This window comes from Miniopterus natalensis, chromosome 2, assembly GCF_054644295.1.
Source record: "Miniopterus natalensis isolate mMinNat1 chromosome 2, mMinNat1.hap1, whole genome shotgun sequence".
Lineage (NCBI taxonomy): Eukaryota > Metazoa > Chordata > Mammalia > Chiroptera > Miniopteridae > Miniopterus > Miniopterus natalensis.
The window spans coordinates 15,835,053-16,988,485 of record NC_142082.1 but is presented as its reverse complement, the minus strand read 5'-3'; the positions used below and the strand labels follow the sequence as shown (position 1 = coordinate 16,988,485).

Here is a 1,153,433-nt window from a genome sequence, read left to right as displayed (position 1 = left end):
TGGTTCAGGATGTGCCATCCTCTCAGCCACACTCCTCTCTGGGATGCCAGGGAATGGCTCTCTTTGCTTTTTTTCTCATTGCAGGAAACTATTTTTTAAGGTAAAAGTGTGGAAGCCTCCCTGTTTGGCATGCACACTCAGAAAGCCAAGCGTGATGGTGAACATCGATTTCCCATTTACTGAGCTGAGTTCAAGCCCTACCATCAGTCAGTTCACCCATCTGCAATCATCAAGAAAGTACCCCAAGTCACACTAGGAAGACTCATCCACTTTCCAGAAAAAAAGAGAGTATTTGCCTTCATTCTAGCCTGGCAGCTAAGTGTGCTTACCTAACAGACTATTGCTAAAAGGAATGATCGCTAACTATTCATTCCTGGAAATCTGGTTGCATATGTAGATGTATGCCTCTCTTTATCCCTCTGACATTCATTTACCCACTTCATGGAAGCAGTTCTCCCCCCCCCCCTCTCTCTGTGTCACACACACACACACACACACACACACACACACACACACACACACACACACCAAGTACAGATCTCTTTCTCAATTGTACTTGTGAACTTTCTTGGCTGACGAGGCACATCTTTCCTTTAGTAAAATCTCTCTGAACCTCATGTGAAGTGATCTATTTGCTCAGTCATTTATTCAATATAGTTAAGTATCTATTTGATACATCTAAGGGCAAGTTACTTCTCTGATGATACATTTCCTTACTTACAAAGTGGACAAAAATTACACGAGCTTACCGTGTTATTACATGAAAGGATTAAGAAAATGCATGGAAGTGCCTCCCTTCTGTGTGTAAGGTACTTGTTAGTCACTGTGCAGGATTAAAAAATATGATTTTGTATGAAAATGGATCGAGTCCTCAAGAAGTTGCAGTCTGGTAGGAGAAATGAGGTCTGTTTATAAATCACCCAAAGCATGTATGTAAGAGAAATACAAGTGAAGCGCCATGGGGTCTGGAGGGGAAAGAATGCTTCCAGGCTTAGAAGACAGTATTTTGCGTGAGGCATTCGAACTCTGCTTTTAGGATGGATAGGACTTGGGTATATAAAAACGGGCGGGAGAGGACATGATTGCTTCCTGAAGGTGCTGCAAGGTGTTAAAGAATAACCGACGGTATGGTTTGGCTGGGGCGCTTGGCACCTGAAGAGAGGAATGGGAAAGACGGTTGGGAGTGTGGGTGTGACCAGATGGACGATGGGCTCGGATGCCAGTCTAAAGAGCACTTTTATTCTGCAAACCGAGATGTAGGGTTGTATGAATAAGAACAGAGAGGTCGAGAGGTGGGACAGATGTGTAAGGGAGGGGGCGGAAGGTTAGCCAGGGCCACATTGGACTTGAGATGTCTCAAGGGCCTTCTTACTGTTTCTAGGGAGTGAGGACTTTGGGCGGTGAGCTGGAAGAGAGTTAACATGACATGGTGTAGTCCCCTTGGCTATGCCTTATATCAGCCAACTTCCAATATAATTCACTAGAGCAGAACAGCGTCGAAAGGCTTTTGTAAACACACGGCCTTAGCAATTTCATTGCTTATCTCAATCCTTAGTCACTTAAGGGTGCACAGGTTCTTAAGAAGTGAGAGTGGATGAGAAATTTAAGATAAAATAGAAAATAAATTTATCAAAGCTATTGATAAAAAGGAACATAAAGTGATACACTGCATATATTTTGAATTCAATGTCTAATGTGTTCAGAATAATGTAAGGTCAAGGAAAACTTAATGAGCCCTCAAAATAACTAAAAGTAACAAATTATTGATAGGGACAAATAACAGAACAAATAATACACCTTAACTACATAAATGCAAAGAGTTACTTCAAATATAAAAAAAATTACTGATATGTGAGAGACAGTAAAACCCAAAGGAAAAATGAGGTGCTAACAAGTTGCTAGTTTTTATACTTTAATGTGATAAGTTGCCATTCACATCAAAAGATTTTCTGACTTGAAGATCAAAAGGAAATTTTGGCAGCAAGAGTTATTGAAATAGAAAATTCAAGGGAAGCAGTGAAAACCCCATTACCACGTCAGTGAGCCTTATCTCTAGTTTATTTTCTGCAGCTTGATTTTATTGATGGAGAGTGGTTATAAAGATTAGGAACCTTAAAGATAAGAGAAGTTGATAGAAAGGAAGGGTAACCTGAAAACAGTACTACGTGACACGGCCAACATGGCAGAACAGTATCATAACAGTGTAATGCTGAAAATAGCAAATAAAGGACCCTGTACGATAGTACAGGAGAATATTATTGGAAGTACCAAACTTCATCGACTTTGGGCACATTTACTAATATAACACAAAGAAGAAATGTCTACCATTATTTCTTATAATTTTTTGCCTAAAAAGAGAAAAACCTCCTATAAAATATAAAGGTTTTGCCAATCAGTAACAGTGAACTCTCTAGAAGGTTGGAAAACGAATTCAACCTAACTCATTTTCTTGCTGCTTGGGGCCTAAAGTCAGGAGAACTGGCTCCACTGGCCTTTGTGTTGACCCTGGGAGTAAATAATGGGTTACAAGGCTAGAGGGATCTGCAGAGACTTTTTATTTTTTAATTTATCTTTATTGTTGAAAGCATTACAGATGTCCCCCCTTTTTCCCCCCATTGATCCCCTTCACCCTGTATCCACCCCACCCCCAGGCCCTCCCCGTACCAATGTCTCTGCAGAGACTTTTTAAAGGTTTAAAACTTTGTATTATATCCTTCTGAAAGAAATGGGTAACTATGTGAGGTTTCTGGAAAGAGGATGGTGGGCAGTAATATGACCAAATCTGTATTTTATAAAGAATTATCTGAAAGGAACAGGATAAAGTGGAATATGGAGAGATGTGAACCAGGAAAAAAAATTTAAGGAGTTCTTATAAAGCCTGATCTAGTGTCAGAGAGGCTGGTCCGAGAAGTATTTCTGAAGTAGGATGGTAGGGTTAGAGGGAGAAAGAAGAAAGGATCTGGAATGGATGATGTCGCTGAGAGAAATAAAATAGGATAGAAGAAGCGGATTTGCAAAGAAATAATGCTCATCTATCATTAAAGATAGCTTTTGACCAAATTGAAGGTGAAAGATAAGGGGAAGTTAATTCGTGGTGCCATTCAAAGAATCTTCGTGTTGGTTAACCGAGGGTCCATCCCGGCTCATACGGCCCTAGGACTAGGAAGGATATTTGAACTGCAGGTCACAGAGCAGGCCCCGTGGAGGTGGATGTGTGGGTAGGTGAAAGCACATCGAGACATGGGCAAAAGTGGGAATTCCAGAAGAATTTAAACAGTGACATGCTTAGCTTCCTGACACAAGACCCTGCAGGATTTGGTAACATTCACACAGAGCTTCACTCATACCCAGTCTCTGAGACCAATCCCGATCTTAAGCAGGGAAGAAATATTAAAACACAATCTGGACAGCATCCAGTCGGCCTCCCTGCTTATTCTTTTCTGGCCAAGCAACCAGTCCACTTCTTGCTGTCTTTGCTTAGGGCACTGACTTGGTTGCCTGCCTTGTGCTTAGCATCACTAAGGACTTGAGTCCTTGCTGTCCCTTAACGCTGTGCAGGGCTTTGAATCCTGCTCCCGAACTCCAGTAGCCACAAGCGGCCTTGCTAGTTATGCTAGACATCCCTGTCACCATTGTCCTGATAATTTGCTTAAACACCCTACAGCCTGTTGATTACCACTCCAGTTAGCTTTGGGGTAAAGCTAACCCCAAGTAAAGAGACCCCAAAATAAAGAGACCCCAAGATATAGAGGCTGAAACAAGATAGAACTTTATTACTCTCTAAAATAACAGTCTAGAGGACAATGGTCAAGGTTGGCAGGACAACTCTGCTCTGTGCACTCATTCAGGGACTTAAGCCTGTTCCATTTATATTATTAATTAATTAACACCTCCCCAGGTGTTGCTCTTGATTGTAGAGCTGAAGCAAAGTCACTGCCCTGTTGTTATTCTAACCCACATGAAAGGGAAAGTCGGGGACAAGCAGTTATGAGTGGAATTTGCACTCATAATTTTCATTCACATTCCACTGGAAAGAAATGGAATTGGTCCCGTTACCACAACTAGCCACAAGGGAGGCTATGGAAAGTATAGTTGATCTGGGCCATGCCCTGCTGAAAGTCTATTCCTATAGAAAGGGAAACAGACTTTGAAGCATTATTAATACTTGGCCACGCCCACTCTGACATTGTTAGTTTGGCGTCGTACAGCTCATTCTGTAATTAATCAAGCATTAATTAAGAACAATGATATTTATTTTTAAAACACCACCATTACAGGAATGTCACCCTTCAAGCACCTATATATTAAAATTAGCAAATTTCCTGTTTTCTTTTGATTGGTATATATTTCTTTGAAGTTACTAAAGTTTGTAGTTGCTGCTCTAAAGTTTCCAGTGTAGTAAGTTTTGTTAGTGATTATTGCTAAAACTGAAGCCTCCGCATGGGAGCAAACTTCATGACGTATAAGGCACCACTCCTGTCTCTTTGCTCAGGCAGACATTACTTATGAAGAACCACACTCTTCCACGGAGAAGCGTACAGCTTCAGGACCATTTTTAAACATAGCACTCCAGGGAGTCACTGGGAGTTAATTGGGGTTGGCACGGGAGATTAAAACAAGTTGCCATCTCCTAGTGCTTGGAGACCATTTAGGTTTCAGAAATCATTATTGATTCATTGTTGCTTACTCAAGGCCTTCCATCAGTAGTTACAGACACCTTTTTGTCTTTTTCTGCTTTGAATTTCAGACATTCCTTTGGCAAACAATGGGAGAAACCTATTTTTTAAGTAAGAGATGCTCCAAATTCTCCAGGATCTCCTTGGCCAACACAATCTCTGGATGTGACTAGGGAAGATTGGGACACACTGTTGGCAGACAGCATCCACAGTGGGCTTGTTCTCGAGTTTTATCAGAAAGAATGCAGCAATGTTAAGAATTCCCTATTCAGAAGGCTGTACAGACACATACAGCCAACAGAAACAGTTGTGTTTGTGACAAAAAGAAGGGCTCTCACAGACATTAGGTTTGCAAGGCCTCTGAGTTCCCACAAGAATCCTCCCTAAAATTGGGAGTCCTCAGCTAACATAAGCAACGTGCATCTCGTATTAAATTGGCCCTTGAAATTCTGGACAGGTGGGAAAAGAAGGAGCTAAGGCCTCAAAAACCAAAATCAAAACCGAAACCCTGAGATACTGAACATACTAGCTTGCTGTGACTATATTGCCAGCAGCAAGTTTCCTGCTTTGGGGAATTTTTCAGAAAAGGGAATGAGATCCATTTCTGAAGCAAAGATGTGTTCACTTTTACAGTGGAAAATAACATTGTTTTCAAGCTCTCATTCCAAAAATATTAAAGCTTTCCTCCCTGATAATTTTTCAGGCCTTTTTAAATTTTATTTTATTTATTTTTAAACTAATTAAGACCCTGGATATGGCCAATCACTAGAGGTTATTTATTCCCTCTTGTTGGCAATCATGTCAAAAGATGACAGAAATTGGTTGAATTATGATTATCAATGATTATAACATCACCTAAGGACTATCCTGATTGTCACTGCGTAACTCTGGAGTAGCTTACTTGAATATAAGGAACTCCATGTGAGAGAACAGTTAGTTGGGAGGTATGCAGGAGTAAAAGTAATTTTTAAGATCATCTAGGTTAGGAACTGTCAAAATTTTTAGTCACTACTATATGTAGGAATAGCCTAAAAAAAAATTTAGTGTAACAACTCCTCCCATCTTTCTCATTGGATTTCAGTGAGAAAACAAACTATAGGGCAAGAGTGCCTGCTTGGTGGCAACCTTAAAAGGCTCTCACTTATGATAGTTTTGAGAAGTATGTAAAATTAATCTTTTCAGCATCTGTATAGCATTTGTCGCATAGCATGTATTAAATATTTGTTGAACTAATTTCTTAATAACCATGCTAAAGAAAATTGCAGAACCACTCAAAATCATTCCTACGAAAGGAAACTGAAGCCCTATAGCAACTTAGGGCCTTGCAGAAGCATTAAAAGGTTACATGTTTTGGAAGAAAAGAAATGAAAGAGGTTTCCTAAAACTATTAAGTTGGGCCTGAAACTGTCATATCCTATCTAAGGAAAGTAATGGAGTGGAGCAAATGTAGCCAGGATGCGTTCATTATCACCAAGTCTGGGAATGTGAGCCCTTAGCGAAGGCTGACAGCAGGAGTAGACACGAGCAGAAAGGCAGGACGAGGAAGGGCGGTTCCAAAGGGCTGGACATGAAAAGGGGTTTACAGAAGACAGGTTGTGTTCATTGGAGATAGAGAAGCTCCAGTGAAAAAAACGAGACTGAGTATCGACACAGAATATCTGCACAGGAAGTGGGCCAGGGGTCTGGAGAGATGTAGGGAGGGAGAAAGCACAGTCATAAGAATTACATTTATAGAGCAAATTATATTTATAGGCATTATATTTGTAGAGCAAATTTTTAATGAAGCACTTCTACACACTTTATCTTATTTAAACTTTACAACCATCCTGTGAAGTAGAATAATAATTATTTAGGTTCATGGATAGTAACATATTTTGAGCAGTTTCTTTTTAAAAAATATATATATACATCTTTATTGATTTCAGAGAGAGGAAGGGAGGGGAGAGAGAGAGAAACATCCATGATGAGAGAGTCGTTGATCGGCTGCCTCCTGCACGCCCCTGACTGGGGATTGAGCCCGCAACCTGGGCATGTGCCCTGACCTGGAATCGAACCATGGGCCTTTTAAATGTTAAATATAATAATAGTTATGATGATAATCATTATTTTCTTTTCTGATATAGACACGAAGGTTTTGAGGTTATGTGCTTGATCAAGCTCATGTAATTACTCATGTTAAAAACTCAAAGCTTGATTCTCACTCTAAGTCCCATGCTTTTCTAGAACACATTACATGTTTCTTTGGTCAGTCACTGTTTGGGAGCTGTTGACATGCTAGAATAGTAGATGGAAAGGATGGAAGAATATTAGATGTGTGAAACCAAGCTTGACACATCCATTGGAAGGAGACCCCTCTGGTAAGCTGTGATGTTTATTCTCAGCATTAATCAAAGAAATACAAGGTTAAACAAAGTATTTTTTTCACTATTAAGGAAATAAAATATACGTATACTATTGTCAAGGGTGAACACATATATGCACAAATAAAGTTCAGATTTTTGGAAAATCTTTTCTTAAGCATCTTGCTAACCAGTGACAAGAATACACATGTTTTCGTGTCTGAACGTTGCTGACCAGTCACGAGATAACTCATGTCTGCACTTACATTAACTTAAGCAATTTTAAGCTCCTTGCTGACTGGTCACGACAGAAAAGTAACTTGCTGAATGGGAGAGTTCTAGCTCGAAAAAGCCTGTCAGCATATGAGTCATGTCTAAAAACTTTTAATAATTTGTTCTAGAATGGTGCTCTAAGAATTTGTCATGAGGAAATGATAAAAAGACAGACAAAGAATTATAGGTATGAATGTTCACTTAGGTATTAGAATAAAAAATTTTAAAAGAAACTAAATTCCAATGAGGCAGTGATAAATAACAGTACATTCACAAATTGGACTATTATGTAGGCATTGAAAATTACATTTTGAGGACTTACGTGGTAACATGCTTAGATTACAAATATGAAATAAAGTCAGGATACATATTTGTATGAATCTTTTATAATATAATAAAATGTATTATTTTACTCTCTATATTATTTAACCTAATGTATATTTCAGGTTACTTTTTATAATTTTCTGTATTTTTAACATTTTCTACAATAAAGATATTTTATTTTGGTAATTGATAAATCAGTCATAATTTTAATATAATTATATAGCAGTTCAGTTAGGAATTACATATCAAAATTAATTTTTCTAAGAATGCTTTAGTAACTGAATGTGTGTTTCTTCACAGAAAATTATTAATTCATAAATATTATGTATTTGTTTGTTTATTACCTATCTTTTCTAGTAGAATGTCAGCACCCACCTTTGTATTTGTAGTGCAGCCCTATACAACAGGCCTTTCTGCCTTGAAGGAGATTTTCTGTATCTGTACCGTTCAATATTGTAGCCACTGGCCACATGTAGTGACTGAGTACTTACAATGTGGCCAGTGCAACTGATGAACTAAATTTTTATTTTTATTTTATCCTAACTAATTTAAATGTAAATTTATATATTCACACAATCGATTTGACAGTGTAATTCTAGAGCTCACAATAGTGCCAGGCAAACAGTAGGTGCTATATAAACACTTGTATAGTGTTTGGATTGGTAAGTGAAATTATTTGATGATGATGACATTGGGATAAGAACAGAGATAAAATTTGCTGTTATTTGACATAATTATTAACATTTAAAATGGATCAGTTTGGCCCTTGCTGGGTGGCTCAGTTGGTTGGAGAGCCCTATTGTACACCAAAAGGTTGCAGGTTCAATTCCCGGTTAGGGTGCATACTGGAAGCAACGAATTTATGTTTCTATCTCACATCATTGTTTTTTTCTCTCTCTTTCTCTCTCTCTCTCCCACTTCCTCTCTCCCTAAAAATCAATAAAAACATATCCTTGGGTGAAGGTTAAAAGAAAAAATGGAAACAGTTTGGAAGTTGTTGGCCCTAGTACCAAAATGAAGTGGGAAATGGTGGCTCTAATGATACTAATAAATACTTATTAGTGTACTTAATTGCTCTATAAATACAAAACCATTTAACCCTACAATCCCAATAGATAGGTCATATCTTTCCATCTCATTTTATACATAAGGAAACTGAAGCAGAGAGAGGAAAGGTAACTTACGTAAGGATACACAACTAGTGGAGTGAGGGGTCAAATCCAGGTAGCCTGGGCCACCTGTGTTCTTAGCCTCTCTACTATAATGTCTAGATGAGCAGATGTCCTTTCTGAGACTGGGGTGGTGCTTGATGTTAAAGCTACTGGTGTGACTGTGCCATAGGCTGAGATGGGTGTAGATGGATATTCTAAGTTGGGCCTCCTGTATCAAATCACAGTGAACATAAAACAGTGTCTTTGTTTTGCTTTGTTTTCAAGGCATACACATGAACTCTTGAAATTCATCCAGCGGACACGTACTGTGTGAAGCTAAGTGCCAGACAGGGTGTTAGATGCAGGAGCTACAAATATAAAGCAGCTTTATCCCCTCCCTCCAGAAGCTGAGAAACCAGTAGAAGTAAGATGCGTAAAAGGGGAATAAAATGTGGTAAGTACAAAAGTGAAAATGTGAAAACAGCACTCTGGGAGCTGAGAGAGGGGTGGGGGAGGGCAGGGAGAGAGGGATGTGTCTGTATACATTTGGAAACAGTGGACACTGACGGGTGGGGGTTCCTAATTACACTTCACCTTCTGCCAGGGATTATGGTCAGAGCCTGAAGATTTGACCCATTTCTGCCATTTATTAGCTGGTGGCTTTGAGACAAGTTGTTTCTAGGTTTACATAATGTGCTCATGCTTCCCTACCCTGTAGATTTCAGGGATTTTTAAAATAAAAATCAAAACAAGATCTTGGCTGTTACTACAGTCCAGTACAAAATGTAAAGCCCTATGACAGTGTCAGGACATTCTCTGATTTGTTAATCTATACCATCTAAACGGGTGGAAAGCAAGCTCTTATTCTAGAAACCGTGGCTGACTAAATGGCAGACCCATGCATAAATAATGAGTGGAGTAGGCTCCCTGGAATGTGTCTAGACTTCAGGGAAATATCTGATCTAGCATCCCAAAGGATCTCATTTGCAAAATGTACTGTCAGTGACTGTATTGGCACAAGTGGTGCTGTGTTACAGAAGCCTGGTTGGAAGATGAAAGATAAAAGACGGCAAATTGAGTGTGCAAGGCTGGTGTCAGGAAGGGCCCCGCAGGCATGAGTGTTAGGTCTGCATTTAATATGAACAGATTGCAAGAAGGAGAAAAGCAGAGGGTCCAGGACTCTTTGAAAAAGAATAGAAGTTTCTGAGCCATGACTTGAAGTTCATTGATTTGGCATAAAACAGAATCACAGTTGTGAAACACCTAAGCTTTAAAATGTGCTTTCAAAAAGATTTTTACTTTATCCTAAAAAAAGAATAAATAAAGCTCTAACACCACACAGCTTGTGCCCGACACTTATCACCCCATTTTATAGGTAAAGGAACAAAAGACCTAGAGAGGTTAAGTGATTTGCTCAAGGCCTCACAACAAAACTAATTAATAAGAGGATTTCTGACCTGAAGTCCAGTTGTTTTCATCATGCCATAGAATATAGGTGTATTTTTTAAAAAGTTATCTTTCTTGCCCTAGCCGGTGTTGCTCAGTGGTTGAGTGTTGGCCCGTGGACTGAAGGATCCCGGGTTCAGCTCTGTTCAGAGGCATGCACCTCGGCTGCAGGCTCAGTCCCCGGCCCGGTCAGGGCAAGTGCAGGAGGCAACCAGCTGATGTGTCTCACTTGCATAGATGTTTCTCTTTCTTTCTCTCCCCTCCTTCCTCCCCTCCTCCCTCCCACTCTCTGAAAAGCAACGGAAAAAATATCTTCGGGTGAGAATTTTAAAAACACACACATTATCTTTATTGTTGAAAGTATTACATGTGTCCCTTTTTTTCCCCCAGTGTCCCCCTTCCAACCTCCCCCCCCCCCCACCTCAGGCCTCACCAAACGATTGTCTGTTCGGCTGTGTCTATGGGCTATGCATATATGCCTATAAATTCTTTGGTTAATCTGGTTTGCCAACTTGGTTAATGACTGATTTCACTGGAGAATAAAGTCAAATTGCAATTTAACAGGAGGCAGGTCAAGCTTGGACAAGCCGTGTTGCCAACACTGTAGCCTAGTTTACACCTCTTTATGACCCTTTTAGTTGGGATTAATGTTCAGAATTAACTCAAGATTTTCAGTGAATTAAATAGGAAACTAAAAGTAGAGTGGAGCTTTACCTAGTGGACCTTCAACCAGACTCAAGGCTTTCAGGCAAGGAGGGCTTGCTTGGTCTTTCCACAGGCAAACCCACTTTCCTGAGCAGCTGTCTGCAATGGCTGGAGGCTTTGTCAGTCCTGCTCTGAGAATTTGCCTTAAAACAGAAGTTCCTCAGGCAGCCCTAGGGAACCTGGCACCTCTTGAAATACTCTATTAAAGATACCTTTTGCCTGAAGCTCTAACTATCTTGTAAAAGGCAAGGGAAAATGGTGGCAATTATCCAAGTGATTCAAGTAAGAGAAATGCATGTGTCTTGCATTACCTAACCTTTCAAGCAAAATCTCTTAGAGCAATGCTTCTCAATTTTTATTGTGCAGAGAATCACATAGGGATCTTGTTAAAATGCAGATTCTAATTCAATAGGTTTGGGGTGGGGGTGGAAATTCTGCATTTTTAACAAGTTCCCAGGAGATGCTATACCTGGTCTGTGGACCATACATGGAGTAGCGAGGTTTTAGAGCATCCAATTACCAATAGAAATTTCCCCAATTCTCCACTTAGCAATTTTTGGAGCAAAGGGTCTCAACATTTAGGGTGCATTAGAATCACTCAAGGAACCCAGAAAAAATACAGTTTGGTAGACCTGGGAAGGGTACAGGTATTTGCTTTTCTAACAAGCACTTCAGCTGTTCCCACGGGTCATTCTCTAGAAGAAAGGATGCACAGTAGTGATCTAAGGTACCTGGAAATACCCAACTGGGTCACTACATAGCCTTTGGAACTAGTAAGTCTTAGCTACTGAGATGTTTCTTTAACTGGGAAGCTATATAAAATTCAATGAAAGAGTTTCAACTTATAAATTCAGCAAAACAAGATAAAATTTCTGCATTACTGAGCAGAGAAAAGGAGTCTCAAATCTCTAATTGCACACTTGTAATTTTATTCTGAAGTATCTGTAACAGAAGTAGGAACAAACCAAGGGTGGTAATAACTGGCACCCAAGACCCCAGATAAAGGGCATTTTACAAACAGCCCCTGGAGGGCCAAACACCCCATTGAGAGGAGGACACATGTAGCCCCACAGCCAAAACTGAGTCGTATTTTTTGTTTTCAGAAACTGTTTCTGTGGAAACTTACTAGACAGGTCTCTGATCCTCTACAGGCATAGGTCACTTTGAGAGATGTGTGTTTTGGAGTGAAGAATTGACTAGAAAGTAGCACTATAACAGTGGACAAGGTTGACCCATGGCGCAAACATTTATGCTCCTTTATGATCTCCTACTTTGCTTAGATGGCCCATTGGGGAAGATAGAAATGACATGATCTCAGCTGCCTCTTCTGAACAACCAAATGTTGTTGGACTAAATAAATTTCATAGGAAAATGAATGTCTTAGAAAAATCTGAAATCCCTGGGGAAGGACATAAGGTGATGGAGAAAAACAAGGTGGGGCTGGAAGGGTAGTGAGTTAGGACCCAAAAGATTAGCTGTAGTCCTGACTCCACCACTGAGTGCCTGTGGCATCTTGTACCATCACTTCACTGGGTCTTTGTTTCCTTTGTCACATACAAGAAGGGCATGAAACTAGATTAAAAATAAGGTCCCATTTAGCTTGGGGATTCTGTGTTTTCATAATTGTAGCAATTATTTTTTTCTCACTAGTGCTGTGATGAACTGAGAACAGCTGGGGGAGAACTCATAAACATTCATAAAGAATTCATCACATAGTGCCTCTATGACAACTCTGTGTATAGACTCAATTATATACTTTTCAATTTCATTGTGGGAAAGTTTATGTTCTGAAATGCCTTATACTTGAGAACTTCTATTTTCTTTCTTTCTGATGCGGTCATTGGCACAGGCCACATCTCTGATTCTCTAAACCATTGAAGTCTCACATCTAAAATAATGATGAGACTTGGCTCCTTTTTACAATGAACTTTTAATTAATCTGTTACAGAATTTCTGGAGTTTGTTTATTTGGAATATTTACATAATTTTTGGGTTTTAAAAAAAACTTATTACCAGAATGATAATTACTAATCTTCCAATTCTGGAGCTTGGCAGTTAGACTTACAGAATGGATTTGGACTCCTGAGGAGATATACGTATAATCTCCAAAGCTTAAACTTCCCCTCCTTTGTGAAGACTGCCTTGATTCCCTTAAATTATAAGTAATTATTCCTTTCTCTTTGATCCTATATATCATTGATATTTCCTACAGTATCCTTTAGTTTATTTCCAGGAGTAAGAGAAACATCTTAGGTAATATACCATATAAATTTATACTGAAATAATTGGGTAGATTGAAATATGTACTGAAACCAGAGAACCTTGGTAGGGATCTCTCTGTTGGACTAAACAAATTTCATAGGAAAATGAATGTCATAGGAAAAATCTGAAATCTCTGGGGAAGGAGCTAGGCAAGTAAAAAGGAGGAATATTTTCCACACTGCAGCCCTGGGTGGCCGGCATGGATGCAGAAGTCCAGTTTCAGCTTTGACCTTACCAACTCTGTGAACTTAAGGGAGCTTATTAACCTCCCTGATTTCCAGTTTTCTCAGCTGTCAAAGGGGAATAATACTACCCAGCTCCTAGGGTGGATATGATATGCATATAAAATTCAGCAGAGCCTGATTTGAGGTACTCAGTCACTGTATGCTAGCAATAACAAAAAGGATATTGGGGGCAAGCACCAGCTGAGAGCTGAATGGGGTTCGATATACTGGCAGATGGGTCAAATGTGGAGATAAATTCTAAGGCCAAATTTGAGTGAGAGTGAAACCTGACTTGGGAATTAAGGGTCATGGGGCCTTTTTTAAAGTTAACTGTTTTTAAATATTTTCAATCTATTACTCTTTTGGTACTTCATTTGTCTTAAATACATGAAGTTTAGGAATTGCTGCCTGATTATTATGCTTTATAACACTCATTCAATAGGGGAGAAGAAACACAATAAAAGGGAATAAAATAATTTGTAGCATTTCTTTCTCCAAGGTATAAACTACTTATTTTGAGACATATAATTATTAAAATCATAATTGGCTATTGGCAGGTAGAAAATTGGAAGCAAAGAAATGAATTATAAAAGAATCGTAACTGTGGATAATTTTTATTCTTTTGAGCAGTTTGTACTACTTAGTGGCTTTCAGAGAAACAAATCAATAACTATTATTTAGAGCTTCCCTGCAGCTCCCAGTGCTTTAGGAGCCCTTTCTCTATCAGTAATCCTGTAATTTCATCAATATGCTATCATTAGCACTCCACAGTTAGCAATTAACCTTTATCCAACAAGCTCAGTTATAGCCTCAAGAAAAGAACTGTCAGTCACACAGAATATGCTCAGATTTCAGTGGCATAGCTAGTTCTATTTAAGACAGATGAAACAGCTGTTAAAGTTATAGTTAGAGCTAGAGTAAGTATTGATTTGCAAGAACCAATTTCCTGTTTTTAAGGCAATCTGAGGAACCAAGGGGATATCTGTATCAGTCATTTTAAATCTTGGTAAGAGGTAAAGTGCTCCCTGATAGGGGCACCATAACATTCTGGTTTCTTGCAGAGCTCATTAACAATAGATCCATTTTAGATTCCAAAATACACATTAGTATTTCACTAGTAACACTGCTATGTTTGTAGGATGCTTTCACACAATTACTTCAAATGATCCTCACAACAGTATCACTGGGAGGTGGTGATAATTATGTCCTTTATTCTGGTTGGAAAGTAAAGATCACAGAGATTAAGCAACCTGTTTTTTCTCCCACAGCTATTAAGTAACACAAAGCCCTAGTGATTTTAACTCATTTTCATGAGTACTTTTGAGCAAAAACATATTCCTGGATCTTTGCCCCAGATCTACTGTAAATTTCTGGATGACCTTGAAAGTTGCCTATCTGATCCTCAGTGACCTCAACTGTAAAATCAGCTGTAATAATGGGGTTAGATTAACGGACTTTCAGTTTATTTCTAGATTTGAGATATATGATTCTAGGCATCTCCAAATTAACTCTATATCCCAGCAAGAATACTTAGTTTTAATTATTAAATTACATCATAATGTCCTAGTCATTTTCCTATGGTATGTTTTGTGAGAGTGATGATGTTTTTAGTAATATGAACACCCTAAAATAAAGCATTTGTCTTTTAAATCTTTGCAAAGAGTATTTTGATGACTCCTTTTCTTTAAAATAGTAAGCATGATTTACAGATGTATTATAAGTCACTGGAATGATTTAAATAGTCAAAACAGAATAATTAAGAGATGGATGGAATAGGGACTCATCCAAATTGTTTATATTAATGAGAATTGTCTGGGTATAAAATATCATTAGTGAAGGAGAAGAAGATTCCAGAGACAGGTCTAGAAATAATCTATGTATTAGATGAAAATAGTTCAAGTAGAGGAAGAAATGCCTATTTTAATTTGTCATGGACTAAATTAAATATAGAAAGAAGACTAAGCTTTTGTTAAGAAGATTAACTTTTTGTTTAATATATAGGGACAGTTGTTGGTCTCAAAGATTAAAATTAAATATAATCCAGTAGAGAAACAGTTGATTTATTTTAATCCAGATAAACATTTGAAAAGAGAAAAAAGAGAAAACAACCTATGAAATAAATTAAAAACCCTGGACAGTTTTCCTTGAATTGCTTAGCTCTTGAAGAAGACCCCTACTGACCTTGCTCCTTTACCTCACTAGAGATGAACTCAAAAGGGAGTTAAATTCTTTTCAGTTGCATCTTCTACTTATAGCTGTAATGTCTGATGAGGGTTTAAAGGAAACAGAAGAGTTCTGATAAATGGTTCAGTATATATACACATATATACCTACATCGCACCACACATAGTACACACATATACACACACACACACTTGGCATGTGTATGTGTATGCAATTCTTTATTTAATAAAAATCTCTTCATTAATTCAATATACACCACAGTGAAAAGTAGAACCCCTGTGGTTGAATTGGGAGTAAGGAGCCTAGAACTCCTTGTTCCCTCATTCCCATTGGAGGTCACTGAGACACCACCGCCGTTTGAAAACCAATGATGTAGTCCATGTTGTTTCCTCTTTTTACATGAAGAAACTGAGGCACAGACATATTAAAATAGTTGTCCCAATCCCAGTCCCCCACTCACCCACCTGGAACTGAGATGCCACGCAAGCCCAGTGATAAGATGATGGCAACCTTCTTCTCTTTGAATATCTAGAGTCTTACCTTTTAGTCACAACTGTGCTACTGATTTGGGTCTGTGACCTTGAACAAGTCAGTTAACTTCTCTGAATTGCTGCTTTCTTGTCCTAAAACAGAAAGGTGCTAAGAACTATTAAAATAGGCCAAGGAAGAGCAGATCTTCTACAGGACACTTTTATTTCTACAAAAATGACTCCAGCTGAAATCTTACAGAAATTACCAAAGCTTTCAATTACAGAAAATCAAATGGAACAAAAGCACTAAAAGGAGCTTCAAAAAAAGCAAACACTAAGAGAGACCCACTGTTCTCTGGGCATCTCCAAGGGAATATTTCCTAAATACAGAATGGAACATTTGTAGTAGAATAATGTGTGTTTTACAAGTACAGTCCTTTTAAAATTTCCCATGGAAGTGTCTCTAACAGCAGAGAAATGAGAAAGCATTAGCCTTCCTCCCTCTACCACCAATCTAGTATATAACTTGATACAACTAGTGGCAAACACAATAATTAATTGGAGTTTTATATTTTTGATAAAAATATATAACCTTTAGCATTTCACTTTTCTATTTTGCCTTTCTTTTTTGTACTTAAAGTTGTGAATTAGTTTTAATAGAAAATTATGTGAATCCATGTAGCTATACTGCAGAAACATGGGGAGGGAAAGAAGAAGGAATAAAGACAGATCATTCTAAAATATCTTTTAAAATATATTTAAAAATATCTTTTAATATCTAACACATCTTTTAATGATTAAATGTATACATGGAAACCAGAGGATGGCACCTATAGGCCAATAACCCTGATGAATATTTATATAAAAATTCTCAACAAAATAGGAACAAACCAAATCCCACAACACAAATCCAATTGGATTTACCCCTGGAATGCAAAAATGGTTCAACCTATGAAAGTCAATTAATATGATATGCCATATTAATAAAGGATTAAAATTATATGATTTCTCGATAGATGTAGAAAAGTGTTTGGCAGAATTCTATATCCTTTCATTATTAAATTGCTCAACAAACTAGAAATAGAAAGCAATTACCGCAGTATAATAAACACCATATATAAAAAGCCCACAGCAAATATTACACTTTACAGTGTAAAATAGAAAGCTTTTCCTTTAAGATCAGGAAGAAGGCAAGGATTTCCATTATCATCACTTCCATTCAACATAGTACTGGAAGTGTTAGCTAGAGCAAATAATCAAGAAAAAATAAAAAATAAAAGGCATCCAAATTGGAAAGGAAGAAACAATATTGCCATAATCTTACATAGAAAACACTAAAGATGTCATTTAAAAAACTGTAAGAATAAATAAATTCAGTAAAGTTAAGGAAACAAAACCAACACATTCATTATACACTAACAATTCATTGTTAATGTATCTATATACTAACAATGAATTATCTGTAAAGAAAATTAGGAAAAATCTCATTTACAATAGCACCAAAAAAGAATAAAATATGAAGGAACAAACTACTTAAGGCAGTGAAAGACTTGTGTGCTGAAAACTATAAAACATTGAATAAAGAAATTAAGACACAAACAAATGGAAAGACACCTCATGTTCATGAATGGGCCTTAGAATTGTTAAGGTGTCCATACTTCCCAAACTGATCTAAAAATTCAATACAATTTCTGTCAAAATCACAATGGTATTTTTTTACAGAAACTGAAAAAATAAGTTTAAAATTTACATGGAACACAAAAGACCAAAAAGTAGCCAAATCAATCTGGAAAAATAACACAGCTGGGTCATACACTTCCTGATTTTAAAATATATCACAAAGCTGTAATAATAAAAAAGTATGGCACTGGAATAAACACACACACATAGACGTGGAACAGAATGAAGAACCCAGAAATCAATCCATGCATATATAGTTGATGGGTCTTCAACAAGACCCAACACAATGGGGAAAATATAGTCTCTTCAACAAATGGTGTTAGGAAACTGAATAGTCACATACAGAAGAATGAAATTGGACCCTTATCTTACCCCCTACATAAAAGCGAACTATAAAGATTTAAACATAAAACCTGAAAGTAAAACTACTAGAGTAAAACAGGGGGAAAGCTTTATGACATTGTTTTAGAAATAATTTCATGGATATCATAGATATGACACCAAAAGCACAGGCAACAAAAACAAAATAAACAAGTGGGACTACATCAAGCTAAAAAGCTTCTGCAGTGCAAAGAAAACAATCTATGGAATGGGAGAAAATATTAACAAAACATATATCTGATAAGGGGTTAATCTTTGAAATATATAAAAGAACTTCTACAAGTTAATATTTAAAAAACTAATAACTTAATTGTATAGGAAAGTTATTGTTTTCTATATATTTATTTTGTATTTTGGCACTGTTTCATATCCATTTTATAAACTCTGATTTTATTTGTTAATTTTTTTGGAATTTCTTGGTAAACAGTCAATCAGTCTATTAGATCTTTATCTTGTCATATTGCATTGCCTCTGGCTTCAAGTACATTGATCAAATAGTGATGACAGTAAAAGTAATAGCCTTATTGCTAAATGTAATCAGAAAGAATTATAATGTTTCACCATTATATGTGAGGATTATAATAAGATTGTTGTATATAATCTTTATCAAGCTATTGAAACATCCTTCTACTACCAAGACTTCTATTATTATTATTATCAAGAATGTGAGTTGCTTTTTTTAAAGTAATTTTTAATTTTCAGTTAGAGTTGACATACAATATTATATTAGTTTCAAGTATACACCTCAGTGATTAGGCATCATATAACTAAGTGATCATCCTAAAAAATCTCATACCCACCTGACACCATACATAGTTCTTAGAATATTATTGATTATATCCCCTATGCTGTACTTTGCATACCCATGACTATTGTGTAACAACCAATTTGTATTCTTAATCCCTTCACCTTTCTCACCCATCCTTCCAACATCCCTCCCATCTGACAACTGTCACAATGTTCTCTAAATCTATGAGTCTGTTTCTGTTCTGCTTGTTGGTTTATTTTGTTTTTTAGATTCAATTGCTGATAAATATGTATTTATTGCCATTTTATTGTTTATATTTGTTATCCTTTTTCTTCTTCTTCTTCTTAAAGAAGACCCTTTAACATTTTATGTAATACTGGTTTGGTGGTTAATAAACTCCTTTAGCTTTTTCTTGTCTGGGGAGCTCATTGTCTGTCTTTTGATTCTAAATGATAGCTTTGCTGAGTAGAGTAATCTTGGTTGTAGGTCCTTGCTTTTCATCACTTTGAATATTTCTTGTCACTTCCTTCTGGCCTGCAAAGTTTCTGTTTAGAAATCAACTGACAGTCTTATGGGAGCTCCCTTGTAGGTAACTAACTGCTTTTCTCTTGCTGCTTTTAAGATTCTCTCTTTGTCTTTAACCTTTTGCATTTTAATTATGATGCATCTTGGTGTGGGCCTCTTTGGGTTCATCTTATTTGGGACTTTCTGTGCTTCTTAGACTTGTATTTCTATTTTCTTCACCAGGTAGGGGAAGTTTTCTGTCATTATTTTTTCAAACAGGTTTTCAGTTTCTTGTTCTTTCTCTTTTCCTTCTGCCTCTCCATTGGTGTAAATGGTAAAATTAAAGTTGTCCCGGAGGCTCCTTACACTATCTTTATATTTTTGGATTCTTTTTTTCTTTCTGCTGATCTGATTGGGCATTTTTTTTATTCCTTGTATTACAAATCACTGGTTTGATTCTTTGCCTCATCTACTCTACTGTTGATTCTTTGTAAATTATTCTTCAGTTAGTGTATCCTTCATTTCTGACTGGTTCTTTTTTATGGTTTCTATGCCTTTTTTCATGCTGTTGAAGTTCTCATTAAGTTTCCTGAGCATCCATATAACCATTGCTTTGAACTAGGTATCTGGTAGTTTACTTGCCTCCATTTTATTTAGTTCTTCTGGAGATTTCTTCTATTCTTTCATTTGGGACCCATTTCTTTGCCTCTGCATTTTGGCTGCTTTCCTATGTATGTACTAGGTAGAGCTGCTATGTATCCCAGACTTGGTAGAGTGGCCTTGTGTAGTAGGTGTCCTATAGCGTCCAGTGCATAGCCTCCTCAGTCACCCAAGCTAGGCACTCCAGGTGTACCCCTGTGTGGGCTGTGTGACTGTCCTGTTGTAGTGGAGCCTTTAATAGTGTTGCTGTCACTGAGAGGGATTTACTCCCAGGCTGCTTGGCTGCACGGATCAGCTGCTACTACAGTGTAGGGAAGTTTTATCAATTGCTTTTTTAGAATCTGTTGTGATAAGTCTTATGTTTTCCTTTTGATATCTGCTTAAGTAGACAAGCATTAATAGACAAGCATATATTTAATCTACATTTCTGAGAAAAGGTGTCTTTTGTCATGAAGTATCCTTCTTAATACATTGCTAGCTTATTGAAAGAATTATTGAGATTTTGAAAACCTATGATTGAGTTTGAGCTTTTTCTAGGTATTTTGACTCTGATCATGTCAATTAGTTTTCATTAATTTTAATTCCCTCAAGTGTAATATGACTACATTCCACATGATTCACAAAGTAGCTGTTAGGATTAGATGAAACTGTAAAAGTCTTACACAGTAAAATAAAGTTATGTACATATCATTTATTACTTATGGTATTCAAGAGAACTGAAAAGATAGTCTTGTATCCTCCAGATAGTAAACATGAGCTACTTAGTATACCATAAATAAGGATAAACTGAGTGCATTCAATTACTACTTTGTGGAATTCTCCTTTTTTCCAGTGGCATTGGCTGCATCCATTGAACAGATGAGGAGCTGAAAGCACACAAGATGGTAAGTTAATTTTTCCTAAGACTTCCCAATATTAGAAATGCTCTCATAGCTGTGTCTGAGAGTTCAGTGATATTAACAAATAATTTTTGCTTAGTAGCTGGGGCTACTTCTTCAAGAATAATAACTATTTTCATGGGTAGAAAGAAAATGGCCCACGGGACAATATTTTGAAGATTGTCCACTAGATGGCATTATGAGCCTATCAGAATTGTTTGAACTAGATATTTATTTACCAGCTAAATACTAATTAGTTAAAGAAAGATATTAGTAAGTGGAAATTACTGATAGCAGTACTTTCTTTGAGAAAGCTGTTTATCCCTTTTGCTTGAATATAAACTAAAGGCAACAATAACATAAAACTATCCAGCTCACTTGAGAGCAATCACTCCAGTAAGAAAAATAGTTAAGCTATAGCATGGACAGGATATACTCCCAGAACAACAAAAATTCAGTGAGAAATTTTATCAAAAAACTGCACATATTTTTGTTCTCAATTGAATTGCTTTACCTCTTTGTGAGATAAGTGGATTCCAAAAAAGCTTAGATAAGTATATCAGTGACAGGATTGAACATGGCTTGGAAAGGAAGCTGGGTAGGATGACAATGAGGAAACAATTTTAGGTTTAACTCAGAGAGGGCTACTTATTCTGTCATCTCTTTGGGGTTGCTTTTGGGAACAGAACACTTAGATGAATGGAATTTAGATAGTAATAATAACAAATCTTATCATGATGATTAATTCTTAGGTTAATTCTTATTATTTCTTGTGAGAGAAAAATAACTGAACTTAGAGCCAGGACTTTTTTGATGGGGACATCCTGAACAAACACTGTTTTGTCATTTTTATTCTACTCTTTTTCCTTTAATCATATTTATTCCCTCCACACACCCCTACCTCCTCCAGGGAACCTTTACTCACTCTTAGAGTAAATTTAAGAATGAAATACTTTTACTTCTCTTTAAACTCTTGAGAAAGAAAGAATAGTCCCAAATCAGTAGCTCAATTGTTCAGAGTAAAATTGAGTGGTTTATGGGTACAATTTTGAATCATATGTAGAAATATTGTCTCCAATAGACACACTTATGCCATCAGCTATAAGCACAGCTCATGTCTGGTCCTCAGTCATCATTTTGAAAGTTTTTATTATCATACACTTGAAGCCATTCCCTAATAAGCACCAAAGGAATCTCTGTACAACTACTAAATAGTAATCCTTCCATCAGCAGTTATTTTTATCATTTTTATAGATGGATATGCCTGATAAGGAAGAGACCAATTTCCCATGGCCAGGGAGTCTTGGGAAAAGAAGAAATACCCTAAGGTGTAGTGTGTAGTAATCCCATTATCCAGAGTTAAAAAAAAAAGAGAAAAGTTTATAGATGTCAGGTATCCTAAAAAAATAAGTTTCTCCGTACAGTTTTTCTGTGTCAAAATTTTAGCTCTAAATTTTATTTCACTGTTTGAGGGAATTCTTCTTAGTTAATCAGTAAATGGTCAATATTTAAGACATGCCACTCTTCTGCAATCAATCAAAGTTCAAGTAGAACATTCTTAGTCAGGTTGCCTAGTTTCCAAGTGTTGAATTGTGCTGACTAAGGGGCCATAATGGTGCAGGGAAGTAGGTGAGAGGATTCATGCCCTTTTACAAGTCATGTGAATAACAATAGCTTCATTCTAGAACTGGAGAGCTCTCTAGGTCCCTGTGTCAGAATCTTCTAACCAATGGCAGAAAAAGAAGATTGAACTGCCCCCTTTTAATTCAGTGGGAAAAAAATGTTTGGAATGTCATTTGCGTAACTGTGACCTCAATTCAGCAACGTGCCCGGGCAGGTGAGATGAATCCACCATCCTGTAGATAGAAGTCTCAGGGTGTACTTTTAACATTTCAATTACAGAAATGCTTAACATGGGACAATATTTTCATCTACACAGGTGAGACTATAAGGTAATGCAATTCATTTAAAAAATCAATAATCATAACAGAATGTATTCAATCAAATAAATATTGACTCTTCTCAGAAGTAATAAACCTTGTCTTTTGAGAATAGATTTGAATTTTGGAAATAGCCAAGATGTGGGTAGCTTGGAGCCAGTGCAGAGGAGAATCACTTAAAAAGCTGAATAGTTAGAAATGTTGAAGCTGCAGTGCTCAATCTTGTTTTTCAAATAGGAGTTTCTTTTGGGTTTCACAAAAGAAACCTATGGCAAGGATAACTTGAGATAGAGAGTTGTTATTTGAGATGTAATATGTGCTTCTCTTCCAAATTGGACATTTCATGAGAAAGAATGCCGTAACTTTGATACTTGATAAACCTCTAAGACTCAGTACATCATCATTGGATATACTGACTGAGGATGCCTAGATCTGAAGAACTGAGATTTGTAGTCATATTTCATTATAATGAATTCAAAAGATCATTTGACTTTATGCTATTTATTCTGGATTTCATGAGGTTTGTGTTAGCTTGTTGCTGTTATTTTTTAAATAAAATCTAATACTCTAAGAATATGTTTTGGAATTTTTTTATTAAAGTGAAATTTGCCTTATTACTTTCATTTAGGATAATAAGATTTGTCTTATAGGAAACATGAAAAAAGGCCTTAAATGCAACCTATTCTAGATTAAGGTGTACAGAGACTTGACTTAATTCAGTCTCTATCTTCTCTAGTGACAGAAGCACATGATTTTGACTAACACTGCAAAATGAAAGACTTGGATTAGGTGAAAAAGTTTCTTAGACGAAGCTCTGAGCCTCTGTCCTGGTGCTCTATGGGTTGGAAATGTGATCGATAGCAGCCTGTGCAGAGAGCTTTACATTCAGTGCTGCCCATGTTCAGAAGGAACAATGACTTCTCCACTGGCAAGTCACCATGGCCACTGCTTATAAATTTCTAACAAAGGTTTTTATTTACAGAGGCTTGGAACTTGGCTGATCAAAATATTAGTAAAGGATACCTGAGGAGAAATAAAGGAAAGTCTTCTTCATTGATACATTCAAGTTACAGCAAGTCATGGTGTAGCTTTGAGCTATATATCACCTATACATGTTATAGGTAATAAGTTATATACATATATGTCAGACATATACATGTACACATGACATATATATGCACATATGACATGTATATGTAAATATATATCACTTATATAAAAGAATATTTGGAAAATTTTCTTTTCAAGAAAGTATTTCTGTAGATTTGGACAAGATATTCTTGTGCCACAATTAAGCCTTTCTCTTCTTAATCAAAATACTTTCCTAGGTAAGAAAGTGACTAAAATGTGATTGTCTTTCTCATCAAAGGAAATTAGATCATTTATATTACAAGCCTCCTTATCTCACTAAGTCAAACAAAATTAGTTTCCATTTTATCCCAAAACAAAGAGCCTTCAGGAGCAGGAGTGAAGAGGCAATTGCAAAGAGGTATTCTAGGAAGAATCCTGAGACGTGGGGTCCAGTTCCACCTTTGCTTTAGGGTAGCTGTGTGCCTTTGGGCAAACCACAGGACCTCTTCAGGCTCAGTTTCCTGGTCTGTGGAATACGGAGTTGAACCAGAAAGTTTCTAAGGTAGTGGGTTTCCACCCAGTCTGCACATTAAAATCATGTAGAAGCTTTGAAGGAGATGAGTTCCTTGAATTAGGGAATGGGATTTTATCCCCAGAGCCTACCACAGGACATAATGCATAGTAAGGCTGCCAGATTTAGCACATAAAAACAGGACATTCAGTTAAATTTGGGTTTCAGATCAATGATGAATACATTTTTAGTATGAATATGTCCCAAATATTTATCTGACAACGGTACACATGATAGCAAGTCAAAGTTTGTTTGTGGGACGAATGTGTATCATCAAGCCTCTACTGCTGGGAATTTTAGATAGAGAATGTGAAGAGGTAAGGGGCATGCATTTCAAGAGTTTTCCAGTCATACCACATGGGGAGCTTGTTACTCTTTTTTCAAGGGTTATTAGCCTTGATTGGAGTACTTTTTCAGCCTCTGACAAGAACTGTTATATCAAATGGAATGCTTTTGGCTGTAAGTAAAGTATACCTCAATTAAAATAGCTCAAATGATGGTCTGGAGTTAAGATGAAGTCCTCATGGACCCAGCTGTTTCAATTATCTTTTTTCAGGGACATCATCAGTGTGCTGGCTTTCACCTTTAGCGTTGTCCCTGTGATTGTAAAATAGCTGGGACATCTCCATGTCTTCATATAAATACATCCAATTTTGTAGTGTGCATGTCTCTTTAACTGGAGGGAATATTTTTCTTTGGGATTTCTACCCCCAGAATACTTTCTCATCAAAATCATTGGCCAGGCCCGGCCGGGCATGGCTCAGTGGTTGAGCATTGACCTAGGATCCAGGCGATCGGGGTTCGATTCCCGGTCAGGGTACATGCCCGGGTTGCGGGCTCGATCAATGACTCTCTCATTATTGATGTTTCTCTCTCTCTCTTCCCTCGCCTTTCCTCTCTCTGAAATCAATAAAGATATATTTAAAAAAAAAAATTATTGGCCAGAATTGGGTGACACTCCCATGTATAACCTCCAAGGGGGCTGGAATGCAAATTTCACGTGTTTTCACTCTTTCTGGTGGGAGGCAAGCTCTGTAAGCAATACAGGAAGTGGTTGAAAGTCAGTATTGTGGAAGTAACGGGGTGTCATCCCTAATCATCACATTTAGGATAATCCATTCCTTTTAAATGGCATCAACACATGGGTGGTGGATCACTTTGAAGGAATGGGGAAACTTCACAGTTTTAGGAGGTAGTTTCTTCGAAGGCCTTTATGTATTAAGCCCTGACTGAAACCAAAGAGTCATCTATGTTGGTCTCAATATAGCCTTTTAAACATAGTCCTTTAGACAGAATGATTAGAACTTTAAAAGTACACAATCACATCCCTTTCTGTCCAGAAAAAATAAAAAATTAATTCCATTTTTTAAAAAAATAAATCATTTCTTTTAGAAAATCATTTTTCTTTTTTCCATTATTCATCTTAGCTTTTCATGCCAACTATTTGGAACAAAATCCCATTGAATACATGCACAAAACCTCAGAAGAGTTGGCAGAATCCTTATTTCATAGGGGGATTTTTTTTTCCTGTTGGAATCCATCCAGATGTACTTTCATTCTTAAGCACTCTATTAGGAGGAAGGTAATACAGATAATAATTTTCTTTTGATGCCCATGACTGCTCAAGATTCTTAAAGTGCTCTACACACTTGTTTTAACCTCTGGTCATCATTTTCATTATGTTTCAGTGTGGAGAATACTTAACCAGCCTCAACACCTACAAAAGAGCTTTGGCCCTGGTTTTCATGCAATGCTGCATGCTTTTGCTTACCATGTAAATGGGGTATGTAACCAGGGTAAATTCTTTCACAGTGCTCCTAAACACAAATATTAAAGTGTATTTCCCAAAGCTCATATAAAATTTCCAGTGGTGTACAAAATATGTTTAAAATGCTACATGTGGAGAGGGAGAAAAGAAAGAAAACTAGCATTTAACGAGTAACTTTGCCATGTCAGACATGATGCTAAATGTCTGACATCTTTGATTTATGCAATCTTGAAAACAACTTTTTGAGTTATTTTATAGGCTATTGATTTATTCAAGGTCATATAATCTAATGAACATCAGAGAGAGAATGATAATTATTGCCAAAGACTACTCCTGCAAAGGAAGATATGTGGAATTTTTAAGAATGCATGCTTGATAAAGTAGTTTTGTTTTAGTTTGTATCTTTGCCTGTCTATTAAAATAGAATTCCTGTTTAGGGTTGAATTTCAGAGCAGGCTTTAAATCCCAAACTGCATTCATGATCATTAGCAGGATATCCAATCAGAGATATTTTCTTGAGAAAGATTTCCACATTTTCTCCTGCCCACTGACAAGGATAGGCACATTCTCTGGAATCCACCCCATTACACATTCCAAGCATAGCAAATCAATCATTAATTATCCTCCGGAAGAGTGTTCAAAGTTCTCTTCCTTCTTGGGGTGATATGATTGAACAGTGAAAAACAAAGAAATCTTGGATACTTAGTGGTTATGGCAGTATTTGATCCAACATCCCAAATTTTTCAAGTTTTCTAATTTTACACTGCGTTATCACTTCCCAAGAGTAAACAAGGGGAAGATTATGGATTTTTGTTCTGAAGAAACAAGTAGCTATTGAAGTTTCTGACCTAACTAAGTAAATTTGACTTGTAACACAAAATAGCATAGTCTTAGAATCTTGAGCTGTGTGCTAATTCCTCAAAAAGGCTCTGAGGAATGCATAAGAGTTTGTAGTGGTGATTATTTGAGAAAAGGGTTGGAGCTTGGAGGAGGCCTGCTTGAGAAGACTCTAAACACAATTAAGCAATGAACTCCAGTATCTCTAGAAAAAGAAGAAAGAGAGAATTTAAAAGTGAAAATTTAGTCCACTACAAAAGACACTGCCCAAAGATTCTCTTACTAGGTGTGTGGGTTTTCCTCCTTCTGTTTCCTCCTTCTGTGACTTGGATATAGTGAGTGTTTAATTTGTTCCTTTATGGTAGAATTTTTTTATTTATTTAACAATCAATTGTTCAACAATAATTGATTCAACAACCCTTTGCTGAATATCGTCGATGTGTCTATGTGTCAGGCAGAAAGAGAACTGTAAATTGGGATGGATATAAGATAGACGGTGTCACTATGCCACCGTCTATCTTACAGATAGAAGAGCCAAGTGCCGAAACCCAAGAAAAAAGATGGGAACAAATTCTAAGGCATTCATTCCTTACCCGAAGGACACATGAATGCCAGGCCATCCTTATACTTTCCCACCCGCTGTTATATAAACCGAACAGTGAGGCTCAAGGCCCTTGAAAATTCTGCTCACTTAAACGAAGAAGTATCTACATTTTTAAAGGATGTGTGAGAAATTTGTTTTTGAATAATAATAACAGGGAGCATTAAAAAAAGTGACATTGCTGCTTTAAAATGGTTTAAGTCAAACATCTCAGGCTAGGGTATAGATTTCAACTTTGCTACCCTAAAGAGATGGCTTCAGATAGCAGCATTTTAAAATTTTAGGTCACTCTCAGAACTTTAATTTAATATTAACTTTCACTTAGAGAAATGCCTTTTGGAATCCTAACCTGAGCCAAAGGAAAACTTCTGGTGACAATTCCATAGCTGGGGGAGGCATTGTTTGCCACTCCCAGTGCATCCGTCTTGACCCTTCTCATGTCTATTACTGATTTGTTTCTAAACTCAAAGGAGTCAGAGCATGATGATTTCTTACACTGAAACCCCAGCATCACCTGGAATTGCAGACCAGGCGGGCCTGCCAATACTTGCCATCAGTGCCGGGCTAACTCGAACAAGAGAAATCCTTCTCTGATCTGGGATGGAGATCATTGAAAGTGTGTAAAAGCTAGGCTCATACCCTGGTTCACTAAGGTGTACCTTGGCTTGTGCAGCTGAAAGGAGAGGTTTCCTAACGGCTCATGAAACCAGGAAGAAAGCTGATCCTAAAAATGCTAAAGATATGCGTAAAAACTGAACACCGTATTGCCCAAATATTCAGAAAACTGATGAAGATTTTCAGTCTTAATCCCAGTGTTGGTCTCTTGAAGACATACAGAGTCTCAAATAAGATGAGACACACAGGCCTCATCTCTGAATCTTTTAAAATGAACTTTTAGCCAAACAGCTGGTAAACAGGTTTCCTTGACATCCTTTAGAGAACCCCTTATACCTGCTCAACAAAAACATACTGAAGGACCCCTTGTGAAGGGGCTTTGAAAGGTCATTTAGCCCATTGTGTCAACTGCTGTGTCACAGCCCGTGAATGTATTCAAATATCTGTCTTTTCTTTTTAAATTTAATTTTTTCACCATCATTTATCCCCTCTATGCCCTCTTCTACCCCCCACCACCAACAATCACCACTGCTCTTGTGGGGGGGGGCAGGGGGAGGTTGGTGGGGTGGAGAAAAAAAGAGAGAGAGAGATCTCATTGTCTTTTCAAAGATTTCCTTTGATCTACCACTTCTCCACTAGTCTAACCTCATCATTAAGCTCTTTAAAAGGTGTAATGATCATTCTTCTTGCTTTTACAATATTATGCAAATATGTAACACTCAGAAAAGTGAAAAGCACACTGCCGGACTGGCTATTACTTTTCAAATGTCATAAAAAGACTAATTTAGTCTCTAATTTAAAAGAACACACTGAAATACCTTTGAAGGGTCCTAGGGAAGAAACATTGCCATTTTCACTAATTCTCCCTGAACAGCCTTCAAGTTTTAAGTCATGAATCTCTTTTCTGTACATTTCCTTAATCAAAGTATATCCTACTCAGTCTGGGAACCAACTATCTTAGGTTAAGATTTTAATTTGTGTTTCTCTCTCCCCCCACCCCAATGTATTTCTCTGATTCTCCCTATTCATTTGCCGTAGCATCTAATACCCATATAATGCAAAGAGCTCACCATGTGCCCTAATGGATTCGTATGCGTGCATATGGTATATATCTTGAAACAGTTTTCAATTTCATATAGCTGTGCAGTCAGCTGCTGGTTTCCACTGCGTCTGGAAGCCTTGCCAGGCCATCTGCAGACCCTCTAATTATACTTTCTGACCAGAGGGCAACTGGCAGGGATTGAATATGATTGTGTTCAACAGAATTTCAGGATTCCAATGCCCTAGCTCAGAAGCTACACCAGGTGGCCTTCTGTAGGAGACAGAGGTTAACAAGGCTTCCACTTCAACTGCAGTGATGCTTCTCTGAGTCAGCAAATGCTGTTCATACTTAAGAGTTGCAGAATTCAGGCCCTACACAAGTATCAGTCATCAGCTTGTTAGAATAACAGAAGTGGGTATATAAACAATAGCAAGAAAGCTTTTCTAGACACTGGACATACCTTCTTGGGATCAGGGGGAATTTTTGTGAGGGCTTTGGGATAATAGCAACTTATTGGATCATACTAACTGCAGCTTTAAGGACTTCCTATCAGAAGAAAATAATCACGGGATTGAAGGAAACAAGCTAGCTTAGTTGAAACTCAAGAGTCCATACCAAAGAGATATGATTTACATATAGCCCCAGATTAAGAGTTAAACTCCTACAGTCCTTCATTGCTGCCCTTCCAGCCGTTTAGTTATAACACAAAACTACATCACCCAGCCGGGCGGGGCTCAGAGGTTGAGTGTAGACCTGGGAGCCAGGTGATCGGGGTTAGATTCCCAGTCAGGGCACATTCCCAGGTTGTGGGCTCGATCAATGACTCTCTCATCATTGATGTTTCTATCTCTCTCTCTCCCTCTCCTTTCCTCTCTCTGAAATCAATAAAGATATATTTAAAAAAACAACAAAACAAAACAAAAACAAAACTGCATCACTTGCCTTCCTATGTAGTCTCCCCACTGTGCATATAAAGGATGTTTGGGGGGAAAGGATGCACATAATCATACACATGTGTTGCCTTTATTTTTGTTGTTGCAGGAGAGCCTTTGCATTAGGAGAGATTCTGCATTAGTTGAAAGGAACCTTCATGCCTTTATTTTGTGAGTAGAGTGGCAGATGGAGTGGAATGTGGAGTGGAATGAGAGCAAGGAAAGGAAAATTGACATGGAATGGTCCCTTATTATATGAGATTGGTGAGGGAAATGATGTTATTTAAAAAATTTTGAGTTCAAATTCCTGAGATTAGTAGTTATATGTAGAGATGTAGTATTGGGCTAGCTTTCTTTTGTTTATTTTAAAGTCAACTTTATTGAGATATTACATACGTATAACATGCTGTATTCATTTACAATGAACAACTCAGTGTATACCTGTGAAATTACTGTCACAGTCATGCGAGAAAATATTTCTAATCACCCTTCAAAATTTCTTCTGCCCTCTTTTCTGTCCCTCTCTTTTCCCACCCCTGGACCTATTCAACAATGAGCTGCTTTTTTTAAAAAAATGCAGCTTTTTATTGCATTTTCTAGACTTTTATATAAACAGAATCATACTCATGTCTGGCGTCTTACACTCAACATAATGATTTTGACATTCATTGATTTTATTGTGTATATTAGTAATTTGTTTCTTTTTATTGTTAAATAATATTCTATTGTATGAATGCATCACTTTTTGTTTATCCATCACCTGTTGGTGAACATCTGGATTGCTTCAATTTTTGGTTATTGTGCATAAAGCTGCTATGGATTATTTCCAATTTTGGGTTATTGTACGTAAGGCTGCTATAAATATTTGTGTACAAGTCTTTGTGTGGACATATGTTTTCACTTCTTTAGTGTAAATACTTGGGAGTAGAATGTCTGGGTCATATGTTTAACTTTTTAAGAAATTACCAAATAGTTTTTCAAAGTTATTGAACCATATTACATTTCCACCAGGGATATATGAAAGTTCAAGTTACTCAACATCCTCACCAACATTTAGTATTGCCAGTTGTTTTAATTATAGTCATTGTAATAGATGCATGGTGGTATCTCACTGTACTATTAATTTCCATTCCCCTGATGATTAATGGGGTTTACATCTTTAAATGCTATTTGTATATTGTTATTAGTTAAGTGTCCAAATCTTTTGTTCATTGTTTTTAGTTTATTATTTGCCTTCTCGTTATTGAGTTGTCTTTATATAGTTTGGACCCAAGTCCTTTGTTGAATATATGCTTTGTAAATATTTGCCTCATTCTTTTGGTTGTCTTTTAATTTTCTTAACTATGTCTCTCCCAAAAAGTAAAACAATTTTATTTTGATAAGTTCTGATTTATTGAGTTTTCTTTTATAAATTTGGTGGCCCATTTAAGAAATCTTTAAAACCCAAGATTGATAGAATTTCTCTGTTGTTTTCTTCTAGAAATTTTATGGTGTTAGGCTTTACACTTAGGTCTATAATCATTTTGAGTTACTTTTTATATATAGTTTGAGTAAACATTAAAATTTTTATTTTGCATGTGAATATCTAACTGTTTTAGTACCATTGAATTTCTTTATCATCTTTATTGAACATTAAGTAACCATCTATGTGTGGCTCTGTTTCTGAACTTTATTGTTTCTCATTGTTTGTTGCTTATGTCTGTCGTTACGCCAGTACGACACTACTTGATTTTTATAGGTAGTGCAAGTTCTTACACTATTCCAGCTTGTCTTCATCAAAATTGCTTTGGCTATTCTAAAGCCATCAAGTTTCCAAATAAAATGTAGTCAGCTTATCAATTTCAGTGAAAATACCTGATGAAATTTTGACTAGGATTGCGTTAAATCCATAGATGAATTTAGGTAGAATTACTATCTTAACAATTGAAACTTTCATTGAACCTATGATTTCCAATGACCTCTAAATCAGAATCGCCCAATAAATTTATGAACATGGTTTATTTCTCCACTTACCTGATTCTTTCTTAATTTCTTACAGCAATGTCCTGTACTTTTCAATGAAGAGTGCTCACATGCCTTTCGTTAAATGTATTCCTAAGTATTCTTTGTTTTCAGACACTCTTGCAAGTAGAATTTGCAAATTAAAAATTTAATTTCCAATTGTTTATTGCTAGTATATAAAAATAAAATTGTATTAACTTTGTGTACGTCAACCTTACTAAATTTACATATTAATTCTGGCACTTGTGTAGATTTGGGGGGATTTTCAACATAAATACTTGTGCTGTCTGCAAACAGAGTCCAATTTTCTTCTTCCTTTCCATCTTCATTGCTTTTGATAAGACTTAGTTTCACCTGTACCCCACCTCTCATTCTCATTTTATTGTTTTGTAGTCAGTTTTTGCTGTTTTTGCTCACAGGAGATAACCCAACACTACATTTAAATCCTGTCCTGGTGAAATTTCGTAGATATCTCAAACTGTTTATCATTGAAGGGCAGGAAATTAGCTGATGGGTTAAAGAAGAAAAAGATACTCTGAAGGTATACACTTAGAGGCAAGGCTGCAATTTCAGCTTTGTTGCCTGCGTGCTGTTGCTGATGGGGTTGGTCACATTGCTGATGAGGTCCTTTTGAACTGGTTCGGAGGAAGGAGAAAATGTATTACTGCTGCAGATGGAACTGCGTTACTTGTAGCTGGATACGCTGTAGACTTTTGAACTACTAGTGATTTTTAAGTGGGTGAGCCAATATCAGCCATAGGCAAACGTGCCAACCGGATCTCACTTCCTCCTCTGCGTGTCTATCGCAAGCTAGAGAAGCAGTCTTGTCTCCCTGTCTTTTTTCTCCAACAGTGTCATTTTCCCTTCCCAGAGACTCTTTTCTTTTTGCCTTATCAAAAGCTTTCAGTAAAGATCTGGACCCCTTTCTGTGATTAAATTCTGCCCTGTCCCCATGCCTCGCCCAGTGTTATGTTTTAACAAGATGTGTCTGAAGATGTCTTAAGTCTCAAACATATGAAACAATAACAATAGCAATCCATATAAAGAGAAGAAAATAGCATTTACTGAACATCTATATGATGCCCTAGAGTGGTTATTTAATCATTATAAGATCTCAAATAAGATTTATATCCTCATTATAGATTAAAGGACTGGGGTTTGAAAAGTTAAGCTTTTTGTTCAAGGCCACATAAAAACTGGAGAATAAACTGAACCTCCGTCTGCGTTTAAAGTAGAGGCTTTCCCCCTGTACTTTCTTCTGACCCTCTAATATTATTGAACACTTCCATTGTGTAATATATTTGCTGATTTGTCCCTGTGCCTTCACCATTATATTTCCACCCTCCAGTACAGGGCATGGCAAATAGCAGGTACTCAGTGCCAGCTTGTTGAATTGATTTAAATACCAAAAAAGCCATGTTCCTATTTATTTATTCATTCATGAAACAATACTTTTTTGAAGTTAGGCACATAGATCTGGAATGGGAGCCAGATGAGTAAATAAGCAATTAACTCTATACAGTGATACAAGCTGTGGTAGGAGGATGAGTGAAATATTGAGGGAACACAGAAAAGATTGACCTGGACTGGACTTATGATATCTGCAAACGCTCCCTGAAGCAGGGATATTTGGGCATTTCATGTGAAGAATGATGCACGGTAAGAAGGAAGATATTCCAGATGGAAGGGGCAGTCATGAGCAACGGCAGAAGTGAGAGAGAGCATGACACATCCAAGGAAATGTTAGATAGCTCCATATGGTTAGGACACAGAACGTGAGCCATAGAATGGTGAGAGATGAGGCAGATTATGAAACAGTTGCCAGCGATGAGAACTTATTGCCACCAAAGGCCTATTATCGGCAGAGGGCAGGATCAGATGTTTTCATTTAGGAAGAACATTCTGGCTTCGTTGCAGAAAGTGATTGAAGGGGGCAGGACACCATTTGAGAAACAGTTACTGCATTCTAGGTGAAAGGTGATTGTGGCCTAAACTATGGGATTTGGAAAGAGTGTAGATTTGAAAGATAATAAAAGGAAATTGAATAGAATTTGGAGACTGATTAATTTTGGGAGTGATGGAGAAAGAACTGATGAGGATGGTTCTTGGGTTTTGGGTTTGGGAAATGGTCATTTAATGAGCTGTTCAACCTGGGGCAAGTATTTGTCTGCAGAAGAATATCTTCAATGAATGTCATCCCAAACAATGTACTAAAGCCACATCATAAGTATTTCACTAAATTATTAGCCTACCCCTACCCCCAACTAATTTGCCACATCTCTTTAGAGCACCATCATTTTCTGAGTCACTAAGGCTGTGAACCTCATGTTCATCACTGGTTCCTCTTCTCCTCAGCCCTCCCTCCACTTTCAAGTAGTCATCAAGGCCCATTAATCATTCCTTACCAATCTCTCTTGAGTCCACCCTTGCCTTTCATTCCCACTGCTGTAACTCTAGTCTGAGCCCTTATCACTTCATGCTTGAACTATTTCCTAGCTAGAATAGTTTCCTAACGTGTCTCCATACCTCCAGTTGCTCCCCAATGCAATTCATCTGGCACCCCATGGCCAGAATGATTTTCTTTAAACACTGCTTTCATCACCTCTCCCAGCTAAAACGTGTTCAGTGCACTCTCCCCCAGACAAATGAGTTACTCACCATCTTCCCAGCATGTCTTATGTGTTTCCACCTAGGGAAACTTTGCTTGGAATGTGGCTTTCTCCTAAAATTTTTATCTGCCTCCCTAAATAGTCTTCATCCTGTTGGGCTTAGTTCCAGTCTTAGGCTCCATGAGTCCTCTGTGACCATCCACAACAATCTCTCTTGCCCCTGAATTCCTCTGGCACATGGTACCAATTTTGTTCGCTTTCTTGTATTCTCTGGGTAAGTCTTGTTTCCCTGTCTGAGTAGTAGGCTTCTTAAAGCTGAGTCAATAGCCTCCTCTCCAGCCTGTGGTGCGCATGCAGTGGAGAGAGAACCAGATTCTGATCAGCTCACATTTGCTGTTGTTTCTTGCTGCCACTTGCACTAGCAGTTGAAGACAGGTTCTGCCAGTCTGGTAACTGTCCACTGCTGCTGGGGTATCCTTGTTGATCTAGGTCCCAGTAGTGACTTATATTGGGTGCCAAGATCACAGCTCTTTCTGATTCACATTCCCACAGTTTCAGCCATTGTTCCTCAAGAATATTGCTGGCTCTGAGTTGCTAGATCTGAAGAGTCTTCTACATTAGCCTCTCATGGTGCAGAAATCAGCTCTCCTGCAGGAACCTCCAGGAAGCTCTGTTTTCAGCCTTTGGTACCAGCTCAGGTACCTCCTGTCTTCTTGGTTAACTCCCCTTTGAGAGCCATTTAGCCTTTTTTGTAAATTAGTCCATTTCCTCCTCAGAAACCACATTTCTATACCAAGGTTTATTCTAAGTACTATATATTTTTGGCCAAGATAAGCCTCCTCACCCTTTCTTCTCCCCAGCAAGGAATACCTATTTTCCCTACATTTACACAGCTAATAGAGTGAGCATATATGTTTGGGGAGGGGCGGTAAATCATACAAGTAACCTTACGCAGGACAAAAATGATTCACCCCAAGGTGTAACCTATGGTGACAGCCTTATACAAAGGAGTGGCTTATTTTATTTTTAGGTGCTTGTGCCAAAATTACTTTTTGTTTTTCTTCCTCTCATCCCCAAATCTATTCTCTACTCTCCTCTGTCCTGCTCTGTGAATAGGGAGGCTTCTTTCTACAGACAGCATCACCAGGGCACCCTTGCTCAGTGCTTCCCATGCATTAGGGCTAAAGAATGAAATTTATGCAAGACTGAATGTTGGGAAGAGAGAAGGGCCAAGTGTTCATTCCCTCATTTCCTTCCTGTCTCACAGCAGTTCTGGCAGTGGCTCAACTGTCTATGGAAAAAGGGCTTGTGCCCTCTTCCATTTCTCTTACTCTAGTTCTAGTAATGCCACTCCCTCCTTTTGTCCTTTCAGGCTCAGGGGTGGTGACAGTTTTTTCTGTTGCTTGTCCTGTAACACTTCAACATCTCTTGATGGTTCCCTTAACCCTGATTCTTCATTAAGCTCTCTTTGTTTAAACTCTATTTAATGCATCATCTCTCTACCTCATAAACCCTAATTGATACAATGCCCTCTCAAAGAGCACCCAGATTAACCTTTACCTTTATAGGGATGGATCTGGGTATATTTGTCTCTTCTATGGCACCAAGCATGGTGAATGCCCACTACAAAATCCCTTGTTACCTAGATTAAGAAAGATATTAATAAGTTAGGCTCAGTTCTTCTGTGTGAATCTAGGATTCCTGTTGACAAATCATTCTGCCAAATGTGACCTCTGTTAGCACTGGTATTCTGTTCATTGCACAAGGACTTGGCCTGTCTCCCTGACAGGTTTTCAACTAACAGTGGAAGATTGAGACTACATTATGTTATTTACTGACAGGAGTGACATATTGAATAGACTCGGCAGCCTCTCTAAAACCCAGTGAAATGTCTCTGCTATCTTCCAACCCTAAAGTCTAAGACATTGTTACTAATATTATTCTTTATGAATTTAGCTAATTTGTCACTGTCTTAGAATCTGGGTCTGATGGGAGTCATTCCAAGGAAGCTTGCTACCATCAGTATAAGTTGGAGGTGATATGTTTGTCGTTTTTCTGTTTAACAAGGGCAATGCTCATTCTCAGAAATGGAAGAACCACTATTCACCTACTATCACCAAAGAGAAGCTCTAACCAGATGCCTTAGCAGAGTTTACTGCTTATGGGAGGCCTCAATGGTTCTTGTTTTAATTATCTTTTCTCCATACATCGTGTTCCTGAAAGAAATTTCCAACACATTTTGAAGTTATTTTAGCTGGGTATTTTCCTTGCCAATCTTAAAATTAGTGTTCTTCCCTCTTTGCTTCTTAACGATTCTTCCCAATGGAGAAAAGGAGAGAAAGGTTCTCAGACTGTTTTCCCTCAGGGTGTATGTAGTGTAACTGTCTCTTGAGGAAGGATTTTTTCATTCAAATGTAAGTTGCAGGGTCTAGAAGGGCCGACAATTGCAAATTGGAAACAAACGTTTCCAAAGTAGAAGTCCAGCACTGGTCCTGTCACACATGCATAAAACAAATTATCCAGTGGGAGCAGTACATAAATCACTCAACAGAGAGTGCCAAAAAATTCTACTGCATTCCTTCCAGAATCTAAAACCCAAACATGTTAGAGCTCCAAGCTTGTACCTAACAGTTCTGAAGGGAAAATGAACTGTGACTAACTATGAAGAAAGTGTAAGCAATTCATCCACCTGATGGGACCACCTGCTAATCAACGTTTGCACAGTATTTTGTATCGAGCGATGAATCAAAATTCTTGAGCTAAGTTTATAGCTTAAAAAGCCAAAGACTCCTGTCATCATTGTCAGTGTTATTTACCAGTGACAGGGCCAGAACCTGTATGAGTTCCTATGTTTCTTAAATAATGTTCATCTACATGGGTTGTGTCTGATTTGGGGGAGGAGCACGGGCCGGTTCCAGATGCTAAAGTTAATGGGTAGTACAGTAAATCATAGTCATAAAAAGGAAGGGTCTGGGGGTGGGGTGGATAGGGTGAGTGTTTGTTCCTTAATTCGCTGTACACTCATGCAAGAGAGAACTATGCTTATGTTAGAAATGTCTAAGATACTTCTATATATTATTTTTTAAGTAAATGTTCTTTTGCAAAACCCACAGTGTTTTGTGCAAAACTTTTCTAAAAAGCATTTATCGAGGTAGACAGGAAATAAACAATTCTGATAGCTGATGTCTGCCCTCCCAAGTGTAGAAAGCAAGTGGGGCCAGACACAAGGAGCTCCAAAAAAACTGGAAAAAGAGAAATGGGTTCAGCTCTAAAACCAATGTCCTGGAATAGATTAGAGGTGCACAAAGTCTTGCACTGAACTGCAATGCACGACTTGACTCAATACATTTCTGCATTACAGTAGTTTGCTAGGGCTGCTGTAACAAAGAACCACAAACTGGATGGCTTAAAACAATAGAAATTTACTGTCTCATAGTTTGGAGGCCAGAAGTATGAAATCAAGAGGACAGTATGGCCGTGCTGTCTCTGAAATGTGCTGGGGAATCGCTCCTTGGCTCTTCCTAGCTTCTGGTGTTTGCCAGCAACCTCTGGCAGTTGTTGGCTTATAGCTGCATCACTGCAACCTCTGCCTTCATTGTCACCTGGCCTTCTCCCTGTCTGTCTCTTTCTGCATATGGCTTTCTTCTTATATAAACACTGGTCATATTGGGGTAGGGGCCCACCCTACCCCATTATGACCTTACCTTAACTAATTACATCTGCAACAACTCTATTTTGAAATAAGGTCACATTCTGAGGTCCTGGGGCTTAGGACTTCAACATATTATTTTTTAGGGATGGACACAATTCAACAAATATCATTCTGCATATTGAAATATGGCAGAGATAAGATTTTAAAATTATGAGCTTTCTTCTGTTTCTTTTCTTCTTTCCCCCTCCCTTCCTCCTTCCTTTCCTTTTTTCTTGTTTGCCTAGCCATGAATCTTTGTGAGGAGTAAGACCGTAACTAGGAGGAGCTAAGCTGATGCACTCAAGAAAAGACAAGGCAACACACAGAAATAAAATTCAAAAAGCGAAAGGCATGTGCCTGTGCCAGGGAAGCCTCTGAAGATGGAAGCTAGCATAGGTGGAATTATGAAGAGGGAAAAAGAAGAGTTTGGAGTATAACACTGGTGAAATAGCTAAAGACAGTTTTCAGATATTTGCTGGGTTGCCAAGGGTAGCCGCCCTCTGGTGTGAGAGCACTTTGAGTCCATATCTATGTCGCACTTGGTGGTTTTGCAGTCATGTCTGCATTTCATTCGGCTGTGTCACTGTGCTGAGGTGGGATCTGTGGAGGGAAGGAACACGGCCAACTTTGTTCATGCTACATAAAGTATTGATCTGATGGGGATTCTTCAGCAACGGAGGCACAATAACCAAAGACAGACAGAAGCAAATATTGGCGGTGTCTATTTAAGCACAGCCCAAAGGGGAAAAAAAAGTTGTCCAGTGGATTTTAATATATGACTCCCCTGGCAAGACACTCCCTGCAATAGACAACCGTGCCTTATGCTTTCCTAGCTGATAATGACTCCTCAGTACCACCCAAGGAAGCCCACCTATTCTCCTGTGCTTACTAAGCAGCCTTCTCACTGTAGTTTAATTTACACCTTCAAGGAGAGAACGTATTACTTACATTGACAAAAAGATTCACATCCAGAGCTTGGAAAACATTTTCTGTAAAGAGCAAGATAACAGGTGTTTTGGGCTTTGGAGGCCGTCACGTCTCTCTTGCCACCATGCAGCTCTGCACTGTGGGGAGAAAGTAGCCTCACTTTCATGGAAGCCAATGAGATGGGTGAGCTCCAGTTCAACTTCATTTGCAAAACCAGGTGTCAGGCAGGGCTGGCCTACCAGCCATAGTTTGCTTTCCTTTGTCTAGACCATGGGACATTAAAAATGTTTTGTTTTGTTTTTTGTATTTTCAGTAAAAACGTGAATTTCTCTTTTATATGTAAACCCTGCTTAGTTTTGCTAATGTGCACCGTCTTGGAGAAGTAGTTTCACTTTCTTGTGCTGACAAAGTGAAGACTCTGCTTGTGTAAGACTGAGGGTCAGATCTTTGATCACAGTGAATTCACAAGCCTCTTAGAGCATCGTGGCAGCGGGGTGCGGGCTTCTCCTCAAATGAGGAGAGGCTCTCATGATAGAATTTTGGATCTGGGTTTTTCTGGTTTTGTTTCTTTCTGTGCTGAATGGGGCCTCAAAGGTCGTCAAAGACTAACTAGCTTTGCAAAGGAGGATGTGAGCCTTTTAGAAATGAGAACTGGCTTGTTAAAACTGGAAGCTGGGGTGAGCACCTAGGTTTCCCAGCTCTAGGTTTGGCTTCCTAACCTTTGAACTCTGCGGCTAAATATTATCCCGAAGGCTGAGACCTGGACGTTGGTTGCAAGGCAGCAGTTACACAGTGCTGGTGGTGGTGAGTAAGCAGAGGGCCTGCACCAAGGAGCCCAGGGCACTCACAGGCTCTTAGGACTCCTTGTAGTTTGTATAATGTCTTTGAAAAATATTTAATGGCATTAAGCATTTGTTAGCCTTGTATTTCTCTAAACCCATCTTGAACCTGTTTATCTTTTGGCTTTACAACTAGTTCAGGTTACAGATTCCATGTTTAATTCTCTTCTAGACAAGAAGCCCCTCCTGTCAATTTAGAGCCTATTTTTCTTACAACCGATGGCTACGTAACAGGGAGAAGCCCTAATGTGATGATTCCGGAAAGCTCTTAAGGGTCTTTTTTTGGAAAAAGGGTCTTTGGGTACCTTGCATAGCACATGACTCCAAAGTAACAATGTTCCACAGTGATTCGCCAGCATTTTTAGCCACCAAACCTTGTTAAAAAAATAGTTGCATGAGATCTTAGAAAAAACTGGTAACAGATACACTGGTCTACTAGTAGATCTTTTAGTTTGTCCCTGTAGAACTTAACACCATATCACACACCTTTTTTCTTCTTTAATTTGGCTCCCTCACCTAGAGTGTGAGTCCTGTGAAGGCAAAGAGTTTGTCTGTTTATCCCCAATCGCTAAAATAGTCCCTGAGGCATAGCAGGCATCCAATAAATGGTGCCGGGTAAGTGTAGTAACTGTGAGGACCTGAAGCCCAGCCCGAGCCTGAGGCTGCCTCCATGACTCCCTTTCTCTCAAACGGTGCCACATTTGAGGACCCTCTGTGGAGCCCTTTCTGGCCTGTGGGGTGGATTTTGACTGGTATAGAGCTTTGGTGTAAAGCTTGCACACACTTTCTCTGCTTAGGGCCTCTCAGCATCCTGTGAGGTCAGTAGGGCACGTATTAGTTTCCAGTTTGCAGAGGAGACAAGGCTCCAAGGAGATAATGGATTTGCCGTGATCCCGTTGGTGGAAGATGGTGATGCCATCGATCTGAAACTCAGCGCCAAACACACTGCGCCAGTGGTTTCGAACTGTCTTGGCTGCAGCTTATACGAAGAAGTGAATTTTAAATTAGGATTCAGAAAACACACATACACACACACACTGAAAGCAAAGATTTTACAAAATGCTCTTACTAATGTAATATACTCTGATATTTTTATTCTATTTAACTTTTAAAATTGTAATCGCAGCCACAGGCTGGAAAACAGTGTTGTGAAGCGCCCATCCACATTTCCGTGCATGACCTGTGCCCTCCTATCACCTTCTCTCCATCTGGAAGGTGAAATGGTGATTGTCCTGTCCTGCAGGGCTTCCTGGGCTCTTCTCGGCCAGCCAGCTGGGGAGCAGCTCAGTCCTCGGAGCTGGAGTCAGAGCGCACAGAGCATCGGGCCACCGTCTGATACCCGGCAAAGGGGAGGGAAAAGCAAACCTGAAAGCCAGGCCCTGTTGGGCAGGAAACAGTTAAGGGACCACTGGATGCCTCGCGCTGCCAAGACCACCTCAATGCTCACAGGGAGATTAGACAGAGCGCAGATGTGAAGTAACGAGAGTCCTTCAGAGTAAGATAGCGACGGCATAAATTAGCCTTGTCTGGGGCCTGACAAAAGGGACCACACACTTTTTGAAGTCTTAGGAGTGAAGCCATTTTTCTGCGGCCTCTCCAAGGTTATGTACCTTTATCCACCAGAACAAGTTCAATCAGAGGCAGTTGTTTCCAGGGAAGGGAAGCGAGCCCGGTGGGGGCTATCAGGGCCACTGCACAGAAAACAAACCGACGAGTCTGCAAAACAGCCCAGGCTTCCTTGAGTTCTCCTCAGCTGATAAGATTCCCTTCACCCCTCGAGATTACTTTTGTCTATTTTCCTGAAACTGGAGAAACAAGGAGGTGAAAACATTCCCGGCTCCTGATCTTCCCAGCTTGGCAGGGGTTTGGTCGCAGTGTCCTCTGAAGTGCCTGTTCTGGAGGGGAGGTTGCGCCAGGCCCGCCGCCGGGGAACGAGTGGTGGCTCCGAGGGAGCAAGCGCCTCGGCCGAGCGCTGGCCTCATCCGGGATGCGTCCCCCGGCTCTGCGGAGGGCCTGGCGCTGCAGCTCCCCGGCCATGAGCTCCCTACTCGGGGGAGGCCCAGCTGGGTGGGATTGAGCCAGAGGTGGCTTTGTTAGGACTGTGTCCTAAAAGATACGGGGTTTGGCACACCACTGATACGGGGCTGTGGACCTAAGGCCTGACTGAATGTCTGGAAGAACCAGGGAAGGGGCAGGAACCGCGCCTGGTGGGTAGCAGAGAGGATGCTGCATCTGGATCAGATGCTCCTAAGGATCTGTGGCATGCCTGTCACCTGAGAAAGGAACCAGGGGCTTGGGCAAGGTTGCGGGGTGAGGGATAGTGGGGGCAGGGTACAGGACGCTGCTCTCACTGAGGGGACTAGGCTTGCATCAGTCCCTGGCTGGCTGTGCTGGGTTCCAGTGCCCGGCACGGGTCAGGGCAGACATGGGTCCCGGAGCCATGCTGACCTTGCTCTCGGGGCAGCCCTCTCCCTTGGCCCCTCTCAAAGAGGCTCTCCAGCCCTTCACAGAGAGACACAGGTGAGCCCAGGGCAGCCCAGGGCTCACCATAAGCCAGTGGAGCAAATCAAGAGAGAGAACAGCCGAAGCTGTCTCCTCTCTCGGGTAGAACTGTTTCCTTTTTTTGTTCCCAAGGCCAAGTTTATACCTGGGACGGGGAGCCTGTTTTCTGGCTGTAGACTCTAAGGACCACTACAAGTCCCCACCATAAAACATCCCTTCTAAATTGCCTAACATGCCACCTATAATTTAAACAGTGCTATTTTTCTTTAAATTTAGTCCCCAGGGAGATTTGAGAGAATTTTAATTATTTATATTTTATTATATGCTTTGCTCTGTTTCCTCCAACATCAGGCTGAGCATAGTTGAAGAGATGGAAGATTTGGGGGGAAGGTTCACAGTTTTGGAGTAAGGGCCTCTTCTGGGGAAGGCAATCTAGGGTAAATTAGGTTGCGGGGTCTTTGGAGAGTATGTGCGTTTGCAGGGGTGAGGGTGACCCAGAAGGGGATTTTAGGAAAGAAGGGGTCTAGGGGAATCCAATGAAAGGAATGAGGAAGGACCAGCAGAGCCATACTTGCCTGACTTAGAAGATGACCCTAAGGCTTACCTTGCCCTCGGTTCCTCCAGCTCCAAATCCACACACGGTGGGACTTTAGTGTCTTTCCCTGTGAGATGCCCTTGCCCAGGACAGGGGTAGAACCCTCCTTTTCTGCTTCCTGACTTCCAGCCGGAGTCCAGGTGAGTGCTGAGCAGTCTTCACAGAGAGCCCTTCATGCAGGACCACTTCTGATTCCTGTTCGCATCACCTCCCACCCAGCTTGGGAACATAGAAGGCACATAAGAATGTTTGCCCAAAGACTGATTCATCCGATGGACGGTGTGTGCACATTTCACACCTGTGTGTGCCCAGGGACTTGTTTCCTGCTGTTCCTTCTCCCTGCAGTGCCCTCCCTTTCCATACCATCAATAGCTGCCTTCCAAGTAACCGCTCAAGACTCAATTCAAATGCCATGTCCTTTTTGTAGCCTTTTCTCTCTGTCTTCGTGTGATTTCACCTGTGTAAATGCCCAGTAATCCATATCACAATGTATTATCACTGCTGGTTTCTTAATCTTACCCACCTGACTTTGACCCTCTTGAGGCCATTTGTATCTTATTTCCAGCACATAGCACAGTACTTGGTACCTAGTAGGCCCTTAATAACCTTTTGGTGAATTGATTAGACCTTACAAGGGACCTCACCACCACTCCTGGCAGTTTTCCCGCCTGTGTATGGCCAGATAAGTGCTTAGCAGTAGAGAGGAAAAACAACACCTGGGTTGGAATAAGAGTAGGCATGTGTAAGTGGATATTCATTTCAGTTTGCCACAAAGAGCTAACTCCCACTACTTATCAAGTCAAGTTCCCTTAATTTTCCTTCTAAACACTTCTCTGAACTTGGCATCCGAAAAGGCAGGTTATTAATTTGGCATATGAAGAGCTGACATGCATTTCTGGGCCTGCTGAGTAGTGAAGGATTTTCAAGAAATAATAGAGACTATACAATGATTGCAAATAGAATCCATAAAACAAGACCCCATCTGCTTGTCCGTGATGAAGCTGTGCAGCTGGGAGGCAGATGTGCTGGGTCTGCCTTTCTAGTGGCACATGGTCAGAGGACTGAATGCTCGGGGCATTTTGACTTCACATCTGATTTTCTGACTTTGGATAGATCCAGAGCCTCATTGCTGAATGTCTTGAAAGGGGCTGTTTGTTCCGAAGTGCTAAGGCAGTTGGTGGGACAATTCCTGAGAAAGAAAAAGAGCCATGTAAAAAGGTTGGCTCAGAATGTGGGTCCTGGTAGACATGTAAGTGTGGACTCTGAGTGGGAAGTCCATGGCTGTGCCCATTTTTTATTCTTAATTTAGGGAGAAATTACCAGTGTTTCTTTTCCATAGAACTTGAGACCGGCCTTCCTTCTTTCCTTCCTTCCTTCCTTCCTTCCTTCCTTCCTTCCTTCCTTCCTTCCTTCCTTCCTTCCTTCCTTCCTTCCTTCCTTCCTTCCTTCCTCCCTTCTTCCCTTCTTCCCTCTGTTATACTCTCTACCCACCCCTCTCTTTTGTTTACCTTTTATCATAAACTTATATGTATGTGTGTGTAGATAGATATAGATATAGATATAGATATAGATATAGATATAAATATAGATGATATAGATATAGATGTAGATATATATAATTAATGACAATACTATAATAAAACCCCCACATTCCTATCACCGGATTCAATAATTATCAACATTTTGTTCAGCTTCTCTTATGACCTTCGGATCACAGACTTGATGATTTCTAAGGTTATTTCTAGCTCTAGTAAGAGTTTTCCTTCATCTCATTTGCTCATGAGCGAACTGTTGTTTCTCCATTATAAAAAGCATATAAGAAGGCCCCTGTATATACACTGTAGTGGCAGATCTGAGGGGGAGTTTGTAATGTGTGAGGGACGCCCTCTCCCTCCAATTATTACCCATGCCCCAAGGCCACCCAAGTAAAGATACAATCTAAGGTAAAAGAGTACACTTGCTATGCAAATGTGGCTTCAAGACAAGCTCCTACCTGCTTCTTCCAGCAGGGCAGCTGCTCCTAAGACACTTTTATATAAAAATTCTGGTGTGTCTCCCAATAGTGGGCAACACCAAGGTCCAGCTTTTAGAAGCCAGATGTATAATCATTTCAGCTTCAAGAGTTGATGCCTTTCCTTCATTTTTCATTCATCTGATACTTTCTCATGAGATGCCCCTTTCCTTGCCTTGGTGCACAAAGGGGACCACTTAATCTTTTTTACTTTTCCTGTCTTTCTGGTTTTTTTTTTTTTTTAAATATATCTTTATTGATTTCAAAGAGAGGGAGAGAGAGATGAGAGAGTCATTGATCGGCTGCCTCCTGCACACCCCCTGCTGGGGATCAAGGCCGCAACCCAGGCTTGTGCCCTGACCGGAAATCGAACCCAGATCTCCTGGATCTTAGGCTGATGCTCAACCGCTGAGCCACACTTGGCTGTGCTTCTTTTCCTTTCTTTTCCTCCCTCTCCTCTCCTTTTTTCTTTTGGTCAAAGTAGCTATTATGGAACATTTGCAACATTTAATATTACACAAAGTAATTGAAGTTCTCTGTTGTATTAGTAGTATTCAGAAAATTAATTTATATTTGGCCTTTGATTTTTTCAGTCATCTGCATAGTTAAAATGCCTGTGCCTAAGCAACTCAGCATTTTTCATATCATCTTGATAGTTTTCTAAATAATATCAGTGTTCCTTGGATTACTTGAAGAAAGGTGGGTGGGAGGTAACACTTGTTTATCTTTTCAGCTATGACTATTAGCTGAACCTCCAGGTATTAGGATATATGCATGTGTACATACTGGGATGTGTACACATACTGAGAATTTTCCCTGCTACACATAATAAAGCAGAAGTACTTGGTATTCAGCTCTAAAAAATGTTGGGAGATTTTTTCTATCTTCTCAAATTAGTGTTACTTGGGAGAGCTGTATGACATGCCAATTAATTTTTTTTAACAGTTCTGCCTTTTTCCCCCCTCAGAGCTTTGAGGCAAAATGTCAAGTCCTCTGAAGCCAGTCACTTCCCATAATTTTCCTGATTATTCCAACGAGTGCTATAAACCCTGTTCTCATGGCAGGTGCATACCAATGGACCATATGGCAGCCTCCTGTCTCAGCCCTGTCACCAAGCCCTCCAGGAAATGAGGCACTGCATTGTTCTCAGGACACAAACAGCCCACATTCAGACAGAAACCCTTGCTTGTTTTCCAATCCCTGACTGCCAGACATCAAAGAAGTTCACCCAAAAATTAATAGTGGGGGGAACTGGGTAATATTACTGAGCCTCATGATAAGAACGTGGACTGTCCTTCATTAATTTACTTCATGTGTATGAACTGAGACCTTACTTTGTGCCAGGAATGTTCTAGGTGGAGGGAATCTAATAGTCAGAAAGATAAAAAATATAAGAAAGAAAATAAGTAAAGAAATAGTGTAGATACTTTTGACAGAGCTGGGCAAAGGACTGAAATTAGGTGATGTGGGTGAGAGGCTGAATGGCCACTTTAGAGAATGGGTCAGGAATGACCAATCTGAGGAAGTTGTACTAAAATTGAATGTCAAGAAGTAACATGACATGCAAATATCACAAAGCAGAGAATTCAAATGTAGGGCACAGCACGTGCAAAGGCGCAAAGGCAGGAAGATACCTGATATGTTTGAGGAACAGAAGGGAGTGTGTTTGGAAGGGTGAGTGAGAGACAGCATGTAAGTCAGAGGGAGATTATAGAGCACTTCACAAAGCCAAGGTGAGACATTTAAATTTTGTTCCCAGGGAAATAAAAAATGATTGGAAAATTGGATGTGAATCATTGTTTATGCTTATGGTTAGCTATGAGGTAGGAAATAGGCCATTGAGAGAAAGCAAGAAGACACATTGGACTATAGTAAATTTAAATAAGAGTTGCTGATGAGTTTGATGTGGGAGTGCAGGGAACAAGAGGAACCAAGGATAACTTCTAGATTTGGGGCTTGGATGGTTGGTGAAGCAAGCAAAAGAGCAGACAAAAAGCTGATGTGTTGTGAGGGGGAAATTGTTGTGGGGTAGGCTGCTTTTTAGACACTCAAGTAGACATATGAAGGATGTATCTGGACTGCAGAGGAGAGTCCAAACGTGTAGATTCAGGGTGATTGCCATACAGATTTATTTCATGCCATGGGTCAAGATGATGTCAGTTAGTGAGTGCATAGAAAAAGAAGACCCAAGATTAAATTTTGGGATATTCTAACATTAGAGACCCATGAGGGGGAAGGAGAAACAGTATAAGTTCAGAAGCTTTGATAGGAGGAAAGTCAGGGGCCTGTGATCTCACCAAAGATGATAGAAAACACATCTTTTCAAGAAAAAGGTAATTGGAAACTCAGGACATCCGAATGCCCCTGGAGTTCTTACTACTTATTTCCCCACCAGCCAGATCTTAAGTTTGCATCTCACAAAAAAGAGGCAGGTTTCTTTCCTCTCTTGCTTATGACCCAGGCCCTCTTGGATTAGTTTTTATTTCTCCATTTTAGAAACAATCATTCATTTCCTTCAGCAAGACAGTTCTTGCCTTGTAGCTGGCTCCCAACCATCTCCCAGCTGCACCTTCTGTGCAGCAAGCACTCCCACCCAGCTCGTCCTTGTCTCACGGGAAGGACCTGATGGTTGAAAGGGAGAACTCAAGGGAACAGAAGAGTGAAGATGAACACAGGAAGAGTGAGCACGCTCAGGGCTAACGCATTGGGACATACCTCTTCCCAGAGAGCTGAGGGCTGGAACTCTCACATAAAATGATCTTCTTGCTATTTCTTAAAGACAGACATTGAAATAACTCTAGGAAGAATAAAGAGAAACTCACCATTTCCTTGGGAAAAATGAGTATTCAGAGCAAACTGATTCTGCAACCCATAAGTAAGCATGAGAGGAATCAAAGGTAATGGACTTTGATGTCTCATGAAAGCTACAGAAACACACCTCATAATCTACCTCTATTAGTTATTGTTTGCTGCATAATATATCACCTCCAAAACTTCATAGCTTAATGCAAAAAGTGTTTATTATCTCACAGTTTCCGGGTGTCAGAAATTCAGGAGCCGCTTAGCTAGGTAAACAGAGAAGACTAGTCCCCACACTTCACTCTGGCAGCAAGAGGAGCAGCAAACGTGCAAAGGGCCAGTGCCGAGATGAACAAGAACTGGGCCTTCCACTGGACACTAGCCTATAAGAAAGAGGTCTTTGGCTGAGACAACTTGCAGCATCAAACAACATGGGAAATTAGTGGACTGACAAGCCTAAAATACGGCCAATAGGAACAAAGGTTACCCAGAAGAAGCCCAGGATTTGAACTCTGTAGCAAATGCACAGTTCTAATCTTTCCCTCCCCGTCTCTTTACAATGTAATGCTTGGCAAGAGAGAGGTCACTTGACAATATTTATTAGCTCATTAACTGTAAGTGTCTTTGCTGCCATGGGAAATATTTTTTATAACAATTCAATTTTGCTCTACAAGCTACACTGCAGGTGTCTCTTCAGTGTGTAAATGAAATGGTGAGCACTAGCTCTCTCCTGGCATCCGAGATCCATAACTAAATATTATTCTTTTTCCAGCTGTGAAAAAGAACATGATCAGACTGAGTCGGGCTTGGCTGACTTACATGAGGTCAACTAGGCAAATGTCTGTGTTTCCTGAACTTGGGCAGTACTTTCAGGATGAGCAGCTTGGGCTATCTCATTTCCCCTGGTTAGCTCCACCCCCTACCCCATTCCCAAGGAAAGGGAAAAGGAACAGAATTAACAATGCACTCAGTGCCGGATACTGTATTAGGACCTTTATATACATTATTTAATTTAATTCTCCCAACAGCTCCAATAAGTAGGAAAGGAATTGTTGCCACTAATAAACCAGATGAGGAAACTGCATCTCAGAAAACTTAATTTGCTCAGTCACACAGCTGCTATATGGAGAATTCAAACCCAAGTTCATGCCTTTTCAAACACATATTATTCTGTTAAAAAACAGTATTCTCAAACATTGCACAATTTCCCATTTACTTTCCAGAAAAATCTGGGCTTGGTTGTAGATGATTCAGTAGCAGTAATAGAATAAAATGTCACTGGACTTCTGATGAGGAAAGATCTCTCTTTTTAGTATTAGGTGCACTGACTCTTTAAATGAACTGAAATGTATTTTTCTAATTGATTGTCTTAAAATATAAACCTGATCATAGCTTAGCTATTATTTATGTTTTTGAGGGGAAGAGGGATCTATAAGCTCTAATTGGTAGGGATATGTTACCCATTGACTAAAAGATACCAAAAAAACCATCCATCCATCCATCCATCCATCCATCCATCCATCCATCCATCCATCCATCCCCTTCATTTGCACAAGCTTTCTTTTGCCCTCCACCCTTGGCTTGACTACCTCTTAATTGTTCTTCAAAACTCATCTCAAGTCCAACTTGGCTGAGAAAGTTACCTTCCCTCTCATAGTACCATATACAGTTTTCATTGTTTTATATGACTTGCCCTCACCCTGCATTCTCCCACCCCCAGTTGCTAGAGTATTCATTCTTTGAGGGCAGGGGTTTTGACTCACTCATCTCTGTTCTTTGTCCCTAATAGCTGCCATTTAGGGATCCTCAAGTTAGTTGCTAAATGAATGAGTGAATAAATGAATCATTAGTTTCTTTGATGAGATAATTATTTATTAGGCACCTACAGCCTGTAACAATATTTGACATCACGTCTAATATGTGTCACTGCTTTGGTGACATTTGGGCACAATGACATGACAACTGTAGAACAGTCGGGGGTGTGTGAATGCCTCTTTATTCCCCCCGCCCCTCTGTCTCTCTCTCTCTCACACACACACATGCCTCTTTTCTCAGGTCAGGGGATCAGTAAAGCATCCCATAGCTTTGAGACAGAGGACTTTTGAGGTTCATTTCTATAGGTCTCATTTGAAGAGGACATTGTCTCTACCTGACATCAATCCATAACGGGGCCCTGGTAAACTTTTAAATAAAATACTGTCTATTGGAAAAGAGGTTTGCCAGCATTTGAGAACTGTCCCATGGGACATGGAACTGAAAGCTCAACATCTTGTCAGTGGAGCGGAGAGTGTTTGGTAAAAGTGATTGACCATGACAGGTCAATTGATTTAACTTTTCATCATTTTTGAGCTTCAAAGTTAATACTTATTTAAAATAAACTCAGTCATTCCAGAATGTGAGATTACAGTATACTTAAACAGAATCATTGCAGAATGTTAACACAGAAAGTCTTTCCAGAGTTTTGAAATAACTTGATTTTATATGATAATTAATTGAATTCCCCACTTACACTATTCCTTTTGATGAGAATGCTGTGAAATCACTTTTTTTTTTTTAAAAAAAGAAAACATTAAGGATTATTTATGTAACTCTCCTCTACTAATGGGGCCTCAGAAAAGGATGTTTCTGCTTTGCTTTATCCTGTCTTTATGACCAAAATGGAACTTAGGAGCCCAGCAGAACAGAAAGGAAAATGGCTTGTGATTGAGAGCCAGTCCTGAGGTTGGTGGGAATGGTGGTAAAGGGGAGAGAAAATGGGGTGCTAATGATATTACAGAGAGTAGCTCTTCAAGAGAAAGCTTTTATTTTACAGGTTTCAGGAGAATTTATGAGATAATTAATATTGGCAGCCATGTACACTTTGTGCAGGGAGTACTTTAAACAGCAACTGACTAGATGCCAACAGATGTGAAAGTAATCGTCCTTTGGATCTAAAATGCTGTCTCCATTTACACAGGGGAGAACCAGAAGAGTTCTTCTCACTCCATGGATGCTCAGTATCAGCAGCTATGCTTTTATAAATTTCCAGCCATTGTTTTTCCCTTCAGGGTGTTCCTTAGATTGCCTTTTAGAATTTGTCTTCCTTTCCAAAGCAACGTGCCCTATAGCTGGAACAACTGCAGGTCCTAAGATTTTGAGAACAGTTCTGATTTAAAATCATCTCTCATGTTGAACCCCCCCCCATGTTAGATTGTGTGACAATTTGGGGTTCAGAAAGCTTGGTCACAGTAGCATCAGCAATTCCAGATGAACACTCGCATTCCATCAGCTCTCAGACGATTTGATCATCTTGTGCTTGCTGCAGTACCCCCTCCGGCTTGGACCCCGTGCACTGCTGTTCCCAAGGAAAAGAAATAAGGAGAAAAGAAGCATTGCCCTTACACTATTACAGGAAGAATCTTCTACACAATTTTTAAAGTACAGGCAGAAGGTGTTTTTTTTTTAAATGCATATTGTAGAAAAGTTAAAAATATAACCAAAGTCAAGAAAAACACCCCTAATCCTACCAACTGCACAAAACACTGTCTAATATTTATTGTACATAAATAAAAACAGTTTTTAATATTCCTTTTTCCTTAACAAAAAACGTGGTTCTAATATCCACGTACAGGTTTGTCACCATATTTCTTTTTCAGCAGTGTATCACAAACATCTTTCTACATCACTAAATACATACTTACACCCTTCTCTTAATTACTGCCTAGTATTCTATAGTAAAAATGTGCAATAAATTACTTTAAGCCCACTGGCTATTGTTATTTTTGTTTGTTTGTTTTAATTTATCTTTATTGTTGAAAGTATTACAGGTGTCTCATTTCCCCCCCATTGACCTCCTCCACCCCCCTTCATCCCATCATTGTCTGTGTCCATGGGTTATGCATATATGCATATAACTTCTTTGGTTAATTTCTTCCCATCCCCACCCCCCAACCCCCACCCCCTTTCCCTCTTTCCTCTGAAATATGATCATCTGTTGCATGCTTCAGTGTCTCTGGGTCTATTTAGTTCATCAGATTCCTTTGTTCATTAGCTTCTTCTTAAAGAAGACCCTTCAACATTTTATGTAGTACTGGTTGGGTGGTGATGAACTCCTTTAGCTCTGTGAAGCTCTTTATCTGACCTTCAGGTCTAAATGATAGCTTTGCCGGGTAGAGCAATCTTTGTGGTAGTTCCGTGTTTTTTATCACTTTGAATATTTCTTGCCACTCTCTTCTGGCCTGCAAAGTTTCTGTTGAGAAATTAGCTGACTGTTGTATGGGTGCTCCCTTGTAGGTAACTAATTGCTTTTCTCTTGCTGCTTTTATTTTTTAATTTTTAAAAAATACATCTTTATTGATTTTAGAGAGAGGAAAGGAGGAGAGAGAGAGATAGGAACATCAATGATGACAGAGTCATTGATTGGCTGCCTAGCCTGCAACCCGGGCATGTGCCCTGACCGGGAATCAAACCCCGATCACCTGGATCCTAGGTCAATGCTCAACCGCTGAGCCACGCCCGGCCAGGCACTCTCTCCCTTGCTGCTTTTAAAATTCTCTCTCTGTCTTTAACCTTTGGCATTTAAATTATGATGTGTCTTGCTTTGGGCCCCTTTGGGTTCCTCTTGTTTGGGACTCTCTGTGCTTCCTGTACTTGTAAGTCTATTTCTTTCACCAGGTAGGAGAAGTTTTCTGTCATTATTTTTTCAAATAGGGTTTCAATTTCTTGCTCTCTTTCTCCTTCTGGCACCCTAATAATATGAACGTTGGGCCTCTTGAAGTTGTCCCAGAGACTCCTTATACTATCTTCATATTTCTGGATTCTTTTTTCTTTTTGCTCTTCTGGTTCAGTGTTTTTGTTTCCTCATGTTCCAAATTGCAGATCTGATTCTCAGTGTCCTCTACTCTACTGTTGATTCCCTGTAAGTTGTTCCTCATTTCAGTTCGTGTAGCTTTCATTTCTGATTGGCACTTTATTATGTCATCGATCATCACACTAGTTTCCTTAATACTCTTACTAATATCCTTGAGCATCCTTATAACCATTATTCTGAACTCTGTGTCTGTTAGCTTTCTTGGCTCTATTTCATTTAGTTCCTTTTCTGGAGATTTCTTCTGTTCTTTCCTTTATGACATGTTTCTTTGCCTCCACATTTTGGCTGCTTTCAGGTGTTTGTTTCTATGTGTTAGGTAGAGCTGCTATGTCTCCTGGAATTTGTAGGGTGGCTTTGTGCAGTAGATGTCCTATAGGGTCCAGTGGCTCAGCCTCCCCAGTCACCTGAGCTGGGCCTTCTAGGTGCTCCCCTGTGTGGGCTGTGTGCACTGTCCTGTTGTAGTTGAGCCTTGGTTGCTGTTGGCGTCACTGGGAGGAACTGACCCCCAGGCCAATTGGCTATAACGACCAGCTGCAGCTACAGCCAAAGAGCTGCTGTGCTGGAGACACCCCTATGGAGCAGGATTTACTTCAGTGGAACTTTGGTGTTCACCAAGTGCGCCCCTTGAGTGTGTCACTCGTGGATGTGGTAGGGCTGTAATCCAGCGTGGTCCAGCCTGACCACCAGGTGCACTGTCTCTGGGGCCTCCGGGAAGGTGCAGAGTCAGCCTGTGCCAGTGCCTTGCCCAGGGCCACCCAGCACGAGCTGCACAGCAAACTGCAGTTGGCTGCTACTTGTGCTGGGCTTGGAGGTGTCCAGGAGAGGCCAAGCTATGAGCCAATGCAGCTGCCGCTAGTGCCAGGCCTGGGGCCGCTTATCAAGCTGTATGGGGCACAGTGCTGCTTGTTTGAGAGATTTTAGGAAAGTCCTAAGCCTGAGGCTCCAGAGGCCACTTGCACAGAAAAGCCCCTGGAAACGGCCTGGATGAGCTGCAGGTGGAGGGGGCGGGGCCTCCGGGAATCACGGGGCGGGGCCAAAGGTGTGAGTCAGGTGCTCGGATTCAAATACGGCGCCTGCCTGCCGGCTGTGTGCGGGAGGACTCGCCACAGGAGCCATGGCCTCCGCCAGCCCTTCTGCCTGGAGGAAGCCGCCCTCCGCCTCTCGCCCGGATCTCAGGCAGGTTAGTTCCTCCCCGAGTGTCCCAGGCCCTTTCCCGCTGCTGCCCGGCGCTGGGCTCAGAGGGAGCGTCCGAGCGAGTCCGTGCCGGGCCCTTTAGGAGGAGCTGCTGGGGCTCCCGCAGCCTCCGCGACCCTCAGGGACAGTCCCCGCTGGTTTCACAGCTCGGAGCTGTGGGGACGTCTCTTCCCCGCCCTGGAGCCCTGGGCAGGGGGCCTGCTGTGGGGCTGGGACCCCTCACTCCTCCGGGACACCTCCACCACCGAGATTCCCTCTGGGGCTTACCCCATGGCACCGGGTGTGGGCCCGTGGCCTCGTCCCCGGGATTCAGCCCCGATCCGCCCGGGTCTCCACCCCTCCTCCCGGTCTCGGTGCTGCTTCAGTTCCCTGGTTGTGGGGCTTCTGTTCAGCTGGATCTCAGGAGGCTCTGAGGGATGGTGGTTCTGTATTTTAGTTGTGATTTTGATGTGGTTGCGGGAGGCGGCAGGGACCACGGTTACCTACGCAGCCATGCTATCCTGTTGTCTCCCCAGCTATTGTTATTTTGATGTTTTATTATTATGTGTGGTGCTGAGAAAAGACACGATTTTCTTCACAAAGTATTTGGGCAGTGACGTGGGTCTTTGTCATGTAGAAGTCTGCAAATCTCCCTGAAAGGTGCCAGGAACAATAGCTCTCTGTAGTGTGTGAGTCTAGTCCTTCTAGGCCCAACACATCAATGAAACACTAGTGAATCCCACTTTAATCTTTATTATCATTTGCCATTGGCTTCTCTTGTGTTTCTCAAGGATTCCCTGGTGTCCAGCCCTACTTTCTTGATCATCTCATTGCCATTATTTTTTGGCTGGCTGTGGCAAGCATTGTTCTGAGGTCAGTCTATGGCTTAGTCTGTCTGGATCACATTTTCGGGTGGTGCATCACACACCATGTCTGCTCCCTGGCTCCGACCGACAAGACTTTAAAGAGATTTAAAAAAGAAGTCTCAGAAAGTTTTTTGGATATCAAACAGCTCTTATAAAAATAACATTTTTATGACTTAAAATGTAAATGAATCAGAAACATATGGATTAAATTTCCTTTGAAATACCCAAGGGTTTAAAAACTGAAGGGAAGAGCACTTGCAAAATGAGTTAAATCAAGTTTTGCCAAAAATCAAACATTTGAAAAATTGTTGGGGATGTTTTGCTCATCCCTAGGTGCTCATGCCCATGGGTTCTTCATTCTCTATTTCAAAAGTACTGAGAATGTAAAATTTGGGTCACTCAATAAAATGTACTTAGGGCTAATTCTATGAACATTTGGCTCTGTAGTTGAAGAATTGATTTCAGAAAGTCAGTTTTAGATCAAACGTACTTGAGTTAAGCCTTACTTCTTCAGTATGGTGCAGTCTTCTCCTCTAGCTGTGATCATGCCTGAGCTGTGTGAAGGGTGCTCCAAGAGAGCTCACATTATGTTGGGAAAGTCTAATCTGTCTATCAAACAAGTCCAAATTAGCCCTCCTCTCTTACGCTCCCTTTCTCTCAGTTACTCCAGTATTCGCCTACTCTTCTATCTTAGGCCAATATCCATAGAAGCAGAGCCTAAGACAGGGATTCTTGTGTAAGTGATTTATTGAGGAAGGGCTCTCAGGAGATATCTGTAAGGAAGCAAGGGAAATTGGTAAGGCAGGGGCTGAAGCTAAGCAAAGATGTGGTTTCAGCTGAAAACTATCCTCAGCCTGATCCTAGCGGGAGCTCTAAAGCATAACAGCTCCTCTGAGTTGTCCCACCGTGAGACATACCCCATATCAATCAGTCTTTAGCTGTCAGCTGCCCCTGGGGGAGGGGGGGCGGAAGAACATAACCTCTCTGCCAGTTGGGGAGGGGCAGCTCCAGTCTCTCTGCTGAGGACAATCCTTAGGGCATTTCTCCAGACAAGAGTGTAAGTGTTGAGTCTTAATGGACAATACCCACAGCAGTTGGGGGTAGATGCAATGGGCACAAAAAGGAGATGTGGGCAGGTCATTAACAGTGTCTGCTATGACCCTCTTTCTCAAAGTCTTGAAGACATTTTCAATTCTTTTCTCTCTTATGCTTTCCCATAGTCAATCAAATTCTTTCCATTTTATTATTATTATTTTGCATCTTTTTCTTGCCTTTATCTTATTTAAGATTTCCTACTACAATCATATTAGACTAGGCTTATCATGTAGTATCCAATTACCCTACCCATTTCTCAGCTGAATCTCCACTTCAGAATATCCCCTAATCCAGGTTACCCCACACTTTGCTAGATTACTGTTCTCTTCCAAACGCCATTTTCAAATGCGTAAGAATCAATTGTAGTTCTTAAATATCTATGGGAACATTTTTTAAAAATTTTAAGATAAAGAATATGTTAAAATCATAGTGTTCTTTGGAGTTCCATTAAATGTTAACATTGTAACCTTAACATAATAAAAAAATTATTTTGCTATATCTGGTTTTATACTAAAGTAGATTATAATGTGGGAAAGTAAAGCTTAAGAAAATTAATTTGAAAAAACTGATAGGGTCTATCAAGTAGTTAAGCTAAATTTTTACTTAAATGAAATAATATATAAAACGCTTAGACCAGTGCCTGATAAGAGTAAGTGTTCAACAAATATTGGCTAATATCATCACTGTTATTGCAGTAGTTTCACAACTGGTTTCTCTGGTTACACTTTTGGCATTTTCCAATAGTTGTTTTACACAGAAGCAAGAATGATCATGTTTAAACGCAAGTCATATGATTATATTGCAGTCTCACTTATATCTCTTCCCATTATATTTGCCATGAAACCTAATGTTTACCTTGGTCTGTAAGACAGAGCACAACCCTGCCCTGCCCACGTCTCCAACTTCAGCTCTGGCCGCTGCCCAAGACATGCTTCCAGCACATGGGCTTCCTCAAGTTTCTTCTCTGTCCATCTCTCTTCCGCCTCAGAGTTTTTGCAACTTCTGTTTCCTCTACTAAGAAAGGTCTCTTCCCCTGGCCCCTCCCCCTTGCAGGACTAGATCCATCTTTAGGTCTCAGTTTAAATATCCTTCTCAGAAAGTCTTTTCCTCACTGCCTCATTCAGTCACTCAACAAGTATTTATTGAGCACCTACTCTGTGCCAGACACTATTGTAGTCCCAGAAGAAAAAGTAAAACAACCATCACAATAAAAAGGCAACAGTTCTTGTTCTCAGAGAACTTACATATAATAGAGAAACAGAACAACAAAATAAGGCCCTGGCCAGGTAGCTCAGTTAGTTAGAGTCGTCCTGAAACACCAGTCCTGAAACTGGTCAGGGTACCAGCTATTTTTTTCTCTCTCTCTCTTCCCCTTCTTCTCTTTTTAAAATCAGTCAATAAATAACAATTGAAAAAAAGAAAACAAAATCAGTAAGCAAATTAGATGTGTGTGCATGTGTGTATGAGAAAATAAAGGCGAGAAGGAGATAAAGAGTGCTGGAATAGAATGATTGCAATTTCTAATAGGTCAGAAAATACCTCTTTAAGAAAGAGATCTTTATTTGAGCAAAGATCTGAAATAGATCCAACAGTCCCATTCCACTATGTATTTCGCATTTCAGTCTTTTGTGGGTTTTTTCTTCTTAAAGGTACTTATTAAAATTGATAATTATATGTTTCCTTTGTGTCTGTTTTTGCCACTAGATTGTAAATTTATTAGGCACAGAATTGTCTTGTTTACTATTATATTCCCAGTATGTAATGCTGTTCTGATGCAAAAACATAATATGTATTTATTCAATGAATATGTGAAGTTGTTTATTATTACTGAACCAAAAATTAGAAATCAGAGTTACTCTCGAATGCAACCTATCATGTTGGAATGAAATAAAATACCTCGTGAGTACACTGCATAGAAGAGCAAGGTGAATTGTAATTGATTGAACTATAATGCTGTGTCATACTTTTAGGATAGAAATGGGGCATAAATAAAGGAGAAATACTTTGCCTCCCATCTTAGCACTCCATCATTTTGCAATAGAGAGCAAAATCAGAGCCATATTCTACCTCTGAACCTCTCATTTCTGTATCTCTCCTACTCTCTCCTTCCAAACATAAAAGAAAGAACAGGAGCACCCACCAAATTTTCCAAGTCTACCTCACTTTCTCCAGTGAATGCCTAAGGTACTGAGAGGACTAAGAGTGAACCATGAAGCACATTCAAAATTTGGAAACCTAAGAGGTAGCCTTATTTTTGTACATACAGGTCTGTAGCTGGAGATTACCAGCCATGACAAGGCTCCCGACAGTGTTATTCTAAGGAAGGCCAAGAAGACAAATTAGGAAGTTCTAGGCCAAGAAGTCAAGGGAAGTACAGTGTCTAGTAAATTGTTCTAACGGATGGATTCAGAAAGAATAGTTATGAATTCATGTAGATTACTGAGGAAAAATGATCTAGCAAATTGTATTCCAGGTGGAGTAGAAAGGTTCACAGTTTGGTCAGAGCTCTGCTAGAGACTTGAGATAATGTACAGTATTGTTTTAGTTCATGTTTCTTTGATAACTAAGGATATTAAATATCTCATAAGGCTTATTTACTGGCCATGTGTATTTTCCTTTGTGTAAACTCTCTGTCCAAATTTTTTGCCTATTGATCTACTGGGGCTTTAGAGTGTTTTTTATTTATTTGAATACATGTTTCGTAATTTTTATCTTTTAATTAATATATATATTTTAATAGGCAGAGGTTTTACATTTGATCAGTTTGTAATATAAACTTTAGGGGATTGTGATTTATCTTGTACAAAGTCTGCACATTAATTAGAACAAAAATAAACCTTAGCAAAATTTGTTCTGTACAACCATGTGCACGTAGTTACCTTTCTTTCTTTCTTTCTTTCTTTCTTTCTTTCTTTCTTTCTTTCTTTCTTTCTTTCTTTCTTTCTTTCTTTCTTTCTTTCCTTCCTTCCTTCTTTCTTTCTTTCTTTCTTTCTTTCTTTCTTTCTTTCTTTCTTTCTTTCTTTCTTTCTTTCTTTCTTTCTTTCTTTCTTTCTTTCTTTCTTTCTTTCTTTCTCTTTCTTTCTTTCTTTCTTTCTTTCTTTCTTTCTTTCTTTCTTTCTTTCTTTCTTTCTTTCTTTCTTTCTTTCTTTCTTTCTTTCTTCCTTCCTTCCTTCCTTCCTTCCTTCCTTCCTTCCTTCCTTCCTTCCTTCCTTCCTTCCTTCTTTTTTTTGAAATAAACCTATTTATTTTGAGATAGAGATGCACATTTAGTGTAACAAATAATACAGAGACATTGCATCATTTACCCAATTTTTCCAGTGGTTAACATCTTGTAAAACTATAGTACAATATCACACACAGGACATTGACTTTGATACAGTCAGGGTACAGAACATTTCCATCACCATGAAGACCCCCCAGGTTGCCCTTTTATATCCACAACCCCTGTCTCCCAGTCATAGCCCTTCCTTCATCCCTAACAGCCACTAACCTGTTGTTTATATCTACAGTTTTGTCATTTCAAGAATGTTATAAATGGAATGACATAGTGTGTAACCTTTTGGGATTGCTTTATTTCATACAGCATAATTTCCTGAAGATTTATTCAAGTCGTTCTGTGTATTAAGTTTACACTTAAAAAAAATTTTTTTTTCTAAGTAATCATGCAGTTTCCTTTCCTATCTTTCTTTTATTTCCCATTCTTGCCTTATTGCTCTGGGTAGACCCTCCAGCACTGTGTTGAATAAGAGTGATGAGAGTGGATTTCTTTGCCTTTTTTCTGAACTCAGGAAAGCATTCAGTCCTTCACCATTAAGGATAACGTTAGCTGTAAGTTTTTTATAAGTGCTCTTTATCAAGTTGAGGAAGTTTGCCTCTATTCCTATTTTTAAATTTTATTTATTTATTTTAAATTTAGTTTTCAATTATAGTTGATGTACAGTATATTAATTTCAGGTGTACAGCATAGTGATTAGACATTTATATACCTTACAAAGTAATAACCTCAATAAATCTAGTAGCCATCTGGCGCCATACATAGTTATTACAACATTATTGACTATATTCCCTATGCTGTACTTTATAGCTCCATAATTATTTTTATAACTGGCAATTTGTACTTCGTAACCCTTCATCTTTTCTCCCATCCCCTCAATGTCCTCCCATCTGATGACCATCAATTTGTTTTCTGTATCAATGAGTTTGTTTCTGTTTTGTTTGTTTTTTTAGATTCCACATGTAAGTGAAATCATATGGTATTTGTCTTTCTCTGTGTGACTTATTTCAATTAACATAATACCTTCTAGGACCATACCTCTATTCCTATTTTTCTGAGAGTTTTTATCATGAATGAGTTTTGAATTTTGTCAAAATATTTTTCTGTATTGATTAAAGTGATCTTGTGATGTTGTTGAATTATTCCATATTCTTACTGTTTTTTCTGTCCAGTTATTCTATCATTTGTTGAGTAAGGAGTGATGACGTTTCCCACTATAATGAGATTTCTGTTTGTCCTTTCATATCTATCAGTTTTGCTTCACGTGTTTTCCAACTCTGTTGTTTTCTGCACACTCATTTATGATTGCTGTGTCTTCTGAGCAGATTGACAGTTTTACTATTATATAATGTCCCTCTCTGTTTCTAGTAATTGTCTTTGTTCTGAAGTTTACTTTAATATTAATAGAACCTTTCCTGCTTTATTTTGATTAATGCTGTAATGATACTTTTTTTCTTTTACTTCCAACCTGACTATACTATTATCTTTGAAGTGAGTTTCTTTTAAACAGCATATAGTGTGTCATGGTTTTTAATTCATTCTGCCAATCTTTGTCTTTTAAGTGGTTGCTTCAGTTATTACATTTTATGTACATAATTTATCATAATCTACTGGTGTGTCATTTTACTGAATAGCTCATGTTCTTTTACTCTCCCTCATTTATAACATAATTGTCTTAAGTCTCACCTTTTCACACACTTAGAACCACACGAGACAGCACTATAATTTTTGTTTTGACATCAGCCATCATTTAGAAAATTCAAGAAAAATTAAACACTTTGTATTTACCCAAGTTTCACTTACCACCTTCTTTCTCCTTTACTGGAATTCCAAGATTCCTTCTATTGTCATTCCCTTTGCATTCGGAGAATTTCAATTAGCCATTCTCTTAGGGTAGGTATGCTGGTGACAAATTCTTAATTTTCTTTTACCTGTGAATGTTTTTTATTTTCCCTTTATTCTTAAAGAATACTTTCACTGGGTACAGGATTCTGTATTGACAGTTGATTTCTTTCAGCACTTGAAAAATATTGTGTCACTTCCTTGTCATCCCCCTGGTTTCTGATGAAAAATCTACTGTCATTCAGATTGTTTCCCACTACAGGTAGTACATATATTTCTCTGGCTGTGTTCTATATTTTTTCTTTTATTTAGTGTTCAGAAGTTTAATTATGATGTATCTTGGTGAGAATTTCTTTGACTTATCCTATATGAGATTTGGCCAGTTTCTTGAATCTGTAGGTTTAAGTCTCTCAAAATGTGAAGAATTTTCAGTCATTATTTATTTGAATATTTTTTCAACTTCTCCCCCTTTTCTCTTTCCATCAATCCAATAATATGAATATTAAATCTCTTATTATAATTCCACAAAAACAAAGCTTTGTTAATTTTCCCAGTGTATTTTCACTGTTTTCTCAGATTGAGTATTTTCTGTTATTCTACCTTCCCATACACTAATACTCTCCTCTGTCTCTTTTGTTCTGCTGTTGAGTCCGTCCATTGAACTTTGTATTTCAATTATTGTAATTTTCAGTTCTAAATTTTCTATTTGATTATTCTTTGTATCTTTTGTTTTTTTCCTAAGGCTTACTTTTCCTCTTGTTTCAAGCATGTTCATAATTGCTTGCTGTAGCATTTTTTTCATGACTACATTAAAATCTTTGCCAGATAATTCTAACATACTTGTCATCTCAGTATCGATTGTCTTTTTTCAGTTTGAGAACTTTCTCATTCACAACATGACTAGTAATATTTTGTTTAATCATGGACATTTTGTGTCGTGAGACTCTGATTTTTACTTAAATGTTTACTTCAGCTAGCTTTGTCTAATATTGCTCTGGTGCAGATGGTGAAGCAACCCTTGTTACTACGATGTGGAGATAGAAGCCCAGCTTCCCCATTCAGCCTTGTTTGCACCCAAAGTGGTAGGCTCCTTGTTATTGCTGGGTAGGTTTCAAATCCAGCTTTTCCCATGGTCTCCACTGACATCACAGTGGGGGTGGCCTCTTTACTAACGTGTGATGGTGAATGTCTTGACTTTCCATTAGGCTTATTCTGACACCACCCATAAGGAGCGGGAGAGGTGCTTCATTAATGCTGGGTAGATACTGAAGTCCAGACTTTGAAGGTGGTCTCCCCTAACACTGAAGGTAGGGCTTCTCTACATCTCTGTGGGAATAAAAGTGGAACTTACTTCTTTGACACTACTTCTACAGGGCTGTTGGGGCACTTGTTGCAACATCTTGGAGTGAAAGTCTGGACTTCCCAGTTAGTTTTTGCTGACATTGGTGGAGCCCTTATTTTGTTGTTGTGTTTGGCTAGAGTAGATTATTTAAAAGTCTGCACTTTTCAGGCTGCCCCTATTCTGAACGTGGCCAGAGATAGCAGAATTTTGTTGGAGATGTATTTTTCTCTATGCACTTGGCATTCCCAGATTGCCAGCTTCTTTAGCGCCAAGATTGGATATAAGAGGCAAAAACAGACAAAAACCAACCAAGAACCTCTGCTAATGTAACTCATATTCTTCCTCAGGTCTTGAGATCCTGAGTCTGTCTTCTTTCTATTTTTCAGAGTCTTCCTATTTTTTTTTTTGTATATCATACCTAGGATTTTTAGTTATAATTAGAGGAAGGAACAGGAAGGAGTGCATCTATTTCATACTCCTCAAAGTGGAAGTCCTTAAATCTTCTTTTATTTCTTTCAGTTGGTTTGTAGGTATTTTATTTTCATTTTATAGGTGCCACATTGTTCTTGCTATGCTCATTCTTAAGATTATACTTATGTATATATTTACTATTTCTAAGTTGAGTCTCTGTAGGATCTAGAACACTTGAATCCTCCACCAGTTCTTAATTTCTCTGAAATTTCAGGGAGAACCCCAAAAGCACATATATATACAAAAAACATTCCAGATAGAATCCCGTTTTATTACTAACTGGGGCTTTGATTCCATGACCCTATATAACTTGGTGATCTGGTGATTTGGCTTGAATACATGTGGATTTAAAAAATAGTGGTTGCCTGATTTGCCTAATCATGGCTTCATTAACCATGGGGTAAAAACACAGACTCTGGAATCAGACAAACTGGCTCCTTCATTTTTGGCTAAGTGACCATGATAGTTACTGAACATTTCAGTGCCTCCATTTATTCACCTACAAAATGGAGATATATGAGTACTACCTAAAAAGAAATCTTCTGCCATCCAAATTGTTTTTCTCAGTAGGTAAGGTGTCAATTTTTTCTGGTTGCTATCCAGATTTTTTTTTTTTTTTTTTTGGTCCTCAGTTTTCAGAAGTTTAATTATGATGTGTCTTGTTATGGATGTCTTTGGTTTATCCTGTTTGGAGTTCTCCCAGCTTCTTGACCCTATAGATTTAAGTCTATAGTAGGATTAAATGTGTTAATATGCAATAACATTTATAATATAAGCAACATTTATAAGACTCTGCCTCATAAGAGTCATATAAGTGTTAGCCATTAAAATTACTAGTACCTCCTTTCCTCAAGGTAAAAACTAAGGAAATATGAATAAAGAATGGGCTTTAGTTAATAATAATGTATCAGTATTAATGCATTAACTGCAACTAATGTACCGTACTAAAGTAAAACATCAATAGAGAAAACTCTCTGTGGTGTCTATATGGGAATGCTCTGTATTAGCTTTGCATTTTTTCTTAAACCTAAAACAAAAAGTTTACTTTAAAAATGCTTGTGGGCTAAATGAGTGAATAGAAGGAACAGTAAAAATAGAAAACAAGGATAGAGATTTTAAAAATTTGGGTAATGAAGAGAATTTTGTGAAAAATTACACATTTTGTTTATTTTAAAATATAGGCTAAAAAAAAGAGAAAAAAATATATAGGCTAGAATTACTTTCCTTTTTCATTGCAAAAATAGAATGCAAAGAAGAGTAAAAAAAATGTGGATACCGTGTAACTAAGCCAGCACATGGCCAAGAGCATTGATTTCAGTTAATAACTTATAATCATAATAATCAGTCTAGAGCCAATGAGCCAAGTTGTTGGAACTATTTTTCCAATAGGATAATTGTCTTAATTCAGACCAGGGAAATATTTGGGGGTGTGTGTGGATAGAGTAGTAAATAGACCTACTGAAATTATTAATTAGTTTATATATAGCTATGGCCAAAAACACAGAAATAACTGATTCACATGAGGGAATCAAACCAACAAAAAGAGAATCTAAACTTTTTTCACAATTGTGTTGATTCAATTGCTGAAAGGTATATTTTAAATTCATTTTGCTATAGAATCATCATAAAGCAATGCATGTCATATAATTGTTAATTGCTTTTTATAATGCGGTTAAATAATATCAACTTTTTACATCTGCAAATATTTCCCAGTAATCTGATGATGATATGCTATTTTGCATTGTTTCTTTTTTTTTCTCAAGGCATTTTTATGTACTCAATCGTTCATTTATTTGCTAATTGAAATAAATGTTTATTTTCTCTTCCTTAAAATTACATATATTTATTATAAAAATTAAAAAATGTAGAAATTTAAAATGCTACCCTTAATCCCATCACATTAATTTTTTAAATATATTTCCTATTAAGCTTTTTTATTTCTTATTTTTGAACTATAATTGTGAATATATGTATATTCTATTTGTGTCCTACTTAACTTACATAAACATTTTCTCATGCTATTAAATTTTAATAATCACTATTTTAAGCACTGTGAAATATTAAATCAATTGTTATGGATATTTTGGATTTTCCCCAGTGCTATTTTATTTACCCATAATGTTCCAATTCCAAAAGACAAGAATAAGCCTACTGATTTTTTTGTGTTTTTGCATGTGATGTGACTCTAGCAATCTTATATTTGAAACTTAGGAAAGAAACAACTGGGGCCAAACACTCAAATATGAAGTTCTAAAATAGAAACTTTTTTTTTTAACTGCCCATTTGTTTTGAATTCCATTTATCTCCCTTGGCATCCCAAAGATTAAGCACATGTCTGGTTAGGTATACAGTCAGTCCTCTGTATCTGCAGGTTCCAGATCCTTGGATTTAACCAACCATAGATGAAAAATATTTCGGGAAAAAAAGCTACGTCACTGCTGACATGTACTATGTACTTAGGTATCTGTACTGAACACGTGCAGACTTTATTTTGGTCATTATTATCTAAACAATACAGTATAACAACTATTTACAAAACATTTACATTATATTAGGTATCATAAGTAATCTAGAGATGATTTAAAGCATACGGGAGCATGGGCACAGGTTATATAAAGATACTAGATCATTTCACATAAGGGACTTGAGCACCCATGGATTTTGGTATCCACAGAGGTCCTGTAACCAATCCCCCACAGATACTGAGGGACAACTGTGTAACAAAGTAGCAAACACACTGTGTCCTGGACATCACAGACAGTTTCCTATAAGACAAGACCTCAGACCTCAGCCTCATTCTCTCACAGAGTATCGCGCTCATTGGGGACACAGTTGTCTGAGCAACCTCTGAGTCACGCTCATACTGAACACCTGAACCTGAGTCCATAACAACATTTGATGGGGCAAGAGCAGGCATAGTAACAAACTCCAAGTCTGGGTCACCAATTAGTTTCCCACCAAGCCAATGAACAGGTTTTCAAAAAGTTGTAGTTACTTCTGGCAGGAATCTCATATTACTAAAGACTCATCTTTTATTGGAAGACAATAGATTTTGCCTTAATTTTCCAGTTCTCAATCTTCAGTCTATTGCCATGCAATAAAAATGGGGGTGTTTTCACATACTCCTACCAGATCTTTATGCCACGTAGGTACACAGTTGTAACTGTTAATGCTACATCAAACATAATGGCATGATGGGCTTAGAAATAATTGCCATTTCTTGGGCCACCAAATTATGTTTAAAGCGTTGGATTTAAAAGGTATACTGTTGATTTGAAACTCAGGGTGATGGATTTCAACAAAAAGTGACTACATCTCAAATTCAAGAGTCAAATAACACTTTATGAAAATACAGTTTTACCAGTACTTTCATCATCAACCAATAGATGTCTAAATAGAACTTGGGGTTCTCCTTGGGCAGCCATCATGATGGTTCTTCCAGGTCTTTCCCTGGCAGAGTACAAATCTATTGTTTGTTCGTTTTTATATAATCTTAGTGACGAGAATGGCAATGCTTACAATGTCAAATACAATGGTACCTTGGTTTTTTAATGTAATCCATTGCAGAAGACCGTTCAAGTTCTGAAATGTTGGAGAACTGAGGGATCAACAGTGGACAGCTGGGCCTCAGGATCTTGCACTCGGCAGAAGCTGTGTGGCATGTTCGACTTCTGAGGTGTGTTAGAAAACTGAAGCATTTCCTTCCTGGTTTACGGCGTTTGTAAACAGAAATGTTCGTCAATGGATACGTTCGAAAACCGAGTTACCACTGTATTGCAGCATGATAAAGGCTTTGACTTAAAAATGCTAAACTTTGTTTTGAATTAAAAACAATTCTCCCGTTCACAAATGAATACTTAAGGATTATTTATATTCATTTATTCATAGCATATTTGTTGAGAGCCTACTGTGTGCCAGATGCTGTCCTAAGTGCTATGAACAAAGAATATAAAAATTCTTGCATTCATGGAACATACCTTTTTCATAGCCCAGAATTGACAATGCCTTCTCAGATGGAGTTGGTGTTGCCGGGAAGATCACTCACTAGTCCTGGAATAGGAACCTGGGCCAGACACTGGGAGCTCCTTGCATTTCCCCTCTGGGTTCACCAATGCTTAGGCAGAGTGCGAAGACACTGAGATACTAGAGGAGGCATTAAGAGCATCTAAAATGAGAGGGGAAACCTATGGAGCAGAGCCTATTGAGGCAGGGACTGGTGAACAAGTGCCAGATTTCATGCCTGCTGGGAGGAGGGAGCTTATGGGTGACAGAGAGCAAGGAAATTATTTTAAAAAGTCAAAACACAAAAGGCAAGACTGAGTTGGATATATTCTACAGAAATCCCCCACCCAAAACAAATAAAACACTACCATGTAAGAAAGAGAAAAATCAAGTCTTAATTTTCACTAAGAAACCAGAGTGTTAAACCAGAACAAATCCAAGTAATGCCAGAATAGAGAAAGAGGTCAGAATGCTGTTTCTTATGGCTGGTTTAGAACTATAAAGTCGCTCAGGTATTTTTTTTTATTGTTTTGTTTTAATTTTTTTTTTTTTTTTTGAGGAGGTATGTTTGAGGGGAGTAATAGTAACCAGTGCTTCAGAAACTAAAAAAGGGCTGCTGGGAGTGAGGAAGGTTTATGGAAAGCTAAGGGTCTGATACTGTTGAAGAATATCTTTCCATTCAATACTAGCAGTCGCTAAATTTCAGGGTCTGGTGCTGTGCTTCATACTGCACTTCAAGAATTAGAGACTAGCACCACAGTTTAGGAATAATCCCGACTCTTGACTGGATGGGAATAGGAAAGTCATTTGGAAACCCAGCAAACATTGTATGGGGAATTCAAAAGAAAGCCTAGAAGAGAAGAAAATAGATTAATTTTGTCCAAGAAGACAGAAACCAGGGGGAGAAAAAAAAGAACACGGGTGTAAGATAGAGACAGAACATACTCTGCTGCAATATTTGACATTTTAAGCACTTGCAGTCCTTGAAAAGTTAGCCTCTCATCACGACCTTGAAGATATTTCTTGGACAATTTACTACAATTGTGTTGAAAGAAGACAAGGAAAAGGACAGGCTGTGAAAGGGGCTTGGGAAAAATTAGGGAAATATGGAGCTTCATATGTTCATCTGTCATTAAATTCTAGAGTTTGGTTAGAATGAAGCAAGGTGAATTGTGAACTTGGTTAAATGAAAGAAAATGAGATAAAAAAAATGACTTGCTGTTTGGTTGCAAGTTTGCCTGTGGAGTTTTGCCAAACTACATACCCGTTACCAACGTAATGCTCCTCTGCCAGAATACTGCAGGACTGTGGATTTGTGCTCCCTGCACATGCTTTGGCTCTCTGTCTCTATTATTTATATTTTAAAACATCAAGAAATGTTTTTGTTACATGCTAAAGGTTGTTTTGTGTTTTTTTTCCCCCTTTTAAATGAGGACAACTCCAGTAAATTCCCCTTAAAATTTGAAATGAAAAAGTATGACATAAATAAATGATCTCTTCTGAGTTATGGCAAGTGTCCATCTTGCTGATCTAAATATGCATCCTAAAAGTGTTAAGGAGTACTCTGGAAAGGACTATGTTTATAAAACACTGAGTTGAACAAAGTTCTGATTTCCCACCTAAGGGGCCAAATTTTTAATGGTGATCTCAAACTGGCAAAGGTGGGAGCGATTGCCTGGCTCATCAGCATCACGTGGCTCCAGATACTAGCTGGGCATGAAGAGTCATGTAATCACTAGTATGACCTGAAACAAGAGTTTTTCTGGAGCCTTAAGACTGCACTGTGACCTGAATTACACACACACACACACACACACACACACACACACACACTTTCCAGTGACATCAGTTGAAACTTCCTGTGAGCAACTGGGAAAGAGACTTGGCCCAGAACTCCAAGAAACCCAACCTGAGGTTTTAAACCATATTCTTTCCCAGTGCTTTGCGATTGATTCAATTTCCAATGAAATTATCATTGTCCCTGGTTCCAAAAGCAAACTGAAGGGAGAATTCAATTAGGAAGGAAAAACAATTTGTTTGAAAAACATGACATGACTCTGTGAGAACATTTCAGAAGGGCCCCAAAGACATGGAATCCAAAGGTGCTATTCCCAAGATCTGTCAGGTTACCTGAAAACAGATGTTCCATGTACCTAAGGTAGTGACTGAAAGTGAGCAGGGGTTTGGGGATGGAAACAAAGAAACACCAACACCTTCTCTTCCTTCAGTTTCATTTCTTTCCCCCTGAAACCAAAGCTTGATTTGCTATTTGACTCAAGGAGCAGAAGAGGGCAGAGGAAGTCAAAGTGCATTTCCATTTCTTGTCGAGTTTCTAGTCCCATGTCAGAAGAGCTGAATCTTGGATGGCCTAGCAACATCTCTACAGAGGTCTGCTTGGCAGAGAGTGGGAAGGAACTCACGTTGGTGGACAGCCTTTTGCAGCTCTCAGCCCACAAGCCATCCATCCCCTATGACCCCTGCCAGTACTACAAAGGGGAAAACAAGATAAAGAATACTCCCCTTCTCATCAACAAGACAAGACTTTCATGTACACCAGGCACTAGACAGTGCCTCCTTGGCTAATGTTTAGGATGCTACAGGAATTTATTTGCAACAAAACAAATAAAAGCTGCCCTGTGACTTGAATAGTGGGTGGTCTAAGTCCACATACACAGCAGCATCTCCATGACTGACAAATGTCATAATTAGTGCATTATTGGGGCAGTAATTTGAAAATATCCTTTAAAGATAGCATGGTTTAGTGTCACCATCACTGACACATCAGAATGCTTGGATCTACTACATTGTAGATTGCATTGTAATGCAAAATCATTTGATTGCCAAAATTTATCTACTTTTTGAAAATAGATTTCTTAATCACAGAGTGCTAAGAGAATTTTTTATGGTATAGCCAGCTGTTTTTAAGACTAGCCAAGGAGAGTATTGAGATCTCCTGCCGGCTATTCCAGGCTTAATGATTGATCTTTGGTAGACACCGTGCTTGCATTGGATTCCACACAAATTGGCACACAGTCCAGAAAAGTTTTGAACAGATTGTCCCCAGGTTGTTTATGTTCTCAAGTAAGAATTCAACTGAATATTTTCTGCTAACAAGAAAGAGACACACGGAGGGGTGTTAAGTTCCTCAAGATAATAGAAAAACCTGTGGATATACCCAGGCCTGCCTCTACATTTCAAAAAGCCTTGTGTGAAGGCTCTATTTTTTACTGAGGTATCTTGGAAGTCTTATCTGGGAGAACACCTAAGAAAACCTTCTATCCTGGAGAATTCGGGACTTCAAAGAATATCTATAGTAGTGTGGAGAGTCTGCTTTCCAACTGAACTCTCACAGAATTTCCTGGAGTTCTGAGTCCTATTTTAAAATAGCACAAGGCAAAGAACTAAGTAATATAAGAAATAAAATGAAGGAGGAGAAGCTATAAAGCATTTTGAAAAGGAAGTATCTAAATTTTGGTATAATGGAAATATTTAGAGTAGAAGACACATAGAATGTAGTTCAGATGGGACCTGGAGCAGGGGTTGTGTAAGGCTAAATAAGTACATGTGAATGAGACAGCATCACATAGTGGTGACAGTGCAGATTTTGAAGTCAGTCAGACATGATTTGGAATCTCAGTTCTGTCATTCATTAGATGTGTGCTTTCAGGAATGTTACTTAAGACCCTTTTACCCAAGTTTTTCATTTATTGAACCAAGAGACTAACAAACCAATCTCATAGGTGCTCATAAAGTCCTTCAATGAAATGATGTGTGTACATAACTAGTTATGAAGCCTGGCACAGATTAAGTGCTCAATAAATGTTAGTAAAACTTATCTTGAAATAAACCAGAGTCTGTAGGAAGGTCTCTTCCTATTGATCCTGCTTTCCCTATCATAATTTTTTACCCAATCATTACCAAGACCATTCTCTGCAGGCTTCATTATCTACTTCCTTTGTAAGTTGGTGTTGGAGAGTTTTAAAAGTTCTATCCAGGGATACTTTAGTGAAAGAAGGAATTACATCCACCTAAAACATGAAAAGAAAGCCCTTCATTGGACTCCTTTCCTGACCACCTCATTCATTGCTTCAGTAGTTCTTCAGCTTCAAGACTCTATCACATGGATCATTCCCTGTTATTTCAATCTGTCTATGGCCTTTTGTTTTCATTTCTTTTGCAATCTAGGTAAGACCTATGGATCATTACTTCAAACTCTTCATGTATCCTTTAGCTTTTTTTCCTCTTATATTTCTTCCCAGTAAAACCCAGATGAACATCTCCAAGTCCTGGGGAAGAGAGAAAGAAAATGAGAAATATGGGAAAATAATTAGAGGCCAGACTAGAAGTAGAAAGTCCATGCTGATGCTTTGCCTATAATCTGGGGAAGAAATGAGGAGAGCCTAAGCTATGGCAGTGGGACATAAAGCACAGAATCAGAGTCCAGGGACATCAAGGAGGGGGAATTATAAGACTTTGTTTCTGGTTTTTGCAGGGGGACACTGACTAGCCATTCACTGAGATCAGTGACACAGAAAGAGTATACTTTGTTAAAAAGGGTAGAATTCAGTTGAAGAACTTACAGTCCTTATGAAGCCTCTAAATAGAGCTTTTCAGGAGTTCAGGAGAGAGCTGTGGGATACGTAGGTGACTTGGGAGTTATCAACATGTAAGCAGTAATTGGAGCCAGGGGGGTTAATTAACCTACAAGAGGAAAATGTGTTGAGAAGGAAAAGGAGAGACCCAAGGATTGGAACAGAAGAGTCCATTAAGGAAATGTGTTAAGAAGCCAAAGGAAAAGAGAAAACAAAAAAACTGAGTAATGAGCAGAACCAAATGCTACAGAGAGGTCAAGAAAGATAAGAATAGAAAATGTCTTTTGGTGTTTTTTAAAATTTTTTATTTTTATGAGAGTTTATTTGAGCCAGAATGAGGACATATGCCTTGGAGCAAGATCTCAAATGCTCCAGAGAATAACAGTTTTATAGCTTCTTTCATAATTGGAGATTAAGAAGGAAATTTAGGGAAGATTACACGGAGGTGGGAGAAAGCAAGGTGGCTATTGCATTACAGGAGGGAGACTTAACTAGGTTATGTGCTCTCTTGAAGGTGGTGGTTGTAGAAAATGTCTTTTGGATTAATTGCTGACTCAGGGAGAACATGCACTCTATTGAGGGATGAAACCCAGGTATGCAATAGTTCCAAAAGTGAATATAACATGATAAAATGGAGAAATATGAGAGATTGCTGTTCAGCGTGTTGGGCTATAAAGGAGAAGAGGCCAGTAAGGGGCCAGTGCATGGATGAGGCAATGTTTTAAAAGTGGTAATAATTTGAGTATGTTTAGATGTTCATGGGAAAGAACTTAAAGAGGAGAGTGGAAAATTTAGAACATGGGGAAATAGATGGCGGGCGGACTCTCAGAGGTGGGTGGTGATGAGAGCCAGGAAACAGGCAGTGAGCTTATTTAAGACTGAAAAATATTTCTCTGTTGCTTTGATTTGAAAGGTAAGGATTAAGGATAAAAAAAGTTGTAGGCAAGTGGACTGGGAGGGTCTGGATTGGGAGCAGGGAGCTGTTGGAGTTTCTTCCCATTGGCATCTATTTCTAGCATCAGTTATTTTAATAACATGAAAGGAGAAAGTCAAGGTCAACGGCTAAGAGACTAAGGCAGAGGAGAAGAAGGAAGATGAGCACCCAGCAAAGACTGGCATCTGTAGATGTGCAATTTCAGATTCTCGACCCTGCCTTCAAAACAGGATCACCTGGGGAACTTTAAAAAGTACATATTCCCAGTTCCCACCCCAAGAAATGCTGGTTTAATTTTTCTGGGCAGGAGCATTATTTTGAAAGCTCCCTTGGTGATTCTACATCCAGCCAGAGTTCAGAAACTACTGTTCTGATCTCTGATCCCTTTGGTTTTTTGAGTTTTGTACCGGCAGGGTTCAGTAGTCCAGGGATAATTCAGAGAAGGCAGATGGTTGCATTGACAGGAGTTGGAGTTTTGTTGGGCAAGTTCAGAGAAAGGACAAGGGAAAGATATCAAAGGGAATGTCTACTGAGTACAAGCTGAGATGAGAAACTGGAGACATGAGGTAATAAAAAGACTAAGAAAATCGAGTAGCCAAGGAGTGGTGAACACACGGTAAAGAGTAAGAGGGTGATTGAACTGGATACAGTGAAGAAAGTAGCATTCCTTTCAGGTTTTCTGATAATCTAAATATGCTCCTTAAGGAACATGGCCTCAAAAATAATTTTTCAGCGCAAAACTATAAAAGCAATAGAAAATAAGAGTTTAAAATGAAGAAATAGTGACTAGGGTAGTGCTTGAGGTATGGAGGAGCAGAAAGCATAGATGGTGGGGAAGAATGCTCCATTAAAAAAATGTATATGTATAGTCTTTTATTCCTCATGTATCAGTCTAAAGTTATTAGTTACTAAGAATATTTAGCAACTAAGAAAGTAATTGGAATCTTCAATTTTTGTGGGTGATTGGGAGTCATACAATTTTGAGATACTTCCTTCTCTGGCAATAGAGATCTGATAAATGCTTTTCTCTAGAGAAAGAGTGTGATTAATGGAATTTAGGGACCCTGGCTATATTATTATTAAGTTATTAGAATGATCTTAAGTCATCTGCATACGCGATAAGGTTTTAAATAATAGAGGCCCCAGAATGAGATAAATGATAAGTCACAAATAGACCTTAGGATAAACCCAGTTACTCTATATTTCTGTAAGATTCTAGGGGAGGGGAAAAGTGAACTATTCTTAATAGATGAAGTGACATTAAGATGGAGAGAATGCAGCAGAGGCCTTCAGATCTTGCAGCAACACAGAATGAAGTCTTGATAACAGCCCTAGAGAAAGAAATACTAGTTTAAATGACTGAGCATTATTCATTGGAAGTTTTTCCCATTGTTCTCACTCCTTAAAACTGGCCCTGTTTTGTCTTCCTCTGAGACTGTTTGAATTGTAGATTCTGATGTCCTTTGAACTTTATTCTCTGATAAAAGTTGGGCAAAAACACATGCCACATACTACTGTGGACCTGAGATTTGAGACTCGTGATAGTTCTCGGAGAACTTCCTGCCCCGTGCTGAAAAAGGAAGACAACTGTTCAAACTGACCAGGAGGCGAAATATTTCCACGGTTAGTCATTAATTTTTACTAGGAGACATCAATGAACTGCAAGCTTTTTTAGATTCGAGGAATTTTGTAACAAATCCTGTTTACCTTCCCCATCAGGCTGACAGGGCAGAAGGAAACGTCGTAGGCTTGGTTTCCATCAGCACACGTCCACCAGTATAGTTTCTGGAAAAGAGCAGTATTTCTGTATGATCTTCCTCAAAAGTCGGTGCCTTTTGAATAGACTAAAAAGTAAACGTATGACAAATTAAAGAACATGGTAGAGGTTTGCTTTTAGCAGTTTTCTTCACTCTACATTTCTCTCTGTGACTTTTTTCTTTTTGCAAATGAGGGGCTATAAATGTAGGCATTATGATTGAGAGTTCTCTTTAATTTGAACACTTTTATAATGGTGGTCGTTTAAAATGATTGAGGTCTGTATTCTTGTTTTTTTTCTTCCCAATAGTCACTTTTTCTGTGTTATGGTAAATTTATGGTGCTGCTCCATTCCAACTGGCTGGCTTGTGTTGCTTTCATGTTACCCAACTCGCTCTTCCTCATAATTGAAATACATAAAAACTAAAATATGGCTCAAGAATTCTCAGTTGGACCCCATATATTTAGAGGGAATTTTTGAGCACAAAATGTAAAGCCTTTCATGTTCTTAGAGGTCTGATGACACAGAAAAACAGATCTGAGAGCAAGAATGCATCATACATCTGATACTAGACAACCAAGGGAGCAGACCATGGGCTCCTTTTGGGAGGAAGACCAAGGTTGGGGTCCAGGCTCATAGGCCTCTCTGCACCCCAGTGCAGGAAGTGAAGTACTGATGGGGTAATACACATGAGCAGGAAGTCAGGGAGTGTAACCTGCATAACGGTCTCCACAGGGACGTGAACAGAACGCTCCCTTCTGTTCTTTAGATAGGTCAAACAGGCTGAGAACAGGTAGGTTGGATTGACCAGACGTTAATATACCCAACAAGCGAACTCAAAGGTAGGAGGATAGTGTTCTTCATTTCTAGATAGCTGCCAGAAACACCTTTCAGTAAAATCCCCTTTTAACTCAATTAATGTAGAAATTGGCAACTTTTTTGGCTTTGCCAGAGGAAAAAATGATTTTAATAAGGAACCCAACCAGCCCAGTTAAAATTTTCTATTTTGCAAATGTCTGTATCATCCTTGAGCTTTTATTCTCGTAAGATTTAGTTAAGTTGTTGAGTAGCATGGAAACAGGGACATAAACCACACAACCGTGTGTGTATTGTTCATAGATTTTCTTGGTGCAGCTGTTTTGATGGCAGGAACCCAATGATACATTATGTTATTTAAGAGTGGGAAACAACTGCACATCTATTAGAGCAGCTAAAACAAAAAACAGTGACAATACCAAATACTGGCAAGAATGCAGAGAAAGTATGTCTCTCATACATTCCTGGTGGGAGTGTAAAATTGTACAGCCACTCTGAAAAGTATTTAGGCAGTTTCTTAAAAAACTAAACATACAGGAACCATATGATTCAGCAATTACACTCCTGGGTATTTATTTCAGAGAAATGAAAACTTGTAACCATACAAGGACCTATGTACGAATGTTCATAGTAGTTTTATTGGTAACAGGCAAAGACTGGAAACAACCAGATGTCTTTCAATGTAAGAATAGCTGAACAAACTGTGACAGATCTATATCATGGAGTACTACTCAGCAATAAAAAGAAATGAATTATTACACACCACGGCTTGGAAGATCTCAAGGGAATTGTGCTAAGTGAAAAAAACAATCTCAAAATGTCACATACTATATGATTTCATTGACATAATATTCTCAAAATGACAAAATGATGGAGACTGAGAGCAGATTAGTGATTGCCAGGTTAGAGATGGGGTGGTGTGGGGGAGAGTGGATGTGATTATAAAAGGGTAATGAGAGATATTTTATTGTGATAGAATAGTTCTGTATTGTTTGTGGTGGTAGCTACATGAATCTACATATGTGATAAGATTGCATAGAACTGTATACAAGTACATACACATGAGTACAGATAAAACCAGTGAGCTCTAAATAAAGTATGTGAATTATAACAATGTCATTTTCCTAATTTCGATAATGTGCTATAGTAAATGTGAGATGTCACCATTTGGGAAAATAGGGTGAAAAGTACATGGAACCACTCTAATATTTTTGTGACTTTCTGTGAACCTATAGTCCTTTTAAAATAAAAAGGGTTTTGTTGTTTTGTTTTGTTCTGTTTTTAATGAAGCATATCATAAAAATGGGGCCACCCTTTGAAAAACTGTCTGGAAAATATAACCAACTTTATTTGTGGAGATAACAATGCCAAAGTGACCACTTGTGGATATATGACGGCTATAAAAGTGGAAATTCTTCCCAAACTAATTCTTTTGTATGCACAGTCTATTTCATGTTTCTGGAAGCTAAATAACCTGATTCAATGTGTTTACTGACATTTTCTTCAAATTGTGAAATATCTGTTTTTCTTAATGAGAAATGTTCCAGGAAACCAAGCAACAATATGTATTGCTGAACAACTTCAAGACACTATTGTTTGCTGGGTCCCCTTGCCACATCGACTTTCTAAAGACATGCAGCAGTTGATAACAGCCACTGGGGGGCAGACTTCCACACAGCACCTACCAACCATGTGATTTCATACCCAGTCAACTGCAGAAGCGCAGACCTGCAGGTGCATAGAACTCAAAGTTTCCTTCCCACATGTCAGAGCTCACCAAAGCAGACAGAAATATTTATGTTCATGGTAATTACCCACCTCAGAGCACAAACATGTCCCAGAGACACCAGGATAGTTTTAAATAAATCCTGGTCAAGCACATCATAGTTAATGAGGACTTCGGCCTAGGGCTAAAGTTTTCTCTAACCTCTGGATGAGATACAACCTTCCTTTTTACAACCTGGGCAAGAGGAGCCCCTGCCCTGGGCCCCTCACTTTAGAATCCCCACATTGGTCCCCATCCAGCCATGCCACTCACCACAGGACAAGAATCCCAATTCTTTTTCAAATGGTTAAAATACCCTAGATTTCTTCCCAATAGTTAAATATCACAGAGTGAAATGTTGAGCAATGATGAACAGAAGACAGTTCTAAAAAAGGCCTTAACAAAGAAGAGAGATTAGTGTCCTAAGGCTATGGCTGATGGAATGAATTTTAAAAGGGGGACTATTATGAATCACAGAAGATAAAAAAAAGAGAAATAAGCCAGGATTTGTATTGCCAGATCCTAGAAATTGATTTTGAATTCTTTGAGTTTGAACAATATATCTCTAACTCCGATTGCTAGGGCATGACACAAAATGCCAGTGGTTGACTTTCTACAACATGATGCATGGCATGGGAGATCCCAAATACCAACACCAAGCACACTGACCCGAGCAGATGCTAGTACTCCCCAGGGGTGCTGTCATTGCCTCCAGCTGCTCCTGTGAAGATCAGGGTGGGTGAGTCACAGGGGGACCTACTGTGTTGCTGCCTTTAGAGAACCAGTTTCTCAAAGACCCTCCCAAATGATCAGCTTCACAGATTAGGCATTACTTGGTCTAGGGGCTTCAACGAGTGCATCTCTTTTCTCTATGCGTTTCTAAATAGTGTTCAGACTCTGGGACATACATGTAACAGAAATGGTTCCAGAGACTGATACTTTAGTGTCCTTAGTGTCTCCTTTGCAACCTTCAATTCTTGCTTTGCAAGGTGAGCTGTGATGTCATCCCTTAGGATTGAAGAGCACTGAGCTAACAGTCCAGCACAGATGAAAAGAATTTTCCTGAGACCATTGCCTTGGAAACTTAAGGGGCAAGATACACAGATTGCATCAAATGGCAGTAAATATGGTTGTGCTCTAAGTGAAGCAATAGCAATTAAACCCATCCACTTTCACTGAGGTTGAGAAAACAAGAGAGGTTCCAGTTTACAGTGGCCGGGTGCCAGGAGACTGCCGAGACCAGAGGAAAATCAGGCTGCAGACTGAAGAATGCTATCTTTGCTGAAGAATGTGCTAATGAAAATTTTCAGGACCAGCAGCTTCCTCAAGGTTCCTTCCAGAATGTTAATCAGCCAGGACTTCACAGTGTGACTGGTCAGGTGCATATTCTCTGGCAGGTGCAAGGTAGAGGAAAACAAAATCTCCCCTGAGCAAATTCAGAGGGAAGAAGATCTGATGTTACATGCGGGCTGCTAACCTTTTCCGGGCAGCCATAAATTAGCTCATTATTGATGAAGGATTGAAATATCACCTAGACCTTTGAGGCTATAAGTGTAGATCTTATGGAGGGGCCAGAGGCAAAAAGCAAGAAAAATGCTATCCTGAAAATGAACTTAGGGTTTTCCGACCTGTTACAAGATTCAATAAATGTTCCTTGCCGTTGACAAAAGCGTTAATTTTAAGTCTTGGGTTCAGTGAGTTCACATCAATCTCCTCTAAAGTCACTTCTTTCGAGCAAAGTTCCAGCTCTAAATGTTTTTTGGAGAGTCCAGGTAAAAGATTATGATTCTCAGTAACATTGTTTCAGCTATGGCTCCAGGAGTTCTCAGCTGCATAAGCAGGTACAATGGAGTCAAACTCACATGTAACAGGAAGAGTAAATAGCCACTTTGTCAAAACCTCCTGTATTTGAAGTCAAACACTGAAGTTATCAGGTTCAGGATCTCATTTTTATATTCCCCTGCAATCACAGAGGCAAACACTTCAATTTCGGACACAAGCCTCCTATCTTGTGTTAACAGTTGTTCAGTATCTTTGAGGTCGCCAAGGAGTTGCTGGCTTGTGGCAGAACGGTGCAATGCAGTGCACTCACACGGGGGCCTTACCTGCAGAACTACCGAGTGTGACTCCTGCTGCTGCCACTTAACATCACGCGCAGGCTACCCAGGCTTTCTGACAACCAGTTCAGATCTGTAAGTTCGCACCTGTTCCCCAGGGTTTTTATGAGAATTAGGCAAAACATAAGGCTTGCACACAGTAGGTGTTCTATGCCCGGTAGCAGCTACCCCCCGAGCACATTGCGTATACACGTTTGAAAAGCGATCCAGCTTGAACATTTGTCCTGGGAAGTTATACTGGGGAACATCTCAGGTCACAGACCGACTTTGCTGGCTTTGCTCTGAGAAGCATTTCTAAAACCTCAGAAGTCCTTGCGGTCGCATTTTTTCTCTTGATAGTGTTTCCATGGGACCCTCTAAGCCGGGCATGCGAGTTTCCTTTTAAGAAGCGCTCTTTTCTCCTCCAGCCATGACTAGTTCAGAGGCATCAGAGAGCAGCAGCAGGTGGAAGCTGAAATGGAAGTCAGGAGATGTTTTTAATACCACGGGCTTACAATATCCATTTATTTTTGAATGGCGCATACATGCTTCTCACCGAGACTGTGGCTGGTTTTCTTATCTGCCTCTTTCTAACGTGACTCTTTTCTTCCCTCCTCCTTGCCATTGTGGAAACTAATGCGTCCTCAAGAGGGTTTTGTGCCATTTCTCTTCGGGTTCGATGCCTCTGTGCAGAATTAGAGGCACTCGGATCCATCTTTCATTCCTTGCGATCTGTCCTCCAAGCCTGATAAGTGCTTCCTTCCTGGGAAAGATAAAATTCCAGCGCTCCCCTCCCACTGAACTTCATTCTCCTTTCACTTCTGAGTAGCGAGCCACCTTGTAATTACTACTCTTCCCGCAGACTCTCGAGCAGACTTCCTGTTCTTTGCTTTGTTCTTGGGGATAAGCGGGCACAATGTGAGTTGGAAGATAATCTTATAAAGTCCATTTTCATCCGAATGAACAAGGCACCCAAAAAGTTCTCATTAAGGCGTCAGGATCAGGTTGGGGGGAAAGTGGAGATATATATACATATATCCATTTATATATCTATGTATTTCTAGAGAGAGAGAAAGAGAGGGATCTTTAGTAGGGGCCACATGACTCCAGCCGTAATCGCGTCTTGTGTAGGGTATTTAGATGGACACAGAGAAGATGTTAAATTTTCTGATGAGCCAAATGTGCAGGATAATTAAAATGAAAACTGAAAGAAGAAAAAGCCAAATTATTTCAGCATATTAGCGTTTTGGACTAATGCCAATAGAACAGAACTTAATAGGAACGAATGCAAAAATCCTGTATTTGATATTAAAAAGGCTATATTATGAGAAAATAATAAAGTGTTAAAAACAAACCCACAATGATGATGATATGTCAAAGGACATCAAAGCCAATTGAAAGTGCTCCCAATGGCCAAAGCTGGAAAAATTTGAGCAATGTGATAAATAAATAGTATGGGATTATCATCCAAGGTGTAAAATAAATATCCATGAGTTTGTACTAATATAAATAAATGATTGAATAAATTAATAATAATTTATTATTTTACATTAAATAATAGAGGAGAGAAATCTGTGTAGAAGATTCCACATAGTTTTTGTAGATGCTCTGCCCTCAAGGAGGTGGAGTATAACTCTCAGCTATTTAAGTGTGGTCTGTGCAGAGACTTCTTTCCGAAGAGTATAATGTGGAAAGGAGCAAACAAAGGGTAACTTCGTGGAGGAGAAACCTGACAATGCTGTGTCAGCCAGGTGATCAAGGCCAACATCAACAGTGATAAGTCACGTTGATAGTATATACCCTTGATATTTGTGGTGAGGGTGCCACTTGACCTCTATGATCTTCTTTCTCCATAGTCATGAGAAAACTCCCAATAGTGACATGTATCTGTCAATATAGCATCGCACAGAGTATTTCCACTGCCCCCAAATCCTCTCTGCTCCACCTAGTCATGTATACCCCATTTCCCAGCCCCTGGCAACCAGTGACCTTCTTACTGTCTCCATAGTTTTGTCTTTTGCAGAATGTGATATAGTTGAAATCATACAGTGTATAGGCTTTTCAGATTGATTTCCTTCACTTAGTAATGTGCATTTAAGTTTCCTCCATGTCTTTTCATGGCTTAGTAGCTCATTTGTTTTACTATTAAGCATTTTTTTTTTTTTTTTGGTTTTGTTATAGCAGCTAGTATTTGCTTAACTATTACAGCAAACCAAATTATAAATTCCATGTTGGAAATAATGATTTCTATTTCTTAACACGATGGAAGCTATGCATGGAAGAAACTGAAGATAAATTGAGGCTCTGTTCCTGTCACTGAGGAATACCAAGTGAGCCCTGGGTGGACTGCCTAGGATTTCTTCCCCAAGGGATAGCATATTTACTTTTATATAACTTAATTTATATCTAGCATTCACATTCTTCCCAGCAGAAGAAAATTTAATTAATTCAGAGAAAACTTGGTCAGAATAACACATATATTAGGCTGCTTGAAATTGTAACACAGCTCATTAAAAAGGTTTATTTCTTCAGTCTTTTTCCTATCATTTTAAGTAATTTTTATTGCCATGCCTTTTTGCCCATTAATCTTTTCTTCTGCAGGGTAGAATCTGCTATTAATCCTGTTGGAACATTGATTTTTTTTTTTTTTAATCCTAGATATTGTATATTTTATTTCTAGAAGCTGTATTTAGGTCTTTTCAAATATGTTCTATGTCTACTTAACATGCTCAAGCATTCCACTACTTGATTGAACATATATAGTTGTAAAAACTTTTAATGTTCTCATCTTCTAATTCTGTCATATACATAATTATGAACCTGTCTCTACTGATATTTCTGCTCATTATGGGTCATACTGTCCTGCTTTTTTGTATGATTGGCAATTTTTTATCAGATGTCAGGCATTGTGAATTTTGCTTTCCTAAGTATTGGATATTTTTGTATCCCTATACATATTGGTCAGTGTTTTCCCCTTGAATGTTGGTAAGGTACTTGGAAATAGTTTGATCCTTTTGGGGCTTGCTTTTAATATTTGTAAGGTGGGACCAGAGCAGCCTATTGTCTGGGGCTAACTCTGCCCACTTAGATAATGCTCTGCTGAGTACTTTACTCAATGCCCCATGAACTCACAGCTTTTCATTTTCTCTGAAGGGAACACAAACTATTCTGGGGCTGGTGCAATTTCCAGAGATTGTTCCCTCTTCTCCTTACAGGTGGTTTTTTTCTGTACCTTTGGATGGTTCCCTCACATACCTAGGATCTGCGGGGAACTCTGCCTCTGCGCACCTCTCTCCTCTCTCATGTTTGCCTCTGTGAATTCTCACTGGCTTAGCCTGTCCGGATCCCTAACTCTGGCAGGCTGCTGGGCCCCACCTGGCTTTCCCTGCTGCACTGTAGCCAGGAAACTCTACCCAGCAGTAGCTGAGACATCTTGTTTGTTCCCCCTCTCTCAGGGAAGACTGTCCCGTGTTGCCTGGTATCAATGTCTGAAAACCATTGTTTCAAATACTGTGTCTAATTTTTTAGTTGTTTCATATAGAAAGGTAAACCTGGTCCCTATTACATCATTTATCCAGAAGGAGAAGACCTTGTGTTCTTTTTAAGTGAGATGAATAAATTTATCTCTCTGTATAGCTGCTCTTGGCAAAATTCTGATAAACTTAACTAAATATGCCACTAGATTTTAGTTGGATGTCAGTGGTTCTAATTAATTTTTCAGAAATCAATACATCTGATGAATATATTTTTCCTGGGTGAAGGAAAGTAGCCCATTGTGTATTTCTTGCGATGATACAAGGTTATGAAATAGCCACAGAGGAAATAGACTTTATTTGAGGACTAATTAACAAAGGATCAGCTCCTCTCCCAGAGCTGTAATTGGCTCTTCAGTAGTTAGTAGGTTTAATTAGTGACCTGTTTCTTAGATATTGATGTTAATGCTTAAACTCTAGCTACACATACAAACACACAGAGTAAAAAGCAGAGTTGTTTCTCCAACTGGAGGGAGAGCTTTCTGAGCATGTAAACAGAAAGCATGCAATCGTCCGGGCTCTCTGGTCCTGTTATCTTGCTCTAAGCTCTATCCTTACCCTTCTGCAGGTAGGTATGCAGGAAGCTTGCTATGTCTGTTTTCACATCTTTTTTACTCACTATAGTCCAAGCCTCAAAGATGATGTAATAAAGGGAACATTGGAATCAGACGTATCTGAGTTTACCAATCACTTGGTCACTGCACACTACTTCATCACTTACTTTCATTTATTATTCATCACTCAGCCTTTGTTTCTTTCATCTATAAAATGGACTATTACCTGCATCACAGAATTGTTGAAAGAACTAAAAGAGATAATTTAGTGCATGCAGAAGCAGGCACTAAATTGCTTCACAATCCATAAATGTTGATGGACTTCCTTCTTTTCAATTCAACACTATTCTTTCTCTTTTACCCTCTGTTTTTTGAAAAGAACCATACTAATAAAATATTCAAAATGAAGAAAAATTAATAAGGGTCATCTTATTACTTGAAGTGAGGTGTTATTTATAAGGATGCTCTAAATGCATTTTTTTAATCACTATCCACCTTTGATCTCAAATGCAAATATCATTCCACTCAAGTTGCAAATATCAAATACAACTATCAGATAAAATAATACATAGAAAATGCTAACTCAGGAAGTAAGAACTGTGGCCTCTGAAATAAGCATGCCAATGTCTAAGAAGTCACTTTAGAAATGCTTTTGGCTTCTAGTAAATCTCTATTTAGTACTAACATTGGCTTGCATTTAATGTAGAAGGTAATGGGAGGTCATTGGGGTTATCTCAAAGCATCCAAGAACTTTTATTGCTGTTCTCAGAGTAGAGCCAAGGACTTAATCTTCATCTATAAAATGAAGACATTTGATTAGATAACTTCCAGCTGTAAAATTGTATGATTAGCTAATTATTTATTATAGAGGTCTAGCCCTTTAAATGTATCTCACATGAATCAATTTGTCAATTCAAGCCTGGTGGAACCAGGCCATAAAGAAAACGTTTGTTTTGCATTGTCTTGGCTTGCATATAGTGGACTGAAAAATAAAAAAATAATGATAATGATAATAATAATAATAATAATAATAATAATAGATAAGGATATTTTATCCTAAAATTTATAGAGCAGTCAAGTAGCTTTCCCTACTTGAACTGTGATTATGAGATGTGGAAAGGGAGAATAAATAAAAAATAGAAGAGAGAAGGCTCAGAATTTTCTTCTATTATTATCTAGCCCCACCTCCTTTTAGCTGGCAACAACAAATGCAATACATTTTTCCTCCTCTTGTGATAGCCATTTTTGCCAGACAACAGCTAACCCCTTATCTTTGGGCTGGATTTTCCCCCAGCACTGAGCATTTCCATCCCCTTATGCCCATTAAGGGGAGAAAGAAGGAAGAGCAGATAAAGACTCTCTCCCAACATTCTAACACAATTTTTTAGCATTTCTTCAGCAGCATACTGGACGTGGCTTTGTACTGAGTACCTCCTCAGTCTTCATCATCAATAAAAAACCACTTTCGGCCTTGGACATTTGAAAGAACTAGGAGGAAAGACATTAGGAAAAATGTTTCTTCAGCAGCCATTGCTTTTCTTTTTTCTCTCCCATTACCTTTCTAGAACAAAACTGCAGTGTTGCCATTTCTTCTGATTAGTAGAGCTATTTTTACTGCACTCTAGGCAAGTTTGGCACCTTAAGCTCCACTGAACAGCCATCAGCATTCAATCTACCATCTACAAACTCTTAAAGGCAAATGGAAAGATGACCCTAATTGAAAATCTGCATATTCTTTTCCTGTGGGGGAAAGGCTCTCACAGTTTTATCTAAGCATATAAAGACCACCTCATGACAATTAATCTAATTATGGGCACAGAAGTTAATACAAATTGTGCCTATCTCATCATGACTGTTTCCTCGTTAACCAACTCACTTTTCAATGCATGGGAAGGATCCTGTTAGAAAGAAATTAGATAAGAGAAGTTCAAATATTTCTCAAATATTTTGGGTATACAATTAAATATGACCATCTTACCATTAGAACCAATCAATCTTTATAAAATTTTATGACAACAAACTTGCTTATTGGGGTTCACAATCAATCAATCAAAAACTTTCATAGCTTCATTGCAAGAGTTTTCATTTTATCTTGAAGCAAGGTATAACTCTGAAAAAAACTGTACTATACTCTTGGGTAGGTCTGTCAGTTCAAATATGTTTCTGCTGGGATTAAAATATATGATGAAATCGAAGGATGCTTGAATGTACACTTCATTCTTTCATCCAAGAAATGTTTATCAAATAATGATTATGTTTCATAACTGTTCTTAGCATTGATTATACTGTGGTAAAGACAAACAAAAACAGACAAAAATCTGTATCTTTTTACAACCCCCTGTAAAGTCTAGTAGAAGCAATGGACATTAGATACTTAAAAACCCAAATAAATATATAATCACGAAAGATTAGGTTGCTGTGGAAGAGAACAAATGTAGTTCTCTAATTTGAGTTGCTTTGGGATGGGGAAGGAGGTAACTTAAGTTCTCTCTTAGAAACATTTAAGTTGAAACCTCAAGGATTCAACCAAGAGGAATGTTCAAAGGAAGGGTTTCAGGCAGCGGAAATATCAACACCATCCAGTAGTGCTCAGAGATTCAAGTTTCACCAACAGAATCAACCAGGAGGTGAAATAATTGATGTATTGTGTTTCTAAAAATTGGGAATTTCCTGGATGACATCATGGAGTTGGATTATCCTTGTGTATGGAATCTACAATGAAACACTCCAGTGATTTTCTTGACTGGATAAAATTTGACATTTATAATGACAAATAAAACCGCATTATAATGGCTAAAAATAAACTCTGTTGCTAGTAAGACTTGTCCACCTTATTTCACATAAATTAAAGCAGCAGCTTCTACTTAAGATTATATTGTCAGACACACAGATCTTGCCAATAGGGTCAGAAAAAACTTAGGATTTATGCAATTAAATACTTGTGATTTCAGATGCAAGGAAAGACATGCAGACTGATAGGCTTCTTTACAAGAGGAAAACTACATCATTCAGAATCTATTTAAAAATACTCAGAGAGTTTATGACATTAAATAAATGTGTTACTTCTTGTTCTGGTAAAGCCTGGTAGTTATGTCATGTTCATAAGTTTCACAGCATTCAGAAACATCACTGCACTATTTACAGAAGAATGCATATATAGTCCAAAGTCTATGAAATTATATCTTAAATCTCTGCAAAAGACATAGAAATTTCTAGCCTGTATTACTTATATGACAATCGAACTGCCTTTTCTTCAGTTAAGTTGGAAAATTTGTTGACATTATCTTTAACTTCCATACCCTCTTAGAAAAACATTTTCCAAAGTATATTCCATAGAAGACTAGATTCAAAGGACATGAATAGATGTTACTTTAAAAAAAGAGATTGCTTAACAGAGTGTGTGGAAATGCCAAATTAAACAGAGTAAAATGGTTATTGCATAACTCTTCAGATCCCTTAAGATACTAATAATGTTCATTGAAAACATCAAAAAAGAGGATTCATTGTGTAGTACTTTCTAGATGTATTTACCTAAGGAATCCTTTTCCATAGATCAATGATGAGAATCAGCATTCTGTGGAGCATTCTTTGAAAATGCTTCCCTAAATATATATATATATATAAATGAATTAAATGAGTGGGACAGATGTATAGGGATCTTACTGTGGAGTTTTAAAAAATGTTAGTAAACAAAGTCCTACAAGTTTTACTATTCCAAATGTAACATTTAGAAAAGAAAATTGATAACAATAAAAATTAAGAGTGAATATTGATGATATCTTAAGACTTGCTCCAGCAGAAATCATGCAGGACATATTACAGTATATGGAGATGTTCTATGCTGCACCTAATTTTCAGTTATAACAAAATCCAGCCTTTATTAGAAGCTATTAACTAAGCTAATTTGTTTTCTGCCACTGTAGTTACATGTCACAAGGTCTAAAGGGCACATTAGTAGATAATATAACCATGTTTATCACTCTTGAATGTATTTCTTCTAATGTTAGTAGACAAGAACATACTCAAAGCTTAATATTTACTCTAGAAAAGCCTGGCATTAATTTCTCAACTATGCTTTCTGAAAGCTCCCAAAATTATGAAAAAAGGAGTTCCATTTCCAGTTAGGATGTAGAAGTTTCTGACAAACCACCTCTCCCATGAAAACAGTTAGAAAAAATCTAGGTAATTTGGAGGGTTGTAGATGCAAACAAGTCAAAAGAACTAAATTCCAGAGGGGGAAAAGCCCTCCTTAGGTGTGAAGATTCCCCACTGTCTTCTCTCCCCCAGTGGGGAGTTAAAGATTCCATATCCGAGTATGAACAGAAAATTAATTCTATGATGGGAAAGAGACACCATCATAGTTTTTAACAGCTGTGCAGAATGGAAATGACAGATTGGAATCAGGAGATGCCTCAACTATACAGCTGTTTTTCACCACATGCTGATTTCCCCCTATAGGACTTTTGTTGAATACTGGGAATCAGAGGAGGCTGGAGGCTGAGCTAGAAAGACAGAGGGAAGTCTCCTATAGTCTGACAGTACTTAGAATTCAAAGTCCTGCTGGAGGGAAGGGGATGCAATAATCAAGACAGCTGTTATTTTCTTGAAACCAAAAGTAAACAAAAATTCATGAAAACTGCAGCCCAGTTCTTATTAGTACAAAGTGATCAACTCCTCAAAGGAAAGAACATGTACTTCTTTTGAAGAAAATAACATCACCTTCAGGACTTAGAGTTTTATTATACATATTTTTTGGCATACAGTAAAAAATGTGAAGCAGGAAAATATAACACATAGTGAAAAGAATAATTAGTCAATAGAAACAAAACCCCTAGATGACCCAGATATTAGAATTGGTAGATAAAGTCTTTGAAGTATTATTATAAATATGTCAAAGAAAATAGAAGAAGAATGGGAAAAAGACAAAAAACAGATGAAGAATTTCAACAGAGAAATTCAATCTTTAAAGAAGAACTAAATATACATTATAGAATTTAGAACATGATATCCAAAATTAAGAACACATTGGATGGGTATAACAATGTCCAGTGGAAACAAGGATCAGTAAACCAGAAGTTAGGACTATAGAAATAATGCAAATTGAAGCACAGAGTGAAAAAAGACTTTAACAATAAATCAGAACAAAGCATAAGAGGCATATAGGATACTATCAAAGTAGAAAGTCTAGAAGGAGAGGCAAGAGAAAGTAGTGCAGAAGCAATATTTGAAGAGATAATGGTCAAGGCTTTCCCAAAACTGATGGAAGACATCAAACCACAGATTTTGAAGCTCGTTGAATATCAGTTGAATAAATACAAATAAAACCACACATTGTAGTCAAATAATTGAGGACCAAAGATAAAAAGAAAAACATAAAAGCAACCAGAAAATAAAGGTACAATATCATGAGGGAAACAGCAATAAGAGTTACAGCTGAATTTGCAACAGAAACTATGGAAACCAGGAGATGATGGGGCAACAATGGAATGGAATAATTCTATACCCAACAAAAATATCCTTCCAAATGAAGGCAAAATACATATATTTTCACAACAAAAGCAAACACAATATTATATTTAGTTAATATTAGTTGGTAAATGTGGAAATTAAATTCATGTTTTATTTGTCAACACAAATTAGTACATTTAAACACAATGTACTTTATGATTGAGTATTGAAACTATGTTGCAAAATATTTATTACTTTTTTTAAAATTTGAGGATTATTTCACAGTTACAAATTTTACCAGACACAATACCTTTAAAAATGTACAATAGGAAAGAACTGGAAAAGACATAAAAGAATAATAATTAGCCAATGTTTGCAAAATTATGTGGAATTGACACTTTTGTATACTATAAGAGGAGGTATTAATTGGTACAACCTTTTGAAAGGTATTTAACTTGAACTTCAGTAAGATTCAAGAACCTTTAAAGTGTATATTCCTCTTCCATGGATATATCTTAAGAAAATAGTTAATCTTCACAAACATTGAGCTACAAGTAGGTTTGGCACAATATTGTTTATAACTGAACATTGGGGAAATGCAAACAAGTGTGAGTTTGTCTCCTTTTAAATGGTTTTACTGGATGGCTTACCCAGAAACTTGCACTTACATCTCATAGGCCTGAACTAAATCACAAAGGGTTGGAAAGATAAGTTTTAATATTTTTTAGGCTGAATGTAGTGCCACTATGAAAAATTAGGTTTCTGTTAAAAGGAAAAAGAGGAGAAATGATATTGTGTAGGTTCCTTCCAGTTTCTCTCCCATTGGTCAGAGAAAGTCTTATTTCTGAGGATTTGAGCTGAGCTCTGAAGATAACACTGGAATTAGACATACGGAGAGAAGGCAGGAATTTAAATTTCCCATTTCCAGAGATGAGAAGTCTCACTTTGTATTAAGTGAGAAATACAATATATATTGAGAAAAGAATGACTAACCAACTGTCTGAATGGAGGCGTCTTGTAAAGGAGCAAGGGAATCTTAGGAAAGGTGGGTGAGATTACTCAGTGAGAGACCTTATATACCAAGCTAAGGTTCTTGGATTTTATTCTCAAAGCCTAATTGAACTGTTGAAGGTTTTTTAAGCAAGGAACTAATATGATGAATCTGTTACTCAAGGGAAATTAATTTGGCAGTAAGAAGAATGAATTGAAAAAGGGAGAGAGTGGAGATGGGGAGGGGAGAAGAGCTCCAAATGTTGAAGTTTAACCTGTCTTGGCATTAAGATATAATTCCTGAATCCAAATTGTGGCAGTTAAAGTAAGTAAAGTGGACAAGGGCAGGGAGGACTGATCACTTGGACACAAAATTCACATTCCATTTTAAGCCACTTGAATTCATTCTTTTTATTGTAGAGTCTAAATCTCCAGATATAGCCCTGTACAAGTAAAACACGTCTAAAATCTCAAAAAAAGCTCTCATGTTTAGCAATAATAACACAATTATGTGTCCACAGAGTGACCAGAAGTTCACACCTTTAAAATATAATGGAAAATCAGGGGAAAAAAATGAGACATCTGTAATTCTTTCAACAATAAAGATAAATTTAAAAAAAGAAAAAGAAAAATGTAATGGAAAATCAAAACCTATAGAAATATTTAAAAATGAAAAATGCCTTGACACATCTAACTTTCTAATTTCTATAGTTTTAATTCTAATTTTATTCCAGATTATGTTTCACAAAGAACAAAGTTAATAACCAATAGACTTGCAATTGTGAGGCTGATCTTAATGTGAAGCTTGGAGAAGTTAATGAGTTGTTAAAAGTCAGTCATTCCACCGTGACTTTATTCAGTCGAGACAATCTGATTTTGATTTGATTTGATAACTTTAAAAAAATGGGTTGAAATCCATGACAGACATGTTATTTATGGATAATTTAATATCTTAAAGAAGCAAGATATTCTGGGTCTATGGAAATGGTTCAGTGAATACTTCATTTAACCTCTTCCATCCTTCTAACCACCTCAAAGCACTACTGCTCTAATTTTTTCCTCCTAAATTGTGATACCTGATACTGAAACAATATAGCCTGTGATTCAGACATAACCATAGAGCACCAAAGTCAGTGGGGTACTAAGGTTATTGTAATTTTTAACACATTTGCTAATACTTTCCTTCTGCTGCATGTTTATATTTTCTTTTTTCACAGTCCCTCACTTTAATTTTGAGAGAGCCTGCATTTTCTTGTCTCTCGTTCAAGCTTTACACCACCAGCAAGGGCAGGATCTGTTTTGAAGTTTCACGCAGCATATTAAATGGATGGGATAATGTATTTGATAAAAATATAAGATATGCTTAAAAATAATGAATACCTGCTTTTATCAGTCTCCTAGAACTTCTAAGTTCACACCTTTAATTCCAAGTAGTTAAGCAGTAATACTGATGTGAAAATGTGAGAAAATATTTAGATAATTTCCTTAGAATAATCCTTCTGCCAATAACAGTTCTCTCCAAGATGCATGCCTTTTTTAGCATTCCTAGAATTAATGGAGCTTGATGATGTTTTAACTATGTGATAATTTCCAAACTCTAAGAATCTCCTTAGACTTTCACTCAATCCTTATTCATTAACAAGATTTTACTGAGCACTTGCCGTGTGCCTCTTACTGTGCTGGCCACTGTTGCACACAAGATACATAAGACATCTCCCTTTCATTAAGTGGATTGGGGCCTAGTTAGGGAGACTGATAAGACTACTGCTAAAAATAGTTAAGAGAACCTTTCAGACAACTTGTAATGTGCTAAAGAAGAATACTGGTGATCACTGCCGCTTACTGAGTGCTTGCTATGTGGCAGTCCCCTACTTAAGCATTTTAATGTGGTTCCAGTCACAAGGGCTGTGGGCACTGAGACAGGGATAGATCAGTATGCAAGATAAAGAAAGCATCACAACCACAGGTATAGTTCCTGAAATTTGGATGGGACCTTCTGATAGAACCTGGAGCTTCAGAGTGGCACATACTGGTGTAGAGGGTGATTGCAAAAATATCCCCAAATTTAACCCTTCTCTATATCCATGCCCTTTGCAATGTGATTTGCAGTCCATCTCATTAAGAGGTTGGCTCTACTTTCCACACCTTGAATACAGGTTGACCTTGTGACTTGCTTTGGCCAATATAAAGTGGCAATGTGACAGTGTTCCAATTTCAAGCCTAGGCCTCAAAACACCTGTGCATTTCTTCCCCCCCCTCTCTTTTAGCCTCATACTCTCTTGGACACCTGCCTTTCACTATGAGAACAAGCCTGGTTGCTCCCTGGATCACGAGAGACCATGTGGAGCAGAGCCACATCAGCCAAGCCTAGGTTATTGCACACCAGCCATCCCCCAGCTGACCTGCTGGTTCATGAATGAGCTTAGCTGTAATGGCAGCAATAGCTATCAGATATAAATGAAAAGCAATTGAATGTGAAAGTAAGACCTGTTTACCAAGGGTTATTTTTAAAAGTCCTCTTTGATATATGTTCTTTACTGGCCTTGCAGAACATCGGACACCCATTTATTTTTCTTAGCCCAGTTCTTTGTTCCTTCTCAGTTTCCTTGGCTGGTTCCTCCTCTTGATGTTGGAGAGGCCAGAAATAGTCTGTAGGTCTTCTCTCTAGCTATGTTCAGTAGCTTATTAATCTCATCCATCCTTGTGGTTTTCAATTCCATCTATGTGCTGAGAATTCCAAATTTTATATCTTTAGCATAGACCTCTCTCCCAAAGTTTACCAATTGTCTACTTGACATTTTACTCATAAGTCCAAGAAACATCTTGAACTCAGTGTGTATTCAAATCTGAGTTCCTGATCTTCTCTCTCATTCCTGCTGCACCGTAGCCTTTACCATCACAGTTCATCAAGCACTTGCCACTTCTACCTTTGTCTCCTTACAGCCTATTCTCAGCTTAGCAGTCAAACAGATCCTTTTAAGAAATAAGTCACAATAGATCATTTTTTTCAAAACCTTGCAGTGGCTCTCCCTCTTCCTCAGAGGGAAACCGATGTGCTTGCCGTGGTCTCACTGGCCTCATCTGATCTAGACCCTGTGAGCCCTCTGAGCTTCTACTTCTCTGTCCAGCTGTTTTGTCCATGTTGTTCCTCCCTTGTTTAACTCAAACATGCCGTATGTGACCCTACGTTAGAGCCTTTGTTCAAGGGGTCTCTTGCACCTGGAATTTTCTTTCTGAAACACATGCTTCTACCTTAGGACTTTAAGGAACTGACGCTTTTCAACCTTGGGACTTTAAGGAACTGTCCCTTCACCTGACCACTCTTTCCCTGGATTTCTATATGACTAACTCCCCCACTGCATTCAAGTCTTTGCTTAAATGAGGCTTCATAAGAGCCAGCTAGAATGAAAACCCTGTAAGTGCAGAAAACAGTCTTGGACACTTAGGTTTTCTCGGCTCACAGACAGCTTTCCCAACTGTCTTTCAACAAATTTTGGATAAACAAATAAATGCAAGAAGATGTGATAATATCATCGTTTTGGAAAAGGGGAAGAAGCCACCAGAGGTATGGGCTCAAATCATGGCTCTTCTACTTGGTGGTGTGATACTTTGGACAAGTTATTTAATATCTCTATAAAATGGGGATAAACTACTACCTATATTATGGGGCCATTATGAGGATTGAAAGAGAGAATTTATATAAGGTAATTAGAGTAATTCCCAGCAGATTATAAATATTAAATAAATAGTGCATTTTATTATTAGTAGTACCTATCTCATAGATTTGATGCAAGGACTGGATAAAATAATCTATATAAAGTTCTTAACATAGTAAATGCTCAGTTGATGTTAGCTGATGATCCAGTTTCTGTATTCCCAGGACACTGACTTCTCCTCTCCAGAAAGCTGTTTAAAATAATATTCTACTCTTAGTGTACAATATGTTTTTAAAATAGCCTTTATGAAAATTTATACTTCCTACCTCTAAGCTATTTATCGATTTAGCTAAGGTCTTCTTCCTAGGAATCTTCCTGGTTAATGGTTGTGGGCAGTTTTTTTCTTTCCCTAACCTACCACTCCATGAATATCAATTTTCTCCTAATAAGTCACCATTTGTTTCTTTACTCTTAATTTAAAAATTTTAATGTTGACATTATTGCAAGGAAAGATTCTTTGTGTGCAACTGTAAAAGTTAACACTGACCAGCAGAGACCTTAATACATTCTTTAAAAAGAGATTATTAGTATTTTTTCATTATGGACCAGTCTTTTGGATCCTTGAAATTGGCTTACATTGATAAAGGCAGAATAACTGACATTTTGTTAGTGACTTTTACTTACACTGCTTAGTAAGCACAGTGCCTTAGAATATATATTTACTACTAGATTTTCTCTTGATAGAGAAGGAAGGACCTTATTATGCTGCTAACATTCATTATTTTCGACATTATGTTGAGAGAGAGCAGAGAAGGCATTTGGAGGAATTGCTTTTCTATAGGTCATTGGATCATCTGATTATTGTTCTGTGTTTCATTGATCACTATGGCCTCTATCTTTGCAGATATGAACAATTACTAAATTCAATGAAAATAAGATTAAAAGCCTCACCAAGGACTAGAAATATGATAATAGAAGATCTCATTTTTCTGGTCCTGGGAAGTTTCCCACTAACTGACTTGTTTCCTCTTCCATGCATTCCCCTCCCCAAGTCTCCTGGATGTTCTTTCTTCCCAGAAGAACTGAGCCTATAATGTTTCAATTCCTGGAAACAATTCATTGTGCCAGCATAACATTTACTACCAATGCATGATATTTAAGACGCTAATTTTCCCATTCCCTCATCAGATTCAATAGAGCTGATAACCTTTCTTGAAGACTTATATCACCATATACTGAAGTGAATTCACCAAAACTATCCTAATTTTTAAGTCAAAGCAAATGTTAGAAATCCATTATGTGGATATGAGTACTAGTCTGTTGAGTGAATCATTACATGAATAGGCTGGAATCAATAGAATTGTAGAGCTGAAGGGAGTTTGAGAGTTTTCTTTCTGTAAGTATCACCTTTGTTAATGTCTATATTGAAACCACCCTTTCAACCAGATGGTAGTGTGTGTGTGTGTGTGCGTGTGTGTTTTGCAAAATATCCCAAGAAAAAAGTCAAACCTCTTCATATACATGAAAATGCATTTGGAGATTCTTTTTCTAGGAGTGAAAACTCAATTCTATTGTAAAAAAGAGGCACATAATCCACTGTGCAGAGAAAAAGGCATTAAGCTAATCAGAAGACCTAGGTTTATGATCTAGTTTTTTCACTTACCAAGTGTGTGTCCCAAAGAAGTCACACTTTCTCCCTAGAATTTATGTCCGTAGCACTCAGACTTTTGATTCATGTATTTCTTTCAACGGCTGCCACAGGCAACCTCCTTACCTCTGCAGGAAAAGATTTTGGGAAAATTTTTGCTATATGGGTAATGAATACTGGAATGGAAGTTTTATATGTTATATTAGGATGTACTGGTATGTTGAAATTAGGATGTTAATGCTTAAGTCTAAATTACCTAGAATTATACTCATTTATGTAAAATATCCAGATTTTTCTACATTCAGCTTTTAGCAGAAAGATGAAATATGGCAAGACTATTCAGATCAATGCACTTTTCCTTAAATACCCATGGCATGGTCAGTGCACATTACACTGGATGTAACCTGCCTTCAACTGCTTCCTCTTGCACTGTTTCTGCACTATGATCACAAATGTCCAGAATGATGACCTCAAGTTACTGCAAGATCTCAAGCATCAAAAAATTAAATTAAATAAACTATGCTTAAAACATCCTACCAATTAAGGGAGGAAAGTCATTGAATATTTTAATAAACACATTCAAAGGCATGTTACCAAGAAAAAGAAAGATTATTTGGTGAAGCAATCAACCCACAAATATTGCACATGAATTTTTCTAGGCATTACAGGGCATTTAGAAGTTTGAAATATGGACTTATTCTCAAAAACAATTTTAAGGAAATGTGAGAGTAGGAAACAAAACTGTAATTAGTAGTGACACACATGTTTGAATTGACACTCATCTACCCTACATTGCTCATTGCTTCTAGTGTTTTCTGTGCTACAGAGTGTAGAAGGTTAAAAACTACATTTCCCAGACTCTTAAAACTAGAGTACTGGATGCTAATTAGATTCTTCCAATTAGAGGCATTACCCGAGGCTTGGAAGGCAGAGGGAAGCAGTAGCCTCTTGATTGCTGCTTCCCTTGTTCTTGCTAGACACCAGGCTGTGGAGATGGGTTTTTCTGCAGCCACATTGCAGCATGCAGTCGCTCATTTTCTGGATACGGGGAGGCAGTTGCAGCGCTGGTAGCAATGCCTTCCAAACATCCACGTTTCAGCTTCACACACAGGCATCAAGCCTAGCAGTTCCCCTGGTATCCTGTGTTGTGAATGTGGTGAGGGTGTTTTCCCTCTGATAGGCTCTTTAGGGGGTCTTGTTGGAGGACTGCTACATGCTCAGCATAAAGCCGATTCTGCTAACCCTGCAACAGTTCTGTGAGCACCCAGATCTCTGTATCAAATCCCTTCCCACTCAAAATAGCTGGGCTAATATTTGCTGCAAATATTTGCTGACTGACAAAAGCTTGTAGACCAGTGATGCTGCAGAAGTTCAGAGGGGAGAGTAAACAGTGAGGACAAGAATGATAATGTAGAGTTTTATGTACTGGGTGGCAAATTTATACCTTGAAGAAAAGATAAGTGGACATCTGACAATGAATGCTTTGAAGAGTTTGGGTAAGATTTACATACAGATTCATACTTGCACTTTATATATGTAATAACAATATGGATTTTACTCCAGCCTACAGATTATAAGATCACAGAAGATCCTGAGAGCCTTTGCTTTTAGATACTTTGCTTTACTAACTTCAGTTTAAAGAGATTCTTAATTTTCCAGGCTCCAATACATAAAATGATCCTCCAAAGAGCACTTTCTCTTGGTTTAGCCCCAGACCTTAGGAATAAATTATGAATGATTGAAAATGTGTTCCAGATATTTTATGGATAATGCTAAGCTAGCAAAAACCAGAAAACTATAGACATAAGGGTAAAAATTCTCCTGAGCCCACCCTTCTGTGCCAAAGTATTATAGGGATTTTAGTAGTGGTTTTGTGGCTTTTAGGCCTCAAATCATGACAGGTCACATTAGGAGTGGTGCTGGGGGATTCTAGGAATGCTGCTGAAGTGGACAGAAGCCTCCCTCATGTTAGGAAGCTCCAGTTGCTGCTGTCGTGTTCTTTTCTTGGAATGTTGGAGATGTCCCTTGGTTTCCGAGATCAACCACTCCAAGGCAGCCTGGTCCTCTGCTAAGCCTGGATCTCTTAGTTACAGAAAGCATGTGTCCTTCGCCTCTTCTCTGTGAGGGATAAAATTATAAGCATGCCTTCTTTACACTTCTCCCAGTGATGAATTGCCCCTGGCCTGGCCTCTTTAGCGCAGGTCTCCTCTTGACATAAAGCCACAAAGAAAAGCATGTTGGTTATCTGCTTCTGAGAGCACGCTTATGGGCAGCTCTACCTCTAAACTGGTCTGAGGAGACCAGGTACACATCAGGGACCACAGAGTATATGACATTAGCTAAGAGCAGGTCAAGGCTAAAATATCCGATCTTTCCATTTGCTTGGAACTTGACAGTGGGTTGAGGTACAAAAAATAATTTTCTTCAGAAAGCATCAAAGAATCAATGGACTTTCCTGCTTTGCCTTTTTAGAAAACAAGTGTCCATCTTTTGTCAGTGTTGGCCATGTGTATTATATCCCTTGATTACTGGAAACATTATGAGATTTAAATGCAGTGCTAAGGCAGAGAAGTCAGAAACTTATAGTTGTTAACCCTGTGAAATGGGTAATATGAGTCTTCACATTTCAGACTGGTCACTCCAGGGGCTTCCTGCTCTATGTGAAACAGAAATGGGAGGAACAGATGATAGGGAGGTCATCCTCTTTCTTCCAAAATTAACGTTAGAGTAGCTTTTACAGACCATGATAGGGTAACACTACATGGAGTCAGAAGATACTCTATAGGATAGTAGCTTGCAACCTCAACTAGGTATCTTTAATGCATTGGCTGGAAGGGTCTTTGAATCCTGCCATACCAAGGAGAGTTCTGCCTGCTCAGTCTCTGTCTCACTCCCTCCAACCTTGATGAAATCAATGCATTATATAGTAAATAAATACTCAGACCTTGTACCTTGTCTCTGTGATGGAAAGAAGTCCAGGTCTGGGCTGGCTTCATGCATAAGGAACTTTTATGGTTGGCAGAAGAGAGCAATAAGAAGGCTCAATTCTCTGACAAATCACCCCACGCATGGCTGTACTAGATATTTTCAGAAAAAGTAATTTCTTTAACACAAAGCTTTTCCCTGCCCCCATCAAATACAAATGGCCTAAATGTGTTGTTACCATTTACACCCCAGGATGAATTCAAAATATAATCTGAGGTTCTTATTGAAGCTTCAGAGAAAGCATAGGGCAGTAGGTACTTGCAACTGAGAGACCAAAGGGATACTTGAAGGGGGAGAGAGCAGATCGAAGAGGCAGTTTTTAAAAATAATCCCCCCCCCCAACCAAAATAGAAGGTTTGTGGACCTTCTATTGGCTCACTCAGTAGTGTTTTAGTGTTTGTTTTGTTTTCTGATGACCAATACAAGGAATCTCGCATTATTGAAGAATAATGCTGTTTAATCTCAGAGCGCGAGGGGCCTTCTCTCTGTATCCTCCTTGCTAGAAGTCAGTCTTCAGTGAATAAAGTTTCTCCTAGTTTCTAATGACAAGGAGAGTGAGAGTCTCAGTAGGAAAAGAAGATGCAAGTAAATACATTTTCACTGCTACCCAAAGTATTAGTTTAGAAAATGGAAGAAGGGAAAAAAACAAAGGGTATCTTAAAGTTGAATATACACAGTGAAGCTAAGTAACTAGATAAAGGAAAGTAAAAGGATTTTGACCTTATTGTCTTTTCTAAACTTAAAACGCTTCCCGTGGCAAACTTGTTTTTTAAGAGTTAAATGGATAAAAATTCTTAAAGAGCTTTCCTACAATATTTTCTCTATTAAATGCACTGCAAATAACAGTTTGTAATAGTATGTGTTTGTTGTTCAGTGACTTACAAGTTTCCCCTCTTTACTTCAAAGATTTTTATGTTGGAAGGAATTTAGATTTCTAAAGACTGTTAGATTGGCCAGAGATAAGGCTTATGACTTTGGAAATATTAAAGGTAATGCTGATTTTTGCACAGGGTATGGGAATTCTTTGAGGTGAAATATAAGTACCAGGAAATCCCAGAGATCACCACTGCAGGGGAGAAACATTTCATGTTTGTTAAGAAGTGGCATCTGACATTGAGTTTTTTCTCATCAACTCACAAGCTGCTGGGTTAACTCAAATCTGTACTGGTTGGGGGTTTTGTTTGGCTCAAAATTATAGGCTCTTTTAAAAAAAGGCACAAATGTCCATATATTACACACCATTCCTAATTATAAGATACAAATGACAGTGTGGAATTGGCTCGATTTCCCATTCCAGATATCACATATGGTATTAGGTTCAATAAAGACAAAATGTATTGAAAGTACTGAAAATGGAAAACTTTTCATTCATCACATATGCTGTATACATTTCATCTTTGAGTTTCTTATCATAGGTTTTTATGATGTGAAATAAAGCCAATTTCATCTTTGTTCTGTGTGACCAGAATGTGACCCCTTCTGAGCTTTGAGGACTACAGGGATTTTGTGACTTTGAAAATCATAGCATTAACAGAAACATTTTACTCTTTTAATACAGCCCCTTTATAGAGAGGTTATTTAACTTGGTGAGCATGCCCCTGCTAGAACGAAGAACTAGGAACTCAGAAGCAGTCTCTTGCTCTTTGGAGAAAAGCTTGAAAGGTGCTCTTATCTCCCCTTTGAAGGACAGTTTGATCACCTACATACATCACCAGGTATCCTGACCCTACTTGACTGGTGTCAGAACTCTGCTCTAGTGCTCTTATAATAAACTGGAGATACCAGGAGAGAATATCAGAATCAACAGTAGGGTGGTTTTTTCTCAGGATTCCATGTTCTGACCTGTTCTGTGTTGTATGCTTTAAAATAAAGGTGGGGAAAATTTTCACTAACTGACAGTTGTTCACTTAGGTGTCTCTACCTTGTCCCTCTTCAGAAAATATTAAGTTACTGTCAAGAATACAAAGAAAGAGAGAATACAGAAGAAAGAGCTGAAGGACATGTCACCATTTCTTTTCATTTGGAAAAGTATAAGTCAAAAATTCAAAGTTTTGGACTTGTCACATATTCCTCTCTTTATGAAAAGAAATTTGTCATTTTTAAAATATATATCTTTATTGATTTCAGAGAGAGGAAGGGAGAGGGAGAGAGAGAGAGATAGAAACATCAATGATGAGAGAGTCATTGATCGAGCCCACAACCTGGGCACATGCCCTGACCAGGAATTGAACCCCGATCTCCTGGATCCTAGGTGGACGCTCAACCACTGAGCCACACCCGGCTGGGCAAAATGCCATTTTGATTGTTATTTATCTCTACCTGAAACCTTCTTTAGTGGAGGCTTATCTTCAGAAATTAGTAATGTTGAATTTGTCTTCATACTATGGCCCCATAGCTCTCTCCCTTTAACCTTTTCAATGGTGTGAGTCCCAGATTTCAAGAGTAAGGGAGAGGTATTTAAAAACATCTAGTCCTGTCTCCTTTTTTTGCAACATGAGGAAACCTAGGCTTGAGTGTTCAAATAACTAGTCCAAAGTTACTCAGACATTTAGTAACCATAACAAAACCAGATTCCACCCAATCCCAGTACCATATCTCCTATTTTTCTACCCACCCTATGCTTATCTTTCAGTTCTTTACATTTTCCATATATTCAGCTTATTTCTTCTAGACATTGGTTATGAATGGATCCTACCATAGGTCATGAATCCTAGTAGAGTTAATTTAAGCTTTGTGGGAAATTTAGATATAATCTCAGTGTTGTCAGGGACTTCACTCAATTCATTTTTTTTCTGTATCATCTTTGATTATTAGGCATCTGTCCATTGCTTCAATTATTACAGTGTCAGGGAATGCTTGAATTTCTGAGCTACACCACTTTATGACTGATCAGGACTACTTATATGAAAAGTCTGCATTATTTTGAGCAAATATGTTAACCTATAAATTCCACCCATTGGCCAAGGTTTGTTTCCCAGTAAGGAAAAAATGGCTCACTTCCCTACCCCAGTACAATAGAAGACTCCCTTGAGTCTCAGTACTTGAAGCTTTGAAATTTAATAAGACATATCCATCCCAGAGGGCAATCCAAGAGAAATCTCAAATCTCAGACATCCCTTCTGTTCCTGTGAGAATGACAGTTGCCATGGGAATGGGGAGAGGGTCACTGTCCTCAGGCACTCCGTGATTTCATCCCAACCCAGCTCCTGCTGGGACATAAGTGCCTGCTGAGATTTTTATTGAGGTCGATCAGCTGGGCCTAGCAGAGGAAGTGCTGGGTCCCTCTGCACCAGAGCAAGGGAACATGATTTATTTAGTGCTTATTGAGTGGTTCTAATGTCCCTGCCTGGCCTCCCTCACAGAAAAACACAGGAATTCTGATTTCATTGTAACTTCAGGCTCTTGTTTTCAGTCATAATTCTTGGGTGGATTTTAATAGTTTATAATTAAAAGAAGAGAGCACTCCAGTAAACCCTAAGCTGATCAAGTACCCATAGGTCCTGTGAATGTATCTAGAGTGCAGGCCTGGCTCTAAATATTAAGCTTTTGATTTTTCTGTGGCTGTAAACATGAAGCAGCAGCTCAGACTGGCTTCAACAGGATCTTCAGTGTGACTCACCCAGTGTTGGGAATTTCAGCTGAAAATACAGTTAGTGTGTCAGGCTATTTTGCAAACTAGTGAGAAATATGACTCTGTCCTTGGAGGGAGACACCACCCAGAAGACAACACAGCCATGTTTACATACAGGGGAGGCTGGGAGCCTGAAACAGGCAGGCAGGAGCCACCTAATGTGAAATCCAAGGCTGGAGTTTTGTATTGATCTAGGAGTAGGACAGAGAAGAGCATTCCTTGATATGAAAAGCCCCATCTCTAGAGAGTCTGAAGCATTCTAGGGAAGCCTCTGACCCATTCATCATCATCATTTTGTCAGAAAGTAGGAAAATTGGACCTACGTTAAGTCCTTAAATAGGTTTAGCAATATTTGCTAGTTTATAGGCAGAACATCATGCATCATGAAAGTCAGTGTCTTGCTCAGGTACTCCTGAGCATATGGGTGAGGTCAAGAAGTAGATCATTTCTAAAACACTTCCCAAATACATTCTTACATAAAAAAAGCATCATTCTCTTTCAGTGGCAGTACTTGATGGCTCTAGTAATTCCCTGGAAATGTTAAGAGTGCCCAGTAAAAAGCCATTTTTCTTGACTAATAAGCAGGTTTATCACGCAGGGCAGAAATTCCCTGAAAACCAGTATGTTACAGCCAGTCCTTCTCTAGTATGCTGTTGCAAGAGGTCTGTGAGGTGCTTGTCATATTATAAATAGGGCTTTTAATATTTATAAGAAATTATTTAAGATACACAGAAAGATATAAAAATAATACAGTGAAACCATATGATTCATTATTCAGCATAAGAAATAAAAAATGGCACATCGATTTGAAGGCGTTCTCTGCTACCCTCAATCTCATCTCCCCAGGCCCCTGAGAGTAATCTCTGTCCTGAATCACATGATTTTTATTCTCAAGCATTTATTTGTAAAATTAGTGCATATAACTGAATGTTTATAAACTTTATATAAAAGGTAATTTGTACATCTTTTTCTGTAATTTGCTTTTTTCACAACATATGTATGAAGATCCATCCACATTAATAAATATAACTCCAGTCCATTCATTTTCATTTATGATTTGCATTTCATTTATATTTTTCATATTCCTATTGACAGATATGTGGATGGCTTTTATTTTGGTTAAAAAAATGTATACTTTCAACTTCACTTGAAAGTGGTTATACTAATATATACTCATATGAGCAATGTATTAGAGTTCCTACTGTTCCACAACCTCACGAACATCTGCTGTTGTAAACCTTTAAACATTTTGCCAATCTAACAGTATTTCACTATGGTTTGAATACCCATTTCTCTGATTTCTAGTGAGGTTAAGCAGATTATTGGTAAAATTTACATCTTTTGTACTAAATTTGCTTTCCCAGTTTCCTTCTCCATTTCTTACATTAAATATTGCCCTCTTTCTCTCTCTGTCTCTTTCTTGTTCACACAGACATACATAGACAAGCAGACACACACACAATATTTTTCACTGGCGTATATGTTCAGACCTCTCATTAAACAAAAAACTTGGAGAGAAAATTTCTATTTACTGTCTTATATGGTGAGAAAATAAGATTCTTAATTTTATTTCTATTTGGGGAGAAAATAAAATAAATAAGTTCTTTTTAAAAAAAATATATCTTTATTGATTTCAGAGAGAGGAAGAGAGAGGGAGAGAGACAGAAATATCGATGATGAGAGTCATTGATCAGCTGCCTCCTGCACGCCCCCCGTGAGGGATTGAGCCTGCAACCTGGGCATGTGCCCTGACTGGGAATCAAATTGAGATCTGGATCATAGATCGATGTTCAACCACTGAGCCATGCCGTCTGGGCAGTTCTTACTTTTTATTTCTATTTGGGGAGGCGGGAGGGATTTGGGGAGACTTCTAATAGCTGAGACTTTTTTTTACATAAAATAAAACAAAAAAATTGGCTCTGTTCATGGGCTTTCTTTGAAATTCTTTACAAGTATAGATGTACATATTGTACATATCTTGATATTTACTAGAATTAGATAGTTAAATTAGATATGTGTCCGTATCTAATTATATGTGTCCATCCATGAAGTATTACTTGCAGAAACCACAGAAGTATGTATTCCAGAAAATCTATGTCTGATCACGCCTGATTTTCTATACATTTCTTGACTAAGGCCTGGATTCTGTCCAAAGGTATAGAATATTGAAGGGATATGTTTAACTCTATTCCATGTAGTCACTTTAATATAGTCATGGGGAGGGGGAAGATGTTTTCCTGTAGGAATTTTAGCAAAAGTGTTGGAGTTTAAATTTCATGTGTGGCTTTTTCTTTATGAGGATTAGCTGCTGTGCAAGCCTGAAAAACAAAATGCTGGGGAGAGCTAAAGTTATTGATAGAGATAGTGTAAAACCTAGGGTGGTTTTTGAGTCACACTTAATAGGAGTATAGACCTCTTTACACTTTCCAAGTTTTCCCCATTCTATTGGGACTCTTAAACTGAAATAATAATCTCTTCTCCCCTTTAAATAATTCTTGTCCTACTTTTAATATTACTAAGGGAATAAAATAAAACACATGCAAAACTTAACATCAGCATTACTAAAACATATGTGACAGCCTGCGTAAACTCTACAGAGCTTGTAAAAATCCATCTAAGACCACAGATAAAATCACCTAAAATACAGACCAAAATGTATTTGAAAGAAGAACATGGGTTTGGAGGACAGGAAACTTGGGATTTACTTTTGGCTTTGTCATTGCCCAAATCTGTGCCTTCTGTCTAATCCTTCTTATCTTCCTGAATTTTAGTCTCACCCTTCATATACTTGAGTGATAGTTTTCTCTTGTCTTCCAGAGACATTGGGCATATTATGGTCGCTTTTCTAATATTACTAGGCTAAATGACAGGAGGTGGCTAAACAACTCAAGAGATATGACTGCTGTAACAAGCACTAGTGGAATATAAGGTGGTGTGACCCTTGCAGAGTCATGAAATTGGCATTAGCTGTAAGGTCATTTGCAAAACACACAAGTTCGTGATTAGCTACTATTCTTCCTGGATCCATGATTCTATGGCCAGATTCCTTTGAGCAGATCTGGATTGTTTAATCATTCCTTTACCCAAGCATTATCTTCTTCATATTTAACCAACAGTTTAGAAAATCAACTTCAATATGCAATAGATTTCCTTCCTTCCTAATATCTAATGGATTCCCTCTGTGAGAGCTCAAAGTGGTAGGAAATGAAATGCTACAAATCAATGAACTTTCAGTTTTCTTTCTGTAATGCTGAGGTCACTTTCTCAATTCTAATAGTTCCAAGCAGCCAGTCTCTGGTCCTTGATCTTGACCTTTGGACTTGGGTCCACAATCTTCAGAACTGGGAGGCAGCCCAATAGTAATTCTCGTCTGGCTGCAGCCCAAAAGTTTGGTAAAACTCCTAAGGAACAAAATACCTGTAAACAAAATTAACTAATACAATACTTTCATGTCATTTGAATTTAAATCAGAGCAATCACTTTTAAGCAGTCACATAAAAGTATCTAAATACCTTTCTATTTGCTAAAAGATGTTCTTTAGCAACAAGGTGGTTTTTAGGAATGCGGTGGGTTAGGTTTTATGAAAATTTTTGTATGACTTCTCATTACACTTGTTCCATAACCACCCTGACAACTACACTGTATAAGGTTGTGGCCAGGGACAACATCATGGGCATTAAACCTCTGCAGTCTCACAGGGCTCCATGTTCAAAAGGGCCCTATGCTTGGTTGAATGCTCTGTCGTAGCCTTCTTGAAATTTTTAATAATTTTATCTTTGAACTTGGGTTTTAATTGAAGTTTGATGGGCAATGAAGCATAAGCATGAGAAGAGATACACACCCCCAGTGTTTGTCTCCCTGTTTGTATACAGTGTTCACCATGAGCACATAATTCCGGGGAACCCACAATGCATGGGAATTCACCACTATTAAATTGAGTGTGTAGTAAGCTTCTTTTGCCCATGGCTGAATAAGCAAGTGTGATGACAGCCCCAAGAACCACATTCCATTAGAACTAAAACTTGCTTTAACTCAGAAAGAAGGCAATTCCATCTAAGAAACACTAATAACCAAGGAATCCTATTATATTCATTCTTATTTTTGTTACTTCCCTGTATCAGCCAATGATCTATGTTGAAAATGATGATATAGAAGGAATGGTAGGACGATCCCCAGAGTTCCTTTTTCTTTCAGTCTTTTCTTACTCATCGGTAAACCAAATGTAGAGACTGCGTGTATCAAGAGGTAAAATGGAAAAACTGAGTTCATTTTATGCATCATTTTCACTGCCCTGGTAATAACAAAGTATGTACATGTGTGCAAATCATGAAATATAAATTGTGTAAATTTGTTGACTCTACATAGAAGTAAAATGCTCTTATACTTGCAATTTAAATTTGTATTGTGCAATATAAAAATGAATAGTAACATTCATGTTAATAATTCAAATTTTTAAAAAAGCTTTTACTTAGAACAACATTAAAAGCAAATAAAAAATTTCATGGTACACCAAGAGAAAAACAACAACAACAAAAGAGATACAAATTTAGTGCCTTTAACAGCATTTTTTCCCCTGCTTTTTGGATAAGAAGACTTACATTTTCATTTTGTATTGGACCCTGAGAATTATGTAGTTAGCAGGTTGTGGTATGAACAGTGAAAAAGAAATAGAAATAGAAAATAATGATTAAGAGTATAATGCCACGGCTGAGTGTCTCCCTCCTCAGAAGAGAAAAGCATGGCAGAAGGGTATAAACCCATTTTAAGTGGACAAGACAAACACCCAAAGAGCTACTGGGCTCTGTGGCCTGGGTTGGTTCAACCGGCTCCAAAGCAGAGAGCAGGTCCTTCATCAGTCTCATGGTCGTGCTCCGGATAACTGTCCCGCCGGCTGGCTCATTTGCCATCTCTTGATCTCTAGTCTGTTGAGGTTAATATAACAGGTATAAATGAGACAAAAATGTGTCTGATAGCCAAATGCTTTAGATGCCATTTGTTTCTAAGGCAGGGCCCTCTCAGCCCAGGAAAATTGGGCAAATAGTGATGTTAGGGTTTTGCATAGAGAGAAATTGTCAGTATTTACCATGCCCTCTCCTCCAAATCTTAGAGGTTTTATAAAGTAAGGTTTGTAAGTTTTATTTGATCTAGTAACCTTTTATTGTCACCCTTAATGATTCATAATTTTATACCTATCAAGTCTCTGACTTTAGCATTACATGGTTTCATGCCTGGGGCTTTTCCTCTAAAACTTTGCTGCACTCTTATTTTTGCAGTTTTAGATGCCTACTTTCTTCCCCTGTGTCAGTTCAGGCCTCCTTTCCCTGCCATGCTCTCATCTAGTATCACTTCCTGTCTTTCTCCCATGCAGTTTTGACTGTCTGAGAGCTGTTTCTGGCCATCAGAACATGGTAAACCCATGGAGGACAGGCTGGGGGGACCAGGGGATAGAAGCTCTGTGAGCAGTTTCAACAAAGGACAAAAAGGAGTTAGTAGATACACATGTTAGTGTTTTTGCTTTGGGGGGGGCAGCTTTGAGACATGGGTGTCACCCAGAGGTCATCAGTGGGCCTGAGAACTCATGGCTCACAGTGATTGGCTGGTTATTAACTCCTAATATTGCCTCATTCTCTTCTGGAATTGCCTCCCCAGTAAGCTAGCGCTCAAATTCAGTTCATGGTCTGCTTCCAAGGTGACCTAATACAAGATGAGATTTTTAACCCAGGTCCACCTGAATCCAAAGCACGAACTCTTAAGCACTGTGCTCTCCTGCAGTGTCTCTTAGAATGTGGCCTGTGGAATAATCGCCTAAGATTACCTAGTGACCACTGTTAATAATGAAGACGCCTAGGCAGGTGGGTCTTAAACACAGTGGAGCTTGAGAATCAACTTTAGTATTTGGGCCCTAGTTAAGATTTCTAAGGCTAAGGAGGGTTCTCTTTTTATATGTAATTGTTACATATAATTTCAAGTTGCTTGGACTGGCCCTAAACGATTTTCTGCCTTCTTATTTTGTGCGTGTATGTCTGTATGTTGTTTATGCTACATGCTTATGTTTATGAATAGATTTCAGGGTGGGTCAAGAGTATTCAACCAGCTAAAATAAGCAAATGCTCTAATCACAGAAAAACAAAATCCAAGGAGCAGAGAAAATGGCTTGAAGCTCAGGATGTTTGATCCCGTCACCCTCTATCTACCAACCATTTCCCGTGAGGCCCTGAAAAGGCCAGGTAACCTCCTAGTGCCTGTGCTTCCTTATGTGTCAAATGGGACTCCTAACCCTTACGATGTGAGGGCACTAAGCAGATGAATTATTTAATGTTAGATGATCTATAATCTGCCACACAGTATTATTCTGAAGATGCCCATACATTATTCATTGCTGAATGCACTTATCTTACATTATTAGAGTATTCAGTCTCGCAAATTTCAGATATTACACACACGTTTTAATAGGCGCAACAAGATACATGCTGTGGGATATTTTTAGCTAAAGTGAGTTAATCCAGGTGACCCAGAGTGAAATGTTTCAGGGCTCTATAGGAACGATGAACCTAACCTGATGGTGGATGATAAATATTACTGTATGTATTTGCTGTTCAGCAGACCTCGGGCATTCTAGGATGTATTATCGCACTTTGTGTTCTCTGTAAGCTACTTCAGAAGTTTATGTCACACAGTGATCTGCAGGTTTGTGGTGGCATAATTCGAATTGTGCACACCAAGAACCTGATATGTGAGAGCTGGTCACAATAGCACTGAGGGAAGCAGCTGGCCTGCCGTGTGTGACTCACCTTAGCCCTGTTCTCCTCTCTGATGCAGTAGCTGTTCCTAAGTGATAAAACCTTAGTGTATTCATGAAAAATGGCTCTTCAGGGAGAAATAAACCATTGTTAGTGCTGGTGATGAAAATGAAGAAGTCTAAGAAGTACTTATTCTTAGCCAGAAAAGGTGGATTTTTAATAAATTAGACTAGAATGTTGACCTTGGAAGATTTAAATCCATGATACGATGGAATCTACCAAATGTGTCTATAAAAAAACACACAGAAGAATCACCTCATGAAATTATTTTTGCAAGTGTCCTCACCAAATCAAAATTTTATTCATTTATTTTCACATTTTTAGTCTTTTTAAGCAATGGCTAATCTGAGGGTCAGAAAAGGAATTTTCAATTTTCACTTTTGCTTTGTAGCATTTTATGAGAGGTTGCATGTGTTTTTGGTTTTTTAAAAAATATATCTTTATTGATTTCAGAGAGAGGAAGGGAGAGGAAGAGAAAGAAACATGAATGATGAGGGAGTCATTGATCGGCTGCCTCCTGCATTCCCCCCACCCCCCTCCCCGGGGATCAAGCCCACAATCCAGGCATGTGCCCTCACTGGGAATTGAACCTATCGCCTGGATCCCAGGTTGATGCTCAATCACTGAGCCACGCCTGGCCGGGCAGGTTGTATGTTATAGTAGTGTTTTTGCATTCCTTTTATCCACTTTGATAGTTTTAGTTAACTCTTTGTATTTTGTAGGAACAAATCATACAATCTTTGAATGAAAATGTTACCTCCTCCTTTTTGACATTTGAACCATTAAACTCTTTATTTTTTTGTATCATATCAGCACTTTGGAAATAATGTTAAAAATAGAGTACCCAATATGCTTCTATTGTTCTTAAATTTAACTGGAATATTTTGAGGGTTTCTCAAAGTATATTTTATAGGATGGTTGCCCTCCTTGAAGAAATAATTTTATGACAATTTAAGCTTAGAAATCTGCCAAGCTCTATTCCCAACTTAGAGACTCAGAGTGTATTTACCTACTTATTAAATATGCTGAGCAGCTCTATAGTTTAATCTTCTGTGATTTGATTTTTGTATAATCGTGGGATAGTCTTCCAGAGATTACAAAAAGAGAGAACAGTTTCTAACATCTTATAGAGCCAACATAACCTTGACATCACAATAAAGGAAAAATGGTATTTTTACCAGTTTTTAATTTCATCCTTAAGCAAATTAGCAGATATATCATCATTCATTCTCAGAGCAGCAGTATGAAGGAAAACCCTCCCACACTGTCTCCTATGGTCACTATAGAGTGCACACTCTATTATTGAAGTGAAGTCACAAATAAAAGCTTTCCAAGGTAAACAATTGTGCTAGGGATGTTTGACCACTACGTTTTGTTGAGTATTGAGACAAAATGTACCTACATTTTCTTTTGTAGACTTCCTAATTTGTTAACCTAAGAATTATAAGGCAAACTATGTAAAACTTTGATTCATTTGCAATAGTTTCCTGTTGAACTGTGGTGTTTTCAATTCTCTGCTACATGACTGCAGTTATGATCCATGATCCTCCACCTCAGATTGTCTTTTCATCAAAGCAGCCTTGTTGTCCATAAAGAATTGACTAATAATAAACTTTATAAAGTCAAACTTACAAAATATATATAGAAATATAAGTCCCTTTTCTGTTTCATAACTTGTGACAGTGTCTGCGTAAAAGTTAGTTTAAAAATGTTTGAAAATTCTAAATTACTGTCTGCTTTGATTAATTGCACCTATGTTCTTCGGTGAGATTTGTTTAAAGTTCTATTTTGCTTGGTCCTTGGTCAGGTTTTGACATCATACATCCATTTTCCCTATATTTTGAGACAGTCTATATATTTTAATTATCCTTGAAAGATTTAAAGGCTTCACCTGTAAGTCTGTACTATAGTAGTTTTGAAAGATCTTGTAATTTTTTCCATTTCAATCATGTTTATTAGTATATTTAGGTTTTCTGTATTCTCTGTAATCAATATTGCTAATGTTAATTTTTCTTAAAAGTATCATTTTTTTAAATTTAGAAAATTCAAGATATATCTTTTATTCATGGCTTTAATAAAATGTACCCTATACCACTTCTTCTCTAACATTTTCCTCACAGTGGGAAGTAAATAGAGAAAGTAGAGGAAGTTTGTGATAGTAGTAAAAGCATGTGTGGGTTGAAAGAGACCCACTATGGGGAATGGAATATAAAAGCTGCTTTATTAGTTCTTTCTACAGACCTCTTTTCTTTTTCTTTCTTTTTGTTGAGGGTAATACTCATTAAGAACATTATGCAGTTTTCAGGTGTACAACATTATAATTCCATATCTGTATACATTATAGTGTGCTCATCACCAAAAGTCACCATATAATTGACACCCTTTGCCACTTAGCCCTTCCCCCTACCCTTACCCTTTGGTAACCACCAATCTGCTCTCTGTATCTATGAGTTTGTTTTGTTTGTTTCTTTCTTGTTTGAAATCATATAGTTTTTGTCTTTTTTCATCTGACTTATTTCACTTAACATAATACCATAGGATCCAGCAATTCCTCTTCTGAGTTTACCCGCAGAATACTAAGACACTAATTTGAAAAACATATACACCGCTATGTTCACTGAGGCATTCTTTTAATAGCTAAGATATGGACACAGCCCAATATCCATTGACAGATGAATGGATTAAGAAGATGTGGGACATATATAAAATGGAATACTCCTCAGCCGTAAAAAGAAATAAAATGTTGCCACTTGCAACAACATGGATGGATCTTGAGGGTATTATGCTAAGTTAAATCATTCAGACCTCTTTTCTTAAAGCAGGAGTTATTACATAAGAACGGTAACAGTAGATACACAAGGTATAGAATGGGCTTTCAAAGGCTTAGTCAGGCCACTGTCAATCAAGTTTCTTAAGCTATAAGAAATAATTTATATCAACTATATACAACTTTTGGCATGAAGATTAGGTAAAATATTCTATAGTTCTTTGAAATATAATCCTACATAAATATAAACTAACAGTAATATTTTAAAAACTTTGTATGTTCCAATCCTGGCTCACTGTCCTATAGCAAATTCTTATTTTTAAATTCAGTCCTTTATTTTGTTTTGGGGAAGATGACCTAAACCTATACAAGTTATTGATGGCAGGTTCTGGCTGACCACAGGGCTGCGCCCCACCACAAAGGCCTTGTAAGGTCAGTTAATATATTCATTATTACTAATAAGGAGTTATAACCACCAATATGTTCTTCTAGACTAATTTTTAAAGAAAACTTCAACAAAAATGACAACTTTGTAACTACTACTGTTTTCTTTAAAAGAATTAGCACTAAGTGTGAGAAGAGGGGTAAATATTTAAAAGATGTGACACCTTGACAAGAAACTTGTTCAAGAAAGATAATGGCCTGTAACCCAACTACCTATCTTCTGTTCATTAAGCTCTCTCTATGTGCCCTTCTATCTAACTCCTCACCCATGACCTAGACAATTTGTGGTTGGATCTATGGTAATGTCTGCTAGAAAAAATAATTGATTTCTTTCTATCTTTAACATCGTTTCCCTACTGTTTTGCATTTCACCTATTGTTTTGTTCCAGTAGCAAAATTTGACTTCTTTGTCTATCTTTAACATCATTTCACCTATAGTTTTGTTACTATCCTGCTGGTACAGTGAGTTTATACTTCCTGAAATTCATCTTTCTAGCCATCCCACAAATGTCCTTAGCTTCCTCTTACACATACTATCACTTCTGTGGGTGGCAAATTGTGTTTTGGTCAGTAAGAACATGAACTGAGAGTCAAGAGGGGGGGAAATGTATTTAATTGAAGCCCATTATGTTGAGCCCATGGAAATATTTGGCAGCTCATTTAAACATCTATAGAAGTGTATTTCTCTGAAGAAAAATAACCAGATGAAATGCCCGCTCTGCACGTTATGCAGAGGCATCAACTTGCATAGCTGGAGAGAGTGTCGAGAAGGACATGCCAGTGGTGCTGCAGAGCTTTGCGGATTAATCTGCTTGTCACATGCCCCCAAACTGCAGGTATTACATTTACAATGACCTTCACGAACTATGAGTTTATTTTGGAAAAAGGAGGAAAGCGAGGTCCATCTCATGAATGCAAAATATTTAGGTAAGCAGAGGCGACAGAAGCACCGCACTGTCCGTGCTACAGAGGAGCAAATCTAATTTTCTCATATCTTCCTCTTCCCCCGGCTAACCCAATTTCTTAAGAAAAAAATGATTGAGATGGTTCAGCATCAAACAAGAAAATCAGGTGAACAACTGTAAAATGCTGACCTATACCATGAGCCACAGAGAGTTACATGTCGCTTGGGAAATTAACATTTGTAGAGTATTTCATTTACAAATCATCTTGAACACACTGGATTCTTATATTCTTCTTATACTGGAGGTATTATTTTTATCACTTTTATACTTTTCAAATAGAATAAACTAAGACTCAGAGATATTAACGACTGGTGGTTTTTTTTGCTATATTGCTGCTGAGCACAGACTTGGGACATAAACCCAGGTGGCCCAGCTCCAAATCCCATGTTTTCCCTGCCTTCGGGAGTTAACAATGTTAGAGGGAGGTATGACTCACCCATATGAAACAAGAGAGAATTACACAGGCCACAGAAAGGGAACACAGGGTGGGTGCCCTGACTCTGCTGACAAAGTGGAGATTGTGGGTCCAGACGGCATTTTGATTATTAGTAGTTGACTCTGAAGCAGCTCTGAGACTAGCTTGAAGGATTCTTTTAGACCTTATATAGTGTTATACCCGTATGAGTAACACTATTACATGTCTGTAAAACACGTGTTGATTCAATCTGCAAGCAGTGCTTGGATTCCCATCCCATTTGTTGTGGACACAAGCATCCCAGTGTGAATAAAGCTTCTTCAGGCTCTTTTGGTCCTGGCTGTTCTCTACTTCAAAAGGTGAATGAAACCTTACAACCCTCTCTTTCTCATGTAGTTACCTTATGTATTTTTAAAATCATTATTAAAATGCTTGAAAGTTAGAGCATCCAAAAGAATGCCCCTGTGTTTGTAGAACTTTACTAAGTGTTCTCTGAACTTGGGATGTAGACTTTCAGAGACCCTGACCATTTCTCATAACCATAATTTTTCTTTCCTGAATTTTCCTAAAAGGTGTAGAAAATCGTCCTAAAACACTCAGATTATCAAAAAGGATGAACAGGTTTTCGAGGTGACTCCTTTAGCCTGCTCCAAATTACTTTTTAGGAGAGAAGACATAAGATTCTTCTCTCTCTTATAATAAATGCCAGCTATTGAATCATTGTTTCTAAACCATGATTAGAGCTGTCTTGAGAGCCTCATGCCAGGTGCCCTTGGTTTTCTGCATTAGAATATAGTTACCTGGCTTCTTTGCTCCAAATAAAAGCCCTGAGAGAACTTTGCTGTCAAAAATGTTTTTTCTTAAATGGAAGGTCAATAGCATCACTATATCCTTGGCCAGGAAGAAGAAATGAGATGCCAAGTGTGACGCCCACTCATCATCTCCCTTTCAGGACTTGATTGGGCAATTTTCTCTGAGGATGAAGAAGCTGACAGAAATGCTTTCAAGATGGAAAGGGGGCTTGTAAACCTGCCTGACTTATTATTTTCTGCCTGAAAGCAATAAACATCTGTTTTCTTGATAAAGTAACCAGGTTCATATTTGAAGGAACAAGGCTATTTAGTTGGCTTCCAATTATTGATTCTTGAGAACATTACCCTGAGGGCTCTGTGCAGTGAAACACTGAACATTATCGCAAACCCTCTAGATTCCCTTACTCTGTCAATAGCCCAAATTCCATGCCGTGAGACATTTTTTCACACTATAAAGTGCTGGCAAATCTGTTAGCACAGAAAGTAGGCAATAGCTGTTCACTTTGATTGAGATATTAGAGTAGGCCAAAGCTTAGGGAAGAGACTCTCACATATCAGAAAGTTCTACTGCCAAATAGACAGATGTCCTTTCTTTGGATTTAGATAAGCAAATCAGTTTAGAAAGCGATGGAACTCTTGTCTTTTGTGTGTATATGTTATGTCTGAGTCTTATTACCATACTTACTAAGATTCTTGGTTCTTAACTGTCAAAAGTTTGTTCGATTATCTGTAATCTTAAAATCATGATAAAAACTATTTTTTATTCATTTATTTATTCAACAAAACTTTTTGAGTATCTCTATGTGCTAGACACTCTTTTAGGTACTTTAAGAACAATTAGGACACAAAAGATAATAATCCCTCTTCTCCTGGAAACCCATATTCCAGGAAATAAATAACAAGCATAGTAAATAAGGAGATTGCATATTGTGGGAAAATAAAAAATGAACAGAGTAATGGAAATCAGGAAAGCCAGAGAGAGGTAGTGGGTGGAAGATGACAATTGCAACTTTTAAATGCTTGATCAGGATGAAGACTCATTGAGAAGGTGACATTTGAGGGAAGGCTTGATGGCAATGACAGAGCTTTATGTACAGATACTCAGGGAAGAACATTTGAGGGTGAAGGGAAAGCCAGTGCAAGGACTAGAAGGCAAGAGCATACCTGGGAAGTTCAAACAGCATCAAGAAAGTTAATATAGCTGGAGAGAAGTGCTTGAGCAGAAAAGTAGCAGGATAGAGTGTCTAGAAGTAACCCTGGGAGGGCAGGGAGAGGGATGGATCACCTATACGCTATCAACTGCAGTGAAAACTTTGGCTTTTACTGAGTGAAATGAAGTCTATTATAATGTATTGAGCAATGAAGCCGTATGATCTGACTTGCGTTTTAAAAGGATCACTCTCTGCTTTGTTAAAAGAGAGATGTGGATGTCAGGTAGCAAGTGTTCAGGAGGCTATTGTAGTAGCCCAGCGAGAGGCTCAGAAAAGGGCGGTAGCAGTGGAGGTGGTAAGAAATGTGGGACTCTGAGTGTATTTTGAAGAATCAGCAGAATTTCATGTTATGTTGGACGTGAGGTGTGAAAGACAGAGGCAAGGATGATCTCAAGATTTCTGTCCCGAGCAACTAGAAGGTTGGAGTTGGGCCAACTGAGAAGGAGAAAACTGGGCAAAATAAGTTTGGGGAAGAATATAATAAATTCAGTCTTGCAGATGTTGCGTTTGAAATGTCTATTAGATATCCCAATGGAGATGTTACATAGGATTTATGAGTGTAGATTGCAAATGAAAGATTGAGTGAAGGTATAGATTTGGCATACATTTTTGTTATGTAAATTTGGTGTATGGCCCATTTTTTGGTATAAATTCTAAATATTTATGGCATTTAAAGTCATACTGCTGGGGGATATCACTAAAAGAGTACATATAGGAAGAAAACCAAAGACTGAGCCTCGAGCATGCCAAAGTTAAGAGGTCAGAGATAGGAAGAGACAGCTAAAAAGAAAAAACAACGAACAAGATGTGTTCTAACCTGTAACATAGAGGAGACAGTTAATAAATGAATGAAATGCCAATAAAAAGTAAGGGGGAGACTGATATTGACCACTGGATTTTGCAATGTAAATCTCATTGGTAACCTTCATAAAAGCTAAGAATGAAAAGAATAGAGTTGTCGACAAGAGATGTGGAACACTTGTGTAATTTCTTTGCAAATAAGTACAAAAATTGGAGTGAAAGCTGGTGGGGGAGGGATAGAATAAAAATGTTTTGTGTTTTAAGATAAGAGAAATAATGATATTTGCATGTCATGCTGATGGAAACAGTCCAGGACAGAGGAAAAATAAGAATGCTGCAGTAGAGAGGAGAATATTCCTGAAGCAATGTCCTTGCGTGAACAAGAGCAGGTGGCATATAGTGCTCTGGATGGATTGTTTTTAATGGGAGCATAGATATTCCACCTATGGTTACAGGTAGGAAGACACAGTAGGTAGGGACAGATGGGATTCGTGGCTGGATGCAATAATGTGAGTCTTTTAAGTGCTTTTGTTTTCTCAGTGTGGTAAGAAGCAAGGTCATCAGGTGAAAATGATGAGGATAGGAGGGGAATTTTTGAAGGTCTGAAGAGAGGAGAAGGTGGGAAATAGTTGTTTATGCCCTTGATACTCAAAGTGAGGTCCTTGGACCAGGGGCATTGACATTACCTGGAAGGTTGTTAGAAATGCAACATCTCAGGCCCCAGAACTACTGGATCAAAACTGTATTGTAACAAGGTCCCCAAATGTTTCATATGCACATTAAAGTTTGAGAAGCTCTGATCTTGGTAGTACATCATAGTGGAAAGAGCATTAAGGTCATAAGCTTTTGAGCCGAATAATTTGAATTCCAAAATCTCTGCCACTTAGAAATCATGTAATTTTCAGAACTTTATTTAACCTCTGTGTAAAAGGTTCCTTTGCAGTAAATTGGGGACAACTATTAAATTGGCGTAGCATAAATAAGGGTGGTAGTGGTGGCAGTTCTGAAAATAATAGGTAGCAGGGTCTTTGTAGGAAACAGAATTCACTCGGGTTTCTATGTGTCATTCTCAGTGCTGGCTTCATTATGTGCAGAGCTCTTAAAGAACATGAGTGTCCAGGCATCACCCCTGGCCTGGTACATCAATCTCTGGGGATAGGGACGCGGGCATCGGTAGTTTTCCAAAGCTCCCTTGGTGATGGTAATGTGCAAGAAGAGCTGAGAACCACTGATTTAAGTAAATAGATTTTAATGAAGGGACTACTTACAGAGATTTGGAAACTAATCTAATTACAGGGTTAAGGAAATAAATATGGGATGTTGAAGCACTCTGGGACTAGCAACAGGGGGAAGGCATTACCCTGCCTGGCCTGGAGGGACAGAGGAGGCAAACAAGGTCGTTGTAGAGATAGAGGACAGGCCACCCAGAGGAGTTTAGTAATGGAGGGACACAGAAAGAAAATTCCCCATCGTCTCCCTCTTCCTACCTTCTGGGTCCCTGATGCTTCTTCCTCCCTTTGGCTGGCTCCAAATTGAAGCTGGCTGGCAGGGGAACTTGGGTGATGTAGTCCTTATGGAGGGAGGTCCCATTTCCTGGGAGGGAAGCAGGAGAAAATATATAGAGGAGAATTAATAGTGAGAGGAGGGAGGTTGCTGAAGGGTCAGATAGAGAGTAATTAGCATGCACTTAAGATGGGCCAGGCTGTCTTCCAAGTGCTTTACATATATTAACATTTTAGCAAATGGCTTCATTCTTTTTCATTAAAATCCAGTACTTTTTTTTTATTGAACAAGGATATGTTCCAGGTCAATTAATTATTGGAGACAGTTAAATATTTCAAAATTTTCAGATACGCCATCACCAGAAGAGTGTTTCAAGTTGCTTTTCAGTAGTAAGGCTAAGAGCCCAGAGCTCAGCGTGCACGTCCTCCAGGCCAGCTGTGTACACCAAGTGGATTCGCCTGGTTGCAGGAATACAATCTGGGTGATGCAGCTACTTGACTTTGTCCTAATGAACTAGCTTGCTATTTTGTCTCAGGAAATCATGATATAGGAATGTACAGTGGGCCCCAAGTTGCAGATCCTGCCAGAGTACCAAGATCCATTACATGAACTACATGAAGAAGCCTACAAGACCAACTGTATTTGTAAATTCTTTTGTTCTCTGATGTAAGCTATATTTTGATATAAAAACAGGAAATATGAAAAAACAGGCAGAAGAGAACAACCAGCTGGAAAGGGGCAGGAAAGGGTCCCATCCAGTAAGGATAGAGCACAAAAGATAATCTGGGTCACATTTTAGAGTTATTGATTGAAAGTTAACCAATAACATTTAAAAAGATTTTCTACTCAGAGAGGTATTTTACTTATTTCAACCCTGAGAGAAGCTGAAAAAAAAGCTTTTTGGATTCTCAGTTGAATCTGCTGATGGGAAAATAAACAACACTAGAATAGGAAATATGTTAGGCAAGGCTCATTTGTGGCACCAGCCGCTTTCCTCTGCAGGGATTCTGTTCCACGTATGGATCCAAAAGATGTACGAGGAAAAGCAAAGAGTGGCATAGGGTGCTTGGCAAGGGGGCAGAGCTGAGTCATTGGTCAGAGGGCATTTTTCCAGGCTTTGCTCTCCAGCATTTTGCTTCTTCTGACTGCATTCATCATTGTCTCATCAGGGGTTATATCAAAGTATTGTCTTTAAATTTTGTTGTAAAGCATCGTTTTCAGAGAATGTGTTCTGAGGGAGAGACTACTTTTTTTTTAACCCTCTCCTGAAGGTATTTTCTCCATTTCTTTTGAGAGAGAGTGGAAGGGAGAGAGAGAAACATTGATGCGAGAGAGACACATCCATTGGCTGCCTCCCATACATGCCCCAACCAGGGCCTGGGCCAGGGATCGAGCCTGCAACCCGAGGTATGTGCCCTTGGCCAGAATAGAACCTGGGACTCTTCAGTTTACGGGCTGACGCTCTAACCACTGAGCAAAATTGGCCAGGACAAGACTATACTTCTTTACAACAACCTCCTTGTATGTCTGTCTGTCCAACATAGGTTTCCAGATGCCTAATGAGAATTTCATTCTAAGATTCATCTTTCAGATAACATTGAACAAATCCACTTAAAGGTGATGAATCCGCATATCATTTTGTTAGAGGTTTCCAGATAAAAGGAAAGTCTTATAGACTCAATGACATTCATTCCTAATACTGAGTATGAGCACTGTGACAAGTCTATAGGAAAGGGAAATTGTTCCCAGAGCCCGCTATACCCCAAAATGCCTACGCTGCTTTCCCACCCAGATGCAGTCCTGAAAAGTCAGTGAGGACTGTGTCTCAGACCTGGTGGTATTTATTTAACATTCACCACACTCCAACTGACACTTCCTAATGAGTTTATTGCTGCTGCAGAGTTAAAGCTCCCCTTCTCAATAAGCATAAACCTGAGTGTCAAAAATGAAACATAGTCAGTCCTGTTGCTTAAATGGCCTGTATCGATTCCTCGGCGGTTTAACTGCTGGAGTCTGGTGCCAGTCCTCTAATTTGTGCCCTGAAGTGTACAGTCACACTTGATTTAGATGTCAGACTAAGGCAGCCCATCAGTTTGAGAAAGCAGCTGAAACATTCTGGAGGATTGGGGTGGGTATTTTCACCTTGCTTTGAAAAACTCATTGCTTTCACATAAACAAGGGGCTAAATAATATTATTCCCATAGACTTTTTTTTTTGGTGTGTTTTATCAAAGGAAATGTCCTCAGTGTCAAAGCTTGCCCTGTTTTGTGCTTTATCTGTACAGCAAATTCCATTTAGAGAAGTTTAATGCCAAAGCTGTAAGATCTACATTCCTGGAGAATGACTATGTGGGGCGTTGTCCTTGAGTATGAGGCAAACATACCCTCAGAATGTCTGTGTGGAGCTCTTTCGAAGGCCAAGTTATGCTCACTGGTCTTAGGAGTCAAAAGGACTCAGACGCCTTAAAGATGCTGATAGTCACATCTCCAAAACACCACTGTGTTCATAGCTCTGTTCTCTGCCCTGGAGAAATCATTGACCATTTCCAGTGGAGTCAAAGATGGTGGTTGAAGAACTAGCAACATTGAGGTCAGCCAAATTTCCATTTAATGCAGGCAAAACACAAGAAAAGCTAATTATCTCCCTCAAACTTACAGCAAAAAATTCAAATACTAAGAATTATAATGTAAACTTTAAAAAAAAAAATCTTTATTGATTTCAGAGAGAGGAAAGGAGAGGGAGAGAGAGAGATAGAAACATCAATAATGAGAGAGTCATCATTGATCAGCTGTCTCCTGCACGCCCCCAACTGGGGATCGAGCCCGCAACCTGGGCATGTGCCCTGATCTGGAATCGAACTGCAATCTCCTGGATTGTAGGTCGATGCTCAACTGCTGAGTCATGCCTGGCTGGGCTATAATCTAGACTTTATACACTTTTAAGAACTAGAAGAGTCTTAAAGATCAACTACTCTACAACAAAAGAGACAAAAATTCAAAAACAGTGAGGCGACTTGGCTCAGCTCTACCCCCATGCCAATTTCAAGATCTTGCCAAGGAGTATGGAAAGGCCTAGAATTCAAGCCCTATTCTCCAAAACAATTTTTCTAGTATGTCAACATTTTGCTAGAATGGTGTGGATTTACTCTAATCTTGTAACTTCCAGGGGAAGAATTTTCACTTTCTTTATGTTGAAATTTGATGTTGTTACAGAGACAACCTTGATGTTCTAAAAAAAGTTGTTAGCAAATAGATTTTCAGATTCCCTGTCCTTAGAAAGCACTCTTTCCCAAGTTTCTGAGTCTATGGGTTTCCTTCCGTTTTCTTGAGGCATGAAGTATTTTGGTAACTGTTATTTACACTAAAATATTTGAACATATACAGTGTCATACAAATGCATAGTGTTAGTTTTATCCATGTTGTTGATGATCAGCAAACAGGTAACCAGAAACTCAGAGGCTGCTACAAATGCTCTAGTGATCAACTTTTGTGGCTTTTTCAAAACAGGACAATGAGTGTTAAAAATGGGATTTCTTTGGTTAAAGTAATGGCTGATCATCTGGCATAATAGGTGTCAGAAATGAGTTCTCCATGGTGAGACAAGTGGCTTTCAAGATTTATGGATAGACTATCATCTTTTAGAGAGACTACACTTTTATGAAAAGGGTATAGTGATCTAGAATATTCTTCAAATCCACTCTTAATAACAGCACCTGAGGCTGCATTCTTACATCATTCTGTGTCTGGCTGATATTCTAAAGAGTTGTGCCCACAATATGTCTGCTGTGAGCTTGACTGCACCTTGCTTCAGGATTCTTTCATCAGCCTCATGGAAATCTTTTATTCAGAGTGTGGTTAGGACAGCTATAAGAAGAGAGGCTATCTAGGATGACCAAAGGGCTTGATGTGCTTAGGACTGAGGGGTTTCCTGGACTCAGGACTTCAGTGCTAAACTTGGGACAATACCCAGCAAACTGGAACACTTGGTCACCATACTTACTGAGCAGGCTATGAATTGTTACGTACTTGCTTGCTAATAAATGATCTATGTGTCAGAATTTGGTCTGACACTTGTTTTAATTTTATAAATTATATGCTAAGAAGTTTGTTGTGGAAAATCATATAGTGCTCACCTATTCCTAGCTGTCTATTTTTATAAAACCTAATGATTTTGTGGCCAACTTGATTTAGGTGCTTATACAAATATGGAGACAGGTGGGAAACAAATTTTTCATGTCATACTGGTCTGGTTATTTGTGTGCCTATGTAGTTATACAAATATAAACCTAAAATTTCAAACAAAAATAAGTATAAAAATAATCACACTATAAACAAAGAGCATAAACAGATGATATGCAAACACCAACCATGAATTATCTTACGAGTTTGTGGTTACAGCCATCAAAGCCTTAACTCTTTAATTTCTTTCATAAAGATATGCAAAGGGAGAAAAACTTCAAGAATTCCTCCAAGCAAAGTTTTGAGTGTTGTTCAAAATCACTCGAAACAAAGAATAGCAATAATTACAGCCAATGTCTTATAACAAAGGATCTCCCTCTTATATTTAATGTAATGGAAAGATACAATTTGCCTTGCCTCTTTCCTTAAGCAGTGATTGCTTGCTCAATTTCTCTAACTTCCACAGGAATTATGGAGAAAGGCAAAAACAAGCACTAAAATAAGTGAGCCAATTTTGAAAAAAAACTGCTGCTTCTTAGGTTTCATTGGCTGAACCTTGGAGAACTTGTCACTTTACACCCTGGGCAATTTATGTCCCAATGCTACAACATCACTTACCAGCAACCTAACCGAGTGCCTGCATTCAAATCCAACATGGCCTGACACGATCATGTTGGAGGGATTGAAGGTATATCCAGTGTTCTAGAGATTCATGCGTGTGTTTTTGTCTGGATCTTTTACTATTTTACTAGTACAGTATCAAGCATGAACCACTTAGGCCCGCTGAAGTTGCAGAAACTTTGCTTCAACTCAATGCTATTAAAATTGTTACAGAGAAGATATGCTAGCGGTTTTATATACACCAAGAGGCGTAACAGCTGCAGCCACTCTACTTGCAAATTAAAATTCTAGCTGTGAATCTCAACAAATTAGATGAATTTAGATAATTGTCTCTCTAGTTTATTACTGATGAGTCACAAACTTAGCACATATCTGACATTTTCAGACTCAAGGTTACCTTTCCAATAGGTACCTGCTGGGGCCAGACTATATTTCCAGACTCTTTTGCTGAGCAGGTAATGACAAGTCCTAGATGGCCTTCTATTTAATCATGGGACTTTTTGTTCAGTTACACTCTGAAAAGCAAAGTTAACACCTGAGTCATTAATTTATTCTTTTTTAGGATTATGAGATATATGTCCCATATCAGCATTCCTAACCTCACCACAGGATCATAGTCTGAATTATGTGCATAATCATCCCATTTCCTTAATTCATTGATGCTGTTGAGAATAAAGGAAGAGAGAATTTTGTGAGTTTAAGACTCAGCCTCCTAGGGTTTATTAGGAAAAGCAAGTGGGATAAGAAGTGAAATCACAAATTATTAGTCAGTGATTAAGTTGGAAAGTTCATTTCAAGATAGAGGCATCTGGAGCTATTAAAAGTTTCTCACCCATAGAACAAGAGTTTGGCTACACTTTAGGGTGGGTTTTCAATGGCAAATCAGGGAAATGACCCTAGCTTCTGTGGGACTATCAGGTGGAGATTCGAAGAGATATACACACAATAGATGGGAGGAAAATGGCCCCAACAGATACTCTCTGTTTCTCTACGTCCCCAATTCCCAGCAACGAGCTGGAGCCAGGACTATCCATGCTGCAGCGTAATGCCTGCTTTTTCATATACAGTCTTCAAGAGATGCATTTGCTCCTTACTAGCTTCCTGGGATATTCAGTTTAACCAGATTTCACTGGGGTTTAAATATGGGGCAAGATGTATGACTTGATAGACTTGCTTGGAGCTCCTCAGTCCGGATAGGCCCCCATTTGACTTCGGATTTTGCGAGAATAAAATGAGCCACCCGGCACACATTTCAGAGAGATTACTTTGTTTTTTATGCTTGCAAGTCACTAACACATACCAGGCAGGAAAAGGAATCTTCCACCCACCAAAGAACTGCTTCTCATTAACTGGGTCGCTCAACTTTGGAGGGCTTAGCCAAATTGAGAACTGCATATAAATGCACCGTCAGGTGGAAGTTCTGAGATCTAATTTAATAATGCACTCATATCTTTTTGAATGAGTAGAACTGAAGAGTTCAGGGGTTCCTCTAACTTCAGGAATTAATTCCTTTTTTGAGCTTGGCAAGGAATGCTTTCTTGGGGATGACATGCAAAATATTAACAGCTCATCAATTATAACGGACTCAACCACACGTCAGAAAGGCTGCCAGCTTTAACACCCAGTGTGCTGCGCAGCGTGATGGCCTGCAAATCAGCCCTGTCACCTTTGTGGTGACCTCACCAGGCCTGGGATGCAGAAAACCTGACTCAATTTTCATTCTGCAGCCTGACTCATTCTAACATGTTTATTGCCCAGACAGGAAGTAGAAAACATAGTGTCCCGCCTCCATCCTAGAGACCAAGTGGGGCTAGCTGCTCCATTAGATGTCCCATGGTTGAGCTTTTATCTGTAAAATGCTACGGGTGGTCTAGCTTCTCTCGGAGAGCCTGCGATAGAGGGCGTTACCACATTTTTTCAGAGGTCACTCAGTCTATTTTAGTTTCCCAAAAGATGGATATTGTGATATACCAATTGTTTCTTCAGAGTTTGAAGAATCATGAAATACATGACATGAGCTCCAGTCACTCCTGAGCCCTGTCCCAGCTCCAAATATCAAAGCCTCTTTCTCAGTGACTGCCTTTCTGTGCTACTGGTGAGGCACCAAGGACAGGGTCCCTGCACTGACTGTGCTAGAACATAAACTGCATCTTCCAAGCTATTGGTACTTTTTTCTTCTCGGAAGAGGCATATCCCAGGGATGGTAGGTGACCAATTCATCTCAGGCTCCATCCTTTAATTTTAAAAAATCTCACTCATTGCCATTATTTGATTCTCTTACTCTGCTCTGTGTATGGACTTTTTTCTTTAAGCATATAAGAAGGGAAAGCTAGGTATCTCCAGACTCATTGTTAAAAAGGTGTTTTGTTTTGTTTTTAACTTTTTAAGACAGTCTCTACATAAGGTTATTTTAGGTATCCAACTCCTCTATTGTAATTTTTAAAAGTTCCACTTAAAAATTCAATTTTTATAAAGTGTTTAAGTAAAGGTCTATTATTTATGTTTTGATACAACTGAAATGATGTTTCTCTGAACTTAATGGCCCAACCAAATAATAGTGCAACCAGAATAAAGCAGAGGTAAAACAGTTTTTCATTTCTGAGTTCTATGCTCTTAGGTTAAATGTGCCTCTCCCAGTATCAGGCAAGAACATTGATAAACATTAAGGAATTAGTGGATTGGCAGGCAATGCCGCAGAGGCCCATGGAACGGTGTCTACGTGGAGAAAAAGAGAAAAAAATCTCATTTTAAGTGTCTTTGATAAGTTTTCTCTGGAATCCTAAATACAAGCCTGGGCACGTTGATGCCAGGACAATATAGATTAACTCAAGGAAGTTAAAAGAACAGGAGCAGATATGATTAGAAACTGGGAGAGTGATTTATGGGCAAAGACCCACAAAACAATACTGTCCATATCGGTTATTGGAGCAGGAGGCCAGGCTTGGAAATGACAGCTGAGTAATTGAAGAATGCAGGAGGGAGAAGAGTCTTTTCAGGAGGTAGAAAAAAAGGTTAAGTAGGGGCAATGAAATGGAATAAAATGCCCTTGTTTATGTATTTAAAAGACCCTCAGAGACAACCTTCTGAATTCCAAATTAGCTGAGTCATCACAGTGGTCCCTCAAACTTAAAAAGATCAAAATGCCTCGCCATAAGCCCTTGAAATGATTGTGTTTGCATCTCGGGAAGAAAAAAGTAGAGAAAAAAAATTCTAGTTAGATGTCGGGAAAAATCTTTCCATGTCCAGATGGTGAGAAATATTAGATCATGAAGGAGGTCCCTGAGGGAATCGACAATCACTGTGATGCTCTTAAAAATCAGACTCCCCAGAGCAACAGAAAATGCAGCAGAGAGAGAATGTATCTATTAACAAAGAGATGAAAACAGACACAAGAATATCCATCATCTCTCCTCTCCTCCAAACCACTCTCTGTTCCTGTTAGTGGCACCAACATTTCCCCAGACACCAGGATCTTTGATCCCCTCTCACAGGCCAGCAGTTGCCAGCTCGTTTCACGTAGCACATTTTTTGTCATTTCCCTCTTTCCTGTTATTACCTTTTTCAGATCACCCGTTACCTCCACAGAGACGACTCATGGGAGTTCTGAATTCTCTGTCTCCAGTATCTTACCTTCCTACCCATTTTTCGTATCAGTACCAGATTTATCCTCCTAAAGTACAGTTTTGATTATGTCACCTTCTTATTCAAAGAAAGGTTGTTAGTAGAAGCATTCCAGCTAATAAATCATGAAGGTATGATAGAGTATCACCACTTTGCAATCCTTAATGAAATTATGTATGTAGGCATTGATCACCAACCTAAAATCATTAGATTAAGAGCTGAAATGAAGCTTGATAATGAAAGTTTCAGGCTGACAACATCTGAACCCACTGATCAATTTTAGCATCAAATAGAGAGAGACAGCCCATCCTGATGGCAGTACACAATTTAACTTATGAAGAATTCTTGCCAATAAATCAAAACTGAATCTAATTAAATATCTAGCAATAACTACTAGTTTACAGGAAATATGGGGGGCAGAGAACTATGTTAAACAAAACCCTGGTGGTACAAATTGGATGGATGATACAGATCTTTTCACTGTTAGGTGAAAAACAACATAGAATCCAATCCATTCATCCATTTGTAGTTTGTTTGTCTATTTGTCTCAAATCAATTAAGAATTTTGTTTCCACTGAGTAAGAGAAAAGCTCTTTGAGCTCTGGACAGTGAATTTTTGCTCTTCTGTGTTTACTTTGACCTATGGCTGAAACATTAAGCCCTCTATGTGTATGTGTTTGTAATTCAGGAAGAGCTTTTATTCTGGTTGTTGAGTATCAAATGTTTTCCTACCTCCAAAGGGTTTACTAAATTAGATTATATTGAATCTTGAATTAAAGGAGTTTGGCTCATACAGATATAATATTTCCAAAATACGAAGAAAATGAGAAAATTTGAACTTGTAAAATTTAAAATGTGTTGGACTTTTAAGAAAAACAAATTTACAGATGTAATCAGCTCAAGAATATTTTGATAAAAGAATGCAGATTCATGCACTTAAGATAAATCCTTGGTCTAATAATTCAGGTTTAAGAAAGAAAAAAATCAGCTATATTTCTCCCCAAATATAATCAGCATGGAATATAAGAGTACATTTTGTTTTTATCAGATTAAAGTTTGTTTTCTCATAAAGAAAGCAGTTAATCTAAACTTTCTAAATGCTTTCTATTGGATTATTTATCAAGAAAAATCTAATGATATTCCTATATAGTACTCAAGACTAAGAAAATATTAATTTGTGTTCAATTAATTTGAGTTTTTATTCTGAAATAGTTTTTATATCATCAGTAATCATATTTTATAACGTATCAGCTTGAGCATAATCCAAGGCCCTTCCTTAATTTAAAACTTTGAACTAAGATTAAATTGCATTAATTAATGAATAATCACTGGACATCTAAACAATTAGATGATTAAGCATAATTTTAAGTGTACATACCTTTGCTTCTATGTTTACATAGTGTGAGATACCTATATATTTGGGTCACATTAGCAAACACGTTTATTGTTTTTTACTCTAAGAATGTGTAGAAGGGAAGTAAGTGATTGTAGAAAGTTGTGTTACGTGTACGCATGAGCTTAGCTACCCTGCTAACATGCTTTATACAACAGATAGTTCTTATTTACCTCCCGTTTTCTCTGTGAATAGAGGTCAGTTTCTTTGATACAGTTATAATTGCCATGAGTTTTGAGTCTATTCTGGGAACAGTGGTGGCAGAGAAATATGACTGTGGAGGCTAAGTAATGGACTTTGTTTTTGTTTATCAAGATAAAAAGAATTTTGTCTTAAGTGTCTGGTTGATCCAGAATTTAAAACCTGAAGAGAATAGTGGGAGACAAACTCTGCATGGATACAGAAAGGTGTAGAAGGTTTACAGAAAAGATACTTTTATTTCCCTTGGTTTATAATACCTGAGTCTAAAAAGAAGCAATGAAATGTGCTAAGATTTCTATGAAGTTGGCTCGGTTTTGATGGGTTTATCAATAAGAAAATATTCTGTTTCTTCTTTCTTGCCAAATATTCCATTTGTGAAAAACTAGAATTTGTTTTCTATTAAGATGATGAATTAGCTTTAGAGTTCTTAGCACGTAGTTATTCTTTGCTGTCTGCGTGATCTGCCCAAAAAGCATAGATTTCATACCTTATCATATAGGCTCCTTTGAACATATTTTGATAAAAATAGTTAGAAGATAAGCTTTATCTAAGTTTTTGACTCGTGTCTAGCTTTCATATTTGAATATCTTTGAGTATTAACTCAGTACCAATACTCATTAAATAGAATGGAAGAAATAAAAACAAGAGAAAATGATGAATTAAGAAATGTAAGGCCAAAAAAACAGAAGTAGGAGTCATTTTTTCTCTCATTTAGTTATGAAGCTACAATGATTAGCTTTGAAAAAGGCATATTGTAAAGAGAAATAATTATTGCATTTGAAGAGAATCTACTTATATTTTGAAAGAGAATTCAAAAACAATAATAGATATTATTTAGTCCTTTATTTCTTAATCTACATGTATGTCAATTACACATTATTTTTCAAATATTTATCCATGCCATAATACTTTATGGAGAGCAAAGAGAGGACCCTTCCCAGTGTTCTGAGAGACTGCATACATATTTCCCCCCAAAACTATCAAGAACATTATACATCCAAAGAGGACATACGGATGGCCAAGAGACACATGAGAAAGTGCTCAACATCGCTAATCATCAGAGAGATGCAAATTAAAACCACAATGAGGTATCACCTCACACCTGTCAGGATGGCTGCCATCAACAAATCAACAAATGACATGTGCTGGCGAGGCTGTGGAGAAAGGGAGACCCTGGTACACTGCTGGTGGGAATGCAGACTGTGCAGCCACTATGGGAAACAGTATGGAGTTTCCTCAAAAAATTAGAAATGGAGCTGCCTTTTGACCCAGTGATTCCACTTCTAGGAATGTACCCTAAGAATCCTGAAACATTCATCAGAAAGAATATATGTGCCCTGATGTTCATAGCAGCACAATTTACAATAGCTAAGATCTGGAAACAGCCCAAGTGCCCATCAGTAGCTGAGTGGATAAAAAAGCTGTGGGACATTTACACCATGGAATACTACGCAGCTGTAAAGAAGAAGAATCTCGTACCCTTCGGGACAGTTTGGATGGGCCTGCAGAATATTATGCTAAGTGAAATAAGCCAGGTAGTGAAAGACAAACATCACATGATCTCGCTTATATGTGGAATCTAAAGAACTTAATAAAGATGAACAGAATAGATTCAGTGACATGGAAGCATAGATGAGACTGATGAATGTCAGAGGGATGGAGGAGGGCGGGTGGGTGGAGGGGGAGAGAGTAACCAAAGAATTTATATGCATATATGCACAACCCAAGGACACAGACAAGGGTGGGGAGAGGGACTGGGGAGGGGGGTGGGACGGGGTGGAATGGGTCATTGGGGAGAAAAAGGGACATCTGTAATATTTTAAACAATAATAAAATTTAAAAAAATTGTACAGTGTAACACTGCAGATCATCTAATTTTGCATAATAATAGCCTATTGTTGTACCCAGTTCTCCTGCTACAAGTTGAGTCCAAATTTATTTATAAAGAAAAATAAATGAAAAAGAACCCCTATTTTTATCATGATTACATCAAAATTATAACAAATTTTCAAAACAAACCCATCAAACTAATGGAGTGTGGTATGTCAATGTCATGGCTGCTAGTAGGAACATTTGTTTTGATAAATACAAGCTTTTCCACAATAGTTTATTACACATTTGCCATACTAGGACCATGCAATGGCACATAAAGAACAAATCAGGTTTCTCTAAGAGCTGAGGAGATCTTGAAGATCCTCCGCAAACACTCACTTTGTAGAAAAGAAAATTGAGACACAGAAAAAATAGGTGACTTATCTAAGGCAACATAGCTAGTTTTCAATAAACTCCCAGGCACTACTCATTTTATCTAGTCAAATATGGAAGTTGGAGCTGTGCAAGTTTTTGCAGAATATTTAGTCCAAAAACTTATTTTTTTCTCTTTTGAGAAATTATAAAGATACAACATGATATAACAATCATCTCTGCTCTCATACTTCAGAATTAGCAACTGTCAACATTTTTCTCATATTTGCTTCTAGCTGATATTTCTTTAATACCTTTAAACCTTCCTGAAGCAAAGACCCTGTTAAATATCATCTCAGGTGTACTTTTCCCCCTTTCCTCTGTGAGTAAACAGTAGGCCGGGTTTGAGATGTAAACCTCCTCAGCACTGTCCACTAGAAATATAGCGCGAGCCGCATATATTATTTTAAATGTCTAATTGCCACATTTTAAAAAGTAAAAAGAAACAGGTGGAATTAATTTCAATAACATTTTAAATTACTGGATATATCAAATGTAACTTCAACGAGTAATCAATATCAAAACAGTGTTCACGAGCTATTTTTACTTCCTTTTTTAATACTAAGTTTTCAAAGATCAGAGTAGCTGTGTTCCAAATACTCAATAGCTACATGTGGCTAGAGGCTAGCATATGTATATACACATATATGTGCATTCGATATATATAGTATTGTTTCTATATCATGAGTTTCAATTTACATAAGTGATGCACTGCTGGTATCATTCTCTACTTTTCTCTCTTTAGCATTATAAATTTAAGATCCATTTGTGATGATGTATGTAAGTCAAATTAATGTATTTAAACTGCCCTATTATATCCCATTGTGTGAGTAGAAAGCCCTTTATTTATTCATTCCCCCACTCACATGCATTTCCAATCTTTTGCTTTTTATGGATAAATATGCAATGAACATCATTGCACCTATCTACAACCCCCTAATTTTGCTGAGTAGGAGAGAGTTGCTGAGAGAAATTAAATAACTTCCCCTAATGTCACAAAGGGATATACTATATAACTGCTGACCTTAAGGAAATTACAGTGTAAGAGATTTACATTTGGGGCGTAAAGTAACCAAGATCACCTGAATAACATTTCCAAATTATACAGCTCTGCCTTCTCATATCTACCCCAATTCCTAACCCCCCATGCCAGTTGAGACCTACAAGAAATTGAAAGGGTGACAATGCTGAACTTTATCTGAACCCTGGTCTTTGACAGTCAAGAAATCTCCCCCCTCTTTATATCCTGGGAAGTGGCTAACTACGTGGGACCCCACCGTCCTCGCCTATTGCAGGCTAAGGATGTCCTCTCTGTGAATCCCCTAAGACTTCCTGCCATCATAACTCTTTCATTTACTTGTCTCTGTAAACCCCAGGTTTTCTGGCTCACCTTTGAGATGCTCCTCGTTAATGAATGTTATCCTTGTGGCAACAGCCTAAGTAAAACCATTGCCTTGATTTTATAGCACGTTTGTCTTTCACAGTTTGGGCGCCATGTCTTGAATGGGCTCACGTCCTGCTTGCAGATCCCCATTTACTCCACCCAGGGCAAGAGGCCTCTTGAAGCTCATTAAGCCTCATTCCTGACTGTGGTCCGGGGCCCAGCGGTGCGTCTGGTACTCATGCCTGCCCTGAACCTTGCCTATGGGCAGCGTGGCACAGATTGGACTTTGCTTCCTCTTGAGGATTCACTTGGTTTCTGGTTCTGGCTTCTTTTGGTTTCGTGGTCTGAACATCTGGTGATCTCTGTCAAGGGATAAATGAGTTATAGAGATCTTTCTCTGAGGTGTGAGACAACAGATAATCTGGCTTGTCAGTCTTTTTTTTTTCTTTTTTCTTTTTTTCTGCCTGTGCTCAAATAATCTAAAGATTCATACCCACTGTGAAAAGAACAACTCTTTGAAGAGGACTGGAGAGTTTGGTAATTAGGTGTTTATGCTTGACACATGGCTGGAACTTTAGAACTGAAGTTGTAAGATCTCTCCATGCCCCCATGATGATGGATCTAATTTGGAAAGGCTTTGCCTCTCGTTGTATGTGTGTGTAATATTTCTTTACCTCAAGATGGTATTACTAAATTAGATTATAAAATTTCTTAAAGGAGTTCTATTCTGATGGCTTAATGATAAATTAGCACTTACATAAATGAATATTTCTGTAATTCCCAGAAATTAGGGAAATTGAATCTTAAATACTTTCAGTGTGCTAGACTTAAAAATTATGTTTACAGAAACCAACTTGGATATATTTTAGAAAGTCAAGTTCACATAATTTAGACAAAGCTTTGGCAGCAAGACTAGTTTAATAGTTTTGGTTTAATAAAAACAGCAACGTGTCTCTGATTTATTAGGGTTAAGAATAATATATACATCGATTTTTATTCTACTTAGGAATGTTCTGCATAAACTAATACAGGTTTACTGATTAAGCTAGTATTAATAATATTTAAGACTTAATGTTTAAAATTATAAAAATATATAAATTTGTGTTTAACCAAATGAAGTCATTATAATAACAAACTTGATTTCAACAGTAATTATGTTTTATAAAGTATGTCAGCAGGAAGACAATTTCTAAGATCTCTAGGAAACTTAAAACCTTAGATATATACTAAATTGAATTAACATTTTAATTGGTTATTTCAAAGTAAGAAGGAATACTGAAACATTAGTATATAAGCATAATTTTAAGTTTATGTACTTTTGTCTCTGACACTATATGTTACAGGGAGACTGTATGTTTGAGTCAATGTACATGTTCATTTTTACCACTTTGAGAAGGTGTACTATCAGGTTGTGTATGGCTATAGGAAGTGTATATTCATGGAGCTCAGCTTGTCTGTAGAAAAGTATTGGTGTGTGATAGATAGTCCACAATGACCTGCCCCCTTGTTTCCTATGTGAAATGGGAGTTACTGAGGTTAAATTATACGTGTGAGACTACCAGGAGCAGTGTAGCAGGGAGGTATGCAACATGTGCAGGACATGCTTCTGTAAATGGAAAAGATAGCAATTTTTAACTAAGGTAAAATGACTGGTAGGACAAATACTGTAGGACAAAATCTGAATGGATATAGAAAGCTTATGGAAAGGGAAATTATTTACCATGGTCAAAGCTAGCTAAGGTTTGATGGGTTTATTTATAAGATTTTCAAGAAGAGCTTGTGTTTACATTTATCTGCTTTACTAAAAGACTGTAAACCGTACTTTTTAAACCTTCTTAGTAATCTGATAGAATGAAGAATGTTATTCTTCTTGAACAAAAGGAGGGACTGACAATGTTGAACTTTAATGATCCACCCTTTATGTTCTAGAAAATGGCTAAGCACAAAGGACTACATGACCCCCCCCTTCTCCAATCCCATAAGACTCCTCTTGTTTACCTGTCTCTGTAAATCCTCAATTTCTTCCTCTTCTTGAGAGAGTCTTCATTAATGAGTGGTCTCCTAGTGCAATAGTCTGAATCAAATAATCTCCTTAATCATCCAGTACAGTTTGTCTCTCACAGGGCTACAATCCTTAAATTAGGTGACCTTGAAAAATTAATAAATGTAGCAAGCAATGCATGTAAAAAAGATGACAAAATGGGCTATTTTGTGATGATCTTTATGGAAATGAGCCTTGGAAAAAGACATGATGGTGAGGAGGGGAAGAGGAAGTTTCTCCTACTGGCAGCCCCCAAGAAAACCAAAACTCTCTCCAACCCAAGGGAGGTCAAAATGAGCCAGAAACAAACAAAGCACTAATGAATTTCCAACACCATATCAGACATTTTTTAAAATAGCTGAAATAGCTCCAATACAAGTCTTTCTATACTATGAGCTAGAATTTTTGATAGAAAAAAGTTTTATTAAGCTCCAAAGGGCTGACAACCAGGGAGGACTCTTAGCAGAGCATGTATGTCATGAACTATAGAGAAGGGAACTATGAGTAATGATCCATGAGGAACAGTCTCCTGCCACCAAGACACAAAGGTTCATCCAAAGTAGGCAGGAACAATCAGGGGGTCAGGAACTGCTGGTTGGTGCCTTAGGATGAATCCACAATTGAAGATGGATTATAAAAACATTGATGGAAACCCTAGGTCCTAGAAAAGAAAGCACATTGCCTGGCCTCTGAGGGCATAGCCTGGGGACCTGCTGGCCTTGGGGGAGACAACCAAGTCTACAGAAGCTGAGGAGGCTTTTGGGAGGCAAGGCATCAATGTGAGCACTCCAGTGTGATATGGAAAACTCAGCGATGAGGCTAAAAATTCCCCAGCCCCCCAGGAGGAGCACAGAAGTACCTTTCTGTTGGGCTCAGATGATGCAAAATGTCACCTGGGGTCCAGGCCTGCATGTGAGATAACCAACTGCAGCAGATGTAGCAGGGCCAGAAATAGAAACCCAAGACCAGGTGACATACACTATACCTCAGTAATGGTCAAAGAGGTCACAGTGTAGCAGGTGGGCCAGAAGGCCCTCAGCTAATCCCAGGACACAGAGTCAGAATAAGTCAGCCACCTTGAAATATACATAACATCCAGGGACAAAGGCAGAAAAGCAGAGAAACTTCGGGATTGATTCAGTGGGCACGGAAAGATACAGTTTTTAACTGGGAGTGAGTTAATGACTTTTTAAAAAAATTTATTGTTGACAATATTACAGATATCCCCCTTTTCCCCATTGACCCCTTCCACCTTGTATCCACTCCCCACCCCAGGCCTTCACCACACTATTTTTTGTGTCCATGGGTTATGCATGACTAAGTTTTTGCCTACCTGGTGGAAACGGGCACTTACAAGCTACATTAAGTTTGGTTTTAAAAAATCACATCTTTGCACACCTGCCTTTGTAAATCCAAAATGTTATACCTATTGCAAATTGTAGGTAGAGTGAAACTAGCAAAGTATCAGGGGGAGAGACTTGTTTTGATTGAAACAAGATTGATTACAGCATAGGAATGACTATCAGACCTGTAGGGAACGTGATTCTCAATCAAGGTAAAGGATAAAGGAACTTGATTTTAGGAAACAGCATGGTACAAGGTTCATAGAACTTGTCTCTAGGAGAGAAAGCAGAGAAGAAAAGATGGACCAATGAGACCATATCCTAGCAGAGAATATTCCTTTGACTCTGACTCCAGAATCACCAGGCAAACTTCCACATATGACCTTCCTTCCTGAGGAGGCCATCTAGCTACAGTAGTTATCCTAGGTGTAGGGTTCACATTTCCCTCAGAGTCTATACCAACAATCTGGACATGTAGTTCCATAGATAGGAGTGTATTTGTAGGGAAAATGTGACTGAATATTTGAAATTCAGTGTAATCATTGAAAATTCAGGCTGTCTGATTACCGAACACACGCAGATAACAGATCACAGCTCTCTGCCAAATACTCCTCCCTCTAAACATAAATAAAAGAGCAATCTAGTATACCTTGGTTTACATGAATTATTTTCCTGAAATTAGTCATCCTTGGATTTTTATGTAAACTGGGATATAAATTGGTTTTGTTTTGTCTTGTTTTAGAAAACCTGAAAACACACACACACACACACACACACACACACAAACACACACACTGCCCTGTATGTAGTGGTGGCTTTTTCATTTACTCCAAGGCCCTCATTTTCACTGGATCATGACCTATTTTACCTGCTCTTAGAAAAATCCTTCACACTGAAATGCAAACTGCTATAATCTTTAAAGGCATTATCTCTTAGGGAAGGAGCAACCCTTAACAACATCAAAATCTGAAGGAAGAAATGCTAATAATGAAATAGCGGGCTGCTTCTAAGTGCAGGAGAGAAGTATCTGGGGACTTCAACCCTTACCAGACCTGCCTGAAACCATACTACCTAATTGGTAACCTCATCTATGTGTAATTTGGCCCTGATGGGAGTAACAAACATTTGTCTGGTTAGGGATCAAAGTTAAGTTTGGGAACAAAGAGAAAAGGGTAGTGCATTTGATGGAAGCTTGGAAATGTGTACCACAGGGCATATTAAAGAGTCAACTGGCATTCATGATTTTTTCCTGAACAGAAACAGAACCCTTAAGAAACAATTCTTGCTCTGGCAGGTGTGGCTCAGTTGGCTGGAGCATCACCCCATGCACCAGAAGGTGGCGGGTCCGATTCCCAGTCAGGGCGCATGTTCAGGTTGAGGATTCAATCCCTGGTCGAGGTGCATGCAGGAGGCAGCCCATTAATGTTTTTCTCTCTCTCTCCCTTCCTCTAAGATAAAAAAGAAAAAAAAGAGAGAGAAAGAAATAGTTCTTAATGCAAAAAGCCGGATTATTGGAAGGAACAGGGATGGATGGCAGACAACCTGACATAGCACATTTCTTGGTGCACCTCTGAATGTCTGTTGATAGACTCTCCGTGAGTCTAGTGCCTCAGTGCAGGCAAGACAGGCTCTTCCAAACAGTAAATTCCACATCTGTGTTCTCTTGCCTAATGATGGCTTAGCTACAAGCATACAGGCTTCTGAGAATCTCGATGTGAAGAACTAAAAATTTACTGAAACAGGGAAAAGATTCCACTGCCTCAGCAACAACCCTGGTGGCAGAAGACAATAAAGCAACAGCCCCGGTCCTTTCCCAACAGGACAAAACGTGCAAATAAAGTCCATCACACAGTCTCTTGGCAGGAGCTTTTGTGGAATTAGGGAGCCGGACCCCATCCTATCATCAGAACACGATGCCAGCGACCATGCCACTTTCACTCTGAGCCTCCTACCCTTCTTTCTTTTCTTCTCTTTAAAATTATTTCAGGAGCCCTGTTCCATTAAAATACACTCAGTCTGAGCAGCTTCTGACAAAGATGAATAGTCTGCTCACGCAGGCTAATAATTTAGCACTGCGAGCAGACTAGTGCACTTGCCCCCTCAGCTTGGATTCTTGGATCATTTGTTCACGTTATGTGGAGGGCAGGTAGAGAGCTGCGTGGGGGAAGACGGGTAAGGACCTTCAGACTCTCTCCCCTGTCCTGCGCAGGCAGTTCACGACCCCCGACCAGTCCCTAGGCTGACCCTCCTCAGTAAGGACTTAAACGGCCCGCCGGGCAGGCGTGGCTCAGCGGTTGAGCATCAGCCTAGGATCCAGGAGATCGTGGTTCGATTCCCGGTCAGGGCACATGCCCGGGTTGCGGGCTCGATCCCCAGCAGGGGGTGTGCAGGAGGCAGCCGATCAATGACTCTCTCATCATTGATGTTTCTCTCTCTCTCTCCCTCTCCCTTCCTCTCTCTGAAATCAATAAAGATAAATTAAAAAGAAAGAAAACAATAAGGACTTAAATGGACATTTTATGTATCCAGAGCATAACACCAGGGGAGGGGGATTTCAAGAACTATTCCAGGAGGCTTTTGAAGAATTCACCCTAACACCTACAGTTCCATCATGTGAGATAAAGGCTTTACCACTTCCTAGCTGTGTGAGTTAGGGCAGTTATTTAACCTCTCCGTGCTTCAGTTTCCTCATCTGTAAAATGGGAATAATAATGGTACCAACAGCATAAAGTTGCTGTGTGATTTAAAGAAGTTGACACAGTTAATGCATCTAGAACAGTGCCTGGCACAGATTGGGCCACATATGGGTATTTGCTATTGTTAGGGCATTTGTTATTATTTGGAAGAGGAATTGGGAAGTTACAATTTTCTCAATCTCCTTTTATGTTCAGAAATCTTCAATCACCCTAGTAATGTGTGTTGCCCCATATAGATTCGCATCCTAGATACCTGCTTGGCTGGTCCATCCCTTAGGTGGCCTCTGAGTCCATAATAGATAGCCATGCAAAGTGTGATATGAGAAATAAGTAATTAATTAAGCTGGATAGAAAGTGCACTATCCTCTCAGAGCATGGATCACTAACATGGACACACAAAGCCAGTAATTATTTCATGGATTCAGGAGGAATTGGGAGAAAATTGGTGGTGGCGGGGTGGGGAAGAGGTAGAGTGTCAAGGGACTATTAAGAGAAAATATACTCAAACCTACGTATTTAAGTACTGACTTAACATATTCATCTTGAGAGGCTATATTCTTTTTTTAGTGATGCTGCTATATTGTAAAACATTTCTGGACACATGGAAATTTTCAGAAAGCCAAATTAGAAAGTATGAATGAAAATAAATCACTGTTTTATTGTTTATGCCAACCTCTGTTGGGCAGTGAGGCTGCCCACAGTGTTCACTGGACTGACTTGACTCTGGATGTCTTCTGGCTATTTCTGAAAAGCCGAAGTGTTATCAGTAGAAGTGGGGGATCTGTTTTCCCACTGGGTGCCGGAGGTGGGTTCTTACGATACCTTGAGGAAAAGAATTTTTCGAGACTCGCACGGGAGGATGAATGTTATTTGCGTGGAGCTACATCCCTGGGTTTCCACAGTCCCACTTCCCTTAAACCAGTCCTGGAAAAGGTACAGCTGGGGCTTCAGAAGAGCTGGAGGCAAAGCCATTGTCCAACGTTTCCATTCCGTGGTGGAGTTGAGTCTGGCACAGCATCAGGCTAATTCCAGTCCATCAGCCCATGGTGTGTGGGGTCCACGTGGCTGTGGGCCATGCGGGCAAGTGCAGAGTGCGGGAGCCCCACAGCCAGGAGTCAGGCACACGCAGCAAGGGGCGGGGGCTCCTCTGTGCAGGCCCTGCAGCGGCCAGGCCTGTTCCTGGCAGTGACCTGCTCCCAGGTGTGAACGACAGACAATCATCTTTCCTATGTCACCTAGGCTTTGCTGGGCATGCCTATAATATTCAGCCTTTCCTTTGTTTCTTTCTAGTTAATTAATAACCAGGTTTTTACAAGAGTATATCAAAAGGATGAATGAAGCACTTCCACCACGGAGGCTACCCAAATCTCAGCTCCGAAGGTGGCAGCAGCATGGAAATGAGGATATTTAATTTGTATTTTAGATCATGATGTAGAATTTCTAGAATGTTTGTCAAGAAAATTAACTGCGTTACTTTGCAGTCATTTTATCAGTCTTGGACATTATTAAAGCACTGTACTTCCTAGGTAAATCAAACCCCATGGCTTATGATCCTGCCTAGAAAAATGAACAAAGCACAATTAACCGTGCATTTATTTCACAGCAGCGGTGTAAGTTTTAAAGAGAATATGTGTAAAGTAACCCTGTGTTCTTGCCGGGTGAATACAAATCATCAGTATTAAGGTGAGCAAATAGCACAGCTGCCTGTGATGGCGGCAGTCAAGTTGAGGGTTTTAAGCAAAGTGTTTTAAGGAGTTATTTCTGTCCTCTCCCTTTAGGAGCCAGTTTACCCTTTGTAACCTTGACAGGAATGGAAATGCGCTACTCTGGGAACGGTGACTGCATGATGGTTACGTCGTTGGTGACTGCTAAATGGCTTGCATTGTAGCAGGACTGAGAGGGGTCAGAATTACATTCGCCCACACATTTCCACCACACGGGTTCTGCTCAATGGACTCTTACATTTATCATTACAGTCTTCATCTCTGATGATGTAGTTCAGCCAGAGTTTGCCTTCAAATTTCAACTGGTAAAAATTTGTGGAAACCACAACCAACAGGACACATATATTGAGATGGCCAGCCTTAGAAAAATTATAAGAAAAATCCACAGCTATTCATGGCTGATGTCTAAATTAATTTTAGGAAGTATTAAGAGCATGCATGCACCCAGATTGTTGCACAGGCGTCTGGCTGACCTCTGGAATGGCTAAACGCTAGCCAGAAGGTAGGAGATACTGTGCAAAGCTGATACTTGGCTAATTTTAGACAACGGCCATCAGCAAGTTTCACCAGTAAATATCATGTTGTCTCTCATTTTTTTAATGTTATTAAAAAAAAACAAAAGTTTCAATACCAAAATCCTTAAACATAAAGCCTCATATTGTAAGAGTAATGGTCTGAGTAAACTCTCCCTTGCCAGAAAATTGGGAAGACCATAACAGAGCACAGAAGAATATTTGTCTTAAGTAACAACTGTTATTGAGTATTTACTGTGTACCAGGCACAGTAACAGCACTTGAGAGACAAAAGTAAATTGAGAGATGCATACAATCCTTCAAAAGAAGGATCTCTTACCCTTTGCAGCGGCATGGATAGACCTGGAGATTATTATGCTAAGCAAAATAAGCCAGTCAAAAAAAGATAAATATCACATGATCTCACTTATATGTGGAATCCAATGAACAAAATGAACAAATGAACAAAATAGGTCCAGAGACATGGATGCATGGAACAGACTGATAGATAGTAGAGGGGAGGGGGGGAGGGGGATCAGGAAGAGATTAACCAAAGAATTTATATGCATATATGCATAGTCCATGGACACAGACCATAGTGTAATGAAAGCCTAGGGTGGGGTGGGGCTGGGTGGAAGGGGGCAAAGGGGGGGGGAGAAATGAGGAACATCTGTAATACTGTCAACAATAAAAATAAAAAATAAAAAATAATAAAAAATTAACACATACAAAAGACATGAATACAACCCTTGAAGGACATACTGTTTCAAAAGAAACTGGTAAATTACAACCTCACATGTAAGAAAAGTTATATCAACAGTATAAAACCCTCTAGGTCTGAGGTTAGTGGCCACTTCCTGGAGGAGTTAAATCTTCACAAGATAATTTACATTAGAGAGGGCCTTAACGGTTGAGAATTTACTCTAAATAGGGAAGAACCACTATTCTCGGTAAATGGGCCATTTTAAAATTCAGGATTAATAATAATTATTTTTGCCCGGTCGGTGTGGCTCAGCTGTTGAGCATTGACCTATGATCCAGGAGATCGCTGTTGGATCCCTGGTCAGGGCACATGTCTGGGTGTGGGCTCGATCCCCAGGAGGGAGTGTGCAGGAAGCAGCCGATCAATGACTCTCTCATTATTGACGTTTTTCTATCTCTCTCCCTCTCCTTTCCTCTCTCTGAAATCAATGAAGACATATTTTTGGAGGAAAAAAAATATTATTTTCCAATGGGGATAAGTAACCAATACAATTAAGTTCTGGTTAATTGGGCAAAGTTCTTTGATTCTTTGGAGCTAAAGTGACTGACAAAAACTGAGAAACAATCATATACATGCTAAATAAGTAAAAAGTGCTTGTGTGTATGTGTGCGTGCACTCTTCCATGCGCAATATGGCCATGGCTGCTTCCACATGATCAAAACCAGTTCATTGACCATTCAGATACAAGTCACCTGACAAATCTGTTCCAAAACGCTGAACTGTGGAGGCTAAGATTCAAATTTACATTAACTGACTGCAATGGGTTTATGTTCCAATATTTTATCTACAAATTTCCTACAATTTTAGATTGAGCTTTTAATTGGAGAGGAGTTTTAGAGTGATGGGTGGGAGCCATGCTACACAATATTTTAAATCCACATTGTAATTCTGATTACATCATAAACATCTGGACATCTGTTTGTCAGGGTAAGATCTCATTTTCTTAATGCAAAGACCTTTGTACTCCTAGTTTTGGCAGAAAGGGAAAAGCTACTACTTTTTTTTTTAATTGAGTACCTGGTCATGATCATATGCTGAGGCCAGGATTGGAGTCAAATCTAAGCCAGACTGACAGAAAGACTTTTATCTCTCTTTGGCATTATACTGTCTTTCCAACTATGTATTAATAACATGAACATATGAACAAAGAAGAGAATTAGTATTTCTTGAGTACCTACTATGTACTAGACACCTTGGCATGGATTATCCTATTTAACTATAAATTATTATCTCTACTTTATAAAGTAGGATATTGAAATTCAAAGAAGCCCATTTTCTTTTTTTAAAACCTCACCTAAGGATATATTTTTATTGATTTTAGAGAGAGAGGAAGGAGGAGGGAGAGAGAGAAAAACATTGATTGGTTGCCTCCTACATGTGCCCCTACTGGGGATGAAACCCACAACCTAGGTATGTGCCCTGACTGGGAATTGAACCCATGACCTTTTTTGGTGTATGGGAGCATGCTTCAACTGACTGAGCCACCTGGCTAGGGCCAAAGAAGTTCATTTTCTGTTTACTCATCTAATGTGTGATAGAACCTGGGTTAGAATTCATGTTTTCTGACTCCAAGTTCACTGTTCTTTCCACTATATAATAGGAGACTCCCCCCCCCCCCCCCGCCATGAAATATCCAAGTTTAATTTTCTCCCTTTGGCACAATCTTGTAAATTGTAACTTGCTGTCTCAGACTGGTTTCTTCCAGATGCAGACCTTGAATCGAGGATTTGAGAGCATGTAGTTTCTTTGGGAGGTAATTCTAGGCAGGATCCTTAGGGAAGTGGGGAAGTGAAACAGAGAAGGAAAGAAAGCCAATAAAGGGCACATTGATGAGCAGATTACCAGTGGGGGCAACTGGGGCTCCACCCATGGGGGATCCTGGGAAACCCAGAGGGCACATCACAGAGTTTGGGTGGGCTAGCTGGGCATCTGCCTCTAACTCCCATTAGTTATTAGTTGAAGGCTGTTCCTGGGAGGCGCAGAAAGCCCTCAAGCAAAGATCTGAAGGTACTTGCATTCTTAAGTCCTCAGGAATAGTGAGCTCTAAAGCGACAAGGGGTGAGGTGGGGAGATGCGCAGTGTTTGCTAAAATTATTGTCCTCATTTTATAAATATGCCAAATAACGGCCAGAGGAACTAATTCTCTTGCCCAGTTACTCAGAGATTATGAACATGCTAATAGTGGACTCTGCTAGACACTGTCGTTTATCCCAAAGGAATGTGTTTTTAATGGTGGGTAAGGGTGAACATATCTTCTCTAGGGTGTTTCCCTAAGGACACATTTTACTCCTCCCAGCAAGAAGTTATGTTAACCTCCTCAAACCACTTTCCTCCAGTTATTAACTCTCAGCTCATCAGCTCCCCCAACTTGTAAAACAGTCAACTTGGCCTTCAAAGTGCCTTCTCCCCCTCCCCCATTTTAACTTAATCACCACTGTAAAGACCCTATCACCAAATAAGGTCACACTTAGAGACACTGGGGTTAGATCAACATATAAATTTGGGGGTGACATAATTCAACTCACAGCAGTACATATATAAAGAAGTATATTAGACCCACACAGAACTGATTATTTATGTTAGGTTTTGGAATGATCTTCATTTTTTGGCATTAAACATGATTGTCATATTTAAAAGAATTTGACATTTTGAAATTCTGAAAGCTTAGCCTTTCCAGTAAAATGTAAAACATGTAACTAAGTCACTGATTTTAGACTTGGAATTTTAAGTTGAAAAGTATGAGTTCTGGGCTAAGTTTGTAAACAATATTATAATGTTTTAATGATCTTGAGATTCTCTATATTTGTAAAGTATAATTTAATAGATGTACATGCAATGTCAAAGTATCTGGAAAAATTTTGCTTATTGAACATTTATTTAAAATATGTAAAAATAGAATTGAGTATATTACATTTATATATGAAGTTTAAAATGTTTTAAAAGACTTTAGCCAGGTTTTCACATGGGGCAGAATATTTAGGAGGATATAAAAATATTAATCAAACTTCTCTTGGAAGTGACTATTAAATGTTACTAGATATCACTATAATAATATTATTTTTGGGTTGACCTTAAACTTCAGGGAAGAGTAGGCTTTTCAACTTTCACTTTAATAAATTGAATATTAATTTTTAAAATGCAGCCACCAATAGCATTTCTTGTGCACCATTCTGCTCTTCTCACAATAATCTTATCTTGGTATTAAGAAAAATCATGTGAAAAAGAGCTGCCTTACATATTATAGGAGCATTTGAAACTTTCAAAAACATTCTTAAAGATTAGAAAAACAGCCCGACCGGTGTGGCTCAGTAGTTGAGCATCGACCCATGCACCAAGAGGTAGCAGGTTCAATTCCTGGTCAGGGCACATGCCCAGGTTTGGGGCTCAATCCCCAGTAGGGGGCATGCAGGAGGCAGCCGATCAATGTTGATGTTTCTGTCTCATCTATGTTTCTTTCTCTCTCTTTCCCTTTTCCTTCCTCTCTCTCTAAAATCAATAAAAACATATTTTAAAAGATTAGAGAACGTTCATACGAAAAAGATAACAAAGAAAAAGTGTATAATCCAAGACATAATTACAACAATAAATACCCTTGTAGCAAATGTCTGCATATGTTGGTGCTCCTCAGTGTATGGTTTCCAGACCAGTGCCAGCAGCAGGAGCTGGGAACCCCAGACGAGCCAAATAAGATTCTGGGAGTGGGCCCCAGCCAGCTGGTTGGAACAGTCTCTACAGGTGATTCTGTTGTGTGCTAAAGTTTGAGAATCACTGACTTATGTCATAATTGTTCCCACAGGAAACGTACCTAGGAGTGGTATTGCTTAGTCAAAGGTTTTTTTTGTTTTTTTATTTACTTATTTATTTTTTAAAATTTTTTACTAAACATAGACTTTATCTAGAGTGCACCAGTTTTTCCACTAATGTTCTTTTCTGTCCCAGGATCCAATCTAGGTTACCTTTAGTCATAATATATCCTTTGTCTCCACAAGTCTGACAATTTCTTAGGCATTCCTTATTGCAAGAACTTGATATTTTTGAAGAGTATCAGTAAAGTATTTTGTTGAATATCCCTCATTTGGGGTCTGTCTCATGTTTTCTCATGATTAGATTGGAGTTATGTGTTTTGGGAGAAGATACCATAGAGGTGAGGTACCCCTCTCATTACGTCATATCGGAGGGTACGTGATCTCATCATGACTTATCACTAGGGATGTTAAGCTTAACCGCTTGGCCAAAGCAGTGTCTTGTCACATTTCTCCACTGTAAAGTTACTGTTTTTCCTTTTCCAAACTTCATTCTTTGAAAGCAAGTCACAAAGTCTAGTCAACACTTAAGGGGAGGGGCATTAAGTTTCTCCTCCTAAAGGGGGTAGTACCTGAATAGATTGTTTGAAATTGTTCTAAAGAAAGATTTCCATTCCCCCATTGATTGGTTATGGATTGATATCAGTATGGATTCACAAACATTTATTATTTCATTTTACCTTTTCTTGGTGGAGCTCATTCCCTTGCAAAAAGGCTCAGGAGAGGGAAAAGATCACTGAAGCAAGAGTGAAGAAACGTGAGTCCTAGTCTTGCCTGCACTGCTGTGTGGCTACATGATTTGGCCCAGGTGCTCCCCCTCTCTGGATCTCCATTCCCTTACATATCAAATCAGAGGGTGGGATAAGCTGATAATGATAATCTAGAGGTTATCATTCCTTGATTACTTAGTATGACTAGATTCTGAGTTAAATATATCACATAAATAACCTGTTTTCACTTCAAATCAGAGGGTGGGATAAGCTGATAATGATAATCTAGAAGTCATCATTCCCTGGTTACTTAGTATGACTAGATTCTGAGTTAAATGTATCACATAAATGACCCATTTTCACTTTCCCAACAAATCTAAGTTTCTTTGAAAAATCCTAGTGTCAATAATGGTCATATTAAATTTTGTGTATCTGAAAGTCATTTTAGCCACACTTTTACATATTTGCAGAGACAGACTTGCTAAAGAACAAGGACTTTCCAATTAGATACAGTATCAATTAGGATTAGGTGTTGCTGTGTGTGACAGAAATCCCAAAGTAATCGAACATAAACATACAAGGATTTATTTTATTGCATAAAAGTAGTCAGGAAGACAGCAGAGCAGGACTGCTATGGAAGCTTCAGGAATTCATCAAGGACCCAGGCTCCTTCTATCTTTATGCTCTGGTGTACAAAACTTAAACCATCAAGGTCACCACATGATCCAAGAAGACTCCGGGAGCTCCATCCACCACAGCTCCACTGCAGGCAGAAGGAAGGGGAAGAGAGAAAGGGCCAAAAATAGTGTTTCAGCTGAGTCAGCTCCCTTGAGGAGTCTTCCTGGAATGCCCATCATTCAATTCTGTTTTGTACATCACTGGCCAGAACTCAGTCGTATGATCACACCTAGCTGCAAGGGGAGGATGGCAAATGTAATCTTTTTACTGGGCACATGGCTACCCTGAATAGAATATGGGTTCTGTTCCTAAGGAAGAAGAGGGAAGGAACGCTGGCTGGCCAATGGGAGTCTCTGTTAAAGATGCCTAAAGACTGTGGGCCAAATAGATCATTTTGCAGATGTATTAATGTAGCTATTTAAAAAGAAATTTTAATTCAATTTATTTAAACTAAAGAAAATAATAAACCAAAGAAGTTTATTTTTGGGGTTGTAATTAAATACAATATTTATTTATTTGTTCTTCATATTGTTTTAGCATTGGCTACCTCTTTCAGATTGGCTCCAATTTTTTCCAGCTTTACTAAGGCATAATTGACCAATAAAATTGTAATGTGTTTAAAGTGTACAACATAATGGTTTGATATACATATACTTTGTAATATTATTCCCACCATCAAGTTAATTAACACATGCATCACCTCACATAGTTAATTTTTTTTTTTATGAGAACACAAGATCTTAACAAATTTCAATTATGCATACATTGTTACCAACTACAGTCACCATGCCATAAATTAGATACTCAGATCTTATTAATCTTATAACTGAACGTTTTACTCTTTTACCAGTCTCTCCCCATTTCCTTCATCCCCAGCCCCTGGTAACCACCAAGCTATTCTACTTCTATGAGTTTGACTTTTTGCCCTTAGATTCCACATATAAATGATGCCATGCAGTATTTCTTTCTCTGTCTGGCTCCTATATTTTTTGTTTATCCTTTCTTATTTTCTGGCACTGTAAGAAACTCCAGGCTTCTTATCTTGTATTTTCCATGCTCAGTCCTATAATCAGTCATTTCTCCAAGGAACCTTGATTCCTTTAATCGGATAATTATATTTAGTAACCAAGATCTGGGCACTAAGTATGCTTGTTGTCACTAGGGTATTACTAATTCTAGGCTCTCCTGTGAGAGCTAAGAAATACATGTACTTTTAAGGATTCCAATATTTATTGCCAAATTTTCCTCAACATTTTTTTCTAGTTTACATTTTACCACTAATGTGTATGATAGAGCAAGTTTTTCTATCTCTCTCTCTCTTTTTTTTTTTTTTGGAGAGAACACAAGATCTTAACAAATATTTGTCAAAATGGATCTTTATGATTTATTTACTTTAACTTAAGCAATTTGATGAATTTAAAATAATGCTATACCCAGGACATTTTTATTACTGTGCCAATTAAATATTTTCCATATATTTACTGGGTATTTTACTTTTTCCTTTCATAACTTTTTTTCTTGTGATATTTGCTCATTTACTGGTCTTTTTCTTACTATAGTAAAAGAAGTTATTTAAACTTATACTATTCAAATATTAAGGCAACAGAAAGTGAACATACTAGCCATGTCTAGTAAACCTCATGGCTTAATTACATTTAGAGATGAAAGACAACCATTTAGTTATCTTTTTGACCTGAAGCTCACCTGAGAAGACAATTGTTAGAACCATCTCCAGAGTAGGATAAAATATTGAGACACCTTGGGCTGACCTCCCATTGCACCGGTAGCTGACAGCCATCACCAACCTCCTATGAGTTTGTAGGAAGTACGGGGTGATTTTAAGTTCTCTCTTCTTGAAGAAATGCTGTAACTTAGTTGTGCCTATGGCCTGATTTACCAGGTTTGGCAAGCTGTTCCAACTCCTCCCTCTGAGTCTTCACTGTATACCGGCAAAGGAAAGATGAAATTTGACATTTTAAAATGTAGTATAGAGGATTATAATTAGGGCACTTAATTTATGCCATCGGTACTTTGGTATAAGATATTCAAAGGCAGCTATATGATTTAGTATGGCCTTGAAGAAAAGAAAATATTGGGCGTACGAGGGACACTAGTCCAGTGCCTAGAATAGTGTTATAAGGGCCTCAAGCTCTGAAAAACCTGGCAATACCCTCCCCTCTCATTGCATTTACTTCTTCTCCCATTCTTGGCTCCAATCACACTGAACTAATTGCTGCCCCTTGACTATGCCAAGCGTGCTTTGGCCTCAGGGCATTTGCACAGCTATTCCCTCTGCCTGGACCATTCTTTCTCCACAAATTCACATGGCTCCCTTCCTTGCTATTACAAGTCTGCTCAGATGTTACCTTCTCAAGAAGAACTTCCTGACCATGATGATAAAAATGACAATCCTGAACTTTCAGATCTCTTTATTAATTAAGATAGCGCTAGCGACTATGAAAGTTAAATCCCAAATCTCAATGGCTTATCAAAATAAAAGTTTTATTCACTCAAAAGTCCAAATTATAGATGATGGGAAGGAATGGTGGCTCTTTTCCATGTAGTCACTCTGGGAGGCTCTGCTATCACTAGCATGTATATTCTAAGCATGCCCCAGAAATCAATGAAAAAGGAAAGTGATAGCTAAAGCAGGAGCTATTTATGTGCCAAGAGAGAACTCATTCAATATCACTTACCAAGCTTTCATGGGCCTGGACTCAGTGACATGATTATGTGCAACTGTACGAGAGACAGAGATGTGGTCTAGCTGTGTGCACAGCGGGAAAAGCAAAATGGTTTGATTAACAACTAACCAGTCTTTTCCACGCACACTGTAGGCTCTTGTTAAATATCTGTTGACAGACTGAATAAATGCATAAATCTGAGTTGTGAGTAATTCATTCCATTCAAATTGAGAGGGGTTTTGAGGGTTTCAATGAATCATAAGCATGATCTCAGATGGTTTCAAGGGATTTGCATTTCAATGGAGAAATAACAGGTGCTCACATGAAAATTAGCATACAAAGCTATAGATGAGAAACCAATAGCACCTGTGATCAGGACCTCAGGAACTGGGAGGAAGGACCCAGCTCTGAGCACTGAACTGGCCAGGGAAGGTGTGGAGGGAGGCAGGACTCTCTCAAGTTGGGTCTTTAAGGAAGGGTAAGAATTTCAGTGAGTGGAGAGGAAGCGAAGAATGTCAGGTAAGGAGGACATGAAGAACAGGATGACCTCGGAAAACTCGGGCTGGGCCTACTTACATATTTCACGTGGAGAAGCTTACCAATCAAGATAGGCTACATTATCTATAGTAAAACACCACCAACATCTCACAGTTTTAGAACAACAAAGGGTTATTTCTGGCTCATATTACATGTCACTGAGGGTCAGCTGGGGCCTCCGTTCTGTTTGCCAATGTCTGCATCAGGGGCCCAGGGTGACAGATTAGACACTCTTGAGAACGTTGTTGGTAACTGTGGCTAAAGAAAACACGGAGCTCTGGAGGGTCTTACCAGTTAACTCTTCTCCTTAAAAGTGACATATGTCACTTCCACTTAAACTCATGGGCTAGAGCTTGTTGCATGGCCTTTCCCCAAATGGGAAGATCTGAATATTTATGAAACAATACCAAAGACCTCGAGAAGGGCAGTGAAGAATGAAGTTAGATGGGAGTTACCAACATCTCCTTCAATCTGTGCACACACCACACTTGGACAGAAATTAATTCAAACTGCAAAGTCCTGATAGACTCTAAAAGTTACATCTACACCTAGATCGCTTTTAAATTCCCCATCTGTTTATCTGACTCACCGCTACAAATCTCCACACAGATACTTGTGGTGGTTTCATTTATCAATATATAATTAAACAAATATATGAGCACCCATCAGGTGAGGTGCTGGGGAAGCTGTTGTGAATAAATCAGTGATAGTCCTAGGCTTGACTGTGATAAACTGCAGGGAACTGTGAGGACAATAAAGGCATGGATGAAAAAAACAAGAATCATTAGAAGCAGGTGTCATTGCTTTCTGGTGCGTGGTGGCCACAGAAGATGAACATGCCACCTGTCAGGCAAGGAAGCACTTTATTTCTTTCACCCTCTCTGAGACTCCAAGCATGTTTCTAGGCACACAGTACATGCCACCCTGCTAACTGTTCTTTCTTGCACCCTCATTTCTTCTCCTAGCTCTCTTTCCCTTCGCCTCCATCTTTCTCCTTATCTTTACTTGCAATGATGGCACCATCCCAAATTAAATTCTTTTTAGTAAAAAGTAGTAAACATATTTATGAAAGAAAAAAGCTGACCTATAATATTGTTTTAGCCTTTTCATTTCTTAAATAAGCAGAGATGATGGATATACTTAGAAAAGAAAGTGCCAAAGATAAATTTTATGGACAATAAATGTTCTTAACAAAGGAGGGGGATTGATTTGCATTCTGCCAAATGCAGATCTCCCACTGACCTGCCCTCATTCTGCAGCTCAGGGCAGAGTGAGCCATTCATGCAATGTTAGAAAAATCATGACTAGAAATTGGAAACAAACTGTATGGAGAAAAAAAGAACTTGAGTCTTATCTCCATTACTTTTTTAAAAAGCTATATCTAGTTCTTTTTAAAATTTACTGAGAAAATAGGACCTGGCACAAAATAGATAATATTATTTATTGCTCTGAATTCTTCTATATTCTTTTTTTTTTTTTCCTCCATAAGAAATATTCTGACTTTGAAAATAGCTTTTTGGAATGAGGGGCCAAGATGTGATTATGGAAAATATGATGTAGTTCCCCCGCCCCAATAATTGGCAAGTACTATATTGCAGTCTTCTGTTGAGGTCTTTTGAAGTCTAATCCTATGAAATTTACATTTTGAATTTTAGGCCAAGAGGTTTAAAAAATTACAAACTGAACTTTGCAGATTTCCAAGATTCAGATTCATTTCCAAGTAATGCTGAGTCAGCAACCTTAACACAGTCACGTTAGATGACAAAAATATATATGTTGGTATTAACATTGCTCTGATGTTAGGGCACCATTTCTCCACTATAAGGAGCTAAACAGGGAAAACAATAATTCTAAAGAAGACAAAAATGCACAGCTTTCTAAATGAAGTCAGTTCTGTGTAGCACACTTTACACAGCCACATTTTAAAAATAAATCCGAATACAAATATATAGACAGCCAAGCACAAATCAACCCCTCTGCTTAGGTTTCAGCAAGAAATAGGACTAGGGTTGTTTAAGGGCTAAACATATATACCTGAAAAGCCTGTAGCAAGATCACCTGTCATACCCTCCCTGTTAGGCAGGGACTTCTGTTCTCTTCTGTTCAGCCCAGTTACCTCAGCTTTCTGTTTTCTGAGCACTAAAGACTGGAGGTTGCATTTATCCATCAGCTGCCATTTTTAGAAGTAGGTGCAATGGAAGTAGAGACGGACAAGGGCAGGACTATAATGAAGCCTCACAAAACCTAGAGAGAATACAGACGCAGGAGGAAAAAGGAAGAAGCTTCGTGATGGAGAATGAGAAGGGCGAGGCATTGGAGAGCGGCCAGTCAGGCCAGGTGCTGTGGAGGCTGGGGCGCGTTAGAGAGTCAGGAGGAAGGGCTCGGGCTGCACAGGGCGTGACCATCGACGGGCAGTTCAAGGGGCGATGAGGGCTGGGGCCTGGCTGCGAGCACGCCTAACAAGGCGCCAGTGGGAAAGCAGGTAATGCTCATGAGGCTGAAGAGCTTCGAGGGCAGGGTGTTTTGTCTGTGTCATCGGCATAGTTGTTAACACCGAGAGTTGCTATGGACAGCAGAACTCTACAGACCTGTGTGGAATTATTCAATGGACAAGCAGGCTGTGTTTTGGCAGTGAAAGCAGAGAGTGGGAAGTGAAGCCCAGAGCTTCTGAGCATTGCCTCAGGCACACTTCAGAACATAATAGATAGCATTTAGTGAAAAGTTGCCCTAAGCCAGGCATTCTGCTAAGAGCTTTAGACTCATTTTCTCAGTTACTATTCCCAACAACATCATGCTATTATTTTCCCCAATTTACAGATTAGAAAGAGGGTGAAGAAAGATTAATTTGCTCAGTGATTAAATTTGTGCAGTCCATTGTGAACCCAGACAATTTATTACAAAGTCCATGTTCTTAACCACTAAGCCCTATCATCACTCAGAACCCATCTAGGTGAGAATAATGACCTTGAGGGGGAAGACTGTAGAACTGTCATAAGAAACCAGAACAGCCCAGCTGGCGTGGCTCAGAGGTGGAGGATTGACCTAAGATCCAGATCGAGGTCAGGGAACATGCCCGGGTTGTGGGCTCGATCCCCAGCAGGGGGTGTGCAGGAGGCAGCCAATCAATGACTCTCATCACTGATGTTTCTCTCTCCCCCTCTCCCTTCCTCTCTCTCTGAAATCAATAAAGATATATTTAAAAAAGAAAGTAGAACAGCCTAATCACTTGATAAAGACCAGTTTACTAGATTTTGCAGGAGGGCCCTTAAACATGAGACATAAACAGAGACTAAAACTGAATTATGAAAAATTGCTAGAGAGAAGGGAAGGCCTAACCCCACACCCAGGCAGGCAGCCCTATCCGCCGTAAGAGGGATGGTGATGGAGAACACTATTTTTGACCAAGGAGCTTGCTTCAGTGGCAGTGTGTTTGCTGACTTGGCAAATCTGAGAATACTCACGGTGCAGAATCCACAGCCCATGAAGAGAGGAACAGATATGGTGAGGATTCCCCAAGCTGCAATATGCTCTTGCCTGAATTAGTTTAGGCCATTGAAGCAGATGATACAATGCTGCCCTAGGTTATTTCTAAATGGCTACAAAAACTGCTGAGAATCCTAATTCTAAAGTATAGGAGAAAACTTTGGAAAGAGCATAAATAGAAACTCTATAACTGCTTTATTCCTAGTCAATAGATTTATGTGGGGAAATCCTTTTTGTTGTTGTTTTCAAGTAAAAAATAAATTAAATTTCAGTCAGTGACCAATGTGACATCCTCACGTTTCTTACATTCAGATGAAGCAGAGTAGACATGCGGATCACGACCTGAGAGAAGCCAAGGAAAGGAAACCCAGAAACTCTTTATTAACCTTGTTCCTTGGTCAGCTCTCAACCCAGAGGCAAATGATGGGAATGACAATGTTAGTGGAGCCCTAGGGAAAAAAGAGGGACAGGAGACACAGCGTAATCAAAGGATGCCCCAAGCCAGGAAAGAAACAAGGGACAGTGTCCACAGAGTAGTGTCAGAAGGTCTATGAGACAGGAACAAGCCAAGTCAAATTTGTAGGTGGTATGGATACGGAGAGCGAGTTCTAGAAATAGGGATGTGTTACCTGGGACCAGAGCAGGGCAAGGTATCCCTGTTTAAAGGGCCTGAGAGCATGCTACCAGACCTTGTGGTGTCCAGTCACATGCTTTTCTATACGCTTCTGCATCTATATGTCATTTGGTGCCCCTGTTTTCCCCCCAAAAAATTCACATTCACCATAGACAAGCAAAAAATTAGTTTAGCAAAAATAAACAAAAAACCAACCATAATATAACTCCATAGAAATATTATTACTCTTTGATATATTCATCCAGATTTTTCATATATATATTTATATTTTAAAAATTGGATCATATTGTACATGATGGTCTATAAATTGCTTCTCTCCCTTGGCATTAGATTTTGCCCAAACATCCAGGAAGAGATCATTCTTATGTTACATAAGCTGTTTCCAAAGCATAGAAATTGATGGACAGTTTCCCAACTTTAGCCCAGTGCCACTAACCAACACTAGGATACAAAATACTAAAGTATGTACAAATTGAATGTAGTAATATACCATGACCAAGTAAGGTTTATTGAAGAATATAAGGAGGTTCCAACAATGGGAAATTAATCCATATAATTTACTAGATCAAAATATTAAAGGAAGGGAAAGGCATGATCATCTCAATGAAAGATGTCACTCATTTCCAATTTAAAAAAAATTAAATCCCTAGTCACTATAACAGAAAGAAAATCCTATAGCCTCTCTATATATCTAGCAAACATCGCAGTTAGTGGGGGAGAGAGAGAGAGAAAGAGGGAAAGGGTAACCAATATCAATGCTGTACTTCAACATTTTCTTATATTCCTGAAGGTTCTAAATAATGCAAAACACACAAAATGAAATAAGAGGAATAAACATTCAAAAAGAAGAGATAAGATTGTCAGTATTTGCTGACAGTATTATCTATATCTATTTAGGATGCACTAGAGAAGAATCCCTACCTCCAAGAAAAAAAATATAAGGTTTCAACAAGGTAGCTTTATATACATGATCAGCTTACAAAATCAATTGCTTTCCTAAACACTGTCAATAATTTAAAATTAAAATGAAACAGAAAAGATCACAGCTAAAACAGCAACCACCACTCTAAACCACGTAGTAGTAAACATAATAGCGAATGTACAAATGTCCACGAAGAAAATAATAATAATGTATTTTTAGGCATATAAGAAAACCTAAGTTACTTAAAAGATATAACATGTTCTGGTGTGGGAAAACTCATTATAAAAATCCTTTTCATTTTAAAATCAAACTGTAAGTTAATGTTTAATGAGGGTAATTTCTCAAATATATATATTATGCTTTTATTGTTTGCTTGCTTTCTTCTCTGTGGCCTATCCATCCAGGGGCCTCCACTGATTTGGGAAAAATTAGTATTTTAAAGCAGAGAGGCAGTATTCAGATTTTGACTTCAAAAATATAATTTTTTATCCCACAGTAGAGAAATTGTTTTGAAAGCCAAGGTTTGCTGAGTGAGAAAAACAGTTTCTAAGTTTCACAATCTCTCTTTTATACTATTTTAAGAGCTAAATGTTACTGACCTAGATCATAGGGTTTTGTTCTTTAGTGTAGGCAGAATGTAACATGCCAAGTAGGAAACGATCCTATTAAATGAAAAGGAAAAAAAAACCCAAAACCAAAGAGGATGTTCCTCAACCCCCAACTTGGGAGGAAGAAGAAAGATTTAGAAGGAAAATATCTAAAGTAAAGATGCTTCCTGCCCCCCCTCCCCCCACTGCTTCAAGTACCCACCTGGCCCCATTCATAGTTATCACAATATTATTAACTATATTCCCTATGCTATAATCTACATCTCTTTGACTACTCTGTAACTCCTTAAAGCACACAATTTTCTAATCACTTCACTTTACACCTGAAACTAATACAGAATAATATTGAATGTAAACTTTATTTGAAAAAAAAAGATGCTGTCTGGATCCCTGAAAGGGACATAAGGATCATTACAGTGTCAAAAAAAAAAAAAAAGAAAATGAAAACAAAGATATATGTATCAATACAACAGTAGGTAAATAATATGTATTCATAATATATGATGATATGTAGACTTCAAAAAGAATGAGAAAAGTAAGCCACAGAACTGTGTGTATAATACAATCATATTCAGCTTAAAAATTAATCCATCAACCTATTTCCATGCCAATAAGTATATGTCTACAACAGCAATTTTCCACCGGTGAGCTGCAAGAAATTTTAAAACATGCCCTAGCTATTTAGTCAGAGGCACTGACCTCTTTTCCCTTAGATTGTCAAATAAAAAATGACAGTAGCCAACACAGCAATAGCCATCAAAATTATACCTATTTTTTTGTTAGATCGGCAAAATTACAATAATATTTTGGTGTGCCGCAGAATTTTAGTAATTAATTTATGTGTGCCATGCGATGGTAAAGGTTGAAAATCACTTGTCTACAACATTATTTCTAATGCCTGCATATTTTGCATTGTATGAACATGCCATATTTTTCTATTGCTAGATACTTAGTCTCATATTATAACTTTTATATCATAACAATTTTAGACATATATTGTGGTAGACTTTCTGATATTTTTTGTGTATTTATTTTCTTAAGATAAATTGATAGAATTACTGAGGAAAAATGCAGGCAAATTCTTAAGGCTTTTGACACATACTAACACGTGGTTCTCCAAAATGGTTCTACCAGCTGTGCGGTTAGCTTTGGGGCTGATGCTTTACAGGGAGCAGAGAGGGAGGTAAACTTGATTGGAACAACTGGAAAAATTGTGCCGAAAGAGATAAGGGCAGATCTAGACATTCCCAAACAATTCTGTTGGTAGGCTTTTGACACAAAGTTTACATTTCTTTAAATCTACAGTACTTAGCCATAGTGGCAGCATCAATAAGCCTTACCTCCTTTGCCAGATTAAAAAAAGGCTCTCGATTCCACGTATAAGCGAAATCATGTGATATTTGTCTTTCGCTGCCTGGCTTATTTCACTTAGCATAATATTCTCCATGTCCATCCATACTGTCCCAAAGGATATGAGATTCTTCTTCTTTACAGCTGCGTAGTATTCCATGGCATAAATGTCCCACAGCTTTTTTATCCACTCATCTACTGATGGGCACTTGGGCTGTTTCCAGATCTTAGCTATTGTAATCTAAAGAACTTAATAAACTGATGAACAGAATAGATTCAATGACATGGAAGCGTAGATGAGACTGATGAATGTCAGAGGGATGGAGGAGGGCGGGTGGGTAGAGGGGGAGAGAGTAACCAAAGAATTTATGTGCATATATGCACAACCCAAGGACATGGACAATGGTGGGGAGAGGGACTGGGGAGGGGGAAGGAATGGGGTGGAACGGGTCATTGGGGAGAAAAAGGGACCTCTGTAATATTTTAAACAAAAATAAAATTAAAAAAAAAAAAAAAAAAGGCTCTCCCAGAGAGTTAGCTTGGCCCAAAGAAAAGTAAGGAGGTGTAGCTGAAAGAACAGTAGCGTTAAGAGCTGTGGATTCATATCTGAGCCTCAGTTTATATCTGTGTGAATTTGGGGAAGTTGCTTAATCTCTCTTAATCTTCATTTCCTCAATGTAAAATAAGAATAATATTGTCTATGGTTGTTGTAGTAGTAAAATAGTGTAATTGAAAGAACCTGGTACAGTTTCCTGAAACAAAAGACACTAGATTTTTATTTCAGTTTCCCTCCTAGAGAGCAAAAGGATGAGTGATTTTTGTGCAAATAAAATTAATTACTGTGTTTGTTGGACATTACACATGAGGGAAAATGTGTTGAATTAAACCCAAGATTGGGGTTTGAGTTCTAGAGGCATTTTTCAGGGATACTACCACTCTGTCGTTAACTTCATATATGATTTTTTAAATTTGAAGTATAACTGACTTACAGTACTGTATTAGCTTCAGGTCTACAACATAATGATGTGATATTTATATACGTTATGAAGTGATCACCATGATAACTCTAGTTACCTTCTCTTGCCAAAACTGTCACAGTGTTATTGACTATATTCCCCATGCTGCTTGCTACTTCCCCATGGGTTGTTTATTTTATAACTGAAAGTTTGTACCCCTTAATCCCCTTCACCTGTTTCACCTACCCCCATCCTCTGGCAACTACCACTCTGTTCTCTGTATCTATGAGTCTATTTCTGTTTTGTTGCACTTGTTTGTTTTGTTTTTTAGATCCCACATATAAGTGAAATCATACAGCATTTGTCTTTGTCCGTCCGGCTTATTTCACTTAGCATAATATTCTCCAGGTCCATCATGTTGTTGCAAATGGCACGATTTCTTTTTTTTTTCTTTTTATGGCGGAGCAATATCTCATTGCATCTATGTACACCACATCTTCTTTACCCATTGATCTTGAGAACATTATCAGCTCTTCCTGAGATGCATTTTCCTTGCCTATAATGAGGAAATGTGTTCTGAATCAGAAAGTCTAAACCTAAGGCGAATGTATGTATGTGCATTTTCCTAGAGATAAGGTCCCTAGCTGTCAACAGATTTCCACAGATCTTGATGCAATAATATTCTGATTAGTAATATTCTAGAATCTAAATGGTCTCTAAAATTTTGTCCATATCTGACACGGTCATTCAGATCAAGCTCATAATTGACTCTTCCCTTTGGCTCAGTATTATTCACAAATTTGTCATGAAGCAATATAATATTTTAGTGGTGATTTTCCAGCCAAAATCTGCAGGCTCTCTCTTGGCTTCCATGCCTCCCTGCAGTTCTCTCGCAGCTGCTGGGAAAATGGTATGGCCCTGAGGTTGCCACACCAAAGGTTCTGATTACCCAAGTGGTTTCCAGACTTATTATCCTCTTCATCCTTCTTGGTTTATTTTTTTAAAAATTCTCTCTCTTGGCTAATTCACCAGAGTACAGATTTAATTAATAGGTGGCAACATATTGCAACTCTCACTGCCAAGACACATGATTGAGAGCCTGTAGGCTTCCAGTTCTTCTGATTGTTTTTACTTTAGTCTTCTTGAAATACACAAGCTCCTATTAAGAACAGTGACAGATTGAAATCTCTCCATTACAAATATGAATATCTGTATTAAAAAGTAAACGAAAGAAAAATACTAAATGTAAATGATTGTGTTAGTACTCAATATATTTACTTACAATAAAAATTAGTGTTATGTGATTACATAATGGTGCTAAGAGAAGTAAAATATTTATTGTTACCATTTATAAAGAGTCAACGATGTGCTACACAAGAGGATATAAAGGATAGAATGCTGAATTTGAATTCTTTCTTCAGGAAAATAATATATAAGGACATTCAAATAACTATAATACGATGCTATAAGTGGTAAGTCCCAACTCAAAATTGGTAGATCAATTGCTAAAGTTTTCCCAGTGGTCAGAGAATTCCCTTTAAATGGGAGAAAGAAAGACCTCATACAGAAGTTAGCCATTGAGCCAAACTTTGAGTCATAGGTTAGCTTGAACAAATACAATATTGACGACACATTCAGAGGCAGTAGCCTGGACAGAGGGAAGAGGAATCTGAAAAATTTAGGATATGCATTTACTTCAGCCCTCGATAATATTTCTTAACTTCTTAGTAATATTTCTATCCCCATGGTTACAACTAGTCTTCCTAATTCTGGCTTCTCTTTTTAAAACCCATCTTCCAGCGTGCTACCTCAACAATTTAATTCTGAAACTTAGCCCTCCTTCCTAAATAAATGTATTTTCTCTGGGATCAATTCCAGGATATTTTACATGGTATTCTAGGTCTTCATAATTCAGCCCAATCCAGTTTCCTTATCTTGTCTTCAGTAATTGTGCCCTGACCTTGTCCTCAGACATCAACACCAAAAAACTCTAGACAAGTAATTCATAAATTTTAGTTGACAACATATCAAAATTTGCTGCATCCCAGCCATAGAATGGCTTTCCTGCTCATTAAAGTAACCAGTGTTTGCTCCAGGGAATGAGAGGAAGGATGATAATTTCATATTATCTGTATTATTGGTCCAAAAAGTTTAGGATTTATTTAAAAACATTGAACTTCTTCCGAGTCAAGGACGAGACTGCAGACTGTAAACCAAAAGCAGTCTGTCTATGACAAGGGGAAACATTTAACAGAGGTGTTCCTACAAAGGGACTGAGATGTCAAGACTACCCAAGAAACAATTTTTTTTTTGGAAGATGAGTGTGTACATCCCATAGTTCTCTCACTGATTAGAGAAAAAGAACTCATGGAAAGATGGAGGCAATTTTTTCTATGCTAATGGTTGTCACGGCATCCTTAGGAGGAGCGTCACAATGCAAACAGCTGGAAATCCTCAGCTCCATTTTCAAATTGCCAAGAGCAAAAAAATGGAACGCAATTTCCCCCACAAACCTAGGGAAGCTTGAAAAATAGGGGATAACTTGACCCAGAGTTAGGGTGCTAAACAATAGGTTTTTGGCAAAGCTTTAAAAGCAAGAAAGAATGAAAGAGAAGAAAGGGTAAGGCCCAATGTGAGGCCAAGAAGGCAGCTGCTCATGGGAGGACAGCAGGCTTGTGCCCCAGAATGGACTCCTCCAGGATTTCCTGAGAGCAACCTCCAGGGGAAAAGATCATGGAGTTGGTCAAGAGTAGCAGTTCTAACCTGAAGGCAAAGGAAAGTAGACCTGGATGCAGAAAGAAAAAGCCAGCTTGACCTAAGCTTGGAAGGAAATAGTTTCCAGAGTGGGACTGAGGACAGCTCATGGGTCTGAAGGAGGCAGGGAAAGGGCGGCCTCTGTCCATTAACCTGAAACCTGACAGTGAGACAAGACCTAGCTCATGCCCCTCGCTCATGCGTTCTGATAGATTCCCCATAATTGTGGGGTCCACAGTCGATGGGATGGACTGCAGTGGGGAAGACATCCAAAGCAGGAGAGATAGTGACTGAGACCCAGAATGCAAGGCCTCTGCCCCTGGACATCACTCTTCCTGCTTATCCCTGAAAGGCAGGGGTGAAAACCTAGAGACCAGTGACAATGGGAATCTTAGCTCTGGAAAAACGTCAGTTGAAACTTTAGTTTCTTTAAAAATAGAAAAATCTAGCAATCTAGCCTTCCCTCCCTGCCCTGGGCAGTTTTCCTCATTTACATTGCTCTGTTGGCTGCATTCGAAATTATCTCAGCAAAGCAGAGAAATGTGTCATCCATATGAACTGGATTTAGAGGGGAAAACTTCGTGGAATGGTTGGCGTTTGAACTACAACCTGATAGAGGGAGACAGAAGAGAATATGTCTGAAGATCAAATAAAAGGCCTCAACAGTGTGGAATACATTTTCTTGGACTGTGACTAACAGACAGGTCATGTAAGGCATCCCAAGGCAGGCTCAGCATACTGAGCCCCGACTACGCTGTGATGGAGGAGGTAGGTCCCTGCTGTCCCAGGAGTGGGAAAAGGTATCTACTGAAGTTAGAGGGAAAGGGTCACTTGGGAAAAGAACAGTGGACTAGGGGTCCTGATTTCTACTCCTGGTTATTTTATTAATTTGCTACGTGTCTGGGCACGTGTCTGGGGTTGATACTCTGGGCCTCTACTTCTTTATCAATAAAATTAAGGACTGAACTAAGTAAGCTAGTTTCTTTAGGTTCAAAAGACCCATGATTCTAAGAAGCATAGGCTTCCTTATATCTATAAATGCCTATGTACCTCTATGACTAGGCATCTATGTATTCTCCTGGAGATTAGGGGGAATGGTGCTTCGTTTGAGGAACTGTGTAGGAGTCACATGTTTACTCAGCAAATATTTATTGTGAGCCTACTATGTGCCAGGCACTGTCTTAGGGACTGGAGATATAGTGGTGAACAAAACAGACAGAACATGCCTGCACTCATTGAGTTTAGAGTGTGACAGAGGGGGACAGAGTGTAAATAAAGAAGACACGATCTATAGTATACCACAAGGTGACGAATGTGTGCATGGGATGGCGTCTGGAATTGAAGAAGGCTCTGTATGGTAAATGGCAAGCAGAGGATTCAGCAAAAAGCAAGCACCTTAGAACAGAACCAAAGCAAACTTTTCTGTGCACCTTCCATTTAACTGATGGCCTCTGTTCTAACTTCCACATTTCTAAGAATGGGCACATTTTTGTCATATGCATCCTGACATGTCCTTGTGGCAACAGTCACAGTCACCAGGCAGTTGTCTGTGGTTTGCCTGGTGCTGTGACTTCCAGAGAAACACCTTGTCAGAGGCCATTGGGGACCTGGCTTGGACCCGGCAGCCCTTGTTGACTGCAAACGGCTTTTATTTCCCCTTGGCTGGCATTTCTCTCTTTATATTCTTTTCTGTTTTTTTTGGCCTGAAGTGATAATTTAATGAATATTGTTCAATAGTTCTTTTTCACCACCTGGGTTTTTTTCTTTTTAAATTAATGATTTCACAGAATTTTTTTTTTTTAACTAGGTAAATGCCAGGCTTTAAAACAAACTCTGCTTTGCAGGTCCATTTTCTAGGTTGATCTCATTAGCAGGTCTAGATAAGGTGTAATATTTGTGTCAAAGAAAGGAAGTCAGCATGCTCCAGTATCTTAAGAAAATTACATTTTCTGAAAGCAAGTGGCCTCTGTCTAATCTCCATACCACTTTTTTTTCTAGACAGCCAAACACAAATTGGCTGATCCCTTGAAAAAAAAAAATCTCAAAGGTTACAGAAGGAGGTTAGAGTTTAAGTAAAATAAAACCACCTGAGAAACAATCACCCAAGGAAGCAGTGATCTGAATAGCTAGAAAATATATGAACAAGCCATCTAGACTCAAATAGGAGGTCTAAAGGTCAATATTTAGAAATACATAACTTCTTGGGTAAAAGTCAAAGCTCAGATTCCAAGCCCAATTGCTTTATGCTGTTACGATTCGTTACGGACTTGGTGGGGAGTAAAGGGGGAGGGCGCCGATGAAGACCAAAACTTCCTTGGAAGGAAACCGGTGCCACAGAGAGTGAGGGGCAAAGAGAACAGATAAAGCGGTGATGGTTGGCCGTGGATTTTCCAGTGTTGATTTTTAAGATGCCTGCTGGCTGAGTCAGAGTAGAGAGTGACAGCGAGCGACTCGATGGGGTGCAGGGTGGCCTCGCGAGCAGAGACAAACAAGACGCACAAAGAGGAACAGGCCCTAGAACAGATGTGAGCGGCTGCGACAGCCCCGTGCCGCCCAGCTGGGCCCTGGCGCCCGTCAGGAACCTGCTCTGCGTGGTGGAGGGAGGAGGCCTTTGGTCTCTGTAGCCGTTGGCGTCTTTTCTTCCCTGCGCTCCTAGGAACTTTCCCGGAGGCCTGTGTCACCGTGAGTGCCACATCAAACATTGATGAGCACTTCGACTAACACCAGTGAATTGCAGTGGTAACAGCAGTAGCTGTAACGTTAATGGCAGTACTTATATTGTACCCGCTGCTGTCCGGTCACTGTTCTAATTACACAGATTAACGCATTTAATCCTACAGCCGCACCGTGGGGTTCGTAGAATTTTTATCCCCATTTTTCAGATGAGCAAGCCTGAGCCACAGGGTAATTAAGTGACTTACTCAGGGGCACCCGACAAGATTCACAGCTGGAAGAGGAAACTTAGGGTCATAGGAGCGTCTAACCTGCGCCTTCCAGGCTGTTCGTTCAGTTTCCAACCACGGGAGTTTATGTTTTGGGGGATGGGTATCGAAGACAAGCTGCAAAACTGAGGTGGCGTCCAGAGCACTGTCCTGTCACACGCCTGCCCTTGCCCACTCTAACACCACGCATGTCTCTAGGGTCACATGGCCACATCGGGACGGGAAATACCAGGGCCTGGAGAAATGGTTTGCGAGGGTAGGCTGACCAGGAGAGCTGAAGTGGAGGCATGGGGACCCCAAGGACAAGCAGAAAACCAGGGCTATTGGATGACAAAGAAACACCACTTCAAAAGTGTTTACAGTTCTGAGAGAACGGAAATCTAATGCTATTCATATGGAGATCACCTATTTCTAAGCACCAAATCAGGATACATAGTTTGAAACCAAGTGTAAAAATGGAGCAAAATATTCACAGATAGAATGGTGACTATCCCCCAAATTCATTGACATACCAGACACTGAGGCTGTTTGCAAGCCACCTATTGAATATTTGACTGCATCCAGCTGAGGCACCAGGTCCTGTAAAGGTGTCTGTGGACACGTGTCGGTGTGGAATCTTACAAAACCAAAGGCTCTGCGGCTACCTAAACAAACAGACAGACAAACAAATAAACAGCAGTTGTTGAGAACTGCCGGACAGACGAGAACATGGCTATTACACAGAGGACTTTTTTTTGCTCTCAGACATTGTTTGACATCATATATTCAATAATCCCCACTGTGTCTCTACGTATATATGGAGAGAGCAAACACCCCCCCCCCAAACTTGCCTTGCCTTGTATTTGTGGCACAGGTCTCTCTGGCTTTCGGGAAACTTCAGAGGGTTCTTTAATTAATTACAACAGAACAATAATCCTGACCCAACTCCCTCCCCTACAGCTGCCCAAGGCGTCCGCAAGCTGGACACTTTCTGGATAGCTTTGTCTTCCGATAATGAGACACTTCAGAAGCATGTCCCCTTCTGACATGGAGAAGAGCCAGGGGAAATTCCCTTCAGAACCTCTGCCGTAAGTGCTTCCATTTCCTGAAACAGGAACAGGAGGCCACAGAAATGAACTCGAACAGGAGGCACTGTGGCGACATTTGTCACAATGTATTATGATCATTTATTGTGATTTTGTTCGCCTACAAGGGACTTGGTTTTAGCCAGCACTTCACAGAATATAAGGCACACAATAGGCACGCCCTACATTTTTACTGTAAGGGATGAAAGAGTTCATTGTTTGTGACACGAAGAAGGAACTTTAAGCTCAAATGAAACAAACACACACACACACCAAGGTACAAAACCAAAATAAACTGTTTACGTTGTTGATTATAAAGAAAATCAATTGACTAAACTCAAGAATTTCCACAGTTATAAGAATACTTCTTTTTGCAGTCTCTTCCCTTCCAGTCACCTCGCACACAAAAATCTGGCTAATAGCTTTTACATTTTCTTTTACTTAAATAAAATATTTCTTCCAGGAAATCTGCACTATGACTCTTGTCTCTTAGGGACAGTAAACGTTCAATGGGTGCTTGCTTACCAAGGACAGGCAATCCCTGTAAAAAAGGCATTGTTATTTAACCCAACAGATGAGAAACTAGGTTTAAGGGAACTACAACTTATCACACAGATATTAAGGGGCAAGGTTGTGATTCAGACCCAAGGCCTTGCTTTCATCATTACAAATGACCCCCTTACCAGTTTCATAACCTTGCCTTTTTAATCCCAGAGAATAAATTGAGCACAGGTCTCCAGAAAGCCAGAGAGACCTGTGCTTAGGGAACTGGGAAGGGGACCAGCTGAGGAGTCATCAAGAGCAAGAACACTGTCTAGAAGGAAGTCAACCTTAATAGGAAACATAGCAGACAATGAGACCTCAAGGCTCATTTATGGAAATGCCAAGAAGTAATTTTTAGGAAGAGTGAATTTTAAACCTAGCCATAAGGTTAATGATATTGGGATCAGAGATGGGACCTTGGAGGGAAAATCTCTTAATTTTACACCATCAGTAAAGCTTTCTATGAAACCCCCATCCTCCAGTGGGGGCCTCAGGAAATTCTTTTCCCTGTGGCACCTCAAGAACTCCACTTCCACCGATAACAGTGGGACTGAGTTGAAATTGCATCTCAGGACTTGCTGACTGAAGAGGCACCCCAGACTAGAACATGAATTCTGGAGTCAATAGAACTAGATCTGAATTCTGCCTCTGCTGCTCAGGTGACCTTGGGCAATTCATGCATTTTCTTCACTCAGTGTCCTGATGTACACAGTTGAGATGATAAAATCTATTCCAAAGGAGTGAGAGAAAACTAATATGAAAAAACATAAGCAAAATACAACAATTCTGCATACAACTACTGGCATGTAGTAGGTGCTCAACAAATGATAACTATCAACCAAAACCACGTAATCCCCATTCCTTTCCTTTTCCATTACCTCTCACTTGTCATCTGGATTGAACATCCACCTGAGGCTGCACAATCCCCGCCCAGACCCTGACCATGTCCCTCTGTTTCTGTACACTGTAGGCCCAGGAAGACTCAAAGAAGCCCCAGCCATGGAAACTCCTCACTTCCATTCCTTGGGCTCAGGGAATTACACATCGGCCAGTTTGGTGTGCTTTTTATAGATGATTTTTGAAAGCTTCTCTCTTTGAACACACGGAAGTCAGGAAATGCAAAATTAAAGTTCCCAGAGTAACCATAACTCACTCACAATGCACATCAAGGCATAAATTTCACTGGAAGCACTATAACATAAAACACTGAGCTTACCAGTGTGGGAGAAGTTAAGACCGTTACTGAAGTCATAAATTTGAATTTCCTGACTTGGTTGCATTTTCATTGTCACCCATGATACTGCATTAACATAGCATTCACACTGGAAATTGCAACATAATTCAGAGGCTGTTGTGCCTGTGGCTGAGGTAGTTTTTGCTACAGGGATCTCTCCTCGAACATTCACAAGGATTTCAAGAAAAGAACCCTGAGAAGAAATATTAATTTCCTGGGGAATGCAACTAAATCCACTCAGTATAAAGGGAGTTAACTACATTTGTTTTCTAGCAATCTCTGGAAGCAAGTAACCTCTTTCCTTTCAATTGCTTCATCCCTGAGAGAAATGAGCTTACCCAATCCCAGCCATTATCTGAATCTTTCACCTGGGTTCTGATGGCGTATGGGCCCTGTCTCCTCACTTGGGATGGGAAAGGTGGAATAGATGGGGGCCAAGTAGATCAGTGCACACAAGTTGATAATTTGTGCATTTATAGTGGAAATCAATCCAACATTCCTGCAAGATGTAGAAATCAGAGTGAGGACTACATCCACTGGTCCTCATGATTCATGATATTTGGTAGAGACCCATAGAATTGAAGGACTAGAGCAAGTCATTGCCTCAGTTCAAGCTCTTCTTCTGCCTGGGCCTGGGTGCCTTCTAAAAGGGGGTTTAATGATAACACTTTACCTTCATAGAGGGAGGAGACCACAGGAACTCTTATGATCCTACCCACTTTGTGATCAAATATTCTTGGATTGTAACGTCTAATCTTAACATCTTTTTTTGCACAATTATATTCTCCTTGTCTCAGAGAGGGCACATGCCTCCTGCACAAAGAGGCTTCTTATTTCTGTCTGGAAAGGAGCCCTTATGAGGACTATAAGCAATCAAAACTCAACAGCATGCTCACTAAATCCTCATGTACTTTCCTCATCTCTCATTCTTCCTTCTTGGGTTATTATAAGATTTAAACAAAAGTGTATATAAAGTGCCTGACACTTTGTAGAGGCTCAATAAATGTGAATTTTATTTAAGTTGCCTCCCTCAGTTACATAGTCCATTTTTACCTGGATGGAACATTCTCTTGCTCTCTTCTGTGTCCTCTCTTCCCCATACAGAGCGTGGACAGAGGATTGCCATACCACACCTTGGGCTTCCTCTGCTCAGAGTACAAGCTTAGAGGACTTTGAGACTCTAACTTGGTAACAGTGACTTCAGCCCCTTTTAGACATTTCCTCTTTCATTGCAATAAACAGAACACAAAATCCAATCAGGATGTACTTTTGGTCTTCCTTGCTCTGTACTCCATGAGGAGTGTCCCCTTGTTTTTCATAGTCCCCTCCATGGCTATCACACATCTGTGCTTTTCATGAAATAAATAGATGTGACAATTGAATGCTGGTCTTTTCTCCAGGTTACATCTGTCTGAGGACTGGGGCTGCTAAGTACATTATGAAGTCAAGGAGAGTTCAATCCCTGATATCTCATTCATCACACATCCTGCACATGACCAAGCTCTGCAGTTCTTCCTCTGCAGTGTTTCTCTGGTCCACCCCCCTTCTTCCTATTTCCACTGCTCTGCCCTGAGACTGGCCATAAGAGACTTGCACTTGGACTTTGCCCAATCTCCTTACATACAATGTTGTGACTCAAATGCTCTTATTTAAGCTTCCTTTTTCTTGGTCTTGATACAACTCTTTTTCAGAAGCTGGAAGAGGCTCTTTATTTCTCCTCATGTCAAATCCTGACTCCTAATCAAGTTCTGTGAGGCTCTTCACTAGGGGTGGTCTCCTCCTCAAGGACTGGGAATTCTTGAAGCTAGAGGAAACAAGGTTAAGGGGTGATCTAATAGTCATCTTCAAACACTTAGGTACTTCTTATGTGAAGGATATGTTTTCACTCAGAAGACATAAGAAGAAGAAAGTTTAAATAATTATAAGAATAACTTTGGTTGGAACAAAAGACTCTAGATCTAGCTTATGTCCTACCATCTCCACAGGGTTTTCTTAAATGTCCAGCTCTCTCCATGAAAACTTTTGTTCTTTTAATCTCATAGCCTTTTTCAGCACCATTTAGTTGAAATTAGTGTGTCACTTGGCTTTATGACAGCTCTTATATTGTTTCTTTGCACACTACCTATCTTGTTCTATATGTATGTCGCACCTCTTCCAGGCATGTTATAATTTTTTGTCTTATGACCAAGCATTTGAACTGCTGCTGACTCCCATCATTTCTTTCCATTGAATTCTGTTACTTGCCCATTTGTCCTTACACCTCTGTGACTTTTTATTCCTCCACCTATACCTTAAAAAGCTCATGTTCCTCAAGTGTCCTCTTATTAGTCTAAATTATTTCCTGATTATGTAAGGAAAGTTCAAATTTTAAGGCTGTGAGATCCTTGGGAATTTGTGGATTATTACAGATCATCTAGAGAACTGCACATACAAACAAAACTTGGCTTCTCCAAAGTCAGGAAAAAGACTCCCTGGGGTGAATGCATCCCAGGAAGTAAACATTTGTTCTGACCAATTTCCAAGTTATCTCATTCAAACTTCAGGCTGTTGATTTCCAAACCTGTCTCTTTCTTCCAGACCTCTCCCTTGTGCTTTAAACACTCAAATCAGTTGACCTACAGAAATACGGTGCTTGACCACTGTTTATAATTAGTAAAGTGTTTTTCTTATATTAATTTAAGGTTATTTACTGCATTTTCCATATCTTAGCACTGTTTCTATACCTTAGGCCACAGAGAACTGATCTAACCCATCTCTCACATGAGAGCCCTTCCCTTACATGAAGACAACTATGACAAACCCAGCTGCTTCGCTCTCTCTTCTTAAAATGAGTGTCCCCCAAACCCTCAACTTTCTCTGAATGAATAATGACTTGTCAGTGTCCCTCTTAAAATCAGGACCTACAGCTAATCCCAATATTCCAGGTTGGCTTGACAGTGTGAAGTACAGTGTGACTCTGTCATCTCTTGTATTAGACGTGTCTTAAAATCACTCTGGTTTTTACCACATCACTCATATCGAAATGTCAACTAAGACTCCAAAGTCTTTTCACAATTATTGCTATTAAAACACATTTCTCACATCTTATATTTCTATAGTACAATTCTTTAAAAATTATCCAAATTTATCTTGGTGATTTCAACCTAGTCTTCCAACAGCCAGAGTCATTTTGGGGTTTTTATTCAGTCATCCAAGTTCGTGCCCAAGCCCTGTGACATGCAGGTAGAAATACCTTTTATTTTGATACTGATTCATTGATCTCTCTGTACTAGCAATGAGCTCCTCCAACTATATGCTACAGTTAAAACCAATTTGTCAACAGACATATAATGAAAGAATTTTTCAAATAGCTGGAGGGAAAACAGGAATACTGGAGGCAAAAAGTCTCTTGTCAGTCAAGAATTTCTTTCTAAAAAAAGAACCCTCCCAGCTTGTTCTTAGTGTTATTCTAGTAACACTGCTTCATGTATACTCAACCATTCCTAGAATTTAGCAAGAGATCTATTACAAACTTACCAAACAATAGATTTCAGAAATTACCTTCCCACAACTTTTGACGATTCTAAAATTATTTGTCCATCTGTCAGTCTTCTGGTCCCATTCTTCTCATTTCCATGAATTGTCAAAACGGTGGTCAGTGGTTTTAAAATCCTATCTGCAAACATTAGGAAAGGCTTGTTGAATTGTGCCCAAGACCTCCCAATATATTTCTTTTTGCCTTTCTGTGAACTTATCATTATTTCAAAAAATATTTTTAAAGACATCCCCTTTAAAAAGGTCTCTCAGTATCCTAGAATATAATGTATCTGGACCTAAAGACTTAGATGTACAAGAGACTTCGCTTTGGGTGATGGGCACACGATGCAGCGTGCAGATGATATTTTGTTGAATTGTACACTTGAAACCTGTATCGTTTCGTTAACCAATGTCACCCCAATAAACTCAATAAAAAAAGTTAGATGCCTTTTAAAGTAGCTCACCTATCTTGGGCTTCAGTTTCATGTTTCCATGTTCGTTTTATTCTTTCCAGCTTGAAGACAACTTTATTACAGAAGAGTAAACCCTGTGGAAGGAGAACAGCTCAGTCTGCTCTCCATTCTCCATGCATCATGCCTACTCGTCCCATGTTTGCTTTATCTGTTCATCACTAATTCCTGGCTGTGGCATTTTCCAATAACCTTTCCCTCCCCCTGGCTTATCCTTTTCATTCTGTTCTTACCCAGTTCCATGTCATTCCTTTGTATTTGTTCTTGACCATGTGCTCTTCCCTCTGCCTTTGATCTGCTTACTATAAAAACCTGACTTCATCTGAGACCTTTTGGGTGCCAAGTACACTGTGACATGCTTTTCGGGGGCTGTGTGACCTGCTACACCAACATTAGTATCATGGAGAAAATGGTTTCTCTTTTATTACCGTTTTAGTAACTCTTATGTAAGGGTTTTCTTTTTATCTTTTGAGCTTCAATTTTTTATATACTAGAAAACTGCTCTGGCTTAAATGGGGAAAGAGGAGATTTTTAACATTTTGAGTGGGCCAAGATTTAAGACCTTGTGGAAATCGTATTTGTTCCCCTGAAACTCCAAACTGCTCTATCTAGACCCTCTTAGAGTCCTCTCCCTCCAAATTAAACTTTTTCTTGTGGATGTACTTCTGGCTTCATCATTCTCTCTCATTAGGGGCCTGTGAAGCCCAGCTGGGACTCTTCGAAATGATTTTCACTTGGAGTTGGGTGTAACCTGTTAGAAACGATCCATTACCCCTTCCCTCAGCCCCACATGGAATATTCGAGAGACGTCTTTCTTAGCCAGACTTCTCCTGCTATGATTCCTGTTTTAGAGTGATTTCTCCCAAACATTCAAATGAAATCATTTAGTTCCATCCATGTCCCAGATGAGATGCCAAATTCCTTGCAAAGCATACTAAGGAGAGTGTTAATGGAGTTTCTGATAGGCCTTTATCTGAACTCCTTGAGAGCTTGAAACCAGAAAAGTACAGATTAACACGTAGCAAGAAAATACATTCAGACAAATATAATCCCATCTGTACCTGCCAAAAGCTTCACTCCACTTTACCAACATCCTTGTAATAACATTGTTAAAGGGTCCTGACACTTCTTAGATAAGCATTTCATTCAGCTCTCCGTCTCCTTTCAGGAGGAAACAGGAAAATTCCAAATACAGTCAACTCGGTTATCAAGGTCTTATCCAGTTTGTGAAGTATCCAGGCCCTTTGTTTCTCTTCCCCTCCCTCTGACTACCTACATTTGGGATGTATTAGTTCCACTCTGTACCACCACTTCAGGGCACTTCGAGAGGAAAGAGGCCTAGGTTGCCAGAAATACTTTTATTTTACTTTTTATTAGCATGCCTAATAAGGAGATGGGTGAGTGAGGTCTTTGGAACCATTGAGCAAAATGAAGCTTGATGGTTCCAAGTATATTTGACTTAGAAACTCTTAGTTCCAAGATCTCCTTTTTTTTGGTTAATCCTCCCCGAAGATATTTTTTCCATTGATTTTTTTAGAGAGAGTGGAAGGGAGAGAGGGAGGGAGGGAGGGAGATAGAAGCATAGATATGAGAGAGACGCACGCATCCCAACCAGGGCCAGGGATCGAACCCGCAACCTGGGTAGGTGTTCTTGACTGGGAATCAAATCTACGACCTTTCAGTGGGAGGGCCGACACTCCAACCACTGAGCAATACCAGCTAGGGCAAGATCTCCTGACTTAGCAACAAGAATAGCTACCCTGATAGGGCCTTCTTCCAGCAGAAATTGTTAGAGATTTATTTTTCTTTCTCTGCTGAACCATTTTCTTGGTCAGAAAATATAAAGTATTCATAGTGAAGCAAAATTAGTTATAATAAGTAAACTGTGCCATTGATCTCTACAATCCTCAAAAACGTTGAGATGCCTCCATTAGAACAACCGGCAAATTTCCATCAATCTCTTACCTCTTTCTAATGGAGGGGGAAAAGAGATAAATGAAAAAAAGAAGTTTATTAAATCTGATTCTCTCCCCACCCCCACAGTTTTGTGTGATTATGTGACTGTTCTCTAGTTTTTATGTAGTAGAAGGGATTTGACCTGCATGTGGTTTAAATGGACTTCAGAGGGTTGTGAGAGCCAGGGAGTCTGACTGTGTCTTTCACTGTTTCTTTACAGAAAATGTGTTTAGGTTTCCAAAGAAGTGATTCACAGACAAACTTTGGAACACAATTTGTTTATAATGTGGAGCCTACCTAGGCCCTTGGACTTCCCTTCCTGCAGCAAGCTCTGCTAACAGAGAATCTAGGGCTTGAACAGTCCCAGTAGAACTGACTCTGAAATGTTTTAAAGAGAAGTTAGAAATTGATTTAGGCAGTTAGACTGAGCATACGAGCTAGGACATTGCTAGAAGTTGCGTTACTTCCTATGACACCTGGGACTTAGTTACTTTAAGTACATAAATCAGCCTTCTGAGAAATATTATTCAGTTTCCTGAGCTTAGTTTAAGCTGAATTACAAGTGACCCTATAGAATTATTTTATTCCCCTTTAGCCTGAATTCCTGTGCAAAGGATTAAAAAACCACGATGTCTGTTTTTATTGGCGTGTTTTCTCTCACCCCACCCCTTTTTAATAACTTCGGCTCCTTAAATCTACATTCTACACGGCATTTTATAGAAATTTGCCAAACATGTAAATGCCCAAAGTGAACTAGGCCTTCACTATTTCTACAACAACTGGTGCACATACAGAAGATGTGATGGTCCTTCGGGTACCAATAATTTCCCAGGACATAAAAACAAGAACCAGTGCTTTTGCCAGATCTCCCAGTGCTTTATGACATCACCAGGCATTTTGTGACACCATCACTTTAACATACAGGCTTTGGCCCTAGACTAGAGGCAAAGGAATATGTTTATTGATGGAGGCAGTGGAGGAAAGACTGGAGGTTGGAAAGGAAAGACTCCAAAGTCGCCTGGAGAAATTATACTGAAGAAAAACAAGATCCAGACATATCTGAAAGGGAGCAGAGGGGGAGGGCAAGGAGAGTTGAGGATTAGACAATACAGAGCTGCAATCACACAATTTTGAAAATCTCAATCAAATACCAGTGCTTTGTAGTGTTTTTTTCTTCTTCTTTCTCTCTCATTTTAAATAACAAGATAAACATGAAAGTTTCTGATGGTCACTCTCTCAGGTTCTAAAGGAAGCAATAAAGGAGAGGTGTTAGCAGGAAAATGTCATCATACAAAACTGAACCGAATTTGCTTCATTCCCAATGAGCCCCCTTCCCCTCCCGCATTAGTTCTGGATTCACTTTTCCTGGAGTTAGGAGCAGTAATTCTTTCATTTCAGAATTTCTGGTCACTGGGGGTGCTCTGTGACCCTCACCAACATGAGTGAGATTTTCTCTTCATTTCAAACTAAAAGTTGGAAGTCTATTAGAAAAAAATTTCAAGAATGTATAAATTGCCATGTACATAGAGCAACTGTAAGAAAATAATTTATAAATTGTTAGCTAATTTTAGTTTTTTAATACGCAGTGCAAATTAAACATGGCTGATAACCCCTGAAGGGTATCTGTGCTGTGGAACCTTCCCCACAACACAGTCAAGACTGAGATGAATGTTTAACCAGGTTTTCCTCCCCTCCTTTTTCAAAACCAGAAGGCAGGTTACAGTTAGTGTTGCATCCAAATTTCATAGAAACGTCGGTTTCTCTCATCACGTTTTAGACATTGTTCTGGATTATGCTATAATCTGATCCTTAGAGCTGCTGCCACATGGAGAGAACTCTGGACTACAGAGACTGGGCATCCCACTATTGTGGTATTTCTCAGACTTTGTGTAATAAAGAAGGAACCTCAAATTCCCTGAGTCCAACTCAGATTTCTGCCATCCCATGAGTCCAAAAATGAAAACAAGTAATACAATAGTATGTATGAGAAAAGATGAAAACCCCAATCACCAGAGCCTCCATATACAACCAATGCTCATTCACATATCCCCTTAAACTCACGTTATTGAGAGAACCCAACAGTTTCTTCAGTTCTTGAGCCTCAGAGAAATCCATATTTCCTGCATGCAGATGGCAGATGTGGAGGTCTCTATTCCCCTTGGGTGTGCACAAACTCCTCTGACTGACTTATCGCTCAGGGAGCCAGGTTTCTAGGTGGAGTATCAGTGAACAGAAGGAGAAAACAATGTAAATCCTTTGCAGCCATGCTACGAGGATTGCAGTCCCATCGCCTTTTCTCCCCTGTAATTTAAGTGAACTAGAAAGAGAAAAGCAGAGAAATGCAGTAAAATGATGATAAGGTCTCTCATCTTGGTAGACTACCTTCAGGGAATAATGAAATTTACACTGGAGACTTTTACGACGCACAATTTCCATTTGGGCAAATCTTTATGCTCCTTGGAACAACTTTAGTTTATGGTTTCTTTGGAGTTTGTTTTTTAACCACTTTTTGGAGGAGTGCAGTGCTGGTCTAACAGCAACATTAGAAAGCCCTGGAAAATACATAAAGTCTGAGAATGATGACAGTTAGAGATGGAGGAGACCCATGATATCATCCCTCGGGCCCAGGGGCATCAGTGGAGGATTCTTTCCTAGAATGGGTTTTCTGATTCCCTATCCTGTTGACTTCCAAATGGCTCCAGGAATGACGTTTCCACCACCTCCTTTACCACATATTTCCCCAAACTCATAATTCTTGCTGTCATAATTTTTCAGGGTGTTTAGTCCAAATGTTCCCTTTCTGAAAAATGACAACTGCTCTCCTCCACTCAAAGTTGTGTCCACCTACTAGAATGAACACCTCACTCTTTTGAAGCTGTAACCATTTTTTATTTTTTACTAGAACTCTTCTCTGATTCTTTCTCTCTCCAGAAGCCACTGTACCTAAAGATGGGGTAGGGAACACGTACCTGGAATCTTGGCAATTTGGCAAATGGAGTTTTAGCTTGATCGAGCTGTTCTGTCTCAGAATTATAACACCAGCATTTCAGGGATCACAGTGTCAGGCTGATACCTTCTTTCAGTGTCAAGTATGGAGTGTGCACTGCACATTGGCACCCCAAGGCTTGTGCAGTGCATAACCTCAACAAACTACACAGTCCTAAAATAAACAACCTTCCCTCATGTTCATTAGTGCCCAACTTAGCTTGCATGTGAATGTATGTTGGTGTGCCTGTACATGTTGGTATTATAATTATAAAATTCTTAGGTATATTTTTCTCATGTGGGTCCTAATAGAGTACAGGCTGAGAGCCATGAGAAAATCATAAACTCATGTTTTCCAGACTCTTTATTTAACAGATAGCTAGAAAAGTGAAAAGTTATGAGCCTAGAGGTAACTTACCCAGAAAACAAAATCAGAAAAGAACCAAGATATACCCCTGCTCCAGCTCAGTTCTTATTCTAATAACCCACTTACTATGCCATAGAGAGTGTCTTTCCTTTTCTCTGGACCTGTTTTTCCAACTCTGAAATAGCCAGATAAGAAGTGGCAAACTGGTATACGCAGAGTGACTTTTCCAGCAATGTTTACTTTTTTAAAAAGTCAGTAGATATTTTAATGTAATAATCTGGATTTTTAAACTCTAATGGATGTGGCTTGGTTGCCTTCTCACATATATTCCTCCACCTCCAACTTCTTGCCCCATGGCCCCTGCTTTCTACTCTGAAGATGTGTAACTCTGGGCTCCTGGGTCCACCAGCTCCTCCTCTCTGAGCTAGTTTTTCATTACTTGCTACTGAAAGCACCCCAAATCACTGGCTACATTTGATGGACGAGAGATCTGGTCACCCTTAGCCAAAATTCCCTCATGGCAACAATGAGCTGGAGCCCCTATTGGCTGCTCCCTTTCAATGGGCCCTGCACCCTCCAAGCTTAGCCCACTTCTTTCATGTGGACACATGTTTGCCCACTGTAGGGATTTTAGCCTGTGACCCTTAGGTAAATGTTGCGTGTCACAGTATTTGATATACTTTATGGATGCATCACAACTGGATGTGGCCTTGGGTGGACATATTTTAATTCAATTGTCTATTCAATTAGGTCAAATAGCAAGTTTTAAGTGATATGACCAGGCTGTGCTTCAAACTGACCAGACAAGTGGTTTTGGCATCATGTGAATGCTGCCTCAGTAGAGCTCTGCTGAACTTCGCATGGAAATATGTGCCAAATTATATGCAAATTTGTATTTTTCATGGGAGCTGAGAGCTTTGGCACTTAATTTTGATTTTTTTTTATAGCTAAGTATGTAGCGTTGGCCAAGTTCTGCATGTTTAATCCTTTTAATCATTCAACATAAATCATGCTCTCAGCCCCTTAATCATTCTTGTTATTCTTCTTTGAACTTCCTCCAGTTTCCTTACATCCTTCATTGCATTAAAAAAAGAGTTTTTTAACAGGCCTGTTTCACTTCCAAGAATCCATTCTGGGATGGAAACAGTGGGGGTTTAGAAGATCTGATGCCATGAGAAACTCCAAGGGAAATGCAAGGTGTGGTCCTTGGAAAGTTACAGGCATTCACAGGGACTGAAAAGACACCTGACCCACTTGTCTGTCGCATCTGACCCAGAAAGACTTCCAATCCTTTTTCTCTGAAGTAAAACAGGGAAGGATTTATATGATGACCCTTGGTTACAGATTCCACATTCTTTTCTGGTGTATTTATTTATTAAAAATCTATTATGTGAACAAGAGTTGTTGCTCTTCCCATGTTGAGTCTAGAGAGGGAAACAGATAGTAGGAGAAATCCACTTGTCACATCTCGTAGAATCAGAGATCGATCTGCCATCTGTCAACTGTTTCCTCTTTAATCTGGTTATAGTGGTGATAGAGAGCAGTATCTCAGAGAAGCTCATGGGAAAAAAGACCCCGGAGGAAGTGAAAAAAAGAGAAGCTGATGGAGTATCAACATATATCCACCTTTTCTTGTATCTACTTTTCTTTCTCTCTACAGGTCCTTCTCAGCCTCCAACTAGAATCCAAGCTCAACAGTAACTGTGTCTTGCTCCTCAGTCTACTCCCAGATCTAGAATGGTGCCTGCCACAGAATCAGGGCTCAACAAGTGTTTGTAGACTGAGTGAATGATCACCACCTGCCTATCACTTCATATTTTGATACGGATCTTTGATATTTCTTAATTTTATGCAAATCATTATGCAAAACATCTTCAAGACAATTATTAAAGCCTCCCTTACTCTCCAATATATCTCCCAAGTTGGACTGGGGGCCAAAGATCTGACAGAGAAGTTTAGAGCCACCATTGCTCAAGGCTATTTAGTCCAACTGATGCATGGACACCCTTTATCAGCCATGTTGCCATTTATTATTCACCTTTGCTTGAATACCTCTAGAAACAGAGAGCTCATTTTCTCCCAGTTGTCCTTGTACAGCTATGACCATTGGAATGCTCTTGCTTGAATTTAGCTATTATCCCCCCCACCCCCATAGCCTCCATTCATTGTCTTGGTTGTCAAAAGCAAATTAATCTTTCTTTCTACTCAGCAATCCTTTAGGTATTTTGAGACATTAACACATCCCTCCTAAACTTTCTCTTCAGTATATTAAATGTCCCTTGTTCCTTTCTACACCTAGAAACATATATCAGAAATTCCAGCTTAGGAATCTTGCATGTGTTCACCCTGAGAATTCAAATGTGAACAGCAGGAATGAACCAGCAGGGTGTCCATTTATGGGAAGGACTAAAGAACTTCACATGGAAACCAATCAGTAACTACCTAACCAACCACAAATCATTCTATAAGAGCCATGAGTCAGCCTGAGAAAGGAGGAATGCTGAGGGGTATGGCCTCAGCTGGTTCCCTGGTTCTAGCTTGGAACTTGTGCCCACTTGGGGAGAAGGAATACTGAGAATCGAAGGCCAAGTCCACAAAAAAATTTTTGGTTAACAGGAAATACAAGGTGACATTTGGGTGATATTGTACACCGCATGAGATGGCGATTATAACATATTACATTAGACCAGACAAGACAACATGAGCTCTACAGCAAGGCAGGAGTGAGGATGGAGACAAGGTGGAGAAAACACGGTCAGAGGGGGCAGGTGATGTTTAAGGAGAGACAGTGTGCTTGATGGCAGCTCAGAGGAGAGGGTTCTGCACTGGGCACATGTGGGGTATCCTTGGGTAGGATTTAAAGAGGACTGGAGTTCTTATACATCTGCTAAGGGAGATGTTGTTTTGTTACTATTATTCCCCCAGCATCAGGAAATATGATTATAAGTAATAATGGTAACTATTATTTCTATCTTTTAAATCTGTTGTTGGCCAGGCCCCGTGTTAACACTGGGGTAACTCCTTTAATCTTCATAATCTGTGAAATGGGTACAATCTTTATTCTCATTTAACAGATAAGAAAATTCAGACTTAGAGAAACCCTCTTATCTGAAATTACACCTCTAGTAAGTGGCAGAGCTGTGAAACAAAGCTACTTTTATCTAACTTCTAAGCCTGGCATCTGAAATGATATAAAATTCTGCATTTTGGTATCCTCTCCTTGTATCACAGTCCAGACTTCAATAGTGCATTATTTACATTTGAGTTGAGTATGTTTGATGCCTTAACTAGTGCTTTTTTTAAAAAAAAGCTGAATCTAAGTATATATAGCACATCAAACAAGAAACTTATGCAGGGAAGTGAAGCAAGTTGATTTCTGCAGGAACTGTTCTTATCAGTGGTGACTATAGGGTCATCTCTCCCCTGTCACTGAGCTAAGAGTAAGTGACCATTGGTCTTCACCTCAGATAAGTCCTTCCAGCTGCAGAACTAGCGCTTCAAAAAGCACTGTGTCTCTGAATCAGACTCCTCCACTCGGTTTCAGGTCAGTAATAATGAGCACAACAGTGAACACCCTCCCACATCGCGGGTGTCCATCAGCATCTTCTACGTCCCTCGACACTCCTGTGATGGAGAACTGTTCACTCTGCTCCAGTGAAACCTAAATCATCTCATCAGTAACTCTGGGGCATCCTGCTTTATAAAACCCTTTTATGAGACCATAAAACACCTTACCTCCCTCCCTTGGAGAAGTAGGCCTCAGGAATGAGAGCAAACTGTTTGCACTGGGCTGAACAAGTTGAGCAAATTATGTCTCCTAGCTAGAGCACTTCCAACTTCCTTATTGGATGAAACGCATTTAGCAAAAGAAAACAGTGTTTTAATTGCATGCTCCTCTTTACAGGGCGCAGATCTTTTAAGAGCCGCATTGTAAGCCAGGAGCGGGCTCCAGTGTAGAGAGCAGAGTGTTCTAGACATGCTGGTACTTTATGTGACCAAGAACATAGACATTAGCAGCCTGGTGGTACTTCACTGTTAATGATCTTCGAAGTTAACAAGGTTTGCAAAAGCTTCTCAGCATTATCATTACTATTTATATCAATAACATTAGTGATCTTCCTATTCTTCCGAGACTTAGCACTACTAATTGGCATCAATATAAACAGAGGTATTAATGCTATCAGGCAATGCAAGCAGAGCCAGCTCTGGCAGCTTTGTGGGTTTAATATGGAAATGTTTGCTATCTAATGAGGACACAAAATGTTAATCTGCAGAACAAATTGTATTTATAGAGAAACTAATTATCATATGCAAATGTGACACACATCACTTGCAAAATTCTTGTTGCTGCCGGGCTGGCTCCCTGACCTTTCTGAAATGCAGCACTTTGGAGCGGTAGCTAATGGCTCCATGCAATGAGGCTGATGACTTTCATTTTCATACAGAAATGAGCTAAATGGGACCAACTCTGGCTCTGAATAAACACAGCAGAGCCATCACTTCTGTGGCCACCCCCCCCACCCCCCGCTCTATTGATTTCTCATCCTTTCCTTTAAAACTCAGAATTTTTCTGCAGTTTTTGCTACATCTGCAAAGCCAGATATTAGATGATCAGAGTACAGGATGTTTTAACCCTATTAATAAAAGAATGAAGACATTCATATGAATGCAGTCCTATTGGGTGAAGGCTATTTTGATATTATTTTCGTAATTATTGTTTTATCTTCTTTATTGAATAAGAAACTAAGGATATGTAACAGATTGTTAAATCTAGTGAATGTGGTGTTAACTTCTTTTCTTGGCATTCTTCTCTTTCAAATAGATATGTTCTCCAGTTTGAAGCCTCATAGACGCGGAAAATTCTGGATCTTAAATGACCTTAGAGATCATCCAGTAAGTTCAAATATTTCATTTAGAGATGAAGAAAGGATAGCTCAGAGAAGTCAAGCAACATGCCCAAAATCACACAGTGAGTTGCTAGATGATACTAGAAGTCAGGTGCTCTTTCTGTGTGCTTAAAAATGAAAAAATAAATCATTTCTATTCTAGCATTGCTAAATTTAGAATTATGTGAATACTTAACAGCTTTTATAACTTCATATGAAGATGCCAGGTTATGTAAACTAATGACTGGAGTAAAGTCCCCACTATACTCAGAGCTCCCACCATGCTCGAAGGGAATGGATTATACGTCGTGTATATATCACAGGGGCAAAACTTTTGGGACCCATCTTAGAATTCTGTCTCTCTCAAGTGGAGAGCAGAGAGGTACAGTTTGAACAGGTGTCAGAAGATGTACACTGAATCATAAAAGACAAATAGAGGTAAACATCTGAAGTGATTAATTTTGTAATTTTCCTGAAATTATATTTCCATAAGAGGCCTGTGTTCTCAAGATATAATTTTATTTATTTATGTACAATTTAGATTGGACATAGAGGAAAAAAGAGGAATGAAATGGAAAGTTTACCAAGGGTACAAAACTTTAAAAAACAAACAGCTCTTTTAGAATGAATGAATGAAAAACGAAGAGCCCTAGATGGGACCTTAGAAGACAAGATATTCAATCTACCTGGGCCTCTGTGTTTTCATTTGAAAATAAGATGACTATATGCAGTAGGTGAGAAGCAAAAAGGAGTAATTTTTCTAACCTATGGTAACTTCTTACAAAGTAAGGAAAGAAAGAGTAGAATCCTTGGCTATAAAAATAGGTTAAATGTTGGAACCAGCCATTGAATAAAGAAGAACTAAATGGCTAACAGGCTTATTAAAATACTCAAATTAATTTTTAATTAAAGAACAATGACAATAGCTAACAATGAAAATATCTCTTAACTATGTGCAGGCACCGTTCCACTTCCATTACATAGGTCACTTCATGTAACATGCAACCCTACAGGGGAGGTCCTATGTTGGGGTCCATTAGATAGGCACAGAGTGGTTAGTCGCCAAAGGTTACAAAGTAGCAAGTGGCAGGGCCCCAGTTCCACCCAGGTAGTCTGGCTGTGCTCCAGCCCTGCTGCGTTCCTACCTCAAAGGCACACTGAGAAGTCAACATTGGTTTGGCAGGACTTGTTAAAATACCTAGTGTCGATGAGGGCAGCGGAGAATGGGCACTCTCCTATACTGCTGATGAAATGGAAACAAACAAATCTCTGCAGAGGTTTCAACAGCATGTATCTAAAACCTCTTAAAAAGTACATAGTCTTTAATGTAGCATTTATTTCATGTTTTTTCTTATTTCATGAAGGCTGTATGTATGTATATATAAATAATTAGCTCTAGGAATCTATCAAGATACTCATAATAGCAAAAAAATGAAATAAAAGCAATTTTATAAAATGGAAGCAACAAAGCAGAGATTACATCAATTATGTTGCATTCATTGAATGGAATACTATGCAACTATTATGGCCACATTTTGTATTTTAGGATGTTAACCTGCACTGTATATTAGGAATCAAAAGCAGGTTACATGATGTCTGAAGTGATTACTTATACAATTTTGTTGAAATTAATTTGTTTTTTAAAAAAACCCTGCATATATGAGTACCAAAAGATAGAGGGGGAGGGTGGCCTGGAAATGTATTCTCCAAACTATTAAGTGTGATATATTTGAAATGTGATAAAATAATAGGATATTCATGTTTTGTTTTTAATTTTAATTTTTGAGTCTCTTTTCATTCTAAAAGCACCATATAATAAGTTAAAAATAACTTAAAATTTAAGTAAATGCTCTTTAAAGGTTCTTTCATAATACAATTGAGGATCTATGGTTTGTAAATTGCTCTGTATAAGCAGGCAATCGCATGTTATGACATCCACATTGAACTCAAAGTCTCGTGAACTGTCTTCTGTCCTTGGCTCTGTTACATACTAACCACAGAAAGTTAGAATTAGAAGAGATCATAGAAATCAAATGATGCAGCACCTTTGTTTTACAGGTGAGAATGAGGAAGCCACAGGGAACAGGTGGCTTGCCCAAGGCTCACGGCCAGTGTGGAGTTGCACCACCGGAAGGCAGGTCACTCCACCTGCAGGTCGGTACCACTTCCCTTTCATGACACTGGCTTTCTGAGTTTGCATGTCTTTAGTTGTGCAATTGGATGCCTGGATCAGCAATTTCTCACGTCAGAATGTGATGGCCATAAACATAGGATTTGGTGTCAAGTAGCCGAAGTTCAATGCCAGCTCTTCTTTTTCTGAGAGACTTCAGCAAGAGAATCGACTTTTTTGAGCCTCATTTTTCTAAACTGCAAAATAGTGTCTATAATAACATCCATCCCTTTAGCTAGAGTGAGGATTTAAAAATGTACTAAAGTATTTAAAATATTTAGCACAATACCTGGCTTCTTCATGTCTCAAATATAAGCTCTCATCATTTCATTTTGTATATTAGGGCATTGAACCTGATGACGTCTTGTCCCCTGGCAAGACAGGAACTGGGATGATGACTGGCTGCCATGGCCACCGTCCCATTTATCCACCTTTGCTGATAGTTGAGCCTCATATATCTTCCCTGAGGAGGAAAGAGTTACTTTCTGTCTGCTGTCTGCTCTCTGGGGAAATCACTTTCTGCCGGCCATCATAGTAGTAAACCATCTAGATTTAAAAGAAAGGATCATAATTTACGAGCCCAGGAAAGTCAGCTAAATAAGTAATCAGGTTGGGTAGCAAAGCAGTTGCTGAAGTTGCCTACTCTGGAGGGTGGCACTGCTGGTGGGGTCACTGCTTGCAGGACTGCGCAAGTGAACGCGTAGACGAAGACCCCACGCACGGGGACCGTCACCCACACTTCACTCTCGGCTTGTGCAGCTCACAGAAGTAACTGATGGTCAGAGATAGGATTATAGTGGGGAGGGGACACCAGGCAACCAAACCAAACCAAACCAACGTGACACCATTTTGGTAGGTGACAGCCCTGCCCCGCCGTCCTGACCCTGCTGCCGCCTCCTGTGGTGTATGCCCGCGAGCAAGCCTTCTCCAAGATGCAGGAATTGGGCCAGAAGGGGGGAAAAGTAGTCTTTACGCTTTATGAAGATAAGATTCAGGGTCCGGGGCCCCTGACCCAGTGCACTCAGGATACATAGACTCAAAATTAGAAGGTGAAATTTCCGTTTCTGTAGAAATGGTGATGCAGACTTGGAGAGAAAAGCTCCCTCACGCAACTTCCCAGCCTCGCCTGGCCTGTGACCCGACTCTGTGTTTCCACCATGGAGACGTCAGGAGAGTTTATCAGGGATCTTGGACTCCCTAATCCCCTTAGCAACCTGCCTAAGGACTGGCCTCACTCACACTTGCTCCCTTGCAATATTTAAATGCAATTAGGTTATATTTGGTTGAATATTGAGAAGCTATTTTAAAATGGTGATAAAAAGAACTCATTACATTTGGCTAAGCCAAGTTGTAAGTATTTCAGCTGTTCATTTGCGCCTCTTATTGGTGCTCAGAGAAGCCGTGGGCTCCCATAGCCCCTGGAATGCGATACCTGACACGAGAGAAAGGGAAACAAAGCTGTCCCCAAACACGCGGGCCCTTATACCTGATCACTTCCAGAGGATCTAGTCTATCTGAGCAATTCCGTGTGTGATTTTAATGTGCCGCAAAAATCCAGTTTTCCATTGTTATGTCAAGTTCATGATAAATTGACAGCTGAGCACTTTCCTGTCTTCCAGGTGGCAGAGAGAATTTATCATTAACACTCATTCCCTTACCCCTTAGAAAATATGAACAAATATACCACCACTAAAGGCAGGGAGCTTTCCATAGATTCATGGTGACTTACAACCTTCTTGGCTGCAGAAAGGAAAAGATCAATTTTCGCCTATTTCAGAGTAGAGCAAATGGAGCAATGAGGATCTACGTGAAAATGCTGAAATAAAAGCTAAATGGTGTGAAGACCCTAACGAGTCCCATACCAATTCCATGGTCCAAAATTGCAGAGGTTCGAGAGAAACAGGAGCCAACACAAGCCATCCTATCCAGGTGAGGGGAGGCAGAGAGGTGGGGTCTTCAGGTTGCTATTTATTCCGCCTTCTAAATGGTCTAATTAAATAAAACAATTAGAGGTTGGCTTTCGTCCTGCAAGTTATTCTGCCACTGATGACATCCCAAGGAATGGCAAGGAGCCAAAATTGCTCAAGTGACTTCTTGTTTCACTAAGCCATTTAAGTGCTCACCAAGTGTTAAATGTAAATGTGTGTAAAGATTATTACAACAAAAAATCGGGGGAAAAGTGTGACTATGCATATGCAGGGCCATACATATAGGTCAAGAGGGAAATAGCTTCGGGGCTTTTAGGGATTTAGCTTTTAGCAAAAGTCATTTTTCTCCCTCTAGTAAGCCTGTGAGCTTTTAATAGCCACTTTTCTTGATTGCCTTCTAGATCACCATCCGCTGCCAAGTGCCCTGGTGTGAACACACAGACGCCAGTCTTGGGGGGGAGGGGGATTTAAGAGGCCCCTCACACCAGAACTCTGAAAGCTTTCCCAGACTGAGGCGACCATGTCACTCTCTGAAATTATGTAATAAAATAAATCTGCAGCTCAGATTTCACGAATCATTCTTTTTAGTTTTCAATATTTTTATATTCTTAGTAAGAAGACATTTGGAAAAATGTCCTCTTCAGTGTTCCTTATATATTTTTAAAAATATTATGATGACCTCGCAGTGAAAATATTATGCTATTGCCTAAAGAGTGAATTATTAAAATAATTTATTATCTTGGGTGTGAATGGTACTAAATCTTTATTTTCTGATTCATATTTTTTTTTGGTAGAAATTATTGACAATTTGATAGTTTTTTTTTTTTTTCTTGACAGGTAATTATGTGGTTGGACTAGATTTTGTAGTCTAGTCTTCATTTTAATACAAAACCAACCAATAAGGAGGCAGAGGACACTCTCAAGATCAAAGACACAGGTGAGTGAACACAGGTGCCAAATCCCTCCTCCCTTAGTTCCTCCCAAGGCACATGATTCACCTGGTTATCAACCAGGGAGGTGAGAAGCCTGGATCTCTCTGGACTTGCTGCCATTTATCCTACTCAGCCTGCCCACCAACTTCCAAATCAGCTCTCAGGTGCACACCCTATATCAATAGAGGCTTTCTTGATGTACCACTATTACATACTAACCCTGTTTATTTTCACTACAACATTGGGTCTAAAGGAGATTTTTACCCAGCAGGCGCGGCCATGCCAACCTCTGTGGTGAACTAATAATGAACGATCTTCGAAGAGTGCACTATTCCTCCTTTTGATAAACTTGCCCGTATTATTTTCCCATAAGCACGTGCATAGTAGTAGTTCCCAGTTCTGAAAAAGAAGTCCCTATCATGGTGTACGTCCTAAATGCCACGTTTGCTGAACACCCAGCACTTGAATAGCTGTTGAGTTTTCTTCCAAAGTATAGCCAAGACACAGATCTTATCTTGCAGAGAATTTAGAAGAGTAGACTAATCAAAATCTTAAAAGCCCAACATTACAAACAGAAGCTCCCACTTTTACTGGGCACATAGTATGCACCAGGCACTGAGCTAGTCACTTTACATATATTATTTCCAGTTTCTCCAGCAATTCTTCACAGCAAGTTATAAAGGCCACTTTATAGATGAGACAAATTATGTTCTAAGAGATTTTGACTTCTCAAATATCACACAGAAAATGTCACAGGTAGGTTTAGAACTAGGAATATTTAACCCAAAGCTGATATTTATTTCATTATACCACATTGCCTCTAAAGAGATGTTCGTGTGTGGGGTTAAGATGGGCTGGGGGAGTTCAGTGCAGCCCACTGCATATACTTGAACCTATGTATCGTTATCAAATTTCAGAAAAATATGATACTTGATTTCTTGCTTATATGAGATAAAGAGTTAAGCTTGTTTCTTTTTCCCCTTGCCCCAATTTCTTTTCAGTATTTTCCATGTTTGATATGGGATTAAACACAGGTTACTGAAATTTGTATATTCTTCATATTGTCTTTCAAAAAACAGTTATAAATTTACATGTAAATATGCATACATGTTGAACTTATAACGTTTAGTTTTTTGTGCATTGTTCTGCTTTTTTTAAAACTTTTCTAGGCATTGATAGTATAGTTCAAGAATAGTACCAAAAATACTAAGGTGAAATTTAGGACAATAAGCTTTTTGTATATATTTAGTTTTTAGTGAATTATATCAAAAGACACATAATTAGGCAGATTTTGTGTATTTCAATATAGGTGATTAGAGTGAAGGATTAAGCTTGAGCCAAGAAGTAAACATCCCAGAAAAGGAGTCTGTGGTCATTGTTCACAAAATGTTCTGTGCACTATCCCAAAGTATTATGTTTACAAGGTCATAAGTTATTAATGCTCTGGATCTACTTCCAGAAATATGCTGGAAGTGCAGTTACCTCTACCTGGACTAGGGCCCATTGCCCTATGAGACAGGCCATCTGCATTCCATTCCACAAGTATAGAAAAAAATATACCAGTGAACCTTCCTCAGAATTTTGGCAAGCAGCCCCCATGCAAGGTGGATAGCAGAATTTATTTAGAACAAGGCCCTTTGTTCCTAATTTACTTAATACTTTCCAGAGTAACCTTCTTTGAATTTGATATTTTCTACATGTAGCTGACTGGGCAGAAATTTGTTTAGCTCAACTGCTAACTATATGTAGACATTATCCTCTCTCTTATCAAAAGTTTACCCAGGCTGCTTTTGCTGCAATGGTGCTGCACAGGAAAACATCTAGATCTCAGTTGGTTGCAACAACAAATATTTATCTCACTCACAGTTCTGTGGCTGCTATGGCTGCTCTTGGTGTGGGTCTGCCTCATATGCTTTCTTATCCTAACACCAAAGTTGAAGGCATAGCTTCTATCCATGATGCACTATTATTGTGATGAGAGCTGGTGTGCAAGAAAGCTGGTAGGAATGTTTAACGCCTCTTATGCTTTCCTTTGGACCTGGCACACTGTCCCTTCCTCCCACATCCCACTGTTCACAGGAAGCAGGTCCTATGGCTAAATGGTGAAGCTGACATTGATGGGGCTTCATAGTGTTCTCTTCCTGTGGGGGAGGAGGAAAGATGAAATATTTGCTGAATAATAATATAATCTGCAGCAGTCCAGTCTCTTAGTCTCAATTATTGATGCACCTTCCCTGTGCATTCAGAATAAACTCGTAGCCTTTTTGAGATTACCACAAAACACATCAGATTTGAAGTTTAGGATCTACTAGCATCTACGCCACACCCAGATATGGCTCCTCTTGATCCAAACACCTATGAGCTAAAAAGAAAAGGTATTTATATTCTCTTTTGAACACACACATACACACACACCGTGGAAAGGTGAAACAAGATCAGGATGACAGCAAATAAGCAATCTTATTTGGAAATGTGAAAAATGGGAGGCACACAATAGTCACTGGTCCATAGCAATTCTGAATTCCCACTGAGAAAAATGTCCTTATGAAAATGCTTCATAAAAACAACTCCAAATCTCAGAGGCTTATAACTAAAAACAGTTATTTCTCACACAGACACAAATGTGTTTCTGTACGATCTACCCAGGTCTGCAGGCCATCTCTGTTATCTTTCTCCAAGCACAGAGTCAGGTTCGGAGATGCCCCAGGTGTCTTCTGACTCAAAGCCCCAGGATGAGAGAGCAGCTACTATCTAGGGCTTAGTGTTTCATCATGGTGAGCAGGAGTGCAGGTGGATTAGGGGAAATGTGTACTGTCACATGTGTCCACATTTCATTAGCAAGTCATGTGTCCATGCCCTGTTAATAGTATGCTCCTCCTATGGTAGGAGGAGGGGGAGAGAATTTTAGCTAAACAATAATAGAATCTATCACAGAGGATGAGATATGTTTTAGAGAATATTTCCTCTTTCACAGGAGTCCAGTAAAAGTACTCTTTCCTAATATTGGAAGAGCCCAGTGAGTAGTTAAATGTTCTTCATGTAAATTATTCTGTAAGCACAAGAATAAGTTATACTCACTCATTGGATAAACTTAAAGTACATAGAAGTACATAAATTCCACTTTGTATAGAGAGCTGGATAACATATAGTTCAACAGAGAATTGGAAATCAGTTTGAATTGCCAACAAAAAAGGCAAAGAGACAGAATGCTACAGATGAATTCCACATAAATCTGGACAAATTCAATAAGGTAATCCATAATTCTTTCTTTACCTGTGCTGCCTTAATGGAAAAAATAGATAATTCCCAGGGAACCAGACTAGGTTTATTTGAGAAACCAATGTTAGATGTGCACAGAAGAATTCGAGCAGAGAAATTCTGTAGGAAGGATTAATGAAGTTACAAAGTTAAAGATCCATGGTTAAGGAAACTACAGGTCTGTCTGGGAATAGTCTGTCTTTCTGAATAAAGTTGTAACAATGCCTCCAAACAACCAAATACTAGGGTTAACATCAGAACATCAGAATCTTAGTTTAGTTAAAACTATACATTAATCAGGGATTGTGATAAATCTCTCAGGGATTTAGAACAGAGCAGAGCAGGAAGAGTTAAAACCAGTTGATATTGCCATTGCTTCAAAGGAAGGAAACTTGGACAGGGCTTGTCTAGACATGGTTGTGTGGCTGTGAGAGTCATATTCTTTTATGTTGCAAATTACAGAACCACATCAGTGAATCCATAGAACACAAATGCTCAGTCCCTATGGACACATGGATGCTACAATCATGTTACCACATCAGGTTTGGCCTACTTTTGCAACTGGCTCATTTTTTATTTTTTAATGCCACATTTGCTAGCTTCAATTTCTGACTCCAGCTCATAGCCACTTTGATGGGTAAGAAGAAACTTGCAGTGAAGGAAGAGACCATAAGGCTAAAGAAATCACACATCTGGCCAAGTCTTTCTAGAAAAAAATCACTGATCAGTATTGAATTATGTGAAAAATTTGTAAAAATCTAAACCAAAGTGGTATTTGGGGCTGGAGAAAGAAGTTTAAATTTATTGTTTAGGGAACTGAATATAATTATTTGCAAAGTCTGTGTAGATTTTATAAAGTCCAAAGTTTAACTTTAAAAAAACAACACTTTCGTTTTCATTAAGGAATAATAATATTTGCTAACCTTCTGGTGCTGAGTGGTCAGACCCTATAAAGACCACATCTTCCACAAAGGCGCTTAAAGTAGACCGGCTATGTGCAGACATGCCAAGGAAAGTAAAAATGAGAATGGGGAAATTGCTTGCAAAAGATAAAAGGCACCATTTGTATCCTCATTTAACATATTTATAAAGCAGTTAATATGTGCAAAGTGCTGTACAGTGTATATGTATTGATATATATTACATATGCCAAGGAAAATACCAAATAAGGCAAACATGGGATCTTCCCTTAGGAGCTCACACTGTATGAGTAGAGATAAAACACACATATGCACACACTCACAGACACACACTCACATGCACAATTGTAACAAGATAAAAAATACAAACATTAAGAAAAAAATAATTAGTAAAATATAAGACAAAAGCAGGAAAATTATGTTCCCTCAACTGAAATGAAACCCAGAATGCTGAAAGCAGTATTCACATAATATCCTGAAAATGCAGAAAAAATTAATTTTTAATAAAAGGTCATCACAGATGAGCAGAAGAGAAGACTATTGAAAGCAATGATAAGATAGAAAAAATTAGAGTGGCAGGAGAAATATTGGAGAGTATAGAAAAAGGAGTTATTTCAATTACTCAAGTACATGAATGTGAAATGAATGATTTTTGCACATTGACTGAAATTAATGAAATTATCTGTATCTGACACTCTATATTAAGGTCCTTAAGATAGTAGCAAATGTGATTAGAAACACTATAAATTAATAGAATTTCATGGAAGGGAAAAAAAGCCAGTCTAAGAATAAATGAAGTATGGATGATATAGCATCTTTTGTGTATATGTACGTTCAAATAAATACAGGCAAATCAATATAAATGTCTATGAATTCCCACTTAGGATAGTTTTAGAAGTGAAATTGCAGGGGGATCCTAATAATCGTAGATTAATTGTTTTACCTTTGAGACCTGGAATTTACCAGCACAGTTTATCCACTGATTTGCAACCACTTCAAAGAACAATGCAGCAGATAATCCTGGTTTTCTAAGTGGCAGGCCCACTTAAGTGACTTCTATAAGGAAATGACCTGTCACATAAATAAGGAAGAAGCAGGAAAAAAAAAAATCTTATCGTGTGCTAATTAGATTTTAGCTGTTGTCCCACACAATACTTCCTTTCTATTTTGTTCCATTAGAAAGATATGGATGAAGGACGTTGACCTAACGTATCCAAAAGTACATTGTTTTATTTATTTTACCTTCTTAAAAGAAATAGTGAGTGTTGTGATTATTTACTTGAATTCTTTCTTGTTAAAAAAGAAAACTATGAAGATACGTTTTGCCTCCCCAAATAAGTAGTACTTATCTGGTCGCATATCAAAGTACTTTTTAATGTGTGGTTCCATGGTCCCTCTATTACATATAATCAGAATTCTACTTATCATTTCCTCTCTTTAGGATTTATTTGGGTCTGTGTAGTGTTTTCTTTTTATAAGATTGGTTTTGGGGAGAATTGTTGATTTGTTTATATTATTAAAATTTGTTAATTTTCAAAGTACATTTCATCCATAAATAAGACTTGCATAACTTGTTTTTCAGCATTTTATTTTTAGCCCAGAATTGAGCCCATCCTGTAAATATTTCAGGGATGCTTCAGAAGATGATATTTCTTTGTGTACAGACACACAAAGTTTATTAATTAAATTGCACCAATCCTCTGCTTCTTATTTATATTTGGTATTTAAACATTAAAGATTTAAGGTTGGGCTAAGTTCTTCCCATAACTCCCCCCCCTCCCATTCTGTCCTAGTTAATTATGCGGATTAGGAGTCAGGCTGCCTGTTTTATATCCTGGTCCCCTGCTTGCCAGCTGTGTCACCTTGGTCAAATTAGCTAATGTCTGTAAATCTTAGAATCTCCACTTATGAAATGAAAATAATAATCCCCTATTTTGTAAGAATGCTTTAGATAAAAACAAAAGGTGTAATGTAGATATAACAATTGTCACTGTGTCTTGGCACAAAATATGGTCCTTAAACGTGAGTTTTATTATTATTGGTACTCTTATCAACATGCACAGTTTATTTCTAATAATTTTTAATCTGTTAACTTTCTTCTCCCTTTTACTGATAAGTACTTGCAGGGAGACAGAATGACTGGCCTTGACCAACGTGACCAGCATGCTGCTTTCTCTGTGGAGCACAACAGCATGACCGCCAGTGATTCAAAGTGTCCGATTTTCAGACTAAGCTACCAGACCAGTGGATCCAAAGACAGCTCCTCTCTCCTGTGGCGTTGAAACCACCTGGAGAACTTAAAAAAATTAATTTCTGCTTTAGTAGTTCTGATTTGATGGGTAGACTGGTGGAAATAAGCATTTTAACTAGCAGAATAGCATTGGCTGTGTCCATGGAGACAAGGCCGGTCTCGGGGAGACACAGATGGCACCTAAACCCAACCACAGCTAGCGATGAACATTCCTGTGCTGGTGCACGCCCATCCAGGTAATGGGTATAAAATGGGGCTTTGACAGACTCCACCAGAGCAGGAAAGGGCAGGCACAGAAAAGTAAACAAAAATTGTAATGGGCTTAAGCCAGACAACAAATGGCATATTTTCTCTGTTTCGGCTACATCTTCCTTTAGTGGGAAAGAAACACACACCTAAAGTAGTTACGTGACCTGTGACAGGACTATAGAGCCACCAAGGTGAGGGAATTACATAAGGAAGGTGACAATTCAGAGAAAGCCTCACAGAAGAGAGGTGTTTCGGTTCTAAAGGGTGAGTCAGAGATCATTATATCAGACAAGAGAGGGAATGGACAAAGACTGGAATGGGCTGGAGTTAGCAAAGACAATGAAAATGCCTTAATTTTAAATAGGATGGATAAAGACTGACAGGTTAGTAAACAAGACGGAAGTATGCATTCCAGCCATTTAAACTTGGGCTAGTTACATAACCCCTAGGTGCCTCTACTTACTTGCTAACTTGTTATAACTTAGCACCCACTGGGAAGGTGAGGGAAGAAAGAAGATGACATGAAGCATTTAGTCCCACAGTAAGTGCTCAAGGAAGATTAGGTTTTACTATCTTATTTTCTTTGTTGTGCTTTTTGTTTTATTGTTGTTGTTCTATCTTTAATATCTTTGAATTAGATCAGAGAATGCAAAATTAGCAAATAACTGCTAAAATGATAATATACAGTGCCCATGAGGGAGGGGTGAAAAGGACACCAGTGTTGCTGGTGGGCATGCAACTCTTTAGGGGGAAAAATAAAAAACACAAATCAAGAGCCTTAAAAGTGAATGTTTTTCCACTTTAACCTACTTTAACGCTTTAATTCTACTTCTGGGCATCTCTCCTAAGTAAATAATCTGAAATATATAGAAAAATATTTATATACAAAATGTGCATTACAGTATCATTTTCAATAGCCAGAAAACTGGGAGCAAAACTATTTTAATCGGGCAACTATGAAAAATAATGTTCATCAAGCATTTACAGTGCCATAGAAAATGCATATGAATAGAAGAGGAAAGGACGACATAAGCCTGTGTACATTATAATCACAACCCCACAACCCGAGGTATGTGCATAAGCAAACGGTAAGAATCTGCATAAAAACGTTCACGGCTCCTCAGTGGGAGGGTTACTCGTAACTGTTCCCTTCTACTTCATTATTTTTACAAAATTTCCAAGGTAAACATTTATTGCCTCTATTATAAAAATACACTTTATCCAAGCAGAGCTTGGGCAATACTGGCTTAGGCCGTTCGGGAAATCTCTTGGTAGAGACATGTGCTGGAAATGATTTGGAATTTCTCCCATCTCTGCGCCTTTCAGATGGATTTCCTTATGAATGTTTCTTCTCTACAGCAGGAGCATAAAATGACAACCATGCGCGTGCACTCCTGACCCTCAGCTGTTTACATGGCAGGTGACAATACCAATTGTGACCTGGAATGTATCCCAGGCAGCCTTTCAGGCAGCAGTGATATTTCACAGGGTAGAGCAGCGCTGTGGAAGGAAAACACTCCCTGCTTCTTTGAAACTTGGTCCGTGCGATGGCCCGCGCCACCCGCCAGGCCTCTCGTTTCCACCGCCGCTATCTCTTTGCCTGTCGCCTCTCACCCTTTCCTTTCAGCTCCCGCGCGCACTCCCCGCTGCCTCTGGGTCGCCCACAGCCCGGCTCTCGGTCACGTTCCGCGCTGCTTTCCATGCCCGTCAGCGCCTCTCCCTCCTCCAGAAACCAGATGTCAAGAAATCAAAGTTCATGCAGTACTCTTTCACGGACAAATGAGCTTTCTCATATTGGTGCAAAAGTCACTTGGTTGTGTTTTTGTAAAAAACAAAAAAAGTTATTTGTAATAGAACTATAGTTCTTTATTGTCAACAGATTTCTTTAGGAAAATATTCCTATCGATGCCTTAATACACATACCATTTAATTATTGACACTGTATAATATATAGTACAATGAAAATAATTTTTTTCAATAAAAAATAACAATCAGGGAAGTAAATTAATCATTATGCTCTTTTTTTCTCTCTCTCCAGGACAATTCCTTCCCTATATCCAATGATTATACTTATAAAGCTAATTTCTGAATATATGCAATTTTGAAAGTAATGACAATTAGAAAAATGCCAGGAGCAGTGTTTTAAATAGCTTTCAGGAAATCATAATTGTCAAACTTTGGAATGCAAAAATCTAAATTGCATTTAGTATTTTTCAGTTGTTATTTACTAAGGCCTGGAGACCTTGGGAACCTGGCACCGGGTCTGGCTGAAACCTGTGCCAGTTGTATGTTCATACGCCTAAGGTGCAAGGCCGAGAAAGAAGCCTCCCACGCATCCATTAGATGTCATGATATTCTTTTGAAAAATTCTGTTGTGTTCCCTATGATACCATTTATTTCAGTTACTCCTTTATTTTCTTATTTCTTAAACCATTTTGTTTCTCATTTACATATTTTTCAGTTCTCTTCTGGGAGTGATATACATGGGAGTAGACAAAAGCAAATCACCAGTCTTCTGCAGTTTCTGTAGTTTTCCAACATTCTGGAAATTTGCTGGAACAAGTATCCTGTTACTCCACCATTACAACCCGAGTAGCTCCCTAGTATAGTTCTGTTGTTGATCCCGAGTAGGGCCAGATACCAGATTCCTCTAGTGGACATTTTTTGCATTATCAGTTTCACACTGTGTGCCTGGAAGTCCCAACCGACTGGATACTAGCTTAAAGTCTAGACTCTGAAAGAGACCACACTGTGCTGAGTTATGAAGTACACAAAACCCATTACTATTATAGCAGCTTCAAGTACTAAAACAACAGATTCTTCACGGTAGAGCCATGTCCCTGTGCTAGCCCAAGTTGACAAAGCTGCAAATGTCCCACCCCAAACAGTATAATTAATCAACTTGCCCCACTAACATCCTAGAAGGGCAAGTGAACTGAGAACCACTTTTCTCCTTTCCATCTTCTTCCCCCTTTTTAAGTTCACATTACTTTTTACTTTTAAAATTGAAATATATTATATATATGTGTGTGTACCATATAACTAAAGCATTGTAATTTTATAAGTCAATGGTTTTTAGTACATTTATGAAGTTAGGCAACCATCACCGCCATCCACATGGAACATTTCTATCACCCCACAGAATTCCCTCTAGTATATTTGCAGTCAGCCTCTGCTCCCACTCCAGCCGCAGGCAACCACAGATCCACCTTCTCTCTTTATAAATTTGCCTTTTTTGAATATTTATTTCAGTGGAAGCATACGATATATATACTCTTCTGCACCTATCATAATGGCTTTGTGTTTCATCTATGTTGCAGTATATATCAGTATTTCATTCCTTTGAATTACCAAATAGTATTTCATTGTACAGATACCCCACATTTCATTTATTTGTATACCAATTCATGGACATTTGGATTGTTTTCAGTTTTTGACTCATATGAATAATCTTGCTGTGAACAGTCCTGTGTAATTTTGTATGTGGACATATGTGTGTATTTTTCTTGGGTATATTATTATTATTATTATTATTTTAATTTCCCCAAGGGTAGCTATTAGTAGCTATTAACTAATGATGTCGAACATCTTTTCATACACTAATTAGTAATTTTTCTTCTTTGATGAAATGTCTATCTTAATGTCTTTTGAAGTATAAATATTTTTAATTTTATTGTGGTCCAATTTAGCAACTATTTTCTTTCATGGCGCATTGTTTTGGCAAGGTCACAAAGATTTCTTCTATATTTTTTTCTAGAAGTGGAAAAGTTTATTTTATTTTTTGTACTTACATTTAGGTGTATAACCCATTTTGAGGCAATTTTTTATATGTATCAAATAAGGGTCTCAATTAATATTTTTGCATATGGATGTCTAATTATAGTACCATTTGTTGAAAAGACCTTTATTTCTCTCTTGTCTTTGTACCTATGTAAAGAAGCAATTGGTCATACATGTAAGGATTTATTTCCTTACATGGACTCTAAGTTTTTTCCCATTGATCTCTTTGTCCAGCCCTATAAAATACCAAACTGTCTTGATTACTGTAGCTTCATAGTAGGTTTTGAAATTATGTAGTGTAGGTTCTCAAACTTTGTTTTTCAAAATTGTTTTGAATATCATAGGTCTTTTGCATTTAGAATCAAGTCAATTTCTAAATAATCTCCTGGGTTTTTATAGAGATTGCATTGAATCTTTGGATCAATTTAGAGAACATTGTCATCTTGGCAATATTGTGTGGTCTGATACATGAATATGGAATGCCTCTCCTTAAAGATTTCTTTAAAGATGCTTCTTCTTAAGATTCTCTTAGCAATATTTTATAGCTTTCAATACATAGTCTTGGGCTTTTTTGCTAAATTACTCTTAGTATTTCTTGTTTTTGATGTTATTATGAATGAAATTGTTCTCTTATGTTTATTTTTGGATTGTTTATTGCTAGTATATAAAAACAGAATTGATTTTTCCATACTGATCTTGTATCATGATAAACTCATTTACTAGTTCTAGAAGCCTTTGGAAGGGAGTAGATTCCTTAGGATTCCATGGTGTTATGGTCTGGTGTTAATTCCCTGTAGCCTAAAAGAACTAACTTATGAAGTAGGTCTGTTGGTAATGAAATCTTTCATATTTTGTTTATCTCAGACTATCTTTATTTTACCTTCATTTTTGAAAGATAGTTTTTTCTGGATGTAGAATTTTTAGTTGACAATTTTTTTTAAAGGGGGGCTGTTTTATGTTGTACCTTTTTTTTTAGTTCGGTATTTTATTCAGTACTTTGAGTATGTCATTCTACTGCCTCTGATCTCTATTGTTTAAGAAGTCAGTTATTAATTTATTGCCATTTACCTTTAAATGATGAATTATTATTCTCTTTCTGATTTCAAGAGTTTTTCCTTGGCTTTGAACAGTTTGACTATTCAAACATGTGTCTAGATGTAGCTTTCTTTGTGTCTATTCTACTTAAGATTCATTGAGTTTCTTAAACCTATGAATAAATGTTTTTTATCAAATTGGGTAAATTTCACTATCCTTCCTCCAAATATTTTTTTGACCCTCTGTTTTCTTCCTCTCCTTTGGGATCCCCATTACATGTTTCTGGGTATACCTGATTTCCCATAGGTCTCTGAAGTTATGGGGTTTTTTCCTATCCTTTTCTGTTTGTTCATTATACAGGGTAATTTCTATTATTTATCCTCAAGTTTATTGATTTTTTTATTCCATCTGAAATCTACTGTTGAGCCCATTGTGAATTATTTATATCTGTTATTGTATATTTCAAGCCCAGAATTTCCATTTTCTCTTACTTTATTGAGATTCTTTATTCATGAGTCATTGCCATCATACTTTCCTTTAATTTTTCAAACATTGTTTCCTTTTGCTCTTTGGATATATTCATAACAAATGCTTTCAAGTCTTGTGCACTAAATTCAACATCTGAGAAACTCAGAGAGTTTTTATTGACTGACATTTTTTTCCTTGATGGGTCACACTTTTTTGCTTCTTTGCATGCTGTGTACCTTATGATGAATACTGGACATTATAGATAATATATTGTAGTAATTCTAGATTATGATTTCCTCCCGAGGTTTTTGTTGGTTAGTTTAAATACCTTGCCTAGATTAAATCTGTGAAGTCAAGTCTACCCTCATTCCCAGTATATAACTGTTAATATCTCTGCTCAGTGTATCTGTTTTTCTTTTCTTCTTTTTTTTTTTTAATGTACCTTTATTGATTTCAGAAAGAGGAAAGGAGGAGAGAGAGATAGAAACATCAATGATGAGAGAGCCATTGATCGACTGCCTCTTGCACACCCCCGACTGGGGATTGAGCCTGCAACCCGGGCATGTGCCCTGACCAGGAATCGAACCCTGATCGCTTTGACCCTAGGTCGATGCTCAACCACTGAGCCACGCCTAGCCAGGCTGTTTTTATTTCTAAGACTGACTGTCAACTTGATGTTCTGAATAGCTTGGTACTCAGCCAAAGATTGGTCAGATGTTTTTCAACTTTGTGCCTGTAAGGTTTCCACTCTGCTGATGAGTCTGTGTATGGCTTAATAGTACATTCAAAGTTCAGACCATCTTCAGGTCTGCCATGTTTTTATTTTCCACTGAGCCCTTTCAGATCTTCTTGCATCTCTTCTACATGGGTACACAGGCTTTATCAGCCAGAGATTCATGGGAGGCTTGGGCCATTCTGGTCTCTGCTGTGTGTGTGTGTAGCCTATGGATCATTTTTGTGATATGTGGAGAGCTTGCCAAGTCACTTATGACTCTCTTACCTTCTGGAATTCCCTGTCAAGTCACTAGTTAGTATACTATTTTGTTGCTTCCCTCAAACAGACCCACAACTTAAGGCTGGTGGAGCCACTTGATCTCCCTCTTTACTAGCCACTAAGAACACCAATGTAACCACACTCAAAGTGAAACTTCTTTGGCACTGCAAGCAAAATCGTTGGTTTTAAGGCCTGCTGAGGCCTGGATTATCTACGATGCCCATAGACCTGGGGGTGGGTGAAGGAGAGATGGAGACCACCTAGACAAGAACATCACTGACTCATGCTGTTTTTACCTGAAGTTTAATAACTTTCATGAATAAATGTTTCTCAGTTTTGTAAGCCTTTGGTCAATTCTGGAGCACTCAAATGGCTGTTTTTGACAGTTTTTTCTGGCTTCACACTGTTTGTTGGGGAAAGAATTTATTGACCTCTATCACACTAGAACTGAACCTCCCTCCTGTTTATCATTTCAAAATGTGAAATTCAAGTTAGTATTAGGAGAGGCTAAAATTGGAAGCAAGAAATAAAAACTAAAAAAAACACCCAGAAACAATCTAATTGCTTGTTAGAATATGACTGATTTCCCAAGGTTTGACAAGCCTTCAAACAAGATACCTTTTGCTACTCTCAAATTTTGAATCAATCAGCTTACATGAATCAGATAGGTAAATTTATCTTTAAATTAGAAAAGAAAAACCAGTGCAGTAATTCTTAGGGATGCATAAAGGTATAATGTAAAAACTATGATGTGGGCATTAGGTTGATCAGGATTCAAAATAAATCTTAGCTGTATCAGTTGTCACTTTGGGCAATTAAATTAACCTTCTCTAGCTTAGTTTACCAACTAAAGAAAGATTACAATATCTAGTTCATAAAGATGCTGGGGGATTAAATATGATAGCAGTTATTAAAACAATTTGCTCAGTATCAGCAAGTAATGTTCTCCTGTTTAACCTGGCATTTAGGAAAGGGTCTACTTTAATTGATCTAGAAAGTATAAATAGATGTTTCACTTTTACTTGGGACATTCTCTTTTTAAACCACACGTCTGAGTTTTGAATCAGAGCTCTGGTTGTGAAGAAAAGTTTTTCTCTTAAAGGAATTCAGGCATCAGAAAGAATATAGATTTGTATAGCTTTTGATAGGTGGTCTTTTCCAGGAGACTTTAAAGCCTCATCAAGGTGGGGAGGATTCTTAGGCTGAATCAAATGACATGAATAATATTGACCCATTTTTGATCTACAAAAAAGGCAGTTTCATATGGTTCAGCATAATGTGTTGGGAAGAGAACTGAGTTTGGAGTCAGAGAGAAAGGATTTATCTACCACCAACCAGCTGTCTGAGAATATCAGGGTCATAGGTTCAATATAACCCTGGAGCTTTCTCTAGGGAAGTAGGGTACTTCTGATCAGATGTCTATGTAAGCATTTTCCCTCCTCCTGAACCCAGTTTAACATCTAACAACATTTGAAGTGCCATCGAAGATCAATAGACAGCCTGTCAAGTGCAGTGTGAGAATCTTGTGTCCTATAGAAAGACAAAATTTTCTCCTTACCAGACTCTAAAGCTTGCCTCTCTGAGCTCTCTTCTCAACTAGACCTTAACTTTGGCCTATAAAGACTCAAACAAGCACTAATACAGTTTCTAACAGTTCAAAGATCTATCCCTAGTATAAACCTTGCTCAACTTAAAGTGCCTGCCTGAGAAAACCCAAGGCTGCCAAAAGAATCTAGTTTGTTCTAACCAACACTTGAAGATAGGGCCTCTGTCTCCCAGTCTCCGTGGAAGGATAGTAGCTTAACTTCGAGACAGTTAGCAAACCTAGAGAGGTTTCACAGGGGCCAAGGCTACCCTTTCCATTTTTTTTGTAATTTTTCACTTTCCCGAATCTACAGAGCCCCCATTCACCTCCCTGCCCATTCCCTCAGTCTCCCTTTAACTTGTACAAACAAAAATTGAGTTCAATTCATGCTGGCCTCTTCCCTATTGCAATAGTATATTACTGATAAAATCTGCCCTTAACCCTTCAGATGGTATCTGGCTGTGCTTCTCTTTGACAAGAGTGACCCATGTTTTGGACATTTTCTAGGAAGGGAAATAATTAGTAGGGACCTGTCATCCCTAGGAACTCTACAAGGTGTTCAGGCTTCATAGAAACAACAAACTTTCAGAGGACTTTGCAATTCTTCAAATCAGCATGTGATTGCTCATTGGATAAATCAAGAAAATATTTTTTAAAATAATTTTTTAAGTTAAAAGTAATATATTATAAATAAAGAAAAAATAACACTAATAGCATCATTGCCCAAAGAAAACCACTATTTTTATTTTGTAGTATTTTTATTTTGTATTTTTAAAAAATATATGTTTTACATAATTGTAATAATATTTATACAATTTGTCTATGGTTTCTCACATAAGACTTTGGCATCAACATAGCTCCTTGTTGCTATATGGTATTTCATCATCTAAAAGGACCTATACTTATTTTAATAATTTCTTATATTGGTATATTTAGATTATTTCCAATATTTTAACACCATACATAATTTTGTGTTTTTTTGGCATACGTTTGATGTTTGTCATATTTAGAATTATTTTGTTATAGAATCCTAAATATGAATGAAAATATATGAACATTTGTTTAAGTTGAAATAAATATTTATTGAGTCTAATGAGCACAATGCTGGGTGCCACAAGCCAAGATAAATGACAATGCCTCGAGGATAAATTATTCATAATACTAAAGGCATGCTCTCTCAGTCACTAGGAAAGATGAGTGGTGGTTTGGGGAACCAGGTATGTGTGAGTAGATGACAGTAATGGCCATGGCTTAGTCTTCATTTCCTGCCATCAGAGATCGCTACATTAGCTTGGTATCAGAGGAAGGAGTAGGCGTTTCAATCCTAAATCTGAGGAACTAACACAGATTTATTAGTTAATTCGTAATCTAAATAAGCAGTGCATGGCATAAAACAATCAAATGCAGAAGTATCTCCAAAGCGTGTAATCATTTCCACATCCCTCACTCCACACCGTGGGATGCATTAATGTAAAAGACCGGGCCCGGGAAATGGCATTAGTATGTAGCAGCGCTGGCCTTGTTAATGATTCAAAGCTCATTTTTCTCACACAAGCATGATTCATGCTGAAGCTTTCCTGTATTAATCCCTTTCCAAGATAGCAGGTATCTAGAAAGAAAACGTGATGTTCTCTGGCGGCCTCGGATGGGAGGCCGTGTCGCTGCAGAACCCGGACCTTCCCTACCCGGCTTCCTCCCCTCTCACGCCACACCTGACACCTCTAGATGCCTTGGTTCTGATCCTAGTTTTTCTTCACTGCGTGGACTCTATTCCATGACGTCCCCTTTGCAACCTTTCTGTCTACCTTCTCCCAGCCGCAATAAAAATGACCGCTGCTGTGTCCTAGGCTGTAGCTCTAAGTCGGCAGAGGTAGTGTCTGCCTTGCTCATGACGCATGGCAAATGCCTAGACAGTGACTGGCGCTTAAGGGGGCCTTTAAAAGATGATTGAGTTCAACAGGAGACATGTGCCTGCTTCCTTCAGGAGTTTACTCTCTGATTCATTCCAAAAAATTATTCATGCTTTAGTCAGCCCTCCCTATGAGCATTTTACCCAAGCTATTCTGTACATTAGCCCAAAGGTGTGAGACATATCGGAGTTCCAAGTATTATAAAAGTAACATTAAGAGAGGTGAGGGGGAGGGGTGAGAAGAGCCACGTCCCGTTTTGCTCCAGCGTGATGCCCTAAAGATCAATCCTCTCCTCGAAACGGTGGCATTCTGCTGCCTTTAAGAGGCGGCCCACCTGCTTACGCAGCCTCCCAAGGCTGCTCCTTTGCTGTGCAGGGGTCAAGAGGGCTCCCTGGGGGCGAGAGCTCTGGCTCCAAATCTCAGCTCTTCTTACTATATAGCAATTTTGAGCAACTCGCTTAAGCTGAGGGAATTGCAGAGTCTCATCTGAAAAAATAATAAGCATCTCCCGGACTGTCATAAGGAGAATGAGATGCTACAGATACAGGTGCTCAGGTGGAGGTTCACCGGCTGCTGGAGCTCCTAGTCCCCGCCGCGTCCCTCTAGCCCCGTCTCAGCCACGCCGTTCCCTGCTGGTCTGCAGTTCAACACTGATCCTTACCAATCTCATGTATCTGTTCCCGTTGCTGCTTGAATTTGGGAGCCTGCCCTGGCTCCTCCTCATTTTCTTTATTTACTCATCAGTTCTTGTAACACCAGCCTGCTGACCCCCAACAGGAAAGACAAGAAAGTCTCTGGCCTCGTGGAGCCCAGGCCACGAGAGGAGGTACAAAATTACTAAATGGGAGGAGCAAGAGTCTTGCCCAAACCCCACTCAAGCCTCAAACCAAACTAGATATGTTCTGACAGGACTGTTTTTCCCCATAAAAGTGTTTATTTTTATAATTATAAATGAGTGCCTATTTGTTGTAGGGAATTTAAAAAACACATAAAAGCATAATGAAGAAAATAAATATTACCTTTAATTCTACCATCCAGGGATACTCATGCTTGTTCATCATATATATATATATATATGATGGGGAATATGTAACATACATTTTCCAGTGTTTAAATATTAGCTGTTAAAATCTTCATATATATTGAACATTTCCCCCTTATTAAAATTCTTGGCAAATGTGTAGGTTAATGACTCTAAGCTATTTCTTAGTATCATCCTTCAGTTGTTCAAAATATAGAAAACATTTTTACAAGAGAAATGAGAATTTAATAGAACTGAACCATTTTTTTGATGTATCATCTGACATGCAGTTAGTTCTTCCAAATTAAACTAAGCATCCTTAAGTTCCCTGCCTGTATTTCCCCATATATATGATGAATCAGTAATTCTTTCAAGTAGGAATTGTCTCTTCACTGATTTGCAGTGAAAGATGAATTTGTCACCACATGCAGGAAGGTGGTAAAAGTCACTAGACTGAATAATAAAGAAACCTGTATTTGCTTTTCAGAAAACAATTAAGGTAATTTAGAACTGTTGCTATAGATAAGGGATTCTCTCAACATTTGTCTTAGTTTAACCAGGAATAAAAATATTGTTAGTGAACTTATATCAACAAAGGGTTTTAGTGATAAAATTATTGCTCTGGATTACCCTCCCTAATAATCATATGCTTCTGGTCATTATCCCTGAAGTTCCCAGAAAAAAAGGGTGAATAGATTAGTGTGCTTGTGAATCTCAATATGATTTAACCCTAAGAAGAAGAGAAGGGATCATCAGTAAATAGCTATTCCTTCAAGCTTCTAAAAAAAAAAAAAAATTCCACTAGTAATTATAATTACTATTACTAGATAATAGTAAGCTATTTTCTGGTGTTGCTCAGTAGTGCACCTTATTTATTTATTTTACTTTTTCTTTTCCCCTTTAAACACAAGTTCTATTAGCATCACAATGTACACAGGGGACTTTCCCACACTCTATCTTACTCTAGCCACTACTGCCTAGGACAGGTAGAGAAGCATACTAATTCCAATTTTTAAGGATGCAGGAAGTGTAGCACAGATCACGTGCCTTATCCAAAACAGTAGAATACTCCTGAAGTCTTCTAAATCTTCAGCATCATATCTTCAATGTGTTTTTACTATTCTTTGTAATCCAAGGATATAATAAATTGTATCATTTTAGCTCAGCTTCAAATACAGTCAATTTCTCTCAAATCATCCGGGCTAGAGATTCCTGGTCTTGTTAAGTCCAGCAGCAGCTGTTCTTTCAATTATCTTTGTACTAGTATTCTAGAATCCGTTCACAGCTCCTTCACCGGCACCACCATTTACCGCTGGTACCACTGGTTCATTGGATGAAACAATTTCCCATCAGCCCTCTGATGAGGACCACTTTGTGCCTCTGCAGCTGCATTTCAGGTGCAGATATATCTCAATGAGGATCTGGATAATACCACATCCTACAGGCATTGATCCTTAATGTTTCAATGGACATAAAAGTTTCCCCCTGGTACTGTTGCTGCTCTTCCATGCACTGTAATGAATACGTTGGGGGCATCCCCATACCAAAACATATTTTTAATTAAAAAGGGGAAATTGTTTCCCTTCCATTTAGGTTTTAGTCTATCAGATGGATCCTGAAACCCTGAATTTTACTCCAATGTTTTAAAAGGATACTAAAAAAGCAGGCTACTTTTCTCCATCTTTGTACATGTAGACTCCCCACTCTCTGCAGCACTTAGGCATATATTCATGTCATCCAGCTGGAAGAGAGAGCTAGATGACAGACACCACGCTGTACTCAGGCTTCCTTGCTCCTCTGTTGGATAAAGCTGTCTCCAAGGGTCAAACTCTTGTTGCCAGGCAACTTCTTCCTTCAGAATGAGAACTGTCCCAAGAGGACTCTCAATCCATATGCAAACAAGCTTCTGGCAGCTGCTCCCACCAGTTCAATAGACAGGCCCAGGCATGACTGACTCTCTTATAGCTAAATTGAGATACCCATTACATTAATTGAAGGCACCACCGATTCTTCTTTCTATTTTTCCTTTACTGAGATTTTTTTCTTTTATAATGTATTAGAGACATAGCAAAAGAACAATCAGCATGAGTCTACAGGATCTCAGCAGAGCTATTGAAGACAGGAAATGGTGGATATCACTCATTCATAGGGTCCCCAGGAGTCAGAGCTGACTCAGTGGCATGTCACACACACACACACACAGAGTAAAAGAACATTATAATATTATAATCCATCTTCATTTATAAAACCATCCACTCTCCTGCCCTCCTCTAACCAACATATTTTTGCCATTTATCTTGGGCAAGACTAGTGCAGAGAAGAATCTTGAGTGAATTAAATTATTTTCTTCTGTCAAGAAATTATCCCTGTCTACAGTTATGCCTAAAGCAGTAACTCTGAACAATATTTATCAAGGACCTTCTAAGTTTCAGGTGCTGAGCTAAGCATTAGGACTAAAGGTGAATCCAGCTTAATTCCTAATAGCTTGAAACTTGTTGGAAGTCAGCCATGAAACTAACTCTGATATGATGTGGTACATGCTGTGGTTGATCCCCTGGAAACCAAAGCAAAAGCAGTGATCCAATCTTTCTACAAGAAGGCACACTGTAGAGAAGGAATATCAAGTTGCCCCTCTGGTCCTCAACCTTGAGGTTTGGGATTTTCATTCACAGCTGTCAGGATTACAGTAGTTACCTATAGTAATGACTGTATTTTGATAGTCACACAATCTGCTTTCCATGCTACATTCCCATTGAGATCAGGTTCCCTCATTTTCAAAACATGCATGAATATCTCATTTTTAAAGCAGCATGAATATCTGGGTGACCAGCACTGTCCAGCAGCACTCATTTTGCAAACCACCATGTTCCATAATGAAACAGTCACACCTGAGGCATACTAATCCACTGGTAGGCCAGCTCAGTCTTCCCTGGAAGGTTTGCCACTCTCTATAATGACTGAGACTAAAACCTTAATTTTCTGAAAGACTGATGAGGCAGATCCCAACATAGGTCCTCAAATGTTAAGTTAAAAATGATCTGCAGCATTTTCAGCAATTTGAGAAGACAAGAAGACACATTGATTCCTCTGTGAACTGTTAGAATGCCAAAGGGGTAACATTTTTCCGGGGAAGGTGGTAAGATGAAGAATAGCATCAGGAGAGGTTTCCCAAAGTATCCCAGACATCTTCACACAACTAACGCAGGACCAAAGGGAGAGCAAGGAGCATTGGTAAGATGCTACCAATGGGTGGTGGGTGAGTGAGTGAGTGATAAATGAATGAATGAATGAATGAATGAATGAATGAATGAATATAGATATGGGGAAGACGTGAGTTTCATGCCCGGCTTAGTCAAATGTTGCTTCTATAATAAATAACTTGTAAAAAGAAGACAACCTAACTTCAGTCAGAATTTTCTCTCATATGTTAAACCAAGGAAAATAATGTTAGTATGGGGAGGGATTGATTGTCTGCATTTAAGGAGGGTGATGCTCTGAAGTGTCTTTCCAGTATAAATCCTAGAGCAGATAGAGGGAAGTGGTTAAGAGCAGGGGCTTTGGCACCAGGCAAACCTTGGTTGATTCCCAGCTCCAGCGTTTGCTGGTTGTATGGCTTTACACAGGATTCTTAACATAGCTGAACTTCTGTTTCCTCATCTATAGTATAATATGAATGGGGATAACTGCCTCATAGTATTATTGGGAAGATTAAGCGTGGACATCCACACAAATGCTAGCACAGCACGGCCCTCGTAGTCCACAGCCACAGTCGGGCCTGACGACTCTGATGAACAGGGTGCGGCACTTGTCTCAGGCCCTGCCCCCTGGGCTCCTATTAGTGTGTGAAGAGTGCTCCATCAGACTCTCAGAACAGAAGCTGGCAACCTTTTTGAAGCCCAAGCTCAGTGACACCCTTGGATTCTCTTCCACCTCCCGCCACGTGTCCATTTGGTCATCAAGCCTCCCCCCCCCCATAAATTCCCCTCCGCCCTCCTCGCCTCTAATCAGACCATCATCATTCACCCGCCACATTCCCTTCGCGTCCTGAAGTCTCTCAGTCTTTCTGTCTCCCTCCACTTCACTGCCCTAGGGCCTGGTCTCCAGAATTAATTTCATAAATCCCATTTCTGAACTTGTCACCTCCTTAATTGTCTCCAGGGCTTGCAAAATGACCTTATTCCAAAATTGAGTCCCAGCTGGTTACGTTTGAATCCACCTCTAGCCCCTCCTACCATTTTCATCCCCCGCATGAACTTGAAAAGATCCTGCTCATTCACTTCTCAGGGCATTTTGTCATGAAAATTAATTTGCAGCAACCTTTACCCAGCTCTCTGTTGGGTGAGCCACAGCTCTTCTAAAACTTCGCTACTTTTTTCCCCCCAGAGAGTGGTTCTCTTTTCTGTGCTGTCATAGCACTTTGTGATGTCATTGTCACAGCACCTTTAAATTCCCATTACAACAATTACTGAACTGCTGCTCGGTGCCAGATAAATATTGGATGCTCTTATACATATATTAGTTACACCAACAATATCCTTTTAAGAGCATTCAGCTCTTATAAGTAAATAAACGAGGCTCCGGGAGGCTTAGTAATGTGCCAGAGTTCACCCAGCACCTATGTGGCAGAGTTGGCAGTGAACATGTGGTGGAAGATCCCATGTCTTCTCTTGTCACAGGAGCATGGCCTTCTCAAGCAGTCACTTGGCAGTTGTTTATGTAATAGTCTCCATAACCAGAATGTGCTCTCTTGGAAGAATTAAGTGTATTCAAATGAGATGTATTTTAATCTTTGCGTCATCAGTTCTTGCCTGGGGATCATGCATATTATATATACTCAGTAAGTGTTTGTTCAATGGCAGAATGAGCTTTGTGTAGACGAATGAGGTTTGAATGCATCTTTTTCAAGGACTGATTCTGGAAGGGGTTGCAGGAGAATGTTGAAGACTGATTCTCAGACATCAAGTGGGCAGGCAGTGCGCTGAGGCTGCGAGCAGGGACAGAGTGGCTCCCACTCCAACCCTGCCAGGGGGATGTGGTGGTACCAAATGACCACATCGGTGAGCCTTGTCTCCAAGGCCATCTCTGGCACTGTCTTAGCTTGCAACCCTGTTCATAAGTGGAGTGACTGGTTACATGTAGTCTCTTGGGAAGTCATTTGTAACTTGTCTAAAGCTTTCCTCATTTTCATTTTAAAAGAAAATCTCCATCATATGGCACCCACCCAACCAGTTATCTCTCCATCTTCTCCTTCTGAAGACAGAAAGTGAAATAGAACCAGAGAGAAGCTCCTTCCCCACAGGGATGCCTTTCTATCCAGCCTGAACTTAGCTGCCAAAACATCCTGTGACTTCAGGGCCTCGTTTGCTTCATGTTTGAAAAACAACATCTGTGAAGCAAGTGTCCCCAACAAGGATAATCAATATCAGAATTTGCGCACATCTGAAACCTTGTAAAAAGCATGAGGTAACTGAGCATCTGTCAGAATAAGAAAGAGCATCTTGGTCTCCTGACTTGTCTGCTTGGGCCTCATGCCCTAGAGGAGCTTTCTGCTCACTGAGGTCCCGGCTGCTCTGCTGGGGGCAGACAGAGTTGATCAAAGTCCCAGATGGCTGGATTTAGCTACCTCCATCAGGGCTTTCAAGGTCCAGAATAATTTCAAGGTCAGACAGTGGTTTTGTTAATTGCTTCATTATAAGCACATTTTTAAATGATCTTGTGGATGCAGAGTTATCAGATGTCTAGGTGTCTGTTCCCAGGGAAGCTTTCTTAGTCACCTTGCTTGATCCTGTTGAAAAAAAATTTCACTTCTTTTCCATCAGCTGATGAGTCATCTGGCATATCTCATATTAGCTCTGCTCTTGAGGTTGCCTATGGGCAAATTGGAGCCCATTCTGCTGAACAATTTTGCCGCTGAGCTATTACAGGAGAGCTAATTAAATTAAGCCATAAGGCAGGAGAAAACTGTGCCATGACCTTCATAATCTGTGAAACCTTTAGTCGTTTGCCAAGCATCAATTCCCTAAAAATGGAGACTGCAGCACATCGCCAGGAGGTGAAATCCTAAAATGGAAATTGTGATTGTTGACAATGTGCACAGGGATGCTGAGCCACAAAACCGGAGAGGGAGTGAAGCCAAAGTGCTGGGCATGTGAAGAGGAGTACACTGTACACAATGACCTTGAAATCCAAATTAGCTCCTGCTAATTGGATGGAGCGAACTATCATTTCCATTTCTGAATTTGTAAAATTGTTTTCTTCTCAAGGAACAAGGAACATCTGCTCTACTGGGCTAACTCAGTTCTGAGTAAATTTGTCTTCCTGTGTTTTGGCGTAGTTGGGTAAGCAAAAGGGGACTCCATCCTGGCCGCAGAGCCTAGAACCCAGCTGTCCGATGGCACACATCCTCCACTAGCTTTCCCAAGGGAGTTCTCCAAAGGCAGGCCAGGATGAACCAAAGCTAGCTAGGTTGCTAAGCTTGGGAACACTGTGTGTCCCCTTCTCACTGCCATACAAGCTGGCTTTCCTACACAAGAAATTTACCACCAACAAAGACGTAATATTTACTGAGCACTTACTATGTGGCAAAGCACCTTGCTGAAGCCTGCACATCCAATACTTATCTCAGGGAACCCACGAAATGCATCCCAGGCTCAGGGGTGTTAAGTAGCCCAAATTGTTCAAGTATAGGAGGAGTGTCTCAAGCCTACACTTTGCTGGTTTCAGAATTCCTGTCCTTTAGACTATGTTATTCTTGCACCACGATGTAGGCAGGGGCTAGGGAAAGCTACACAGTATTTCTCCGCTTTCAGAATGGAGGTGGGTATATGAATAATGGCAAGAGAGAGCCGAAGGTTTCTACTCTTCGTATTTTCTCAAGCACTCTAAGTCTGAGTAGTGACACGGCCAAATGACAGCCTAAGAGTGGCCAGTGGCTCTTCTCAAGTCTTCACCTTATTGGCTGGGTGACTGTGGGCAAGCCAGATATTTTTACATGTTTAAGGTGTAAATTCAAAGAGAAAAGTTGTAATCATTTAAATGGCTTATTCTGAATCTCTTGGACCTTGATTTTATTAGGAAAATAGGCCAGTAATCTTGTCTTGGAGCTGGGATATTCTGATCTCATAGATTTAACCATGTCCAACCAAGCTCCTGAGATATTCATACTTCAATATCTTCTTGTCAACCTGGTGCATTTCAGGTGGGAAATTGACGATGTCAGGAGCGACGTGATATCTGCTACCCTGAGGCTGTACAGTACAGGTCCCTTCAGGCATCACTGAATAGGCCACGAAGGAGATTAGTTCTGAATGTGACAAGCATGGAGTTGGGCAGGGTCTGCAGTTGTGATAAACTCAGTGCCGGTGATACCCCGTTGCACTGAAATTTTCAAAACGCCTCTAAGTTTTCTGATCCAACTGTCTTTCCTCTGAAGTTTAAAGTTGCATAAATTTCCATTGACCAGCAAAGTCACCATATTTCTGAGATTGAACATTAACCAGTAAAGCTTAAATAACTACATGGCTACATTCTTTTAATTTTTGGGTAACTAAATTTGGGGTCAGCCTTAGACTCACCAAGCTAAACAACAACCACCAAAGCTTTACTTTTAAGCAGACCATCAGACTGATCAGCTTTTACTCAATCCAGAAGACTATACTTCTAGACTAGCTAAACTATTGGGGAACGAAGTCTTGTGGGGTCAAAGGTAGATTCTTTTCCCCTCCCTTGCAACTAGTTATATCATACTAGCCTGTGAAATTGAATCACCCAGAAATATCACTGACCACTCAGTCTTGCAAATTGCCATTCTATCCAGAATGGCAAATTATATATCCCACTGACCTCTATAGCATGTTGATTTAATGTTTTACTCAAACTGTGCATTAAAAAAAAAACTTTTGGAAAGCTTGTTATGTGCAAAGTTTTCTTTGTAGCTTTTCAAAGGATTAGGGACTTAGGTTGGTTTGAAGGCAATGGTCAATGTGGAAGACTTCTTCAAAAAACTGACCTAGTTGAACATTACCTAATTAAAAGGCTTTATTTCCAGGACCTTGCAAAGAAGTAGAGGGAAGAAGGGAGAGTAGATATAAAGGGTTAATTTTAAGCTGTGGAGAGGAAGTCAAAACCAAATGTGAAAGGTTCATGAGGTAGTCATGTATTCACTGTAAAATCTAATCTAAACTGTAGGGCTTCCGTCCCTTAGAGTCTGACCTCTGGTGTTTTTCACTATGTCTTAGCAAACTTCGCTCTACTCTCATAGGCTTCTAATTTTGTTTTGATGACTTACAGGCTACTTTCTCTTGATCTTGGCTTTTAAAAATACCTATGATCACCTTGATTCCTCACATGCTTGCCAACCTCTGTAAATATCCTGAGTCTCTAGTTGCTAGTGATTTATTCTCCAGACATTCAGCATCTGCCATGTTCCAGACACTGCGCTGGGCACTGTATATATATACATACAGAGAACAGTGTCTCTGCCCTCAAAGTGTATATGACCTCCTAAGGGAGGAATTTCAGTTAACCAGAAGTTGCGAGCTAGTTGGAAAGTATTATGTAGAAGAATGTATGATGTGCTATGAGACAGCAAAGGAGGAGCACTTAACATCTGGAAAAGGTAGACATTTCATGGAAGGATCCTGAACAGTGACACTCTCTTTACCCAGGGAAAGGGTCAAAGAGGTTTGTTGGAAGGGTAAGTGGAGAAGGGAGTTTCTGTAAAATGAAATGCTCTGTACAAGGGAAGGGATATATAATGAGCACTACACTGTGTGGTTGTCTGAGGTATGTGGGTGATGGAATGTTGCATCTCTAGTGATTTTAGGATCTAGCATTAAATAATATTGAATAAAACAGAAGCTACTCCCTCTCAATCCTGGTTGACTCAATGCTCCAATCTTTCTGTGTTTCCCGAATATATTTCCCATCCCTCTAACACTTGTTGGTCTCCCTTTTTGTCAGAGAGCAGATTTCAACTCAGATACTTTAGCTGTCCACATGATCTTGTTAAAACTTAATTATATTGTTCCATTTTTGTTATATACATTTTTACAGTTTTATTTTTGTTGTGGCAACTGATTCCAGTTTTTCATTCACAGCATTGCTACGAAGTTTCATTTGAAATGACTTTATTGTAGTTAAAAATGAGGTCAATTAAAAAAAATATATTCAAAAAATAATACAAGTGATTCATGAACATGGTAATAATCATGAAGTTGGTCTGCCAAGGACCAGAATTTGATAAACACTGGTGTGGTGTGTTTGGGAAATAGGAAATCATAAGATGGAATGAAGGGTGAGAATGGGAAACAGACTACAAGAATTTGGTGGAAGGGGGCCTGTGAAGAGCAACCTGGGTCAGGCTGAGGAGTTGAGTTTCACAAGGAAGCATGGAAGGATTATAACCAGGAGAATGGCACAATAAGGTTTGCAAGCTAGAGCCTTCTAGAAGAATGCGAAGGATGTCCCAGAGCAGCTGAAGTAAGTGGACCAGTTAGGAAGCTAATGGGGCCCAGTGAGAGAGGATGACCGCGGGTGCAAGCAGTGTGGCTCTGAGAGAGGGGAGGGATTGTTTGACATATCTGTGGTAGGGTCACCACTGTCAGCAATCAGATGTGGAGGGAGAAACCTAGAATACTGCTCAGCTTCCAGAATGGTCAATGGGGAACATGTGGCTCTCTTGACCAGATGAGGGGATAGTTTCCCTAACTTGCTCCTTTGCTTAATAACTGACATGATTTTGACCCTGAATGGAGCCCTAAATCTCCATAGCTCAGTGTTAACAGATTAATAGGAAGGATCCAAGGTCCTTCCCTTACACTTCTAGCTAGAGATCTAACTCCTCAAACAAACAGAGCAGAACGTAAAAGGTGTGGTGGAGACAGATCCTCTTCCCGTTGTGAGGGAAGGATCTAGTCAAACAGATCATGGAACAGATGCAATGCCGTGTGGCTTGCCCTCCGATTTTCTGAATGGACTACAACAAAAAGAAGACTTCTAGTTTCATAAAATTACTTTAAATCCTAAACCCCATGATTTCTGAATACGTTTCTTTTCAGAAGGTAAAGTTACATGGCTCTATGACTTCATATATTTCTAAATCAGATCAAAAAGGGCTACAAACTAAGGAGTTATGGGGGGAGGTCTTTTTTTTGCAAAAATAATAATAATAATAATAATTCTAATGGAAGGATGAGACCTTGTGGGGAGATTCTTGTATGAGGGCAGAACCATCTCATAATTGGAAGGAACCTGGCTGCTGGGAACTGAGATCAGAACGAGCGGCTCTCACACATGACATTCCCTGTCTTCATGGTTCTTCCTGGTGAGACTCGAGGATCCAAGAGGAAATTTCCTGTTTTGTTACCTTGTTGATTACTAAAGTACACAACAATGACGAAGACTAAAAGTTCATGTTAGGCTCAACTGTGAACCCCCAGAAGGCTCTAGAAAACCACCCTAGCCTAAAGTCTCTCTGAGCATCTTACTTCAAGAATCACCTAATGAAAGTCACAGAAGACAGGTGTTAGCTTAACTCATGATGATAATTCATAATTAAAAAATACAAAAGTTTGCATCTAGATTTTTTTAAAATAAGAAAGCTTCCTTATTTTTTAAAAAATAAAGACAACTTTGTCAATAAAATGCATTTTTATTTAAATGGAGAATACTGTGTGGACAGTTACATGAGACTCTCTTACTATTAACAATGTCTACACCACAAGCCTGGTGATGGATATCATGAGACCAAGTCACCTACCACCTTTGATGTGGGATGAAGTTTTAAACGATTGAATCCAAAAAGTTTAAATCTATGAATTATGAATGGCTTCACACCCAGGACAAGAACCCTGTTTTATGCATAGAATGAAGTGTGAGTAGAACCTTAAGAATTTTGGTGGGGTAATGGGAGTGGCTGAGAAACATCCATAAACCATGTGATTTCTTACATTTAGGAGTTAATCTGAGACCTGGCTGCTCTAATGTTGTTGCTCCGCAGACCTTTTGCTGGACCTTTGGATTATATTTTTAAAGAAAATGGAATATGTTTGAACATCCTGGGTGCAAACTAAGGCAAACATCGTGCACAGGTATCCTATCAATTTAGGATCTTTTTGTTCGTTTGTTTTGCTAGATATTTGCAACGAAGTTTGAAAGTGGAATTATAGAAACTTTACAAAGAATTATGTTTCAGTAAATTCCTGTGAATTATAATGACACATTAATAGAATAAGACACTAAAATTGGAGAGCTCATGTAAAATGGTGTGGCTACACAAGAAGCAAACTTATAAAATACATAAAGGTATTTGAGCTGCAATGTTAATGCTGTTTAGTAATTATGCTGCACAACTTATAGTTGTTATTAAAAAGGAATTTACTTGTTGCAAATATTGGCTCACTACATTGGAGAAATGGTAAAATGTGTTTATTCGATCAGTTTGGATCAGTTTGTGGAACGCAGAGTGTGTCGTTTGGAACTGAGAAACTTAGGTTCCAAAACCTAAGAACCTGGGAGAGGAGAAGCACATGGAAGGTGGTGTTTGAGAATCACTATGGGGTGGCCGTTCCCTGGCTCCCTTAGGGTGCTCAGATTCCTCCCCACACCACAGCCTCGTAAAGTCAGCTGAATTGCCATGTTAGAGATCAGGAAATCAGCTTGGAGAAAGAAATAGTGCAAATTCACGAAGTTGCTAAGTGCTGGGGACGGTGCTCTGACCGCAAAGCTGCAGGATGCTACCTACAGGGCGAAACTGTGAACTCGTTCCCACGGCTACACTTCATTTCCTTAGGAAGCTACATTTAGGGAAGGGTACATAGAGCTACTAAGGCGAGCAAACTGGCTTCTAGAGTAACTCTAAACCAAAGCCAGAGGAGCTGTCTTTCAAATAGAAACTTGGTTTTGGTTGTCACTTGTACTGTCCACGTAACGAAAGGCTGAAAATGGAACACTTGTTTGTGCTTGGGTCAGGGTGGCTGGGAGGAGTCTGGTCAGTAGAAACATGAGTTGTAGTCGGAAAGCCTGGATATTAGTATTATCTCTGCAACTCACTAGATGTGCAGCTTCAGCAAAGATTTTTAACCTCTCTGAGCCTAAATTTTCCTCGTCACTTATCAGTAGCCCATAGCGTTAAAAATGAGAATAAAAAATAAAGGATGTTTTAAGCCATACGCATTATAAAATGTTATTTACATTTAACAAGTTATTTCTCTGAATATGAGCAAACCTATACATAAGCTATTAAAGGTGTTCACATCTACAAATAAGTCTCTAGGCTCTTGAGCATGCTGTGAGGTGGGAAGGGATGTTTCATCCATCAAGTTCTGCCTCAGGAAGGCAGATTGAAGGGGAAGTATTAGAAAAAGATCCTGGGTGGAGCCATTACCCCATTTTGTCTCCTCTTTAGGAATTACTGGTCTCCTCCTACTACTCTGTTCTCAAAAGGATCAGGTAGATCACGATAGTTTTCCTCCAGGTAACAACATCCTTTCCTATTCCCCTGATGGATGATATTTTAGAGCTCAGAGAAGTTCAAAACCAACAGCTCTCCAGAGAGGTCCAATAACTGCAGGCTCAGGATGTCAACAGGAGCCCAAAGGCACAGGCAGGATTGGGCCTAACTGCTTTGTCGAGCAACAGCCTGAAAGGTTAAGAATATTGCTGCTGCTTGTAGCAGCAGGATGGTTCTGTCTTCCATAAACAGAAAGCATTTCTATTTCCTACCAAATTAATCTTTTGGAGTAATAATTTCCTTAAATTTATTTTATGCTATCCATTTCAGAGAGGGCTGGCCAGAGGTAAAGTGCAGAGTGCTTCACGTGAGACCAAACAATTCCCACTTCTTCCAGCATCCTAAATCTCTAGATTTCAGAATTGCCTCTCTTCACCCCAAATCCTTGACATCAAGTCCTTTCATCATTCATCTTCGGGACAGAGAGCAAAGAAATCTAATGATGGGGAAGACACTAAGTTGGAAAGACAGATTGTTTGCTAGATTGGAGAGCTGGCCTGGGTTTGACATTCAAGCGTCTACATGGTTGAAGTGAATGGAGAATAGTATTAATTATCCAGGTATTTAATTTGGCTATATGTGCATCTTTACTCTCCATATCACCCTCCACAACACGTGCAACTGCCTCAAATGCCAATGCATGTTAGGTACCCAATTTTAACCTAAGTTACTAAGACAGCTACTGTAGTTTTCAGTTTGGGAGATGGACAAAGCCTCAGCTTAAACTCGAAGATGTAGGAAAATGCCTTCATCTTCAGTTTTTAAATTCTGCGCAATCCTTGATTTTCTGAACTGAGTAAGTGAAAGAATGTGGTGGCTTCAGGTTAGTGTGTATTCAGACTGTGTGTGTGTGTGTGTGTGTGTGTGTGTGTGTGTGTAAATCACAATTGACACAAATGTGAGGCTTCTGAATAATTTTGAAAATTTAGTAATATAAATAGTAAAACTAGCACAAAGGTCACTCTGACTTTTCTAGACACTCAGACTCTTTTGGAGAGGACTCGAGTGGCAATGTTAATAGGGAATAGGAATCATGTACAGATATGGAAGTGATGTTGATGGAAGCCTCAGGGTAGCCTCAGACTTCAAAGGGGGCCACTGTGTACACCAAAGGACTACTGACCTCTCCTCCATATACTTCAGAAGCTCTTATCCTATTTGGAATAGTGAGTAAAATGCTTGAAATATATAAAAAGTGTCCCCCATGCAAATATCTACTTGTTAAAATATGGCTTTTGTTTAGGCTCATTTCAGTAAAAAAAGTAATATCCTCGTTTCCATGACTAAGTCTTAGGATGTGGGAATTTTTCATGCATAGGCCCTTCCCTGAGCAGTAAGATGGACAGAGTTTAATTTATTGATAGAATGAGAGGAATGAGCCCAATTTAGCCTTATCTCCTCTTACAACTTTGAATCAATGAGTTAAGAGCCTGATGGAAAATCAATTGACTGAAGCAATAGGAAAGCTTAAGATGTCCAGGTTCTGACTGGCTGCTTCGAGGCCATGGTAGCCATCAGACTACTTGAATCATGATGACAAGTCTTCCGTCCATGACTGCATGGGGTTGCCATGTTAACATCTCCATTAGTCTCAAGAAGTTTCTTGCTGTCATTACAGAACATGTTAAGAACCAAGAACCAGGCAATCATGCTCTAGAATGTCATCTTTGATATGTTAATGTATGTATGGGGGGAGCATCATGTTGTTTGGATGTGGCCCCTTCAACAAGGAATACAGTGGCAAGCAGAATCAATAGGCAGAGGTGACTCAAGAACAGACAGTGAGGCAAAAGCAATGGACATACAAGATGATGGTGGGGTCCACTGAACACATTCCTATATTAGCACAACTGTCAGGAACACGAAAGGTGCTGGTCTAACAGACTGAAATGTTAGTCTGCTGAGCAACACTCCCAGGTCTCCACAGAGTAGCATTTTTATTGCAGTATGTCGTTCATGGAAAATGAACAAAACTTTAAATAAATCACAATTACTTATTGCTTAGTATTTTGGATAATAAATTCTTTAGTTTATCAGTACCCCATGGCCTTCAAATGTGCATTCTTCAAATAGTTTCAATTACATATACATTCTTTCTCCTGAACAATAAATTATTCTTTTAAAAAAAAAGAAAGGAAAAGATACATAATTTTAAAGAGAAGAAAAAAACATATATTTTTGACATTTATCTTAAACTTATATGAAAACAACTCTATGTTAGATGCTTAAATATAAATAATAAAGGACATCATGTTATTTACAATGTTACACAGTAAGTTGAGAGAGTAAAAATCTGACATTAACTCATAAAGACAGTAAATGATTTAGGAAAACATCCAAGTAATGTACAATGTGTATTTACAAAAGAATATATAATAGAACTTGTGATATGTGGCCATTCCTTTTTGTCTGCATTTCTCTGCAGTGTTTCATGGGTCTTTGCAGATAGAAATCTCATCTCTGTGGCTGGTGGAATGCAGCCGGTGCTAAATGATAAAACCAGGCCTTCCTTACTTTCACCAATGTGAGCCATGCACCTTTCAACCCCAGGCCAAAAAATAACAACAATCAAAGGAATAATTACTGAGCAAGTTACCCTGGATAAACTCCACCTATATCAAGACGGTCACACTTAAGCAAGAAAGATGCAGCATGTTGGTGTTTGAAACACATTCGCGTACACCCAGGTAGAGTGTTGTTTTGTAGAAAGCATGAGGCTGTCCAGGTACTCTTGAAAAAAGTCATACCAGGCAAGAAGGGAGAGTAGGACAGAAAAGGAATCTCAAGTGAGAAAAAGGAATTTTCATATGCTGTGTTCCACTGCAAACCCCTGCGTGGGATGTGATTTCAGACCCAGAGAACAAAGTGACTGGAACTTCTGAGCAATTTCCACTACCCACAAGCCCACGAAAGCTTTTCATCTGCTGGGAACATAGGTTCATCTCCTTTGAATCGCCACAGCGCTGCCTGAGTGTATAAACAGGGTTGGTTGAGAAACAGGGTTGGTTGAGAGCCACGTGGCAATGAAACATCGTAGAGATGTCCCTGTGAACACAGATCTGGGGGCCGCAGCAGGGAGCCCTGAGGAGTCAGCTGGCCTTTCTTATCAAGGGAAGCTCTTGTCCTACAGATGGTAATGCTGTCCCAACTAATGCCACCTCTGAGAGTGACCAGAATGAAGTCGGAAATAAAATTTCCTCTTATCCTAAATTGTCATATATTTTTGCAACCTGAAAACTTACAGTAATTTTTATACTGGTGAAAATGTTGTTCATTGCTTTTAACAGATTTTATGTATTCCTGAAATTCTCCAGAATGAGACATCTGAAACCTTCAAAGCCTATAGAATTTGAAACAGAAATTTTAGAGTTTTAATTCATGATAGAATTTTTTTATTGAAATAGTCTAAGAATGACCCACAGGCAATATTAGAATAATTTATAGAACCTCTTTGGGTTGACTGTCTTCCCACTCCTGCCATGAGCTCACTCATTTCTACAGACCTGGGAAGTCAGGACAACCTGTGCAGCCTGACAGGGGCCCCTCGATGTGGATTAACAAGCTAATTAGGGCACTGCTGGGCACAGAGAAAGTACGTGAACAATGGAGGGCAGCCTGGCATTCCAAATACTCAAGTAACTTCAAGGACCTGCAGACAGGCATCTCTGTGGATTGTAGAAACATGTGGGAGCTCAATGACATGACTCGTGCCCAGCCTGCAGTTTTCTTCTAAGACCTGCTCTCACGTCACTTCTTCACTTTACCTTTAACATAGAGGTTTGGTGAAGAAATAGGTTCAGTTCACCTGCAAACAAGAAGCAGTTACTCTCATTGACTTCATGCCTGGTAGTTTGGACCCCTAGCTAACCTGTCTCCCATTTTGTCACATGGCTCCGAGGAGTCTACTTGGAACCTCACTAAAGCTCCAGCCAGATTAGACAGGTATCAGGCAGGTCATGAAACGGGGCCTGCAGTTTTTACAAAAATGCCTTATTTTCCTGAATTAGCAGTTATTTCAAATGTTAATACCTATAGGCCTTCCTTGGATTTACAATCCCAAGAGGACATGCAAAGTGTAGACCCATCTTAGCTCTGTTTTGTGACAGTAAAGCAAAAAGTAAGAAAGGGGAGAGATGGGAGGTACAGGCTGTGAGTCGAGAGGTCAGCACAAGGAGGGGTCGTTTCTGCAGAGAAAGGTGCAATCTTTCCCACACGATTGACATCTCCTGATGCAACATCACTCGCGGAAAGTTCTTGCGAGTTACAAATCACATGCACATTGGCCATTCCTGACAAAAATGTTCATGCATAGTTATGACCTAATCAAGGCAACTTTGAAAAACAAGAGAAAAGTAATGAGAAAGGAGTGGGCAACAGAACTGTTTAAAATTGCAGCCCACGTAACCCAGCTGCCCCCCGCCCATGTCTTCCATCTATCACTCCCTCTAGACAGTCTACTTCCCTGCGGTGACAAGTCACTGCTGTGTGCAGCAGGCACGTTTCAAACTCTAGACGCATTTCAGACAAGTGCTGAGTGTGCTGTTCGAGCTGAGGTTTTGTGCCATTGCGTGTCTGTTTCGAGCCAAGAAGAAACAACCAATCCCTAGCTCCCAAATCAGTGAAAAATACAAGTTGGGAACGATTGCACCTTTCCCAGCCATAGTTTGACCTTCAATTAGATGTGCTGCTGTGTCATTCCCCCAGAGAGAAAGTGACATTGAGTCCTCTGATCAGGGGTTGGTCTTACCCTGAGAGCAGGCCAGAACCCATTCTTTCTGCTACCCCCCAAACTGTTACTTTTTTTTCAAGAAAAATAAATCAAAATAAAGTAAATGTCAGCTCCTTTTAGTGGGAGCAAGCTGTCTTCTGATTAATAATATAGTTTTTTTAAAAAAAAATCACAATCTTACTTTCTTCCTAATATTTAACATTACTTAACGCAGTTTCCTGCTGTAATTAATAGTAGCATGCTGTTGGATCTACTATCATCTCAGAGCCCAGTGAAGCAAACCTATGGCTGGCAGAGTAGACAGACTCATTTCATATACTGAAAGCAAAAGAAAACTTCATACAAAAGAGAAGAGTATTTGGATGGATGTGCCATTACAAGACGTACTGATTGGGTGCTACTGTAAGCAAACAGAGGAAACAGGTGCAAGTCTTGCAAATCATACATCCAGTCAACATCCTAATGCAATGCACAAGAAGCCAGCGAAAACTGAATATATGGGAGGTTTTGCCGAAATACTGTGGAAAAGCAATCACGGTAACGGTACAAAACTTGCTCTCGACATAACATAACATAAAGGCACCATTGATATCTTTCTCGTTTTGAAATACTGTAAAAAATTGCTACATATGGCACATAACACATTTTTACATACATATATTTAATTTATAAAAGTTTTTTTTTTCTCCTGTTTTCTATTTGCAGAACTGCTAAAATAAAATAAATTGTTTAATTTAAGGTGGAATACTTTATTATATAAAATAAAGTTTTACAGGTGTATCTATGTGTTGATTTAGGTTTTATACAGCGATAGGGTCTTGGTTAGCGATTACACTCGACAGCCTGGCCTGCAGGTCTTCCTGCGCGGAGAAGCGGCCCGCCGGGTTAGTCCTGCCCTCGGCCAGGCGGAAGGCGGGGGCCGCCTCCAGGCCGCCTGCCAGGGGGTTCTGTATGCCCAGGAAAGGGGTGGCTTCGCCTACTCTTTCGTCTTCCGTTTCGCTCTCTGAGTTACTGCTCTCAGCGCTTGTGTTGCCGTCCGTCTCCAGCCTGTTGGCAATGTGGCCATTGGGCTTGGTTCTTTTGGCCCGTCGGCTGTTGGTGAGTTTCTTGGGGGGCTCCTGAGCCGGCTCGTACTCCTGGGTGGTCTCATAGTCTTCATCCTCGGCTATCCTCAAGGGGCTGGGGGGCAGGCTGCCGCTCTCGTGCGCGGGGTTGTGGTGGAAGGAGTTGAACTGCTGAGGGTGGTGGTCATACTTCTCCCGCAGCCGCGGCGGCGTCACCAGGAGCAGTGGCCTCTCTTCTTCCACAAAGGGGCTGACTGCCATGGAGGGCATGGACACTGTCGTGCTGGACACGGGTGGAGACATTTCCGAAGGGGGCGATTTGGGGGAGCTTGGCGTGTGGAAATCTACAGGTGACATACGAGCCGGGGTGGTCATTGCTGACACATACCTGTGTGAGCACAGAATACCCCGCATAAGTGTGGTGGAATAAGAGGCACAGAGTGGGGAGGGTAAGGGGACAGAGTTCACGATGGTATTTTATCAGAGAACAAAGAATCGCTATTCATTTGTAGGCTTCTTGATTTTTACACTAGGACATTCAGCACCCTTGGAATCTAAGGTTAGGGAGCCAAGAGTTTCCTTACAGGAGTACATGCACAGATCAGCTACATGGCCTAGCTCTTCAAAGCTTTTAGGATTTTCAAGCTCATCATGATTTTAAATAACAGCATGAGTCAAGACAAGAGGGCACCAGGTCCTGGAAACCTGTTAGTTTCTAAGGACCAAGGCTCAGGGATTTGTAAGGGAAAGAAGTATTACTTAAATACTATACCTTCCTAAAGGCCAAGGGGTCTTAGAGAATGAAGCCCAAATGGGGAATGGAAGAAGATCTAAGATGAGTTGCTGAGAGCTGGATCTGCATGCATTTGGATCTGTGTGCCTTGTTTCTCCTTAGCTCAGCTATAAGGTTATGTCTTATGAAAAAAAAAGAGCATAGTGACTTACGATTTATTCCTGATAACAGTGTAACACATTTGTGTGCTTTAAATTTTTCCATGAAATGCTATTTCTTAACATTCAATTTTGCAACTATCCATCCCAGTGACCAAGACATCCAAAGGTAAGCCTGAGAGAACCTCACGTTGGCTTCACAGTATGTTCAGTCTCTGGTCTACCTTTCTTCCCAGACTTACAGCTGAATCAGTCTTTGGCTTATCTTTGTAACTGCTCAAGGTTGGCTGTACCATGTTACCTTATGTCATGTTATGTCTGATAGTGCTCAGTGAATCTTGTCAAGACATCGAATGCATTTTTTTTAAACCATATCATGCTTTCCCCCCCACGAATAAGAAGACCTGACTTGGCACGGAAGCAGGAGATGTGGCTTATTCAGTCACATTTCTCAGCTTTCGATAAAAATGTTACCAGTGCACAGCACTAAATGACTCTTTTCTTCACATTGGCATCCTCAGAGTCTAATTTGACATGACCTGTGATGACACAGGACACCCCCATCTGAACATTAGCTAACAGGAATCTATTAACTTTCCTGCTTTTCAGCCATGATTCAGAGTCATATGGATGTGAGATCTAGCTGTGTCTAAAATGGGAAACTGTCCAGAGATTGAAATGCTTGGGGCCCAAGTCTTCAGACTTTTTGCTTTGGGGATACTTAAATTAAGCTCTCTGAGAAATGCTAATCCAAATTCAACCAACATGTAAAAGTGATTTATCTTTTCTCTCCATGGTCTCTAGGTTCAGGTATATTTTGTAGTCCTAGAGAATATCTGAGGTATTCAAGGAAGCCTACCACAGTAGGGGAATGTCAACCTTTAAAGATAAATGTCACATGTAGTGATAAAGAATTTATCCCTAACCTCTTTTTCAGGTTTTAAAAAAGACTGAAATAGGACAGATAAACTTTTTTAATACATTAGGATATAATTATATATATATCTAAGACTAATGTTTTAAACCAGTTTTGGAAAATAACCACTCTTTCATCCAGGAAGAGAGCAACCTTTAATCCATAAAGCACTGGAATACCATTTTGGGATACTTGTTTCATAGAAAGCCCCTTGAAGAAGTGATCAGCAGGTTCTATATGACCTGAAAACCCAGAATTCATCATCTTCCCAGTCAGAGTGGAAAAAGTCTATCAAAATAATTTCCACTCATGTAAATACCAAATATGTATGGATTTGACATTACATAAAGCTTTGAACAAGTAGTCAAAGATTAGACTGAGAGGACATAGTAAACAGATAAAACCCCACTGGATTTGAAGATAAACAAGTGACAGATTACTGATAGGCTAGAAATGCTGGTTGGGTATAACTCCCAGTTTAGTTGAAAATGGGTAAAGAGAATTTAAAATTCAGTATCCTTATTAAGCAGCTCTTTCAGTTTACTTTCCTCTGTTCTTTGTTTTACCTTTGCTGTAATTCCCCAACCCAACCCAATATCCCCAGAAAAAAAAGCCCAAACATTCTGGAATAAAGGGCCATATCAGAGGCAATATCTGCTTTGAAAACCACCTGTGAAGACTGTCAGACGCAGCATATAAAAGATGTATTTATTCATCCCTTCTTGGAATTTCATAAAAGGGATACTCTATGGTGGAACGCAAGCGGTTGTTCCCCATGACACTCAGCAGTGACATAGCCCTTGATTTGATTTAATTGAGGCTGGAAGGTAAGCAGAGTTAGCACATGAGAACACGAGGCCAGTTTGACCAGAGTGTGGATTACTGGCAAATAGGAATTATAGAAGGGTCCTTATCAATCATTGGTGCCATCTCTCTAAAGTGACAACTGAGGAGACAGATCCCGAGTGGGGCTGAGCCTAAGGTCAGAGTTAGGAACTCCAACTTGACTGCACCTTCCACATCAAATCAATCCAGCTCTTTAAGAGTCTGTTGCCTGTCAGTCACTGGGACGACGTGAGAAGCTCAGAAGAAGTGAGTTCAGTCAAACAGAAAGATGACTTCATCAACTAGGAGCACTCCTAGAACAGGCAACTGCGCCCCTGAGTCTCATTAGAGCAGCTCTCCTTAGGTGAGACCGCAGGTGCCCATGGGGTGCTCTTACTGGGGCTCTTTCTCCTCTGCAGTAGCTCTCCCTTCCGTTTTACCTTTCGCTGTGAGGAGAGTCTCGGTAGGAGTCAGGGGTTTCTCTGGCATGCCTGAGGAAGCTGTTACATTCGCGAGGGCCTCCCAGGCCATTAAGACGTCCTCGTGGGCCCCCAGTTGGGCTGCTGTGCCTACTGTTTTCTACTGAAGACATCATGATTACAGAGTGGCTTTCGGAAATGATGCTTTCGGTGTGTCCGTTGCTCCAGCTAGAGGGGAAATGTGAAAGGCAAAGATGTATTTTTTTTAAAAATATAGGCAAAAATGGAAATGAAAGAGAATGATCTGACAAATATTTCAAATTATTGGGATGCATCAGTAGATCGCTTTGACAGTATTGGTCTCAGAATAGAATTGTTAAAAAATGCTTGCTATAGAAAGGATCTCGATTTAGTTTGGTTTTGTAAGGAAATAGGTTATTCATTTGTTCACTCATCCAACACATTTATCAAATGTCACTATGTACTAAGTATTCTTATAATCATTCTGATCTTGAGTGGCTTAGGTTAAGGAAACGCTTGCCCGATGAGCTACATTTGGAAGTTTAGTGTTGCTCTTGGTAGCATGCTCTCAGATATTGGTCACCAGGGCATTTGCCAATGTAGGGTTCACCAATTTAACCAATTTCTCATGTGCATTTCCCAGGGTAATTCAACCATTGGAAGAATTCAACTTCTAAGTATTAAATAGCATCTAAGACAGACTTTTCCCAGTGTAGCAATTCAGTGAGTGGTCGGGCAAGAGTGAAGACAACCTCTAAAATGGGGAGCAACAATCCTTGAGGTAGGTTTTATTTTCTCTTGTTTGATGATGAAAAAAATTAAGACTCAAATTTAAACAACAATGAAATGGCAGAGCCAGCTGATGTCAAATCTGATTTTGTCCCAAACCATACATTTAACTATACTTCACTGCCTCATACATGGCTCCTGTCCCTTTCTTAGGCAGGCATGGCACAAGAAAATGTACAAAAATCCATTCTTGGAGAAATTCCATGCAATTGCTTTTTTCCCATACCTGTGACTTGGAGTTTGGGTGACAGTAGTGGAATGATGAGTTGTTGAGGTATAGTGACTGGTGGAAAAAGATGTCTCCACTTCTCTCTCAACAATATGTTCACTGGAGATAACATTTTTAGATACGTATTGCTGGATAAACAAAGAGACATAACTTGAAGATCCATGTAAATGAAAACATTAACATTGTCACCCACAAAAAAAAATCTATTCTAGTACACATGCTTCATAATACATTTCATTTCTCCAATGGCCAGATAGCAAATCTTATCCTGGCCTACTGTGGCCTTTAGATTTGATAAATGGAGCTAAATAAATCACTCTTTGGAAGTGCCCTCAATGTAGGTCCTAGAATCACAGCTACATATTATCAGAAACAGACCTATTTTTCTGTTTTGTTTCCAGTTGATAACATGGCTAGACTTCGATGCAAATCTCTGCCCAATATTCATTTCTGTCATTGGTCGTTACAAGTAAAAGAAGAATTTGTTTCAAGTCTCTCTACTTTGGATCTACCTCCATCTTACCATTTCCTAGTGCCCATGTTGCCCAAATGATACCACTGAAGTTTTTAGGTTGTCAGTAGTAAGACTAACAAGGTTACTGAGAGATTAGAAGAATGTACAGCAGTTGTCCAGGACATACATCTTGAGAAAGCACATGATACATAGGGAACCCATATGCAGTGAGAGTGCATTTTACTTCATTTTTGTCACCAAATCAGAGCTATTGCTGCCTCCTCTCAGTGAGAAAGGCACATTCTGAAGTTGTTTCTAAATGCTATTCGTATTTATACCAAATTAAGTTAAATAAGAGGATAAGGCATGGGAAGGTATACCCTTAGATACAATAGAGCACTTTGTAATCTGATGGGCTGTGGGCACTAAAAGAACCTGATATATTCATGGAAAACCCCAAAAAATTCAACGTGAATTATGCTTGAAACCCTAACTGGTTCTCTGAGGCGGAAGGTTATTCCATGTGGGCCTCCCTGGGACATGCAGCTGGCTCGTTTTAAGGAAAACGTAGCGGTGTCAGACATAATGAGCTATTTCCAGCCTGGGTACCGCTTCACTCTTGCTCCTGGAAGGCAATCCAGGCTCAGGGAATCTAATGAAGGTAATGTTTAACAATTATTCAATGCTCATTAAATGCCACTGGGCTGTTTCTTATAGATTCTCCTATTTGATGCTGAGAAGAACTCTCTGAAGTGGGTGTTATTTTTAGGCCTGTTTTCAGAATGAACAAATAGGGTTTAGAAAGGCTAAAGCCTGAAGTCACACAGCCTGAGCCGTGACTGGAACCCAGGCAGTCATTCTGCTTCCTGTATCTTGTAACACTCGTAGTGGCGGCTTATAGGTGTGTCTGTCGTGAGTGTGTTTATCAACCATGCAGAGCATGCTAAGGAACACTGGTAGGGGGAGGAAAGCAGCCGAGTATGGGGATGTGCTAGCACCTTACTCTAGCAGTCTCCTGAAGGCCTTTGCCAGAAGCCTTACGAGGGGCTTAGTAACTACAAGCTCTGGACTTGGCTCCACGATGTATTTGCTCCACACACAATGTAACTTTTTCTATAAGATAGAAAATGGCAGTGCAATATAATCTTGAGCTTTGCTTACAAAAAGCCAAACATCCGAGAGAAATGAAGAAAACAGGAAGTATATTTCGAAAGCCAGGAAAACTGAGTCCAGCTCTGGCCCTTATCTGTGAAAAAGGGAGGATTGGAAGATGCTGTCGAAAGACTTTCCAGAATCTAATAGTCTATGACTTAGTTATATTTAAAAGCTGAGTGCTTGGTAAATTTTAAACAAAATACTTGAATGGTTCGGGATAGATCTCATCTGCAGGGTGCGACATCACGTGGAAAGAGTCAGGGAGTAGGAAAGCATTGTGTTCTTCCAGTTGTGCTGAGAAGCAAGTTTGATAAGTCACTTGACCTTTCCATGCCCTAATTTCTTCCTTTGTAAATCAGAATCAGCAGATCGCCAGGCACGGTGAAATGCCTCTGCTGAAAATCACTCTGAAGCCCTTAGCTCGGTTATCAGCACTAATCAGTTATAGGCTGGAGTAGCCCTCATTTCCAAATTATAAAAATAAAACATTTCCTTCTGATTCTTGTACCATTAATTTCCTCATTTCTCTTTGTGTTTTTCTTTTCTTTCTTCCAGCCATGGCCTCCCCGCAGAACAAACCCAACGTTATTATTCCAGCCCCTTAATGAACACTTTAGAAAAGGAAACGTGCTGGTTTTACAGTAACCAAATCCACTTTAAAAAATGTTCCCATTATTTTCTCCTGGCAAAACCTTGGGTTCCTGGAAGCCATGGAGATTAATGGCAGCAGCTAAGAGCCTAAGAGCTTTAGAAAATAAACTTCAAGGTGCCTGGACAGAGGAGAGATGCTCAGCTTTTCCACTGGCCAGAGTCAACATACATTCACCAGCTGCACGCTCTCGGGGGGTGGGTTAGGGTGGTGAGGCCCGTTCGCGATGTTGACCATGTTGTTTCGCTCGGACCTAAGGCTCTGCCGAAGCCGGTCGTGGAGCTTTTTCCGCTGTTTCCTGCAGATGAAAAAGGGAGCATTTAGTTTTTTCCTCTATTGCTTACATGTCTTATTTCAGTCAGTCCTTTGTTTCACCACCACGTAAGTCAGGCAGTGGAGGGGTGGCGAGGGAGGGGCAGAAGGACGCGCCCCTTCATCTCAGAGTCTGCCTGTGGCCAACGGGGAACCACCGCCCCGTCTCAGGACACAGACGTGAGACGCGCCTGGGCTTCTTCCAGGGGTGAAACCCGACGGCTGAGAGACGGCAGAAAGAGGAGAGGCGATCTTGGGCCGACACCCCGCCTTCCCTGGTCCACCCATCTGTGCCTCAGTCTTACAGGTGGCCGTTTGTCTTAGGGAACAATTTGTGCTGTGCAATGGACAAAGCTGATTTCTTATAATTTTGCCTGTTTGCCTTAAGAAAATGCAGTCAGTTTTGAGTCTGTACATTACACATGGTGCGTGTGCATGGGCTGTGCTGCACACGAGTGTATGTACATATTGTGCTTGTAGATTTGGGCACAATTGTAACGCGATTCTACTCTAGTAACACTTTTTTTTTTTTTGTCTAACTAGGTAATCAATATTAAAATGTCTAAAAAGGCTCCTAAGGATGACTCCATGAAGGCTTATCTCTGTCGCTTACTCAATCCTGGCACTGAGTCCTGGGGTCTTAGGAAAACACCATCCACGGTTTCATGGTAAGAAAGCAACTGTCCCTGTTCCTCAGGGCACCCTTCAGATCACAGTAATATCCTGTGGCTGGTTTTGGCCAGAAAGTTTATGTGATGAAGCAACAGAACAATACTGTTAATGTTGTTTTAGGCTTGAAGGGGAGGTTATACGTCAGAGAGAAAGTGGAAGGAATTCATGTCACAAAGTGATTATGTTTGTTAATATGGACTCAGTTTAAAGGATCAAAAACAGTGGACACAAATCTGTTTCAGTGTTTTCCCTTTTGTTCTTTCAAAGCAAGTTTCGCCTGATTTTCCTCCCATGAGATTCCTTTTGTACATCTCACGCTCGCGGGCATCTGAACTGGAAATTTAATTATACCGAATTAAAAAATAATCAGTATAATGGTCAGAATATGGCATTTCTAACACCGCCACGCATTTCCTTTATCTTCTAAGCGTTAGTGCAAATTGCACATGTCCTGAGCAGTGTTGGACAGGCACACTTCGGGCACCTCCCACTGTCCCCTCAGGATGTTGTGGTGTGTGCACCCGCATCCATATGCGTGCACATGCACACGCCCAGCCCTGTCTGAGCCTGGCCCCCCAACCCTTTCTCTGGTCATGGGGCAGCAGTCACTCATCAGAAGTCTTCCTAACATTTTCGCACAAATAGGCAGTGCTTTCTAACTGTGTGGTTAGGAAAGGTGCTTGAAATGGATGACTCAGAAGAAAAACGAAGAGAGAAAGGCCCCCAGGGCCCCTCTCCCCTGTTTCTCAAGGCTGGGCTGTGGAGGCGGGAGTCTGCACGGCGTTTGCAGGCTACACTGTGGGTGCACCCGAGAGGGAGGCCCCGAGGGGGAGGTTTACTTGGTTTTGCAGTAGGCCACCACACACATGATGCCGACCACTAGCAGCGCGATGCAGATGCCCGTGATGGTCAGCACCCTCTTCTGGTAGAGCTCCTCCGCTTCTGGAAAGGGACAAGAGCAGATGTCACCAAAGGCCCAGTACACGTGCCGGGACTTAACAACTGAACAGTTGGCATGCTGCATGGCACTGTCCATGGTCACAAGAAAATAAACATGTGACGATTCATTACTTTTGCAGACATACTGAAGGTCCAGCATACTCTGCACTGCTTTTTGAGCATGAACAGCAAAGCCACATGGGGCCATTGACAATAAAAAGTAGTATGCCATAATATTACTTTAATTATACTCTATAGATACATATGTATTCAACTAGCAAATCATAAACATTGATTATCAAATAATTACTTGTTTGAAACTGTACTTTTTATATTTAAAAGAATCTCTTGCAAACATCTCTTGCAAAGACAACAGGAATCAATGCCAATGAAAAGGAGCTGGATCTGGCACCACGGTACCTTCCTCTCTTCCTTTCTCTCTCCACCCCCAGTCTCTTTTGATTTCCCAGCTCTTGTATATTCCAGTGGTCTTTACAAAGAACTTTATAACTTAATGAAATAAACTCAAACACATTTGCAAACATGAGCTTGGCTTGTAGTTATCAACAAAATTGGTGCAGGATCCCTATGATTTCACAGTAAAATGCGAACGTAAGCCCCACGATGTGGAGCAGCAAGGCGCTGTATCAGAGAAAACCCAATACAATGGGTAGGACAGCCCTGGGCCAAGGTGAGGATTTGTTCTTCGGAGGACAATTATTATTACTTCACCAATTGTACTTAGAGACCTCGTCCATCTGTATAAAGGAACTACTAGCAAAATAGTGTGTGATTTGGAATAGATTATACGTTCCTGCAATGACCAACATGGCAAATCAGCTAATGGAGATTACACCAAGGAAGTGTGATACTTAGAACTAAAGTACTATTGTACCCCAAATGCAACCAGTCTCTCATGCACAGAAGCCTTTCTATTTGCAAATCAGTATTTGGGGTAGACAACTTGATTATATGGTGGGTCAGGTTCTTAACAAGATTGGCTGACTTAATGGTGAACCCGATTGCATGGGAGCTGAGCTTCCAACCAGTCTAATGGCACTCACTGGAAATTAGTCTCCAGGTGACTGAGAAAGAAGCGCAGCCAGTGTATAATAAGCCGTGTAAGCTGTACTTGGTTTTCTGATTAACAAGCCGGTCCGGTCAAGAACTGGAGAACATTTTACAAATGAGCACCTCCTATCTGGACATCAGCGTAGGGCCTTCTGAACATTGTCAGTTTACATTCTCCGTCTCTGTGACCACACCTCTTTTCTCTATTGAGAGAGGGCAATTCGCAGGAAGCTTTCTTGAAATGAAAAAGTGTGTTTTAATTTCTATGATACAGCGGACCTTATCATTAAACAAAACACTTCCTACAAGCCAAGCCCACGGTAATCAAATTCCAGTTAACAGGTCAGGAACTTTGTCAAATCAAATTAATAGAGCACTGATTATTAACAGGGGGAGGCGGAGGTGGACAGGAGTCAGTGGGTAAAAGACTAGAATGCCGCAGATTAGACAGAAACAAACGCGAGGGGTTGGAAGTGGAAAGGAAAAACAAACCGAGAGGACAGACAGACTGACAGAATGACCGAGAGAGGGAGGAAGTCAGGTACAAGGCAAAACAAGGTTACAAGTGGAGGAGTCATCTGGAGTCCCTGGCACAGCATGCCTGATACTAAGGGAGGAAAACAAACAAATAAAAGAAAACCAGAGGGAGGGAAGGCTCAGGTAGGAAGCAAAGGTGGGTGCAAAGTTGGAAGGGTTACCCCATACAGCATAACGCCTAACCTAGGCTGGCCGGCACGTGGAGGCCGCAGTTAGGAAGCGAAGCAGCTGGGGCACTGCGGTGGAGCGTATTTTGTGCAGCAAAAGTCAAGGGAGGAGTGGAATGTGACCGCTTGTGTGTTAACTGCTTGTGTCTGCTGCCTCCCCTCCCCCATAGCCACAGGGCAGGGAATTCTATTTTATGGGGTGCTAATCTGGGAGCTGGTGCCCCTGGAGCCTCCCCCTTAGCCTGGCATCCAGATCAGTGCTTAGCTGAAAGGCCTAAGCAGCAGAGGCAGTGCCCGTTGGTCCTTGTGGGTGGGACCCAGGACACAGAGCTGGGCACAAAGGCTCCCTTGGTTGCTGAGAGCTGGTTAGGAAAGGGGAGTGTAAAGCTACTGCTGCCAAGAGAATGAAGACCCTGCCTTCAGCGTGCTTTTTCCACTCACTCTATTTTTTTCTCCTTTTAAAATGGCAAGCGTTTGGTAGTGTTGACATTTTAATATTGTATCTTTAGAAAAAGATTGGGAAATTGCTTCTGCAAACTACAAAAATGGGACCTATCCACGGAAGACACAGCATCACGTGTGCTCTGGGAGGTTCTTTTGACAAGTTTTTTGATTGTTGTTAATGGTAAGAGAATAGATTGACCTGGGTCTGTGAACAGGGCCTATGATGACTCGCCTGTTCTTCCTAATGTTATGTAGGAAGGCACATATTTTCCAGTGACATCAGTGATGGAAATAAAAGGGCAGCTCCATGAAGGCCCAGGGGTAAAGCAAAACTGCTAAGATGAACCAACGAACGCCAAGGCCCACAGAATACAGATGTGGGGTTCAGATTTTGCATTTAAACCAGCATTTACTGAATGCCCTAAATGTTTCTCATCTAAGTTTCTGTTTGATTTTCCATTGCTTTTCTAGATCATGTGGGGCTCCCACAATAGGAATGTGTTAAAAAAAAATTCTTGATGAAAAATAATATAAACAATGGTTTCTCCCCCTGGTTTTTCCTTATTTTTTTCCTAGTGTGACAGGGTCAATGGGTAACAGTAAATTAGAGGCAGCTCTGAAAAAGAGAAGCCCTCAGTCCACTGGCAGATCTGCCTTAATGAGTGGAAATGCTGCCGAGACCTCTGCTCTATGGTTTGGCTGGACGCACTCAAGTGACTCAGGTCCGGCATGTTTTCAGTATGGTCTGGCCAGGCCAGGAGACAGAGGCCTTGTCTTTCTCAATTTTAATTGACCTTTAAGATCTGACTTTCCTTAAGGGCGGACCGTTCTAGCCTTGGGACTGTGGAGCCTCTGGAAGAATTGTCTTTATGAGGCACCGAAAACCAGCACAATGTGCCTTCATTAACCCTTAAGACCTTGCTGAGGGGGAAGTGGTGTAGCTGAGCTATCCTTTGCCTTAGTTCATTGTTTGAGAATGAAATAATCAATTCTACAATCAGACTCTAAAGTGATAAAGTAGGAGAGATGCTGTTTGGGAGATGAAGGGAGGTGATGCTGGGATGTTTTTCCTCCCTGCAGGAAAGGCCAATAAGCCTTTTTAGAAGTGGGTCGGTTTTATCCTGGGAGGAGTAACCCATATAGGTAACTCCCTTCAAGTAAACGACCTGCCACTCAAGTGACACTGGTGGGCCATCTGTTGCCCCTCACGCTTGGGAGATGTTCTCTGATGTTCAAAGGACCGCATATAAATGCAGGGGGTTTCTCATAAAATGAATAGTTTCCTCTTGGAAGTTTTTTGGAGGAATGGACAATTAGCAGAGTTTCTATTCCTGCAACTGCTCGAGCCTGCCACAGTCTCGTTTTCCACAAATTATGGAAAGTGCATTAGCTGTCAACTGTGATGCTATCAGAAGACGAAAGAAAACAGCAGCTGTGGGGTGCCCTCCCTACATGATGTCACCGACACCAGCTGGATGTGGGCAGATACTCTGTTAATCAGGACACTGTTACCCATGACCACAGTCCAGGGCTGTGTGCAGTGCTCAGGAGGCTGGGCCTGCAGGATGGAAGCTAGCAGGGCTTCCCCTCCTCCCAAGACTGTCCTTTTCTAACTAGGATGAAAGCCTTCAACAGGAGCATGCCCCAAATTCATATGCTCATAGGAGATATTTGATGTTTACAGTGCTTGATCACTTGTCTGGATAATCTTAGTGACTCATGTTTAATTCTATTAGCACTAGAATTTTCACCTGAAACAGTACAAGGCTTATTTATTTCTGTTTTATATTTCCTTGCTCAGGAGCTAATGAAGTTGACAAGAGTCATGATTGAATAGCTCCAGAAAATCAGAGCAATTCATGTCTGCTCCTATCATATTGTGTTGCAATCTAAGGGCTAGAAATGTTACTATATCACATATGATTTTTATATTGTATGTCAAACTCCCATCAGCCTGAGATGTGGTGTTTTCTAAGGTGAAGTCTTTAGAACTTCTTTGGTTCTCAGGCCCCTCGTTTGGTTCCTCCTGCAGCCTTGTGCACCATTCCAACTTACCCCAGCTCTGAAATAACAGGATGGCCAGATCCAATCAGTGGGTCAAGGAATGTGGGATGTATGTGAATTGGCAGCGGGTGATGTGATTTTAAACTCTAAGTGAAGCTGGGGCATCTAAAAGCTGCTGTGCTCAGTAACATTTTGGTAAACTAATCATAGATCGAAAGTGGAGAAATCATTGTTATAGCTGTATGATCCCTTCTAAAGAAAAAGGAAATTAGTTAGGAACTGAAAGGTAAGAGTAGGGAGGGAAAAAGATTTCAGCTCATAGGCTCTAAATTCTGCAGGCTAAAAGGAATGATGATTGGTCCATACCCATAAATTCAATCCCAAGATGCTCTGCCAATGCAGAAAGTTGACAAAAAAAGAGAGAAAGGGAAAAAGTTTCAGAAAAGAGCAATACACTGCACTCCAAAACACATTACACATGACTATTACGGCTCTCTGTGCGTGCACATTGAACAGGACACACGGTGGTGGTTAGCCAAGCAGTGCTCAGGTACGCCTCCCAGAGTCCACACAGGGAACTTCTCTTTCCAGAGGTGTGCCAACAGGGGCACACGAGTCTTTATTAACCCTTAAAAGGCCTTACTGAGGGAGAAGTTGTACAGCTGAACTACCCTCTACGCTCCTGCCCCTATGCTGTTTGGGAATAGAAATATCATATTTACAATCAGAAAAGGCATTTGGCATTACTTCATTCCTGTATTTTTAAAAGGCAGAAGCAAAGTTCCAGGTGGGTGAAATTATTTTCCCCAAAGACACACAGAGGCAGAGCCAGGAAGAGAAGCCAAGAAGTTAAAAATTTGGTCTGAAATTCTATCACATTGGTTTCATATTTTAGTTATGCTCTCTTCTTTCTTGCTGCTTTGGTTATTTTTAAAAAAAAACTCTATCTTCTTGCCTTGGTCAGCGTGGCTCAGTTGGCTGGAGTGCTGGCCCGTACACCAAAAGGTCCCGGGTTTGATTTCCAGGCAGAGCACATAACCCAGGTTGTGGGTTAGATCCCCAGTCAAGGTGCCATGGAAGGCAATCGACTGATGTTTCCCTCTCTCTCCCTCTCCTTTCCTCTCTTAAAAAAAAAGAAAAATCAAATAAAAAAAATATATTCCTGGGTGGGGATTAAAAAAATTCACTAAAAATCTCCCCAAAACAACTCTATCTCTTTCCCCCCTAACTTTCTACTTTCTCCACCACTTACGTGATATTTAACAAACATTTCTGCCCCCAAAGCCAGACAGAGCAGTGGGGATTCAAAACCTGCTTCTAGTTCTTTCATGTCATTGAAACAGCAAACATTTAAGGCCTTTTATAATTGTAAAAAAAAGGGGGGGGAGGGGATACAATTCCTGGGGTCTTTAGTCAATTTTATTACTCCCTCAAATAACCGAGAGCCAACTAGATGATTGCTCCACAGTGCTGAGCCCCGGTGCCCAGATGCCAGCCAACAGGCACAAGCGTCCAGAGGACCCGAGGGCAGCCCGGGGCAGGGAACTCAGAGGTGTGAGCCCCCGGCCTGCAGTCCTGGCAGATCTGACTTTGGAGGTGCCAGGATTGCAGGACTGGCAGGACCTGTACAAGCTCAAATGAGCAAAGGGGCAACATGGGGCCAAAGAGAAAAAAAACCCCTGGAAATGACTTTCCATTCTTGAAACAAAAATTATTAATCAAATTTCACCATGTGGGGCCCTTAGGAGCTCCTAGTGTGGTGGGGAGGCAAGGGCAGAATGAACGGGCCAGGAGGCTGCACTCCTTCCCTTGATCATGGGCTAGGGAGATACCAGGGCGGCTCACACATAGCACAAGGTGCCTCTTAAGTTTAAAAATGTGTGGCAGAGGGGTATTTCTCTTACACAGCCCTCAGTTTGGGCCTGGACAAAGCGCCTCATACAGAGGGAAGAGTAGGAGCTCGAGTGCTGGAGTCGTCCTGGTTTCAGGTCCCGACTCTGCCATTTCCCTGTTCAGTGACTTTGGACAAGTTAATTTCTCATTGACAAAATGCTTATGACACTAACACATGCCTCGCAGGGCATGGAATAAAGAAGCCGTGAAATAGGCTGGCCAACGGCCGAAGGGTTAACAGCTTGGAGGACAGACACGTCCCGACGCTCCCCTTGGGCCAGTCACCGCGTGGAGGTTTACTTTTGACTAATTTCACGGCCAGGAAAACTGGAAGCTGGGATACATCAAGAATTTCCACTTTAAAAACTTGCCACCTCTTAAGGAAATGAGGTTTCACAGATTAAAAAATATACATATCAAGTAGTACATTGAGTAACGATGATGAGGGGCACTATGTATAATAGAGTCCCCTCTGCCTGCGGTCTGGGGTACTCAGGCAAATAACTACATTTTTCGTAAATTAAAAGCCAGAGGGTGTAGGGTTAATTTGGTTGCACAATGTTCACAGCAAAGCAGTGTATCCAAATCCAAACACATTTCTCTTGCCTTTGTGCAACAATTTGACAAATGGACACTTTTTCCCATTTGTTCCCTTCATTTAAACTTTGGAACAATAGGTATGAAAATTCATGTTGGGAGGAAGCGATGATAAATGTTCTCACACATTTTCATGAGGAGATGACTCAAAATTTCTCTCTAGAAAACTCTCTATTTCTTGCCTTTTCCTCCTACCAGTCAGTAACAATTTAAGGGTTAAAAATCAAGAGATATCTACAGAAACTCTTTCCAGAGAATCATTATTGCATGCCTACGTGAACACTGCTAATGATCTATATTAGTTGCATAGAAAGCTTGGTTAAGTCTTCAATAGAATTAGTAGCATGCCCATGCATACATATTACTGCATTTACATTTATAGGTAAGTCTGTGAGCCTAACTATAATTTCATTTCATGGGAAGTCATTCATATCAGGCAGCTCCAATTTCAAATAATTCAAAGGGAAATTGGTACTTAAAACTGGAATCTCTTCTGGCCATAAGCCCTAACAAGGAAACAAGCAGAGGAAACATGCATCCGTCATTCTAGACCTGGAGCAAACACTACTCTAATTTGTTTTTACTATTGGTGGCTACGCTTCTTCATTGTGAGTCAAGGAAAGCATAACACACAAACACTTTTCATTTTATAAAGAGGTTATTACTTTCTATCCAGTCTATTTAATCTAATGCTGGCTTAGGATCATTATGCATCCTACGCTTCCTATTGAACGTCTGCCTAGCCACATTTTTTCAAATTAAATTAATAATTCAAAAACACAAAGGTTACTGTAAACAATTTAGTTTCCTTTTCTACATGTGATTTCCTGCTGTGCAGTAAGCAATATAAAAAATTAATTTAAATCGAAGAGTCTTCAGAAACTATTAAATATTGACTCACTAATCCTTTGCTTTAGGATTTTATAATTGTTTGAAGAAAACTGATTAACCTGTAGGTTAATTTAAATTTTCAATTCCATTAGAGAAATGAACAATGAAACAACTTTCTTTTACCAAAATTATATGTCCATGCAATTATGGTTCCTGTTAAAATTTGAAGACTTTCGGGATTTTATTCCTTTACACATCTTGGGTCTCCTTATGGAAATAATCTCAAAGACTTGTGTGTAGCCTTTACTTTCTGCACCTCTGAGATTTCTGAAGTTCTGTCAATGTCAGTTCTACACGGAACCAATTTAATGTCTGACTTTTAATTTTCAACTTACCTTTACAAATGTAGATACATTTTTTTTCACATATACCAATCCATATGGCCACTGGGCCTTTTGAAATGTAATAGGAGGCTCTCTCCTTACTCCCGTTTCCATGAACACAAGAGCACACTCACAAACACAGACACAGTAAATCTCACTACTCTCAGTTGGAATTCATAACTTTGTCATAGACTGAGTGTGCCTTTATTCCACTGTCAGCAAGATATGTGTTTGATAACTAAATGAACAACTTTAACAGAATTTTAAAGCATTTAAAAGATTTATATTAACACAAGTAATTTATGAAGTAACCTCTGATTAAAAACTACTTTTAAGGGTATCTGCTAAGTTTACTCATTCTGAGAATGTGCCTAAAAGTTCTAAAATTGCACTCCTTAAAAAATATTCTATAGTTTGGGCTATTCTGTAATTACTTCCTACTACATGTTAGTTTATATATGACATATTTGTTCCATACTTCCTCTAACTATTGAAGCCTTCAGTGTTTTTCACCCTCTCCATAAAGTCTATAAATTGATTATGGATTGCCTGTACACACACACACACACACACACACACACACACACATTGATGAACACCATCCTTTCAAGTAGGAATTCTGTGTCCATAGGTTAAATCTGAAGCTAACTAGCCTTGGCAATATTTTCCTAGAAAGTACTATAAATATGTTTTATTTCAAGGCACATAGCTGCCTTCAAGAAAGTCATATAAAATAAACATTTGTTCCATTCTTTCATAATTTAAATCAGTTTTTATAAATCAGTAAAAGGCCCCATAGGACACTCTGACCAGAAAGTTGTATCAAATACTGATAATGTAATTTATTTGTTAATAAGCGTTGTAAAAATCGTACATTCTTTTAGAATGTTGTTTTTCCACTGAAAATGTGGTTTGGCAAGTAAAAAAAAAAACTTCTCTTTAAAGCTGGGGAATATCTTTTCTTTTAAAATTTATGTTATGTGTTTTGGACTTTATGATACTAACAAGTATATTTTAAACATTACCACTGTGGCAACATTTTTTATTCTTTGTGCAGCTCTCACTGCTACTTGAACATAAAGTTCTTAGAACAGAAACATTTATTTTCCTGCTGTCTATGGGGGAGTTTGCAGAAATAAAAATTGAGAATTTATGACATGGAGGTTAGAAAATTAACTCTGGGCTAGACAAGTTTGGAAACATTTCTGGTTGGAAGCCCTTGCTTTTCTGGGCACGAGGCAGAGCCGATGCACAGTCATTACAGATTTTGTTCATAAATGTGCTTCCGATCAATCTTTGTTAAATAAGGTTAAATAGGAACGCTGCTTTCCTGGATGTCTTCCAAAAGTGTCACTGAAAGCTCACTAAAGAATTTACTCAAGGAATCACATTCTGATTAAATACATACTGTGGCTCTTTTTAAATATCTTACAGAAGAAAATGGTCTCAAAGAGAAGCTGAGAATATTTTCTCGGGTTACAACTGTCAGATCCAATGGCATTATTATTTTTAGAAATATCTTCATTTTTAATACTTCCTCTATATAGTGGCCCAATATTGCCTTCAGTGCACAATGAGACTATTTAACACCAAAAATTTGAGTATAATGCAAATGTTCAGAATTTTCATTAAATTATAAAATATTTCATTGTTTTTATACAGTCACATGGATTTGCTAAATCTATATTATTTGAATACAAACACACATTTCTAAAAGGAATAGCTTTAATATATTAAGTGAAATTCTATTATTTCTCTTCTATTTTTACTTTCCTTCTTATCTACTTTTTAAAAAATTAATCTATAACTCTGGAGAGAAAAATTCTGCCAACTAAATGCATATTATTTTAAGATTTGTCAATAAAATGAAGACTGCATTTGAAAATTTAGTAATATCAATTTACTAATTTTTCATAACAGAAAATGGCCAAAACATAATCTTTGATATGTAGCCCATGTAAATATATAACTAGTAGCGTTTTGCTAAATAAATGATATTTATAGACCAATAATAAATAGACCAATACTATGGGTCTAATCTCCCCCTAATGCATATGGAATTTATTTTTCCATGGGATTTATTATTTAAAGACTGTTAACCTGAGAGACAGAATCTTATCCTCCGCGTGCGTATGAATAAGGGTAAATCCCTTCATTTAGGGCCCCCAGATGACCAGCTCCTATCACTGTTTCCTGTGTTACATAAATTTACACTGCAATGAGCTACGTGTAATATTATTCAGGGTGAGCAACTGACAATCTAAATCAGAGGTGGGCAAATCCAGCCGGCTGCCTGCTTTTGTAAGTAAAGTTTTAATAGCAGGGAGCCAGGCTCATCAGTCTGTGCACTCACTATCTATGACTGCTTTCGTGCTACAATGGCATTGTTAGGTCATCGTGACAGTGATGATATCACTTGCAAACCCTCAAATATTTACTGTCTGATCCTTTACAGAAAAAAAAAAGTTCTCAACCTTTGCTCTAAATGGATAGCTTTATGGAATCTATAAATACAATGCTTTGGAAGCTCCAAAATCAAGAGCTATAGTCCCAATTCACGATAGAAGGGCGGGTGCACAGTTCAGTTATCCATGCCATCACATGCAATGGGAACTGGGTTGCTTAGGAATGATGCTCGAAACTTCATGAAGCCACAGAAACACATCAACATTTCTCGGTTCTGTGTTTAAAAATATATATCTAAAGGTGAACTGTTATATTTCAAAGTAAACAATAAATATTTTTAAAAAAACCTAATATCCCCTAGCATTACCATTGAAACTGGCAGTAAGACCTGCTAACATAAATAAATGACTATTTAAACTAGTTCTGAATCACTTGTTTCCTAAGCAACATATATAAAAGCCAGGCTGTCTCATTTGCCGTGCAATGTTTGTTTGTTTTTAATTTTCCTAACTCAGAGCTTTTTTTTTTAATACCTAAATGCAAACTGCTGGTTAATGAAGAAAAACATCTGAACTCTTTTTATTATGTTTATTTGTTATAAATACATTCTGGAATCAAAATGAACTTACCATCATTTCAAGTGCATATGGGTTACAACTTAGCAACATCTTTCTCAGGATGTTGTCATTTCATAAAGAAGATGGACTGCTCGGTGGAATGCTTTTATTTTATCAATAAAAGTGAGACTTTTCAATGCCTTTATTATAATTGCACTGCTGCATAGTGACTCTCATTTCGCATCACATTATTCCAATATGAATTTCAGCAACATCGGGGGCCTCACACACCTATCGGATTCTCAGAGCCAACTAGTCACAAACAGAGGAAGTAATACAATCGCTTGTGTTAATGGTCTCATGCGACAGGCAGAGGCGGTCAATGTTAGGCCTGGTCAGACACATCTAGCTCTAGGTGGAATCTGAGGGGAGATGCGGCAACAAGAAAGCAGCACCGACTGAACATGCTCCTACTCAGGCAGAGACAGAAAGGGGGTGGACGTACTGTAGAAGCTGGCCATAACGTAGTTTTGGCAACGATCACCAGTAAACTCATTTGGGCACCTGAGAGAAGAAACAAAAAACAATGGTAGAAAAAACAGAGAAAAAGAGAAGAGGTGAATATATGCTAGAAAGAAGCTCCTTCAGTGTCATTTGACAGCTTGGCGAGTTCACCCTCAGGAACGGAGTCTTTGTCCTAATCATGGCTTTCAGGCTCTGGCGTTTGCCCCGAAGGGTTAGATGTTTGGACCAAAGGCGGTCCTTGGGTTTGTAGATCCCAGTGTTTTAAGTGGCTGCTTTCTTTCAAAAGGAGCCGCTTAAAGGATTTTAAATCTGACCTTTTCTTCATCTCGGTTTTCCATCTCATAACTTTACAGTCAAAAATTTGGAAGAAAAATGTCTGTTGTTGGTGTTGGCCTCCCTGCCGTGGTTGCCAGAATCCCTGGCCATCCTGCTGGTCATTCTTTTAAATTTATGGCCTTTGGGGCCCATGTTGCGAGATGGTTGAACAAGGTCGGTCGGATTGGATGCTTTATGCCCCGAGTGGTGAAACCATAATTAGCACAAAAGGAATCAGTTACAACTGAGCTGTAAAAACACCAAGTGGTAGTGCTTGTTGCTGTAGTTTGGGGGAGAAAGCAAATTGTCAGATTATTTTAACATACTTTCTTGGTTTTGGACTTTCATGGGCACATTCTCAGTACATCTCGCTCCAGTGAATCCAGGTTGGCACCTAGAGGGCAAAAATGTGATAAGCAACAGAACGCTAAAGACATTGAACTTTCAGACTGGCAATTTCCTCCTATGGCATATGGAGAGTCCTACAAATGACCTGGTGGCCGAACAACATGAAGAGAAGAAACAGACAAAACATTTAGAAAACCATGTCCCATGAAAACTGTGGGGTATACATTTCTGTTGTTACTTGTTTCAGTCTTTGTAAGTTAACCCAAACTTAGCTAGAGTGAGGCTGAAACATCGAGTAGGGAGGCAAGACCCGGGCAGCTGTCACTTTCCTTCTGGCATTTCCATGTTTGCCACTGTTCATTGACTTTTCCTGTGGTAACAGGGGTGACCAATTTGTAAGGTATGTAAATATCTAACTACTACGTTTGCACCTGAAACTAATATAATAGTGAATGTCAACTGTAATAAAAAATAATTTAAAAAAACCACAGGTTTTGGTAAGAGCTTACATGGTTCCACCCATAATCTTCAATTACTTAAATGATTCTGAGCCTTTACTTTTATAGACACTCAATTTTGTACTTATTTTACAGATATTTCTATGTTATAAGTTAACTCATCAAATTACAATGGAAGTCATGCATTTTCACAACCTAATGATCACTGACAAGAAAAACTACATTCCCTGTATTTTTTAATATGTAACAAATTAGGTCTCATTTTTAATGGTGAAAGACAGAAAGAGGCAGATTTTTATTAGAACAAATTTCACTTCATTCAGTTATCCCAAATCAAAGGCAAATACACTTTTAACATTTAAACATTAACATTTCTGCAGTAGTACTTGATGTCATTTCGGCCACTATCATGCTCCAGTAAGTGGGGCCAGAGAAAAATTCTAGGAAGCAATATACTTATAGACGCTTGACACCCATGGCCGTGATTATTACTAATAGTTCATCTATACCACAAATGTTACACAAAGCACTCAAAATGATTTAGTTCTGATCGCACATACTTCATGATTTACACACAACCCTTTCTCCTCCAGGGTAAATAAGAATAAACACTATCTTTTGGCATCGAAGAGTTGTGAATAAAACTATTTGTTTTTACTAATACAAGAGTATTTTTAAAATTTTAAAAATTTCCCTTAAAGGCAAATTCGATGCAAAAAAATGTTATCGCATGATTTGGTACATATAATTCTCCTACTGCATGAAGAAAGGCATGCAAGATAAAATGCTGGCAGTTCCAAATTTTCAGCCCCACGAGTACCTGTGTAAACTTAAAGTATAAACGATCATTAACAATCATACGGATGAGCTTAACAACAAACATCTTGTGTTGATTGATATGGCCCTTTTAAACTCTTCAAAACACTTTTACATGAATTAACTGCTTATTTTTTGTTAGAATATTTTTGCTGCAGTAAACAGAGGAAGATCTACTGAGACAAATACAGAAATAAGAACTCTGACCTTCCAGGCTGGGTCATTCCTCATAAAGATGTCACTCTACATGCTAAATAAGAACGCCTTCACAGATTTATGCAAGAAAAATACATGGAAACCTACTTTCCATATAATGTAGTTGACATAATAATTTCTGAAATATTTGGAGTTTTTGTGTATTTGTTTCTGAACCAGGGCTATAAGCCCATATAGTCATAACATGCAATTAAGCAGGTAATTTCAGAATTAGAGATATATTCTACAATGACTGTTTCATTTTACCTGTTTGCTTTCTTGAAAAAAATTAAAAATCTCATATTGATCACACAATAATCCAACTTTTTCATACAAAGAACATGGTATAAGATATGTGAATACTGTGTGTTTGTGCGTCTGTCTGTGTGTGGGGGGGAGAAAGAGAGAGAAACATTTGAGGTCAGGAATCACCTATTTAAGGATTATGAAATTAGCAAGTAGCTGAGGAATCAGGAGTCCCTTAAGAGAAGGAATATGAATTTATTAGAAAATTGTCATTGATGCCTCTTAGATGACAATTTTGAAATCAGAGGGCACAGGACTAGGTGAAGGGGATCAAAAATCGTATCCAATCAATTTTGTAATTAGTATGAAATTCTAAGTGTTTCCTAGGAAACTAGGAACCACTATTATGGGATGGTGGTTTATCTCTGTCATAAAATGATACAGAATATTTGGTGCAGTAACACTAGAGCTTAAGGTATGCCAATTCGTTTTGGAATTATCAGCTATGTCTGAACCAGAACTATCCTGTCACTAACGTTGATCTTCACTCAGATAAATTTTCTTAGCGTAAAGCCTTATTATTTTTCAGAGTGGGGTCCACGGACCAAGGACACCAGCATCTTCTGGGTTCTTGTTAGTAGAAATGCAGAATCCCAGGGCCCAGTCCAGAACTACTGAATAAAAATCTGTATTTTAATAAGATCCCCAAGAGATTTGTATGTACATTACAGTGTAAGGTGTCAGGGACCCTGACCTTGGGAGATGAAGGCTAAGGCTCTCTGTCCTGGCACCACAGCCTCTTGCTGCTTGGAGGTGAGCAGCCCACTGGGCTTCACGGGGCTTCAGTTTTTCTCAGTGATGAGATTAAGGGATTTAACTAAGTGATTATCAAAGGTTTCTTTTACCACAATGGTTCTGGGAATAAAGCTCTTCCTAACACATGGAATCACTGTGCCAAAACCCCACCATCATTTTTTTCTAAATGCATTACCAGTCAGGGGGGACTCAAGGATTTTCATAGAATAAACTTTTAAGACAACCATGGAGGTAAAACAAATCACAAAACCTACTCCCAAGCAGTTCAAGCATTCAGCAACAACAGTCGTCGTATAGCTTTTGTGGACGTCTAGAGTTGTTGCCAAATCAAATGGAAGGAAGTGGAAACTGAGATAGTTTCCGCACTAGCAAAGTGCAGACTGCATGGATTGTGTAAAAACAGATTGTGCAAATGAAAACTCATCTGCTCTGTAAGCCTGGATTAAAGTCTAAGGAATTACTTCTAAAAGAACAGGGAGACTATCTGGCTTCCGACTTATTTCTATATTAGCATTATACATTAAGCATCCGCTCTATCACTTTCCTGGGAGATAAGAGTACAGTAAATTTAATCTGATTCTGAGCAATACACTTTGGCATGAGTCTGAGCAAATTCCAAGAATTTTATTTCTTAGAACCTGGCTGAATAACAATGAAGCCCCCACTGTAGCTTCAAAATATATATACCATTTGTTCTATTGATTAGGTTAGAAGATGGAATAATTATTTTTATTTTAATATTTGCTCATAATGGGATAAACAATCTTTGTTCTATATTTGTCCTTAATGAGATGAAAATTCACAGGCAGTTTGTATGAGATTAGGTATCACTTCTTTCAACTAACCCTGACCTGTACCTCCCCATCGCCCTCTTTCACACCCTGGGCCCCTCTCAGGCTGTCCTGTCGCACCCTGTCCCCATCTCTTCGACTGCCCTTATCTATGTGTGCTGTGATTATCTCTCTGTGAGGACAGTGACCATATTTTGATCACTTTGCATCTCTAATGTTTAGCACAGTGCTCGGCTCATAAAGGGCTCTCAAAAATGTCTGTTAAACTGAGCCTAAGGTAGGATCAGACAGAAGTGTCCGGTAAAGAACTGTATCAAAGAGACTTTCATATAGTCAATTGATTTGCCAACTACAGGTCAATACTGAACTTCTGGCTTATATTTTTTTAGTTTATGACAGATTCTCCTCTATAGGCTCCTAAATAACTTTTTTATAGGAGCTCCCAGCACCCTCCTCACACACTCCCTCCCTTAAATAGAAACCTTTAACATTGTGCTGGGAATTTGAAAAGACTCTGTAATTCTTTAAGGGCAAGTCTATTATCTCAAATTTAAATCCTGTTACTGATATACCAGTTTAGGTAGGATTCAATAAAGCAGTACAATCTAGTAACCAAGACTTCCACACTGCATCAGTCAAATAAAAGTTGTCCTTAATAATAACCTTACTACACTGTGAATATCCTGGTATGTTTACTATGTAATCAAACATAAAGTCATGTGTTCTGAAAATCCATTTAGTGCTCAGTGAATTTTTTATATTCTAATTGAATAAATTATTTCCCATTTTTTTTGGTGGGATGCTAAATATATTCAAAGATATATACAGATTTCTACTCCCCCCCCCCCCCCAATTTCTGGTTATTTAGGGTTTGCTAATTTTATAAACCATTAAAAATGTTTTATGGTTTTATAAATGTATGGTCAAGTTATAAACTATTTTTTCTCTTTCTTTCTTTATTTCTTGGTTTCATTAATTTTCATCAGGCCTTCCCTAATGAGGCAGGAGAAGGGAAACAAGGTCCACATCTGATATTTCCTCTCTCTTTAGTCATCACTCTACAATGGCATATTTGGACAATTTTAAATACCTCGTCTAGAGAAGTATCCCTATTGTCTTTTTGCTCTACCTCAATACTAGTTTTGGTATGAACTTCACATTGTAAAACATCTGAAATAATTTCTTTGGTGTCTCTATAAATTTCAAATAATGGAAACGCCAATGAATATATATTGAGGGGTATCAGTGGGTTTCAGTGTTAGGCGTTCAGGCCTTTGCTCTCACTCTGAATAACTGGAGCCGGCAGCGTGAGCACCAGCTCACAGGGCACTGGTCTGTGTGTCCAGCGTTACATGGTCTGTGTGTCCAGCGTTACAGTGCAAATGCTGACCTTTGTCACCCCTGCGCCTGTTCGGCATCCTGGCTGGGCCTCGCCCACTCCCTGGCTGAGAATCTGTGAGGTAGATTATTCTTATTCTTCCCCAGATATACTGTTTCTATTAGTCTGCATTCTTCTGAGATGACCCTCATTCTGTCATCTACCTTTAAGTGAAATTCCTAGAAGTCTGTATGTATATGCTTTTCTAATTTGTGTTTTAGTGTTTTTTATGACATCACCTGCAAAAGACATTTATTTCCTCAAGGGAATGCCTTCTTCAACATCATTAAAGAAAATATTAAATATAAAACGTTCCAATAACATTTCCTTTAGATCCAACCCTATACCTCTCCATCATCATTCAGCTAATATGTCACATCCCCTTTCTTTTTTAAATTATGATCTGAAGACTTTTCTCAATCCATGAGATGCATAGTGGCCACACTAGACTCACAGGCAAATACTGGGGGGGGGGGGGGGGGGGAATCCAAGTTGTCGTGGCTCTCCAATGTTGTTTTTCAGAGTCTAAGACATAGAATCCCAATAATGAGGATGGCAGTGTTTATGAAATAACCCATCCTTGTTTGAACCTTGGTGCCCTCTCCAAAGCTCTGTTTGCACAGCTTGCTCCGAAATGCTCATCTGTACACCCAAACCCTGCCACTGTTTATTCTACATGATGTATCTGTAAGTTTGGGGTCAAGCAATTCAGTTGGATATGGGATCAATCCACATCCCATACATCTCCACATCCTGTGTGACACAATGACATATGGACTGCTAATTTGTGGTTGGGTCTTCCTCTCCAGAGAATGCCCTTTCCTGTCTCATCAAACAAAATTCTGTAAATTCAGAACAGTTTTATCTACTCTACGGGCAGCATTTTTTGATGAAATACCTAAATATTCATGTTTTACTTATATCACTCAATAAAATTTTTCTCTAATTGTGCATTTTATTTTTAGATAGACTGTATGCCTCTCAAAGGAAGGGTTGCAGACACTTTTTTTTCAGTCTTTGCCTCTGACTAGTTGAGGTCCCTCATTATATATATATACCCTTATTCTCTAAATATATTTCAGAGCACTTGGTACACCTATTACTATATTTAAATTGATTACTTGAAACACATTTATTACTCGCAATAGCCTATAGACTCCATGGAAGCAGAGACCAGAGTGATTTGTTCCCAACTTCATACTGGGCACCAGCACAGAGCCTGCCTCAGGGAAGCAGCTCAGTAAATACATGGGGCTCCCTGGCTGGTTTTAGAACAAAGGAAGCAAAGCTATTAAGACTACTTAGTCAGTGTACCTGATTTTAGGCAAACTGCACCTAAATTGGTTCCTATAAAAACAAAAGGATTTCCTATAATCAATCAGTGGGTGAAAGTCAAAATGGGTTAATATATACCTAGAAGCACACAGCAGGATTCTAGATCCATGAGGCAAACAGAAAGAATAGAAGACATGGTCCTCTGAAGAGCTGATGATCTTGGCCTAAGCCACAAGAGTCCCACTCGGCTCTCTCTGATAAATGCTTCTGTACCTGTTAAATGTCATAGCATTTAACTACAGGAGGGCGACAGGTGTGACATTCATTCTAAAGAAGGAACTCTTTCGGGGCTGGAGTTGGAGTACAATTGGCCATCTGTTCTTAAGGATTATCCGTTCTAACTCAATATACATCCCTTTATCTAGTCCAAATTTCTCTTTCTACAGCCAAGATGAAGAGGCTGCAGGACACAGCTATGAATTTGAATCATCATGGCCCTTTTCATTATGTTCATCTAGCTGCTAATAAGTAGTATAAATATTATCATCACCATCAGTATTATGCCAAGATTTTACAAAACTTTAACCTTAGCCAGTGTCTTTGACTTTCTCTCCCCATCTTACCTAGTCTTAGAATTTCTCTATCCTGTACAGAAATCTCTCTTCTCTGAACATCTGCTGTGTTTATGGTGCCCCTCTCCTGCTCCAGAAGTTACTATCACTCCCTATTAGCTATCACAAGTGTCCAAAGTCCTCTGCCTGGCCTCCAGAGCTCAGAAACTGGCTCAGTGTCTAACTCAGCTTTTTGCTTTACTTCTTAGAACGAAGCTGCTGGTTTAGATATGCACGTCACAGGGTCTCACAGAGGCCATTACTGCAACTTCAGTGCCTGTCTGCTACATAAAAAAGAACTCCATAAATAATGGCTATGTTTAGAAAGTCTTCTCCAACTTATTCCAATCTTTTCCTTCTTTAAATTCTCATTACCATAATTATCAACATTGCACCACTTGGGATATATTCACTCTTATTGAGTCACTATTTCAGCTACTTAATTTTCTTAAACTAAGTTCCCAGGGACAGAGACCAAGCTTTGTATTTTCAAAAATGCCTGCCATAGATGTAGCTGTTCTATAAACAACTGCTTACTAATATTTCATTTATTGAGTTCAATTTACTATAAATTTGTTCTGACCCAATCTACAGTTACATATTCTCCATAATTGTCTCCTATAAAAATACAATATAGGCCCTTATATATACTACATAGTTTCATAAAAATTAATTATAAAAAATCATAAGCTCATATTTGAAGGCACTTTCCATCTTCCTAAGATTTGTTGTTTTTTGCATAAAAGGAATATAATCATCAGAGCTATGAAATGGTGTGTCCAATGCAAAGTTATAAAGCTAGCTGGTGGCCCCACCGAACCAAATAAAAACTGCTAATGTTAAATAAGATGAGGAATAGGGGATTAAACATGATAACACAGTCTGTTAAGACAGGTGTTTATATTTTTCCAATGTCTGCAGAGAATGTAATACTACCATTTACTTTTTATTATAAGGCAAAAAATCCTGCTTTGCCAGAGTTAGAAGTACTTTAGGAGAAATGAATTCATTTAATTTCACTAACTTCCTGGGAAGAAATGTGGAGGGCGTATTAACTCCATGTTAGGAATTTAGATCCTGTCTAGAGAGTTGAAGTGAGCGGGCTCGTGACTGTTCAGCACGACTGGTGGTAAAAACTCCAGTCCCCCCATGGGGAAGCCACATCTGTCCACGGGACAGCACCATGGGTTCATAAATGTGTTTTGGTATAAAATCATTTTTAGATTTAGAAAAATCACATCAACATATTCCAAGATAGCTCTCTACTAAAACTGTTAGAAGAACAGATATACAAGAATGAGGGGGCGATGCTGAGGAAAGTTTGGTCAATGTTATGTTCAAACTGTCTGATTTCTTTGAACTCTGTGACTATGTAGCGCATCAGACAGTAAAAGATGAAATGTTTCTTTTCTCATTTTCATATAGTCTGGGAAAGGAACTCTTTTTTCCTCAGGATAAATTTTCAATGACTACAGAGGGAAGAGAAATATAACAGATGAGAACAACCACTAAAGTTTCCCCACGGGCCCGGGGGAAATCCAAGCAAGCAGCACAGGCTCCTCGGGGCGCTGTTTAACTGTTTTATGTTTAATCCACTGGAGACCCGGTGCTGACGGGAGAGACAAAGAGATGTGCTGTCCAGTCTTGGGCTCCGGCTCCCAACAGGACAACCGCGGGTTAGGTGACCAGAGGGAGCGCTCGGCCGTCCCTGCCGGCGGCGTTTCCGAGTCATGTCTCGGTCAGGACGGGGCTGCTCCCGACCGGGGAAGCTCAGGCGCCAGCGCCCTGCGCCGGACACGCCCGTGTGGGAGCTATGGCCTGTGTCGCGCACAGGGCCGCGACGCGCCACAGCGGCATCTGCACGCTTTCTCTTTCCAGCCAAGCGGTCCAGTGAACAGTGTGTTATCCTCAGACACGGTATCTTATGTGTCTTGGTTTCAATTCTGAGTCATGATTATATTTAATGCTATAAATGCTTTAAAGACAGGGATTATTTTTTACAAAAACACTTTTTTTTTTAGCAAAAAAGGCTTGAAATATTTTGGGTGTGAACTATATTCCAATTCTTCGCTTAAGGTACTGGCTCTTGCTTTGATGCGTCAGTAAAGACATGAACCGAAAAGGCTGGGGGGAGGGGAGGAGATTATCAAAATCGTAAGTATTCAAGTTTCTTCCTGACAAGATGCAGTCATAAGCTTTAACATTTTTCTGAAAAATTCTAATTACAAAAAAATTAAAAATAAACTTATGATGCCCATGGGCTGAGAAGTAGCAGACAACAGAACCCTCCAGACAATGAGCTTGGGGGATACAGAGTGTTCGTTCACAGTTTGCTACTTTAATAATTATTAGAGAAATAACAAACATTTCAGCATAAGGCTTTTAAAAATATAGCAAGTATTTTTTTTTTTTTTTTTTCCTAGATTGGGCTTAAAATTTAATGAAAAACTGTGTAGGTGAAAGAGAAATTGCAGTTGTTGGCACAATACCAAAGTGGAACAAATGAACAACACCCCTGCAACTGCATGTTCTATAGGACGTGGGAGGGCTGCAGAGTAGCTGAAGTTAATATGTGGAAAATAGCTGCACTGGTTCCTTAGAGGTATTTGGAAACTATATCACATGTACTCACTCAGCTTGTAAATCTTCGCAAAGGCTATGATGAAAAATGATCATGTTTCATTATTATAATGAAAATATAGTGGCTCAGATGTTTTTCTAAAGAAGTAAAAATATAAGACATAGATAATATGGGCACTTTGTTTAAAAAGGAGGAGAATTTAAGGAACTATGATTTAAGTGTTTTTCAAGAAGATTTATTAAAACATAATTGGATTGTATGCCTGAGATTAGGACAGAATAACAAGAGTTCCACATGTAATAAATGAACCTCATATTTTACAGATTATAACTCAGCTGGCGTTTCGATTTTGATCTGAGAGAACCTTATAGAAAATTATAAAATTTGTCCATCCTGATTTACTCTGATAAATATGGGGATGCTGTGTTTCTATTGTATTCACAGCAAGTTGTAAGAACCAAAGACTAAAACTGACCAATTTTGATTCTCTGCTCTAGCCATATAGATCTAGATATAATGGTGATAAAACAGGGAAATCTAAGATTAATTTTAAAACAACAAACATTGATAGTCATGTGAAATAATTCAAACCTGGAAAGAAATAATTTTTTTCTACATACCCTTTCATCTTTACCTAGCTTTAAATTTTTGAAAAGACTTTTACCTATTAATTTTATTTTGGCTTATAACTATTACCTCTCTATATCAAGTGATGCTTAGTAATTGAAGCGCTCTTGTGATTCCTAGTCTTATCCACTCCAACAAACTATATTGACTTTTATAAGTTGTCTAATTGATAAAATCAGCTATACAACCAACAAAACTTTTCTTCTGGAACCACTTCTACTCTTTTAAAAGAAAAGCTTTTGAGGGTAAAAAGTAGATCTGGGGGTACTCCTTCATGGGGTCCCATGAGAAACTCTACACACGGCGCATGTCCAGAACAGCACAGAGAACAGCAAAACATTTCTTACAAAATGGCATTTTTCTTTGGTGTTATGATTGTAAAACATGTGTCCTTTAAGATGTACTTTATTACTTACAAACAATGAAGGGTTTTTTTAGAACTGGCACATAAATATTTGTACACTATTTACATGATGTATGGAATTGGCCTTCTTAATAATTCCTTGTGCTTTTTTATTTCCATTTTGCTAATTACTCTATTAGCTCTCTAACAAACTCATTCTTCTTTGTCAACATTTAAGTGACAAGCTAATATATCCTGGAGCAGAAGTCAGTTTTTATGATGGCATGCTTTTTTTTTTTTGGTCATGTAGGACCAGCAGTGCTTCTTTAGAACAGTGGGACTCAGCTACTGGTCAGCTGCAAAATACATGTGTATTTTTCATCATTTCGGTGAGACAGTAAACATTCCTGTACCACATGTATGTAGCCTAAATATCAAGAATAGAACTAAAATGCATGGCAAGTAAACATGTACTTTTTAATGAGACCTGCTAATTTTAACTACATGGTTTGAATACTCAGTGTACTGATAATATTACTGTTTTATTCTGCCTGTTCAGAGGGACTAACTGTGATACTTCTGAATGGTGCATTAGCCCCTTCAGGTCATAGGACAGAGTGCCATTCTAAATATATCTACAAATATCGGCAGTGCATTGAAGAACATTCTGCTTTCCACACACAGTGATGCTACACACACTATATCCATTTCCAAACACATGCAATTTGTTTTTTGATAATTAGCGAGACCAACTTAAATTCCATTTTTAAAAATAGTGATGAAACAGTAAGTTACTGTCAAGTGTAACAGCTGTGTCTGTAAAGAACCTTCTGTACTTCTGTATCTTTAATTATCTTATTTGTTTTGCAGGTGATCACTGGGCTAAAAAGCGACATTATCTTACAGCTTAACTGCACATCGGCTGGAGAAGCAGGTGCCATTAGTTACAGGCCTCTATGATATCTGCACATCTCTTCTAGGTAACAGTGATGAAAACCACGAAGAAAGCAACTTTATAAATGTGAAGGCAAAAAAAATCGTAAAAAGCAGGAAAAAAACCAATTCTAGATAAAAACAGAGATGACAAATGGTGCAAACTTTTTAAAATAAGCTACAAATAAAAAGCGTTATTCAACAGGATGCAACAAAATTGGAAATAGAAGCAACAGTACATCACGAGACAGAGTCATGGGAGAGCAGCCGTTAGGGACACAGCCACACAGGGGGTTCTTTTCTTACTTGCACAAGTATCTTGAGGGGTTGGAAAGGTCTTTCACCATGAAGCACTCGCCTCCGTTCACACAGAAAGTCTTCTCCTTCTCTGCACATTTCACAAGGTGGCTCGTCCCGGTGGTGGAAGTAGATGTAGCTGGATGGAAGGAAAAAAGAAGGTTTAGAGCCACTTCCCCCTTTCCGCCAGGCCCTTAACCTTCTAGTCTCCTAAGAGGGGCGACCACAGGAGGTGCCACAGGCTCCACTGAACTTTCAGGCTTAATACACAGCAGCAAAGGAGTCAAGTAATTAACTTAAAGTGTAATTAAATAGAGCACAATTAGAAAAGGATAACTCTGAGCAATTAATTTCACAACAACATTTTTTATAACCTGTATTTTATCTTCTAAGGAAGCTGACAAAGAGATCTGTTGTCATTAAGTAGAATACATTTTCCAGCAAAGCTCAATGATAATGATATGAAGTCATGTCTGTGCAGCTCAATTCAGATATCACTTTTTAATGGCAACTAATTGATAAAATTATTTATTTTGGAAATTATGTTTTATATATATATTGATCATGTTTTTAGACATAATATATAGCAAAAAAAATGCAAGTTGGCTTACTTGTTCCTAATAAAAATTTATATATTAATTGAATATATATTATCATATAGATAGGGGCCATTCTTTTTAAAATTTCCATTCTATCCTAATTTCTTCTCAGAAGAACATTTTTGAAATGTCCAACTGCCATCATACTTTTGAGGAAATGAAGACAGTTTAATATTGCTAAAAATGTACAGTAAGCACTACAGTATCCACCCATTTTGAATCAAGAGTAGAAATTAGTCTTAATTTTGGTTTGTAATATCTTCATGTAATAAGCTTGATACTGACTTATCAAACTTTACAATGATCTGAAAATGACGCTTCCACCATCAGGAGCATGGATTAAATAAAGCCAAAGGTCTCGGCATTAGAAAGTCTCTTCAGACCACAGGCAGTGCTCAGTCTCAACCAAAAGCAGTTTAATCTGCATAATGTTTATCACTCATATTATCAGGACAAAAAACAAAACCAGTGTGTCAAGCCAATGAGGTTTCCATTTACTCTCTTGGGGAATAAAATCCATCTTTAGACAAAATATTCTCTTGTCTACGAATCATTCTTTGTGGATTTTAATCCTTGCCTTCCTTAGCCTTAGTTTGTCATTTGCATATGATATTCAGATGACTGTTTACTTTTATTTAACCTGTCATGTATTATTTTTCCATTTCCTTCTGCCTTTCTTTTTCATTTCCTTCCCAAGTCCACATCTTGTTTTGACTTTTTTCCCAGTTTCTCCTCTAACTCTGCTTGATTTTTACTCTACCTGACAGAAACACTCACCATCTGATTGTTCACTTTCTCAGTCCCTCAGACCTTTCCTCCTCTTAGTCTCCCGTTTTTAAATTAGGCCTGTTTGGGGGCCATCTCGCTGTTCTCGGCATGGTTTATAACAGCAAAGGACAGTTGAAATGACCTGCCCTTTGGAGATAGATCTGGCTCAGATCCCACCTCCTGAAGGCTTTGTGTCCTTGAGCAAGTCATTTAACCACCCAGAAGCTCGGTTTTCCTATTTAGAAACTGAGCTTACCCATTATTTGTAGAGATTATAAATAACCTAGGTAAAGGAACTGGCACAAAACTGGCACTCGATGAATAATAGCAGGTATTATTACTGGGCAAGTAAAGAGGATATTCATTAATCAAATAAAAGCTTAATAACAGAAATTTGGGGATTTCGAAGATGCATGTTATTTTTGAGTTACTACTATGGATAAACAAGAAATGGTTCAATTATTTATTATTATCGAAACAAAAAGTTTTCAAAATGGACTTCAAGTATCCTTCACAGGTCTATAAAACAAACCAAAGACACCAGGGAGAGTGAGGAGAGACTGATTTTACCCTCTGTTAGCAGCTATATTTTACTACCTTTATCAGGAAGCGGGGAATGTAATTAGCAACAATTAGTCTGTAAAATTATAGACAACATTTCCATAGATCACATGCCATGTGATGTAACGTAATATTATACTTGCATGTGAAACACTGTTTACATAGGTGTTGTGTATTCGTATTTTCATCCATAGCAATTCCTTTTTAAAAAACATTAGGAGGAAGTTTGCCTTCAGTGTTAAAGGTTTTGCTCTTAAGACTTTCAACTGCTGACAGGGTTCTATGGGATGACAAATTGGACAGGGTCTCCTTGCTGTCCCAAGTGACGGTGCAAAATGGACCACCTGCAGTGCGCTGTCACCGCGTCGGTCCCTGCAGAGGCGCTCCGGGCCTCAGGCGGGCCCCAGTGGTCTCCGAGTCCCTGACAGGCTGCTAAGGATTAGCCCTCACCCACGCCGCACAGCAAACACTGCATCGGGCTCTTTCAGAACAAATCCTGAGGCTTTCGCTAAAAATAACAAAGCCAACATCCCCTCAAAGCAGACACTCCATGCAAATCGTAAACTTACAATAAAGATTAGCAGGGCTATAAGCAAGAGACAGATGCATCATCCCTATTCCTTAGACTCTCTGATCTTGTGTTATCACATAAGCAAGATTAATAAGTGTGTGTTAATACTAGAAATAATTCCTACTTTTTAGTCCTTTAAAAAGATTTTCCCTAAAGTGATTATCCTTTCACTGCTATCCTGTAGATCCAAGCTACGACACATTCATCTGAACAGTTCTAAGATCATTACTTGAAACTAGCAATGGGCTATTTGATAGTAGAATGAGTCTTGGAGACAATGAAGTAGCAGCTATCTCATAGGGTCACCGACTGTCGTGTTTGGCCTTTTAATCTGTTAGCAGCAGTCAGGACAAAAGTGATCGTGGAACTGAAAAGAGCAGAGAACTTCCAGATGACACAGAGGGTGAACTGACTGGGTACAGCTGTTCTGAACCGACAGACAAACACAGGGGTAAGCTGTAATCGTCAGAAGAACCTGGATGGAGATGGTGATATGCGCTCCCTTCACATTTTTGCCAAGTTTTTAAAAATTCTCCTTAGCTGAACTCAGCGGACACCCAGTCCTAAGCAGACGTTTCAGTTTTGCAGGGATTTCTTTTCTCTTTGGCTTACACACGCTGTACTGAGAAGTCTAACCACCTGGTAATTCTGCCAGAAACTCATAAAACAGACAAAGCAGCCTCTCAAACCAAACTATGGAAGCACCATTGCTTCTGGGAGCTTCGGGAGGAGTTTATCAGGGGTGAAGTTAAAGGTTTTGCAGATAGGATGTGGCTCAATATATAAAAGATGACCTTCATAGGTGTTCCTAGAAGTGAGTGAAGTAGATCTCACTCATTCAGTACTTAATCCTGCCTCCCTCCCTGTGTGAGTGGTTTGTCCTAAGCTGGGAGTCTGCCATCTTCTAGTAAGTGTTAAATGAACAGCAATTAGGAGCACTGCACAATATGACTTCGTTCCTTTCATGTTTTCCATTGATATGAACCCACTTTCCTTAGATGTTCCCAACTACATTATAAAGAAGAAAGTGCAAATAAAGCAGTAACTTGTTTTCGGAGAATGCACTCTGGGGTGTTTCACTCTTGACTTGGTCTCTCTTGGCAATTTAGGTCAGGACTAAGGCTTTGGAGACTTAATCATAATTTCCAGACTCCCCAAATCCCATACTACACAATACTGACTCACTCCTTCTTTGTTAGCCTCCATCCCCTCCCCACCTCCACAATTCTTTAATAATTGCGTATTATGGGGAAGGCATAATGACAACAACTAGAGTTACTGGGGATAAAAACTGTAAGACTGTGAAAAATTCTCCTTACAAAGGCAACCTTTATGGATAAAATGTAATGAAATGAACACTGGAGTTAGCTAAGAAGAGTCAGGTCCAGGGCTCTATTCTACCAATTACTGTCTGCATGACTCCTGTCCCGCTGACCGCCTCAGTAATCTCTGCTGTAAAAATGAGATATCACAGTGGGGCTGTGAAGTGTGATAAAATACTTTTTCAGCTGCAACCCTGCACACACATATATAACACTGTTACTATTACTAATGGTATGAACATGGAACAAAGAGAAGCCAAAACATTTCTCTGCAGGCTCTGGAATTCTATACAATCAAGCCTCAAATGTTTCTTAGTACATTATTATTCTATGAAATATGAAAGGGTAACCTCTGCATGACTGTAAAGCAGTAAGTAAATATCAATAATCTATGCGATTTTAACTTTATCACAGCTGCTTGTCAATAATTTATAACCACTAAAATTGCCTATAAAATAAGTTGAAGAACAATTCACGTTAAAAGAAAACAAAACAAAACACTAACATCTTAAATGTGTAATTATTTTCAACTTTCAAGATCCACACAATTCTTTAATCCTTCTGACCAAAACTGCAAGTTACAGGAATTACATTCACTTACAATATTGTGTCATTTTAAGGGTTTAAAAACTCTAAAAGTATTTAAAAATACTGTGACATCCACAGTATAACTTCACATTGTGGAAATCATATTCTATTGCATACTTTTAAAAATATGTGGACTAAAAATTTGAGGAGTTAATTCATTGCTCACTGTTCTATTACTAAATATGTTCCCATGAAATCACACAATATTTCCTGTAGAATGCCAGGCTTTTTCTGCTCAAGGCAGGCTTAAAAAAAAAAAAAATAATGCTTGAAAGGATGGCTGACTTTCTTGCTTGTTTTAAGTGGTGTTTTCCTTATCAGTGAAGTAGACAGCAGCAATAGACCAGGGCCATTACACACATGCAAACTGCTGATAAGATTCACTCTATTCTTCTTTGACAATTAGCAGGAATTAGCATGAATGTACAGTGTTTAACCCACAGAGCAATCATTAGATCCTGTCTTCCCTAAGTGAATGAGTCTTTAGGAGCAGTTTTGAGGACAATTCTTAATGATTCACTTGCAGAAAATTTAACTATGCAGTTTTCTCAATGAAATATACAAATTTTAACCATTTTTATGTTCTAATATGAAACTGTAAATCACTATAACATTACAGGTTTTCTTTTTATACCTTACCTGTGATATCTTCAATGGCTATGGATTTAGAAATCTGCATGCTTTCTTGCTCTTTGATCTCCCAGTTTAAAAAATCTGAAATTGCAATTTATTCTTGCTTGGAATACAGCTCCTCTGCAATTACATGCTAGAAGCTCTGAGCTCCTACTGGCAAAAAAGTGCTTATGTGGCTCCTGAAAAAGAAGCTCAGGAGCAGAAGCCAAGCAGAAATGCTGTGCTACCTAATGCAGCTTCTACAGATGCCAAGGGAATGACATTGGTTTTCCAAAGGGGAAGGCCAGAGCCAGACGCAGAACTACAGAAGCACTGTCACTCTCGGTTGGCAATTTTTTTCTTTTTTCAGAGTACTCATTTAATTCAGTACTAAATAGAAAATAGGTACTTGAAAAGGAAAAAAAAAAAATGACAGGGAGATAAAAGAAGCCTGTCTTGGAGGTTCCGAGAGCCAATATAGTGATTTAAAATAATATACTATCTTCTTGGCCTCTCCTCTGCTGAACTCTACGAAAGAAACAAAAAGAGAAGCCAGAGATGGGCCATCATGAGACCCATAAATGGAACCAGAACTTTCTAAAGTAGAATGAGGACATCTCTCTGTATGGAACTGAGGTGGAAGTACTTACAGGTCCGAGACTACCTACAAGGTGTGAGTTTGTCCAAAGAATAGGTTGACTCCAAAGCCCAATGAAGATCGACAGATTTAAACAATGCGCTTGGGTTTAGGAATCATTTAAACACATACAGAATGGTGGACCAGAAAGAACCTTAAGATACTTTACAGTTTATCCCATATTTAAAAAGGGGATACAATTCGTCTCAAAAGAACAATTCTGTGGTCTTTAATAAAATACCTCTAGCTAAGATTTCACAAAAGTACACAGGGAAAGGCTGTCCAAGGTCACACAAGAGAATCAGGAAATGCTTGCTTTCTGTTGTGTTAAATGCATACAGGGGCTGAAGCAGGGCAATAAGATTGCCTTTAGGTCTCCCTCTCTCCATCACAAGCTCTCGGGGCAGAACCTAACATTATTTCTTCCCTCTTCAGCAGAATGAAAAGTGACCTTCTGGTGTTTCTCCTCATAAAACAAAATTATAATTTTTGTTAATAACACTGATCTCATTTGTAGCTAAACAGAAAGCAGATTCTAAGTTCCCAGCAGTTGCTGGGCAAATGATATGATGTTATTAGATAGTAGTATCCTTAGAAAAACAAAATTGTCAAGAAAGGTTATTTTTCAAACACACAAGTTGCTATTCATTTTCTTTTTTTTCCTGACAGTGCATTTCACTCCTGACCCAGTATAATCATTGTAGTCTTAGAGCAATGTCTCAGTTACATAAATGCCCTGTATGATGTCTGAGCTTTTCTGAAGAAAAGGGAGAGTCTCTTCCCACAGTGGATCACTGACCGGCTGAAATTACAAGAAAGCTACATTTTCTTCCTTACAAAGTCAATACTCTAAAAAGCCAAACTCCAGAAGTACCATCCTGTTATGTATTTTCTACTAATCACTAACAATTTTATATGAGTATACAATTTCCATAGCTGGGAGTCGACAAACTTTCAAGCTGTCCCTTGAATCTTTTCCCATCAATATCTATTCTAAAAGATTAAAATCCACCGAGCCTGCAAAGCAAATATTAGCAGTCAGTCCATTTGACTGGCTTAATTTGATATAGTTATAGATCTCCTCAGGTTAACAGTAGAAGGCACACATTCTTTACTGTACTCTGCCAGTATTAATTTTGTTGGGAAAAGGTTGTGCCAATGTAGAAAATGTTCATCTGCCACTTTCCAAATCAGTCAAATGTTTTGAGGACCCAACAAAACAAATGAAAACAAAGAGGACTAATCAAAGATTCAGTTATTCAGCAAGCTTCTAAAATTTCCATGTGACATTTAAGGACATAGGTTAATTTATTCATCAACTAAAATACAGTTAGAAGTGAAAGTAGATGAAAGGTCAAAATACAGAAACTAGGAGGCAAATTCATATTCAAAAAAATTCAAAAAAAATGTGGCATAGCAAAAAACAACAGCCATATGCTCATTTCAATAGATACAGAATTAACTTGATGAGATTAACAAATCAATTTCTATAAGACCCTCTATCCCTAAATCCAACCTGAATTTAATCAAACATCCAGATATAACAACTAATTTACAGTAAATACATAGATCAGAGGAATATATTAAAAGACACCTTGGGATGCAGTTGTCACAAACCCAGACTACAAAGAACTCTACAAGGCAAATAATTCAGTTTCTTAAAAAATATATATTAAAAGGGACAAAGAGAACTAGAGCTAGAGAAATAACAAGGTGAAATAAAAGAAAAATCCAAAATATAGACATTTAAAAAAGAATTATGAGCCATATATGCTAATAACAGTGTGTGCAACTTCCTTGGATCCTGATTTAAGTAGTTATAAATGTATGTTATTCATAAGAGACTGATATCTGATCGCTGCTTCAATAATTAGTATTACTAAGGGGTTATCATTAATTTGCTTGTGTGTTAAATACATCATGGTTATATTTGAAAATAGTCCTTAACTTTTAGAGCTATATACTGAGATATTTATACATTAAATGATAAGATGTCTGGAACTTACTTCAAAATAATAAGAGGAAAGGGAAGTGAGGGGGATCAAGATGAAACAAAACTGGTAGTTGCTGAACTGGATGATGGCTACATGGAGACTCATTGTTCGTATGGAAAAAGACATGCAGGTTATGATCATGACAAGAGCTTTATTAACTTTGTGTTTCGAGTACTTACAACTATAAACTTACTTTTGCCCCACCCTGTACTATTCTTTGTACTTTTATATATTTGATATGCATGTTTAAATGTATGTTATTATACATGTACATGTTTAAATGTATGTTTATATATGTTTAAAATAAAATGCAAAAACTATCAATCTCAGGTTTTTCAAAACATGTCTTTATAATGTAAAATTCGAATGATACTCTATATCATCTAAATTTATAGATTTTCAGCTAACAACCTAAATCATACTTAACTTGTAAACTCTAGGAGAGATTTTCATCAATGTCAACAACAAGCCAAGGATTTTGACTACCAAAGCTATTATTCAACATTGCTCTAACCAATGCAATAAGGCAGGAATAAAAACAAAAACAAACTGTGGTAAAACTGTAAGAAATGAGAAGATAAAATAATCATCATTTGGAGATGCTATGATTGGATACCAGTATTGACTAGCAAGAAAACCCAATGAAATAAAGGGATCATATTCACAATAGCAACAGGAAATATAAATCAATTAGACCTGCCAGGTGTGAATCTAACAATAAATATACAGAATGGGAAATATCTTAAAAGGGTGATATATTAAGAAGGGGAATTAGGTCTGTGCTTGGGGGTGAAGAAGGCAATCCTTTAAAGAGAAAAGCAAATGAATTTGTGGAGATAGAAAAATGAATGTCTTGTTCAGTGAAAGGCAGCAATTCAGTCTGACTAGTAGATGGATTAAAAATAGGAAGGTGAAGTTAATGAAGGTATACAATAATGCATCCATATGAGATAAGCCCTTGATAACCTGGCTGGAATTAATGTTTACTATGTAGGCCATGGAGAGAGTTAGGTGTTTGAGTAGGTCCATAATTAACAGAAGTAAGGGTCTATTCTAAAACCTCTGGAAGGAGAGAAAATGGAGATGCGACCAGTAAAGAGGCTGTCACAAAGGTCTAGGTAAGAGAAAATCGTTCGAACTAGCACACTCATGATGGGAATGGAATAGGGGCCTGTTCAAGAAATAACACAACTTTGTATTTATATACATTAAAATTAGGTAGGAGCTAAATGCTGGAGCTCATTTGTATTTCACACCTTGCATCGCACCTCTTTCTAAGGCGTTAAAACTGCTTAACACGCATTTCCTCATTACTCTACGCAATCTAGGAAATACCCACGGTAGACAGAAGGGCTGAGGCCCATTCCCAATATTCAATACTTGTATAGTGAAGTAAAAATGTCTAAGTGACAGCCAAGCCACATGATGCTTTTCTCAGGTGACTACACCACATATCTGATGATCTAAAGGACCCCACTAAGAATATACAATACGTTAGTCCCCCTGAAAGCACAAGATACAGAGGTGATCAAGGCAGTGACGTTCCTAAAAGTCCTGGGAGCATCTTTATGACAGAAAATGATTCCAGAAAAAGAATTAATCTAAGCTTTCAACGTTTTGCACAAAGAAGCCTGTATAAAAGTGTAGAAAAATGGGGTCTAGACAATACGGACACACTCTCGCAAGTGTTTCGGGTTTGGGCCAGGTCTCTTTTTGATCAGTGGCTCCCTAACACAAGGGGCCCGAATATTATTCCTTAGAATGTGACCTTTGCAGCTCTGAAACACCAGGCTGCCCTTCGCTACATACCATTAGCCCAATTACTGCAATTCTGGCTTTGTGTGATGGCCGGGAACATAAACAGCCAGATTCTGTTTCCATAAGCACAGCATTTTGCTCACAGGTGAAAGGTCACTGCATAGAAAGGAACGGAGCCGTAAAAGCATGTTCGAACATATGAATCTTGCTCTGCAACACTTGGCCAATTTCAGTCCGCATATTTTCCCAGAAGTCCCAGGAGTTCCTTTTTCCCAGGTTCGTGATCAGAATAGCAAAACACCCCTCCCTGTAACGTGATGCACTATTAAATGTGTATCTGCAGTTTTTAGGTTCCCAGCACAAATTCTAGTAACTGAGTAACACACGGAAATCTAACTTTTTTCAATACGGTTATTGTCATTTACACATGACCAGTCTGAGCAGGAATAAAACAGGGTCTTGAATAAACACATCATTTTAAATGCTTCACCTCAAGAAAACCTTTGCTTTGCCCCCCAAAGGACTAAGCTGGTCTCATAATATCTAGTTCATAATAGGTTTTGTTTCTCTAAAGAGCATATATGTTTTAGAGATGGGGGCTGTGGGGGAGGTAATATTACAGGCAAATCCTGTGCCTTTACAGGAACTGGACCAAAATGATAAATTAGCCTTGACTACATTATGCACAAAGCTTTCCTTAAGCCTTTGTTTTTAGTTGTTGTTGTTTTGAATTTCTGGGCCTTTACGTTCCTACCTAACAGGCACCTGTTTTTCTACTGTTGGCGTTAAAACCTACTGTTCAATGAAACAGACAGGTGCACACTTTGAACTCATTTTCCAAAGTACACAGTATTTTTTAAAAACTGGAGCCACGTGTTCAGCATCTTACTTTCATCACCTGGCCTGGCTGTTTCATATCTATACGTCATTCGCTTGTTGGAAGAACTAGATAGAAATCATCCTGCTTATAGTTAAAACTGAAAAAGGATGGGTTGAATCACATCATTAAAAAAACTAGAGGTCAGGGTCCTCTCTAAGCTTGCCTGGCTATTTCCCTGCACTGACAGAAACAGGGAATATGAAGATCTTAGTTATAATTTATTAGTTTCTTTCCGGGTGGTGATATATCTATCTGTGTATATGGGCTAATAAAACACTTCCATCTCCTGGAGCTATCATAATTCAGCATGGCTGAGGGCTTCCCCTTTTAAAACATAAACCATTTTGTAGACACTGAAAGTATGTGTTTAGTACAGATCTTTGTTCTTTCTATCCATCACTAAGGGGCTTCTTACCCAAACACTAATGAAGAAGAAAATTTAAAGCAGGAAATCGTGGCTGTTCAGCACACCAGCTGAAAGAGAACCAGGGCTCTACAGAGCCACCTAAAAATCAAAGCACATAGACCCAAATCCTAAGCATGGCCACCTTGCCAATCTCATTCCTCATATTCCCGTACAGGAGTCAACTGTCTTCACTTGAGATCTGTCATTTATTCAAGAGCTTTCAAGAAGCCAACTACCTTGCGACACCAAATGGTATGTCTAGTAAAAATCTGCACTGGTATTCCGCTCAAGGTGGAATTGCCAATACCAAGTGAGAATTTTCCATTTCAGAAACTGCAGAATCCAGTGACCACCATAATGTGGAGACATGTGCAGAGTTAGTCAGCTCCTGCACCCCACCGAGGGAGAGTTCACAGATGAGAGGCAAGTTCTTCTGATGTTTCTAAGCAGAAAGCAAGGCCTTTCCAGGCAAGAGGTCTTGTTAATAAGGAGAAACCAGACCTCTGACCCTGTTCTTTAAAAAGGCCTGATTTATTCATGGCTTTCCCCTTAAAAAATCTTTTACTTCTGAAGAATTTTGAAATAGAGGACACTTTTGTTGAAAGAGTCAGAGATTTTCTTGATTACACACCTTTTTGGAGTGCTGGACACAATCACAGGGATGTAACTGTCTCTTTGTAGCGATTAGTCACAGGTGGAAGACCCTCCCTATTGAGAGACCCCGTTACCTTGCACTTTAACGCCCAATGTTATAAACTAGGAACTCTAATGCCTGCATTTTTCTCAAAGCCTAAAGAAGTCAGAAAAGTGAGGCATTGTTCTATAGAAACCACACAAGTTCTTGGAATGAAATGGTGATAATAAAAAAAGGATCTTAATTACCAGACAGATGTTGCAAGGATTCAGCAATCCTTCACTGCCTCCTACACTGTTCTCCATTAAAATCAGTCAAATGGCTACATGGATCCATTACAGCCACTGGATTGCGCCTGAGGCTCATGCTTGGGGAGCTCACCCGCTACTTGCCAGAGCATTGTGTGTGTGTGTGTGTGCCTGTGACTGTGGCTTTCCTTACTTGGGAAAATCAAACTGCACTGTGTCACCCATTGACTGAAAGGCTGCTTTAAATTCTTCAGTTGTTTGTTTGTTTTTTGTAAAAGAAATCACAGGAATTGAAAGATTCATTGGTAAATAAGACTGTAGGCTATTTTGTCCTTAACTAAATCTCATGACTTCCTGTAATCAAAGCTCTTTTCTTAGAACTAAAAAAGTGCCTGTGATATCCTAGGATTTCCCCCACCCCCACCCCACCCCCATTTTAATTTTCTAGAATTTTTTTTTAGTCTCATCAATTTGATATTAGTTCATCATAAAATCAAATATTTTAAGACTGAAGATAAGTAAATTCATTAGTTAATACTACTAGAATACATGATTACTATTTAAATTTTTTTAAATTCAATTTTATCCTTTGATAAATTCAACCCTCCAAATATATGCTTGGTAATTTTGTCTGTTTTCAGTTTTTGCTTGTATGTTTGTTTGCTTTGAAGATTTGAAGACCGTTTCATCTGTGAATTATTTTAGTTGTAAATGACATATTTTTGTTGCTCAAAGGTGAACAGGCAGAACACATGGATGAACAGATGGACATTATAAATGAAAGTAGAGTGTCAAAATATTTCTTCTGAAGTCAGGAGTAGGCACTGGCAGACCCATAGTAATATCTACAGAAAATGTTGGCTGCACATACTGAAAAAATAAAAAGAACTTACCCAGAATGTTGGAGAAAAAGAAAACAACAACAGCAAAAAAGTTGTGTGATGATGGATATGCAGGAGGGAAGGAGAGATTAGAAAGTATGTTGGCTCTGTGAGAACTTAGCTCTTCTGGGGACCTAACCATGAATCTGAAGTTCAATTCAATTAGGAAGATCTGGAATGACAGTTTTGTGATGTATTTAGACAGTCACATGAGGGTTTACAGCCATTGCAAGGACTTCTGATGCTCACGTGAAAGGTGGTTACTCTCCTTGGTTTGTTCCTTCCTATTTAATGTACCATATTGGGCTGAAAACCTGCAATTTATGGTAAAGTCTAGCTCCAAATCCAGTGAAGTTGGAGTTTCCCATGCAGAACAATAATAATAATGACATGGCAACAAGGAAAGTTACAGAAATTGAAAGTCTCAGGAAATGCAATCTGTTAAATGGGCAATATAATCTATGCTCCCGGAATCCCAGTCTGTAGATGAGACAGGTAAGCCAAGTGTATAGAAAGGTCAAAAGAGAGATGGCGACAGAGTAGGAAGTGAGGTGTGTCTTCCGACTTGTGGGACTAGTGCTCCATGCTAAGGATGACATTGCTGACCATATTAGGAACCCTGAGAAAGAAGTCACCAATGGTTCAATTCTAAAGATAAGAAATATATCTACTTTATTGAAACTTTTGCTCTATTTTACAACAAACTCTGAGAGTAGGTACAACATGAGGTCAGGACACAGTTCCAACTGTTCTTAGATCACAGAACCACAAGAGCAGAGGTCCAGACAGATGGAATCCATCACTAACACAACACGAGTGATTACAAGAACTACCAGGGGTGGCATTCATGTCTTGACCATCACTACCCTAAAAATAATCAGAGACAGTCTCTAATCAAAATAACAAAGAGAATGTACCCTCAATGTTCAGCTAAAGTTGATGACTTAATGAGTTAAAAATGATATGTTCCAAGTTAGATAAGAAGTAATCATTTTAATGAGGTTGACATAGATCTGTACGATTCCAAATATAGAACTTGCTATGTGTAGCATTTCCAATTCCCCAGGCATAATTTAAAATAAGAGATAAGTTTCTTAAAAATTATTCAGAAGTTGAAGAACATGTACAGTTGTGGCTAACTGGGAAAAGAATGCTAAATTCCCCAACACACTTCTCTTAATCCCTACCTTCAACATCTTTTGTCAAAAAATAACAACAAATAGGCCTGGTTATTAATCTGTATAAGGCTACTAAATTGTTTACAGCAAATTCCCACTAAAATATCATACAAACTGGAAATTAAATTTAAAAATAAAGAAAGATCGTAAGACCAGCCGGCATGGCTCAGCGGTATAGCATCAACCTATGAGCCAGGAGATTGCAGTTCGAGTCCCGGTCAGGGCACATGCCCAGGTTGCGGGCTTGATCCCCAGTTGGGGGCATGTAGGTGGCAGCCAATCAATGACTCTCTTATCATTGATGTTTCTATCTCTCTCCCTCTCCCTTCCTCTCTCTGAAATCAATATATATTTTTTTATTTAAAAAAAAGATCGTAACAATTTAAATTAGACTACCATCTTTACATCGCCCATTTCTGTCTCAGAAGCATGAAAGTCAGAGAGACCACCTTGGTTCTTTCACATGCTAGAAGAACTAAGGCTACAAAGTTCTGTTTGGGGTATGGTTTCTACAAAGTGTAGGAGACTGAAACATCAGAGTCATTAATGGCTCAAAGAGAAAAATATAAGGGAAAGGGCCATGTCAGGCTTGCTACTTACTTAGGTGAACTCCCTTGTGCAATATCCAACATACTGGGAAATCGTAAAAATTAGTCATCTTTCTGGGAATACAACTCCTCTTTTGCTTTTCTTATTGTAGGAGAAATAAATCTACCCATTCTTAATGGTCATATTTCTAGAAACATGACCCAGCATAAAATATATCCCAGCGAAGCAAGTAGTTAAACACCAAAGAGGCACGTTAAATATGCTCACAACTACCATTTCCATTGAGCGTGCTATCTATTAAGTTCTGACTTTATGGTGATCGTCAAGGTAGGTCAAGGGAAAAACACAAAAGAAATGAGAAGCAGAGAGAAGACATTTCATGATGGCAAAGATGGGAGAGTTCTCTGCACACTATATATTCTTCCTAAGTGCTTCCTCTTTATATGAAAACACTGTACCATTTTCTCCAGGAATCTTATACTTTGAAGTAGAAATCAGATTCATCTAGGACATTAGGTATCTGACGCTGATAATGTCCATTGTAAATTGTAAAGGCGTGTCTTCTGCTTTTATTCTTTCTGATCCCCCCCCCCCCCCCTTTTTGGAGGAGAAATCAATGCTGAAGAGAACTCAGAAGTTATCTACCTGGTAAAGGCAACACAATTCTTAGCAAAGAACAGGAAGACTGACGGTCATTAAGTGCAGTGTGCCAGGTAGTCATCACAGCAATCCTAAGAAATAGGTAACATTTAAGCCTTTTCACAGACGAAGAAACCGAGGCTAAAAGGTTGAACAGCATGCCTTTGTTCTCAGCACCACACACAAAGTGGAGAGGAATTCCAAGGCCGGTTGACTGCAAAGACAACGATGGATCCACTAAAGGTTCCATCTCATGATCCTTTCATTCCAGAGCTACACACCTGATCTGGAAGTTAAAGAGAAGCAAACAACAAAAATTGAAATTCTTTCCACAGGCTATTAGAGAAGCCATATTCTTCCTTCTTCCACAAAGTGTCACTTTCTGAATATTTGCCTCTGTTTGTAAACTACATGTCGAGGAATGACTCTTACAATGTTACTTTTAGGTTATGCTTTCTTAGCAGAACACAGGAGGCCAATGTTGGTCAAATTGATATTATTTTTGTCTAAACTCAGGGAAAATGCTCATTCCACATTATTTAGTATTCCTTTGTCTCTTTCAGAATAAAAAGGTTATCGTTTTAGTTAGCTTTCCTAAGAACTAGAAAACTAAACAGATCCTGAATAGTTTAGCCTAAGTTAGGAAAGTTGTCAGAAAGTTGATGATGTGACCACCCATGCTGCAGGGTTGTAATGAATGCTATTTAACTTCCGTTCAAATTAGTCTCATTTTCCTTCTTAAATTATTTTAAGAAAATAATTTAATTTTCATGTATTAATAATCTCAAAGTTAAAAAAATGGCCTCATTTATTTCTTTATGAAGCAAAGTAAGAGAAATTATGCATGTGCATGTAAATGCATATACAAATATAAATGCACTAAATTAGAGACATGTTTGAGAAGTTATGACAGTGGGAACTATTCCAAATGAAATGCTAAATTTAGTTATGATGCCTGCACGATATTTAATATTTGCATAAGATTGCTGATTGACCTCAGTGCAATATTAATACCACTAGTTCCTTTAAAAATTGATTATAGTCAGCAAAGAGATAGGGGAAAAGAAAGAAAAACATGTATTTATGAGAGACACATATATTATATAAAATGAGAAGTTATCTCCGGGGACATGTGAAATGTGCCTCATTTTGTTGACTAGTAATTTTCTTTAAACTCATTTTCACATAACATATAAATCACCCACAAGAAAGTTTTAAAAATGGGTCTTGTGGTAGCACCCCTAATTGAAAGTTAAATCCTGAAAACCAAGTAATTTAAGTGAACAACTCTTACAAAAGTGGACTATTCTAAATAGCTAACTTGAGACAGCTTCCTTTAGGTGAAGTTACATATAAGGATCATCTAATCAGACTGCTGTACATATTCACCCTAAAAAAAAAACTAATGCTATAAACAGAGTGGCAGGTATAATTAAAGTGCTTACTAATGGCAAAGGACTTCAAAATTGGAGTAAGAATTTATAATATAGAGCTGCCTAATTTTCATCAGTCACTTCTCTATTCAGTAGATTTTTACTATGCCAACTCTTATCTTCACTTATTTAAGATTTGAAATATTGTATAAATCACTGATTTGTTCAAAATAAGTTAAAGCTATGGAAGAAATCTGAGGATCACAGAATTTTATATTTCTCTCTGCAGGAAGATAAGACAACTGAGGCACAGAGCAAATGGTTATGTAGCTTTTCAAACTATTTATGTGCGTGTAAGAGACGTGACTAAAATATTGAACTTTGTGCTTTCAAATGCACCATTAACATTTTTAGCTTAGCATCCTTTGTTTCCTAAAAATAAGCAGTCAACGTTGAGCAGAAATGTCAAGAAATCAATGAAAAGTCATTAGGAAGATTGTTTCATGTCCTTGAGAAAAGCTTTGCAGACAGAAAGGGAAGCTTCGGCACAGAGGCCAGTCAACATTCTTCAGTTGTTTTTTCCATAATAAAAAGAAAAGGCAATAAATTAAATTACTTTATTAAAAAGTCACCATATAAATGTCAAGTGTCACCTTGGGCCATACTGCAGCTGATGTGGCTGCTTTCCATTAAAAAACCCACAGTGGAGAGCTGCTTGGAGAACCAGCTCCAGTGCAGCAGTAGATCTACCCACGTGTGATGAGCAGCAGAGGAGAAAACCTCAATTTAACACTTAGTTGCTTTAACTATTTCTATCATCTCTAAGGAAAGATATTGAGAAAAAGGAAATAATTATTGAGTGACTTCAATGTGCAGGGAAAAAATATACATGACCTTATAAAGCTCTCAAAATAATCTGCAAGTTCTGTATTATTTCTCCCACTTATCAGAAAGTAAACGTTTCAAAGAGACTAAAGTGTGTGCCAGGGTCTTACAGATGAAAAATTTCAGTTGAGATTCAAACTCTGATAACAAAGTCCCTGAGCTTTCCAAGACACCACTAAAGAATTTTAAAGGGTGGTTCTTACTATTATTTTTGAGGGCCATACACTTCTTTCAGAATCTTCGGAAGGCTATGGCTTTTTGTTTGTATGTGTCAATAAAAAAGCCAGGGTACAATTTTGGGATTTCATGGACCCCCCCTTCCTCTGAAGCCAATTCACAGTTATTCCATGGATCTCCAGTTAAAAATTCTCCAGTGAGGTCAGACTCTGAAAGACCTTTGACTTCTGTAATTCAGAACCCTCAATATCATGATTCCAGAGACATCAGGGAAAAAGCTACCCCCCCATTCATTATTTGTACTTGCTTTATTTCAGACGCCTTTTTCAATAATCTGTGTTAACTCTATTAGAGGCAAATATAAGAACATTTAAGAACATCACCAAAACTATTGCAGATCATGATATGGTAAAATAATATAAATTAGAAAATGAAAGCTTATTTAGGAGTTTGTTTTTTTAATGTAAGTAAAATTTAACCTTTAGGAGTTTATTACGAATAATGTCACTACAGTAATGAAAGAATATTTTATTTAAAAGGGGCCTCATAGCTTAAAAAACACACAAATCCTTTGTACTTACAATTTCAGAAGCTATTGGGGGTGGGAGGAAGAGAGTCTCTAGCTATTTAATAGTCTTAGACATTCTTATTTTAAAACTTGGACTAGTATTATTTAAGATAGAAACTCAATTTTCTGAAAGAGAGCTGTGGCAACAACTTAATATAACAAAAACTACATTCCTCCTAAAAGAAACAAAACACAAATAGCATGTACTTTTTAGACATATTTTTATTTATGTGTTTTTTGTTTTGAAGTGCATAGCTTCAAAACACCAAGGAGCTGTACTTAAATCTTTTTTGTAATATAATTTTAATAAAAAAATTCAAAGTTGAAATATTTTAACATTTAGTAGAGAAATTCACTCATATAATTCTAAATATTATTGGCCATGAAACATAAATGTGTGTGATTGCCTGAACAGTCAAGGTAACACTTTATTTCACATTCAATTTAATTGAAACCATCTCTGACTAGCTTTTTCCTTCTGAGGAAGCCCTTTGCTATAGTGACATTTGTTCTTCTTGTCCTCTAAAGGGTATGACAAAAGATTAGAAAGAGAATCTAGCTCCTACGTTTGTACAGTTTTCTTACCCTAGAACATTATTATTACTGAATTTAGGTAACATTTTGTTACTACTACTAGTCAATATAAATAGAACAATGCATGTTTATTTCATAGAAATGCAATGGCTATTCTGCTATATTTAATCATTGGTTATGAATTATTCTAATTAACTGAATTGAAAGTATCATTTATCAAGTAATGAATAAGCATTGCATCCAAGCACAAAATGCACTTTACTTTAAAATGTATTGCTTTCTCTATATATGGATTGCTTTTTATTTTTCCAGAATATTCTGATAACGTTGGAATAAAAAGAAATAAAAACTTGATTTTACAATAGGAGTTTGTAAACTAAAAAACTGAAATTATATTAACTTTGATAACAATTCATTAGCATTTATCTACAAAGAAAACAAAAAGATTTATTTCTAAAGCTTTCTGTTGATTTCCTATTTTACGGAATTAATTTTGACTATGAGATTTAATGACCAACTGAATTTAAGTTATAGAACTAAAACTAATATTTGATAGGATATTTGAGAAAATTTAAAATTCTAAAAGTAAACCTCCCATCCTTCCTTATGACTTCAATCTCTAGGTCTCAAGGACCGCTATGAAGGGATTTTCTGAATCTTTTTGAGGGTCTGCAACGTTCATCGTAATTAAAGGCTCACATTCTTAAGTGAAAATGTTGTTCAAATTTTTCTTAAATTATTGTTATTTCATAATCTTATGCTCTTGGGAAATTATATACATATCTGCACATGCTTATACATACTCACACACTTCTTAAAGCTCTTAATTTCAGGTTTAACTTTAAAAAACCCAAGTGACCATTATACACATAGAAGCTTTTTCCCATTTGACTTGTTCTGGAGCATAGTGTCTCAGATAAATTAAGAAAGTTTTTTTTTTTTTTCGCTTGTCTACTCAGATACTTACAAGTCTCGTTTATCTAGTAGTGGAAAGAAAAATTAGAGGAGAGATAAAATATTCAGATACGTCTATGCCTACTTACGAATGATTTATTTGTAAATACAAATAACATTTGAAAATCTTGGCAAATTTCTCACCCAAGATGGGCTTTTCCCCAGAGTCACAAACCTGTGGTTTTACTACCTTAGTATCAGCTCTGATCCACTAGAGACAAATTTAGTATTTGTGAATACCATATGCTATATGTATGCAAATCTCATTTTGGATCAGTTTTATCAGCCCAGTTTATCTCGTTTCGCTAGTTCATCTCTCTGCAAGCAAATTCCTCTTTACTCGACTCATATCCTTTACATCCCTGAGTGTCTACTTTGTCCTTGTGGCTTAAAATCAGGCCAGTCTTTCCCCATCCTGTCCACTGCCCAGCCTCTACATGTTCGGGTTGCTGGAATAATCCCATTCTTTCTTTTCCCTTCTCTAATTTATAACCTAGGACCACAGCTTTTGTGTTTAATGATAAACTTGATATTCCTGGCGTGGAGAGCACTCTCTTCCTTATCATTTCCCCCGGCCGTCTGGCTCCTTCCACTCCTGACCACTGGTAAAACCATCTGTCTGACTCAGCCACAGACCCTGGAAAAAGAAAATCCTAGATGCTTCCCCTGTGTTTGACTCCAGACTCCTTGCCTTGTGGGTTACAAGAAGGAATGAGACTCTTGCTGAAGTTTAATAAATGATAGTCTTCATTTCTTAAAAGTTAGAAGACACCCTGCTAAGACTCAGTTTCCTAGGAGGAGGAGTCCAGTTCCCAAACCAGCTCCAGACTCACTAGCTGTCCTGCCCCTCTTGAAAACAAGATGGGCAGATTTAACAAATAAAAATACAGGATAACAAACTGAATTTGAATTTCCTATAAATAATAAATACTTGTTAGTGTAAGCATGCCCATGCAATATTACAGATATACATAAACTACCAAATTATCTAGTGTCTATCAGAAATTCAAATATAACTGGGTGTCCTGTAATTTATCAGGCAACTCTAACCAGTATATGGCATTCTAAGTGTTTCCTTTGCTAAGAAGATGTTCTGTCTCTCTGTCTCTGTCTCTCTCTCTCTCTCTCTCTCACACACACACACACACACACACACACACACACACAGTCATAAAAACAAACCACGAGGCTGTATTGTTTTCATTCAGCCCTGAAACTGAATTTATCAAAAAGATTACAATTACTAGCTACTATATTGCTGCTGTACCTCGGGGATTTCTACTTCATTTCTGTTGTGATTAAACCCAAGAGGGCGAGGGCAGGCTTCAAATCAAAACTCACTTCAAGCTAACAAAATACATCCCACACATATACGCTCACACTCTGTTGGCTCTTTCTTTGTGCTTTGATGGTCTCAGGCTTCAAGTCCAAGGCAATAATAACTAAGGAGTCAATAATCCTGCCAATGGAAAGGCTTGCTTTCGGGCTGCAAGCAGCCCAGGGCGAGGTAATGCCCAAATTCTGAAAGTCAGGTTTTCATCTATATTCCAGGTCTATCGGGCTCACTATTCTGTGGAGGTAAAAGCACCTCTGGAGTCTCCAAATGAGGTTGAATTTGCAACAGAACCGCTCTGCCCTCAGCAGGAGCTCCGCAGGGTAGGAGGGACTCCTGAGCACTGTGGGCCAAGAGGAGCTGAAGGGCTCAGAGGCCACTTTTCAAGCCCTCTGCTACCAGCACAGTCAGCAGGCTCCCTGAAGGCGAGGCCCAGAAAAGAGGTGGAAAAGTCTGGGCATCTTACCCACCCTTCACTTAGCTACCGCGCATGCCACTGACCCCGTCATTATAGAAAACAGTCTTCAGAAAAAAAGGAGTAGAAAGGACACTGGCAAAATGTAATTGACTCAGAGGACAGAGGTCTGCTTGGTTAAGAAGCTCAAATATTACCATAGAAAGAAAGTAGATGAAATTGGTGTTGGTCGCAGAAGGGTGTGGGGAAATGGTACTGGTTTTCAAACATATCAAAGTTGGACACATGAAATGTTTATATACAGGGTGGGGCAAAATTAGGTGTAAGGTTGTGAGTATGCAAAACACAGTTTATTCTCGTATTACTATTAATTATTGTATAATTTCCATACGAACAGCTGTAAACCTACTTTTGCCCCACTCTGTATTTAAGGGGTAGAAACTGGGTCGAATTAATGGAAGCTACAGGAAGATAGACTTTCAGCTGCATATATGAATCAATTTGTAGAGCTTAAACCAAGCTTAAGTGGGTAAGCCTTGGTAAGCTGGGCATTTCTCCGTAACTAAAGAAAGCATAGACTAGTTGACAGTTTTTCTTCAGTGGGACTCACAGCAAAGAGGGATAGGATTAGGCCTCAAACGATTCCAGATTTCTTCCAAATTTGAGGTTCTATGATTTTTAAGGAGAAGATTAAATGATTTATCAGCGATGCTGGTGGTTTGGGCTAAACTCAACAATTTTCATATTTAAACAAGACCTGACATGATTTTTACAGACCACAAACATGCTACATCTTAACCTTAATTTCGAGCATCTGTTCTCATTCATCAGTTTGTACCTGGGACACACTGGGACAGGAGTACAGAGCAGAGCAAGAGGGGGTCCCTCTCACGGTGGGAAAAAGACCTAATGTCCCTCACATAGGTTTCTACTTCTGTGAAAGTCTAAAGCAAAAGTTTTCCATTTCAGCAGTTTTTGTCAAATACATCAGAAGCTGATTAATAATCACAGGCTGATTGCTATTCCTAAAAGCTATAACTTATTAAATATTTTCAAAAATTTATTTTGGCTACCTAAAAATATTTTTGTGTTCAGAATTTTAAAATATATTTCACAATAGGAACAACCCTACATTTTGTTAAGTCAAGCTAATATTTTCAATGGCTATAAAAAGCATATTCCAAATGATCACAATTCTAGAATGACAGGCATTTAACTGCATCTCTGTCCCCACAGATTACTAATTTCATTAAAGAGACTTCCTACAGCTTTTATTGGCCATCAGCAGATGAATGGGAGTGGGGGTGGCTAAATGCATCAGGACCAATAAAACTTGCCTGTAAGTGATAAATATAAGCTTGTTTGTGCCATGAATTGAAGAACACTATAGTTTAGTGATGTTTTCCAAGCAGAACTACTTGAACATGTTCCATTAATTTCATGACAGTATAGCAAAATAAAGCATGAAATAATCAAATTTATGTACAGAAATGCAAGCAATATTTATCCATTTTTCTCAAATCACAAACTGGTTTGAGCATTGGGAAATCGGATCTTGCCTTTTAACATAGATTTTGGACTACTTTTGTTTGTTTATTTGTTTTACAGTTGTCACATCATAACATATGTAAGTACTTCTTTCTAAATATGTGTGTCATGCAGATTAATCTTCTAGTCTTTATACAAAACTTCTTTCATTGTGCCTTCTGTAAAGTTACTTATACAATTTAGTAACATCTTAGATTATAAAAACACACACAAAAAACCCTTGAAAAAAGAAATGATCATTTTGAAGATTCAACTCTAAATTCATTTAATCCAGCTCAACAAATCACTGTTAAAAATTCACCAATTTGTCATACTTTTTATTGACTATGTCCCCTCCCCCACTTTTACTGCCTCTCCAGAGAGTAACAGGAGATAGAGAACAGGGAGAAAAAAAAGAAAGAAAAACATTCTTTTTAGCACACCTTGCATATATCATTCTTCTGCTTAGAGGACTGATGGGCAACTGGCAATTTGTTAAACTAACTCATTCCCTCTGCATCATTCTTTGCTATTAAAGGGCCACAGCTCTGTCCTACGCAGAGCCATTAGTTTATAAGTGCTTGTTCAGCACAGTCCATTTTTGCTGATGGTATCTGAAATTACCATGTGCAAAGGGGTCAGAGAGACAGTAGAGTGAAGACCATCTGCATTTCCCAAGAGAAGATGCTGCTTTTTCCAAGGCTGAACGTGTTGTAACACTATCTCAATGACAACAAAAGGTATTTAGCCACTAATTGTCTGAAAGCCTCCACATTAAAAACTAGAGCATAAACTTTATTACTATTTTTTTTTAAAAAGCTATGCCCTGTTTATAAATAAGAATATAACAGGTTTTCATTTCTATTTCGTCCTTCCTGTGAGTAGACTGACCAAAAGGAAATATTTTCTTTACCCATCAATTTATCAAAAAAGACAATTTTATCAATGAATTTTATTAATGAATTTTATTTAAAAAATGAATTAGAACTTCCTCTTACTTAAAAAAGTACTCATCAATCCCCAAACTCTCTAAAGAAAAAAATGTAGAAGTTAAAGAGAAAGTAATACAGTGCAATGATTTCTGTGTGTCTTAAGATTTATTTACTTGTGTTTATGTAGTAGGAAAAATTCTTTATTTTATTCCAAGTAATATTGCTACTTCAAAGATATACAACTGATACACAGCTGATGAAAAATTCGTTTTTTTCCCGCCACATGCCCCTTCCCTTTTTATTTTATTTTTTTTGAGATGGTATCAGATGTACAATGAAGAACGCTAAACCAAGGAGTACACTTTGCATGTACCTTCATGAGCACATTTTTTATGACCTATTGTTATTGGAGCAGAAATATTAATTTTATTTGACTTTATTGATTTTTCTCACTTCCAATTTGATATCTTAGATCCCACTAGAAAAGTCTAGGAATCAGAATAATTTGTATCTCTTTGCATGTAAGAAAGTTATAAATATGGCATGATAGCCCAAGTGAAATATTTGTGAAATAATAAGTATTTATAAAATCATCAACAATATCATGAGACAAAAAAGATCAAAGCATTCCTCATATCAATTGGGCAATTGAAGAGATGAAAGGATGTTTCAAAACTAATAGTATTTATGAGATTATTTGCTCCACTATAGGACAACTGAGAAGAGAAAATTTTAAGACTCCAAAGAGGTCAGGGCAAAACCCTGCTTCCTCTGCCCTGAGCAATATTGTTTGTGTTCAAGCTCAAATTGGCTCAAAGACTGTAGGGTTTCAGGCCAGACAGTAAGGCCAGAGAGGTGGGAATGCCTTTCGTCTTCATATATTTTCTCTGAACCCCCTCCCATCCATTAACTAAGATAATTACTTAGGAAATCCAAATATAAAAATATTTCTGTAAACAAATAAAAATATAATTAAATACTACCCCTTAAAATTATTAATTCATTTAAGGTACAAACTCAAATTTGCACTTTTAGCTGGCTTGCAGTTTTTTGCTGGCTTGCAGTTTTGTTGAAAAGTCCACCCATCAGAGAGAGGAAAAAAATAAAAAGACAAAAATAGGACTGTAAGACATTAAAATAGCCTAAGCAACCTTATAATTCACCTCTTGCTTTTCATTCCTCCCTTCCTCATGTTCCAAGAGCTGACTGATAATTTTGCAAGTAAAAAATTCACAATAATACTGAAAACATTACCAACATTCATAACATCCATTAATCCATTCTATGCTGAAAATTCATCTGTACCAACAAAGATGCCTGAATACAGGCTGCTGTTCGTTTCAGCAGGTTCACCTGATTTTCATGCTTGTATGATTCATCTATGGCCACCGGGCACATCTGAACCTAGCCCCACATGCTTTGTAGAAGCACACGGTTTGCCATGTGCTTTCTGGAAGTGACATAGTAGAGTCATTTTTTTCAGATGTGGGTGGTGATTGGTCAGTGCCTTAAAGAGAGCCCTTGGGACATGTTTTCCTGAAATATCCTTTCCTTTTTCGAAGATTTTCCATTTTTTATATTAGGTATGCAAACCAAGTCTCAGTGATGAGAAGTTGTTAGTCTCAGAAAAAAATCATCCTAGAAGCATGCTTGATTTCTGGGAAAAGAGAAAATCCAATTCCTAGCACTCTGATTTATTTTGTGAGGGATTCTCAAGGATATGTCATTTTTGTAATCTCATGATCTTGGTAGCACAAGTCAGTTTATAGACTTTCAAAGACATTTGGGAGAGTTTCAATTCAGGTGGGTCCCTTTATCAAAGTGCACCGTTCACATTTTCCTTTTGTTCAAGCACCTGAATGTTGGACAGTAGAATACCTTAAATCCTTCATAGCAAGAAACAGTAAAATATATAACTAATTTAGAAAGCGATAATTGATAAATAATTATAATTTTTGTCAAGTTTTGCAAAGTGAGTAATCTTCTAATTGAGCACATTCTCTTTAGTTGACAGCTTTGTCTATTTCAAAATAAATTTTAGTAAGTTGAGAAATCAGGAGTGTAATGAGATTAGAAGAATCAGAATTACTCAAGTGAAAGACTATAACAATTAATATTTAAAAATCACTTTCACGTATGTTGGCCCATTAGTCATTATGTCCCCTCTAGCACTGAACTGTCATTCTTCTGAGAGAAAGATGTTGTGTTTTTTTGTTTTGTTTTTTTAACAGTGAGAACTGACCAATTACTGACAAGTTATCATTCTTGGCATTTTTGCCTCTTGATTTAAACATGGAGAATAAATCTCACAGTACTAATGTGTCAAAAAATAAATAAAATTCTGATTTCTCAAGAGGAAGTGAGGTCTGACTTCATGGAAAGTCTAAAAATGTAGATTTTCTGAAAAACTATTGGATCATCAGTACACACACACTGAGCACGTGAGGGTGTGTGTGTGTCACACAGTTAAGCCAGTGGTTCCTGACGTTTGCTGCATCTTGGAAAATAAAGGAGATTCGTGTAGGATCATGAATGTTACTTGCGGAAAGCATGGTGCTCTGAGAACACAAACGGGCCAGGCCTCATCTGGAAAGCTGAAAAAAGCTTCCCAGGGGAAGCACCACCAGGTGAGATCTGAAGGAAGAGTTATCTAAGTAAGCAAAGGGTAGGGTGGTGTGGGAGGTGGGTGGGCGAGCTGTAAATTTCCATAGGAGAGGACTTGTTTGAATCAAGATCCAAAGCCACGAAGGGACAAAGCCAGTTCCAGGGAGAGCAGGTCAGTGTGGTCTAGGCTCCAGAAGGCTGGACTGAGCTTGAGAAGGAGGGAGGGCAAGAGCATAGAGAATCCTAAATTGAATGGTGATGGTTATTTTAAAATGTGTACAGTATATTTACTTATGTAAATTGCATGTTCCCTTTGTGCCTCATCAAATAACTTATGGAGCCCTTTTGTTCACAGAGATAAACTTTAACTCCATTCTCCTAGCTGATGTGCAGGGTACACCCAAGGTACCAATTAGTAGAGGGGAACAGAATAAGGATTACTGTATTAGTGGTGACAAGGAAGTATTTGTTGAATACGTAAAAAGGGATACAGATTTTTAAAAAGTAATTACCTGATCTGAGTTCTATTTATATGATTACAATTTATGTAACAGTTCGTACATTAGAGGAAAGGTAATTAATTTGCTTCTTTAAGATAATTCATCTGATCTACCTAGATAATTTAATTTCCTGCTTATGTCAACTTTGAGTTAGATAAAATCATTCATTTTAGCTCTTTCATTTCATTCATAATACTGTTAAATTTATTTCATCAGTTATACATAGTAAAATATCTTACTATTCCTTACTATTCATGAAAATGAAATAAAACATTCTAATAAATTATATATACTACCATATATGTGGAATAAATTGTTTTTAATTAATAAAAAAATTACTAGCTATAAACATAAACCACAGATGTGTAGCTCTACTCAGAACACCTTCAAACATAACTTTAATGGGGGGAGTGGGGAAGAGGCAATGGGGAGTGACCTCTACGGGTATGGGTGTTGTTTGGGGGTGACGGAATGATCTGGGAGTAGACAGTGATGGTGGGTTGCCCAATTTTGTGAATACACTGGAAGCAGTGAATGGTACACTTTGAAAGGATGGATCTTATGATATGTTACATCACGATGAAGTTGTCAGTAAAAAAAATGTTTTCAATAACTTGAACTATTAAATCCTTAGAAGCGGAGGTATACGCATTTGAATACGTTCTTACATTAAATCTTGTTCTCTTACATTCGAAGTCATCTTTCCATTCTTTTTTCAAGTCCCAATATTAAATTACATCTGCATTTGAGGAAGTTCAGAGATGGTTCACACAATCAGAGAAATGCCACAGAAATCTATTCTGCTCAAGGCTCTCCTGTGACTCCGCTAGGAGAGCAGATTTCATCCCTCACAACGCATTAATCACTAGCCCAGGCAAGCTGTTTCGCTAATCAGAATCTGGGTCTGACAACTGCTCTAATTTACTGACGCCATTCCTGTGCCACCGTGGGCACACCAAGGCCTCAATCACTGTCAACTACAGAATAGGAGGAAGTAGACAAGTTCCATTTTTAATAATTACTTAATTAAAGGCAGAGCTGCTTACACTTGCATGGCAGTTTTATCCATGCAGAATTACTCATAACATAGTTTCTAACCAACTAACCATGGGACATGTGCACTCCTATGAAGTGGGAGCCCAAATACAAATTCACGGGGATGAAGGGGAGAGAACAGATTAACACACAGATTAACACATCTAAATGTACTTGGGAAAATAACTATGGGCAGCTTTAGGGTCTTTATCACTGGAAGCACTTATAAGGGCAGTTGTGGAATTTCTTCCAGGAAGGTTTGTGCCTTATCTCTGAATGGCTCAGGTCGGTAATACATTTCCTTGGTCTCTCTAGGTGAAGTCCTATCTGAGGCTAGAGGTTAGATTCAGTGCCTTCAGGACATGGACATCACTCCCAGCCCTAAGATTTTAATATTATATGAAAAGTCAAACCCAAGTAAAACCTGTATATGGAGTAAATTTATCATCTTACTTCCTTGATAAATTTGATCCCAAAAAGACAGACTAGAGATTCTCTGAAACTAGCCTTCGTAAAGCAGAGTGAGCCGTAGAGAATGTGAGCATTCCTCATACAAAAGCCGTCCTGAATTTAACTGAAGTGGGGCCTTTGCTTTTTACCCAGGTCCCTAGCTGACCTCCTAGGCCTTTATTTTGTCGTTATCCTGTTAGAGACACTCGGGGCTCATTTATAGGCCCCTTATTTCCTAAGACTTTCTACTAGCTGGGCTTTCTGTCCAGCACAATCAGAGACGGGTATGGCTGCTACGATGACACCTTAAGCTGTGCTGTCTCCCAGGCTGGATCGTGGGCACATTGCCACATAGCTACTTGAGAGCTGGGAGATCCTATCTGCCCGTATAACTCTCCTGTAATGAACTTTCCCTCCAGCTGAGTCACCGATATATACTTCTGGATCTTTCACTCCTTCAGGCTTCTTCCGTTTTCCAGCTGTTCCTTGAACGCCATGTAAAATAGTGATTTTATTCTGTGTGCTTTACTTATGTGTTTACTCATTGAAAACCGCTGTTATCTCTTCAGCACATTTATGTCTAACAGATAGTTTCATATTGTACTGAGGTATCATTGACAGCACTGAAATTTGTTTTTCTAATTCTTAATAAGTCTAAGCCGTAATTCAGATGCTATAAAAAGTAACAGAGCCATACTTCCCCAATTTATGGAAATCATATCTGCTTTTGCAATTTATTCTTGTAATACAGTTTTACTCTAAGTGAATGCCATATCTTATGATTGGTGTCCTACTAACCAGTTCCAGCTCACATATATATAGGTTGGATGCAGGCCTCTTTTCAGCTCTAAATGTAATCAGCTCTCTCTTTTAAAAAGTCATGGGACTGAGTTGAAAGTTCACTGCCGTGTGCAATTATTCTAGAGGACTCTATCAGCCCCGGGAGAGTGTGTTGACACTTGAGGGTAGTTCAACATCATTATGTCAGCCAATAAGAGAGTTTTTTTAAAGGTCTTACCTATAGAACAAAGAAGTAAGTATTTGGCACAACGCAATCCTCTGATTTTGCTCAAGCCAAAAATGAATGGTTAACTTTGGATATGAAGGAAACATTTATTAGTTAAATTGAGAGTCTCTTTAAATTACCCATGATGAAAATTATAGGTATGCAAAGCTTGGAGAGATGACCAGTCCAGGGCTCTCTCCTCTGGTGTGTCATACTAATTCTTCAACAGAACAGGTTGACACAAGTTCAGCCCACATGATTCTACTTCCATTTTCCTCAGTCCACTTCAATGAAGAACTTTAGCTCTTATGTTCAATGTAGCAATAAAGGGCTCCACAGATGGAATTGCAGGCAACACCAGTGCAATTCTACAGTTTACAGAACTTTGATTCTATTTACCTACGCCAAGTACACAAATCAGACATATGAAACAATCTTTAAAGATTGATTACCTTGCACTTGAAGGTTTTCGGAAAAGAATCATGAACTTTTCCTACCTCTTGTCTTCAAAGAACTTGTGAAAAATAAATTTAAAGACAGCTATGGATAAAATCAGAAAAAGCAGGAAAAGCTGCTTAATCTAATCAATATTTCTGAAACAGTGGTAATTTTCAAGACTCTCGTATTCTTTAATATGGAGAACAGCCCACATGTTTCTGTTGACAGAGGAGTTAAATGTCAAGGAAAAGCAGTTTGAGAAATTCAGGAGGGTTTTCCATTGAAGAGCATTATGCTCTTTTTTCACTAAGAATAAAAAAAAAGATTTCTACCACTTGTATCTTTTTTCCTCTCTAAGGTAATTAAGGAACTTTGAAAGTAAAGAGGATCATGACATTATCCAATATGATCCAACTCTCGGGAAAGCTTTTCTAAGACACAAGTAGTTTTTCATGTTCCCTGTCTCCCTGAGACTGTCAGTTTTGATGGGAACAGTTCCCCTCACATTATAGTTCAGTGACTTAAATCTCTCTCTTTAAAACTAAACAAATGGAAAACCATCTTAATTTCCACATGGGGCTAGGGGTGAAGAGGGGAAACACAGAAATGGAAAACTGGCAAACACTGTTGGAAAGGAGGCTAATGCATTCTTTTGGGTCAAAATCATCTAATTTTGTGGTCACTTTCATTGACTAGTCAGTCTGATTTTTAGCATCCAGACACTGGCTTAAAATACTGTGGACATTCCTTTGCTTCACTCTTGGACTGTTTGTGTTGTTTGATCATGTCCTCATTTGGACATTATATTTTAATAAATAATGGGACACAGTCTCTTGCTTCCTTCAATATTGAAATACTCTCATTTGTAAGCATCTGATTTTTAGTAGCTGGCACTTAATAAAATTAGCAAAAAAGGAGTGGTACTTCTGATCATGGGGGCACACCATGAATCTGGGGACCCACATTTGCCTTGCAGAGTGCCACTACCCAACATCACAGAATGCCTATCTAGTCACCCAACTTTAAACTGGGTCTTGAGCAATTTGTGATTTTCACAATTCTGTTTTTTAATCCCACAGGGAACATTTTGCCTGTAACCAATTCTCCCCCAACCGCTCTGTGATGTCTCCCTTTACCAGGTACAGAAGGTGCCATGGCTTTGCTTTTTACTCATTTCTGCACTTCCTCATAAAATTGTGATAAAGATACACAGGCACTCTCCAATTTTGTTTAGCAACTCCTGAATTCACAACCTGGCTGGCCAATTTTAGAATCTCAAGACTGACTGGTCGACTCAGATTTCCCCTGCCCTCTCCTTTTGTATCATCAGCGCTTGATTGCTAGGCTGAGTTCGAGGTCCTGTTCAGAGCTGGCTTAAAGTAAAGGCTGGATTCGGAGCACAGAGGGAGCCTGGGTTCTAGTCCAGTTAACCTGGGCTCTGCAGGATTTCAGGCAAATAATGTGTTCTCTCTAGGCTGTAGGGTCCTAATCTGTAACATGAATACTAGACATACTTCGGAGCTCCTCTCATTTTACTACAAGGACACTGTGTAGGAGCTGCCGGGGGAAATGTTATCAGTGTGGTGGGCTGTGTGCTGGTGTAGCTGCTCTGTTTCACATGTGTGCACACCCACACGTTTTGCTTGATTCACAGATGATTTCTCTGAGACATGACCTAATTCCATTTAGGCTCAGGATCTTGTCAGTGTGGGTCTTCATAGTTGCTTTATACAATTAAAACATGGAATATGAAACCGGAGCTTAGACTTTCTTGTTATTAGTCATGCACCAAAAAAAAAAAAAGAAGAAAAAAAAAAAGAAAAGAAACTGATCTAGTGGAATGATGGGTCAGCAAGGGAAAAACACAATGAAAAGAGTACTTTTAAAAAGTGAAGCACCTCATGAGACTAAATATTAAGGATACTACAATCTCTGAAATGTCAGACTAGTTACATATTGAAAACTCTTGAAAAGAAAACACTTAAATTGGAACACTCATCTCTGGGAAAAAAGACATGAGGATATTGGCAAAGTCTAAGAATGAACATCTGCAATCTAGGATTTAAATTTATGATAATAATCGATACTAACAAGTGTTGGATATCATTTAGGACATATATTTTTAAAATGTGGGTTTTAACCAGATAGATTCTAGGGGTGAAAGGCAGAATGGAAGATTGAGTTACGACGCTCTAACCCCAGTGAAAAGCAAACACCAGCCTCTACCTGGCAGAAAGTGTGAGGCGCACAGCAGGTAAGAAAGCACAGCTGAGGCCGAGCCAAGAGCCCGCTGCCGAGGCTACACGGGGACCAACCAAAGGCGAGGGCAAAGTGACAAGCGTGAGGCATGTGTCATTGTGCACAGTCTTTCAAAAATGGATCCGAGAGAAAATCAGACAGTCTGTGCAACTAAGGTGTCTTTCGCATACTTTTAACAAATACAGTGTCCGGGTAATGAAACAAGCCCTTGTCTTATCCACAGGAGCATCTCTGCCTAGTCCGCAGCGGTTCACAAGATTCTGATTTTACTTTATCAAATAGAAGAAAACGAACAGAAGTGAGATATATGTTAAACCACAGTCTCCCCAAGGGGAATCAAAATTTTGCAGTTTCTTTTAGACCTGACACCTTCCGGCTAATGATTTCTCAACTCGAGACTGCTGGCTAAAAGGAAAGCCTGCTGCCTCTGTCTTCTATTCCCAATGCAGGGTGTTTAAGAATGTGAGTTCTTTGAAAACTAAAGTAGTCACTTAAGAGAGACCTATAGAGAAGACAAATTAGGCTGTCCTGGAGCCATTAGCTAAAACAATAATCTTTTTGCATAATGTATTTGTTTTTGCATAATGTAACCTCTTCTAAGTTTATGCGTATGTACAAACAGCAGTCCTTAACCCCAATATCTTCCTTCAGAAAAAAATGACTTCTATTTGGCAGCATGGCTCAGTGGTTGAGCACTGACCTATGATGCAGGAGATCGAGGTTCGATTCCCCATCAGGGCACATGCCCGGGTTGTGGGCTGGATCCCCAGCAGGGGCATGCAGCAGGAGGCCAATCAGTGACTCTCTTTCATCATTGATGTTTTTTTCTCTCTCTCTTCCTTCCTCTCTCTGAAATCAATAAAATATATTAAAAAAGAAAAAATGACTTCTTGGTTGTTCACAAACAATCAATACAGCTACTAGCAAAAGCATTCAGTGACGGGGCGCTCCTCCACAAGGTCCCTAATAATTTGCTTGTATTTTAAACCTCTGACATGTGTGGTGATATCCCACTTCCAAGTACCTATCTGGACTTGGACATGTCAGTGCAATGATCCCTCACAGAGAAATTCCATGCACGGCAATCTTGGAGGGGTGGGCATACAGGACTGTTTATCTCTCCTCCTGCCCTGACTTGGTCCCTTTTCCCGTACACTGGGCAGATTTCCTTAAAAGGAGCCACATCGATTCTTCAATATGGGGGTGTGATTTGGGTTTCTTAGCAAATGCTATTCAGTCCCTTCCAGATGTACTTGCTTTCACTAATTTTCTGCAACTTAAAATAGAGAGGGCCATTGGGCCTGAAGTAATCAAAAGACAAGTGCTCTTGTTCATGGCACACAAAAATATTAAGCCAACTTAATACATGGATATTTTTGTGACCCACTTTTGAAGACAGGGGAATTGGAGAGTCTGACTAATTTTTCCAGGAAGCTTTCATTTCATCATTTTTCCTCTTTAGAAGGGACTTTGATTCCCAATAGACCAGACTTCTGGGGCCAAAGCCCAGCTGGAATCTAGAGATGTAGAAACAGTGAGACTGTGCCCCTCACAGCAGTGCCAGGCAGAGACGCTACATGACAGAAAACCGTGTGCTGCCGGACAAATTGACTTTGCTAAGAGCCTGAATGAAACTGACTCACTCATGATCCATTAGGCAACTGGCTGGCATCCAACAGGCTAGAAAATAGCTACACGGGATAAATCTTTGAGTCTGTTGCCAGCAGCCAACTGTGCTAAATTCTCAGAGTGTATGTATGTAATAGGTAGTGTTACCCTGCCCTGAGAATACTTAAAAGGAAAAAAAAACCCACCTGATTGAGTCTGGAATATACTTAAAGTCATTATGCATATTAGAATCGGGTTGGGGAGGCTAATTAAGTTATGGAAATAGAGTCAGAAGAAAAGGAAATAGGCCTCCAAAGTTTATTCATCTGCTTGTCTTAGTCTAGCACGATGCTACGTACACACTGATGCTCAATAAAGGTATTTTGCTGCTACCTGTAAAGATGATGATGATGAAATCAATACCACTTACTCCTTCATGGAAAACAAGATACATATGAACTGCTTCTAATTATCAGGACAGAAAGCAGCCCAACCATTTATATAAAAAGCTAAAAGAAGGGTGCCTCAACAGTGTCTCCATAACACAAAACTTGAACACAACTAACTTCCCAATTAGTAGGAAAAATATACCAATTTCACAAATGAATCACACCGACAATTCCCACAACTTCTTTGCTACTATTATTATATCTAAGTTTTGCACCGTCTTGCTACTTAAAAAGCTTCCTTTTTCCAAAGTTTTAATCAGTCAAACAAGAGTACATAAGCACTTTTTAAGAACTGTTCACCATGTCACAATAATTATCTTTATATACTAGTATATAAAAAAATTGGTGGTTGCACTTGAAATTCTCTTTTCAGAAAGGCTATTTTCAGAGCCTGTGTTTCTTAGCAGCATGTCTACTACAATTTGGAGAAATGAAATCCTGAGCAAATAGGTATGTTTGGGGGGATGTTTTCCAGAGGGGACAATGACATGGAGCACGAGGCTTAGTGGAGTCCTGAGGAGAATCTGCATTCCACCTTTTAACTTGTATGACAGTGAAGTTTATAGATTTTTTTTTGAGGGGATATAGAAATGTATGCTCAATAAATGGCTAACACACAGAGAGAGAGACAGAGATAGAGACAAAAATCACTAGATTACCCTGTAACTTTCAGAAGGATATCTATCATATAGAAATTTGTGAGATTCTCCTACTAGGAGCATGAGATAAAATAAAAATCACCTTCAATTCCTGATTCTTTCTTTTGTGATGGCCACCCAGTCTAAGGGTCAAGAGCCCTGATAAAGAGTCATTCTGTTCAAGGCTATTATTGATATTCAAAGGGTAAAAAATAAATAAAAAGGTCATTGAGTGTATCTTCCTTGCTTTCTTTACATGCCATGGAGTTTATCTTCACCAGGCCTGCGGTGGTGATTTTAATTCTCTGGAACCCTGGGTCTTTAAAGACTATTAACTTTCTAGGAGGTTTTCAAGCTTAAAGAAAATCAAACAGGGCCCAAAATGTTGGGTTCAGCGTCCTGCAGTAACACAGCACACTGTCTTGATCGTGTGGTAGGAGGCACTTGGCAGAGATCTCTGGATCCTTGCTGTCCTCTCCGCACACATGGCCAGGGCGGTCCAGCCATGTCAGACAGGTAAATACAGTGGGTTCAGGCTGGCTGGAGTAGAGCAGATGTTCTCACATGGTGCTGGGTGAGCTGAGGTGGCATTCAAGTTGTTCAGGGGCTGCTGCAGAGCGTAAGTGGAACATGGGGCCAATGGAATTATGGGTTCCTGGGTCTCATAATTAGTGCAAGAAGAGGAAATCTGATTTCATGGTTTAAACCAATAGAACTTAATTTGAGAAAACAAAGATTCCGATGCTTTTAAAAATTTGAAAAGCACTGGGATCTAAAGGAGCACTGAGTAGCTATGCTGGAGCACGGCTCGTTCAAGGTAATGCTACGTCCAGGATCTCAAAGATGAGGGTGTATCAATGCTTAGCTCAGGGGGGGCATGCACATCTCAGACCAGCTTTCCTAAGATAGACCTGAAGTCTCAGATAGACCCCAGAACAAAATCAGCTTCCTATTAGTTCTGGACTAGGCCAGACAATGTTATAATTCAAGCTATTAAGGTTAGAATAGAAGCCAAACATTTTCAGAGGCAAGAGGTAGGAAAAATTTGACTAGGGCATTATTGTGACATATACATGGATTTCTACAGTTCCTTAGAGTATGATACTCATGACCAAGAGCTGCATTCATAGTTATAAAAAGACACGAAGCCGTTAATAAGATAGCTTAATGAAAATATAAATGTAATGTAACCACAGTGTTCCTTTGTGAATTGGTATGCAAGCCAAAAGAAGCCCTCACCACAGAAAAATATAATTTAGCTATTTCCTGGGGAAAAACCAAAAGAACTATTTCAGGTACCCCTGCCCACTGCAAAAATACAAAAGGCAAACTTTGTCCAGGGAAAAAACAGAGACAAGAGCAGTTGATTTACAGTAGTCACAATCTAAGCATAGTTCTAGAAGCAATTTTTGTTCCTTCTTTGCATTACTTTCAAATATTAGGAGAAAAAGGTAATTTTTTATCGTGTCACATTTATGGAAAAACAATACACAGCCTGTGAACTCTTCCTTTTTTTTTCTTGTTGCTATAATCCTAGTTTATCTACAAACTGCCAAACGCCCAAGTCCACGCTAGAAAAGCAGATATTAGGAGAATCTGTGAAGCGAAAGGTCTTATCATAAAAATTTTTTCGAATCCTACTATTTGATCACAAAAACTCCAACTATACAAATAATAGGCTCGCTTTTTCTTGGACAGCTATCCAGTTGGCTGCACGGTTGCTTTTCAGTCATATCAATCCCTGCGGGTATTCAAGATACTATCTTGCTTTTCTTGGCTGCAGCGCTCCCTCTTGGAAAACATCTGGGCCACAAGGCACATGTTGTGTTTAAGATTATGGTGTGACGACCCTAGGAGGCCGACAGAGCCTTAGACAATACAAGAACAAATGCGACGCAGAGTAATTCAAATGCTGAAGAGAGGAACTGGCAATAAGCTGTGGTTTCAGGAGTACAATGAAAACAGGAACCGAATTCACCGAGAACCACACTGAGCTAACAGAGAAGAGACCGTTTACTTATTTTTATTAGCAACCTAAAGCAGTGATTATTTCAATCACTTAGTATAATATTTAAGAGATTGGTGAAAAGCTGTCACTGTCATTATACGGGGTCTACTGGGACTTGGAAAAGGGTTTTCTAAGAGTTTTCCCAGAGAGGAAACTCCTCGCTTATATGGATTTGGGATTCAATTGTAACTCAGCAAATCCGCTTTCTGCACATACTACAAGGTGGGGCTGGGCACAGGGGAGGCAGACAGATGAAGATTAGAAATAATAAATGGTAATAACAACAGGATTTTTGTCTTAAAGAGTTTACAATATAATAAGGAAAGGAAAGCAAATTTAAAAATGACCTTTATGAAAAGCAGCTTTCGGCAAATCCTTGTAGCTGGAAATAAGGCAGTTTTTTGTTTTGTTCTTTGAAAAATGGTTATAATGTTAATTAATGGAAACCTGTTGGAGGGCAAAAAGCATGCCAGGTGCGGTGAGTGGCACAGCGGGGAAAAGCCACAAGGTATTTGAAAATGACGATGAGCCCTGAAGGACCAGGTATCTTAGCTCTTATCAGCTGCAAATTTTCTAAGTATTGTACTCACAACTCTTTTCTTTTTCTTTCATTAAAAATACCTGTAGGCCTATGCCTTGCTCTCCCTTCTCACAGTTTTCCTTCCTACATGCCATCAAAGCTAATTCCTTTTTAAATTTTTTTTTTAAAGAATCAGCCAGGATGTTAGGGAGGCCCACTTCTCTTTTGCTGCAGCTGTGTGATCCCCCGATATCAGTCTTTGCCCCAAGGCCTGCGGTGCGCCCCCGCACACGCACACCCACGCGGAGCTCCGAGGATGACAGAAGGAAGCGAGGGAGACAAGGACATAGGTTTTGGGTGCCAGACACTGTCCAACTGCTTTACATATAATAATGCATCTAAATGTCTCGACTCTAGGATTGAGGTGCTCTTTTTAATCCCTATTTTCTGGATAAGGGAACTGAGGCCCCAAACATGAGTAAATTATCTAGGGTCGCATAGCTAATAAGGAAGCAGAGGCAAGACTCGAACCTGGGCAGTGTGTGTTCAGTCCCTGCTTAAACACTTCAGGACACTGTCTCTGACAGATGAACAGTCGGGGACAGTGATGACATCAAACATGTAAAAACAGCATTTCTAAAAGCAATGATCTCCAGCTCTCAGCCTCCCCAAAACACTCAGAAGGCTTTCTTTGTAAAATAAAGTCTTTCCTTGACACATTCTAACAATAAAAGTCCAGCCCAAGTAAAAAGGGCTCATTTGTCCTCTTAAGTGGCCTGGCTGCAGGCTATTGCTAGGAGTATCTGAAATTTAACAAGTCGCTCCATCTTTCACAAGAGAAGTTTGTGGCGGGGACCTAGTGACGTTCTCGTGATGGCCCTGCAGGAAGCAGCGGGCTCCCCACGGACGCCAGCCCCCCGCAGGCGCTCGGGGGGCCCCTGCGAGAGGACTGCAGCCCGGCTAATGGTTCGGGCTTCTTGGTTTCCACTGGTAATGGATCATCTGTCTCGTCTGACAGCCTCCTTAATGGCTCTTCCTCCTCACAATGTGCGCGGGCCCCTGCTCAGCTTTGCTAATCCCATATGTGGTTTCCGGTCTGTCCTTTGTTCTTCTTCCACTTAGAATAAATTCAAGTGACTTTAGATGTTAGCTCTCTGTCACATCTTTCAATGCACATGTCCACTTTAGCTTCCCTCCATCCATCCACCCACCCATCCACCCATCCATCATCCATCCATCCATCCATCCATCCATCCATCCATCCATCCATCCATCCATCCATCATCTATCCGCCTGCTTCCCTTCGAAGACAGCTTGTCTAAAATTCTCACAAATGATACCAGAACAATCTTGTTTCACCCTTTACTGAAATGTTGGTAATAATAATTTATTTTACCAACTCTTTGAAGCTTCTCTTCTCTACTGATGATCTATATTATCTTTTCTATTTTACTAACATAGAGTGGTATGCTAAAGATGGTTGGATGTGGTTCCTATATCTTTATAGGAATGAGGATTTTTTTTTTTTTTTTACAAGACATTTCAGTAATCCCAAAGACTCCTGAATCTGGCACTCATTCAGAATGGAGATTATAAAGAATTCAGCAGCTGGCACCACACAGGGTCTTGCATTCAGATTCAGACACTGGGTTAATACAAATCAGTTCTTTCCTTCAGTGGTAACTGGCTATCCTTTCTGTCCTCTGGGTATCACTGTATCAGTAATACCAAACGATTTTTCTTATGTACCACTCTGAACCTGCCCATAAATTGAGCACATTTCCCCCCACGTCCTATGAGTCATTACTGGATGCTCTCAAGCACAGAGCAGGTCTGCCTTCAGTCTCTGGGGCTCTCTCACTTAGACCTCACTCAGTGCATTACTGCAGAGCTGGCAATTCATCTCCTAGGACAGCTGTGTCACTCGCCTGATAGAATTAGAGGATCTCACTTGAAAGCAAGTATCCAGATTTCCATCGCTTTCCCATAGCTCTGGATGCCTCTTAAATTGCAATCAAGTGTGCAAACAATCCTGTATCTGAGTGAGGGATTTGGATATCTTCTAAGCTATTTTAAACCTGGAGGCTGACACAGGGACCGATACTCTCTTCTCCTCATCACTCTCTGCTCCACCTCTCCACCTGCGCTCATTCCAGTGTGGGTCCAAAAATCTCATTTAGCTGTCATTTTGGAGAGTGTACTATTGTTTCTGGCTTTCCTTGATTTTTCTTTCATGTATCATCTCTAATGGGATGTGGAAAACTGTTATTTCCTTTTATTTTCCTTGCCTCTTTGTTTGATTCTCAGTTCAGATTCATTTCTTGCTTTTCAATATTCTAGTATGAATTAGATATGTAGTTTGAAAGCCCTTCCCCCACCCCCATATGCTGTGGCTCCTTAAGGAAAGAACTAGAAAGGAGTGATATTGGAAACTTGGATCTGCCACAGTCAGGGAGATAGTACTAACCAGAAGTATAAAACTAAGGAGGTTTAATAGTCTAGACTGGACCCTGGAAAGAAATATTTAAGACAGCAATTATAATGATAAAAACATACTGTCTTTCTTTTTTATGAAAACATTTTACAATAAATCTGTTTTGGAGATAGTATATCCAAGTTATAGAGAAAGCAACGTATTTCTAAAATTAAAAACAAACTATAAATCAGGCATCGGACAGGGTCAAATCCTTATGCTGAGTGACTCATTTTCTTCAGTTCTCAATCTAGGGGATTCAGTTTCTGCAGGATCATTCCCTCGTGAGAGCTGCACTGCCTCGGACCCCCTTTCTCCAACAGCCCTCTTGGAGGAGACCTTCCTCAGACACCACCCTGAACCTGACCTGTGAACTGAGCACATTTCCTCCACTCTGATGAGTCACCAGCTTGATGCTATGAAGCACGAAGGTTTTTAACGTTCTTTTGATACTTTTTTCTTACTATTTTGAAGTTGAAAAGTAGCTTAGAGATGCTTGAAACTGACTAGTTGTTGTTAAACTGTATATCTACAGCCCACCAGTAACATATTTAATTGTTCTCATAAGCAATTCTCAGCGGAGGGTGAAGGAGTTGAGATCCTAGAAGTCCAAGGGCAAAAATCAGAATCTGCATGTGGCGAAGGTGGAAGTAGAAGTGGAGGTGGAGGGAAAGGTGTTTGGCTGTGTCTGAAAAACCCCTTTGACCCAAGATTTTCACAAGTCTTCATAAGAGGAGACATCACTCACTTGCATCCTAGTTGAGAATTACTGATTTAGACCAAATCCCGACAAAATAAAAAATTAAAGCACAATGAGGCAGTGACCCCCAAGATATGATTAAACCAGTTATAGTGGCAGAGCAGAGAACTGAATTCAGGCTTATTGACTCTATAGTCAAATCATTTTTCCTAGAGTGTAAGAATGTAAGAATGTCCAGACAAAGGAATATCTAGTGCTAAAAAATTTAGAGAGGGGAAATCCCTCAAAATCTATTTAATTGCTCTTTTATAGACATGTTCCTTGTGGTGATGGAAATATTCTGTATGGAATCTCTCAGCATTAATTCTTACAACTGTAGGTGGATTTACAAGTATCTCAAATTCAAAAATTAACTTTAGCAAGAAATGTATTTAATTATCAGCTGGGTTCACCTTGAACTAGGGTGTGTATATGTGTGTTTTTTTCTTTTTCTGAAAAGGTCAGTAATGTCAAAACTGTTGAAAATTTATACCACTCACCTAATTACCTCTCTGCTCTCAGAACTAATTTACTAGATTTCTCACAATAAAATGTCCAAATTGATAAGTGCTGTCAAAAGAAAAAAATAATATTAAGCATTGACTGAAGTGGTTCAAATTTGAGCATTAGTCAGGAAGCTTCTCCTCATGCATAACTGAAGAAATTGTTTTTAAAAAGGGTATTTTAGAATTATTTTCTGAAAAAATACCTCTTATTGATTTTTTAATAACGAACACATAAATGGAGAAAGCATTAAAAATATACACAGAAGGTGAGGACACCTTAGTTCCATTCAAATGGAAGACATTTATCAATATAAATAACTTATCAGAACAAATGAAAAATCACTTTCTTTCAAAATCACTTTCTTTCTTACCTCTCTATTTAAAAGTAGAATACCTCTTGAGACAGCAAAGAGAAAATCATCCTATTTTGATGAGACAGATTAAAAGCAAAAATTGCAGCCATCCAATATTCTCTTAAGAAAAATATTTCTTTAATTGTGGGTGATATTGAAGAGGTCTGAGTATAGGCATGACAAAAATTAAAAATAAAATGTTATGTGCTTTCTGTTTTTTTCCTCTTGACCCTCTGACCTAAAGATTCTAAGATGCATTTTTATTCATGAAGCAAATTAGAAGAGCCCAAGGCTTTGTAACAGGAATTTAGACCAGGTTCCTGGCTACAGCGCATGATGAGTCATCAGGAGACACAGGCAAGTGTAAATACAAAACTATAACAGCGTTTCATCTGCATAAAGGTACGAAGGTAACACACGAGACTGGCTTCAGGGTAGGTCTTTCCTTCCAATGCTCCGAAGTGGGGAGGGTGGGGCTGGAAGCCTTCCCTGCGTAGGAAGGAGGGGAAACATCACGATAAATTAGACTGAGGCAACCTTTCTCCTGGGAGCACTGCAGCCTCCAATAAACCGCGGGCATGAGCGGCGAGTCTGAGCATCTATTGTGAACGGACAAATGGGCCCTATTTTTGTCTTCGTGGAAGCAGCTCTGCCTGAAAGTGCGTTGAGCTTGCTCCATGGTGCCTCACTTTCCGTCTCTTTTGTTCAGAGACTGTGACGCTGAGGCCAATTTGCATTTACAGTCAATTTTTGAAGACTGACATGCAACCTTTCTGCAAACGCTTTTCTCAAATTGTGCTGGTCTACAGTGCTGAGCCTCCCTGACGGTTCCATAGCCCGTGTTTCCTCGCTTTAAGGCAACTGACATCCACACGAGCCCTGAATGCTGCCATAGCACACTGAGCTGACATAGCACACTGAGCTGACATAGCACACTGACCTGACATAGCACACTGAGCTCCATAGTACACTGAACTGACATAGCACACTGACCTGACATAGCACACTGAGCTGACATAGCACACTGAGCTGACATAGCACACTGAGCTCCATAGCACACTGAGCTCCATAGCACACTGAGCTCCATAGCACACTGAGCTCCATAGCACACTGAGCTGACATAGCACACTGAGCTCCATAGCACACTGAGCTCCATAGCACACTGAGCTGACATAGCACACTGAGCTCCATAGCACACTGAGCTGACATAGCACACTGAGCTGACATAGCACACTGAGCTGACATAGCACACTGAGCTCCATAGCACACTGAGCTGCCATAGCACACTGAGCTGACATAGCACACTGAGCTGACATAGCACACTGAGCTCCATAGCACACTGAGCTGACATAGCACACTGAGCTGACATAGCACACTGAGCTGACATAGCACACTGAGCTCCATAGCACACTGAGCTCCATAGCACACTGAGCTGACATAGCACACTGAGCTCCATAGCACACTGAGCTCCATAGCACACTGAGCTGACATAGCACACTGAGCTGACATAGCACACTGAGCTGACATAGCACACTGAGCTCCATAGCACACTGAGCTCCATAGCACACTGAGCTGACATAGCACACTGACCTGACATAGCACACTGACCTGACATAGCACACTGACCTGACATAGCACACTGACCTGACATAGCACACTGAGCTGACATAGCACACTGACCTGACATAGCACACTGAGCTGACATAGCACACTGAGCTGACATAGCACACTGAGCTGACATAGCACACTGAACTGACATAGCACACTGAGCTGACATAGCACACTGAGCTGACATAGCACACTGACCTGCCATAGCACACTGAGCTGACATAGCACACTGACCTGACATAGCACACTGAACTGACATAGCACACTGAGCTCCATAGCACACTGAGCTGACAGCACACTGAGCTGACATAGCACACTGAACTCCATAGCACACTGACCTGCCATAGCACACTGAACTGACATAGCACACTGAGCTCCATAGCACACTGAGCTCCATAGCACACTGAGCTGACATAGCACACTGAGCTGACATAGCACACTGACCTGCCATAGCACACTGAGCTGACATAGCACACTGAGCTCCATAGCACACTGAGCTGACATAGCACACTGAGCTCCATAGCACACTGAGCTGACATAGCACACTGACCTGACATAGCACACTGACCTGCCATAGCACACTGAGCTGACATAGCACACTGACCTGACATAGCACACTGAGCTGACATAGCACACTGACCTGACATAGCACACTGAGCTGACATAGCACACTGAGCTGACATAGCACACTGACCTGACATAGCACACTGACCTGACATAGCACACTGACCTGCCATAGCACACTGAACTGACATAGCACACTGAGCTCCATAGCACACTGAGCTGCCATAGCACACTGAGCTGACATAGCACACTGACCTGCCATAGCACACTGAACTGACATAGCACACTGAGCTCCATAGCACACTGAGCTCCATAGCACACTGAGCTGACATAGCACACTGAGCTGACATAGCACACTGACCTGCCATAGCACACTGAGCTGACATAGCACACTGAGCTCCATAGCACACTGAGCTGACATAGCACACTGAGCTCCATAGCACACTGAGCTGACATAGCACACTGACCTGACATAGCACACTGACCTGCCATAGCACACTGAGCTGACATAGCACACTGACCTGACATAGCACACTGAGCTGACATAGCACACTGACCTGACATAGCACACTGAGCTGACATAGCACACTGAGCTGACATAGCACACTGACCTGACATAGCACACTGACCTGACATAGCACACTGACCTGCCATAGCACACTGAACTGACATAGCACACTGAGCTCCATAGCACACTGAGCTGCCATAGCACACTGAGCTGACATAGCACACTGACCTGCCATAGCACACTGAACTGACATAGCACACTGAGCTCCATAGCACACTGAGCTCCATAGCACACTGAGCTGCCATAGCACACTGAGCTCCATAGCACACTGACCTGACATAGCACACTGAGCTGACATAGCACACTGATCTGACATAGCACACTGACCTGACATAGCACACTGAACTCCATACCACACTGAGCTCCATAGCACACTGACCTGCCATAGCACACTGAGCTCCATACCACACTGAACTGACATAGCACACTGAACTGACATGACATAGCACACTGACCTGCCATAGCACACTGAGCTCCATAGCACACTGAACTGACATGACATAGCACACTGAACTGACATAGCACACTGAGCTCCATAGCACACTGAACTGACATACCACACTGAACTGACATGACATAGCACACTGAACTGCCATAGCACACTGAGCTGAACAGCACACTAAAACAAAGTAAGTAAACATGGAAACAGACTCTGCTGGCTTCCGGTCATAAATGCAGTAATGCTAAGGTCCTATCTTAAGTGGGTCTGTGTGTAACACAAATATGTTTCTTTATGGAGTTGATCCAAAAATTTAAAGCTAATTTTAAAAAAGTCAGAATTCTTAATGTATAAACAATAGCTAAAACTTTTCACCAATAGATATAAATTAAAGTTGCCTGCTCAAACTATCTGTGATATTTATTATCATAAAGATAAAGGGTTAAGTATAAATCATACTAAAAGTATAGTTGACATTGCTATTAAGAATTTTTTGTTTTGTTTTGTTTTTTATGAAGCCCCTTAAATATTTGTCAAAGTACATGCTCTATAAATCAGTTTAGATAAGGTACATATTTTTATTCTAAACTAAGTTATGGCAAAGGAGAGTTGCTTAAAGGAAACCAAAAGTTTTCCTACATAAATTTCATTTAAATTACAGATTTACAACAGTTTTCATTTCCATAAGCTTTACCGTAACTATTATTTTATTATTTTGTACATGGAAAAAAACAAAACAGTGTACACTAAGGAAGTAGCACCTGCCACCTTCCCCATGGTTAGAAATATTCCAAGTGGCAAAACAGCCTTTCATATCGCTCTGCTGCATGTGAGATCTGATTTCTAGAAAGGAACCAATCTCTTCCAAAAAGTAAAAGGATGCATCAGATGCACATATTATACAACTAAATGGTATGTTACAAGATCATTGTCACTCATGGTTAAGTTTTAATAAACTTACTGCATCCTTTACGCACCATAAAATCTCTTTCTAGTCATGTCACATAGAAAACTACAAGTTTCACAAAACTATATATTAACAAAAATTTAATAAAATGACTGCAACTTTTACTTTGCCCAAACTTAAGGGGGGGGACCCCACCTTATTCTGAAGGGAAATAATTATCCAATTATAGTAATTTTTAACACAATCAAGGAGTAACAGGTATTATTGCTGCCATTATATTACCAGAAATATGGAAGCAAAAATAAGTTTCCAACACTTCTTTTTGGGCTTCTCCTGTTGGCTTATTCATTAGTGTTTAGTCTAATATTTTGATAAGAACCCTATCTTCAAAGTAAGTAGGTGTTCAGGGGAAAAAACCAAAACACCATGGGCAAACCTTCTGAGAAACATTGGACTTAAAAAGCAAGTAGGTTATTTTACTTCAGATCTTCTCACTCTTATATATGCTTTGTAAATCTCCAGGAATGGAATATAATTGCCAAATTTTGCTCAGGAAACAATCCCCCTTTTCTTAAATTTTTCTGTACTATTCCTATTAACATGTGTTCCACTGAATTCATTTTTTCAAATTCCTAGGCCACAAAATTGCTCTCTAACTAATGAGAATATTCTGCGTTTGGCTATAATTTTTAATTCAATTCCTCAAATGGCTCTGCATTAAATATTTACTGCTCAGGACTCAAGGATTTCTAAAGAATATGAGAACTGAAATGAAAACAACATTGAACTTGGGAGACAGAACAGCTGAATCTGGTGTCAGTTCTGCCACTAACAAGCTCAGGCTTTGAGGAGGTCTTTTTAAGTCTTACAGACAGCAGTTTTATCATCTAATATAAGGAGGCTTGGCTAAAAAACTCTGTGGCTCTTCCCATGTGACTCTTGTAAGAGCAAAAAGCGTATGGATGTTCCCAAGGAGGTATTTATTTATCCAGTCAATGCCTGGTAGTTAATTAATGAGTGGGTAGACTGATCGCATTTCCATAGCATCTAAAGTTAAGTTAGAGTCTCTGCCAGTAATAAAAATGCCACAAATAGGATGTTAACAAGCAATATATGATAATTCAGCTTCAGAGTAAATAATCACCATTGGTTTTTTATAACAAACCAGTTCTTGACTAGTGCTTGGTGAAAAACTTACGTTTCTCATCTATTCTCAGACCAGGATTATTTTATCAGTATAATCTTAATTAATATCGATCACGCAGGATTATAATGTTTTTCTAAAATGCATAATGCTCAAGAGGCTCAGACAACTGTTATGAAAGAAAGTGGTTTATTTTCACATAACAAATTAATTCTTTTCTCAAGTACATCCAGTCTGTGAGCCTGGATTGAGAATATAACTGTGTGTGAGGAAGAGCAATCACCCAGAGGGTGGTACTATTAGTTCGAGTAGAAAATAACTGGCTGAAAAGTAAAGAAAACATTTAATTAAAACAGAAAATAAAAGGACAAAGAAAGAAAAGTTAATTAATTGTTAAGATGTGCCTGCCTCTCATTCATTTGATTTACTGGGGTCAGGATACCTGTGTGTGATTCTAGATATAAATTAAACAAGCAAAGGATGAACTTCAAGGACTCAAGGTTCAACAAATGAATGGAAGTGATCTGTTCAAATGAGATGGAAATCAAGAGAAAACCAAAAAGGGTTACTCTTAGAAAGACTTAGAAAAAAGTGTACATAAGTAAAACGCGGGGCCTGATGCTAACGAGAGAGAAACACATGTGCCATGTGGGTCGGATTAAACGGGGTTTTGCTGCCATGACTGAAAACAACAGCAGTGCACCTGCTGCTGACCTCCAGACACGGCAGGGAGGGTGCGGCCTGGCCGACGACGGAGGACACACACCTTTTTGTCACGTTGGCATCATAAGTTTGTACGGTGTTCCCTATTTGGGGAGACACATTTGTGAATTGGTAAAAATTGGCAGGACGCTCATAAACATGGGCATCTGCCCGCAACCGACTGCTTCGGGAGAGCCAGGGGACCATACCTCTCCCCCCGACTTTCTCTACCACGTCGACACTGCAGCTCCACAGCGGTAAAGGTTGGAGAGACGAGCTCAAGCTAATTTTGGCACCTTAGCAAATGCTTCTAGTCACTGACTGGGACTTAATGAATTCAGTTCGCATGGATATAGTGTCTCCTATCTTAGCTCTTTATTTAGGATGATTGGAAAGAAACCATAGATGCTTGGAAATAAATTATTTAAAAGACAGAAAATAAGTTCTTGTGCATGCTAATGCACTGTATTTTGTCCGTGAAAACAGAATAAATGTAGAATAACTATTTGCAAGGATATTAAGAGTTACTAGAAAATAAAGAAGAACTATAAATTGTCCATTTGAATGAGAGATAAGTGAAATATACAGTTCTTCTACACGGTAGAATGAAGTACACTATTCAAATTTTTAGCTTAGGGGAAAATATATTTACATTTATATCTCTAAGTACAGAATTCTTGTACAGCCTGTCAGTTAATCTTCATGGGCTAAATGCTCCAATCTCCACTGCTAAACATATCATCACAGTGTCTCCGATACCTAACCAATTAAGTTCAGATTCTTCAACCCAGCATTTCAAGAACTCTGCAGTGACTCTGCCCTAAGTATGATTCCAATCTTACCTTCTCTATCCCACATGTGTTCTTTGCTTGAAATGACCTATATTCCTGCTCTGTGAAAACCTGACTGCAGACTTAATACCTATGAACCTTGGAGTGCTTTTTCTACTCCACCAGGGACTTGAACATAATACATATTTCTATGTTCCATCTCATTTTGCTCAGGATTTGAAATAGTAAACATTTAATTCCTGGCAAATATTTTGTGATGTCTTTAAAAGTCCCTATCACATCATCAAAATGAACTCTAATAAATGTGTCACTGTTTGTTTTCATGTCTTATAAACTGAAGTGATACACATATTTATTTTCAGGTGGTTATTTTCTTATATATCTCCTGAATTTGCCTAAATCACAGCATTTCTGTGATAACAATATACCAAGAGCTAATTATTATGAAACTGTGTACAAATGTTTTCCAAGCAGCTGGAAAACTCTTTTTCGTTTGTTTTTGTTTAATTATTAGTGCATCACTTTGTAAAAAAAATCAAGGTGCTAGTATAAATATATTCTTTCAGTAGATGTAGGCTGTCTTACTATACTTTATAAATTGATACACTTTATTATCTTTGGTTGCCAGTTAAGAATTTTAAAAAACACATAGGGCCCTGGCTGGTTTGGCTCAGTGGGTAGAGTGCTGGCCTGTGGACTGAAAGGTCCCGGGTTCGATTCCGGCCAGGGGCATGTACCTCGGTTGCAGGCTCGATCCCCAGCCCCGGTTTGGGGCTCCTGAGGGAGGCAACCAGTCGGTGTGTCTCTTTCACATCGATATTTCTTCTCTCTCTCCCTTCCACTCTGTAAAGCAACTGAAAAAGTATCCTCGGATGAAGATTAGAAAATCAAAACAACACACACATAGGAAAAGATGCAGAAGGAGGAAGAGACAGAGAATTAGGGTTAATAAAGGATTAGTTAAGGCAGAGCTTCTTCATTGTCTAAAAAAAAAGTTTGCAGGTGACACAAAGGGACAGGTAAAGAACGTCTGCTTTATTTGCCTGAGTGTAGTAGGCCTTCTGATTTCTTTGTCTAAACATAGCAACATTGGGTGTCTTTTTACATATGGTTACTTTTTCCCCACAGTAATTATCTATAAAACCTGTTATGCGGGTTAGCGGAAAAACCTAACCGGGAACCAGGACAAGACTAACATGGTCTGCATTTGTATTGGAGTCTACTCTGCTCCCGAGAGGAGGGGGCCTTCCAAGCAGCATGGTTGGTTAGCATGACTTAATACAGGGTAATGAGAAGATAATGGCCTTGCAACCAGACGGATCTGATTTTGCATCTTTGGCACGTTGTGTTCTTATGCTTGTTACATAACGTTAATCTTGGATAGCTGAGTTCCTCTCAGTAAAATAGGGATAATAAATACCATGTATTTTATTGTATTATTTTGAAGAGCAGAAAATATATAGGTTATTCATTCACTCACTAAATACACTAGATGCTTGGGGGTACAAAGATAAAGAAGAGAAGGCTCCTATCTTTCTAAAGATTAGTCTATTAGAGGGAGACAAATAAATAGTGAGGTTTGCCTGTACTATAATAAACTTTCTACAGGGCTCACTGAGAGTGGAGGGGAAAAAAGTAAATTTGGCCCGGGGAAGGGATATAAGAAAGGTTTCAGAAAAAGTTATCTTTGGCTAAATCTCCAAAAGACTCAGTCTCAGTCTTGGGATTCAATAAATGGTTACCAGTGTTGTCATATTAACATCATCATGGGGATCTATACCATCCGACTTCTTCATTAAGGAAAAGCCTTCATCTTAGTCATCAGTGGCTAAATCTACATGTTCACAGAAATTATGTTCTCATAGGGGCAAACTGTATGATGTCTTGCCAACTGTATTCATTTGAATTACACTGTACAGCTATGTGGGGTGATCCACTCATATCTCTTGCCTGGGACTTCCTTGATTATACCACTAAAAGTCCAGCTTCTCCAGCAAACCCTCTGTCCACTTTTAAAACAAAGCCCCTGGCTGGGAACTCCTGCAATTCTGGGTAAATGGGATACTTGTTGCCTCAGGTCTATGTTAATGGTTAACATGGCTTAAATTAGTGAATTCACTATTCCATTCACAGTGCATTCATTCTGAAAATGTGAAACTGGAGAGAATTTCTAGTCAACCAACCATCAGACACATTAACAATAACCTTTTACTAAGGATATGGTAATTATGGTAGACACTATACCCAATTCAAATCACTACTTTAATTCACAGATAAATGCAATGAACGGTAAATCTGAAGGATTAACAAAAAGGCAAAATGTCACAGGTTAATTTACAAAATGACATCCTCAATGTCCAAAAGAAATGATATTTTATTATTTTGAAAGCAATCAAATTTTCTTAATCTTTAAGAGACTAGAAAGCAGCACAGTAATAACTGTCAGTAGTTAGATACTTAGCTCACAGGAGTAAATATACTTACAAATTCATTAGCAAAAACTCCCTTCATTCTAATCAAAATGAGCATGTTTTTACTCAAGAATATTTGAACTTATTATTGTATACTCAAGGAAGTGCATATGTAAGACCAGAGAAATAGATTGGGTTGCAATTCAATTATTACTTACTGCATGCTGAATTAAAACCATTTAACAACAAAGGAAACCATCAATAAAATGAAAAGGGAACCCAAAATATGGGATAATATATTTGTCAATGATACATCAGATAAAGGGTTAATCTTTAAAATATATAAACAACTTATACAACCCAACACCAGGAAGACAAACAATCTAATTTAAAAATGGGCAAATGACTTGAATAGACACTTCTCCAAAGAGGACATGTAGATGGCCAGCAGACCTATGAAAAGGTGCTCAACAATCACTGATCATCAGAAAGATGCAAATTAAAATGACAATGAAATGTCACTTCACACCTGCAGAATGGCTACGGTCAATAAATCAACCAACAACAAGTGCTGACCAGCGTGTGGAGAAAGGGGGACCCTGGTACACTGCTAGTGGGAACACAGACTGGTGCAGCCACTATGGAAAACAGTATGGAATTTCCTCAAAAAATTAAAAATGGAGCTGCCTTTTGACCCAGTGATCCCACTTCTAAGAATATATCCTAAGAAACTCAAAACACTAATTCAAAAGCATATATGCACCCCTATGTTCATAGTAGCATTATTTACAATAGCTAAGATCTGGAAATAATCCCAGTGCCCATCAGAAGATGAGTGGATAAAAAGCTGTGGGACATTACACCATGGAATACTACACAGCTGTAAAGAAGAAGGAAATCTTACCCTTTACAACAGCATGGAGGGACCTGGAGACAACTACCATATGATCTCACTTATATGTGGAATCTAATGAACAAACTGATGAACTAAATAGAACCAGAGGCATGGATACATGGAATGGACTGACAACTGTCAGAGGGGAGCAGGGTGGGAGGGACTGGATGAAAGAAGGTGAAGGGATCAGGCAAAGAACATATATGCATAACCCACAGACACAGAAAACAGTGTGGTGATGGCCAGAGGGAAGGTGGGCGGGGTGTGGGTGGAGATGGACAGAGGGCGAGAAAATGGGGACATGTGTAATAGTGTCAACAATAAAAATAAAGTAAAAAATAATTAAAATAGTTATGTAAATAAATAAATAAATAAATATTAGGTCATTTTGGTAATGAGTGCCCAAATAGTCAAATTAATCCCAAATAGTAGGGCAGTATTCTTTATATATTACACTACGATGGCAGGAAAGGGAAAGAAATCCATTCTGTCAGCATATTAGGGTAAAAATCAAAGTGACAGTGTTTTCGGGAGAGTTAAACACTGAATTCTTTTAAGAATGAAAACTAAAGTTATCATGCTAAGCCAAAAAAGGGGATAATCTTATTTTCAACTGTTACATTTTATTTATAGACCTGTACTATATCTTACTAAGAGTTTACTAAACTACTAATCAATTGATGTAAACTGTTGGCATTTATAGCTCTGGAATTCTAAAAACTTGATGCTACGAGACACTTCAACTTTTTTGTACAAGAATAAACATGAAAATATAAATCAGCCATCATTTGCTGAGAACTGATAGCTAATTATCTAGCTAAACACTTACTTCTTCCTTTTCTAGGCCATTTTGAAAATAATAGTTTTTGATTTCCAACCTACTCAAGCAGTTGTCTGGATTCAATTTCCAAGTTTTACCCAGCTCAATTTGCCAACGAATTGAAAATTTTTAATTTTGAGCAATTAAAATTATGCAAAAATCTCCTGCAACGCAGACTGGAAACAACCATATTCAGCATGGGTTAGCTTTGCATGAGTCTGTCTGCTGCACAGGCGATAATCTCTTTGAAATAAATTAATAAGAATGGTTATCTACTCCTTGTCTCCACTGGTGAAATGATATTAATTAATTTCACCAAAGCCCAGAAGTTTAATTTAATATCCTTTGTTCTTATGTTAATTGCTTTGAAGGAGGTTAAGCAATTGATTGAGACAGGAGCCTCTTTCAAAAGCCTTGTACATAATGAGAGTATTTCTGAGCACTCATTAAAGCTGATCGCCATATAATGCCAGGGATGAGTACTTTAAAGAACCTTTCATTGGATTCAGAGTGAGAAAGGCTACAGGATTCATTTCAAACAAGACCAATAGAAAAAAAAAAAAAATCTACCTGATGTAGGCTATAGGCCCAATAGCCAACATACCTGAGACTGACAGCACTCTTAGGCCACAGGCGGTACTTGCATTATTTTGTCTCTGCGTCCCAGACCTGTAGGGCGTCGCCCGTGATGGCCTGCCCTCCGCCCTTCTAAGTGGTCCCTTTCAGATAGGTGACTTAGAGCATTAGCTGAAAAATGATGCAATGAGAGTCCCATGATGCACTGTTGTAAAATGTAAACTTATGCTCCACTTGACTTGAAAAAAATGTAAATATAATTAAATGTATAAAATAGATTTAATTAATATGCATGGAGATAGGGTAGTATTTGTGTATAATATAATGTGACCAATGTGGAAAAAATCATGAGTTTAGAAGGTTTTTGCAAATAGAATGTAAATTGAAAAGATAAGCTGACATAGCAAGACAGCAAAGTCTGTATTTCCTTCTTTTTTTTTTTTATATTATCCTCACCTGAGGATATTTTCTCCATTGATATTTAGAGACAGTGGAAGAGAGGGAGAGAGAAACATGGACACCAGAAAGACACATCAATTGGTTGCCTCCTGCATGAGCACTCACTGGGCCGAGGATCGAACCTGCAACCGAGGTACATGCCCTTGACCAGGAACGGAACAGGAGACCCTTCAGTCTGCAGGCTAACGCTCTAACCGCTGAGCAAACCGGCCAGGGCTGTCTTTCTTTCTTAATGGCAGGTATGACTAGGTATACTCAGCATAGGGAAATATTTTATCATTGGAGGAAAAAAGTTTTGGTGAATGTTAGAAATGTGCTTGCTTTTAACTTCATAAGACTAACTGTGGGGGCTGAGTTGGAGGGAGAAGCTGATAAATTCTGCTTTCAGTTATATGGTCTCAACAGCCTGAGAGGCAAGAAGAAACTGTTTGAGGAAGTACTTTTAAAGTATCTGGGAGAAATTCCAGAGAATATAAATGAATGAATAAAATTCTTAGAATATATTAAGACTCTGATGGAATCATAACTTATTTTAATAGTCATCTATATTATTCATGCTACAGAGAAATGGTTATATTATACATATTTCTCAAATTGTCTAATCTGATTACATAACTAAAAGACGCTAGAAGATATTTGGGAAAGAGTCAGAGTAAGTGTCTACTAATAAGCTTCAAAATTACTCACCTATGAGAAGATGATATGATCAGTGAACTACAAACGAGGATTGTCATGTATTTCAGATATGATTTAGTCTCCCTTCACATGCCTCAGGTTAACACAAAAGCCATTCATTAAAAATTTATTTCCTGAGAACCTAGCACTTGCAAAGCACAGTGTAGATGGTGAGAGTATAAGTAAGATCAAGTCCCTATATTTTACAGAACTTACAGCAGAGTCAAGGAAATAATATTTGTTTCATTAATATAATTATTATTAACTGACTCGACTACCCTCACTTGGATAGACTGACATCAACCAAATCCTAAATCCCATATTTACATTCTGTTTCTCTTCAGTGGTAAGAGAAAGCCATTTGGAGCAAACAAGTTGGAACAAAGTTAAATGCTCACTGCTGTTGATGCCACATTATAGTGACTGGAGCTGTTCTGACAACTGAAATTAAACATTCTTCAGGCACATGGCACAAGCTGAGAACAGGGCATCACTCAGTATATGCATATGTGATAAAACCATAGGTAATATTAAGTGCCAGCTATTTTTCAAGCTTACAAAATCCCCTTCACATACACCAATCACCTCATTTCACCCTCACTAAAGAAGTTTATCAATCTACAGGTGACAAAAATGCTAATATTTAAATAGATTGCTACAGAATGCAGACAGTCACAAGTACACTGCAGCTGTCAACCGAGAGTAGATTTGTTTCCTGGAAGTGTGCGACTTACTGTCTCTTTGTAGAACCACATGGGAGAAAATACAAGCTGAATAGTTTTTGTTTTTTAATCCATTGTCGGAGAGACATCATTTAAGATTACAACATGCTATTTTATTCTTCTAACCTTTCAAAAGGAAATGCTGGAAATATAACAGCAGATGACAATGATTTGTAAGATGTAACCATTTTTTAATGACTTGTTATATGCTGTCATTCATTACACAAATATTGTATAATCTACTTAACTGTAGATAAACTAGAAGGCTTCAGCTTCTATTATAACTGTACTTAGAGATGTCTTACCTGATAAACGAATAAACTCCATATCCTCACTCTCTCACAACAGTGCCACATTTATTATTATAATAATTAATTTAATTGAAAACTTTATGAAGCTGTGAAAGAGATTTAACTTTACAGAGTACGATACACGATCAAATCACATGGATAGACAGGAGACCTCTGTTCAGTTGCTGAGAACATCTGGCTGCTTTAAAATAATTCGCTTTGTGGTCTGACACTCAACCATTTATAAGATATGTTTTTGGTTTGCTGTTTGTATTAATTATATGTTTGTATTAATTATATAAATCATACTGGATGCTTATTCTTAAACACAACTGAATCTTAACTTTTAACTTCAGTGAGAATAATTTTTCACATTCTTGTGTGTTTTTTAAAATATATCTTATTGATTTCAGAGAGAGGAAGGGAGAGGGAGAGAAACAGAAGCATCAATAATGAGTCGTCATTGATCAGCTGCCTCCTGCACGCCCCCGACTGGGGATCGAGCCCACGACCCGGGCACGTGCCCTGACCAGGAATCGAACCCTGACCTCCTGGTTCATAGGTTGACTCTCGACCACTGAGCCATGTTGGCTGGGCTAAAGGGGAGTTTGGAAAAGTGATGTGGAAACCAGTATCTTTTTTGTTTTTCATTTCAAGTGTATATGACTTTCTAATCTCATAAATACGTTTATGTCACAACAGTTTGCTTTCTATACATCTAACTAACCAAATCGTTATTTGAATAAAAGCTCTTTGAATTTATTTATAAAAAGGTTTCAGGGAGTCCATATTAGCACATTTATTCTCTAGGAATCCATAAAATTTTGACACTATTAGTTCCTGCTTTTACGATTTTCTTTATATTTAATCAAAACAAGAAAAAAATATCAAGAAATTGGTAATGTGTGTATACGTGTGTGTATACTGCTTAACATTTTTAAAGTATATTAAGATGAAAATCAACTTCCTGATTATGAAGATGACTGTATTCCATATATCCCATTTGAGCTTTAATTAAGGCAACATTTTCCCTATAGAGCACACCAAAAATTATCTCCAGGAAACCTCTAACCCACCCTTCTCATTCATTACAAAGGCGCTCTGAGGGAAGATACCTGGAACAAAGAAGCCCCTAATCAAACCAGCTTTTGCATTTTTGGATAAGGCCCCACATGACAGTCCTGCTAAAAAGCAGAAGGAATCCTAAAACAGAACTCATTGTAATATGAAGAGGAAAACAAAGGAAGATCTAAGGAGAGCAAAACAATCCCTGACCTTTGTCACAGTGCTCCCTTCCAACATCCTCTGGTCAAAAGTTAAACTGGAACCATTCAAGGATGATTTTTTTTAATCAAAGAACAAAGTAGTATCAAAAGAAACCCAAATGCATATAGGGTCATAAGAGTAGGAGCGATAATTAAATACAAAAGCTTTCTAAGTCTATTGTCGTTGCAAGTCTCCCATAACCGCCTGCTTCTTGGGGTTAACATAAGAAAGCCTGACCTTGGGCCGCCCTCCTCTCCTCGCAGGGAGATGCAAGATTGTAAGCAAACCACAACCCTCTCTGGGCCTCTGCTCTCTCATGGGTAAGGCAGCTCTGGTCAGGGTTCACTCGCTCAGCAAATGCTCTCTGAGCCCTCTCTACATGCTTTGAAGTAATTTATGACAAAGTACCTCAATATTTTTAAGATGCTACTCATATATAATTTTATGAAATTCACTGATTTTTCACTTTCTGTGTGTATGCCACTTACAACTTTTAATACATGGATGTGATTTCCTGTTTGCAGAGATGCTAAGTTTTGGTGGGAGTGGGAAGAAGTGGAGGCGGGGTGGTGGATATGAATGAAATAATCCAAAAAGATCCCTTACAGCCCTGATAGCCTTTCTCTGAAGAACATATAGAGGGGAGGAGAGACCCGAGGAGCTCACTAAAGAATAGTAAGAGAAAGTCCTGGGTTGTGTTTGGAAGTATTTTTTGTTGGCTCAAAACTGAATGAATATACAGCTTCCAATCCTTCCTCTCTTCTTGGCCCTCAAAGGGGAACACAGTTCAACCTCAAAATGCCCTTGCTTCAAACCCCAAGTACCCCTGCCCCTGATCACATGGCCTCAGCAGCTGAGTCTGTGCTGGAGTCCGGGGGCAGCATCAGTACAGCAAGGCCGACAAGCCGGAGCTTCGAACATGCTTCATAAAAAGGGGATCCTTCAAGATTCACGGGAATACTTGGTTCCATAGTAAGTCAACAGACAAGGTTCAGGCGTTTAAAAATTTGACATAAAATGCTCATAATACAATATTAAACTTTTAAAAGTTACGAAATTGAATATACCTAGATATCATTTTGGTAAATATTTACACATAACTCCATGGGATAGGAATATGAGACGTTGGACTGCATTATATGTTATTTTCTTTCCTTTGCAATTCTCACGTTTCCAACCCTCTCTCATGAACATGAGAATAAAAAACAATTAGGCTTCAACCATGCTAAGAAAATCACACTTCACTATTTGAGTACATGTCATGAGGCGAAACTATGGATTTTGAAAGCCCTGACCCAAAGAGACCAACTTCAATCATTTCTTCAAAGTACGTAATAAAATACCTTTTAAACCATATCTCAGATGAACTGCAGTATTTTAAAGAAATCCATTGGAAACCACTCCATTAACTCAAATGTTAGTTTTCCGCAGCAGGGAAAACCGCTTAACTCCAAACGCCAGACTCCACTCTGACTTTACTCATCCAGCGGGTCTACTTCTTGCTGGACACAGCCACTGCCTTTTAAAACCTCCAGGATTCAAAGCAAATGTCGCCTTCAGCTTCTTAGTTATTTTCTTTTTCTGGGATCCACATGAAAGGTAGTCTACATTTATAGAATGTGGAAGTTGCTAAGCTATATAGATCTTTTGTTATTTCCCTTTGGGCGGGGGTGGTGGTGAGAGGGTTGAAGTTCTCAGCAAGAAGGAAAGACAGAGATGTTTGTCTAAGAGATTTAACGCCTCGGAGACATCGCGAATGAGTCCAAGTCAGTCCAACTGGTTGGAGCAGCATGTGGCATGCATGCCTTGCCCTATCTTTTGCTTTCTGTCTTTTCTCCCAGTAATTTTCTTTTATTTATTTTTTTTCCAGCATATGTTTATTGATTTCAGAGAGAGGAAAGGAGGGGGAGAGAGAGAGGTAGAAACATCAATGATGACAGAGTCACTGATCAGCTGCCTAGCCCACAACCCGGGCATGTGTCCTGACCGGGAATCGAGCCCCGATCGCCTGGATCCTAGGTCGATGCTCAACCGCTGAGCCACGCCCGGCTGGGCTCTCCCAGTAATTTTCACGTTGTCCTTTTATCAGTCTCATCCCCATCATGAGTGAGAAATGGATAATGGATGTCTAGGACAATGCAAATTAAGCAGTATGACAGCAGGAATATTTTGAGGCTTAAGTAAATATTTTCCCAGAAAGGATTCAGTTGTCAAAACCTCACTTGAGTTTCCGTATGTATCAGTGGTACACGCTGCCTTGTAAGCCTTTGATACTTTATTTCCTTATGACTATCTTTATATTGTATTCTTTATCAAGGAATATTAAGTAAAGGGTTCTAGTCTACGTAACCCAAAGAAAATTGTTATTAAATGAAAGGGGAAAAAGAGAGGACATTAGTGTTGCTAGCAGAAGTTGGATCCATACCGATTATAACAATAAGGGCTATTGATACCAACATGTTCTCTCTTTTTTCTACTTCTGAAGTTCTATGTTTGTTAAAGTCAGAGAAGCAGATACCTCCTATTTCCTCAAAACAACAGGGACCTTACAGTACAGAAATTAAACAGAAAACTAACGTTTTACTCTGCAAACCAGAAAATAAACAAACAATGTATGAGAATAATGCTTGATATAACGAACTATGCCAAAATATGATCTGGGATTTCACTATATTTCTGGCATTCACCCAGTCCTCCAGGTGGGACAGCTGAGTGGTGAAGCTGGTGATCTAGGAGTCTCCCTGGCAAGAGCCCTCAGTCCACTATTTCAGTCCCAGCTGGCACAGGGCCAAGAAGGCCAACGCAGTCCTGACACTTCCATCACCTACACTCATAGTTTTCTGACTGAGAGCCATTAGAGATATAAACTGGATTATTTCCATGAGCTCAGATGGAGAAAGCATTCTGTTGACAACACAAAGCACAATAAATCTTAACAGGAAATCCTGGCTGGGACTCTTCCCAGGGATTAAACAGTTGAGGAACGGGAATGTGGTCCTCAATGAAGGGCCTGCATTTTAAAGGAGCAGCACAGCCGTGTCTCCTTCCTTCTCACTGTCTTCATCACCTGCACGAACGTGTCCTGAGACTCTTTTCACTGATTTTTTTTTTTTTAGAGAGAGAGGAAGGGAGAGGGATAGAGAGAGAGAAATACTGATGAGAGAGAAACACTGATGGGCTGCCTCCTGCATGCCCCCTACTGGGGATCCAGCCTGCAACACGGGCAGGTGCCTTGACCGGGAATGGAACCGGGGACCTCTTGGTTCGTGGGTCAATGCTCAACCACTGAGCCACACCAGCCAGGTGCATGAGGCTCTTTTTATAAAAAAATCAGAGGCAAATGCACTTTGGAACTGATAACCTGTTTAAAACAGTCCAATGTGTCAGTCATCAAAGTCGGTCAGGTAGCTTTAATGATTAAGGATGAAAGGAAATCTTCTAAATGATCACACAGGTTAAGAAGAAAGAAGTCAATTCTCTCTTGCTTTAGTTAAAAACATCTTTGCAACCAAGTACTTACTGCACCTTCACAAATGCACAGTACTATCGGAGGGAGGAACAATTATAATATATGCTAAGGAAATGACATTTATCAGTATGTTTCCCTAGGAAATTCTCTTGTTCACAAATTTGACTTAATTCATTGTTTTCATCTTCATACCCTAGAAGAACAAAACTAGACTGGGGACTAACCACCTAAAATTCAAGTGGTGTTTCCAGAGCTGCTTCTGCATTAAGTTTTTTCAACTTAATGTCTCTTGAAAGATATAAAAATATTGCTTCTGTTTGCAAGTTTGAAAAGCAGAGGTGAAAGTCAATGGATCTAAAGTGAACCTTTCCTGCAGTATTACCTAGAGAGATGGGTTTTCACTTGGAGTGGGTGGCACTTTCCACTTTTCATCCTCCAAGCAGGGCACAGAGGGTGGACTTTGAAATGCAAAGAACAGTCAGTCTCCCATCTCTGCCCCCAATTCACCAGGGATTTTGAGGCCTCTCTGGAACGGAGTACCCACAAATTTACAAAAATTTACATATTCAATATGTATAAAGGAGAAATAAGTAGAGTTAAATCCTAATTTCTAAGCTAAAATGTTGAAATTCAACTTCCTCTTTACGCGACTGTTTTGGACACTAAGGAATTTTGGTGCAAAAGCAAAAGAACTGTTTACAAAAGAAGTTTCTTTTCAAAAAATACAAGATCAAGATCAGACAGCAGGCAAGAAGGAAGAGAAATTGGAATTTTTGCATCACTGGATGAATTCTAATTCAAGTGGGAATGCATCTTTGAAAAGAAAATATTACATATTCTAATCACATTAAAATAGAATACTCACCTTCTTGCTCTAACCTTTTCTTTTTATACAATGTTTTAATCACTAGAAGTATCTTTATTATACCTATTTCTACTCTAATTCTAAAAACAATAACTTGCTGTATAATATTAAGAATCGCTGCTTTAAATAAACAACTAAGTAATGAAATGTTTCTACCGTTAACCATTTATATCTGCAGCCATGATATATTTCATACACTTCTAGTCTCAAAGGCTTGCCTGTGAACAATGTGAGTAGAGATTATATTGCTTGTTTCCATTTACCAGCTTTAAAAAACTGAATAAATGTACCAACATACTGATTGCCTCTTTAATCCTGAAATATTCCTTTTCCTAGAACACAGCACATATATCACTAAAATTGCATGGATGAAAGAACTACAAATTGAGAATGTGATTATTAATAGTCTGCTAAAATTTTACATCAACTGCAGCATTTCAGAGTTCATATTTTGAACCAACTGAATGAACTAAGTTAAGGAATTTAATAAATATCTAGCTTTGTTTGAATATTCATGAAAAAAATTAACAATGATTTTGTAAAAATATTTTCTACATGCTTTTGGTAATAATTGTTCAATTGCAAGTTGAGAATTCACACATAGCATCACTAACGCCAAAGCATTTGAAAAGCTAAGTGGTATGCTCTGGGCATACTACAGAGACTGTGTCTTAGAATGGACTAACTACAAATTCAATACATAATTCTATAAATAATTGCCATATCAAAATAACTCTCAGCATGGAAGTTACTTATGAGGATATGAATCAGCAAAGGGTTCTGATTCATCAGCAACAATGAATAATGTCCATAAAAAGTAAAGTAAAAATGCCTTTACATTCTGTATTCTATCAATTTTAAATTTTATATAATACCAGGGGAAGAACAATTATTATTATTTAATTAAGAGGGTCGGTCAGGAAAAAGCAATGACTGCTTCCTGGAAACTGGAGCACAAGTCACTTCCTGTCATAAATCAACTGATTCTGTACATTACGAAGCATGTAAAGACTTCATAGAACACAATAAATGCACATTGAATGAATGCATGAGCTTGTCATTCAGAAATTCATTAATTGAACAACCATTAAATGACTAATGGGTGCAAAATCATTTCCTCCCTTCCTTTCCTACATTCAGTTACTCCTGTGGAATTTTTTTTCATGTCTTTTATACCTATGGGTCCTCCCACTCTCTTGCACCCTTCAGCTTATGATTACCACCATTGTTATTCTTACTATTTTAATGTCTGAACCATCAGTTTCTTCTGCTCCATCAATTTCTTTGAAAAGAGGGAAAATAATACAGCCAGCTCATGTTTTTTATGTGTGTGTTTAAAGGTCGAATAACACACGTGAAACATGGAGCACACAATGCACGCTTAATAAATGCAGGCGATCAACAAATTCCTTCATACCAATCCAACTGGCCTCCTCCCTCTGTGCCTAACAGGCCTGTTTCACTCTTGGCTCTAGTAATGTCTTTCCTTTCACCTGAAATGCCGACGCCCGTCAGGATTGTCTGTATATATCTTTCAACGCCCACCTTGTTCTTCACCCCTAGATCGAACAAGTACCATCTTTCAGGTCTTCCATTAACTGGTACCTTCTCGATGCAGCTTATGCTGATCATTCGGTTTAAAATCACCAGGCCTCTCCCTCGGCACTCTCACCACCTTATGCTGGCTATTTTCTCTCTACAACTTACCATCTTCTAAAATAGTGCACAATTTACTTACTATTCTTTGGCCTATTTTCTTCCCTTAGAGATAAAGTCCTGGAACAAAGCCTTCTGAAGAGGCACCCGACAAAGAATATGGGAAGATGGGAAAAATGAAGCTCTTCCAGCTCTAAAAAATTATTTAATATATGGTAGCACGGGACACTGAAAAAAGTATAAAACGAGGTGGCATCCCCATTTTTGGACCAGTCTCTGTTTCTTACTATGAAAATATGTAAGGCCCAATCATTTCACATTTCTGTATCTTGGTTTCCTCAGGCATAAAGAAAAATATTTTGACCAGCTTATCTATAAGAGCTCCTAAATCTTTATGGAGTCAATGGTTCTGCTGTGATCCTGTTTAATAAAATTTAGATACTTCCAAATCACTGCTTTCTCATCAGGGACAGCACCAATCATCGCGTTAACTTGTTGGCTGCGTCTGGCTAACGAGCAGGTTTGGGCTTTGTGAAAACGCTAGCCTTAGGGAGCCAAAAGCTTTTGCAATTGTTCAACAGCTAAGGGAAGTTCGCTGTGTCCCTGTGGACGTGCACACCACTTTATGACAGAGTAGGGAGTCACGGCAATCACCTTAAACACGCACGCATCTGACAGTCCACAGCATGTCCACAGGCGGCGTGCGGCCAAAGGGGGGACAGCTTTCTCTCAAACCACCTAAACCGTGTAGTTCTGTTTCTGGCTGACGGGTGGCTGCTGGTTACACTTCTCAGCTCTCCTTCAAATTCCTGAGAACAATGCAGCTATGACGGCAGTAAAATCACCAATACGTATATATTCAGGAGAAATCTATATATCGATGGAGATATCTCTATCTCTAGTTATATGATATACTGTTTCAGATCATTTTCTTCCTTCCTGTGCTGCCATAAGCAAGTCACGCTTGTGGTACCTCAATTTTTAGTCCAAAAATAGGCAAAAAGGATGCCTACTTCACATGAAACACTGCTAAGCACTGTACAGGGCAAAAAAATCAATCAGCTGTAACTTCAGACTCAAAAAATGTTCGGTCTCATATGAGTAACACGCAAGTGTCCAAATAAGAATATCTTGAGTGAGAATGTGGGACATCCTTACTTAATGAGGAACAAACAAGGCGCTCTGGGGCTCCAGAGGAAGAGGGCCCACATCTCACATGGAAGGTTTCCTATTAGATACTACGACCAATGTCTGAAAATTAGTGAGTTAAGTCTTGTCTAGTCTTGAGGCTTGAGCAGAATTCTGGAAGGCAGAGATTGGGGAAGGAGATCATTTTTGGTAGCAGCAACAGAATAAGAAAAGGATGAAGGAGAGAAATAAAATAATATTCAGGCAGAGTCTCACTTGGCTAGAACATGGGTCCATATGGTTCTGGCTGAAGGACAACTGGAGTTGGGCTAGACAGAAAGTTTGGGATTCTGCTGGGTCAGGGCCTTGAATACCAGAGAAGAGTTTATGAGATAATATTGGCTATGGTAGGCTCCAGAAAGTAAAATAAAATAAAAATAATTTCTATTCTGTGAATTATAAGGTTTCTCAAATAAATTTTGCAACAAGCCAATAAAGCACATTGACTAATTTTGTAGAGTTCATATGTTCAAAAAATAATGTCCTGTTAGGTACTCTGATTAATGTCTACCCTGATTCTACATATAATGAAAGGAGAAATAAGTGAACAAAATAAAACTTCTGGAAGTAGACTCAGGCTCCCGAAATCTAAGCACTAATAGAATAAAGTAGTTATTCTTCCTCTTCATCTGCCATTCACGTCTCATCCTGAAGTCTGCTGATCCAGAACACAGGATGAGTCAGGTTGGATAAGCAAAAGATATGTCACCAAAACTTAGGCATTTTCTCAAGGAGAAAACCTTACTCAGAGACACTTTATCTTTCATATAAGTGTTTAACCTGCTTAAAACTTGATTTACAAAACCCCATAGGATATCAGAACTATAAATTAAAAGGAGTATGAAAAGTATTTTCCTTAATATATGTTGCTTCCAAAGTAACTTCATAGCTGAAAGCATGGAATACCAAAAATATCATCAAAATTTTCTGGTTCTATGTGATCTCTGGCAAAAAAAATTAACATCCCTGAGCCTGTTTCTCTGCACTAAATGAAAAGATTAGGTGTGAATTGTCTCTATGATGTCTTAATGTTTTGAAATTCTAATCATGATTATGTAATAACCCAGCACAGGTTCAAAATATATATGGGTCTGGGGTTAGAATTCCTAATATAACTTAATATGTCCTAATAAGATCACAGTATTAAAGAAAATTATAACCCGCTATGCTCTCAAGACATCACAGTAGTCAACGCTATGAAGATTCTATATTTAACAAATCCTGTTTAGCATGTAGCATTGATTATTAAAAGATTCCCATCCAAAATGAACAAAATTAAAGTTTCAAAGTGATAAATGATCAGCTATTTAGAAAACTCAACAATGTAGAACAACTAATTTCCCAAGGATTTTGAGAAGCCAAAGATTTACTATGCTGATACCTATGTTTTTATGTGCAGTTTACTGAATAGGTGGGGAGTATAGAGGTTATTGGCTATGTGTATCTCAGGTTCCAGAGCGCAGATGAGCTAAAGTCACAGTCATATGAAACTGAACTTCCTGGGTGGGGGGTTGCTTTAAATATCTCCCTGTTGTCATGGAAATAGAAAGATAAAAAGACTGAAGTAATTATTTTATATAATGTTTTTGTTTTCCAATGTAAACCAAAGTCTACCCAGATTACATGATACTATTTTTGCTCTTCTTTTGAAAAATCATGAGTTGTGGGATGGGGAAACATTGTAGAAATCCAGCTTGCTTTAAGGATTAGAGCCAAGAGAGATCGGAGTTGTAACACTGAACGCTGCCACTAATCATTCTAAAGATTTGCTTCGTAGGCAACACTGGAGCATCATGTAACAATCAATGGCTACTGCTCCCTTCTGCTCCCAGAAGAGCGAGCAATTATGACTCAGGAAGCTCCACCAAGGGATTACAAACAAATGCTAAGAAGAGCTCAGTTCCACTGTCCTTAGATCATTCCATTTATTTATGGAGCTTTTATTGCATGACACAAACATACTTCACAAAACAAATACTTCCTGTTACTTAGCAAAGGAAGAGGCACCGCTGCAAGTCATCAGGCTAATCGTGGTCAGGTCTGCGGTTAAGGTCTCACTCGCTCTCCCCCAGCCCATCTGGTGCGAACCACAGGCCGGGGCCATCGGCGGGCTCCACGGCCCCCGAAGCTCCCGGACACGGGCTTCAGACCAGGGGGGAGAGTGGTGGGGCAGGACCAGCAGACTAATGGATAAAAGTGGCCGTGGGATAGCAAGTAAGAGAGAAATAAAGGGAGGGAGAAGGGAGGAAAGCTGGATAAATAAAATTATATCAGTATCCGACACCAACACAGGTACCAAAGTTAAGACTTGAGAATTACCGTGTCATTTGTTTGCCTATAAATTGAGTTTTCTTTCTAAGGCAACTATCTTTGTATTCAGTGTCGCAATCTTCTTCCTTCCAAATGCATATAATTGTGTGAATACTTGGTTTAATTTTAAATTACGAGTTTTTAAAATGAGTTATAGAGGAGACTTGTTTTATTAGATGATTACATGAGTATTAAATTCTGTACTAACTTTTGGTAAAAGTAGAGCTCACAAATTTCCCCTTTTGCTGGGATGACAACACCTCAAGTAAGGCAATTCAAACACTCCAGTGCATATCACTGAAAATTATCGTATATATAGGCTCATCTTGTCCTACCATATTTTTTATGAAAAATAAAAAATGCTTTAACTTGGGAATATTTCTATTGTATTTCATCAAGTTTTATTGGGTTTAGCAGCTCATTTCCACTGCACAGTCTGGAAAGCCTATACTCAGGTAAAATCTGCCCTAGATTGTTGTCATCGAATATTGTCCTCTTAGAAGTGGCTGCCTCACTGCCTCAGTACTGGTTCAGAGTTCAGTTTCTGCCATGTCTATTCTACTTGAATTAATAAGAATCAAGATGACCAAAGCACAAACATTTTCACACATTTCTAGTTCTACTATGTTAAAGAATAAAGAAAAACATGTATTATGCTGATCACTATACATTTTTGTAAATGAAAAGCTCTAACAAATTACATCTGTAGGCAAAAAAAGTCATGAGGTGCACACAAAAATACAAAAATACCAAAGCCCTTTGTAAGTGCCTACGTCCAGAATAGCACTGCTTTTTTTCTTCTTGTAGAATTGTGACCAATAATCAAGCTAATAATATTTCAAGTCCATTGTAACAGAATCTCCAGTATATATTTAAGGTACAATTATTCTCTATTTATATAACAGTTTTTTTCTTTTACTTTTTATAAGCCTCTAATAATTAGATCTGGGGCTAGAGGTTTTTTTTAAACTTATTGATAAATAACCTTTTCCTCTATACTTTAAATAATTTTATTTACACAATATTTGTCAAGTAATCATCATTTCCCCTATTATTTAGAATATTATGTGTATGTAATATATATACGCGTGTGTATATTTTTAATAAAATTAAAAGAACTATGTTTAATTTGGTTCATGTAAAATTATTCTGTGTAAATTATTATTTCCATGGATTTTGCGAAATCCTGAGAATAGCTTAATTTCTGTCTTTTGGGGTCTGGAAATTCCAGTTTGAAACAATGACAGGAGTTCGGTGAGCATAATTTTCATTCAGATCAAGAAGGATACGTGATCTTTCCAGCCAAGTCTTCCCAAGCCCTGCACTGAACTGCATGAATTTCTTTCCATGAATCCAGCCTCCCCACAGAACGTAACTCCCTGCAAACGCAATTTTAATCACCCCCGTCTTTCCCCGTCTTGGGAGTAGCTCCTTATCATTCTGCCTGTAAGAAACACACTCATTCTGTGACTTTCAGACATTCCCCAAGGAGTAATAATCTCTGTATTCTAGCCAGTTTTTATGGGTGAACTCTTTTTATGGCACTAGGGTTCAAGAAATTAGTAAAGTTCTACATCACTCTAAGAAATAACAAATTAATTTGCCTGTTGAGACTCCTAGAAATGTTAACATTTGCGAATACTGGTCTATATGAACCCTCCTAGAGACGAAGGAAAAGAGGAAGTTAATATTTGTCCTCATATCAGGTATTTTTCTCACTACAGTAACTTATTTAGTCTTTAACACAATCTCGTGAAAGTTTTAGGTATTAACATCCCCATCTGTCTGGGTGTTAAATACTAAAACCTCAAGTGGTGAAGCGAGTTGTTCAAGGTCATATAGCTTATACAGGGGAGAGCTGGGATTTCATGTCAAGTTTCTAGGGCAATTTCCACTTCACCATGATGCCTCTTCAACTCTTAACCTTACTTCTACAATTTTCATAAGCTTCCCCAAACTCCCAAACTTAACTCTCCAAACTTTGATAGAGAACCATTCTGTCAAGAGCAAAGGAAGAAATGAATGACGTGAAGAAGGGAGTCACAGAATGAGGGAGAAAACAGATAAATAGATACTAGTTTCATATCTGCTATATTTTAGTTCTGGAACATGGTGTTTTCCAACATCTCATTTATCTTCCCAAACAACCCCAACAAATGCATACTACTATTCTTACATATAAGTGAGAAAAGACTCAGAGCGATGACATAACTTGCTCAATGCCATGAAGAAAGGCATATATATATATATATTTTTCTGTACACATGCATTTATGATAAAGTTTAATTTATAAATTAAGCACAGGAAGTGATTAACACCAATAGCTAATAATAACATAGAACTGTAATAATATACTGTAATAAGTTATGTGAATGTGCTCACTCTTTGATAACCAATCCAATAACTGTGTCAGCTACTAGGTGACTAACAGGAGGGGAGCGTATATTGTGTGGATACACTGGACAAAGGGATGATCCACATCCCAGGTGGGATTTGATCATGCCATTCAGAATGACATGCAATTTAGATCTTATGAAGTGTTTATTTCTGGAATCTTCCATTTAATATTTTTGGACCACAGTTGACCATGGGTAACTAAAACTGTGGAAAGCCAAAAGGCATATAAGGGGGGATTACTGTATTATTTGAATATTAAATGCTAAAAACAGTTTGGAAAAGACAAATGGTATAGCAAAGGAAAGGGTTATTTTGGTTTGGGTATCAACACTGACACTAGCTGCAGTGACCTTGGGCAAGTCACTTCACTTTTCCAGATATGACTTCCTCCCTCTGGAAGTCACTCAGATAATCTCTATAAATGTTCACTATATAAAAATCTGTGATTACAGAATGTCAATTATATTACTCAGAAATAAACTTTGAATGCTCTCTCTCACACACACAAGTGATTACATTCATTGCTGTAAAGACTGCAACAAAATTAAGATGATGAGGGTTAACTTTATTTCTACTCAATCACTTCTCATGTGAATAATATATGAACCCAAGTTTTTATTCAGCTTGAGAACTAAATAACTTAATGGCAGAATCAAGAACTTTCTCTGGACAGTGAAACTGAAATTCCTTGGGAATATTTTAATATTCTTGTTTTACAAACCAAAAGAATAAATAGAAAATATGACCAAAAAATAAAAACAAAAATATTTACAGCTATCAGCTTTCTAGAATCTGAAAATAATCTTAGAATCTTTTCATGCTAATAGAATTATGTACATATTTTCTACTTAAGAGACTGCTCCTAAAGAACCAGACAGGTACTACTTTTCCAACCACTCCAATGGTTTGTTTAAATAGCGCCGCGCAGTCCAAACATGAATCACCCAAAGTTACCCAACTTGTGGGGAGCAGAGTTAGGATTCATGTCACTTTTAAGATGCAGGACAATGCTGGCAAGTCTTCAGGATTTAACAAGTAGAAGAGGAACTACTTAGGGCAGGAACAGGGCTGGCGGTCAAAATGTGAATAAAATGAAGGTAAGGAGAAGAAATTTTGAATTCAGAGTATATGTTTAGGAAAGTAAGAAAATAATTCAAATTCAGTTGTGGAACTAAATTCCTAAAATCCATTAGAACACAAGCTCTCTGAGGGCAAGGACTTTCACTGTTTTTCATTGCCATATAACCAATCTCGAACCGTGCCTTGTGCATGCAAGGTACTAAGTACATATTCATTAAATGAACAAAAAAAGGAAATGATAGAAGAGAATCACTAACATGTGAAAAAATAATAAAAATGAAAACATGAGCATAAAAGTAGACATGGCATAGTTTATGGTTTCATAGAAAATCCAATAGATTCAGTGGACAAGGGCTATATTCCTAATTCTTAGGGGCTTCTAGCTTAACTTTAGATAAGCCATAACTTTTCATGCCTCTGTTTCTCAATTTACAAATTATCTCTTCTTTCATGCTTTAAAATGATATTTTGAGCTATTATTAAAAGGGAAAGGGAAGCAAGGAAGAACAAAGATGTATGACTTGGGGCATTAGTGATTTTCTGGAAATGCAGACATGCAGATTTGTACACACATGACGGAGTCTGCAGAGAAACTGGCATGAAGCCTACCAAGGAAAGAAAAGACAGGTGGTGATGCTTTTATATCTTAGAATGCAACGAAATATTGATACATAAAGCCAAAATGGCCTAATTAGAAAAATAAGAAAGACTCAGGATAGAATCCAGAGGGTGGGAAGGTAGAGGAAGGAAAGAAAACTGACCTGGGGATCATAGAGGAGTAGGAGGAACGAAGTGGGATGTGCAGGAAAGAGTGAGCCACTTGGCCATTGGCTACATGGCAGGAAAGAGCTCAACCAAGAAAAGCCAAGGTGTCTTCAAAAGCAAGCTGGACATTGTATGGGTGGTCAGATAAAAAAAAAAATTTATATGCGCAAAACAAGACGGTGAAAAGAAAATTCAATTTTAATGGTATGAACTCCACACCCTTGACCAGTGGTAACCACCAGAGCGAGTCTCCAGCTCTAACTCTCTAGAACAGGGGAAATGGGACAGGAGACAGGTCACTACTCTGTTCTCTACCCTTCGGATTTCACTAAACCTTTCAGAACTTGTGAATATCAGTGAAAGAATTTCACTAACTCTTTCAGAGTCTGGGTTGGCTCATTAGTAAATTTATAAAATGATTTGGTTCAAATCGGGGGTCTTTCAGTTTCTTCCAGTTTTTAATGTCTTAGGGTTTAAATAAGTATGGTAAAAGCAAAGAAAAGTTACTTGAGAACACTATTCTGAAATACCTACAAGAACAGTTGCAAGGATCAAATACCTACAAGAACAGTTGCAAGGATCAAATACCTACAAGAACAGTTGCAAGGATCTAGAAGAATCTACTGGGCTAAAAATGAATGCCATTTGAAACTGAAGGGAAGAAATCCTTTGGTAGATTAAATGAATCATGTTGAGCTTTGTAAATTGTAGTGATTCATATTGTCACTGTGGTAACAATGGTTTGCCATGCAACCCAGTACAAAGATTTAAGACAAAGCAAAACAAGTTTGGCCTAAGATGAAAATACTACTCCATTCTTGTACCCAAGAGTCCATCATCAAGCAAGCTGTCCCATACAGAAATACATACATTTCAAGATGGCACCATAGTTTCCTGGCTGCAATTTAATGAATCAGCTCTTTTTATAATAATCTAAGTTTGCAATCTCCCAGAGTTAGGTCTTTCCACACAAATAGAGGGCAAGAAAAATTTAAAAGCCCAGGCAAAACAATCCTACAAATGAATGGTTCCAGTGTTATCTGACTTGCTGGAAAATAAAAACTTAACTATTATCATGGTGATACAATGTGTGGTAGTGAAAAAAATACTAATCACACAGAGAAACTTTAGAATTATACATATATTTTCCAGCCCTGTATTAGATTTCTTAAGATCTATATGTATGCATAGATTAATATGGTGAAAACATGAAATTAAATTACCTTATGAAAGAAATATCCATTTTAGAAAAGCTGGCACAGCCACTATAGCTATAGGCAATCTAAAGTACTCTAGTTTGCCTTTTATGATAATAAAGACTAAGAATGTTTTAATTTTAAAGGAATCAGGGAGGAAGGGAGTAATTCTAGTGTTATAGAATAAAACCCTAACACTAATAGGTAGATTGGTTTGGGAAAGAGCACAGCAGACGCAATTACCAGGATTGTCTCTCCTCCAGTGTCTCAGGCCCCAGGATAAAGAAGAATCAATTAGCCCTCAACAGACTATGACCTTGAAGGTTACAGCTCTGAGCAGAATATGCCGAATATGCTGAGACAGAGAGAAAAGGGAGAACAAACTCCTGAAACCAAGGAAGAACATGCTTCGGATCCGGTTATGTCATTTTAAAATAAACACAATGATGCTCGGTTCATGTCAAAAGCATGCACGCTGAAAGGAAAGCTCCAGATCTTCCTGTGACTAAGCAATACTTTCTTAGATGAAAAGAAAAAAAGTGGGAGAGATTAAAAAGTGACAAAATTCACTTCCAAACCTTTTTTTAAAAATTCCCATTTGTTGATGGTTACAAGCGTTTTAAACAAAAGCAACCACTTATGAGTGTCTGCAAACAAACAAAGATCCAAGGACCAACCTTTTAAAAAAAAAAAGACTCTCAATTTTTTGGATACTGTAATTTTGTTGTTTTTAGTCACTATTCCAAAAAATTAACACAGAGTTCCACACACAGAAAACCCTGCAGGCTGTACAATGTTAACCAACTGTCCATTCCTAACTTTTCAGGAGAAAACTACTTCCCAGACTGCGTTTCCAGCCCCATTTCCAATGCACTTCCGAAGGCTGCAGCTGTGCTCAGCCAGCACTGGCCTCCGTGATACTTTTAGGCAGCAGTAAATCTCTTCCACTAAATGCAAGTGCCAGAAAATCAATGCCCTTCCTTTGGAAAAAAATTTAAAAAGAAGCTATATGGGATGTATAATCTATTAAAACCCTTAGTAGAAGAACTTAGCTTAAAAAATAATTTCTCAAAAAGTCACCACATACTTTGTAATATGGTCTTAGATCATGAAAATGTGCTGGATGTTTCTTTGTTTGCTTGTTTTCTTCAGATGACAAAATTATAGAATTTAGCTGACAAGTGTTTCCAAAGGGTCCTCTTTCTTTCTGTGGACCACTAAACCTATTCGGCCACATTTTCATTAAAGACAAGTTAAAAACGCTAAAGACAAAGGAGTAACCTTGTCCTCATGGTGCATTTTGCTTCTCCTTGCAGGATCTGTACTTGCTTTTTATAGCCTGTCATTTCATCTGGGTATTATTTCCCGGTCACTTTGCCAGGTGGGAAGAGGCGGCGAATGCAGTGATGTCTGTCAGCCCTTTAATGATGCTTCAGGGATTTGATAAAGATACAAAGCAGTGTCTGCAGAAAGGAGCTCCTCTCCTAATTACACCTGAAAAACAAGCCTCTTTTTTTTTTTTTTGAAACCTCTGCCACTGAAACTGGTGTGTATGAAACAATCTTGAATCGCAAGCAGAAGTCAAGTTTTGCTGTGTTTCTATAACACATGGCTCTATCTCATCCTGAGCATAACGTCTGAAAGACTATTCTTTTTCTTCATTACCATCTAGAGGGACACAGAAGGAGTATTTCATCACCGAATTCTTACCCTCAACTCACCTTTAACTCCAAAAGATTCTACATATGTTACTAGGAACCAAGTTCTCTGATCTTTTACATTTTCCCACTAAGGAAATATTCATCGATAGAAAATAGTGATAGAAGATAGAACACAAAAGTAAATTAGAAATATTTTTTTAAAAGCTAAAGATATCTCTTCCTTTCTATACTGATGCTTAGAACATTCTGACCAGTCATGGTTCCAGCCTTGTCAACTTTCCATCACAGAGCATTGCGAGCACCCAGGCCAGACACCAACATCCTGCTCTGCATTGTTTTAAAAGCATGGGCTCTCTTCACTCACAGGTTATTAAGCTGGGCTGCTGCAATGTGACAAGCAAATGACACATGCCAAAAAAACCCACAGCGATGAACCTTTCTAGTGAATCTTGCACTTTTTAATGACTGCCAAGAAAGCTACTTAAACATTTGATTACAGAAGACAAGACTCATCCGGGAAAATCCTTTCATGCAGAATTGTACTGTGCCTTGAATGAAATCAGGCTGCCCCTAAGAAGTGCCCAGTAGCCAAAACTACAATCGGAGCAGGACGCCAATGGTCCGATGCTGGGGAGAGGTGAGCGCTGTAAATGCCTGAAGGCTTGATGCAGTACCGGGAAGAACCAACTGAAATACAGACGAGGGGAGAGGTGGTCAAGGGAACAGGGAGAAGAGATGGAGGGGGGCTGCTGGAGGCAGAGGGAAACGGAAAGGTGAACGGAGGTAACGGGAAAATGTTCTGGGGAAAAGACACAAAGTCATACTCACTGCTACACGGAAGTCACACTTACATTAAAAAGTAAATGATGACCTGATACTTTAATTGCAGCCAATGTTAGAAATCAACTGAATTTCACTTAAGTTCAAGCGCGACTGGCAGATGCTGAAGTTTTGGGTCCCCCACCCCAGATTCGGCAATGCGGCTAGAAAGAGTGGCTGTCAGGGCACCGGTTCACGCCGGCAGTTTTGCAAGATCTTTCCACTCATCTCTTCGCCGCCACCCGAGCATCCCAGTCACATGACGCGCTCCAACGACACCATACCATTAAGACGCGAGGAGGAAAGCAAACAGTTACACGCTCCGGGGAGCACTCGGCCGGACCTCGAGCCCACCCCTGTCCTCTAATCGCCATCGTCTCTCTCTCTACTTACAAAGTTTAGGAGCAGTTTGGAGATTAGTTTCTGTTGTTTGTGGCTGAGTTGCTGACTTGGGTGTTCTCACCTCGGGGTGCCGAGTGGGCGACGGGAAGGGCGGTGCAGTGGACGGCAGGAACGAAAACGCAAAGAGACGGTTCTTCGGGGTCGGTGCCGCGGAGGGGTCAGGGGACACAAGGGCATTGTCAACGTGCAGTGTAACTTGAACCTCGGCTTCAGACCGAGCCCTCGAGACAGGCGAAGGGTATGCCTCCGACGACACCCACACGGCTGAGGCAGCAGGTGGCTCCAGAGAGATAACGGGGTCCTGGCCTAACCCCCCGGGGTCAAGGTGAGTGGGAGAGTCATACTCAAATATCTTGTCCACAAACACCCACTTGAGGCCGGCGATGCAGAGGCAGAGGCTGACCAGGCAGGCCAGGATGGGGACAATGCAGATCTTCTCGGAGTTGAGACAGCCTCGCAGGCGCTCGGCTTCCAGGCAGACGCAGCAGGGAACCGCCAGGCCCACGAGGCCCGGGCTTCTCCCATCTTCAGTCTGGGTCTCTGGCATGTCTTCTGCTGCCGGAAGCCCATCAAGAGATGGGTCTGCACTCAGCTGAGTGGAGGGGCTGGACGACCTCTCAGCAGCTCCCTCAGACATGTCTGGGGAATAGATGTCCATCCGCTCACCTCCAGAAGGCCTGGCCTCTCTCACGGTCCATTACCATGCAGAGCCCCCCCCAACCAAATGAGACAGCATCTTCCAGGGGGAAATCGATAAGTCGTCCAAGTCCAAGGCCATTATCCGAAGCAAGAGGAGTTCAGGAGGAAGGAAGAGAAGGGGGGGGGGGGAAGCCTCTAGCAACTACCAAATAAAAGTATATTGTAATTCTTGACCGCTGTTTGGGGGGCCACTTTTGCAGTTCTTTTAAATGCTTCTCCAAAGCATCCCGGCCGGCTGGTCCGGAGGACACGGGCCAAAGCAGACACCCGGCTGAAGGTGGCTGGATTAAGTAAACCAGTAGCCCAACCCGAAAGGCATGTTCCTCACCTCGAGCCCCTGAAGCTGGCGTCTGCTTGGGTGGGGAAGCCCGCTGTCACGCAGGAGCGGCAGGAGCCGGGGCAGGGCCGGCGCCGGCGGCGGCAGCGGCATCCTGCGGGCGAGCGCGGCGGGCTCCTACGGAGCAGCAGGTGCCTGCCCGCGGCGCGTCCCCGCCCGCAGCATCCTCGCGGAGCGCCGGGGAGAGTGCGGCGGGAGGCGGCTCCCCTCCCCGCCCCGCCCCGCCCCGCCCCCGCCGCACCCGCACCCGCACCCGCACCCCCACCCCTCCGCTCCGCTCCTCTTTGTGCTCCGGGAGCGCTCATTCACTTTCCGCCTGGCGGATCTCCCTTTCTTTAGTCTCTCGCTCCTTCTCTCCTCTCCTTTCTCAAACACGTTCCCCCCCCCCCCCTTAATTTCTTCTTTTTATGTTTCTTCTCCCTCCTCTCCCAACCCCACCCTCTGTCCGCACTCAGAGCGGCTGCCTGGGCTGAGTAAAATCAGGATAGCCAGCGACGCAGGACCGCCAGTGACTTCCTATTTCATCCAATTAGAAGAAATAAAAGCCATCAAATCAAAGAGAAGCAGGCAGGCCCCAGTCAAGCTCCGCGCCCGCGGCCCCCACCCCTTTTCTTTCTCCACTCTTTCCCTCTGCGAAAGCGGCTCCGTCTCCCAGCCCGGCCCTGTTTGCTTTCAGTCTCGCTGGCTCTTTCCCTCACCCACGCGCGGCGGGTCAGCGCGACGCCCGCGCCGATCGATGGCCGCAGCTAACAAAGCTGGGATAGGGTGGGGACGTCGGTGGGCCCTTCTGGGGTGGCCCTGAGGCTGGGCAAGGTCTGATATCGGATTCCTCCCCCGGGAGGCAAGCTTTGCCACAGCAGTTTCTCCTGCTGCTGCTGAGAGCTGGCATTCCTTCCCCAGCCCTCCAGTTAAGTTTTGTTCACCAAGAGGACTGCTGTTACCGGGTTTTCCACCAACAGCTAGGACATTTTTCTAACCATGGACAGCTCTGCCTTCAGCCGGCTCCACACAGACTCTGTAGGACTTTGCAGAGCCCAGTGCCAAGTGCTGAGCTTTACATACGCTGGAGGAGGGGGCTGCAGGGCAGGGGAGGGGGGCTCATACAGCCTGTCTCGGGTCCCCTTTACGTTTCCATTTCCCTGTCCCACCCGCAGCAGCCCTAGACTAATGTCAAGCTAATAAGAAACACTGGTAAGTAACCGAGCTACCAGGTCACTTCGAAATTAGCCTTCACTGCGACTGCACACTGCGGAGGCTTGCATTCCCTGGGCGATGTAATACATACCACATGTCCTCCGCTCTGACTGCACTGGGAGAATTAAGACGACTTTTCTGTAAGAGCATGCCTTTTGGGGTTGGGTTTCCGCAGCTTTACCTTACAGTTAGTTTCAGTGCTGTTTTTTTTTTTCCTTCCCTTTAAAACAGCAGTGATGAACAGCGACAGGCTCCCTGAACTTGCCCCTAGCTGCTGTCAGTGAGCACTGCGTGCCTCGGCCCTTTAACCCACCTTTACTGTGCCCGGACACCTGAATGGTTTCCAAGGAGCCATTCTGCTCACCGATGTCAACGGGAGTCTTAGAAACTCTCTCTAAATCTACATTACATGAGTATCAAACGAGTCCCAGAAGCAAGGGAATATAGGGCTCGAGTCCTGAGAAAATCTGCTTTAAGTGCAGTCTATTTTGTGTAGCACAGTCTTCACTGCTTTGGGTTACTTTTCAGCTTTAAGTGGGCATGGGATTTGCATATTATAATGTCTTTCCAAATAAAATTAGTCCATAATTACAAATAATTAAAAGAATATTAAAATCTTAAAATGTGTTTGCAGTACTATAGCTAACAATCACAACAAAAGCCTGAACCGATTTAAATAATCGTGATTATGACTGTGATAAGCTTATGAGCAAAATGAGTTATCTTAAAGTTCGCCTCCACATAACGTGCACTTATATCCCCAGGAAATGGTATTTTAAAATAATTCCTATGCTTAATTTCTAGCTTTAACTCTTTGATTTTAAAGTAGTGAGAGTTTTTCTTCAAGATTCCAGTCGTGGTCATGAAATTTCATATCACAGAAAATCTATATTGAAGCATTTACAGTATTCAAACTGAGAGGTATTAAGATTTTAATGACCAATATTCACGTAAATATTAAAAAACAATATAAGCAAGTAAGTGCTTATGCTACATTAGGGTAATTTATAATTCCTTTAGAGATCACCCAGTTTAAATATGTGGCACTTAACTCCTCAATTCTGCCCTCAACCAGTATTACACTTGAGTACAATATATTGGCATTCTATCCACAGCCAAGGTCACATAAATTTCAAAGACTAAAATGGGATTCAGGTAGCCCAAGTCAGGCAGGGAAGAGAGATACCAAGAACAAGTAACCTGTAGTTAAGAAAAGTGGTCCTTAACTTGCACCAATAACAACTACTCACCTCTCCTTAATCATTAAGAGCAAACGTATTCAGAAGACAAAGACATTACTAGGCACTAGCTGTCACAGCAAAGACAGCCACCACTTACCAAGGAAAACAACATATTATACAAAGGCTAGGACAAATCAGAGATAGGTCTGTGGGCTGGGACAGCTGTTCTTTCTCCTGGACTACACAACTCAGACTGTGGCATGTGTGTCTGTCTTCCCTGGAGATGGACCAGAGCCTTGTAGCACCTTCAAGCTAAGATCAGCTTGCAGAGAGTCAGCATCCTATAAAGTTGTTTCCCACCAAATTAGAAGGTGAATGGAATTGAGGAGAGGAAGTAGGGCAGCAGGAAAAAAATCAAAGGAATCTTCCATGAGTTCCATCCTTGAGACTAGAAGCCAGAAGTTGCCTTTAACTCTTTATCAGATCCTCTTTGGCAATAATGAAGTGAGGAAGGGTAGTGTGTATGGGATTAGGGATCAGAATTTCCTTCAGATAAGTCATGCCCGTTTGCAGGAAGAATTGCAAAGACATATCACTTTAACTCTTTACACCTCACCCCGTTAAAGCCCAGGAACACCCATATTTCAATGTCCCCTTAAAAAATGAGCTAGTCAAATTTTACTGCCTTTTTAAAACCACATTACCACCTCCTTCATAACAAAAGCAACATTGATTGAGCTCCACCTTTGCGGAGCCAAGAACACTGCTAGGTTCTTAACATGCATTGCTTTTATCTTCATAAATCCTGTACAGGACATATTATCTTGAAAATAAGAAACAGACTCGGGCAGCTTAGGTACCTTAGCCATGGACACAGAGCTATTAAGCTATAGGGCCAAAATCTGAGCAAAGGCCTGACTCATGCTATTTCTGCTGAAAAATACTGCTGCTCCATTTTTTTAATCCTTACTGGAGGATATTATTTCCATTGCTTTTCAGAGAGAGTGAAAGGAAGAGAGAGAGAAACATCAATGTGAGAGAGACACATTGATTGGCTGCCTCCCGCACTGGCCCCAACCAGACCAAGGATTGAGCCTGCAACCGAGGTACTTGCTCTTGGCCAGAATCGAACCTGGGACCCTTTGGTCCGAGGGCTGACACTCTGTAACCTCTGAGCGAAACTGTCCAGGGCTGCTTCTCCTTTTTAATCAAAGGGCCCACCTGATTATGTATTGCTGACCTATCACTTCAACGACAGAATAAGCGAGCCAGAAAGTGAAACACTGAAATAGTCATCACTTTAATGTAATTAGTAAAAAAAACCTTAAAGGCGCCTAGTTTCCAAAATAAGAGCCTTCTAAAATTTTGCCTACTGATTTTCAGACATTATAAGGATTAAGCACAGGCTATTTAAATATTATCTATTTATAGTTTAAATGGAATGAACTCTTCCGAAATCCCAGTTTGAGGATTTTCTTCGGAAAGCTATTTCAGTTGTGCGCTGCTATAAAACAAACTGCCCTGAAATAGCTAAAAATAACAACCATTGTATATTATCTCACTAGTCTGCAGGTTTACTGGGTTCAGCTGAGTGGTTCTTCTGCTCAATTTGATGGCAGCTAGGGCTGCAACAGCCAGGGACGCAATTGGGCTGAAACACTGAAGATGGCTCACACACAGCTGGCAGCTGATGCCAGGTGCCAGCTGGGAGCCCAGCTGGGACTGGCGGGTGGCGCACCAACCTGTGGCCTCTCTAAGTGGCTTGGGCTTCTCAGAGCCTGGCAGCTGGGTTCTGAGAGGACGCATCCCTACAGAGAGGAATGCAAGCTGCCAGGCCTCCTACAATCTGGATCTGGAGGCTGCACAGGTTATTGCCACTGCATCCTACTGGTTAAGCAGTCGCAGTGCCACCTGAGATTCAAGACAGGACAAATGAATCTTGATGGACAGAGGGCCAAAGAATTTGCAGCCACAATTAATCCACCACAGAAGGTAAGGAAGTACATATTGATATGTCAATCTGGGTCAAGAGGAGACATAGTAATATAGAAAGGGATTTGACTTTTCAAAACATACTTTTTTGATCCACTTTCATAATATTCCAGCATCTTTCCAAACCAGCTTCACTGAAGAAAATATTCTACTATATCATCAGATAAAATATACTCAAATTTCTCTGCTACCTCAGTTCAAACTAGGCTCTTTGGTTCTGCATTTATTTTATGTATTCTATCATGAGAAGTACTTAGCATAGCTCCAGCAGATGACAGAGGATGATAAATGCCATTCTGCTTTGGACCGTATTACCCAAACTTATTTTCCCTTTTACATTTTCCACCCCTGTATTTTGGCTCTTTCACTCTGAAAATGTTTATCCCTGAAGTTTATCCTTGCTCCTAAATTTTATGGCTGAAAAAGTAAAATTTACTTTGTGGTATCTAATACCACAATGACAGCAGTAATTTAATTTTGGGATCATAATCTTTGCAGATGACTATGTATAAACTTATAGTGATTTACTTGCCAATGAGTTATGAAATTGTGATTTCACAGGAAACCTTCAGGGCCTAAAGGTAACCTTAAAAACTTGCTGCTTCCTCCAAGAGTGAGCACAAAGTACTCAAATGGATGTGCTAGCCTCTTCCCACCCACCTGAAAATTAACCTCCAGCTCAAGTCTCAGCTCCTCCATGGAGCCCTCCTTGCTTCCAAGTCACAGACCCAGCATTTCCAAACCACACCATTACTGGGACATACCTTCAATGCTGGTTATTATTTAACTATGTCTTGTACATAGGACTGAAGAATGCAATTCTTCGAAGGTCACGTCTATCAATATCTTATTGTCCCAAACCTAGATCTGTGCTCTCTCTTCAATATATATATATATATTTTTTTTTCTTCTTTTTTTTTTTCTCATTGAGATTGAATTACACAGATGATGCCACTTCTAATAAATGGGCACACTTTTTTTTCATAACATGCATCTATTCAAAATACCTTCTATAATCTCCTCCATTTTGTCAGATATTTTAACGTCTACTAGTTCAGATACATCCTTACAAAGTTTTCTCATTTCTCCCAAATATGTCTTTCACGAATTTATCTTGTTTTAGTGAAACTCTGTTACCAGAACTATGCTTAACTCTTAACCACCACAGCTCCTTTCAATGGATGAAAAATTGGGACTGAGCCAAAATGTCACTGTTTTTCCTGTAATTCTTTTCTCGTGAGCCAAACAGAAGAGTTCTCTGAGGGCAAACCAAGTCCACTTGGTCTTTGAAGTTCTTCAACATTATTCAAAATGCTAAATGGGTGAGTGAGATTCATTTCACCTTAGTGGGCAGGTGTTTCTGCCCCACTTTGAGGGTTAGTCGAGACTCTGATTATACTTTATTCTCACCCAGGGAAAATTTACTCAGAGAAGTCAATGTGACTTAATCTGAAGAATCATTTTGTGAGATGCTGTATTAAATGTTTGCTGTGGAGTGCATTTATGTTCTCATTTTGTACCAAGATGATCAATTTACTCTGGCACAGTTTGTTCCTTATGAGTTCAGTTCTCTTGTAGCTCAGGATACAGTAAATGACCTCAAAGATGAGAATGTGAGAATTTTATATAGGAAGATATTTTTATGAAATGTGATAGTTATAAAGAGTCTTCTTTACTTTGAGAAAACCTATTACTTTTGTATTCCCCGTAAGTAAAATCATCAGTTATAAGCAGCCAGAGTTTATTTTATTTCTAATTTTACGAGTCACCTTCCTTTAAAATTACACTGGACATGTTTTGGAACTAGATGGAGATGGTGGTTGCACAACATGGTGAAAAAGGCCAATAAATCGTTCACATTAAAATGGTTAATTTTATGTTAAGTGAATTCCAACTCAATAAAAAAAAAATTACAATGGACACGCATCATAGTTTCAGCTTCTCCAACATTTAATTTTAAAAGGAAAACATGTCCTATATGACTAGTTTTACGAGTGGACTGCCCTAAAATAATGAGACTTTTTTATGTGTAGGCTGCCCTTTCCTCTACAAAATCTCAGTAGGTCACGTGGCATTAAATCTCTGGCAATCATTAACTATAAACTCTGAAGTGATTGATGTTGATGATGCAATACTGCATCCCACGAAACTTCAAAGCACAAATAAAGATATAATAAATTGGTATGTCCTTGAGAGTTTCAATCCAAAAGAAGTTTTATGAAAAACTGAGAAATATCTATAACTATCTCATTTTACAGAGTTAAAATATCATTTCTCATTGTTGGACTCCATCCATTGCCTAGTGAGAATATACTAGAAATAGGAGCAAAGGATGGAGGAAAGTGGCAGTATTTCTGAATTACCAGTATTTTTTGGTGGCACTCACCACCAGAATGCAAGTTCCCTAAGGGCAAGAACTGTGTCTGTTTACTATATATCTCTACTACCTAGAGCAGGCCTGGCGCACAGTGAGTGCTATTGAATGAATGTATCAATATGGAAACTCTACTGAAGGGGGATCAGTAAACTATGGGACAATGTCTTAAAGACATGGGTACTCCAGAGAGAGTTTTACTTGTGTGAATAAATGCAAATAATGTTAAGTTACTCTGTGTATGTGTATAACAGAAAGAAGAAAGGCCAAAAGGAAAATTACCTTTATAGCGACTATTCTGATGTTATATAAATGGATGGTCACTCATAATGTTACTAGCAATAGATGTTGTATTAGTCACCTTGAACAAATACCTTTGCTTTGCTTCATTAATATTTACTACTATAAGTTAAGGTCATAGCACAGGGCATCACAGCTTCGGGAGAATTTGTTTGTTTGTTTTACCCTCAAGACTTATGGCAAATGTAACAAAAACACAAGGGGTAATCTGCACTTTTATGTGCATGTACATGTATAATCTCATTTAAAGAAAATAATAAAGGCTGTACTTTGCAGAAAAAAATTAAACATAAGGGGGAAAATGCCTCTGAAAATCAATGCTAGTTTAATACAAATTCCGTAAAGTTTCAAAAACAGATGTAATTGATTTTGATTTATACTTAGGCACCAGCTATTTGTTTATACTTCAGTTGCTTGTCAGCTAAGCCTATAAACTCTGGTCCCCAAATCAATCTAGAAATGCAGTGGGTAGCACAGCATATCACTTTTACAAATGCTCCAGGTAGAAATTTGTTAGATTTTTAAATTTCCTGTTCAGATAGAAACTGTTGATCCACATAAGGAGCCAGTTATGAATTAATTACTTATAAAAGAGTACCACCTACTCAAGAGACTCTGAAACATCATATAAAACCATGTGTAAATTAAACCCTCAGAACTCACCCAGAATAAAGGAAGCTTGGGGAAAGAAATTATCTGAAGAGCTCTACTTTTAAATATGGTCCAAATGTGTAGATCTGAGAAGACTTTAGCTAGAGGAAAATTTGTACAATGTACATTTTCCTTAGAGGTTACATAGTTCTCCCTACTTTTTTGCTGATCTAATGCCTGCGTCATATTTTTCTGCTGCTTCTCAGTCCAAGAGGTAGAAACATTTTCTGCATTGTTATACTTTTTATTACTTTAAAAATATGAATTTGAAAGTTGAAAGATAAAAATGCCTTACAATGTGACCTCCAATTCAAAACCTCCAATCAGATTTAAGAACGACTGTTTCTTTTCTTTCCTTTCTATTGCAGAAATTATTTGGAGTGAAAGGATTTAGTCTTAACACAAAGATAAACTATAATCTCAAAAATAATTAGATTTAAATTTTTCTTTGGCTGAATGTTCAAGCTAGAACAGGCCTTACCCATAAATTTCATTTTACATAAGAAGTAAAAAGGTTCCAGAGGGTAAAAATGAACTGCCTGGAGTCACACCAAAGTTAGTTTCAGAGTCATGACTATAATTCAGGTCTATTGCTCCCCTCCTTTCATTTCATTTCCACAGTGGAAAGCTCTTTGGTTGTGTCCTGAGAATTAGATAGGAAGGAACAGTATAGCAGATGGTTTAGATTTTCTGTCACTACCACCATGGATTATCTCTGCAGAAGTATCTCACTTTGACCTTTCACTGCAACTGTGTCTACTTGGAAATTCACTCTATCTGATGCTCCCATGACTACTTTTGACCATAGCTCTACTGATATCCAGGCCCTCTTCCTGGGAGTATTCATGTTTGAACTTAGCCATTCAAGAGCGTTTCAATACACTGAGGGGACACGCAGGATATGGGTGCAAAGTGAAAGAACTTTCACTGAGAACAGCTTGCAGATCAGAAATTCATTAAACAATTGAAACATTACAGTGAACTCTATGCTTGCACGGGAAGGTACGGAATAAAGAGACTCTGAGTGGACAGAAGGAAGCTTATCTCCAGGAAAGTGTCTGTAAAATAGGGATCAGCCTTACATTATTGCAATGATTCAAACATACACAACATCAAGAACTGCTAATACCTGAGAACTGGTGAGCCAAGGTTACTTCTTTTAATTCGGAGAATTAGAAGACTGGTACAGGGGAAGGAGCGATTGTCAGGAACAGGAAAAAGACGGCTGCTGATGACTGAGATCTACTCTGAAATATCATGACTAGAAAACCCCAGGTCCAAATATGATGGCTCATTCCACAGAAACCTATATTCTATTTGTTAACCTAACCCATCACCTATATATTCTTTTAAGGAATGTAATAAAACACATATATCATGCACACTGGGATATTTGGGGGTAAAATGCTCTCATGGATGCAACCTAAATTGCATCAAACATAAAAGGACTTGATGGATAGATAAATGGGCAGATATTTCATAAAGCAAAATAGCAAAGTGTCAACTGTAAAATCTAGATAGTGAACAATGTTAAGTTGTTTACTGTACAATTCATACACCTTTTCTGTATGTTTGAAAACTCCATGATAGAATGCTGAAAAACCTTTTGGAAATATTTTTTTCATGGCTGTTTCTGGTCACCATAAAGGATAGAGAACCCATCTTAATCTACTGTAGTAAGTTTTATTATAAAAGCTCTTTAACCAATGCCAAAAAACAAAAAAAAGACCCAAAATAATCTACCAATTCCACATCCAGTAACCTGCACTAGGTCACCTCTCTTCCTCCACTACGCCCCCTCCCACCCACCTTTTCCTACTACTCTTACTTTAAGAAACTGACTTTTAAGATGAATTTCAAAATTATATCAAGGATATAAGAGCCATATAATATGAACCATTATCTGATGACAACGAAGTATCTTTATATGAAAAACCATTAGTTGCTGCAGAAAATCTAAGAGCTGTTCCTGACCCCCTCTCCTCATACCATTTTATTTATTGAGAAGGGATTTTTTTAATGCTATATTTTAACTATTAGGGAATTGGAACATCTATGAATAATGTGACTAGGAAAATTGTAAAGTTCACACTACTGACAACATTGGAAGGGTTAGACAATAACCTTTATTCTGTTGAAAAATAACAAAAAACACAATCCTTTTATTGTTAATAACATTCCTATCCTGAAAATGCCTTTTCCAATGGTCAACTGGTCAGTGGACACTCTAAGGCCAAAGGCTCTGATGTAGATAGAGGTTGAGTTTCTCCTCTGATGTTTTTCCCACCCAGCTATGGATGCAGATATTTTATAAAACTATTAAATATTTATGATGCAGCACAAAGCCCCTCTAAAAGCATCTGTATTTAACTAAATCACATCACTGACAGCAAGAGGCATGCAGAGTAATTTAACCTAGCAGGAGCAGTACTTCTTTTACATATCACTGCAGTGCAGAGCTTCAACCATATGCTTCTTTCTGCCCCCATATACCTCCCATAAGAAGGAAAGGCTTAACTGAAATGGTTCAGAAGGCTTTAAACAGCCTTCTCAGATGAAACATAAATCTTCTGAAGTGTTTCTCAAAAATTCTTTCTTGAGGTTTTGCCATGACTGTCACTAGAGGTCAGACAACCCATTTTCAGGTTAAGTCCCCTTAACCCCAGATTAAATACCTGAATTTAGCCCAATCTTTCTTCTATCATGACCTTCCAAATGTTTACTACTCTAGTCAATACTGATTGACATCAAAGGCATCCAGAAGGATCCTCTCATTCTTCCCTTTCACCCCCAAAGGCTCCAAGAAAAAAGTTTTGAATGGCTATATAAAAAGTTAATTATTGTTAACCATTCATACCCTTAAAGCCAAAGAATCTACTGAGATCAATACTAATACATAAGCAGGTTTCCAAGGTACCTAAGCATCTGGTGATGCAAAGGAAGAGCAGAGGGAGATCTCTGAAATTTAAAAAAGATACACAAGTGCAATGCGAAGGTAACACATTTTTAGGCGTCTCAGGCTCAGAGAAGCTGTACTCCTGGGGTCAGGTGGTTTTAAAATAACCTATGGCTGTCGAATAGGTACAACATAATTATTTCAGTGATAAGTATGTTGTGAAAAAAAATCAAGACGAAATGCTTGAGTTGTCCAACTCAAAATGAAATGATATTACTGAAATTCAGCCAGCATGCAGCAACTGATTTGGAAATTTGCTGCTCAGCAGTTAAACTAACTTCGCCTCACAGTCTGGCAGGTAAAAAATAGAAAACCTGAGGATGACCTGCTTCTCAAAAGTGGTAGATTTCATATTTAAGGTCACTGTATTAGATATAATAAAAATAGCCGCCATTTCTAAAGGCCCAAGATATATGTTAATTATCTAGCTCTCCATCCACCATGCATCCAAAAAAAAAAAAGTATACTAAGTGGCTATTTATCTCTCAGACACTGTGCTGAGGCTTATAGATTTAATAACAGGAAGGTAAAGGAAGTTCCATCCTACAGTCTCTTTTTTCTCTGAAGAAGAAAGGGAGGTTATATGCCAAAAATGAAGGCACGATTCAAATCCTGAGAGTGGAAAGGTCTGAGTCACCTTGGAAAACAGAAGAGAGGGCTGACTGTGACAAACAGAGCAGGTCAGACATCGTGGCAAGTAGAATATTTATATCAGCCCTTCCTTCATTATAATCCTCACTACCAGGATCCTTCTTTCTCCTCTTGAGAATTATACTGTGAAAGGGCACCAATGGGAGATTTAAAAAGAAAGAAGGTCATCGATGACATGAGAAATGGGGTAGAAGAGGGTAAGGGGGGAGAAGTGGTGATGGAAGGAGACTTGACAATGCAATACACAGGTGATGTGTTATAGACTGTGCACCTGCAGCCTGTGGAGTTTTGTTAACCATTGTGAACCCAATCATTTCAATAAAAATTAATATTTCTTTGGAGCTCTCCAGTACTTGGATCCGAGCACGACTGAAGTTGCAGGGGAGAGGAGGAAGTGAAGAGAAGAACAATTATGACCATGACAACGCACCCACACGTTCACATTCATGACACAGTTCCCATTCGGAAACATCTACACCGCACATCGGTGCACCTTCCCGCAACCCCAGAATTCAGTCTGCTACGTTAGGTGGTCCGCTTCATTATGATGTGTGGCTTAACTCTGGCCATGATGAAATCCAACCCGCTTAAATGATGTTGACAGTAAGCTCATGAATCAAAAAAACTTTAACTTACTACATAGTATGATGCCCTTCAGATGCATATTTCTTCTAATATGAACAAGAGGAGGGAAAAAGACATGCCATAAACCCAGAGTTGAGCAGGAAAATCTAATTTCTCTGCTTCAATTTTTTAAATAAATTAAATCAATATTTGAAAACATTGTGCAATTACAGCAAGTTAAAGATTATGCATAGTATAGCGGAGAAGGTTTGGCCATTAGTTAATTAATGTCTCTTCTGCCACTGATTTCCCATATAGTTTTTAAAATATGTGCCTTAGTTTTTCTAGATACACTCTAGGTTGATCTTGCCCCGGTTGCCTTTGGTAACTTCACTCACTCATTCATTCATTCATTCATTCATTCATTCATTCATTCATTCATTCCTTATTCAGTAATTGCCTAATATATGTCAAGCTTTACACAAGATAGACAAAAAGAGAGAAAGATACTGCAGTGAGTCCCTGCTTCCACAGCTATACATTCTAATGGAGAACTTAGTTTTCCTAATGCCAGTCTGGCAACAAGGCAAATTCTTTAGAACTGAGAGTCCATAGTCTTATCATGAATTTTATTTGTGTGGTAGACATATTGTGGAGTGATTTTTTTTTTTTAATGAGCCTGTCAGGAAACACTGTTTATTGTATATGCATGTCTGAGTATCTGAGATTTTCCTTCACTCAGGATCCAGTTATGAAAATGTTTTCCTCTGATAGTGTTTTGTTTTGACTAGTGATAGAAGAAGAATGTAGAGATTCAGTTCCCGAGGGACCATGCCTAGTCAAGAGGCCTCTGGAAGGACTGGACAATTAGAGGTATAAAACAAATTCCACCTATTTCCATCCTCAGTAACCATCAAAACAAAACTCACCAAACAGACTAGGCTGGAGTAGTAATTTGATGGTAGGTTAATTTTCTTAAAAAGTTATTGGTTTGATTGTTTTGGGTGGGTGGATTAAAATAAATGAATCAATTAAAATATCAATGCATTTTATTATTATCTTTATGGCAAACTGAAGACTTCTTATTTATGGAAAATGCCAATGCAGTTCTATCGTATAGTTAACCAAATTTCCTGAATTGTTATGGAAATGTTTTAATTTCATAGATATTCTAAACTTTCAAAATAGAAAAAAATATTGTAGTCCAAATCAAAAGAAAAAAAAATCATATTACATACATACAGATACAGATCTGATGATTTGCTTTAAAACTTGGTTGCTTGTAGAAACTAGCTTAAACAATGAGGAAGCTAGTTTAACAATGAGGAAACTAGCTTAAGCCATGATTCAAAGAAATAAGCATTAACCTCTTGACTAACAGTTCTGGGAACTACCTAGGATCTGCAAAACAACCGACACAGTAAAAGCTAAAGATGACCAAGTAAGTTTTATAATTAAAGTTAAAAGCCATTGTCTTCATGAGCTATTCACATTGGGACTGATGGTGATGAAAGAAATACATAACAAAATGATCAGAATTCGCATCCTTTATCCAGTTAGAAACATGATCTTTCCTTCTTTCGATTAAACTTGATGAAAGTATGCAAGGCTCTGGAGTAACCTGCTTCTCATTCAACATCTAAACCAATTTGAATTCTGTATCCTTACAACACAATTTCCATACTGAGCCCTGTCAGGCTGTGACTGTCTGACGGTGGTGTGTGCAATGAAGAAAGGAGGTACACGGGGGTGGAGCAGTCTTATTTAGTATCAGCGTTGTCTGAAGGTCCATCTTAAAGACACTGCTAAAACAATTTTCACTTTTGAAAACTGATTTTTCTTGTTTAAATGCTACTATTTCTGATGCTCAAAAAAAATTTTAATTATAAAACTTTATAAACAGATATGTATAAAAGTATTATATATATGATTCACTTTGCCATTAACTTGCTAACGTGGCATTTCCCCCCTTCATTTCAAATCCAGGAATGTGTTATGCCATCAATCTATCTGGGGCGTTAGGTATTACCTTTAACCTACATCCCATTATTGTTCTAAAAACAAGTGTGCACGCACCCAAAAAGTCAATAAATTCTGCTCAAACTAAAAGACGTTTTAAAAACAAGGAGCAAATTAGATCTAATTACAGGCAATAGAGTTTCAAAAGGTCCTAGATTAACATGACGAGCATTTTCCATGTTGAATTAAGCACGCTGTTCAGTCAGCAAAGATATTCTTTTTATATATCTTGTTTATGTCTCCTCTCAATATCATAAGCATTCCATTAGCATTAGCCCAGTGATTAATGCATATATGATGGAGGCAGGGTCTAATCAGTGATAATAACTGCCTACAACTATTTCCCCAATCGTTCATCTCCCAACTCTCTTACCCTCGCTAACAAAGACATGCCTACCAAAGCCTAAGGGTTCCTGTAGTTACAGGAAACCAGATGCATTATTTAGAAGGATGCAGAGGCTTGAAAGTTCGGCTGTGCCGCTTACCCTAGCAGTAGTAGACTCTAAGCCATTGGCAATAGGAGCCTTGCCAGTGCATTAGAAGATGAAATAGAAGGGCTGCCTGCCAAATAAAATAGCTAAGTAATAACAAATGTTAAAGAGCCTCAGCAGGGAGTCCTGAGCTCACTGCTGAAGACAATTCAGATCACCAAGCTTCCCGGTGGATGCAGAAAGGGGAGGTGACATCCCAATTAATTCTTTGTGTCTTGTGCTTCCAGAGTGCTTGCTTTTTAATTACAGTTATGCTTTTTTTTTTTTTTAAAGTTCCTATAGTATCTACATCCAAATGAGAAAATTACAACTGGTATAAAATGGGTATGGTGCAAACTATCAGACTTCAAGGTCAGGTATCATTAACTGTGTATTTGTATTGTCTATACTGTTTAGAAATCTGTATCGCTGTTCTAGTGATGTGGGACAAATGGGTAGTTTTACCCCTTTGATTTCAAAGAAAAAGAAATGTGTCCACAAAAAAAGCCACAATTTCTTATTCCCCATGTGTTCAAAAGTGGATATATTGCTACAGACAGGTGCCTGTCAGGCTTTAAGTAGATTTTGAGATAGTGCCATTCAAGTTTCATCTTGTGTTTAATCATAGTCAGTCACTTGGAATTTACACCACAGGCTGCCTGCTTGAAATGCTTAACAGCAGCCGGGAATGAGAATGTCATCTTCACTGGAAAAATACCCTGAAAGCTGACGAAAGAAGTCAATCCAAACACAAAAAAGAAAACTTACTGCAGGAATTATTAAAACCAAATAACCTTTCATATCACTCTGGAATTTAAACAAAAAGCTGTAGTTTTTATTCTACATCTCAAAAATTACCATCAAAATCAAGGAAGAAGTAGTTGAGGTTACATATCACATATTATATTTATGCTTTTTTTTTTTGAATAAACTGAGTTTCAGATATTTAACACATATACTTTTTATCTACCATAAAATGCTCAGCATTCTCCCTCCATCCCAAAAGTGTGTGTACTAGAGGGTGAAGGGGGATTGGGCTCATGGTGTTTATTCTAAATTACCCAAGTACCAAGTAAACAATTTATATAAACATATAAACTCCCTAGTTTTAATACCTTTTATCATAGTAAATATGTGTGTATATATTTCTGTGCCTTGTTCAGGAACCTTGATTCATAGAACTGATTTGTTCTAAGTAAACTCATTAAGGAAAAAGACCATTTTTAAAAGTCACTGCAACACTACAAGCCCTTTAAAGAGAGTAGCAGGTTTAGGGTCATAAGAGGAGCCCTCTGAGGGTTTTTATTTACCTTCTACTTCTACTGTCTGTTGGTGAAAAGAACCCAGGACATGGAGTCAGAGACACTGACGTGAAACCCTGCTTCCACCAATACCCACTATATAACCTTGACTAATTTTAAATTGTCCGAGACCCTCAGTTTCCTCATCTGTAAAATGGGACTATTATATTGCATCTATTCTCAGATGAAAGTATCTGACACATAGTAAGTGCTCATTAAAACATTATTTACTTTATTATAATAATTATTTTTAATAATAATAAAAGAAAACTCAACCTTATTAATGCTATGGTGGCATTCATTCCCTTAATCTCAAATAAGTGACTGACTTTTCAGCACCACAGGGAGGAACAGCGACAAACCGGTACCAGTTACTATGGAGATTTTTAGATATTTTGTAATAATTCCATCTAAAGTGAAACAGAGTCCTATAAAGTCACCCCATAAAGAAGTATTTATCATAAAAAGAAAACTTCCAGATATAAAAGCTAGAAAAATTTAAAATAGAAACATACCCGCATGTGAAATACTTCTCAAATGTTAAAAATTCTCTAATAAACATTATTTAAGTCAAGGTTATGTTTTTTAACTTTGATTTTAAAATATTTAAATATATGTTTTCATGATTTAAGGTTTTCCTATAAGCACACAGGCGTACAACTTTAAAAAATGGTGGGAATCTAATTTTAAAAAGCAAATCACTATTAATATCTATTTAATAAATACTCACTAGGAACCAGTGTAGTGATATGTTAGGGGAATGGAGACACAAGTAAACCAAAAGTCCTCCTTTCAAGACCTTACATTCTTGTCTGGGAACCAATGTGCACACCTGTGTCTATAATAAGTGGCAAGATTGCTGTCTGAACCGGAGCAGTAGGAGCACCAAGAGAGTCCTGCTGGGGGGTGGGAAATAATCTAACATCTCAATATATCAATGGGATAATAAAGAGCTTGTTTTACTCCTTGATTGGACAATAATATTTTTTATCATTTCAGAGCATCATTTTAATAAAATATACCCAGGCCTGCACTTCCCTTTAAAAAGGAGGGAAGGAGCTGCGACATTCTGAAACTGAATGAAATTATGGCTAAGCCTATTCCTGACGAAGACCCTCCCCACCAGGAGCCTCTGTTACACTCACTCCTCAATGCGCTTTTTACTGAGAAGGTCACAGCTAATGCTCTAGTCCTTTAAAAAAAACAAGCAGAAAATTTTACTATAATACTTGTTTCTCTGCGTTTTCATGTAGTGGATGTAATGTTTCATTTTTATTTATTTTTTCACTAGGCTGAACAGTTTTAAATCTCAGTCCCCTTTACCTGCACTGTAAAAAGGGTTTGAAAGGTTCCAATAAATGCCTTATGTGCCCCGAGTCACCTATTTCCTTCCTAAAGCTTATCTTGCTTTCACACACAGTCTCATTTGCACATATAAGGCAATTCTCATCCCCATAACCTATTTATCCTAAAGCATACTCAAGGACTCTTTGTATGGTTTATTTTTGCACAGATAACTTGAGGAAAATCTGAACAAAGATGCATTTCTGCTCTGGAGCATTAGGGACATGAAATTAAGAAGCTGCTATGAGGATAACAGAGAAAAAAATCCATCTGGATCAGCCAAAGGGAAATGTACAAAATGTATAAAAAATATATTATGGCCACTTACATAATTTTCTCTCGGATATATGCAAGGGTATTGCTCTTCATATTTCCTTCAGTCATAACACATTGTTATCATAAAAATACCCTGTTTGACAAGGGGTTCCTCGTGGTACATCTCATCAGAGGTGGAACATGCCAGATTTTACAGCCTTTTCATTTGTTTGGGAAAAAATGTAGCCTTGTAGACTAAAAATTATAAATCAAGTAGCAGAAACAGGGCCATCAAACTTTAATCTTAAATTTTCACTCACTTGCTATTTGACCTTAGTTGTCACTTAGCCCGTCCCTATCTATACAGTATTTTACTTTTCTGCTGTTGAAACAGGCAGATTAATAGCCCTAAATTCCTTTTAAGAAAAGAAAAACTGATAAAAAGTATCATTGCAAATATAAGTTCTTGCAATATTTAATGAAGACAATCTCAGTCCTTCCCTCCCTCCCTCCCTCCCTCCCTCCCTCCCTCCCTCCCTCCCTCCCTCCCTCCCTCGTCTAAAAAGCTTAATATTTGCTGAAAAAAAAGCCCTGAAGTATCAGAGCAAATAACAAAATAATAGCTCATAGTTGATGAACAATTCAACCTACACATCAAATCTTCTGTATAAGAGAGAGTCATGGACTTAACAAAGACCAGCACAGCTTTAGGCTATAGCCCACACTGGCCCATATAACTGGTCATAAGGTTTAGCTGACCCCTGGTTGGCTGAGAGAGAAAATGAAAAGTGCCGTTGATGATGAGTTGAACTATGTATACAGAGCACGCCTTTATGAAAGAAATGAATTAATGCCAGATGCATTACAACGAGGGCAGGGCAGAGAAAAGTGGGAGATGAGATGAACAGGAGTCGTTGCCTCCTCCAGGTTTCAGCGCTGCCGTCCCTGAGGCGGATAAAGCCCCATGAGTGCGATTGCACACTTAAGACCTGCCGAGTTCCTCTGCAATAATAAATGGGATGGGCTAAGCACGCTTCTTTTTATTTTCTTACTAAAACAAAGAGAAAGAAAGAAGCACCCTCTAATCAACTGCAATTACTCTGATGAAAGAAACTAGCACTTTTTAAAAATCTGCTTACAAGGACCTGGATCAAGTGCTTTTTGACTTTTATGTCGAAAGCACATTCCCCAGATTTCAAAATGCTTCCCATGCACTCTAATTTGAAAACTGTAACTCATCTGTTTTACTCTTTGCTGCTTCACAAGAGCATGAGTTCTTGGATTAAAAAAGAGGGCATTCCTAAGAATGATTGTAGTGAGCTCCTTGGTACTAATCAAGAGTCTTTAAAAGATGATATTTCAATTGTCTTCAGTTTTCTACCTCATTATTTAAAATGGTGACCCTGTTTTAATTGTGTCTGCCCAATTATCAGGAACATTTATGTTTAACTTTCCTTTAAAATTCTCTGTGACTGAGATCAATTTCCTGATTCTTCTGCAGTGAGCTCTGAGGGCCCTGTTGGTTTTGCCTGTCTAGCCGCTTTCCCTTTCTTTAGGTGCAGGGCCCTGCTTTCTGTAATGAATCCATAGCATGCAGGTCCCAGGGGGCGAGCCCATCTGCCTCACTAACCCAAACACACAGGGCTGGATATCCGACCCTGCCCCGGCCCAGCAGTCACTCATCTCCCTGGATACGGTAATTCCTTTGGGGTAGGCATCTGATGCGAGCAGGGCCAATCAGATTCTCCCTTAAACTCTGCTGTTCGGATAAGGGAGTAGACTGTCTCTTTTTAGATTAGGAGCTGAGGAGATACAGGCTTCGAGATACCAGCCGCTATCTCCCTGCCAGGCAGTCAAAAGCCACTGAGAATGAAGCTAACATTTGTAGAGGGGAAAAAAAGAAGCATAAAGACTAAGAAACAAGCCTATGATATCACTTGAGCCTCTGGATCAGCTTTATGTTGAAGCTCTTGGAGTTGAATTTCTATCACTTTCGACTGAAAAACTCCTAACTGCATCACTGTTCAGATTTTTTGCTGCCTTTTCATGCTGTTCCTCACTCCTTCCTCTGACTTGTTCCTTTTTTTTTACTTTATTTTTTGGGAGTGGGAGAGCTGTTTCTTATGGCGTTCAGGGTCTTTTAATTTAAAGGCCTCTGTCCCATCTTCCTGTTTCTCAGATCCCTAGATAACTTGGGAAAAAATGAAGAACTAAGAAAGCCACAAAGTTCAACATGAGAAAATTTATCAAAATCTTCCTAGCTCTGCCCTCCTAGCTGCTTTCTTGATATCTGCTTCCTCTGTCTCCATGCTCTTACCTTCACTTCACCATTTAAAAAAATTAAAAATATTTTATATATCCATTTCACTAATCTGTCTCTATGATTAAAAACCCTTACTATAGTTTTACTACTTCTCTTAAACAGGAAACATAAAACTGTCCTTCCCTCTCACAGCTGATATACAAAAAGATGGAAGATATTTTTAAATGTAAAGAGACTCTTCCAGTAAAAAGCACCCAGGAGAATAAAATACAGAGAAATAATTGCTCCAGGTCTAATATTTTTCTACTAACAGATTTGGCTATCACACAAATAATTTCTAGGATTTATAATGTTATCCACTAAATTAAATAGTAGTTAGCCTGGAACAAGGCAACACATCTATCCCAAACATAAACTACCACCAAGGAAAATTTGCCCTTTGGATGAAGGTCATATTCCCATTAGAACAATGGCTCTACGATTATTCCCATCTCTGTAAATAGCATGTTTTGAAAAAGACCACATCATTCTCAAAGTAACAAAGCCAAAGAGTCAGTCACTAACATGATTCTAGACCAATGTCTCTGCCTCATTTTATAGTATTAACCCCCTGAATTGTGTTACCATGAACTAAGGGCTCTCCTATCTATTTCACTACCTTGTAGGTTGCAAAGAGTGTACTAATTCAGTAAAGTTGGCTTTGGGATTACTTGGATAAATGTGATTGTATTCCTGGAATCTTTACAAAAATTCCATTTCGATGCCTTTTGTTGTTTTTAAGATGGCCTAACCTTGAGCTACTGTATGGATCCCATAAGAGTATGTAATAAAAGACTGTAAGATTTGAAATCAGAAGATTAAGGTTTAAATTTCTGCTCTACTACCTACTTAGTTTTTGAATTTGGACATGTCAGAAATTTCTGAGTTTCAAGTCTTTCATCTAAGACTTGGGATAAAATGGGATAAAATCTAGGTGACATCGAGTTACTGTGTGAATAAATGATTCAATAAATAAAAATATGCCTTAGAAAATATATAGTATGATACAAATATCAGTTATTTATATATACATAGCACCCACACATACAGTTGTATGGTTCAAAAGAACAATTTTGTAGAAGGTTAATTTCAACCAAATACAAAAGGTTAACTATGATTTAGCTTATTATAAGCTTGATCAAAAGTTTTGAGATTATCTTGTCAGCAGTGGGACACAGTGAGAGACACTGAATGACTTCAGAAAGGACAAAGGCAGAACTGAAGAGTTATATTAGAATTGCAGGTAGTACTAAGAAAAAAAGTAAGATACATTTACTTAAAAAATGAATGAACTGAATAGGAAGGTAATAAACAGCCTGAGCATATGAATGTCTGTGACATACAAGTGCCTACTCCTGCTCCAAGTCACTGTATTGCATGTCATTGTATTGCATATCTGTAACTAAGTCTAAGCAATCAGAGACAAAAATATACCAGTTGGGCAATTTCCTTTGCAAAGTATCCTTTTATTGCTATATGATGCATAGTAAATTGTTTGTCTACAATAGACAGAGCCACCACACCCTTGAAAATGCCATGTTTATAAAAATTTGGAAATACAATTTGCATTCAATTAGAAGTAGCTCTCCAACAGAGGCAGGGCAGTGGTCATATTTTGCCACCAATAAAGTTCTAAAATTGAAATGCTATTTTTCCAGCTGAGAATCATTTAGCAAAGGTTCGAGCACTTTCCTCTACAATTAAAGCAGGTAAGTCAGTTACAGCTGAGGGTGGAATATAAGAACCATAGCTCTACATCTCACCAATGGTCTAATCTAATCAATATATATTACTGGGTTGTTCCAAAGCGAAAACACTGTCTCATTATAACTGAAATGTCTCAGCAGACAAAAGAGCTTTTTTTCCCCTTCAGCTAGCTCTTTTAGGTGCCAAATTAAAGATTGAATTGTTCATTTCATTCAGCGATTTAAAAGAGAACTTCCTGGATAAGTTCCTTTAAAATGCAGCCTTCACTGAGAATATATAATATTTTGAAAATACAGTGATTTCTTGGCATAGAGCTTTCAGCAGCATCATTTAGACTAAAAGTCATTAACCCCTTTCCTCCCCCAACAGTAGAGCTCGTGTCCTATATTGTTCCAATAAGATGCAAGGACTCCCCTGATTTCCAGTCTCCCTTCAGGGCCACATCACTCCTTTAGGGGCTCACTCTCCTTCCGTGTATAGGGGAGACCACCTAATGGGGCTCAATGAATCCCATTCATTTCCCCCATTAGGCTTCCCAGTATGGGTCTGAGATGCACAGGGTTATACAGGCATAGAAACTGAGTCCCAGGGAGGTTAAATAACTTGCCTAAGATTACACAGTAATTTACAGCGGCACTGTTTAGGCTTAAGAGCAGAAGCCATCCAAAGTGTGCATTCTTTCCATGTGACCTCTCCACCTGGCACCTCAGGTGTGGAACATGAAGGTGACGGCCGCCGCGGGTTCCGGGCAATGCGTTTACCTCAAACTACCGCATATGCTCCCAATGCACTTTGCTGCTCGCAGAATCTCAGTCCTTTGAACATTAGTCTTCTTCTCTTTGAGGCGACTAAACCTCACGCATCATCATATTGACTAGATCTGAACCATGCTTGTGTGACTTTAGACAAGATACATCCGTTTCATCATCTGACAAATGGAATAAGGTTTTGTGAGGACCCTGAGCCATTGTTCCCGGGAATCACCTAACCCAGTGCCTGGCACACAGTAGGCCTTCAATTAACATTTGCTGTTATTATTATTATTACTACTAAGGACTGTTTTCCAAAAACTTATCTTAACCTTCTTTCCTAGTTCTATTCATTTGGCTTTTCATTTTTGTTTTCTTCATTTATACATTCAATTGGAATGGATGGGGTTTAATTTAGTAAAGTGGTTGGTGTAACAATCGTATCTTTTACAGCATTCGACAAAATTGTCGGCAAAATGGGGTCCCGGGCAGCTGGCACTTCAGAGAGCAGTCATTAAGGTTTGTCCTAAACAATCCATTCTCTTTTCTGCTGATTGCGTGTAAAGCAGGAACAAGATAGTCCTACTGACAGTTTTGTAAGGTTCAAGTTCTCCTGAAGCCTGTCACTTCTGTGTAATAGGACACTCATTTAGCAAGTTATTTATACACTTATAAATCACTGGTGGCGTGATTTACAAAAATAAAAATAAAATAAAATGAAGAAAAATAATGTTGCTCTTTATCAGGAGATTATTCTAACAATCTTTAAAAAATTATAATTAACGATTCTAAAAATAGTGAATGTACAATGCAAGTTCCCAATCTCAAAAAAGAAGTAGTTAAAATTTGCCTCACAAAGGCAAGGATTGTTAACTTTGGTATTCTGCCAATATTTATGAAATGCTAGGAAAAATAAATACAAAGGGGAGAAAAGTGATAAGGTGTTTGTTAATGGAAAAGAGACCCCCTAAAAAAACCTCAGGTCAGGAATGATCTCTTCATTGTTACAATGATTGAAAAAATTATTTAAAGACTTTAGATTTAATTTTTTTAAAAATTTCTTCTTAGTATTTAATGACATGGGTAAAATGTGGATGATACATTAAGTAAATAAAGACAGAATGGGTAAGTAGAAAGCGAGAGTGAAAAGCACTGATTAGAAGAAAATATGCTAAAATATTAGCAATTTAACTTTGAGTAGGTAGGCAGGCAATTTTTAATTTCTTCTTTCTGCTTTTTCTATTCCAAAATGAAGAGACAAGGAGAACTTTGGGGGCTGGAGGGGTCAGGGAAGGCTCTGGGGAGACACAGGATGTTGGCAGAGATTGGCCTGGCATCCCAGGCAGGGCACCTAGCAGGGTCAAGGACATGAACTACCACCGCTGAACCCTCGCAAAAGGGGCCCAGCAGGGAGAGTCTCTAGACAGGACCAGCAGGAGAGGATCCTTTCTTCGAAGGTGTGCACACTGGTGCCTAAGGAGCCGAACGCCTCTTCCACACTGACCCGAAAAGCACCCCAATCATTACAACACATAACAGGTTTGCTGAATCCATACTACTACTTCAGGATGGCTTTTCGAAATTGACTTCAGAAAACACCGATGTCAACAGTTCAAAGGATGCAGCCCTCACAGACGTGACTGCGCTGTAATAGCATCGTTCCTTTCTGGGGAAAGTAAGTGCAGAAAACTTTGTTCTTCGGGGCTGATTATTTCTGACCCACGTGAACTCTTCAAGGCCTTTGACTCTTTTATGTATTTTGAATCTCTAAGTCCAGCTTATCGTTCTTGCTGATTCTTCCAGTGTCACCTCGGGTCTTTACTGAACGGAGCTTTGTGCCTGTCACAGGCCTCCGCAATGCAGGGTTCTGCGAGACGCTGCCTTTAAGGGAACCGAGAGCCTGGCCACGCTGTCACTGTTCCAATCAAGGCTGGACTTAGCATCCTGCCACTATTGCTTTACATTTTCCAATTACAAAGCATACTTTCGTGAGATCAAAAACTGTCTTAGTTAATCAACGTAACCATATTTACTGAGAGCCTACCGTGGATAAAGAGGGATGTACAAAAATGGTACGCTGAGCTAGTTTAACATACTAGCACTAAAGCCTTCTTTCTGTGTCTTAAATCTTTACCAAATATCAGGAACTAATTCTGCCGAGAGTTAGAGATTGGTGTCGGATTTCAAAATTATTTTCTCTCTCAACAGTATTGCAATGAATAGAAATGTAAACTGAGAGATTCATTTCAGTTCCCTAAAGCTGTGGAAAACCAAAAGAAATATTTCTTCCATTCCATAATTACTCGGCTGTGCTTGAGGATAGCATCCATCGCCCCATTAATGATAGCATGAGGGTTCCAATTACAAGAGTTTCAATAACTTTATTCAATGAATCATGCAGGAGAGAAATTATTCCCAGAACAAAACGCCAAAGAGAAAAACCCGGTATTTGCTTTTGTGTAATAAGCACTCAAATATATAAAACAAAGCACAACATGATTCCTTAATGCTAGTCAGCTAAAATCTATATAATTACACTAATCTTTTTATAAGTAGAATTAAATAACTACTATCCCAAACTCCCCAGAGGGATTATCATTTTGGAGTATGTAATAATGAGTGCCCTTGCAATTCAGAGGAAGCTAATTTATTCCTTTCTAGCATTTTATTTCCTGTTTGATTTTACAAGATCGTCGTCATCAATCCAATTGAATGATGCTTTATCTAGCTAAAATGTAGCCAAAACATTATACTTCATGCAGTAAAAAAATATGTTTACATCATATCATTACAATTTTGTCACCACCAATCTACAGGGAAAGGCTTTAAGTCAAACTGGATCTATTTAAACAGATTTGCAAAACAACCAAAGTTGCCAAAAGTACAGACCTTCTTTTCAAGGGCTTCCTACCATGCTGATAGTCAAAGGAAACTGTTCTTTAAACAGCCTCCAGGTTGGAACTGAATAATTGGGAACATCTATTTATTGAGGAGCTTAGCAAACTGAGAAACGGCTTTAAATAAAGAGCTAAAATAAGGGAGAGAAAGACTGTAGTTATAAGTTTTGTTTTCAAGGTCGGATAAATTCCCCTGCTGGATATCAAAATTTAATGCTATGCTATTCACAATTTATAAGTATGAAAACTATTTTTACTAGTCCTCTCTAATAATGTCTTCAGTTCCCCTGACAGAGCACAAGGCACCAATCAGTCTAACAGTTGTAGAACTCCATACTCACAAAGCACATTTAACATTAAACGGATGAAAATTAATCTGAGATCTTGCCTAGGGACTTGCTTTCAAGCATTTTCATAATTAGTCACTTGCTATCAAATTTGAATTAAGGGCATCTATATATAGTTTCCTAACTCCATCACAGCACATGTTATATGAGAACTGAGGAGGTTGGAAGAGGGGACCCAGGCAGCTGGGTATTATGCCTCAGGCAGTTGCTGAAGGCATCATGACACACTTTAAAAAAAACCAAACCACAATGTTCTCTATTGCTCACTCAGAACTAGGCCTCAGGGGCTATTCAGTTATTTTCCAACATTTAAAGACTCTACATTATCCTAAAACGCCCACGTGTGTGGTATCTGTTAATATCCAGATGTATCTTAGGGGGAGGGGGTATCTAGTGGACCCCAAGCATAACAGGGGACCATTTCTATTTCAAACAGCAAGTACCGTCCTGCTTCCAACCTTGATACATGGTCCCTCAGTAAGGGTAGAGGGTAGATGTGAACACGACCTTCAGAAGCATACACTGTCTTGTGTTAAAAACTAGTGAACAGAATATTTAAATATACTTACATGAAGAAGTATTTGCTCCTTCGGTTGTTACTGATATTCTAATGGGAGACTCTATAAAACATAAGAGTGGAATGAGGCTTTGTTGAGTCATGCCACTTGGATTCTTACATTAGAAATTGGCCAGGCTTGGGTATCATCTAGAGAGAGGGCTAGAAAACAGTGCAACAGAAAAGCTGAAGCATCTCAAAGTCAAAGGAAGAGAAGTGCAGTAATCAAAGACCACTGAGTATTTCTGTAGTCCAGATCCAAAGACTGCTGAAAGAGACGGACATGGAGTGGGTCCATCTGCAAGGATATCCCACACCAACTGCTGTTTGCACTTCCTAGAAGTACTACTCTAAACAGAGCCACACTACAGGCGACATAGACAATTCCTTCCCTGAAGTGTGGTCTTGATTTTTAAAAATGTGAAACCAAAGAGAACAATCCCCATATTCAGAGAGAATGGAAGTCAACTTTCATGCACAGAGAAAATAAAAAATAAAGGAAGAAGCATGAGAATATTTTCAGGCAACTTGGTTGGCATAACCATCCTAACCAAACACAGTGCTGAATAAAGTCCATGCACAGTCCACTTAAGGAGTTATACTAGGATTCAAACAAAACATGCTAAGTAAGCACATAATACAATCACTGGGGAGGTACAGTAGCAAGATCCTCTCAGGGTAGCAAGGAAAGGAGGGAAACCAGTAGGTAAGTACAGACCTAGCATAAAACATAACTCATGCAGGAAAAAAAGCATAGGACCTAAGGGTTTTTATTAGTAAGAAATAAGAATTTGGTATCAAAGAAGGATTGAAATTCAGCAGCCAAAAGTTATAAAGATTCAAGTCATATATCAAAAAATAATAGTCTAAATTTCCAAGTCAAGCACCACATAAATTTAAAAGTTCAGCGTTGTAACAGCATCTACTGGAGTTGGATAATTAAGTCCCTACATTAAAAAAAAAAAAAAAAGCCTCAGTGAAAGGCGAAGAGTTTCAGATAACTCAACATTTTTTTTTCTTTTGATCTGTTTCCCTTCCTCTCTCCTTCCCTCCCTTTCTAAGAAAAGTAAGAGCCTCTTACGAGTCCAGGATCATCTCACCCTACAACACAGATACGTACATCTTAATAAGACCCATGAATATGCCCTAAATATGGCCAAAACAGTCTAAGATATAGAGAAATATAGCTTTTATGATTTTTAACAATGGCTTTGAAAGGAAGATAAAAAACTGGTGAAGGTAAGATAAAAAATAGTTAGATCGTGCTGTGTCAGATTATATGGCCTCTTATAGGTTCAACAAGCTACAGGCCGTAATTACAAAAATCAATAAAGCCAAAACTAAATATGGGGTAATGAATGGAAAGACTACTGAGCTTGCTGAGCCATATGACTTAACATTCCTAATGCTTCAATTTTCTTGTTTGTAAAATGAAGAAAAATAATGTCTCATGAATCTGTTGTTATTATCAAATGAGTTGTAAAAATCTTTATAAACTGTAAAGTATCAGGGACAAAGAGAGTTATTATACCTTTGAAGTAAGTTTTAAGTCAGGTCTGCAAAAATTTGCTCCCAGTTGAACATTAATTTTTAAATATGCTAAAGTTCTGTTTACTACAGAATTATAGAGGATAAGAAAAAGTAAAAAATAAAATTAGAGTAGATTAAATGTATAATTAGCAGAGAAATGAATGAATTATGGTTATACATACATGCATTAGTATACTTGGGCTATAAGTAGTGAGTATCTGCACAGACTATAATTGCTCTCAGCAAATATTATAGGCAAGTGAGAAATAAACAAACCAAAAACAAAGGCAACCACATTTTCAAAAGTCATTGCTTTGTTTTTTAAGTCTACAATCCCACAGCTGATCATTAGGAGCCCGAAGGTCAGATATCGGACATTGACACATTCCCCAGGAATAAACTAGGGTAGATGAAAGAGCGCAGAGGCAGCTAAGAAGATATAAAAACTGAATTTATAACCCAGATGTCTCCTTTACTGTTCTAATGTCACTAAATTGTATCTAGACATAGATTCCTTCTCCTCGCACATGCTTCTCATGCCCAAGTTCAGACATACATCAAGAACTGCATTCCAGTAAGCAAAATCCAAAAAGGCAGAATGGGCTGGAGGAAAATATTGGGGCAGAAAACAGAACAGCTAAAATCTGGACACAGAAGGGGTTCTGATTAGTAGAAGGAGCAGCCAGCAGTGATGTGTGTCATTCTGGTTAGTAACACTTGACAAGCCTAATTTCCTTACCTGAAGACACATATGCTCTTTCAGTTGAGGCTGGCATGCCAGTGATGATCTCTGCAAAAAAGAAAAGGTGATAGGATATTATGATGTATAATCGCGAGGCTGGGAACCGGTTCCACAGCCTGCCTTCAACAGAAAAATGAGTGTAAAGGAAGGAAGTATTGCAAGAGGGTGAAGAAAGCCAGGCTTTATCTGTACAGAGAGCTAGAAATGCAAAAAAATAAAAGACTATCTGGTCAAGCACTTCTTCTTTCTTGAGCCAAGAGCATGAGATGAACTGTGCTAGAATAATTAGGAAGAATTTACTGCCCCCACTGGGGTCAGTGAAGGACAGTATATGGCAAAGAGGTTGAGAAATAGTAGAACAAGGAACATCAAAGCTATAGTCAGAATTTTAAAATTGTAGGTCTTTGGAGAATTACATTGTGTTCAAAAACAAAAGCAGGCAATGTTTCTAGTTGGGACTGATGGAAAACATCAAGCTCTGGCATTCAACTCTATATAAAATTGCCAATAATAATGAAGATGGATGCTTTATCTATGATAGACATTTCAGCTGCTCGGTAGGATGCAGAATTAGTAGGCGGCTCCCACCCCAAGGCAACGAAGAATGAACCTGCACACTCCGGGCACATTATTAGCACGGGAGCTGTGAGAGCCTTGTTCACGCTTGGACTTGCTTTCTTATCACCTTTATGATGAAATAAAGAATGATTACATTGTCTAACTAATTCTGTGTTCATTCAGTCCTTCTGCAAAGGGGTGTTCAGCTGTTCTGCTGTAATATTTCCAATAAGGCATAGTTTTGTGAAGCCTGGGAAGATGTAGAGATGTAATGATGAATATCATTCAGCTTTCACTGTGTGTATAATGATTGTTAAGTGATTTAATAGTATTTTACTGTTTACTAACCAGGACAAAGAGATGAGTTGAATTCATTATGATACATAAACACACACACACACATTACAAAAGTTACTAGATCCTACTAAAATCCTAAGCAGGTCAAATATGCTATCAATTAATAGCCTGTTAATCATGGAGTTAGAAAAGTTCATGATCAATGTAATCATCTTTGAATATAGATATGACCATTTAGGGTTTCCATGATAGGACTAGCCTAGTAGGTAAGAGAAATTAATTTAAGTGGCAATATTTCTTCAACCTCAGAAGCTTCTCTAGGGATAAGAGGTTTTGTGAAATTGGAAGGAAAAAGTGCATGTGAGACTCTGCAGGGATGCCTGAAGAATAAGCATCGGGTTGTAAATATGACTATACAAGGATCGGAAATCTACCTTTAGTAAGACCATGTGTGTCCTTCTCATGCAAATTAAGTATCGATCCTCTCTAATCAACCATTAAGCGGACAAAGCCTTCCAGGTGTGAGATTATTATCAAGTCACCAAAGTTGTCTCCATAGGTCCTTATACCCACTAAAAAATGGGACAAAGAGAAAGGAACCGTCTGGGAGGGTGTATGATATCCTCGGACTTTCTCGAGCAGCATTAAAGAGGCTATTTGGAGTTGGTAATACGGCAATATCTGTTTCCAAAGTGGCTACAACTAGCTTTCTTGATCTGGGCTGCAGAAAATGAAATTGCTCTCCTTTGGGGAAAATTTAATCTGAGAGAAACATTTTAATCAAAGATTCACAGCATTTGTCTTTCTTTATGACTCCCTGGAAGATCCACAGTCCCAGCAAAGTGCCCACACTGGGAGAGATGCTTCCTCCTGCGGTCCTTCAGGGTCCATCAGTGACAATGACAGCCACACTGGAGAAGTAAGCTCAGAGTCACAGGACCTGGGCAAACGTCCCAACCCCAGCATGAATAAAGACTCTTCACATTTATTTTTGACAAACTAAGTAGCTGGTCACTGTGACCTTCCAAGGGAAAAAAAAATTAGAACTTTTCCATCCTCTGCATAAAAGATCTCATGTTAGAGGAGAGGTTAACCATAACGTTTCCTTTTTTAACTGAATGGTACACTAAAACACCAGAACAGGAGGTTACTACAGAGATGTACCTATACAGAGGCAACTTAAAATAACCTCCATTCCTATAATTAGATATCTATCCTGGAGGCCTTTAAAAATATCTGTAATGATTATAGCTCCAAATAAAAATCTTCTGAACTGTCCTGGGGGAAATATAAACTCAGAAGTTATATACGTCTAGACTAAAAGAATCTTGCTAATAAGAAAAGTTCATCTTTTTTATTAAAACCACTCAACAAACACTTTTATGTGTTTGAGGTAGAATTCATAGATTTAGAAAACAACCTTTTGTTAGAAGTGTGACTGAAAAGAATTTTATCTTAAACTATAGATTTAAAAATTATTAACTCCCACAATCTCTTTGATGTTTATTTAAGTATCGTATTTTCCCATAGCAATTTGGAATATTAACTTTGTTAATTTATAAAGGACATCCCCTTCATTAGTGCAAAATAATGACGATTTAGAATCATCAGGAATTGGATACAACTTACGCTGAGTAGGCGAGTAAACATAAGGAGCATTAGTGTATTTGTAATGTTTGAATGCCTTCTTAATAAATTGGATCTGGTCTCAAGGAAAAGTTGCAGTGTCTGAAAATCACACCTTCTGGAAAGCAATTTTTCTAATCATTATATATGCATGACTTGTTTGAGTCTTCACCATAAGCATAATATAATAAATACAACTATTTAGCAAAATACACATATTCATATGTATACAAACATATATAGGATATTTCTGTGTGCATTTAAACATCAAATTATGTGACTGTTAGTCTAAAATTACAGGCATTGTCATGCATACAAAACATGTGATCAAGTCTCCTTTTTAAATATTTAAGATGGGCACCCATGTATTAGCTCTGGTAAAGGTAACTTCAGGAACAACTTGGAGGGTCTGAATTCTTGCTCATAATGAGCACTTACTTTAAAGCAACTGGGAAATTTTGAAGTTAATAAATGGTGTAGACAAGATAGATACTATGCATTAAAAAGACAACTCTATTCCACTCATATTAGCCTCCTCGGGACTCCTACACGGTATGCCATAAATGGAGACTGCTCTACCAATATTGAACATATTTTATATGCTTCTCTGTATAACTATAGGTTGTTCACCAATACCACAACATTTGCAACAGCATTGTCAACTTGGGAGAAAGGGTGAGGCTAAGCCCATTACCCACATGAGACAGTTTTTTTAAAGGACCAATTGATGTATTAATCAAATTTCATAGAAATAATATTTTTCTGCTCATCGTAAATGAAACAGCTGTTTTATTGCTGTGAGCCCATTTGCTCCTATGGGATCTTGAATCTCACTCAAATAATTATTCTTCTGATTAAAAAAGAAGAAAACCTAGTAGAAGACATGATTGATGAGTTATATATTTTCCTGTGTTAATCTTTTAAAAGGCAGCAGTATTTAATTAATTTGAAAACCAGCTAGGTTCTCTTCCCTAGTCTGATGCCCAAGAGTTTTCATAGAGCTTCTTAGCTAAGAATTAATTGCTAAATTAAAGTTTCCTATACAAAATCCCAGTTAAATAAAATAAACATAAACCTACAGTGTGAGCTTTGTAAGCACAGTGCAGATGACCTTGTAAGCTGCTATATTTGCATTTGTAAAAGGAATCCACTTGTATCCATCATGTAATGATGACTTTCTCTGAGATCCTTCTTTATATGAAAACTCAACTGGACTGTGTTAAATTTGCATAATCCCAGAAGTAATTAGCAGCTTCCATAGGTTTAGATCTGTCTACTGTATGACAAAACCTTTTTTTCCAAATAGGGTAGGAATTAAAAGGCATTAGAAAGGCAGAGAACATATAAGTTTTTAAAATATAGCTTAACAAACTGATTGGTTACATGTATATTATTTTCTAAATGCTTGAAAATAATGGAAATATGGTCATTGTTTCTCTCAAGCATAAAATGATTCAAGGGGAATTTCTTAGTTTTTTTTTTAATCATTTCATTTAGCTGTTAACCTAAGTAGATTTAAACAACGAGTTTCATTGCAGAAAGTTCTGAATGTTGAATAGAAGACTTTTATGATATGCTAATTTAACTTTAATAGTTATAGAACTATCTTAATAGGATTTAACATAATGTCACATAGTAAGGTCATCTTGCTACATTTTTTTCTTTTTTTCTGGGAAGAAAACAGACTTCCTACATGTCTTCTCCTAACCCCTGCCATCCTTCCTAGAATATTATACCAAAATATATCCTAAACACATTGGCTGAAAGAATAGAGCAGTGTGCGAATTTAAGTAAATCACAAGGAATCTTTTGCGTAGGATGGAACTGGGGTGACTGGCTCCAGCAACATACCAGGATCTCTCATCAAGGCTACCTGCAAAGGAATGATCAATGCATCGTTGTGGACTTATTAGAAATATGGGAGAGGGAACTAAGACAGCCCAAAATAAACAAAATTACTGATATCTTGTAGAAGCATAAATTAAAATCTCAAGGGAGTTCTATATAATATTTTGATAACATTCATACCTCTCAGCCTTTCTCCTAGGACCCCACAGAAAAAGAAATTCTTGAGATTTCCACTCTGTCAGCCCAAGTCAACAGCAAGTGTACATTAGGAAGAGAGGGCGTAGCCACGTGGCAGTTCACAACCACACCAGAGTGTTCTTTTTCTCTCTAAAAGAGTGTTTCTCTACAACCTTTGCCCAGATTCCTAGGGAGACAGGGATGAACAACAGAAATCCAGCGCCCCACAGAGCTCAGGCCCAAGCTGACTTCTGTGATAACCAGCCTTGAGCTGAAGAGAGCAGTGGGAGAGGGTGAAAGATCAGAAAACTACGTTTGTTTCTTTTGATTGCTCCCTAACCAGTGAGAAGAGTCTCCCCCGTTCACACAGGGCACTGGCCTCAGCCCTGGCCAAACCAGTGGCTCCGATGAGCTGCACCCGCCCCCCCCGTTGCTCTGAGACAGGGGTGACCCTCGATTCCTGCTCTGCTCTCCTGGGCTGAGGCCCTGGTGCCACCTCACGCGAGGGCACACGGTCTGCAAGCTTTCTAGCTTTTTCCAGGTGGGCTGGTGCAATAAGCTCTGCCGGTCAGAGTCTCGCTATGGGAAGTTTAATTTGGGAGCCAGGGAAACAATCAGGCAGGAGTTAAAACTGGCAGAATGCCTTAAAAAGAGCCATGAGGAAGAAGGTGGCCAGGAGGGATCATGACCAGGGTGGAGTTTAGAATCATGAAGCACAGTTGACGGCAGGAGACATGAGAGGATACAAGAGACGGCGGATGAGTCGAGAAGTATCTGAGGCACACGAAAGGCAGAGACAGAGAAGGCCACAAACTCCCTGGGTTGAAATTCTTAGAGATGCCTGAGTTCAGTTCCATCTCCTTGAGGCCCAGTGATAATGAAGCTCTACTTCTCCCCCAGGGAATCTCTTTCTCCTTATGCCTCACACCATCCCTTCAGTTTTTATTCTTTATAAGCCAAAGAATTTACCTAAAACACTGGCAAACACACAGTCAGGTAGAGAGTGAGCTACACAGGACCAGGAATGAAAGGGATCGGGGTCATGTCCCCTTCTGCTAGTAAATATCTTCTGATCCTGAATGTGTCTGTCCTAAGACACAGTCTAAGTCTCCATTTCTTTTTAACACAATGAGAGGACTACATAAGGATGAACTTTTCCTAATGTTCTAAGGAGAAAACAAAAACAAGACCACCTCTCATTGCAATTGAGAGTCTTTGCTCTCCTTCAGATGCTTGATACTTTAAATAAACCAATGAAAACCCACTCCCTGAAGAATTTTAGGTGGTTAAGGATGACCTTCTTATAATATTCCATGACCTTCCCTTTGTTCTAGTCAGGTCAAAAAGATTTATTATCCAAAACATACCTGCTTTCATTTCTCTACATTATGATTGGTCAATAACATATATTGAAAATCAAAACCAGTTTTGAATGAATATGCACAAATGTTGTTTCTCCTATGAGAGAAATGTGAAAAGCCATATTTCCCAACTTTTGGCATCCTCTAAATAAATAAAAAAGGAATCCTATACATTTTTTTCCAGAAAAAAATATAGCGTTAAATAATTCATTGCTTAATCCAGTAAAACAGAAAACACGGAATAATCCATATAATGCCACTGTCAGCACTCAGGGAGACCATGGCACTTACTCTAATTTGATTTCCTTGGGACTTTATGGTACGCACAGCTACACAAATCTATTCTAACTGTCAAATCATAATTCAATAGCGTTTACCATGAGGAGACACATTGAATCAAGCCAGTGACAAACTGAGAACCAGCTACTAGACATGGTATGATAGGAAGAAAAAAAATAAGCCACTGAAATTAATTTATGAATTTGTGTTTCAAGCAGCATCTTATAAAATTCCACATGGGATAAAAATACTAGCAAAAATCTATTGTTTAACCAGTGCTGACTAAAAAGTAAAGAGATGTTATATTTCCTTATTTACATTTTAAGTGGCTTTTACATTTTTAAATCATAACCACCGCTCCTAAAAATACTAATGGAAACTACTTTCCACTGTCTCCTTTACTCTCTGTGGAGGGAGGTATTTAAAATGAAAGTGATGAACTTTGATTTCACTGCAATGGAGCAGTTGTTAGGAAGCCCTGAGAAGACTGAGAATTGACCTGGATTTTCCTAACCCTTCCATATTTTTATCTCACTCCTATCTATCCTATTAAGTCACCTGACACAACTACATATATCAGTCTCCTATGGAGTTGATCCTGAAAGTGACTTTTACTCTTCCCTGCTGGACTAGCAGTTTTACGTTATCATTTTAAGAGATCAGGCCTTTGCAGTGGACACGCTTTGTCATCTATCACCTAGAAGCAGTGCCAGGAGGCTTGGTTTCATCACAGGCGACAGGCTTGTGAGTAGTGAAGTGCCACATTCAGAAAACAAAAGAAGCTCCAAAGGTTTTGAAATAGCATATTATTATTTCAAGAGATTTAGACACTCACTGCCAGCTTCTATAGATGACTCCATCCAATGGTAGAGTACTGGGGTGTCATGAACAGAGAGCTACTAGCTGCTGGTCTCTGTTTCCTCAGGTATCTCAGAGAAACTGTCAGAGAGGAGGTGGTAACAAACCACTCATTTGTTTAACAAATATCTCCGGGCACTGTTTTCAGGAAAGCAGAGGCTGAAGCTTATATAGAGAGTAAAAAATGCTTTCCCTCGACTCTCCTAACTTCAGAATTAATAGGCCAACAAACAAACAAAGAAAAATACTGAATGGCCTAACTTTCTACTACCTAAAGCCAGATGTACTAAGAGTACATCTAGGCACATAAAAATTGCCAAGTTTGCCAAGACTGAGTCAAGATTATATTGTTTAAACACACAATGTACATATATTGATACATAATATACATGTATGTAAATATATACAATATACATAAATTCTGTATATACATATATGTTCTATAATAAATGCACACACACATATATATATACACACACACACATATTCTGTTGTTGATAAAGCCAAAGTCTTGACCGCCTTTCCTGACTAACTTAAGGGAAAGTACAACTTTTTTCTTGTAGAGACCAATCCTGTCTCTGCCATTCATGAACTTATCAAATTATTTTTTTTTAATCTATGTATATTTCAAGTCTATATTACCTTGGGGAGTCTTGGAGAGCTTTCTGAAGGACATACAAGATACATAAATTTTTTAAAATTTATTCATAATGAGATTTAATACACCAATTTATTACAAGTCTTACCGCATATCTTGATTACCCCTCTTACCGACTGAGAAATAGAATGCAGTAGGGCGTCTCTTACCATTTGAGTCCACAATGGTGATATTGGCAGAGGCGCTGTCATTTCCTAATTTGCTGATCACTTGGCACATATATTCTCCAGAATCAGCCAGTGATGCTTTGTTTATGCGAAGTTCTGACTTCCTATAAAATCAGGACAAAAGTGGTGTAAGTTTATTTCACAGAAATACAATGATCATCAAAATATATTTCACTGTCGTTTCAGAGTTCTCAGTCTCTCCCTCTCCACTCTATACTCGCCAATTAAAACACAGCTTTCCAGTACATGCATGATTTTACCAAGAGTAAAAGTGAGACATATCGCACTTAAGTTATACCATGGATATAGTCTTAATTTTATCTCCCAGATCAGGAATTTAAAAGAAATTTTCTCTAATTTTTCTTTTTCTTCCGCTACCACCACCGTTATGCCTCAGATTTTTCTCTCAACCCAACTGGTAAATTTTCTTTCCCTCCTATTTCTAAATGTCGCCAGCCACTAGGGTTTAGGAAAGTAAAAGAAGTGTAAAATCATTTCTTACAAACTTGGTAAGGTCAGACGCTTAAGGCTAGACTAGATTAAAATGCTCTGCATTTCTTTTCTTGTAGAGTAACATCAGGAATCATTTTAACTTTGAATGAAAAGGGTTTATCAGTTCCAAAAGAAAGGAAACTGCTCTTCCTTCAAGACCCTCATGGCTAGGAGCCCAGTACCACACAAATGGTTCTTAATGTTCAAATATATATTCATGCAACAATAGCACTCACTTTTATAAGCTCTGCCCATGAAATCAATGTCTGGCACTCTTTTTGAACATGGGCAGCATTGTGAATGCATCAGTCTATGTTTTACTATTGCACATAGCTTATAACTTAAGCAGTCTCTTATTTAAAAACTCGGAAATACTGTGATCGGCTCATCATTTACTAAAATCTTTTATTTTATTTCATTTTTTTCTGTAACTATATTTTAATAGGATTAGGTGAGTGTTATAATACAAAGCCTTTTAAAAGCATCCTTATATACTCAAGCCTGGTACTGGCTGCCTGGGCTCTTGAGAGGAGGACAGCAGGGAGAAAGAAGGCAGGGAGCAAAGATAGCAATTCAGGGTTATATGCAAATCTCCCATAAATTACACCTTCCAGTTTTTTTGGTGAATTTTCTGGTCCTTTGTCATATAATATTATTAAGTTAGAGCAATTATTCCAAATGTAATTCCTAGTATTCTCTTCCAGTCTAGCAAACTGAACCACGCGCCCAGTTCCGCATGTCAGCCTGATGGTCTTCCATCCTGGTGCTCCTGCATGTGTCCTTTCTTCCTCTTGGAGTGGGAAACCCACAATTCTAACCATCAAGATATTAGCTGACATGATCATGGAAGAACCATCTCAAGCGCCAACTCCTTCATCAAGACTTCCATGATCACGTAGCTGGAGCTGCTCTCTCCTTGGTCTAAATTCTGAGCTTTGAGTACCTCTCTCATGATCCTCAGAGTGCTCTCAACACGTCTTGTCTCTCAAGTTAGCACACACGCTTTAAAGGGAGAGTCTGTAATTTAAACTTCTGGGCATCACCGCTCTGCCCTTGGTGCATCCTCCGACATCATTAGATAAATGTGTGAATAGATGAAGAAAATATTTGGATGTTCCCTCTTAAGCTCTCTGCAACACATCATGTTCCCACTGGTGGCTGTACCCGGTAGGAAAGGGGGAGGCGATATCCAGAGGGCAGAGGCAGTCAGAGGTTTCCAGATCAAGGGCAGCAATAGCCAAAGCAACATGTGGCCTGAAAAATCAGCTTCATTAGCTGTAACTCAGAACAATGTCAACAGATAAATCTGAGAAAACAAAACCAAATAAAGTGCACTATGCTCAAATAAGTCTGGAAGACGGTAGGTTAAACGAAAACAGGCTTTCTTTTGCTGTTTTGTAAATCCGACATGATTTCTCAGTCTTTAATATGCTAATGTATTCTGACTCGCCAAGAGGGAGATATATTATTTAGCTTCTCTCAAATTTATTTGACCATGAAATCCTTGTCATTCACATGGCTTATATGTTAATATTTCTTGAAAATAATGGTCTACAGAACAATGTTGATTAAAAAATGAACCTAATATAATAACAACCTTGTTTATCTATGTATGGAGAAGATGACCCAACGGCCATTTATACAGGGATATTCACATATTAATCAGAGAGGTTATTCATAGAAAAGTTTCCCTGAAGTATATCCTTATAAACCAAAACAGATCATTTGGATGGCAAATACCCTGGCAAGCAGATTTATTATTGAGATTTGATAATAAAATGTAATAGCTTTTACAACAATATTAGGATATTCACCCCCCTGTCAGATTCTGATAACATTTAAGCCTTGTTTGAGGTTTCAAATCTAGTGCTTTTTAAATGGATTATTAGCTATTTGTATAATTTGTTCATATATGACAAATGTTCTTCATGACAGACACTATGAGAAATGATAGAATCAGTGTTACAATAAGCTCGCCCATCCCAAAATAACATACTTAGCTGAAAGAATTTTCATTTATGACCATGGAACCACTAACAATAATTGATAGGTAAATTATTAAGAATGTCAGGATGGGGAATAGTATCTTGGTTTTCAACACAGAAGAAAAAGTGAATTCCTAAAATAAGATAATACTAATTTTTTTCAAGCCCCAAAACTCTGAAATAAGATTACTAAAACAACAGCCCAAGAATGTACAACACCCTAAGATTATGATAATTTTAAGAACACTTCTGTCCTATTTATATAAATCTAGGAACAGTCTTTATGATATATAGACTTCTTTCTTGACTCTGTGCCATTATTATTTTAACTATTGAACTTTATCAAACTATAAGAAACATGGTAATCAAATTTATAGTTAACATAATCTTAAAGGGATAGTTCTTAAAATAAAAATTCTCCCAATAGACCTGGGCAGTGTTTCCTGGAACACTATTCCAAGTCACGTAAATATGTGTTATGCTTAAAAAAGAGAGAGAACTGGAAAAAAGATTTTTTCTATGCTCAGATAAATGTTGCATTAAAGAAAGATAAAGAGATTTCTTTACAACAGTACTTCTTCGTTGTTTTTATGCAAATATGTACTGTGAATTTCTAAAGCAGGCATGATTTGTGGCTAAGGAATCCTTTCTGTAGAAAACACCCTTAGGAATTCTAGCACGGAACATCAATGGGCCAAGACCAAGATTCACAATTTAATCAAGATAAGCCTAACAAATACATTCAGGTTCAAAAATCAGTAGCAGAAATACAGGCTGGAAGAGAGGTCTTTTGACAACAATATACACAGAAAAAAGGATTTCAGCTAGTCATGCATTTAACATTACTCCATTTTAAACAATTATTAAAAGAAAAAAACACACGTATGCAATGTTTGGTCAAAAACAGCATAAATCAAATTAGATAAAATTCTCAATACACTGTTCACAGGCCGGATCTCATCTAGAATACTGAATTATGTTCTGAAGTGTCATTTGGTGAAAAATATCAATAACTAGAGGACTTTAGAAGAGGGTGATCAGAATTGAATAGGGCATAGAGAAGATTCTGTTAAAGAAACACAGGTCTTACTGGCAGGCAGTTATGAACAAGGTATAGGTAGGTATTTTAATATTTTTCAAGGCTGTCATCTAGAAAAGGACATTATTTGGAGAAATTCTTGAAGAAGAATTACATCTTAGAGGAAAAGAAGGCATATATATATATTTTTATTTATTTAAAATTTTAAAAAATTGATTTCAGAGAAAGAAGGAGGAGGGAAAGAGAGAACATCAATGATGAGAGTCATTGATTGGCTGCCTCCTGCACGCCCCCTACTGGGGATAAAGCCCACAACCTGGGCATGAGCCTTGACTGGGAATCAAACTGTGACCCCTTGGTTCATAGGTTGATCCTCAACCACTGAGCCATGCTGGCTGGGCAAGAAGGCATACTTTAAATGATAGTCTTAAAAAAATGAATTGGGTGTCTCATGAAAGGTTAAGTTCTCTTTTCTGGAAAGATTGAAGTCTGCATAACCACGTGTCAAACACACTCTTAACAAGAATATCTGTATGCAGAGAAAGATTAAACTAGATCAGGGGTTTCAACTACTTTTGAAAACAAAAAAAAGAATCTTGTTTAAAAATGAAATCTTAAATTGGTGCCTCATACTTAAAACTATGTTAAAAGAGAGAAAGTGTTCAAGTCAAGGAGGTTGGCAACCCGTTTGGTAATCCAAAAGAAACAAGATTCTCTAGGAAATCAATGGGTAAATCACTGATCTAGGTACTCATTATTAGGGCCTTTTTGAACACTAATCTAATAATATATTTAAACTGAGATTCTTCAATCCGTGGGTTCTAGAATAGGAATGGGAAGCACTGTGGCAAAAGAATGGAAATAAACAAATATTTCTTGAAAATGTTATATTGCAACAATTTGGAGCTTTGATAAATATAGATACAATGGCCTTGCTTTACCCTCAACAGACTACCATGCATGGTTTATAGGAAGGATGTTAACTTGAGAAAATTACTGAAATTCCCTTCCAATCATAAAATTAACTTTTTGCTCTTTAATTAATAAGTTATCTGGGAATCTGGGAGAGGTTGAAGTTTTGGTGGATTTTCATTTTCTAAAAGTATTAAAAGAGTTCATTTATAAAAAATGCTTAAAACAATGCTTCAAATAGGGTAAACTCCTGATACATGCTAGCTGTTATCATAACTGCATTCTACATTCTTGCAATGTTTAAATTTTTATAATGAGCATACACTACTTTTGAAATCAGAAAAAGTAATACAATGTAAAAATAAATTAGTACAAACTGATCTATAAAAGAAAATTCTAAATATTAATTTCTTTTTCTTCTTTTATATCAAAATGCAAACTATGTTCCTTCAGTAAGGGCTCACTGACAAGAGGACTCATGGTTCCAGCAGCTACTCTCTCATTTGTCTTATTTAGCGTGATTCTTCCACTACAGTTGACATGCCAGACAACTTAATAGAGGGATCAGTTTATGTAATTCCATTCCTCTGATCTCTAAGGAATCACATATGAACTCTGCGTGTGTGCATGTGTGTGTCAACACAGCTTCAGATACTGCAGAAGTGCCAGTAATAAGGAGGGGGAAGGGCTTCACAGGCGATTATTACACTCTATAGAACCAGGCACTGCACCAAATGCCTCACATAAACTGTATGAAATAGGCACTTGGTGTTCCCGTTTCACACGAAAGGAATTTGAGAGTTTCTTACGTATGAAGTTAAAATGACCTCCTGAGCTGCTAAGCTAAAAGGAGAAGGGAATACATATTAAGTTTTTCTATTATAGAGAAAAAAAAAAACCAACAACAGAAGAAATAATTTAAATTTTTTTAAAAAAACTGTAACCAAAGAAGTAGAGCCCATTTTAAACAAAATTAAAATATGTAAGAGGAGAAATGAAGAGCTACGACAACATTAAGGGCATCCGAAAGTGTGTGCCATACACAAGCAGTAGGCAGTTAGCCTTCCATATAGAACCGATATTGAAATGAGGCCAGTCTGACAGCCTCGTACGTGAATCTGCCACTCACCAAGCTCTTTAACCAGTTTTCTGCATCAAAATCATTCACCGGGCAAAGGAAACAAGAACAAAGGAATCAGCGGACACATACCACTGGGGCAGTTTCCATTTCTTCTAATTGGTCCCACACATTGCTTGGCCAAATAAAACAAACAAAGGCTCAAACGTAAACTCAAAATCATAGGAAGAACATGTAGGAATGCAGTGTATTAGTAGGAGCAGGGGCAGGAGGGCGATAAGACTTTACAAAATAATAGAAACTGCATATTGGTTTGAAAGCTTTTCATAACACTAAGGGATTAGAAGGAAATTCCGGCTGCTATGAACAATCTCGATTCTAAGATGTGAAAAAGAAACCTTAGACTAAGGACTGGAAAAGAGTCAATGTTTTACTTCAATAAAGAGAATCCCAGGGAAACCTTACACCTCACACTAAAATTCACCTCTGCTTGGTGATCACAGTTTAAAGATAAAGTTCATTGCTTCTCGGCCTTTTTGCTAAGATCAAGTGTAGTAAGATAAAGTTTAAGTCAAGTAACCAAGTAACCATCGCAAACTATTAACATTTTGAATATATTGGTAATGAAAACATTATACATATGTAGATAAAGCTGAAAAATAAGAATGTTTTTATTAAAGACTTCACTCTAAGCCTACACACGTCCTTAGCCTTGTGTTGCGACTTCACTGTAGATGAAAAATCACAAGCATTTGTGAAAAGACTCCTGACAGGGAGTCAGACCAATTTCAAACCCAGGTTTTACCATTAATTAACCTGAGATTGACAGGAAGAAACAACTTCCTTCATTCTCAGGATCTTAATTTTAAGTGGATATAATAATAACAGCATTCATCCTCTTATATTTACAAGACAACTTGAAATAACAGAGCACTTTGCAAATGTTAATTGCATTTAGATTCAGTTTCCTCCTTTATGCTTAAAAAAAGGTGACACACTAATTTTTTAAAAAGATACAACTTCAGAAGTGACCACATACCCAATTCAGAAAACTGATAAGCTGGGCACTTCAAAATCTTTTATTTTCAGAAGATCAAATACGTTAAATGTCTTTCTTACAGTAAGTTACAGTTATATAACTTCAATAAAACGCTTTTTTTTCCATTTAAATCTTTCCAGCAAGGCTATTGTTTAAAAGAAGCCATTTCTGAATATTGACCTATCTGGTATAATGGGATTTTATTAATATGTAGACAGTGCTCTTAGCTGTCTGGACCTATGGAGCCAATACGAATATGCTTTTCTGAATACTAATGATGCTTTTATATGTCATCCAAGCCATGTAACAAAATGCCTCTTTAAGGCAAAAAAAAAAAAAAAAAAAGAATATACTCTTTCAAAACTGTTTATTCTAAGCAGCTCAGTTGTTTTGTTCCTTATTTTCACTTTACCCACCCAACTTCATTTACTTCTCTCTAGGCATCGTCAGATTGATACTTGCAGTCTGCAGACGCTTTGTTCTGTTCCTGCAGCCTGGGTAAACCTCTCCTCCCTCCCTTCCCCCTCAGTTCTTTCTAGGAAGCCACTGTCCCTGACTGGGTACCCCCCCCCCAATCTGTGTTAGCCTCTTTCTACAGCATCTCACGGCTACTATCGTACAATTTAAAACTGGGTGTTCCATTTAAAACTGACTGTTTACATTTCTCTCCCACCTAGACCAAGCCTCTGAAGAGCAGAGAGCATGTCTTGCTCACTTCTGCGTAGCCAGCATCTAGCACAGGGTCTGACACACAGCAATTTGAACAATAAAGGGCAACATCCCTACCCACCTGTCCACGCTCCAATCTGCCTGGCATCTTAACAGGACCTGCTAGTGACTGTGATTCCTGTTCTGCCCCCCAATCGCTCACCCCACCTCACCCACCCAGCCGGAGGGGCCTCTCTCCCTTCAGCAGAGTCAAATCTACACTCCCCGCAGCTACTCCTGAGCTCTCAGGGTCTCCCCCTCTTTTCAACAACCATGCCACTTAGTGTCAGTAACCTACAACTTAGCACTTAGTTTCATTGTCTGATATGATGTGCTGGATATTTCATCTCCCTAATTAAATCTTGACTTGTGATACAGTAGGATTTACCTCAATATAACTAATACTTTTTTAAAAAGATCACCATTTGTAAGTAGATGAGCTGCTTACCAGTCTTGCAGCTCCCCAGGCCAACAGTGTTTCTCACAGTATCAAAGGAATGCCTGCTTTTTAGAAGTCAGAACTAGATCGTCTCTATACCATCTGATGACCCCTACGTGTAAAGATGTCGACCTATGATTCTTCCATTTCTCCACAGTTCTAGCATAAACCCTTTCACAGGCACTGAAAGGTCATTGCTATCATTTGACAGCCCCATGGGAATGAATGAGACATCACTCTGCATGTGCAGATGACTTAATTTCTACTAACTTGTCTATTGGATGAAAAACAAAACAGACACCAAAATCCATCTAAAAGTATTTCTTAACTTCTCTATAAAAATCATACTTATTTTTTCAATTCATTCACTCTATCTCCTCCCCTCCCCTCCCCACATGCACATGGTATTAAACATGTATGCTTTCCATTTTGAAAGAAGGAAGGAGGCATTAAGAAATCCAAGAAACAGGTTTGTGTTCCAGCTTAGTCTTACTGGTTGTGTGACTCAAGGAAAGGCACACCGCTTCACAAAATTATACACGTACCATGTAGAGTCCAACTGCCCTTACTACCTACGGGAATATCGTAATAAAAAATATTACGTAGAAAACACCGCAGCACTTTACAGTATTATTTTATTATGCTCACCCAAAGATACGTTTATTGATTTTTAGAGAGAGGGAAAGGGAGAGGGAAGCACTGATCGGTTGCCCCCACCCCTCCACCCCCATAACTCCCCAACCAGGGATCAAACCTGCAACCTAGGTACAGGCCCTGACCAGGAATCGAACCCGAAACCTTTGGATGTACGAGAGGACGCCCCGACCCACTGAGCCACCCGCCGGGGCTAGGCCGCGGGTCATTTCTGTATCTCAGCTCATCGGTATTGCTCCTGCTGCTTCGCGGTCAGCTTACCCGGGCCTCTTCTGTATCTTCACGTTCTGCGGCTTGTTCTTGCGGTTTAACTCGCTCCCGTTCTTGAACCACTTGAATCTGAGCGCGGAATACTCGGAGCTGGTCTCACACCGAAGCACCAGTCTAGAGCCTGCCGCGGACTCCTGGCTTTTCATCTCTTTCAGTCGGAGAGGCAAGGCTGAAAAGAGAAAGAAAAAGAAAGTTCTGATCACCTGGTAACCTTTCAAGGAGAAACATTAATTTGGGGTGAGTCCGGTCAATACACCATTCCCAAAGGTTTTACTATCCGAGAAAGAAACAGACATGGGGTGGGGGGGGTTAGCCAAAATGTGTCTCACCTTGAAGAACAAAATGCCCAAACATAATATACTCGGGGAAAAGAGGGCCCAGATTATAAAACCCTTTAAAAACACTCTAGACAGTTGCTTCCATATTTACATTCTCTGATACCATTACAGATCCCGAAGGAGAATGTGTGACCGGGCATGCTGCGTCCCAGATCACAGCAGGCCCCTGTCACAGTTCTGTGCCCAGCTGCGGCGGGCACCATGCCCATTATTTAAGTGGGGAAGCTGAATTTCAGAGACAGGCAGGTGACTGACCTCTCCACGCCTACAACCTCCTGGACAATCAGAGTTAGAGTATCCTGTCGCCAGAGGTGGCCCAAAGAACAAACAGAACCCACAAATCTTAACAAAGCTCCTTTCCTCAAGACGGAAATTCTTTGGTGACATCAGTCTTTAATTGGACCAACAGGTGCTGTCCCATTAGACAAAGTCTGACCATCCCAGATGACCACCGCACGCACACCAAATTATCACTGAGGCTGCGCTTAGCTCTTGTAAATCTCAAATCGTGCACTAACTTGTAGAATGCCTTACACTGAACACCTACATACCTAATTCTTAGTTTAAGCAAGACTGCTTAAGAGAGAATCTCCTCCCTACTGAAATATTTATGGACAAAATGTTATAATACCTGAGATTTGCTTCAAAATAAAATGGTGCTAGGGAACAGGTAGGCATAAAAAGGAAACAAATTTCCCAAGGAGCTGATGATGGTAGAAGTGAGGCAATAGATACACATGGTGCTTTGTTACACGATTCTACATAACATTCCAACTTTTTCATAATAAAACAGTTTAAAAGAAAGGACTGATGAATGGATTTTCCTCTGCACACAAAATTCCACGTAATAACCCATGTTGTGGGTATAGAGATCTCAACAATTCTGTTTCCGCCGTGTCTTAGGAAAGCCAACTACAAAGCTACTTCTGCTCAAGTTCAGGAATCAAAAGCAAGTCCCAGAAAAAATAAATGCAGGCAAATGAGATTGCGCTTCCCTGATCCAGGGCCCAGTTACTCACTCCCTGGGGACGGCCATCAAGGCTCCCAGGACAGCAGTCAGAGCCCCGTCAGACAGGGGCAGAGTATCGCTCCTACTCAGGCCATGCTTGCTTTTCTACAACTCTGCCCTGACCAAGTCAATAAAAAAAAATGTCAGGAGTGAGCATATAAGGGTTCCAGTACATTACAGCGAAAGCCACTTGAGCGCTGTGATTTCTCAGCAGTGCTCCTGCGGTTACACGTCCCCCTTGTATTTGTTTGGAGGCCAGGACACGAGGTGGAGCAGGGACTCCGTGTGGAGACACAGTGACAAGTCAGAAAACTTATCTTAGCTGTCTGGAGCCTTCAATACCTCACGGTTTTGTCTGACAGCTTGAAAATAAGATTTACTCCCTGAACAGATTTCACAGGAGCCTTCGTTTTAAGGTGGGGTCCACGAATCTCTGTTTTGGAGGTTTTTAAAAACAGACTAAATTCTCATCAGTCTGCAGTAGTGTCTGTACACTCTTATAAGCTCTCTAAGATCATTTTCAATTTTGCAAGCCTGGTGAAGGGTTTTAAAGAAACAAATCTGGGGGAGCTGAATGACACCAAGAAAGTGCTTTACATATGTTAAGAAAAATTAATCACCTCATTATTTTACATGCAGAGTAAAAGAACTAGTTTCATTTTTTTAAAAACTGGCCCCAACCAAAACTCTCAAGGTTTGCTCCCTTGCCTACTCCATACATGTGCTTATCAATATAGTCTGAATGCAAATTAACTAGGCTAGTTTACTTTGGTTTGAATAAATAATTTTCATGTCATTTGCATCTCTTTTTCTTTCCTTTTTCTCATCTCCCACCCTCCTGTTCTTATTTACTTATTTCTTGTTTCTTTATTAAGAATCTTTATTTTAAATGTGAGGAAACAATTGGACAAATTCAAATTGAGGGACAATCTACAAAACAACTGGTCTGGACTTCAAAAATGTCAGTGTCACAAATGACAAAAGAAGACTGTGAAGCTGATCTAGATTTAAGGAGATGAAGGAGATGTGACAAATAAATGCAATGTGTAGCTCCTGACTGGGTCTTGCTTTATGGGGAAAAGTAGTTATAAAGGACATTATTGGGACTCTTGGGAGAACATAAAAGTATTGTATCAAAATTAGATTCCTCAAGTGCGATTACTGCACTGTGGTTATACAGAAGAATGTTCTGTTCTTACGTGGTATCTGCTGAAGTATTTAGGAGTGAAATGTCATGACGTTTACAACTAAATTTCAAATGATTCAGCAAATAAGAAAATACACACAGAGAAAAAGGAGCCTTGATTTCTCTTTTCCCCGCCCCCTGCCTTTTATATCTGGTCTTTCTGCCATTGAATAAAGGGCTCCGGCTTACATTAAGTACTTTTAAAGTCTTGGTTAAGTTTTCAGTCATGAGGAAGAGTCTTGGAAATATTTGTGTTATAATTCACAAATGTAGCTCTTAAGATTATGTCTCCATTTAAAATCTGTGAGTGGTATGGCACTGAAATCCCCATATGGTTCACCCTCATAACCATGACTTTGGAGTTCCAATCCTACTAGGTCCTTTGGTGGGAAGACAACACTCTCTCATCTGGCAGGTCAATATCTAACCTTCCCTTTGGGGTTCATGTGCAAAGACCGGTACATCCTTTATCCTTAAGAGAGGGTCTGTGATGTAATGAGGCAGGTACTTTAGGATATAAGGCCCTTCTTAGCTAAAATATCTACTCCTTAAGCTGACCCTAATGTATAAACATTTCTTGATGTTTGGGGTTCAAGGATCTCTCTACTGACCAGCCTGAGTTTCTCTCTCTTGCACATAGTTTCAAGTCTGTCAAAATGCAGAAGCTCCCAGCTACTCTGACTTTGTATCCCTAGAAGTCCACTGGTAATAATTGCCCCTGCCATGGCCTTCAGGGAAAACCATCTACCACGCAAGGACATGAGCTTTTCAGAGAATAGCTTTTTTTTTTTTTAATTACTTACTTACTTAATTAATTAATTTTTTTAACTATATCTTTATTGATTTCAGAGAGAGGAAAGGAGAGGGAGAGACAGAGATAGAAACATCAATGATGAGTCATTGATCGAGCCCTCAACACGGGCATGTGCCCTGACCGGGAATCGAACCCTGATCGCCTGGATCCTAGGTCGACACTCAACCGCTGAGCCACGCCCGGACGGGCGAGAATAGCTCTTTTAAGGAGTTAACTCAAGATCTTCCACGGCAAAAATATAGAAAAAAATCTGTGTACCACCAACAGAGCCACACAGCTGCATGCTCAGCCCATGGGTGATCTGATGTCAGTGGAACCTACTAGAGAAATACCATATAAGGTTCCTCACACATTTCTGGTGGAGCCCAAATTCAAGGATGCTGGAGAATTGGCAATAACATGAATTACCCTGTCTTCTCACATAACTACACTGATGGAATACCCCTGAAATATTTCATAGATTCTTGACAAAAATGCAAACCATTATTGAACATATGTGGTTTGTATGCTTGTTTTTCCCCTCATCTATCCATAATAAGACAATTTTCAATAGGGTGCATTTTCTTTCAATAGATTATAAAATAATAACTATATATTCATAGAATATATTTTAAAAGTATATGTGCTTCTTTAGATATATGGTTTATTCACATGAAATAATCTCACTTCTTTCATGGAAAAAATCTACACTACCAAGTACTTTCTAATACTCAGGTAGAACTTTGGAAGGCCATGGTAGTTCCTAAACTTGGGGTCATTTTTTTTTTAATTGAGTACTTGGATTTTAAAACTGCAAAAAATTTTTACTTGCCTTTCAATTCTCGTCTAAGAATAAATGGTCTGTTAATTAAAAATTGGTTGAAGGCAAACACAAGGCGAAGTTAATGTTCAAATGCAGTAAGTGTTCTGTGACTCTTTGGCATGATTTCATCGTATTTGGTCTACCACAGTTCATAATTTTGCTTTCAATGTGTTTCTGGAGAGGCAGTAGCTCCACACCCTGAAATAATTTAATGAAACAGCAAGTTTTAAGCAGTCTCTGCCTAAATCTATTTTGAACTTGCTTGACAGTAATATGAACATATCCACACCCTTAGAAATGCATCAACAGAGGCAGACAGTAAAGTGCAAAGAAGAGCAGCCTTTTAAAATAGAAACTCAAAAGCCCTGAGAGCAATGCCACACACTTCACAGGCACTTTTTACAGGCTCTAAGTGTATATTGCAGGCTTTTAAAAGATCACAAACATACTCTTCTGACTCTAACTCAATGCAGGTAGGTATACTAGGTATACTTAAAAAGTCTGTTTTTGCACTTCTACCTTTCTTATTTGATATGTCACACGATATAGGAAAAAAATCATAGCAGTGCCCTGGCCAGTGTGGCTCAGTTGGTTGAGCATCACCCCATGTACCAAGAGGTCTCGGGTTCGATTCCGGTCAGGGCACGTGACTGGGTTGCTGGCTTGACCCTCAGAAGGGGGCGTGCAGGAGGCACCCATTAATGGTTCTCTCTCATCAATGTTTTTCTCTCCCTCTCCTTTCCTCTCTCTCTAAAATCAATAAAAAATATTAAAAAAAAAAAATAACCATAGGGAAAAGATGATCATGGCCCTAATGCAAAGATATTTATTTTACATTCTGACCACACAAAAATTTAAGGTGATATGCTCATTTATTCTAATAATTTAATGGGTATTTGTCATAAAAGAAAATGGCATTTTTAAGAAGAAACATTCATCTCAACAATCCTCTTGTTTAATCATCCACTGTGCACTTTTTAAAAAATATATTCAGTGTGACTCTGTCAAGTACTGTACTGAATTGTTAAGAACAGGAAACAAGTTTTCACGTGTGTAAGCTGCCGAGATATGCTGATAGCATGTGACACTAGATAAGTCATGCTTTCTGTTCTTTAAAGGACCTGACAAATCAAAGTTAGCTCATATCATTACTCTCCGTGTTTGACTATGTAGCTAATCTGAAGAGCCTCAACACACTGAACAAATTAAACAGGAAACCTGCAAAATATTATCTAATAACAGGGAGCTTTCAGCTGTGGTCCCGGTAATGTCTTCCCTGCATAAAGCCTTTTAAAAGCTTGACATCACACACGCGCGGATCTCACGGTGAAAATTGGTGACTGACAATTATGTTAGTTAATGAAAGCCACACGATATCATTCATCAGTCCTCTAGGCAGAAGGATTTCCTTTTTTCATAGTCATGTTAGAGGTAAATAAATTACTGAGAAAAGTCTCTAAAACTCCTTTACTGATCATATTTCTCCCTCGCTGCTCTAGCTCATGGAAGAGATTATGGCCGCGCACAATGTGGATAAAGTTTATGCTTTGCCATCTGGTCTTCTCTTCTGAGCTGCACTCACAATCTGACTATAAAAGGGAAAATTTATCTTATCAGATTAAAATTTGTAAATATAGCTGTGTAAAAGGCACGGATTGCAGTGGCAAGGTATTTGAGAATACACCTGGCTTTAAAACCACTCCTGATACAGTGAGTGATCTTGAGCTAAGTTAAGAATCATCCAACAAGGTCACCATTTGCTGACACACGTGGTGACATGGTGCTCAAACTGCCCCATGCTCCAGCTGAATCATCACTCTAGTTCCTCACCCTGATTAACTGGAGTTCCCCATGAGTGACAATGGGACTGCTATTTGTCCCTGTGCATTTAGCGAGGACATCTGGAGAGATAAAACATGCAGGTGCCTTCATTTGACAGAAAGTCACTATAAAATTTAGGGTATTATAAAATATTCTCAAGCCGATTCCATATCATTGGCAGCAAACCAAACTCAACCAGGAAAAACACTGCAATATGCTTCCAAGTATGGTTGAGACAGCTGGGCTCCAGAAACACCACGCTGGTGTTTCCATGTCCAACTCCCGATGCCGTGCAAGGACGTGTATGTGTACAACTGAATGATCTCTCTATGAGCAAACAGTAATCCTCGGAACATGCACAGAGCACGACATGAAACACAAAACAGTAAAACTGGGAGCAATATTTCAGCATGTTATGTCCAATATTCACTATGCTCGTGCCTCTCCAGCTAAAACTGGCCTCTTACTAGAGTTAACTTGGATTCCCCAAACATATCAGTTTCCCTTGGTGGGGATTTTTACACTTGGGGGTGCTCAGAGTTCCACTTCTCACAGAGAACCGCTACAATGGACCGAAGCAGTGTGATTTTTGCAACTGCAAGAATCTTGATTCTTGATTCTCTTGAATCTCTAGTTGAGGGTATGAGCCACAGTCAGCCCTGACAACTGTGCTTAAAACTATGCCTATTCTAAGGCCACAGAAAATGACTAATCACATTCTACATCTAAATACCATACCCAACACGCTGCAGTGAAAAGGCACATGTGCAAAAAGAGGGCCATTTAAGGAATTTATCCAAATCAAAGGAAGGATAAGAGTGGTTGTTAGTAGGTGGTCACAGTCCCTATTTGGAGGCTTAGGCTGCTGCTGGTGGTGGTGGTGGCATGTGTGTCCATTTTAATTGTCACTATAGTCAAACATCCAAATGTCAAAATTTATTAGATGGAAGAGACATAGGATCCTGTGAACTGAGCACAAAGTAGGACCTCAAGCACTTGCTGAAAGAATAAGTAGTACTGTCTTTACTTGGAAATTCCAATGTTCACCTATGTTTCTCTAACCTCGTCATAGCCGTCAGAGTGTGGTCTACTTGAACCCCACCGTAGCCCACACCCCAGTCACTGCAATCATTTCCTTCCTGTCTGATTCAGTGCACCTCATCTCAGCTTCCCCACAGAGGCCAGGCTCTTCTGCCATTTCAGCAAGAGGCTCACACACATGGTATTATCTCCTCTGCCTTCAAATCAAAGTTGATCATTGATTGACCCCAGGCTACAAGGTCTAAGTTTGTTCCCTCAACTGTTAAATGTACTCTTTCATTTAGTCAGCACCTGTGCACAAATGTACGGTTTGTGTCAAAGTCCACTTTCCCTGTGACAGTTCTTGTATGTACGTATGTAAGGTGGATAATTAGTATTTCCATTTTACAGGTGAGGGGATGGAGGGTTATGCAGAACTTGCTCTGTGTCACAAGGGTAACCGGCCGCAGGCCAGGGTTTGCCCTGGGACTTTTTTCTCCAGCGGGTGCCTGTGTGAGGTGAAGGTGGGACAAGGTGGGGAGAGCAGGAAACTAAAAATTAGGAAAGATTATTCTATTTCATAGCCACTCTGGTCATTTTTTGTTTCTTATAGTATGCTATATAAACCAGATCACTTCTCCAAGCATGTCTGTGAGAGGTTTACAATGCTGTGAAATTCTGCAAGGGAACACAGTGCGGATTTATTAGGTAAGAGAATTTTTCCGCCTGAAAATTGATATTATGTTTGTTGAAATGAGCAATCCTCCTCTTCTACACAATCCTGGTGTTCTTTGTCCCATATTTCATAAATCGAGGGCTAATGATAAAACTATGGAACTACACAGTAGTGTTCCCAAGGCCTAGGAGATCGAGTTTAAATGAGGTTCTCTTCCTTAGCACGTTCCACAATAATAATAGCTAACACTTGTTAAGTACCTACTCTGTGCTAGGGACTGTTCTAAGAACTTTATGTTCATTAACTCTTTTAAGTTTTATAACAATTCCAGGAGATATACATTACTATCATTATTCCCAATTTACAGGTGATGAAAGAGGAACAGAGAGGTAAAACAACCTCCTACCGTCACACAGCCGGCCTATTGTGGTGCCTGTATCTGGACCCGGGAAGTCTGACTCCAGAGCTTCTGTCTGGACTGTGAGGCAGCAAGCTCAATTCTTTGCTATGTTGGATATATTTATAGTTCCCATGTAAGGTTTAATTTATTGATATATCAATAGTGAGCATATTTTCTTGATAAAACATGGGAACACAACACAACAGATCGTTTCTACACCCATCTGAAGTACAAAAATCAGTCTGGGAGAGAAAGTAGATATGAAAATTGCTGAATTTCTTGAGCTACTTTGATGATTTGTGGGGAAATAAAACATGACAGAATATCTGAAATTGGCATTAAACAAAAAAATAAATAAATGTTTTTGAACTGTGTGGTAGTCTGTCATCTGCCAAATGCCACAAGGGTGAACCACGCATCTCTCGCTCCTGGTTCACTGAAACACGACAGGCTCCATGTACGGGGGGATATAGCAACCAGAGGATCTTAACAGATTAACATTGTTCTTTCAAGGTATAAAGGCAACAATCTGTGACAACGGATGCCGGATAAATCACAGAGCAGCCGTCAGCAGCTTTCAGGTGAGTGTTCAACAGGCCTGCCTAATTAATGCTGTCACCATAGCTGCCCTCAATTATCAGAACATCTCATTCGTGCACATAAAGATGTCCCTGTAAGCTTCATTTAAGGTCATCAATACCCAGAATTAAAATGGATCCATTACAGTTTGACCTGACTAATAATGTAGCAAATTTCATGTGACAAAAAAGTATATAAACTTGATCTTCTCTGTTGTCAAAAATCAGGGTTTTAAAAAAATTTGTTATATATACCTGTCACATTCACCTCCAATATGTCATCTAACCAGAGAAATGGAGAAATATCTAGATACTAAAATTTTGATGTTATATTTATTTATTTTCTTACTGCATTGGGGATTTTCTCTTGTGATGTTCTATTGCTTAAGTAAATTTAACCCATTAGCATAACCTTGGTGTGTTAATATTTGTCTTCATGCCCATCATTTCTTTGTTCAAGTTGAATTACAATTATTTAATTAACTGATGTCACTAAAATTCTCTTATCATTGGAAAGAAAGACTTCATTTAGATGTTCTGAACTGGATGAAATACCCAGGTAAGATGAGTTAGCACCTGGCTATAATTAGTTTTAAACAATGACAGCTACATAAAAACTTTTAAGCATTGCACATAAATGAACAAAACCCCCGAATAATCTACCAAGATTGGTTCCCTGTGATCTATTTGTCACAGAGCCATTTAACACTTACTCCTCTGTGAAGAACAAAAAATGTTAGCAGAGCTAATCATAAAGAAATGTGTCTTTTCAGGCCCTCTAAAATCAGTTTCTTTGTTATTTAGATAGGCCAACTTTCCTACACTGTAGTTTGCTGATTTTTATTTTTTATTCTCAGATAACTTATTAAACCAAATGACACTAAAAGCCACACGCCAGGATTGAAAGGAGGCTGCTCAGTTCACTGAGGCTTACGAGATCAGTTAAATTGCTCTCTGCTATTACCTAGAGTTTCAAATAACCATCCTTGAACCCCTTCTTAGTAAGTAGGGTCCAAGTTTGACTTTCTGAGGCTCTTTAAAGCTTGTGTAGCTCTTTGCATTTTCAAGCAGGTCCACCAATAACCTAACAGTGGATCCTAATCATTTTACTCCTACCTCACAGGAAAGACCAAGGAAGACAAGTGTCTTAGCTTAGGGTTCCCTGTGTCATGAATTTGTTGAAGAAGCGGAAAATGACCAGGGTCAAATTAAACAGACGGTTCGTGGAGAGACAATCTATGCTCCATAGTTGCTCATCTAAAGCAACCTGACAGAGCAATAAGGCTGTGATGCTTTTCTGGACAGGCCTTGGAAGCCAAACCGTAAGATTAGAGCCAAAGGGGTCTAGTTTCAGAGAGCACACAAAAAGGAATCACAATAAGACTCAGAATTTATAGTTTCTCTTATTTTACATAAAAACATTAATTCACTAAAGCATCTTTTGAAAGTAAAAGTGAGCTGCTTCTCATACATTCTGAGATAATCCATTGGTTCCCAAATCGCAATACAGTTTTCTTGACATGACGATTCACGAATATTACACAAAAGAAACCTAAAAGAAACCTAAATGAAGCACGTCAACATATAGCTCCCATTTCCTCCATAGGGACACTGGCATGCCACTAGCTATGTCTTTATTTTGTTTGGTTTTGCTTAGAAAGAAGTTTAATTAGATTCTTTGTTAACAGTTTCTAGTCTAGGAATTGAAATTACTAAACTCTACACATAACATCCTGAGATTCTGCCTCTAGCTTTTGATAGTTTCTATTAACAATCAGAATGAGAAGTCAGCAAGCTTGGTGTCTAAGTGGGACCAGGGAGTCACATAATTACTCTGAACCTCCGTAATCTTGGGGGTAAAAGGAAGGGGGGGTAGCCTCTGCCTTACCCATTTCACACAGTTGTGAATATCTATTTTTAAAATTATAGTGAAAATATTTTACATCTTTAAAAAAATTAGTTAGCATTATTATTTAGGGATGATTTGATGGCCATTATCTGTAACTCATCTGAAAAGTCAGAAAATATTAGATCATATAAATCCAGATGACACAACATTAGACAATAAACACCCGCATATAGCTTGTGTCATTTCTGAGGACAAAAAAAAAAAAAAAAAAAGCAGCTGGAAACTATCAAGAAGGGTCACTAAAACATTCAAAGGGAAGGGCTGCCTGTGTCAAGAAATAGACTAAACATTATAGAACCCTAAAGACGGATACCAGGAAGACCAAGAAAGCAAAGCAATGGTCTTTAAAGTCATAAAAATTTATATTTATTTTTGTGTGGAAAGCGCTCAAAACATGAAGCAAGTCATTTTAGAATTAAAAAAGAAATGAAGTTTGGAAAATAAGATGTATAACTTAGAAAATACTTATTAATAACTAGGAAGCTATATAGGAAAATGACTCAGGAAGCAGCATATGGGAGGAAAAGATGGGCTTTGGAGTCAGGCAGGCCCAGCTTCCGAGTCCAGTTTGACTCAGTCTTGTGTCCTATGTGGGCCTCAGCCCGGCATCTGGAAGGTGGGTTTACCTTATACAGGACAGAGTGTGAGGGTCAAGGTACTCTATCGTGTACTTTGAACAGGACACTGCCAAGCACACAATAAACACAACATCAATAACAGCTTCTTTTTAAAAATGGAGATTCATAAGGAATTAATTACATTCATGGATGGGGCTGAACATGCCATTCAAGGAAGCCAAAATCCTAGGGTGAAGCAGAAGTAGAGGTAGAATCTATTGATTGATTAAACCATAATGTAATTTGTGAAATATATCCTTTATTTTTATAATCTAAAAGTACTAAAATTGTTGAGGCAGCTATAGCCTTTCTACTTAGTCATGCAATACAACCTTCTTTTCTATTTAAATTGAGACACTAAGAATTAATCACAAAATCTATATATAACCAACTAATATTAATCAGTTAAACATTGCTCAATTGGTAAAGAGGCATTTTAAAAGCTCTTAGTCATAACAATTATTTTTCTTATCAAAAGCAACTAGCAACTAGTTAGCTTTCTTTACATAAATTATATTCTCAATACTTCACTGGTTAAAAGCCTGAGTCAGACATACCTAAATTCAAGTCATATTCAGCCTTATGTGAGTGCGGGCAAATTATTAAAATTTTCTAGGCCTCAGTTTCCTGAAATGTAAAATGAGATCATAATAGACCCCACCTACATTATAACTGAACTTCATAGGGCTGTTAAAAGTAGCAAACAAGATTGTGCATTTAGCACTTAGCAGTCAGTGTGTCATAGTGCAAGCACGCAATAAGTGTTGGTAGCTATACTTATTATTTCATTATTTAAGTGCCTGGTAAGTTTGATCAGTTTATAAAGCTTTCTTTCTAAATGTATATAAAGTTTCAAAAGTGCCTGCCCACTTAGAGCTAAAATGAGAGAGAGGACACTCATCCCTGTGGTGGGCAGAATAACGACTGACTCCCAAAGGCATCTAAATCCTAATCTCCAGAATCTGTGAACAGGTTGCCTCACATGTCAAAAGGGACTCTGAAAGTGGGATTAAGGTAAGGACTTTGAAATAGGGAGATTATGCTATATTATCTGGTGTATTCAATCTAATCATGAGTCCTTAAAGGTAGACAGTCTTTTCTTGGTGTAGTCAGTCAAAGAATGTTCAGATATGAAATGTTGCTGACTTTGAAGTCAGAGGAAGGGGGCCCTGAGCCAAGGCATGTGGGCAGCCTCAAGAAGCTAGAAGACCCAAGAAAATGGATTCCCTTGTAGAGCCTCCAGAAGGAAACACAGTCTTGCCAACACTATGATTTCAGCCCAGTGAGACTCTTGTAGAATTCTAACCTATAGAACTCTAAGATAATAAATGTGTGTTGATTTAAGCCTCTAAGTTTGTGGTAATTAGTTACAGCAGGAATAGAAAACTAATACGATTCCCAAAGAGAAATCGTTTGTGCTGATTTTCTGATATTAAGAACTGTGAAACTCTATCTCATGAAATGGTTTATAGGACCATAGTGCATAAAAATAGACAGACCAGGGTGGGGAGAACCATAGCTATATATCACTTCACCCTTCATATCCTCTTATTCAGGGTCCAAGAGAGACCCCCACACCGAAGGAATCTTAGACCCCAAGGAACAGAGGTTGGAAACCATTAGGAGTTCAGGAACTGAAGTTCAACCCCAGGGACTGACCCCAACCAGCTCTGCCCCCATCAACCAATCTCTCTCTAGCCTCAATTTCCTGTTCATAAATTGGAGAGGTAGGGTCACCTTTCAGTGCTGTTAAGCTCCAAAGTGGGTCAGGGAGATCTTTTCTTCTCCTTTTTGTAATTGTGTTTCAGGAATTTATGAGTGGAGAGTCACCAACCTAATTTTTATATTTAAATATGATTTATGAGTACTAGCATCCCAATGGCAACAATATACAAAAGAGAGAAGAAAGGGCTTTTATAAAATTTTCCAAGATTTTCAAGAACCCAAACCTAAATATTGGTAGAAATTTGCTTAAGTGTGACAGTTAAGGTAATAAAATAAAACAAATTATTTTTCTAATGACTTTACTATTTAAGTAGCAGTAATTTTTCTTAATTTTTGGAAAATATAATTCTCAAAAGAAGACTTTACAGGTTAACATTACGTTCACTTCTGGGTTGATGTCTGATAAGATACGTCACCTGGGAATCCTACATCTTTGTTCTGTGACCTAGTTTCTGTTTCTAAAGAAAGCAATTTCTTTTTTTTTTCTTTTCTTTTTATATTCCACATATGAATGAAATCATATGGTTGTTGCCCTTTTCCATCTGACTTATTTTGCTTAGCATGATATTCTTATGATCCATCCATGTTGTTGTAAACCAAACAAAACAAATTCATACACACAGACAACAGCAGAGTGGGAGGAGGGGGTAAAGGGGGTCAAATATATGGTGACAGAGGGAGACCAGACTTTGGGTGGTGGCTGCACAATGTAATACACAGATGATGTATTACAGAATTGTACACTTGAAACTTATATAATGTTATTAACCAATGTTACCCCAATGAATTTAATTTTAAAGAAAGAAAACTATTTCATTGGTATATTCAAGTGTCTTACAGAACACAAGGGAAAACTGTGAAATGAGACCAAAAGTGTGCAGTGAATCTGTTGAACAGTGATTTATCTATAAAGGGGAGAAAATCATCTGAAATGAGTTAAAAGCTATAGGAATATGACACTTAAGAACCCAGCCTAGATCAAGCTTAGAGACAGGCCATGAAGGCTATTCCTAAACAACTGTAGGGTCACCGCTTTCTGAAAAAAAAGTCCATCTGCAATGCAGTGGACCACTTTGATTTAACCATTAGAAAGTAACTGTGAGAACTCCAATTTAAAGAGTTTTACCATGATAGTGACAAAAAAAACCCAAAAAACCAAAAATTTCTATAGTGGTTCTGCTACAGCATGTGTTAATGTAATAAGCAGGTTCTAAGTAGGGGCATGATATCAAGCACATTAATGATTTGAATCACTAAGGAACAACCTTTCTTCTAATTAAAGAGGTAGCATTAATAATACATGAAGATCTTAAGGAAAAAGCTGATCTCTTACAGATGTACATTGCAAGTCATGCCTGGTTTAGTGGCTTCGAGAATACTTACATTTTCCACTATGTGAAGCTATCTGCAGAAGCTGTGGTACAGATGAAAAATCTGCCAAAATATTTCCCCATTTTTATATGTAGTGCCATAGCGATGGCATGTATTAGGCTTTCAAAAAATGGATCAAGAAGTGAATACTGATCTCTGATAGAAAAGAATGCTCTCAAGGACCAAGGTCTGCAAAATAGGTACCAGTCTCAAGGTTTAAGGGTGTAGAGTCAACTAAAGTGTTAAGAACAAATATTACTGAAGCTGTAAGTGTGCTGTACTTTCTTATCAAGATCATTATTATTCTTGTTGGTGCTCCAGTGACAGTCCCATAAGTTTGGAGTGCTCTTCGCCCAGCCCTACTTTTCCCAGAAGCCCTATTATTGTTAGTGTGTGATTTTGCAAAATGATTTTTTTCCAGGAATTCCAACACAGACTTACAGCAGAAATATCTGTAAATAGGACAGGGACCTGCCCATGATCCTACAAACCCCCTTCACCCAGGCCTGAGGTTATCTTGTGTATGTGTAAGTCACCCCAGCATGTTTACCAAAAATATAAAATGTTCATAGACCCCATCGAAAAACTCTGATTTACTAGAGTTGTAGAAAAGCCTAATAATGTGCTTTTTGGAAAAGCACCCCAGATGTTTCTGATAAAGATGCTCTTGGGCATGACATTTTCAGAAATACTACAATGCTGGGGGTGGGGGGTGCAGTTCTCTTCAAAAGTTGCTCAGTATTTACAAAAGAGTTACTGGCTACTCCATTAAGTCTTTCCAGTAAGGACATTTTTTGAATGCTTCAAGTTTATTGCCTGAGGTAAATTAAAGAAAATAAGATTAATTTCTCTTCTGGAGAAATTCAGAACTGTACAGAAAGAGACAAATGTAATTTATGAGAGTTTTTGCATTCTTATGTGAACGCTTTAATGGGTGTCATCTGCTTAGTTACCTCTAAGACTCCAATTCTAACCCTTCATATCCAAAATAAGAGTTAACTAAGAGTCAGTGCTGGGTTTATAATTTTTTTTTAAATAAGAGGAAAAAAATGAGAAAAAGAGAATCAAATATTCAAATAAATTTCTCCTGAACTAAGCACCTGCATGCATCTTCAAGTGTTACAAGAGGTAGACTAGTCTCTATGGACAGGCACAATAATTCCATAATATTTTAAAAAATGATTTAAAGTATATTTTGTTAATCAGGAACACATTTATTTGGGACAGTTCATACGGAGGTTGCTTAAAAATATTTTTCTCTAATGTTTAAAATTGTGTAAGAGAAAGAAGTAAACAATTTAAAATCTGTGCTTTCTGTAAGGTGAATATATGCCTGCCCTCAGGTATGAATGCCTACATCTAGAAAGGGTACTTAAGAATTATAAATGGTATAAGAAGGTCTCATTCTCAGATTCTAGTTTAACCTTCGTTAGAACATCCAAGCCCTACCTTAGTGCAACCATTCAGTCTTTACCAAAATACTACCTCTAACTCTTCTCATTTTCTAGTCTTCTCCTAGGAAAACCTGAGCATTAATTCTTATGGATATTAGTATCTCCGACTAGATCTTTGCTAGTATCGCTTATCTCAAAAAATGGCACAAGTATCCATTCAGTTGAGCAAATTTAAAATTTGATGTTCTCACCTACTTATGCCTTTTATCCAGACCACTATAACATTCAGTCCATTTTACTAGCACCCCCACCCCCACACACATGCCCAACCCTTCCTGGAAGGGAAATTTTGAAGTAGAAATTAGGCAATAAACAGAGCCAATCAACCAGAAATTAGTCAACTCTAAGGCAAACACAAAAGTAGGAAACGGGAAGAGAAGAAGTGGGCCAACCACAAGGGCAATTAAACACCAACTGAACTAAAATATGCATCCTGGGAAAGGGGGAAGTAAGCAGAAAAGAAGCATCTTCATGAAGAACGTCAATGCCCATCGCTGATGTCCCCGTCAGGGAGGCAGAGCCAGCCAGCAGGGACACTGAGACAAAGGTCAACTGGGAGCCGGGAGGATCAGAGGCTGGACTTGGACGTGTTCTTCACTGAGGAGTAAGGAAAAGGGCTGATAATCTGCTCTTTAGCTTTATTCTACATTAGGCTCTGGATTTACAGGTTCACTTCTGTTCCTCAGCCATCTGTTTTTTCCCTGATAGCGTAGAACTCCAGGCCTTTAAGGTTGAAACATAACTGGTTCTCTCATAACAACTGGGCATTCTGAGCAGAATCAAAGGTTTCTGTACAAATGTGGGAGAGGTGGGGAGCAGACTTGTACCATAAACCACCTAAAATAAGGAATGCTCCGTGCTCTACTAAACTACTAAATTTGAGATCTCTTAGAACTATATTTGAGTAAATTTATCAAAGGTCTTTTGAAGGCCAGATGAAAACCCTATGAGAACACAGATTACTAAGAAAAAGACAGAACTGGCTGCGGAACATACACAATGCCAGTTAAAGAAAATTAGAACAAGGATTGTTACAGCAAACAGCAGGAATTTATATTTTATGGAAGAATATTGCAATGACAACTCTTCAAGGGATATTACAGAGCAGATATTATAGAGCAGATGCAGGCAAAATATGGCCCTCAGGCCAAATCCTGCCCACCATCTGTTTTTATAAACAAAGTTTTATTGGAACACAGTCACATTCATTTTTCCATAAATTGTCTATGACTGCTTTTATGCTAGACTGCAGAGTCTACAAAGTATATAAAGTGAAATACCTGCGAATGGGAAAGGAACTAGCTCCTCATCCGGATAAACAGAAGGGACTCTGATATACTCAGGATAAAGGCTGGCATTACCTAGTTTGGGCAAAAATGGCTTGCTAGTACAGGTGGGATATATGGGTTAGAAAGAGGTGGTGGGGAAACCAACCTCAAAGTAAGAAAATAAATATGTTATGAATGTGTGACTTGATACTTCACTTGATACATATTTATGTGGTACATATAAGTTTATTTGATGTTAATCTGCTACCTAGAGAAAGAGGAAGACTGATTTACCCAAATCCTGACTGACAGAAACCCTGGGTGAGCATAGTTATCAGAGAGAGAAAATGAAGCATGTGTGATATAAAATTAGAGCCATAATGATAAAAGGCCTCACCCATTGGAATCTACCCAAAAGAGGAAAATTCTGATACTACTCAATTAGTAATTTATAAAACCTATCTTGTTTAAATTTGAGAGGTTATGGCTTTATGCCCCTAATGGCTGTCAATGATTTTCAACTATAGTCAAGACAGAGATAAGATGCAAATGCAAGCTAGAATAATAACACATTGAAAGTAAGCAGGAGCCATTCCAGGATTTGATTGTGACAATGGATTATTATTTTACAAAAAATAAATTTTTGTCTTAATGAATCAAATCTGTACAGTAACAATATTAAAAGGCTCTTCAAGCAATAACTTGGAGACTTAATTCTGTACCTGACTTACACTGCGTAGATGGCAGTTTATCCAATTTGTTCCTGGAAGGCTCTAAGATCATTTACATTGTTTACAAAATCATGCTGAGTTTTTGTAAAGGGGATTATCAGGAAAGAAGTAAGTGAACTGAAAGCCAAAAATTGGGAAGTTGAGGAAAACAGATTTTAGAAAGACTTGGGAAATATGTCACATGTTGTAAGTATTTCCAAAATGTGTTGCAATTGTTCCTTTGAAACAGGCAAATGAGAATTACAGAAGTGGATTGGGATGAAATAAATACTATAGGTAAGAAGTCAGAAGAGAGACACATTTTTAAATGCAGGCAACATAAGAATATAGAAAAAATAGAAGATAAAAATGAACGTAAAAGAAAAAAGGGATAGTAATGAACTGCACATAAAAATTACATGGGTTTTGGAATCAGATAGTTCAGAGACTGAATTCCAGCTCAGTACCCATTTTCATGGCCATGTGTAATATTGGTAGTTTAAACAATATACTTATGTAGTTATTGCATATATGTAATTCTTAAGTAACTGTGAGTTGTATTCAACTGTGAGTTGAATTTAATTCTACCTTTCCTTTTATGGAACTCTGTTGGTTTGTGTGAAGGCAAAAGATCTAAGACTTGGATATGAGGGCTGAACTGGGAAGTAGGGAGACACTGAGGCAGGACCCACGCAGGAAGAAGACATTATCAAAACCTTGATGATAAAACCTGAAGTCACCCCCTCCTCCGCCATACTGTAAAATCACAACAGCATTGACTACTTAAATATCGGGCCAGATCCTAAGCGAGGGGGTGGTGCTAGAAATCTCCTTAAATGCACATTATTTATAACACAGCAAAATAAAGTTACAGGCATCTGAAACTGCAAAGGAATCAAGATCCTAAAATATTTCTAGCGAGTAAGGGATGCTAAACAGGAATTAATAATACAGTCCAGCATCCATTATTACCAGTTATAAATGTTGACGTCATTGTTCTATCTAAATAAGAGCACTGTCTTTATTGTTTTCTTTTATTGTCTACAAAAATATAATAAAGGCTATGACAAGTTCGCTCCTACCTTCAATCCTCCTGACCCAATTTTCCCACCACAGATTTTCCAACACCGAACAAGGCAGAGTTCACGTGGCCATCTGTATATGTACTACCCACACCTTCCCTTACAAACTATAATCTTCTCTCATATGCAATAAGCAGTAACAAAAGCACTTCCTAGGGATTTGGTTCAAAGATCAACTTTCTGCATATGATAAACTCAGTTAACATTGATATAAATCACCTACACTCCTGTACTTTAACAATACCCTATAATCATAATTCATATTAGCATAATTACCTTATCATTGATTACTGAGAGACCCAAAATCATCAATACTTCAGTTATGCATGTGATAGTTTCTCTTAAAGAAAGATTTCTTTCAAAACAAGGGATGACGCTCACGGCTTTCTTAAGTTAATTGAGAAATTTAATTAGCAATGATGGGATATTTGAAAATACTCTGGAAGAGATGTATTCATTTTAAAAAGCTTAATAATAGCCCAGCCGGTGCGGCCCCATGTTGAGCATCAACCCATGAACCAAGAGTTCACTGGTTCCAATCCTGGTCAGGGCACATGCCTGGGTTGGGGTTCAATCCCCAGTAGGGGATATGTAGGAGGCAGCTGACCAATGTCTCTCATGGTGTTTCTCTCTCTCTCTCCTTTCTTCTCTCTTTAAAAAATCAATAAAAACATATTTTTTTTTATTTTTTAAAAAAGCTTAATAATAGAGTGGAGCAAAATATTTTAGAAATTCCCATTTAGGTTTTTTTTCATATGAAGTGAATGAAGTTCAAGTTTTGTGGGTAACACAAAATATTTGAAGACAAGACCTAGTCTTCTTGGAGTTTATGTATATAACGCAGAGTTCTGTTAAAAAGGACTCCATACCATTATTAAAATATAAATTAATTACTCTTCAAGGGTAAGAATTGTGTTGATTGTATTCACTGTTTAGTTCCAGCACCTAGCACAATGTAAGCATATTAGGTCCTTAATAATTACTTGCTGAATAAATGAATGCGCGCACATCCAGTAAAAAGTGAGTGATTTGACACAAGCTTGTCTTCCTGATGAATTATGAAAGAAAGTCATAAGAAAATGAACCTGAGGACTCTAATATCAAAGTACAGAAAAACAGTAAATAAGGAAAGGAAGGGCAGAGTATTTCATCTGCAATAATAACAGTTTCATGTAATTTGCCAGATATCAAACATGCTGAGTCCTCTGTAAAATGTCTTCATTTTTAAAAAGGGCAAAATAGAAATCAAACAAATAATAAAATGATTGTTTTCTCCCGGAGCAATCTTGATCTAGATAAGCTCACTACTCCTTTAACTACACAGTATTGCTAAAGCAAGTGAGCCATGAAAACAAACACACATGAATGTGTGTGTGCACACACAACGCACATACACACACACTTAAAGCACGCCCTTGCCAACCTTGGTCTTTAAATGTAATTGTATTACTTCCACAGGGTACTGTGAAAGGCTAGAATTCTTTGTTAAGAATTCTCATCCCACTTCTAGGTCACATGGCTGTCGTATGGATTATTCATGTGCACATTTATCATCTTTTGGTTTCTTTTTTAATTCCCTCGACTAACAAGATGTTGCCTGTATATGACCATTTGTTTGGACCCATCTGCTGAAACTGCATAATCATGGCAGTCTCTCAGGCATGGATATTATTTTTAAAGAACTCTTTCACTTATTCGGACATACAAACCTTTACATCGAACAGGGTTCTTCACAAGCATGACCCTCACACTTTGGTGAGCATCAGCATCACCTGGAGGGTTTGTTAGAGCACAGATGGCCGGGCCTCATCCTAGAGTTTCTCATTCAGGAGGTCGGAGTGAAGCCAGGGGGTCTGCATGGCCAACAAGGCTCCAGGTGATGCTGCTGCGTTGGTCCAGAGGCCACGCTGGGCTTTACACACTCGGAGGAATAATAAAACGAGCAACACAGAACCGATCACAACCTGTGAAAAATCACTGATACTAAAAATATCTCATTACTAACAGAATAATGACAGCTAATCTTAATTTCCTAAAATTACAGAACAGAGGATTGAGGGTGATGTCTAAAGACATGAAGGCTATTCCTTTGACCAAAACTTGGACACAAACAGCCAAACCCAAAATTAGATTTTACATAGATTTCCTTACCAAGAGAACTCTTGCATTTTGCAGAATGAGAGGGACTTTTCAGATGACCTTTATGTGGGTATTACTTTGAATATATTACTGGAATGTGATAGATCATAGATGGCGATACTGTGGACCGCATGAATAATTAATTGTCAAGGTTAATCTAGGGAGGAGGCCGTGAGTGTCACACCATAACCATTGCTTAGATACTCTCATTCTTTCAACATATATGAGGAGCCTTCTGCACGCTGATATTGTGTTAGGACGTTGAAAGGTTGAAAGATCTCCTTGTCAGGAGAGAGGTAGAACATTTGAAAAAAGATTTTAAAAAATTTACAATCAGCAAAAAGCATCACAATAGAGATATAGAAAAGAAGGTATCGTGAAGGCATAGAGAAAATGTAAATAACTGTGCAGAGTCTAGGAAAGCTATGTAGAGGAGGAACATCAACTAAGTTTTGAGGAAAACTAAGAACTGGACAGTTAGGGAACAGGAGAAGTTCATGCCACGCAAAGGCAACCACACGATCACAGGTATAAAACTATGAACCCGCACCGCTGTTCAGGGGACAGTGAGCTCCATGTGGATGAGCATAGAGAGTGGCTGGAGTGACAGAAAAAAACCTGGCAATGCCTGGGGTTGGGTCATGATTTAAGGGGCCTTGCCATGCCAACTTCAGGCAAGTAAAATTCAATCTGTAAAGGGAGTTGAGAATGCTTTTCATGCAAAAAACCATCACAGTCCAGTTCAAATTTCAGACAGTAACTCCCTCAGCAGTAGAGAGAATGAACAGGAGGCGGGGACTGGATGAAGGGAAATGCTGGAGGAAATTAGCCAATTTTTAATGAACCAAGCAAGAGCAAGGCAGAGAGGTCTTCCTTGGGAGGCATTCTTACGGTACCGTGCAGAGGGCTTGGTCAGCAGGAGAGGGACCTGCCGCACAGAGTGGGACTTCACTTCTCTTAACAACTAGCTTTATTCATTTAGTCTGTTCAATGTGCCAATTCATTCTTATGCTTGATAGTTACTGAGCTTTAATTATATACGAGACACAGTTTTAAGTAAGTTTAGCTCTGTAAGACACACTCTGCCCTTGAGGTGTCTATAGTCCAGTTTCATTTTAACTTGTAGGCATGCTTTCACCCAGAGAGAAACTGAGTCTCAGAAAAAATCTAGAAGCCTGCAAGCTGCCCCAGCAGGGCATTCTCCTGGGAGGATTACAAAGTTTAACAAAGGGTGTATACCTTGGCTTTGTGTTTGGGCAGGGGTAAGGCGAAACTGAAGGACAGGATGGGAAGGACATCGATGGTATGGTCATGGGGCATTTGCAGGTCCCCCAAAATGCAACAATGACATGTCAGAGAAAGCCACAACCTATCCTCCAATACTAAGGTACAGAGCATTTCTTAACCACAATATGGATTGAGAATGGCTTCCTCCTGCATTCATGCAGAGTTTACACCTAGAATGAGCCTCAACCAACAGTAACAGGGACTGAAGGGGAGGAAGAGGAGGGGGGAGGAAGAGGAGGAGGGGGAGGAGGAGGAGGAGGGGGGAGGAGGAGGAGCTGGAGGAGGAGGAGCCGGAGGAGGAGCTGGAGGAGGAGGAGGAGGAGCTGGAGGAGGAGGAGGAGCTGGAGGAGGAGGAGCTGGAGGAGGTGGAGGAGCTGGAGGAGGAGGAGGAGGAGCTGGAGGAGGTGGAGCTGGAGGAGGAGGAGGAGGAAGAGCTGGAGGAGGTGGAGGAGGAGCTAGAGGAGGAGGAGGAGCTGGAGGAGGAGCTGGAGGAGGAGGAGGAGGAGCTGGAGGAGAGGCTGGAGGAGGAGGAGGGAGGAGGAGGAGGAGACGGAGGAGGAGGAGGAGATGGAGGAGGAGCTGGAGGAGGAGGAGGAGCTGGAGGAGGAGGAGGAGAAGCTGGAGGAGGAGCTGGAGGAGGAGGAGGAAGAAGAGTTGGAGGAGGAGGAGGAGCTGGAAGAGGAGCTGGAGGAGGAGGAGGAGCTGGAGGAGGAGCTGGAGGAGGAGAAGGAGCTGGAGGAGGAGGAGGAGCTGAAGGAGGAGGAGGAGATGGAAGAGGAGGAGGAGATGGAGGAGGAGGAGGAAGAAGAGTTGGAGGAGGAGGAGGAGCTGGAAGAGGAGCTGGAGGAGGAGGAGGAGCTGGAGGAGGAGCTGGAGGAGGAGGAGGAGCTGGAGGAGGAGGAGGAGCTGAAGGAGGAGGAGGAGATGGAAGAGGAGGAGGAGATGGAGGAAGAGGAGGAGATGGAGGAGGAGGAGGAGGGAGGAGGAGTATCTCCTGTGAAATGTCTTGAGCTGCTCTACAAAGTCTATCATTTCGTACTCAGGCACATTTCTACAGCATATTTCTATCATCTGTCATTTGCTAATACTTGAGATTTTAAAAATAAGCACAACGATTTAAAATTTCTTCATTTCCAGTGTAACTTAGGGCCTTGTGGCTGTGCCAATGTGACGTCCAGACTCCGCAGCATGAAGCAGGAAAGGCAGGAAGGTTCACTGAGACGGCGCTCTCCCGAAGACAAAAGCGCTAACAGCTCGCTTGGAGGCAACTCCTGCTATTGAAACGAGCACTTGGAGATTTATGGCGCATTCTGGACAAGCAGGAGCAATTGTCAGGAGAGGATGGACCCTATTACAAATACTAAGTGATTCCCGCGCAGCCCGCGAGCACCTCCCTCCCCCTCACATCCTAAAGCACATTATTTCTACTTTAATAATACTTAGGCATTAGTAATACCGGAAACACCTGGAGTTGATTTTAACACTACTCTGCTAGCCCAGGGTATAGTCCAAATCTTGTCAGGCTGAATCTCACCCTTGACCTGCCAAACATGAATACTGGAGTCCAGTCCCTTCCTCACGTCCCGCAGCTGCTGTTCCCACCCCCACGCTCCCTTCATAAACATCACAGCTACTTCTCTACCCAGAACTCGAGCAGCAGCGAGAGCACACACGGCCAATTCAAGCTGGGAAACAATTTCTTCAACTGCAACTCAGAAGCAAAGACGCTATGCGATACACACACCCCATGAACTTCACAGGGCACTTCACTGGGTGGGGATGGCCTGAAGCGGTCCCTGCTGGAGTGAAATACTAGAGACTTCAGAGAGCTACAGCAATAAAACACAATTGTTTATTCAAAAGAAGTGAGAACATAAGATGTTTTAAAGTCCCAGGCGAGGCAGAAAGTCACACTCCAGTCCCACCTATGTAGATATCCAGTGACACCAGGAGATGGACAACCAGGCTGCCTTGCTGCAGGCCCCTGGTCAAGTCACCCAACCTTTCATTGTTTTTCTCTTGAAGACTGAGCATTGGACTATACCAGAAAGATCACTTAAAACTCTGATTCTTTGATGTGGTTAAACTTGGTATTAACCATAGTAGTTATATTCAGGGAGATTTGCACCTTGATATATCTTGAGCCACATATTTTCCTTATTTCATTGAGATTTTCAAGATTGACCCCTTGACCCTTTGGTTTATAAAATTCATCCCTACCTCCACTTGAGGCATTTCATACAGATGTCCTTAACTCAAAATTGAGTAGATATAAGCTTGCTGAATAAAAGCAGTCAGTACACTATCAGAATGCCACCTTCTGAAAGCCCGAATTTGTGTACTCTTCAGTTTAACAAATCTCTTGTGAGGCATTAATAGCGCTGTGACATCTTTTTTCTTATTGAGTAATGATTTCTTTGTAATGATTTCTTCATCCAGTAATGGAGGGTAAGTTTTTCTCAATAACCTGATACTGCAAACAACTAAAAATTCTGAGTTAAATATAATAAACACCACCTTAAAAGGATTTGACAAAATAGGAAACTTACAGGACAAATTCTGAGGAAATTTTGAACCCAGAAACATAGGTGAAATACCTGAACAGTACAACCACATCTTCTTTGAGGGCATTTGCCCATCTTGAGGAAGGAAGTAGCAGTCAAGGCCCTTAGCCTGCCTAAAGTGGGGATTCTTATAGTAGATCCCCTCCATATTAAGCTGGCTATACCTACAGAGACCCCAAAAAAGCTACACCCCCAGGTAAGCAAAACAAAACCAACTGTTCTCCAACCCCAAAGAACCAGGGACATTGTCTTAGCCCTGAGTGAAGCAGGAAGAGAACGTTGAGCTAAAAACAGGCTCTTGAACCCCAGGTAAGACGAGTGATAAGCCCTTGAGCCTTAGGCCATGAACTTGGTAGGGTCCGAGCTAGCCAGCAGGAACAAACACAAGCCCCCTTTGCAAGCAGTTATGTCCTTTTATCCTATTTCCTGAGAAATGTCACAGATTATTTTTCCTGAGCAAGAACCAGCACAGAGTCAGAAACAACCAAACACAGAAAGAAATGAGGCACCGAGTGAGAAGCAGCATATACTAAAATCATCATATTCAAATTATGAAGCAAGTATGCTCACTCTGCTAAAAGAAATGAATAACGAACTTGGCCATACCTTTAGAGACCAGGAAAGTATAAAACGCAACAAAGAAGATTTGGAAATGGAGCAAATAAAACTTCTGGAAATGAAAAAAATAACAAAACACAAGAATGACATGAAAAGTTAATGGATGGTCTTAGCAGCAGACTGTACACAGCAGAAGACACTGGGAGTGATGTGGAAGACAGATCAGAAGAAATGTAGCAGCAGAGTGAGACAAATGATGGGAAATTTGAAAGAGAGGCAAAGAGAACTGGTGGTTAGAGTGAGAAGGTCCAACATACCTTTAATTAAAGTTCCGGAAGGAGGAAAGAGAGTGGGATAAAGGACATGGGATAGGAGAGATATGGGTGAGAATTTCCCAGAATAAAGCAATGGGTAGATTCAAGAAGCCCAATGGATCCTATGCAGGATTAATATACAGACATACACACCTAAATACATCATAGTGAAACTGGAAAAGAAAAAAAAAGAAAAAAATCTTAAAAGCATCAGAGAAGAAAGGCAGATTACCTTCAAAGAGCAGCAGAATGACAACTGACTTCTCAATAGCTCTGAACTGATGCAAGGGCACTAACAACTAGCTGCCTCTTGGTTTTAGACCCAACTCTATATTTTATCTAATACTATAATTGCATGCTCATTAAGCCCTTTCTCTGAACTCTTTCTCAAGGTAATGAGAACAAAGAGGATGTAGATTTCTGAAAATAATTCTGAAACGTTTGGCAGCTTTTAGCTTTATTACCCAATAACGTGGTAAAGCCACTGTACTAGAAATAATGGTGCTTGGCTTATAAGTTTTGCCTGAGTTAAAATCTTCCCACCAATCAATTAAAATACCTTCCTGGAGCTGTGCCACAGAGAAAGAGAAGAATAAGTGGAATTGATTCTTTCCTGGTAATAAATGGGCCTCTAGATGATATACTTAAATACATCCAGAGGCCCCGATGAAGCACGTGACGCTTGCTCAATTTTTTTCCCTTTAGATTAAGTTTTTGAGAAATACAGTTTTCCTTTCATACACTTCTCTGATTTGCTTATTGATAAATCCTTAATTATGATTATGAAATGCAAAAAAGCACTTTATGTTTCTATGTGTGGGTCTAGGTGATGCTGATATTACAAAGGCAATCAGAGTGATTTATCATACATGCTCACAATAACAGTAACACTCCACCTAAAGAGAGGGCTACTGCTTTTCTAATGAAATACTGGCTTTATGAAAAGGAGAACAAATAAACATGGGAATCTCAGTAATGGAAAGTTTAAGAGGTATCGTTTCAATGAACAGCTTGATGAAAATTCAGAGTTACAACAGAGAAAAATATGGTATCATGAATTAATATTATGATCTTTCCGTTAAGATGATCAACAAGGTTAAAACACTTTCTGAGAATTTTAGTGCCGGGGATCTTTTCTGGAAAATAAACAGGGCCTGCATTTAAAAAAAGGAAATAAATTATATATAAATTAAGGATCGAGAAGAACCAAAATTAAATCTAGAGAACATAAACCACTGAGAGAAAAAATTATACAAGTTTAATTTTTTAAAGCATATATTTTAAGAATTTCTCAAAGGCCTGGTCTAGTCTGGGTTTGTACTGCTTCACAGAGTCCAGTCCTCCCTAGAGGTTAAATCCCCTAACTCTAACTGCATCATATGCTTTGAAGGGAACAACAAAATTGAGATATCTGAGAGCTCACAATTCACAGCCAGTCCCCAGTTCCTAGCGGGAATTTCACATAAAAGGCTTTGGTGCTAGTAATTTAGAAAAATATTTATTATCATGTCCTACATTTTCACTAAATAACTCACATGCCTAAACAAATCTTCTAGGTGTTTGCCAAGATAAATTAGTCACATAACTAGTTGACCCATCAGAAATTATTGTGTAGAAGATAAACTGCTTCCTACATAAAGGCAATCTGTCATTTGCCTGGCCCTTCCATGACTATTATTTTTCAAACACCTTAGGATTTCTGAAAAGGCGCTCACTACTCAGGCCTCTGAGCGAAAATGTCCCAGGAAAGCGTGACACAGAATCGTGCAGGGCTGCCTCGTGGAGACCACTGACGAATAAAATGCAGGCTTTTAATCACAGTTTTATTTTACAGCTGACGTTTTTACACCTCATCTAAATCAATCTTCTTAATTATTAGACAAGGATAGAAAGCCTAGGCATGATTTTTTTTTTTTAATCCCCACTTGAGGATATTTTTTCCATTGATTTTTAGACGGAGTGGAAGGGAGGGGAAAGGGGGGGAAGAAGAGAGATCAATTGGTTGCCTCCTGCGCCTGCCCTGACCAGGACCCAGACTGAACCCACAACCGAGGTATGTGCCCTTGGCCGGGAATCGAACCCGAGACCCTCCGGTCAGAGAAGCCCAGGCGTTTTCAATGCTGGCCGCATCCGTGTGAACACAGCGCTCTCTCCGGACTGCAAGGTGCCCTTTCCCACCAGCACGCTGCTGCTCCTCCACGAGGTGACTGCCTGCCGTGCACTTCTACGGGCTCGAGCACACACTCGCACACACACACACACTCGCACACACCCTGGGTTTTCATTCCCTGTCCCTCCCAACTCTGGCCCGGGACAGCTTCCCGGTTACAACCCTGAAGAGGCTTTTGACCCGTGACTGGCTGGGCATCAGTGGTGTCTGTCCTCCCAGTCCTTGGGCAGGATCCAAATAAACTCCTCGGGCCCTTCCTAGTCACTCTTCAGTCCCTCAGGAATGGGTCCGGCTGACTATGAATCAGCCAGCTCCGGGAGCTTCTACCGCCCTCAGAGCACCTGCGTTTTGCTCAGGTGAAGCCCCCCCGCAGTGTCACTCTCCTGGGGAGCTCCAGTTCCAAGGTTCCAAGTGGCCTTTCGATGCTCCACGGGAGGCCCAGGCGGAGACCACAGAGTGTGGCGCCTTGGGACCTGCCATTCTTTCCACGTGCTCGCAACATCCTACAAACAAAGGTTTGAACTAAATAATAATCCTATGGGGGGCAGGGAGAAACAGCCACATCTCTCATTCCTCCTACTCCCCGTCCCCCGAAAAAGCTAAAGAAATAAAACAGAAAGAAATTTCCTAATGCAAATTGAACTACCTCTCTAGAAATGTAATAATGGACAAGGGGGCCTTTCACCCCTGGGTCTCTGGGTCAAAGATAATTCAGGTTGTTATTGGTAAAATGTCACTGTGATCAGTGACTGGTCGGTGGCTCACAGACGCAACTGAGTGACTTGGTGGTCTTAGGGCAGCTGTCAAGCCACAAGTGTTCACAACTCTTTTGCAAGCACATTATTTTTCTACAAAGTCCATCCAGCGAGCCCACAGAGACTTTTCTTGTTGTAAGGGCCTCTTGCATTAAGGTGTCGGTGCTAATAACATTTCACAGCACCTAGACAGCTCAGCCCAAGCCATACATGGATTCCCCCCCCCCCCCTCCACACACACACACACTCCTTCCCTCTTCCATGTTATGACATTAGAACTTACTTACATTAATGGTCATCTCGTCAGTCAGTATTTATTGAACCCTCTTGGGTGCAAGACACAGTAACAAGGAACAAACAAAGAGAAGGCTTGGCTGATTTAAATGTACTGCAACTCTCCAAAGAATTAAAATCATATCACTGATGCATGCCAAGCTGCTATTCAATGGAACAGAAATACATCTCTCTTACTTGGAAGCAAAATAACACTCAGAGCATTATAAAAGTTGAATTCACACACAGAGCCAATCCTAGATTTGAAAGTTGTAGCATCATAATAATGAAAATCCCTACTATGAAATCTGTGTTCCTGGGTCCTAGTGCTGGGAATGATGCTCTTGTTGGACCCTACAGTTTTCTTCATCTAAAAAGACATGATTCAGTTCTAACATTTTATGATTTTTTTCCCAAGACTAAAGTAGTCGTATTTAGAGTGAACTTTTTAGGCAGTACTAACACTGTTTATAATTTTTTTTTATTACTTACTAGGAACAGTTGTTATCGATTTATATAACAAACTCTTAACATGGTAAACATTATGTTCCAGGCAATAGTCTAAGTATTTACAAATATTAACTCCTTCAACAGCATCAGCATAATTAGTTTCTTAACTGCCTCTATGTACTTAAGAGAAAATGTAACAAAAATATTGTAGGGTTAGCAAGAATTGCAGATTAAGCAAACCTCTCATTTCTATTCATTAGCCTGAATAATGAAGCAGATTATTACTTACTGAGAGCTCTAAGACAAACTGGGCAAATCTAAACTAGAAAAATAATGAATTCAACTTAGGAACAGATCCCTGAATCACTGGTTCTGGTGATTTGCATGCATATTGCAATTGTGATAGTAATATAATAACTAAATAGTAACTGATAGTAACATAATAACCAAACTGACATCCATAAACTCCCACAAATCACTGCTTTAAGCAAATTAGCAATATCCCTTCATTCATTCAATCGTTGAGTAGGTTCTTAAGGGTAACAACTATGTTCCTAGCACTGTGCTGGCCCTTGGTGATAGGCTAATGCATAAGGCAGACATGACCTTGAGGAGGTCACAGTGTAAAGATGTGAAGTGCTACAGCATGCACCTGTGACCACTCAGTTAAAAACTCCTCCGGGTGACAACAGAACTAAAATACAAAATAAAAATCTAAATTGCTCAAAATAGAGCTGAGATGGCTTTGGCTTCTGCCCTACAAACAAAATACAAAAGCAAGATAATTTATAAGTAAATAAAATAGCCAAGGTAATAAAATATTCCGATAAATCAAATATTCAAAGTATATTTTCTATGTGACAGAATGTCAAAAGGTAACTATTTGTTTATACATATTTGTTGATGTCCTTATAGTTTAATATCTCAGCATTTATACCAAGTCCTGAAATATCATTTATAAAACTAGCAATCACAAAAGTAATCCTATAAAAAGTAAACCTATATGACCACTTAAAAGGTAGCTCTAGTCAATTTTAAGTATAATTCTTTGTTAATAGTTTTTGAAAGTAATTGAACAGAAAGTCTGTGCCCATAGAAAACATAACCACATATTCAGACCATGTGCAAGTTTTGTCCTCAGAACCCTGCATATGGGTCTCAATATGCAATCATTTTCCATTTCTTATTTCCTCAAGTGGCCAGAAATAGAGTGACTTTTTCCATGAAACCATCAGTCATTTCCTAAAGAAGAGGCTTTTAGTTACAAATGCACCATGAAACATGACAATTCCAAAGATGTTCAGTATTTGATTAATTTGTCAAGGGAGTTTTCAATAAAGCACTGCTATATTCATAATCAAAGACTAGACTCGTAAAAGTCCCAAGTAGGGAACATTTTTTTATATCTTATAGCGAGGCAACATACTAATACCAGCAAAACTCTGTGAATCTGCCAAAGGGATATTTCTCTCTGCGAGTTAATGAGACTTAGAGGACCACTCGGGGATGAACTAACTGCTCCCTAGATGCAGTTGTGCCTTATCTCACTCAAGAGCAGCAGCTTTACTCAGGGGCTGTGCCATCCAGCTGCTGATGAGTTTCACAGAAACGCATCCCAAAAGGGCATCTGTGTTAAGGTCAGCAGCGATTTTATAAACCGCATTTCTAAAATGGCAAAAAGAGCCTTCAGCTGCCTCTCTCATGGAATCCTGTGGTGTCAGAGGTGCAGGGACCTTGATAGTTTCCCAAAGAAATATGCCTAGATGCAGGTCCCCAGAAGGCAGCTGCCACTATGCTTCTGGCCACGGGGAGTTTTAGTCCCAGACTGGCGGACTCAGGGCAAAGCAGGGAGAGAGCTGTGTCCTGCCTTCTCATCATGACTTCAAGAGGCAGAATGAAATAAGCCTCCCTTTTGGGGAAAGGGGCAGGAAAGCACTGAGACATGTCTTTACCTGAGAGGGTGTGACCAGTCACCAAATTCAGATATGGGGCTTCCACTGAGCTTTTTAAATTTTGTGAATATCTATTCTGTAATCAGAGGTATATTGTAAGTGGTGACATTTTCTCCCTGTGCCTGGTCCAATTTAGAGGCACTACTTGGTAGAAGGAGTCCCATGTAGATGTGATCTGAGAGGACAGTGAATCCGCAGAGGTCTTGAGGTCTATAGTCTCCCTATTGCTTCTGTTAATTCCTGGGAAAAGATTATAAATGATCTGTCTCACCTGCATTTCTGAAGTGGATCACAGTCCTGTTTGAAGGGGTGTAAATAATGCACCCAACATTTAAAACTTTAATGTTGCTTTCCAAATATCAAATAAAATAACTATTTCCATTGACATTTTTCATTCCTGTCAGGTTAAGGTGAACTGAAAACACACATTATAATCAACATGAAAAAAAACAAAAAAATAGCAACCCTTAAGACCTAAATCCCCATTTCAATTCAATTCAATTTATGGAAAATTATGTATTTCTATTTCCATTCAACTGAGTAGTCAAATAATCGGTTTTCTCTCACCAAACCCACCAGCTCATTTCTATAATTCTGCATGTATAACTCTTTCCCAAAATGGATAATGTATGAGCAGTTCCCTCCCCAGCCCCCCAGGGAAGATTCCAAGCATACAGCAAGGTCACCTCACTAAAACAAATTATAATCACAATCTATTTTCTGTATTTGAAATAATTCTTCTGGGGGCAATAATAACAGCCTTCAATATTTTTCTCAGAAATAGATGACAATAATTTTCAAAATTACTGCTATTATAATTGTTTATAAAATCTACCATATTGCCCTGGCTGGTGTGACACAGTCGATTGGGCATCCTTATGTGCACCGGGAGGTTGCCTGTTTGATTCCCTGTCAAGGGCACATGCTGGATTTTGGGCTCTGTCCCCGGAAGGGGGTGTGTAGGAAGCAGCCAAATAATGTTTCACTCTCACATGGATGTTTCTCTCTCTCTCTAAAAATCAATAAACTATTCTTTAAAAAAAATCTACCACATCATGGGCTTCAAGACAAGCTCCCCTTTTTTATTTGAAAACAATTTAAATGAAGCATGTAAGGAATACTACAATTTTAAATACTGAAACATCGTGCTTAACACAAATATTGACAGACTATTGGCGAGATTATACCAAAAGAATATAAAAGGAGATTTGATACATATACACAAAATAATGTCTGCTTAACATGCAAATGAAAAATTACGTTAGACAATGGACTTACTATATCTCACAACACAGTTGGAGCATGCTCCAATTAAATCAATTCATAAACTACAATGATCTACCCTTGTAGCTCAGGAAACAAAATAGTCAACAAATGTAAATAGAAACATGATTCTCACTCATTTATCCTATTAATAACTGTGTGCAAAGTTCTCTCCTAGGCATTATGTGCAATATACCGTGGACCATCAAGGAATGGGAAAGTCACATCTAAAGAACTAACTGGCATATATTTGAAAAAATTAAGGGTATGTGTGTGTGTGTCTTATTTAAGATAAAAGTGCACATAACCTGTTATCGTGCCAACCTGTTAACACATCATCACAAGGGTTCCTCCATTCTCCAAAAACAAGTATATCTACAGGGCAAAGTTCAAGCTAAACGTCAGGTTAAACACGTCCAGATGATCTCTTTATGAATGTGCTACATATTTGGCACCCAAGTCTCACCCATGATCCAAAGCTACAGAATCTATTCCAAATAAATATCTAATATGTATTCTCAACAACATGACAATTATTTACAAAGAACCTCTATGTATAAGGCCTTGTGAAAGTGGTACAATATTTATGAAGTTATCTCCTGAAAGGCTAACATTCAGACAACAATGACGTAGACATACGTAACTAGAAGTTACTATTAGGTGAACACTGAAAAAGTGCTTAGATATTATTAACATTTAAACCCAATATAATAGATCATCTAGTCCTCACTCTGTACTCAGCACAATAAACACTAATTCTTATGATAACCACAGGAATTTCACAGTATTTCTTCCCACAGTGTACACACGTGGAAACTGAGGCTTCCAGGGCTTTAGTGGCCGTGAGAGAGGAGGTGGTGCAGGCAGGGCTCGCAGCGTGTCACTGAGGACAGGGCCAGGGCCTTTGCTCTCGGGACGGGTGTGACCAGCGCCTCCCTGCCTGGGAGGGACACGCAGCTGCTGCCAGGGCCTCCCCCTGGGCTGTGGGAAGGCCAAGTTCACGCTGTTGTGCTCAGTGCTGCACTGTATTCAACTACGAGGAGTCTAACTTGGCCTGCCGGCTCAGGACTAACAGAGCTGATCTTCCCTTTTAGGGACGACATTCAGAAAAGGAACTTTTATTTTTAAGGTGAGTAGGCCAGATTTGGGGAGAGGGCAAAATACTGTTCAGGTCCAGAATGCTGCCAAAAGTCAGCCTATAGCTCCTTTGCAGGAGGCTGGATTCGAGGTTTCAGGAGCGAGGCCACGCCCAGAGGGGCTAGAGCCCAAGTACGTCCTTTTTAGGAAAATCTGGTTTCATCCTGTCCCCTGTGAAATAGGTAAATGTGGATTCAAAATGCCACCCACACAATGTACTTCCTTCACTCCAGTGGGCCTGGAGAGAAACTAAAAATGTTCTTTAGCGTAATTACCAGTTAAACTTAGAATCATCAGAATCTTGATTTCAAATATCAGCCTTAACTGAGGTCACAAATGGATATGACGCTGGCCACCACTCAAAAAAGTCTTTGTGCCGCATACTCATATATGACATGGATATGTAATATATGAATATATGAATATGTGTTATATGAATATATATCATATGAATATATATTATATGAATAGATGAATATATAAAACAAACACAAAGGAACCCTTTCACTTAAATGTCTATGACCCTTAAAATAGTATAAACTCATAAGTGGAAAGTAAACTTTCCAAGGTTGAGGCAGGGGCAGGAGGGAAGACAAAGGGAAGGGCCACAAAAAATTTGTTTTTCATATGTTAACATGTTAAGCACAATTCAAATGTTCATATAGGCACAAGAGCCACAAAAATGTACTGTTCATAAACATGTTAAACATAATTCAAGTGTTCACATGTAGGCGCAGTGGAGGCACTATAGTGTGCTGTGTCTAAAATGAGTTTCCTTATCTTAACTAGTCTTAGAGCAAGTTACAACCCTACCTGTCCTCTAAAATACAGCACAAAGTCCAAGGGATAAGGCGGGGAGAGGGGAGGGGAGACACATTCAGGGACAACCAGAAACTTTTCTAAGTCCTGATAAACTTAAGAATGGAAAAGAACATTAGATTCACAGAGTACATATTTCTAAACATTAAATAGCAACCTATGTGTTTATCTCTATTTTTAAAAAAGCTCTCTTGTTGTTAGCATTAGTTTTCTTTTAAATACCTGTTGACTACCTCCGTCATTTTATTATTTTTGATTTTTGAATGCATTTCTTATCAGCTCACATGGGTCATTTCCTATTGTTATATACAAATGAAAATTCCTGATAAATGACATACTAAACAGCTCAGATTCAAAACTCTAAGTTGTAAAACTTCAGGACTTTAATAGAGAAAATTTTCTATACATAATTAATATTTAAATTTGCCTTGTATTAGGGTAAATAATATTTTTTGAGAAACATAAAACATGTAGAAATTTCAACTTTCAATTTTGAAGCATTTAAATATAAGGCATTCAGTATTCAAAACATTTCACTATATTTATAAATGTTTTTGTTCTGGAAAAAAAATGCATTCCAAATTGGAATTTAGACATTTCCTTTTAAAGATTTGTTTTAGATTCCTTATGGAATAGCTAAGAAGACTGCCGTATCTTTTAAAAATGCCATTTGTTTCCACAATTGTGAGATTATTTACAATAAATAGATGAGTTACAACCATAAGCAGAAACCTACACACTTTAAAAAACTGGCTTTATCTATATTTAACCTTATTTATAAAGTAATATAGACCATTGACCATTCAAAATGTGATGCATTTTCACTAGACAGTAAAATTCACACTTATTAAAACTACTAGAAAAAACTGAATTGATGTAGCACTGTGAAACTGTATTATTCCATAAAATAAAGGTAGAATTACTCACCAATCGCCAATATTTCCTACTCAAATCTCTGTAATCTCTCTAGAAATAATGGTGGGTGAGATAAAGCATGATACCAGCTTGCTAACATGTCCAATAAAAATAAAAGTTACATGTTGTGGTATAAATGTACAACTTTCTCTCCAAGGGAAAATGCTCATTGCCCTGGCTCCCTCACTTTATGCTGAATTCATTTTATATGGATATCATATGACCTGATCTATTTATTGGAGAAAATGCCACTGGCTCAATGATTTCCTAGCTCACATTCCGTTTATATATTGCTTTAACCTCACTTTATTACAAACACTTATAAGAATTTTTTTAAAGTTGTCATTACTATATTAGTTAAAATAATATGTAAAGCATAAAGGTTAGATATTAAACTATATGACACTGATGATATTCAGTCACGTATGACCTTAACATTTGACAATTTCATATGGTTCAACCTAATAAAACATTCTCTGACTCTCACATCATTGAAAGGGAAACTCAACAGCTGCCCAGAGGAGCCAGCTGCCTGCGTCCTGAAGCTGTGAATGAAGGGTTGGGGACACTGGGACCGAGCAAAGGCTACCTACTGCCCATCAATAACACCTTTCTCAGACCAAAAGCATGTGACCAGTTTTGCACTTTGAAAAAAGAATGGGAGTAAGGTAATGGGAGTCACTCACGATGGAGATGACATGTGCAGGGTGGAATAAATCATGAGCAAATAACAGGGACTACATGACATTGTTACAATATTAGCCCATGATCCAAAAGAATTCATCATTCAAACCCCTTTTCAAAAATGTGTAAGTCATTCAAAGTAGGGTTCTTAAACGTGCTAGCCAGGGGTTGAGGGTAGGGGTAGAGATGAAAACAAACGAGTCAGTAAAGATCCTTTGTTCAATTTTCATGCTTTCCCATACAATTTTGCAACATCAGCGTGAAACTTAAGTGCGACTAAATCTCTCCGTGGGTACTGCCTGAAAGTATCCCAAAGCCATTGCTATCAGAGGCCACTGAAAGGTGCTCGGCTCTCTAGGGAAAAGGTGCCGGTTAAAGTTAATCTCACAGATGTCCCCTTGCGAGTTGACGCCGCCTGATTCCTACTCATCAGGATGATGGTTCTGAATGTTCTGATTCAGAATTCCTCAGAAATTCAGGCTGTTGGGTCAAGCTGGAAAACAAACTCCTGTTGAAGCAGCTAACTTGTGAAATCCGGGCCCTCTTCCTCCCCAAAGATTGCCCAGAATATCGAGGTAACTTCAGAATAGAAAAAAGGAGTCGTTCTTTGGGGAATAGCAGTGTGATGCTCTTGGAGCACCCTCTGGAGGCCAGAGAAAGGTGACACCGGGAAGACAAGGAAAGAAAAGAAATCTGATCATCTGGGGCCTTCCAGAGGCTGAACTCCACAGATCGCACTTGAGTTGGACTCAAAAATGCACTTGTTCAGTCTTAATCGAGGTGACATGAGAAACATGCATACTTAATTGATAGTTGAAAAATGCAAAATAAATCCAAGGTGTAACAAAATTCTCAAATAATTGTTTGTAAATTTTAAAAAAGAAGAAATGTACTGATTAGTGTTATTGTCAGCCTACATTCTGAATTTTGGGAGGGATTTATTGCAGAGGCATCTTTTAGTATTTAAAAGGAAGGGGTGTGAAAACATGATATTTTCATCAACAACATAAGCAAAATTATAGAGGGTATTCTTAGTGGTCAAATTTTTAAAGTAGCCAGCTTTATGTTTATTAAAACTGAGAATAAATTAGTTGTCTCTTTTTTCTAACACCTTGCTTTTTCTAAAGCAACAAACACTGACATCTATTGGCATTTTGGTAGCTTTCCTTTTTTTTAATCTATTAGAGCTCATGCAAGGACACACACACACAAAGATAAGCTAAGATCAGGATGAATCCAAACATTTCTTTGGGGCAATTTCATTTTATGTACCTAATAGCACATTTAATAGATATTATTTTTCTCTGGCTAAGATAAACCTGTTTTTTAAGCTCATACTATCTGATTTAATTTTTTGTATTTCCTGCTTGTCAAGAGGAGAGCCCTAGGATTAACCAAAATATTAGAAGTCCATTATTTGTTTCTTTTTTTGTATGTGTATTTTTTATTTTTCAATTAAAGTTGACATTCAATATTATTTTATATTAGTTTCAGGTATGAAACATAGTGGTTAGACATGTACATAATCTATGAAGTGATCTTCTGAAAAGTCTAGTATCCACTTATTTGCTTCTCTGAGCAAATAAAATCACTCACCCAAAACACTGACACTTGGTTTGTTTCCTTCTGTTGTAACAGAACACAATAAACTCTCAGTATGTTAGAAAAGTCAAATTTAACACGTTATTTAAAGAATGCTAATAAAAAACACAGATTTGGTAAGAATTAAAGCCCCAGAACTTTAAACACTACATATAGCTCTTCTAGTGAGGAGGGGGAGGAAAGAAAATAGTATGAAACGTGGATTTATTATATTCATTATTTTGGTTATATTTAGAAACACCTGCACTCGATTCTATGAACCTCACTGGCAATATACAGTTACACTTGATAAAAAGATAACAAGGGGCATGTTAATACACACTTTGCTCTTCAATTGCTGCAATTTGTACTAGTCCCAAAAGAGATTATGCATTCTATATAATAAAGTGAGGGTAAGCATCATCTCTTCAGTGTTGCCAGAAAAGGAGTCATGTTTCAAACTCTTTTCATAGCTTGAAATCTCAACATTTTTCCCGCCAGAGATAAAATTATATTGCACCTCACTCTTCTTTCAATATTTAGACTAAATTCAGAACTGTTTTCATTATACATATATGCAGTTATGGTATTTGACATACTTATCCACTTTTCTCTGTATTTACAGGTACTAGATATTAATATTTATACTCACTCTAATCTAAGGCCAGCTTTGGATTATTTTTGGCCATAAAAGGTAGATTTTGAAAATTATATCAAATATCTTTGGAAACACACAGACTATTTGTTTCTGAAGTAATTTTATAGACAGAGCTCACATTTATTGGGCACTTATGGCAGGCGATGTTCAGAAGGCTTTTATGGGTATCAGTTAAGCCTCATAATAACTTCATGATGATAATGATATTATTATCCCAATTTTACATATAAGGAAAGTCAGGCATGGAGAGATTAAGCAACTTTCCCGTGACTATCCCGATGAGGAGCACAAGTAGGATTTAAACCCAGGCAATCTGGCTGCAGACTATGTAACTAGGCATCCTCTTGCTGCCTAATAGTGAGACATTTTCCTTCCTAGAAGACGGGTGATAAAACACATAGACCACACTGTAAGATATTGACAAACAGTAGCTCCCTTGTTAATAAATATAAGTGTCCAGTAGAGAGCTTGGCACATAAATGGTTACTGTTCTCATACTGGTTCAACATCTTCTAAGGTTATATGTTCTTTCCTACCCATTCTCCCATTAATATCATTCTATCATTTTGCAGATATGAGAATAATATCTCATTTTCTCCCACCCTTTCTGCTTCCAAATAATTCTTCAAAATAAATCCTATTTCATTCTGTAAATATTACCTAATGTTTTTAATAATTACAGAAGGTAAGTGGTTACAAGTAACCAGGTTGAAACAGATCACTGGACATTCCTCCCGGTCTGTAAGCACACGCTGCCCTGTTAGTGACAGGACACTTCATATCCAAGAATGTTTACAAGCACTTCAGCCCGAGGAGACCATTAGTTAACGAAGCAGGTGGGTGATGTCATCTGGGGAACACAGGGCTCTGCTTCTACTCGTTGGGGATACTAAGTTTCTCGAATTTTCTACCACTTGTCCTCACAAAGGCCTCTTCTGCCAGGAGTCAAGGGAGACCCAATAGCTCTAGAACTGGGCTAGGCTTGATAATAGGTTTGTTCCAGGCCACTTAAGAGAGAGAAGAAAAAGAAAAAAAAAGAATTCTTTGCAGTGTTTTAGTGAAAGGAAAACATATCAGCAAACAGATTGAAAAGGAAAGCTTAGAGCCAAATACCAAAAAGGAAAAAAACAAAACAAAACAAAACTTCTGGTTTTGTAATTCAGGCTTCAACAGGAAAAGTTTGTTGAGCTCAATCAATAGGAAGAGCCTGTAACATGGGAGGTCTGGCATATAGGAGGCCCTGGACATTACAAGGCCCTTGGTACATGGATCCGCGTTACAAAGCCCAGAATTTTGCTGAGTTGCTTATTTTGAGAAAAGAAGAGGAATTAGTGGCTCCAAGGGCTTGGGACCTATAAGAGCCATTATTACGGAATAGATAATTCTGTTGAACATCTGCAGCCTTAACTGTGTGCAATTTAACATTCAGTTAATTGTATAAAAATGTGGATGCTGTAAAACATAGCCATGTATGTATCACATCTCAGTCGCATATGGCGCATGGAAGTTAAAGAAGCCTTTTCTCCAGAAAATTTCCCTCCAACAGATGTGTTTATGCCTCTGCATGTAATACAGCTCACAGCGGGGCGGAGAGGCTGAGTTTTCTCCAGATTATATCTCCCCCGACTGTCGTGAAGGACTCTTATAACATCCAAAGAAAGGCCTGGCTGTTGCATGTGTATCATGTAAGACACAAGTTTCAGTGGCTGTTTAAGGAAAGGGGTAAAATTTGGGACTGAAGGGCACTAATACAGGAGCCATTCAAGGCATGGGTGTCCTTGTAAGTCCTGACTTGGGCAGGCAAGTGGCAATGCCTGAGACTACAGAGTGCATAAAAAGGTAGAAAAAGAGCTGTGGGTTTCTCCCATAAGCTATTACAGCTATCAGTTATTCATTCTCCTAAGAAGGAAAAAACACTGGTCCATTATAAGGAAAACGACAAGAAGGAGAGAAACACTGATTTCAAAGCAACACTATTTAATGCCCTGTGCTTTTCTATAAAGCTAGTTTCAAGCTGACCTCTTTTCACAGCAAATGAAGAATAAATATTCTCATATGGGTTATATAGCTTAACAAGCACAAGGTGTCCTGGATGGAGTAAAAGTTTCCTCCCCATAGAAGATCACTTACTACCTGATAGAAAAGAGACAAATATACAAAGAACTAATCTAGAGACGAGGTCACCCCAATGTTTTCAGTAAGATAGTAGAATCACAGGTTTAGAGGGAATCACAGCTGGGGGACCGAAAAGCAGAAAGAGAGCCAGCAAGGAAGCTCTCGAATCCATGTCAAGAGAGAACATCAGGTAGTCACAACAGTTACCTACCTAGTAGATAATACCTGCAGGGCACAGAAATACCTCCTTGCTCTTAAGCTCCTCCCTCAGGGAACTACCTGCTTACCCACAATGTCTGTGTTAGGGCACTGCTGCTATGAAAAATGCAAACCTGTTACTTTAAACCATTGCTCCCCCCTCCCTTAATTCTTCAGACCACCTACAGAGGACCATAGAAACTTCTGAACGCAAAGTATTCACAGGCAGGACAGAGAACTCCTAAAGGGCCCTACAAATAACTCTTTACAGCTTTACAGTTTGGGTTAGGTCTAAGGTCTCTTTAATTTACTATGATGACCTTGGAAAGGACAGTAGAGAAAGTCACTGAGAGAGGTTGCCAATCCAGCTCCCCATTTCATACCTTGCTGAATGAAATACTATATGGTATCTCCAAAACATAGGATACAAGTAAGGAAAATTTCAGTACTTCCTCATTAGGGCTAATGAAAGGTAATTAAGGTGACTGATCAGCAGTATCTTATATAGAAGCATGCACAGGAATGGTCAGTGGCCAATTACTCTCTGTTCAATTTCTGTTTTGCTAAAAACCTGCTTAAGGCCTTTGCCAACATGCCAGGTTCTGAAATGCTCTCGGTGATGCCAATAAGACTTGGCAATTTTTTTTTTTCTTCCTGCAAGGAACAGGCAAATACTTCTGCTTATCTTCCTCAGCCACAGTATTACCAAGTGCTATTCAATTAATTCTTCAGAGGTACTGTAATAAAAATGTTGGGGGATGCTCAAGTGACTTGGGCAGGAAAAAAAAAAAAAAGCCCTTATATTCTTCCCCTTCTTCTCTTTTTTAAGCATCTTTTTCACTCAATCACTCACGAACAGCTATTTATTTGGGATGCCTCCTCTGTCCAACACATCGTCGAAAGCATCAGCTCTTGTTAGGGAAATCTAAGGTGCGAGTGTCATTCATGTCCGTGTTGATTATCAAATACAAGATTTGTCTCTAAAAAGCCTCAACGGCCATTTCCTTCTATTATATAACCCGTAAACAGCTGGGTTCAAAAATTTAGATAAACTTTTGCTTTTTGGCACCTCTTGGGAACATCAATGGACCGTATGTTTATCAAGGAGTTCCTCAAAACTAGAACTGCTCAGCCGAAAGTTTGATAACTTATTTGGAACAGGCCCGATTCCTGGCACTGGGCTAGATTGTATCTGCTCGGCTGACCTCCAGGAATCCCTCTCCGCCGACCGGATTCCAGTGCCCGAGGGCCGAATCAGGGGACGGTGCGCGCACGCGAGGACCCCGCACCTCCCGCTCTGCCCACCACGCCGAAGCGCAGCCGCGGCCCAGGCCTTTGGACCGCCGGGCGCTCCCGAGCGAGGGGCACCGTTCCCGCTCCTCTCGCTAGAGGGCAGACGGGGCCCGCGCAAAGCCCGCCCGGCTCCCGACGCGCGCCCCGCTCCGCCCCGCGCTCCAGGTCCCGCTCCGCGGCAGGGCTCGGCTGGGCGCCGGGGGAAGGCCGCACCTGGGAGCGCCGCTCCTCGCGGACCCTCGGAGGGCGCGGGCCCGGGCTGCGCCCCTCGCCCTGCGCGCCGGGTGCGGGCGCCCGGGTGGAGCTGGGCGCCCAGGTAAGGGGCGGCGCCACGGAGGGCGAGGGCCGCCCGGCTCCGCGGACGCCCGGGAGCAGGGCCAGGCGCTCGCGGCTCAGGGCGCGGGCGGCCTCGGGAGAAGCGACGGCACCGCGGGAAGAGGAGGGGGAGGCGGGCGGACCGCGGGGCCACGCGCGGCGCACTCACCTGGGCTCTGGCCGCCCGCCGCGGGCGCCGGTGCGGGCTTCTTGCCGGAGCCTCGGTCCTTCTTCTTGCCCTTGCCCTTGCCTCTGCCTTCTTTGCGCTCGGACATCTCGCCAGAGAAGTGCGCGCTGTACGCCGACGGCTGCGGGCGAAGGCTACGCGCGGCAAGTTTGGCCCGAGGGCTTGAATCGGGTTTGGGAAAAGTTTGTCCCTTGCGGGGCGCGGCGGCCGGGCTGCGGCGCTCGTGCGGCGCGGGGACGCCTCCTGCCGCCTGGGGGAGCGGCGCGGGCGCGGCGTGCGGTGCGGGCACCTGGGACTAGCGATCGCTCCGGCCGGCGGTCGCCTGCTCTCGGGCTGCTCGTGCCGCGCTGATCCCGCCGCCGTCGGCTCCTGTCCTGGCCTCTGTCCGGCACGCTGGCGACCCGAAGAGGGAAAGGCGTTCACTGTCCTGCCCGCGCTCCCATCGCCCAGGCAGCCGCCACCTCTCTGCTCCAGCACTGCGCGCGAGCCCGGAGTTCCGACAAGTTTTGGGGAACTCCTCGCCGGCTCTTTTTCAATTGCCCCACAGCCACCCACCTCCCGCCCGCAGGTTGGAGGCTGGCGCCTCCTTCTCACCCTCCCCTTCGCTCGCCCCCTCCCCCTTCCCTACCACACCCCCACCCCGAGGCGCGGACACGCCACCGGGAGGAGCCTGGGCTCGGCGCTCCCGGGCGCAGCCCCTTTCTCCCCCCTGCGGGCCGGGCGGGCGGGCGGGGGGCGGCGCGCCCCGCGGCTGCAGGGAACCCCCGATAGGGGTCGCTGGAACCTGCGCGGAGACGGCGCTGCCCGCGCCGCCGCGGGAACCGAACCGGGGGGACCGAGGCAGGAACCCCGCGGCTGCGGCTCCGCGCTCTCCAGAGCCAGGCAGCGCCCCGGAGGGTTGGTCCGCTCCCTTTAACGCAGAGACACGTTGGAAACAAAAGTTTGGAACTCTGACACCTGCCCCCAAATTAAGGCTCGGGAACCCCTGGGAAGGGGAGGAACGTTTGCTGTTTTCCCAGGAGAGTTTGGGGTTCAGCCCTTCCTTCCTTTAGTGAGTTACACGCTCGTAGGGCAAAAATGAACTGGGTGGGAAGGAGGCGCGGGTAAGACAGTCCTGGATACACGGGAGGGCTCGGTGCCCCTTGAAGGTGGTCAGATGGCACCGTCCCCGCGGGTCTGCTATTGAGTGCGCGCGTCCGCGTGTCCTTTCTCCATGGGCTTTACAACGTGCCCGCTAAACCTCACCTTCAGCTTCAACTAAAATAAATAATAATAACCTGACCTCTTCCAAGAGGGTGTCCTAAACTATCGCACCACTTAGTTTCAAACGACCCGTGGAAGCCTGGTTTTCGGCGACGGACAGTGACGCTCCCGCCGTGGGCGGGCGGCGCGCGGCTGGGCGCGGGGAGCGGGTGCGGGAGCCCGGGGCCGTCAGGGCCTCCGCGCGACGCCGGGACCGGGCTCCCCGCGGCCGAGCCGCGGCGCAGCCGGCTGCCCGGCCCTTTTCCTCCCTCTGGTGGAGGCTTCCAAGGAGCGGGGAGCGCCGCGGCGTCGGCGGCCAGCGGCCCGGGGCAGGAGGTAGGGCCCGAGTGACCGCGCCGCCAGTCGCCCAGAGTCGGGTCCAGAAAGCAGGCTCATAGCTGCCTCCCTGCTGTGACCAACTTCCAAGGTGATTGACAGTGACCGATCTGGGTTGTGGTCGGGAAGGGGTGAGCATGGACAATCCGTGTACGAAATGAACGCACCCCACTTTAAAATGCCTGGCTCCTGATTTCCCATTCTGTGGGGTTCAGTGCCTACTGAACATTACCTGCATCCAGCCTCCTGGGTGGATCTTCCAATTGCCACAATTTAAGTAAAAGTCAACTCTGCGGTGCCTCCTTGTATGTGGGAAGGGAGGGGGGCAAAAACATTCATTTTGAAACTGTCCTAAAATAAGAATAACTTCATTCTCTTTTCATTGGCATTGTAATAAGAACCAAACTCTGTTGGGTGGCTTTCATTGTGAAAAGATATCTGAGCAGCACTGCCATCATTATCTTGAAAAAGTTTAATGTTCAAATATCTCCTGATAGCCTTTCAACAAAAATATAAATTATTCTGGACCATAGAAACAGCAGATTCTGGGGAAAGAATATGAATATATCTGATTAGCACTATAATATTCCACAAATTCTAATGTAAAATGGGGTCCCAACGTTGGCTGAAATAACTCTACTTTCCCAGGAGGGGACACTGCTCAACAAGCAGGAAACAGGGAAATTCAGAAAAAGGGGAGTCCTTTCCAAAAGGGTACTTTATCTATAGGATGTGAGAGACCCTGTAAGGGCTTAGTACAAAACAGCTGCATGTTATCAAATATATCATTATTTTAAAATGGAAGGATATAAAGGAAAGCTTATTTTGGAGTTTAAAAAATTTCAGACCTTACCAAAAAACAGGTAGCCAGTAAGTAGCAGTGAAACGCATAGCTATGGAAATACTGCCATTCAGTACTTTTGTTTCGTATCTAGATGTTTTACATCACAAGACAGCTTATTAATTCCTCATTACAGTCATTTTTCAGTGAGGATCATGGAAGATCCCAGAATTTTGTGATAATTTTCCACTGGAACAAATCTGTAGTCGTAGAGGACAGCTTTCCCTAACCAAGCATGAAGGACTTGCAGAAAGGCTTGCTGGTCCTCGGTACCACTGCAGGAGAGCAGGGCAGCCCCTAAGCAATGCCAGGGTTCCAGTGGAAGGGCTCAGGCCTAGGGAATGAGTGGATATGAAGGAAGGAAGGAAGGTCGATATAAACGAGCCTTTAATAATTGTTTTTCCTTGTTTCATGTGATAGGGGGAAAAAGAGAGCACAGAAATCACAATGATAAATGTTGAAGAGACATTAAAGATGATGAAGCGGCACCTGGATGACAAGTTTGCTTCCTGGGACTTTGTTCAGATTCTGGAGTCATATTTGAATGGCCAATTGCCACTGATTTGTCAGGAAACTCATGGCAAACTCCAAAAACATGTTTTCTACTAATATATCTTTTACAAGTCTTTATCCTTTATGTTACCTCATGTTAATTTTTTTCACAGGCTTATTTTTTTACTTTATTTATGACTAGCTAAAAGGTTAACCAAATAAAAGTCCATTTTTTTGATAGTTAAAATATTTATGATTTATCGAGTATTTGAGATTGTTCTTAAATTATTCATCTCTGTGGTCAGGAGGTGGCAAAGTGAATTTTAAAAAATACCTTGGAAATGATTTGAACATAGATGGAGAAAGGAGGGAAAATATTTTCTTTTTTTGAAAATAAAAATATGAACCTCAGTTGTCTAATTTAAGAAGGATGACATATCTTCATGGTATAATTTTATGACTTTGCTTTGTAGTGTTCAACTCTTAGAATGTATATCATGGAGGCTGCATGGGCTCTGGTAACATATGTCAAGCTGTCAACAATGCCAACTCCTGAAAAACAGTGTGGAGATTCATAAATAAGCAACCTGAGAAATAAAGACAGAACAGATCTTTTATATTTAAGGACAAGTTGAAATAAGTGCAACCATGCACCATAACATTTTTCTCTGGCTACGCTTGACTTTTAGAAGCATCCTCAGAATCTACAAAACTGGTCAACTCTCTGACTAAATCTCATTAGAAAATACTCCAAGAAAAATTTAAAAATAAGTAAATAAGTAAAATGAAAGAACATTAACATGGGAATATAGATTGCATTTTTACAAAATACTGTCATATTAACAAAAAATGAGAATTTAATCTACAATTTTGCAAATAGATCCTTTTAACTTTTTAAAAATGAAGTAACAAGATAATTTATATAAAGATTACTTTTTAAAAACTACAACAAACTTGGCATTAATAAAGATTCAGGAAGGCAAGAGAAGATCTCACTCACCGAGCCAGTCCCAAAACAATCACTAAATGTGCATGGCTTATTCATTCATTCACCAAGCATTTACTGAAGTAAGTGCTAGATGGCAGAGAAACAAACAAAAATCACCCCTAGTCTCATGAAGCTAAGTATTTTGAGAAAGCTATAAAAACAAATTAATTATAATACAGATGCAAAGCAGGGACAGATGAGTTTTCCAGGGCGTGAAGCTCATAAAATTTGAGAGATGTTTTTAAAGGCAAAGAACACAAAATTAAAAATGCAGATTTAAGTCCAAGAATATTAAAGGGGCCCTTGGATGTGAGGGGCCCAGAAAAGTAGGCTTCATTAGCTCCTATACTATCTTAGAGATTAGGTAATACTATCGCTATAAACAGGAGACATTTACAAGCAATCAAAAGAAATACCCACAAAACTGAAACACACAAAGACTATCATGTGAGGAAAATGAGATGAAAGGAGCCTTAAGAATTCACAGATTAGCAATTGTCCTGTATGTTTAGACTCTTGGAACCAACGTGCAAGTTGAAATTTGTTCAACGAAGGGCTTCTGTCCAACAATATGCCCCGGCAAAACTGGCAAAACACTATTTCCAGTTTGGGCAAATATTTAACAGAATTACTAATTAACCGTATTTTGTCTTCTGTGAAGTCAGTTTGAGAAAAAAAGTGTGAGTTTAGAATCCAAAGATAAATACTAAAAAGGTAATGTTCAAACCACATTAAAATGAAATCTTTGGTTTTCTGCTTGTTTGTGTGGTTTTTAAAAATTACTACACAACGATGATTATTGTTATTTGTCACTATTATTACTGAAAATATTACTCTCAAGATTGTAGGGATACAACAGAGATTAAAAGTGGATTATATAGCTGAGGACTAGTGCCTAATTTCTTTGTATGAACTTATTTGATAAACAGAGCCAGTATCAGAAGTCTCTTCTGTAATAAGGTGAAGATATAAGACTTAATAGTTTTTGAAACATTTTAATTTATTTTAAGGAGAAAATAGTTCTCCTGCAACTTTTCTATTTCACTTCTTCACCTTCACAGTAATTATTTATTTTGATCTTCCCCAATCTCCTTGCAACATGTACTTGATTGAGATGCGTATGTGATGCAAATACCTCACGTTTAAATATACATATATAGGGTGTCCCCCGAAAAATGTATAAAAGCACTTTGAATAATTATAAAGGCAGTGTTTATTAAAATACATTTCATTTTCAAAATTGAGCTATCAGCTGTTAAAGCATGTATACATTTTTTGGGACACTGAATAATGCACATACACATATTCAGACACGCATGTGTGTATACAACTCTGTTAATACATGTATGTGTGTGGGGATATAGTTATTGTTTCTCTTTCCGCTATTGGGGATGAGAAACACTATATTTGAATGTGAGCCTGTAAGAAGCTGAGATTATTTATTTATGTTACCCACCTCTCTCACACTGCTGGCCATTAGAATTCCCAGCACCACACTGTGCATCTAGTAAGCACTAAATAGTTTTGCATAGAATGAATTTAAATGGATAGGATAACTATTAAAAACGTGGTGCTAATAGTTCCACTTTCTATCAATCAGTTACTCATTACCTACTCTGTTAATAATCTTTGACACCTTTTCTACATCCGACCCATCCCCAAGTCCTGACATTTGACGTCAGCCTCCCTTTATCAGTGTTCACTAAATACCACCCAAATCCAAGCCTTCATTCTTTCTTTGCTTTGCCCATAGTAAAGCTTTCTACCTGGACTCTTGCCCCCTCCAATCGGGAGCTCTTTTGAAGAGTAAATCTAACCCAGCTGCCCTTTGCTTCCCAGAACCACATCTAATGCTCTTGAAGGGTTAGGCTGGGCCCAACTCCAGCCTTCTCTCCCTGTTCCCCGTCCCTCGCTCTCCATGCTTCGCTCTCGGAGGCCTCCAAAGCCTGCCATTCCTTCCATCCTCGGTGCCTTTGTGCTCGCTGTTTCCTCTGCCTGCGTTTTACCACAGCTACTATATTTTGTCTAATTCCCCTGATTTCTCAGGCTCCAACTGGATTTCAGTTACTTAGAAAAGCTTTCCATCACCTTTGAAAACTGTGTTTCTCCCCCATCACACCTTTGCATCTCCTTTATAACATTTCTTCCAGTTTGTTATTACATAATTTTTTTTCAGTGATCTGTTCTCACTGGGCAGGAATCTCTTTGAGAGCAAAGACTGTGACTACTTAGTGTTCTGTGTTACATCTCTAGCACTGTGCCTCTTTCATCATAGCCAATCACATGCGTTTTGTTAATTGGTGAATAAATGAAGATAAACAGAATTACTTTCAAATGCCATAAGACTGTACATACAAAGATGTGCGTGTGCTTATATTTATTTGGTCAAATTTTTAAATGATAATGACTAAGATACTAGGAAAGTCGCCTTGGACTCACATCTGTTGAAATGAGCATTTCTGAGAAGAAACGTATAAAATAAAAACCTTGACTAATCAGTATAATCTTTCAAAACTTTAAGAGGTGAGGTGATAACTTTTAAGAAATGGTAAAATGTCAAGAAGGATAATTACTTTTTCCCCTCAATTGCCTCTGCAAGTTGTGCCTGTAGATTACATTTATGGGCTCCATTTCCTCTCTTGGGTTCTTGTGACATGTCAAAGAGGCCCATAAAACAGCTGGGTTTTAGCAAGGATGTTCTAACAAAATTATAATGGGTGAAAACCTGAAAACACACCAATGCTAATGGAGAGGTTAAAAACTCCTTCTTAGCATGGGCACAATATAAGTTTCCTCTCCCCATACGATTCTTTCTTTCTTTGCAGACTAGTGGTAAGCCCACATGTAGTCATTTCAGCAAATTGCACCCAGGAACGCCTTAGAACTAGCTTTGAGTTAAGCTTTAATTCCTCTTACACTGTGCGCCTTTCCCTTCCCACCATCCCTATGCATACAGCAAAGGCAGAGGGATTTCTCCATAGGGAGCTGGGGTTCAGATTCTGTGAACATCTAATGCTCAGCCAAGAGATTCAGATGTGTCCATGTCTTTTAAGAGTCATCCCACAAGATCTTCCCCAAGGTTAACATCCTTTCAAGAGGCACTTGACTCATAATTGTGAAAAGATTCACCCCTATAAAACATATAACTATCTTAAAATATAAATTTAATGTCAGGAATGATGAATTAGTACTTCAAATATTTGAACAGTAAGAGTCATTTAACATATCAACTCTTTTCTTTGGTATGTCCCACAGAGACACCTGGTAGAAAGCACTTCCAAAACAGATTATACTACATAGAGAATTACTTCATATTGTCATCACGGTAACTGGGCTGAATGGAATGAAACACCGACCCATGACATTCTGTACCTGGCCCAGGCATGTAATCACAGCACAATTACTCTTTGCTTCCTTCCCACATAATTCCTTTTAACTTCCTCACTAAGTCTTTATGAAAACCTCCTTTTTTCAGTTCCTCCTCATGTTGGAGCCCAATACTTCATATATCTGACTTGAATAGGGATTTTTGGTTTTAAGTTGAGAGCCAAGAGTGAAGTTCTCAAGTGGAATGTTACAGCCATCTCCATCCTGGACCCAGGCCTAGAATTCAAGTTACTTCGCAACAGACCAAATTTCAACACACTACATATATATGTTTGGGAATTTTTGTGTATGTGTGTGTTAAAAAAGTATATATGTCTTTCAGTTCTCATTCATTTGGGAAAAGAATTTCCCAAGTATTAACAACTCAAGAAGGCAAGTCATCTTTAAAAGATAATTTAGCAGAACAATTAGCTAACTTGACGGAAACCAAATGAACGTCCAAAAAATAACTGGTGACCAACCATGCAGAAGATTACATTCTCATTGTCTTTTCGGCTTCATCATAAAGATTGGGTTTGTTCCAACTTTTCCCAAGGTGGAAGATGGAAACCTCTTAGTTGAAATGGTTCAGGGAGCTCTGGCCTTGTCTAGGGTCCTATCCAATAGGTAGGGTTCTTTGGGGCCTAGAGAAACTCTGGGAGGTGATTCTGGACCCAGATATCCAACTGAATGTCTAAAATATGCCTGAGTCACCCCAATTACCCAGTTTTCTCCATGAACAGTATTTTTCCCCACTCTAACAAAGAAGCCATAACAAAAGCCTTTCTTTTGACCCTCCTTTCCTTTTACAAACAAACACTCTCAGTTCTTTTTTATCAGCTCAAGGAATCCACCTCCTCCCCCTACTCACCACCAATCTAATAAAATTGTTCAAAATTTGCCAATGCCTTCCTTGCTGTCAGACGAAGTGTGTTCTTTGTGGTCCTTATGCCTAGAGCACACTGATCCACACATCATCTTGAAACCTTTTCTTGGGACTTGCAGTCATATTTCAGCGGCAGAATGTTCTCTCTCTTTTCTACCTGTTTCTTAAATGCCAGCTCATGGCCCAATATTTAAAACTGTTTTCTTCTTAACTACATGATAATCCTATAAAGATGTCATTCACTGCCACTATCTCAAATGTTGATAATTCACAAATGTGTGTATAATGTTTTTCTGAACTACAAACTTCTACTTCCAACCACCTCAAATGAACCATGTCCAAAGGATAGTTTATTAATCCCCACCCTTCCTTCACCTCAAAAAACAAAACAAACAAAAAACATAGCACAAGATCAGAAATTAGGCATTACCCATTCTTTTTCTCCTTACTTCTTTCCTCCCCCAATTCCAGCCATTTGGTGTCCCCCATTCCCTTTGAAGCAGCTTATAAACTGATCCCCTACGGCCTTCACTGCTCCCCAGCCTGGGTCCTCTGCCGTTCTTTGGCCCACTCAGCCATTCTCCTTCCTGCTCCAGAGTTAACTTTCAAAAACATAGCTGTTATCTTGTCCCTCTTGACATCATATCTCTAGTGGGTTCCTGTTGCTATGAAGCTGAAACTTCCCTGTAGAGGGTAGCCACGTCTTTCTCAATCTAAGTGTTGCAAAAATATTCAACCCATTTTTCTCTCTTCTGTGCATTCACTGCATTCTGGTCACACTAAAGTATATCTTTTCCTACTTCTATGCCTTTACCTCTGTTTTGCCCCCTACCTAGAATTTCCTTCCCCTTTTCTGCCTCATAGACTTCCACTCTTCCTTCCAGACCCATTTCAAAATTTGCTTGTTCTATTTTTTCCCAGATGCTCCCAAACAGAACCAACTGCTGCTGCATGTGCGTCTTCCTTGTATGCTTGTTCAGTTTAGCACCTACATTATTATAATTATTTCTTTTCAAGCGTGTCTCCCTGCTATGCAGGAATGTTGCCTTGGGAATCCTCCCTGTATCTCCTTAAAGTACACACTCGCCATAAGTATATTCAAAGAGACTAAATGAATTCAAAGGACTCACAATTTACAGTTAATTCAGCTTCAGAGTGATTGAGCAGCCGTTGAAGGGTTTTGAAAATTTTCCAAATTTAACTTTTTACTCCAACGCAAACTGGACTTCCAAGAAGCAACTGCGTTTTCCAAGCTCTGCAGCTGTGTGCGCTGTATCTTAATTGATTGGTTCAACCTAAGTTACAGTGAGCAGGATTCAAGAACAGAGTGCTCTGATTTCTGTCACTACATTTGTATGTAGTTAAATCCACTTTAGCCCTTGTTTACTGACTGTATGCCTTATTTCCCCACATTAAAAAATAATATCAACACTTATTACTCAGGCACCATAATGAGGAATTATAAAATTCAACTAATACCTTATTTGTAAATTCCTCTATAAAGAAAACTGACTTTATTATGAATGGCCTTCATTTTGACTTTTGAAAAATTTAATTATTACTCCGGAAGGGAGAAATAGAGTTCCTTTTATATAGTTGATTAAACATATTTTTAAACTTATTTATTTTAGGGAGAGAAAGAGAGAGGAAGAAACATCAATTTGTTGTACAAACCTATTAATGCATTCATTGGTTGCTTCTTGTTTGCACCCTGACCGGGGATCAAACCCACAACTTTGGCGTACCAGGACTATGGTCTAAACAACTGAGCTACCCAGCCAGGGCCTAGAGTTGATATTCTTTGATTACTTAAAATGGCCTCCATCTCAGAGGGTGCTTGTCGCTCAGCAGCCCCACCTGCCACCCCCCAACCTCTCTGTCCTGGGAGCCTCTGAGGGTCAGTCTCTGCCTTGGGCCTGGATGGAAGGAAACCTGATAAAAAGAGCCTGTCCCCCAGAAAGCACCCATGATTCAGACAGAGCGCTGAATTCTGATGCCGCGTCACAGCTGTCCCCTCCTCTGTAAAGTGGGGCTGTAATACCTCTTGTAGCATCACTCTTGTGAAGGTTAAATGAGCTTGTGTGAGTCAAGTGTCCAGCTTCCAGCAGACCCTAGGAAAATGGCACTTCCTGTGGTTGCCACCGTCCCCTGAGCTCCAGCTGTTGGCTGAAGCTCCTACCAACCCAGCCCAGGTCTCCCCCAAATCTCTGAATTCAAGCCAACTTTACTAAAGGGAGTTTTATGTGGGGTGGGGAGTAATTTTTAAAATATTCAGTGATTCCTGAATAGGTAACACTGGATTACTCCAGGCCATTGACTCTTAAGTATACAAAGAATAAATTAAACCATAAAAATCACATTTTTAAATGGATTTGAAGCTTCTACCACACCGATCCCAATTCACCTCCTCTCGTCATCCCTTTCGGGTTTTCTGTAGCACAGAAGACTAAACGGCCCGACGGCAGGCAGCAGGAGGGAAAGGAGACAAAGAAGAAAACTAGTCCTTGAATGGGTGGAATATTACCAACTTGGTAAAGAGAATTCTAATTCTCATCGTAAGACTTCTGTCGTGGTGTCCAGGACCTGAGTAATCCCTTCGCCTTGAGTGTGGTGGGGCTTGAAGATGTTACGGGAAACCGCTTCTCTGGTTAGGTTCTCCATCAGCTGAATTTGAGCTCATCCAGAGGGAATTTAAACTGGGTGGACATGAACTAAAAAGGGGAGCCCTTACACGGAGGGATGGGTTTTGCCCACTGGCGGGGCTCAGCGGCTGAGCATCGACCTAGGATCCAGGCGATCACGGTTGGATTCCCGGCCAGCGCACAAGCCGGATTGCAGGCTCGATCCCCAGCAGGGGGCGTGCAGGAGGCAGCCGATCAATGACTATTGATGTTTCTCTCTCTCCCTCTTTCTTCCTCTCTCTGAAATCAATTGCCTTTTTTTTTTAAAAAAAAAAAAAAAGGGGGGGGGGATGGGTTTTTCCTGATGTGAAAAATCTTCCTGTTGGCTTTCAAGATGCAGCTGCCATGTAGTGAGAGGATCAAAGGGCATCCTCTGGGAGCTTGGCTGAGAACCAGCAACCAAGCAGGAACTTCAGTCCTAGACCACAAGGAACTGAGTCCTGAATAAACCTGGAAGAAGACCCGAGCACCAGTCTAGAACACAGGCTAGTCAACAGTTCGATTTCAGCCTTGTAAGACCCAGTTATGCCATGCCCAGATTTCCGACTGACAGAACTGGGAGCTAATAAATGAGTGTTGGTTTTGGATGCCAAAATTGAGTAATTTGTTACAGAGCAATAGTAAACTAATGCATTTATAAAAACATTTTAATTTATACAGTGCTTCAGACATCAAGTTATTGAGCGGGAGGGGAAATGACAAATAGGAAGAAATTTTGGAATCTGCAGTGACTCTCCCAGCTCTGCCATTTCCTGATTCTATGGACTTGGGGAATTAACTTTCCCAGCTTTTACTTTCCTCATCTTTAAAACAAAAAGACAAATAAAAGACAAGCTGCATCTAAAGCATTTTCCAGGCTCTAAATGTCCTTTTACTTTATATTTTATATTTTACATCATTAGATTAAAAAACCCATTTTTTGAAAGGACACAACAAGGCATATGGGAAGGTAACTTGGAAAATTTCACAGATAGCAGGTCAAACCCAACTCAGGAATCCTAGCTCTTCTATTTGTAGGCCATCCTGTCTCCAAACCTTTCTCTGAGTTTCAGCCAGAATCACAGACATCAGATGGACTCCAAGGAGGTTCATGTGCCTTGTCCACAGGTCCAAGGGCAACCTGAACAGTTGTGACTTCTTTCTATTTTTGGAGGATAGAGCTTTGTTTTTATTTCTCACAGGGATATTTTTGGTATGTGTTTTCTGCCAAAATAATCAGTAAGATAAAGCACCTGCCATGAAGATGAATGCTATATAAACTCTGGTGCACATTCACGGGAAACATAAAAAACTTATTTTTAAATAATAATTTAACTCAAAAATACAGGGTGGGGCAAAGTAGGTTTATAGTTGTGAGTACACAAAACAGAGTTTGTTCTTGTATTATTATTTATTAATTATTGTATTATTTTCCCTATGAACAGCTAAACCTACTTTTGCCCCACCTTGTATATCAGTCTAAGGAATTATTGGGGAAATCTGAGCATGTTCCTAAGGAAGGTCCATGGTCCTGAAGCAGCAAAATTTGGGGCATGGATAAAAGATGTGTTTGGATTGTTTTTGCTCTAGGACCTAAGGATATATCTGCTGACCTGTACAAATAACCCAAATGCAAACTTCTTTAGAAAACAGAAAAGCAGAGTAAAAGGTTTCAATTCCACAGAATCAGCTGGAATGAAATTGTAGCTATGCCATTTGGAAAAGTTCTTACTATCACCAGATGAATTTGTTTCCTCTTCCCAATCTCATTAAAACATAAAACACTTCCCTAACACCACTTTGGCTCAAATATATTTTTTTTCAAAGAAAGTTGTGGTATGCATTAACTAATTCCAAGAGACCAAAATAATCTAAAATATTTCAATCCTGGAACAATCTCAGAATACTCAATAATATAACATGCTTTAACAGCCCACAGACTACCTGTATAGGCAAAGTAAAATGGTAGTAAAAAATTTAGTGAGCCTGATTTTGACAAATTGAGCCCCATTTCTAAAGAAAATGTTGGAACTGAGGTCAGAACTATGCATGTTGATCTATACATTAATGAAATTATTTGTACAATCAGACATCACTATTTCTGGAGACAGAGTCTCAGATTATCAATAAGAGCCCTCATGAACTATCCCTAACTGTATTAATATCACCATTCTGTGATGATGGATCTCATATTTAATTAGACTTGTATGTCTTCAATCACACTTGCCATGTTTTGAAATCACCTATGAACTACGGTGGAATTATGGTGAAGCTAGTAATTTTCAGAGCCTGACACTTGCAGGAGTCCCTTCCAAGGCCAGTAACTAATTAGTTTTGCATTAGTAATTTTTAAAAATACCATCAAAATTCATTTTGGTTTGAAGGAGACTATAAACATATTTTGAGGAATATAGTAAAAATGCAGACACATTTAACAGTTGGGGTTTGCTACATTGACTACACTGACATTTGACTAAATAGCTGATTTTTTAAACTTTTCAAGTCATGGTGTTTGCATTATCAAGCCCGAATGATTCAGATCATCCGCCCATTCTCACCGTCGAGAGCATCCCCTCTTTACCAAGCTTTGAGCACATGGGTTTGTAAAGCTCTCTAAGATCTGGGAAAGGGGCACATGGCTGGTAAAGGTAATGTCCTCTTTATGTGGTCAAGGGTGTGGCATCTGTTTGTTCACTAACACCATGACTGGTACTATCAAAAATGCAGATCTATTTGCATATATTTCATATTAAAATGGTCCAGAGTACAAAAATAATTCATATTTTTAACATCACTCTTTGGCCTAATCTTTCTCCCTTACATTGCAAATCCTAGAAAGTAAGGAACATGCCTGATTATATTGTTCATATGTCACTGATCAAAGCTCTGTCTTCTTGATGATGAATGCATATTAATTTACCCATAAATAGGTGGTAAGTTCTTTGAAGGAAGATTCTGTGTTATTGGAATTACATATTTCATTGTACTGAATAGAGTGCTTTTTACCTGTTAGATATGTAAGAAATATTTGATGGATAATAAATGAGTCTATTTTCTAAGGCATTTAGTTAATTAACACTGTTCAATTTTGATACATCTTAATATTTTTCTCTTTAAAATTGCTAAATGTGTGGATTTTAAGACAGTTATTTTAAGATAGAGAAGTGTACAATTTTAATAATAATTAGAGAATATTAATTCAAACATTGTCTTAGCTTTGAAATTATTCTAAAACAGTAGGTTCTGTGATTATTTCAAAGGAGGAAAATAATACACAGTTCACTTAACTATTCAAGTTTAACTGACTAAAGTCAATTAACCTGGTCAAAACATTTAACCAGTTGCCTAATGCAGGGCTAACTAAAAATTAAGATATAGAGGTCTTTTATAGCTGCATAACTAATCAAAATCACCTTTATAACCAACTTAAATTTCTAGAGTTTCATGTATTACATGATGTTTACATGCTGCTTTCAAACAGAGGAGTTTAAGGTTATATATTCAAGGTCAAGCTCTTAAGAGTAGTAATGTTTTTTGTTGTTGCTGTTGTTGGTAATGACATCTTCAGATGTTAGTATCACAAGAAATTGTGTATTTCTTCTATTTATGTACATGAATTTATATATACACAAGAAAACATTTTCTACTTCTCCCAATGATATGGACTGAAATGTTAAATGTGTAAATGGATGTAGTCTTTTTTTTTTTTTTTTCCCCCAGAAAAACATCATCAAGTCATGACAACATGTATTAAACTGAGACAGGGATGTATGTACAAAATGCCAAAATGTACAAATAAAAATGGGAAAAAAAAATGGTGACTTACAGAAATGTTTTTTCTAGACTATGGAAAGTATCTACAATTTTTGCCTTTGGGGAAAAATTTTTGAATTTATGTAAAATTTACTTCTTAAAGCACTTTAAGAATTAAAAATCGAGCATATTATGAATAAATCATATCTAGTTAAGAAATGAAATTCTGGCTGGGAGACTTTCCACACAGTCTTTAAAAACAATTCTCCATAAAATTTCTATTAATCATGACCCAGTGAGTCTGCAATGAGTTATAAGTATAAGGGTTATCTAGAGAAATAACTTGATTGAAAAGAAGTTATAATAAAAACAGCATTATCTACAATGCCAATTATAATTTAGAAATAATACATCTTAAGGCAAATGTTTCTATAAGAGAAATTCCAATACCATTAAGAGTTTGATAAACATAGCTGTTTTCATTTTAGTTAAAACAACCCAGTTTCTCCAAATTGGTTTAATTGCATTTCAAGTGAAAACATGTTTTGTTCTCATTAAGCATCATTTTAATTTCTGATAGGAAGCCATAGGCACTTTGAAAGAACAGTACCTTAACTGCATGGACATTTTTGAAGAAAAAATAAGCAAATATTAAAAAAAAAAAAAAATTTGAAACACATATTAGCTTCAATCAAGCAAAGAATAAAAATTTGGGAAAATTTCTGATTTATAAGAAAAGTAGATATAAGCCAAGTTAGCTTGTAGGCATATGTGAAGAATCTTTGGTGACCTTTACTTTCGTAAACATAAGCTCTGAATATACTATAATTCTAATAAATATAACTTCTTGAAAATTTGGGTGAGTTACTGGTACACTATTGAATCAAGGCTCTGTTTGCCTTGTGTGCATGTGATCTCTGAAAAAGAGAAAGTTTATTGCTTGCTATGATAATTGATTATTGATAGAGAAACCACATATTTCAGTATGCCCAGAACCATTCTGGTATATACCTGTGGTCCAGGTAATTACTAGTAGCACCTTTGTTCACTTTCAAACATACATGTATTAGTCAATATATTATAGTCACTCTAGTTATAGTATATTTTTCTTTGGGGAACTTTCTTTGTTTTTGGCTTATTTAGCATTGACTTGCATGCCAGGAATTTAGCTAAGTGTCATTCTCTCATTTAACCTTCACAATAGCTCTACAAGGTGGGTGTTATTTTTCACTTTATCATTTTATAGATGCATACACTAAAGTTGAGAATTTAAAAATTCTATACCTTAAAAAGTTATCTAAGACTGTCTCTATACAACACCTCAAGTTGCATTAAAACCATTTGAAAGTTTCAGAAGTTTTTAGGTATTTGAGTACACAGTATTATTTTATACTGCTACAATGACATCTGAAAATGAGTTTTGCATTCAACTTGCATAGTTTCCCTTTTATAGAGTCTTCTTTTGTAATTTTGGCTGAAAATCTTTGGCAATAAGACAGTAAGGAGCTTCGCTTTTCTTGACTATATTATCATAACAATTTCTCCTCTAAAAGTAATTAATGTTGAAATACTTTTTAGGGAAAAAAGAAAGTAGAAAATATAAACAGACAGAAAACAGTGGTTTTCTTGGAAGTATTCAGAAGTGACTGGAGTTATACTCCTTTTAATCTTTTAGCAGATTATAGGGCATCCTCCATTTCTTTCTCTCTTTTTTCTCCCTTTTTCTAGATTTGCTTTTCTGAATTTTCACTAGAATTTCATGGTCAGTACTTTCCTGGTTTTCTCATTTCCACTAAGTCCCAGTCAGCATCTCTCAAACACAACCTTTAAGCCCCTAAGCCCAATTGCTACCAGTAGACTGTTTGGGGGACATGAAAATAATTACTCGCTAGAATAAAATGCTTAAGTTTTACACAAACAACTTTACAAAAGTATTATTTGTGGATCTGGTTACCAAAAAACCTCATATGTGGAATGAGAATGGAACTAGGGGGAAAGAGAAGGGAGGAACAGAAACGAGAGTTGGTTCTAATTTAGATACCTGAAAGCATATTTAAATCCAACTACATGATTATCAAAGTCACTTGCAGTCTAGAAATTAAACATCTTAACTTATCGTTGAAAATGGTGTTTGGAAATTCGTGCTCTGGACTATGCTATAAAGCTGTAGTCACACTTGAGCATCGGTCAATTACTTAGTGGACTTGTCTGCCTTCTACATCTTTATTCAAATTGTAAATTGAGGCCAGGATTGGAGTGAGCCACTCACTTCTCCACAGCAAAGATTTCAGTGAATGTTATACAGGATCAGTCATGTGGAGAATTAAAGCTATGATGTATTACAGCTCCTGGATCACCTATTTAATGGTGATGGGGAGGGAAAATGACTCTGAAAAAGGGCAAACACACAAAAAACTACCTGACCACCTATGAGTAGAGTCACTAATTCAGGTTTTTTAAAATCCCACTTCTTTATTTTATTCTGTATTTTGTGTGTGGAGTATAAAGAAACAAGAAAAGCAAAGAAAGACTACTAGATTTTTACCTGAGCAACTGGGTAAAAAGTAGTGACATTTATTGAAATGGGAACCAATTTGGGCAGAGTGGGGGTTTTGGGCAGGGGGAGATAGGAAATAAAAAATGTTGCATTAAGTTGTTAAATTTGAGATGTCTGTGAGTCCAAGTGCAGATGCCAATTGGTTTCTATCTGGAGCTCAGGGGAAAGTTTGAAGTTAGAGATATAAACTTGAGATATATGGATGGAATTTAAAGTGATAAGACTAGATTTCTTAGGTATAATATGTAATTACCAAAGACAAGAGGACTAAAATGGGAGCCCTGCAGCCCTCCAACATTTAGAGGCCAAAAAGAAAAGCCCCACAAGCAAAGGAATCTGAGACACAAAGGGAAGGAAAAAACAGGGAGGTGAGGTATCCCGAAACCCAAGGAAATAAAATGATTTAAGAAGAGAGTAAGTCAATTGCTGCTGGTTTTTGAAGGATAATGAAATCTTGGGATAGTTCATTGGATTTTGCAAGATGGAAGACTGTTGGCCTTGACAAGAGCAGGTTTCTTGGCATGATGGGGATGTAAACTTGATGGAAGTGGGAGAGAAAGGAGACTCCCAGTTGAACACATGTGTTTATTAGCTGAGCAGGAAGACTCTAAGACTGCCCCAAATCTACCTCCTGGTATTTTACACCTTTGTAATGCCCTTTCCTTGAGTGTTGTGCTACTAACCAATACAATGTGGCAAAGTGATTAACATGTCACAGAAGTGTGATTAGGTTACATAAGATAGTGACATTATGCTTCTAGCTGACTCTCTCCATCCTTGGCTTTGATGAAGCATGATGCCATGGAGAGGGCCATGTGGCAAAGGACTGAGGGTGACTTCTGGCCAACAGTCACTGAAGAACTGAGCCTCTCAGGTCAACAGCTCATAAGAAACTGAAACATGTAGTTATTACATGGGCATGGAAGTGGATGCTTCTTCCTTTGAGCCTTCATATGAGACCACAGCCCTGACAAGCACCTTGACTGTGGCCTTGTGAGAGGCCCTGAAGTAGAGCCCCCACTGAACCATGCCCACAGTCCTGACCCTCAGTAATTCAGAGATAATTAATATGCGTTGTTTTAATCTGCTAAATCTGTGGTAGTGTGTAATGGTAATAGAGAACTAATACATCTTTTGTAATATCACTAAAGTGAGGGTAAGAAAAGAAATAAATGGGTATTAACCCTAAAGATAAAAAAAGAAAAACTGAAAAAAAGAGATGAACTGTAGATAAGATATATTCAAGTTTTGTGACATGGGAAGCTGATGGATTTGTAATGACTAACTTAGTAAAGACATAAAAGCTGAGACCTATGTTCTTACAAAGGAGACGGACAAGAAGACAGTTGATTTGGATTAAAGAACTATAGAAAAGCTGAAGATTTGGAAGCACCCGTGAACAGAAACTACAATGAAAGGGAAAAGGGGAGGGGTGCTGAAAACAAGGATTGAAGGCATGAAAGTATGAGTAAGACACAGGTACACAGATCCACTCCAGCACCTTAAAAGCAGATGACTAAACCTCCCTTCAGGGGACAGGAGATTTATTCTCTGAAGACACTGAAGCAGAGAGATTTTGAGGCAAGATGAGTGAATGTAAATGTGTGCTCTCAGACCAAAAATAGGGGAATTAAGTGAAAGCCTAATTTGAATGATGATGATTTCTATCTTCCTATCTCTTCCCAGTTCTTAGAAAGCTGGCAATCAGTCTCTCTCTCTCTCTCTCCCCTTCCACTCCCCACACACACTACCCATGCTTATGTTAAAACTAGTCATGTCTAGAAAAATTGACTGGCCTGTGGCAAAAGACTGGGGAAGAAAAAGACAGCCAGGAAAACAGTCTCTACTGCCAATCTCAGTGATTACCTTTCTCTGTTTAGAGACACAGAGAGCCTGGAAGACTCTTCAAACATTTCTTCACTCAAGTTTTCAGTGGTAATCCACTTGTATAGCCCAGTTAGCTAAATATCGGAGTTAAATTTTTTTTTTTGGGGGGGGGTGGAAAAAGCTTTTCCTGGTCAAAAATAAAAATTGAGATTAATGGTAAATCTGATGGAGTGTAGAGGGTAAATTGGGCAAGTCAAAGGGTATGGGGGAGGAAGAGAAAATCAGTTAATAAGCGACTGTTGAAATAGCCTAGGTTTGTGACAATAAACTTCCAAGCATGCTCTGTCTGGGGAGGGATGGGAGAAACACAGAGGAACAAACAGAACACATGCATGTGGTGTAGTGGGGAAAGTAAAACACAACTACTCGGGAGTTTTAAAATCAGCTAACTAAGAAAATTGTGCTTCTATAATGGTAGTCATCAAATTAATCAGAACAACTATTGGAGTGAAAGCTGTTCAATTTAGTCATAGTCCCATTGACACTGAGATACAAAATATTCAGCTGTCAACTGGGATGCTTATTGTTTGACACCCTGGGAAAGATGCTCAGATCTAGAAAAAAGTTAGGAACAGAGAGAGAAAAAACATCTTTAAGAACAAGCCTGTAAAGACAACTGAGAGGAAAAATATCCCAGGGATTAGGAACCAAGAGAGAGAAAGAAAGGAAAGTAAGGAGAAACTCAGAGTCGTTTGCTGTTGTAGAAGGAAAAATTTTTATGAAGAACGGAAGGTAAGCACTGCTAACCATTGCTGGGAAACAAGGGCAAATAAAATCCCAGGAAGATATAGTTAATATAGAAATAACTGAGAAATCTGATGTAGGATTCTGGTGGAGCCAATTCTGTGATCAGAGTTAAAAGAATGAGAGGGCAGTGGTGAGTAAAAGGAGTCATGAATGCAGACCTACCTCTTCTCAACCCCTTTAATCTCAAAACTCCTTTTCATTCTTTCTTAAAATTGCTAAGAACCCCCCCCCCCCAAAATAAAAGCTATTGATTCTATGGGCCATCTTGACCAATATTTAGAAATTAAACCTAAGCAAGTAAGACATTTTTAAATTTACTAGTTCATTTTAAAATAACAATATTAAGTCATGATATGTTAACATAAATAACATAGTTTTGTGACGAATAACTCTATTTTCCCAAAAACAAAAATAATTTTAGTGAGAAGAGAACATTGGTTTACATTTTTGTAAATCTCTTTTAATGTCTGGCTTAATAGAAGACAGCCAGATTCTCATATCTGCTTCTGTGTTCAATCTGTTGGAAAATGTTGTTTTGGTTGAAGGATACGTAGAAAATCTGGCATCAAACAGATGGGTAGTTGCAAAAGGGACTTCCTGAAGAGTCTCATGACCAAGAGGTCCTCAAATTTTCCATGTGTGCATTGAAAATCTTGATGTAGAGTACCTCTCTGAGAAATTTAATAATGAAAATAGACAAATTGGGTGGCAAATCAAGGACATATTAGGTTTGAGGGAAGGATTCTGAGTCCATTTGTTTGTTTTTAAGAATTAGGAAAACCTAAGGATGTTTGTAAGTCCAATGGAAGGTAAGGAAACAAGAAAGGGAGAAATTAAAGATACATAAAGGTAAAAGTTGAATCAAGGTCCCAACCGAGGGCAGAAGTGAAGGGGTGGAGAGCCGAGTAGGAAATTTAGCCTTTAAAGGAGTGCTACGAAGTTACCTTTCAGGACTGTTTTTGCTGCGTCCCATAGATTTGGGGTTGTGTGTTCATTTTCATTTGTTACCAGGTAACTTTAGATTTCTTCCTTGATCTCATTGTTAACCCATTCATTGTTTGATAACAAGCTATTTAGCCTCCATGTGCTTGAATGTTTTTCTGTTTCTTTTATTGTAATTAATTTCTAGTTTCATACCATTGTGGTTAGAGAAGATGCTTAATATGATTTCAGTCTTCTTAAATGTATTAAGATTCATTGTGTGTCCTAACATGTGGTCTATCTTTGAGAATGTTTAAAGAGAAAAAGTGCTAAGGCTTCCTCATGACACAAAAGCATAAGCAAAGATAAATAATTCTGCAGAGAAAACCCCAGGCAGTGAGAACAAGATGAGGAAAGGTGAGGCACCTTTGGTATTTTCAGTTCAGAATGAGAGAGTCATTTGCTAAATAGGAGCAACATTGGAAACTTGAGGAAATACGGCTGTGGGAGAGCTAAGAAGAGACAAATTAATGATTAAAGCAGAAGAATAGGTGGACACACCCAGCACAGTGCTCAGCCCATAATGGATGCCCATGAAATACTCTTTTTTAAATAAATGAAAGGGCATTAAAGAGGGGTTTTAAGTGGGGTACACTGGGCAAAATAGCATGGCTCTCTAGTGGTCTGTGTTAGTGGCTGAGGTCTGGCAAAACTGGCCACACTTCTGCTGCATTGGGTGACTTCACAGACTCACAAAGGACTCTCCTGTGAATTGGAGTGAGCTCATGTCACATGGGAAATATTCACAACAGAGACAAACCTCTGGATTTGTCACTGAAAAGTGAATCTTCTTCAAGCAAACACTAGACTCATCTGGTACTTATTTCAGGGAATCTCTTTCTAACTCTCTCATGTATTTTTTAACGGCTCTCATATTTACCTGAAAAGGAATTAAAATTAGAAGAAAGATAGAGGTAAACTAAAGGAATTCTTCCTAAATAAAATTAGTTAGGCACATCCAGTGTTGCTTTCAATTGAGAGGGTTAAAGCAGCCATTTCATTATTTCCCTTTTTCTTTAAGAATAGCCAATAATATTAATATTTTTAAACTGAATATTTGATTATTTCTCTCATGAAAATGAATATTAAATTATCTTCTCTGTCTTTGATTTTTATTTTCCCAATTTATTTTCTTAGGTAAGTGCTGTATGGTACTTTCTGTCTTAATTGTTTTCCATTGAGGCAACTAAGAAATATTCATTGATTTGATTAACATTCTATTATTATTCTATCATGGACTTGTTCCATGACCATGAATAAGGATTTCCAATAGCTTAACTTCTGCATTTACAAAATTAAGTATCAGGGAATAAGCACTAAGAACACAGAGTACAATAAATCTATCTAAAATCTGTCCAAAATATTTCCAAAATCAATCATTTAGATTGTCCTGATTTTTAAAAAAATACTTATATAGACAAAACAAATAACCCAAAAAAGAGATCCTATGTCCATTTGCCTTTATTGTCATATAGGCATAGCCTATAATGATATTTTTATTATATTTCCATATGACTTAATATTATATAAAGAGAGTAACAAGAATAAATACCATTTGTTGCTTCTCACTATATTTCTGGCACTGTGGCGAGAGCTTACACATATTAGTCCATTCTAATTTCACAACAACCCTATGATATAAGTATTCTCCTCCCTATTTTACAGGCGAAGAACTTGAGCTAAAAAGTTATCCAAGTTCACAATAGCACTGAGTAACAAATAGGGCTCCAGCTCCGTGTATTATACACCCTATTATATCATTTCTATTTTAATTCTTTAGACTAATATAATTGCTCATGATTGAAGAGTTGTATGTACATGTATGGTGTACATGTATGCACAGCAAACACAAGAGGATCAGAGCATTTATGAAAAATGTGAGTAATATAGGTGAAAATCTACCCTATTTATATTTTGCTTACATATATTCAATACTAAAAATCCTGGCAGCACAAAGAAAGAAATATAGATTTGGGGGAACTTCTAACAAAGTTACTCTTGATCAAATAAGGTCACAAAAAATTCAACCTTATCTATCACAGATTTCAAATCTCTGAGTGGAATATTCTGCTTGGCTTGGTTTTGATTCAGTCTTGGAAGTCTCCTGTGTTTCTGACAGGATGCTCTAGGTGTCCTTTAAATCACCAGACCAGATATTTTAATTTAAAATTTAGTAAATAAAATAACTCAACATGTGTGTGACATTATTGTTGATTTATCTTAGGGTCCCCCAATGGAAATCTGGTTTTTGTAACTCTCTGTCCAAATCTGAAAATGTTTCATATCTCAAATGAAATCTGTTATTGCGATGATTTTCATAGGTATTATCTGAAGCTATTTGCTTCCACAAAGCAATGCCTTCCTCTTCAAAACAAATTTCACTTAAAAATGATACATTTAGCTTAATAAATTATCAACATTTAACTTGTGGCAAGAGCTAGCCATCAGATTTGCACATTTTAAAATCTAGTGAGTTTTTACCAAAATCTATGGGACACAGTGAAAGCAGTCCTAAGAGCGAATTTCATAGCACTACAGGCCTACTTCAAAAAGCAAGAAAAAATTTTAGTAAACTATCTAACCCTGCAACTTAAAGAATTAGAAAGCTCTCCTGTGAAGCCATCCAGACCAGGGCTTTTGTTTGCTGGGAGTTTTTTGATTACTGCTTCGATTTCATCAGTTGTTATTGGCCTATTCAGGTTTCTGATTCTTCCTGATTCCATTTCACATGATCTCACTCATATGTGGAATCTAATAAACAAAATAGACTGAGGAACAAAATAGATCCTGAGACATAGAAGCGTGGAACAGATTGGTGACTCTCAGTGGGAAGGCGGGGGTGGGGGAGTGGGTGGGGAGAGATGAATCAAAGAACTTAGATGCTTATATGCATAACTTAGATGCTTATATGGACACAGACAATAGTGTGGGGAAGGCCTGGGGGTGGAGGGGATAAATGGGGAAAAAAGGGGAGGACATTTGTAATACTTTCAACAATAAAGATAAATTTTTAAAAAATAAAATAAAAGTTAGTGAGTTTTTAGGTAAAGGTATCTTTCAAGCAAACTAGTCCTAACTGCAAAACTACAGCAAGTTTTTAAAAGAATCAGCTCCTGCTTTCTGTTACAAGGTTTTGATGTGTTCCCATCATCTCAAGGAGCTTAGTGATTCTCAAAACTAAATTAACTTTCATTAACTCTAAAATAATACCATATTATCTGGCAACATTCAACTGTCTTTGGATGTAGGTCCATCTCATAGCTAGGACAAATATCAAAAGTCTAAGAGAATCTCATCCATGGAAAAATACCACCTTGCTATTATAATAATAACAACTTGATTTTATGATACTATTCATTAGCTGCAGTGCCACACTATGAAAATGACTCATATGGGAAGCTTATTTATGACTTCCTAAACAATGTGCATTGTACTCAGTAGTCTACTAGTAAGTGTTCCTGAAAAAAATGATACTCAGTGAAGTCAAGCACATTTTCAATTGTGAACAAAATTACTACGGCCATTGAATCCCATCCGTATTTTCAGAATCTACCTTTCTTCTGTATGTGCTTTTTAAATTTCCTTGCCCTGCAAAATTCTTCTTACACGCCAAATTGGATGCTATTCTTTTAACAGGCACTTCCCCTGCCCACCGCCCTCCGGTTTTCCAGTGGAACTCTGCCTCCGAATCTTTTTCTCTCTGCATCTTTATGGGACTAGCCCCTGGGAAACTCAGTCCTTAGCAGAGCTGGATGGTCATGAAATGCCTTCTTGCTTGTGCAGCTCAGGAGGGGACTTCCCTAGTCCCCTACCCCACAGCTTCAAATGTTGTCACTGTGCAAATGACACTTCCATGGGAGTGAAAGCTGCAAGAATGGGGAGCGCTGAGCCTCCCTCCCATTCACACTCTTAATGTTCCCATAGATCAGTTTGTCACCACACAACTGGGACCAGCTATTGCAAGGACCTGTTAGGTCCTTTGGAGGTTTCAGAACAGAATTTTCCCCTCGAGCTGGTCCAGGCACTGGACACACAGCAACATGCTGCTGTGGGGTGTCCGAGGCTCTGCAAAGCTCCTTGGTCGGTTCTAAAAGTGACGGTACCAAGTATCCTCGCAAGAGGTGACAATACGGGCATTTCACTCTGCCTCTGTGCGGTCTTTGAACGGTGAGGGCGAAAGCGTCAAAGCAACAAACCTGAGAAAAGATGTGCCACACAAGCCCACAAAAGACGGGTCTGGAAATCTGTCACAGCGCTGGCCCAGGGCAATATTGCAAACTATGAAAACGTGCATTTGAACCCGGTGCCGGCGGCCTCCTTCTGCCCCCTTTTCACCTCCCCTGGCTCCTGGACACCTAGGCCCTTCCTGCCACACCTGCCCCCTGCCCCGAGCCCCGTTTCCACACGTTCCTGCTTTCCTCTCCTGTTTCTCTGGCCTAAATGTGCTCTCTGCTAGGGAACATCTAAACCAGCTTGTGTTTACATGGTGTTAATAATGTCTGCTTTAGCTTTCCTATGAACAGTTTACTAAGTTTAATGCATTAACCCAAATGAATATTGTAGAAAAATACCACAGGTCAGAGGAATCTTGTCTTAGCTACTTAGTGACTCCATAAGGCCAGCCCTACATGTATGATAGGACCGAACATTTCATTATATTACACCCCATATGAGGCTAGATAGAACATCTCTCTGTAGTAATCTCCCCAAATAAATTCCCGGCTTTGCAAGGGTCATGCCCTTAACTTTGTTGTGCATTTCACAGAACTAGGTATGGGAATATATGCACATTAGGAATACAAAATTTGTCAATGCATCAAAAAATTAAAATAAAGGCCTTTGAGAAAAATACAAACACATTGTTTATTTTCTTCGGATAAGGGTTCCAACGCTTAGTGCCTCTTCCTCGCAAATGTGATGCCCAGTACAGAAGCTCCCTCTTCCAGCCTCCCCCACATGCACAATTTGGAAGTTATATCCCAGGAGCTATAGGAGTGTTTAACAAGAGAGATAAGCTCAGTCTTTATGAAAAAGGAAGAGCTTTTCAAAGAAGTGAACTTCAGGGGAGACCTAGAAGACAGGTAGTGCCTTACCAAGTGAAGAGCATGGGAGAACGCTCTCCCGGCAGAGGCACGGCAAGGGTTTGGTGCAGTCAGGGAAGGGAAGGGAAGGGAAGGGAAGGGAAGGGAAGGGAAGGGAAGGGAAGGGAAGGGAAGGGAAGGGAAGGGAAGGGAAGGGAAGGGAAGGGAAGGGAAGGGAAGGGAAGGGAAGGGAAGGGAAGGGAAGGGAAGGGAAGGGAAGGGAAGGGAAGGGAAGGGAAGGGAAGGGAAGGGAAGGGAAGGGAAGGGAAGGGAAGGGAAGGGAAGGGAAGGGAAGGGAAGGGAAGGGAAGGGAAGGGAAGGGAAGGGAAGGGAAGGGAAGGGAAGGGAAGGGAAGGGAAGGGAAGGGAAGGGAAGGGAAGGGAAGGGAAGGGAAGGGAAGGGAAGGGAAGGGAAGGGAAGGGAAGGGAAGGGAAGGGAAGGGAAGGGAAGGGAAGGGAAGGGAAGGGAAGGGAAGGGAAGGGAAGGGAAGGGAAGGGAAGGGAAGGGAAGGGAAGGGAAGGGAAGGGAAGGGAAGGGAAGGGAAGGGAAAGGAAGGGAAGATGGCTGGAGGACAAGGGATTTACAGTAGGCTCCGGCCACGCCTTGCTGCTCAAGGTAGCCACACAGGCAGAGTACGACAGGCCTCAAACAGGCGGAAGCAGGCAAATGGGGAACCATTCAAGTTTCAGTCAGATTTCATGGTCTTATTCTGACTGAAATTACCCATTTTTGCTTATAGAATTACTCAAATATATTACCAATGATCTTCAATATCGTCTTCACCTTCCCCTGAAGTCTCTTTTCAATCCTTTAGCGAATACATTGTCTATCACTGGGGTGAGCAGTTGCTCAACAAACAAAATCATGGGTTGCTTTTCTAGATAAATCTCTATTCTCAACTAACAGTAACTGATAGGTCTTACCTTATAAAACAGTAATAAAACCTGAACACCTGAAATTCAATTTTATAAGAAATAATAGTTTTGTTAGTCACCTCTATGTTAAGGAACTTTTCAGTGTATCAGATCAAATCTTCAGTAGTAATCCACGTGACCCAAACTACTTGGTTATTTCCCACATACTGGCATAAAAAACTGTCCAATAAATGATGCTTCTACACTTTAAAAAACACCCAGATTCACTTGGTAGTATTTTAAAATCCAATCTGTGTGGCTATAAAAACTGACAATGGCTTACTTTGCCAAATATGTGTAACCTACATTTTGGGATATAGTAAAAATTTTCCATACAATGATCATCAAAACATTTGTTGTATGATGCATGCACCATATAAATTTAAGCCTCAAATGTTTTTAAACATGAAGTATATTAGAAACATTGGATCTCAGAAAAGATCAAATGATACTCACATGTGCAAGCACTTTGAAAATGGCGAAGCACTATGAAATATATCAAGGAAGGTATGAAAGCAATATATACATACAATAGCAGAAACCAAATGTAGCTGCATGCTGCAAATGATGTAATGACTCGTTTGTCTAATTTGCATTTTCAGAAAAGACTGCTCATATGTTACAACAGCAGCTAAGTTTACAACAATTTTTCTTTGTTCTTGGCAAACAAAAAAAGGTTAAGAATTTGCAGACAAGTCTTGGCAAAGAAATATTCTGATTCAGCCTTGCCAACCCCTGAGAGCTACAGCATACAGCTGGAAAATGTCCATAAGTTATGGCCTTGTTAGCAAATTTTTTCAATTAGTTTTCCTAATCAGTACGGCAACATACTCCTAGAGCATTTTACACACGAGTTGCTCTTTCCATTCCCATTTAGATGGTCTCATTTCTGTGCGTAAATACTGTGTTGAAATAGTAAAATACCATAACCTATAGTTCCCTAGTCCATCTAAATATATAAATTGATTTGGAATACTAGTTTTAGTACTGATCAACTAGACTATTTCCTCTGTCACAAAGTTGTATTTTCTGACCCAGACTTTCATTGATATGCAAGAAAAAGCTGTTTATTTTTATCCTCAAAAATAATACAAACTTTTTTGTGCCCAATGATCCTTCTGGTTGGGCTTGTGTATCCATAGGCGAAACCTAGAGAATCAGAGGATGTTAGAACCGGAAGGGAGTTTATAGATCATCTAATCGATTCCAGTGACCCACTACCCCATTTAATAGATAGAGACTGAGCGCCAGGGAGGCACTTCTGGAATAACTCTATTTCTAGGCTTTTTGTTTAAAGTGGCAAATCAACTGCTATTGGAGAAATGATGGCTACTTTTTTTTTTTCTTCTAAAGAACTAAATGTTGCAAGAATTTCCACTCTTCTTTCCCTTTTACTTGCTTGCTCAGACAGGATATATTTCCTCTTTGTCAGCCTGCCTCACAGCCCCAAATTCTTCTGCCCCTTATATGGAAAGATATCACTTGCTTAAACACGTTGGGAAACACAAATAAAAAGGAACTAGTGAAGTGAGTTAAATATATATCTTATACATGAATACATATATCAAGTCCAGTACACCAAGAAATATAGAGAATTACCTAAAATCAACTATCACACATAATAATTGACCATGACCTGACATCTCCTCATCTTCCTAAAACAGCCTTATACATACTTCTCTGTCATTATAGAAAGGTCAAAGTTTTACCGTTCCACGTTTTCACGTATGTCTATCTCCATCTGGATATTTTTAAAACCAAAACAAAGGACAAAAAACTAGACCAGCTTGATATAACACTACTGAAACAGATTTCCCAATACTATTTTTAAAGAATGAGGGCTTTTAATCTCTTTTTGTTGTTTTCAAGTTACAGAATAAAAGTGTGCTTATTGTAAACAAATTCAAACAACATATTGTAAAATGGGCAAAGTGGAAATTCCTCACTAGTGCATCCTATTAACCTCTCTTCCAGAAGCAACCACCATCCATGGGTCTAAGTGCTCAGGTCAACCTGCCTGACCAAATCCTGGTCTGCCACTTACCAGTTGTGTGGCCTTAGACAAGTTACCTAGCTTTTCTGTGTTTCTGTCATATCATTCATAAAAGGCACTAATAAAAGTACTTACTATATAAGGTTGCTGTGTGGAATAAATGAGATAAAGGCACTTAGAAGAATCTTTGGCATAAAATAAATGTTCAATAAATGTTAGCTATTATTATCAGATCCTTTTGAAATGCAAATGAACTTACAAGTTACCAAGTGATAAAAAGCTATAAAACACAAGAAAAAAATCTGTAAGACTGTGAGATGATGGACATTAACTAAAATTATTGTGGTAATGGTTTTGCAATATATACGTACATCCAATCATCATATTGTACACCTAAAACTAATACAATGTTACACGTCATTATCATCTCAATGAAACTGGAAAAAATACAACAAAACAACAAAAAGCTATAAAAATAACAGTTTTTGAAGGAAATTCCTGGATCATAAAGCTGTGATATAAGCTTATATGTCATTATCCTGTTACCTCCATGTCAAATTCAGTTTTATAAATCAGCATTAGTATTCTCAGCTGGCTAAATTATAAGGATTGCATCCAATCCTTTCGGAAAGTAGACATAATTTTTAAAGTAATTCAAATAAAATGCGTCTAGTATGCTTATTTTACTATCCAGCAGAATTACCTGTCCATCCAAATTCTAACTCCTCTGGATGGTTCTCCAGTTCTCCCCTCCCCCTAACGCAGTAGCCCCCCTCCTACTTCTTCCTTCTTACCCTGAATTAGGAAGGCGACCAGCCCGGGGGCTGGGACCCTGTGGCATGGAATGAGCTCTGCCCACGGCCACGGCCACGGCCACGGGGAGCCTCGAACTTGGCGTGTGCCGAGCAGTGGAGGAAACGACACATTGGCCAGCACAGGACCGGAGCCTCTACCTCAGTCCCACCCTCCTGGTCCTGGCTGTGGCCATTCAGCCTGGCTTCCTGGCAGCTGTCGCGTCACGGTAGCCGCAGGCTGTCCCCTCCGCATTCAGGGCCACGCACAGCCGCCTGCTCCTAACCCGATGGCTGCCATCTGCTCATCTGCTCTGAGCTACCCTCCAAAGCACAGCTCTGCCTTTACAGAGCATATTTCATACAGCAGAGTGTTGTCTCATTTGAAAGCCTTTGCTATTTTTTATCAGTGAGTACATTTGACTGACTCAAGCAAGGGCCTGCAACCCAACTGACAAACCCTGGTTTAGACACAATTTGAAGACGTTCTCAAAGCCAGTTAATCTAAGAGGCTTCAAATCATCTAAATACTGTTGCTCCTTTTACTTTTAGTATGAAACACCTGTGCATGATCAGGATTATAAAACATATCAGAGTGTCTGTGATGATCTGAGAAAATGCGAAAAAGTGTAATCCTTTCCTTATATGAAGAAAGAAGAGGTTTCCCATGGAACTTCAAGGCGATAAGCAGCTCTTACCCACTCATATATGTTTTCAAGGGGTCTCTATATTTCAAATAATTACATGCACTCGTGTATGTGTGTGTGCTTGTGTGCATTGATAAGAAACAAGAATGGCAGGGTCACAGAAGTTTGCTTACTGATGTATTTGCTGATAAAAATCTGTTGTATATTTTTCATAATTGTTTGAACATGTATGTCTACTTGCTCTGTGCATTGGAACAGTTCCCATCTTTTCTGGTCTGGTAGGTAAAAATCTCAGTTCATAATTCAAATATATTTTTTTAAAGTATACCTTTGTTTTCTCAAAGTTAATTTTAAATCCTTAATCTTTGGGACCTGTGAGAAAATTAACCTCATTCTATTGAGAATTCTCTCCCCAGAGATTTTTTTCAAGGACACTGAAGGATGGGGCAGAAGCAGAGCTGAAGAGAGCCAAGCTAGCCACTGGTCCTGGGGTCATTCATCCTCATTTATTACTAAGAGGGCCAGTGTAGCCTGCATGGCCCTTAGGATGTGGTGGCCCTTGATGCCTATGAGCAACAATTTGAGCTTTTTGTTTGTCTCTACTGTTAATCTGTCTTTTGTTGGTCGAATTCAATGGCCAAAGGGAGTAGAGAAAAAGTTTCTCCTCCCCCTAGTTTCGCAATAAAAATGGGATGGATTGAGATTCCCTGTTTGCTCAGAAGCCTATAGCTGAGATCTCTGGACCTCAGACCAAGCCAGCAAAGGTAAGAATTCTTATGAAGTCAGCCTCCTAGATTTATGCTCAGAGGCCAGTGGAGTGAGAGCAATAACAGCCTCTCCTGGTCTTTTTCTTTCCAAATACAGATTGGCAGGAGAAAACATTTGTAAGAACTAGTACTTTGGTTATTGTGACTCTTGTGATTTTGGGTTTGCATACTTCTTATTGGTCCTCTCCCTCTTGGAGATAGCCACGGTTTTCCCTTTGTCTCTGTTTTTGTGTTGTTGGTCCTAAGGAGAAGAATCAGAGGCTAGAACACAGGCATAGGTCCTATGAGCCTGTTGTTTGAGCTGGACTCACGGACCAGTGAATTTACAGTTCTCACTGGACCAGCAGCTATTCGGACAAACTTTGCTACAGGTCACTAATTTAAAAAAAACTCAAAACAACACCAGTGGGGTTCTCCTTCTGTCTCATTTTGTGTCCTGAGAATTTGGCTTAGATCTAGTGAGAACGTTCTCTCTCTGGTTTTCACCTGCCGGGGCAAAGGTTGCTGGGCCTGCACCTGGAGGCACCCGGTGTACAAGTGACACTTTCATTTGCCTACTCCAGCTCTCAGGGGAGTGTGTCTAAATAAAGGATCTTATCCCATAAGGGGCTCTTGCCATCTCTTTCCTTCTTGCCTTTTTAGTGCTGGGAAAGTCCCATCTCTGTATGGGCTGCCCAGTGTCACAGATTAGCAAATCCATGGTTCTTGGTGCCTCAGTTTTGAGGGAGATTGGACATGAAAGATATCACCTGAAATGGAAACCCGCATGGAAATAACTTTGGCTCCCAGCCCCAAGAGCACCTTGCCTTAACTTCTCAGGAGACTAAAACATCGACCTAGAATTAAAGCCATAGCTTCCATAAGATTAATATGTTAGGAAAAAGAATCTTAAAAGTCTCCCCCATAAATATTGGTAAAAAGCTTTAGCCTTCATATTGAGCAGGTAACTGACTTATTCCACCTACCAGAAATATAATTAGGATAAAAAAAGATAAAAATGGCAACCAACTCATATAAATTAGTAAATTTTGTGTTTCTGTATTTATGCCTGGCTATGGCTGAAATCTTAAAATAAAAACATAAGTCTTTGCTTGTGTCTGCTTATGTGCTTATGTATTATACATGGTATACAGATGTGATATTTTCTTACCTCCATACACTATTACCAAATTAATAAAAGAGCTCTATTCTAAATTGATTTAGAAAAAAATAAGCACTTTTAAGTATTCCTAAAACTCTCAGAAATATAGGCACTAACCCAAATACTTTTCAAGCTCATTTAATCTGGGATAATTCTTGGTAAGTAAAACTAGTTTAATAGTATTGATTTAATAAAACAAGCATGTTTTCAGAGTTGTCAACATTAAATATAATACTCATATACATTTTATTCTACTTGGGTTTGCTAATAAGCTAATATTATAACTACTAGATGTTTAAGATTATAAAACAAATATTTGATATTAATCAAATTGAGTCATTGTTCTGACAAATTTTATTTCAACAATTGTGTTTTATAGTATGTCAGTTTCTTTTCGTTTAAAAAATCTTTTTGGTAACTTGAAACCTTAAAGTTATACTAAGTTAAAGAAAAAATAGTTGCTGAATATCTAGATCATTATCAGAGAAGATAAAATACTGAAACATTAATTACTAAACATAAGTTTAACTTTATTGACTTTTAGTTTTTTTTACAGAGATTAAAGGTATTTGGGTATGTTAGTAAATATATTCTTTAGCCACACTGAACAATTTTACTATGAGGAAATATATGCCTTCGGAAATTATGAAATGGTGCTATCGGAAAGGCCATCATCAAAAAAGTCAATAAACAACAAGTGCTGGCAAGAATGTAGACAAAAGGGAACCCTAGCTCACTGTTGGTGAGAATGCAGATGGATACTGCTACTGTGAAAAACATTGTGGAGGGTCCTCAAAAAGTTAAAAAATAAAACTGCCTTGTGATCCAGCTATTCCACTTCCGGATATATATCCAAATAAACCCAACACACTAATTTGAAAGAATATATGTGCCTCCATGTTCATTGCAACATTATTTACAACAAGCAAGATATAAAGGCAACCCAAGTGCCCATGAGTAGACAAGTGGATGAAAAAGAGGTGGTACATCTGCACAGTGGAATATTACTCAGCCATAAAAAAGAATGAAATCTTACCATTTGTGACAGCACAGATGGACCTAAAAGACAAATACCATATGATATCACTTATATGTGGACTCTAAAGAACAGAATAAATGAACAAACAAATAGAAACAGACTCACAGACACAGAGTACAGACTGATAGATACAGAGGGAAGGGTGTTGGGGGGTGGGATATAAAAGGTGAAGGGATTAAGAAGTACAAATTGGTAGTTACAAAATAAGAGTGGGGATATAGGTAAAGCATAGGGAATATAGTCAACAACATTGTAATAACTATGTATGGTGCCAGGTGGGCACTTGAATTATCGGAGGGAACACTTTGTAAAGTACGTGAATGTTTATCTGCCATGCTGTACACCTGAAACTAATGCAAAATAGTGTTGAAGGCAAACTGTAATCAAAAACTAAAATAATAAACATAAACCAAAGAAAATCAGAAAAAATTGTAAAATGCTGTATTCATAAATCTCCTCTTCTACTACAAAACTCTGAAATGTGACAGATAGTTCCCGATTACCTACTTCCTAGTGTTCACTGGAAACTAAGGTTATTAAGGGTTAAGAGTTCTAATCAATATATGTAAATGAACTATTAGGACTAATAAAAATGAAGAAAAAGACTTTATGCGAAATATACAAGGAAAGTAAGATGCGTTTTTATTAAGGAAAAAGATGAATGAATTTTATCCTAAAGTAGTTTAGAGGTCATGTCAAGTTTGTTCAAGACTGAGAGAGAGAGAAATGAAAGACAAAAACTGAATGAAGACAGAAGACCGTGAAGAATATATGTGAGTGTTGGAAAGAGAGAAAGAATCTTGTGAGGTCAAGCTGGCTAAGATTGATGGATTTATTATTATTTTTAAATGAGCTCAATTCTGCACTCATACAGAACTGAAAAATTACAGTTTAGGTTTCTTTCTTTGTTAAAATAACAAAGTTTTCTTGTATTATTGGCCTATTCTTAATGAAAGATTGTGAAGATCTTCTTTATCTCTTGAACAATCTGCCTAGAAAACAACAATTCTGTCTGCTTCATGTAGTATTTATCATCTCTTTGATTATTTAAAAAAGCCAAGTCTTCTCAATATTAAAAAGTTAAGCCTGGCCAGTGTGTCTAAATCAGTTGAGCGTTGTCCCATGCACCAAGAGGTCCCAGTCAGGGCACATGCCCGGGCTGGGGGCTCAACCCCCACCCCCGGGTAGGGGGTGTGCAGGAGGCTGCAGATGCATGTTGCTCTCTCACATCAGTGTTTTTCTCTCTCTCCCTCTCCCTTCTCTTCTTTCTAAAATATCAATAAAAACATTTTTTTTAAAAAAAGATTTGTTGGGGTTTTTTTTATAATAATGTTATCTTCTATATTTATCTTTAAAATCTTTTATTTTCAATTTGGTTAAATAGATAACAAGGCATGGTTTCATAGTGATCTGTGACCCAATTTAATAAAATGTTTAAACGTTTTGATATTTTAGATAACTTCCTAAAATAAAATTCTAAATAAGTTCTTCTTGACCTTGAACTGACCTTGGCATTTCCTAGTGGGTACCTGGAAAATCTCAAAGGATTTGTTCTCTCCCTTTATAAAAATAGATGATGTTAAACTAATTAGGTTTAGTTGATGTGTTAAATTGCATGGGAACCATTGTCAAATAAGAAGTGATGCTTACCCTTCCTTAAGTTATATTTGTATGGGGGAAATGATGTTTTTCAGATATTGTATAAAATTGTTTGTACTTTGTCAATGTTATTGTCCACAGTATTTCCTGACATAAGGTTATCAGGAATAATTCTAGTAATCAACTAAAAATGTTGTATGCCACAGAAACAACCAAATACCTTTGCCAGCTGTGTTATCATGAACTCTCATCAGATATTTAGCCACAATTATTTTAATCCTTTTGTCGTTCACAGTTACTGTTCTACTCGGATGCTCTCCTGAAAGCTCTTGCAGTCATCTTCAACAAAGACGGACTCTTTTAGAGACTGTGGGAAGGGTTATGACAGTCACTGGAGTACACACTCCTGATGACATTGCTTAAATAACTTTAAGATAATACCACTGGACTGGGTAACTAATGGGGAAGCTGATGGGTTATAAGAGCACCAACTCAAGGTCAAACAGAACAAGAATTAGTTACATGGGACTGAATGAATTAATTTTAAAAAATGATTAAAAATTGTATAGCTCTTTTGTTTGAAACCTGTCTGATTCTTTAATGTTCTAATTTATAGATACGAGAAACATTTTTTCTCTCTGGAGCTATCTATAATGGATTATACCTTTGTAAACAAAAATGGAACGTTTATCTTTCCTCCCTATCTGACTGAAAAAGTAAAAAGCTCTTATTGATTGTGGTCAAAAAGTATTCTTGCTGTACTTACGTAAATAATCAGGCCAATTTTAATGAGATTAGACTTATTTTGCAAACAAAGATAGCCTTTCTGTGATTGTCTTTGATCAGAATGAGGGTGATTGTAGAGGGAAATTTTATCTTTTAGTGGGAAACTATAACCCAGCTTTGTGGGTGTTCATTATTATTGAACAATTTTCACTCCTTCGTAAGCTGGATCCCCTGTCTTGTATTAATGTTTCCAGGTCTCTCCCACCCTCCTGACTTGGCATCACTGAGAACTAAAACTGCCCTTTTCCTAATGTCCTACGAGCTGGAGCTGGATGACCTGGTGTAACTTCAAGGGATTTTCACCGCAACAGTCGGGCCACTCAGGACGCTCCCTGGAACGTGGTCCTTGGATCTCGGGGCCTAACCCTGACTGTGAGGCCGCCACGACCACCCTCCCTCCACCTAAACACACTGCGAGCCCAACACTTAGGAATCTTCTTTGCCCTCTGGACTCAGAAACTGGCCTTACAGTCTGCCGCAACATTGTTTATTTTCTTTTTGTTTCTGCAGAAATAAGCACATTAAATGCCCTGCTGCTCACACCATATAACTTCAGGTGGTACCTACTCCTATCCACACCACGGCCTCCTAAAAGGAGACGTGGGTTCACCGAACCAACCTATTTCCAGCACTGGGAGACTGTTTTAATGGGTTTTAAAGAAATGTGCTTAGATTTGTTCTTTCTGCTTATTCAATTCTCATTCTAACCTCTCTTGTCTCTCTTCCCAGATTTCCTCTTAGCTACTAACTAGCATCATTTCTCCACAGCTACTAATTAGGTTTTTGATATGTCAAACTTCCTGGAAACTTTCAGTGGGGGGAAATGAAAACTCAGAATATATCACCCCAAAGTGCCAAAATATTTCAACATGGCAGGAGAATTATTTTGAGCTGAAGGCTGATGAGAATTGAGAGACTCAGGAGTTCTCAGCCTTCACCTACCTACCTTAAAGTAGGGCATGAATTTCCCTTTGGGGAAAGTGCTTCCCACTATCACACCCACCAGGGAGAAAAAGCGAGTCATCATCAAAGATGGAGAGTCAATACCAAGAAGAGTTTGCATAAAAGGATCTTACTAACATAGCCCTTATCTTATTAGTTTCCCCCATATGCTTCCTAGTCACTTTCTCAGGATTATCATCTCTTGCAGTTTAAACCCTCTTTCCTTTGTTAAGAAGAGTATGTAAGCCCCCAAGTCTAAGCATCTCTGTGACTCTGATTTCTTTCTTGTGAAATCCCATGCACATAAATACTAACATGAACCAGGTATCCTTTCTCCTGTTAATCTTCTGCTATTCTAATTCATATGCCCCCATAAACTGCACCTAAGAGGGCAGAGAAAAAATGCTTTCTCTCCAACTGCCCCCTTGCATGCTCCTTTATCCCTTGGCTAATAACATGCATTTGTTAGTTAGCTGGTGACCTGCATGTAGAGCTTGTGTTGTGGGCCAGAGAAAGGTCAATGTTGGGTACTGGAAGCTCTGTGGGCCTGGCTCTTTACAACCTCCTAACCCTTGACAGCACTCGCAGAATTACGGCAACCCATAAATTAAGAAACAATAACTATGCTGAATTTAAATTTTTTAACATTTTTAGTGTTGTTGTTTTTAGAGATTTACATGTTTCTGTTAAATTCCTAACAGTAAGACTCACAAATCAATTAGAAAAATTAAAAAAACATAAATGGGTACCGGAATGTGAAAGCATGGTATTTGGACCAGAACAGTTCTGACTCATGAGCTGTGTGACTCTGAGCAACTTACTGAGCCTCCGAATGTGTGGCTTTATGTGTAAAAGAGAAATAAGAATCTGTATCTGCTTTCCTATGGTACAAAATTACAGGAAGAATCAAATAAGAGGTATGCGTGTATTGCTAGCCAACATGAAATAGAACTTAGTTTTTAATATAGAGAAGAAAGAGATTCTAGGTTTATTGATTCTTTCTCATGCCTATTAAATTTAACTTGGGGATAATAGTAATAATTATTATAATAATAGAAATGGGTCTTAATGGGCACAATCAGACATAAAAATGACTGAGAAGAACTTAAATGATAGACAACTGCTACTTGAGCCCATGATCCTTGGTTAACCTCTTCAGCCGCATGCCCACCCTTCCTAATTTTAGGTAAAAATTGGAGCAGTTTCTAAAGTGTTTAGGGGCTTTTTAACGGTGGGTTTAACAGACGAAAGTCATCCCGGGCAGAATAACAAAGCAATTGCTTTGCTAACACACAGCACTTCATTAACTACTGTTTAGGGAAAGTTACAATAGAAACCCGCTGAGAAATCTGACATTGTGTTTGGGGGATTTTGCTAAAATCTTCAGGGCTTTTGTGTAAGAGCGAAACAACTGTAGCGGAGCATTTCATTCCCTATTACCTAGTATTATGTGTCCAGTTTAATCACATATCTTTATATAACTCCTGGGGGAATCTTCTAAAATTGTTATAAATGTATTGTGTTCAGCCAGACCACTGCACAGTGGTGATTCTGTTCAGATATCTGGCCTGATTTACCAAAAACGTCTTAATTGACAAGTCAAAGAGAGTCATCTGAAACCAGGTTGGACTGCACTGGGAAGGTCCCTTTATACAGGACCACTTGTCACTGTCAGCTACAATTCTCAGTATTAACCCCGACTCTGTTTCAATGTCGAAACAAAGAACCAAAGTCTAACAAATCAGAACCAAAGAAGCAATGGGAAATTTTGTGTTTTTCTCCTGTACTCTTTCTTACAGTTGACTTTGTCTATGTTTACAACTGCTAAGGAATATTTAACATGTCTACAAACCATCCCTTGGCAAGGAATTTTATAAAGGACCAGAATTACTTCCTGTGTAGTTTTACACATATTATATTTGAAAGTTTGGAAACAAAAAGTGTACAAAATTTTCTAAGGATGACGAGGCTTAATGTACAGGCGCAAAGAAGAGCTAAAGAATTACTCAGTAATTGGCCAGAGTAAAAATAAAAAATCTGTCTGTAAACCTGGAGGGAGGGGGGAAACTGTTCTTATTTTCATTTTAAAAGTTGTATTTTCCAATTTAAAAAAAATATGTATATTAATTTTCTGTTTGTCTCCATTTAACTTTTATACATGGCCAATAAATAAAATTATTTTTGTCAACTTGAGAATGTGGGGTTTTATCATGGCTGATTGCTACTTAATTGATCAAGTGAACAAAATAACTCTGATTCCCTTCCCTGTAGAGATGTGCTCCTTTTGGTCCATTTCATCCAGATGAGAATTTTGAAACATTAACAAATTAATCACTTCAGCTCTGTTTTGAGACACAATTCTGTTTTGATATCCAATTACAGTATAAAATTTAAAGAGCAGGTTAAAATAGGACACATAATGTGAACAATTAATATAAATGTGAATTTGAATACATATGGAAGGAATACAACTAAATAGTAAAAATATTAGTAATGATCTTCTCTAATGGGGCAATTACCGGTTATTTATAGACCCTGGTGGCTTCCAAATGTTTTACAACAAACATACAGTATTTTTATCATCAGAAAAACAAGTCAATTTTACAAGGCAAGCTTATACATAAGCTTCTTAAAGGCAGGAATCCCTTCTTTTCGCCTCTGAATTCTTCGCAGTGCAATTAAATCGGAAAAGTGTTTTATTATTGTAAAAGCCACTTGACTACAACACGGTATTTGCCACAAACAAGCCATTAAAAAGATAATTACAAAGCATATCAATAACCAAAACATCACCTCTGCATTTCCCCTTTCATTATTCCATCTTTTCCTTCCAAACACCTTTAAAAGTTCTTTTAATAAAATTATGAATTTTACATATTGAGTTTCAGAATTAGAAGAAACCTTCAAGACCATCTATGCCGACATCGTCTGGGATTATTCAGCTGAAACTCGGAGTCCACCCAGCAGTGAGAAATTCATTACCTTTTAAGTCAGTCCATCCTGCAACTTCAGCAAAATCAACAGCAAAATTATTTGGCCTATTTGTATGTATAAAACATTTTTTTTAGAATTTTTTTTTCCTCCCAGAGAATTAGAATGCTTGAAATGGACTTAGTGTTATTTTTAATAATTGTTTACTCTACTGTACTCAATCAGCTGAAGGATGCCAATCACCGCATGGAAGAAATTGAAGCAATTACAAGGCTGCAACTGGTCTCTTTGAAATGTCACCTCTCTATGCCACTTGATCTTTCAACTGATGTCAAAGAAAGGGTAGTCCTCCATACCAAAGTCATGGAATAACTTCCATTATTTAATTTTAAGCAAAGAAGCAAACATTCAACTGCGGGTGTAAAAGGTAGCTAGCTGCCCCTGCTGGTCTTCTGGAATTCACTTTCTGAGGCAGGAGGTGGGAGGGAGCATCGCTCAGTGAGTGGCCTGTTACTCCAGGCTCCGTTTGCACTCCCCCTGGGGCTCAGCACCTCACATGGAGCTTCTTAGTTAGGGTGGTCTAATGGGTTGAGAGTCACTAGTCTGCCGTCTTAGATTTTTAGAGCATGATTAACAAGAAAAGAGGATCTGGCTCACGGTATCTGAAGCTTCTCATCCTTGTAAATACCCATTTTAACTCACTGGAGGCCTCTTAATTACCTCCACTTGGATATAAGGGTAAAGCTGCCACTCTAGACATTTGAGGCGAAGTTTATTTTAAAAAGGAACAGTAAGCATGCGTCTCAAAATTCTACCTTGGACAGAGAAGCTCTGTTTTAATTAGAGCTCTCTCTCCACCTTATTATTGTCACTTTTTTGTTTTGTTTTTGCTACGCTACCATCATATTTTCAGAAACATTTCTTGTTAATATCGTTGGCTAAAAGTACAATGAATATAAACCTTCCATCACTCCTTCTCTCCAACCCCCTCAAAAAACGTGTTTAATGGAAACTTGTTTCATGTAACAGCTGCCTGGACTGGGACGAGCAGTTCTAAGGCACTAGGACTGTGAGGGTCCAAAGCATCCTAAAGGCTGCAAATACTGTAAATGAGAATACAGATGTTAGAGTACAGATGTTAGAACAGGCTTCCTTAAAATATTTCTTGGGTTTGTGCACTTTCTTTTCACCTTGGAAGTCCTCATAGTTTAGAGTTTATTTTCCTGAAAAATAAAGGGTTTGTTCTAAGATCCATAAGCCCTTCAGCACGTTCCACAGGCTAAGTGCTGCAACTCAGCTCTGGAGGGAACTGAGATGTTGTATGTACATGTGTGCTTTCTCAAAAAACAACAACAGAAGATGAAGAAGTAGAAAGGCAAAGGCAACATTGTAGTAGTATTGGTGGACGGCTAACACCGAATATAAGGTTGTAAAACCAAACGTCCTGCACATTAACTCAAAGTAAATCTATCAGGGACTCAAATTCTTAATCCAATACTTGCCTGAGGAGTTGACGTCCATCTAACTCAATTCCTCAAGGATTTGTTGAACACCTGTAGTAGGTCTCAACACTGGGCTAGGCCCTGATGAATCACAGAGACAATCTGGCCCCCATGACTGTTTGGGGAGAAAATTGCTTTTTTACATCTTGACTCAGGTTTTTATGTCTCAGCTGGATAAGTTTCTCTGATGAGTGAAAATATTATAGGGATTATGTACAAAAATGTAGATTTATGCATGATAAACATTATATACTGGGATTTCTTGGTTATGTAGCACATTGGACTTGTCACTTATAAGCCAGAATGTCACCCAGTTTTCCACCTTTTCAGAGAACAAGCTGTCATAAAAGTTTTATAGCGTACAAGGAAGAATGACATCTCACCCAGGACCTAGATAATCAAAAATAAAAGCAGCCCCTATGTGTATCACTTTGGAGTCAGAAACCCCAAAAAGGAAGTAACTCAACTTCAGGAAGGTGTTCCGTAGATCCAGGTATGTGATGGTGGATCTTCCATTGTGCGAGTAGGCACTCTGCACTCATTTCCATGAATATAATATTTCCCAAGACATTCTTGGAGTCAACTGAGACAGCCTTTCCCTCTAGCAGCTGTGCAGATGGCCAGGGCCTGAGGATCCACTCTAAGCCAGACCACCTGGAGAGCGAATCTCTAGCACATGGTATGTATCCAATAATATGGGGCTGATTGAGCTGAAGGGAAGAGAAGCTTCTATTTTGTTTGCACAAGAAAACATTCTGCCCTTATCCCCCTGGCCTCAACTTAATCTGCTTCTTCCATAGTCCCCTGTTATAATTATTAAGGAGTAAAGCATCTTCTTGTACATGGTATGAGTGACTAGGAAACTTATTTAAATAGTAATTTTCTATAAGCATAAAAACATAATAGATTCAAATACTTATCTCCTTGAATATATCATATATTCTTTGTGCTAAAATGAAATAAGAATGATTTTCTTGTGAATTAGTTCCTTACAATTAGTTCCAAAGGTACTAATGTGAGAAGTAAAAGAAGTTTCAATAGTAGCCAAAATAATTTTGTTGGCATCAAGTAATTGATCATCTGGATGGCTCAGGCACTATCCTAGGTCTTTTAGGGATTTTTTTCACCTCATTTCCCCAAGATTTCTACAAAGCAAGTGTCGTCACCCCCATTATAGAGATTACATAGGAACTAAGCTTAAGCAGTGACCCCCTGAGGACATGGGAGAAGAAAATATTGGGCTCCTCAAGACATTTGTAAACGTGGAGTCTTGTTTGTTATGCATTCATCTGATACCAGTTCCATGGACACAGGCGTAAGTACCAAGGATATAAAATAGAATACTGGAGGGTAGAATCAGAGCAAAGGTGCCAATTGGTGATGGCAGGTAGAGATCAGACAAGATGCACAAGCACTCCTCCCTGAGGACAGAATGGGTGGTGGCCACTCTTCCAAACTTAACGTCTCTTTTTAGATGTGGAAAATAAATCAAGGAGGTGAGCGTGACAATTTTGATAAAGAAATGATAAAATTAAATAAAACTTGAAAGCAAAAGGAGTGTTAAAATTTCTCAAGACAAAGGGTTCTGGTCTCTGGCAGCTCTTAGGAGATTGGGGGGCCTATGTAGGTGGACTCTGGCATCCTGATTTTTCTCCATGTGACCATGAGTGACAGGAGCTACCCTTCTGCTCTGTATTTAAGACAAATGGTACCAATAGAATGTTTCACACCTAGAGGTACTGAAGTAACATTGATCAACTCCTACCTACTTCATGAGTCACAAAGAGTGCCTCAAGGATAATCCTCCAGGTCATCATGACCTACAACCTGCTCATTCCCAGGGAGCATAATCACATCAGAATCACAGGACTGAAAACACATGCTGGTCCACACCCCCAGCTTCTGATTCAGTAGTCTGGGGTGAGACCCAAGAATTTGCATTTTTAACAAGTTTCCAGATGATGCTGATACCACTGGCCTAAGGACCTACTTTAAGAACTCCTTCTCATAGGCATATACAGTTTAAATGTATTTAGAACATCCAAAGTCACAAATTAACAAAGAGTAGAAGGGAGGCAGAAGAAAGTATGAAGTATTAAAGGCAGAGAAGTCTTTCAATCAGGCTCCAAATGCAATTTTTTGGAAGAGTCTTGAAACATTAATCTCTTAAATATTAAAGTGATGTGATGACAACATTTTGGATGAGCCAAAGGTTGGCTGTATTTTCCACTGACATAATAGTTGCCAACAATTGTTAAATGAAAGCCTTTTACAGACATTCAGAGAATTATTATGAGTTATTAATTTAAATATTTACCTTCCATTACTTAATATCTTTGACTATTTGCAGCCCTCAGATCACACAGTCCTGGTCCTTCATTAGAAAGAAGTCTGGAAGGCTCCTTAGAAAATGTGTACCTGTGATTCCAGCCCTGGGCAAGTGTCTCCCACTACTTCGAAGTGTCATTCTCACCCGGGTGCTAGAGATTTCTGTGCCATCTGAGGCTCCTCCTCTTCACCCATTGTCTTTCTATTTCTGCCTCTTTGTTCCATAGGCCATACAGCTAACACATTACTGAACAACTCATGAGACCTTTCGGCCATTTCCTTGGAGGCGCTTCCTAAATGGTCAGAAGTGTAATAACCACTCCTTTCAATGGCTTAATTTGCTCCTTCATTTCATTTCATATGTTATGATTACAATTCCAAGAGAAAGATTATGTTAACATTCCCAGTCTTCCATGAATTCCTCTGATATTGCTTTGGCAATGCACTTGTTCAAGTAGAAATCCTAGGCAGTAGACGCTGCTGCACATTTTGTCGTGAAGCTGAATTCTTGATCATTTAGTAATGTTCATGCGAGGTGTTGAAATAAGTGAAAACCAAATTAATCACACTGTATGTTCCTACATAGGACTTCAAAAAGTAGGGGAAATATATCTTCCAAGATATACTGAATATATCATCAGTATCTTCAAGTGTTTCATGATGCTGAAAAATGTCACAAGAGAGCTTAAAACTTAAAAATCTTGTCTCTATTGCAGATTATAATAAAAGTAAGATGAAAGCAATGAAATCAGAGTGAATGGTTGATGGAAACCGGTCATCATAAAATATTTGGGTGAAACACTAGAAGACTGCATCGGTCCTACTAGAAACAGGGTCTAGGATTAAAACAACAACAAAAAACAGGACACAATAGAAAAGCAAATGCTGCAAGTTAATTAGCCAGCAGGATGCTTTTCATTTGGGGGTAGACTGTGGTGCCCTAAGAAGCCATGGGTCTCCCGAAAGATCCCTTTTAATGGAGCCCAACAATTAGAATCCCGAGCGGCCTTTGTACCCGGTTACACAACCTCAAGCCTTTAAAATAGATCTGTCACTAATGACTGAAGGCTGCATGCAATTTACCTCACTCCACAACCATCTGCTGAGGGCTCTTACTTCTGACTCCAGTTGAAAGGGACGTGTAACAAGCTCCTTGAGCGGACCCCCACTCTTTAAAAAATCCTTTAGTCTCTCATGTTTAGAGAAATGCTTCTGATCCACAGAAACCAGATTGTGTTCCCCAGCAGATGCTGCGTGCCTGGCTCTTCAGGGTTCAGTGGCACCAAATGCTCGGCAAGAGAGCCTGAACTCCAGGGGACAGGAATACAGGCAGGTGGTCCCAAGGAATCCAAGGGTAAAATGGTGCACATTTCATTCATTTTGGGACTTCTAAAATCTCATTTGGCTCTTTTGTCTGGAATGGAAGAGCACAAAGACATTCACCAACCCTCCTACAATCAAATACTTCCTTGGGAAGGAAAATGAGAGGATTGCAAGGGACCTGAAGAAATCATCAAGCCCTGCCTTACAGCAAGTACAAAAAAAGAAAAGAAAAGAAACTCAGTCTCTTGAAATATATCTTTTCAAATCATCTTTTCAGAAAGACAAAAGAAGTGAAATAAATAAAAGTTGCATTCCGTGTCTCTTGCCACATAGTGTGTTTGCCCTGGGGAGGTGGAAATTGAGCTGTAGACTGGGCTAAAGTTTTCCCTTGGGTCTAACCTCCTCCATGCTTTCAGTGGCAGATTTGAGGTAGTATCACAACTTTCAGTCAAAACTGATTTTTACTCCTTTATTTTCAAGTTTCATTAAAAAAAAAACGATAATCCAGTAACTGGCAGGGGCCATATACATACTGTTTTACATGTTATTATTGGCAACAGTGGGAACTTGGAAATTTAAAAGATGATAATTTTCCTTTCCAATTATGTTCATCTGACAAAAATGTACATTACATGTTTTTAATTTAAAAAATTACTTTTTCATTTTCTCCAGGTTTTTCATAGTCACTTCATGGATGTGTATCAGGTACCTGCCATCTACTAGATCTAGAGAAGGGAAAGAGTCAGAGTTGGCATTACATTTTGGCTGTTCTGTAGCCTCTTGAGGAAATTATGGTGCCTTCAAAAACTGCTTGTACATTTTTTTAAGATTAAGCTAAATGTGGCAAAAGTAAAAATGAATAATTTCTGAAAAATAAGAATATTTCCCATCATATTTTTGTACACTAGAAAAAGGCAAAAGTCAGTTCCTAGGTTCCTAGCAGGATAAAGGCAAAACAATATGAAGCACAGATAGGCTAAGATAAGGCACAGACATCTGAGGCACAGATTCTATCTCCCATTGCCTGCTGAGCAGCAGGACTTGGATTTCTAATAGTCACCTTGACTTCAATATGCTCAAAACCGAACCCATCATGTGTCCACCAAAACCGTCTTAACTTCTCTGTTTTCATTACTGTTATCATATTTCATCAGTGATCTGCTCTTGAAACCTCTGTCAAAGTTGACTTCCCTTTCTCACGCTTTCTCCATATGAGTCTGTCTGTCCCTAAATCACGCTAATTCAAAATGTATTTCACCTTTGTCTCTTTCTTCTCCTTCCCACTGACGGCAACCGTATAGGATGTTCAGCACTTTCTACCTGGGCACCTTAGCAGCCCAACACGGTTTCTTCACTCCATTCTCTCTCGTCTACACTGTGTGTTGCACAGAAAGCAGCTATTCTCTTAGCTACACTACTTTAGTTCAAATTCTCAAGGAGCTTCTCCCGAATTACTGTGGTTTTGCTCAAACTTTCTAATGGTCAGTGGACATCTGAAGCAGTAATGGGAACTGTGAAGTTGTTTCTGGAGGTCACTGCCTACCTGTTTCTCCCCTTCTTAGCAGTGAAAGAAACTGACAGGACAGCGGTGCCACCTACCTGAGTGAGACAGGGTGGCCAAACATGCCGTTCTCCAGGCCTAAGCCTAAGGGGACTACAAAGGAGCCTAATCAGAACACTTGCCCCTGCCTTCAAAGAGCTTAGCACAAGGTCACTATAAGGTTAGAGATGGAGAGAAAAACATTCGAGAAAAGGCATGTAAGGTGGATGACGGAGGTCTCAGACATAAGCCACTGTGGTGCATACTGAGCACAGAAGTAGAACAGTCACTTCGCTTTAAGTCCAGAGTAATAAACAAGAGGGGACTGGAAACATGACATTCATGGTGAGAGAACAGGTTCAGGACAGCGGCTGGGGTCAGATTATTTGAAATCCTTCCTAGCACAATGATTCTTTTGGTTCATTTTGTGTGTGTCTCTTCAGAGGCAAGGAAACTACAGTATTACTGGGAGGGAGTCTTCCTGAAATAGTTTCCATATCTCAGAGAATAGATTAGTACCCCTATGAATAAAAGGCACCTCTAGCCAGGCTATACCTTGGAAAACATACGATTTAGCCAAAGGTGTGGAAGAGTAACAAAACAGTGACCTACAAGAAGGACAATCTGCGAGAAAATGCTCTCGTCCATCTGCCCGACACACACACACACACACACACACACACACACACATCCATGCACAGTTACAGGCTCCCTCAGGTCGTGCTAACTCAGTGTCATCCAGACATGAATTGAGTGTGTACCATGTGAGAGGCAGCAGACTGTGGGAAGACTCCAGGACAGCCTAAAACTCAAGTTGCCTAACACCACCTTCCTGTAGATCAAAGACTTCTCTCAAAGTAGTCATTTTGCACTTTGGTGTAAATAAGTTTTAAAGCCCAGGTGGTTCCCTAACACCAAACTGGTTGAGAGAAATCCTGATTGAGAAAGGGAATGCCTTGGTGGATTCCAACTAGCTGTTATCTTTCTCAATCCCTACCGCTTCAAACCTGACACTTCAAAATAGCTTAGGACCTCAAGCCCATTTTGCCTCTTCCTTCCCCCTACTCCATGCATTTTTTTCTTGTCAGGCCTCTGCCCCTGTTCCTCAGGTAAGGAAGAGGGAGGAACTGGGCTTATCCAACAGAGGATCCAGAGCACTGAAGCAGTCCCTTTCTAATCACAGCAGAGGGAGGTCAGGTCAGGCCGGTTCAGGGACACAGGGCCCTCAGGGCACAGGGGTTTCAGCCAGGATCTGCTCAGAAGGCTATGGGAGCTTTTGATTTTTAGTGTGTATCAATGATGTACAAAGAATAAATATGGACACTCAAACATTGATACTATTAAAAGACACTAGAGAACAAATAAAGAGAGAAAGCAAACAAAAATTTAGGTTGACTCTATCAAGGCAATGCTAACTATTATTATTATTATTATTATTATTATTATTTTAAATATGTCCTATTGATTTCAGAGAGAGGAAGGGAGAGGGAGAAAGAAAGAAACATCAGTGATGAGAGAGTCATTGATTGCCTGCCTCTTGCACCACCCTGCTGAGGATGGAGCCCCAGGCTGGGCATGTGCCCTGACTGGGAATCGAACCGTGACCTCCTCGATCATAGGTCAATGCTCAATCGCTGAGCCACATTGGCTGGGCTATGATAATTTTTTAGGTCCATTTATGTTTACCTATATATGTGTATGTATTTATATGTATATGATTTGTTATCTACACATATATTCACATATTATATAACTATTAGGTGTTTAGTGTGGGGGATATAAAAGAGGGTAAGGCATAGTTCCTGCTTTCCAGGAGCACATTCTGTGTGTGCAGAGACTGAGTACAATGCAATGGTGTGCTGGAGCCCATTCACACCTGCTCACACCCGTGTGCACGCCTCTTCCCAATTCCCAGTTCAGTGACATCACTTTGATAGTGCTGATTGACCATTATGAGGGTATTTCTATAAATCGGAATTTTTTCCCCCAGAGAGCTGGCTACCAGCACACCATTGATAATGCATATCATTAATGTGGTAAATTAATTCTGTTGTGAATTTTATTTGATTACAGGTGTTTAATTCTCTTCATGGTTATACATGGTAACCATCTGTTATTCATATAGAACCACTTTTTATTTTTTTTTTGTCTTAACAAGAGAGGTAGAAAACTATCTTACAGAATAGAAATTAAACTCCTTATCTTACTTAGTATTCAGGTCTCTTAATAGTCTGACCCCGGTGCATCTTGCTAGTGCTAGAACACTCAGGCCAGTTAGAAGTCCTCTTACTATGCCCCAGACAAGCTGGGCATTTCTCCATCCCTGTATTCCCACTCAGACTGACACCTGTCATTTGACAGAGTGTGATGTCTTCACCCTCCCTCTCCTGATCCAGCCCATTCTTCAAGGCAACCAGAAGGTCTAGCTCCTTCCAAAATTGTTCTAAGCATTTTATTAATTTATTTAATCCTTAAAGCAACTATTGCAGTCTACTACAGGCTCTGTATTAGAGGAGAAACTAAACAGAGAAAGATTAAGTAATTTGCTTGAGATTATATAACTGCTGGTGGTAAAGCAGAGATTTGAACCCATGCAGTCTGACTCCAGGGTCCATAAACTTAACCACAGTGCAACGCTGCCTCCCTGAGAGACGCGGCTCAGAGCACACCCCAGAGACCACAATAATGACTCACTTTTCAGACTTTACACACTCGTATTCTTGATCACTCACTTGACATTTGCTACCTAATGGCGGCTCCGGGTATGTTCTTTGTGTCCTAATTGTTTCTGCCACCTCACTTTGTCACCTGGAAGACTGGGACTCCGTGTTCTGCTTCCTCCATAGGTATCCTCCATGTATTGTGTGCATAAGGAGCGTTTGTTTGCTCAATGATTCAGGTAACGGCTTTCTTAAATTCCTTCTCATCTGTTTGGATCTCCTCCCTAAGCTTACCAGAATGTTGGACATAAATTGGACAGATCCTTGTGTGTCTTTGACTGAATTTAAAGAAGATGATATATAAAGTTAAATTTTATTTAACCAAAACCAAATACTAATTAGAAAAAATTATGTAAAAAATTGTAATGGCAACAGTCCTTGAGAACTTTGAGTGTGCTTCCACTCAAGGGCATCAAGCCCCTTTGCTCAACTTTCTCCTTTCCTTCAAACTATGATAAATAAATTGGTTAGGTCTGTACAGTTTACTGAATTCATTCCTTCCATGAATTACAAGGAGTAGCGACCTGACTGAGATTCCCTGGCATCCTGCCAACACCTGTCTCTTAAGTTTTCCTCCTGGTAATCATGTGTTATATAAATTTGGTGTAGATTATCATTTATGCCAGCACCCTCGAGTAGGTGGGTGCCCCTTCTAGTAAACAGATGCCATTGTGAAAACGCTTCCCAGTAGAACTCAGTACAGGAATTTTCAAGGAGTTGAAGTAACAGGTCTGAACAGGTAACACTGCAGATAATTTCCAAATTGAATTCTATTCTCTGCTGAGGTAAATACTCACACCCCAAAGACGTAGTTTCAACCGTGGGTGGCAAATGAAACCTAAAGTATATTGAGCATTACTGATTTCCTTCTTTAACTTGAACTTGGGAACATTCTGGATCATTTTAAGGCCAAAGGACAACTTATACGGTCCAACCCTTGGCTCTCGATTACATTCCCCTTTTCCTGTCCTCAGCCATCGCCATGTGGTCTTTACTCCCGACTTCTGTGTATAATCTCCTTCCATGCTCACCTCATGGCTGATGGTTGATGATTGCTACACTGAAATTCACTGCACATTTGAGTTTAGGATACAATGATCTTGATTAAACTTTGGGAAGTAATTGTTTTGGTTTGTTTGCTTCTCACTAATGGCATCAAATAAATAATACCTAAAAAAAAAAAAAAAAAAAAAAAGCAGCCATGACCTCATAGCGTAGGTGTTTCCTACATAGTAAATTTTATGTTATTATATTGGATTCCCAAAATGTTGAATGCAGCATGGGCCTTAAAGCAATAATTGAACACAGTTAGCTTTTTGCAAAAGGCCTTGACCTGCAGAGACCACTCCTGCTGAGAGTCACCTAAAAAGGGCCCTCAGGGTGTAAAAAGGCCCCCCACACAGAAGAAGCCCACTGGGCAAATGCCTGCTTGCCTAAGGGCCAATCCCAGTCTGGCAGCTCATAAACACCATTAGCACAGCCTACTGCTGAGTTATTATGCGGCAGAAGGATGCTTGAAACTGCTGGTTGGTATTGTTTTATTTCTCATTTGCCTGGGTCAAAGTGGTAACATTCACTTGAAGAGATCAGGTGATTTTAACTTCTCAATTGTTCCAAAGAATAAGAATTATATACAGATTTCTTATATGTTGTGATTTTTCAAATCTTAATGTGGTCTATTCATGGACTGTGTCATTGGTAACGATAACTCAGCAAGCTAAGCAAAAAGGAACAGAGTTAACTGTTTTAGAATGTTTTCCAAGATTTGAACCAAGAATCAAACTGAGGCATTTTATTCACTTAACTGCACAGGGAATTAAACTGAATATTGTGAGAGGCCAAAGACCAAAAGTGATTCTTTTAGTGTGGAGACACTAAATTAATAACTCTTACCATTCAGCCCTACTTTTTTGGATTTAATTTTCTTTTCAGCCTTTCTTCCTCTACCACCATTCCACTTCACCTTCTGCCAAAAGTCATCAAAAGTTGAAATTTTGAAATGACAATTGACAGATGTAAGTGGCAAAACTAGGCCAAGAGTTTTTTAAATATATAGGTATGTATTTAATATTTTATAGCTGCATTATGATTATGTTCTTGAAACAAAGCTATATCCCAGTGTTTTACTTGTTAATATGCCCTTCTATCATCTGATTTAGGATATTAATATGTGAAAATCTGCACAGAGCATTTTAAGACATGAGTTTCAGCCTGCTGTATTTCTGAGGAGAAAAAGTTTCTGAGGAAATGACCCAATAATTCTAAGCTGTCACATTCATTAGGGCTCATTGGTGTTGATGACGCTGAGCCGCTCCTGCAGAACCACAGTGGGAGCCTTATTTTTCACGGGGTCGAATGCGATGAACTCTCAGTGGTAGCTGCTGACCCTCTGATTCATGCCATCTTGCAGCCGGCTTTCCAGAATGAGAGCATCCTGATGGCTTTGTTCTTCCCTTGTGTAGACCCTGAAAAGCTGAGGAAACTTTGTAGAGGGATGGGTCCCAGTAAGATGATCGGACTTGTTGCTAGAATGAATATTTAACTTGATTGGCTTTCTGCTTCCATAATCATCAATCCTCCCCTGGAATTGTATTCACATTTTATGAACTCTCCGTCTCCTCGGCTCCTTTGATCTGCAGACATTGTCTTCCAGTTGGGCATTTGTCTGCCTCCCAACTCATCAGCCCCTGAGTCCATCTAAATAATGTGCTACATAAGAACTTAGTGTTTCCCAAATAACAAAAGATGGATCTGAATGCTTCAGTGCACCATGAAAGGCTGTTGAAACCATCAATCTTGCTGGCTCTTGTGGAGGTCAAGAGACAGCAGGGCCAGCTGGCCAATTAACCACGAAATTCAGTTTGGAGCTTAAGAAAAGTCATCCTGTGTGTTATTCTTCCCAGCAACATAACTGTCAATATTTACAGCGGGTCATATATAAAGACTGAAGGAAATGAGGAGAGTTGCTATCAAGAGCAGGAAATGCTATAATCATTGGTAAGTCTGGGTTGCCAAAAAGAGTCAGTCCTATAAAAAATATAGTTTCTTGAATCAAACTGAACATGGAAACTATCTTACAGACCCCCTAGAAAATAAATTGCATGGTGCCCACCCATAAAAGTTATAGTCATCTTTCTCCACAGTCATCACGGCTCCCTCATTATAGGTCAGAAAGAAGCTCCCTCTTTGTTGGCCTTCTGGAATGAAACTTTCCTATAATTGTATGGGATCAATTGTATTCTTAATGCCTGTGAGAACATAAAGGAGTAAAATAAATAAATTAACTGATAGCTCCTGAAAGGAGATAATATCAGCAGAGAGGACCCCTGCAGAATGAATTGTTTCTTTCGTACATAACCTCCTCTTCCACCTCTTAGTTCCAACCCAGAACTCTGCACATGCCTTGCGTCACTTTTCATGTAATTGGTTCTTCTTTTCCTATACTTGTCTTTGACCACACAGATACAGATAGATTTCTTTTCCAACAGACTTTCCTTTTCCCCCAATTTCTATTACATGTTTTCAAGTCAATTTCAGTTTTCCTTATATATTTGTGTCTCTTTCACACCCACACATTCAGACACAATACATTTTCCACTCTGCAGGATCCAGATGCAACCTGTTCAATTTTTACTTCTCCCCAATGAGATAGGTATATTTGTCCTAACTTTTTTTAGAATAGATGTTAAAAATCAGCATTCTGAATTGAGAATACACACTTAACGCATCTGACTCAACACCTGACCTGTTAGGATCATTAAATGTTCTTGATATTAATAATTATTATTATTGTCAAATAACTTGCCTAAGATCATGTCACCTGTGATGACCAATAATTGAGTCTAGATTTATTTAACACTTAAGTCTCATGTTTTCCCCTCTGTACCACGTTCCTTCAGTTAGAAGTGTGCTTATCCTTATGACGGGAAAGGTCAAGTGAAAAGATAGAGGGAAAGTATTGGAGGGACTTTCTAAGGAAGGGGTCAAACTGGAGTCCCAGGGACTTTTGGGGTGATGGCAAGAGGTGGGGGGATGCCATAGCTGCTGACTCTTGGGACTTTTTGACAAGGTTGTGAGCAAGGTCCAGGAAGCAGGTAGGGAAAAGTAGTGCTGTAATCTTAGAGATGATGGATTTGTAGGGGAGGAAACATTATTATGTATAAGTCTTCTCAGCACTAACACTCTGCAGTAGTAGAGAGCAATTTGATGTGTTCTGCATAAATAAACCAATAATCCTCACAAAGAAAAATCAAAAAAGACCACAGGGTAGAGCAACTGACATCATCCCTGCCACACAGTGCCTGTTCCACAGCATAAAATCACAGCCATGAAAACAGGAATAGCACTGAGAGCAGGTCCTGGGCAGATCTAGAGGTGGGATCATTGCACTCTGTAGGGAGAGGAGCACTTTTGGGAGATTTGCGTACCTGTAGGATAGAGACTGTGGGAGAGTGTGAAAGTGAGAGTCTAGGAATCTGCTTTCTATTATAATCAGTCTTCTCCACTCCCAGATATCTTTTCTTACCACAGTCATTCTTCAATCCAGAGATTTCAAGGAGTTTCCAGAATGTTTTGAGGGATGGGCAATATTGTTACAATAAGTGTATGATACTCAAGAAAACTATTCTAAACAAAATTTCTATTTTAATTTCACATTATTCTTTTATCTATGAGTATGGGAGAGAGTGTCTGCCTTCATTAAAACATACTAGTGCTGTCCCGTCACAAATAGAATATCTTATGATAAGCACATTTGGTAAGTGACTACAAAAATTATTAAATGTAAAGGCATCTTAATGAGTTAAGTCCAGGGATCAGGATGCTGAGAGAGAATATGTAAGAATGGGAGACCAGGGAGTTGTAAGCCTTGGGAAACCTAACAAAGGAACCAGGTTTCTCACTGATCAGGCACTTGGGGGCTCGGGGGAGAAATAGTGGATTAGGTTGGTTCTAGAATCCAGGACGGAACCAGAAAAGGAAAGATGGAGTATTATGTTAAAGAGTGTAATAGTAGAAAGGGCCTTGATTAGGATAGGGTTTTGGAGTTCAAATCCTTACTTTTGTTGTTGTTGTTGTTATCTATAAAATGAAGGGCTAGATTAGATTTCACTTACTAGATTATCTCTGAAGTCTATTCCAGTTCTAAAATCCCATCACTGTTCACTAAGGTAAATTAAATTCAGTGAGTATCCTGTGTGCAGAAAATACTCTTCTTTCAAATAATATTAGTAATAATCAGGGGGATAGTAGCACCCATTTATCTAGTCCCTTCCCTCTACTAGTGTTCATATGCACATATGTTATCTCTAATCCATTTAACAAATCAATTTGACAAAAGAAGCTCAGTCATTAGTGACTTGTTTAAGGTCAAAGTTGATTCCAACTCAGATTCAGACTTTATTCTTCCTACTTCACCCTGTAGCCTAAGTTCCTCCACCCATTTGTCATGAATAAACTTGAATCTTCCAAACAGCAGAAAGTCAAAACACAGTATCAGAAATCCAAGAAGAAAGTGGCTAGTAACAGAACTGTAGAGAGAAATTCATTAAATAAATAAGGACTTAGCCTTCCAACCTCAACAGATGGCTCCCATTCCTTCCCACTCATCTTCAGCCTTTCTTTACAATGTTATAGGAGAAAAAAAGCACACAAAAAAAATAAATAGAAACACTACTAGGATGCATATTGCAAAGTACAGAACACTCATGAATATTCCACTTGAGCCTACAGAGTAGGTATTACTACCCCATACTACAGGCAAGAAAAGTGAAGACTTGCTAAGGTTGCAAAAGTAAGATTTCAAAGAACATGGCCTTCCAACTATTCTGGTGTCCATTATACTGTTTTAGCAACAAAAACTGTACATTTTAAAAAGGTAAATGTGTAGTAACTATGTTTCATTAAGGGTTGGTATAAGGAGAAATAGAAGATAAGCACTAAGACACCACAATTTGTCCCTTGTAATCCAACTGATAACTTTTGCTGTCTTTTTAAAGCAGTGGAAATATCTGATGGGATATTGTCTGGACAAGTTCAATCGTGTGCCTATGAAAATGAGTGAGTACCCAGCATCTTCTTCTCTGGTTTAAATATGGGGAGTTCCAGTGGTTCAACAGGCATTCACGCACACTTACTACCAATTTTCTCCACTCTCATTGCTAGTTTTCTTTTCAATACCTAGTCTCTAACTGTTTCGAGCATACACCCTACAAAGTTAGCTAGAAAAGAGTCAAATAATTTTCTAGGACTTAGAATTGTAACAAATCAGCTTTTTGGGGGTGCTTTTTGGAGCTGAGAAGCTAGGTTGACTCAAAAGAAAACTTTCAACAAAAAAACATTTCCCCCCGTTTGATATTTAAATATTACAAATATTAAATATTAAGTATTTAACAGTGGTAGTTTCTAAATACAGGAGCTGTCTTAAAGGATTTTTTCATTTTTTTTAAAAAATGTGAGCCTTTGTTTCTAAATGTTTGTTGCTTCTTACTACACCCAAGTAAATTCTACTTGGATCATCTGTTTATGTAAAATAAGCACTTCTCCTAAATGAAATCTAGAAAGCAGTGTACTTCTCTCCAGCTTGGTACCTTGATGGATGGTGATTGATCTATAACCACAACCCTCTTATCGGAAAATCAATTCCAAAAATTCATCAAAAATGTAAATGTGACAAATTACAAAATGTAGGAGGAAAAAACAAGCCCACTTGGGTGCAAGGGAAAGTGATTAGAAATGATTTTCTGAAATAAAAGCAGCAGCAGGTCAGGTCAGTGTGCCCTTCCATCCACTAAGCCATGTAGATAAAGAATCCTATTGTTGCTGAAAAAGATAACTGAATAGAAGCAAAGATAAGTACGTCAATCCAAGTCAAACCGAAACAGAATTAGTGCTTGTGGTGAAATGGACAAGTTGTGAAGGGAATGAGCTATTTGTATGTCTACAGGCATAAGTGTCTCCAAGTGTTGGTGACTTCAATCAAGGAGACCCAATGAGGGCAGGAAGACAATCAGGTTGCAAAAGTTTCTAAAAGATTAGCAGCAATATGGGGAAAAGTTAAAGAGTGTGCCAATCCACATAGCTAGAATTCTAAAATAATTTAAAGTGAGTTTTCTTCATCTCTTTAAGATCTTGCTTATTAAAAATCAAGAGAGCCATTCCTAGTTACCAGAGCTAGTAGATCTGTCCAAAGGGTGATAAGAACTATTTTTAAAACACAAAAAAATTTTAATCAAATGATTAGACTCTAGTAGATATAAAGAAGGAAGCAGAATTTAAATGTTCTAAAGGCCATGCGCAAAAAAAAAGGAGATAATTCTCTGTTTTGTGGTCTGTTGATGAAGTCAAGAGTAAGTTGTAGAGAGAAGAATTTTACCCATGAAATCGCAAATTATTTCATTAATTAGGGATTGTTGGCATGTAATATAAATGAACCAGATGAAAGGTAAGTGTTGGCAGTTGTTTTCCTTAGTGAAACCCCAGTATACTTTATCTGCCAGGGGAGAGATGAGTTATGGGTGCATATCACAAACATTAGGATAGGGCTTGGTACCAGCAAATGAATAGACACCTCCCAGCTTTCTCTCCCTCTCACTGTCTCCCATCCCAAAGCAATTCTAGTTTATACATTTTGTTGCAGGGACAAAGCACTTATGACAAGAAGAAAATTGAAACTCAGATTAGATATGGATAAGAGGTTAAAAAGAGTCCACTTTCCACCCTGAGTGGATTAAACATTTCTTAGTACTCTTTGATCTTAATCCTTAGTTCATTTGTCTTTATAATTCTCTAAACCCCTTGTGCCTCCTCTGCTTTGCCAGCATCCTTAATCCCTTGAAGATTAGCATTTTGAGGGTCTCATTCCATCCCCTGCCAATGTATAATCTCTGCTAACTTTTACAAATATTTGCTAGGTATGAGGTGTTCTGCTAAAGGTTTATTTAATCGTCACTAAAATGAAGTAAGACTGGTACCATTACCTCTATTTTACACATGAGGGACTGAGTCTTAGAGAAGTTGAATGCCTTGCCTTGGGTGGACAGCTGGTCGGTGATGGTGGAGTGATTGGAGCCCCTTTTATTAAACTTAGGGCCCCCAAAGGTTAATAATACTGCTCCTCCCAGCCTGCCCATGATTACCAACAAGAATAGCATAAGCCTTCATTTTCCTCTGACCCCAAACTTGGTTTAACATCCATGGTCCGGCCCGGCCGGGCGTGGCTCAGCCATTGAGCGTCGACCTAGGATCCAGGCGATCTGGGTTCGATTCCCGGTCAGGGCACATACCCGGTTGTGGGCTTATCAGTGACTCTCTCATCATTGATGTTTCTATCTCTCTCTTTCCCTCTCCTTTCCTCTCTCTGAAATCAATAAAGGTATATGAAAACAACAACAACAACAACAACAAAAATCCATGGCCCAGATAAGCCCTATGGTCAAAGTGTTTATTTTTATGATTTTCTCTTTGCCTTATCTGCTCTCCTCTCCTCTCTGTTTTTCCTTCCATTGCATTAGGAGTTTATTCTTGTCTCACTATCTATCCATTATCGATTGTATTATTTTCCATATGAACAGCTATACGCCTACTTTTGCCCCACCCTGTCTATTAACTATCTTAGTACATCTTTGTCATTATGGGAAATGGAGTCTCCTGATGATATCATATTTGTTGCATCACTTCTCAACCTATCTAAACCTATGTATATTTCTCAAAGAGGAGGGAGGTTAACAGGTTTTTCTTACACTTTGCTCAGACTTCTGCATCACCTCCATCATTCACCCGGTTAATTATCTTACAAGGACTATGTGCTATTTTATAACTTCTGACCCCACTTCTTATTGGTTCTGACTGCTGTGCTTGAGGAGGACTCTCCTCTGCCTTCACCACTGTCTTTAGGTCCAGCGCAGTGCTCAGAATATAGCTGTTGAATGAATGAACGAATGAATGAATGAAGACTTTTCCAGCGGCGTCAACACCTTGTTCATATTCTTTTCCTCCACTCAGTCTTCCACATGGTTCTCTGGGAAAAAGCCTCCCAGAATGCAAGTGGATAAAAAGAAATATTGATGGTGTGAGAGTAGCAGTCCCTTTCCCAAGTTCTCAACGTCTGATGAACACACTTCTTGCTTTAAAAAATACTAGTGCTAGATTGCTCAAGTCTGCATATGTGTAGATGCTACTTAGTGACAGCTCAGAGAGAGAGAGTGAATAGAATAATAGGTGGAAAACAGAAAAGTTGCTTTCTGATGTGACTGAAGGTGATTGAAAAAGTACATGTAAAAGTAAGGATAAAAATATGTCTTTACCTCTTCCCCCCACCCCAAGAAGTAGAGACATTCAAGTTTTTCAGAGAAATGCAACAGCTGCTGTAAAAAGTTAAATTACTGGATACTTAGGGCAAAGTTGTAGAGAAAGATTAATGTAGCTATAAGTTAAGGGGGTTCAAGTAACTAGCTGTTTGTTGTTTGGAGGGCTTTTTTTTTTTTTTTTTAAGTTGGAGTTAAGATTTGTGCCTGGAAATGTAGACTGAAAGGGTTTTCTCAAGAAGCGACTAAAAGAATTAACTTCAGTTGACCTCAGGTTACAAACATACAAAAGCTAGGAAGAAAAAGAAGATTTAGCCCTTAAAGGGAGACAAAGCTGGACTCTGTAATTATCCTGTGTCCCTGTAACTTTCTGTCCTGAGAGTGAATATCTCCAGTGGACCCCATAAAGCCCCCTTGTAGGAAAGTCATTTCTTGTGCTCTAATGGTTGGCTACGTGTTATGCTCCTGACCAGTCGATAAAGAGGAAAATAATTGAGGGATTAGGAGGCAGGAGGACTGCAATCCCCAGAGCACTCAATACTATTTAATGTCTTGTGTTTATTGCCTGCTTGTAGGTAGCTGCTCAGAAGACAACTTCCTGGAAACTTCTGTTGGGTCCAGTTGTTTATCGTCGGACTTTTCAAAGTACCCGAGAGGCATGATGTACTAGACAATTTCATGCAGAGAAAGGAGACAATCAGCAGTCCGGGCAGGCTGGACTCTATGAAGAGCTGGGGTGAAGGGAACTCAGACAATAACATCTCGGAGGCCTTTTCTAATGTCATTGACCTTTCACAGAGCACTGCTTCTGGCTTCAGTAGCCCTCTAACTCTCCCCTGTGGCCCTTAACACTTGTGACATCATAGTATCATTATTTATACAGGGGGTATAGACCTCCCTTATATTGTATGCTCTTTAAAAAGAGAATCTATATTTGTCTTATCTTAGTGGCTACTTTAGCATAATATATGGCCCCTACTAAGAACTCATTGAATACTTTTTGAAGGAATAAGTGATTTCCCTGAATTGAGCACTTAGAAAAAATTTCTCATGCATGGTAAGAAATTGTCCTATGCAGCAGCTGTGTGTTGGACTGAGTGTGCGCTGGATGTTGCTCGGCACCTATTACAGGATGCAGTCAAGGACAAGCCTCTACGAGTTACACACTAGTAGGTTCAGGGCAAGAGCCCTGGTCCACAGCACAACTGCATTGGGACCCTGGGACTCAGTAGAAGGCTCTAAAAGGGGACACGTTTTTCTCCTAATCACTTTGTGAAATAACTATTGAAAAAGCCAACAAATAAAATAAACATTACCATTATGGTCGTATTCATTTCCCATGCCTATGGTTATTGCTCAAGTGTCTCTCCTACACTCTTCTGTATTTCTATTGGGTTCATGCTACAAAGATATTGCACAGCTTTGTAAATTTTATATCTGAAATATCTGTGTCTTTACCTGAGGCAGGTTAAGAATGTGCCAAGTTAAAAAATCAGTGAATGGGACGGGATTTGAAGGACATGAAGATAAAATCCTGATGGGTTGCTGTGTGCACTGTTATTACTTCTCTCTCTCTCTCTCAAAATAAAGGAAAGGGACAGGTCTAAGGTATGACCACAGGTGTGATGGCAAGGACTGTCCTGCAAAGCTCTGTTACCCATTACAGACAGGCTGCTGGTAGGCCAGGTGAATGTACTCACTTTGCAAGTTATGGCACACTTTCCACTTGTACAGGTTGCCATTTTACCTGAGATGAAGTGGTTTGATAAAAAACAATAATAGTAAAACAAGGAATGAACATTAAAGAACACCAGAATTCTAGAATTTTATAGCTGAAAATGCCATGGATATCAGCAAGTTCTGATTCAATGACAATATTTAATAAAAACTAAGGCCTGGACAGATGTAGCGGCCTGTATAAGATATGTAACTAGTTAGTGACAAAACCTCTTCCCCCAAAAATCTCATATATTGTCCAAATTGAAAAGAAAACCATCTCCCACATTCTATTTGAAGCATGCACAGTGGCATTAACATCTCTGTGTTCGTAAACTGCGTTTTCTGACAAGAGCCTCATTTTTATTTAGTATCATCACTTTATAAGATTGCAGAGCTGGAGTAATTCCGGGACTATGGGAGACTCTGGAACCTAAATGTATGAGCTAGATACTTAAATTCTCTTATTCTCAGTTTTCTAATCTATGAAACAGTCCTGTCCTGGATATATCATAAGGTCAACATAAGTGTAAACTAGGGAATGTACATGAAAATAACTTGAAAACACCAAGCATTATTTGAATATAAGGAATCCTAAGTGTTCCTATCATTTCTCCCCCCATGTGTAATGTAAGATTAGAGCAGATCAATTTAAAGTGAAAGTGACTTCAGGTGGGAGCTTCCTATTCAGAAAGGTTGTAGTGGAATTTCATTGTCATGAATATACTTCAGGACTTCAGGATCCTGGGTTCTCCCACGTGAAGAAGCTAGTGGAGGAAATGTCAAACACCCACCTCAAGGAAACGGTGCCAACACATCCTCTACCAGATTTGGGGGAATTTAGCATTTACAATTTTTCAAGTACAAGCCTCATATTTTATAAAGAAGAAACCGAAACCCAGAGAGGGGATGTGATTTTCCTTAGTTATGAGAAGTCTGTGGTTATTTAATTGATAGATTGATTTTTTACAGAGTTTTATTAAATTACCCACAGGAGCTCCCTGATACAAGCACACGCAGGCACAGTGGCATCCAGCCAGCATGTCAGTTGACATTATAATCAGTCCCCCAAACTATTGCAGTGGTCCTCCAACCATCCTGAGCACTCCCGCCTGCCTTCCTCCCATGAGCTTTCTAAATCACACGTTTGATTTTAAGAATCCCTGCTGCCCTTCAAAGAACCCCTATTAACTCCTGTTCCTTGGTATGGCTTTAAAAGACCATTATAATCTGGTCCTTTCCAGCTTCCCTGTCTCAAGGTGCCACACACTTCCTTCCCTCTATTTGCATAAATGTTTCTCTGTTTCTGGGATATTTTTTTCTCTCCTCATTTGCCTGGGTAGCTCATAGTTTGATCACAAGATAACTTCTATTGGAAGCTTCCTTTGCCTCACTCTCTCCTCAGCCAGTGTGCATAGCTCTCTTGTAGAAATTTTCCAGTATAATGTCATTCACTTTTACATAATGTGAACTCAAAAATTATTGAGTAAATAACTAAGTGAACAAAAAACCAAAGTCTTATAAGCGTCAGTAGCTATTCTCTAAACTGATGTGAAATTTTAAGAGAATATTATTTGAAGTCTCTTGTTTCTGTTGCAATTTTATTGCATAAGCTATTTATTCAGACTTGGGGAATTAATAGTAGTTAGAAATATGTTCAAAATTCCTCTGAATAAAACAAAGGACATCATGTTTTTTGGTGCCTTGCCGTCTTCACCAGCACATACTAACACTTTCTCTCGCCAGTGGAATCATATGGAACGCAGGGCTGGTGCTCAAACTTCCAGGCAAGGGCTAGCTCCCTGTCTCTCAGATCTGTCTCCTTATTTGTCTATTTATTAAAATGTGAAATAGGATAGCTTAATTTTTTCCTAGTAGCATTAAAGTCTGATAACTTTATTGATTCATTCTGTAACAGACTGACTTTGAGCTGATATTATTAGTTTGCTCCTGCTTTACCAAAAAATAAAAATAAAAAAAATCCTGAATTATGAATACCATCAGTAAGCAGCAGATTTGGTATGAAAAGAGGTAATTAACAACATAAGATATTTGTGGCTATACACAGAACTGATATTCAGCTAGTATGCATTTGTATGCTCATAAAATTGTTAAAATAATAAATTATTTATTGTCCTTAGCCACTTAAGTAACCACTCATAGTTGCAGCCCACATGGGCCCTGGGAGATGCCTGCAGGGGGTGCCAGCCAGCTAGCCTTTGCATGTTCCCTGCCCAGGGCAGGTCTAGCCTCCAGTGGATGCCAGTGGGGCACTGGCAGTGGCACTAGTGTCATGGTGGGTACAAGTGCCTGTCAGATGGGGACCAGCCAGCACTCTGAGTGTGACCTTGTGGCTGTGCGTGGGAACTGCAGCTTCCATACAAATGTCAATCAGGTCTTTAAGAATTCTGAATTTCACTCCTGGTTTTACACAAAAGTAACAGGAAACAGTGGAAGAACTACAGTGCTCTACCAGACAATATTACCTTAAAAAGAAAAACTGTGATGGCAAGATAAAAGAAAGTGAGCAAAAGAAGAAAAAGTTATAGAAATGTGTATGTGTGTGTGTGTGTGAGTGTGTGTGTGTGAATTGTATATAGACGGTGTGAACAAGTGAACAAATGGTGGATTAGCTATAACAGGTTGGCTTGTGATTTCCCCAAGAAGTTCATGGTTAGAGAATTACAGAATAGTACTGGAGGAGGGTGGGATTAGAGAGGAGGAAGATGAAAGCTGGTAGGGTTTCTTGCCATGGTCTTGAAGCATTTAACTTTCCAAAATTCATTCAAATGTTATGATTCGCAAGGATATGTAGATGCTAAGTGAAAACACCAAAACCAAAAACCCAGTAAAGATCTCTGTAAAAGGAGGCTCTACCATCTTTGTACATATCTCATTTCGGAGTGAAATTTTATCCTGAAACTCTCGCTCAGCCTAAGTTTTTCGTGGCCTTCCAATAACCATCTCACTTTTTTCCCTTTTCTCTCAACTCTGTGTTTATGAGCAGGAACTAAGCTTTATTTCTTGCATTATGTTCACTCTGCCTTGCAAGTCAATAAAGTATATGAATTACAATTTCCTTCCAAAAACTATTTACTACAGCTATCTGCTATTTTTCTGTAGTATGTTAAGCCAAGTCTTTACTTACCTATACTAATAGTTTCACGAGAAGAGCGGTTCCTCGCTATTGAGGCATGAAACAATACAAAATGAGAATAAATACACAAAAAGGGACAAACCACAGTCTTCCGAGTGGAGCTGCAGGGATCTTTTCAGAAATCAAGTCGCAAGGCAACCAGAATCAAAGCTTAACGTGTTCTGTGGGGCAGAACTCAAATGCTTCTCAAACTTATTTTAGTCTTGAGGCTCTTACAGATAATGTATGAAACCAGAAAAAAATAAATAATCAGCACATGAACTGCAGAAAAAAATACAAATGATATTCCACCTGGGAAGCTAGCCACCTGACGATCAATTCTAAATGCTCATCCTGAAGTTCAACAGCAAAGAGGAACAGAAACCAGAAAAGCCAGGAGGGTGGACAAGATTCTACCCTGGGCTCTTTTATTCATCCTATCCAGTAGTTTAGGAGATCAAGTAACTTAAAAATAGTTGGTTAGATTACTACGTATTGAAGGGCACAGGAGGTTTGCAGGGTGATTGCTACTTGAAGCTAGATACAGAGAAACATATGTAATTCATGTTTGAGACTATAGAACCTCTAGTTCTTCTGTTGGCTACAACACACACAAAAAGCTCTTTCCTTACAGACAATGGCTGTATTAGTGTAACAGGCGGGTCTAGAAGGCACTTCTTTTGTTCCCTATGTAGGCTGTGGTTGAAATTAGATTAGAAGAAATGTATTTTGCAAATCAGTCTCCCATAGTTTGGACATTTTTTGTTTCCACCTAAATTTTCTTTTGAAAGGCTTTTTTTTAATTTAGAAAAAAATAATTTTTTTTAGCATTATTAAATCATTAGACACGTCCAGCCAATTCCTACCCTATGTGAAGGGTAGGAGCCTCATGGACTCATCCACAATATTCTTCTATTATCTACCAATCTGAGCTAGAGTTTTCAGAAAGTTCTATTTTACTGGGAAAGGAAAAATAAAAATGTGTCGTTGAGTTCGTAAAGGTTCATGACAGAGCCCTGTACTCAAAAGTTCAGTAAATCTTGTTATTATCCTTTTTTTAAAGAGCTGTGAAAATTACTCTGATAGGATATATTATCTATTAACATCTAGACGCAGGCTTCGTGCTAGGGTTTTTTCCCTTTGTGACTAGAACGATGAGCTTCTCTTTATTTCTTGGATAAGTCTTAAAGTGGGGGCAAAAAAACCCAAAAATAAAACAGGAGAAAAGTAGGATATATTCTGTATTTAAGTGCAGAACTTCGAGTAGATAAGTCACTTTCTATTGTGTTGTGCTCTGGGAAATTAATTGAAAGCAGAATCAGTGAAATTTTTTTCCAAGCCTGCAGTTGCCCCCCTTTTACTCACAGGCTGGCCGACCAAAATGCTGACTGAGTTTATAAATGGACCCGTACAAACTGATGAATCAGACCCTGAAACTAAAAGATAAGTAGATCCAGCCAGCAAAAAGTAAAATAGAGGTGATTTTCAAGCATCCAGTGTTCAAGGTGAAAGGTGTTCAGGTTCAGTTCGCTGATGTTTGCTCTCAAATTATAAACTTTGACAGGCACTTAAAAGTCCATCCCAGAAAGCGTTTCAACAGGTCATCTAGTTGGTCCTAATGTGTAGGGCCTAGGCCTTCTGACAGCACACGCCGCACCTCAAGTTAGAGGTTTAAGTACTTTCGTCTGTGACGACAGAACTGGTTTGCTCATCAGTTTTGTAAGAAATGAGATAGTTGTGTACAGATAAACGATCTCCAGATTGTTATTAACTAACATGTGCAATAAGCTCAATACATTGCTTAACTCACTTTGGGTCATGTTTTCTGATGATTTTCATTCATTCTCCCTGCATCACCCATGGGTGAAGCACCTTTCCAAGGGCAGGAATGACTGCCAGGATCAAGCAGATAAAGTCCTTCTCTCATGGAGCTTACCTTCTGCTTCAAGGGTAGAAGGTGGCAGGAGAAGAGCAAAAACCAAATCAGTAGAACAGCAGACAGTGAGAAACTTACTGTCAGGTGCTCTGAAGTTCAACGGCTGGCAGCAACGCCACACCGAGGGCAGGGAAGGCCTCTCTGAGAGGGTAAGACACCTAATCTGAAATCTAAGTGACAGATGTCAACCCTCTGTCATCTAGGGGAAAGTGTTCTAGTAACAAAACCAAATCACACCAGCAAGTGCCAAGGCCCTAAGGCCTGAAGGAGCTTGGCCTAACGGAGGCACAGCAATAAACCAAAGGGCAGCCATGGGATGAAATCAGAGGGTCCAGAAGGAGTTTAGAAGTTATTCCAAGTGGAGTGAAGAGCCCTTGGAGGCTGGAAGCAGGAGAGTGACCGAATCTAATTCATATCTGAAGGAGATCGTTCTGGCTGTGCTATGGAGGATTCCAAAGAAGAGGCAAAAGATGAAAAGCGTGAGTTTGCAAACCTCTGCTAAGGTAGGCAGGAGATTACATAGCGTCTCGGGCCAAGGAGAAGTAGATGGAGACAAGTGGAAGGATTCTGGGGCTACTTGGAATTAGAAGTTGAATGATATGGTGACGGATGGGTTACAGGGTGGGAAGGAGGTGAGTGACGCAGAGGGCTAGCTCCCAGTATCTGACCTGAGGAATTGCACAAGCAGCAGAGATCTTTACCGAGATGAACCAGGGGAGCAGGGGGGCAGGGGGGCAGGAGAGCTAGCTGGGGGGAAGGCTGCAGTCCTGCTCGACTACGCTAAACTGGAGACGTCTATGGGCCTAGGAGGCTGGAGTTCTGGGAGACAGGAGCTAGATCTATATGCCATCAGCATGCAGATGGTGTTTGAAGCCATTATATGTATACCACTGGGTATATATAGTAAGCGAAGAAAATGTGGCTCTGAAACGCTTGGGTATTTGGAAGTAAAACAGAGGAGAAAGAGTGAGGGGCACTGAGAATGAGTAGTCAGTGAAATAAAGAAAGCCAGGAGAGAGGTCTACTGTAAAGAAATCATAGTTTTGCACAGAGGGAGATCTGACTGAGCCCTCGCTTGTATCTGTAGTGGGGGGAAGTAAACGCAAACTCCAGAGTAAATGTACATTTCTTGGTAATGCTACTTATCCGAATTAGCTTACCCTCACAAATAACATGATTTATTCCTTTCTCATGGATGACCTGTGGGAGAAGGGAGAGGAAGCAGTGATGTTAGGAAATGACTTCATCTGTAATAGAGATATGAGAAGTATGGATATCTATGCACGATAAAAATATCCCTTCAAAATTCATAAAGCAAAACCTACAGGAAATAAAAGAAAAATAGGCAGAAATACTCAGGAGTGGGAGAGAGACTTTAATTCCCTTCTCTCAACCTGTGACTGATCAAGTGTTGGCTTCTGAAACCTGAAACAATTGGGAAAAGGGCCCTTGTTACTTCATTCCCCTCTAGCTTTTCATTCCTGCTACGAGAATGAAAAGCCAAAGCTATGTAAGGTCAGAGAAAAATTGGCCGAACATGGACCCAATGCACTTTTTAAATTCTCTGCATGCTGAGGGCCAAACCTTAGGGTAGCTACAGAGAATAAGCCTTTGAATAATTTGCATTCACCACATTAAGGAACCATGAGCACATACATATATATTCCCCCTGTATATGTACTATACATTAACTAGGAGATCTGCCTCCTGGTCACTAAGCCTTGTTTTGTTGAGACAAAATACAACAAACCAAACGCCTTTAAAAAAACCTTCCTGAATTTAATGGAGCCCCTTCCCCTGTATACCATGCCTGGTTACAGAATGATTTGTGCCAATTGTCATGCAAATGAACAAAGGAACACTGCAACTCGAAAAGATTAAAGTAGAAACATTGTCTTTTTGTGAGTCATTTCGGATTCTTGAATCTAGGAGGAATCCTTTTATTTAAAAAAAATAAAGTTAGCGAAAAGGAAATCTGAATAAGGACTTCTATTCTCTTTTAAATCTCCAGGCAGTCCTCTGTTCTAGTTTCTATTGTTTAGGTAGGAGAGGGGAAAAAAAAGTAATGGGGCTGAAATGATTTACCTTCTTCAAAGATGCAAAAATTGGAGCAGTCCAGGAAAGGAACTGTGGACAAATCCAAAGGCGTTTTGCAGAAAGGAGCTGGGGGCCATGCTTGACTAGGCACCTGCTCCATGGGGCCCGCAGCCATGTGTTTGCTATTAACTTTATGTGGCCCAGCCTCGGACAAACAGATGCTCTAGAAGGAGCTCAGGAGTGAAAGAATGAATGCAACCGCTATGTAGGTTGCACCGTGATGAACAGAGGGACAGACTTCCCTGAGAAAAGCAACCTATTTTTTTTCAGCAGCAAGTAACCATAAGGATGTGTATGTTTCTCAGGTGCTTTGTAAAAGTAAAAACAATTCTCTTTTGTGAAAGGAAAGAGATACGAGCAAACAAGACTGCAAATAATGAAGACTATAGGTCAGAGCACTGCTGGATTGGTGTGAAACAGGGCATGCAAAATCCACTACTTTTCACTTACAGAATTCGTTTTCTTGTTATAGAAAAGAAAATTCCATTGATTACACTTATGAAATAATTCAAAAATTAAAATATAGCTTTATGAAGAAAAGACTGTTTGAAACAATTTTTCCTCTGATGACCGGCATCCAACAAAACATTTAGTAAAGACCAAGGGACGTCAGTCATAAGTGGATTCCCCTATTCAGCTGTGATGTGATCTTTCAAGAGGTTTAAAGAAATGCATTGCAATCTGGCTGATTAGGTTCCTCTACTGTGATTATCAGTCTCATTTAATTATTAACCTAATGGCTATCTAAATCAAGGAAAGCTATTCAGTGATTGCTTCTTAACTTTTTTTAAAAAATATTTTGACTGGCTAATGCAATATTTTAAAATTTATCTTGTGTCTTGAGCAGTGCCTGCTATACTGTTGTTTCAATTCAACTTGGAAATATAATTCACTAGTAAAACCATAAAAATTAACAGCATGTTATTATTTATGAGTTAAAATAAGGTGTGATGAAACGCTGAACTCAGAAGATCAATGGGTCATCAATAGGGAGTTGATTCCTTGAGGGATAATTTAGAATTATTCCATTATAATTGAATTTCAGAGATGGACTCTTGATATAGTACAAATTCCTTATTTGATAGGTGTAGAAACAGTGGTTCAGCATTGAGTGTGCACTCATCTGGCAGACTTTATTCTGGTTGTATTACGCATGGCACCTCATTTCATTCTCACAGTAAATCAAATGAAGACGCTGAGATTCATAAAGGCAAGTGATTTGCCTAGGGTCCAGTTAATCAAGCTGCCTAGGTAAGCTAAGTTAGGGCCTGGACTCATTCTTCCTGCCTTCTAATATAACGTTCTTTCACTACTGAGCACTGCCAATTGCATTCTTTCTCAAATGAAAACCTAGTGGAGCTTATGAGTGTTTTTAAAAAAGGAATTTAGACCAAAGAAATCTTAAAAGAGTAAAATTTCTTCACTATGAAAATATTTCATAGAGAAAGAAGGGAATATTTCATAGAGAAGAAAAGGAGGGAAAAAATAGATCCAGGCACTAAATAATTTTTAATGAACAAAGGAGGTGAAAAATGAAGCTATGTTAAGTGATAATATAATAGCATAGAAATCAACCTTTTGAGGGGAAGCGGCCTGTTACCATCCACTGTGTTCCCGCCTCTAGTTTTAGCCAGTCCCTTGTGAGTCCCGGCTTGGGGCTGAGTGCACAGAGTGCTCTGCCCCTCTGTGGCTGATGCATCAGCAGGGGAATGGGAGGGAGAGGGCAGGACTCAAGGTCCAAGATGTGGGTCAATGCAGCTCTTTTCCTTACTGAGATTGAGGCATTTGACATGTTTTAATTCCCCTTGCGTTTGCCTTTCTTTACTCTAAAGTAAGAACCTATCTCACAAGGCTGTGGTGAAGATCAAATGAAATAATTCATATGTTTAGAAAGTAATATAGTAGAGGTTCTCAACCCTATCAGACCCAATGCCCTCTTTTTAATAGTTTGTAAAACATCTCAAACATCTCAAAATGAAATTCGTAGATGCTATTCTTTACCTACAAAGATACCCTTTTAAAGAACAAAAGTAATGTCTGTCACATAAAAAACAAAAAGAGGAAAATGATTTGTAATAAGTAATAAAATTCAGATCCATAATTACTCCACAATGCTACAATCCAAATGGCTCAGAAATTCAGAAACATTTCATAACTTGCTTGGCAAAAAAAACCCTGACAGAAACACACATGAAGCTGATGTGGTGTTCATTTTTCCCAGTTAATGTTAATGGCCAGAAGTTTTTCTGCAGAAAAATTAATGCTTCTGATTATAGCTGCTCACCCTATAATATTGCATAATATACACAATACAACCACCAGATTAGCTTTAAAAATATATATTCAATTCTAAAACACACCTAGTCCCAAGAGTTTTAGAGAAGGAATATGAACCGGTTACAGCTACTAACACTTTTATTATGCTCACTACACGCCTGGCATTTTTCTTAGCTCTCAAACCTTTTTAATAACTGTGAGATAAGCTCTAGTATTATTCTCATTTTACAGACAAGAAAAGTGAGACACAGAGTGGTTAAGTAACTTGCGGAAATTCACACAGCTAGTGTGAGGTAAGAGTGGAAGGTAAGAGAATGCAGGCAGGGTGCCGCGTCCCCACTTTCACCACCCAACCCTAGTGCCTTTCAACAGGCGCCTACTCAGCATGGTTACTGTGGAAGCCACAGAGAAGCAGTCCGATGCTTGTGCCTCTACTTGGAAGACTTATACATTCTTGCATTGTATTGGTGACTTAAATAATAAGCTACTGATCTGATCTGATTCTCTGAAATGGGAAAAAATGCAGCAAATTTCTAAACAAAACAAAAATACACTTTTTAATTGTATTTACATAGTAATTGCATGTCTAAAAAATTCAGTATATTTTAAATCATAAAAAATTATGTGTAAAACAGAGTTAGGCACTTGACATAAATGATCATAAGTAAGTTTTCCACCTACATGAGTATCTGTTGGACATCAAGCGCTGGGCGGGATGCAGGATGGTCCTTCATTGGGCAGTGGCTATCTTGGCTCTGTCCCTTTAATGACAGTAATCCACCAACACTTGCCAAAAAAATAAGCCCAGAAATTTCCAAAAGCTCCCTAGGCAGCAGATACTACCGGATTCAGAACTACTGCTATAAACAGTAAGCATTTTATAAGAAGCAGTTAGGATTATAGTACTAATGCTAATCACACCATTCTGCATTACAACTATAAAGACGGGGTCAATTAAAATCTACTAGTGGGGCATTCCGAATTTCAGTTCTGTAGTGCTACAAAGAAAAATTCAAACACAAATTTTGATCATACAGATTTTATTTTCCTCTATCTTCGCTATTTCCAAAAATTTATTTTTAATGCTTGTTTTATGTGGTTTTAAGATTCTGCCTTTTTGACAAGATTAACTACAAATGAAATCCACTACATTTAGAAACCCCAAATGAAAAGTAAAATGCTGACTACTTTTGGTAGTCTAATATTTATATAAGGGAGGTAAGAAGAATGGATAGGTGGTTGGAAGGAAGGTAGGAAGGGAGGGGCGAGGAAGGAAGATGCCCAAGGACAAGGTATTCTTTTGTTTGTTTTTTGAGTTCTCTGAGCATTATTTCCCTTCTCTTTACCTCTTAAAATCAAACTAATTCTTAAAGACTACCCCAAGGCCACCTCTTCACGCAGTCTTCTTCATTCTGGTCACCACACCCATGAGAATTAATCTTTCTCTCCTTAGTGCTTCCTCGGTACTTTCTCAGTACCTAAGGTAGAAAATGGATCACGCTGAATATCCACCATAATTCTTCGTTGGCATTACTCTCTTCCCTTTCATATTGTAAATATCTTGGATTAAAACTGTTGTATTCATTTCTGTATCCATTTTATAACACTTTCCAATAAATGTAGAAACATAAAGAGGAGGAAGAGGCGTGTATTTGTGGATGTGTGTGCGTGCATGTGGTGGTGGTGGTGGTATTTTCTTTGACTAAGTTAGAACTGGAGGAACCAAAATAGCTAACTTCCTTGGGTTCAGGGGAAACTACAAAGGATTTCTTTTTCATTGCCCCACACAATAAACGTTGGGGGGGGGGGGATTGAAATTGAACTATACTTAAGGGTTTATACTACCAACATAATGTATGTAAATACATATATATATTCCAAAAAACTCGAGAGAACTAGTCTAGGTTTTTGCCACAGTAACTTTCTAAGGGTTTAACCAAGATGACCTTCAGTCTTGTCAGTGTAAACGAAGTGGGGGATTCTGTGAACATGGCAAAGGCCAAGGCCTTGGGACTAGGTCTGCCTCTTCTCTGGCTAATCTCATTCTCGACTGCTTGGATTTAGACAAACCAAGAAGTCCTGCGTTGAAGCTGATCTGATGGTCACTTCCAAAGAAATGGTGCCTTCCTACTCAGCTCACATCTAGTTAATGCCCGCGCTATATCTGAGACACTTTCACGGTTTGGCATATGCTTTATCATCAGAAATTAAACTATTACCCAAGCCATTCAATACACAGGCTAAATTCATAGAGAGAATTAGAATTTGCAAAGCCCCAGGGTGGAAAACATTGGGGTAGATGACACCAGTGTTTGTTTTGAAGGCCCACGTGAGTTTCTCTGTAGCACAGCCTGTGGTGCAGGGATGGAGCTCGGGACCTGTGGGAGCCACAGCTGACTGGAGGATGGGGAGCCTGGGTGCAGCTGGATCCCAGCAGCTCCCGAATGAACCTTGTTTCTTAAGTTACTATAAATGTTTTAGGTTGGTATTATTTGTTTCAGGAGTCGAATATCAACATCAACGTTTGAAATGACTAATAATTGCGATGGAAGGACCATGTGTGCCTGAAATTTAACCAAACATTTTATCACAGAAAAGCCTTCTGAGCCATATGGTCTTGCCTAGCTCCTGAAGGACATTTATAGTCCTCTCTTTCCTATAAACAGTTTAAAGTAACCATGATAAACATTCTGGAGAAAAGCTAAACTTGCATTTGCTGCTCTCCTGTTGATTATTTGTGATAATAAGGAAATGTTTATTCTTGCAGAGATGAAGTTTACGTGGGAGGCCCTAATGCATATACCCCCCTGTGCGGTGTATTTACTGCTTGTTTACGTTGAGAATGAGAAATAATGAACACAATTTTCTGTACTGACACAACATTTCAACAGCTCCTGTGTACTAAGCTCTACTACTTAGTTCATCAATAAGATAATAATTCCCAAAAGAACATATTGAGGAGAAAGACTTATGTCACCTCAGTTATTTTTTCCTCCCAATAGTGATCAAAATATTTTTTCAATGGAAAAGTTAACTTGAAAATGATCTTTTCAGAAGCATTTCAAAGAAAGACCTAGAACCTGGGGAAACTCTTCAAAGTTTTAATTGAGTTACAGACACAGAATCCGGTTCCTAATACCTGAAAATCACTACACACACAAATTAACATAATTTTTTAGCACCTCTTGGAAGTTGGTACTTAATAAGAGTAGACATCAATTGTAAGTGGCATTCCAAAACTGAAAATGTAGCTAACATTCTAATGTAGAACCCAAGCTGTCTCCTCATTGTCACTTGCCATGGAGATGGTGTCTATTTGGGATAAATGTCTTATTAAAGGAAAATTAGTAGGGATTGGTAGCTATAAGCTATTTAAATATCAGAGAAACACGTTATTATTTCTTATTCTCAAATGGTTCAAATAGCATAAACAGAATACTGGGCATGGGGCAGACACCCTATGTACTCTGGACTCGCAGTAGAACTTTACATACTAGAATATCATCTGTATTTCAGTTCTTTCCACCAGATCTATTTTTTGAAACATGTAACGGCTCACAGTCACCAAGAGAATGAACTCAAAGCTTCTCAGCGTGGCATATAAATATTTCTACAATAAAGGCCCATTCTATCTCTCTAGGATTAATTATTCCCACTTCCTCTAGCCTCCAACCTGTGCACCGTAGACTTTAGCAGCCCTGTACCTATTTATTATCCCTTGGATAAGACACACCCTTCTGTGTGTCTGTATATTTATACTGACTTCTGATCTTGGAGTGCCTTCCCTCCTTTTCTATTTCATGAAGTACTACTCTGCATTCAAGGTCCAACTCCAGTGTCACCTCTTCTGTGATATCTTCCCCATCTCAAAGTCTGAAACATCTCCTCTTTGGTTTATAGCATAATTTGTTTCATTTCCATTGTACCACCAAGTATAGCTCACTTTTTTGTTAGAGTTCATTCCATATGTGTCATCTCCCCAACTGGGTTCAGAGCCCATTTAAGGCAAACATTGCCTTGTTATCATTGTAGTAGGTGCTCACCTTAATGATTATTTCCAGAATTGACTTGACCAGAAATAAGTCAGTTTAATAAGCAAAGACCCAAACTTTAAATTCCCCAAATAATAAAAATAAAACAAAACACAAAACAAAACTTAGAATTGTAGTGTAAGGATAGACTACTACTTCTCAATGACCCTGATCATGAGCTAAAAGTTCAGCCAAATAAACCTGAAGAGTCATTGATGGTTAAGAAGAAAAGAGTTGTTATAAGCAATGCCATTTAATCTCTGTCTTTATGGAGCCAGTATAACATGGCCGTCAAATTTCCTGGAGATATGAAATTCTGTTTGAGGCACAAAGAACCACTGGAAAGAACATGAGAATGATAAAGGCAACTATTGAATACAGAAGGAAGGCTCTCTTCCCCCAAGAAAAAAGGGACCTCTTCTAGCTCAGGTGCTGGGAAGGAGGGCCCTGAATTTGGGCTTCCATTCCTTTCTCACTGCCCTGTTCTGCCAGAGAGTAACTGCAGAAAACAGTTCATTGAGATGTCTGGGTAGAAAATGAGTAGAGCCTGCTGCATGTTTGCTAGGGCAAAAAACTGGTGCAATTAAGCAGAGAACCAGATGGCCCAGGTGGTAAGATTTAAAGGGAGAATCAGACAAGGGATTTCTGCAGCAAGTCAAACAGGAGTGCAGATGTGCACTCCCATGTCATTCCCCCAATGTTCCACTTGGAGGATGTTTAAGGAAATCAAAATTATTATATTACAGATTGGTCTAAAGAGATGTCACAGTTGGAAAGGCCAAAAAAGATTTGTGTATTCCTTTAGGTTTTCTAATTTTTCTCCAAATGGCTTTGGGGGGCCTCCTCACTTCTTTACTCGCCAACCAATTTTTCATTATTTGAAAACTTGCACAGGAACTCAGATAATCGAACAAAACCACTGTAAACACCTGACCCTCACCCTGATCTCTCTCCTAAAGTGCTCCTCGCTTTTCTGGCACACAGCCCGAGACGAAGACCAAAGACATTCCTCTATGCTTTTCATTTGATTTTCATAGACTTCTGCCTTTATGTAATTCTTTATCAACCTTAATTCGCAAAGTTGTGGTAAGATTGAACAGAGATAAAATACATAAAATAATCTAGCAAGTGTCCACATTAGGTGTTGAACAAAATTATTCTACTTCTGTTTAGACCCCTATAAGCCTAAATGGTCTACCTCTGCTCTCTCATAGTCACCCACCCATTATCATATGTAAAATTCAATCATACTTTAATTACTTTGACCACAATGATCTCTTCCTCGGCCAGTTGATTTCCTTCCCAGGACTTCTTGTACCAGCCAGTTTGAGCTGCCGGTCTGTCAATATACTGTGCTCTCCCATAACTCCACTACTGCACAGGTTGTTTCTTGTCTGAAGTACTAGCTCCCCTTTCAACCTTTTTATGTGGCACATTCCTCCTCATACTTAAAAATTTAGCTGAAGTATCCACACTCTGTGATACCACCATATCCAAATATTTATCGCTACAATATATTCTCACTCTTTGCTTTTATGTCTCTCCTATTAGACTGTGAATTCTAGCACATCTTTGATGGTATCTAGCACATTGCCTGGCACATAACAGGTGCTCAATAAATAAATGAATGAATGGATTTTCTTGTGCTCAAGTCCATCAAAGTATGCTGTTTATGATTATATTGTTTGTTTAACTTTTCAATTACAGTTGACAAACAATTTTATATTAGTTTTAATGGTACAACACAGTGCTTATATTGTCTTTACGTTTTCAAAAAAGCCCCACCCTGGAAAAATTGAGTGTCAGCAATTTTGGAATTAAGTTTTGTTGGTGCATGGTTGTTGTTTTTTTGTGTTTTTTTTTTTTTAAGGCTAAATACTCAACCAAAGTCCCCATGAGCTCCTTTCGTTTTAGTTCTATCAACAACTGATTGCACTCTGTACAATTCTAAACACCACTTTCCTTATTACTCTTCTTCCAACATGTTATTCAGAGACCCATGTCCTAATCCTCCTCACATCCTTCCTAAACACACACACACACACACACACACACACACACACACACACACACACACTATTCTGAAGATTCTTCCAAGGAAATTCAATGTGCTGATGACCTTCAAGATGAAGCCACAGGAAAGTAAACAATAAACACTGTTTGAGAAAACATGTTCTGTTGTCAGCTTATGTTGGAGGAGGAGGGGTGATGGGAGGGCAGAAGAGAACTCTGGGGAGGGCTGGAGGTAAGGAAGAACATCTATCCTAAAAGCTTTAACACCCCCTCCTTGTTTACAAAGAAAAAGAAAATAGCTAATTGACGTAGGATGTGGGTGAGCTTGGTTTTCATCTGATTCCTGTTTTGCCTCATCTTGCGGTTGCCTTAGGAGTACTTCAGCGCCAACCATTTCCAGTGCTTTAGGGGTAAAAAGAAATAAAATAAAACAATGCAGAGACTTTGGATTCTCCTCTCAGACTCAGGCCAGATAAAAGAGCAATTCCAATCCCTTGAAGCTACTATTACATAAAAATTATAAAAGTGTTAAATTCAGGATCTTGAGAGATTATGCTAATTTAGGCCCTGGATATTTTATTCCAATTGATTAAATAAAGAACCTGGTTAGAAATACTCTTGAAAACAAAATCTCAAGCAAGTGGCATCAAACATTAATCGATGGCAGAAGAAGTCTCAAGTAGGTAATTTTCACATTCTCTTGGTGGTTTGCCTACCTGTAAATGTTGTTTGTCCAGGTGTGTATATCAACATCAGTTGCTGATAAAAATAATTTTATGTCCCTAGCTTAGACCCACGTAATAGCGCCATGACTAAATGTAGCAATGGTTTAATAATTGCTTCTTTGGTGTTAAAGGAAATCATTTTTTAAATGCTAAAATATGGTGAAGACTTGAACCAAAGAGAACATACATAACTAAGCTTTGGAAAGCCCGAATAATAGAATCGGATTAATTATCCAAACTTTAAAATAAGGTCTACTAAAGTTAATATTATCACCTACAAAAATTTCAACCCCTGAGATTGTACATTTTGGAAAAAGTACTCATAGAGATTTACAGTAAGAAAGGCATCTTTCTTTTATTGGGCAATCTATTTTAAACCAGGTGTTATCTAAAACTTAGGTGCCATCTAAAAGTATTTTCCTTTACCTTTTAGGGAAAACTGCAACTAGCAATAAAGCAGATAGTCACCTATAAAATAGGTGCATTTCTTGGTATTCTTGTACATTGATGTTCGGAGATCATCTGCTTTCCTCTTTGTATAACTAGATAGGATGTAAATGTTGCCCCACAGTGATTAGCTGCAGATGATTTCATGACAGCAGGAGTGTGTCAAAGGGTTTGATCATAGCATTTCTTAGCAAAAACCAAGATAGCGCCTCATTCCTCTGGCTGCTGTCATTTCCTAGGGCCCTTTGAACTTTGGTGTTCTTATTGTGAAGGACCTAGATGACATAACCTTATTAAGGATCATTTTAGTTTATTGGGAACTGAATGTCCTTGGGTATGAGTTACGAGAAACTCTTACCCAATTCTGCCCCATGACTATGTTTCAGTATAGAACTGAGGTTCATCACGTCCGTCCCCTCTTGACCCCTCCTGGTCAGTGTGGAAAAGCTGGGCATGGATATGAGAAGGCTCCCCAGCCTTTGATTCGTGTCTCTCCTCAAGCGCTTTAGTCAGCTAAGAGAGTCTCTTGAAATAGTCAAGAGCGTGAGCCCAAAGTTTTGATTTCCATTGCTGCTGCCAACATCGCATCTCTTTTGCCTACAAAAGGAACTGTCTTTCTATAAACTTATATCACTCCCAGACGATGTCCCTCCCTAGTCTATGCAAATCCCAAAGCATAATGAAAAAGGAAACCAGTCACTCCGCTGCTTTTGAAGACACATCAGACCCGTGTCATGAAAAGAGACAATATGTTCTTCTGATACAAGTCTGCAGTTGAATGAAATGTCATTTCAGGTCTGATTCAGTATGAGGAAATTTTGATTCAAAGGTTTGCCTGACACAAACAGTTCCCTATATATGGTATGATCTCCATAAAGATCTGTTAATACTAAAAAAACCTAATAAACAAACAGAGGGTTAGTTCAGAATTCAACAAATTAGTTTATTTATTTGAGATTTGATTTTTTTTCAAGTCTTTATTCTGGGGATATTGAAATAATAATAACATATTTACCTTGTTAACCATATAGCAGGGAACACTGCTAGTACCACAGCACCTTTCTTGAAGAAAAAGCTTACTGAGCCTTTCTTCATAGATAACAGTCTCATTTGTGTGATGTATAGTGATCCCAGGTGCTTAGAGCAAAATTTTAAGCAATCAGAAATCCAGATGAAACATCCTCACTTTTGATGAATCTTGGGGTGGTGTGTGACACTCAGCTAGGCCTTCCCTAATTGATCTTAAATAGATAGAATCCTGAATGTCATGGGAAATATATATACATATATCTGAAAAAAGAGCCTAGGCCATTCTACCTATTATAAATTAACTAAGAAAAGAGAGTAGAGAATAGAGAGTAGAAATCAGTTGGGCAGTGTCATCATTGCCCATCTTTTTGGGTTATGCTCATTTAAAATTAGGGCTAATACTTAGGCCTTGAATTGCACATTCAGAGCACACATGTTACTCAGAAGGTGAAATAGACAGACTGAGGCTGTAGAAAAAGACAAATCAGGTGGTTCAATAATCTTGAGAAATGAAGGAATGGACGACCAGGACTGTTAGGGGAGATTTCTTCGTAGACAGGGCACATGATAAATGGTTTGCCTACACCAACCACCACCATTTTTAGCTATTACTATGTGGTCCTCAGGTGCTGATCCAATTTCTAGTGCCTTTCAAGAAACATCCAGGGATGATTACTCCCCTTCCCCAGTTCTCTTTGAATCATCACTATCACAACAGCAATAGCTAGGTAGTACTTTTTTTGTTTGGTCTTGCTCTAGAAATCAATCGTAGACTTTATTTAAAGCTACCAACAATCCTTGAAGTGAATTAGTCTCACCTCTTACTTTAGAGGTGAGGTAGACAGAGCCAAGGAGGGCCAAATGACTTCTTTAGGGTGGCCTCATTTATTAGATATGTTCTTTTAATTGCTGGATTTGCACTAGTCAACAGCATCTCTTTTGACAAAATTGTCAGACTTCCATGGAAAGAATGATGTTCCTCACGAAGGCATTGGGAAACAGACAAAACAATATGATGAAAGTACATGGGATTACCAAAATATGGGTTCACCCTTTGGAAAATGCCTGAGTCATGCCAATCCATTTACAAGTCAACTGGTTTAATGACTTGGCTGATGCTGCCTTGGCTTTTAAACAAAGTAGAAAAATAGAAGATTAAAATGTGTTTCATCTCTTCAAAATTCCGTGCAAGTAAAATAACTCATATATGGGAAAACAAAAAGAAATTGTATTATGTATCCCATTTAATCTCCAGACAGCATGAAAGCATCATGGCATTGACAGTCAAGACAGGAATTCATAAGTGTCCATAATGTCAAAAATCGCTAGAATATTTTCCAGAACCATTTATTTCTTACTCTAAATTTAAGAAACTTCATATTGAAATACATTCTGGAAAAGCATAATTTTTCTCCCAAATGCAAGACAAGGTTTATGTAAACAATAAATAAACATATATACTCCTGTCTAAGAAAGTGTGGTAAATAATATGTAGATTAGTACCCAGTGTTGAGGTGAAAAATGTATATGATCCTGCAAAGCAATCTAGAACCCTTTTGGTACACAGTAAAATAAGCCTTTTCACCCACTCACAAGCTTTATGAAATAGTGTCAAAGAGGATTTTGAAAAATTTCTAAAATTTTTAAAAAGAGCAAAACAACTGGATTTGGGAATATCTCAGACGCAACTTGGGTATTACTTGCAAACCTTTCTTCCAGAGACTTCCATTGTTCTGCAGCCCTGAGTAAGATGTTTCATCTTTTCCCTGCAGTGGAAATAAGCAACAATAGGACTGCTCTGTGAGACAGAAAATTATGAAAGTGTTTCCAAATGAGGGGGACATAGAAAGTGCCAAAGAGCCAGAGGGCCCCTGTAGCAGAAAATGGGTCTGACTTCCTTTAGCTCATAATGAACGCAGTTCTTTTGCATCCAGGCTCAGGTAAACCTGTAAACCTGCAGAAGGAAGCCAGCCTGTGGTTCTGTGATTTTAATGAAGAAGAGGTCAGTGGTTAGTGAGAGAAACACAATCCCCTCTTTGTGCACCAGCTGAGTACCAGCTGTGTGTCCTGTGGGTGACGGTAAGAGGGAAATGATGGAGAATTCGCCTTCTGTATGCTTTGGGGACAGCAAAAGGAATTAATCCTTACTTGTGTGAAACGTTTACGGGATCATACCTTTAGATATCTATTGTGAAGGGTAGAGTAACTATCATTTATTAAGCATTGACCTTATATCAAGCACTAAACTAGGAGCTTTAAATATGCTTTATTTTGAATTCTCACAATAATTCTGTTATTCAGTTAAAGTTTTTAGATCTCACCCTTTATAAGAAAGTTAAGTATCAGAGCTGAAGGTTATAAACTGGTAAAATAAAATCTATAACTCAAGGTCCTTGATGCCTTCTCCATTATTCTGGGCCTTGGTGCCAATTGTTAGCTTTAGATTTCTAATTTCTTACTGAAAATTCAGGTTAGCTTTTTGACTGGTCTCTACTGCTTTGTGAAATTCTTGAGCACCTCTGAAATTAGAGAAAATGTCTGTATATTGATATAAAAAGTCAGAGGAAGGTTTGCGAGTTCCCAGGTGTATGAACTGAATTGACTCACAGAGCCAACTATGTGCTTCTAGCCTGGATGTTTGCTACCACGGAGATGGCACAAACAGCAGGCAGGCAGGCAAGACGGCTGCCAATGCATTTGCATCCGGTTGTGTCATAGAAACCTAGCCTTAAGCGTGTACTAACCAAAACGATCAGGGAAAGTGCCTAATTTTAAATCAAAGCTGCTTTCTCAATCTCTGAGCATGGGAGCACTGAGACCTTTACTGTCTACTTACTCAGTGCCAGTATTTTAAACTGAAAACAAGACCATGAAATAATAAAAGAGCAAGTAAACTGAGAAAAATTGGCCTTGATTTAACTGTGATTAATGATCAGGCTTTTCAGAATGTGAGAAGAAAAGATCTTTTCTTATGAATATACACTTCTAAGTCAAAATCTATTACTAAATTCTTAGTGTTTGAAAAACCTCAATTTAAAACCAGCAGAGCCATGTTCAGGCAAGTCTGACTACATGTGATATCTTTATATAATCTCACAGAGAGAAATACCCAGCCCTTCATTTTAATTAATAATATCATATAAAGCAAAGATGGCATGCATCCTGGTGGACTGCTACTTAGTTTTCATCTTCTGGCTAAATAGTTCATTGAATCCCAGCTTAATGAGTTTGTGACATCATAGTTCATCACCATGGAAACAGCTATGATGGCATATTACCCTGTGGCGCTCTCAGTCATCAATCAATTCTCTCTGCTGTGCCTAGCAAATCAAATTCACTTATATGTTCACCAGTTCAAAATGTTCTCTATGGTAAAAATCATAACAAGCAAAAATAATGACTGTTTAAAGTAATCAGAAATTAGTGAAATTAAAAACATAGAAAAAGCCATTCATAATCCTTCCTCATTTTTCAGTAGTTAATTCTAATTATCGCCCAAGTGTACATGTAATTTGTATGCGTTTATAAACATAGCACAGTAAAATCGTCTTTACATTTTAATATAAGCCGTTCTCTATAGTGCTACTTAGTGATCATGATTTTTTTATTAAGTTTTGTTATTTTCTGAAAGCGACCTGTTACGTCCTAAGAAACAGCATAGTTTGCTATATATACGGTTTGAAAAATCAAAGTCAAATTGTGAAAATGTTCTCACTGTGCCTTGTGGAAGGGTATACAAGTTATTTCACTTTATTTCTTCAGGTTTTATAGTTAAAAGCAAAGCTAAGACCTTATTTCTCTTTTTCATCATAAGGCAGTGAGGATTTAGAAAACAACACTATCATGAGCTTCCTGAAAGTAAATTGCCAAACAGAAATTTAGATGTAATCCAGTAAAATATAAGTGCCTGAAGCAAATAAACCTGAGATTATAAATTTTGTGTTGTTATTACTCAACACAGAAGGTGCTCAACAAATGTTACTGAAAGTAAATTTATAGCAAAAGATTTGAGTAAGAAAAACAATTAGCCAATTTATAATTTAGGATTCTGTTTTCATTGTTATTACGAAGGTTAAATTTACATGACATTAGTGGAGATAGATCTATGAATAATACATAAAAACCATTTTACATTATTTTGGACAAGTTTTTCTAGCAGGAGAAACTTTGGATATCTGGTTGTCAACTTACTATAAAAAATATTTTTAACAAAATGAAAAACTTGCCCTGTAAAAGATATGGTAAAGAGAATAAAAAGATAAGCTACACACTGGGAGAAAATATTTGTAAACCACATGTCCACTAAAGGACAGCTCTCAAGAATATGTAAAATACTCTCAAATCTCAACAGTTAAAAACAATCCAACAGAAAAACGGCCAAAGGCATGAAGAGACATTTCACTGAAGAGACATTTCACTAAAAGTATATACAAATTGCAAATAAGCACATGAAAAGAAGTTCAACATCTGTAGCCATTAGGGAAATGCAAATGAAAACCACAATGAGATATCACTATAAACCTATCATAATGGCTAAAATGAAGTGAAATCGCCAAATTCTGCAGGGAAACTGGATCACTCTCACATTGTTGATGGGGATGTAAAGTGGTATAGCCATGTTGGGGAACATTTTAGCAGTTTCTTACTAAAACGAAATGTGCAACTACCATATGACCCAGCAATTACACTCCTGGGCATTTATCCCAGACAACTGAAAATTTATGTTTACACAAAAACCTGTACATGAATATTTATAGCAACTTTATTTGTTATAGCCCCAAACTGGAAACAACCCAGGTGTCCTTCGATGGGTGAGTGTTAAACAGGCACCTCATGAAATACTATGCAGCAATGAAAAGGAACAAACTGTGGATATATACAACAATCTGTATAAATCTCCAGAGAATTATGCTAACTAAAGACTATCTGAAGAAGTATGCTGAATGAAAAGAGCCAATACCCCGAAGTTACAGACTCTACGATTCCATTTATATATCATTTTTGAAATGAGAAAATATTAATGTTTGCTAGAATTTGAGGTGGGAGTGGGCAAGGGGAAAAAAGTAGGTATGGCTATAAAGAGCAACATGAGGGATTTTTGTAGGGATGAAAATATTCTGTACCTTGACTATTAATGCTAATATCCTGATTGTCTTATTGTACAATAGTTTTACCAGATCTTAACATTGCGGGAAACTGTATTACTTCTTATAACAGTATGTGAATCTATAATTATTTCAAAATACAAAGCTTAATTGAAAAATTATTTTTGAGGAAGATATTATTTTAAGATTTAAGTTACAACTTCCACAAACACCTTAATATCGAAAAAGAGTTAAACATCAAAGGTGCCTATCGTATTTCCTGAGTGAGATTTGCATATGGGGAAAACATAGCTCATGATGGATAATAAAAAATATCTAAAGAAATATATTTCAGTCAGATGTTTCCTATTGAAAATATAGTACTCAAAACCATAACAACTGTAGTAAGAAATGATGGTGTTATAACATGAGAATGGGGTTAAAATTCTGAAATTTAGTTCTAAGGACAATCTTCATTGATAAGAACCCCAAAACTATGTTATATTCACAACGCAAGGCTATGGTGTTTTGCAAGCTAATGCCTCCCTTCCTTCCTTCCTTTGTAAGGCTCATCTTTGTGAAAGCAACCAGGTGAAGTGCAAGGTGACTTCTTGTGCAATTAAAGAAGCCTGAGTGGGAGTCTCAGAAGTTTATTTGTCCATTCAACAGACATTTCTACAGAGGTGATTACATAGCCAGGCTCTGTGCTGGGCATGGGGGAGACGAAGGTAAGCATGGCCTGATCCCTCCTGTCAAGGAAGTCCAGGCATGCGGGAGGGAAGAAAGCTTCCCTAATATCACTTAATAGTATGATGTAACAAGTGTAAGCGACAAAAGAAATCACTAGAAGAAGCACACAGGAGTGACACTGAGTTCAGGTTAGGAGTTGGGGCAGGCTGGAGAAATAGAGGACTTTCCAAGATGAGCTATGTCTTGAGCAATGAATGAGGTATTAGCCAGGTTCAAAAAAATAAATAAAGAACAAAACAAAACCCAAAGCCTGGCCGGCGTGGCTCAGCGGTTGAGCATCAACCTAGGATCCAGGAGATCGGGGTTCGATTCCTGGTCAGGGCACATGCCCGGGCTGCGGACTTGAACCCCAGTCGGGGGTGAGCAGGAGGCACCCGATCAATGATGACTCATCATTGATGTTTCTATGTCTCTCTCTGCCTCTCCCTTCCTCTCTTTGAAATCAATAAAGATACATTTAAAAAACAAACCCAAAAACACCCAGGAGGACTTCTAGAAAGGACCTGTAATCTCACTTTAAATAAATTCCAAGTTAGAGTGAGCTTAACAAGCAGAAGTTCCCTTGATTTGGATAAAATACGGACCAAAAATCTCTCCCATTGATCAGCACATACTATTGCGCTGGTAGGAGCACATTCACGAACACAGTCCCAACACTTCGCAAATCAAGTCTCAAACATTTCTGCTTCCTGCCTGGCTGTAAGACACTGTGACAGAGTGGTGATGAGGACATTGGTGTTGAGAATGCTCTTAATGCACCAGAATATTTGAAAGTGTGTGCATATGTGTGTGTTTAATATTTGGTCACATGAGGCCCAGTCTGTGCCCTGTAACACTGATACCCTTACACAATTTTTTCCTATACTGTTAATCACTATAAGTACTATTAAGTCACTGAGATCTCCAAGCAAAGCAAAGAAATATACTTACACTTATTTAATGACCTATGATTGTTCACACAGATCTAACACACGCTGCTTCATCTGGACTGTGACGACAGCCCAACTGATGACGTTCTTAGACACAACAAGCCCTTGCCATAACTCTGTCCAAGGCAGAATATTATCTTCGTGATCAGACTCATGCACACTTTTGCAATGTCAGATGAAGAAGCAAAAGATAGAATCTAAATCAAGAGATTCCTTCATAAATTATTGTTTAGAGAAACAAAAGTTACTTGATAACTAGAAAGCCAACTTAAGCTTCTAAGCAAATTATCTGCAGAAAACTTCAGAAATGAAGTTTGAGGAGTAAAATGAAAATATGCACATTCAGTGACAGAATAGGTTAGGGTGCCTTCCAGGATTCCAAGGGTGGGCAAATGATAAACGTTACAAAAGAAGTCTTCATTTTGGTAAATAAAAACATGTTATCAATAAAACTATTTTGCTGCAGAAATAATAGTATGCATCTATGAATATAAATAATAGCTACATATTACTATACTGAGATGTTCCAAAACATCCTAAAGTACATCCAGAATCATTAATAAAGAAATACTTGTGAGTTTTATTGACTTCTAATTCTTTAGAGTACTGAAGTCACTTTATTTTATTTCACATTCTTAGGTTTAAAAAATTGCCTGATGGTTTGTTTTTTTTTGCTGTGGAAAGGGACCTATCTGCATGGTAAATGTGAAGCACTGAGATGTGTAAACTGTTAGCCAGACACATTTACAAAACTACGGACCAAGCTGCTAGCATGAGAGCAGCTGAGTGCCTGAGCAGAAGGGACCCACATGAAGTATCCAGAGGATGCAAAACGCTCTGCTCTGGCTCTCCCCGGTAACACGATTGTCTGGGTCAGTCAACGGGGCTATTCCGACAGTGACTGCACAAAGCCAACAACTCATTGATTTGAGCTAAGACCATATTTGTGGACTTGAGTTTATTTCAGTTTGGATAAAGGTGCTTTTAAATACCAGGTTCCCTGGTTGGAGGGAAGAAATCTCAGAACACTTTTGTGGTACGTGGATATCTTTACCCACCCAACCAACGAGGAAACCAACGAGACTCTGGGGTGGACGTGATTAAATTTCCCAGAAAGGAGGTCATAAGTGAAACTAGAAAGGCATTTATTGAAATAGCTGCCTCCCCCTTGCTTAAGGACCATCTTTCTTCATCCATCCTGATTTTTAACTCAGACAAAAACATAGGCAGTGTTTCCAGAAGGCCACTGTGCAAATGCACCTGGGAAGAGGTGATGATTATTGGCAATCTGTCCTAGCCTGATGAGGCCATTGTCACTCTGGAAGGCACAGAGTATCAGGAACTGAGGCTCTGGGCTAAGTTTCAATGGTGAAACAGGAAACAGAATGAACTAACAAGCCAAGGAGTCTGAGTGCCTGGGAGGCTTGCTCCAGGTCTGTGGGTGCCAGAAACGGGTCCAGATCTGGGCTTCTGGGGGCATGAAGAGTTCAGTGAGTTAGGGGACTCTAAACAATTTGATTCCTATCACATATTAATTACTTGACTCCATATATGTTGCTTAACTTCTCTGAATCTCACTTTTTTTTTTCATTTATAAAATAGGTAAGCATAATCTTATCTATTTTTGAAAGCATTGTTAGAATTAAGACACAGCACAGTGCTTTGAGCACCCAGCATAGTACCTGACACATGGTGGCTGCTGCAGAACTAATTTTTGAATGAATATCATGTGGAAAACATCTAGCTCAGGGTCTGATCCACAGAAAGTTCTCAATCAATTAAAACTTTAAGTCTAAGTCTTATTACTTAGAAATATCCTGAAAACTGTGCCCAGTGATTCTGTATGTGAAAGGTCACAGATCTCTCAGCCCAAGGAAGAAAAAGTATCTGTGCTAGAAGAAATTTTTCTTACAACCAAGCTTAGGATACTTCACAATTCTAGTCTCACTAAAACAAAAAAAATTTACACCCGTTGGAAAGAGGGGTGAATTCTAACATTCATTCAGGGTTGCCTAGGTGAGAATTATTCCTCTGTGTTGCCAGGAACCAAAACAATGAAATTTACAAGACAGAATATTTTCCACTTATCTGCCACCCACATTTAGCATTTTCTATTTGGGCCCATTATTAATCTATAATTATTCTGGTTTGTGGAGTTGAGAAATCATAGCAGGAGGTTACCTTGCTCAAAGAATGAATTCTTTCCCGAACAAGGCGAGTTGGAAAAATACAAGCCCCAAAGGGAAAAATGCCTTCCCATTTCCTGAGGTACATAAGAAGTCTGCAATTAGCTCAGTTTCTAATCGTTTCCATGGCTCTGCTGCTGGACATATCTCGCTTTTCCACCATGAGCCTGGTAAGAATTGCCTAAACCTAGCTCTCTCTTCTGCCCCTTTGGGCCCTTATCGCCCCTTTCCTAATTGCAGGGAGTGAGCGGGGAGCTGAAACATCCTGTAGAGACTCGCATTTCTCTCCTTCTGACATTTTCCTGATGCCTCCTCACATGTCCCTCCCATTGATGCCGGCTGCCTGGCCCTCAGATGCAGGCGATAGGAACGGGGCCCAGGCCACCGGAAGGCTTGTCCCTCCCCAGCGCCCTGGTGTCCAAGCCGATACGCAGGACACATCATGCGCTCCACGCCCGCGCCCCCGCGCCTCCGAGCACCCACTCCGCACTGCCAACAACAAACATTTCTCCCCAAACACACTCATCCCACTCTTCCCCTTTCCCTCTGGCCTAGGCCAGGACTTTAGGTTTAATCATTGCTTAACTGACCGCCACTCACAAGCACCTGTTCTCTCTAAATAGCATTTGCCAAGAACATTCAGGGTCTCAGGGTCCACCCAGGAAGAGCAGAGCAGCGCAGACCTTGTGATATTAAACATAGTGAGATGTTATGTTAAACACATGGACTTTGGTGTCAGGAAAAATCTGATCCAAATCTTTCATCTCCCTCTTGACTAAGGTCTTGAACTAATGATATAATCTTAGGCTCTGTTTTCTTACACCTAAAATGAGGAAACTTAGTGATACCTACATTATAAGGTTGTTGAGAGGATTAAATGAGTTAAATAATGTAAAATAAGCTTAGAACCTGCTCAGTACATACTGAGCTCTCAATATGTGTAATCCATTGTTATGCCATTCTTTGAATTCTCGAATTTTCTATCACTGTCTCCTAGGGACAGGCCCAGGGCCCCTAATGATGAGCCTTATGCCAGGTGTATTTCAAAGAGCCTCCCTTCCTCACATACATCCTGCGAAAATATATCTACCTTTCCCACCAGCTAACAGAAGAGAAAAAGTCCACAATTGGAAATTTGCTACCTTAACCTGGGTTGGTTACTTATTTTCTATTAAAACACAAATGTTCCTGGGAAGGGTAACACATTAAGCCAGTAAACAGTAAATTTACCATTTGTGAAGTAATACCTTTGAGGTACTTGTGCCATTTCTTGTCTCATTTTAACCTGCTCAACAGTCTTATAAGGTAAACACTGAGCCCACTGACAAAGTTCAGACATTTAGGTTTATAGCGGCAATCAGAGCAAAAAATTTGTAACAAGTCACCTCATCGAGTTTTTTTTGTTGTTTTTTTTTGTAAATAAAAGAAATGACAGAATAGAAACAATCTGAGCTATGGATAGATGGGCTAAGACTATACAAAACCAGCCTAGACTGGTGTATATGGAGGCACCCTCCCATGGCAGATCTTTCCATTCGCCTGTCTCTAACCTCACCCATGCCACCCAGCTGCCACCATTTGCCCAGGCTCTGCACGTCTTAAACACACTGCCAGGTTTGTTCCAGGAGGAAGCAGAATAGATCATCTGTTGCCACTCCTAGATATGTTACCAGATTTCTCTCCTTCCTTGAACGTGGGGAAGCAAAGGGAATATTATAAACAGTATCTGCTTCACTGATAAGCAGAAATAATTCCATATGCAAGAATTTGAGAATTCTTGAGGGGATCTTGAAGAAGAGTGAAGTTCTCTACACTTGAAAGGGAATTCCTGTGGACTGGGATTCTGGCCTCAGGTGATTTTGTGTGGTTCACTGAATGAGTCAAGATTAGGTTGCAAAATCCACCAACAATAATAGTAGCACTGTCCTAAGGCTGAAGACACGATGATTTGATAATGCAAATTTATAACAGCACAGTCAAGAGCAGGGTTGTGTGACTTGGCTGAAGAACCTCCTTGCCCATTTGACACTCTAGTACATTCAGTTTCCATACACACGTATCACTCTCAGATTTAACCTTTTGACCTGTAAGAAAAAAGATTAGGAAAAGCAAAAAACTATGCACATACACTATATAGATATATATTTTAAAATAACAACTTTAATTAATTTACATTTATTCTTTTAAAATGTACATGGTATTTAACATGGTATATAACAATGGCGGGACACAGAACTGTGGACATGCAGCTGTAGCAGGAAAGTGGAGGGGTGGAAAACCAGGTGACAGATGCAGTGTGTCCAGTCTGAGAAGAAATGGCCACATGGTTTGCCAGGGTGTGATATTGCCCATGCATTTTGTTTTGATAAACAAACAAAAGGAGAGAGAAAGGAAAAAAAAAAAAAAGATTAAAGTTCTTATTTTCTTCTGTTGGAAAACAAAGCACTATTTCTTCCCAGATTAATAACTGTGTATCTCTAGTCCAAGTCGTGTTCTAACAATTTCCCTGTAATTAGAAACATGCGTATTTGTATAAGTTACTGCCAAAGTACCTAGGTATTTTACTGGCACTGGTAATCAGCATATGGCAAGGGAAACACTGCCAGTGGGCAGAAGGCTTCCTAGTGTTTGGGCCAAAGTGGTAAAAGGAGGCTGTGACTATGTGCGATGAGGCAAAGACTTACTCCTAGGAAACCAGAGTCTCAAAACACTTACCTTCACATTCGGGCCCACTTCACTAAGCCGGAAGCGATTATTTCTTCGGGCCAATTCCCCTGTTTGGGTCCCATCATTCTACAAAACAAATATAAGAGAAACTCTGGGTAAATATCCTTGGATAGCGCTAATCCCACTCAAATTGTAAAACACACAGCTTGTTCTTAGGTTGTCTTAAGAAAACCACACTTCATTCCACTCCCACCCTCTGATCACTAAGGTCCAACAGGACTGTGTGGACTTGCGTAAGGTTAAGCCCTGGTGTTGATGCCGCTCATGCTCGGTTAGGAAAACTTTAGCATAGCGGGAGGAGTAAACGAGCTTCCATATGTAACACTGATCTGTGCTTTCCAATAGTGACGGAATATGACTAGGTCCTATCCCAAAAGCAAAACAAAGACAAGCAACTTACCTGGTATGAGAGAGCTGTAGAAATTTCTCTAAGTCTTGAACCAACTACCCCAGATATAGGGCAGATCCAACATAAAGACATCTTCACGTGAGGTGAGGGGTCCAGGGCAACCCATTACTGTTGCTGATATAAAAGCCGGGTTTTCATCTGGGAGTGATCCAAGCAGCAGGAATTACCAGGGAGCTGTCATAAGCACAGATTGCGTGGACTTGCTGAATAGTGACGCCTCAGCACCTTGCACCTGGTTTTAGTGACTTGCTGAAAGTAACCAGCAGGTGACAGAGCAGGAGGGAGTTTGGGCCCTTTTGCTAAAGGTGTACTCCTTTCACGCGTAAGTGTGAAACCCTTAAGCAGGAAAACATGTAGTTCTATGAGTGGAAATAGTTCTAAAATGGTCATCCAGTTAAGCCTATGGTTCAAATCCGCTAACAAGGTCAGATAAAATATCCCAACAATAGAACTAGTAAAGCCGATTTCCATAAGCACGATGTTCAGGCTAATGTTTTAAAAGAGATGGAGGTGGGTGGGTTGTGGGGTAGGGCAGGGGGAAGGGACTGAGCAAAAAAGAAAAAAAGAGAGAAAGAACTCAATGACCCTGACAACAGTGTGGTGCCTGGAGGGGGAGGAGGGAGAGTGAAGGTGGAAGAGGGGATGGGGGGTAAATGGTGATGGAAAAAAATAAAATAAAATAAAGAAAAAAAGGGATCTATTAGGAAAAAAAAGAATTCACTCAAATAATCAATGACACGGAGAGTTGATGGAGTGGTGCATTTTATTACCACTCACCCCTATCTGCTTCCCCTTTGGGGGCATGGGGGTGGAATTATATTTCCCCAAGACACTGAAGTCAGGCTCGGATTCACTTGCTCTTCTACTACAATGGACATGGGGTGGAAGTGGCTCGTGTGGTATCTAGTAGAAGCTTAAGACATAGCTTGTACTTGTGATTCACTTTTGTCTTCACCATAAGGAGCACGAATATTGAGAGGGAGACTCCCCCATCACTGTGGGTCGCACAGAGAGAACACCCACTGGGCAGGTAGCACATCTGAAAAATAAGCCTAGGCTATTATACACTGCCAAGATTTTGCGGTAGTTTGTTAATACAAAACAGTCAAGCCTATTCCAGCTGAAACAGATAACGACTTGGAACAAAAGAATTGTGCTGTTGAAGCTGCCTCTGTTCATACTGTGTTTGCAAGCTACTCAACATAAGTAATTAAACACTTGTCAATTTCCTTGATGCTGAGCATCTGTCCCCAATAGATGGCGGAAAGAGAGCTCATTCTGTCTCACATATTAGAAAAATCTTATAATCAGTTGATAAATTGTGGTTTGCCTAACACTCGATTCAAACCTGATTGCTCCTTTTTTCTTCATTGCCGAAGGAGCTTTTAAATTAAAAATAGTCAAACGAATTGAAAACAGTTCTGCCAATGTGTTGTTACCCACCAAATGCACATGTAAGAAAACGCGATCATGTATGTCATGAAATCTAAAGTAATGATTTGCAAATTGACAAGATTGTTGGTGTTAAACCACCTGTTGCCCCACTCACACCTCCACTGCTGTGGAGATCTGCCCATTGGCCGCTTGGAAAGTTGCCTTGGAGGCCCTAGGACTTCCCATCTTCAAAGGGTTGTTTTTTTGTGTGTGTGTTTTTTGGGTTTTTTTTTTAGTTGCTAAGAAGAGACTCTGAGTGTCTCTGATCCCAGGGAAAACAAGTGAAAGGGGAGAAGTCATTATATTTAAGGGGAGTGCCATTTCCAAAGGAACAAATACTTAACAATTTCCCTATGATTTTTTTAGGGAAAAAGGCCTATTGGAAAGCAGTGTTGTAGGAAAAAGTAACAAACTAATGTCACAGTGGATTTTCTAGTGTTTCTATAGGCTTAAAGAGTTAAAGCTACCCCAGATATGGAAGGACAACAGATGGGTAAATTCCTGTGACTTATAATGCTGGATAATAAAATGACCTAAGACTCTATTTAGAGAAATAGAACAGCTACACTTGGGCTGTTTACAGACTTAGAAATATCACGATAAGCAAATGTAGGCAGTTCAAAGGCTGATAAAAAAAAAAGGACAAGTGGATAAATAATGACCTGATGTTGTTGCGAAAATGCAGTGTAACTCTTGCATTGTTAATATAAACACAGATGACCTTTGCATTTGCTCAACTTTCGTCTTCAAGACAGGAAACAACAACTGATCATTATCAGAAAAGTAGAATCTTCCACTTGCTTCTGCTGTGCTGACATTATGGTGTATGTCAGAGCGTAGCAATGTCACTATCTCTTCAAAGCACATGCTGAAAGCCCGATAGGCACTTGAAAGAAAAGCTTATCCTGGGCATGGGCTTTGTGTGTCGCAGAGACAGTGTGGCCAATGTCACTGCAGAAAGGCAGTGTGTGCCTGTGGGGTGTGGAGTTGGGGGTGGCGATCAGAGAGGGAAGGGGCCATGACCACATTTTCCATGTACAGAATTCATCAATTCATCATTTTTGCCGACTTAAACATCCTCTAGGGTAGTGTTCACTACTTCACCATCAAATAAACACACCCAAAGAGTGATTCTTTTGTACACGAGGGTAGCTAGTGAGTCCTGTATTCTGGACATACTATGAATTAAAATAATCGCAAAGAATTGTTCATGAATTACACAATATTTTGCACTAGAAGAGTTTCAAACATGTGGATGATTTTTTTCTCTCTCTATTTCTGATGAAAATGGGTCCGGGTCTTTTTTCTTTTACAGTTTGCACATAAGTGTGCACGTAAGCATCGTCGCTCCAACACTAAAAGTCCAGGCAGGTAGTTCATGGCAAACTCTGGTGATTGATGAGCGATCTCTCCTATTTCTTCATTGGATAGCTGTCTAGTTGTTATTTCATAAGCTTTGCCCCTAAACGAAGTCATCTAAATTGACCTTTCATTTTTTGCTGCACGTTCCATTTGGTCTGGGCGTTCAAAATGGAATCAATTCTTATTGTTATTACTTATGAAATAGTTCTCACCCAGCATAACACTGGTTGAAAATACCTTTATTACATGTTTCTCTGAGCCTAAATATAGAGTCATACTCCTGCTTCCTTAGATCTGTGATGAGATGATTTCCCTTAAACTTTACAAACTGTAACCCAGCCAGAGAAACTGTCTCATGGAAAAGACTTTCGTTCCATCTCCTCACTCCCAATCCTAGCTGTGTGTGTGCGTCGTCACAGGAATGATGGTACCTGGGGCATTCTCCCTCCTGTTCCAATTAAATAGATTCACATATACTGTTTCCTAAACCTCCCGCCTTTCAGTAGTGTAAACTTTACCTGCTGGTACCAGCCACTACCCATTCAATCAGAGACAATACTATTATAATTTGAATCAAGAGTTGACAAATTATTTTTCTGTATAAGGTCAGATAGTACATATTTTCAGCTTTGAGGGCAATATGGTCTCTGGGTCTCTCTTGCAATTAAACAGCTCTGCAGTGGTAGAGCGAAAGTAGCCATGGTTGGAAATAAATGTGTTCCAATAAAACTTGGGCTGTAATTATTGTCTCCTGTTCTAAATCAAACAAACCGATACCGTTTCCCATAATAATCTGCAAATCTGATTCTCATCCTGGTGAAATCATACTCACTCATGGCCTTTGCATTCCCCCCTAGACTTATTTAGGAAATGTAAAAATTTAATGCAGTATATTTAAATCCTAAAAGTTCTCAGCACAAGGGAAAAGAACACTCCTTTTTCTTTTTTTCTTCTCTTTTATTTTCTTGAAGCTATATAAGATGATAAGATGATGAAGGTTAATCAAACTTATTGTGGTAATCATATATGTGTGTGTGTGTGTGTGTGTGTGTATATATATCAAGCCATTATGCTGTACACCTTAAACTTCTACAGTGTGCATGTCAATTATATCTCAATAAAACTGAAAAAATCAATATGGAGAGATAATTACTACTTTCTAAAAAGGGCTCTACTAGAGCTATTAAGAAATCTGATATCCCAGCTTTTCCTGCCCCAAGGCACTTGTTCTATGGATATTGGCAACTGAGGCAAATGCCACCAAAAAGAAATGCATTTAAGTGCTTTTGGACCCTTCTCTCTGTAGCTCAGCTAGTATCGTTCCTTTTCATCTTCTTCACATGTTCACATTCAGAGGTACCTGTCTAGCTAAGAGGCAAGAAAACTGCTACTGATCTATAGTAAATCTTAGAAATATAAAGCCATAGAGGACTTAAATCATCATAATAGCCACTTTTAAATGAGTACCTACAATTTGCCAAAGGTTATGCCAAGGATAATTACATATGACCTCATCTTCACTGCATCTCACAGATGAGGAAACTAATGTTCAAATATTTGAGTTGAATCACCTAAGATTCTGCAACTGGTAAGAGGTAAATCTGGGACTGCAACCAAGTCTCCTGACTCACCCTAGCATGCTTTCTGCACCAAAATTATAAGCTTTCATCTTGATTTTCATTTACCTACTATTCCTGATTTACCAGATTTTCCCGATTCTATACCACAAGATTGATGACCAGTGCTTTTTATCTAATTAAACCTTAAAAAGAGGGCCTACCATTAACATTCAAGATGAAGATATTTTGGGAAGCCCCAGTGAAGCTAAGGGTCTGGGGGACGAGCGTGGCGCCTGTTAAGTGCTAATAATGATCCATAACCTCCTGGCTGGCCTAGGACTTCTCAGCTCTAGGGGCCCAGGACAAGCGCTTTTCAGCGCGCCTGCTCATGCTGGTCCTTCACTGTCAAGTCTGTGTAATGCATTGTGGATGCCACAAGTGGGGAAGTGAGGGCAGAACCAAGGGCACAGAAGGAGAATGCAGTGCTCACTCATAGTCACAAAAAAAAGTTTGAGAAACATAAAATATGGTATATGGATGTACAGCCCAGACCCAATTAACCAAGCCAGCCACATACCAGGGTAGCTGCTGGATGGTTATCCAGAAAGATGGCTTAGCAACGGGGCAGGAGACACAAACTTCTAGAATTCCAAACACCAGGTTTCAAAATACTGGCTCAAGACAACTTTTTCATTCCTCATTTTTCTATCTGTAATGTATGTAGAATGCAAACTATCTAAAAGTAATTTGAGGGAAATATGTTATCGTGGGGTTCAAAATTAATTAGTTGACAACAGTCAAAAAGCTCTGAGCAGATCAACTTGCCAGGAGGTAACTCACAGTAAACCAATCATGGGTGTCTTCATGGAAACCTGAACCCAAAGCAAATATGTGAAAACAATATTTTAAAAAGAGAGATGAAAAACACTGGAGTGTGTGTGTGCGTTTGTGCGGTGCAGGCAAAAGAGGGGAAAGTCCTGACTTTTGTGTTAGGATAATGCTGACCCTATATCTTTGACTTATTTGAATCTTTGCCCAAACATGTGTTTGCTTTCATGTAGAGGAGGACTTGTAAATCTTGGCATAACCTGTCAGTGAAAAGAGAAATATGCTGCCTGGTGTGTGGCTGTTTAATAAAGATAAAATGCTTCTGATGAAGTGTGAGGTCTCCTCAATTACTTGTCCTGGAGACAATAACCTTTAAAACATGTCAAAGTGTGAAAATATTACTGCTGAAGGCAAAGGGATTAATACATCCTAATGACTCAAATGCCACCAGCCACCTGACGGAGCAATCTCAGTTGTAGACTAGTACTTCTTCCAAGATGCCTTTCTTGAGCATGGCCTTTGGGCCAGAACAGTCTCTCTCTCATGGAGAGTGCAGCTAGCAACTTGTACTGGGTCATCTGGGGCACCTCCGAAGAGCTTCCCAGATGATCTAGCACATTGGGAGTGTAAATGAGAGAGTAATTTAAACCATGTGAATGTTTGGCTTCTTTTTCAAAACTACAGCAAAGTCTCATTATATCATAGTTGGTTATTAAACAGATTCAAACAGTGTGCTATGAGTTAAACCAGGTCCCCTGACACATAACAACTGCATTCAGTTATCGTCTGATATGGCATGGCCAGAATGTAATGTAAAAATCATTAGACATTTCATTCCCCTATCAGTTTGTCGAAGATCAAAAACATTGACATTACCCAGTGTTGGCAAGGTTGGGGGGAAGCAGGCAGTGCAGGCAGAAAATAATCTGGTATGACCCTTCCAGTGGGTAGATGGGCAATTTGTTTAAAGATACAAAATCTCCAAATCTTTTGATTCAACCATGCTACTTCCATAGACTTATCACAGAGAGAAAATTGGTCAAAAGATCAAAGATATACGCGTGAGGTTCATCGGAGCATTGTTTGTGAGAGTTTAAATGTTGTAAACACCCTCTTTGTCCATCAACAGGAGAACGGTTAAATGGTTTAGCTAATAGTATATATAATCCATGAAATAATTTGCAGATAAAAATAATAGTGAAATCTATGTCAAGGGACATCAGGAACCATCCGTGATACTGTTATTTGCGAGGCGCAGGAAGAGGAAAGAGACAGAGAACAAGTCATAAAACATGCTTAAGATGGTCATAGACGTGTGCATAATGTACACAGAACTCGAACACCAGCTCCTTCAGAGTAAAGGACTTTAGAGTAATGAAGGCTTCACTTTTTTCTTCCTACTTTTTAAGTTTTGATTATTCTGTGTATCTGTATTAACCTTTATTATCAGCAAACATTAATAAAACACACAATCCATTTAGGTGTTTTTCCTCTCTCCCAGCACCTGCATGATAAAGATGTCCCACTGCGTATGTTAAATGATTTGCTTGTTCCCAGGGAAAGTGCCATCACGAAGCACAGATGCGCAGGAAGAAGGAAAGCTTTGGGTCTGTGGCCTTGGGTGTGCACTGCATTAGCTACTCTAAAGATAGAGAAATCAATAACTTGGCTCTAATAGCTTGTTAATCATCACGCTGAACTTCAGGTTCGCTTTAACAAAATAATCTTGGAACGGTAATAGCCCTGCTGTTTCATATTGCTTCTCTTTCCAAGGGTTTTATTAACATGACCTCACTCATCATGCGGTATGCCTGTGAGCTCTAGCTGCCGGCAGTTACCTTCCATTTCAAAGGTAGAAGCTTCAGGCTAAGGCAGGGGCAGGCTTGGCCAGAACCTACAAACACTCTGTCGGAAGTGAACGAGGGAAAGCTTTATTTTTCTGCATTTTGGCCACTCTTGTATGGTCAATGTTTTCCACTTGCTGATCCACTGACCAGGGAGTCAACTTTGGAAGCATCTCATATTTGGTCCCTTCCCTATCTTCGTCTGCAAAAATACAGTTATTCTCCCTCTTTTTCAATTCTGGGGTCTCTGGTAAAGGATTTAGACAGGTCTGGTTTGGTTTTGGAAAAAGGGCTGCACTCCACATAATCTATTCAAAAGATGTGGGTTAAAACTCCACAAATTCCTACATGCCAGCAATCCCATTTTTAGTTGGGAGGCCACCCGTCAATCTAGCGGCAGGCACCGAAGAATGGAAAGCACAGCTAGAGAGCTTTTGATGTTGAGGCTACGGCTGAACATGCCCACAACCCTTTCCCAGCAATTCTGGGTAAGGCTCCTGAAAAAGGCCCATAGTAGAAATTGTGCAGGATCTTACAGAGGAAATACAAATGAGAAAGTTTTTGAAGTTTTCCCTTCTCTTGAAACATCAAAATAAAATGTTGAACCAAGAGAACAATAACCCAAAACAACCCCTTTCTTCCCAGCAGAAGTGGACTCACAACCTCTATTAAATACAAGAGTGCAAGGCCCACCCCACAGGCTGCATGCTCTTTGGCTTTTCAGAGGAGTGTTCACACTGAAGTTCTCTGCATGCATCCTGTTAGCTGGACATAAACACAGAGAGCAGGAGAAATGACATGGGCTCTAGACCCTGGCCCTTATAAATGAATCACTTTCTGGTGAAGTCACCAGAATCAGGCACCCTGGTGCCACTGACTTTGTGGACCATCCCTGTGGCGCTTTGCTTTCATGTTTCCATCTGTTTATTGGGACTACTGAATTAGAAGAAGCTCAATATTCACGGGGAATGAAGGGGCAATGAGAACGTACTCCACAGATTTCCTAGGCTGTGGAGAGAGATATACAGTGTCTGTTTACACATATGTACAATAATTATACTTGTGTTGTGATGAGGTATGTTAGCCAAGCTTTATGTTGTAGTTCTTCTAACCTCTTATTTACCTTGGCATGTGATATTACTGGACTTTTAAAATGTTTTGAATTCTCCAAAAGACAAATGTGAATGTGACTTGTATAAAAATTGGAGTCTGACTATTACCATGAAAGATAAATAGTTTTGAGTAATTCAATTATATTTAGAATGAGCGGTAAACTTGGTCCTTTATCCCAATCATTTCCCCTCCCTGGATTTCTTTATCTTTCCTGCCTAAAGGGTATTTAAGGATTTGGTCTAATAGGACAAATTGACTGAGGATCTAGTTCTATTTTTATGTGAATGTAGGCCAGCCACCATTGATGCCTCTTGGAAGAAAGCGGTGGTATAAAAAACACATTGTATTAGCCATTGCTCTGGTGTGTGTTTTAGAGAATTCAGTCACCATCCAGAGCTCACTAGTTCCTCTACCATTCAAATGGGAAGCTCAGTTCCAGCAGCTTCTTCAGATTAACAAGGTCAAGTATCATAAAATCTTATAGATTTTAATCCCTGTGGTTGAAGTGGCGCTGGAACAGAAAACTGCCCTTTGTCCCGCTCACCTTTGCTTATCCAAGGCAAACGCTTTAATTCCATTGTTTGTTATTTGTATAGTGCCACCTTTCAATTCTCATCCTTAATAAAAACTCTAAGAAATTCATCTCTCCAGTGCTGACACATTCTCAAAAAACATAACCACGCAATGTCTGACAACTCTTTATGTGTCGGGAAGGACATAACAAAGTTTCAGGAAAAGAAGTACAAACACATGAAATAAACACATTAATTACAAGATGTGTTCTCTGTTCAAAAATGTTGAAATGTGAATAGTGTATCTCAAAATCAAGGATATAAGGTGCTTGATAAAGCTCATCAAATTTAAGCATGGGTGGTCCAAAATCCCTTCATCTTCAAATATCTATATTTGTCAACTGAACTCCAATGCTGTCTTTTTTTTTTTTTTTTAAGAACAGTTTTAGAGTAATAGGAAACACTGTTTCTTAACATATATAATTACTAACAAGTCAATAGCTTTACATTCAACACACTTTTACTTTAGTGATAATTATTTGTAGGTGTATATATTTTCATCTGATGATCTGTTACATTTAGGGGGACTTTATTTAAGAAGATATCTTATAGACATCATTTTCCTAAGTCTAAAACTGCCCTGTCCAACAGTCACAGGTGGCTGCTGAGAACTTGAAACAGGGCTAGTCCAAAATGGGATGTCCTGCAAGTGTAAAATTCATACTGGATTTCAAAGACTTAATGTGAAAAAATATTGTAAGATATCTCATTGATTTTTTTAAGAGATTAATTACATGTTGAAGTGGCAATATTTTGAATATTCTGAGTTAAGTAGAATGTATTACTTAAGTTAGTTTTGCCTGTTTCTCTTGACCTTTCATTTGGCTATTATAATTTTTAAATTATATATGTGACTCATATTATATTTTTATTGAACAATGCTAGTCTGGAAGAATATGATTAGCTTAGAAGTACCTTGTAAATGAATACATTTCTCATTGAGATCCAAGAACTGCAAAATTGTTGAGCACTATAAATAAATATTGTTGTTGTTTTTAAATGCTTTAAAGTATTTTGTATGAGAATCTTAACTTTCAAAAATGATGCATTTCTCATTTTCCTGTATTTCTTCTATTGTCTTTTGTTAATGTGAAATTATCACTAGGATTTATGTTAAAGTTATTTTCGTTTTTCAAGATAAGTACTATAGAATTGATATGGGAAAGGTGAATAGAAAAACACACCAATGACTAACAAAAGATACTGTGGTGAATAGACTTCCCTAATCATAATAGGGAAAGATAAACACTATTTCAACAATAAAGAGAAAAAATCCTAAGAGGAATGACATCAGAGGTTCTCCAAAAAATATTTTAGAAAAAAGACAACTCAACTATAGAATGAATAGCTTTTTCCATTTTTTCCCATGGCTAGAACAAATCTTGATAATATCCTAACAGGTTCTTCTTTAAAAGACCAAGAAAGGAAGTTCAGTTTAAAAGGACAGATCAGACAAGGAGATGTGTCCTACACAATGTTCTACATAACCACTGAACATGAAAACAATCTTGCGAAGTCTTCTGTGTATCTGAACGCATGTCAACACTGTTCTGGTTGCTATGACACTAGATAGGTCTCCCCCCAGGTCTTATCCACAATGTACATTTCACTCTATAATATTCTCCAGAAAGTCCCAAAAATATATCCCTGAAGGAATACAATGAAAGGTCATCTATTTAGTTGTTTCCTGTTACAATATTTGCAAGTTGTATTCTGCTGTTTGTTGGAGTGGGAAGGGTTCACACTTCCACTGCCAATTGCCCGAGAGCGTATTTGGTGAACACTCTCATGCTGTTTAGTTACCTGAGAGTGACTAAATAATTACGGAGCAGCTGTCACTAGTGCTGTTTTCCTATCCTATTTACATCTTGAGTAGAGGGCACATCCCTAACAGACAGGGTTGCTCAACATGGTGCTTTTCTCGCAATTTTTTCCACTTTTCTCTATTATTGAAAGAATTACAGGTGTCCCTCTTTTTTCCCCATTGACCCCTTCTACCCTGCACCCACCCTTTTTAATAGAATTTCTACATTCTGCCATACCGCCCAACTACAGTAAGCCAAGGCCTTTCTGGGTTTTGTTTTTGCTTTAATCTTCAGCGGAGGAGTGAGGATATTTTTTCCATTGATTTTTAGAGAGAGTGGAAGGGAGGGGGAGAGGGAGAGAGAGAAACATCGATGTGATATAGATTGATTGCCTCCCGCACGTTCCCCGACCGGGGGCGGGATCAGACCTGCAACCCGGGCACATGCCCTTGATCAGGAATCAAACCTGGCACCCTCTGGTGCACAGACGGACCCTCTAATCACTGAAGTACCCTGGCCAGGGCAAGGCCTTTTCTTTTTTACCTTCACTGCAGACAGAGATTCACTTCTATGTCTTAAAACCTCACACTGGAATAGTCAGATTCAGAATCATCAGGCAGGCTTGTTAAAACACAAAGAGCTGGGACCCAACCCCAGAGTTTCTGACTTAGGAGGTCTGGGGAAAGGCCAGAGGATTTGCACTTCTAACAAGTTCCCGGGTGATGCTGCTGCTGGTGGTGAGTAGAAGGCTACACTTGAGAACCACTGGCGAAGATATCCATTCTGTTAACACTCCCAGATATGCCCTCACAGAATAGGCAAGGGAAGGAAGGAGGGAAGAGAGGGAAGGGTCTTTTTAGGGTCTGGTACCACTCTTAACGCTTTATGTCACTAAGGTCATTTAATACTCATGACACCACAAAGATAGGTATTATTATATACTTTTCCAGATGATGGATATGAGGCTTACAGTGGATAAATAACTATCCAAAGGGTTATATAGTTGGTGAGCGATGATGTAAAGCCAAGCTGGCTGACTCCAGAGCCCTCACCACGACACTCTGCTGATATTTTAGCAGCTTACTCATGAACGTGTCTGGAGATCACAGTGTGGTCACCCTGCTGCAGGGCTGAGCATACAGCAACCTGCAGAGACTGAGACTAAAGAGTGAGGTGTGTGTGCAAAGGGCCACCTAGAATTCTCCTGTGAACTTGCACTCGGCCAGCCGTAGTTTCCAGGGGGATGAGCAATTTCAATAGATCAGCTGCAAAATTCATGGATTAAAATGAAGGATTTGAACTAAGTGAGGATGAAGGTTAGGGGAGGGGATGTGAAAAAAAATTAAAAGAAAAATAAAAAGTTGGAGGAGGGGATGCGGAAGAAAATGGAAAGAAAAAAAGGTAGAGGAGGGTGAAGTGACCATGGAAAGGGTTGTGCGTGTATGGTCAAGGGTTCGGGAACCTGCGGCTGCTCCGTGCGTCTCGTGTGCTTTTCAGTATCCGTGCTCACAGACTGGTTTCCTATTTGCTGGGAGTCAGAGCTACCAGCAAGTTTACCAGAGAATGAACATCAGGTGAAGTGTTCCATTTATATAATACACTTAATGACTCAGATGAAAGGAAGGGGCCAGCAAAGAATCACTGAAGAGAGTGTCAAATTCAAAAAATTCAAATAAACATAAAATGATTGTAATCTGTCCATTTTGCAAAACCTTTCCTTTCATACCTGCTTTTATAAAGTAAAATCTGCCTTTTATAGAACATATTTCCCCGTAACACTACACTATAGAAAAGAGGCCCAATAAAGTAGAGTTTTATTCAAATGTTTTCTTCAAATAGATGCTTTAATTTGCTGACGGATGTATGACTGGCTTTAGTTCATCTGTTCCAGGGACCCACCAAGACCCTTTGCGAGGGTTCTTCTCCTCCTTCTCCGGTTATATAGCTGCAGTTTCCAACAGTAAATGATGCTGAGGTTGTCGCAGGGTCCAGGAGAGATAAAAGAGGGAATTACTTATAAACCTGGAGGTTTTAGGAGGTTTGAGCTCAACCCAATTTAGACTCAGAAGGACTGTGAGGTGGTCTGTTCTTATTGGCGAAAGTTCTGAATTCTAACAGACTCCTGGTCATCACTATCTTGAGGGACTTCAGTGCCTGAGTTAGTTGCAGGACCCTTGGGAATGTTGACATCATTGGCTCAGTCCACGGGTCCTTTGGCTTTTGCTTGTCTGCATTAGGATTAGTGCTGAAATGCCAGGAAAAATACAAGATCCATCTGTTCAGCTCAAAGCCGACTCAACTGGTTCAACTGAGTAAAATGGGAATAAACTATTTGGCCCTGCTTGTTAGGGCAATGAGTTTTCTCAGCGTATCTTCCTGTTTGCTGCCATTCCTTACCATCCTAAACGCTGCTTTCACAGAACAAGGCTGTAAAAGCTTTGTGTAGTGGCTTACTTGGGTTGCCCTTCCAGTTGGTGAAGCAAAAGTACTAGATGAAAAATTTTTGTACTCGCATGAATCGTGACATAGGTGACTGAAAAAAATGCCCTCCCACATTACCTCTGACAGAGAAGGGGACTATCCTGGCAGGATATTTAATTCTGAAAGCACCTAAATCTGATTTTCCTCCTTTTGTTGGTTGTTTCTTTCTCCTTGTACAAGCAGTATTGGCCACATACCTGAAAAACAGATGCTTGAACCCTGGTTTCACCTTAAGCCGTTTTTCAGAATTTTGGGATCACAATATTAAGTTCAACAAAAATCCCTGCTCTCAAACAAAATTGTGTACAGAAGCCCAACATGTAACAGATAAATGTTAAGGTGCTTTTGTTGAGTCCAGGTTAAAGAGTCCAGAGAATCTAATACCAACCCAACCCCTGGAGGGCTTCTAAGAAACTCCTAGTGCTTAGCAATGCGCAGTGTGGAAACCAGTGGTCTCCTCCAGATTCTTCATTTGAGCAATGAGGTACCTCAGGTTGGCAGCTTCTATTCCAAGGTCATATATTACATTAGTGGCAGGGATTAGAAAGCAGGGCTTCTACTCTCAGTTCAGCGTCTCCACAACACAGTGTAGCCCGGTGAGTAGGGGCAGCATGTTTCATATCTAAGGTGGTCTGTGTAAGAGAAATATTTTGGAAAAGGAACCAAAACTTCACTCCTCGGTGTCTTAGATCACACCATGGGAAAACATCCCACCAAAGCAGAAATCTTCCTGTACACCTTGACCACCTGTGTACTGATGAACACGTACCATCCTGCCCTTTGGGAGTCCCTGAAGCTGTCAGCTAAGGCAGGGAAAGATAATAGTAGGTATTGGCATATGGTGTCAGTTCTAGGTCAAAAGTTGGCAGGCTTAATATTCAAGAAGAGCTCATGTTTGAGTTTGAGTCCAAAGGCCAGGAAAGATGGGTGTCCTAGCAAAAAGTAGTCAGGCAGGAGTCCCCTCTTACTCAGCTCTTTTGTTCTGTTTAGGTCTTCCAGTGTTTGGCAATACGCCTTACTCAGTCTATCAATTCAAATGTTAATCTCACCCAGAAACACCCTCACAGATACTTGCAGAATAATATTTGTCCAAATGTCTGGGCAACCTGTGACCCCGTCAAGTGAACACCTAAAATTAACACAGTATGTAAAAAACCTTAGCATATAGTAACCACCTGCCCATAGTGCCCTAATCAAGATCAAATTTAGGAACCAACAGTACATTGAGACTTAGCTGAGAAACCGATAAAAAAAATGTTCCTTTCTTTTACTTTAGAACTTATAATCTATGGATGTAAAAAATTTGAATGAATTGAGGTAGATGGGCCCAGCCTCTAAATTATGTAGAATAAACTGTAGATAATTCTAATAGTGGATTCTGGAAAACCATGATGCACAGGACAAACATGACCTCTCTCTCTACATTTTAAAGGTTCCCCCTGCAATGACTTATCTCTGCTTTAAGTCCCACATTGTTAAGCTTCCATAACTAGAGACAAACTCATACAAGAGTGTTCTAATTTCTTCTGCGGTCTTCTCAGAGTCTAGATCCCTCATCTGGAAAAAAAAAAGTGTGGACTGTGATCACTCAAACCTGTTCACGTCCGTATTTCCAAGGTTCTGTGTAAATACATAGATTTTTTTTGAACATGCCCATAACCAGAGAGTGAGCAGCCTGTGGAAGGAAGGCTGTGCCCACTAAGTAGCAGATTTTTCAGACCTATAGTAACTGGATGGGCAGATAGGGTAAGCAACTGGTTAATTCCAAGTCCAAAAGTGGTTCCTTTTCTTTTGAAGGCAGCACGCTCCGGTGCAAAGAAGAGAAAAGTAAATGAGAAGACAAGTGGTGATGAGGAACTTGGGATTCCTCGGTCAAGAGTAACGCACATTTCTAAGAAATTTGAATGCGTATTTTACTAAACTGTTCTCCAGAAAGTTTATCAGGTGTATCTTCAGGAAGGAATATTTTTGAAAAGCTGCTTTCTTCAGGATGGGAACAGTGAGGAATCATCCACAACTTGGCCAAATTCCTGTCTCTGTCTCTGCCCATACAAAGAAAAGTGAATCTTGCTGCTCCGGCTGTTAGTGGGAGAACCAGGGAGTCATTTCAGTAAATAGTTCAAAGCTGCTCAGAGACAAGGGTTCTGAGGGGAAGGCTGGAGGAGACTGGAGATAGTGATGGTGCATGCTGCTGGTAAGACCCAGATGAAAGGAGCATGGAAGGGATTCTCCCACTGGGAGACATCTATCAGCGATTTTATCAAGGGTTTCCATCACCCTTCCAATTTGCTCTCATTACTTAGTTAATGTGCACCTAGTGCTTTCCTGTGAAGAGAGTCAATGTCATCACCTAGTTTGCACAAGAAGAAAACAGACACAGAGAGAAGTTAACTATAAAGCTCGTCTCTTAGTAAAGAGCTAAGGGAAAAAGGTGAAGCATGGTGTTAGCTGTTACCTGCTCTGTCCACTTTCCACTTATGTTCTGACAGTCAGTTCATGTCCTCAAACCTTTTTTTTCTTTAAATAGAAGCTTAACTGAATCTCTTTTCCATCTTGAAGAATCTCCCTACATCCCATCACACACACATTCCCAAGGCTTTGGAGAATTCCCCCTTCTGCACAGGCCACCAGAATGAAGAAGCTAATTATAGTAAGGAGCTCAGCAGGGATCTAAGTGCTTTCTCTCAGTCCCTCACTAACCAGCCCAAGAGCTTTCAGAGTGTTAACTAACAACTCACATATGCCAAGGGTCATGGCTCCCTGCTCTGACATAGTCAGCCTGGCTCTGGCTCACAGCTGCAAACGGTCCCTGAACCTCTGGGCCATACTCTGCGGCTCGGCCAGCTGGCTTATGCTCTCTGACCGTCGGACTTGAAAGGAACCAGGCAAAGCGGGCAGATGGCTCAGTGAGAGGCCATGATCAGGAGAGCAGCTCAGTGAGAAATGCCCTTCACCCTGAGAATGAGTCAAGGAAGCTCCATTTGTCTATTAATAAGAGAACATACCATCATCTTTTCATCACAGGACCCTCCCCTCCCACTGTCCACCGCAAGGGTTTTCAGTGCCTTAGCAGTAACTTATTGTCTCAGAAATGACCTGCGTTTCTGATGAGTAATGGAGGAGCATCTTTGGGATCAAAGCCTAGGGAGCACTCACCCAGTTCCAGTAAATATCTTGTTTTCAGGCATACAAATAAATACACCAGGATGACTCTGTGATCTAAAATTAAGATTTCAACTCAGCAACTCCTCTGATTCCTTCCATTCTAAAACATTCTACAAGAGAGTTTTACCAGCTACACCTCTCCTAGCAATGAGCTGAGGCCCCTATGGTCAGATCCTTCTTTTGGGAGCTCCTGGTATATTTTGATTTTAAAAAAATCACATAAGAGTTTCTAATTCCTTTATGATCAGAACTTAGAGGAGCATACTTGATGGTTGTTGTCAAGGCTGGAGGAGGAATGCTCACCACTTCTTCCTAGCCTTACACTTTGCATGAGGCTGCAGTTGGAGATATGGATTAAGATATGAATGAAAAGGAATATAGAGGCAGAGAGGCAAAGGAGGGGCACATGAGCTTCCATGCTGAGGGCTGAAACAGAATTAGAGTGACTATGTGAGAACAGGGAGCAGTCCTAGTCTTCCTCCCTCTCTCTCTACCCCAGACTTCAACTCCATTGATGATACATATACCTCTTATTCTAAGGGTAAGATCTTGGAATTAGGTATTCACTTGCCTAATAGATCCTTTGTTCTAAAGGCTGATGGATTCTACCCTGCACTTTTCAGAATAAATGTAATAGACAAGATTAAGACTGGCTCAGTTAAAAAATGAACTACTGACATACAGAGTTGGCAAGAAAAATATTTAGGGTCTTCCTCAGAATCATTGGCTTGCCTCGGAATATCAATAATCCTAATATTTGTACACCAATTTTATAGCTTATAAAGCATTTTCTTATATCTTTGTTAACAATTTTAGGCATCTCTGTGAAACAGAAAAGGGGATATATGGGCTTCATATTACATATGGGGAAATAGAGATACCATGAAGTTACTTGCCTAAAATCATGCCTCAGACATGGGACTCAAGGGCTAGAGAAAAATCCCACATCCTTCCCATTATAGCATAGCACCAAGAAGCAGGATAATATACATGTGTGTTATAGTAAAATATAAAAAAGATTGTGGGAAACATCAAAATTAAGATTTCTATACCTACTTCTATCCACTTGCATTGCATTATAAAATATGACTAAATCTATAGAAAATAACTCCATCAGATAAACACAGTGGTGCACAGATCCCAGATAGTAGGTGAGAGTGTATCAGGATTTATACAATGCTTGCACATACCATATGACAGCTAATTTTAACTGAGTGTTTATTATATGCCAGGGAACAAAGTACTTTATAGTATTAAATTATTTTAATCCTCACAACAATCTTTGAGTAAGTACTATAATTCTTCCTATTCTACAGACTAGAAAACAAAGATATAGATACATTTGGTCTCTTTCCCAAGCTGCACAGTTCAAACCCACAAAGTGTAGCTTCTGAGTCCGTGCTTATAAACATACAGGAGGCATTACCCAACCTAATCCTAATACCAACCTTATGAGACCAGCATCGTTATGTCCTTATTTTGCAAATAGAAGGAAAAAAACAACAACAGCAACTAAGGTACTTGGCCAAGAAAGAACCCACAACCAGTAAGTTGAGTAGCTGGAATCTAAAGTTTTCTTCTCTAAATCTTATGATTCAGTGTAGAACTACTCAACCCAACGACAAAAGGCTCAGTTGCCCTGGCTGCAGGAGAGCTATTGTATGAGCACCTAAAATAATTTATTCTCTATGTATCTCTCTTTAAATCTTGATAATGAGAAATTCATATTATGCCTACTGCCTTTCAGATTATTTTTAGGAGGAATTAGTGAGGATATGCCTCCCACTGAAATATCAGATTCTCACATAAAAGCACATTTTAAAAGCCTACTAAATGAAATGAAAACTATAAAATGTTTAACCTAAATGCCAGTAAATTGAAACTCATATCCAGCAAATATAATCAAGGGGGCATTATGCAGATTAGTGTGCAATACTCATCACTGCAAAGTGAGATTAGAAAACTGTCAGTAATAGCCTCATAAAGACTGCCTGGTTATCACAGGCAATAATTACATGGGATATGTGGAATTACAGGCAATCATTTTCTCTATATGAATGTATAAGTGTGGACATTGGGGAAATAATCAGCTGCTTGGAGAAAAAGATGAGAGAAAATCAGCATCTGTGTTAAAATATCCCTAAAAAGGACATTTGTTGTATATTTATCAGGGCAGCCAAATACTCAGCGACTGATATACAAGACACAAAATCCCTGTGTACCCGTGAGTGGTCTTGTCCAGCCTGCCATCGAGAAGGCTTTGTTTAGAAAAGAATAGAAGTGACTGCTGGAAACATCTGATTATTTAATATTGGATGGCTTCGACAGCCTCAGGTGAGAGCAGGAAAATAAATGACAGAAATACCTGAAATAGCCTAATCCCAAGTACTTTAATTAGATGGAGAGTGAGAAGGCAAATTAACCAGAACCTGAAGAGACATAAGAAAACAGGAGTCTGAGCGGCATCTGGCTTCTTCCTGCGAGAGAGAGGCCTGGAGCGACCTTCCTCTGCTCCCCACTGGGGCTGATGGCATCGCCCGAGGAACCAGAGGGAACAGGGCGAGGCTGGATGCGAGGAGCTGCTGAAATCAGGCTTGTGTTGTGCCCCACTTAATTCCTTTATAATTGTTGCAATTTCTCCTTGTTTGATATTCCAACTGTTCCTTTTTAATGATTAGCAATAAAACCCCTGAAGTGAAAAAAGCTTATTTTTGCTTATTCTTGGGAGCAACTGGGAGGAAGAGAGGGAGACTCTATCCCAAGCCACAGCGATGGGGGCAAAGAAAGCCACACGGGGCAGAGAGGGCGGCACATGCTTCCGTGGGCAGGGACACTTTCGTTTCTGGGACATTAACAGGAGGAAGGAAGAGGGCAAGCAGGCGCGGTCTACATGGAGGGACCAGGGCTGAGCAAGAGCATCTGTGTGACGCACCAAGCTGCGTGCTTGGCACGGAGGGAGCGGCGGTTGGGAAAAGCGGCCGGCCCGGGCCTTCAGGGAGCTTACTGTCTAATGACACGGGGCATTGAAAAGACAAGTTTCGGAAAACCCTTGAGTGTACTCACTAGACTATTAATACGTTTTTTCCTTCTCTGATTTTCCTTCCTACCTACACGCCTTGGTCTCCAGTTTTGGCATTTGGGGCACCATTGCTGCTCCGGAACTGTGCAGCGCCCAGATAGTTTTCCAAAGCACATCAAGCGCCGCCAAGCGCAGAGCAGGCAACACTTCCCCGGGGCTCGGCCTCTTCAACTGCTTCCTCAGGTATGCAAGTGTCCAGGGCCTGCGGTATCCCCTCACACTGGTCCAAAACCCCACCATCGCCGCTCCTGAGATACGTTTATTATGTGAAAAGGGTGCGTGACAATGGACACAGGAGGTTAACATTTGTGTGATTTTTTTTTAAAGCATAGCCCAGCTTTCTCAGGAAGGAGGCACGAGAGTCATTTTTGCCTTGAAGGGGAGTGGGTGGCTGTGGACAGGGCTGGGCACGGAGGATGATTTATTGTTTACATTTTTGTACTTTTTGAATTTTGTACCATGTGAAGGCAAATTTTTAAAAATCAAAATCCCTCTTCATTATGAGCCTAAAGGTCCCTTCCTCCTTCCCTCAACGAACTCTAGCTCTCTGAAATGCTGATCTGACTAAAATATTGCCACATACATATAACTGATTCATAAACATAGAGGTGTTACAGGTGAGTATTTATCTGTATCTCATAAGTTTTTAAATCTGTGGAATGTCAGAGCGTTTTTGAGCAGGGAGGAACTCAGATACTCTACCCGAGGAGCTTTCCTTGTCCCAGTCAGACAACACGGATTTGACTCCTAGCTCTTTCACTTTTATAGATTGGGTGACTATGAACAAGTTTCTTAAGCTTTCTGAGACTTGATTTTATCTTTTAAAAAAATATATATATCTTTATTGATTTCAGAGAGAGGAACGAAGAGGGAGAGAAACATCAGTGATGAGAGAGTCACTGATCTGCTGCTTCCTGCACACTCCCTACTGGAGATTGAGCCAGCAACCAGGGCATGTGCCCTGACCGGGGATCAACCTTGATCTCCTCGATCACTGAGCCATGCCCAGCTAGGTCGATTTTATCTGGAAAAGCAGAGATTATAACAACTGCCTCATGGGATTTTAGGGGTGAATGAATGACATGATAGATACAATGCCTGACACACAGTAGGTATTCAGTACTTGAGTGTCTCATTCTTTGCTTCTACACCTTTATTTTCCTCAACAAGATTAAGGAGAAGTAATATAAGTAGCATCTGTACAGTCGTGCGCTGCTTAATGATGGGGATAAGTTCTGAGAAATGTGTCATTAGGTAATTTTGTCACTGTGCAAACACCAGAGTGGTACAGCCGACTACATACAAGCCTAGGTGATACAGCCTACTACACGCCTAGGCTAGATAGTACAGCCTACTGCATACCTAGGCTCTATGGCGTAGCCTATTGTTCCTGGGCTACAAACCTGTACAGCATGTTACTGTACAAACCAACACAAGATTAAATGGAGCACAAGAGACAATGATACAATCAAGAGACAAGGGAAACAAAATGTATGAAGCTGTTGTTTTACTGCAAACATTTTTTTTAATAAGTAGAAAAAGTACCCTCTAAAATAACAATAAAAAGTATAGTATGGTAAACACACAAACCAGTAACACAGACATTTCTTATCATTACCAAGTATATGTAGTGTACGTAATTTATGTGCTATACTTTTACATGACTGGGAGTGCAGTAGGTTTGTTTACACCGGCATCACCACAAACATGGGAATAATGCCCTCATTTCAATAAGACACGACCACAGCTATGATGTCACCAGGTGATAGAAATTTTTCAGCTCCATTATAATCTTATGGGACCACCATCACATATATAGTTCTTTTTTTTTTCACCAGAAGAGCTCACCCCAAAGCCAGGGCCCATATATAGTCTTTATGTGGTACATCACTGTAGTCTATGGATATGCAGATGCATACCTGTTTTCTTTAACTCTTGTGAATGACTCTGTAAGAGATTCACAGTTGATGGGAGAGACAGAGTGTGTTAGGTAGGCAATGAACTACAAATGGCAAGGACACAGTGTGTTTTCCTTATTTGTCCAATTCAGCATATTTCACTGATTGTCTATGGTAAGCACTGTGAGTATTAGGGGCATAGCAGTGGACAAAACATGAAAATGCTTGCCCTCATGAAGCTTATACTCTAGCGGAGGGAAACTGGCAAGAAATAAAAGAGATAAGTCAACTGTGGCACACTGATGTTGATGAGCGCCAAAGAGAGCACTAAGATAGTTAATGGGGCTAAGATATCGCTAGAGAGTGGGGGGGCACTGCAGATTTAAGTACAGTGGTCAATTAAGGCTTCCCGGATGAAAAGACATTTGAGCAAAGACCTGAAGAATGTAAGACCATGAGCCATTATATTTGACTTGAAAGGACAAAGTTTTAATGACTCATCAGCAATTCTTGGCATCATCTTTGTACTATATACACATAAAGATATCAGCCCAAAACTACCGATTTCAGATCACGCAGTGATTTAGTCAGATATGAGCATTTGAATGCGATGTCTCAAAAATCCCAATTTAACATGTTTCCAGGCCCCAAGTATGTTCTTCCCATCTCTGTTTGCCAGAAGCTTTGCCAGGAGTAGCCAAAGCAGGATCACTGTTCCTGGAATTCTCCCAAGCTCCCAAGTTCCAAGTCCTAGCCTGAAACATTTTGGTGGAAAAAATATAAAATCACTCAGGAAAATGAACCCTGCATGCAGTTCTCTAAGAGAACTCTTTGGCCCTGGAGAGGATATTATAGTCATGAATAATACACTCATGAGATTTAGTCAACATTAGTTTCAACACTTGGAGTGATGGGGAGATTGCTACTTCTGATGGCAGCTCATTCTGTTCTCTGACTCTAATTGCAAAAAATATCTTTTTGAATAAAAATATGCCTTTACCTTTAAACCTTAATTCTTGCTAAGGAGTTAATGAGTAGTTCACCTTACAGCAATATTTATCATGTGTCTTCTATGTTGAGTGCTGAAGGCATGTTTTGTTCAGGTGATTAAATACAAAGAAGACTGAGATCCTGGCCTCAACAAACCTGCATTTCATTCAGACATCCTGAACATTATTTCTGGCTCCTCTTCCATGTAGCTGTTCATAAAATACTGAAAACAATCATCATTTTTTTCTTTTTGCTATAAACATCTCCAGAGTCCTCAACCTTCCTGATTATTATCAACAGTATACTTATATATTTAAAAAAGCAAACTCCCAAAGAACAGGCAAAATAAAACACAAGAAATTAGAATTTAAGAAGTATTCTCTTGATATTATTAACTTGCTACAGGTTATCAATTGAAGAGAAGGAATTTTAAATATATCTCAGCAATGACAAATAAGAGGTTCTAATTACATTTTTAAAGACACATTTTAATTTATTTATTACTGAGATATAATTTGCATATAACATTTTTAAGCTTAAGATGTAGAACATGTTAGTTTGAAAAAGACACATTTTAATTAGCCTTCATAGTTACTTTCTATCGGAATTTTAAACTCCTTTATGTATTCTAATAATATATAAACCCCCTCAATATGTTTCTTCACATGCAAGTGCATCTCCTGCAAATATGTGGGCCTTTAATGTACAAATAATTAGGGCAAGGTATATAAGATTTGTGTCTGTTTTGTTTTCAGATTTCTGGCTTTATCATCTTAAAGTGTCCATCTCAGTCCACAGAAACAGAGAATAAGAACTACACTGTATTATTTTTGTACATTAGTATTTTAGTAAGTGCAGACAGAAATAAAAAAGACTTCTCTTAACATAGAGAAGGTGTTTCTACTACAATGCACTATATGTAACCTCGAAAAACCTCATTTTCTGCAAAAGCACACACTATAAAAGCAGAACTGAGGAGAAAAATCTCAGTAACGATAGATCACTTCAAACCTATGGAACTTTAGAACCAGAATACAAACAAAAACAATCATTGGTACCCAGGGAGGTAAGTTGGACTGCCCAGGCAAGCAGCTCGGCGGGCCTGGAGGCTGCTGCAGCGGGTGGTATTAAAAAAATAGTCGAGCAGAGCTGCAGGTTAATGTTAGGTAACGCTGCACTGGTGGGAGCTGAGACGAGAGGCAGGATGGAGTTCTCAGCCAGCGGGCTGCTCTGAAGGTGGGAGCGGGAGGCAGTGAGCCCGTTAATTCTTCCACAGGCTCTGAACTGCACAAGGCTGGGATTTGGAAGGCTCACGTCTGTAGTGAATTCATTACCGTGTTACAGAGAAAAAAAGGGGGGGAGGATTGTAAGCCAGTACTCTGAGTAAATTGTACGCAAACAAATTAGACAACCTAGGATGAATGCATTCCTAGAAAGAAACAAAGCAATGAAACCAACTCAAGAAAAAAAAGAAAATCTGAATACATCTACGAGTAAAGAGAGTAAATTAGTAATCAGAAAACTTCCCACAAATAAGCCAGTCCCCGGTGGCTTCATTCGTGAATTCTACCCAAGCTTTAGAGAAGAATTGACATCAATTCTACCCAAACATAGAAGAGGAGGAGACATTTCACAACTCAATCTATAAAGGCCAGTATTACACTGCTACCAAAAGCAGAAAAAGACCTCAGAAACAAAACAAAACTACAGAATAATATCCCCTCTGCAATAGATGCAAATTCAACAAAATACTAGCAAACAAAATCCAGCAGAATAGGAAAAGATTATACACCATGGCCAAGCAGAATTTATCCCAGGAATGTTTAGCTGAGGGAATTTCTAAGCACAGTGTGGAAAGTGTGGCTGCCCGGTTTCCTTGATGCTTATAGTAAAATTGCTTTTATAGAGAAGCTCATGTGATCTACAAAGAAACTAAAAGAACTAATGAATGTGTTTAGCAGATTTTTCAGGACATAAGATAAGAAATCAAAAATAAATTATGTTTTTATATAATGGAAATTTAAATTAATAAATCTATATCACTTACAATAGTATCAAAACGTGTAACACTTGGGGTAACTCTAACAATACTGAAAAACTTTAAGATACTGTTGATAAGGGCTTTTTAAAAGCCAACATAAACTGAGAGGTAAGACAATACTAACGTGCTAGTTCTCTTCAAGTTGATCTTTAAATTCAACAGAATCCCAATCAAAATCTCAGCAGACATTTTTGTAGAAATTGACAAGCTGAGTCTAAACATCTTCTGAAAATCCATAGGGCCTAGAATTGCCAAAACAACTCTAAAAAAAAAACCCCACAATGTTAGAGGATTTACTTTACCGGACTTCAAGATTTATTATAAAGCTACGATAATCATGACAGTGTGGTATTGGAGTAAAGATAAGTAAATAGATCTGTGGACCAGAAAAGAGATACCAAAAATAGACTCACACATAAACAGGCAATTGATTTTTAACAGAGATTCAAAGGCGCTTCAGTGGAGAAAAGATCATATTTTCACAAAGGATGCTTAAAACGACTGGAGAGCCATATGCAAAAAGGAGAACTTTGATCCATATCTTGCATTACATATAAAAATTAACCTAAAATGGATCGCAGACATAAAGATGAAACTTAAAAGCATAGCATGTCTAGAAAAAAGAAGTAGGAGAAAATCCTTATCATCTTGGTTAGACAAAGTTTTCTTAGATATACCACCAAAAGCACAATCTAAAGAAAAAAATAATGAACTTGACTTCGTAAAATTTAACATTTTCTTGGCAAAAAATATTGTTAAGGGAGTGAAAAAGTAATCCACCTTGGCAGAAAACCTAAGTAAATAACCTATTTGATAAAAAAAAAACAAAAAACCACACAACTTGTATCAAGAATACATGAAAACTTTTGCAATTCAATAATAAGAAAACAAACAACCCAACTAATAAATGGGCAAAATATTTGCATAGTCACATTACCAAAGGAAATATCATATGCAAGTAAGCACATGAAAAGATGTCTAAAATCATTAGTCACTAGAGAAATACAAATTAAAACAACAATGACAAACCACTAATAGAGATTAAAATGTCCAAAATTTACAAGACTGACCATACCAAGAGTTGTCTACAATATGGATTTACTGGAATTCCTTGTCCACTGCTCTTGGGAATGTGAACTAATTCAATACCTTGGGAAATAGTTTGGCAATATCTTAAAACATTGTGAGTACACCCACCATATGACCCCATCCAAGCTCCATCCCTTACTAATTGTTTGATCTTGGACAGGTAAGCAGTTGGCATATGCTAGCTGTCATCATTGTTAATAATAAAATTTCCTGCACTATTGCAATCAGCTCACCCAGGCTATATGACCCACATGACCTAGTACAGAAGCTTGTACATACAGGAGGGAAGAGGGAAGACGGTCAGTGTTATTTAGAAAGCAGTAGGCGTCGCAAGGAGGACCAGGTACCATAGGTTGAAATAAATATTTCTTAAACTCCCCCTTTTTTTCCCCCCTGAAAGTGACAGCAATTATTGAATCCATAGGATACAGCCATTCTCTCATTGCTTATTTTATATCATCTGAAACCATCTGAAACCTTGTTAATCTGACAATATTTACTCTTGTATAAAAAGCTCACCCTTAAAAAAGCACAGCGGGGCATAAAAAACCATACAAAACTGTCTTCATGTTATTGTCACCTAGTAAAAATCACACTTTTTTTTCTTGTGGAATACTTGTGCAATTGAATGGTCTAAATCTCTGGATCTCACATGAAGACTAAGCTGAAGTCAATTTTATGAAAAAGGGGAAGAAGAAAGCGGGGGAGCGGGGGCTGGGAGGAAGAAGGGAGCTCCAAAGTGTCCCATTAAGCTTGGTCTCTGGGAATTGACCACAGGCTAAGGGATATGTGATCCTTGAGGATTTGGAATGTTTTCTTGGCAAATCACTCTGTGAAAACACCCCCAAATTCCAAAAGATAGAAAAGACTGAAACAGGAGAATTTTCCACAGCCCCAGATCTACTTTTTAGGTTGCTGTCAAGGATGAGTCAAGATCTCATGGGGCTTGCAAAATGTGGTTTATGTCAAAGTCTTATTTTTGTGTGCCTGTCTCAAGTGACTAAAGGTCAGAGACAGAGAAGACATAGATAAAACATGGCTTAAGTGATACAAAGGGGTAAGTGGATGGAGGAAGGGAGATTGGGGGAGCTGGGTGATAGGAAAGAACTGCAACAAATTCAAGAATATCTGAGGAACATCCTACCCCCTGGTTTACAAACTGGTTACTCGGCAAGGAGCTCTGTTTTCATTATAAGTGACGCCACACAGCAGACGTAGGTAAAAGCAGGAGTGCCTAGTTCATTGCAGACTACTTTTACTTGATCGCTCCATGTCTGATAAATTGAAGCGAGTAGGAAAATAAAGGCAGGTAGAGTGGACCAGCAGAAATGAAAGGGAGCCGGAAGCTTTAAGGAATGTAGAATAAGAACCAGAGGAGCCAGATATTAGAAAAAGTAGCTGGTTGGAAAGGCAGTGGGTTGGATAACGGAAATGAGGATGGTAACATATTTGAAACTGGAGACCAACTTTCAGTTGAGAGTCCGAGTAGGAAATGGTTTTCTCCCAGTGGGTCAGGAAATCCTAGCTTTAAAGAAAACAGCCTCATGCCCCGTAAGAGGAAGATGATATTTTGTGGTATTAAGGAGAAGAAAACCATGCTACAGTTCAAGCATAAAGAAGAGGGAAAGTATACGTATAAAGTTAGTTTAAAAAACAAAACAAAGCAGCTCCTGAGCTCTAAGGTGTGTGGTGTCAGGGCAAACCACTGCTTCCCAGAAATCCCTGCAAAGCTGCTCAGTAGAAACTGAGTAATGAAGTGCAGTCAGATGAAGAGAGAGCCCTGATCCGCCAGGGTAAGGGGGCACCTACCGTATAATCTCCTGAGCCCTGAGGCTCTCTCTCCATCTCCCCACACAAGCACCCTTCTGGACTTGAACCACAAGTATCTGCTGACTAACTTGTTTTCCGTAAAGGCTGGTGACTTGTTTGCTTTAATAAAAAGGTTTTTACTTAAGACTCATCACTCTCAAATCACTGCTAACTAAACAACACTGAAATACCAATGTGAAAACGTGTTATTGAATCTATACTACCAACTAGGTCCTAAGAATTCCCTCTGCTAGGTTATACTAAAAAGGAAAGAACTAACTTGAATAGGGCTTAATGCCTAAGGCAATTATAAGACACTATTATGCAAATAAATTGATGATGAAGTGGTAATTGGACATATTAAAATAAATCAGCCTCAGGAAACAGTCTTTAATTGAAGTAAACAAGTGAGAGAAAACAGAGAAGCATATTGTCAAGTTAAATGGAACATTCAGAAAGTACAGCCATGACATGCTTTTGCTCTTCTCGGGTTGATGAACTAAGCCTTGCAGTTCTTGCTTTCATGGAATGTAAGAATCTTTCAAAATTTAAATTGGCTTCTAAATGTCTTGAAAAAAGTTCTTTACTATATTAAAACTATTAAGAGTAAGAAAGTGATTCTACTTTCAGGATGCTGTCAAGGGACAGGTGTACAATGACTCATAAAGTCATCATTTGCTTATATATGGTCGCCTGGTTTTAAGTACCTACTAATGCTGCAGCTGCCACCTTCCTAAGGGTGACCGTCAGCCTCCCAGGTCTCCTAACTGTTATTTTAATTTTTTTTTCAAATGAACCGCCTCACTGCTATCATTAGCATACTGTTTTATTAAACTGGCTCTTGGCAGTAAGGGCCCAAAAGCTATTTCTTGTATAGACTGTGGCTGTCTTTCAAGTTTTAATACTTCCTAAATAAAATATTTTTTAAAATGATTGATTAAGGTAGCGTTGAATTCTCAAATTCTAAAAATTTAACAAATGTTTATTTAGCATCTTCTAAGTGCCCATCACTGTGCTGGATGCTGACAATACAAATGAGATCTAGATAAATACAGGCTCTGTCCTTTAGGGGCTCCTTAAATAGGGAAGGGCCTGAGTGAGTAAACAGCCAGTTAGCACAGGAAGTGGGCAGTGGGGGGGCAGGTAGGAGGGTGCCTTAGCCAAACTTGAAAGGTCAGGAAAAGTTTTATGGGAAAACAGCTGCCATCTAAAATGAAATCTCAAGGAGGAACAGGAATTATATGGAGGATGTGGTTCAGGGAGAAGAGGCAGGAGAGTATTTCTGGAATCATGGACAACAGAGACCTCAAGGGAGCATAGCATCTTTAAGGATGCAGACCAGACTGGGGAATGGGCGTGAGATGGGGGAGAAAGGACAGGAGGGAAAGCAGTGAACAGTAAGACTGGAAGAAAAGCGGCTCCTACAGCAGGCAGGATTCTGTAAGAACTCCCCGTGGGACATTTGGAGCAATATCCCTCTGACTGTAGAGCAAGTGTTGAAAGGACATAAGGCCAGAAAAAAGGGAGACCAATTTGGCAGAAATTTCAGAAAGTCAGGTGATAAATGATGATGGCTTGAACCAGGGTAACACAAGAGAGACATAAAGGAACACTAATGCAAAAGATATTAAGAGATAGGACCAACAAGGCTCAGTGATTGATCATTTAGCTGGCAAGGGAAGTAAGGAGGAAAGAGTTGATATATACTCAGAAAGGCATGCGGAAATCAGCCAATCACACTTTAGTCAAAGATTTTAGTATCTTCTCAGTATGCTATAAATTCCCTAGGACCAGTGACTAGGTCTCACACAGGTTGAATCCAGTCCAGCAAATATCAATATTAACTCTAATCTTTATATAATAAAAATCTCTCATCTTAACTGACAGCCTTCTTTGTAGGACAATTTTATAAGCAAAGCATACCAATCGTTACATAAGAGTCACGATTACCCCTTAGTATTTGTTGAAGTGGCATTTGATTTAAGTTTCTTTGGATTGACCCTCGGGACCTGTGACTCTTCAGTGCACAGTGGGAGGGGCAGTAAGGCTGTAATGATGTGCTGAACAGTCATTTTAAGACAATTTTACAATAGAGATTATCAGTTTCAACAATGACTAATAAATAACATCCTTTTAAAAATATTTTTAATTGCTAAATGAATATTGTGGGTTCCAGAGGGCCAACATGTGGTTATTCCTAATACAAGTTTTCAAGTGTGCAGGATTAGGTTGCCCTAATAAGAGGGGAGGTCCATAAACATTTGTTATTTCCCAGAAGCCAGCCAGGCACATTTAAAATTAGAGGAAATTCCGACTGCAATGTTCTTTTTCCCTAACATAAAACTTATTTCTACTTTCCCAAAGAGAAAACTTTACCTTTCCTTATTGATTTTTATTATTACTAATTTATCACCTAAACGTTATTATGAGAAAAGGCAGAGAGCTGAAAATAGAACTGGTGAGGAAAAAAACCAGTAATACTGAAATAGTATTCTGAGAAATGAAGCATTTTGGCGGGGGGAGAAAAACACTCCTGCAATAATCAGCCAAACGGATGAGCTGAAAGCCTAAAAAATATATCATCCTTTTCAACTGATGAGTTGTCTCTGAGTCCCTCCAGAGGAGCCAGAGCTTGAGGACCCAACTGCACCCTGTGACCATACCCCCTGTTAATGTCACCATAGGCACTCACTGAGAAGATGCTTGCTGATACAGTCACCGACTGAGCAAGCATTCATTAAACACTTCCATAGGCCAGGCAGGCACAGATCTAGGCGACAGCAGTGTGACATGCGATGAAGGGCAAAGCCGCACATTAGAAACATTGCTTAATAATAATGAAAGATACAGCCTCTCTTGGCTTCGGATGAATATATACTCTAAGAAAGAGGTTAATCAGATCTGTGTCTAATACTCTAATTACTCATGGCAAAAGAGAGCCTTTTCAAATATCCTTTATTCACTTAAATAGGCTGTATCCCTTAAAAGTTCTACAAATTCTTTTACAAAATAAGATTTTCAATATTTACATAGCTGGAGATGCTGTGGCAAATATAGCAAAAGAAACACAGACATGGGTAGTGCTGACTAAGGCTGAAGAGAATTCTGATTGGAAATTTCACTTTATGTTGCTCATTGACTAAGTTGTACCTTTCTCCCCAGGTCTATTAGGCATTAACACTCTCATTTGAAAGTCTTGTTTTTCTTTCTTTTTTTTTTTTTACAAGTGACTGAATCGCAAGTTTAGGGAGACAGGTGGCTTCCTAATCCCAGCTCAATGGAGATTATATAACAATGAATGTCACCAGTCCTAGCAGCTGCTGCTTCAGCACTCTCCACTTTTATCTCAGTTTACACAGACCTCGGAGGAAACATGTTGAGACTCAGAAAGGTCTCAGGATCTTTTTGCTGGGACTTTTACAGAGTCAACCAAGACACCCAGCCCTTTTTTTTTCTTTCTTTTCTTTTCAAAAATTTCTTTCTTTCATCATGTGACCATTGAAAGCATTGGTAAAAAGAAACCAACTTAATTGTTGTAGGAACAGGGTGTGTGTTGGGGCATGAACTTCTTTAGGGTTAAGAAGCTGTGGGGGCACTGTTCAAAAGAGGCCAAGTAGGTAAATATCACTTAATCCAGGAGGTGTTTCCTAAAAGGATTCCTGGGAATCAGATGTGGTCATGAGAATGGCCATGGGTTCTAGCTGTGGCTCAGAATATATCCAGCCACCACCATGGGAATACAAGTAGCTTCTCTCTTGAAATCAGAATGCACCAGGTCCAAGGCATAGAGCTATTGTGTACATCTTTTCAAAAGTTCAATTTTTTTTGTTAGCTGGGCATTATTTAATAATACATTAGAAGCCCAATCATCATTCTTCAAGTGCAAGGTCTCAAGTCAATCTCTCCCATTAGCTCCTTCTCATGTCTGTACTTCAAAGCCCTTGTTAGTCACATCCCAGTAGTCACATAAATAAACCTTGTCAATAAAGCTATGCAATGTGTACCTAACTGACAGAAAAAGAAGCTGTTCTGTTATATCCTACTCTTATTCTGTGTTCCCATATCTCTTCTTGAATTTAGTGATAATAATTGTTTTTTTAAATCAAGAAACTACTTTCATTACTCAAATTCAAGCTCTACATGCACTAAAAATTATTCTTAAGTAAACCAACCCTTAGAGAGGTCTCTCCTTCTAACTGATGGGGCACATAACTGTCCAGGCCACTTTTCTGGCTCTCAGCTTATGGTATTTTGAATTAGCATCACACACACACACACACACACACACACACACACACACACAGTTTCTACAATTAAATTGTCAGCTTCTTGAGGGTGGGGCTATGTCCTGATTTGCTCTGTATCTTCTGTACCTAGTACAGATTAACTACATAGACGATAACTATTCTCTGGTAGCAAACATACAATTTTGATCTGTGTTGTTCTAGAACGAGATCAAGAGAAGGAAATGAGGCCCTGGCTAGGTAGCTCAGTTGGCTGGAGTGTCTTCCCATGCAAAAGTTTGTGAGTTCAATTCCTGATCTGGGCAAACACCTAGGTTGAGGGTTAGATCCCGCGTCAGGGCACATTCGGGAGGCAATGGATCGCTGTTTCTCTCTCACATCAATGGTTCTCTCTCTCTCCCCCTTCCTCTAGCTCTAAAAGTCAATAAACATATCCTCAGGTGAGGATTAAAATTGTTTTTTTAATTTAAAAAAGAGACAGAAGTGAGAAAAGACAGAAGGAGCAGTACAAAGTGGAATGTGCCGAGGATTCCATTCGCTTCATTCTTTCCCCTTGCTCCCAGCCTGCAGAACCCCTGTCACCGTCAAAACTGGCAGAACTTATTTTCAGTGGTTTTTGTTTGTTTTTTGTTTTTTTATGAACTCGAATATGAACTCCATGAGGGAAAGAGTTTTGTCTGTTTGTTCATTGTTGTATCTACAGTGACTAGAATAGTGTCTGACACATAGTAGGTACTCAATGAATATTTGTTGAAAAAACAAAAAAGACTGACATAATCGTTCATCAAGCCCCTGAAGAATCACTTAAGGTAATAATTCACATTACAGAGCGTCTGCACATGTAGAAGTTTTAAAGGTTATCAGGCCTAATCCCTCTGTTTCACAAAGGTAACAGCTGAGACAACCGAGGAATGAGTCTCTGGAGCTCCTGACCCCTAGCTCCGTTCACTGACTTAGTCTTCCCTTATGTAGAAAACATTAATGGCCTAAAGAACCAGGTTTGTTAGACGACTGTCTTCCAGTGGCAGCTCGAATTGCCCGTGAAGGCCTAGGCCAGCAGAGGCAGAGGACAGAGGACAGAGTGAAAGCAAGGAGGCTCTGCTGCACACAGAGTTCAGGCTGGTCGTTAGGTGATCTGAACCAGCGACGCGGTGTTGTTCTCAATTAGTGGCATTTTGCTCCAGTATTTTTCTACTTGACACAAGCACAGAGGAAAAGATTGGTGTCGAGTCACTGATTTCATTTGTGAATGGAGAGGCTGCTTTCCCTGAGGTGAGGATCATAAGGCTCTGGCTGGTTTTGCTTCTTGTCACCTTGCTCCAAAAAGAGGCGACAGAGCTGTATGGAGAGGCACCAAGACAGTTTCCCCGACAGCGCGGGGATATGCTCAGGGACTAGAGCAGTACTTCCTTGGCCTCGATACCTTCCAAGGCCCCCGGTGGATGCCTGGAACCACAGATAATACCGAACTTTATATATCCTGCGGTTTCCCTACACAAATACACCTTTTCATTTAAAGGAAGCACACTTCACAGCTTCCCTGTCTCACATCTGAATTGCCAGCATCGCTACCCTTGTACTTTGGGGCCATTATTGAGACAAGAGGGTGACTTGAGCACAAGCACGGTGGCATCTCCGCAGCTGACCGTAGCCCAGATGGACACTCAGTGACTAAGGGGCCGCATACAGCGTTGACACACTGGACAAAGGGATGACTCACATCTGGTCGGGATGGAATGAGATGATGCAAGAGCTCATCATGCTACTCAGAATGGCGTGCGATGTACAGCTTATGAATTGTTTATTTCTGGAATTTTCCATTTAACGTTTTTGGACAATATTGAATTGTAGTTACCTGAAATCATGGAAAGCAAAACTGTAGATAAGGGGGTGTTACTGTATTATTCTCTAGACTTAGAATCAATAAACTCCTGCTTAAAATGGAAGAGAGTAGAAAGTGCAGGAGTTACTCCCCCTTTATAAAACAGCTTGTACAAGGCTCCTAAAGAAGGCCTTTTAAATTTCATTAAATCACGGGTAATTTTCAAATCCCATTAAGATTAAAAGGTAAGCAGGACAAAATAATCTGTTTCCTCAGAAGCATGAGTTAAGACTGACTTAGAAAAAAACTGATGTTCTTGGATTCTGATGCTGAACGTTCCTTCAGCATTGAAAGTTGTCATATTTGTTTCCCTCCCCAAAGGCATCTTAATATCAGTTTGGAAAAAGGAGAATCAAAAGGCAATAATGTATCTGCTTTAATCTCCACTTCCCAAGCTACCATAAAGATGTCAACTACGGGACAATAATGTTAATCAATACCCTAGAGCTCAGTCGAAGGGGCAAAGTAATGACAAAGCTACCGACCAGCCTTTGGACCGGGCATTAGCCCCATCAGGAGACAGATACCTGAGAGGCTTCGCCTGAGCCATGAGCTGGTTAGTCCTATTACCTCTGAGCTAAAGAATCACTTGTAACCTTCACTGTTATCATCAGTGCATTCATTACATTTATTATGTGTCATTGGCCTTACTCTTTTATACTTGTAACATCACTTACAGTTTATAATGTACTTCATCTACATCTTATCCCGGGGGCTAAATCAGAGTAGGACTTGATATCCCAATTTTCCAGATGAAGAAAGAGAGGCTATGCATTCCCATCACATACCCATGTCACCTGGTTGGTAAACAGCCGACTTCTAATCTAGAAATCTTTCCTCTACCCATCACTGTTCCCAAGTACCATGGTTGATTCTGATACTGCGGGATGGACTAATCCATTACCAGATGGTGTCTGACGACAAGAGAGGGTGGTTTAGTGAAAAGGCACTGAGTCCAAGTCTGGACTTTGCAATTTTCTTTCTGTCACCTTAAACAAATCCCTCAACTTCTGTGTCTTCGTTTACGAAATGAGAGATTTACACCATCCCAGCAGCTTCCTAACCCAACTATGCCTCAGAATCACCTCAAGGGACTTCTATAGAGTATAGACTCCTGGGTTCCACTTCAGCCTCCTGAATCTGTGGCTGGGACCTAGAAATCTATATGCTTAACTGATTTCAAAGGCTTCTGATGAAGCCAGTTGGGCAAGTGAGAGCCATTAGGATCCCTTCAGCTCTAACATTCCATTATTGTGGGTTTGTTATCCATTAGGTAGTGGTATAAAAAGGTTATAAGTCTCAGATGAGGGAACGATTCATCAGTCTTGGAAGAGGGAGGAGTTAGAAAGAAACACTGAAGCTAAATTTAAAGAATAGAGTTTTGTTATCTGTACAAGGAGAGAAGGGAGAGATGCCTCCTGGCAAGTCATGGGGGAAATTCAGAAGTACAGTTTGATTAAAGCAGGAGCTCTTTCCAAGGGATGACTAGAGTGAGAATGGAAAGACACTGCTATGTAAAATTAACACTTCACTATGAGCTTAGGTGAAACCAGAGGGTCCTTTTGTGCATGCTTTACCCGGCAGCCATCCTCTTCACTGTGTTCTGACGTGGGCATCTCTAACATAAAAACCAAAACATGCAATGAATGAAAAATCTCACACCATTAGCCAAAAACAAAAACAAATCTTGGTTCAGCCTGTGGGCAAGGAAACTGGAAACCTCATCTGACACAATGGCAGGTTTCCTTTTAATCAGATATTTTTGTTTTAGAACATTAATTATAATCTTTAGAACAAGACAACTTTCCTTGACAAAACACCAAAAAAAGATAGAAAAGCTGGCAGTCACATTTATCTGACTCTGATTTATGGCTCCAGAGATAATATTCTCAATTCTCGTCTTAAAGCAGGAGCCTACTGCTTCCTTATAGTGGCTCAGGGGCAAGAAATTATGAATTTTATCTCCATTTAGATATATTCATTCAGATATTCTCGATGCTGGATCTCAGTGTGCTAGTTCATAGGTGGGAGTAAGGGAAAGGTAGGAGGAAGTTTTGAGTCACATTACCCCTCCCAAGGATGGTAAGTAGCCCTCTGGTGGCTACCATCAGTGCTAGTCTAGAAAAGTAAAACATGTTTACCTATCCCTTGTCCCTCCCCCATTCTCTTTCTTTTAAACGCAGAAAGTCTTTTATTCTATCAATGTGAGCTCCCTGAGGGCAGGGTGTTTGTCATCTGCCCATTTACTGTTGAATACCTTGTGTCTAGGACAGCTCGTGGGACAGAGTGAAGAAGTATTTTTTGAATGAATCAAAGTCACAACTTTGAGTTTTCCCCCACCATCGTAAGGAGAGCTCAGCTGATTTATAGATCTAGGTTTTCAGGTCAGACTGTGAACATTCTGCAACCTAAGTCTTTTCCTTGGTAGTTTGTGTGTAAAACTTAGGTGGAAGCCTGGCCGCCATGGCTCAATGGTTGAGCGTCGACCCATGAACCAGGAGATCAAGGTTCAATTCTTGGTCAGGGCACATGCCCGGGTTGTGGGATCGATCCTCAGTAAGGGGGGTGCAGGAGACAGCCCATCAATTATTCTCTTTCATCACTGATGTTCATGTCTCTCTTTCCCTCTTCCTTCCTCTTTGAAGTTAACAAGAACATATTTAAAAAAATTAAGTGGAGGATATGAATAGTATTACAAAGATGTCAATTAAAATCTTGAGACACATTTACTCAAGTGGATTTGCAAACAATCTTATCTCCAAGTAGGCAGGTCCTCGAGAGGGTGGGAGTTCTGAGAATTGTGGAGAACACAAGTCATTGAATCTCTCTGGCAAGACATCCCAGTTGGAGAGTCTCCACATTTTCACCCAACTCTCTTCCTTTAGACAAAGTGTCAACTCTATTACTACAAAATGCATTATCTTCTGAATCCATTTTCAGACAAGCACAGTGGTATTTTGGCTTTATACAGGTGGCATAATTTACTTGGTTATGAAAAGAGTATTATAAACTATTACACAAATGCTAATTATTATAATTATCTACCTCCCAGCAGACCTGTCTTCCTCTTCTACTTGTTTCTTTGACAGAATCCTATTCTAACACCTACTAACTTTGTCACCTTGGCGAGTTACTTGTCCTATCGAAACTTCAATTTTCATGTGTGAAAGTGGAAATGATAATAATACCCACTCCATAGGTCTGCTGTGAGGATTAAATGAGATAACTCACATAAAGCTTTTAGAATGATGTCTTTTTAATTATAATAACATATAATTAATTAATTATTATTGCTGTCATCCCATCCACACCATTCATAATGTAAAAGTAAACACACTGTATAATAGTTGGAATTCTCTAGGGGATTTTTCACTTTTAGATGTCTAGATTTTATAAAATATGTTCAAGGGCTTGGCATATACTTACTTTGGGTTTTAAATTACTATTACTATACTAACTTCTTATTAAAACATATATTTCAATAACGTTAGAGAAGTTGTTCTTTATTCTTATTTTGTATGAACTCAACTAAGTCACAAAATGAAGGCCAACTCCACAACGTTTTCTTGATTATTTTAGCATCCTGAATGGAGTAAGACAGAGAACCTAACCTCTCCTCTCCTCTCCTCTCCTCTCCTCTCCTCTCCTCTCCTCTCCTCTCCTCTCCTCTCCTCTCCTCTCCTCTCCTCTCCTCTCCTCTCCTCTCCCCTCCCCTCCCCTCCCCTCCCCTCCCCTCCCCTCCCCTCCCCTCCCCTCTCCTCTCCTTTCCCTTTCTTTCTTCTCTCTTTCTTTCTTTCTTTCTTTCTTTCTTTCTTTCTTTCTTTCTTTCTTTCTTTCTTTCTTTCTTTCTTTCTTTCTTTCTTCTTTCTTTTCTTAAGATGTGAGATATTGGAACATATTTACACAATCCTAGGAAAAACACTTTACCACTCCTAGCCTGAATTTCCCTCACCTGAAAGGGTCTACTGATATATTACAGTGATACGGGTCTATGTTAATCTTACAAGGAGAATTGAACTCAATGTTTTTGCAGAAGGATCTGACACAATGGAAGACATCCAGTTGGAGCTCAGTAAATGTTGCATCAAAATGTGTTAAATCAATCATGTGCAAATGCTCCTCTTAGAGGAATTTTCCAATTGTCTTCTTGGCATGCCTCGTATTTGTTTTGATCAACTAGTCCTTTCAAAATGCCAGTGTGTCACTAGTTCACCACTTATGCCCAGCAAATAGTTTTATTCTCTCACTATTGAGGTAGGAGAGTGGGCCCAATTCATGACTATAATACAATTTTGTCCTGGGAATGAACCATCAAGGGCTAAAGCCTAACAGAAAAGTGAGTGGTGATCCTCACTGTTTGCAGGCCTGTGTATCTCAAAGAAGAATCTTACATAAGGCATTTACATAAGAGGTTTTAAGGCATTACCACTCTTCTGTTGATAGGTTTATCTTATAATCTCTTTTGTTTTATAGAAAAAAAAAATGTCAAGAAGAACCTATGAATGTTTGGAGATTTTGTTGATCTTTTATTGGCTTTTTTTGACCCCATAGATGGCAAATAGCTATATGATAAATTGTAAAAGAGTAATTATAGGGTCTCAACTATTAAAACTCTAAGAACCAGGGCAAACAGGAAGAATCTCATACATACTATGAAAACACTCAGATCTTCACTTGCGCTTACATCCTAATGCTATGTTATTATTTTTAGGGAAAGTTAAAGGCCTGCCACACTACCTATCACATAGTAGGCACTCTAGGAATAAATGAAAGTGCAGCTGCCATAGTGAATAGAGGTTGCTTCTTTCTTAGAGCCAGCTTCATAAGCAGTTGCCCTGTACAACTTTACGGGATATATAGAACTTAGTTTCATGCTCTATCACCATCTTGAAGTTTTTAATAATTTGTAAACAAGGGACTTGGTATTTTCATTTTGTACTGGGCCCCACAACTTATTTAGGTGGGCCTGTTCATTCTTCTTTCTCTTTTACTTCCCCATGTCATCAAACTCCTAAATATCTCTCAAATCAGCTCCATTTTCTCTGTTCCATTTTCACCACTTTAATTCAAGCCACAAGGGATCCTCATCTGGATTGGTTATGGGAGCCTTTTATCTGGTCCCCCACTTCTAGTTTTGTTTTTGTCCAATATAATTTCCAGAACATATTCAGAATGCTCCTTTTAAAATATGTCTGATTCTATCAGTTGAATAATTAATACATTCATTAGTTCAGCAAATATTTAGAGGTTGTTCTAGGGATTATGCCAGGCACTGGGAATGCAATGTTGATCAAAACCAGAGACAATGAGAGGTAACTTCAAGAGAGGATTTGTACTGATTTCTCTCAGAAAGAATGGCTTGATATTATTTGTGATTAGCTTAAATCTATTTTTAGGCAGACTCCGATCACACCATTTTGATAAGTACATTGGTTGACATACTAGATGGCATTGAATAGGAGAAAAGAAGGGAAATAAACTTTTGAAAACTATTTGAGCCTAGAGAGCAAACTGGGAAGCCAAAGTGCTCTGTGGCCTTTCTATATCACACTGGGTAATGATAAATTCCGACTTTGAAAAAATTCCAGGTCAAAACCATTTTGCCCGCTGACTGTGGATCTAATCAATAACTTGCTTCAGTGCTGCTGCAAATCCGAAGTTGGTTCCTGAAAAGAAAATCTAGATATCTTTTAGGTACCCCCAAGGTCCACATAGGTCACTTCCTTGCAGGGGCAAAATGGTTTTATATTATGAAAAAGTACTGTTCTATTTAGTTCTTCTAATTTCACCCAGTCTCCAAAACATTCAGATCCATTTCTCACCCAGTAACAGAAAATGTCAGTCTTGGTTGTAAAGTAGAATCTAAAAATGTTGGTATTCAGTCCTTGTCAGAGTTTTGGATAAATGGGGAAAGGGAAACTTGAAGAAGACTGTCAAAGTTACAAAGTGTTCTGCCACTTCTTGAAGCTCTATCTTTGGATGAAGTTGGACCACTAGAATGTTGAACACATTGTGTGCAGTGGGCTAGTCCTTACAGAATTGCTTTAACTCAATTTTGCTTTAATGTTATGCCATTGGCTTTTATTCAAGGTATATACTAGAAACCACCACATGAAATTCACTTCTGCATTTACTGTAAAAGTGTGGTTGAGGGCATTGTCCATTACATCACTCAATACGTGCTATTAAGTCCCATATGAGAAAATTCTTTTAAAATTAATTTTAGGAAACAAAATGGGTTCCTTGTTAAATTGATATTCTGATCTCTTTCCAATAATGAAAAAGGTATTAATTAGTATTCTTTTCTGTTTTAAGTGGCAGAGCCCTACTCAGACTTTCTAATCGAAGAAGGAAATTTACTTGCTCTCATTGCTGGGAAGAATTCTTGGGTTATGGACAGGATCTGAGAGCTGCAGCAACCAGGCTTCAGGGCTCAGGGACAAGAGCCAGGACTCAGTACATAGAGCTTGCTCTCTCTCTCTCTCTGTTGGCCTGTCTCCTCTGCTTAGTTAGTTTCCTTCCTTCTACTGGAGACAAGCCTGTTCCTCAGGGCAAGTAAGATGTCTAATAGCTTCTCCTGGTTCATATTTTTCCAGCTTAGCATCTTCAGGAGGAAATAAACTCCCCCAAAGTCTGTGTATCAACCCTGGGGAAGATTCTCATTGATGCTGATACTTGATGGACAGATACCCACCTCTTGTTAATCACAATCGAGGGGATAGGATACTGTGGGGAAGCGTAGGTAATGGAGCATGCTGATTGAGAGCCTCAGGCAGAGAGTAGAGAAGAACCCCCCCCCCAAGGCAAGACAGCACTGTTATCAGAAGAAGAGCATGAGGAAACATGCAGGACAGACAAAAGGCAGCAGCTATAGCCGTGTGTGAAAAGAGCTAGAATATATATTTGTTTTCCTTTTTGCTCTGAGTCCTAGGAAGCTTATAGGCAAATACGAAACCCACGCCAACAATTTGTTTACCTTTCAACATAATCAGTTTTACCTCTGATTTTGGTTTTCTATTTTATTTTATAGCTTTATTGTTCTATCGGTTCTTACAAGCTTTTTAATGTCCCTTTGAAAAAAGTAAAAGACATAATTTCAACAAACTATTGAGATTATCTCACAGAGTAATTTCTAGTGTTAGTTTGTTGAATCTAAAGATGCCAATTTGAAAGCAGAAATATTTTATTCTTGAAAATAAGACTAAGAATAAAGTTCACAGGAGAGTAGCATGTGTGTTAAACAGTGAAGGGAAGGGTGAGTGAAGCCTTGTCCTTCAGGACTGACTGGATGGTTGTTTTGTGCCTAACTAGCCTGTGAAGGTCGTGTCCTTGTGGCAGAGACTCCCTTACCATGGAAGGAGAAGCTGTTCCCTGATACAGTGTAAAGCACAGCTTTTCAGTATAAGAGACAAAAATGTGAGAAGAAAATAAACTGTAAGGGCTACAGGGAAGAGCTTTCTTTATGAACCCTAGTGGCAGAACTCCCTGAGATAAGAGGTTTAGAGGAATTTCCAGAAATTCAATGGCAGTTGATCCAGTCACCTGACACTGCAAAGGGAAGTCTTACCTTCTCAGGAGACTCCCATTGTCACCTTGCCCATTCCCACTGTTCCCCCTTCAGAATTCCTGTCCTTACCATAGTTGCAACAGGCTTGGCTTTCAGAGGACTTTAATAATAAGTCAAAAATCCAAGGTTATTATCAGAAAGTCAACAAACTCAAGCCTTTCAAGAACAGAATTTGCCATTCTATCATTGAAAAATGACGCAGGCTTAGAGACATCTGTCCCACAGCCCTTCCTCCTAATGCCAAGCTCAATTCCAACCCCGCCTCACACCAAGGGCTCCACGGTCCAGTCTCACTGAAGGACTGGGGACACTTCTTCCTCCCAGAAGATGTCCACTTTCCCAATGGTAGATACCTACCCGGTTGCCTATTAGCTTTGCCTTACAGCCTGTGATAAAACAATACCTCAGCTGCATGATCGACATCATTTCTATCCCCCAGAACTATATCCATTCTGTCAGGAAGATTATCTTCTTACACAAACAGTGAAATTAGAAAAAATATTCTAATTCTTTTGGTGTGGCTCCACGGTTGAGCATCGACCTAGGATCCAAGAGATCGTGGTTCGATTCCCACTCAGGGCACATGCCTGGGTTTCGGGCTTGATCCCCAGTGAGGGGCATGCAGGAAGCAGCTGATCAATGACTCTCGTCACTGATGTTTCTCTCTCTCTCTCTGAAATCAATAAAGATATATTAAAAAAAAAAATGTACTACATGTAAAGAAGGCCCTCTAGGTGGGATGTTGGGAAGCAGAAGAGGGAAATCACTCATTTTGTTTGGCTTTATTTTGTTTTCCAAAAGACTTCACAGTCATTTATTTGCTATTCTTCAAACAACAGCTGGGCCTCAATGTCACTGTTTTCTTTGCACCACCTAAATAGTGAGTTCAACACAGACAGGTACTGGAGGAGGGCAGTGATGTTTCTGAAACTCTTGGGTTATCTAAAAATAATTTCTCCCCTCTCTCCTTAAGGAGTCATTTCGATGCTCTATTCATTATGTGATGTGGTTAATGTGGAGGAACACTGCGTCGTGGCAAGAAGCAGCTGAAAGCAAGCAAGCCTGGGGATTTGAGAGCCAGAGCTCAGATCACGCTATCATGTCTTTTTTTATGTTGTTTACTATTGGCCCCTGGAAAGTGACAACACTTCTAATAGGGACTTGGGGAAAATGAGTATTTCTTACTATTTCCCATGAAATGAGTCTGTTCTGTCTCACATAAGGTTTATATTCAACTTGTCATCCATAAAATGAGAGGTTCAGACTGGTTGATCTCTCCATTGTAAAGTTCCAGCATTCTTTTTAGTCCTTTGCTTGACTTCACGCCTGTTACAACAATAACGGTACTTTAAAGTGAGGGGAAAATGTTACCCATAATCTCATAATACCAATTTTTTTTTAATTCAAAGGTTTCTTGTTCTTGTCCACATGCAGTTGTAATAATTACATACTTGGAGTCATATGATTGGTTTAGTTATGCATTCTTTATGTTATAAGCATTTTCCATGTTTTCCTATCTTAGATATTTAATTTTCAGTGTTGCATAGCATCTCAGTAAATTTGCATACATTGAATTAATATTATCTCAGTGTCAGGTATTTGGCTCTCATTTTCCTCTATGTTGAAAAATGAAAATGAGCACCTAGGGCATACAACTTTTTAAAAGTATATTTTTGTGTTATTTCTTTGAGATCCATTTCTAAGAACAGGATCGCTGAATAAATAGATGTGCGTGTTTAATGGCACTTACATCATAATGTCAAATTGCTCTTCAAATGGGATGAACAAATGCACACGGTCAAAACCAAGAGATGAAAATTCCAGTTTTACCACGTCTTTGCCATATGGGTGTATTTTAATGTTTTGTTCCTTCGGAGGATATATGGCCTTTAAAAAAAATCAGCTGCTCAGCAAAGATGATTCTAATTTTCGCTGTTTTGTTTTTCTTTGCCATCTCCCCCCTCCTCCGCCCTTCTCCCCGTTTCCCCAGAATCAAGTAATAGTTCTCACACGAACATCTGTGCTACCCTGACGTGCACCCTGAGGGCTTATCGTGGCTTGTCACCTACTCACAGAGATTAATTTCTCCTTCAGATGTTTGTCCTTCAGCTTCCTTTTTGCAAAGAAAAAGCCTCAGGATGTCGTGGTCTGCTGCCCCTGAAAGTGATCCAGCACAGAGACCTGCTGTCACTTGCTTCCCTCTTCTCTTTACACTTGTGCTTCCAGGGGATGGGTTTCTCTTTGCTTATGGTCCCTGCTGACACCTGACCTTTCCCTGTAGAAACAATGTAAATGACACCAGGATTTGAGTGACTGAAACTTCAGTTCTGGTGGCAGATAATCCACACATTGCCCGGAGGCAGAGTCTTTCTTGCCTTTGCAACAGGAAGTGAAAGTGGGCAGAGCAGCATTCTCCCCAAATTCAAACATAGATGATGGAGAATTGTGAGCTACCTTTCACCTACATCCAATTTTCTAAAACTTTTTAGATCATCCCCCACCCCCCACTTTCTTCATCATCTTCCCCTTCTCCCAGCTCCACACACAGATTTGTATAGGAATTTGGCGAAGGTTATACATAAGAAATAGCACAGCTGTGTTTGGGCACCAAGGATTGGACCTACCCATAGTCATTTCCTTTCTGTTTTGTTTTCTAAACTGTTTACATAAAATTCTGAAATCGAGATTGTAACTGTTTTATTTTCATCGGTGAGTCAGATGAGGAAAGGCAGAGAATGTGTTAAACAGCTGGGAGGCAACAGAGCCTGGGTTAAAAGTTACCGTCAGGAGCATCATAATTTTTGGCAAACAAGATCTCAACCATATTGGTGTGTTGCGTTCAGCTGCAAGTAACGGAGACTTAACACAGGGGTTGAAACAAATCTCGGTTTTCATTTTTCTAGGAGAATGAGGAGTCTAGAGGCAGTCTGGGGGTGGTATGGCAGCTCCACAGTGAGCTCTGGGGCCAAATCCTGTGAATATTCTGCATTACTACTCTTAACTTGAGGCTGGATCTTTGACGTTGCCTCATGGTCCCAGCATGGTCAGGGATCCTGGTCCAGATGAGGAAAAGGAGAGTGGGAAGAAGAGCGTGGACAAGCTCCATGTCTATAAACTCAGTCTCCCTTCCTCAGGAATCCCAGAAGTTCCTTCAACTCCCACTTCTGTCTTTTTGGCTAGAACCATCCCTGTCTGCAGCAGAAGTTGAGAAACGTTGTGTTTAACTTGGGTACAATGTTGTCTGATAAAATCAAGCTTTGGTTAGCAAGAAATCAATGGAGAAGAGATAGAGTGGGTAGACAGACACCAGTCTCCATCCAAATTGATAACATTATTTTTGGGTCCTTTTGAAAAATGATCCTGCTAGGGTAAGATTTCATTATTAAACTCAATCCAAAGTTCACCCAATCACAGAATGCTGGCATTGGAAGGGACTTAAGAAGTCATGTGTTTCATGCAGGAGGCTCCCTTAGGGCATCCTGTCTGATGTTCATCCAGCCTTTGCTTGAATAAGTGCAATGCAAGGAATCTCACTACTCCACAAAGCTTCCCATTTCATTGGACAGTGTTTATTATTTACAGTCACAGCAGCAATGAGAGCAGCGTAACAGCACACTGATAACATCTGCTCCTGTTGAACAAGAATATATGTAGCACACATCCACCCATGAGTCCCAGTTCTTCCTCTTGCAGTCCTATCGGAGGACAGCCATTCACATTACTGAAGACAAGTGTCCTGCTCCCAGCTCCACAAAATATAATTTGCTCTTGTAACAATCCTTCTGCTACAAGTGCTGCTTGGACACTTTATCTGTCACTTAATTTTTTTTTCCATTCTCAAATGTGCACCATTATGCATAGAATATATGTTTCAAACTTCTATGTCCTGCCTAATCTTTGGTTTCCTCTCCTATTCAGTCCTTGATTTTCTTTTTTAAAAAAATATATCTTTATTGATTTCAGAGAGAGGAATGGAGAGGGAGAGAGAGAGATAGAAACATCAATGATGAGAGAGTCATTGATCTAGCCCACAACCTGGGCATGTGCCCTGACAGGGAATTGAACCCCGATCGCCTGGATCCTAGGTCGATGCTCAACTGCTGAGCCACGCCCAGCCGGGCCAGTCCTTGATTTTCAAGCTCACTCAGGAGAAGAAAAATTAAGATTACACTAACATCAACAACAACACTTAAAAGTATTCCCACTCACCAGAGAAGGCTGGTGCTTTTATCTGTTGTCACTTGCCAACCCACATCAGTCTTTCTCTCCCACCTGGACTCATGTCCTGTCTTCTCTTCCTTTTTTTTTCCTGAATCAAACCTTTCCAATCTCCCCTATCTTTCACATCATTTTGCCTCTGGCTCTCCACTCTAGCTCTCTATGCCTCTGAGTCTGTCATTTGTCCCCAGTTCTGGGGTCAGAGCCCTTCAGGTCTGTTCAAGTGCATCTTCATAAGCTTTAGTTCTTTCCTGAGTTTTAAACCATGTAAAACTTCTTCATAGTCCCATCAGGATATGGTGCAAATATAAGCTTTTTTATGCCAGAAAAACATTTCTGTATGGAAAACTGAAATTCAATTAGAAAAATAAATTTTATTCGGGGGGCAGGGGGATTTTAACAGTGCCACTGTACCAGCACTGGTTAAATAAAAAGTTATTTTGAAATTTGAAAATGTGAAGACAACCTGTAGAGCTAATAAATTAAATCTCACACCATTCTCGTTCCAAAAAGGGCAGATACAGGCACTTATCTTTCAAGATGCTCTCAAGGTGCATGGCTGTGGCTGCTCAGTACCAAAGAGAGAGCCAAGACAGAGTCCACGGCACTTTGGCAACTCAGGCACTTGACCCGGTTCCAAGACAGAATCTTTTCTTCTAAATGCCTATTCTCGGACAATAGTATCACAGTGACTTTCTAAAGTAGGATTGTTCTTTGTAAAATCTGACAAAAGCACAGGAGGATGCTGAGAGAAACGCCAAGGGGCAAACATGGCAAAAAATATGAAACCTTGAATGCTGGCAAGATGCTTTCTTTCCATCTGATTCCACCTCCCCCCCACTTCAGGGTGAATGACTAAAGAGAGAAAGCAGCCCCACAGCAAAGGGAACAGAGAGAGAACAGGGATCCTCAAAAAGAAAAAGACACACAGAAAACTAAAGCCTGAAGACACAGGCAGTGATCTGGGCAAGACTTATGTCCGCAGAAGCTCTTAATGTGCACTTTTGAAGGGCAAGGGACTTGATCAATTTATTTTTGGGAACCCTGCCAGTCTTTAAAAATAGTGTAATGACGTGATAGAGTAGCAAAGGAAACAGCAGGTTGGAAGATTTTACTACGCATTGTTTGCATATGTATCACCCACACATGCATGGTACACGTGTATTCAAAAGAGAAAGAAATACATAAAAATCTTAGCGGTGGATATCTCTGAGTGCAGTGTTACAGCGATTTTAATTATATTTTTCATAACTTTCTATGGTCTCCCTATTTCCTAAAGTCAGTTCATGTGCTTTTTTGATAATTAAAATTATTTTTTGACCAAGGTGGAAAGGCATGGATGAAACCTATCATATACAAGGAAACAAGCCTTAATTTAGTGTCTATTGAGCCAGTAAGACTAAGAGAGAAAAAGAAATCAAGAAATACAAATGGGCGACTGCGTTAGAGCGAAGGGGCCTCTTCCAGCTCATGCACTCTGACCCTCTAAGTACACTCTCTTCACTACTCGGAAGTTATTGTTAACCTGGGAAAATGTGAACTAATACAATAAAAATAAACTTTTCCACTTTTCCCATTGAAAGTATTTCTAATTTTTTTCAAAAAATAGCTTCCGCTAGGCTGGTGTGGCTCAGCAGTTGAGCACCAACTTATGATCCAGGAGGTTATGGTTCTATTCCCGGTCAGGACACATGCTCGGGTTGGGGCTCAGTCCCCTGTAGGGGGCGTGCAGGGAACAGCTGATGGATGACTCTCTCATCATTGATGTTTCTCTCTCTCTCCCTCTCCCTTTCTCTCTCTGAAATCAGTAAAGATATATTTTTTAAAAAATGGCTTCCAGGCCCATTATTAGAATGTATTCTGATATTCTAATCTGTTTAGTAATAGTCAAATGCATAGAATTCTGAAAAATAAGAGTTGAGGAGTAGCTGACCTCATCAGATGTTAAAAGTATATATAAGGCTGTAGTAACTAAAACAGTGTAGTACCAGTTATGAGTAGAAAAAATAATGAAAGTGAATGAAGAGTCTTATAAAAGACCTACCTATACCAAAGAACATAGTACATGATAAATATGCCATGCAGAAAATTATTCATCTGACAAATGTTGCTGAAATAATTAAGTAGCCTTCCACACCAGGGGTAAGCAAACTTAGCCTATGGGCCCAATCCTGCCAGCGTCCTGTTTGTATATAAAGCTTTAACTGAACACACTCAGCCCACTTGTTTACAAGTTGTCTGTGGCTGCTCTCTCACAGCAATGGCAGGGCTGAGATGCTACCCTGAGACCACACTGTCCACAAAGGCCACAAAGTTTATTATTTAGCCATTTACGGAAAACTTTGCTGACTCGCGATCTAGATGAATAAAATATTAAAAACCTACCTCATTAGTATACCCAAACAAATTTCAGATGGGTCAACTATCAGAATAAAAAAAGAAACCCTGAAGTACAAGAATTCATTATTTCATAGTGTTTCTTCCTAGATCATACTGGAGTAAAAAAGGCCAGATGTGAAGACTCACAAATCCAAATACATAAATATTAAATTATGAAAGTCAAAAAAATCCAAATAGAGAGGCAAGCAGTAAACAAAAGAAAATATATGTGACTTATTATAGTGTAAAGGGTTAATTTTCCTAATTTATTTTAAATAAACACCTTCCTCTAATCATTTCTATCAAATAGAAATGAACTATGGATAGGAAGAGGCAGTTCAAAGGAAGGGAAATACGCTTGGCTCTTAAACATATAAAAAGAAGCTCAAAATTAGTCACAGTAAGAGAAATAGAAATTGAAGTGATTGTGAGAAGCCATCCTTCATTTAGATAGTCAAATGATTAAAAGTTTGAAACCACAAGCAGGAACAGGCACTCTCATACATTATTAGTTGGAATAAAACTTTGTGCAACTCTAAAGAGAGCAATTTAGCTTTATCTATAAAAATTTAAAATGTAGACTCAGACCACACAATTACAATTCTGAAAATTTCTTCTTTGGCTACAGTAACCCACAATGAAAGCAAAGCCCCTAGTAGCAGGATGTCCGTTACAGTATTGTTTGTAATAGCAGGAGACTGAAAACAACCCAGATAACTACCAATACAATGCAATAAATTACAGTGCATCCAAACACGGAAATACCGCGCAACATTAAAAATCACGAAAACGCTATGTAGGTAAGATCTGGAACAATCTCTAAGATGTTTTGTTAAGTTAAAAAAAAAAAAAGCAGGATGGAGAAGTATGAATTTAGTGTCTTGATATTAGTATTAGAAAAGAAGTATATGTGCATTTTATCTTGTATATGCACAGACTATCTCAGGAAAGATGTGTAAGAACCAGAAAGAAATAAGCAAAATTTGTATATATACATATAATATATTAATGAATATTATTTATTCTTAAAAAAGAAGGCAATCCTGAAATATGCTACAACATGAATTCACCTTGAGCACATTATGCTAAGTGAAAAAGCGAGGCACAAAAAGACATATATTGTATATTTCCACCTACACAGGATATAATACTCAAAATACACAGAGACAGAAAGTGGAATGGTGGTTGCCAGAGTTGCAGGGGTGGAGGGGTTAGTGTTTAACGGGTATAGAGTTTTAATATTACAAGATGAAATTAAGGAGATAGATGCTGATGATGGTTGCAAAACATTATGAATAAATTAAATATCACTAAACAGTACACCAAAAATAGTCAAGATAGTAAATTTAATGTTATGTGTATTTCACACAAAATTAAAAAAGAAAACTGGAAGGGGACTGGAAGAGAAGACTTTTCATAGTATATTTCCTTGTACTTTGGAATTTAGTGCGAGTTGCATGAATAAACTGTTTTGTATTTTAAAATTTATTCTCTCTCTCTCACTCTCTCTCTCTCTCTCACCTCTACCATCTAGCTATCTCTCTGTATATATATTGTGTGATCATAATTGCATTTGTTTAAAAACCACTATCAACAAGTAAGAGCAGTCAGAAGTATGTCAGAGTGTTAACAGCCCTTGTCATTAGTTGGTAGAAATATAGGGGTTTCTTTTTGTTCAATTTTTTAAAAATTTACATTTACAATATAATTCACCCTTTTTAGTGTGAAATTCTGCAAGGTGAACAGAAATATACAGTTGTATAACTTTCAAAAGCAAAAGATAAAAAAGTTCCATAATCCCTCATAATTCATTTATTCCCTTTATTGGACGACAACCACTTTCCCCACACAGACCTTGGCAATCATTGGTCTGTGTTCTGTTATAGTTTATTTTTTATATCTTTGAATTCTATGTTTTTGGACCAACTTAGAGGGTTCATGAGTTGTTTTTAATGGGGAAATAGTTATTTTTTAAACAATAGAAATAACCTTTCAAAAAGACAGGAGAGGAGAGAGAGACAAAGACAGAGAAAGACATATATATATATATATATATATATATATATATATATATATATGTGTCATTTGCCAGTCTTGTTCTAAAAAAAGCCTACTTGGCTAGTTGCAAAGCTGAGTAAACATAAGATGAGTTATTTATCAAAAAACCCATCCATCTATGAAAAGACTCTAGGACTAGTGACTTGGAGCAATATCCATATGCAAGTAAGTCAATCCCTTCAAAGTTGAAAGAAATTCTTCAAGGGAGGAGTTATAGGAAGTCCCTGGGTTTGGGTACCGATGGATGCATTTTGGTGCAATTACACAGCCATTATTTCAAGGGACGCTCCCAGCAACCCAGAGGAGGGTAAGGCCGCATCGTTCTTCCCATTGGGGAGATGGGGGAAGGGGGCCTGAGAAGCTCGCTGTTGACGTCAGTATCATCTCAGTTGCTCCTAACCACGTATAGCTTTTCAGCTCATGACACTTCAAAAAGACATTTTATAATATGGAACAAGTGTGAAGCTCCAGACAATGAGGCATATGTTTATGAAGGGCTGAGTGGAGTCCAAATGCTCAGGATTCACGCAGACTAATGGCCTGAAACATCAGCAGCGTGGGCAGAGTTAATTGCACCCCCCCTGTGCCCTCGGCCTGGCGCCGGGCACGGGCGGTCCTTGACGGGTCTAATGAGGGCCCCTCGCTGCAGTCGGGGACCTGCTGTGCTTCCCCGTCTGGAAAGCAGGGCTTTGCGTTCCCAATGTCCTCACGAGCGTCTGTCACACCTGAAGTGCCTTTGCTGTCTTGAAAGGAGTTAAATTTGTGCTACAATCTTTTCTTATTTTTCACTAGACCTTCCTTCCATGACACCTGTGTAACTTCTGCTTCGTAAACTACTTTTCAAGTATTTTGCAACATCTTCTGCTTTGTAATCTGAGAGTGTTTATTTGGCAGAAGCCTGTGAAAAGTTCCATTCTTTTTTAGGAGAAAAATTTTGCTTGAACTTTATCTTAGGAGAAAAGGAAAATTTTAAAAGATTGTGGTTGTCTGAGCAGCCTCATGGTACATCCAGAATGTACTTCTCAGGCACAATGCTGTATCATAACCAAAAAAAGAACATTAGGGCCAAAGAACTACAAATAGCCCAGCAAAATATTAGATAATGACATTTAATGCCCAGAGCCTTAATAAAAATAAAGCAACAAAACCCTCCTTGGCTAAGCAGTGGTTTCCTCCATAACATTACACATTCTGGATATATCACAAATTTCAAAAATGTAAAAAAGCCTATTGGTGCCATAGAGTAAAAAATATTTAGTAAATATTTATTAGGCAGTATTTAGTATGTACTGAATAGCAATAGACACAATAGAGATGATGTCTACTCTCACAGAGTTTATAATCCATCAGGAAGTCAGATATTAATCAAATACTCAAGTAATTACCTAATAACAATTGCAATGAGGGCCGTGATGCACAGAGGACTGTGAGTACCAGATGCTGTTGATGGTTTTGTAGGTCGAAATGACTTAATACATGCAATTCAATATAGTTCAATCTACAGTGGGCTAGAAGGGGGGACTCTAACTAAATCCAGAGGAGGGTATCTCCAGGGTAGCATTCCCAAGAAAGTGACATTTGGTATGACTGGCTTCTGGAGGGTGAGTGGGAGATAGCTTCTTGAAGGGAGGTAGGAAGCATTTTGGGCACAGAGTAGCTTGGGTAAAGTAAGGGTAAGGCACGAGCCTGGTGAGAGAGAAGAGCTGTGAGCAGGCCAGCAGGAATGGAGGGCAGAGTGAGGGGAAGGCAGCTTGGGATGGAGCTAGAGAAGTAGGTGTTGGTGAGGCCATGCAGGCCCTTGCAGGCTGCTAAGGCTGTGATTTTGGATTGTCCACTAAGACCAGTGGACGCCATTCATGGGTTGTAAGCCTTTAAAGAGGATGGATGCAGCAACTACTTCAGGGCTCCTAAGCCCACTTAAGGAGTCTTGAATCACTTAGTTAAACACCCAGGTGAGACGAATGATCTTTGTGGCCAGAGCTGGATTAAACAGAGGGGTATTCAGACAGTTTTGGAGGATGCCCATGAAGAAGGGCTGCATAAATGTCACTGGGAAGTCAGTGGCATGAGAAACTAATATCATGAGGAGTCTGTTCATGGAATGTACTGTATGTAGGCAGAAGGGGTGAAGGCCTGATACCTCTCCACACGTGAGCACAATGACACATGGCTGCTCTGCCTGTGCACAGCCTGTTAAGTAGGTGGCTTCTGGATGTCTGCTGATCTTCTGTTTGGTTCAATGAAATAATCAAGTTCAGAGCAGGAGGAGACTGTTGCCACCAGTAGTCATCTTTTTCCACCACTTCCCTCACTACACTCAGCCCCTCAGCTTAAAAAGTGCCAAGCACACGTTAATAATAGCATTCTGAAATGACACCATGCTTACTGCCTGTTCAGGGTGTTCACACGTCTCTCTGAAATAACGGTACATAATCAGCAGTAAGTTCTTGGCTTCTTAGCAATGGTGGAGGAGAGGGAGGACAATCAGAGTTTACATCTGAACAATCCCTTACAATACAGCATGTGCATTATGTACATAAACTACCTAGGTCCTCACAGTAGGCATGAGAGAGTCTGTCATATGCATGAGGAAGTTGAAGCCTGGGAGAGTCAAGTTCAGCTTTTATGGTCATACATATAGTGGCAGAACTGAGATCAAATTTGGAACCTTTTGAAATGCAGTTTATTGTTTTCAGTTCTTAGTATGTCACAGAGGTGCCAAGGACCAGCCTACCCCCAAATCACCAGTCAAAACCTCACGTTTTTGGCATTTTGGCTTTGTTTTCCATTCCAACCATCTGGAACTGGTAGCAGGCTGATGATATCATTAACTGCTGACTCCTTGGGGATGGTTGAGGGAACTTTGAAAACCACGAGACATTAAAGAGAGAAACTGAAGAGAACACAAATAAATGGATGGGCACAGTGTGCTCACTGAAGAACTAATATATTAAAATGACCATATTGCCCAAGTCAATCTACATATTCAATGTAATCCCTATCAAAATATCAATGACATTCTTCTCAGAACTAGAAGATATAATTCTAAAATTTATATGGAACCACAAAAGACCTTGAATAGCCAAAAAAATCTTGAGAAAGAAGAAAGTTAGAGGTATCATGCTCTCTGATATCAAGCTATACTACAAAGCTATAGTAATCAAAACAGTATGGTACTAGCACAAAAAAACAGACACATAGATCAATGGAAAGAATAGAGAGCCTAGAAAGAAATCTTCATTTATATGGCCAACGGGGGCACTTTTAGAAGAGGGCCTGGGCCTCGTTGTAAGTAGACAATAAAACATCAGCAGAGAGGAACACAGTGCTTCAGGTCCTGTGGGACATGAGAAGCGTATCATTTCAAAAATTATGAAGAGGAATACAGAACTACGAATACAAATGATGAGGTACTAAAGTGAATACTTATTTAAAATGTAAAAAAATTCCATCAATTACAAAATTTAAAAATCTGGCAAACAACAAATATGACAGCATTCAGGAAAGGAACATAATATTTTTATTAATTAACTGCCTAATGATACCTTTCTCCCTACCTTTTTATTTCCCACTGAATGTTTTTTGGTTGCCTCTTCATCTGACCATGATTTTGCAATATATGTACATATTATCCTCACTCGAGGATATTTTTTCCATTGCTTTTCAGAGAAAGTGGGGAAGAGAGAGAGAGAGAGAGAGAGAGAGAGAGACGTCAATGTGCGAGAGACACATCGGTTGGTTGCCTCATGCACGTGCCCTGACCAGGGCCAGGGCTGAGCCTGCAATCGCGGTACGTGCCCTTGGTGGGAATCAAACCCAGGCCCCTTCAGTCTGCGGGCCAATGCTCTAAGCACTGACCCAAACCAGTTAGGGCAATTACTATATTTTTCGCATGGAGAAAACAGAAAGACAATCAGTCTTTAACACGATTGATTGAAGTTTGCTTTTTATTATTAGTAATTAAATGAGCTTCTTTCAACCTCACAACTTATTCTGTAAATGTTTAAGATTGTCAAATTTCAGAAAACCTCTGTTATATTTTCCTTCTGTATTAGTTGTGACAGACACACTCACAGTTTATGGTACTATTACTAGTTTGGGTCCTACAAGCACAGGGATTCTGATAAACTTAATTTCCTGCAATCTCCACTGAAAAAGGGAAAAAAATTGGTAAATTTATAGCTGCACACACTGACTTATTATTTATCTTCTTTGCAGAATAGAATTTCCATTTTGACTAGACATCAGTGAAACTGAATGTTCTGGTCACAGTTCCACATGTCTGATGCCTGGTAGAATTTTCCACAGGCTAGCTGCTGGCTCCATGTTTTCAAAATGTGTCCCATCGTGGCTCACATCCTACTGGTGCTTGGTGCAATAAGACACATTCATCCACAGTAGTCTCTGGTCCTGCCCCTTTCCAACACGATGCTGTACAAATCAGCCCAGTGGCTTTAGCGTATTTCTGGAACCCTTCCCTACTCTGGGACACACTGCAAGAACTTTACTAGCCATCCCACTGAGGGCCAAGCCAAGTAATTTCCAACTTAACTTTCCTTCCGTCTGATTCCAAACAGCCCTGGGCCCTTCCGGCTCCACCTACACGAGAGGAGTGTTTGGGAGGGAAAGCCAGAGTGGAAGGAAACCATTGTCTTAATAAACTGTAGTTTAATTGCCTTGCTTTGCAAATATTACGTAAATGTGTAAGCATGGGGATACATGGCTAGGACCCCTTGCAAGAGTCTTGGAAAAGGCCATGCAAGGAGGAGCTCTGCCAATCAGGCGTCATGGCAAATCCTCAGAGCACAGGGACCTTTCAAAGAAATGACTTGCTCTTCTCACTTTATCTGCGAAAGGGCCATATTAGCCAATGCACAGGCACATAAAAAAATCCTGAAAATTCATAAAATACATACATCACTAATTGTTAAGAGGTTGACAAACTAAGACTTATATCATATGAGATAATTTTCCATCTTGGCTTCACTCAGTTTTAAAGGGTTTTCTCATCCAGTTATACTCCCTTCTCCTTATCTTACTTAAACTTCATGCAAAGCTACAAAGTAAGTGTTATTATCTCCATTTTATAAATAACGAAACTGGGGACCTTAGGGGCTTGCCGTAGGCTCATTGTTTTTAAATATTTTCTTAGTTAATGGTCCACCCACCAGTCTCTCCAGGAGGGCAAAACTGCAAAGAGGGATGTTTACTCTCCTTGAAGTCTTGTGTCAATAATAATTCATTCTGCCTATTTGAAAACAAAACAAAGCAAAAAAAAAAAAAAAAAAAATCCGGATTCATGCTTGTCTTCGGCCTCAGTGATTTCTTATATTTTTGACAATGAATTATGCTGATATTCTTTCTCTTTTTTTAAAAAATTGATCTATATAATTTTTATCAGGGGGTAGGGAGGCTCTCCGTTTGACCTTTAATTGTTGGATCTCAGGGCTCTGTCCTGGGTCTTCTTCTGACTTTAAATACTCTGTCTGGGTGACCTCATTAATTCCCCAAACATTGGAAACCATGTCTGTATTGGTGCTCCCAAATGTGTACCCCTACCCTAGGTCTCTATGCTCTGCAGCTACCCATTAATATCTTTAAGAGGGTCTCTGCAAAACGGAGCATCTTTGAGATTTTTCAGACTTCTCTCTCTTGCCAGGTGGTTCATCCACTTTCCTCCTGTTATGCTGACCTCCTTTAGTTTTTTGATAAGCAGTTTCTTTCCAGTTCAGATCTCCACATGGTATTCCTTCTTCCTTAAACACTTTTCCACGCCCCCTCTTTCATTTACCCCTTAAGTCTCAGTTTAGACACAACGTCTACAGGAATGCCATCTCTGACCTCTCCCTACCAAGACAGTGGCGAGTCATTCCCATGTTTTTTCCTAAGTGTCTTTCTGCAGGTATTATTTTTGGCTGTAGTGGTCAGAGATTCAACTACGGTGGCTTCCATACACAAAGGTTTCTTCTCCCATGTAAAAGAAGTCAGCAGGAAACTGGGACTCATACAGTGATTCTACAAAGTCACTAGAATCTAACCTTCTAGTGCTCTCAAGGTTACTCCATAGTCCAGGATTGCTGCTGTAGCTCCAGCTCTTTCGTTAGCTGGAAGGGACAACAGCTAAAAGGACCTTTGTTCTGGATAAGTCATCTTCTCTTAAGAAGCCCTCCTGGAACCTTCCCCGAACACTTACGCTTGTATCTTGTTGGCCAGGGCTTAGTCACATAGCCACATCTAGCTATAGAGGAGACTGGGAGAATTCGTCTTTTAATTGGGGACAATTAAAGGGTTCTGTCTCTCATGAAAATTGGGAAAATATTATGCTGGGAGAGGCAACTGGCAGTCTGCCACACATTTTTGCATACTTATCACAGTGTCTTTTTAAATGATCTGTTTAATTGCCTGAATCCCCCACTAGGCTGAAAGCTCCAAAGAAGGGGATGGGTCTTACTCATTTTTGTATTCTCAGCACCTGGCACAGTGGCTGCAAACTAATAGGTCCTTAATAACAATTTAGTAAGCAGAAGAACTAGTTGTGGTGAGAAAACTATTATTGCTATTAAGTGAATTATATTCCATCAGGCTCTGGAAGAAAGAAATCTCTACCTTGTAGAAAGGAGGAAGAAAAGAGAGGGCACAAATGGCCACACAATTACGTAATCATGTCAAATTAGATGTTGGTTTATAAAAGCAGGACATGCTGGAAGAAAAAACTTGTGGGGTGAGCTCAATAAAAGGGAAATGAGTCTTCAAACACACGTTAACTCATGTCTATTTATGGCGAAGACAAAGAGCACATGGAAGATACATTGTGTCCATTCTTAAATGTTTATCCCGCTTTAAAACCTTAGCATTTCATCTTAAGATAACATTATCTTCTCTCTTTTTATACTATTAAGTTTTAAATACTTTGCTGTGCGAATAGTTTGGAACTATGACTTCTGGGGATTTTTAGAAATTATTTTTTTTTCTCACTTATTTCTTCCCTCCGACAATGTATAGCTTGTTCTGGTCAAGGACACAGAACAATACAATTTCAATCCTGTGGCGTCATGAAAGTGCAAGTTCAGGTGCTCCAGCAAGAACTATCAACTTCACGTTCCTCCTCCTACTCGGCCAGCTTCACGAAACCCAGAAACCGTGCCATGATTTTAAACCATAGTCATAAACACCAACATTTAATATCCTGTTAGATCACTGTAGACTCCAAAAATACATATTTACATGTTGACTTAATCCATTGGATGCTAGCTCTTTCCACCAACAGAATCCCCTGCAATTTAAAGGCTTCCTAAAGTCTTAATAACTCCCCCTCCCCTCCCCTCCCCTCCCCTCCCCTCCCCTCCCCTCCCCTCCCCTCCCCTCCCCTCCCCTCCCCTCCCCTCCTTTTTCTTCCTCGATCCTTTTGTGGTAAAACACCAGTTTATATGATTTGCCCTTTTAAGATAGGGATGTTCTATTCCATCATTCTTTTTTAAATTAAATTTATTGGGATAATATTGGTTAACAACATTATATAAGTTCCAAGTGTGCAATTTTATAATATATCACCTGTATACAGCATTGTGTGCTCCGTCTAGTCTCCTTTCGTCACCATGTATTTGACCCCTTCGCCCTTTTCAAGCTCCCTTCTCTCTCTTCCCCTCTGGTAACCACCATAATGTTGTCTGTGTCTAAGGTTTTTTGTTTGTTTTGTTTGTTAGTTTGTTGCATTCTGTTTTATATCCCACATAATGAAATCACATGGTTCTTGTTATTTTCCATCTGACTTATTTCACTTAGCACGATACTCTCAAGGCGCATCCATGTTGCCGCTAATGGCAGTATTTCGTGTTTTCTTATGACTGAGTAGTATTCCATTGCCTATATGTACCACATCTTTATCCAACTGAAGGACACTTAGATTGTTCCCATGTCTTGGCCACCATAAATAATGCTCCAATAAACATAAGGGTACATATATCTTTATGAATAAAGGTTTCCAAATTTTTTGGATAGATGCCCAGAAGAGAGATTGCTCAGTCATATGGTAGCTCTATTCTCAATTTTGGGAGGTTGGCATTATTCAAAGAAACAGAACAAAAAATAATCAGATTTGTATAGAACCACAAAAGACCCAAATAGCTAGAGCAACGCTGAAAAAAAATTAACAAAGCTGAAGGTATCATACTCCTTGACTTCAAATTATACTACAGAGCAACAAGAATCAAAACCATATGGTACTAGCAGAAAAACAAACACACAGACCAGTTGAACAAAATTGAGAGACCAGAAATAAACCCACATGTAATGGGCAGCTAATTTTTGACAAAGGAGCTAAGAACATACAATGGAGAAAGGAAAGCCTCTTCAATAAATGGTGCTGAGAAAATTGGAAAGCTACATGAAAAGAATAAATCTAGACTGCTATTTGACATCTTACACAAATATTAAATTAAAATGGATCAAAAACCTAAATATATGATCTGAAACAATAAAATACACAGAAGAAAACATAGGTACTAAATTTATGGACCTTGGTCTCAGAGATAATTTCACAAATTTCAACCCAAAGGCAAGGGAAGTAGAAGCAAAAATAAATGAATGGGACTTTATCAAACTGAAAAACTTCTGAACAGCAAGAGAAACCACCAACAAAGAAAAAAGGTAAACAACCGAATGGGAGAAGATATTTGCAAACAATACCGCCAATAAGGAACTAATATCCAAAATAGATAAATAATACAACTCAACAACAACAAATAAAAAATCCATTAAAAGATGGGCGGAGGTTCTGAACAGACACTTATCCCAAGAAGACACACAAATGACCAACAGATATATGAAAAGGTGCTGAACTCTACTAGCTCTAAGGGAAATACAAATCACAACCACAATGAGATAGACCCTTACACACCCGTTTGCATGGCTATTATCAATAAGACAAGAGATAATAAGTATTTGTGGAGATAAAGGAACCCTCATGCACTGCTCAGGGAAATGTAAACTGGTACAGTCGGTATGGAAAACAGAAGTCATTGTTTTATAAGACCTTTTCTCCTACCAAGGACATAAACTTTTCTCTTGTATTATGGCAAATATTACCCCCTCTTCTATATGACGTAATTTTAGCATTTATCTTAGTGTAAATGTTTCAAAATTTTATGAAATAAAATCAATCATCCTTTAACTTTAAACATTTTGTCTTTATGTTTAGAAAGGCTTTTCCTGTTTAAAATCAGCTAAATACTTGCATAGTTTTCAACAGTTTCTTTTATCTTTTAAATTGTTAAATTCAATCAATCTCCTTATCCGCTACATACAGGCAACAACTGAGTCAACGTTTTTTTATTTTTTAAAATTTATCTTTATTGTTGATAGTATTACAGATGTCCTCTTTTTTCCCCCCCGTTGACCCCCTTCTTCCCTGCCCCTCCCCCCCCCAGGCCTCCACCACACTATTGTCTGTGTCCCTGGGTTATGTATATATACTTATAAATTCTTTGGTTAATCTCTTCCTACCCACCCACCCCTGCCTTCCCTCTGAAGAGTCAGCTTTTCATATAAATTAGTTTGTATGTTCTAGAATTTTATATAAATGAATTGTATAGTATGTACTGTTTTTTTTTGGTCTAGTTTCTTTCGCTAAACATAATTATTTTGTATCATCCACATTGTAGCACACATCAATAGTTCATTCTTTTTAATTACTGAGTGGTATTCAATTTGTATGCACATGACACTATTTGTTTATCCATTCAACTGTTGATGGACATATTTACAATTTTAAGCTATTACAAATAAAGATTTTATAATACATTTGTGTACAAGTCTTTGTATGGACATACACTCCATTTCTCTGAGCAAATACTTAGGAGTAGTATGGCTTCAAGGTGTATGTTTAACTTATTAACAAAGTTGCCAGAATATTTTCCAAAGCAGTTGCATCATTTTATGTTTCTGCGAGCAGTATATAAGAGTTCCAGTTCCTCTACATCCTAACACTTGATATAGTCAGATTTAAAAATTTTAGACATTCTAATAGATATAAAGGAGGATCACACTTTGGTATTAATTTTCATTTCCCTAATGACTAGTGCTGTTTGACATATTTTTATATGCTTTTTGGTGGTCCATATTTCTGTGATGAAGTGTGTAGGTTCAAATGTTTTGCCTATGTTTTCATAGGGTCCTTTGTTTTCTTTTTATTAATTATTGTAATTATTACTATATCATTACAAATTACTATAATTATGGAATAATATTATAACTATAACATTACTCTAGCTTTATAATTATAAATTTGTTACAGTTTTATTACAATACAATTATTTTAGACTTAATTTAATTTAGTTATTTTCTTAATTATTATTTTATTTTAATTATAGGTAAAAAAGGTATAATTTTATTTTTACAATTATTATTAATCATCAGTAGTTTGTACTTTTGAATCAATTGCATTTATTTATTTTGTGCTATATTATGTATTTTACTTTTTGTAGCTTAATATTATTTTTTCATAGATAGTATAAATTTTTATTATTTTTAATTATCATTTTGTGGGGAGGAGGAAGCCTAGACTATTCTCATTTGTTCATTTCAGAAATTTGTAAAATTGTAAGAAATTCATCTTTTACAAAATAAATCAGAAGTTACACTTTTTATAATTTGGGGGGAAATGAGATTTTTACTTAAATAATAAGTTTAATAATAATTTACTTAAATACTTAAAATATTAAGTATTTCTGTCCATTAAAATAGCTTGTTTTTTAAATTCATTCAATATTTTGGATTTGTTTACTATCCTGTTAAGCTACAAAATGTTGCTTCTTTAAGGCTTTAGGACTTTTCATTAACTTGATCAACATCAAGGAACAAAAGTCACACAGTTATGGAGATTGAAGCTGGAAAACACTGGAGATAATCCTGCTCCATGTGTGCACCAGTTTATGAAAAAATAAAGTCAAAGAGCTGAATAACTTCCTTAATATCCACAGAATGTTAACAGCAGTCTCAGGAGTGGTCCCTGACTGTTACATTAGTGTCCCTTCTATTATATTTCTGTTCATCTCTCCTTGTTTCTTAGTATTCCTATCCTTCATTAAGGCTGGTGACCTTGACATTCATTGTCTACCCCAAACGCATTGTAGTAAAAATAGCACTTTCTCACCAGTCACCGTACATATGAGGGAAATATACTTGCCCAGTGTCATGGTAGCAAGATATCGCAGCACATGGAAGTGCAGAGAAGATATTGCCTGACGGATGAGCTATGGGCTTCTTGGTCTGAGTAGGCTGGGAGTGGGGACCCCTCAGATAGAGAGGTGAAGGCTTTAAGATACACACATTAGCTGGTCTTGCTGTAGGATAGGATTAGAAGATGTAAATTGTTTTTCTTTATTATCTTGTAAAATACTTTTAGAAAATTGGAGCAATCGCAGAGGGGAGGGTGCAGGATTTTCTAAATTACCAGCCCTTCCTCATTTAGGAGAGTGGATCTTAACGTTTTATGGGTCAAAATACCCTTTGAAAATTTGATTTAAAAAAATTCAGTCTTATTTCCATAAAAAGGCACAACATTTCATATAATACCAGAGTTTATGGGTCCTTTGAAAACCATCTATGGGCTTCACAAGCCCTCACAGGGTCTCAGGCACTCCTACTTCAGAATTCTTGGATAAGAAGTGAGTCATCTGTCAACTCTTACAGCATGTCCAAGTCAGGAAGGAAAAGAAAAGCAAATTACGTGTATACATGTGTGAATGTGCGGGTGGGAGTCTAACCCGAGATATGTTAATTAGTATTAAATGTTCTCTCTAGAAAAGTGAACCATATCTCTGAGTATTAAAAGAAAACTTTGAGATTCCAGGAAAGAGAACTCGCGGACGTCAATATACTAATAGTGGACACGAGAGCAAGAAAGGGGAGGTGGAAATTGAGACAGTAAGACGTCAAACATTCTCTTTGAACACAAACAACACTCATTCAATAAATATTTACTGAGCATCTGGTATGGGAAAGGCACAGTGCTGGGTGGTGGGACAAAAAGCTTATCTAGCTAGATGTAGTCACAGCCCTCAAAAAGTCAATACATAAAACCTAAGGGGCTCTAATAGTTATATATTATAATATTTTGTTACATTAGTCATACTAATATATAGCATAATACATAATCTAAAATAGTTGTTAGTATTTATTATTTTATAGAGGAGAAAACAGTGGCCTAGAAAGGGTAAATATTCTTACACCTAGGATTAGAACCCAAGTCTCCATATCAGACTTTTAATGAGTACCTAGTATGTGCCAGCCCAGGGCTAAATGTTGTTCGAATAAATTTTCATTCTGTCAGAGAAATTCCACATCTTCATTAACTAAGTGTAAACAGGTGCTCATCCACCATTCTGTCTTTCTAATCAGAGTGGGGGCTTGGTTAGTTATAAACTAACAAAGATACGTCATCACTTATTTGGGTAAGAAGGAAAGAATTCTATCCAAATTTTCCCAACAGGAATTATAAACTTCTAGATAAAGGATTTGTACCCAATTCATAATTCCAGAAAACAAAAACCTTCTACACTTTGGAGATTTGAATGGACAGAAGGAGAATGATTGGATTTAATGATTCCATATTCCGTTGTATTCTTACAATTTATTATTATCTGTTTGTTTATGGCAGTGTTTACTTTCAGTGTCCTCTGCAACCACAGCAGGATTGGGAAAGAAGAAAGGCTGGTGCGTAGGGACCACTTAGGGTACATTTTGAAATCCTTAAAAAGCTGGTTTCCCCCAAGGAAGGGAAGCGGCCCAGGACAGCTGCAGCCCACTCCCTCCATTCTTTTCTGCTTAAATGCTCCATCCCATTTCCTTCAAGCCCTGGAGAAAGAAGATGTGTTCATTCAAGTACCCTCCATGAAAAAGGAGAATATCTGCTTAGAGCGTCAATTTTGAAATCAAATGTGCATCTTGACAGCCTCAGTCCTGTCACTGCAAGTAGCCGGATCCCGGGAAAGCAGAGCATTGGAAGGAGATGGCTAACGAAGAAAGTCACCATGGGCCCAGCAGGCCCAAGGGAGCTTGTGACCACAGTGTACCATGGAGTCAGTTCCGGGATCAGGAAAGACCCCTAGTTAAATTTTCATGTGTGATTGGCAGCTGGACACTTCCAGGGCTGACCTGTTTGTCCCTCTGCTCCCTCCAAATGCTGCCTGCTTCTCATATGAAGAGCACTTGACTCATTAACTGCCTCCTATGTATCATTTGGAGAATCTAGGATCTCTTATTCTCTTATATGTTTGAAAATCTTGTCCTACGCCACACTTCTAGCCCTGGTTATCTAGAAATATACTTTGAAGTTTCCAAAATAATTGCAAGGAGACATACAAAATGAAGGGAACTCTGCTTGATGCTTACCGTGTGCATAATACCACAAATACTCCTTCCACTATACCAGTTTTCCAACTGTGCTTCTCTTTCCAGTCTGTACAAACAGTATCCTATTATAAATTGGGAAGTTTTTGTACTACAATCTGAAGGGTGGATTTTTTTAAAGAAAACTTAGTCATAAATTCAATGATTTTTCATTAAGATAGATTATTAAGCGGCAGGTGAGAAATTTGTATATTTATATGGTCTGCCAAGATAAGTCGTGTCCCTAGAGATGCAGATCCATTAAAAGATGAAACATAGAAGCAAGTCAATGGGATTGTGAATCACAACATATCTTTGAAATATCCAGAGACATGCACTAAGGTAATTTGATGACACCTTTAAATGTAAAAGGGGAAGTCAGGCAGCCAATGGCTATTTTTCAACTGGCTTGCAGGAGGCAGTCCCACTCAAAAGGGGAATTCAGAGCAGAGGAAGCCAATGTCTTTGATGCTTCCTTCATTTGTCCACTGACTCATTTATCTTACAGAGTTATTGAGCACCTACTAAGTGTACTCTACTAGGAGACAAAGATGCCTAAGATTTGGACCTTGCTCTAAAAGTCTGGTGACCTTTTGTGAACCACTATTTTTTCCTTCTCAATACCCCCAAATTAATCATCTTTGGAAAACGGAAGCAATTTAACATATGAACTGGATTTGTTTAAAATGTGATTTTTGAAGTAGTTGTTTTACCATAAAATACATATTCCCTTAAAAGATATGGTCTAGATAGTGGTTGTGTCTCACTTTAGATTAACACAGAAAACTATTTCACCTATCATATGGCCAAGATATAGACATATACTACATTAACGCAGAAAATGATATTAATATTATAGTTGGAATTTCAAAACACACTATAAAAATGAAGTAAGCAGCTATGAAGTATATTTTATTTTGTTTTGTTTTCTGAGTATAAATGTAGTTCATTGTGATTTTAGAGTATATAGATACATTCAAAAAAGAAAACAGGAAAAAAATCATTCATCATGAACAATGTAGAAAAATCTGTATTTTGACTAAAAAAAATAAACCTAAGGAAATTTCACTCTAGAGGGATGGAAAGATGAAGGCAGATATTTGAGCAGATCTTAAAGTAAGTTCAAAAGAGTAATGGCATTGATTTCTTTGTGCTACTTTAAAATATTTCTAGGGACATCCAGAGACTTACCTTTGCTCTGGACAAATTTTATTTTATGGTCAAGAGAGAGACAAGATGGAATAGACCAGAATGTGGTGTGAGAAGAGGTTTTCTTGAAATAATCGGGAAATTGATGGGAGTGAGATTGAAAAACAACCTCCATAAGGGGCTTAAAGAGAATGTCTATGTAAATATGAGAAGGGAATTGACTCTTGGAATCTTGAAACTCAGATTAGCTGAGCAAAGGTAATTAAAAGGAAATAAGGGAAGTAGAGGTGTGAGACCACTCAACCTCCTGACATAACTGGTAAAAGATGGGATCACAGGATTCCAATTCAGTTACCAGATTGGCATCTTGGATATCAACTTGGTTAAAAGCTGATGAGGAAGATGAGCACATATAAATGCAGCCCACAGCTTAGGAGTGACTGTACAAAGCCCAATGCATGTCTCTGAGAATGCCCATAGGATCTCTTTGAAAAGACCTTCCCATATTCATGCTTGTTGGTTTCAAGTTCCTGTGCTCTTTGAGAAAATGACATTTTAAAAACAACTTGTAGTCACGACCATTTCAGACTCATTAATTTCACCCATCACCTTCATCACCCTTGTAGCATGAAATCTTGCAAATACCGTTTTGTTCAACCTTCTTGAATTTATTTAATGCAGAACATTAAGGCCATTTCTTATTAAAAATCTTGCCTGTAGGTCCTTGTGTTTTAAAAATACAAAAATATATAGAAAAGCAACAAGTATATCTAACTAAAGATGACCTCGGTCATAGGACTACCATAATTTCATTGTTATGAAGAGAGCTCAGGAATCTAGGCTGCCTGAGTCAGTTTGTTAAATGAGGTGCATGTGAGTTGACATTGAACTCTATTAATATGTATTGAAAAATTTTGGCACCTGGGGATCATATTTAAGACCCTGCAGAGCCCCCATCCTATCAAAATAGGGGCCTCCAAAAAGAGAGATAAGCACATGTTAATAACACTAAATCACAGATAGATCATTCATTTATTCGAAGGGGAAAAGGTCCATCACAGTTTATGTGGATTAATTGAAGAACAGATTAAGCTAAACATAAATTTTTTTCCAGAGACTTCCCTTAATGTTTGCTTGAAAGAAGAGATGCCTTTAGAAGAACTGTCCTATTCCCATTCAACAGCTCTAGCGAGCTGGCTATCTAGCTATAGTTATCAATCTGTGTATAAATCCGTGCTTGTGACTACTCAAAATATTTCTGAACACACACATAACAAATGTTAACAGTGTTTCCTTTGGGACAATAGAATTAAAGGGAAAGAATAAGAAAGGGTAAGATGAGGGAAGAGATTTAATTTTTCGTGTCAAATATATACTTCCATACTGTTTGAGTTTGCCATGTGGCTATGTGACTTTTCATTTAATCCTAACTTAAATATAGAAACACTCATATATTGTGAGGTAGTGAAAATATGTACTGTACTTGCTTGAGAAAGCACTTAGGACCCTGACTCCACCTTTCTTCGTAGGAACAGTTGAGTCATTTTCCAATGACTTTAAGCAGTGGCCATGGCAGTCTGGATTTATCCTCACGCGTTTGGAACTTTGAAACCACTGAAACGGGACAACCATGGGGCTGCCACTCACAGACGAAGCCCCCAATATCAAGTCAAAAAAGGTGGAGTTGTCGTGATCAGTTTGCCTGGCTAGCTTTCAGACGATAAGAACCAAGCCTTTCTTCAATAGGTGCTTCCAGCCAATGGAAAGGGAATAATCTAACTATTCCTCAAAGCATATAGCGCTTGTACCACCCCAGAGTGAGGAAAGCACCTACATTCACAACTAAATGAGTATTTTCTGCCTTTACCATCGATTTCCCTATTCAGTGTAGCTGGGATGTAGATGGCTACAGACCTTCATCAACATGGATGTCAGCAGATTTAATGTCTAGGTCACAGCAGAGGAAATAAGGGAGAGGCCAAATCTTAGGTCTGGCCAATGAAATACATGGCCACTAGAATACTGACATTATTGTGAGCTACTCTTTTGTATATGAAACCACAAAGTGTCACCTGGCAGACCTCTAGCAGAAATAGTGTCTCACAGACTTCCTTCTTCTAGATTGGCAGGTCTTACCCTTTCTTGAGCAGCAGAATTAATTGTCTAATAAATTTAAGTGTCTACTAATTCAATGTCTTACAACAAACTAAGCAGTTTTTATATTTGGAATTGTCAAAGGAAATTTGTGGTGTTTTCTACAGAGCTAAGATGTGGCTCTTTCCTAATATAATTTCATAGTGCATAGAAATGGGTTGTCCTGATATGAGGGAGGCACACAAAAGTTTTGTCTCTTTCAAACCCAGATGTGGGCAGTTAAAGTGGAAATAATTCCATCTGCATAAGCTTCACCTCTGTATAGTTTGAGGAGGTGCCTGACATATATATTTTCAAGTTCTCTTAGCAATTATGTGTTTGATATGAAGTTATGATGCATTGAAGGAATTTCTAGATGTTACAGTGGCCTTTCGATAAAGGTCTCCACTGCCAGGCAGTATCTACATGAAAAGATTGAGCATTTTTTGAGCCACAATTGCAATATGCTGTAGATTTCCTCTAATGGTCTCCTTTTGACCAGGATTAAGTTTTTAAAATCACATTTTATAGAGTCCGATGACATCAGAAACGTGAACTTAGAACAGTGTGACATCCGATACAGCATAAAATGACTGTTAAACTTTTCAACAAACAATCTCTTATGTATACACAATTAGAGCCTAAACAAATTTTCAAAAAAGCATAAATCTGTATATCTTTGGCAAGCACATCTTTCACGGGCTGGTTAAAGATTTCTCATAAAAGCCTCTGATTCATTATGATTAAGCATCAAGTAATACAAACAGATCCACCACTACCGTCTCCCCTTTTACTTCTGGCTGACATAAGCTGGCAAGGTTATTGCTCTGGAAATATGCCTGACAGGTCATTAAGTCTGTGTGTATGTCACGCTCCATGCCTGTTCACTGAATGTGTCTAAATTTCATAGCAGGGAAGACCATTAGCAAATGCATAAATGAAACTAGAGTACTCTTTAAATTTCTATTATGAAAGGCAAACATTTGCTAGTCTGTGTAAGGCTTTACACTAGGTTTCTAAATGTGAAGATGTAAAAATATTGATTAATCCTGACCCTGAACTTCATATATAATTAGAAAATAAAATAGGATATTATTCTGTAGCAAGCATTAATGACCGCGAAGGTTTAACAAGTTGGAACAAATATGTAAAATAGAAGCTGACAATAAGTTAAACTAAATACTAACTGCACACTTTTCTTTCCTGTAAAGCATCTTCTGAGGTTTTTATTTGGAAGATATATTTACAGATAGCCACAACAAGATGTCAAAATAATTTTAAAGTCCTAGGTGACTGAGTCTTCGGCATCAGGAAGTTTAAATGGTTGAGTGAATTTTTTCTCTAGAGAACAGATTATTTTGGCGTTGTAAAACCATCACGTCTATCTACATCCTAAAAATGGCGGTGGGGGGGTGTTCCAGAAACACGTCTAGGAGACAACTTATTTTTCTTATTCGTACAGATTTCATCGCCATCAATTAGCATTCATCAATCAGCCAAGCCTGCTCTGTATAAATGAAATGCCTCCTGTTGGCATCCAAGGCCATCTACCGTTGAAGTGCACAGTGGTAACACCTCAGCTATTGTTAATGGATGATGATGCATGTCAGTAGATTTTCTAGAAAATAAATGCTTGCTTGTTTTTTCAAAAGATAAATCTACTTTTATGTAACCATAGTTAAGTGAAATATTTCTAACATGCACCAATATTTACCTGAATTCTTAAATATGGTATAGGAAACAAGCTAAAAATCTAAGGTCATCATCAGGGACATCGGTAAGTTAACAGCCTCATCTGGAAGAAGCAGGGAGGTGGGAGTAATATTTTCTGGAGATGAAATAGACATGGCGTCAAGAGTCTAGACTGCTTCCAGTTCTACTGCTTATTAGCTGTGCAAACCGGTCAGTTACTTCCACTTTCTGCATATTAGTTTCCTTGTTAAAAAGAGCAACAAGAGTACCAAACTTACTGGGTAGCTGTGAAGATAAAGTGCTTGCAAATGACTTAGTGCCTAGCACAGCGTAAATCCTCAACAGGTCTTAGCTCTTGTGATGACTAGTCTTGCTTTCATTTTCAATGTCTGATATTTGACCTATTGTATTCAGGGAAACTAGATATATTTATTACAATTGCCTATAATAGAGCATGAGCTTACTTACAGCTATTTTGGCTGCTCTGAAGCAGATTTTTACTTAACTTAGAGGTTTTTTTTCATTATAGTAGAACACTTAACATGAGATCTACCTTATTGATTATTTATTTATTTTAAATATATCTTTATTGATTTCAGAGAGAGGAAAGGAGAGGGAAAGAGAGAGATAGAAACATCAATGATGAGAGAGTCATTGATCGGTTGCCTCCTGCACTCCCCCGACTGGGGATCAAGCCCGCAACCCAGGCATGTGCCCTGACGGGGAATCAAACCCCAATCGCCTGGATCCTAGGTCGAGGCTCAACCACTGAGCCGTGCCTGGCAGGGCCCTATTGATTTTTTAAATGTTCAATAGACTATTGTGAACTATGGGCGCAATGTTGTACAGCAAATCTCCAGAAAGTGTTGATCTTGCATAATTAAAACTTTTATTCATTGAATAGCAACAGCCCATTTTCTTCCCCCCACTGCCTGGGAACCACCATTATATTCTCTGCGTCTGTGAGTTTGGCTATTTAAGATTTCTCATACAAATGGAGTCATACAGTGTTCGTCCTTCTGTGAATTGGTTTGTTTCACTTAGCATGTCCTCAAGATTATCCATGTTGTCACATATGGTGGGATTTCCTGCTTTTTAAAGGCTGAATAATATTCCATTGTATGAATAGACTATATTTTCTTACCCATTCATCATCTGTTGATGGACATTTAGGTTGCTGCCATATCTTGCCTATTGTAAATAATGCTGCAATGAACATGGAGTACAAGTACCTCTTCAAGACTCTGAATGCAATTCTTTTGAGTAAATACTCAGATGTGGCATTGCTAGGCCATACCACAGCTCTAGTTTTCATTGTTGTGAGGAACCTCCATACTATTTTCCATAGTGAAAGCACTAACTTACATTCCTACCCACAGTGCACAAGGGTTCCAATTTCTCTTCACTCTTGCCAGTACTTTTTTTTTTTTACAATAGCCATCCTATCAGGCATAAGGTTGTGGTTTTGATTTGCATTTCCCTGATGATAGCTGATGTTAAACCTCTTTTCATGTGCCCACTGGCTATTTGTATGTCTTCTTTAGAGACATTTCTATGTAAGTCTTTTGCCCAGTTTTAAATCTGTTTATTTGTCGTTGCTGTTGTTTGCTTGCTTGTGTGTTTTGCTACAGGGTTGTAGGAGTTCCTTTCTTAGTGTAGATATTAATTCCTTACTAGATATATGGTTTACATTTTTTCCTCCCATTCTGTTAATTTAGAGATTTTTGACTCTGCTCTGGAGTGTGAAAATTTCTGGAGACCTAACCCACAAAAACCCCTCCCACATGAACATGAGCTCAGGTAGCTTAGAGGTGGACTTGCCTGAAACAGTCTTTGATGTCACTAATAAGTAAAACATAGGGGAGGATTATGAGCAAACAAATGGCATTAAAAATCGCAAAGCAGGTGTGCACATAACATACATTGTTTTCAAGCATCTTTGATATTAAATATTTTAAATTGATATACTAAGTGTTTTATACATTCATTCAAATAGTTCCGTAATTTTACATAGTATAAATTACCTTAGTTGGGATTATGTGGGTTACTATAAATAAAATGGCACTTTTTCAAAATTATTTTATTATAGTTTATTCACTCATTCAGACACACTTCTATATGTGTGTGTTGGAAGTCACATATTTCATTTAAAAATTTCTCTACCTTTCCTTCATTTATTTTCTAACATTGTAATCCAATTTGGTTCAAAAACTGAGATTATAGAAGCTCTATCACCACCTGAGAAAGGACACAGAAAATAAACAAATGAGATCAGCCAACTCACCTTGCCCATGCCTGTGTGCTTTGGGCAACTAGGCAGAGTTAAGGCAACTCTGATTGTATTGCTACACTTCTGTTTTTTTACTCAGGCCCCCAAACCCACAGGACATGTAGACTCTACAACCTACCTCAGAAATCTAAGAGGTCGAAGACCCTGATGGCCAAAGACCTCATGCCTATGACCTTACACTTTGTGTAGTACGGGTGGGTGGTATAATATGGGTTTCACACCTGAGCAGGCTGGTGTCTCACTTTTCCCAAGTGAGTAACTCATCTCTCCTTTCTGCCAAAGGATGGTAGTTTTCCATCTGCCTGCTAAATAAACAGGTTTAGGAAGTACTTTAATTTCTATGAAAGAAACATGTTTCGGAAATACAAAATGAAGTAGAATCCTTTTAATCATGACTCATTATTAGGGATTTGTCTAGAATTCAGGTCTATTCATGCCTCCTGGAACAAAACAAATATATACAGAGGAAGCAGGGCTTAAGACAGGAAGTCTACACACATATACCCGTCAGATTTGGGAGATAACTTGTAAAAATGTAGACTCACTGAGATTAATGATCTGAACTGGATCTGTCATGTTTTGGTGCTGTTCAGGGCCTGGTGAACTTTTTCTGTATAGAGCCAAACAGTCAATATTTTAAGCTTTGCATGCCACATGGTTTCCGTTGCAACTAGTCAACTAGGACATGTAGTGCAAAAGTGGCCATAGCCAGCTATGAAATAAATGAGCATGACTCTGTCCCAACAAGGCAGCAGGTCAGAGTTGGTCTACAGGCTGTGGCTTGCTGACCCCTACGATAGCTGATGAAGTACAGCGCGTATAGTCTAAGAAGCTGAGTTAGAATCCCAGCTCTGAAATTTATTCTCTGAACGACCTTAAAAAGTCCTTAAACTTCTCTGAGCCTCTCATTCTTTGTGATGAGATAATAAAACCCAATTCAGGGGCTTGTGATGAGGATTATGTGAGACAATGAATACAAAATGCTGAGCTTGTTGGCTGGCACAACCAGCCAACTTATATAGTGTAAACACATTCGTTTAAATGATTCTATTCCTGCTTCCTCAGGACTGCCTTTACCAGAAGGAAGTATGTCTTAGCACCAATTTTATAGCACACTAGCAACCCCCAAATCAAGTCTAGTTACCAAAGGGATAGAGAAATGGCATTCCTATAAGACAGTCATAGAGATGAGGCAGAGAAAGGAGCGTTTTTTTCATCCAGGATTTGGCAGATACTGCACTGTCCTAATACTTTCCAACTTCATAATGATTGAATTGGACCAGAAGCACCCCTGTCACTAAGCCTGCATAAGTAGATGACAGCCCGAGGTAGGGCAAAAAGTATGTTTGCGTGTGTGTGCGCGTGCGCGCGTGTGTATGTCTGCAGGCATAGGTATATTGTTTTAAGTGTTGCACACTCTGAAATAATGTGGCATGTGTATTTTATAAAATGCCAATTAATCTGTTAGCACTGTGCCGCAGTACTACATTTTCTCATTTCCTGTAGCTCACATACCTAGTTCTATGGCAGAGGTCCGAGAACCACTCCCATTTTACCCCCCAGCAACAGAGGGAAAGAAGAAATTTCAAGTTTCTTTGAAATCATTCCTGCCTGACTTCCAAAAGCCACTACCTCAGACCTCACCAAGCAAATTTTTAGATAACAGGGTCCTTATTAAGATTATAATTTATTTTTTTAGACTAGAAGTTATAAAGAAAACCTTTCATATCTAGAGTGTTTTTCTACACTGACAAATGGTATTTCTTATTTTTTAAATTAATTTTTAGAGAGAGAGGATAGGAGAGAAAGAGAGAAACATTGATGTGAGAGCAAAACATCAACTGGCGGCCTCCTGCACGCCCCTGACCAGGAATCGAACCGGCAATCTTTATGGGTGCGCTGGATGATGCCCAGCCAACTGAGCCACGCTGGCAAGGGTGACAAATGGTATTTCATTCAACCTCCGACGACCAGATGAGAAGGACAGGAGGACAACTCCTGAGTCTGATTGCCCAGGGTAGCGTCTCCCTCCATTATATCTTGGCTGTGACCACAGAAAAATTACTAAAGCTCATTTTCTTTGGGAAATGCCCATTTCAAAGATGGGTTGGGAGATTAAATTAGATAATGCATGTAACGCTCTTAGTACAGTGTCTAATAAATAAAAAGTCCTCATTAAATATCACTTACTGTGATCGTTACCATCCTATTTAACAGACATAATGACAAAACACTAAGAGCTATGTGGCTTCCTAGATGTTTACCCAGCAAGAGCTGGTGCCTGGTCTTCCACGCCACACACGGACTTCTTTTATATGGGGTCGATTCAACTGCATTACCTTTTGACATCTACTCTACCACATTTAAACTATTTCATCGACATGGATGCTTATTCTCATCAGTTTTTAATTCTAAGAAGCAAGAGAGGTAAATGAAGTCAGAGAGGTAAGGTGAGCGCTTGGGGCTTAGGGACGCAGGAGAGAAAGTGATGAATTAGGTTTATGTTACTATTAGAATACTGTTTGAATTGTGTGTGTCCTTTTGACTGAGTAAGATTCCAGGATGCACATTCAGCTTTCTTTTTGCTTTCGAACTTGATAAATCCAGGTAGACTGCTTAGGGCAGGAGAACCAGAGCACATGGAAATAATTGCAAGGGGGTAAAAAAGGTTTCTATTCTCTTTGAAACACCATGACTCTACAAAATGACAGCTATCTGGCTGCCACCTCTCTATGCCAGTCACTCAGACTGGAGGTGGATTTGACTTTTCCATCTGCTTCGTCAGGGATCTAACCCTATCTCATTTCTCCATTCTTAGGTGGACCTGAGCTCTGATCTGAAGCTCCTTTGAAAAGGCTGAGCTCCCAAGGGCTCACTAGAGACTTGAAGTCAGATGAAGGAATTGGTGTGAGATGCTTAGTGCCTGAGATGCTAATAAGCTTGAACAAGAACATTCTCCGGAGCGTAGAATGGGCACCAAGGCATGTTTGTACTTGTCCAAGTATAATTTCACCAGGTGATAAAGGTTTCACTAAAGAATGACAGCATCTAGGTATTTATAACATGCCTCTGCATTTAAGGATGAAAAACACATCTCATAAAGCATCAGTCTTTTTGCTATTTTTCTGAAGTTTGGGGCTTGCTGAGAATAAAATTTTTCCAAGGTCTCATTAAATCAGTACCAGATTTCAGAAGAGAGGCCAAGTTGTCTGAGAAAATAATCCAGTGGAATCCACTGACTGCCTGGTTTTCCACCATCCTCTTAGCATCCACATAGATGTTTCAATGGCCAGCTTTCATGATGAGCACGGACATTTAGCACTTATCAAACACATTTTACAATTGTAGGATATTATAGGATTACATGGCATATACCAGGTTAGGAGAGTAGAGCTACCTATCTCAACCAAAATAAGAATTTAGACAGAGGTACATATGGAAGAAAGGCACCAGGCTACCATATTTCCACACATTGCAACAAATATGAAAAAGACAGGATGATTCATGTCCAAGGGTGTCAAACCAGAAGGTAACAACTACATGTAACTGAGTCCAAGGGGAAACTCCTTCACGGTTACTCCTCTCCCACCTTCCCCCATGTCCTTTCCCCACATTAGACCCCCTTCCCCTCCCTTTTCTAGAAGAGACTTCACCTCACAGCAACTCATGTTAAAGGGATGAAACAAGTGAGAATAATTCTAATGATGTGGTACACTTGTCGTAACATTTCAAATGAGACATTTGATGCCTCGAGGCAAACAGTGAGCAAACTTTAAATTTCAGGCACTGTGTATTGGGAGCCTATTAGGAGAAAATTAGATTATATACTAAAAAGCAATAAGAAAGCATAGTCTGGAGAATCAGGAGACAAGAGCTCTAAATTTGGTCATACCAGCAACTAGATCCGTGACCCCAGGTAAGGCATCGCAATCTCCTTTCCTACGACTTCTCATTGCTGAGATGATGAATGGCCCAGGTGATACCTATAGATCTTTCCAGCTCCGACACTGTCACAGAAAATAGACTTCAAAGATTGCACAGCTATGCGGGCTTGGCCCTTTGTACTGCTCTGTAATAGCCGATGTGTCTTTTCGATAGCTCAGGCTTCCCTTCCTTTACTGTTTCAACAATGTACTGTTTACTGATTTATTTTGCTATAACCCCCTTTGTTTCATCAGCTACTCTGATTAAGATCCTTCTCATAATCAGACTTGGATTCTGGGGCTGGGCTAGAGCAAGTCAATGACATGTTAGTATAAAGCTAAGTGCACATGTTCCTTATTCAAAGGCACATGAACTTTAGGTCCACCTAAAATAAACCCTGTGGCCTTTACCTCAAAAACGTATCACAAGTCAAGCCATCGCTGTCTTCAATGAAACCACCTTAGTTTCAATGCCGTCATGCCTCACCTGGACACCGCCACACTCCCAGTCACTGTCCCTGCTACCACACTGGGTCACATAGCATCCGTAGTGCTCTTTCCAACGTCCATCCGGATCGTGTAAGCTCCTTGCTAAAATCCCTCTGGCATCCCATTGCATTTAGAATCAATTCTTGACCTTACCATGGTCTACAAGCTCCTACAAAATTTGACTTGGGCACCTTGCAGTCTCTTCAATAGCTGCCCTTCATTCCTTGAATCACGAAGATTTTTATTTTTTAATTTAAAATCTGGAAACACACTACGCACCGGGAGTCTTCAGTTTTTATTCTGGCTGTCTAGACCCCTCTTTTCCTGCACCCTCCGGCCTACCTGAGGATTGACCTGAGGGTGAAATCCTCCAAAGGAGGATTTCTGAGACAACTTGACAGACCTGGCTAGGACCTCTCTGTTCCATTGCAGCTATGTTTCCACTCAGTGCTTTGAAGTATCCTATTTATTGTTTTTTATCTGGCCCCCTAACTAGAATATAATCACAAAGACCTTGCCTCTCTTGACCCTCACTCTATCTCCAGTGCATACATAAGTGCCTAGGACAGAGTCAGCCTCAGTTAATGTGTGAAGAAAGAAGGAGGGAGTGGGAAATGGAAGAATAAAAAAAGTGGGGGGGCGGGAAGCTTTGATTTTGAATCAAATGAAGAGAGTACCCTGGACTAGGAGACCTCTTTAAATGTGGGCTTCTGAGCACCTTCTAGGGACAAGGCATGGTGCCCTTTGCTTTATACTTAGTTTTAGCTGCATGCATGTGTGTGTGCGTGCTTGTGTGCATGTGTACATGTGTGCATGCATGCACACCTGTGTGTTAGGTGAAAAAGAGGTATCAGAATTGCCCTTGGCTTCCTGGCCATGTACTTTTCTATAGTGGGTGCTCAGAGATATAATCTGGCTGTGTGGGCTTCTTTGTGGGGCCCACAGCCCCCTCTGCATAGTGAAGATGTCACTCTCCTTGGGCTGCATTTTTTCAAGTGTGGTTTCAAAGAGGAAGTATTGTGACCAAGGTCCAAAATAAATTAGTACCAAAAAAGTAAGAAGGTATATCTTAGAACCAATTCTACAGCCATTGTACCAGAGTCGGGACTATAAACTAGGGCTCCATCTACCAGTCCATCTTATTTATGGAAAAAACGTAGGAAAGATGTATGTGGGTGGCACAGAAGTTTTTATTCATTTTTCTCATGTAATTTGTTATTTCCCAGAACTGGAGAGACTTTCAGTGTAGGGGCTTTCAGAAAAGTCTCCTTGGTGGGCTTTTGGTCCTGAAACATTGCACATATTTTATTAAATATGAATGCCATATCCTTCTGGCCTAAGGAGAAACGTCTGGCCCCAAGGTTAACATGGATGGGTGAAGGACTGCTACCCAAAGTGCTGAGGTCACTGCCTGCTTGAAGACAGGGGAGAACAGCTGAATAACTGTTGGCACTCCTTAATCAAAATTGTTTTCTGAAAACAATTTGATAAAAGCACCCACATTGAATAATAAACGGACTGTAAGATTTGGGAGAAGTCTGCATGAAACACATAGAAAGCCGCCATTATCTTAAACCATAAGAATAAAGCTGTAATTGTGCATTTTCAAGTAATAAAGAAATAGGTTTATATGTTTACAGGCAATGGTTTCTACATAGCCTTTCTGAAATCGTTCTCTGAAGAGTTCCACCTTCTCTATTGCCCGAGATCAAATCCTGCCTATATTAATTATTAATAGTTACTTTTTTTAACCTTTATTTTCTTATCTATGAAATGGAAATAACAACATTGAATTTTCAAGGTGATTGTGAAAGAAATATATTTAAAGTGCCCACCAAAGAGAGTGAGGTTGACTCTGAGCTGAAGTAAGGATCCTGATTGCTGGTGTCAGAGGACTGTGAGTTCAGTCTGTTGTGGGGATTTGGGAAAATATTTTATTTGTATTTTGCACTTCTTTATTCATAAGGTTTGTCACGCTTCATCATCTTTCTAGCTTATGCTAGAGAACAGAAGACAGAAATACCAAAATATCACAACAGTAACATTCAATTTTAACAATGACTTTGCTGGCTTTGTTACACTTGCTGAATTCTGAGCAGATGACTTCTCATTTTGCAAGTCTTGCTTTTATGAAACAGTCTCTTCAGTTACCAGTTTTTAAGGAGAATAGCAGGGAAAGTCCCTCGATCTTACAGGCCTACAGGCTCTGGAATGTCATGGCTTTTCTTTTTCTTAGCCAGAGGACATGCAAATATTTGACGATGAATCATCTGAGCTGAGACTTCCTTATAGTAATAGTGGCAGGCCTCACAGAGCCTTTCTTTTGTCAAAGTCTGGATACCCAGGGGCCTCAGAGGATATTTACTCAAGGTCTGATCAGAGTCCTGGCTCTTCCTTTTCCGTGAAAGTGCCCCTTGCAAAGTCTCAAAGCTCCCAGATGATTCTTCTGAAATGCCACTGAGGTGGTTTTATTTGTTTTGGTTTTTTAAATGAAATGTATTGTGGTGACATTGGTTAATAAAATTATATAGGTTTCAAGTGTACAATTCTATGATACAGCATCTATATATGGCATCGGGTGCCCACCACTCAAAGTTAAGTCTTCTTCTGTCACCACGTATTTGACTCCCTCTACCCTTTACTACCTCTCCCCACCCTCTTCCCTCTGGTAACCACCATACTGTTGACTGTGTCTATGAGGTTTGTAATATTAGAGATAACCGGACAGTTTTCAGGATTCCAACGCAGAACATTTTTATGTTTTTTTGATTCTCACATATTCAACAAATATATTTGAGCCTCTACTATATGCTCGATACTAAGACTATACTAGAGAAAGAGATGGAAAAGACAAATTCCAAACCAATCCTAAGAAAACAATCACATTCTTGCAGGTGATAAAGATGAGTTAAAACTGAAGATTTAAGTACTGTGTTTTAGTGTAGGATAGATTCCAGGGGGTCAAATGAGTGAAAGTTCACTGTTGAGGAGAGTCATCGGGAAGTTTTGCAGAGGACGTGGCACAGGAAAAGATGAACAGAAATTATCACAGCAACTGTGGTAATGAAACTGTTACTTCAAGCTGAGGGTTGGCATATGCAAAGGAACAGTTGTTTGGAAGAACCTATCATGCTTATGTGACTGTAAGTAGCTTAGTATGGGCAGAACATGCATTTTGTACACAGCAGTAGTGGGAAAACAGGTTGAAAAACAGGGACCAGATCACAAAGCATGAGGTATCTGAGGAATGAACTGTGTGTAGATAAAGGTGTTTTAATACTGTTCTAAGGTAAGCCACTTTAAGCCAATATTCTATGTGAAAAACTGATTTTTCATCAGTCAAAAAAAAAAAAATAAGGGCAATTGTTTAATTTTGAAAACACATGAGACTTTTTAACAGTAAGCTCTTCTCATACATTTAAATTATAATTCCCTCACTACAATTTCATTATTCAGTATTCATTTAGGATCACACCCATTTCATAAGTTAAGGAAAAACCAGTTTACTTGTTCTAAAATCTAATTTCTGTTCTATTTTTTAATTCAGCATATATTTATTCGGGGGTCCTACTGTGCCCAGCACAATGTCAGAAAAACAAGGGCTAAAGTCATAGTCCTTGTGTTGCTTGGAATACCCCAGGCCTGGAAACCAAGGCAATGCCATTGCAGAGTAGCTAAACGAATGTGGGACATCTACACTGAGGGATGACTGTCATGAGGCCAGTGAAAAGAATGAATTAGAGTTTGCCAAGTAACTTGTGGAGATGATAGAGTGAGAAAAACAACATAAAAAAATTACATTTAGTATGTATGATCCTATTTCTGAATGACCAGTGATTTCCATTAACATAGACGAGATATGAGGCCATAAGAGAAAAAAATAAATGGATTTTTTTTTCACACATCAAGTTTTAACAAGTCTTACCAGGACAGCCAACTCTGGGAGGAGGAGGGCAGATAACATCTGTGATGAAAGTAAGTGATATGGCCCCATTTCATTACCTGTGTATGAGTGTGGCTGGGTGGTACATTAAATAAATGCATGAAAAGAAGAAACTAAATTTTAATTATGGTTATCACAAGTCCAGAGTAATGAGACTCCAGGTAACTTTTCCTTTCTTTACTATATTTTAGGTATTGATTTAATATTTATAATGGGCAAGTACTATTTGTACAATAAAAAGCTATTTTTACCAGGGCATCTTCTCATAGTCTAATGAGTATAACAGAAAAGCTAGCAAAGAAGAGAGACTGCATGACACAGTGGCTAATTGCAGATATTGTGGCGCCAGAGGCTTGGGCTTGAATCCCAGCCCTTCTTACTAGCTATGGGACTGCAGGAGATGTGCCCAACACTCTATGCCTCAGTTTCCTTATCTGTATTGGTCAAAATAATAGAACTACCTTCACTGAATTGTAATGAGAATCAGACAAGTTATCATTTGTAAATCATTTAGATTAACACCCGGCACGTAGTAGTAACTAAACAGGTGTTTGTTTGTTTACATGAAATAAATAATTATAATAGAGTGTCCAAAGTGCCATGATTAAAATCTCCAAGGAGCACACAAACGGGTGACTGCTTGGATGTGTGGCTGTCAAGAAGGGGGTCAGGGAACCTTCTCAAAGTAGAATAAACCTGGACCCCTGGTGTGTACTCTTGTGTCTTTTTTTGGTGTTATTGTTGTTTACTTTTCCAACAGGGTCAAAGAACGGCAAGCTGTTCACATCTAAAGAAGGAAATCTCAATATGTCGGCTGCCCCAGCAGGAGTGTGAAGAACCACCGTCCTTCTTTGCCCTTTGCTGCATTTTTTGTTTACTTTTTTCCTCCTACCTTATATGTTTCATTTGACATTGTCATCATTCATTGCATAAGCTGATCTAAGATAGTCATCAATGGCACGCAAACTTTTGGAAAAGTCCAGACACCTGTGTAACTTCCTAAGTCAGATGTTCAAGGCTGGGTTATCATGTTCTCACAACCATATATCACACATGAGCCCGTGATGATCATCTCTTAATCATATACCACTTTTCCTACCCACCTACAAATCTCTTCACTAACTCACTACTCACACTTCCTTCCATTACCTCAATGCTTACTCTCATTTTGATCAAAAGATCCCCAGGGCATATGATTTTGAATATAGGTAAAAGGTCACTTTCTCTTTGTAAAGAAATGTATTCATGAATATTCAATTGTAAAGGGGCAAATTATTGGCTATAAGTTTGTTGGAAAGATAGACAATGAACAATGGATTGGAGGTAGGAAGAAAAAACTTTCTAATGGAGAGATAAAGATTGTAAATAGCAGTAGTAAGAGAAGCTGAAGGAAGAAACTAGCTCACTGAGACTTCTATGATAATGATTTTATAGATATTTTATATTTCACAATAGCACAAAAGAAATCGCTATGCAGTGCTCATCTGTCCTAAAAGGAGAACTAATAGAAACTGTAAAACTAGATGGACACAAGAATGCAGACAGTCATTCTAGGACTCTTGATGGGGAAAGACATAGTATACACAGAAAAGAATAAATGTCATGAGTACCGAGATATAAAAATGCCCTGAAATCACTGACTGCACAACACTTCAACATCACGGAATTTGATAACAAGAATAATGCTGTGACTGTCGTAGTGGGTGCCATGGCACATGGCCCAGATCCAGCCTCTGGAGGTGCTCATTTCCCAAACTGCTGGGCGTGTCGCCTGGTGACAACTCATAGCTGACTCCTCCCCCAGGAACTGCTCTTAGCTGTAGAGTCCTCTTGTCGGAAGGCACAGCTTTTTCTAAGGGGCAGCCCAAAGGCTTGACAAAGTGACATACAAATGCCTAGGGGCTGATCTCCATGTGGTTCAGGACAACTTTGAAGGGCCACCCCAGCTCTAGAGGTGGCAGAATCTGCTGAGGACTCTGTTGAAAATGAATTCTAGTTCCACTTTTCTCTGCACCCTTCACTGTTTAACAGATGTTCCTAAGAACACTTCCCAATAAACTCACTGCACTCAGATTTCTCTCTGTCTGTTTCCAAAAGAGTTTGATCTAAAGAAACTCTCCAGACTCATTCTATCATTTTATATCTGAGAAAACTCAAGTCTCTTAAAGGTGAAGCGATTTTTTTAGTATAGCTGGTAAGTAATGGATCTGAGTAGGGTCTCGACTCATCCAATGAACTGCTCTGTCCACCTGGAATATTAGCTCTGAGAGCAGAGACCTAGAAAATAATTCCTAGAGGCTGAAGCTTTGTTCTGTATCACATATTTTACTGCCATAAGGTATAGGCCCAAATCAAATCTAGAATAATTTTGTGTTTTTATTAACACTTGCCTAAGAGTTGTTTTTTTCTCTTTAATAGAAGGATGAGAGAATAGTTCACCTAAGAGGGCAATGTCACTAAGACTGTAATTCGCGAGAGGAACTGGTGTCAAGTTCTACAACTGCATTTTCAAACCAGAACTGAGAGCCATCAACCTAGAGTTGGTTTTTCATTGCATTGGCCTGTCAATAACTCATTCATCAATCAATTTATTTTCTATTATTAAATATTACTGTGAGTGCTGATATCACTAGTTTCAGCATGTTTTTTTTTATGTTTTTTAAACTTTTTTTTTTTTTTTTTTACTTTTCTGCATGGATACTAATGTGTACACCTGTTATGTTATTTAGACATGATTCATATTTCAGAATCTAGTTGTCTTTTAAGGTTTGAGTTTTATGACAAAATCATTTTGATACTGTGGTTGGTAAGTGCAAGAATAATTGGTGACAACACATAGATTTCAGGGGTTTTAGCAGGTAAGAAGTAACTCTCTTCTACCTCTCAGTGAAGCATTGGCCCTACGTTCATATCCAGTCTTCCTCAGAGTTCAGCTGCAGACGGGGAATTCAAAGTCAAACGGCAAAGAAGGATTCATAATCCTTAGATGATTAACCAGACTTTCCTCACCACTAGGCCCCTTATTGCATTCAGTACACTGAGAACAGTCTTGACTCCCCCCCAACCCTGTTGACAGTCCTCCAGGAAATCACAGTATGCTAAAAAGTACCAGTCATTTTTATACATTCAGCTTCTGTGATGCTCCTGCTTTTACTGTCCATACTCCCCAGAGATAAAATAACCTGATATAACTTTAAATGGCCTGGCTTGACGCCACATAGACATTTGAAATTATAGACAGTTGTTTGGACCTCAGTGTAGGCAAAGTTTTTTTTTTACCAGAAAACAATTTTTTTAAAATTAGGGCTTAAACCCAAGTGCTTTGTTTATCATACTGCATATCATTATTATTTTTTAATGTTTGACAACCTATAACAGATCTGAGCTATATGACTGTCCCCAAGTGATTCATGAGGATAGACTACTGATCGTGAGTGACATTCTGATCAAAATAGTTGCCTTGGAAAAGCATTTGCAGTGGCACATTCTCCACAGCAGCCTTTCAAAGCCCTTTAAAAACACTGAGTCACATCCTTCCACAACATCTCTGTGAGGTAGATGAACAGCCAATATTATTATTCCCACTCTACCCAAAGGGAAACCATATTCTAAAACTATGCTGTCTCAATTTGGGACATTATATCTCTATGCAATCTTTTTTTCTGCAGACTTCTTTAAGTCATTCTGTGCTCAAGAAGGTCTAAGATGCTTTCAGCCTTTTCACATTAGAGATCTGAAGAAAGGCAACTGGTTTCCAAAAATCCCAGGTTTTTCACTTTTAATTCTGTTCTCTAATTGTGATAGAGTTGGTGGCTTCCCCGCAACCCCCTACCCCTTCCAAACTCCCAGGCAGAATGGAAACCTTGCTTACAGTTTTACTGACATACACTCAACTGGCCTCTGTATGCTTCCCATCAATGACAGGGAGCTCATCACCTTCTAAGACTGCTTGGCCCATTCCTATGATGTTCTAACTGTTAGAAAGAGCTTCAATATGGTGACTCAAATCTGCCTTTCAGGTTTCATTTGTTTTTCCTTCTAGAAAAACAAAGAACAAGGAGGCCCTTCACATGTCTGAAAGCATCTGCTGTTTCTCTACTTCTCTGTCCAAGGGAACCTTCCTAAGATAATTCAACTATAACTTGCAGGGATGGTTTCCAGACCCTCAGTAACCTACTTATCCTTTTGATTGGGATACTAAGTGTCAGGGTCTCCCTTAAAATATGTTATCCAATCGAAACCAGTCTTTAAGGTATAGTCTAGGAGAAAAGAGTATAGAGAGACTATAACTTTCCCTGGCAGAAACACTCTAAGCCCCAAGATGCTAAAACGATATGACTGATTTCTTTTTTCTTTGTTGTCTTTTTTAAAAAATGTTAAGTTATACAAGTCAGAAATGTCTGCTGCCCTGTCACTATAGCATCTGGGCATAATTATGCCATACAAATCAATATTGTTAGCATATGGAAGAAAACTTGGCACAGCATTGGTTTTCCTAGGTTGCATCACTTTTCTTTGCTTCCTTTCTCTTCCCACTCAGGTTCAAAGGAGCAGAAACCGGGAGGAACCCTGTGTCTCATCCCTTCACCAGCACCACGCTGCTTTGGGAGCCCAGTCTTATGAAACAGGACAGGCAGTCAGAGACGTTTGGTCCCGTGCCTTGCTGGAGGACTTCTCTTTGGTCCATCATTTTAGTCCACTGACTAGCAAAATATCCAAGACCGCTTAGGTGAGATTCTATGAAAAGCAAAATCTCAGCACATTTTAGGGTTGCTGAGATTTCAAGGATTTGTCTCATTGTCAGAGTCGCCTTGCAATCAAAGATATTACTTGAGCATGGTTTTCTTTATTTTAAATTATCTCTTATTTATTTATAGAATTCCTTATAGTGCCTAAAATGAAACAGTTTGGAGATACAACTTTAGCACTTATCTCTGCAGAACTTTAACAATATAATCTTCATTTGAACTCTATGTTTCTTATACACTTTTTAAAAATCCAATTTTAGGACTCACTGGTTCCACTTTGAGTATATTTGCTATACTAACATGCATATGCCAGTACAAGTAGTCCCTCGCTGGTTTATCCAAGACCTGGTGTCTAAAGGGAAGAGAGAATGCCAACTGGAAAAAGTCATTCCTGGACTTAATATAGGATGAAGGATGAGTTATGTTCAAGTGACCGACATCTCTGTCCTTAGCAGTCCCATTACAAAGCAGGACTATGACCCAGTCTTGGGCTACCAAAGCTATCTTGTAGAAATAGATGTTCTGAACAGAGTAGGTATTGAATAATATTTAGGATCACAGAAGTGAAAGAAACTTTTGCTATCACCTAATTCAACTTCCTTTTTTTATTACTTCTTTTTATTTCAAAACTTTTCTTTCAATTGAAGCCCAGTGAAATTAAATGATATATTCAAAGTTATACATATAGGTAATAAGTGATTTAGGACTATAATAAATATCTCCTGATATCTACATCATAGGTGAATTCTGCTCCTAATTCTCACTTTATTTACCTGACCCTTTAAAAATACTAAAAAGCACAGCAAAAGTTTGTAATGAAGTTTCAGACTTGCTTGGATCCCTAGAAGATGATAAAAAACACACAAACAAATAAAACAAAACAAAAAAACCCAAAACACCTTACTAGGATATTTTCTCATGCCTACTTACATCTTGAATTTCTTCCTTTGTGGAATCAAAGTTGTGTATGGCTCCACATAATACAACATAGCAAATAATAATTGGGGTTGATGTAATGATGATGACAATAAAGATAATACCCATAAAGAGTTTAGAACAATGTTTGGCTCCAAAGCGGTCAATTAATATTAAGCATTATAATCTAATTTAAACATTAAAACAACCTTATGAAATACATACTATTATTATTCCCCGCTGTACAGTTGATAGTAGTGATGCAGAGAGATTTATGAAGTTTTCTCGTGGGCTTACAGCTCAAAAGAGGCAGATTTAGCACTAAACTGAGGGCCTGCTTTCTCAGCTGCTACGTGAGCATTACCAAAAATGAGATAATATCCTGGAGATTTTAACAAATAATGGCTAGGAAGAAATGAATGTCCTTGGGAGCGCTTTTAAAACTACTGAGATGTAGTTCTAGGTAATTTTTCAGATTGTCTATTTGCATTGTCAGGCTTGATTGCGATGCACAGTCCCCAGGGTGAATCATATTTATTCTGCAACCACAGATATCAGAGTATGTTCCCACCGAAGTGCAGTGCTTTGCTTCCCAGAATCCCAGGGCCTCCTCTCAGCTTCTTTCAGAGATGCCTTCCCCATTAGTTAGAAGCCTCCACCCATTCCTTCCACTACACACCTACATCCCAACGCAGGCTTCCGAAGCAGAAAAGCTGAATTCCCGGTATTCAAAAGCAAGCCTCAGCAAGACTCCTCCCTGCTCAACACTTAACAATTTTTCTTCCAAACAGGACAGTTTCAAGGAACAGAGGAAGCCAATCCCCAATCGATGAGTTGCCTCCTGACCATTTGGATTTCTCCCTGGTTTCAAGGCATAAGCCTGCTCTCTGCGGCAAGAGCCATCAGAGGCGAGGCAGTTTGTGTTTCCCCAGCCATAAACCACAGGTCCAAAGACAACGCCACGTAAACATAAGTGTGGGCTCGCATACTGTGGGCCTGAAGACACCAGAGACCTGGCTAAATAAGAAGGCGGGCAGTTTAGGTGGGAACATTCTTCAGGGGGCTTTGACAAAAGCCTCCTGAAGACTGATGTTTCAATGAACTCATCCTGTCGTTTCCAGTCACTTAGCCACTTCACATTCTGATTAGTTTTCCCTTCACACCAGTGCTGTGAGAGGCAGATGGAGAAGCCGGGTGGTGAGGACCGGCCGCAAAACACATTTGGGATCAGCAGCCATTAAAATCATGACCACATCATCCTGAGGTAGATGCCATCTCTGGGTTCCACACTGGGCTCCTCAAGGTATCTCCAGCTACATGGGTTCATTTCGCGGTTTCTGCAAAAGCTATTGTCCACCTACAGTCTGCTCATGTAGCTATGACATCAGTCTTAGGATCCTGAGGATCAGCACAGATCCGGAACTCCTCCAATAGCTAAACTCAGAATTCTAGATCTGAGGGCCAACTGGGAGAAAAGGGGAAATGAATCAAATTCCAGCAACAGAATAAAAAATGGCTTGTACGCCCTCAAGGCAGAGGCAAAGGAGTCAACCTGCACAGACGGCCTCTGATTCAGCCTTTTATCACTCAGGGCTCAACAATTCGCAGATCCCTGGGGGATGGATGGTGCTTCTGTTCCAAAGGGATGTCCTCCCAGGGAGGGTGGCTGAGCCCTGTCTCTGCCCGGCTGCGTGCCACAGATGCCTTTTCATGACTATCACTTTCCACCGGGCTCTAAATTCATCTCTCCTTTCTTTTCTCCCAAAGGAAGCCCTTGAGAGTCATGTTGGTATCAACAGGAAACCTGGAAAAAAGGAATATCAAAGAGGAAACAAAAATACACAGGACAAAGAATAGGAATTTGCGGTACACTGCTTTTGGAAAGGAAAATTAAACTTTGGGCGAGCTAGTTGGGTTGGAGAGGAGGTGGGTGCGGGACAGGGCGTGGAGGAGATGAGTTAGGAAAGGGAGGAGGGATCTTTACATAGGAATCAGAGGTGACCTCATATGCTATTTTATGTGGCTTTTAAAAAAGCATTTGCCAAATCCAACATATTTCATCACTACCTTATTCTCACGAAAGGTTATTAAGTGACATGACTGGAAGGGCCACGCTTAATTGGGGTTCAGGGTGGCACTCACTACCAGGTATCTTGTCTCCAGGGTTTAGTCCTGCTCTGATACAGAGGCCCTGCCCATAAAGCCAGCAGCAGCCTTGGTGTCTGAGGACAGGCTATATTCCTGCAGAGTGCTCCATCTCCTACTGATATGTACGCACATGAAAACAGTGAGGGGCGCTGTTCTAGAGCAAAATGCCTCAGTCGTGTAAGAGAAATGCACCCTTTGAAAACATCGAATGGGGCTCTGTTGACTACTTGCTCGATCTTCTACACGCAAAAACGTGTTTACTAAAGGAAAGGTGCCACTCAAGATATTCTTCCTTTTCTGAGCTGCCCCACGGTCAGGTTCAGCAACAACCACCACAACTGCCTATAGAGAGATCACGGGCCAGCAGGAGATGACGCCCAGAATTTAATTGGAGATGTGGGGATCATGTGTCCCACACCTGAAGCCGGTTATCTGTAGGGTGTAACTTTAGAGCAACTCTAAGACCAATATATGAAATAAATGAATTTAAAAAACAACAGTGAATATTTAAATTAAATTTTTCTAAAATTTTTCTGTCTTGAAGCATTTACACATAATTTGTGTCCATGGATACATTAAAAAATTAAACATATGGTTTTGCCAAACGTATATACACTTAAATGAGGATAATCCTCATTTAATACCAAGAAAACTATACATGTTACATTTCTAAAAGTCTATTATTTTATAAACAATAACGTGGATATTATATTCAGAAAAATCTCTACAAGGAAAGGAAACAGTTTCATTCTTACTTTAAAACTGGAAATGAGATATTCACTTACTAATTGGGCTAGGAAAGACTTTGGGCACCTGGACCATAGCTCTAGCATCTTGCTTCCACATATGATAGTGTCTTGCAGAGAGAGAGAGAGGGCCAACTTACATAATTGGAAAAAAAAAATCAAACAAAGAGCAACTGTAAGAACCAAACTCAATACTTCCATCAAGAAATCCATGATTTTAAAAAGTACTTCAAAAGCAAAGCTACTTAGTGGTAGCATAAGATTTAATATGGATTTATTTGTGAAGGTTTTAAACATTGTACTTACTATATTTAGCATCCTCAATGATTACTCAGTTTGTAAAGTGCTTTGAGGTTATGAGATCACTAGTGAAGCTATCGGTTTCATTTCAAATAAATTCAACTAAATATTTCTTTCTTCACAGTGTTTCCAGCCCATGGAAATCATTATCAGAGGATGTGGTCGAGAATGAAAAACACACACACAAACACACACACACAAACATACACATACACATAAAACCAAAACACGAAATAGTACTTCTCTCAGGTTTTTTTACAGGTGGTAAACATGATTCTAATAATTGTAACCTTACAAGGTTAGAGAGATGGGGATAAGAGCTGTGAGAGAATAAACTAATTTGCTAGAGGGGTACATAAAGAGTTGACATGTCTCCCATCTTATAATATAGAGCTACTTTAGATTTCCTAGAAATATCATTATAAATAAGTTATAAAATCACAATGCCGAATTTTGGGGAAAAGGTAAGTCATTGTAAGGCTTCTCTTAGTATTTTCTTGAAATTGAAAACAAGATTTAGCAATTTAAAATAACTTGCTTACACCCAGCTGGTGTGGCTCAGTGGCTGAGCATCAGCCTATGATCCAGGGGACCTTTCCTGCCTGGTCCTTGAGGTTCACTTCTCTCAGCCTTTTCCTCCTCTTCTTAGACAGACAGTTCTCAGGGCCCCTCTGAGGTTTCTGGCCCAGCTCCTTCGTGCACCCCAAGAATGGTTTCCAAGTTTAGCCCTATTGTGCAATCTTAGGGTGACTTTTTAAAAAAAAATACATTATTGATTTCAGAGAGAGGAAGGGAGAGGGAGAGAGAGACAGAAACATCAATGATGAGAGACACAATGATCTGCTGCCTCCTGCATGCCTCCTGCTGGGGATCGAGCCCAAAACCTGGGCATGTGCCCTGACGGGGAATCAAACAGAGGTCTCCTGGATCATAGGTCGATGCTTAACTGCTAAGCCACACTGGCTGGGCGGTGATGATTTTTTTTTAACCTCAAATCATCCAGGAAGGGCCGGCTAGGAATTCAAAACCTACACCTTCATGACATGACCCTGGGGGGTAACTTATTCTACTTCCATCAATGCCCCTGCAAACAGCTCCAGGGCTTGATCAGGGAATGGGCCTGCCGCTGTCTTTCCATTTAACTGCGTCAGGGCAGGCGGGCTAAGAAAGATGTAGAGATGTCCGTACAGAGACTCTAAGAAGCATGACCTCACCTCTCAGAGAATCTGAAGGTCTGAGGTTTAAGACGGGTCACTGAACTTTTCACCTTTGTGTTGAAGCACCAGTGGTGTCAGCAAACCTTTTGTTCATCGCCCCATCGCGATTACCAGGCCTCACTGAAGAAGGTGTCACACAAGCCCATGAATCTTGCCAAGGCTCCCTACCCTGAGTCAGGTGAACCTGACTCCACCATTCACACAAAACAGCGAAAGCAGGCACTAAGAAGGCAGTTTACAGGTGAGAGAAAGCTGGCTGAATAGAAATAAGCTTGATTAACTAGGTATAAATGGACATTGCTCTCTAAACATCACTGCAAAAAGATATTTAATTTCTCTGTTAGTCTTTCATAAAACTGGGCAGGCCTTTCCTTGAGCAAGTCAAAGAATAATATATTTTTAAAAGACATTTTGGTACATAGGATGAGATAATATATGTAAACTGCCTTGAAGACTAAAGTGATCTATGATTATGGATAGTATGATATTATGATTATGTGTCATCAACATATAAAACACTGAGGCTCAAAGCAGCAAAGCAAAAAGAGAGAGCTTTAGACTAGGGGTACAGACACTGGCTTCCAGTCCTGGCCTTCCCACTAACGGGCTGGCAGGTCTGAATCAGTCGCTTAACTTCTTGGTGCCAACGACTCTGTATGTTAAAACATTAAAATTGTACTTAATGTTTTAAGTCACCCTCAAAGGTGCTGACCAGCTCTAAAATGTATGATTCTAAATAAAAAGTATAGGATAGACTTGTCAAAATATATTTCAAATCTATACTGGTAACATTCTGACTCTCATGTAATATGCAAACTACTCAAAGAATCAGAACAAACAATAATGGAATGATAGGAATTGCTTCACCCTTTGTCAACGGTCTTCTCTAATTGTAGGAATCTGCTCAAAATTTTGCCTTCTGCTTTCAGACAAAGTTTCAGTCACTTTATAATTTCTTAAAGCTTGCCATACCTGGCTTCTGCTAAGTATTTCAAAATAGTATAATTTTAGAAGAGTTTTAGAAGAACTTGATGATTTCCCATGTTCTCGGAGAGCTGCTTGCTTCATCTATATCCTTTAGCATGGCCTGTGTACTCATTTCACTGCCCTCTCCAAGTTCTTTTGGGAGGAATGAGTGGCTTGAAGAGAGAGGGCAGCCCTCAGTCCTGATCTTGCATAAAAACTTAGCATCTCTTCAATTATGTCAGCATAGCACCCTCTACTGCTTCAGGGGGAAAGAAAGATTAGCAGTCACTAAACCCTGGAACATAACCAAGAGATGTCCCTGTGCTTAACTATACAGCAACAGGTAAAATTTCCCTCATTTGTCACCACGATGGCATTCTTTCTTTACAAAAGAGCATAGTTATGGTAGAGGAAGATTTTCTTTTTCATCTTCACATTTTTTCTGTTTTATTTTGCTGTTTTATCATGCCGTGTTCTGCGATTTCAAATTAAGAGTTTTCAAGATTTCTGTATCTCAAGACAAAACAACTACAGGTAATCTTTAGAGCAACTGGGTAATATGAAAAAATACATCTGCCTTAAGTCTCAATCAAGAACTCAAGGAGGAGGTTATGCTCTCAGCATGCAAAGCATCTGATACATTTAACAGAAAACTTCTGCAGACAATAAGAAAATGCTTCTTCCTCGGATTTATTTAAATTATACCTATTTTCTGATGGTGATCTCAAAAGAAAGGAACAGATTTTTTTTAAATGTAGATATCTTTCAGCTTGCACATACTTTTTCCTGAGTGGTGCCTTGTTTTGCAGAGCCAGTAAGTCATTAAAAATCAAATCAGAACCCTGGAAAATGTAATTTATTTCCTACAGACTCTTAAGCAGAGCTGTTTCCAAAGCAAGATGCTCCCTCTTCCACTCTGGATCTCTGTCCCTTTTCCACTGAGAAACACATTTATGGTATTCTGTGCAAGGAAGACTCCTAATCAATCCCAGAAAAGTCTGCTAAATAGTGGAGAGAAAAAAATCTATGGGTAATATTAAAAAATAATATTTAGTCTAGTGTTTTATTTCAGACAGAGTTTACTACCTTGAACAAACAATGTATGATTTCTTTAACCCAAGCCTGCTTTGCACAAACCTGACCACTCCATTCATTCAAGGAAAGGAGAAAATTCCCACGAGGACCGCCATTTGCAGAGCCTATCTTTAGGGTCTTCTGATTTTTCTCTCTGAGCTCTTCTTCACCCTTTAGCTGGAGTGGGGAACCTTTTTTTTGCCAAGGGCCATTTGGGTATTCATAACATCATTCAATTTTGTTGATAACAAAATTATCATCTTAAAAATTAGCTATGAAAAAAGCTCCTCAATTTATTGCACTTCGTGTCCCGCCTGCTGGTTGCCTTGACAGGGCCAGACCAAATGGTTTCGAGGGCCATATATGGCCCGCAGGCCAGTTGTTCCCCACCCCTGTTCTAGAGGCTTGTGTCCTAGACCTCCTACCCTGCCTCAAGCCTGCATACTCCCATTCAGGCACAAGGATCTCAGCTCACTCCACTAGCTCATTTAAAATTCCTAATGTGTTTTAAAAGAGGGGGCCTGCTAATTCAGATAAACCTGTGGCGACTCCTTTCGAGCCGAGGACCAAAGTGAGGTAGAGAAAACATCATGTCAGAACTGCAGGTTTAGCAAAGGGCCCTTCCATCATATTTATCTTATAAACAGTAGTTTATGGAAAGAAGAGAAAAATCTTCCTGCCTCCTCCAAGTCTGACACAGAGTGAAGATTTGCCTCCCTCCCATCACTGCCAAGGAATGTGCATGTGTTGAGATCTGGGAACCCTCGGGGTCTCTCCAGCACCAGGTCTAGAATTCATGGAGCTTTCAGGATGCTTAGAACTGTCCTGCACGTTCATAGCCTTCATAGTCAATACAGACACAGCTTATCACACACTTATATTCTAACTATTCCATTTGGGTTAACTGGCTCCCTTCAGTTGTTATAAAGATAAAATTCATGGTTTTTATTCTTTTCTATATACTGTAGTGCCTAGCAAAATGCAGGGCACAAAGAGGACACTTAGTCAATACATACGGGATGTAACATATACAAAGCACCTGTCATAACAGCAGGAACATTTAAAAATGTTTTATACATGCTTTTCCTACTTGGTCTTTTTATTGAGTCTCCTAGACATTGGCATCCACTTTGCAGAGATAAGTAGACAATAAGCACGTAGACTTACATTATTTAACAAATATGTGTGTGGGGCCTATCAAGTACCAGGTACTATGCTAAGTGACAGGGATTTAATGGTGTGAACCCTTAAGAAAAAATATACCTACTAAGAAGGGCTCCTACTGGCTAACTGGGGAAAAAATGCATAGCTAGTAGCTATTTCTGCATAGAGGCCTCTCAAGACAAACTTCACTTCTTGGAGAAGCCTCTGTGCTGAACTGCCCGCCTGCACTGTTTCCACCATCTGGAACCAGCCCTTATAAAGGTTTCCTGAGATCCTATTTCAACCAGTGGGATCGAGGCTTTCCCCATCCAATCAGAGCTATGCAGCTCTGACCAAGCAGAGTGGCTGCCTCTCTTCTGATCAATCATGACAGTGCCTTTGGACTAATCAAGCTGTGACAAGCCAGTCAGGGGCCAGGGGAGAGGACTTCTGTCCATATGAGCCAAACCCCTGTGACTGGGAGAGCGCACTTTCCCTTTCTGATGAAGAACACGTCTCCCTGGCTGAGCTGAAACAATGACGATGTCTCTGGAGCAGACGGGCACAGGGGGGAGGAGGCCCGAGAGGAGCAGAGCAGAGCTGTCTAGACGGAGAGGGGCTGGCCCCACCGCTGTTCTCCACCCACGCTGTTTCCACAGCCGCGCTGTAGCACTACTGGGCGGCTTGCACTGAACAAAGTTCCCTTCACCAAATTGGGGATTCCTGCTGGCGACTGGTTGGCACCAATGAATGCTTTGAAAAGACTATACTCTAGTAGGGGAACCCAACTAGAAGATAAGCATTTTCAATGGAAGGTGGTGCAAACTATGGTGAAGGTAATCACAGGGTGTTGTGATAGCTTAGAGGAGGGTCACCCGCTAAACCCAATCAGAGGAGAAAGGTCCAGGGCTTCTTGTAGGCAGTGATCTTTAAAGTGAGACAAGAACAAAGTGTCAGAATTAGCCAGGTGATGGTGGGAACAGAGTCCCAGCAGAGGCTCAGAAGGGAGAGGGCAGAGGGCAGAGAGTGATGGACCGGCAGGCATGGCTGGGCTGTGGAATCGGGGAGCAGTTACGGAGGGCTGAGGTGGACATGCATGTTGGGCCAAGGCCATAAGGACAAAGATCCACTTAGAAGCTGCCTTCCTACACTGCTGAAGAGAGATGCCCATTCACTGGCACGTGGGGAAGAAATATCCCCCCTTCACTGTCTATTGGACTTTTGGCTTCTCAATAAACAAAGCTCAGTAAGATGCAAGGAGGAGCTAAAGAATCCCTTGCTTGAAAAGACCAACAAGATGATTAATGTTTGACCAGAGGGAAGCACTTGGAAGGAAAGATTGTGTCGAGTAATTGTTTACTTCTGTATTATTGAACAGCTCTACAGAGGTCACTGGGCTTATTGCTTAAGCCAGCCCAGGAAGTTAACTGAACAACTACCTACATTTTCACAGCGGGCCGACCATTTTTTAGGTTGTTTGGAAAAGCACTGTATCAACAGAATGCTAACCAAGGGTCGACTATTATAGCTATAAACGAGCCTTAGAAATCCCCATTTCAATTCTAGGAGCAGGGGAACTGCCAGGTATACTGCTTATCAGGAGCACAGCTGGTGTGTGAAACCAGACCCCTTGAACCTGGGTCCAGCACTGATATTGGCTTTTTTTTTTCACTTAAAAGCCAGTTTACATGACATACAGTGAAGTGAAAACTAAACATATAATTAATTTGCTAAATAAAGGCAGCCAACTAGGAGGAAGGCATTTAAGCTTTAAATAATCTCATTTGTCTCTTGCCCGTGATCAAGATGATGTATATTATAAATACTGCAAGAAAAGGCTGATGAAGGGCAGTTAAAACCAGCTGCCCAGCATTTGTGGACACGGCAAAAAGTAGTGGTTGCTTGTATAGAAATAATGTAAGATTTTTATATCATATATCAAATATAAAAATTGATATTAACTTTGTAAAAGAAAGTACAGTACAGATATTTACAAATATGCCTGCACAAGCAGGGGTACTACATATGGAAACATGTACAAAGACATAAATACTCAGAGAGAGAGAAAATGGAAATAAATGGACTAAAATGGTAACTACAGTTTTCTCTGGGATTTTAGAGCATTTTTATGATCTCTTTTCTTTCCACCCCACAAATCCCAGGGTTTTTTTAAATGGTATAATCAGAAAAAATATACATGTTAAAAATGAGTGGCTATGACAACTCCCTGCATTAGAAAGAACAAGCACACCCTGCGTGACCCCTGGACCTAGCATTGCATTGCTATTGTCAGACAAGGCCACGGCGCACACTTCACTGTCACTATTCTTACTGCGTTTTAGTCTGTGGCCAAAGGTCTGGCTCTTTGGGAGTGTAAATCTGAAATGCTCTCTTCAAAAGATTAAAAGAACTTTGCATTTTCCAGAGGACTCATTATTTACAAAGCACCTGATTTCTACCTAGAAATGCAAGCTGCAAGCATATGGATTCAAGCCAGTCTGGAACCACTGCTGAGATCTAGTATAGTCCAAAAAAAAGATTCCACTCCCAGGGGGTTAGTAAGTCTCTGAAGCACATCATCAATTATCGCTCCACCATGGATCCGAGGCACCACAAGCAGATGTGAGGGTGACATAAAAGAGCAAAGTGACATTCTTTTTGCTGGTGGAGTGACATAGGGCTGCCCTCCCCAGGGATGTGAAACAGGCTACATGAACTTCATCTCCCAGGTGGTATCATGTAGGCCTGTGTGCTCTGATTTTTAAGTTTCGTTTTTAATAATACAGGCTGTTGTCTGGGCCCAAGTTAACGCACAGAGGAACTGGTTAGAGGCCCTTGGGAGAAAGTCACAGAGTGAATATAAGCCTTGATTACTGCTTTCAGCATGTTCTAGAAAGTGACATGTAAAAGTTAGAAGGTACCACAGGTCCTTCAAGTCCTCATTATTGCCCCACCTTTTGTGGCCTTGCCTAGAGACAATCCCTCATCACTTCTGAGGCTGCCCAACTTGGTATAAATGGGATGTGCAAACATGGAATGAATTATGTATAAAACTGAGGGGAAAAAACATTGGAAGTGATTTTAACTTCTCGACATTTTAAGCAGTTGGGCATAGGCCAGTAGATCGCGGAAGCCAGCGGAGGAACTCAGCTCTGTTCTGTGTTGAACTGAATGTTGAGATTTCCTTTTCACTGCACCGCCACATACCTTGGAAAAGGCAGATTTTCACATGTAGGAAAGCAGCCTGGCTCCAGGGTGTCATGATGGGACAGAAGCAGGTGCTATGCTAAGCTCCAAGGACACAAAGCAAAATCCAGTCACCATATTTCTATGAAATACAAATCACATCCCATGACTCCATATTTAGATCTGTCCCTGGGTTTCCCATCACGTGAAGAATGAAACCTCACATTCACTGTGACCCTCAGGCCCTGCATTATCCAACCCTGACTGATGCTAGGACATGCTGTTCCACCTGCCACACAGCCCTTTTTGAGGTGTTTACCTCACACGCTCATTCCTCATCCAGGGCCTTGCTCTTGTGCGGCCCCTGACTCAGACCTGTCCCCAGATCTGCATGTACCTGGCTCCTTCCTCTGTTTGAAGTCTCAGCTCAAAGCGGTATAGGAACCCAATGTCTCTTTGTTGAATGAATGAAAGAATAAATGAATGAGTAAATGAATGGAGCGGTCTTTTCCCTTGAGGATCCCAGAGTCAGGCAACTAGAACTGGGAATCAGGCAGCTAGCACAGAGTTAGAGCCAACACAGAGGAGAAATGCTTAGCCCCGGGTGGGGCCTGGGAAGACAACGCTGAAAAGAGGAGGCCTGTGCTAAACCCTGCCGCCTAGACCTAGCTGAGGGAATGAGAGGTTCCAGGTACAGGGAATAGCATGCGCTGAGGGAGAAAACAGGGACCCGCCAGGATATGAGGGGCGGTCCAAGGCTGATAAGGGCATGAGGTCAGGAGTTCAAGAGGATCATGCCCTGGAGTCCACCTAAGGGAGAAGCCTGGGCCTTCCACTGGGGCTCAGTGCCCAGGGACAACACCAGAAACTGGGATCAATCATTCCACTGTTACTCACGTTCAGTTCAGTGCCCATTCTCTTCGCCTTGTTGCTTCTCATTTCTGGGCTAGAGAAGATTCTCACTGAGTGTATTCTACAAACCAAAGTCGGCACACACCAGTGAGGAGGAAATTCAATATGCTTCATTTGTAACAAATTAGCTAGTGTCTATATTGGCTTTCCTTCCCTCCCTTCCCTCTTTCCCTCCTTCCCTCCTTCTCTTCCCTCCTTCCCTCCTTCCCTCCCTTCCCTCTTTCCCTCCTTCTCTCCCTCCTTCTCTCCCCCCTTCCCTCCTTCCCCCCTCCTTCCTTCCCTCCTTCCTTCCCTCCTTCCTTCCCTCCTTCCTTCCTTCCTTCCTTCCTTCCTTCCTTCCTTCCTTCCTTCCTTCCTTCCTTCCTTCCTTCCTTCCTTCCTTCCTTCCTTCCTTTTTTCATCTTCTGTTAAAGGTGCTGGGTCTGTGGCAAGGCACATCGGTACATCCCAGCCCCAATTTTCCTCAGAAATGAGGTGGGCATAGACTCTGGCCAGCGTTTTCCTTGCCTGTCCCGTGGGATGGACACTCACTCAGTACGTTCCATGCCTGCACTGATCCAATGCATCACAGCAACGTGATTCAACACTGTGCCTTTTCTGTACCCTCGAAAAGTTGCCAAACATTTTAGAAAGAATTGGCCTATGAAAAGCATATCAGATAAAACTTTTGTTGAAACAAGTTCTTTTTTTTATGCATTCCATTCACAACAACAAAATCCAAAAGTCAACCCGTCATATATTATCTAAAAATTATTTACAAAATGTTTGCCTTGTTTGAGGGCATTAGCAACAAGCTCCTTTCTCTTTTCTCCTCTGCCTATTCTTGTCATTCATGAAAACGATGATTCACACCAGCGCCCCGTGGAGAGCGGGCCGTGGCTGCTTCCAGGGCAGCCCACCTCTCCTGCTCGTGTGGGAAAAAAGCCCTACAGTGAATCAAGTTCATTCAGCAAAGCGAGGGAAATATTTGTCTAGCAATCTAACACGCCTCTCTCTGTGCTTGTCGGGACAAAACTAGGGTGGACTTCACATTTTTTTCCTTTTTGTCAGAAATGCATATATAAAATTGCATATTTTCACAAGAGTGTCACCCAGTAGGGGTTTTCAAGCCACAGAATCAGCATTATCACAGTTGGAACAAAGACACAAAGTAAGCTGATCACATGTTCCAAACGTCGCAGCTGTATATTGCTTCGCTGGGAAATAGAAATCATCCAATAATAGGTACATGTGTAAAGACTGGAAGGAATCCATCATGCTGATGAGCTTTGAATTGTTGGAAAAGACTTTTTTTTTTAATGACTGGAGGCAGTCTACTGTGAAAATTAATAACTGGGAACCTCATTTAAAATGTAGTGCAGAGGCAAAGAAGAGAAAATTCTCAAGCACTCAATGGACCATAAACCCCAACAGAAAGAGATGTACCTTAAATCTCCTACAGAAAGAGATAGTACACCACAGTCATGCAGCGCTTAAAAACAGAGATACATTCTGAGAAATACAACGTTAGGTGATTTCCTTGTTGTGAGAAGAACATCATAGAAGGCACTTATGCAAACCTGTGTGGTAGAGCCAACGGCACGTCTAGCCTATATGGTATCGCCTATTTGTTTGTAAGCTACAAGCCTGTACAGCAGGTTACGAAACAACACGAGATTAAATCCAGCAGAAGAGAAGATGCTGCAGTCTAGAGACACAGTAAACAGAACATGTGTGAGGTCGCTGCCCTGGACTGGGAATTGAACCCGTGACCCTTTGGTGAGTGGGCCAATGCTCTAACCACTGAGCAACACTGGCCAATGTCAGAAAACTTTTTTTTATAAGTAGAAAGGGTATACTCTAAAATAATGATGAAAATATAGAAAATATATAAACCAGTACAAGTCATTTATAATCATCATCAAGACTTATGTACTGGACATAATTATATGCGCTACATTTTTATACAACTAGCAGTGCAGTCGGTTTGTTTACACCTGCATCACCAAAAACATGTGAGAAATGCATTACGCTAGGACATTACAATGGGTATCACGTCACCAGGTGATAGGAATTTTTCAGCCTTATTACAATCTTATGGGACTACCAACTTACATGTGGTCTGCTGTTGAATAAAATGTTGGCTCATGACTATACTACTTCAGCAGGAGGAAGAAAAGACTCCTGCTTGCCCAGCAGCAGCTCAGGCATTGGGAGACTGCCCTAACTCAGCCAATGAAAAGTCACTATGCTTCGGACCTTCAGTTTCCCCCAATGGACTATCTGTTTACTCCTTCCAAGCCTATAAAAGAGCAGTTCCTCTTCTTTGTTTCTCCGGATTTGTGCATGATCCTCTTTAGACCGCATGTATCAATTTGCAATTCCTTATTGTTCCTGAATAAACCCATTTTGTTGGGGAAATACCCGGCTATTTCCTAAAGGTCAACAGTATACATCAGCAGTCAAGAAGGCAGCCATCAGAAATGCACGCCTGTGAGACAGGGGCCAGCGGTCAAATGCACCAACGCTGTCTTTGGTGCGGTGTGATGAAGGGAGTGATCCATAGACCACAGAGAGAAGAACAAGTCTAGTTCGTTCAACCAGAGCACTGGGACAATGCAAGACACTGACTCCCCTTTTCCATACATCATTCTACTCCAAGGGGACACCACAGCACCCGAAGTTCAGTGATTTTTTTCTTTTATGTTGTTCTTTACTGCCCTGCCACAGAGAATGGCTTGCACCTGAACACCTCATTTTTTAACAGCTAGGGATGAATTTTTGTCACGGCAACTATGTAGAGAAATGTGACAGTGCATGTGAAGAGTTAAGAAGAGAAAGAAGGGTCACGTGGAAGGAAAAAAAGAGCCTATGACAACGCTTGGTGTTCTCCTTGGCTTCAGAAATGTGAGAGACCCAGGAATGAGTGCTGAGTTGTGGGATCAGTAAGTTGTCCTTGTATTTAAGGGAAGGAAGAGCTACAAAGACATAACAATGAGTAAAGCTGAAGGGTTTGGGATCCGAGAATGTATGAATAATCAATATCTGGCAGAGGAGAGGGTGAGATAGTGTCTCAGATAGAACATACTTTGGAGGCAACAATAAGTGAATTCAGATACATGAAAGTCTATGGTTAATACACGGCAGCTTAGACAGATGCCATAATAAAGAAAACGGAATGATGGAGGTTTAATGAATTTTAAAAATCACTGCTGTCACAAATACCTTAGAGCCTTGGAAGGTGAAGGAGTCTGAATTTACTGATGTTTATTAAAGTGGAGAGTAAGGAAATCTAAGCAGAAACCATCAAGGTTCCAATTTCAGAATGCCCACTGGAAAAGCCTGGCCCAAAGCAAAAAGCAGGAAAACAGAACCCTGGAGAGACATGGGAGTGGGTGGGGACAGGTTGAAAATGGAGTGTGGCTCCCATTTTCCAGAACAGATTATAAAAGTAACCTCACCCAGCGTTGTCAGGTTTGGCCAGCTGAGAAGCACTGATAACCTTCAAGTATCTGTGACAAGTTCTGGGGTTGGGGAGAGTTTACAATAAATGTCAGAAAGGTCACACACAGTTGGTGCTAGTCGTTTCTCTTGTTCACAGATACAGTATCAAAGGAGGCACGTCAGCTGTAGACAGAGAGACACATCCTGAGAGGTGATTAAAACGCCCAAGTGCCAAGAAGGCGCAAGGGGCATGCTCATGCTTTGTCCCAGCTCCTCCTTTGCACACCTGTGTGTACATTCAAGCCACCTCAAAGCAACTCAACACCTATAGTAACCCAGACTGTACTTTTGAACTCACCTGGTCTAACATCTTTATTTCACAAGTAAAGATACCAAAACACGGAGAGGGTGATGACAGGGCCATTTCTCACGGTAGGAGGGAGCATGGCCAGTGTTGGGAACTCCTAGCCCAGCGTTTGTTTTCACACTTTATAACACTGCCATTTTAATTTGAAAGCAACTGGGCTTAAATTGCAGCACTCCAAGACAAACACTTCTGAACCACAGAGGAAGGATGACTACTCAGTATGTGGGAGAGGTGTGGCTGCGTGCCTTCTCCCGGCTGACTAACACGCACATTCTGACTCTACACATTCCAGAAAATGCCCCAGGCCCCACATTTTCTGGTGAACCACCCTCTTCCCCTTTTTAATTAACGATGCTTACACTTTTGACTTGAGTCAGGGAGTAATCCTTTTTACATAATCTAGGTTGAGCCTGCCCTCTGATTTTCCTCTTTAGAAAATGAAAAGGATCTCCTTCAGACCTTATTTCCACGGAGTGCTTTCCTTTTGCCCTGAGTTATCAGTGGATTCCCTAAGGGAAAGTTGACCACATGTGGGCAGGTTAAGATAGTTTTAAAGAGTAAGTGCTACACAAAAGCACTGTGACCTCTGTGTAACTTCTTTATCTAGAAAGTGAGAATAATGTCTTTTAATGTCTTAAAAGTTGCCCCTTATTATAAACCTAGTTGGGATTAAAACTTCCATTAAATTTAAGCCCTAACAGAGAAAGAACGCTTTAGGAATAGAATTGGTATAACCCTAGACCAGGAATCACTGGGATGTGGTCCTTCAATGGGTAACATTCTCTCTTTCTTTTTCTCTCTCCCTTCCCTCCCTTCCTCTTGGCATTTTTAATTGATTAGTTGCTTGATTGATTGATGAATATTTGGACCTGCAAAAACATTCCTCTAAAAATTAACAAGGTCACAAAATAAGTATCAACCTCACTCCTTCTTTCCTTGTCAAAAATCTTTATCTTATTTCTTACCTCAATGTAAAAATACAGAGTCAAGGCCTTCCAGAACCAGAGATTTAGAATCAAATGGAGAGAAGGGAAAGCATAGTAATGGATTTGCAGCCATACTGTTTAATAAACAACGATGTCATTTACTCAGTTCTCCTTGTCCAGGCTCACCACAAAGCCCTGGAGCCATTGATTTCAACGATGCCCTCTTGGGAAGGCCAGCTGAAACCCAGCTGGTAGCAAACTCAAGGAGTTTTGATTCAGTGAACCTGCATGTTTCCTTGGGGCCCATTATAATGCTAACAGTGGATAAATTCTTTCCCTATGTAGCAAATCACTATCCCTGTGTTCTTCTCAAGAAGACTTTCACCAGGGTTGACATAAGAAATTGGCCTGCTCTTTTCATTTGCCAAATAAATGTATTTTTTCCAGTATAGAATGTGATCTGAATCATCTCCAGCAACTTCCCATCGGCAACATACATTTATAAATGCGGACTCTCGTTACTCATTATGGCCATGTTTAACCCGAATCAGAAATAAAATGGGGAAATAGAAACTTCCCATTTTTAAAATTTGCTGAGAGGAGTTAAGGATCATACAAAATTCCATGCCATCTATTCAGGTTCTGCTTAGGAAACAGTTGTCACCAAATAAATATTGTGAGATTTTTTTCTACGAATAGAGCTGTACTACTGAGGTATTACGCGTAATGTTTTCAAATATGTCACTTTGCATATCATTTTCTGATTAAGAAGAATGGAGTTGCAGGGTTCAGAAAAGGTCACTGCCTACAATAGGTTTATCTCTTGTATAAATGTCTTGTCAGAGCTCATCTTCCCCCACCTGCATTAAAAGGAGATTCCCAACTATGCAAAATTTTTCTGTGACTGAAAATAAAATATACTGCTGGCCAGCCCCCAAATAATCAGTGAAAAACTTTCCTCACGAAACCTGTTCCAAAGGCCTTATGTGTCTCTAGTGTGTCTAACTCTAGCTATTCAACTCTAAAGCTATAACAAAATGACTCTTTTCAGAAAATGACAACACTTATTCCTGACAACTGGATGGCATTCTTTAATCATCAGTTGCAGCTGCCATTCTGTTTGTACTAAAATCATGTTTAATGTTTAGATCTCATTGTTTTATTTTTCACACATCCCCTAGGTTTCTATTTCCTCATGTTATTTACTTACCCTGCAATGTAAAGTGTCTTTAGGGATGTGCATGGATAGAAAGCTTACTTTAAGTTTCTGGTGATATTTTGTTGTTAAAATTGTTTTATTGATTGATCTGAGAGAGAGAAACACTGATTTGTTGTTGCACTTATTTATGTATTCACTGGTTGGTTCTTGTATGTGCCCTGACCAGGGATCAAACCCACACGGCCACCTTGGTGTTATCAAGACAATAACTAACAGAGCTACCCGGCCAGGGCTCTGGTGATATTTTAAATAAAGATTAATGTGTTTCCCTGAAGAAGGCGGTCACAGCAGAAAACGAGATTAATCCTATGTTTTTCTCTTGATAAAGTACAAAACTGTGAAGACGAAGTTTCACTCTATGAGAATCAGCTCTACCTTACCAGTAATTTTTAATTTTTCTATGTGTCATCTTGGTTATCTCACCTTATTGAAGATAGTGTTAACAATCTTAGAGTGTTTAATCTCATGTTGTATTGTTTTTTCAGCTTTCTGAATAGCCCCCGGACTGATCCTAGTTTGAAACCCTATGAAACATGTGGGCTCTTGGTGGAATCTGTTGGTAGAGAGAATGTGGGTGAGGGTTATGAAGTCAGATTAGGTATGTCCCTGTGATAGAATCTGTCTCACTAGCTGGCACTCATTTTCTTTAATTATTTAAAATGGAAATCATTCCTCATCTGAAATGATTCAATCTGGACCTTGTTTTTCTCCCATTATCTAACCACTGAAATGTGATTACCTTTGAGAGCTAATATTTTTGGCTTTCATCATGTCTCTGTGGTATCATCATCCCTTGCCCAGTAATTGTTTCACAATTTTGACTTTTTAAATGGGGTGATTTACTTTGCAATTGCTTTCTAGAGTGGCTGCCTTTATTAACAAATTTGCAAAAAAAATTAAAGTTTTATTTCTAGAGTTTATTTCTCCATGGGAGTCAAATTTATCTTCAGTCTTCAACATTGTCTGAAATCTATGTTCCTAGACAGAGAGAACATGTTTTTTGTTTCTTTTGTTTTCTGTAATTCTTAGAAAACAATAGCTCCAAGGATTATTTATCTAGACAACATACTGGAAGAACTTCCAGCTAATCTATTTATATGGAAGGTTAGTTTTGTGTAGAAAGGAAGTACTGTTCCTGAGTGATCAATACATAACTTTTATTTTTATTTCTTAAAATGTAATTTAACTTAATTTTTTATTTTTCAATTACAGTTTACATTCAACATTATTTTGTACTAGTTTCAGGTGCATAGTGCAGGGGTTAGACAATCATGTACTTTGAAAAAGGTGAAGGGATTAAAAAATACATAACTTCTTGTTTAAATATTAAGGCTGTGGTGACTCTGGTAGATGGGAATTTGCTAATCCTCTCTATCCAGTTCAAATGGTATCATCTCCACTTTGCAGATTAGATAATTATGGTTTAGAAGATGAAAGCTTTTGCTAGGTTGGTCCCAAAGGCAAAGGAAGGAGTTAAGAGTAATAAACAAACTCTCTCTTGACTCTGAAGTCCTTCCTGCTGGGCCTTGGTTTAATATCACCCCAACTTTAAGTTAAAAATCCTTTGCTTACTAGACTTTCCAAATTAGAGACGCCTTCTAGCTTCACTTAATGCCAAGACAATTTTAGAGAACAGTATTATGTAAATCAGCAAATGAATAATAATTGTAGAAATAACAACATGTGAAAACGCCAATTAGCCAATAAATCCATTTAATTAGTCTTAATAGTTTACTTTCTTCTTTAAGATGCTATTTCATGCTTGAACGCTATTGCATATGCATTGCATACTTTAAAACTTTTTATTTAAATCATGTCCTTATAGATTAACTAAGGGTCCTAATCATTTAAAAATAAATCATGGATTAGTAAACTCTCTGCATACTGTTGGCCAAGTACCCTAATTACATTGCATACGACTGCCTACGGAATGGATGATTTTTCATTTTAAAAATAATAATGTAATGTGATTAATCCTAAATGGAGAGAATTCTACGGGTCAACTAAGGCTTGCCCTTTCAGATATTTTTGCAGCCATGGTTCTGAGTCAGAGATTTGCATTACCTCTGCCACTATGCGTGCTGTAAAATGACATGTGGCTGTCGTCCTGGATAGATTCTTCAGCTATGGAACAATGTGGAGAGAGCAGCACCCCACAGGACATCAAGACCTGGCTATTCCTCTTTGTACCTGCTGGAACTAAACTAAGCAAGATAAGCGGCCCTGGGCAAGAGCTTCTTCCTGAGAGTTGGGCCCTTCATGTTTGGAATGCCCGAGAAGGATCCAGAGAGAGCAGCTCCTGAAGAGCAAGCCATCTGGCATGCAGCCACACATTTCCTTTGCGACCTAACACCTGGTTGCTGCCCTACTCATACACTTCCCTATCTAATTCTGACTTAGATAGCTAATTACATTTTATTACCAGGCACCATGCCTGGCCTCTGCTCAGAATAAACTACACTGATCAATCTATTATTTAAATGGTACTAAAGGGAAAGAAATACCAACAGGCAAATACCTTTTATGGTATTACTCAGACCTGAGGAAATCGCCTTTATTTACTGTCAAGCTATTTCAATAGATAACTCATTAGATCACTATGAACTTGCCTTGGTTCTCCCAACATTTTACAGGGTAACCAGAAATTTTAAAATAAATTTTGGATAAGTACAATACAAGCAGAACACAAAGCCTGAATATTAAATATGATCAAAATTGGTTTTTAAAATATGCATAAATGTAAGTCCAGAAGCAACTATTTCAAAACAAATATTAAAAACAACTATTTTAAAATGCTTGGTTTTGGATGGCAAGAGTTTTAGTGTTTAATTTTTTTCCTTGTGTATTTTCCAAGATTATATATTAAACATGTATATCTTCTATATTAGAAAAAAAATTAATAGCCCAAATAATGGCAACATAGACATTTCTTTGTATTAAAAATGTTCTCAATGTTCCTTCTTTACTCTACTTTTTCCTATTGCATCCCCTTTCACAACAGAAATTAATATATAAGTGACACATCTGCATTTAGATACACATGGTTCCAACATGTTATGCTCCTGCTTTCAGACTTCCAGTGACTACACCTCACAGCCAGAAAATTTGTACAAGTTCTGGCCAGGAGCTCTTGCATGTGATGGAGCTCTATGATGAATCTTATTTACATGTCTTGCCAATAATAACATTGGGAGGCTAATTTCAAGGTATATGTACTCATGGCAGTAGAAGTTGGTTAAGGGGTTATTTTCATAAGAGAAAACAAGCAAGTTTCTTTAACATCCTTCCCAATCTCTTGATTTCCCTGGAAATAGAAAGAGCAGAATGCCATCATGGTATACTTCTTGCATCAAAACATACATAGAACATAATTTAAATGAATTGTAATTTGAAGATCCTGCCAGAAAGTAAAATCCTACTATAAGATGTTGGATCTAATCAATTGCTAAATAGGAAGTTATAGGAATAAAGGAGACATTCCCAACCCCCTGCACTAAGACAAGTTGCAAAAATCAGTGTAAAGATGCTTCTTCTGGACCCCACTTTCACTATCACCAGCATCCCAAATTTTCTGGATGTGTTATGATGGAGCAAAATTCAGATCCATTTAAAAAATAAAAAGGTTTCCCGCCCAGCTAGTGTGGCAGTGGTTGATCATGGACCCACGAACCAACAGGTCACCTGTTCGATTCCTGGTCAGGGCACATGCCCAGGCTGTGGGCTCCATCCCCAGTAAGGGGCGTGCAGGAGGCAGCTGACAGGTGCCTCTCTCTCATCGATGTTTCTATCTCTTTATTTCTCTCCCTTCCTCTCTCTCTAAAATCAATGAAAACATATATATTTTTTAAAAGTTTCCCTTTAATCTGACATGTTTTATTCTGGACATTTTTGTATGTTTAAGAAAAAAACCATTTGTATAATCTGAAGAAATTTCACAAATAATTTAAAGCCTTCTCAAATTTTAAACATCTTTGCTGAAAATGTTGTCTTCAGTTAGGAACTATGGAATTCCTAAATAATAACATTGGAAAATGTTTTTCACCACCAAAATAAAAGTAAGGAACATTTAAAATGGTTTCACACCTTGGTGTGGCTCAGTGGGTTGGAGTGTCAGCCCTGCACCTATGGTTTTCGGTTCGATTCCCGGTCAGGGCACATGCGTAGGTTGTGGAGTCGATTCCCAGTGAGGGCACGTAAGGGAATCAAATGATTGATGTTTCTCTCATACAAATATATTTTATTATTTTGTTTTTTCTTCCTTCTCTCTCTCTCCCTTCCCCTCCCTCTAAAAGCAGTAAAACATAACCTCAGGTGAGGACTTTTAAAAAATCACAAGTAAATAAATAAATGGTTTCAATACATCTGGGAATTAAAATGATGCTGACCAATAGCAACAGCAAAGAGAGGATTGTACATAATCCTTTATTCTCAGAATTGTTAGAGTTCTTACTTATAAGTAGGTTTTTGTTTGGGAATGTTAATATTTTTAGCACTTGAGTTATGTTTTGAGGCATTATATGACTTCAAACATAATAAACTTTCAGTTCCTAGTCTTGTTATTTTGGAAACAAACACAGGTTCAGAAAAACATCGCCCCGCCCAACAGCATTTATTATTAGAAAAATAGCAGCTATGAGAAGGAAGAATTAAGGATCCACAAAGAAATGGAAATCATTCTTAAGTGATACAGTCTACCCAGAGCCTCTCCCGACAATAATTGGATTTGGTTGAATGGAGCTGGGAGCAAAGTGAACAGATGTTAGGTGATGGAGCAGAACTTGCTCTTTTCAGATTAAACAACCAATGATGACTGGGTAATGAGGTGTGCAACTGGTAGTCACTGGAAATGTTTCCAGTTCAGACCCAGTAATGAGACTAAGATGCTAATACATTTCATTCGACACAGGGTTGGAACCTAGATGTTAAAAAAAAAGCTATTTTAAAACAGCAATGAGTAAGGTGTGTGCTGATAAGTTTTTAGGACTTTTGGAGATAATTTAATGAAAAGGGTTTTTTTGTTTCCTTGGTATAAATTATGACCAGCCTCTCTTTTTCTAATTAAATAAGATGGACAGCTGTTTGCAATCTGACTACCATGACCAGCCAGAACACATTTTTAAAAATCTTAATTATTAGTTTAGAATATTCATACAATTGACTGAAATCAAACAATGACAGCATCAAAGTCTTAGACATGTCTTAACTTTTAATTTTCACATAATCACTATCTGTACTTATCCTGTGTAGTACCACTGTAACAAGTGACCACAAACTTGGTGGCTTAAAACAATAGAAATAAATTATCTGACATATCTGAAGGGCAGGAGTCTGACATCGACGCGTCGATGGGGCCACACTCCCTCCCTCTGGAGGCCCCCGGGGAGATTCTATTCCTGCCTCTGCCAGATGCTGGTGGGCTTGGTGTTCCTTAGCTGGTGGTCATTATTATTGCTGTCTGCTGTTTTCATATCGCCTTGCCCTAGGTATGTCTATCTCAAAATTATCTCTCTCTCTCATATGAAAGTCCATGTGATTCCTTTAGGGTCCACCTGAGTAATCCAGGAAAATGTCTACTCTCAATATCTGTCACTTAATCAAACCTTTTACCATAGAAAGTAACACAAGTTCCAGGGATCTGACACAAATGCCAGCCAATAGCCAAACATGAGCGAGGCATCTTAGATCATCTAGTCCCCAGTGACCGGCTAGTTGACTAGGCACTGTCCAGGATCAGTCCTACCTGGTCCAGATCAGGAGAAACACCCCTAAGTTTGGGACCAATAATAAATGTTCACTATTCCACACCACTGAGTTTTGGGATGGTGTCTTATGCAGTGATATTTAACTGGTAAACTCACAAACCCATCTAGATGCCATGAGAGGCATCTTGTTTTGCTCACATGTATCCTACTACATATAACATACAGAAGAATCTCCAAAAACGACTGATGGCCTGAGACAGTGTTCTCAAGAAGCAAGCAGTGGCAGCCTTTTCATGGTAACAGTCCAAAGGTCCATAGATACAGTGCTTATGAGGCTGTTACGGCCACCTTGTAAGCACTGGAATTCCAAAAGAACTTATGGCTGGACTCAGAACTCTCCTGCATGTCTGCAGTCAATTAACTTGCTTTTTTTCACTTCATTGAATTTAAAGAGCAGCCAGCGTCTGTTCAGAAGCCACACACTATGTTCCCTCTTGCCTACAACCATGGCAGTAAACCAGACAGCTTTCTGGTTCACGGTAAAAACTCTCTTTATAGGAGCACAACGTGGTAACAATAAAAACACCACCTATAGTGAGGCACACAGAACCTCATCACAAAGTCTCAAGTGCACACATGAAATACAAAGCAGCACCCTCTACCCCAAGTAGACATGAAGCTAAAAATAACATTTGAATTGCCCAACCTCAGCCAATCCTCGAGATAATGTGCTTTTTGATGTTGCACAGTGTAGTGCAGGGAAAAGAGGACTGGATTTGAAATCAAGGGAAATGTATTTCTGTTCTTTTTCTACCACAATAGGTGCATAACCTTGGCCAAGTCCCCTGGACACTTGGGCCACCAGATAGCTGCTGCAGATCCTTCTAGTCCTGTCATTTCACATCCTAATTTTGCTCTCTGAGCTTTGTAGCTGACCACTGTGAATGATGTTACAGAATTCATCTTGATGTAGAGGAAAGACCACTGCACTGAGAGTACTTATTCCTCCCTCTGCCTCCAGGGTATCAGGTGACCTTGAGCAAGTTCCATCTGTAAAACGGGTGTTTCATTTGGGTGAAATGATCTTTAAGATCCTTTCCAGATTAGAATGCCTGATTTCATAATGCTCCAAGGTTCTACATTTTATAATTGACTTCTAGACAGAGATTCTGATCATGACTCACTCAGGCAGTCATTCCAGAGAGCCAGCGGTAGGTCCCATCACGCCTGGAGTCAGTATTTCTGATTTCTGACAAGGAGGACTAATGGGCTGTTCTTTGTGGAAGTGCTTCTGATGTCAAGGTAAATGCCATCCACCACCAAAACTAAGTGTTTTCTAAATCATGCCAGTTGTGACATTTTTTTGAGCCTCAGATGTAGTAGGAGGCTCAGCATTTACCCTGGACATAAAGTAGCTGAAGAGATGTCCCAGAACAAGTAGTGGCTTTATGTCAAATCGAAACTCTTAACCCCAAGGTCTTTCACATAGCCTTTGTTACTCAGAGACAGACTAGAACAATTTTGGAGATCCCCCTGCCACCCAAATGATAAAATATGACAACTCTTTCCCTGCCTCCAAGAAGATGGGGCATAGGTACCCTGTGATGGAAGCTTTTCTAAGCATGGACTTGGGGAACCCAAGCAGATGTGTCACCAAGGCCTGACTATATTCACTTGAGCACAGAGTATTTTAAAAAGTGTAATAGATGCCCAGCTGGTGAGGCTCATCCCATGCACCAAGCAGTCAGGGCACATGCCCAGGTTTAGAGATTGATCCCCAGTAGGGGAGTACAGGAGGCAGCCGATTGATGTTTCTCTCTCATTGACGTTTCTATCCATCTCTCTTCCTCTCTCTTCTCTCTATAAAATCAATAAAAAACATATTTTTTAAAAAGTGGAATAGAAAGTCAGGTGACTGGATGGCTAACGCCTTACAAGGTGCTATTATAACAATGGCATGACTATGTCTGCAGCGCCAGACTCTCAAGAAAAAAGACCATGAGCATGAAAGCTGCTTCCATGGCTTGGTGAGGCTGAAGAGACCCCGAGCAAGGCACCCACCCTCCTGCCTCCCACCTCTCATTGGAAGCAATTAGAGAAAATTAGTCCTCTGCGAAAGGAAGCCAACTGCATGCTCTGCCAGCAGGAACCATCGCAGGATGGAAAGCATGTCACACAGGCATGCTGAACCACTTACTGAAGGGGGCGGGAGATCTGGCCTAATAAAGGGTGCATACACCCCTTCTGCTGGCTCCCAGCCAGTCAACTCGCTCAGTGTGGATCTGAGAGGGAAACAACATGTTCTTCATACTTGGAGTGGAAGGTCCTGAGAAACTCAAAGAGAGATTGAGCGATAAAGAGGGGGGGAGTAGAGATGGGAGGAGGGGGGCAAAGGCCAAGGGAGACTCTCCAGCCAAGGCCAAGGCCATGGTTCTGCATTGTGCAAGTTGTACTTTGTCCACCAGGGGCACAGGTGCACCATGCTACTGGTCCCCTGTGTCCACTTTCCATCTCAAATTTTCAAGACTTCTAAAATCCCTACAGCCTGATTCCCACACTATCAAGTTAAAAGCCATGTCATCTAATTCACAGTCCACCAGCTTCCGAGTGGTGGAGGTGTTCAGAAAGGGAAGCTGTTTTCCTTAACTTCTACCAGAAAGCCTCGAACATCCTTGAGCCAATTCTCATTTTCATAAGTTCTCACTGCGTATCTAAAATGGATGAATTAAACACTTCTTGGTCAGGTTTATACGTACTTGTCTTGAATCAGGTGTTTTTTTTTTTAAATTATTGTGATAAATATACATAACATAAAATTTACCGCCCTAGCCATTTTAAGTGTGCAGCTGAGTGGCATTAAGATAATTAACACTGTTTTGCAACCACCATCACCATCCATCCTCAGAACTCTTTCATCATCCCAAACTGAATTTTAATATATATTAAACAATAACTCCTGATTCCCTCTCCCCGGCCTCTGGGAACCATCATTTAACTTTCTGTCTCTGAATTTAACTATTGTAGGTATTTCATTATAACCAGAATCACACAATATCTGCCCTTTTGTGTCTGGCTTATTTCACTTAGCATAATGGTTCCAAGTTGATAAAAATGTGAAGTAACCAAAATCTCCAAGTTGATAAACCATCATATATAGTCATTCCTACTTATTTCTACCTAGTTTCTTAACTTCTTATTCCAAAAGCCTCACTGAACCAGTGCTTCCTTCTGAACAACCAGAGTCCTATGAACTTGGACAGACTCCTTCATGAAGTGTGTGCACACACCCTGCCAAAGGAAGTGTCAGGCAGAATTTAGATAACCACTTGGTGAGGATATTGCAGACGTCTGGATTAGATGAGCTTCAGGCTCTCATTCTACTCTAAAACTTGTGATTTTTACAGATAAATGCTTTGGTTTGTTCAGGCATTTATTCACACAGGAATTTACTAAGCACTTATTGCATGGAAATGATGAGCGTTGATACAATGTGGTGACCGATGATACCAATTTGGTTTCCAATCTCTTTGGTGGATTCAGGAGCGTGGGTGTTGCCCTGACAGTCTTGCCTTTACTGTCCATTAGCAGGCACTGGTTTGTAGAGTTAGGGAGGTCTGCCAGCTACCTATGTGCCTGACTAGAGACTTGCATCTGGTAGAGGGTTTCTTAGTTGTCCCACTGGGTATATCAGTCAGAAAAACACAACAGGCTCAAATAGCAGGTCCAGGTACCAAGCATACCTGCTGGAAACGGCTATTACCTAGAATATAAACTAGAAATATCAAGGACTTTTGGAATTTGAATAAGAATGCCCAAATTATTCCTCCACCACTTACTAACCCTGTAACCTTGAGCAAGTCACTTAGACTTTCTAAGTCTCAGTTTATTCATCAGTAAAATGGTGATAATACATACCCATGCCACAGGACTCTTGCAGGAATGAAATGAATTAGTGCACAAAATGTGACTTACACAAGGCTTGCTGCATAGAGGCATTAAGAAAATGTCAGGCCCTCTTGCAGGTCTTCCTCACAGACACCTATCCTCACAGTATAAGTGGAGGTGTGCAGTTGGCCACCCTTGTACCTAAAGCACCAGAATAAAGTTGGGCCACCTCTGGATTTCTTAAGGATTGCCAGTGGGGATAGGGAGAGTCTGCTTTAGAAAGGGCATCGTGTTAGTTTGAGGGAGAGAGTTGCCACTTTATCCATTGGCATAACAAATCTTGAAATTGTAAAACTAGGTTAAGTCCAAGGAAAATGCAGTCTCAGATGAGTCAGGAATAAGGTATGAGTATTTCCCTGGCTGGAATTCAGAATAGAGCCCAGATCAGGACCTATGAGTCCAGAAACATTGACAGTGGTGGGTGGCTGAGGGGCATGCTCGTCCAAGGAGGGGCTCATAAATCCCCAGGAAGCAAGGTGCAGTTTGATAACTCACAGAGAGCAATTGTTGCCTGGGCAGAACAGAATCTACCCCAAGTGATGAGTGTCTTGGGAGCCAATGGAAGGGAGGCAGGCTGGTCCAGGGAACGTAAGGGAGTGGCTCTGAGTGCTCTGTGGCGATGTGTCTACACATGGGACACTTCCTGACCACAGGGTGTGGGAAGATCACACTTGTCATAGGCAGAGCTACAAACAGAGACAGGCTTTCTGAGGATGGTGAGATGATTGTCTTAGACATCCAAGAATGGGAATTATTCTCCTCAGCAGAAATGATGACCTCATGACCATGCCTGGAACCATCATAGGTTTTCAAAAGTGAGCGGGAATGAAGGGGCTTAATTTGGGTTCCTAGTTTTAGTCGCTTCAGGTGATGCCTGAGTTGGATTTTAAACACATGAACAATAGCTAATTCTTTTTTATATCCTTGAACAACTGGGTTTTCTCAATTTCTTCCTAAATATTTCTTTCACTTGTTCTGTTGCTTTTACTAACAATTTAGTAGTCAAGCTCTTATTTCTCAGCCTTCTCTATGCATTGGAACACTTGTTTCCCTTATCACTACAATGGAGAAGGTTCATAAATTCATTATTCTCAATTACTTAATGCAACCTAGTAATCTAAGCCCTCTGAGAAGCAGACTCTCAAATGGGTGCACAAGGATTTTATTAGGGGAACTGTCTTGAGAGAAAATTGGGAGCAGAAGAGGCCTGGAGAGCCTTCAGACTGAGATGCTAATCTGACCCTAGTAGAGGAGAGAGGGCAGGAAGGGAGTTCTGTGGATGTGCCTTAGACTGCTGTGCTGTACCAGTAAAGTTTGGGGGAACCCCAGGGCCAAAGTTGCCCTTAGGGGACTCCTCTGTCCCACAGAAAGGAACTTTAGAGCCCCTGCCACGTGCAGCCATGGGCTGGCAGCAGCTGTAGGGATGGATGGCTCAGGGCAAACACTGTGATGGAAGTCAGACCACAGCCAACAGGGTCTTTGGTCGCTTACATTTTCTGTACTTGGAGGTCTCATGGTTACCAGAGAGGCAGGGTTCCTCACACTTGGCACTATTAACACTTGGACTGAATAAGTCTATGTCACAGGGGCCTCTCCTGTGCATGGAGGATGGCAAGAAGCGTCCCTGGCCCCTGCCCACTAGGTACCAGTAGCACCCTCCCAAGTCCTGGTCATCAAAAATGTCTCACCATTTGCCAGATATCTCTTGTGGGAAAAATCACTTGTGGTTGAGAAACAAGGCCAGGGAAAGTTAAAGAAATTCAGGAAGGTTTCTCAGGAAAATTATAAAATCAGAGGGAAGGGAAAAACACACATGTATTTAAGAAAAAGAACTCAGCTAGGGAATTTACAATTTAAGACTATCCCACTACAGTGACAGTCCACCTAATAGATCTTTATTTCTATTCCAAGTGAAGTTTCTTGTCCTGAGATGAGCTTTTAGTCAAATATCTGACCCTAAATTTAAGAACACAAAAATAGTTTAAAAAATGAAATAGGTACTCTTTTTAGCCTCATGTGTCATATTGTAAGCAAGCAGAAGTCATGCCTATTTTGGAGATGGCTAAAAGGGCCTCGGCTATAGCAGTGTACACATAGGATACAGTGACTTCACAGTTAATTCAATAGTAACACGTGAGCCAGGAATGGAAATTAAATTCAGGAATGAGGCAGATGAGGTTCCCGGAATCAAGCTTCTCAGACTTGATTTTCAGGAAATCATCAAAGACCTTCAGACTTGCAGGATTCCGCAAAGCCAGAGGCTAACACCCTTACCTGTGTTTGCACCTGGCCAGCAGCGCTGATCCCCACATGCACTTGGAGTGGCTCTGGGTGTGGCTGTTTGATCCAAGGGTCACATCTCATCTAAGGACTGCCATCAGGCTTCCTAGCAGGCTTCCTACTTCCTCCCTCATGTCATTTTCCCAAAGTGGCTCCACTGAAACAAGTCAGATCCCACCTTCCTTTTACTCAGATGCCTCCAAGGCTTCCCTCTCCTTCAGAGTGAAGTCAGAATTCTCACCGTGGCCAAGGAGCCCAGACTCCTTGCTACTCAGTGCGGTCTGGAGACCAGCAGGGACCAGAGCGTCACCTGGGCACAGGTTAGAAATGCAGACTCAGGACCTGCCCCGGCCCTGCTGAATCAGCGCTGCATTTTCACAGGGTCTTCTGGGGCCCTGTGCGGACACAGAAGTGTGAGGAGCTCAGTGCTCGCGCTCTGACCTGCGGTCACTTCTTGTGCCTCTTGTCCCTCTGTCCTGCCTTGCTCACCTCTCTGTAGCTCGATGGAGGTCTTGTAGACACTCGACCTGCCAACCACGTCCCAGCCCCAGGCTTCTGCTTTCCCACACGCTCTCCCTTCCTTCAGGTGCCTGCTCTAATGTCACCTCCCTGGGGAGGCCGCTCTGACCGCTGTTGATAAGCCTTTCTGAGCTCTCCACCCCGTCCTGCCAGGTCACTCCCCAGCCTGCCTGGTCTTCGTTCAGGCGCCCATCTCCCCCGCCACAGTTCATATTGCATACAGCCTCCCTGTCTGTCCCCAGGTCCCTGAGAGCAGGCACTGTGCGTGTATTTTGCTCATGGCCGAATCCTCAGGCCCTGGAATAGTTCCTGCCACAAAGTAGGCCATCAGGACATGACCCAGCGATAATTGTGCAGTCTCATGAGACATGTTCCCCAGAAGGAAAGGAGACACCCTGAGAACACGGGAGGCTGGGGTCCTGCTGGTCACTGACAACAGCCTGGCTGCCTTGTCCAGCATCTTGTGACACTCTCTTCAAAGCTGCCCAGGAATGAATGGGGGGCCAAAGGCAAGTATCTGGCTGCAGGGTAGATTCTTTCTCAGTCAGAGGATAAGCCCAAATCAAGTAGAGGCTACAGGGAAAAAGCCTGAAACTGCCTCCCCCACCCTCTCTGGCACACAGGGGGACAAGCTGTGCATCTCATTTAGACGGTGCTTTTTTTTAAAAGGAAAATGGCCAATGTTTCCAAAATGCATGGACTTTCCCCCCAGAGAGACTAATCTTTACTACTTCTAAAAAGCAACCTGTTTATACATTTGCTGGAGGAATTGTCTGGAAAAAAATTAAAACAGGAGAGCTTCATTTGACACATCTGGAGCAGATGGGCATGTTTTGCTTGGCTGCCTGTGGCTGCTTAAACTGGGGTTGAGATGAAGGGGATGGTAAAATGGTCTCACGACTCAGGTGGCAGGGAAAAGGCCGTGTGCACTGTGAGGAGAAGAGCAGAGTTCGATGTAGCAGCAGGAAGCATTAAAACCTCTGGCTTTCTTGCCCTGTTTAAATGTTAATGGGAGAAAGGACATGGCTCAAGGACAGACTGTGAGAGCAAAGGGTTGGAGGACAATTCGTGTGTCAGGACATTCTGCTCAAAGCCATTCCTGGGTCTCCTGAAGGCAGCTGGCCTGGAGAACCACTGGAGAGAAGAAAACCTTCTCTTACCCACCCCACGCTCACCCCAAACTCCCAATCTAAATGATAACCTTGCACCCGGAGCATGGCTGTGTTGGGGACGAAGCCAACTACGAGGGGGACTGGGGTAGAGACACCGGCTGCGAAGGCTCCGCGCTACAATGGAAAGAACATTCGGCAAGGTGCTCTTGAACTCCAGACCTGTTTCAGTTACTGAGCACAGAGGGATTATCACGTGACCCCTTGTCATCTTTACTCAGGTTTCCTGCTTGGGACTGATCCACCCATCACAGTTTTTTTTTGCCATAAAATAATTGTAGGCATATGGTGTTCAACTGCAAGGGATCATTGTTAAAAAAAATACAAAGACATTAATCCACTCGATTTGGGAGAAGCAATGCTTATTTTTCCCACAGAGCTATAGGTGAGGACTGGGTATTGTTCTGTGGACAGGAGATGATTTTAGGTATAAATCATGGATTACCTTTCACGTGCTAGAAAAATGCCAATGTAAACATGCTTATTACCCAACAAATCCAACATAATTCTGTAACTGAAAAACATCCATCTTCAAAGGTTTTCTTTCTTTCCCCATTTCAGGTTCCCAAAGTACTTAAAAAGCAATGTTCTCATAATTACCAGTTTTTAGGAATAAACTGTAATGATTAAGAATTTAAAACCAATTTACATTGCATCTCAAGATGCTGCTTGGAAAAAAGGTATCCAATGACTCAAAGGTACCACCTGATTCTTCAACCTCTCAAAACTTGCTTTAATTAACCACTGATCAAAAAAAGCAACTGTTTTTTGCAATTATCCAGCGATGCTCTTCAGCTTAGGTCTCCAAAGATGCAGCATCCCACCTCCCCAAAGCTGCCTCCCACTTTTAAAAATTTTTAAATAACTTTTCTGGTAACAGCAGGCAAGAATAAACAAGTCATGGTGGTTTACAAGTAAAGTAGGCAGTACTTTTATGTCTCTCTTTGGAAGACATCTTGGCATTTGTGTTCTTTCTTTTTTTTTTTTTTGGTTTTGTTTCTGTGCCAGAAAAAATAACTGTGAGTATTCCAAAAGATGGGAAGGGGCTGGGAATCTCCTAGCATTTCTAAATTGCTTCCAAAAACTTTAAATGATGAGTTTCTGGACTAGAAAAGACAGAAAGAAAAACAAACCTAAATCTGCCCCACAACCTTGAAGCACATATGCAACTCATAGCAAAGGATGTGCGCATGAATATATGAGGGTGGAACTTGGCCACAGCCAGGCTGATAACATGCTTAATCAAAGGGTTCATCATTCTGCCTCTATGGATTTTCTCTTCTGACTTTGGCAAATTTATGGAGAAACGAAAACAAATTCAGCCAACTAATTCTGGGCTCTATCAACAGGTTCATTATTTTGTCAATCAAAATGCAACTCTCCAGCCTTCTAAACTTTAAGAAATATGCTTCCTTGCAATTGAAAGTGTGCTTATCAATCTTTTCTCCCATCAAATAATTTGATAAAAATCCCAATACGTGTTTCTAGTTTGGATGAAGGAAACACTGATTTGTTTTACTGGGAACCACTAGTATTTTGGTGTCGATCTCTAAGATAACAGAATTATCCTTTGAAATAGTCTTAAAGGTATACTGACCATTTGATCAATAATGCATGACCCCCTAGGATACAGAGGCAGGGTGAGTTAGAGGCTAGTTTATGAGGTAGGAGTCTGCCTTGGGTGAACTCTCATTACCGGTTCTCTGAGCCTCTTGCACCGCTCTCTATATTCACTACAAGCTTTTAACTAAGTGTCCTCTCAGCTGTCTCCCTGCACCCACCTCACATGGAAATGTACCTGTCGGTGCACCTCTCCCTCAGGGTTCTGCTTTCTGAGACTGGCCAAGGTAACCGATCTTAACAAAGGTACTACCAGCTAGTATTTAGTTTAGAGGTCTTTATTCTAGGAAAATTAAAGTTTAATAGTAGAAACCCAGAAACATAGGCTCCAACCTGAGTGAATGGATGAATAGATGCACGGCTGAAGTTTACTCACCAAAGCAGGCTGATGGGGAAATTTAAAAAGTCCTTTTTTCATCAGCCCTTTAAGAAATGACATTGCCAGGACCGCCTCTGTGCTGTTAGTTTTCTTGCTCTGAAGATACACGTGGGGCCCTATCTCATACTCCTAGAACTTGCGTTGGTCTCAGGAAGTGCCTATGGCCCCAGGAGGAGCATGAATGTAGACCCCAGCACACACAAAGAGGCTTCTGCTGACCAATTCCCTAACCCAGATGGACACTGAGTCCTCAGAAGCAGACCCAAAAGTAAGTCCACTAAAGATCCATAGCGTAGAGGTGTCTGCACCTGAGCAACACACCGCTGGTGTGGGGATTTGCAGACTGTACCATAGATCCCCACTAGTATGAAATTCCAACAAATTAAAGAGCATTTGTCCACATTTGAACAAAAGAATGAAAGACTTGCAATGAACAACAATTTCACTGATAGAAATTTTTACACGAGAGCCAAAGGGTTGTTTTCTTATAATAAAGAATTTACCCCACTTTGAGAATTTGTGTTGCAGTTAGTGCCCAGCCTCTTCTATATCTGCCTCTCATCTATGAATCTGCATATCACTGGGTCATGCTCTGAGTTCTTACACTCCCATTTCTTAAATCATACTTACTTACTTAATTGTTAATCATGCTTTAAAATGCTCTGTGAAGCTCCTCCCAACTAGACAGAGTTTGATGCAATACTGAAATCTCTTCTTTCTCTTTAGCTCTACTTTTCTGACTAAATTTTGGGAAGACTATTTCAGCCTATGGCAAATATTTTCACACCGTTTCTGGAAACTTCTCTGATTTAGGAAGACCCAGGGCAGAGGCAGGGATGAAAAAGAAAAAAAAGTGAGATTCTGAGGAGTGAGAGAAAGGGAAAAGATTTAGGAAAAAGAAACCCACGGACCTATTTCACCCATTTTATACTTTGCTAGAACTGGTCTTACCCTCAAATACAAAGACCTGCATTGGCTTTTATTTAGGAGCACCACATGAAGGGTAAAAGGGGAAAAAATCAAAAGTGGTGAGGAGAGAGAATATCTTTGACAAGGAACAAGATCAGGTTGATAAATGTTTAACAACTGGATCACAATTTTAAAAAAAAAAGCAAAAGAGAGAAAAAACACGCATTTGTAGCATTTGTAGCTTGATTTCCAGACTTTTCCAATTTCTGTGGTGTAACTGCTTCCCACGTGACCAATCTGAAGCTACTAACAGGATGCCACTGAATGTGCATTCGGAAGAGAAACATGATTGGCTCTACAAGGCCGTACATGTCGGCTCTAGCCTACTGCTGAAGATCAACGTTAACTTGGACCTTCATGTGAAATCGCTAAGCCCAAAGAAACACTAGAGAGCATTGCAAGGTGACATGTTGAAACATCACTCTGTAGCAATTATTAAAATATGTTTTCTAGCAATGTCTACTTTTTGAAGATGAAATTTTGTATTTTTCTACTTTTGTCTCACAAGTATTTGTGTGACTTTGTATAATCTGGTATAGTTATGTCCCAACTTCAAATAGCTTATTTATTTTTTATTTCATTCTAAGTAAGTGGGAAAAAAAAACCCTGGGATATAAGAATGAGAAGTTGTAAATCAAATATATAAATTAGGAACCCAAGGTGATACTGCTTGTATTCCACAAAATCTGTGATTCCAGAGCATCTCTGCTCAGAGCCTGGGACGGCCCTTCCTTTTGGTTTAGACAGTTATATTTTTTTATTTCTGACCTCTCATGACTCTACACTACACACTGTTGATAGATAAATTTAATAAAATGTCTTATTACTTTTAATTCACTGGGCACATAAAGCAGACCAGTTAGCATGCCTACTTACATACAACCTTATCTTTATTTTACTCTGATGCCTCCATAGTATATTAAAATGTTCAGAATCACAGTGACATTTAACATAATGATGAATTTTTTATTTAATATGAGTATTCATAAAATATTTCCAGATTGTTGTATGTATATGCATATATGAAAAACAGATGTTATATTTCTTTATAAGCCCCAAATGTTAATAATTTGTGAGAGATAGAAGAGCAAGCACTTGGGATATCAATTACATCATAATCACTTTTGGTTCACATGCTACTGAAGCAATGGTCATTATTCAGCTCCTCCTGCAAAAGATGCATTTTGTTCTTAAAAACTCCATGATGAGTAAGAGAAATAATAAGAGGTCCTCAGCAAATACTTGTTTTCTGCTTACATGCCTTAATTAATGAGTCAATGAATTACTTGATGTGCTGATAGGAAATTTCCTTGTTTTGCATCCCTTCAGCATGGCAGACTATATCTGGTGTGTGATCCCACAAAGTGATCCCACGCTCTTGCTTTTACCACTGGAGTTTCATTGCAAAAACTCAGACTAGCTTTGCACAGAGAGGTCCTCTCCCTTCCCAAGTGACCTGGTCATAGACATTCTAGCAGCAGAGTCATCAGTTCCACCAGCTCCCAACTCTAGGAGGTATAGGGAAGGCACAGGGAGGCTTAGAGAAGCTGCTTTGCCATCACTGTTCCACGTGGACCTGGAAGCTCTATGCTGCAGTGATGCAGAATGTGAGACCACAGGAGATCAAAGCATCACCTATGAGGAAACAGCCTCCAAGAGGCAGCCCTGGCAGTATGTAACGGAAAGTGTTTGTATTTCTCAGGTGTTCACACATGTTTTAGAAACAGTACATGAGCCTTGGTCTGTAGTTGCTAGAGTTTATAAGTATTCTGTCATCTCTAGCACCAGCCAACATGGTCTATTGTTTCCTCAAAGCCAGCAAAGAAGGGAGAGACTCCAGTCACATGCACTACAATGTAATACAATATGATTAGGTAACCTCAGACATGCAATCACGTATATCTGGTCAAGCTGGCTGAATTCTATCAGTAAGAAACCACTCAAAGACCCTGCTCCCCTTTAAGGGGAGAGCATCACACAAGGGAGTGAACACCAGGGGTCAGGGATCACAGGGACCATTTTCAGAGTCTGTCCACTACAGCAATGACCTTGAACTGTCCTCCACAAATCCCTAAGGAATATTCTTCATGTTTTTCTATGAAATTGTTACATAAAGAGAAGTGTGACACAATGAGGGGGTGAATGGCCCTATTTTAGGAAATTAGGGGGGAAATGCCTAGAACTAAAATTATCTGAATGATCCATAAACCAAAGCCAAACAGAACACAAAACAGATAGCATCATAATACAATACATGTTCCTTCTTGACCCCTATAGTCATGGGTGTCATGAAAGCTGCGCTTGGCCTTCACTTAGAACAGAAGTTTGGACTAACTTTCTTTCCTACATTCAAAGAAAGGATCATTTTTATTCGTAATCATGTTTGATATCCTGTGTTCTTCTAAGAAAAGATCAGTCTCTGCTTTGCCTTTGGTAAATGGGAGCTCATTTTGAAAAGCACAATGACATCTAAGCCAAAGCTGAAAGTTTATTGTTTCAACTGCCTTATCTTCAGTCAAATTAAATGGCCCACTTCTCCAAAGAGCAGTGGACCTTGAGCTCTCACGGCCCTGTTCACACCACAATGTCCTTTCAAATGGAATCACTAACGTGGTCCACAGACCATCATCTGGGGCACCTCTACATCACAGAGCATATTGTCGGAAGAATGTGTTTTTAAGATTCACTATCCTTTCCCAAATTCGGGGCTAGACTGTAGGGCTTTGATAGTCTTCAGGTCTATAGATGGATTTGTTTCTTAAAAAGTTATTGAGCGAAAACACTATTATTTTTGTACCTTTTAGGCAGCACTTAATCTTAATGATTCTTACTAATCGTTATCTTCTCAGGCTGATGGCTTTCTATTCCAGTAGCCCTTCTTCAAGGCTCCTCTCCCAAAACTAGGGAAGTCATCTTCCTTACACAACCCAAAGTACGTCCACAGATACTTGGGAAGAATCAAAAATCAGAATAAATCACCTGGGGCTTGGTCCTTTTGACAAATTAGGACTAACTCTTTAGATAGTGCATTAATTCTTCTCAGACCTTGCTTAGGAAAGGATCACTGCAAGAACGTAGGCTACCTCAGGGGCCAGGAAGAAACTCACTTCCAAAAAGTAAGCATTTCCTCCTGCCTCACTGAGCTAATGCTTTCGGCTGTTAGTTTCATATTTCATAAGAAGGTGTTCAAATCAATGGTCAAGGATCCTCTCCTATTCCCACGCCATTGTGCATGACATTGTCTTTTTGAAACTATCACTTACACGTTGTTCAGCCTTTCCTTCAGAGAGGTCGGACTTATATAGAGGAGGTATTAGTGTTTCCTTTAGTCTGAGACACTTTAACAGTACTTTACTTTATATTTTAAAATATCACTGAAGTTACTAAATGTGGCTTTGATAAAAATCACAGAGATTAATGTTCATTGATGGCAATTCTGGTAGACAGAGGGAGAACATCTGTCATTGTCACACAGTAGTGCAGACACTACACTTTTCAACAATCTATTAGCAAAAGGGTTTGTTCCTTTGACCAACGAATTCTTTTACCCACCCCACCCCCCTTCCCTTAACCTTTTCTTTGCAAGTCTGGGCAGCCTTCAAGGCTCCATCCATATGCCACTTACTTCACCAAGTCTTACCAAAACCCACCATTGAGAATCTTCCTTCCTCTGTTATCTTATAATATCATTTTGGAACTACTGCTAGAGGACTCAGTTTGTTCTCATCATATCACACTTCATAGTTATGTCTTTCCCAAGTGAATTGTAAGTCCGGTGACAACAGCTTTCAGTTTAGGTTCTGTCTGTTTTACCACAGTGCATTATAAATTGTAGACCCTCGTTATCTGAATAAAAATATTTCTCAGGACTTTTTATCATGGATTGCTGCGCAGTGTTGACTGCACAAAGCAAGTTGGTTTGCCTGTCTTATAGCAACTGTGAATCTTGGAGTTGACCAGGTTTTCTCTCCTTACTTTGCTTGTTAGGAAGCTCTGGCTTACATTTAGGCTTCCCTCCCTCCAGTCTCGGGGCCTAGGTTCTTATGCGCTTATCTTACCTCTGGCTTTAATGTGTGTGTTTTTTCTTTTTTAATTCCCCTTCCCTCAAATAAATTCAGTTATTTACATTAAATGAATTCAGTTAATTACTGAATTCAGTTAGTGACTAAATCAACTGTGAAATAACACAGAGTATTTAACAATAAGCATGTTAACAGATACCTAATAAAATGATTACTGAAGTGAATTTAATGACATTTATCAGGCACATTCCAAATAGCACAGGAGTCATTCTATGGCTGTGTTAATTTTGGAAAACATGGAATTAGTAAAAGATGCCAACCTTTGAATACAAAATAAATCTTTATTATCCATATGAATTCTTTCCTCCCCAGTAGTCCATTATTATTACAATGACAGGTAACAGGCAGGCAAGTAAGGTTACTGTTGGCTTCAGATTCTGTTTTCTTACGTGTCAAATGAGGGGTGTGGTTAAAAGACCCCCAAGTCCTCCTCTACTTCTAACATGATGAGATTCTTAAATCCCTTGGCTCTCCGGTTCTCTCTGCCTATGTTGACATAGCCCTAGAACATCAGGGAGGAGGTTTGAAAGCTGAAATAAATCTCTCAGGCCCTTATTTTTCAGTGTTGGTTTAGACCGCTGGCCTGATGAATCAAGAAAGGGCTGCTCAGAGAATCCGACAGTGTGGGGATTTATATGTGGCCCACCCAGGGTAATCTCAGGGGTTTCTGAAGCGTCATAGTCGTGTCGGTGGCTTCATGAGGAAATACATGAAAAGAAGCTCATCAATAGTCAGCAAATAGAACATATAAACAGCTAAATGACTTCAAGGATATATTTTCCATTAATGGCTAGTTATTGAACTTGAAAGCCTTAGAAAAACTATTGACGGGAAAGACAAGGCGAGACAGATGGAGAAAGAAGTACAGGAAATGAGAGTCAGACAACAGCCCAGGGTAAGGGGTGCCTGTGGTGAGCATGAAACGCCACTATTCTTTCTTTTCCTACACTCTCCCAGTGCCCCAAACTTCCTTAACATACCCTGTGTGTGTATGTACACGTCCCCAGGATGCCAGACAGGAAGGCCATGCTCCACTGATGTGTAAGGCTTAGCTGTGAGTACCTGCCACTTGTTTACCAGCCGTGTGACCTTGGATAGTTTCCTAATCGGCTCAGGTTGTTGTGTGTAACATGAAGATAGTAACTGTACTTATAGCTTAGGGACGCTATAAGGATTATAAACAATGAATGATGCATTTACAAAGTAGAGTACAATGTCAGTCAGTCATTCGTTTGCTCATTCAATATATATTTACTGAACACCTACTATGTGCTAATCTACACACTTGGAATATATCTGTAAACAAAACAGACAAGTATTTCTATAGGTGTGAAGGGTTTTTTTGTAAGTAACTAATTAACAGAACCAGTTAACAGATGGCCCAGGGGAGGGAGTGTCATATGCAAGCCTGACACTCTTTCATATGGGACTAGTTGAAGGGAAGCAGTTGGAGAATGGCAAGGGCCTCTTAGCTTGGCAAACTGTCTCCAGTTTTGACATCTGCAGGATTTGGACAGCCTATTATTTGGATATTTTCTAACCTGTTTATGCATATTCTTAACTTTTTTATGATTAGAAGGAAAAAGAACACCTAAACAAAATTTAAAAATTATTACAAAATAGGAAAGTCTCCTTATTCACAATCTCTAATCTACCATCACAAACATATTTTTTTTCATGTTTCAAAGTTGTTTCTGTGAAACTTAAGGTAATATACTTTGTAATAGGCTTTATACTCAAGGTCTTACAAGTGTATATAAAATATCACTTGATAACATTTATTGTCATTTTACAGAGTGAATTAAAAATACCTCCATGCATTTTCAGAAGGAAACATGTCTTGTAGAAGAGATACGACATGAGGTTTCTGCTGTCAGGTGTTATAGATCCAGAGCCTCAATTGGTCACAAAACTGTGAGTACTTTACGGAGGACTCGGAAAAATTCTACTTCAGACACTTGTTTTCACAACTTCAGCATTTTCCTTTGTGTTCTTTTTCTCTAAATGCAAATAAGCCATATTTCCTCTGCATTCACTGTACATCCAAGAACAATTTAATTGGATGTTGTGTTGGAAATTTTTAGTAGGAGACAGCCCTAACTATACAAGATACTAAGACAGGCCCGGGGTTTAATACTGTGTGTTACCAATTTGGTAATTTTGATAAATCTTCTCATTTCCCAGGTGTTACAGGTTTTCAGAGTTACCACTATTTGCTGAACAATCCTGTGTCCTAAGCCTCCAAAGTGTCAGGTGGTTTATGCTCTCAGCAATCTTGCATGTTGGTAATAATAACTTTCCTCTATTACAGATAGAGAGCAATTCCTGAGAAGTTACATAACTTTCTCAAGTCTGTAAGTGGCAGGGCTAGAGCTTGAACTCAAGACCATGTATCTAAATACCGAGAGCAGTGTGGGCTTAGGGGCATTTTGTCAAGATAGGCTTAATAATAATGGCAAAGGGAACAATATCCTGCAAGGGAAAGCTATTAAAATATATTTAACATTCATCACAAATTTTTACATGCATATATTTATACTCAGACATATGTCCCAAATTAGGGGCTATAAAATTGGGAGTCTGTTTTAGCTTCTGAAAATGCCAAAGGCAAGCTTTTCTGGCCTTGACAAATCCATAAAAGTGTGGATTTTGGTCCTAAACCCCTAGAGATTCCTGTTCAATAAATCTTGGATGGGGAACAAGCATGTGTATTTTACAAACATTCCTCAGATGAAGCTGGTGTGTAGTCAGTGTTGAAAAGCAAAAGCTTAAAGATATCAAATATTCTGTGATAATATAACCCCTGACTAATTTGTCAGTGGTGTCTATCTAAAAAGGCTAGAAAGAAAAATCTCCATGTTGAATTAATAGCTCTTCTATTCACAGTCTTAGATAGATAAAGACACACACACACACAGTGGCAGGATCATAGGTAGAGTTCTTGTTTTTATCACCATTTAAAACCATCATGTAGCAATGTAGTGTGTTGTCCTGAATTAGATCCAGGAACAGAAAAAAGACAAAAGTGGAAAAACTGGTGAAACTCGAATAAAACCTGAAGTTCAGCTAATTATATTGCACCAATATTGATTTTCTAGTTTGGACAAATGTACCACACTAACGGAAATTTTTAACATTAGGGGAAGCTGGGTGAAGAACATATGGGAACTCTGCACATTCTTTGCAACCTTAATGCAAATCTAAGATCATTCTAAAAGAGAAAGTTTTTAACAAATTACATCCAAGTACAAAACTATTGAGGTCTTATGTCCATTTACTGGGTTATGAAGGTGGCCAACAGCGTTAAGTGTCTTTCTTCCATAACCTGCACTGTAAGTGACAATGGAGAAGGCGGAGAGAAGAAAGGAAATGAAGGTCAGGAGGGACAAAAGGACCAAGGGTAAGCAGAGCCTGGGAGAGCCCAGCCCAAGGAAAGTGCTGGAGGCCACATAAAGCTTCTGGGAATCACAGAAGATTCCGGCGACCCTTCAGGAGATTTCCTTTTGCTGACTCTCCTACCCTGCGGAGTACCAAATGTCTGAATGATTCTGGCATTTAGCAAAAGACATAGGGCAGAGCCCTGGCAGGACAAGGGGACTCAAGATCTGAGGGTTGTTGAGAAAGGCTTTGAGTAAAGTGTGTATTTAAAGCTAAGGCAAATTAGCTACAGAAATCAAGAGGGACTCATCCACAGTGCGTTCAAAAAGGAGATCTGGGCACGAGATAAAGATGGAGCGTGTCAGGAATGAAAGAGCTGAGAACTAGACATTTGGTATCTTTGTTCTGGGGCTGCTCCTGCTAGGAGGCGAAGCGTGGAATGATTGGCACAACCAGGTACTTTCTCCAAAGCTGCATATTTTGTCCATGACTATTTAAGTTAGTGAAATACACTTCCCCTAAAACTCATGGTTTCAAAATTATGTAGGCTGTCACCTTCGGTGTTCCCAAAGGACTTCTGCCTCTGACAGGTTTCCTACTTGCCACCCCCAACGTTTCCATTGTGAACTCCCGTCTTGACGCACCTTTCCTAAGAAAACCAGAGTGGGGAGGGTATCTAGGAGTCTTAGCAACCCGGTTCCATCTGAACAAGCTCAGGCAGCTGGAGGCTACACACCCAGGCTTGGGGGTGTGTATGACAATGGTGTCCCAGTATCACTCATTTTATCAAGTTGGGGCAGAGACGTACATAGGAGTATGACACGGGTTTCAACATGTTTGCAGCTTACCAACCATCTAATTACCCAGTTCAAGATTCAATGGGCAGCCAAGGCCCAGAACTGAAAATGGAAAGGAAAAGAAAAAGAAATGAAGGAAAAGCAACTCTTGTGTAAAGCTGATTACAAGAAGCTGATGAGGGAAGGAGAGATGTGTGGGAAAAACACCCTCAAAAAATCCACACGGGGAATTTGGAATGTTATTATATGAACTGGGAGAAGAGGAAAACCCCCAGGCATTGACATTTACAGAAATGAGAGTTTTGGGGAAAAGAGCAGTTCGATTCATTTACCTTTCCTATTCATATTTCCCTAATGTCCACACACCTACTATGTGGTATTCCTGCACTGATTAAAAAAAGCTTGCACGTTTGTGTTTTTTTGAGGGGAATAATTATGTGCCCATCTTTTTTAGTGGCAAAAACTCAAAAACTAATTTGGGTTTTGTCACTTGGTGGTTTCACCCTGGAAGGTGAGCCCCAGGACTGAGGGTCTGCATTACCTGTATTTGGGTTCAGCTAAGGGACCCCGCCGGGATCCACCAAACCTGTAACCCAGAGCCAAATATCCCCGGGTCTCTTACTGATCACGGGTAACTAGCAAGCTGTTGGGCCGACTCCCGCTTCATTCCACACCTGCGTTTGGATACTAATATTGCCCATTTGCAAGAGGTAGGAGAACATACTGGTTAAGAGGCGGACTTCAGAGCCAGGGGGCCAGGCTTTGAGTGTCAGCTCCACATCTTAATGGTTGTGGGATCTCACTTTGTATCTGTTTGTGTTCAGTTTTCTTGTCTGTGAAATGGGGACAACAGCCCTTACCTCAGGGGAGGGTGAGCATTAAATGAGTTTATAGATGCGAAGTGTATGACACGGTCCCTGGCACATGAGGACAATACAAGGCTTAGCTATTCTCATCATTAGCATTTACTGCAGGAGGGTGAACTACTTCACCTTCCCCCCAGACTCTGCAATGTTATTTCAGAAGGGGAGTGGAGAAGAGATGACAGACAGAGAGACCAAGCCGCATCTTCCCCTTGCCTGCAGGCAAAACTGTGCAAGGAAAACCGTAGGAGGCGAGTGTCCACAAATGAAGGTAAAACCCTGGCTCTGTGTCTGAAAATGGAGTTCCTCCAGAGCTTGACACAGTCATCAGTTTGATTCTTGAATTTCTCATTCTGTTTATACGTGTCCTGTACTGGAAAGCATACGCTGGGCCAGAGTTGTCAACACTTCTTGGACCAGAGCTATTAAATCACTCTTTTGAATCACATGCTGCACTAAATATGGTTGTACTTAACACATGGTCATGGTTTTCTGCCTGGAACGGGATGCCGAAATTCATTAAACTAATCTTTCTTCTAAATGACCCTAAACGTTACTATTTCTTATGCAGTAGATCTCAGAGCTTGCTATCAATTTCAAATGACTTTAAGAAGCGAGACGAGAGACACTGGTCTCTGAGACAGTGGCGGCTGGTCCTTCAGGATGCGGGTCTTCCTGGCCTCTGCTGTGCAGTCAGAGCCAGCCCTGACTCATCACCTCCTGGCAGGGCGGGAGCGGGAATGCAGCGCTCCAGCTTATTCCAGATGCTCACATTTCATAAGACAGGAAAATAACCATTTAAAAATTAGGGACTGACATCAAGTTACCAAATTTATTTTTGAAGGAAAACAAACAAAATTATCCAATACCCCCATTCATTCATAAAGGAAAGAAAGCTTTAACACTATTATAATATAATATATAATATAATAATGTAATATATAATAAATGTAATAATAAAATTTCACTTCTTGGCAGGGTCCCTCTGAGGATGTGTGAATATACACTAATGTAATACAAGGAAAAGGAAAAAGCCTGTATTTTTCAATAAAAGATATTTGACAACTTTTTCTCTATTAGAATGTAAGATTCATCTAGGCAAGGATTTCACCTTTCTTATTTGTCTCCAGTTACGTAGAACCATTATTAGAATCTAAAAATCACCCAATACTTGTTGAATTAAATGATACACGCCTACCAACTACATTGTCATCATTTCTCTCAATTTTTCATTACAGACTATCTCTGATAAGACGCCATCACAGCCCAAATATGGCACTGAAAACTGCTGATCTATTAAAATATGCTTGGGAATCTGACATATATTATGTGGAAAAGACTGGAAGGCAACATATTTGTATTTTAAACCCCCTCAAAAAATAAGAGTAGTAAAAGTGTTTAAAAGGTTATTAAATTATTCTTATAATAAAAGTAAGTAATTTAAAAAGAGATTCTAGCCAGTGTACTCCAAACTGTGTTTTGCAATGCATCAGCGGGAAGAAATTGTAAAGAGTCACTACCAGTTTTAAGAAATAACATAGAAGAAAAGAGCATAGACAGAAAATATCACTATGTGCCACATGAGGTAAAGCTTTGGGTTATGAAAATCATTCAACTACTCCCGGAGTTAAAGAAAAGCGCACGTGAGCAGTGGAGAACGCACTGCGGACTGGGGCTCAATGGCAGAGTCTATGACCCACTTCTGCAGGCCTCTTGCTTACCGCTCGTCAAATACCAGACCATCTCCAAAAGATCTCTTTTCGTTGCTTTTCCAGAAAGGGAGCCCAAAACCTCCTTTGGATAATGTTGTATAATAAATGACTGAGGTGCAGTGGAACTTAGATACTTCATGTCAACTATTTTGGGGGAACCAATCACAGAATAAGATGGTAGACATAACTTCACAGAGCCTCAATGAAGAAGACTGCTACAGATGAGAAAGAAGAGATAAAAAGCACTGAAAATGCTGAAATTTACTTGAGTCTTGTGCTGCTAGAAAACAGGGATGAATGAGAACCCTGTATACAGCCATCCTGGACGGACGCGGCCTGCACAGGGCACGGAGTAGCCGTGTATAACTTCTAACTCTGTCGATCTCCTTATGACTTAATAGAAAGTCCTGGCACTACCTCAGCAATCTCACGATTCTGAAGGTGCTTATTTACTTAAGACTTTCTGTTGGCACAGTAGGGGCAATTAGTGAACGCATATTATCTTCACTTTACACAGAATTTGAAATTAAAGCAGTGGCAGTTTTATAAAAACAGTCTTTAGTAAAAACTTCTGGAGTGTTAAATATGCAAGTTTTCAGAGTGACGTTAATTTATTTTGAGTCACTAATATGATAGAACTAATTTTCTTAATGGCACTAGATTGAAGTAGTGGATTTTGTATAAAAACATTTTTTTTCCTGGACACAAACATCACCTGTTTTCTACCAAACAGTACTTAAAATAAATTAATAACTTAACAAAAAGAAGACAAACAATCCAATTAAAAACCGGGCAAAGCACCTAAATAGACACTTCTCCAACATGGATATATAGGTGGCCAAGAGACATGAAAAAGTGCTCAAAGTCACTAATCATCAGAGAGATGCAAATTAAAACCACAATGAGGTATCACTTCACACCTGTCAGAATGGCTCCATCAACAAATCAACAAATGGCAAGTGCTGGCGAGGGTGTGGAGAAAGGGGAATCCTGGTACACTGCTGGTGGGAATGCAGACTGGTGCAGCCACTATGGGAAACAGTATGGAGGTTCCTCAAAAAATTAAAAATGGAGCTGCCTTTTGACCCAGTGACCCCACTTCTAGGAATACATCCTAAGAATCCTGAAACACTAATCAGAAAGAATACATGCATCCTTATGTTCATAGCAGCACAATTTACAACAGCCAAGATCTGGAAACAGCCCAAGTGCCCATCCATAGACGAGTGGATAGAAAAGCTGTGGCACATTTATACCATGGAATATTATACAGCTATAAAAAAGAAGGCTCTCGTACCCCTTGAGACAGCATGGATGGCCCTGGAGAATATTATGCTAAGTGAAACAAGCCGGTCAGAGAAAGACAAACATCACATGATCTCACTCATAGTGAGAGTCAAATGAACAAAATAAACTGATGAACAAAATAGATCCAGAAGTGAGGAACAGACTAAGAGATCTCAGTGGGAAGGCAGGGGTAGGGGAGTGGGTGGGGAGAAATTAATCAAAGAACTTATATGCATATATGCATAACCTATGGACACAGACAATAGTGTGGAGAAGGCCTAGGGGGTGGGGGTGGATGCCGGGCAGAAGGGATCAATGGGGGAAAAAGGGGGATATCTGTAATACTTTCAACAATAAAGATAAATTTAAAAATAAAAATAAATTAATATACCAAAATTACTACATATGTGATTTTGCTTTATATGAAATGTCCACAAATTTAAATGTAACTCCCATGAAGCAATAAAGTCCACATCTCTGTACTCAATTTTGGCATCATGCTATAGATAAATATGCACTGTAAAATAAAGCAAAGAGTCACAGTATATCTTGTACTTTAGTAAACCATGATTTGTAAATAACTTTTCAGTTTTCCCCAAAGGCTGATATATTTGAATATTTTTATTACATAGGTGTTAATTTTGGGTTGGCAGAGGTAACCAAACCAACTGCCATTATGTTTTGTTACTAAGGGGCATATATTTCAATAAAGTTGTTGAAATGCAAAAAAAAAAAAAGAAATCTCTTGTTTTTTGTGTTCTTAAAGATAACTGCAAAGGACCCATCTGCCTTCACATATTGAGATAAAACCTTTCTCCACCCTTCCTCATGTCTCCCATAAGACTTGTAGATGACTCCCTTTTTTTACCTGCCTCTATAAAACCCCAGACCCCTTTACCTTTCTTCAGGGCATTCACCATTAATCAATATTCTCTCTATTGCAATCATTTTAATAAAATAATTTCCTTAATTGTCTGGTCATCTTGTCTGTGACAGTTTGATGCCCTGACCTGGACAGACTGGCTCTTACATTCATATCCTGTTCAATCCAGCCACGTAACGAGGCCTCCGGGGCCCACTGTGCTCTGCTCCTGGTCTAGGAGCCCAGAGATGAGTCCGACCACTGGTCCTGTGATGCGAAATCTTGCCCCCTGGCAGCATGACAAGGATTTAATGTTTATTCCTTCTGAGTACTGACCTGTTTTCTGGTGCTAGCTTCTTTTGTTTTTGTGGTCTGACAGCTTGGTGATCTCTCTATAAATGGATTAATGATTTATAAAGATCTTGTCTCTCTTGGATGAAAGATGACAGAAAATTTCATTGGTTACTCTCTTCTGTTCGTCTCTTTTGAGTTCAAATCAATTAAGATTCATACCCATAGGGAAGTGAACAACTCTTTGATATGGATCATCAACTATGTTTTTCTAATTCTCTAATTCTAATTCTTTAATTCCCTGTTCACTCTTCACCCATGGCTTAAATTTTAGAATTCAAACTAAACTCTCTGTCTCTGTTAGCATTTTCATGTGTCCGTAATTCTAAAAGGACTTTACTTCACTGTGTGAGTATGTAACATTTTCCTATCTCAGGATAGCATTACCAAATTATATTGTAAAATCTCTTAAATAAGCTCTATTCTAATTGGCTTAGAATTATTTAATAGAGTAAGTATTTCTAAAATTTCAAAAAATTAAGGAAATTGATATTAAAGTGCTTCAATTAAAGTGGATTGATACTAAGTTGAGCTAATTAATGGATGTTCATTGTATATCTAGATCATTTCTAAATAAGACAGAATACTAAAACTGATCATTAGGCATAATTTTGAGTTCATATACATTTTCCCTTTTATTTATATATGTTCATAGGCTAGATATAGTTGGCTCTGTTAATAAATGTGTTCCTTTTTGCCATCGTGTGAAGTTGTACTATGAAGGATATGACTGGCTATTAAAAGTTGTGAGATGTATATTCATGAGCTCTGTTAGTCTGCTACAAAATGCTGGTGTGACAGTTCATAATTACCCATCTCCCTTTATCCCCTGTGAAATAAAAGTTATTGTAGTTAAAAATTATAATCGATATATGTAAGTGACGCTCAACCATAATTAACTATGGCAGCGTGGTACAACTTTGTGTGCAAGATTTGCAGAATGTGTGTTTTTGTTAAGGGAAAAAAAGAGTAACTTTATCCGAAATGACTAGTTGTTAACATGTAGCACAAAACCTGAATGGATGCAGAAAGTTGTAGAAAACTTATGGAAAAGGAACTTGATTTGCCATAGTCAAAGCTGGTTAAAATTTGATGGATCCATCTGTAGGATTATCAAAAAGAGCTTTAATATCAAATACTATACTGATGGAAAGAAAAATTTGTTTTCCTATGTTTTCAGAACAGGGATTACTAGTCTACTGTTAACAAGAGGTTGTAATTTTTTTTTTTACCTTTTGAGTAATCTGCCTAGAAGGCAAAGATTCTGTCTGTATCTTAGAATAATTTTCCATATACTTGTTAACTTTATAATGTCCTTGATTATTTACAAGAACGAAGTCTTCTTCCTATTGAACAAGCCCAGATACTTTACAATCATGCTACTATCTGTGTTTACTTTTTAAATATTTTACTGTCACTTGATTTAACAGTTAGCCAAGTATTATTTCTCAGAAACTCCTGATCTTATCTTAATCAGGTGTGAAAATCTTAAGACAACTTTAGATATTTTTCTTTCCCGAAACTGATTATGCAGTGATAGCTTTTGTATCTAAAACTGTCTTTGATATTTTCCAAAGGGTTCCTGGAAATCACAAAGAATTTGTTATTTCACTTCGTAAAAAGAGAGATGCTGAAGACAATTAGGTTTATCTGGTATATTACTATTGATGAGGCACATGGGAGTTGTTGTTAAATCAAAGGTCATACTTAGCCTTCTCTAGGATAAATCTGTATGGGTACAATGTCATTGCTATAAATATTTCAGAAATTGTATGCTGTATGGAAAACTCCTAGAGAATCGTCAATGCCCTTGCTACCCATAATATAATTCTATTTATTTGAGACCTGGTGTTGCTTTGCCTGATATTAGACAACAGCAGTGTAGTGTTATCAGTCATAGTTTCAGTTATTTTTAAAATATTAACTTGGTCAAAACTTTACTTCTTATATTTGAAGCTAACATCTTCTAAGCCAGTGATTTTCAAATGGGGATTCTGGTAATGAGCCCTCATCAGATGTTTGACTTTGGAAAATTATCAATAATAAGTTAACCACAGTCATTTCAATTTTTTTGTCATCTATAAATAGATTTTGCTTTACTTTGGTGCTTCCCTGAAAGTTCTCGCCAGTCAGCTACAGGCCAGAGTAGTTTGTCTTAAATGACTGTCTCAAAGCCCCGTGGAAAAGGCCTATGCCAGGTACTTGTAATTTGGGGTAAAGTCTTCTGATGGCATTGCTCAAACAACTTTGAAACCACACCAATGGACTGAGGCTGGGTTTCCAGAACCCTAGAGGGGAAATAGATGTGTTTATGAGACTGCTAAGCAATGATAGAGTAGAATACTTACACAGAACTAAATGAAATAATAAGGGATAACTGGGTTTTACAATATTGTTGATATATTTGTAGTCTATTTTTTGGACATAAGGAACCTATTTGTCTTTCTCTTAAGTTACCTGTAACTCATAAAAATTCTGTAGTGTATGATTTTGTTAAGAGTAATAAAACATTTGTAAATGGTGTCTTTTTCTTCTTTCCTGACTTGCAGAATTCAGAAACTCTTATTGAGTCCACTTATTTTCATAGCAAAATAGTTATTTGCATTTGGTTCAATATGAATCTGTCTTCCTTTTTAGCAAGAATATTGAAAACATGAAGTATGCAACCATGGTTTGCCTGAAATACTTATTTGAGAATAATACTCATCTAATCAGATATAAACAGACACATTTAAGGAACTACGGTTGACATTATGGAGCCATGTTTGTAGAGCCCTCTGGGGAAAATGGCCTAATTCCTGGCATACAGGGTTCCCCACCATAGAGGTGAGTGTGAAAGTCCCTTCCTAACAGGCCCAGGAAACTTGGAATATTTGGGGGAACCTCCAGAAGAGAGGAGTTCACCAAAATTAATAGATACTATAGGTGATATCTGTTGGTGAGTTCTTGGTTTAGCTTCCTAGCCTCAAGAGGCTTGTAAAAATCCAACTTGAGGTTTCCTATGAAAACTTCCAGAAAAGCAAACGTAAGAAGTTTTATACAGTAAATTATCATTCTTGCTGCACCTTTGTAAACAACCAGGTCAAATCAGACAATACCAACTTTATTCTGTGATCAAGAATGATCTTTCTCTGAGAATGTCTGTGATTGAAAGAGAGGTGACTATAGAAAGGAACTTTTGTTTCAAGAGAAAACTCCAGCACACCCTTCCAGTTTATCAGATTGTAGACATGTTTGTTTTCTTTGACCTCTTTTGCACCTTTTTATAAATTAGAGATAACTGATGAACATGTAAAAACTGACTTGTCTGGAGAGATTTAAATGACTTTTTCCCTAACTGTGGAAAAATTGGCTTGGGTACCTACCTATAAATTGGATTGTGTTCTGTTACTTTGACCAAATTATCAATCCTTACCAAAATTTCATATCTTCCCATTTCGATTAATATCTGACTGCAACCCTCCGAACGAACATTTCCAATTTTTCTCCCTTTCCCTGACTCAGCATCACTAAGACCTGAAAGCTGATTTCCAAGATTCCTATTGGGATTCTCAATTGCTCTGAAGCTGGCCCTTTTCTCCATGATCTGAAGAATCCTGAAGTTCAATTACTTGCTATGAACTTTGAAGGACACCCCACTGTAGCAGATCATGTGTAGGTGGGATTTAACCCAAGACAAGCCACTGTTAGGGCCACTAACCATGCCCAGGTCATCCATTCTCCTGTAGAACTAAGACTACAGTACATTACCATCAGCAGTGGCATCCTAACTTCAAGAAACTCAATGAATGGCGCTACAGAACTGAAGGATTTTCCTCTACCAATCTCTTAGAATCCACAGGACTGGCACCCTCAGGGTTCAAATCCTGTCTCTTTAATATAATCTTGGATTTAATATAATCAGCTCAAATATCTCTCTTTTAAGGAGCCTTACTTTTGCTACCACTTCTCAACTATGATTTAAATCACTTTACTGGGACAATGCAAAAATTCTCAAGAGACTATATGTGAGTCCCTGATTAGCCTCACTCACAAGGTTTAGGATGATCACCTCTGAGCTGTGCAGAGTTGAATGGCATTCATTCATTCTGAACAACAGGAGGAATGGACTGTTGAACATGACCCAATCACTGTGCTCCTAGAAAACAGCAGCAGGTAAGAAATGTTGGCAACCTTTGCTCTCCAGGATTTATAAGACTCCACATGCCCTTCCTTTTCTTCAGGAACATCCTCATCAACTGCAGTAGCCTGAAAAAATAATCTTTCATTGTCTGGTACATATTGACTTTGACAGTAGGTACCATCCTATGTCTTAAATTCTGTTTCTGCTTTGGTTCATTACTTAGAAACAACTAGCTTATATAACTTTTAACTGGTTTTGTCTTATAACACGATGCAATATTTAGACTTCGGACTAAAGGATTTCTAAAAAATAAACACACAGAGACCACTTCTCCTTAGCTTTAGAGTTCCCACAGAATGATTTGAAATGACTTGTTGGAGGGATCCTGCCAACGAGTGGAATAAGAAGGCAGAAAATCTATGGCTTCTTGTAAGTTTTATGTATCTTATAAAAAGAGGTGGCAATAAATGAAGAAGCAACGTGTCTGTTGGGTGTGAGGATCGAATAAACCTGACTCGTCGCACTGCCAATGAGATTCATAGTCCCCTTAACGTCCTGTAGCAGGAGGCAATTCAGTATATTGCCTGTCAGAGTCAGTTCTGGCTGCTATAACAAAATACTATGGGCTGGGTGGCTTCAACAGCAGGCATTTATTTCTCACAGTTCTGAAGGCCGACGGGTCCAAGATCAAGACGCCAGCAGACTCAGTGTCTGCTGAGAGCCCTCTGCCTGCTTTGCAAATGGCCACCTTCTTACTGACTCCTCACCTGGCAGGAAGAAAGCAAGCTCTGGTCTCTTCCCCTTCTTATAAGGACACTAATCCCTTGATGGAGGCCCCACCCTCCAGGGGCTTCAGCATGTGAATTTCAGGAGGACATGGCAGTTCAGTAACACTGCCTATGAAGTCAGCTTCAAGTCTCAGCTTGATGACCTGGTTGTTATGGGTGGAATTCTGTCCCCAGGCAAAAGATATGCAAAGTCCTAACCCCTAGAACCTCAGACTGTGACCTTATTGGGAGACAGTGTCTTTACAGAGGTAATCAAGTTAAAATGAATTCCTTACTCTGGGCCCTAATCCAATAGGAATACTGTCCTTCACCAAAAGGGGAAATCTGAACACAGCAGCAGAAATGTGTAGGGGGGAGATGATATGAACAGATGAAGGGAGAACGGCCACCTACAAGCCAAGAAGAGAGGCCTGGAACAGCCTTTCCTCACAGACCTGAGAATTAACCGGCGTTGTCCACACCTAGCTTGCAGACCTCTGGATGCCAGAACTGTGAGAGAATCAAGTTCTGTTGCTTAAGCTGCTCAGTTAGTGGTACTTAGCTATGGAGCCCTAGAAAAATAATGCACCAGGTAACCTTGAAGATACCAGGCTCTTTAAAAAATCTCTCGTTTTCTCATATGGCAAATGAAGAAAGCAACTATTTGCCTGGCCAGCATGGCCCAGAGGTTGAGCATCAACCTATGAGCCAGGAGATCTCAGTTTGATTCCCAGTCAGGGCACGTGCCTGGGCTGCGAGCTCGATCCCCAGCAGGGAGCGTGCAGGAGGCAGCTGATCAACGACTCTCTCATCATTGATGTTTCAACTCTCTCCCTTTCCCTCTCCCTCCCTCTCTCTGAAATCAATAAAGATATGTTAAAAAAGAAAAAGAAAATAGTAACTATTTCATAAGTTGTTTGTGAAGATTTAATATAAAGAATAAAAAAGAGAAAGTTCTTTTCAGAGAGACTGGAATACAGTAATTGCTCAATAAAATGGTAACTAGTGGTAATGGTTATAATTGTTATTTAATTTGTTTTGGAGGAGAACTGCCAAAATATGATCAACCAGTAAGATCATTAATAATCATCATCTCCATCTTTCTAAACATGATCACACAACTATTTATTCAGACCCTAAGTGTCAGGCAATGGGCTGTTTTAAATGCGTTCATATTAATTTGGCTAACAACCATTGCAATTTAGGCATTATTTTATCCTTTTTATGTATGGGAAACTGGAGCTTACATTAGTTGTCTTGGTCAAATTAAGACTGTTAGTAAGTAGCAAAGCTAAACTAGCAGGGGGGAAATGGGGCATTTGACTCCGTAGCAGGAGCAGCTTATCATTTTAATGCTCTGCCTAGGACAGCATTTCTATTTTAGAAACCTATTAAAGAAACCCATAAGAATGAACCCCTAATGGAGTCCCACACTCTACTATAGGACTTAACTTTTTAATGCATTCTGAGGCCTCTGTATAGATCTTTTTGCATTTCATTGGTTTCTTTCACTCTCTCACATGCCAATTGTGCAGTACATCTAGGGGCTTATGTGTTGTGTTGATGGATTTTTCTGGGATAATATTTTCTGAGAATGTGACGGATGTGGAGCCAGAGGCTTTGTAAATTAACCCAATGACATACTCTTGAGCCCACACAGATGAAGAACTAAAAATAACATTTTTATCTGCCAACATATTGAGAGAGAAAAAAAATACAAATGTACAAAGAGATGTAAATACAGGAAATTCTTAAATAATTTATTTCATTACATCTACCTGGAAGTTTTTTGTGAGTATTTAACATTGCTACTCTCAAACGTTCTGTGCCAGTGGTTTTCAAAGTGCATCATATGGGAACTGGCTAGAAATGCAAATTCTTGAACACAATCCTCCCAACCTACTCATCAGAAACTCTGAGGCCTGGGAGCAGAAACTGGTGTCTTAACAAGTTCTCTGGTGAATCTGTTGCATGCTGAAGTTTCAGAACCATTGAGTCACCTTAGGGTTCCCTCCTCCATTTTCTGTTCACCACAATCGCTACAAAAGAACATTGGGGGGTATAGACTCTTCTGGAGTCTCAGGGATCCTTTGTTACCCTTCTCTTCTAATACCTTCTTGTTGACTGGGCTTTGTGTGGGAAGGAAACGGTGTCAATGAAAACTTCATTTTCTCATATAATTGGTTAAATCACTAAATAGAAGACCTGGAGGGGTCTTTATAATTCTTCTTGTTTTTTAGGAAATATTTTTATTTTCAAATAATTATAGACTTTTAGGAAGCTGCAGAAAAATGTACAGGGAGGTCCTATGTACCCTTCGCTTAGCTTCTCCCAATAGCAACATCTTGAAAAGCTGCAGTTCACTGCTGTGACCAAGAAATTGACACTCCTATCACCCACCAAACTTGCTCAGGTCGCACCAGTTTCATGCTCACTCACTTATGTCTGTGTTTGTATTCAGTTCTATGCAATTTCATCACATCGCAGGCTCATGTGACTACCAGCAGACAAGACACTTTCCCAAGACTAAAGTCTTAAACTGTGATGAAGTCCAGTTTATGAGATTTTCCTTTTACAGATCATCCTGTTCATGCCAAGTCTAACAGCCCACCTCGCCCTAGGTCCTGATAATTTCCTCTTATGTTTCTTCCTGAAAGTTTTACAGTTTACATTTAAGTCCCTGATTGACTTTTGAGTTAATTTTTGTGTGAGATGTGCGGGTTAAGCAGATTCTTATCTATTTATGTATTTGTTAGTTTGTTCATGTATTTATTTATTTATGTTTGCCTATGGAAGTCCACTAGCTCCAGCACTGTTTTTTTAAAGGCATCTTTCCCCCCTTGAATCCCTTTTGCGTGTTGGTGGGAACTCAGCAAGCCATGTGCATTTGGCTCTATTTCTGAGTTACCTATTCTGTCCTAGGCTCACACCGTCTTGAATAATGGTAACTATCTAGTTACCAGCAGTTTGAGTTGTTTCTCCCACTTCATTCATCATTTTTTAAATCATTTCAGTGTTTCCAGGTACTCTGCATTTCCAAGTAAATTTCAGATTAACCTATATGCTGAAAATTCCTTGCTGGTATATTTCATCAGATTTAGTGTAGTTAAGAAATCAAGGAGCAGAGAAGTTAAGAGATTTATTTCTGGTCACACAGCTAACATGTTGGAAAACAACCAGAACTGAAGGCTGTTAGCTTCTAGAATAGTCACCTTCTCCCTGCACCCAGTGCCTGGCTCTGCTGCCAAGCTCACGGGTGGGAAGCGTGTCTCCATGAAGGTGTGAAAACATGCCCCATTCAATTCAGGCACGGCTTCGGCCCAGTCACTGTGTTGGCTGTCAAGTTCCATGATAAGATCTGTTACGAGTTGTTCTAGGTTTCATAATAGCCCCTTCTTAACATAACGGTTTAAAACACTAATTAATTTTTTAAAGAACTTTAAAAAATGAGGGAAGCTGCTGAAACATAAAAAAATGAACCTACCACAATGGACAACTTCATCATGTCTACAAGCATGTGATTACTGGGAATACAAACATGTCAACGAGAATGGTGCCGCTCAGACTATTCAAGGACGTGTCATCTCTCTCTGTAGTCAAGGATATCTGAGTTCTAAAATTTGGCCTTCCTGTGTCTCTAACAGTGACGCTATAACAACAGAGGAAATGGGGACTTCCCACTAAAGGGCTTTATATTTTTTGAGTAATTACAGATTATAGTTATATTTACTCCCTCATGTACTACTCATTCAATCAGATAGCCATCTGAGCAAAAACTGACAAGAAGCCTTTATGTCATTTTTTCAAATTAAAACCATGGACACAGATAATAGAATGGGGAAGGTCTGGGGGTGGGGCGGATGCAGGGTGGAGGGGATCAATGGGGGAGAAAAAGGGAAACAGCTGTAATACTTTTAACAATAAAGATAAATTAAAAAACTAAAAAACTATTGTGCTGACTGTAAAAGAGAGCCACATTTTGGCAATGGCTTTATTTGTCTGCAGATCTAAACAGAATTTATTTTTTCCACAGATATTTACCTAGAAGTATGTCTCAGGTTTCCAAAGATGTTCTTAGTTAATGAGTTGTTTAAATGGAAATAGATGCACAGGGAAAATTCATGTAATAAACTCTTAAAGTCAGTCGTTCCAAGAAGTTAACAGACCCCGCTGAAAAGTCCAAGTCTAAGCCAAAAGCCAAACAATAACAATAAACCTAAAAGAGGCAGCGAGAACCATAAACTGAGGTTTCAACAGGTATTTGAGCTGTAATGCAAATCTAGTTATCAACTCATAACTCAAGGCCAATGGTCTACTTATTAGACCACTAAAATGGAATCTTTCTTTGATAGGAGAAAGGCTTACATACTTATCTCTGGAACACACAGTTTTGAATCAGTTATATTTAAAACAGTCCAACTGGGAAAAATAAGCTAGTTATGTGTATCCTTGGAGCCCACCAAACACAGTGAAAAATCCCCAATGCACAGACATCTGAAGTTGTTAAGTAAGATATGTAAGAACAATGTAATAAAGGTGATCCATAAAAAAAGGCAATTCTATAGTTTTCGTCATGTTCCAGGGGATGTTGGAAGTTTTAGTCATATTGTGCTGACAAAGAAACTCAGAAGAACGGGAACATAATGAAGTCTTCCAGAAAACATATGTAACGGAAAACTCAGCGAGCTTTTTGCAATGTTTTGCTCCCTCTCCAGAAGTCCAAAAATTTGGGGAGCTTCACACTGAGTTAATACTCAGATAAGGGGAAAGGTTAAGTACAGTTAAGAGACACTAAAAAAATAGGCAAGGAATCATTTAGATAATGCATACACGTCTCCTGCGCCTGCGATGAAGAGTTGAGAGATTTTACAAAACTATTCAAGGCGATGACCCCGGGTGTCTACAGTTATAACGTGGATTGTTTTTAATTTGCTTGTGTTTTAAATAGTTTGGTTTTGGTTTTTGTCATTTTCTCTCATCCCCGCCTTGAGTTCCTGTGTATCTGTTACCCTGCACTGTGACCACAGCCGTCACCTCTCAGTAAGCTGTCCCCTGAAACTAAGGGTCGGAACACACCCTTGGGGTTTATAATAGATGGTGGAGGTTTCCGGGGGCCGCACCTGAGTGCCAAACCCTCCCCATTAGCTGAAGGGAGCAGCCGGAATCGTCCTGCGGGTGAACCGTGACTCCCAGCCCCCCCCCCCGTTTCCCTCCTGCCCCATCTTCTCACTCGCTACACGTGTTAAGGGGGCACCATTCTGTTTGGTGTCACTCTCTTGGGGGAGGAGCTGAAATGCCCCCTCTCTCTGTCTTTTGTTGTTTTTTTAAGCAAGGAGCAAGCTGAGAAAAAGAAAACAAATTGAATCTCTGCTTGGAGAGGGGAGCGAGCTGATGATCTAATAGCCCGTTTCCTCCCCTGCTGTCCACGCTCCAGCTCATGGCCCGTGATCCGCACGAACTCGCCTGGCTTCGTGGCCCGCTCATCTGCACCACGGCAACGAAGCTACAGCTCCTTTCCACTCTGCTCAGTAGTTACAACATGTGTCCTCTGTTTCTACAATAGATATATTACTTACACATAGAAAGACAGAAATAGGAGGGAGCAGGACATAAAGGAGAGGCATTTAGAAACTCTTCAGGGCTTTCTTTAACACCATCATAATTTGACTTTTTTTTTTCCCCCCCAGTTCTGGTTGCAGGGCTAAACTGTCTCAAAGACAGGTACAAACTTTCAGGTGGGCCAAGACTTTTTTCAGCCACAAAAGGGGCCTCATTTATTTAAAAAACAAAATGGAAAAGTCATCTTAATCCTTATGGTGGAAGATAGGATTCTGGTAGTAGAATCCTTTAGAAGTTTTAGAATCAATGCATTTTAGCTCAAAAATCATCATAACCCGGCTGGCGTGGCTCAGAGATTGAGCATTAACCTAGGATCCAGGAGATCGCGGTTTGATTCCCAGTCAGGGCTCATGCCCAGGTTGTGGGCTCGATCCCCAGCAGGGGGCAGCTGATCAATGACTCTCTCTCATCATTGATGTTTCTATCTCTCTCTTCCTTCCTTTCTCCGAAATCAATAAAGACATAGTTAAAAAAAAAAAAAAAGCATCATAGACAACTTCTAACTCCCAGTCTTACTCAAAGAATCTAGTTTGATAATTTCACTTGTTCTCAAGCTAAACAGCTCTGGTTCTGAGACTCAATGACAGTGATCATCCAACTTCAGTTTGCCTGTGAGTCTTGTTTACATGTAGACATCTGTACTTCACCTGCAGTCATTCAGTAAGTGATCCAAGGTCAACTTTTGGAGACTTGTTAATCCCCAAATCGCCAAAACTGGATTTTCCTTTTTAGTCCTGAATTGGGCCAAACTCCTGGAACTAAACCAAAACGACTACAGTATGTGGGAAAGTGAAAACTTGCTCCCCTGCATTGGAATCTGAGTGACCAACCATCCATTCCAGTAGGCCTCAGAAGAAAAGTCCTGCATCCTGGGAAATTCTACAGTCCCAGGGAAACCAGGACAGGGAGTGACTCTAACTTTAGACTCATCTGAAAAGCTCATGAAAATGAGGCTTTTTGGTTTTATCCTAGACTTGCCAACTATAATGGGATATGTGGAGGCTGGAAATTGGGAATCTGCATTATTTTAACACAGGTGTTATTTATGTAACCAGAAGTGTGAGAATCATTGCTATAGAGGCTCCGTCAGCCACGACCTGCAGTTCGTCATTGGGTCTCCAAACCACACAACTGTTTTTCAGTCAGGAGCCCTTTATTAAGAACCAAAATGATACCTGACATCTTTCAACTCTCTTTGTCCCACTCAAGGGCCCTGGCAGGGTGTTGGGTTAACTAGGCACTAAAGAACCCATTAGAACCAACTACTTGAATGGTACTCAGAGTATTAATTAATTCTTACAACATACCTGTCGAGGAAAGAAAAATGAGACACTGAGTATCTCTTATGTATTGAGGTTAAGAATCAAACAAAGGTGGGGTACGGAGAAGGAGACTTTTGTACGAGCAAGAATTAGTATAATTAGTGTCAGAAAGCGAAAATAATCATCGAAGCACAGAGTTGGTCAACACTGACTCTGGGAACAAAACCACAGTCTTTCACTTATTTGTTTCACAATGGATATGGGGTAAATTCTACTTCACAATTAATAATGGGTAAAATCAACATTTTTATGGTCCTCAGTATTTACATTCCACTGTGATACATACTTTCTGCCATATCTAATATTTTATTCGCTAAGTCATTGTCCTGTTCCTTTTGCTGATGTCAACTTTATTACAAAGTCTTGTTCCATTAAAACAGAGGAATATATATTGTAGAGCCCCCAAACATGGATTTGGTCTGACTCTACCACTACTGAAAGTTGTGAACATGGGCAAATCACTTTTTAGCTTGTTGGCGCCTACCTTTTCTAAGCTAAAAACTGAGACAACAAACTATTATGAGGATTGAATATATGTGGATAATATATACGGAATTGTTGTGAGATTTGAATCTGATAATATATATAAAATTTGGTTTATAACTGCAGATTATTTAGCCAATGTCAGTAAGATACTTAATGAAGACCAAACATGGGGCTAAGAATGAAAAGGCAAGGCTCATCAAGCTCTTTAGGAATTAGGAAAACCTCTAGAATATTTTCACTCTTCTGAGGAGCTGTTCCTAGTCTAGTTTCTTTATCTTGGTTAAAATTAAGCCCTACAAATACCAGCAATTAGGGTGCAAATGTACATACAGGTAGCAAAGTTACACAGAGAAAGGTTTTTGACAGCCTTCAGTCTTCCCACAGGCTTCCAAACCATCCTCATCACTTTCCCTTATACATAAATTTCAGTGACAGTTCTATGTTTATGGATTTCTTTCGTAAGCAAAAAGCAACCCTGCAGTTTTAACCCCTTCACAGTTAGGCCAATGCACACACTTTTAAAACTGAAGTTTATGGCAAAACTAAGGAACTAAAATAAAGATTTAGACATCTTCCAAAATCTCCCCAGGGAAACACATACATAATAATATGCTACTATTATAAGTATGTTCTACTGCACTCGTGAGCATAATTGGGTTTATGATCTTCTCTTATGTTGTGGGCAACATAATGTCACTTTATCCCTTACCAAGATGTTGCCGTAATATATTTGCATACATTTACATCTGTTTATACGTGAAGACACAGCGTTACTGGTATTTTTTCCCCAATCAGGATTTGAAGTAGTATGGAACTTTAATAAATGAAGGTAATGAGGTGGTGCACATAGAAACACAATTTTGTAAATCATGTCATATGTAAGAGGAGCAAATATAGTTACCATGAATGAGCACCTTGTTATGTAGAGCAAAGTGGGAATAGTGATAAATTCTATACTTTTCATAGATAAAGAGAAACAACAATTTTGAAAGAGAATCAAAGCTTTTTAGTAAAAACTTATAGAAGAAATTTATCATACGGACCTTTATACAAGAAATCCCAAATAATATTTATTAGGCAGTATGCATTTTCAAACACGGTGCTACAAAACTATGGAAATGGCCATTTTCATGTCATCCTTGCTAAAAGTCAGAGATAAAACATTAAAAAAAACAGAACTTAGTTAAGAAATTTTCAGTGACCAAGGTTAGATAAAACTTTCCAAAAATAAGAATTTTTGGTAATTCAACTAATACTAGATAAAGCTCTGTATGGGTCATTTGTCCCATTTCCTTCACAAGAAACCTGTGCAGCCAGGTTTCTTTCCCTATGAAGAAACACCAGTAAGATCCCAGGCAACTCTGTCCTGGGATCAATTCTGTATACATTCCATTCCACCTTATCCATAAAATTTTCAGGTATAATTTCTAATAATAAGTCTTATTGTTGAAGCATGTGTTCCAATCTAAGTTTCATAAAGTATAATCACAGTATCTACATGGTACAGAACCACTGGAAAGAAAACTCTTCAGCTTTGCGATTCTGTTGAGCTGCAAAAGTATTTGTAAGGTGCCATGGACGATCCTGGAACTATCTTTTCTTTGGCCATGAGAGCAACTTGAATAATTTGAATTATCAAGTTTTTTAAAAATAACTTATTTTAAATGCTTTATTACAAACTAACAAAATTACATTCAAGGTAAAATAATTGAAAGGTTTGACAAAGCAATGTAAACTAAAGAAAATAATACTATTCACAACTATTCTTATTAACACCCCAGAGTACATAATGTTGCATCTTCCCTTCTATCTATACATGCCAAACGTATTTTTCTTTACAAAATAGAATCATGACATATTATAACTTTTTAATTTGTTTTTATCTTTTAAAAAATATATGCATTTCTTTCCAGTTAATAGCTTTCTATAAAATACATAAATTTATACTAGGATTTGTGATTGAGCCCTAAGATATAACACATAAATTTGATAAATTCAATATATCTAAATATGTTATTTTCTCCCCCAAACTAATGTCCTTTTCCAACTTTCTTACATTGTTAGACAGACCTACTCCTTCACTAGTGTCCTACGCAAGAAACATCCAAATCATGCCTTATTTTTTCCTTTCCTTTGCCTCTTATGTTCAGTCAGTCAAAAACCCTGTTACTCGACAGCTCTGACACATCCTTAAACTTGTTTTCTCTTCTGTTTCTGCTGCAGTGACATGAATCTGGGCCCTTCTGTCCTCCCTTGGACCTCCTACCATCTTTTGGTCCTGTACTCATTTGATTCATTGCTTTTTCTCTGCTCAAAACATTGTAGTAACTTTCCATTTCTCTCAGGCTAATTCTCCTGACTTCCCCACTCTCGACTCTTCTGCCCCAGTGGTTCCCTCTACGCCCCCCCTCCCTGGAGCAGCAGCCTGGGAGGTGCAGGGAGGGGGAAAGAAAAAGCAGGCAGCACTTTCTGCTCTAGACACGAGAAACTTGTCTGTCCATCTCCCTTTCTGCAACGTGACTTTCTACCATCTTCCAGGAGCCACTGGCTGCGCCACGGCCCACTTTAGCATTTTTCTTTGGCGAGTAAGAGGAGGACTCTTCCCTCTCTTCTGTGCTCCATAGATACAGTTCAAACTGTCAGTACAGCTGGTCTCAGCTAAATGTTAGAAGAAACGGTATCAGACTTAAGTTCTCCTTAAGGCGGCTCCCGAAGCCATGCAGAGTTTCTAATTGACAATGGGAATCTTCCCGAGACTGAAAAGCAAGATGTGAAAGCTTCGGGACAGTGCGTGTGGGTTGAGGAATGTGTGGAGATAGGCCTGCCACCTTTCTCCTGAAGACGATTCTGGAGCAGGCCGGCGTTTACCAGTGTTTGCAAGAGGAGGCTGCCCTCTCCCTCCACTCCTTCAAGAACTCTCTGTGTTCCACCACGGGGGAAGAAGCGTCTACAGAATCCAGTATTGCATCCAGCCCCAAAGCATACGGTAGGAATTATGTGGCCAATGGCCTGGCAACATTTTCCTCCCTGACCCTGTGTTTCTTCTCTCTTGTTGGCCAGGGGTGGGTGGCCCTTTACACACCTGAGAAAGGTTGTAAGGAAGAGCTTTTAGGACCTGGCCCAGGGCGATGTTACAGGCACGGCCTTGTCCGACTGTTTGCCAGAGGAAAGCTAGAAACTGCCTCGAAACCGTTGGCCTCACCCCCGTCCCCACGCTGCTGGAGCTAAAGCGGGACCGGGGAGCTTCCCGCCGCCCAGGCCCCTCGCGGCATTGCTGTTCGTTGTTTGCTTTGCCCACTCGCGGGGACCCTGGCCAACAAAATCCTCACAAGTCGATTTGGAACTGCTCTTGGTAAATGAGAATTTGCATCTGTAGCAGAGACACAAAACCTTGCACTGTTTGCTCCCTCCTGCACTTGCTCTTCCTGGGCATGAGCTCCTTGGCCCCCCTGGCACACAGCAGAAGCAGCAGCCTTCCATGCGCGCACCCCGCGGCTGCCAGCAGGAAGCAGCGTGCGTCTTTGGGGTGCCCAGTGGGCCTGGTGATGCCAGGTGAGCTGCAGCGTCTCCTATGGAATAGAATGAGCTTCTACGGGAAGGCTTGTCCTACCAAGCTGGCACAAGTCTGCTTTGAGATTTTCTGGGTTTCTTGGTATAGAAAGAGCTATCAAGCTGTCTTAAGTCTGAGTCAGTCGTCTGAATTAAATACTTACATTTCTTTGTAAGTATTTCTTTGGTGGAAAATGCTCTTTGGTTTCACAAACAGGGGATTTACGTTTATTCTTAAAAGGATAAGAGGGATTTAACTCGGTGGAGGGTACATATGCACACACACACCTTGTACACATAAAGTATGATACATACATAATATATATTTATACGTGTTTCAATTATGGGAGTTTTTATTTCTTCCAAATGGGTCTAATAAATTTTACTTTAATTGTATATAATGTAAATTGGGGCATAATATTCTTGGTTTACATACACCCTAGTCATTGATAGATAGTGAGGTAATGAGGAAAGTCAAGCTAATGATCTCACATACTATACAATGTAGAAAAAGTCATGTTCTCTAACCCACTCATATGTGAAAAGCTAAATGAGAAGGAAAAAAACAGCTAATGAATAGTACCATCATGAGATTGAAAGAGTCATATCACAATTGGGTATCATTTTTTATACCGAAATTAATCAGATACTCAGGCTAATATTGAAAATTAGAACCAAAATGAAGTAGACTATAAAAGACTTTAAGTTATCTACTTCAACCTTGCCTCAGTGGGGCTACTTCGCTGTTAATTACACAGAATTGTTCAGTATGAACTTTATTTGAATACTATTTTTTTAAGTCAGAGCAGTAACCTTAATATCCATTCACACTGATATAAGTACATGTCATTAAACTCTATTCTTTACCCAGATTTTGGCAAAAATTAGTAAATATCAGTATTAATTAATGTCAAACAATTAGAGTATAAGTACCACCAATCATATGTAAAAATTTGAGGCTGTCTTCACTGAGGCAGCATCCCTAAGGCAGAAAGCTAGAAACAAGAGATGGGGGTTAAAAGCAAAACATAATTCTTGCTATCTGAGAGAGGCCAGAATAAAAATTTATAGAAATTATACTTCTGAATGTTGCTAATATCTTCTATATGTGTATTACCACCGTGCTTGTATTTTAGACATTTCTTGTCTCCAAACCATTTTTAGGGTAAAATAGATGGTCTAACCTCTTCTGGTTCACTGCCACTCATTTTTCCGTTTTGTCACCTGGAGGTGGGAACCAGGAATGCTGTGGATGGTTGAGCACATTCCTAAGACGCACAGGGCCGGAAACGAGGGGCGAGGGGCCTGGCATGTATCCCACTGAGGGAGTGAGCTTAGTCGCTCCTGGGGAATAGCATGTTAATGATTCAAAGAGCTTGTCCAATCTAACCTTTACTCCCACGAAAAGCAAGGCCAGTACCGCTCTCTCTGCCCAAAAGACATTCAGAAAGGAACAGAGAATTCGAGAAAGGTTTCACTTCACTCAGCATGGTTCCAAAATGCTAATTCTCAAGTCTTTTACAAGCTTACCTCTAACTTCCCTGTGCAGTTTGAGGCCAAACCCTTCAAAGAGAGATGACCAGTTTTTCCTTAAAGTAATCCCTGAGATTGTGCAATCTTTAAAAACGTTGCAACCTTTAATGTATTATTATTACTTTATGTAATTGGTGTTCTTGCTTTTTGTAGTAGGACTAATGCATTCATCAAGAAAGAATGCTTATAATGCAATTCTTTGCTGTGAATGTGTTAGTCTTTGACTAATGAATGAATTAAGCACTTTGGCAGAGCTTGGAACATGTTACAAGGCTCATAAGCATGTTCACCAGACCTCACTCTTGGAAGCACAAGCTTGGAGGGAAACACTCCCACAGTTGGAATTCATGAAATGTGGGTCTTTTGTCCAAACGACTCAGTTCAAGAAAACTCCAGCATAAAAGAAGAGAGGAAGTTCTTACCCTTGACAGAAATCCCCACAAGTACTAACAGTAACACTGCACATTCCAGAATATTTACCCAGAATCCTATCTTCTGAAACAATTAAAGAAGAAAGTGTGCCAGTGACTCAGAGTTGCTGCACAGACACTTGCAGGGCATGTTACATTTCTCTACTGTGATATAAGGATGGAAGAAATGGAACTCAGCACCCCCTAGTTACTGAGCTATTGTTCTATATTTATGAACTTCTTTCCTCATTTGTTGTGAAAGCAAAACAACTTGACATTTTGATAGGGAAAATTTATCTCCTACACAATGCAACCAGATGACCAAAAAAAAAAAAAAAAAAAAAAAAAAATTGCATGCAAAATCATTTCCCTAGTTTTCATGTTTTCTCTTCTATGATACTTTCATTGGAAAACGTTTATAACCAAATGACATGTCCCATGAAAATAGGGATGGGACAAAAATAGAAAACACTACTTATCACCCAATAGAAGACAAACTTCCAAAACGTCATCCCTTTGAGTTTCAGGTAATGATTTGGAATATGTTTTAGACAGAAGTGGGAATGAGAAACCAATAGTCCTTAACTTACTCACCAGGTAAGTTCAAACTCCAGAGAAAGACAAGCCTATGAAAGCATTCTCTATTTAGTATCTATGTAAATTTCTATAAATAGTCTCTATTTAATATTCTACTAAAGTATTCTCTTTCACCTTGAAACATGCATTGCAATAAAGTAGGCACAAACTGAGAACAAGAATTACTCAAAATATCTGCCAACCAGAGCACACATACATATCAGGCCAGTACCGGTCTCCAGAAAATAGATAATGAATTGATGGCATATTTTTAGCCAAATTTGAGTAATAGATGTTCTAGGTTTAAAATGGTAATGTACTGTCTGAAGGGGGGAAAAAAATAGCTTTAACTTATTTCTCATCAAGAGCCTAAAATATTGACAGAAAAAAACACACCAGGATAAATCAGCTCTAATATTTAGCAACACTCTATGAAAAGGGGATTAAGAAGTCAAATGTTTTATTTACCTTTTTAATCCTCACCAGAGGTTATGTTTATTGATTTTAGATGGGGGGGAGAGAGAGAGAAACACTAATGTAAGAGAAATATCCATTGGTTGCCTCTTGCATGCATCCTGACCTGGGGTCAAACATGCGACCTAGGTATGTGCCCTGCCTGGGAATCAGACCTGCAACCTGCAGCCTTTTGGTGTACGGGACAACGCTCCAACCAGCTGAGCACCAGGCTGGGGCCATTTTTAATTTTAGTTCAGTGAATTTTTGTATGTGGAGTCCCCACCTGAAGCAGTAAGGAAACCAGAACCACATCTTTAGCCTTCAGGTCAACAGGCTCCTGAACAGGTTTTCACACTAAGATTGTTTTTATTTATAAAGAGAAGTAAAATGTATAGAATCTTAAAGCTAAGGAGAGACTCAAACTACAGAAGGAGAAAAATCACTAGGTAGGTGAGCAGGAAAGACAGAAAAATGGTGAGGAGAGACCAAGAGGCGGGAGAGACCTGAAAGGAAATGTACTAGTTGTTAAGTTCATCTAAACACTCTTAAAATCCTTTGAGAAAGTCACTGCAATAGCACAGTGCACCCTTTCCCTAGCTCCAGTGTTTAGAGCCTGTGCTGTAGTGGAATGACACACTGCTGTGATGTCACATCATTTGGGCTTGAATTCACTCTGGCACTTTCTAGCTTTTGCGCATTAGGAAAGCTGCTCACTACCCATGTTTCTTTATCTGTATGTGTTTAATGGCTACATTTACCAGATGTTGCTGCAAAGGCTGTGTGAGGTATTGTGTGAGAAAGCACGGAGCTCAGGGCCCTGCAGCCCTAAGTGCTCCATGACCTTCATATTTCCAGGGCTTACTTCTCCATCAGCAACCACCCGGCCTTCCCCAAGCACACGGAGAGACCATAAAACCATTTGCCTAACTGCCACCTGGTGGCCCCATACAATAGTTTTAGAATTCCTGGGCAGGGCAGGGGTAGAAGAGGAGATGCCCGTTACAGGGGACACGACACGGATGACCGGCCACTTTCCTTCCTATTTGTGCAGAAAGGTGCTGAGAAGCTATTGGACATGGGAGGTAGCTAGATATGATGAAAATGTTTAAATAAAGAGCTTCAGTGAGTACTACCTAGCAGTACCACTGCTATGGAGTAATTGCCCTATCTGCTTGCTAATGGAAAACCCTCTGGCAGAGCTAATAGTTCTAGGGAGGTAACAGGTTTTGGGTTTCACTGGAAGGAAATACTTAGTGACGATGTCACTTCCAGTGTTCCCATGGTCACGGGCTCCCAAAGTAAGACTGAAATTTAAATGTTGCTCTTCAGTGGGAAAAGAAATCTCTCTCTCTCCCTAACTGAATTTATAGAGGTGACATTGGTTAATACAATTATACAGGTTTCAGGTATACAATTCTACAACACATCATCTACATATTGTATTGTGTGTTCGCCACCCCAAGTCAGGTCTCCTTCCATCACCATTTATCCCCCCTTTACTCTCTTCTACCTCCCCCACCCCTTTCCCTCTGGCAGTCACCATACTGTTATCTGTGTCCATGAGTCTTTCTTTTTTTTCTTTGCTTAATCCCGTTACTCTCTCACCCAACCCCTAAACCGCTCCCCTCTGCCAGCTGTCAGTCTATTCACTGTGTCCATGAGTGTTCTTCCACTTTGTTTATTAGTTTATTTTGGTCATTAAATTCCACATATGAGTGAGATCATATGGTACTTGTCTTTCTCTGACTGGCTTACTTCACTTAGCACAATAGTCTCCAGGTCCATCCATGCTGTCGCAAAAGGTAAGATTTCCTTCTTTTTTTTTTTTACAGTTGAGTAATATTCCATTGTATAAATGTACCACAGCTTTTTTTATCCACTCATCTACTGATGGACACTTGGGCTGCTTCCAAATCTTGGCTATTGTAAAGAACACTGCAATGAATATAGGGATGCATATATTCTTTCAAATTTATGTTTTGGGTTTCTTTGGATATATTCCCAGAAGTGGAACTGCTGGGTCATAAGGCAGCTTTATTTTTAATTTTTTGAAGTAACTCCATACAGATGGCCAACAGACATATGAAAGGACTCTGAACATCACTAATCATCAGAGGAATGCAAATTAAAACCAAAATGAAATATCACCTCACACCTGTCAGAATAGCTATTGTTAATAAATTAACAAACAAACTTTGGCAAGCATGTGGAGAAAAGGGAACCCTTGTGCACTGTTGGTGGGAAGGCAGATTGGTGCAGCCACTGTGGAGAACAGTATGGAGTTTCCTCAACACAGAGTTCTAAAAGATATACCTATCTGATCTTTATCATGACACAGGATTTGTTCAACACTGCAATCTGGGAGTTTAACACAGTACCTGGCACATTGTAAACAGTCAATATAAATATGAATAAATGAACTAATTCCCATTTCACAGATAAGGAAACTGAGGTTTAGAAAGTTTAAAATATTGCTGATCATGCAACTAGCAAAAGTGAACATGAGAATTAAAGCCCACCCCTCAGACAGCAATGTAGTATTCCTTCCATTGAACTGTATCACCCTGTCTTTTAGTAAAATAATTTCAAAAACTCACCCATGACTGATGATCTTTCTAGAGAGAGCAATGATAGGACCTCATGATTACTGCACTATCATTATTTTAATCACACAGTTCTTGTGGACTTGATTAGTTTTCTATAACACTCCCTTGATCTAGGGAAAGCACCATGCAGCCTAACACATACAGGGTTGTAATAGCTATAATTTCAAATGGGAAGCTGGACTTATAAAGCTCCCTACAGTAAGATCTTTTGATTCTCAGATGACTCTAAGTAAAGAGGGATTAATTTCCAAAAGAAGGAGCTCTTCAGAAATTAGGCACTGAGGTTTCTAGGTGTTCAATCTCACAGGATGTGACCTCACACAAGCTGGTCCCCAAGAAGGAGGTAAGCGCACTACAGGAGATACTTTGGTTCCTATAATCATAGAACAGACCAAATCCCCAAGTCTGTTGCATCATTCCTCCACTTGATTGTTATTAAGATCCTAAAATATCGAAGAGACTTCAGACACATTAAAAAACTGCTCTGGAAATCTTTTTTCGGCAGACCTTTCATCTGTTCTCTTTCATGTCTCTTTTTTATGGTTCTACTTTCCTCTCATCTTTTTACGTTGACTCAAAGAATTTTGGGCTTGCAAGGAACTTTGGTTAACCTTTACTTTAATGATCTCATTTCCCAGTTCGGGCTGGTTAGAGAGGCCAGAGCTGGAGAAGGTCCTATGCTAGTTATTACAAAGATGGGCATTCCATTTCCCCTGCCTCCCTGGCCACTGAGCCTTTTAGGCTCATCGACATCTCCTTTGTCTCTATTCTATTTTTCTTTTCTCTCAGTTTGTGCTTCGGGCCCCCTTACTCAAAGTAAGCCATTGCTTATTTGTCTTACCCCTTTGATTGGTTTATATCCATAATTTACTCTCACCAACCTCTGTGCCCTTCCCTCCTTTAAACCCATTAGCTACTTCTTCTCTCTCAAGGCTGCCTTGGGGCCTCTTCGAACTGCAGGCACTAGAGGGCAACATGATCACACACAGCTGACAGGGACAAGGGCCGCTCGCTAAGCTGGAACGAGCTCAGACGAAGTGCAAACATATGTAACAGTTAATCAGATGGATGCATCGCTATTTACAAAAGCATGTTTGTTTATATTGGCCCTTTTAACCTTAAAAAATATGGAGAGACAAAGTCATGTATTACTGTCTCTATTTTCAACAAAAGAAGAAAACCAAGGTTCAGGGACGATAAGTGACTTAACCAAGGTCACAGAAGCACCACGTATATCTTCCTATTGAATGACGTATTCTAGAAAATTCTACCATAAAATTTGAAGATGCACTTCTATTCTTCCAAGATTTAAACTTAGTTGTGGTAAAGAATTATATCTTTATAATTCAATTACATGGGACCTTGACTTTATGTCATATTATTAAAATACAAAATATCAGTAATTCTCTTTTAGAGGGAAGATTTTTATCATTTCATGGCAACGGGTTTATTTAAACGTTTAATAAGTGCTCTTTATTAATGTCTTTCCCAGTGATCAGAAACACGATTACTTCTGGAACTGTCGGGTGTTCTGTAGTTACGCTTGTTTTTCCTTTAATCTGATTTCTTTGGCAAAATAAATGCATCCTGTTTCATCCCATTTTCTCCTATCTGATATTTGAAGTAAAGAAAAGCAGATAACAATATAGTTTCCCATTATGAAGTATCTGATCTTTGAGACACTGCCATTGTGTTTCTTTCCTCTGTGATTGATTGAATACCTTGAATGCAGGCTGCTCTCAGATCAGCAACATTGGTGCTGTCGCCGTCAAAACAGAAATAGAATCTATTTATAACAGGCGAGTCTGCAACGCCTCATTGTGAGTGTTATATCTCCTAATTTTTGACAGGGCGGTTCCCTCCAAGTGGTAACAACTGGTACCTGGTGATGGCAGACGAGAATCCTGTTTCCAGAGGTGCAGAAGATTCCAGAGCCAAGAGTGATGGTTGTAGAGAGAGTGGAGGAAGAAACAAGGTGATAAAAGGGTGGGTGAGGGAAGCAATCAAAGGTTTCCAAGCTAAGAGGTAAATGGCACAAAAATATTGAAAAGACAGAAGCTGTGGGCAGGCCAAATGGCTCTGAAGAAGGGGGACTTACCCTGTAGCTGGGGGAGACAGCAGAGAGAACAGCGTTTATAGTGGGTCAAAATTTCTTTATTCTTTCCGCTTCCAGGATTTATGTTCAAAAGGCCCATGTCACAAACGAAGCCTTGCAAATAGTGATGATTTTAACTAACAGTTATGCAGAATCTTATAAATTCCAATTCTTTTAAAATAACCCTTTCTGGTATCATTCCTAAGAGGCAGGAAAGGAAGGAGTTAAAAAATTGAGGGATTAAGTTCAAAAAAGCTTTGTAAGAGCTCCTATATGCATCTCCATTTTTGACCTTTTTAAAAAATCTACTTTTACATAGAGCTAGCACTCTGCAATAATGTAAACTCAAGTAGTATTGGCCTTTATTTCCAAAAATATCTTAGGTAGAGACTCTTATGTATAAATAGTACTAAAAAGACATAGACACTTATTCATGTTTTCTTTTCTGTGGCCTGAAAGAAGGGTGTGTGTATGTGCGTGCATGTGTGTGTGTGTGCGCTTCCCTTACAGGCACATTAGCTTAACTGTGAAAATGTGAAAAGAATGCTTATGGAATGGTGAAAAGGGGCCAATGCATTTTGATAACAAAGATAAGAATGACAGAAAGGTAAAGAATTGTAACTATGAGACTAGGAACCCTTGAAAAATAAATAAAACACTAAACACTGTAGGAAAAACACACACAAAAATATGAAAGTGTATGTTCAATTTTTTCCCTTTTAGACCAATTCCTTGAAAAACATGACTCTTTTCTAGCAATGACAAGACAATAAAGATTCATGAACTTAACATTAATCTACGGAGACAACAAAAAATAATGAGTACCCAATAATCAGTACCCAATCAATACACGCTCTAATTACACTCTCAATTTTGTTCAGACTAAACAAAACAAAAAGGAGATTGTTGTTTCCTAAGAATTTACTATATTTACTGTGATTTACTACCTAACAACAATATGACAATAAAGCTGTAATTATCTACACAAGATGTAACATATCCAAGAGTATCTATTTCTACTTATGTGCCCCACCCTAACGTTGCTAAAGCTTGTTTTATTTCTTTAGGGGTTTGTTTTGGGGGGTTTTTGCTATGATTTTGAACATGTGAGTTAAACACAATCTTCCAAAGGCAGCTCTTTGTCCGTATTTTCAACCCTGCCCAGAGGAACGTCTCTAGGAGGGGAGAAAGGAAGCAGGTGGCACCCTCCACTGCGCACCGGGTGGGCAAAGCCTGCCTTCACCTCCCCCCGTGGCGGGGGAAACTGCACGCCGGCCAACCGCCGGCTGCGGGTCTCCCCGCAGCTACAGCGCGTCGGGGACGCGTCCCCACTTTCCGCAGAAGCGACAATGCAATCACCAGCATAGAGATAGGAAACGGCCATTACCTTTATTTTTAAAAGTGGTTAGGAAAAATCATTTCATTTCTTTTTTCCTGCATCCACGGGGCGTAGGGAGGTTAAGCCTCCGTGGGAGGACCGGCTGCAGCGCCGCCCCTGCAGGCTGGCGCAGTTCTACAGCTAAGTGTCATCTTTCTTATTTTTTGGAAATGACGAATTTAGAAGCGGTTAGGAACGGTGCTTCGCGACTGTGATGAATTGCACGCCGCCTTTTAATTCCTTAAGGTTACGAGCCCCGGTCCCCGGCCCCCGCGCCGACCCTGATTGGCTCCGCGGGGACGCAGGTCCCGGGATTCCCTCCCAGCCGCGGCGGTGACGTCACGCGGCCCTGGGCGCGGGGGCGGGGCGTCGCCGGGGGTTTCCAGGGAAACACTGCAGCAGATGGCCCGCCTGGCCGAGCCGCACGCGCATCTGCAGCGCGGCTGGGGGCAGGGATATTTTTGGAAAATCGCTGCTCTCTCAGGTCCAGCTAGCTCTCCTACCTTTCCCCCCACCCCCTTTTAATCAACGTTTTTATTTCTCCCCAACTTCATTTATTTCTGGAAATGAGGTTTCTATTTTTACTGCAGGGACGTTCTCCGAAGGATCCCAATGCACTAACCAATGTTAAACCCCGCAAGGGCCCGGGTTTTTCTCATCTCCCCCGTCTCTGCCCGTTACATTATGCAGGCCGTCAAGGTGGCCTGTGGAATACAAGGGCAAATGTTGCTAAGGTAACGGGACTGAAAACCTGTCTGCAGAAGCAGATGCTTTATAACCTGGGGTTTCCCTCATTTGCATTTAAAGGCTCCTGAGCACCAGCCTCAAAGCAAGCCAAGTCCTTGAAGCTAAAATTAGACAGATTTTTTTAATGTTGCCTGATAAATCATTGAGCAGCTTGTACCACTGCAAGGTTCAATACGTGCAAAAAAAATCTATTGTGTTAATAACACCCACTGAGCTGGGTGTAGAACTGATATTTTAAAGAACACCCCACCTTCCCTCAGTTCTGGTCCCAGAGCCTGGGAGGGGTGAGGGATTCCCTCTGCTTTCTTCTTTCCTCCACAGCAATCTCAAAGGTTAAACTCTGACGACCTGGGCTGTGGCTCTCCTGCTTCCTGGTGATCAGACCACCTCATTGCACATTTACAACAAAAGAGACCAAGTGTGGGCCGTGACAAAGCTCGACTGGAAGCAAATGGAAAAATCCTGTAGGCTGAGCGAAGTTGAGGAGTTTTGATGTTATTACGGAGTTAAATAATTAGGTATGTGGATATGCCTTTAACATTAAATACCTTTACAGGACCTGATCACTGTATTCAACACAACCCAGATGTAATTCCAAGAATGAGCTATAGGAACCAAGCAGCCAAAACTGCACTCTGCTCATTTATTTCTTTTTAAAAAAGGACTGGATCATAATTCTCTCAGATGAAGCATATTAAGTGTTTGCCAGTGTTTCGGCTCCCAAATGTGTATAAACACAGCAGGAAAATAGATGTCTGTAACCCATATAAATAGGCAGATTCACAAATGGCTTTTAACAATCACATGAACTGAAAATGGGGTGGTACGTGATTTTGAGAACAAAAGCCTAACAGCAAGAAAAGACAGTATTTTTGACAATAGGGCATCCGTTCTTGGTGGAACATTTTCATAGGTTTTGCAGGGGTTTCGTCAGTGAGCTGCTTCTTTCCTCCTAAAATCTGAATGCAGATTTCACTGTTTTCCCACAAAAGCTCATAAATCCCATCATGTGAAGGAAAGAGCTCTTTTAGGTGCCAGGACTAGTGTTTATTCTCACATGGGTAACATTTTCTGACCTTCATTTGTGATGACAGAAATAAGAATCATATTGCCAGATACAGCATTGTGGAACTAACGCAGATGTAAATTTCTAAATCACAACAACTACAACTTTAAACACAATTAGAAATCACAACTTTTACGAGATCAGCCAAATTTTAACAGAGTTTTAAAATCATATATCTGAAAAAGCAGCAAAAGCTGTCTCCTTATTTCCTCATTTTAACAATTTTTTAAACCACCCTGCACAAGGTCTGGCAGAAACGATATACTCAATAAACATCTCCTGATTCTGAATCTGTATTATCAAGGATGCTGATATGCACTCCCATTATAAGTAAAGACTTTGGACACCAACGGAAGTCCTGCCCTTGCACCCTGGAATAAATAAAGAATGGTTATTGAATCTGTGCCAAAAGAGATTCAGGCTCATTCTGCATCCTTTAACCCCTAAACCCCGTCAAAGGCAGGACTCCATTACTGTGCTTTTTGATACATGGAATGAAGAAGTGACTCACAGAGAGTTAGCATGTGAAGGTAACACAGCAATCATCTGATTCAGCACCTTCCTTTTACAGATGAGGACATGGAAGGCCAAAGCAAGAAAGCACCTGCTTCTCTGGAGGCCAGGGAAGGAAAACCACTACTAAATGTCATTTCTCATGGACAGTGCAGAGGCAAGAGCAGCTCAGCTGCCCCATACTACGCAGTCTGTGACTTGGTAGCCATCCAGCCTGAGCTATGACTTGTAATGGCAACCAAAGTCACTTTCGATGAGTAGAGTTCATCCAGAGGTAGCCTTCCAATGGGGCTTGATCTAAAAGCAAAGATCATAGACACATCCTTGGAGACTCTCAGGCTGAGTTTTCAACTTCTGCTATCAAGTTGTTACCTCTCCAACCATTTTATGTTAAGGTCCCCATCACTTCTTGTTGTGTCCCACTTGATCAACTTAAGTTTTTACACCTATACATATTCCTTACACACCTGGGTTTCCAAACACTAAGTAGAATTAGGTTTCTCAAGCCTCATCTTAATAGCAGCACTCTTTTGCTCAACAACTTACATTAACTCCTTATCGTTGAAGAGAACTGCCAATAATTTTTCAAAAGTGGTTAATAAATAAATGGTGAGGTATGCAAGAAAGACTGGAATCCTAACTTTAAAACCTACAGACTTCAGAAATTTCGGGAAATTATAGAGTTAGTAAATAGCAGAGATAGGATTCAAACCCAGACCTTCATTGCAAAGCCCATGATCTTATCCTCTATGTTTATTTTACACCATTTTATGTGATAAATTATGCTATGCAGGCTTATTATGGAAAAATCTAATGATACTGAAAGGTATTTATACAAAAAGAAAAATTATCAAAAATACTACTTTGTACAGATCATCATTCATTTTGAGGGGCATTCAGATTTCTCCAAGTAGTTATAGTATATTGAAATTTCCTCGAGGTAAGGTTGTATGTATTTTCACGTAACACTGTATTTATTGTATTTCTCGTGTCCCTGCCATTCTTGTTTACTGTGCATTTAGGCTGCTTCCAGTTTTTCCCTATTGTAAATGCTACTGTAATGAGCATCTATAAACACAATCTTTCACTGCATCTCTGACTGTATTACTTAGGCCAGATTATTCTGTGGAATAATTCTATTTCACAAACAGTTAAAAGGTTTAACGACTTTATACTCCCAGCAGCAATGTTTGAGAGCACCCATCTCTTTACAACCTTGATTACGTTGAACGATGAACAATTTTATTCCATCTGCCAATATGAGAGGAGGAAAATGACTAATTGTTTCATGTGCTTATAATATAGTTAAGAAATCAAACCCAAGCGGGTTCTCTAAGAATGACTCACAGAGCACATGCTGTCATGAAATCCGGCATGCCTTCCTCATGCATTAACCACCGGGTGAAAAATCATGTCTTATTGCCTAAGCCATCTGTTTGTCTTCCCATTAGGTCACCTCCAGTCCCTTAGCACACGAGGATGGTATTATGTGGGTGATTCAGCGTGATTTTCCTCCCCATAAAGGGAGTGAGCATGTCTGCTACTTAACCTGGTGTAATTAAGTAGGAAGCTTTAGGAGCTGTGTGAGGAATAAAAAGTTGTTATTCTAATGGGCTGGAGAAGCGAGTTTCTCACCCTAAGATCCTATTCACCGGGAATAATTGGCCCATAAACCATTCCCCGCTGTGCTGAGTCAAACAGTCAGATATTTTTAACTTGGGCTTCCTTATTTCAAACTGTCTAATTGGATTTCTAAAATCTGTTATTAGACGGAAATAGCAAACTGGCACACAGGAAGGCTCCCCACATGCTATTATGATGTTTCCATAGCTTGGCTGGATGTAATCACGTTTCATTCATAATAAAGATTAGCTACACATGAAAAAGGAAATAGACTGCTCCCCAACTGAACTAACAAGAACTGAGTGGCAGCTTCGGACTGGGAGAGATGCCTGCCAGGGGAGAGGGAGAGCCTGCTTTGCTACAACTGAAGTTAGCAAAATCTCAGGGAGCAAAACCAAAGGGGGCATTAGGCAATGACATTTAGATGTCCTCTAAAATCTGGAGGTACCCATTTTGCTTTTTCTGTCATTATACTGTAATGACATTAATATTGCACCCTTGTTGTAAAATATTGAAAAGCAATAACTTATAAAGACAACATTTAAAATTATCTGTAATATCCCAACCCAGAGACAATTATGTTTTAGTAGCTTTTATGCTCCAAAAAGTTATAAAAATTTATTTTAAAAAACAAATGTCATTTTTTATGCCTTTGCTATCTAAGTATTAAGTAGAAAATGAAAACACAGTAGTATTTCCAATGCTGAAGACAGCACTGAATAAGTAACATGCACTTACTAAAAAAAGTGATGGGTTATGGTAGAAGCCCTGGATTCCCTCCTTTTAGCCAGGCATACTTTTCCTTTCACCATAATCAGGGTAATAATTCTGGCCTTGATAGTAATAAAAATGTCAATTGGCTACAGAGAAGGCAGCGATCAATATTCAGGAATAAAAACAAAGAAAATTTCAATCTTCTTTAGATAGTCAAGATCTACTAAAGCTTTTTAAAAAAGATTTGGGAATTTAAAGAGATATTTGGCCCCCAATAATCTCTGTTTCCCCTTCAATAACCCCTCCCCTTTAAATTTAACAGGTATCTAATTAGTGTTCAATTAAGCTGTGTGTCTTCCATGACTTTCATTTCTGAGGGCTTTGCAAAGCCATTAAAGCCTGAAGGACTCGCTGGATAATGTATGGCAGTGTGACTCTAAGGTGGCGTGGGAGGCATACAGGTGAGCTCTGTGCTACCAAAAGAGGGAGATCACAAGTTTTTTCCCAGCCAATAAAACTGGTTCTAATTATTTTAAAACCACCTTCAATTCTAGCGTTTTTGCATTAGACTTAATTTGTGCAATCTTCATTTTTGTTTCTTCCCTGAAACCTTGCCAGTGGGGAGTGGTCTTGATAAGCTGGCCAGGTAATGCCCACCTTGCCAGGTCAACAGTCCACATTTTCTGCAATACCAGTCACTGCTACTTTTGCCTTCTTTAGGAAAAGTGTGGATTGCAGTGATAGGCAAACACCTGATTTTTTTGAAGGGCCATCTAATACGTAAAATGGCTCTGAGTCTGCTCCATTTCACATTTATAATGCAGGAGAGGTTATGCTACTTTTTGCCAAATGATAGAGGAAAAGAATGGGTTTTAAGTGAACACTTCTGCATTTTAGTTCTCATTTAAAAATTCATATATGTCACATTATCTCAAATTTTTATTTGAAAACTTTCTTCATAATAACAAACCTCTCATCAAATTATAATTCTGTAGCCCCGATGGTATTACTTGTGGTCAGAGAATCACTGAGAAAAAAATGAGTGTTGAGCCCCTATATCTAGTTACTGGGTGGGGTTCTTTACAGCAGCATCTTCTAAACTTCTCTGCAGTTCCACTCTAAGATTTATTAAATAACATGTATTGGCTGCTTTTGATTACATAAGTAACATAGAATCAAGGTAGGAATATTTGTAAAATAAAGAAAAAACAAAAATTATTTTTAATAGCTCCAGAGATACCATTCTTGTTAACATCTTAGTGTTTTTCCTTCCAGTATATTTCTAAGCATTTAAGCAATAAACGATGATTTATTATATAGAAACTATTACCCTCAGCTTGCAAATGAGGAGAGTCCAGTCCAGTTAACATCCAAAGTCATTCCTTTTTGTGGCAATCAGGACTAAATGCTACTCTGACTGGTAGATGGCTGCCATAACTTCCTTTATGACCATAAATGCAATTAGTATCTCTGTCACAGAAAAGCTCCTCCTTTCTGGTTTTCATTGATTAGTTCTGACCCACAAACTAAACAAAAGTATACCTTCATTTAAAACCACCCTGCCAATGACACAATAATTAAATCAGTCTTGTTACAACTAAGTCTGGCCCTGTCACTCGTCTGCATGGAATCTTCAGGTGGTTTGCGAACTTGTACCAAGAGCTGAGGTCATTGCCAGCATGGGCCAAAGCAATCCCTATTCCCGCACCCTTGCCTTTCTGACCTCACTGCCAGCTCACTCAGTGGGCTGCAGCCACGCCAACCTGCGGGCTCCTCTTCAAACACGCCACGCCCGCTCCTGCCTTTGCCCCCGCTGCCGCCTCCCAGCACGGCCTTCTCCACAGCCGCGCTGGAGCTCACTCAGCTCTTTCAAATCCTCACGAAAAACAACGCATCCTTTACGACCCTGATCACCCAGTTTAAAAGTCCAACATTTCTTGTGCCGGGTCATGCCCTTGAGCCGCTTCCCTCCTTTTCTCTGTGGTCCCATCACAGAACTCTCGGGGGGTCGTACTGAATGTCTGGATGAGAGTATCTCGGATTCCAGGTACACAAATGCAACTCTGTGAGGACGGAGGTGACGTCTCGTTCCTTCTGAATTCCTGGTTCATAGGAACATGCTCAGCCCATAGGAGGAACACAACAAATACTTGCTGAATGAATGAAATAGGAAAGAACTTCAAAAAGTACTAAAATTATATTAATGATATTGAAATTCACCCCTAAAACCTCAACACTCCCTATTTCCCTTTCTCTTTCCCGTCCTTCCTCTCTGTTTTTGTGAATCAAATGTTAAGGTGCAGTAAAGACATTTTTAGACAATCAGGGTCTAAAAATGTATTTCTAAGGTATGCTTATTTGGAAGCTACTAAAGAATGTGTTAAACAGAGAGTCAAACAAGGGAGGGGAAGAAACAAGCCCTGGAAAGCAGGATAGTGGTGAAATGAAATCCCAGGATGGTGAGTAAAGGAAGTAACAAGGCCACAGCTTCCTAGTAAGCTCAGAAAGCATCTAGTTAAAGCTGAGGGCTGCTGTGGAGATAAGGGAAAGAGACGTTGCCATGAAAAACAAAATGAAACTGCTGCAGGCAGTCTCCTTAAAAAAGCAACATGGTTTAGGGGAAAGAACGCAGGCTTAAGAATGAGAGCCCTGTGATTAACAAATATCAAATCACTTAGCTAATTAGAGCATTGCTTTCCTTGCCAGTCAAATGGATATAATATTGACCTCAGAAAATGTGTGTAAATATCAAACGACATTGTGTAAAATCAGAAAATAGATGCACAGTAAATGTTTCTTCTTGTCCCTTTTTTCAACTTAACCTAAATTTCTAGATGCTGGAGAAAGATCTATTATGAAAACACGACATTTTCAAGCAGCTACAGTATTAAATGTCACCCCAAGGGTAGCTAAGTTATCTTGATTAGAAAACAATGCCCTTCACCAAGGACAGGATGATCAAGCAATTGTCTTGCCAGAGAGCATAAATATGAGAGTTGTTCCACTTGCCAAAATATTGCCCAAATCCTCATGCAATAGTTGGCCCAGGAATATTCATTCATTCATCCTCGGGGAAGTGCTGGACAGTGTGTGTGGGTGTGTTTGTGTGTATGTGTGTGCTGAGCGTTCTCAAAGTACGGAGGAAATGTTCTAGGATGTGGCAAGGTGAGGATCTTTTCCTGGGACATGGCCAAGCATCAAGATAAGTGTTTGTAACCTTCTGCTCAAAATGTCAGAGGGCTCTGAAAGTTCAAAAACAATGCAGAGGAGGGGAGGAATTAAGGGAAACAGAAAGAATGATTTAATTTAAGAAGCATCAAATATTAGGAAAGACGTCTTCTAAGACTTGATTCTGGGCCAGCACCCATTTTTCAGTTTGTTTAGCTGAAATGACTGGCCCAAAGTTAGACAATAAGCCAATACTATATGTAACCCAGATGTTTATGGCTGTGTGACTCTTGGCAAATCATTTAAAAGCAGATACTTCTAACAGGCCAAAACTGGAAGGAACGTTAGAGACAATCTGATCCAAGCTCTCACAATCTGAGTAAAGAAAGTAAGGCTTCAGAAGTGATAAACCATCCACAAGGCAAAGAGCTGGGCAAAGTCGGAGGCACATATGTCCAGGCTCACTCCAGGGTTGTGCAGACAACGTGATTAATTCAGTCACTGAGTCAGCTTCTAGCAGAGACTGGGAGGCAATGCATGCAAAGCGTAGGCAGGCTCCCAGGGTGAGTATGAAGAGGGGGGGCTGAGAGCAGATCACCTTGTCCCTGTGTGTGAGCAAGAGAATTTTCAGAGGGCTGTGATGTGGTTTTTTGTTGTTGTTTTTCCCCTCAGAGTAAGAATGTTCTCATCACACACATAGTAGAAAACCAGCTTTAGAAACGTAGAATCTAACAATCTCATCTCAAAGAACTCGGGGGAACAAGCATAGGGAAAAAGATGAAATCCAATAAGATCACACTAAAAGAGAAGACGAAGCTATGAGTGTGACTTTGGGTCACAGACCTTGAGTCTATTTACTGAGACATGCTGCTGAAAATCCTTGGCTTTGCTTGAATGTCCTTTGAAGAGCCATCAGTCCACAATGGGATGAAAGATGAAAATATTTTTTGGAATTTTAAGCTAATTTCTTCTTGGCCTTCATCATTTGGAAATTAAGACTTTAATAAAAACTGCTTCCTTCTCTGTTCCCAGGGCTCTCCACTGGGTGCATTTCTGCTTTTGCTGACACTCAACTGACTCAGAGAATGGATTCATTGTATGAACTGGGCAGTCTTGCTTTCTTATCACACTTTATTTAGTCCTTTCGACTCAACATCAAGTATTTTGAGTCTAAAGTTCTAAGCATAGATAATGAAAGTGTCCTTTTATCAGAAAACCTTCCCAATGAAAGTGGGGAGAGCCTGTGACACCCTTTCCCTGCATGCCTACTCTCTCATCAGCCTATACCCATATGCGTGTATCCTTTCTCCAGCCCTGGGAACTCCTGCGCCTGCTATCGCACCTCATTCATCATCAACATTCAGAGCACAGCTGATGTAAGACATACAGTAGGCACCCAAAAATGTGTTTAATGATTGAAAGGACGTGTACAGATCAACGGTTTTCCAAATCATGTACAGGTATTTGAGCGTACACACACACAGACATGCACACACACACACACAAGCACATATATATTTATTTTCTCTTCTATGGACCCTAAAGAGCACCGGGCACGGCTTTTATTGCACATTCTTTGTACAGACACAAGCACAGCAACTCTTCACTTAGCTGGCATTGTTAGGGCATAAGGCCTTCCCTGTGACCAAGTTGTTCTAGGAGTCCCATAACCCACTACCTGACTGTCAATATTAAGACCAAAATCAACTACTATGCATGGAATGTCTGTCTTAAATATATTATACAATTCTCTAACATAAAACATAGCATTTGATGTGTATCCTAAGATTTCAAGGTCATGATGATAACCATCGATGACTGAGCTTTGCCAGTGGCACACTCAGAGACTACTGCGGTTTTGGAGGCTACTTGAGCCCAGACGTAATGACCTGACATTGCTATGTTCTTTTACTCTTCCATTTCCTTTTAATAGCTTTTCTGATTCCTGTCATATATTATTTGCTTCTAACGTGAATTAGTAAACCAAACAAGTCAATATATTGTAATTACATCAGGCATATAGTTTTGGAATAAAAGTGAAAACTCACAGGCTTTCATCTTGACCTATTTTAACTGTTTACGGGATTTTGAAACCTGCCTCTTGCTGCCAAGCCAGACAAGCCCAGGACCCAGAGAAGTAACCTCTCCAAGTCCAGGATGTTATTGAAAATGATGATGATGATAATAGTGTTGATGATGAAATCATCATCAACCTTCCACTTTAAGAGTACTAAATAACTTATACATAATAAACCAATCCTCCTGCTTACTTCCTAGGAATGAGCTACACTTACTGAGAAGTCGGTGACTTTCTCAGAACACTTGGAAACCTTTTATTTAAAATCAACATTTACTTCATGAGTGTAATTTTCTTTCGGAGAACAACTTTCACGCTTGAAATACTCATCTGTAGGGAATCACCCATCTTTTTCCAGGGAAGCATAGTGAAGAAGCACGTCGCAAAGGAAGTAGGTCTTCTAAATATTTTCCAAATAAGAATATACTTTGGAGCAATGTTTTCCATTGATCTTTCTTTTTACATGTTTTGGAGTAAATGCTGCACACACCACCCACCTGCATTTACTCCAAATATTACACAAGGCAACACACACATAAACACATTTACATTCATTCTCTCTTCTATGGGGCCTGAAGAACACTAGGCATGGGTTTTATTGCTAGGGCCTGTATAAAGAAAATTCAGTGGGTGTGGTGGTTTTGAACGCCATGTGCTGGAATGTAAGTCAGATCCTCATTCTTAGTCCTAATCTGTGTCAGACTGGTGTTACTATGCCAGCACCTGAGCAAAACTTATGCTTGCTCAACTTAACAGTACCTGGAAGGAGGTTGGGGTTGGGGGACAGAATAGATTCTGCCAACAGAAATAGAGCTGAGAGTTGGATTATCACGCTATGGAATGCCACGCTTGCCATTTTTTTTAATGTAAAAATGTTAAACTTTTGAATTTTCCAACAGAAACAGTCAAATTTGAATAGGATCATTTCTCATGCATTTTCTCTGGTGTGCAGATTATGTGTGGAACTTTCTTCTAGGGTCACTGCCTACTTTAGAGGACATCAAGATGGGCAGGGAGTTACTGTTACATTGGGAAAGCAGGGCTGATGGGGACTCTACCTAGGAAGTTTTCATTATAGAGCTTCCAACCAGCAAGGGGCTTTGGTTTCTATTCAGAGATGAGAAACTGGAGGCTTGGGAAGAGCAGAAATTGCATGTTAAGTGACCACATAAGAAGTAAGTCCCTGAGTGTATTAGCTTACTAAGGCTGCCATAATGAAGTACCACATGGGTGGCTTAAATACCAGAAATGCATTGTCTTGCTGATCTGGAGGCTAGAAATCTGAGATGAAGGTGCCCACAGAGCCATGCTTCCTCTGAAGATGCTAAGGAAAGGATCTGTTCCAGGCCTCTTTCCTGGCTTCTAGTAATTCCTTGGCTTGTGGTAACATAACTCCCATCTTCACATGGCATTCTCCCATGTGCACATCTGTCTCTGCACTCAGTTTTCCCATTTTTATGAAAACATCTGTCATATGAGACTAGGGCTCACCCAAATGACCTCATTTCAACTTATTTTTCCTTATCTCCAAATAACATCACATTCGGAGCTTCTAAGGGTTAGGACACCAACACACCTTCTTTGGGAATGCAATTCAATCACAAACATGGAATCCCTACCAAATCCAGTTTCTGGCGTTTTGTTTTTCTGTGTACAAGCCCCTGGTTGTATCCTGAAGTCAAATGGAAACGATTTTGGGATTCTTTCTCCAGCACCAGCACTCCATTAGTGTAGATAATTAAAAGTTGATTGCCGCAGGCATTATTTCTCATTTCGAAAAGCCTGCATTAAGATGGAATAGCCATTTTTCTAGAAGAAATGGTGATAATCCATCACCCTGACACTGAGGGGAATTCCACCCAAAAAAAAGGTAGAAGAGGAAGAGTGCTTTATCAAGGTGATTCATTGTCATCATCAACAGGGTCACTGTGACTGTGCTTCATTCATTTGTTACTATTTCCCACCCACAAAGAGAGCATCCAACCCAGCCCACGATATTTCAAAAATGGTGCATCATACAAATCAGTCTGTGTTCCTAGGAATACAATGAATAACAGTGAAAACCCCCAATATTGACATTCACTGATTCATTGTTCAGAAAGTATTTATTGCAAATATTCATCTATTTATGTGCCAGGCACTGACCTCGGTGTCTATGAAATATCAGAGAACAAAACAAAGAGAAAGTCCTATTCATTGAACTTAACTTCTTGTTAAATAAATGGTATAATACATTGGAAATGAGAAAAACAGAGTGGGGTAAGGGAGATTGAATGTTCTGCTGTGTGTGTGTAGGTGCCTGCCGTTCAGGGTGGTTCACTGACAAGGAAACTTGGAGGAAGGCTTGAGGAAGTGAGGAAGTGAGCCTGGATTACCTGGGGAAGAGACAAGAACCAGTGTAAAAAGCTTGAAGTGGGATAAGGCCCAGTGTGTTCTAGAAACAGCATCAAGGCAGGTGTAGATATCAATGACTTTTATGGCTAAAGACTTGATTGTGCTGTGCTCTTGTGCCAGGTCTGTGTAGCTTCCTTAACTCTCTCCTGCCTCCAAGTCTGAGATCCTCTGGACCTTCCCTGGCTACTGACCACCAACATTAAAATGGGTAGCAAAGTGCAAGAAAAAGAGTAATGCTTTATTATGGGCCATACAATCTCCCTTCTGTCATCCCCATGCCCATTACCTACCCAGTTAAATATTAAAGTATTTATAAAAAATAAAATTGATTTATTTTAACCTGCCTGATCCAAACAGGTTGACCACATTACTAAAACCTGTATTCTGCCAGGGAAGCCAAGCAAATCTTTCTGTCTGGGATAAAGGCTTACCATTACATATATCTATGATAATGGTCATACTGCAGCATTCTTACCAACATGGAAAAAGAACTTATCTACATCTAAGAAACCCATTGTTGGGAGACAATTCTTCATGGCCTCTCATATCTCTGCACATCTTGTGAATGAATGATCTAATAACTTTGTTCCAGCCAGTGTTCCCAGAATGGTTGTATAACAAAATCCATTGGAAAATAGAGATAGTGTCTCCTTCTGCAGCAAAAGGAAGCTTATTTGTTGTCCAGTAAAAGATTATATCTTTCTCTAGAACAACAGATCATCAGACCATTACAGAATTTTGGGGTTCCCTAAGTTCAGTTTTCCCCACTCCACATGTATTCAAGCTCTCTTCCCTTTGCCTGTGAGAACTGGATCTGGGGAAGCGGCACAATTGCAGCTGCTCTGCTCCTGCAGTTCCCACAGGAAGAAACTATCCCTCATCTCTGACCCAGGAGTTTCATGTCTTCTGCCCACAGTCATGTGACAAACTAACTTGTTAGGTTGCAAGTAGAGCAAAACCACAGCTCTTACATCCACCAAAAAGGATTCTCAAGAGACCTGGATTTAAAAATGTTTGCACCCATTGGAGACATTCCAAGAGAAACACCATCTCCATAGTTGTTTTGGTCATGAAACTTTACAGGACTCTTGTGGTTTGGTTGCTGATCAGGGAAATTAGTAAAAATGGGGTTTAGAGCACTTTGTAAGTGTTAATTGCCCTCAACTTTGCACAGCCAGTTATTGTAAGGGTGTAACCAAAAAGATAAACTGGGACCTCACAGCTGTTGACTTTATTTGCTCAAGAAAAAGTTCAGAATTTGAATTTCAGTACAGAAAAGAGTGAACCAAGAGTGTTACTAATATCGAGTGAATATTATAACTTGACCACAGAGGCAAATATTATCTTGAAGCATGTTGGATAATTATAAATATTTTCTCCTTTATTAAAAAGTGTCTTAGAAGAAATATCTGCAGATAAGAATTATTTTTAAAGGGGAAAGAAAAAAGTATTTAGAATAATAAATTTTGATAAGAGAACTTAGGTGTAAGTGTATTTCCAATGTTTTTTTAAGGGGGGCACATAAAGATGCAGTCAACTGGTGTCTTATTTTTTCTGAACAATGTTGACAGTACTTATTCAAATAAATTAATGCACCCTTCTTACTTGATTTACTTGGTCAGTTTTGAATAGATAAAATGGGTGGAATTCATGAAGGCATTTTATGAGAGTATATGAGGGGGAGTATATAAGTCATCAAAATTTAACATGAGCGTTGATGATGTCTCCCACCGAACAAAGATCTGCTAGATCCTTCTGCAGTCATAAGCAGCCTAACAGTAATCCAGCACTAATGGACACCCTGGTGACTGGCAGATGACTACATGGGCAACTGAGGTTCTCAGAGGAACACAGTACAGGATAAACCAGGGTAATCTTCCTTTCTGCTCACTGTCAACCTTAATTCCATTGACAGCCTCTCTTCTACTTTGCCATGTGCCATTCACAGGTTCTGGGGACTAGGAAGTGAAACACCTTTGGCAGGGTTATATGGGGGTAATTATTTTGCCTACTTACACCAGTCAAACTAATCTAAGTGTCAAAACTCATAACCCTAAAGTGAAAGCATCTGAACAAGACATTAACTTGTAGCCAATGTGTTCCCATCATCTCTTGCTTTTGCTGGAGAGTGCCGACCTTCAGAGATTGATTGTACATGTGCTCAGTGTGTAATATCCTAAGACTTGGGAGCACAGTCCCCTGCAGTGACATACCAAGGGAGTGGTGGTGCTGGGAACACACTGCCCCAAGTACAGTCCTTAAATGGGTACACTGTCTTAAGAGATTTTAAAACAAGAATAAAACTGGTGAAAAGCCAATCTGCTTTCTACTATAAACATGGGCTGGCAGGTCTAAGACATGTCCGTGAAAAATACTCCTTTCTTCTTGGCTGGGATTCCTCTGAATCATCCCTCCCAACCATGACATGCTCCTGATCCCTATCAAAACCACCCCTTCCTTTCCTAATAATTAACCATTTATTTTTCCGCAGTGACTTTGGCCTAAGGGCAGCACACAGCACACAGGATGAGTGCCCCATGAATCCCAGACATGTTTCATTGTGCAGGAAGCAAACCTTGAGTAAGGCTTACATTTCAGCAGCCTAGGGTGATGTCCTGACTCCAAGGATCACCGTTTATCATTTGTCCTCAAGTCAGAGGTTTCAATAACTCTTTTGTTAGGAAAATATAGATTAGCAAAGTTAAAACTGTTTGCTCTTTTTATTTAGATAAATAATTCAAGAGAAATTGTCATAAGGACAGGACTCTCTCATACCTGAGGTCCTTGTCAATATTTAACACACGATAGAGTCTGATCCCAAAGAGCTGTGTCATTGAAATTGCACCCAGCGTTGTGGGCAGGAAAATACCAGTCCACTAATGTGCCCACCTTTCACCCCTGGTAAGTATTTATGAAAATGAAATAAAAGCGTTAAGAGCATGATGGTTTTCCCAATGCAAGTAATTCACTTAATGTTCATCCTGCTCCAATTTCATTGCTATTTGAATGACTACACTCTATCATTTATTGAAAATTACAACCATAGATGTTCTCGTAAGCAAACTAAATATTGTGGCAGTTTGAACAATCATTCTAGGCAACATGGAAAGAGCATCAGCCTATTACAAAGAGAGTGACTGCAGAGCAGCCCAGCATTGTCAGCAAAGAAAGGTCTAAGATTGAGCTCTCCTGAGCATCTTTCTGACTGTGGAGCTACCAGAGTTAACCTGAGAGGACAGAGTGGCTATGTCTGTAGTAGTAAGGGCTGTGCAAAGCCAACTACCAAGATTGAGATGATCATAGTATGTTCAAGATGTTTCCTTCAGTGCTTCTTGAATGTTACTGTACATATGAAGCTCCAGGAGATTTTGTTAAAATTCTCTTTCTAATTCAGTAGGTCTTAGGTGGGGCCTGAAATCCTGCATTTCTAACAAGCTCCCAGGAAGGACCCCACTTTGAATGGTGAGGGTCTATATCTCTGTAGCACTCCCAAGAGCTGAGAAGAAGCTGAATTATAATATGTTAAAATTTGTGACCCCACTATGCAATGCAAACCATCTTAGTTTTCAGTTTAAAACACAAAAATCCATTTCTTAGGTACATAACTGCTAAGCAAGATGGTACCAGCACTAAGTGTGGTAGCCAGAGAGCTTCCCTTGTAGCCTGTGGTTAAAGCATAACTAGTTCTCCATGCTATAAGTGGCACTTTTTGGGTTCTTACAGAGTAGCTTCTATAGGATCTGACCTCAGAACCATAACTGCAGAAAGGGGAGCATTCTGCAATGAAAACTAAAGAAGAATTTGCTGACAAGTAGAAAGAGTCCTTCCCACAAGAAATTCCAAGTGGCTCTCAATTAAGCTCATTAACTTTCTTAACACATCTATGAAGGGATTTTTATTTTACTACTGGAGAAATTGTAGCTACAGGATAATAACAACCTTGGTCATTAAATCCTTAAATGTTCTCATGGGTTTTCATTGATGAAAGCAGGGCAATGTGTAAAAAGTGTGACTCATAGGGACAGATAGATGAACAAAAGTCAAAGAAAACCTGAACTGTACTTACAGTTTCCCCTCTATCATCCTGTGATGGTGGACAAAGCATTTAGACTATGTAGGCTTCAGTTTCCCCCAGAAGGAAAACAAGCATGACATTAACTCCTTCATCGTTACTCTGCAATTCTATGACCTTGAATGACCGACTATGAATAATTATGCTATTTTGACTTTACTTCAAGGCTTTCTTTGGTTTGACCCCTAAAAACCATTGAATGTAATTTGGAAAAGTAACTTAAAAAGGACTCACTAAATCATACTGAGCAGAAGGATGGTCCTGGAATGATTAGATGCCCCAACCTCTCACTGAAGGAAGAAGGAATTCAGAGGTGAGAGAAACACACCAATATATCCTATCACCTGCTTACAGAAATAAATGCCTTTATTACTTTATCTGCTGTGTTATTATTCCAGTCTAGTAACTTAAATGTGCAGTGTGTGTATGCGCGCGCATGCATACAAACTCATGGGAATGAGAAATTAGAAGAGTGGAAGAAGAATTTATTTTCCCCCTGGAATAAGCAGGCTTAGGAAAAGTGACAACTATTTTGAGTTTTAATTTACACACACAAGTCTCTGGAATACCATCTCCTAGGTAAGGACACAGAATTATAACATAGAGGGTCCCTCTGGGAACTCCACTGCTCACTGCTTCCTTTCATGTCATCAAATCCTTTACTAAAATCAACTTCTATAAACTTCCCAAGAAAGTTTGCTTAGAAACTTACCTCCTTGATATATTACCTTAATGTGCAAGTAAATCTCACTATCCTTTTGAAAATTAAATAATGAGTATACTTTAGGAAGGACTTTTAGTTTTTAAATTTTATTCTTATTAAGAAGAAAAATGAGAAGTGTGCAGAGGATACACTATAATGGAATAGTTCCAACCATTAATGTAAAAATCAAGTAATTTCCTTCAAGGAAAATGTCTTTTGTTCTACTAGATAATTTGTTCCGTTACCAGAGGCTTTTCTTACATTTTCCATAAAATTTAACATACATTGAGAAAGCAGTAGTTATCTCAGTTTAAATGTTATCATGGTACAAATCATATTAATCAAAATTCCTAAAATATTATAGACTAAATAAAACCCTTACCAACACAATGCCAGTTCATAGTAAATTTATGACAAGTGAAAATTTATTTGGGGTATATGTGGGCCTTGATTTCATTTGCCCTTAGCAAAAATAAAACACCAAAGTATGTATTAAACTGTAAGTTTATGTCTAAACGTACCTTCAGGAAAATAGAAGAATTTGACTAGCTTCAATGAGTTATAAGTAAAAGGTAAAAATAAGTTTTTATAGTATATGTTGTGTGCAGTGTTGTTATGCTATTTCTGCACTACTCTGAAATATTTGAAACAAATAAAAGAAAAAATACAATATATACATGTACACATACATAGATGTAAATACAACATATCATTAGAATTGCTAAATATTTTTTCAAGATCTCACCGCATTTTAAACTACACACCCTATTTGTCTAAGAAAATCATTACTTGAATCAACACAGCCAATACAACAGGTTTAAAGGAAATCCTTGTGAATTGCCAGAGGAGAGAAAGGCTGAATTAGGTTGTTTCTTGCATAAGTAGCCTCAATTCCCTGCCCCTCTTCTCATAACATGCCATCCAAATGTTAAAGAGCTGGGTAGGATATCTGAAGGGCTAACAAGAGCTTACTTGCCTGACCACTGGGAAATAAGCTCCCCTTAGGGTGGGAGAGTCTAGTCCAAAGGTGAGTCTACTCAAGAACTCTAATTTGAGATTAATTAAAATCGAACTCATTAGCCAGAAGGCAATGAGTAGCTGGTGCTTTAGGTATTTGATTTTTGTTTTGTGAGTACTTTAAATGAAAAAATATGGTGATGTTGATGTTGGTGGGAAGCCCAAGAGATAATGCTGAACATTTGCCTCGCTGAAATTTGGACCTGCTGACTGGCTGTCAATATCCATTTGATTTTTCTGCTTTGTCTTTTTAATCCCTGCAACATTTTGCCTTCGGCAGAGCTGTAGGGCTGGAACAGAAAAAGATAATAAAAATTGGGATACTTCTCCAGTTAGAACCAAAGAAGAGAGAAAGACAGGTGATGGAAAGAGAAAGTAAGTGACTTGACCCAAGTCCTCTGACAAGCGACAAGTGGGAAGGTTGAAAAGCTTGGTTTAGAGGAATCACAAGTCCCTCTAACATCAATATGGGTTTGTAAGAAAGTACTCTCTTCAGTGGCTGTATCAGTCTGCATTCCCACCAACAGTGCACTAGGGCTCCCTTTCCTCCACATCCTCGCCAACACTTGTTGTTTGCTGATTTATTGTTGACAACCATTCTGACAGGTATGAGGTGATATCTCATTGTGGTTTTAATTTGCATCTCTCTGATGATTAGTCACATTGAGTATCTTTTCATGTCTCTTGGCCAGCTGTATGTGCTGTTTGGAGAAGTGCCTCTTCAGGTCTTTTGCTCACTTTTTAATTGGATTGTTGTTTTTTTTATGTAGAGTTGTATAAGTTCTTTATAAATTTTAGATATTAACCCTTTATCAGATGTACCATTAGCAAATATGTTCTCTCATTCAGTGGGCTGTCTTCTCATTTTGTTGGTGGTTTCCTTTTCTGTGTAAAAACTTTTTAGTTTAATGTAGTCCCATTTGTTTATTTTTTCTTTTGTTTCACTTGCCCGAGGAGATATATCAGAAAAAATACCACTATGAGAAATGTCCAAGATTTTACCGCCTATGTTTTCTTCTAAGACTTTTATGGCTTTGAGTCTTACATTTTTAAGTGTTTACTCCATTTTGAGTTTATTCTGGTGTATGTTATAAAAAAACAGTATGTAGCTTCCTCAAAAACTTAAAAATGGAACTGCCCGGTGACCCAGCAATTCTACTTCTGGGAATATATCCAAAGAAACCTGAAACACTAATTTGAAAGCATTTATGTACCCCTATGTTCATGGCAACATTATTTACAATAGCCAAGATTTAGAAGCCGCCCAAGTGTCCATCAATAGGTGAGTGGATAAAACAGCTGTGGTGCATTTACACAATAGAATATTACTCAGCCATAAAAAGGAAGAAAATTTTACCCTTTGAACCTAGAGGTTATTATGCTGAATGAAATAAGCAAGTCAGAAAAAGACAAGTACCATTTAATTTCACTTACATGTGGACTCTAATGAACAAAATACACTAACAAACAAAACAGAAACAGACTCATAGATACAGAGAGCAGGCTGACAGCTGTCAGAGGGAAGGGGGCTTAGGGGTTGGAGTAAAAAAGGTGAAGGGATTAAGCAAAAAAATTAACACTGTTTTGTAAATATTCTATGTAAGTTAAAATATATAATTATAAAAATCTTGTTGTCACCTAGAAAATTACCCTCCCCTACCACCCAAGACAACATATGAGGGAAGAGGAAAGTGTGTGTGTATATGTGTGTGTGTGTGTGTGTGTGTGTGAGAGAGAGAGAGAGAGAGAGAGGGAGAGAGAGAGAGAGGAGAGCCCTTCAAGACTGACCACACCAGCAGTCCTGAGATCCTGCTGAAGTGCAAGTACAAGAAGCTCAAGGCTCACTGCTCACACTCCCCTGGCTCCAGCTCTCCCTACGGTCTCCTAGTGATTTTCTCTTTATGATTCTCTGTGCTTACTATGTAGTCATTTTATTATTTATCACAGACTGTGTCCATCTCCACCTCCTAATAACGAGTAAAACTTCATGATATCCAACTTCAGTTGATCTTTGATGTCCAATTTAATACAGAACAGAACTAGACAACACTGAAGTAAAAGTTTATGCTTAACTAGCAGCTAATTCATGCTACTTAGTGGTAAATTTAATACACTTAGACTAATTCAAATAAATTTTTCCGTAAGCCTATTTTTTTATAGATAGTTAAGGTTATGTATAATCTCCCAGCACATTATTCAGAATAAATGCCTTGTAAACAAGTAATATTCCTTTGTCAGTTTTTTCCTTAGTTTCAAAGAGAAATGCTTATTTGTTTGCTGGTAATTTTTATAATATATTTTCATCTAACACTGGAATTAATTTTTCCATTTGTGTGTTCGTAAGGTATTAAGATACTTTGAAGACTCGGTTATAAATCACTGGCTGTGACTTCATGAGAGATTTGGTATAAATCAACACAGAGGGAAGGTTAAGACTAGGCCAAGAAGACACTGCTGAGAGCACACCTCTTACTGAAGTTCAGTGCTGAGACACTGTGCCTTGTAGAAGCAAATAAACTCATGTCCTTCTACTACTTGTGACTTGGGCAAACTTACTGGAAGCTGCTTAGTGTTTTAATTCACTTATTAGACGAACATTTATTGAGTGCCCGCAATATGCCAGAAACTGCCCTGGATTCCAAGGAAATAAAAGTGAACAGACAGATACGTACAAAGGGGGGAGAGAGATACAGGACAATATGCAGTATTATTATTATTAATAATAATAAATGAATATTGTGTGATAGAGGGTGAACAAGGTACTATAAGAGCAAGATAGAGAAGGGGCCTAGCAAATTTAGGAGAAGTTTACAGAGGGGATGGTTACTCGAGCTAAGTCTCCAGGCACAAAGGACTACTAGCAGGGGTTCTTAACCTGGGGTCTAGACACCCTCTCAAGCACCTGTGGACAGAATACAGGGGATCCATGACCTTAGATGGAAGGACATGTTCACATGGTTCTTTTCTCTGGACTCTAAATGAAAATCAAACAACAAATCACAGTAATATTAACAGTATCTGTGATTTTTCTAGTAATAGTAGCATAATAGTTATTAGCTCTGGGGTTAGACCATATCACTTAATGCACCAATGAAGCATTTGATTTATTACAATATCACAATTATAAAAAATATTTAACTGTCTTTCAGTTTAACTGGATTTCTTTGTAATCTCATGCATTTCGCATATACAGTTAAAGACACTCTCCTGAGAAAGTGTCCCTGGGCATCACCAGAATAGGGGTCTATGGCACCAAGCACATTTACCACCAGGATTAGAAGAGCAAAGTTTCCTCGTGCACGAATAGAATGCATCCGCAGCAGCCTGCAGAGGCGTATGGAGCAGGGTGTGAGAGAAGCCAAACTCCTTCAGAGAGGCCTGCAAGGCAGCAGCCCCAAAGGTGAGGCGCGATGGATCAAAAAGGCCTGAGGCAAGGCGAAAGCACGGTTACCCAACAAAGACTTAGCAGGCGGCACTAGCAGAAGAGTAAGAGGCTCAAAATAAAAATGCGAGCGCAGGTTTAAAGAGATAAGGGAAGTACAGAATGTGGGTGGCTCTGGAACGAAGGCGAATTTGTGTGGGATATACGCACACTGGTCTTAACATTTCGTGCATCGTCCTAAAAAGATAAAGTCTAGATTATTAAAGATGCTGAGATTAAATATAAAAAGTAGGGACAAAAATACGATAAGAACATGAGGGTTCACTAACAGGAAAGCTAAGGTGTACAAGGCATTTGTGCTTAAAGAGAAGGAAAATCCAGGTCCATTGTCAATGCCACTGACATTGCCTATGTCAGACTGGACAGTCCTGGCTAGTGGGCACCCAACATATTTTGACTATGAAGGGCAGTCTATTCACCTGGGGCCTGGGAAGAGAGGAACTTCATGTTCTAACATAGTTGAAAGTTGGAAAGTCCCTGCCAGGACATAAAGGGCCAGCGAGGAGTGTGGAAAATGGAAGCAGGGAGCTTAAAGCTTCCAGGTATTGTGCCAAGTTACTTAGTGACAGTATTATGATATTTCAGTGTGTTTGCAGCACTTACTATGTCCCCAGCCCTGTGAGCAGGTTTAATCATTTGCCCACGATCACAGAGCCAGTGAGAGGAGTGTGGGCAGGACTTGCAAACAGCTGGCTAGAAGCTGGAAGAGGAGGCTCTGGAGGGGTGCAGGCAGTTTCCAGGGGAGTAGCCTGGCAAAAGTTCCCCAGTATCTTTGCTTGGTAAATAATCAGTAGTGGTAGTTACTGCCTGATTGTCTCACTTTTCACCAATAAATAGACACATAAGGAAAACTTTCAATGGTGGAAACAAATGGTGATTTCCTGAGAGATGTTTGCCTTCTAGCGTTTCCCTCAGGTAAATTCTCTCAGCCCCTGAAAATGCTGATCAACTCGACGGGTGACTTGCTGTCAGGGTGCTAAGGCTCCTGCTCTTTCCACTTTGGCATCAGGTGCAGTCCTCCGTGCTGCTCCCTAACTCTGTTGGACATGAGCGCTTCCCCTCTTTACGACCATGAGGCCCGGGAAACTCCGAGGAAGGCGGCGGATGCCACCACCTGCAAGAGTGACCCCTTCCTCCAGCTCCTAACCCCTCACTACTGAGGATTGGGTCTCAAATCATAATTTAGTTATGAATTGAGTCTTCCGAAACGAAATGTGCACCTCTGCTTGAAATGTTAGAAGAGCTTACAGTTCTTCCCATGGCACTGAGAATTGAGATCTTAATTGCTTTCGTATGCCCAGCAATTTCTACCATTTTTTATGACAGTGATTTTTTTTTCTAGGATAGAAAGAAGCTCTGCATGCTTCATGTGTAAGCCACCCTTGAGTCACTCCCCCCCCTCCATGCCCAAACTTAGTAAGTCACCCAGCCTTATCTATCCTGCCCTCTGAATGTCTCTCCTACTGCCGGTGACACTGCCACCTAGGTCTCGCCTGGGATACTGCAGCAGCCTCCTGCGTGGCTCCCCGGAGTCAGGCCTTGTCTGCATACAGGCAAAAGCCAGAGTGATCTTTCCTAGTCGCTGCTCTGCTTCTTAGCCCTGCATGGCCCTCAGAATAAAATAGGAATTCCTTAACCTAAAGCACACGATCTTTAACATCTTTGACTCTATTTCTAGCTTCATCTCTGACAGCTTCCTTCCCTCTCAATCTAAGCAACCTCCCTACCAAATTATTTTCAGCTTCACTGCCATACAGGCTCTTAAAATTTTGGGCCTTTTAACGGGCTATTTCTATTCCTATAGACTCACTCCCTTCCCCTCTCCCTTTTACCTGCCATATACCTGAACAGGATGCTCTTGTCCCACCTGTTTGTGTGTTTGTGTCCCTGATAGATAAGGCCCAGGAGGCCAGGAACAGTGTCCTTCTTGTTCCAAATGCATTTGCAGCTCCAATCGCAGCACCTGGTGGCCACTCAATAAATATTTGTTAAATGGGTATATGAATAAGATAGGCTTGTAATGAAGTTTGCTCTAAAATAAATAATATTGATAGAGTAATAGTACTTTCCAGACAACATTTCTACATCTATGTTTCTTTAAAAGTGTCACAATTTTCCTATTTGCATAATCACTAAATATGAATTGATGGTGCCTGATTAAGTAACACAGGTAGAACATGTTACCACTGTTACAAAGTCCTTTTTTACTAAACAATTACATATATGTTTCTTAATTGCTTTATAAGGTATTTCTTTCCATTTTTTCTCCCTAAAATGCAGAAGGCAAGTAATAACAATTTTGAATAACCTTTACACACAAAGTTACTCAGCCTTCCCTCTTCTCCCCACCCTCCAACAAGGCAGACACACGGAAGCAAAGAAAATCCACTGACTGACAAGAGTACATGATACTGGCAGAGACTATGAGGGCAGGTGTGAGGAATGGAGAACACAAGAGACAGGTGAGCAATTCCAAGGCTGCTCTGGTTACCCCTGAGAGAAAGCAGGGGATGATCAGTGGGAACAGTAAAGACAAAGTTTACTTGGAATCCACAGGCAGATGAAGAAGTGTCCCTATGGCAATCATTTTGGGGGGCTAGGTACCCCAAGGAATTTCCATCTTTAATGAAACCTTCTTTGCTTGGACATCATGCTATCCCTAAATTAGATGATGCCTACAGACATCAAATATAAAATTAGTTGACGCAACTTGATGAAATACACGAGGCTGGTTTTTAGATGTCAGTGTCCTGTTTGAAAAAGAAGATGATTGGCCTTGATCAATTCATTTAAAAATGATTTTGAGGTCAGTTTTGCCTAAATGTCCAGCTTTCCAGAGCCAGGACTAATCCTAATTGGCATCATAAATAAAGTCAGCCTATGACCCTTTACCTGGGCAGCCAGAGGCAATAGCACAGACACCTGGTCTTGGTTGCTGGTATTTCACCTCCTGAGATACTCCAGCTATTCCTGTAATCACGAGACAGGACAGGGGATCCTACAGGCTTCCAGAAAGTGAAAACTCTCTTCTCTGCCATGAAAAATCTCATCTCAAGTGGTGAGAAGTGACAGTCTTTTACTTCACTTTTTGACTTGGGGTTCTCCCTTTTCTTCCCCATCTGGGTCTAGGAAGGTATATTAGTTTCCTAGGGCTGCCATAACAGAGTACCGCTGATTTTGTGGCTTAAAAGAACAGAACTTTATTGTCTAACAGTTCTGGAGTCCTGAAGTCTGAAATCAAAGTGTTGGCAGGGACATGTTTCTGCCATAGCCTCTAGGTCACTATCCTTCCTTGCCTCTTCCAGCTTTCGGTAGCCCCAGGCATTTCCTGGCTTGTAGATGCATCACTCCAATTGCTACCATAGTCTTCACATGGCATTCTTCCTGTCTGTCTATGTATTCACACTATCTTCTCTCTTTTTAGAAGGATACCAGACATGTTGGATTAAGGTATGACCTTATCCTACTAATTTCCCTGCAATGGCCCTATTTCCAAATAGGGTAATACTCAATGTTACTGGGAGTTAGGACTTCAACATATCTTTTCTGGGAACACAACTCAACCCATTACAAAAGGACAAGAGAAATTATTCTAGTTTGCTTTTGTGTTGCTTGTAGTTTGTGTTTGTGTTTTCTATGTAAATCTGTTCCTATTTAAAGGAAAGATAACTTGTCTTCGTTCCATCTTTTAACTGGAAAGTTATTCTTTAGTTAGCATTATGTGAAGTAGTCAGTTGCCACGTTTCCACTGGGTTCCATCCCTCCACAGTCACCAAGTACAAACAACTCTTCAATTTCCTCCACTTTCTCAACTACACACATTTAATTCCCACTAATCACCATCAGGCAACTCATCACCAAACCATCAACTCCCAGAAACTCAACCCTGGAATTCTTGACCCTAGGGAACCCCTAACAATTATTATTAACATGAGAATTTATTTTCTTTTGGTCATTTGGACTCTGTTCTCAAATTGTCATGTATTCACCCTCACAAATCTCAAATGCCTGCATGTTTCATCACCACAAACTTTCAAAATTCCTTCACCGATGGTTATATAGGAAGCAGAATTAGAGAATCAGTCTTAAGAAAACCAACTGTGTCATGACTTGGTATCTGGAGAAGACCACCCATCCACACCCATAGATGGAGAAAACAGCTGTCTTAAAACACTTATACACCACTTGGTCTTGTGTCTTGGGGACTTACTCTAACTCTAAGTTTCAGGTATTAACTGAGATGTCCCCTTATCAGTGGATATGTGATGTAATCATCAAGTGTAACATCTGGTTTACCTATTTTAGAAGCCTAAAGTCATCTTTGACAATGACACCAGCAATGACTATAGGGAAAATGGCAGAAAAGTGCCAGCAATAACAGACCCAGTAAGGAATATGCCTCCCAGGCTTATATGAGAGGCTCCTGACACCACCTGAGGACAACTCTGAAAAAGTCCTTGCTCTGATGAAACTTCTAGTCCAGAGTGAAAGGACAATCAGCAGATAAATAAGGACATTTATAGTGTGTCAAATGGTACACACCAGACATAGAGACAAGGGGGGTTGGGAGCACCAGGAGCAGGGAGGGGTTAGATGATCAAGGAAAGTCTTGCTGAAAAGGGAATATCTGAGCCAAAATATGAAGGAAGTGAAATGGTAAGCTAGTTGCTTTCCTATTCCTCCAAAAAAAAGACCATTTGATTTTATAATTCTCTCTTCATAGATTTCCTGTTTTAAAACAGTTTATTTTCCAAGAACTTTAAATCCTTGGTTAATTGTCAAAATACATTCTCTTTGTAAGAAGCCGCCGAGGATACAGACGAAAGTTGGGCTCTTGGATTTTATAGCCGGAGGCTAAGTTCAACCAGCAACAAGATTTAGGCAATAGGACCCTCACTTCCACATTTGTCCCAGCTCTAGATTTTTATAGAGATGGTGTTCATTTAACCGAAAGCAAACCCTCTTGCCAGGCTTCATGGTTCCAGCCCGAAGTGACCTGCAGTGCTGTTGAGAACACACTTGCCAGATGTTACCGCATAAGCACCAGGGAGCAAAAAGCACCGTGTTGCTCAGTGACATATCCCAGCGCCGGACACATGGAAGGTGCCCAATAAATTTCTATTGAATTGAATTTTTTTAACTCCTACCGTCTGCCTGGAGCATTCACTGATCAGTGGCACTGATTTTCCCGTTTCCCCAGTTTCCATTTTTCTTTACCCTCCATCATGCTAGCATATCACTGGCCATGACTGTTCTTTCCGTTGATTTCCATGTAAGATTATTGAATGTGTCAGAATGATGAGAAAATAGTGATGTAACAATGTGGGATGTGGGCAGGGAGGGGTACATTTTTCTCTAAATGGAATGAGCAGATAAAGAACTCCCTCCCGAGGCATATCAAAACGCACGTTTGGAGAGTGGGGTATCCAGAGGGAGGGACAAGCTGCTCACAGATAATAAAGCCATTTCCTTTTCATTCCCCTACTGATTTCAGCTGTTGCACAAAGAGGAAGGTAGAGGCTCCAAAGGATTCATGCTTATCACACACGGGTGGTTTGATCTTAAGAGCTGCTTTAGACACAGTCTGTTTTGTTTTCCGATTCATTTCTCAATTTGTACCAGATGCCATCACCAGGGTGGGGTTTATATTTTCCCAGCATGGGCTTCCTACAAAGTTCTGCTGCTGATAGCTATTGTTTTACATTCTATTTTATAAAGCATGGACTCTTTCCTACTTAGCCTTTTTCTACATTTTATCATATCTCAAACCTTGCATTGAGGGTGACAGCCACTAATCCCTGTGGCTTGCTCTCAGCCTCAGGAAAAGATCTTTGTGAAGAGAGGTAGATCTGGGAAGAATATCAACCAGGGGTAAGTTGTTCTGTAGAGATCTTTTTTGCTCTTCTTTTACTTAAATAACTTTTCCCACTCAGAAATGAAACAAAGCTACCTCACCAAATAGGATACATATTCACCAACCACTTATATTCAATATTTATGGAATGTCTGTTATACGCTAGGCATTTCTCTAGACCCTGAGGACAAAAGAGTAAATAAAACAGACAAAACAATTCCTAATCTCATGGTATTTACATTCTGATTTACATGACATGCTGTGGCATCTTAACCAAAATTTTCTACTTTTCATGGGTCATTGATGAATGGGGGCAGGGGCTGTCCTTTTAACATGCATATTTGGTTTTCCCTAGCTGCATTTGGCTTTAACTCACATTAATTTGACTTACATCTAAATTAATTTATTAGCTCCTAATCATGTATCACCACTGATTTTTTAAAAAAGTGATAAAAAACACTCAAAAGTTCAAACTCATTAGCTTAAAAGCTTCAATCTTTCTCCTGAGATACACCTCTCACCATACTCTATGGGCTGCAGATAAACCTAACCGGAAAATAAACAGGAGGACTCTTGCTTTGCAATGAAACCATCTGCAGTTTAATGTCCATTTTGAATGGTAAAGGTATTCTTCCATAAACAGCTCATGAATTGTTCTTAGGTTATTTTAGCCTATCATTACACAAACCATTAAACTTAATGGGTCTGAAACTGGCTATGACTTTAATGCCAGTTAAGCCTCCATTACCTATAGATACAGGTAATCAGCTCTGGGGACATGTTCCCACTCCTCACAGGGAAGGATTACTCAAAGATCACAGGCTCCTCGCCCTCCAGTGCTGAAGCAACAGCAGTTCCACTGACAGAGCATTGTTACCATCAAGGGAGGCCCCAGGGTGTCTCTCCAAACTGTGGATACTTCATCACTCAAGGTGAAAATGGTAGAAAAATGCAACTTGTCACAAATTTGCTGTAAGTGGATGATTCCTGCCAAGCCGACACATGTAACTTTGCTTCCTCTGATGTCACCGGATAAAATAGCTCACCGCTGGAGCAGTGTTGACAGTGGAAGAAGGGGGAAAAAAATGAATCTGTCGAGCCAAAGATAATATTACAAAAACAAGGAATGGCAATGAGGCCATTGCTGCATATGTCTGCATTTCAATGGGCAAACCACAACCTGGAGATGTATAAATATCACCGTGGCCGCCCTCTAACCCAGGTTCTGTTCCCAGGTGTGAGTAGAGCACTTTGCCCACAGACCTCTGCAAATAATTACTGGCTCAAAAAACCCCCCAAAAAAGCAGATTGCTGCCCTCCCAACCTCCCCCTTCCTTAAGCAGTACACGGATACAGCAAATAAAATGAATAAAGTCAGCCTTTTAAGCAACTGCCCAGCATAAGTCATTACTTGGCAAGTGGCTGTAACATTTGTTTATAATGGTTCTTCACAGCATGATATCCACATCCAAGTAGATGTCTTGATAAATATGGCATCAAAACCTGTGCCTAAGGAAAAGTTGAGTGGGGATGAAATGATTCCATTTCAGAATGAAATAGGTAAGTCACTATGACCATCTGTGATCTCACACACAAGCAATGAGTCGGCTGAACACACCTGCCATGTTTGAAAACCTATCTACTTGCAAATGTTTTAAAGGCAATGAATGAAACTTTAATTTCTTGGTATCTTTCGCAGCACCTATCATTGTAGAGACTCACTTGCTCATTCAGGAAATATTTTGGGTCATGTACTAGACACTGGGCACTATGCTAAGGGCTGAGATACAGAGGTTCACCCTCATAAAGCTCAGATCATAGCCAAGAAGGACAACAATTACCAAGTAATCCCACAATTACATGTAATACTTCTGTGATCTCTTGATTCTTCCAGAGAGATGAATTACTCCTTTCTCTGCTCTCCAACAGCACCTTTCTTATTTCTCTATTCAGCATTTACTACTGTCTGTCTTGTGATATGAATTGGGCACAGTCTCTGTCCTATGAGACTGCAATCGACTGAATAAGAACCGCATCTTGTATTTATGTTCCTAAACATCCCCTCTCCTCTTGCACGCACCCCTCTTTCCCACAGTCTCCCATGCCTGCAGTTCCCACCACAATGCCTTACACGGTGGCAAAAAGAAAAAGTAGAAATAAAGCTGACCCATTTACTAGCTTTCCCGTGTGGGTCCAATTAATTTCATCTTATGTCTTAGTGCCTCTATTTATTTAGACATTGGAGCTAAGAATTTGCCACTAGCTCCTTTGGAGCACTGTAGCTCTAAGGATAAAATGATCCATCCTCAACAAAGAGGCAACAGGAGATAAGGACCCCTGAGAGGAAAACAATCAGCCTGAAGGCACAACCATTGTAGAAGAAAAAGAATAATTTTATCAGACTAAGGCTCCAAACTGCACCCATGCTGGTTGGTATCCGTATTCACTCTTTGATAAAATGAGAAAACAAGGGCAAAGCAGGAGGTTTCCCATAGGCTGAAATTCAACTTACATTGTGAGCATTCTCCCTAAACTGTTCCTCTTTATGAAATGATGGTGACAATGGAGTCATTTTTAAAGTCTTACCTGTTAAAATTTAAATAAAAGGCAATTTAGTCTGTCTCTCACTCTCTCTGTGTCTCTCTCTCTCTGTCTCTCACTCTCTCTGTCTCTCTCTGTCTGTCTTTCTTTCTCTCCCAAAGATTTTACTGTCCCATAAAATCTGTCTGGAAAAAACTGGCCTAGGGCATCTCTTTTCATTGGCTGGAACAGCTAGGAGCAAAAGTCAACCCAGATAGTCAAGCTCATGTCAGGAGGCAGCCTTACTGGCTGGTGTATTTCATGAAAACAGCAAGATCCAAGGAGGTTCAGAAGACAGTTTTCTTGGCAGGAAGCCCTGCAAACTCAGTGATAGATACTAAAGACAGATATATTCAGCTTCTCCCGTGGTTGATGTGTTTTTTTTTCAAATAGAGATGATGAAACTAGCATTTTCCATGGTGCTTACAACTGATGACATGATTACAGATGAGGTTAAGAGTAGGGGGAAAAAGGCATAGAAGAGAAACCAAGAGCAGGAAGACGTGAGGCAACAGGACACACAATAAGGTGTGATTCAAAAGACTGAGGGGAGGAACAGAGTCAGAAGATAAAAAATAAGAAGAACAATAAGAAAGAAATTGAATATACACACACAGACACACATCACAACTGCCACTGCCAGTTACGGGAGCCAGTAGTTCATGAACTCTATTTTGCACCTTGATTTTTGTTTAGTTGCTAAAGGACAGTAAACCAAGTTTGCAATTTAACCCAAGACTTCTTAGCATAAAAGAAGCAATTCAGCTTTGTCAATCACGCAACAGCCAAACTCAAGGGCCAAGAATCCTAAAATGAATTACATTCTTGACATACCAGGGTCTTCACCTCTGTTAACTATGTCTGTTTTCTTCCAGGGCCAAGGAGACTAGTTAAGAAGGGGTAGTTACACACTTCAGATATCAATGAAGGACTGAGACCCCATTCTTGGGAACAAAAGGTCACCATTCTGGAACTCTCTTTCCTAAACTACTGGGGGGGTGAGGGTTGGGACAGTGAGCAAAGCCAAACAACAAAATAAAAAACAGAAGAAAAAAAACAGAAAAAATCTCAAACTACATTTGCTCCTAAGCTTTTCCCCCAAATTCTTTTACCTCCTGGCAAGGATGAAAGGAATTATTATTATGGTGGAATAGATACCTTTTGTAGTCTGTGGGTTCCCACCATCTTCCACCAAACAGTGTGCCCTTGAGAGCTGGAAGCTCATCTCTTTCTGAAGTCAGTGCTTTCACGTGCACCACGAGCACCTAGGAGGAGTGCATGCAGGGCGCTCAGTGACCAAGGACCGCTTCCCGCCTTTTGGGTCCATTAGATGAAAAATAGAGCTGAGGATCATTCTGCTGGCCAGGTCCCCTTCCTGTCTCGCTTTCCTTAGAACCGAACCACCTATTGGATAAGTATGGTGGATCCACTGGTCCTTCCAGTCACTCTCCATTTGCTTTTCTCTTACGGGGAAGTAAATCTTTCTGTTCAGAGGATAAGCACTGTCTTGCAGTTTCCAGTCTAAGTTATGCTACGTTTGGAATTTGGAAAAGAGGGTCAGGAGGCATCGGGAAGAAAGGTTCATGTTCACAAACCCTGTGATGTGGCTGGGTCACAATGCATTCCTCCCCAATCCCTGGTGGGAGTGAAGTTTAATGCCCATGTAATAAAGATTTTACCCAGCAGGTGGGAGTAATTACACACAGCTCATATTTCTAGGCAGCAAATTTCCTGCAAATTTATAATCCTAGCAGATCCCACCATTTTTTTTTTAATCCTGAATTTGCTAAACCGACTCTCCAATTCACAAAACATATATGGTTAATCACAACTCAAGAGTCTTGAGTTTACATCTTAAGTTTTGCTAAAGATTAGAACAATTGGCAAATATTTAACCATGGAACTTGTAGACTCTCTGTTTTATTCATAGTTTTATTTTTTAATTTGGGGTAATTTTGTTCTTAGAAAAAAATTTTCACACCTTACTTTTAGTCTGAAAATACAATAAGTTTGCCATGAGTTTCAACCAATTATATATCTATGAAATTCCAGTACAACTGAATCCACAGTAAAACATTTACATACACTCTTGCAAAATTGAGATGACTGATCTGTTCTCTTTGAGCCAATATTTTGGCAATTTTCAGGCACAGATTAGATTACCAGAATTCCATGATGATGTCTAAAATATTTTCTAAGACCCAATCTTTCTTTCATATCCATTTAGAGACATGTACATGTAGTTTATAAAGACCAGTCTTGAAATTACTAGATTAATAATATGCACTTCACTTCACTTCACTATGCATATATAGTTGACCCTTGAACAAATCTTTTGACTCCCTGAAACTTAGTTGTCTCTCAGTATGGGAGGGGGGTGTGGCTCCAGGACCCCCACAGATACCAAAATTCATGAATGATCAAGTTCCCTATATAAAATGGAATAGATCAATGTATGCACTTGGCTGTCCATATCCCAACAAAATGATTGAAAACAGTGCAGGTATTTATTGATTAAAAAAAATATGTGTATAGGTGAATCAGTGCAATTCAAACTCGTATTGTTCAAGGGTCAACTGTACATTTACTTTAATCAATTCATCTTGTAGAATGTAATAAGCAGAATTATTTTATTTTGACTGGTATGATTGTTTTCTTTTAAATATATCTTTATTGATTTCAGAGAGAGGAAAGGAAAGGGAGAGAAAGAAATGGAAACATCAATGATGAGAAAGTCATTGATTGGCTGCCTTCTGAACGCCTCCTACTGAGGACCAAGCCCGCAACCCGGGCATGTGCCCTGACCAGGAATTGAACCCCGATCACCTGGATCCTAGGCTGATGCTCAACCGCTCAGCCATGCCCGGCCAGGTGACTGGTATGATTTTTAAACCAATTCTGTCATGGAAACTGACTAGATGAGTAGCTCCTTCTTTCTGAGCACAAAGTCAAACTACATTTCCCAGATGCCTTAGACTTGGGTGGGGGCCATATGACTAATTCTGACTCTCATATGGAATGTGAGTAGAAGGTATGTGTCACCTCCAAAACAAGGTAGTTAAGAGTATGTGTTGGGTCATGAAGGGGAGGGTATATCCACACACAGGCCTTTTTTCACACTCTCTCATTCTGCTCACAGTATGCTGGCTGCACAATGCCAGAGTGACCTTGAAGCCATGTGTTGGCCTTGGAGGAGCCACCTTTCTCTGTTACAGCAGAGGAGAACAGAGGCCTGAGTCACCTCTTAGAAGAGCAACCCCACCAAGAACAGTACACTAGAATCTGAACCAACGAGATACACATTGTTGCTGTATTAAACAACAACATTTGATTGAACAACAAGATTTGAAGTTATTATTTTTACAGCAGTTAGCATGCCCTAAGTCATAAAAATAATAGTATTTTTTTCAAGTTCGCATGTCTATACATAGATCAAATGTGTCATGCTACATACTAGTTTAATATAAACACAATCGTTTTTCATCTGAGGATGCTCTCATATTATTTATCTCTCACACTTACTTTTATAACTTCAGGTTCATGAGTGGTCCTTTTATAGGAATGGGCTCTGGTCCATTTAAGCAATATTTCCAGTTTGTAGTACAGCCCTTTCGCCATCCTTAATTAACTGATTCAATGAGCCTCTGCTAATGACTTTCCAATTTCCCATTGTTTTCTCATCTAGAATTTGCAACTAAACTCACCTAATGACTTACCAAATTTAAGTCATATCAGCTATTTGATTAGAAATATAATAATTTTTAACCCTTTCTAAGGAAATGATGCTTGATAAGGAAATGAGGAGTGGAGCTAAATTAGAACTCAGAACTCCAGAAATTCTGGTCTAGTGGACCATGAGGCAAAGTATTTACATTTGTTCTCTTAAGTCTTACTTAATGGTAAGAAACTGAAGACCTGGAAGGCTGACTTCTCTCCTCTGATGATAATTATAGAGATTAGTGTGATCTCAATAAGGGAAACAAAATGTACATTTATTTATTTTTGACTATATTTTAGGCTTTATCACTTGCAGCCACAACTTTCTTCATCTGTAGAGTGGGCCTCATCTGACACATCAGTTTTCAAGGTGAGTTAGGAACATCCAATAAGACACAAGGCATTAACATACTAAAATATTGGTGTTCAAGTCCATAAATAACTCTAGAGTTGAGCTTTTTTAGCTTTTCTACAGGACTTTAGAAATTACCACTCAGAGGAAAAGGTAAGAATCCATCTTAACTGCACTAGTGTTTATAAATGGAGATGTTCTATAAAAACCATAAAATGTCTCACATGTTTTAATACATTTGAATAATATGGACATAAGAAATGCAATTACAACCAAATGGTGACAATATTAAAATCCCTTGCTCATTTGCACCAACCCAGACTTAGGGCTGCCTCCAAATATTTGATTGTGTGTACATGTATAGGTAGACATCCTGAACGGGACGCTGGCCTATTTCGCTTAATGGTTAAGAGCACAGTCTCTGGAGTCAGGCTGAGTTCAAACCACAGCCTCACCGTGACTGCTGCTGTAACCTTGAACATGTTTCTTAACATCATTGCCTCTCAGTTTCCTCATCTAAAGAGCGAGGGTAAGAATGATGAGTCACTTCATGAGCGCCTGGGAGAATTAATGTGAATTACCTCTGAAAAAACACTCAGCACAGTTCCTGGTCACAGAGTAAGTGCTCACCAAATACTAGCTGTTTTTATTACCCCTCATCTGCATATCTGAATTGGTCCTTTACTCTCAGTCCCTTTAATTGCACCCAGCGCACCCACAGAGGTGAGCAGGGACGTGCACAGCAGCGGCTGTGTTTTGCCTTCAGCATTCTCCCAGGCCACCCTTCACTATCCCACCCTTTCTCTATACTTGGCTTGCACAGGATGCCTCATAGGGGAAGAAACATACTCTCTTCCTAATACAGACTTGTATATGTATTTATCTGCCACTGGACATTTAATAAGTCAGTAGATAAAATGAATTCTGATATTGCACTAGCTTCAGTCAGAATATCTAATGCGTAAGCCAAATCATGGCTCTCCTATTACCTCATTCCATCCCAACACATCATGAAAAAGTTGATCTTTAAAAATATATATTATTTCAATTATAATTATAATATAGGGTGATTCATTCTATTATGATTACTGGGACTATTTTAATAAGATTACTCATTAGTGTACCTCTTAACCATTGTAATAATGTAAGCCTTTCTGGCAAAGAACATTGTGTAACTTATTCAATTATTCTAATTACTAACAGATTCTATATTTTCCATCAACTAAGTGTTCCTTTATTTTTAAAAATGCTGGGAATAATTTTAGAGGAAATAATTCAATTCCCAGTTGCCGCATAAAGCCTTTTTTTCCCACCAGTGTATTTTAGAAGTGGAACCAACTTTGTACTTCTACACGATTCTGGCTAAGCTACTGGTTTTGCTCCTACTTATGACAATGAATGCCTGTCCGTCTGCCTCCACCGCACAAATTCCTGCCCGTGCCTCTCTTGGCGAAAACCCAGCTTGAAGACAGAGGGCAAGGGAATGTTGTCGACGTGGCCCATCCCTGATCAACTCGATTAGTTGAGGGCACCCTCTTCCTCACTGTAGGTGTGACTAAAGGCAGAAGAAGTGGGGGTGCCTCCCTCTGGACCATGCTGAGGTGGCACTGCCCCTGCCAAACTCCTTTGCAGGAGGAGGGGGGGAAAGGTACCCAGGCACGATCATCTTGGATGGAGGGATGTGGCAATTAGAATGGATGGGCCAGAGCAGCTATTTCCTGGGTTCAAACCTGGTACCTTAATTGTGCTCCCCTGCACCCCCACCCTTAGCTCCTGACCCCGCCAGCATTTTCTTTTCCCTGAGTCTGTTACGTCAGGAAACACTGGAATCCTTGATGGGTATACCTAGGGAGGGGAGCACAAGACAGGGCTTATCTCCTACTCACTTATTTTCTCTGAAGATCCCTTCCTTGTAGTGTATGGGGTAGGGGAGGCAGATGTCCCATTTTCTATCTGCCCACTTTATTCGGTTTTACTTAAGGACACGTTTAATTCTGCTGGCTAGCTTGTGATAGCCAATCTAAAGTGACCCCTGCTGTGTGATTTGTTTTGATGTAAAGCATATGTATTATCTGAACAGAACAAACAAAAGGAGAAAATTCAACTATATTTTGTTTGAGAAAATTCCCATCGATAGGCTGACAGTTTCTTTAGCTTTTGAAAACCCCATTCCCTCACTCTTGGCAGGAAACACACGTCTCTGCAATGGATACATGAAGAGAGTTTAAGCGTATTCTGGCGGTCAGAGCCCAGACAGTGATTGTTACCCCTGGACCTGAAGGGGGAACCCACTGAAAACCGTAGCTGTCAGTTAGAAGGCATCCAGCAGGAGCTGTGGCCTTCAGGAAAGGAAGCAGGTGCTGCCAACCACTGCCAGGCAAGGAGGGCTCACGTGGGAACTGAATGCCCGTGACTCCCTCCTTCCACCATACAAATCCCTGCCAGTGCCTCTCTGGTGAAACCCGACTCATACACAGGGGGCAAGGGAGTCCTGCAGATATGGTCCATAGATGCCAGTGCCCCCAAACACAGAGTTTGGGGAGCCGGGTGGAGAGTGTGTGAGAAAGAGCAAATGGCAAATAATCACCACGTAAGCAGATCTTTAAGAAATAAGCTATATACACCGCCCTGTTGAAACCAGAATTACCTTTCAAAGCACAGTTCAAGTGTGGCCCTCTTGGGAGCATTTTCTCATGACTAGTTTTAATGATTTTTCTCTTATTTGAATTTATAGCACTTATAGTTTGTCTTAGTATTTCTCTTTATACATATAAAAAAGTTATAATTTGGCATTTGAAATATTTCCTTTTGCAGTATATTAGGGCTTGCTTGGAAGCTATGTTGATTGTCACATTTAACAGTATTGTTACTTAAAAACATTCCTAACTCCATATCTCAGTACTGTAATCTTTTCCTGTACTTCCTAGCTCAGTGGGCACTTCAGCGCTTATCATCTTTACTCGTTTAACACTAATTTATTAATTGCCTTCTATGGTTCCAACCCCGTATGCCAGAAAATGAGGAAATAGCCTCTGAACTCAGGAGTTTTTCTTCTTCTTTTCTTCTTTTTTAAAAATATGTCTTTATTGAATTCAGAGAGAGGGAGGGCAACGGAGACATAGAAACATCAATGAGGAGAGAGTCATTGATCGGCTGCCTCCTGCACGCCTCCTGCTGGGGATCGAGCCCACAACCCGGCATGTGCCCTGACGGGGAATCGAACCCCGATCTCCTGGATCCTAGGTCAATGCTCAATCGCTGAGCCACGCCAGCCAGGCTATTCGGTCTTTTCACTCATTAATTTACTCATTTATTCAGCATCGCTTTAGTGTGTACCTATTACATGTCAAATACTGTCTTAGGCCCTGGGATTACGATAGTGACAGAAAAATAGACACGGTGTCTTGGAACTTGAAATCTACTGAGGGAAAAGCTATCCAAAAGTAATTTTAAAAGCATCACAAGAGCAAATGTAAAATTATAACTATGACAAGTACAATGAGAGCAAGAAAACAGAGCAGTGAAGACAAACAACACAGTCATTAGTGTGAACGCATATGAGCAGGACTTAACTAGGTGGCTGCTAATTGGAGCTTTCGAACAACAGGCAGCAGAAAAGCCCGTGTCTCTAAAGACAGGACGGCCAGGGGCAGAGGTTAGCAGGGCGGTGGGTCAGGAGGGTATACTAGGAGACTGGGAACGAGGCAAGGGCCAGGGACTGCCTGCTGGCTAGGGTTTGATAAGGATTCTAGTCTTGAAATGAACAGCAGTGGAAAGGTGCTGGGGGGTTAGGGAGTGGGTGACATGGTCGGGTCTGCAATCAAAATAATTATTTTGACTTCTGTGTGGAATAGAGTAGTTCAAGTGAGAAGTAATGGGCTCTTGGATGGGCATGTAATGGAAAAAAGAGAAATAGGTGAATTTGAATGACATGGGGGAGACAGAATCAGTAAGAACTTGGTGAATCATTGGCTATAGAAGTAAAACATTTTAAAAAGTGAGAAAGTTTCTATCTTGCATTAGTAAAATGGGGGAGAAGCTAGTAATTGAGATAAGAAATACTAGCATGGGACCAGATACCATGGGAGGGAAGAACACAGTGACAGACAACATGCTACACTATAAAAATATAAGACATAACAACTTATATAAGAAGATACAATGGAAGCAAAGCGGGTTAAAGAACTTGTGGTCACTACAGTGCTTTATAATGTAACCAGAGGCAGAGACATGGCCCAGTGATGTGACCATTGTCTTATTCTAGCTTTAGCAACTTATTAAATAACTATAAATATAAAACACTTAATGTGATTTTTAAAGCTAGTCCATTTAACACAAGATCATTCAGTGTCTATATGCTAGGAAGCCATGGGAATGTGTCCTTCCTTTGTACTTGGAAAAATTGAGATTTATGGCAGTTAATACCTTGGCTAAGGTTATATACTCTGAGTCAGCAGAAAAGTGAAGGAGCAATAATCAAGATTCAAAGAGGTGGAAGGAAGGCTAGAGAGCATTTGACCTAACCCCTTTGTGGAACACAAGGAGAAATTCTTGTCAAGGTCTGACAGGTAGTTAGTAACAGAGCTGTTACTAGAAACCAGGTGTCTTGACTAAGTCCTGTGTTGTTTTTTTGTGTTTTTTTGTTTTAACTTTAACACTGAGTTTCAAGCTAATGCTCCACTACTCAATGATTTGGCCTCTCCCAGTAGCCAAAAGAACCCTTTCTGAAAGTAGTGGACAGAAAAAAGTACAGCAGAGCAATAGAGGCCCAACTGTGTTGGGTGAAAATGTAAGCTGATGTGAACTTTGGCAAATCTATGAGCGGCACATATGAGAACAATTACGACAATTCCCTGCGATCTCAAGTTCTTCATCAATAAAATGTGATAGCTGTGAATATTATGTTCTTGTTCTATGAAGTGATGGTTCTATGCATGATTCCCCCAGCATCTAACTACCCCGGCTGGACCTGGGAAAATAACCCTACCTTTCATTGTTTGGACTATGTTTCCTGATGAAAGTGGATATGTGCTGGTTTTTATCATCGAACATATTTTCATGTTTAAGCTCCAGAGAAAGTGAGAGGAAAGCATAAAACAGGAAGCATCTGTATTTTTAACTGGCAGAGCAAGTGGAATTTGATGTGACTTCAACATTTTTCGGTGCCTTATATTAACAGATGGCTAGGATTCAAAATTGCTTTACATAAGAAAATGGATGGAAACTGGGAAGAAGACCTTGCAGAGGGAAGAATAAAGAAGGGAGGGAGAGAGGGAGGGAGGGAGGGAGGGAGGGAGGGAGGGAGGGAGGGAGGGAGGGAAGGGAAAAGGTATCACTAAGGGAGAAGGGAAGAAGGGCAGGCAAGGGGAAGAGAAAGAAAGATGAAACAGAGATCAAGGAGGAAGGAGAGGATGAATGAAAACAGAGGAAGGAAGAAGAGAGAGAGAGGCTGCGAAATAGCACTGGCCTTCCTCAGTATGGTCTGGAGATAGGACATTTGGTTCAGAGCTGGCTGATCTACTTGGAAGTCTTCTTTCCCTATTTGCTGATTGAACCCTCTCAATTTTGCAGACTTCCACTCTCCTCATCAGAAAGATAAAGCAGCCAAGAGAGAACACGAGTTTCAGGTAAACAAAACTTCACCGAAGAACCTGCTTGCTCTCTGTACGAAAGAATATATGTTCAGCAGGGCCTGGGCCCAACACCAGGACTGGAGACCAGCTTCTCTCACGGTAACTCAGAAGGAAGCCCTGCAGCCGGGGCAGTTCTTTGATCCCTAGAACCAAACTGTTTTTAAGACCTCCCAGCCTACTCTTTATACCACCAATGGTCTCCTGGTTCTTGTGATTACTTAGATTTCTTTTGCTATCCCACAAAGAATACTATGCTTGCTTCCCTCTTGTGCATGTGGATTCTGAAGTTTTTCAACCTTAAGACTCTGAGCTGTCAGAGATGCCTGGGGGTTCAGATCCAAGTAAGATTCCTTTGCAGCTTTTCATTGGAGTTCTTCACTTACCAAAAAAAACGGTAGGCAATAGTTTGCTATGGATGAGAGACTTTCAGAGGGTTTCTGGTTGGCGTATACCTAAGACATACTTTCTTTGCACACCTTGAATTATGAGCAGTAAAGTCAGCTCGTAGAGCATGGAGACAGAAACTCGCTTTTCCCTCCTTTCCTTCCTCAACTTGCAATCTTTTTTTCTTTCCATCTTTTCTGCACTCGCCCTTCCTTCTTTGTATCAGAGTCAGTCTGTGGCAGACCAGGAGGGGAGGGCTGTCAGCAGTGAGGGGAGGGGGACACCAGGAAGGATGCCTACATCTTGGGGTTGCTCTTACTTCCTCTGCCCCCTGCACTGTCTCCTGTCCCCGCTCATCTCCTGCCTCCCCCTTCTAGGCCTCATACATCTAGCTCTTTTACGGTACCTCTGACCCACTTGGAAGTAATTCCCCAGATGCCCAGCTTCCCTCGAATCTTACTTCAGACCGTCATGTGCTCAGTGGTAGCAATTTTCTGCGCTTTCCCCCTTTCACCACAGAATCTAAGAGAATAGAAAAAGCACCAGAGCTGCTTCATACTTCATTGGTTTCTCATAGTGCTAACAGATCTATTCATTTATTCTGAAGAGTAGAAAAGAAGTTCTTCCCCAGTGGACAATGAAGGGGAATCCTGATTTAAAAGCAACCGGTTGAGGCATGTGATTAGAAAGCAGGCTGGTTCTCGTTGGGACTTACATTTGAAAGAAGCACTCTTGCCACAGTGTACTTTCTGTTGATTTTTTAGAATTAAAAGAACCCTCTGGCTCTCACTCTTAGTCACACAGGGGATGGAGAATTCCCTCTCTTATTAAGCACCTGAAATCACAATACAGTATGCCTCCTCCCAAAGAATTATTGTTATATAGAGTTATTATTATTCTCAACCTTTGGGTTTCTTAACTTGGACACATTAGAATGGGCTCCTGTATCCCTTCCAATCGCATGCCAATTTTTTTAGAATATTATTGACTATATTCTTTATGCTGTCCTTTACATCCCCATGACTACGCTGTAACAACCAATTTGTACTTCTTAATCCCTTCACCTTTGCAGGTCAATTTTTGTGTGCATGCGCATATATGCCACAGCAGGTAAATTCATTTAGACAGGGAGTTCTAATTTTCAAAAGTTCTTTTTATCTAAAAGCAGGTAAGCAAAATTGCCTTGTAGATTAATGTTAATGCAATGTGTTTGTTTTTTTAGTTTTGTTTGCTTGTTTGCTTTTAATCCTCCCCGGAGGATATGTTTTCCATTGCTTTTCAGAGAGAGTAGGAGGGGGGGAGAGAGAGAGAAACACTGATGTGAGAGAGATACATGGATTGGTTGCCTCCCGCACGCACCCCACCAGGGCCGGAGATCTAGCCTTCAACTAAGGTCCGTGCCCTTGACAGGAACTAAACCTGAGCCCCTTCAGTCCACGGGCCAACACTTTAACCACTGAGCCAAACCGGCTCGGGCTGTGTGTTTGATTTTTGGTTTTGTTTTGTTTTGCTTTGTTTTGTTTGTGGGCTGCCCTAAGGCTTTGGTCAGTTCAGCACTCTTTGCGACTGATGCTTCTGAATTCCAAACAACCTACTTAAAACCAACTTTTAACTGTGAAACACAGTGTCTTCTCATAAATCGGAAACTGACTTTATTACTGGAAATGGTTTTGTATAAATTGATATGTGGACTATATGCAGCAAAGGAGTTTATTATTTAAAGAAATCTTATGGGAAACTATCTCATATTCATTGGGCATCTTCTACATTATCTGAGTTATGAGTGTGAATTAGATGTCCTTAAAAAGGAGTACTTATACATGACTCAAACTAGGCTTCTGAGCTTTTTTGAAATATTACTTTTATCTAGTAACTTTCCTTTAAAAATAAAAACCTTGGAATGTGTGATAAAGCTATCAACATCTCTTCCAAAAGAAGGGCCACAAGCGTTCCCACAGATTGTAAACCTCCATCACCAACACCCAAGGCAAAGAGCTACCTCCCTGTAAAGACCAGGACTTTGAGAAAATAGCATTTCCTTTTTACTTATTCAGCAATATTTCTTTCTGATAGGCTATCTGAACACTACACAAACAGTTATGATTATTATAGTACAAAAAGTTTTTTGCACACAGATGTGGAGTTCTTTGGATACAAAATGAATAGCTAAATTACAAACAATTAGAGTCTTTTTAAAAAATTTTTCTTCATTTAGCCTAGCTCACTGATAAGACATTTATAGACCAGGTTAGAAATTTCCATTTCTCTCCCCTCTTCTCTACTCCAGTGGAGTGCTTCTGCTCTCTTCCCTGGAAATACTGCACAGGGCTTGATGCAAAGAGGTCTTCCCTGACTACCTCTGAAATCCCTCCCGACAATGAAATTCTATTACTATCTCCCAAAGGCACTGGGCCTCACAGGTGGAATATTCATTTGGGGACTGAAGGTGAAGCTTGGCTGTTAATCTGTTCCTGTTCTTCCAGTCCTACTGGCTGTTGCCAGGTCCTCTTATCCAGATTCCCGATTCCAGCTGCTTCAGCCTGCCCTCTCCCTCTCATTTCTTGCCCACCTCCACAGAAAGTACCAACAGTCAGGTTTCTGATCCTCATGGATTTTCCTGTCCACCACTCATGTTTTCCCTTCAAGTCATGCTTACTAGGATCTAACTTACTGGGCCTAGTGCCTTCCACTGGTCTGACTTCAATACCGCTCTAATCTATACCTGACACAGTCCCACCTCTACCCCACACTTGCTTTCCTGACCCAGACTTTCTTTTGACTTATAGATCATGTGTGACTGGCCTTTTCATCTGGGAAGTTATTTCTATGAGTTTTATTTTTGTCCTTATGAGAGCCTGATTCTTAGCTTTTCTGTTTAAGACTTTTTGCTTTGTCTTGGCTTTTGTCTCAGGCATTTTCCACGACTTCCATTCAGGTAGCCTCCAGACATATCAAGAAGTAGTGTTCCCCAATTTTTAAATCCTAGAAATCTCCCTGGGCTATGAGCACGCCATTTTATTCTAGGTACCTGGATCCTTGTGCAACACCTGTTGGGTATAATTTTCTTTTCTTTACCAGCTGTCTTGCCTCTTGATTATAATGTGCTCCTTCTCATATAAACACCCTTTAGCTATTACATCTCTTCCAAAGAAATCTCAAATTTATTTTTTCTCTCTCTATTTTCTGACCACCATTCTACTTTACAGATGAAAATGTGACAAAAATAACACAAGTCATCTTATTTTCTTTGCTGATGTGAATGTTGACATTAGGTTGACAAACACTGGAATCTTAAAAGTACACTAAGATGTATAACCTATTTTTTTTTTTGGTCCTGTTTTTTGACCACCAGGAACACATTAGAGAATAATTTGCAATAAATGTGAGAATGAAACACTTCATTCACACTTTTCCCTTTTACTTGAACATGAGCTGCAACTGAAGGTCTAGGCCCCTCAGCCCCCAAGGCACTGAGATGCTAAGGAGGTTGCAGCCCAGGGTTCGTCTTCCTCCACCACACTTACTCTCAGCAGGAGATGTTCGCAAATTAAAATGTGTTTTCTCCAGTGAATCGTGGCATTTATCTCTCTAGAAGGCTTTCAACCCTTTGTTCTCTTTTTTTTTAGCATACATGAAAATGAATACAAATGCAGTTTGTAAATGGTGTGCAGTCTCTGTTGCTTTGCATTATTTTTGTCCAGATGAGACATAAATAATCCTGGCTCAAAAGACAACCCAATAAGTGGACTCGTGTTTGACACATACCGATGCCTTCTTATAAGCAAGTGGATATGGTAATGAAGCATCTTAATAAACTCAATACATGTCTAACAATGATTTTTAAAGATCCCAGATCTTGCTGGTATTGCCAAGAAAGGCAACTTTAGCAGATGAAAGAATTTCAAAGCTGAACTCTGTATTGATCAGTCCTTTTACTTAGTTTTCCCCTTGCATTTCATGTTTGTACAGAGAATGGTTGGGTAACAGTTATCATCTCTATTTCATAGTAAGTTTTTTTTTTTTGGAGGACAGTAAATCATACATTATTATTATTTTAATTTTTTCAAACAATACAAAGAAATTCAAATAAAAAAAATAAAAGTAATGTTAAATCCCACCACTTAACAGTAAACCACAGTGAACAGTTTGGTGAACAGCTCCCCCCCAGGTACATGTTTCTTGACACATGTGCAGACAGATGTGCTAATGTTACCGATGGGATCATACTCAGTGTTAACTTAACAAGCTTTAACTGAATACCAAGCTTGCATCTGGGGATACTGGCAGAGTTGGAGAAAAGTGGATGATTTAAAGACATTTGGTGTTAAGAGGCTTTATGATGGATTAGATATGGGAGATGAGAAAGATTACGGAACAGAAATAATTAATGGTTTTGGCCATGTTTAACAGGATTGGTTGGTGGTGTAAACGTGCAGAAATTTAGTTTCTTTAATATGATCTTTTCTCCTTTTTTCCTTTGGATTCAAATGGGCCTCACCCAGCACCTGGCTCACCTGCCTTCCTCTCCCCTGCTTGTTCACTCCCTGAGTCATTAGGCCCTCGGGCAATGAGGTTCTGCTCAGCTTCAAATAATCTTAGGAACAAAGCCTTGAGTCTGTCGACCACAGAGACAAGAGTTTCAGTTAAACCTGAGATAACATCGAGGTCTCAGTTGTGTTTCAGTTCCATACCCAGAAGATTATAACGACCCGACCTACCGACCATACCCTTGGGAAACCAGACAAAGTGACGTCATGGATGACATCAGAACCACATGCAATGATCAACTACACCCTAAGCTAGCACCAACCAATGAGTAGAGAACATGACCCTAATTCCCTTAGTCCCTTATGTAACTCACCCTCTAGAAGCCATTGGGGAGCCAGGTCTTTGAGCACAAGCTCACCTACGACCCTGATGGTAGGGCCATTTCCTTATTTAATAAGCCTTTACTTTCTTGGCTTCAACCTCCTGTTCACAACCTCCTGAGTGCAAGGGGCATGTTCCGAAGGAGACAGCTGTGGATGGAGCTGGCCGGACTGTTGTTCTCATGAGAACCAGGGTTCCTTCCTTTGAGAACCAACCAATCTGTCTGGCCCACCCACCATGCTGCTGCCAAAATGCTTGCCAGAGAAAGAAAGGAGGGCTCTAGAGGCGAATCGTAGAGTGAGAGAAGGAAATTATTGTCTACTGCTTCTGTATATGCAGCACATCTTGCTAGGCATGCAGTTCTCTTATTAAATTCTCATGATAACCTCCCAATCTCCGATTACCTGGCCCTTTCTTTGCCACATATTTTTATGATGTTTTTCTTTTCTCTGAGAGCTTTCTGGAGAACTTAAAAGTTATTTTATACATTTTAAAAGTTTTACTCTAGCAAAGAGATGGAAGTAGTGCCAAATGACACCTCTTCCATCGAATGGATGTATGGTAAGAGTAACACCATTTCTTTCTTTAAAAAAACTTGTTCCCATCAAATCATGAAGCTTAGACATGCTGGTGATGCCAAATAATTCAGGTTCAAGGAATGACTAATTTCCTGGCTAATTAAACATTGCAAATATTTGGTGACAATTTTCTTCAAGGAAAGTCTTTTTAGCATATATATATATGTCTTTTAGGAGGACATCAGTGACATGCACTTAAAGGAAACAATGAGAAAAAGTTCCCACATAGTTAGAATTTCCCCATCCTAGCTGAACACACAAATGTCCTGCTGAACAACATTCAGGTTCTGACTTTGGACTTCGACCCAGAGGCAATGAGCCAATAGATTTACTGCTTCTCACATGACCTTAATATGCACCTAAAATTTCCAGCTGCTTATACTATACCCAAGAAATTATTAGAGAGTCCAGCTACTTCTTTTCTGGCTGGCCCAACATGAGATGACATTAGAGCTTGGCTGCTATGTATTGATCCTCACAAAAACTATAGTTACTTAAAGAGTGTCTGGTGCCTTGATTTGTACACCTTCTTAAAGAATCTTAAGGACCAGAGGTTACACTTCAACTTTCCACAGCCTGCAGGGAATCTGCTGAACTTTAGGGGAATCAGGGCATCAAAGGACACATCAATTCATTGCCTTTATTTCCAAAGTTGTTAATTATAACACATACCCTAACACCATACATGGAAGGCAGACATTCATGATGTTGATGTCCATTCATGTTCTAAAATCAGGTAATTCTTTATTTGTGCACCTTCTCTTTATGAGAATTTGAAAAGGCACATCCTCTAGGGTGGACACAGTCCCAAGCACAGAAGTAATTCTTTACAAATAGGGCACTGTCTGATTTCAGCCTCTGGCTGGGTGCTTTGTTCGTTACACCAAAAGCACAATCATTTATGGCAGCCCTGCAGCAGTAGAGGAAAAGTCACATGTTCTGGACTGAGTATTGTATTTGGGGAACAAAAGCTTAGATTCAAGATTATTGAAACTGTGTTAATATATATTTATTGGAAATATAATTCTTGCCTGTTTACATGAATGCCTTTTTTATTATGAAAAAATATATTTTAAGCACCTAAAATGGCATTCATCTATTAGGGCACAGAATTTTAGAAGTAAATACTCAGTAGGTTCTGGTTCAAATATTTCAGAAAACAGAAAGGCAATCTGTTCCTCTTTGATTTTTTTTCTTTCTGGAAAGTCTCTCCTATACCTCTCCTGGGCAGTCATTAAGTATAATGAAAAGCGGGAGAATAGGAAAGATTGAGGCTTTGGTTGAATTTGGTTATGTCCAAACCATCGGATTTTTCCACTTGGTTGGCTAAGCCAAGTGCCCCTGTGAAGGTGAGGTCATGAAACCCCAGTGAGACATGTGACTGGCAGCCTGGCTCTGCTACCACGCACATGCCAACTGAGGAGAAAACTGTAAGATGGAGTAATGGAAATAAACACAAACAAGGGCAGGACTTCTCACTCCAACTTCAAATTCTGTTTCAAAACCTAACACCTATACACATGCATCAAAACCTAGCGATAAACTCAGAAACTAGAACCGAGGAAAGGAAACAAGCCAAAGGATGCAGTGAGGGTCCAAGGAGCTGCTGTGATCATTACGTTATTTTCAGTTGCTGTGACCATGCAACTATTTTAAGTGTAAAGCACTTATTTTAGTGGGCATCTTGAGGGGCCCTCCCAGGTCGGCATTTTTAGTCAGCTCCCGCTGCGTCGGCTGTGGTATAGAATACTCTGGATGAAGTCTTGGCCCCCAACAGTGTAAGTCCCAAGCAGGATTAATTTCATTGCACTGTGGAAGCTCAAATGTTTTCAAGAATATTCTACTAGAGATGTAATTACTACTCTCTTAATGGAGCAAATTAAAAGAAGCGAGAAATTATAGGAAGAGACCTATAATACATTGGCTTGATTTTTTGTTTCCAAAGATGTGATAAAATCCCATACCAAGAGATAATACAGAACTAAGCAATTTCAGCCTAGCTGAAAGTCAAATATTTCTATACCCTTCTAATTCAACTCAATAAATATTCATTGTATATTTAGAAGATATTATTTAGGACACACAAATAGAAAATAAACAGAGATGCTCCAGAAATGATAATGTGGCCATTTAAAAAGCTGTTGGCCAGAGCATACATTCTATAGCACAGAATTTAAAAGTTGTCAGATAAAAGTATGAATTCGGCTTATAATATATTCCAATATACTCTAGGTTTTTAGATAAGCTAAAAAGATGTGCATGCTGAGAAATCCATGTGTCAATAGATTTGAGGCTATCTTGTCAAATCCTTTAGTGCAGCTTAAATAGTAATAGGAAACATTTATCAAGGGTTTGGCAAATTCTTCTAAATATTTTAATACGTATTAACTTTTATATTCCTTTTAATAACCCTTTGGGAAAAGTACTCTTACTGTATCCATTTTACCTTTGAGATATTGGAGGCACAGAGTTATTACAAAACCCCCAGAAGTTCTATAGGGTAGCAAAGGGTAGAGCCAGTATTTGAGACCAAGCAGTGTGGTTCCAGAGCTCAAGACTTTAATTACCTTGCTAGAGAGCCACACAAATGTTTACCAGGACCAGGGCAGTCAAAGCAGCTCTGTAACAAAGAAAAGGAATGGTAGACTTTATAGGACTGGGGAGTACAATGCCCCATCTGGAAGGGCGAGTTCTTGCTCAGTTTAGGGCAGGAATCTGGGGTCTGTTGCCAGGTCTGATTTTCCAGACAAGCAGAAGACTGCATTTATTTTATGGGAAATCTCATGACTTTTAAATTCTGGAAACTATTCCAAATAAGCAAAGGAAAGACATCCATGGGCTGGATATTTGTGGTGCCTGCTCTCTGTTTTGAATGAAACAACCCTCAACCTTGTTTGGAGCCATGTTGCCCTTTGAGAATGGAATGAAAACTTTAGCAATTTCTCATAGAAACTAATTCTAAAAGACCCTTGCAAATTGTTTTGCATATAATTTTGTAGAAGTTATGCATGGACTTCTTATAGGACCCTGGGCTTCCAGAGAAGTAATCTCTGCTCTAAATGGGCAGTGACTAGTCAGTGTTGGTACCATGTTACTGGAAGTGGGCAGGCCCCCATTCTCATCAAGAACTCCTGTCCCCTGTGAGTTATTAGTTGGGGGTGGGGTGGGGGTCAAGGAAATCCCACATCAAAACTAAAAAATCAAAGTGGGGAGAAAAGAGAAAAACCCAGACCAAAAATAAATGAATAAATAAATGAACAGTAATATCCTAAGAATGGTACCAGCTTTCAAAGTAATGAAAATAATCCCTGTTGCATCCCATAGCAGCTTCTGCCTAGTCATAGGCAAGGAAACTGTCAGACAAAACAGGCGGCATCATTCAGAGTAAAACAGTCACGTGCAGATGGAAATCTAGGCAAACCTCTGCCTTGGCAGGACTATGAAACAAGAATTTCAGCCCCGGGTTACACCTGGTCTCACACACACACACACACACACACACTGTAAACAGCTTTTCTTTACTCAGTTATTTCACTAGTGGTGGTCACCATCTGTGACTAAAAAGGATAACTCTAGGCCCAACCATTTCCTTTCTTTCTTCATTTTTTTTTTTCTACATTGTCATTCAAAATGACTGTCCTTGGCTTTAGGACTGAAGAAGCTTCTAGCAGATCCTGGTTCTCTGTCTCTCTCTGTGGCCAGATGCCTCTGTGTGATAAGGGCCACCTGTCTCCATCGCTGATGGGCCCGTTATGGCTGTCCCTCCCTAGCAGGCTTCGACAGGCCCATCAGTCTAGGTGCACAGGAAGGACAAGCGGACTGAAAGAGGCTTGCAGGCTAAAGGAGCCTTCCAGAGCAAGATGTGGCATAATGTGATCATGTCTATGCTGATAATGAACCAATACGGTGATTCTCAGCAAACTGCCTCCGCTCCCCAAGAGCCTAAACTCAGCAGAATTTCAACTGCATGCATGTGCATGCATGTGTGTGTGTGTGTGTTCAATGGGCATGATCTGTTGACACTGGAGGAGAGAGGGACTGCAGTGGTGGATGGAACTGTGGAGATAAGTTTCAGGCAGTGAGCAAGGTCGAGTCCTCACATTTTAAGTCTAAGAAAGACATAAATACACACCCACATTTAGAAACCTGCTCTACACTCTAACACATGCCTGATATAATTCTGTATTTGTATGTGCATTAGCCCTATTTTATAAAGAAAATTATTTTTCAGAGGCCAGATTCTTTTATTATCTCATTGGTCTAACGAGTAATTTTAAATTATAATAAAGAACCCAGAAAACAAAAGAACAGGCTTTTCTTTTGCTCTGTGCTATAATACTCTGGCTATGGATAGGTTTTCTCAGAAGATTTTTCTCCAGACCAAGTAGCTAGCATCCATCAGTTAGGAAAGAGAAATTCCGCCCACTAAACATGTGTTTAGAAATCTGATGCTTGTAGATTTGACCTATTTATGGTCTCTGAAAGTCAATGACCCACAAGAGGAGGAATGATTGGGGCTAATGTTGATTTCTGAAACCTTGTGCTCTGAATGGGCTCTTTAGGGAGATTACACAGCTTAGGAAATCCAAGAATTAACACAGCAATGTTATCAGTTCTCACACCACAAGGATAGACAACTAACCCTATATCCTATGATTGCAAATAATAAAAGAGCATGATAATACATAGACGGGCAATGGCCATTAGGACTTTCGAAATGATAAAATAATCTGGTCAAACAGATATCCATCCCCCTCTCAGTTCAAAAAATGCCTGAGGCCAGGCAGGATGAGGCTCCTGGGGCTTCAGGCATAGGGAAGCTATAAGTTCCTACATTAAATTTTGTTTTCATGCAGTGCAAACAGACACCTAATAGCTGGTTTGATCCCCTGCCCAGGAAACTGATGGAAGAGGGCAGCCACTTTCAGGGATGGCAACCGAGTCCAAAGACCTCCTGCAGAGCTGAAGATTATCAGCAAAGCTCCAGCGATGGGAACTTCCCTGAACAGATATTTTTCAGCATTAGGAATATTAAGTATGGAAACCAAGCAGCCATCCTTTGTTTTCAAACTGGAAAAGCCATGAGTTGTATCAGCTGGAGTTATAAAAGTTTTATTTTTTTTGTTGTGCAGCACATCTTGAGCTGGGCAAGCTTTTGGCACAAGCCTTCATGGAGCAAACAAAATGTTTAAGCTGATCTTTAGCCAGAAGAGACATTTGTCAATTTTTCAAATATTATTCAGTGACTAGTGCAAAAGTCATGAATAGTTTAGAGACACAGATATATGGTGATATACGCAAACATATATGTATATGATAAACTCAAGCAACTATCTAATTCTTCACAAATACCACATCTGTAAGCTAGATAAATGATTCCATCAAGAGTTCATTGCAAAAGGTTTTGCTGGCCAAAATTTCACTTCAGAAATAAACAAAAAAGAGAATCATGGTTTATGTCTCTTGAAGGTATTAGCAGTTCTTAATGAATACTATTAAGTAACTTATTCTTAACATTTCTGTAGTTGATTCAAACAATGCCAAAGGGTTAGAGGAAAGTCTGAATTCCTCCAGGAAATACAATAACAACTTTATCTCCCCTGGGTGGCTTATCGCTGCCCTGGTACCACATTCTTTCACCATGTCCTAGAACAGCCCACTGACCATCTCAAGTAGGACATCACCTGTTTACCAGTCCATCCACCACTACATGCTGTTGATCCCTGTGTGGTTTCTTACATGAGAAGTAAAACATATTTTCTGTTTTAGGATAGAGTTTAGGATATTAATAAGATGTGCTCACAAGTACCAAGTACTGGAATAAAATAGTTGACGAGGGAGAGGGGGAGGGAGGGAGAGAGGGAGGGAGGGAGGGACTATAAAATCAAGGTCTCAAACATGTGGATAAGAATGTAAGTTCTGAGTTCAGAGAAACGATGAGTGAGGCTGAAATGCTCAGAAGGGGGTCAATGCAGGTGGAGGTGACGGGCTTCAGTGGTGCCTTGAAGCACCTGATTAGCTAGAAAGGAGGAGGGAGAATTTTCAGGAGATGAGAAAGATGTGAGTAATTAAAAGAAATCTGGACTGACAGGAAAAATATCTACCTGCCTGGAAAGACAGGGTTTATACTCTAAGAGCAGGAAAAATAAAGTTGGATAGGTAGGGAAAATTCAGTTGATCACAGGTCTTAGGTATCAGTGAGCCTCTGCATGAAGAAAGCAAATAATACCACACCACTGCCTGACAACATCCCAGACATTAAGTAGACATCTCAACATGGATGACAGAAATCCATCTGCATGAAGGATTGCCCTGGCCTTCATTGCTGTTGAGACTAACTTCAGAATTGTAGTGTTCAAGTCATTCCTTTCTAGAGTAAGGGGATATTTCCTGACAGAAATAGCCATAGTCCCTGGGTCCCTAAGTCACTTATCAGCTGAGCCAGCGTGCCATGCAGGGAAGGAAATATTACTATCCTACTGCATTCATGGCCATGAAATTCACAGCTACCGAATCCTACAGCCCTTGATGCAAAGCATCCTGGCTACAAACCTTAAGTGGTACTATTTTAGAGATACTTAGTACCCCCAAAAGTAAGCCACCCAGTTCTTGTTACCAAGAGTTTTTCATGCATTATCCACATGGCATAAATACGCATTCTCATCTTGCAATTTGCAAATCTTACCTTTTTAAAGCAAAGTGTAAAAATTTGCATAATTCCCACCATTCCCGATATATGTAAATGTATTTGTGTATATATATCTATACGCACATAGATATATACACACACACACACACATGTCTACTGGAACTGGCTTCTACATTTTATAAGAAGCATGGCTCATTTACTTCTAAAATCTGTATATATGTAACAGTGATATTTTTTTCCAACATCTATTACTTTGACAGGGGCTAAAGGCTTATAATGTTTCATTTTATTTCATGACAGTTTATGATCTGTCAAGTAAAACATGGATTCCTTTTCATCTTTTTTCATGATTGCGCAAGAAGAAATTGCTAGGTCGTTCTCTCTGTCACTGCACTCTCTGGCTTCTACCCGGTCACTAAGCAGATCTCTCCCCCAGACATTCACTGTGACAACTAAACCGCTGGGGAGTGGGAGGGAGGGATGGGGGTCAATAGGACCTTCCTCAGAAATGTTTACAGTTGAACCTGAATGATGAGGATGACTTCTAAGGTAGAAATGGACATAACAGAGGAAACATTTTACACTAAGACACAGACGGTTATCTATATTCTAGGAAGTTCAACTCCTTGGATGTGCCTGGAGACTGCGTGAGTAGGGAATGGGGGAAGATATGGTCAGAATGTTGCTTAAGGTCAAAATATTAAGGACTCTTTTATGCTGTGCTAAAGACAAAAGAGTCCTCTCTCTCTCTTTTGAAAAAAGTACCTGGCTGAGTCTTAAGGGAGGAAACAAGAAAAGCAAAACTGGCTTCAACCATCTTGAATTAAGAACTGTTGTGAGCCTCCCACCAGGCATGGCTTCGGAGCCTGTCTGTGCTCTAAGCCAGCAGAATCCTGCTTACCAAGGAGCCATGGTTACCGGTTCAGGCCCTGAGACGGGCGAAAGCTGCATCCTGATTAGGGCCAGGTCACTCACATGAAATCCTAAAACTTGCATCTTGTGAGGAAAATGCTTTGCTTCTCTTTTCTGCCTTAGGGGACCCCTCTGCTGGGCTTTAGTTGTCTTTCTTGGGTGGTGGGCATAAGTGAGGACCTCCACAGGGAGTGCAGACACACTCTGCCCTCTGTGCAGCAATTAAATATCCTAGTTGTTCCATTGGCACATTGCCCCTGAAGTTTAAATCCACTCACTACTGTCCTCACTGATGCTGTGTAGCTGCTGTGGACTCTGCCGAGTCAGGCGTAGTTGCTGAATATGTAACGAGGAGAGAAGCAAGGCTTGGGAGGAAAGAGGGCTTTCGAGGGGTTTCTTCCCCTCCTCTCTCTTCGACAAGGACACTGGACATTCTTCTGCAATATTAAACAACTCTACTGTCTATTTCTAGAACCTTCAACATCAAAAGAATCTCAGCAGTAACAGGGTACATTTTAGATGTCCAACAAACCTAAGAAAACTTTAATTTTAATATGAATCTGCTTCTGGCAAAATGACTATGTTATAGAAAATACATTTAGGAATGACTGAGAGAATTCAGACTAGAAGAATATTTACTGACCTGCAGCACCAGTCTCTCAGAAGGCAGGGAAAGCAATTTTTCTGGTACCCAACTGGAGACAGCCAACCAGAACTTGAGAGATGAAGATGCTTGTGTACATCAGGGGCAGTTGTGGAAAGAGAAGGTGTAGGAGAGGAAGTAAAACTAGAACCAGAGACTGGATTTGCACATGGATCTCCCTCTGTACAATTGTCTTTAGATGTAACAGACTGTCAAGTACTTGGAATCCCTCAGTACATTATCTGAGCATGTAAGTGGGAATACACACAAAGACGGTATCATTTCCACTAAATTGCTTTACACACAAATATCTACTTAACTGCTCTGTAGGGATAATATCCTTATATTATAGAGAGAAAAAGTAGCAGCCAAGTAATAAGGGAACTTTCCACAATTCAATTAAAAATTCATGATAAAAATCATGTAAAAAAAAACATGTTTATTGATTTTCAACCTAATAAACCAGAGATAAATTACATGCCTCTGTAATATGTAATTACCTCCTTCTATGCTCTGAAAATGCATGATGTATTAATTATTATTATTAATTAAGTGTGGTTCAAGGTCCATGGTTTTGTCAAATACTATTAATACTAAGGTGTCACATAAGGAAGGATCAATTCTTTAATATAAATGATGTAATCTAAGCACAAAAATGCACAATTTGATTGTGACAAATGATTGAGTTAAGTGTTTACCATTTTAGTGCCTCTTGGAAATATCTGAATATTCTGACACAGTTATCAACACTTTACCTGGCAGTGTTCAAGTACCATTCTTCCTGGGTCTTCCCAACCCAGTAGTGAGGGAGTCTCAGTATCCAAAAGGAGCTCTGTGATGATGCAGTAAGTCATCATGTTAAATCCCTAACTCATAAACACACCTACCTCACCTGCGTCAGAGCCACTGAACATTGCTGGAGAAAAATACTCCCCCATAACCACAGATCTAAAGTGGACAATCGAAACTGTCCACCACCTGTGACAAACCATGACGAATCTGAGACATTACCTTCCCCAATTTGCAATGTGTCACTGTTTTATGGATGCTGGCAGAAGACATGACACTCTGGGGTCAGAGACCAAGGACTCTTTACAACAACAGCAGTATTCAGTGTCAGAATTTATACTCATCCCCTGAATTCCACTTCTCACAGGGTAATGCCGAAGGGCCAGGTGACATCTGCACATGCAGGTAAATTGCATTACAGGAGAACTATGAATTTAGGGAACCTGAATGTTTTATATTGGGAAGTAAGCCTGTCTGACCTCTGCCCCAGGGGGCTACATTCTTGTTATTGTACTGAACAGCAAACAGACCTGCCCTTAGCTTTGGAGAGAGACACTATCTCCATCTCCCAGGGCCATTTACTACACAGCCTTGGAAAAAAGGCCTAAAACGAGGCAGTCAGAGACACTGATGGCAAAATGAGTCAAAATGCAAAAGACCCATAGAGAATTATCTCCCCATACCACCGCCCTTTTTCTGTTGTGTTTGATTTCTCACTGTCCTAAGTAACTGTTTCAACCTTCTCTCTCTTCAACCATCCTGATAGCCACTGCCACATGGCATACCCTGTGCTTCTTGGTTTTCCTCATTCACTTGTGCTCCTTTTCAGGTTTTTTGTTTGTTTGTTTTTTGCCGGCTTTTCTTTCTCTGCTCATCTGTAAATGTTAGAGTGCTCCAGGGCTCCCTCCTCTTTCCTATTTGTTACCAACTGTGTCCCTTCAAAATTCATATGTTGAAGCCCTGACCCCCAAGATGATGTTCTTTGGAGATAGGACCTTTGGGAGGTAACTAAGTTTAGATGAGGTCATGAGTGTTGTCAAGATTAGAGCCCTTATAAGGAAAGACACTAGAGAGCTTGCTGCCTCTCTCTTTCTTTTCCTGCATGCATCAAGGAAAAGCCATGTGAAGACATTGCATTCTTGTTGGCTATCTAATCTCAAGGAGAGAGTTCTCATACACACTGACACTGCTGGTATCTTGATCTTGGACTTTCAATCTCCAAAACTGAGGAATAAATTTTCCTGTTATTTAAGCCACTCAGTCTTTGGTATTTCGTTATCGCAGCCAAAGCTGACTGAGACACTATAAGTACTCTCTAGGTGATCTCACATGGACTTTTAGCTTTAAATACTACCTATATGTTATAGGCTCACAAAATTTCATCTCCATTCCTGATTTCTCCCATGAGCTGAAGACATATATAACAAACAGCCCATTTGACCTTTCCTCTTAGCTATTTAATAGACATCTCAAAATGTGAACATGGACAAAATAGTGAACTAATAATTTTGCCTTCCAATTCTACTCTTCTCTCAATTTTGTCTATATACCTTAGTAAATTCCCACACCATCCTACTCAGTTACTCAGGTTGAAAATTTTCGAGTTACCATTTAATTTTGTATTTCCTCTGCCCCAATACCATAAATCAGTACATCAGCAAATCTTGCCTCCTCTGCCTCTGGAACATGTTCAGAATCTCCTTTGCATCTCTCTACTACCACACCAAGTCATCGTCACCTGACACCAGAACAAGTGTAATGGCCTTCTAACTATTCTCCTAACTGGTTTCTATCCTTATCACATATATAATCCATTTTCTTCCCAGCAGTTAGATTATATTTTAAAAATTTAAATCAAGCTACATTACTCCCCCACATGATGAACTTCGATGCATCCTGTTGCATTCAGAATTAAATGCAAACTCCGCAGCCATACTATACAGCCCCATGACCTGGCTCTGCCTGCTTCCCCAGCCTCATCTTATAACAGCCTTCTCCTCACCTTTGTCCTTCAATCTGTGGCCTATTCAGGAAAGAAAAAGAAAGTCATGCCAGCCTCAGGTCATCCATGTTAGATGTTTGCCATCTCTGATATTCCTCTTTCTTCCATTTTTGCATGGGTATTTCTTTCTTATCACTCAGATCTGACTTTAAATTCATTTCATTCTTGAATACACAATCTAGTACTGTCATCTAGTCATTCTCAGTCCACAGCATCTTATTTTATTTGTCTGTATAGTATTTATCAATACTGATATTTCTTTTATGTATGAATATAATCTCTATAAATATAAGCTTCTTGATAACAAGGGTCTCCTGTAGATGTCTTTGCTCACCGTGGTATCTCCACTGCTCACACAGTTCTTGGAACAATTTATTTCTTAAATAAATGCATGGAATGAATAAATAAATGAATATATAGCATGTGTAACAAGGTGGGGGTTCCTTGGAGAACAACACAGGTAATTAAAACAATAGAATCCTTTTATTATCTTTTGTCACAGTCTAATTGGCTCGTGTACATAGAAGGTGTTCAGACATCTGGAGGCCTTTATTTGAAGATGAACCACTTTGAGTTATATTTTTTGCCTATTGAGAGCTTTTAAACCACTTCCAGGCAAATACAGTTTCTAAGCATTCTACTCGATAAGCAATTATACTTAAAATTAAACAATGTTATAGAAATAATGCATATACCTGATTTTGCTATGCAATCTTTTAAATTATTCACTTATTTATTTTTTTTAAATGATTTTTTGAGTGTCTGCTATGTGCAGTCACCACATAGAGACTGAGATTTTGATAGCACACAGGGCAGAAAAGAGACTCGTCTTTTCCTAGAGAGGAAGGGCCAAGTCGCAAGAAGCGAGATGCAGAACCAACCACCTATAGCAAGGTGCAGCTCCTTGTCAGAGTATGAGATTCCTTTATCTTATTTTTCAATTTTTTAATTGGCAAATTAATTCATTAGCTATGTGTATATATATATTTTATATATATGTATATATATATATATATCATTACAGACATATATATTTTTGACAAATAATAACTTGAGTAATTGTGTTTTGTACCCATACAAAAATTTAAAACCTGTGTTTTAGCCCACTTTTGAATAGCAAATGAACAGAACAAAGGGATTACCACTATTTAATTTGAAGTTTTCTAGTCTACCATTGTATCACCTTGAGAAAAACTTTTAATAACCTGCTACCTCAATTTCTTAATCAGGAAAACATATTAGCAAAATAAACATCTCATTTTCAAACCAATAAGAAATGGTATAATAAATGTAGAATCCTTGGGTCTTTTTTACAAATCTGGCTTCACACAAAGCATTAATGACAAGGTAACAGAATAAGAAATATCTCCTGCTCTAGCTGGTTTTGCTCAGTGGTTAGAGCATCGGCCTGCAGATTGAAGGGTCCCAGGTTTGATTCTGTCCAAGGGCACAGACCTTGGTTGCAGGCTCGATCCCCAGCCTTGATCGGGGTGCGTGGAGGCAACCAATCAATGTGTCTCTCTCACATCAATGCTGCTCTCTCTCTCTCTCTCCCCCTTCCACTCTGAAAAACAATGGAAAAAATATCCTCAGGTGATGATTTAAAAAAAATCTCCTAAATTATGTCATGAATGTTTATTATTATCTTTTCAGGATAAAAGAAAAATATTTCTTGGAGGAAACAACACTAGGATATTCAAACCAGTAGCTATTTGAATTGCATAAAGTCTCAAGTCATAAGTGACTATCAGTTAAACCACACAGGTTCCTATCACTGCTGTCTTCTTAATATCTTACATGGCCCTAACGAAGTTGGCCATGGTAGAAGTATTTACACCACAGAATTTGGCAAACACTAGAAATCAAGGCTGTCCACTATCCACTCTTTGTGTCCCCACACAGTCCATCAAATAACTGGTTGTTAAACTAGCACACCACTGATTCTAATTCACAGATGCATGTACAAATCGTTTCTCCCACCATTATAAAAACATGTGCCCACACAACAATGGGAGATCTTAGATAATGACATTAGAATGAAGCTTCAAATGGGTCTGAGTCTAAGGGATGTTCTGAGATGGGATCCAGCTCATGGAATTACACACCATCAATAAAACTTCCTAGCTTGTAGAAGTTTATTCATAAGGAAGGAAAGAAGGGAGGAAGGGAGGAAGGGAGGGAGGGAGGGAGGGAGGGAGGGAGGGAGGGAGGGAGGGAGGGAGGGAGGGAGGGAGGGAAGGTGGGGTAAGGAGGAGAGAGAGAGATGCATTTCTTTCTCCAAATTTTCTATTTCTCACTTATAGACCCTAGACTCTCACAGTATTATAAGCCTGTGAAAGTCCCTAAGCTGAAAAGATGGATGATTAAACTGCATTCCTGTTAATTAAAATAAAAGATAGTTTAAAGTGAAAATAGGAAGCAAATTCTCTATTGGAAAGAGCACTGGTGCATAAATTTGAATATTACACTCCATAAAGACAGCCCATTGTGCTAATTGCAAAGCAGTAAACACTCCATTATCTAGGATGTGTCTTCGCATCTATTCACACACACACGCACGCACGCACCCACAATCATTTATCACAAAGAACCATTTCTGCACACCCCTTAGTCAGAGAATTGGGACAGGACTTAGTAGATAGGAGACAAAAAACCAAATCTAAATGTTTTTTATTATTTTAAATTTACAGGGCCAGAATAGATCTCCCACTGTGTTTTCCTGTATCTTGGCTAGGGCCAGAGAACATTCTAGTCTCTGTCTTGTTTCATTTGCACTTACATAAAGATATAACTTTCACATGTCAATCTCACACCTTTTTGGTAATTAACATGGTGCACACAAAAGAACTTGGCCTTAGGAATGAGGCAGCTCTAAAGCTGTGTTAAAATCCTGCCTATTTCAATAGCTGTATGCCATCAAAAGTTAGCCACTGAATCTGAAATGTGCTCCTACCCTCCAGGTGGAATCACAACCTCTACCTCACAAGGTTATCTTGGAAATGACACACATGAAGGAGGCGGAACATGGTACACAGTATATAATAAGTCCTTCATAATAGTCCTTTACTTTCTCTTTTCTTATTTTTATTTCTTCTCAAAAACGAGAGTGCAGTCCTTGACTAGCCAGGACAAGAAAAAATGGCTACAGGCCAGTTAGCAAAAACATCCAGACAATTAGTCCAAAAGGAGATTTTAATTTGAATCTAATTTATTATTCAATGTGGAGTTGACTATTCTAAAAAAATGCCTTTTAAATTTTCCCTTTCAGTGCTCTTTAATAGTTATTTGGATTGTTTTGTCGGTTTCCAATCTCGGGGGAAAACCTGGGAGCTCTTTTAATAAGATGGCTACAGGAAAAAGTTTAGAGCTCACATCTCCTGATTTGTGACAATCTCAGTAGTAATGCACAAGGAAGGAAGTAATGATCATTGTATGGTCTTCCTATCACAGGGTGCTTATTATGTACTTTATAAATGTTAAATTCAATCCTCTAATAACCATGGAAATAGGACAATAATAGGAATAATAACAAAGGTATTAATTTAAAAAATGACACAAACCTTTTACTTACTTTCATGCCTTTTTCTTGGAAAGCTTAAATACTTTTCACATATTCATGTACTAGCATTGAAGAAATAAAGTGTAATTAACCATAGGCTTGAAAGCATCAACATGAAAATTAATGTAATTAGAGGGAGAGGTTCAGTGAAACAAAAGATGCTTTTGGGAAGCTCTTTCCTCACCTTTGAGTGGTCACTGGACATTGGACTTTAAGGGTACTAAACTCAACCTGGAGACAAAAATGCAACTCGCTGCCCTGCCTCACCTCACAGTGTGTAGAAGAAAGAGCAGAAGAGCAGGTGCTTTTGCAAGGATGGGACATGCATAGAAATAATGCAGTCTACTTTCACTGAGCCCCAATTTCCAGGTGCTTAACTAAGGACTTTTACACTTATTCTTTACTTACAGACTCTCTTGAAAGTGAGAGCGTAAGTGCATTTTCATAAGCATGTTTGACTTTTCAAGATATTAATATTTCATAATGGGGAATCAAGCTTGGCAAATAAACTTGTAGGTCCCAACAGCTTTATCAAGGCAGAAATTTTGATAACAATTCTATCTGGAAATTAAAGGTATGGTTACTATCTTGTATAAAATTCAGTTCATTAACTTGCTAATTGACCTTCCTCTGTGTTATATATGATTTCAGGAGCTCTGCCTTTTTCCATAGAGTGGTGCACTTGCCCACACATGCTACCCAAGATCAAGATAGTCAGCTAATGTTAGAGGGCTCCAGTTAGATGTTTAAGATTGGAATGCAATGGACACATTGCCTTGAAGCAGTGCAATGACCTGAAGCCCATCCTCTCTCAACCTGCCTTCCCTTCTCTAAACATTTTTTCCACTCCCATCACTGAAAGAATATTTCCATCACGAACATTTAGGAAAAGTTGGGAAAGGATGAGATTGGTATTTGGCTAAGTTACCGTGAAACTCTAAGTAATAGAACCCACACAGATAGGATTTGAAAAAGTGCCCTAGCCAGTCACTCACCTATAATCCCCTTTGTCTAAGACAGGCATCCACATTCTCTAAAATGTCTATTTCAGCAAAGTTAGTCTACACTATAGATTTGCCCTCATATCAAACTGAAAGATGATTCACTCTTGGCTTCTTGGAGTGATTGCTTAGCAGCTACAAGCTTGAAAGATAAGGCAAACATGGACTTTTTGAGTGGTAGCTAGAGTCACATGCTGACCCCAATATCATAAAATCTGAATAAAAGATGACATTAAACTGCTATCTTTACAGCTAGAACTGCTATTAATCTCAGAGTTCTTATATTTTTAAATGATAGAGTCACAGAATGGCTGGGTGATGGATTATATAATTGAGTATGTATAAGAAATATTTGTTGAATTACCATTTGGATGGTATACTAGTTTCTTAGGGCTGTATAACAAAGTACCACAAACTAGTTGCTTTAAAACAACAGAAATTTATTTTCTTGTAGTTCGGGAGGCTCGAAGTCTGAAATCAAGGTGTCAGCAGGGCTGTGCTCCCTCTCTCTGAGACTCTGGGTAGAATCTTTCTTTGGCAAAGCAACCATTTCTTGTCATCCAAAAAATTTACATCTGAAAAATGCAGAAATCTTTGAAGTACTTAAGGTGAATCATACAATATTTCTTACTTGTAATAATTAGCCTTTGGGGGTTTTGCACAATGTAAAATAATGTATGTGTGTACATATATATATACACGACCACACATATATATTATACACATACATTATTTAAGGAAGTACACTGATTAGATCTTTGTCTGTTTTTTTAAACCATAATCAGAAGGAGTCATTTTTATCTATAACTTATATTGATGATTAATTAATTGGTCTACTAATCTGTCATGGGTTGAATTGTGTCCCCCCAAAAGGTATGTTGAAGTCCTAACTTCTGATATCTGTGAATGTGACCATATGTGAAAATAAGGTCTTTGGAGATGTAATCAAGTTTAGATGAGGTCATTGTGGTGGGCCCTGATCCAGTAGGATTGGTGTCCTTATAGGAAGAGAGAAATGTGTGTCCATGTAAAGACAGGGACACACGAGGAGAGGCAGAGATCAGAATGATGCAGCTGCAAACCAAGGGATGCGGAGGATTGATGGCCACCACCGGAAGCTAGGGAGAGGCAAAGAAAGATTCTACCCAGAGTCTCAGAGAGAGAGGGAGCACAGCCCTGCTGACACCTTCATTTCAGACTTCGAGCCTCCAGAACTATGAGAAAATAAATTTCTGTTGTTTTAAGGCACCTAGTTTGTGGTACTTTGTTATACAGCCCTAGGAAACTAGTATACCATCTAATTGGTCATTCAACAAATATTTCCTGAGTACTTTTTAAGAGCTTGTGATTGTGCTAGCTGCCAAGGTTTTACAATATTGAGTTATATAGACGATGACTGTGCCTTGTGGAAGAAAAACAATCAGATAAAACATCTGAGGACAGAACAGAGCATTGTGGGGCACACATCAGAGGCTTCTAATAGAGGACCATGGAAGCCTTCCCACTGAGAGTGACTCTGTGCTGAAATCTGAAAAGACAAGTGGAAGTGAGCCTAGAGAGTGAGAGCAGAAAGCTGGTTCCAGACCAAGAGAACCACATGGCCAACATCTGAAGAGCAAGACAGAAGACATGAAGGTTTAGCACACTGTTAATGTATCAGAAAAGAGAAGCCCCTGGCCAGAGGTGGAGCGGGCCTACAGTGAAGGGCTTTGTAAACCACTTAAGGAGTTGTGACTTTAATTCTATGGGAGGGAAAAAATATTTAGGGTTTTGATAAGAGAATTACTATGATCACATATACACTGAAAAAGACCATTTTGGTTGTGGTGTGAAGAATGGATTGCAAAGTAAGAGAAGCTGGACACAGGCGGCCTGCAGACTGGGAAAACTGATAGAATCAAAGAAGCATTCTGATTTGCATTTACCCATTGTTTCACTTCCCAAAGCATTTTCACATCTAATTTTAAGTTAGGCTTCCACCAAACTCCAGAAATAAGTATAAGGATTACTCCCCACTCTACCGAGTCAACAACTCTGGCACAGCAAAATGAAGCAAACTGTCCACACACAGCTGGCTGACAACGAAACTGGGACTACGGTGGTGTCTTCTTCTTGTCATGGCTGCCCTCCATGACACAGGAATGCACAGTGCCCACTAATTAAAATTTTACTGCGATCATGGGGTCGGCGTCACCATCTAAAGCCAGGATGATGCACTGGAAAGACCACTCGATCTGAAACAGCTGGGACAGAGCTCCTGGCAGGGCCCTGCTCCCTCTCCCCTCAAGCACGTATGTGCACAGCTCCACCAAGTGGAGAAAGATACCTCATCTTAGCTGGTGCACTCAAGGAGGAAGATACCTAAACATTACTGGGCAGAGATTGTGGAAAAAGGATTAATTTTATCATGTCATTACCTCTGACCATGTCACTGTAAAATGTAAGTACTTTATCAGATGAGCCAACTTAAATTTCTGGGGGTGGGGAAGGGAAAGGGAGAAGGGATGTTCTTAAACCACTAATGGTGTCTTTAGCTGTAGATGTAGTCACTAAGCAGAAAAAAAGAAAGCCAGAGTGTGTTATTATTGCCATCCTAATCAGAGTTTCTTTTTGATGTTCATGTATTTGTACATTCATGGTAAGATCTGGAGCTACAGAAGCCTTTTTTCCCTACAAAGGCTCACTGAAGGTACACTGTGACCTTCCAGAAAGCCTAAGATCTCATGTTTGTGAATTTGTAAATACATGCACACACTCATGCACATGTGCAAACACACACAAACGCACATTCACATACACACACATTCCACCAAAAAGACAGGAGCTGGAAAACAGCTTAAGTACCCATAATCTATGTAGGGGGCAAGGAGGACAGAAGTAAGGCAATCTCCTCTGTCGCTTTTGGTAAACTTGCTGTGAATATTTTCTTTCTTCCTCAGGTTCATGGTTTGCTGACAAATATTTGTAGTCAGCCCTCTCTTGGAAGGTCCTTTGAAGGCCTAGTGCCCCAGGGCTGTGGCCACATCAAAGGAAGACATGGGAAGCTCAGCTTAGGCTAAAATTGCCCACTGTTTGCTTCCATGCTTCTTGTTGTGGCTGAGGAGTTAAAACCCAGAAGGCCAAATTCAGTGGGTTGACCAGGAAGAAGGGTCTAAAGAAACAAGCTACTCAGTTGTCCTACATTCTAGGCTTTCAACCAAGGAAATAATTGATCTTCTAAGGCCCTTCTCTGCTCCCTTGGATAAGAATCTATATATAGGTTTGGGACCAAACCCAATTAGTCATAGAGTACTCATTTATCTGAAGTGTCTCTTCTGCGCATGTCTCCCTGGTGACTTAACAGAAGATGTCTGATGAGGATTTAGAGATGCGGGATGCCATCCATCCCTTCCTTAGAGATTTTCTTCCCATGTCAGTTAAAAGCTCTTTCACAGATGCTTGTTAATTGAAGAGAAGCAGTGAAAGCCGGCAATGCTTAGTTAAACACCGGGATGTTGGAAATACTCTGATTTGTACTTGGCAGAGAGGAAAGTGAAGAGGTAAACTTCTTACTGAAAAGAGCAATCAACACCATGGAAAATCCGGGTCCTTCTCCAAGTCTTCAGCTTTAGGAATCATTGCCACCATGGGCCGGGCTGTTGTCTGCATTAATGAAGGACTTCAGACAGGCTTAAGTCACTACTTGGACAGAGACAAGCAGGGTGAATTCTCCTCTACAGGACTTGATGGCTGATTAGGATAGCCTGGGAAACAGCCTTCTGTGAGAGGCACTGTCATTTGGACTGGAAGTAAGCTCTAAGCTCCAACAGCTGTGATGATGAACGATCATTCTGTACTCTTCCAGAGGTGAGGAGACATTAACCTTGTATCTTGGCCAAATTTCAACTCATTATATTCTTCTTCCTTAAATCTGCCCTTTCTGCCCCTAGCATGAGCAATTGGACATTACATATTGTTTGCTTTCCAGCCCCTGAAGTCAAAGCATTATTGTTGCCTAATAGCAATTTCAGGTGGATTAAATAGTTATACACTCTATCACATCATCTCAGCAGGGTATATGTGGGGGTGCACTAATTCATTAATAGCCTTTATCTCTTGCAACGTCCAGAGAAAATGTATAAAACCCACAAAATCGATGGAGTTTGTTTCCCAGCATTTTCTTCATTCATTCAACAAACAATTACAAGGTACCTACTAGTTCTAGTTCTGGAAAGATACAAAGATGAATGAGGCATGGCCCCAACCTTGGAGTTTGTCAGCCTGTAGAGACAAGCATGTAAAGAATTAAGAGGTATGTCCAAGGAACAGTGGAAGCATAGAGAAGAGAGGGATTGAATCTGCCCAACAAAATGGAAGACTAATCAGAATCCCTTAATCAATAAGTCACAAAATACTTACAGGCCCCAGCAACCTTACTATGACAAGATTTGTTGAAGAAAATTTAGAAACTAAGTCATAATACAGTCAAATGCTGCGGTTGGGATGTGTGTACATGGCCAATAAGGAGAAGAGAGACAGATCAGTGGTCATGAAAAAGAGCTCCCTCTTGTCAAAGGACCTGGGGGACTAGAAACATGAGCAGACACAGGAAGGGTGCTAGAGGTTTGGTAAGAAGGAAACAACTCAATGAGAATCAACAACGAGGCAAATAAAGCTGGTTGAAATAGAACATGTTGAATGAGATGGTGGTTTAAGGTCAGACTAAGGAATCTGGACTTGATTTGTCACACTAGAGTTTTATAGCATGAGGAGGGAGGTGATGTCAACCCTGGATAGAGGTTGGATTGGATAATTTTTGTGATCTATGTATAATCTGTCAAAAAATGCAGAAATGATCCCTAAAGAGTGAGAAGTGAGGCAGCAATACCTCATGGAGAGATAACAGCAGTCTAAGACCATGAGATAAAAGCCAGCAAAGCATAATGATGAAGAGGGATTTGGAATCAAATAAACCTCTTGTGTGACCTTTGCCCGATGATGAAGACTATATTTCTTCAAATGTCATTTTCTAATCTGTACAATGGGGATAATATAAAGTTATCATATAGGTTGTTAAGAGAATTAAATGAGACAATACAGGTAAAAAAACTTTGCTAGTTCTGGCACATTTGAGGCATCTACAAAATGTTAACTGCCTTTGTTGTGGTGATGTGATCACTATTGTTGCCTTTGCAACATGGAAGAAGGGTTAGCAGAGTTTTCTAGAATGGAAGAGTTAGTAGGATACAACTTGAAAATAGGGGTACAAATTCACATGATAGATAGAGTAAATGACCCGGGGCAGCAGGATGGCGTTGAGGGCAAAAGGAGGTTATCAATGGAGGTCTCCACAAACTCCGAACTTCAACCTGGTGTCAGGCTTCGAGAATCTTCTATGAGAGCACTAAGTACACTGGATGCTCATCAGAAAGCACCGATTAATTAGATGGAAACATTGAAACACTATTTTTGGCTCTGGGAATTTAATTTGTCATTGTTCAAACTTGGTGCATGGCTAAAGAATGCTTTGAAAGGAGGAAAAGTAATGAAGGAATGAAATGCGAGAGCTTTGAAGTTAAAGTATTACCATGTTCTCTAGCTTATACTAAATTAGGTTGCCACATGTCATTTATGCAAAATTTCATTAAAGTCAAGCTTGCATTATGGAGGCAATGAAGGCAATTTCTGCAATGAAGGCAAAAGAGAAAAAAAAAGCATTTAAATGTTCCAACTTTTGTTAATAAATAATTTCATTTCTTTAGTTTAAGGGTGCTTTGTAGCTGATTGTATAGAACAAAAGAAATAAATTCCCACTATTTTATTTTACAAGTCATTAGTCAAACTCCCCTCTTGAGTTCAGCTCTGAGAAGGTCATAATTCACTTGTCCTTTTAACAGCACAGCTCTGGATAACCATAAAAGCCCAGGCTTGGTGCCGGTGAATTTTCTTTGGCAAGTAGTGAAAAGACCAAGGAGATAAAACATCACTTTCAAGCATTTTTCTCCAGAAACTTTGACTTATTTGATAAATTGTAATTTATAGAATAAATTATAGACTAAAATAGAACATAATAAACTTATAATAGATAATATTTCTATATATCGATGTTTGGGATAACTATATCAGAAGACATAGTGAGGTAATGAAAAGCTGACACCTGTACAAGGAATCACTATTCCTTGTTATAAATGTACACTGATACAGATGTGTTCCCATCACTGTCCTTGGCATGATTTTCCACAGTGGAAAACAACTTTTAGCAAAGTTCTTAACCAAAAGACAACCTTACCTCGATATATAAGGCAGTCTCACACCCTCTTAAAAAATTCAGAGTACATTAAAAACCATAAAAAAATATTGTCTGTGTTTCTTTGTAAAATGGAGTTATAGCCTAGCACTGTTATTATGAATAGCATTTGCACCTACAGGAATATCCTAGGGGAGATTACACAGTCACAAGGGATGTAAAAAAGAAAAAGAAAAAGCCTTCTTGGCAACCCTAACCCTGTCTATTCAAATAGCTATTATACCTACTTGGTTGACATTGTGACAGCCAGAAATGTCCCCACAAATTTCCAAAACCCCCTTTTGGGGAGCAGTCCTACTCCCATTGAGAACAAGCAGCATAGAGAGAGTAGAGAATGTGCTGAAAATAAAGTGCATCTGGTATTTGGTGTTTTGGGGGTTGATTTCTGTTTGTTTTTTGCTAAGTGCTTATATTTGTTTTTGAGAAATCCTGAAAAACTTCTGGAATTTATTTCTATATACTGATTTCAAGGAATACTCAGAAGAACTCTTTAAATATATCTCATCTATTTAAAAGCAACTCCACAGAACCCTGGGTTAATGAGACTCCTGATATTCTGCTTTTAAAAGAAAAAGGCAGGCAGATCAATTAAACACAGTCCAATAATAAAATAATTAACAAGTACTTTCCTTGGAATATACATGAGAAATATTTTTCATGGCTTTTATGTACTCTGAGTTTTTTGAGTGAATGAATATTTTGCCAGATCCCCTTTTCTTTATCTATGTTTTTACTGCAATTAAGGCAACTGTTTAAAATAATAAATTTAAAAGACTTTATGATGGGGATTCTTAACCTGCCAGAGGCTCAAAGGTGGGCTGCAGAGGTCTGTAAATTGTATGAAAAATTATGTATGTGTGTTTGTCTCTCTCTCTTCCTTGATAATTTCTGATATTATTCATAGTGTTTATTATATTCTCAATATAGTTTATGTTCCAAAAAATGTAAAACAACCCAAACATTGCTCCACATTTCTCAGTCATGAGGAATTAAATTTAACCCAATAGTTTTTTTCTTAATAAGGCAGAAAAGTAGTTTAGCAGTATCTATTTAGAATGAATTTTCACTACAAAGGCTAAGAGAAATAGGGAATTAGAGTGATACTCAATAGAGGAGGAGATTAACTGGAACACTCTAGTAAATTGAGGTTTTATGGTTTACTTTTCAAAGGTAAAGAAAAAACCGAAAAACAAAAATTCCCCAGTTAAAAAACCAATCCATGTGGATTCCCAAAGGGAGTGTTCAACAATAAAATACCCCTTAATCTCCAAGGTTCTTCATGCATTTAATGTGATGTTGTTGGTTGCCATTGACTTAAAATGCATTGATTTCATGTGGATACTACATTGAATGGAAATGTAAAGCCTTCAGATTAAACATAATTTTACTTTCTGTTTTCCAATGATTTTACCTTTCTCTTAGCTACTAGAAGATTGTGCAGGTACTAATATGCCTCTCATATTTTTATGCAACAACAGATTAAGTCATGTTATACCTAATTAGGGCAACTTATAACCACTGCATTCCTACTATAATATAAATGGGCATGAGAAGCAATGGATCTGAATCTTTAGTTCCATAGTAAGTAAAATCCCCACAGGTGAAATGGGTGTGGAACCTGAATGTACTTTGCCTACATGCCGCCAAATGGAAATCCCTTTGCACGTCCCATACAGAGGAAACATTCAAAGCCACACTGTGCTAGAGAAAATTAGATAACCTACAACATTTCTATCCCTCCACAAAATCAGCCTTGGTTTGCCCACTCTGTGAACATCACTTTCTTGGATTGGCAGTGAAACCAGTGCTTGTCCTGTCTCCTGATAATATAGCTATGGGCCAACCTCTTCCTTCACAAACCACCCCAAATCCACAGGCCTGCTGGAGGCATGAGATGCAACTCAGTATTAAAATCAGAAAAACAAATCTGCTTTCTAGAGAATTCAAGTTGTTGGTGACTATTGTTCAGTTTTAACATTTGAAGAAAGGAAGGTGATTGCAGTCTAGCAAAAGTGACCAGAAGTGTTCTTTATTGTAAAAATTAAGAAACAGAAACCTCGTTTACAATGAAGTTGGGAAGCCAGAAGGGGGGCACTCTCATGCACTTGTAGGTCACGGGGACCAGCAGGAAGAACCCTGTGTTACAGCAGCTCTCCCCGCTTCCTCTTCTCTATAAAAGAGTTTCCCTTCCTTCGTTTCTTGAAAATAGTGTGTGGTTCATCCTGAGACCACATGTCCTGAATTACAATTCTTTGTTGTTCCTGAATAAACCTAATTTTGCTGGAGAAATATTTGGCTGTCTATTTGTTTAAGGTCAACACTAGAAAAATCTGTTTGGAGAGAGAAGGAAAACCTCAGTGTGCAAAGAGGTTTCATACATTTTTAGAATTTTATTTAATCATCACAATCTTGAAAGAAGACTAGTGTTATTGCAAAATTACTAATACTGCGTCTAAGTCTCGGAGAGGTGATGAGCTAATAAGTGGTCAAACAGATGTTTTTATCAAGGTTTGTGAAAGTATCCCTAAACTGCTACTCTCTCTGCATACGTCACTTTGCTGACGTATGTTTTTTTAATGGCATGAAATGTAAGTCTGAAAGTTCTCTAATGTTAATGTGGAAACGTTAGGAAACCTAAGATGCATTTTTTAAAAAAATGTTTTCATAATATTAAGGCATATACATTTCAAATGGTGAGACAGTTAGAATAAGTACAAATTCCTGATCACAGGACTGGAATAAGGAACGAGAAATTACACTTTTTATAGAGAGGAATTTATTTCTTATAGCAACTCTATGATTGGATATTAATTTAAACTGAGAAAACTGAAGCTCAGAGAGATTAAATAAATTGTCCAAGGTCATATTACCAGTAAATGGCAAGTCTAGGATTTTAACCCAGCTTGTCAATTTCTTTCATGACACTATGCTAACAGATTGTATTATTTAGAGTAGGCAAACCGTTAAAACAAACAGAGCAAAAACTTGAAAATGGATCAAACACAAGAGAAGTTTGTTTTTGTTCCCATAACAATAGTAGGTGGTAAAACAGGTTTTGTGGTATCTCTCCTCCACATAGTCATTCAGGGACTCGGGCTTGGCAAGGCCCTGTTACCTTTGACATAAGGCTTCTGGTTATCCTGGGTGCCATTTTCATTTCAGCTAGCTGGAGGGGAGAGGGCATGGAGGAACATACAAGGGAGGTTTTTAAAGGCCAAACCCGGAGGTGTTATAATCAGATCTTCTCATGTTCGATTGGTTAGAACTCAGTTATATGGCCACACTTAAGAGAAGTTGTAAAATATAGTTTAAACATGGGTCCAGAAAGAAAAGAGAACAGAATTTGAATGAAGAAATTATTCTCTGACTAACTTAGAAAATGGGTCTCCTTTAAAATTAGAAAAGTAAGTCCAAGAATGTTGGAGACTACTAGAAATTTTGGGGGGGAGAAGCACTGTAAGTACGTGTATAATTTAAGAATCCAAAGACTGTGAAAGGATTAGCTAAAGAACATATATGTATAAAACATAGACAGAGACAATAGTGTGGTATTGGCTAGAGGAAAGAAGGGGTGAGGGTTAGGTGGAGGTGGGCAAATTGTAAAATGGGGACGTCTGTAATAGTGTAAACAGTAAAAATAAAGTTAAACAAATAAAAAATAATTTTTAAAAAAGAACCCAGGCTCTGGAATTAGGTAACCTGATATCTAAGCCTAAAGCCACTGGTCACTATGTGATTTTAGTTTTACCATCTCTGTATCTTAAGTTTCTCATTTTTAAAGTGGGGACAGAAATACCTATTTCATGGAGTTGGTTGTAGGATTTAATGTTGAAAAAGCATAGTGGAGAAAGCTAAGTGTGTGTAATCCTTCTTTCCTTCTTCCTTAATCAAACTTCCTAAGTTTGAGGTGAACATACGTTCCCCAGGCAAAGACTATATTTCCCACAATTTCTTATAAATTGGGTGTGGCCACCAGGTCAGTAAGTTCTAGACAATGGGATATGAGCATAATACAAACCAGGTCCTTAACAGGAAGCTGTTGGCTCTCTATTTTCTCTTTCCTTAGGGTGTCCCTTTGTCTTTTTTCTGATAGAACATGAGTGACAGATGATGAATTAGTTTCAATTCCACAGAAAAGGAACACCTTGAAGGATGGTGAGGCAACGCCACAGAAGTTACCTGAGCCCTTGGATGACCCTGTCAGAGAGCTGCCCTAACTTCCTGCACTGCTTGTTATGTTAGACTTTTATGTGAGAGATACGTAGTCTATTTTCTACAAAGCAGTCATTTCAGTCTCTGCTAAAGTACCCAAATAAACAGCTAGTTATTACAACATTTAAGTACCTAGAACAGGTCCTGCCACATAGTAAATGCTCAACAAATGATGACTACTATCAATATTCCATAAGGATCGCAGATCCAGAGTCATTTCCCAAGTCTATTCTGAAGAATGCTAGCTTGTAGGTAGTAACTGTCAGAATAAAAGCAGGGATTTAGGTGGATGGGATCAATTAATTTTGAGAAATACTGAGTTAAAAGTAAATGAGTTCCTCTACTAATCAATTGTTAGTCTTCAGTCTGCTAATATTAATAATTATTCTTAAGAAAATGGAAAGTGTGGGTAAGATTTCCTAAACTAATTAGATCACGACACCTTTTTTCAAGATGCATATTCTGGAGTTAGTGTTCTGTGGACGCAATTTGGGAAAATACTAAAGATAAATTCAAAAACTCCGAGAGAACCCGGCTAAGTTTATTCTGAAAGAGCTCCCTGTACTTATAGCGTGGCCCTCGAATACATAAAACAATACAAATTCATATTAATGATAACTAAGAACCGCACACCCCTCTTGCCCAAGCTGTCTTCCTAACAAATGCCAAGCGGAGCAGTTACAGGGAAAGGCCAAGTGGGTACGAAGCCGAGGACACTGGTTTCGGAGGAGAGTATTTCCGATACCTGGATGTACTGTTTATTCAAACCATTTTAAGCAGATGGATTAATAAGCACACGCTTGGGGGGAAAGTGCCTGGAAAGTCAATCCAACGACGACAAAACCGCAAGAGGAAAAGCAGCACAGAGTCACTTCTGCTAACAGGTCAAGCTGACCACAAACCCCTGCCTTGGGAAGAAGGTTCTGGGGCCCTGCTGCGGCTCCGCTTGAGAGACATTCTCATGGAGAAATACTGCAGTTGGGCCACTGCGCGAGTTTCATTATGTCCACGGTGTTCAGCTAAGGTTCCATCCTCAGGAGATCGAACAAACAAAACATAAAATACAGAGCAAACTATAAAATACGGTTCCATTAATTTTGATAGCATTGATGAAGCCGCCCGCTGGAAGAGCGCCCTTTACCTCTCCTCTCCTGCCACTTCAATACAAATTTGAGGGAAGGGAGTGGGAAACTCAAGATCCCTCCTCAACATTTTCAGATGAGTTTATGTTTTTATGAGCCAGCTGTGACAAGGGGAACACAGAGAGTCTCTCTGACAGGCCCTTAAGAGGGAAATACTAACAGTTGAATAAAGGTAGGCCACTTAAGCCACTTACTCATGCCTTAATAGAGTTCTGCGGAGTCCAAGCACCTGGCTTGGGGTAAACATTTACTTTCTGCAGCGAGATATTTAATCAGCGTGTCAGGTGGTGGTGAGCTCCACGCAGAGGGCAGTTCTCTGGCCTCTCTCTTCTCTTAATTGGAAACACTGGTTAGTGCTCTGTCTCCCCCCACCCCTCTTCTTCCTCACGATCTCCGCAGTGTATCACTATCGCATATAAATCCATTAGGCCAGTCACCTCCTCTAACTCGCCACTCCTTTGAGGGGACTGTGTGACTGCCTCGGGGATTTAGAAAACTTCCTGGGGTTCCCCACCAGAGGCTGTAAGACAAAAGGCAGTTTTAGGTCAGAGAGAAAAGCAAAAGAAGGGAGGAGACAGACACAGAAGCAAAACATGAAGCCTCCTCGCCTTCCGTGAGGATGCGGGTGAAAAGAAACACAGCCCTGCTTGGACACCTTGGAAAAGTAGTTAGTAACTGATTGGTTTGAAATATTTTAGAGCAATAGAATATATTAGGTGAATTCATAGAATCTCTCTAGACACTAAAACTCAAAGAAATAAGAAAGGGGGCACTAGAAGGGACTTTAAAACACCCAGGGCAATTCTCTTGTCTGCATTGACTGGCAGCTAGGCTGTCTTATTTGAATCTTGGCTCTACTACTAATTGGCTGCGTGAACTTGGGGAAGTTATTTGCCTTCCTTATCTAGCTCCTTAGCTGAAAAATGAGGGTAATAATAGTACCCACCCTACAGGATTGTTCTGAGGATTAAATAATTTTAAATGTAGAAAGTATTTAATACACCTTTTGACACAACATAAGGGCTCTATAAGCTGCCCTTTTTCTGTCACCTGACATCACACACACTGTCATCATGCAGTGGTAGAAGGACACATTTGTCTTGTCACTAAGGATACTCAAAACCAGCACTTGTCTGAGTGTTCTTGCCCACTGTGCTATGTAAAGGGCCTCAGAGCTGGGAAAGACTGCTCTCAGCCACAGAGAGAGCTCTGGTGAGGTCTCAGAGGAGGCCATGCAGCAGAGAAACCCATGGGGCCCATAGCTGTTGCTATTCCTCAGATTCCTTGTTCTTTGAAGTTGGGTGGATTCAAGAATGGTTGGGAAGTTGCGTTTCTTTGCTTTGCCTATTTGATAAGGAGCTAAAAATTCTTTTGCCAGTCATTTTCCTATCGCCATCAACACATAGCTAAGAGAAGCCATTAGCTGGGATGGCTATGACAAAATAACCTGTAATTTTTCAGATCTCCATCAGCAAATGCTGGGTGGTTGATGATATTTGTTATTTACCAATCTCATGGCTGTCTTGGACCACAGTTATTTTTCTAGAGCCTTTAATACCTTTAAAAGAGAGGAATCCCAGAGGACCCAAGTTGTCTTCTTACTAACATGCTGATTGGGAGCCACTTTATCTCCTCGCTTCCTCCCATTCCCATTTTCCTAGGTTAGGTTTGCTTATTTTAAAGCATTGAGCTGTTAAAAGAAATGTTGCAGGAACAGAATTGCAATGAATCATTGAAAAATAAAATGTTATCTTCTGTTCTTCCAACCGGGCTGGCTTCTCTTTCAGCCAAGGCTGGTGACTCAGGCTGGGCCTGTCGAAGTGCAATCAAACAAATATAAGTAAATGCTTTGGCCATTTCAGTACATCCTGGCCCAACTATGTGGAACTCTCCTAATGTACTGAAGTGCATTGGACCAGTAAACTCTCTGAGCCCTGACTGGATTTTTGTTTATATGACATGGCCTTGGATGGCAACAATAGTTGCTATGATTTGTTAAGTGCTTATTATGTTCCAGAAACCTTAGACCATTGGCTTTCTTTTTTTTTTAAATCCCAGCTGCTAGAAAGTAATACATTTTTACACCATGAACTGGTGCACGCCAAGCATACACATACAGACAACTAAAAGTTTTATGAAACAGTACTTACCCCAACTACATACAACACACTACATTTTTTCTATTCTACTTTATGTTATTCTGTGTTCTAAAATTCTGGTTTTGACCCATTAAATTTATTTCATGACTCATGAATGGATTGCAACCTACAGTTGAAAAACACTGACTTAGGCAGATTTAGTCCGCATAAAAACCTTGCAAGGCAGATGTTAGTATCAGATTCCATGCAGAATGGTTCAATAAAGAATATCTAATAAGGAGAACCGGTTAAAAAGGGCTTGGAAGAGCTGAAATGCCAAATAGGGAACAATGAGGCAGCCAAGATATTAGCAACAGCAGGGACTCATTTCTTCAGTGAAGCCTAGGAAACAAGAGAAAAGGTGGTGTGATCAGAGCCCAGAAGCCAGGCCACTTGCTGAAGCAGGGACCTGAAAGGGTGGAGAGTGTCCAGCGGGAAGTGGGATTGGGGAAGGTGGGACCCTAGAAGGTGAGTGTCCTAGAGGACCTGGAACTTGAAGAGGAGAGGCAGGCACTGCTGGAGATACCTCTCAAAGAAAAATGAATAGAGAGAGAGAGATGGAGAACATGGGGGGGAGGGGGAGGGGGAGAGGGAGAGGTGGAGAGAGAGAGGGAGATAACTTGGCTTCTCCCACGCTCTAGGGTCCTACTGTTTCCTCCCATTGGTCACATATAGCCAGTAGCCAGTGGAAATGTAGTTTTTAAAATTGAATTTATTGGGGGTGACGCTGGGTCCAAGAACCATATAGGTTTCAAGTGTACAACTAGTTGTTGTTTTTTTAATACAGTATATCTTTATTGATTTCAGAGAGAGGAAGGGAGAGGGGGAGAGAGAGAGATAGAAACATCAATGATGAGAGAATCCTCACTGATCAGCTGCCTTCTGTACGCCCCCCACTGGGGATCAAGCCCACAACCCTGCATGTGCCCTGACCGGGAACCGAATCTCCATCTTCTGGATCCTAGGTCCATGCTCAGCCACTGAGCAACGCCTGGCCGGGCTCAAGTGTACAACTCGTTTTCAGGGATCAGCTCTCTGCAATACTGAGGTACACAGAGGAACATATTTGAGAACCAGAAGCAAATGACTTGTATAGCCAGGGCCAGCTTTATGGGTGTGACTGCCTACTTATACCAGCTCCAAAGGGCCACACACTTGATTTAAGTTATCAACATCCTGAAAATCATATTTTTTGCGTGAGTGCTCTGACCGGGAATCAAACCGGCAACCTTTTAGTACCTGGGATGATGCCCCACCAACTGAGCCACACTGGCTAATAAAAATTCATAATATTTTTTGAACAAAGGTTCCACATTTCTATCTCACTCTGGACTGCAAATTGTGTAGCTATTCAGTGCACAGCATTGTTACTCCAATTGTACAGGTGAGAGCTCTGTGGCTTAGAGTTTAAATAACTTGCTGTGGGGTTCACGAAAGTGGCTGCAGTAATATTTGAAACCAACCTGGTCTCGCTGAGGCCAAAGTCCACACTCCTCCCAGAAAGCCCCAGCTCAATTCCATCCCCCCAGACAGTGCTAACAACCAGGGGGATGGACTGTGCAGGTAAATCTCTTCCAGTTTAGCAAGGAAGGGGCTCGTGTTCTCGGCCACTGCTACTGAGAGAATAACTTTTGCTGTTCCCTTTTGGTCACTCCAGGCCACAAACATTGAGTCAGACTTCCTGGGCTTGTTAGGAGCAGCAGAAAAGATGCAAATAGGGTGTCTCCTGCTCCTCCAGCTGAAGAAGCAAGTAACCCACACAGAGAAAAGCAACACCCGTTTTTCCTTCAAAACTTGCCTTGAAATGGATATAAAGGAGGAAATAAGGAAATACATGCAGACATGACTTAAACAATCAACTCCCTTATCAACCCTCATAGAAATGAATGGAAGGTGGGGGTGCTGACTCCTGCTCCCCCGCAACAGCAGCCAGCTCTCTCCCCCGCCTTTGGTCCTTTGTCGGAGGTTTAGACATGAGGTTTTCCCACAATAAAATCTTCCTAGCCTCACTTTCTGGGGTAGGTAATCCTGGTTTCACTACAGTTAAAACAGGAATGAAGCCAAACGAATTTGGCAGGAATCAACTCAGAGGGAATATTAATTAATGCAAAAAATCCCTAATGCAATTACTATAAGTTCTCTATCTCAATATTTCAGCGATCTTTTGCTCTTACTTAGAATACCTTCTGTGGCCCTTGCCTTAGGTAGTGCTTATGGCACTTGATGCAGTAGTTTAATGCTGGAATATTCAATACAACAATATATTATCTTTTCAACTTCATGTCACAAAATATTACTAGCTAGTCACCATTATCACCTTTTATTCCCTTTCTATCTCTACAGGTTTTCTTACAGCCTGAGCACAAGAGAAAATCCTAATTATCAGAGACTCATACGTAGAGTGATTGATGAAGCTCAAACCAACCTCTGAGATCAATTCTATACCGATTCTAGCCAGATGAGGAAACTGGTGTCTGGAGAGATGCCAGGACAGGCCCTGAGGCTGCTGGCCAATTAGGCTGTAATGATAATCTCAGGCAAGTCTCTTACTCCTACGTCATGGGTTTTTTTTCCTTAAGATAAGCTCAATCTTCTCACCCTTCAGGTGTGTCTTCATAGCGTCTACATTGGGTGGGTGTTCATTCAATGAACACTGAGCGTTTACAATATGCCAGGTGAGCAAGGATGAATGAGGCATGACCTCCAATACGACATGGAGTGTTGAGAAATACTAGGCAGCTAATTTTTACACAATGTGACTGCAATCCGTACTTGTGGGCATGACATGATGCAGAAAAGGCATGACCAGCAAACTTGGTCAGAAGCATAATGAAGACTATTGAGGAAGTGCCTCTGAGTACTGACAATATGGACCAGAAAGACATCCATAAAATTATCATCACTAGTAGCAATAAGGTAACTTAGCTAAAACAGAGATAACTCATATAAGACTACAGAACCTAAGCCTATTTGTCAAATCGTCAACTTCTGCTGTCGGGAGGACCATGGTGTCCTACTCAGAAATGCCCAGGCAGTAGGAAGATGACTTCCTTTATTCTGAAGTTTCTTCATTTCTACATGTTTCAGTAAATTTTAACAATCACTCTGAAGTTAAGATACAGAATCTCCAGGCAGGCATGCTTCTGGGTATCTGTATAATCAGGCGAGCTTGGGGAAAAACTGTGTTATTCTACTTCATCCAGTGTTCTGAGGAGGGTTTCATAATTTGGGGTAGTGAGTATGGGGACACTGAGAGAAGGGGAACACAGTCAGAAAGTGCCTTGATTCTGGATCACAGAGTCTTTGGTTCAGTTCCCAGATGGGGCAGTTCAAAGGGATCGGCCAGGTGCATCATTCAACTTTATTTCAGTCACATAAACCAAGGACACCCTATTTGATCTTACTGTCACATAGCTTCAGACAGAAGGGGCTGTTAGAAGGAAAGCGTGTCCTTGCTCAGGGTAAAGGAAGGAGGCACTCACCTTCCATTCGCTAGCACACAAAAGAGCAAAGCTCCCTCTGAGAAAGTATTTCCTTTGAGAGCTAAATCAGAAGAAAATAACTGGTGGTTTCAATCACTCACTGTGTCCTTTTCTTCCCATCACACCGTGCCCAGTTACCACCTTTACAAAACACGACTGGCTTCTCTGCTCTCCTTCCACTCTTCCTCTGCTCGCCCTTCCCTCCGCCCATCTTCTCTGTTCCATTTCTAGCCCACCCTTTGACTCAAGCCATGGAAGCTCCTCAAGGCTCCCCCTTCAGAATGACATTCTCTCTCTCTCTCAGGCAGCCTTTCTCCCTTTCTCTTTTCTCTCCCTTTCAAGATCCTAAGGATCGTACTTAGGGTTTTCTCCTTTGTCCTTCCCCACTGAGATCACTATGCTCTTCAGAATTTCTAGCAAGTTTTAGAAAAAAGGCATAACAATTAAAAAGCTGCCATTTACTCAGCATGTGATGTTCCAAGTAACAGGATGGAGTTTGGAAACATCAGTCCCTTTCATCTTTATACTGGCTCTCTGATATAGTACGTTCAGTTCCACTGAATAGAGGAGGGCGCCTAGGCTCCGAAAAGTCAAAGAGTTTACCTAAAGCCTTATAACTAGAAAGTCCAAAAAAATAAGGGGGGGGTTGCCATGTTAATGCCAGAAGTAGCCCAAAACTCTTTACCAATCCAGTATTTCAGACGGTGGCCAATACGCAAGGTAAAATACAAGCTCGTTGTCCTTTATGCCTAATGACCGGGTGACTCTTACCATTAAAAGATCATATTATTTATAATCCATGAATGATGTTCTCAATTTTTCTTGAACATGGAACTTCCATTTTCTTTTTCAGCTTCTCAGTGTTATGGGAAATCTTTAAGGAATGTATCTAGGAAACGTACCCAAGTATTTAGCATGGACTCCTGGATGTAACACCTCCTTTATATTTGCCTTGATGGTGTTTCTATGGTGGGCTAGCTGGGGGACTGAATGATTAGATCTGGTTGGAATTCATTCTACAGTGGACAAAACATAGGACTAGAAAGAAACAGAACTCTTGGACTTAATCTCTGTTTAACCACCTGCCAGCTGAGTGACCTCGGCCTGAATTTGCTCATTGGTACAACCAATATTTTGGACCAGATGGTCTCAAAGTTCCTTCTGCTTCTTACAGGCTATATTTTAAATAAGCTTTTCTTGGACCCCAAAGTTGAACTTTGCATGTTCCCAGGGATAGTCATGATCCAGCATCTCTCTATACTAATGGGAAACCTGGGGAAGAAAGTAGAGAATGAATGATTGTGTATGTGTTTGGGTAGAATGATGTTTGTGGTTCCACCACACTGCTCACTCATTAAGCCCAATACAATGAGTACAGAAATCACAAGGCTTGCTGTTATCAAGGCAATTGACAGATAATCTTAAGTATGATTTTCACTCTGATCCATGGAGGATGTTTTAATTACACCAACTATGTTGCAGTAGAAGTTGACCTGTTATTTAATAAACAGGCATGTAATACAAGTTCAATGACTACATTATTTAATAGACACTATTGTCTTTTGCTGCCTTATTAGCTTTTTATTGCTGCTGTGACAAATTATCCTAAACTTATTGCCTTAAAACAACATGCATTTATTATCTTACCATTCTGCAGGTTAGAAGTCTGGAATGGGTCTCAAAGGTCTAAAATTAAGATGTTGTCAGGACTGCATTCCTTTCTGGAAGGTCTAGGAGAGTATCTAATTATTTGCCTGCTTCAGCTTCTAGTGGGTGCATGTGTTCCTTGGCTAGTGGAATTCCCTCCTCCATCTTTAAAGTCAGCAACAGTGCGTTGAGTCCTCCCATCTTATCATTCCCACCTCCTCATGTCTCCCTCTTCCACTTTTTAACGAAATTTATGGTTATTTTGAGCTTACCTAGATAATTCAGGAAATAAATAAATCTCTCTATTTTAAGGTCAACTAATTAGTAACCTTAAATCCATTTGCAACCTCATTCCCCTTTGCCATGTAACATAACACACTTATAGGTTTCAAAGTTTAGGGTGCAGAGATCTTTGGGAGGCCACTGTCCTGCTTACCACACTGTCTATTTTTACTCTGTGTTGAAAATTTTGATATAAACAGAAACACTTTATGAATCTATTGTGAGGGAGCTTATTAGACAAGGCATTAATCTCTATCAAGAAGCCTTTATAACCTCACAGTGAAAGAAGATATTAACATAGGGATGAAAAGTCATTCTTTTCATAGCTAATTAAGCTGACTTCACCAATAAGTACTTGCCCATATTTCAAAAGGGCCCTCAGGTTATTTTTACAGGAAAGAGATACTGATATTTTTAACACGGCAGGATTGTTTAAGACCATTTTGAGACCACTTTGGAAATTCACAGGATCTACCCCTTTACTAGAACATCAATCAACAGCCTACTAAAGACCACATATTTTATCAGCTACCTGCAAGGATTTCAGTATGCTGCCTTATGAATTTTTTACTATAGACCTGAATGTGAGCATAAATAAAACTAAATAGTATTACTATTATTCAGCATTATAAATAAGAGGACTGACTGACAATAAAAAAATCAAGAATGATTAACTCTACCTCTAAATGGCTTTGGAGCTGCTGGAGCCAAAAATCAATATACAAAAGTCAAAGAATGTCAATATGCTTATTTTCCCTATGAAAAGTCTCCAGGAGTTCTGCTCAGGTTTCTTATCACTCTTGTCCTTCAAATGCCAACTAAGAAATGACTGTCATTTTTATCTTCATGTCGGGTCTTCTGAAAAAAAATGACAAAATGGCAAAAAATATCTAATAGCATCTAGAAAACTACTGTCTGATATATTCTTATATCCCTCTATTTAAGACTGAAAATAAATCCTGATTTATTTCCACTATAAATTTTAACATTTTTAACACAACATGTAATTAAATTTTAATGAGACAATTGTTTTCTTTTAAATGGCCTTAAATGATATTTACAGGGATGACTAACAAAGGAAGAAAATGCAGCTTTTTATTCTTTACTCAATTTGATGTAAGGACAGAAGTCTCTGCACAATAGAATAGCCCCAATTTAATTTTTTTTAAAAGGGAATAAATTACATATGCATTTCAACAATTGTAACCACTAATTCTAGTCTCCCTTCCATTTCTCTTTTTTTGTATTTTTTAAATTGTAAATGTATTATCCAAGTGGTCAGATTACTAAAGCAATATCTATAACATTAACCATCACATCTGAAGATGGTTGGACAGCACATATTTTTATGAGCTCATCATAGAGAGATAATTTAAGGCACTGTTTGTCACTGTTTCTCAGTCACTGTGGGCCTAGAATTGCGAACTCTTCAGATCCACATCCTTACTCTAGTCTCAAGCTGAATCCACTTGTCACTATGCCACCTGAGCTTCCCAGTGACGATTTGCCTGTGTGCAGAGAGTTATATAATTAAAATACATTTCAACAGGCTTCCATATGGTGACCAGTTGGTGACAAAATAAAACTGCATGTGGTTATATGCACATGCTGTCTGAATGCTATAAAAAGAAAATTTTGACCAGTGATGCTGGTCAAAATACTGATTCGATCAGCATGTATGTTAAAATATAATAGTTAAATTCAAAGAACAAATTAAGTGTCCCTTCCCTGAGCAAAATCTGAAAAAACAAAAAGATACATGCAAGTTCCCACAGGTGTTCACAGAGTAAATCTGTCTCAAGCAGTTTTCCCATTGCCATATGTACACACAACTTTTGTGCCTTTCCCTTCACAACTCTATTTTTCTTTCTATGATTCCTAAGTGAGTAGTGAGTCAGTCCATTTGGCAGCATTAGTAGCATATCAAGAACTTCTCTCTGTAGGGAGATGAGATTAAGTGTCCAGAAGAATTTCTACTCCCCCCCAAAAATCCTTAGTCGAACAGAAATAGAAACATGGATATTGTTACACAAATTGGCCGCGTCTGATTTCACAACACTTAAAACATTATTAATGATAATACAGTTATATTTTTTGCACCCTAACTAACTACAAATATAAGTGATGAGAGCATGAAGAGTTGTGTTTCTTAGTAACTTCCTCTCTCCTGGGCAATATTTATAAACCTTGAAAAATGCACAGGAGAGGTTTGAGCGCCATTTTCCAGATAATGAGATGAAGACTCACTGATGCTACAGTGCTGTTTGGAATCCAGGATCCTCTAGTTCCAAAGACTGGCCTATTTGGATGACAATAGTGAATTTAAAATGTTTTTCTTGCTTTAGCAGGGGAATTCTTCAACAGATAAAAGCAAAGCAGGTCTGAGAGAAGCTGGGGAGGAGGCACCTCCAGCCTGCACCCCCACCCCTTTGCTCACCCCCATTTCCTTCTCCATGGCTCTGCCTGGGAGCCATTTCCCTAGAATCTTAGGTCTCCAAAAAAAACAGCTTTTAAAACGCTGTCTTCTCACTTTTCTCAAAATTTCCATGTAGCTCTCCCCAGATGAGGTTCTAGAAAGGCACCAAGACCGATGGATGCACCTGATGGGCCCTCCCAGTGGGCCAGGTGCTAACAGGGAGCACGGAGATGCTGCATTCCCATTACTCTCCATCACAACACTTAGCCCAATTGGTAGGTGCTTATTTATTAGTGTTCTGTCTCCCTCCCCAGACTGTAAATTCCTGGAGGACAAGGAGAGCTTCATTTTTCCTTCTGTGTTGCCCAGCACCTAGCATACAAGTCTCCAATAACTCTTTGTCAACTGCCTGGATATTGTTAAGAGTAAATTTGAAAGCAAGAATCACTCTTTCTCCATCTGCTTCTGAAAATAAAACTCTAAGTAGATCCAATGTCCAGATTCACCCTGCTATAAAGTCTACTCAACTGCTCAAGTCTACATGCAAAGCCCATCTCATAAAACACCCAACAAACGTTAAATGGCACATTTCAAAAAAAAGGAAAAAGAAAATAGGAAAGCATATTTCAACTGAAAATTCATTTCATCTGCTTTCTATAACTAGAAAGCCTCAAAAGGCTACATCTGGTATAGTGACATGTAAGTATAAATTACAAAATTAAAAATCCCGGTACAGCTTGGAAGGAAAGATGAACACAGACAGTTCTTAATTTCTATAGTTATTGGGAAAAATTGTTTGATATTTGTGGCTTTTCAGCTTGTTTGGTTTTAATTTGTCCTCTACATTAAACATAACCAAGATGTTATTTTTTTAACATATTCTTAACCTTGCAGCTTCCCCAAACACTGCATTTATTGCTTCCTATATGACTAATCAAATTTATCATTTAGGACCAATAGCAAAACAGCTCATTTCAGCTACACTATTTGTAGATACAATAAAACACACATGCGCGAGCATGCACACACACACACATGCACATACACACAATCTGGGTCATTTTTTTTGTGTTCCAAATCTGCTTTCACTAAAAAAAAAAAAAATCTGTTTCCCACAAACAAGAAAGTATGAAAAAGACTGCTGGCTTCCTTCCTGCTCTCCAAGGAATTGGCTTTCTCTTTTTATCCCCAATCATTGTTTCCTATGTTTTGAGTAACAGCGATTTGTGTGTGGACAACACATAAGCAGTCCTAAGTGGAAGTCTGCCTTGGAATTCTTTCCACGAGGAAAGTGGACCCAGAAGCTGGGGCCTGGGGAGCGAGTGTGAGTGCGAGTGTGGAGAGAGGCTCAGAATCACTTGCAACCCAGAAGGACAAGCAAGTGAGACGAATGCGAACAGAATTCTAAATGCTTCTGATTATCTTCAGCTTCTATTTATGCTGCACGTAATGTCCACCGGAATAGGCTGGTTACATGCAGTTGCAGATTCTATTTGGGGCGTAATTTAATAGTCAGAAATGAGATACCAGAAAATGTCTGCAAAAAGCAGTAGGTGGAATAAATGCATATTTTGACACTAATAACCAGAACTGTCCCTTGAATTCCTTATTATGCCCCTAAAAATATGTCATTTATAATCATTTGATCCAATTACAGATTATCCCTTGTGGTGATAAACTCAATTATTATTTCCTTCAGATTCCCTGAAGTTTTCATTACTGAGAGACCCAGAGTCACCAGGTGTCATGAAAAACCAGGCAGCTCCAGCATCTCTAGCACGGCCCACTCTGACAGTTTCTGAGCATATACTTTATCAATTATTTAGTATATACTTTATGAATTATTCAGGATTTTTGGTTTCCTTCTGCCATTGGTCAGCTGCCTCTTGGCATCTATATTATAGTACAAGAAGAAGGATCCAAATGTGTTCCATTTTCTCATATCTAATAAATAATTGGTTTTTTTGGTGTCTAAAACCATGAACTGTCTTGGAAAAGAGCATGACATTTGGAACCAGAGGACCATGGGGTCTGAAGACAGTCAGGCTTGGCTGACTTGGCCAATTACTAAGCCTCAGGCCACAAATTTAATGGATCAGGATTTCAGCTGCTTCATCAATATTGAGAATTCATCAATATAACTATCAGTCTCAAGCATTATTGTGATGATCAAATCAGAGGAGTTTTATTAAAGTGCTTTCTGTATTGTAAAGCATAATATAAACATTTAGAATTTACCTCCTCTTAAACATCTTACCCTCAGGAGGGATGGTGTCAGCAAAGTGTGACAATATTGCTGTTTGTATGAGCATAGTTTTTTTGGGGGGGAGGGGAAGAGAAAGGCAGAGAGGGAGACTAAGAAGAGGCAAAGGAGGAAGAAGGGGAAAAAGAAAAGACAATGCAGAGAGAATCTGAGCTAAGAACTCGCCTCCCCACCCAAGCTCTTGTCCTTCCCAAGCCTCCTCCCCAACACACAGTCAATGGCTCCAGTCTGAGTCTCGATATCCCACCTTCAGCCACTGTGTTCTAACACAGACATTCACTACAGTGGGGGGCTGTTTCTTTATACACCTATAGACAGCTGAAAATCTCAGTTCAGTCTCATGTTTTCTATCAGTTCAGCTGAGTTTAGACCACAAACTTCCCACTCTGTGACCCTGCTTTAAACAAGCCAATCAAGCCTTGTCTTGATCTCCCTCAGTCTGCAAAATCCTGTCTGACCTGAGATCAAGGTCCAACCATTAGTGTGAAGCCTTGGACTTGAGTTTCTCACCTTTCAATCTCCAAATGGCTTCACTGTCACATGCTTCCCTTAACCCATGCTTTTCTCCATTCCTGTCTCATCCCCCTGTTTTCTTCTCGGGTTTTCTCTAAGTCCATCTTGTACTAGGGAGAGGTCATTCATCTCCACCTTTGACCAGATGGCACTTCCCAGTTCCTATATCCAGGGTGTGTTTTTCACTAGTAAGGGCTAGATCTGTCATTCAAACTAGAATACAGAACTGTCCATGGATTGTCACTAATGTCTTGGAATACATGAGATCCTACAATTATATTTACAGGTATAATTCCTAGTTCATATGTAGGGAGTTTACAAATGTGAAAACCGGGAGCGAAAGAGGTTCTATGGCTACAACACTAATGTGGAGGGTCAGGGATGAACAGCTGGGAGGTGAATCAGAATTTCATTCCGCCCTGTCCAATGTATTTTCACCTCAGCACCCTTTTGAATAAATTAACTTGTTCCATCCTTGCTAATTAAACCCCAAGTGCCCTTCATCCTCCATCACTGTTGGGTAAGATACAAATCTGGAATAGTTACACTGGCGAAAAGGCTCGGAAGGTAAAATGCAGAATTACAAAAGCCAAGCAGTTTAAAGGGGGATCCTTCTGCCAAAACATTTCACACTAAAAGTGGCCCATGTCACTAAATTAAAGTATTAAAAAGTCAGACAATTTAATGGAGTTATATTTCACCTAATAAAGTCTTCAAGGCTTCAAATGCTTTCAGGAAACAACTAATAATAAACCTGATGTGCCTCACTCTGGGATTTCTTGGCTCTTGTCAGAACCATTCATCACCAAGACATCATTCCTGAGACTCTGTTTAAGAGCATTGCATATCTAACGGGGGACTCCAAACGACAGAACCAAAATCGTGTGCACCAGGTACATAATGTGCCAACCTTCTGTGGTTATCCTTTTGATTAGAGTGCATAGAGTGGATGTCTTTCAGTTTGATGTACAATTTGAACACATTACTCTCTAAAACTGTACTGTCATGATCACAAATGTGACCTTGAATCCAATGGAAACTTTTCTGTCTTCTCTTCAATCAGTACTCCTTTCATCTTGAGATGTTTTCATGATACCATGTCCTCCTGGTTTCCTCCTACCTTACTGACTGTTTCTCGGTCTTTCTCTTCTACCAGCTTTTGATATTAGAGTTTGATATTAGAGTTCCCAGGGCTTGGTTCTGGACTCTCATCTTTTTTACCTACATTGTCTACTTGGGTGATTTCATCCAGTCACCTGACGTTAAATAAATCTGTATCCCAATGACTTCCAAATTTGTATCTCTGACTCTGACCTCTTCATTAAGTCCCAGACTTTTCTAGGCAATTGCTTATATCTTTACTTGACTGCATAAAAGATATCTATATTAGTAGCATTTTCATCCCTCAAACATGCCCCCGCACTAAATATTCCCCAAATATTCCCTATCTCATTCTGATATACCACCATTCATCTAATTACTTAAGCCACAAATGAGTGTTAACCTTAGTTGCTTTCCTTCCTTAATTACATCTCATCCTTTGGTTAGTTCTATTGACCTTACCTCTAAAATATATTCCATTTAAGGTAATGGCTGGATTTTCTGAAGCCACTTTGGACCTTGAGATGACCTTAGGAATGGAAGTTACCAATGGTAAAGCAACAAGATAAAATATCTTGGATCTTTTTACCACAGACCACTGTAACAGTTCTGGGCAGATTTTACATGAGAGAGAAATAAACTATCTTGTTTAAGTAAAAATAAAATAAAATAAGATTCCAATTTCTCCTTTTCTTTTGTACCTAACCACTAGTTCCAATCTACTTTAATCTGACATAATCTCTTTCCTGGCCCACTCAAGTAGCCCCCTATCTGGTTTTCTTGTTTTTCAGTGTCTCTTGTCTTCCTACAGAACCACTAGAATGAGCTTATAAACTATAAATTAGATCATGTCACTTCCTGCTTATCTGCTATCATGTTATCTGTTAGTTTCTAGTTGAACTTCAAATAAAATTCAAACTCCTGTCACTAACCCACTCCACCCTTATACGCTGGCTACACTGCCCTTAGTTATTCTCACCTGAGGGCCTTTGTACTTGCCGTTCCCCCAACCTGGAATGCTCTTCCCAGCACAGTTGGCTCCTTATGGTTACTCAGGTCTCCAAGCTCAGTTTTCCTCCTCAAAGAGGCCTTCCCTGGAACTCCAAACTAAAGTAGCTCCAGCCATCTCCATCACATTACTTTTCTATTTTCTTATACCTACCAGCTAGAATTTTCTCCTTACTTATTTATAGAACAGTACCTGGCCATTCTATGTGCTTACCATACATTTGTTATATATTTGTTGAATGAATAAAATCATTAATTGCTGGCATTCCTTCAAATAGTATAGCTTAAATTATTCCATAAAGAGTTTTAACAAGAGTAAGAAGAAAGTAGTCCTATGGAGAAGCTGGCCAGTTAGATACCCAAACAAAATAATTAAAGCATTAAGAGAAAACTGGAACATAGAACTACCATTAATTCAGCAATTGCACTTCTGGGGATACACCCCAAAGAATGAAAGTAGGAACTTGAGTAGATATTTGCACACCAATGTTCATAGTAACATTATTTATAATAGTCAAAAACTGGAAAACAATCTGAATTTTTATCAGTAGTTGAATGGATAAACAAAAGCATATCCATACAATGGACTATCATCCAGCCTTAAAACGGAGTGAAATTCTGACACATGCTACAAAATGGGTGCTGTAAAGACATTGGTGCCAAGTGAAATAAGCCAGGAACAAAAGAAAAAATACTGTTTGATTCCACTTATATAAGCAAATTTATAGAGTCAGAAAGTAGAACAGTGATTACCAGGGGCCGGGGGAAGGTAGGACAGTGAGTTCTCATTTAATGGGCTTAGCACTTAGCTTTGGGAAGAAGACATGTTTCCGGAGACGGATGGTGGCGGTGCTTGCATAACAACGTGAATGCACTTAATGCCACTGAACCGCTACTCAAAACGGTTTATATGGTAAATTTTATGTTGTACATATTTTACCACAATCAAATATTTAGAGTTAAAAATGGGGGGTGGAATAGGATGGAGTCAGGAGGGAACTGGGGTGTACCTTTAGCCCAATTTACTACACAAATGACAATGCAGTTGACAATGCAATAGGAACTTCTCAGTCAGTAGAAGATGCAGGTTCAGTCTTAAATAATAATTTTCTTTACTCAAAGACAAAAGAGGAAAATCACTTTCTATTTTTCATCAGTGTTGATTTTATATTTTTATAACTGTTGATATGACTATATCCAAAACACAACGGCATGGAGAACAATGAATTTATTCTGTTTCCATGTCTTTGCCCAGAACAGATCTATAAATAGCAGGTATCAGGACAGTCAGATGGCACAGGGTAATTTATTCTTTCCAAAATTCTACTAAAACACGACTAATCAGCGAGATGTTATTGTATTCGTCCTGTCCAGACAACTAAAAATATGTCTATGAATATATACTAGGTTACATGTTTTCTGACATTACTCCAAGTCAGTGCTCCTTGTGCCAGTCATTATGAAAAGAAGGGGGTGAGAAGCATTTCAATAATTAGTATTGTGTAGAAAAAAAACCCAAATGATTGATTTTTTCTGTTTATGCAACTATTTGGAGATACACAAGCATAGATTCAGGGAATGTGGGGAACTGTCTGATGAGATACCAACATCATATGTGATAAGACACTGTCAATGAGCTCAGTCTTCACTTTTATTCCTACCTACACACTCCTCTACCCAGCTATCTTACATTGAAAACAATTAATCAATAGCTAGATCAAAGAAATATGAAATTAAAAAATAGAGATCAGAAAGCAAGTTTATAAGAAAAAGGATGCCTGGATTTCTTTTTTCAGTAACACACATCAGGCTTTATTTGGGGAGCACTTTGACAGGTTTGCACACAGGGAGGTCCCTCCCAGCATGAGGCCTTCCAGAGACAACAGGCTGGGTCCCCATCTAGAGAAAGAGAAGGGCAGGGGGTTCCAGGGGGAGAAGGGAATCAGTCAGGGAGCTGAGGCATTTAGTGATTTTGCTCAGCAGCACAGTGAGGGGCCCAGAAGAGCCACAGTGGGTTGAGTTTGTTCATAGCTGCTGGGTCTGTCTTATCCATGGCCAGGAGGCAGTGGTACAGTTTTTACCTTTCACAAAGCAGGCAGAGCTTAAATGCGCTTACTTCAGTTACAATTTAACAATCGCATATGTAAGAATTGGAGTTGGGTCAGGTAGTTTTTGAACAAACAGTCCCACCTACTGTGCAATAAAAAAACACAGAAACCATTCACAGTGGCTGCTTTATGAAAAAATAAACTCTTTATTTTGGGGGGGGGGAAGAAAGACAAGATAAACACCTTGTGAAGGTGTTAGTTCTGAGGCCAAACAGAACTAAATGATAAGGTGGGAGACAAACACTTACTTGGAATACTCAAGTAAAAGCCTCTGAAATTGGGGTAAAATATATAATTCTTTCACTAGTGAACTAATATTATATCCTTTTTGGCAAACCAATTCTAAATCAGAAAATCAGCAAATCATTTTTTTTTTTAAATTTATCTTTATTGTTGAAAACATTACAGATGTCCCCTTTATTTTCTCCCATTGAGAGATTAATCAAAGAATTAATCAGAGAATTAATACATAAATGCAAAACCCATGGACACAGGCAACTGCATGGGGAAGGCCTGGGGGTGGGTGGATGCAGGGTGGAGGGGAGCAAATCATTTGAATGTTCTTCAAAAGCTTCCTTTCTATGGGCAGTATTTCTCTTTTGACATCCAAAAACATGTGTTGGGATAGTAGGGTGTTTCAAAGGTTTTACATATTTTGTGAAATTAGATTTGTAATCATTTTCCTTTTTATAAAAACTTTAATGTCTTTTTTCCAAACTCTATATTCACTTTCAATCTCTGGTTGTCTAATTCAGACATGAAACTTTAAGCAACGTTTATGGGATCATTAGGGACAAGCAAGCCTGTGAGCTCAAGGCCCTGTTCTTCCGAGACTCATGCAACTCAGCTGTCGGCATAGTTCTGTCTGACTTTCACTCTGCCCGCTGCTTTCCCTTGGGCTGGCCTGTCCCCAGCCCTGGCTGGCCCTCGCCTCATCGCTCCTTTTCCACATTATCGCCTCTGTGTGTCTGGCAGCTTAACCTCAGATCTCAGCCACTCTTCCCCCCTCTCCCTTTCAGCTCTTCTTTGACACCATCCTTCATTAGCTGTGGTGAATCACCTCTGGCCTCCGGTCCTGCCTTTGGCTCCTGCTCCAACACTGCCTTTGTTGGTCCCATGTTGGTACTGAAAATTTTCTCTGACCTTGGATATGGTACAAGAGTGTAAGTCTAGCCCAGCCGAACCTAACAGCAATAAGGGCATGCGTGGCTACTCGTCTTTACCATGAATGGGATGAGAGCAAAAACGTATGTTCACGATGTGAACACACAACTCTACCAGCTTCTTTTTCAGCCTTCGTATTACTTCAGAAATGCTCTTTTTCATTCCCCTATTTTGGGCACTAGGACCATCATGTACACCATTGAAAATACGATTTTATTAGCATTTAGAGATTGTGGGAGCCATACCAATTATCTGATCCAGTTTCTTCATTTGACAAATGAGGAAGGTGATGTGAGCTGTTTTATGTACATCAAGAAAAATTAATACTTAAAAAAACTTGCTTAAATTTAATTTGGTCATAGTGATAATGATTTGGGTGGTGGTGGTGCTGACAAATGTAGTCAGGTGGAATAGATGGAGAGATCCCTGGACTTAGACAAAGAAGACCAGAGGCCAGGTTCTACTTCCACTTCCCCCAGGTGTGCTACTGTTTGCAAGCCATTTCCCTCTGCCTTCAGGTTGCTGGTGGTGATAAAATGAAGGAGTTGATTCAGAAGAACTCTAAGGTTCCTTTCTTTCTGTGGTGCTGATGCTTCCAATGATAAAGCTCATGGTTTCAAAAATACTCTTGAACTAAGACTTCTTAAAGTTTAGTCCATGACAGTGATTCAATGTATTTTCAGCCATATGTAATTTATCAATACTTGAAGCAAAAGACAAAGTTAATAGTAACTAGGATATCCACAATATTCTATAATTTCCTCAACACATACATGCAGCTCTTGTCATTTTCTTATCTTTGTAAGGGATGATTCTACCACCATTCTACCAATGAGGAAACAGGCTCAAAAGGTTAAGTGATTTGACTTGTCCAGTATCTGACAAGCTTTAAGAGACACTCTAGACATGAACCCACAATTGATATATTTATGCTCTTGTCCACATATAAGAGCTTTTTCATAATTATTTTGACGGGACTGATGAATGTGACCACTAAAAACACAATAATAAAGGAGTTCTTCATAACACACATTATAAGACCAGGTCAAAAAATAAATAAGAAAAACAGCCAGCTTACTTGGAATATATATGACAGAAAACACAGTATTTCCTTTATTCCCCAAAAGGTTTATCAAAATGAAGTCCCTGTAGCTTCCTGCCATAGATGTTCTCTATTCACCTCTCTCTCTCCCCCCTACATCTGACATCACCAAAGGTAATGGGATCCTCCCATTTATACGCTGCCTGTAACCACTTAGGTCTAATTCTTAGTTTTTAATGTATGGGTTTCTCTGCCATTCAGTTTTTGACACTCTTATACTTAGTCTTACTTGTATATCATGGCATCTGCTCACTGCACACAGTATCATTGCTGAAAGGAGGGTAATTCTGCCTTTATATTGTTATAGAGGGTTTTAGTGTGAAGTCAAAGTGACACAAGAAGACTGTTGCCCTAGGGAGAAATAACTGTTATTTCCTTTTCTTATTTTTTCCTTTTGAAAAAAATAAATACTTGAAATATTTTAATTAGCATTATTAACAGTCATTACTCTTGCTATGTTACAGAAGGGAACAAAAAACTCAGGTTTAATGTGTAAAAGTTGCTTGTTCAACTACCTAGCAGGGAAATGTCTTAAACATATTAATTCTTTCTATCTATTAAGTGTGGAAAACACTAAAGGGTCAGGAGAGCATTCTTTACAGAGATATACTCTCGCCATGGCCAAGAGCCCTATGCAAAATACACCATTGCTTTCCAGCAACTGTACTATTGCTATGGAGTATGAATAAGCCAGCGGAGGTACTCTGTGTGTAACTTAAAGAAATCTACAGCCTTTCTCTTCCCTCCAACAGGCAAGCATGTGGATATATTCTGACAGACAGACACACACACACAGAGACACACACACATGCACACACCCTTTTATACCCAGAAATATACAAACATTTTGACAGGGACCTAGCATCTGTTTTCATGACAATTTAGAGACCAAAATAGGCAGATAGGCAGCATATGGGAGGCAGCAGAGCTGAGTAAAAAGAAAAACATCTGAAGTAGTTTAAAGAAATCTGGGTTCTAGTCCCACTGCAGTTATTATTTGTCATTAAGTACATCATTTTATTCTTTGGATCAATGTTTTCTAACTTAGAGAACTAAAAGGTCAAATTTTATAATTTCTAAGCTTCTTTCTAGACCTAAAGTTCTATGAATTCAAGAAAAGGGTTAGAAAAGTATTTGTTCAGGTAGTTCATTGACTATGTCCGGACTGCTTTTCACCAGTTACGATAGTTTGAAATGTTTAGTTTCCACACTGTTTACAATTATAATCCACTTTTCAGAACTGGTATAGAACTTATATTCCATGATTATTTATCCATCAACAGATACTTATTGCATGCTTATTAATGCATTAAATGCAAGGCCCAGTGGAAGACACAAAAACGAGAGACGTTGTCCCCGCCAGTCTTTAGGAGCTTTCATTCTCACTGTAAAGACAGATCATAGACACACGGTATAGCAAAAGGTACTGCAAAGTTCCACTGGTTTTCAGGTGAAGTTATACTGAATTCTGCCTGGAAACAAAAATTCCTAGTGGAGTTGGTATGTGAGCAGGCCCTCGACAGATGGTTAAAATATGGCCTTGTGCAGTAGGTGGGAAGAGGGAATGCCCATAGTCAAGTCAAGGAGGTAACAAGCTATGAAGCAAGGACCAGGAACATCCCATTTGACTTCAGCTAAGTCTTAGTCACCCAGCTGTTCTCATTAAAACTTTAGTAATGTGCAACGTGATGAAACTGGAGGACATCATGCTAAGTGAAATAAGCCAGTCACAGAAGGATAAATACTACATGATTCTACATATGTGATATAGGAAAATAGTCAGACTCACAGATCAAATAGTAGAATGGTGGTTGCCAGAGATTGGGGAAGGAGAAATAGAGAGTTGCTATTCAACAAGTATAAAGTTTTAATTATACACTCTTGAGATCTGCTGTACAACATTGTGCCTATAGTTAACAGTACTATATTATATAGTTAAAAAACTGTTTAAAGGGTAGTTCTTAAATTAAATTTCTTATTATAATAAAAAAAGTCTTTAGGAAGATCATTATCACTCATAAGGCTATCTTGCTTTTATATACTTAGTTTGACTAAGTGAAATTTGTATCACTACTTTAAAAATAATTATACACTTTAAATTTTATATTTTTATAGTGTGTTATTACCAATTATTCCTCAATGCAGTATTTTAAAAAGTAATTTAGCAGCTCTTCCCCTTTACCTGAATGCCCACAGTCTTCCAAATTATGTTTTCTTCAACTTATATTTGCTTAAGATACAGAAATGTTGGTCTTTAGAAAAGTGGATTCAAGAAAATAAACTGGAAAAAGCATATTGCCAAGTTAACACCAGTCATTATAATACACAGATTATGAGCGACATGAGTTTATACTGATCTGACAGAAAATGTTTATACACAAACTGAGATGATCAATAGTCGTAAGTGACATTCACATTAACAGAGCTTACTCAACTTGCTAAACAGTCTTCACTAAGTTCAAGAAACCTTTACAGAAAATGTCTATGTATGAAACTAGAAAGTCTGTCTAAATGCAGGAACATTCTCAAAAACACCTCTTCTTGCCTCTTTTAGCCAACTGGTCTGAATTATTCAGGTGATGTGATCTGTGTGGGCCAAAATTAATGCATATTTTTAATTGGGTTAAGAAAATCTTTTCTTTTTTATAATGTCCACTCAAAAGCATCATAGGTCTATCAGGTCACATCCTTTAATTGCTAAAACAAAACACCCTTTCATGAAATGCCCATTTACAAGAAATTCCAATTTACCTAGCATTAAGATAATACTATTAGAACATTCTTTCTACTCCATGCATAGCTTGTGACTCTCAGAAATGCCATTACATCCGTGTGGAATTCTTAACATCAACTGCATTTATCACTGCTTCAATGTCCTCCCTTCTGCTGAGGAGCAAGTATGTGAAATGACATAAGAACTACCTAAGAGGCAGAGCATAGCTCCATCAGTGTCACACTGTGTGGTCATTGTGTGACTTTGTGATGCAATGTGCTTCAGGTAAACAGACCCCAAGCGCTGCCTTCAGTCATCTGGTCCAGACGGCTATTCCCTGCCCATGGCATCACGCCTTCCTTAACTTCTGACATCAACTTAAAGTTAAGAATTTTTTTTCTTTATTTTTATTGTTGACACTGTTACAGATGTCCCATTCCACACCCTCCTTTTTGCTTCCTTTCACCCAGCCCCCACCTTCCTTCCCTTCCCTCTGGCCATCACCACACCGTTGTCTGTGTCCATGGGTTATGCATATATGATCTTTGGCTCTTCTCTTCACTCTCATTGGATACTAGTTTAAATTATAAGTTGCAGTTAAAGGTATGTTTAACTAGGGAGATACAAGCCTGTGTAGAATTAATTTTGGAGTAATGAGAGATGAAATCTTCGGTGAACACTTAGTCTGAAAGTTCATATTTTCACACTGAAACCAGAAAGGTCTAACAAACTCTTTCATAGAAACCACAGTTTAAAAGAAAGTAATTATAAGCATTTTTGACAGTGTAATGAGACAACATTTATGTTACAGAAGAGCTATAGTTCCTAAACTTCTAACATTTCCATCAAATTGTACAAATAAATTTTGAAACAAATTTGGCAACTGCATCACAACTAAAAATTATCTCTCCAGTGCAAAGCATAAATTTGCATTCCTATTAAGACCAAAATCACAAAAGACATTGAAGATTCTGTATAATTAGCATAGAGAAAATGACCAGTGAAACATATGACCAGTAAAAAATAGAGGGGAAAGCATCCCAAAGACTACTGGATATCAATTTTAAATGCCAGAGAAATAATGATGTCAAAAGCAAAGGATTTAGAGCAATGGTTACAGAGATACTCCCTTCCCTTCTTTGAGCTAAGGGTTTCAACAATAGACTGGTAACCAAGGAGTTTGAGTGTAACTTCAGAGCGACCTTTTTATTATGCTTGTGCATATGTGTAGTTCTTATATTAATATAATTACACATGAAAGACCACTGGACAGTAAAATATATGCAGTCATTACCTAGCCTGGATTTAGCTCATCTTTATGAATTCTTTTACTATTTTTCAATATAGTTCTGAATTAAAAATTCATCTTCAAATAGAGAAACTATAAATATTCTTTATCAAAGAGTAGCCAACTCTGGTCCTGACCTAGACTTTGTACTCAGAAGGCTCTTTTGCCCTTCAGTCTAGACCATCACTTCTTTTTTTTTTTTTTTTTAAACTATATCTTTACTGATTTCAGAGAGAGGAAGGAAGAGGGAGAGAGAGAGAGAAACATCAATGATGAGAGAGTCACTGGTCTGCTGCCTCCTGTACATCCCCTACTGGGGATCGAGCCCACAACCTAGGCCTGTGCCTTGACCGGGAATCGAACCCAGATCTCCTGGATCTTAAATAGATGCTCAACTGCTGAGCCACATCCGGCCGGGCTAGACCATCACTATTGATCTCTTGCCAAAGGGGTTCTATAACCATCCCGCCAGCCAACCAGCCATATTCCATCCAGCTTGGCCCTATAAAGATTGAGTTTTACAAACCCCAGTTTATCTAGCTCTTTCACTTGGAATTACTGTGACTAGAATGTTTTCTACAATGGTACAAATAACTTCACAATTTTGACTTTTGGTAGATCTTACCTATCAAAAATTCTCAAGGCAAAATATTTCGAAGTAGCAAGTGGCATCTCTTAAGACCTTTTTTGGAAACTCAAGTACACCAGTATTTGTATAAAAATCATATTTAAAATAAACCATTGGAAGATATGCATACAGCCCTAGATGTATATAGCTGGCACAAGATGTAATTTACACATTAATATTCACAATCTAACCCAGCTGCTCCAAACTACTGACAACCAGCCTTGCTTCTTTATTTACAGAATTTTCCTGGAAAGAATCAGCATTTGCTGGGAAACTAAATGACTAAGTTCTAATCATGTTTCTGAGACCTCATTTGGAGATCTCAGAACAGTCTCTGAAAAAACTCTGTGAGATGGCATTCCATAAGTGAACTCATTATGAATGTCTGTAATGAGGGTGCTAGGTCTAGAAATAATCTCATGTAAATAACAGGCAGTCACACTGTACATTCTGAGCACTCATTCCATTTTTAGTTTCTATAAGAGTAATGGGAATAGTGATACTAAATTGATATAACATGTCACATTAGTCTTGATTTAGAATATCTGCTTCTTCCTGGTACTGTCTCCGTGTTAAGGGCTAATGGGAAAACGCCAGAGGAGGGATGCATGGAAAGGTAAACTAATTATTTTGTCTCATTTCAACAGTACTCTTCTTAAGTAAATTTCATGCCACCTTTTCTCTCTACAGCTTTGAAAAATGGTGTCATTCATCTTGCTGGGGAAAATGTCCTTCTGAAGTTGCTGAGATCTCTGTAAATACCATTATTACTACGGTCTACATGAGGAGAGTTAAATCTAAACAGCTGAATGAACTATAAAATACGTGGCTTTTCTTTTTTAAAAAGTATGTGCATACTATATCACATGGCATGAAATAAAATTTAATGTTTTCACACTGTCCCTGCCCCTGTTTTGTAGCTGACCTGCATCTAACATAAAATGTGAACAAACCAGATCCACTTCCCACTGAGCAAATGGCTCACCATCCAGCTCTCTCAGAGAGAGAGAGACTGGGGAGCTGAGAGTGCTGCTGAGGAGGAAAAACTGGAAACCTTAAAAGTAGCCTAAAGCGATAACCCAACATTCATTTCACCTGCTGTATTGATAAAGGTCCCCCCACCCCTCATTCTTTGGCTCTTAAATTTGTAACAGAGGAAGAGTTGCAAGCCTCACCCAGGATATCAGGATATTTGGCTTAAAGCCTTTCTTTCCTCCAACTCAATAAAACAGTATTTTCGGTACTTCACTAAAAAGTGTAGAACATCGCTTGGGGAACTTTACATTTCCTATCTTCTACCCATCATCTGGTATCATTAATTCAGCTTTGTGTGTATGCATGTGTTTTTAAAAGTCCTCATAAATACACATAATACCAAACTTGGCCTTTTAACACAGCTGCTGTTTTTGAGTATGTTTAATGGTATTAATGGTATAGCATACTCTTGGCCATGCCCCTGTCTCCAGCTGGAAAACAGATTCATGTAATTCACATCACCTCTGTTGACAGGAAGGTCAGCAGTCTGAACAATTTTATTTATTTGTTCACTTGCCCTTTATTTAGTTTTTGGTGGGGGAGGAATTAGGGATAGAGTGCCGCTGACATATATATTTACTTATAGTGACTATAAGCATGCAGTCTGAGTTTTAAAAGTTGAAATATATTTGTATGTGGCAGTTAAACATACATTTTGTAATATACAATGTGACTATACATAGAACAACTGGGAAATATGGGGAAATTCTCTTAAAAAGCAAGCTTATTTTACTCTACTTATACTATCTACACTTCAATCCGATCTTAAAGCAGATCTTAGAAGTAGGGGCCATGGGTGTGTGGTCAGGCAGCAGCAATGTTCTTGAAAGAGAACTGACAACAGGAAAGAATGCTTGGAATCTATTAATCTCCCACCTCATATCCCCCCCACTGGAACCTGAAACCCTAAAGACACGCTGTAGGGTGGTGGTTTAGCTCCCTGTTGTTTTTCATGGCAAGACACAAGAGTAAGAACAGCAAGGTGAAAAACACCTCCTGGACATGGGTGCCAGGGATGCCCTCAGGATCATCTCCTCTCTGTGTCAGCATGGTGTCTGTCAACGTGCTGAAACTGAGTTTAGATTGTCACCAATATTTTAATTAGTTGATGAGTTTCTCTCACTGGCATGCATACTCTCTCTTCAAGAGGTATTCCTTCCGCCAGTGACACCATGTCCTTTGTCAGTTCCAAACCCAGACCTTGCTATGGTCCCAATTCAGGTTGGTGAGAGGCTTTAAGAGCTGATGGTGTCTCCTTTCCTCAGGTAGAAATGGAATGCTACTGAGAATTAAAGAGCCTCTTCTGCAAAAACTCATAATCCACAGTTATGAATATCTATATTCTTTCCTGAGCACAAGACCACCTCCCCGACAACTTGAATGCTTACCAGCACTTTCTCCTCATTGGACTCTGGGACCCAAGGAAAATGACCTGACCTTATCAGACCATAAGCTTAGCTTTCCCAAGCTTTCATTAAATATATTTCTATGGGGAGAGAATGGGTGGAGTCAGCTTTTCCAAAAATTATCCTATGACCAAACAACTGTATTTTAGATCCACTCTCTGATTTTAGAGCAAGCCTGTCTTATACCAGTTGCAATTCTGTTTATTTCTTCAATCTCTACCCTGAAAATGTAGCTTTTCCCTTGCATAGCTCTGGAGCTGTTTGGATTCAAGCAAACTGCCCTTCAATCCTTGTTTTGTGAACCAACTCATCTTCTTCACTCATGGAGCTGGCATTAGTTAGACATGGAAGACAGTAAAATAAATGAGAAGGAACTTCCCTCTTCCTCCAACTGTCTTTGCCAATAAGAATGGGAAAGAAACAATCCCCAGTTTTCCCCTATGTTATGGAATAAATTGTGTCTCCTTAAATTCGTACACTGAAGCCCAAAGCTCCAGCTTCATAGAATGACTATATTTGGAGATTAAGTATTTTTAAAGGAGATGTGTATGGGTCCCAAAATGACCAGGGGTGGACTTGAGATGGTTAATTTTATGTGTCAACTTGGCTGGGCTGCAGTGCCTATATACTTGATCAAGCATTATTCTAGATGTCTCTATGAGGGTATTTTTGGATGAAATTTACATTTAAATTGCTGTGTTTTCAGTAAAACCTCCATAATGTGGGGAGGCCTCAGGCAGTCAGTTGAAGGCCTGGCTAGAGCAGAAGACTGACCTCCCCTGAGCAAGAGGGAATTCTGCCAGCAGACAGCCTTTGGACTTGAACATCGGCTCTTCTCTGCTACATCTTGCTGGCCCCCTCTGCAGATTTTCAGCCTGCCAGCCTCCATAATCCCGTGAGCCAATTCCTTAAAATAAATCTCTTCCTATATATACTCATACTATCGGTCTGTTCCTCCGACTAATACACTCCCAATACCCCACCGTGGCATCCTGTTCTTAACTGCTGAGTCTGGAAATAACACGTGGGAACTTTCCTACCAGTTGGTTTGATGCAGATGGTCAATTTGGAAGTACAGGGGGAGGGAAAAGAGGGAACTTTTATTTTACAGATTCGTTTTTATTTATGTAATTAAAAAATAAATCTAATGCAAGGCACCACATGTGTATATCTGTAACTATTACTACAAGGCTTTTTCTCCCTTGACTATCACTATCTGAGCTTAAGTGCAGTAACTGTGCTCCTGGGAAAGGCTGAGGGAAATTAAGTGGCATGACTACGGCATATCCTGATCTGTCACCTCAGCATTTCCTTAAGAGGAGGGTGAGGGATGTTCCTTTTGCATTTTTTCCCTAGAGTATTTCCTTCAAATACCAAGACAATCTCTCTCTTCATGGATAGAATCCTACAGTCAAATGTGAGACTAATAATCACGTTGAGAAAAAGTTTCCCCACCAAGAATGGACAAAAAGGAAGAGAACAGTTTCTTTTAAAAGCTGGATAGACAATTCAATGTATGCTCTATATCCTGGCAGTTTCAAAGAGCTATTACAGACATTGCCAAGTATGATAGTTAGGTATTTTGGTGTGTTTTCCCCCACATGTTTTCCTGCAACCCTGAATCTTCTCCTCTTTACTATAAATATTTTTATACTATTGTTTATATTTCACTAAAACAAACATTCTACATTTTTAGCCAAGTGTATATTTGTATGTAGGTTTGCATGCATGCAATATATACCTTCTCATATGTTGAAAGGTATAAAATAGACCTTGAAAATTATTTTAAGAATTACAAAAGGCACATAATGAATCCTTGGCACGGTGTTCCCACATGCAGCGTTTCCCTGCTATATCATTCAGATCACCTTGTCCCATGTGAGAACAAACCCATTACCATGAGGTTTTGCTGCATTCAGTCTGCAATTGCAGGCCAAAAATTCTGTGTATGCCAGTTAATCATCCCAGATGTAAGCACCAGCTGCACTGCCTGCTTTGTTTATAAGCACATTTTACTTCAGGTAAACACTGTAATTCTGGCAGAAAATTCTGCCTTATGGATATGAATTCTGCAGTTATGTATTCACTATTTTTTTTTTAAAGAACATTTACATTTGTACAGGAAAGAATGCTAAATTAGAGGAAAAGAAACTTGAATTCTTGTCTTGGCTTTGCCACCTTGGTTCTAGGCAAGTTAATTAGTCTCAGTCTCCACATCTGTAAATTGGGGTATTACTCTTTACTTGATGGGGTTGAGGTGAAAGTAAAAGAAATAGCCTCTGTAAAATTGTGCAGTGCCAAGGCATATCTTTTGCTCAGTTAATTATTGTTTAACCCATTCTCTTCTGTAAAAAAAGAAGTATTATGTCTGCTTTATATTTTAATTATACCATGAGAAAAACTATGATAATAACCACAAATATTGGGAGGGCTACCTTAAAAGGGAAATGCAAATATAAAGTATGATCAGTCATGTGTGTGTGTTTGTATGTTTTGCTCCACATTCTGTGTTAAATCCATTATTCCCTGTTCCAGCTGGACTGCTCCAATCCTCACAACTGGTACTTTTGCTTCTTCCCATGTGCCTGTCCCAGCTTTTCAGTCCCGCTCCAATCAGTGTGAAAAATATTAGTGGAAATGCTTCAGAACGGGTTGACATATTGTCAAGCCATTGTTCTTGGTGGAAATTAATGAATAACTGCCAGTTAATATCTTAATTCAAGCCCACTGACAGAATCCATAGGCACGGGAGAGGGCCAGCCAGCTGCAGCAAACCTCTGGCTGAGCAGAGGGGCGTCATTCATTCGTTTCCTCAGGGCTGGGCAGCTGGAGGGCAGTTCACAGAACTAAACAGGAGGGAGGTTCTATCTGTCAGGAGAGTGGGCTGTAAAGAAAGAGACAAGATTTTTTTCCCCCCTTGGAAACTGAAAAAGAAGTTAATAAACAAACTTCAGCAAGGTAGAATTGTTTGGAAAGACATCCATTCTTAAAACCAAAGTCCCATGTCGTTGGGTCCAGTTGCATCACAGCAGGCAGATTCTTCGCTGGGTACCTGGAGCTACCCCAGAGCACTGCGCATGGAAAGCAGGTCCTCTTGGACTGCTTGTTCTCATTTGTCCCTCGCTTTCAAGCATTTAAGGGCGAGTGTTTTCTTGTTCAGAAATATGGTAAAGGACAGGATTAACATCACCAAATGTGTATGATGCTATATGGCCAATTGGAATTGTCATGGAAAGCGGCTGAGCTGATTTCTGAGCGACTTGGAAGAGCTCATTGCTGGCCTCTCTCATGGAGCCATAGAGAACTTAACCTCCAGTCGGAAGAAGCTGGTCTTGTATCCCCAAGGCCTCAGGCAGCCCGCACCACCCTCTCAGGCAGCTCCCCCTAATTCCAGATCAAACTGCTTAGCATTTTCATAGAGAACATAGAGCACTTAGCATCTGTATTAAGCTCCTCGAAGTTCCTAATATCAGAGGTTTCAAACTCAATGCAAACATACTGTTTTATCAGCCAGCAGACTATTGTAATGCTTGTTACTGTAATTTTATTTATATTATCAGCTTCTAAAAAAATTTTCAGGAGCAATACCTGATCAATGTAAAAATAAAGAAATGCTAAGAAGCACAAAGAAGCAAGTAAAAATTACCTATGATCACATGATTCATTCAATTAACCTGGATCTATTGCATCTACTATATGGCAGGGGCTGTTAGCACCTGTGGTCTAATTCAGAAATACAAATAAGTGGTTATTAACATTTATGCTTTCCCTGGTTAATGATTTTTAAAACAGTGGTTCTTTAAATTTATTTACTAAGTACAAACATAATGTGATATTATGAGAAGAGAACGTTGAAATAGATTCAAAAGCCCTAGGTTTTAGATTAAAGATCTTACTGGTTGACCTCAGATAAAGCATCTAAGTTTTTTTATTTATTTACCCTTTAGTTCTTTCTGTAGCTAACAGTTTATGAACTTTACTACCAGTAATCAATATATGCAGTTCTTTCCATTGCCAATTATTCAAACAGTGCCCAGTGTTATGTTTTTGTAAACCAAAATTAGGGTTTTCTGTCATAATTTGGCATAAGATACAGGTGGACTTACCATTCACTTGGCTATTCCTTAAAGTATTTATCTGCATGATTTAATTTTGTCCTAAACCTGTTAGAAACAAACTGAACAAAAACACTCAACTTGAACTACACAGCAGGATAATATTCCTGAGATAACTCAGACTTTTCTCTTTTCAGTGCTCAACAATAATCTTCTAATCATTTCAGTGTATTAAGCACATTTTCATCTACTTGTACGCATCAAACATGCATACATAATTGATCACACAGACAAAACAAAGCCAAAAATGATCCATGAAACGAAAGCCTGCAAGGAACTGCCTCATTTCTTCTTTGTGCTTTAAACTCTGCAGGGCCCCAAATGTTCCCTGGAGACCAGCGTCGTTAATGAAGGGGCAACAGGAGTAAATCATGCCAATTTCAATAATATTATCAGGAAACATCACCTGATTCTGGAAAGTGGTATCTAAGTCATCTGGGCAGAAAAGAACCGAGGGGGGGGGGGGGAAAGACATGACAAGAAAGTATATGCTTGGCTGCAGAAGGAAAAAGAGAAAAGAAAGACACAGCAGTAACCTTCTGGAGGATTATCCTAATGACAGCTGTACAAGGCAGGAACCATTGAGAAAAATTCTTTTGTTTACTTGCCACTGTTATGAAGACTCAAGTAATGTTATAGATAGGATCTCAATGTACCTGTTTTCCTGAGACAGGCCCAATTTATTCTTATTATTCTGGCATGATTAATAACATCTTGCTTTGGGTATAAATACTATGGTAAGTCATAGAGAAGTTTAGGGGCTCATATTTTGGGGGGCTTAATAAATTCAGATAATGTTCAAGGTTGTTTTTATGGGATATCTCTACCAGGGTCTTCACTTTATTCAAGGAAACACATGGAGCTTGCTCCAGGCCGGGTGCTGTTCTGGCATATCACACACAGGAACTCCTTTGAGCTTCTCGCACAATAACCTAATGACAGAACTGAGGCAACATTCCTAAAAGCACACAGCAAAAAATAGCATGTTTGAGATTTATATTCAGACATCTTAATCAATCCAGAGGCCTTGTTTTAACTTCTATATATCTCTCAAGTTTGTTTTTTTCCAGTTAAACCTGTTCTATCTCTTGAATGTTCATATTGTTTGGAAGGAATAACAATAATTTGTACATGAACAAGCGCTAATTTGTTCCTAAATCTCACTAAGTATTTTATAAATATGGCTACAATGAAAAGAATCTACAATATTGATTCCTCTCTCCACATTTCCATTTCCATCATGAATTCATAACTGAAACACTGACTGGAAAATAAATGCCCTAAATTACTTTTGATGTCCCAATAAACAGAACAGAGGGAAGGAAATGGCTAATTGACAAACTGGATACTGTAATTCCAAGACACACCTCCCCCTGACCCACACCCAGCCTCCAGCAATAAGCAAAGACTGGGAGGCCTCCAGGAACACAGTTCCATTTACTGGACAGAGAGAGGATCCAACTACTTTCATTGGGTCACTTTTCTAAGACCATATCCTTCGGTCAGCAATTAACTTCTCATGAATTTTTAAAAACATACATTTAATGAGACTCAAGCTTCTACAATTCTTATCAAGCTTAATTATCTGACTTCCCTGCTCGCATCACCTCTTACAGAAATAAGAGGTGACAGTTGAATGCTGGAGAGAAGACAAAACACAAAAGTCGAAGTCGAAGCATCTGTGCTTTGCAATGAGGAATGCACACCCATACGGATGACCCTGGGTAGCCATCACAGAAAGTATTAAGTGATATTCAGCATCCCTGCTTAGTATAATATCTCTTGGCAGAGTTATAGAATTGTTTTATGAAATTTAGGTGGTTGCAGTTGAAAAACCTTAGGTACCTCATTTAATTTTCTGGAAGATGTCTTTGTTTAGTGATGTTTATGTAGTGTAGGAAACTTTTTGTTAATATCTGATGCCTAATAAGTCATCCATCCTGATTCTGAAAAAAAAAAAAAAAAAAATATATATATATATATATAAGCATTTGATAGAAGCTAGCAAACGAAATAGGTAGGACGTGGAAAAGAGAAACCTTTCTAATCTGTGTTGCCTGTAAAGTGATAAAACTCCAAATGAAAAATTTAAATTTCAATTACCTGAGAATGCATTACTTATAAAAAATAAACCAAGCATGTATTTGAAACACCTGGATCATGCAATGAACTTTCGACATTTATCCTTCTGTGTGGAATTGCAGAGATGCAGCCTAAATGGCTGTTAGTAAATGCTTAGAAATGCTGTCCTGGCAGGGTGGTGATAGCTTTCTGCCTCCTACCTCCCTTCCATAAAATGAGGGCCGTATTAGCCATATCATCTGCTGTCAGGCACTCACTCAGGCTTTAGAAAGATACACACATAAACAAAGCAATTTTGTTATAATTTCATGATGAGAAATTATGCCACCAAGAAGAGCAGGATGAAATTCTGCTTTTTAAGGATGAAGTCTGCTACCAAGAAATCTGCAGGGCCTTTTCCATTTTTATTCCCATTTTCTATTTTCTACATGTGAATTTAGTAATCCTTGGTTTATATTTGGCAGAGCCTAAGCTCTTCCCTCAGTTCCAACTTCCCCTTGTTAACCTGAAATTAAATTCTATGAAGCTCTGTGCAGAAAAAATTGCAGGATCAAATGGAAAGGTTGCATTAGCTGTCTCCTGCCTGGAGCTTCTTTCTGCTTAATGTTCTAACAAGATCGGGAGCGAGGTGGAACGCCCTAGGGGTAGGAAAACAAGATGCTGAAGAGAGGCATGTGCCTCCTAATGGAATATCTACAAAGATAGAAACCAGAGACTTTCCTACCATTAGTTAATTTCCCTAAGCATCAGCTTCCTAAAAATAAACGCAGGATATCTCTTTGGCCAAATTCTTTCCCCAGACCTGATGTCACACACTATATTTAGGACAGTAGCTAGTAGGAAGATTTCATGTGTTCATTCAAAATTTCCCTTAACAGAGCAGCAGATGCTGGTAATAGAAATAAGCAAGGTCCAGAAGACTTTAGCAACTCTTGAAATTGTAGTAAATGAAGGGCAGCGATATATAGAAGTTGTAGCCACTGATGGCATCACTGTCATCAGGGAACTGCTTGCTTTTCAGAAATTAACACACTAAATTAAAAAACCATTTTCTTGTTTGCCATTAAGCTAACTCGGCCTTAAGAAAATAAAATTTAAACTAATTTTTAAATAAATCACCATGTTATCACTTATATCATTTGTCCTCTGACTTAGATGTGCAGAAGATTTAAATGCAAAAGAGAAGTAAAACGATTGGAATTAGGTAGTTAGGTCATTATTACAGAATTATATTTTATCTCTGGGTTTAATGCAGATTCTTTGTAAAGCAACTGAAAGAAATTCAAGAAAGCTACTTTATAATTCAGAGTACTTGGTTTGGCATCGCCCTAGATTATTGCCAGAGTAGTTTAGGACTTTATTTCCCTCAAAGAAATAAAAAATATAGGTCGAAAAGAAACAAAACAACAAAGGGCCTCTTAGCTTTTTTCTTTTTTTTCTTTCAATCACAGGTTTGGTTGTTTGTTTTTATTTGTTTGATGTTTTAAGAAGCTTTAGTGGTTCTCTGATGTTCTTTTGTCTTCTGGAGATTCTATACTGAGAAGTGCTTACTCACAGTGAATTCTGGGCCTCACTGGAGTTTATTTAATGCTAAAAGCCATATTCTGTTTACTGCTTGCCTAATTGGCAGGGTGAATGCTGGACTCAGGGCCTGTGCTTTCATGAGAACAGAAGATGTGGAAACCTAGGCAAGAAAGGATTCTGCCTTTCTTCCCATTCGCTTTATTTTGCTCTCAAAGAACTTTAGGTCAAGCTACCAATACTTTTATAAATGTGCTGTCACCTGTCTTGTGATATGAAATTTCAAAACGGCTGCTAATTTATTAGGAACTCACCTTAGAGGTATCATCTAATTGAATCAGCAAAATTACCTCGTGGCAACCTGATGTGTGGACAACAGAGCTGAGATTCGAGGCCAGGCTTATGCGACTCCAAAGCCCCTTGCTCCGCCACTGCGTCACACTCTCCTAAAACCAACGCCCACGCCGCTGCTCAGGAGCCTTTCTCACCGCACCTATTTTTCAAGAATGTTATCACAAAGGAAAACCACAGTTTGAGCTCCTCACTCTGCTCCCCACACTTCTATTGCTATATTAGAAATAGAAATGTCCCCAAGTGTTTTAAACTTCCCAGTTAATGGCACAGAAGGAAGAAACACGGCTCATCTAGAAAGTGGGTCCACACAACTGACCAACACAGTAGCACTTCATTGGCAAGGAGGCTGCCAGGACCAGACTAAGTCACACAGATCTTCAGAAATACAGTCTTCAACTAGAAAACTGAAATGATCATGTCTTATCATCTACCACTGCAGGTTTTCAACATACGATTAGGTTGCCTGGAATTATTTACTGTAAGAAATGAGCTATTAAAAAACTAGTTTAATGAGTGCCTCCCATTGAGCCAGAAAGTAGGAATTTAAAAATGAACATTAAGGAATTTAATTATCACAGAGGCAAATACGTAAGAAAGAAGCAAACACAAACAAGTCACAGCAAGGGGTAGGAAGAAGGCTGACGGACAGACGGCTAGTTCAGTAAGGCTGCGGATGGGAAACGGAGGAGAGAGTTCTGCCAAGAGAGTAGAGAATCACAGGCGGAGAGAGCAGCAGGTAAGAAGGCCTCGGGGTGGCAGAGGGTGTGGTGTGTGCCAGGAACTGAGAAGAAAGCGAGGCTGAAAGGAGCTGGGAGGGAGCCAGGGTCGGAGGTTAGTGAGGGGAAGTAGAATGAGATGAAACAGAACGAGAGAGGTCTGGTCATGATGTCAAGTTCAGGTCGGAATGGTAAGTGCTTCGAGAATCCACTGAACAATTTTAAGCAAGGAGCTCTCATGATCTGATATGTACAGCAAAATTATCACTCATCACTCTGGCTGCTGCTTTGCAGAGAAAATATTATAAGAAGGTAAGAGTGACGACAAGGGAGCTAGCTAAAGGCGAGTGCCTTAGACCACATCAACCACTAAATGGCTAAAATTCAGTCCTACTTTATAACAGCACATTTTCATTAATTTGGATGGAGAGGGGGAGATGGATTTGAGATATAATTTGAAGTAGAAATAACAGAAATTTGCTTACAGGTTGGATACAAAGCAAAAAAACCTCCAGAGGAATCAAAATCTGGATGATGCTACTTGATGAACAATCATGCCCTTTATGGAGAAGGGAAAGTCAATACAGTACTTTCTAATCTTTTTATTTGTACAGATTTTAATAGTTAAAATAATTATGGCTACTGGCTACTATTATTATATGCTTTATCAGACACTTTAAAGATATTATTTCAATAAACCCAATTGTCAGTCATGCAGAACAATGTTAAAATGGCCATTTTATTTTATTTTAAATATATCTTTATTGATTTCAGAGAGAGGAAAGGAGAGGGAGAGAGAGAGAGAGAAACATCAATGATGAGAGGGTCATTGATCGAGCCCGCAACCCGGGCATGTGCCCTGACCGGGAATCGAACCCCAACTGCCTGGATCCTAGGTCGACGCTCAACCGCTGAGTCACGCCCGGCCGGGCAAAATGGCCATTTTACATGTGAGAAAATTGACATACAAACAGTATATTCTTAAGACACATTTATTGCCTAAATAAATAGATGTAATTTCCACTATGGATTGATGCTTCTCAGAGGTTCCCAAGTACACTCCCTTCTAGTTGGTATTGGCTATCAATGTCAATTGGGTTGTCCTTTAAATTACTGCCCCAGGTGGGACCACACAGAGCTTTCTGTCAGGGAGGAACTTCTCTAGTTATAGTCCTATCTCTACATATCCTTCCTGGAGCAATGTGTAGGCACACTACACTGACAAAACTCGGAAGGAGCCATAAGATTAGGCTCAGGTTCTTACGACCACTGCAGGGAGATCTGGGAATGACATGTTCAGATGAAGGATCCCCTGGGAGGTACGGGCATTGCCTTTACCCCCAAGTCCAAGGTCTCTGGACCCTTGGCTTTGCTCTGGGTCATCTCTAGTCTCAGGGTCATGAGCATCCTTACTTTGCAGGGCTCTCTCACAAGGAGGGCCCACTTCATTGTCAGGACATAGGCTGTGCTGGTAGTTCCATTAGAGTGTCCTTTTAATGCAAAGAAATTTCCCAACCTCATAGCATTCCAAACACCAAATCTCGATTTCTGACACCCAGTTCAGCAACCAGAGCGAGAACGCCACTACTTTAATACACTACTTGTCAAGATGTAAGCTTTTTCTGTATGTCACCTCCAGTCAGATGACTAAAACAAAGGCACAAGTGTGAATCTCAGAAGGTTCTTTACTTCACCTTAGCTGTAATACGGGCTTCCCTAATAATTCATGCTCCCTGAGATCCACATACACATAAAAATATGCTTTATTCCAACTTGGATTTCATGCCCTCAATTCCCAACAATATCCAAACGTGTAATTCACTTACTGCTCTTTGTCTTAACGTAGGTGATTATGTGTCATATTCAAACAGGCCCAATTCAAACTCTGGGAGATCTGATGTAAACACCGTCCTGGTATGTAAGTCCATGGGCAGACAGGTCCTGAGGGACCCCTTCACCCATTCTTCAAGGAGGTACACTTTGCCATCCTCATGTCACTTTTGCTTTACTTTCCACCTACAAAGCTAGATACTTTTCCTAATATCATTCCTCATAAATGCTATCTTCCTTGTGGTTCTGCCATTCCTCCAAGGACACCCAGCACCCCACACATGCCTAATTCACAAAGACAAAGAGCATGTCACAGTAATCTCTATCAATGCATAGCAATTCATTGCAATGAATACAGTTCTCAGCTACACCAGCAGGCTCAACAGGCAACAGCACTTGGCCAGTCTTTTGTCAGAAAGGAGTATGACTGAAGGGCACAGCTGGCTATCAATACCCACAATCTGTGGCAGGCCTCCACCACTGTCTTCACAGCATGAAACCCATGCCTCAGCGCAGCCTGGTTGAAGAAGGAGCTCAAGGGCAGAGTGTCAGATTTATCTAGAAGTCTGCTTCTTTAACACCAAGAGAGGTAAGGCCATACACAGATCTGATCTCCTGGCTCTCAGAAAAGTCCCCCAGCAACAACTATTGTTGACCTGCTATCCTCTACTCTGCCATCCCTCTGCTTGCCTTCCAGTTGAGAGTAGCTTGCTTGAGCCTTGGAATAGTCCATGACTTCTATGCATGTCTTTGTTAGGTCTGTTACCCACTGCCATTTCCTCCTATGGTGCTATGGACTGCAAGTTTATATCCCCCCAAATTCAAGTTAAAACCTAACCCCAACAGGATGTTATTAGCAGGTGGGGCCTTTGGGGGGTAATCAGGTTTAGATGAGGTCATGAGGGTAGAGAGCCCATGATGGGGTTGGTGTCCTTATAAGAAGAGAAAGAGACTAGAGCTTGCTCTCTCGTTGCCCTGTGAGGACACAGCAAGAAAGCAGCTATCTGTAAACCAGGAACTAGGCTCTCACCAGACACAAAATCTCCTGGCACCCTGATCTCAGACTTCCCAGCATCCAGGACTGTGAAATAAAATTAGCTGTTCAAGTCACCCAGTCTATGGCGTGTTTGTTACCGCATCCCAAGCTGACTACGGCATGTGGTAACCCAGTGTCTGACTTTGACAACATCCCCTGATTTTACCTCCCAGGCTAAGTCAGACATCCTGTCCAGTTTCCTCCACCTTATGATTACTGTTTGTGCAATTGCTTGGTTCTATCACAGCATGCTTATGAGCCATGCCACTGAGATAAAATATCTAAAGCCTTTAGGGTAGAAACAAACATTAGTTCTAAGCCTATCTTCCATGTTTTACAGAAGATGAAACTGTAGAGGTTAAGTGATTTACCCAACATCATAAAGTAAGTTAATAACGCCTAGAACCCAGGCCTCTGACTCATAGAACAATGATCTAACACTAAACATGTCATCCCGTTCTTAGAAAACATATTCAGCAATGGATGAAAATCCAAGGAAGGTGTATTATTTAAATTTGAGTTTGGGAACAAATGACTCATCTTTTAGGTTAGGTTCTGTTCTGAGAAACTCTTCAAGCATTGAAAAAGGTTAATAATAGCTGATGTTTATAGAGAAATACATCCAGTTTGTTTCATCTTTAAAAGTTTCTGCAAAACTTGTCAAATTAAATTCTGATAGATGAAAAAGATGTTCTTTTCTTTGAAGCCAATTAACCAAAGACAAATAAATTTCCACATTTCCTCAGTAATTATGAATGGAAAATACATAAAATATAGTTAATATATTTGGAAAATGAATCTTTTTACCAAGTGAGATGTTTCAAACAAGTAAGTATGGAGAAGAGGATCTCTTACTGCATAAGGAGTCTTCTAAAAGTCAAATGCTTGCCCAAAGTTGAGGGTCACTCTCAGGGTCAAATATCTGTGGCTACAGAGTCCCTCTCTCTCTAAGCACTTCATTCCATGGGAATCAGCTCTGCAGGGTCAGGAGCAGCCTGGACATCATTATGAGCATTTTCATGGATTGTTTTAAGGCAAGAAAATCTAAATTCCATATATTCATAAAGCAAATCAATAGAAGGACTAAAGTTAAAACTCATATATCCCAATTTCATTCTCTTTCATTAATTTTGTTATCAACATTTTTGGTGTTTCTCAAGTCATTTTTCCCAGGGAGTTTTGAGTGGCTCCATCAATTATGCTGCTATGAAATCAGTGTCTGCACTTAAAATGTGCATCTAATATATGGCCCTTATGTAATAGGCACATAAAATTTTACTCATGTTATTTTTTTCACTTTCAGTTCTTATACTGCTGGTTTAAAAGCTGTCAAACATGGAAAAGTGGTGCTGACAGGAACTTACAAGTGTTATGATCCATTTCTCCCAACTGGCTGTGGCAGTTTCCCTAAGGATTAGCTTAGATCAATGTGGCTGTAAGAAATAATTTTCCCTGATGATAATTCATACATTTTATAGTTAATAATCTTTTTCTTACCAGCTTGTTAATTACAGACTTAAGCAATACTATTTTTTTTTTTTTTTTTAATTTCATGAGGCTGGAGTCTTCTACATGCCATGCATGTTGGTAGCCGATCGCCTCCTATGAAGACCACTGAAGGATGGTAAAACTGTCAGGATTTAGTCATCAGCTAAGTCATCACTGAAAGTGACTGCCAGCCAGTATCACCAGTTAATCACAGTCTAGGGAACAAGTGGTTTTGACAGCACAATGAAACTTTAAGACTCAGGACATTAGAAGTAGTTTGAGATTCACTCCCTGCTCTTCACTGTAGCACTTCTTGCACCAGGCCTTCAATTTCTCTCCCATCTTGGCCTAACAAGTCTTCCTTCACAGCTTTATTGAAAGCTTTTGAGTGCAATTTTCTTAGTTGCATGTTTCTTTCATTATAAGATGCCATTTGTGTACTTAAGAGTACAGGTGTATAATGATTAGACCCCTACCAAGTGGACCATACATCCTGGTTTTTCCAGGATAATCTAAGTTTAAAACCTGTTGTCCCAAGATAATTGGTACGATCTCCCCTTTCCACTCACACCAGTTTCAACAATACATTAAATTGTCCAATTACCCATCACTAATGACCATTTAGGTGGAGTCATCAAGCTTTGGTCACACTAATAATTTGATTATTGAAAATATTTTCCTTTCACTGAGTATCATTTTGATCAAGGTCTCTTTCCAGACAGGTTAGCTGCAGCTGTGTTGCTCTGGAGCTCCTTTTCTGTGTTCTATATTATTGTTTCAGACTTCAATGATTTGCAATAAAACCTATGTAATTTGTTTTTCACATTTGATGCTCTTAATCAAGTGAAAAAAATTGTTATGGCAATCAGTATAAATCTGACCATCTTTTGGGTCATCTCAGCCTGGAATTACATTTGGAAGAAATATGAGTCTGACAGCTAAAAATAACTAAGAAACATTTACATTTTTAAAGTGGTCCATAAAAAATGCCAAAAGCATAGCTTTCATTACATTTAGTGCAGCACATTTTCCCATCTCTCTTACACATAATCTTCCCCCCCCACACACAGAGATTCAATAAGGAAAAGATTGTCCTCAAAGGATTTCATCTCAGCTTCATCCACAGTATCAAAAGGTAGAGCAAGTTCAACTCTTGAGGGTTGCCAAAAGAATGCAACTGTAATCAGGGATTTTTATTAAAGAGATTATCAAACGATTTTGATAAAACTAACAAGAATTGTGTCTGTGTTAAGTATAAAGACAGAACGAGATGAAAGACCAGCACAATTCTTTTAGTGAGACCTAAAGAATCGCTTGATGCAATGATTTATATTGGCATACAGTCGAGTGGTGAGAAAGGAAAGGGATTGCCAGTTAATCAGTACCATCCAAACTTGGTGGAAGGCACCAAAGACATCTCTTCTGTTGCACACAACTCAGAGAAATGTGTCATCTCTATTCTTCGGTTCAAAAAACTGAGACTCAGAGCGATTCATGCATACTCCAAGGTCACACAGTCCCCATAGGGGACATAAAATGTCTGCTGAGTTCTTAGAATGTTGAATGCTTGTGTTGTAAGACAGGAGATTCCATCTGCCATGAATTATCTTTAACAGACAGACAATTTCTGAAGAAGGGGAAATTATACATGTATCCAGAAATATTCAATGAAATTTGCTCAAGTTGTCTTCCTTATAATCTAAAGTCAGTTCAGAGCTCACAAGCTTATTCATATGCCTCTCTAATTTTCCAGAAATCTGGTTCATTTCCTTAGACTGAAAAACAGAAGAATTTGAAGATTAATCAAGGTGCTTTACTTAGGAAGTAGCTCAAACCTAAAACTAAATTTCTCATCTACATGAGAAAGTCACCTATAAATCGGAAGGTTAATAGAGAAAACCATAGCAACATAGGAAGCCAATAAGAAAGGGTGCATAAACATAATTTAAAAGACTTGTAGGCCTTTTTTTTATAACCAAGGATACAATTGGCACTGGCCTCTTCTAATACGTGTACTATGGAGCTGAGAGAGTCATTAATCGGCTGCCTCCTTCACGCCCCTGACTGGGGATCAAGCCCGCAACCCGGGCATGTGCCTTGACTAGGAACTGAACTGCGATCTCCTGGACCCTAGGTCCATCCTCAACTGCTGAGCTCCGTCCGGCTGGGCAGAGCTGAGTTCTGACCAAGGGTTGCTGAATCTTACAGGACAATTCTCAGTGATAATGTGATAACAGGTGTGACCATCTTCAGCCAATCTCAGGTCCAATATAGGTGATTAGTCCTTAAAATAGTTTTGTATCTGACTGTAGGTCCCTTTGGAATAGTAATAACTTTAATGAGAGTTGAGAGACTTTAGTATCTGTTGGCAAAATAACGTAGGTACAGAGGCCATTTGCAGAAAATCTACAGTCCAGAGGGTAGCAATTCCTGAGGAAGATCACATGATATAATTGTAGCTCAGTCTTACAACTATTTTTGATAATTTGTCCAAGAACATTTGATTGTCTTTCCAGGATCAGGCAACTATGCTAACAGCTTTAGGAACCAAGTTCTGGATCCCATGCTATTTGCAATATGCTCTGCTGCTTTGTCACCTACAGAGACCATTAACAGAGAGATCCATGGACTTTAAAGTGTTTTAAACCAGAACAGACTCAAATTTACCTTTAATTTAGTGAATCATTTTATAAGTAATAATATTACAATTAACTTTATTTATTGAACACCTACTACATGCAATATAAAAACCACAGAGTTTATATCATTTACCTGTTTTCTTTACAACAAATCTTGAAGTTAATGCTATTGTTATTATCCGTCCTTCTTTTTTCATGTAAAGAAACTGAACATCAGAAAAGTTAACCAACTTTCTCAAGTTAGCACAGGGAGCAAAACTTAAACCCAGGTTTTTTTAATTGCCAACATGGCCCATCATTCACTGTATTATTCTGTGATGTGTAAGATGTAAATAACAGAAGGGTCATACTGTGAGGGTAGTCAATTTAAAACACATTAGAAATGTCCACAGTATTTATATATAATTAATTAACATATGAAGTATAAATTAGACTTTTTCCTGATTCAAATACACAGTCTAAGGACCTATGAGAAGCAACAGTTTACAGGAGTGAATGTATATGAATAGCCTAATTCATTATTACATGTGTCATATTACTTGCTTTCATGGTTAGAAACTCAGTTAATCTTTATTCTTCTAGAAACTTATGGTTCCTAAAATAAAACAAAATAAGCAAACATACATATCTTTAATATTTTTAGTTGGCTAGAATAAAATTAAAAGTAACATTTTTAAAAATCAGAAGTTTCATTTATTATCCATCCAAATTCATGAAAATGTGCTGTATATAAAGATTGAATTTTAGCCATTCACTGGTTGATATAGATTAAAAAATGATGTTCAACTATATTTAGTCATTGTTTCCCTAATATTCAGGATGCACCAGCATAGACAAAAACAAAGTCACTGATAAGTTCCTAGAACTCTTAGTATTTAGGAGTATTTATTTTAAAATACATATTTAATTTTAAAAACAATTTAAAATATGTAGTTAAGATTAATAAGTATCTGGATGAGTCAGAGGCTATTTTTCACTATGTCCGTGGTATCATTCCTCATTAGATGTGTAAATTTTTATATAGTGCTTCCACTGTGTCCACTCTGTGTTTCCATATTATGAACCATATTAAGGAATGCAGAGGCAGGACTGCCCAGTTTCTGCCCTCTGGGAATTTACACAATTTCCAGAATCTTTATTTGTAAAAAGGCTACGAGCATTCTTTTGATCTTTTGCCTGCCACCATCCAAAGGTATTTTTCATGTTGCCTTTTTTATACAAGTTTTACCCATTGGTCAATGTTTAAGCTCCTTCTGTCATCTCCAGAAAGTCTTTTCTATCTTCCCGTCTCATATCCTGCCTGGTTTTTTATCTCTCATCTTATAGGGCACACACAGTCCATATTCCAATACCACGGGATACATAAGTAGAGCATTCTAGAGCTAAAGGAATTTTATAACATCATCTATGACAACCTTCTCATTTTGGTAATGAGTTAATTGAGGTTCCAAGAGGATAACTAACTTTTGCAACACGGCATGCACAGCGAGCAGCTGAACAGACTTTACCAGCAACTGTCCTTTCTCGATGCCAATAGCTATCAACAGCGCTTCTCACACCGCGATACTTATATACGTGGAGGGAGTCAGAACAGTGTCAAGAGCATGGGCTCAAGTCAAACTACCAGGGTTCAAATCTTAACTCCTCACCCTGATATTTCTATTACTTTGGTCAATGAATCAATGTTCATTGCCATCTCTAGACTGTAGAAAGAGTTTATGTTTCATTTAGCAGTTCTATTTTCAACAATTCTTTACTGATTAATTGCTATTCACCAGGCTCTGTCAGTGCTAGAAAAGCCAGGAGAAAGAGTCATAACTCATCTTCAGGGAGTCAAATATCCAAAAAAGTCACAACACTACATGAGAGGTAGCATAAAAGAGGTGTGCCAGAAGAACAGCAGCAGTGGGGAGGTGAGGAAGGAAGCCAGGTGCACCTGGGGAGTGAAGGGTGCTTCACAAAGAAAGGGACACTACAGTGGAGCCCCCATAATGAGTATCACCCCAGGGTTGAGCACCATCTCCAACGCAGAACAGCACATAAGGAAATGTTTGCTTCATGGATGAGTGGAATTTATCTTCCCTGGGCTAGACTAGGGGAAAATAAATACTTGAGAGAAATATAGGAAGAGGCACTTCTCTCTGCGATGTACTCTTGAACTCTTTAGAAAAAGCCCTCTCTTATGCAAACAATATCCAGTTCTTGAACTCTCTATGAGGTTGTCAGATTGTGTGAGGCGGCCGGGGCTTCTGCAGAGCTATGCATATAATGCTGGGCATTTGTATAAAGCTAGACAAAACTAGTTCCCCCAAATCTATGGTCTGAAGAAATATTTAATACACTTTTCAAACTCCAGAAAATCCCATCTATTCAGTTGCAGGACAAGCCCAGGGAAGACCTCCTGCTGTTGCATCTGAACAACACCCCAAAGGCACCCTTCCCCAGACAATTAAGCAGGCTGTGCTCTGACAGAAGGCTTGGTGTCACATGCATACCTACTGCCAAGCAAACGCTAGGGCAGACGCATGAGTGGACTCAAAATATCGCAGAAAGGACCTTTCCCTTTTCAAAGGTCACTGCACAAAGCACAATAAAACTGTCTACTCTAGCAGGCTCTACTTCCAACTGACACGCTTTGAAAGTGCAGAAGCCCAGGGCATTCTCTGTGCTCCGCACCTGGCTAAGAGGCTTTCAGAATCTCACATTCTCTTGGGGACTCTCATATCTGTCATCTAATAGCATTTTCTGGGAACTCTGTTCTCTCCTCTGTTTTTGTTTGAGCTAGATATTATTTTTAAAAGTTCTCCCTGTGATTTACATTTTAATGTGATACAAAATGGAGGGTGGCTCATATTTCTCACCAGAAAGAGGCATTTTCTATACCCTCTTCTATTAGCAGGTCTTTCCCAAAAGTTCACCTGGCCAACAACTACTCATTATGCCTCTTTCCTTTTCCTGCTGAGCTGTGTGCATTCACCAAAATGCAATGTTCTGAAATATGACTTTCCAAGTTATGAGAGGAGAAAAAAGTGAGTTGGTGAATAGTAGGCGATTGAGAGGCTTTAAGTTTGCTGTGATTCATGGTTGCCTACAGTGCTTATTTTAAAAGGTCAGCAGTAAAAGGGTAGCTGGTATACAATACTGCACATGACAAAATAGTGTAAGGGTTAAGATCTATCTTTACGGATCACAAGAGAAGAGGAGCACGCCTGGGATTGTCTATAGTGGTTAGTTGTTATAGTATCTTGGGGGAAATGTGCACATATCAGCTAAGTAAAGAAAGTTCAGAAACAACTGTGATCATAAAATGATAATAGTGAGGACTAGGTTGTGGGGCAGGAGAAATTCCAGAGATGAGTAGTTATTACACACTCAGAAGTAATACAATATTGAGGGAAGTATGCTATTGATTGACCATAGGTCTGGTGTTTTAAAGAAAGAACTTTAAATCCTAAAAAAAAAATCAAAACAAAACACAAACAACAAAGCACACAGTATGGAGAATCCATTCATATTAATTTATAGATTTAGTGATACTTTAGGTAAATAATTATTATGGTTCAAAAAGACAATACATTTTTGCCTCTACTCCTTTCAGAGAATCTAAGAAATATTTATGTATTAAATTTATTATTTATAATAAATATGTTATTTACATAGCATAAATATAATATATAGCAATAACAGTAAATATCTATAGGACAAAGAGGAATAAGTGCATAACAGTCAAGAAGGGTGGGTGTTGTGGTGATGATAATGCAGGCAGAAAATGGGAGAGAACTGTTAGAAAGAACAGGCAGAGGAAGCCATAGCCCAAAATATGCTATATGGTAACTACAGAATTGGTGGGGATGTCTACAAAGGAATCTCACAGAGTTTGAGGGAAGAAATGAAGGCTCTAACTGAAAACAGAACCCAATATAAGTTCTGGATATGAAACAGCTATGAATGCTGTTATCTTCTGTACATCTTCTCCATTCTCAATCTCAGGAAACAGGTATCTGGATTAATCCTAAGCAAATCATCATCATCATCATCATCATCCAAAACCAAAATCCCAAACAAATGAAAAAAAAAATTATTGACGGTGCTTCTCTAAAATACCTGGACACATTCCCAGGAGAAAGACAAGGCTTAGATAGATGCTGGCATCAGAGAACAATTCTGTAATTCTCTTAGGGTAGAGACCCACTGACGCCAAATCATGCCTCTTTATCTTAATGCATCTTTTGTTCCCAGGATTTCCACTCAGCATAGAAATTTTAAGGTTGAACACTTCTACAAAATCAATCTACTAACCAGACAATCCAGCAGCATTAGGCACCTCAGCAGCATTCTGGGTAAAGAGTAAGATAGACAAGCTGGAAAACAGAGATAATTTAAAAACCAGGAAAAAAGGGGGACAAAAACTCTCATAAACTTAGACATATTGAAGAAGCTATTACAAGCAAAAAAAAAACAAACTAAAAACCAAACAAAAACAGAAGGCTTTCAAAGAGAATAATTAAAATAGAGAACAAGAAAGAGTACTTAGAAATCAAAACATGATTATTGACATGAGTATAGTAGAAAGACTAAAGACACAGCCAAGGAACTCTTAACAAATACAGACTAAGCTATAAAGACAGACATTATGAGAGGCGATAAATCTGCAAGATCTAATATCCAAGTATTAGAAGCCACAGAAAGAGAAAAGAAAGTATCAAGGAGGAAAATTATTAAAGAAGTGATAAAAATAAATTTCCCTTCACTGAAGCCTACAGAAAAGTCTCAGGGAATGCATAACGTATGTGCAAAAAGATCCTCAAGTGAGTCACTGAAAACATTCAAACACCTAAAATAATGAGATGATATGAGAAGTTTTTAGAGATAAATAGGAATCAGACAGCCTGGTACCTGAGTTCTCATCAACATCAATAATTTTCCAGTGGAAAACTCATTCCAACCTAGAATTCTATGTTCAAAGTATCACACAAAAATGAGTGTGTGTAAGAACCAGAATATTTGCCTCCCATATTATTTTTCTTAGGAAGTTACTTTATGATGTATTATAATAAAATGAGAAAATGAGGCAAGAAATAGAAAGATATTGAGACAGCAGTTTTAATCAACAACAATAAAAGGAAACCCAGGATGTCAGCTGCATATCAGTTCTAGGAGCTATGAGCCCAGGAAAGAGGAATGTTCTGGAAGGGAGATCTGTGGGGGTGAGGAAGGGTGGACCAAACAGACAGGATGATATGAAAGAGAGTGAAAAACATATGAAGCTATGATAAAGGAAATCAGAATATAAAAAATAAATGAGGCTTAACTTTAAGCAATTGATTCATTGTAAGAAAAAAAATCTTTGATTCTAACTTAAATGCTAGGAGCCTTTTCAGTGAGTGAAAGGTCATGACATTGGGCTCTTAAAGTAAAAACAGAAGTAATCCTCACATACTTCTTGACTTAACACCAAAGGATATTTATACAATCAGAATAATATTAATACTGTTTATTGTTCTGCATCTAATGTTAACCACCTTTGGACAAAGGCTTGGTTGTAATTTTAGTATAAAGTGAAAACAGTCTAAACAGAGGAAAAGAGTGGTTAACAGAATTAGGACCTGAAATGAGAGAGAAAAGGTTGGGGAGAGTATGTGTGACTAAGATCCTCACTTTATCTCATGAGGAACAGAGTGCTGCAAGTTACCAGAATGAGAAAACAGCTTTAAGTATTCTCCCTAACGCTTACAATTATATTACAGTGCCATTACTATAAGGAGAAAAATATTAGTAAAAGAAGGAAAGTGCAGCTAAGCAAAAGTCCATCTTCCAAATTTCAGAGAAAATTATCTAAATCTGATAAGTCAAGATATTCTGTACTCTATCAGATTGCTCAAAATAAGAACCAGTAAAAACTTAAAAGTAAAAAAAAATTAATAAGACACCTCTAGGGAGTAACAATGGAATTGAGCAAGGTGGCCTAGGAAACTCTCATCAGCAATATTTTGGCACTACTCATTGTGTGTATTGGCATGTTATGTTTTGATAATAAATAAGTACATACTTGTATGTATAATACTATTTATAGTAATTATTGAGTGTTTTGTGTGCAACACATGTATTATACCAGGTATTGGCATAAAATGATGTCCTTATTTCTTTATAGGCTGTGTATGACTTTTCTAGATGAGACATTATAAAGAGAGGGAGCTTTTATATATGTATAGGCACTTCTCTTGGAGTCTTCCTTCTTTCTATATCAAATTTTACCATTAGTAATTAGATAATGAGGATTAAATATAGCCTTTCCTTGTATTCCTTTTCTTTTAATGCAGAAACTCTACAAAAGTATAAATACTGGGAACATGAGGATGAGGTATCATTCATGACCAAAAGGCAACCCCAAAAGGCAAGGTGAGTAGTCATAAAGTTATTTTGCTTACTTCTCTATTTCAATAAGGTCCTTTTTCTCCATCGATGTTTAGTTTTAGAACCCTGTAAGCACTTCATTCATGCTTACACAGAAAGAGTGAAAAGGTCAGAAAAACTGAACTGATACTTAACCCACTGACCTAGAGGACGGGGCATGTTTATCAAAGCAGCCTCTTGAAGTTAGAAGTTTAAGAAACATGGAGAGGCCGGGCAGGAAGTGGTCAAAGTCTCTAACCATGAACCATCTCACTCAGCCCTCTTGATGTATCTTGTTTTGACAAATTCACACTCTGTGGTCCGTATTAATGAGGTGGCAATTAAATCACAAGCCAAGTCAGAAGCTGAAGGATGATTTTAGGACAAATGTTTACTGTTCCAAGCCATGTGCAAACCTTTGAACCTTTGTAAAGTTCAAACATGCAGGACTCAACGTAAGGCACCAGGCCTTTCCCCAGTGTAGGGCTCGATACAAAATAAATAAATGAGAAAAGAAAACCAAGAACCGATCAACTACAATGTCCTTACATAGAAACAGCTTCAAAAGTCTAGGCTGCCTTAATTTTCCCATATAAACACAGTCTATACAGAAGTCTATTCTCACAAGTTACAAGTGCTTGTAATATTGAATTAGAAAAAGAAATTGATCATACTTGGTCATGAGTCAAAGATACTGTGATCATTCTGATTATTGCCATCTTTATTCTGAAGAAGCTGACATCTTTGCAGGTGGTATGTGGAAACCATATTGGGTGACCCTTCGTATATCTCCAGTTGTGTTAGGAGGTAGCAGAAGATTATGGAGTCATTCCATGAATACTTCCAGAAGGTGGGAAAATATTATATTCACTCATGTTTAAAAATACCCACATTCCCCAAATCATCTCCATCTCTTTACTATCTCTAAGAAAAAGATAGTCTAGTTTTTTACTTCTTTGGGATTTCTCTTTTTATCAAATCAAGCCTTCTTTTCATTTCAATTTGCATTAAGTGCCAGAGGCAGAGAACACTATTATTTCCCTTGGTTCTCACAATTCTGCCTCCTTTGCCATTTCGGGAAATGCAATAAACAAATAGAAGTGTTTTCATTGCCAGTGAACTGCAATTAGTTGATTTCCATGATTCAAAAATAAAGGATATGATTAAACAAATGTGGGATTAGACCAATAAACTACACATGTTTGATTTGAGCATTTGGAAATACCCCAAATGCCTATAAAAATTAGATAGAAGTAATCTTAGGGCTACAGGGCAGAAATGTAATTGAGGTTGGATGAATCAAAACTATGGTAGATAAAAGTTCAACATGTCCTTTTTGGGGAAAGAGATAGTTTGTAAACACAAGCACAGGAAAAGGGAAGGCAGAAAACAAACATGTATTGTCCACTCCAGTTTTAGGGACTAATTCAGTATAGTTTTCTTGGCCAGGCCAGCCTGGTAGAGGGAGGAAATGTTATAACATCTTAACTGGAAGACAAAATATAAGATTGACTCATTCCCATTGTTTTTAATCCATATTCTGAAGCGAGTTTCAGAAAAACTGGCATCCCGTGGCACTAATCTACGGGAAGAGAATACATTTATCAGACAGACTCCAGAAATGTTCTCATCAGACAGATACGCTTCTCATCATAAACTGAAAATGTGGCCCCGGGAGGATAATGCAGATCCCACGCTGCTTGGCCTTGGCGGTGGGGAGAGCACCCTGTGAACTCCTGTTGACTTGAGGGCCACAGCCTGTCTAACAGCTACCTCCGTCACTGCCGTCAGAACGCTTGGCATTCGGGTGGCATGTAAGACAATATGTGAACTGTATTAACGTGACTCTCACTCTGAGAGGCAGAACCACCTCTACCCACTCTACTAACAGCCCTTAGCCTACAGTCCTGCGGGAATGCGACCCTGCATCTTGTCCCCAAGGAAAACACCACCGTGAGTGGTCATCCCAGCAGCCAGCCCCAAGCGAGCCTTCCAGTCTCTGAGCTTACCTTTGAGTTAAAAGATGCAAGATATAAGTAATATCTCAAAACAGCTGGGTGAGTATACAGCTATTCAAAGCAAGAAAATGTGTCAAAACGTGTAGTATGCCTTCCCGTGAGGTTTGTGACAAAGGAAGAGGAGAGACGTGAAAAATATGGACTCGGACTATGCAGTTTGCCTTGTTATAGCAACTTTAGGTTCTATATTTGTCTTCTGAGAAATGCTTTCCATACTACAATCTCTAAAAGAGCAGCTAGATTTTTAATGGCATTACCTGTGAAGAAACAGATTGGGGATACAGAGCTTCATCGAGCCCCTGAAGCACAGATCTTTTATAATGATGGATCTAGTATATTGACTCCCAGGGGGAAATGACTTCATTTTGAATGGAGCTGACCAGTGACAGAAAATTCTTGCACTTAGCACTGATATATTGTACATAGAAACTTTTTTCTCCTCAGAGTTAAATGTTACACACACAGAAATATATTCATTCGCCTCAAAACTATCACAAATTTTGCCTTCATCCCAAAACTTTCAATGAAGAAAAACAACACTCTACCCAATGAGTCTAAAACATGGAAGTTGAAGCTGCTTTGGAAATTAATTGCTTTGTGAGAAAAATTGTTGGTTTTGAGTCAGTAGACACCTGAGTTCAGCTCTACCTGAGGGATTAGAGAAAACAGACAAGGAAGACTCAGGGAAGGTGATGCCATTTCCTTGATTGATCACAGTTTTGGATTACTTTTTGCCTAAATTACCCAGTGAATCACCACAATATAATATTGACCTATAAGATGGCAACAGCCCCAATAGCCCCAACACCATAACCAACAGATAAATCAGAGGAGACAGAATGGAATTTCAAAAACTTGCTCAAACTTTATCCAGTTCAGCTCACAACTTCCAAATGTCATCATCTAAATGTTTTAAAATTATCTTAATATATGCTTAAAGCTCATGAGTAACTGTAGGGCATATCTATCTCTCCCTTGACGAGTTTTTATTGAATTTATTGTCACGTGCAATTGACCCTTCACTTAATAAGCATTCATTCATTCAAAGTGCTACATAAACTTTTGGCCAACACCCTTAGGGATCCAAAGATAAAGACATTGACCACTGCCCCCGAAGACCTCACAGTCATATTATATGTTCTAATTACCACCACTGCATGGTATGGCATTTTATTAGACTGCTGGGTATACAGACATGCCATTAAGTTTTCCCCATGTTTATACATTGATACATTATAAATTTCTGTATATACCATAGTGTAAAACACAGTGGTGGGCCAAAGGAAGTTCTCCAACATTTCTTTATGTCTGATAAAAGAATGAAATACCATCTTCAAATTTAACAGGAGGGATATACAGCAAGCATGTTATATTTAGGATGTTGTAACACAGTATTTTAACTTTCTATATTAGTGTTTCCCTCACTCATTATTTTTTCAATAATGATTCTATACTACCTTTATAATCAGAAAATATAACAAATACAAGTTGGGTAGCCCTGGCCAGATGGCTCAGTTGGAGCACTATTGCCTGCACCAAAAAGGGTGAGGGTTCGATCCCAGGTAGGGGCACGTACAGGAAGCAACTGATCCATGTTTCTCTCTCTCCCTTCCTCTCTGTCTAAAACCAATAAAAACATATCCTCAGTGAGGATTAAAATAAGTAAATGAATAAATAAATAATTTTTTAAAACGGGGGTAAATGAAACTTAATGAGAAAGAACTGGTGACCATTCCTAATGGGTTAGTGCTGTCACACGACAACATAGGTGTGGTAATTATCACAGCATTTCAAGAATATGCAGCTCAATGTGGGAAAAAATTCCTGAGCAGCCTGGGAAAGAGAACTACTGCTCACCAGGATTCCTCATAATTCTTCTCGGCTCATGGGTACCACCTACCAGAAACGGTTACAACAACAGCGATGCAGTGAAAGCCCTTTGCAATTCACCTTTAATCCCTGACCCTTGTTATGTCTGTCACTTTTATACATCTGGTCTCTCCATGGTATTAGCTGACATGTTTGATAACTAAACACATCATGTCAGTGGCCACCCAGTAGCTTTCATGATGAAAAGAAGTTTGACTCCCCCAAACATGAAGCCCTCATCCTGGTTGTTTAGTTCAATTCTACTCATACAATTACTACACAAAGCGAGCAGTTGAGTGACCCAGTTGCAGAGTTCAATCCAGAATTCCTAGGGACTCTTCTTATTAATATTATCCTCAATCCGTGGTTACTAATGAAAATATTATTTTATTCATTTATTCACTCACTCATTCACTCACATATACTGAGTGTATATATATACTTGTCAATGCATATATGCATACCTTATGTTTGTAAAGCATATACCTAGCAGGCACTGTGTTAAGCTTTGAGGATTCACAGTAGGCAGAATAAAGTGGACAATGCCCTCATATACTCTTTGGCCAATTATGTATCCTCAGTGGCCCCAGAGCATCAATTTCTGTAGTCAATCCTGCCTGCTAGGTAATCCATATCACCGAGCAATTGAGGAGGCTCCAAAATGGATCAGCATTAATTAGTTCCTGCGCTTCCATTAGTCACTCACACTCATGTACTTGAACTGAAGACTGTTCTCCATTCAAGGGAGTTTATTCTGCGCTCATTGCCATTATTTTCTGTGTTTATGTTGGCGGGTGGCCAGTATAGCTACCTACGTCAGCCAAACTAATTCAGTCATTATATATGGTGATAAATAAATAATCTCACTTCCTTCACATTTAATATGAACCTTTATGACAAATGCTGGTTCTCTCCAGAGTGTCTGTAACGAGTTTGTCACCCATAGGAATATGTCAGAACATAACTAATAAAAATTAGGGCAAATTGACTGTGACTTGGGTTTTTTCCATTTTTGTGTTAACCTATTAGAAATACCTCTCTGTTCTGCATGAAAGCAAGGTAAACAAAATATTTCCCCCCACATTTCTAAATCAAAGAGAACTTGGGTCGATTTTGTTTACCCACTCAAAATTAGATTTCTAGACCATACAACATGCTAAAATACAGACTCTTAAATCTATGCATGAGGTGGAGGTGAATAACTCTTAATCTGTTCCCATAGATTTGAAAGCATAAAGAACTTAAATTAGTTGTATAACAAAGTTAACCAAATACCCAGCCATATGGTTGTTACAGAGATGAAAGCTGAAATTCCATCTCCGTCTTGGGTTTCTCTCCTATTCCTCTTACTTACTCTGTTCCCCCACCTGTATGTCCCCCAGACAACTCAGTTCAGCATCCCAATGTCACCTGCATTCCTTTGGAAAGAGCTACTGTCCCTCCTGTGTACCATGTTGCCTCAGTCCCCCAAGATGCTGATATAGAAATCAGGTACCAGGCTGAATCTTCCAAGGACAATAAACTCCATCCTTTTAACATCTTTCCACGCCGATCTCTTCTCTCCCTCCCCATTGCGAATATGAACATATGCTCCTTTGAAATCCTGTGTTGTAAGGATCATCTCCAAACCATATATTATGCCATAAAACAGCTCATTTCCTGGGACCTTGCTTCCAAACCCCACCCCCAACACATTTCTCATTATTTCTCCTCTCATAGCCTATAACCCAAGGACACAAGATTAGTTTTTAATTCCTGAACACCCCATTCCCTTTGCCCGGCGGAGTCTGCCGGCAGGTCATGACTCGGCTCAGGTGGAATTCTTGGAGGAAACTTCCCTACCCTCTTCCTTAGCACCACTAAGCCCGCCGAGTCAGACGGCCCTCCCCTGGGCTCCCACAGCGCGTGTCCCTCGGGATCACATGCAGCCACCCTGCCCTTAGAATCTGTTACTTCTCCGAGTCCTAACACAGGACGGCAACCTGTTCCTGAGCCTCGTCCCCACCCCAAACTGGACCCAGCCCTGGACCACAGAGGATATTACGCATCACTGAGAGTCAATAACTATTTTTAAATACATAAACAAGTGAGGCCTCCTTTTACATCCATTTTATACGATGCATGCTCTTTACTCACATTCATTAAAGAAAGGAACTGGGGAACAGATGTTTGGGTGACTAAAACACGAGGGCAGCTGCCCTCCTCTGTGCCCTTGGTCAGCCATGAGGCCTTGTGGGTTTTACCCTGGAGAAACAGGAGGCATCCCATATTGATTTTTCCAACAGAAGTATCACCTCCTGTAGCTTCCTATCCTCAGAAAAAGTCACTAGAATATAATGCTCTACAGGCACAGAGCTATATGGATTCAGCAGTTTCCTACGTGCCCAGAGGTCTACTCCACGCTCTTCTTCCTACTCTTTGGCTTTGTCACTTTCTAACCTGTGTGTCCTTCTCTATAGTAAAACTCATCTATCTCTGTAATAAATCATACTTCTTCATAGTCATAGTTTCTACTTTTCCATAATGCTGGCTTAACTCATTGCCCGTGGTCGCTACCTTGGTCTCTCTGTATCATGAGCCTTCAGCTTCACTGCTTACCACTTTGTGCCTTCTGTGTCAAATTCTCCAAAGATGACATCTTACCGTTTCAAACAAGGCCATGCCAAAAGTTCGGGGCTAGGCTACAAACTACTGGCCGCTACACTATGAGCTTGGAAGGGAAGTTGGGGGGATTGAAAAAGGAGTGAGGTCATATAGTCTGTACAGTTTTCTCGTCAGTAAAGAGAAAACTGTCTGGCTGGGAGTGTGTGAAGGAGTATTTAAGACAAGCTGTGTGTGGAGGGATGGGGGTGGGAGGGTGGCAGGTACTTTTTAGGACACTTGTGAAAGAACTTTCTGACCAATTTGCAACTCACTTTCTGGGAGTAAGCATCATTCTTACCTTCTCTGATTTTTTTTAAATACTATTTGTCAGTTTTCTAGAATGACAAGAACTCCTTAGAATTCTAGGAGGGACAGAATCTCACTTTGCAGTGGATTCCCAAGGAGCAATAAAATCCTAACTCACTGAAGGTGTGATCTCATTGGAGCCAGGCTTGAAGCTACCTTCCAGCCACTCCCTAACCTTTTCTATTGGCAGGAAGGTGGAGAAAACATTTTGTTTGTTTATTGTGTTTTCTTGGTGAAAACAGGTATCAACTGACATAATGCCTTTTTATTTTTCCCTTAAATATTTTGTTTCTTGCCACCGTTATTGAGCACATTACTACATGCCTTGCTATTTGATTTCTTTATATAAATCACCTTATTTATTTGTTTACAATATATGATGACACTGATATTATCTTAGTTTTCAAGATGATGAGGCTCTTGGTAATCTTCATTCCTAACTAACTGCAAGCTCTTTTCTCCTGAAATGTTTGCACAAAGGGCATTCTCTGGGCTGCAGGTAAAGAACCACCTCATTCATTACCATACTGCTAATAATTGGTAAACGTTAGATCCCCACCCATGGTCTGATGACATGGTCATGCTCATAAATCTTACACAGCACTGGGAAAGTCTCAGAGCTGATTGCAAGAGATGTAGAGACAAATGCAGGTTGATTAGAGGGTCTGTAATGATGCTGCATTTCAGAAATTCACTATTCACTACTCTGGTCCAGGGCCTAGATTATAAATCCCAATTTTCCCTTTCATTAATAAAGACTTAGAGAACTTATGATCATCTTTCAGAATCTTATTTCCTTTAACATTTCATATAAGTCCAATTTCCTTTTAAAGAAAATACTGAATTTTCTATTCCACAAATGCCTGCAATATGTAATTGTAATTATTTGCTATTAAATATCACTTCATGTAGCAAAAATTTAGTTGTAAGATTTTTTTTAATGGTAATGAAACAAAGATAATTTTTCTCAAGCTGTTTAAACTAAAACTGATTAAACCTCCAACATCTTATCAGAAATTAGCCAGGAGCTTAACGGAAAAAAAAAAAAAAAATCAAGCAAGGTTTCTGCGCGTCACCATCTGCCTTCACCACAGCTTTAAATTTCTACAGAAAGAACAGGAATCTTACACTCAGATGACTGGAGACGGATCACAACTGCATGAAATATCCTTAATATATGTCACCAGTCTTTCATAGGTTTAGAAGACTAATGCTTAGGAAAGGCCTAAATACAGTTCATGTCAGCTACCAAGCTCTGCAGTGCTGCATGAACAACCCATTTCTCCGGATTCCCTTTGCTTTGAGAGGCTTTCGCATCAAAGCCAAGCAAATATTTTGCAAATGAATTTGGCCCTGAGTGATCCAGTGTTAAATTCAGATCATTAGTGGAGAAAAAGCCATCTCTCCTCTCAAGAGAAGAAGTTTGGCCCTGGCTGGTATAGCTCAGTGGTTAAAGCATTGGCTTGAGCACCGGAGGGTCACAGGTTCAATTTCTGGTCAAAGGCATCTACCTGGGTTGCAGGTTCGATCTCCAGCCTCCCACCAGAGACATCTCTCTCTCTCTCTCTCTTTCTCTCTCCCTCCCTCCTCCTTTCCATTCTCTCTAAATAAATAAATAAATAAATAAATAAATAAATAAATAAATAAATGGGAAAAAATATCCTTGGGTAAGGATTAACAAAACAAAAGAGAAAGAGAGAGAAAAGAAGCTTGACCCTCTTGAAGTTTTTTAAATACTGACCTGGCAAAGAGCAGCCTGATCCTGAAGAAGGCATGCAGAAATCACAATGGGACTGCAGACTGATCTCCTTCAAATTTCCCATTGGGCCTCCCTTAAACCATCTCAGACAGTTAAGAATCTATCTGTCTCTTAAAGAGATCTGAGGATGCCCCTGTGACCAACCTCAGCCATGTTTTCTAACAGGGTGAAATGTTTCTTGGTGGGAAATTCTTCCTTACGGTGCCACATAACCCCTCCTGGTACAATTCCTGAGCACTTCAATTTCCTATATCCTTTGTTAATACGGAAAATGACTACTCACCATTAATTTGAATGGTTTACTATCTCCTTTCAACCACAGTTCTGCCCATGTAAATACTCCCAGCTGCTTTCCTCCTTTCTTAGGAGTACTAGAATCACGGGGAATTGTTCAGAATGCCACTAGGGTGAAATTCATCCTTGCCTCAGGAAGTTTTAAAATCTCACCATTGAAAACACTGATCCCTTTTCAAGTCTGAAAACTGAGTGTGTCTTTGGTGAATGAGTTCAAGTTGTAACCAATCACATCTGCCAGGTAACTAGCTCCAGGTCTGATGCTGAACGCAAACATCAGCATCAGAGAGATCTGTACATGGTGATTTGGATCGTCAGAGAACAAAGAGGAACTAAAGGGCATGAGGCATTAAGGATTAGAGGTACACCATGAATTGTGACAGAACAGAGCAATCCTGGGAAAACAGGTAGGGAAGCTGGGTGTAGCCAGAGAATGGAAGCCAGCCATTGCTTGCTATGGAGATTGGAAGACAATCTAAAGTCAGTAGACATTCAAGAAGATTTTCTTCCTGATTTAATTTTGTAAATTATAGTCAGATTTTCTGTTGTGTCACCCAATGGCCAGTCTAAAACCTGGAGGTTGCTATAGCTCTTAGTATCTCAAAGTCTTTGGAATTTCTAGACCAGATATACCTGGTTCAGGGGTAAGCTTACACATTTATTTACAAATTTTATGAGGTTGGTTTCCTGAGGTCCTCCTTCTCTGCAATTTCCCTGGTACATTCTAGTTACTTGAGGTTCCTCTTTATTTCGCGAGCCAGAAATCTGTAGCTTTATTGAGATTTCTCCGTTATACACACCTGTGACTGTTCCCATATAAGAGGCCAACCGGGACAGAGAGAAAAAAAGCCCTTTTTGTTCCAAGCCCTTTTGTTCCAAAAGCCTTCTTGGACCAAGTGTTTCTTCCTAAGACTTATAGGCACCCACAGGCTCCCTAATGCCACTGTTGCCACGACCAGGAGACTCCTCTCCTGCTCCCTGAGCCACAACTAGAGGTCTTCTCCTGCAGCTATTTCGGTCCATATTGATGTCCACTCTTGAGTTGCCCCAATCTAGGCGCCATCAGAGGGAAAACATGATAAATTCGCCTCTAGTTTTATAGTATTTTCATTTCTGGTCTTTCTCGATCCTTCTGCTACTATTGACTTTATGGAGTCCTTAAAAGTGTAACCTATTCATCTGCTCCAGTTTTGATAGTTACATTCAGTGCAAGAGCAGGTTTCAGTTTGTTTACTTTACTGACCCCAAACTGGAACCTCACTAAAGAGTTTTGAGTAGAGAAATACCATAATAAAAGCAGTAATTTAGAAAGATAAAGCTTGTTGTGTGTAAGTTGCCTGTGAAAAATTAGGCTGAAAAGAGAGAAATTAATAATTCAAATCTTGCTTTTAGTCTTCAGCTGCCAGCTTCAACCACAGAAAGCTTTTACTTGTCACTTTATACAAAAATAATTATAAATTATATAGCTAGGTTCTAAATAACTGAGTTGTCTATATTATAAAACGATTTCTTAGCACTAAAAATTTAATTTGGGGTCATACACATTGTCAGATATCAGAAATTTCTCAACAATGCCATTCATGTGGGTACCAAAATAATATATGAAAGCAGCAGAGGTAATGAAATTCAATTTTTAAAGTTCCTGTCTTTAATCAGAAAAATAAATCCTATGCATTCATCCTCTATGACTATATTCCAACTAAAGCTCAGCAGTACAAACACACTTTCAGTGCTCAAATAATCTACCTCTAAATAAATCTATTTACATAAGCTTAAAATTTAGTACTGAAATACATACTGATATAGATAGCTATAAATATAGAGATATAGATATCCAGAATAACAAATAAAAAGTCTACCCACCAGCATTAATCATTTGTTTTCAATCTGACAGAGGCCATAACATATAAGAGCTTACAGCAACAAGAGAAAATAGTGGGCACTGTGCATACAGTCAATTTTCTCCTTCAGTTGCTCACACATCCCCATGCCAGGGAAACCAGTCTTGCCTGAACTCTGAGTTGGTAATGTTTGTCTTTTAAAAACACAGTGATGTGGTTTGAACCCCACAAAATAAAAATAACTTTTCATTCACATTAACCTATAACTTGTACAGCTATTTATGAGAATTTAAGTTAAATTTAAGTTAAGCTACTCAGGTAATAAATCAGGGATTTACAACTTCTAAAGTCATTTGCAAATTTCTTAGGCTGGTTCTTGCAATTTAGCAGAATCGTAAGAATGATAGAAATTTAAAAAAAAAAAATTCCTTCTGAAACAGAATCTCACGCTCACTTGTGAGCTCTGTGAGGGCAAGGACCAGGTGCCAGGCACCTGGATAATGTAATATCTATAATGAATATGTTTTCTACCCTTGCTGAGTTCAGGAAAGAGCAGTGACTGGCCCAGGGAAAGTATTCAATAATGTTTGTTAAATTCCATTACTTTCATAAAAGTTTGTTTAATTTCTGCACGAGCCCTCATATTAATCACATGCATCGGCATAGTCCTCTCACCTTTCCCGCATTAAACTGCAAACCCTGGAAATAACAGAAACCATTCATGTTTACCACTAGAACTGCGCTTAAAAACAAAACCTGTGTGTTCCCACGTTTCCCACTCACTGACGGCTCTTGTGTACTGACGCTTCTGCAAGATCGAGCAACCGTACCGAGGCCTTTCCACGGCCGCCTTCTCCACGGTCCTCACCCAAATGCATGAAAGGAAACAAAATCTAATAATGACTGAGGGTAAGTTATTGGAGACCAACGCTAGAATGACAATCATAGGCTAAGATATACAAAAGGAGGGAAAAAACACTAAGCATCTGTTTAAGGAATACTGTCCAGCAATCCACATGCTGGTTGTGTTATGCACAGAATCTGATTCACTCCTCACAGTGAGCCTCTGAGCTACGATGAGTGTGGCTCTATAAAGATAACTGAGTCTCAGACAAGATAACAGCTAGTGAGTGAAGCCCTGCACCATGAATGGGAAACTAGATGAAGGAGCAAAGTGTTCAGCTTCCGTCTTCATAGACATAATAATAACACGAGGCCAAAATAAACATCCGACAGCCCTTGGCAATGCTGGGGAGCGGAACCCGACAGCTTCGGCTCACTTCCTCGGGCAGTGCTCAGTGTCATAAAACATTTCTAGATGGGAGTTTTCCTTAAACTTTTTCAGATCGTTTTTGTCATGTTGCCCAGAACCAGAGAAACACCCACTGGGGAGAAAGAAGCTTCCAGGGACAGGATTCCTGTTGTAGTCAAGCAAAACACATTTGAACAACAGGTGGGGCTAGTTTCCTTTCTAACAGACCTCGGCAGGATGCAAATTCTCTCTGCAGACCTGGCTGCTCACAGGAGCACCAAGTCCTCTCACAGTCCTCACCCTTTGTAGCAGCAAGACACTCCCAAGTGTCACATCCTTCCAAAATGCATATTGAACTTGAATTTAAAAACTTGGGATCATAGTTTTAAAAAGTGTATACAGGACTAATTCATGGTCAATAAAAACACTTCCTGAATACTCCCTCTTTCTTCTAATTCCATTAGAAAGCAAAACAAAACAAAACAGTAATAAAACAAAAGCAAGCTGTTATCACCATGGTGTAAGTTCTTGTCACTTGTCTGCCATATAAACTCAGACCTAGGCTGTTCATTTCAGTGTTAAGAAGGTTGCTGCCCAGTTGTAGAGGAAATTCCATGGCATCGGAAACAGAGACTGCTGCTCCACCATAGACATATGGCTGCAAAAAGCAGGAAGGGCAAATGAGCAATGTGTGAGGGCCAGCTGCTTGGAGGGGAGGGGACACAGCACCCCTCATGTGCACTGAGCTTCTGGGACCAAACAACACAGTGGGCTGACTGTGGGGACGTTTGCCTTTATCATCCCAGATGGGCTTTAGTTATATTATTACAAAAATTAAGGAACTGGGGAAGACCACCTGCCCACCTATAGAAGAGAAGTGGGCCTGAGGTCTGGGGGTGGCCTGGGCACAGAGGTTGCTATCCCTGGAAACAGAACTTGGGTGACTGGAAGATACATGTGGTGGCAGAAAGCTTACAACAATGGGATGCTGGCAGCAGGGGACTGGTGCTGATGCCCAGGCCCCGTTGGACCACGGCACTGTCTCCCCAGTGAGATGTCAGGGTCAGCGAACCACTGGATCCACTTGGCATCAGGGAGGTTCTCACTCTAGCCTCAGGCTGGCCTGTGATCCTGCTGGAGAGGTGATGTGGAGACAAAGAATTACTGATCCGACTGGATAGGTTAACCAGGGGAAATATCTTAATTGAGTCTTGTTAGTATATATGCAAGATGTTTAATTTTGTTTTAGGAGCCTTTATTTTATTTAAAAATAACACACTGATTAGAATTTTGCTCATACAAGAAAAGATATTCCCAGCATTTTGTTTGGTTCCCCTCCTTCCTGACAAGGCTAATCTTAAGCGATGCTAAATGATGATAGAAGTACTCTGGGGCTTTCTTCTTTACTATTGCCAGTGCTCATTGGCTTGATTCATAGGCTTAATAGAGGGCATCCATCAGAGGCAAAGAGGCAAGAGTAATACAAGGTATTATCATCCCCAAACTGGGCCTGGGAGAGATGGTTTTCCCTCTTGAGCTATGAAGTATCCCTTAGTAGGTTTTTAAAAATCATCCTTAATAGTAAATGATTATTTTATGTGAAAGAGGCTGAGGAAGGGGATAGAGCTGAAAAGCTAAGAAGCTGCTAAAAAAATAAGATAATTCCCTTTAGAAGCAGGAACAGCACCAGGTCAGCGTTAGCATCAGTGTGACCAAACTCTGCTCTTCGACCTCAGGTTCCTTCTTAGTCTATAGATAGCAGAACAGCCAAATTTCTACATGATGGTAGCCCCCCCCCCATGGTTTTACTTTCCACAGTTTCAGTTACCCACAGTCAACTGCGGCCTGAAACATTAAAGGAAAAGTTCCAGAAATAAATAATCCATGAGTTTTAAATTGCATGCTCTTCTGTGTAGCATGATGAAATCTCATGCGGTCCTGCTCCATCCCACCTGGGACATGAATCATCCCTTTGTCCAGTGCATCTAAGCTGGATTACTGTACAATATATTGTTTTAGAGAGAGAGAGAGAGGCCACATTCACATAACTTTTATTACACAATATTGCTATAATTATTCTATTTTATTATTAGTTATTATTGTTAATTTCTTAGTGTGCTGAATGTATACATAAAACTTTATCATAGGTATGTGTGTATAGGAAATACATAGTATATATAGGGTTTGGTACTATCCATGATTCCAGGCATCCACTAGGGTCTTGGGATATATCCCTCAAGGCCAATGGGGGACTACTATAATGTCATTTCTGACATTTCCCAACTGGTGTGTGAACAGTTATATCATTACATAGCTCACCATCTTATCAAATCAACAACATAACCTCAGTAATACAAACAAGCCTGCCATTAGGATGTGCTGCCACTTTCTGTGAGTGTTCACTTTCTCATATAATATCACAGCTCCACTGAGTGAAAACCTTCTTATGTTCACTATATGTGGAAATGTAACAAGAAGTTGAAATATAGATATATATTTATTATTTAAACAGTACATTGCTACTATAATTAATTATGATTATGATGTATGAGCCAATTATTTAAAACTTTCAATATAAGCAAGTAGGAAAGGGATTAACAGTTAATGTTACTATAAAGAGAGTGTGTTATGTAGATACTAATTGTTTAAACCTTTCAATATAAATTAGAAGGAAAAAAATCAACAGTTAATATGTATATAAAGAGAGTGCTTTATGTAGATAACTTTAAGAAAAATATTTATCCCTGGAGCCAATAATAATAAAATTTCAAAATAATAATATAAAGTTGAATAATAGATATTAGGGTGTTTCATAATTTTTAAATTTGTGGAATTCTCTTTATAAACTGGCATTCATAATTTTAATTATAATTACCCTGGAGAACTGAGTTCAATTATTACATATTTAATACCATTTAGATCATGAGACTTTCAAGAAATATTCCTGCTTAGGAATTCTTCACATTTGTGAAAATAAAATAATAACAGTAGAATGTTAACTTCACAACTCAAAACTTCATTAGTAGGACAAACTAAAATTATGCGTAACATCTGGATCATCTTTGACCCAGACATAATGAAAGTATATGAAAATTACAAAGAAAAATATGTTAAGACAAAAATAATGTACCCCAAAATATTTTTTCAGCTTCTTTTATTTTCTTAATATTTTATTGTTTTTAATTAAACTTATTGGGGTGACTTTGGCTAATACAATTATACAATTCTGTAATACATCATCTGTAGATTGTATTGTGTGTTTACCACCCAAATTTACCACTCAAGTCTCCTTGTGTCACCATTTATCCCCCCCCCATTTACACTAAAATAGAATATTCATTGTTTATCTGAAACACAAACTTAAAAGGCATCTTGTATCAGACAATTATACTCAAAACTACTTCAAATAGAATTTAATAGGAGAACATGAGTTCATTAAAACAAGAATTCAAAGGTGAATGATAGAATAACTAAATGAGATGATAAAGGAGACAGCTGACCTAAGTGGGCAATGAAACAAAACTGGCCTTATGAAATAATAAGTCAATTAGAAAAAGACAGAAGCAGCTGAAATTAAATTATTGACCTAGAAGAATGATTTCAGATAATTACAATAAAGGAAGATCATGAAGATAAGAAGATTAAAGAAAAGTTTATAGATATACACTTTAGACAAAGAAATCCAACCTGAAACTAACAGGTATCCCTGAAATAGAGAAATTAACAAATAAAAAGAGTACTTGTTCAAAATTATAATCCAAGAAATTGTCTTAAAAAATTTTTTACCTATATCTTTCGATGGAAAGAGCACTCTTTCTAGAAAATCAGGTATCAAATACGCAAACTTCCAGATCCAACCAAGGTAAGCTGTCATGTTTTAAGGATAAAGTATCTTAAAGTATCCTGGCACTAGAAAGCCAGTCATCTATAGGGTACAGACATTTATTTTACTTCAGACTTGTCTCCTACAAAACTAAATAATCAAAACATGGAACACTCTCCAAAAGTTAAATGGAATCAAAAGTGAAGGAAGATTATCATATGAACCTAGAATGTGATGTGAATCAAAGAGCAACAAGTAGATATTGTGGAACATGAAAAAAGAGAGAAAACAGCCCCCGTGAGCCCGTGTTAGGGGGAAAAATAACCAATAAACTACTTGACCTCAAAATTCAGCCAAGAAATGAATTCCATTAAAAGCTTAGAAATGGAGTCGCCAAAGGACTGAATGGCCCAGGGCACTGAATCAGCTGAGTTTATCACTGATAGCAGACAGTTGGAAAAGATGGTCATGGAAGACAGTGTATATGTTCTAAACTTGGTAACTGCAAAACCTAATGATACAACTAATAAAAACCGAGAGGAGTGAAGAATTTCCACAAGAGGAAGTACAATTGTGGCAATATCTTCACTTTCGTAACAGGGAGTCAATTGAACTTTGCAGGTTAAAAGGGGGGGAAGGAAAGGTTAAAGAAAAATGAACCCACTTCCATGTGTTTTCCTTAAGTTAATTTTCTTTGAAACTTAGATGGATCTTTTAGGAAAAGATATACCTTGATGTTAAAATAAAACATTAATTTGAGGTCAACGGTTCCCTCTAAAAGTAAAACTTCAGGGTTTTTTTTCCTCCTGTTAAATTAAAATACTAACTACACTATGAGCTTAGTGTAACAAATGAGGCTTATTTGTATACATCTCTCTCTCTCTGTCTGTATCTATGTAAGTACCTGTCTATCCATCCATCTATCCATCAACCCATCCATCTTCCCATCCTTGCACCCAAAGATACACATCACAGAATTTTATGTATATAATGTTAACTGCAAGTTTTTCTCTGTGATTTGTTTTGCAGCATTTTTTACTAGTTTAATGCATTTAAAAATTTGTTTTTAGTAAAACAATTAGAGAGTTTTCTAAAAGAAGCACAGGAAAAAAGCATGCAAGAAATATGCCAAGATGGTAAACAAGGTTAGTTCTGAGAAGTAAGAATATGGATTATTATTTTAATCTATGTATATTTCAGTATTTTTAACATTATAAAGTGAAATAGTCCCTCAAGCTCACGAGAGAAATATAAAATAAAAAGTAACAGATCTCCTACATTCTATTCCAACATCCCATTCCCATTCTCCAGAAATAACCACTGCTAATTGTGTACTCTTCTCTCTAGAAATCTTCTATGTATGTGCCCATATACACAGCTATACAGATCTAGCTGTTTTTTAATACATGCTGGGTCAAAAAATTCTCAGATACTTTCCAAACAAGTTTAAAACATTATATGAACTTAATTTGTTTACTGTTCTTTATTTTCGGTGCATTTACGGATCATTTTCACTCACGGTTTCAATGACATGCTGGAAAATGTGTATAGATTTGTAGGAGACACACATATTAAAAAACATTTTATTCCTTAGTCATTTTAACTGGCTCTCCATCTAGATTTTCAGTTCTTTTTTGATTTAATGATTCTAAATTGTTGGTTCCAGCCTCCTGGGTCTCACAAGAGTCTCAGAGATGCCAATTAACTATGGTTCTCGGCAAGATGGAAAACCAAGCTTGAGGTAATCTTCATTTAATAAATGTCGTCGGCTCCCACGGCACTCCCCAGTCCTCTTCTGAAACACACAGGGTGCTGTGTACCATTAGTTCCACTCACGAGAGCTTCCTGCCAGAGCCCCAAGTTGGAGCACAGCAGGATCCTGTAGCCTGGTTCCATGGCTCTTTCCTCCCCTCCCCTTTGCGGGCTGCACGTCCTGCCTCTTTGCCCACCACTCAAAACTCAGATATATGTTACAAGGTTTGGCTCCTTTTCCTCTGATTTCTTGAACTCTTTCACAGTTCACTTTGGAAGTTTCCATCCACTCCCTTTAACACAGCAGCGAGGCTCTTACAGTTTTGGGGAGGGAACAGGGTTTGGCTGCAGCTCTCCCTCCTCAAGTTCATGCAGTGGAAGTTTCAACTGGGATGAAATTACAGCATCAGCCAGGATCAGAGAAGCAGCAGAAACTGCCTGATGCGTGTGCTCGGAGGTCACGGGCGTGCCGAGCAGGGAAGCAGAGCATCAGCCCCAAAACTGACCTGAAAGGCCCATCGACGGGAGGGCTATGTCTTGCCTGCAGAATGAGGAGGACTCTGTTCTGCCTCCTGCTAGGAGCTCCTTCGGTGCCTGGAGATCCAAGCACACCCAGCAATATTCCAGTCCAATTAGGCCTGCAGGTAAATGTGAAATCAGGGGTGGCTGCAAGGATCGGATTCATCTGCTGCTGTATTCTTCAGGCACAGTGTCTGATCTGACCCTGAGGAAAAGGCAGCCTGGGAATCCTGCTTCAGGCCCCTTTTCCTTCCAGGAAGTCTCAGTGTTTGCTTCTCAAGTTCAAGGCATTCTCTCCAGGTGCCTTTGGAAACTCGGCACCGGGCAGCCTGTCTGAGTCCAGGCACAGCTTTCCCTTCCTCTCAGCTTTGCCCTGGGAATCTGGAAGGCCTGGGGCTGCTCCTGATTCGCTGCCCCAGCAGCTGGTCACCTGTGAGCGCAGCGCACCTTAGCAATTACAATGCCAAGGCCAGTTTCTGGAGGGAGCCTGGCGATGCTGTGCCCCGCAGCTGCGCACAGAACAGATGAGCTGCCAGCCCAGGGCAGCGCAGTCAGTCCATCATACTCGCAGCTGTTGCCCAATTTGCTCGCTTCCTTTCCTGCAAATTCCAGGATTTTTCTCTGCACTATAAATCAAGTTTCGTACAGATTTCGTGCAATTTGCACTTTTGATATTTTTAAGGAAACGCTACATTTTATAATATCCCTCCATTATTTCCCTTAGCCATTTCTTTAAGCATCTGGACAGGAAAATCTGGGCAATGTGGTTCAAAAGGAATTTGAAGGGAAATATGAGATAGTAGGTGTCAAATTTTATTACATAGCCAAAATCAGTTAAAATGTTCCAAATGTAGTTCTAGAGAGTCCCTGAGATATAGCTTAGTTAAGTATCCAATTCACTTGATATACACGACTATCAATAAATTTCCAGCATTGATAATATGCACGTAAACATAAGCACACACATCTGTGCTGGTAGTGTAGAAAGTATAAGGTATAAATGCAGTAAGACAATGCATAAGGTTGCACTGAAACAGATTTGAAAAGCTAAGCTCCCATGCACACTGAACTGTGAGTTTGTTCATTGCCAGTATTGTTGAGTTATAGTGATAACAGCTTAGACTCTGCAGTTCAATGGCTACGTGAATTAAAACAAAATGTTGAATATTGAGATATTGTAGACTCATTTGTCTTATGAAATGATTGCATCAGATAGAGAAAATGTATATGCAATTGTAAGATCTTGAGCTACAATTATTTTGTATCTAAGTGCTGACATTCTACAAATCCAAGTGATTTTATATGTCATATCAAATGTCAAATAATGTGCCAATAAAATTTAGATAAACAAACACTGTCCTGCTTACTCTGAAGAGCTACCTCTCCCCAGCTGTCAGTAGGTGCACTAGTTTTTAAAATAAATTTTATGTCTTGTAACTTTAATATACTTTACACCACCTAGATTTACCTTTAAATGTCAAAATTTCAGCATTATAAGTACATTTGCATATGCATTTCTTGGTAAATAAATCATCTGAATTTTAAGCATGGCACCAAAGAAATAAAGGTCCTATTTAACATGACTGACAGGTTGGCTGGAAGCAGTATTGTGTCTGGACTGAGGATATTGATTAACAGATGCTTTCAAATGAATTAAATTAAGAGTTAGAAGATTCCGAGCACACTCATATTTCTACCTCCAAGTTAAGCAATGACTCAAATGAAAAACTCTGTCCACCTAATTGCCACCTAAGAAACTCACAGGGACAACTTCCCCTTCCTTGTAGAAGGTTTTACGCCCATGAATGGCATCTGTAAGATTAAATACCCTTTGGCATAAATGATTAAAAGTGATGTTTATAAAGGTATTATTTAAGACCCGATATAACAAAAATGACAAGTACACATTAGGTTTTCGCTCACCATGGAAACGCTCAGACCTAAGTCCATCATAATAGAACACCCCCAAACACTCCCGTCCCCAACAGCCTCCACCTCGCCATTGCTGACTAGGGAAACCAGGCAACCAGATTAACTTATGGAAAAGCAAGGGGAAAAAGAGGAGGGAAGAATAAGAGTCAAGACCAAAAAAGTTATCATTATTCCTTCTATGTTGTTTAGATCCTAAAAATGATGCCCATGAACATTACTTTGTATTTTATTTTTTAGAGTAAATTCTGTAGTCTATGTCATCACGTAACAAAAATTTTGCATAATATATACAGATTAAAAGCTACATTTTTGAAGATTCTGAAGGCTTTCAAGTGTCTTGCTATATCTCAAAGCTATGTATGTTCAGGTAGCAGGTTACACATTAGTGTATGCTTGGTTAATAGCTTTTTAATTGACACTTTTCCTAAAAAATATCAATTTTGATTATACTTTGTTTATGACAGCAAATTTATTACAACATTACACTGGAGGTCTTAGCCATTGCATTTAGCAAGGAAAGGAAATAAATCATATAAATATTGGAAAGAAAAAAAGAAAGCTGTCATTAATTATTCACACATAACATGATTATTTTCATAGAAAATACAGAAGAAACTACAATGAGTGAATGAACTTAGTAACACTGCAGGCTAGGTCAATATACAATAATTCATTGAATTTCATGTCACAGTTATAAAAATTAGAATAAAATAAAAAATCATTTAGCACAGCATTAAAAATATCAAATACCTAGAACTACTAAATCTAATGAGAAATGAGTAAGACCTCTACTCCAAAAATTAGAAAATATTAGTGAGAAAAATGATCCCAATAGATGCAGGTGTTATTGCATGTTCATAGACTGCAGGACTGGATATATCATTAAGATGACTATTTTCAACAGACTCATCTATAAGCTTACGCAGTACCAGTGAAAATCTCAGAAGGTTTTTTTGGGGGGAGTGGGCAGGGGATTGAAAACGTGATTCCAAAACTCTATATTAAAATAGACATGATCTAGAATAACCAAGGTAATTTTGAACACATCACAGAAAGTTGCAGGACTTTAATAATGAGTAAAGATATGAAAATAGACCACAGGAATACAACAGAGTGCAGAAATAGACCTACAGGTATATAGTTTATGACGTAGTCATGACAGATCCCATAGGAGAAAATGTGGCCATTTCATAGATGATGCTGGAGCAACTGGCTGGCTGTGTGGGGGGGGAAACAAACTTTGACCCCTATTTTACATCATAATACAAAAGAAATTCTACGTGGACCAGAGATCTAAATATGGAACTAAACACAAAGTTTCCAGAAGAAAAATAGGGAAAATGTCTCTATGATTTGGGAATAGGTAAAGTTTTAATGAGAGTTCTTTCTCTGCTCTGTCTACTCATTAAATAGACAAGAAGATAGTAAATTGCATTCTATCAAAATTAAAAACTTCTGTTCATTAAAACTTTCTGTTTATTAAGAAGCAAATAGGCAAGCCGTTGAGTGGAAGAACGTATGTGCGATACACGTACATGACAAAGTATTTATAATCAGAAACGCGCAAACATTTCAAGATTACTTAATATTTGTGCACTTCACTCAAAATTAATGACACGTCAATTAAGAAAGAAAAAAGTTTTTAAAAGATGAGATAAAGTAATCAACATTTCAGTCAAAAACTTGGGAAATGAAAGTTCAGTTAATCCTCTGGTCAAACAAACGTTGCTTTTCCCCACTGTTCTAGATCTAAAAGAATTGGTCAGGATTAGCCATTGGACAGAACCAGAGGAAGGAAGCATACAAGGGACAGATAGAATGATCTGGGTTGGAATGCTTCTAACTGCTCTTAGAATTTATATAAACATATATAATACAGAGTGTGGCAGAATATCATCTTAATGTGTTTCTAATTGTTCTTCCAAATCACCACACACACACCACAAATAAAGCTGTTACACTTATTTTTTCTGAGACTGAACTCTAAAACAAAGCAACTAGCTAAGCTCTTCAGTATACAGAACAGAAGCCAGCGTAAATATGAATCACTCCATCTCCTCTCCACTATGATGTTTTAGTATCTTCTAAATTAAAATGTTTCCTAGAGTTCAAAATCCTACATATACGTGTTTGTACTTTTTGATGCCATTTCTTTTGGGACTCGTGCAGAGAACTATAAAATAACAAATCATCTGTAACTCTTCTGGTGGCACTGCTGCTGAAGTCCCTGCACAGACTGGTAATTGTCCAGACCATGTTCACACAGTAAATCCCCCCTGGCTGTGATCATTTTATTGTCAGTACAAGTTCAGTTATCCACCCCTGTCCATCTCCCAATCACTTTCTTAAAGTTACTGTCTTTGATATTGTTGGAATTAGAGGTCTTTAATTGGGCTGACTATTATGCACAACATTTTAAAAAAATTAAACTGGGAAAGAAAATGTGAATAATCAACAGGAATTACATGATTTGGTAGTATGAAAAAAGAGAAATTCTAAAAAAAAAAAAAATCCTGTTATTATCCTCAGGGAGTATTACCAAGCGAAAGACAGAACAAAATTAACTGTGCAACATATGCCTGCTATGCTCTTAGTACAAGAAAATAATTTGGGCAATTCCTTGGAATTAGTAGAAGCACAATCTGATCTGTATTGCTCAAAACAGTTTGATAATGATTTTGTGGCTATCTTCTTTAACATAGTTCAATGACTATTATATATATATTTTAATGGATCACACTGTTTCCAGCAGGCAGGATCATGAAGCTGCAGGAATGTATACATGTTATTTCTAACCACACATTTTCACTGAGCGGTTTATACCTGAAAGAAGCTACCTCTCAAAACAGCAGGTCTGTGGCTGGGCATCCGGATACCGTGCCTATCTTATTTTCAGATTTTGGATCGGGTTTTCCCAAAGAGTGGAGAAGGCGAGGTGTTTCCTTTCAGGCCGCCCTCCCTCGGTCCAGGCCTCCGCATAGTGCACTGCAACGTGGGCCGCAGAGTTGCAAAGGCGCCACGGCGAAGCCTATTTCCAATGAAATTCTTACACTGTATTTTCAAATGTAATGCGAGTTCAGATTAAACCAGACTGCTAGACTCAACATAGCTGAGAGTGACAAAAAGCAAACCAGGAGGAGCCTTTCCCTCAGGTGCAGCAGCAGCTGCCAGTCTGGAGGAGGAAGGCTCCTGCCCCTGCCCTCCCTCCTCTGCTCTCCTCTGCTCTGCTCACACCCCTCAGATCGGGCGCTGGCCTTCCTCCCCTCTCCTCTTCTGCCTCAGCAGGTCCTGCCTCATGCAGAGCTCTATGACCCAGGCCTCTTGGTAATGAATTTAATAAAGCCTCTCCTTTGTTGACTGTCTGGCTTTCATTCCTACTGTCTGGCCATTCACGGAAAATTCCCATTAGGAACACTAAATGCTGAATCTCATTTCTTCCCATTTTTCCAGGAACAACCCTAAGTCAGCTCTCTCCATGATGGGTACTTCAGCTCAGTTGGAAGCAAGTCACAGGTTTACAAAAATGCAAGAGAGAAATTACATTCTCCCCCCACCCTCTCTCTCTGACACTCACACACACACACACACACACACACACACACACACACACACCCCTTCAGATATTATTTCCATTCTGTAAAGTTACCTATGCTTCTCCAGCATGTACTTGGTGCCCAAACACTTTACTAAGTTCTTGACATATAGTAACTCATTTAATCCTGATAACAAACTCTGATACATGAGAATCTTTTAGTCCCTGTCTTTAGATGAGGGAACTGAGTCCAAGAGAGAAGACATCATTTTTCCCAAGTTAAATTATTTAAAAATGGAAATAACTAAACACAGGGTAATCTCTGCTCTTGTTTATTGCAATCTAAAAAATCACATGTAACTGAACAGCATCCTACCTTCTGGTCTCATTTAATTTTTAAAAAGCTAATATTCTTATGAAGCAATTCTACATAGTCTCTCCTAATCTTGCCTGAGATGTGTACTGTGCCTGAAACTATTTTTGGCCAGTGATTCCATGAGCTACCTGCTCCCTTGATGTCACCATGTCCCTAGGTATCAACTGTAATTCTCCCAACTTAATTCCGACTAAAATTAACTGTCATGGATGCCCTGCCACCTAAGCATTTTTCATGGCTAGGAAATAACTTGTCATCAATAACCTATTAGCATGCAGAAGCTGCAATAAAACAAAAATAAAAAACAAACAGTTTAAGCTATAGAATTTATAGAAATCAATAAGCAAAGGAACTGACAAAAGGGGCAGACTTGCTTCCAATGAAAAGCTCTTGCTTTTTTATGCATGGAAACCATATATATATATATATATTATATATATATATATAATATATATATATATATTCTGGAAACCTACTTATTTTCCCTTGAGTTTCACTGAAAATTGGGCTGACAGGGCGCTATTCCAGCTACCACAGACCTTCAGAGTTCATTCACAAAACAAAATCTCAGAAAAAAGTAAGCTCAGAAATAAGTGAGGAAAATCTCATTAAGTGTCCTTTAGAACTTCAGTTACTTGGGGTCTTGTGGGTAGATTTTCTTGGGTCCCAAGCCGATCATTCAAAGGGTGAAATGCCTCAGCCCTTCCCAGGTCCCCGGGCTTTCTCCTGTTCCCTCCCCAACTGTACACACTGGGAAAGCAGACACAGACAGTGCTCAGAACTGTCCACAAACAACATTTTGTAATGTTGGAAAGCAATTTGGACAACAAGCAATTTTGATAACCAGGTGCAATTTTCTCACAAAAAAATGATAGTCAGTTGCAAAAGTGACAGGATGCAGCAACAGAAAAGAACAGATTAAAGAGGGGTGTCTGATAAAAGAACTTTCGGGTTTGTAATTTTAATCATTCCAATGTTTAACCTATGAATAATGCCTAACCTTACCCAGTAGGCTGGAGGTTGAAGTGTTAATCACAGCTGTGTAAAGGCTGTTGCTGCGGGCTTTGAGACTTGAACTTAAATGTGCAAGTGGACCCTGAGGCCTGAAGAATGCTCTAAAGCTTGGGCTTGTTAAACTGGCTATTGACATAAGAAAATGCCACTAATAGTTACACATTTATGGTCCAATTTTTTAAAAATACCTAAAACAATACCATAATATACAAAATAAAAACAAGTTCATAGGCTAAATAGGAGATGCACACACACTCATTTTTTCCAAAGTACCTTAAAGACATTGTGGGTTAGGAGCTATATTTTTGCCACCACAAAATAATTTTTAATAATTTTTATGTGTGATCTGTTCATTGTTTTCCACCATTCACTACACTTCAGCATCTAATTATCATGAATTGGCCAACCAATGAGGTCAAACTTTACTTCCCCATTATTTATCCAATATTATTTTTAAAGCAAGCACCTAAAAGTCTAATTAAATAAGGGAGGTTTCTTCTTATAAAACTAAATAATAACTCAGCTTCTAGTTGCAGACAATTTCCATCATCCCTCTAAAATACTGCAGGATATCAGATTTGATACAGTAAGTCCTGAAAAATAAAACACATCTTTTATTTCCTCTTACTCTGACAATTATAACTTTCTAAAGACAATACCAGTACACTTAAGGTCAGAAAAAATGTGTCAATGTTAAAGGAAATCTTATTTTCAAGTAAAACAAAGCAACTGGGTAGCATGTAACAATGGGTGATGTAGGGAGATCCAAGTCATTGAAATTAAGAAGAAAACAAAATAACAACCCATTTTGACTTGACTGACTGACATTATAAGCAATAAAGAATCACATTAAAAACATGATAAAAATCACCATTCTTTTTTATTACGTGATGTGAGGATATGTTTTAAAAAGCAACATAACAAGTATGTGCTCCACCTGAAGTTAATGTAAAGCAAAGCAAGAATCATATAGTGTGTTTTACTTTATCGCCCTATTCCTAGATATTAAAAAATTAATGAAAAGAAGGTGGGAGAATAAAGTGAGAAATCTATCATAAACCTAATCTCATGCCAGCATCACTGGGATCAGGTTGAAAATAACCTAACAGTTTATGCAGTGCAGATCATAATACACATAAATTGCTTTGTTTTCTTTTTGGATACCATATGTGGAACTCAAAAATGTCAGTTTGTTTTACTCTAATTATGATGTGCTTCCCTTTCTATAATAGCAAAAATATATTTAACCTACCTGATCTGGAACATAAAGTACTTATGAATAACTCTCAAGCTATATTTGCAAGAGGCTGGTTTAATGGAGGTACCCGGGAAATGTCATGGTCCTGATCAGTGAGGGAGTCTGGTTTCAGCTCAAACTGCACGCAGCGGGTGATTGCCCTCCAGAGAGAGGTTTTATCACATCAACCTCTCTATCATGAATGCCAAGAACATGTTGATCCTGGCCATAATACACAGCTGATCAAGGAAACCTGGAAAGACAGACATAGAGGGGGGAGGATGGTCAAGAGAGGGGGAGAGTGAATGAGTGAGTGAGTGAGTGAGTGCCCTACAGTCATGTTCCCTAACCGGTTATTAGGCTTCCAACATTGCTAGAACATATTGGTCATTAAGAAAAATAAATTTCCACCAGCAGGTGTGTTTCAGTGGTTGTGTGTGGACCTATGAACCAGGAGATCACGGTTCGATTTCAGGTCAGGGGACATGCCTGGGTTGTGGGCTTGATCCCCAGTGGGGTGTGTGCAGGAGGCAGCCGATCGATGGCTCTCTCATCATTCATGTTTCGATTTCTCTCCCCTTCTCCCTTCCTCTCTCTGAAATCAATAAAAACATATATTAAAAAAATTAAAGAAAAAGAATATTCTGTATGAGTCAGTTGAAAAAGAATTAGGCATTTGAGAAAATTGATAAACAAAGAATGGGATCTACTATGAAGAGTCTAAAATAAGAGCTGAGCATCCTGGCTCAGATGTTCATCACTCACAGAGCACGAATCACTTGAGAGATAACCCCCCGAACCTGGAAAGAAACCAACACGCTACCAGAATTATCCCACAAGTCACAGTCATTAAGGTTTATTTTGGGATTCCAGTGTGATGACATTTCATTTATATTAAAACTTACCTTATTATAATGAAACCGACATTCTCCAAAAATTCCAAGGAGAACAGTCACTCTAGACATTGTGATGTATTGACAGCAAGACCAAGTGGGTGCGGCTATTACAATAAGATCTTAGTTGCCAGATTTTACGAAGTTAGCAGCAACACGTACACACAGTCTTATTTTCAACAAACCGGGTTTGTTGCAGTGTTTTCCATACACCGATTATGAGTAATTTTAATTAATGGTGCAGTTTTCCTGTAGTCTTTCCCACCTCATTAACCGCATCTCCATCTTTCTAAGAAACAAGCCAAAAACCTTGCAGTCATCTTAGGCTCCTCTTTTGGGCTCAAATCTCATGGTTCTACCTTAAAACTGTCCAAAACCTGACCATTTCACGTATCACACTATCTTCACTGCTACCGCCTTGGTCTAAACACCATCGCCCCTTTTCTGAAGTATTGCAGTACCCTCCTGACTGGCCTCACTGTTTCCACCCTGCTCCTGTCCCCAACATTCTTTTCTCAACATGGCCAACAGAAGCTGTCATTAAAATATTCAGCCAAATCATGTCTACTCTTCTACAAGCCCTCCAACGGCTCCCTCCTTTTTCATTGGATTTCAAGGACCTACACACGCCAGCAAACGTCCCACCCCTTTGTCTCTGGACCTCAGCGCCTTCTGTTTCTTCCTCACACACTGCTGTGGCCAAGTTGGCCTCCTTATAGGTCTTCAAATATCCCAGGCATGCATCAACCTCAGGGCATTGGCACTATCCATTGCCTGTGCCTGGAATATTCATTTATATAGATCTGTGTGTCTTGCTACTTTACCTGTTTGAACATTTTGTCCGAATATCACTTTCTCAATCAGCCATACCTAGACCATTACAATTTTTTTTCAGTGCCTCTCAAAACTCGATCTGCTTTCCTGCCTTATTTTTCCCATTAGGGCTTATCACCTTCTAATATGTTATATTATTTGTGTCCTTATTGTCTTTCTCCCCCAACTAGAATCTGAGTTCCAGCAGAGCAGTGGCCCGTTTTGTTCACTGCTGTGTCCCTAGTAGGGAGGCCAATGTCTAACACAGACCCTCAAAAACTTCAGCTGACTGATTGATTAAAGGATAAATATAAAGTAACCACAGTGTGTGCAATTGGGAGTAAAATATATCTTCAGGTCAGTAAATTAAGTTTTATTCACTGAAAAGAGCAGGGAAAGATGAATAATTGGGGAGGAGGGAGTGATGCAAGTAAGGAGAGGTGGGACTTACTGAGGCCCCTACTAAGTTCTTGACATCTTCTCAGATCTTATACATCTACTCAGATCTTATATGGCCATATTATCCATAAGGAATTTCCCAAGAATCCTAAGAGGAAGCTCTGAGAAATTAATCAGCAGTACTAAGGTCACCATAGTCAGATCTGGAAGCTATCCACAGGTCCATCTAATCCTGAACTTTGTGCTGAAGGGAGTACATCTGAGAAAAATCCCTGCCTGAGGCCTTTTGAATATTTGCATGTACTTGGAGGGAGGAGGGAAGGGCAGTCAACACATTTTCCCGGGCTTGGTTGACACGATGACAGTGATGGAAGGAACCAGGATACAGGATGAGCAGGCACTATTCAACTTCACAGATCTCCCTGGCTCTCTGAGTCCCAGAAACAAAAAAGACATTTCCTGAGGCTCACACAACTCCTCAGGAAGCTAACAGAAGGTTCTCTTTTCCTGTTTGTCCTGAGGCTAATTAGTATCGTATAAATGATGAACCTGACATATTCTGGTCAATGTGTTCTCAAATAAAAGTGTCACTTATGTGTTAGGAGTCACTGAAACATTTCAATCTGTTTTGAAACACTGGAATCTTTTCCTTTATTGTCTAAACACAGAATATATGTGTGTACACATGCATATATAAAGTATAGTATACATATTCACTGTTTATATACATAAATTGTCTAAACAGAATATATAATATGTATGTACACATACATATATAATATGTAGTATATACAAGGCTGGACAAAAGTAGGTTTACAGTTGTGAGTATGCAAAACAGTTTATTCTTATATTATTATTAATTATTGTATTATTTTCCATTCAAAGAACTGTAAACCTACTTCTGCCCCCACCCTGTACATTTACTACAGAATAATACAATATTCAAATCAGGAAAATATTTACTTGAAATACTCACTCTGAGAAACAAAACCAGGCAGATCAAAGCTTACAATAAATCAGCAGTTTTCCCAGCAAAGCTATTTTTCCTAGCAGCGCCGATGAAGAACTGTTTTCTTTGTTTCTACTATAATTAAACTCATTTGAAACTCCTGAAGAGGTGTGAAAGGAATGGTTGTACACGTGTAACAACTCCCTGGTGCTGGGCCCTCCATGGATCTCAGATTCAGTGGGGAAAACATCTGAGTTTAAACTAGCTTCAAAAAAAAAAAAAAAAGAAAATTCATGCTTTCTACACACATACTCTAATAAGTATGTGAAAGAACAAAAGCAAGCTGACATTCATCTTTGCTAAGCAGCCTATTCACCAAAGAAATACAGTATATCTTACTGGTTCAAGGGACTCAAGCAACAGACGCATTCTTTAAGTACTGCCACATGGATGGAGAAAATAGCAATAGAAATGGATCAGCCCCAACCACTCGGATTCAAGCGAGGTGTTTTACTCCCAGAGCTCTGTTGAGCCTTCAGGATGCAGCATATCTTCTAGTAGTTTCTCCTAATCCCTGTAGGATTTGGGAGATGGGCATGGGTATTGAGTAGCGAACTAAATCACAGTCCAGTCAAACATATCAGGATGGGGTCTAGTCATATGGCTGGCTGTGCATTACTGTACTTCAGGTATACAGCATAATGCATTTGCCTTCTAGCCAATTTAATCACAATTCTGGGAGGCAGACTGATGTAAAAATGGCTCTTTAAAATCAGTAGCCCCAGAGAATATCACAGCCTGCGTCCAAGTCATGGATATCCTGGCCAGCAGTACCGTGGAAGCTCAGGGGCTGTGAATACAGTTTATTTCTTGAACTAATCTGGGGTAAGCCCTAAAGAACTGACATGTTGGCACAGCTCAGTGTAAAAAAAAAAAAAAATACTGACAATCAAGAGACTCAGATTGTAGTTCTGTCTCTGCCACAAACTGGCTGAGGAAATTTGAACTAATAATTGCACCTCTTTGGGACTCAGTTTTCAGAATTGCAGAGAGTGACCTTGAACATCTGCTTATTTCCTCTGTGCTTCATTTAATTATCTGGTATGAGCAAGCTTGCCTTGGTATTTTATGATATTATTAGAGAGATCTGTATTATATTTTTTTGTGAACATGTCCCTGCCTTCAGTAAATAAATTTAAAGAGGATTCTGAGCAGAATTAGCCGAATGATAAAAATAAGTATACATTTCTTTAGCGTTTGGATTATTTGCTTGGTCATTGAAAATTTGAAAGTCAGAGGCAGTGTGCCTGGTGTGGAAAAGTTCCTGGGTCGGTAATCTTGCATCTTGGTTTCTAATGCCAGCTTTGCCTCCTACAAGACCCCCTATGAGTAAAATATATATATTATGCTATATATCTTAAGTGAAACTTTTTTTTTTATTTTATTTTAGAGAAAGAGAGGAAGGGAAAGAGAAAAAAAAACACATCGATTTGTTGTTCCACTTATTTATGCATCCACTGGTTGACTCTTGTATGTGCCCTGATCAAGGAACAAACCCTCAACCCTGGCCTATCTTGAGGATGTTCTAACAAACTGAGCTACCCAGCCAAGGCCTTAACTGAAACTTTTAATAAAGAAGCTTATAATCCCTCTGTGATGCTAGGGAGCCTATTTTAAACCAAAATAAAAGTAGTATCAGTGAGATGGGAGAAAAAACGGCCTCCACTCTGAATATTAACTGTTGGGAGGAGATCCTCTTTGGCATCTCAAACTATAAATGGCTACCTGTTTTGAATGCGATATTCACATTTTATTGCTGCATAACTAACTAGAAAAGGCTTATCTACTTAAAGCAACCCCAAAGTATTATCTCACGGTTTTGGAGGTCATGTCTTGACAGGCTCAGCACAGCTCTGCTTGAGGCACCACAGCTCAACATCAAGGTGTTGAGTGTCCGGGCTCTTATGTGGGGGCTGTGGAGATCCCACTTCGAAGCTCATTTAGGTTGTTGACAGAATCCAGAGACTGGTAGCTCTAGGTCTGAGGTCCAGTTTCCTTTGCTGGTTGTCAGCAATGGACACTCTCTTAGCAAACTGTGGCCATGCATATTCCTTCTCATGAGGCCCCTCCATCTTCAAACCAGCAACAGCAGTCAAATCCTTCCTCCGCTTTGAATCTCTCCGACTTTCCCCTCTTCTAGCCTCTTCTGCTTCTAGCTCTAGAAAGTTCTCTAAATTAGGTTCCCCCGGGGATAATCTCCCTTTCTAAGGTCAACTATATCATGTAATGTACAATCTTGGGAGTGATAAGATTCTGGATATTAGCCATGAGGAATTTAGGGGCCATTTCTAGAATTTCTCCCTAACAACTTATGTTTTAATTACATCTTTTCTCATTTCAAGAGACCTAAACAATACTGACCTTTTGTGCCAGGCAACTAAAGATAATACCAAGTTTTTTGCAAACAAAAAAGTGTTATGTGGTGCAAATAAGGGCAAATGAGTGTCTTCTATTTTTGTGCAATTCACAGGTTCTTAATATTTCTGTGACCAGAGCACACAGACAGGTAGGCACTCTAACAAACACAGCCCAATTGACCAACATATCACTTAATTAGGATTCAAAAGTAACTTAATTTATGTCCACACAACCAAAAGCAAATTAGGAAGTGAGTGAATGGTTGAGAAATATGAACTTGCAACTAACCAAGTTAAGTGATTAATATAAAATAAAACTACCAAATGTTTCTTTCCTAAATATACAGTCATTATATTCTGGATACTTATCTGAATAATTTCCTCAAACTCCCTACTTTATTCTTTTGTGCATGCTTTTAAAATATAAAAAGAGCATGGACCAGACTGATGAATCTCAGAGGGAAGGGGGGTAGGTGGGAAGGGATTAACCAAAGAATTTCTATGCATATCTTTATAAGCCTTGGACACAGACAATAGTGTGGTGGAGGCTTGGGGGAGGGGGAGGGGTGCAGGGTGGAAGGGGTCAATAGGGAAAAAGGGGACATCTGTAATATTTTGAACGATAAAAAAACAAAGATGAACATCTATCTAGGCTAAAGTGAATTCAACAGACAGTGAAAAAGTGAGAGAATTGTAATGTGTTCAGCAAAGTAACTAGCAGATAGAAACTTCTGATGGATGGAAACTCAAATAAAAACGTCTGCTCCCATTAGTGACCTATATTGTATTGAAAAATTTAAAGACAAATACAAAGAATGAAATGGAAATGGTATCAGCTTATGGAATTACATAAGAGCAGCCAAAGAAAATGGCTGAGCTCATTTTTCTATGAAATAATAATTTAACACTCATCTCACTGAACATTTTGTTTTTGCTCATCCACTTTGAGGAGGCATTTAAATTACTGTAGAAAACTTTTACTGTCAGTCAAGTGTCTGAAGTATCACACCAATTGCCTCTGATATATTTTAAGATAAATTAAATAAAAAGTCTTGATGTGTAAAATTGCTTTTGATACCTACTGAGAATCATTATTCAATAACATTACTTGATAGCAATATTTGAAACTAGCAGTTATACTGGATTCTTAAGACGACTGTCTTCAGCAATTGTCACTTTGAGAAACTTGAAAGTTACTGCTCTTATATTTCTCTCCTACAAATGTCTCATTTTCATTTATTTTTGACCAATCTAACTATTTTTATAAGAATGGTTCACATGTAATTGTCTACATGCTACAAAGAACATTAGCAAAACCAACCAAGGAAGTTATAAAATGCCTCCCACGGGCTCTCAATTATGAACTTTAGAAAACACCTAAGATTTTGTGAGGATACAAGGCCCTTCCGTGTTTCACTCTGGTGTTAAGTTCCAACAATCTCTTCCTTATAATGCACACGATCCACAGAACAGCTACTTCATCTTCTCAAACATTCCCTACTTGTTTTGGCTCCACTCCCCCTTCTGTCTTCTTCCTTCTGCTTTCATTCCTTCACCTTTTATTTCCTTTATTCCTTCCTTACATTTCCTTCCTTTTTAAAAAAATGTTTTTTTAAAACATATTTTAAAAGATATGAGAGAGAGAGAAACATGGATGAGAGAAACATCAATCAGCTGCCTCCTGCATGCCCCCTACTGGGGGTTGAGCCCACAACCTGGTCAAGTGCCCTGAGTGGGAATCGAACCAGCAACCTCTTGGTGCATTGGCTGGTGCTCAACCAATTGAGCCACACCAGCCAGACCAGGGCTCCTTTTTTTTTTTTTTTCTTTCTTTCTTTACTTTTCTTACTTTCATTGGACATATCAAGTTTTCTTCTGGTTTGAGAGTTTAAACTCTCAAATTTCATTCTTCCTTATTTACTCCCAATTTATTAAGAAAATACTTGTATTAATTTCCTTTACCATTTTTACATATAAATAAAATTTTACATTGCTCCAAAGACAAGTATCCTAGCACATTCTCACCTCTCTGAGGTCTCCTCTGATCAAGCCCTGTCTCTCACCTTCCCACCCACTACACTACAGTTTTATCTTTAAAAATGTTTGGTCAACATTGTTTTGGATATATATTTTTGTCACTTTTGGTTATTGCTTATTTACAAATAATAAGCCTTACTGGTGATTTTCTATCCATAATCCCCACAGTCTCGTATGTTGTCCTGGATATATTTTCTTTATTTTTCTCTGAAGTATATTTTTTAAAATTGATAGACTTTATTTCTTAGAATACTTTTAAGTTTACAGAAAAACTAAACCCAAGTAGAGAGAGTTCCCATACACCCACCCCTCCTTGAACAGGCTCATTCTAGGACTGGGGCAGGAAATACACATAATGAGCTTGTAGAATCTTATAGTTCTAGAAAGTAAGCAAGTGCTCAAAAAATTTACATGCATAGGGAATGTCAAAGGAACACAGAGGTCAATGGCAAAATTAGAGTGACTTGAGCAATAAAATAAAGTCATATTGGATTATAACCAAAAGTATAAAATGAATATCCAAACTGATATAAATGACTGAACAAATAAAAAATAGGGTAGAAGACACAATCTCCTAAGCAGAAGAAATCCATATAATTTATGCAAATAATCAGCCTTCAAGGAAATGGACAATAACTCCCAACTCCTTAAATTTGGGCTGTAAATAGTGACTTCTTTCTGAAGAGAACCGTATGGAGAGAAGAAAAACAGTAACTTTACAGTCGAGATGTCTGACAACACTGCCTCTCAGCCAGGTGATCAAGGTCAACATCAGCGGTGCTAGGTCACGTCGATGGTGTGCAGTCCTGATATGAGAGACTGAAAATGGCACTTTACCTTTATGATCTCCCTCTTTAAAACCCATAACCTTACTCGAATACTGAGGAAATCAAATAAGTTCCAATAAAGGGGCCTCCTGAAAAATATCTGACCAGTGCTCCTCAAAATTGGTCATTAAAAACAAGGACAGTCTGAGAAAATGATAAAGCCAAGAGGAGCTTAAGCAGATATAGATGTGATGCTGCTTCCTGAACAGGACCACGAAAGATAAAAAGGGACATTAGGTCAAAACTAGGAAAATATGAGCAAATTATGGACTTGAGTTAAAAATAATGTATCAATATTTATTCATTACTTGTTAACAAATACACCACACTAATGAAAGATATTATAATAGGGAATCTGGTTTTAGGGTATATGAGAATCGTATGTGCTATCTTCGTAATTTTTCTGTAAATCTACCACTATTCTAAAAAACAAAGTTTATTTAAAAAACTACTAATGCAAAAAAAGTTCAACACACTGTTATTTGCATCAGTGAAACAACTGAAAGCAACCCCAGTACCCAATAAAGAAACTGGTAAATAATGGTTCATCAATATGAAAAAAACCTTTATTGCTCGGCTGCCACAGGTAGTCGGTAGAAGAAATGAATGCAGAGTTGCTTGTGTGACAAGGACATTTAATGAGAAGGGATTGCAAACAAAGTTCATTATTCTTAACAATAATCTTAAAGCTCTAAAATTTAATACAATGTTTTCTTAATAGTGTTATCATGTTTCTTGTCAGTCTAACAATATACCTGTCAATTCCCATTGGAAAATACCATCAGTGTTGATTTTTGCAAACCATCAATCTATTCCAGCAAAGAAATCCTCACTTGCGATGTCACCAAAAGGAAGAACTATTTGACTGTACGGAGTCTTAAAGAGCCACTGCCCAAAAATTCGCTCAAAGAAATGATATAAAATTCTCATCTGCCTAATTGAATTTCCAGCCTAATAAGCAAAGTGGAAGTCAGAGAAATTCATTCAGAATTTATATTGATTTAACAGTAATCAAAATGAACAGTGCGTATATGAAAAAGTAGCTATAAATCACTATAAGGTTTGATTCTTGATAGGCCCAATTTATCACCCGGGAGAACCTTTCTTCAACAAATGTCAGTGTGGTTTCTCTCATGCCACGTGCATTGTGCTTTAAAACGATGCACTTTATTTTCACGATCACATAAAGTCTCTACTGACTCGTGGAGTAATTTCTGAAAACTCTGCAGATTTGTTGCTGTAACCCCAAAGAACCCATATTACGGTCATGCCACGTATTGTAACTTCTCTTTTCCTCTCTCTTAACCAAAGCCTCGCTCTAAAGCTACTGTTTCCATCAAGCCTCCCTTGCTCTCTCCATATTAAAGGAATTACAAGTGTCCATGAAGAGTTGTGCCGTTTAGTGATTTACCATGTCTCTGTTCAACGCTGTTTCTTTTATTAGATTGTAAGCTTCATGTGGACATTATATAACCACAGCCCTTAAACAGAACACCTGTTCAACAAATATTTGTGCAGTTGACTAACTGAAATACTGTCGTCTTTGTCTCAAAACTGGTATCTTTCTGACAACAGCACTATTCTTGATATGTCCCTAGGTCTGAACCAATCATTTCTAACAGAATACACATTTTAGTTTGGTTTGCCGACTGAGGAAATCATCCGTTTTGGAAAGTGAACCAATATAATGATTGTTGAAATTCTCACTGGCGTAAGTGGTATCTAGAAACTCACCCCAGGCCATGAGAAAAGTCGTATATAAAATCTTCATGAGGTTTGTAATTTGAGAGGCAATAGAAGACGGTGGTTGAGCATGCAGTCTCTGAAAGCAGACTGCCCAGATTTGAGATCCGCTTATTTTATTTATTGGCTATGTGATCTTGGGTAAGTCACTAAAGTCTCATGTTTACTTGTTTGTAAAGTGGAGAAAATACTATTACTTACCTCACAGGTGTGGCAGGGATTGAATTCTGGAACACATGTGAGTGCTCAGAACAGGGTCTGGCACAGAGCAGGCTCTCAGTAAGTGTTAGTTCTTCTAAGGCAGCATGTAAGGACCCTAATCAGTTAGTTCAGCAGGTTAGAACATGACACAGCGAATGGGACAGTGTAATGGTGTGGAAAGGGCCTGGGGCGGAAGTCAGAAGAAATGAATTTAATTCTGGCTCTAACACTAACTTTGTGTCTTCAACCAAACCATTGCTTCTTTGAGCATAAATATCCTCACATTTAAATGTGGAAAATAATACCTAGTCCACAACATTGTTTGTAAGGATCGAATGAGGTAATAGATGTGGGACAGCTTTGGGAAATATAATGTGTTATGAAATATGAAATGTTATTTCTATGTCATCATCAGGAGCACAGTGAGGAATATTTTCACTCTGTTTCTTAGCTGGGTGGACAGTAAAAGGTTGTGCCAGGCTATCTTGTTATTAGTTCTATTAATATCTTACAATAGCACAGACATTTTAAATCAAAAAGAAATATATTCTTTCCTTTGAACCTAATGGGCCTAAAGGACGCTCTTGAAAGTGAACTGTGAGCAAGCACTAAAAATAAAATGAAATTAATGCCTTTGTAGTAAAAGGGCAGTTACCACATAAAGACTAGTATTTTCTTAACATATTTTCAGCAAGTGATGAATAAAAGATGCCTGTGTTATTTATTTCCTTTCGAATCCCTTAAAAAAGTTAAATTGATTTTTACCAACATGGAGAAAAGTCCTAAGTTTTAATTTTTATTTAATGATAAAGTAGAGATAAGAGATTACCTTGACAAATGCAGCATTGGAACTTGAGTTTGAGATCATTACTATACCTACTGCATATAACCTGAAGAGGAGGACTCCTTTGGCACTTAAATCCCCTTAATGGATATGGGCACGGGGTGAAGGAGCCCATCCTAATCAAAATACAACTTTCTTAGGTTCTTTATACAATTATCCCAATAGGAAAATGTGGGCAAATGATATTTTACTGAATGAATCAATCCAACCCTTTAAGCTGAAAGATTTACATTCTGCATTTAGACTTCTCGTTGATTAAGCTAAGTATATGGGTGCTCAAGCAGGTCAGAAATCACCGGCTTCCTCTCTGTGTGTCATTCTGCTCTCCTATTGCCTCTTCCAGGGGTCACAAAGTGTGCTCCCAGCCAGTCATGCTTCGTGGGACCCCCGCTTCAGGCGTAACCGGTTCATTGGAGGGCATTTGTGTTTTGAGACTGCTTCCAAACACTGGAAAAGGGGTCTTTCTAAATGTTAACCAAATTGAACCACAGCGACAGAAGGTTTCCCAATGGGGGTGAAATGTGAAATCCCACTGAGTGGTAATTTACTTATTTGGCAAATCCTTACCAGGCTTCCTGCCTTCTTCTGAATATATAGTTTTGTTTAGTGAGTGGAAATTCAAAGAATGTGGAAAAGCTCTTGATGTGTCTGTACCTTAGAGTGCAAAGACTTTATTTAAAAATAAATGTTATGAATGGGCTTCTAAGAAGAAAAAGAGATGAGGCTTGGTAGGGGGGAAGAGAGAAAGAAAACTGTAGGACAATATGCAAAGATACAAGTGTGAGAGCCATGAAAATGAAGAAAGGATGCGCAGGCATCAGGAAAGATGACGCAGTGAAACGGGCACCGTGAAAGAGCAGAAGGTGGGTGTGCTCATGGCCCTAAGAAAAGAAAAGCACTTTTCCTTGCAACATTTCAAAGGGGTTTCAAAAGAAGCATATAGGGGGAACAGGGAATACTGAAATATAAAAAGGATCATTTCATGGGTAAGCTGACCTATGAAAACAAAAGAATGTGGACAAGAGAAAGGTAACAAAATGGAAAGGCATATACGTTACTATGTAATTGCAATAATAATGTTAATATGGTGCTCTTTCTAAACTTGCTTTTTTCTCTAGGTGCACTGCTGAGAAAAAAATTCACCTCTGTCTTCAGAAAATAAGAGTCATAGAGGTAAGCAAATTACCTGAGAACACAGAAATAAGGCAAATGCACGTTCAAAACTTGGGGCTTTAAAAGCCCCAGCATTCAGACGTAGCCCAGATGCCCCGCTCTCGGAGTCAGCTTCTCAAAGGAGAGCATCTGGAGATAAAATAAGTGAAGGCAAGGCACAGTGCAGAGAGCTCCGAGCTCCCTAGCTAGCTACAGCTGATATTATATAATTTTCAGTGTGATCTCTGTTTTAGAGAAAAATAATGCCTAAATTCATTAATGAATCAGTCTGAATGATTAAGCCTTCAAAATAGATAATGTGAGGAAGATTTACCCAAGACAGAAAAAGGCCTTATTACAGCGTTGTTTTCTAGGTACTATACTAGCAGTACGTTTAAATCACAACATATACGCCAAACAGGAAGGGATTCATTCAGCTTGGAGTAAGGGCAAGGTGGGGAAAGGTCAGAGAGGAAGCTTCAGAGAGAATGCTGCAAGAAGTTGAGCCTTGACATCTCAGCAAGATTTTGGCAGGTGGAGAGATTTCTATACCACCTCCAGCTGAACTGCTAAATGAAGAGGGATCCAGGTGTTTTCCCTGCTTTCAAAACTCAGTGTTTCCATTTGATTTCCCTAAGTACAGGCAAGTAGGAAAACGGCCAGAAACTGAGCCACCCCTAAGGGTTCCACAAATGCTTTTAGAATTCAAATCAAAATGATTTCAGATGAACAAAGGAACACTGAGTACATAATGCACAGAGAGATGGGCTCCAGGCCCAGGGCCCAAGAATTCAAATGTTCCTTGGCCGTGCCATGGGGGCAACTCCTATAGGCTGATATCTGATAAATGGATATGTAAAAATTGTTATGTCAGGAAATTTTCTGAAACCTCGAGATATGATAAAATATGCAAATTATGATCCTTGGTGTCTATTACACGATACATGCAAATTGGATATATGCCGAAGGATCCTTTTCAATCCTATGGTTTGTTCACAGGGAAGGAGAGGAATGGTGGCAGGCTGGTTACAGGGTAGGGTTTGATAAAGATACTTTAGTTTTCTATATTTATAGGCTAGCTTCTAATAAGTAGTCTACTGTTAAATAAAAATAATTTCCTTATAACCTGTGTGAGAAAAGGAACTGAGAAATAAAAAACCAAGCTCCATTGTGATTGCAGATAGCTGGTTGGGTTCTCTTACTAGCTGTTTATCTCACTCAGGTACATTAGCCTCGGGGCAGGAGTTATTCTAATTTGTGCCTCCAGGGGGAATATTCTGGGTTGAAGAAAAGTTCTGTCCTAATTGGGGTAGGGGTTATATAACTTCCAACTACACACTAACAATCTGTGCATTTGGCCGTTTGCGTACCTATGAAAAATGCGCCCCATGAAATCATCAATTACTACATAACAAGGACCTTTATTAGAGTTACACTTAAGACTGAATGTTAAAGCTGCAAATGTCACATAGCTACTATATGCACTCTATGTTTTTCTTTTGCACTCAAAAGTTATTTATTCTGAATCTGTTATTTAAAGGTGGTTATGCAAAACAGAAACACACTCATAGATACAGAGAACAAACTGAGGGTTGCCAGATGGGAGGAGTGCTAGTGGGCTGGGTGAAAAAGGTGAGGGGGTTAAGAAGTATAAACTGATAATTACAAATGTAAAGACTTCTAATAAATAGTCTTCCAGTGAGGATGTGGAGTAGCCTACCATGTTAAAGGAAATATAACAAGATAATTAAGAAAAAGAGTAATAAAGAGAAACTAGTTTTGAATGACAAAACATTAATTATACCCGAAGTAATGGGTAGAGTGGTTATTCTAATTGTTACTTAAACTGTGAATTAAATTTTGCTGTGAGCTCCCTGATAGCCAAGGAAAATGAAAATTGTCATGATCTGTTTACAGATCACTAATGAAATCACGTTTGCAAGGGCCATCAGTAGCAACTTGTCAGTTCTGTGCATTAAGTCCCAGAGAATGTCATCATGCAAAGCCTTATATAAGGGAGATTGCATCACACAAAAGAAATAAAGTCTCTAACTGGAGTTTCGTAGAAAATACAAACAGGCTATTGCTTATATCAACCTCAATAAAAAATCTGAGGACAGAACATTAAATTGTAACTCTGGGAAGGAATTTCTATGAGGATGTAAAGTAAAATAGTCTCAGAACATTGCTCTCTGGTAACATAACATAATTGACGAATAAAACTTAGAAAAACAAAAGGTGTTATTAGATAACATCACTTAGATGTTCGGAAATTGCTGAGATTAACAAATTCAATCCTCAAAGCACTGAATCTCTGCACTGTTGGTAGAAGAAAGATCTTTAATTCCACAATATTATTTACAGTCTAGTGATAATTTAATATTTTAACCTACAGCCAAGTATCTTAACTTATATGACCACTCAGAGAGAGAGGCCCACCCACCTCTAAACGAAATTGAGTCAGTGGTTCACATTTTTCCACCCAAAAGAATTGTGGGACTGCACGAGTCCTCGACTACAGAGGACTTAGGGTTCTGGGTGAAAGCACAGAGGGAAAATGTAAATTATCAACCAGCCTTCCCACAGGTGAACCATTTGGAGGCTTCTAATCTTTCATACAACTCCAGACTGTACTAAGTTATGTTAACATCTAATTTATTGAGTTTATTGGGGTTCCATTGGTGAATAAAATTATATAGGTTTAAGGTTTGCAATTCTATAACACATCATCTGTATATTGGACTGTGTGTTCACCACCCCACGTCAAGTCTTCTTCCATCACCATTTAAGCCCCTCACCATCTCCTGCCTCCCCACACCCCCATTTCCCTCTCTTTGGTGATCACCATACTTTTGTCTGTCTGTGAGTTGTTGTTTTTCTCTTGATCTCTTCACCCTCTTCACCCAGCCCCCATCCCCTCTCCTCTGACAGCTACAAGTCGGTTTCTGTTTTGTTCAGTAGTTAATTTTGTTCATCAGATTCCACATATAAGTAAAATCAAATACCATACGTTAACATCTTATTTAGATTCTTGCCTAGCTTTGCCCTTAACATCCATGTGCCAGTGTCTTTCAGCTGGTCCATTCTTCATGGATTATCCCCCTCTCTTCTGAAGATACAAGAATACTCTGCAGACCCACATACATAGAATAAATTCATATTACCCAACATCTTTGTGTACAAGTCACTGGAATTATCCTCAAACCTTCTCTTATGTGTTGCTGCAAAGCACTCCAAATAGCACCACACATCTTGCTTTAAGAAGGCAAACCAGCCACTGCCAGAATCGAAACATTATACCACAACCTTTAATGTTGTAAAGGCTGGGCTTTTAAATCTATGAAATCAGAAACTCCATTCTCCATCTCTCTGCCTTTTTTCCTCAAGCTGGGTTTGAACCTTAACCCTATTTGGGTTATGGCACAATCACTTCTTGTTTTAATGGAGCCAGCCAGTCAGCAGTGTTGGTCATGAGCGATTTGGCCTCCATGCCACCAGGATGAGCTAAAAAGAAGTGCTACAGTAAGCAATGGCATGGGCAGGCAAGTTGGGTTTATCACCATTCAAGAAAAGAAACAGACCTGGTGTCTGGTTCATTGCTAAACCAGCAAATGTATAGGTGATCTTGTGGCAACATACTTAGTCCAACAGTCAAAAGCGGAGCCCAAGAATGAAACAAGCAGAACCCAGGATCAAAAATAAAGCCCCGTGGAGCCCATGCTTGCATCAGCGCTTTTCTTTAGTTGGCTGTAATGATGTCTCTTGTCTTCTACTGTTCTGGCCTCCTAGAGTTACTTTTTCTCTGGCTGGCCTTGCCTTTAAAAAATCTTGCTCACCTAATCTTCTAAAACTTTATATCTACCCTAAAATATCATGCCAGGTCTCTTGGGCTCATAAATCATCTAAATTTAGATTTCAATTCCTTCTATGACCCAGCTTCATGCTAGTCCTTTCATTTGGCTTTTCGCTCTTTCATATACATTCTCCTGATTGTCAGCTTTGTTCTTCTCTGCTCCTCAACCGTACTATATTTAATATCACTAATGTGGCCTTCTTTACATGGTATGAATTAGAAGTTTCCTTTTCTACCTGCCCCAGCCCTTTATGAGACATTCAAAAGTGAGCTTCCCCCATGCAGCTCTCCCTGATCACCCTCTACTTGAATCAACACTAGATACTGTGTAATCAGGTTCAACCTTAGTTTCTGTGTGTGGCTTTCGTCCATCACTCTGGAATGTAAGCTACATTAGAGATGATACTAATCCTTGCAGTCCTCCCATATCCCAGAGCACAGCTCAAAGTCTGAGTCTCAATAAATATTTACGGGCTGACCAATGGTTTGGTTAATGGAATACATTCCAGAGTAATATGATGATAACTTATTACTATTGTTTTGGAAGAGATCCCACTTAGGCTTCTCTGAGTTTTGGGGGAATTTAAAATGCTTCAATACTCATTTATTCTTGGAAAAACTACTCCACACTTGTCAACACTGTGCATTCAGTTGTAACCCTATTTCATAATGAAGTTGATAATTGTACCTGCCAATAATTGTGATAAATGTACTATTTTATGAAATGTCTTTTGTTCATTGCTAAAATTATTACAAGTACAGGTGATTTCGTCGCAACACTGCTTTGAAATGTGGAACTAAAGTGAGTAATATATGATTAGAATGTTTTTCCGAAAAGGTAAATCTCTTTAGCCTAATTCATGTACGTAGAAGTCAGGTACCAAAAATCTTTGTGTTTCTTATGGAAAATTCTATCCTTTCAACTCCAGTTCTTCGATTCCCCTGGCCTGCATTTGGCTCCCAGTTTTATCATCAAAGCTGCTCCTCAGTTACCTTCCATTCTCTCTCATGTCTGGAGCATGATACACGTGATTAGGGTTCGGTATCATGCAAGCAGAGGTGACATCACAGTGGTGCAGGCATCTTCAAATTGAACATCAGGCACCCTGTTCTCAGATGCCATGTAGGTACTGCAATGTCACTCGGTCCAACACCCTCCATTTGGGGGACCTTTTTCAGAAATCCAATCAACCCAATAAAAACTGAATTCCTCCCATTTTCTTTTTAATGCAAATTATGTCTTGCCTCTCTTTGAACATTTAGAAGCTTTTGGTAAACTGCAGTGTGTCATGAACCTGGGGTCTTACGCTTTCCCCTTTCCCAGCTAGGCTCTCAAAGGTAAGAGAATAGGTGGTAAATATTGTTTTTCCTTAGATAAAATGTTAGCTTATGGCAGAAGCATGGAAACGTTACAGCACTGTACTACAGGTAAAACATCATATTAAAAAAATAAATTTTTTAAATTTTAATTTGAAAAGTAGATGGGCAAAGGAGAGATTTGAAATACATTCCTAAGCTTCGTACAGGAATGGGCATAAGCTTTCAAATCATATAGCTCTGGTGTCAAATCCGAGCTCCACCGGAATGTGACCTTGAGCATAGCTTCACCCATCTCTACGTACTGCATTCCTGCACTCGTGTTAGAGAATCACGTGGAGGGTAGGATAATGCTTGTAAATAGCCCGGAGCAGTGCCTGGACATAGAAGGTGCTCACCGACTGGTCCCTGAAATGATTATGATGATGATGATGATGACGTCGATGATGTCAGAATGAAGAAAACTCATTCCCGAGAAACAAGAGCTGTGAAGGTAGAGGAGGGGGTTTATTTACTCAGTAGTTAAAAATGTGTTCTCCAGTGAACACACCTCAGGACAGAAAAGGTAAGCACACCAGGATCTAATCTTACACAGAGCGTTCTAAAAGCTCCTCTCAATGTATGCTATAGAAAACCCATCACCAGAAGAGAACATACTATCCTATGGTTATATGATAAAGAAGTCTACGATCAAGAAAAAATTAAAAACAACTGGAAACTTTTACAATTTTCTCTTCTTACTATTTGAGCTATTGCAACATGTATTTCCTTTCTGAAGCAGCAGCTAACCATGAAGGTTGATAAAGGGGGCTATTAACATTTCTAACTAACTTGCAAACCCATGGATCAGGAAGATTTTGAAAAGCAACAGCTTAAAAGGACCACTTCTTCCTTGGTAAGTCAGGACCTACCCTTCTCAGTTTAAATGCTCTTTACCATCTCTGTATGAAAAGAACAAGAGAGAATTTCATCCTGCTGTTCCATCTGTGCCCAAGGTCACCACACTAACATTGTCTCTCCGGTGACTTGGCAACCATGCATGACGCTCATTGACAAGGGCTAAAAAACATGACAGTCCTGAGGAGATTTGAACAAGAAGCCTTTGTACTTCATGCTGACACTTCAACCCTGTCCAAGCTAGGATCAGGATTAGAATGGCCACAAAGGAAGGAAATAGATGTCACTTGATGTCACATGGCTTAATAAAGGAAAAATGTCCTCCACAGAATGTTCTTTTGGAACATATATTTTGCCTTATGCTAAATATGACAAAAATAGAAAACTTCTTAGTCTTGGCCTACATATTTTTCTTTTCCAATTACTCTCTACCACTATAGTGCAACTGTAATGCAACTAATAATATCCACCCTGCTTGTATCTCTGGGTATAGCAATCCCATTTGTACTTATCAAAATAAACCAACTGTGTATTCATTTCTTTCAGGCATGTTTTGTCTAGGCATTTTTACTCACCTCACCTATAAGGCTCTTGTATCATAATTTAAAACTTAAAAATGTATAGCCTATGATTTGATACATAATAACTACTTGGTAAATGCAACCTAGGATGGGATTCCACTTCCAATTCAAATAAAGTTAAATGAAACATAGTTTGTTGAAACAACATAGTCTAGATTAGGAAAATGAATATATAATTTGTACTAATGTATCTACAATCACTGCTTTAGTAGTAAAACCAGCTACCAGCTCTCTATTTTCCCAACTATAAAACAACATTTTTAATGTCTGACATCAAAAAGACACACAGGTCTTAATGAAAATAAATGAGATGTGTATTTGATACCATGAACTCCTTGGAGTTACAAATTGGGACATTCCCTTGTTACTAGGCAACATTAGAACGGATAACAAATCATAGCCTAAAACAGAACTAATCCTACTCTATTTGTAATGGAGCCTTAAGATAACTTTACAGATAAAATTTATGAGAAGTTGCTTACTAGACATAATACCTTGAAGATGCAGAGAATTCACATGAGCATAGAACCCAGAATGGCCAGTGCATATCTCAACAGGCAAGAGGATTTCCAGCCACAAGGAATCTTCCAACATGGTTCAGACTCAGCCAATTTTATTGGCATATTCTGGAACACCATGATTGCCAAAGGTCATATATCAAGGAGAAAGGGGCCTTAAAGAAAAGAACAGGGCATGGGGGCTTTCAAAGGCATACTTATGTTACTGTTCTTTCCCAGTGTAGAGCAACTCTTCCTCCTCCTCTTTTTTGTTTTCATTTAAAAATAACTATGTTCCAGATATCTTTCCAAATATTTTGCCAAGAGTGGCCCAGGAGGACCATAAGCTTTAAAGTTAAAGGCGTAACAGCTTTGGAAAGGTACTCGGAGATTACTCTCAAGAGCATCTCTGTCACTGTTGCCTTATGCTGTATGAAAGATGATGCAAATAGGGCTGGGCCTAAATAAAGGGTCTTCGACTCAGGATCACGGTAAATATAACTGACACTGAAAAGCTGAAGCCTTTGGATTGTGACATCACAGTTGAGAAGCTCTCTAAGCTCTGTCCCATACAAAACAGAAACGCATATAGGTGTCTTCAAAAAAGAGAGGGTGCAAGTTACTCTATAGATTGAAGATCATGTAACAGTAAAGATTAGGACTCTCACTGAAGCTCAGGAACTTCACAGGAAGGGTAACTGCATAGCCCCAGACTTGTTGTGAAGTGTAACTGGAAGGACACGGGATCTAAGACGCTCAAGCATACAGGTTACTTTTTCATTCCCTCAGAATCATAAACTTCTTAGTGTCCACTTCTGTGATGTGTGGCATTTCAGTGGGTCTCTAGTCTCCCCACAGCGCTGCATCTAACCCATCCCACCCTCTTTACTCTGTATATATTATTTTCCTTACTTCCTATCTTCTGCTTTTTCATTCTGGTGACTTCCGTGTGCCTTCTTATGACCCCTGTTATTATGGTCTCAGATTTCTTGCTTTCTTTCTGTGTCTTTATAGCACCAGAAGAAGAGAGAATTCGATTGGCCCAGCTAATTGCTAATCATTCCTTCTCTGGTAGAAATTTGCACAGTAGTCTACTTTTAGAGTTTCGGCCAGTCTACATATCGGCTACAATTGGCTCACTCACTAACAGGCATGACCACATGAGCAGAGCCTTCAGTGGAAATCGTGAGTCAAGCACCTTCCATTTGAAGAGGATGTGAGAGAGGAAGGCACTATGACCCATCCAAATACATCAGCCCTCAAGGTACTCACCCCTCTTCACTTATGGTCAAATGCTGCAAAGTAAAAGTATCAGCCAATTTGCAATTACAATCATTCACTCAATTGTCTGCGGCTCGCCCTCTCTGCGCAGAGCATTGAATATATCGGTTAATATAATTTGTTCCTAGAAATGAAAGTAAATTTTTAAGATTTCTACTATTTAATAAGAAAAGCTAAGACAGAAACATCTGAATGAAAGAATGTGATGCTGCGATGGCAGCCCAGGTATTATTATAAGTAGCAGGTATAGTAGGAGGCAGTGTGTCTGGGGGAAACAAGTACTGAATACAAGTGCTTTTTCTGTAAACTACAGAGTAAGCTTGAATAAACTACTCTCTCTCTTGAGATCACAGTTTCTTATTCTTAAAATGAGTGTGAAGACCTAGGGGTTCAGCTCTACCATTTTAAGATTTTTTTAATATTACTACGAGTTATCCAGCGAGGATATAGGACAGAAGGAATTCTATACAATACTGATGTTAGGGAATAATTTAACGCCTATCCTATAGGCAAATTGTAATTGTAATTTTACACTAATACATTTTAATTGTCCTACTTCACAGTCTATTTCAATTATTATGGTAAAGAGTCAGATTATAACACTCTACTTGAATTGTTCCACTTATAACTTCTGCCTTTTTAACTTAAAAGTCAATCAACTTATGTGTTCCCCTAATTTTTAGACTGTCTCAATTTGAAATGGGTATTATGGTTACCTCAGATTTAGAGATAAAATGACACAAATACTGAAATAATGAACAAAATAATTCAAATACTCACAAATGAGTATTATTAATTGGCTACCTCGGACTTCGATTCAAAATCACAGAGCCCCCAGCAAGCAGAGGCTGCCTTCACGAATTTGCGTCCCACCCGCAGTGGACTGGCCGCGGAGGCCGACGTGTGCGGGCCTCGCGCCATGCACTCTGCCCGCTGTTTGTATGCGACGTGACAACAGCCAGAGGGCTTGTGCAAGAATCACGTCTCCATTGCTCTTGCTGTCGTTGAGGCTTTATCTGATAAGAAAAGGGAGTGAAGTTGATACTTTCATCTGTGTAACTAAGAAATATCCCATGTCCCATGGTCTCCAACCACTCTGTGGAAAGAGTGTGAAGTTTAGGAGCCAGTCAGACTTGTGTCAAATGACAATTTCAGCATTTACCAGTTGCATAAAGTATCTTGGGTAAGTTACTTGAAACCCCCGGCCTCCAATAATACCCAGATTTGAGTCATTTGAAGCTCTGCAGGAGGCAATGTGTGGCAGTTCCTTGCAGGGAGCATGGTGTAAGCTGAGACTCGATATGAGTAGGAGCTTCTTAGGTTTCCTCTCCTCTCTGCCCACCTTTTGAACTTCTCACAACCAATGATCTCTTCCCGATATACTTCAAGCAGTCACAATCCCCTGCCCTCATCTGAGAAATTTACTAAAAGTTCCTTCCAATCACACGAACTCCACTCCTGAGAGTTAAATGGACTTTGCCGAAACCATCTAACTGAACCACACAGCAGTCCTATGAAATCAAGGACGGCAACTGCTACAGGAAATTCCACAGAAGCAAAACCAAGACATCAAGTGGTTCGGCTGAGATCACTTAGAGGGTAGGTTATAAATGGATATCTAATAGTGTAAATTTACTAAAAGAGTTGATGCAATGATATTATAGAGCCATTTCCCCTGAAGGTTACACCGAAGAGTCCAAATTAGGAAGCAGCGTTTTGCCAAGCGCCACACCGCAGAACAAGAATGTATCATCAATAACTCTGCGAAGAAATGCGTATAAGTACAGCCCCAACAAGGCAATATGAATACTGCACTCATTACAATATATTTGGAAATCCAATCTCTGCAGAAAACAAAAGCCTTTTAAGACAACCAATGAATTGGATTTTTTCATGTAGCATAAGTGTACACAGAACCTACTAGATATTATGAAATATTTGAAACTGTTAAATGTCATTACATTTCTGTTTTCCTTTGAGGTTGGAGATACTCCCAAATGTCTTTATAAATTCTACACTGAGTATCTAAATGGGGGGAAAAAAGGCACTTGAGACTGAAGGAAGATATGGAAAAAGCAATTTCTATTTATCTATTTCTGGCTCTCTCAGTAATAAACAAGAACAACTTATATTTAATCGCACTTTTCTTTTAGTGGCCATGAAGTGGGTTCCCTAGAGTTTTGCATTAATCTCCAGATGTGCCAGGTGTATTCAACTGAAAGAATGACCTGCCCCTTTCTATAAATGCTTGCTCATTGTGGATAGAAAAGATAGCCTACAATTTTTTAACTCCTTCACTTTAGGTCAAAGTGCAAGATGTATAGAAGAACACCAAAAACAGAACCGAGATTCCTGAGTGCTGGGTCTGCAATCACCCTTCCCTTTCTCTCCTCTCTCTTTCTCTCCTTTTTCTTATAGCTATCCTTTCAAGTTATCACTTCTATTTCTTCTTGCCTTAAGAAGGATCACAAACCTCACAATTCTCCTTCTAAACAATCTCTGAAACTTGACTATTAATACTTGTTCAGCACTTCTCTGTATATCATCTCATTGCAGAGTGTGGGATGGGAAAACCTCCAAGAAATATGCAGGATTAGAAAACAAGGTGAAAATGATTCTTTCCTTTCCAAAAATGACCCCCACTGTAAATGATTTTTAACAGTTAATTTCACTGCCGAACTGTCAATATGAGCTGCAAAAATTTTAAATTCTTCAAATAAATATAGTCTGTGCTTACAATGCAAGATGCCAAAAATCTCCTTCATGCTTTTTTGACCAAAGGTACACAGAGGCAACGTGCCTAATGCTGCAAGACCAGCAAACGGAGCTGCTGAGAACAGACTTATCCATCACGGTTTAGCTTTTCCCTTTATGTACTTGGCTGGCAGAGTGGAGACACAAAGGTTGGGATTCCCTACAAGTGCTAGCATTGCAGGACACAGATGCCACACAGCTCCCATCCAGGTCAGGATGCCTAACACCAACATTCTCTCAGGTGACCCCACACAGGGACGGTGTAGATGGGGCTGGTATCCACGCAGTTCCTCATTTGTTGGCCAAAGTTGTGTGTATGACTCAATGTACTTTTTCTACTATACCTCAGCCTTCAGGATGAGTTCTAAAGGTCTTATGGTCACCAAATGTCTAGTTTTAAAGGAGACCTTCCAGCATTTGAGGATTCCAACTGGGATTTATCAAGCGGGTCTTAAGAGAGAAAACTACAGTCTCACAGACGGAGAATCAGGCAAAACTGGAGCTGTTTTCTAAGATGCGGGGTTCAAACAAAAAAACTTTCAAAGTGTTCTCTCTTTTCAAAAGTTTTTATCATGGCAATAATTTTATGAATTTTACATTTCTCATAATTCAAGAAGAACTTGTATTTTTCAGAATATACTATTCTACATTTTACCATATTTATTCCAAGTAAAAGTTTTCCCTTTCAGGAATGAAAGCTTATTATTTTGACATTGAGGGTTGAATCCCCTATGCCTCTTTGGTCTTTATATTTGTAATATTTTAGGCAGAGGATTTAAAGCTATCTGTCAAACAGAGACTCCTAAATTTGGAATGCAAGACCCTTTATAATATGACCTGTGCCCACTACCGCAGTCTTTCTCTCTACTCAGCAACTATATCAACAAATTGACAATTGCTTTATCTCGTTTTTCTCTCTTCCCCCTTTCACCTTCTACAAACCTTCTTCTCCTTTCCTTTTTTTTTTCTTCAGGGATGATTTTAATCTTGCAGACTCCACTTCAGATCACTTGTCTCTATGGTCTGCTTTGACCATTCCTGGTTGGATTAGGTTCTTCTCCTGTGTGGATCCTTGACCTAGCATGTCTCACACTCTGTATCATTGTCTATTTCCTTCATCAGTTCAAAAGCCCTCTTTGGATAAGAATTATATAGGACTCACCTTTACCAGGCTAGTCCAGAACCTAGCATATAGGAGGTACTCATTAATGTTCATTGTATAAGTTAATTAATAATTCATGACAGTAAAATTTATCCTGATTTTTAATATTGAATTAAATGTCCATAGAGCCTGACATAAGTGAGTGAAAGGAGACTCAGTGTGGTTAAAATAGCTGGCCTAGAATACAAATTCTAAACCTTAATAGATCTGGGTTTCAGACCAGGAATTTCACTTCCTTCGGGGGGAAAATGCACTTTTTAAAAAATTTTGTTTTTAATCTTCACCCATGGGTATTTTTTCCATTGCTCTTCAGAGACAGTAGAAGGAGGAGAGAGAAACATCATGGATGCGAGAGAGACACAAAGATTGGTTGCCTCCCGTCCGCGCCCCGATTGGGGTTGGGGATCGAGCCTGCAACCAAGGCACGGTGCCCTTGGCCAGGATCGAACCTGGGACCCTTCAGTCTATGGGCTGACTCTCTAACCACTGAGCCAAACTGGCCAGGGCTGGACTGTACTTATATCAGGCTAGTTGTTAAGTATTTTACAGCAGCAGTCTACAATGAAACACTTAAATTTTTTTGCAGAAATGACTAACTGATAAGCATGTGAGGAATGTGACTGCAGATCTCTAGTGGTGTCTTTCAATTAATGACTCGATGTTTTGAAAAGATTTCCGGGATGTAATATATATCACAATATCTCTGAGAAAGAAATATTCTACATATTTTGTCCAAGGGACCAAGTAAATTCTAATATTCATTTCAGGCTTAAAATTGTACAATATTGCCACATAAACTGATTAAGGTACAGTGTGCCAACCTGAAGTGAGTCACTCTATGAGGAAGAGAAAGACACAGTGCTCTCCTAATGCAGGGAAAAGACTCCCTTCTTCAGTCTTTGAAAACTGCTGCCAGGTTGAAACTGGTACTGATTATTTGGCAGGAATAAATTTCCATATCGCCTTGCCGAAAATAATCATGTTGGTTATTAACAATCACTTCCTAGGCATCTATGCCCCAAAGCCTCTGGGGATTAAATGATAGATAATTAAGTCTTACATGAGAAAAAAATAGCAGTTTCTCACTTAATTTCAAAATAGGCACAAAACAAGAGCTGAAGAGGTACTTTTGTTCATGACCAAACCAATCAAACAACTACTGGAAACAGACCATGGATTTCAGGTGGGGAAACAGAGAAAAAGACGTGCAGTTGAGGGAGGTATTAAGAAAGGATGTTTAAACAAACTTAAGCTCAGCACCTTCTTCCAAAATCTCCTCCCAGCGTAGTGGCCTTCTAAGTGAATGACACGATCAGCTGCCTGCTTGTCCTGGCCAGAAACCAGACTCATCCTGGGCAGCCCCTTTTCCTTCCCCACACACAATCAGTGACCAAATACTGGTGATTCCACTTCTTTCACATGTACTGGATGCAGTCCCTGCTGTCCATTCCCATTGTCATGGCTATAGTTTAGATTTCCATGATCTCTTGCTGTATCATGTCTCACCCCACAAAGACCATTCTCCCACACTTCCAAGAAGACTTCTCTAGGCCCCATCTGGTGGTGGTGCCCTACTCTAAGTCTTCCAGTCACTCTCTTTGCCGTCAGTACTACACAAAGGACTTTCATAACTAGCTAGGCCTTACCTGCCTTTCCAGGGCCATTACACCCAACAAACTTTGCATTCCAAACAAATATCCCAAGCCACTCTCAGTCCTGGATACATGGAAACACACTCCCAGCACTTTGGGATCCTCATCGAGTTCCTTGGATCTCAAGCTCCATTTCCATCACCTAATCTAACTTTTCAGATTTATCTTTGTAGTAGCCTCATACAATCTCCCCATAGTTTACCTTTCTCCAAATTGTATCCTATGTTGTAACTAGATGATCTTTTCAAATCTGGTCATGTTACTAATTTGCTTGAGACTCTCAATGAGTTTCTATAGCTCTAAAGATCTAGATTCTTAATCAGAGCCACATAACCTTGCCATCTCTTATGTCACCAGCTCACTGAATTCCCTTCTCCCACTGTCTCTTTAAACTGGGACTACAGTTTTCTTTCCATGTTCCTGCCCATTATGGGACATATTTAGACATGCTCTCCCATTTTTATGAGAGAGCCTTCCTCACACATCATCCTTACCACTTCAATGATGTGACTCCCATACATTGCCAGGCACATATCCCTTTGCCAGGCACATATCCATACACCTCCTAGCTGAGTAATCTCCTTTTGTCTGGGATCTAACAGCACAATATTACATTTTTTTGTAAGCTCCTATTTTAAATTATATATATGCATATATGCATAACCCATGGACACAGAAAGTAGTGCCATAGACCTGGGGGGGCAGGGTAGAGGGAGTCAATGGGGGGAAAAAGGGACATCTGTAATACTTTCAACAAAGATAAATTTTAAAAATACATTCAATTATGAGATGAACAGATTACTATCTGAATCCCTCACAGGGCTATAAGCTCCATGAGAGCAGTAACAATGCTATTTTTATTCAAAATTTCAAGGAGCCAGGGCAGAATACTAACCTGGTGGTAGCCACAGGATGGATGTGAGGGAAGCAGCATCAGATAGGAAGACCGAACTGGAGGCTGCCGTGATAATTCAGGAAAGAAGGAAAGGGTGCCTGAACCAGGGAGGTGTTGGTAACCATGGAAAAGAAGGGCCATGGAGACAGGGAAAGGAATTTCAGCAAGGTTTGATAATTGCCAGAATGCTGGAGGGCTGGCAGAAGGCAGCAAGAGGGAGCTCAGGATGACTCAGACTGAACCCACGTGATCGGAGAATGGTGGTAAGTCCCATTATCAAAGAGAAAAAACAACAGTGAAGTTGTCTCGGGAGATAAATGAAATAAACATGAACATTTCTAGCAGACAGTTGAAGAGCTTGGTACAGAGAAGACATTTCACTGAAAATAAAGTTCTAAGAAGAATTTTATCACAATGTCCCTCAATGTGGTAGGCATATCTATGAGGAAATCTGAAAATCTATCAGTCCTTGCCCCTCTCTCTATTAGTTTATTAGTGTGGGAAAGAGGTGTAGGGACATGTATCCTGGTCTGAAAGAAAATGTTCAATACAATCTCTTCTCCCCACTGCCCATTGCCCCCTATCTTATCCTGTGGCCAGACTGAGAACTACTGATACATAGAGGAGCACAGGGCTAAGGGGAAACGATCCACATCTAGAATCAGAAGAAAAGTAATCAGTGAAACACTCAAGAAAGGTCAGAGAAACAGGAAAGAAACAAGACAATGCGGTGTCCCCCAAATCAAGGGTTTTAAGACAGTTTCAAGAAGTATTAGGGAGAATACACTTCTACCTTTCAAATATTCCTGGAGACTTTGAACCCGAAAATATAAACCACTGAGTTCAGCTACTGGGAACATCTTACCGTCAACATGAGAGTACACTGGATGTGCCTGCAGTGGGGAGATGAAACAGAGAATCCAATGACTGATTCTCCCCATTATCCATGTCACTGCATTAGTCACTCAACAAAGAAAACAGCACTGGTGTAACCACCCAGCTCTAAGAGAATTGCTGCTTAGAAAGATACAATTTCCAACTATGTTTATAGATTTAGGCGATCTGAATAGGAGCTTTCACCATTAGCATATCAAGGTACCAATCACAAACACAATTTTCAAATCTCTAAGATGCTAAATCGCTGATGAGCCATTTTAGTTTCTGTTGTGTTTGTTTGTTTGTTGCCTTCTCCATACTAGGTACAAAAATATCGTTCACTCCACAGATTTCAGGACAAAGACATCAATGTTTTCTGGGTTAACACTTCAGCTCCAAAAGTTAAGAACCACTATTCTAAAGCAGTCACTCCAATTCTCTTCAGGGGTGGGGAATCTTTTTCCTGCCAAGGGCCATTTGGATATTTATAACATCATTTGAGGGCCACAACAAAATTATCAACTTAAAAATTAGCTATGAAAAAAACTCCTAGACTTAATGAATTTCGAGTCCAGCCTGTGGTTGCCTTAGCAAGGCCAGACCAAATGATTTCACAGGCTGTATACGGCCCATGGGCCAGACCTTCTCCTGCTTTAACTCATACAATGCTGCTTTGGGGGGCAGTTAGTGGGTAGAAGAAATGTTGGCTCATACATGTGTATATTTAATCTCTTTCCAGCCCATTCCTAGCTTGCTATGTACATAGAACATTGTCACATTCCATTACAAGGAAATTTCAATATGTTAACTCTTTGTAGATGACCACCCACCAGTTCTTTACTATTCTTTCACCTAGAATGAAGTAAACCCTGGTAAAATATATTTTTAAGTAAATAGGAAGTCAACAGCAATATATTAATAATCAAGGGACTGTTGTAGAGTACTAACCTAGTGGTACAACCACATGATGGATCTGAGGCAAGAAAAACAAGACAGGAAAACCAAACTATGATATTTAAAGGAAGTGAAAAAAATCTATGAAATATCATGAAGAAAACAAAGCCTCATTGGTTTTGTTTCCAGAGATGACTGATTGGAAGTAATTATCTAATTCAGACCTAAGCCTTATAACAGTTTTAGAAAAAACTAGAAACATTTTTGGTAATAGAATTAACCACATTTGATTTTTATACTATTCTAACACTGCAAATAATCCTCAATTCCACACTTCCCTTGGGGTGTGTAAACATAGGCAGTGGATACACCTGGATAAAAGTATTTTCTTGACCAAATTAGATTTTCCTTTAGTTACAAGGAAATCTTAGAAAATAAGAGCCATATTCATAAAGGGGACAATATTTTTTTAAAGCCTAAGTTAAAAAATTTAAGGAATCCTAAATTTTAAAAAAGAGAAGAGCAAAAGAAGAAATAGATTTTGAGGCGATGTGAATGGCAGCTGGAATCCAAAGGGCAATGAGTTATGTTCCTCCCAACAGAGACTAAAAGATTGTCCCAGAAAAATTCTTAAGTGAGAGGTGAGGGGTGACTGAGCCAACAGAGCTTGTAAACAGTTTCCAGTGCTAATTAGTAAAAGAGGTGGAACTGCTTCATTCACTATTCAGGGTCATTCAGTCCAATTTATGCATAGATTGAAAGGCACCAAATAGTATGTGTCCAATGAGTCAAGATGGTCCTAAGGAAGGTGGCCAAGTGCAAATGGCCCCTACTAACACCAGCTGGGGCACCATCTTCTTTAGGAAGCCATGGAGGAGTCTCTGATGTACACCCCCTTTAAGTTGATTGCTTCAAAAGATGTTAAATTTTATACAGAATTTGGACACTATAGCATATTATCAGGATAATGACCGAAGGCAAAATGTTTTTTTGCAATGAAAGTCTCACAGGATTCAGATTAGACCATTTTTAGGCTTTGAATTTCTGTCTCTTCCATGTCCACTAAGGAATGTCCAATGCAATGCCTACTTAAAATATCTTAATTTCTTTTCACTGAAATTCAGAGGGTTATTTTTCTTTCAGTGATTTAATATCTAACCTATAGGGATGTCATAAACAAAGAGAGAGGTTTATTTCTAAGAGAAGACTGTTGCTTCAAGTCCTAGAGCACAGTGGTTAAAGTATAGGTTCTAATACTAGCTCATTACCGACTAACTGTGGCTTTGGTTAAGTTACTTGTCAGTAAACCAGTTTCCTGCTATATAAAATATGGATAGTAATAGCACCTACTGAAGGGGGTTGCCTTGAAAATGAAATGAGATAACATTTGTAAAGTGCACATAAGAGTGTTTGGCACATAGTTTACATAATACTAGCATTTGTTAAACAGATTAATTAAATGCCACTGATTCAAATCAGATGATGAGAAGCCATGAAGGATGAATGAAAAGCTTTAAATAGAATACTTTTGAAGAGGCATGTAATTATTCTTAAATTCTTGCATCTATTTTATATGTGTGGGAAAATCTTGGCACCCAGGTTGACTCAGATACAATGTGTGTGACTCACTCACAGTGTGCCAAAGCCCTGGAGCAGATGCATAGCTATATAAGCCAACATTTGCTCTCAAGGTGCTTATAATCTAGTTTTGGGCAACTGACAATGATTGAAATCGAAGGATAGTGAACAACTTAAGTATCATTTCCAGGTAACATAATATATGCTCTCAAAGCAATCCACTGACTAAAGAATTGTAATGAAAGTAATTTCAATAGGAGCTATAGAGAGAAGAAGGCAGGTCAGCCAAGGTAGTCCCTTAAGATTTTGTATAGGAGGCGAGACAGGAGTGAAGAGTTGAAGAATTTGAACAGGCAGACAAGACAGAGACCGTATTCCTGATGAGAAGGACAATGTATTTTAAGTGGAAACAATAAAAGCACAGGACAAACTTGGAGAAACAAGAAGTAAAATCTAGTGAAAGAGGGTGGTTCAGAGAACACATAATGGAGACCTGATTCTGAAACACTGTTCAAATTTGCCTCCTTTATCCCAATTTCTATTTATAAGCAAGAGCCTGAGCTGATTCGTAGAGAACAAAGCCAAGATTCCTGGCCCATTTTTTGCAAACAAGTTTTGCTGTAAAGGAAAGGGAAAGAAAGAAGAGACTCTGAACAACTGCCTTGAACTGTTATGAAGTGAACCAGCTTCAAGTGGACATCATGAGTGTGAGAGCCAGGTGGAGCTGATGGGATAGGGCCAGTCTACGTAGATCAGATGAAGCTTTTAGGGAAGACTTTTAATATCTGACTTTATCACATGGGCTATCCGAGCCACTAAATGTTTTGGAGCTTTTAAAAAATTTTATTAAATGACAGTACCTTGATAAAATAAAATAAGTCAAGAGACAAGTCACAGTTTTCAGTGTGAAACCTGTGAGAGCAAGTGGTTGGCAATAATCAAGCATTTTGAGATTTGAACTGTAAGATTAATTATATTCTTATAAAAATGTATCATGTTCTTGATAGTTCTTACAGTGTAAAAAATCTCACATACATGGAATATATAGACTGGCTATTTCTGATAATATCTGGCAAACAGGGTGCTGTTTATTTCAGCTGATTCATTCTCACATAGTGTGCTTATTAGTGTCTCTACATAATAACTTTGTATTTTTTCTTATTTAAACACATGCTGTTCTATTGGGTTTAATAGTGTTAATTCACAAAAATGAATTTAATGGTTTAAAATGAATCCATTGGATATATAACAGTAAAAAAAAAACACATGAAAATAGCATAATAAATTGTATACTATAGTATGGTGAAATGTAAAGTAAATAGCAAAGACATTTTCAGAGAAAAAAATACACAGTGAATATGTGTAGAGCCGAGTTCTCTCTGAATGCATGATATCTGTGAGTAGGACAAAAGGATTACTGCAAGCAGGAAGCAGAGTGATGAAAATCTCAAGCCTGGATTTTCAGGATGGGCCATCTTTCATCCCTGGTCCTTAGTGCGTTTGTTGCCTGTTGTACAAAGTTGTCAAACAGTGGAATGAACAACACTGAAACTTTCCTGTCATTTTCAAGGCAGGGTTCACATCTATCTACTGAATTTTTGCAAAACAAGTAAAAAGCAAAAGCTTTTAAGTAAGAAATGAATGAGTTTTCTCACTAAAGGCAGAGAACAGACCAAAACTAAAGAGGCACCATTCAAAGTCACAAGGACATTCAATGACAATTAGTAATATCGTGGGAAAAAGCAGAATAAACTAATTGCAAAATTCTTTATGAAATGACACTGTTGAAGATGGATAATACCAGTGGAATACAATATGAATGAACATTTACCATGAGTTACTATGTTGACTAGCAGATATTTTTCTTCAGTGTTGTACAAAATCAGAGATATTCATGGTATAAAGGAGATCGTGAGCAGGAGGAGGAAAAGACTGACGATTATTTGTTTCATCACTGAAAACTAATGCCAGAGGGGGAAAAATTCTTGTTAATAATTTTGTACACCTTGGTGTAGATTAAAAGTGCACTGGGATCGATATTGACTAAGTACCATCAATACAGGGTGGGGCAAAAGTAGGTTTACAGTTGTGAGTACATGAAACAGAGTTCATTCTTGTATTACCATTTATTAATTATTGTATTATTATCCATATGAACAACTGTAAGCTTACTTTTGCCCCACCTTGTATGTTCAGCAAACTGAGATACCGCCACTTCAATAACAGAAGTTGCACATCAGGACAATTGAACCCTGCTTTATTCACAGCTGAAAGTATAAGTATACTTCCTGAACTTGATTGAAGTTTGAAGGAAATAGGAAAGCTGTGAATATAATCAGATCATAGTCAAGAATTTCCAGCATGCCGTGCAAGAAAATGCACAAGGAACAGAAGATTTTGTTTTCTCATACTCAAGAACTCTGGCTGTCAAGAGTAGACATCCTCTAATGAGTTTCTGAAACAAGTGAAAAAAATGTAGTAAAAATATATCTTTAATCTCCAATAGCTTGTCTCAGTGGTATATTTAATATCTGGAGGAGCCAGGTTCTATTATTTCATAAACAATGTATTGCAATTTTTAACATTTAGGAAGAGAGAGGAAAATTTCCTAAGAAGGCTGAATTTTGATATAAATGAATTGGTTGTAAAGAGTTTCTTTCTTACTATTTAAAAATATTCCAAACTTACTAGAGAAAGAAACCAGTGCTGTTGCTGGCCATATTTAATCCATCTGAATGCCAGAACTGAATATAAAGAAATAATTACCATAGATAAATCCAATGAAGAATTCATTAGAAATCCATTTGCCAGTTATTTTCTGTGTTGATATGTTCAACATTCCAGCCATTTTTGAGAAGGACATGCCCTCAACCTAATTAATTCCTGATGGGACACTGGATCTATCAGTGAAAACTTTCTCCATAATTTCTGAATCCTTTTACGATTAGAAAAACCAGAACTAGCTGACAGACCACCAAACATGTGCCGCTCTTCACAATGACTTATAAGTTAGGTCTTTCTAATTTAGTAGAAACACAATGCATCATTCAGGTCATGTATCACAGAAATGTACACTTGGAATCTACATAAACTTATTAACCAATGTCACCCCAATAAATTTAAAGTTTTTAAAAAAGAATAAAGGAAGAAACAGCTTCTATATGGATCTAATCTACTGCTCAAATGCTCACAGAGCTGGTGATCAATATCCTGGCAAGGCTGAAAATACTCTTTCCCTTCACTAATATGATTGTGGTTTTTTTCAGTATTATAATTGCTATTATTACCATTTAACATTGTTTATTATTATCATTTTTTATTGTGACAAATGTTTTAAAATTTTGCCTATAATTGGTCTGTCATTACCCTGAGTATTCATTAAGTGGTTTGCAGAAGCCAAAAGATGGAACAACTTTGATGCACAGGACGGACTGAGAGGAGGAAACGGTAGGCAGAGGGGGGAAAGTAAGTCCCATGGATTAGTAGGCCTCTGAGATGGAGGTGCTAGAAATGAAGCTAAAAATGTAGTGGTGAAACACTATAAGAGAGAATTTCCAGATGTTGTAACAGAATGGATAGGCATAACATGAGAGGAGACATTAAGGAAGACTGAGGTTCCACGATGAGGGGAACAGTACTTATATCAACAACAAAATGGGGGTAATCAGCAGGAAACACTGGTTTACCACAGAAATTGAGGATCACCATATAAATATGGTGGATTTGAAGTTAACATGGTTATGTCCAAGTAAAAAGGAATATTTTAAATATAATTAACATTTGTTTGTACATAGACGCTTCTAAAATGTTTGAAGATAGCTGGTTTGCTCATTGACAGTAAGCAAATTACATTAATCAAAACTAGTAAACAGATAAAGATAAATAGCAGCTCATACTCTGAATTAGCATAGTCGGGATTAATCCAAACATGGTGCAGAAATAATTATTAGTACTAAATATTGTAGCCTTGAAACATAAATATTTAGTCTTCATAAATAATATTTGTCTCTATTTTGGATGACCAAGAGATATCAATCTTCATAGTTTTCAGGATTTCATTGTAGGCTTTCACTGATGTTTTGCAGTATTTTTTCTCTAACAACAGGTATAAAATCCCCCAAAGAGTTGGCAGCGGTACAAACACAGCTTTATATTCACTGTGAACCATTGTCTGTTTCTCTTCACTTGAGCATTTGCCTTTCTCAGATAATTAACAGCCATAGGTAACATGCACACACACACGCAGAAGCACACATACACAACCAAACCAGATTCTCACCCACTGACCCCAACAATCCCACGAAGTAAAACCAGCTGATATGGAGTAATATTTAATAATTCATTTTATGGTTAAACTTGGAAAATAAAAGATTTGATGTTCAACAGACCAGAGAATTCTTTAATACTTTAATATTTCTTTCTACAATATATATTATAAAAAATTAATTTCATCTCCCACCACCACTTGCAAATAGCACATCAAGAGAGGATAGTTGTATTAAGTGACCTGAGCTTGCGGTCTCTTAGTCATTGGACTCTTGTCAGAGCACATGGTTCCTATATAGAATTAGCTAATCAAGATATCTAGATAATATAAAATAGCTAAAAAGTCTACAAAGATGAAGGAAGACCCAGTATGGCTTAAGAGTAGAAGGGGAGGCGGTGCAGTGAGAATTATTCAGACATTCACTGTGTAATGTTAACACTAACATTAGCATTGATTTCATTACAAGGCAACTAAACCAAGAACTCCTAATTTTTTACCAAACAGAAGCCATCCCTCCATATCCACATCTTTCCCTGGATTGGTGCCAGGAGCCACCACCTACCCCACCCCCTGCAGATACCAAAACCCACAGATGTTCAAGTCCCTTGTATAAAATGGCCTAGTATTTGCATACAAACTACATCCCCATATATTTTAATTCATCTCTAGATTACTTGTAATACATAATAAATGTAAATGTTATGTAAATTGCTCCTATACTCTATTGTTTAGGAATAATGACCAAAAAAAGTCTGTATTTCAGTATGGAGGTAACCACTGTAAGCCTAACTACATATGACACGTCAGCAGCAATGTAACTTTTAAAAACTATTTTTGATCCCAGGCTGGTTGAATCTACAATGCAGAACCCGCGGATACAGAGGGCCAAATGCAATTAGCCAGAAATAGGTGGACATTAGGATTCATTCCTCAACTAATGCCGACAGCTTTAAAATGAGTGTACCAATACAACATTTGAGAAATTACGTGAAACATTATATACAGTGTGTCGCTTGACAGTAATTTAACTCCTAGCTCTGTCACAGTCACTAGGTAAGCTCTCATGGGTCTCTTAGTCTCTCTGAAGTGGTTCTCTTATTTTGAATAAATAACATTGACATGATAACACCAATCACCCAGGAATCTACTGCAAAGGAGACTCTGAAAAATAAACATTAAACAAATATAAGAGCTATAGAATGGCTAAGGTTAAATATGAATAACGATGTATACTTATAGCATAAGTGGGTCTTTTTCTCACCTAGACTGTCAATTTAGGACACTATCTGTAGACACCAACTGCACTTAGAAACAGTTAACTGAGATGCAGTGAAATTGCACTCGGCCATAATTACCCTAGAGATTTCCTGCCAGGACTGGGAATTACAGTTATACTTTCTTCTTTTTTTTTAAACTGTCACATTCCTTGAAAAGTCAATCTGCTCTCCCTTCCCACTGTTCCTCAGAGTACCTGCGTGGGTAGGGCATTCAATAGAAAACCCCAGCTCCAGGAAATATATTAGCACTGACTTCAAGTACGTCCTGTCAACATTTAAAATTCAGCTTTAGAAAACTGGCTCTCCTTTAAAATTTCCATCAGAACCCAACTCCTGCCCCAACCTCAGTCGCCACTTCTGGAATCTACTCTGCCCCAGTCTGCCCCAGAGCGGTGGGGGTAGCACAGCCAGGGGTCTCAACCAGGCTATGGAAACAAGGGCATCTGGATTTCACCCCTGCTCTGCCTCTTGCAGCTCTGTGACATTGTATAAACTACCTTGACTCTCTGAACTTCCTTTCTGACATGAGGATAATAACATGACTGGCAAGGTGGGTGTATTAGAAAATGTGAAGTGCCTAATAGAGAATCTGACACCAGGCAAGTATCAAATAAATCTTAGACGTTGTGTGTGCACAAAATGCAGAGCACTGAAAGAAAAAGACATTATACACAGTAGAGGCATGGAGCCTAGTACTACTGTTTCTGAACTGCCACAGAAAACCCAGCATGGAAAGCAATTGTGTATCAGATGGCCTGGCGCCCTGCATGTGCAAGCCCGTCACAAACTGATAGAGCTCGGTGTTCTGGCCGGGGGAAGTCTCAAGGGTCTGTAGCACAGCTCTTCCTTCAAGGACTCTCCTCGGAGGCTTTGGAATGCGTACGAAAGATCCAATCATCTTCATAATAACCAAAGAATTAACTGGCTTGAGGAACATTTGTTCATTCCTCACTATTTTGTCAGTGAAGGTCACAGTGTTATTGTCGTAATTCGCTAGTTATTAATATTAATAACAGGAAGAAAGTAAAGGGGAAGCCAGATATTGTAAGCATGGTCATCTGGGCAGCTTCACCAGGAAGCTGCAACTTCACACACCCCAGGGAACCATTCCCTGCAGATCACTGGGGGGAGGGATGAGCAAAGAGGGAGATGGGAGCATGTGCAATGAAGCCAGGGTGATATAGGGAAGGTGCTTGCCTCTCAGTCTAGTCTGGGAAAAAGATAATTGGCTAGAGGGGTAGAGTCACCGCAAGCATGCAAAATCCTGAAGGGGTAATTGGTTAAGCTCCTGGTTATAATACCCAGAGAAAGAATTCTCTCACTTGCCTCTTGTCTGCTTTTGCGCACTCTTGCTCCATGGCCTGCACTCACCCATCCTATTGTCATAGCCATATGGCCTCAAGCAGCTGCATGGCCCTGGGCTGTGCAGATCCTACATGCAATGGACTGCAACTGGGAACACAAGCTGAGCTAGCCAGATGCTGAACAGGATTGTGCTTTAATGTGGAGTAGAGACCCTGGGCAGTGGCCTTAATTTTTGCCCTCCTGAGACAAGATTAGACTTTTTCCATGGCAAGACAGAGGAAAATGGGATCTTAGAAGGGAACCCCTTTAATTTGACATCATCAATAAAGCTTTCCATGGGGGCCTCAGGAAATTCTTTTCCCTGTTCTACCCTAAGAACCCCACTTCCACCAGTAAGAGGTGAGGACACAGAGGGCAGCCCACCAATAAGAGTCCACACTGAATCATGTGGAAGGGCAAGCACACAGGAGATTCGGTAGTACGTGTCCTGCTTGGCTGTGGAAGGCCCATGCAACCATACTTTCCCTTAATTCAGTGCCTAGCATGGTGCTGCCATAGAATAGATGCCCCCAAATTAGTTGATGACTAAATGAGCGGACTGGTACTAAAGTACTCTGGGGACAATGGACAGGCACCAAATGCACAAAAATCTGGCAGGAGCTAACTCTTGACAACTAAATCCACAGAAGCCCCATTAAGAAATGTGATGCATATGCCTGTTTTATTTTTCCTATGAACACATAGGTTCTCATATTTGCCACATGCTTTGGCATCTTGGGAAACAGCTTTGGAGCCCTCAAGAGTAAGTTTTCCAGCACTGTGAAAGGAGCTCCAGCTTGCAAGCTGAGCCTTTCCAGGCGTGTTGCAGAGGCCAGGGAGGATCTTCAGCCACAGTCTACTCATAATTCTCTCTCTGAAAAGAGCTCTGTTAAAATGGGGCATGAAGAGCTTTCGTAGGATCTCTTACACAGTTCTTCAACACAAATTTCTCTTTTATTGATGCCCCTTCAAAGGCTGGGAGTCTTAATAAGTCTCCACTGGTTGATAAATTTGGTTCAATTTAAAAAGAGTTTGGTCTACGTACACAACAAACCATTATCAGGGACTTTCCTGAATTCCTGCTCATTCCTCTCTCTCCCTAACTTCTGGCCTGAATATTTACTTTATGTTGTAGCATATTCTTGCAGTAAATGTAAGTGACAGACTAGTCTCTCAAAACTAATTTATGGGACTCGGTAGCATACGACTGAACGAGGACTGGACTGTGGTCTCCAAGAGCTGGTTCTGATCTAAGACAGGACACATCAGTTGGCTGCATGACCTTAAACAAATCAGGCCTGAGTTTTCTCATCTGCACTTCAGGAGGGCTGAACTGCTAATCTTATTCCCTTTCCAATTCTGAAATCTGAATACATCTCAGGCTTTAGTATGCATATAGCAGATGCTCAATAAGTGTCTGTTGCTTTATGTGAAGTAGTACAGTTAACAACTGAGTGTAAAATGGTTTAGAACTATTCCTTTAGATTTGAAGTGGTTTTTGCCAGATAATATGCAATGACAAAAGCAAAATACAGAAAATGTATATATTATGATCTCATCTTTTAAAATAAACTATGACCAAAATGCCTATATATCCACAGTATGCATGTATGTACGCATGCATGTAAATGGGTGTATATGTATGGGTGCATATATATCTTTAAGTATATGAGCTTGGAAAAAAATAGGTTCTTGACATAGTTTTTCTAGCTGCATGTTTATAAGGTGATGGCTGACGAAGATGTAGGGCCAGTGGGTAGAACTACTGAACACACCACTCACATGCAGTGGCCAGGCAGAAGCACAGAGTTGCACCTGAAGAGCCCCCCAAAGCAGTGGGAGTAACAGGCCAGGTGAGTAAAGCAGCAAAGGAAAGGTAACACTGGGGTCAAACTGAGAGCTGAACTGTGCTTGCTCCCAGAAGCTCATGTGGCCTGTGCTCAAACCCAATCCTGCTGTCTGCTCTAGGGACCTGAGAACTTTCCCTAAGGACCGTCAGCTTTCCTAGGCTACCTGCAAGAATTCCTTCTCCCGCTTGCCCTTAACTTTGACGTGACAGCCAGGTTAGCCTGTGTTATTAAAAGGTCGCGGATCATTTATTCGTGGCGCAGATGGAGAGGGTAGCTATGTCTGCAGGGTACAGAGAAAAGGAGTTGAGAAGAAGGAAGACGTGGAACCATTTAAGGAACATTTGAAAAACCAAAGAGCCTCCATTAGCCCTTCTCCATTATATCCTGAAACTGGCCTTTAGCTAGACCTGAATTTTCTGAGAAGGCTGTATGTTCAGAACCCCTGTGCAGGATGAATTAATGTTTTCATTAGGAAATAGATTAACATCATCACTTTTTTAAAGCCAGGACAATAAAATTGTGAAAGTTTGAAAGATATGCTTGGCAGCCACTCTCTAACCCTGAGTCTAACCCTACTATCATTAGCCCCAAGATGAAATTGCTGTATATCTGTTTTGTGAATTATTTTATGTATGCTTCCTTAGAGCAAACAAATCAGTGATTCACAGACTCACTAAGTATAGACAATATCAGCTCACCTGTCCATGCCTCAGTTTTACAAAAATAAAATGGGAATAAAGCAGGAGTATTTGCCTGACTGACCCTTGTCACACATGGCATCACCACCACCCGTCTCCAACACACACACAACTTCAAAAAAATTAGCAGAAATAAGAGAGACATGCCAATTCTTGAGAAAAAGTTTCTTGTTTCCTTATTGACTTTTTCTGAAACGAGGAACTTAAGAGAGAAAAAAGGAATCTAGGCTTCTCTCTATGTACGGGAATGAAGCAAGGGAAAGAGAGGGAGCAATCAGCATGTTTCGCAGGTATAGGGGAATATGCACATATAATGGTCAGGTATCCATTGTGTCTGGTCAAACGAGCATCCATCACTGTCTAAACCAATCCCAGCCGAGGAGAGGAAAGGGAACACTTGGTAAGTGTGCTCAGGTGGAATGTACATTATTACATGGGCCCCTTCTGAGATCAAGAGCATCGAATGTTCCAGGATCTGCTGGTGTTCAATCAGTTAACTTCCCCTTTGAAGCACCAGGACATTGCTATGAAATTTCTCACTTCAATAAAAAAGCTTTGAGTTCCTCTGAAATGTGAAACATGAGTAAAAAGGCTTTTACTGCTTTAAAAAATGATCCCAATGTGATACTGGTATTAAATTCATAGAATTTTATGTTTCCTAAGGTTATCATACGACATAGTAAGTAAGAAATATTACAGGTTTCAGAAAATACTCAACAGTACTTCCATGTGTTATAAAAAGTTAAATTACAGAAAAAACAAATGGAAAGTAAACAGATGGAAGGAATGTCACATGGGGGTAAACAGACAACATGGGAAACCCTTTTACACTAGAGTTATAAAGGGCTGCGACCGACTCACTGGTGATGCTCCAGTGACAACTCTGGTTCAAAACGGAAGCGTGGAGAGAGAGGGCACAAATGCTGGGACAGTGGAGAGGAGCAGATGTGCTATGAGCAGACGTCACTCCTGTAACACGGGTGACAGTAAGGAAAAGTTACAGGGTGAGCCTATCATTGATGATGCCTTTTCCCAGTTGGGAGAAAAGCCTCTTACAGGGTCAGTTACCACATTTATGCCAGCTGGCTGCAGAAGAGGCGTATCCCTCCAACTAAAACCAGGGCCCAATTTGATGTTGTTATGCAGATAGAAAAAAACAGAAAATAGCAAACCCAGGAAATCGCTCCCACAGGTATACGACAACGCGCCTACAACCTCAGAAGGCAGGCGAATACTTGTTGAGCACCTAGCGTATCGCATGTGTTGTTCTAGATGCTATGGAACAAGTCAGTCGGGGTCTCTGCTCTTGCAGATCTTACATTCTATTGTGTGTGGGTGGGGTTTTGTGTGTATGTGTGTGTGTGTGTGTGTGTGTGTGTGTGTGTATTTTTAAATTGACTTCAGAGAGAGAGGAAGAGAGAGGGAGAAAGAGAGAGAAAAGACATAAAAACATCAATGAGAGAGAAACACTGATCGGCTGCCTCCTGCACACCTCCTACTGGGAATCAAGCCTGCAGCCCAGGCGTGTGCCCCGACTGGGAATGGAACCAGTGACCTCTTGGTGTATGGGACGATACTCAACCAACTGAGCCACACTGGCTGGGCACTTATATTCTAATATTAACTACACGATAAAACAAACAAAAATAAAGTGATAGTTCATTAATACTGGCTCTTCAGGAATGGAGCGGAGGTTGGCAAGTATGAAGCCGATTTGTCAACACTCCCCTTTCCTTCACCCATGGCAGACATTTGCCAAATCAATTAGAGCCTTCTCAGTTGCTGAACCCTGCTCAACACAGCACTCCCGACAGCCAGTGACAATTCATCAGTGTCAGCCCATGAAAACCTGAGCTGGAGTTATCTCATATTTGACATACATATCTATTTTCGACCCATCTCATTTTCTTCATTTCCGTTTTTGCTGCTCCTTTAAGATTTGTTGAAAAATTTGAAACTCCTTATCTTAGCTGTACCGGAGGAAACCAACAAAAGGGAGGGAAGGGATACTCCACTGGCCAGTGTTTTAAGAAAAAGATTTGAAAGAACCCAGGGGTTACATCCAGTCTTGTTCACAGCCCTGGAAAGAATTTAAATTGAATGCTGAGCCTCCAAGTGGTAGACGAGGGCCTGCTGTACAAACATTTTCCTTCGCCCCTAATGTTTTCATCACAGTGATGTTTTCCGGAGGGTTTGGAGTTTTATTTTAACCACCATGTGTCTTAAAGATGGTACTTAGTTGCTTCTGGCATGGTCTTCAATCAAAGAAGTGGCTGGCCATTTAGTGTTTTCTCTTTGGCTCTGACCAGTTTGGCTGGGGTGGTGAGTGAGTGGCTGCCCTGCTCACTGGTGGCTTCTTGCTAAGAGTGAGATCTTGCCTCGGTAGTACCCCTTCTTACTGCCACTTGAAGCCACTAGAGAGAACATCTGGCTAGTTCCTTTCACTTCTTCACCTCGTGTTGCTTTTTTTTGGGATTGTGGATGCCTGACTGCATGCTAAGCCTTAACCAAGTGTCTTGCTTGGATCTACAGAAACCACGCATCGAGGCCTCTCTCCTGGCTGCTTGACTTCGACCCCCTGGCTGCTGGTGTTACAACACCTGACTGCTCAGATTGCTGCCGACTCCGATGACTGAGACTACCGAGACCTAAGTACGCCTCATCACCAAGTCCTAGTGCTAACGTTCTTGGCTTTTTTTCTTTTGAGTTACTTTCTATGCTGCCAAGAAAGGAGGAGGAAGTGGAGAAGGAGATATAATTGCATGCAACTGAGGTTCTGAAGCTACCTGCCAGATCATTTCTATTTCTTTAAGCCTTTTAACTGGCTGGCCTTCCTTTGGGTAAGCACTGAGGGTCATCCACAGCCTGGTTTTCCAACACACTGCTGGCACTCCATTCTAACCCATCAGATAGCACATATCACTAAATCACTAAATACAAGTTAATTTCAATATTACCCAAAACAAAACATAATTAGAGGAGCAATGTGCTATGGAAATTATCATAAAAAGCATTGAAAAGCCAGGCATAAGTGCATCTGAATTATCCATGGTTGAGGATTATTTGTGCACTGTTCCTCTCCATTAGGGCAGAACCAGAGCTGACTTCAGTGACGATTTCATGCTCTGTAAAAACGACCACTGAGAATTGGTATGGGCTGCGATTATGCTCAAGTATTTCATGACTCTTCTTCAATATCATCATTTACTCAATCTCCTGCTGCTAATGACAAGCCCCTCTATGTTACTTCAGTGTCATAAACAGAGGTTATTCTTACTAAATCCAGAATGTGTCCGATATATTCAGTAAGAAAATGCAGTTCAGAATTGGCATCTAAGGGTGAAATGTAATAAGCAACTTCCTTAAGAGGCACTGTGCAGTGAAGTGCAGTGGAAAAACCATAATAATTGGTATTAGGGAAAATATCTCAAACACATGTAGGCATAATTTCAAATAATGGGACAAAGCTGTAGACCAGCAGTCTGCAACTTTCTCAGATGGAATGTCTCTTTTTAATTTGGGCTGACTATTAAATGTCATCTCATTAAGTCCCTTGAAAAAAATTATTGTGTATTTTTTTAAAATATATTTTTATCGATTTCAGAGAGATAAAGGGCAAGGGAGAGAGATAGAAACATCAAAGATGAGAGAGTCATTGATCAGCTGCCTCCTGCATGCCCCCTGCTCCGGATCAAGCCCTCAACCCGGGCATGTGCCCTGACCAGGAATTGAACAGTGATCTCCTGGATCATAGGTAGATGCTCAACCACTGAGCCACACCAGCTGGGCATGTATGTTTTCTACAGACAGTTTTAAGGACAATGATAAATATGCCTCTATCTTTAATGGCTTTTATAGATTATTGCCCCAGAATGGAAAATCAGATCTAGGAAAGATAATTGGACCCCTGAATCTTTGTGATTTAGGTCCCTAAATTCCTGTATGGCAAAAAGAAAAGAATCTTTCTCTCCTATTGTGTATTTTTAAAGGTGAAATATTTTTAAAATAAAACAATTCAAAAGAGCATAGGGTAAAAAGTCCTCCACTCCTAAATAGACAGACCAAATACAGACACCACCACTTTCCTTGGAACAATGTAGAGGTTGCTTATACTTGCAGTAAACATTATCTTTTACCAAAAAAGTTTTGAGAATGAGAATTCCTTAAAAATGTGGAGCACCATTTCACTTATTTACTAACATACATTTAGTAAGTACCTACTATGTGCTTGTTCTGATTTTTCTTGACATTTGCATTTTTCTACCACTTCCCATTCTCTTTCCAGTTATGCTCAGTGGGTGCCCAGCTGTGCACCATCCTTCAGCAACAGTTCTGTCTGTGGGCAAAGAATATGCTAATAAGCTCGTGGTCAAAAACAGCCCATGTCATTCTGCCACCGGCCCCAGTGTGAACCTGTGCTTTGGCCCTAATGACGGAGGCTTTGTCTTGTGCATTTTTTGGTCTCAGCTGTGGGCTTGCTTTATTAGAATGTGTCATAGGCGAAGCTTTTGTAACCTGTCTAACAGTATCATGTCAATCACCATGAGCTTTGGTGTCCGCTCTCGGGTAGGAATAATTACTTCCTTCCATAATACTAGCTGTGTCACTCTAGGCAAAAAACAACTTCCATGTGGCTCAGTTTCCTCATCTGTTAAGTGAAAATACTACTAGTACAAACGTCAGAGTTTTAGAAGAATAAGACAATCTCTAAAATTCTTAGTGCTGCGTCTAATATTACACCTCCAGTCATGAAAAAATCAATGTCCTGCATTACTCTTGAAAATCACTCAACCAAGACTAAAATCTATCCACTGAATCTTAGTCCTATTCTAGAGGCCTTTATCTTTATAATAAAGAATCTAATAGTGTTGGTTCGCTTGACTCCAGATATGTCTACTTCATCTGTGCCTATCAGGCACCTTCTCATGCCTGCCTAGACTTTCATGATGTAGAATCCTTACTGGCAGCTGTTGTCCATTTTCACAAACCCTGTGAATCACATTGTACCATGCTGATGAGACTTCCTTCTCTGTCTCTCAGCTATTTTCCTGTGCTTCACCGTGACAAACTTCAGTCCAGCGGCCATATGGGTTGTTCGATAGCCAGACATCTCCCAATCTGATATATCCCGCTGGCCAATGCCAGAAGCCTGGGGTTCCATGCAGCATCTACCACTCAACTGTAAGGTAACATCACAGCCAACCAATGGTATGTTTAGGAGAGAGGATATGTAAGTTTGAAAAATCTGTTTCTTCTAACACATTTTCTACCCATTAACAGTGTGGTCAAACTTGTCTATGGTTGTCAATCTCAGCTCAGTTCCCTCAGACAATTCACCTGTTAAAATGTCATGACTTACATGGAGATAGGTTATGGAGATAATTCCTACTGCCATGCTCTCTTACCCAGTGACTTCCCCAGCTTTGGTGGCAACCTATGGTTTACTAAGCCACAGACGGGAGACCCCTGACAATGGAAAGTACAATAAAAGCACAAATTGTTTCATTTTATCACATTTGATGGTAATCTGAAAGTAAAATTACAAAGAATATGACTGTTTTACCAAGCTGAAAAGAGGAGACATGTGTAACGCTTCTGAGGATGAAATGAACAATTTCTTTAGCAAAGTGAAGTGATACGCATTTGTCTGGCATAAACAAAAACTGGCTCACCTTATCTTGATTTTGAAAGTGAGCTTATGTGTGTAGATATTAAGGTATTTTATACACCACAAGTTAATTTAGACGACACAATAACGACTGGTTTTTCTTGGCTCATAAACTGTTAATATCTTACTTGTACCCAGAGGCACCAGTGAATTTTAAGGCAAACCAAAATTTAAAAATTCAGATACTCAAATTAAAAAATGATGATAATAATAATATAAAAGCACAACCTATTCACTTGAAATAGTGAAACAAAATAATTTAGCTGATGCATTTTGTTGATTAGAGCATGAGGATAGAAAGTCAAGGATTCATTTTCATATTTGCTAAAGAACCTACTGGTTCATTGACATTGGTCACTACAGGACTTTTCAGGGCAATAATATAGATAATTGCAATCTGCACCAAAAAAATAAATCTCAGAATTTTTTTCTCTATGTAGAGAAAGAGAAAACACAGTCAGTTAGAGATCTAGAACATCCCTCCAAGTCAAATAATAAGACACTGGGAATATAAGAACAAGCAGTCACTTTTTAATCATTTCTTACTTTCTTCACTGTCTACATGATTTGTTACATCCATTTATACTTTTGTCTCTTTTCTCCTTTAAATATAAATAAACCTTCCCAAAGTTATATTAATTCTCTTAGAAAAGGCTTTAACACTCTAAGGCCTTCCTTATATTATATGTCAACTCTTTTTATATAGCTACAACATCCAAGATTCAAGGAGAAAGCAGGTCTTAAGAAGATGATTCCTTTCCCAAAGTGCTTGAAAGGAGAAATGGCAGGTAAAATCAGGCTTCCACTCAGCAGGCCCAGGGAGAAACCCAACTTAATGAATTAGATACTGATTGCTTGGGTAGTTTTGAAATATCCTTTAATCCAAATTGGTTCCCTAAACAAAGAATTAGTGTGGATGTTAAATAACAGCAAAAATAATTCTTGAGAATACAAAAATCTCAGCTGAAGGACCCTTGTAGGTCATTTATTCTAAGCTTCCATTCTCTGCACATGCCCTTCAGTGACGTTTCAAACCATCACTGAGACCTCTTGTTAAGGAACATTAATTAATTTATTAATTAATAAGGGTGATTTGCAAGGTTGCAAAGCGAGGGCTCTTCACTGAATTTGGGTAATTCGGTAACTCTTATTACTGAAAATTCAGAAGTCATTTATTTCTTCTCTGATAGCTATCCTGGTGTGGTCTGAAGATGTATAGGACTTTCAAAACCTCTTAGTAAGCAGCTTTGGGATTTTCATTCAGATACTCCACAAATCCATGCTTAAGCCAAGCGCCTCTGAGCAATGTCTCCATAATGTTGCACTGGAATGAAGCACAGATGGATAAAATATATGAACACTAAATCTAAACATAATATTAGTGGAGGTCTGTTTCCTTAGCAACTTTAATTGCAGCACTTTTCAAACTTACCTATTGTTACGTATGTGCCAAAATTGGTAACAATGTCTCATCAAAAGTTTTGACCATTTGCATAGTTGAAAGTGTGCCTTCTTAAAATTGTTTTTAAATCTTAGAATCTCCTAGCTCCTAATCTTCCCTTTATGTTTTATTTCCTTTGCCATATTGAAATCTCAGCTGGAAGAGCAAGGATATTGTCTTACAAAGATGAAGCATTCCCCACCTTTGTTCTGAGTAAGAAATGTTCCTACTGAAGCCAACACACATTGCCTCCCCCTTCTCTCATCCACCAAGCCCACGCTCCTAACCATGGCATCCTGAATAAATCAACGTGTAATTCGTATATATTCTTGTCCATACATAGTTTCATTATCATAGAAGCAGTAAATAAGTAAGACACCACTTTTATAGAAGTTCAAACAAGTATCCCAAATCAATGGGGGGCAACAATGAATTCATTTATTAGTTAAGTAAATCTATTTCTTCTTTTTTTTTAATCCTTACCAGAGGACATGCAGGGGACATGCTTAGAGATAGGAAGGGGGAGAGAGGAGGCAGGCAGGGAGGGAGGGAGGGAGGGAGGGAGGGAGAGGGAAGGACAGGGGGAGAGGGGGAGAGAGAGAGAGAGAGAGAGAGAGAGAGAGAGAGAGAGAAACATTGATGTGAGAGAGAAACATTGATGTAAGATAGAAACATTGATCAGTTGCCTTCCATATGCTCCAGATCAAACCCAAAACCCAGGTATGTGCCCTGACCGGGAACTGAACCGGCAACCTTTCGGTGCAAGGGGCAAAGCTCAACCAACCGAGCCACTCGGTCCAGGCTAAACATATTCCTTCTTAATACTGTGTAGAACAAGATATATTTACTTGAAAAAAAACTTCTTGAACAAACAGTTTTACGTTGAGGGTCAAGTTTCAAGAATCAATACGCAAAAAGATGCATTTCTTTGCAGTTTTTTTCTAGGGTCCAATATGTTCTCCCTACAATGATCTGGAGTCTCTTCCAATCTTCTGAACCCTTCGGAAAGGAACAACAAGGGAATAGCATATGCGTTTTGCTCTATTGCATCGATTTATAGTGACTTCCAAAGTGAAGTCTGCTTGTCTCAACCAATTTAAATGTACTAGACTCTGCTACTCTGAGTAAATTGTGTTACTTTTCACTTAAACCCACACAAACCTTTTAATTCAAACCATTCTCTCAAGTCTTGCTTCTTGAAACTATAAAACACATTCCAAGGACTGAGAGTCATCTCTCAAGTTACTAAGAGTCGTATTATTACATACCTACTAGCTAGAAATAGCTAAAGAAAATCAAAGATAAAAGAATAGAAGTACAAGTTATAACTGCCTGTGGAGAGGAGGGAACCACCCTTCCCTTATAATGTTTATTAAATATTACTATAAAAATGTATAGGTGTGATTTTAGGTACGCTCCCTTGCTAAGGGGTGGCAGCGGGCAAATGAGTTCCCAGGGACTCGGTGCTGAGCTCCTTACTTAGACAGCCTGTGATCATTAATTGAGTTGGAATACAGTACTCTGAAAATTATCACTTCTTTGACAATGAATGAGCTACCAAAAGTGACTCTCTAGACTCGAAACCAAAATCATTATGGAAGGTTCCCAAAGAGATGCAAGATTAGGGGAAAATAAAACTAGTAATTCTGGAGTCTAACATGATTCAGGAGAGTAGAATAAAATAAATTCCCAGGTTTGATGATCAAGCTTCCTCAGAGGAAAGAGCTTTCCACATGCAGCCATCCAAAGGCTGCAGCATTCCAAGGACTGAAGAAATGGCTCAGAAAATGGATATCCTTTGAAACCTCATCTTTAGCATAATATCCCCGAGCATCTCATTCTAAGTCCCTCTCTTTTCTCATCTTGAGAACTCATTTGTTCCCTTGGTGAACTCATTTGTTCCCATGGCTTCAGCACCTGTCAGGGAAGAACCCCAACCTCATAAATGATAGCCTGGAATAAATCCACCGCAGGCCCACAAGTGTTAAAAGTAGACAATGCAATTGAATGGATCAGAGCAGCAGAGATCCCTTCTCTTTGACGTCCTCCATCCAGCCTGTCATCAGTAATCCCCTGGAATCCACCTCTTCCTCAGCTCTCCCAGTCATGCTTTCCTTTAAATCTAGCCATGATTTTTCATTTGAATTCGTTTGCAGCACTGCCATTGCAGATCTGTTTCTGAAGAAAAGCTAATTATGGGGTTCTCCCTTCCCGCTTCCCCTTCACAAAACCTGGGCCACGCATATGCTACGATGGCGGCAGCCCATGGGGGATCTCTGCATTCCTGGACTTGCTGAAGTGTCAGTTGGGGTCAGCAGGCTATTCTCAATACTTCAAAAAAGCTTAAAGATAATTGTGAATTTATCTGGATAAGACTGTATAGATTAACTATAACTACTGGAATTATTACAACTCAACATGACCCATCAAGATGGGGTCAGAAGCTAGGCCTGCATTCTCTGGGATTTTGAATCTCTCCCCACTCAGCAATACAAGGCTGGCTTCACATTGCCTGGTAACTTTGATCCACAGATGAGGCTAATGGAAGGCTCCTTTAAAGCAACAGCAATAATAATAATTAATTGTTGTATTTCCTGAGCCCAACACTGGAACAGAGCAAGTACTTAATAGACACTTGATTTAATGACTGATAGTTTTCTATTTCTGATGGGATTAATTGTATTAATTAATACAAAATGAAGGCAAGGATAGAGAATTTTAACTAAAGTTCAATCTGCAGGCAGAACTTTTCGGAAACCACGGGTGGTGGGTAAAATGTACAAACAAGAAGTTGTGGGAGGGGTAAAGCACAACGGTATTCTTTCAGGCATTTCCTGGGTATTTATGGGACAACAGGTATTTGCTAGACACTGTCCCAGACAAATTAGATCAGTGCCTTCATTTCCGCCCCACAGTAAGGCTGCGAGATGGTGTTTACATTTAACTAATGCAAACAAAGTAAGATTCAGAGCGATGGAGTGATTTCCTAAAGTCACAGAAGCCAGCTTCCAGCCACATCTGCCTGACAGCAAGTCTACCACACATTATTTTTGTTGTGGGGAACTAAACACCCCCGATCATGATAAATCCAAATGACAGGCCTGCTCATTCTCAGTTTGTTTAGCTTCCTAAAGACATCTTGATGGATGAATCCAATAATTAAAAAATTAATAAGAGCTTGATTGTATCATTGGTACACAAGGAATAACCTGAAATTTTTATTAATTTCTCCTAACTTGTGTATCAGGCTGTCTGTCTTAGAACTTCAAAGACCTCACATACATATTGGTAAAGTATATTTTCCCAAAGCTGAAACTCTTGCCCCTCCCCGGCACAGAATTCTACCAAGACAAATGGCTCAAGTGACGACCTTTAGAACCTTCCTGCCACTCAGACCTCTGTCCCCCTGTAGAGCAACAGCACAGCACTGTCGCTATATCTTCCATATAGGATACATCCTGAAAACCCTACGCCTGCCTCTCTCTCCTTTGGCAAGTCCACATCTCTATCTCCCGTGAGCCAGTGACATGTGGTAAATCTTAAAATGCAATAGAGTCACAGAAAGAAAAAAAGAATAGGAAGATCTGAGCTCTATTATGATAAGGCATGTGACTAAGGGTCATACTTTTTTCCCCTTCAAGTTACAGGAGGCCAGGAAGTAACAAAATGTTACCCAAATTGCTGTCATGTACAGCTGTATTCCTACATTCTGTTCTAATTTTAGTCTTTTAATTCTGTTTAAAAATACAAACAGGTTTTTATTGGATGTTCATTTCATTTACCTGTTATCTTTAATCAGAAATTTCAGTGTATTGTGTTCTGGGATATGCGCCAATTCCACATCCACTTATTAGGGATATACAGGGGTGGGCAAAAGTACATTTACAGTTGTGAGTAGAAGGAACACAGAGTTTATTCTTGTATTTTTTATTATTGGGTTATTTTCCATAAAAACAACTATAAACCTACTTTGCCCACCCCTGTATATATAAGATATATGTCCTTAATAAGATATATATAATAAGATATATTATCCCTAATAAGATATATATCCCATATATGTGTACACACACACACAAATATATATACATATATATATATATATACACACACAAAGAGAGAGACAGAGAGACTCTATATATACATATATAGTCGTCTCTATTGCCTTGCACACGGTATTAAACTGAATGGCTAAGATGATAATGATTTAATCTTCCTGAAATAGACAAGGCAGTTAGTTCCCTTCAACTAAGTACCATGCAGAAGTCCTCTCTGAGGCGATGAAGTCACATCTCTAGATCTTTCATGTTCTCTGATGAAATGGAAATGGTATAGTCCTTCTACAAATAAATGGATGAGGTAATGGGATAGAGAGAATGAGGACCAAGTGAATGAATTAAAATAGATTCAACAAACACCGAGTGATTACTTTCCTAGTGTAGACCTGTCCCACGGGGGCTACTAGCCACATGCGTCTATTGAGACAACGGATCCACACCAAAAGGTCCTTGAAATTTGGCCCTGTAAGAACATCCAAGGGCATCTTTGGTCCATACCAAATGGTCTTTGATATTGGTCTTATCAAAAATGCCCAAGCTTAGAAAGCATCCCTGGGTTCAAATGGCCCATAATCTTTATTTACCCTTTTGATTCACAGGAAAACATAAAAATGCCACCACATTGTATTGGTCCAGTAATCACGTTGTGTCGGTGTTGCTAACTGGGAATGGCACATGACCAAGGACTTTTTGGCATTGACCAAATATCTCAGTGGAAATTTTGGACAGGACCACATGTCCTGCAAGGGAAATAATATGATTTGGCAGGTTCTCATCAGGAAGACTGAAAAATTAGAATTCATGCCTACTCTCCAAACCTCATTTTAGCTAATAGTTTCGGTCACAGTAGCTAACACAGGAAAAAGTATACTAGTTTGAATTTCAGCTTACTTTACATCTTTACCCACCTACTGACTGAAGAGTCACGAGCCAGAAGGTTCACAGCCAATGTAATAGAAAAGGAGTGGGACCTCAGTCATATGGATCTGAGTTCAAATCCCAGGCCTGCTGCTTAAAATGTTACATCACTGTCATCATATTACTTCGAAGGATTGTTGTGAGCATGAAATGAAGAAACGCACGCGGGGCCAATGCCTGACACATAGATTCTTCTGAAAGTCCGCTCCTCTTTCTCCCGGGTTGCTGAGTGACCCTGCGCCAACACACCGCACTAGACTTGTCAACGCTGATTGTCTCTGAAAATGCTGGGCCACAATTACGGGCCACTTTACCAGCTCATTCAGCTTCTTAAAGAATTTTATTTTCATCATTACAGAGATGATGAATACTGCAGGGGATGAATCTAGGCTTTTCTAGGGTTAAGTGTTCAAAATCCTTCAAAGCAGCCGCCCGCTCCTTTACCACTGAGGCTGGGAAAGAGCCGCGAACAGTGGGAAGGTCGCTTACTGCCCAGAGTGCCCAGGCTCCGACTCGCTCCCTCCACCGCAGGCCGCCTAGATCACTGTGTGTGGCGCTCTGGCCCCCCTCCCCCAAGACCTAAACTGTTAATCAATGGTGCTCTTCAGTCTGCTCAACAGAGCCAAGACCAACAAACCCCCAAGGGCAGCACTGCTCTGGCCGTTTCCTCCCTTCCTTCTCTGAGACAACGGGCTCTGGCATGTTCTCTAGTGTATGACCTGGAGACGCGTGTATTCATTTGCCTGCTTATGCCAGCTTCTCAGTGGAAGAGTGCAAGGATTTGAGCTGCTTACTAAAAACATCTTTCAGTCTTTCTCTCTGCTCGGCATCATTGCTTGAGGGAGATCGGTTTCTTTCAGTGATTTTCCCGACTTATTTTACCTGAATTTTGTTTAATCCCTTATGTTATGACAATTACTTTGATGAAATTTAATTGCATTAAGGGCCCAATAATTTAAATTTTTCTGCAAAAAAATCTCATCAGTTGTTTTTAGTAAACTTTTTCCTTCTTTTGATCATATTTCTTTTCTCTCACCCTTTTCCTTTCTCTTTCCCTCTCCTCTCTCTTGTTTCTCTCTCCTCTGTGATAAGAAATACCCTCCCTTAGCATTTAAGAACCTCCATCCTACCCCTGAACAGTCTTCCAGCCAAAGTACTTAAGTTCAAAGCCAATACAGGCCATTGGCCCCAATATTTAGATCACCCAGTTGTGAATGGGCCCATCTCCAGAGGCAGCCTCTGTCCCGTCAAGGAAAACATGCTATGCCCCACAGACCCAGTCAGATACACTGCAGAGAAGCTCCTAGAATACTCGTTCCATTCTCACAGTGAGGGAAGCATCTTTGCCACTTTGAGTTCTGCATAAACCTATGTAGGGCTGAAAGACACAGATTCTATAGATTCTATATATCAAAGTATAGTTAAAGTAATTAAACATAATGTAATTAATGGAGCAGTCACCTGCAGGGCAAGGTTTAGCTGTGCCACACAGATAAGTCAGCGGGAGGGGTTTGGTGCAATACATCTCAACCACTGCTACCTGGGATCCACCCAGTGCACTGTAATTAGGTACCCCAGAACACATTCTCTTCTAACAGCTTGGAAATATTTAAGTATCTTCTCTCTTCCTAAGAAATCCTAAAATGTATTTCCAAAAGAATAGAGCCCTTCTTCAACTTCTCTCTACACTAAGAAGCTTTACTACCTGTGTGCTCCTCACCTGGCCATGGACCAGTTATGTGACTGAGGCAAGTCTCTTCTCTCAAGTCACTTCAGTCTCCTCATCTCTAAATGGGGCTGAGAATGGAGCATCTGTCCCAAACCCATGACAAGGTCTGTTCCATTTTCATGGCAGTGATTTTGTAAGTGTATTAGGGGTAGGGAGTGGGGGGAGAAAGAAGGATGTCTGTCAGCAAATCTTATGGCTATTTATGGGTTAATGTTTGGGTTGGGTTCCCCCCACCCCACCCCCACCACCAGTTTGGTCTCTCTAAGTTAAAGATATTAGTGACCTTTCATTAGGTATTGCTATTTAACAGACAATGGGTTAACAGTTATTATTAGCCAGACTTTACAGATGAAAATACTGAGGCACAAAGAGGTTAAGTAACCTGGCCAAGATCCCAAGATCACAGAGCTAATACACCCAGTGACTCACAGCACTTTATAAGACCTCCGTTCACTTTATCACATTACCGGATTTCATCTTTCTCCATTTCTTCACGTTAAACTTTCCGAAGTGCGTCCTCCCTGAAGCCCCAGTGCTAAGCCTTGAATATAGGAGGTGTTCAAGACATGTTGAAATGACTGAGAAGGCAAAAATTGTCTTATTTGTGAAGAATTTGGGTATTCTATATACAGAAAGTAACTCTAAAACCTATTTATATATTGCTGAGTGGACTAAAATCTGGCCCTCTTCTTCCTAGAACGCTCTTTTTTCTAATCTGACAGATTCACAAGCTAATGGTGAAAAAAGACTATCTTTTAGCTCACTGGCACAGCTATTCTTCGTGTCTACATTTTTTGGTAAGTCAGAGAAATGTTTCTTCATTTTAAGTATATAGTAATTTTTATCCAAACACCTCTACCAATTCAGGTCTATGTTACCTTATCTTTTTCCCCACAACATTGTATTATAAAAATTTCAAACATTCTACAAAGTTAAAATAATTTTATAATCAATACCCACCTTTCCAAATCTCGATTCTACCATTAACATTTTACTATACTTGTTTTATAACATACCCACTCATCTATCCATCTATCAATCCATTGTATTTGTTGATGCATTTCAAAATAAAATACAAGCATTTTTCCACTTCTTCTAAGTACTTCAACATGCATATCTATGCTACATTATTTTTTTTACCCTCACCAAAGGATATATTTATTGATTTTTACAGAGAGAGGAAGGGAGAGAGAAAAAAAAGTCAATGCAAGAGAGAAACATTGATTGGTTGCCTTCTGTACATGCCCAGGCTAGGGATGGAACCAGAAAACTCTTTGGCATATAGGACAATGCTCCAACAAACTGAGCTGCCCAGCCAGGGCTATATAAACAACTTTTGTTTCCTAGAGATTTTTGTTATTGAAATTGAAACCCCAAACCTACAAATTATTGCCTGATCTAGAAGAAAGGATGGCAAAGAGTTCAGACCAGAGAACGAAAGACATAAACATTTTCAAATCCATAATTTTGTATTGAGTAAATGCTACATGAAATTAAAATCCCAGCCTTTATTCTTCATTCAAGGAAACAGTGATAATCCTGTTGCTTCAAAACTTTATAAATCGACACATCACAACAGAGCCCATTAGATTATTAGATCATCATGCTGAGACTTAAATCCACAAGGTTTCTTTAGCAAAGACTACCATGGCATTTTCAGTGTGGGTCAAGTGTCTGACAAACCTCCAGGCCTGGCCATCCACCTGGTCATTAGATGACAGCTCTTAATGGGTACAAGGCCAAGGTAGGGAGTAATGCAAACAGTAATTTTCAGAGTTAATGATCTAAAATAATTACAGAAAATTTAGCAGTTGTTTGCAAGTTGTTTGGCAAAGTTAAAGACCCAGTGAAGAAAAAACATCATTTAAACCCTTTAAATAATCTTGTTAAGTCCCAGATTCAGGTAGTCCTTTTCTGACCTCAGTGCCATGCTATCTTAACTGCTAGAAATACTCCTCTCCTGCTAGAAAGTACTCATTCACTGAGAGGCATCATCCCAAGTATAAATCCTCCGCCTTCTGTGAAGCCTTCTGGTTTTCTCCCAGGAGAAACATTTTCTGTGTTCATTCTCATAGTAATTGTTCATGTGTCAATTATTATATTTATGATTTGATTTATAATGAGTTCATTACATGTACGTCTGCCCCATTATTAGCACACTGCACCTTCCTCATTTTAGAAAATGCCAATTATGATATTTGACTTCTAGTAGGTGCTCAAGGAATGGTGAATAAATTAAAGTAGAAGCCATATCAAATCATTTCATGCCAGTTGGGGTGGTGGGGACATTCTGTGGCACTCCTTCTGAGAATCTATTGACCAACTAAAGAGAAAAAAGGCAGGTTAGCAGCAGGCAGTGATAAAAGCCTAGATTCTGGAACCTCAAACAAAAATGTATGTACAGTCTGCTTCTTATTGAATCCCAAAATTAACAGATCCTGGTTGAATCACAGGTCACCACTGAAATGCAGGGCTATTTAACTGGAAATTTCATCTTGGCAAAAGAGTATTTTAAAAGAAAACTCCTTTCCTGACAGAAACACAAAAATATTTTACAGAAGACTAGATCTGGTTTTATGTCATGTCATTCTTTTGATCAAAAAGATGCTTTCTACTTTCTATATTCCTTTTAAATCTAGAGCATTCTCCTGCTACCTACTATGTTTGAAAAAGGGGACTTTGATGGCAAGGAAAACATGCTCAGCATGCTCAGCATCCCAGGGGAAGGGGCCCTGTGGGTCTATGCCAGGCCTGGCAGTTTCTTTCCCCTCCTCGATTTATCAGAGCAGGGTTCCTAGCACCACAGTGACACTGCTTGCATTCCCCCAGCAAATTTATCAGCTCCTGTCATTATAAATGGGAACTGGGATATTTTTAGCTTGACTAGGAAGAGAGCGGTTCTCCGGAGACTCAATGTCAATGCTGCTGTATGAATCAGCCCAGCAGAGGGATGGAGAGCCGCAATCTCAGAGTCATTGTGCTTTTTTTTTTTCCTGGAGCAGGGATCACCTCTCTGGCCCGGGCCCAGAAATGCTTTGCAGCCTGCTCCAGCTCGCAGGGCCTGAGCAGCGCTCTGTCTCCATTTGGCACTGAAATGTGCGCACAGCTGAACCACCCCATGGACTTTTCCCGAACTGATGATCACTCAGGTGAAAGGGAAACCCTCTGCGGGGAACATGACGAGGCCTCGAAGAATGGAGACCCAAACGCAAAGCACGGATGGAGCGCAGGAGGCAAGCCCGCACCTCCAGAGGGAGGAGTCAGCCTCGACTGCATTTCAATCTGGAACTCTTTCCTTTTCACAGCTATTCTCCAACTTTCCCAATGAACAGAGGAAGGCAGGGGCTACAACAGTCCCTTCGACCTGAGAAATGAGCAAAATACGACCGTGACGTTCATAAGAGAATTAACTGTCCCTGAATGCAATGTACTGCATTATTCTAATCACTATTATTTTCCATGACTCAGATTTGAAGCAGTTTCCATACAGGTCAGTTTGAGAAATGATTTTCACAGTGTCCTTTCTTCATATTTCTGTTGTTTTTCTCAGCTTTTAAAACACCATCTTGACACTGGGAAGGCCCAAATGCCCAGGACTGGTAGAGAGCAAGTTTGGAAAAGCAGTAAAAATGCTGCCTGCCTCTCCTTTCTGGGGAGTCGTCCCTGACTTGGAGGGGATGTGCCATAAGGATGGAAAACACATTATGTAAATCAGGGTTTAGCGTCCACAGGATGACAGGGATTATTCCCAGTTAACCAGGGAGCAGAGGCAGCCAAAAACAAACGACAGACAAACAAAAGCTAAAACCTGAGAACAACAAAGAATATGAGAAAAGTTGCGGGGTTGACTCCAGCTTCGCTTGGGTCAGACGTGAAGCAGGGCTGGAGGGGACCCTAAGAAGCAGTTCCAGCTGTCACTTAGTCAAACTGTCTGATTCTTACCAATCTGTCTTGTTCTCCCAGTCCCGAAGCTGTTTCATTGTCAACAGAATCTAGGAAAGAGTCCTCCTTTCAGTTTTGTTCCCATCCTTACCCCTAAATCCCAAAACAATATGATTTAGTGTCTCCAAAAGACTTCGTAAAACATAGATCCAAAGGCTACATTAAAAAAACCACAGAAACGTTTTGGAGATGGTTTCAAGGAATCTCAGTCACATGAACAGGCATGTGTAACTCTTCCTTCTTTGTCTATATTTTCCACTATGGAAAATTATCTTTTAAATTCATTCTGCTCCCCTTCAGTTAAGACGGTCTGCTCTAGCTTGAGTCTTCCCTAGTGTATTGTAAGAGCATCTCCACGATTCTCTGCCTCCTTACCTGCCCTTTCCAAACCTTTATCTAACTCACTGAACATTCATTACGGACCACCCGCAGGTTGATGGCAGGGTGGCAATGAAGACAGGAAAAACTGGGAAGACTTAGGAGGAAGAATAGGCAAAACTTACTCGTGGATAGGGTAAGATCTGCCTGTGAGGATCCATGAGGGAGCCCAGACGACTTCTAGTTTTCTTGAGCAACTGGATTGCTGAGGGGAAAGACTGGAGGAAAAACGAAATTGAGGATGGAAAACAAGAGTCATGCTTGCTTGAAACAAGTTGGGAGACCTTGAAACATCCAAGGTATTTCGTACATTTAAAAACAAGGGCCCGTAGGCTTCTTCAGACTTCCAACAAAGTGCATGACACCAATAAGGTTTAGAACCCTTGACATGGAGCAGAAGCCGGAGGCAAGAGGAAGATCCAATTCAAACTAAAATGCACCAGTGATGAGAAATTTAGCAGAGGACGAGGTGCTGGCAAACAGGAAGGGGCAGCTAATAAATTCAAAGGAAACGCAGAAGAACACTAATGCTGTGGTCCCAAAGTTTGTGTCCTCCCAAAATGCATATGTTGAAATCCTGATGCTCAATGTGATGGTATCAGGAGGTGGGTGCCTTTTGCAGGTGCTCAGGTTGTGAGGGTGGAGCTCTCATGGATGGGATTAGTGTTTTTATAAAGGAGCCCTCACAGAGCTCCCTACCCCCTTTCGCCCTGTGAGGATACAACAAGAAATCCTTTACCAGGAAGAGAGCCCTGACTCAACCACGCTTGACCCAGATCTTGGACTTCCAGCCTCCACAACTGTGAGAAATAAATGATGTTGTTTATAAAACACCCAGTCCGTGGTATTTTGTTAGAGCAGCCAGATAGACTAAAATAAAAAATAGGAGAGGACGTTGTTTCCAGGAGGGTGTGCTTACTTGTGGCGAATGCTGAGAAATCCAAGGAAATTAAGGTATTGTGTTTGACAATATGGTGGGGATTGAAGACCCTGTTTACTGATTTCATTTCTGTGGTAGAGGCAGGAGACAGACTGAATGGGCTGAAGAGCAAAAGGGAGATAAAGAAGTGGAGGTGATCATTGTAGATAATTTTTAAGAAGTTTAGCTGAGAAGGGGAAGAAAGAAATCACGTGCCAGCTGGAGGGGGTATGGAGTTAAGGGAGAATTTTGTTAATTTAGGAAGTTAGTTTATCTAAGTCTGAGAGTCTTCTCCTATAACATAAATATAATAACAGTACCTAACTCATGAGTAGGTTGTTAGGATTTAAGAAAATAATGTGTGTGAAGTGCTTAGTGCAGTGCCTTGCCTGACACAGTAAGCAATAAATATTAGATATTATTTTTAACATAATCGTTTATTGCACTTTGTTCAGATCTATACTGTGACCCTTACCACATACTGTAATAGTTAGTTTATCTGTCTTTCTTCTAAGTGAGTTGGAAAACTTATAATAATCACGAAAATAAGTTTTGTTGATTTGGACTGCAATGAAAATGAATCAGGAGAGGTGAAAAACAGACAGTGCAACTGACTACGCAAAAGAGGCCTTTGATCCGACTGCAGGGGCCAAGTCTTTGCTTCAAAGCTGACCTTGTCTCAGGACGGCCATGGATAACACGCCCTGCTGGGGGCAGGGAAAAGGCTCGGCTCGTGGTATGAATCACCAGGTAGGCAGCCAAGTCACCTCTCATTTAGATTTATGAATGTCACATTCTTTATTGACTCTCAGAAGAGTTTCTAATCAGAAAGATTCCAAACAGGTTTCAGCCATCTCATTAGGACACAGGAAATTGGATAAAGAGGATAACCTCTGAAATTCTCCCTTAGCCATTGATCTTGGGGAAATTAGCCCTCAATGGCTTAGATCACTCTGAAGATTATAAACATGTCCAGTAAGTCTGACCTCCACCTAGATTTGCCCAGCAATGGCAACAGCTTTTGGCAGCCGAGGAAACGCCTGCCAAGAGCCAAGCGGCTGTAGCAGGGGCCGTAAATCAATGCAGGGCACTACATGGCTCTGTGTTCCGCTGGGGCTCAAAGCCTTCCAGGTAGATTATCTGCATAGATTTCAGGGTGGCCAAGCGGCATTATGAACATGCAACTCCCATAGCCATTTTCTTTCCACTTACCTGAATGTCAGATTTGTTGAGCAAGAAAACTACATTGCTCAACAAGAAAAAGCTCTATAGCTAAAGTGGAAAGCACACTGCAATAAAAGCAGTGCTCGAGGAAAATGAAAGTAGTAAGTAAAGGAGAGGGGAAAAAGTTATAAGATATGGTGCTTTGGTAAGTACTTCTCTTGACACTACATTGGCTTTATAGAAATATATATTAGCCACGCATAAATGCGCGTATGTGTGGATGTATATGTCTGTGTGCATACACATTCCGGTTCCCAAAACTTCTACCCTTTTATAAATGTATCCAGTAATTTAAATCAGAGAGTCAAATGATTTAAAACATTGTTAAGTCATAGTTCTACGCTTGAGGGGCATGCGACTGCAATTATCGGTGCTTAGTATCATGAAAGGGTGGCTTATATATAGTGTTGGACAGACAAACAGGCAAACGGGAGTGGGTGAACACAGTTCAGCTAGTCTCTGAAGACAGGGAAAAGAATCTGAGCCAGAGGAATACAGCATCCTCTCCGGGACTCTTTTTAGATTCTGTCGTACAGAGTAACAGGAGTAACAGAAACAACAGACTTGAAGACGAAAGCAAAAACATCATAGCTGAAGACTGGAATAAAGGGCTGTATACCAAATCATTGCCATTCTTCTGTAAGCAAAAGCACAAAATATTGTTGAAGTTAGCCTACAATCGTAGAAACAGAAGTTTGATACATATTTATTCTTTCCGTGGAGAAGCAAAATGGCATAGATGACACTGAATTGGTTTCACTCCTAAATGTTGCTCTTAACAGGTCTTTTACTCCTTCCTCTTCATTTAAATGAAAACAAAAACACACCAAAGAAAACCAGGACTGTCATGTACATTGGGGCAGGTTGCGCCCCACACAAGGATACATGGCCTAAGGCGTCAAGGGCCTGAAATCCAGCCTGTGCTCTGCTGTCCCAGCTGTGTGCCAGGCATGAGGCCGCATCATTATGGATGGGACACCGCTTTCTGGATTCTCGTAATGCACCCTACGGGTTTGCAGTGTTCCTGAAAACACTTGCCCTTCAGGGTTGCTGTAATCATGGACTTAAATATATCACATTGGATCACATCATAGATATTCTCTAAATACAGCTTTGCTTCTTAATCAGTTTTAAAAATCTATTCATTTGATTCTACAATATAAGTTAAATACAAATTGTCATTTCAAATCTGAGACAACTGCCGAAGATTTTGATAGAAAGACTGTTGTTACCTCCTTGCGTGCACACACCTGTGGGTCATCTTTTGGGCCCTCTATATGCACTCAGGGGTTTAAAACAATAACCAACTGGAGAGAAAGCGGGGTGGGCATATACACGCTTACAGAGCTTACCCAACCCAGAGGAGAGTGGAAACTGTCAGTAAAACTTGGGTTTAAGAAAGGATACATTCTGTCAGAAAAACCTGATCGTTTAGACAATTATAAAGTTATAAAGTAGTCTAGGAAAAGCACACATTATATAGTTACTTGGATATAAGAACAGGGTGCTCATAGAGAGAACTAGATGAAACAATGGCAAAAAACAAAACCAAAAAAACCCAAAAAAGGTGAAATAAAGAAATGGCCATCAAGCTGTGGGGCAGTCTAGAGAAATTCCACAGATGTCTGTGTAAGGTCCTCTCTTCTGTTGCTCATCTTTATTAATGATCTTCAGAATGTAGTAAGCAGCATGCTAATGACATCTGCAGATGACAGTAAGCTGGGGAATGTTGCAAACCGTCAGCAAAGATAGAGAAATAATGCAGATGGTCTGAGAGGAGTTACAGATCTTGGGATCAAATAACAAAACGCGAGTCAAGTTGGGAAAAGGCCAGCTTATACACTGGGGAGAAATAAATGAAAACACAGATATCCACAGGGATAGAGAATAATAACAGGGAAAAAATAAACATGAAAAGGAGGCCTTCTGAGAAGGACCTGCTGGAAAGGCGCTGAGGCTAGACAGCAGTTACCATCCAGGTGAGTTTGCGCTCAAAATGGTAGCCCAAGTGGAGGTATTGCTTTGAACAGCAGATGGAAAGACATCACAGCGAAAAGAGGTCCATGTACTTCCCTCTCTTCAATTCTCAAGCGGCTGCACCTGGAATACGGCTTCTGGTGGAGGGGAATCTCTACCAGAAGATCTGGAACAAATTGAGACTCTCAGGGCAGAGATATAAGTAACAGGAAGCCTGCTGAAACAGAAGACTAAAAAAGCAAAGTATGAATGGCTTGGCTAAGGGACACAGAGCAAAGTCTGGTGACAGTCTATAAACTCTGGAACTAAAGAAGGAAACTGGGATGGTAAAAGTCATGGAGTGAAAAGGCCATATTAAGTTAAACAGAGAATACAGCCTGAACTGTAGGAAAAAGCCCAAGAATATCAACTATGCAAATGACCTCATGAATTGTTCTGGGGAATCCGTGGGGCCAGGTGCAAACATTACTCGGAGTAAGAAGCTTAGGATGATAAAGAGCACTTATTCTAAAGCAAAATGGCCTTAGGGAATGTTATCGAATCCAGCTTTATGTCACTGGACAAGAATACATCTGAATCATCCATGATAAATTTATAACGCATTCTAGTTCCAAACAATTCAAAATAAGGGGTGTGCTGGAAGAGAACTGGGCAATAGAGGGGTTTCAGTAAGTTAACTTTCTACTTGACACATTTGGAAATCTAGCTGCTTTGACTCCAAATCATCTGTGACCCAAAAACCATTCAGTTAAACACTGCATGCATCTGGTTCTCCCTGGAAAAAATGAGTCAAAATACATAACTGCTCACCACTCTCAAAAATTAAGTTGAAATGGTTTAGAGACTTAAACATAAGACCCAAAATCATAAAACTCCTAGAAGAAAACATAGGGAAAAGCTCCATGACATTGGTCTTGGCAACAGTGCTTTGGATATAACACCTAAAACACAAGCAAGAAAAGCAAAAATTAACAAGTGAGATGACATCAAACTAAAAAGATTCTACACAGGCCCCAGCTGGTTTGGCTCAGTGGCTAGAGTGTCAGCCCGCGCACTGAAGGATCCCAGGTTAGATCCAGCCAAGGGCACGTACCTGGGTTGCGGGCTCCTCGCCAGCCTGGTCAGGGCGCATATGGGGGGCAACCAATAGATGTGTCTCTCACATCGATGTTTCTCTCTCTCTCTCTCTCTCTCTCTCTCTCTGTCTCTCTCTCTCTTCAACACTCTCTGAAAAGCAATAAAAAATTTAAAAAAAGATTGTACACAGTAAAAAAAAAAAAATCATCAAAATGAAAAGGCAACCTATATAACAGAAGAAAATATTTTCAAATAATCTATTTGATAAGGGGTTAATATCCAAAACATATACAGGACTCATACAACTCAATAGCAAAAAAACTAACAGTCCAATTTTAAAAATGGGCACAGAAGCTGAATAGACATGTAAAAAAATTAAAAACTACATTCAAATGGCCAACAGGTATATGAAGAAGGTGCCTGACATCAGAAGTCACCAGAGAAATGCACATCAAACAACAATGACATTGCACCTCACACCTGTTGAACAACTATCATTAAAGAGACAAGAGGTAAAAAATGTTGTTGAGGATTCGCAGTAAAGGGAACCTTGGCAGTCGCTATAAAAAACACCCTGGAGTTTCTTCAAAAAATGAAAACAAGAACTACCACATGATCCAACAATTCCACTTCTGAGTATATATCCAAAGGAAGTGAAAATAATATCTCAAAGAGTTATCTGCATTCCATGATAATAGTAGCATTATTCAAAATACCCAAGAAGTGAAAACAATCTAATTGTCAACAGATGAATGAATAAAGAAGTAGTGGGGGGGGGGGGGGGTATATGTGTGTGTGTGTATATGTGTAGAGATATGAATATTATTCAGCCATGAGAAAGAAGGAAATCCTACCATTTACAACATGGATGGATGTTGAGGGCATTGGGCTAAGTAAAATAAGCCAGACAAAGACAGACAAATACTGTATGATATACATCACTTACATGTGGAACGTAAAAAAGCCAAACTCATAGGAAGAGAGTAGAATGGTCATTTCCAGGGGCTACGGGTTTGGGGGAAATGAGAAGATGTTGGTCAAAGTTTACAAACTTCCAGTTATAAGATGAATAAGTTTTGAAAATCTTATATACAGCATAGTGATTATAGTTAATAATACTAAATTATAGACTTGAAAGTTGCCGAGAGAGTAGATTTTAAAAGTTTCTACCACACAAAAAAAAGAAATGGTAATTATGGAGGTGTTAGCTAAACTATGCAAGTCATCATTTTGCAGTATGTAAGTGGATTAAATTACCAAATTGTACACCTTAAACTTACACAATGTTATATCTCAATTATATCACAATAAATCTGGAAAAAGAATAAAAAGTAAAAATATAGCTAAAATAAAAGAGAGCCCAGAGACCTTTCTTGTTCCTTCTGCTATGTGGCAACACAGGGGGAAAAACAGCTGTGAGCACATGGCCGTGTTTAATCCTAATTACTTCTCAAAAGCTCCACCTTTTTTTTCTTATGTTTATATTTATTGTTGACATTATTACAGAAATCTCCTATTTTCCCTCTTCTTCCCCACTCCACCCAGCCCCTGCCCCACCCCAGGCCTACACCCCCCACTATATTCTGTGTCCTTGGGCTATGCACATATGCATATAAATTCTTTGATTAATCTCTTCCAGTCTCCCTCCCCTCACCTCCCTCCCCTCTGAGATCTGTCAGTCTGGTCCACGCATCTGTGCCTCGGGATCTATTTTGTTTATCGGTTTATTTTATTCATTACAACTCAACAAAAGGAAGACAAACAACCCAATTAAAAAATGGGCAAAGGACCTGGCTAGATACTTCTCAAAAGCTCCACCTCTTAATGACACCACTGGGGGAATAGAGTTTCAACATGTAAACTGGGGAAGGGGGCCGGGCACAGACATTCAGCCCAGGGCACATGGTGGGGCAGAGGCCTGAAACGGAGAAAGACATGGTTTCTTGTTCTGCCTTTGTCACTAACTTAGGGACTTAAGAGCTGCAGCCAGAGGTCTGCAATTAAATCCCAGCACTGTTTCTTACCAGCTGTGTGTTCTTGGCAGACTTCTCTGCATATCAATCTTTTCATTTGTAAACTGGTAACAATAATAGGACCTAGCGTATATGATCTTTAGGATGATTAAATGAGTGACACATGTCAATATGTTACAACTCTCTGACAAACAGAATGTACTTAATATCACTGTAATCTCCATTTTTAAATGAGTAATACCTATTAAAATGTTACAGCTGTCTGAGTCATAGCATGTACTTAATATCACTGTAATCTCCATTTTATGAAGTTTCCTTCTTTGTCAAAATATGGGACCTCTCTAAACTTTCAGTTCTATATTCATGGTTATTAGGCTAGAGAGACAAAATGAACATGGGGGAATAAAAGAGAAAAAGTGAATGCTGCGCTATATAACTGAGTCACATGTTCCAAATAAGTTAAGAGAAAAATAAATCAGTGGTAATTAGACTAGTTGGAAAAGCCTGTGAAGCTAGAGGTGAAGAATAGGTAGGGCATCATTTTGATAAAGTCATGAGACTATCTCAGACTGAAGACTGGTAAAAAACTGCCTCCCTGGGGAATGTAAGGGGGTTGAAACAAATCATGAGGACATTAAGGCAGGAACAGCACGTGGACTCTGAGCAGCAGGCAGCAGGGAGCCCTTGGAGTTTCCCTATGGATGTCTTCCCATTAAGGTGCTGATCCGATTGTACGTTCCTCTTCTCACATTCGGCCAGAGAAATGATTACGCATTTTGGTAAAATCCATTTATGTGAGGAAACTGTTTCACTCCATTATCCATATTGTGAAGAGGGTGAACAAGGTGGCATGTTCATCTCACCACCTTTCTTCGTTTTTCAACTAAATCTTATTTCTCTTATTTCACCAAATACTTCATTCTTTTCAATTTAGATAAACCTATTTGCAATCCAATAGTTCTTGCCTATTTTTACCTCTGGGTTTTCACATGTCATCCTTAATATCTAAAACTCCTTTCATTTATTCCAAAACCTAAAATGTGTCATTTTCTGTTTTCCTGTAAATGCTACTAATAATTTCACCTTTTCCATTACATTTTCTCTAGCTAACCCCTTTCAACTCTGTTTAACCCAACCAACAGGGCAAAGTTCCCAGCACTGACATGTATTTGTTTTGACCCATTTTATTTTTTTCTTACAAAAGTAAAAAGTGAGTAGACAAGCTGTGATGGGAATCAAGGACAAGTGCAGAGGTTGACCTAGATGGGACCACAGGATGATGCAACTGAAAGAGAAGGGCAAGCAGAGTGTGGGTCACGTGTAGAAGTTTGTGGCAGTTCATATATGATCCCTTTCTGTGACATTAATGAAAATTTATTTGAAAACCAATTGACCCAAAGGGTCTCAGTGAGAGGTCTTTCTATGCCCTTTTTATTTTAAAAATTCTTTTAAATATGATTCTTAAATTCATCTTAAGCGTGTCACCTGTAAAATGCTTAACATAAGCTTTGCTGATTACATTTTCTTGGTGATAAGGGCATTTGCACAAGATTAAAATTCTTATGACAACTTTCAATAAGATTCAGATATCCACAAAGGGGTCATTTACGCCCACTCCAATTCATGGGCTTAGTGACCTGTTTTACATGTTTATTTGTATTTATCCAACAGCCTGAAGGATATTATCTTGCTACAGCACCTAAACTTCATTCTATACGTGGTGGACACAAAATATACCAAAGACAGTTGTTCTCATCCTAAAATTCATTCTTATTCAGGCCTCAGATCTGGTACACATATATCTGGACTCTTCTTAAAGGCATTAAAATAAAATAAGCAGGTTTTGTATTTTAGATAACTTTTCTGAGGTGGAACATACTTATGTAAATCAGGAATGTATTACAGGGTTGTACAAATCTGGTCACCTTTGGGGACCTGTTGCTTTGCTCTTCCTGAACCAAGACAATGGAGGTTTAAATGCAAATGTTCTCAGTTAATGGAAAGAGATCACTAGAAATCGTGGTGCTTGCAAAAGGGAATATAAAGTTGAAAACTTTTATCTGGCTACAGACCAATCTTTGAGAAACCTCTTACCTGTGAAATCATAAAATATCTTAAAATTTAAAAATCTATGAAATATGTATGACTATCTTTTCAGTTTCAGTCCACTAAAGAGTTTATGTATTTAAGTTTTTGGACACCTTGGTTACTCAGTTGGAATCAATAAACATTTATTGTGCACTACTACATACGGGACACTTAAATATAAACAAAATAAAATTTGCAAAAATTCTTTGCCATTGGTTTTTTTCTATGGAGTAAAATATCTTACCATAAATTAAATTTTACCTAAAAGAAATGAAAACTCTTACACATTTCCTGTGTTACTAGTTCCTCCTGCGGCCTTTGTGACCCCTGACTGCTGCCTTTCCGTGTCCTGCAGCCCTCTCTCCAACCACTTGGCCGTTCCTGCCTGTTTACTGCTACTTCTTTATCCCTGCTGGTTATTAACCTCTTCTCTCTGTGGCTGCTCATATTCTTCTCCTAAGCTAAGGAGTGGATGGAAGCCTTCAAGGAGCTAAGCAAAATGCCTTAGGAAGGATACTGTAAAGTCACAGCCCAGGCCCCCATGGAGCCACACAATACTTCAGCCTCGGAGAAAATCACCTAGAACTCTGAATTCAGCCAGCACTTCAGAGTGATGAAATGACCAGGAACACTTGTGGCCCGAACGAGCCCAGAAGATGCTCCCCTCCGATGCACTGAGAGACTCCCTAGTGACAGAGTCTCGTGCAGTGAGTATGGACCAGGGAGCCCTTTGAACAGAGGTTCTACGCCGGCCTCTGCCACTTACCCAGCTGTGACTGGGTCAGGAATCCATACTCTCTGAGCCTCAGTTTTCTCATTTGTCAAACTGAAGATAATGAGAGCTCCCTCATAAAGATGTTTTGGTTCAATTCTGAAAGCATATGCTGAGTACCCACATGTGCTAGAAGCCGTCTGAAGTGCTTGGTACTCCAGTGAACAAAACCAAGGAAACCCTTGCCATTTTGAAGTTTAAATCTTGGAATTAACTGAGAAAAAATAATAGATAGACAGATGATAGATATAGATAGATAGATAGATAGATAGATAGATAGATAGATAGATAGATAGATAGATAGGTAGATAGATAGATGATAGATAGATAGATAGATAGATAGATAGATAGATAGATAGATAGATAGATAGATGATAGATAGATGATAGATAGATAGATAGATAGATAGATAGATAGATAGATAGATAGATGATAGACAGATAGACAGATGATAGATATGATAGATAGATGATAGATAGATGATAGATAGATAGATAGATAGATAGATAGATAGATAGATAGATAGATAGATAGATAGATAGATGATAGACAGATAGATGATAGATGATAGATAGATGATAGATAGATAGATAGATGATAGATAGATAGATAGATAGATAGATAGATAGATAGATAGATAGATAGATAGATGATAGATAGATGATAGATAGATAGATAGATAGATAGATAGATAGATAGATAGATAGATAGATGATAGATAGATAGATAGATAGATAGATAGATAGATAGATGATAGATGATAGATAGACAGGCAGGCAGACAGATAGATAGATAGATAGATATGATAGATAGATGACAGATAGATGGTATAGATGATAGATGATAGATGATAGATGGATAGATAGATAGATAAATAGATAGATAGATAGATAGATGATAGATAGATAGATAGATAGATAGATAGATAGATAGATAGATAGATAGATGATAGATAGCTAGCAGATAGGGGAGGGAGGAAAGGGGAGAGAGACAGAGAGGGAGAGGGAGAGGGAGAGAGAGAAGTTCAGATCCTGACACATAGAAAAAACTCATTAACTAGTTGCTACCAGCCAGTATATGCATAATTCATCCTCAAAGGTAAAACGTGGGTAACTTTTCCTTGGACAATTATCAACTTCTAGGAGGTGTAAAAGCCAACTTTTATCAAAATAAAATTTGTGTAGTAGAAAATAAAGGTATCTCTATATCTATTTATCTATCCACTTATCTATCTAGCCACCTAGCTATCCAAATTTATTAGGTAAATTTATCCATTTACGTAACCTATGAGTATTTGTAATCAGTTCCTTGTTCATTAGGTTAAGCCACAGGAGGGCAGGAAACACATCTTAATTTTGCAACCTATTCAACATATATGTAAAAAAGTGCATTAAAATTCTAATGTCCTAGACTAATGTAATTAATTTGTAGCTTATTAGAGGGCATTTATACACACAGGCAGAGGCACCCATATACATATACTGATGCTTTATAAAAGCATGGATATGTGAGTAGGTTTCCAATTGCAGCAACTGTAACTCTCTTTGCAGCTGTGACCACTTTGATATTTTATAAAATATACATGAGAAGTATTACAGCTGTGATCAGTCTAGCTGCATGTACTCAGGCCCACGACTGCATTCTTTCTGTCATATTTCATCCTGATATTGGTGTTAAACAATAATATTTAGGAATGTAGAAGGTTACTATTGGCTCCAAGTATATTTTAAATAGTTATTAACTAATAACTACACATGACAGAAATAAAATGGAACATAAAATCAATATTGTTAATGTTTAGACCAACTCCATTATAGCAGTTATAAATAATAAGACATTCTAGTAAAATATTTAAGAGCCCAGGAACTGGACCAAGATGATTTTGAATCTTAGTTATTACACTTTCTAGCTTTGTAATCTTAGGCAATTTTACATCATCTCTCTGTATCCCAGTGTCTTCATCTCTTAAATGAAAATAATAATAATAATATTCCATAGGATTATTGTGGAGAACAAATTAGTTAATATACACAATGTACTACTGTGAGCTCTTTAGAAGCGTTAAATACAATTATCCTTTAATGAACAAAAGAAGATTGTCATAAACAAGAAACAATCTGTTGTATGGTACTAGAACAGCTACTGTTAAAATAAGTCACTTCTTACTAGTTAAAATCATGATTGTAAAAATTTATATAAAATTTTATATAACTAAACCACTTTTCAAACCATAACCTGCTCTTGTAAATTCTTTGAATAGAAAAAAAGGGGAAAAAAATTCAAGAAGCACATTTACGTGGGAAAATGTATTTTGCATTAAAGGCAGCTGCTTTCCACAGCTTACATACACTGAAGTTCTGTGCTACATTTAAACAAGTAATTCAGAGTTTTACACACACACACACTCTCACATGCACATGCACACGCATTCCCTCTAGAGCGGCCGAAGCTACTACAAAGCTGAGAAGACTCAGCTCTCAGATTCCCAGATAAATGCACATCTCAGCCCGGCGATGACACAGCGCGAGCTTAGCCACGCACTTACTCCACACGCAGTTTCTTTTATCTGAGCGTTTTCACTTTAATGTGAAAAATAAGAATATGAAGAGAGACAAATACAAAATTTCTGTAACCTTTCTAAAAATATACTCTCAAAGTACTCGTATTGGATGAGCAAAACTTTTCAAGTAAGACCAGAGAAAATACAAGAGTAATAAATGTCACTCCTGAAGATTTTCTGAAGCGACTGTCAGAAAAATGTATCAAAATAAGACCATTCCGACTCCCCTAGGCTCCCAGGATGAGGTGATCTCAAAGGTAAAACACAAGAAGTACTGTACCAACCACTTGGCGTGGTTCTACACTTGCATCATCCAAAAGTGCTGCTTCTCCTTTTGACAACATTGTCACGTAGCTGGCTCTGTAAATCCATAAAATGCATCAGAGACTTGCTAAAATGTGTGCTTCCAAGTCTCTTTATAAACAAAATGTGTTCAATGAAAGATATGGAATAATATCCAAGATCAAGGACTGCTCACAGTGAAATATGACAATACTATTTACAAATCACATTTTACCTGAGACCCAGGAACCTGTGATTTGTAACACATGTCACGATTGGTCGACAGATGAAAAATCAGTTACCAAAAGATGTTCCCTAAACTAGGCAAGAATGGAGGGGAAATTCATCTTCCTTTTCAGTTGTCTATTTAGCTCCATGAGCCACTCAGGGGCAGGTATAAACGCTGCACCTCTTTTGGTGACTTGGTGGCTGAAGCCCTCCCTGACTCAGCAGAATGACAACTCTGACAATCGCCTTCCTGTTCTTTGAGCTTGCTTTTAGACCAGTGTCACTTCACATGAAACATTTATGGTAGATAATCACTGAGAGAAATAAAGGAGTTTCAGTGACAACCTAAGTATTTCAAGAGAGCAGCTGAGCAGATGGGAGTAGTGTAAGTAAGGCTGCCCGCAGGCCCCACTGGCAGACATCCCCTGGTAGGGACAGAGCCCACTTCTCCACAGCAACTTCCTAGGGTAAGTTACTAAGAATCCTGGAGACACAAGAGATTAAATCTTTCATAAACGGGAGCACAGCATTTTGCTCTTTGACTCTTGGGGTAGTTTCATGTATTGATTTTTTCAGTTAACACATTTACTAAGGGCATAATATGTGCCAGACACCATTCTAAGTACTTTAGGACAATTATCACGTGTAATTTTCACAACAATCTCAAAAGCTAGTCACTTTTCATTCATCATAACAATGATCACAATAATTTCATAGGTTAGGAACTTGTGGCCCTGATGAGTTAAGCAGCTCACACAAGATCGCACGGAGTTAGCAGGTGACAGGGCTAAAACTCACATTGTGGCATGCTTGTCATCAAGGGTCAAAGCCTGGACCTTCGTGACATACTCTATAGGCCCTCCTCTTGTTAGTCTTTTTTCGAGGGGGGTTCATTCTTTTTTTGGATCCGACAAAAAGGGAAGCATATGGTAGCAATCAGCCAATTAAAAACAATCATTGCTTCTCCTTTGACCTAAGGTTTAGGTGAGGGGGTCAGTACACTTAATATATTAGGAGACGACAAACAATGGTAGCCCTTGTCCTACCAGAGGATAGGAGAGAAAGAGCTAACTGCTTCTTACCATTCTCCAGGGAGGAAGTAGGTAAGCAAGAGTCCATTGGAAATATCCTCTATCTGAATTAAATCCAAACTCTAAAGCATGTAGTATTTATAAAAATCTTACTTAAAACAGAGAAATAATACAAATTGCGAGAAACATCGGCAGGAACCAACCATCAATTCGCCAGAAGGAAATATGAGCCCATAACATCTGGAGAAGCAATCTGTCATTCAGATATGGCATTCAAAGCACAGGAACATTTGGAAGAGAGCAACTGCCACAAATGATTCTTCATTCATATCTGCTGTGGCTCAAATTTTATAAAATTAGCCAATAAGATGCCCTGAAAAAAGTGGTGGTGGTGTCATGCTATCATTGCTATGCGCTTAAGAAAACATACATTTCAGAAAGGTTGAGGGGATTATAAAAGGTCACACAGCAGGTTGGCTTCAAACAGATACGATTTCTCAGCTTCTTTGTCTCAAAACATCCAAATAACTGTATTCCCTTAACTAACATCCACTGAACTCAGACTCTAAGGGGTTTAGAATAGATATCTATTCATAGCTCCTCAGTAGAGTTGTTTAGAAAGCAACCATCACAAAATAATCACCAAAGATGGTTAATCTAGGTAAACAGAGGAAAAGGCAATGAATATATAAAATTGCCATGCATTACATTGCCCTGGATTTTATTACACATGAAATTCTAGTCAATGAAAAATTTTCTAGTAGGTGCTGGAAACTGTACCACTTGCTGGGGTTTCTAGGCCTCAGTAAGGATCACAACCGTCAAAGGAATTTCTTTAGCACTAGTTACTCATTAGGTGTTCTTTTAAACTTTTCAAAACATAATCAACAAATTAAAAAGTTAAGACTTAACTTTGTCTTTTAACCAGTTACACATTAACCAGTTAACTTTAGCTACTACTTTCATCTTCAGCAATAACAGCATTTCTTTTGACGATGATATTAGGATCCCCATGTCAATGATCATAATCAAAAGAATCCTGTTCACTCCCTGGGAACCTCCACCTTGAACTCACTAGCTAATTCCCTAGTCTACACATCTGTCCTAAGAAATCAGAAAAGCAATCAGCCCCAGTCAGCTACAGAGTGGGGAAGGCATACTGACCAGGACAAGGCAGAAGCAGATCCTAAAGGGATGCTTTGCTGGGGAAGACACAAACAATGAAATATTTATAGTTACGTCAAAAGAGAAAGGTGGGCTGTATGAGATTGCTATCTTAGACACTTGACAAGCCTATAAATAACAATGAGAAGATGAACAGGTAGAAGTGGTGAAGGAAAAAGATATGTATAATAAGACATATATACAGTCCTTAGAAATAAGAAGAAAGAAGGAAATGAAATATAGTAAAGGAAAATTTAGGTACGTTATCAAGGGTAGTGATAGGAAAACAGGAAGTTAAATGTCTTAGTTTGGCAATTTATAGCCATTTTCTTTAAAAATATTTCCTTCAAAGAATGTTATTTATGATACAAAATAAACCCAACAATAAGGAAACAATTAAATAAATATCCACCTTAAATAAAAAAACAGGTGCCATAACAAAATGTAATATATGTATATCATTAAAATAATGCTTACCAAGAGTTTACAGTAACATAAAAAACATGCATATAATTTAAGTTCAAAATTTAAAGCAGAATTCAAAAACCCAAATTATGAGTGATTCCAACCATGTAGAAAAGTATATAAAAGATAAGATGAAATACTTAAAAATTAACCAGGGTTATTGACAGATAGAACTGCTGCTATATTCTTATTGTTCAATTTTTTTCTTATTTTTATATAATAAACATTATTTGCATTATAATGAACTCATAAAAAGTTTTTAAAAGGGAGCATAGTCCTGTAAGTAAGAAAAGCCATAGCTCCATTGTAACTGAGGAATAAATTCAACTTTACCTTATTCCCCAAGGACCTAAGTTCTGGACACTGACATCCTCTTAGCATGTCTCAGGCCCAGGATCAAGCTTAAATGTCTGCAGAACAGTCAAGCACTTTGAAGTGGAGTTTAACAAACACCAGAAAAGGCCCCCTACACAGACGTTCCTCTTCAGCAGAGCCTGAAATGCTATTCTGCTCTTTGTCACACAAACAAACCCCACTAATTCTGTAAGGTGTGCACACTTTACTAGGGCAATGTAACAGCAGATAGGAGCTTTGATTATCTGAAGGGAACTCGCTTAATAAAACAATCACATGAGGGAACAGGAGTTACTCAAATGTGTGCTGGGAAAAGACAGGGTGTGGGGTGGGCCTATCCTTCACTTGAGAAACACTTGAGAAGAGGGCAGAGGGGACACTACTTTGCGGGCAGAGAGTGGTCAGGCTACTGGGAAACCAGCCTGGTCCCCAGATACCTGGGCTCAGAAACAAGAGGACACGCGGGAAGCTGGCCAGCAGTGCAGCAAAGAGCCGCACGAGAAGACGCCTCGCACAGAAGCCTTCTAGGCCGTTTTCCCCGGAGCTTACTCTTGCCTCACTTTAAGTTACTGACACTAAATGCTCTGCCCTGGCCAGTTTGGCTCAGTGGCTAGAGTGTCAGGCCGTGGACCGAAGGGTCCCGGGTTTGATTCCAGCCCAGGGCATGTACCTCGCTTGCAGGCTTGATCTCCGGCCCAGCTCGGGGTTAGTGCAGGAGGTAACCAATCGATGCATCTCTCTCGAATTGATGTTTCTCTCTCCCCCTTCCGCTCACTCTGAAAAGTGATGGAAAAATGTACCCTCCAGTGAGGATTAAAAAAATAAAAATAAATAAGTAAATAAAAATTAAAGAAAGCCTTGGGCATTTTGCAGCTTGACAATGGTATGGCATACTGTGAATACTTTCAAGATTTGCAAAATATTGAAGTTGAAAGGGCGTTAAGGAACACTTTTTATCAAAATCCTTTATTGCACAGATGAGGTTACTGATGCTAGGAAAATCTTCCTAAGTTGCAAATCAAATGACATCATTACAAGGCTTAAAATTCTTCAATGGCAGCGTTTCTGATTCCAGCTAGAACAGGAGCTTGTATCATACTAATACTTCCAACAACAACAACAACTATAAATGCCAGAGGGGGGAAAATGTTGGAAGGCACTGGAGGGTCACTAAGGCAGCCAGAAACTGAAGGATTAAGATCTGGACAGAAGGAAAATGCATTTCACATGAGGCAGCTGCCTATTCGGAGCAGCATAGGGCAGAGAGGCAGAGTAGAAAGTAGAAACCAGTGGTTCAGAGCTATTCACAGTGTCATGGAACTGGGAGGCAAAAACTGAGTCTGAGACCCATAAGCTGAGAGGGCCCAGTCTTTCAGTTGAAACCCCTGAAAGGCTATATCCTAAGAAAAAAGGGAAACTGAAAAGAGCAAGTTCTCACAAAGTCTGATTTGCAGCCCTGAATCATCTCAGTTCCGATTTGTATCAAGCAGACCTACCCTTACTTCAGTTCCTCCAGACAAAAGACAATTCTTCCTAAGATAATATATCATCATCCAGAGCCTTAAAAATGTTTTTGTACAAAATGTCTGATGCCCAATCCAAAATTACCAAGCATACAACAAGATCAGATGTCTGAAAACTGGAAGGAAAGATAGCAGGAATTGACTTACCAGATGGTTTAAATATAGCAGTTACATGAAGATGTTAAAATAAATAACTGTCATTAATATGTTTAATAAAACAGATGACAAGATGGAGAATTTTCCCATGCACCAGAGGGGTACCGGTTTGATTCCAGGTCAGGGCACATGCCCAGGTTGTGGGTCCGATCCCCAGTAAGAGCATGTGAAGGAGGCAACTGATCAATGTTTCTCTCTCACACAGATGTTTCTCTCTCTCCCTCTCTCCCTTCCTCTGTAACAATCAATAAAAATATTTATTTTAAAAGATGGAGAATTTCACCATAGAATTGAAATCAATTAAATATGCAGAAAATGAAAATTTTAGAACTGAAAGTTATATAATAATTTAAATGTAAAACACAGTAGATAGGCTTAACAGCATAGCTGACACAGAAGAAAACTCATGAACAGCAAAATTGATCAGTAGAAAATATCTGGATTGAAGCATAAAGAGAAAAAAAAAAAGGAAACTATAGAAAAGAACATAAAGACATGGTATAAAGGGATAACATTCAGGTGATTAGAATATCAAAAGAAATGGATAGGAAGATATTGGGACAAGAAATATTTGAATCTGTACACAGACAACCTCTTTCCAAATCCAGGCAGAAGGTATCAAGCCATAAGGTCAAGAAGTTCTATCAAACCCAAGCAGGATATATTTATCACATATCAAGAACTACATTTAATTTAAATTGATTGAATAATCTAATTTGAAAGACAAATTATTCCTAAATGAATAATAAATTAGGCTTTAAAGCATTACTAGATTTAAATAAGAAAAAATAATGATAAAAGAGTCATTCCTCCAGAAGACAAAAACATTCTTAATTTTTCATAGTTAATAGCACAGCTTTAAGTTATATAAAGAAAAGGTAAAACCACAATCAAAGTTGGAGATTTTAACATAGCTGTCCCATTGCTAACAGAACAGTCAAAAATGAAAATCAGTAAGGAGAGACAAGATTTGACTAGCATATTTTACAAACTTGCCTAACTAGCATTTATAATACACTGCATTTAAAATAAGCAAAATACACCTTACTAACAAGTGCACAATGAATTTTTGTCAAAACTGGATCATATGATGAGTAATAAAACAAGTCTCAAATTTCAAAGTGCCAACATCATACAATGTATATTCTCCACCCGTGTATATATAGCTTGAGCTCAAGTATAGAAAAATAACTGTATAATCTCCAAATGTTAGAAAGTAAGTGATGTACTTTTAAATAAAGCATGGTAGAAGGAAAAATCGCCAGAAACTTAGAAAGCAATTTAACTACGTGCATATATTAGGAAGATTAAATGTCAATAACCTAAGCTTCCAGCTCAACAAGTTAGAGCATGAAGTACAAATCAAACCCAAAGTAAGAAAGGGAAAGAAAGAAAGGAAACGAGATAAATCCATACAACAGAAAATAAAGTCTGCAAATTCTTCTTGGAAAAGACTACTGTAATTAAGAAAAAAGTCTGTTTAAGAAAAAAAATTACAGCACAAATGATAAATATCAGGTGTAAAAACAAATGGGACATACTGAAATCCCACTGGTGTAAACAAGATAAGAGAAGTAACTTTATGTCAATAAATCTGACAAGTTGATTAAATGGCTAATCAAATTTCTTGAAAAACCCCAAACGAAAACCAATATGAGAAGAATGGAAAATATGAAGTCCTAAATCTTGTAAGTGAACAGAGTTAAAAGCATTCCCACTGGAAATTCAGTAGGTTGGGCGCCTTCTTATGTGCCAAAGGGGTGCAGGTTTGATTCCAGGTCAGGGCACATGCCCAGGTTGCTGGTTGGATCCCCAGTTGAGACATGTGAGGGAGGCTACTGACCAATGTTTCTCTCTCACAAAGAGGAAAGTAAAAGCCATTTAATCACACAGCCCAGGGAACAGAAAATCAAATAGGACTGTTCCATGAGAGCATGGCTCCAATTCCACATTCAGTGGCATCAAGTTGATGGTGTGGAAACAGCCATGATGGGAGTGTTTACACCATGGCAAATGCTACAAGCCAAGTGTGGGTTGAGGGGGAGGGTGTTTTGTTGGGGGTTTTGAGGGCTGGCTCTTTATCACTGAGCACACCACTGGCTGTGACCTCACTTGTGTACCATATACCACACAGGGGCCACTCAGACTTCCTGATGGCTATGCTAGCTCATTCCACTGCATCTGCCTATTAGTCACAGTGGCCACTGTAACAAAAACCACAGCAAAAACAGAGTAATTCTAAGTAAGTTAGCTTCTTATCCCCATTCTGCCAGATTCACCTGCACCTGAATTGGGTCGATTTTGTCAGGAGGTAATTAGAATGCTTTTTTTCTAATCAGCACTGAAATTCCAGGGCCTGCATTTCAGTGGAAATATTCTAAAAACAAGATTGCTACTTGAGTCACTTAGGAAATGGAAAGTGATCACGATGTGTATTCAAGGAACATCACTAAAACAGAGATTTCTTTTCCATCCTAGAATTTAAAAAAATTAAAAACCAAGAAAATTAGCAGTCTCAGATAGAGGGGACATGCTATTATAGACCACTTTATTTCTTGGTTTAGGGTTTAGATGATATGGAAATTGATCTATCAACATCTCCATAATTGCAAGCAATATCACGAAATAAAATTCTCAGTGTTCACCAATCACATTTTAGTGCAGAACACTTCATACAAGCAGCTGTTAATGATGCCAAATATAGTTTTCGCAGCATGCAAAATGAACTAATGACCAAGCCCACATTTTAGATTTCAGAGGCGTTCTTTCTTGGTGCAATTAATCCTAAATTCTGCAGAGATCACAGTCTGCTGATCCATGCAGAGGTCAGAGGAAGAACTGTTTATGATGTCAAGAGTCTACCTACCATGTTCTTCCTATTACCAGAATTAAAATAACCAAGAACTTTTTGTGTGTGTGAAAATAGGTATGTGCAGGTTGTCTCTAGCCCTTGAGGTTTCTACCACATTCCTGTGTGTGATCATGAAAAAGAACCTCCTTGCGATCCTACAGGCTGGGTTGAAGAGTCAGTGGGAGCCCTGACTGGATAGCTCAGTTGGTTAGTATCATCCCAATACACCAAGGTTGTGAGTTCAAGCTCTCGTCAGGGCACACACAAGAAGCACCAATGAATGCATAAAGAAGTGAAACAACAAATCAGTTTTTCTCTCTTTCTGTCTCTCTCTCCTTTCCTCTCTCTTTCTAAATCAATAACATTTTTAAAAATAAAGAGTCAGCTGGAGGGTTTCAATGAACTGGCACCAGTCATTGAGGTAACAGTGGAGAACACAGCTGACCATCCACATCTCTCTGTAATAGGAAAGATATTTGGCCACGGGTAGTTAGGAGTCATTACCACATGCCTCAGTGGGGAGGCATTATATATTATAATTCTGTACCAGGAAATTCCACATAGTTTGGTCTCCCAGGAATTCTCTAATAATTATCCTGTAAATTTAGCAGGAGCAATACATCATATACTTTGACAATGTACAAAAACCTGAGAAAAGCTTTTATAATGTTGTAAGAAAGCTTTCACACACATTGTTTTAAAGCTACCTATATATTTATAGAGCTTAGTTCTAAGTTCTCAATAATTGAGTCCTTACTACTTAGCAAAAACTTTAAAAGCTCATTTTTAACTGTATTATCTTAGAATATCCTCACAATATTCATATGAGATATGTAATACAACGTTCAGCATTTTACAGATGGGAAACAGGCAAAGCAACCTTGCCCAAGGTCATAAACACAGTGAGCAAAGGAATCTGGATTTGAACCCAGGCAGTCTGTCAGCAGAGTCTGGGATCATTGCCACGGTGACATAAGGCTTCCTAGGAGTTGGATGGGCCCTGAGCAAGTCTCAAGAAGCATTCAGAGTCATTCAGACAAACCAGGTTACATTGGAGTCACATCACAATTTTTGGCAATAAAGCAATGCCAGACAACACCATGTGTTTTGGATTTGGGTACTACTGAATGAAAAATACCATACATTCATTAATAATGATGATTTATTTCTATAAAATACCTATCAATTTTTCCTTCAGAATTGAAATATTTGGGTCCAAAATAGGTTTTATTACTTATTTAGAACATGTGCATACATCATTTTGTAAAATTAAAAGCATAAAGGTGGTTCCAGTCACTGACAGTAATTCAAAATGTTGTCATACTTTGAAACAGTGCTGCTAACAGAGCAAGCATCCCCATTCCAATCTTCACTACACGAAATAAAAACAACAAAGCACATCACGTGAGGGTCCCTTTTTTAACTTCGAGCATTATCTCTACAATGTTTCCCAAGTATTTGATCACTGAAATATTTTATTGAGTTAGCTTCAACAAAGGCCTATTTAACACAAGTGAAAAACAATTAGGCACATGTATTTAAAAACCAAGTTGTTTTCCCCATTCCAACAGGGGCCATGAGACAAAAGGAGTGTAGGTTTCTGCACTTACTTTTTATATGTGTTTTATATAAAATACATAACCACACATAAAATTCTCAATTTCACGTCACATTTAATATTTTTGCTTTTCAATCCTACGGCTTATAAGACATTGCCCTATCCCACTTTATATTGCATGGACTCATATTTTTATCTTGTTTCTTCTACTGAATTATAGCTCATGGGGAACAAGCTCTCTCTTGCTGACCTTCCTAGACCCTGAGGTAAGCAGCAGAGGGCTTTGTACCAGGGAGGTGCTCAAAGCTGTCCAGACACCACTGCAAACTAAAGGGCAGAATCAGGTTAACACTGAGTCACCCATGTGTCTGCTGAAATATATTGATATTAACTGGATAAGTTTCTCTGATGTGTCAAATTTTAAAAGCTGCCTCCTTAAAATCTATCTGGAACAGAATTTCCTAGAAATATATGCATAAGTCGTCACTATTATAAAATACACAAACACATGCACATTTTCAAAATACAAAATCTCATAGTGAAGGTAGATGACTTCTTTTGGATCTCCTATGTCAATGCTAAATTGAAGGAAAAATAAATTAAAAAGCAAGAATGATAACCCTTTCCTTCTTTCTTCATTTTACTTGGCTGGAGATGAAGAGTATAAGTAAAACGAAATACTCAAACCACAACTGAAACACTTTACCCTCCTTCAAATAATAAAATAAATATTTAGACAAAGCTGGAAAAAAAAAACACCACAGACTAAAATGTACTGAGCCTCTCATGCAATTTCCCATGAGAATATACTTTTACACAATATAATCAAACTGTTCTAGTATATTATATCCCCTAAACTATTTTTCACTTGGGGAGTATCAAAACCATTAGAAGAAAATGAATAATCGATTAATGCCTTCCTGGTTCCTGGGCCCTGCCATTCCCGTGAAATGAGCTAGAAGTAAGTAAAAATAAAGCTCCAATTTCAGAATAGGTTTGGTAGTGTGGAGCATACATTTAAGAAATGCTTATTAAAAACATCCTGACTTTTTAATGTATTCCTAAAAAAAATAATAATATTTTAAAATAGAAAGGGGTATTAAGGCAAGATCAAAACCCATAATCGTAGAAATATGTGCGTAACATATACAGTAAGAAAATGTGTAAATTAAACTTGCAAAATATGTCATCTCCAATGAGCTGCTAAACATTATAATCTACTCTATTAATCATGTCACTGGTACTAATGTGCTTTTTGGATCAGCAATCTATGAAACAGCTTGTAAAGGATATAAAATGAACATATATTTATAGAAATGAGTTCTGTGTACTCTTTATAACTACCTTGCAATACTGCAGGTGTAAGATTGCGAAATATCCCATTTAAATTACAATGGTGCATGGCTATTAATATTTAGGTTCTCTGTAACTATTTTGGCACTGCTTCCCCAAGTGCAGCTCAGACATAACTCACAGCTCCTATCCGTTCTATCAGAGGAGTCATATGGCCAGTAAAGTGAAGGCAAGCTGACACAGCTCAGTGTGACAGAGATGTTTTTCAAAACTATAACTTACACAAGATCCCCAAGGAATTAATGTAGAGATAAATGGACTAGAGCTGACATGAGGATGAAAACAATATTTTATATAGTTCTGTCAGCAAACCATGTGGCTGCCATCATAATTTATGGTTTTTGCTATTTTGCCTTTAGCAAAAAGTAACTTGATGCAATGTAAGCAATTATTTGGGCATCAAGCAATAGTTGGAATAGAAGTGTTTCTAATTAAAATTCACTGGAAACAGAATTTTTGAATCACTAGCCTTCAGATGAATGGCAGATATTACAACTCTCTAACAATAATTTATATTATCTAATGCTCTCAATTTGTGACTTTAAGCTACTTCATAAAAAGAACAATCTGAATAAAATTACTAATTTGGAAAGTCAACAAATTATAAAAAAATAGTCTAAAGAAAGTACTTTGATATTATTAGTATATAAATAACTGATAATTGTTGAAATTTTATAATTTCTACCATATGGTGACCTTTGAAAAGAGCAAATAATGCCAAAAAGAAACTATCACCTGCCAACCAATTGAATATATTTCCTTAGGCTAAAATTCTGACCAGGTTTTGGTGAAATAATTGAACTGCAATAGAAAATAGATCTCTGAAACAAAATGGTCCTTCACCAAAAAGAAAATGTATGCTAAAAACTATCCAGAAAAAAATGTGATTTGACTAAATGATGAATACCCATGCTGGAATAAGTTGGTCTCATTTTCAAATAAGTAATTTTATTAGCTGTTAATATTTTCATGAAAGTGAACTCAACACTATGTGTGGGTCCCTTAAAATCTCTCACAGTTGTCTAAAGTCCTCAAGAATTCACTCCACATGCAGGGCACCATTAGCTGATCTACGGTGGGGTTAAACTGCAGAAGACTCGAGTCTACATAGCTCATATCTGGCACAAGGCAGGCTGCTACATCTAGGACCCTTCCAGAATTATCTATCTATTCCCTCAAATGCTGAAAATTCCAGTGGCGGTCATCTTCACCAAAATATTGGTCAGAAAAATTCTTTATTTGGAAACTTGAAGTTTTTTAGTGTGAATCCAAAAAGTTGCACCAAGACTTTAAAACTTGTGCAAAACTAAGAGAGGAAAAGTGAACATGTAATCATGCTAAGATGGTTACTGGAGCTCTGCATATTAAGCAGACGTTGTATGAGTCACAGTAGCCAAAAATTCAGAAAAGAGCTCTCTCTACATGTACCAACATCTACACATCTGAATGGGAAAGAATATCTCCTCCCCGCAGAAGGATGTCCCTTTTCAACAGAATTCCTGTTTGGGGGGACAAAAGTCAAGGAGGTAGAAGTTCATACCCTCTTTGGCCAAACAGATAAGTGCTTAGAAAAGGAATGAGAGGTGGTTAGGCAGAATGCCCACTAGTGGGTTGTTATAGATGCTGCTGGATCTTGACTTGGTTTCTTCTTTGCTCTTCAACCTCTGCTAAAGAAACCAAGTTCCCTTCCATCCCAGAACAGCTCCGGAACTCAAGAAAAACAGAAACCCAGTTGAGATGGCAATGGTGTTACTGACAGTTAGCAGACGGCATTAAAGACTGAACCTAATTTTGTGATTCGCCACTTCTTTCCTGCACAGACTGGGTGCCTGACCACCCCTCAGACTTGCTCGGCATACAGACTGCAGTCCTTCTAAGAGGCGCCATGGTGCAGTTAGGGAAGGAGAGAAGCCCAAGTGCGCAGGCTGCCCTCTTAGATTCTTTCTGGGCTGGCTATGGTCCCCTCTGCGCTCACATTCACTGTTGAACAAACTGCTACCTTTCTACTGAAACTTTTTTGTTTTGTAATTGTCTCTTGATATGTTGTCTTCTCCAGTAGCCTGAGGCCCTTGGGATCAGAGACTGTCATTCTTCTTCGTATCCTTGGATGACCCAGTTTCTGGCAATTGCTAGATATGCATAAATGTTAGATGAAAAGTAAATAAACACGATGAGCTTGGACAAACTACTCAACTTCTCTAAGCGGTGTCTTCAAAAACATTATCCCCCTAAGCAAGATAGGGGTAAAATAGCCATTTTGAATTACTTTGAGAATCATGAGAAAATAGTTGCAAAGTACTGTGGCACATGGTATGTGGCCAAGAAAGCATTTTCCTTCCCTTCCTCTTACTCTGAAAAAAATATCTCAACAAAGAGGGCAGGGAGCACCTGTTTAGTTATAAATAAGACATGGAAGATGGATACACTGATCTTTCCAAGGAAAGAGGATCGTTTTATACCACAGTGGCTCAAGCCAGGGCTTCAAGGCAGACAACCTATGCTGAAATCATGGCTTAATCCCATTTTAACTATAGAAAATAAAATAGCCTCTTCAAGACCTCAGTGTCCCAATTAGCAGAGGAATAATACCCACTTTCCAAAGAGTTTGTATAAAATTAAGTGATAAAAATGCTTGGATAGAGCTATTATACAGATTGATAAGCGCCCAATAAATGCTGGCTGAATCCAGCTAACAACCTATCACCAAAACAGTACAAAGGCAAAAAGGTGAGTTTCCTATAACCTATGGAGACATAACCTAGAAAGAGTTTAACAGATAGCAACACATGTGAGGCTTGAGAAGTATAATTAAGATAGTGGAAAACGGGCTTGAAGAGCGGCACCCCTCCAGCAGACGTGGCGAAGATGCAGGCTTTTGGGTTCCCTGAGTCGGAGCTTTCTTCCCTGGAAGGCGGAGAAGACGGGGAGAAGCACAAGCCCACGCACATGTCTGCAACCTTTATACTCTTACAAAGAGCATCTCTGAGTAACAGGTAAACCCCATTCTAGTCTTTTCCCCACATTCCAAGCCAAGAGCGGAACAGGCCTAAAGCCCTGCAGACTTTCCTGAGTCATCCTGCGGCACCTCCGTCCAGCTCCCGGGGCCGCTCCCCACCACCCGGCCTCCCCTGGCTCTTACCCCAGAGCAGCTGCCTCCCGGGCTTCCACACCAACAGCCTCCTGCACTTCCATCTGCTGCTCTGCCTGAGCTCTGCTAGCTGGCATCTTTCCTGGCTACCCACCAACTCGCCCACAACTTCTCCATAGTAAATAGATCTGGACCAGAAAGTAAGGAGGTATATCTAAACTTAAAGAGCTGACCAAAAAAGAGTTATCAATCATAAAGGCATCAGCGCATTTTACTTGTAGTGTTTAGTTAACAAATTGCTTTTTTATAATTGCTTTCAGCCCTGTGTTTACTCCCAATATCCTACTACAAATAAAAATAAAGTGCCACTCATTGAGTGTCCCTGATGTGTCTTAAGCTATGTCATTTTAACCTTTGCAACAAGTCTGTCGGGTAGGTCTGATGTTCACCATTGTCAGAAAAGCCAACTGGGGCTCAGGGTAGGTAAGGGATGTGGCCAAGTTTGAGCAACTAGTCAAGGACGGAGGTGGGATTTCAACCCAAGTTTTCTGATGTGTAGTTCAGTGCTCTCCCTCCTTAACTAAAAAATAGGAAGGCACAGGTCATCGATTTTTGGGTTGCGCCTGAGTAGCCCATTTTCTTCATCAGAATGTGATCTCAATGAGGGCAGGGGTCACACGCACCTTGCTCAGTCATCCTCAGCACCAGGAACAGCGCCTAGAGTGGATTAGGTTCAGGTGAAGGATGAATGAGAGAAGCCAAAGGGCATTACTGAGCAGAAGGGCTAAGCGCTTCCAAGAGGAGCAATGCCCACAAGGACTTTCCCTTCTGTGCACAGAATGCACTGCTCCACAGAAAACATCCCCATGAAAAGTCTCGTCAAGGTCTCCAAAAGCTACTGCCACCCACCGCCATTTGGGTTAGCCACAGGTCTATTTTCAATGTTTGCAGACACAGTCACACTCTGCCACAGTCACTGCCTGTGTGTATGTCAAGAGGAGGAATACGACACAGATATAAACAGGCAGCTGAGAGTATGACGGGAGGGACTAGCTCCCATTCAGAGACATCACACTGAATGAAAGTGAACAATTCTAACTAGTTGTCTACATAAATATGGACCAAACTAAGCAGAAAGTGCTAGAGTCAACTCATTCCAATGCTGTTTTATATATAGACTGTTTCCTTGGGCAATTCTAGCACATTAGTGTGAGAGGCCTGAATGTCAAGTCAGGGAGCCTGGTCAAGGCCTCTGCTACCTGCCAGCCAGCAGTCACTGAACATCCCTGAGCTTCGATGTCTTCACCTGTGACATGCCTTCCCTGCCTCACATACAGGGTTGTTAAGAAGTTCATGTTAAAAAAGTGTTGTTTAATGCCCTTGAAAACCATAAAGTGTCCTACAGTGGTAATGCAATATTGTTGTTTTATTTCTTCCAAATACTTATTAATGAAAATTGAACATATTTTCTTGATTAGATAAATGCAGGTACATTTTATAAGGTCATATGGTTATTTGCTATTCAAAAACAGAATTAAATATAGACATATCCCTATTTTGGATATTGAAAACAAATAATGCCAATGTTTGCTATGATGAGATGCCATGAGGCCAACTTTTTACCTAACCAGGACATCCAAAACACACTCACTCAGGGGAGATGACCTACAGTTGAAATTTGGTTATACTCCAACTGTTTGTTTTATTGTTTCCACTGGGCTGGAAAACTCTCTGAGATGAGGACCTACATTTTCTTCATTTTTATGTAATCCACAGAGTTAGAAAAGATACCACCACATCATGGTTACTCAATCCATAATGATGGAATAGATCGAGTGAGTAAAAATTCAATATGTCACCCCATTGCTCATCTTTTCTGGAAAATTGATTCTGGCATTTTATTTTAATGTATCTATTGTGGGGAGTCAGCTCACAGTGACAAGGCCACCACACACACCTGAAACCCCTCATCTCCATAAACCACTGTCACCAGTGTTACCCTCATATTTTCCCAAAGAAGCGATCTAGTGTCAAGTCTTATTTATCAAATATGCTTGGAAACAGATGATGCAGATAACAAAAAAACAACAAATTTGGTTTTGATCAAATTTCATGCTGACTTACAATTTCATGCTTTTCCCCTGAGCTTAAGAGTTTGTATGGGCTTTTTTACTCTCCCTTTCCAGGGAGAGGTACTAATGAGCAGAGACAGATCACTGAGTCTAGACAGTTACCAAGTTTGGACAATTAATGGCTTAAATAGGTCTCCACTGCCTTTTTTGGATGCTCCAGGCTTCAACTATGTACAGGGTGGGGCAAAAGTAGGTTTACAGTTGTAAAACACAGAGTTTATTCTTGTATTATTATTTATTAATTATTGTATCATTTTCCATAGGAACAACTGTAAATCTACTTTTGCTCCACCCTATATATTAACAGCTAAAATAGGACTGGCATGGGACAATAGGAAGAAAAATGGAATGTGAATTCCAGAATTAGACTGTATACCCTTCCATATAAACAAATATTTTTTTGACCACTTTCTATGTGCAAAGCACTGTGCTAGTAAACTAGGGATAAGTGATGAGTGATAGTTCTTGTCTTCAAGTAGTGAGCAGTTTAGATAGATACTTTCATCAGAAATCCATAAGTATAGCTATAATTAGGATATCGTAGTGCAATCAGAAGTTAAACAATCCAAAAAAATTTATTGAGCCTTGATTGTATCATTAAACTCAAAGGAGAATTGAGTTTAATTATTTTTCATTTCACACTAACAAGATACAAGTTTATGATAGAGCCTTCCGCTTCACTTAGAATTTTTAACTCCTGAAAATCCAGGCATCAAGATCACTTGGGAAAAAATGTTCTCTGTTAATAAGAACTACAATTCACAAAGTACACACTATGTGTCGGGTTTAATTTCTGTTTTACATATGAGGAAATGAGGCTTTGGGGAGCCAAGCAAGCTTCATAGAATGTGAGTTAGTGGGGACTGGAGCCAAGATGAAAACCTGGTTTTATATAACTCTTGAAAACTACATTATTTTGCTGAGGAGTTTTTAAAAGCCTGCAAGCTAACACACATGCTTTGTGGTTAAGAGGTCTGAGATTGGTTTGTGTATTAAGAAATAAAAAGGACTGTCTGTTTTGCCTAAAGGCTTATTTGGATTTATCAATTTAGCATTATCAATTCCCAGTCTCTTCCTTACAGAAATGGCTGCATTGGGGGGGTGGGGGGGGATCCTTAATCTTTCTGTGGCATCTCCCACCAGGAGTTCATATTCTCCCATTGTCAGGTAAGTTGGAGAATGTTCCTATTTATGAGACTCCTGAGAGCCCATTTTGGAAGCTTTCTCTCCATAGTGCCCTAAAGCTCCCTGTATACCTGGCTTTCTTTGCAGTTGGCCCCATAACACTGAAAGTATTTTGCATAAAAATGCTCTGAGGTGTCTTGTTTCCCTATTGTGATCTCTAAGCTTTTTGCTCTGTATTTTATTCTCTGACTTTTCTCATTTCCTTCTGAAAAAGCAGCACATGTTTTCTGGACATTTTTACTATAGTTTTATTCTAACTTATCTCCTTTTCATAGACAGAGATTGTAGACTTTGTTATTTTTGTCTCACTAGCCTTTGTGGAATGGTTGTGTCCATTTCACTTGACAAACTTCAGAGAGATACGTTTTTATACTTGTGGCAGAGGCTGAAAGAGTGATTTTTTTTTAAATGGCCCTCCACAGAACATGGAATATTCAAACAGAGCAATGAAGTTAAATCTCACTGCGTGTCACACACTAGAAAGAGATGGTGAATGATTATTTTGTTTTTGTACACAGGGGAGTTTTTTCTCACACTGAAAGGGAAGATAATTCTTTCTTAAAAGAACTGCTCAGTTTGAAAATTGAGGTGTAAAGAGAGGGGGAGTGCACGTGAAAAAGGGTACATTGGGACATTTTAAATCTAGGCAATGATTCTGCAAACACAGGAACTCTAGCTAGAGATGTGCAGCCTCCAAGATGGGCCTCAAAGATCGCCCTCTCCTGGCTTCCTCCCCCTGCTGTCCCCTCCTACACCGCACCAAGGTTGATACAGTCAAAGTGACGGCCACTTCTAAGATTAGATTATACAACTAGGTCTCTCTCCCGCACAGACATCACTCGCATCACTTGCTCTGAGGGAAGCTGTGTCGTGAGCGGCCCTACTGAGAGTCCCATGTGTGAAGGAACTGAAGCCTCCTGCCTACAGCCATACAAGGGAGCTTAAAAGTGGATAATCCTGTCTCAGCCAACCCTTCAAAGACAGTAGCCCTGGCCAGCAGCTTAACCACAACCCCATGGGAGAACTGGAACTACCCAACAAAGCTGCTGTTGGATTCCTGAGGCTCACAAACTGTGTGAAATGTTTATTATCTGAAGCTGATAAGTTTGGAGGTTATTTAAAGGAACAAGTAGCTAATATAGTAGCCCATCCGTTAAAGGGCGTTGTAAGATAGAGAAACATAGGCATAGATGGGAGTTAATCAGAAATCTTACTGGCATGGAACTAAAGGGTATTCTAGTTAATGATGATGATGGTGATGTGCTACAGGATACGATCATAATCATAATAATTACAGCTAATGCCTACTTTGTGCTACTATATACCAGACCTGTGCTCAGCACATCACTACATGGTCTCATTGAATTCTCATATAAATTATTGGGATGAAAATGATCAGAAAACTAAGGCTGGGGAAAATCATTTAAGTTATCCCAAATCCTACAGTTAGTAAATGGTGGAGGTGACATCTAAAGTCAGACTCCACATCTCTCAACCGCCCTGCTGATTCCTGGCACACGGAATTGGCTGAGGTTGTGTCAAGAGCACCGATAAAGACAAAGTCACTGGCAACACTGACTAAAGCATGCTCAAGAAGCCAAGGTCAGGTGGCGCTCCTCAAAAGGGAAAACCCAGGCGCAAGAGCAATCGCCTTTTTACTAAGACTGATGAGAAAGCTACTGCTCTGCACATGCAGACGGCCTTACCCTGCTACACTGATCAGCTTATACACGAGAGCAGTTACTAGGACAGGCTGTGGCTTCTGCCAAAACTACAGTCACAGTTCCCAATATAAACGCTACTAAAATGAGTCTTCCGGATATAGAAAAGCATGTGTTCCCATGGCTGTTCAACACATCTATATGAAGATGTAATCTAGCCATTTTTCTTCAACTGGATACATTACTGATTAAGAAGAAAAAAAAAGTCTCTTGCTAAATACAGAGAAAGACAAAGATAAACACAGAGAAAGAAGCACTGTGGCTAACAACACTGTTTCATCACTTTTTATGCATTACCCCTTCCTACCCAAGGAGGAAAACTAAGTATTAAGAACTAAGATTTTTTCCAGGTAAGTTTGATATTAGACATTGTGGATAATCCATTGTAATGTCTTCCTCCAGTAAGAGTCAATATTCAGCCCCTTGGGAGTAACAGGCCCTACTGAAAAGGCATGGACTACAGAATTAAGACTAAACTCCTTAGGCCAGGAGATACAACTGAATTTACGTCCCTATGTCATTTCTCCCACCTTAACACTGGCTGTACCTGTAATCCAATGCCGACTCGGTGAGGTAAAAAATTCTGTCATCACTGTGGGAATTCTAGTATCTAGCACAGTGTATAGCACACAGGAGAAGCAAATACTTCTTTGAAGATGAACTTCGCAGTTCCCCAAACCTACCAGACTCTTTCAGGTCTCTAATACACTCTCACACTTTCCCTTTATTGTAGCCTTAGAAATTCTTTGGTTTCAAGATTAAAAAGCCAGTCAAACTAGTTCTTTGTATAAAAGGAGCATACTGGAAGGATTCAGAGAAAATTTCACAGAATTAAAAGGCAAGAATGATAGTCAAGGCGGTAGGAACTGGGCTGTCCCTACTGAGGCCCTGTGTTTTCTTGAGGCCCTGTGTTACTACTGTCCTAATATTCTGCTCAGTAGACCAGTTTCTTTTGCTTGTATGGCTGCCAAACCCATGTCTACATGATCTTAACAGCTTCAGCAATAGCTGCTCTCTCTCCATCTCTGTGTCTCTTAGTCTGAAATCTTATAAGAGACACTCTGATTAATGGCACAAAACAACCTATGGATTGACTACTTGGAATCAGTTGTTCAGTGTGCTTGAACCAGCTATGGCCAAGGTTCCAGAATCACAAGGCACTGATAAGGACTTTAACAGCATCTATGTATGCACACAGGCATTCTTACAAGAGGACACTGTGTGAAAGCAATGATTGGCATTTTATACAAATAACTCCCCTGGTCCTCACTTCATTTCATAAACTCCTATTCCGCCTTCAAGACTTAGTTCACAAGTTAACTTTCTCTGTGATGCTTTACCCAAACCTCTCAGTCAAGTTTAATTCTCCTATACTATGCTCTTGTAGCTCTTGGTTCCAACCCCAGTTCATCCCTTGGTTTTCCACTAGGCTGTATGTTCCTCCAAGTAGTATGAATGGTGCTCGTAGGTACTGAAAAAATCGAGGGAAAACTGTGTAAAGTATATAATTGTCTAACCACTATGCAGTACACCTGAAACCAATACAAAATAATATTAAAAATAAACTGTAATTGAAAAATAAAAGAAAGTCCAGCCGGCGTGGCTCAGTGGTTGAGAATCGATCGACTTATGATGCAGATCATGGTTGGATTCCTGGTTAGGGCACATGCCAGCTTGAGCGCTTGTTCCTCAGCAGGGGGTGTGCAGGAGGCCGCCGATCAATGACTCTCTCATCATTGATGTTTCTATCTCTCCCCCTCCTTTCCTCTCTCTGAAATCAATAAAAATTAAAAATAAATAAAAGTTTAAGAAGAGAAAAATCACCAAAAAAATTGTAGTACTTCAATTTTCTGCCAATAATGGTAAAAACTTCGGTGCTAGCCATGGAGAGAAAGGTCTCTAGTCAGCACACCTTGAGACTGACTGATTCACTGATTGATTCTGGAGCATATAACAAAGTCAGGAATTTGCACCAAATGATGGAGATGATGGAGATACAGGTGAGTTTTAAAAACTGTTTTCTAAAATTTGGCAAAATAATGAGTCCATAATTTGGAAACTGAGTTTTCAAAGTACAGACAGATATTTTTGAAAGTCAGGTTATTTGTATATTAAAGAAAAATTCATTTACTGGAGCCAGTATAAATTTAGGTATGAAAACCTGATTGGCATATTTTCTAGTTATAGTGGCTATGTAACAGATTAATAACTTGGTGGTGTTATGCTAGTGGATTCTGAGGGTCAGGAATTCAGACGGCACAGTGGGGATCACTAGTCTCTTCTCCATGGTGCCTGGGGCCTCAGATGGGAAACTCAAACAGAAGGTTCTGAGCTAAATCATCTGAAGCCTCTTTCACTCACACACTTGGTAATGGATGCTAAATGTCAGCTGGGTCCCCAGTTCCTCTCTGTGTGGTCCTCTCCATGTGATTTCTCTGCATGGGCTAGTTTGGACTTTCTCACAGCATGGTGGCTGGGTTCCAAGATCAAGTGTCCTGAGAGAGAGAACCAGGTGAGAGTTCTAACGCCTTTTATGACCTAGACTCCAGGGTTACTTCAGCTGCATTCTATTGGATAGAAGTGAGTCACTAAGGCTGGCCCATTTCCAGAGCAAGGGAACAAAGGCCCCAGCCCTCAGTGAAGGAATGTCAGCACGATACTGGAAGAAGGCCATATGGGATGGTATTTATTGGCATGGTCATCTTTGGAAAATATAATCTACTGTAACCTAAATTAGATATAAATATACTTTTTACTATAAAAAATATGTCTGTTAAAATCTACAAAGAAACATATCTATCTAGATTCTATTCAAATAATTATAACATTTGTAGACTAAACTATAAAATAAGTATGTTTCAATTAGTATATTTTCGAAACCCTCATCTTCTGGTACTCATCCATTTTACAGTAATATCTCATCTTTTGAATTTTCTCTGGCAATGATAGTCTGATAGGTAGTTAACTTTAAAACTAAAACAAGCAAAATTTTCACCAAAATATTTTTATGTATGGAGTGGTTGCCCAGCAGCACATATGAGAACAATTACTGATTATTTGGCAATCAAGACTGATATGTACAAGACAATCCAAAAATCAAAAAGGATCTTCAGTAATAAACTAACCTAGTCTTGTTAAGTTTTCCCAGGATCCACCCATTCTCATTCCTGGAAATACCCCCATTATTCCTAAATCCTACCCATTTTTAAGTCCCCCTACCTACTGGTTTAATTTTGCTTCTCAACTAAATTCTTAAGATGCCGGTGGAGTGGAGAATCAAGTCCCCCTTTTTTTTCAATCACACATTTTTTAACTAGTACAGCTCTGAATACAACACATATATCAGTATATAAGTATCAACATCTTCTCTAACTGTAGCTGTGTCATTCAAAAGTCTTCACACAGCCCTGGCCAGTGTGGCTGGTTAGAGCATCGGCCCACGCACCAAAGGGTCATGGGTTTGATTCCTAGTTAAGGGGACATACCTGGGTTGCAGGTTTGATCCCCAACCCTGGTCAGGACACATGCAAGGCAACCAATTGATGTGTCTCTCTCACATTGATGTTTCTCTCTCCCTCCCTCCCCTCCACTCTCTCTAAAAATCAATGGAATAACATCCTTGTGTGAGGATTAACAACAACAAAAATGTCTTCACACATAGTTGGGAGAGAGGAGTTCTAGTTCATGGAATTGGAAGCAGAAGAAAAGAACAGATAATGGCATCCTTATGAAATTGTCACTGACAAATACACAAATTAAAAATTCACTTGAGAAGGAAAAGCATTCTGAAAAATTCTGATAAAGGAATTACAACAACCAGGAACTGATATTGAGAAGAAAGTAGACAGTACCTTCATGGGACTTTGTTCAGTCACATCAAACATTTAATTTAAAGCAGACCCTGAATCTTTTGAAAAGCGATAAGCACCTCAGGATCATGGATTCTTTACCAGACAGGCCTCGCCTGCCAGTTCATTCTTCTTGCACTCACTCGTTCTGTGAAGTTATGTGGACCATTCATAATCTAAAGCGGCCCAGAAGTTATTTAATACAATTTTTAGAAGCACCTGTTCAAATGGAGCTGTGGCCTTTGATGTGATACTCCGCCGTTTAGCAGAGGGCAGAGCTGGTTCACCAAGTCAATCCCCCTTTTCTCCTTCATCCTGGGGAACAGACCAAACGCTCTGTCACGCTACCTTTCATTCTGCCTCTCTCACACTCCAGGTCACACTTTCTAACACCGTTTGGTTTGTAATATTGAAGCAATATAGTCACAGAAAAGAAAAAAAAAAGTCTCAACAAATGGTTTTCCTTAGCAGCGATCTAAGACAGACTTCCATTTAGAATCCGTAAGAACCCGTCTAAGGTGCTCTTACAGGTCACACAAATGTAACGTTATTTGCTTTTGCAGATATCACCATAAAGTGAGTCTAACTTTTTCCATTTGTAGTCCTTTCACAGACAACCCCCAAAATTCGAAGGATTTCCTTTTCTTTTTCAGTTAAAATATTCTTTCTCATTATTAACACATAAAAAAGAGTTACTCCATACTCATTAATTTCTAGCTTTTATATAGAACTGAAAGAGTTTTTCAATTAGAAACTATTTCTAAAAACTTTGAAATTTCTGGGGGGGAAACGAGGGAAAATTGTATCTGGGGTTTGAATATGACTAAAATTTCAAATGCTTTCCAGAGCCGTTTACTCTAGGGCTTCACTAGCAAGGTCTTTGACCTCTATTTTCAGGAAGGGCATTTGCTGCCAGTTGCTGTTATCTTAAATCTGTTTAGCAAGCACAGGCATCGAAAGATAAGGCGCAATGAAACAGTCTCTCTGATGGCAAATTCTTGATTGCTAGAGAAAGTGATTAAAAATACACAGCCTGGTAGGTTGGCTTGCTTGAGAAGGGGGAAAGGGGGTGGAGTGGGAGTTTGCACGCTATAAAGTAGTCAGAGTGGGATATGGTCAGGATGTAGCTTACAACAGAAGATGACATCTGTTTTTTCTATTTAAAAATTGGCAAGTTCTAACTTGATATATGACCTGTCCAACTTATTTGATCATAGCTGATAAAAACTCTGTCCCAGAGGTCATGACAACTAACAGGATGACTTACTTTCTGTAGGTTCTGTGATTTTTACACTTATCTATTAGTAAAACATCTTCTCTAGTGCCTTAGTATAATGCTAGACTTAAAGCCTACACCAGGGGATTGTAGTAAAAATGTTGAGTAGGCCCTTAGCTGATCATAAAGTGATTTTAATTCCTGGGCTCTCATGGGTGACCTTATGGTTAATTCCACTATATTTTATGGTTTTGGTTTTGTTTGCTCATTTGTTTGGTTTGCATTCCTACTCTGGACTGCTTTCAGGTTTTATAGACACAGATATTTACCTCATTTTTATGTGGGGTAGCCAGTATCCTACCATTGCCTACAAACGAGAGTATCAGTGTTAGTGTTAATTGACTTAACTACCCTCATATCAGGGACCGTATGCAAAGCCAATACTAGTGAACTAATTTGACCCTTCTAATTTTATTCTCTCTTTTTTCCATCAAGCAGCATTCTTAATGCCTTCTCATTGCGTCTGTTCTGTTCCAAGCACATAAAACAAAGCAAAACAATGATACACAGAATGTGTAGAAACCACACATATGTACGTATATGTAACACATGCTTGACCTCAAAGACCCAGTGGAGATACAGGACCACGATTTGGAAAAACCAAACAAAAGATCAGTCAGCAAAAAATAATATCATCTGCAATTCACCTCATTACCCTCTCAATTCTTTTTTTTTTTTTTTTTTTTTAATTCTTGGTGGATCAATTCACCACTGTCCCTTGGGTAATAATTTTACAACTGCATTTGTTTTCAGAGTATGAAGCTGAAGGTTTGTGGAGTGCTTTCGATAAAATGGGCTAATTATGATGGACTTCTTTAGGTTTTTCTAATGCAACTCAAATTTAATCTCAGAAAATTTAAAAAATGAATACAGCTAAGTGTAGTCAGAGGTTTCCACAAAGGAAGTATTGAATAAGTCTAATAAATAACCAATCTCTGGTATTCCAATTCAGTCAGTGGACTAATAAACAATGTGAAGAGAGTCCCAGGGTGCCCTCTTCAATATTTTTTTTCCTCATTGTAGTCATGATTATCCAGCCTAACAGAATTCACAAATGCAAAACACCAAGCTTGCCCAATAGAAAAAAAGGATTTATATCAATATCAACAAAAAAGATATGTCATATCCACCTCCCTCTATTAATACAGAGTCCATTCTTCAGTACTACAGAAAAACACCCAACAATATAATAGAGAACAAAATATATTTTTGCCTTTTAAATGATGAATTATATTTTCTTTATCAAATAGTTTAAACAAATGAATATACGCAAGATACTAAACTGAAATTTTGTGCCAACCCTTTGATATATCATAGTTTTCAGCTTCATATCACTGAATGACATAAAACATGAAATTTACATTTAGAGAATGATTTAACAAAATGAATTGGTTACAAGTTCAAATTTGTTTTTTACTTAAAAGTGACCATCTATTGTCTTTCCTAAGGAAAGAATGATTTTAATAAGTGGAAGAAAGAATAGATATTTGCCCTTCCAAAGTATACCTATGCTTATAACTTACAGTAAGTATAAAAATCCAATTATCCCCAAGACAATTCACTATTCTTGGGAAAGAAGAAAAGAACAGTTTGCAAAGGGAGAATTAAAATGATATTATGATGTATAAAGTATGTACATAGACTAAAAAATCCAGAAAATAAACTTTCAATTTTGACTGAGTACTTGTGAAAATGAATTTCATTTTTTCCTCAGCTGCAGAGAACAAAAGTCACTAGAAATTACAAGTGAGTATTTGGTTTTAATATCTTTTAACTGTCTCTTTGCTTAATTCTTCTATTTGACTAAGAGAGAAAATAAACTGCATTTGATTTACAATGCAGTCAATCGAAATAAGTTTTGGCAAAGCCACAGACATGAAGGCATTGGGAGCTAGCTCTTCAATGATCCATAGAAAGGAAAGGAGAGACACAGTAGAATCACTGTGAGGCTGAAAGTAATTTAGGAATTGAACCTGGATGCAAAGAGGAAAGCAGGAATCATCACTAATAATGCTAACATGGAGGTCATCTTTTATTTTATCGGGAGATATACCACTGTCCCAATCATCTTAACATGCTATGAAAGAAACAAGAATTAATTTGGAAGGTAGCAGAGAAATTGTTTTTGGATAAGAAAATGCTGAATTTAAATCTTATTTTGTACTACTTTCAAGTCATATGATATTTATAAAATTACTTAAACATTTGAGCCTCAGTTTTTATCTTTAAAATGAGAATAATATATGGTTACACCATAAGAGTAACTCAAAGAATAACATACAATAATATATGTAAAGCACAGTACCTAGTATATAGGAGATATTTTCGAAAACACAACAGTTTTCCCCCTCCAGCTGTCTTAAAAAGAGAAAAGTTTGGTTTGGGAACCAAGACACAATGAAAAAGAAAACTAGTGAAGCAAAGTATTCATCCTGTGCAAGCAACCTGCAGTGAACAAGCGCTTCCCAGCACATTATATATTCATTCGGTTTCTTAGTGAGTTCCCACAGGTGCCCAGCATCACATTAGACCATGAGGATCTGCACACATAGAAGAAGTCTTGTCCCTTTTTTAAATAAGGAAGACAGTCAAGTAAGGAAGACACTTGCAAGTAATTCTGTAGTAAGAAAAGAACCTGCAGGTCTACTGAGCTAGGTCTTCTAGAATAAGAAGGTCTAACACTCCGTAAGTGCAGCAGAGCTAGACCGGCAGCCTCAGACCACTTGGGCACTGGTTAGAAATGCAGGGCTGGGGGCCCAGACCCAGCCCAGAAACCTTGGAGGTGGAGTCCAGCCATCTGTGGTTCAACAAAACGCCACTGAAGTAGGAATTCACCAACTAAATAAGAATGGGGAGGGCCAGCATTTCAGGCAAGAAACACGTTCAGACAACAAGGAACATTTCACACAGCAGGAGTACAGTGTTCATGGAGCTGGGTGACAATGGATCAGAATGTTTTAGTAGTTTGGGGCCAGACTGCGAAGGAGTTTGGACTTCATCTTATAAGCAATGGGGGTTAGGAGTATTAAAGAGAACCTCATTTCTTTTCCCTTCAAGTTTCTGCACAGAAAATGGGTAACACACCTATATAACAAAATATGAATAAAAATGAAAGTCATTTTAAAGAGGCTTGATTGAAGTATCAACAATGTTCTCAGAATGGATTCTGCCACACCTGAGTCCATACACTAGTGTCACTCGAAGATGGGTCTGGTCTAGGGGGAGAGTGCTGGATGTGGAAAGCCTGGAGCTAGCAACGCCAGGCTCCATTCAACTTTATTCAATGTAGTTTTCTCAAGTGAAAACTGGGCAAAGCTGCTCTAAGAAGAGTTGTGAGAATGAAATGGAACAGGCGTGTCAAAGTCGCTATGAACTTTGAACTATATGCATTTCATGATACTATTGTTAATATAACAACTCGCTAGGTCATTGTGGCTCAGCAGCTGAGCATTGGCTTATGATCCAGGAGATCACAGTTTAATTTCCGATCAGGGCACATGCCCAAGTTGGAGGCTCAATCCCTAGTAGGGGGCGTGCAGGAGGCAGCCAATTAATGACTCTCTCATCATTGATGTTTCTATCTCTCTCTCTCCCTCTCCCTTCCTCTCTCTGAAATCAATAAAGACATATTTAATAATAATAATCTAACAGCTCGATTCTTTCTGTGGAATAAGTGCAAATAAATATATAAAAGGGGTATTCTAACTTTTGGGACAGGGAATCCCATCAGAAATAATTACTGTTTTCTATGCCAAACACTGTATTGACTCGGCAGGGCTACAAATCCAAAATCAGAGCCTACCAAACATGAACAGAAGGAAGAAATATCCAAGGGTCAGGCATGCAGAGGGAAGAGAAAGCCCAGATCCTGCTGGCCCAAATTCATACATGGATATAATTAAGAACTGACAGTTAATGGTAGTACAAGCACAGCGAGTTACAAAATTTGGGCCGCACACTAAAGGTAAAAGTCTTCAAGTTTTACACCTGGATATAAATGAATGTCAGACCAAATGCTGATCCTAGACACAGATTAGAGAAAGCCTTCCAATGAATTACACTCAGACTCCAGGATCAGAAGAGTTTCCAATTTCAGATGCAGACAGAATTTTACCATCAACAAAGCCAAAGGGGAAATGACATTTGAAAACCAACAGATAGAGTTTTTTGCCTTCCCCTGTCTCAAAGCCAGGTGCGCAAGCCAAAAGGAGAGGATTCAAAGAAGGCGTAATTGCAGACATTCCGCCTCCCGCCAAGTTGTGGGTAACACAAAAAAGCCCTGACGACTTTGGAGACTAGCTTGAGCTGTAAAACCCTTGAAAATATCAGTGCAAATGAAAATACAGATACAGTGCACAAAACATATCAGAATCTGTCAGACTCTCTACCACTAACAGGGGACCTTAATCTCTCCTTTCTTCCTTTGTGTAAATGCACCTTACTGTTATTTTACTTGTAGCAGTTAATGATGCCAAACCCAGACAATGCCAAAGGATTGTAGATCAGGACAAAGCTGAGATCGTGTTTGAAGAATATTGTGGACCAGCTAAATGTTTTTTTAAGGAGATATATATATATCCTTAGAGACTTTAAAGACATATTTTTGTGATTACAAAGGTTGGAGGCTTATACAGTAGCTGAAAATTTTGAATATTCTGAAATGTAATGAGAAAATGACAACTATAATTCTACTACTCAGTAGTAATGGCTGCTAACAATTTACCGTATTTCCCTGCAGCTTTTAAACATATATTCGTACTGTTTAATCAGTTAGCATTATATCATAACTATTTTTCCACATTATTAAAACAAAAAAGCTTCAAAGGCATGATTATAATGCCTAGTTAAAATTCTATCATAAGTATGTGATGATAATTTCCCTGTTGATAAACATTTAATTTTTATCATTAAGATTGTCGTGATTAATTTCTTTGAGCACAAACCACTCAAGAATTTTCTAAACAGTTGATGCAAGATCACAACAAAGTCTTTAACATTTTGTTGTAGTGTCTTCAAGACTTTGTTTTGCATTTAACCTTTAAATTCATATGAAATCTATTCTGGTGTATGATGAAGCAAATGGGACAAGTTTATAGTTGCCTAGTTGCTTTCATATCTTTTATTTAATGATGCTTTCCTTCAAATGAAATATAGTCTATTATACTCATATTTATCAAAATGTTATATTAAATAGTATATAAGTTAATATAGTATATTTTACACAGACTTTCATACATAGATGAGTCTCTTTCTGCGCTTTTTATGCTCTTGTGATTTTTTCCCTATAATCTTTATTCAGCATAATACCACTCTATATATACTTTTAAACTCCACTTTGAAAACTGGTACTAACAATCTTACATACTCTTCTATTTTACCAATTAGTTATCTTCGTGAATTTATTTGCGGTGAATTTTATACACACACACACACACATATATATATTGTCAAATTCCAAAAAGAAATCCGTAACAAAAATTATTTCTAGGAGTTTGGTTGAAGTTATAATCACATTAGATAAATACATAAATTTAAGGGAAACATATATTTCATGTACTTGTGTTTTTCCAGGGAGACGATGATAAACTGCATAATTTATTAGAAATTTACCTTTGAACACTTTCCACACCCACCCTGCTAGACAGTCAGTAATTAAATGGCCAATAAAAATCACAGAAGAATAGAGAATAGCAAAGGTGAGTCATCCAATCCCGGAGAGAAAGCCGAAAGAATATTTTAAGTTTTTCACAAAAGTGGTAGGATTATTTTTATGTTAATTTTATTCTGTTCTTAATCTCAATTCAACAAGTAATTTGACCAGGGCACTGCTATACTTACATATTCACTGCTTTTCCAGTAAAGTACTCAGATATAAGAATGTCATATCTGCAGACATCTTGAAGTTACCTTAAATTGTTAAGAGATCTAGACCTACCTTAGTATTAACTTTTTTCTAAGAGGCCCCTAAAAAGAACCCAAACGAAAGAGAAAGGGAAGGCAAGATAAATAATTGAGAGTTTTCAGTGGTTGGCTGACTCATTATGAAGATTGTTCTGAAATTATTATTTAAACTAAGTGCACCTTGATCAAATGATCAAATCAAGCAGTATCCATTCTCTAAATTAAACTTTTTATTTGTTACTTGAAGATTCACAGGCAGCTGTAAGAAACAGCACAGATCCTATGTACTCTTTACCCAGTTACCCCAAGTTAACATCTTACAAAGTGGTGCTGCAATGTCACATCCCGGACATTGACATTGACACAGTCAAGATACAGACAATCCCATGATCACAAGCATCCCTCGTATTGCACTTGTGTAGCCACAATCCCTTCCTTCCACTGCCATCCCCTACTTAATCCCTGGCAACCACTATTCTCTTCTCCATTTCTTTAATTTCATTATTTCAAAGACATTATACAAGTGGAAACATGTATTATGTAACCTTTGGGACTGGCCTTTCTCACTCTGAATAATGCTCCGGAGATTCATCCAGGCTACTACATGTATCAGGTTCTTCTTGCTGCTGAGCAGTATTTCATGGCATGGATCATCAACTTGCAGCCTTTTCCATCTCACGGCACATAAACTAATTACTAACATTCTGCGGCACACCGAAAAATAGATATTTTGCCGATCCGACAGAAAAAATAAGTATAATTTTGTTTCATTCACACGGGACGGCTAATGTTGTGTTGGCTGTTGTCGTTTTATTTGACAATCTCAGGGGAAAGAGGTCAGCGCCCCCGACTAAATAGTCAGGTGTTGCATGATTTAAAAATTCTTGCGGTGCACGGGCTGGAAATCGCTGACACAGACACATCACGATGTGTTTAATCGTTCACCCCTTGGAGGACGTCGGGCTGTTTCTAGTTTGGGGCCCTTACAAATAAGCCTGCTTTGAACATTCATGTACAGGTTTTTCTGTGAACACAAGTTTTCTTTTCCCTGGGATAAAAGCAATTACTGGGTCATATGGTACTTGCTGGTTTAGCTTTTTTAATGAAATTACCAAACTGTTTTCCAGAGTGGCTGTACCGTTTTACATTCCCAATGTGTGTATGAGTGAGCGTTTCTCCGCACCTCGGCCAGCATTTTAGCCTTTCTGGTTGGTGTGTTATCTCATTGTGGTTTGAATTTGCATTTTCATATTAAGTAATGATCTGAACACCTTTTCATGTGTTTTTTGCCATCTATATATCCTCTTCGGTGAACTATTTCTTCATGACTTTTGCCCATTTTCTAAACTTTTTTTTTTTTAACTGCTCGGTTTGAGACACTAGTCCTTGGTCAACTATGTGTTTTATAGAACTATGTGTTTTATAGTATTGTCTCCCAATCTATACCTTGTATTTTCATCCTTTCAAAAGATTCTATTGCAGGGCAAACAAATTCTAATTTTATGAAGCCCAATATAACAGTTTTCTCACGTATAGGCAATGTAAACCGTGTCAAGTCTAAGAACTTTTTGCCTAGCCCTAGATTCAGAAGGTTTTCTTCTGTTTATTTTTTAAGGGTTTTACCATTTCATATTTAAGTCCATGCTATATTTTGAGTTCACTTTTGTGTAAAGTGTATAAGACATAGGTGGGGGTTACTTTTTTTCATTTGGATGTTCAACACCATTTGTTGAAAGGCAAGCTTTCCTCCAGTGAAGAGCTTTTATACTTTTATCATTTAGAACATATTTATATGGGTCGATTTCTTTTTTTAAACTTTTATTAGCATTTATTTTATGCTGAATTTACTCCTGGGCTTTAAGTTTTTGTTTTTTCCATTTCTTCTGGGATATCTTTTTCTTCTGTGCAACCTCCTTGTCTGATTGAGGAACAATCTGCTCTTTTTCAGTAGGATTATCTCCATGTGGCAGGGAGAGCTCATGAGTGGGTTCATCTGCCCTTGAGCTCCGTAAGTTCTGCACCACATCTTGGGAGCTCTGTTCACCTGCATGGGCTCAATGGCCAGAGAATCTACAGCTCACCCCTTAAGTTCAGCATTACTCTCTGCCTGTTTAAGCGTGTGCAGCAAAAATCCAGCACTCTTTTTAGGCCACCGACCCTGTGTCCAGCCCCACTGTTTGGCCTGGGCTCACCTACCAGCTCCACCGTTGTTAACAAGAGAATGGCACACATTGCTTCTGTAAAGTGACATCCTTCAGATACCTTGTGGCTTTTCAGATCTGCATACCCTCGATGGCCTGGGCAGTTTCACGAGTGTTCTTAAAGTGAACAAGAAGAATTGAACCTCTTGATTTGCATGATTTTGTACAGTTTTCTGGGTCAAGTAAATAGTGAAAGATATTCAGAGATTACCTCTGGCCACTTTGGGGAAGAGTATATGGGTCCAACTTATGAATTCTCTATTCCATTCCATTTATTGATGTTTTTACCCCTCCAACAATGCCATACCACCTTGATTACTCGTAGCTCTATAATAACACTTAAATCATGTAGACAGATTCTTTCTTCTATATAATTTTCAAAATTGTTTAGCTGCTATAATTCCTTTGCTTTTCTGTATAAATTTTATATAATAATCTTGTCTACAAAAATTTTACTAGGATTTTGACAGAAATTATATTAAACTTGTATATTAATATGGGAAAAACACTGTAAATGCTATTATTAGCTATTATTATTATTATTTTATTGATTTTAGAGAGGGAGGGAAGGGGAAGAAGAGAGAGGGAGAAAGAGAGAGACATTTACGTGAGAGAGACACATCAATCAGTTGCCTCCTTTACGTGCTCCAACCAGGGATTGAATCCACAACTTAGGTATGTACCCTGACCAGGAATCAAACCAGCAACCTTCCAGTGTCCTGTACAACACTCCAACCAACTGAGCCACACCAGCCAGGGCATTATTATTTTTAATTTTGATGTCCACATGTCTGTTGCTAGTATATAGAAATACAACTGACATTGTAATGTTGATCTTGTATCCTCTGACCCTACTGAACTCACATGTTAGTTCTAGGAGTTTGGGATTTGGGTTATTTTTGTTCGTTCTTTAATTGTTGTTGATTCCTTGGAACTTTCTAAATAGACAGTTTTGTCTACAAATAGGGACAATTTTATTTTTTCCTTTCTAATCTGTATGTCTTATATTTCCTGTTCTTATCTTGCACTAGTGTCTAGATCTTCCAGTATGATGTTAAATAAGTCTTGAGAATTTACATCTATGTCTATAATTCCCAATCTTAGGGGGAAGATTTTAATCTTTCATTATTAAGTAAAATGTCAGTTTTACTTTTTAGTTTTTATAGATTCTTTTTATCAAGTTAAAGAAGTTCCCCACTATTCCTACTATTCTAAGAGTTTCTATCATGAATGTTGAATTTTGTAAATGCCTTTGCTGTATCAAATGATATTTTTCTATAGCCTGTAATGGTAATTTACATAAACCTATTTCAAATATTGAACCAGACTTATACCCCTGGAATAAAATTCACTTGATTGTGATATACAGTTCTTTCTATATATTACTTAGTCCTATTTGCTAATATTTTGTTAAGGTTATTTAGATTTATATTCATGAGGGATACTGGTTTGTAGTTCTCTTTTTATACACTGCCTTTATCTGGTTTTGATAACAGATATTGCTAGCTTCATAAAATAAATTGGGAAGTGTTCTCTCCTCTATTTTATGGGGAAAAATGGGTAAAATTTGTGCTAATTCCTCCTTAAAAGTTTGGTATAATTCATCATCAATGCCATTTAGGATAAGAAATTTCTTTTTTGGAAGATTCCAATTATGAATTCAATGTACTTAATAATTATAAGGTTTTCAACTGACCCTACTTCATATTGGATGAGTTGTGGTATTTTGCATTTTTCAAGGAATTAGTTCATTTCATCTAAGTTGTCAAATTTCTGCATGCAGAGCTGTTTGCAGCATTCCCTTATTACTCCTGTCATGTCTGCAGGTGGCAAATGGCAGAACACCAGAAACATGAGTAAAAACAGAACATGTTTTCTGTCTTGTTTTCGGATTTATGACAAAAACAGGAAATGTAGCATGGATAAGATCTGAGTGTATCTTTCCATGTTTTAATAGCTTGTGAGTTCATGTCTATCTATTTGTCTGGTATATTTTCTTTCTTTGAAGAAACAGTTTAAAGGCACCACAATAATAAAAACAGGACTCCAAATAAGTGCTACATTTTACTCAATAAAAAATATTTGGGAACTTTGCATATATACAAAACTTTAAGCAAAATCTTAAGCTATAGCTAAAGAGCTTGTGTCACAAGAAAGGACTCCTGTGGCAAACAGTTTTGCAAGAATAAGAAAAACACCACAACTGGGTGCTTACATTTCCTAGGCTCTTGGTGACTGTCCCAAAGCAGGAGTGCATTTGAACAGCAAGAACATAAAACCATGACTAAAGAAGAAACAAACAACTTCTACATAAGCAATGAAGACATTGAAATTATTAAAGATTTTGCTCATCTTGGTTCGATCATCAGTTAAAATGGAGACTGCAGCCAAGAAATCAAGAGAAGCTAAGACTCGGAAGCACATCCATGGAAGAATTAGGAAAGATCACCAAGAGCAAGGATGTGCTGTCATTAGAGACCAAGGCTAAGATCATCCACACCCCTGAATTTCTAATTACTATGTAGAGATGTGACAGCTGGACAGGGAAAAATGGATTCATTTGAAATATGGTGTTGGAGGAGAGCCCTATGGATCCCCTGAACCACCAGAAAGATGACCAAGTGGGTCCTAGAGCAAATTAAGCCTGAAATATCCCTGGAGGCAAAAATGACAAAACTAAAGCTGTCCTACTTTGGGCACATTGTGAGATGGCACTGTTTTTTGGAAAAGATAATTATGCTGGGGAAAACAGAAGTCAGCAGAAAAAGAGAAAGACCAAAGATAAGATGAATTGACTCCAAAAAAGAAGCCACAGGCATGAGTGTACAGGAGCTGAAGAGGGCTGTTGAGGACAGGACATTTTGGGACAGGGTCGCCAGGAGTTGGAGCCAAATTAACGGTGGGCAGCTCAGGCAAGAAGAGCAAGTGTTACCCTGTGTGCCTTTGGCTTCTACTTTTCCATGCTTTGTTCCTACTCTATTCTCATTTTTACATATAAAACAAATTAAAATCATATAAAAGACAAAATAAAGTCTCCCCCATCTGCCATCTCTAATACTATATCCCAAAACATTCACTTTGGGCCACTTCTGTTTTTATGATCTGCATACAGTAAGCCCTATAAATCTACACTGTATGCTTTTACCATTCTTTCTTTTTTTTTTTTTAATTTTAAGCAGTATTTAATTGACTCTGTTAGCGAAGCCAAGGCATTTGGTTATCTTCTTTTTTAACTTTATTTTTCAATTACAGTTTACATTCATTGGCTTTCTTATGCCACGATGCCAGTACCATCCAGTTTCCTCATGATACCCCTGATTAACTGTGCCAAAGTGCCAGGCCTGCTGTCTTGCTTACCACCCGCCTGCCATTCTCGAAATACTGTTCCTTGCATGTCCAGTTCAAATACAGTTCATGGGTTTGAAACTTGGCTTACTAGGATAAAAACTGAATGATTTTTTTTTTTTTTTTTTTTTTTTTTTTCAGAAAAAGAGTGAGATAGAAACTTTCTGAATCTCTTCATATCACAGTAATGTCTTTCTTTTGGTCTCATACTTGATTGATATGTTCCTGGGCACAGAGATCTATAATTAGGTTTGTCTTCTGTCAGAACTTTGTGGGCATGGTCCCAGTATCATCTGGCATTTTAAGATATTGATTGAAAACTTCAGTATGATGCTCATTCCCATGACAGAACATTTGTTTATGTTTTTCTTTCTCAAGACTTTCTGAACCTTCCCTCTAGTCTTGGTGGTGTGAAATTTCATGAGCACGTGTCTGGTGTAAGTCTCTGACAATTCACTGCTGTCAGCATTACTTCAGCCCTTTTATTCTAAAGATGTATCTTTTTTTCAACTCTAGGGAACATCATAATTATTTTATCTCATTTGTTGTTCTTTTTCTCCAATTTTAAAACTTATTAGACAGACTTTAGGTTTTGTAAATTGATTCTGTCTCTTTACTTATCACGTATTTTACACCTCTTTTTCTTCTGGGAGATTTCCTTGAATTTTTTTTATAATCCTTTTTTTCAAATGTTGGTGATTATATATTAAAATTCCATAAATTATTTCCGTACCTTGATTTCTCCATTTTTCATATGAGAAAATTCTTACTTTCGAGATTATAATGGTTCTCTCTCTCTGAGGACACGAATAGCTAGCTTTAAAATACCTTCCCTCTAAATCATCTTTACTTCATCCAAGGCAGTGTTTCTCGGCTGGGGCTGATTTTGTCCTCAGGTGGATTTGGCACTATCTTTGTCCAGATATGGAGACACTGTCATTCACAGTAGGTAGAGAGGGTGGGTTACTCGCTAGTAGATTCTACTGGATAGAGGCCAGGGATGCTGCTAAACATCCTACAATGTACAGGACACACTCCACAACAAAAAAAATATCCAGCCCCAAATGACAATAGTGCAGAGGCTGAGAAATGTTTCCTAGGGTAACTTTCTTTCCCTTCTTCTTTCTCTTTTCCGCTTTTACTGCTGGTTTCTGTTGCCAAGTCCTTTTCGTACATGATTAGATTGATTGATATAGGTTGTTGGCATGAACTGATCCATGCTCCCGACACATTTCTCCATAATGTGCTTTGCTCTGCACATGAAACACACAGACCAGCTAGAGCCTCTCCATCTACCAGAATTGGGGTGCAGTGCTGCTGGGTCACCAGCCCACACACCGGGCAGCCTTAGCCCTCGCTTGCAGATGTCTGAATTCCTTTGAAGAATTATACTGCTTTACTAGCACAGCTAAATGCTGCAACTAGTTGCATGCAAAGGATCGGAGGCTGTAAACTTGAGCTACTTTTCAGAGTTGTGACCAATAGCCTCAATGTCTGCTTTTCTGCTTTTTACCTATGCTGGTCTCCACCTGCTGACCTGAAATCTGAGACCAATAGGCTCCTTCCCGAAGGCTCCTCCAGTTTTATCAGACGCCTCTTCTTCCTGCTCTCAGCAGCAGGCACCTCATCATGCTCAGAAATATATTCGTTTTTATCTGCTTTTAATGCAGTTTCAAATGGGGTCTGGGAAAGGAGAGTTAGACGCATGTTTAGTTCAGTCCACAAACTTGAACTTGAAAGATCTCATTTGTTTTCAAATTAAGATGTCTGTTTACAAGGTTTGGTTACAAAAAGATACACCTTCAAAATAATTTTAGAAAAATAGCAGTCATATACACAGGGGGAATAGAAGTTTCTAAATAATCAATTTAGAATGATGTTAACCAAAACCACTGGATTAGTAACATTTGGAAAATGAAGTCACTTTTCAAGGCCTTGGCTTCATGTTTAAAATGAGATGATTCTCTGATTCACCTACAGCTCCTTTTCAGTTCTATTTTCTATTATAAAATGAAGAGATATTTAGAATGAAACTTTATATTTTGACCATTAATATTTGATTATAGCATCATGTAATGACAATGATTTAAAGCATGACATAAAATGGTGTAAAATGTTTCACTCTGATAAACCAATATTTATGAGTCTCTTTTGTGAAAATATAGAACTTTAGAGGGTTCTCATACACTCCATTCATATTTTAATGTTTTTTTGTCAGAAGCACATATGAATATGTCAGTCTAAAAGTACTTATCAACAGAGGGAAAGAGACATATAATGCTGATAACATATTATTAATGATGGGGACATAAAAATCTGCCTCAAAAAGATCCTAGAGCATCTAAAAACTCTGTATCAAAAGTATCTTGCTAGAGATTATTGCTGCTGGTTGTTTTGCTTTTCATGGTTTAAAAAAAAAAGATTTGAAAGCTTTATCCACTTATAAGCTGTAGATATCTGAAAGGTAGATGGTCTGATTTGCTGCTTAAGGAGAAAACCTCAAGAAAAAATATCTATACCGGCCTGTTCAAGAGAAGGCAACTCAAAATCCTGGAGGCCTCAGAACTCCAAGCTCATGGTTGTCAGTATCGGGAAATGCATCGCTGCTCTCCCAGGAACACACGGAGGCCTTGACATTCCTTTTAGTCAACAGCAACAACAAAAAACGTCTTCGCTTTTCTAATTCAGAAAGCAAGGAAAGAAGGTTTATCTTTTCTTCTGCAGAACTGTAACAGCTTTCTGTATTGACACAAGGGTGAAACTCACTGATGTCATCCTCCTGCAGTTTGGAATAGTGTCCACACACTTAAAAGCATCTAGAGCAGTGTCTGAAAGGCGCTGACTGTGATTCCCCAGATAGCAGAAAGACTAGTATAGATAGATGATTGATTGATAGATGATAGATGATAGATGATAGATATAGATATAGATAGATGATGATAGATAGATGATGATAGATGATAGATAGATAGATAGATAGATAGATAGATAGATAGATAGATAGATAGATGATAGATAGATAGATGATAGATAGATGATAGACAGATAGATATATACACATATATATACACATACAACCATATACACATAATATATATATCATATATATTAAAGTTAAATATGTAATATATATGTGTTCATTGGTCTTTAATATCTAAACACAAATAACTAAAATTATTTCAGCAGAATGATTTTATATTCTAGCATTTAACAACTCTTACTATCAGAACATACTTCCTTTATCTCATCTAAATCCCACACACTGTAATTTGAATCTATTTCTATCCCCTAGGGTTGCGGAACAGCTGGTCAGAATCCTCCATATAATGTCTCATGTATTTGACTCTCATCATTAAAGACCTTCACAGCCATCTTTCCTTAGGCAAAATGACCCTAAAGCCTTAACTTCTTTTCATAGATCACATTTTCTAAGACTTGAATCATTTTAAAGTCCCATCTTGGGACAGCTCCAAGTTCTATGCATCTCTCTTCATTTCCTCTCAAACATCTCCCTCCTCTTTACCACACCCATGGAGTGATCCTTTCTATGAGTGTAGTTAGGGGCAAACTCAGGACGAGAGTAGCTTTAATGTAATAACTCAACAATCTTCATTATAAGAATATTCCTGCCACCCCAAAATCTGTGTCAAAGAGTTGGGGAATAAAATCCAAATAATGACATTGAAAATTAAAATGATTCTGATGTGTCATATCAGGCTGCCTTTTCCCTTAGGTATAGTTGTCACTACTAATCTCATCTCACAAATTGTGGGCTACATCACAGGATAACTGCCATCTCATTCCTCTGTGTGCTGACTTTCAGCTTTTTCTGAAACAGAAAACAGGACAAAACTAACAAACAAGAGTCACAATATTACAGAGAAAAATACCCCCAAAAAATCTGTTCACTGATTAAGTTGTCTTTTCTAAGCTGATCTGACCCCAAGAAAACCTCTGGCTATGTCTCCTGAGTAATTAATATGACAGGAAGAGAAGGAAACCACTGGAGAGAATGCTAAAGCCAGGAGCTGGGATTGTCGTTCACTGAGCCAAGAGAGTATCTCCCGGAATCTCCGATGAAAAGAAAACCAACTGCAGCCTGAGGTCACTGCTGATTGTTAGGAGCCCTCTGCCTGCCCGGAGCAGCCAAGCCCTTGATGACAGGTTTCTCACTGTGTTGTTTCTCCCAAGCTGAGAGGCCTGTGGTCCACAGTATACATTCAAATCACTGGTATGTCTGTTAAAAAACAAGGCTCGATTTCCTACTCTGTCCAAAACCGAACCAGAGGCATGGATACATGGAACAGACTGACGGGTCTCGGAGGGTAGGCGGGTGGGGAGGCTGGAAGACGGGCGGGGGGGGGGGTTGGTTGGGGGAGGTGGGCAAAGGGAGGGGAAGTGGGGGACATCAGTAATAGTGTCAACAATAAAAAAGTAGCTCCAAATTACTTTCACTGTTTTCTAGAAATCAAATCCACTCTTCGTTATACTTACATCATAATTTCATTTTCTCAAAAGTTGAACATGTATTTATTTTATCACCCAAGGTGTAAAATAATTATATATACTATCTTGTATACAGTAAAGAGACCAATAACTATATATAATTAGGCAAAAGTAATAAAACTGTGAGGAAATACACCAAAATGTTAACGATTATCTCTGATGATAGAATTACGAGTGATTATTTGTTTCCTTCTATATTTCTACTTTCATACTGTTAATAAAGAGAATATATTTCTTCTACCATAAAACAAACTTTTAAAACATTCTCCTACACTATCACTTTGGGTAGTCACCAAGTGGTGCTAAATTGAGGTTAGCACAGCTTCCAATTAACTCTGCACATGGAGAACTGATAGGTAAAGGGATAATTTTTAATATCCTGCCTTCCTGAGGAATATACTTCTATCACTGTCCCCTCTTTGTCATGCATTTAGTCCCTCACTAATTCTTACTCATGTCCCAAGCAAGGATCATATTTACTAACCAAAACAACTGTTTCTATGTTTCTTGTGGGTTCCAATAACTGGTAAAATTTCTCTGTATACGTGCACACATCCTACTGGCATATGTTCCATCTTCAACTCAACCTGCTTATTTGGTGGGTCTGACTTTCTCCCTCATTTTAATCAATTAACCCTATTTTCTGACCGTGAAATGTTCAGGAACACTAAGTATCACAGTGGCATATCTAAAATATGCTTTCTCTGTTTATTCTAATTTATATTGTACAAAACAACTGCATAGAAAGGCTCTTCATTTTTCCCAAGATCTGGCAAAAGCCCAGGATATACTGAGTGTACCAGGTTTACTTGCTGAATGACATGACTATTGAGGCTGATGGAAAATCTCTCTCGTGCTGGTTCTCAGGACCTCTATCTTTACCCATTCAAAAAATATATACAGGGTGTCCCTAAAAATAAAGGCAGAATTTTAAGAAACACTGTCTTTATAGTTATTCAAAGTGTGTGCATACATTTTGGGGGACACCCTATATATTTGTTAGGCGAGTGCAACTGTAAGGAGTAGAATCTATGGGCATTATCTTCTCTCTCATAATGAATTATGGTCATTTTATTTGCATAGAAAAACAATCCTTTGCAGGAATTTATTAGCCAACCCTGTTTAAAATGAAATGAAAGGGGGGGAAAGGCATTTGTAGTACTTTCAATAATAAAGATAAATTTTAAATAAATTAATTAATTAAATAAAACAAGATCAATCCCAATTGAACTTGAATTGAGTGGTAGGCATCTTTGCTTTCAACAAGGGTTCTAAAGACTTTCCACACAACAAACTTATCTCTAAATACGTTTTACAAGTAACAGGATCTCATCTGCTTATACTTCTTTTTCCACTACTGTGTTCTACAGTCAATATTCATTTACGGCACTGTTACTCCCACAACTATCCCTTCTGAGACATCAAAAAATACTTTAGGAGCCAATTACCTTAAAGTCACTTACTAAAAATGCATAATTTTATGGCATGAGACACCCAATTCTGATTTGATGATTACTCAGAACATATCGAAATCCTACTGTGCAGCATGAGTCTGCATCTATTGGTAGCATTAAATTCAGTCGCTGACTACACATTCTAGAGAGAAACACATAATTTCTTTTTATTTGTTCCTTATTTACATGAAATTGGATTGCTGAAAAACTCTATCCTCCAAGCACTGGGCTATAAAACTGATATGCATCTTCACAGAGCCAGAATCTCTCTAAAATTACTTCGTAAACCCTTTTTACTCCCCTGTGCAGTATTTACTCTTTTAGGCTTTCCTGCTACACTTTGAGTTCTCAACTGTCTTCTTGGGTGTCTCTTCAGTGTCATCATTAAGTTTCCTAGGACAATGTAAGAAAAAATGTCCATTGCATTTCTTCAAATGCACGCAAGAGAGAGTAAATTTAATGCTGGATCTACATATTTCATAAGAAATTAAAGTGATTTAAATAGTAATCCATAAACTGGGAAATTATGAAAGAAGTGTGGCTGCCTTCGTATGCTGTGTGTTTCTGATGAGCTTAGGTTTCATACACATTTCATACGTAGCTAGCTGATAGCCTACAAGTCAAGGCAGAAAGTGCTGCAGAGAGAAGGGACTGGTCACACTGAGCTAGAGGTCAGAAAAGCTTTTCATGAGAACTGATGCTTGAGCTAAAGCTGAAAGAGGAGGGGCCCTGCTCTGAGAGCAGCGTGCATGGCCACATGAACCTCAACCCTTCTGGGGCCAGCAGTGGCTGTTATTTTCGGAATAGTTATTGACTCTTTGATTAGAACACTTCTAGAACATAGCCACCATGTGTATTCCTAAAGAGGTTTTCCATCATTTGAGTTCTGGTTTTCGTTATGTATTATTACCCTCCCAAAGGCCCAAAGTGTATCAAAATCCTGAAGCTTATTTTACACAGCGCTTCAGAATAAATAAATAGTCTTGTCAAATAGGATGCCTTAGAAATTTGCAGTAAAACACTTCTAATATATCAAAGAAACAAAAACTAAGATATATGTCATTACCCTTTGAATGTAAAAATTACCCACGCACCAAGAAAACTGGATGGGGGCCAATTTATTTTTGATATCCAAATAATAACTATCAAAACATTTATTGATCAACTGCTACACTTAGAAACAGATCTCCTATTCTCAGGGGCCTATAAACTAATGAGGGAAACAAGGTATACATATTAAATATATACCTGTGGGAGAATATTCTAAGTTTCAACCAAAGAAATTACAGAATCACACAACCATCAGAATTCTATTCAAATTCCATCCTGTCAAAAAATGTTTTTAAACATGTAAATAAAGATAAAGAAGACTTTCTTTGTGATAACTAGGATTATTTTATATCAGGGAATTTGTCACTGAAAATGGAAATTTTTTTAAAAAAGAGATGCTAAGTAATAACTGTTTCTAATGCCCTTCCACCCACTGAACAGCAGGATGCAAGAACATTGCATTTCAGATTAACCTATTCCCCCTATTATCTACTGGAAAGAAAAAATGTAAATTATTATCTGAATTCTATATTAATAAAATTATTGAATTGGGCTGGATAAAAAGACTTATGAAAAAACTCAACTTCTCCAAAACAAATTTATTATCTTGCTTTGTGATTCATTACACACCTAATAGGTAACTATTTTTCAAGTACCCAGAACCTGGAATAGAAATTTTAATATGTTTGTTGAATGAATGAATGAATGAATGAATGAATGAATGAATGTTGAAAAAAATTAGTAAATTAATTTCCACGTTGACAAGTGGTTGTGGGATGCTACTCTTCATCCCTCATTCCCACAACAGTATAAATCTTGTGACTTGATAAACTAGATTAGTTCAAAATGGATAAATGAATATGTTCCAATCTACTGATTCGCATCTGTATTTATATGTTTTCAAGGAGCATATTATTGATGCAGTCAAGCAGAAATACTCCTTTGAGTTATTCATATCTTTTGTATAATTAGGTAATTAGCACATGCTAGCTATAGTCAAATAATGAACGAAAAATTCTGAGGATAACTGTGAGATCTTAATTTTAAAAAGTGTTCATAGAGATTCTGTTCCAGGTGATTGTTTAAATAATTATTTATTACCATTGTTTAATATTGTGCAGGAGGTTGTGTATCGAAGTCTATCTTTATCGCTAATTGGCAGTGGTCTGTTTTAGTGAAGACTGAGACAGGGAGAAGGGATTTAAAATTCATTAAGAACCCCCTGCATGCTGAATGTTTTATATCCTGAATCTCACAACATCTTCACAAAAATCCTGTGAGATATTTATTAGACTCATTTCTTCACTAGACGAAATAAAGGATCAGGAGGTATCATTTTTAAAATAAAATCACCCCCTGGTAAGCTCAATTATAATTTTAATCCGTGGTTGTGTGCTTCCAAAACCCATATCCTTCCCACATATATTACTCTACCCTTCGTAAAGGAAGTTCCCCCTCAATGTAAAAATTAGTGTCTAGTATCTACTGCAAGTAGATGGCAGGTTCCGGAAAATCATGAGGGCAGATTCTGGAAAACAGGTAATAACTAATACACTGCCTCTTTCCCTCTAAAACAATGACTAGCACATAGCAGTTACTTAATAATAATTTACACAGTGAATAATTTTGGCTCTTAAAATGCTTTCTCTCTCCTCCCGGTTTAACCTCGGTTCAAACTCTGAATCACCTGAGAACTAGCTTGGTCACCGGGATGAAAAGATCCTAACCTGCATGAAATGTGGGCAACCTATCCCCGTATCACTGCAACCTGTCTCTATAGTAATTAGCTATTTCTTGTGAGATAAAGGCCTGTTTAATTAGCAAAGACTTTGTAGTCTAAGCAACTTAAATGAAAAAACCTGTTCTAGTAATCATGTCCCTCTTCTCTGAGTATAATGGCTGCCTTCATTACAATAAATACTAGAAAATGCACCAGCCACCACTTTGATCCCAAGAATTCATTCCCTCTCCCAACACTGCCACTGAAAGCTGTCTGCGGTGAGCAGACTCTAAAATGCCCCCCAATTATCTTTGTGTCCTGGTAGTCACACCCTTGTGTGATCCCCTCCCCTTGAGTATAAGTGGGATCTGTAACTTGCTTCTCACCAGTGGAATGCAGGAAAGATGATGTGATGTCACTTCCATGACTACCTCACATAAGATTATAATGTCTATCTTGCTTGTAGACTGTCTCTCTTAGTGACTTCAGTGAAGCAATGGCCATACTGCAGAGGCCCACATGGTAGGAAAGTAAGGGTGACCTTTAACCAACAGCTAGCAACAAACTTAGGTGCTCATTCCAACAGACATCAAGGAACTGAATTTTTCCAATAAACACATGAGGCAGGAAGGAGATCCTTCCTTACGCTCTGGCCAATACCTTGATTGCAGCTTTGCAAAGGACCCGATTACGCAGTGCCCAAACTCCAGGCTCACAGAAACTGTGAGATGATAAATGTCTTTGCTCGCTTAAGCTACCCAGTTTGTGATAATATTGTTAGGTAACAGTAGATAACTAATACACTGCCACATAATTCTAATCGTGCTAGAAGGTGTAAGTTCTCACAGGCAGACTGATCTCTATTTCAAGGCTTCTTAGCCTTATCAGACCCAACCTGCCATCTTATTAATAGAGATTTTTAATACGACTTTCATAACAGAAGTTAAAATAGGTTATATAGTCAATGAATTAGGATGCTTACTAATATAACCTACCTATATAAATAACTTAAAAATCAATATAATGCTCTAGATACAATATAAAATGATATTAAGGGATATTAACTCAAAATAAAATTATATGTACTTTGTATATAAACGCATGAAAAACTACATTAGAAGACAAAGCAAAAGTAATCAGAGGACATAACAATTATAAATATTTATTTGCCCAACATAAGAGCACCTACATATTTAAAGCAAATATTAACAAATCTGAAGGGAGACGTATATAGCAATACAATAATATCAGGGAACTTCAATACTACATGTTCAACAATGAATAGATCATCCAGACAGAAAGTCAATATGGGAACATTGGACTTAAACTACACTTTAGACAAAATGGACCTTACAGAACATTCACCCAACAACAGCAAAGTACATATTCTTCTCAGACAGTAATAAAACATTCTCCAGGATATATTATATGTTATGTCACAAACAAGTGCACCCTTATCTTACACCACACACAAAAGTCAACTCGCAATGGATTAAAGACTTGAACATAAGACCTGAAACCATAAAACTCTGAGAAGAAAACAGAGGAAAAGGCCCTTGATACGATAGGTCTTGGCAATGACTTTTTGGATTTGACACCAAAAACACAGGCAGCAAAAGCAAAAACAAACAAGTGGAACTACATCAAACTAAAAAGCTGCTGCACAGCAAAGGAAACCATCAGTGAAAAGGTAACCTAAGGAGTGGGAGAGAACATTGCCAACCACATATCAGAAAAGAAGTTAATACCCAAAATATACAAGGAACTCATGCACCTCAATAGCAAAATAACCAAATAACCCAATTTTAAAATGGACAAAAGACCTCAATAGACATATTTCCTACGAAGCCATACATGAAAAGATACTCAAGCTTAGCCCAGCCGGCACAGCTCAGGGGTTGAGTGTCCACCTATGAACCAGGAGGTCATGGCTGCTATTCCCCATCAGGGCACATGCCTGCAACAGGCTCAATCCCCAGTAGGGGGCGTGCTCGAGACAGCCGGTCAATGACTCTCTCTCATCGTTGATGTTTCTCTCTCTCTCTCCTTCTACCTCCCTCTTTCAGAAATCAGTAAAAACATATTTTTAAAAATCACCTGCCTTCAAGGAAATGCAAATCAAAACCACAATGAAATGTCAAAAAGACAGGGATAACAAGTACTGGCAAGGATGTGGAGAACAGGGAACTGTTGTACACTCTTGGTAGGGATGTAAACTGGTACAGCCATTAGAGAAAACAGTACGAAGGGTTCTTAAGAAATTACAAGTAGACCTACCATGTGATCCAGAAGTCCCACTTCTGAGTATATATACAAAGCATACATATTTGCATGTGAACAAAATTATTATCTTAGAGAGCTGTACGCCTATGTTCATAGCACCGATTTATTCACAATAGCCAAGACATGGAAACAACCCAAGTGTGTAACAGCAGATGAAGGAATAAAGAATATGTGTGTACAACACATTGTATATATACCACAAAGAATATTATTCAGCCTTTTCGAAGAAGAAAATCCCCTCATTTTTTCAACAGTGAGAGTAAACCTGAAGGCCATTGTGATAAGTGAAATAAGCCAGACAGAGAAAGGGAAATACTGCATTGGTATCACTATGTGGAATCTAAAAAAAGTTGAACTCAAAGAAACAGAGAGTAAACAAGTGGTTGTCATGCACTGGCTGGTGAGGGAAATGGGGATGGGTTGGTAAAGGGTACAAACTTTCAATTATAAGACAAATAAAGTTTGAGGATCTAATGGTTGATAACACTGTTTTATGTAGTCAAAATTTGCTAAGAGAGTAGAATTTAAATGTTCTCACCAAAATAAGAGAGAGAGAGAGGGACAGAGGGAGAGAGAAAGACAAAGGGACAGAGGGACAGAGAACATAAAGTACCTGGATGCTCATACCCATTTAGGATCACGGTAATGCAGCAGCTACAGCTTGCATGCAGTCTGATTGTCTTGTGTCCTTAATTCACAAGCAGTGTTGCCTTTGGGCATGTCATATTCTGAAATGTTAAATATTCAGCATCTCTGAATAAAATAATGTAAAATACTGTTGATTTACCTGAGTTGTTTTCCTGGAAAATTCAAGAGTATGTTAAAGTTGTGGACACAGCTGCAGCAAAGAAACCCCTAACATGAGTCTTGGCAGAGGGGTTGCTTTTGTACATTCCATCACTGACAGTGGTGGGGGATGGGTAGAGGGGAGCTTCAAATTTAGGATTCCCAGGGGCAGGAGTGCTCCCCAGGTACAAGGCTCTCCAAAAAACGGGGAAAGGAAAGCTTCCAATTCCATTTCACCCCTCAAGGGCATCACTTAGGTGGCCACTAGCCAACCTCTGTGCTAGCAAGCACGAAAACAAGAACTCTGGGATACCCTATCGCTTTTGTGTGTGTAGATTTTTTGCTTGGTATTGATTTAGAAGGGCAAAGCTGATTTCAAAGACAAAAAAAAAAGTGTAAGGAGCCCTGAATCTCAGAGTGACATCTGATTCATCACAAAGGATTTACCTCTTTGCTCCCCAATGAGTCTCTTGTTTGCGATACACCTTAGAAAAATCAATAAAAAGACATTTCTCCTACAAAACGCTATGCTTCTAATCTCCCAATTTCTCCAAAGTCAATGCACGCAGATAAAATCTAGTTCATCCATCACTTTAAATTTCAGCATTAACATAAAGAAGGAACATGACAATTGACTATTGGGTCTCTTATTTATCACGTGTCTTTGTTAAACAAATATCATGCTTGTTAAATCCCTGAACTAGACCCCAAGGACTTATTTGCTCACCTGGATTTATAGAAATACGAAACATGACAAGTTTTGTGTTTCTTTCATAAAATGAAAATTGTGCCAGAAACACAGGCATAATTCAATTAAACAAGATGATTCTACTCTTGCAGCTCCCAAAATTTCCATCCTGCCTCTCATCTAAATATTTACAGTGCAAATATAATTGAAGTAAACTACAGCTGTAGTCTTTGCTAGGCCTTAATATGCCCAAGATGTTAAGCCTGAAGTGTCTGGTTCTGCAAAGTAAAATGAATGAATGAATTAATTAATTTAAAAATCTATTATTGCTTGATCAGCTCTGAAAATTCAAAATTATGTATAATTTTTTTATAAAAACCAAATATGCCTTTACCTGATGATAAGAAAGCAGGAGAACTCAAGGGCCTAGTTGTGGTTTACAGAAGAATGAATGACCTCACTTTCATACATTTGCAAATACACAACCAATGACATGTTAACTTCGCTTCATTACGATAACCCAGTGATAGCACAGCACTGTTTATACAGCGCTGTTGAATTCAAAATACTTTGATATTAATTAGTTATTACCAGGATGAATATTGTATTCCTGTTTCAATATTTTACCCTTCCATGAGAGACCAAATAAATAGAACTTATCCGCAAAGCCTTCCCGACTATTGTCGGCCTCTGTCTCTCACTGGCTGATAGTTCAAGTGCAGATAAAAATATTAAGGAAGCACTTATGGCTTTTTACGTTTTGTCTCACTGCTTCTCACCAAATAGAACATAAAATAATTTGTGTTTTCTTATATTTCATAGTAACTCTTTGTCTGGACAATCTTGAAAACTAACAGGCATCACCAGGGAAATGACTGGAACAGGAAAAACTCATATATATTCTGGACCTCGTCCTGAGACAGGTCTGCAGTAAGGAAGTAATTGTCAGACTTCGCAGGGTGCTAAGTTTACTGAATGTTCTAATGTCACTTGAACAAGAAAGGGTATTTCAGTATTGAGAGGGGGAAATGCTAAAACACAAAAGTGAATGGGTTGTGGGAGAAAGAGTCCTCTCTTAAATAGGAAAATGCATAATAAACCCTGTGAATTAATTTCCCATTAATTTAGTTCCTGGTGATAGAAAATAACAGACGTGCAATTAAAAGTCCATTCCCCATTCCCAATGTATCCAAGAATTTGTTCAGGTGTCAGCACTCAGAGCTGTTGAGTGAGCACCCACAATGCTGGGGACATTTCACATGCCTCAATCTGGACCTGCTGTCAAGGCTGAGCAAGGACATCTGCTGGACTCTGAGTCCCAGGGGCTCTAATGGTCAGTGATTACCTTCGATTTGACTGGGCGATGCTGCCCCCAGTTACTCTGCACAAAACAGGACCAAGTATAAAGTTGCATCATCCTCTTGAATTCACATTTCTCTCCCTTTCTAATAGGCTCTTTTTGTCCACAGTAAAAGCAACTCATTTTTCAAGAGGAAAAAATATTAATCAGTATGCATCCTAGGCCAACAGGAATATGTAACAAAATTATTTCACGGGTTTTTTGTTGTTGGTTTTTTTTAAGTTATTTTTTTAAAGGAGAAATTGGATGAGGGTGGAATGGGAAAAACTTAACAAGAGTCAAGAAGATCCTTGGCCTGGTGCTCAGTTGGCTGAACTGTCATCCACACGCCAAAGGTTGTGGGTTTGGTTCCTGGTGTCCAGGAGGCAGCCAATCGCTGTTTCTCTCTCTCTCTCCCTTTCTCTGTCTCTAAAAAATCAATAAAACACATATCCTCAGGTGAGGATTAAAAAATAATAATTCAGGAGAGTTTCTGTTTGGTAGTTGTTTTATTTTATTGTGAGATTTTTGTTTATTGGTTTGTTTTTACATAAGAACTACAGTTTCCTAGGGAAAGTTTTGGGACTATAAGAAACAAAATGCTGACAATCCAGGGCTGACTGCTGACACCCTTCTAGCCCTCCCAGGAGGGTGTCACACAGTGAGTGACATGCTCACAGGAAATGAGAGGCCCTGGAATCAGGGAGCGCTGAGCTAGGTTTCATGCAATACAAATAGCTCCTCCTGCAGGGGCCAATTTCCTGGAAAGCTGGACTATGGCAGGGCACTGGGTTTTGCGACTTCTTCTTGGGGGCCTCTCACAGTGCAGAACAACAAAGCAACAGGGCTGGGGTTGAGTCCAAGTCCTTGCCATAGAACTTTCTGGAAGATGCAGACATTTGGCTTTCTTACTGAAAGGAAGAGGGAAGGGTAGAGCTAAGAACACTAGGAAGAAAACTAAAGTCCGTTACTAACAAGCACTCCTGTTCTGAGACTTCATTCTCAAACCATCACCCCATCACAAAGAACTGACTTTAATTTTAATTTCGTGTCGGTACACAGGAGATGCGGAATTGAACCGCTGCGTCGAGCATTGCTTCTGCAGGGACAGACTGAGCAGCCGTTTGCACAGGAGGTGCATCTAAAATTCTTAGTAAAAGAAGGCCAGACAACTCCAGCAAAGGTTTCAACAGTCGGACTAACTTTAAAAAAAAAAAAAAAAAAAATTCCAACTCTCAAGCTTTATTTTCAAATGACTTTGAATAATGACTTTTAAGAAATGAAGTGAAAAAAAAGGAACAATTCAGCCAAAGATGTATGATTGGTTTTATATTATTTTCACTTTTTCATAAAACTCTTCAATGATGAAACTCCTGCCATCCAGAAGCACTTATAAAATGGTGAAAATCAGAGAAAGTGCCCGTATTTCTTCGCTCGTTACTCAAAATGAGCCTCTCATTTTCAACAGACCTCGTCAAGTTTATTTTGGTACCTTTCCTTCTACATTTTCATCTTGCACACTCATTTTTAAACGCACGCAGAATTTATACAGAAGCCTTCTTTTGTTATCTTTCTATTTTTGTATTCTTATTGAGCCATCTCTGTTATCGAGACTATCTCATAATTGGGTTCCTTGCCTTCTGATTACTTTCACCTGTCCCTGAATATAATTAGACTCGATTCAGCATCTGACTAAATTCCATTTTTTTTCACTTCAACGCTTTGTCCGCTTATCTCGCTTCTGCAAACAGGCTTCAGTTTTCTCTCTTCAATGTCCTCTTTTGTTCATGGAAACTACGGGGAGATCAGCAACAACAACATAATTCCATGCTTTTTTCCAATAACTTAAAGAAAAATCTCTCCTCTTCAACTCAATATGACAGATTTCCTGGGGTCCTAAGGTATTTTGCCAATCCAGTTTTCTTACAAATGTGCAGCAGCTAAACACTGAAACTCCCTGGTTAGTTTTTCTTGATTGCATTATTGCTAATAGAGGTACCCGAGCATTTATGCTACTTTAGAGATTCCTAAGGTAGTATGAATGCAGTAAGGTCACTCCTTGCTCTTTGAATCACACTGCTTTCCAGCGGCTGTGCACCCCCAATGCCTCCTCGCTGGGCCTGCTACCATGCTATGACAATTTGAGAATCCCATCACCGAATGCATGCTTGCACTTTTAGACTGGTGTTTTCAAACCTGTGCAAGTCATAGGTGTTTCAGGTAGATATTTCCTATGCACCTAAAGTTCAAATGAAACATAGAGCAAACATAATCCCGAAAGGCAAAAACGAGGGAGGAGGTCAAGGTGAACCAGACTTTTCTTCCCAGAGAGACTGGGGAGTAGCTAACAAAGCTTTTCCTCAACCAAGCTTTATTTAAAAAGTAAAGTCCTAATTTAAGAAAAGGTTAGACAGGATGACGTGTCCACTTACACTTCACAGTCACCCTCCGTTCACAGAGTGGCGCACTGATGGGGAACTTAGAGGCCACTCAGAGAAGGCTCCAAACCTAGAGAGGGGGGTCAAGTGTCTCAACTGTTGAGACGACAGCTTGAATGGGCACCATGGGCAGGACTCTGGGCTAAGGCTGTGAGTCCACACAGGACCCGTATTCTCCAGGGACTAATCAGCCTCGGCTTGGCTTGCTGTTGGGGAGAGGTGGAATCTATGTCTGATGAAAAAGATCAGAGTGTCAAGTGTAGATTAAGCATATGCCTTTAGGATAACCTCCAACATCTAAGACTGAGCCAACATTAATGGGACATTAATCTCCATCACAGCATTATCATCAAAGATGCATGTTTGCTCATTACTTTAAGCTAATTTAATTGGGAGTCGATAACCGCTTCACCACAATCAGCACATAACATTAAAAAATCACGTTTTCTCACTTACAGAAGTTTCCCTACCCTCTTGAAGACTAACACCTATGAACTGATACCTATTTTAAAGATGATCATTTTAGGGCTGTTACACATCTATCCCAGCTAAGTGCAGACTATAGAATCATCCAGACTTGAGTTGGTTCTGCCTTTACTAGTAATCATCTGCGTGACCTTGAGCAACTAACATGATCCTTCTAAACCTTGGTTCCCTTATGTATATAATGTCAACGATAATAATACCTATGTCACAGGATTAGTGCAAGGATTCAATGCGGTAATGAAGAATGCATGATAAGATATTATTAAAGGTTAACTGGTGTGCTGGAAGGTGAGGGTGGCAAATAAATATGAAAGATCAAAAAGATAAATACATAATGACAAGGTCACAAAGAGTTTACATAGATTGTATAAGGAGTGGCCTGATTATACATTTGTGTGTGGCAAAAAGATAACCAGTTCTCTGACTGATGCAGGTGTTGATAATAGCACAGATCCATGGGAATGAAGGCAATGATCAATGAACTGATGTCCAATCAGAGCTGGGCCTGCCTGCCTTATCTGGTCAAATGGATGATTGATTCGTTTTGGTAAAAATATGTATTTGGGGTGGTTGCATTGCCATTTCCATTACTCATTTCCCTAGGGGCATTTCCCTGAGCAGACGACTGCACACCTCTCTATTGCCTTTTGCTGTAAAGCCAGGTGTCCTGGGAGTTCCTTGGTTCTTACTGCAGTTCTTCTACCTTCAATCTCCAAGGCCAAGTTAAAAACTGTACATATGTGTGTGCATGTGTATGTTTCTGAGATGGTGGGTTGCAACTGCTCAAGCCCATAACAAGCTGTTTGGATGACACAATAGAACAACCATCCCTAGGCAATGACATGTTAGTCCTGAAAGAATGAGACCATAAGCAAACAATCATTCCAGGCCATATCTTAAACCAACTCTCTTTAGCCAGGTCAAGAGCAATTGGTCCAATATAGTTGATCGAATTATCTTCTGCAATATACCTTCAGTGACATACGTATTTCAATAGGCGGCTATCAAATACACAAACTCCATAATTTCTTAACTTTCCTACATTCCTAGATTAGAACTGAAAATATGGTATTTATCCTTGAATAGTCAAATGTACTTCTTAAGCCACGAGTTAAAAACAACAGTTGTTCCCTTAAATGAACTGAAACCAGCAAAATGTACCAATTTTGCCTTCTAATATATAACAGATATTTTTCTGACAGTCCACTAGTTGATGAAATCTGAATATTCTTAATTCAGGGATATGAATTATAGCCATTATAGTTTTTATTTTCTAAAGAAGTGCAAAGGGATCATATAATAGGGCCAATCTTGTATCACCAGGCTTCACGTGATAGAAAAACATCACAGATTAAAACATTCACGGCAGAAACAGAAATCACCAAAATGGAAACTAGAGTAACACAAATCTAACAACGGATTCCAGTGAGACAAGTAGCATTTTGGAGGAAAAAATTAAAACAACTTTGAAACATACAAATTAAGGAAGTTGCTTGTGAGGTAAAACCCTGGGTTGTGGTCCTGGGGTAGAGTGACCTACAGCATTGTCATCAGTGATAATGATGAAAAGAAAAAGGAGAGAGGAGGAGAGGAAGATTATTTAAACAGCGTTATTCACACATTCCTGTCACCTCTTCCCAAGGTTAAGACGACAGAGGCACAAATGTTCACATGTACATTTTCCATTCTGTGGCTTACCACAGTCAGAGAGGAAGCAGTCTTTTCCCCCAGGCAGTTCTGAGTTGGATAAAAGGAAACAAAGCAGGAAACATTTTTCTTATTAAATGATGCTGTTCTCAGTACTGGTTTCCAATGAAGAGGGGAAAAAAGCAGTGGTAAAAGGCTAGGTCCATTCACGTAACTCTGGGGCTGAATTTAAATGGCAGCTCAGACAAACAAGTTAAAACCAGACATCTAAAATCTGACATCCTAAAATTGCTATTAGAAACTTAAAATTACTATATGATTGAATGATGATTATTCTAAGTTTGGGAACGGTGCCCACCTAAAATGCATTACCTAGACAAGTCAAAAACTAAAAATGAAACATAAAAATTCATTCATCCTATGCTTTAAAAATCACTTTCAACTGGAAAATGGAATTCTCTAACATTTAAAAGCTACTTTCCTGTGCATGCATAGAGAGTAATATAGTTTATGAAGTTTGCTGCATCTAGATAACAGCCCCCCAGATCCTTAGCTGTTATGGAGAACAAGAACCAAGGACTGTGTTAACATCATACAAGAAATGACACTATGTTCATAAAATACACAAAATCAACTCTCTAATAAACTTGCATTTGTAGCATATTATAGGACATGTTCAACTTCCATGGTACTATGGGCAGATAAACAGCCTTTGGGTCCCCAGTCAGCCCTACTCTCATTTCTCTTTCTTAGCCCAAATGGACCAGTGAAAGCCAACAAACTATCTCATTTCTTCCTCCCCAAATAGTATTTAATTGTAAAAGCATCACTAAAGACCTGCTTTCTGGTTCCAGCCCTGGCACTCTCTTGCTGCCCAACCTTTAATAAATAATTTCCTTCATTTTTCAATTCAGATAGCATTGACTGAGTCTGTATAAGCCCCACAGATGGGCATCATCTTAACTCTGTCTCCTCCCATCTGTTGCCAGAAACCTGAAGAAGGTGACAGAACAGCAATGTCTGTGGAAGCCCTTCGAGTTGTGGTCCTGGGGTAGAGTGACCTACAGCAGGGGCTGGGTCAGCCCAGAGGGGCCAGAGGAGAAGGAGATTGGTTTAAGAGAAGAGGAGCCAAAAGGCAGGAGTCTTTGAGGAGGAGAAAGGCTAGGACAAGAGCTGCACAGGAAATCTGAGGCTGAATCTGTCCCTTCAGACAAGCCTGTCTGGTCACCAGAGGGAAGACATAGCCCATGACCATATAAATCAAAAATGGAATCCCAAAATGTAAAGAGTCGTCAACAGTGACTTTCTTCCCCCAAGACATATATTTTGCTATTAATATTCCTCTTCAGCTGAAACTTTAAACGGATCTTTGTTCCAAGTTTCTTACAGGTGGTAAATTCTCTGGCCTGCAGAGGTGCACCTGTTCTGACCCACTGGTCCTTCCTGGTGAGGGGTGGGCTTCCTAGGAGGGCTCATCAGTGTAGTTAAATAGCACTTGCTTCTCCCCAGAGAAGAGGTGTGACATCTTCTCCCCAACAGGCCAATTCCTCTGGTGCTGCGGCCACTGACTCTCAGATGAAGTGGTGGCTTCAACTGCTCATTCGAATTCAGTCACTCCCGAGTCCCTTATACTTCTTATAACAAGGCCGTCTATCCACATGGCTTCCAGAGCCACCATGGACTATGTCAAAGGCTCCTCAAGGTGAGCAGTGGTGCCAAAAGTGATTGGGATCTCAGAAAACTGAAAACTCTTTGGCCACAGGACAGGAGGATTCATCAGCCTCTGTCCCCTTATCTAGGGAATGGGAAAACCTAAAGCAGAACTCACAAGAAGTACGGGGAGGTCAAGGCCTGGCTTGCTAAAGTGGAGGTAAACACAGCACTGGTGAGAAGCTGTAAAATGCAGAAAGACCTCTGGGCTTCTTTCTTGCAGGCACTTGGCACAGTCTTCCCAGAGGGACCATCCCTCATTCACTGGGTCCTCTAATCTCTTCTCCACTCCGCAGCAGAGATTTCTTCGAAATGCCCATGTCGTCAGACCACCTCCCCAGGGATCCAAACATCTCAGTGCTCTTAGTCAACAATTTAAGTCTTTTAAATGGCACAGGCCCCACCCACTAAGGCTCCCGGCCACCCTGCATTCTCATCTTGTGCCCTCTCCCTTGGTTTACTCACCCTTCTGAGCCTGCACCTGCCTTCTTTCGGGTCCTTGAATGCATCATCGCCTCCTGCCTCAGGCCCACTCCCACTCTGCACCAGCAGACTCCTCCCCGAGCGGTGCCTGCATACTTCTGCTGCTGCTTCAGATTTCAGGGCAAACAGCCCTTCTTCATGGAGGGGCTTCCTGACTCTTCCAATTAGGGCAAATCCCCATGCTAACTGGCTCTTACATTCCTATACAGCACAGTGGGGAGTGCACATGTCCCCTGTGATAGCTGGATTACTGTTTCTTTACTGCACTGAGCTGTAAGCTCCCTGAGAGCAGGACTGGTCTTGCTGTTGAGCTCAGCATCTCATACCCAGTGGCTAGCACAGTGCTGGCCCATATGGACGTTTAATGCAATGTGTTACATGAATGAACGCAGGAATAATAGATGAAAAATGAATGAACGTGAATGAACATACACTCTGTTCTTCAGTTTCCTCACCTGTCGACTGAAGGTGTAGACAAGGTATCTTTCACAGTCAGGGCAAATTAAATCACTATTTATGTCCATGTCTGCATAACCAGATATAAACCATGCTTCCATTTCAAATACATTCACTCAATATGAGCTGAAAACTGGAAATGCAAAGATAAAATATGAAGATACTGCCCTAAAGATATTTACAATCCAATCACAAATTCAGACAAGTGTGTTAGAATATAGATTGCTGGTAACCCTGACATGGGCACATCCATAAAGCTACAAGGAGACCCAGTAACATATCGAACCTTTCCTGCAGGAGAAAACATATCAGAGAGGAGGGAGAGAAATGTCTAGAAGTCCTTCCAGAAGATGGTACACAAGACCTGAATGTTGGGTTAAATAAGATAAAAAAGTGAAAGGAGAGTGAGGACTTTCTGAGAGTTGGTACACAGGCAAGAAGGTAAAAGCTTGTTATTTCCAAGCAGTGCCAGTAGCTGCACTCAGCTGGATGCGAGTGGCTCATCCCATATGATAAACCCACAGGAGTTTTTAATTGTCTCTCTTGGATCTAAATTCTTTTACCAGCCTGATGCACCTGAAGGATTTGAAGCTATGACATGTCTGTCGTTATCACTACGATACAAACACAGTGATGCTCAAGAGTCAGGGCTGGTAGGAGCCATGGCACTCGATGAGACACATATCTTGGCAAATGGCATTAAACACAACAATTTTTTTAAATATGCTTTTATTGATTTCAGAGAGAGGAAGGGAGAGGGAGAGATAGAAACATCAATGATGAGAGAGTCATTGATCGGTTGCCTCCTGCACGCCCCCTTCTGGGGATGGAGCCCACAACCTGGGCATGTGCGCTGACCAGGAGTCGAACTGCGATCTCCTGGATCTTAAGTCAATGCTCAACTGCTGAGCCATGCTGGCTGGGCTAAACACAACAAATTTTTAGATGATTGTGATGATTCTTCCCCTTCACCCAATAAAACTTCCTGCTGATTTCTGAGAAACTCGGAAGACTTCTGGACCCATTCTATAGATGAAAACTGAAAGCAGGGAGTGATTCTTGGCAACATTTTTCAAATAAATAATCCTATAGCTATGAGAATGTTCAGCACTTTCAGCTTCCAAGAAATCAGGACTCCCGTATATCTGCTTCAAGTTATTTGAGTGCATATTTCAGCGTACCTGCTGTTGTTTTATGGACCAGGGACAATGACTGGCATTATAGGGCTTATCAGCATAGTGACAGAACAAGAACCAATGAGGAGATGGCAGAGACCAATGGATACTGGAGCCCTACTTTTAAACCCTGCACCCCTTACTTCTACCCTCGCTGCCATTGCTGGAGCTGATGACAGCTACCTGGGCGGAGATAAGCAGGCAGGTGGCAGAGGAAGAAGCACAAGGGCCACCCTGCAGATGTAACAGACGACTCTATAGCCAATATGGCTCAGGAGGATGCGTGTGGCCCTGACAGCGCCCGCGAATCTGGGTGACAACACTGACTTTCAGTGGATCCTTCTTTCAAGGCCACATCTGCTTTCTTCTTATTGGAGTCACCATTTCTAGCTGATGCACAGTTTTCACATATTTATAAAGGCTGCATATTTGAAGTCATTCTCTTAGGGAGCAAATTCAGTTACTGCACAGACAAAAAGCAAGTAAAAATGCTGATATTATTTTTAAAGGGCAAATCCATTTCCAAAACCAAATTAAATAGAAAAGGCATTAAAAAGTCACGGTAGGGCTACAGCACGTGTTGAGGTACATCATTTAGTTTCCCAGATCAAATTAAGTTCAAAACCAATAACTTTTTGTCTCAGAGCAAATAGTTTACAAGAAAAAATACAAATATCTAAAGATAAGGGCTGAATGTTATTCTGTCACAATCTAGTATCATTCGGTACCCACCACTATCAGATTGAATATTTTCAGAGCTTCCCTTTCTTTGCAACAACAATTACCAAAACTAAGTTTTACAAACACTTTGTAGTCATGGGAAATAAGTCATGGGAAATTTTATCCGGATCAAGAATAAATGGGTATACAACTAAATTAGACATTTTCTCACTCATAACTTTTCTCTCTACACACACAAGTGACCCCTTACGGTTAATTCTCAGAAGTATAGCATGAGAATAAAGAAATATCTTCTACCTGTTATAAGTCAGAACACATATTTGCCTTTTTAAAGCCATATTTTAAAAACATTTCCAAGGGTGTCTATCCTTCCGAACACAATATTAAGGTTGTTTACATCCCAAATCCAAGCAAGAACTGAAACACAATTCCAGGGGCCTGTCATTATGCATGCTGATCACGCGGACTCTACTCAGCTTTGGAAATGCCAAGCCCTGTAACAGGCTGCTGTCATCCCGGCTCACATCCTCCCAAAACAAGAGGTATCTGATTTTTCTTCTTCAAAAGGCAGGGTGACTTGTCAGATTTTTCTTCAAGAAATCTGGAAGGTGACATCCAGCACATGAAACGATTATCAGTTTAATAGCAGGAGAAGAAGAAGTATCAGATCATGTTATACACTCACGATAGGTCACTGTGGGTCTAGGACTTTTTGCAAACATGACTGGGAAAAAGCTTTTGTCCATCAAGGTAAGAGGGAGGAAAGAGGCCTTTGGGTCTCCAATTTCTCATTTCAGGATTCTCTGAGAGCTAGGCTTTGCCTGTCTTCTGTCTGCCCGCGTCTTCTGTCTGCCATCACATCTGCAGATTCATGAAAGACTCTAACTCCAGCTGACTGCATCAGAGCAGTTGCAAAGTTGCCACGACCACTATGTGGAAAGCAAATTTTCCTGAGAAAATTAGAGGGAAATTTTGTTCCTTAGTAGTCTGGATTTCGTGGATTTTTGTTTCTTCTTGTCTTGTCTTTTTTTAAAAAAGGGATAAAATTGCTTCAGGTTCTAACTAGAGATAAACTTTTTTTAAATTAAAAAATCTGGTCATCAATTTTGACCGCTCTTTCCACTATAAAATTATGTGCATCCTCTGGTCAGCATAATGAGGGCATGATATGAATTATGCAAACCCATCTGTGTCCCACCAACAAGGCCCTTCATCTGAACAGGACAGCACTCATCTTCCCTCAACATGGGCCCTGCAACCTACTCACCACTGAGGCACTGGGTTGAAAAGAAATGTTCTGGGTCCTAAGTGGCGCGTGATGTTCTGTTCTTTCAGCAGCACAGCCCTTATTTTGTCCATCTGTGTCCTTCTTGTCCTTCCCTTGACCTTCGGACACAATATGTTCTCCAACACAATATGGACAGTGACACCTACGTAACACTATATTAGAACGGTTATTTTAGGATCACTAGGGTTCCCACCTTCATCAGACAAAAATTCAACAAACTTCTTTCTCTTGGTGGTGTAGAAGGAGTCACTTCACCTCTCTGAATCTCAGCTTTTTAAACAGAAAACAGGAAACAACGTTTCTCTCCAACCTACTCAAAACGGTTGTTATGGGATTCAAGTAATACAATAGGTGAAAGCATTTTTGAAATCTTTGGAGGACCCGTCACAAATATCCAGGACCAATACCATTAAAGTAGCTGAAATCTCATTTGGCTAACGGAGGCAGGGTAAAATGGAACTCAGACAATCATCTGAATAAAGGGCAGGGAAAAAGAAATACAACCCTGGCTACTGAAGTGATCTTCGCTGTAAATTACCTAGACTGTCCTTCTACATCATTCAGATACACCAAATCATCATTGCACTTTTCCTTCGCCCATACTTCTGGAGAGAGAGCTGAAGCCGAAGATATTATTATTGTCATCATTATTATTACTTTGGAGCACACCTGTTAGTCACAATTCAATAACTATTGAACATACGGCAATTGTTTTCCATGCTAAAAAAATAATAGGCACACATTGCCTGGTTAAATGACACGTCTAATAGGTCTGAAAGCAGATCCACAGCAATCGTTCACAGCAATGATTTATATTTTAATGACTGAATGCCCACCACACAACCTTTTCTTGATCTAATTCTGCTCCAGAGGACTGTTTTGCTGCATGAAAGTGTTCCCCTGCTCTAATTTGTTCTTACAATGTCTTCAGCATTATGAGTGTTACCACAGTTATAAACATCACAATACTCATCTTTGACTTTAGCTGGAACCCCGACATTGTTATAGCAGCATTTACAGAACTCAAAACTGATCAATCATCATAGTCCCTAATTCAAGTCTCTATCACAAACCCAACTGGGGAACGCCTTTGCCTCTGCTCTCTCATCTCCACGACCATCTACATCAAAGCGCCCTTTCATCCAATGTTTTTTCCATTATGAATAAATTGGGGTTCACTCTGTTCTATTTATTTCCCTGCCAGGGCATGGTTATTCCCATCTTACAAATAACCCTCAAGGGCAGCTAGATACTTTGCTTTCCTAGGCACAGCTTTGCTTAGAGGGGGTGTTATTTCTAACTACTGACCTAGGAAAAAAACCTAAGTCTACTATCTAAATTTAGACCCATAACCATTCATCATGGAGGAAATGGACAAGGGGGGAAAAACTGTAATGGAGCTAAAGTTAGAATTTCCAGGTTCCATCTGACTTTGAAGAGCTAAGGTAATGTTAGGAAAGGTGAGATTAAAGATAAGTAGCATCTTCGTTTGCTGAAAGAGGAAACAAAGCCCAAGAAATTCAGACAATCGCAGGGAACCACTTTGGTTTCTCAGTACGATGTACAATTGCGTAGCAGATGCACTTTTCGTCCAGCTCAGAGCTCTCACGATCTCACCAACATTTCTCACCTTCTGCAATAGAGGCTGCTGTGTTCTTTCAGAGTTATGTGTAAGCCATTTGTAATAAAGCAAATTGTAAAACATAATTTATATTGTAAGACACCATTCTAGCTCTTCAGTTGCCCAATACCTTTAGCACTCCCTATGTTAACCACATGCCCCTCCCAACAGGCCAGCGCTTTGTAAATGAGCCTCCGTGTGGCAGGTAATCATTTGATGTGGACTGCGCTCTGACGGAAATAACAGCCTTCACAAAAACGGGGTGTAGCTCAGACTCTGCTGAGAAGGAGGGACATGATTACGATGGACCGAGGAGTTGTAACAATAATGAAATGAAACGAATGTGAGCGTGGCTCTTGCTTTCAGTTTTGTAGATTCACAGACTTGTGGTGTTTGGCGCAGTGGGCACAAAATTCGTCTGATACCTTTACTACAGTTAATGCCAGCCTTCTCTTTGCATTTTTACAATTCGCTTGTCAAAGAAAGCAACATTAATAATAAAGCACATGTCTTTCAATATATTTCTAAAGTTGACACTTCTGATTATAGCCAAAGAATAGAAAGAATACAATTGAAAAAAATTTTAAATCAATTTCAAATAGTTCAGGATACACTGTCTTTCACCAAGGCAGCATCTTAGAACACTCACATAATCCTTTTAAGAAATGATGTACAATTTTTACTTAAAATAACGATAGACAATAGGAAATAATTTTCCCGAAGACAGACACTTAAATATTTCCTTCTGCTACTAAGGCTGCTACCAAGACACCATCACACTTTTACTAAAGTCCTTTAACAAGTGAAAAAGAAGAGACAATGTTCTTTTAATTAGTGTGGATTGAAGGCTTTGGCATGTCCTACCTCTTCCTCTGTCACAATATCATAATATGTAATTAAAGCACAAAGCTCACTCATTCCAAGAACTTGAACCTGCACTCTCTGGCCTACCTGTCTTTAAGACTGGCAAGCATTTCATTTCTGAAACATTCGATTTCTACTCATATATCTGGTAGCACTGAGAATAACACTGCCAGGTTGGTAGGGTACCCTGGAGCCAGGAGAGGAGACACCTGAAGGAAGGGGTGTCCGCAACAGTAAATGCTATGGAAAACAAGAAGTCGTAATCAGATTTCGTGACCCGGAGTTGCATGTTCGGTCCCTGAGAAAGCAATTTCAGTTGAGTAGAATGGGCAGATATCGAGCCATACATCAAGAAAAAGAGAGTAAGGAACAGGAAAAGGGTGACAAAAAGTACAGACTCTCTTTAAAAACCTTTAGCAAGGAAGCTGGGAAAAAGATTGATTACCGGGGAGGACAGGGGAGTAATTAGGAAACATAAGCCAGGCTCTCAGTCCAGCAACAATCAAGGAGGAAACCCTGAAATAAATTCTTGTGGAGTCCTGGCTATGAAGGGAGGCAGGAGAGGCCAGAAAGCAAGCGATTAGTGACAAGACTCCCTCCCTGACCAAACTTCAGTCGGGCTCCGCTAAGCCCTCTAGGCCTTGACCTCGGTGCGCATCCTTGTCAGGCCTACATCACCCCGTGGTAACAGGAATCTTGCTAAATCAGTTTAAAGAGAACATTGCACCCTCTATATCTGATCAAATGCCTCACCCCACCCGCCACCCTTTATATCTGATCTCCTTGGCCTGCCTTGGGCAAAAATCATGTTAGATTTATTTAACCAGAATCCTCCTCACCCCTGATGTCACCTCTCAATAATTTCCCACCCACTGACTCTCACACTACTGCCTGGCCATATATCCCCGCTTGTCCCTGCTGTGTGCAGAAGTAAGCCAGCTTCATACTGAGGTCTGTTTTCCTCCATTGTAATAATCCTGAATTAAATATATTTTTACCACTTTTGTTAGTGCCTGGCTCTGGTTTTCTTCTGGTTTACCCCAGTGGACAGCGGGGGCAGTTAAGAAAAAAGGACCAGCGGTGGGGAAAACTCAGTTCAGTGGATGTGGGGAAATAAGGCTAAAAATCCCTATTTGGGCAAGAAAAAAATCACACAAGGAGCACAGACATTCTGAACCATTCCGCACTCAGATTTTTACTAGATTATCTTAGCTTCATTACACTTTATTTTCTCAACTTTTTAGAAAACATATTCAACCAAAATTTCACTCTGCCAGGTTTCTCAGAGATAAATTCAAAACACAAATATGCCATAGGGAACTGCATTACTGACTCAGAGATAGATGACACAGCTACTATTATTTGCAGGGAAACACAGCGAACTGTTATTAAACAAGAAATTCACATTCCTCTGCTTCAGTAATACATTCGTAAAAGCACAGGCAAGAGTGAGGAAGCAAATATCCCACTATCACCTGTGGTGGGAATGCCAGTGACAGGTCAGCACAAGACACTTTCAGGAACAATGCAGCCTTCTCTCTCTCCTTAGGGGTGAAATCTTAGGAAGAACTAGAAGCCCCCCATAGCTGTCTCATAAGACAGGGGAGAGAGATAAAGTACTATTGGGTATTTGTCTAGTGGACAGTAGTTGCTCCACCGTGGTGACCAAGAGTGACAGGGTTTTATCAGGGAAACTTCAGGCAAAGTTAACACAGGTTGTTTGAAATGAGTTAATTCCTATCTCCTAAAAACAAGAGTGTAAACACTCTTCACATCTTGACGTTTCTATAAATACATTTACATAAATATAATTCACTGATAAACATTCAGGTATGCAGTTATACCATACAGAAGTGAGGGGCCTATTGAAGGATCGAAACCCTGCATTTGAGTCCCAGTTCTGTTGCTTACTAGCTATGTAATCTAGGGCAAATGGCTTAATTCTTCTCAATTCGTGTTCATTAGCTGTAATGTGAGTCCTGTTGGCTAAAACAGATGATGTATCTACAGCACATAGCATCCTGCCTGGCATGAAGTGGGCACTCAGACTATCGCTGGTTCCCTCTCTTCCATCCCTGAAGAGCCTGTTTTAAAAGAAAAGGTTTATGTATCAGTCATGCTAAAAGACTATGCCCCTGGCCCTGGACAGTGTGGCTCAGTTGGTTGGGCATTGTCCTGTACACCGAAAGGTTGCCAGTTAGATTCCCAGTCAGGGTTGCAGGTTCCATCCCCGTAAGGGGCATGCAGGAGGCAGCTGATCGATGTTTCGCTCTCACACTGATGTTTCTCTCTCTCTCCTTCTCCTTTCCTCTCTTAAAAAAATAAATCAATAAAAAATCTTAAAAAAAAAAAAAAAAAAGACTATTATGCCCCTGGATCTGTTAAAGGAAATATATTTGCTATGTGAGCCACATCACCTGATTCACACTGTAATGAGCCTACATGAATGATGAGGGTAATCTATCATAATTCCATGGATCTTTAGCGAGTGAAGATGTTGGCCAACCACACCGCTTTCCCCTTCAGCAGGGAAAAGCATTATTAGGCACTCTCATGTAATCCAGAAAGCCTGCTGGGGTTTTAGGAGCAGTCATGCATCTTTCAACTCTTTAAGAGCCTAATAATATTCAGGATTCTGGAATGTTATTTTCAGAATGCTAGGAATCAGAGTATGTAAATTGATGAGAAATATCTTGTATTTTATTATTCAGATCTGACAATTTCATGGATTATTGTGCAGATTGCTCTCCCATTCGTATTTATAATAGAGCATTTCTATGTATTCTATTGTGTGTCCAAAGCTTAAAATTGTTTACGAGTAAAATCTTCAAAAAAGCTCCTGGAAGTTTTCTGTGTCTACAGTAAAGGTATGTGGGAGACCTACTGATCCTGCTGATCCTGACTAGTTTCCAAGGAATGCAGGCCCTTTGTTTATTCATCCCAAATGTCTTTATTATTCTAGAAAAGACCTATATTTACTCTCTCTAAACAGGGCATTGTGCTCAATGTTGTATGTTAATACAATGATGTTAAAGGCCTCAGCAGTGTTTGAAAGGAAAGTATGAGTTTATAGGAAAATAAGACAGGTTCACACACAACGACATAGAAATCAGTGGGCGATGAGCACAACTTACATGGTGTTACATGAAAAGGGATTTCAAGGACAGGGACAGGACTTCTGGGCACTGGTAACACTTATGTGGTCTCCTTTCAATGTTGAAAATCTTGATAGCTAGGGGTAATAAAAGAGAGTATATTCCAGGGAGGAACATGAGAAAAGACAGGCAGGAGAAGATCTGATCAATTCGAAGAAGGAGGCATTCCTGTTATGGCTGAACAGTTAGAATAGTTAGATTTCTTTAGCTGCTTGAACAACTACACAGCCCCCATATTTGTAGACTATAAAGTCCATGACACCATGCATGTTGCATTCATCACTGTGTGACTGTGGTCTAGCGCCTTGCACGGCTCATCCTAAAACTCTGAAAATGACAACAGTTATGGTCCTTTGCTCAGTAAATATCTGTTGAATAAACAAAAGTATGTTGATTAGTAGGCAGTTGTCTATTTGTGGGGATAGAAGCTCAGTCTTCGGCTCTGCAGAAAATGTAACGTGCCCCACGTTAGAAAGAATATTTAAAATGTTGGTTGGGATAAGTTAAAAGTCGTCTTGAAAATCTAGGAAGGTGTTGTGAAAACAAGATGCAATTTAATAAGGAAAAGTACAAATCATTCATTTATATCCAAAAACAATAAATAAAAGGGATGTCCATTAATGTGATCACTCGAGCCCTTTCCAAACCTCAGATTCCATGAGTGTTTTCCTCTAGGTAGGTACAATCTGTCTAGGATTCATGTAAAAAAATAAAATGTAATGAGTTCATTCATTCAACAAATATGTGCAAAACCCAGTGATTCTCCTTTCTTATTAGTTTGTGAACTTCTTGAAATGGGTGCCACATATCTACCCACAGTGCCTGACATGCATGGACAGTAATATTCACTAAGCAAAGAAATGGGGGCAACTTTTTCAATCTCACCAATTGTACTGCTTAATATTCATTATTTTTCCATTGAATAAAAATCACTGGGGCGGAGTTTTTGTAGTCCCTGATTTGTTTATTTGGGGGAGAGGAAAATAAGAGTGAGTAAGGGAAAAGACAAGAGTTAATTTCCTCAGAACTGCAACAGCATCGTATGCATCCTGCATAGGACACACTCCATTATAGTTATTTGAAAACAATATTTTTCTATTATTCTATGAGCTCCTTCAGTCCAAAACTACAACCTGAGTCCTCTTTGGAGCCTCAAGAAACACCTATCAATATTTTACACACATTAGGTATTAACTAATATTTGTTGAATGTTCAAATTTTAAGGTATTTGATATAAACTTCTGCCAGCAAAACATGTGTAAATACTCAGGAGAGTGCTGGTAATGAAGCAAAGTATAAATACTAAGAACAGTGGTAATAATGAGCTGTCTCATGCTGCCGAGCCTGAACACAGGCTTAAAGGAAATTCGTCATTTTGTCTATTAGGCCTCAGGATATACAATACCCAAGGAACCAAACAACTTGTTCCCTGACTTCTGCTCCATTTGTATTACTGTATACTGAAACCAAGTTACGTGGAAACTTTAGAACTGACTTGCTGTAGGATGTCTTATCTATAGCGAGGTAGAGATGCATGAGCATCTGTGAGAGGACCTTGTGGGCAGTTCCTCAAAAACACTTGGCTGAAGAGGTGGTTCACCCTGATACACGTGTCTGGGACTCAAACCTCACATCTAAAGCCATGAGGATCACTTTGGGACTCTATACCATGGATATCAGCATGGTATAATAGAGCCTTTTTGAAATATAAAAAAGCTCACTGGAAAGAGATCCAACATTGATTTGCCTTATTTTGAACTCTGCTCTGTAGGCAACATTGTACAGAGAGTTCTTATAAACACGTAATAAGTTAAATGGATATAACTTATTAAAATCCTTTAAATATGAAATCCTTTCTGAGACCAGAAATCTGACAGTGAAATAAGTAAATAAATAAATATAGTCAAGTCTTTATCTTTTCTGTTTTCATCAATATCAGGTTCAGTAAGGAAATGTAGATTTCAAATGTACTAATTAATTAAAATGTAACATATGGCAACTTGCCCTAATGGAGCCCCTTCCTCCAAAAAATACTGGGTCAGACTGTAATTCAAGTTATTTTAATGTTCTTATTGAGAGCAAAGGGATTTTCTTAGCAAAAGAAAAAAAAATACCAACCCCCTAAGTCCTTGAATTTTATTCATCTCTGCTGATGTAGGGTTTTCAAATAAAGCATTTTCTCTTTCCTTCAAAACCAGGTCGTAACTGCTTTCAAAAACCTAGTCCTAAATTTCAGGATTGAGAACCGCTGAAGCCTAGAACAAGTCAGGGTGAATCCAACTGCAGTGACAATTACCAAACACCCCTCACTTAGAGAGCGGCCCAGTATGTAAAGAGAGTCCATCTGAATGACATTCAAAGGAAATAAAATAATGGGGGGGGGAGATAAAAAGAACCTCTTTATGGGAAGATTTTCCCTAACAGTGTGGACCCTACACAAGTATAAAATAAAAGTGACCCCTGAAGAAAAGACTTCTAGAGAGAAAGAGGTAAGGGGAGAACCCATATAAGCATTACTCTCTCTTTTTTTAAATACGTCTTTATTGATTTCAGAGAGAGGAAGGGAGAGGGAGAGAGAGAGATAGAAACATCAATGATGAGAGAGTCACTGATCTGCTGCCTCCTACACACCCCCACTGGGGATCGAGCGGACAACCCGGGCATGGACTCGCGATCTCCTGGATCATAGGTCAAAGTTATACCCTTGAACCACGCCGGCCGGGCAAGCATTACTCTTTTTAACCTGTGTTCTAAGATCCCCAAAACTCACTCTCAATTTCTTTCCCCCAGAAACCTCTTTGGGGAAGGAAATGGAACAATACACTCACTAAACCTACAAAGGTACTTTTCAAAAATATAATATCATTCAATACTTACCATAACCTTTTGGAGGTAAGTTATATTATCTCTAGTTGTAGATGAGTAAACTGAATCTTAAAGGAGCAGCAGAAAAGTACTTATGATGGAGGTAAAGATGCTCCTGAGAAATTCAGTTCATGAAGCCAGCCCCCTTTGGAGGCACTTTCCATGCTAAACACAGCTATTTTCTCCTTCTGGGAAATCTTTTTGGGGGACAGGAAAATACTGTCATCACTGTCTAACATTTGTGTTTCAGGAGCTTATATACCTAATGGGTATGTAATAAAGGGACAGATGGGGTAAAGAATCTGATATCTCTCCAACCAGCCAGTAAGAGACATTAGATATCTCAAGAGCTACCCACCACATGCATGAGGTGTGGCCAGAGGAGTTTCTACACTGACGAGACTGCTGACTGAGCCGCGTAGCAAGGTGCCCTGGCTTCTGAGATGGGCAGGTGTGGACCATGGGAGCCAGCTCAGCACCCACCTCTCCTCCCCCATGGGCAGCATGCCATAGTGGAGCAGGACCTGACTCTGCAGCAAGACTGCCTGGGGTGGGACCTGCCTACTGCTTCCCAACTCTGTAACACTGAGCAAGTTACTCCATCTCTTTATGCCTAAGTGGCCTTACCTGTAGGAACAGTATTAACCTCAGATGGCTGTTGAGATCATTAAATGGATTAATATACATAAAACTCTTTGAGCAGTAGCTGGCAGAGGGTACTGTAAATATTAGCTGTTACTGACATTTATTATTTCTGTCAATGATCCTGACCGTGAAGGCCTAGTCTTGGATTACTCATCAGGAGAGGACATCTACCACATTGACAATGACCAAGGAGAAGTTTAAAACCAAAAACAAAATCTTTCCCCTAATACGCTGTTCCGACGCACACCAAGTGACGGTAGAGGTTTCCTTTTGTAATGAAAATTTAAGCTACATAAATCATAAAAGTATCATCAATAAAAGGGGAAGAGGCAGAGTGACTGGAGGTCAGAAACAAAAGGTTAAAATTTTTTCCCTAATTAGTATCCTGTACACAATCAGGTTATTAGCAATTTGGATCAGAATCACATTAATGAAACTGTCGTTCACACCCTCCACCAAACGTGATAGGATTGAATCAGAGCACTAAGCAGCCACATCAGCAGAAAGCACCAGTCTTAGGGGCACCTTCGTAAGTAACAGTTTGGCCAATTTCCCTCTTTAAAAGCGACAGCCTTATAGAAGAAGTAGGCCACCACTAGAGGAAGAAAAAATAACTAATTTCTCATCAGATTATCTAAAAATTGGAGTGATGTTAAGCCATATGACATTTAATGACACTACATATTTCTGTGCTCGCCTAGAGCTAAAAAAGCAAACCACCCACTGCAAAGGTGAATTTTCAAAAGAGCACTGGAAACAGTGAGAACACAGCTCTGTCCCTTCCAGCCACCACGACAGGAGATTTATAAAACTGCTGCCTCTGTTGCTGGTGAGTAATCATGCCACATTGTTCCTGTATATGAAAACTAATGGGACAGATGCTGGCTGCAAGGTTTGCTGAAATTCAATATAAAAGAGTTTATTTCAGTGGCAGCAAGAACAGAGGTATCCTGCTGTGTTCAAACTCTATTTCTGAATGCTTATTTAGGGGGGAAAAACTTAAAGTTTGCTACATCTCTATGTTAATATTCATGATTCATATACAGTACATTAGTTTAAGACAAATAATTTTCTGTCTTGAAGCCATATCTCATCATCGGAAACATCCTATGAAATCTACAGTCTGGTGGGACTGTCAGCTAATGCAGCTACTGGTCCACTAGTAGTTAAAGGGTAAAACTCTCCATGACAATGCGAAAGAGGAACCAAACAAAAAAGAAAACTACCCATACATGTGTCCTATTGATAAGATCAAAGGCTTATCAGTATCTATGCATCTAGTTATTAACAAATTTCTATTAAGTTTCTACTACCTATCAGGTATTGAGCTAGATGGTATGGAAACAAAAACATGTTTCCTGGCCTCAAGAAGCACCCAATCTAGTTGAGGAAGACAAGAAACTAGAAATTATTACTTAGAGCAATATGTGTTAGGATAAAGTACAGGAAGGGGTGGGACAGAGTAGGGGGTAGGTGGAATCTAATGGTCAGTGAGACTTGGAAAGCTTATCAACTCACAGTCTTGGGGTATATGGAGTTTAATTTCCATTAAATTAAACCTCATAACTAAAACAGAATTTAGAAATGATAAGAAATGGCTGCATTGGGTACTACAGATTTAAACTCAGATCAGTTTGTTGCATATTAATTTAGATCCAGCGGTATGGAAAAAACAAGCACTTAGCAATAGTAACCATAAAGTAATAAGCACATGACCTTAAACAAGCTTGTCTACAGAAAATTTACATAAATCAAATATGACAAGTATAAGTAAATGCATAAACAGCTGGTCATGCCCAAGTGATCTTATGAGACAATAATCTTTATTAAGAAGCCAGATAAAAATCAGGTTAACCAAAACGGATAAGAGCTTTATCCAATAGCCAGGGGACCTAGGAACCCTTTTACTACCAGTTAATCATGTGTCCTTCAGTAAATCAATCACTTCCAGTATGTGAATCTCAGTGTCCCCACTACGAAATGAGGAGGTTTGACAAAATTATGTTTTCAAACTGCAAATGTAATTCCGAGCTGGTGTGGGAAGGAGCAGGAGGAGGGCAGAGCCAGTCGTCTGCCTCTGCCTCTTGTACACATTGGAGCTATCAGGGGATCTTCTACTGGAGGACATGGAGAAGGAATTTGTATTGAATATCACTAAAGATGATCTCTGAGGTCCTTTGGTGCCCTGAAATTATCTGGGTGTATGGGCTACTCTCTAAATCTTCCAAATATAAAGAAAATGAGAAAGGTCATGATCCCTTGAATTATTTGCAATGGTATTAGTATGAATTTTTAAAGTCAGGGTTGATATACTTGGTGAAATAAAATACTCCTCTTACACCTGACATTAAAGGTATGAATGGCTAGTGTCTTCTTAATTTATTATTTTTGAAGGTCCATTTTTCCTTAAATGTTACCAAAACCATAGTCATTAAATATAATAGGCTGGCATTCTTTTCTGATCTACTCTCCTGGTTTGGTTTTGGTTTCTGCCTTATGTCTTCACACTGTACCCTTAAAATAGCCAACTTATTGAGCTCCTTCCCTCTACCTCATATTCGATTTTCCATGTTTTTGCCAGAAAAATCTTGCTGTGGTACAAATTGTTTTCATGGCTCCTCAGTGTCTGCAGGTTAAAGTCCAAATTCTTTAGAACGGCGCGCAAGACGCTCCATGATCAAGTACTGGCTACCTCTCCAGCCTGGGCTCTTGCAAAACCCATCCCACCCTAAACTACAGAAGTCCCCTCAAAGTACCATGGTCTTCTAAGCATCTTCTGTGTCTGCCCAGAATGCCTCCCATTCCTGCTTTCCTGGTAAAGAAGCTATTCATCTTTCAAAACTTTCTAATCATCACTTCTTCAGCAATAGAATTGAGCATTCCTTCTTTTGAGATCCAACTATATCCTAGGCAGGCACATTATACTATTTTTAAAACTTTATTGTAAATCTAATAACCAGACAACTCCTTGAGAGAAGAGATTCTAATTTGTCTTCGAATCCCCATAACCTAGCACAGTGCCTGGGATATAGTAGGCATTCCGAAATATATGTTGAATATGCATGCCAATATGAATGAATGAATAAAGAAGTAAATGCTAAACCAAACTAACTGTAAAATAAAAGATACAGCTAACTTAGAAACCTGTAGGAAACTGAAAGCATGGCTCTCAACAATGGCCCGCCACTGTGGTCCTCTCCCTTCTCTCTCCTTGTTTTCACCCCACAGAGCAGCTGGCAGAGCCATACACACTTGTTAGGTGTCCAACAGATATTAAACGAAGGGTACCCACTGCCAGTAAATATGTAACCACCCCAAAGAGTAAGAAAAGTGGATCAGTGAAAATGTTTCTGAGACACAGAGAGAGAGAATACTCATGCTTTTACACGTGAGAGCTGGAAAAAAAACAATCTTCTGTGCCATCGGGGCAGAAGATCATTAATGGATCAGTCTCCAAGCGTGACTAAATGGTGTGAGGCCAGAGTAAGATTTCCTGTTGGGTACAAAGTCACCAAATTACACTTGGATGAAAACAAGAGAGATCAAGACAGGGCTCAGGTGGAATCCAGTCGGACTTGGCGGGTAGGAAGGAGACCATATTAGTTAATGTGCAGTTGTTTCTTCTCTTAGAAGGAATTTTAATGTTTCCATTTTATCCAGACAAAGAGAGAGAGAATATCACATTTGACCTTTCCCTTCTTCACAGATGATTTATCTTATTTAAATAGCCTGCACCTGGACCATCTCCATTGATGTATTGGCTGTAATCTGTGACTACAATTTACTGGCTGTCCTGACATTGCATTTGCAACGGGACCATCACAAATTGGAATGAGCCATTTCGCCCGTCACCTTGATACTAAATTTAGGCCACATATATTTTCTTAAATTGTTTATTACTCCATTTGTACAGTCATTTGTCCTTTCTACGTGCTCATTTGCTTTGCTTGCAGGGATGCTCAAAACATTTGGTTTAGTAGGGCCTCCGTACAAAACAGTTCTGCTATTCTAGACCATTCTTCATACTGGCCTTGGGAATTTTCCCCAATTCTGGAGACCAATATCTGGCTCCTTATCTTCCTGGTCCCATCTCCAGATGCCACAGTTCCATCCCTGCAAGGAAATCCCTTCACAGGACATGTTCAGCCACCCTTGCTTTACTCGTGAGAGACCTGGGCACCAGTGAAAATGACTAGCTGTGGGCAGAGCTAAGAAGAAAGCTGAAAGTGTTTTACTAAGTATTTTCATGTTCTAGACACTGATATTTTTGCCTTTCCGCAATTATATTTTTTATTTTCATTTTGTGATTGGAATATAAAATGTAATTTGGACATAAAGAGTAGAAAAGGGAGAGTGGGCTACTTTGTGACATAAAACATCTTGCTCAAAACTAAGAAAGTATGAAGGGAAAAGGCTTTCCACCTGTGGGCACAGAAAAGGACATTCTTGACTTGTATCCCAGCAGGTTTAGCAATTTTATATATTTTATATGGCTGGACACTATTCTTCTTTTCTATCACTAAAGAATTCCACAATAACACAGCTATATAATATGAAGAGTAACGGTGAGTTCCTTTGGAAAAAAGACACACAAACATATACACAAATGGTAATAGGGAAAAAAATTTCATTTCTCTGTGGCCGAATTTCCAGCTATTATCATTTGACACTTTGCTCTGCTGATGAGCACATTTGCTTTGACTCAGGGAAAAGAAGTAATTACCACTGACTTCACAGCAGGGACCACTGGGACACTCACACAGGAAAAGAACTGGGAAAGAACAATAACAAAGATGGGCAGAGAATGAACCTACAAACAACAGGCTTTTGAAATTATGGATTTAAAAAATAATTTAACTTACAATATTAATAACCCATATGGAGATCATAAAATCATTAGCATAGACGTTGGAACAGCATTTGACATAACTCAAACTGATTCTTGATTTAAAAAAAAACACTCAATAACATAGCTCCATCTCAATCTAAAATCCAGCCTTATGTTTCAAGGGGAAAGCCTGGACTTTTTCCAACTGAAATAAGGAACAACAAAAAACTGCCCCAAATTTTTACCGCAGGTCACCTAGTTCTGGAGGAAATGCTGAATACAATGAGGCAGAGAAAGTAATGGTATACACACTGAAAAGTAAGAGAAAAAATTAACAATATTTATGGATTTATACTTGGGTCCTTAGAAAATATAAGAGAATCAATCATGAAAATATTACAAAACTAAGATAATTCAGTAAGGTCCAAAGTTAGTATTCACAAGTCAGGATCTTTCATACATACAAGCAAAGACTCCATTTCAAACACATAAAAAGTATGATGCGGGGAAAAACTATACAATCAATGCATCAGCTCTATCGGAGGAAAACCTTAAATCCTGGCTGAGGACCGGGAAGAATGCCTAAGCCAACGGACAGGCATGCCGTGTTCCCAGACAGGCCGCTCAGTGCCACTGAGACACCTCTAAATCCATCTTTAAACTTAACGTGATCCCAATAAAAATATCAACAGAACTTTTGGGGGGCAAATAGACAAACTGAGTCTAAATTTCATAAGGAAAAATAAACACGTAAGAATGGTGAGGAACAGTCTGAAAGAGAAATGTAATGAAGGGAGAATAGTCTTACAATCCATTAAAATATACCTTAAATATAAAATAATTAAAACAGAGGTACTGGCAAGAATAAAAATATTTTATGGAACAGACTACAAAGTAAGATATAGATTCAAATATGAATTAAGATTTGGTATGTGGTAAAGGTAAAATCTCAAATAAGTGGAGAAAAGATGGATTACGTAGTAAATGGTATTGTGACAACTGGGTTGTCATTTAGAAAACAAAAAATATTTACATCATACTTTACATGTTTAGGATAAATTACAAACAAATTACAATAATTATATACTCTCAAAATAAGGAATTTCTTTCTAATTGTGACTCAAATCCAGAAGCTATAAAAGAAATACTGTCATAATTATTTACATAAGAATTCATAATTTCTCTTGTAAACACTACCGAAAGCAAAGTGAAAAAGACAAACTGAAGAAAATATTTGCATATGTCATATTTTCATCTAATACGTTCAAACTCCTATAAATTAATAACAAAAAATACTGATGAAAAGGGGCAAAGTATACAAACATATTTCACACATGCATATAAAAGATGGTAATAGAGTCATCATAAGAAAATGTAAATTAAAACTATATTGAGCTTTTTTCACTTCTTATAATGGTAAAGATCAACCAGCTCAATAGCACATCAGATTGATGAGGGTGCACAGATTACAGATTGCTGGCGAGAATATAATATTATGCGGACACTATGGACAGCAATTTATAATATTTATTAAAATTTAAAATGCACACATACCATTTGACCTGGTGCTTTCATTTTTAAGGATTAGTCTACAGATATATTTGTACACATGGAAATTATAAATATGCAAGGCTATTCATTGCAACACTGCTTTTAAGAGAAAACATTGAAAAGAAAGTAAATGTCTATCAATAGGAGATTTATTTAATAAACTAAGGTTGATATGTACAATGTAATTGTACTGCTTAGAAGTAAACACTTTGTGTGCTCATATGGGAAGATCACCAAAGGTAAGCTGTTTAGTGACGGGGAAAGAATGTGCAGAGCAGCGTATACACGGTAGCCTGCGTTTGCTTGAGAGGACCGAACAACGAATATTTGTATACACATAAAATACATGAAGGTCTGAAATACACACAAAGAAATGATAACCGCTGCTCTTGGAGAGGGCCATCAATGGCTAATAAACAGAAACAGAAGAAAACTTTATTTGAAACCCTGTGACCCTAATTTATGTGTAAAAATGTTAATATATGACCTATTTTGTAATTATAAAATTTAAAATAAATATGACAAAATAAGTCACATTTTAATTCAAAATGTATTTTCTGTTACAATTCTTTTGGTAACTATAAGCAAGGTTCTACCAAAACAACCTTAAATTCAAATATGAAATTTGAAGAAAACATTTAAAAAAAAAATTTTAAGTCTGAATGGAAGAAACAATGGACTAAAAGTTGGGAGATGAGGGTTCCAGGCTTAAGTGGATTGCTTTTCATGCTCTGGCCCTAGATTCCTCTAAAATAAAATGAGCATGTTGCATTTGATCATCTCTAAGGTCCCATTCAGAGCTGATATTCTAGCCCTCTGCTGTATAATAAGGTTGTCATTAGCTGCGTAGCTATTTAAATTTAAATTAGTTAAAATTAAAACTATCCACATTCCAAGTACCCAATAACCACATGTGGCTAGTGGCTACCACACTGGAAAGTGCAGACATAGAAATATGATGGAAATAAAAATGTCCATCATCAAAGGCATTTCTATTAGACAGTGCTCTATAAATTAAGATAATAATTTAAAATATAACATTATTGATACAACAAGAGAATTAACTGAGAAGGGAAGGGAATCTTCCCTTATCCTTGTACATATTTATACCAGTAAGTGTGACTGAAATGAATTTCAAGGGCAACTATAATGGGGAAAATATGCTATTAGAGGGCAATGTACAGCCCAAGGGGTTTGTGAAGGGAAGACCACAAGCCAGGCCTGGTGATTTTGATGAATCTGAATCCACTTATCCACTCACCTGGATCTGATAAGCCAAGCTGTGAAATCACATTATTACCCATCATTATCATCACTGAGATATAAAACACCTTCTACACTATAGCCATTTCCTATTGCACTGCAGCTTACCAGATATAATGTGGCTAACATGATTATCAATCTAGAACATTCTCAAACTACACATTCTCAAAACAGCTAACAGGCTAACCAATCATCAAAAGGGTGTTCTTTTCTAAATGATGAGAATCTAGGGGGCACATACGATTTTACTTAAGCAATAATAATTAGTGGTGAACTCTGGAGTTAGGTGGCCCTGTGTTAAAATTCAGACTCTAGTAATCATTAGCTATGTGACTTGGCAAGCTATGTAACAGGAGTCATATTTTACAGAATGTGTTAATAGTTCCTACCTCTCGGATTTGTGGAAAGTAAGAGAGAAATATAGGTAAATGATTTAGTACACGGGCATACAGTAAGTATTCATTAAATGGTACTACAAAAAACTCCATAATATATGTTTTATATAAATGGTTGTGTGATCCTCATGGCATCAATATAACTAGTAATAATAGCATGCTATTAATATGTATTGACTTGCCCGGCCGGGCGTGGCTCAGCGGTTGAGCGTTGACCTAGGATCCAGGCGATCGGGGTTCGATTCCCGGTCAGGGCACATGCCCGGGTTGCGGGCTATATCAATGATTCTCTCATCATTGATGTTTCTATCTCTCTCTCTCCCTCTCTTTTCCTCTCTCTGAAATCAATAAAAGATATATTTTAAATATATATATATATATATATGTATTGACTTCAAAACATTTACCAGATAGGAAACACACTCTGTTGAGGCCTACACATGCTGGTGATTCTCTATGCAAATAAGAAAGTTAGAGGCCGAAAGACTGAATGTGTAGTGACATAAACCTGGGTATACAGCATATTCCTCGATTAAATCTGGTACAAATAGCAATGGCAATGAGTAAGGAAAAGACTAAAAAATAAATAAATAAATAAAAGAGTCATCAAACCACTAAACAAAAGGACCTACTAGGGACGTTAAGCAATTTTGGTTCCTGGTACATGTGTATATTATATGAAGTCTCTTCCACAGAGTAATTGCTTTAGGCAAGAAGACTAGTTTTTCATCTTGTTTCACTGGAAAACAAAACTTCTGTGTGTGCATGTGTGTGTATGTGTGTGTGTGATTTTCTTTTTCCTACTCCTTATAAAAATGAATGTTTCTACCAAATCAGATTAATGGTGTAGACTTGGTGTCATATGGTTGGCTGATGTTTAGCTAACTGGCAAACTTCAACCGGAGATGGCAGACAACAAGCATTTGCCAACAGCTCATGAGTAAAATTAATGCTAGGACAGGTTTAGATCATGCCCGCTCATGGCATCTCACATCACTGCACTTATTAAGAACAGGCAACGGTGTTTGAAATATGTCCAGATTTCAAGAACCCACCTGCAAACCAGCCCAGGAGGGCTTACTTTGACTTGAGCCAAATAGAGTCATGCTGGTCGAAAATACCTCCCCTACTGACTTGCCAAAATGTCTAAATTCTCCACTGTTGGGAAACTCTTTGCTTTGAAGTACAGAGAAACTTCATTAAAACTTGAGTTAACTCCCTCATAGAGTTAACCCACTTGTTCCTTTTTGTGGAATAAGAAACAGGATTTTACCCAATTTCATATATTCACAGAAGATCACAGGCCCAGTTCAGGAAACAGAAGACCAAGAAAAGAAAAGAAAAACTGCACAAGGGTTGTTGCTGTGTCAAGGACAGACATTTACAAATTCAAACAACAGAGGGCCTGCTCAAGCCAATATTCACTTGATAGCTCCTGCCCTTTAGTTTTAATTTTAATAAAAATCTATTGAGCAATCACTGGTGCTCAATGTACCAGGCATTGTGGTAGGTGATATAATTCCCCCAAGGGACTTAGCGTTCTGTGGATCTATCTGCATCAATGTTGAAAACTAATTTGCCAAAGATGTTATTTTTGGGAACCATAATCACTCCAGGCTACACACTCTCCATATCCACGGTTAGGGTGTCACCAGAGTATTCCTAAGTGTTAAACATCAGTTGCTTCCAGAAAGGTGTTCATAAAATGGGCAGGGAGCCATATGCTTTTCTGAAAGAAGTACACATAGCTGTTGAATATGAAGGTCAGAAAAACCTGAGTGTAAGCAAGTATCTATGATTTTAATTTAACTGAAAAGAAAACATTTCCTCCATCTCCTTCTTCCTAATTTCCCACCCTCTCCACCATGTGCCTTTCATAGCAATGTTCCTTCCAAGGGTTTCCCCACTTCTCTATGACTTCGCTGCTATCTGCTTCTAAGGACAAGAGGTGGTTGGAAGGGAGGTGAATTACACTGGGATTTTCAGGTGGCCTTTAACCTTTGTTGGAGGATGCTGGTGTGCCACAGCTTTGCAAAGCTAGTTCCTACGCCTTGTGCTTCTTCCTAAACAGACAAACCTCACAGGTTCTAGGTTTTAAAGAATACTCCTTTGCAATGAAGTCTCGCTGAAACACCTGCAAAAGGTAAACTGATTCCCAAAGTGCATAAGAAATTATCATGTAATTTGAACTGTTTGTGATTTTAATGAAAAGAGTTACATATAAAACAACAGGGAACCACAACTGGATTGTTCACCTGTGGCGCAAGGCCAAGGTTTCAGTGCAGTAATGAGAGTGCAAGCTAATAGCCCTAATCTTTGCTCTGAGTAGAGGGAGAAAAACACTACTGAAAGAAATATAAGGTACCAAATTGTAAGCAAGAGACGGCTGAGGGAGGACCTAATCGAAACCATGAAATGGGAGCTGTTCTTGTCATCATGAATAAAATCTAGAGCATTTCATGGCTAGTTTATCTCCCACCTCAACCTAATTTTAAACTCAGAGCAAAATTTCACTAATAATAGGCTTTAGACCTCAATTTCAATTGGATATCTGAAGATGCATCTCAGCACACAACTGTTTTCCTGACTGGGAGACCTTGGATTGTAAGAGAAGAAAGAGTCAGCTCCGGCCGTCTTTAAAGTTGTATCACAGGGAAATGTGTAGCGATATGCTGAGAAGACCAAGAGAAGAGGAGGTGTCTTAAAAGAGAGTAACAACAGATTGAAAATACAGTCATCATTGTCATCCTTTGTAAACTGTATTACCTGAAAGTACTCAGGACAGAGCCACCTCCTAGGTAACACTGGTTAGTGCACAGGTGGCCTCTGAGTGGATCCATTACTAAGGCGGAGTTTATACACAGATCTCGGAATGACACAGCCATGGGGAGCTGTGATGAAGCTGAAGCTTTCTTATGGGAGGAGAGGCAATCTCAGCTTCTATTCTGAGTCTTCCTTCCCACCTGGAAAAGATTCCAAACTGCCAACATCAATCTCAGAAGAACCGGTCCTTTCCACAGAGAGAGAATGCCCAAAATTAACCCTGTCACTGGTTCCAGATGTTTCTTCTTGTCATTAGCCAGCAAGGTTTCACATGTTAGGACTATTATAATGATAAATCAATTACTTCTCAGAAATCTTAAAATTGTTCTACATCTGTCTTGAAAACTGTTTGAAGCTTTATGACATTCTGAATATAGCACAAAGCCATGTGCTCTATAATTTCCCCTGAAATCGCAAACACTTTTAGAATAATGTGCCAACTATAGACTTGAAAAATCCTCACCCAAGGGAGAGGGAGGGAGGGAGGGAGGGAAGGAGGGAGGGAGGGAGGGAGGGAGGGAGGGAGGGAGGGAGGGAGGGAGGGAGGGAGGGAGGGAGGGAGATTGATCGGTTGCCTTCAGTGTGCTCCCCGACTAGGGGTCAAACCTACAACCCAGGTATATGCCCCAACCAGGAATGGAACAGGCAACCCTCTGGCACACGGCATGAGACAATGCTCAACCAACTGAGCCGCTCAAGTCGGGCAAACTATAGACTATTTTTAAAATGAATCCTTGTATAGCACAGCTGACAGTTTTTTATTGTCTTGCATGCAGTCCCCTCTTGGTAATGATACCCACATCATCACGCAAGCATCCACTTCTCCATCTGGTGTCCCAGGGGAACCTGACTCAAGCTCCAGCTGTAAGGCTCAGGGCTCCTGTGGGTGAGAGTCTGGTGCTTAGGCTCAAACTAACCAGCGTAAGTCTCCCGCAAGCCGCAGTGGACTTAATCAGCTCAGTGATAGGTGTATGCCCTGAAATGGCCTAATCACATTGAAGCCCAGAAATTTCTTTCAAAGATTAGGGAAAGAAGAACTTTCCTCCCTGTTGGATCTGAATAAGGAATGAGATGACAGTGGCCAAGTTAGGAGCATGCAGACAAAACCTGCTGAGAACAGAGCCAAAGCCAAGGAACTAGACGAAATGGAGTGAGCGAAAGCAGATCATGGTCCCTATGCTGCACCCTCACCAGAAATTAGCTCTGTATCCACGATCCAATCATCTTCATTGGTTAAGCCAATTTGATTTTTTTCTGTAACCTGCAATTAAAAGTGTTACACCTGATCTAAGCGTCTAGTAGGAAATATTTTCAAAAGCCCAAATAGATAGAGTAAGGCACTGGTTCAAAAATAAAGTTTTTCGTATGACTAAACAGGGACATGCCAAGCAGCCTTCTTCTTCATCTTAGTAACCATTCTTTTAGGTTGATTTATTTATTTATCACTATCGCTCACCATATTCTGGAAAAGACTGATATGATAATATTTTCAGCTAAAGGTGACTTGTGATGGGCAAAGATTGGCTGTTATACTACTTTCTCTGTGAAGTAGAAAATCCCAAGAAAGGTTAAGCTACCAGGAAGTTTACATTTATCAGATTTGGAGGGAACTGTGCACAAGCACATCTCCCTGGTGTCTAGCAAGAAATGGACACATGCAACAGGATTCGGCCCACATTGTAGAACAGAAGATACTCATTCAGTCAAGAGTATGATGGTGACAAATGGCTCAAGTGCCTCAACTCATGCTGCCCCACTGCCTCTTGGAGCCAACTCATCTCTGGCCTTGTCACCTGTCAGTCTGGCCAATATCCATAAAACAAAAAGAGCCAATTCTAGGTGGAAGTAGGCACCTTCCTACAGGCATGCAACCGTGCAGGGACACTCCACTGGTTGTGAGGCCATGTTCCACTGCACTCAGTGAGTACATCCACGAAGGATTCGAGGAGGACAGTGGTTTCCCATCTTATCAAATGTCCTTCAGAAAGTCTCAAAGGACACTGTTCTTACCTTTTTAATAAATAATTATAGAAATATTCAAGTTTAGAAATTAAGTTGGAGCCATGAGACATTAGGCAATAAATGAGATTTTAATACAAATTATAAATTTTACCCACAGTATATCACGGATATGGTTGGTGAGTCTGCCATTCTTCATTGCTACCTAACGCCCAGTTGCTATGATAATGCCCAGTTGCTAATGCCATTCTTAGGCTGAAGTACAAGTGCAAAAAATTTTCATTGAATGAATGAACTCATCAAGTTTATTAAACACAAATTAAGAGTCTGGCGATGTATAAGTGGACGTGAAAAGCAAAAATAAAAGTGTCAACCAACTGAATGGGAGAAAATACTTGCAAACAATGCCTCCAATAAGAAGCTAATAACCAAAATATATAAAGAACTCATACAACTCCACAACATAAAAACACAATCCAATTAAAAAATGGTCAGAGGACCTAAACAGACACTTCTCCAAAGCAGATGCACACATGGCAAACAGATATATGAAAAGATGCTCAACTCCACTATCTATAGAAAAATCCAAATCAAATCCACAATGAGATAGTATCTCACAACTGTTATAATGGTTAGTATTAATAAGACAAGAAATAATGAGTGTTAGGGAGGGTATAGAGAAAAAAGCCTCATTCACTGCTGGTAAGAATGTAAACTGGTATAGCCACTGTGGAAAGCAGTACAGAGGCTCATCAAAAAATTAAGAATAGAGCTACCATATGACCCAGCAATCCCCCTTCTGGGCATCTACCCAAAACATTTGAAAAATAGTATTTGTAAAGATATATGTACCCTTATGCTCACTGCAGCATTTTTCATGGTGGCCAAGACATAGTAACAACCAAAATGCTCTTCGATAGATGACTGGATAAAGAAGATGTACATATAGTGGAATACTACTCAGCCGTAAGAAAGGGCCAAATGCTGCCATTTGTGGATCAACATGGATGGATCTTGACAGTATCATGCTAAGTGACATAAGTCTGACAGAAAAGGACATGAACCATGTCATTTCACTCGTGTGTAGGCTATAAAACAGAAAACAACAAATGAACAAACTCATAGACAGGTAACAATATAGTGGTTATCAAAGAGGGAAAAGTGTGCGGGGAAGATGAAGAAGGTAAAGGGCGTCAAATACATGGTGACAGAAGGAGGCAAAACTTTTGGTGATAAACACACAATGCAATACAGAGTTGATGTATTATAGAAGCATACACTTGAAACTCATGTTATTAACCAATGTCACCTCAATAAATTTATTTACTTTAGAAAAGCAATCTTCTTTAATTTTTTTATTTATTGATTTTTAGAGAGAGAGGAAGGGGGGAGGGGGGAGAGAGAGAGAAACATGGATTTGTTGTTCCACTTAGTTATGCATTCATTGGTGGATTCTTGTATGTGCCCTGACTAGGGTTAGAACCTGCAACCTTGATATATTGGGACAATGCCCTAATCAACTGAGCTACCCAGCCAGGACCTCAATAAATTTAACTAAATTAATTAATTAATGTGCCAGAAATACTGTAATCTCCAACTGAGTGAAAACAACAAAAGACCATGAAAAATTCAAAACATCTACAAGAGAACAATTATAGATGAGTAATATTACAAGGGACTACAAGTTTATGTATTAAGAGAATTCTAGAAAGACAGCCTGCTCAGAACTGAGAGGGGTTCATCAGAGAACTCCTCAGAGAAGGAGGTTTCTCAGTGATCCCTCAAGGCAAGATGGTTTACCTGGAAAGCAAAGGCTAGCATTCATGGAAAGGAAAAACAAATCTTCAGGGGCCCTGTCTCTTTCCGTTCATCATTGCAATAGCTCCAGTAGCTGCTACTTAGACATTCAACAGATGTTGACTAAATGACTGATGGCCAATAGGCGTTTATTGAATAAATGAGTAAGTAAACAAACACATTCTACTGACTAGTACTAGCATTCATAAGCAAGACTGCCAAAAATTCCAGGTACTGGTTCTAAGAATCTAGGCATGAGGGGAGGAATGTTGAGGAAGCTGGCTTACTGCCAAGAAACTAGAGAGTTGACCCCCAAGTGTAAAGGCAACGGGGTAAGTTGCAAACAGCATGAGAGAATGGGTGAGGGGTGGCAGGGGTCAAACTCTGGCAACAGGTGCCCCCCACTATGTGATTCCTAGTGCTCCCCTGACCCGCTGTTTTGCTTTCCGCCAGGGCAGCTGATGCTGTTGGACAGAGCAGGAGTGGTGTTTACACCAGAGGAAACCATCTGGAAACGCAATCAGAGACCTAAGCCTTGGGGGATTATTGGACCCAGCCAAGCATGAAAGGAAGATTTGTGCCCAGAGCTCTTTGGTTCTGTCGTGACCTTAGCTCCATGCAGCTATAATTTTGACCCTTTAATGTAACTAAATCAACTGTAGTTACTTTCTCAGGCGCCAGCTTGGTTAATTGTCATCAAAGAGCTGGAATTATCAGCAAAAAGCAGCGGCTATTTTGCAAAAATAAAAACTCATCACTGGTTATTGACCAAAGTAGTTTTCATCATGAAAATTTTATAGATCAAGCATGCGTGGTATATAGTGTCATAAATACACATCATATACAGTGTGCTTTTCAAGTGGAATCCTATCAAAAATACCTGTAGGAGTCTTCCAAAATATCTGAGAACTCACAGAAACTTTGGACTTGCCTGACCTCACAGACTCTGATAACGCAGAGTCTCGCAGGTTTAAATCAGTCTATGCCTATTCTACTGTATATTCTTCAGTGTTTAAAATTAAGTTTCCCGCTGCCCTCAAACAAATTCTTTAGGACATCACCTAATTTCTTTAAACCCTAAACTAAAACTAATTTTCTGGCTAGACACTCTGGATGTAAGGCTGAATCCCAGCATGCTCAAATGTAGACCAGCTTTGTCAGAAAGATTTCTATACAGCTGACCACAAACACAGTCTCTCTGGGAAGGATCCACAGTTGTGTTTAAGGAAGCAACGAAAGCCACCCTATCAAAACAAACAATCAGATAAAATGAAAAGGAAGGAGAGAAATGAAAGGAAAAAATGGAAGCAGAAATAATTTATTTTTCTGTTAAGTGAAATCTGCCTAGGAAGTCTACCCGAGTGCTGGGAAAGGAAAAATGGAGTTTATGATAGCGGGTCTTCAAGTACAATTTCTTAATCATCACCTAAAAATCATGCTATAGAAACTCAGGGTTTTATGTAAAGAATTTTACCCATGCTGCTGTTTTTCTTGTGCAAATGATCATTCAAAAGTCTTACTATCATTCATGCATGAAAATTCATACCCAACTCCATGTTATTTTGTACAGAGAAAGACCACCTCACGAAAACATGAAAATTAAAGGCTCATTTTCTCCCAGTGACTGAGAAAGGCCATATGGAAAGTCTTACTCAAATTGCCATTACTCTTCCATGACAAGTAGCTTGCATAATTGTAGCAGTTACAACTAAGACCGGCCAAATATCAGGGGGAAACTACCCCACACTTCTCTACGTATTGTCATGTAAAATATCTGTAACACTAAAAACACTGTAACTGCAGTATACCACCGATATGTATAATATAAAAGCAATTATTTATTAGCAAGATATTTAAAGTACAAAAGCAATTAGTTCCACAAAAAATGTAAATTTCCACTTTCTAATGAGATGCTCTCAACCAGAAGAACTAAAGCATGATTCTTGCAAAGAGCCTGCAAATCCACAGGCTGACGGCTTGCAAGGGCCCTTAGCTCAGTTTCAGTTGCTTTTAGGTCACTGTCCACTGAAGCTGGTGAACCACTTTCTTACCAGCAGGTTTCTAAAATCATCTTACTAACAGGGTATACAAGTTAGAATTACAGTTAGCATCATGTAAGTAAAAAAAAAAAAAAAAAAAAAAAATTCCCAAACTTAAGCACGCTCTAAGGGCATTTCTCTCTAATATGAAATTAGTCCAAGAAGAGGTGACCCAGGTCTAAAATGGGACCTGCAAGTTATCAGAGACTTGAGCCTCTTCCATCTTCCTACTCCACAGCCACGCACTGGCCTCCGCACTTTAGGTCACCTCTTGGCCCAGCAGTGACTGAACCCCCACCCACCCCAGGGAATGCAGTAACGAAATGTGGGCCAGGGGAGTAAAGGTGGGAAGCATCCTCACAGCTCCCCCAGGGAGATTTCCCAGAGGTTCCACAGAAAAATCCCACCCTGAGCTCCCTGCACTCAGCCTCATGGTCTCACCTAACTATAAGAATCGACAAAGCAGCCTTTTGTCCCAGCAGGGAATGTGTGCAGTTTAACAGGAGACTTCTATTTCCAGGAAAAGCTGAGTTTGGAATTGTGAGGATGAACCAGCATTCTATCAGGTCACAGGGGGCACCTCTCAATGTGTGGGTGACACCTCAGAGTAACTTAATTTCAAAAACAGGGTGATTTAAGTTGACTTTCCCTCCAACGTGTTCTTTCCCTCTCTCTGTCCCCCACCCTGCCCGTGTGTGTGTGTATTTGTGTGTGTGTGTCCTCTGTCTTTTCTGGTTGCTCTTTTTTTTTAATATATCTTTATTGATCTCAGAGAGAGGAAAGAAGAGGGAGAGAGAGAGAGAAATATCAATGATGAGAGAAACATCAAACATCAGTCATTGATCGGCTGCCTCCTGCACACCCCCTACTGGAGATCAAGCCCACAACTCAGGCATGTGTCCTGACCGGGAATCAAACCCCGATCTCCTGGATCCTAGGTCAGTGCTCAACCACTGAGCCACCCTGGCCTGGTGTGGTTGTTCTTTTTTTGTGAGTTTTTTCCTGTATCTTCAATATCTTGGACAAGTTACTTAACAGTCCGGGCCTCAATTTATTCATACAGAAGACAATAGCCCTGACCTCGCATTGTTGTGAGGGCAGATGTGTTGATAGTGTTAGATATTTTTTAATTCCTCTGCTCAGCTACTCTCCCTTCCCTGTTCTTTGAATTTATTTCCATCTCCCTTAAAGTAGCGTCTAGAAGAATATAAGTGGGAAACATGGTTATTAATTTTTAAGTCAAGTGATTTTTATCTACATGGCTGTATTTTTAAAAAGTAACAAAATATACAGCATAAATAAATGTCTTATTTTTTTCCTTTCATGTGGTGAGTGTTTATTTTTCTTCTGTGGTTCTTGGTAAAAAATATTTACATGAGGCAGAAAGGGATCTTTTAAAAATCAGTCTCCTTGCTGTTCACATAGGGTGTGTGCGTGTGTGTGCACTGAAACTTAGCGCAAGCCTGACAATGGCCTAAGGCTAATATTTAGCTAGCAGTACTTTCCTCACCCCTTATGGAAGATAACTTCCCTTCATTAATTATTTTGTTAATAAGGCAATTAGCTTTACTCATATCTGCAGAAACAGATACATTTACTTTAATCAGCTCTTGAATAAACAGCCAAAGAGAAACAGGACACAAGATATATATAGTCACTTCAGTTTTTTGTTTTTTTTTTTAATACATATTTACTGATTTCAGAAAGAGGAAGGGGGGGGGAGAGAGAGAGAGAGACATAGAAACATCAATGAGAGAGAGTCATTGATCGGCTGCCTCCTGCACGCCCCCTGCTGGGGATCAAGCCTGCAACCTGGGCATGTGCCCTGACTGGGATTCGAACCTCGATCTCCTGGCTCCTAGGCTATGCTCAACCACTGAGCCATGTCTGGCCAGGCCACTTCAGTTTTAAACTGCTAGGATTCATTGGTCACGCCTACCTAGAGGTAAGGGCCATTGATGAGAGTGCGTGGGCGACATGTGTAAAAAGAGCGACTCCACATCTGCTCCAGAAAAGCCATCTAGAAACGATAAAGGTTATTTTCAATGTATTTATTTTGCCTTATAAGCCCCTTCAGGAATTCAAAGAAGTTTCTGCCCCCTTTCTAGGCCCAGAGATAGAAGGGAAACTGCTAAAAGCTTACAATTCCACACAGAGAGCACATGTCTTACATGGAACAACATCCTTGGAGTCAGACAGATTTGTATTCAGAAGTTCTGCCTTTTCCAGGCTGCGTCTTTAATTGTTCAATGGGGGGGCTATGTTCCCCATTTTAAAATATAGGGTAATGATAGCCACCACATGAAGACTGTCATGAACATTAAATCTAAGACACTGTAAGTGAAAATTTCTAGCCCAAACTGCAATAACCAGAGGTTGTTTTTCTTTGCATCTGTAGAAAACATAATTATTTGGTCACTATGCTCTAGTTTTCAAAGCATTGTGACAATTTTATTTGTTTAGTTACATTTTATTTATTTATATAAGGACAAAGATGTTTTCTTAAGTCTAAAGGCACATGACAAAATCTGTTCTAAACATTTCCAAAATCAACACTTTGCTAATTGCTGAACTGACCTGATCAGATGTTAACTAGGCCACAAGACTATCTGTGAAATTAGTTTTTAAAAAAAACCCACAACTATTCTAATAAAAGTTCCCCAAATAAAACAATGTAGTATTCAGGCTTCCAGCCAGCTACAGGTTATACAATTTTATTTTATGAAAATTGAATCTATAATGAATTGGGTGGGACAACCTTTACATTTTTCTATAATGAAAATTTTCTTGATTTGGAGGTGGCATTAGCAGCAAACTGCAAGATGCCTATAGCAGACTGTTAATTAGGTCAAGGATCAGTATGGGGTTACTGATGAGCCCCAGCCAATACATCCCTACCCTGCTGACATTGTTTTGGAGGAAGCAATCAGTCACTTGGTGCTGGGGCTAGAAAAAAAACAAGAACACGCATTCAAGCAAATATAAACAAGACTACTATGAAAATACCCTTACTCATAACTGTTCAAAAAGGCTCCATCTCTCCCGGTTGTCACGGATTCTATATTTATTTGCTTCTGCATCTTTTCCGCAATTGTTCACTTAGAAATGTCAGGGCTAATATTTGTAACCACGTCAGTTCATAAAACATGGCCCCCTCTGTTGCATTCTTGGGAACCAATGAAAATATTGACAGTAAAATCTTGCCTGAGATTGCTACTAAAAATAAACTTCATAAATTTCTCATGCCTTTGTTATTTGTCTCCTGAGACTGTTTCTATTTGCAAAACAAGATGCCTTCTTCTACCATGCCTGCATAGGAAACTGAAGTCTAGGCTTCCAGAATAAAAGTATAGAAGCAAGAATTCAAAAACTCTGAGTTTGCTTCTGGCTCCCATGTTAAATTATTATTTCATCTCTGTGAAACCTGGGCCCGTCTTTTGCTTCAAATGTCAACCTATCACATAAGATGAACTAAAAACACTTTGCCTTTCAGAAATCTCTAAGATGACTGGGAGGCACAGAGGCTGCTGCACTATTACTGTTCATAAAAATCCACTGCTCTACTTGGGGAAGAATTCAACTTCCTCAACCATAGATGTCAGGTCTTTCCAGTGGACCTGTTTAGATCAAGGGGGCATGAGCAGAAGCGACCCACAAGAAGATTCAAAGAAATCTTTATTTGTGGGAGCCACTGAGATGTGGGGGACATTGGTTACCACGTCATTACCTAGCCTATCAAGACTTACACATAATTAGGAGAATATCACTCTGCATTCAGGTAGCTGTAAGTTCAAGTCCTGATTTCCACTTACCTATATGACCTTGGGCAAGGTTCTTATCCTCTCAGATTCCTCATCTGTGAAATGGGGATACCTACTCCACTAGTCTTCTTACACAGAGCCAGTGAAGCAATGCTTGTAGAAGCTCAGCATACTACCTGGCTTTATTAAAGTTCAATGAGGTTTAGCTATTCTAAAGTGAAGGTTCTATAAGAATTGCTTGAGACAGAGATGTATTAACATCCTCTCCAAAGATCTCTACCTAGAAACAAACAGAATCAAAATCATACCACAAAGAATCCAGGCATCTCTTTCATCAAATGATCCCAAAACCTAATCTTCTCTATTTTGATCTGAATCATTATGTGATGGCATCCAAAGCTAAAAATAAAGGAAATAATAAGTAAATTGACTAATTTGTATTCTAACACTTTCACTTATCCATATGTTTCATTCTCTAAGAATGTGTGCCTATTTCCAGGCCATATTTACATAAAGCCACATTCAGCCATCTTGGGGGGTCTAGGGCCTAAGAGCTGCAGGTTGGGTCCCAATGTCTTTTTCTTCCTTATGCACTTTATGTTCCCAAATTTCATGTGCCTTCTGCACCCATACTTCCTTTAATATACTGATAAATTAATCTCCTTGGCAAATTTGAGTTGATAGGTTCATGCAACTTCCCTTCCTTTCCAGGATCCTTCCAATTTAACTGCACGCAGATGAATGGTCGTAGCGGTGTTACATCTAGAAGAGGTAAGTGGGGGTGGAAGTTGGGGTACCTTCCCTGAACAGCCTTCAAGTTACAACATTTGCATGTCAGCATAACCATCTCTCAAAAAACTCATCAAAATGAGAACTTGTTGGTTCTAGAAAAAATTTATTTGAGCGTTCATATAAAGAGAACCAAATGTGACTGCGATGAGTACCCTGTCTTCTAGACTCTTGCTTCTAAGAGGAAGTTCTGATGACTTATATTGTATCCATGGTAGTTAAAGTTCAGGTAAATGTTCAATACAATACTCTATTACAAAGGAAAGTTACTCAGAAGGGTGGTCATGGTCTAGTTCAAGCTGTGTTTAATATGTCCAACCAGAGGCTTAAAAGAATGCATTATGTCTCAGGTTTCATTAAATCCAATGAAAATTCCCCTCTACTGGTCAGTGGAAATAGTGTTTCACCTTGGTCAAAGACAAATATACATTGTATATTTATAAAAGAAAAGTGGAAATAATTTTTTAACTTGAAATAAATGTAAAAAGGTAGCTGAAACTAAGAAACAAGCTAGCACACAGAAGCCAGGTCCTTAATTTTGGATGCACTTCAAACCAATGATTCCTGCAACCTCTCTTTGGAAACATCCCTTTGACACTGTAAAACCTTTAAGAAAAGTGAGAATTCATGCTTCCTGGTTTCTCTCTAATACATAAAAATGAAATAAGAGTATCTGGATTCCCGCTGTGTGTTTTTCAAGTGAAAACTCAGTGATTCACGCTCCTGCTGAAAAACCTGACAAACACTGCATTTTCCTGTAAGTAGAGGAGTAGGCATGTATTAAAAAGTGAAGCTACTCTGCACATAGAAAACTGTCCAAAGGAGTGAAGGTTCAAAAGTGCTCCCACAAAATTGGTATATGTCTGCAAATGCTTTTCTAATGTTCTTCTGACTCTCTTTAGAAATAAAATAATCAAAATAATAATAGTAATCCTAAACTCAGCCATAGAAGAATTATTTTGCGGTTGCTAATAGCCATGATGCTTCTAAGTTCCATGACACAGAAATGATGACAATCTGGCTCCTATTCCAAAGATTGGAGCAGATAGTTCATTTTAACATGCAATTACACCGTGTACTTTTCACCTGATAACTATAACATTAGTGATTTGAGAACCACACGTAAACTACAAAGGTCTAAAACCAATCACACTGGAATGGGACACTTAAATATTTGTTTTACCACCATATACCACTCTTGTCTCACATTGAATTGCATTTAGAAGGCCTTAATGACTACTTGTGTACTCAGACAATATAAATTAGAATCTATTTTTGTAAGATAAATTATACAAAGCATAAAATCCCCAAATGACTTGGGTTATATATGTCTTGTGTCTAATCATTAACCTACAGAATTCTGTTCTCACAAAATGTGTGAATTTTCCATTGCTAACTGGTTTAGATGAGTTCCAATGCTCATAATTCAAGGTCATGAGTTCAAACCTCACCAACTATTTCTAGAACACTACATGTTCTTGTACCCGGGACCATATGTTGAGAGACAATTCTCTGTGAATATTTTCACATTTCTGCATGATCTGGGGTTTCTTAGCAAAGAGTTTTGGCAATCTCAGTTAAAGGATAATTGAATAGCAAATATGCTTTGGAAGTTAGAGGCAGGGAATGGCTCTGGAGAGATTTAGGTGTGTATCTCCTCTGGAACCATTTGCTCATAAGATAATACTCAAATTCATCTTTCCACTCTCCCCGAAAGTTATCTGTCTACATTCCAGCATAAAGATCTTTCTCTTCTGGAGGGTAGGAGGGGCAGATGGCAAGCTGCCCTACATAAGCTCCAAGTTTCATAATTTCAGGGTTCCTCTCATGTGGTACAATACTGCAAAGGGGTGTCTGGCCCTCACTGCATCACCCCCTGGGCACTGGGTCTTGGGGAACTAGGACTAAGATGTTCTGTGATTACTGAACATCAGTTCTCTGATCCAGAGATCTCATATTTCCTAATAGCATATGACCCATATATAAAGTTAATACTGTTCATCACACAAAGGAAGTATCCCTTATGACTTACTTCTAAAGGCATCTCTGTCCTGCCGGTGTGGCTCAGTGGTTGAGCATCGACATAAGATCCAAGAGATGGTGGTTCAATTCCCAGTCAGGGCACATGCCCAGTTGCAGGCTGGATCCCCAGTAGGGGGTGTGCTGGAGGCAGCCGATCAATGACTCTCTCATTGATGTTTTTATCTCTCTCCTCCCTTCTTCTCTTTAAAATCAATAAAGATTTTTTTTTTTTAAATAAAATAAAGGTATCCCTGCCTTCCTGACCCATTACCTTGGAAGAATTAGTTGGACACACTGTGAAGAGAACTGATTAAGAGCGGTATAGAGATAGAACTCTAAAGTGACAAAATAAGTGGAACTGTGAAAATTGAACATGATCTTGAATTTTTTTACCTATATATCTAATTATTAATTAATCACCCTGTAATATAAACCCTTCCTCATGTCAATAGTTAAGAGGCTAATTAGGACATGTTGCTTAAGGGAAGCTAAGTTGAACTGGTCCATTTCTAGAGGAAGCAAATTTGTTCCGATCACGTAATTTATTATCTTTTCATTTTTTACACTTGATCTTAGCCAAAAGGCAGAGAAGTTATCTTTTCTTCTTTTTCTTTTTTTTTTAAAGAACAGTTATTAAGTCTTGAAATCAAACAGGAGGGAAATTGGCCACTGAGTAAGGTGAGGCTTCTCATGTATAACTCACTGTCAGTAATGCTATTTCCTTGAATTCTACCGAATTCCAGACCTAACAACTGTGTAGAGTTGAAAAATATAAACAATCTACTAAAGCTTGGGAAAATAAACTGCTTTCATTAAGAGAGTGTGGTCAACAATAAATGCAAAGTGGGAATTATATTAAAATATATAATATTTTAAATTAAATAAAACCAAACACATATCCAAAATTGGAAGTAGAGGCCAAGCTATGCGACTGAATTCCTATAGGAGTCTAGAAGTTCAATTGTCTTTTTTTGAGAAAATGTTACATATTTTTTAAGAAATATGATAGATTTTTACTTTGTATTTTAATCATCAAAAAAGTCTTGAAAATTTTTAAATAACATACAGACTACACAATAGCAGATAAAATGCCAGTGTATTGTTTTCCTTGCACAGTGTGCACACAGCACCATTAAATCTATTTGATATAAGAAGGCTTAAAATATAAAAACTGTTTTACTATGAGTCCAGATTGAATCCAGATGAATCAAGATTAAATCATGTCAAAAAACCATTCCAATTTAACTTGGCCCAGCACCTGGCTATAAATATGTACCAATTAGTGAGTCACAGAGCCAACACTGACTCTTCTCACTCAATGTCATGGGAGGGCTTCAAAAATTCCTACAAGTTGACCTTATGCTTTTTTTTCTCTCTTTTTTTGAAATCAGCTTGAAAAGTATCTTGCCAGTAGCGTCCATGGCAATTCCTTATTTGCAGGCACAAAAGAAGTAACAGCAAAATCAGTGGTTTTTCCGTAAGATCTGTTCTCTCTGTGTCGAAAAGGATTTCTAATGTTTAGAAGGAAGAAAGAGGAGTCCTGGAATTGACTAAAGATATCAAATAAATATGACTTAAGCATAAAAGTGATTCTCTGAGGATTGCATATGCAAGGGTACGATTTATAATTAGTGTTCACTGTAATATCTTACAAAGGAATTTCAGATGATGAGCTGATTTTAAAGTAAATGAGCTTACACAAATTTGAAACATATTTACATACAACACGAATTAAAAGGAACAACTTCTGTTTTTTTGCAGGATGCATAGTGTTTTTGTTTGTCATAAGAAAATAGATCTATTTTTTCATCACATGCCCCAGTGCTGAGAATGTTTAAAGAGAATGAAGAAACACCCGGAAAAGGGGATATTCCTGGCTCTACTACGTCACACATTGAATTATTTTTAAGGAAAGACAAACGTAAATATAAAGATTTTCTAATATATCTAATTACACATTTCTGACTTTCCATGTATAATGAATGATACACAAGAGGTGGTTTGGTGAGCCTACTACCAATGGGCTTGATTTAATAATAAGTTAGAGGAAAACCAAGAGCGTGAAGCCAAGCACCTCTGGGCCCCCGCAACTGGCCACCTCGGTGGAACGCCGCTGGTCCCTCCCCCACTGACTGACTCTCCATCTGAGGTCTAGGCCAAGGCTCAGCACTCCATTCTAAGGCTTTGCAAGACTGCAGAAAATGACACAGAGGGACAGAAGTCATATTCCACACTGAAAAGTGCTGAACTGTTAGAATTCTTAGGTGCCCCTAAAGCAGAATCCCTCCCACATAGTTTCATTGTTGTCATTTTTGTTCAGCAACACTTGTCAAGTTCTTTAGGCCTCGGGAAGCTCTGTCTGCTTTGGTGGAAACTTTATGCAAGAATTATTTAGAGATATATCAAGCCAGAAGATATAACCTTCAACTGGTAGCTTCTTTAGCATGTTTTTTATCAAAGACCAGTTCAATTTTATACCTGGTATTTTTATTTTTTCAAAAAATAACATTTTAAATTTTTTATTGAATTTAGTGGCATTGGTTAATAAAATTATACAGATTTCAGATATACAATTCTATAATATATCATCTGTATATTGTATTATGTGTTCACTAGCCCAAGTTAAGTCTCCTTCCATCACCATTTATCACCCCATTTACCCACTTCTACCTCCCCCCACACCTCTTTCCCTCTGGTAATCACCACACTGTTCTCTGTGTCTATGAGATTTTTTTTTTTTCTTAACCCTTCCCTTTTTCACCCAGCCCTGCAACTCCCCTCCCCTCTGACAGCTGTCAGTCTGTTCTCTGTATCTATGAGTCTGTTCCTATTCTGTTTGTTAGTTTATTTTGTTTATTAGATTCCACATATGAGTGAAATCATATGGTACTTGTCTTTCTCTGAATGGCTTATTTCACTCAGCATAATACTCTCCAGGTCCATCCATGCTGTTGCAAAAGGTAAGATTTCCTTCTCTTTTTTTTATGGCCGAGTAGTATTTCACTGTGTAAATGTACCAAAGCTTTTTCTTTAGAAAAATAAAATAAAATAAAATAAAAAATGTTTTTATTGATTTGAGAGAGAGAGGAAGGGAGATGGAAAAAGAGAAACATCAATTGGCTCCTGCACATCCCCTACAGGGGACTAAGCCCGCAGCCCCAGCATGTGCCCTGACCTGGAATCTCCTGGCGACCTCTCCGTGCATGGGATGGGACAATGCTCCACCAGCTGAGCCATGATCACCAGGGCTGTCCCACAGCTTTGTATCCACTCATCTATTGATGGGGACCTGGGCTGCTTCCAAATCTTCGCTATTATAAATAACGCTGCAATGAGCATAGGGGTGCACATATTCTTTTGAATTAGCATTTTGGATTTCTCTGGATATATTCCCAGGAGTGGAATTGCTAGGTCATAAGGCAGCTCCACTTTTAATTTTCTGAGGAGCCTCCACACTGCTTCCCAGTGGCTGCACCAGGCTGCATTCCCACCAGCAGAGCAGGAGGGCTCCCTTTCTCCACACCCTCGCCAGCACCTGTTTGTTGACAATAAGATCTGGAAGCAACCCGAGTGCCCATCAATAGACGAGTGGGGAAAAAGCTGTGGGACATTCACACAGTGGAACACTATCGGCTGAAAAATGAATGAAATCTTACCTTTTGCTACAGCATGGATGGACCTAGAGGGTATTATGCTGAGTGAAATAAGTCAGTCAGAGAAAGACAAACACCATATGATTTCACTTATATGTGGAATCTAACAAACAAACAAAAGAGAAATAGACTCATAGATACAGAGAAGAGACTGGCAGCTGTCAGATGGAAGGGAAGTTGGGGAGCTGGGTGGAAAAGGTGAAGGGGTTGAGAAGTACAAATTGGAAGTCACAGGATAGGCACAGCGACGTCGATTACAGCACAGGGAACATCGGCAATAATGCGATAAATGTGTAGGGGCCAGGTGGGTGCTTGGGGCATTGGAGGGACCGCTCTGTGGGGCACATGATTTTCTGCCCACTTTGTTGTACATCTGAAGCTAATGCAGAATAGTGTTGAGTGTAAAATGTAATTGAAAAAAATTTTTTAAGTTAAAAATAAAGTAGTGCCATGCTCAAGAGGCAAGATACCAAGAATGACAAGAGAGAGAAGGCGGAGAAGAGGGAAGGAGATGGAAGGAGAAGGGAAAATAATAAAATAAAATAGTCTGGAAATTTCACCACTCAGGTGCTCAGGCTTCAGAGCAGTAAGTGATCACTAAGCTGTCCCTAGAAATCCACATGGGAGGCTACTCTCATCCAACAGTTCTCAAAGTGTTGGCCCTGGACCAGCAACAGCATCACCCGGGAACTTGTCAAAAGTACAAATTCTCAGGACCCACCCAGACTTAGTAAATCAGAAACTCCAGGGGTGGGGCTTTGTAATTTGTGTTAAAAAGTCCTCCAGGTCACCTTCGTGCACACTAACTCCTCAAAGTGTCTTCATTTTTGCTTCTCTCATTAAATCCAAGATCAAGCTTTTTAAACATTTGCAGTATTTAAGTATTCCATATTTAAGCAACTAATCCTACATTCTAGCAAGGTTCAAAAATATCTTATAATCCACTATGGAACCTGAAATTTCACAGCTGTTATATGAGGTGTATGTGATACTCTAAGCCCCCACATAATCTATTTTTATCAAGGAAGTTGTGAAGCAATTTTAGACTACAAAGTAGCAGAAATGGCCAGAGCTTAAAGAAATAGCTGTAGCGGTAGAGAGATATGAGATCTTGCAAACATCTCACAGTTTAAAGCACTTAATTCAATATATACATTAATACAGAAAAAAAAAAAAGGAAATTAGTAGGACTACATAGCAATCTAAATAATGTTTATGTCATTTTAATACTAAGCACATTCATACATCTCTTTTGTCAAACTGCAAGTCTGTCCTTGATAAATTTTCCCTCTCAAAGCCATTCCAATGATTTTCATAATATTCTACTCAGGGGCATAGTCCACAGTTTCTATAGCCTATCTAAACTATAAGGGAATAGAACAATACTATAAAATAAAACTAATGATTAAGAGATGGCTCTCTAGCTACATTTAGTGAACCATTAAAGCAAAAAAGACAACAAGCCCGGCCGGGTGTGGCTCCAGCGGTTGAGCGTTGACCTGGGATCCAGGCAATTGGGGTTCGATTCCGGGTCAGGGCACATGTCCGGGTTGCGGGCTCGATCAATGGCTCTCTCATCATTGATGTTTCTGTCTCTCTCTCTCCCTCTCCTTTCCTCTCTCTGAAATCAATAAAGATATATTTTTAAAAAAAAAAAAAAAAAAAAGGACAACAAAACAGCATGCAGTAGAAACAAAAGAGATAGAATTTAAGTACGGACGAAGCATACACATGTATCCCCTTTTCTATCCCAAATCTTACTGAAATTTGGAAAAAAACATATTTTATAATAAATTCATGCCATCGTTGGGTGAAATTTATCTATCAGTAGATAAGAAATTGGGTGGGGGGATCCTTAAAGTAGATGGGATTAACTGATGGAGAAACAGAAGTAGAGGAAATATGAAAGCCCAGATCTATGTAGGAGAAATCTGCTACAAGTAAGATCAGTTCTCTCTAAAGAAACTCCAAGTAAAGCTTGACAAGAGACACCCCACACTCAGACTCAACCGATGGACAGTCAAGAGGCAGTAACCACGCTAACTATGAAAGGACCACAGTGTGAACAGCTGAGGTAGTTTGCCATCTTCTCCAATGCCTTTGTTTATTCTGTGACTAGCAGCCACAGTGTTTATCGCTAGAATAAAGTCCTGAAACCCAGTTTCTAAATAAAGTTAGCCATCTGCCTCAGGAAGGCTCCTCGCCAGACGAGAGAGAGGCATCACAGAGCCTGAGATATTCAAAATCTCCACAAAGACAACAGAGGAAACATAACAAAAAGAATGACCTGATGCCAGCAGTCACAGGAAAGCAAACCCTTCATGGAAAATACTGACTTAGGCACCAAATATTCCCTCTGAACCTATCAAGTAACAGACACAACTCAGCACCCCAGGGTGACACCCTGGTGAAGAAGTAGTCAAGTCTCTACCCTGATCATGTTTCCATTCTGCTGAGGAACAAAACCAAGGAAGGAAAGCTATGCTGATGGCACTAGGCACTGTTCTGTGTTATGCAAAAAGGTGGGGGAGGTGGAGGGGAAAGGACATAAAAAAGCGTGACAGTGAATGGTAAGTAGGTAAGAAGTAAACCCAATTACAGTGATGTCTAGGAAGGAGTCTGAGGCTAAGGAAACAAAGGGCAAGGCCCTGAGATGGAAAACTACTTCCAAAAACAGCAAGAAGGCCAGCAGGACTGGAATCAGTGAAAAATAATCAATATGATAGAAATGACAGAAAGTCAGAGGGGTAAGCAAAAGCTTGGCAATGCAGGGCCACCCTGCTCACGCTAAGGACTTTGGATTCTATTGTCAGTTTACTGGAAAACTATTAGAAAGTTTTTAGTTTTGTTTTTGTTTTTTTTGCAAGAAGTGACATGATTTATGTTTTAAGATATTTTCTGGAGCTGATGAGTAGATAATAAACATAGAGAAGCAAGAATGGAAGAAGGGAGACCATATTGGAGGCTACTGCACTAGGACAGGTGAAAGGTGATGGTGACTGGATGAGGGATGTCACTGGGGGGGTCAGTTACGGCATCTGTCTGAAGGTCAAGGTGGTGAGGGCATGACTTGCTCCTGCATTGGGTGCAGAAAGTAGCAGAAAGGGAGGAGACGAGGCTGGCAGGGGCAACAGGCTGAAGGGCATCGCCCTCTCCTGACAGGGGAGCCCCAGGGAAGAAGCAGACCTGCCCTGGGGTGGGAGTTCACCCTGGGGTCTGTCCCAATCAAGAGGTCTATTAAGCATCTAAGGCGAAGGTCCTGAGTAGGCAGCTGAAGTCATGAACCTGAAGTTAAAGGCAGAGGCGGTGGGTAGAGAGTTCTGACTCCACAAAATTCTAAAAAAGAGCACTGGGGTCAGAAAAGTAGAGCATTTCGGGGCCGCCCAGCCCAGCAGTCCCCTTCAACCACAAGAGGCAGATGCATAAATAGTAATCTTCAAAGGATAAAAAACAAATTGCTATTTAGACCCTTAATGACAAATATAAACAGAAAACGAAGCATCAACGAACATGAGGAATAATGACAGGAGGAAGCGAAGCGAGCGAGCCTGTTACTGAGAATAGGCCAATCGTTGGATCACATAACGTAAAACTATCAATGGCTTGGTAAAGTTTATTTTTCACATACATCTCAGACCGTTGGAGGTTGGTGGGAGGTGACGTGGAAAGGCAGATTTTGTCCCCAGTCATTCAGGGATCCAGTGTCCTACTTCCAGCAGCTCCGCCAGCACCTATGACTCATCGACTTCCACTGGATTCCTTACATGGAGCCAGAAATCAAGCAATGAGAACATGGAGAAGGCACACTGGCTCTTCCCCACCTCCTTCCTGGGGAGTATTTTAGGAGCAAAGCCTAGAAGTGTTATACATGGCTTTTCTCTCATTCTCCTGACCAAAATTTTGTATAAGGCTCATTTAATGACAGGGGAGGCTGATGCAGAAAAATGCTTCTATTCTATGAGCATGTCCTGAAAAAGTTACTGAATCAATGAAACAAACAAAAAAATAATCGAACAAAGAGAAAGACTTGCATAACATGAAACATAAGGAAGCAAACAAAACACGTAACTTATGTTTATGCCTAAAAATGAGCTATTGCAAAATTTAAAAATAAAATAATGGAAATATGGATGTGATATCAGAGTACTAAAAGCAGACTACATAGAATGGGATAGTATACTAAGAATGAAATCTCTTAGTTCAAGGGAAGGTATTAGTATTAATTAACATTTAATTAATTAAGTATAGACATTGACATAAAATACGTTTACATCTCTTTCTCAAAATTTAAGGGTAGCCACTAAAAAAATAAGAAGTGAATTAGAGGAAAAAAGATGAAACAGCAACAACACAAAGAATCTCAATCAGTAAAAAAAAGAAAAATAGTAGTATTGAAGATATGGGGGGTAAAGCAATAAAAATTAAAATTAAAAATTAACTAAAAGAAAATAAAAATAAACATCATGAATTACAACAAATGTGAATGGGCTAAATAATCTACTAAATTTGTTTTGTCTTAAAAGTTAGTCTTTTTACAATTCTAATATTGAGTAGTAGGAGGGAAGCCAGATGCTGTTTGCATTACAAACAACTAAAACTAAGGCAAGATGTGAAATTAAAGCTAAGAAAATGTTTTCCCAGCATGAACTGACCCAAAGCAAGTGTGCCATTATCATCAGAAAAAATAATATATAAATACAATGTATTTCAATACAAATATGTATCCTGATAACAATGAACTAGAACTTTGTTAATCACAAAATGATACCAAAAGTAAATCAAGACATTGGAAATAAAAAGAAAAATTTCCTCAATAATGTTAGCTTTAAAGAGAAAAGAAAAAGTTTAAATTATAGACTACTGGAAATGAAGGGGATGTTTTTCATCAAAATCTGTGAAATTTGCCCACAGAAGTATTTGAAATGTAATGAGCAGTTTAAATGATCTCACACGTCCATTCAGGGTTTCATGTGCTATGACTTCCTTCTTTTACTTAGAAAAAGGAGCTCCCTGGTTCGCAAACTCTCTGAAAAGAGCAGCTTATTCTTTATCGTTTAAAACCACAGCTATTTTCCTGCCTTGAGAGTATAAACATTCATGAATTTTTCTTTCTCTTTCTCCCTCTTCCCCTCTGTTTCTTTCCTTTCCTCCGTAAGTATTTATTGAGCACTTAACCTGAATCTAGCACTGTCACAGCTTGAGGATATAAAGCAATAATGGCAAGGACTCAGCCACAGGCTCCGCTCTCCTTCGACTCCCCATCTAAGGATGAGTGAAAAGAAATTACAACAAAATGTGATTTAAAAACAAAACCATCGCCATCACTGAAATAGCAATCTCCTGTAATTCACGAGTCACATTCAATAGTTAAACCTCAACATGTTCAAGCAGCAGCGAGGCTGAGCAGCAGCCCAGAGCAGGGTACAGAGTAGTGCAAACAGTTCTGCATGTTGGAAGCAGCTAAAAGTACTTCCAGGTCCCCGGTCTCCTGTTTCCCGAGGGAAGCCAAGGTCAAGTGTCCACTCAGGATGAGGTTGGCATTTAAGGCAACTGGACTGTGAAAACAAGTGAGCTTGACAAAGTATTTCCCCTTTAATGGTGATAGATTTCCTTGAATCTATGACCCAAGGTTGTGTTCCATATATCATGGAGAGAAAGTGTTACAGAACCACCGCCAACACACATACTCAAGTCTAAACGTTACTAAACTGTTTACAAAACAACAGCAACAACAACTCGGTGTATATTAAGTGCAGAAAGCTGTTAAACTGATTACAGATATTTTTATTTGTACATTAATGGGTTGGACTCATTAGAAAATAAGATCACATGGGTATAGCCTCCATTTACCACTTAATTTACTGCAATGAATCCAAATAGTCTTTTATTAATGTGTCCCTGACAATCAAGACAATGGGTTAGTCATTATGTTTTACAATATTATCGATGATCGATGTGAGTTTTGATTAAAATTAAAGGGGTTTCTTTTCCCCAAGAATTAGCAAAGATGAGAGGAGTAATTTGGGGGTAATTTTTTAGTCAATGCAAGAAATGCAGATATCTAAATAAATTAGAGCATCTTACTGGAAGATAGGTAATCTATATTCTCTGAAGCAGAATAATTGTTCTCCTTTTTCTTTTTAGTTTACATTATTATGGAATGAAATCTGTATTGATGAAATGTGAACAAATTGTGGGACATCAATATATTTGCAGCATAATTAATTTGTAAATAATGCTGGAGGTAAGAATACTAGCTTCTAAATGGACGCTATATGACAATATTTAGCTTAGGAGCAGTTTTCATTTGTAACCTTATTATTCAACATTCATATAAATCATTACCATTTGCTGTAGAAATTATACTTATAACTAAGCAACAAGTAAATTTAGGACACTTAACAATTCACAGTTTTCCAGTTGACAGCATAGATGGCCTGCCCTAAATCATTATCATGAACCTCTGCGTTTTGATTACTATAACCGACATTTGGCAACTTGCTGAATATAAATTACGTCAAGTTGATAATGACCACATGTGACTTGCTCCAGCTAAACTTTCTAATGTTATCATTTGTCCTTAAGTATGTTTTAAAATTAACTTTGATTCTGTGTCTTCTCGGAAGCCAATGCTGGGAATGACTGGCAGGCAGTAGTATGTAAAGTGATTATGTGTATTTCGTCTCAACGTCTGGAGCCAGATTCTTTAGCCGTATTACACAGAAATGCTAGTAGAGCCATAATTGTTTATCATATACTGGGAACAGAAACGGCACTCACTTCTTTAAAAAAAATAAGGAAGTTTCTGCTTTTAAAAAAGACATAATAGGTTTTTAACTTGAACAAAATACAACAAATTATGTTATTACAACTCCAATAATTATATATATAAAGCTCGTGAGAAGTAAAATTTAATATTAAAAAACAAAGTCGCCAATATCATGAATAGTCTTTGTAATTTTTTCTATTCCTAAATGACTAAATTTTACGATATTCTATGACATTACAAGTAATTTAAAACACACATAAGAATCAATTCAATTTTATGTACGTTGATCAGGCTTTATTTTTATTATAGACTTTATTTCTGACAAGTCAAGTTTGAATTCTGCTACCAAAAAAAACTTTCCTCTTCATTGTGATAGCAGTCCCAATAATAACAATGGGTCTCAGGAGAAGCATTTCCCATTTCTAACCCTACAAATTTAGTTTTCCGTGTCAAATAGGCTGGGCTATAGCACCCAGTCATTAAATCAGACACCAATCCTGGTGTTTCTGAGAAGGTGTTTTGTAGACGTGGTTAGCAGGTACCATCAGCTGACCTTAAGTAAAGGAAATTACCCTTGACAGTGTGGGTCTCATCTAATCAGTTGGAAGGCCTTATGAGCAAAATCTAAGGTTTCTCAGGAAAAAAAATCTGCCTCAAGACACCAATACCAACTCCTAGATGAGTTCCCAGCTTGCAGGCCTGCCCTATAGATAGATGTCTGACTTGCCAGAGCCAACACCATGGGAGCCAATTCCTAAAAACAAAGTCTCTTTTATATAGAGATATATAATAGGTTCTAATATATATCATAGGTTCTGTTTCTGTGACTCCCCATTTCCCAGAGTAGGAGGAGTTCTGGGCAGAACAGTGGACATTAGAAGGGCATTTGACCGAGTCCAAGGAGAGTTTTTGTGATGGACAGCAGACATGCCTACCCCTTTTGAGTGTTAACAGGCGTGAATGAGAGTAACAACTACAAAGGATGCCAATTAAAAGTTATTTCGGATGGCCAAGTGAGCAAAGGTTATGCTAGGCAGGTGGAAATATTTGCACACATGTTTTATTTTTGTACAAAACTCTCCAAGTAGTCTACTACTGAACTGGGTTATTTATTCATTCAACAAATACACATTGATTAATTACTATCTCCGGATCCCCTGCTGGCTACTGGAATACTGCTGTGAACAGGACATTAAGATCTCTATCTTCATGGAGTTTGCAATATAGTTGGAGGAAGACAATCAATAAAGATGTAATTAAATTGGGGTTAGTGCCATGAAAAAAAATAGCCTAATGGAAGGAACTGGGGGAGACGGCAAGGCTGGGAACTTCTCAGCAGAAGGGCCATAAAGGTTGAAAGATGTGCACACCTGGGAGTTTCAGGCAGATCAGTGAACACCAAGCCTGGAGGTGGGAATGTGCCTTCAGTTTGAGGGAGAAAAAAAATATGAGGTCAAAGTGGTTGCAGCGTAGCGCACAAGGGTCAGAGGCAGGAGCTGAGGTTCCAGAGAAAGGCAGCAGACAGACAGATCATGTAGATTCATCCTTGGTCATGGAAAGAAATCTGGGATTAATTCTAAGTGCAGTGAAAGCCATCCTAGGATTTTAAGTATAGAACCACCATTATCCAATTAATATTTTAATAAAGATTATTTTTTCCTTCTATTGCTATGGAATGAGTAGCAGAAGGTTATGGAAGCAGAGAGAAGAGTTAGGAAACAATTTCAATATTCATAATATAAGATTTTGGTGGGGAAGAGTGTGAATGGAGACATAAATAGATACAGGATTCATGTTGGAAGTGAGGTCAATAGAATGTACTAGTAAGTTTGGCAAATCAAAAAGTTATCCAATGTGATGTCAATGTTTACCCAAATTAGGATAAACTTTCTAGCAAAACTGGATAGGAGGGTAAATAGAAGACTTGAGTTCTATGACCAGTTTGCCACCTGTGTGGTTTTGGGCAATTATTCTACTCTCTAGTCCTCAGTTTTCTCACCCATTAAGCTAGAGTTAACTAATGAGTTCTAAAGTCTTGCCCAGCCCTGACATTTCATGAAATCTGTGGAAAGGTTATAATGGCAGGCACATTGAAAAAAGACTTTTTAAATATCTCAACATCTGGAGAAAACTAGGTTCACCTATTCTGGCCCTTGTTTTATTTTCAGGATATTTCTCTCATTAGCATATCAGACTAAATTCAGTAAAAAGAGAAAAAGTCAGTATACCATCTATCATTTTGAATCATGATTCATGACACTCGTGAACACTCTCAAATCAGCAATTAGGCAATATGTGAGCAATACCAGAATGCTAAGCCAAGGAAACTCCTCTGTGCTATGGTTCCCACAAAAAGCAACAAACAGTCCTGGGTGACTTCCCACAATTGACCCCAAACATCAAAAAGGCCATGTATAGTTTATTTCCTTTTGTTTAAAATCTGAATATGAAAAGCAGAACATCTTTGGCATTCTACAAAGTCCAACATTCACTCAAGCACTACAGATCCATGCAGTGCCCTGCACTGGGAATGATCCCAGAAACAGCTAGTTTTCTTCAGTCACTCAGATGTTGTCTTACTAACACACATGCTCTTCTTGTTCCTGAGCTTACAGGTTGCTGATTCCTCTTAGTCTCCAAATGGGTACAGCACAAACACTGAAGACGTAAGCAGAAGCACAAACACTGAAGACGTAAGCAGAAGGATGTAATTTTACAATGATAGTGTTTGTAGACATATTAAGAGTTACCTTTTTTTCAAAGGAAAGAAGAAAGAAGCATCAGAAATACAACATGTGAATAACTCCTTGTGAAAACCAACTTTTCCGTAAGCCTTTTTTAGGGGACTCTACTATAAAAAAAACACACAAACATTTCAACCAATAACTTTCAATTTCTTAACTCTGTGAACAAATGTAACTCCCAGAACATGTCTATATGTACAAGGGACTAGAACATGAAGTAGAAGGTATTTTTAATAGCATATTTCTTCCACCATGAGCAACATTCACTCTTTGTGGAGAAATAAATTCTTATTTCAATCTGTAGAGAATTGCAGCATGAAGTAAAGTCAGAATAAAAATGTAAACTGAAGGTAAATTGCTTGTATTATTATCTGTGAAGACATGATTAGCTAAAAAGTATTTTCTAAAAAGGAGACTAGGTACCATATATAACTAAGAGTAAGCATGATATACATTTGGGAAATATTAGTGCAGAAGGACTAATATACTATGAATTTGGAGAATAAATTCTTGTTGATATTTACTTTCCACAAAGTAGCAAAAATAATGAAAACTGATTAATACAAGTGATCAATTTTTATACAGGATCTTTACTGAAAGTTAGTTTCGCAGAGAATGGCTCATGGGGTAGGCCCATTAGGTCAGGTTTGCCCAAAGACCACGTCTGTCCAGTGATCATGGAATCTGTAGATTCCTCCCAGCAAATCAAGTCTATGTGGAAGGTGAGCCCGCGTAGAAGGGGATGAGCATTTGAGTGCACTAATGGCAGCATTATTAAGCATGCAAGGAACTGCTGAAACGATTGACAACTGTCACTGAGCTCAAAGTACTTCATCAATTCTAACAATTCCATATCATGTTGATAATAAAGATTCTGTCTCTACATAAGGATACCAAAGGTAGGTGTAAAGACTTTATGAAAGTAGAATCAAAAGCTCAAAACTGGAGCTGAACAAAGGATCCTGATATCCTAACTATTGCCTGTGTTCTAGCCATAAAATCATGCAATATTCCTTTATAGCTTGTCCAAACAAACACACAATCAAAAACTCTGCATTTAAAAGTAAGAAATTACATGTTACAATGATGAATGAGAAAAATACCTGGTACTGGTAAAGGAAAAACCAGAAATTACTCAATCATTTTAATTATGTACTAAAAGCTATAGTCAGACAATTTACAGTAGAATAACACAAAGGGAAATGGGCAACAAATAAGAGAAATGTCAACCTCTCTTGTAATAACAACTTAAGAATAGAAAGAGTTGAAACAAGACATATTTTATCTATAAAACTGGCTAAGATGGGCAGATCTCAGAGGGCAGTGGGGAGGGAGAGGCGAGAAGAGATTAATCAAAAAACTTATATGAATATATACATAGCCCACAAACACAGACAATAGTGGGGTGAAGGTCTGGGGTGGGGTGGGAGCTGGGTTGAGGGGGGCAAAGAGGAGGAAATGGGGGCAATCTGTAATACTCTCAACAATAAAAATTAAAAATAAATTTTTAAAAAACTGGCTAAGGTTCTTCTAAAATAATTTTCTCCAGTGTTGGGCAAAACTCTTTTCTATATAATCCTATTTCTTATATGGTACTTTATGTGGGAAGTAAAATTAACACAAGCAGAAACGAAGCAGGGACTCTGATGCTAGAGACACCTGGGTCTGAATCTTCAATCCTTACTCCTAATTCTATGGGTGGTCATTAGAAAGTTACTTAACTGCCCTAAACATCTGCTTTCTCACATGTAAAATGCAAGTAATAACATTACACCATAGAATTATAAGATTAAGTCATGTATATGAACTTAAGATAAGATCATGTATATGAACTCTTATATAATGCATATGCCATACTATTAAGCAAGCAAAACTATATCAACTAAAATAAATTAAAAAACAGCCAGTGGCATTGATTCCTAAGCACATGGAGGAAAGTAATGAAGAAACCCTTCAGCTTCTGAGTAAGAGTCAAGTTTATCTGTTTGTTTAACATATTTTTATCTGAGTAAGTCCAAGGCAAAGAAGAAATTAATCATGAAACCCAGTCTGGGGACAATGCAATAAAGCAACAGGCTACATTATAATTAACTGATGCAACTTAGGTGGAATCAGCAAACAGATTTTTAAATAAACTTTGGGTCTGGGTAATAACTAGACCCTTTTAGGTCTCTGAGGAGATCCACAGACTCACAGCATAGGGTGACTAAACAAGGGTCTATCACTGCCCTGAGGAATGGGAAATAAAAAGCAAAGGAACAGCCAAACGTGGTCCATGAGCAAAGGTAGAGCAAATATCTCCAGGAAGCAAGCTTATCGTTCAATACTCTTTGCTCTCAAGTTTTGATTTCTGAGACCCAACCTTTAGACCAGAAACCAGGTTCTTCAAACAACACTGGAAAACCCAGAATCCCTGAGTTATTTGGATCAGAAACTTTGGTCCTTTAACCCAAATTTCACTAAAAATCAAAAACAATAATAGTTAGTACTTTGTAATAATGAAGTTGGGCACTTTACTAGGAGAGTGCCCAACACAGAGGTTATACCTAAATATTTGTCGAATGAATAAAGGATATGAAACAAGAAATGGGCTACTATATATAACCAATACTGGAGAAACAACAAATATTGGAAATATACAAGTTAGAAAATTCCTCTAGTCAGGAGGGAAAAAAAAAAAGCAGCTTCATTTTGAAAGGTCTGAAGGTTTGTTTCACAGGCAATATAGGGAGAAGTGGTTCAGCACCATGGAGAGCGCCAATAAAACATGCTCTCTAAAGGCCCAGATCTACTTAATTGCTTGTGTCTTCCAACTGGAATGATCTTATTAAAGCATTCTGTCACTTTTATACCAGATTCATTCCCCATGAAACAGGAAGGACCCCTCAAACGCATCTTCCACCCTGACACACATGAAAAAAAATTATGTACACACAGAAGCCCGGCCTGTTTGTTAAAATCCTGTCCTGTTCAGGGAATAAACCTGTCACTTTAGAAAACTGATCCAGGAAGTCTTATCTCTTGCTATGTGACAGCTCATCCTAAGAGGGCTCATTCCCCCTGATCTAGAGCAAAGGACTTACCTGCAGGATATGATAAAGTGGCTATTTGAAAACTGGAATAAAACATCAATCCCTAATTTAGTGTTACAGATTCAAATCAATAAATCTCTTTCAGAGGAAGACTCTATCAGAAACATGTTACCTCTCCATGAGCATTCACTAAGTGGATCAATCTACACACGAGCTATGACTATAATGTAATAATAATGATTAGAAAGTAACAAGAACTCTAAGAAGACATTATGTGATGTCTCAAAACTATACAGAGCTAAAGTAAAACACTGACAAATAAAAGATCCTCATCTTTGCTTTTCTACTTCCTCTGCTTGCCAATTGAATTCCTAAGTCTTTGCTTATTTCTATCCTGCAGCAGTCATCTTAGGGTTAGATATGTATTTGCATAGTTTCCCCCATTCTAAATTGCAAATTCCTTGATCAGGGGAATCACGTATCATTCACAACAGCCAACAGCATCCTGGACATAGTAAGGAATCAATAGCTCTTTATTGAATTAAACTGAATTGAAGAAACTCATCTTTGGTTCACGAAACATCTGTTCTCACAGCACTATGCATAGGACCTATCCCAGGACATAATCGTGTTACTGTAGAGAAAAGGGAAGAACTATTGTTTTTGATAGTAAATATAACAGAGAGATTTGAGGCATCTGGAAATATTTACCCCATAAATAATCCTATGAGGAAAGTAATACAAACCATACCTTTTTTTTTGCTGAGAAAGGACTAAAGATTCTATTTATGTTGTGTTTTTAAATCTCTGAAGACTGTGTTATGAAGAACCAGAGAAATATAAAAGCAGTTGACATCCTGGGGAAAATGTAAGGTCAAAAGAAGAGATTCCCATTAGAGAAACAAAAAGGAGGTGAGGGAAAAGAGAGGAAGGGCGGGAGGGCGGGAGGGGAAAAAAGACGCTGTGAAAAGGTAGTACTGAAAAGTAATAAAAGTTGTATCTTGACAGATGGTGAGAAGGTTGAAAAAAGGCCGCATCAGTCAAAAATTGTGCACACAGAACATAAGCTGCTTCTTCTCGGCCCACGGATTTTGTTACATGAAATAGAGAAAAGGTGGGTATAATTTTGTTTTGTTTGTTTTGTTTTTAAGATTACTTCTTGGGTAAATGCTTCCATGAAATGCTTTGGGAGAGTTCGCTTAGATTACTTGCAATAAATTCTCAATTTAAATAATCTCAATAATTGCTGAAGTTTTCCAAGGGAAATTCATATTGCGTGTTTAGTCTCACCAAACTCAGATATGCTGTCAGTTTGGGGAGGGGGTGGGTGGAGAGGGAAAAGGGGGGGATGGGGGATATTTGTAATACTGCCAACAATAAAAAATGTATCTTATGTGAAATTATGTACTGTTTTAAAACAGTTACTAAGGGTTTGGGGTACTCGTTTTAGAAAATAAAGTGTTTCTGAGTGAGGCCCCTTTTCAACTGAGCAGGTTTTCCATTTCACTGGGAATCAGTTCCATCTGGTGTTTCTAATCCAGCATTTAAACAGTCATCTTGCAGGGCCTCCGCTCATGTTTAAACTCTAGCCAGTGCAGTGCACATCCACATTTCCATAAAAGTGGCTCCAGTGGTGAAGCCACTGCTCTTTCCCTCCATCTGCAAAGAATAGTTTTGTTTTTCTTTTCTACCTCAAGAACACCTAATCCTCACATTTTAAGAAACAGTACTCGAGTGCTTTTGTTTGCAAGAGCCCTGTAACAATAGCTAGAGTACTCCTGTGAGTACTAGTTAGTGGCATTGCTTGTTAACACATGCCTTTCTAATATAAATATGATTAATTATAGGCTAGTCATTGAATATTTAAATTTAATATACATATAGGTGTGCAAACTATCCGTGAACAGAAGCCTGTAAATGAAAAGGGGGGTGAGAACCTGAAACTTGAGCAGAGCTGATTAACATCTTGGTGTTATGCATTAAGACTTGCGCTTTACTTGTAACTCCTGCTTTCTGTGAAACCAGAAGTCAATGTGAAGGTGCTTTCCCAGTCCAGGCTTTAGACGAGGCTAGGAGTTGAAACAGCCTCACCATGAATGTTTGGCATGTTCCAAACTCCCCTATGGCTGAGAATAATGCAGAAATTGAGATGGAGCTGGGGAGAATATAATCTTCAAAGCCAAGAGACCATAGAGAGGTTTGAATGTCCATTAGATGTTTAAAGAAAAAAAACTAAAAATCTAGAATATTACTGACTTGCTAAACCCCAAATGAACATCAATATTATATTTTACTAGCCTATGAATCAAACCATGTTTTAACACCTAAGTAATCAGTTTCAAATAAAGCAAATTCTAAAACCAGTAGTGGTAGTGTAGCGTGAGATAAAATGCACTAGACAAAAAACTGGCAAGTTCTGGGTTCTTTTTCCTATTCTGTTGTGTTTTTTTGGGGGGGAGGCTTTGCCCTGGAACAAATCATTTAACCCTCTGAGGGTTAACCCTTCAATTTCCTCATCTGTAGAACAGAATTTGGACTGGGAAATAATTAAACTTACTCCCAGAAAGAGGCCTTACATTCCATATGAACTCAAATCTGACTTGTATTTGAACAGTTCTAAAAAGAGAGAACAGTTTGTGTAATTAATAAATGTGTTCTACATTTCAGAATTTAAACTTTAGTTTCTTAAAAGAGTAATGTACATTTTTGTCTCAAAAAAAAAATATTTCAGGTGATGGAAATGAACACAAAGACCAGAATAAATTTTTTAAAAAAACATACAAGCAGCTCCAAAGCATTCACCATTTTTATTCCAAAATCCTGCACAGCGATCGGAAGGGGAGCGCAAGAGCCAACACAACTGCAGGCGGTCGGAGGCCGCCTTCTGCAGTCACCTCTGGAGCAGCCCACGGAGCCAGAACATGTGAGTGGTGGGAGAAAGCGTCCTCCCTCACTATACATCAGACAGCCCGGGTCAGAGTATAAAACAGGCTCCCAGGAACTGGGTTTAAGCAGTTAGAACCACAAAAGACAGGATATCTGCCTTTCTCTCCTAATGTAGTCCATGGTCCCATAATGAGGCCAAAACTAGAGCCATCCTGTACTCAGAAGTTAGCTTCTTTGCATTTTATTTTGTCATCTGTAAAATGGCATTAAAAATATTCCCACTGAATTAGCTTTGAAAGTTAAAAAATAACTAACATAACGTTAGTAGCACTGTATCTTCACACATTTCTTAAGAGAGTGAAAAGATGTGTATTAGCTGATCGTCACAGCTAATCTTACAAACTGAAGCATCTCCTCAGTGATAACAGCCTAACCTGCACTAGAAATCCTGAGGACTCTGACATTTTCCAAGACCACCCAGTACAACAACAGCAACAAAAACAGGACCAGTGCAAACTCTCCATTTTATAGAGAGCAACTGACACCTGAGAGGTTACATGGTTTGGTTTGGGTTTTGTTTTGCTGAAAGTAAAAAGCATAAAAGCAGCTGAGACTGGGCCAGAAGAGAAAGCACAGAAGAGAAAGGACTTCTGGCCCAGTGCTCTTCCTGGGAGCCAGGGGGTCTGCCTTTTCCTAAGAGGCAGGGTTAGCAAGCCTCAGGCTTACAAGAAATTACCTGTCAGTGTGCCTATTCTAAAAGAATTCCCCATATCTGTCGATGTTTTCTCTTACTTTTGTTAAACTATAACAGCTTTCTAAATGGGTTTCTTCTTTCATTATTTTTTTGAAATGTCATTTAATTGTACCCTGTCCCCAGGGTTGGTAGGTGCTAAGAAACAATGGTTTCAGACAGGTCTTACACTGTTTTTCTCTTCTCCATTCCCAAAAATATCTATAACTCTATGCAGGCATTTCCCAATAGTTTGGGCTCTGATTTCTGCAAGTTGTCTATCCAAGATCCACAGATCTATTTCACCCTAATAAGGTGTTGACAGTTTTGTCTTCACATATGGATTCCTAAAAATGTCCTCCTAGGAACAAGCCCAGCTATTAATAAGGTGCTACAGAAAAAATCAGCTTAGCAGCACTGGGGTCAGGCTAGGGAGGAGGGACAAGGTGGTTGTTTTTTAAGTTTTTTTTAATTGATTTCAGAGAAAGGGAGAGAGAGGGAAAGAGAGTCAGAAACATCAATGATGAGAGAGAAACATCAATCGGCTGCCTCATGCACGCCCCACTGGGGACCGAGCCTGCAACCCGGGCATGTGCCCTGGCCAGGTATAAAACCACAACCTCCTGGTTCACAGAATGACGCTCAACCACTGAGCCACGCCAGCCGGGCAAGGAGCAATGTTTTTGTTACTGTGTCACACCAGAGATATAAAAGTTTCATTTCAGATCAATCTGGAATATAATTCTGGAATCCAATCACAATGCTGGCTGGCATTCAAGAAACTCTCTCCTCAGTGGGATCTCTGAAATGGTACCCAGAACTATGCTTCTGGTGACCTTTGAGCTTATAATTATTGTCAAAATTAATAAAGTTAAGTATTTTCCAGTAGTAGGTTCGGTACCTGCATTAATCACACAGGAAACAAACATATAAAGTATTCTTGAAAAATCCTGGGCAAGCTAAATAGTTATAAAATAAATATTTATGATACATGAAACAAAAGACTTGTATTATTTTGCTGTTGTTATGATGACACGAACTCCAGATGATTCATCATAATTCTGTTTATAGTAAGTGTCTTGTCATCAACCCCCATCAACAAATCCTTTATTTTGATTAGCTACTATTCTGAGAGAGTTCCTTAGATTCTTCACATAAAACCCAATATTCCAAATTTATTGGAAGTGGCATGCCCTTAATAATGAAAATACAAACTAACATTAACAGAATTGGAGAGGTTAAGTAACTTGTGCCATATTACAGAACTTGAACGTAGCAGTTCCAAGCCAGCATTTCAGGTCGACGTGACTCCAAAATGCACGTTCTTAACTAGAACTTTGTATTTCCCACAATTTAATCATCCACTGAAGACTTTCATGGAAATACCACTGTTCTTCATCAAGAACAATACCCATCATCGTGAAGATATTCAGGATCACTGGAGAGGGGGAGTACTGTCAGGCTGAAAAACCAAAGCTTTGCGGTATCAGCTTTTTACAAAGGTAAGACATCTGTAATGAAAATGGGGGAAATTCTGCTCAAGAAGAGTATTTCTCAGTATGGTCAGTAATATTGTAATAACTATGGATGGTGCTAGGTGGGTACTGGGAGTATTGGGGGGAACTCTTTGTAAAGCACATGATTTTCAACCACTATGCTGCCCACCTGAAACCAATATGAAATAATACTGAAGGTAAATTGTAATAAAAAAATAATGAATAGACTCTATAAATAAAGACAGTAACAAGAGAAAAAAAAGAATAGCATTTCTTAGAGGAAACACCGGAGATCCAAATCTTAACACAACACAGAATAGTATGCCCAGCATTTTCCTAGATGACTAGACATATGTTAAATGATAAAGTCTTTCGGCATCAGCTGAGCCACCTGAGGAATTTTTCAAAGACCAACTGACCATTGAATCTGACTCAGAATAATAAATGGAGCCTCAGACTGAAAGATCCCCTTTTTTGTCAACCTTCCCAAATCAAAATTACAGTTTTAAGGAGCATATGCGTAGATGTGACTAAAGTAAACCAAACAAGTTTAAAAAGGAAAACATAAATTAATCAATTGGAGTTAAAGTTATACTCTTGTTTTTATTAAATTATACATGTTTGATACTATTGCCTAATAGTTTTTATGATTTTAATAAAAATCCTGCTTTCTAAAAGCAAGAGGTAGAAAATAATCTAAGTACTCAATAATAGGGGGTACATAAAAATATGAAACATCCATATCTGAATGTCACCATTAAAAATTCTACTAAAATGCCCAACCAGGCATGGCTCAGCGGCTGAACACTGACCTAGGATCCAGGAGATGGTGGTTCAATTCCCGGTCAGGGCACATGCAGGAGGCAGCTGATCAATGACTCCCATCATTGATGTTTCTCTCTCTCTTTCCCTCTCCCTTCCTCTCTCTGAAATCAATAAAAATATATATTTTTTATATTATACTAAAATAATACAATGGAAAACTTCTCAAAACATATTTTAACTTAAAAGCCGTTAAAAAGAACATTATAGCCCGGCTGGACATGGCTCAGCAGTTGAGCATGACCTAGGATCCAGGAGATCAGGGTTCGATTCCCGGTCAGGGCACATGCCTGGGTTGTGGGCTTGACCTCCAGTAGGGGGCATGCAGGAGGCAGCCAATCAATAACTCTCCTCATTGAGGTTTCTCACTCTCTCCCTCTCCCTTCCTCTCTCTGAAATCAATAAAGGTGTATTTAAAAAAAAAAAAAAGAAGAAGAACATTATAATATAATCCAAATTTTTGGTATGGGTGAAAGGGGGGCGGAATCCTGTATTCATATAGCTCAGAATGTTAACAGAGCTCGTAGCCAGTGGTAAGGTGTCTTTGCTTTCTTTCTTTTCTTCCTTTTACTAATTTTTATAATCTAAAAATATGCTCTAAGAAAATTTGACTTGTTTAGTAACTATCGTTAAAAAGTAGGAAAGAATCAAAGTTAAGATCTTGAATTTGCACTCTACCTGCAATCACAATCTGACCCTATCGTTACAAGCTGTGTAAATTTGTCTAAGTTCCTCAAAACATCTGTATCTCACTTTCCTCATATGCGAAATAGGAGTACATATAACTTGTTTCCACAGAGCAGATTCATTGTGAGAACTACATAAGTTAATGCATGTGAAGTGATTCAATAATGCCTGACACATGGTCAGGGTTCAGTAAATGCAGGCAATTGTTGGTGACCTTCCTAATTATTACTGCAGATATTCACTAAACCAACAGCTCCGCTGTAAAAACACAAGAAATCCATATTTTAGTCAAAACAAAGATGTTAGTAAAAACAAATAGCTGAAACTAATCTAATACTGAATGTCAACTGTAACTGAAAAATTAAAAAGTAAAAAAAAATAAATAATAAAAGATTCCGAATAACCAAAAAAAAAAAAAAAGACAAATGACTTCCCCAACAAGAGAGGTGCATACATAACACTAGCATATCTGCCCAACATGCACAGAGTCTAAGTTGACTTTTCTCTACTTCGGAAAATAAGTTTATGACAATTTTAACAATCTCAGAATTTTTAAAACAAACATTGTAATTTTCTGGTTTTATTCTTTGTTTATCATGTATCTATAAATGATTCTTTCTGTATTTCCCTACGTTTGCCACAGTCACTCTTCTCTTTGGCAGAACGAAATGATTTGTGGGTTAGGTAAGCAATGAATTAAAGGGCCACAGAAATCTGGCACTAGATGCGTGGTACCTGCAAAGTCAACCCAGTCCAACAATGTCTGTAAGCAGAGGGATCAGAACTTCACCAGGACAAAGAGGAGCAATGGGTTAAGGTCCACCGTCACCACAACAGAAAATCTATGCCTGGGCAACTTATTCCGCATTAAAGAAAGAATGGTCAAAGCCATCTTAGAAAACTCAATGGACTTCTCTTCTGGTATGACAGAAAAAACATCCACATCATAATTTGTTGGGTTTTTTTCCTTACTACTGAAATGGAAGCTTCCATGATTCCAAACCTCCCTTCGTCAACCCCAGGCCTCACCCAGACATACGTCATGTGGGACACACACTTTTCCTTGTTTATGTCTCACAAGTAAAAATAAAACTCAATTCCTTTCAAAATGTAAGGAGGCAGCCTTACCCATTTTGTCTCCCTTCTCCTACCTCAACCCCAAATCTTCAAACTCCATGAACATTCCTTAGCATACAGTAGGCTTTTTTAAGTTAATATTTTCTGAATAAATGAAGCCTTCGGATTTCTCACAATAGGCAGAAATGTAAGAAACTGCAACATATGTTTCATAGTAATAAGCTGTAAAGTGCTATTTCTTCCGATCTGAAACACTGGCTCCATGTCTAGTCCTGAATGATGTTCTGAGTGAGAGGTTAGGGGTCTTGACCAGGGCCCACAGTGTGTGGCACAGCAAGAAACTACACAGAGGTATCCATTCCCACACTCTGTGCACCACGCAATACTCTTTCCCAAAATGGAATTCCTATGGTCATTGCTTCAAATATGTGATTAACTACATGCAAATTAAATTTTACCTTATGGATAAGTTAGATTAAAATATAATTTTTTAAAAAACCACAAAATTGTATTAACCACACATGGAAAGTATTTTTCAATTTAATGATTATAAGACACATCTCAAATATTACTGATCACTTTCAAATTCTGTTTTATATTTTGGAAACTACATCTTAATGAAGAGTCAAGAAATGCCGTCAGTTTCAACATATACAGTGCCTCCGTTAACCACTGTGACACTAAGACAATATAACTGTCCTCTGAGCTCTCCATCCACTCCTTCTCCAGCTCCTTCACAGGCTGGCCTTTCTTTTCTGAACCTAGACTTGGGCAAGGGGGATGGGGTCTTCACAGTTCCATACTCAGTCTTCTGTTCTATTTGTTGACATCTCTTGCTCACAAAATACATCCATTCTCTGGCCAGTGCTTCAACTGTCTGCCCTTGGAGGGCAGGTCCACGCCCAAACCCAGTGCCCTGTGTGTCCTTGCCAATTGTATGTTCACTGGAATGTCCTCCCATCTCTCTCTAGCTAAAAATGCTTGGCACCAAATTCACCACATTTCCTCCACTGCCTTTTTAATACAAATTTCACCTCTTTCACCAGACTCAGAAAGTCCATGAGGAGCCTCATAACAGAGTGCCATTTTGGGGACTAAATGAACAGAGTCCATGTGCTCTGTAAGGACTCAGCAGTCCAAGGAAGTAAAAATGAGGGAAAACTATGCTAAAAAGGAAGCTATTTTAGCATATTTATCTGGGGGCTTCTTCGTGGTGACTGCCCAACATCTTTGAAACTCTTCCTATATTCTGGAATATTCCCACATTGTGATCCAGTTTGGGAAGCCAAGGGAGAGCCACTCACTTTCCAGGCAGGGGGAGTGGGGAGGCTCGGTTCCCCAGCTTCAGGGGGCTGATCCCTGACACCACAGGCTCTGAGAAGCCATGTGATCAGAGAGATGTCCTGGGGTGGGGCTGTGGAGACCCTCCCAGAGATTCTGGAATTTTATGAATATTTATTATTACACTGTTTTTTCCTGATTAAAACAGGCCTGTGCGTATTCTGTTCCTTGCAACTAAAAGCCCTGTCCAATCCACATGTAAAAGTGTAGCCCAGCCGGGCGTGGCTCAGCGATTGAGCATGGACCTGAGATCCAGGAGATCGGGGTTCGATTCCCAGTTGTGGCACATGCCCGGGTTGCGGGCTCGATCCCCAGTCGGGGGTCTGCGGGAGGCAGCCGATCAATGAAGTTTCTCTCATCATTGATGTTTCTATCTCTCTCTCCCTCTCCTTTCCTCTCTCTGAAATCAATAAAGATATAGTAAAAAAAAAAAAAAAAAAAGGTGTTGACATTCCATTAATTCTCAGAAGCATAAGTTGAGTGTAAGGGAAAGTGGTCCACATCAAAAACAACAGCATTTATCCTGACCCTGGTCCACTTCTGCACACCAAGCTATGCTTGCCATGCGTGGAGCCAGACAAAATCCGCACCTCCATGAAATGCAAATACTGAAGCTGCCAGCTCATAGGAGTAAAAACCTCACCACGATTTCCTTCACAAAGAGTATTTGGTGTTTCTCCTCAAAAACAGTTTAGAATAGTTAATTTCGGAGAGTGAGTTTATAAAAATCTTTATTTCCATTAGCCCTCAGGGTAAATTAAACCAAGATTTAAAACACAGTCTGTTAAATAGATGTCCCCAGATCCCCAGAAGTTAGTGTGCTGTGGTTATGAGTTAACAGCATGAGCTCTGGAATCAGAATATCTGGATGTGAATCCAAATTCTTCCACTCAGTAATTGTATTACCTTGAACAACATAAATCACACATCTACACATCAGCTTCTTTATCTGCAAAACAAAAATAATTATAGCACTTACTTCAAATAAGTATTGCTAGTATTTCTCATGCAAAAAAATATATGGGAGGTGCTTAGCACACTGACCAGCAATATTAAGCACTGAATAAATGTTACCGACTATGGTTATGAGTAGCATTATTAGCAATTATGATGACAATGATGCCATTACAATACGAGGGAGCCTAAAACTGAACACATTGGATGAAGCCCTATAGTCAATGTCTATTTAATGGAGCCATTTAATAATAAACATTTCAGTCCCTCCAAATGTCTCCTCTTGTTCTTTCAGGGGATTATTACTTTGGGAACGAAACTGCCCACACTCCTTGGCTGAGAAAAATGCACCTGGGGGTAAGTTGTCTGACTGAAAAGCTATGCCGCTCTTCACGGGCTGCTGTTTGCTTTGTGTCTGAAAACAACTTTTCTACACCAGTGCCCCTTTGAGGGTATTTTGGCCTCAGATTAGAGGTACAAGTGAGCTACTGCAATGGCATTTATAGAGGGGCTCAGAGTTTCCAAATACTCATTTCTAGCCAATGTTTCCAGCTGAGGTCCGTTTCCAGTGGCCAGGGGAAAACAAATATTTGTCTTGGGATTGCTGGGTTCTAAGCATTTTGCAAATGTTTTCTCCTAATATTTCCCCAGGAAAATATCATCTCTGGTAAACGTTAACTTAAAAAGTTAGTTGTTTGTCCAGGAAAACACTGCTGCAGTAAAAACACAATCTCACAAAGGATTTGCAAACATGTGTGTTATTTTTTCACCATTGTAACAATGTGGTTATGATGTATTGTGGATTGATACATAAAGTTTCTTTTGTTGAACACCATAATTCACAAACCTTTGTTTGAGTTACTGTCCCTTTGAGAATCTGATGAATGCTGTCTACCGTTTCCTCACTGATCACAGGTGCCAACTGCTGTGAAAACATTAGGGGAGAGACCTTGGTGGGACCAGACCAGATGGGTCCAATAGAGAAGACTGCCCCCTCTCTTCCACTCTGTCTGGGAAAGTCTCTCCTAGAAAAGGGGGGTTTCAGAGGCTGCTAGAAATATAACTTACTCCCATCAGAAAGCAATTTATTCTTTTTTTTTTTTTTTTAATTTAGGCTTAAAATATAGTTGCTAAGTACCTCTGGCAAAAACCAGATTTGTTTCCAGAGGGTCTGGCACATACTTGGCAGGAAACACACCAAACTGGAATTAAATAATAATCTCATGACTGGCTATAATTCAGAACCGTATCTTGGCTACCTTCTAAGGATTATGTTCATAATTATTCTCGACCACATTTTGACAGTATTTTAGCCATTTGTCTGAACATCTGTTTTAGGAACTCTTCTGCCTTCGGCCGATGTGTGCTGCTGACTCTACAGACAGCCTGCCAGATGACCAGTGCCATCTCCTTAAAATTGTATATGTGCATCTTGTGTTTTTTGAGTCTCTGCCAAGATCCCATTGGGAGACACACGGTTTGGTAACAAGGGATATGTGCTCTTCTCATGGCCACATGTGAACCACATGAAAGAAATCATGATTCTATTGCTTAAGAAGTCATGCCTGTAACTGTAGAGATCAGCCCAGCCTACAAATAACGGCCATCAATTTGTACAACCTTTATACATGGGATAATCTAATCCATGCTAATCTCTCTCCATTTTGGCAATGAAGATGCTACAATCACTCCCCACACAGAAAAGCTTCAATCAAATTAATGTTCCATGTCAGCTCTATCTTAAAATCTTTCCTCTTTTTCATCCAGAATAAAGAGTGAATAAATCTGTCTATGCTGAGTGAGCCTCCCAAGGATCCCCAATCTAATCCAGCTGACATGGAATGTACAAGTCAAAAAAAGCTAAATAAAAGTAAGAATAATGAATAGGGGTGATTACAGAGATGTATAATCCATTTTAAGAAAATGTATTTATGAGATGAAAAATCGAGAGATTATTATTTACAGCAAGTTTCCTTTTCCCACTCAATTATGCGCAGAATGTTGGAGCCAGGTAGGCCCCATGGCGGTCATCATTTACAGATGAAAAGGTGGTGACTGAAAGAGGCAAAAAGACCTTCTCGAATATACACAACTCTGTACATGTCTTTACCTACTTGGGGGCAGGGAGGGAACTCTAAAATTTAGACTTAAAATGGCAGGAACCACTGCTAATTGAAAATCAATCATAAATGAAGATAAAGCATCCCTGAGATTCCAATGCAAGCCACTGGGAAAATCGGATTTTATTTTTAAGAACTTAATTTTCATGACTCTCAGGAATATGTCTATTGGACCACTGATGGCTCCCTTATAATGTGAGTGGTTCCAAGGAATCGCTCAATCCATCTGTTCATACTTGACCTATCTTCATTTTGCAGGTAGTTGGTGATAGTGGAAAGCGATGCCACTTAAATCTGACTTCGTAAAACTTCCTACTTTTTATAAAGACAGTCAGCACACAATGTGGCTTCACATCTGCAACTGAAATGATAGGAAGGAAGAGTGCCAAGGAAACGTGAATAGACTAGCTAACCCAAGTCAGTTTTTACATTTGCAAACTTGGGTTTAAAGAGTTTTGTTCAACCAATAAATTATTTTTCAAGATTTGTCAGTGTATAATGTATATGACAGGACATCCTATAACCATTTAAAAATCCCATTGATGGATCCCAGGCAATCCTCTGCTTATAAGGACTCATCTCAGAAACCTTTTATAACTAGCTGGTCATGCCTTCCCAGGATACAGTAAGGACCCTCGGATATTACAAGATTCCTAGGACATATCTAGTTTATCTTAATCATTCTGGCGCTGATGTATTTTCTTGGGTTCTGGTTGTTCGTATTGGGTTATCCACTCCAAAAAAATATATTGGACTGCCCTGGCTGGGTAGCTCTGTTGATTGGAGCATCATTCCGTACCCCACAAGGTTCCAGGTTTGATTCCTGGCAGGGCATACACCTAGGTTGTGGGTTGGATCCCCAGTCGGAGCACGTACAGGAGGCAACCGATCAGTGTTTCTCTCTCTGTCTCTCTCTCTCTGCCTCTCTGTCTCCCTTCTTCTCTCTCTAAAAGCAATTTTAAAAAAAAAGAGTATTGCACTAGCAAGAATGTTTTGTTTCCTAATGACCATAGATAACATATTCCATTTACAGTTATCTGCTTGGTAGAATCTTGTGTATGTTGAAAAATCCACTCAAAAACACAGCCTCTCATTTCACAGACTAGAGAACTTAGATGTTTAGTGATTTGCCCCAAGACTACTACAGCTTTTTCATGCAAACCCAGGCGAGGACCCCAGGCCTCCTGGCTCCTTGTCAGCTGCTGTTTCCACGATGTAAAACTACCTCCTCTCTTAGTCACCCTTCACTGTGGGGTAGACTCTTACTTTATCCTGCAAATCCCATCCAAATGGCCTACATTTTAACTCACCTATAATTACTAAATTGGATCAGAAGTTTAAAAGCAACTGCTTTTCCTATTACAGTGGAAATTTTGGCTCAATAACTATAAGTGCCTTACTCACAATGTTGTATAAAACACCAGCCTTTCCAGAATGCTTGTTTTTTAAGCCTTCCTGGGCTGCCTGGGAGCAAGCATCTCCAGTGCTGTGGGGCACAGGGTGAAGCCTGCAATCTGGAGCAGGGACTCCTCCACCAACCCGAGGAATCCAACTCTCATCCCAAACCTATGGCTTATTTAGGATTTTAAGGCAATGCCAGCACCTAATTGAAGCCAAAGTTTACTGAGTGAGGACCCCAGGGCATTCTCACCATCGCGTCCTTTGTACACACGGCATCTCAGTTAACCTTCATCACAACCGTGAGAGGCAGTGACAGTGAACCCACTCAGCAGATGAGCGAAGTCAGATGCAGAGACCCTCCGTAATCGCCCAAGATCGAGCAGATAGTACCCAGAGAAGTCAACAGTGGAGGTCTCCACTACACTAACATGTTCCATCAGAGTGTCAGCAAGGAGCAGCTCCCACTTTCCAGCAGTGGTCGCCTTCTTGGGGTATGTAAAGAAAATAAGTGGCATAAGATATTGATAAATCTAATAAGAATAATTCTTCAGCTACACAAGTCAATCCCCAGTCCACAGAGCCACAATCCTGCTTTCTCAGCCACAGCTCTTCCGAGGCACAGCCGTGCAACTCCTCCTGCGCACTCGCTGTTCTCAGAGTAGTGAACTAGGCCCTCTGCACCCTGACCACCCCGATCAGCTCCCCTGTGCACCAAATGAAGCTCCTAAGAGCAGTGCTTAGAGCTGCTGGGAGGATTCAACGAGTTACCACCCGTAAAGCCCTCACCCACGGCACACAGTAAACTCCGTGCAGACACTAGTTGCTACCACTCCTATCATCCCTCTCTTTACAAAAGTAATGAGCCAGGCAACAGTGAGCGTCTATACCTTGGGCTGGTCATTCAGCTTCATAGCAATTATTCGGCATCAATTAGGTGTTGAGATCTACAACAGAAACTTAGGAAGGAGTAATAAAAGGCAAAACAGATCCGCTCCGCGTCCTACACGGCCTGGCGATTCACTTGAGGAAAGGAAGATAAATGCAGATGAGACGGGGGGAAAATTAACTCCCAAAAACCTCTCTGCGCACAGTGTGTAATGAACAGTATGCTGGCGGTGAGCAGAGAGAGGCTGGCCGGCTTCACGGAGCCAGCAGGATCGCCCTGGACCACAGGAGGGCTGTGCCAAGGCAGAGAGCAAGGACCATGGCACGCAGAGACTCAGGAGCAGCGCAAAGGCCCAGTGGTAGCTCTGGACAAGGAGAGTAAGAAGGCTTCTGGGAACAGGGATAAATAAAGTACTTCGTAAGCCATAAAACTGCTTATGTTTTAGATGTTATGATTTCCAGTGCAGATAGGCCTGATAAAATTTTAACCAATCCTGTATTCATAGTTCTTCGTATGACCGAGACCTACATGATGCTCTCTCCTGGACTTTCACCCATTATAGGGAGGAAGAGAGCTAGGATGTTTGGGGACAAGAGGGATAGTATGCCCCCCCCCCCCTTCACCACCACCACCACAGGGCACCTGAGCCTGGGACCCAGCCTGCCCGAGCTGGGGGCTGGACTGTCACTGATCAACTCTGTGACCTTGGATATTTAGTCCCTGGGCCTCAGGGTTTCCTCACACATAAGTGGGGCTAACAATAGTTATTTCCCTAACAGGGTTGCTGTGAAGACAATGAATTAATAGACAAAAGGTTCTTGAAAGAGTCCTGGCACCTCCTAAGCATTATGTAAGTGTTTACATTGTCTTAATGAGCACTATTGTATTTGTAAGCTGTTCCCTGTCTTGCTCCAGCTCTGATTACTGTCTGAGACCAGACACCCAGTAGACGAACCCTGAGTACTGCATTCTCTGGGCAGGACTCCAGGGACTTCAGAAGTGGTCTCAAAACAGAAATGAAAAGAAACAAAGGGGGGAAATGGGACTGGACTTTGAAAACAAGCCTGACACTTTCACCATTTCTTTCCATGGTCTAATGCTCCCTCAAGCAGGGGAGTTAGTATTTTTTCCCATCATTTCCAGCACAGAGGCCTGGGCATCCAAATGCAAACAGGACATCCTCGGTGCCCTCCACACCCTCCCACAAGAGCCTTCTCAGAAGGCAGACAAGGTCCTCAGCTGGGAATTAGCAGGCACCAGGACATCTGTTTTTCCATTTACCTATTTTTCATTTCGCAGGGACACAGCCCAGTGGTTCTCACCCTTACGGCCCACAACCCTCTGAGGGCCTCAACCAGCCCCTTGAGTTCCACACCGTCCTGTCACAAAAAGACAGAGAAAGAAAACAACCCTGCGCTGCTAGCCCAGTTTCCAGCAGCGCCCACGCAGAGCTGCAGGACTGGGACTGTGGCCGCCCTGCAGACAGGCTTCCCCACCTGGGGCTTCGTTTGCAATCTCCCCGGGCAACCTGTGAAGAAGGCAGCACTGCACACATTTTAAAACTTACAAACTAAGACCTAGCAAGTTGCAGAGAAACGCTTTGTATTCCAATAACTGGCCGCTGCTGAGGTTTTGATTGACATTAGGCGTATCTGACCCCTCGCTGCAACCCTTTTCTGTGTTTGTTTATTCAACAAGTACTCATCAAAAACCCACTCAAAGCGAGATACTGACACAGGCGTGGGGCTGCGGCAAGAAAAAGACAATGTCCCTGACCTCAGCGCATTTGCATCCTAGAAAGAAAGACAGAAAATAAACCAAAAAAATAGCATGATCTCAGGTGAAGGAAAAAAATGAAGCATGACTGGGGGATAGGGTGGCAAGAGGGTGAGGGATCAGAGGCCACTCTGGGGAGGTGGCATTTGGGGAGACACTTAAATGAAGTGAGTGAGTCAGCCGGGCAAAGATCTGGGGGAGGAGAGAAGCGTACAACAGAGGTGACAGAAAGTGCAAAGGTCCTGAGGCATATCCAAAAAAAAAAAAGGGCAAGAAAGCCAGTGTCATTACAGTGAAGCAAGCAAAGGGACAGTGGTAGGTGACAAGGCTGAAGAGGCTGACTTGGACCGATCACACCTGGTTCTGGTAGGCAAGGCAAGGCATTTGTGTTGCATTTGATTGTAACAGAAAACCACTGGGGGGGTTTGCACTGGGAATTATATTCTCAAAAGAATTATATTTTTAGATCTATCTAAAAGCTGGGTGGGGACCTGACTACTGGGGAGCAAGAGCCAATGCAGGGGGCTAGTTAGGAAGCCAATGAAGCTGTCTGAATAAGAGATGATGACAGCCTGGACTATGTTCGTAATTGAACTCATGACATATTTTCAAGGTGTTCCTCCTGGCATGGAATCAGGGTAGTCCTAAAGGAATTCCTTTATGAGAATCCTTTGTAAACACAGTTTGAGGAAAGTTGAAACCAAGACTAATGGGATACTTTCCGTCTGTCACGGCCATGACTTAAACGTGATGTTATCACCCCTATGGCAGTGTATCAAGCATGTAATCCAGTCTTAGGACAACAGTGAACACTGGGCTACACTGACAATATCACTTTTACCTTTTAAAAGATGAGAGCTCACTTTCATTTTACCCATCCGTCAGCCAGTTTCAGAGCAATTTTATTTGCTACAAATAGGTTATGAAATTCTAAACTTTTGAAAAATTGAAGGTTTCCTACCTTTCTGCATTATAGCAGGATTCTCCACAGTCAGCTCATCCTGAACCAGGACATTCATAGATGGGCATATCATGCAATAAATCTCTGCCTTCTCTCAAACTCTCTTTGAAGTATCCAAGTACTACTGGTAATGCCTATTTCCATACTATAAGATAAAATTTTGAGAGGTTGAAAAATGTGGTTGAACAGCGTCATTCGACTTATAATTCTGTGCTATGAACCTAACGTAGCTTGTTGGTATGTCTGCAATGAATAGTGTGACCCCACATGCAGTCTAGAATTTTTTATATGACCTACCTTTTCCATTACAACAATCCAATCAGCTACACTGGCTTTTGCATCCACCAGGTTTTGCTGATGAGGAAGCAGAAAGCACCCCATGATCAGGCCGAGAGATAGAGGCAAATCCAGCACTGAATCCAGATCTTCTCACCTCCAGGCCAGGGCTCACTTGCCCAGACCAACTTACTTCCCAACCCGACACCTAGTTTTCCAGAGGAGCAGAAAACCCAAAACAATTTTATTCTTTAAAAAAGTTACTATAAAAGAATGGATGCTATTAACAGATGGAACAAATGTTAAGAAAAGCTCAGGGAAAATAAGCCTGGGTTACCTCCTCGAGCCTTTGTTAACCCTATCCCCAGAGGCGGTCAGGCAGTTACCTGTCTGTCCCTTCGATGGATCACATTCAACAGCCCAGGCCCTTACCAGGTAGAGCAGCGATTTTCAACCTTTTCCATCTCCTGGCACATAAACTAATTACTAAAATTCTGCAGCACACCAAAAAATGTATTGTCTGACAATCTGACATAAAAAACGAGGCACAGTTTTGATAAATTCACACCAGAGGGCTACTGTTGTGCTGGCTCCTGTCATTTTTTTATTTGACAGTCTCAGGGGAAAGAGGCCAGTGTCCCTGACTACAGTCAGATAGTGAATGTTTGGAAAATTCTCACAGCACACCAGTTCAAGATCACTGATGTAGAGTCCTGACTACGGCAAAAGAGAGTCCTGATGATTATGAAGAAATAGCGGAGATGACTTTTTATGGGAGAGGCAGGATGAACACACATGCACACAACAGAAGCACTACGGTGTATGTACAAAACCATGACGAGAAACAACTGAATCTCTAGAGAAAACTTCTGTAAATAAGTAACAACTACAACAAGTTTTTCCCAGACCAAAAACTGGGCCATGCATTATAATAATAAAATGAAATATTTGAAATTGAGATCATACAAAAATTCAGGACTTATGGCTGCTGTTGTTATAATACATTATATTTTATTATATCATATTATTATATATTATGTAATATATAATAATGTATTTATTATATATAAAATATAAAACTGTGTATTTTTTCCCCAGTGTTGAAGACAAAATAACCGAAATATAATGAATTGTGTATAGCAACACTCACAAATGGGATAACAACTCTATGTGCTCAGGAAATTAAATAAAATAATGAGTGATCTGGAAACCATGTGGTATAATCACAAATAGCTCCTTTGGGTAACTACGTTGGACAGGCATGAGGTGGCTACCATCCAACAAAAACATTCCTACAAAAGCAGAGTAATTACTAGAACACACAAGCACGGAATTAACACAACGTTCACACCTACTTTTGCACAGCCTTGCATCTCTCTGCCCAGTGTGCTGAGAGGGGAGCTTTGGTGGCGGAGGCCAAGTGCTTGTCTGGGAGAAAGTCTACGTGAGCAGCAAGTGATTTCAGGTCTACTCTCAGGTTCCATCTCAAAAAGGCTAACAAACTGTTGCCGTGGAACATTCTTTTAAGAATTTTCTAAGTTTTTTAGAACCTAGGCATTCCTCCTTTTTTATAATGATTATTGCCTGTTTTCCTGCAATTCTTAGCATATTCTTACATATACAAAAATAAGTTGATGTAATATTTTATTCAGCTAAAAACTGATCATCCCAGTGATCTCTGAAAAACTGGCAAAATGCACTTTAATGTTCTTGTGACTCATCCACGTGGAGTCAAGTCCTAAAAGCTATAGATGTACTGACAGAATTCACATAATTAGGGAAAAAATGTAACCTCAGAAACAGCTAAAAACTGAGTGGGGGGAGACAAAAAACAATGTCTTCAAGGAGTGAATGGATAAAGGAACTGTGTTACATGTATACAATAAACTACTACTCAACCCTGAAACACAGCTCAACGGATTTCAGGATGTACGCTGAGTGAAAAAGGCCAATTCCCCAAATTGCACACACATCATTCTACTTATATAACCTTCTTGAAAAGGCAGACTTTTAGGGATGGAGATGAGCAGTTGCCAGGTACTAGAGTTGGGGGGAGGAGGTGATTACAGAAGAGTAGCTGGGGGAAGCTTCTTTGGCATACTGAAGAGTTCTGTATCCTAAATGTGGTGGTGGTGCCAGAAATCTATACATGTCATAAAATTTCATAAAACTATAATCCCCCCCAAAAAAGAGTGGATGTAAAAACTAGTGAAATCTGAGTAGCATCTCTACTTCAGTTAGTAGTAGTTTGTCAGTGTTAATTTTCTGGTTTTGATCACTGTAGTATGATTACGTAAGATCTGATTGAGAGAAGATGGGTAAAGGTAGCTGGGAACACTCTAAAACATTACAACTCTTGAGTCTAAAATTATTTTTTTAGGTTTTTAACAACATATAACTTAATGGACCCCCTTATTTTAGGCCACCCCAATACCAAGTCATAAAGTTGCAGAAAATTCACTTTTACCAAAATAAGTAACAAAACAGGAAGAATATTTCTGCTACAAATACTTTGAATTCAGGTTTTTACTACAAATAATTTCATATTGAGAGTTGTTTTAGCTAAAAAATACATATATATATATTGTGTACCATTCAAACTCAAGGCACACAGAGGGATCATGTCCAAGAGACAGCAAAATGTGCCCTTGGAGTTCAGGAACTTGACCGAGGTGACCCCACCCACCCGCCAAGCCTCAAGGGCTGTTCTCTATTCCCACGATGATTTCACATGTTCCACTCTATTTTTATCCTTAAGACTCTAGAATACAGTCTGCCTCCTCTCCTTTAAACAGATGCCAACACCTGTGTCCTGGGGATTCTCTCTCCCCATTGCTCCTGGGTACGTCTGACTAAGGCACATCTCTACAGCTTCGGTGCCCTGGAAACAAACACGCCAGAGCTTTTCCTCTAGGACTTGCAGCTTCTCACTAAAGAGAAGTTGTAACGATACAAAGTACTTTGTAATTTTTCAGCATTTCTATTTTCTTGTTTCTCTTTCTAAATATCCATAAAACATTGATGTCCCCAAACTTTATTCTTAGTGATGATCTCTCTCCTCAACCCTCTTGGTCACAGGAGAAGCCTATTATAAATTATTTTACCATTGGCGCCCTTAGTAATTTACAAATAGGACACTCCCATCTCCGTACACCCCCACTTCAAGGGACACTCATCCTCAACATTGGCATCTCCCTTCCCTTATCCTGAAATACGCTCTTGAGGCCAATTCACTGCCTTCTATTTTTCTATTTCCTTACCTTTTACTCTGGACTCTGTGTAATGCTTCCCTCTTGTTTTCTGACTCCAGTGAAAAACTAACTCAATGTGAGCAGCCGCGGTACTAACAGCAGGCAAGCCAAAGAAAGCGGACAAGCTGTGGCAGAGGCCTGAAAGCCATGCTCTCTTGAATAGTGGCCTTGAGGTGGCCGCATGGTCCATAAAACCAGTGATCAGCCTTAGCTAGAGCTGTCTGACTCTGGGCTAGGTATCCTTGCGAGCTGTGAACTCTGACTTATGGAAGAGTCAAGTTCAAGAAGCTAGGTAAGTTCCTTTTCTCCAGTGCCATGGTAAACTGGGCTCTCACGCATGATGGAGTCCTGACTAGATATGCTCTGGGATTCCTTCCATTCAGTTATGAACTTAAGGTTCTCTCTAAATCTAAATTTCTCAGATGTCTCTTCCCATTTACTTTCCAATTTCAGTTTATGTTTTTCCTCCTTTTAAATTAAAGACCAGATCCTAAAATCTAGACCAAATGCCTAACACCACAGAGCCACCAAGAAAAGGTGATACAATAAAACGGTCATCAATTCAAAATCATTCCAATGTTTGCACATGACAGACACTCCATAAACTTCAGAATGAATGTGGAGGGGCTGTATAATACGTATACCAAAAACCATTCCTGTAAGAAGGGCCTGTATAATCAGCATGGCACCCACATTACAGCGGGAAAAGTTCTGTAAATAAGTCTTAACTAACAGGACAAGTTTTTTCTGAACCAAAAACTGGACCGTGTACTACGATAATAGAATAGAACATTTGAAATTGAGATCATGCAAAAATTCAGGACTTACGGCTGCTGTTATTATAATATATTGTTCATTGTATTATATATTAAATACATAATACTGTGTATTGTTTATTTCTCTTATTATACCTTGTTTTAATGGATCTCAAAATTCTGTGACAGACTTTTAGTAAAGTTGTTTCCATTAAAAAGTACTGTTTTTAAAAACTATTAACCTAAAACTTTTTGTCACACACACACAAAAATGGTCCACAAAAGATTCTCCTTTCGCCCGGCCGGGCGTGGCTCAGCGGTTGAGCGTCGACCTAGGATCCAGGCAATCGGGGTTCGATTCCCGGTCAGGACACATGCCCGGGTTGCGGGCTGCAGCCGATCAATGACTCTCTCATCATTGATGTTTCTGTTTCTATCTCTCTCTCTCCCTCTCCCTTCCTCTCTCTGAAATCAATAAAGATATATTTAAAAAAAAAAAAAAAGATTCTCCTTTCCTTCTGAGGGTTTTATGATGCATTATTTTATACATATAAAATATATATTATTTATAAAATACTATGTATTACATATTATGATATACTGTGTATTATATACTTATTACATTATAACAGCAGTATATATACATTTATATATGCATATATGCATATTTAATTATATTAATTAGTATGTATAATTAATTATATAACCTTATTTTAATTAAATATAACTACTTCTGATTTTACATATATATATATATATACACACTCTGATTTAACTGATTTATAGATAAATATATGCAACTTTGATTTACAAGTATGTATAATAAATATAAAATCTCAAGGTTTACATTAACAAAGACTCCCTTGAGAGTACACAATTCAGTTTCACAAACTGTACGGATACTTATAATCTTGGAACGCAAACCAGAAACATTTCTGAACTTTATGGTCTTATTAGAAAAATAATTTTGTCCTAGATCTCAAAAATTTCACTCAAGAAACATTTACCACTATTTCCCAACCTTGACTGCCTAACAGAAATACCTCGGGAGCTTAAACAAAACAAAATAAACCCAGAAACTAAAACCTAGGTTCCATTCCCCAGAAATTCTAATTTCGTTGGACTATAGTTTCTTTTTTTATAAGGTTAAATTTGGAAACTTTTGAACCTATACAAAACATGACCTCATCATGCAGTTTTTTTAATTTTGTTTTTAGGCTCAAGTATTTTAAATAAAATCCCACACATCATATTATATCATTCATAAGTACTTCTGTACAAAATTCTGATTTTTTATTATAACTACCAGACAACAAAATTTAAAAGACTTAAAATTTTTTTAAAAAGTTCCTTAATATGATGTAATAGTCATTCCCTATTCAAACGTCACCAAATTGTTTCAAAGCTACTTTTTTTAATTTAGTTCATTTCAATTATCCAAACAAGGTCTTCGTGATGCTTTTGGTTGTTAGGTCACTTAATTCCCGTTATTCTACAACAGTGTCTTTCTTTCTGTCCCCTGTGCTATGATTTGCTGGATAAACCAGGACATATTTCCTGTGCAGTGACCCACATTCTGACATGTCTGGTTATTTTCTGTAATGTTGTTTAAAGTGTTCCTCTATCCTCAGCATTTCCTGAAAACCACTAGCAGCTCAGTTCCTTTCAGGTGCTCTTCTTCTGGCAGGCATGTTTCATGGAGAAAGCTGTTTACTACCTGTTGTGACAGAGTGAGACTCATAAGGTGATATAAAGTCCCTCAACCAGTTAGTTCAGGGCTCCCAGCCTGACCCCGTTGATAGAAAATCCCCCATCAACAGTTCATCTAGTGGTTGTAGCCAGTGATGATCACCGCCTAGATTGGGGTGATATTTTAAAGGTATCAATACCAACATTTTTAGAAGCTCCCCAATTATTCTAATGTGTTACCAAAGTAGAAAAGCATTAATGTTTTCATCTGTCAACAGCACACCCTGGAAGAAATAATTTAGCTATCAGGAATGTGCACACCAAAATGAATATAGTCATTTGTTTTTAAATTGAAAGAGAAACAAAACAAAACAGTTGCTCTTGCAGAAGAACTAACGTGTGTGTAGGAAACTTAATACGAAAACATGCGATGTGATGTGCAGGTGAATGCTGTCCCTGCAGGCCCTTCTACAGCTGATCCACACATGACACTCCTGCTGCCTCCGAGGCCTGCTGCTGGACCACAGCTGCTCCAGAGGGCGGGTTAACCAGATGAAAAACTGCACCTAACTCTCCCCTCAGGCCCACCAGCCATTAGAACAGCAAAGAAAGCCACTCTGCAGGAAAACACTTGTTCGACTCCCCAAAAACGATTGCATCCTACTATGCAGCTCTCTTAAAAGAGCCCTCTGAGACCAGACCAACCTTTAAAACACAACTTATTTTGAAGATGCTGGTCACAGCAGTAAGGGAGAGGTTTGAAAGTATGTCTTTCATTCACTTCCTCTTTCTGGGACCCAAAGTCACTTAAATACCACTACTCATCTGTCCCTCCTCTCTCCTTCCCAATGCTAACCTCCCTAGAGCCATCACACTTCTTTCTCTAATAAAATTCATATTCTCTACACCTCTTTATCATTTTTACAGTGTTATTCTGTTTACCTGATCAAAGGTATCAACTTACTAAACCAGTCTGCTAACCTGCACACATGGGAAAGCTGTAAAGGGTAACAATACATATTTTAAGACAGCCTTCCTCAAAGTAGAGCACTCGCAATGCTCCTTCATAGTAGACACACAGCACAGTATAAGAGGAAAACACAGATCATGAACTCTTGATTCAATTCCTTGGCGCTGCCAGTTCTACTTTATTTGGCAAAGACACTTATCTCTCTGAACCTCAATTTTCTCTTATTAAATTAGCAGATGTGGTTGAAATGCATTTTGAAACTAAACTGTTACAGTTTTATGAATGGTCAGTCCAGACCAGAGAAATGATTGCTATTATAGAAGGTCATCTACGATGCAGTCTCTTTAAGAAGAAAATAGGGAGACATAGTACCTATAACAAGAGATGAACTTCTACAGCAGGTAAAGATACTAAAAGAACCCTCAGAATAAAAGACTAGTAATTTAAGAACTCATGTAAATTACTGCAATATTCAAAGGTGAAATAACATGGTATCTGGGAGCGGCTTTAAAATATTTCAGCTAAATAATATTCTAAATGGGAGAGAAGATGAAATGAAAGTGGTACAGTTTCAAAAACTGGTAAAGAGTGATGAGTACTTGTTCTCTCTAGTTTGGGCATCTTTGAAATATTTTATAAGATGGAGTTTAAAAATCGCAAGCAATTGTATCTGCCATCCCGCAGTCCATCTGTGGAATATCCCATGGTTAGATGCTGACTCGAAGTTCTCCACTTGAAGTGACTGAAGGTGGCCGATGACCAGAGGAAGTGCAACAGACAGCCTGTGGGTACCATGTGCATTCTGGAATATTCAATAATATGCCAGTGTCTTTCTCTTTGCTGAGATACTATCTGTACCCACAAAGGAAGCTGATTCTGCTGAAGAACCCAGCTTCACTATCATTTAGCACCAGACTAGACAACAAGGCTCTGTGTAAGAAGAAACTGTACCTAGGGTCTCCCAAAATGCAGAACCTTGAAGAGTAAGACTAACCCTAAAGGAACCCCACTAGAAAGCGTAACACGAGAATCTATGGTTAATATATGTTGAGTCAGATTTTTCAAAAGTGTGAACTACTCCCTCATAGCTGAGCACAAGGAGATCATTTATTCACTCTTCTTGGTCACTTAAACAATGTTCACAAGTCACGACTGCAGTGGGCTACCATTCCAGTGATATTAAAATGATGCTCCAAGCACGTTCCAGAGAGTTTAACCAATAAAATATTTCAGCTGATCACCAGGGCAACTCAAGATGAGGTGGAGATTTTTCTATTCATTTAAAGGGTTGGATAAACAAAATTATTCTAAACTGTGTGTAAACTGTAGGTCTGTTTAAGTCTAAGCAAGATTATAAATATAGTTCTTTCAAGATTATAAATAAGATGAATTATTATCTTCTGCATGGAGAAAGCTGCCTAAAGTAATTATTCAAGTGAATTATTTTATAAGATGTATAATTTCAAGTTCAAAATTTCCCACCAGTTTATTGAGGTGAAGATTATAGGATGGGGTAAAGAAGTAACTCCTTTCTCCTTTCTCTGATGCAATGGGTTGTTTGATCTGGTAGAAATATATTTCAGGAAGATATACTCCAGCCCTGCCATATCTTCAATACGAGAGGTATCTTTGTTGTTGTGTTGTTTTTTCTGTTGTTAAGAATTGGGAAATATGGCCCATGTCAGACAAATATAGAAAATTTCTAAGTACAATGATTTGTATTTAAGCTTATATCATTTAATTATTAAGATTAAGGCTTTTTTGAATTATAAGTATTCTTTTTATTTTTTATTTTTTATTTTTTAATATATCTTTATTGATTTCAGACAGGGGGGGAGAGAGAGATAGAAACATCAATGAGGAGAGAGTCATTGATCGGTTGCCTCCTGCACGCCCCCGACTGGGGATCGATCCCACAACCCGGGCATGAGCCCTGACCGGGAATCAAACCTCGATCTCCTGGATCCTAGGTCAACCCTCAACCACTGAGCCATGCCCAGCCAGGCAGCATTTTTTTATATATTACCACTTACCAGAATGAAGCTGCACAAACATGAAATATATATATACATATATATGTGTATGTGTGTGTATATTATATGTGTGTGTGCATAATTTGTGCAGTTTCATCCTGCTAAGTGGCAGTATATAAAATAATTTCTATATATTCAATATATAAAAGAACGTTTAATATATTCAATATATAAAATATAATATATCCAAAGTGGGGAATGTTCAATGTTTTCTGTTAAACAAAACAATGTTTACTTGTAAAACCAAGAACATAAGTCAACATAGATGCAACACTGGCGCATTAACAAAAAAGCACGGAAACGTTTAACTTTCCACAGAACAAGAGCATAGGATTCTAGTTACTCAGAATGGATACTTGATAACTAATTGTTCTGCCAGAAATTTTAAGAAATCAATCAACAGGCAAATAATCTGCAGTTTGTTCCGGTAAAAGAATCAACTGACTTTGATCAACAGTCTGTTGCTGGTGTCTCTAGCTAAACCAGGTCACAAAACCTGCTACTAAGGCTATGAAGGCCCCTGAGAATTTCTCTTTATTTTTTTCATCTTAAAAGTAAGGCCAACTTACAGTAAGCCCCTGAAGTAAAAAGAATTACCCACCGCTTTCTTCCACTAGGAAACAAATCTAGTAAGTGTTTGAAAACATTCATGGGACGGTCCTCCTTGATCCCTGAAGAAGAAAGCTTCCTAGAAGGTTAGATATGTTCTGTTGGCTGTCAGATGACCAATCAGAGTAAAGACGGATGCTTCTGACCAAGGTAGGTAAGTACATATGAGATGACATGTTCTACTCCAACTGGTAAACTAGTGACCAGTAATCCTCCCTCCAAATAAGAACATATTTGAAGTATTTAATGAACAGGAAAAAACTCAACTTGAGTATTGCTCAAGGTAGAAAAATCATTAAACATAAAAGAATAGTGTCTGTGTTTTCTGAATTAAAAATAAAGATATGATCCAACACTGAGTTGAATTGTTTTAATCAGAAATAATGTCTTGGAAAACCTGAGTGTGCCACCATCATTCTCTGACTTAGTCTACCAAGGGGTTTATCTGTGTTTCATAAATTTACTTTATTGGGCTTTCTTAGGACTGCACAGAGGCTTGTTGTCTTTCCCCTGAAAAGGGTCCTGAGTAGGCACCAATTCTCTGTAAACACTTTGGCTCCTCAGTATCTTATACCCCCCCCCCCAAAACACACACACTTTTCTATTTCCAAAGCACTTATCATTCCTTTGTCATTGCAGTCTTTCTGGATACAGTCTAGTAAGTGGGGTGAAGAAACTTATCTGTGATATCTCAGGATACAACTGAGGGGATCTACTTTAACATAGCAGGTAAACTGCCATCTACTCTCTCTCCTCCCACTTACATACTAATCTATCAAGGCCCAGAATATGCCTCAGAGTCTCCATAAAAGCTTCCTTAGTATTAGTGGTCATAATCTGTTTCAGGTTTCTCTTGGGGCTGCTAGATGCATGCTTGCCTCTGGCCTGCTCCTGACTGAGGGAAATGGTTTCGTGTGCTCTGATGTTGGTGAGTTCTGCAGGGAAAAGAATCTTTTCCTCTCTGCCAAATGACTCACTACAGCACAGCAACAAATAACAAAGACGATTAAGTACTGGGGAAGGTCGTCTAATGCTAATTACTTATTTAATATCTATAAATCCATTACACTGACAAAGCATTTCCTCTCTCAAATCATCTGATCATCACTGTAAATATATAAGGTAGCTACTGTGTTTTTCCCAATTTGCAAATGCTGAAACCGAGAGTCGAAGAGAGTGTGATCCCAGCCACCAAGGAGTACGGAGAACCAGGAGTCGTATCATGGCCTTATAAGGACAAGCCCAAGCTCTCGTTTCTCTTCCATGACGAAGAGAGTCTTACTTTTCTCTGTTCTCAACATGGTCAAAAAAAATTAACTTGAACCCCTCTGGCAAAGCATGAAGAAGAACAGAGAAAGATATTAAAAACCCTGAAAACTGCCAGGTTGCAAGAGAGTGGAAGAGCTTTCAAGTTCAAAAAACTACATACGTTGCAGAAAAGGTATCTGCTAGAAATCAACATTCATTCTTGATAGAAATGCTCAGGAAAACAGGAATAGGGGGGAACTTCCTCAACTCAGTAAAGAGCACCCATAAAAAACCCACAGTTAACATTACACTTATTGGTGCAAGAGTAAATGGCTTCCCTCTAAGGTCAGTAATACGGCAAATGCTATTATTATTCAATGTAGTCCTGGAATACAGTGTAATAAGGCAAGGAAAGGACATATAAGGCATACAGATTAGAAAGAAAGAAAACTGTCACTATTCTGGGATGACATGTTCGTCTATTCAGAAAAACTTCTTCCAACCAGCCTCTGACATAGAAAGTTCAGGATCTCTCAAAAAAACGAATTATTATTTACTGTGCAGATATTCTCTAAAATTCTGTAATTTCCCAGTTTACGATAGACCATATCTAAAAAGTTAATCTGTCAGTTTTTCTGTAACGGGATTTTCCCATAAAACAATGGGATACACCATGGGCACCTGCTCACTTTATATCCCCGTAAGTAAATGCACACTACCCACACACAGGCATGCATACATATATTAACAAATGAGTAAATAAAATTATGCCAAGAGTTTACTTCTATACAGTCTAAACACCTTTTCACTGACCAAATATTTTAGTCTTTTTTACATGCTAGGCACCACAGAAGAGAATATCAATTAAATTTATAAATTTTGTATGTAGAGGAAAATACATGTGAATATTTATTATAGGCATCATTTATTATATATATATATTATTTATACAAATTACCCACTTTTTGGTAAGAAGTACTAAAATAGGCAGAAAGCATGCAGGAAAAGTGAGGACGAATTTCTAGTACTGAGATAGCCTGAAAATGTTCCCAAATCAGAAACATCTCAGAGTATGTTATGTTCCAGGCACCTGACTTTATTCTCTCTTTTTCTCATAAAAGAAGTGCTGCAAAAATCCAAATGATGCTTTATAACTTTGAACATGCCAGAGAATGGTAATATTTAATGGTGATCACATGTTAAAATACACCCGGCCCCTTGCCTGCAAGGGTCCAGCAAATGCATTACTGAGACCCTGGCCTTACTGAAACCTCAGTGTTTGCTTACAGAAGATGACCGCCAAGATATTCAAATGGAAATCAATTAACAAGCAAAGACAAAAGAAAGCAGCCAGGCTCGGTGGGCTCATCAAACCTGTTAAAGCATTACAGTTCTTCCTTCAAAAACGTGTACTTATATGGCACAAGACAAACAAGGTAATCGGTTTTGTTGCTTTTTGAAGCAGCAACATTTTTTATTAATCCCCTGACTGTTTGTTTCTAATAGATACAAAGAGGAAATAAAACAGACCATAAAGTGAATCCGGCGGGGCCCAGATGCAGAGATGCTTTAAGGATAATAGACCTTGGTCTTCTTTCATCTCAGTTTGGAAGTTTGTCCTTAAGGAGCTGACTACCACTCCCCACACGTGTATTGCTAAGCTCTCCACTGGGGCGGCCTGGCCCGTCATTGACATTGCAGGCACCCCTCAGTCAGCAGGGCCTGCTGGGGAAAACCAGCTGTGCCCAGATGTTCACTTTAAAGACTTCTCCCCTCCTCTTTCAGCCAACATCTCCCTTTCTCTGCCTCCTCCCCCTCTCACCATTAATGCACCTGCTTTCTTCCTGAGAAGAGTTTCATAATCAACTTCACAAAGCTGTGTCAGTCACTACTGGGGTGTCACGTGTGAGTCTTCAGAGACGCCCATATTTTTCGAGGACACTCTGTGTGTGTAATGAACAAATGCTCTGAAAGGCTGACAGTCTTCATCCAAAATGTAAGACCTGAATGGAGGCTTCGGTTGCCTCATCTCAAGCTGGTAAAGCCGGGGGAGCGGCGGGGAGATGAAGACACTGCACCTGCAAGGATCTCGCAGGCTATGCTATGTGAAATGTGGCTTGCAGGGATTTTGATTCCTACCTATCCAAACAGAGGACTGTTTATAAATAAAGTGCTGCTAGAAATCGCTGAAGCTTCCCCCCGAGCTGGCTTTGTCCACACGGGCCTTCCCTCTCCGTTTAGCCTTCTTAACTGCCTCGCACAGCCTTGATCCTATGAAAAAGGGCTGGGCCCGCATCAAATCCACACCTGAGATGACTCTTTCGGAACAAGTGCTTCAGGAATTGAGGCGATCGTCGTGGGAATCTCCTCATATAGCAGGCCGCGGGCCGGTGCAGTGGGGAGGGCTCGGGGTGAGAATCCTGTCTTTCTCAGAACAGCAGAGACCCCTTGGAGAAAGGGAACACTCAAGGCTGCAGTGCAGTGGAACCCCAAGCCCTAGATACGGTATCCGGCCACTTTAAATAGACAGTCAGGTATGTTGGCTGATTATACATAAGCCCTTAGGAAGCAGAGCAGGAGTGCTATTTTTAGTGAGCGCTTTACTTAACCTTGCCTCAGGTTAAGTAAAGCACTTACTAAAAATAGCGAGGTTCAAGATCATATTATCCACTTGCTCTGAGAGCCTAAGAGGTGAGTGGAATGGGAGCACTCGCTGGCCATTCATGCAGAGCGGCTGGGACTCCAGATGTGCCAAGTGTAAGGGGCCGAGCTCGGCCCAGGGGAGTAAACAGAACGTGAATCGGCATTCACGCCCAAGCACAGCTCTGTGACCTTGAGCGAGTAGGCGACCCTCTCACTGTCCAGCTTCTCAGCTATAAAACACTTCCTTAGAGGGTTATGGGAGGGCGATTAGCAGGAAGGGATATGATGAGGTGCCAAGACAGGGATCGCAGGGATAGATATCTTTAGAAAAGTCAGGGCTGCAGCTCAACCCAGGGAAGAAAATCTATGGTTCAGGCGAGGCCACGCAGGTCACTCTTCCCCGCTGAGACTCTGGAGGAAGTGAGCTAATAACTAGTCATTAGTTGGCAGAATGCTCACAGCAGCCCTGACCTGTCCAGGGCAGGAGCTGGGGAAGCAGTTACAGGTAGTGAGGAAAATAGGCAGAGCGTGATGACAGGAAAACTACAAAACTGGCAGTGCCCGCTGGGTTCGTGGTGAGAGCTGGTGCTCTAATGAGGGCCCTTGCCTCCCATCCAAATACCTGTGTAGGTGGCCGAGGGGAAACCAAATCAGCCCACCCCCATGTCTGTGTAACAGCAGGGACTCAGGAAAGATAGCTGGGCCCATCCTTAGGCAACTTTGCACTAAAAGGGCTACTTTACAACTACATTGTGCCTTCATTTCTCCATCTGAATAGGTAAGAGTGGCTGTACCTGACCCTACAACTGTACTAGCTGTTAGAGGCCACTGAGATCCTATGTGTGAAGCGGCCTCAGCCACTTGCAAGGAACGGATCAGAATACAGAGATTGTCTTCCCCAGGATTAGGAGTAAGAACCTATCCATGCATCAACAGCATCTCACAGTGATGCCACAAGATGTCATCCTCACCACCTTCTAGCACAAGGTGACAGGCAGGTCACCAGCAGCAGAGGGGTGAGCTTCAGCGCAAACTCTTTGGAACAGGAGGCTCTCTAACCCTCCACATCATTCATACTTGGTCACCAGAACCAGTCGATGTACTAAGAATTTATATGCTAAGAATCACTAATAGGTGTTGATATTGCTGCACTGATCTATGGATGAAACCCTGAGACAGGGAGGTCACGAGAGCAAATAAAAAAAAAAAAGTTCCTGATGTACCAGGAAAACTAGAGATAGTTTTTGAGTGTTTTTCCATCTATTATTTCTATGGGAGTGATTGTTTGGATAGATCTGGCAACTATGAATAATTAAAACAGCCATTCCTGTCCAAGTGAGTATTGCAGCCTTCACCGATATTTTATTGCATGATTCAGTTAATTTAATAATAGAAGACAAATTGTGGCTCCTTAATTGACTGAAGTTTACTTTTTAAAAGAAGTAATTAAATCTCAAACTCCCTAGGCTCTCCTCTCGACGGTCCTCCAAGTTTGTGTCTAATTTCTAAAATCTTGCAATGGAGACCAAAGATTTAATTTCAAAATAGGTGAGTACATATTGGGGGTGGGGAGAACTGATATATTTCCTCATCTCTAGGAACATTGTTGTTTTTGTTTTTATTGAAGTAACGACTGATTTTACAATGAGAGATAATTTTTTGCTAATTTTCTTTAAATATTTTTTATTAGTGCCTTACAACAGCCTAAAATAAGATAATTCACAGTGCTTGTAAAAAATAAACTAAATCTGCTTTGAAAGTGTCCTATTTATAACGGCAAATATTAATATCAATAAAGTAAAAAAAGCATTGTGATATTACTAACCAGTCATGGCACAGAATCCTAGGTTGCTACAACTGATTGGGATCTTACAGATCTACTAGTCAACTGCTCATCTGACACTCACCTTGAAAAATTTCAGACAGGAAGAGACAGATTGAATAAATAAATTGCTCGAAGTCACAGAGCAAGTTAGTGACAAAGTCAAGAATAAAACACAGTTATGGGCCCACCAAATCAGGATATTGCTTTTCAATATTGTCGACAATAACAACAGCAACAACAATAAGCATTTTATGTGTTTACTATTCTTTGCCAAGTCCTTAACATTCATTACTTCATTTATTCTCATAAGAATCCCACAAATAAAAATTATCATTCCCCTAACAACTCCAGAACTGAATTCTTGCGGCTCCCCCTCTTCAGGTCTGCTCCTTCTCAGGTGCTCTCAAACCCAATCCCATCACCTTATTGTTCAAGCCAAAAATCTTGAAATCACCCTTGACTCATCTCGTCCTCTCGCAGCCACATCCAGTCCATCAGCAAATTATATTTCAAGTCTAACCACTTCTCTCTGGTGCATGTTCAAGAGCTGGAGCCCAGCTTACAGCTCTCTGGCACATAGTAGATGTTAAATAAACAGCTTCATGTTACCTAAATCGTCTTCTAATTGATCCTACCCCCACCCATCCCATTTCTGCCTCCTTTATGGTCTGTTGCTCTGCCAGGCAGTCTGATGTGATAGTCCAGCGACAATCAGGTCATGTTACACCTTTGCTCAAGAGTTCCCAAAGCATTCTCATCACATGTGGACTGAAACGTAAACTCTGACAATCTTGCTCACTGGGCTCCAGCCATTCTGTCCTTCCTGCTCTTCTTGGAGCATCCCAAGTATTCTCTTGCCTCAGGCTCTTTCATTGCTTGTTCTCCGCCCAGAAAGTTCTTCCCTCGGTCCCTTCCTTCAATTAACTTTCCTCCAGCCCTGCCCACCTCACCTTCTCCCTCCCTCTCCCTGTCCCCCCTCCCTCCCCTTCTTCCCTCCCTCGTTCCATTCACAGCTAAAAGAGTTGCCTGCACTTCTCTATATTCTCACTCAACCTTCACTCTTCAGCCCCTTCCCATCTTGCCTCCACCTCTGAGCTGATTCTTCTAGGACCACCTATAGCCTCTGTGTTACTAAAAAACAGTAAAAATGCTTTATTCCTCATCTGCGATGCTCCCCTACAGCATTCGATACCACGCACCCCTTTCTATATTTTGAAACAATTTCCTTGCCTTCTAAAAAACACTATCTCTTCACTTTCCTCTTTTCTCTTTTTTATCTTCACCTGAGGATGTTTTTTCCATTGCTTTTCAGAGAGAGTGGAAGCGGGGGAGAGAGAGAAAGAGAGAGAGACAAAAAACAAAAACACATCAATGTGAGAGAGACACATGGATTGATTGCCTCCCGACCGCTCCCAACTGGGGCTGAGGATCCAGCCTACAGCCGAGGCGGGTGCCCTTGGCGGGAATCGAACCCCGGACCCTCCTGCCTGCAGGCGGACACTCTCACCACTGAGCCAAACCAGCCAGGGCTCACCTCCTTCTTACCTGGTTCTTCTCTTTCTCCCTCCAGGTTCACTCTTCTTAACGTGCCTATTAACTGTCCAGTTCTTCACCCCAGGTGGTCTCCCCAGGCCCATTCCCAAATTTGTGAACCCAGATTTCTCTTCTAAAGTCCAGATTCACACCTCCAACTGCCTTTTCACATTTCTTTTTTAAAATTTATCTTTATTACTGAAAGTATTACAGATGTCCCCCTTCCCCCCCCCCATTAACCCTCTCACCCCACTCCCACCTCCTCCCTAGGCCTTCAGGTCACTATTGTCTGCGTCCATGGGTTATGCATATATGCATATAAGTTCTGGGGTTAATCTTCCCCCCCACACCCACCCCCTCTCACTCTGTTGCACGCTTCAATGTCTCTGGGTCTATTTTTCTGTCAGTTTATTTTGTTCATTATATTCCACGTATAAGTGAGATCAAGTGATAGTTGTGTTTTTATATATTTCACAGGTGTGGCAAATACAACAGGGCCGAAGACGTGATCCCTACTCCTAATCCAGCACTCATAAAAGGAAACAAACGATCCAGTTTTTCAAAGCCAGGTCCTCTTGGTGTTCTCTGTCTCCGTAAATGGCACCACCTTTTTATTATGTCTCGCAGAGCTCTGTGTCACCTTAAACAGCTTTCTCTTCCCCACCTCCTCATACCTTCCTGTTAATAAATTCTATCATTTCTACCTCTCATCCCTAAACTGTCTACACGTCTCCATCTCATCCAGAACTACTCCGTCTAAACTCCATTGCATTTCACCCAGATTGCTGAGCTGACAGTCTTTTCTGTGTCAACAGGTACTCCACACTACAACCATAATGTTGTATTGAAAAAGCACACCTATTTCTATTAAAGCCCTTGATTAAAATTTCTCAATGGCTTTCCCATTGCTTTTAGGATGAAGCTAAATTCCTAAAAAGGGCTAGAAAAGCACTATCTCGTCTGGCCCCTCCTTACACCCTCAGTCTCAGCTTTCGGGGACTGTCCCACACACTGTCCTTCAGCCACACATTTCTTAGTTTTAAGTACCTGCCCACTGCAGAGTCTTTGCAAATGTTGTTCCCTCCCCCTCTTTACTCAGGTAACTCATATTCATCTTTTAATTAGTAACCCAGTGGCCATTTATTTAATGAAACTTCTTTCACTCCTCCATTCCCCACCCAGGCTTTATGGCTAATTACTTAAAATTTTATGAATTTCAGTTTTCTCGAGTGCAGCATTGATAAAGTACCAACTGGCTCAGGGTTATAAAGAAGATTAAAATAAATTGCTTCAAAAATGTCTTGTCTATCGTAAGCATTCAACAAATTGTATTTTCTCCTCTCTTGCAACCCCTCTGCCCCTTGATTGTGTAGGACTTAGAGCACTGTTGCCATAAATTATACTTGGGAAATTGAAATTTAAAAAGAGAATGGCCCGTTCTTTCCACCTCTACAGGAAAATAATTTGATTAGTAATTGGGAGGCCATCATTTTTTCATGAATTCCACTTCTGAATTATTATGCCGGTTTCTGGCAGAACACATAAATTCTAATGATGTGAGGTTCATAGTTTCAAATTACTACAAGAGAAACTGACAAGTTATGTAAGCACCCAGGGAACAAGGAGGGGAGAGGGCAGGAAATGCCACTAGACTAGAAGAAAGCAAGGAGAGGGCAGATCCCCTCTCCGCACGTATCACTGTGTGATCAAGAAAAACCACGCCAGGTTAGGCCATGCTCACTTAGTAGAGGAGCATTCACTCTCGCATAGGAATTTAGAAAGTCACTTGTGGTTTGCTGCAATAAGGCCTGATCTATACAGCAGCTCATTCTTGAAAGAGAAAACACAATTCTCAGTTTACTTACAGGCGATGGCGGCATCAGGCCTCCAAGGGGCTTAGTTCTCTCTACTGATCACTTCTATTTTTAAATGTAATTGAGGTTTATAATTTCTTTTCTAATCATTTAGTTCTTATATCTCACCTTTTTTTTATTTTTACATATTACCATCCTTGATAGAACAGTAAAGAGTGTAGGTGTATATAACTGTGTTTGATAGTAGATTTAGACATGCGGTTTTGCATTTGCATATCTGTAGTGCAAAAACATTCCTATGCATAAGTGGTGCCCTGTGATATAAAAATAATTACAATTCCATTGACAGTATGGTGCTTCTTGCTTAACCCTCTCTGCTAGAACTGCCCTGTGTAGAAGCAACTCACACAGGAGGTTGATGCAGGGGACATTGGGGAGTGGATTAGGAAAACGGCTTCCCAGCCCTACCGATTACATTCTTTCTCTTCTTCCTGTAATCAGTTGATGTTCAGGAGATGGAATTTCATCCCTTGGGAACTCTATCTGAGATCAATGTGACCAGGTCTCCCTTCTACTATGGGCTATAAATTATCTTTCAGGAAAAGAAGTGGCTTCTCCTGATGGAACCATCAACCTTAGCTTTCCACAAGTGAAGTGCAGAACCTAATGTCCCAAGCTCATCTGTGTTGTGTTTATGTTTTATGCAGAGTCATGAAATTCAGATAACTGCTGCATTGCATGCATTTGCCATAATTTACTTGAGCATTCATCCGATACTGTAAATTTAGGTAGTTTCCAATTTTTTATTATTGAAATGAAAGCTGTGATTAATATCTTTATGCAAAAATCTTTGCACTTCAGAATATTATTTTAGGATGGATTCTGAGAAGAGGGATTACAAGGTCAGAAGGAGGGTAGATTGCTTTCCGCTGAACATGTACTTGAGGTGAGCTACACTAAGAGCTTGGGACATTCTTGAGAATTAGACAGCCTAGAGTTACTGAAAGTGGAGCAAAAAAATAGCATGAAAGCAAAAAAGAGTGCTAACAAGTAAGAGAGAAAGAAAGGTGAAAAGATGCCAAAGATATACTTCACCTATTACACAAGTTGGCCTTGGGCTGGTTCTACATAAGATAAAAGGGCCTTTATTCTATTTTCTTTTCATATGATCTCCTGTTTCCAGGATCTAGGTCTTGAGCTAAAAATGTTACTGCTCAAGGTCAGTTACAATATTACAAGTTAAAAAACAAAAATTTGTGTTTGCTTGTATGGTTATCCCAAATTCAGAACAAGGAACTAGAAGCCGACTTGAGGAGGAAATCCGTGAAATAGTTAAAGGCAGAGATTCCAGAGGGAGTACATGAATGGGCTCAAACATTGGTTCCCCCACTCACTGTGTGACCTTAACCTACCTAATGTCACTATGACTCAACTTACTCATCTACGAAATGGGAACAAGTAACAATACACATAAGGTTGCTGTGAGGATTGAAAGAGTTAATAGTAGAAAGTGTTTAGAACAGTACCTAGCACATACTAAGCACTATAAAAATATTTTTTGTTATTAGTATAAAGTTGAGAAAACAACAAAAGCTGAGAGAAACCTTTTTAGTATGGAAAGAAAGTTAACAAAGAAAAAAAACAGAATAGCAGAATAGTAGAAAAGTAATTTAATTTCTTACAATAGTGTTAAATATGCTAGAAGCACAGCCTATTTTATGCAAGATTTTGCAAACAAAAGTAGGGTGAAAATTGACTTTGCAATGAATTGCAAGTACATGGAATTAAAGTCAAGACAATAAATTTAACAAAAGAAGACTGGGTAATCTTTACCCTGATGACCCCAACTAGTCAGTCATCATTGGACTAAGAAGGCATCTCCAGTTAACATAGTAACTATATACCTGCAGCTGAGAAGCCTGGGATCTACTTCAACCCTAAAGACCCAACTTCATTTCAAGATTACAATGTGGTTTTGAAACAAGTATATTCCTAGGTTCATCTTAAACAAAACCACCAGCTTTTCCAGTGAGGCCTGTCCTAATACCGTTTACAGCTTGTGAAATGGAACCCTAATTAAGGAAACTGACATCGCCAAGATGACCCCCTCAAAAAGGAAAAAGGTAGAAGCAAGAAGAAAAATATTTTTGTGGCTACTTAGGTACCTCTATCTGGCCAAAGTGCTTAAACATCAGAGGAAAAAAATATTAATGGAACGGACAGAAGAGGAAAGGAGACGCTTTCACGTTACACAAAACAGGGACTCTTAGGAAATACCGGTTGAGGAGGAGATGGAAAGAAATGAGAAAACTTCCATTTCAAATCTGGCAGCCCACATGAGACTGCGATCACTCACATCCCTGATGAGAGCGTTGTCAGAGAGCAGGGCTGGGATCCGAGCCCAAAAAGTCCTTGTCTGAAATCCCACAGCATTTTGGCAACACTTAGTTCACCAAGCCTACCTGTCCTACCAGAGGCCCTACTGTAAGGTGTATGGTCTGATACACCAGTGGGAGGGAGCGTCCCCAACTGCAGCGCATGACTGTCACTCAGCACCCAGCGTGGGGTCTTGCATGGGGCGGACACTAAGTCAGGGCTCCATGCATGAACGGCCCCTTCATTTCGAACCCGTTCGCTGCTTGGCCAGTGCCCTACCATTCATTCGTTTCTAACATTGTGCTAAGGAAGCGGGGCTGCTCACATATTCTCGATGGAAGGCAAATGCTGGGCTGTGCGTGGCAGGCCCTTCGCCGCGTCAGCGTTTACCCAGGAAAGCCTGCCCCGACTGTTCCTAGTTGGTGGACGTGCACTTAAACATTTTCCTAGGGCTGTTTTTGTTCCCCCTAAACTGAAAACAATTGCATTTTCCCCTCTTCTCTTTTCCGCCTACACATTTAGCTGTTGTGCCAACTAAAAAAGAGTTAGTTTAAGGGGAAAAAAATCTCCTGTAGGATTTAACCAAATTTACACTGATTTGTCCAAGTACACAGAATACAGAATTTCAACCAAAATGATTACTGTCCAGAGAAACAGCTCCGTGGTCCTTCCGTGGTTCTCCCTCCACGCTGGCTCTCTCTTGTAATCTCCTGACATGATGTCAACTAATGGACGTTTACCTTGCAAATGACCTCCAGCTCCCATGATGGTTTGATATCCTCTCCCTCCTTTTCACTTCTTTCCCTTTATCTGTTAATAACAATAATAATAATACCACCATTCACTAAGTACCTACCGTATACTAGGTAACTACATGATTAAATCCATGCTTACAGCAAGCGTGAGAGTTAGGTCTCATCACAGAGTCTCAATTTATGCGTAAAGAGTCAATTCTCTGATGAGGCTCAGCTAGTGAAAGACAGAGCCAGGATTCCAGCCTGGATTTGTCTCATGTTCAAGACTGTGATGTTGCCATCATGTTAAACAGTCTCACATTTTTTGGAAAAAGTAGTCTGTTCTACTCAGGCTCAGCACAGGAAATAGTGGGAATGTCTCCTCTAAGTCCTACCATCACTTAAACTTATCCAATATAATGGTTTATATAGCTTTGTAATTGTATTTGCAAAGCACATCGCCCACAACTGAACGCTGAGTTTCACACCCTGCCACCACCCCTCCTGCATCCTGCCCTTCGGTATGTTAAGTACATAAAGTACTTTGAACTCATCGGCTTCTTCAAATTAAATATGTTGGCTCAGAATATTCCTTGTGTTTGGGGGAAAAGCACGTCCACTCTTCTGTTCATCCTTCAAGCCCAGCTCAGCCACCAGCTGCTCGGCAGCTTTCAAACATCTCTAAAGTCATCACATTAAAGTATGTGGTTTGAGCTCCTCCTTTCTCTTAACTATAAACTACTTTCAGGTAAAGTCTTCATCATTTTCTCCCTGATTTCCAGGAAAAGTATGATAAATAATAACTTTGCGATAACATTTATTCTAACTCATTAAGAATTAATCAAGTTAGTTATGCCATAATTCATCCTTTCCCCTTAGTTTTGACTATAAGACACCAAATTTATATTTCAGATAATATGTGGTTTTAGGTTTCCATTTTTTTAGAAGTTAGAACATTCCAAAGAATAGTTGCTCAGCCATGATGTCACAGAGCAAGTGATTTAGAACACAACTTACTCAGCGAATAGAAACAGCTCTGTTTGGTATTTTTTGGTTTTGTCTTTTGTTTTACAAGGAAAAGGATCGAGGAAAACACCAAAAATGACTGCTACAGATATTCGGTGTGGAATAATAGAGGTGTGCAAAGCAAGGACACAGCTCGATACGTGTGAGTTTCCGTTAGCACGGTGCCAGGCCAAGTGGGGGTCCCTTATACTGTGTTCCAAATCCGTGGGCTTGGAAGCGGGCCGGGGAAGCAAGGGGTCCTGAAGCTTAAACTTCATTAACTTCATGGTAAGCCCACCTCCAGGGACAACAGAAACAGGCATAGATCCCCAGGAAATTGAGCCAAAGGGAACAAGCTGAAAGTAAACCTCTCTGTCATCTGGCTGGGTGCAGGACAATGTGGGTGTCACCCACTACACCAGCGAGAAGAGAGGACCCGGGGGAGCCAAGAGATTGAGAGGGTGGCCAGGATATTTTAGAGGGAGAAATAAATTCCACAAAATGCTTAAGAAAGTGGCATGGTGTTTCACAAAGAAGAGAGACTCCACTGTTTCTTGTCTAAGCACAGACATTGGCCTATAGACTGAGGATCTCGTCACTCATTCTACCGCAGTGTGAGGACAAGCAGCACAGAGCTGGTGGCTACGCGTTCATCAGAGGCGGGGTGGAGCTCGGGACAGAGGCTCGGGTGCCACCAGACCTTTGATAACCCTGCACAGGCCTATTATCCCACGCCCTGAATCATGGATCCTAGCAAGAAAGAACCAAAGCTTAAAGGAATCTTGGCAAAATCTGTTAACAATTTCTAAACTGCAATCTGTCTCTTCTATTTAATTTGCACGTTCACGTAGCGAATACATGAGTTTAATGCTAGGTAGGTAGCCTCTTCTTTACTCTTATTCCTCAGCTCCAAAGCAAAGCTTTTTCTTAGGCGAAGCACCAGTTTTACAAAGATTACGATGCTCCTATGAAAGCTTGAAGTTTAGAAGTCACATAAGTAATTCTCAGTGCTTTTGCTAAAATTTTATTATTTCTGGACGATGAAAAACTATATATTTTTTGTGCTATAGATACAGAAAGTGTCTGCTAGAGCTTTAAAGCAAGATGCCCCAACATGTTCAAGCCACAGACCTCTTAATTTCCTCCATATTTCCCCTATAAATTGTTGTTTACAATAAAATGCATTTATTAAGCAATAATATTTCCTAGATGCACATACACATATATATCAAACGATAGGAAAACCTACCACTTAAAGCTTGTGACCACAATACTAACTAGTTTTAACACACTAAGTCTATATAATTTCAGCCAAACCCAGAGAAACTTGGCACTTAAGTTTATTGTGATATATTAATAACAACAGCAGCAGCAAACTATTATGTAGCTGTTACTATGTACAGGGCATGGTGCATACATTAACTCATTTAGCTCTATGACATAGTACAATCAGACATGTCTGTACATGCACAAACACACACACATGGCACACACACACACGCCGTTACAAGTTACCCTCTCAGAGAAGGAAGAGTTATTTACAAATTGGCAACCTTGGCAGGTTTTTGTTGGTAATGAAAGGAGTCCCTTGGCAGTTGGCTTAAGCATTGTCTTTACTTTCTTGCCTACTATTTTTTTCTATTTAAAAACAGTAAGAAATATAGAGAATATCATTGAACTCTTTTGTTAAATCTGGTCTAAGTATCAACCAAGATATTTCTCTAATTACTTGTAATACAAGACAAGTCTTACTTAATGAATCCCTTTAGAAAGTAAAGGCAAGATACCATCTGCCACAGATGAAATTAAAATTAGCAAAAGTAAAATATATAAAATCAAAAATAGCAATAAGACATACCCCTACATTAAAAACAAACAAACAAAAAACAAAAACAAACAGACATCTCGAACACTCCCTCCCTTCTCTCTAGTCCTGTGTGTGAGTTTGGTCCATTCATCTAAACACCTTGATGGCACAGTTAGGAAACAAGGTTTACGTTGCCTGACACATAAAAGAACAGAAAGAAGAGAAAACAAAACACTTAAAAGGAAAGAGCCTCATTTTTTCCCCACAAGGCAAATCATTTCAGCTGCAACAGCCTTAAACATTTATAGCTAACTAAATTTTTTATGAGATGCTACTAAGAAGGTTCAATCCATTTCTTAAGAATGATAGCCTGGACACACGGAGTCTCTTAGAAAGCGAGTGTCCAAGTCTTTTTGTTCTAAATTGAAATTTTCATCAAAAGACTGAAGCAAACTGAGTAACAACTCTGCCCTACAGAATCCCAACTCTTTTATTCAAAATGCCAGCTTTCTTCTTTTCTTTTATAATTGCCTTATAAAGAACAAAACTGCCATAAGAAATAAAGTACAAATTTAAAAAGGAAACTCTCATGCCACTGGCAATATTACCATCATCAGAAGAGAAATTCTTATTCTTAGTAAGCTGGGTACAATATTAACATTTAGATATTATGCTCCCCCAAATGTCATTGCCCCATTTTTTTTGCTATTTCAGGTCTGCATGAAATTATAAAATGACTTTTTTGTACCATCTCCACAACAATATTTTCACAGACAGAGGCATAGTAACGCATTATTAATATTTATGAACTTGGGAAAATCAGTACAGCTTAGCTTTCAAAAAGGCCACCCTGCATAGCCTCCCACCATTAAGAAAGTAACAAAATTAGTTTAGAATAGTTTAGCGAAATAACCTGAAAGTGTATTTTGATCGTAAAAAGGGGAGGGGAGCTAAAGTATAAAATATAAAGGAATGCTAGACCAAGAAGAATACAGTAATCAGAATCACATTTTAAAATTAGTTTTGCATTCCAAACTCCAATGTGAGACAATATGTTATGAATGAAAAGATCTGGGTAGCCAAATAATTGGTCTATAGCACAAAGAACAGCCATGACCGATTCTAATGACTCATCAGAACTGGCTTTATTATCCATCTTTTGCAGAGAAAGGGTAAAGGTAATTTCATGGAAGCAGGCATCAGAAACATCACCAGTAAAACTGGGAAGGCAAACTTCTGGGTATGTATGTTGTCATATCTTACACACACACACACACACACACACATCATGGGTTGAGTTGTGTCCTCCAAAGGGATGTGCTGAAGTCCTACACCTTGAACCTCAGAATGTGATCTCACCTTACTGAGAAACAGAGTCACTGCAGATGTAATCAGTTAAGATGAGGTCATGCTGGAGTGTGGCGGACACAATCCAATGTGACAAGTAGTCTTATAAAAGAGGGAAATTTAGATACAGAGGCAGAGACACACAGGGAGAAGCCACCTGATGACCGAGGTGAAGAGTGCAGGGATACAGCTGTCAGTGGAGGAACACCAAGAATTGGTGGCCACAGCCAGAAGCTAGGCAGAGACACAGAAGGACTCTCTTCAGAGGCACAGAGGGAGCACGGCTCTGCTGACTCCTTGATTTCAGACCTCTGGCCTCCTGAACTGGGAGGGAGTAAATTTTTGTTATTCCAAGCCACCCAGTCTGTGGTACTTTGTTACAGCGTCCCAAGAAAATGAACACACATGTATAAGACACACACACAGAAAGACCTATACAAATACAGGCATTTGAACATTACCATAAACAGTTCAAAAAAAACCTTCTTTATCAAATCAGTACATGGTTTGAGAATAATAAATTATAGTTGGTTGTAAATACCTTGATTTTTAACATGATTGTACATAGAGCAGGGCATTATAAACACTTTAAGTAGTGATGGACACAGCTATTTAAGGAACCATGTTGGCTTGAAAACAAAGTAAAAGTAAGGCATTGGGGAGTCCTGGTTCTGTAACCACCTCAGTTGTTCTGGAATATTCAGTAACAAGAACAATTTCGTGCACAATTCTTTTCATTCCTCACGGCCACTACCAGATCCCTGGTTACAGACGTCATTCTCTTTGATCCAGATTTCTGCAACAGCCTCTCTCCTGGTTCACCCCTTTCAAATCCTTCCTGCTCACAGCCACATGACTGTTGCTCTCTAATTTAAAGGTATTCATTGGCCCCTATTTGCTTACAGCTCTATTTCCTAAATTGTGTCCCATGGAATAGTCGTTCAGTAGGATGTTTATCTATAATGTTGAATAATATTCCTGGGTTAAAAAGAATTGAGAAATTCTGGCTTAACAAATTAAACAAAATTCTTTCCTGAAGGACTCAATGTCTCTCATATGCCAAAGTCTGCGACAAAATTCCAAAGGGAAAGGCCAGTAAGCAGTGTTTTCCAAACAAATTGGACCATGGAACCCATTTTAGTCAAACCTCAGGATACTAGATTCCATAGGACAAACTTTAAGAGAAGATTTCCCCAAGGCATTAGGAGATAATCTATCGAATTGATTTAAATAACATAGCTTCCTGCTATTCCAGTTATTCTAAAACAGTGATTTAACTTAAAAATTATCTGATAGGCCCATCAGATGTGGTTCAGCAGCTGAGCTTTGACTTATGACCTAGGAGATCACAGTTCAATTCCAGGTCAGGGCACACGCCCAGGTTGTGGGCTTGATTCCCAGCAGGGATGTGCAGGAGGCAGCCGGTCAATGACTCTCATCATTGACGTTTCTATCTCCCTCTCCGTCTCCCTTTCTCTCTCTGAAATCAATAAAAATATATATTTTTTAAATTCTCTGCTGGGTGTCCTATTAGGTGACTTAACCAAGAGAAAGACACGTTTTTACCAATTATGAATGATAATCTTACCCAAGAGAAACATGTTAGGTAGGCCAGCAGTGCCAAGGATCTTCTCCTAGGAGTCATTCATTCAATTATTCATTAAACAAATATTTGTTTTGTCCCCAGCAAATGTCAGGCCCAGTTCTCAGTTCTAGTTGTGCAAAGGTGAGCAGGAGAGACGTGGTCTGCACCCCTAGAGAGCACAGTCTGGCGGGTAATGCACACAAGTTAAAAGAAATTACCATATAACATAAGTACAATAACTGAGAAAAACAAGGTCTTATGTAATAACGCAAGAAAAGGCACCTAACACAGTCTTGAATTAAGGCAAAACCTTCTAGAAGTGGCATCTACATTGAGCTCAAAAGGATCAATAGGAGGGAACCAAGAAAAAAAGTTGGGGAAAGTGTATCAGGTCCCCTTTGCCCTATTCCATTTCTAAACTCACAGATACCCTAACAATGAGCTTAAAAACAGATTACTATGCCTCTATTTTCAACTGTAATTTGTCTTCCTTAGCAGACGGAGAGGGTTCTTTGGATCAGTCCTAGCTCAGAGGGAAAGAGTTTTATAATCAGTAATGTCTGCCGCAGGGGAGAGGTAGAAGCAAAATCATGTATCTGTCCAAACTAGTCTAAATGTTTCACATTTTATTCACAGTGGGCTAAGAAGTAAGGCATTAACAGAAACTAAAACTAGGGATAGTATAACAGAGTGATACTGTGGGAGAAGGAGCTTATATGTTTGACAAATTGCCACCGTTGCTCACCCACATGAGTCATATGTTAATGAGAACTGGTCTTGTATGAAAAATATATAACAAATAAATAGGATTATAAGTGTTTACTTCTCATAGAGTGTTTTTCTTAGAGCAAGAAGAGCCTTTGAAATGATCTAATTCAATCTACTATGTTTCAATACTTGAGGAATCTGAGACGCAGAGAAATTAAGCACCTGTAATAGGAAATATATTTAGTCTGTGTCAGACCTAAATGGGAACTAAGCTTTTTTGGCTATCTGTTCAAGGTTTGGCCTACTACCCAATGACAGAAAATTAAACATTAATTCATTCAAAAACTAATCATGAAGCAGCTACTATGCAGCAGTCACTGTGCTAGGTATTGGGGATCAAAACATCATGATTATGATGGATCTCACAGGATAGAGCAGGTTAAGGAAGCTGGGACTGCTAGGTGTGCAGTATGGATTCTAGTTCATGAAGGGGAGTCAAGGAAGACTTCACTGAGAGGTGGTGTTTGAACAGAAACATACAGGACATACAGGAAGTGAGGGGGTAAGCCATGTAGATATCCAAAGGATTCTCCTTCCTGGTACTGGAAGAAGTTAGAGCAAAGGCCCTGGGGCACCTCAAATAAGGCAAGAAGATCCAGCATCTGCAGCAGAGTCAGCTGGGAAGAGCAGTAGGAAATGAGGCCAGAAGGTAACAAGAGGCCAGATGATAAAGAGCATTATAGGTCATGGTGAGAACCTTGGTAATTTGCACTGAGTAAAGTCGGAAGTTACTGGAAGGTTTCAGTAGAGGAGTTATATAATTAGAATATAGTTTAGAAGGCTTACTCTGGCTAATGAGCATAGTGTGTAAAGGTGCAAAAAAGATCCAGTATCAGATTATCCTGACAACCCAGGCAAAAGTTAGTGTATGGTTGCAATTCAGGTCAGCAGTGGCCGAATTCTTTCTTGATGTATCCAGCTAGTTCCTTGTGAATTGGATATGAAATGTGAGAGATACAGAAAAGTAAAATGACTCCAATGTCTTAAGCCTGACCAACTGGAAAACTGGAGGTGTCATTTTGGGGGATTGAGAGGTAATGGTTAGGAGGCCAGTTCCTTCATAATGCTAAGTTACAGAAGTTAAAAGGAGGAAAATCATTTGCACACACACACGCACACACACACAAATGTGAAGATTTACATCACTTAATTATAACTACAGGGTGTACCACAAAAAACTAAACAAACAAAAGCACTCAACAAAAAGCAAAGGACCAATCCTGATTTTACTGAAGTCCTACTTACAAGTTAAAGTGTAACATTTTTTGTTAACTGTTCCATGTGTAATTGTATTGTCCAGATACAGAAATAGGAATGGATATACTTTAAATTCTGACCATTTAATATCTAGGGAAGCCAATGGATTTTTTTGTTATAAAGGTAAAGCTCTAATTTAAGTTTCAATTAGCATAGTAAGAATAGCTTTCACCAGCACTAAATACAGCCCTTAAATAAACCTACTCCTCTTTAGACTCCAACCAGCAAACATACAATTTATCATAAACCACTATGGGCTTAGAAAAAAAATGCTTTAGGAGTAAGCAGTGGGTTGTGTGAAGGCTGGGGGTGGACAAAGCACATTATACAGTGAGTTTAAAGTTTATGTAAACACTGTTGTCCTGCACCATTCTGTCCCTAGACGACCTGAAAAATGTCCCCACTAAAATGCAGAAGTAGATTGGTTCAGGGCTTTGTCTCCGGAAGGCCGTTATCAACTTGCTCAAGAAGCATTTAGTGTGTGTCCAGGGGTCCAGCGCTGCACGCTTCCGTGGAGAGCTGTCCAGGCCTCCGCCAGCATCACCGATTAGCTGACATTCATTGGCTCTGAGACAGCAAAAATAAGATGGGCTGGAAACAGGAGAGAGGAAGCGATACAAAGAAATGGAAACGGGATCGGGGAGCCTTGAAATGAAAGGAGAGAAGAGAAAAATGTGTGTATCTAAGGCAGGGTTTTTTCCTGCACCACAAAATCAGCCCTTGTGCAGCATCAGTGAATGGACACACTTATCAGCCTCTATCATCACGACTGCAGTAACGTTCACAGAAAACTGGACAGAACAGTAGGTTCTGAAGTTATAGGCTGAAGGAGAATCTTTTCATTCCTAAGACATTTAAGGTAGTTTTAGAAAGTAAAGCTGCCATTTTTTAAAAGAAATGACATCTATTATCTAACTACCCAAGTAATCAAATCCGTTAGACTATAATTATTTTCTATGTGTGGGTCACTGATTAAAAAAAACGTAAAGGAATTACAGTAAATGCCACTGTTCCTATTTTATCTCTGATGACCAAGAGAGGGTAGGACACTGGCTCACTACTGCAGTACCTCATCCTGTAACGGAATATAAACTCTGCTTCAGCATTTTTTATCTCCAGCCCCTTTCTCCAGCAGCAGGTGGGCACACCCATGCAGACGCTCCTTTCTCCTTCCTGTTCACAGGACACCTCCTCTCGGACAGTCCAGCCGCAGGGGAACAGCAGAATGTCCTTGTTTCTCCAGTTCTTCAAAGGCGCCTGTCTCCAAGCAAGCCTGCCCGCCTTGGCCACAGCACAAGAGTGCTAAGCCCCAAGCAGCTGCTTCTCCATTGTATTGAAAATAAAGCAAACACATGGCATCAGTGGGGCCGGCAAAAGACTAAAGGAGGAAATGTTAGGTTCTCAGTGTGTAAGAAGACCCTGAGAGTCACCCAGCCCGGCATCAGCAACACAAACAAGTGGTATTCGCAGCCTGCGCAGGAATACACGTCTGAACGGCCAGCTGGCATCTGCCCAAGGGGGCTGCCTCTTAGGGGACTTCTCGTTGTTTGGAGACAGGTGGGTGCACTCTTACCAACGGGGCATGGTAGGAACTCTGGCCTGGGGGTGGCAGCTGGGTTTGCCACGTGCCAAGCAAAGCTTCACACCCATCCATCCATTGGCTGTTAACCTGCCCCAGAGAAAGACTGGGGCTTTTCTGGAGATGGGCATAGGAAGGAAGCAGACAAGAGTTGCAACGCCTCAAAATCTTCCCAAGGGTCAGGAATCAAATAGCAAGAAAGTCCAATCTTCACAGGCACGGCCAGTTTACTACCCAAAGCCATTGACGCCAAGAAGCAGTGTGGCCAGATTTCAAAGTACGTATTCGTATGATGCTTCAGTCTTCTAGGTGAGATAGGATGCTGTCTTCATTTCTTTGATTTTAATTAATTTATTTATATTCAAATTAAAGTTGATACACATTATATTCATTTCAAGTGTAAAATATACTGATCTGACATCTATGCACCCTACGAAGTGATCACCATGTCAAGTCTAGTAACCATCTGCCCCAGTACAAAGCTAACACGGTATTATGGACTATATTTCCTGTGCTGTACATTATTACACTGCAGTGATTTACTGTCTTATGCCTGTAGTCACCGGATTTCATAAGGATTCATAGAGGGTTTAAAGAAGATTAACATAGAGACAACTGATATACCTATTGTCCACCTGTTTGGGTTTCCAGAATCTGGGGTGGCTGTTAGGATAACTGGCCCAAGATTTTAGTTGTTGAAGTTGTGCATATGCCTGTTGATTTGCCTCTGCTAATGTGATTACATTTCAATGAGTGAAATACCCAAAGCAGAGTGACAAACATGGGTTATGTTAAATCACTGGTATGACCAGGTTACTGGCCGATCACAGCAGTGTCAGCCGTGAACCACCAGTCCACGAGCAGCAGCGCACTCACGGGGGCGCATCCCAGAGGACCCGAAAGGGCTCCTGTGAGGGTCACTCCGGCCGCCCCAGCCAGCTCCCATCACCAAAGCAGGGCACTGGTTTGATGTAGGAAAAAAATAGTGAGGAAAAAACAATAAATAACTTTCTATATCTGGTCTCTGTGTTTTGAAGACAGGGATCAAGAAGATGAGGAATTGAAATCACTGAGCACCTCCCAAGCTCTAGATGACAGACTACAGCCGGAGCCTTTAAGCGATCCTGTGACAGAGGCACCATCGCCCGGGGTAAGGTAGGTGCGTGTCTTAGAAATGTGATAAAAATCTAGCTCAAACAGGACCACAGTTATGCTGGCTGCTAACACCTTTATTGTATTTAATATTGCAGCTGTGTTTTACAAATATGTTTTTGTTGATTTTAGAGAGAGAAGAAGGGACAGGGAGAGAGAGAAACACACCGATCAGTTGCCTGCTGCACTCAGCCCAACCGGGGACCGAAGTGAACCAGCAGCCTCTCGGTGCACTGGACGGCGCTCCACCAACTGGGCCACACCGGCCAGGGCTGCAGTTGTATTTTGATGAAGAGCCTTAAAAGTTTAAAACTGCATCTGAGGTCAGAATGTCCTTAAACATTTTTATGCTTTTCTCCCACTGGAAAGTATTATAAGCTTATTCACTATATGTAAATTGCCTGGGTAATGTTTTGTTTCAATATTTTTCAAATTATACTATCAATATGTGCTTATTGTTGAAAATTTCAAAATTGCTGAAAAATATTACTTCAAAAAAGAGAGCTACTGTATGAATCCATAATATAAATTTGTATTTATGATAGAGATATTTACTTCTCTCTGGGTATATCCTGTGTGTATAAAATATATATCACATATATTTTGTGTGTGTTTTCTGCAAAATGTGTATGTATTTTGTAACTTTATATCTTACTTTTTTCATTTTATTTTATAGCATGGATTTTCCTATGTCATTAGTCTTTAAAAACACAACTTCAATAGCTTTACAATATCTTCTTGAGCTACTAAATTATTATTATTTAAGTACTGCTCTATTGTTGGACATGTGGGCTTTTCCCAGAAAGGTGGTGAAGGAATAATGTCTCATATAACACCCTTTGAATATATATCTCTGATTTTATCTCTAGTATATTTTTAGGGGTGATTTCTGTATGAACAGTTGCTAGGTTAGCACATATGTAATGTTAAAGTTTCAAGATACATTTTGCCAAATTGCTTTCCAGAAATATGAGGCTTGTTACTCTACATCTTTCCCGGCAGTTAGAATTCATTAACACTTTGTGAAAAGCCCTACCCCTCGAAAGATAAAAATAATTGTTTCAAATTCTTTGAATTCAAAAGGAAAAAATGTTTTTTATTGACTTTTCCATGTTATTTCCCCTTATGTTAATATGTTGACATTTTTTTAAATTCACAGGTACTTCTTTTGTCTGATACATGTTTAAAATACAATTTCTAAGTCTGTCACGACTTTTAACTTTATTTATAATGACTTTTAAATGTTTACTACAGTCTGTGCCTTACCAAAGTTTGGTTCATTGTTTCTTCTTGTTTTTACATAAATATTTCACATTCTTCATGAAGTTCCTGGATGCTTTGAAAATCTTCCCCCTTTGCAAGATTATAAAAATATTCTATATTTTCTTCTAAACTTTTATAATTGTATTGTGAATTTTTCATCCATCCATATTTTGTATATCTTATAAGAAAAGAATATAACTTTATTTCTAGACAAACAGATTGCAAATTGCTTCAAGTCCATTTGTTAGCCAGCCTATCTTTCCCCACTGATTTGAAACACTAGACTTATTAAACAACAAATTCTTAAGGACATGTATGTGTGTATTTGTATATAAATATAATCATCTGTAAGAATGTGTGTGTATATGACTGAAAGAGCGAGTGGCCCTCATTATACCTGCCACCTCTGTATGTCATCACTGTCCCCAGCTTATGAAATGACAAAGGCATGTGGGCCCCAGCCCGCAGACAACACTGAAGTGATGTGCTCCAGGCATTTGCCAGGAAGCATAAATTTGATTTCCCTACCTCCCCAACAATGATAAGCCTTAAAGAAATGATAAATATTGGCACTTGTCTAAAGTCTACACAGCTCTCCATCCCTGGATAATCTGAAATTCAGTTTGGGATTAATCAAACCACAAGAATGTTGTTCCTGGACTGATTTCTTTTTTCTTCTAGTAAAACTGGTTTTCACTGTATTATGCCTGAAATCATCTGACTACTCAAGAGACATTAAAAGACGCAGCTTAATGGCTCATGATACACCCTACGCTCCACAGGGCTTCTTTCTGAGGACAAGGGAGAAAATTGTCTCTGGTCACTGAGAGGAAGAGTTGGGTTCCCCCAGAGTAACTGGTTTGATTTTTACTTTAACACGGAAAACATAATGTGTTTTTCTTAGAATTAAATATGAGACCATTTAAGCAAATTAGTGGCCCTCTTTCAGGAAATAAACAGAGCCTCAAACATTTTTTGTAATAGCTTCAACCTCTTTCATTTTCAAAACCTTATTTTCTGTTTGTCCTGATTTCTGTATTTGTTATCTTCTTGTATGGTATGAATTCTGATAAAGTGCCTTAAATATACTTTAGAAAAAGATGGGGCATAAATAAATACAAAAAAGAAAACTCTCTAGAAAAAAACAAAAACATTTTCTGGACCTTCTACCTCATTGATAAGAGGGAAGTATTAGAGAAGGCGAAGTTCTCCAAACCTGTCTGTCCTAGAGACCAGCAAAAGGCTGGTTACATTCAGTGGCATATTTAGAGAAGACTCTGACCCTAGGAATTCTATAAACCTTCCAATTATTTTCCAGTGGTAAATTTTTTTAATGCTATTTTGTCCAATATCATCATGTTCTTCTCTTTCCAAATTACACTCTCATTTGTAAGTATTTGCCAAAGCAAACAAGACCTACATGTGAATTTGTATAATACATGTTACTTTCTAAAGGTAGAAAGCATAATACACTTATTTTTAATATGACCTTTTAGCAAGTAGCATAAAATGGTAAAAGAACTTTGTTTTAAAATTTTTAATTCCCAACGTCGCCCCAGTGTTTACTTATGTCAATACTGTTATTTCTGACCTTTACCTAAAATAGACTGCTGAAAGCAAACTGTGCCAACATCATTTGTCAATGTATATATGTGTACAAATAAGTAGTACACAAAATTGAACCTTTACCACTTCACCCATATTTTTCTTTTAAATGAAAGCTTTATTACTTCAAAAGTAAAAGCCCCAGGACCAGATAAGCCCTAGAGCCTCCTCTAAATTGATGGTATCTATGGAATTTAAAAGTAAAACAAAATTATCATCTCTGCTATTAGTGTCTTGCTCACCAAAAAATTCCAATAGGTTTTCTGAGACCTTGAAATATTATAACAGGCTTTTAAATAACCCAATGTTTTATGACTCTAGGGTGTCAATGAAATAAGGATCATAAAAACCAATCAATGGAATCTGTGAATAATTAGTACAGAACAGTACATTGACATTTACCTCTCACCGATTTGATAACTTGGTAAGCAATCCTAAAGGCCATGACTTATATAATCTTTTGTGGTTTTTTTGAGATATAAAGTTGAACTGTGTGAGCTATGAACTTAGCATGTAGCAGTAATCCCTTAACTAATGACCTTAACCTCCGAACTTTCTCACAATCACACACTTTTCTTTTGTTTTTTGTTTGTTTGTTTGCCTGCTTGCTTGTCATCACGTTCATATACTTCTGCAGGAAAGTTCCCCGAAAGTTAATAATACTAAGGACAAAAGCGAAAAGAAAATATGTCATAATCAAAGAAATTAATATTTTTATGCATATAGTTGGAATGCTGATTACTTTAATTATAGGCTCCTAAAGGGTCTAAAAGAGTAATAAATGTCTTGGTTATACTTTGATGCGTTTTACAGAAGAAAATATATGGTGTGATTGTAATCATTCATTTGGAAGAATTAAGAGAGGGTATCAGGGTCTATCCATTGTATAAGCCAAGAGTTTATCCTATTTGGCACTTCATAGTGATGATTTAATTTTCAGCAAACTGTTTGATTGCAATAGAGCAGAGTATTTGTTTTTTAAAGACTCTGGTTGCCTCATCACAGTGTGATAAGAAATTAGAGGACATGGAAACATCTGTGAAGAGAAAGGAAATTCAATTGACTCAGATTTGGAAGCTGTAATCTACCAAATCAAAATAAGTGGAGTGAATAGAACATTGTTTTGTGAACAAATGCTTTGTAAAAATCCTGAAACTTGTACATACCCCCCTATTTTAGCAATTATGTTTAACTATTTACATGTCTGCCTCTAGCTAGATGGGAAACTCTTTGAATGCATGGAACTTCTCTCTTCATGTTTCTCTCTCAAGTGCATAGTAGGCACTTAGTACATGTTTTAGAAATAAATGTTCCCTTGCCTGCCCCACAGTCCAAATACTTATTCCCAGGAACCCCTTAGACAATCGTTTTTTAATCATAAGAATCATCTGTTATAGTGAATGCTGTGGTGTGTTGTCCAGAAACACCTTCGGGACTGAAGTGCTCAAGCTTAGGGTACCAGGAATGTCGCGACTGGTGACAATGCACAGCCAGACCCTCTCTGGGAACTACCCTGTATTGAAGAGAGCTGCCTGGTTCAAGTTTCCACACACACACACACACACACACACACACACACACCCCACCCCCTTCCCTGGGGCAGCCTGCGACCGAAGATTGGTCAACACAAGGGTACAAAGTCCTCCTCAAGGACCATCCCAGCTCCAGGGCTCCTTAGGATCAGGAGGCACTCCTGAAGTTCAGCTTTTCCTCCTCTCCAAGCATGCTTCCCTCCCCAGCTGGAATTATTCCCTAGAGCACTCCCCAATAATCCTCCTACGTAATATCTGCCTCAAACTCTGTTCCATAGACCTTAACCTGGGACATCAGTGGAGCGTTATAAAAATATAGATTTCCAGGCCTCATTCTAGACCTACTAAAATCAAAAAAAATTTGAAGCATGTGAATTTTTTAGTTTCCTAAATTATATACCAAAAGTTTGCCTTAAAAAGTTTCTATTTCCATAAAAGTGGTAGTAAGTTCTTTTGCTTCCTATAAACTTCTCGATCTCAAGACTAGTTGCTACCTGACCTTTTTAAAAAACAAACAAAAAAAAAAACATTAAATCTTCTAGTCTAACACTTCTCAGCTAATGCTTCTTTTAGTATCTCTCATCTAAACTGGGTACTTAAAATTTATTTTTTATGTTTACTTAGACCTACATCTATTAATAGGTGGTTACAAAGGTGTACCTTCTAATTTGTACCAACCAGATCTCTTTTAAGGCAAAAAATTCATTAGAGCCATTAAAAAAATAATTCACACTATATATAGGCAATGTTCTATGGCCTACAATGAAGGGGGTGCAGGTTACATCAAAGCTTTAAATATGTTCTAAACCCCAAACCCTGTTTCAGATTTTGCCACTATTATCTCTTAAATAAAGACAATAAAATAGGTATGATCATCAATATTGCAATTTTGTGATTCACCTTAGTATTAGTAGTCTGTTCGTCTCTTAAGTAAAAGTTGTGGTGACCATACTCTCCCCACCTGTGTGATAAGATATCTTACAGAATCATCCCTGTGATGAAAATCTCTTCATTCCAATTATAATAACTATATAAAACACAAGTCCAAGGGAAGACATTTAGAAATGCAAAAATTCTTTTAAAATAAGCCTATTGGGCCAACAGTTGCCAAAAAATTAAAATGGGCCTATTTTTGATTCTTTTATTTCAAAGAGCTTCCCATTTTCAGTCCCTAGCTATAATATAAAGAGGTTGGCTCTGGAACATAACAAGCAAAAAGAAAAAGAAAAGTGAGACTTGGAATTTGTATGCCAAGATTCAATCTGCTGTGCCTGGAAAAGTGCTGAGACCTCAAAATGTTGAGGAATTTGTTTCTGAAATACTGACACCACTTATTTGTATCAATTCAACTCCATGAGTTGTGTGGGTGCAGTGTGCTACTTTCATTCCATAAGATGTTCTGTCCAACTCCAAGGCAGGCAAACCACCCAGGAAATTGTTTCTCCAACTCTGGGCATCCTCATCCACTAGCTGGGGACATATGCAAACACTTGTTCTGAGTATCATGGAAAGAGAGAGGAGTCAGTCATCCAAATGGCTCAGTCAACGTAATCGGCCAACACCACCACCCCACTATCATCCCTCCAAATGGGGAGCTGTTTTACAGCTGGGCAACCGCCTGGAGAATGGCTGGCCAACTACAGATCTCAGACCAAATCCACATGTTTTTATACGCCCTGTGGTTTAAGAGTGATTTTTACATTTTTAAATGGTGAAAGACATCAAAAGAAGAATAACACTTCATCATATGTGAATATGACATGAAATCCCATTACTGAGTCCATAAATACAGTTTTATTGGACTACAACAGCCACATTAATCTGTTTATGGCCTGTCTAGGGCTGCTTTCACACAGCGGCAGAGCTGAGTAGTGGCAGGAGAGACCTCTGTCCCACCAAGCATAAAATTTTACTATCTGACCCTTTACAAAAAAAAGTTTGCCAACCCCTGACCTAGAGCACTGCAATTTCCAAGGCTGATGGATATGCATCAAACTTAATACAGTGAAGCGGTGGTATTATGCCTATACTAAAAAAAAGAAAAGGAAATTACTTTTCCAAGGTCATGCAGCCAGTATGAAGGAGAGTCACTCATACTCCTTCACAATGTCAAAAAGTTTCTCTACAAAGAAGTGGTGTAAATCTTTGGTAATGTTAATTACTATTTGGCTTGTAAAAGTGTTATCCTTTCATTTCTCAATAACAATCAGAAGTAACTTGTTTACAACCTGGCACTTAGAGTATTTCATGTGATGAGGGGCCAAGGATCAAACTCTTGGAAAGCATATTCTGCCTGAAAATATTAGCTAACAGATTCGTTACTCAAAGAACAAACAGAAGTCTCTCCCTTTGGCTCCTTCGATGCTCCAAAACAGTGGAGAACCTTGAACACGCCACCTTTTTCTTAGACTCCTTAATAGTTCTCACGCAGATACAACAGATCTTCCTGACAAGGTCAAACTCTTCTGAAATTGAGTTACTAAAGCAATTTCGTACATTCTCCCTAAACATGCAGCTGGCCTTGGCCTGAAGATACTATTCAATCAGAATAAACAGAGTTTCATCTCTCCTGCTGTTTTCTCTCTACATTTTACACTTGAGTAGCTACAGAATATATATGTTTTAACCTTTATATCTTCCCTCTACTATATATAGAGAAGATATATGATTATTAATTTACTAATTAAATGTAGAAAAAGTTCTATTAAGAATAATGCCAAGCAAGTATTGAACTAAAATCCAGGATAAATAATATCTAGCCTCCATCTGACCAATAATGATGTGACTTTGAGAAATTCCTTGAACTTCTCCCTACGTCTGTTACCTCACCTACATAACAAGAGAGACGATATGAACTCTATGGGCCATTCTTGTTTCAAATTATCTCTACTTCTGAATATCTGTCGAATGTTCATTTCATCCAAGTCTCAGTTTACTCATCTCTAAATCAGAGATAAAACCTATGAGAGAGGTGATTAATTAAAGTGAGAAAATGCACTTAAAGAACATGGCACGTAGTGCTCCAAAGACAATAACAACTTACTAACATCATCCAAGATGGTAATAATAGTGTTTGTAGGTCATTTCAAGCATTATAAGCAGTTAGAGAAGAGGCTAGGAAGTAGGAGCAACCCCACAAAAAGTGAAAAAGATGCTTCTTTTTGAAAGTTATTGAAATCCATGACAAACCTTCTCTTGCTACACAGGACTCTTCCCGCCCTACTTACATGAGGCAGGTGAGATCCAAGCCTTTGCCAGGTGTCCATACTCTTTACTCACCCTTGGCTGGCACAGACCAAGAGGGTGAACGGTGGTTCTTCCTTATGCAAAATAATGACAAAGGCACTCAAATCCCTACCACTTTTCATAATGAAAAATCCCCGCAAGGAATCTTACTGGAAAGCTTAAAATATAAAATGCCCTCTTTCTATTTTATCTTATTTTATAAAATCAAGGTGTTTTTAAGCAGTTTCACTAAAACGAGCTCCGCCTCAAGACTAAATTTTATAATCTGAAAGTTGAAGATTATTTTGTAATCTCAAAGGTCATCAATGTATGATTTCCTGGTTATTGTAAATATTTTCATATTTCAATTGTTTTCTTAAAAAATCATAACTATTGTTGAATTTTTTTCAACACTAGGACTTTATACATCACAGTCACAAAGGAGTTTACATTTAAAATGGTCAATCACACCCCAGAGAGTGCTTAAAACCATCACATTTAAAGGGCTTAACCTTTCAACGCTAACATTTCTTAACCAATAATGAAAAGAAGAAATCAGGATAAATGGCAGAAGCAGCTGGTTTTGAGCAAGTGCTCCTTGGTTATTTTCTCTTCTGTTTCTGTTGAGATCATATAGTTTATGGGTTAAATCTTTTCCCCTGTGTGTCTGATTATTTGTCTGGATATAGGGTCAACAGTACTGTTCTTGGCAATGTTCTAAGATTCAACATTTAAGGCTACAGACATTTAAATATGATGCTCTCATAAAAATTTAAATATCAATATAATTCAGTAAAACCAAGGCTTAATTAAAAGTGAATGAAAATACAGAGAGCACTTAAGAACAATTAAAATATTTCTTAGGCTCATTTATCCATTTATTCGTAATAGGTATTTGCAAGTAACACTACGATAGACCCTGGAGACTATGGCTACTATCAAGGGACAGTGAACTACCAGTACTGCTAAAGGATAAGTGCCGAGATGTGCCCTGTCTATGGAGTAAAGATGAAAGGCATTCCAATTAGACATTAGGAAGATGACAGTGATGCCCAGTGCTGCTGAGCCAAAAGGGAATTAGTACATGGCGGGGGGACGGGGGGGTGTAAAGAGAGACTTCAAGGTAAGCAAGTGCACATGGAAAAGCAGTGACATTCCACAGTACCAGGGACTGAAACCAGTTAGTCACGGTCTGAGTGTACAGCATTCTGGGGAAGTGGCCAAAGATGAAAATGCCAGGTCCTGAAGAGCCATGTAAACCATGCTAATGAGCTTGAACTTCAACCTGAAAGCTCTGGGAACCCAGTGGAGGATTTTAAGCAGGAGGATGACTAATCAGTTTTGACATTAAGAAAAATGTAAACAAAAGTTGGAAAAGATATAGGCGTGAGTGGTGAAAGGGCGCAGACTAAAGGAAGGTGCCTGATTTAGGAGTCTGCTGCAGTAATGCAGATAGTAAACTGTGAGCTCAGGCAGGAGGAACCCTGGTGAGAGGGCTAGTGAGGCAACAAGAACTATTTCATACGATTTGGAGCTTTGTCATAAACGAAGGATGAGTGCTTGGAAATTGGAACAACTCCCAGGTGTATGACTTGGACAACTGCATGGACTGTGGTGCTATTCACTAGAAGGGAGAAGACTGGAAATACACTATTGATCACATTTTTATTTTTGATGTTTATTTATTACATATGAAGAAATTCAACTCAGAAAGATTTTTTTAATTAACTTTCAAAAGTTCTAAAGAGCAAGGCTATGAGACAATAACCACAGAAAAGACAGGGAGAGAGGGAACTGAGACAAATTTTCACACATGCCCAAGCAGAATAAATAGCATTGCGGGTCATGGGAAAAGCGAGATAAAAATAAGGGAAATTCAGTGCTCCAGTTTCAATGTCCAAATTAAAATGAATAGGAGTGACGAAGGTTTAATACAGCTCCTGGGAAGAAAGACATGTCATCTGTCAGAGGGAGCAGGTCAAAGCAACAGGGTGATTTGATGGAAGGTGGTGCTCTCACACAAGAAAACATTTCAACGGATAAAGGAGACCAAAGGTAACAATTTTTTTAAAAGCATTTTATAAAAACTACCAAAATTTGACTACTTAAATGTATGTATTAAGGGAAGGGCAGCTAGTTTAGAAAATAAGCCTATATTTAGATCTAAACGCCATCAAAATGGAAAATGTCAACATGACTTGACTTTGTCAAAAGCAGCAGCAAAAGTTCAGAGGCAGCATTCCAGCATCCTATGGGAAAGAGAGCTCAGATCCAATGCCTCTGGTATAATAAACATATTTGCAACTCTGAGACACTTTATTCCCATATAAATATGCAGAAACAAAGCCAGAATCCACTTTTCAAGGAAAAAAAAAAACACAAAAAAACCTGGCAAAGTTTCCTAAACAGAAGCCCCACTTACACCAAATCTGGTACAGTTGGGTGCCAGACATCCGCAGCAGGCGCAGGCGGCGAAGCTCCTACTGCCTGCCTCACAGATTGCTGTCTGGTTGCAATTTCTAGTCATATGTGATTTGGTGGAGCAGAGAAAACCCCCCGGCTTTCTCCTATCAGCTCTGCATCCCTAGCTCCACCCGTCAAAACAAACATAACGGCCCACAAAGATTAGCCCCAGGTATTGCCTCTCTATCCGTGAAGCCCTCCTTTACCCCTATGCAGGGGAAGGAATAAGCTAATTTACAAATTGTCGAGCAAGCACAGGCTCCATAGGGTAATGAGAAAAGCAGCATCCTCAGCTGTCGTCCCTGCATTTAACTTCCATAAGCTCTGAATCTTTCCTCCTTCCTTGATATCCATCTTCCTTTCATTTTTTGAATTAGGGCTGAGATCATTTTCATAGCATTGTCTTTCTTTCAAAAAAAAACCACGGCTTAAGGGAGGTCACCCATGAATTACTCCCGTATCCACTCAAACATTTATACTACATGCTTACTATGTGCACCACTAGCAATAAAAAAATAAATAAGACATGTTCTAAAGCTAGTAGGAGCATTTAATATGGAAAGAGAGTTATATCTGTATTTTTAAATGTAATTTGATAGGTGCTACAATAGAAATAGGAAAAAGATGTTAAAGAAATATCCAAAGAAAGAAACTAGAAATGTTAGTATTTTATTAAACATTGTTAAGCCCTTTTTTCCACTCTGGCTGGTGTGGCTCAGTTAGTTGGGTATTGTCCCAAGCACTGAAAGGTTGCCAGTTCGATTCCCAGTCGGGGCACATGCCCGGGTTTGTGGGCTGGATCCCCCCAGGGTAGAGGGCATTCAGGAGGCAGCCAATTGATGTTTCCCTCTCTCTCCCTTTCCCTTTCTCTCTCTCTAAAAATCAAAAAAAAGTATTTTTCTAAAAATCCCCTTTTTCCATCACACACACAGAAACAAGGACATTTCAGATGGCCTTTCCATATGCGATGTCTACTCTCCCTACAACTTACAATTTTGCACAAGACTTAAGAAAAACCAAGCCTGTTCTAAGATCCTCTCCTACTAAACCATGCCAAAAATCAGAGCCTAACTAACAACAAAAAATTGTATTAATTTAAAAACTATAGTTCCAGGAACTGGAAATTCACACACACACACACACACACACACACACCATATGGTAGTCTCTGCAGATACATTCCCATTTCTTTTTAACTGGACACACACCATGCAGGACTACGGTTCATCTTCAAGTGTTCATGCCCCAGAAGAAGGTGTGACCCTCTTATATCAACACTTACTTAAACCTCAATTTACCTTAAAAAAGGAAAAAAGTAGCGAAAGCACTATAAATAGGACTTCTCCCAAAAGTAACTGTGGCACTTTTATACTTTAAAAACCTGTGTTTAGGAGTTACATTAGAGTGAACCAAAAACACACCACTCTCACCCTTAATTTCAGCACTTAATTATTTTTTTTCCACATCACAATCTTGAGAACTTCTTTCAGGGCCATGTAGCTGCTATATGATGAAAGAAAAGAAATGGAAACACAATTTCAGACACGAAATGTAGAAGGAGCAGTTACCTCCTATACCTAGTTTAATTTCTGTGTATTTCTCTCCTCACTTAAAATGATCCTTCACAGCAAATGACTGTAAGATTAAAGAATGTAAGCAATCTTGTTTGAAGACACTGGAGACATTTTTCATTTTTCTGAGCAAAAGACCTAATGCAATAACCAAATGATAATATTAAAAGAATATATGTCTAAAATTACCTAAAGGGCAGGATGCAGAAGACAAACACTTTTTTTTTATTTTATTGTTGAAAGTATTACAGATGTCCCCCATTTTCTCCCTTCCCCCCCTTCCCCCATCTCCTGCCCCTCTGCAGTTCTTCCCCCGTCTACTGTCCATGTCCTTGGGTTGTGCATACATGCATATAAATTCTTTGGTTACTTTCTCCCCCCACCCACCCTCCTCCATCTCTCTGACATTCGTCAGCCTGATCCATGCTTCCATGTCATTGAATCTATTCTGTTCATCAGTTTATTAAGTTGTTTAGATTCCACGTATAAGCGAGATCATTTGATATTTGTCTTTCTCTGTCTGGCTTATTTCACCTAGCATAATACTCTCCAGGTCCATCCATGCTGTCCCAAAGGATACGAGCTGCTGCTTCCTTACAGCTGCGTAGTATTCCATGGTGTGGAATACTAAAGTATTCCACAGCTTTTTATCCACTCAGCTATGGATGGGCACTGGGCTGTTTCCAGATCTTAGCTATTGTAAACTGTGCTGCTATGAACATAGGGGTGCATATATTCTTTCTGATTGGTGTTTTGGGGTTCTTAGGATATATTCCTAGAAGTGGGATCACTGGGTGAAAAGGCAGTTCCATTTTTAATTTTTTAAGGAACCCCCATATTGTTTTCCACAGTGCCTGCACCAGTCTGCATTCCCACCGTTTGACCAAGTCTCGGGTTTAGAAGGGAGCACAAATGAGTAAGAAAAGAAGTTGCCACCTACCAGACAGTCAGGGGCACTGAATCAAACCCAGGGGACCCGTCCGCGGGATAAATGTTTTAGCCAGATCTCATTCACATACAAATTTATTTTTTAGGACAACTGTGCCTTAAGCAAGGGTCTTAGGAACCACTGACAGGAATCCAAATAATATTCACAGACACACACACACAAATATGTAGCATTTTTTTACCCTTAACAACTAGTTTCCTAAAGTTTTCTGAACTTATTATTGCACATAAGAACCTACGACTAAGACAAATACTCTCAATCTCAACCTCTCCCCTCCCTTTCCCCCCCACCAATATCTCACTCTGGAAATATTTTTCCTTGTTAGAGATGGTGTTGCTTTCGCCGTTTCTCAGAGTCTCTTTTTCTTGATCTAAGCTACCCATTCCAGAGTATTCTGAATGTACGTTGCCTCAATAAGAAAGTTTCCAATTCTTGAAATTTTATGACTCTATAAAGGGTTCCAATTGGATATGCCTTAAGTTTGTCTTGCCACTGGCATTGTGACTGCCGAGAAATAAACACAATCAAACAAACGCGTACAAGGACTTTATCACAGGAAAAGGAGAGCTGGGGATGGTGCACAAACCTCGCTGCACGCTCTGGGTTCACTCGGGAGCGCTCAGCATGTGTGGGAGCGACTGTTTCCTGCTGCGAAGCATGAAGGCGCTTAGGCCTTGAACTGCTCCCAGCGGCTGAGAGTGCATTCAGGGATTAGTGCAAGAAGCACGCCTGGCATGAATGAAACCACATTCCACACACCATACACAACCACCTAGCCTAGCTGTGCACATTATCTGAAGCATGCACCAAGGAAAAGACAGAATACAGAATTCTCATTCATAATGTATGCATGTTCTTTCCATAAAAAATGATAAAAGAAAGTAAATGCAAACACATTTCAGATAAGAAACGTAGAACTAGCAGTTACCTTCTACAACCAGTTTAATTTTCTGAGTATTTGACTCCTCGCAAAAAAAGGTTTTGTACAGAAAATATCCATTAGGTTAAAGAATGTAAATAATCTTGTTTTTAAGACCCCCTGGGAATTGTTTTATTTCTCTGGCTGATAGAGAAAAAAAATCTAGCATGTTTACAAAACTAGACTATAAAAAGATGTCTAAATCTACACCAGCACACACACACACGACCCAAAGAAGCATTAATCACAGCATTAATCTCAGTAACCAGTAATCTGTTTCCAAAGAGGTGATTTCCAAACACAGTTTTTCAGTAATTTAGGGTATTCCCGGGTCTCTCAAGGATTGCTATAAAAATATCATCATCAACAATAACAACAAAAATGTCACGTAAATTTCATTAAGCTGTGTTGCAGCACTTTGGAGGGGACATTGAAATGACAAAAAGGCATCATTAAAATCAAATTAATTGTTTTGAACTTTCAAAGATTATAAATGGCATATTTTAGGGAAAGAAATATGAAGCTGTGGATTCTTTCCAAATAGCACTGGATGTTTTGGCTTATTGTCATGGTAGTGACCACACCCAAGGAACTCAAGGATGTTCCCACTTTGTAGGATAAAAGCAGGGATATCTGAAGTGGAAGACACTGACCGCTGGTACCCTTCCTACATGTGGTCCTATGAAATGTTTCTTCCCTCCCAGGTTTGATGTTAACCCAACCCCTTATCTTCCCTACCATTTCACACTTATTTTTCTCCATACCCTTATTTAAAGAAACTTAAAATAATAAAACAGAAAGAAAAGATAGTAGAGAAAAGAAAGTTGCAACTTTTATTACAAGTTCGGCCACAAGTGGTAAGTATTACCTTGAAAGAGTAATTTCACTGCTCTGAGGTTTCTTTTCTTTAATCCACAAAATAAAAAGACTAAATGTTCCAGCTCTAACATTTTCCAAATATATAAGTCAGGCTTGCCTTACTTTAAACTACAGAATTGATATGGCTTTGATGTCTGATCTTCACCTGATAGTGTTTTTGTTTGATTAAGGTTGCCGCTTGTTAATACTTCACCCAAAAGGGTATGCAGTTTTAAATTTTTATGTGATTAGACAGTGGCCTCTTAAATATTTCAGTGAAAACTCTCTAAACTTATATAAAAGTACACAGAGATAAAGCTAGACCTGAGGGACACTATTTATTTTAACAAGGGGGTAATATGTGTTGTTAAGGACTAGTTGATAAAGGATTTGGTAAGTGGAGAAAAGTTGTTCTTATAAATCTTGTTCCTATAAAACCTCTTTCCCTGAAAAGGAATGTCTGAAGGATACTGACCCGACATGAGAAAGCAACTTTGAGATCCTTAGAAATAAGGTAGGAATTGCAATTAAGCACATATAACTAACATAAAATCAAGTTGCATTTCTGAGGGGAGAGGAGCATATTTTATAACTGTCAATTGAGAAAACTGGAAGTAAAATAAGAAGAGCAATGTAGAAATTGTGTGTCTGTGACCTGGTTCGCATTCTACAACCAAAAGAAACAAAAAGCAAAATAAAAATTAAGTTCACTAGAAAGTAAACAAAATATAAAAGCTAAACCACCACCACCACCCAAGGGAGTTAGTGAGTGGTCCTCAAAAGTAGCTAGCTAACATCAGTGCACACCCCTGAGGAGCATCTCTCCTGAGAACACAGACAGGACACAAGAGCCTGACTGCCATCAGTATTGGGTGTTTACAAAGTTACCTGTCAGGCTACAAAAGTCTAACTGGGAATATTCGTGCAGATTTCATCCGCTGACATCAGGTCACAGTGAACTTCCACTACCTTCTGGAAAAAAAATTACTCATATCTTCCGAGAAAACTAAAATCATTGTCTTAAAACTATATATTTGTTAATTATTGCTCAATGAAGCTTTTTAAAGTAAAATTCTAAATACTTATGACTTAGAAGCTATATTTACATAAAACAATAGCTTAGATTTCAGCTAAAACCTCCCTACCTTTTGACTTGTAGAAAAAACCTAAAGGACTACTTTAAACCTCCATTCCCAGGCCTTACAGTTCAAAAGAAGCACTTGCATCTTTTCATACTGAACAACTTAATCTTTGGCAGCGGCTGGCAACTACTTCCAGGGGTTCTCAATTTCACCCCGATGGCTGAGCAAGCTTTTTCCCCCCAAAACACAGTCCCTTCCCTAAAAGTAATTATGGTGCCATGTGGTTATAATAATGTTTTAAAATCTTGACCAAGCCCAGCCCGCATGGCTCAGTGGTTGAGCATCAACCTAGGATCCAGGCGATCGGGGTTCGATTCCCGGTCAGGGCACATGCCCGGTTGAGGGCTTGATCCCCAGTCGGGGGCGTGCAGGAGGCAGCCGATCAATGACTCTCTCATCACTGATGTTTCTATCTCTCTCTCTCTCCCTCTCCCCGCCTCTCTCTGAAATCAATAAAGATATATTAAAAAAAAAAATCTTGACAAAAATAATTAAATTCATGACACAAAAGTTAACAAAAAATTGCACTGAGAATGAATTTAAATAGAAAGCTATTATACACTTTAATCACTTCCTTGATTAAATTATATTAAAATTGTTTCAGAGATTTATATACGCTCATCATTACCCACACCTCTGTTAGGAAGGTGCTCTCTGTACTTTTACAAAGAATAGGACAGTAGGCCTTGGCCCGGGAGCTCAGTTGGTTAGAGCATCGTCCCAATAAGCCAAGGTTGCAGGTTCGACCCCCAGTCAGGGCGCATACAAGAAGCAACCAGTGAATGCGTAAATAAGTGGAGCAACATATTGGCGTGTTTCTCTCTCTCCCTTCCCCTCTCTCTCTAAAATAAATTTAAAAAGAAAGAATAGGACAGTAGTCCAAGTGACCAAGTGAACTCTGAATTGAATAGATATTTTCTTAACCTAATCATGGATCATTTATGTCAATTGATTCACTTATTTTTAGCACTAGTCAGTCTCTGGCCTAGATCCATATTCATCCACCTTTTTGTCCATGGAGCCTCACCTTGTTTTTATATTTTATCATCCTTAATAAATACAGCAAATGTTTATAATTCAAGACTTTATCATGGTCCTAATCTTAAGTTTTATATTAAATGAGTCTTCTTAATTAATTCTTATCTATTCATCCCTACATAAACATAGCAGGAATACTTTTTTGGTTTTGTTTCTGTCATAGGCAAAATGTCACATCTAAAAGAAAAATGCAGAGACAAAACCACTCAAAAATGTATCTTTACTTACAAAATGTTAACTTTTGTAAGGATCCACAACAACAGGTATTTAGAGAAAATGATCCACGAGGCTACCAAGGTAACAATTCTGTTCATGGTGGAATCAACAGTTTCCTCATCGGTTCATCATATCTGCAAGAAACTTCACATATCTGCAGATGCTAGTTTTGCTAAATTCAGTGAATGAATTACTTCCATTAGAAAGTTAGAGACATAAGAACTCAAGGCTTTTCTAATTTGGGGAACTACTGCTGGGCAAAGTGATTAGACAGATTAGATCAGACAGAGAGAAAGACAGATAGATATAGATAATTTATCTCAGGATGCAAAGTGCTTTTTATTTTCTAACCGTGCTGCGTGAAATGCTTAGTCATAACGATGACAGAGCAAAGTCCATTTTCTCATACAGAACTCTAAGTTCAAGCAATATATGGTCACACAGTAACAAAACAGTCCATAAAAGAAAAAACACTGCAAATGAGAAATAGATAACAATCAGTGGCATTCGGTGAGGTGGGGGCACGAATAAGCTTGTGCTCCCCACTATCCTAAACCCTGGCTAATTTTATTCACAATTATGCACAGTTCATTTTGAACTACATACATGGCCATCAATTTCTAAAAAAACTAAACTAAAATGAATAAATAAAATGTCAGTTTTCATTTTTTCGTATGAACACGTTATCAGAAGAGAATATTTCACTTCCTGGATATTATACCAAAGGAACAGGATAAAGAGGAAAAAAAATTTAAACAAACTCTGTTTTCAGCCAACTTGGAAGGATATAATCTTCATAAAATTGTGTAAACTCCCAAAGCCACTGAGATTGGATAACAATCTTACACAGAAACAACGGAAAAGAAACTCAGAGAATAGTAAGTTGGTCCTTCCACTGCAGATTTCCAATGATATCAGCTCAAATACTTTCTCTGCTTGGGTGGTACCCTGAAGGGCCGAAACTGTATTTTCTGCATGCAGAACTGTCTTGTCAAGAGAGCAGAGGCCTGGGCGCAAGTGAGGAGAAAGACATGAAGAGAAAATAAAATGAAGAGAGAGGTTAAATAAATGGCAGTGACAGATCTCATAAAATACCAGGGGAAACACACCATCGAGCAGAGGAACTCACAGAAAAGGTAGATCTCAGCACCGCAAGGCCTCGCTGGGTGTTACACGAGAGGGAGTGAGGCAGCGAGTAGAGATGGTGCAGAAACCCTGCTGGACACCGTCGGAAGCAGAGCTAGAGCAGCTGGCGCCGCGCACATTGTCAGTCCAGGCCGTCGTCACACCTCCTGTCCGCCCGCCGCAGGACGGGGCAGAAGGGCCGGGCGCCGGGGCAGGGGGCAGAGGACAGGAGCAGAAGAGACACGACACTGCGGAGTCGCACCTTCTTCTGAAAGCTGCCCTCCTCGCTCGGCCACGTGCTTCGCGAAACGCGCGGAATCTCGCTTTCAAATACCTAAGGCGCTAGTGACCTTAAAGCAGTACATCGGAACGTGTGCCTGCTTCACGGGCTAGTCAGGAAAAAGCAAGAGAATCTCATTCGAGGGATGGGATCACACTCATTTTCCTGACCAAACAGTCATGAAGGCTAATGGGCTTTCAAGTTCGATGGGAACTTTGGTTACGAGGCCCATAAATCACCATTCGAGCAGGTCTCACTCGAAAATATCAATTCGTCGCACAGCTTGCCACACCCTGACCACCCAAAAGCAGGAATGTTCCACTTATTTGGAGGTGATTTTGTAATAGCCTGTGTCATCCAGATGATAAATAATGATGCAGAAGTCAGCACAGTATCCCAGATGCAGAAGCAACCTAAGTGTCCGTCCAGGGATGAATGGATAAAAGGAGGCAGTTATAGAGAGAGAATAGATAGATGGAGATGATAGAGACAGAGAGATAGATAGAGATGATAGATAGATAGAGATAGAGATAGAGATAGAGATAGAGATAGAGATAGAGATAGAGATAGAGATAGAGATAGAGATAGAGATAGAGATAGAGATAGAGATAGAGATAGAGATAGATAGACAGAGAGAGATAGACAGAGAGAGATAGGGACAGAGACAGAGACAGAGACAGAGACAGAGATAGAGCGAGATACACACAGTGGAATATTACTCGTCCCTAAGAAAGGAAATCCTGCCATTTGCAACAATGTGGATAAAACTGAAGAGCATTATGCGAAGTAAAATAAGCAAGAAAGAGAAAGACAAATACTGCATGACATCATTCTTGGGTGGAATCGTTTAAAAAAAGGTAAACCCATAGTAACAATAGCATGGTGGTTTTCAGGATTTGGGGCACAGGGAAAATGGGGAGATACTGGTCAAAGGGTACAGACTTTCAGTTATAAGATGAATATAAATTAAGTTTTGAGGATCTAATGTGCAGCATGGTGGCTATAGTTAATAATACTGTATTTTATACTTGAAATTTGCTGATAGCTTATGTGTTCTCACCACTAAAACAAAGTTGTGAGGTGATGAAGGTGTTAATTAACTTGATTGCGGATAATATTCTACAACATATGTGTTTATCAAATCATCACATTCAACGTTTTAAATATACACAATTTTATTTGTCAATTATACCTCAATAAAGCTGGGGGGAAACAACTGAAGTATTTATTAAATGTTAAAAAGAATGATGGAGGAAGTTGTTTAAGAAACATTAATTTGGCAACATTGTACAAATAGGATAAGAGCAGACAGATACTAAAAAACAAGGAAACAATCTTTTCTTCCATGCAATAACCTAAGAGTACAAATATTTGACTGACAATAGGAGATGTGTCAAACTTCAGATTCCCAACAAACAGGAGCAAATGAATAGGAGAGAAGAGAGTGCTACACGTATCCTCAGCCCACAGCTTTATTTAAAGTCTGCAGACCAGGTTCTTGTAGTCCCCTGGGAGTATGGATATTAAACTGGAGGTGAACAGTGGCTTTAACATCTCTCTATAAGCTTATCAACTGTGTTCTAATAGTTCACACATTTACACAAGGCATTCATAACTCATTCTAAATGGCGCAATTGTCCAATAAATTGCTTGGAACTTTTTAAAAATCTTCCGTGCTCTGTAAAAATAAAAGCCTTTTCAGAAATAATTAAAACCAGTAATGCAAAACAAACGTAGTTCCTTGATAAACTTAGTTTTAAGTAAGCTTTAATTTATATGCTAAATTTTTAATTTAGTTCAAGTTTTGGCAGCGACATGTTTAATTGTTGGCCTTCAGAATTCTAGCTTAGGAATAAACACCTGCTTCTTTCCAATTTTCTGCATAAGATGGGAAAATTTCTACAGGTTGTAAATGAGGGCTGAAGACACACTATATTGCTGCTGGAAAGGTTACAAATTGCAGCAGACACTTGACGTGAATTCTTTATCAGAGGACTTACAGCATGACATGCATCACCCTTAAATCTTTACTAGGGTTCTTATATATATTTAAACTATGTTTTCATGGGAAGAACATAATACATTGGCATCTAAGTGGGATGCCAAAATATCTGTCTTTGGAACACTTGTTGAATACCCTTATAAATTTTTAACTCTTCTCACTGCTTTATGGAGATTCACAAAACAAATGGATCCCTTCTACAAGAAGAAAACCTCCCAGCAGAAAAACATCAACACGGTGTCAGCCCATCTACATCGGGGCCTTGTAAACAATTTGAAAACTAATAACAACATCTAACGTGCGCTTCTTCACCTATATACTTTGGTGAAAATTGACAAAACTTTCAGAGATTAAAAACTTACATGCATATACGCATGACCCATGGACACAGACAATAGTGCAGTGAAGGCCTGGGGGGGGGCTTGGCGTGGGGAGGAGGGGGCTCATGGGGGAAAAAAGGGGACACCTATAGTACCTTCAACAACAAAAATAAATTTTTAAAAAATAGTTATAGCTGTTGAGACATTATAGGAGGAGAGAGAATCAGATCTCTATTATAAATATCTTCTCTCCTTCCACAGCGATAGCAACGTTCACGAAGGCACCCCCAAGCACGTCCGTGCCCGTGAGATCCTCGCTGTCACGCTCGCTAGGGTGTGGCTGGCCACTGACCGTTATTACTATGACTGAATGTACCTATAAGTAAGGACTAAGCTAATGTAAAGGTGTAAAACCCAGATAATATTGATACCTCCTAAAAATCTGCAAGAATATTTTCTTACGGGGTGTTATCGTTTCTTCTTCAGTCTACCTTTTAAAGTATTACACAGCTGCCATGTAATGGTGCCTTCCCAGGCTAGCGATGATCACGATTCCACAAAATGATGTATTTGTCATAGAAGGTATCAGGTTGTAATAGAGAGCGGTGAAGACCAAGAAGAATATACTTTGATAGGACTAGTGAACTCGCTGGACACTCACAACCCGTCAGGAGCCTAAAGTAAGATCTCTGCCCAACGTTTTCAATTTCTGAATATCAGCTGAATCATGCACGGCCCAATCACAGGCCAGCGGATCTCACAGTCCTGGGAGAAACCCTGGACAACAGCCTCAACGGCAGTGATTCTCAAACTTCAGGGTCCACAAGAATCACCTGGCGAACTTGTTGAACAGTTTCGGGGGCCCACCCTCTGAGATTCTAGCTCAGTAAGTCGGGTGAGGCCTGGGACTCTCAAGTCCTAACCCTGCTGCCGGGGCCAATGCCGCTACTCTGAAGGGTCCTCAAGTAGAAAGGCTTAGGCATGGAGTTCAAATCCATGCGCTGTTGAGGTCAGAAAAAAGGATGTAGCCAGACCATGCATCTAAGAGTTAGAAAGAAATCAGAGGTGGGGGGAGATTACTTGGGCAGTTAGGCAGTAGGCTTTTTCTTAATACCAGAACCCAGATTTTTTAATTCAAAAGTATGGCTTAAAAACGACATTTCCCAGTCTTTCTTGCCTGGAAGTATAGTCATGTGGCTGTGTTTGGGCCAATGGTTTCTATGAACAAATGTTATGCTAGCTTCCAGAAGGCTCTGTACAAAGTCCAACTTGATGAAATGAAGGTGCCTGATTAGATCTTGACTTTTTCTGAGAACTCTGGTAATAGGGAAAAAAGTCTTAACTCAGCACCCCATTGCAGTAAACTACTGAAATGCAAGCAGTTCTTTATTCATAAGAACAAAATAAGCAACAAATGAGCCTTCCAACAATATTCAGTCATACGCTACAGGTTATATTGCAGTAGTTACAACGGTGGAGGTCACTGGGTCCTAAGCCACAGGAAGACCGGTTGCTCCACTTTTAAGACTGTTATTTATTTAGAGATCTATAGGACACTTGGGGTTTGTTTTAGCAGGAGTCTGCGCTTTCACAGAATCTATTATTTCCACAAATTTATATCCTTGGTCCTAAAAGGCAAACTCAGGGTGTACTTTACTATATTATAATCAAGGATTTTAGGAATTCTGGTGAAAATAGGAGTTTGTAGTGATACTAAAAGTGAATAAATGTTTTTGTAACTACTTTTCATCTTTCGTTACTATGATGCTCACTAAATAAGCCAAAATTGTTAAGAAAAAGATCCGTCGCTTCTTAACAGTTTCTATTCAACTAAAGCAACAAAGACCCATTCTAAAACACCTTTTTTTTAAAAAATTACTTCTCAATTCTATACATTAGGCTTCTCATGAAACCTTACACTTCAGACAACATAATACCTTGCAGGAGGCAGGCACCAATAAATATTTGTTAAGGTGACTTGAACATACAAATACATTAACTAAACATTATAGAAAATTAGCCTAAGGGTTCTTCACTAAAAAGAAAACTGCAGTGAAGGATACTCTTTTTGGTCCTAAAACAGACTTTTACCATGTTCTTTACTGCCAAGATAAAGGGTATATATATAGCCTTGTTGGTTAAAAATGTACCTTTTCCCACATCACTGGCATCCTGTAAATGGTCGTAAATCACGATTGGTCCTTGTCATGAGAGAAACTGTATGTGTCAACTTGAGCTTGTCTGCCTTATAACACAGCTGCAAGTATAAAATCAAACAGATATTTATGTGTTTGGGAAAGAAACACTCCCATATAGGAGCAAAGAAATATTTGGGGTAGGGATTATAAGCACATTACACCTTCCTACAGCAATTGACTCCTGACGGGAAATCAGGATGAGACTGGTCTGTCTGGGCACTCATTTCAGAGGGTTTAGTTTTTCTGATGAAAAGACAAGCCCAAAGCACTGTAGTGGTAGTGCCAACATATGTATTATTTGGGGTGGCATCCCCTTTTTAGGACTGCTAACCATTTAAAAGTCTTAAAATCTGCCTAGCCAGTATGGCTCAGTGGTTGAATGTCGACCCATGAACTAAGGGGTCACCAGTTCAATTCCAGGTCAGTGCTCGATCCCCAGAAGGAGACGTGCAGGAGGCAGTCAATCAGTGTCTCTTATTGTTTCCACCTCTCTCCCTCTCCCTTCCTCTCTCTGAAAATAAATTTAAAAAACATATTTTTTTAAAATAAAGTCTTAAAATCCTAATTATTGGGTAGACCCTTGGCAGACTGGAGAGACATGGAATTAAGGTTGTCTTTTAAGAAAATAGGCACATGTCTTATATTTCTCTATTAGATACACTACAGCAATTTTCAGAGGCCAAATAAATTACAAAACAGACACAGGTACTATTAATACCTCACCTGTTTTCTAAAAATCCTAGAAGACTTGGGGAGTCCCATGTCATTTCTTTGGGACTAGAGACATTGCCAAGCACTGCAAGTAGGTGATATACAGGAGAGCCCTCCAACATTAACTCCTCTGCTCTCCTGACCCAAAAGAAAGAGACCCACTCACTCAAAGTAATTTCCTATCAACAATGTTCAGAAAAAATATTTTCAAGACAATTGGGAGTTGGTGGATATATGGCCTAAGGTAGAAACTGACCTGGAATTGATTATGGGAATCACTAAAAGGGGTCAGAAATCTTTGTTTTTAATTTCTGGAGTTTCTATAAAAATCCCAAGAAGTCATTATAGCTTTACTAATTAAGATGTGTGACACACAAAACTAGACTATACACACTTAAGACAGATGTTTTCTTCTAGAAAGAACTTGCAACTACCAAAGGTTTACCAGCTGCAGGATTTCAAATGCAGTTATAGGAACACTGGTTTCCAACAACTGAATTTGCAAAGAGAAAACTCTCCCACACAACCCACAGGTCAGACAAGATGATACATACACCTTCTCTCTCAGACACCCTGAATTTTGGATGAATGACCTTGAGTTCTAGCTTGAATTTACTTCACAGCCAGTAGCTTACCGGAGAAAACGTTCCAGAATTGGATCCTATTATTTAATACGCTAAATCCACAGCTCAAAGTCAGTCAATCTGGATAAATGACTATATCTACAGCTAGTGATGGGAATTAAAACTGATTATGCTATGATCCCTGACTTCACCATTATTGAGGTATTTGCAGCATGTCAAATGATTTCATATTGGCAAGTGTGGGATATATAAAACTGCACCTTTCCTATTTACCATGCACGTGCAGTCAGCCTTCCATGCCTACTATTCCATATATGCACAGATTCAATCAACCAGAGATAGAAAATATCCAGGAAAAAAGTGGCAAGTCGTGGCCGGCATGTGTGACACAGTTAGGCCTATGATGGTTGCATCTGTACTGAACATGCAGAGACTTTTTCTTGTTGTTATTCCCTAAACAATATAGTATAACAACTTTTACATTGTATTAGGTGTTATAAGAAATCTAGAGATAATTTAAAGTATACAGAAACATGTGTGTAGGTCATATGCAAACACTATGCCATTTTATATAAGGGACTTGGGCATCCTTGGATTTTGGCATCTGGGGCAGAACAAATCCCCTGCATACACGAGGGAGGAAGGAGCCCCAGGCTAGAGTCAGGAATGGTTCCAGTCCCAGTTCTGTCACCACCTCACACAAGACCTTAGGCAAACTATAAGACTGCTCTGGGTTTAAGTTTACACATTAACTTATCTAATAAACATTATTTGAATACAGGCCTACAAGGACACAATTTTTCTCAGCTGTAAAAGGGGGAAATTAGACCCAATTTATATAATGGATGTTAGAATTCAGTGAGATAATGGGTGTATCTGCATCCAAGACACGTCGGTTCTGTTCCCCTTCCACCCCGAGTATCAGGCACTGTGTTAGGTCTCCCCGACTAATAGGCACTGTGTTAGGTCTGATGCCCCACTATAGGGAGGGCTTCAGAATTCCTCATCACATTTGTCATCATGGGGTAGAGCCTCTTCCCTCCTAGCCTAGAAAATTCAATCAGGGCAATAGTTTCTTCATTCTTGTTCACAGATACATCCTCTGAGCCTGGATATGCCTCAGCACACAGTAAACAGTTCATAACTATTTATTGAATAAAGAAATTACCTTTTAATCTTTAAAATAACTCCAATATTTTTACCATTTTTACAGTTAGGGAGACAAATAATGAGATATACTCTGTCTATAAAATCAGGTAATCAGTCATTTCTAATTCCATAATATTAAGATTATTATATTTTCTGATACTTTATCATTATATCAGTCTCCCTAAATAACTGCTACTTACATTTATTGGTTATTGGTTAAATAATGGCAAGCTCCTCAAACTATAAAGTCTACTTTCTAGTCCCCTATTTTTAAGGAAAATAAAATACTTGAACTTAAAAGAAAACAGATTGGCTTTGTTTAAAAGAAAACTTTCTTCTCACATCTACACAAACTATCTAAATTAGGTTATTCCTAAGAAATTCTCCCAAGTAGTTTCCCCAACCTAAAGTTCCATGTACTTTTCCCCAAATAAGAAGCTAAACAGTCCAGAGTGATGTTTAAAACACGGAGGCAATTATTTCCATAAACCATTTCTTCAACAAAAATTGGACTATTTCATTTTAAGATCAGCAAGACAATCATACCTAGTATCTTTCAGAAGACAACTGCAGCCCCCTAGTCTGGGACCCTGGATGAAACAAACAGCAGCACGGGTGGACCTGGAGAGTATTGTGCTAAGTGAAATAAGCCAGTCAGAGAAAGACAAATATCGCATGATCCCACTTAAATTTGGAATCTAATGAACTAAATAAACTGATGAACAAAACAGAAACAGAGGCATGGATACATGGAACAGACTGACAGCTGTCAGAGGGAAGGGGGTGGGGGGACTAAATGAAAGCAGGTGAAGGGATCAGCCAAAGAATATAAGTACAGGTATGACCCAGACAACAGAGTGGTGACGGCAGAGGGGAGAGGGCATGAGCTGGGCAGTGGTGGGGAAAGGGGGGAAAATGGAGACATATGTAATAGTGTCAACAATAAAAAATAAAATAAACAAGCATTTGTAAAAAAAAAAAAAAAAAAAAAAGACTTGGTTAGATGCAGCAAATATCATAGGCTCCACTGACTCTGAGTAATTATTGTCCCATACTCCCAATTATACATGCCTCACACAGACCTCCTGTACAAGTAAAGCAGCTTTGCTAGATCACAAGTGCAGGTTTACAGGTGATTCCCTCCTCACAGGCCTTCCCTGTAAGTCATTTTCCCAAACTTACCATCTAATCTTTCTTCCTCAAAAGCAGCCTCTCCCTTACCACTGTAAGCCATCTCCACTAAAGGAATGAATGTGTACTTGGGCGCTCAGCACATTGCATTCAGCTACATCGAAGGATCTCATAAATTTGTTTTAATTTAGCAATTTAACAATTCTCTAGATTCAGAGAAATGTTAACACCAATGTCATAAAGTTTATAATGACAAACCCAGAATGTGACCCCAGGTCAGACTTCACATCTAATGCTGTTTGAGAGAGAGAGAGACAGAGAGAGAGACAGAGAGACAGAGGATTTATAATTAAGGCGTAAGTGTGGTACACAGAATATGTAATTCACTATACTTCACCTCCCTCCCATCTCAAAATAGAGAGTGTTCTCTGAAACTAAGGTTGCAGAACAGTCAGAGGTCATAAAGACACATATCAGCCATTGACTATGTTCTCAAAACTTAAAGTATCAAAGTCCCTAAGGTAGCCCAAAAAAGCTTCATTCTTCCTCAAGGGGAACCAGAAACTAGTATGTTCAAGAGAGAATTTGCATAGAAAAGCAGCCCCTGCTTCAGACAGCACCTACAATAAACATGTTTATGAGCAATCACAGTATCAGAAAAACATATTGTGAGTCTTAGAAACAGCATATGTCTCATTTCATGGGGGTTGCTATGGTGCTAGGCTTTCTTTTTTTACTGCATTTTACAGAAATAACTGTAAAATGAGGGTCTATAACCCAATATAACACAATAAACAACATTATCAACTTCTGCACTCCTGTTGTAAGTGGTTTCTCTATGCTTTAATTGAAAATGTAAATTTTAATGCCTTGTGTGTTTTCTCAAAATAGCTTGGGACAAATTCTATTTTAAGAAAGATTGTATTTACCATCTCCATCCAAGGCCCAAAGATTACAGAATTTACATATGGTAAATCAAGGGCACCCACACATCTATCAGACAACCCAATAAGAGCGGAGGGATGACAAGAAAGTCCCTGAAAAAGGCAAAGGAACAGAGGGGGGGGCTGTGGCATGGGTCAGCAATGATGGTCACCACAGCTTTGTCCTAGGGTTCAGCTAAGGCCCTTCTGAAAGCCTGTGCCAGAAATCAAAACAAGAAGCAATAGCACAATTCACATTAACTTTTCTGAGGCAAAATATATGGTAGATCTAGGGTAACTGTCAAACTCAGGTTATACCTTCAGGAAATATAAAATTGTCATAAAACACTGAGGTTTCTGATTCAAGAAAAGACGTAAAGTTATAGATGAGCATTGTTAAATAGCTGGTTCCTGGTCACATTTCAACCCTTGACATGTTTCACTACTTGCTTCAGTCACCTAGCGCTCCCTTCTGTCTTAAGAAAGCTCACACACCATTCCACAATGAGCCACCTGCTACTTCACAGGTCAGGTCCAATGCAACCAAAAGTTAATTCACGTTAAAAGGTGTGAACTACTTTCGAATTAATGTTTTGGGTTTCTTTGGATATATACCCAGAAATGGAATCACAGGGTCATAAGGCAGTTTCATTACTAATTCGAAAGAATAAAGCTGTGGTACATGGAAAACAGTGCGGAGTTTCCTCAAAAAATTAAAAATGAAACTGCCATTTGACCCAGTGATCCCACTTCTAAGAATATATCTTAAAAAGCCAGAAACACCAATCAGAAAGAATATGTGCACCCCTATGTTCATAGCAGCATTATTTACAATAGCTAAGATCTGGAAACAGCCCAAGTGTCCATCGGTAGATGAATGGATTAAAAGCCGGTGGAACATTTACACCATGGAATACTACACAGCTGTAAAGAAGAAGGATCTCTTACCCTTGAGCAGTATGGAGGGACCTGGAGAGTATTATGCTAAGTGAAATAAGCCAGTCAGAGAAAGACAAGTATCACATGATCTCACTTATCTGTGGAATCTAATGAACAAAATAAAATGAACAAAACAGATCCAGAGACTCTGAAGCATGCAACAGACTGACATATTTCGGGGGGGGGGGGGGGAAGGCCCAAAGAGACTAACCAAAGAATTTATATACATATATGCATAGCCCATGGACAGACAATAGTTCAGGGAAGACCTGGGGAGTGGAGGGAAGGGGGTCAATGGGGGGAAATAAGGGGAGACATCTGTAATACTTTCAGCAATAAAGATAAATCTTCAAAAATAAAAATAAAAAATAAACTTAAAAAAATAGCTTCCCTATGTTCGCTGCAGCATTTTTTACAATAGCCAAGCTATGGAAACAATCCAAGTGTCCATCAACAGATGAGTGGATAGCTCTGGTCGGTGTGGCTCAATGGTTGCAGTGTTGGCCCACACACCAAAGGGTTTTGGGTTTGATTCCTGGTCAAGGGCACATACCTGGGCTGTGGGTTTGCTCCCCGCTCCAGGTCGGGGAGCATGGAGGAGGCAACCAGTTGATGTGTCTCTCACATCGGTGTCTCTCTCTCCCCCCTCCCTCTGTCCCATCCACTCTCTGTGAAAAAGCAACTGGAAAAATAGCAGGAGGAGAGGAAGCGGCCACAACTAAGGCCTGCAGGCAGCCTTTAACAGGCGTGGGGGCGTCCAACCCGCAGGCACGTAAGGCCCTCGAAATACTTTGGTCTGGCCCTGCCAAGCAACCGCAGGCAGGACTTGAAATACAATAAATCTAGAAGCTTTGTTCATAGCTAATTTTTAAGTGGATAATTTTGTATGGCCCATGAGTGATGTTATAAATATCCAGAAGGTTCTCCACTCCTGTTTTAGAAGCTGAAAAAAGGCAAGAAAGTGGGTTCTTCCCTAGAAGCTCCAGAAAGGAACACAACCTGGTTGACATCCCGATTTTAGCGCAGTGAGACCCGTGTTAGACTTCTGATTTCCAGAACTGTAAGGAATAAATACGTATTGTTTTAAGCCAAATTTGTAGTAAGTTCTTACATCAGCAATAGGAAACATACATCTACTGAGCACACAACTATACCAAATGCATTACAATTTCAAAAATACAGAAAACAAAGCGAAACCACTATTCTTCTCTTCTTGCTCACCCCAATCTAATCTTCAGAAGGTGAAAACTTTGGTGAATGTACGTGTGTCTATGTGTTGCAAGCACTTTATAGCTTTTGTAAATAAAAACAGAATCACAGCACATATGCCTGTGCAGTCCTACAACCTGGTATTTTCATTCTACGATGTTACAGCATATTTTTTGTCAGTATGCGTAGATGCACTTTACTATTTTAACGCCACATAATCTCTAATTGTAAAGCTGTAAAAACTGGATTTAAACACTCCCATATTAAATATACATATAAGATGTATTTAATTGTACTACTTTCATAAACAGAAATATATATATATATTTTTTAAAACTTTGGTAAAGATTAAGGGGATAGTGACTGACACGATACAGTGGACACGGGAGAAAGAGTACTGGGACCAGTCTTTATGGAAGACCCTCTCGTCCCAGCTGTGAACCTCTTTACAAATTAGAATTACCTGAGCCTCAGGCTGCCTCACTCAAGGTGACACCTTTGGGGGTGGGAGGCAGCCTCACCCACTGACTGATGGAGGTAGAGTATAAATATGTGGTCATGTTGGCACAACACGGGACTATCCTAATAAACCATTTCAACTCTAAAGCTCCCTATGTGGTTGGCCCAGGGGACACCTTGGCTTTTCCTTCTGCCCGATCCTCACCTCTCTGCCTCTCCTCCACCATACTGTTCCCAAGGACACCCACTAACACATACCCTACACACTAAACCCAGTCTCAGAGTCCCCTTCCCAGATGACCAAACTGTGACGCTTCGAGTCTTCATTATAAAACCCACTACTCTACCATGCTATGCACAGGATCGGTTACCCCACCAGAAACACAATCACGAATGATTTCACTTGCTCTATGCGCAGAATCCCATAGGTCTATATCCAGAGAGTGGGGACACCGAATGCCTCAGGCTGCCTTACTATTCCAGTTTTTCCTTAGTGTAGCAATGAAAGGCTTAGCTTTCTTTGTCAATAAACAAATCTGACCCTTTCAAGCCTAACTGGTACCTTGTCTTTCTCTCCCCTGAGGAGCATCTTTTTTTCTATGCTGTTACTTGCCTTTCTATTAATCCACGTACTCACTGCATTTAGTTGTTTCTTTTTTTCCCCCAGAAATATTTATTTCTAACAGCAAAGTACTAAAAATAAGGAGATAAAAAGGAAACATCCTGAAATTCTTTTCTAAAAAGGAATCTTCAGATAGCCACTCTGGCACAAAAGCCTTTAAGAAATCATCGTGGCAAAGTAAGACAAAGTCGAGTATTAACAATTTACTGAACGTAAACTCATTACATTAAAAAGGCATCTCTTCTTAAAACTTCAACATATTATTAGAACAGCACAGCGAAATGTACGTGTCAGATGCAGCTAGACCCCAAAATGTTATGTTTTTATTTTAGCAAGCTGTTTTTATTGTTGAAATGAAACTTTTAAAAGAAGAAAAATACCATTAGTTTCTTAACGACATATAATTTATTTGTAAAAGTCAACCCCAAAAACCATGAATGCCATCATCAGCTCAGGAAGCGGACACCATGCCATTTTTTCCTAAATGCTAAATGACACAGGCAGCAATAAAATATGCAGAGGAAGAAACATGTCACAGAAGGATGTGACAATTTTGATAAATGATGATAAATTGTGATACAGAACAGTGGTGTCTAAGCTGCTGTTTTCAAAAACATGTATTTTAATAATGATTTTTGCCAAACATCATTTTGGAGAGATATTTTATACAAAACCAATGTCAAATAAAATGGGTTACATTAAAAATTAGAGTAGAATTATATTTAGTTTTAAATAAAATTATTATTTTACTTGGAATGAGAATGCTTTTTAGATCCAGTCAGTTCCTTAAAAATATTAAACATAGTTATTATCTGACCCAGCAATTCCACTCCTGGGTATAAACCCAAGAGAAACAGAAACATACATTCACATAAAAATTTGCACATGAATGAACCTAGCAGTATTACTCATAATAGTCAAAAAGGGGAAAAACCAAATGTCCATCAACTGATGAATGGATATACAAACATGATAGGTCAATACAATGAAATGTTAGTCAGCAGTAAAAAGAAATAAAGTACTGATACATACTGTAACATGGATGAACCTTGAAAATATTATATCCTAAGTCAAGAAAGCCAGCCACAAAAGACCACATATGGTATAATTCTAATTATATAAAATATCCAGAGCAGGCAACTCCATAGAGAAAGAAAGTAGATAGGTGGTTGCCCAGGGTTGAGGGTGTAGAGGGGATGAAAATACGGGATTACTTTTGGGGGTGACGAAATGTTCTAAAAAATGCTAGTTTAAAAGGCCAGTTATGTTGTAGCTATTTATAATTTATGCAGGCTTTTACAAAGTATAAACCCTTAATTATCAAAATGGTTTTACTGTCCCCAAGTCTCATTTCATTTCCTTATATAAAAACATCTGCCTATCCCACTAAAAATACTACAAGTGAAAAGAAAAAATTGCTTCTAAAATTAAATGGTGTTTAGGAAACAGATTTCTCCTTAATATATTTAATTTTGATGATTTGAATGTAAATAAATCCACAGTGTCCATTAGCCATGGTTAAATTCTGAATCTCAGATAAGTATGTCTGTATTATTCTAACAGACACTAAAATAAATGCATAATAAAATTTAAAATGCAGATATGTATATCACCTAAAAACATCTTGCACGTACATGATCAATAGTACATATACCAGACTTTGGGAAAAACTGATCTAGCTTTATCTTCCAACTTTATGAGTGAGAAAGTTGAGCTTACTAGTGGCTCCCAAAAGCCTGTGCACATCAGAATCACCGGGAGGACTTGTGTTAAAATGTACATTGCTGGGCCCCTCCTCCAGAGGGTAGGTCTGGAATGAGGTCTGAGAATTTACATTTAACAAATATCCAAGTGGGTCACCCTTCAAGAACCACTGACCAAAAACAACTTACCCGAAGTTCCAGTCAGACCACCATTAAACTAGAGCCCAATTTTCATTTAGATGTTCAATAATTACATGAGATATCAAAAACATTTCATTGTGGCCTGGCCAGTGTGGCTCAGTGGGTTGAGCGCCGACCCAGGTTAGATTCCCGGTCAGGGCGCCGGCTGGGCTGAGGGTGGGCCCCCAGGGGAGCACAGGATGCGGCCCTTCCATGCTTCCTTCTCGTCGGTGTTTCTCTCTCTCCCTCTCCCTTCCTCTCTTTCAAATCAATTAAAAAAATGTTTAATTGTGCTAAACCCCATTTAACTTTCACTTAGTTTTATTCTTTACCCCAAAAAAGTTATTAAATGCTAAAAATCAGGCTTATACATTTTTAAGACTTCTGAAAAGAGTTGTTTAGAGATAGAGATTGATAAAAATTTTAAAAGAACATTATAATCACCTCTGAGGACCTGAGTCCCTTTTCGTATTCATATTCCTCCCTTAGGCCTGAGATAAACATTATCTCTAATTTTGTTTCTTATCTTTCACTTGTTTTTCTTGGTAGTTTTATCACAGTTGTTTCTCAAAATAATATACTGTTTAGGTTGTGTGTTTCAAGCTTTATACGATATCCTTTTATGCAAATTGGTTTTTTTACTCAGAATGATGTTTTTGAGATGTAGCCGAGTGATTTTTATAATAGTGCATTGCTTTTATAGCAGGATAGTATTTCACTACAAGAAAACAACTCTCAAATTGTTGGGAAAAATGATAGGTGTTCAGGAAGTTGCAAAGATAGTGCAGAGAAGTCCTGTGTACCCTTCAGCGAGTTTCCTCCAGTGGTTACATCTTACCTACTTAGAGTTCAAAATCAATACCAGCCAACTGGCTTTGATTCATTGAGTATACAGTTTTATGCCAACTTATTACATACACAACTCTCAATGTTTCTATTCTATTAATGAACATCTGAATTATTTCCTTTATTATCTGCAATTAAAAACAACGGTTCTACCTATTAGAAAGATGAAAATCCAAATGTTGACAACACCAAATGCTGGTAAGTACGTGAAGTGACAGGAACTCTGGTGAGAACGCGAAATGGTACAGCCATTCTGGAAGACAGTTTGGCAGTATCTTACAAAAATAAACTTACTCTGATCACATGGCCCAGCAATCGTACTCCTCGGTATTTACCCAAAGGAACTGAAAAATCATGTCCACATAGAAACCTGAAGCTTTACTCATACTTGCCAAAACCTGGAAGCCTACACGATGCCCTTCAGTCGATGAATGTATGAACTGTGGCACATCTAGGCAATGGAACATTATTCGGCGCTAAAAGGAAATAAACCATCAAGCCATGAAAAGACATGGGGAACCTTAAATGCATATTAAGTGAAAAAAGCAAATCTGAAAAGACTACATAGAATCTATGATTCCAACTGTGACATTCTGGAAAATGCAAAACTATGCAGGCTGTAAAACAGATCAGTGGTCACCAGGGGAGAAAGGGGTGAGTAAGCAGGACATATGTAAGTTTTAGGGCAGCGAAGTTACTCTGTATGAAGCTCTAATGATGGACAATGTCACTACACATGAGGCAAAACCCACGCAACGTACACCACCAAGAGTGACGCCCAACAAACTATGGACTTGAGGTGGTGATGGCGTGTCAGTGCAGGTGCATCGAGTGTAACAAATACACTGCTCCAGGGAGGGATGTGGGGACAAGAGGTATATGAGAAATCTCTGTAATCCCACTCAGTTTTGCTGTGGCCCTAAAACTGCTCTAAAAAAATTAAGTCTATAAACTTTCAGCTAGAAAATGAATGAGGTCTGAGGCCATAATGTATAACGTGATGATTATGATTGACAACACCATATTGTATAGTTGAAATTTGTTAAGAGAACTTAAATGTTAAAAAATAATAAAAGTACATGTAAAATATATATGTGAGGTAATTGATGTGTTAATTGGTTGGAGGGAGAAAGCCTTTCATAACTTACAAATATATTAAATCATCACAATGTACACTTTAAATATCTTACAGTTTTGTCAGTTATATCTCAGTAAAGCTACAATGAATTAATTAGTTAATGAGCAAAAAAATAATAATAAAGTCTATTTTTTAAACAACTATTCTGTGAATATTATGATCATCTAGTTAAATGCATAAGAGTTTCTCCAGAGTAGGTACCCAGGAGTGGGACTGGTAGACCAAAGAGTATGTTAAACTTGAAAAGATAAAGTCTAAGTGTTTTCCAAATTGGTTGTAACTACTTTCTCTCCAGCGGTCTATGAGTTCCCAGCTTCTGCAGCTCTTCTTATCGCTGACTTTAGCTTTTCCAATATGCTGACTGGGAAATGGTACACCGTAATGGTTTCAGTTAAGTCTCTGTGATGACTAAGGAGGTTATGTATTTTCTCACATGATTTTTTTGGCCCTTTGTGTTTTCTTTTTTATGAGGTGCTGGTTCAAGTCCTTTGCCCACTGTGTTTGGGGTTGCTGGTCTTTTTAACATGGGCCTGTTCTTATTTATTCTAGATACTTACCATTTTTCAGTAATACAGGGGTGGACAAAAGTAGGTTTGTAGTTGTGAGTACATGAAACAGAGTTTATTCTTGTATTATTTATTAATTATTGTATTATTTGCCATACAAACAACTGTGAACCTACTCTTGCCCACCCCTGTGTATGTTATCAATATCTCCTCCCAGGTTGTGGGGTTTTTTTCACTTGAGTCCTTTGATAGTGCATTAATGTAGTAAAATTATTTTTTCCCCTTTATGGCCAATGCTTATTGTATTTTGTTTTAAAAATTCTTCCTTACATAAGGATCATAAAAAATATTTTCTATATATTTTTTCTAACAATTTTTAGCTTTGCTTATACAACTTGAATTGATTTTTGTGTGTATGATATGAAGTGGTGTCCATTTTTCCCCCTACATATATAGCCACTTGTCACAATACTGTTTACTGACAACTCTTTCTTTTCCCACCTATCTCAGAGCCAGGTCTTTATAAAAAATATTTTTTAAGTTTCCATAAATATGCCTGGCTAGTGTGGCTAAGTGGTTGAGCACTGGCCCATCAATCAGGAGATCACGGTTCGATTTTTGGTCAGGACACATGCTCAAGTTTTGCGCTCAATCCCCAGGAGCCTATCAAGGACTTTCTCTCATCATCGATGTTTCTATCTCTCTCTCCCTCTCCCTTCCTCCCTCTGAAATCAATAAAAACATATTTAAAAAAAGAAGTTTCCATAAATATATGTGTGTGTGCCTAGGTTCTCCATTATTTTCCAATCATCTATTTTTTCCATTTCTTCTCAGTACCATACTGTTTTAAGTGCTATCGTTTTATAATGGAAGGTGTTAATAACTGGTAGGTCAAGACTCCCCATTCACTCTTCCATTTGCAGTTAAGAATCAGCTTGCATGTTCCATGGGTGAAGGGAGGCAGAGGGATATTGATTCTAGTTTCATAAAATTTCTAAAACAATTTGGTGAGAATTGCATCGTTTGCAGATTGAGACTTTTTATTCATAAATATGATTTATTTCTCCATTCACTTAGGTTTCCTTAAGTGTCTTCGTTTTATAATTTCCTTTATGTAGGTGTTTCCTATTTTTGTTGGAGTTATTCCTAGATACGTTATATTTATGATGATACTAGTATAAATGGTATTTCACTGTCTTCTCTAAATAGTTGTAGTAGAGTACAAAAATGCAATCAGTTTTCTATAGTATTGATTTTGTTTGCAGCATACTGGCTAACCTCTTTCACACATTCAAATACTTTATCTGTAGATCCTTCTGGTTTTTCTACAGAAACAAAACATCCTCAATGACTAGTGATCCATGGCTCCTTCCTCTCCAATGCTCAGAATTCTTCCTTTACTTCCTGCATTATTTTACAAAATACTGCACAGAAGTATCGTCTTGCCTTGCTAAGAGTGTATGTATCTTATCTTGTTTGCAATATTAAAAAGGAATGCTTTCAATGTTTCACCATTAAATATCAAGTTTGCTGACCATACCTTCTAATCACAGTTTGTTGACTTTGTATCATGAATAAATATCGAATTTTAGGGAATGCATTTTCTACATCTACTGAGATTATATGTATCCATTTAATCAAACATTTATTAAGCACTTATAATGAGTCACCCTGTTCTAGACAGCGGAGGTAAAGCAGTGACGGAACAACAGATGAAAAGGCGTGGCCTCGGGAATTTACCTTCTATTAAGGGGGAGCAAACAGAATGAATAAATTAAAAGTGTAGTAAGTTACCTATTGATCAGTACAAAAGACACAATGAAGCCAAAGGGAACAGGCAGTGCTGGGAAAGGGGGGACAACAATTGTAAATGTAGGGGTAAGAATGAGTCTCACTGAGAAAACGACATTGGACAGGAGCTAGCGCAAAGATGGGATGAGGAACATTGTAGGCAGTATCGAATTATGGCACAAATTTTAAAGAGAAAAGTTAATATCTGGGTAGGTTAATAGGAAAACATAAGTGTTAATGTACTGTTTTAGTTATTTATTGCCTGTCACAAGCAATAAAGCTTAAAAATCTCATGTTAGCTATTAAGCACAAAACAAAAACAGCTAAAAACACTATAACCACCGGTAGAACCAAAGTAACATTCTCATTAAAAATACTAAATAACCATTTCAATATAAAACACAGAAAGATAAGTAATGAGCAAAAGTTATTCTTTTGTGCAAAGTAAAGGGCATTAGAAAAGTTCGACTTTGGTCACACACACCTGTCAAAAAATAAACATGAGCCCGGCCAGGCGTGGCTCAGCGGTTGAGAGTCGACCTAGGATCCAGGCGATCGGGATTCGATTCCTGGTCAGGGCAGTATTTTAAAAAATAAAATAAAGTAAACATGAGAAGAATATAAATGGGAAATAAAAAAAGCTATTCACAGATATAAGACCGAAAACTTGTTAGACTCATGGTAAGTACTCCCTACAGTTATCTGACCCCATCTGGAACTGACACTCTAAGGAAACATGACAAAAAAGGGGAATCCCTCAAACACCACATCACAGAAAGAGAAAAGGAATAGTTTGAAATGTGTCAGAGAAAGCGCATGATAAATAAGGGAACAGAATTTTCAAATGAATGTTAAGAATGAAACAGAAAAAGAGAGCCAGCAAGTTGAACTGGAAAAAAAGGAAATAAATAGGTCCAAATGCAAAAAAGCACATCGGAAAACATAAAGATCGGCCAAAACAGAACAAGAACACACGTAAATTCAAAGGTCACAAAGGTGTTCCGTGGAACACATTAGTTCAGGGCAGGTTAATACATGTTTATTCGAGGGGGGGAGACACAGGCCAAAGTTACCATGAATTTTGTATGCAGGACATCTCAGAATCTCTTAAAATGCCACTGTGAATTAGGAATCACTAAACTGTTTGCAGGGGTAGGGTGTGGAGTGACTGCGTAAGCATGTAGCCTTCCCCATGCCAGCTTGACCCAGGAACCCTTTATTTCTGGCACAAACAAAGCACTGTTAGAGAAATGCTGCCCCTAAAGGGCGGCGGAGTCAGATAAAATTTATAAAATACTTTTAAGGGTTTAAGGAATGCTTTAAAAAACAAAAAGGAATTTAAAAGAATTTCATGGTTGTTGATTTCTTTTTCTTTTAATTATTATTGGCAGAAAGCCAGCCAAAGAATCAACTGGACTTCCGAACATGTATACATGGATGAATAAAAAATTTTAAAGGGAATGTATCAAGACTTGGACACATGTTACTGAAGAGGATATTTGGATACAAATTTTCTTCTGCAGTAAGCAGTCCAAATTGCTAAATCAGAGAAAGATAATAAAGAATAAAAACAAAATAAATCACCAAGATGGAGTAGCGTCCAACCAGAATTCTGCATGATCTCGGAATCAACTATAAACTTATAGGCAAAGTCAGGTCAAGTCATACAAATAGCCCAGGAATTGTCTCCTAACAAAGACTCTGAAAAAGCTCCAATAAACTAAAATTCAGCACGGATTTGTTGGAAGTATAGGGTACGTTGATGGAATTTCTAATAAAGAACAGACTCTGAGCTGGCACGCAAACAAGGATAATCTAACAGAAGAAAAGCCATAAATATAGATATAGAATTTATATCTGTATCAATAGATGCTCTATATCTATAGGTAGATTCGGTATCTATAAATATATATAGCTATTAAAAACCTAAAATTTTCGAGGTGATAAATAAATTAAAGCAGGAAACAATGTTTATTTAGACTTTCTAAATGTGTTAGGCCACATTCTAAAACAAAGGCCTTAAATTATTATCAAAGAGACATTCTGCCCCAGATGGGGAACTGGCTTGGTGGCAGTAAGCAAAATTTCAATTACAGTTCATCAGGGGATTTTAGTGTGAAAACTACTCTCATTTTCATAATATTGAAAATGGAACACACTGCAAATGCTCAGGCTGAGAAATGAGTAGCGAAACGTCAAGCTGCCAGGGATAAGTGACGGACGTTGTCCCGCACAGTCCAGGTAAAGATGAGGCTCAGAGGCAGCATCGAGCACGACCGCTCCCCTGCAGGGACGCTGACCGTGTGCCAGGCACGGTCACCTTCCATGCATTACTCCGCTTAGTCTTCACCGCTTCCTACAGGAGCAATCAGCATTTTATTCCACCAGTTTACAGACTAGACCATTAAAGCTTAGAGCACAAAGTAGCTTCCCCAAAGATCATGGAAGTACCTATGTGGCAGAAATAGTAGCGACTAAAGGGCAGAGCTAAAATCTGAAGCCCGGCAACTGACCCCAGAATCCTTACTTTGAACTACTGCACTTCACGCGACCAGGAAAATTGGGAGTCCCCTCACCCCCACCCCGTCCTGAGATCACAACTCAGTGACTTATTATATCTATAAATACAGGGCACCTGGTTTAATAGGCTTGATTTTCTGGTTTCCTGACGTTAACAAAGTGACAGTCGTACTGAAGAAAGGATCAGAAGCAAAGACTATGGAAACACAGCCACCTGGGGCTGTTCGTCTCGCACAGAGAACGTCACTGAGGGAGGGCAGCCGTGACTTTCCCCGACCCTGGGGCCAAGGGGACAATGGCATCTGTTACCCAAGTTGGAAAGATAAACAGTGTTTCTCAAGATGAGGTCATCAGAATGGCTGTGGTGCTTATTTATGATATAGTCTCATTCTCACCCAGAACCTCCAAAAATGATGCCTGAGTATCTGCATTTTTAACAAGCACCAGAGGTGATTCTTGTGCACACTAAAATTTAAAACATAAGAGATCTATTCTTAGAGAATATGTGATATAAAGAACATTGATCACCATCTAATCCAAACCTCCTATATTGTAGATAAGACAGTAAAACAATGAGGTAACATTATTTTCCAAGATCCCCAAATATTTCTTTAAATTCTAAAAAAGAAAATATTTACAGACATGGGGGGGTGTATCATGTACTCTGGAAATATACTCTTCAAAGACTGATGAAGATAAAATGCTTGATCGTTTAAAGAGATATGTTTCTGCTCTCAGGAAAATTAATCCAGAACACCTCATGACCTGAAGGTGCCACTCAATGACTCGTCATAATAGTTAAATTATTTTTACTTATCGGTATGTTCAGTTTACTTATTGCACTATTTCCCCAAACCTACCTTCCTTGACAAAGTATGTAGTTTGTTGGACAAAAAAATAAAAATAAAAAATCAGCATTCCTACAAATCACCAGCATTAAGGCATCATTTGCTCCGAAGACACATCTCTGGTGCTACAGGTCGTAATTTATATTAATCCGGCCTCAATTCTCTCGTGCACGGGTCCTGAATCATGATCTAGCAGGTGCAGCTCCTACGCAGAAGCTTGGAAATCCAAACGCTTAAACCAGCCCAGATTGTTACTTCGCAGAAATCTTTTGTCCATGGCCTTTATCACACTCACAGCTTCAGTAAAATTATCTGCATTCCATCTTTGTTGAACGATTTTGTCATTTTTTTAAAATGGGAAAAATAATGCAAGCCAATATTGGAACTCTCTAGGTCTCAGTATATTGATCTAATGACTTGTCTACTACTAGGCTGGTGTCTAATATTTTCTTATGGTAGAAACAGAAAAAAGGAAATCTGCCAACATCAATGATATATTGGGCTTGCCGAGGTAGGAAATATTCCCAGCACTGCCCTACCCAATTTTGGTGAATGATGCCGTGCTGATATTTAACAAGGAAGCAAAAACACCTAGATAGGAGATATTTCCCAAACTGACAACTGAAAGATTTTAGGATGGGTAAATCCAAATAGATAGGAAATGTAATTACAGTAAGACCTCTTATAATAGTGACATTCGATACATCCGTGTATGCAACATTTTGACAGCCAGTCTCAATCTTTTTTTCTCTCTTCCTCTCTCTCACCTCTATACTGCTATCTTTTTTTTTATTTCTGATAGATTGTGAGAGACCTAACATATGTCTTGAGAACAACTCTATTTTCTGCTGTTGAGAACTGTTCCTCAAATCAGGAAGCTCTACGCTGGGACATATCTCTTTGCTAGTGGCACTGGTTTTACCCTCTGGTAAAATGAATGGTGGGCTGTTAACGCCTCCAGCTCATGAAATTCTCGCTTCTCTGCCACAAGGATGTCAGCAACTTTTTGTTCCCTTTGCTCCTTTCATGATGCCATGACTGGATTCTAAGAATTTCTCATAAAACTTCCTGATTACATCAACAAAACATCATCGGTTTTAAGTCTGTACTAGTTAGAACAAAAAGCTTGACTTGTTTTTGCTTCTGCTCTGTTTTTAGGGGTGAGGGGAGATTTATTAAGTAAATTCATAGTGAAACTAAGAGTGAAGTGGCTTAGTGTCTAATGTTCTTTAGAAGCTAAATCTGTTTAACAAATTGCTGCTGAAATGGTCATGCTTATGATGATTCTCTTCTCCCGATAAGACTGCCAGCATCTTAAAAGTCCACTTTCGCCACCGGATTTTTTTTTTTTTACTAGAGCATGTATGTGGAAACAGGTACTTTAAAAAAAACAAAGACAAAAAGGGTTCTGATCTCATACTGTTCCCTGGCAGCCTGTCATTTCTTCTCACTGCATCAGACGTTAGTGAGTTTCCACAACATTCTTTATCCCCAGGAAGTCATATAAAAAGCTCAAAGGAAAGTGTTGCGGTAGAAAAATGCCTTTCAAAACTCAAGTTTGAGTAAGTTAGGACCCTGGTCCTGGATTGTGTGACAATATCCTCACTGCCTCCCTCCCCGCCCCACTACCACCACCTATCAGGACCAGGGAGATTCTTCTAATTTAGCACCGAGTAACACAGAGTGGCCCGGATCAAGCTTGGTGGACACTCAGGAAACCCACACTTGGGAGCTCTTGCTCTGCCCATCTCCTCCAGGAGGAGCTACATCTTCTACAAAACAGGATGGCAGCCCTAAGCGTGTGCGCTGGTACATTTCTGCCAATTATCACATTTCCTGCTTATGACTTTTTGATGCCTTCCTAATTTCAGTTACACGTACATTGTAATAGATGAAATAACTATTTCGTAATGAGGCAATGCAAGGTTCACGGATGGGTTTTGATTGAAGAGGTAAAGTCTGTTTTGGACAGTGTAAAAAAGTGAAAAGAAAGGCCTGAAGCCTAGGAGCTCAGAAGAACTGGACAGGGATTTGTTAGAATGGGCCAGTGAAGCCCCAAAAAATGGCTTGGAAAAGGCGTTAGAGCCATGGTGACTTCAGTAAGTAGGAAGGACTCAGTGCTGGATGGATTGTTTTTAGTAAATTTCTGTCCTAAACATAGCATGAAATATGTTTTTAATGACCCATAATGCTTTAAGAGAAAAAGCTGAAGGCTGGCTTGGGGGGGGGGGGGGGCGGGCATGGCTCAGGAAAAAATATAAATGAACTACATGCAATTAGTCCTGAATTTCTCTAAGTCTATAATAATCTTATACCTAAAATTTTCCTTTCTGTAATGCATGTTTTTCCAAGACTCTTTATTCCTCTAGTAGCTTTGTTATGCATAGTATAGCCAAACCGTTATATGCTGATGACACCATTCATTCATTCACTCATTAACAACTACTGAACCCCTGCCATGAGTCACACATTATATCAAGGACTGTGTATATAAAGTTGTATAGAACAAACAGTTTTCACAACAGCTTACAGTCCATGCCTATGACAGAGGTAAAGCACTGAGACAAAAGATAGAAGGATTCAGGTACGCATGCCAGAAAGCCAGGCCTCCGCATCTTATCCGCACCTTTCTCCAGCACTTTGTTCCTAACATCCAGTCTAAAATTTTCTAATCATCTAGTTTTGGTTAGGGACACAGTACTTTCTGATCCATTGAACTTCACAATAAACTAAAATTAGATTCATGTTTCTAAATAGTACTCTTGGTACACTGTCCATTCTGAATTAGTAAGAAGGCAGTGTGAGACACAGAGGTGCCTCTCTCCCTCTCCATTCAGCCTAGGGAAATGTCTGGGGAGACATAAGGAAGGCCAGTTAGCTTCAGGGATTTCTGTGACTGGGGCATTCCTCCACAGAAAAGCAAAACTTCATCTATTAACCCACTTCATCTCAGCTGCTGAGCAAACATAAAATTGAAATAACTTTTAGTTACTGCCAGTCTGGGATCTATGTAAACCAATGATCCAAGAATAAGAGGTTCCAGAACCCATTATCCATTTCCACTCCATTCCTTTTAATTCTGAAAAGTATAAAATCTGGCCGCTTTGTAATGTTCTCATTACTCGCTTACAGTGAAATTTCAAAGATCCACCATAAATTATCTCCGTAAGTCTCATGGCTCCATAACATGACCTTGAAATGTGACTGTTCTCGACATAAAAGAATCAAAACTTAATGGGAAAGGCGTTGATTCTTAAGCCCCTCCTTTTCTTTCCTTTCTAACAACATCTCTGTTGCTGAACCAACACAGCACCAGACACACAGGATACAGATTCCTCTTCTTCGGTCTGTCTCTGGTAAGAAAATAGCTGCAAGCTATAAATAACAGCAGTGATTCCCAACCTTCTGAAATTTGCAGCATCCTATCACTGCTAGATTTTAGGTTACTCTGCAGTTCAGCTTCTCTGCTTTGCAATTAAAGAGACCTGAGACTGTAGTGCTGGACACCAAGTACCATTCTCATCACCTTGAGAGGTCTAGGGTCCCTCACATCGTAAGCAATGCCCTTGACTCCCAGCCCTTCTGGTCGCCTCTCCACCCTCACCTCCTACCTCTTTTCTCCACTTACACCCACCCTCCAGTTGTACTAAATCAGCATTCAGTTCCCTGAACTGCCCCTTGCCTCTCTTGGATCTGTGCCTTATACATTTACAAATGCTGTACCCCTGCTGACCCTTGGGCATAACTACGGCACTTTTCACAGCAAACTGCAAGGTGCTGTTTACTTGTCCATCTCCCCTAACTAGACTGTAACTGTTAACGATGGGCAGCATCGTTACTTGTCTACAGCACTTGGCATATACTCTCCCTGTACCTTGTTAAAATAATGGAGTGACCAATGAGTCCTCCAAGCCTGGGTCTGATGCTTCACCCGCTAGCACCCTATTTGCTTCTCAGTCCTCCACACTAGATTAGGAGATTCTCAGTGTATGGATGGGGTCTTTCCTCATTATGATGCCGAATCTTGTTCCAGAATGTTGTTCAATAAAATTTGTTCAGTAGGCAGCAAAGTGCATAGATAGGTACATAGATAAATAGGTAGAGAGTAGACAGACAAAGCCTTTGGGGGAGATGATAGTAACAATCATGAACCGACGATGAATATTCAAGGTGACATTAAAGGAGATGGATGTCTCCTGGAGCACTGGTTAGAATACGCTGACACTGGAGCCAACAGCCTGCACTCTCCACCATGAATTCTCCAAGGCGCTTCATCTGCCAAAAAGGGTTCATGACAGTCCCAAACCTCACAGGGCTGTTGTGAGGATCAAATGAGTCCTTAGTTTAAAGTCCTGGAGTAATGTTTGACACACAATAAGTGCTACAATACTGCAAATCAGGAAGACAAGTGTGGCTGCCAGTCCTAGTCCTGCCAGAAAGGATGCGTGGTAATTTACTACCAAAAGCACCTTAGAAGGAAGACACCATCCTGAAAGCATCGCTGAGGCATGGATTTCAATTCCTTCTAATTACCTCAGCATTTAATCAGTTATCTTCCTTGGGAAAGAGACCAAGTTGCATGTCATAAAAACTGACTAATGCAGTCTTCTGGTGGTTCCCAAACCTGTATTCACATTTCGGTAATTTGCCCAAAAGCTAACCACCAGAAACAGAATGTGAAGGGAACACTTTAGGGGGTGTTCTGCCAGAGAAGGAATTTATTTGCTTTTTTTTCCCTTCAGAATAAAAAATAATCATTTCAAAGATCATCGTATGAAAGGAGTATACTGAGTGTATTTCGTTTTTCCCAGTCACCTATTTTTCAGAGAAGTTCTAACTACAAAATTGAGCTCACCTCCTCCTTTCCCACTAATCCACATAAGGTAGGAAAGATAGAGGCCTTGGAGCAGGGAGTCCTTTGACTTCCCAATGCAAATTAGAGAGGGGAGGGCTTTTTGCAAAATGCAAAGCTCACAGCCTGAAGGAAGGGAGTGCCCTTCACATACCAACCTGGCCTCTCATATACAAAAGGCTTTAACATTTTCTTGAAAGCAGCCTAGGAATCTGCCCAATAGTTTGCTACTACTGGGCCCAGGTTTGTCCTGAAGTTTGCAATTAATATAGTAATTAAAGCCCTTTCGAAGGGTCCTTGGTTCAATCAGTGGTGTTTTGTTTTCCAGGAGAAGAGGCTCTCTTTCTATAAAAACACAGTAGGAGGCACGTTTAAAAACTATATTTCAATTGCAAACAATGTGGCTGTGTTCCCAAATGGCAAAAAGAAGATAAGAGAATATCCCCAGGGCCTGAGGTGGCACTCAAGTGTTCACGCTTGGCTGCTGCTTCTGCAGCCAAGGAAACTCATTTCAAAACGGAGCAAATTAGCAAAATTAAACAGATGGAAGCCCCGGGTCATGTCACGCCTCTTCATTAATGCATTCAGGATGGAGGCAATCTAACAAAACACCACCAGGAGAATTAAAAAGTTTTTTTTAAGCCTGTGCTTTCCTATATTGACAGTTAACTTAAAAGATTTAATAAAGATTGACTATATTAATAATTGATTTTCAGATGCAGGTTGAAACTAAAAGTAATCAAGCTGGAAATGCTGCCAGTTAAACCCTCGGCCATGTCTACAAAACCATTCATTTCAGTTGCTCTCTCTGAGAGGTATCTAAAATGCAGTCTGGCTGATCCCCTGTGCCTGAGCTCCTTCATGGTTCCTTCCTTGTGTGAGATACAGTCTCTGCTCTTGTCCACGGCAACCAGCCCCAGCCCACCTTTCAAAACTCGCCACCCAGTTTTCCAACATGACTCTGCACCTTCACCAAAGTGATCTGGTTTCCATCCTGGTACAAAATGTTCCCATTCTTGCTCCCAGGCTACATCTTTGTACAGAATGTCCTGCAGGCAAGCTGATGCTGGAAGAGGCCCTGAGTTTAAAATCCAACCCTGATTTTTATCATTAATAGGTTAGGAAGGCTGGGTCACATATTTATACTTTCTGAGCCTGCATCTTTTTAATATAAAGCGGAAGTAACAGAGCTTTCTCCCAGAACTGTTGGAAGGATGGGTACCACCATAGATACATAAAGTGCCCAACCCAGTGTCAATCACTCACGTCTGTTCCTCCCTGTGTCCCACTGATGAAGATTCTTTCCTTGACCAAACTTCAGGTAGGCTCCTGAGCCTTCTCCTAGGTCCATCTGTTGAATCTTTGTAAAGTCCAATTTTAGTAAGAACTTTGCTAAGTCAGTTTAACCACTACCTTGGTCTCCCCAATATCTGATCAGGTTCTCCACCTTCTACCATCCCTCCACAGGTGATGTAGATCACCCTGGCCTGTCTTCAGCAAGAATCCTATTAATCAAGACAGACAGAACCCCACACACACACACCTGATATTTCCTCTTAGTAATTTTCCATCCACTGTCCTCCACCTTGCTCCTTGGCTACAATCCCCACTTGGCATTTGCCGTATTCAGAATGGATTCTGGTTCTATCCCGAGGTCTCCTTTCTCTGTTGCAATTGTCCTGAATAAATTCTCTTTTTACTGCTTTAATGACTATCCAGCTCTGGTTTTTCTTTGACACTGCCCATCACTTAAGGTCTACCGCCAACCTAACCCCCTCAAAATGTTTCTTCTGGTAAACATGAGCTCTACCTCCTCTGAACATTCATGTCGTTTATCCGTAACTTGCTCATCTGTCATTTTGCCAAAAACAATCCTGCAGTACAGCTCTCTCCCAAGGCCCAGATACCTTCGCAATGAGAGTAGGAGCCCACCCGTCGTTGACCCTGCTTTCTCTCTCTCCTACCCACGGCAGTCCCTGGCAGAACCTGGGGCCTTAACTCACAACCTGTTCGGCGCTGCCCCTTGGCTGTGGCTTGTTCTTTCTTCCGCTCCTGAAGACGTTAGTGATCGTCACTCCCGGTGTTGCAGGATGACTGCCACCCCCCTCTCCACCTGGATGCAATCCTTTGGGGTATCTCCACTTGGCACAAAGGATCTAGTAAAAACTTTTTTTTCTCATTATAATGTTAACATGAATTACAACATAAAATTACTACCTACTGCTTTAGAGGCTAAAGAGGAAGAGTTACAGAACCAGATGGTGAAGGCTAGAGGAAAAAGAAATTTTAATGAACTGGTAGAACAGTCCCTCGCCGGGCTCTGCATAACTGCCCGCCTGCCTTCTGAGCAATCTTCCTTTATCAGCTCTACCCTCTCCCCGCCCAGTTTCCACCTTTCCCCACTCTCTGCATGGGTACCCACTGCTTCCCCATACCCGGCTAATCCCTTCACCACTCACTTAAATCATCTCTTCTTCAAAGATGCCCAACAAATTTTGGAGAGGAGAAGTACAATTATTACTGGACCGTGCCTGCCTTAGAGGGAAATTCCCAGTGGTGCAGAGTCTTGACTGCAGGGGAATCAGCGGGGCCTGCTTCTCTCAGCTGGAGAACGAAGGCAGGAGACTATGAGCAAAGGGGGTGGTTAGGAAGAAGCTAGGTGCTAAACAGTCAAAAATGGCAAATGCCTACCGCATTGCAAAGGGGAAGCATTTCTCCCTGTCTCTCCTTTCTCTCAGCTGATCAACCGGCGAATCTTACTACCGATTTCACAGGGAAAGGCCGCATGCTCCTAGTCAGACTTCGAGTTGTGAATGGGATAAACAAAGCTGAGTACAACCACCTGTCCTCTCTGCTTTCTGCTTTTCCCCATCGTCCTCAACCTGCAGCACCCTCCTCCTCTGATTTCCAACTCCAAAAACAGAAAAGAATGGGAAAATGGGGGAAGAAAACCACCTACCCGAGGAAGCAGGCTAGTACCTTGGAGAGTCCCCCGCCTGTTCAAAAGTGCGGCACAACCTACACACCCGATCAATCACAGGACACGACCCTGCTCCTGGCCTCGCGAAAGCTGCCTTCCTCAGTCAATAAGATGTTACACAAAAATCTTTCATAGTTGAAAAAGTAAGTCATGCTTTATGTAGGTGCTGTCAGAGATCCAGAGAGGTGTGACTTTCAAACTTCCGCCTATAACTGAACGAGGAAAATAGAACATTCACACCATCACCCACAGCTGCGGGGCACCAGAGAAACTGTAGAGGTTCTAGTACCTGACCCTCTTGGACTGTGCTGGTGGCTTGAAGGTGGGGGGTAAAAGGTATTGATTCTGTGTCCTACCCCTCACTCCCTTCCCGTCTAGAGTTCCCTGCTGAGTGAAGTAAACAGAATAGCCTGCATCGTTTTTATAAATAGTTGGACAAGTTTTAAATACCTGACTACATCCAAATCACAACTCCTTTGGCAAACAGCACGTGGGCAGAAAGCTTACCCACAAAGGCTCACTGAGGTTTCCTGTTTTCTCAGATCCAACCTATCCTGGGTCTGTGAAGTGGACCAACAGACCCTCCAGCAAACCAGCCTCATGCAGCACTGGCACAGACCCCTGGGCACTGCCCGGTGTCCCATCCACACCGTGAGCAGGGAAGGCAACATGGCTTGCTGTGCATAGCAGGCAAGGAGTGTGGTGAGCCGTCCCTGTGAACACAAGCTCTTCCACGCTTGACCACAGGCAGGGAGAGAAGGCCCAAAATGACACATGGCCCAATGAATGACAACCTGAATCAATCATATGACCAACTCCTCCTAACGTGGGAGGAGCTTATAAGGAGGATGGTAGGATGAGGGACCCAAAGAATTCCCTTAGTTCCCTCCCACCTCCCACCAATAAATTCTTGATAGGCTTTCATTCTCTGACCTCTAAGTGTTTCTAACATTCATAAATCCATTCCATCCTAGTAATGATGACACAGTCTAAAGAGGACCTTCATCATATGTATCTTAGGCGTGTAAGACGTTGGTAAGACATGTAAGAAGTTGATAGCTGAACCAGGCCATAAAAGATGGAGTCCTTGACTTATTTATGATGGCACTGATATCACATAACCAGGACCTGGCACATGGAACCAATCAGACATTTGTAAACCAAATGAGAGCTAGAAATGGACAAAAGTGGAACCCAGGCATGCAGGGGTAGCAGGTAGAATGACAGACACTGAAAATGCAAAAGCTTCAACATTTTTTTTCTTGTCTTTTTGAAGCAATGTCAGAAACTACATGATCTAAGCCCACTATAGCCTTTTCATAACATTTCCATTCGTGTGACAAATGCTTTTGTTGAAAGAGAGCTCGTTTTCAGTTAGTTGCACAATATCAACCAGTATATTTTAATTTAAAATAATTCAAATGTCAAAACTATGGCCAAAAGTACTTACATGCCACTCAGAGCTCTTGATGATCTTGTAAAAATTTGGAAACTTCCACTATGTCCACAGTTACCTGCTCCCAGCTCACCAACTACACAACCATGACTTTATGGCTTCATTTTTCTGGAAGGGCCAGGCGCCTGTGTCCTGTATTGGAAAATCATTTGCTCTAGGAAGGTTTTCTCTTGTTGTTCCCTCTCTTCCTAAGGTCATGAAAAGACAAAAGGCTAAAGCTCAGGTTACATCCTAGGATGTCCCCTTTTCCTTTTAACTTCAGGAAAAGATGTCCTTTCTGAGGCAGGCTGAGCAGAGATTGTAAACTATGACTATGCACCATAAGGGCAAGGTCCTTAAACAGCACTGTATCTGTAGCACAGTGTACCTGGTGCGTAACAGGCGCGCAAGCATATTTATTGTATTAACGACTATGATTATGGAGGTAGTAAAGAGTGCTCTGCTGAAGATATTTTTGTTGACTTCTAACATTTTGTTGAAGATTTAAGGCTGTGGACATCCACAGGGCATGCTTAGAAAAGGTCAGGCGTATCATTTAATTAATAACTTTGTATAAAGTCATATGGGAAATCAACGATGCAGTGAAATGCTGGTTGTTTGGATGATTCGTTAAAGAAGCATTTGCTTCATTGCTATATATCAGCAAAGTGTTGCAGATGCATTTGAAATGAATGACACAGGAATCAAATAATCATTAGAGTTTGAACAAGAAAGACCCATATTGCCCTGAAATATTGCCAACTGTAGGTTATATAGATCTAAGTTTGCCCTCACACTACAGGAACTACCTTAGCCTGAACCAACTGAACTATAAGTTAAAAAATTCAGAAATCGATGCATTGCTAATACTTCTCTTCCAAGATTCTGATAGGGACTAATTCACTTAGGGCCAGACCAGGCTCTGGTAAGCTGAGGAACCTTCATTACCTTCCTTAAGATAGATAAAAGTCCAGTCAGACCCCTGGGAGTGGCCAGGAAATTCCTTGGATCTCCTAAGAAAGGTCTGAGAACTAAATAAATTAATACAGCATTGTAAGAGGATTTCTCAAATCAACAGCTCTGAGGGTTTATTCCTTTTTAATATAACTATGAAAATATCCTTTCCAGCAAATAAAGAAACAGACAAATGAAGAAAAGAACCAAATTACATAAACTATTTGGGGAAGTATTAAATCATCATAATGCTAGCATTACAACAAGAATGAGAACTGTAATTATTTTCCAGCTTGTAATCCAGAAGTAATAACATGTCAGATGAATTTATAATATACTTAGGTACTGCAATCATTTTAATGGGTGGTCGCTATTAAATGCCAATAATAAAAAATGTAGAAACAATTATAAATGAGGCCAGAGACATGGACTTAAAGGAATAAATGATGGCGTCAAATAATACCATAGAAAATGTCTATATTACTACAGACTTCCAACTGTAGATGAAAACAACCTTACCTCAAAATAAAGACAAAGGCATGTTTTCCGATAATAGAACTGAAGCCACGGTGTTCATCTATTTCCCCCTCAAAACAGAAATTACACTTTTCCCAAGGAAACGTATCCAGACACATTTCTTTCATCCAAAGATTTGCCCCATTTGAAAAGGTTTTTTGTGAGAGTTTTACTATCTCCAGTGGCAGGTGGGGCTGTGTCTAGTATGGGTAAGACTCGCCCTGTTCTACCTTCTCCAACTCAGACAAACACATGCAACGTGCTTCGGCAAGCGGTTTTTAACACACTCTGCAAACATAATATGAAGCGCAACCCTATTTACCCAAAAAGTGCCATGTTAAATGAATATCCTCCCTAGACTTTCTTTTTTTTGGTGCGCCCAGCACAGGTGCCCTCTCCTTCACAGAAGTTCACAGGTCTGGACCACTCTGCATTCCAGTTAGGCAAGTGGAGTCTGGCAGATTTTTCTTTATCTGTATGTGCTGGAAGATTCCATCAGCAATTCTGGGAATGGGACCATTTCAATTCCCCTCCCCAAGGGCACCTACCCCAATCTGTCGCTGCTTAGGCCCAGGGTTCAGTGTGAGGCTCAGAGAAAAGTATCCTTACTTAGTGTTTCATTACTGCTCATTCTTGGTGCTATGTCCTGGAGTCCAGAAAGGAGGTATCACTTAACTTTTCTAGAAGAGGTTCTCTCTTTCTCCCCCCCACTTCTCTTTCTGTGGCTGCCACCACCGTATACTGAGTTCTACAGAAAGAGCCCTCACTGCAGAGCCAACCTGGGCTGAACCTGGGCAAATGCTCCTTTCTGACCAAGCACCTTCCCCAGGCACACCCACCACCCCCTCAGGGAGGCTACCCGTTGAAGCAGTGCTGCTAAAACGTCACAGAGCATCCGAAACCCCTGGTGAGCAACAGCTCTGGAGGGGACTCAGGGATTTGCAGTCCTAATGGGTTCCTCCAATGACATTTTGTCATGATAACATTGATGATAAAAGAAAAAAAAAATTGGTTCCCAGCCAGGGCCACTGTCTGTGTGGAGTTGGTACCCTCTCCCCATGTCTGCATGAGTTTTCTCTGGGGACTCCAGTTTCCTCCCACATCCCAAAGCTGTGCTCAATGGGTGTCTACGCAGAGTGAGTGTGCACACGTGTGTGAGTGTGACTGCGCCCTGTGATGGAAGCATGTCCTATCCAGAGGTAGGTCCTATCTTACACCCTGAGCTGCTGGAATAGGTTGGGGCCACCCGCACCCCTGTATGGGAATAAGCAGGTAAGAAAAGAATTCTCTTGCTTTTATTAATCTTTCTTAAATGTTTGTAGAGCTCACATTTATTTCAATGTTTACTATTAGAAGTATTTAGGGTCTTTATCTAGACACTGGATGATGTTTCTGTGACTGGAGATACGCAGCGGAAACCTCACTCTTGTTTGAATCAATTAGCCTGTGGTAAAATTGGTTGTTATACATTCTTTTGCTTAAAGTCACAATTTCTAAGAGCCTATTGACTAGGTTTTACTGCACAGTGCGGCCAATCCACAAACCATGCTTGGAGGCACTCTGTCCAAGGACCTTGGGCACCACAGATTAGAAGATAAATTTGTAAGGGACTCGAGAGCACTGTGTTCAAGCACAGATGTTCATCTTTATTGCTGCCTCTAATGCTACTTTCTTCCATGTCTCCAGGTACCCTGTAGCCTCCCTGTCTCTACTGGGCTCCATGGAGACTACCCGTGAGCCCTCCAATTAGCATGAACAGGACGCTTGCTTTAACCCAGGCTCAGTACAAACATTACGCTTATCTCAGCCCACACTCACTCACTCATCACTAAGAGGACACATTGCTCTCATTTTACACCAAGTTTAGAAATGTCAGGCAACATTTCCAAGGTCACAAGTGACACCAGTGGTCTAAGAGCCGAGGCCTGACCCTTAAGCCATGTGCTAAATCCACTCCAGCATCCAAGTCTTCCCCCTAAGTGATCCCCCCGCGTCTCATTCCCTTCCTGGAGGAAAATTAATGTTGATGTGTGGTGTCCCTCATTCAGACAATGAACTTGTTAGCACAGGCCTTTTAGTGACACAGTGTCATCTCTGGACACAATAACCTGGCTTATTCATTACAGGCTGTTGAAGACATAGTGTTGTCCAAGTGGATCTGACTTCAGTACGCTCAAAACACATGCAGTCCTCCCTTCCCAGTCGCCCACGTGTGCAGTCTCTGAAGATAAACAGGAAAGGTTACCATTCGCAATGGGTGCAGCTGCAGCAGGTGGGGTACCGAGAGGGCAAGAGGACCCCCTCGGGGTGGTGCGACTAGGATTCAGCGGGCTGCAGCGGTCCAACACTGGTCATCATTCTAACAGAGCAAATCAAGTTACCTGAATGCAAATAAAGGTTCCGCCTCTCAGCAGCTGTGTGACCTTTAAAGTTCTGTAAACCTTTTTCAATCTCGGGTTAAAACTGAAAAAAAATGATACAGCTCCCAAGACGGTGTGAAGGGATAAAGAAGGCAAAATATGTAAAAATGTTCAGTGCATAATAGAAACTCAGTAAATTCTAATTCTCTCTTTTTCTTACCCATCTTCTGACTTTCCAGAGACTCCTTGACTTTATTCGTTGAGAAAACCTTAGTGGCCACAGAGTCCAAGGGCTCCCAAACCTAAGTGCATGTCAGAATCACCTGGAGAGATTTCCAAAAATGCAACTCCTCAGGACACACCCTGAAAATCAACTATTTTCCCCAGTAGTCTAGGCCAGGGATCTTCACATTCTAACCCGCAAACTATTTTTGCAAACCACTGGTCTGTCCCAGAACAGAAAACATCAGGCCAAAAGCCCATCTGTGGTACCCCAGGGTGAGCTGGACTGAAGAGCCTGCTGCTGATGCTGGAGGACTCAGAGCTTTTCTTCCTATTTTTTGAAGAGTTCATTTTCAACCTTTTCCCTATTTCCTTTGACTTACGATGTGCAATTTTCATAAATACGACTCCTAGCTTATTTACACTGTATTAAAATTAGGAAAACCCAGGGTAAAAAAAAAAAATCTTTGCACGAAAACACTATTATTGCACAGAAAGTAAACAAATGAAAACAGGAAACCCCAAACCATTGTTCCCATGGTGGTTCAAACTCCTTATGCAAATAATAGCTATGAATGCATCAATTCAGCAGCTTGGTAGACAATAAAAAGGCTTTATATGGACAGTCAGGAAAATGCATTCAGTTACTGTCAGAATAATAACTTTGCATTTCTTGACTGCTGCTCATTAAAATGCTCAGTCATAGCTTCAAATAAAGGCAGCTCTGTGTCAACCAAATACACAGTCCAAGGACCTTTTGACTCAAATATTTGTTTAAATAAGATTTGATGGATGTCACTTCACAAGTATTGATGTGAGGCATTAAATTCCCTTAGGACTTGGGTACCAACTATAGAGACAGCGGTTAGTTCTCAAGTTGGTGTGTCAAGAAGAATTTGAACAATAATTTGTCACTAAAGTGGCTTACATGGTTCATAGGAAAAAATTTCTAGCCAAGGGGAAAAAATACTAATAAAAGGGTGACCTTCAGCAACACTTCAGTAACACTATATGTGACTTAATCAAGTTGATGACTTTTTTTTAAGAAATCATATCTTGATACAAACTACCCATTACATCTCTCAAGTAGAATCATCCTTCCCAAGCCCATGCCTAAAAAAAGGTTCAAAGTTCTTATAATGGCTTCCTGTTACTTGTGTTCAAATAAATTCAAATATTACTATAAGCCCAGTCTTAATAATGCACAGATTGGCCTTCAGTACTTCAACCCACCCTCTCTGGGCTCCACCTGCAGCACTTGGCCAGAACTGCTTTAGAAGGACTCCCTCTCGCTGCCAACAATGAGCACGTTTAAATATAAAGTGTTTGGCCCGGCCGGGCGTTGACCTAGGATCCAGGTGATCGGGGTTCGATTCCCCATCAGGGCACATGCCTGGGCTGCGGGCTCAATCCCCAGTTGGGGGCATGCAGGAGGCAGCCGGTCAATGGCTCTCTCGTCATTGATGTTTCTCTCTCTCTCTCCCTCTCCTTTCCTCTCTCTGAGATCAATAAAGATATATTAAAATATATATATGTATATATATAAGTGTTTGGCAGTAGCAGTAGGTACTGCCGCTTTGGGCTTTCCCTTCCATCCTCCACAAGGATCGTCTGGGACGCAGACAGGCCGACCACCGCTGCCACCCTGGGTCTTTTCGGGTCCTCCTGTCCCTTCTCTCGCTACTCCTCTCCTGACCTCTGGCTCCTCCTCTGCCTCACTTTAACAGTTACTCTTCCTCATGTTTCATTCTCTACTCACTTTTCCTCGCCTTCTCCCCACTTTCCCTAAGCAACTGCATCTACTCCGTGGAGAGAGAAATACCCTGTCCTTGCCTAAGACTCCCACATTCATAAATCCAACTTCTCTTCTGAGCTCCGTCCGTTCAAGTGCGTACTTGGTATTTCCCTTTGGACACATCGAAAACCCACTGAACTTCACCCTCCTTCTCACGCAGTATTCTCCATCTCACTCCCTACCACAAACACAACTGCTCGCACCAGAAACCCGGGAGGCATCCCCCCCACACACCAGCCTCCCCCCTTCATAACCAAGACTAAAAAGATACCTCCAAAATAATCTCAAATCCTTATGCTTCTTCATCTCTCTGCTCCCACTGCAGTGCAGGCCCACACCCCGGGCTCACCTGGAGCCCCACCCGAGTCCCCTGCACGCTCTCTAGGTTCCTTTCTGTCCACTCTCTGCACAACAGCGTGTTGTGATGTTTTTAAAATGGAAATCTTATAACTCCCTCACTTAAAATCCTGCAGTGGTCCCCATGCTTTTAAGACAGAGGCCAGCATCCTAAAAATTCCAGAACGGTCTTATTTTTTTCCTTACCTCTCAGACCTCATTCTTGCCTCCTACACACTGACTCTCTACCCTGCTGTGCTTCATCCCTGTCTCAGGACTGGAAATGTCCTTCCCTCCTACTTTCTCTTAACTCCTCCTTATCAGAAATTTCTCTTTCTCAATGAGAACTTCCTGTATCTTTCAAACTTAAATAGACTTTTCTGTTACATGTTCTCATAGTGCCTTGTACCAGTCCCTTATTGAGCTTAGTACAATTGTAAATATATTCATGTCATGTTTTGTGTAACCATCCTGTCTTTCTGCACTATTAGCTCAGAAAGGGCCATGCCTAATTTCTTCGTTGCTGTGATCCCAGAAATCAGTACAAAGACTAGCAAATAATAGATGCGCAATAAACAGTTATTGAATAAATAATTAACACAGAGAGCTCACTGCTTCTCTTTTTCTATTGGTTACCTACATCTGCTTAGTGTTCTCATGATTATCATAATTTTTTAAAGCATCACCTTCAGAATGGCCCCTATAATTTCTCTCACATGTTGGGAATGCCTAAATCTCAAAGGAAAGAAATAAGATTTGAGGGTTACACAAATAAATTGGAAAAATAAGGGATAAATTAATGATGAATTTTGAATCCATTTTAATTAATTAACAGATATGTCCCTTGCTGACCTGCAGGTAAGACAATGCCTTAAGCTATTCTTTAGCCACTTGGAACTCAAGACCTTACAAAGCCCAATGACCCATGACAAAGGTGAAACCAAAGAAGAGCACAGCAAATGTATCCTTCTTTATATTTTACACACAATTCCGAAGTATCCTCTTTATCTTCTCAGTATTTAATAAAATATTTTAAAGAGCATAATAACAACATGCACAATGTAGGCAGATGCACAAAAGACTATTTACCCAGCTTCAAAAGCATCCCTTCATTGTCTCCATTCACCTGTTTTGAATTGGTTCACTTTCCTCTTGGATCTCACAAAGGAAGCCCAAGTATTCACCCAGCTAATTATAAAATCACCAACAATTACTAGCAGGAAGTAGGTGGGTGATATTGGCACCTTAATTATTTTCATGGACTTTTCAATAGCATTTTAAAGAGAAATATTTCTAAGTACCTAATGACCGCTATTTAGTAAGTTACTAGAAATAAAATTACTGAAAAGTTAATAGAAGTGATTAAAAAACAGTGGAAAGATTACTCATCAGTATATTTAATACACCAGGCAGGTTTAACCTAACAATTTTGCTTTTATAGGCAGCTTTATCAGCCATTTTAATTTATCCTACTAAGAAGAAATATACATCATGAAACTCAATTAATTCAGCAGTGATGAAACCTAAGAGTATTTCCCCACAGTCCTTATATCAAAACGATTTGCTCAACATGGAGCTCTAAAAGGCATCCTAACGTTCCAGAAAAGGACACCGTGAATGTGGTCTGACCCTCTACACTTTCAACGACAGCAAACAAAACCAGACACAGTGAGCATTAAACTTTAAATACTTATGGCAAAATTAACCCATAAAATGCTCATTTGGGCTCAAGAAAGAGCATGCAGTTAGCATGCTATTTATCTACAATAAACATAGATGGCTGTTACCATCTGCTCTGCACATAGCTATGGGGCTCTCCCACTGCAATGAGGCCGCAGAAGGTGAATGTGTCTCCTTTCCCAAGGACAGCTATGCCATTCAAAACAAAATGACCATTGTGAATGGGAACCCTGCCTATTTCAACCAATCTGTCTGAAGTAAGGTTCAGTTATACTTCAGGTGTTAGCAAAGGTCTCTTTCAAAGGAAAGTAAAGACTAGAACCTCTCGCGTTCTGTCCATTCACTGGGCAGAAATAAACTAGTGCAGTTGAGCCACTATGTATTTGGGGTACTATTTGTTATAGCAGTTAGTCTACCCTAATTCTAATTCATCTCCTGTGAGAAAGCCAATGTTCTAAAGGGGCAAAGTCCATTAAGTAAGACTCAGTCCTTGTTAAAAATCAGTATTACTATTAAAATAGCATTTATTGCTTTTCCTTGCTAAAAAGTAATACACATTCATTAGAAAAACATTAGAAAAACAAACAAAATGAAGAAAATTCTAAACAATGATAATTCCAATGCCCAACTGTTAACATTTTATTATACAGCTTTCCAGCCTTTTATTTCTCTTTAAGTTGGCAGGTCAACAGATGAGGTAAGCAAATGACTGATAGGTAGATAAAAGTAATCATATACATACTGCATAATCCTCTTTTCACTTGACAATATACTATAAACGTATCTCTAAGTCACTATAGTTTCTTCTACCCCAAGATTTTTAAAGACTACAAAATCTATTATCTATCTATACAGTTTTAATTAACCATTCTTCTGGAAAGAAGGAAGGATATGCTGTGCAAGTGCATAGAGCCCTAAAGCCACTTGGTACAAGCGGATCAGTGGCATCTGCATGGCACAGGGTTCCAAGCTGGAGAAGGAACTGGATAAGAGCACTCGGACAAAAGGTGAAAGGCCTTATATGCCATTCTAAGGAGCCTGGATTTTATCCTGATGGCAACTGAAGAGCTTTACGAAAGGGCGTGGCCTTTTCTGGTTCAGAAAGACCACCTGAGCAACAGTGTAGGGAATGGATTTAAAAAAAGAAGAATCCATGAGCAAAGATGAGAAGCTGTGACCACTACAGTAAGAAGAGGTACCACAGAAGCAATGGAGTTGGGGCAGAAGGGAGGCATCTGAGACATGTGAAGGAGGCAGAACCAATGGGATCTGGCCACCAAACTGATACGGGCCAAAAGGAGAGGTTTCCAGTTTGGAGTAACTAAGAATACATTGATTATATGATGACGGGTTAACTGAATATGTATCAGCACCTACTACTCTATGTGGCACAGAATAAGCTGTCAATCAAGGAAACCACTAGTAGTAATAGTATTGATTGTAATAGCAGTGGTGGTAGTAATTTCATTATTTTACAGATAAACTGACAGGGGCGATGATGAGACACTGTTTAAAATGTTTAATGGAAAGTGTCTGGTGGACACTTAAGTGGATTATCTGGTAAGTAGTTGGATATATGGGTCTGGAGCCAAAAAATAGGGTTGGGCTAGATATGGATTTAGGAACCACAGTTTATAAGCAGCATTGGATCTCCTGGATGAGATGCACTCACCAGGGGCTTAGGGAGGCCAAACTTGAAGGAAAAAATAAAACTGGAAGTAGCCCAGCTGCATCGTGCCCTGCCCTGCCCTGCCCTGCCGGGCCCCGGTGGCGCTGCCTGGGCCTCTTCGTGCAGTAATTTTGAAAGTCAGATCAAATTATTCCTCATTTGAGAATTTGTTTCTCCATTGCCCATTCATTCTCCTCACGAAAGGACAAAAATATATCACCTTCTTGCCCAAACCACGCTAATCATGAGCTGAAAAAGGTCTCCGATGCCAACCCTGCATTAAGGGAGGAGTCCTCTCCCTGCCATCAGCAGGCCTGATGCCGTCCAGCTGCAAACCCAGCTCTCAGTGCCCTCTGTGCCGGCCTCACCTATTCCACAGCAGTGCCGATCAGCAGAACCAAAACAGGGCCAGGTGTACATCTTTTAAATTAGTAAAAATTCATAGTAAAACATTTTGAATCTTCTTTATCATCTCATGATAAAGAAGGGGATGAATCTATTACTCATACTTTATCATTTCAAAGATGGGCCTGCAGAAACAATGGTATTTGTTTCTTGATGATGCTCATGAATACAAATAAATTGGTATTTAGACAGCAGAACAAAAATGACACAAAAAAGCAATGGAAGTAAAAAGATCTGGGGAAGAGAAACTTTCTCCGCCCTCTCATTAAGCTCTCTTACTATCCCCCCGCCCTTTTCAGATTGTCTAAAAGTTTCACAATTGATTTTCCAGGATTATTCTCCTTAGAACAACACTAAAAGGAGGGGAAAGGAAAAGACAAGCTCCAGGCGCAGGAGCAGAAGTGGTAACTCAGGTCGTTTCTGAGGTGAGGATCAGATGCATTTGAACGGACCATGAAGAGCATTTTAGTTCTACCTTCTCAGTTTGCCTATGAGGGAACTGAGCCCTAGAGAAGTAAGGTTATGTACCCAAAACCACACAGGTACTAAACTATAAAGCTGGGGGTGGAAAGGAGCTCTGACCCTGAAAATGGGGCACTTTGATTTGTGAATAAGTTGAGGACGCTCCAAGTGTCTGCCCGCAAGGACACCGTGGCCTATTGGGTGAGGAAAGACATGTCCACATTCAGGAAATTTTTTAAATACTTCAATTTCAAAAATAAAAAATACACAAGCCCTGGCCAGTATGGCTCAGTTGGTTGAGCACTGGGGAGGTGGCGGGTGTTCAATTCCGGTCAGGGCATATGCCTAGGTTGCAGGCTTGAGCCCCAGTAGGGGTCATGCAGGAGGCAGCCAGTTGATGTTTCTCTCTCACCTCTAAAATCAATAAAAACATATTAAAAAACACACAAGATGACATAAGGAGAATTTGTAAGAGCACCATGTAAAAGGTGTTCTGTGTTCAAGGACTAGCATGAGCATTTCTGGCAGGATCATAGCCAGGACTGCCATGGAAGCAATGGGATCTGAGCTGTCCCCTGAAGAAAATGTAGAATTCCCAGGGGCAGAAATGAGGGAGGAAAGAGATTCAGGCAGAGGCAATGGCACATGTACAAACAAGAGACTAGGGAGTGCATGACTGTTCCTGGAGCAACTGCGGCAGACTGGATGAAAACTTTCTTACAGTGAAAATGAGAAAGATTAGACTTAATTTGGACCAAGAAGGCCACTGAATGTCAGGATCTAGAGTTAACTGTAACATATCCATTGACAGTTTCTAAGCCAGGGAAAAACTCTAATAAAATTTAGTATTTCAGGATGACTCATCCCCCAGTGCAGTGTTTAAAGAAAGGTGATTTGGAGTAAAGGACAGAACAGAGGCAGGGAAATTTTTTTAAATGAAACATTAATAAATAAGGAAAATCAATTAAAAGATTCAGATACTAATACAAGTGCCTTTCTGGACCACATCCATAGCGATCTGAGTAGAAATACACATTCTTAAGTATATGTAAACTTACTCTTTAAACTTTTACTGTTTTTTATTAAGCTATTATCTGTTGTGATTTTGTCATTTGGTGGATTCAGATTCAGGAGCCTAAATGCTGGGTAAATTGAAAGCTGAACAGATAAACACCTCTGTATTATTCCAAGAACTTTTGTCTCCTGTTAACGACAGTATAATTAGAGGCAATAAATTTGAGTAGAAAACAACAACAGGAAAACTGCTCACCACCACTTCACACACCCATTAGGATGGCTATTATCAAAACAAGAGAAAATAACACGTATTGGTGAGGAGTGGAGAAACTGGAACCTTTCTGATTTGCTGGTGGGAATGTAAAACAGTTCAGTTGCTGTGAAAAACAGTATGGTGGCTCCTCAAAAAAGTAAACATAGAATTACGATCTGATCCAGCAATTCCACTTCTGGGCGCAGGCCCAAAGTAACTGAAAGCAGGGTCTTTTTGTCATTGTTAATCTGCCCCTGAGGATATTTTTTCCATTGATTTTTTTAGAGAGAGTGGAAGGGAGGGAGGGGAGGGGGAGGAAAGAGAGAAAGAGAGAGAGAAACATCGATGTGAGAAAGACACATAGGTTGGTCTCACATAGATTGGTTGCTTCCCGAATGCACCCTGACCAGGGCTAGGGATCTAACCTGCAACCCAGGTACGTGCCCTTGACTGGGAATCAAACCCGCAACCCTTCGGTGCCAGGGCTGACGTTCTAACCACTTAGCTGCAGCAGCCAGGGAAAAAGCAGGGTCTTAAATAGATATTTGTACACCCATCTTCACAGCAGTATTACAACGGCCAAAAGCTGAAAGCAACCCGAGTGTCCACTGACAGGTGAATGGATAAACAAAACGTGGCATGTACTTACAACGGAATATTAACCAGTCCTGCAAAGAAAACTCCGACGCATGCTAAAACACTGTGCAAAATGAAGCAAGCCAGTCACAAAAAGGCAATAACTATATTTTGCCACTAATATGAGGTCCTTAGAATAGTCACATCCACGGAGACTGAAGTAGACTGGTGGTTACCATGGCCTGGGAGGAGGGAGGGAGTTCTTCAATGGGTATGGAGTTTCAGTTTGAAAGATAAAGTCCTGGAGAGGGTTGATGATGAAGGTTCCCCAACAATGTGAATACTTAATACCACTGAACTGCATACTTAAAAATGGGTAAATGGTCAATTTTATGTTTCCATAATTTGGGGGGGCGGGGGGGACTCTGCTCAACCAGAGTAAGACTATCTTCCAAAATGCTTGAGTTTTTAATAAAAAAACCCACTCCAACGAAAGATAAGTTGCTAGTGCTTCCGAGGACAAGATGTGAGCAGTCTCGGTGGATGGGAGAGGAGACGACGCGGGAAGGAGCGTCTCAGAGGTGCCCCGGCCTGCGAAGAAGTAGGGAGCCCGGGCAGCTCCAAAGCACTGACCTTTCTGTACTGAACGTGCTCGCTCTGAGCCTGGCAGTCACCTGAACACCTCCAGCCTGGCAGTCACCAAAGAGCCCTAGCCTCCAGTCACCTCCAAAGGGCCAAGTCTAGAGCCAAATTCTGTTTGAAGCACACACAGCCATCCCTCCTTCCGCAGTAGGAAGCTACCATGTTCCGTGCAGAGGTGCAGCCAGGACGCCCCCTGCACATGGAGAGAAAATGCTGCCACTGACAACACACCTTCACCCATGGTGTCTCCAGGGGCGACTGAGAAAGCGAAGGGACAGCAACTCATTATTCATTCGAGCCCGAACCGCGTGTACCATCCCACCTGCAGCCCCACCGGGGGCCGACGAGATGCTAAAAACAAAGGAGACAAGAGTGCCAAGTAACTCATCCCAAACCTTGTTTTATTACTTCTTAGGGATACGCGTGGTACTTTTCTATCTTCAGTTAAGAGAACTGAACTTATCAACTTCTCAGTTTGAGATGGTTAACACCTGTGGAGATCAAGGAAGAACCTAGAATTTCTGAGTCCTGAGATCTAGAGCACCCAAAATTAGTTGGAATGATGTGAGAATTCCCCCCCTCCTCCCCCCCGCTGGGGCTATAGACTACACAGACTAAATAATGTCCGTAAATAATCGAGGAAACACAAATTTTAGGAAATTAAATAGCCTTTCTCTGAAGCCCCAAGGTCGATTCAGAGGTGAGGCTCTTGGTGGTAAGAGGAAGAAATGGGGTCCTGGTAAAATATGGCTCCAAATGCTACTTCCTACACATTCTCAGCTCCCCAAATCACAGATCTGAAGAGGGAGAATCAGAAAAGAGTTTTTTCCTTTTCTTTCAAAATTTAGCCCAAAACAGTGATTGCCACTTACCTAATGAGCTGGGGTGCTGTAGTCATTCGTTCGTTCAATTAGCTATTGAACAGGCATTTAATCTACACATAGCGATCAAGCTACATGTGTGTAACACAGAGGCAAAAAAGATACCAACTCGGTGAGCGGTAGTTGTATCAATGTGGTTTTAGTTAGCCCCTCAATGTTTTCGCTCCCTTTGCCTTAACGAATCAGGAATTCCCTATTAGAGATAACACTTGGAATGAGAGTATCACTGCTGTGCGCTTTCCAAATTCAGCAAAGCGGACAATGGGGCGCCTCCCTTAGGTCTTGCCCCCATGCCCTGGGCTCCTGGGTACCCCCCTGCCAGGACTCTGTGCCCTCATCAGGCACGCTCCCTTGTGCTGGGCTCAGTTCTGCTCACAGATTCTGGCAAAAAGAAAAGAAGCGGTTCCATCCTCTAAGATCTCTGGGCCCAGCGTCACCTCTGAAATCTGGCTGCCAGCTCTGGCCCCGGGCGCCAGGCCACGCTGTTTTCTGACAGGTCCCAGCACCACACTGGGGCAGATGTTGAAGCCCGAGCCTCGGGCTTCGGGGGGGAACGCCTCCAAAGTAGAGATGCAGCGCGGGTTGCCATCACTGTCCTTACCAGGCGGACAAACAGCCTGTGAGCAACGGACAGGCCACCCACATTCACAGCCTGGGATCTAAGGCCTCCGCTGCCTGCCACACGTGGCCCCGGGCAGCTGAATCCCAAGGTGTGAAGGGAAGGGCTGACAGCCAAGGGTGAATGACAGCCCTACACTTTGGTCCCTCGCAGACTGAGATCCACCCAGGAGTCCACTCCCCTTTACCTAAGTCCCCCCCTTTACCTAAGCCCCCCTTGCGGCTGCCTCACAGGGCGACAGAGGGCAAAGGCCTGTGGGGCCTGACTCACGCACTGATGGGACTGTCTCCCACGTACCAAGCAGGCTCTGGGAAAACTAAACCTCTCCTCTTTGTTCTTTTAGGTATCATGGAAAACAAGACACAGACTCTACCAGGTCCTAATGGGCTGAACCAAGGTTAGGACATAGTTTACAAGGAAACTATTTGCCACAGGAAAAAAAATACCCTGGTTCTCTCAAAGAACAAGAAATAATAGTAATAACGTCAATTACCAGCTCTCTCTGGGATTCCTGGATGGCAAGTCTGTATTGGGGGGAATTGTTTCATGTCAATCGAATTGACGCCCAGCTTCACCAAAATGTCTTTTATTTTAGACACTTCAATCTGTGTGGGCCATTCAGGGATGGAGAGCCGGGAGGCCAGTTTCAGAAACAGATCTGCCTCACTCACGTGCACTAAACAAAATGGAAACATAAGTTCCTGACTAGCGCTCACCTCAAATCGGTGAGACTTAAGTCCGTGTTCTGTAAATTCTCAAATAATTCAACTTTAGATTTAAAAGTATGACAGGATATTCCTATCACTAATCAGCTGTTCAAGTATTATAAAGTGACATCAGTCATTTGCTACTGGGGAAGTAGCTAGGTCATACATTCACTCATGTTACTCTATTTTTAAGTTATTTGATGATGACATAAGAGCACAAAGTCACATGTACATTCAGAGCATTCATATATGGATAGAAAACTGTCCACAACAGCCATTTCTGTTACTTAAAATTAAGAACATTAAAAATTTCTTTTTACTTTCTTATGAAAATTTTGACTAAGCAAGTTACACTATTATTTTTAGTAACAAATTGCATGAGTCAGTAAGAGCCCTAAATTTTTACCTTCTGTTTCTATCATATACTTCCAATGAATATAACATTCAATGAATCCCTATCACTACTACTCATTATATATTTTTTGATTTCATTATTTTCACTTATTTCTATAAGGCTAATCAAAATACCCACTCAGTCAGAGCTATCTATAGAAATAATTTTTTTCATTTCATTTGAGCATATCAAAAGCAAACAAACAGCCCGGCCACTGTGGCTCAGTGGTTGAGTGTCCACGCATGAACCAGAAGGTCACAGTTCGATTCCCAGTCGGGGCATTTGCCCGGGTTTCGGCCTCCACCCCCGGTAGGGAGCATGCAGAAGACAGCCAATCAATGACTCTCTCTCATCATTGATGTTTCTATCTCTCTCTCTCTCCCTCTCCTCTCCTCTCTCTGAAATCAATAAAAACATATTAAAAATCAAACAAGCAAGCAAACAAAAAACCCACATACTGCAAAGTTCTAAGGGCAGATGAGAGTTTGAGGATCTCTGGATATCTGGCCAGCTAATATATTGTCACTGAAATTAAAAAATAGGTTTTAAAAGATGTTACATTTACAATTAAGAAAAAGTAACAGAGAAAAATGGGCATTGAAGCAAAGAAGATTTCCTGAACAATGAATAGATTACATTTGACAAGGGCATTAACCCGCCCAATCACGTCTTTTGCTCTCATTTGCTATAAATATACAGGCCAGCAGGAACACAGCTCATTGTTTTGACCCTCAGTGCTGTTTAAGCTTCCCAGTCTTACCTAATACATTAAGACATATGGCAAAACATTCCCTAGAGTCAGAGGATTTATAGATCTCCCACAATGAATAAGAACCATCCCCTAGCGCTTGTAAAATATTCTAATTTGGATATTTAAATCCTTTAAAAATGCTTTTATTTTAAGGGATCGTTCTCCCAAATGACCTATCTTTGTTTCATCTTTTTAACACAAATATTAAAAAATACAGTTTCTCTACTCAACAGAAAGGAGTGTTTTAAATAGAGCATAAAGTTTTGAAAGTAAGATATATACAGTTTAAAAAGAGCAGTCACAAACACTTGGGAAATTAAATTTACATGTGTATTTATGAAATATAACCAGTTAAGCTATATCTGTTCCTATTGCTACTTCTTTAATATAGCTCTTATTAAAAATAATTTTCTTCACTGCTGGCTGGAAAATCCCTACAGCATTTTTCTCATTTTCATAACACCATAAGGTCAGCACACTTTATTAAATAGATATGGAGGATATTAGAAAAAGCAGTGCTATTTATCACAAATATTTGATAAACATATTTACAGAATCAATACATTCAATAGTATATGATATACTGAATATTTAGATTGGCTTGTAAGAACACAATTGATATACAAATCTTGCATAGCCCAATTATAGACGTTATTCAACATCAGTATTTCTACTTCTTTTTGGAAACTAGCTTCTCCCTAGTATAGCAGCAATGCTTTGAAAACTAAAAACATAGCACTTCAAACAATGATTTGTTTGAGTAATAGAAATTTCATCGAACCTAGAAATATTTCTTAGCTCATTCAGCAAATAAGAAAAAACAACAAAGGCTGGCAAGAATTTAAACAACTGTAAAGGAAGCATAATCTACGCAAACTTCAACTATAAAGCAAACAAGCTATGAAACTCTGCGTTGTCTCTAAAAAACGCTGAACAATTTCTGTTTCAAGAGGTTCGTTTCTTTAGAGAAGAGCTTTTTTTTTTTTTACAGACACTACTCAGGAGTTTCAGTTAGATGGGGGGAAAAAGAAGAAAAAAAAACTCAGGGAAGACTCCTATTAACTGGATACTAAGGCTAATCTGTTGCATGTGTGGTTTCTACTCTAGTGAGCAACTTGTGGAAAACACTGCAGCTGTGCGCGTGAGCGCTGAGAACTGTTCCCCTGGGCATGAGATCACAAAATGACTTTGCCATGTTCCCTCTCCAGCCCAGCTAGCGTCACGGCTCAGGACAACCATCACGGCCCCAGGGCAGTTCCGTGTTAGATAAGAACCCTGGGCTCCACCGCCGTCCTTGAAATCTTCTGACCAAAAGCGCACAGAAGCAGCCGAACCAGGACAAATCAGCCCCTATTCTCTCGGTTTAATTTTTTCCCAATTGTTTGTGTTCCTTTGCCTGGTAGGTTCTGAACCACATTGTTAACTGTGACCACACAACTGGATGAATTCACAGGTTTTCACACACTTTTACACCCAACATTTCAAGTATGGATTTACTGAGTTTACATTATATGTTGTTTGCTTTTATCCTACAATGTTACAATAAGTAGTACTACGTCCATAAAAATTCAAGAGAAACTTTTAGCATGATTTTAGTTAATCCTTAGCTACATCTATTAGTTAATGAATGTTTCAAGCACTATCCTACTTTAAAGTACATAATGCTAAAATCACCAAACATACACAATAATTACACAAACCTAGAGCAGTAACTTCATGATTTCCTAATCTATTCAATTACAGGCAGGGAGATTTCCAGTTCATAAAAAACAAAACAAACAGAAAAACCTGCTATGCATAGCATGCCACAGCTTAGAACTATGTGTTTCGTTTGACCGACAAATAAAAGGGCAAAACTAACTACCTTCAGTGAAGCTTTTTCTCCTTAGAAGCACAAAAACAGGGTAGTATTCCTCCTGGCAACATGATTTTTCCATTGCCAAATGCTTATAAGAACTTTACCCACAAAGCCCGGCATTTATTTCCAGTTAAAAGGCAAAAAAAACCAACACTGTTGCTAATCTAGTAAGACCCCCCAATCCTAGGCACCATTGCCAACTACAATCCTCTTTATATTAACTTCCCACCATGTACAGCAAATGATTCGCAACTCATATGGTTTGGGGTAAAGGCAAAATCCTTCCTGAACTGCATATAATAAAACATCAAAATTGGACGATTGGCACAGCTTAAAAAAAGATTTTGTTTCAGGTTCTATAACAGAATAACATGCTGCGGTACAGTGGTGTGGAGCTCTTGTGTGGCCTAATAAGCCAAGTCCCAGCAGAGCGTCTCCCATGCCTCACAGTGATATGGATCAGCCAGACCCAGGGAATCCCAACGTCACTCAGCTTGCTTCAGCACCACTGTCTGAGGACAGCTTCGTCCACAGAGTGGTGCAATCCTAACAGGTCTCTGGCACCCAGCGAGCACTGTTCTAGGATATGGAAATGCTGGATGAACAATGCTCTTTGCTGTCATTAAAACCAAGTCATTAGCTATTGATTAACTGCAGGATATAAGCACCACAAATGCCAGCCAAAAATGTAAATACTTGGCCACCCTGGGTATAAATGTAAAGGAAGTGACACACTTAGCATCTCAGGCAGACCGACCATGGCTCGAAGCTGAGTTTTGCAAAATTCAATTAACCCAACCACCCCTTAGACAGACACAAAAAGACCCAGGAGAACGCTAATACGCATATTATAATTTGTGATTTGTAATCATGTTAAATTTTGATTTGAGAAGAAACCCTGCTATGTTTCAGTGATTATGTGATAATTGGGAAATTATACAGGTATTTAGAACCTAGAAATTATTTTATAAATGCAATGCTACCTCAGGAATGTAATTAGATCATCAGCTAATTTCTCACACCTGATCAGATTCTTTCCAGGAGCCCTGGAAAGAATACTTGCTGGTGGCAAATCCAAAAAGGTCTGGGAAGTCGACTGCTAAACTTATCTTCCGAAATCCTTCAGGGCCTACGCGAAGCTTCACAATTACAGTCATCTGTTCTCATTCACTCAAGTGCAAAAAAATACACTCCAAACCAAAATATTGTGAAAACAGAAATGCTTGAAATTATTTCACCAAAACAAAAAAAAAAAAAAAAAAACTTTATACTTCTCACATACACACATTCAAAAGGTAGACTAAACAAACCTATCTGTTGGACACTGAGTTCACCAAAAGCTGCCGCATGACAGGAATCTCGGGGGGCTCTGCGCAGACACAGGCCCCTGACCACTCAGGACCCCAAGTGCAGGCGAGGTGTGAAAACCCTACTGGACGCGCCCTTCCTCCTTCAAAGGAAAAGCACCACAGAGGCGGCCCTAACCAGCAGCTCCTAACCAAAGCCAAGTTCACTACTGCACCCAGGAGAAAGCAACGCGTCACTGCCATTCTGCTTGGTGAAGGAAATCAAGGGATTAAAAAGTTTCAGGCGGCCCCAATCGAGGACCAAACTTGGGCTTTCACCAACGGCAAAGCCTAGGAAACCGGGTAAGGCGCTGCCTGTGGAATCCCGCCGGAGGTGCGCTCAGATAACAAGTCCACAAACCCCCCAAACTGAACTTGCAAGAGCGCGCCTGGCCCGCAGCCGTCGAGCCCCGGGCGTGCGCCCGCCGCGCCCCGCTCGCCCCCTCCCCGCGCGGCCCGGCCGGAGCGCGCCCCGGGGGCGCGGGACTTACCGCACCGCTTGCACAGCACCCTGCTGACCTCCTTCTTGAGGCTCCGGCCCGTCTCCAGAGGGGGGAAAGAAGCTCGGAAGGCGGCTGGCGCGCGGCTGCTGCTGTTGGCGTCGGGCTCCATGAAGAAGATGTACCGGCCGTCCTCCTTGAGCCCCCCGCAGGCGGGGAAGGCGGGGGGGCCCCAGGCGCCCAGGCGCACGGTGAGCAGCGAGTCCTTCTTCAAGCCCCCGGCTTTCACCGCCCACACCTGGTGCACCTTCACCAGATAGGGCGCCTCGTCTCCCGGGGCGCCGGCGCCGGGCGCGGGGGCGGTGGGCGGGGGGGGCACGGTCCCCTGGGCGGCGGTCGGCGGGACCTGGGCGGACGGCCCCGGCGCTCCGCGGCCGGCGGCTGGCGGCTGGCGCTCGGCTGCCCGCGCCCCCGCCTCGCCCGGCGCCGCCCGCCTGTCGAGTGCCCCCTGCTGCCGCCGCGGCGGGTGCACCTTCCCCTCGATCACCACCGCGGCGCGCCGGGCCAGCTCCTGCACCGCGCCCGCGCCGGGCGGGGACGGGGGGCACGGCGAGGCCCCCGCGGGAGCCGCCGGGTCGCCGGCCGCCCCGGGCGCCAGGGCCGCGGTCCCCAGCAGCAGCAGCAGCGGCAGCAGCGGCGGCGCCGGGCGGGCGGCGGGGCCGGGGCGCGGGGCCCGAGGGCCGGCGCCCCCGGGGCGCTGCGGGGCGCGTCGCCATCTCATGGTGCGAGGTGCGCGCGGCTCCGGGCTGTCGGTGCGGACTCTGCCTCGCGCTCTCCCGCCGCCTCCCGTTTCCTCGCTCCTCCCGCCCGTACCCTGCTCCTGTTATTTATTTATTGGGGGGTGGGGGTGCGGAGAGTTGTTTATGGGAGCAGGAGGCGGCGGCGGGAGGGCGGGCGGAGGTGGGTGGGACCTCAGAAAGGCGAAGAGGTATAAGGGCGAGAAAGATAAATAAAAAAATAAATCAATAAATACAGCGAAAGAGAAAAGGGGGAGGAAAAAAAAAAAAAGCCGCCGCCACCGCCCGCGTTGCCGGGAGTGACGGGTCCGCCGGCGCCGCGCGAGCCCCGCTGTCGGGGCTGCGTCCCCGGGGGCGGGCGCGGAGGTGGAGCGGCGGCTCCGCGGGGAACGGTCCTTTGTGCGAAGGGCTGCGGCGGCGGCGGGCGAGCGGCGGGGCGAGCGCCCGGGAGGCGGGGTTGCGTGCCCGGGATCGCGGGCGGCCGCGGCGGCGCCCTGCGCCCGGCCGGCCTGCGCCCCGCGCCGCGAGCCCGGCCCGCGCCCGCGAGCCCCATGGCGCCGCCTCGGCCGCGCTCCTCCCCGCCCGGGGCTGCGGCGCGAGGCGGGCGGCGGGCGGGCTGCGGCGCGAGGGGGCTGCGCGGCTCCGCGGGGGGCCCGCTCGGCGGCGCACGGCGCCGGGACGCGGGGCGGGGGCGCGCCGCCGGGGAGGGGGCGCGGGAGATGCGGGCCCTCGCTTCGGAAAAGTTTGGGGCGAGCTGGCGGCTGGAGAGTCAAAGGGAGCAACACGTTCACCGGGGACCGGCCGCAATTGCACAACTTGGCGCCGCGCGGGGTCTGGCGGCGGCCCCTCCCCCGCCCGCGCGGGCGCCCGGCGCGGGGCCCGGCCCGGCCCTGCGGGAGCCCCCCGCTCGCCCGGCTTTATGACGGGTGGCGCTGCCGGCAGGCGCATTGTTGCTCCACAAGGCCCTCGGCGTAAAGTTTATGGCACTTGGTCAACTAGTCATTTTAAAAAAAAACCTGAAAAGAGGTTGGTGTGGCCGCTGGAACAAGAGGTCCGGGACCTGAGCGGCTGTAGGTAGACCGTCTCCTCCGAGGGCCACCCGCCGCCCTCGGCCCGCGCCCGCCCGCCCCTCCCGCCGCCTCTCCTGCAAAACCGAAGGCGCTGCCTCTCAGACAGGAACCCGGCCCCTCCCGGGATGCTCTTTCCGAGCGAGTACCACTCAGCAGAAAGACAACCCACTGGGGGGGGGGGGCTGTAATACTGTCAACAATACATTTTTTAAAAGGAGAGAACACATTTTTAGCATTTAAAGAAAAATATTTCTCTCAGGCTCTTTTATGGTAAAAAATATATATTCAACGACCTAATAATACTGGGTGGAAGCTGTAATTCAATGGCCACTAAGAGCAGATGACAACTTGAGGGAGGCGACTAGCAGGAGGGGTAGGAGCCAAAAAGGGGGGAAAAAACCTAATTGACACGGGTAACAGCGTGGTGATTGGGGGAGGGGGGTAGGAGAGGGTGATAAATGGGGGGATAAATGGTGATGGGAAAAGTAAAAGAAAAGAAAAAAAAATCACTGTACATTTGCTTTTGTGAAAACACTGCCTGCATTTTCTAGTTTAAAAAAAAACACAAAAACCTGAAAATTGTTTCAGGAATGTAGGGTTTCCCATGTTTCTAAAATAACTATCCTGTCTGATAACACACGATATAAAGAGCAGTTGTGAAAAACAGACATTTACATACACTTGTAAAATCGTATTGAGGATATCCTGTTGGCATCGGCTAACCAATCACGGGCACAGCTGCGGTGGCAGGGTGTGCATGTGCGTGTTGGTTCACATCGTCGTGCATATCTGGAATACTACTTTCATATTGCCGAGTGCTGTCATACCCATCTGGTAAGTCCCTGTTGGATTACCAGTCCCGAAACTGGTCTGTAAACCAGCAGACACAAAATTACTTCCAAAGCTCGCATTGGTGTAACTGGTAGCACTCTAAACACCATTTGGGGTTTTGCCCCCAAATCTCTTTTAAGCAAACTGGAGTAACCTCTGCCATAATTTCCCTTTCTCTAAAGGTGTTAAATGCACCCCTTTTGCCCAAAGAGTATCTGTCCTGATGGTCATCCTTCATGCCCCCTCTTACCCCTGGAACACCTTAACCTCTGTCTCTGACCAACTGAAACAATTTGGAATTAATTGCTTGATTAGCTTCACGATGCACAGAGATAAGGTTGGTCAAGTGCTTTATGTTGTTAGGTGCAAAGAAAGGGTCTGCTGTGCCTGTTTTGGTACTTGGAGCAGTTCTTCCAATTCTATGAATATAATCTTCTGAGGAGTTAGGGTAGTCACAACTGATGACAAATTTCCCATCTCACACATCGGTAAGGTGGGGCGGTGTGGCAAAACAGCAATGCACGGAGTTTTGCAAACCACAACAGCCAGACCAAAAATAAAAACTTAGACAATGGTATTCCCAAGAAAGAACGGGCTTAAAAATATATATAGTTAAAATGATTATCCAGCCCGGCAGGCTCGCTCAGCGACTGAGCCTTGACCTGTGATCCAGGCGATGGCAGTTTGATTCCCGGTCAGGGCACGTGCCCTGGTTGCGGGCTCGATCCCCTACTGCGTGCAGTAGGCAGCCGATCAATGACTCTCATCATTGATGTTTCTCTCGCTCTTCCTCTCCCTTCCTCTCTCTGAAATCAATAAAGATACATATTTTTTAAAAATTATTATCCATTCCCTATAGGATACCATTGAGGTTGGAAAAAAAAGCACAAGTCATCTGTGTTACTACCCACCCAATAACAGAGCCTGTCGAAAGGATGTGTATTCCCTAACACATTCCCAAATCAGCAAGTCCCCTTACAGATCAGGTCATCAAATGACATCTGAATGCTTCTGTGCAGTAGGGCCACTTAAAGGTTCCCGGCAACCTCTTCTTGTGCTCCTTTTGAGGCCCTTTAAACAAAAATATACATGGTCCTTTGCATTACACACTCAGCAGAAGTTCAAAATTCCAGCCACACTGCTTGTCTTGCCAAGACCTTACAACTGCAGCTGCAAGAAAAACATACCTGTCCCCAAAAGTTGTTTCTGTGCACTGTGTCTCGTCTGAGCAAGCGTTTCCAAGAAGGCAAGATTCACTTGAGAATGTCTCTCTCCGTCAGGTCTCCCACTTGAGGACCACTGTGTAGGTGGGGGAGAAACCTTCAAAGCCTTGCTTTCTTTTCCCACTGAATGTGTGTGGGAAGCTGCTCTTGCTCTAGAGCTCATGCCCCAGGACTCACCAATTTGTAAAAGGTATAGTATCTTTTAAAGCTGCTCTCTCCATTTCAAACTTGAACAAAAATTTCATTCAACATTGAAGTCTGCAACTATTTCTTCAACATTTCAGCAAATTCACAGACACTCAAAGACTCACAGGTCACAGTAAACAGTTTGAAACCATGCTGTACCACGGCAGTCATGCAAAGGATGGGCCAGGAGTACCATGCAGTGAACTGTGAGGATAACTTCCACTTCTCCCCCCCCCCCCCCCCCCGGAGAGATCAGTTTAGGTGGCAGAGTTGGTATGTTCTGCCATTTGAAGATTACTGCACATTTTCAGCTTTTCACCTCTCTAATTGACTGGAAGCAACTGATCACTGGTCCTCCATCCCTGTCGAGTCCTCCAATTGTCATGTTTAGGCCTTGCCCCAAAGACCACGTTTCTATGAAAAGGAAAGAAAAGGAAAGGAGAGGAGAGGAGAGGGCAGGGCAGGGCAGGGCAGGGCAGGGCAGGGCAGGGCAGGGCAGGGCAGGGAAGGGAAGGGAAGGGAAGGGAAGGGAAGGGAAGGGAAGGGAAGGGAAGGGAAGGGAAGGGAAGGGAAGGGAAGGGAAGGGAGAAATTAGCCCTCTGGAAGCCACATCTGTAGAAATCAGAATAGGAGCTTTACCATGTTTGAAATCATTTAGAAGCCAGTCACGCTCCTGTTGACTCTGTCACCATGGATACCCATGGCAGGCCACCCGTCTCTCCTCATTTTTCCAGTAAGTTCACCACATCTTTGGGCTTCAACAAAAGCAATAGTTTGATTCTCCGCCTCGCTCAGGAGCTCTTCCTTCTTTCATCAGAAGGGTAAGCTCTCCTTTTCTACACCTTGACGTGCATCCACAGTCTGAAGAATGGTGTGGTCTGCACTCAGTTCCAGTGCACCAATGTCTGTATGAATATAGCCCTTCAGGAGATCTTCAGCAAGCTGTCTTCTGTTGGCCAGGTTGCACTCCACATTAGGGTTTGCCTGTCAGGTCTTAATCTGATCCACAATCTTCCTTATGTGGGTCCTCAGCCCCTATCAAACATTCTCTCTGCTTCGTCAAGGACAAGGTAGGTCGTTCTTCTCAGACTTGTTTTCCCGCACTCTAAAAAGTCCATCAGTCTTCCAGGTGTAGCAGTACAGATTTCCGCATCTCTCTCCAAATCACTGATTTGCGGTCCCTTGGGAGCACCACCATAGATGCAAGTAGACATCAACTGACATGCTCTACAGAATTCAGCAGCTACTTGCTGCACCTATTTGGCCACTTCCTGAGTTGGTGCCAGCCCCAAGCAAATAGGCCCATCACCTCTATCAAGGAATGGCTGATGCTTGATGTGGACAATGGCAGGCAGCAAATGAGAATGTTTTCCCAGATCCAGTCTGTTTTCCTCCAACCACATTCAATCCGCTTAGAGCAACTGGCCATTCCTGAGCTTGAATAGCAGTAGGTTCAGTGAAGCTCTGTCTTGCAATCACGTCCATGATATTTTGCAGGGAAGTTTGCTTCATAAAAATTCAGAACTGGCTTGGAGCAGTGTGACCTCCAACTGTAATTTCCTTGCTTCTTTATGTCTCTACCTCTTGTGCTGTGCACCTAGCCAAATCGGGGTGTTCTTGATAAAATTCTTCTTAAATTTTGGCAGCTCATCAAGATTCCACTTCTTTTTAACTAGTTTCTCCCCAGGATTTCCAGACTTCTCTCCTGATAGAGGCCCTGCCCTACTTCCTCCAAATCAAGGTGCACCAAGCCCTGGATCCGACCAGGGTCTCGGTCACTCGAATCAGTAGGAAGAATTGCTGGAGGTGGCTTCAGCGACAGTGAAGCATTGTGGGGGCGGCAGTGGTGGAGGGATGGTGGTGACAGTAGCCTGAGCGGCTCATCTAGAGACCGGTGAAAAGGAACAAGGTTCATAATATTCTTTATACTGAGATTCTACAAGTTGCCTCTAGCAGTTTATTGAAAGTATGTCACATAAGCTTTAGATTTTTTTATATAAAAAATAAAAGCAAATTATAAACCACAAAGATCTTTTATTTTTTTCTTGGCATGACATAGGTGGCTAGAAAACAATGTCCCACTCTCTCAAAGTCCAGCTTGGAGGGATGGAGCCTCATGCTCACTGTGTTTCAACATGCAGGAATTCCTACTTCTTAGGCCCTGCTGGAATGCTTTCAAGAGATGATCACCATAGAACAGCATAGTCGTGCAGGTCTGTCCTCCATGTATGTTCTCTTGAACACTGGTGCTCCTAGTGATTCATTGAAAAAAAGTGGTCTAACACCCAAGCCTACTAGTGTCTTCACTTCTCTTTGACCTGACCTCACACATTTCTGACTCTTGACCTTTTTGGAGTTGCAGCTCTAACCTAGAATACTTTCTCCCTCTCTCTCCACCTTCCAGACCTGTACCAGTTATGCCAAACCACTCCAAAATGTGTTGGCCGAAAACAATATGCATTCATTGAGCCCAGTATTCTGTGGGTTGGCAATTTTGACTGGACTCAGCTAGCAGGTTCTTCTGTTCTCAGCTGGGCTCACTGATGGCTCTGCTGGGAGCTGACTAGTCTCACATGGCCTCAACTGAGACAGCTCATCTCTTGAAAAAATATGATCTCTTTTCCTTCAACAGGCTTAGCCTGCCCTTATTTATGGCAGCTGGACATGTTCCAAGAGAGTGGCTGGAAGCATGCACGGCATCTTAAGGCCTAAGCTCAGAACTGGCACCTCAACACTGCCACCATTCCAAGGCCAGTCAAATTCCAGGAGTGGAGGAGCAGACTCAGTGTGAGCTGAGAGGAGCTGATCACTTGCTTTGCCAAGGGGCAGAGACACAAGGGGAGGAACTAAGGCCATTTCTGCAAATAATCCACCACCAAGAGTAAGCATTCTTTGAGGTCCACATACCCCCTGAAGCCTCCTTTCTTTTTTTAAAATATATCTTTATTGATTTCAGAGAGCGGAGAGGGAGAGAGAGAGATAGAAACATCAATGATGAGAGAGTCATTGATCGGCTGCCTCCTGCACGCCCCCGACTGGGGACCGAGCCCACAACTCGGGCACGTGCCCTGACCGGGAACCAAACCCCAATGGCCTGGATCCTAGGTCAATGCTCAACCACTGAGCCACACCGGCCAGGCGAAGCCTCCTTTCTGAAATACATAAATACATACTAGACACTCAGTGTAACCACTCCCCACGGTACACATCTCCTGTATTTGCCGTCTGTAGTGTGCCTCCTCACTTTCGAGCCTGTTACTTTATTGAGCCCAAATGCTTCGGTTTTACTCCAATCTCTCCAACTAGATTGTAAGCTTGTTAAAAAGCAGACACCGTATTTTCAGTGTTCCCTTGTTTGAACCCAGCTTGGGGTACATGGTAGGCACTCAGCAAATGTCAGCTGATTGCCATGGACTGATGTGCTCGCCACAGGTTACCTCGAATACTGCCCAGCACTGTCACAGAGAGATGGAATTCCAGGCAGTAAAGACAAGAATAAAGGTTTAAGCCACTGGTTTAGAGAGTCATTAAATGCATACATACCTCCTCTTGGTAATTTACAAAGCATTTTATCTATGATTAAGAATAATCTATTTTAATGCCTTTTTTTACTGCATTGTTTTAATGCTCTTACCTTACTCCCACAGTATCTCCTGCCCCTCCTTCAGTTGAGTGGTAAGGAGTAATTCTTGTGGATATTTTCTGTGTGAGGGTAGCTTTGTTAGGACAGTTCAGTACTATGAACTACTTGCACATGTATTTAACTTCAGTTCTTGGAGTCCCCATTTTTGAGGGCACCCATATATTGGAGGGATGTTACCCTCTTTGGTCCTTTTAAATGAAGGGGAGTAGCATTTCTAATATGACTAACATGTTTGAGAGAAGGTCTGAATAATTGTTCAGTGTGATTAAATGCCCTTAAAAAAGAGATAATTTAATTTGTTCACACTATTGTTCCAAAAAGACAAAAATAAAAAGGTACATTCTTGTGAGCATCCTAAAAACCAGGGCTCTTAAACTTTAGTGTGCATCAGAAGCACTTGTGCATCAAAAAGCTTAGGTTGCCGGCCCCATCCCAGAGGTTCTGATGCAGGGATCTGGGGCGGGGCTCAAGAATCTGCATCTGACAAGTTCCCAGGTGATAGTGATGCTGCTGCTGGTGGAGAGACCACCCCTTGACAACCACTGCCCAAACCTTTAGACTTATCAACTTCAATCTACATGGCATAATAACACTATAAACATCTGTAAACATACTTAGGCACTATGCTCAAATATTCCATGCCCCTTTCTCATGAATTTTTCCCATTCCAATTTTGAAAAAAAAATGTGGGTTGTCTCCTTGGTTATTAAAAGGAGACTTATTAAGCAGATATATTCTGACTAGTTAAGAAGACATGGATGCTCTCCTGTTGACATTCATCTGCTCAAGCAAGGAAAGAACAGACAAAATTATGCAGGTAAATGTGAAATACTGCTTTTACTAGTTTAGAAAATCTGAAGAGGAAGTCCTCAGTGCAATGGCAACCTAAAATGGTTTTCCCACCCCCAGTATTATACCTGATTAAATGCTCCTAAATGGTGGTTGTTGAAGGGACAGCAGGAAATCCACAGAGGCACTGGTATCTACTTTATCATTGTTGACCAACAGCACACAGAGTGCACACCTCCAGCCATAAATCATGGAACAACTGTGCTCTTGGTGCTGGAGTCCTGAATTTGCAGTTGCTAAAAGAAGCCTTGCTTGCTTAGCAGCCTATCTTGGAGCATACGCAGGACCCAGAACAATTTAGACACAGCGAATTAACAATAAGCTGGTGCAACAAAAGAACTGGTGAACTATATGCCCACTGAAGCCACCCATTAGAAGCATGTAGCAGAATGTCTTGGTTGAAGAGTAGCTAGAGAGTTGAGACTTATTAAATACTGGCCACAATATGGATCTTCAAAAACTGGGCCAAGGGCCTTGAATCACGGACACTGGAGGCCCTGGTCACTTCTACCCACCCACCCACCCACCCATCCATCCATTCATCCATTTCTTTAATTATATAATAAAAAGGGCAGTACTATGTAGCATAAGGCAGGAATACAGAGATGAAAGGTTCCTACCCTGAAACAACTGAGAACCTAAGCATCACTAATTTGCACACTTTGGTATGACATGAAATCCTATAGATTTCACATAGTTCAGCCCAGCTGAGAGGGAGAAAAGAGAGTGAAACCAATACGATTTTCTGGTTTTATTTATTTATTTATTTATTTATTTATTTATTTATTTATTCATTGTGATCAAAGACATCTTTGAACTTTGTGTCAAGCATGGAAGATCAAGAAGCCTCAATTAGGTTGACTTTTCTTAACCCACCAAGCAAGAGCCCTTACCAGCCAACCAAGAGATGAACATCCATTGGACATTTGCCTTGGACAATATATGTAAAGTTCAGGGACATAATTGGCCTGGTGTCAGATCCCAATTCTGCTATTTATCAGTCCTTAGGAAAATGTATGAATTTTCTGAGTCGGTTTTCTTACTTATTGAATAAGCATAGTCCCCGCTTTATTTCACAGGACACTTGCAAAGAGTAGAATGGGTTAATATATATGAAAATTTTTTAGAAACTCTATTGTTATATATTATACAAAGTGGATAAATGATATCTGGCCCTCAAGAATCTTCCAACACAGTAATGAAGGCAGCACATTTTGGAAATCGCCTTAAAGTTGGTTGTATGTGTACTTAAATATCTTTATTGTCAGGAGCTCATTACTTCCCAGGGATGCTTTAAATAGACATATCTGACTATTTAAAAGTGTTTTTTATTTAACAGGCTGTAAGATCTTATTTAAGTATCTTACATAAGATTCAGTGATACTCTCATGTGCACGAAGGCTATGCCATTATTTGTTTAGACTGAGTCAGCCATGATTGCAGGTCTGGGGCTAATAATCCTGTCTCCCCCATCACCTCTCCCATTTGTTTGTATGAGTTAGTGATTTTTTTGAAGGGGGATTATTGATGATTTTGGTGGTGGTGATGGTGTGTGTGCATGCATGTGTGCGTGTGTGTGTGTGTTTTCTAAAGGAGAAAGAGAATTGAGGAAGAAACAGAAGAGGGAAGAGTATGGAAAACAGGATAGTATGGGATGTGTTCCCCAGGCTAGCTCAGAACAAGGGCTCATCCTTCCAGGGACAGAATCACAAGTAAAAGCTGGAGTGGCCACTTTGTGAAGTATGTTAGAAAACTTAAAGGCACACACCACACATGTTGCTTTAAAATGCAGGTGAGAAAGTTGAAAAACAATATGAAGAGAAAATGCTTCCCTTTCGGGGAAGGACCACTGCCCATGTGTCCTGCGGGAACTAGGGGGAGCAAGACAGCGTTGGAAGGGCACCAAGGCGCAGCACTTGTCAGAGAAGGGGGAGAGCTGTGTTCTCATGGCAGCACCTCTGAAGAAAGATGACAGAGCAGAACAATAGCAGGTGTAGTTCCCTCCCGTGTGTGGCAGTCCCTGCAGTGGGAACTCCCAGCCACTCCCATGGCTTGCTTTGGAAGAGGTGTCGGGGGAAGGCAAGTATCAAGCTAAGACCCTGTCATTATGCCCAGGTAAGCTAGTGGGCTAGAAAGACAGGCATCAATGTTAATATGACTTCCCGGGTACCCTTCTTGGGGACAATGAACTGATACATATCTGTGCCACTATTAACATTATTATTAACTAATAAGATAACCCAATACTGTGAGGTAGAGAAGGAATCATTATCATCACCATTTGGCAGATTATGGAAGCCAGTTGTTAAGATCAAGTATTATTTTTATTTTGTCACTTTTCCTTGAGCACAATTTTCTCTCTTATGCCTTATTAGCAGTGAAGTGCTATCAATAGATAACATATAAACCATCTGACAGAAATATGCTACTTAAGATCTTAAGTATATTATGCATAAATCCCCTCAAAAATTGACTTGAAAATTTTATTGCACAGGGATATTGAGGCGTAATGGATGTGATTTTATTTATATTTCTAGGGGCACTTTTTGGAGTTTGTTGTTGCTACTTACATATATGCCAAATTTTAAGAAAAAAAGGGAGGCTTAATGGTTAAGTTTGTTTTGAGTTGTATCTTCCTGAGTGGTAAAGGTAAACAGCATTTTTGCTTTTTTCCCCCAATTATTGCAAAAGGATTTAATGTCTGTTCTTAACATTTCTCGGGGATTTTCCTCAGGGATGACTACAACCCTGGAAGAAACTTTAGAAAAACATGCAGGAAATTAAATGGTCATGTTTGGGATCTGCTATTTTTCTAAACCTTACAGAACCACACACTCTGACTGAGTCAAAGAAAGAAGAAAGAAAAAGGCAACCTATGAATCGTGAGACTCAAAGGTACAGTCCTGACACTTTGTTTTCAACAATTTCTCAATTTTTGATTATTTCACACATAAGTTTTCATCACCTCCTTGCCTTGAAAGGATTGGGATATGGACGGCACCTCCAATCACTCAGAAGGAGGCTAATGGGTGTTCAGAACTCAGGTAGCATTGCAGCCCACCTTACCTTGTGCATCTCTTTCCATGAGAGCAGATTGCTTCCAATTTTCTCAGTTTTGTTTTCTTTTGGTTCTACAGATTGTTCTGCTTTAGAACAGTTCACACATGTGGACAGAATGACATACGCACTCCTAAACATAAACATAACTCCATGGAAACTATAAGTACTTCTATTCTGCAGTGTTTGTAAAAGTCTCAGTTATGGTAGCGAGTTTGTTACTAGGTTGAGAGCTTGTTACTGAAGTGTACATGGGAGTCTGAAAAACAAAGACGTAATAAAAAAGATCGAAGCAAGAGAAATCATTAACTTCCTGCCCCACTGGTAGGTTTTGCATCAGTTTTTACTATATCTACTCATGAAAGTGTGGTACAAATAAATATTTTATTATCTACTCCCTAACCCGGGGTTCCGTGTTAGAACATCATAAACTTTCCCCAATAGGTTATGCTTTGAATTAAAAAAAAAAAAAATCAAATGTTAGACCAGAGAAGAATCCTGGTGTCAGCCACCAAGCAGGCTGAGCAGCCTCCCCTGCCACTATTCCCCCAAATTAACAAAGCAACAGCTTTCTACTGGTTGTACCTGCTTATTGAGTATGTCATTTTTCAACAGCTAAGATCTTGCCTGGCATAAGAAATTGGCTCAAGTTGGGATGTGAAAGAGTGAAAGGTTTTTCCATCGTCTTTTTCTGGAATGCCTCAGTGTTGGTTCCCAACCTCTGGAGTTTCCTGGGTGAAATCCTACACTGGCCCCAGGCAGGAGGGCAAAGAGACACAGAAGAAAGAAGCAGATCATCCACGTTGGTGGGCGGGACGTTTAATAAGCAAGGAAACTTACATAAAAGACTGTAACTCACTTCCTTGTTTTAATGGAATACACCCTTCAGGAGCCTCCTGAGACAGGGTACCTAAGAGTAAACGTTTTCAGACTGTCCTTACACTTCAGTGACAATTAATCTGTCCTTACACTTCAGTGACAATTAATCTGTCCTTACACTTCATTGGCAGTTTGGCCAAGTATAGACTTCTAGGTTGAAAACTGTTTTCCCTTAGAATGTAGAAGATAGGGCCCCACTGTTCTTTCTCAGTATTGTTTTTATGACATACGAAGCCATTCTAATTCCTGTTCCTTTTTATATTTAAATCTCAAGAGGAAATAATTATACATAAAAATATGTATATGTATGTATGTAAACATACATGTGTATATATACAAATACATATGTATTTATATTATTTACAACTATGAGATAATGCTAGTTTTTCATGAATTACAGTATCACTACATTTAATTCTATGTTAATAAAAGTATTTCTGTAAATCCTTTTTGGCTGACTAGTATTGATTTATACTATAATTTATTTCATCAGTCTTTTATTTGTGGATGTTGAGGTTATTTACAGTTTTGTGGTATTGGGGAAAAATAGCCATTTAGCTAAATTTTGTGTAGATTCTCAATTATTTATTTACTAAGTTCATCAGTAGCTGAAAACCACGAGCTTTTCCCTCATCTGTGAAATGGAAACATTGTTCCACAGACTGTCTTGAGGAGTAATTTGAGTAAATCACCTAACAGAACAGACAGAAATAATTGCTTGTTCTCTCTCCACATTTACAAATAACGCCTCTTGGAGGCCAAGTCACAATCTGAGTTATGCATACTAGGCTTTATTAAAATCACTGGAAACAAAAGCTCAGTTTTTAAACATGGCCATTTTTTGAACTCTGCACATTTTGCTCTTCACTTGCTTCTGTTTTCAGTTTCCTTGGATCTGGTTCTGATCTTAATAAATTCCAACTGGAATTTATCCTCAAAAAATGAATATTTGCAATTCCTGAGTACGTTCAAAAAAATGCGATTAGTAGCATAATTTGGTAAAAAGAACAATGAAAAGTGAATCGGAAGAACTTGCTTCAAAATTCAGTGTGTTATTACCCAACTACGTGATGTAAGGAAAGGCATATAATAGCACTGAACCCATTCTTTCTTCTACAAAATGCTAGCGACGCGGCATCTGCCTTGTTAACTTTTAGAGCTGTTGATAATACACTCTTCATTTAACAAAATACACAAACCCTGGACTGAGCTAGAAACTCAAAGTTGAGTGGGAAGAACATAAACCCTGACCCTCCCTAAGTGACAGAATCAAAATAATATTATGTCTGTGAAAGCATTTAAAAAATTGTTCATGCTCCCAGTAATCATGGTCACCATAGAGTCAGGGGACAATCCAGAACCCAGTCTTAAGACCCTTTGTGAACGTTATGATTAATCGTGGGAGTAGCCAATGCAGCAGCACCTGCCCAGCCTGAAGCGCGGAGCATGTAGGAGTTACTAAGGGCTGAGCCCCCCAATTCATTTCAGGGGCTTCCAAATTCCTTTTAGTTCAGCAATCCGCTCTCCTCTCCCGCCCATCACATCCCTGTGAGACGCCTTGAAAACTCTTACCGTGTTCTGTAAGGGCCCATCTGGAGGATAAGCCTGATGGCGTTGCCCCCTTACCAGACCTCAGAGTGACCTTGTGGCCTGGGGGCCCCTGAAGCACGCACTGCTGGCCCAGGAGCAACGAACCCCTCCTCTGGGTGAGACTATAGACTTGTTTACTGCTTATTGTCTTGCGGGCAACAAGTTGCACTGTTCTGCGTTACTACTCTAAAACAGATTTCAAAAGCTAACATAGCAATTAAAAAAGGTAAAGAATTCTGTTTAGCAAGTTAAATACTTGTTAAAATGTGGACAATGATTTAATTAGCCCACGATGAACACATTGTTCATGTTACTATTTAAAGGTGAATATCCACCAAGCTTCAACATAAATTCTAACTATAACCTTTCCATTAGCACAAAGGCAAGCTATAAAACATGCTCAGATGCAGGGTACTAAATGTTGGAGAGTGGGAGTTGGATGCATCCAAATAAAACACGATTCTGGCGTATCGAAAAGAGAGGGGAATGCAGGCCAAACAAAGAGGTGGCTTTGAGATATGCCTTGTGAACCTAAAGTTTATTTACCCCATCCTAAGGTCTCTTCAATCCCATGAAAATATAAAGCATAGTCAATGTATCATGAGCAAGACTCACCAGACACACAGCTAACTGCACTTCCCAGTCTTCCCTGCAGCGAACAGGTGTAGCCCGGGCCTGGGTTTCCAACCAGTAGAATGTAAACAGAAGCTACGCGCATCACTTCCAGTGCAGACCCACAGGCACCCTTCCGGCTGTGGGGAAGCGAGATGATCCCTGGGCTCTTGAGCTTCTTGTGCTGAAGAAGGTGGGGCCTTTATTAGTCTGACTTAGTCACCCAGTGGAAGAGGACCGCTCTATTCATCTATTTACCCATCCAACACCACCGTGGGAACAAGAAAAAAACTTCTACATGTGAGAAACTTCACAACATTTAGGGAGTTAGGCTCCTCCAAAGAATAGACTCCAATAGCCATTTCTTAAAATTAAAAGATAGAGTCCTGGACAGGTGGTTCAGTTGGTTGGAGCATCTAATCCCTTACAACTAAAGGTCATGGGTTCAATTCTCGATCAGGGTACATGCCTGGGTTTCAGGCTAGATCCCTGGTAGGGGGTGTGTAGGAGGCAGCTGATGGATGTTTTGCTCTCTCATTGATATTTTTCTCTCTCTTCCTTTCCCTTCCTCTCTCTCTCTAAAAAAATTAAATTAAAATAAAAAAATCTCTTTTTTTAAAAAAAAGAAATGCATCATCCAAGTTACCCAAGTAAGGCTTCTCCCAGAAGGACTAGCAGAGACTGTTGCACCTGCATTTACATAGCAATTGAAGTTCAACTTGTCCCTTTGCCTTTTCCTTCTTTTCACTGTTCCCTAAAGCACTCCCCAATGAACTTCCTTCATGTAAATCTCAGAGTCTTAAAGTATGTTTCCCAAGGAACTAGAACATCAATATATATCTCTCTATATATTCCTACATGTATACTGAAACATACACAAACTATGTGTTAACTCAGTGTACAATTGATGCCAAATGACAGTCACACCATAGGAGTTCAGAGAAAGGAAAGATCACTGGGCTGTCTGCAGGGGACTGAAATGATGAAACCTCTCACAAGTTAATGGAGATATAGAATCTTCTACTTTCTCAATTGAACTCAGTATACCTCATTTCTCATAAATATCACCTGTAGTTGTTGAGATTCAGAAAAAATAATTTTAAAGCCACTTACTTTGTATATAACAAATGATAGTTGGTCTTTATTATGATATTTGTTCATACTTGTAAGAAGAAATTGGAAATTGTCTCAAGGTTACGTAACTCATGAGCTGGTATCTTTCATCTCTTTCATGAAGACAGATGTCGCAAAAGGCTAGAAGGCATGTATCTTTATTGTACCTAATATCACATATCTCGTGCTTTAGTTACACATAAGAATACTATTAAAAACTGATGTCTTAAATTAATTTTGATTTCTAGAAATGATGAGTAGAACATAAAATTTCATTCATAACCCATCAGATCAGCTCTCTCACACATCTTAGTTTGACACATAATTCCAGTAAAATTTCAAGTGAGCCAAATATTATTTCTGATGTATATCTTTTACTACAGTTGAGTATTTCTTGCAATTTAAGCTCTATCCTAATGTCAGTTGTCTACATTTCCTCAAAAGAGAAATACATATTGTAAAACTTGAAATAAATAAGCAGTTCAGGTCAAAAAAAAAAAAAAAGAGGCCAAATTATAAAATCAAAAGAATCTAAATGGATCTATATAATTTAAGACAAGCATTATTACCTACTCTACCCTGATATGTGCGTACCTTATGCAGTGTACGTTCTGCTTATGTGTCTTTACTACATATTGATGTAGATTGATGCCTAATTTTATATAGTGTTCAGGAGAAATTAGATTATTATATTTTCTTCTTTATAGGGTATCTTAGGCTGCTTAGGACATTATAACAAATACCATAAAGTGGGTGGCTAAACAACAGAAATTTATATCTCACAGTTCTGGAAGCTGGAAGTTCAAGATCAGGGTGCCAGCATGGTTGGGTTTTAGTGAGAGTCCTTTCATGGTTTACAGATGGTCATCTTCTCCTTGGATCCTCAAATGGCAGAGAGAAAGAAAACAAGCTTTGTGTCTCTTCTAAAAAGGTCACTAATCCAATCATGGGTCTCCACCCGCATGACCTAATTACCTCCTAAAGGCCCCATCTCCAAATATTACATTGCTAATAACGCTTCAAAATATAAATTGGGAAATAGCACAAATATTCAGTCCTTTGAAGATATTTTTTTCTATTCTACACTTAACCAAAGAAGTTTTAATTTGGCAATGAAAACTTAATATATAGTTTATATTGTCCATAGAATTTTAAAAGAGCTTAGATTAATGTGGAACTTGCATTTTACAAAACAGGTAACAAAGCCCTTTGTTACCATCATCTCAAAATGTAAATAAGAATTGTATTCCTTATTGGCTGCTTTAATTTTGTTGAATGCACATTAAATTATGTTAATGCTTCAGCAAGGACATATTTATGCATTCATATTACTACTCATTGAACAATTGCTTTATTTTCCCAGAATTATGGATAGGAATAGAAAATAAGAAACCTATAAATTAGAGGAGTACTTGAGAGCAACCACTTGGAGTAACCAAAGAAAGAACAGCCTGAAAGAATAGAAATGTTAAATTATAGACTATTTTAAAAGAAATATGATCTTTGAAAAAGTTGCAAGTTGCCTGAGACAATTCAAACTAATCAAAGAACTTCCATAATAGTGGTTCTTATGAGATTTGATTTCATGCCTAGAAAAGAATTATCTAAAATTAGCATATCAATTATGTGCAGGTAAACAGTTGCTTTTTCTCCAGCTTAAGGGTGCTAAAAAAATTGGTTTTCTGAAATAATTTATAAATCTCCCCCTCGGCAATCTTATTTTGTCTATTAACTTGGACACATTAAAGCAGAGTTTTCCACATACGCCCCTCCCAGGTGTGATACCTCCTGTAGAGCTAAACCACAGTTCTGTTCATTTGTGGTATTAGTTGCTAGATTCCTATCTCATCTTGGTTATCTGAAAAGCATATATTATGTTTCTTTATCTTACAGATGCTTCATCTATCAAAATTATTTTTGCCATTAAAATGGCTAAGCATAAATATAAAAATATTTCTTTTAAAACAAAGTTTTAAAAAATGTATTAAATATAATAAGGTATTTTTCTTACTATACTTTGCATCTTATGAATAATTATTTGATCCATCCTGGGATTACCCAGGACAAAGTAGTTCAAAGGCAGTGTGAACCCCTAAGGGGAAGATCATCTCAGAACTTGCCCTTGACTCTCAACCAGGCACATTCTCCAGCAACAAACCCTGAGTCAGAATAAGTGAAAGTAAGGATAACAGTCGCGACTAGAGAAAGTATTTTTGGTTAAGGGGATATACTGGACAGAAAAGTGATTTCTGGTTTTATTTTTACACTTGATCTTAGCCAAAAGGCCAAGAAGCGATGGTTTTCTTTTTTAAAAGTTACAAAAGAGCTGTTTCTCAAAATAGTTAATAGTATTAAACTTCATCAAATTTTTTCAAATGATTACAAATTCTCAATAATAAAAATGGGAAAGTCTCAAATATTTTATTACAGTAAATAGTTTGGGTAACAAGGCAACAACCATCTAGGTATATCTTACATTATATAAATGTTACTCCGCATGATAATGAAAGAGTTCAGAACACAGGCTCTGTAGCCAGATTCTCTGAGTTCAAATCTTGACTTCACACTTCCTAGTTGCGTGACCATTTATCTAACTCTCTGTGCCTCAGGTTCCTCATGTAACAAATGGAGATGATCATAAATTATCCCTACCTTGTAGAATTATTATAAGGATTAAGTTTATTAATACATATACAGCAATTAGAACAGTACTTAGCACATAGCAATTACTCAAAAAGCATTAGCTACCCAATTTTGCCAGTTAATTTTTTCATGCTGAAGTTGACTTATAAGTTCCCCAAATTTTGTGTCCTAGTTTAGACACTCATGTCACCTATTATATGTACATATGTTTTTCAAGCTCCCTACCATTGAAAAATGTGTATAACATCTGAACATCAAAAAAATGAGGTGGCTCTTTTTGAAGCTTGGGTATTGTAAAGGATGGTGACCTACTTACTTTTGGTCTGTGAATAGCCCGGCCTTTCATACCTGAAGTTTAAAACATAACAAATGCTACACAGTGTTGCACCCCGGCTTCTGCAGCTTGTCATTATTCTTTGACAATGGTAACCAGAAGGAGGCCCCTGGGATAGCATGGCTGCCCTCCAAATAAGCAAAAGAAAGCATTCAGGAGTGTAGACCAACAGCCTTGTGCACCTTCCCTTGGACCCATCAAGCATTCATTCATTCATTTATGTCAACCCTTCTTAAATCTTATTCCACTCTTAATCTATTCCACTCTATGAGGATGGCAAGCTAAATTGGTGTATTTCTTTCTATATCCCCAAACCCACACTTTTAATCCTCACTTAGTGTCATTTTGTTCTAGATTTCCAAAAATAAAGACATTAACATTAAAGTGATAAAAGGAACCATATACTTAGCATAGAAGTTGAAAGACATTCTAGATATTTTGAATTTAATTCCTCTGAATTCATCAAACTGCCCAAACACCTACATGCAAACTTCTCAGTTTAGTATAAATAGCCAAATTAGTTTGACACAGGTGAGAACCAAACTTCTTTCCCACCCTTCCTCCCTCGCTCCCTTCCTTCTTTCTTGTTTAGTTCCTATGAATATTTATTGAATACTTCTATATTTCAAGATGTATTTATAGGTGCTGAGATACCAACAAAATTATTTGCAGTCATGGAGTGTAAATTTGAGTAAATTTCATGTATTATTTGTCTATTGTTTTGCAAAATTATTACTCCAAATTTTGTACCTTAAGGAAATACACTTTTATCATCTCACAGATTCTGTGGGTCAGCAGCATGAGCACAGTTGAACTGGGCCCTCTACGAGGTTGCAAGCAAGGTGTTGGCCAGGACTGGACTCTCGTCTGAGACTTAAGTCAGAAGGATCTGCTTCCTAACCCAAGAGATTGTTGGCAGCATTCAGCTCCTTAGAGGTTGCTAGACTGAGGTTTCTTATTGGCTGTTGGCCAGAGGCTGCCCTCAGTTTCTTGCCATGTGACCCTCTTCATGGGTAGCTTACAGCATGGCAACTTAGGCTTTCTATACCAGGCTCCTCAAAATTTTCCAGCCTCCACCCATTACCCAGTCCCAAAGTTACTCCTACATTTTCAGATATTTGTTATGACATCACCCAACTCCTGGTACTAAAACCTGTATTCATCATCTATCTATTACCACAAACTTAGTATATTTAAAAAAAACAATACTTTTATTATCTCTCAATTTCTATGGTTCAGGGATTTGAGAACAGTTTAGCTGGGTATTCTACAGGCAACAATCAACGTGTAAGCCAGGTAGTCTCATCTGAAATTTACATGGAGAAGAAACCACTTCCTCATTCACATGGCTGTTAGTGGTGTTCAGTAGCTTGTGGGTTGGCAGACTGTGGGCTTATGTGGACTTTTTACAGCGTATCATCTTGCTTCTTCAAAGTTTACAAGAGAGAGCGATTCTACCCACAAGGCAGGCATTACAAACATATGTAATGTGAGCACATGTACGCAGCCCCATGTATCCCATCGCCTTTACCATATTTCATAGGTTAGAAACAAGTCACAGGTCGTGCCACACTCAAGGGAAGGAGGCTTGGTGTGCTCATGGAATGATCACAGAATACTTCCTCCGCATACCAGGACAAGGCCACCCTGTAAGAATCAGTGAAGCTTTCACCAGAAGCTACTCTCCATTTCTTCTAAACACTCATTTTAGGGGTTTAGCATGTTATTTAAAGTTTCTCAAATCAGCTTCCATATTTGTAAAATAAATCTTCCCATTTTCACCTCACAGATACATCAGAGAGGGTGACAAGAATGGTAAAAATGTAATAATATTTTGGAAATAAAAAACTACTAAAAAGTCACAGACTATAATGCAGAGATTTAGGCCCCAACATATGAAAAGGAAACTCACCAGGATGAAGTAGGTATAAAAAAATTGCTTAAGGACAAGAATATACAAAAGTGCCTTATTGGTTTTCCTTATTTTAAAATGAATTCACTTGAACAGAAAAATCTTAAGATTGTCAAAAAAGAAAAAGATAATTTACATAATTATCTTATAAATGTGTTGTTTTTAAAAAAATGCTTACTATTAGTGAAATTACAAGCGACAAAATATATGCTATGATAATGATGCCTACATAGCTGTGCTTGAAGTATTTTATTATTCATGGCTTTTTCTGCCGCCTGAGGAAAACTGTTTAATTAAACAATTTCCTGCAACAATTGGGATAATGCAGGTAACATCAAGGATAATTTAAATCTACATACCATCGCATTAAATAGGGATGACTTCAGTGTGGTATTTTGCTATTAACTATTAAACTACATTGCTTTTTCACTGTCTTTTTATATTTTTATTATTTCCCTGTCCTTTTTAATGTTAAAAATATTAAGTACCATGGGATAAATTTTGCTTGAGTTTGGTTTTAAAACAAAGATTATTTGCCAACCTTAAGTACTAACTGTATCCCCTGCTCTATTCTAATTGCTTTCTATGTAGCAGCTCATTTAATCCTTACAACAACTAGATAAGGGACATGCTATTTAATTGCCATTTTTTAGATGAGGTAGCCATCTACCAAGAGATTAAGGAACCTGCCCAGTTTCACACAGCTGGTAAGTGGTGGAGCTTGACTTCAAACCCAGACATCTCATTTCAAAGTCCACACTCTGACCCATGACATAACCATCTCTCTTAATGGGATTGTGTAAGAATTTATTAATATTTGACTTACTTTAGGAAAATAAAAATGCACCCAATAGTTTTGTGTTGTCAATTTAGTTTCTAATGAATGGGTGGACCAGGAAACACCTGTAATAATTTACTTAACTAAGCCAGAAAACCAATATAAAGTATTATGCACTTTATTTGCAGGCATTAAGAAAAGGTCGTTAAAATTGAGATTCTTAAATGGCAGTCCAGAGGGTACTTTATTCAGGAAGTAATAACAGCTAAGCCTGCTTTGCTCTTGGAAAAGGAGAGAACCCAACCTTGCCAGAAAAACAAAAAAGATAATAATCTATTTTAGAATTTTTAATACAGCGACTTAATTTAGAGAGGCTCCAAGAAATGGATAACTAAAGCATTACCATTTTAAAAATTGAATTTTAAATGATATTTTTAAAAATCAAGTTATTTTATTTGAATTTAACTTAAACTGGAAATTTTCTTTAACCTTGTTATATTGATTTTCCATTCATAACTTCCACAGAAAAATGAACACAAGATTCCATGGCAGCAATGACAGCTCACACAGTCTAGCAAATACCAGGGGTCATTCTACGTCAGGCCATGGTGCCCAGACTTCATATTCTGTTGCAGGACGTTACTCTCTTTGCGCCTCCATGTCTCAGTCTTCTTATAGCGATGAGATTGTTTTGAAAGCCTACAACATGTTCATTATGAATTTTAAACAGCTTGTAAGAAAGCCATTTTCTATGTGTAAAAATTTTACCCATCTGCACACATAACCCTCCCAATATGAAAAGGAAAGAAAAAATAAAGGAAGAAATAAAGCAATTCAGCAGTTTCTATACCTTAAAAGGCCCCAATTGTCAACTTGACAATGTAATAATTTATCACTTCAGGGCTATTGAGGGTTAACTACAGAAATCTTTTTGTGAAGCATCTTATTTACTCCCCAAATGGTAAAACAAGTCTTCGAGCCTCCTTCGTGGAATCCCCAATTCCTTTACCACCTCTCTTGGCCAGGGCAGTGTCCTAATGTTACTGAGGAGCCTCAGCGCAGAACAGAATGAGGATGGGGAAGGGAAATAAAGCCCCTGCCCCTGTCTTCCCATCACTGCCCAGCTGAACTCCTGGCTGCTACTCACTGGCTAGCCTCCAGCGGCTGCTACCCTCTTTTCTCACTATTTTGCTTTACCTTGGACATGACTCCCTTCCTTCATTACCCAAAATAAAAGCAACACAGAGCTATTATGTATAAAAATATTTAACTGAAGAGTTAATGACAAAAACCAAATCATTATCATATAGAACAGGAACCACTTTGAATTTTTTGTGACACATTACTGCTCCAAAACATTCACCTCCAGGCCTGACCACAGGAAATGTTTTACTAACAAATCCATCCTTATTTAGGCTTTGCTTCCATTTTGCTAGGACCCTCTTCTCTTTTTCTCAGTTCCAGTGACACCCCAAGAAAGAGTACACATTTTCAAAATGCGGTTTTCTCTAAATTGTCAAAGATCAAATTGAATAGTCAGGCCTCCATCCCTCATCCGTTTTTGCAAACAGAATAGTGGAGACTACAAAGTAGTGGGCTCACACATTAAAATTTATTTCCTTTCCTCTTCAAAAACAAATGCAGGTTATGTGATTTTTTTTGTTCTTTCCTTGGGTATAATAATGTTTGAGAATTTCGAAGCAAGTCTCCAGAGGGACAGACAGACACTCACACACAACATGCACATGTATGCAGGAGGTATCCTATAGTGAGGAAAATCTCCCTTCTGGAGAAAAGCACAGAATTTGGTAAAAGATCTGGGTTCGATTCTAACTTTGTCACTTGCTAGCTATACAAACTTGTTCAAATTCCTAACTGAATCACTGGATCTCAGGTCTAATAACACCTCCCTCACACTATTGTTTTAAGAATTATAAGAAACAATGGACGATGTGACCTTCTTATGGGATCTGAGCAATAAATATTATTTGTCCTTCTTTTCTCCTGGACAAAAAAAGGGATCCCACAGATGCCTGAGATTCCTTCACTAATCTTTCTTCCATGGCTCTAGTGACATTTAATTTGGTAATATCTAAGGAAGAAGCTTTTAAGAGACAAAGTGTTAAACACATATTACATTTATATTATTTTGAAGGTGGTCTCTTTCTTCTTTATATATTTTTTCAAAATATTACTTTATAAAGTCCATTGCAAAATAGTATCAGAAATTTCTTAGTAATCCTAAACCCTGCTTTAGAAAACAGTAGGCCTCATTTTATAAAATGGATATCAATTTTTTTAAAAACTGAAATTTACAAATATGGATAAACATAAATTCAAAAAATTTTGTAATGTATGGCCAGCAAACTAGAACCTATTTGTGGTATTCATTTATGCCAAACTACTGAATCCAACAAGCCAAGTACGAATTGAGGCATTTCTCTGCAACAATTACAGGAAGGATGCTGACAACTCATGGCTTCTAAGGCAATGCAGTGAAGCTGAGAAGACCTATTGGCTTAGTTCTGGGATGTGTTTTGCCAAGAGAAGCTGCTGTAGAGGCTGCTTTTGTGGACTTTTTAAAGCCTTTACACTTTATCTTAGCCAAAAATTATGATCTAAGCGTGCCAGCTGAAGTGGTCCAAAAATTCTGGAAAATTCAGTAAATAAAACACAAATCCTAAAAGGTTTACAGATGTTTAATATCAAAAATAAAATAAGTGTGGCTGATGTTAATATTTTTAACTGGACAAAAAAAATCTATTTAAAACTTAAATAGGGGACTAATTACATATATTACCATACATGCACATGAAGAGAAAGTTTGCAAAAGAGTTATAAATATAAATGCTAATAGAGAAACATCATCAAGACATGTTAATGAAACAAAGCAAATGCAAAATAGGGGGTGTAATACTCTCATATAAACTTTCCAAAGTTAGATAAAGTGAAAGTAAAAATTTTATAATGCTTAAAATTTACCTTGCACCAATATTTTTAAATAAAATTAAAATTTATCAGAACCGAACTATTGTAGTTATAGATATTGTTACACCATAAATCAAAAGAGACTTTTAGTACTAGAAACTAAGAATAATGCACAGTTGGATAACTATTTTAAATTATTGGTTCAGTTATTCTCAAAGAGAATTTGTATAATTAACATAAGGTAGAACACTTTTAGAACTGACAGAAAAAGAAAGAAATATCAAGAGCTTAGATTTAAGGCATGATTCTCATAATTACCATCAAACTACCCTGAGCAAATTAAAATTTGTGCTTCAATATACATATTCAATATTTTTCAGAATTGAAAATCTTCAATATTTTCATTGATTTTATAATGCAAACAAAACAATTTTGAAAAGGAAAAACAAGGTTGAACTACTAACCCTATCTGACTTTGATTTCAAAATATAAGGCTACATTCAGGGCCAGCTACTTAGGCGGGTCCTATGCTTGGTGTAATACTCTGCTATCATTGCCTTGGAATTCTCAATAATTTTTGAACAAAGGGATCCATATTTTCATTTTATACTGAACCTACAAATTACGTAGCTGATCCTGGCTACAGGAACCAAGACACTGTGATATTGGTGTAAAAGTAAAGTTTTTGGTCATTATACCAGTACAGATTCCAGAAATAAACCCCCATACAACTGATTTTTTATAAAGGTGTGACAGTAAGTCAGTGGGAAAAGGGTAATCTTTTTTTTTAATCAAAGAATGCTAGAAAAATGCAAAAAAGAAATATGCAAAAAAATGAACTTTGATACAACTTCACACATATACAAAATTAACACAAATAACCCCAGGCCTAATGTAAACCTAAAACTTCAGAGAAAATCTTTGTCTTTGAGTTAAAGATTTTTTAGCAACAATAAAGAAGGTTTGGTCTGTGAAAAATATTTATAAGGAAGACTTTATAAAAACAAAAATCTTCTGCTCTGAATGTGAACACAAGCCAGAAACTGGGAGAAAATATTTGTAAAGCATAAATTTGGTAAAGGATGTATATCTTTATATATAAAAAGCTCTCAAAACTCAGTAGTACAAAAACACACCCCAATTAAAAATTGGCAAAATATTTGAATGAAAAATTCTAAAGAAGATATATGTATGTCAAGTAAGCACATGAAGAGATCTTCAGTATCCTTACGCATTAGAGTATTGCAAATTAAGATCATATGACTGGCTGAAATTAGAAAGACTGACTATACCAAGTGTTGGTGAAGAAGTATACAGGATTTGGAACTTTCATGTCCTATTGGTGGTAATGTAGGATGGCACAACCATTTTTAGAAAATATTGCAGCAATTTCTTAAAAAGGTTAGTATATATCTACTATATGTTCTATCCACTCCCATCCCAGATGCTCAAGAGAAAAGGAAAAGCATGTATCCATGTAAAGACTAGAACAAGAATCTTCACTGCAGCTTTATTCATAACATCCCCAAACTGGAAAGAACCCAAACGTTCAAGTTGTGAATATAAGTCAAATTGAGACATATCCATATAATGAAACACCACTCTGTAATGAAAGGGAATAAACTACTAATACAAGCACCATAGATGAATCTTAAAAGCATTAGAAGTTAAATAAATTGGCGTGAAAGACTAACATAAAATTATAGAAAAATCAAAAGGATAGTCATAGAAAACAGTTCAGTCCAGATTGTGTGCGATAATATTAATTTTAAGGAGGCATGAAGGAACGTTTTTGGGGTGATATAAATGTTCTATATCATGATTTTGGTGGTGGTTACATGACTATGCACATTTGTTGAAATTCATCAAATTGTACATTTCAAGTTGTAGTTTCATTTTAAGTAAATTACATCTCGATGAAGCTGATAATTTTTTTAAATTGCTTATTTTAGAATGCTTTCCACAAGAGATGATGCTGTTAGTTCACTAGAAAAATACAAATAAATTTCTCTTTAGCTACGTACCTGAAAAGATTGTCTTCATAGCCTTACCTGGCATGTGGTCGGAAAAGCAAATACTCAAGCAAGGAAGAGATAATACGCAGGCTCCAGAATTCACTTGACAGTCTCATCTTTTTCTGATTGTATTTTTTGTATTTTAAACTGTGTTGCACAAAATAAAAAATGGTATCAATATTCTTTTTTTTTTTTTTTTAAATATATCTTTATTGATTTCAGAGAGAGGAAAGGAGAGGGAGAGAGAGATAGAAACATCAATGATGAGAGAGTCATTGATCAAGCCCGCAACCGGGGCATGTGCCCTGACCAGGAATCGAACCCCAATCGCCTGGATCCTAGGTCCACGCTCAACCGCTGAGCCACGCCCGGCTGGGCTCAATATTCTTTAATCACCATGCTTCCACAAATAGTTTCTGGTTATAGCCATGTAGAAACTCTTATGGCAATTCTTGACTAATATCCCTGAATTCTTGACAAGGCTACTGTCCTCCCCTGAGGGTCCTTTAGCTCTAGGGATGGTCTGCTATTCTGGATATCTTAGACCCTGAACTTTGAGGGCCTTTCAGAGAAAACAGTTTTATTAACAAACTTTGTGTAACTAGAATTTCAAACCTGTAAATCTGTGGTGGGGTGGGGAAAATGGGGGAGCATTTTTTTAATGTTATGTTATAGCACCTCCTAGTGTTTAGATACTAAAGGTTTAAGATAGCCAAGTCTTTATTTTTCCCTAAAAAACAGAGAAATTAGCGTGGTTTTTTTTTGTGTGTGTGTGAAAAGTACAAAAATATAATAAATGAATTTAAAAATTATTTACAAGGAAATAAACAGTGAGTCTTGTTTTGAATATTCTACTTGATTTCCAAAACAAATAGAAATAATACCTACTTTCAAGATAGTCCAAACCTTAGAAGACACAGCCAGAGGTACATTGGAATTTTTTTCATTTCTTAAAAGATGCCTTAGTCATTCTTTCTAATTTTAGGCTCTTTTTAATTTTTCAATTACAGTTTACATTCAGTATTATTTTGCATTAGTTTCAGGTGTACCCACCTGACACCATACATGGTTATTATCATATTATTGACTATATCCCTATGCTGTACTTTACATCCCTGTGACATTGGAATTTTTTTACCAGTTTCTTTTTAGCCATCCAGCCACCCCTAACCCCACACAGAATGCTTTTCATTGAAAGAACTGAGCAGTACATAAAAACTAACAAATGTGGTCTTGTCACCATTACAAACCCCAAAGAGAAATAAGAGCCTGTCTCATTAAAGTCATCGCATGGCCAGGTGCCGCATTTTCAGGTGTTTTGTCGTGTTTTTATTCTCTTAGCTGGCACAGTGAACCACCAAAGCACAGCCTCCTCCAGCCTCAGCTCAACCACAGAATGAGGTGAGAATAATCCTCTGGTCCAAAGTGGCCAGGATGACGGACAGGACAGCTGTCCCCATGCTTCAGTAATCATCCTTTGAGAACAGAGCTAACCTTGCTTGTGCCGTGCAGGCTGGCTTCTGCAGCAGCTGGACCCTTTATCTCAGTCAATTCTGAGCAGTTATTAGGCATGGAGAAGGGCCAGGACCAGGGCCAGGCTCACCATTAGGTAGGTTATAATTTATTGAGGCTAGGGGGAAAAAAGTGGTTTGCAAGGGAAAGGGCATGGCAAATCCAGCCTTACTTACTTAATGACGAGGCACTAAATTCAATGTCTCTTTCCTCATGCCTACACAATGACCTTCTAATTTTTCTAGACTTCTGTTAAGGTAACCAGCCTAAGTAGGAAATGGAAAAAATGCACTCAGCACATTTTGTTGCATCTCAATGACCCTGAAATAATTTGGAGGGGGTGGGGGGATTGGAGAGATGCAAGTTAAAATGTTCTGAACTTATCTGTGGATATCATTTATCCATGCCAGCCCTCATCCCAGTCCCATGGGTGACCCAGAGAGTCAACTGGAGTTCACCTCTCCCATATGGATACTGAACCGCCAGATCAAGACAGGACGAGAAGCATTGATATCATTCAGTTACATTTAAAAAACAGCAATATAGCTGCTTTCGCTCTAATGTCATCTATCTGTAACTAATGGGCAGCATGTCTTGGTATCAATGTGATAAGCTTGAAATTTGAAAATTAATAAATTGGTTAGTTAAAGTGGTCCTTCTACTTAAGTCTTTCCTTTTTCAATTCTGCTGTTTGTATATCATTAAAATACTTTTTTTACTCTACTGGAGAAAATCAGCAGGTGCTTTTTAAATATTCAAACTCCTCTGGAAACCAGATTACTTATGCAGTTACATCTGGGAATTTGAAAAATGCTAATAAAAGCCATTTACAGTTCTAAGGAAATTTGACATATATATTTACCCCTTTGTAAAGACACAGAATTGATTTTTCTTTTTGATTCATTTTTATTTTGTTTTTTGTAAGAATTGCAAAGCAGCGGCCAAAAAAAAAAAAAAAATAGTACTATTTATCTTAGAGATAAAATGTTCTCTTTTCAATTATGTAAATTTTATCCATGAAAATCCATTTCATTTTGCTGTAGTTTCACCCAATTGCATAGATAATGAGGGTTCCTCATGTCATCTCTCTTACAATAAATAAGGGAAGAATTTGTTCTTACTGGGGTAAAAGAGCATCTTAGAACTGAAACAAAACAGATGGATTCCAAACATAAACAGCCAAGCAGGGCACCAAAGGATGCAAAACTACTGCTATGGGAGTTAGAATAAATACCATAATTTACATGCTTTGAAACAACTTTATTTTCTTTTAAAAAGCCAGAATCTTATGAAGCTGCTTTTCTAATTATCCCCTGATTTTGAATAAAAGGGGAGGTGTTTAGGATGAAAAATTTAAGGAACGCTGTTTTGATATGAAAGCCTGCACAGTTACATGCTTGAGCCAGCCAGTGAAGTACCCGAGAACCTTGGACAACTTCAGAAAAATCCTCCAGCTAGCACTTAGGCCCGCCTCGGCATGTAAGGGCTGCACTTGGCTGAGATCTGACTCTGGGGAAATTATTCTGAAAGGAGCAAGTTAGGAAGGTCTGAGCACACAGACTTGTAACACAGCAAAAATATTTGCTTTCCTGGTACAATGAGAGAGCAGCTGCGCATTGCTCATGGCCCTCAATTATGATCTATGCGGACCAACAAAGCACACAAATTCTGCTTTTTATATTAGTGCTCCTGCTACTGACAACAAAATCTTGTTTCCAGCAGCCAAAACAAGGCAGGAAGTAGAGCTCTCATGATGCAAACAGCTCACACATTCTTCAAAAATTCTTTTATTTATTTACTTTTTCATTGAAGTATAATTGGCATACACTGGTATATTAGTTTCATGTGTACATTAGTGATTTGACATTTGTGTGCATTGTGAAATGATCACCAAAATACAATATTGTTGGCTGTGTTCCACAGGCTGGATATTACGTCCCATCACTTACTTATTTTATAATTGGAGGCTTGTACCTCTTGATCCCCTAAGTCCATTTCTTCCCTCCCCCACCCACTCTCTCCTCTGGTAAACACCAATCTGTTCTCTGTATTTATGAGTCTGGGTTTGGTTTTGTTTTATTTGTGTGCATGTTTTGGTTTTTAGATTTCATATATAAATGAGTTCGTGCAGAGGTGACTGTGAAGATAGACTGTCGTTCCAAATACATGCCTTTTCTAAAATAATTTGTTTTTAGTATAAACTTTGTAGAGCTTATCAGAAATTGAACTATTTATTATTTTAATTAGCCCCTTTCTCATTGAGAACTGTTATTTCTAATTGAACAATTGAACTGCTCTGCTGTCCTTTTTTCGATCTTATTTAAAATTGAAATGTACTCATTTCGATCACAGCTTTCACAAAGCACATGTACTCATTTTGATCACAGCTTTCACAAAGTATTTTCTTTTCCAGCCAGTTTCTCCTCGTAAATATAAAGTAGCCCCCCCTAATTCACAGAGTATATATGTTTGGGCCCCCGGTGAATGCCTGAAACCACGGATAGTAACAAACCCTATATATACTACGTTTTTCCTATACATATGTATTGTGATAAAGTGAAATTTATAAATGTGGGCAAGTAAGAGATTAACAACAATGACTAGTAATAAAATAGAACTATAGCAATAGTTGTGATAAAAGTTATTTAAATGGTTCTCTCTCTGTCAAAATATTTTATTGTACTTTATTCACCTTTTCACTTAAAGGCAGCATGGCTTCTCTTTGGCATTATTAAGTAAAATAAGGGTGAACACAAACACTGCGATACCAGCAGCTGGTCTAATAACCAAGACAGCCACTAAGTGACTAACAAGAGGGGAGGGTGCACAGCGTGGAGACCGGGACAGAGGGATGAGTCACATCCAGGGCATGACCGCTCAAGATTTCATCGGGCTGCTCAGAATGGCATGCAATTTAAAATATATTAGTTGCTTATTTCTGGGATTTTCTATTTAATATTTTCAGAGGGTAACTGAAACTGCAGAAAGTGAAGCCATAGATTAGAGGGGACAAAGGTGTTCATTTCTCCATCTGTTCTGAGGTTGGCCAACTAGAGAGGCTCCTTGGCTCCCTCTAGGTTATCCTGAAGGGATGGAATTTGACTGTCATGACACTGCATTGAAGGGACGCAAGCATATCCTGGTCAGATCACTAAAAAGTCTCAGTCACAGATAGCTTTAGACACTGGTCCTCAAGCCAATGCCAGCCCGTGACAAAACTGATATTGCTCTTTCACAAGATGAAAAATTGAAACAAAATAAAATAACAACAAAAATAACCAAGGAGGTGAAACACACATTTTTATAATGCTGAATTTATTCAGTTTGTGGAACTGACCTTGATTCTGAGAATGTGTCTTTCGAATTTTTATTGAATTTATTGGGGTGACATTAGTTAATAAAATTATATAGATTTCAGGGGTACAATTTTATAATACATCATCTGTATATTATAGTGTGTGTTCACTACTCCAAGTTAAATGTCCTTCCATCACCATTTATCCCCACGTTTTCTCTCTCCTACCTCCCCTAACCCCCTTTTCCCTCTGGTAATCACCATACTATTATCTGTCTATGAGGTTTTGGGGGTTTTTTTTGCTTAATCTTTTCACCTTTTTCACTCAGTCCCCCAGCCCCTCTGTCTTTCAATTTCTTATGGGTAAAATTCTTTCTTTTTTTGAAATGAAGGTGATTGTAAATGGTAATTGTTTTTAAGGGCCCTATTTGGCACAATAAAAATTCTACATAAATTCCAGAATTCTGTGAACTTCTGCTGGTATATGAAGTTTAAAAATCTGAACTAATCTAAAACCAGCATCCCCTTAACTCTCTAGGATATCAGTACCAAAGTAACAACTAATAAATGGTGTCAGATGTCTACTATGGCCAAGTAAGGGAGCTTTCACATTAACCCTCAGATAGGAATTGCTTAAATCGACAACACTCAGCTCAATATTATATGAAAATTAGTTGTCTTATCTTAAAATTTTGTTCCAGTAGCTCAGAATAATTGCCCTTTATTTTTGTCTCTAAAATTTTGTGTTTACTATTAGTTTGCTCATCAAACTTTTATAATAAATAACAGATATTGGAAAGATAAATTTCACCTTGGGTACTCCCAAGCCAATGTCTATCAGTGGAGTTAGAAGAAATTAATTCAGTTGAGTTGGCAAAGTTTGGTTTAGGCACAAAGACCTCAATTTCCTCAAAGAATCACTGGTCCCCGTAGCAGCCCTTCCACTAATTACTGGGTGGCATCAGGCATCTCATCACTCCCCTACACTTCAGATTCCTCTTCCTTTAAATGGAGGCCACACAACTAATCCCGACCCTCCCAGGAGGATGTGAACTGAGGTTTAACTTATAAAATTGCAGCAATTGTTTTGATAGAATTTTAATTCTAAGGTTTAGGTCAACGCATGTGATTTAAATGCTGGAGAGGGAAATAACTACTTTCAGGAATGATTTTCCACAGGTGGAAGCCAGCTCAGTATTTTGATGATTACAGGTAGCAGGCTCATGAGGGAACATGGAAACCATTGAATGATGACAATTAACATGCATTTCTCCATAGTCTATACTTTAAGCTGATATAATTGATGTACTTATATATAAACCCACACTGCATCTGCGAAGCCAGAAACACAACAGGAAAATCTTACATCATCAGTATTTTACTATAGCTGTGGATATTTCTTTGTTTGCTTTTGCCTCATGAGATAGAGAGTATTTTAGCTTTTGGATCCAAGTGTTTTACATTCACTAGCTGGCTTTCCTATGTTCTGCAATTCTCCGAGTAGCTTCCATTATTAGATTCCTCAAGGGGCCCTAAGACCATTAGATCCTTTAAATGGGAGGAGCTGTTCTTTTACGAGCCTTGTAGAGAATACACATTGAATTTCTATCCACAGACTGGAGAAAGATGTTCATTTAAAATGGGTGTATATGCAGGCTGTTTGGGTCTAACCCTGGTGTGATGATCAGTTTATCTCTAAAGGGCGGCATCTAGATTTTTTTCCTTCTCAAAATTGCCTACTTAAGAGCCATAGTCCCATTCAGTATTACCAGGAGAGAGTTGATAACAGTGTAAAGGCTCACTCAGCCATGGAGATAGTAAGGTAAACACACATAACATTATCTCTGATGAAATGTCCATTTTTAAAGTACTTGAATGAAAACTGAATAAAAATAGGATTTTTTAAAAGTTTTGATTCTTTACATGCATTCTGTACAATCACTATAAAAATTAAATAAGAATACTAAAATACTCTAAATCAGGTTTTAAGAATAACTAAAGTCCTAATCAGTGGAGAGGCCAAGAGGTGTTCTGCAGAGTTTTATGCTATTCTTCTCCCCTCTCCCCAAACCTAAGTAAAAACATCTTGTTATGTAAATGCAACTTCAAAACAAGTGCCTAAGCCATCCCCCTGCCATGTTCCCTCTCTTAAGCTTCCCCTAAGAGTGACACAACTGTTTTTTAAACTGTTTTTAAAAACGAGCAAAAGATCTGAACCAAAGAAGATATACAGATGAAAGGTAAGTATATGAAAAGATGTTAAACATCATGCGTCACCAAGGAAATGCAAATTAAAACGAGATATCTCAACACACTTATTAGAGTGACTAAATTCCAGAATGTTAATAATACCGCTGCTGGCAAAGATGTGGGGTAACTGGAACCCCTATTCCTTGCTGATGGGAATGCAAAATGGTACAGACTCTTTGGAAGACATTTTAACACCTTCTTACAAAACCTGAACCTAATCTTACCATATGATCCAGTAATTGTAATACTAGGCATTTACTCAACTAATTTGAAAATGTATATCCCCATCGAACCTGCATGCAAATGTTTATAGAAGCTTTATTCATAATTGCCCCAAAACTGGAAGCAATGAAGATGCCCTTCAACTGGTAAGTGGATAAATAAACCACAGTACATCCATATAACTGAATACTAGTCAGGAGAGTTAGAAATGCATATTGCTAAATGCAAGAAAGCAGCCCGAAAAGGCTACATATGTGTAATCTCATTTATATGACATTCTGGAAAAATAAAAACTGTAGAGACAGTAAACAGATCAGTTATTGATAGGGGTTTAGTGGAGGGGGAAGCACAAAGCATACTTAGGACAGTGACACTGTTCTGTATGGTGCTATAAAGATAGATATATGGCTATGCATTTGTTGAATCCCACAGAACTTTACAGCTCAAAGAGTAAACTTTAATATATGCAAATATTAAACATCATTTAGGAGTTCAGGAAGACCCAGTATGGAATGCACAATATGACAAAAGAATCTAACTGTATTACAAATCTGGAACAATTTTACTGAAGGGAAGAAAGAGATGCCAACCTAAGTAATTTGAGAAATTAATAGAGTCCATAAGAATGTACATAAACCCTATACTCTAGTTGATAAAATTATTTCACATGGGCCGCAGGTTAGCAGTGCTGAAGAATTTAGATATATATACACCAGAACTGAACAACTCAGTAAATGAATGGCAAATAGGAGCCAGATTTCTCACTGTTAAATTAGGAAGTTACAGGCAGACAAGAGAAAAAGGTAAAACTTATCCATGTAGTGAAAGATTAGAGCGGAGACATCAGTATGAACTTGTGCAATATTTGTATATATGTCTAAATAGAAAGTTAGTATACACATATATCTCCTTGCTCTGTCAGCTGAGAAGGCCTAGAGGCAAAGATATTCCAGTAGCAGTGACCATACTTAGTGCCCAGATCTTGGTTTCCAATATAATTCTCCAATAGAAGAAACCAGGGCTTCTTGGCAAAAAGACTGGCTCTAGGACTGGTACACGAAATATACAGGATGAGCCTGGAGTGCCTTGTCGTGCCAGAAAGTGAGGAAGTGCTAAAACAAACAAAAACCCATATGCAATGATAAAGATATGTTATTGGACACAGGATGCAACTAAAAGAGCTCTGATGTCTCCATCTAGAACAATTTGAGCAACAAAATAAGTGAAGTAGTGTTGAATTATAGTACAAAGTATACCTGTAAGTTTATACTAATACAAACAAATGATCACATAAATGGGGAAGAGACAACTCTTATGCAGTAGAATTCCATATAATTTATATAGATGTTCTACCCTCAAATCGAGAGAGCATAACTCCCCCCACTCCTCAAGTATTGGCTTCCATATTGACTCTTTCCAAAGAGTGTAGTAAAAAGGGGGGAGGGGAATAATTTATCAGTGGAGAAACTTAACCAACACTATCACAGCTGGATGATCGAGGTCAATATCAATAGTGATAAATCCTGTTGATAGTCTGTACCTTTCCTCACAAACCCCATAATCCCAATCTAATCATGAGAAAAACAGGAGTCAAATCCTGAGGGAGGGACAGTACACAAAATACCTGACCAGTACTCCTCAAAACTATTACGCTTACCAAAGACAAGGAAAGTCTGAGAAACTGCCAGGACCAGGAGGCACCTACGAAGACATAACAACCACATGTAATGTGGTTTCCTGGGTGGAATCTTGAACAGAAAATAAAACTTAGGTAAAAACTAAGGAAATCTAACTAAGTTATAGACTTTAGTTAATAATACTGTATAAATATCGGTTAATTATTCATAACCAATGTAACACACTAATGTAAGATATTAATAATGGGGGAAACTGAGTGTGGTTAAGCCCAGTGTCAAGGGGTAGAGCAAGCAGCCCCTCCTATGGTGAAAAGAGACTGTAAGGTTTGGTGACAAAATGCATGCCTACAATGAAGATGAGGAATTATAATCTCTTTTCAATATGGTATGGCCTTAATTTACAGGTTTCTCTCCCATGTATTTTATTTTGTCCTTAATTTGTCCTTAAAAGGTTGTTTTCTCTGTAAAGGTTCTCACAGTCTGGATTTTGCCGATTGGATCCTCACAGGGTGGTTCAACATATTTTCTGGCTGCTAGGTTACTTGTAAGCTGATCAGATGTAAGTTCTGGTGCTTATATTGCTCTATCTAGGTAGTGGTGCATTCTTTCAGCAGAAGGCACGTAATGTCTAGCTACCTCTCTTTTGGGGATGTTAGCAGCCACGAATGCCTGATACCTATATCTTAAGTGGTTGCACAATGGTAGTATTCTTTGTTTTACTTTAAATTTAAAACTTTCTAAAATCAACTTTATTGAAGTAAATTTACATACATTGAAAACCACCAATTTTAAATTGCAGGGGAATGAAACAGCCTGCCAAAATACAAGTGCACGGTTGTAGGAGTTCCTTGGATTTCTTCTACTCTATATGCAAATGAAACCATTGTATATACTCTCATTCTTTCCCCCTTTATTTACAGAGAACAAAATAATGACCATAAATGTTCAAGGAATTAAATGAAACTTGGGGAAAAACGTATCCCTTTTCTTGTTCAGTGACATAAGTGAGAGTGACCTTAACCTTCAGGTTGAAATATATTATTTCTAGATCTCTTTGACATGTGTAACTCAGAGTTTACAAAACCTTTTTACACTTGTTTTTCTCATTTGGTACAAATAACCACATCTTAAGAAGGCAGAGTAGATATTAATGCCATGAGCTATATCTGAATTTGGGCACAGGAGAACCAGGGAAGGGGGAAGAAGAGATGAAATAGCTGCAGAAATGAAATAAACATGCACGTTTATGACATTCTGGCAAAGCTGATAATCTCAGCTATAAATGACCGAGATTAGTTTGAGAAAACATTCTATTTTTTAAGCTTTGAAAAGAGTCACATAGCTGAGGCCAATAAAAATATATGGAAGTCTATTCACAAACGACGACAAATTCCATGAAAATCAGATGGAGAAACAGGAAAAGAAATGAGCTAAATTTATTTTCCCAAGCAGACTTTTACTTTTCTCAAAGATTTATCTGCATTGGCAGAGACTATCAAGAGCGTAGGCTCTGAGGAAGGAAGACCTGGCTTTGAGTCTCAACGCCACCATTTACTTATGTGACGGTGACTTGCAAGCCTCTGTGTTCTAATTATTTCATTTGAAAAATGAGGAAGTTGTGTCCATTTCCTAGGAATGTAGAAGAGACAAAATGAAATAATACATAGAACGTTGAGGGGCAAATATTGTTTCTAATGAAAGCTCAGCACCTATAACACTGTGTGGGGTCACCAGGGCCCAATCACTAAGGTCCTTGGGATCGTTTTCTCTTAATAGTTCAGAAATTGCTCCTGAGCAAAGAAAAAACTTAAGTTTTATTCAACTTCAAAAATTTCCTCAGCAAAGGAAAATTGGTAAATGGGTTATGCAACCAGTATGTTGTTATGAAAATTGACATTGGATACAATTCAGAAAAACTTATTCAAATTAAAGTGAAAAAGTCTTTATCATTTAAAAGAGAGGTCTTCCTTTCTGCCAGTGTTTTCCTTAGGTTCTTCTCCAAATGGGACTCCAATGATCATTTTGATACAAAGTTTATAAAGACCTTTGATCATCAGATATCATTCATATGAGTTACACAGCAGGGTTTCTTATTATTATATTTGAATTTTATATTATTATGTATTTTCTATAAATGAATATCAATAGGAAAACTCATAACTTTCACTTTGGGGACTCAAAACCCCTCCTCTCAGAAATATAAGGTGAGCAGAAAAGCAAATTACCAAATGATAGAGAGGGTATAATGCCACTTACATAAATTTTTAAAATATAAAAAAACCCTACTTAGTTGTTTTAGCTTTTATATTTTATAGGATAGTTGTAGGCTTCCCATATATGGCTTTTATTATGTTGAAGTAGTTTTCTTCTATTCCTAGTTTTTTCCAGTGTTTTTTATCATGAAAATTGTGTTAAATTTTGTCAAATGTTTTTTCTGCATCAGTGGAGATGATCATGTGGTGTTTTTCCCTTCGTTATGTTACGTTGATCAATTTTTATATGTTAGACATATGTTTCAGATATCCTTACATTCCAGGAATAAATCCCATTAGGTCATGGTGTGTAATCCTTTTAATATGCTGTTCATTTCTGTTTGCTTATATTTTGTTAAGAATTTTTGCATCAATATTCATCAGAAATATGGTCTATAGTTTTCTTTTGTTGTGAGTCTGTCTGGTTTTGGTATCTGTCTGGTTTTGACCACAGAGAAGAAGATTGGAAGCGTTCCCTCGTCTTTAGTTTTTTGGAAGAGTTTGAGAGGGTTTGGTGTTAATTCTTTAAATGTCTGATAGAATGCACCTGAGAAGCCATATAGCTCTGGATTTTTCTTTGTTGGAAGGTTTTTGATTACTGATTCAATCAGCTTACTTGTCATATATGTATTCAAGTTTTCTATTTCTTCATGATTCAGTCTTGGTAAGTTGTATGTTTCTAGGAATTTATCCATTTCATCTAGTTCACCCAATTTCTTGATGTATAATTGTTCATAGCATATTTTTATTTACGTAAAATTGGTTATATGTATGTATAATCTCCTCACTATCATTTCTGATTTTAGTTGAAGCTTTTCATCTTTTATTCTTAGTAAATCTAGATAAAGATATGTCAATTGTGTTAATCTTTAGGAAGAGTCAACTCTTGGTTTCATTGATTTTCTCTATTGTTTTCCTATTCTCTGTTTTATTTATCTTTAATCTTTATTATTTCCTTCCATCTGCTCACTTGTGTTTAATCTGTGTGTGGGGGGGGGAGCGGTTTTCTATTTTCTTAAGGTATAAATTTAGGTTACTGATCTGATCTTCTTTTATAAATGTAAACATCAACTTCCCTCTTAAAGCCACTTTTGTTGTAGCCATATGTTTTGGTGTATTGTGTTTTCATTTTCATCTGTCTCAAGATACTTTCTAATTTCTCCTGTGATTTCTTCTTTGACCTATTGTTTGTTTAAAAGTATATTGTTTAATTTTCACATTTAAAAAAATTTTTTCCACTTCTCCTTCTGCTATTAATTTCTAGTTTCATTAATTTGTGATCAGAAAAGATACTTTTGAATGATTTTAATCTTTTAAATCTGTTAAACTTGTTTTATGGCCTAACATAGGGTCTATGCTGGAGAATCTTCCATGTGCACTTGAAAAAAAAGTGTACTTTGCTGTTTTGGGTAGGGTGTTCTGTCTATATCTGCTAGATACAATTGGCATATACTGTTGGTCATGTGCTCTATTTCCTTATTGATTTTCTGTCTGGTTGTATTATCCATTATTGAAAGTGGGGCATTAATGTCCACTACTATAATTGTATAGCTATCAACGTCTTTCCTCAATTCTGTTTATTTTTGCTGCCTGTATTTAAAAGCTCTAATGTTTGGTGTATATATGTTCATAATTGTTACATTAACTATTTTATCATTATATAATGTCCATTGTCTCTTGTAAGAGTTTTTTATTTAAAGTCTATTTTGTCTGATATTTGTATAGCCCCTTTGTCTGTTCTCATTCTGGGACTCCCATAATGTATATGCTGATTCATTTGATGGTGTCCCATAAGTCCTTGGGCTTTGTTCACTTTTCTTTATTATTTTAACTTTTTGGTCCTCAGACTTGATCATTTCAAAATGTCTTCTAATTCTTTCTTCTGCTTGTTCAAGCCTCTTGTTGAAACCCTCTGGTAAATGTTTCAATTTTGTTATTAAAATTTTCAGCTCAAGAATTTCTGTTTGGCTCTTTTTAAATAATTTCTATGGGCTTGTTGATATTTTTATTTCTTTAACTTATCATTTTCCTGATTTCCTTTAGTTCTCTGTGTTCTCCTTTTATCCTACTGAGCATACTATTTAAGACAGTTTTTAATCTTGGTCAAGTAAGTCTGAAGCCTGTATTTCTTTAGATTGAGTTTCTTGATACTTATCTTTTCTCTTTGAATGGGCTGTGCTTCACTATTTCTTTGTATGCCTATGAGCTTTTGTTGTAAATTGGGCATGTGAAAAAATAGCCTCCTCATCCAGTCGCTGAAGAATGGCTCTGTACAGGGAAGACTTTTACTAAAAATTCTGATGTGAAGGCTTAAGATTTCCTCAGGCCTTTTCTGGGCATACATCTTTCGTGGGCCTATATGTGTGCACTTTATCATATTCTCCTATATTCATGGCTGCTTTTAAATGTAAATGTATTAATTTCCCTGAGAGTCTCAATCCTACTCTTTACAGAGCCGTAAGTGTTCTATTATATCCCCCTGCTTATAATCTCTTGCCCCAAGGTACTCATAGGTGTGCGGTCTCCCTGAAGCTCTCTTGTGCCATGGTGCCTGCCAGTGTTTTTAGCAACCTCCAGTTTGATAACCAAACTATGCCATCATTTCCATCAGTGCTCTGAGTCAGTCAAGACAGAAACCAGTCCCTTGGACAACCCCCATACCAGTCAGAATATTACAGACAAGTTGTACTTTTTTTTCTATTACGAATGAGAAACCAGGAAATGTTTGGCTTCCTCCCATATCACGCCAAGTAGGGAGTGAAGCAAAAGGGAACAAACATGCCCCAACAATTCCTACATTTTGACTGTGGCTTTTCCTTTGTTGGAAATTCATTAGGCTGATGCAGATCCTTAACTGGTTTCTAGAGTTCCTACAAAGATACTTTGGTTGGTATATTATCATTTACTTGATGTTTCTGCAGATGAATGAGGGAGCTTCCTAGTTTGCCATCTCTGACAGTCATCTTTTTAAAAAATGTATTAGTTGGTGATATCTCTCCTATAAATTGGATTAAATTAGTCGCTGTCTTCCTATTAAAATAAAATCCAAGCTCCTTGGTTTTCAGGCATTGCATAATTTGTCCCAAGCCTTTTTTCACTTTTCTACGTTAATTTGCTCTATTCTTCCCTTTTCTCACTAAGCTCCAACCACAACAATTTTCTTTTAGTTCCAGGAATGCTCAAGTCCTTTCTCCCTTGAGGTCTTTTCACATGCTCTCACTTTTATTGAGAACATCATTCTTTCCATCTCTGCATTGCTAATGCCTATTTTATTTTTCTTCAGGTGTTATAAGATCCTTCCTTGGGAAAGTTGTCCCTTAATTTTCATATTAGGTTAGTCCCATTGTTATATGCATCACAATACTAGGCATTTTCCCCTCATGTTGCTTTTTCAACTGTAAATATATAGTTTTTAGTTGTATTTACTCAATATCAATCTTGCCTACAAGCTGGTAAGCTCTTTAGCATAGTGAAAATTTTAGCTATTTACTGCTATATCCACAGTAAATCTATCACAGTTCCTAGGACACAGCAGGCACTCAAAAATATATTTTTTATGAATAAATGAAGCCTCTCATTTATATGTTTGCCTTGTTTTACTTACTCTACTCATTAGTCCCATAGAAATACTGCTACACGTGAATTTCCTTTCTGATTTTAATATTTACACACTAAAATAGACTGTCTTAATGTCTTTCCATCTTACCACCAGGTTGACCTAGGGCAACATTACAAAGTGGCAAAGCTTCCTCTTTCAGTGTCTTTTGCCCACCTTAATCATTTTCTTTCCCTTCAGGTCACCAGTGTTCTCATCCTGTGAAGAAGTAACTGCATTTCTAAAAAATGACCTTGAGTTCTTACCAAATTCTGGACTTACTTTATGATGAGGCCCCCTTAGCAGCAGACAGTGAATAAACCTGCAGTGGAATTACCCACATCATTGGCAGCGTGGAAGAAAGGTAACTTTGGAGGGAGCTTTCCCACAACCATTAAATAATAAGGCACAGTCCCTTCTACTCCATCTAGTTTCTTTTTTCATTGCTTTATTTACTGCAATATTTTAAATATCTACTACATAAACAGTATATGCAGAAACTAGTAGTATAAAGAAGAATAACATTTGATCTACATTTTTAATTCAATCTAGCAAAGGAGATGGGTACTTGAATAAACAACTATAATATATTACCAATTATAAATTCATTCAACAAACATTTATTGAGAGCTTATTCTGTGTTAGGCTATTGGGGAAACAGGGATGCAAAGAAATGTACTCGCTCTCAAGGAGATCACATTATAAAGACAAACATTCTTGGAAGCAATTATTGTTAAAATACAAGGCCAAGGTCTCATAGAAGTGGGAAATAATTGCCTCATATAATTCTTTCAGTAACACGGTTAATAAAGGCAATTTAGATACTCAAGACTATTTTGCTGATGTTCCCTTTAATAAATGGCAAGGAGACACACCATGCTTTTCCAGAAGGAAACAGTATAATATAAAGAGAAAATTATGATGAATGAAGGCAAAAGGACCTATAAAATACAAGGAAGGAAATGTCAAGAGGATTAAAAGTTAGAGTAAAAGCACATTTAACTTTTAATAAGGTCAAATGGGAATGAATTAAAAACAATAATACTTTCTCAATTTAGTTTCACAGCTAAAGGGCTGATGGGACCTTGCTGGGTCAGTTGGTTCAATTCTATGCCTCCAAGTTGTACTTAATTTCAACTATCCTGACTAATGACTATGATGTTCCCACCGTATACCCTAGTTTCTATGCAATAGCTTTATTATAGCTTTATTTTCACCAATTAAAGTAATTCTCTTTTTTTACTGTGGCAGAAGGAAATGACAGAGCAAGCATCTATTTGTAATTCATTGCTTTTTCTATGGCTTCTCAAAGGCAGTATCTGAGAGCTCAGTAACATTTACAGAGAGACATTACCTTACTCTTTATTATCAAACTGGTAGGAAAAGTAGAGTATGAGGACCTGAAACATAGGGAAGTATCTTAACCTATGTTTTGGTGCCTTGATGAACACTTAGGCAGTCTCTAGATGTCTTTGTTTGTGTTAAGGGTCCAAATAATAAAATGTGTTATATTTAAGGTTCCTCTAAGGGTTGATAATCTATGAATCTGTGTATTCTTACATTTCACTTGAACTTACAAGGGAAAACAAAAATATCAATTGTTGTGGATACTGCAATACTCTGCCCAGATCAGAGCTCAGAGTACATTGATTCATTTCTCACCGTTTTTGTATCACAGGACTTCTGTGTACACTCCTGGTAACATTTCTTGAGTGTGCAATTTATTAAATCATTGCCAATAATTTTTGTAAGTTAATTTTCCTTAAATCTGTTGTTTTGTTACAAACTTAAATATCTTTAAACAATTTGGAACAGGCTTACAAATTTAGCCTGGCTGATTCTTTTGAATTCTTCAAAGACCTTAATTGTTAGAGAAAAATGTATAGAAATGCAATGCTTTCAAATGTATTATTATACTTAGACTGAAACTTGTTCTAGAACATTAACCACCTATACTTGATTTATTTCTTTATTACTTCTATATTTCCTTACAAATTGTTAGTGTTATGGAAATGCTGCCTTTGATGCTATCCCAGAGTTATAGTATTCTTATCAAAGCAATGGGATAAAGAATACAATTTCATACATCTAAGGTTATAGAATCTGGGTAACCAACCAACTGATCTTTAGCTGGAAAATGAGACTTGATTGTTTCTCTCTAGATGACTTTAAAAACTTGTGCAGTATTTTATTATTATAATTGCTTGTCAAACTATTAAGGATTTTTATGATCATGATTTCAACTGGATTTTAGCTCTTTGTAACTGGTGGTTACTCACAAATGATGTACCCTTAATGTTGACTTAGTCTGTGTTCATAACAAATGTCCCATTATAGCAACATGAAAATGTATGGATGTTCAATGACACCTCAGTAGCAATGAGCACACCCAGCACACCTTACCCAATAAAAGAACGAGGTTTCTTGGAGAAATGGCTGATTTCAGCATTAGAAGACAGAAAGTACAAGATGAGCCTGTAACAGTTGATTGTGCCAGAAAGTAGAAAATTACTCAAAAAAGTGATGGGGAAAGTGCCAACTAAAAAATGTAGAAGGAATAAAAGAGGAATTAGAAAAATTTTCAAATAGTAACAATTGAATCATTAATGGATACCAAAATCATTGTGTAAAAGTTTGTTGGGATACTTAAACACTGTTTTCCCCACAGTTTATTTAGTTTCAAAGGGGAAATGGTATGTTTACAATGGATCTTGACAGATAACACCTTAATCAAGTGATCAAAGCTAACATCACCAATATCGGTACAAGTTGACACCCCTAAGGTGATACACAGAGAAGGGCACAATATCACATAATAAAGTTTCTATCAAAAATGCACTACCTGAATCTGCATGAAAAACAGACAAACCCAAACTGAGGCTCACTCTACAAAACACTGGCCTGTCTACTTAAATAATGTTAATGTTTTCACCCATCCCCTTACTCTCCTCCCCTCTGGAAACTATCAGTTGGTTCTCTGTTGGAGTCTGTTTCTGGTTGTTGTTGTTTTTTGTTGTTGTTAATCTGTTTTATTTTGTTTACATTTCACATATAAGAAAATCATATGGTATTTGTTTTCCTCTGTCTGATTTATTTCGCTTAGCATAATACTTTTTAGGTCAATTCATGTTTTTGCAGATGGTAAGATTGTATTCTTTTCTGTGGCTGAGTAATATTCCATTGTATGTATATACCACATCTTCTTATGCATGCATCTATAGATACAAACATCTAATTATAAAATAAATAAGTCACATGGATATAATGTACAGGAAATATAGTCAATAATATAATAACTTTGTATGGTGACAGATGATTACTAGACATCATGGTGGTCACTTCATAAGCTATATAAATGTTGAATCACTATCTTGCACATCTGAAACAAATATAATATTGTATGTCAACTATACTTTAACAAAAAATGTTACTTTTATGAAAGCAAAAATGACTAAGGAAAGCTAAATTAAAGAAGGCAAAGCAGTATGACAATTAAATGCAATGTGTGATACTGGTATTAGATCCTAGAATAGGGAAAAAGATATTATAAAGAATGTCATTGGATAATTGGTAAAATTTAAATATGGATTATATATTAGACAGTAAAATTTCATCAATGCTAACTTTTATTAATTTGATCATTAAATTGTGGTTAGGTAAAATAATGTCCTTGTTCTTAGAAAATACATGTTGAAATATTTTGTGGTAAAGATATTAAGTCTGAAATCTATTCTCAAATGATTTGTTTTTAGCTATAAAAATAATAATGATTTTATATACATATGAGAGAGATCAAACAAATGTGGAAAGCGTAAACAATTAGCGAATGTATATAAAGAGTATATAGGAATGAGGAATATGAGCTGTTGGATGAATAAAGTGCACTATTGTTCCACCACTTTTAATTTGACAGAGCTCTTGAAATAAATGTGTTTCTTTTTAGGCACACGTGTTTGATTAATTTTTCCAATTTATTGCAGTAATATTTCCAATATTACTTAGAGTGGTATATATAACACTTGATACTAACATAATGCATTTATATATAATATATATGTAGAGAGCATATGTAGAATATAATGCAATATCCTACTTAGAGAGTGAAGTTTGAGTAACCACTAGGCTTTTTTACTACATTATTTACAGACCTTACTTCTGACGATATGTGAGCATTGTTGTCCCTACTTTCTGATACATCCTTTGTCCAATCCCCAATTTCAATTGAAATAGAACCTCCTCTACGATTCTACCAAGTCTCCCCCAAAAGGCTGGATGGACCTCCTTTTCCTTGTTCCCACAACCTTCAAATAATGTTCTGAAATTGCCATTTTTCTTTCTGCCTAATGGTTAACTGTTTGCATATGGAGTTTTTGAAATACTCTCAAACGTTTTGAAACCCCTATTTTGAAAAGAGAAATATGGGATTTATTTTCCTTCCAATCATGTCTCCTCCCTCTCCCTTCTCTCACTTCACTACTGCCTTAGAACATCATAGTAAAGATCACAGACTTTGGTGGAAGTCTCCCCCCAGCTCAAATGCTGGTTCTACCACCAGCCAGGTGTATGGCTTTGGATACTTATTTCTCCACACCTCAGTTTTCTTATTATTAAAATGGTAAACTGTTCTTCATAGAGTTGTAGTGAACATCACATAAGTTGATGAATGCCAAACTTTCAGCACTGTGACTAGGGAAAAAAAATGTTCAATGGATATTACCTGCTCTATCATCATCACCATTACTATCATCATCATCATCATCATCATCATCAATGCTACAGTAGCTGTCAAAAGCCACAAAATCAGAACAACTGATGAAATATGAAAGTCTCTGGTTGCTGACATTAGAGTGTTTAATGAGGTATTAACCATAGTTAATTCTTCTGACCACAGCTCCAGAAACTCTCATAGAGGAAAAGTTACAATGATTTTAGTCCAAATTCATCAAAAGCAACCATTAATTCTTAACAGAATTTATGACCTTAACTTTAACAATATGTGTTCCAAAAGCAGAGAAGTCTATGAACTAAATAGAGTATGAGTCATAGTCATCGGTCCATCCTTTAGCCAATATTTACTGAGCATCCACCATGTATAAAGAATTTTTCTAGGTGTTGGTGACATTGCAATAAACACAGTAGGCAAATTCCCTGCTTCCATGTAACTCACATTCCAAATGGAGGTGGAAGATACAGTCATTCCTCCCAAAAATAAGTACTGAATATTATATATCAGATAGTGACGAGTACAAAAACGAAAAGGGCAATGAGACAGGGAGTAATGAGACATACTGTTTAAATGGGGAAGTCAGGGAAGGCCTCTCAGATATGTTACCACTTTTAAAATTCCTGATTAAATTCATCCTTTCATATTTTAAATAGCATAAGACATTAAGTCTAACAACATAAACCAAATTCATATTCATTTTTATTTTTCATTTAATTTAGTGGGGTGACATTGATTAATAAAATTATACAGGCTTCAGGTATACAATTCTACAACACATCACCTGTACATTGTACTGTGTGCACCACCCCAAATCCACTGCCATACTCTAATTACTGAATAGTACCACTAATCATGAGCATACTTAACAGACACAGAACTCAGAAGAGAATGGTATTTATAGACTGATAAATGAGTCTGGAATAAACTACTTCCCATAAATTGCTTAAATGTGGCTCAGGCTAGCATAAGCTTGTTGCCCCAGGCTTGCTTTCATTTTACTGGAAGACAAGTGGCACTTCACATTATGGAACTAATTGCAGTTAGAGTATATATTCCAGCACATGCTCAAGCGCTGCAGGTGTACTGTCCACATTTCCTTTTCTCCCTACTCCACCCTCTTTCATTATCCTCCACTTCAAGTACACTATAAACCCCTAAAACCTCTACTTTTTCCCCCCAAAATATATAGAATATATTATTCTACTTTTCAGGGTCATACCACATTATAGAAAGGCTCCCAATTTCATTTGGTAGATGGTTTTGTGATATGCGGCCCAGATTCACATTCAAGAATGAAGGACCATACTGACCAGCGTGGCTCAGTGGTTAGAGCATTAGCCTGTGCACCAGAGAGTCATGGGTTCAATTTTCAGTCAAGGACATGCACCTGGGTTGCAGGTTCAATCCCCACCCCCAGTCGGAGCAAGTGTGGGACACAACCAATTAATGTGTTTCTCTCACATCGATGTTTCTCTCTCTCCCCCCCTTCCCTCTCCCTCCCACTCTCTCTAAAAATCAGTGGGGGGGAAATATCCTCATTCCCTGGGTGAAGATTTTTAAAAAAAAGAATGAAGGACCTATTCTCTCAGCTGCTGGAAGTGCTATCAGCAGACAGTCCTCAGCTATCAATCTTCTTTTGAAAGTGTCTTCATTGAAGAGAACTGCCTGCCAAATGTGGCATTTCTGCTAGTCCATAGTACTGTGACCTCAGGCACATTGTATGTGACCAAAAGAAATTATTTTCTAACCATAATAGTAAAGAAGATCAGAAAGAGCTCACCTTCACTCGGATTGGATAAAAGTATGCATTTGCAATATTGCCCAAGAGTATGTTAACTCATCTTCTCTGTCATAATATAGTTTTAAGAGATCTGGATTGACTTGACATACAACAGAAAATCCCATTGGTCCATTACATCTAAGATATAATGCAAATTTGACAAGATGAAAAAGGAGTTGCAAGTACATTGTAAACCTAAAACTACACCCCTCCCAATAGTTGGGAGTTAAACCCTATGAAGATTCAGGTTCTGTTGCATCAGTAAACTGTTTAGAAGTCTATTGAGCTTGGGCATCTGAGTACATCTCTTCCAAAGAAAGGACAAGTTATTGCAACTTGTACTTTTGACCTCAAAGAATGAAGTACCTCTTTGGGTAAGTGATTCCATGTTCTGGAAGCAGCACATTCTACAGCCGGAGGTAATACAGCACCAAATCATAAGCCAGGAGGCATAAAAAGCTTCCAGCTTTGAGTAAAGACCAAAGCAGGAAAAGAATGTATGGCAGTCCAGACTGCGGTGCAAGCATCCCTGTCACTTGAGTAATATAACCCACCATTATGGCATAGCATTAGCGGTATCTGTGGTAGGAAAAGGTGCCTTATGGTGTTTATAACAAGTCCAAATGGTAGAATCACAACACAGATGTCTAGGTTTTGGAATAAGGCCATGCCATCTACAACAGATATTTATACATCTTCTGAAAAGTAGGTCTTGGTATGATACTGGTGAATCCAGGTAGAAATGCAGTGCCTTGCTGTGGACACAAAATTACCGCGAAGCCTGAACTGCTTATGATGAGCTAAGCATCATCAGACAACAACATCATGAGGTCAGGTTGGCCCAGGACCAAAATATCATGAAGTGAACGTGGTACACCCAAGATCAAACATTAATAGGGCCAGAAGACACAAGAAAGCTCCATATGCAGGTGTCTTAGATCCTGAAGTCACATACTACTGTTGCTGTAGCGCCTGACTGGCAACTCATACCTATCACCATATAGGGGAATCCTTTTTATGGACAATTTATAGAAGAAAACAAAAGTCAAGTTTGGTATACAGGTGGGTTGGTTTGGTATGTGGGTGAGAGCTGAAAATGATTGGAGGCTGTATTACAGCCTGACTTAGAGGTGGCTCTTAACAGCAAAGCAAGGGGAAATCCTCCCAATAGGCAGAGCTTCAGACAGTGCATGTGGTCATGTTCTTTGTGTAGAAAGGAAAATGTCCTGAGCTTATAATGTACAGGGACTCATGAGTAGGGGCACATGGCTTGACTAGGATGTCAGTGGTCAAATTGGAAGGG

At 39.3% G+C, this 1,153,433-nt stretch overlaps 2 protein-coding genes, 1 long non-coding RNA gene and 1 pseudogene across 6 annotated transcripts; 1 reads left to right on the top strand and 3 right to left on the bottom strand.

The window, feature by feature from the left end:
- The first annotated feature begins 9,055 nt into the window (after positions 1 to 9,055).
- Positions 9,056 to 179,107, top strand: LOC148093638 (uncharacterized). Its single transcript, XR_015713977.1, has 3 exons — positions 9,056 to 9,217; positions 20,860 to 20,911; positions 179,032 to 179,107. It is a non-coding gene; the product is annotated as an uncharacterized LOC148093638 (long non-coding RNA).
- Positions 179,108 to 215,986: 36,879 nt separating this feature from the next.
- NRG1 (neuregulin 1) lies at positions 215,987 to 1,105,197 on the bottom strand. Of its 4 annotated transcripts, XM_087814157.1 has the most exons (13): positions 1,104,453 to 1,105,197; positions 370,925 to 371,102; positions 362,300 to 362,421; positions 354,486 to 354,536; positions 352,230 to 352,280; positions 251,626 to 251,755; positions 239,567 to 239,625; positions 232,761 to 232,784; positions 228,072 to 228,174; positions 226,420 to 226,546; positions 223,988 to 224,118; positions 222,973 to 223,179; positions 215,987 to 220,288 (listed from the first exon to the last, which is right to left on the bottom strand). In XM_087814157.1, the coding sequence occupies exons 1-13, from the start codon at positions 1,105,180 to 1,105,182 to the stop codon at positions 219,637 to 219,639; spliced, it is 2,565 nt and encodes an 854-aa protein (XP_087670283.1). In that variant the 5' UTR covers positions 1,105,183 to 1,105,197; the 3' UTR covers positions 215,987 to 219,636. The 4 variants fall into 4 exon arrangements, with proteins under 4 accessions (XP_087670283.1, XP_087670281.1, XP_087670282.1 ...); XM_087814155.1 differs by lacking the exons at positions 352,230 to 352,280; positions 354,486 to 354,536; positions 362,300 to 362,421; positions 370,925 to 371,102; positions 1,104,453 to 1,105,197 and adding an exon at positions 325,362 to 326,069; XM_087814156.1 differs by lacking the exons at positions 232,761 to 232,784; positions 239,567 to 239,625; positions 352,230 to 352,280; ... (2 more) ...; positions 370,925 to 371,102; positions 1,104,453 to 1,105,197 and adding exons at positions 240,228 to 240,295; positions 325,362 to 326,069.
- On the bottom strand, positions 326,356 to 326,499 carry LOC148093637 (uncharacterized). Its single transcript, XM_087813762.1, has one exon. The coding sequence runs from the start codon at positions 326,497 to 326,499 to the stop codon at positions 326,356 to 326,358; it is 144 nt and encodes a 47-aa protein (XP_087669888.1).
- Positions 1,105,198 to 1,106,115: 918 nt separating the features above from the next.
- On the bottom strand, positions 1,106,116 to 1,110,423 carry LOC107534052 (putative ATP-dependent RNA helicase DDX5 pseudogene; annotated as a pseudogene).
- Positions 1,110,424 to 1,153,433: the final 43,010 nt, after the last annotated feature.

Excerpts from the sequence above, each read along its gene's own strand:
- LOC148093637 (XM_087813762.1), bottom strand. The coding sequence starts at position 326,499 with ATGCCGCTGCCGCCGCCGGCGCCGGCCCTGCCCCGGCTCCTGCCGCTC.
- NRG1 (XM_087814157.1), bottom strand. The coding sequence starts at position 1,105,182 with ATGAGATGGCGACGCGCCCCGCAGCGCCCCGGGGGCGCCGGCCCTCGG. Across the intron at positions 251,756-352,229 it reads AGGAGCAAATACTTCTTCAT|CTACATCTACTTCCACCACC; the intron begins GTAAGTATATTT and ends CCTTCCATCCAG. Across the intron at positions 223,180-223,987 it reads ACCCAAACTCCAAGTCACAG|CTGGAGCAACGGACACACCG; the intron begins GTATGGGAAAAA and ends TTTCCCCTCTAG.